The 1,101,395-nt window shown below is 48.4% G+C and overlaps 9 protein-coding genes, 1 non-coding gene and 3 pseudogenes across 12 annotated transcripts; 6 read left to right on the top strand and 7 right to left on the bottom strand.

Moving 5' to 3' along the window:
* Positions 1-2,260: 2,260 nt before the first annotated feature.
* CCDC121 (coiled-coil domain containing 121) lies at positions 2,261-5,065 on the bottom strand. The gene is made up of 2 exons (XM_056122295.1): positions 4,776-5,065; positions 2,261-3,299 (listed from the first exon to the last, which is right to left on the bottom strand). The coding sequence occupies exons 1-2, from the start codon at positions 5,033-5,035 to the stop codon at positions 2,342-2,344; spliced, it is 1,218 nt and encodes a 405-aa protein (XP_055978270.1). The 5' UTR covers positions 5,036-5,065; the 3' UTR covers positions 2,261-2,341.
* A 253-nt stretch (positions 5,066-5,318) lies between these two features.
* Positions 5,319-27,490, top strand: GPN1 (GPN-loop GTPase 1). Of its 2 annotated transcripts, XM_056122304.1 has the most exons (14): positions 5,319-5,445; positions 6,015-6,108; positions 8,171-8,210; positions 8,955-9,021; positions 10,308-10,345; positions 15,575-15,653; positions 15,856-15,950; positions 17,326-17,371; positions 19,253-19,399; positions 20,485-20,567; positions 21,495-21,534; positions 22,490-22,580; positions 25,366-25,473; positions 27,095-27,490. In XM_056122304.1, the coding sequence occupies exons 1-14, from the start codon at positions 5,335-5,337 to the stop codon at positions 27,178-27,180; spliced, it is 1,125 nt and encodes a 374-aa protein (XP_055978279.1). In that variant the 5' UTR covers positions 5,319-5,334; the 3' UTR covers positions 27,181-27,490. The 2 variants fall into 2 exon arrangements, with proteins under 2 accessions (XP_055978279.1, XP_055978287.1); XM_056122312.1 differs by lacking the exons at positions 8,171-8,210; positions 8,955-9,021.
* A 1,605-nt stretch (positions 27,491-29,095) lies between these two features.
* Positions 29,096-37,152, bottom strand: SUPT7L (SPT7 like, STAGA complex subunit gamma). Of its 2 annotated transcripts, none has more exons than XM_056122285.1 (4): positions 36,664-37,152; positions 32,686-33,010; positions 30,775-31,012; positions 29,096-29,811 (listed from the first exon to the last, which is right to left on the bottom strand). In XM_056122285.1, exons 1-4 carry the CDS (start codon positions 37,074-37,076, stop codon positions 29,555-29,557), a joined length of 1,233 nt encoding a protein of 410 aa, XP_055978260.1. In that variant the 5' UTR covers positions 37,077-37,152; the 3' UTR covers positions 29,096-29,554. The 2 variants fall into 2 exon arrangements, with proteins under 2 accessions (XP_055978260.1, XP_055978251.1); XM_056122276.1 differs by having other exon boundaries at positions 29,098-29,817.
* Positions 37,153-40,293: 3,141 nt separating this feature from the next.
* Positions 40,294-70,998, top strand: SLC4A1AP (solute carrier family 4 member 1 adaptor protein). The gene is made up of 14 exons (XM_056122239.1): positions 40,294-40,983; positions 41,411-41,606; positions 44,496-44,618; positions 48,200-48,260; positions 48,567-48,706; positions 49,272-49,432; positions 51,716-51,785; positions 52,348-52,534; positions 58,820-58,931; positions 62,068-62,299; positions 64,989-65,075; positions 65,893-65,960; positions 68,007-68,076; positions 70,694-70,998. Exons 1-14 carry the CDS (start codon positions 40,297-40,299, stop codon positions 70,741-70,743), a joined length of 2,244 nt encoding a protein of 747 aa, XP_055978214.1. The 5' UTR covers positions 40,294-40,296; the 3' UTR covers positions 70,744-70,998.
* LOC130038471 (uncharacterized) lies at positions 49,840-49,938 on the top strand (annotated as a pseudogene).
* A 66,446-nt stretch (positions 70,999-137,444) lies between the features above and the next one.
* MRPL33 (mitochondrial ribosomal protein L33) lies at positions 137,445-144,791 on the top strand. Its single transcript, XM_056122325.1, has 4 exons — positions 137,445-137,560; positions 138,633-138,651; positions 140,154-140,260; positions 144,491-144,791. The coding sequence occupies exons 1-4, from the start codon at positions 137,539-137,541 to the stop codon at positions 144,538-144,540; spliced, it is 198 nt and encodes a 65-aa protein (XP_055978300.1). The 5' UTR covers positions 137,445-137,538; the 3' UTR covers positions 144,541-144,791.
* Positions 144,792-148,628: 3,837 nt separating this feature from the next.
* On the bottom strand, positions 148,629-245,656 carry RBKS (ribokinase). Its single transcript, XM_056125530.1, has 8 exons — positions 245,541-245,656; positions 218,043-218,175; positions 208,058-208,121; positions 207,026-207,088; positions 203,583-203,747; positions 189,030-189,121; positions 184,860-185,048; positions 148,629-148,966 (listed from the first exon to the last, which is right to left on the bottom strand). Exons 1-8 carry the CDS (start codon positions 245,633-245,635, stop codon positions 148,793-148,795), a joined length of 975 nt encoding a protein of 324 aa, XP_055981505.1. The 5' UTR covers positions 245,636-245,656; the 3' UTR covers positions 148,629-148,792.
* A 328-nt stretch (positions 245,657-245,984) lies between these two features.
* BABAM2 (BRISC and BRCA1 A complex member 2) lies at positions 245,985-663,686 on the top strand. Its single transcript, XM_056123586.1, has 12 exons — positions 245,985-246,079; positions 249,942-250,092; positions 283,954-284,030; positions 336,433-336,527; positions 386,788-386,982; positions 412,688-412,762; positions 490,953-491,062; positions 585,676-585,775; positions 590,018-590,088; positions 592,633-592,715; positions 637,954-638,107; positions 663,385-663,686. Exons 2-12 carry the CDS (start codon positions 249,965-249,967, stop codon positions 663,446-663,448), a joined length of 1,152 nt encoding a protein of 383 aa, XP_055979561.1. The 5' UTR covers positions 245,985-246,079; positions 249,942-249,964; the 3' UTR covers positions 663,449-663,686.
* LOC130038068 (U6 spliceosomal RNA) lies at positions 293,164-293,271 on the bottom strand. The gene has a single exon (XR_008794593.1). It is a non-coding gene; the product is annotated as a U6 spliceosomal RNA (small nuclear RNA).
* On the bottom strand, positions 341,728-385,876 carry LOC130033951 (39S ribosomal protein L32, mitochondrial-like; annotated as a pseudogene).
* Positions 663,687-706,175: 42,489 nt separating the features above from the next.
* On the top strand, positions 706,176-726,885 carry LOC130032799 (fos-related antigen 2). Its single transcript, XM_056124395.1, has 4 exons — positions 706,176-706,529; positions 716,647-716,898; positions 720,439-720,546; positions 722,953-726,885. The coding sequence occupies exons 1-4, from the start codon at positions 706,431-706,433 to the stop codon at positions 723,472-723,474; spliced, it is 981 nt and encodes a 326-aa protein (XP_055980370.1). The 5' UTR covers positions 706,176-706,430; the 3' UTR covers positions 723,475-726,885.
* Positions 726,886-842,976: 116,091 nt separating this feature from the next.
* On the bottom strand, positions 842,977-843,453 carry LOC130034328 (nascent polypeptide-associated complex subunit alpha-like; annotated as a pseudogene).
* A 138,102-nt stretch (positions 843,454-981,555) lies between these two features.
* Positions 981,556-1,010,707, bottom strand: PPP1CB (protein phosphatase 1 catalytic subunit beta). Its single transcript, XM_056125303.1, has 9 exons — positions 1,010,612-1,010,707; positions 1,010,245-1,010,384; positions 996,744-996,875; positions 995,234-995,464; positions 993,991-994,095; positions 992,043-992,114; positions 987,910-988,061; positions 985,526-985,660; positions 981,556-983,337 (listed from the first exon to the last, which is right to left on the bottom strand). Exons 2-9 carry the CDS (start codon positions 1,010,294-1,010,296, stop codon positions 983,233-983,235), a joined length of 984 nt encoding a protein of 327 aa, XP_055981278.1. The 5' UTR covers positions 1,010,297-1,010,384; positions 1,010,612-1,010,707; the 3' UTR covers positions 981,556-983,232.
* Between the last annotated feature and the right edge of the window lie 90,688 nt (positions 1,010,708-1,101,395).

Raw genomic sequence — 1,101,395 nt, 5'->3', positions numbered from 1 at the left:
TTAAGCTGAATGAGTCTGTCATATAGTTTCCATATTTTTTTATGTCAAAAATGTTTTACTTACCAAATCTGTTCACACAAATACTGCCTTAAAATGAAACACGAGAAATTTTACTTCTGCACGTTTTAGTTTTCCTCACCCTATGTCTTCTGTTTGCTCTTACTAGCATCCCAATCTAGTAAGAGCAAACCCTACCACTTCTCACCTAAACAACTGCTTTCTAATAGGTTTGGGTCTACTATTTTTTTTTCTTTTTTGGATCACACCTGGCGGTGCACAGGGGTTACTCCTGGCTCTGCACTCAGGAGTTACTCCTGGCGGTGCTCAGGGGACCATATGGGATGCTGGGAATCGAACCCGGGTTGGCCGCATGCAAGGCAAACGCCCTACCCGCTGTGCTATCTCTCCAGCCCTGTTTTGGGTCTACTTTTTATTACTAAATGCACTCTGATCACATAATAAGCTGTACTGAGTAAATTACTTGATTTATCTGCCAATGGCCTTAATAGTTTTGCATTGCATTTGGAAATATATCTTCTCCTTTGGCATAAGAGGCCCTCCAGGCTTTTGTTTTCACCCTGTCACTGCCATTCCATCCATGTTCCACATGACAATTCTCAACTATATTTCAGCTACCTTTAAGTTCTTTGAACAGCAATAATACAATTAATAGCAAGGATGGTAGCTAACTCCTGACTTGTCGACATATTTTCTTAGGGTTTTGCACCTACAGAGACTAGGGCTTCATATTTGTCTTGAGTAGTGCTGTCCTCCTGTTGTTCATCGATTTGCTCGAGCGGGCCTAGTAACGTCCCATTGTGATACTTGTTACTGTGTTTGGCATATCGAATATGTCACGGGGAACTTGCCAGGCTTTGCCGTGCAGGTGAGATACTCTTGGTAGTTTGCTAGGTTCTCCGAGAGGGGCAGAGGAATCTAACTTGGGTCAGCAATGTGCAAGGCAAATGCCCTACCTTTTTTGCTATCGCTACAGCCCTATTTGTCTTGAGTACCTTTTCAAATTTAACCTGAATTTGCATGCTATATAAAATTATATATATATATTGGCTTTTTGGGTCACACCGGCAATATATATGCGCAGGGGTTACTCCTGGCTCTGCACTCAGGAATCACTCCTGGCGGTGCTCAGGGGACCATATGGGATGCTGGGAATCAAACCTGGGTTGGCCGCGTGCAAGGCAAACGCCCTACCCACTGCTATCACTCCAGCCCCTAAAATTATATTTTCTGAGCTAGAAAGCAAGTAAAGCATTTGCCTTGCATGCAGCCGGCCCGGGTACAATCCTCAGTATTGTACCTGAGCACTGCCAGGAGTGATCCCTAAGCAGTGAGCCACGAGTAAGCCCTGAGCACCACAGCTGTGGCCCTAAATTCAAAAATAAAAATCCACTTTCTGCATTAAAACTACAGTTTAATTGGGCTCATACTACTATGAACAAGACATGAAGCACTGACTAAAGTAGAAAATACATTGGGACAATAATATCAATGAATAAAATATAATCTAGGTTGTTTTGGTGACAAAATACTATATACTTCAAAACATTAAGAGGAGCTAGAGAGAGAGTACAGGGTTACTAACCTGTACTCAACCAAGTTACCTGGTTTAAAATCCCAGTGTATGGTCTCCAGAGCATCACGGGACTCTGCTGAGAGCTAGGAAAAGGCCTGAGCCTCACTGGGCGTGGTCCCAAAACAAGAATAACAGAAAAACTGTTAAAAGGTAGAACTTAAAAGGGCTAGAGAGTGATTAAAGGAGGTAAGGTGCTTGGCTTACACAGTAGGAACAGTGAAACACATTTTGCACATTATAAACATTTTGCTTTTGTGTAACAAGCTCGAGCAAATGGATGAATAACGGGAGGACCGTGACCGTGACCGTGACCTGACCGTAACAAGTTGGTCAGAAGAAAGGAAGACTGACCAATACTGGTACTGAAGGGGGAGGAGGGGAGTTCGATCAAGTCAACACGAGAGATCAGAAAATACACGTTTTCTCTAACAGTATCAGCTCCATGAAATAAACCAAACATTGTCTTCCTTTTAAGTTCAAGGTTTTGTCAAGTAGTTTAAGGATATTTTACAAATGGTATTAGGTTAGCTGAGATATCCTGGAACATCCAGCTTCATTAATAAGCGAATGAAAGAAAATTCTAGATGAGGAGAGCTGGTCACACAAATAACCTGGCAGCACTGCCTAGGGAAGCATCTAATCCTTAAAACACACCATGGTGGATATTTTACCAAAGGAACCCGTGATCCCTAAGCCTTCTTAACCAGGCGTCTGCAGTATCCAAGAATATGTGCTTCAATGCTTATTTCATCGGTGTGATTTAGGATTTAGATTAATCCTTGATTTGGTGCTGTGGGGAGGGCTCACTGTGGCCTTTGGCACCCCCTGTTCTTCCGAGCGCCAATTACGTCTTCTTTGAAGATGCTTCCTCCCCCGGACCACACCTTCCAGATACCACTCTTTCTGCTGCAGTTGACGTTTCTGTGTCTCTAACCGTTTCTGGGCAGCCTCCAGCTCTTCACTCCGCTGAATGAGCTTCAGGAGTTCCTTCTGTACCCGTTCACTCTCTTCCGTGACATCTCGGGAGAACTTGACACAACGGTGCCGAGCTGCTGACTCCACGTCATGGGTCTTTCCAAAAACCTTACTCTTTGCAAGCCATTTTATGTCTGGTTCATTCAGTTGTTCCTCCAATAATGTTTTTTTCAAGAGGAATGGGACAAGGATTTCCTGTATTTTTGCATTTGTCTTGGCTGGGACTTTCTCCTCCTCTTCTTTTAGTGCCAGTATTTTATTCTCCTGCTTCTCCTTCAACGTGGAAATGTTTTTCATTCCCTCCAAACACTTCTTCAAGTTGTGCAGCACCTTTTCCTTCTCCAAGAGTTCTGCTTTAAGCCTTGCAAATTTTGCCTCATATTTGGCAGATGCAACTTGCTTCCTTCTTTCCATCTCCCGAACTTTTTGTAAATAGCTCGCCCACAGCTTTTCGGGTTGTTTTCTATACTCCTCTGTTTTGTTAGTGAGGTAGTCCAGAAAGAATTTATTTTCACTTTGGAGCTGGGATATTTCTGTATATAGCTGCCTGATTTCCTTTATTCGTGGTTTTTGCTGGATTTGAGCTTCTTTGATTTCCGTGTTTAATCTTATTATTTCTGGCATGATCTGACCTCTAATTTTCTCAATTTGTGTTCCAGTCTTGGACTTGAGGATACTGTCTACTAAATAAAGATATGGTCGAGAGTACTTATCGACATCCTCAGAAAACCTGAAGGAAAAACAAAGTGAGACATTTCCTCATTAGTTCTCAATGAAAATCTAGTAAATATTAGAGTCTTCTCCACCCAGATCCTCCAAATTCCAGTAGGCGGGGGTCACACCCACCACCTGGCCCCCTGGCGCCGTGTAATCCCATCAACGGCCAAGACTCAGAGACTATAAAATACAGCTCCCGGACAAGAACAGTGCAGTCTTCTGCCCCCGAGCCTGGCTGTTCCTCGCCGGGGCCCATTGGAGGGGAGCGGGTTGAGCTTTCCTCCCCGCCCCGACCAGGGCTCCGGCAGCCGAAGACCTCCAGGACCAGCCACCACCATGCTGAGACCACTCTCCGCACACATGAAGGTACTGGCAGAGGGACAAATCCACGCGGGTTCTGGGGCCGAGATCTCCCAGCCTACTCGGATTGGAATCGAGCATCCTCCACCCAGATCCTCCAAATTCCAGTAGGCGGGGGTCACACCCACCACCTGGCCCCCTGGCGCCGTGTAATCCCATCAACGGCCAAGACTCAGAGACTATAAAATCCAGCTCCCGGAACCACGCGGCCGCATTCGCGGCTGCGCGACATCTTATCAGGACATCTTTTTATGACATCTTATTATCTCATTCCTACTTTGGACAAACTTGCAGGCTATTGAATGTAGCCTGCCCACAGGGCAGAGTCTGGCAAACTCCCGTGGCATACCAAATATGCCAAATACCAGTAACAATGATGGGTCTCATTCTCCTAAAGAGCCTTGAATATATCTCAGGGTTAGGATGAAAGAGACGTTACTGGGGCCTGCTCGAGGCAATCGACGAATAACAGGATGATGATGATGATGATGATGATTAGAGGTGGACCAAAAAAAAAGTGACAATTGTACTTTCCTACAGGAAGTATTTTTCAGCGACCTAGTGTTCCTGACAGTGAGATAGGTGTGTGCAGTGGCAGGGGAAGGGAGGTTGGGGGTGTGGGGGAGGTGTCTATAACCAGAGGGAGCAGAAGAAGAAATGATATCCACAATTTTTAATACAAATTCACTGCAATCCCTAAAGCGGGATCGCGATTTAAAATCTTTTCAAATTTGGGGGCCACACTCAGCGGTACACAGGCCTTATTCCTCTATGCTCATGGATCATGTGGGGTGCCTGGGATGGGACCCGGGTGAACAGTGTGCAAGGCAAGTACTCGAGCCACGGTCCCCGCTCTACTCAATCGTGAAGAGAAACTGAGAGATTTGCTGGTGCTTCGCACAGTGGCTACGAGAAAGAAGGACGGCGGGTAGGGGCGTTCGTCTTGCAGGCAGCAGGAGTTAAACCCCAGGCAACGCCAAGCGCAGCCAACAAACCAAACGGGACACTTGGAATACACGTTGCAGCACCCAAGAGGGCACGAGTGGGAACACTTCTCGGCCTCGTCGGCGCCGTTTCGGGGTCCGAGGACGCTTCGATGGGCGGCTGCGGAGTCCCTGGGGGTACCTACTTGTTCCCCCAGACCTCCGAGCTTTCCCCCGGAGGCTCCGGGCGCGGCCTGTGCGCCGCGCGGGAATGGCGCCTCCACGTGGAAGGCCTTCGAAGTTTCTCCGTTCCCGGGTCCTGGAGGTTGGGCTCTGGCCAAAACCCGAACGGCCAGTCCCCGGGGCGCTCCTCCCGCTCGGCTGCCGGACGAGGCCCAGCGGTCGATTTTCTCTTGGCGTCGCCCTTCGCCTCTAAGGGCTTCAGGAGGAAATGGACCGTTTTCATTTCCGATCGGTGGCGGATCGACTTTCAGGATCGCCGCTCGAGTCCCATAGCCGGGAAGCACGGTCCGGTGCCCCCGCCAGAACCGGCCCTGCCGCGGTGGGCGCCCCTCTGCCCCGCAGCGAGCGGCCTCTCCCGGCCCTCCCCGTTTCACCCGGGCCCGCCGGAAACTAGCCGATGCTCCCGCCCCTTCGCCCCGTGACCTCCCACAGGGCCTCGATCCTCATTGGCTGCCCGAACATCGCGGAAGTCTCTGGACTCTCGCGACACTTGTAGGAGCAGGGGGCGGGGCCAGGGGGAAGATGGCGGCGCCCGTGGCTGCCGCTGCGCCGCAGGATGCGGCCGCCCCTCAGCTCCCCGTGTGTCTGCTGGTGCTGGGAATGGCTGGCTCTGGGAAGACCACCTTTGTACAGGTGACGTGCCCTGGGCGGCGGGGGTCGGGCGCGCGACCGCTTTAGGTGCGGAGGGCGAGAAGCTCGCGAGCGTGGCGGGCGCGGGCGCGGGGCTCCGGGAAACTTTCGCCGGGATCTCCGGCTCCTTCACCCGAGCACCCGCCTCGGACCCTGCCCCGCGCGCAGTTAAGGTTTTCTTCCGCGCACTTTCCCTTCGTGCTCGCTCACCTGTCCTCTGATCTGCGCTTGCCAGAAGCTTCCAGAGTCCCAGGCTGCAGATTCAGAGTTCAGAGAGCGCTAGGACACGGGACATTTTTTTTTTTCCTGGCGTAAATACTGTTTCAAATGCTGGGGATCCCGCGAAAATGAGATGAACGCGATCCCCGTCTAAGGGGTGCTGAGTTGTGGCATAGCCCCGCAGTAAACCAGGGACGAGATGGGTGCGCCTGAAAGTCGTTCTGAATTTTGGAGGTGGACATGGGATGTGTAAGTTGGAAATAGCCCGTGCCCAGGTCTCCAGTTAAGTGGATAAAGGAATGGAAACTGTGGCGTCGTGGTCTCACACCATCCCGCTGCCCATCTCTCCGCAGAGGCTCACAGGCCACCTGCATGGCCAAGGCTCTCCGCCGTATGTCATCAACCTGGACCCAGCGGTGCACGAGGTTCCCTTTCCTGCCAACATTGGTGAGTGAACTGGTGCGGAACTGTGTGCCGTGCCATCGAGAACGGGCATCAAGCCTCCAGACTGCATGCATCAGGGCTTTCGTGGTTTGGGGTTTCCTTTTCTTTGGGGGTGGGCCACACGTGACAGTGCTCAGGGGCTGCTCCTGGTTCTGTGTTCAGGGGGCGTGTTTAGGGAACCACACGTGGTGCCTCGGATCAAATCAGGAGCCGCCAGTTGCAGGTACCATATCCACTGTGGTCTCTCTCCTGCTCAAAAGCCAGCCCTCTTAATTCTAGGCCCAAACCCTGTAGCTGGCTCTGATCCATAAACCTTTGAAAAAAGAAAAAAAATTCTTTTTGAGCCACACTTCAGTGTTGCTTAGGACTTACTGCTGACAGAGTTCTTGGGGGACCATAATGCGGGTGCAGGATTGAACTCTGTCAGTTGAAAGCAAGTGCTCTAATCACTTACAACCTTTTCTAGTCCATTAAAATTTTAAAAAATTATCTATTTTTTGGACGATGAGATTTTAATAGATGATGGAGATGGTGTATAGATTGGTAGATGGTTTAATTAGATTTCCTGGGTGGTTAATTCCATTTTAAAAGCCATGCGTGCATTGATCGTAGACAAAAACATAAGACTTTCCCACAAAAAGTAGGGGCAGGGTGGAGAGATGTAGTCCAGGAGGTAGGGTGCTTTATTTTGCATGCATGAACCCTGGTTGATCCCCTTCACTGCAGATAGTCTCTTGAGCATGGCCGGGAGTAAACCCTGAGCATTGCCAGGTATGACCTAATCTCCCTCTTCTCCCAAATGAATAAAACTTTTTTTTTATTTGGTTCCCCCTTTTTATATATATATGGTAACTGATAAGGTCTTTAAGTATGTAAACTTTCCTTATCCTCTTCGACCACTTACCATACCTTGGAGGCACCTAGCCTACTGTTACGCATGGGTTATTGGGGCCATCCTTTGTAAGGAAGAAGCAGGAGAGATTAAATGGGACTATGTGGACAGGAGAGATCTAAAAGGCTAGTTTCGGTCTCTTGATGGTAGAAAAGGTACTTTCCTGGCACCTTTTGTACCTTGCTTGTTCTTTTCTGTCTTGCTGCTTTTTCTATTTTGTTTTTGTTTCTGGGACACACCTGGTGGTGCTTAGGGGTTCCTACTGGCTTTTCACTCAGAAATCACTCCTGGCGTTGCTTTGGGAGACATATAGGATGCTGGGGATTGAACCCGGCTCAGCTACGTGCAAGGCAAACGCTCTACCCATTGTACTATCACCTCCCGATCCTTTCGCTGCCTTTTCTAGCACAATCTCATGATCTCAGCTTAGGAATTTGAAAGCAGGATAAGGGATGTGACTCAGTGGTAGAATGCTTGCCTTGCAGGTGTAGAACACCTGGGTTCAATCCCCAGCACCCCACCCCCAAAGAAAGAAAATAGATGTTTGTTTTTTAGTGAAGCAAAATAATTTTATTTGAAGAAATTAGAGAAATGTGAGGGGAAAGAGGGAGATTGTGTTCAAGATTCGGGGCTTCTTCAGAGTGGAAAACAAATTAGAGAATGACTTTTGGGAGAAGTTTATGTACAGTTTCTCCAACTTGTCTTGACCTGGAGTTCTCTGCCCACATAAAAGTGAGTATGGATTAGGAAACAGATTTAAATACATAGAGAGAATAGATAGCACTGCACTGTCCTCTCGTTGTTCATCAATTTGCTCGAGCGGGCCCAGAAATGTCTTCATTGTGAGACTTTCTGTTACTGTGTTTGGCATATCGAATACATCATGGGTAGCTTGCCAGGCTTTGCTGTGCGGGTGAGATACTCTTGGTAGCTTGCCAGGCTCCCCGAGAGGGGCAGAGGAATCGAACTTGGTTCAGCAGCGTGCAAGGCAAATGCCTTACCCGCTGTGCTATCCAGCCCAGAGAGAATAGGTACAGAGAGAAACTTTTTTCTCTTCAAGAAGAAGCAGATAGTACTTGAGAAGTACTTAATTAGCTTAGATTATTATGGTTCTTCAAACTTTGTTGGTTCTTAGTTGACAAATCACAGTTAATTCTCCTCTCCTCCCCCTAGATATTCGTGACACTGTGAAGTATAAAGAAGTCATGAAACAGTATCCTTTTCTATGTCTGCTTCCACTTTGATTTCACCCCCCCAGTATCTCATGGACCTTCGGATTTTGAAACAGTGTTTTCCTTTTGTGTGTAAAAGCATTTAGCTGCTTTAAAATAATTTTAAGAGGCAGCTAGAAGATGATTGTGGGAAGTGGTTGTAGAGTGATGAGAAATAGAATTTCAACTGGTGAGCTTGGTGTTACCTTCTCCCCAACCTCAACTGCTGTTGAGATTAGAAACCGCAGAGTGCTGGCTTCGCTGGGTCTGTAAGGGAGTGTTGCCATGGAAACTTTCATTCGTTACCTCAGCTTCCGACTGGGGAGCTCAGTAATGCACAGGTTTCGTTGGATCAACTTTACTACATCACTTTGTGAAATGAATATGTGTACTTTGCCTTTAGTCTTGGTAGGAAGACTGATTACATAATCAGAAGCCTTAATCAATGAGTTAGGGCAAGAGTATTATATAGTGAGGATCTTAATGCTTAGTGCCAGCAGACTGTCACAGAGTATTCCTTGTCTGTTACATTTTGTCCCTTACATGTTCCTGTTATATTTTCTCCACAAACATTAATCACTTTGTTGATGAATGTTTCCTTACTTGGTTAAGGTGAGCTTACTTGTCAGGAATTGGCTACTAGTTTCCATTAGTGAAACACCAGGTGTTCTCATGTGTTGATGATCACCTCGGTATGGACCTCATCAGATTGATTGATAAAGTTAAACCCTGAACATCCTGTCTAGATATGGACTTGGGCCCAATGGTGGCATCGTGACATCACTCAATCTCTTTGCAACTAGATTTGATCAGGTATGTCTGTCTTTTTTTCTATAATCCTAGCTGTGTGAAAACCTGTGACTCTTAAAATGCTTGAGCTTGGTTACACCGGGAAATGAGCACTAAAATGGGATATTCTGTAGGAAATAACAAGCACTTGGAGAAATCGGCCTTGTATGAGAGAGATCAGTGTTTTGAGGTGCTTTATTTGATATTTGTGACAGTCCATAAAACAGCGATGGTGCTGTAGGTTGGGCTCTTGACTTGCACGTGGCCAACCTGGGTTTGATCCCTGGGATCCCCATGGTCACCCAAGTCTGCCAGTAGTGATCCCTGAGCACAGAGCCAGGGAGTAAGCCCAGAGCATCACTAGGTATGGTCCATAAACAATAATTACAACAGAAATCCCAGAGACTTTAGTTTTTATGCTTTTTTTTGGGGGGGGGTTGGCACATTTGGGCCACACCCAAGGGTGCTTGTGCATAGCTCCCAATGAGGTCCCTTGTGGGGGACCATGTGATGCCAGGTATGCCAGGCAAGTCCCTTCACCCCTGCATTATCTCTCTGGCCCCGGGTTCTTTTTCTTGATCTGTTCTTGGTGACTGAAGATGGGGTGGAGGAGTGGAGCAGGAGGGACCAGTAGGCAGGGAAAGGATGATGGGCTTATTACTTAATTCCAAATTGCTGTCCTCGTTTAGGTTTTCACTGTCATCTGTAAGCACGTTTTATTTATTTGGATTGTTTGGTTTTAGTTTTAGTTTTTGCTCTGGGATTACTCCTGGCTGACTTGGGGCACCACATGTGGTCCTGGGGTCCAACCTGGGTCAGCTGTGAGCAAAGCAAATACGCTACCCTCTGTATTATCACTCCAAGAGTGTTTTACTTCATTCATTCATTCATTTTTGAGCCACACCCAGCTACACCAGAGCTTATTCCTGTCCCTACACTCAGGAATCACTTCTGGCAGGGCTCAGGGGACCATAAGGATGTTGGGAATGGAATCCCAGTTTGCCACATGCAAGGCAAATGCCTTAAATGCTGTACTATCTCTCTGAACCCAATTGGAGTGTTTTGTAATTGTTCATTTTTCACCCTGATGAAAATTTTATCATAATCACAACAGAGAAATGACTTCACATGGACAGTCTTTGGGTTCTCACACTCTTCTGTGTGTTCCAGTGCTTCTGATCTGACTATTGGCGTTCAGTGAGTTAATTAGGTGGTATCCTGACTTGGAGAACAGAAGAAGTTTAGTAGTTGATGCTACCTAGAGAAGGCAAACTATCACTCTTGTAATTAGCCTCTTTTTTTATTTTTAGGTGATGAAATTTATCGAGAAAGCCCAGAATATGTCTAAGTAAGTGATTTCAGCTGAGTGTCCCTTGGCTGTTCTGGGGTTGACCTGTATCCAGACTTTTTTGAGGATTTGGGAGACTATCCAGCTCTGACAGGATGTGGATTGAGATGTACCCTTTGGAAGTTAAAAGAAAAAGAGTGGGCAAGACTCTTTCTTTGCGGGCCTAGATGGCTTCGTGGCACAGTGCCTACCACTAGACCAGAGACATAGTTTGCCTTGCATGATTCTGACCCTGTTAGATCCCGGCAGCTTGTATGGTTCTGCAAGTACCACCAGGAATGATCCTTGAGCACAGAGTCAGGAATAACCTCTGAGCACAGCAGGCTGTTTGTTTTCCAAAAACAAACAATTTTTTTTTTTTTTTTTTTGCTTTTTGGGTCACACCCGGTGATGCTCAGGGGTTTCTCCTGGCTCTGCACTCAGGAATGACTCCTGGCGGTGCCTGGGGGGCCATATGGGATGCTGGGAATCGAACCTGGGTCGGTTGTGTGCAAGGCAACTGCCCTACCCACTGTACTATCACTCCAGCCCCTCGATTTTTAATTTTTCAATGGAAAGAAAGATATTTCAGTTTTTATTTTTGTTTTGTTTTTTGTATGTGGTGGGGAGATCAAATGCTGAGCAGGAATTTTGTCACTGAGGCATATCCTAGCCCCAATTTTTAGGCTTTAATGTGTGGTGTCCCGAGAGAAGGTAGTTAAATGAGTTTGGGCAAAGTCTCAGAATGGGTTGGAATACTATGAAATTACTTTTAGGGGCTGAAGGGATCGTAAGGGTTTAAGGGACTTATCCTGAATGACGCTGACATGGGTTCACTACCCAGTCTGGCGTATGGTCCCCGAACACCAGGGATCACTCCTGAGTAAATGACTTCAGCTGTACACTGTAGCGTAGCTTAACATTTCCTTCCCTTGTGTCAGGGACACATGCAAGCACCCATGTATTCCTCCTCACCCCACAAATGAGTCGGTGATTGCTAAGGCTGTACACATATTGGGTGCCTGGGATTGAACCTGGCTTAGGTGTGTGCCCAAAAGGGGAATTTATTATTTGGGGGAAAAAGAACATATGCTTATTACAATGAATTCAAAGCATGGCTCATATTTTCACATAACCCCTATTTCTTTTTTTAAAAATTATTATTATTATTTTTTATTTAGATTTTTATTAGTGAAACACCATGAGGTACAGTTGTAGATTTAAAAAAAAAATTATTTTATTTATTTATTTATTTTGTTTTTTGGGTCACACCCAGCGATGCTCAGGGGTTACTCCTGACTCTGCACTCAGGAATTATTCCTGGCGGTGCTTGGGGGACCATATGGGATGCCGGGGATTGAACCCAGGTCAGCTGTGTGCAAGGCAAACGCCCTACCCGCTGTTCTATCACTCCGGCCCCATAGATTTAAAAATTTTTGTGCTTGGCAATACCCAAAAGGAGAGAGAGAACAAAAGGGAATGCCCTGCACAGAGGCAGGGTGGGATGGGGGGGATGGAGGTGGGAGGGATATTATCCATGGTGGTGGAAAATGGGCACTGGTGGAGGGATGGGTATTTGATCATTGTATAATCGAAACCCAAGCACAAAAATTTGTAAATCTACAACTGTATCTCATGGTGTTTCACTAATAAAAATTAAAAAAAAAATTTTTTTTGTACTTGGGTTTCAGTTATACAATGATCGAATACCCATCCCTCCACCAGTGCCCACCACTGATCCCAGTATCCCTCCCACTCCCCGTCTCCCCCATCCCACCCTGCCTCTGTGGCAGGGCATTCCCCCTTGTTCTCTCTCTCTCTCTCTCTTTTGGGTACTGTGGTTTGCAAGAGAGGCATTGAGTGGCAATCATGTTCGGTCTAGAGTCTACTCTCAGCGTGCATCTCTCATCCTGGGAGGATCCTCCCAACACTCTTTATTTGGTCCTTCCTTCTCTGAGCTGCCTTTTCCCCCAGTTTGTGCGGCTGGCCTCCAAGCCATGGAGTAAACCTCCTGGTACTTAAAACCTGGTACTCTGCTATTCTTGGGTGTTAGTCTCCTATTTTGTTACTTTATGTTCCCCAGATGAATGCAATTTTTCTATGTCTGTCCCTTTCTTTCTGACTCATTTCGCTTAGCATGATACTTTTCATGTAGTACCACTTGTATATAAATTTCATGACTTCATCTTTTCTAAGAGCTACATAGTACTCCATCGTGTAGATGTACCAAAGTTTCTTGAACCAGACATCTGTTCTCGGGCACTCAGGTGTTTTCCAGATTCTAGCTATTGTAAACAGTGCTGTAATGAACAAACAAGTGCAGACATCACTTCGACTATACTTTTTTGCCTCTCTGGGATATATTCCCAGGAGTGGTATTGCTGGGTCAGATGATAATCCCTATTTCTTAGGGGAGCACTGTCAAGCACCTGGGGAACCCAGGGCTACTCCCAGGAGTACTTGATCAACCAGGTCTGAAGGTTCAGTGGTCAGGCCTGGGGTGCTGTGCTGCTGGGGGCCTGCAGGCCACAACGGTGGTGCTGGCTATGGGCCTTGTGAGCATAAGGCCTGCACCCCTGACCTCTAACTCCTTCTCTGCCCCCACGCATCATAATTAAAACTGTCACTTTCTAGAAAGAACTAAGATCAGAGCCAGAGAGATCGTACAAGGGTTAAGGCACATAGGATCCTCTTAGTGCTGCCAGGGGTCACTCCTGAGCAGAGCCAAGAAAGCTCCTGAGTACTTCTGGGTATGACCCCCCTCCCCTGCCCCAAATAATAATACTTTGTAGTACTGTCCTCCCGTTGTTCATCGATTTGCTCGAGTGGGCCCAGTAATGTCTCCATTGTGACACTTGTTGTTACTGCGTTTGGCATATCGAATATGTCATGGGTAGCTTGCCAGGCTTTGCCGTACGGGTGAGATACTCTCGGTAGCTTCCTGGGCTCTCCGAGAGGGGCGGAGGAATCGAACCTGGGCCAACTGGGTCAGCCGTGTGCAAGACCTTACCCGCTGTGCTAAATAATAGAAATGCCTATTGTCAGTGACTGTCATTCCACATGTTCTACGTGTAGACACAGGAGGATGGCTGGAGAGTGGTTGGTTTTGAAGCTGTGGCAGGAATTGGATGGAGGTCTGGGTGCGCGGCCCTGCTGGGGTGGCGCCCTTCCATAGTGTGTGTTTCTACTATTTTGATGTGCTGCGGAGTACACCCTGCCGCTCGTGGACACGAGCCCTGAGATCTGCTGCCGAGCTGTATCGAAGCTCCCTTCATTGAGTTTTTAAATTAGTGGATCGAATCGTGCACACATTAAAACCAACAGTTTGGAGTTCGGAGAAACTGCCCTGCGGCCCCAGGGAAATACCGAACTCGTCAGCTCTCTGCTCATCCTCTCCGGTGGCTGCATTTTTACTTTCCCACCGTCTTTTGTGCCGCCAGGGTTTGAACCCAGGGCAGGGCCTGTGCTTTAGCGCTGAGCTCTGTCTGTCCCCAATGCTGGGATTCCAGTTTCTCTGCGTCCTTGCCTGTACTCGCTTTTGACCTTGTCTTTGATTCCGGCCGCGTTTGTCAACGTGAAGCAGTAGCTGTGTTTTCGATTGCCACGTCCTCAGTGAATGACGTTGAGCATTTTTGATTGTTCTTAAGCGATATTCACATTCTTTTATTTTTTTCCCCAGAATTATAGCTCTTTACAGCTCCCAAGAGTCTAGCAGCACCAAATTCTTTCTTTGGGGCAGAGAGAGGGAGAGTTTTGTTGTTGGTTTTTGTTTGTTTGTTTTGGGGCCATATCTGCTGATGCTCAGAGCTTACTTACTCTTGGCTCTGTGCTTGGGGTCACTCCTGCTGGGGCCTGGAACCATATGGGGTGGGAGGGATGCAACCTGTGTTGGCCTGTGCACGGTCAGCGTACAGTACTATCTTTCTGGCCCTGAGAATTTTGAGCCCCATTAGTTGGTGCTTAGGGGCTGTTCCTGGCTCTGCTCACAAGTGAGCCTGGCAGTGCGCAGAACAGATGCCCTGTCCAATATCAGAGCAGGGGCAGGGTAGCCATGGCTCGCTTCTGAGCCTACGCTGTCTCCAGTACCTATGCTCAAATTCTTTGCGCTCTCTCTCTCTCTCTCTCTCTCTCTCTCTCTCTCTTTCACAGCAGTAGGGCGTTTTCCTTGTACGCGGCCAACTCGGCCGACCCGGGTTTGATTCTTCCGCCCCTCTCGGAGAGCCCAGCAAACTACCGAGAGTATCTCGCCCGCATGGCAGAGCCTGGCAAGCTCCCCGTGACGTATTCAATACGCCAAACACAGTAACAACAAGTCTCACAATGGAGATGTTACTGGACCCACTTGAGCAAATCAATGAACAACGGGAGGACAGTGCAGTGCAGACAGTGCTAACTCACATACCACAGAACTTATCCATTTAAATTTTCCAACTTGGTGGCCTTTAGTGTGGTCACAGAATTACACGACCATTGTCATGGTTTTAGAACATTTTATAACCTTCCTCGTATACTTCAGTTATCCCTCCCCCATCCCTCTGTTCTTCATCCAGGAGATGTACATTCAGGTTTCCTTCCTTCTTCCCCCCTCTCCCTCCGTTCCTCCCTCCCCCTCTATTACAGGGCCTCACACATGCCAGGCAAGTGTGAGCTATAGCTCCCATCTTATCTCTCACTTAAGTTTTAAAAAAGTTATTTTGGCGTTTGGGTTACACTCGGTGGTACTCAGGGTTTACTCTTGGCTCTGCTCTCAGGGACCCTCCTGCTCCGCCCCCAAACTCATTTGCAGTGCAGCACGTTCCCCAAACTCCCAAGGTTTCCTTGGGCATCGTGGGCAGTGATGCTTGGACTGCTTCTCCTGCTATTAAGCATGGCTGTTGAACATTGAACAGAGCCTGGTGCTTTTTGCTTTTTGTTTGTTTTTTGGGCCACACCTGGTGATGCTTAAGGGTTACTCCTGGCTCTGTGCTCAGGAATTGCTCCTGGCAGTGCTGGGGTTGGGGGACGACAACGACCCTGTGGGATACCAGGGATGGAACCCGGGTTGGCTGCGTGCAAGGCAAGCGCCTCACCTGCTGTACCATCGCTTCAGCCCCAGCCCAGTGTATTTTAAGGGCAACGGGAGGAAGACTTAACTTGGCCATGCATAGAAATGCTTCCCGTTTTGGGAAACCAGATGTCTTATGTCTGGGTGCTAGGCTGTCTCTTGGCATTGCTCTGTGACATACATCTCTGTGGCCTTTCCTGACACAGGTATGTCCTGATTGACACGCCTGGACAGATTGAAGTCTTTACCTGGTCGGCTTCAGGGACAATCATCACCGAGGCCCTGGTGAGTAGTGCGGACTTGGGACAGGGAGCCCCGAGAGCGGGACTCCATGAGTGGCTTTTGTCACAGACCTTGGACAATAGGAGGGAGGTGTCTAGCTCCGTACACTGCTGAGAGCGAGTCTCTCGCTCAGGTTGCGAGGAAACAAATTTGGGAAACTGCATTCACAAGCCTCTAAGTCAAGCTTTGATTATTTTTGCCCTAGGCATCTTCATTCCCAACAGTTGTCATTTACGTAATGGACACATCTCGAAGTACCAACCCAGTGACCTTCATGTCCAACATGCTGTATGCCTGCAGGTAATTGATGAGTGGGGGCACTGACATCAGCATATAAGGTTTCCTCTTCTCTATACCTTTTTTTGGGGGGCGAGGGGCATACCCAGAGGTGCTCAGCTTACTCCTGACTTTGCTTGGACGTCACTCGTAGCAGGTCTTGTGGGGACCACATGGGGTGCCGGGGATTGAACCCAGGTTGGCTGCATGCGTGCTCTCTCACTGTGCTGTCTCTCTTGTCGCCTCTTCTCTTCTGAGATCTTTTCCCTGAGATCTCTCCCCTTGATGAAATCAAAGCAAAATAGAATGGAACCTGACCTACAAGTTCTTTAATCTGTTATGGAAATTAGAGTGGAGACTCCAGATATAAGGTTTTTCCAGGGGCTGGAGAAGTAGTACAATGGGTAGGGCACTTGCCTGGCACGCAGCTGACCAGAGTTTGATCCCTGGAACCTTATGTGGTCACTGCCAGGAGTGATTCCTGAGCACAGAACCAGGAGTAACCCCTGAGCATTGCTTGATGTCCCCTTCCCCTCCCCCAAACGAAACAACACAAACCCCCAAATTAAAGGTTTACCGAGGAGGGGCTGGAGGAATAGATAGTAGGTAGGGTACTTGCCTTGTATGCAATCTACCCAGGTTTGATCCCCTGCACCCCATGTGGTCTCCCCAAGCCTTCCAGGAGTGATCCCTGATCACAGAGCCAGACGTAAACCCTGAGCACAGCCGGTTGTGGCCCCCAAACAAAAACAAAACGAGAAAAGTTTTTCTGGGAGCCAGAGAGATAGTGCAGGTGCTTGCTTTGCAAATGGCCAATCCTGGGTTCATCCGTGGCCTCACCAGGAGGAGTCCCTGAGCACAGAGCTAGGAGTAAGGCCTGAACACTACTGGGTGTGGCCCCAAAGCAAAAAGAAAAGGAAGGTTTATTCATTATTTGAAGATGCCCCAAGAAGTGCCTGGAGAAGAGGAAGGACAGAGTGTCTGGGTTCTGTAGAAGCAGGAGCAAAGCAGACACAGTTCAGTTCTGTGGGGCACACAACAGCAATCGCCAAAATGTCCCTTTTAATGATTAGGGAGGTCTCTTATTAGATGCAGGAAATCCTGGTCCAACTAGAAGTATGATGGTTAATAGTATTATTTTTGTTTCACATTAGTTCCATGAAAGAATTATCCAGTAAAAAAACCAAACTATCAGCACACAGTGTAACAAGATCAGTATAAAAGTATTACTCCAAGAAAATGAGCGCCCTTCGTTAGTGGTGGTGGTTTGCCTCTGCGGGGAGCAGCGTGAGTGAGTGCCCTGGGAGGAGGGGGGTGGTTTTTCAGTCTGGTCCCATTCTCTTTCTCCTCATTCAGAACAGACGTGCTTTTACTAATAATATCCTTTTTTGATTTTCAGCATCTTGTACAAAACCAAGCTGCCTTTCATTGTGGTTATGAATAAGGTAAGTGGTTCCTTTCTGTGCTGATTGAATTCTTTTTCATCATAGCCTTGTTACCAGACATAATAGGTGAGAAGTATTATTTCAGGTAGTGGAGGACAGAGTTTTTGTTTGTTTTATTTTGGAGCTGGTACTTGGTGCAATAGCCCAGCGTTTGCTTTGCACGCGGCGGACCTGGCTGACCTGGGTTTGATTCCTCCGCCCCTCTTGGAGAGCCTGGCAAGCTCCCGAGAGTATCTCGCCCGCACGGCAGAGCCTGGCAAGCTTTTGATATCCCAAACACAGTAACAAGTCTCACAATGGAGACATTACTGGGCCTGTTCGAGCAAATCGATGAACAACAGGACAGTGCTACAGTGCTACTTAGGCATTAATTCTGACTATGCACTCAGGAATTTATTCCTGGTGGTGCCTGGGATGCTAGGAATCAAACCTGGTTTGACTATGCACCCACTGTACTATCATTCCAGCCTCTATTTTTGCTTTTAGGTGAGGATGGGAGAGCTCCTATCCATCCATCCTATCCCATCCCATCCCATCCCATCCCATCGTCACCTAAAAATAAAGATAGAGGCTAGAGTGGTAGTACAGTGAGTACACACAGCCAAACCAGGTGAGACACAGCCAAACCGCGTGACACATCATAAGACTCATAGAGGGAAATATATATGTATATCTTGGAGAGTCCGGCAAGCTGACCGAGAGTATCCCGCCTGCATGGCAGAGCCTGGCAAGCTTCCCGTGGCGTATTCAAAATGCCAAAAACAGTAACAGGTCTCATTCCCCTAACCCTGAAAGAGCCTCCAATCACTGGGAAAGACGAGTAAGGAGAGGCTGCTACGGGCTTAGGGCTGGGACGAATGGAGATGTTACTGGCATCCGCTTGAGTAAATAGATGAACAATGGGATGGCAGTGACACAGTGATATAGGTGAGGGTGGGGTTACTCCCCTGCCTCAGAGCTCAGGTTGTTCAGAGATCCCTCTATTGGTTCTCAGCCAACGGGGTGGCAGTTCAGTATAGGGGCCAAGGAGGCCAAGTAGTGATAGGCATTTCCCAGTAATCCTGGCAATGCTTGGAAGGGTTCCAGGACTGCACCTAGCCATGTGCTGTGGGGAATTGAACCCCCATATGCCACTCGTATGCCCTAACATCTGTACTGTCTCCCAGTCCCTGGGAAAGTAGTTTCTTTTTTTTTTTTTTGGTCACACCTGGTGATGCACAGGGGTAATTCCTGGGTGCATAGCCTGGCTCTTCACCCAGGAATTACCCCTGGCAGTGCAGTGCTCAGGAGACCGTATGGGATGTTGGGAATCAAACCCGGGTTCTGCCACGTGCAAGGCAAACACCCTACCTACTGTGCTATCGCTCCAGCCCCGGGAGAGTATTTTCTTAGTTGAAACATAGCCAGGAGCACTCAAAAAGGCTCCCTGAAATTGAAGGAATATTTATCACTGACTTTCACCAGAAGTTATTTCAGGCTAAGGAAAGTGTCCCCTCATCCAAGCCTGCAGTTCCAGTACTGGGAAAGTTGAGAAGGACTTCTAGTTTGTTAAATAAAAACAAGAGCAAAACTTCCTGTTGGTTGATGACTCTGGTTCACAGGACTAAGGCAGGGGCCTGGGCTGTGCTGGGTCCCCTGTGGTTATAGTCAGTTGGCAGTGGATGGTGAGGGGTCTGCTTGCGCCAGGAGGATCTGTCGCTTCCATAGCTATTTAGACTGTGTGACAGTTTTGCCCCTTTGTGGCAGTAGAAAGAACATGGGGAGGCAGAGGAATCCATCATTGATTGCTCTGTGCTGTCCTCGCTTGTTTGAAAGCGTTTGGCCTTTGTTTGATGTCTAACCTCGTGTCTGGTCGTGACGGTTGACTTCTCTCTGGTCCAGACTGACATCATCGATCACAGCTTTGCGGTGGAGTGGATGCAGGATTTTGAGGCTTTCCAGGATGCCTTGAATCAAGAGACAACATACGTCAGCAACCTGACTCGCTCCATGAGCCTGGTTTTAGACGAGTTTTACAGCTCACTGAGGGTAAACTTGCTTTCACACTGCCCTTCTCTTCCCATTACATCTTAGTTTTCCTTTTTGGTTTTGGGGCCACATCCGGTAGTGCTCAGGGCCTACTCCTGGCTCTACGCTCAGGTGTTATTCCTAGTAACGCTCAGGGGACTGTGTGCGGGGTTGGGGATCAAATATGGGCCAGCTGCAGGCAAGGCAAGCACCATTAACCTGTGACCAGTGTCTTCAGCTCGTCCACGTAACCTCTTAACCCAGAGAGCTTGCTTTGAACCTGAGAAAGGAAGTTGGTTTCTTTCTGAAAAGTAACCTTTAACGTTTTTCTTATCAAAAACTCATGAGTTGTTTTTTTCAATTAAAATCTTTTTTTATTTTTTAATTTTTTTGGGGGGGAGGGTTTATTGTGGGGCCACATTCAGCGGTACTCAGGGCTTACTCCTGACTCTGTGCTCAGGGATAAGACCCGGCAGGGTTCAGGGAAACTTCTGGGGTGCCGGGTTCGAGGTCAGTGCCCTACCCTCTGTGATATCACTCCGGCCCCCAAACTAGAAGCTTAAAGATTAAAGGACCTTACCGCCAGAGAATTTAGGGCCCAGACCAGTGTCCTCGATTTTCTGACCCCTGCGGCTGGCACCTTTCCTGCACACTGGTGCGTGGACCAGCAGTTTTAACCACAGTGCCAGAACCAGTGTGTTTCTCGACCTTTCTACACTTGGGAGCCGGCACCAACCCATGGAGCAGTGGTCAGAGGTCTGTGGTCTAGGTAGTCCTGTCTGAGCCACTGTTAGCCATGCACACGAAATCAAAATGTTTGAGGTACCTGCTTGTATAGAAGCAGACGGGAGTTTGTTTCACTGGACAGGGGAGGGAGCAGCCCTGCTCCATGTTTGGGCCTGGTGACCTCTCTCTTTCTTCCATGGTCTTCCGTCCGTGCCTTTGGAGTGGGTGTACTATTCAGCTTTGACGCCTTGCCAGAGACTTCTTGACGGAGCTAAACCTCTAAACCTTCTGTAAAGGTTTTACGGCGTTTGCAAAAATAATGACGCCCTTTGACAATACAGAGCTGTTTCCTCAGTGGCATTAATGCTGTCATTTGGCAGGTGGTGGGCGTCTCGGCTGTCCTGGGCACAGGCTTGGATGAACTCTTTGTGCAGGTCAGCAGTGCTGCAGAAGAATATGAGAGGTAACAGGAGCCAGAAATACTTTTTGTTGTTTCCAGACCACGTCCACTGTGATTTAGGAATGACTCCTGCGGGGTTCTGGGGACTATATGGGGTGCCAGGGTTGGAACCCAGGTCAGCTGTGTGCCAGGCAAGTGCCCTTCCTCCAGCCCAGGAAAAGTCCTTGTGACAACCTTCTTGGTAACCCCCACGTTGATCGTACCCGAAGTGTGAGTTTCCAGAGGTACTTGGGAGAACATCGGCGCTTCCCTGCTGTGTTTTGTCTACTGGATTTCACACCTTGGGGGAGGGAGTCATTCTCCTTTGACTTCATACGTAGCAAACTCCTAGGAACCACATTTGGGGGGGGGTCACACCCAGCAATGCTCAGGAGTTACTCCTGGCTCTGCACACAGGAATTACTCCTGGCGGTGCTTGGGGGACCATATGGAATGCTGGGAATTAAACCCGGGTTGGTTGCATGCAAGGCAAATGCCCTACCCGCTGTGCTATCGCTCCAACCCCCACATTTTGGTTTTGAGATACATTATTTTGTTTTGGGGAGGTGGTGTATGTGGCGGGGGGGGGGGGGGGAGACTGCTATATCCTTTATGCTCAGATAAACCCCATAAAATTGTATATTGAGCTTCCTGAGTCCAGCGGGCCCTACATCTTTTACGTGTTGCAGATGTTTGTCTAAATAAATGATGAGCTCAGCCATCATGGGCTTTGGGCTTTGGAGTTTGTCTTTTAGCCAGTGGTTGAACTTCTTTCTCTGTTGGTTTTGGAGAGAAAGCCTGACTTTGAACTCCCTGGGGATCATGTGACTTGTTACTGCACGTGAAGTAAGATCTCTTGTTCTTGTCAGAGTCCTAGGAGAACAGAGGCGATGTGGGCTGCACAGAGCAGGTTATTAAGCTGAGGGATTTAGAAAGTATTTCTCGTTCTAGGGAGTATCGTCCTGAATATGAGCGTCTGAAGAAATCACTGGTAAGAAAGGAGATCGTGTTGTCCGGGCCGAATCATCTCCTGTTCTTCCTCTTACTGAGATTTTTATGATCCTTGGGCACATTATTTAGAGGTTTTTAAATGAAAAAATCTGTTGTTTTTGGTTTTTCTGGTTCATTTTGGGCAGTGCTCAGGGCTTCCTTCTGGCTCTGTGCTCAGGAATCACTCCTGGAATGGGTCAGTGGACCATATGGGGTGCCAGAGATTTGAACCGGGTTCAGCTGTGTGTAAGGCAAGCATCCTTCTGCTGAACTATCACTCTGGCTTCTTAAATTTAAATTTTTAATTGAGACATAACCTATCTGGATATTGGATGGCTTTTTAATTTCTTTTTTTTTTTTTATTGAGTTTGGGCCATGTCTAGCAGTGCTCATGGCTTACTCCCGGCTCTATGTTCAAGTATCACTCTTGCTAGTAATGCTGGGGGACCATATGAGTATTGAACCAGGATTGGCTGTGTGCAAGTCATGCACCCTATCACTGTATCTCTCTAGAATATTTTTTGGGGGAGAAGTGGGGGGTGTTGGGCTCTTCCTGGTGGTGTTCAAGAGTACAAAGGATGCTGGCAATCCACTCAGGTCGGCCACGTGCAAGGCAAGCACCATACCCGCTGTACTATCTCTCTGGCCTTACAGGTATAGAATTTTATTTCTAGGCCGGAGGTCATTTACAGCTTTCCCCAGATGACTTGGCGTCCTGCCCCCACCAGCCTGCGTGGGTCCTTGATTACGCAACCTTTTCCCCACATCAGTATTCTTTGGGTTGGTTTTTGTGTCCATTTCCTGAGATTTCTGCTGCAGTCCTCACAGCCCTCCAGGCTGAGCTTCTGCTGATCCCTGCCTCCCTGCTGGAGCCGTGTGTAGAATTGTTCCTCTCCAGTTAGAAGACTGCCACCTAGCTTGCTCTTTGTTTCAGCTAGATGCTGTTCTCTCTGCAGGCCAGTGCACAGAGCCAGCGGCAGAAGGAACAGCTCGAACGTCTTCGGAAAGATATGGACTCCGTAGCCCTGGACACGGGGACAGCCACAGGTACTAGGGAGGACCTGAAATGGGGCGCAGGGAGACATAGTTAAGAGCGGGGCTGGAAAGGGAGCTCAGGGCACAGTGCTCTCTGTGGGCTCTGCATTCAGGAAGTCCTGCCTTGGGTTGGGTTCCTGGCACCTCTCTCACCCCCTTCCATCCCCCTGAAAATAGGATGACGCAGGAGTGGTATGATATGGAGAGATGTAGGCGCGCTTGGTTAGGGCTGGCTATCTAATTCTGTCTCCTTAGTGCCTCTGTTGAGTGATTCGGAAAGGCATTCCATTTACGTGACTCATGTTTTGAAGGGCCCTTCGAACTGAGCTCTTGTAAACCTCTCTATTCCCTAAAGAGAGATTGGTCATGCTCACCTATGATTTTAGGATTCTTGGCATGATTTGATTTTATTTATTTTTCTTTTAAAAATGTTTTTGGTTTTTGGGCTACTCCTGGTGAAGCTCAGGGGTTACTCCTGGTGGTGCTTGGGGGACCATATGGGATGCGGGGGGATTGAACCCCAGCTGGCCACATTCAAGGCAGACACCCTCCCCACTGTACTATCACTCTGCCCCCTTGGTATGATTTTCTTTTCTTTTTTATTTCGACATTGCCATATTGGGGGCTCTTTCAGGGTCAGGGGGAATGAACTCATGAAAAATGAACTAGTCTCTGATGTTTCATTTACTCTCAACGGAATGAACATCTCCGAATGCAGCAGCTATGTGTACCTGGGTCGAGAACTCAACTTGAGGAACGACTTGGCGCCAGAACTGTGCAGGAGGAAGAGGGCGGCGTGGAATGCCTTTAAGAGCGTCAAAGAAATAGCTAAGAGGACGAAGAACCTCCAGCTCTGGGCACATCTTTTTGACTTTACCATTCTTCCTGCACTAACATACGCCTCAGAGACCTGGACCTTATGAAAACAGAATGAGAACGCTATTTGGGTATCCCAAAGAAGAATAGAAAGAGCTATGCTTGGAGTATCACGCTTCACTCAAGTGAGAGAAGGAATCTGGAGTTCCAGCCTCCGTCAACAATCAAGAATCAGGGATGCTGTCTTGTTTGCCAAGGCGTTGAAAATCAGATGGGCTCGACACGTAATGTGATTTAGAGACGACCGCTGGACTAGAGCTGTTACCGACTGGATTCTACGGGAAGTCAAAAGGACGCGTGGCTGCCCACCTATGAGATGGTCAGACTTCTTCATCAAGACCCTGAACAAATGGTTTGAGGCTCTTCATGTTCCTGGAGCGAGCAGATGCCACTGGGCTACACTAGCACGCCACAGGGACGAATGGAGACGTTACTGGCGCCCACTCGAGCAAATCAGCAATCAACAGGATGACTAGTGATACAAGTGATTTATTTTGACCTAGAGACCAACCCCTGTAGGCTGAACCACCTGCCCGAGAATTACTCAACTAGACTCATTATTGGAGCTCATTCTTTATTCAGTTCCCCTGAGGAAATTTTACTTCATTTATTATATTCAGTTTCCTTTTTTTTTTTTTGCTTTTTGGGTCATACCCGGCTTTGCACAGGGTTTACTCCTGGCTCATGCACTCAGGAATTACTCCTGGCAGTGCTCGGGGGACCATATGGGATGCTGGGAATCGAACCTGGGTTGGCCGCGTGCAAGGCAAATGCCCTACCCGCTGTGCTATTGCTCCAGCCCCATCAGTTTCCTATTTTCATTTAATATATTCATCTTCACACCCTACCTAGACTTTATCTTTTCTAAGGATGCTTCTTTGCTCCCCCTTGGATGCTTTGCTTCCCTCCCACCAGGTTTACTCAGGGTTTTCTCATAAGGAAGCTACAGTCTTGGGGCTGGAGTGATAGCACTGCGGGTAGGGCGTTCGCCTTGCATGCGGCCAACCCGGTGATACCCAGCATTCCATATGCAGAGCCAGAAATAACCCGTGTATTGCCGGGTGTGACCCAAAGAAAAAAAAAAAAGAAAACCACAGTCTTCTAGAAAAAGCAATTAGGTATACCTTAGGAATAGTTATTTGGGAATTAACTCCATAGCTTAGAAAGGGGGATATGGTGCCGGAGCAGTAGTACAGTGGGTAGGGAATTTGCCATGCATGCAGCCAATCAGGGTTCAGGTTTCAGCATCCCATATGGTCCCTCTGAACCATCAGGAATAATTTACGAGTGCGGAGCTAGAAGTTACCCCTGAGCATGCCGGGTGTGACACAAAAAGCAAAAAAAAAAGGGGGGGGTGGATATTGGGATCTTGGGGGCTGGGAGGTGGCTCACAGGGCTGGAATGCCTGTTATCCCGCAGGAGTTCTCTGAGTTGAATCCTTAGCATGACATTTTGCCCTGAGCACTGTCAGGCGAGCCATGAAAAGATTTAAAAAAGAAAAGGAAGCCTTTGGGTGATTGGGATCATGAAAGCACTTTGTGAACGGGACAAACTGGAAATGTTAAGTGGTATTAGCAGCCAGTTAAAGGCAGTAGGAACTGTGTTTTATGTTTGGTTCTTTGTCTGTTTTTGTTTGGGGACCGTACCCGGCAATGCTCAGGGCTGATTCCTGGTTCTGCACCCAGGGATCACTCCTGGTGAAACTCAGGAGACCATATGGGATGAGGGGAGTAAGACCCACACCGGCCACTGCAAGGCAGACACCCTGCTTGCTTGCTGTATTGCTCCAGTCCCCTGCATTTCACCATGACCACAAACTTTTCCCGGTGCCAGTGTGCGACTCCATTACCTTTTGGTGTGATGCCATTACCTTCCGGGACGGGTGTGTCTGTCCTGCTGCTGACCAGTGTCTCCTCCGTAGACAGCTCAGCTCCTGTGCTGGACGCTTCGGACTTGATCCTGACGCGGGGAACCTTGGATGCAGAGGATGAGGAAGCCGACAGTGACACTGATGATATTGACCACAAAGGTGAGAGGTGGCTCGAGGAAATGGGGTCGCTGGCTGCTGGTCTCGTGTGCTCAGGAGTGCCTTGTGCAGAGGTTTAAGGTGGAGATAGCCCAGGGTACAGCAGCTGGGACACATACTTCACATAGTTCGAACCCCGGCCTTCCCACTGCAGCACTGCTCACCTGAGTTTTCTCATCTCTTAAGTTCCAACTTGCCTTGAGGAATGTTGGATTTTTAGTTTGCTGAAATGGGTGGGTGGTTTTGTTGTTGTTTTGGGTGGGGGGGGTTGGGCCACACCCAGTGGTGCTCAGGGCTTACTTACCTGGCTGGGCATGCTGGGAGTTACCCAGTTTGACTGTGTGCAAGGGAAGTGTCCTATCCGCTGTGTTCTCTCTTCGGCCCTCTAACATTTTAGTCATGAAACATGCAGCCATGTAATCCGCAAAATCAAGACACTGGATTCTTCTGTCATTTTACTTCTGTCCCTTTTCATTCAGTCCCTTCTAGTTTCTGGAAAATGCTGCTCTGATTTCTGTTTCTATAATTATGCTTTTTCCAGAAAGCCATATAATTGGAGCTCTTTGCATTTGGTATTGTTTACTCAGTGTAATACTTCTCAATGCATCCAGGTTCTTGCACGTTAGTTTCTCTTTTTCTGCTGAGTAATATTCCATTATGTGCATGTGCCATAATTTGCTTATACATTCATTAGCTGATTAATATATGGACTTCCGGGGCTGGAGCGACAGCACAGCAGGGAGGGTGTTTGCCTTGCATGCGGCTGACCCGGGTTCGCTCCCCAGCATCTCATAGGGTGCCCTGAGCACCACCAGGAGTACAGAGCCAGGAGTAACCCTGAGCATTGCCGGGTGTCACACCAAAAGCAAAAAAATAAATAATTAAAAAATCTATATGGACTTCCAAATTTTAGATGTTCTGAATTATATTGCTATAAAAATTCCTTTTGTAGACATGTTTGTTTTGTTTTCATTTTGGGCCCCTGTGCTCAGGAGTTACTATAGGCTCTGCACTCAGAAATTATTCCTAGTGGTGCTCAGGAGACCAGTATAGGGTATCAGAGATCGAATCTATGTCAGCCACATGCAAACACTCAACCCACTGTACTCTCACTCCTGCCCTTGAGAATATGTTTTTATTTTTCTTGGTTTGAAGCACCTCGGAAGGGCCAGAGTACAGCAGCTGCTTACCTTGCATGTGACCAACCTAGGTTTAATCCCTGGCACCAAATATGATCCCCCCAATCTCTTCCAGGCGTTAAGTCCTGAGCACAGTCAGCTGTGGTCCCAAAACAAACACAACACAAAACACCAAGATGTTGAGGGGTCAGTAGCAGTTAGAGCACATGCCTCGCTGCTGGAGCAGCATCGCATCCTTGGATCCTTGTATTCACTGGCCCAGTTGACAGACTCAGAGGTGGGGCCCTCAGCCTTCTGTATGTTGTGAGCTTCAGACGTGTCCCCAAAACCTCAAACAAATAAAAAACCTAGGTGAGGGATCATATTTTGCTTTATTCATTTGATTTGATGATAGAAGAAATTGTTTGGGGCCACTTGATAAATGAAGCATACTTCCTTGCTTCCTGAATGGAAGAAGTGAACACTTGGTTTCTTTTTCCCTGCAGTAACAGAGGAAAGTCACGAAGAGCCGGCGTTCCAGAATTTTATGCAAGAATCAATGGCACAGTACTGGAAGAGAAACAACAAATAGCTTCTTGAAGCCCCAAACTTTGAACTTTACGTAAAGGAATTACCTTCTTGGTTTGAGTGGCTTTAAAAAAAGGACAATTCCGTTGAGAGAAGCAGTTCCTGTTGTTCGGGAAATGGCTCAGATGCAGCCGGGGCTAGAGAGAAGCTCCTGGATGAGAGATGGATGCTGGCCCCCTGGATCTAAGCAGGGAAGATGGTTCTCACGGTCCTTAGATGCTGATACCGGGTTTTCACACCTAAAACTGAAGTTTTATCATTTGAACTCAGATTACGTTTGCTGCCGATGGGTGGAATAAAGAACTTAATGTTCACTGCAAGTCTCTTTTTTTGATTTTGCTTTTGGCCACATGGGTGATGATCAGGGCTCACTTCTGCTCTGCAATCAGGAATTACTCCTGGCAGTGCTTGGAGGACCATATGGGATGTCGGGGATTAAACCTTGGTCAGCCACGTGCACGGCAAATGCCCTATCCCCTGTACTGTAGCTCCGGACCCTCAAGTCTCTTGCTAGTTCCTTTTTCTTAGCACCCTGCCCTCAACCCTACACCACAATGGCAGGGAATATAGCTCAGCTGTAGTCACTGGCTTTGTGTACATGAGGCCCTCGGATTTGTTTGGTTCATACCTGGAGGTGCTCAGGGCCTATTCCTGGTTCTGTGACCCCTTGTAGTGCTCAGGGGACCAGAAGGTGCCCGGGATTTGAACTACGGCCATGACTGCCATAGATGTAGGCAAGAAAAGAGCCTTATCTCCTGCAGTCTACGGTCTCCGAGTTCTTGGTTTGATCCCCAGCACCACATGCAATCTTAATATTCCATATGTAGTGGGAATCCGTGGTCTTAAATTGCACCTGAGGAAACCGTTTGCACAGCCAACTTACTTAGGTTTCCCCTCTTAGTGCTTTTACGTACATCTTAAAGGCACTGAAATGTATCTGGCTTGTGCTAGAAGGGCAGGGGACAGTGTCCTCGTTAATTTTCTATCTGGTGGATTCAGTATATCACGAGTTAGCTACTCGTGAAATGTGAGCTAACTCAAATACTAGATGGCTACTTTACTGAAATCACCACCTGCTTTCATAAATAAGTGAAGCCAAGCTTGGAAACAGGAGGGGCTGGTAAGTATGCTAGAGATGTCCAACTCAAATTTACAAGTGATGTGATATTTATGGGACTGCAGAGAGAGCTCAAGTGGCAGAGTACATGTGTGGGGCCTGAGCTTTCTGGCCCCGTAACTTCATTTTGTTGCTCCTGCATTTATCTTTAGTTTCAATTCTCTGGAACACTTTGTTGGCCTTTGGACCACATCTTGTAGTGTTCGGGGATCATTCCTGGTGGTGCTCAGAGGACCATATGTAGTGCTGGGGACTGAACTGGGTTCGCTACATGCAAAGTGAGTGCCTTATCCCAGGACTATCTCTCCAGGCCGTTTTTCCCCTCCCTTTCAGATCTGATTTTATAAAAATAACTCAATGAGCAGGACAAAGATAATTTATTTTTCTTTTTGGGTCACACCTGGCGATGCACAAGGGTTACTCCTGGCTCTGCATTCAGGAGTTACTCCTGGCGGTGCTCAGGGGACCATGTGGGATGCTGGGAATTGAACCCGGGTTGGCTATGTGCAAGGCAAATGCCCTACCCGCTGTACTATCACTCAGCCCCTACAAAATTAATTTTTTAAACCACACCCAGACCTCATCCATAGACGGTGGCACTTGGCTGCTGAGCACACCCCAGCCCAATAGTTGGTTTCCTCAGCCTCCCCAGGAGCACTGGGGCGATGAGGACCAAACACAGCGGTACGCAGGGCCACGCAGTGCTGGCAGTAGGACCCTGCACCCTGTACATGTTCTCCGTGACCTCCAGGCCTTTGAGTTCTCACCCCAAAGGCAAAAACAGTTTTAAAGAGAGAAGTTGTAAGGATTTAGCTATTTCTGGTGAGGTGGCAGTGCTAGAGTCACAGGAAATGAAATGTCCCCAAAACGAGACAAGTTAAATGAGACAAACTGACATCATATGGTTTTAATGATGTTATCAGTCTTCCCAAACTCCCTGCAGGGTCTCAGTCAACAAGAGAAATGGCTCGAGAGATGCTAAGTCTAGTCACAGTTGAGACAACAGTAGGGGACGGGGCTGTGGTCTGTCTCCCAACAACCATGCCAGCAGCACAATCTACCCGTGACGGTGTGGTTGTGGGCATCTAAAAAACTGGATGCAAAAGTGAAAAGCAAACACCTGTGTGTTTGATAAAGTCAATTTCCATTGAAATCAGGAAATCCCACTGTGTCTGAGAGTCAAGTGCCTCTTTCTGGAAACAAATCCCAGTACACTCATTTTCCGTCCGGTTTGTAGGTCTAGACAGAGAATCTCTGCTTTTCATATTTTCCTCATCCGTTTCTTGCAGCGCTGGTTGAACACCGGGGAGGAGCCCATGAGGCTGTCGGTGGAGTGGGAGCCGTAGCTGCTGTCGGAGTCATCAGGGCTCGGGGGGATTCCCGCTTCGCTCATGCCCGACATGGGTTCCTCGAAGACGTCGCTGCCCAGCACGCCATGCCCAGAGACGGCGCCTTCTTCACTTTCCTGAGGCTCCATTTTCACATGGGCCAAATTCCAAAGAGGGGATGCATTCACCTCTGTACCTAGAAACAGGGGAACTTAGGAGGAGCCCGTGCGACAGACATCGCGACGGACATCCAGCCCGAGACCACAGCCTTCGACTCCCCGAGCTGGAGAAGACAGTGGCTTGTCTCGGTGTCTAAGGGGTTGCAAATCTGAGTCTTCCTCCTTCCTCCACCTTCAAACCTCACCTACCTGCCACCTTGCCTAAACCAGGGAAGTGGAATTAGCAAAGGTAGGCTCAGCCAGGAGCTCGGTCCCACTGTCCAGGTCGCATCCCCATTCTTCTATTTCTGGGTGCTGTTCTGTCAAACTGCTTGGGTGGGGACTCTGGTCCTCTCTCATCTTTTGAGAAGAGAAGAATCCTGATCATAACTGTGGGCGGCACTTTGCAGACCGCTGAGTACAGACGCGGTCTCCTAGTCTCCTCTCGGGCCCTCCTGTCTCTGAGAGTTTAACAATACTGTCTGGGGGTCTGACGGCCTCTCTGTCCTGGGCACGAGCATGAGACTGCTCGAGGGACTAGTGCACATGGCACACGCGGGAGCCCGGGGTTTGATCTCCCCACACAAGGTCCCCAGCATGGTCAAGGCAATTCCTGAGCTACATGCTGAAGAAGTCCGAGCCAGATAAGAACCAAAAGAGGAAACCAATCATAGGGGCAAAGACAGAAGGCCGCAAAACTGCCTCTCCGCTAGTTACAAAGACAACGTTACGGCTGCGGGCATAAGGCTCAGAGCTAGCACACTAGTCGCGGACGTGTGAGGCTCTGGGTTGGATCTCTGGCACCACAGACAGAACAAAACACAAGTGTCAGTGTCCAGAGAGAGTGCCACACTATTTGCTTTTAGGCCGATGGTTCTCCTGCCCATCCCCACTTCCATTCTCCCACCTCTAGAGACTGATTTCTGAAGGTAGAGAGTGAGGCGCCTGGCAGAGCTCCCGGACAACAAAGCGAGCCCGAGCCCACCGGGTCTTACCTGAAGCCTGAGGCGAAGCCTCCACCTCCAGGTTAGATGGGAAGCGTTCGTTCGGAGCGCCCAGCACCCCCATGGGCAGAGACTGGTCCCCCGGGGCCAGGTCAGCCTCCACGTCCTCGCTGACAGGAAAGGGGATGTCGCTCACAGGCTCCTCCTTGATCTTCACAGGCTTGGTGTCCTCGGTGGCCTTCTCCGGGTTGACAATCCTTTCGTACTCTTCAGAGAGTTGCTTGCTAATCTGTTGGCAAGCAAGGTTGTCAGGGGTGGTCATCCCAGGGACAAGGGGACAGAGTATGAACAGGGTCAAAGAAAATGACTCTCAGGGATTGAGTTCGCAGTTGTGAGAGATGCATAAAAAAAATTTAGGGGTCAAAGTAATAGTACAGCAGGTGTTCTCCCCTGCATGTAACCAACCCAGGTTCGATCCCTGGCATTCCATATGACACCCCGAGCCTACCAGGAGTGATCTCCAAGTACAGACACAGGAGGAAGCTCGAGCATGAGTATGAGTATGACCCAAAAACAAAAACAAAATATATAGAAAAAATTTATTTGGCAGAGGTGTGTGTCATTAATTAAAATGTACAGAAAGGCAAAAAAAAAAAAGTTAGACGTTCCAGATGAACTCAGAAATGGGTCTGATAGAAAAACTCACACCTTCAACTATAAAAACTAATAGTCAATATTTACACACTAACAATGAATGAACAGGTAACCTGGATCACTTAGCGATGGCTATTTTTTTTTTTTTTTTGCTTTTTGGGTCACACCCGGCGATGCACAGGGGTTATTCCTGGCTCTGCACTCAGGAATTACTCCTGGCGGTGCTCAGGGGAGACCATATGGGATGCTGGGAATCAAACCCGGGTCTGCTGCGTGCAAGGCAAACGCCCTACCCGCTGTGCTATCTCTCCAGCCCAGCAATGACTTTTTTGTTGGGTGTAAAATTCCAGCCACACTGGGACTTAGGGAAACTGAGCGTGTGAGCAATTGATTTGTTTAGGCTGCAAGGGCTGAAGAGATCAGCTATTTTGGATTCACAGCTAAAATCTACCCCCACGCCCTTCCTCTCCTTAGGCCAGACCACTTCAGCCCATTTTGTCTTTTCTAACACTTAAGGACATATATAACCATTTCTCATCGTGTCCCTCTCAATACAAATGCAAACTTGGGGTACTCGTTAACTGCTGTATCCTTCTGTGCCTGACTCATGGAAGGCAGCGGTCAGGAAATATCTGTTAACCACATTCTCTCAGACTCCAAACAAATGCCTGCTTTTTTTTTTTTTTGAGGGGTGGGGGGACCTGGTCGGGCAGTGTTGGGCCATACCTGGAAGTGCTCAGGGCTTACTCCTGGCCCTGTGCTCAGGAATCACTCCCGGCAGTACTCTGGGACCATACGGGATGCTGGGGATCAAACCTGGATCAAGCCAGGTAAGCACTTTACCCACTGTACTATCGCTCTGGCCTCTCTTTCTTTTTTCTTCCTGCTGGGGATTGCACCTACGGCCTCATACATGCAAGGTAAGTGCTTCCCGCTGAGCACTGTCCCTGGCCTCTGCCTGCAAATCCTTTCTGAGGAAACAGTATCATTAGGCCACTCACGGCCCACAGGCACCAGTGAGTGGCCTGGTCCTGATGAGGTCAAGGCACAGAGCTGGGGCGCTGATGAAAGTGGGTAAGTCTCAGTCTCTCTCCCTCCTTCTCTCTCCCCACCCCTTTCTGGATTACAGCCTGGTGATGCTCACGGGTCCATAAGGAGTGCCGGGGATCACAACCGGGTGGGCGACAAGCCAGGCAAGCACACTACCTGCTGCAGCATCTCTCCGGCCCCAAGTCCTGTCTCCATGAGGATCTCCCCACAGGAAGCCCTCGCTCTCCCCGCGGCAGCAGTGCACAGAAGGCCGCTCACCTGCAGCATGTAGCCGTGGTAGTCCTTGATGCGGTGCTGCCAGAACTTCTGCAGGGAGAGCACGCTGCCGATGCCCACTTCGTGGAAGACCTGCTCGATGACATCCGGGAAGGGCGTCTGCCCCAGCCGGGCCTCCCGGTCCACAGCGAAGCGCAGCAGCTTGGTGAACTTCAGGCAGTACTCGTGCGCCACGTCAGTGAGGGTCTCCAGGACGCTTTCGTTGGCGCACTCAAAGCCCGCGTGGGCCAGGACTGTGGCCACCGCCTGGCAGAGGAGCTGCCGGCAGGAGTGCCAGCTGAGTTCAGTCACGGGCTCCCCTTTCCCGCTGACAGAGACAGGGCGGAGGGTTAGTGCTTTTGCAAAGGGGTGAGCTAGCCTGGAAAGTTCACTTACACCCCCAGCCCCGCTTTCTGGGGAAACTCTGTTCAAGTTCCAGAGCCCAGTTTAATCCTGCGCTACCACAGTAACCCAAGTCTCTACTCCATCTGCATGTGCTGAATCACAGGGCACACAGATTTCACACACCGCAGAAAGGCAGCCAGGGGCCAGAGCCATAGTACAGTGGGGAAAGCGCTTGCCTCATACGTGGTGGACCCGGTTCAATCCCCAGCATCCCAAATGGTCCCCCAAGCACTGCCTGGAGTAGTTCCTGAGCGCAGAGCCAGGAGTAATCCTTGGGTATCACCGGACATGGCTGCCCCCTCTTCTCCCCCATCACCTTCCCCCAAAAAAGTTATCCAGTATAAGGGAATCTCCTTCCCTTGGAATTTAGTACCCGCTACTAGATTGTGATCAATCTTAAGACTGGGTTGATTTGAGCATCACAGCTCAGATAATACTCAATGGTGCCGATTCTGTCACAATACTTCCTTCAAACGTGGGAGAATACGTAGACCCTCAGAAATTGGGTCCCAAATCGGAGATTCCTGTAGAATGGCAATAGACCACTAACGATACCAGGAAAGAAATCCCATTTTACTAAAGTAATTAAGAACACACACCGCTTACAATGCATTTTTCTCCTGCCCTATGCTGAGACATGGATAGTGTAGTTCATACCATCTTTCTTGCTGGGCACACAAGAAACTAAGGTTCAGAGGGGTTGACTTGCCAAAAGTTTAAGTAAAAAGTAAAGGGCCCTCCCGTTGATCATCGATTTGCTCGAGCGGGCCCAGTAACGTCTCCATTGGAGACTTTGTTGTTACTGTGTCTGGCATATCGAATACGTCACGGGGAGCTTGCCAGGCTCTGCCGTGCGGGCGAGATACTCTCGGCAGCTTGCCGGGCTCTCCGAGATGGGCGGAGGAATCGAACTCGGGTCGGTCATGTTGGCTGTGTGCAAGGCAAACACCCTACCGCTGTGCTGCCAAAAGTTTAGGTATTAGTAAGTGCTGAAGGAAAAGTTTCTGACTGCAGACCCCACTTCCTTCACAGCGCACCTCTCTGCAGCAACTTCTAGGCAGATATTTTAATCTTTCTAAAAAAAACTTCTTAAGGTTGTCCTCTGCCTAAAAAAAGTAACCTGACACTGTCAGGGTTCCGCAAAGGATTCAGCACCATCGACCATATCCACACGATAACCAAACTCATTGAGGTTTCTCGGGAGTTCAAGATGCCGCTCTGCTTAACGTTCATTGATTTAAAGAAGGCCTTTGATTCTGTTGAGACGGAAGCGGTCATTGAAGCCCTAGCCAATCAGGGCATACAAGCCCAATACATCAGGATCCTCCGTGAGCTGTATTGCGGATTCACTACCAGGATCTCACCATTCTACAAAGAAGTGATCGTTGATGTCAAGAGAGGGGTGCGGCAGGGTGATACCATTTCACCAAAACTCTTCAGTGCCACCCTCGAGAACATCATGCGACGACTGGAATGGGAAGGAATGGGAGTGAAGATAGATGGTCGGCAACTACACCACCTCCGCTTTGCTGATGACATTGTTTTAATAACACCAAACATCAGCCAAGCGGCACAAATGCTGGCCGACTTTGACCGTGAGTGTGGAAAGGTAGGACTACAGCTGAATCTTACGAAGACAATGTTTATGAGAAATAGCCTTGTTCCTGACGCCCCATTCGCTCTCAATGGAACGACCATCTCCGAATGCAACAGCTATGTGTACCTAGGTCGAGAGGTCAACATGACAAATGACCTGGCACCCGAGCTGCGCAGGAGGAAGAGAGCGGCTTGGAACGCCTTCAAGAACGTCGAAGAAATAGCTAAGAGGACGAAGAACCTCCGGCTCCGGGCACATCTCTTTGATTCCACTGTTCTTCCTGCATTAACATATGCCTCAGAGACCTGGGCCCTACGCAAACAAGATGAGAACGCCATTCAGGTCTCCCAAAGAAGAATAGAAAGAGCTATGCTTGGAATATCACGTTTCACTCAAATGAGAGAACGAATCCGGAGTTCTGACATCCGTCGACGATCAAGGATCAGGGACGCTGTCTCATTTGCCAAGGTGTCGAAAATCAGATGGGCTGGTCACGTAATGAGATTTAAAGACGACCGTTGGACTAGAGCTGTTACTGATTGGATTCCACGGGATGTCAAGAGACCGCGTGGCCGCCCACCTACCAGATGGTCAGACTTCTTTGTCAAGGTCATGAACGATCGGTTTGAGGCCCTCCATGTTCCCGGAGTGAAGAGATGCCATTGGGCTACACTAGCACGCGACAGGGACAAATGGAGACGTTACTGGCGCCCGCTCGAGCAAATCGACGACTAACGGGAAGTTAAGTGATTAAGTGATTAAGTGACACTGTCAATGTCAACGTCCTCCCGTTGTTCATCGATTTGCTTGAGCGGGCCCAGTAACGTCTCCATTGTGACAACTGTTACTGTGTTTGGCATATCGAATACATCACGGGGAGCTAGCCAGGCTTTGCTGTGCAGGCGAGATACTCTTTGACAAGTTTCAATGTTCTGGAATTTCCCTTCTATCTTCTGTCCACTCTGACAGGGTAAATAGATGAAAATAAAATAGGGCCTGAGAATTACTTTTCCCTGATCCATCCTTGGCACGCACCCCCACATGCCACATACAGGGTCGGAGCTACCCACTCGCTTAATCCAGATATGTTCAGTAGCAATGATTGCAATTCACTTAACAGCTGGGGAAAAAGAAGGCTGAACACCTGAAAACTATGTGTCACCTAGGGTCAGAAAGACAGCACAAGGTACTTGCTTTGAACGCAGCCTCCCTGGGTTTTGTATGGGGTCCCCCAAGCCCCACCAGGAGCTTGAGCACAAAACCAGGAGTAAGCCTGAGGACTGTCAGATATGACCTCAATCAAAACAAAAACTACACACTGCAATGCAATGTTACTGCAATTAAAAATAAACACTGGGACAAGAGTGATAGCACAGCAGGTAAGGTGTTTGCCTCACACACAACCAACCTGGGTTTGGTACCCAGCATCCCATATGATCTCCGAGTACTGCCAGGAATAACTCCTGGTGCGGAACTAGGAATAACCCGAGTGTCACTGGGTATGATCCCCAAACAAACCAAACGAAACCAAAAAACCATCAAGGGTGCTGAGAGACAGTACAGGGGGTAAGCAGTTTGCCTGCATGTGGCTGACACCAGTTCCATTCCTGGTACCAGTATGATTCCCCTGAGAGCTGCTAAAAGAGTGATCCCTGAGTACAGAGCCAGGAGTCTACCCTGAGCACTGCCAGCTGTGTGTTCCCTGCCCCCCCCCCCCAAAAAAAGAAAACAACAACAAAAAGCCGCTGGGAAGAGGTTTAAAGGACTTGGGCATGTACTTTATATCATAGCCCGGGACTTGATCGCTGGCACCACACAGCACTCTAGGGCACTGCCAGTAGCAGCCCTTTGGGATTAAGCTGGGAACAGTCCCTGAGCTCAGCTGGGTCTGGTCCAAAAACTAAAAACTATGGGCAACTGGTTATCAAACAATTCTCCCCTGAATCTTTCCATCAGCAGATCCCGTGGCCTTGCCTTACCGGTAAAAGTCACTCTCGGGGTCACTGTGACGAATCTGGAACGGGGCGTTGGGATTCTTACAGTCTAAAGGCAGGAGGTCATCGGGAAGAGGCGGGGAGCCAGGACAGGAGGGGAGAGGCTCGCTCTCCTCCGCCTTCACCCCCTCTGCCTGCTGCTGGCTCTGCGCCTGAGCCGTGGCGATGAGGTTGCGCAGGCGCCGGTTGTGCTGGATGAGCTGGATGGTGTGGATGGTGAGGCTGCAGGGCTCGGACGGGATGTCCAGCATCGTGGGGGGCTTGGGCTTGTTGGCGGACGGCTGGTGCAGGGGCGGGTCGTGCACCTCCACCAGACGGAACTCCCTTGGGAGCAAATCAAAAGAACTTCTGTTGGTCTGGTTTGAGGAGATTGGTATCTCTCCCCAGTATCGCAACATTTTGGAAATAAGAGGAAATTTCTGGTTCAATGCAGAGGAGATCGTGTTCGATTTTGGCACCGCAAAAAAAAAAAAAAAAAAAAAAAACGAAAAGTAGATGATTTCCTCAAAGTAATGTCCAACTGAAGATTAGTCTTCTGTAGTGAAAAACACAGCGTCTATCCAGTTGGCAACGTAAGGCGTAGGCGTTCAAGGTCACCTAGTAATATGGCAGTAGCACCAACACTGTCGGACCAAAGATATTCTCCCTAAAAAGGAGAGATGGAAAGGTTGGCTGTCAGTTACCACAGTCACACAGAGCCAATTTCTAGTGCACTGAACTCTGAGTCGTTGGACACTCAGCTGCAAGCAGTCTGGCCCTTCAGTACCATGTTTTCCCTCTCGCCCCATTAACTTATTTCTAGAAGTATCCTCTGGCCCACTCTTGAATGATTTGCAAGGCAAATCTGGAATATCTGGAGTATTTCTCGGTTGATCTTTTGTTTGGGGGTGGGAGTGCATTCTCCGTGGTGTTTAGAGGACCCAGTTGTGCTGTGGGGAAGTCTACAAAACAAGCGCTGGCACATGGAGCCACTTCCTGGCCTCTCTGGGAGACCCTTGACACATCTGGGGATGGGGGGGAAATCAGCAGGAAAAAGAAGAGAGTTAAAGATAGGAAGAATGGCTCTTATTCCGTATATGTCACGCACAGGAACCTCTGTACTGGTCCAGGTGGAAAAGTTATATACAACTAATCTAAATGGTCTTAAGAATTCAAATTCTGACATATACAAGGAAGAAACTATAGCTGCCTTCTCCTGGAATTCTTTCCTTCAGTCTCTCCTTATGTTATTTTCTTTTTGGTGCCTGGGCCACACTGACTGGCTGGCTTCTGGCTCGTTGTTTAAGGATCACTCCTGGTGGTGCTCTGGGGAATAGATGTGATGCCAGGGATCAAACCAGCGTTGGCTGTATGCAAGGTAACTGGTACTGTTGCTTTAGCCCCTATTTTTTTTTTAAGCTATAGCTGTTGGAGTACAGGATTTATTCCCAACTCAGTGCTATGTGTGTGTGGGGGGGGTGGGTGGGGGGGAGGTGTCATTCCTAGTGGTGCCGGGGGATATGCACCACTAGGGATTGACTGAGGCCAAACCTGATATATTTAACTCGGGCAAGGCCCTTTTGAAAGAAAATAAAACATGCAACTATCTGCCTTCAACTCACCTTTGCAGATTCATTTCTCATGTATCTCTTCCAGTTCAACACATGCTTAATCACTGCCAAGTACTTATTATACAGGAAAACAGAGCAATTCCTCGATTCTTGTCCTGAAGCAAGGGAGAAAAAACAAACAACGTTTCAACATTAAAATACAAGGCAGAGCTCCAGAGATGGCCCAAACAAAGGCCTGAAGGAGAAGGCTCTGCATGGAGGAAATGCAGGTGCAAATTCTTAAGGGTCCCTGGAGTGACCCTCAAGCAATGAGCTAGTAGCAGCCCCTGCCCACCACCGCTGGCAGTACTGCCTGGCACGGAGGTGGTCCGAGGAGAGGGGACATGGGACCAGGGATGGAACTCAGGCCTCCTATATGCAGTGTACGTGCTCTGCCTTGTGAGTTCTCTCCCTGACCACCTTAAAATCAATCTTAGGGGCTGGAGCGAAGCACAGTGGGTAGGGCGTTTGCCTTGCACGTGGCCGACCTGAGTTCGATTCCCAGCATCCCACAGGGTCCCCTGAGCACCGCCAAGAGGAATAATTTCTGAGTGCAGAGCCAGGAATAACCCCTGTACATTGCCGGGTGTGACCCAAAAAGCAAAAAAATAAATAAATAAAATAAAATCAATTAATCTTTAGCTTTTCTCCTTTTTTGGTATGGTGCTGTGGATGCCTCAACACTGCCAGGCAAGCACACAATGGCTGGGCTATGCACCAAACCTTCATTCTCTTCCTCTGGCGGTCCCAGACCGGGTGTGATGGGAACTCACACTCGCTCTGGGCCCTTGTAACCCGCAGGACCGTCTCTTGGGTCCTCTTTGGGGAGCCTTAGCAGAAGGATGCCAGTGTCCTGTGCCTAGCTCCCAGCCCTGCTCTTGCCAGGAAGGCACGCTAAACTGCGGGGCCACCTTCAGACCAAGAGGAGAGCAAACCTCAGCCCACGTGGACGCATTACAGCCGAAATTCACATCCTCGCAATCACCGGAGGAGCCCTAAACCTTGGACCCTCGGCCCTGCCCCAGTCTCTGCAACCCGGGCCTCAAGCATGCAAGGCACGTGCTGTGCTGCCGAGCCCATCCTCGCCCCCACCCCCGGATTCATTCTTCAGAACAGCCAAAGCCACAACCTCCATCCCTCCCCCTGGCGCTCCCCCGGCCACACCCCCCACGGCACTCCGCGGGTGCCTGCTGGTTAAACCCCGCGGACGCCCCTTCGGGCGCTGTCATCACTCCATTTCTCAGACGAGGAAAGTCGAGGCCTCCGCTGCTGCCAAACGCCGGCGGGGTCGGGGTATAAAACAGGTTTCAAGAGTCTGCGCTTTTGATTTTTTTTTCTTTTTTTGGCGGGACCCTGGGCTTGGCCCGAGCTGTCCCCTGCCCGGGATCCGCGCTCCTAGCTCGGTGTAGCGGGGGACGAAAGAACGAAGGAAGGAACGAATGAATGAAGCGACGACACCCCCGTGCCCACCCACCCCGCGCCTTCCCACCTTCCCCGAGCGCAGCCCGACCTCCGTGTGGACCCGCAGGCCCAGGGATGCCCCGATCCCTGCGGGGGGGGGGGGTGCGTGGTGGGGGGGGTCGCTCCCGGTTCGGATCAGCAGCGGGGGCCGCAGGGTCCAGAGGAGGCGGCGCGCCGGGCCGGGGGCTGGACAGCGGCTCTGCAGCCCGGGCCGGGTGCGAAGCTCCGCCGCCGCGAGCACCACTGCCGGAAGTGCGCCTGCGCGCGGCGGGGGGCGGGCGCCGGAAGTGAGCGCACTCCGGGCCCTCGGCGAAAGCGGTCCGACCCCTTCCGGGTGGCGCCGCGCCGCCGTGTTCCGGGCCCTCTCCGGAGGGGGAGCCCCCTCGAGAGGCGCCGCGCCAGCCCGCTCGGCGGCCCCCGGGGGGTGGTGGGAAACCAGTTCCGTCGCCGCCGCCGCCCCGGGAAGCGGCCGAGAGGCGCGGAACCTTCGACGCGGGCGCGGAACCTTGGGCGCGGGCGCGCAGCAGATTCCCCACGGGCCCGTGTGGCAGCTGCACCGGGGCTGAGAATGGCCGCGGGGCCGTCGGCGGCGGAGCCTCGGGCCGCGCCCGAGCTCGGCGATGCCTTCAAGAGGCCCTGCCTGCCCGCGGCGCCGGCCGTGCGGGGCCCCGCAGCCCCCGGCGCCCACCCTCCGGGCCCCGAGGACGTGACGGCGGCCGCCCCCGACGCGGGGGACCCTGACGCCGCCGCGGCCCGGCCGGAGCTCGGGGAGCCGGAGAGCGGCCCCGAGGGGCAGCCGCGGGCCCCCGCCGCGCTCCCTCCCCCGCACCCCCCTCCCCACCCTCCCCCTCCCGGCGCCCCGGCCCGCGCCCCGCCCTACCGGGAGCCGCCGTGGGGCAGCCCGGCCCCGGCGCCCTACGGGCTGGAGACGCTGAAGGGCGGCGCGGTGCTGGGCGCGCGCGCGCTGGGCGGGGCGAGCCGCTGCCTGTTCGGGCGGCTGCCGGGCTGCGACGTGTGTCTGGAGCATCCCTCGGTGTCGCGGCACCACGCGGTGCTGCAGCACGGGGCGCCCCCGCCGGGCGTGGGGGTGGGCGGCGGCGGCGGCGGCGGGGGGCCCGGCTTCTACCTCTACGACCTGGGCAGCACCCACGGCACCTTCCTCAACAAGACGCGCATCCCGCCGCGCACCTACTGCCGCGTGCACGTGGGCCACGTCCTGCGCTTCGGGGGCAGCACCCGGCTCTTCGTCCTGCAGGTACGTAGGAGAGCAGAAGGCCCCCCCAAAAAAGCAAACAGGGTCGGGAGCACAGCGCGGAGGGCGTTTGCCTTGCGCGCGGCCGACCCAGGTTCGATCCCCAGCATCCCATAGGGTCCCCTGCGCACCGCCAGGAGTAACTCCTGAGTGCATGAGTCAGGAGGAACGCCTGTGCATCGCCGGGTGTGACCCAAAAAGCCAAAAAAAAAAAAAAAAAAAAAGCAAACAAACAGAAAACGCACCGAGGGTGGGAATCGCGGGGGGTCTGTGCCGCGGTGCCCCCAGGCTTGGCCAAGGCCAGAGGAGACACAAAGGGAGAGATCCGGCCCCGGTCCTTTACTGAGCGCCCCCCAAAGGGGCTTGGCATTGCCGGGCACACCCTTCCTTTCTCTAAATGGAGCCCGCCCTCCGTTTGCTTTGACTTCAGGGACCCGAGGAAGACCGCGAGGCCGAGTCCGAGTTGACCGTCACCCAGTTGAAGGAAATGCGCAAGCAGCAGCAGATGATGCTGGAGAGGAAGATGCTGGGAGACGATTCTGACGAGGAGATGGACACGGATTCCACGGAGAGGAAGAGAGCCCCCGGTGGCCCAGAGGACGAGATGGGATGCACCTGGGGAATGGGTAGGGCAGGATTTCAGGGGCCTTTTCCTCGCTCTCTCTCCGGACAACCTTGCAAGATTCTTGGGGACATGCAGGAGGAACATGATTTGTTACCCAGTTTACCTAATCCCAGAGCGATAGGGTAATTTTTCTGTTGTCAAAAAATGGATTCAGGGGCTGGAGCATTAGCACAGTGGGTAGGGCGTTTGCCTTACACCCGGCCAACCCAGGTTCGATTCTTAGCATCCTGTATGGTCCCCTGAGCGCCGCCAGGGCTAATTCCTGAGCGCAGAGCCAGGAGTAACCCCTGTGCATCGCTGAGTGTGACCCCCCCCAAAAAAAACAAAATTGGATTCAGAGGCACTCAAGATTTTCTTGTGTCTTATAGTATACTCCCTTGATCAAAACTGCTTCTCAGAATAACTAGCTTATTATGTTTACCATTTAAATATATGCATTTAGGGACTGAAGAGAGTACAGCGGGCAAGGCACTTACCTTGCTCGCACCCCACCCCGGCATTTCATATATATCCCCGAGCACTGCCAGGAGTAATTTTTGAGTGCAGAGGCAGGAGCACACCTGAACATCACCAGGTGTGACCCCAAAACTGTGTGTGTGCGCCTGTGTGTACATATATATGTGTGTATATTACACACAGGCACACACGTGTGCATGTGTAGCACTGCACCATAGCACTGTACCGTAGCACTGTCATCCTGTTAATCATCGATTTGCTCCAGCGGGCTCCAGTAACGTCTCCATTTGTCCCAGCCCTTAAGATTTTAGCATTGTAAATTTTATGCTCTGTCTCCACGGATGCGGCATGCCTGCTGGATGTCCTTGGGCATAATGGTGACACGCTTGGCGTGGATGGTGCAAAAGTTGGTATCCTCGAATTGCCCCACAAGGTAGGCCTCGCACGCCTCCTGCCGCGCCATGACCGCTGAGCTCTGGGAGCGCAGATCGGTCTTGAGGTCCTGCGCCATCTCACGCGCTAGTGGCTGGAACGCAGCTTGCGGATAGGCAGCTCCGTGGACTTGTGGTGCTGGTGGATCTCGCGCGGCGCCAGGTGCTGGGCCAGTAGCAGTGCTGCTGCTTCACGCCGCCTGTGGCCTGCGCGCTCTTGCGGGCCGGGCCGCCTTGGTGGCCAGCTGCTTGTGGGGCGCCTTTCCCCCAACCCCCGTTGACTTGTGTGCCGTCTGCTTAGTATGAGCCCTCTTGTTTTTCCCAACTCAGCCGGAGACTCCTTCAGGGTTAGGGAAGTGAGAACTATTGCTATTGTTGTTGGCATATTTAGTACGTCACAGGTAGCTTGCCAGGCTCTGCCGTGAGTGCTGCCAACATTTGACTTAATTCTACATTACTGAAATGTAGTCCCTGAACTTTTTCAGTGGATTAAGTGTGTGTGTGTGTGTGTGTGTGTGTGTGTGTGTACATATATATATTTGCATTGATAACTGATCCTGGTTATTAACACTCTAGGAGGTCAGATTGCATTCAAGCAAAGAGAATGGTATTCAACTTATATAGTCCCTCAAATGATATGGTTGCTAGGAAATATAAAATTATATTTTATATAATTTTATGTATTTGTTTTCTTTTCACTGTTTCCCCCCTCCCCCTTCTTTCCCCTTAGTTTTTATTGTAATTCTGTTGGACAGCATTGACATATAAAATTTATAGGCAGGAGTATTTAAGAAAGGAATAGTTGCCTTTAGGAAGCTCTCAGTATTGGGAGAGATACTCAGAGAGATCAGGATTGATACTAAGATTTTATTTTTTTTATTTATTTTTTAAAAAATTTTTATTAGTGAAACACCATGAGATACAGTTGTAGACTTACAAATTTTTGTGCTTGGGTTTCAGTTATACAGTGTTCGAGTACCCATCCCTCCACCAGTGCCCGTTTTCTGCCACCACTGATCCCAGTATCTCTCCCACCACCCTCCCCCCCCCATCCCACTTTGCCTCTGTGGTAGGGTGTTCCCTTTTGATATTAAGATTTTAAAGGTGTACAAATAAAGGGTGTTTCGAGGATCCTCCCAGGAGGGGAGATGCATGTTGAAAGTAGACTATGGACTGAACATGTTTGCCATTCAAAGCCTCTTTTGCAGACCACAACACCCAAAAGGAGAGAGAGAACAAAAGGGAATGCCCTGCCACAGAGGCAGGGTGGGAGGGGGGGTGGGGGGATATTATCCATGGTGGTGGAAAATGGGCACTGGTGGAGGGATGGGTATTTGATCATTGTATGACCGAAACCCAAGCACAAAGATTTGTAAATCTACAACTGTACCTCATGGTGCTTCACTAATAAAAAAAAAAATTTAAAAAAAAAGATTTTAAAGGTGTAGACTAGTCTGTCGGACAGATATGAGAAGTACTGGGAATTATAGACCATAATTGAGAGATTGAAGAGGCCAAACTGAGGAACTTGAGGTTTTTTCCATGGATAATGAAGGTAATTCTGCTATAAAAAATAGTGATGGAGGTTGGCACAGAGTGGTACTAAAGCAGATAGAGGTAGTTGCCTTTCATATGACCGACCTAGGTTTGATCCCTGGCACCTCAGGTGGTCTCCAAAACCTGCCAGGAGTGGTCCATGAGTGCAGAGCCAGGAGTAAGTTCTTAGCATGGTCAGGTGTGGCCCCAAAACAAAGTCATGATGGGGGAAAAGACCCAAGGTGTGTTAAAACCAAATTTAGCTTGTCACACAATTTAGAAAACCATGAGATACTCATTCATACCATGGTTTGTAGTATGTGGTTTTGTGGTGGTTCTTCTTCCCCTGTCCTTTACTTTGTTTTCATCTTTGATAATGGCATCTTTACGCAGCATAAAGACAGCATATATCATCCCCTTAGTTCCTTCTTCTATCTGATTGTCTTTTTCTTTCCTGTATTCTCTAGGAGAAGATGCTGTCGAGGATGAGGCTGAGGAGAACCCCATTGTCTTAGAGTTTCAGCAGGAAAGGGAGGCCTTTTACATAAAGGATCCAAAAAAGGCTCTGCAGGGATTTTTTGACCGAGAAGGTAAGTCAGCAGATTCTGACCCTGCCAGTAAAATGGACCCGCAAGTCTAGATTGTACCTGTTCTCTTCCACATTCAGTACTTGCCTGTGCTTAGTTGCTCATAAATTAGTAATCTTGGGGCTGGATCGATAGCACAGCGGGTAGGGCATTTGCCGTGCACGTGGCTGACCCGGGTTCGATTCCCAGCATCCCATATGGTCCCCTGAGCACCGCCAGGAGTAATTCCTGAGTGCATGAGCCAGGAGTGACCCAAAAAGCATTAAAAAAAAAAAAAAAGAAAGAAACTAGTCATCTTGTTTTTCTTTTCATTGTGGAGAAAGGAAAATACTTTTTCTGGATTAATCTCCATCTCAAAAGATCCTGGATTTGGGATTGGGGAAATTGAAACACTTTGTTTTCTTTTCACTGTTTTTCCCCCTTTCTTTCCCTTAGTTTCTGTTGTTGCGGTAGCCAGGTGTTGGGACCAGCCTCTGATGATCAAGGTTGAATCTATAGAGGATTAAGAAAACAGGCAGGAAGACAGAGAAGGAAAAGCATGGGGCCCGGGGCTTGTGGACTCATGGGCTTAGAGCCTATTAATGTATTTATTCCTTTGATTCCATAAACTTGATCACTTGACATCCCGTTACTCATCCGTTTGCTCGAGCAGGTGCCTAAGTAATGTCTCCATTTGTCCCTGTCGCGTGCTAGTGTAGCCCAGTGGCGTCTGCTCGCTCCAAGAACATGAAGAACCTCAAACTGCTCGTTCAGGGTCTTGACAAAGAAGTCTGACCATCTCCTAGGTGGGCGGCAATACGATCTTTTGACATCCCATGGAATCCAGTTGGTAACGGCTCTAGTCCAGCAGATGTCATCAAATCGCATTACATGTCCAGCCCATCTGATTTTCAACGCCTTGGCAAACAAGACAGTGTCCCTGATTCTTGACCGTTGACGGAGGTCCGAACTCTGGATTCTTTCTCTCACTTGAGAGAAGCATGATACTCCAAGCATAGTTCTTTCAGTTCCTCTTTGGGAGACCTGAACAGCGTTCTCATCCTGTTTTCATTTGGCCCAGGTGTATGTTAATGCAGGAAGAACAGTGGAATCGAAGAGATGTGCCAAGAGCCGGAGGTTCTTCGTCCTCCTAGCTATTTATTTGACGCTCTTGAAGGCTTTCCAAGGCGCTCTCTTCCTCCTGCACAACTCAGGTGCCAGGTCATTTGTCATGTTGAGTTCTCAACCTAGGTACACATAACTGTTACATTCAGAGATGGTCGTTCCATTGAGAGCGAATGGAGCGTCAGGAACGAGACTGTTTCTCATAAATATTGTCTTTGTGAGATTCAGCTAAAGTTCGACCTTTCCACACTCACAGTCGAAGTCGGCCAGCATTTGTGCTGCTTGGCTAATGTTTGGTGTTATTAGAATGATGTCATCAGCAAAGCGGAGGTGGTGTAGTTGCGAACCGTCTATCTTCACTTTGATTCCTTCCCATTCTAGTCATCGCATGACATTCTCTCGAGGGTGGCACTGAAGAGATTCGGTGAAATGGTATCACATTGTCCCTCTCTTGACATTGATGATCACTTCCTTGTAGAATGGTGAGATCCTGGTAGTGAATCTGTAATACAGCTCATGGAGGATCTTGATGTATTGAGTTTGAAAGCCCTGTTTGTCTAGGGCTTCGTTGACCACTTCCGTCTCAACAGAATCAAAGGCCTTCTTTAAATAAATGAACATTAGACAGAGTGGCATCTTGAACTCCCGAGAAACCTCAGTGAGCTTGGTTAACTTGTGGATATTGTCGATTGTGCTGAATCCTTTTCGGAACCTGACTTGCTGTCATGGTTGTTCTTCATCTAGTGTTCTGCCAATCCTATTCAGGATGACTCCAGTGAACAGCTTGTAGACGACAGACAACAGGCAGATTGGGCGATAGTTGCCAATCTTGTGGATGTCCCCCTTCTTGTACAGTAGAACAGTCCTGCTGGTTTTCCATTGGGATGGAACCTTGCATTCAGACAGGTAGCGTGTGAAGAGCCGAGCCAGTGTATTGATAAGTACTGGCGGCAGGTTCTTCAGGTGTTCAGGTCTGACCTTGTCTGGGCCGGGTTCTGTTTGCTTCTTTACTGACGAAATGGCGTATTGGATTTTGGAAGGGAGAACGACATGTCCATCCGGCGGAATTTGGTATGTGGACAGGTGGCTATGGAAGAGATCTGAGTAGAAGTCATGGATAATCTTCTCCATTGCCCTTCTGGAAGATGTGATGGATCCATCAGGACGTCGGAGGGCAGTCATCTTGGTCTTGTAGTTGGCGAAGGACAGGCGGGCATTGCGAATGCTTTTCCCAGCTTCTGCCGCATTGGCCAGCACTGCTACTCTTCTTTCTTTGTGGTCTTTTATCGCTTCTCTGTACTGCTTTGCATGCTCGGACGTTCACTTGCGGTTGCCTGAGGCTTGTGGCAAGCCACGTTGGCTAGTGAGCTCGAGAGTTTTTGAGGACAGGCGTCTTTTTGTGGCTATTTCTCTCTCTCGGCATTCCTCACACAATCTCTCCCTTTTAATAGGGCTAAAACCTATTAACATATGGAGGGTCTTGGGACAGATTTGTTAGGGGCTTGTCTAAAGGGATTATTTCTTGGAGGAAAACAAACAGAAATCTGCAGTCCTGAGACCCTTGTCTGGTTTTTGGTGCCAGTTTTCTGTTCAGGTTCCTTGTATTTGCCCATTCTGTCTTTTCCCTCAGTCTGTCTAGCTGAGTCCTAGTCCCCAAGAGCCAGGGGTCACACATGCTTGCTTACGGTCCCCTCCTCTCTCACTTGGCCACAGGACTTGCCAGAGGGCACAGACTTGAGTTCTGGTTCTCGCACTTTGCTCACTGAAGGTTGCTTCGGTTTAGTTGCACTCGAGTATCTCATGCATTCTTACAGTGCTCACCTGGGGTTGCTATGGTGCTCACAGTGCTCACCGGGGACTGCACTGCCAGCCTTCAGGGCTCACATGTGCAACACTTCCCAGGAGTCACCATGTGCTGGTGCCAGGGATCCCAGACAGCAGAGTTGCCAGAACTATACTTGCAGCCTGGGAGACCAGAGACACCAGAGAGCAAACTTGTGGCCTTTGACTTGCCAGGCAGGTGCCTTTGGCAACTGGGCCTTCTCCCAGGGCCCAGGCAACTCCTAATTTGTTGTTTGTAATGACGAAGATTGTTTCTTTTTTGCATCTCCCAAGTTGTAGTGCCCAGTGGCCAGGGCCACTTCTTGTCATGCTTGTCCTGTCCCTGTGTCCCTGCAGCTGAATGCTCAGGTCTGGTGACACGGAGCAGGATGGGGACTCAGCCTCATGCACGCCGGCCATCTGCTCTGGCCTCCGAGTTACCTCCCTGTTTTCATCTGAATTTGCTGTTCTCTGCCTCAAATTTATTCTGATTTTGTTATCAGCTACTAACCCGAGAGATGAGATGTGAGTTGCTTTGAAATGCAACAGGGCGGTAGGAACTTGATGCTCTTCCTCAGCCCTTGCTCTTTTCCCTGTGTGTCAATCAGTACTTTTTCAGATGCTGTTAAAATTGTTCTGTCTTTTTTTTCCCTCCACAGGAGAAGAATTAGAATATGAATTTGATGAGCAGGGACATAGCACTTGGCTCTGCAGAGTGAGGTACAGTACCATTTCTGGAGAGTAGCTGATTTTGGGTTTGATTAATGCTGATAGATTAACCCAGAGAGTGGCTCTAGCCTTCATGTTTAGGCCCTTCCTGAATGGGGGTCTTGAGAGTCAAGTAACACACCGCTGGGACCGGAGGGGAAGGCTAAGAGGGGGAGGGGAACGATGCATAGGGCAGCCTGACAGGAAGGAGGCAAAGGAATCGAGAGGCTGGAAGAGCCCGCCTTGCTCACAGCACGGCCGTGTCCCTCAGGCGAACTGGAGCTCATGCCGTGTTCCGATTCCTCCAAATCAACGCAGGTTGCCTGTGGATGATTCAACTGGGAAACAGCTGGTGGCCGAAGCCATTCACTCAGGGAAGAAGAAAGAAGCGATGATGCAGTGCTCGTTGGAAGCCTGTCGGATCCTCGATACTTTGGGGCTGCTGCGGCAAGAGGCAGGTGAGTGTGAGGGAACGCCTTTTATTTGTTGATTTAATTTTTTTTTTTTAAAGAAGAAAGGGCCAGAATGATAGCTCAACCTGCTGAGCACGTGTTTTCTGAATGGGAGGCCCAGATTTGATTCCTGACACTGCAAGGGCCTCCAAGCACTGCCGAGCTATGCCAGGGTAATCTGAGAGAGAGAAAGGGGTGGGTGGGAAGGAGAGAGATGGAGGGAAAGAAGGATGGGAAGGAAGGAGGGGGGGGAAGGTTGGGAGGGAAGGAAGAAAGGAAGGATGGAAGGACAGAAAGAAAGACAGAGCAGAGAAAGGAAGGAAGTTTTTACTTGTGTTCCTGAGGGTCACAGACTTCAGTTGTGCTGGGGTGAGGGTTTGCGTGGAATTGGGGCCGCATACCTGGCAGTACTCAGGCTACTCCTGGCTTTGTGCTCAGGGACCATACACAGTGCCAGAAATCAGTCCAGGTCATCCACATACCAGACAAGTGCCTTAATCCCCGTGCTACCGCTCAGACCCCCCATCTTTTATTTTAAAACTTAATTATAATTTATTTTGTTTATCCCTAGTTTCTCGAAAAAGGAAGACCAAGAACTGGGAAGATGAAGATTTTTATGATAGTGATGATGATACGTTTTTAGATAGGACTGGTCTAGTTGAAAAGAAGCGTTTGAATCGAATGAAGAAGGCCGGGAAGATTGATGAAAAGCCTGAAACCTTTGAGTCATTGGCAAGTCTTATTTATATAAGTAGCTGTGGGACTTTAAATAATGCATTATCTTATAAAAAAAAAAAAAACATTGGGGCCAGGGTAATGGCTCAGAGAGCTAGTGTGTTTACATACAGGAGATCCAGATTCAGGGTTCAGTACCCCCCAGTATGCCTCAGAAAAGTTCCTAAGCACCAAGTCCAGGAGAAGCACACCAGGTGTGGCCAAAAAAAAAAAAAAATAACCTGGTGATGCTCATGGGGTTACTCCTGGCTCTGCACTTAGGAATCATTCCTGGCAGTACTCAGAGGACCATATGGGATGCTGGGGACTGAACCAGGGTTGGCCGTGTGCAAAGCAAACACCCTACCGAATGTATTGTCTCTCCATCCTTGTCTTAGTGATTTTTAAAAGATTAGCATTTGGAGGTCCTTTCTGATTCCTAAGTTAGATTGGTGTTCATGCATCTGCTTGACATGTGCCTTCCTCAAACCTTGTTACGTTATTGGCACATTACCCATCTCATGTGGAAAAAAATAATAGCTTTGGGTGGGAGAGTTGGTACAGGGTTAAGGCATTTGCTTTGCCTGTGTCTGATCTTAGTCCTCAGCTCTGCATATCGTCCCCTGCGCACCACCAGGATCAGGCCCTGAGTCACACTGAATGTGTTCTACCCTACTTCCCAAAAATAGTACCTTTCAAGTATTCTGATGTTTAACTTTTTGTGATCTGTAAGGTGTTTTTTTTTTTTAAGGGGTTTTTGTTTTTGTATTTTCAGGCCACATTAAAAGGTGCTCAGTGCTTACTCCTGGTTCTGCACTCAGGGATCACACCTGGCAGAGCTCATACAACCATTTGAGGTGCCAGGGATTGAACCCTGGTTGGCCGCATGCAAAGCAAGCACCCTACCTGCTGTACTCCCGCCCTGTGATCTGCAAATTTGATAATAAACAAGCCTCGTCTAAGTTATTGAAGAAAAAGCTGGCTTGCTGCTAGAGACTCTGTTGATTCATTTATGATCATTCTTTGGCTATGACAATACCTCCCAAATGAGAAGGTCAGGGTTCCAAACTAGGACATTTTGAAGTAAAATTGACTTTAGGTTTCTGGCCATCCTGAACTGTGAAAGTTATTTTTTGGTACTCTACCTGAGCTCAAATCCAGGGCCTTGTGCAGGCAAGACTTGAACTTTACATGAGCCACATTCCAGCCCGTGAAAAGAATTTTGAGAAGAGTAGTTTGGTAATAATCTTAAATTATCATAAAGTAGCAGTGTTCCTCTATGTTAAGTAGTATTCAGAGATTAAAATGTTACAGAACATTTTTCCTTTTGATGGGTCAGTGAAAAATGCCTTGAACTCATGTTGAGTAAAAAGAGGACTGTTCCTTATGTTTATTCTGTCAATTTTAGAGTTCTTTAATTGAGAAGCTGATTCAACTAGAATGAAATAAAGGAAGAGTGCTAGCTCCATAAGGAGCAATTTCACTGGATTTCTCAATCTTCTTAAAACTTGTAACAAAAGCAGGGATGTGACTCACTGGTAGAGTGCTTGCCTTGCAAATTGGAGACCCTGGGGTTGGTCTCTGAAGCCATGGGCCCTGCATAAACCCCCAGAACTTTGAGGAGTATGGCCCCGATTTGAACACAACAGAGACCAGAGAGATAATTAGGGGTTAAGGTTAAGGTATTTGCCTGCATGTGGCTGACCCTGGTTCTATCCCCGGTACTACAAATGGCCACCAAGCACTGAAGATAGCCAGACCTGAGCACTGCTGGGTGTGTCAGAGAAACAAAACAAAACAAAAAAAGGAAATTCCTTCCTCTTATTAGAATAGTATGAGTTTATTACAATTGACCAGGGATGCTCAGTGTGGTAAGGCACTTTCCTTGCATATATGAGACCCACAAAAAGGAAAGAAAAGATAAGAAAGCTATCATATTTTTATTAAAATTTTTTTTCACGCCATCACACCTAGCAGCATTCTGCTTGGTAATTCTTGAGGCCCATCAGAGCCATGCCTAGTAATTCTAGGGGCTGGGGGCACGTGTTAGGTGTGTCTTTGACCACTTGAACCATTTCCCTGATCTGTACCTATTTTGGTTTTTGACTCACAGCCAGCAGGTAGGAGTTTGGGGGCGGGGGTGTCGCTCCTGATGTTGCTCAGGGGCCCATGTGGTGCCAGGGATTGAACCTGGGCCCGTGTGCATGCAGATTGTATGTATTTAGCCTGTTGGATATCTTTGGTTCACCCCTATTTTTAAAGGAGAAAAGCATTTGTCAACTCTTAATTTTGGTGTTGCAGGTCGCAAAGCTAAATGATGCTGAAAAGGAACTCTCTGAAATTTCTGAGAAATTAAAAGCCTCCAGCAAAGGTAAGGTAATAACTCAGTGAACATTGAATGCATGGACCATCTGCCATATGTTGTGACCTGAGCCAGTCATACAGAGTGGGTATTACCCTTTCTCAGGAGCAATCTGGCATTCTAGAACTAGAAAGAATTTCCAGGGGCTGGAGCTATAGCTCAGCAGGTAGGGTAATTGCCTTGCATGTGGCCGACCCGGGTTTGATTCCCAGCATCCCATAGGGTCCTCTGAGCACTGCCAGGAGTAATTCCTGAGTACAGAGCCAGAAGTAACCCCTGTGCATCGCCGGGTGTGACCCAAAAAGCAAAAAAAAAAAAGTCTAACCTATGTGAGTTAAGTTTGAATAGGAAGAGAGAGAAGCAGAGTCCTTGGGCAGCATGAAGTTCTGAGGTCTCCCAGCTATGGTCTAATTTCTTATTCCTAACACATGGACGTCCTCCATCCAGCTGTGGTCTGATTCCTTATTCTTAGCACAGAGGTGTCCTCTGTCCAGCTCTGTATTCGTGGCTTCTCTGTGGGCACTTTGGCCAAGTATTAAACCGTGGCACTGTCTCTCTCCTCTCTTGCCAGCCCTCTCAGAGTCCCCGTCTCAGGACTCCTTGGATGCCTTTATGTCGGAAATGAAGTCCGGGAGTGCATTGGATGGTGTATCCCGGAAGAAACTGCACCTGAGAACTTTTGAGCTGAGAAAAGAGCAACAGAGACTGAAGGGACTGATAAAAATTGTAAAGCCTGCAGAGATTCCAGAACTGAAAAAGTAAGTCTTAGTTATCTTCCGAATTTTAAGTAAGCAGTAACATTTTGAATTCTACCTTTATCTTTCTAGACAATCAGTCATTATAGAACAGAAACTGATTATAAAAGATCTTTTAAAGCTTAGAAGGCAAGTGGTTTCATAGAGTAGCTGAAACTTGTGTCATTTATGAACATAGATTGTTAAGACTATTTTGAGTAGCGTTTAGTCCCTGGTATCTCATTTGGTCCCCCGAGCCCCTCCAGAGTGATCTCTGAGTGCAGGGCCAGGAGTAAGTCCTGAGCAATGTCGGGTGTGACCCCCCTGCCCCTAACCCCCGCCCCCAAAAGAATTTTGAGAGAAACTATTCCTGTTTCAGAAGATTCTGAAGGTTTTTTATATTTTTAATCTTTTAGTGCAGAATAAACTTATATAAAGGTTCACATACACAGAAGACTAATTTCCCTAATACACAAAGAACAGAGAATGATAAACAGGTAACCGTTCACCCAGGAGAAAAATGGGCAAAGAATATCGACCTGACAGTCCACTGAAAAAGAAAGAGCGAATCACTCTTCATTATAACTTAGAAAGGAGAAACAAACACTACAGTAGAGTAACATTTTTAATCTACAGTTTTAAAGTCATAGATGAAGATACAATTTGAGCATAGATTGTTATCTTACTCCCTATATCAGACTCTAAGAACCATTTGACACCTGTTTAATACTTTAAATACTTTATACAAGTGTAATTCCTTTCTTGAAGAGAGGAGTGAGCTGAAGAGATAATACAGAGGTTAAGACATTCGATTTTCAGGTGACTGACCCCAATTCAGTCCCCAGCATAGCATGCAATCTCTTGAGTTCCAGCAGGAGTTAAATCCCTGAGCAGAGAGCTAGAATTAGCCCCTGAGCACTACCAGGTGGCCCAAGACCCCCCCCCCCCCCCCAACACCTCCAAATAAGGCAAATAAAAGAGGAGAAATAATCCCCTTAAAGTTTGTTTACTGTTAACTTTGATTTGGCGGAAATTATTAAAAGAGATTATTCCAAATTTGTAGGCATCTAGAAGATTGTTGAATATTTTTTTGAATTATTTCTATGGTGCTAAAGATTGCACATAGGACTTCCATACATTGAGGCAACTGCCCTACCACTGAGGTAGGTCTATGGCCTCTGGTTTTTGAGAAAAACTGGTGGAGGGACTGGAGTGATAGTATAACGGGTAGGGTGTTTGCCTTGCATGCGGCCGACCCAGGTTCAGTCCCTGGCATCCCATATGGTTCTTCAAGCACCGCCAGGAGTAACCCCTGAGCATTGCTGGATGTGACCCAAAAAAGCAAAAAATGAGGAGGAGGTGGAGGAAGGAGGAGAAGAAGAATTTCTGTCTCTGTGCTCTGGGGCTCATATGTGGTGCTGGGGATTCAAACTATGGTCACAGCTACGTACAAGGCAAATAATCTCTTTTTTTTTCCTTCTTTTTTTTTTAATGGTAGAAGAATGATTGTTTATTCTCTTGATTGAGTGGCTAACTCAGAGATATGGCTGCTACACTGCCCAGCATCATGCCACATATATAGTCCTGAAAAGGATCTAAATTAAAAAGTCACATCATCATTTCCACTCAGTGTGTATTGCTTTTACACAATTTCAGAGATGAAAAATATTTTCAACCATTATAAATATGGGTCACATGTAATTCCATAGAATAGTTTGCCGTTATTTATTTTTAACCTTCTCGATAGCACAGCGGGTAGGGCGTCTGCCTTGCACGCAGCCAACATGGCCGACCCGAGTTCGATTCCTCCGCCCCTCTCGGAGAGCCCGGCAAGCTACCGAGAGTATTCGATATGCCAGACACAGTAACAACAAAGTCTCCAATGGAGATGTTACTGGGCCCGCTCGAGCAAAATCGACGATCAACGGGAGGGCCTTTACCTTTACCTTTAACCTCCTCATGAGAAAGGAAATAGCAGCAGAGACCTAATTTTTGTGGAATTATGATTGGACGTAGGTCCAATGGTGTGGCACACAAGTGCTTCTTTTTTTTTTTGTTTTTTTGTTTTGTTTTGTTTTTGCTTTTTGGGTCATACCAGGTGATGTACAGGGGTTACTTTTGGCTCTACACTCAGAAATTACTCCTGGTGGTGCTCAGGGGACCATATGGGGTGCTGGGAATTGAACCTGGGTTGGCTGCATGCAGGGCAAACCAAACGCCCTACCCGCTGTGCTATCGCTTCAACCCCAAGTGCTTCTTTTTATACCGTGGTTAAAGGCAGTTTAATCATCATGATTTTTTGTTTGTTTGGCCTTTTTTGTTGTTGTTTGGTGCACCTATGCGGGCAGGGTACTCTCAGTAGCCTGCCGGGTTCTCTGAGAATGAGAACTAGAAAATAGGAGGTCCGGGAGCTTGGTTTTACAGCCTCTGGATACTGGCCGTTGATGGGGTTGCAAGGTAGTTGGTGGGTGTCACTGCCTAGCTACTGGAAGATGGGGGATCTGGCTGGAGGAGGCCCAGTCCTGAACTGAGCAGGCTTGGAGATCTCAGCCCTGGGTCTCGCACACCTGGGTTCCTCTGCCGGTTCCTTCATGCTTGAGGCTCATCCGAGCATGTGGAGAGTGGTTTCAGCATGGCTGTGGCTGGGTCCTGGAGGTCTTCAGCTGCCAGGGCTCTGCTCGGGATGGAAAGGAAAACTCAGCCCGCCCTCCTCCAAGGGCCCCAGTGAGGACAGCCAGTCATGGGGGCAGGAGACTCTGACTGGGAACACCTGTAAAGGTGATTAGAGGCTGCCCCAGAAGCCTCCATCCCTCTTGGAGAGCCTGGCAAGCTACCGGGAGTATCCCGCCCCCTCGGAGAGCCTGGCAAGCTACCCGTGGTGTACTCGATATGCCAAAAACAGTAACGGTCCTCATTCCCCTGACTCTGAAGAGCCCGCAATATGTCATCGGGCTACACTGGCATGTGACATGAACGAATGGAGACATTACTGGCGTCCGCTCGAGCAAATTGATGAACAACAGGTGATAGTGATAGTGTTAGTGATTGGTGCATTCACACTTTTTCTTCTCCCTCAGGTGTAAGGTTTGTTTGTTTTTTTGTTTTAAATTTTATTGAATCACTGTGAGATCGTTATAGTCACACAATGCTCAAACACCCATCCCTCCACCAGTGCACATTCCCCACCACCAATATCCCCGGTATATCCCCCCGCCCTTTCCCACCCTCCCCCCTGCCTCCATGGCAGACAATATCCCCCATACTCTCTCTCTACTTTTGCGCATTATGGTTTTCAATACAGACACTGAGAGGCTATCGTGTTTGGTCCTTTATCTGCTTTCTGCACACATCTCCCATCCCAACCAATTCCTCCAACCATCTTTTTCTTAGTGATCCCTTCTCTATTCCAGGTGCCTTCTCCCCTCCACTCATGAGGCAGACTTCCAGCTATGGAGCAATCTATCTGTCCCGTGTATCTACTGTCCTTAGGTGTCAGCCTCGTGTTATGTTGTTTTATACTCCACGAATGAGTGCAGTCCCTCTCTTTCTGACTCACTTCATTTAGCATGATATTCTCCGTGTCTTTCCATTTATAAGCAAAGTTTATGACTTCATCTCTCCTAACAGCTGCGCAAATAACCTCTTATCTCTGGCACAAGTTTTGAGAGGTTTTAAACAACAGTTTGAGAGTAATTTTTCCCAGATCAGCTGGTGTTTGTGTATGTGTGGGGGATACTGGGGGAGGGTAAAGGAAATGGGGGAAGGTGGCAAGTGACTATTTCAACTGGACAGGTTTAAGATTTTTTTGTTCTGGGGTCAGAGAGATAGTACAGTGGGTAGGGCACTTGCCTTGAATGCAGCCTGGAATGATTCCTGAGTGCACAGCTAGGAGTAACCCCTGAGCACTCCGGGTGTGACCCAAAAACAAAAAATTGTTTTGTTGTGTGTGGCCTCAGTACTCGCCAATGTTGAATAGGTTGTTGTAGAAATAACCTCCTGAGCACACTCCAGGTGGGTATCTTAGGAAATGCTGCTTCCGGATGGAGTCACTGTTGGTGAAGCAAATAGTTGCACTGGGTTTCTTATTTCCTTAAATCTACAATGTTCAGAACACAATTTTATGTGTAATTAAAATCAGACAAAATTATGGGCCCGGGAGTGGCTCAAAGGACTGGAGCACTTGCTTTGCATGTTGGAGCCCTAGGTTCCTTGCCCAGGACTACATGGTCCCCTGAGCACTGTCAGGAATGTCCCTGAGCACCACCAGGTGGGACACCCCCTACTACCTCAGGACTGGAGCTGTTGCACAGCAGGTAAGGAGCTTGCTTCGCACGTGGCCAGCCCAGGTTCGACTTGACATTCCATATGGTCCCCTGAGAGCACCACCAGGACTGATTCCTGTGTGCAGGGCCAGGAGTAACCTCAGCATTGCTGGGTGTGGTCCCCAAACAACACCAAACAGGCCGGCAAACAAAAACACTAACCAAGTGCTCAGCAGCAGCAGCCTTTAACTACTGTACTCAGCCACTGCTGAATGTTCCTCTGGACAGCATTGCCTTGGATTGTCAAGAAGCAGTTACCACACCCCTTACTAGTGTCCGTACCTCGATGCTGCGGACCTTGCAGAGTGTATTCAGATAGTGAGAACGCCTCTTTAATAAAGATAAAATGTATCTGAAGCCTTGATCAGAAAATATATTCCTGAGTTTCTAGCAGGTTGGTTCAAAGATTTATCCCTGGGGGCTGGAGCCATAGTACCGTGGGTAGGGTGTTGGCTTTGCACATGGCCAGCCCAGGTTCAATTCTCATCATTCCATATAGATCCCCGAGCACCGCTAGGAGTAATTTCTGAGTGCAGAGTCAGGACTAACCCCTGAGTATCTATGGGTGTGACCCAAACACCTCCCCCCCCCAAAAAAAAAGGAAAATTATCCATTTGGATCTTAAGTAATGAAAAATCATGTAGTTAGGATATTTTAAATACAGTGATTCATTAAGTCAGTGCACAAAGGCCTGTTTACCATATACTGTTGTGAAGTTGAGCCCTAGAATTCGGCTGCCTGGGCTTCTCAGTGCTGTTAGTTCCTTTGGGCATTTGAGACAAGTTATATGACTTTTTTGGTCTTTCCGCCTCTGTAAACTAGAGGTAGCTACTGCAGTGCTTGAATGAATAACACTTGACAAAGTAGTGTCATCATTGTCATAGTGACGGTACATGTAGCAACTCTGTGTAACATTGTAAAGAAAAGGTCAGAACCTGCTGAGTGCTCAGCCTCTCTGGCGGCAGGCCTAGGTGGAGGGCCCTCTTCTCTTGGTCTCTTCCTGCTGGACTCTCCGTGTTTGGTCACTTCAGCCACCATACTGTTTGTTTGTGCTTGGCGTGCACTCTCTTCCTCTGACTGTTCTGCCCTGGCCAGGGAGGGGCTGACAAGAGACAGGGTCTTTCCCTGTCTTTGTTTCCTAATCCCTTGCCTCCCTCACACATTTTTGTTTGTTTTTGTTTTTGGGGGACCAGATGGGGAGGTGCTAGGGACTGCTCCCAGCTTGGTGCTCGGGCTTGCGTCTAATAGTGCCCAAGGGAAATATCAGGGATAGAATCTAGTCCTCCCACATGCAGTCCAGCCCTCTGAGCTACCCCCACAGCCACCTTTCTGTGTATGTGTGTGTGTGTTCAGGATTGTTGTCTGGTTTAAGTATAAACTCCAAACAAGGCCTCGGGGAGATATATATATATATATATATATATATATGTATTATAAGTAGATACAGATGCAAGGGGATCTATTGATAGATCTATGTTTATATCTATCTCTCTGTGTATCTACATTCCCCCCCCCCCCTTCTCTTTGTTGCTGTTGCAGTGACCAGGGTCACACAGTTTTGGTTGTGGTGGTCTCTGAGGCCATGCTGTGCATCCTCTTTAGAGGATGATAGAATGTGGGGCTTTACACTCTGTCTCCTGCTTTTTGGTGAGATGGGATCAAGCTCCTGTAGTTCTCTGTTCCGGTAACCTTCATCCTGTGACAGTTTATAAATGTGGGTTCTGTAGCAGTCTGTGTTGCTGATTGAAGACTAAGCAGCACCTCGTCTAGACAGCCCCTTTATGGCCCTGTGTTTCTGTGGCGATGAGCAGCAGCACTCTGCAGACTCTGCTGGCCAGAAAACTTCCCTGTTGTTGAACGCTTCCCTTAGGTGTCCATTTCATTTGTGGAAACGCTTTGCAAAAAGCTCCCTTGTGGGCATCATGGTGTTTTTAGGTACAACTTTGGTTTCACTGGAATTGATGTATACGATGATTCTGTCTTCTAGAACTGACAGTAAGACTTCAGATGCAGAAAACAAAGCTAAAAAGCTTACATTGCCGCTGTTTGGTGCCATGAAAGGAGGAAGCAAATTCAAATTAAAAACGGGCACAGTAGGGGTAAGTTGTGTATTTAAACTTTCAGCTTTGGAGGATCTTGGGCACTTTGGTTGTGTCTTTTTGTTGTTTGTTACTTGCTTTATTGGGTCACACCTGGAAATGCTCAGGAGTTACTGGGATTACTCCTGGCTCTGCACCCAGAAATTACTTCAGGCGGTGCTGGGGATTGAACCCTCAAGAGCTAAAAGGGTTTTTTGTGTGTTTTAAAATTCCTTATTTTTAGATGAAGTGACATGCATGTAACCATAGTGCCTAAAAGCAGGGGGGCAAAAAGGAAAAAGTGCATGCCACAGAGGCAGGGGGAAATTGGGGACATTGGTGGACTCTGGTGAAGGAACTGGTATCTGAACACTGTATGCCTGAAATTCAGCCACGATAAATTATTATAACTATAAATCACAGCAACTCAATACATTTTGTGGTAGTAATTTTTTGGAAGCTCAGATGACTCATACCAAGAAAAATGAAAGGGGCGGTGTTAGGCTTGGCACAGGGACATGGCTCGAGAGGCTGGTATGTGTGGTATGCATGTGGGGGCTCCAGGTTGGATTCCTAACATCACGCTGGGAACAGTTCCTATGGGAAGATAGGCCTGTGGGCTAGACAGGATCACATCTGTCGCAGGACTTGGCTCTTAGGCTCTCTTCAATTTGGGATTATCAAGAATTCGTTCATGCCACGAATTTGCAAGTGACTGATAGGCAGTGAGAATACCAGTCTATTCATTTTTCATGAGTGTTACATTCAGCCAAGAGTCAGCTCTGCATTAAATGCTTTTTCCTTGGTGTGATAGATGTTATAATATCTGCTCTGATTTCCTTGCTCTACTTAGTGCAGCACCTTGTGACATGGAAATTATTACCTCCGATATGAGGAAATAGGGCCAGAGAAGCGAAATGCAAGATCAGACTATCATTCAGTAACTAGATTTGTAGACAAATCGGATTTTCTAACTCTGGGATATGTGCTGTTTCTATCATCCTCTGTTAATTCATAGTTGCTGTACTTTTTTTTTTTTTTGGCTTAATTTGCTTTCTGATTCGTAGTCAACTTTTAAATTGGGTGATTGTGGTACTGGAGAGAGAGTACAGTGGGTAGGGTCTTTGCCTCGCACGCAGTTGACCCGGGTTCAATCCTTGGCACTACATATGGTCCCCCAAGTCCCATCAGAAGCAGTCTGAGTGTAGGCCCAAGAATAAGCCCTGAGGGGCTAGATCGATTGCACAGTGAGTAGAACGTTTTCCTTGCACGTGGCCAACCTGGGTTCGATTCCCAGCACCCCATATGGTCCCCTGAGCACCATCAGAAGTAATTCCTGAGTACATGAGCCAGATGTAAACCCTGTGCATCACCGGTTGTGACCCAAAAAGCCAAAAAAAAAAAAAAAAGAAACCCTGAGCACAGCAGCCCGGCATGGTCCCCAAACAATAAACTATAAATAAAATAAATTGGGTGATAGTATGTGCTTTTTTTTTTTCCTTTTTGGGTCACACCTGGCGATGCACAGGGGTTACTCCTGGCTCTGCACTTGCACTCAGGAATTACCCCTGGCGGTGCTCAGGGGACCATATGGGATGCTGGGAATCGAACCCGGGTCGGCCACGTGCAGGGCAAACGCCCTACCCGCTGTGCTATCGCTCCAGCCCCTATATTCATTTTTTTAATTAAAAAAATCTTTTGGAGCCACACCCACCAGGGATCGAGGTTCTTCTGGGCTTGGTACTCCGGTCACTCACTGTGGTGTCAGGAAACCCTGCAGTTCTAGGGATTGAACTAGGCCTCCTGCATACAAAAGAACAGGTTGTGTTCAAACCTGTTGAGCTCTCCGTGTGTGTGGGTGCATGTGGGTGTGTGTGTGTATTGGAGGTGTTTTTGATGTTGTGCCAGATATTGAACCCAGGTCTCATACATACTGAGCATGCACTTGACCTCTAGCCCCCATCTCTAGCCCAATAGATGAAACTTTTTTTGGTTTTGGGGCCACACCCAGCAGAGCTCGGGGCTTACCCTGAAAGTTTTGTCATCCTAAAGAGCTGTTTTGGTTTGCGAGGGTTGCCATAACAAAATGCCCCAAACCCGGCAGCTTAGCACCCAAATCTGTTTTGTTTTCTCAGTAACTGTAGAGGTTTAAGTCCAAGGTCAGGATTGGTTCCTTTGAACCCCTACTCCCAGCTCGCAGATCTTGCACTCTGTCTTCACAGGGTCACCCCTCCATGCACCTGCGCCCTGGTTGTCTGTTCATACAACAGTGTCATTTCATATCGGATTGTAATTCCACCCTGATAGCTTCATTCTTACTTTAAGTGATCTTTTCCCTGGGGCTTGAGAGATATATAGACAGTGGGTAGAGTCACTTGCCTTGCACGCGGCTGACCTGGGTTTGATCTCTGGCATCCCATATGGTCCTCTGAGTCCCACAGGAGTGATGCATGAGTGCAGAGCACAGAGTAGGGCCTGAGTACTGTTGGGCATACCCCCTAAACAAAAGTCAAATGAATGTGGGCCAGAGAGATAGTGCAGCAGGTGGAGCGCTTGCCTGGCATGTCTCAGATGGTCCTGAGCCCCTCCCTGCCAGGGGTGAGCCCTGGATGCAGAGCCCTGAGCACTACCAGGTATGGCCCCCAAAAAGGAATGACTAGCCTGGAAAAGAGCTCCACAGACTGGAGCAAATGCTCTGTGTGTGTCCCTGGTCCCCTGAGTACCTTCGAGCTCAGAACCTGGAGTAGCCCCTCGGCGGTGTGGGGCCTGACCCCAAAACACACACAGAGAAATAAATGAAAAATTTACATGTTCTTAGGAATGTGTTTCTGACTTACTTTCTAGAAGACTAAGCTTTAATATTTGAGAGCTATTGAGACAAAAAATCCTGCAGCTCAAACTCAGCTGGAATGAATGCTTTAGCACCAACAAACTGTTTCAAATGTTTCATACTTAATATTCTTTTGACCCTCAAAATTAATGGAGAGTTGTGTTGAGGTTGCATTGATTTCGCGTAGTTGCTGCTTGCATTAAGCTTCTGTGGGTTTTACCCACGAGGGCGGTTAGACCTTGTACGTTTCGCTTAACCCCCTGGGAGAGATTGATCTTGTTTGCATTATGTGTAGTTACTTCACTCACGCTTTGGTTGCCCTCACAGAAGTTACCCCCCAAGCGTCCAGAACTCCCATCAGCCCTGCTGACGACAAAAGATGAACCTGAAGTGGAAGAGGAGGAGGAAGAGGAAGAGGAGGAAGACCAAGAAAAGACTGGAAGAAGCAGCATGGAGGCAGGAAGCAGTCGGCTGCAGCAGGAGACAGAACCCGAAGAAGCAGCGCAGGAAATGCACCCTCCCGCAGACCATGCCCGGCCTGAAGAAACGGGGAACCACGGTAATGGCTCCATTTCCTGTGCGCTCAGCAGGGCCATGGGGTCCAAGCAGGAGGCTCGAGATCAGCCCCCACTTACTCAGATTTCCCCATCGCTCACACAGGCCTGAGCATAATTATGGCACTGGACTGAACTTCTCAGGAAGCTTCTGCCCTCTTTATCTTTTCTCTGCACCTTGCAGCAAAGCTGGCACATAGTAACTGTGCTTTGGGAACGATTTCGTGAGAAATGATGAGAATTGTTTGCAAAAATATTTTTTCTGACTGGAAAAGTAACTTTTCAGGTCAGGGATGCAATTTGGCAGAAAACAGGTAACGTGAAGAAGACCAGTTAAAGCTGGTGGTAGGTTCTGGAGAGAGCACAGTGGACTGAGCACGTGCTTTGCGTGCCAGAGACCCATTTGAGCCCCAGTACCACATGGTTACCCCTGACCCCCATCCTCAGAATAGAGCCAGAATTACCCCTGAGCACTGCTCGGTACGGCTCCAAACCTCAAAACCAAACAGAAAACTGGCATGAATGTGTATGGGACTGAGTAAAGCAAAAAGAGCTACTAAGAGCACTCAGACAATTGGAGTCACCTTTCATTGCACGAGAACCACAAGATTACTGTTTTCTCACTTGGAGAGGTACATCTTGTGTTTGCTTACTTTTTTGTTTACTCACAGACTAAATATTTGATATTTTCCGAAGAGATCCTTAATGCGGCTGGAGAGATAGTACACAGTAGTAGGGCTAATCTGACACCACATACTGTCCTTTGAGCGCCACCAGGAGTGATCTCTGAGAATTGCGGGATGTGGACCCCAAACAAAAAACAATAATTAAAAAATTAAAGGACTAATTTTAAAAAAGTTTTAATAAAAAGGAAAATGCTAAGCCACAAAGGATAAAACAAAATGAACGAACAACTGAAACCTAAATGTAAAAGATTGCACTTGAGCCCTCTCACTGTCGATGAAAATTCACGTGGGTCAGGGATGTAGGTCAGTGTAGAGCATTTGCCTTACCCGTGAGAGACCCCGAGTTTGAGCCCAGAGATTAAAAAAAAAATCTTTGCTCAAAGTGTATCAGAGGCCTAAATGTAAGGAAAATTTTGTGATTTTTTTTTTTTTTTATTATGGGAGCAGGACACACCCTGTACTTCCAGATAGAAACATCTTTTTTAAGTCTGATCATTTTTTTGTAAGAGTGGTACATAAACAGGCCTGCAGGAAGAAGAACAGTAAATACTATAATTGTTTAAGGACCCCAAGGACAGAGTATAGAAAGAATAGAGTTTAGGTTTCAGTTTGTAAGATAAAAAGATTTAGTAAGGGGCCAGAGATGATAGCACAGCAGATCAGGCATTTGCCTTGCATATGGTTGACCTGGGTTTGATCGTGGCCTCCCATATGGTCCCCTGAGCACCACCAGGGGTAACCCCTGAGCATCTGTGGGTGTGCCCCCGTCTTCCCCCAAGTTAGTAAATCTGCAGCAGCTAGGGCTGCCCAGTACCTTTTTTTCCCCCTGTACACTTACCACTTTTTGTTTTTACAACCTTGGGATCATAGTGTGTGTGCTGCTTTATGATCTATTTTTTCTATTAAAACAGTTATTATTTTTATTTACAAACACTCCCCCCAAGCCTCCATGGTGATAGGGATTCAAATCCAGGACCTCACATATGAAGGACAAATGCGCTAACTACGAACCACATCTCAGACCCAAACATTCTTTTTAAATATGATTTTTGGGGCCATCAAGATCATGGAGGAGATAGCACACTTACCTTGGGTGTGTTGGTAGCGGTCCAGCCCTTGTTCAAATCCCCAGCATCACATGTGATCCCTTGGGCAGAGAGCCAGGAATAGCTCTTTGAGCTATTCTTTGAGCATTGCTGGGTGTGACTTAAAAAAAAAAGTGCTAATAAAGAGAATCTTGTTTTAGGGCCAGAGAAATAGTATAGGGGTTCAGGTTCTCCTTGATTGTGGTCGACCTGGGTTCAATCCCTGGTACTAAACGAAAGTGGTGGGTGCAGCCTCCCTTCCTACCCAGCATAGAGCCAAGGATAGTCCCTGAGCATTTCCAGGCTTGTCCCCAACCCTCAAAGAACTAAAATGTGGTTTTTATTAAGTAATTAATAAATCACTTAATAAAAAGTACATTTCCTGTGATTAATTTACCAGCTCCGAGTTGATTGTAAGTAATTTGTGCAATTACAAATGAAAATTACAGATCTTCGTCCTCATTTCTGATTTTCTTTGTGTTGTTTAGGGGCCTCACCCAGCAGTCCTCGGGATTTACTCCTGGCTCTGCACTCAGGGATCACTCCTGGTGGGGTCCAGGGGACCATATGGGTGCCAGGGGTCACACCCGGGCCGGCCGCATGCATGGCAAGTATTCCTCCAGCTTGGGAAGTAGAATTTTTAGGCCAAGGAATATGTACAACTTTAAGATTTTTTGGTATTGACAAAGAGTTCCCTCAGAGTTTTTCAGTTTTTTAATGAAAATTTAGTGGCTGGCTGTTATCTCGTGGTTCGTTTATTGACAACTAATTTAAAATTAATTGAAGATAACATTAGTAAAACTGGATAATTAGATACATATTTTTCTTTTCTTTCTTTTTTTTTTTTTGTTTTTGCTGTTGCTTTCTGGGCTCTTCACCACACGTCCAATAATAACAACCTGCTTTGGTGCTGCACTTTACAGAACGTCCATCTCAGCCCAGCCGAGCCGAACAGAGCAGAGATTATCAGGAGATTAGGAGCGCAGCTGCGCCCCGAGAGGAACCCTCAGGCAAGTCGTGAGCCAACTCTGGCAGATGCGCACGGCTGCCAGCTGGCGTCCCGGAGGGGTGGGAGCCGCTCTGCCCCCAGAGAACAGCCTTTCTGGTCTGGGACATCACCCCCATATCTGCGGGGGGACGTTCCCAAGCCCCCAGTGGGTGCCCGAAACCCTGCATGGGACTGGACGCCCTGAGAAGGCTTTGCCCTCTCAGACCAAGTCCGCGCTGTGATCTCCGTTCTGGGATGAAGCGCGACTCACAGGCTGGTGTGGTAGGAGAGTGGCGGGACCAACCACAAAACGGTTCTCACGGCCACAGTAATGGGGCTACAGGAGAGTGGCTCTGTCAGCATTTCATCGGGTGGGATGTTTCCTTCTTCGTTTTTCTCAGGCCATTGGCCGCGGTACCCACTCATTGCTCATGGGATCGGGGGTCGTGATGGGAACTGAGACACACGGATCATGGCTGGGGCTGTTGGGGCAGCCGCGTAGTCTCACGCTCACGGGGCTCTCACCTCCTGCTGTGGTGCTCGCACTTCTTTCAGCGAGGGGCCTGCCAGACGGTGTCCCCCTTTTTAGGGTGTTTGTGCATACCTGGCTGCAGTGTGACCGGAAATGGCTTACAGGGACGTCAGCCCGAAGTCTCCAGACTCTTAAGAGCAAAGCCTGCGATTGGGACTCGCGACTCAAGGGCAGCTCAGGGCCCAAGACTCATCTTCAGCGATTCTCCTGCTCTCTCTCTCTCTCTCTCTCATGACTGTTCTTTTCTGACCTTTTTGTGAAATTGCTGAGCTCTTTTTCTTTTTTTTCTCCTTTTCTCTTAAATTAGCATCAGAGGGTGAAAATGAGAAAAGCAAAGATGAAGTGAAGAAAAAGAAAGCTGCTGGGCCAGCCAAAGTAAGTACTTCCTCATGGTTGGTAATCTTCCCTTCTTTGGGAGAAAAATGGATCCCCCATTGTAAACCACCACCCGGAGAGTGACTGAGGAGGTCTGAGTGAGCTGCGCTCCTGAGCGCCTTCTCCAACCCATGTATAAGTTTACCCTGATTTTATTTTATTATTTTTGTGCCCCTCCAGACAGAGCCCAGGGCTCTGTCTCCTGACTACTCTCAGGGATCTCTCCGCTGGGGCTCAAACCCTGGTTGTCCACTGCAAGACAACCCCCCTGCCTGCTGTCCTAGCTCGCTGGCCCTCTTTCCTTTTCTTTCTCAGTTCTTTGTTTTGTTTCGGGGCTGTTCCCGGCTTAGTACTAGGGGGTTGCTCACAGCATTGCTGTGGGGACCATGTGTGGCAGGAGCTCAGACCTGGCTCTGAGCCTTGCGCTGTCTCTCCTGCCTTTGCTTCTGCATTTTATCTTTTGCATTCTTTAATCTCTGTCTAGAATTCCCTGTGACTGCTCCACCATCTCGTTGAGAATCTGTCCTCATCCTAGTTCCAGCACCCAGTCAGCGGAAACCCCTGCTGGTACCTGACTTACTAACATGTTGTTGCTCAGAGCAGCGGTTTTCAGCTGCCAGTCCGCAGACCAGCATCACCTGTAGGTATAGAAAGGTGGAAATCCAGGGTGCTGTGAACCGTACAAAGACAGGTGAAATACATTGCCTTGTTTGCTTCATTTTGTTACACAGAAGGCAAAATGCAATGTACTGCATTCTACAGCTTGATTTTTTTTTTTTGGCCTGTTATGGAAATAACTGGATTGGTGCTTTAGAGCTTCCTGCTCTGTGGACATAACTGTTGAGCCCATTCTTTGTAGGTGGTCACCTGGGTTGTTCGTAGTCTTCTGTTGCAGTGGGACAGTAATGAATGGCCATGTGCAATCATCATTGTGAGAGGGGACAGTAAACCCCAGAATTGGGGTTGCCAGGTTGTATTGGGGTCCCCCAGCCCACCCCCTGACCCAAAGACTCGCGAGCATGCAGTCTGTTTTTCAAAGTACCACTTCACTGTGGAGGGAAGTCTGGGAAGAACAGTCACAAACTCCCAAGGTCCTTTCCAGGGGAGTCATATGAGGCGTGCTTAGTTCCCCCAGCATCGCTTGTGACAGTTTGTAAAATGTTGCTCACCGGGGAACTTATCAGTGACTCAGTGCCAGGCTCCTTACTGGGGACTGAACACTGGGCACCGTCTGTTTGGCACTGACCCACTTTCCATTCTCCCAGGGGACAACAGGTACTCGACACAACCCGCATTGTTTCTCGGCTCCGTGTGCCACTCTTCCCAGTTCGGGTAGTTCTGGGAACCCTCCCAAAATCCAAATTCCCACATATAGGCCCGGGGCCAACCTCGCAGACAAACCTTTCAAAGGATTACAGCCAGACTCACCGTGTTGACTCTGCACAGAGATCAAAGGCAGATTTCTCTTGGTGGAGGCTGTGTATTTAGGACTCAGGCTTGTGTTAATTGCCTCTTTTATAAAAACATCACATGATTCTCACTGCTGAAAATCAACTTGCTGAGGCTTTGAGGAGGGGAATAAGATTCAGAGAGAATGCTCCTGACGTAGGCTACTTTTGTTAAGATTTCTACTGCAGGGGCTGGAGAGTTAGTACAGCTGGTAGGGCACTTGCCTTGCATGTGACCAACCCCACTTTGACCCCCTACTTCACACAGGGCCCTCTGAGCACCGCCAGGAGTGATTCCTGAGTGCAGAGCCCCAAGTATCCCATGAGTATCACCAGGTGTGGCCCAGAAACAAAACAACAAACAAAAGTACTGTTGAAACTTGGGGTCTGGAGTGTCGGCACAGTGGGTGGGGTACAGAGCCAGGGCCGGGGTAAGCCCAAAACATGGCTGGTGGTGGCCTAAAAACAAAACTAAAAAACAAGACAAGATTCCTCCTGGAACTGTTCCCCTGCAAATTACTGTTTACTGACAGGCCTGGGTGTAGGACTTGTTGGCCAAGACTCTTTTGAGTAAATGACCCTTTTCTGTGTTTTGCAGCTTCCACCAGTACTTTCCTCCAAATACCCAGAAGACGACCCGGATTACTGTGTGTGGGTCCCACCTGAAGGTAGGTTGTTCTCGCCATTCTTTGCCTTTAAGATGCATTGATTGATCTGGGGACAGAAGAGACAGAGGACAGTGCGGGGGCAAAAGCTCTTGCTTTGCATGTGGCTGACCCTAGTTCCACTCCTGGCACTTCATACGGATTCACAAGTACCACCAGCAGGTACCCTAAACGCTGCTGGGTGTGGCCCTCAAACAAAAACAAACCGAAAAATGATGTATTTATGCTTATGAATGGGTAAAACATAGGTAACACTTAAAAAAATACTTATTTAAGGAGAAGGTCACTAGTATATGTTGAAGTCTCAATTTGGAGGAACAGATAGGTTGAAATATCTAGAGACATTTCAACTAGATCTAAATAAGTCGAATAACTGTTCTAAAAAAATTATAAACCAGTCACTATCACTGTCCTCCCATTGTTCATCGATTTGCTCGAGTGGGCCCAGTAACATTGTGAGACTTGTTGTTACTGTTTTTGGCATATCGAATACATCACAGGTAGCTTGCCAGGCTTCGCTGGATGGGCGAGATACTCTTGGTAGCTTGCCAGACTCTCCGAGATGGGCAGAGAAATCAAACCTGGGTTGCCTGGGTTGGCCGCATGCAAGGCAAATGCCCTACCTGCTGTGCTATCGCTCCAGCCCTAGGTAGAGATTTGATGGGACTAATAAATTGGTTTTTAAGTGTGAATGTTTTTTGGAAAATGGCCTTATTTTTTGAGAGAGAGAGATATATATATGTGTGTATATATATATATTCACAGATGGATCATTGGGGTCTGTCTTAATATTTTGGGTCTGTGATAATCCAGTGGTAGAGAATGAGGGAAGATAGGGAAAGCATGGTGAAAAAATGGATTTTCCATGATTGATCATTCAATTTTTAACATGTATTTTACCTTTCTTATTTTTTTGCCGAATGCGTTTTGACTGTTTCTTTTCCTCCTTGCCTTCTCTTTGTTGCTGTTGTTGGCACGTTGACTTGCGGTGCTCATGGGCAGTCGGCGGTGCCCACTGGGGCTGCTGGGGGCCTCGTGAGTGCCTGAGGGCCTGGACTGCTGAGCGCAGAGCTCACACTTCTCCTGGATCGTGGTGTGCTTGCCGCGGTCAAACCTTTAGTTGTGCTCGCACACACCTGGCAGTTGTGGCCTGGAGTCACTTGTGATGCCAGAGATCAGAGGGGGAAAAGTTGCCAGGATCGTGCTGGGCACATGTGACAGCACCAAAGATCAGATCTACACACATGACCTCACGCTTGCAAGGCGATCCTGTCGCCCGGATCCATCTCCAACAGACTTGCAACAGATTAAACAGAGATTTTTGCTATTAATACTTTCTCATAGAGGCCAGGCCTGCAGGTGCTCGGGCCTGTGTGGCATCCTCCTCAGTACTGAACCCCGGACCCGTGGCGGGGAAGCCTGGGCCGCGGCCCTTTATCCCCGCAGTCTCCCCACAGGTTCTTCACAGTCTCCTGGAAAAAGCTGCTGGCCCCACCTCAGCCACCAGGTCCACACGTGTTTCCAAAGGACAACCAAGTCCCACTTTCCCATGATTCTTACTTATCGTGTAACAGGGCTGGAGAGATCGCAGCGTGCATCAGGCACTGGCCTTGCTCTGGGCTATCCCGAGATCTTCTTCAGAACCACGTCTGGTCCTCAGCACCGCCAGTAGTGCCCCCTGAGCACTGCTGGGGGTGTGGCCGAGAAGAATTTTAAAATATTATACAAGCTAATGATATTTTTTATATATATAAAAATATATAATAATGCTTAAATGGCTGTGTATTATTTGGAGAGCATGCCAGCTTAATCTCATTCATGCTCCCTTACATGGCAGGATATCAGATGTTTATTTCTCTATATGCTTTTCACAGATTCCATTTTCTATTAACTACTTTTCTAATAGTCTGCTATTAAAATAGATTTAGTTTCTAGAAATGTTTTCTTTTTCTGCTGATAAAATTTAGGGTAGAAGTGAAGAGGCTGAGAGATAAGACGGGAGGTTAGGCACTTGCTTTGCTTGTGGCAACCCCAGTTCAAATCCTGATCAAATACTGCCAAGTGTGTCCAAAAACTCAAACATCCCTCCCTCCCGTGACTCCTGACACCAAGAAGTGAAAAGGGGATCATATTTCAAAACCATAAAAATAGGGGGCTGGAGCAATAGCACAGCGGGTAGGGCATTTGCCTTGCACACGGCCGACCCAGGTTCAATTCCCAGCATCCCATATGATCCCCTGAGCACCGCCAGAAGTAATGCCTGAGTCCATGAGCCAGGAGTAAACCCTGTGCATAGCTGGGTGTGACCCAAAAAGCAAAAAAAAAAAAAAAAAAAACCCATAAAAATATTGGGACAGGAGAGACGTAGTACAGCAGGTAGGATGCTTGCCTGGCACGTGGCCAAACCAGGTTTAGTCCCCGCCCCTCTGGTCCCCTGAGCCTGCCAGGAGTGATCCCTGAGTGCAGAGCCAGGAGTGAGCCCTGAGCACCTCTGAGTGTGGGAGAGTGGGCCCCAAACAAACAAAGTATCACCCATAGGAGAATGGCCTCGGATTGCAGATGCTGCTTCCCTTCTGACTTCAAAAAATTAATGTCTTTCTTTTTTTATGTTCTGTTCCAGGCCAGAGTGGCGATGGCAGGACCCATCTTAATGACAAGTACGGCTATTGACTGCTGCAGAACCCCAAAGGAAGATTTTTGTGGACCATGTGACATGGAGCATCTGGGATACAGTTTTTAATGTTCAGAGACCAGTTCATTGTGGAATCTGGCCACTGGCCTTTTCTTCCATGCTCCTGGCCAGTTCCATTAACTGACCTGCCTGAGTCTCCTGATCTCTGTACTTATATTTAACAGTGTTTGTGTATGTATGTAAAAACGACTTGTGTATTTTGAGAATGAGTAAAGTGAGGGACATGACCCTGATCCAGTGAGCAGATGGCCTGTGTGTTCTCGCAGGTCTCAGCCTCTTCCAGAAGCTTCTGTGCTATGGGGTGCTTCTGACCACTATGACTCTCTGATACTGCCGTAGAGGTGACCCTGAGTGTCCCTGTCATTCTTGAAACCAGAAAGAGACTCAGTGTGGGGGTTTCTGCTTGCCCTCCTGCTAATCCTCTCAGTGGGTTTGAGAATAGACCCTGACTTAGCAGCGCGTGGTGTAGGTAGGGCGGGCTCTGAGAAGCTTCGTTCCTCTGGTGCCCTGGGAAGTCTGGCCTGCCAATTCCCGTTTCTTCTCGGAATCCAACTGGGCTGCCAGGAGAAACCCTTTGAGACTTTCTGTTGGCCAAGTGAGGAGCTGAAGAAGTGACAGGAATTTGGGGCAGCTTGGTGACAGGCTTAGATGAAAGCAGTGGGCTAGGTCTGAGCCTGACCCGAGGTCTTCACAGGTGGAACGTGGGTCCCACAGAATTGTCTGTGCGGGTCCAGCACAGGTGTGCTGCATCCTCTCCCCACCTCCTCACTCCACCCTCCGGCGCTCCCACGGGGCAGTTTCCTCGGTGTTCTGGGAGGTAGCATGCCCCGAGTCCGAAAATCCTAGACCCGCAACCCTAGAGAGCAACTTGGGCGGCTGGAGCAAAATGGCACAGCAGGTAGGGCGTTTGCCTTGCATGTGGCGGACCCGGGTTCAATTCCCAGCATCCCATATGGTCCCCCGAGCACCGCCAGGAGTGATTCCTGAGTGCAGAGCCAGGAGTAACCCCTGAGCATTGCCGGGTGTGACCCAAAAAGCAAAAAAAAAAAAAAAGCAACTTGGCCTGCGTCTGCCAGGGTGAAATAACAAATGTGTGACCTGAAGAGCCAGCAGCAGTGATGCAGACCTGACTGGAAGGGCCGCAAGCGCCTCCAGGTAGCTCCTTTACCAAGCAGGCGCATGGCACGGGAGGTCAGGCAATTGACTTGCGTGTGGCTGGTCCTGTTTGAATCCCTGGCACTGCGTGTCCCCTGAGCATAACCGGGGATCACTCCTGAGCACCTCCCCGGTGTGCCCTCTGCACCCCAAGGAAAAAGCCTTCAATGCCCTGAACCCCAATTGCAGGTGCCAGCGGTTACTCCCATCTCAAAGGGGATCCAGGTCCCGGCACGCGCCCGGCTCCTCGCCCGAGAGGGAGGCCAGTTAAGATGAGCAAATCCCAGCCACAGCTGAACACTCTACTCACCGCCAAGGTTTGTATCCTGGCGGCTGGCTCCCACCTCAGCTGAATTTTATCAGGATTCCTCAGTGATTTTCAGCAGAGCCCACGGGAAGAATGTTCTAGAGGAGGCTGGCCAGACAGCTCACACACACCTCCCATCCGTGCCGTCTCCCATAGCTCCTCGGCAGTGCTCTGTGTGTGCTGAGCAGACACCTAAGTGTGGCTTTGTTCCACTAAACACCCAGGAAAAAGTCACCACACGGAGCAGGCGTGGCCAACAGGCTCTCACCGACCCTCTCCCGGCACCAGGCTGTTTCACCTGCTTGAGATGTGCCTTACAACATCCTTAAAAGTAATGTATGTTCATGGATACTTGGCTTTGGGTTTTGTTTTTGTGTTTGATTATTTTTTGGACGTGCAGTGCCTCACAATGCAAGGCCAGTCTACCAGGGAACCACGTTTTGGCCCCAGCTCAAAGGTTTGAAAAGTTTCTCTTCAAAAGGCTACAAACTCTCGGAGGAATAATACAGTAGCTAGGGTGTTTGCCTTGCACACAGCCCGGTCAGATTCCTTACCTGGCATCCCCTGTGGTTCCCCAAGCAGTGCCAGGAGTAGTTGCTGAGCATTGCCAGGTGTGGCCCAAGGACTTGAAAAAAAAATTCCTCATGGGCCAGAGCAGCAGTAGAGCAAGTAGAGCTTTTGCCTTGCACGGGCTGACCTGTGTTCAAACCTGGCACCCATATAGTCCCTGAGCATTGCCAGGAGTGATTCCTGAAGAAAAAAATGGGCTACAAACTCTCCTGAACACCGTGGGGGTGCAGTTTTATGATACCAGAAGTCAAGGTCAACCAGCACCTTTCCGGAGAACCAAAGGTAAGGTTTTGTCATTACAACAAGCGAAGTGTCCTGTTCCGGCAGGAGCACAGCAGATGACCGTAGTTGCCTGTGGCTCTCCTGGGCTTCCGGCTGTGGCTCTGACCTGCCTTAGTATGTAAGAGCAGGCGACGCTAGTGACGGGAAATGAGATTTGGTTTGCTCTCCCGGTGCTGCTCAAGAGTAAAGTGGACTCCAGAGAGAGTCCGGGACTCCCACATGCTAAGTCTGTGCTTCCTCTCCTGGCCCAGATTTGACTGTTTTCAATGACCTCCCGCCCTCAGCCCCCCACAATACAGAGGATGGCGGAGGCTGAGGGTGGCTGTAGGAGTCCTAGTGAGAGACTTCGGTCGCTTGGACTAAGTAGAGATGAAGATGCAGAGAGGTGAATGGGTCTCGGCTCTGTTTCAAGCATTCGAGTGGCTGAGACTGAGTGACGTTTTTGTCTGAGTGAAGAGGACGGAAGGGAGGGAGGCGGGAGGTCTCTGCTGACTGCGCCATCTGAAGGGGGGATGTCACTCAGCCGAGGGGACACTGGAGAAAACGGTGGAGGAGGCTGAAAGTTCTGTGTCTGCAGCATCTAAGTCGAGATGTCCAGATGCAGCTGGGCCTAGAGTACTGGGGACCAGCCTGGCTGAAGATCCGGGGGACAGTGGACACCTTGCCCCAGTTATGTTTGGGGAAGCAGAGGTTTACTGGGGAGGAAGGGAAACAAAGGCCATGCGGCCGCATCCTGGGAGGGAAAGTGGGGTGCTGCTGGCAGGCTTCCCGGGACGAGTTCCTGGAAGTGGCAGTTCCCCATCGCCGTGGGGGCAGCCCCCGCCTTACCGCGCCGGCTTCACTGGAACTGGATGGAGTTCACTCTGGGAAACCAGGACCCAGTTCCCAGCAGACTAAAGCCGCTGACCACAGTGGAGGGATCTGCTGCCACCTCCCGGACAGGGTGTGACAAGGGCCCAGCAGCAGGATCGGCTTCCTGCAAGGGAGCCAGGGGGAAGCCGGCCAGCCCTGTGGCAAGAAAGGGCGGGATCAAAGGCCTTGGCTGGGAGGGGAAGTGGGGGCCGAGGTTCCCTTTCTGGGTTTGGGCCAAACCAGGTTGGCAGGACTGCTGGGAAATGACCTAAAACTCTTCTTAGCCTTTGGGGGGGTGGGTCATGGTGTCCCCCTACTCTGGCCTCTTTCATCCATCGGGCCTTGTGTTGATTGATCCTGAGATCCCAGGCTGTGGGCACTGCAAACCATTGCCAAGGTTCTTCTCTGGGCTTTAGGGGCCGGGCACGACCGACATCCCAGCATCATCAGGGCAGGACCGCTACTTCCATTCCCTGGGAGAATATTTCCGAAGCCTTTCTCTTCCCTTCGGGCCTGGCCTAGACAAGGCAGGTGGCAGAGGGGATCCCGCTCAGGGACTCTCCCAGTCAGCATTCAGGTCCCTCGGGCAGACTGCGTGGCCCGTGCCTTGGGGGTCTCCCTTCCTCCCTCTCCACCCCTTTGAGCCTCAGGCTCTGAAATCTCAACCTGTTCCTCACATCTAAAAGGTGAGGTCCAAATCCATGCGAGGCTGTAAAACCCTGAAGTCGCAGGCTAGTCCTGGGGTCGCAGTCATCGGGCCACCCCGCCTTGTTCTCCCTATATCTGTCCCTCCTCTCTGCCCCAGGGTGACCAGGGCAGGACTGTGGTAATGGGCTCTTTGCTCCAAACACACCTTCTTCTTTGGTTTCTCCCTGTTTCCTCCGAGCTTTGCTGTAAAGGGCCTTGAGCTTCAGTTCTCTTGTCTCTTGGGCAGAAAACAGTAATTTTGGGCTCATGGAATGATGGAAACTCAGTAGCGGAGTTGACTCTAAATCCCATGGTCATGCTGGACACACAGTCAGCACTCCCCCAGAGGGACAGGGTCACAGTGCTCTGCCACACTCCGAGCTGCGAGGATCCTGTTGGCTTTTTGGTTTGGGGGGCCACAGAAGTGGGAGAATGTGGTGGTTCCCAGCAGTGCTCAGGGACCCATATTGTAAGGTATGGCTCCAACCAACCCTGTGAGCTTAAAAGTCCACTTAAAACCTAACTTAATTGCCAGAGTGGAGAGTGAGTAGGTGCTCACTTTGCGTGTGGCTGACCCGGGTTCGATCACTGGCACCCCTTATGGTTCCCTGAACACTGCCAGGGGGAATCCCTGAGCACCAAACCGGGAGCAAACCCTGAGCACTGCTGAGTATGGCCCCAAAACACACACACACACACACACACACAAACCCACCCCAAATGGAAAGTTCAAACCACGTAACCCTCAAGATGTTTGTCTTGGCCCTGAGCACCCAGGCACCTCGGGGTGGGCCTGGTGGTCTGTACCCCAGCAGGCTTGGCCAGTGACTGAGGGACCGGGCCTCAGGACCCCCGCACTTGGGAGGCCTGGCCCAAGACTCCTACTTGGGTGTGGCCACCGTTAGGTAAAGCCCCTGCCCCCGAGGCTGTTGCCCCCTCTCTAGCTCTGAGAGCCGAGTGCGGTGAAATCCTTCCCAGGACAAGAAGGACGTGCCTTATTCTGTCCCTCACTCTCGCCTTGTGGCATCATTGCCCTAAGTGGTGGGTGTTGAGGGGCAGGTCCTTCCTGCCCTGCCCAGCCCTGGCGTGGCTTTCACAGGGTTAATGCAGACGGAGGGCCTGGATTCCTGTCCTATTTGGGACAAACCCAGGCGGAACTACCTCTTCCCGTCAAGGCGCTCTGGACTCCAGCAGCCGGCTTTAATTTGCTTTTTAAGTTCTGCTGGGCCTGGAAAATCTTGATCCTGAGGTTTGGCCCGACTTTCCCGGGCTTGTCACGCACGCCTTTCCCATGAGGCGCGCCGATGGGCGGTGGCCACCAGGGGGCAGCAAAGACCCATTTCTGTTTCAGCGCGGAGGGCGCAGGGACGGGAGGGGCTCACGGGGGTCTCACACCCCAGGCCCAAGCGCAGCAAGTCAGGGTCGCTGGGAAGGAAGGCCCAGTGTTGCTCCCCAGGTCATGCTCCGCTCGTTTCTACTTCACCCCAGCCACCTGTGCATTGTGTATTACATGCGAATCAACATTGAGGGTGGGATTTTTGTTTTGTGGTGTGTGTGTGTGTGTGTTTGTGTGTGTGTGTGTGTGTGTGTGTGTGTGTTCCCAAGTGGTGCTCAGGAGTTCCCAGGTGGCAATTCTTGTCAAGGCATGCAGGGTTCAAAATAGCAGGGCCCCATAATACAGAGATGCCTGCGGGGGGGGGGGGGGGGGCGGGGGAGGGGGCCTCCAGAAGCCATACCTGGGGGGTGCCTGTGGAGGTGGGGGGGACTCAGGCCAGGGGGGTCCTCATGCAAGAAGGCCCCTGAGCACTGTGCAAACTCCTGGCCCGTGTTATGGTTTTTCCAGAGGATCTCCCACAACCCCACTCCCGTCTTTCTTGAGCAATGACCGGCAAATGCCCTGGGGTGGAAGTAACCGTAGACTTGATGGATTACACACCCATGGGGAAGGTCTGGATCCTGGGGCCAAGGGAGACAGTGCAAAGGGTTGTAATGCCAGCCTGGCTCACGTGAGGCCCCGAGTTCAGTCGTGGGCACCACATGCCCCCTCTGCAGCCCTGCACTGGGGCGCATGGGGAATCCAACCCTGTGGGTCCCCATCATCCTCTCATCCCAGCCCCAAGGCTCTGTCTCTGCCCAGGGCCGGGGGCCTCTTTCCTCACCAGACTCAGTCTCCTTCAAGCCTGGACTGTCTAGCGAAGCACTCGTGGGCTGGAGCTGATGCAGGAGCCTGGTCAGCCTGGGCCCACGAGCTCCCCTGAGCACTGCAGGGAGCCTGCCCAGGCACTGTAAGGTGTGACTCGGGAACAAACAGAATTGATGACGAGAACTGTCTGTGCTCAGGAGAGGGAGGTCCAGCAACACAAAGGCCTGCTCGGGGCGGGTGGGGCTCAGGGCAGCAACATGCTAGGGCGTCTCCCCATCCAGCTCCTTGGCCTCTTCCTGGGGTGTCCGGCCGTGAGCTCTGCAGGAGGGGTGGTGTCCGTGGGGTCATCCCTGCATCTGCAGCTTTCTGTGAGGCCTCAGACCCCTGCAGGGGCTTGCATTCTGCATCTCTTTCTTATCCTGGATGACGCGACCATTCTGTGATTTTTTTTTCTTTTTTTAAGGTACAGCCTTTTAGTTTAAGTTTTGGTTTTGGGGCCACACCCAGTGGTAATCAGGACTTGCTCTTGGCTCTGTCTGTGCTCAGGAATCACTCCTGGCGGTGCTCGGAGAACCGTATGGGGTGCTGGGATCAAACTTAGTTGGTCGCATGCAGGGCAAGTGCCCTACCTGTGTTCCATCTCTCTGGCCCTGAGACAGGAACTCTTAAAAATGTCTATTTTGGTGGGTGGGAAGGGAGGGTTTTGGCCGCAACCAGCGGTGCTTGGGGGGATATGCCCTTCAGTGTCTGGGTGAGCCTGTGGTGCTGGGAATGGAACATCAAGACTCCCACATGCAAAACTTGTGCCCAGGGAAGGCTGCTGTCTTTCCAGTCAGTCTGAGGCGGGGTCTGGAGAGATATGACCGGCAGCACCTCTGCCCAGGGCAGCCCCGTGGTGACACGTCCTGGGCAGCGCAGGTGGATGGGACCATTCTTTCTTTTTAGGGCCATACCTGGCAATGCTCAGGGGTGATTCCTGGCTCTGTACTCAGGAATCACTTCTGGTGGTGCTCAAGGGACCATGTGGGATGTCGGGATGGCCGTGTACAAAGCAAGCACCCTACCAACTGTACTATCACTCGGACCCTCCGGTTGAACCATTCTGTGCCCAGAAACCCCCAGTGCAGGGAGCCTGGAGCTCAGGGGACGCGCACTGTGCTGCTTCATGTTAGCCATCAGCTACAAACACATCCCGAGGTGCGCTCCACTCTCCTTATGGTGTGTGGATACAAAGTCAATGTTTAAGGTGAGCTGGAGTTGTAGTGTATCAGGTAGGGTGTTTGCTTTGCATATGGCTGGCCCAGGTTTGATTCCTGGCACCCCATGTGGTGCCCCTGAGCACCACCAGGAGTGATTTCTGAGTGCAGAGCCAGGAATAATTCCTGAACACCACCGGTTGTGACCCAAAAAGCCAAAAAAAAGGGGGGGGGAGGAGCTTATTTCAGGAAAATCATTAACAAGTGGGCTTCTGGTGCTTTGCCACCAGTCAGGACTCAGAGTGCGGGTCTCGGTCTGCGGAAGGGAGAAGAGAGGCCAAAATCACTGAACACCCACCTGGGCATTCCTACAACCCCAGAGCAGGGATTCAGTTGCTAGCCTGAAACTTTTTATTTTCCTCTTGGCCACATCCGGTGGTACTCAGGGCTGCCCCCCCTGCCCGCTGAACTCTCTGGGCCCAAGGCCTGACACGTTTTCTCCTGAGAAGTGGAGACTTCATGGCTGCCTCGACTCAAAGATGAACCAACAAGAACATGGCACGTCTGGGAGCTGCGAGAATGTCGGGGACCCCTCCCTGCAGCAGGGCTGCCTGTGGGCCCCAGCCCAGGCCTCAGTTAGTTGGGACTTTACAACCAAAGCTGCTCACACCTGGGGAAGCCTGGAGATTGGGGGGTTGGGTGGGGTAGGGCAAGTCTCCGCAATGTCACTCTTGGCTGTCATGGTCACCTGGAGGCAGGGCAGGAAGGGCCAGGCCATTTGTTTGCAGAGACCTCGGGAGCCTCTGACACCCTGTTTTCCTGGCAGGAGAGGCCAGACTGCAGGTCTGAGCTCATCGTGGACTGACCAGCCCCACCCACAGCTGGCCTGCCCTGCGTCTTGGGGGCCCCCCAGGGAGCACTGGGCAGGTGGAGATGCTGGCAGCAAGGGAGAGTTCCCGAAAGCCTGTCCTGCCCCAGCTGTTCACCAGCCCAATGCTCGCTGGGGGAGCCACAAGGAGTGGGGAGACACCCACGGGAACCAGGACAGGCCCTGAGCGGCAGTAGAGGGAGCCCGGGCTGGGAGGGGGCAGCCCCCTGCCGCAGGAGAGGGAGCATGGTTGGGGTGCGTGTCTGGCCTGCACAGATCCCTGCTACCACCCAGGGTAGTGGATACTGTTAATTTCTGGGGTTTGGGGGGGGGGTGATGGGGGTCCTAGAATGCTGGGCCTGAGCACTGAGCTATGAACCTGTCACTGCTGGAGAAGGTATCGTTAGGAGTGACCCCCTTATCCTCTCACTGTTGGGGATCCCCCAGCCCTCCAGGACTGCAGAGCATTTGGAATCACCCTTTCCTACCGGAATTCCTTTAGTGATTCTTTTTTGTTTGATTTTGGGCCCCACCTGGCCATGCTCAGGGATTACTTACTCCTGGCTTTGCACTCAGGAATTACTCCGGGCAGTGCTTGGGGGACCATATAGGATGCCGGGGATCAAACCCATGTTCGCTACATGCAAGGCAAATGCCCTCCTTGCTGTAATATGGCTTATGCTCTTAGTCTTTTTTGGAGTGGTGGGGTGAGATTTTGGGTCAACCCAGTGATGTTTAAAGGCTGCTCCTGGTTCTGTGCTCCTACCCCATGCTAGCTCCTGAACTAACTCTCTCTCTCTCTGAGTCCCTTTAATCATTCTTCTCCTTTGGCAGGGGCACCCCTGGCGGTGCTCAGGGCTTAGTCCTGGCTCTGTGCTCAGGATCACTGGTGGGGACCATATGGGGTGCTAGGGATTGAACCCAGGCTGCGTGCATGTGAGGCAACATCCTACCTGCTGTAGTATCTCTCTGACCCTCTTTCGTCATCCTTAGCCCCCTCTCTACTGCCTGGACTGGCCTGTGAGTTGGATCAATGGTCTCATCCACAGAGCGAACTGCCTTTCCTCATTATTCATTTCTGAGTGTTTGGTAATTGGATGTTTATCACTGCAAATAAGCGCTCTGATCAATAATAGCTAGAGTTTGCATCTCGTCCATGGAGAGAAACCCAGCCAGGCTCTCAGCTATCCGCTTTAGCCTAGCCAAGCTTTTATTTTTTCTTTTTTGGGGGGAACACACCTTTTGATGCACAGAGGTTACTCCTAGCTCGGTGCTCAGGGGACCATATGGGATGCTGGGAATCAAACCCGGGTTGGCTGCGTATAAGGCAAACACCCTACCCGCTGTTCTATCACTCCAGGCCTTTTTTTTTTTTTAATTGTAGTTGCCTTGAGCAGTGCAGGGAATTGAACACAGAGCCTTACGGCAGCAAGACCAGGCTCTGCCACTGAGACGCATCCTCAAACGAGAAGCTGCTGGAAACCGCAGGGGTGACCGGTGCTGAGGGCAGCATCTGGGTTCTGCAGGATAAACAACCCCAGGCAAAGGCGGCCACAGGCGGCCGAGAGAGAGGAGCTGGGCCTGGCGTGCATCCCCAGGGCTGGAGGGGCGGGCTGCGGCCAGGCCTTGCTGGGGCTGCAATGAGCTGAGGAAGCAGAGATTCGATGTCTGAACACGAGCGTCTTCCCACTCAGTGGCCCTAGGGAAACGGGGGCAGGGAATCCCACTTTGATTCCCAAAGAACAGGCCAGAGCTGAGCCCCAGCGCGGGTCCGAAACCTCTCCAGCCTCCCGCACTCCACCCACAGCTCCGAGAAAACCCTTTCACTGCCTCTGTGATTTACGAAAGCTGGCTCCCACCCAGAATGTTTCAGAGGCAGAACAGAGATACCATGTGGAGTGACCTGGCAAGCATAAAGAAGGCGGCTGGGGTGGTGTCTGTCTGGACCCCTCTCTGTGCCGCCCTTGAACAAAATGCCGTGGGCGCCTGGGAGGTCCCTTCCTGCTCTGTTGTGGGGACGGGAGAGTCCCAAGTACCAGCAGGAGCACCCTTTGCCCTCTACCAGCAGGGAGCAGGTGACTCCACAGGCCAAGAGTGATCCCCGGGGGGCTGGACCAATAGTACAGTGGGTAGGGCATTTGTCTTGCATGCAGCTGACCGGGGTTCGATTCCCAGCATCCCATATGGTCCTCTGAGTACCGCCAGGAGTAATTCCTGAGTGCAGAGCCAGGAGTAACCCCTGTGCATCCATCGCCAGGTGTGACCCCCCCCCAAAAAAAGAGTAAACCCCCAAGCCAAGTTCAGGGACCCTCCCTGCTTACCTCACTTCCACCCAGGCGGGTGCTGGGCCCCTCCCTGGAGACATCAGGCAGCAGAGGTGCTGCGTGGAGGGACCATGTTCCGTCATCCAGACCCTCCTTCCCTCCTCAGTCTCAACTCACCCAACCCCATCTTCCTTCCCCCTCACCCATGGATCTTTTGCCTGCTTTTTGTTTTGTCTTGTTTTTTGGGGGGTCACACCCCACGGTGCTCAGGGCTCACTCCTGGTGTGTTGAGGCTACCATCTGGGTGCCAGGCAGGTGCCTGCCAGCTGTACTATCAACCCGGCCCGCTCAGCACAGCTTGCAGTGACATGTCTGCCTTTTCCTTTGGTCATTTGGTTTCCTTCCTTTTGACTAGGATGACATTGAAGGCAAAAAATTTCCCTCTTTTCCCCCAAATAAGCAGGGACAAAAAGACCCGGTCATTATTTTGACTAAATTAGCAGCAGTTTGTGGCATGGGAAGGGCGCTGTGTGGGGTGGAGAGAGCACCACAGGCCGAGCCCTGCCAGGGGAACTGCCCCAAGCAAGCAACCCAAAGGAGAACCCGGAACCAAACATACCGCTCCGGAATGAGACTACTTGAGAACATGCGAATGATGCGTCCGCATAACTGAATAATGTTTGGCTGAAGCAGAGGTTTGACCTTAATGAGTTCCCACGACAACCCTGAAGGGGAGGAATCAGCCTCGGGGTTGCGTGGAGAGCCAGGAATCCTGCATGTGAAGCGCTGTGGAAGGTGCCCCTGGCTCGGACCCTCCCTCAGGCCCTTCCACATCTCCTCGCTCTCCTGGCTCAGACCAACCTGCCTCCGACTCCAGTTTCCTCTTTCCCTTAGGCAGTACCAGGCTTGCTAAGTTGCACTTTTTCACTCAAGTTCGCCAGATGTTGGCATTTACTACATTTCTCTTTCCCGTTTTCTGTTTTTCACCTGTTCACATTTACTTTTTTCTTTTGGACTATTTTAGAGTGAGTTGCAGATATCTTCACCCTTAAATCCCTCAAGATAGATTTCTCAAGAACTTTATTTTTTGTGGGAGTTGGGGGTGGGGTTGGGGCAGAGCAATAGTACAGTGGGGAGGGCTTTTGCCTTCCATGTGGCTGATCTGGGTTTGATCCCCGGCATCCCATATGGTCCCCAGGAGTAATTCCTGAATCTTTTTTTGTTTGTTTGTTTGTTTGTTTTCTTTTTGGGTCACACCCGGCAATGCCCAGGGGTTACTCCTGGCTCTGAACTCAGGAATCACCCCTGGCGGTGCTCAGGGGACCATATGGGATGCTGGGAATCGAACCCGGGTTGGCTGCGTGCAAGGCAAACGCCCTACCCTCTGTACTATCAATCCAGCCCTCTCCTTTTCTTTCTTTTTTTTTTTTGTGAGTGCAGAGTCTGGAGTCACCCCTGAGCACCACTGGGAGTTGCCCAGAAAACAAACAAAAAAAGAACTTTCTTCGAGTGGCAGTGCTCAGAGGCCATACCGGCAGTGTGGGGATTCGAACCATTGCCACGGCCACACACAAGGCAAATAAATGCTTTAACCTTTGTACTCTCTCTCCAGCCCTACGAACATTCTATGCTTGCTCGTTTGGGGGCCACCCCCTGCGCTGTTCAGGGGCTCTGGCATACAAGGCAGGCACTCTCCCTCTCCCCCTGACCCTCTGATGGGTCCTGACGGGACCAGTGATGGCCTAACAGCTGGTGAGCTGCAGGTCTGGCTTTGGGTTTGAGGCAGGTGTCTCTGACCAGGATGCGAGGATGGGCTGGAAGGAAGAGGAAGAGGAAGAGGATGCAGACTCTGTGCTCGGGCTTCTGTGATGTCTGTGTGGAGAGTGGCTGGCGTTGCCTGCCCACACTTGGAGAACCATGCCGGATCTTCCTTTGCTGGGGGCACCCCCAGTTGTGCCGGGGTACCCTGCAGTGCTGGGCGTGAACTGGGCCTCCCTGGCCAGCGTGCTAGCCTGCTGCGCCCTCTCCAGCCCTTGGCTCTCAGACGAGAAAAGCTGTTACTTCCGGCCGGAATAATAATTTCCACTGACGAAACGCTGCCTGCCTGCCAGGACCCGCGGGAACCCTGCGCAGACATGATTTCACTCATGCTCGGACCTTCACAGATGAGGAAACGAGACTTGGGAAGGTCAGAAGCCGCACAGCTGCAAGGGTCTGGATTCCAGCTGTGGCCAGCTGAGAGGGAGCACGGCCAGGGCTGGGGCCCACCAGTGCCTAGTTTTTAGTGGGAAGGTGCTGCTCTCAGCACAGGTGGGAAACGGAGGCCAAGGGGACTGGAGAGCTCAGTGGGTAGGAGACTTGTCTTCTGTCTTGCTGACCTCAGTTTGTTCCCCAGCACTGGCATCCCCTCTGGTCCTCCGGGGAGCACCAGAAGAGACCCCTGAGTGCAGAGACAGGAGTCAACCTTGAGCATCGCTGGTATGGCCTGACCCCCTCACCCCACCCCAAAAATGAGGCCCAAGCCCTGCAAAGAGGCCAGGAAAGCCCCAGTGCAGGCCACCAGTCAAGTCACAGTGAGCACCCTGACCCCAAACAAGCAGATCTGCCGATGTGCTCTGCGGTCCTGTGACATGGCGTCCCCAGACTCCTCAGATCTCCTGGCTGTGCTCGGAGAGGCGGGAAGCTGAAACCCAGCATTGCACAGTCTCCCGACAATGAGAGGAGGATTTTTCGGCTAACCCTGGAGAATTCCCATTAACCAGCACTATCGCACGGTTTAGTTCTTTGAGCTGCAGTCTTGCAGTGTAGCGTGTATTTATGGCCTCCCGTTACCCAGGCCAGCCAAGGAGCAGGATTTTCCCACCGCTGTGGACAAACCACACGATCACGGATGAACCAAGCTGAAAAGGCTCCGGGGATCTGTTAAGAGAAGGCGTCATTCACTCTTTACAATAGCCAGAATCTGGAAAAAACCTTAGTGCCCGAGAACAGATGACTGGTTAAAGAAACTTTGGTACATCTATACAATGGAGTACTATGTAGCTGTTGGAAAAGATGAAGTCATGAAATTTACATACAAGTGGCTCTACATGGAAAGTATCGTGCTAAGTGAAATGAGTCAGAAAGAGCGAGATAGACACAGAAAGATCGCATTCATCTGGGGACCATAAAGTAACAAAATAGGAGACTAACACCCAAGAAAGGCCGAGATTAGTACCAGGAATTTTGCTCCATGATTTGGAGGCCAGCCACACATGCTAGGGGAAAAGGCAGCTCAGATAGAGAAGGGAGCACCAAATAAAGGCTGCTGGGAGGATCCTCCCAGGATGGGAGAAGCATGCTGAAAGTAGACTATAGACCGAACATGATTGCCACTCAATGCCTTTTTTGCAAACCACAACACCCAAAAGGAGAGAGAGAACAAAAGGGAATGCCCTGCCACAGAGGCAGTGTGGGATGGGGGAATGGGGGGTGAGAGGGATACTGGGACCCATGGTGGTGGAAAATGGGCACTGGTGGAGGGATGGGTATCTGATCATTGTGTAACTGAAACCCAAGCACAAAAATTTGTAAGTCTACGACTGTACCTCACTAATAAAAATTTTTTAAAAAAGAGAGAGAAGGCTTCATTGTACACAAGGATACAGGGCCCAGAGAGGCAGGAAACGGACCAAGGATGCACAGCTCAGGACTGACATGTGTCACTCAAAGTTTCCAGCCCTGGGAGAGGACACCCAAGAATGATTACAAAGCAGAACACAGAGTTCCCTCTGGATTCAGGGAGCTCACAGGCGTGTTCTGATTGGCCTGCATGGTTCTGACAGTCGGGAAGGTTCCAGTAAAGACTCAACTTGATTGTGTCTTTTGTAAAACTGGAAAACCAGGCCCAGTGGCCATGCAGGTGGCTGAGTAGCCTATGGCCTGAAGCTAGCCTTGGGTGGGATGGACACCCAGGCTGACCAGTCTTCCTATTTCCAGACCTCCTGCCCCCACCTCCCTCAGCCATTGGAGTGAAATTCTCTGTTTTCTGATGAAGGATCACAGTCACAATCACAACCATCCTGTTATTCGTCGATTGCCTCGAGCAGGCCCCAGTGACGTCTCTTTGTCCTAGCCCTGAGATTTTTTTTTTTAAGTGCCATATTCAAGGCTCTTTCAGAGTTAGGAGAATGAGACCCTTCATTGTTACTGGAATTTGGCATATTGGGTACGCCACGGGGAGTTTGCCAGACTCTGCCGTGTGATGAAGGATACACCTGGGTTAATAAAGAAGATAGGGGACTGGAGCAATAGCACAGTGGGTAGGGCACGCGGCCAACCCGGGTTCAATTCCCAGCATCCCATATGGTCCCCTGAGCACCGCCAGGAGTAATTCCTGAGCACAGAGCCAAGAGTAACCCCTGTGCATCGCCGGGTGTGACCCAAAAAAGCAAAAAAAAATAAAAACAATTTAAAAATAATAAAGACAGTTAAGGTCACCTTTGAACCTGATGGAAAGATAGTGACAAGGACGAATCAGAGACTGTGTTCACAAGGGGCCTTGGCTAGAGCTGCTGCTGGCCCTACACAGCCTCAGACCAGGGGCTGAGAAATGGTTCTAGCAGCTTCCAGCTGAGGAGAAAACATGAAAAGCCAAAACAGGTAGGGAGGTTAGAAGCGCTGGTGGCGAGTGGCGTTCCGGCTTGGATGGCAGCAATCACGCAGCACCAGGCTCCAGCTCCGAACTACCTCCACAGTGCTAGAAATTTGTGTGTGTGTGTGTGTGTGTGTGTGTGTGTGTGTGTGTGTGTGTTTAATCGAAACAGCTGCCGCCATGCCTCCGGCCAGACTGTCCAGTTAAATATTCTGGATTTTCTGGTGCACGCAACTGCAGCTCTGCAATGCGACATCCTAGTAGGAGCACACAGATTGGACGGGAACTAACTAGAAGCCAATTGGGCTGGACTAGCAAACTAACACAGAAAGGTTTGCTCGCCACAGCTCAGTACCCCCAGACAAGGACCTAATGTCCCCGTGGTGAGAAACAACAAGTTTCACAAACTTTCTTTTACTGAAGTATTTTTTTTCTTTTTGGGTCACACCCGGCTATGCACAGGAGTTACTCCTGGCAGTGCTCAGGGGACCATATGGGATGCTGGGAATCGAACCCGGGTTGGTCATGTGCAAGGCAAACGCCCTACCCGCTGTGCTATCTCTCCAGCCCCATACTGAAGTATTTTTTGATCATTCCCATTAGCCATTTAGTGGTGACAAGCAATAGGAAATAAACCAGTGTGGGCCTGCTACTGGGGCGGGCTTGAGGGGGAGGGAGAAAGGAGACCAGCGGTGGCAGGGTTGGGGTTGGACTGTTGAAAGCCTGGAACAAATTATCGTGAACAACTTTGTAAACCATGTTGTTTAAAGTGGGAAGTACACACAGTGTATATAATACTAAACATAATTGCTAATCAAAGTCAATGATTTATTTATTTTTCATTTTTATTAGTGAGACACCATGAGGTACAGTTGTAGACTCACAAATTTTTGTGCTTGGGTTTCAGTTATACAATGATCAAATAGTCAATGCTTTATTTTAAAAAATCGAGGTTCTGTCTTACAATTCTGTCAGTGATGTTTCCCAGGCACTTGATTCTAACACCAAGTCCATCACAAACATAATCACGTCCCTCCCACCCCACACCTCAATTGTGTGGATCTGTTCTGCCGTTGTGTTGCCTTTGGCCCTTTGTTGCTCCCTCGCTGTGTGTCCTATTATTCTGTCTGTCCCTTTCCTTCTGACCGATGCCACCCTGCACAATATCCACCCATATTTTTGCAAATTGCTCAATTCTTAGAGCTGCATAGTATTCCGCTGTGTGTGTGTGTGTGTGTATATATATATATATATATATATATATATATATATATACCACAACTTCTTGATCTTTTCATCTATAGCTGGGCATTTGGGTTGTTTCCATGTCTTGGCTATTGTACTAAGTGCAGTGATAACATAGGGGTGCAGATATCCTTTGGAATGAACATGGGGGGCTGGTGATAGATGCCAGGAAGTGATATTGCTGGGTCCTATGAGCTCTAGTTCTACTTGTTTCAGGAGCTCTCCATATTGCTTCCCATAGAGACTAACAAAATTGTTGGGTTTTAAATGAAGGACACTGGGGCCAGATAGTAGTATAGCGGGTAGGGCATTTGCCTTGGGTGTGCCTGGCATCCCATACGGTCCCTTGAGCACTTCCAGTGGTGATCCCTGAGTTCAGAGCCAGGAGTAACCCCTGAGCATCAATGGGTATAATGGATATGGCCTTTTTTTTTTTTAACTTTTTGGGTCACACACGCCTGGGAATACCGGGTGCTGTAGGCCCGACTACGGCCATACCACCCTGAACGCGACCGATCTCCCTGGCTCTGCAATAGGAATTATTTCTGGGGCTATTTGGGGGACTATATGGGGCACCGGCAATCAAACCTGGGTCGACCACGTAGGCAAACACCCTACCCACTATACTAACCCCCAACCCCCACCCACCCCCAAATCAAAGATAAAGAATGGAAAGGGTCAGGCAGAAACACTCTGAGAAGGTGTTGCAACCACAGGCGCTAAAGACCAGGCTGGGGGTTAGGGGTGCAGGAAATGGGGTGTGAGCTCACGGGGAGGGGGGAGAGCACAGGCCAGGGGTCTGCAAAGAGGAGGAAGAATCTGAGTGCGGGTCTGGGGCAGGGAAGCCAGGAGGGAACATCGATGGGGGTCGGGAGGGAATTCATACCTAGAAACGTGGAGTGCGGGAAGCACAGGGCTGGTATTGGAACTGTCCATCGGGGCAGCTGGAATTGGGACTGGGAGTGGGTGGGAGGGCCAGTGGGGTCGCCCTCCCAAAGCACAGAGGGCAGGAGACGAGGGGCTGAAGCTGTCATGGATTCAGCTTAACGGCCACCTAGAAAGGGCCGAGGGTGCAGGAACACGGCTCAAAGGACTTGTCACCGGGGTTTGGCATGCGGCAGGCCCTGGTTTCCTCAGCACCACCCGGAGTGACCACCCCCACCCCAACCCAGCACCGAGCTGGGAATAGCCCCTGAGTACTGTTGGGTGTGGCCCATGTCCCAAATCAAAAAAGGCGCCAAGCGGAAGAGGAACCCAGTGGTAGAGAAGAAGCAGCAGAGGCTGAAGGAAAACTCATGGAAGAGAGCCTCAGGGCCACCTGAGGGAGAGAGGAGTGGGCAAGGGGAGCTTCGGGGTCCATATGCCCCCCTAGACACCCCCCTATAGCCCTGGAGGCAACCCCCAGTACTGCTGTGTGTGGTCCTACTAAGGAGCCCAGAGGGAGACCCCCTGGGCGTCACAACCCATCCTGCAAGGCATAGTCTGACCTGTCCCTCGTCAGGGGGAAATCCAGGGAGAACAGCAATGCTCTTAAAAACACTCGCCCCTTGGGACTGGAGACCCCCGCAGAGGTAAGGCCACGCCAAAGGTCCCCAGCCCTGCCAGGAGTAAGTCCCGAGCACAGCCAGGTGTGGCCCCTAATCCAAACCGAACCACACCCTTGGCCCAGACCCGGTGGGCCAAGCACCCGCGTCGGGTCGGCACCACCTGGACCCCTATTACACCTCCAGCGCCTCCGGGAGCAACTCCTGAGCACCTGCGGTGTGGCCTAAGACCCCCGCCCCCAATAACAGTGCGCTGTCTTCCCCAGAGACCCCTGAGACACTCCCCCCCCCCCGCCCCCTTCCAGGTGTGGTCCCTCAAGCCGAGATCAATATTAGACAGCAGTGGCCGGGCTGCTGCGGCTCGCTCGGGGTGGGCCCGCGCGGGGCTGTCGACCCCTGGGTCCCCACCCACCCCCCAATCGACTTTTTCCCACCAAGAAGCACAGAACGACCAATGTGTCAGCAAATCACGGGAGAGGGGAGTCTGATGGGGGCCAGGTCTCAGCCAGACTCCGGGGTCCCAGCCCCCCGGGACCCCAGCCCAAGCCGGACCCTGGACGCAGCCCGGGCGCAGCGCGGGGTCCCCTCCCTCTGCGGGGTCTCGCCCCCCAGCCCTTCTGGGGCTCCTCCGCTGCGAAGAAGCCTCCGCCCGGGCATCCCTGCTCCGCCCCCGCGCGCCCGGCCGGGCAGGTCGCCGGCAGCTCCCGGGGGCGGCGGCGGATGTCACGCTTACCTCAGAGCCCGAATTAGCGCCGCACAAATCACCGCAGGAAATAACGTGCGGCCCCAAATAGAAGCCGCGGCGGCGGGAGGGGCCCCGCGTGCCCGGGAAGCTTCCTCCCGCGCGCCCCTGGGCCCCCTCCCCTCCCCGCCCGCCCCGCCGGCCCCCGCAGCCTCTTGGGGGGCGCGCCCAGGGAGGGGAAGGGCATCTGCAAGGTCAGCGCCCCCGCCGGCTGCCGCCGGGACCCCTCCGCCCTCCCACGCCGGAGCCCCCGCAGCCCAAAGATTCAGCAGGTCGGGGGACCCTTCTGGAGGGGGGCTCCGGGCCACTAGCCGCATCCACGGCGGGGACTCGCAGAGGGGCGCCCCGGATTGGGCAGCGCCGAGAGCAGGCAGCATCTGCCCCGCGAGGGGACTGGCACGTTCCCCAGCTGGCCGAGTGCCCAGCGCCAGGACATGCCCGGAGCAGGGGCTCCCTGCTGTGCCCGCAGGCCCCCGCCTCTACTGCTTATTGTCCTTGGAGTCAACTTTATTTGGGGGGCGGGGTAAAGGGGGCACACCCGGTGATGCTCAGAAATTACTCCTGGTGGTGCGCAGGGGACCATAGGGGATGCCGAGGATCGAACCTGGGTCCCTCGTGTGCAAGGCAAACAAACGCCCTACACTGTGCTACGGCTCTGCACCCGAAATCAGCCTCCGTGTCTTCTTTTGTTTGGAGTTTTGGCCGCAGGGGTCGATGATGCTGCGGGTTTGATAGTGCTCAGGGCTCGACGGTGCTCAGGGCTTGATGATGCTCAGGTTCAATGATGCCCATTGGCTCTGCCTGACTGCGCTCAGGAGCGACCCCTGGCGGCACTGCCAGACCATAGGCGGTGGCCGGGATTCAAGGGGGCCGGCAGGGTACCTGGAAAGGGGTGTTAAGCCCTGCGCTGGCTCTGGTTCTTGACTTCTCTTTCTAAAAAACAGCGATTTATTTATTTATTTTTTTACCCCTTGAAGATGAGCCTGAGGTATTTGGAATTCGCCCCGTGCTGGGAGGTGTCTTTTTCTTCAGACTCAGAGGCCCGGCCTTCCAGGACTGGAAACCAGCGTGGCCTTTTTGCCACGGTCCCATGCCCCCAGCCACTGCCCACGGAGTCCGGCTGCGGCCTGAGCGTCACTCCTCACACGGGGCTGGGTGTCTTGTGATGTCCCACACAGAATTCCCAGGGAAAACAGTCTGTCTGCCTTCCCCCGGCTTCCTTCCCTGTGGTTTGAGAGTTCTTGGAAGCGATGAGCAAGAAGAAAGGAAGGTTGGGGGGGAGGGGCGGGGGCAGGCAGAAGGGGGGTAGCTTTGCGGAAGAGCACACACCTTGCTTGTGAATGCGCTCAGCCCCACAGAAGGGTTGGGGGCTTCTTGTCGGGGAATGAAGAGAAATGTCAGGGTGAAATAATGATATGCCTATATTTTTATTTTTGGTTTTGTGACCACACCCAGCACTGCTCAGAGCTTACTCTTGGCCTGAATTCACTTCTAGTGGTGCTCAAGGAACCCTATGAGATGCCAGGTTCAAACTCGAGTTGGCCACATGCAAGGCAGGTGCCCTACCCACTGTACTATTGCTCTAGTGTCCTCAAATATACTCGGTTTAGTACTTAATGCATCTTTACCAAGATCCTTGAGGTCATGTGAGGCATAGGTGTGGGTTCTGAGACACTGGGCCACCATAATCACAAATGCCAAGGGCTGCTGCTTCCAGAAAGACCCCCTCCCCAGCCACTCTGATTTGGAAATATCTTTATCCTTTGCTTAACTATAAAGGTAATACAAGGACCAGGGAGGTGGCTTACCAGAGTGTCGCCCTGATGGGTTCCGTCCCAAGTGCCAAGAACAACAAAACAAAATTTTTTTTTGACTTTTTGGGTCACATTTGGTGGTGCTCAGGGGTTACTCCTGGCTCTGTACTCAGGTATCATTCCTGGCAGTGCTCAGGGGACCATATGGGATGCCCAGGATCGAACCCAGGTAGGCCGTGTGCAAGGCAAATGCCCTCCCCACCGTACAATTGCTCTGGCCCCTATTTGAACTTTTCTGAGGCTGGGTAATAGCTCAAGTGGTAGAGCACTTGCTTAGAAGGTGCTCATCTCCAGGTATGGCCCCTATATCACGTATTTACACGTTTTACCTTTGAGCAATTCCACACAGAGGCCTCTGTCAAACCCAAGGAAATAAATGCAAAAGCAGGAGCCAGAGTGATAGTACAGCAGGGAGGGCATTTGCCTTACACATTCCCAAGTCGGGTTCGATGCCTGGTATCCCATATGGTTCCCCAAGCACTGCCAAGAGTAATTGCTGAGTGCAAATCTAGGAATAACCCCTGAACACTGCCAAGTGTGCCCCCAAAACCAAACCAAACCAAACCAGAACCATCCTTTTTGATTCTGAAAGCCAAGACTTGGACACCACTCAAATGGTATTCAAGAAAGAAATATACATAAATAATGGATAAAAAAAAAACCCTTATTTTAGGAACTGGCAAGACAACACAGTGAGTAGGGCACTTATTTTGCACACAGCTGATCCAGATTCGATCCCTGGCATCCCATATGGTCCCTGAATCCCACTCCAGAATGATTGCAGAGTGCAGAGTCAGGAGTAACCCCTGAGCATCACTGGGTATGGCCCAAGACCGCCCCCCCCAAAAAAATATTTCCCCAAACCAAAACAAAAACCTCCTTATTCCAGTTCCTTCCTGGAATACTACTGGGTCACTACAAGATGAAGATAAAAATATGGATACTATTGGGTACTATTGGGTCACTAAAATTATGAAGACCAGGAACATTCTAGAAAAGCTTATAGCAGCAGTTCAAATGAAAAGTGTCTGCCTGTGTGAAGGCCAGCTGCAGGCCTGGGCTGTGGCCCAGTGTTAGAGAAACTGCTTGAGTGTGAGGCCCCGGGTTCAATCCCCAACATCACAAAACAAACAGGCACCGGAAGTGCAGCAGTGACATGGGCAGCTGTGTCTGAGGCTGGTCACCAGGCACTTCCTGTCCTGCAGTGTGGCTTGCTTTTTTGTTTGTTTGTTTGTTTGCTTTGTTGTTTTTTTTGGGGGGGTTGCATTTTTGGGGGGGTCATACCCAGCAATGCTCAGGGGTTCCTCCTGGCTCTGCACTCAGGAATTACTCCTGGCAGTGCTTGGGGGACCATATGGGATGCTGGGAGTCGAACCCGGTCGGCTGCATGCAAGGCAAACACCCTACTCACTGTGCTATCGCTCCAGCCCCTTGCTTTGTAAATAAAGGTTTTATATGTTTAATGGCTGAGGGAAGACACAGGGATTATCAAGGGACTCTGCCTGCTTTTCCCTTTCTGGTTGGTTCTGTGAAAGAAGCCGTTGGGAGGCCAGAGAGAGAGAGAGAGAGAGAGAGAGAGCAGGGGTGAAGGCACCTCCTTTGCACACAGCTGACCCTGATGTGTTCCCTGGCTTCATATATGGTCTCCTGAACACAGCCAGGAGTGAGCCCTGAGCACCCCTGAGTCTGGCCAAACATCCTTTCCCTGTGAAAATAAGTAATTAGGCTGGAAAAGGAGGATTTTTTGCTTGTCTGGGGCCACACCTGGTGGTGCTCTGGCCTAACTCCCGGCTCTGTGCTCAGGGCTCACAGGGAACCAGATGGGATGCCGGGGTTCGAACCTGGGTACACTGCACAAACACTCTCCCCGCTGGACAGTTGCCGGGCCCTGGGAAGCAGCTCCCTTGGTCAGTCTGCACTGCGTGTCCTGGGGTCCACTCAGAGGCTGCTTCTGTTCTGGATTCAAAGCCACAGTTTGGTCTTCAGGAGGACCGTGGCCTCCAGCTAGCGCTGCTCTGTGAGCGGCCTTCGCGTGGCTGAGTTGGCAGCTTCCCCGCGGCCTCCACGGTCCCCTGGGAGGCAGAGGGCTGACATGACTTCCAGGCCAATCCTGAAGGCTCACAGAGCTCCGTGAAGCCAAGGACCCGGCCAGCCGCCTGCGAGGGTCCCGTGGGCTGTGAGTAATCAGGTGGAGTCGTGGGGGAGGCTCGCGAGAGCGGGAGGGGCCGTGTGTGGAGGGGCACGGCTGGCAGCGTGCCACGGAGCTGGCACAACCTTCGTCAGAGCCCTGAAAAGGGCTGAGTGGGCTGTGACTCAGCTCGATGACTCACGCTCTGTGGCGCCTCCGGCTCATCCTCTGGCTCTTTCCGCTCGGGGTGCAGGGGGTGTGTTGGGGGGGGACGGGCCAGCACCTCCGATGACTCACCACCTAGCTGGGAGGAAGAAGCCAATGTCCCAGGATCTGCACCCCCATCTGCAACCTGCCTCCCCATGGGGCCTGCATCCTCTGTGTTTGCTATGGCTGACTCACTAAAGACCCCTGCCTGCCCCCCAACATCCAGGCACCCCCCCCCGCAAACTCCTGCTCAGGCTGCCCGGTTTGGCTCCTTAATTACCCAGAGTGCTCTCGGGGGGCATCTGACAGCAGCCTGGACCACCAAAAGGGCTTCTCCCTGACACAAACTGCTGTTCTGTTCTTTCTCACAGACCTTTCTAGCTTATGAAAGAGTCTCTGGCTTTTCTTCTTCTTCTTCTTTTTTTTTTTTTTTTTGCTTTGAGTGGGGAGCATGCCTGGAAGTACTCAGGGCTGATGCCTGGCAGTGCTCGGGAGCCCACACGCAGCGCCAGGAAGCACGGCAGGGCTAGTTGCATGTTGGCACCTTCCCCCTGCACATGCTCTGGCCCTTCCTGTTCCTTCCCTTGATTATCTCAGAGGCCCCGGAAGTGTGGCTGGACCATTAGCACTCCCAGAGCTGGGCAGGACACAGAAAGTCAGAGTAAAGGAACTTGGAAAAGAGAGAAGGGCTTCCACCAGAGGGGTCTGGGCAGAGCGCGCTGAGGCTGGGGGCAGCCCCAAAGCAGTCAGGGTGAGGCACAGCCTTCAGCTGGACCGTGTGTAGGGCTAGAGGTGGGTGGGCTGGCCCGGCCACAACCATCTGAGACACAGGGTTGCGCGCATTGAAGCCAAAAAAGGAGGGAAGCAGGTCTGGCCGATGAATTGGATGGGAGAGGAGCCGAAAGTCAGCCCCAAGGACAGAGTTTGAAGCTGAATAACATCATGGGACTGCGGGAGAATAACTTCCCCTGGAAGCAGGGGCGCTGTCCACTGAAAGGGTGCTACAACACAGACCCTTGGGCCGGAAGGCCAAGGAGTCCTTTAGCACAAGAGATGTCTATTCGATTGTTTTGTTTGCTCTGTGCTCGGAGTGACCTCACGGTGCTTTGGAGGGGGCTTGTGGTGCCGGGAATCAAACCAGGCCAGCTGCATGCAAGGCAAGTACCTCACCTCCCACCATCCCTCGGGTCTCAGGACCCACTTGACTTTTTTTTTTCTTTTTGGGTCACACCTGGCAATGCACAGGGGTTACTCCTGGCTCTGCACTCAGGAATTACTCCTGGCAGTGCTCAGGGGGTCCTATGGGATGCTGGGAATCAAACCCAGGTCGGCCGCGTGCAAGGCAAACGCCCTACCCGCTGTGCTATCTCTCCAGCCCAGACCCACTTGACTTTTAAGCAGAAATGTCCAGGGGAGCACAATGTTGCGGAGACCAAGTATAGAAAGTGCTGGAAGGTTTGACCCGCCAGAGCTGTTGAATTTAGCCCCAGGGAGGTCCCTGGCTCACTGTGCGGATGGGTCTGCCAAGGAGAATAGAGGTTAGTAAGGCTTTGGGGAACTGGGAAGAGAAATCAGAGGCGCTGAGCGAAGGCCAGTGTCATGTGCTTTGTTCTAAAGGACAGAGACAAGGTCAGTGTCATGTGCTTTGTTCTAAAGGATGGAGACGAGGAAAGTTCTTCCTCAAGGGAAAAGGACCAATAGGAAAGGAAATGTATTTGCAAGAGGAAAGAGGAAGCCCCGGGGATTTGCCTGTCTCTCAGGATGCTGGAGCCTGGAGGGCCACCAGGGAAGGGGGCAGTGTCAGACCTGAGTCAGCGGATGGAAGGTTTGTGTCATTCCCCCCTCCCCCCCAGCAGGCTGGCAGGTGCTGAGGCAGTGAGAAGACAGTGACGATAGGGCTGAGGCAGGCAGGGGTGGGCGTCAGGAGGAGCTCACAGGAGGAGGATGGGCAGGACCCTCATACGCTCAAGGCCGCGCCAGCCGAGGGGACCCCGCCTCTCCCCTCCATCACGGTCTCTCCCCGCTTCCACTCAAGGCTGGGCCATGGGTCATCAACCCAGAACCGAGGACACGGTCTGGGCATGCAGCCAGCAACATCGGAGCATTCCAGAATCTTCAGTAGATTCCGACTCTGGGCTCTGGGAAGGGGTTGGATTCTCTGAACCCTTTAGCCCTTGGGAATAGAAGAGGGAGCTCTCCAAATAAAATGCGGGGGTTTCGGTTAAACTTGAATTTCAAATGGATAACAAATAGTTTTAATTGATTTTTAAAAATTTCTTTTTCTTTTTGGGGTCTCATCCAGCTCTGCTCAGGGCTTACTCCTGGCTCTGCACTCAGGAATTACTCTTGAAAGTGCTGGGGAACCCTATGAGATGCCGGGGATCAAGCCTGAGTTTGCGGCATGCAAGGCAAACACTCTACCTGCTATACTACCTGCTCTGGACCCCATTTTTTTTATTTTTGAAGGGCTTGGGGGCCCCTCTGGCAGTGGTCTCGAGCTACCCCTAGCTCTGTGTCACCTATGTGACCCCAGGAGTGAAGCAGGGCAGGCTGTCTGTCCCCTGGACTTACCTACGTGCTGTCTCTGACCCCATGGAGACTTCTAGTCTAAATACATCCCGAACATTCTATCGAGTACCTTTTATAAGTATTGAAGGCTAATCTGAAATACAGATGTAACTGGGTGTCTGGCCAGCATTTTGCGGGGAGTGTGGTTTGGGCCACACCTGGCTGTGCTCGAGGCTTACTCCTGCGTCTGTGCTCAGGGGTCACTCCTGGAGAGGCTGAGAGAGAGGGGGGAACCCTGTGTGGTGCCAGGGACCAGGCTGAGGGCCACATCATGCCATGCCAGTGCCTTACCCCTGCACTGTCTCTCCGGGTCTGTGTTTTCATTTGCTACATTCGGCCGCCCTGGGGAGCTTCATGACTTTGCATTCTACACTTGGGACTTTCCTTTGAGGTCCCGTGAAGACCCCTACTTCCTGTCCCTCACCCACCCCGGGACCTCCTGTGGGAACCCAGTGACCTCAGCCTTGTCACTGGTGGTGACATTAGAGCTTCTGACTGTCCCACAGAAACCCCCAACCACAGACCTTCTAGGAGCTGGACTCCCAGCCCGCCCTGCCCTGCCCACCCCCAACTCCAGTGCCCCCTGCAGGATGGACGGCTGAGGGGTGCAGGAATCGCCTGCTGGGTGTTGCATGTGCTGGGTGCACTTCTGGGCCCTTCAGGCAGGACTTGATGCCCGGGTCAGCCCTAGAAGTTCTGTCCTGGGTCCAGGGCCTGAGGCCATGGAGGAAAAATTTATTCAGAGGCCTTCTGTGAGACAACAGCAGTCCTGGCGCGCGCGCGCGCGCGCGTGTGTGTGTGTGTGTATGAGAGACCACTTTTGTTCTTCACTGGGTATGATGGCCCAGTGAGCAGGCCCTTCTGAACCGACCGGGCCTGGTAGTGGCCAAGTCTACCCAGGGTCACTTGCTCTAGCTTCACCCTGAGGCCCAGAGGTCAAGGCCAACTGCCCGACCCTGGTGGGAGGCAAAGACCAACCAGGCATCTCTCTATGGGGTCTTGTCAGTGGGTCTGGAGGGAGGGTCTTGTCTCCACCCCTCTTTCCACTTCCCAGACATCGGGTGGGTGGCGGCACTGCCTGGCACTGAAAGCCAGAAGCTGAGGTAGAGGGAAGCTTCTGGAAACTAGGCTCTCAATTGCCCAAGCTGGAGCCGGGGAGTGGTCCCAGACCCAGCAGGATCCAGTCACAGCCTGAGAAGTAGCTGAACGTGTTGGTTTGGGTGTGACCCTGGTACTGGAAGGCCTCCCCATGTACCTCTGGGAGTAGTCCCCAAATCAAAAATAAATAAGGAAACAACTCTGTCTTTTTTAAAATTTTAAAAATGTCTTAACAATTGAATCACTGTGAGACAGACCCTTCTAAAGCTGTTCCTGATTAGGTTTCAGTCATACAGTGTTCCAACATCCATCCCTCCACCAGTGGACATTTCCCAGCCCCAGTGTCCCCAGATTCCTTCCCATCATCCCCACCCCCACCTCCTGCCTTCCTCTATGGCAGGCACTTCTCTCTCTCTCTCTCCCTCCCTCTCCCCTCCCCTCCCTCCGTCTCTGTCTGTCTGTCTGTCTATCTATCTATCTATCTATCGGCTCATTTTTTTTTTTGCTTTTTGGGTCACACCCAGCGATGCTCAGGGGTTATTCCTGGCTCTGCATTCAGGAATTATCCTGGCAGTGCTTGGGGGACCATATGGGATGCTGGAGATTAAACCCAGGTCGGCCGAGTATAGGCAAATGCCCAAACGGCTGTGCTATCGCTCTGGCCCCCTATCGGCTCATTTTTGGGAGAGGACTTACACCAGCGTGCTGCGGGGCCAAGCAATCCCAGGGATGGAATCTGGGCTCCCCTTGGAGCCTCCCCTAAGAGTTTATTTCCCTTATGGAGTTTCTGGGCCAAGCCTGGAGGTGCTCAGGGTCTACCCCGCTCTGTGCCCAGGAGCATCGGGTGGGCGGCACATTTTCAGTGCTGGAGATTGAGCCCTAGCTGGAGGGAGACAATGCAGGTGCCCGAGCCCCAGCCTGCCCCCCTGGCTCCAAGGAGCTGAGATTTATTGTAGGTTTCCTGGGCCAGGAGGTGGCGAGCCCATATGACCCTCCTGGCTGCCACATATCCAGTGAGTCCTTGGGTCACTTGGACCTTCTCCCAGGATTCCCCGGACGGGCATGCTCACTCCTCAGCCAGGCTAGTTCCCCACAGAGGGAAGGCTTTGGTGCCCTCCTACTTTCGCCTTGGAGGATACCTCCTCATTCTAAGCCGGGGGTCTTGGCCCGGTTCCACCACTGCCCCTCAGAATCACTCCAGGATGGCAGGAACACGGACCTGAGAAGACGTGTCCCCGGGACGTTCGAGCCCCGCAGTTCTCGGTTTGAGCGTTGCATCAGCCAAGGTTTCTCTAAGGGAGGAAAGGAGGGTTCAGCTGCTTCCCCCACTTGGTAGCACTGTTTGTTTCATAAAATAAACAACCAACACATACCACCATCCCAGGAAGATTGACAGCCTGTGTTTATGTGTTTATGTGACGCGAGGACAGCTGCGTCACCGAGTTTTCCTCACTGTTGGCTTCACCAGCAGAGAAGGAGCGGCGGATCCGACCGTGTCTTCCGCACTCGCTCTCTCCCTCCTTTCCCCACACTCAGCACCGAGGTACTGGCCCAATCTCAGCGGTCACCCCGGCTATCTCTGTCAGCATCGGAGTTAAGAAACGGGGCCCCACGGGGATCTTTGTTCCTCCAGAGACTCCAGCCAGGGCTCAGGCCCAGGGCGCCTTCCCCGCTCCTTCCCAGTGCTCTGCTGTCTGCTCAGGCCGCCCCCAAGAAGCTTGGGGGTGGCCTGGCCCCTGAATTCAGCTGTGTAAACCAGAACAAGCAGTACTCGTGGCTCTGTGCTCAGGTGTCACTCTTGGTCATGCTTTGGACATGGAGTGCTGGGGATTGAACCTGAGTCGGCTGTGTGCAAGGCGGATACCCACTCACTGTGCTGTGTCTTGGCTCCTCTCTCTCTCTCTCTCTCTCTCTCTCTCTCTCTCTCTCTCTCGCTCTCTCTCTCTCTCTCTCTCTCTCGCTCTCTCTCTCTGTGTCTCTGTGTCTCTCTCTTTGTCTCTGTCTTTCTCTTTGGATTTTGGGCTACTCTTGGCATTGTTCAGGGTTACTCCTGTTGGTGTTCAGGGGACCATATGGGATGTCGGGGATCGAACCCAGGTCATCCATGCCCTATCTGCTGTCCTATCACTCTGGCCGCCTTTTTCTTTCTTTTTAAATAAAACACCAAATCCCAAGTATTTTCCCAGGAGAACATGATAGTACAGTGATAGAGAGTTTGCCTTGCACATGGCCAACCCGGATTCGGTTCCCCAATCCCCAAGTCTCACTCTGAGTGTAGAGCAGGAGAAAGCCCTGAACACCACTGGGTGTGACCCCAAAACTAACCAGAAATTATAGAAAAAAATCTTTAACAGTATTTGAGTTAAGGTCAGGGTGGACTGGTGTGTATTTGGAGAAAGGCAAGGGCCTGAATGGTGAGGGGACACTTGAAGCTGGCTCAGGATAAAGGGGTCCTACAAGAGACTCAGGGGGAGCAGGACCTGAGACTGAGGAGGCAGACGACAACCGCCCCCCCCCAATTTTCTCTTGCTCCTGCACCAGTTCTTGTCCAGAGTGACCATTTCCAACTCTCCTTGTCATAGTGGTCCCTTCTCTGTCCTAACTACACTGCCCCCACCACTGCGGCAAACTTCCAACCATGAACCATCCTCATGGCCCTCATTTCTACTCTTTTCAAGTTTCAACAGATGACTGGATAAAGAAACTATGGTACATCTATGCAATGGAATACTATGCAGCCATTAGGAAAAATGAAGTCATGAAATTTGCTGATACACGGATGGACACGGAGGGGATCATACTGAATGAAATAAGTCAGAGGGAGAGGGACAGACAGAATGATCACACTCATTTGCAGGATATGAAAGAGTCAAAATTTTGTCTTGAAATAGCTTCAGACTCAGAGCAGATATAAGAATAGTACAATGAAGGCTGGAGAAAGGCACAATGGTTGAACATGTACTGACCAAAGGCAGCCTTTGGCCATCAGAGTGACCGCCATCATCCCAGAATGACCCTCCAATCAAGTGGGAGTAGGCATGAGCACCTTTGGTGGTGGCCTCTGAATACAAACAAAAAGAACAGTGTGATGAATTTTTAAAGATTTTACCAGATGGAAGAAAAAATATGTTGCATATTTGAGTTATATTTCACCCATCATAAATATGTACATTCTCTTTCCCTCCATTCCTCCCTCCCTCCTTCCTTCCTTCTTTCCTTCCTCCCTTCCTTCCTTCCTCCCTTCCTTCCTTCCTTCCTTCCTTCTTTCCTTCCCTTCCTTTCTTCCTTCCTTCAGGGAATCTGCATCCCAAAGATCAGGCCTGGCTAGCACCTGAGATATCTGAGAGAAAAGGGAAACTGCCTCTTACAATATACTGAAATTATTTACTGAAGGCAGTTGAAGGGGAGAAATGTTCAGTCTCATCCAAGCTACTCAGGACACACCAGAAAGCTGCTTCTAGGGCAGACTCTCACTTAGCAGATCGACTCACCCTAGAACGGATTTCCCTGGGTGTTTCTCTTCTCCTTGTCCGACCAACATATAAGCATACACAATATAAATCATTTTGTATGGACACAGTAAGAAATACTTTGAGCTTATAGAATTGCTGTCCTAGGGCATCTCGATCTCAGACTGCAGTGCTCAGGCCAGATATCTGTCCTATTCCTAGCAGGGTCCTAGTCTCATCGTTACTTTTGGATCATTTGCCTATGATCAAACTCTTAACCTATAGTTAAGAATCGTGGCACCTTGGCCTGGCCCATCGCGATGCCAGGGTAGCACATAACTTACTGGCTTGCCCTGGTTTCATCCAGTCTCACGTCGGGACCCTGCTTTTGGGGGCGCTAGGAAGTGAGGGCAACTGAGGCTTAAGTTGAGAAAGCAGATGCCCAGGAGTGAATAATATTCAAAGCCAATTAACTCCTAAGTTATAAAGCATAATATTAATTGTCTTCCTGTATCTATACAAAAAGAACATTGCATTAAAGTAAACTATTCAAAAGACATAAGGAGAGGAGAAAGTAACTTACAGTACAAGTTCAGTGTCCTAGAAGGATCCTGACCTTACAAATTGGTTGGGGAAGAGAGCACAAAGAAGTAGTTACAGACAAAGTAATGGGAATGACTCAGGAGCACTGTGATGGGTGCAACCTGATATACCTAAGCTCCTTGTACTCCAACAGATTTCCTCTTGCATCTGCACCAGTTCTTGTCCAGAGTGATTATTTTTGATCACTCAGGGGTTACTTCTGGCTCTTCATCACATTGATGACCTGGGTTCGATCCCTGACATCCCATGTGGTCCCCTGAGCACCAGCAGGAGTAACCCCTGAACAATGCCAAGTGTAGCCCAAAATCCAAAGAGAAAGGGAGACAGGGACAGAGAGACAAAGAGAGAGACAGAGACAGGAAGGAGCCAGAGAGACAGTACAGTGAGTAGGTACTCGCCTTGCACACGGCCGACTCAGGTTCAATCCCCATTCATTTCCTTTCAGCACGTTCTCAAGATTCATCTAGAGTGCATCTTGTATCATTTCTTCTTTTACTTTCTTGGGGGCAAGGTCACAGTCATTCCCAGGGGCTACTCCTGGCTCCATGCTCAGGAGTCGCACCTGGTGGTGCTGGGGATCTGCAGTACCAGGGATGGAACCCGGGCTTCTGCATGCAGAGTCTGTGCTCAGTTGCATACACAGCCCCTTCTTGATCTTTCCATTCTTTTATAGCTAAACATAGACACTCCAGAGTACATACCACGCTTTATCAGACATTTGAGTAGTTTAGACATTTGGCTACTATAAATAATGCTGCTGGACTGGAGCGATAGCACAGCGGTAGGGCGTTTGCCTTGCACGCAGCCAACATGGCCAACCCGAGTTCGATTCCTCCGCCCCTCTCAGAGAGCCCGGCAAGCTACCGAGAGTATTCGATATGCCAGACACAGTAACAACAAAGTCTCCAATGGAGACGTTACTGGGCCCGCTCGAGCAAATCGATGAACAACGGGAGGACCGTGACCGTGAAATAATGCTGCTATGAACATTTTTGTTTTGTTTTGGGGTCACACCCAGTGACGCTCGGGGTTCCTCCTGGCTCTGCACTCAGGAATCACTCCTGGCAGTGCTCGGGGAACCATATGGGATGCCGGGAATCGAACCTGGGTCGGCTGCCTGCAAGGCCATTACCCTGCCCGCTGTCCTATCGCTCCAGCCCCTGGTGAACATCTGTGTACCAGTCTTTGCGTGGACTCGCAGTTCCATTTCTCTCAGGGTCGTGTCTAGGAGGGAGTTGCTGAGTCTTTGGTGACTCTGTGTCCCCGCTGGAAGAGAAACAACGCACTACTGGGGTCATCCGAACTGGGTGAGAATCCCTTGCGCATCTGTCCTTTATCCCTGGGCACCTGAGAGAAATCAAGAACATTCCCGTCAAACATTTTTCTTTCCCTTATTTTTGGGGTGCCGGAGACCGACCGCAGGTCCTCTTTGTGGCATTTCAATGATCAAATTCAGCCACCCTGCCACACCCTCCGGCCTGCTCTCACCTTCCCGGGCTTGGCTTTCTTTGGAGCGCGGAAGGAAGAGTTTCCTTGTCCCGGTGCTGGGCCCTCAGGTCCCGGCTGCAGAGGCCCCTTCCGGCCTGGGGATCTGGAAAATTCCCCACCTGGAGCATTTCCTGGGCAGGGCCGGGAGGGGAGCGCAGGAGGGTCTGTGGGGGTTCCTTCCACGCCCTTTCCCGGGAACTGCTCCCAGGAGGGCTGGTGCGTGGCTTGGGCCAAGGTTTCCTGCTGTGGCCTCACGGGCCTGCCCTGTGATCCCCACGCCAAGGGTGTCCCGGAAAGGGCGGGTGGGGGGACCCACGACGCAGTGCTCGGAAGGAGCTGCCCTTTCTGGTAAAGGCTTTGATGCAAGAGTCCCCCCTCCCCACCCCATCCCTGCTTCCTGCACCTGGAGATCAGGCCACGCTGGAGGCTGGGAGCCCCGAGGCTGAATCTGGCCCTGGGCCAGTTTGCCCCGCAGGGCTCGGCCAGGGCCACACCAGACGCGGCAGGAGGCCGCCCGCTACACAGCTGCCTCCCCTCTCTCCCTCTCTCTCTCCCTCTGTCTCTCTGTCTCCCTCTCCTTCTCCTCTCTGTCTTTCTCTTTCTCCCTCTCTGTCTCTCTCTCTTCCTCTCTCACCCTCTCTCCCTCTTCTCTTTCTCTTTTTTCTTTTCTTTTTTTAAAAATTTTTATTAGTGAAACACCATGAGGTACAGTTGTAGACTTACAAACTTTCGTGCTTGGGTTTCAGTTATACAATGAGCGAGTCCCCATCCATCCACCAGTGCCCACTCTCCACCACCACCAGTCCCAGTATCCCTCCCACCCCCCATCCCACCCTACCTCTGTGGCAGGGCATTCCCCTCTGTTCTCTCTCTCCTTTTGGGTGCTGTCTCTCTCTCCCTCTCTCTCTCCCCCTCTATCCCTCTCTCTTGCCTTTCTTTCCCTCTCTCTCTGTTTCTCTCTCATCTCTCTGTCTCTCTCTTATCTTTCTCTGTGTCTCTCTCTCATTTCTCTGTCACTCCTCTCTCTCTCTCTGTCTTACTGTCTCTCAGCTCTCTGTCTCTCATCTCTCTCTGTTTCTCTCTTTCCTTGCTCTCTCTCTCCTCTCTGTCTCTTTCTGTCTCTTTCGCTGTCTCTCTGTTCCTCTCTGTCCATCTCTGTCTCTCTGTCTCTCTCATCCCTTCTCCGTTCATGTGATCTCTGGAGCCGTGTACTTCTCTCATTGGGCAGAGAGACCTTGTGTGACTTCTTCCGGGGCCACTGTTGTGGTCATCACCATCCTCAGCCCCAGGAAGGTCCCAGCCTGAGGAGAGAGGCTGGAATGGGGCAACAGCGGGAGGAGGGAACAGTCTCTGAGTCTGAGAGACCCGAGGACCTTCCTCAGTGTCACACGCCTGCTCAGAGCTGAGCTCTGGGCCTGCGGATGCGACCTGCTCCAGGTTGTAGGAAACCTGGTCGAGCAGCACCAGGGTTCAGGCTCTTGACCCCGATTCAGATCCTCAACACTCCCCAGGTCTCCCAAGCACAGAGCCAGAAGTGTTGCCCACCCCTGAGTGCCCCAACCCCCACTCCACCCCCAGGAAAAGGGAAAAAAGAAAACCGGTTCTTAGGTTCTTCGAGCAAAAAAGAAAAAAAAAAACTCCCCTAGAGAAGGGAGCACCAAATAAAGGGTGTTGGGAGGATCCTCCCAGGATGGGAGAAGCATGCTGAAAGTAGACTATAGACCAAACATGATTGCCACTCAATGCCTCTCTTGCAAACCACAGCACCCAAAAGGAGAGAGAGAGAACAAAAGGGAATGCCCTGTCACAGAGGCAGGGTGGAGTGGGAGGGTGATGGGGGGGTGGGAGGGATACTGGGATCCCTGGTGGTGGGAAATGGGCACTGGTGGAGGGATGGGTACTGGATCATTGTATAACTGAAACCCAAGCACAAAAATTTGTAAGTCTACAACTGTACCTTATGGTGTTTCACTAATAAAAATTTTTAAAAAAATTTAAAGCAAAACAAAACAAAAATTTCTAGATTTTTAGAAACCCAGAAGATCCGGCCTCTTGAGCCCCTGGTGCTGGGCAGCCGTACGAGGCGAGGGAAGGCCTAGAAGCCATCAGGGCGCTGAGCTCTCATCAGCTCAGGTACGCTTCCCTGCTAGCACCGGAGGTCCCTCAGTCTCTGCCCGCCTGGGAGGCTTTAGGGCACTCCAGTGAAGACAGAAGGACAGCACGGAGAGAGCTCGTCCCCCTGCTGAGGTCCCAGGGACAGCCAGAGCGGGCTGCTCTCAAGAGCTCCCCCTCCGTGCTCCCTGCCTCCCTGGAGCCTGGCTGGCAGCACGCCGAGGAGGTGGGGATGCTCCAGCCGTCAGCTGAGGCTCTGGAAGGGAGCAGGAGGTAGGGGGTCAACAGCCCCCGGGTGTGGGGGACCAGCCCCCCGAGTCTGCTGGGCGTCTCCGTGGCCACGGGCTCCCTCGGGCAGCTTTGCTCCAAGTGGCCTTTCTGACACACACAGTAGAACCCGGGGGCCCGGGAGCGCCAACGCGCCGTGGTCTGGGCATCGTGTCAGTCCCACCTGGGCAGGCTCCAAGCAAAGTGCTCTTTCCGGCCCCCGGGCCCTTCTCCCCTGGGAAAGCCTCGCTGGCCCTGTTCCTGGGCAGACCTGTTCAGGGCCCTGAGCAGATTCTAGAGTGAAGTGGGGTATAAAGCGGCAGACAGTTGCCAGGTTGGGATGACCTCACTGAGCCTGGCAGGCTTCAGCGCGAGCACTCTGTGCAGGCACCACGCAGGCGCCCAAGCTCCCCTGCGAGCAATCTCTGAGCACTCAGCTGGGAGTCACTCCGGAGCACTGCCCCCCGCACAAAAGAAGGGAGAAAATAGGTCCGCTGAGTCTTTCCCTCGCCAGTGTATTCATCACGTGCGTGAGCTGGTTCTCAAACTTTGTGAGTCACAGAGAGTAGCGACAGGCAAGAGCAGACCACCGAGGAGGGGAGGGAATGGGGACCTGTTCTCACCCCTCGACCACCCTGAGCAAGTTCACATCAACTTTTCTTTCTTTCTCTCTTTTTTTTTCCCTCTTTTTGGGTCACACCCGGTAGTGCACAGGAGTTACTCCTGGCTTTGCACTCAGGAATCACTCCCGGCGGTGCTTGGGAGACCATATGGGATGCTGGGAATTGAACCCGGGTCGGCCCCGTGCAAGGCAAACGCTCTACCCACTATACTGTCGCTCCAGCCCCCACATCAGGTTTTCTTAAAGCTTTTATTTCCTCACTGATTGAAAAGGGTGGGGGGGGGGAGAGCGATAGTCCAGCGGGTAGGGCATTTGCCTTGCATGCAGCCTACCTGGGTTCGATCCCCGGCATCCCATAGGGTCCTCTGAGTACCGCCAGGAGTGATTTCTGAGTGCAGAGTCAGGAGGAACCTCTGAGCATCACTGGGTGTGACCCTAAAGGCCAAAAAGAGAGAGGGAGGGTGCCGGAGAGATAGATCAGGGGTTAAGGCACTTGCTTTGCACACACGTCCACCCCTGGCATCGCCAAGGGTCCCCTAAGCCCCAGTGGGGGTGATGCTTGAGCACAGAGCTAGGAGTATGCCCTGAGCACTGCTGGCTGTGTGTCCTGAAAACGGGAGAGGGAGAGAGACAGAGAGAGAGACAGAGATTGATTGTGGCCGGGGCAAGGCGGTTCTGCTTCATGGCCCCAGGAAGCAGCTGCCTGCTGAAGCCCCCACGGTAGAGCCGGGACCGGAGCAACAGGTGCTGCTGTCATGCTCCTGTGCGTGTGGGGGGTTCAAGGGCAGAATTCACGCGCGGCCACAGGCCAGGGCGAGGGGCTGCTGGCGTGTGCAGGGAGTGGGTGACCCTGACGTGCGCACAGGAAGAAGGAAGTGGTCCGGGCCCTCCGCCGCTGCATTTCCTGCCCAGTTTTCGGTGTCTCTGGCCAAGCTGCCCTTTGTCCGAGGCCTCTGGGCTCCCAGCTGGCTGGAGACACCGAGTTATCTGCGGGGCCTGGAGCGCGGGGCCTGGGCTGGGTAATGACCAGCCTTCCGCTCCCTGAAGTTTCCGCTGGGGGGCTGGAAGGCAGCGCATCCAGATGGCTAATTGCTTTGTGCCTGTTTCTGCAAATCACAGTGATTCACTGTCCTTGCTGCAAACACGCTCCCTTTTCAAAGATTTAATGGTTTCCAAAATTAATTTAGCCTCATCTGTTATCCCCTGCCCTTCTGCACCACCCCGCCCCCCCCAGACCCTCCCCTGCCCCAGGATGGCGCTGTCTACACCCAAAAGCCGGCTGGCACTCTGGCAGGGGGTGGGGGGGTGGGGGAGAGGTGGGATGGGGGTGGGGGGGGTGGGGAGACACATATGTCTTTTTCTGGGGTCACCTGAGCCAGGCCGGGCCTGGTTTCAGGGTGGAAGCCCAGGAGGGCCTTGTGTCCCCCTGCCCGCCCTACCTTCCCCTTCCAGACAAGGCGGGGGACACTTGGGGAAGAGCTTTGAGAAGTTTCCCCTTTCCAGCTGGCTCCTGCTTCCCGTTATCTCAGAGAGCCCCGGCAGAAAGGTTGGAGGCTCCGGGGGCCTCGCTCATGACCCTCACTCGCTAGTAACTTAGTCATCCTCTGGGGTCTGTTCCTCCCTGCCGATGTAAAGGTCCGAGAATTCTTATCACCACTCGCTGTTCCTTTTTATTTATTTTTTAATTAATTTTCATTTTGGGTCACACCCAGCCGGTACTCAGGGGTTACTCCTGACTGCACTCAGGAATGACTCCTGGCGGTGCTCAGGGGACACTGTGGGATACTGAGATCGAACCCATGCTGGGCAAGAGCCCTCCCCACCTCATTATCTCCCCCGCGCCTCTTGCTTTCACGTTTTTCTCCTTTTGATTTTGGGGCCATGCTCAGAGGCTACTCCTGGCTCTGTGCTCAGGGATCCCTCCTGATAAACCATGCTACGCGGTGCCAGGGACCCACTGGGGTCAGCTGCATGTAGGTGCCTCCCCCCTGTCCTGTCTCCCTCTCCCCCACTGCTAGTATGTTTAAGAAACATTCATTGAGCCAGGGCTGGGTATCCAGTAATAAAAAAAAAAAAATATCTCATCCTGACCCTTCAGAAACTCAGTTGAGAACAGAGAAAGAAGCTTGATGCCCCAAAATGGAATTGCGGGCTTATGATGCCAACACTTTGCAAAGTCCTAGTAAAAGAATGGATTTAGGCAATGTTTATCAGTGATCACTAATATCAAGAGATATAAAAGACTTCCCAATAGATATCTCGAGCACAATCTATTCATAGTCAGTATTTTTACCAGGGCTGGAGCGATAGCACAGCGGTAGGGCGTTTGCCTTGCACGCAGCCAACATGGCCGACCCGAGTTCAATTCCTCCGCCCCTCCCGGAGAGCCCGGCAAGCTACCGAGAGTATTCGATATGCCAAACACAGTAACAACAAAGTCTCCAATGGAGACGTTACTGGGCCCGCTCGGGCCTTTTATTTTTACCAAAAGCAGAGCCCAAAGTAGATCAAAACTCCCCCTCGGAGGTGGGAGAAATAACTGCACGGGCTGAGGGAAGGAGACCTGGGTCAGATCCTCAGCATTGCATGATTTTCGCAGTGACTCCTGAGTGTTTCTGGGTGTGGCCCCCAAACAAGACAATTTTCTGGGGGAGAGTTTATTACTATACTTGGCGGTGCTCAGGGCTTACTCCTGGCTCTGCACTCAGGGAGCGCTCCTGATGGCGCTTGGGAGGCCGTATGCAGTGCTGGGGATAAAACTAGAAAAATACAAAGTTTTGTGTGAGGAGTTTGAGCGTAGCTCACCGCAAGAACACCTGCTTGCACGTGAGGCCTTTGGTTTTACCCCAGCATCACCACAAGGCCAGGTACAATTCCCGACACTGCCATTGTGATCCGCAGAGCCCCAAGTGTGAAGAATGGCATCCCACAATGGCAATGGAATGGGAATCCCACCCCCATTGCCACAACAAATGGGAAGGAAAGAGAAAAAGCAGCCCACCAACAAAAAGTGTAACAGCAGAGTGATGAAATGGGTGCATGATGGCCATAGTGACACACGTCCATAGTTAGGAAGGAAGGCTACTGGTCACCTACCATTTACAGGACAGGGAGGAAAAGGCCAGCTCAGTGGGGCCAGAGCTATAGTACAGTGGGTAGGGAGCTTGCCTCGCACACATCCAACCTGTTACCAGCATGCTGCCTGGCCATAGGAAGCTTCCAGAAAATATTGTTGTTGAACTAAGGACCCAGTCAATGAAACTGAGTAAGGGGATCAATTATACTCTTCTAGGGTGAATTTACTTTGAAAATAAAAATGCCTGTGTAGGGCCTGGAGGAACGGCAGGGTTTAGAGTACCCACCTTAAAAATATGTGGTCAAGAGTTCTAATCCCTAGGGTCCCACATGCAAATAGCACGACCCAAGCAGTTTTACCATTGGCGCCTGATAGCTCTGCTGGCTGCAACCCTCCAGCTCCAAAAGTGATTTCTGACTGCACCACGGCCAGGAGTGTGGCAACACCCCCAGTGAGCACTGCAGTGAAAAAAGATGTGCGAGCACCGAGGCAGGAGTGCAATCCTTGGATTTACTGAGCCTGTGAATATGTGCCAGCAAAGCAGCAACCCCTGGTGAGCGCTACCACCACAACTTGTGTCTCAACTCAGAGGGCAGCTCCCGGCTAGTGACACAGGTGAAGGTGTGTGAGTACCCGTGAGTGCAGTGACCAGGCGAGCAAGAACCACCATCTGCTGTGGCCCCCAGTGAGTATCACAGCCAATGATGTGTTGGTGACATAGCCCTCCAATTACTTTATGAGAGAAAGAGTGAAGGGAAGGGGAGGGGAGGGGAGGGAGTGAGGGAGGGAAGGGAAGGGGAGGGGACGGAAGGGGGAAAAGGGGGGGAAGAGGAAGGGAAGAAGTTTCTATGATTCCTTTATAGAAATTTCATTATTGGTGCTGGAGCAATAGTACAGTGGGTAGGGTGTTTGTCTTGCATGTGGCTGACCCAGGTTCGATCCCCAGCACCCCATATAGTCCCCCAAGTTGAGCCAGGAGTGATAGCTGAATATAGAACCAGTTGTAACCACTGAGTATCACTGGGCGTGGCCCCAAACAAAGAAAAATAATATTATTAAAATTATCTTTGCTGGCTGGAGCGATAGCACAGCGGGTAGGGCATTTGCCTTGCAAGCTGCCTGCCCAGCCGAGCCGGGTTCGATTCCTCCGCCCCTCTCAGAGAGCCCGGCAAGCTACAGAGAGTATTTCGCCCTCACGGCAAAGCCTGGCAAGCTCCCCGTGACGTATTCGATATGCCAAACACAGAAACAAGAAATCTCATAATGGAGACGTTACTGGGCCCGCTTGAGCAAATTGATGAACAAGGGGAGAACAGTGCTATCTTTGCCGGGTTCCCACTCGAGCAAAACCGATGAAATTATCTTTGCCCAAATGCTACTGGGAAGCCAGAATCTGGAAACTCGCACAACTTTCCAGATTCTTCCAGCTTTCCAGGCGGTTGAGTCATAGCTTTCTCTTTGTTTGTTTGGGGCTTGCTCCTGGACCGGTGCTCAAAGATCACTTGTGATGGGCATTGAGTCGGAGCTTTACACGTCTGGAGAATGTGCATCGAGACCCCCATCCACGCCTAGCACAGGCTCTAGGCTCTTTTATTTTCCGAGGCGGACCCTTCCACTGCTGGCCCCATGTCATCTGTATTAATGTGTGGGACCAGGGGCCTGGCACCTTTGCCTCGTTCCATTTGGGGGGTACACACGGCAGTGCTCAGGTTTTAGTCCTGGCCCTGTGCTCAGAGGTCACTCCTGGTAGGGCTTGGGGGACCATATGAGGTGCCAGGGCTGGAACCCGGGTTGACCACGTGCAAGGCAAGTGTCCCACCCACTGGACTATCTCCCCAGGCCCCTGGTGTCTTCTTCTCTCCAGCTCTGTGACTCATCCTCTAAATCTGAAAGTGGCCGCTTGCACTTTCATTGGCTGAATCAGGCTGGGCCTCTCGCTGGGAAAGCTCTGAGTCCATTGAGCGATCTCCTCGGGAGATGTTCTTCATGCTGAGGGCTGAGGGGTCTTCAGCAAGCCCCTTCATCAGCCCTCTTCTTTGCTCCTGCTTCTGGGGTTCCTGACTTTGTTCTGGGCTTAGCCTCTCTTTCTTGTCACTGAATCTTATCTTTCACTTTCTTCCTAAGAAAAGACGCGTGGGAGGTTAAAAAAAAATGAGTTCTTACCTGTCTAAAAATATCTTTATTCCATTCTTGTCCTTTATGGGGCCAGGGATAGAATTGTAGGGTAGAAACAATTGTCACTGAGAACTGTGAGTGCCCAGAGGCTGAAACAATGGTACAGCAGGTGGGACACTTGCCTTGCATGCGATCAGACTGGGTTCAAACCGGGGCATCCTGAACCCCCAAGGACTAATTTCTAATAGTAGAGCCAGGAGTAGGCCCTGAGCATTGCTGGCTGTGGTCCCCACAAAAAAATGAACCAACCAAACAAAAATAACTGTGAGGACCCAGGGCTGCCCTCTCCAGTGTGACAGACAGCTGCAGAGCTGACTGATGCCAGAGATATGCCCTCCCCCACACCTGACGAGGTTTTTCTTTCTAGAAGCTAGTGGCTGATTTCTTTTGTTAATATTCTGGATCTCAGAAATTCGTTTGGTATTTTCTCCCCCTTCTATGAATATTTCATTTGGGATATTATGTCTTTAACCTCTGCGAAAACTTTTTTTAGTTATGATTACTGTGGTGATGGGCTGGAGCGGTAGCACAGCGGTAGGGCGTTTGCCTTGCGCGCAGCCAGCCCGGCTGAGCCGGGTTCGATTCCTCCGCCCCTCTTGGAGAGCCTGGCAAGCTACCGAGAGTATCTCGTCTGCACAGCAAAGCCTGGCAAGCTCCCTGTGACGCATTCAATATGCCAAACACAGTAACAACAACAGGACCACACCCAGTGATGCTCAAGGCCTCAAAATGGAGACGTTCCTGGGCCCACTCGAGCAAATCGATGAACAATGGGAGGACAGTGACAGTGACTTGTGATGATTCGGGATTGTTTTTGGCTATGTTCAGGGCTTACCCCTGGTTCTGTGCTCAGGGTTCGAACTTGGGTCTGCTGCACGGGAGGCAAGCGCCTTACTGCTGTGCTATCCCCCCAGTCCCTTTCTTCTATTATGCTATTTAGAAACTTAAGATTATTTTATAGTGCCAGAGCTTGAACCCGGGGCCTCATTCTGCATGAGCCATGTTCTCAGATCCTCGTTATTATGACTCTGTGGGTTTTTTTGGAATGGCAGGTTATACCCAGAGCTGGTTGGGGGTACTCTTGCCCTGTACTCAGGGCGACCTGTGGTACTAGGTAGGAATCAAGAATGCAGGGCAAGTACCCGGACCCCGACCTAACCTCGGGCCTCAAGAATTTCCTATCTTGTTTCCTGGAGTTAATACAGGTATTGGAGTCCTAGACTCATCCTCGAACTTTCCTTTCTCTGCCAACTTTCCTCTCTTTCCCTTTTCATCCTGCCTTGTGTGGTTTCTTCCATCTTCTTTTTCTTCCTCATTTGTTGTTGACTTTGACGTCAGCTGTCACATTTCCAGTTTCTAACTGGCCTCGCCCTCTGATTTTTCCTCTTCTCCTGGGTCTCCCGCCTAAACTGCCTCTCCTTTTTGGTCCTCCTGGGCTTCCCTAGTGGGGCCAGCAGAGGTCATGCGGTGCCTGCGATTGAACGCAGAGCCTCCCGCATGCAAGGCGCATGCTCTGCCCCTTGGCGCTCCCTTCCTGGCTCTCACTTAATTTGAGAGTCTCACGGGTTCAATGAGTGATGTGGGGAGGAGCACCGGGACAGTAGGAGACTGCACAGAGAGCTACTCCCTGCGTGGCACCTCTGGGCTGCATAGGGCAGGCCCAGAGCCCCACCAGCCTCACAGGCAGCTGGCCAGCTGCACCTGAGCCTCCCTGGACCCACGGGCCAGCCCAGTTTGGTGAAGCCGAGGCCTCACGTTGGAACTAGGGGTTGTTGATTGACCTTTGCAGGAAACGGAGAGTCCCCAAAAGCCTCTGCCAGATCCCCCAGGTTCTTTGTCTACCCTGTAGAAAAGAATTTCAGCAGGCAAGCTGCAAAGCGGAGTTATGTGCAAGTGGAAGGACCCCCTAGAGTGCAGGGGGTGAGGTGTGTACCTTGCAGGCAGCTGAGCCCAGGTCCATGTTGGCACCCCATAGGGTTCCCCCACCCTGCCCCGTCAGGAGTGATCCCTGAGCACACAACCAGGAGTAAACCCTGACCACCATCATGTGTGGCTCTACCCTTCCCCCTAGAGACACACACATAGACACACACACACACACACACACACACACGCACATCCTAACCACCACTATGTGTGGCTCTACCCTTCCCCCTAGAGACACACACATAGACACAGACAGACAGACAGACAGACACACACACACACACACACACACACACACACACACACACTTTCTCTCCCAAGAGTAAGAAAAGGTAATACATTCAAGAGAGAAAGTGGGCTTCTCTAGAAAGACAGTGAGGAAAGGCTTTGGAAAAGGGATTATATATATGGGTTCTCCCCCCCCCCCCCGGCCCCCACCCTCCAAATTGCCTCGGCCTGGAGGTTTCTGCACACAAAAAAATGTCACCAGAGTATTGTCAATGGGGGAAAAAGCTTTAAACTTTGGGTGTTCTTCTTTGATTTTTCTTATATTTGGGGAGTGGTCACATCCAGAGGTGCTCAGGGCTTACTCCTGACTCTGAGCTCAGGGATCACTCCTGATGGTGCTCGGGGGACCATATGTGATGCCAGGGATCAAACCCCGGCCAGTGATCTGCAGGGCAAGCACCTTGCAAGCAGACGTATCTCTCCAACCCCTCTTTCATATTCTATTTTTTAGCGGGGGCGGGGGGTGGCATACCCTGAGATGCTGTGCTATTGCTCCTGTCCCTCATATTCTTCTTATGGCCTTTTCTTCTTGCTAAATTACCTCTATTCTGAGGTGGTTGGGTGGTGCTGGTACCCTTTAGAGTTTTAATAGGTCTCTGTTTCTTCTTTTCCAGAAGGGGTTCAGCCTTCATGCTTCTTTGGGGGCTGGTGACATAGTAACTTTTTTGCAGGGGGCACACCCAGTGCTCAGGGGCCACTTCTGGCTCTGCACTCAGGAATTGCTCCTGGTGGTACTCAGGGGGCCCTATGGGATGCCGGGGATGAAACCAGGGTTAGATGCGTGCAAGGCCAGCTTCTGCATCTCCCTCCACCCAACCCCGTACTGTCCACTCTGGCCCCAGAGTAACTTCTTTCCACCACATCTTGGTTTTATTCCTTCTCGCTCATGGCCAAGGCCCCTATCTCCATGCAGCCTCACGAGGTTTTGTGGATTCTACATTCAACTCACACGGCCTGAGATGAGCAGAGAGTGCTCCCGGGAGCACCCCCCAAGCAATTGGAAAAGCAGCACCATGGTGTTCTGCAGGGACTGTCATCGAAATGTGCGGTGCTGTTCAAGAGAGCTATTTTGGTCCCAGGAATAGGGCAATGGGCTGAGCACATGCCCCGTTTGCAGGAGGCCAGGAATAAATGGCCAGCACCCCTCAGCACCCAACTGGGAGTAGTCCCTGGGTCCCCAAGACAAAAAAAAATAATTGAAAATAAAATAATCCAGCTTTGTATGTTTGCTTATTGGTTTGTTTTTATGCATAGAGAAAGTGCTGAAGTATCTCAAAATGTTACACTACATTTGTGGTGGTCGAATAATTGATATATGTGGCTTTTATATCGTGCTTCTATTGCTATTAAGTGGCATATTACTATTTTTAACGCAGAATAAGGAACTCAGGTCTTAGACATGCGAGGCCTATTCTTCCCCATCGATTTCCCAGTGCTGTATTATGTTCATGTTAACATCAATTTTGGGGGGAGAATATGAATTCTTTTAAGTTATTACGTATTTGTTATCCATACATAATAGTGAAGTGTGGGCTGGAGCAATATCACAGCGGGTAGGGCGTTTGCCTTGCACGCGGCTGACCCGGGTTTAATTCCTCCATCCCTCTCGGAGATCCCAGCAAGCTACCGAGAGTATCCCGCCAGCATGGTAGAGCCTAGCAAGCTACTGTGGCCTATTCAATATACCCCAAACAGTAACAAGTCTCACAATGGAGATGTTACTGGTGCCCATTTGAGCAAATCGATGAACAATGGGAGAATAGTGCTATAGTGCTACAATGTTACGTAAGAGAGTGATTTATGAGACGTGGGTAAAGGAGGCTACAGCCTCCAGCGGGCATCTGCCACTTCTATCTCTGTCACCTGGAAAAGTGGCCGAAGAAAGTCACCCAACTGCCTTTCCCCTGCACGGCGCCTGCAAACTGCACCAAGTCCCGGTGTTCTCCCCGGCGTGGGAAAGGGTCTCTCTGTCTGGCTGCTCGGGCGGGAGCCTGGACTCAGGCTGGAGAGGGGAGCTACTCGTTCTTCTACCAGGTTTATTAGGTCCAATTCCTTAGCTCAAAAGAACTTCAGAAGGGAGACACGCAGTGAAGGTTGCTTTGATTGGGAAACGGGGAGAGAGAGTTTCAAGGTCCTGGGGGTGGGGAGAGCACTGGAGGGTTTGGGGAGGTTATGGGCGGGTATTTCCCACAACTGCCTGGACCTGGAATTCCTTTTTTTTGGGGGGGGGGGGTCACACCCAGCGATGCTCAGGGCTTACTCCTGGCTCTACATTCAGGAATCACTCCTGGCGGTGCTTGGGGGACCATATGGGATGCTGGGGATTGAACCCAGGTCGGTTTCGTGCAAGGCAAACGCCCTACCCGCCGTACTATCACTCCCAGGACCTGGAATTCTTTATACAGTAGGTGTTTTTCGGGCTTTCGGGGAAGAGCACTGAACTCGGGTAGCTCTGTTCTTGAGTCCGGGCATCCCTCTTTCCCTGGGCCTAGTGTTTGCATCTTCCCAGGCTCCACACATCCATCTCAGCTCACGTCTTTGAGTTGAGCTGATTCAGGTTCCAGTGTCATCCCCAACACACGTTACCAGGACCCTCCATCTCTCTGCCTATGACAACAATAAAATAAGAAAAATATTGCATATTATAGAAATGCTATGGGTATTGGGGCTGTAGATGTCTCATAGTGGATGGGGTGTTTGCCCACCTGGGTTCGATCCCCGGAATCCCATACGGTTTCCCCAAGTGAGGATCGCCAGGAATAATCCCTGAGCATCACCAGGACAGGCCCAAAACAAAAACAAAAACTAGGAGTGTCAAGATTTCCACTTAGGCAGAAGCTTTAACCCCCAAATGTCCATTCATTCCTCACTTTGGTTACAATCTGAAATCCAGGGTGTCCATCGGGACATCATCAGCCCTTAATCCCAACCTGAACCAATCACAGAAGAACGATTTCCAAATGAGCCATTTAGGACTCGAATTCTTATTATTATTTTAATTTTATTAGTGAAACACCATGAGGTACAGTTGTAGACTTACAAATTTTTGTGCTTGTGTTTCAATTATACAATGATCAAATACCCATCCCTCCACCAGTGCCCATTTTCTAAAACCAGGGATCCCAGTATCCCTCCCACCCCCATCCCCCCCATCCCACCCTGCCTCTGTGGCAGGGCATTCCCTTTTGTTCTCTCTCTCGTTTTGGGTGCTGTGGTTTGCAAAAGAGGCTTTGAGTGGCAATCATGTTCGGTCCATAGTCTACTTTCAGCATGCATCTCCCCTCCTGGGAGGATCCTCCAAACACCCTTTATTTGGTGCTCCCTTTTCTAGCTGAGCTGCCTTTACCACTAGCGTGCGCGGCCGGCCTCCAAGCCATGGAGTAAACCTCCTGGTACTTATCTTGGCTATTCTTGGGTGTTAGTTTCCTATTTTGTTACTTTATGTTCCCCAGATGAATGCGATCTTTCTATGTCTGTCCCTCTCTTTCTGACTCATTTCGCTTTGCATGATACTTTCCATGTAGAGCCACTTGTATGTAAATTTTGTGACTTCATCTTTTCTAACTGCTACATAGTACTCCATTGTGAAGATGTACCAAAGTTTCTTTAACCAGTCATCTGAGTTCTCCGGCACTCAGATTTTTTTCAGATTCTGGCTGTTGTAAACAGTGCTGCAATGAACAAACAAGTGCAGATGTCACTTTGACTATAAGTGCCGAGGTCCTAAGAGTTTCTGCTGCTGGGGCCTGCACAACTCTACATCAGGGAGGGCGTTTTCCTTGCATGGGCCAACTTAGTTGAATCCCTGGCGCCCCATAGGATCCCCCTGAATCCCGCCAGCAGTGACCCCTGAACATAGAGCCCTGCATAGCCCTTGAGTACAGATGGGTGTGGTCCAAAAACAACAACAGAAAAAGCAAAAGAAAAAAAGGGGGGGGGGGGCTGGCGGGTAGGGCGGGGCTCTCTGTTGCTGTCCATGAGGTCCAGAGGTCTGGGGCTCACTCCATGGCCCTGGTGGGGATGGGTGCTGGATTCCCCCGGCTTTATTGTCTTTTCGAAAGAGTTCCCTGGACACCGACAGGCTTTCATGCTCTGGGGGAGCAGATCCAGAAGCTGAGAACACAACCCAGGAACCGGAAACTGCAGTCGGGGTCCAACGCTTTCCTGCAGCCAGACCTGAGAAACGTCTGTTCCATGGGGGGGGGGGGGCACCAGCTCATTCCTGCGCCCTCCCACCGAGAAAGAACCCTGGGCCCCTCCCGCTACTCTGCCAAATGCTCCTTCCCCAGGAGATGCCGATCATTCCAGAGGAAAACCGCCTGTCCCAGCCCCGACGGCGCCCACCACCTGGCACTGCTCCCGGCCCCCTCTTTCTCCGGGGAGGGTGAAGCTCCATCCCCCCAGCCCTGACACCCGCTCCGTGTTTCCCTAAGGACAGAGGGGCAGGCGCCCACATCCGGGAGGCGCGCACCCAGCACCTGGGTGCCTTTCCTCTCCACTTGGCCAAAGCCAGCCAGCTGACCTCAGGGGCAGGCGCTGCCCGGGCTGGGGTTTGACCCTGAGGCTTGGATCGCAGGAGAGACCCTCCCCAAGCACCAAGGTAGGAGCAGCCTCTAAACTAAAGGAGCCCAAGCAAAATCAACAACAAAAAACTCCAACTAAACCCAAACAGACGGTCTGCGCGCTCCCTCTCTGCGCTCTACCTGTTTGGATACAAAAGTCGGAGGGGCCAGGGATACAGTTGCGGCTCATTTCCCACACTGGGACCATCGCACCGCCCCTTTCCCCACACCGGGGTCTTTGGGTGCCCCTAGTGACGCCCAGGAAGGAGGCGCGGGTCCCAAACCGGGAGCCCCCAGCGCCGTCTAGCTGCAAACCCCCACCCAGTGCGCTCGGGCCGAGGGCGCGGCCGCCTCCCCCGCCCGCTCGGGGCCTCATTCTCCCACCCCCACGGCGCCTCCCGGGCGGCCGGCCGCCAGCGCTTCTAGGTCCCCGATAACACTGTTCTGTTGTCCCCCAGACTGCACGCCCCGGGGCAGAGGAGGCGAGGCCACGCGCTCCTGGCCCAGTGCGCAGAGCTGGCTTCTCCCCCGCCCGCCCTCTGCGGGCGTTTCTAGGCTTGGATTCCCGGCAGCAGAGGAGTGGAGAGGGATCAAGGCCTTTGGCTCATAAAGCTTCAGTTTGGGAATTTATTAGGGATTCCCCTCCCCTTGCCTAAGACTCCCGAACAGGCCCAGACTTCTTAGCATGGCACCTGGGGACTGACGTTACCTTCCCCTCCACTCACCTAACCTTGCTCTCCAGACTCACTGAACTCTGGCTGTGGATCCTAGAAACCCCCTACTCTGAGATGCACACGGCCCTGTGATTGCTTTGCAATGTACCTCTGCCCCAGACTCCTAGGCTTGGCTTGTTAGAGAACTCCTATTCATCCCTCAAGACCCCTCTCACAGACCAGATGTCTCCTCAAAGCCCTGTCAGCCTGTGCTGACGGGGTGGATTGCTCTGTGCTCCAAGGCACTGGGTTCCTTTGCTGGCGCATCACCCAGTAATTATTAGAATTTACATGTTTATTTTCCTCCTAGTTGCTCCTCCAGGGCAAGGACTGTGTCATTCGCCTTTGTCACTGAGTGCCAGAGCCTAAAAATTGCTCCTGTAATGTGTGTGTGTGTGTGTGTGTGTGTGTGTGTGTGTGTGTGTGTGTGGATGAGCACCCATTCTGCTGGATTTCTAGTAGCTCTGAGTCACTCACCCTGCGGAGTCCCTGGACAGTGTCCTCACTTCAGAGGAGGGTTGGGTACCTGAGTCTAGGAATCCTAACAGCATTAGCACTTTCTGGGTAATTACACATCTGATTTGTGTGTGTTATACTTTAGCCCTATAGGTTGGTATAATAACCATAAGGTGATGAGACTAAAATGCAAGAGATTAAGCAATACCATGTTTAGGGTATGTGCTTGGCAAAGCTGAGACTTGGGGTGTGTGTGTTTGGGAGTGGAGGCGGGGGAAGGAGGGAGGGAGGGAGGGGGAGAGAGAGAGAGAGAGAGAGAGAGAGAGAGAGAGAGAGAGAGAGAGAGAGAGCGCTCAAATGCTTTGCATGTGGGAGGCCCAGGCTTGATCCCTCATATCACAAGTTCCCCTGAGGACACCTAAGCAATCCAAGAACAGAGCCAGGAGTGACCCAAGCACCAGGTGTGGCCCCCCAAAAAAAAGATTGAGATGTGAGCCAGGTAATCTGGCTGCAACACCCCACCCCACCCCAAAACCTCCACCTCTACTTCAGAAGTAGATTAGCATCACCGGGGAACCCAGGAGAAATAAAAATTATTGGGCCCCACTGGGCCTGCTGGGCCGGACCCCCATCACCTCAGAGACTCTCAGCTCTGCTCGGTTCAAGGTTTCTGGAGGCCAAACAAGGCTTGAGGTGTTGCTGGCAGCCTGAGGGAGCAGACTGAGCAGGGCCCCGAGGACTGAGTGTTCTCCTGGCTCAAACTCAGCAGGGCTGTACTGCTGCCAGGGGCCGACACTGGTTCCGTCTCACTGGAACTGCACGCTAATGTGTGTGAGGCCCAAACTCATCACAATGAACCGCAAAAAATGGGCAGCATTTGGGGGCCAGGGGTGTGGCTCAGTGGTAGAGCTTGGGCCCTGGATGTGGGAGGTCCTGGGTTTGATCCCCAGGGCTGCAAACGAGTTCAGCTTTTCTATATGTTAATTATGACTCAGTGAAGGGCTATTTTATTTTTTTGATTTGTGTTTTGGTTTCAGGGCCATACCCGGCAGTGCCCCTGGACCCCGTCTGGTGCTGGCAGTGCCCAGGGGATCCGTGTGGTGCTGGGATCAAACCAGAGTCTTTGGTCCGCGCAGTCACACGCAGTCAGTGCCTGATCTCCTGCACCAGCTCTCTGACCTAAAATGTTTTGTTCTTTTTTAAAATTAAAAAAAAATTAAATTAAAAGAATATTGAATCACTGTGAGATACAGTCTTTCATGATTGAGTTTATGATTTAAAAAGATACGTGTGGGGGCTGGCGAGATAAGGCAGCAAAGGTGTTTGCCTTGCGTGTGGCTGACCTGATTTCAATCCCCACCACCCCATAGGGTCCCCCAAGCACATCAGGAGGAATCTCTGAGTGCTGATCCAGGAGTGAACCCAGAGAACCACTTGGTATGGACCCCACCCCAGAAAGAAAGAAAGAAAGAAAGAAAGAAAGAAAAAAAGAAAGGAAGATGTGAACCTGTGTGCAGCGACCACTTCTAATGTGCTGTGCTTTTGTTTATTATTTTTGCTCTGCAAGAAACGGAACCTAGAGCCTCAGACACGAGAGGCCTATACCTAACCATTGAGCCACACCCCCAATCCCTAATGCTCCCAATCAACACAACTCTACAGTCATTCTTGACTTGGGGTCCTATATTAACACATTTTTGTTGGGCCCAACCAGGTGACCCCTGCTGGTGCTCAGAGGCTGCACCTACCCTATCCTCTCCTGGGCCCTGCGAACACCCTCTATTGATGACCTGCTCGCCTTGTTCCTTCTGAGTGTCCCGAGATAGCTGAGAGCAACCTCGAACCCGCCCAGGTGCCTCGGTGCCCTGGGTCCTGTGAGGATCAAAGGGGCTTGGAGGTCAGATGTAGGTAAGTGTGACAGAAATTTTCCAGAATGGTCTCCTGCTTCCCTGCAGAGCCTACTCGTTGTTGTTGTTGTTGCTTGGGACCACACCTGGCGATGCTCAGGAGTTATTCCTGGTTCTGCACTCAGGAATCATTCCTGGTGGTGCTCAGAGGAGCATATGGGACGCCGGGGATTGAACCTGGGTTGGCTACATGCAAGGCAAATGCCCTACCAGTTAAACTATCACTCCAGCCCCGTGCAGAGCCTAGTGTTGTCCCAACATGACCCAGAATTGGCCCGCGGTCCTGCAGACTTCAGCTGGAGGCTGATTCTTTCTGCATAGGCTCACCAGGAATCTCCACCCTTAGACCTTCAACGCATTCTACAGCTTTTCCAACCCAACACATGGACGCCGGAGTCGGTATTTTTATTTCTCCAGTCTCAACTTTTATTTTCTGGGAGATGGGAATGTTGCTTCCTCCGCTGCCTTCCAGCTCCAAATTCCGAGACTCCGGTGTCCAGAAGACTCCGCGGTTCTGCCCATGACTCTACCCGCACCCAGGTGGAGGGGGCTGGGCGTGGGGGACTCTGGGCTGATGTGTGTGGATTTGTGGGAGCGCCTGCCTGCCTGCTGGGTGGGGCCCGGCTGGAAGGAATGAGACAACCTCCCCCACACTTCCCTCCCGAGTGGTTACCTCACCGGCTGTTACTTAACCCTCCTTGCCATTTCCCCGGGTGGGGCAGCGCCCGGCCCCTGGGCAGGGGCTGATGCAATCCGCCGACTCTCCAGCTCGTGTTCTTTTCTTTGAAGCCCAAGCAAAGGCCAGCTGCGCTATGACCGCAGTTCAGCACCCTCTTGCCTTCGGTTTCTCTCCTTGGAACCCACATTATCATACTCGTCCCTTGAGCACCAGGGACCAGAATGGATCCTTTGTGTCTACAATTGTACCTCATGGTGTTTCACTAATAATAAAAAAAAAAAAGAATTTGCCCACAGGTGCTCTTGAACCCGTAGCTGAAGAGTATGTCTTTGCTAGGAATGTGAGTGTGCATGTGAGTACATGTGCGTGCGCGCGCACACAGACACACACACACAGACACACACACACAGACACACACACACACACTCTGTACCTAAATAGAGTGAGTGAAAGAATCCGCTCCCAGCAGACCTTGCTTCCAATGCACTTTTCCAAAAGGAGAGGGGTCCCTGGATCCCCTGGAAAGATCAGCTCATACGCTGACCTGGAGTTTCCTTTCTATGGCCAAGCCCTCTAGGTGTGCCCCCGGACTGCCATTTCTCTTGGGGGCCCTCATCTATTAAACAGAAATGAGACAGTGCTATTTTCCCATCTCCTGTGAATCTGTATGTCTGAACACAATCTTTTTTTTTTTTTAAAACCCACTTTTTAAAAATTGTGTAAATTAAAGAAAAACAAAAGAAAGTCTGGGTTGAAGGAGCTTGGGATGGGGGAAGAAAGTTTATCAAATTCTCAATGAAAGGAAACCGCTAACTGTTGGGCTCCAATCTAGCAACTAGGATTCCTTCCCAAACTGCAAAGGACTTTGTCTCCAGACTGAAACGCGCCACCAGCCTGTGCAGAACCTCGCAGCTCAGGTCCCACGCCTCGCCCAGCCCCATCACCGCCTTCTAGCTTCCCGTGCCAGGCCCTGGGCGATGCCTTACACCGTCGCTGTTCTTCCATTGCAGAGACCTCATGAGATGGGCTCAGTCGCTTCCATTCTACAGACGCAGAAACAGAGGCTTGAGTGCCGTGTCCAAGGATCTCGAGAGCTAAAGTGGCAGAGCTGAGTTCCTCTGACTCTGGAGTTTAAACCACACAGAGAACTGAAGTGAGTTGTTGTTTGATGGTCGTTGTTTTGGGGCCACAGCTGGGCATACTCAGGACCAGGCAGTGCTGGACTCCTCATGCAAAGTGACTCCTCCTGCAAAGCCAAAGAGAGACAGACTCCTTCAAATTATCAAATGATTCACCAGACTCTCTCCAAATACTAAAGTCCCCCTAGAGTTTCAAAAAATAAAGGGGTCAGGGGCTGGAGCAATAGTACAGTGGGTAGGGCATTTGCCTTGCACGCGGCCAACCCAGGTTCCATTCCCAGCATCCCATATGGTCCCCCAAGCACCGCCAGGAGTAACTCCTGAGTGCAGAGCCAGGCATAACCCCTGTGCATAGCCAAGTATGACCCAAAAAGCAAAAATAAATAAATAAATAAAAATTAGGGGGCCAGAGACATAGTATGGTGGGTAGGCACTTTCCTTATACATCACCCAAAAGGGTTCAGTCTCTAGCTCAGCGTATGGCACCCCACCCCCAGCACTGGCAGGAGTGATCTCTGAGCACTGAGCCAGGAGTAAGCCCTGAGCCCTGCTGCGTGTGACCACAAAAAAAAAAAATAGAAAGAAAAGAAAAAAGAAGAAAGAAAAGGAAAAATTAAAAAAAAGAAGAGATCCCTAAGAAATCCCTAAAATGTGGAGGTCTGTCTTGCCTCCATATTTTCAGCAACATGCTTTTGAATGTTACAAACTTTTGCTTCAGTGGGTAGCTCCTAAACCATTTATCGAATGAGTTCCTTCTGATATGATTAATTCTGCTAATAGTGGATGATGGACTTCTTTCCACAATGGTATTGAATAAACTGCATTTAGAAAGGAGCTTCAGATAAGGTAGGTTATCATTTTAAGTATGAATTTTATAATTAGACATTTGTTTGTATGATGTACACGTGATTGAATTTAATCAAAGAGCCTAAAACCGTGCAGTTCTGTTACAGGGAAGAGCAGGAACGGGGGGTGGGGGGCTTTTTTCTTGCACCAGCCCTCAACTTGATTTATAGATGCTTTATCTCATTAACCTTTATGTCACTGAGCTAATTAGTGACTCCAGGAACTGCAATCACGTAGCTCTTAACTTCACGTGCACCAAATTAAACTGGACCCAATTACTCCAAATCATAAAAAAACATCTTTGGAAATACTTTGCTTCCTTCACTTCAAATAGATCGTTGGAAAGAAAATGAAACTGATGTGGACCCCGACTTTCTCTTTCGGTCACACACAGTATCATATCAAAACCGTTTGAATCCTTTGAAGGGGACAAATAGATGCAGATGGCTGTGATTACTCCAGCTTGGGTAGGGCCACCCCACTGGGAGGGCCCCGAGGTGCCCTGAGAGCAGGAGGGTGGCCATGTTGGAAGCCAGCCCTGGTCAGGGGGCAGCCATCTTGAGGATGGAGATGACCTGTCAGGCACTGACAGCATTGTTGGGCGCCCTTAAAAATTGTTTTCAGTTAATTAACTGTTGGGGCCTCCCAAGTAGTGTTCAGGAGGTCCCAGAATCCCATCCAAGCCGGATGATGGTTCCGAGCAAGGGCCTGAGAATGCATGGCTGTTCTGGGGATCCCCAGGGTCTCTCAACCATTCTGGGGCCCTCCAGAGACACAGCCAGTGGTGCTTGGGGGTTGGGGGTCTTCACGGTGGTGCCTGGCAGTGCTGGGGGAGGGGAACCACATGGTGCTGGAATCAAACCCAGATCAGGCATATTCGAGGCATTGTACCCTAAGGTCAATACTGTCTCCTGCCCCATTCATTTAATTTACAATAGCGTTGACATTTATGGTTTGGGTGTATAGCGTTATCGCACCTAACAGCCACCCAAATGTCCCCAAACTCCCATCCATATTCTTACGTTACTTCTAGCACCCCTCTGCATTCCTCCTCATAGTTCTGCCTTTTCCTCGATACCCTCAGTTCTGTAATCTGGGGCCGAAGCATTTGTTATCATGTGACAGTGTCCATTCCCTTGGTTGGTTCCCCTATATGCCACTAGTGAGGTCATATGGTATTTGCTCTTCTCCCTCTTAATTCGCTTAATCTGACACTCTCCAGTTCCATCCAAGTTGCAGTGAACTGCAAGATTTCATCTTACAGCTGAGTAGTGTTCCACTGTTATATACCACACCGTCTCGCTCTCTCCATTTATTGCTGGACACTTGGGTGGGGTCCTTGTCTTGGCTATTGTACCAAGTGCCGCAATGCACATGGGTGTGATAGGCCGCCTTGCACACGTCCAAGAAGCCACTGGTCTTGGGGGGTGCGTTTGTATTTTCAAGTGAGTGTTTTTGTGTTTGGAGGTCGGATGCCAAAAAGTGGAATTGCTGGGTTCCACGGAAGCTCTAGTCTTCCTTTTTTGAAGACATCTCCACGCAGGCAGCTTTCCCGCCATGCCCTGAACCCCTGCCTTCTTGTTCTTTTGGCGCCAAGACTCGAGACATCGATTTAGTCTTTTTATCCTTGCCGTCTTCCATGGAAGGATTCTGAGCTGTTCACTCACTCCGTTTCTTGTGGCTAATAAATTAAGGCACCATCTAAAAGTTCCAACAGGATAACTTAATTTACCTCAAGGAAAGCGAGGAGAGACCCTCCAGGGAATGGGATTGGGCACAGCTGTTGCTTGGGAGTTTGAGTAAGAAAATTTCTCAACCCCTCAATAAGGAAATATTCACATTTTAAAAAAGGTACTTGGGGGACCAGAGAGACAGTACAGCAGATAGGTTTTTGCCTCGCACGTGGTCAACACAGGTTCGATCCCTGGCTTCATCTCTACATAGTCCCTCCAAAGCATCATCTAGATTTATTCCTGAGTGCAGAGTCACAAGTAACCCCTGCACATCGCCAGGTGTGCTTCAAAGCAAAAATACAACCCCCCCCAACATTTAAAAACTAAAAATGAACAGGCACTTGGAGTTTAACTTGCTTCTTTGGAATAGGACACCAGGTGAAAAGGGGCATTTGTGAGGAAGGAAGAGAGGGGTTTTGAGTCACATTTTAAAGGCTCAAAGGGCTTCGCAGGTGGGAGCCCCTAATTCTACGCCCTGTGCAAGCACCCCCCTCCTCAACCCCACAAACCCAACAAGTTACACTTTAAATCATTTCATGGGAGAAATGATTCGAGTAGATCCATCCAAGATGCTGACTCTCAGAATGTTCTGGGTGTAACAGGCCCTGCAGGGCAGGGAGCTGCAGACTGGGGGCAGTTGGACCAAATCGGTATCAGGTGGGACCTCCCCCCCACCCCCCGGCTGGTTCCCTTGGCTGGGGAGGTGAAACTAAGGTTTCGGTTTGTACAGAGTAAACCGCAGGGCTGTCTGGTGCCACCCTACTCTGCCTTCTTTCCTTGGCTGCGTTTGGGAAGGAGCTAGATTGTGAACTCATGGACAAATTCTTTTTTGTTTGTTTTTTTGGGCCTCACCCAGCTATGCTCGGGTATCACTCCCCGGTGGGCTCAGGGGGGCCATATATGGTGCTGGGCATCAAACCCGTTTGTGCCCATGCAAGGCAAGCACCTCACCCTCTGTCCTCACCCACTCGCCCCACGCAGAAGAATTTTTGTGTGGGCTTTTGCTGCCAGCGTGCCAAAGTCCTGTTCTAATCCTGCTTGACATGTGTCCCCACGCTGAGTGACTCAGCCCTGGCCGCGGGGCCTCCCCTCAGGGCTGCAGGTGTGTCGCTGCCACTCCGAGGCCAGAAAACCAACCACCGGGTCTTGGCTGAGAGACAGGCAGGTGGCCCCCTGCAGCCCGGCTGCTCATCCCTGTGGGAAGACAATGCTGGGCTCTTGGCAAACGGGCCTTGGCTAAGCAGGGAATCCGCCTGGCTGAGGCGCTCTGCCTGTCAGAGGGAGGGAGACGAGGGAGTGAGGCAGAACCACAGCCTACAGGAGTTTCTCATTTTATTTATTTTTTTGCTTTTTGGGTCACACCCCGCAATGCACAGGGGTTACTCCTGGCTCATGCACTCAGAATATTACTCCTGGCGGTGCTCAGGGGACCATATGGGATGCTGGGAATTGAACCTGGGTCGGCCGCATTCAAGGCAAACACCCTCTCCGCTGTGCTATCACTCCAGTCCCGCCTACAGGAATTTCAATTTGCCAGGCCCGACTGGAGGCCCGTGCAGGGTGGCCGGGAGCACTGTGTCTGATTCTCCTCATGGACTTCTGACGACTGAACCCCCTTTTGTGACAGGGACACTCCTGAGTTGGTCTCTGTGAGGACTCAGGCTCCCCAGACTGGGTAGAAACTAGCCTGAGGGTCAGGTGAGTGGGCAGGAAGCAAAAGGGGAAAATTATATGTCCTTTGTTATTCGGGGGGACTGTGGGATGATTCTCCCCAAACAGGTCCCGTGGGCTCCAAGCAGGCCTCTTCCGGTTGGCGTCCCCTAGGCCTGGAACACTGAACGTCAGGGGGCTGCAGGAGAAAGTTGGGGAAGGGGACGGTTTTCAGAGTTGAAGCTCAGCCCTTTGCCCTTCCCACCCCACTTTTTTGGCATTTGGGGTCACACCTGGTGGTGTTCGGGGCTGTTCCTGGCTGAGTCAGGGGGTGAGCGGCTCTTGGCGGTGCTTGGGAAACAATATGGTTCTGGGGATGAAAGCCCCGAGCTTCCTGCCCTCTGAGCGATCTCCAGCCCCTGCCTTGTGCTCCGTCAAAGAAGTCATCTTTGCTCCTGTGCTGCTTTGTCACCTGGAGTGTTTGCGGGGATGGACCATCCCTGTGCACCACATGTCCTTTCTGAGAAGACTCAACCTAGTTTTCTCTCTTTACTCAGAGTCACAAGACAAAGTTGAGCCAGAGAGACGGGCAACCTTGGTTCCACCCCCGGCGCCCAGATGGTTCCCTGAGCACTATCAGGGTGAGTTGATCCCAGAGCACAGAGCCAGGAATAAGCCCTGAGCACCATTGGGCACCCAAATTGGGAAGGAATAAAGTCACCCATGAAGTTTCACCTTTCTCCCAATCCCTGAGTCTGTCTGTCTGTCTCTCTCCTCCCTCCCCCACTCTTTGGTGCTAAGAGGCCACACCTGTTGGTGCTGGCATCCAAATCAGGCTGGTGATTGTAAATGTCTAAACCTCTGTATTATACTTCCGGACAATCCCTGGATATCTTAACACAGGCTATACACTCCCAGTCCATGCAATTTGGGGGTCATACCCAGTGATGCAGGGGCGGAGAGATAGTACGGCAGGTAGGGTACTTGCCTTGCACACAGTCTACCTGGGTTCCATCCCTGGCATCCCTTATTGCCCCCTGAACCCACCAGGAGTGATCACAGAACACAGGAGTAAACAGAGCACAGTCGGGTGTGACCCAGAAATAAAAAACAAAACAAAAAACATCCAGTGATGCTGGGGCAGGCTGGAGCGATAGCACAGCGGGTAGGGCATTTGCCTTGCATGAGGCCAACCGGGCCGACCCGAGTTTGATTCCTCCGCCCCTCTTAGAGAGCCCTACAAGCTACCGAAAGTATCTCTCCTGCACAGCAAAGCCTGGAAAGCTCCCTGTGACGTATTTGATATGCCAAACACAGTAACAAGTCTCACAATGTTACTGGACCCGCTTGAGCAAATTGATGAAAAACGGGAGGACAGTGACAGTGAATCTCTTTGGGCTGGAGCAATAGCGTAGCGGTAGGGCATTTGCCTTGCGTGCAGGCAGCCCAGCTGAGCCGGGTTCGATTCCTAGAGTATCTCACCTGCACGGCAAAGCCTGGCAATCTACCCATGACATATTCAATATGCCAAACCCAGTAACAACAAGTCTCAAAATGGAGACCTTACTGGACCCGCCCGAGCAAATCGATGAACAACGGGAGGACAGTGTTGTTGATGCTGGGGCTACTTCTGGCCCAAACCCTGACCTCTGGGAGCCAAGCACACCTGCAGCCTGTTAAGCTCTCTGGCCTGCCTCACAATTTTACTTAGGATCTAAAGTCATGCGCATCATCCATACATAAGTTGTTAATTTTGACTTTGATCACTGCTGATGCTGTTGTAATGACTTCTCCAGTCTGTGAAAAAAATGGGTTGAATGGGCAGTATTCTCTGTACCCCCAAGAACTTTCCAGGCCAGCCTAGAGAAGGGGTAGACAAGCCCTTAGCTCATAAACACAGTTCATTCACTACACTTGTGGGAAGCGAACAAATCAAAGGACCTGATGAGAAAAACGACTCTGCCTTAAGTGTCATTCTCTCATGTTCACAGAACATCGGCACGAAATCACTAGGGAAAGGCGCCTGGCCCTTTGGAAGAGTTTGCAAGCATCAATTTATTCACGAGTCAGGAAAAGATTTAATTTTGACAAACATCCAAACTTCCACCTGTCCAGGTTATCCAGAAAATCTGGATTAATAGTCTGCCGACAAAAAAAACAATTAAAAAAATTTAAATCCTGTTTGGTGGTGCCAGACATTGGACCTTGCGCCCCATACACTTCAATGATGTGCTCTATCGCTCGATTTACTTCCCTAAAATGCACCCTTGATGTCTGGAAGAAGAACCCTTCAGAGGAGTTAACTTTAAGGAGGGGGGACCACACAGAAGTCGGGCCGAGGCAGGGAGAACTACGGGTTAAACGCGTGCAGTCTCCTGCTCACTCTGTTCACTTCTCCTTATAGTCTCCATCTCAAGTGAGGCACAGGCCCTGGAGTGGCCTCAGGTGCCCAGTTAGGCAATGGCTGCACAGCGGAGCAGGTGCAGTTTCCAGCACCGGATAAAGAAGCTACTGGATTGGCTGGGATGTTTTCAGGTCTCGCCCACCAGGGCTTAAAACCCAGGGCCCAGGCTCAGGCTTTGGGGGGAGGATTGGGATTGGGATTCTCTGCTTGGGCATCTGCTGGGTTCTTTGTGCCTTCCAACAATTTCCCTTTCCAACTTAAATTTTGTTACGATGGATTGCAGGTTCTAGAGTTACTGCACTCGCGACCCATCTATTTTTTTCCTTTATTTTTTTCAGTCGTTGCGGATTTTGCTGTACTGACTCATCTGTATTTAAACCTCATTTGTAAAATGAGACTGGATCAGATGAAACTGTTCTTTTATTCTCCCACGTGGACTTTCCTTCTTTTGCTCTTTGAAAAAGCTACCTTTTTACCAAGCCAGTCCTGAATTCTTCCTAAAGTGGGAATGTGGGCCCAGAAAACCAGCCCTCCCTACCTTTTGCTCTGCCTGGGCCCCTCTTCCTTCCGCAGACTTGACTTACAAAAGCCATATGGTTGCCGCTGGTGGGAGATAGGGCTGTGTGGACACTTGGAGGGGGTGACGGTGTGGGAAACAGAAGGAGCAGAACTTTACAAACACATTGGAGGCAGCTAACGGGGTCCCTTCCACAGGCCAGATGGGCTATTTCTAGACCTGGGGTTTCTCTGGGCACCCACATCCCCACCCATTGTCCCAGTTCCTGATTCCTTTGTAGCAGACACACCTGAGCAAGACTGTATTTTCTTGGCTGCGTTCTTTTTCACTGGTGGGGGAGGAAGGGAGGTTTGGGGCCACACCTCTCAGGCCTTAATCCTTACTGCATGCTCAGGAATCACTCCTGGCAACAACACTAGGGAGCGGGGGAGGGTGAGCCCGAGTCTGCTGCATGCAAGGCAGGTGTTCTACCCACTGTACTATCTCTTCTATCCCTGTGGAAGACCATTCTAGAAGGCTTTGCAATGAATACACATTGAGGGGGAGTGGTAAAAAGCAGGTTCTGACTCAAGGGCCTGGGTCAGCCCTGAGGTTTCTCCTTCTTGACAGGCTCCCAGCTTCAGGGATGCCACTGGGTCACTCCGGGGCAGGGTGGACAGTCCCATCTGTGGGTGTGACAACTGCAGGCCAGCCTTTAGAATCTGCCCTTCCCCTTCCAGGGGTTCAAAGAATGACCGAGAACCTCACTGTTTAGCTGATGGCTCACCTGACTGTGGAGTCGTTTCAAGATGAATGTTCTATCTGTAAACGTAACTTAGGGGGCTGCCCAAGTGGTGCTCAGGGGACCCAGGGACTCCTCCCAGCAACTCCTGGCCAACACGGAGCTGGCGGTTCAACGTGCAGCTGAGGGTGCGTGCTGCTCTGGCTGTCCCCTGCAGTACTTGAGGTCCTTAACCACTGTACCCCATGATGCTGTGGGGCCTCCAGGGATGTATTCAATAATGCTCAGGGGATCAAGAGGTTCTGGGGAGCTAATCGGAGTTGGCCACATGCAAAGCATTCACCTTGACCTCTGAACAGTCTCTCTGGCCTTAAATATCTGCATATCCCTGTAAGGTTTTCGTTTGTTTTTGGTAAAAAGGGCTGGAGACATAGCACAGCAGTAGGGCGTTTGCCTTGCATGCAGCTAGCCCGGCTGAGCCAGGTTCGATTCTTCTGCCCCTCTCAGAGAGCCTGGCAAGCTACCGAGAGTATCTCGCCCGCACGGAAAAGCCTGGCAAGCCACCCATGACGTATTCGATATGCCAAACACAGTAACAACAAGTCTCACGATGGAGACATTGCCGGGTCTGCTCGAGCAAATCGATGAACAACAGGAGGACAGTGACAGTGACAGTTGGTAAAAAGGGATCACGAAGGAAAATTAAGAAACCTCAAGAATGGTGGTTCCCAAGGCTGACAGCACACTTGGGATCACCTGTGCAGACTTCAGGCCTCCGCCGCTGGGTTCCATGGCCCCGATTATTCTGTTGTCAGGGTCTCGTGCTTACGAGCAGCCACGTTAATAAGAATATTAGAGGGGGCTGGAGCAATTATATGGTGAGCACGGTGTTTGCCTTGCATGCAACCAACCCAGGTTTGATCACTAGCACCTCATGTGATTTCCCAAGCTCTGCCAAGAGAGATCCCTGAGCACAGAGCCAGGAGTTAGCCCTAAGCATCACCAGGTGTGTCCCAAACAACAAAAAGTATTTGAAAGATATGAGGAACTTTGAAAAGCTCCGAGAGTGATTCAAATAAGAAAAAATTTGAGAACCTCTCATCTCGACCTCAGGTTTCTTGAAATGTTTTCCCCTGTGACCCCTTTTCACTTGAGAAATGCAACAGGACAAGCGAGCCTACTGGAAATGCCTTGGATTCAGAACACTTTTCGTATGGCCAAAGATTTCGCAACTCCCTAATTCAGAACCACGCACTGGTCTCAGCCAGGAGCTGCGAAGTTCTTATTTAGCACAGTGGTTCCCAAAGCAGCGGGTGACTGTGTGACCATATGCCTGTTACTACCTGGTGCTCTCCAGGAGATTCCGCTGGGGACTGTCATCTTGGAGGCCACTTTCCTGAGTTCTCGGGTCCCAGCAATGGAAAGAGCCTTAGGGATAGTCTGACGATGATAACCTAATGTGGACTCCTTGGAGGGCCAGATAAGGAACCAGGTGGTGTTCTGGGTCACGTGACTTGTCAAGGGTGGCAAGCGCCTACATGTGTGTTTCAGCCCCTGACCTCTACGCCTGCTTTCGTGGACCCCACAGATGTGATGTTTTCCCAGCCAAACCACACATTTCCTTGGTTGACATTCCCCAGAGACAGAGTCTGTCAGCCTTCCATCGAGTCTGAGTCTGCGGTTCTCTGACCGGTCGATGAATTATGTGGGTGCAAGGGTGTGAACGGAGGACTCCCACCCACCTTTCAGGAAGGCAGCTGGACTTCCTGTTTTCAGTTTTCTCTTTCAGTGCCTTTTGCTCAATCTTCTGGAATGTTCGGGAGCACCTCCTTTTCTACCGCCAACTTTAACTTCCTCGTTCTATTCCCCCCCCCCCCCCAAGATGTTTTTTGGGCCACACCTGGCTCTGCTCAGGGATTACTCCTGGCTCTATACTTGGGGATCACTCTTGGCAGGGTTGAGGAGGGTGGACATATGAGATGCTGGGGCGCAAACCTGCGTCAACCATGTGCAAGCCAAACACCCTACCCTCTGTACTATCGCTCCAGCCCCCTGGTTCCTTTCTTCCCCTTGTACTGGTCATAATTCAGATTCCAAAAGACACTTCTGGAATGTAGGATCCCTAGCTCATACTGGAGGTTAAAAAAAAAATACTCTAAGGGCTTAAAAAAAAAACACACAAAAAACAAGTAAATTCCTGGGTAGCTCAATGTACTAGAACTAGGGCCTTCACACAAGAAGGTCCAAGTTCTAACTTCTGAATACCACCAGGAGTAGCTCCTGAGTACTGCCAGGTGTGAAACCAAAGAAACAAAATCCAAGTCCAGATTGCTCTCACTTCAACTAAAGTAACGCTCTGGGAGAACAGGCAGATATCGATAGCTGTCACAAGCGCTCCAATACTCAATTAAGGTTGAGGCTTGTTGCAAAGTCAGCACAGAATTTCTGAATGGGTATCTGTGCATTTTCTGGAACAACTAAGCCAGAGTTTTAGTAGATTTTCAAAAATGTCTGATACCTTCCTTCCTTCTCCCCTTTCCCTTAAAGAACAGTGTCTTAGCTAAGATAACATAAACAGGAAGGGCATCCCAATGTATTACTTTGCTGCTGGGGATTGACCCCAGGGTCACAGATGCTCATTCCCAGCCAAAGTAATGTCAGGTTTGGGGGTTTTGTTTTGTGTTTACCACACCTGGCAGTGCTTGGGGTCATTTTGTGGAGATGGGGAATCTCAGGACAGGCGAACAGCCTCCACACTGCCTTTGGGTTTGAATTTGAGAGTTGAGGGCTGAGAAAGTGGAGTTGACCAACACAAGGAATCCTAGCCCTTGTTAAGAATAAATCCTAGCCCTTGTTATCCAGAGCCGAAGAGAAAGTCCAGTGGGTCAGGTTCTTGCCTTCTTTGTGCTGGCCCTGGCACTCTATATGATCCCTGAGCACAGAGCCAGGAATAAGCCCCCAGACACTGCAGAATGTGATCCCAGAGCCACTACTTCCAAAAAGAAAAGAGCAGCTAGTCCATCAACGTGGTTCTCCATGCTCCTGCCCCCACTGGTGGGGATCAGTTTCAGCAGATGTACCTGCTGGGACCCCTCCCCTAAGTATCACATCTTTTCCACTTTGGCTGCCAGGAGGCTCTAATTGTTCTGTACTTTAATAAGGCACAGGGCTCATTATGCAAATTCAGGGTAAAAAAACAATCACGAATCGCATCTGTATTAACAAACATTTTAATTAACGCTCACCAACTGCCAACAACGTGTTAAGTGTAAATAACAGGTGGATGCGGGCTGAAGTGATGAGACTAGAAAGTATTTCGTTTCTGCTCCGCTCAAGGATTTTAAGTTCGTACGTGATCTCTATTTTGAGTTTGGGTTTGGGGGCCACATGCAATTCAGTGCTTGGGGTGAGGGGTGGGGTCACTCTTGGTGGTGTTTGGGGGACTGTGATATGGTACTGGGGATCAAACCCTGGTCTCCGGACTGCAATGCATGAGCTCAGCCTGAGTTCTTTCTCTGGCCCCTGTTATTACGCCCGAATTAGTCCTAACTCAGTGAAGTAGCCGAGAAACAGACGGGGAAGAGGACGAAAGTGATTTCATCACCATGGCCCAGGGATCGTGATGGGTTGTGGGACTCTCACCCATTCGACAAATTCAAACACCGAGGTTGCACTTATACGCTCAAAATACATCCCAACGTAGTCACTGAGATATTGCAAGATTAGCTACAGTTTTAACTTAGGTTTATATCGAAAACAAAGCAATTGCTCTACATCCCAATGAGATATCAGAAAGACAGATAAAGTTACACCTACACATCAAAAGGGAGAGCAAGCCACAGTCCACGAGGGAGCCAATGGGCTTGAGACCGCTGAGGGGGGGAACACACTTTCTCCTGGCCTTATCAGCACAGATGTTTGCCCATGGAGGGCTGCCTAGGTCATGGCACACTGTTCCCGGCCCTTATCAGCATGGGGCTGTGACTCCTGATTACTCAGGACCCAACAGTCTTTGCTGGTGTTTTCTTAAACCTCGAGCCACAAGGATGTTGTGTCCTTGTGGGATGCTATAGAAGATTAAAGCCAATGACTTTAATGACGAAAACGAACTTGGTGCATAACACCATGATCTTTTTAAAAGCAGGCTCTGCTGAGAGCACAGCAGGTAGGGTGCTGGCCTGGCATGCAGCTGGTCCAAGTTTGATTTTTACCACCACGTATGGTTTCCTAAGCACTACCAGGTGTGGCCTCCCCCAAAGACAAAAACAGGGCTTCAGGCCAGAGGGGAAGCTCTAAAGGGCTGAGCACATGTTCAAGGGGCTACTTTTTGGGTGCTTCTGGCACCAGTTGTGCATTGCCGAGGCACCAAAAGAGCCTCCTCCAGTTGTGCTGGGACTGGGGAGGGTTGGCTATAAAATGTCGGGTACTGAACTCAGTGCTGTGCACATGCTAGGTATGTGCTCTGACTTGAGACATAGCTCACCCCTAGAAAAACTCTACAAAACAAAGCTCGTTAGGGGGCCTGGAGAACTGGCATAACAGCTGCTTTGCAGGCAGCTGACCTGAGTTGGATCCTTGTCATCCCACAAGGTTCCCCTGAGTGATTCCTGGGTGAAGAGACAGGTGTAATAACCGCTGAGCATTGCCAGGTGTGGCCCCCCAAACAAACAAGCACACTGTGTTTGTCTGAAAACAAGCATTGTCCTCCCGTTGTTCATCGACTTGTTTGAGCGGGCCCAGTAACGTCTCCATTTTGAGACTGGTTGTTACTGTGTTTGGCATATCGAATACGTCATGGGGAGCTTGCTAGGTTTTGCCATGCGGTCGAGATACTCTTGGTAGCTTGCCAGGCTGTCCAACAGGGGCAGAGGAATCAAACCCGGCTCGGCCAGGCTGGCTGCGTGCAAGGCAAACGCCCTACTGCTGTGCTATGGCTCCAGCCCCCTCCCCACCCCCCCAAAAAAAAAAACAAAAACAGAAAAAAAAAAAGATTCCTTTGGGGCCAGAATGATAGCACAGCAAGTATGGCACTTGACTTGCAAGCAGCAGCCTGGGTTTCATCCCCAGCATCCCCTGTGGTCCCCGATCACTGCTGGGAGTAATTCCTAAGTGGAGAGCCAGGAGTAACCCCTGAGCATCGCTGGTTGTGACCTCAAACAAACAAAGCCAGCTAGGGGCTGGAGCAATAGTACAGCTTGTAGGATGCTTGCCTTGCACACAGTCAACTCGAAGTTCAATTCCCAGCATGTCATATGGTCCCCCGGGGAGTGATCCTTGAGCACAGAGCCAAGAGTAATCCCTGAGCACTTCTGGGGGGTGGCCCTTCACTCCCACACAAAAGAAAGCTAGTTAAGGGGCTGGAGTGATAGTACAGTGGGTAGGATGTTTGCCTTGCACATGGCTGACCCAGGTTTGATCCCTGGCATCCCAGATTAACCCAGAGTAACCCCTGAGCACTGCCAGGTATGATCCAAAAAGCGTCTCCCCTGCCCCCCCCCCCCAAAATGCTAAAAAAAGAGAAAGACAATGAGCAAAGCATCACTGTTCTAAACTACCAGATTTTCATGTTTTTCAACCTTTACAGGTAGCAGAATGTAAATATTGATGGAACTGGGTAAATTCTTTCTTCAACTGTTCAGTGTTTGAAATGCGTCTTTATCGAAAACTGGGGGGTGGCGGTGGGATACTTTACACAGAGATGTTGGATTTCACTCCTGGTCCCTGGGTCTTTTAGAGGCTCAGGGGTGATTCTGGTGACTTTTCAGCTGCAGAACATGTGACCACTGGGATATGAAACTGGGTCTGAGGAGCTGAAGTCACTTCCAAAGTCTGGAAGATGAGAATTCATGTTCCTTGGCTTCTGGTCTTCTCCAAAGGAATTTCCTAGATAAGAAACCTCACCCTCCTGAATACCTGAAGCTCTTTGCCAGCAGATGAACAGCCCGAGATAAGGAGTTTTGCACCTGCACCATGTTCTGAGGTTGGTGTCAGGTTATGGGTAGGTGAGGATCGAAGGTTATTCAAAGGGGCTGGAGAGAGAGTACAGCGGGTAGGGGACTTGCCTTGCATAGAATGACCCAGGTTCAATCCCTGGCATCTCATAGCCTTCCCAGAGCCCTATTAGGAGTGATTCCTGGGCTCAGACCTAGGGGTAATCCTTGAGCATCACTGGACATGTGCCCCCCCAAACAAAATTATTCAAAGGGACGTTGAAGTGATAGTACAGCGGGTAGGCATTTGACTTGAATGCAGTTGACTGAGATCTGAGATCCCCACACCCCATATGGTTCCCTGAGCACAGAAACAGGAGTAAACTCTGCTCACTGCAGGGTGTGCTCCCAAAACAAAACAAAAATTATTCAAAAGGAAACTTTTAGAGCTGCTTAAAGCAATAAAAAATTTAAAACAACAACAACAACCTGGAGAGCTGTGTTTAATCTAAAATAATTTTTTCAGTGAAGATAATTCATGAGTTTAACTCTTATGTAACACAGCTATAAAATTTTGGATGTTACATAAATCATAAAAATCAGATTTAAAAAAGGCAAAGTCCAGATTATTGGGGATAGACAGCCACTGATGAAGTCCCTGCCGTTTAAGGAATCTCCCTGAGAAAGCACTAATTGGTGGCAAAGTGTTGGTCCCAACGTCTAGGGAAAGGTTATGATCTGGGTTTCTATTGCGACTCTGCCACTTGGTAGTTCTGTCGTGTTCACTTATGGGAAATTCCCATGTTAGTTATTTACGGGGTCTCTGGCTCTTCTTTCTGCTTAAAAAAAAATTTTTTTTTTGAGTCCCACCTGGGGGTGCTCAGGGGCCGGGGGGAGGCACAGTTGCTACTGGCCTGGATGGAACCCCGGTGGGTTGCGTGTGTGCAAGGCCGGTAAGTGCTTCTCCAGCTCTGGTTCTTCTGCAACCGTTTAGCGACGCGCATCGAGCGGGAGTCGGGACGCGGGGCGCGGGCAAAACTCCCTCCAGGAGGCCCGAAGGCCCCACCTGGCCCCGGGGCGGGGCTCCACCTGGGGGCGTGGCTTCGGGGGCCCGCGGGCTCCACTTCCGGCCCAGGCCTGTGCCCCGGAAGTAGTTGCGCGGCGCGGGCCTGCGGGACCGGCGGGGAGGCCGGCGGGGCGCGTCGCCATGTTCCTGTCGGCGGTCGCCCGTAAGTGGGGGCGGCGGCGGCGCGGGGAGCCGGGAGCGCGGACGGGCGGGGGCGCCGGAGCCGGGGGCGCGGCTTCCCGGAGGGCCCGGGCCCCCGCCATCCTCCCCCCGCCGCTCCCCCGACAGTGCTCCCCGCCCGGCTCCGGCCTGACCTTTCCCGGGGGCCCCGCGCGACGCCGGCTGCTGCGGGCAGAGGTGGCGCCGGCCCGCCGGACGCTCGGTCCAGCCCAAATATTTGCACCTTCGGAGAGGAAATAAACGCGGGGCCGGTCTTCAGAAACAATTTCGATTTTTTTTTTTTTTTTTGTTACTGTTTGGGTCATACGCGGCGATGCTCAGGGGCTCAGGGGTTGCTCCCGGCTCTGCACTCAGGAATTACTCCTGGTGGTGCTCAGGGGACCATATGGGATGCTGGGAATCGAACCCGGGTCCTGTGCATGCAAGGCAAGCGCCCTACCCGCTGTGCTATCGCTGCGGCCCTCGGAAACAATTTCATTTTTATTTATTTATTTTTGCTTTTTGGGTCACGCCCTGCGATCCTCAGGGGTTCCTCCTGGCTCTGCACTCAGGGATTACTACTGGCCGTGCTCGGGGGGCCATATGGGATGCTGGGAATCGAACCCCGGGTCGGATGCATGCAAGGCAAACGCCCTGCCCGCTGGACTATCGCTCCGACCCTTGGAAATAGTTTTTAAAGGGAGCAACGGAGCCGAGCGGGGGCAAGGCTCATAGCCCACCCCGGGGGGACGTCTCCAACTCTCTCAAGTTTCCATAGCTGCGGAGTAGTTCCTTGTGTTATTTTTTATTTACTGTTTTATTTCATCATTTCCTCGCATTATTAATCCCATGGCATGCATATGGATTTAAATGCTAGGGAGTAGTTTCTTGCATTAAAAAAAAAAAACCCACAGCGTGAGTTGCGACCTCCGTGTTTTTAGTTGTGAATGCATTTGTATAAACGTTTTTTTTAAAAAAAGATTAACATGTTGATGTTTTTCTCTTTTCACTTTTCTTTTACAAAAAAAAAACCCAAAAAACCCATCAAACCAACAAACACCATCCCCAAACCAAAGTTGCCAAGAGCAAGTCAAAGTAAGTAAAGGTTTTTCTTTTCTTGTTTTCCAAAAGTTGGGCTTGCGGAAGACTTGAATTACTTTGGCCCCAGAATGCTTTCAGAAAATATTTTCCCTCCCACTCACCTGACCCACAAAAGGGACATTCCACAGCTAAATGTCTGGTTCCCACAGCAGCTGTCAGGGTCCTGTGCACTGCTCACTGCCACCAACCAGGTCTGTTTCATTAGTTTGGGAATCCGGGACCAAGTGTCTGGAGCCCATTACAGGACAAGCTGTGATTTGATGGAGCCTATTTTAGTGAGTTTTGTAATCTTTTGCCTTCATGGTATAAGCATTTCAAAAATAGCCAAGATGAAAGATTTCATGCTGTACCAGAGAGACTATAAATACCAAACTGGTATCTCAAAATAAATTTTGTAGACAGTAACGGGAAGTAAGATTTTCTGTATTAAAAATAGGAAAATTCCAAAGCAGCCTTTGCTTACAACTCAGGACGTATCACAACTCCTTAAAAGTAGGCTCTTTGGAATAAAGTTAGTGAAAAGGTAGTGTTACGTGTCTTTTCTCCACAACCCCTTCCCCCAGTCATGCCTTTAATCACTTTTTATCTTAATCCAGTTATTAGAATTTCCTACCCTTTGGATTGTAGGCATCTCCTGGGCTACAATGATTTCTTTACAGATATTCCTTGGTTCCAACACTCAGTGTCTATATTCTTGTGACATTTGTCATATGTCTTGCTTTACAGACATTCTGTATACAACTTACCTTTCAAACCTTTTGCTAACGGATGGCCCAGAGGCAGCCTTTTCATTGCTCACAGGGCTCTAGATACCTAGTAGTATTTGTCAAATCTTTGTTGAATGAATGACTAATTGTCGTAAACTTCATCATCAAATATTGTATGCCTCACGAGGCACTGTGGTGAATGCTGAAAGTGATGCAAAGATGACTAACGTGGTTTTAAATGCTACAAATTCATTTGGGAATTAGATAAGAAATTAAATGGCCTGGTCCATAGAAGACAAGTCACAGGACAAAAACCCAGATTGTAACCAGTGATGCAAAATACATACACTGTGTTTTAGAGGATTGTAGTTCAAACAAAATAGGAAGGGAAAGAAGATTTCGCAACTCGGCAGTGTAAAAGGCCCAATCCTTGAATTTCATCACCTGATTTACTTTGATTGCTCTTTTTCCCTGCAAAAGAGGGGCTTTCTGCGTCAGCGTGAGGAAATCCTCAAGGACACTGGGGCTACCAGTACTTGTCTGTTCCCGCTTCTGACCTCTGCCCCTCCCCAGGGGGCATGTCTCAGCCTCTTCCCATAGCGTGGTTTGGTTAGGTCATCCTGGAGGTACTTGAATTAAATCTCTGGAAAATGTCGAGCCTTTCGTGGGCTCCACTGCTGGCCCACAGCTAATTCTCCCGTAGACGCTGCTCAGAATGTGCACCTCCTTCCTGTCCCCCTGCCCGAATCTTATTTCCTCAACTACTCACAGTTTCTTGTTCAATCCTAGAGTCATTCTGGTGAGGATGTTGAGCGAAGCTGGGACCGGCTACTCCTTCAACACAAAGAGAAGCCGGTTAAGGGAGAAACTGACTCTGTTGCATTATGATCCAATTGGTAAGCGTGGCACAGTTCCTTGGGCCCATGTCAAGTGCTCTTATGCCTGTTGCTCTTCTCAGAGGGATGCGACTGGCGGTTCTGGAGTCTCTTAGCTGTAGCAGTTTTTCAGCAGATTTTGTGTTAAATGTTTTCTGGTGCCCATTACTGTCCTGGAGTCTGCTGGCATATAAGGCAGACTCAGTCCTTGGACTTTTGGCATTGTGTGTGTGTGTGTGTGTGTTTTGGGCGACACCTGGTGCTCAGGGACCATATGGTGCTGGGTATCAAGTTCCGGGGTCCAGCATACAAACCATGTACTCCTCCTATGGGCTCTCTCTCTAGCTGGCATTTAAAGACTTGGCATTTAAAGACTGGGTTGGAAGGGGGAAGAACACAAGAAGTTGCAGATTATGCTCTGAGAGAAACAAGCAGGAGATGTGGATGCGGTTGAGAGGAGGTGGGCCCTCCTTTATTCTCTTCTCTAGCTAGGGGAGGTGAGGGTGGACCAGACCAGGAGGGGCAGGTGACCAGAGATCCGTGGAGAGAAGAGGTTTTATTGTTCTACAGGCAGACGCTTGTCTCGCGAAGAAAGGGAGCTTCTCAGCCTTCTTGTAGGATCATTGATTCAGCAGCGATGAGGTCCAGATTTGATTAAAGGAATTAGTGCAGAGCATAGAGATTTCATTTTCCATTTTATTGGAAACAAGTGCCATCAGGAACCTTATTTTGGGGAGTGGCGCCGGGCTCCGGGGCATGGACAGGGCGCCCGCACGGAGAGCAGCTCTGTGGGAGTTGGAGCTCTCGAGGCCTCCGGGAGCACATGGGCGCAGACTCAGGTGTTCCCAGCTTCACGTTGCTTGTGCACAAACCAGACCAGCTCCTAATTGCCGCTGGCGGAACTTCTGGTCTTTGTATTTCTTTGGCGTTTTGGGAGTCCTGCTTGCCACTCGGTGCTGGGCAAGAGCTTGGCCCTCCCGCTGCAGACAGCCGTGCTCTAGCCCGACCTCGAGCCAGGGCCGCAGCCTGTTTTTCTTTTTTCTTCTTTATTTTTATTAGCGAAACACCATGAGGTACAGTTGTTGACCTTACAAGTTTTTGTACTTGGGTTTCAGTTATGCACTGATCGAGTACCCATCCCTCCACCAGTGCCCATTCTCTACCACCAATGATCCCAGTAATCCTCTCATTCCTTCCATACCCCCATCCCATCCCGCATCTGTGGCCTGTTTCACAGCCTGTTTTTCTGATTTGTGAACAGATTTAGGCAAAATACACCAGCAAATAAATTACTTACTTTAAGAAACTGAACCATTCATCTCACTTTTTTTTTTTTGGCCCGCACCCCAGTGCCGGGGCTCCTGGCGCCCTGGGCCGCCTCTCTTCGAGCATCTTTCCAGCCCTCTGGCATCCGCGTGTTGCTGCTGCTCACTGAGGGCTGTACAGTGCTCGTAGGTGGCGCTGCGGCCTCCAGGAATGGTGTCCCTGGAGGGGCTGTGGCCATCTGCTCCCCTCCCCCAGACCTTACCCTCTGTTACTACATCCAAGATGACAGGGTCAGAACTAAGTCCAGCTTGCTAGTGCTTATGACTTTTTATTCCATGGGGGTGGGGGATTGTTTATAGGAACTTGTACATTGATACATGTTGATCACCCTGGATCAAGGGGCAGGGCACGGGCGTGGGCAGGAGGCCTGGGCTCCATGCCTAGGACTGCACAGTCCCCTGAGTGCCAGGAGCGGCCACCCCTTCAAACCAAAAACACAAATGTCTGAATGCGGGGCTGGAGCGACAGTACGGTGGGAAGGGCGCTTGCCTTGCATGCGGCCAACCCAGGTTTGATCCCTGGCACCCCATAGGGCCCTCTGAGCCCACCAGGAGTGATTCTGAGCACAGAGCCAGGAGTAAGCCCTGAGCACTGCAGAGTGTGGTCCAGAAACAAAAAACCATGTTGCCTGAACAACCTGTGGCTTAAGTTTGACGGTATGTTTAGCTTTTTGTCCATATTAGGGAGAGGTTAGGAACTTCTCTCAGATTGATGTTAAGTGTCAATAATGTTGGGGCAGGATGGAGAGATAGATGATCTAGGGGCTACGGTGCTGGTCATGTTTGTGGCCAACCGGCATCGCCTGTGGTCACTGCCAGGGGTCACTATTGAGCACAGAGCTGAGAGTAGCCCCAGCACCGCAGGGTGTGGCCCAAATCCCCCACCCCACCCCAAAAAGGAGGGTGTGGGGGAAGAATTGGGCAGGAGCACAACTGTGAACAGCTGAAATCATTTTTCCTCCTTTGAACTTACGATCACGTTTCCAACAGGTGAGCTAGAACTTTTCTGGTCAGGAATGTTTGAGCCGTGACAGCGCAGCTCTGCCTCTTAAAAGAGAATGTTCTGGAACAGCTGACTGCCAGCATCAGTGAGCTTAAGTTTGTATGGTGCTGGCCTTGGCGCCATCTGGCCCATGGCCCTGGGTACCAGCTTGCCCGGCAGTTGTCCCCAGCGTATTTTCTGGCCGTGAATATGGTGTACGCGTGCTTTTTGGGTACACGCTTAAAGGAGCTCAGGTCGGGACGCAGAAAGATTCCATCTTCCGCTCAGTCGCACAAGCCTGTCTCTACAAACTCCTTTTCTTCATCTAAGACGAGATGCAAATTCCCACAGAAAAAAGCTGCAGCTTATTAAGCTTTAGCTAATTAAAAGGTTGATCAAAAGATGAAACTTGTCAGTTTTCAGTTACGAGGCATCGTAGGCGACTGGAAGCAGAATCGATGTAGGGGACGTGTAGGGAAAGAGGCTGGCGCTGGAGTCCAGTGGGACTATTTCGACCGAGAGTTAGTTCGTGATGGTGGATGCAGCCTGTGGCATTCTAGCGCGCTGACTCTTGGGAGTGCTGAGGGTGTGCGGGGAGCGTTCGGGGGGAGCACGCTGTGATCCCTCGCACGGGAAGGAAGCCCGTGACCCCCACACGGGACCCACAAGTATTCCCTAAAGGAATGAATCCGTGCATTTTAGTGACTGAAGCCTTTTATTGATCTGACCGTTCCTACGCAGCCTCTTGGCAGCCTCATTCAGAAAGTGTCTCCTGAATGGTCACCATCGAGACATTCCTTTTCGTTTAAAAATTAAAACCCATTTTTCAGTTCCAAGGAGAAACCCTCGGGGCAGTTCTTCCTTGCAGTGAATAACATTGTCCAGAGGAAAGCAGCTCAGTTCCTTCCTGTCAGTTATAATGCTGGGTAGACATTCTTTGACTGCGGAGGAATCTGAGACACGCTTCTGTTTAATGTGAGATGACTTGAAGTACATTAAAATATTCCGTTGCACAGTGTAATAACTGTATTTTAGTTTTTTATTTTTGGCAACACTAAGATAAAATGCTCTTGACTGGTAAGTCCAGCTTCCCTTCTTAATCAATGGGTGGCTTTCAAAACCTGAGACTTCCGGTTACACCCTAGATTCCCGAACTAGAATTAGGGTAGGAGTGGCCGTGAGGCAGAAGGAATGAATTTGAACAAGCTCCCTAGCAAATTCTTTTTGGTTTTGGGGTCATTCCTGCTGGTGCTCAGGGACTATTCCTGGATGAGTTCAGGGGACCATGTGGTGCCAGCGATTGGACCCTGGCCAGCAAATTATCTCCCTGGCCGCTCGCAAATGATCTTAGTGTGGGGAACTAGATACGGCGTGTTCGTGTCGAGGAAGAGCAGAGTTGGTGGGGAGGGAGGGAGGAGAGAGGATCCGGATTGGTGTAAGAAATCTTCGGAAAGATTTCATGAGTTTTCCTTTCAGCAAGACTGCCTGTTTTGGGGCCACACCCAGCTGTCCTCAGGGCTTTCAGTACTGTGTACAGGGACCCAAGTTTACAGGGGCAGGTGGCACAACCATGTGTGAAGGGGTTGAACCCTGCCCAGCTCTCCTGACCCGCAGGCTCTTTGGCCGCTGCTCTTCCCTGCCCTTGCCCCCTCCTACGAGAGTCGATATTAACTGGGCGAAGACTTTTCCATTGGGGGCCCCTGATTTTCCTTTTCCTTTGGAATATTTCACACTGGTTGAGGTGCTGCTTTCTTAGGGCTCCCGGGGTTTCCAGCCTCCTCTGGCCTCAGGATCGCGGAACGGAGTTTGCAAGTCCGCACCATCCTCCTGGGCAAGAAACAGTAAAATAAGGGCAGAGCGAGGGGCCAGGACCTGAGGAGTGTTTCTGTTAAACAGCGATGATGATGCATTTTAGTTTTCTACCATTTTTTCTCCCTCCCACAGTGAGGAAAAAAGTTCTTTTTGTGGAACAGAAAAAAATACGCTCCCTCTAAACAATGGATTGAGAACGAGTTTGATTTATAAATGAGAAGACCGAGGGCGGGATACTGATTCAGAAAATCTGCAGCCTGTGGAGAAAGAAGAGGAAACGGCGTGGAATCAGGGGCCCCTGTGGGTCGTGGCCATTGTGGAGGCGAACAATGCCGTGAGAGCAAGTTCTTCGTCCGAGGACACAGATCATTGCATCACGTTTATTTATCTTTCTGGGTATTTTTATAGCCCTTAATAAAAAAATATTAAAATAGCCCATGCTATTGTGTCTTCGTGAGTTCCCCCTTTACTATTTCAAAGAAAAAGCAAATCCGTTAGAGAAAAATAACCATTGTTTCGTGGAATAAGAGAATTTTCCATGAAACTTGTGCAAGAGTTTCCAGGGTGCTCCTGGTACTTGAGAGAAAAGGCTGTGAGGTCCCAGAGCGATGTTGGCAGCGCTCCCGGCCAGTATCAGGGTGGCCAGAGGGAGCAGGCCCGATAAGGAGCCCGCCGCCTTTGAACAGAGAGGAAACCAGGCGCGCTGCTATTTTTGACTTGTGCCAACAGACTTAGGAAAAACCCCACTGGTCCATATTGCAAACGCCCATCACTGAAGCAGTAGCTACCGTTTACCAGGAGGGCTTTTTCTTTGGAGCTTCCCAGGCTGCTCAGGATCTTGGGGGCCCCCAGTGCCACAGCTCGTGGGGCGGATTTAACGGGCCAGCCCGCAGCAAGCAAGCGCCTTCACCCCAGCTCTCGCTCTCCAGCCCTCGATGGCTTTGGAGCCCTTTATTTCAGGGATTGCTTCACCCATGAGTTAGGGGAGCTGTAGTACTAGAAGTCATGGTAGTGCCACACAGCTAACGTGCTTGGAAATGCCACTGATAATCCCTAATGTTCAGGTAAAGTCTGTTTCTGGGGGACCACACCCAGTGATGCTCAGGGCTTCTTCCTAGCTCTGTGCTCAGTGGGACTATATGGGGTGCTGGGGGTCGAACCCGGGTTTGCCACATTCAAGGTCACACCCTTTGTACGCTCCAGCCTTCAGGTGGACTTGGACTCAGCCCAGATCTCTTAACACGTTCTCACTCGGGCTCCTGTTTGCCACACATTGTCGGCTTTGCTTCTGGCTGAAGAAGGATGTGCTCCTACTCACAGGGGACCATGTGAGATGTAGGGGGTCCATGCAGGGTAAAGGTCTCGCCCTGTGTTCTTTCTCTAGCCCCTAGAGTTCTTATTTTTGGTTTTTGGGCCATACCTGGTGGTCCTCAGAGATCACTCCTGATGGGACACGGGAAACCACAGGGGGTGCCAGGCAGGCACCTACCTCCCATGCTGTCTTCAGCCCTAGAGTTGTCATTTAAATATTTGTATAGGTTCTGCTCACAGACTCCTTCCTTTGCTGGGCCTGAAAACTGAGATCATCACTTTCAGAGTGGGAGAAAACTTGGGTCAGTGAACATAACTTTGCAGAAAGAGGCAAGTTTCTTTTCTTTTTATTTAAGGTCACACCCCCGGTGGTGTTCAGGGTGTATTCCTGTCTCTGAGCTCAGGCATCACTCCTGGTGGGCTGCGGAGACCATACAGTGTGCCCGGGATAAAGCCTGGGTTAGCCACGTGCAAGGCAAGCGCCCTGCCCGCTGTACTATGGTTCCGCCCTGAAAAACAGTTTTCTAGTTACTGATGGTTAAGCATGACCACCCACAGATGCATTTTATTTTAGTTTTTTTATATAGCATTACTAAGCCGTTCATGATTGAATTTCAGTCATACAGTGTTCCAACACCCATCCCTCCACTGTGAGCACTGTAGCACTGTCCTCCCATTGTTCATCGATTTGCTGGAGTGGGCACCAGTAACGTCTGGATTGTGAGACTTGTTACTTTTTTTGGCATATTGAATACGCCACAGGGAGCTTGCTGAGCTCTGCCGTGCGGGCGGGATAGTCTTGGTAGCTTTCCAGGCTCTCCGAGAGGGGCGGAGGAATCCGAACCCAGGTTGGCTGCATGCAAGGCAAAAAAAAGCCCTAACTGCTGTGCTATCGCTCCAGCCCATCAATTGTGTATTTTTTTAAATTTTATTTTAATGAATCACTGTGAGATACAGTTACAGACTTACGAACTTTCGTGATTAAGTTTCAGTCATACAATAGTGCTACAGTGTACACTGTAACAGTGTAACAGTGTACAGTGTAACATGGTTTTGGTTATTAAGCCACACCTAGCAGTCTTCAGGGGCTCTTCTGACTGGGTGCTTAGGGGCTGCCCCTGGTGGTGCTCGGGAGTCTAGGTGATGCCAGGGATTGGACCTGCACCTTTCACATGCAAAGTTGCACTCAGCTCATGGAGTTGTCTCCCTTGCCCCATTGAAACCAAAAGAGGCGGGGGTGGGAAGGGGTGGGGTTGGCGGGAGGGAAACTGGGAACCTTGGTGGTGGAGAATGGGCACTGGTGGAGGGATGGGTGCTTGAACATTGTATGATTGAAAAGTGATCCTTCCACTAGTGTACATTTCGCAGCACCAGTGTCCCCAGGTTCCCTCCCATCACCCCCACCCCCACTCCCTGCCTGCCTCTTTGGCAGGTGCTCTTCTCTCTCACTCTCTTCTCTCTCTCTCTCTCTGACTTTGGGCATTGTGGTTTGCGGTATTGATACTGAAAGGTTATCAAGAATATCCCTTACCTACCTTTAACCCTCAGATCTTGTCCAGCGTGATCATTCCCAGCTATTATTGGCATAGCGTTCTCTTCTCTATCTAACCTACCCTCACCCTTGTGGTTAGTTCCAACCATTGACCAGTCCTCCTAACCCGTTTCCCCAGGCCATGGATATTCTAATGTGTGTGTGTGTGTGTGTGTGTGTGTGTGTGTACCACAAATGAATGCAGTCATTCTATATCTGTCCCTTTCCTTTTATTTTTTAAATGTAAAATCATTAAGAAAAACAGAAGGTGAATCAGCACGGGAAAGACCGAGCCCCCGACTCTAATAGGTACCAGAAGGCTCTGTAGGCTTTGCTCTCCAGAGGGGCTTCCCCGGGACCTTTGAGACATGGGTGGGTTTAAACCTGGGCTGTGGATGGACCTTTTATTCTTGGGGCTGCTTCTGAAGGGTCCATCCCTCTCTGGGTGGTGTCTTCCTGCCTGGGTTAACTACAGGGCCAGTGACTTGGCAACTCCTTTGGTATTTTTTCTTCCTAAAAATCTCTTTGCCAGGGCCCTTTCCTGTCCATCTGCCCAAACCACAGATTTCCACAGGGTTATCTCCTTCCTGTTGAAGTTCTTCACTGTGATCCCTTCGTGGCTGCCATTTTATGTTGCTGGTGGCTCAGTGGGGACCAAGGATGGTTGACTCAGAAAAAGAATATGTCTATAATGGAATAGTATCAGCTGTAAGGAAAGATGAAGTCATGAAATTTGCTTATAAGTGGATGGACACGGAGAGTATCATGCTAAGTGAAATATTTGAGTCCGAAAGAAAGGGACAGACATAGAATGACTGCACTCATTTGTGGAATATACAATAACATCATATGAGACAGACACCCAAGGACAATAGACACAAGGGCCAGGAATACTGCTCCATAGTTGGAAGCCTGCCTCATGAGCTGGGGGAGAAGGCAGCTGGAATAGAGAAGGGATCACTAAGTCAATGATGGTTGGAGGGATCGTTCGGGATGGGAGATGTTGCTGAAAGTAGATGAAGGACCAAACGTGATGGCTCTCAGTATCTATTGCAAACCATAATGCCCCAAAGTAGAGAGTATGGGAGAAATTGTCTGTCATAGAGGCAGGGGGCGGGTTGGGTTGGGATGGGGGGATACTGGGGACATTGGTGGTGGAAAATACGCATTGGTGGAGGGATGGCTGTTCGATCATTGTATGACTGAAACTCAAAATGAAAGCTTTATAACTGTATCTTACGGTGATTCAATAAAAAGAAAAAAGAATGTGTCTACTTCTCTACTCGACCCTCTTTGGCCATCAGCGTTAGGAGAAATGCCCGCCTAGACTGGTTCAGTCCCAGCCTCCACATGTGAGTTCGTGTCTGTCATCTTTTCCTCGCAGAAAAGAATTTCAGGGGGAGACAAAATTGTGAAGTCAGAGAATTTTTAATTGAAACTTAAATGTGAGAGGAGAGACGCGCCACCTCGAGAGAGAACAGAGGCTTCTCCGGAGTGGAAGCATCAAGTTAAACAGACGCATGCGTGAGGTGAGTGCTCACAGGAGCACAGACCGGGGAGCGCCCGGTGCCTTCTGTTACCCATTGGCGCCGTCAGAAGAGCTGGAGCGGCAGGTCCTTCCTGTGCGGGTACGACGCCTGTGTCCCCGCGGCCTGGACGCTGACTGCGGCAATGGCGTTGGCTCTTTTGAGCATGTCCTCCAAGGGCAGACTTGGGTAGTAGGCCAGGTAGAAGGCCAGAGCCCCCACAAAACTGTCACCCGCACCCTGCAGTTAAAAATACAGTTGTGCAAATAAGCATGTTGTCATCTGTTGGCCAAGCAAGTAAAAATCGGGGGGAGGGAGGAGGTAATTAAATGCACTTGAACTTTTTGCTTCTAGGGAACTGACGGTGGAGCGAAGGGTCGGGGCTGGGGTTTTGGCTATCCAGTGCGCTCAAGCTGGCCGTGCTGGGCTGGCCACAGTGCTAGAGACTGGATCTGAGGCAGGCAACATGCTTGCCTATACCTTTTGAGGTAAATAAATACACTTTTTTGGGGGGCGGTCCTGGGGTGGGGGAAGGGTCCTGAGTGCCACCCCCAGAAGTACTGAGGGGTCTTTAGTACTGCACTTAGGGGACCATATCAGAGAACCCGAACTGAGTCTGCATTCAAGGTATGCACTTAAACCTTAGTATTACTTGTCCAGCTCCTAAGCGCATTTTTTGGGGGGGGCTTTTATGCCACACCCGTCTATGCTCAGGGCTTACTCCTGGTGGTGTTTTGGGGGATCATATGAAGTGCTGGGACCAAAACTGGGTTATCTTCATGGAAGTCCTTACCCAACGTACTATCTCTCCAAACCCTTTAATTTACTTAAAAAAGTGTCCCATGCTCTGCTGACTGAGCTAGTCAGATGCTGTCTGTACATTTTATAGTAATTTTGTTTTGGGGTCATACTCAGCGGTCCTTGAGGCTTACTCTTGGCTCTGTGTTCAGGAATGATTCTCCTGGCAGTGCTGGGGATCAAACTGAGGTCTGTTGCATGCAAAGCAAGCACCTCGGTCCTTGCAGTATCTCTCCAACTCTACAGACTTTTTATTTTTATTTTTTGGCCACACCCTGAAGTACTCAGGGCTAAACTCCTGGCTCCATGTTCAGGGATCACTCCTGGCTGGGCTCAGGAGACATTATGGAATGCCGGGCATCGAGCCTAGGTTGGTCATGTGTAAGGCGAGTGTCCTACCTGCTGTACTATTGCACTGGTCCTTTGTGGACTTTTAAAAGAAAATTAAAGTTTTAGATTTACAGAAGACGTATAGGTAACTGTCATATAGCTCCCATTTCTATATACATTATTATGTGATTCGGCCTAAGTAATGAACCAGTGTAAATTATTTGCTTTAATTTGGTTTTACCACTGTTTTGGGGGTTTGTGTTGTCTGGGACTGACTCCTTAGGCACACGGGTCATGGCTCTATACCACTGGTGCCTCTCCCACGCTGGCCCTCCCGTTTCTTTGCTCCAGGCTGGCACCCAGGACACCGCATCAACTTTGGGTGCCAGGCCTACCCCCCCCCCCCACTATTTTTTTTCAATTGTATCACTGTGAGAGCAGTTACAACATTTTCGATTTAAGTCTCGGTCATACGATGATGAAACACCCAACCCTTCACCAGTGCACGTTTTCCACCACCAAAAAACCCCAGAATACCCCATCCCACACCCTCCCCCTACCTGTGTGGCAGACGATTTCCATGTTACTCTCTCTCTACTTTGATTACATTCAATATTTCAACACCAGACCCACCATCATTATTTGGGACTTCACCCCAACACTGAAATTTGCCAAAAAGGAAACATTAGACAATTTGTTTTCTATTGCTGATTATGAATTGCATATGATTGCATTTTGGAATTCTGAAGTTTTAATAATTAAATCTGGAGGGATTTCTGCCAAAAGCTGCTGGGTTCTGAGATTTGTTTCTGAGTCTCTGGGATTATGGCCAATAAGCAGCTTGATCAGTAGCCAGAGGGCTTGTTTGTGGGCAGCAACTTGGGGTCTTGTGGGGCAGGGGGAGGGGGATGGGCCGGCTCCACCCCCATCCTATGAGGCACTCGCGTTTTTTGTCACTGTGGGCCCCTACCTGGCAGTTCATAGGCCTTTGGGAGATGGTGGTGACCGAGCCGCCAAGGGGAACAGGCCAAGGAACGAAACCTATTCCCACCTGGGGTGGCCTGTAGGTGCCAGGCCTCCTTGGACTGCCAAGCTCTGATAGCCTCTAACACGATGCAGTTCCTAATGACCTTGGTAGTTGGAAGGATGGGGTAAATATTTTATAGAACATACATTAATTAGGATTTATCTTTTGTCATGCTTAGTCTGTGATATTGTTCTTTTTGGGGTGGGGTGGGAGAGGCACCTTCGCTGTGCTCAGAGCTCACTCCTGGCTCTGTGCTCATGGATCGCTCTTGGCAGGGTTCGGGAGACCCTATGGGGTGTTGGGGATTGAATCTGGCTCATCCACGTGCGATTCAAGTGCTCTATCTGCTGTGCTGTGTCTCTGACCCTGATGAAAGTTTTTGGGGCAAAAGGACCATAGAAGTGACGTGTTATTTGGGGGTGTATGGGCAAGTAGTTGAGGTCATTTCTGGTGGTATTTGGGGGCTGCTCCAATTCTGTGCTCAGGGCACTCTGCGGGGGGTAGGGGGGGGGCTGGTCGAACACAGCTTCCCTCGCACAAAGCACGATGCACTCAGCCCTCTGAGCCATTTCTCCTGCCCAGGAGCACCATTCTTCTGCTTTGGGGGTCACACCCTGGAGTTCTCAGGGACTACTCCTGGCTCTGTATTCATTCAGGTGGTACCTGGGGGACCACAGGTGACGCCAGGGACTGAACCAGTGTCGGCTGTGTGCAAGACGAATGCTTGAACCCCTGTGCTCTCTCCAGCCTGCGATGTGTAATTCTTATCCAGGGAACTTCCTGTCAGCCTGTTTCTCTGCTAATGTTGCTCGCCTGGCGAAGGTTGTCCGCGCCAGCAAAGGGTCACCTTGCTCCCCTTTTTCATATTCCGGGGAAGCAGAACTCTCAGCTTGGTCTGCGCTGCTCTGGAGAGAGGAGAGTGACTTTCTACCTCCCAGAGGGCAGGCATGAGTCCATGACTACCTATTCTTTGAATATCGATTCTTCATGCTATTTCCCGATGGTACTTCATTGCTCCCATCATTCCAGCTTTGGCCATTGAGTTTTTCAGCTGCCTCTAGTTTCTCTCTGACAAAGTCCCAGTTCGGGTGGCACTCTGGCTTGGGGTTTGCTCCCAGAAGGGGTGCTGGTGCTGGAAGCCGGGGCGTCTGTATGCAAAGCAGAGGCCCCTTGCTGTCATTTTCCTGACCCTGTTTTGTGTTTGGAGGGCCTCCTCCACATTCATCACCAGAACTGTCTGCCCTAGCTCTAGAACGGGCCGTTTCTCCATTGAAAGAGTGCTGGATGCATGAAACTCTGTCCAGAACCGTACTGTAAGTCAGCGCCTCAAAAAGGACAAGTTCATGTCGGAAGTGGTGAGGGCCCCTCAGATCAGTCAGATGTTAGTTTCAAACTACATTTAAGGACCAATCAGGTTTTTTTTTTTTTTTTTTGGTGGGGGGGCCATATGGAAGGCAAAGGCCCTCCCTGTTGTACTATCACTCCAGCCCCTGGATGAGGTTTTTAAGGAAGTTTTTAAGATTGCTGGGCTTGAGTTTAGTACAGCAAGTAGAGCATTTGCCTTGCAGGTGTTCACTCTGAGTTCAATCCCTGGCACCACATATGGCCCTCTGAACCCCGCCGGAAGTGAGCCCTGAGCACAGAGCCCAGGAGCAAGTCCTAAGCACTGCTGGGTGTGGCCCAAAAATCCGAGGGCGGGTATGGGAATAGTTGGGGGGCTCAGCAGCACAGGCGCCTGCCTTGCTGACGTGCGGCTGTGAGTTCGAGCTCCAGTGTCCCCCCACATGAGCGCAGCAGGGGGCCAGCTGCCCTGTCAGTGGGACCCCTGGTGTGCAGTGTTCAGTCTCTGATGCAAGTGCTATGGCAGGTGTGTATAAGTCAGGAGGGTGACCCCCACAGCGAGTGGACTGAAAAACGGAAGAGCAGGAAAAGCTCTACATGTGGATATGAACAGACTGTTTGAAATCACAGACCTCGTTTCCCGTCCGGCCCTGGGTGGGGAATCAGGTAGAAGCGTGTGTGCTAGAAGCATGATGTGGGCGAAAGTGGTTTCTGCCACGCGATTTCCCGTCATTGCCACGAGACCCAAGACAACAGTAATGAAAAAGAAGAAGTTAATCAAAATGGTGCCATTTCGAGATAGCATACATCTTGAAGTATTCTGGGTTAAATTATGTGCAAGATTTATATGTTCTGAGCCAAGAATGTAGGAGAGACTTATGGAAAACAAATAATGCTGAGATCAATCACACTCATGAACTGGAGAACTCAATGATGTTAGGCCATCATTTCTCCCTAAAACGATCTAATAGATTCAAGCAATTCCAATAAAAACCCCAGCTAACAATTTTTAATAATTGGCAAACTAAAACGAATATGGAAAGACAAAGAACTAGAGACAAAATTGTGTGTGTGTGTTGTGTGTGTGTGTGTGTGTGTGTGGTTTTGTTTGGTGCCACATCTGGCTGTGCCCAGGGCTTACTTCTGACTCTGCTCAGGGGGTCAATCCTGGTGGGGCTCTGGTCACCACATGGTAGGGGGAGGGGTGGGGATCGAACCTGGGTCAGCTGAGTACAAGGCAAGTATCTAGACAGTTGCCTAGACAAAATAATTTTGGAAGAAAACAAAGCCAGAGATGTTATCTATTTCTAATTTCAAGAGCGATAGTACAGCGGGTAGGGCGTTCGCCTTACAAGCGGCCAACATGGCCGACCCGAGTTCGATTCCTCCGCCCCTCTCGGAGAGCCCGGCAAGCTACCGAGAGTATTCGATATGCCAGACACAGTAACAACAAAGTCTCCAATGGAGACGTTACTGGGCCCGCTCGAGTAAATCGACGATCAACGGGAGGGCCTTTACTTTACTTTACCCTAAGGAACAGCAACAAAACCATGAGATACTGATAGAAACAAAAGATCACCAAACCAGAAAAAGTCTAACATGGCTCGGAGGCCGGGGCACAGACTTTGCACGGGGGAGCCCCGTGGTTCAGACCCAGCACCGTGTGGTTCCCTGAGCACGCCCGTGAGTATGGTTCAAAATTTTTTTTAAAGTCTAGAACTAGACCCACAAATATATGGTTAACTAAGTTTTTCTTTTGGGGCCACACCTTGCTCTGTGCTCAGAGGGACCATATACAGTGCCAAGGACTGAACCAGGGTCAGCTGTGTGCGAGGTAAGTATCTTAACCCCCCTTCAATCTCTCTGGCTTCTCATTTACTTATCTCTCCCTCCCCCATTTTATTTTAAACAAAGTAATAGAGAAAGGAATAGTTTGTTCAACAAGAAGGATGAGAACAAAGGGCTCTCCATACACAGAACGAACACTTAGCTCACACCATAGAGAAAAATCAGTCCCGAGTGGGCCACATGAAGTACGAGTTTACCAAAGTCCCCTCCCCAACAAAAACAGAATAAACAAATACAAGATTCAAGAGAAAACCGTTGTAAGCTTGTATTCAGCAGACTTCGTAGGACACTGAAACATTACAAACATTGACAGACTATCAGAATGAAGATGTTTGTCCTTCAGAAGACCATCAGGCTGGACTGGGAGAAAGAACTTGCAACACATACACCTGGTGAAGAACACTGAAAACTCAACCCTACAACCACAAAGACCAACAACCAGCACACAGGGGCAAGCGGTTTGAGCAGTGACTTCTGAGCAGGCGGACAGGTAGCAAACAAGGACACGCAAGCAAACTAGCCCTGAAGGAAACACAAATGCCAAACACCTCCACATTAGGAAGGCCAAAGGCGAGAGCCAGCCGGAGCCATAGGACAGCGGGGAGGGTGTTTGCCTGGCACGTGGTCGGCCTGGGTCCCATCCTCGGCATCCCATATGGTCACCCGAGCACTGCCAGGAGTGATTCCTATGTGCTGAGCCAGGAATCACCCCCTGAGCACTGCTGGGTGTGGCCCCAAACAGAACAGAACGAAAACAAATAAACAAAGACCCCAAAGTGGAAATCCCTGGAAACACAGGCGTTTGGAGTACCTGTCGAACAAATGGAACTCTTAGACACAGTGGGAATGAAAAGACGGTGCTTCAGAAAGTAGTTTGGCCATTTCTTGGAAACAATTTGACCCGGTAAGTCTGCCTCTAGGTACTTCTCCAAGAGAAATGAAAATAACCATTCACATAAAGTTTGACACCTACTGGATGCTGATAGCAGCATTAGTTATAACTGCACCAAACCAGGGAAAAAAAGTCCAAATATCCTTGGGTTGATGGATGCATCAAGTGTTGTACATGCAGTGAGTGAAATATTAGTAGTAGTAGTAGTACTAGTAATAATAATAATGTAGCACTGTAGCACTGTTCTGTTGTCCTCCTGTTGTTCATCCATTTTCTCGAGCGGGCACCAGTATCGTCTCCATTGTGAGATTTGTCGTTACTGTTTTTGGCATATTGAATACGCCACGGGGAGCTTGCCAGGCTCTGCTGTGCAGGCAGGATACTCTTGGTAGCTTGCCAGGCTCTCTGCGATGGATGGAGGAATCAAACCCGGGTCAGTCGCGTGCAATGCAAACGCCCTACCCGCTGTGCTATCGCTCCAACCCAATAATAATAACAATCACTTGATCACTTGATCCCCCGTTATTCATCGATTTACTCGAGTGGGTGCCAGTAATGTCTCCATTCATCCCTGTTGCATGCTAGCATAGCCCAATGGCATCTGTTCGTTCTAGGAACATGCAGAGCCTCAAACCGATCATTCAGTTTATAATAATAATAATAATAAAAGATTTGACAATATGGCTAGCTCTCAAATTCATTCGCCCAAGTGAAAGAAGCAGACACAAAAGACCACACACCATACGGAATGACTCTATGTGTAATTTTAGAAAAGGCAAAAGCAGAGCAACAGAAAGCAGACTAGGGGTCAAGAACAATGGTACAGGGGCTGCATGAGAGAAACTTCTGGAGGTCACCATGATGGTAGTGGTGATTAAATGACTTTACAATAGTCTAAACTCATTGAACCATATCTGTACAAGAGGAAAATAAATTTTTTTCCTTTGCAGTGCCAGAGATTGAACCCAGGACCTCACTCAGTCACATCCCTAGATCTCTCGTGGGAAACATGTAGTTGTGTATGAAGTTACAGCTCATAGAGTTTTTTTCCCCCTTAAGGAGTGATGTAAGAGTCATACAGGAGCAATGGGTCATGTGGGAACATAAGATCTGAAACCCTTGGCAGTATTTCCGAAGTGCCTGGGGCTTACCACTGATTACTACTGATTTACTCTAAAGTAGATGGTTCGGATAATTACTGAGACCTATTGTAGGCCAGGCTTAATTAAATGTTTTGATTGGCTCATCAGAACCTATTTGTCCTTATATTGAGAGCTCTAATTCTACTTTTGTTTTTCCACGATAAATATTTTCCTTCCTTTCGGCCCTGGTGGGCTTTCAAGTTAGATTAGTATTTGAACCTTGCTTTTCCCCTATTCTTGGCCCTGTGCTAGGGGTGACCCTGGGCAGTGCTTGTGGGACCAGATGCGGTGCTGGGATTTGAAGTGGGGTTGGTGGGAGGCAAGACTGAACATCTATCTCCCCGACCCCAGAACTCGGAACACGCCTTGCTCCTGCTCTTGCCTGTTGGGACCCCTTCGCCTCCTTGCTTCTCTGCCCAGCCCGTGCTCGATCCCTGCCCCTCCGGCCCAGCTGGTTCTGCCTTTAGTCCCCGAAAGCGTGACTGGGCCCGTCTCCTGGCACCTCAGAGCAGCGTTCCTTAAACTTTCTCTGACTACGGTCTCCTTCTGACTTTGTTTCCCTCTTGGGTCCAGCCCCCACCCATCCCACCCAACACCCCTCTCCGAGTTGGCCCTCTCGTGCTGTGGGGCCCCCGTTTACATGCTTTCAGCTGTGGCCCTTGGCATATTCTGGAGGTTCCCGGAAAGCCACACGGCCACCGGCTGAGAAGTGCTGCCCAGACAATCCTGCTTCCTTAAGCGCCCCTAAGAGCCCCGTCTGCTCACAACACTTCCAGAACTACTTATCTGGCCCAATAATCCTCACGAAAGACGTTTTCTATTTGTTTGCTTGGGCAGAGAGCTGGGTACAAAGAGAATGTTTGCTCCACACCCAGAGAGCCCTGCTCGCTTTAGGTTGATGCATTGACAACATGCTGAAGCGATTTACCTGATTCCCAAACGAGGCCGGTTAATGGTTACGTTGCCAGTGATGAATTATGCACACTTAAAATAGAGCTGAAAAAATAATAAAGGGGAAGGGAAAATTCTTCAACTAGTAAACTAGTAAACAGTTTGAAAAATCACTTTGAGCCTTAACCGACTGTTGTTGCAGGCACACAACGCCGAAGGGGCAGGAGAGAGGGTGGAGGAGCGCCAGCCTGGCATGCAGACAACGCCAGTTTGATTCCTGGCGGCATCTATGGTCTCTGGACACCGCCAGGGGTCACCCCCCAACCCCTGCCCCCCACCCCAAAGAAAAAGACTCAACTGGACCCAGCAAGATGCTTGATGCAGGCTGGAGGGCAAAACAGTTCCAGTCTAAGTATCTCCCCGGGGTCTGGGCCGGGGCCGCAGTCATCCAGCTCCTGCCCTGCCCCTGCCAGGCGCCGCGGTCAGCCCACCTCTGCGGTGGCTGCCAGACACAGGTACGAGACAAACTGCACCACGTGGTCTCTGGGAGGATCCTGGAGAAGGACCGAATGTCAGAATGTTCCCTGTGTTGCATTTCTGTCCCAAAGCATAACCCACGAGGAAGCACGAGTCACATCTAAAACGAGGAAAAATTTACAGTGCTTAAAAACACGTATCAGTAGCTGGGCCGGAGAAATGGTACACTGGGTAGGTGCTTGCCTGGGTGGACCTGGGTTCAATCCCCAGCACCCTATAAGGTCCCCTGAGGCCCACCAGGAGTGAGCCCCGAGCTAGGGCATCTGTGTGTGGAGTCCCCCAAAATTAAGTTTAAAAAAAAAAAACAATAGTATGGGGCTGAGGATGCGGCTCAGTGGCAAAGCACGTGTCTATTCGTGTGAGGCTCTGGGTGGGTCCTGAGCACTGAAACCCCAATCCCGACTCTACCATGACAGACAAAAGACAGATCCTGTTTATACAAAAGACACTAAGGCAATGTGACAATGAAACGAGACACAAATTGGAGCTGGTCCCTTGGAAATCCAGATGATAAAGTACACGGGGCACTATTTGACAATGCACTGAAGATGAGAGGAGGGGGGAAAGTTTCCTGGACTCGCTGTTTGGTTGTGTCCCTGTTCTCGGGAGATGAGATGTATCCTAAAGACTTAGGCAATTAAGTTATGCTGTCTGCAACTGATTCTCAAATGGTTCGTTAAATATACATATAAATTTATATATTTTGTGTGTGTGTGTGTGTGTGTGTGTGTGTGTGTGTGTGTGTGTGAGACACCTGGCAGTGCTGGGTAATGAGCCCAGAATTTCTGCTTGAAAAGCAGGTAATCCCGCCTTTCTAGCTATCTCCCAAATTTTGGGGCTTTTCTCTAAGATTCACTGCTTTAAAATAAAAACTTAAGGGCCAGAGAGATAGTACAGTGGGTAGGACATTTGCCTTGCACTCGGCCGCCCAGGTTCGATCCCCGGCATTCCATATGGTTTCCAGGGCACTGCCAGGAGTGATTCCTGAATGCAGAGCCAAAAGGAACCCTTGAGCATCACCTGGTATGGCCCCCAAACAAAACACTGCACTGCACTGCACTGCACTGCCCTCCCGTTGTTCATCGATTTGCTCGAGCGGGCCCAGTAACGTCTCCATTGTGAGACTTCTTGTTACTGTGTTTGGCATATTGAATACTCTCAGTAGCTTGCCAGGCTCTCCAAGAGGGGTGGAGAAATCAAACCCGGCTCGGCCGGGCCGGCTGCACGTAAACGCCCTACTGCTGTGCTATCACTCCATCCCATGGCCCCCAAACAAAAACCAAAAAAAAAAAGACCCCCTATTAAATTTTTTCTCATTGTGCTTGCTTTCTCATTGGGCCGGAGCAATAGCACAGCGGGTTGGGCTTTTGCCTTGCGCACAGCCAGCCCGGCCGAGCCGGGTTTGATTCCTCCGCCCCTCTTGGAGAGCCCAGCAAGCTACCGAGAGTATCTCGCCTGCACGGCAAAGCCTGGCAAGCTACCTGTGGCATATTCGATATGCCAAACACAGTAACAACAAAGTCTCACACTGGAGACGTTGCTGGGCCCGCTCGAGAAAATCGATCAACAACGGGAGGACAGTGACAGTGACAGTGTGCTTACTTAGGATCAAACCCTGGTTCTCTTATATGCAAAGCATGTGCTCTACCACTGAACCAAAGCCTTGGGCCCAAGAGAAATTCATCTTGCTTTTAGGGGTCCCAGCCTGGCAGAGCACTAGCTCAGCGCTTCCAGGTCATTCCCGGCAGTGCCTGGGGAAACCTGTGATACTGGGGTTGAACCTCCTGCATGTGAGGTGCACACTCAGCCTTCTGAGCTAGTTCTCTGGCCCAAGACATTTTGTTGATTTATTGTGCTCGGGGCTTACTCCTGGCCCTGTGCTCAGGAATCTCTCCTGGCCAGGCTCAGAGAACCATATGGGGTGCCAGGGACCAAACGTGGCAGCCTCATGCAAAGCAAGCACCCTGCCCGCTGTACCATCACTCCGGCCCTGGGAGTGAATTTTGCCTGCAGCAAAGCTGGCATGTGTTCGTGTTGTTTGGTATTCCACACTTGGTCACACGGCCAGGGGTCCCATCTGGAATGGCACAGGCATCTCACTCAGTAGCATCAGGGATGTCGGGTGGTGTCAGAGATGGGACTCTGGGCCCCAAGCCTAGCAGGCAGGAGTCATGAGCTACAAAGTGGAGATTCACGGCACTCCCGTGACACATAGTCTAGAGGGAACATGGTCTTAAGAGAAGTGAAACAGGGTGTTTGGGCAAACAGAGCTCCCCAGAGACAGGTGGGCGCCCAGGTCTGCTCACATCATGTGCCCGGGGCAGCCTTGAGGGGGTAAGAGGGGTCTCATCAAGCTGAAGGAACTCTCCTCTAGGTCTCTCTCTCTCTTTTTATTTTTGCTTTTTGGGTCACACCTGGCGATGCACAGGGGTTCCTCCTGGCTCTGCACTCAGGAGTTACTCCTGGCGGTGCTCAGGGGACCATATGGGATGCTGGGAATCGAACCCGGGTTGGCCGCGTGCAAGGCAAACGCCCTACCCGCTGTGCTATCTCTCCAGCCCCTCCTCCAGGTCTCTTGGCACGACCCTTAGGGCCTCAAACACTGTAAGGGCTGGCATGTGGCCAGGCTTTACTCTGGATTACTAGAAACTTCTGGAAGGCAGAGGCCACATCCCTTGTCCCCTTGGGCGGGGAGCTGGCCTTACCCACAGGCCCTCCTGCCCTGTCTCTACCCATGATGCTCCAAGGTGACCGCGTGCCCGGCATGAACCAGATGCCGCTCTTGAGTGCCGGCGAACGCAGAGGAACGGTTCCACTGCCAGTTTGATATTCTCATTGTTCAGTCTATTTATACTGCTAGGCTTTCAAGTGCCAAAAAATTACTCGGCTGTTGATTCATACCTTCAGGATAACTATTTTTATACATCAGTCTGATTTTTTTTTTTTTAATGGAAAGTGCTTTAGAAGTGGAAGCTGCGTTGTAGCCCTGTGATTTTCCTGTAAGGAAAGCACTTTCCAATCAATCATTCTTGGAATAATGGAATGGCTCTCATTGATACAACATGATGGCTTTAACCTTTTACTGAAAATGATTTCTGTGTCAGGAGGGGTGATGACATACTTCATCTTTCTTCAATCAAAATTCCCACGCGGCTACTAGTCAGGGCGGGCACCCACTTCCTCTTCGGGATGAGCTGCCCTGGCAGGCCGGCGCTTCCTGAAATGCCATCTTTGGGGGTGGGGGTGGGGGCTCTGCTCTGTGCCCTGTGCCCCCCATGGAGGCAGCTGGAGGAGCAGGGAGCCAGGGTTCCTGTGCGGGAAGGGTGTGGGCAGCTGACTCAGGCTCTCTGCAGGGGAGGGAGGGAGGGAGGGAGGGAGGGAAGGCATGCACCTCTGGGAGGTGACCCCAGGGAAGAAGACAATGAGGCAAGGCCCATGGAGACTGGCGACAATCTCGAGGAGCCGACCTTTAAAATCCAGGACAGGGGCCGGAGCGACAGCACAGCGGGTAGGGCTTTTGCCTTGCATGCGGCCGACCCAGGTTCGATCCCCGGCATCCCATATGGTCCCCCCAAGCACCGCCAGGCGTAATTCCTGAGTGCAGAGCCAAGAGTGACCCCTGAGCATCGCTGGGTGTGACCCAAAAGGCAAAAAAAATAGAATAAAATCAAATCCAGGACAGCACAGTGGGGAGGGCGCTTGCCTTGCACATGGCCAACCTGGGTCCGATTTGATATGGACCCTCAAGCTCTTCCAGGAGTGATCCCTGAGCATGGCAGGATGTGACCCCCCCACCCCCCAACCCAAAAGAAAAGAAATAATTGAGGACAGTGAGGTTCAGGAGGGCCTCTTGGCTCACACAATGAAACAGTGGCAATGGGTCAAGGTATGTACCAAGGACGCTGGCTCGGAAACTGGGCCAGAGAGCAGCGGGGAGGGGTGGGGGCGGGAGGCGCTGAGGTCAGGTGTTGTTTGGCCTCTGCCCGACTTTTGCTTCCAACCCAAATCCCCTTAAACACGTCCCCTCTTTCTTAGGAGGAATTCTAGTTCCTTAACAATGGTGCGGCAAGGTCCCTAACCCGTTTCCTCTGTTCTCTTTCTACTCCTCACACATACCATCTTGGCTCTGCACTGGGGCAGCCCCCGAGGTGGAGATGCCTCCTCAGAAGAATGTCTCCTCTGAGGTGGGGGTCTCACACTCGGGTGGGGGGATTAGTCACCAGAGTTACCAGGGACTATTTCCCGGTCCCTGGGTCTGGCCCAGGCACCCTGTAAAACAGCCCCAGCATGATCAGTTTTGTCACTTCATCATCATCTCAGACCTAGTAACCCCACCCCAACGCCCCGGGACCAGCCCCATCAGAGAAGGTGGCGCTGTGGGATGCTTCGAGAGAACACCCTGGGCGGGGGGACAACGGGAAACACTCGTGAAAGTCCTGGTTTGCGAAATCCCAGGCGAGATGGGCAAAGGGGGATGACTTGGGACGTCTGACGGGAATTCAGGGTGAAGAACACCCCCCCCCACCCTGGTCAGGTGACTCCCGCACCCCAGAAAAGCTCACACGCATGATGTCATGGGCAGGCTTCACTTGTCAGGAATGCTGCCCCGAGCTGGCTGACTCATCCCCCATGGCGCCCCCCGGGACCCTCGGCCAGAGGCCGCATTCCTGCGCAGTGGCCTCATGCATTCCTCGGGCGAGCAGATGCGCTTCCCTTTCTTCAGGAAACATCACCCTGCCCCGGCCAGGCTGCTGGAGGGCCATGCTGAGGGTTGGAATTCCACAGCCCGCCCCAAGGCCCTGGAGGCCAGTGGAAGGGCCAAAAGGCCAAAAGGGACGAAAGAAGCTGAGCTCTGAGCTCTGAGGCCAGTGCACTTCCATCCTGGGAAGGAGGAACGTGGCCGGGGCTCAGGACAGACAGCAAATGCGAAGCTGCCGGGCTCTTTGGCACCGAACCCTACTAGACACGCAGGCTGGTGTGTTTGTGTGTGTGTGTGTGTGTGTGTGTGTGTGTGTGTGTGTGTGTGTGTGTGTGTGTGTTGGGGACGGGGTGGCTCACACTCAACCCTGCTTGGGGCCAAGTCCTGCTCGGTTCCCGAGGCCAGCGTTTAAGGATGGACGGGGCTTCAGTCTTGTTCCACCCGTTTGCAGGAGGGTGACCATGAGCCTCTGGCCCTGCCTAGGGACATAAAAGTCCTTCCTTGCCTTCCAAGGGCTCTCTGGGGTTGCATGGGGGCAGTGTCCACAGAGCACGCACACAGAGCTGGTTTGTAGGCCACCTCCTCCCGCTCTGGTTGGGGTGTCCTCTCTTCAGAGCGGTGCATTCGGTGCTGGGAGACCCCTCAAAGGGTAGGAGGGTGTGCTGCGCGTGCTGGAGCCCTGACCTTGATCCCCAACACTGTCTGTATCATGCTAATGAGAGTTAGAGCAAAGGAGAGACTTCCTACAGAAATTCCTGAAGAAGAGGAACTAGACTTAGGGACTGGACACTTTCAGAAGCCCCGGGCAGCTCCCTACGTGGTAAGGCACACTCTGAAGGTGCTGGGAGCCCCGTTTTCTTACACGAAGCCAGAATGCCTTCACTTCCAGCCAGCTCGTCTCCTGCTCACCTCACTTTGCAGGGGCACTGGTGAGCCGTGGGTAAGCTCTTAGATTTGACCAGGAGAGCAAACCAGCGTGACGGGGTGGGTGGGTGCAAAGGCCGTGCAGATAGGACAGATGCTCCGTCTACGAGTGGATCCCGAGATGCTCTGCTGGGCTGCTCAGGAAAGAGCCCCGTCCCAGGGCTCGGGGCTGAGTGTTCGCATCTTACCAGCCCCAAGGTGCGGGGGAAGCTGAGACCATCCCCTTTCCAGCGTCCAACTTCCGCCTCCCCTAACAGTCACGCAAGGAGAGGCCTGTTTCTTACCGTGAACAGGAGCTGCTGATTATTTCCTCAGTTTTGGGATCTTTGGGACCACATCCGGTCATGGGACTCCCCGTACTGTGCGTGGGGCTCTCTTTGGAGGGTGCGGGGGGACCATGAGGCGCCAGAGAAGGAAGCTGAGGCTCTTGCATACAAAACCGATGCTCTAGCCTGCTTCCTCCCACCTTTTCTTCTGATTTTTGGGGCCACACTCGGTGGTGCTCAGGGCTCATTTCTGGCACTTAGGGATCACTCCTGGGAGGCTGGGGGATCACACGGGGTACCGAGGATCGAACCCAGGTCGGCCGTGTACAAGGCAAATGCCCTCCCTCCTGTACCATGTCTCCAGCCCTGTGTGTCCTGCTGCTGTTGATTTTTGTTCTAAATACAGGTATAGGGAACGCGACCTATTATGCCGTAAATGGGCATGGCTGGCTAATATTAGCCACTTAAATTGATTACATTTACATCTCAATTATTAGTTTAAGATGGTCTGCTTTGAAAATATGGTGACTGAAAGAACAGATATTGTCTTAATGTCTTTCAAATGATCATAATTAGAGGTCAATCAAGTATGAAGCTTTTTTTTTTTTTTTTGCAGCAAAGTTTTCTCTTTTTTTTTGCAGTACCAGGATCAAACTCAGGGTAGCACAATGCAAGGTACAGGCTCACTTTACTACTGAGCCAATTTCTGTCTCTTAAAGTAGATATAATTTTCCACCTGGATCTCCAATTCAGTAACTATTTGATGGACACACACACACACACAGCCCAGCTTTGGGGCCGGGGAGGTGATGCAGGGGAGAGAGAGGCCTGGTTTGATCCCCAGTGGCACACGATCCCAACCACCACCAGGTGTGGCTCCACCCGCCCCCGCAAAAAAAGCCCCAGTTTTACTGAGTTATGATTCACATGCCATGTGATCCATTCAGTTACAATATACAATTAAAAGTTCTTTCCTGTGCTTGTGGGCTGCTCAGCCCTCATCACAATCTAATTCAAGAAAATTTTCTAAAAAGACACCTTGTACCTATTATTAACCCTCACACCTTCTTCTTTCCCACAGATTTATGTTCCGTGTCGAGGGATTTGTTACCTAGGTATACTTTAGTACTTGGCAGTGCCAGGGATCAAGGTTCGGGTCTTACTTGCAAGGCAAAGTACTCTACCACTGAGCCATATGCTAGGCCAGTGAATACAGTTTTGAGCAAAATCATTTCCTATAAGAATCAATGACTTCTTATTCCACTAGCAGCTGACAAATACCCAATGAGACTCATACCTAATCTTTTGAGTATGGTTAATTCTGTGTGGAAATGAACTTGATGCTAACCCAATGGCAACATTTCTAATGGGTCATTTCCAGCCAACAGCGCAGCTTTCTTCCTGTTTGGGGAGTTCACTCAAGAGTGGGTAAAGTGTTTTTGCTTTGGGGCCACACCTAGTGGTGCTCAGGGCTTACTCCTGGCTTTTCTGGATCGTTGTGACCTGTGGATCAAAACTCCTGGATCGTTCAGGGATCCCTCCTGGCGGGTCTTGGGAAGCCATCTGGGATACTGGAGATCAAATTCAGGTCAGATATGCACCAGGTCAATGTCCCACCCGCTACTCTCTTTCCAGTCCGAGTTGGTCAAGTGTTTAGGGGAATTATAAAGGCACCAGGAGCTTCTGGTTAAGAATCCCCAGGTCTGGGGCTGGCGCAACAGAACAGTGGGTAGGGCGTTTGCCTTGCATGCAGCCAACCGGGGTTCGATTCCAAGCATTCCATATGGTCCCCTGAGCACCGCCAGGAGTAATTCCTGAGTGCAGAGTGCAGAGTCGGGAGTAACCCCTGTGTGACCCAAAAAGCAAACAAACAAACAAACAAACAAACAAAAGAATCCCCATGGGGAAGCCATTCAGGCTAAGCTCTTTGGTGCAGATTCACCCACGTGCTTCTCCAGCACGGACCTGTCAAGTGCTCACGTGGCCTGGTTCATCAATCTCAATTGGGAGAGACTTGGTTGGCTTGAGGGGTTCTCCTCCCGGCCCCTCTGCAGAGAGGACTTGGAGCAGTGGAGGGCCAGGGAGCCCTTGCACAAGATGCTGGTTTCAGGATGGACCCTGTCACCAAAGTGTGTGCCGGGTTCTGGATAGAAGAGGTTCAAGGCCATGCATGCAGTCTACCTTCCTGTGACAGAGTTTCCAGGGAAAAATCCACTGCTGTGCTATTCACAGGTGCGACGTCTGGCTGGACACAGTTGGCTGCCCAAGTGCAGGTGGGTGATGGAGATCTGTGCACGATGGGGGACTCCTCAGGTGTGAAAGAGATGAAATCCTGAGGTCTGCTGGGGGATTGGGGGGGGGAGGAAAATGCGGGACATTGGTGATGGGAAATGTATGCTGGTGAAGGGACGGGTGTTTGGAACATCTTATGACTGAAACCCAACCCCGAACGACTTGGTAACTGTGTATCTCACTGTGATTCAATTAAAAAAAAAATAAATAAAAATTTAAAAAATCCTGCTGTTTGCTGCAACTTGGATGGAGCCGGAGGGTACCATGCTGAGTGAGTTAAAGGGAACCATCTCGTGGAGGAAAAAGAAACACAGCAAGGGCTGGACCATGTTCAGTGGGGCGGACGCAGGCTTCACATGAATGAGGCCCGGGTGTCCCCCCTCCCCCCACCAACCCCCCCCAAACAATACTGGTTACAAAAGAAGCGAATAACCAAAAAGAAACATCGGAAATTGGGAAACATAACAGCACACTCAGGTCTCTGTAGGCTGGCTCTCAGGATGGTGCGTGGGGAGGCCCTGGGCAGCCTGGCAGGGGTGTGGGGTAACGTTCTGATGATCTGATAGCGGTATTATAAATCACAGTGCCCAGAGAAGTCCCCTCACCCCAGTATGCAGGAGACGGATGTGGTTTCCCGGCGTCTGGGAGCCACCAACCAGCTCCTGGCGTCGGATGCACGGGAGAGGCAGCGCCTGAGACACGTTCACCAAGGCCCTGGACCAAGGCAGGGTCCAGTCGGGGAGGCGCTGGACACAGGCCTGGGCTTTGCCGCTGCTGACCGCCTGCTGGCTCTCAGGAGAGGCCACGAGCAGGAACTCCCTCATGGTCACAGGACTTGGGGTCAGCACTGGGACACCCTTGGGAGGCCGGTCGCCACCACAGCCGTCCCCCAGTGGGGCTGTGCAGGGACCCGCCGTCCCGGCTGAAACTCGGCTCAGAAAGGCTTTTTCTGGGTGGCGATGGCTTTGGGGGTGGCCCGTGTTGCAGGGGCCTCGAGGGCAGCCTTGTCTCAGCTTCCGTGCCTCAGCCTCTGAGGGAGGCTGCCCCAGAACCACCAGGGCCTGCTATGACCTTGGCGGCTGGGTGTCGGGCCCCCGCACTGCCCAGCCACTGAGGGCCCAGGGCTCACTCTGGGAGCCCCGAGATGGAGACCAGCACAGTCCCAGCCCGAGGGCGGGGTGGGGGCCCAGGGCCAGGTGGGGCACCTTCCCTGTAAGGAACTGATTCCTGGGAAGAATAGGCCCTTCAGGACCCAGGCTGGGGCCAGAGAGACTGCACAGCGGGCAGGTACTCTGCTGGTGCAAGGTCATGGCAGGTTCAATCCCCGATGCCTTCCTGGTTCGATTCTTGGCATCACATACAGTTCCCGGAACACCACCAGTTGGTTCCCAAAGCAAAGCAAAGCAAACCCAAGCCTAGAGGTCAAGGGGACGGATGGAGCTTGGGAACTCCGCTGTTGGCCGAGAACAATAGGCCACAGCGAGGAAACGCCCAGCTCCCTGGAGATCTGAACACAGAGCTCAGAGCTGTGGGCTGACTGCATTAGCACGGGGGCTTCCCAGGGAACCTGCTCTAGGAGGGAAAAGAGGGGTGAGCGAGAGAGGACAGAGAGAGGGGGACAGGGAGGGAAAGGGAGAGAGAAAGGGAGGGAGAGAGGGAGAGGGACGGAGGGAGAAGGAGAGGGAGAAAGAGCAAGAGAATGAGAGGGAGAGAGAAAGAGAGGGAGAGAGAGAGGGAGAGAGAGACTGAGAGAGGGAGAGAATCTCACTAGCAGGAATAATAGCTATTTACAGCACTCGAACCGTCAGACAGGATAGCAGGAATTCTTTCTCCCCTGGCAGCAGAGGGGGAACCGTGAACCCTCCCTCCTCCCCTGATTATTTTTTCTGTTGCGATCAGAATGGAGAAGGTGAAAAGATCTAATTTCACATGCTAAAGATAAAACACGTGTGAGTTTATGGGGACCAATATTCCAGCGGCAAAGAAAAGATGAACTGCATCAGGCCTTCAGCTGGGAGTCAATCCTTGGTGTCACAGCAGGGGAAAAAAAAGAGGCGGGGGGGGGGGATGCCTAAATATTGGTTCTAATTTTATTTGCGCTTCGACGCGACGTGCGAGTCTCCTGGTGCTCCCCTTTAATTTACTGCAAGGGCTGACACCCTCACAGCGCCTTTTCTTTGAGATCAGAATTTCTCTCGAATTACACATTTCCATTTGGAGTAAGTTTATGGGGCTCAAGCTTTCTCCCGTTCAGAGGGATGAAGGCAGAGGGGTCCCCTGGTACAGTGCAATGAGACATTAACCACCACAAAGGAAAGGGGGTGGGGAAGATCAAAATGGGGGGACTGGAGCGATGGCTTGGGGGCGAGGGACCTGTCTGGCAAGAAGTCGCAGCCACCTACTCAGGTTCAATCCCCGGGGCCCCGCATGCGGTGCCCTGAGCACAGCTGAGAGGAGTTTCCAAAGACTGCAACTTGTATTTTTTTTTCATTTCTGGGGTGAGAGGAGGGTACTCGGAGTCATCTGACAGTGCTCAGGGGCCTGTATGCAGGGCTGCAGATGGGCCTGAGGGCTCCTGCAGGCCAGGAGAGCACCTCAACCCAGTACTCAGCCCGGCCTGCTGCAGGCGGTGTGAAATGACTCTGTCCTTTCCATATCCAATATACTAAATGTCCATGATTAAAGGACAGGAAAAATCAGCACGTTCTGCTCCCAGGACAGCTAGACTCTTCCCTCACTGGAACCCTGTAAGTGGAACACATGAGATCACTATTGGGGTCTCAGATCAAAGGCAACAGGAATTGAGGGTCCTGTCCGGCCATGCTATCCGCATGTAGAAGAAACACGGCTGGGAGATTTCGGCCAGCGTGGGGGCCAGCACCTTGACTGACCTGTGGACCAAGTCAGCCATTGGCTGGGTTGACCAAGGCCCCTTGCTGGTGCCTCTCTGGGCCTCCCTGTCCACTCGGAGCTGGCCAGTCACCCTGGAACGCAGACGGGGCACTTGGGATGACGCTGTTTCGAACTGGCCCACATGCCACAATCTCCACGTGAAAAATGCCGACGTACTGTCTCGTGTTGCCAAATAACAAGCCGTGTCCTGACACTTCTGCACCCCATGCCTGAGTCCCGGCCCTTAGTGCTCAGTGGCTTCTGCAACCCTGTCACCCACTTATTCAGGAGTGGGGAAACTGGGGGAGGGGCGGTGAAGGTGTGCGTTTCACACACTGAGGTGATGCTTAGGGAAAGGGCAGGGTTTACATTTCATTTACACCAACTTAGCTAACTTTTACTTGGCTTTAATGTGACAATGATCCTGAACACAAACACACCCACAGGAGTGCAGGGGACACTGGTGTCCCATGCCCGGTGGCTGTGTCGGGTACCACCTCCCAAGAGTAGCTGCTCCGGTCTGTCCAGTGGTGGGCCAGCTGGAAAAACACATGAGGGTCGCTGGTCCATCGGGGATTGGGCCTTCTCTGATGGCTGTGAGCAGTGGGCCGAGCGGCCCGGAGCCCAGCGGGCTGTCCGAGTCCCCCTCTAGGTTCCAGGTCACGGCAGCCTGGACTCAGCAGGCGCCACTCAAGGCCCCGTGTCCAGCTCACCCCAGAGAATGGCCCGCGGAGACTTAAAACCGGCTTGAAACCCCACGACCGCCCAACACATCTGCGGTAGATGAACTTATTCTGTAATGTGAAGAATTCCTTTGTGAATGAGAAAGAAGTCAGATGTCGAGTGGGAATGAAATGTGGAATAAAAAAGGCCCATTCTTCAGACAGCATTCACGGAAACCCTGGACAGAAATAACTCGGCGTGCTGGGGAGTAAATGCCACCCGCCGGGCGCCTGTGCTGATTCACGGCGCTTGCCTTGGCGGTCGGGGCCGCTTTTGCTGTGACTCCGCCATCCAGACCCAAGACCGCGAGTCCAACGTGACTGAGCGCACAAAAGACTTGCTCGAGCGTTTTCTGCCAAGTGTTCAGCCGCTCACAGCTGCCGCTGAGTCTCAGCGAGGGATCCTTGAAACAGTCATTGTTCCCCGCGAAGACTGCGGGCTCACGTTGGCGGGCCGGCCAGATTAGCAAACTGCGAAGGCATCCTCGAGTCTCAGCTGCGACCGCAGGGCCCCTGCACACCACGCTGACTCACCCGCCATTGCACAACATGGTTTTTTAGCTTCGTGTTGGCCCCAAGCCATCAGGCCACGCAATCGGCTGCTGGCACTGCAGACGGAAGATCTCTCTGGCTTGGTACCACGTTCCTGCCACTTTAGAGCCCCTGGCTGCCTCAAGCTTGGGTTGGGAGTGACAGGTGACACAGTGACAATAAAGAGAAGGAACCAAGCCAGGATTTGGCGACCTGGGCGGGAACAAGAGACTCTCTGCATACCATGTGTTGCTCGGGCTGGCACTCCTGGCCCTCTTGCCCTCATGAGCCCCCACCCCCCTGACGCTGGCTGCAATGTCCATTATCGTTTTAGTGGCCATACTGACTGGGGTGAAGCTAGAAATTGCTTGTGGTGCTGGAATCCCCGAATACAGCTGGGACTGCGCTCAGAGCATCTAGGAGACCGGGGATTTGAACCTGGGGTCAGGGGCTGACAAGGCAGATGTTCGAAGCCCACCTCCAGTTATCTGTCTGGGTTGGCTCAGGCACCTCATGCCCTCTCCTCTCACTGGCGAGGGGCTATTCCCTTTCCCTTCGATTAGGAATTGTCCATGCTTACAGAGCTTGACTGGACAAGTCCGACTTCTCTTGACCTTTGCTAAGGTTTAACATGTTCCCTCTTGTTGGTTTTGGGGCCACGGCCAGCAGTGCTCAGGGCTTACTCCTGGCTCACTCCTGGTGGTGCTCGAGGGTTTCTGTGTGGTACTGGGGAGTGAACCAGGGTTGGCCACATGCAAGGCAACTGCTTTAACCTCTGTCCTATCTCTCTGGCCCTGAGCGGTTGTTTTTTCTCTCCATCCCAGCTCTAATCTACTCCCCATTGCTTTTCTGCAAGTTTCTGGCTGTGTCTAAACCTGGACTCTGGGGGACATGGATGGTACTTTTGGTCCTGGGATGGCACCCATGCAGACACCTTCAGATGAGGCCTCAAGGAGTGGTGGGAATCCTGATAAGCACTCACCAAGATTTCGAAAGCCCTGAGGATTTTGAGAGCCCTGAGTTTTCTACCCATCACTGGCTGCGTGAAGAAGGATAATTAAAAATATTTAATTCTGCATGATTAGCTAATAAGGGAGTTAATTTGCTGATGTGGAAGTAACGCAATGAGCTAATGTGCCCTGGGCCTGACAGATGTCTCATGACTTGTGGCGCAGGCCTTCAGCAATTATCTTGTCCCCTGTAGATTATAGTCAGGACCTTTATGTCTTTTCTGACAGCCCAAGTCAGATTGCACCATCGTCACCTCCAATTACATCCTGAAACTCTGGTGAAGGTCAAAAAGGCTATTTGGCGGTCTCCTTTGGGTTTCCTTGCTTCTAGGGTGTCCTTTATCCCCTGTGACCTGATGTGTTTGGTCTGGAGTTTCTGTGACTATGGTGAAATCATCTCGGCATTTCTTTACTTTGTTTCGGGGTTCTGAGCCACACCTGGCAGTGTGGCTTACTCTTGCCTCTGTGCTCAGGGATCACTCCTGCCGGTGGCCAGGGGACCCTGTGGGGTGCTGGGGATCGAACAGGGGTCAGCCACATGCAAGGCAAGTGCCTTATCCCCTGTACTCTCGCTCCAGCGCTCAGGATGTATTTTTAAATGGGAAACCGGGTGTTATTTTGCTTCCTGGTCATTACAAAAGCGCATCTGGGGGGAGGGGAGGAACGTAGCTGCATAGTAGAGCCTGACTTGTGTGCGAGACCCTGGGTTCGATCCCCCGCCTCACTGTCAGGTGTGATCCGGATCCCGTAGCAGCAAAGATAGCAGCGACAAATATCACACACACACACACACACACACACACACACACACAGAACTTTTGCATCTGATTCACTCTTCCCCTTGGCAAAATCAACGCAGGCTGCAAGGGACAGACAGAACTTGCAGATACTCCAAGGACAGTGGGGCTCAGGGATACTTAAGTGACTCTTACAAACAAGTAAGTTTCCCTAAAGGAACTAGAACTCTTGGGCTATCTGAGGGGGTGGGGGCTGTTTTCACATGCCGTGCACACACACACACACACACACACACACACACACACACACACACGCACACACGCAGAGCCCTAGAGTTGCCCCCGGAAGCAGTTGCTGTGCAGGACCTCGAGGCTGGCTGGCTGGCAGGGTTTGTTATCTCCCTTATCAGAGTTCGTTCCTCCAGGCTCCTGAGCTGGCGTGTCAGGGCCGGCCTCAAGCTGACTTGATTCTCATCCGGGAAAGGGGTGCCCTCCCCGCAGGCTGTTCGCCGGGGCCAGGAGCGAATGGGAGAGCTCCAAGGGCCTGGCATGACTCTGCCGTGCCACAGCGAGGCAACCCGGCTCCGCGCCCACTCTGAAAGGAGAGTTTGCAGAGGATAGAGCCTAGATCACGCTGGCACCCAGGGGACCCAAAGCGAGTGAACAGCCAGACACGGGGGTGGGGGGGGACCCACTTTCGAGGGCCACTGGTGTCCGGCTGCACGGAATGGGGGCAGTGTGCAGGCCAGGGAGTCAGGAGCAGAGGAAGGGAGCAGTTCCAGAAGCCTGTGTCGTGAAGGTGACAAGGAACGCCGGTGCTGGAATGCCGAACGGGAGGGCAGACAGACAGACAGACAGACAGACAGACCGACCGACCTAGGGCACGCTTCCTGCAGGAGCCACTGTACCCTCTCTCTGAAACAGCCTCACCCTTCCTTGTGGGTGCCGAGCATGAAGGTGGGTTTAGCAATGGGCCCAGTTCTTCATTAGCCCAGAGCTCCTCAGGGTCACTAGAATTTTTTTTTTTTTGATCCCACCTGGGTGCTCAGGGCTTACTCCTGGCTTGGTGCTCAGGGATCCCTTCTGGCAGGGCCGGGGGATGTGATGCTGGGGACGGAATCCAGGTTGGCTGCACACAAGGCAAACACCCTACCTGCTGTACCATCACTCCGGCCCCAGGGTCCCTCGAATTTGTACAGTTAAGGGATTGCAGAGGTTGAAGCTACCTCAGAGGTCAACAGTCAAGTTTCAAGGTCACCATGTCACATCTGGAGGCACGATCTGTACCCTAAAGAATCTGACTTGAGACTTCACCGTGACCTCGACTGGCAGGCGGCTGGGCACAGACGGTCAAACTGCCTGTGAAAGCACCACCCCTGGGTTTCATGAGAACATGCGTCTTTGACAGTCTCCACTTTTAGTTTTTGCCCACCTGATATACAATAAAGGGAATTTGTTATTTTCAATTCATACACTACTGATTTCTTGTGTGGTTAAATAATGTATCTCTTTTATTTTTTTCAGATTTTTTTTCTTTGAGTGACTGTGAGGTACAGAATTACAAAGCTGACCATGGTCAGGTTTGTCTCATTTTCTTTTTAATTGTTATTATTATTATCATCATCATCATTACTACTTATTGTATTTCAGAGAACTACCTGTTTGTGATTCTAGAGAAATGTCTGATCTTTGGGGGGTTGTGTTGGGGAGGGGGGTTGGAGGGTATGCAGGGGTTTCCCAGGGTTTCAAATAGTAATTCTCTGCTATCGTACATACTCAAGTTTGTGTGATTCTAATCTGTGACTGTGGGTGGCGGGCAGGAGGATGCGTTTCTGGCGTCCTTCTTTCTGTCTGTGCTGTCTGTCCCTTTCTCCTGAGTGCTAGGCTTGTATTAAATTTGAGAATACCAACAGAGTGACGGTAACGGAGGGGGCGGAAGCTTTACGGCAGCCCTGAAATAAAACCCCCTTTGGAGCTGCAGTGGCAAGAGGCCCGCACTTCTCCTCAGGGCAAAGCTGAAGGGGAACAAGTGTCACTTCTTTTCTTTTTTTTTTAAATAGTAATAATGATAACTTGGGCTGGAGCGATAGCACAGTGGGTAGGGCATTTGCCTTTCATGTAGCTGGCCTGGCCGAGCTGGGTTCGATTCCTCCATCCCTCTCGGAGAGCTCGGAAAGCTATTGAGAGTATCTTGCCCACACGGCAAAGCCTGGCAAGCTCCCTGTGACATATTCAATATGCCAAACACAGTAACAACAAAGTCTCACGATGGAGACGTTACTGGGCCCGCTCGAGCAAATGATGAACAACAGGAGGACAGTGCTACAGTGCTAATGATAACTTAAAAAAAATCTGGGTGTTTTTTCTTCTATTTTTTTTTTTTTTTGGCGGAGCCTTTGGTGTGGTGTTCAGGAGGCCCTGGGGACAATTCTCGGCCTCCTGGGCAGGGGGACATGGTGCAGTTTGGAGCCTCGGACCACCGTGGCACTGCTGGGGGCCTCCAGGAGGACCGGGCGGGGCCAGGCATGCACCCGAACCCCAGTCCTGCCGCCCATTCCCAACACCGCCTTCTTTAAAAAATCTGATCACCATGAATGAGTTACGGAAGTTCTTCATGGTTGGGTTTCAGGTGTCCAAGGTTCCAACACCTGTCGCCTCACCCGTGTCCACTTCCTTCCACCAAGTCCCCAGTCTCCGTCCTGCCCACCCCCCCCCCCACTGTTACCTTTTGTGACTTTTCTTTTCCCCTCAGGCACTGTGGATTCCGACACTGAACAGCCTCCTTTTCACAGACTCGGGAAGGCAGTGAGAGCTGACCCTCCTCCTGTACCGCCCCTCTTTAGAACCCCACTCCCTTCTTCACCCACAAGGATTTCACTCTCAAAACCCTTTGCGAAGCACTGCCAACTGCCAAGCGAGGGCTCCTGAAGCATCTTGGCAATTGGAGAAATTTCTGGACACAGACAGCGGCCACGCTGTAAACTCATCCACCAGCCCAGCTTTCCAGATTCACGACTAAATCTCGGCAGAGACGCAGGCCAAGCTGCTAGAATCCATGGGTACTAGTCTCCCGGCTAAAAGTCTGGGGTGCCCTCGGAAGGGGGTGGGTGACTCCCCGGCTGCCACACCCATACCCCACACCTGCCACCAATGACCCGACTCCACAGCTTCACACTAATCTTTACAAAGATGCCAAACTGAAAAAACTTTCAGGTACACCGGTTTTCAGGCTGAAAACTCTGGGGTCCCCTCGAGGTGGGGGTGGGCATCCTCCTCCCAACCCCCACGGTACTTTTGGAAGCCCTGGTGGCCACAGCCACTGCCATGTAAACCCCACTGACCCAGGTCAGCAGATGCTGGCACACCTAGAGTGACACCTCCAAATTCCACACTCCTGACAGCCCAGAGGGAGCACAGCAAGTTAGATGGAGAGTAACACAGACGCCAACTAAGCTCAATAAACAAAAACAGTGACATAGATGCTCAACTAGCAACAATAGCTCAGCAAACCCGCAACAGCTTTAATGACCACATGATGAGATATAACCGTTTTCACAAATTTTCTTTGAAGTATGGTTTTTTTTGGGGGGATGCTGGTGGATGGGGGCACAACTGGCAATGCCTGGGGCTTACACCTGGCTCTGTGCTCAGGGGTCACTCTGGGTGGGCTCAGGTGATACTCAACCCGGGCTGGCCCTGAACAAGGCAAACTTCTAACCTGCTGTACTACCGCTCTGGGCCTTTATACTTTATAGTTGGTAATTTCATTTAAAATAAATCATTTTGTGCCTGCCTAGGGGACAGGTTTGGGGGTGGCTGGGAAAAGGGGATGGACGGGGGCGGGGAAGGGCACTCTGTGGTGGGATTGGGGTTGGAACTCCGAATGGATGTAAAAACTGTATTATGAAGCACTTTGCAAACCCCGGTATTTAGGTAAAGTCAATTCCTCTTTTGCAAACCACAGCACCCAAAAGGAGAGAGAGAACAAAAGGGAATGCCCTGCCACAGAGGCAGGGTGGGATGGGGGGGTGGGGGGATGGGGAGTGGGAGGGATACTGGCATCAGTGGTGGTGGGAAATGGGCGCTGGTGGAGGGATGGGTACTCGATCATTGTATAACTGAAACCCAAGCACGAAAATTTGTAAGTCTACAACTGTAACTCATGGTGTTTCGCTAATAAAAATGAAAGAAAAATAATATAAAGACGCTTCTCAGAAATGACTGTTTATGAGCAAACATCAAGGATGCATGCGTTGGTCAGGAAGGAGGAGGTTAGAGGAAGAAAGAGTGGTTTGCTAGGGTCCGGAGCGATAGCATGGCAGGAAGGGAGTTTGCCTTACACGCAGTCAACCCGGGTTTGATCCCCAGCGACCCATATGGTCCCCAAGCACCGCCAGGAATAATTCCTGAGTGCAGAGCCACGAGAAACCAGTGTGCATGACTGGGTGCGACCCAAAAAGTGGGAAAAAAAAGGAGTGGTTTTTCTGGGGACTGGGCACTGAAGGGGCGTCAGAGAGACCAAGGCCACCGTGTCCTTAGAAGAACTGGCCTATCTGGGTTCCAAGCAAGGCCGTATACAGCGAAGCAGCACTTCCATTGCCTGGAGCAGAGAAACACTTCCGTGCACTGTTTTGGGGCCACACCTGACGGTGCTTGGAGGGTCACTCCTGGCTCTGGTTCTGTGCTTGGAGGGGGGGTCACTCCTGCTCTTGTGGGGTCATGCGGTGCCAGGGATTGAACCTGGGCCTCTTAGCATGCTCAGTGCACTCCAGCACAGAGTTCTGTCTCGGGCCCCGAAGCCGCGTCAGAGCACGAGGGCCCAGGGAGGCAGGCGGTGAAGGGCTGAGCATAGACGCTTCATGTGTGGGAAGATCCTCCTCCCTCGGACTGTGGGGGTAGCGTCCGAGCACCATCGGGCATGGCCTGGAGGACAAACACCCACACCCATACCCACACCCACGCTGCCACACCTTGGCACTACATCTCGTCACACACAGCAGGTGTTAAACTGGCTTTCTGCCAGCCAGCAGGGTGGGCGAAGGGCCACCCCAGGAGGGAACAAGGACCCTCCGTGGCTGGGTTTTCAAAGCTGGCACAGTCCTCTGATGGCTCCTTGGCGAGGTTGGCAGAAGCCTTTCCCCTTCAGAGTAGCCCAGATGACTGAACGCTGGACACAGTGTAAGCAGGGCGGGTTCTGCCAGGGAGAAGCTACTTTAGAAAACGGGGGTGGTCCTCCACTCTGTCCAATCCCACTCACCCCAAACCCACTGCTCACACGTCAAGCGCCACATACCAGAGACAACGTCTGTGTGTGGAGCTGACCTGCAAGCCCTGAGTTGCCACACGTGTGCGTGTGTGTGCCCGTGTCCAGGAGGCTGGGCGTCACTGGACATCACCAGTGGTGCCCCAGGGAGGAGGACAGAGATTCAGCAAGAGGGATTTCCTGGGCCCCGGCTTTCAATTATCCTGCTTTCTCATCTACCCTGAGTTAGGCTGCTGTGTCCTGAGAAAGTGGTTCCAGAGAAGACAGAATAACCAATGGGCTGAGTTTTTTGTTGTTGCTGTTGTTGTTGTTGTTGTTTGTGGGGGAGGCCACACCTGGCGGTGCTCACGGCTTACTTCTGGCTCAGGGATCGCTCCTGGTGGGGCTTGGGGAACCATCTGGGGTGCTGGGGATTAGACAAGGGCAGAATTCTTGAAATTAGCCAGTGAAGGGGTGAACACAGGAATTCTCCCGAGCACATGGAGAAAAGCAATCTACAATCAGCCGCGCAGAGGGGATGTTAGAGTAGAAGACCGGGGCTGGGCCACGAACAGACGGTGCTGCGTGCCTGGACGTGCGTCTCTGCCTAACGAGAGTCGCCTCGCGGCCACCGTCAACAGTCACCAGGGCTGGCAGAGTCGCGAACCTTCAGGGCCGGAGGGCCTGGGGTGAGGACGGGGGGGGGGGGGGGGGTGCCTTGTCCTCTGGGGGCGCTGAGACTCTGATAACATGCAGAGCCGGGAAGAGAGACACATCTGTCACGTCTTCCAAACTGAGCCCGGGACATCTGCAGCTACTGCCACCATCTCACTCGAGTACGACGGGAAGACGGGTGTAAAAATAGAAGTGATATATCCCACTATTAGCACCGCGGCAGGCCCAAATATAGCAGTCTGCAGGCGCGCTGACGTCTGGGGGAAATGGCTCCGCACGGGGGACGCTGTCTGTCTCAAGGGGACCGGGTGCCGCTCGCCGAGGAAGGCTCCCCACTCAGACTCCGTTTCCCCCAGCTCCGCTGAGGCGTGACTGACAGGTGACAGTGGAATGGATGTCAGGCCTCCTTTAAAAGGCGTGCCAAGCCCAGGGGCCGGCGGGGAGGAAGAGAATAGCCAGAAGGTGACAAGGCGCCAGGGCAAGTCAAGCCGGGAGTTCTGTGCCTTTCCACATCTCTGACGGACTTCTGGAGGCGCGCGTCGGTCACGAGAAGGAACGGAGGAAGATGCTGCACCGAGAAAGTAGCTGCCCTTCCAGGAGGACCGCTCCATGGCTTGGGAGCTGATCTCATGTGCTGGGGGAAAAGGCAGCTGGGATGGAGAAGGGACCACGAAGTAAATGATGGCTGGAGGGCTCGCTCGGATTGGCAGATGCGTGCTGATAGACTATGGACCAAACATGATGGCTGCTTAGTGTCTGTATTGCAAACCATAACACCCAAAAGGAGAGAGAGAGAGAGTAAGAGGGAAGGGGCCTGCCACAGAGGCAGGGGGTGGGAAGAGGTGGGGATGGCAGGAGGGATACTGGGAACACTGTTGGTGGAGAATGGGCACTGGTGGAGGGATGGGTACTCGATCATTGTATCACGATCATGATCACGATCATCTTGTTGCTCATCGATTGCCTCGAGCAGGCACCAGTAACGTCTCCTTCTTCCTAGCCCTGAGATTTTAAAAGAGCCATTTGCATAGCTCTTTCAGGGCTAGGAGAATGAGTCTATCATTGTGTAACTGAAACGGAATCACGAAAGTGTGTAAGTCTGTATCTGTATCTCACAGGGACTCGTTAAGAAAAAAAAAAAGAAAATTGCTGCCCTTATTCTGGGGTCACTTCTGCTCCCTTGGAGGAGGGGGAAATGCCGAGAGCCGTTGGGTGGATTCATTAGAGCAAGTTCTTTCTCACGAGTACCAGCCCTCGGTGGATGGCTGAGAAGGATCTCTCTGTTGGATCGTGATTTTCTACATGGAGATGCAATAGAATTCGCCTGTAAAAGTGTGCACTGCAGTGGCTTACAGTCTTGGGTAACCAGTACCCTAATTCCGAGACACTTTCCTCACTCAGAGGGGACTTCCATAACCACTAGGAATTGTCCCCTCTTGGGGCCAGAGCACAGTCTAGTGGGTGTGACGTTTGCCTTGCACACGGCTGACCCGGGTTCAATCCCTGGCACTCCAGATATTCCCCTGAGCCCACCAGGAGTGATCCCTGAATGCAGAGCCAGGAGTAAGCCCTGAGCATCACTGGGTGTGGCCCCCAAAGCAAAACCAAACAAAAAAAGAGTTGTCCCCTCTTCCCTTCATACCACTGATGACTGTCAATCTAGTTCCGGCTTCTATGGAATTACCTGCTCTGGGCATTTCCTGTACAAAAGGAAGTGGCAGCAGGTTCCTCTGTGAGAGGGGCTTCCTTTTTTTTTTTTTTTTTTTTGCTTTTTTGGGTCACACCTGGCGATGCACAGGGGTTACTCCTGGCTCTGCACTCAGGAGTTACTCCTGGCGGTGCTCAGGGGACCATATGGGATGCTGGGAATCGAACCCGGGTCGGCCGCATGCAAGGCAAATGCCCTACCTGCTGTGCTATCTCTCCAGCCCCCGAGAAGGGCTTCCTTTAATCAGTGTAGTCTTTGAGGTTCATGCAGAGAGGAGTGGGCATGAACTTTTTGTGTCTTTTTTTTATTTTTAGGCTTTTGGGGGTCACACCTGGTGATGCGTCAGGGTTACTTCCTTCTGGCTCTGTGCTCAGGAATCATCCTTGGCAGACTGGGGGGACCAGGTGGGACACCCGGGATCAGATCTGCACTGGCTGCGTGCAAGATGAGTTGCCCTCCCTGCTGTACTATGGCTCCTGCCCCACTTTGTATCTTTAAAAGAAAAAAATCTGTCAATTAGTGTTGCTGCTTTCCAGTGTATTTCCAGCCTCTACCTCTGGGTCAAGCACCAGACATTCCCACCCGCCCAGAGGAAGCCCCCACTTGCCACCCCGCAGCTTCTCAACTTTCTCTTCTTCCTCCTGAAACCACCAGCCCAGATCCCACCTCCACGGACAGCTCCACGTTTGAGATTTCATTAAAACAAAATCACAGAACACGTGACCTTCCATGCCTGGCTCCCCGCACTCAGCGTTCCATCCTGGATGGTCAGCCATGTGGAGAATCCACCAGAACTCCTGCTCCTGGCTGGACAATATGCCACCGTGTCATACTGCACAGGACACGCCAATCTGTTTATCCAACCATCTGCCTGACAACAAATTGGGTCGTTTCCACTTTGGGGGCCATTCTAAACTATGCTTCCAGGATGTTCCTGGTTAGGTTTTGGTGGGACGCGGGTTTTCATTTGTCTTGGGTATATGCCTAGGGGAATGAGACCGTTTGTATTTACTTCTTGCATTTATTTCTTCCTGCATTAACATATGCCTTGGAGAACTGGGCCCTACGGAAACAGGATGAGAACGCTATTCGGGTCTCCCAAAGAGGAATCGAAAGAGCTATGCTTGGAGTATCACGCTTCACTCAAGTGACAGAAAGAATCTGGAGTTCCGACCTCCGTCAATGATCGAGAATCAGGGACGCTGTCTCGTTTGCCAAGGCATCGAAAATCAGATGGCGTGGACACATAATGTGATTTGGAGACGACCACTGGACTAGAGCCATTACCAACTGGATTCCACGGGATGTCAAAAGATCGCGTGACCGCCCACCTATGAGATAGTCAGACTTCTTCGTCAAGACCCTGAATGATAGGCTTGAGGCTCTTCATGTTCCTGGGGAGAGCAGATGCCACTGGGCTACACTAGCACGCGACAGGGAGGAACGAAGACATTACTGACGCCTGCTCGAGCAAATCGATGAGTAACGGGATGTCAAGTGATCAAGTGATCTACCTAGGGACAGAATGGGTGAGGACAGCCGGAGCTCTGCTTGAAACCTTTCCAGGCCTTTCCCGAGTACATTCCAAACTGGTTACACCCTCCTCCACTCGGACCCTCTCTCGGGAGGGCCCCTGATTTCTCCCCATTCTCTTTCACACTTGCTTTGATCTGGTTTTGATCACAGCCAGCCTCCTGGGTGTGAAGGAGTATCTCCCTAAATTTTAAATTAAAAAAAGAAAAATCAAAGCCCACCCACAGACATTTCTTTAAAAAGAAAAAGCTTCGAGTTGAAAGGTCCCAGTTCTCTCCACTCCCATTTCTACGAAGCAAATAATTCAAATTCCTGTCGTGGTTTCTTCTGGGATTCATCGTCTATTTCCAGTATCATGCTCATCCTACTCTTTCATTTCTCTTTTTGGGGAAGAGGGGACGCATTCGGCAATGCTCGGGGGCTTACTCCTGGCTCTGTGCTCAGGGTCACTCCTGGTGGTGCGCAGGGGACTGTATGTACCATTGAGGATCACACTGGGCCAGTTGTGTGCAGAACAAGCATCTTAACTACCCTCTCTGGACCTTACACTGCTATTCTGCAAAATGGGTTTCTGCATTTGATCTTGACTTTATTTATATTTTTGGGTCACGCCTGGCGATGCACAGGGGTTACTCCTGGCTCTTCACTCAGGAATTACCCTTGGTGGTGCTCAGGGGACCATATGGGATGCTGGGAATCGAACCCGGGTTGGCAGCGTGCAAGGCAAACGCCCTACCTGCTGTGCTATTGCTCCAGCCCGATCTTGACTTTCAAGAGATGAACTTTAGAGATGAGCTTTCCACCCCCCATATTCATACAAACACTCATGCATTCTACCATAATAGCGAGGTGACCATCTCCACGCGGGTGGAATCAACAGAGGCATTTTACACTGTAATATGACTGTGCATTTGTGGTCGTGGGATGTGCAAAGATTATTTTCATTTCCTCAATTTATTAACACATCCTTAAATTCTGTCAGATATTCCCTTGGCATATTCAAACACATTGGTATTTATATGTGTGTATGTGTATATATATATATTTTTTTCTCCCCCAAATTCTCTTTTTCCTGGGAGACATTCCCTGCTCTCTCCCCCTCTCTTGGGAATGACTCTTGTCCTGGAACTTTCTCTCCCTGCTGACTTCTCTCATGCATTGCATCAGTTTCCTGGACACTGAACTTCCTGTGTTGGTTTGATCTCTCAGATTACAGTTATCTTTTGGTGGCTGTTGTTTTGCTTTGGGGTGGCCAGACCCAGTGATGTTCCAGGATTACTCCGGGCTCTGTGCTCAGGAGTCACTCCCGTGGTGCTCAGGGACCATATGGGATGCCGGGGATCAAACCCGGGTCAGCCATGTGCAAGGCGAGTGCTCTCCCCGCTGTTATTTCTCTAGCTCCTACAGTAGTTTTGCTGTTGTTGTTTGCTTTTTTAAAATGGAGTTTTATTTTTATTTTAAAATTAAATTACTCTTGGCTTTGGGACCAGACCTGTTGGTGCTTTGGGCTAACTCCCAGTGGTGCTTGGGGAACTACAGTAGTACCAGGAATGGAACTAAGTAATGCCAAGTGCCTAAACCCCTGGACTATCAATCTCCAGCACCTGGTGTGCCAGCAATGCCCTTATTTTGTTTAGTATGTATATCCACGGGCAGATGTGTGTGCGTGTGTGTGTGTGTGTGTGTGTGTGGTTCTTTGTGACTGCCCTTGTGATAGCAAGGATCACCTTCCCGGATAACAGCGTAGGTTACTACCAGCTTATTTTCAGCAGCATGCAAGGTTGTTCTGGATGTTTCCACGCTCCATGGCAGAGCTGAGCAGCATGACGGAACAAGTGGGTATGCATCTGCCCACCTGCCCCTGAGCTCAACAGTGACCGTTGGGCCGAGAGAGAGGCCGGGTCACTCTGGGTCATCACACAGGCACTTCCTGTCGGTTTTAGCAAGAGATCACGGAGGCCCCCATCCATAGTGATGCTTTTCACATCACCCACAGTCAAGAACTGTCCTGGAATCTTACAGACAGGGAACTATGCTGAAAATGAGCTATGGTCGCAGTGACAGGATCTGTGCAGATGCGGGGGTCTCTGATCACTGTCAGTCTCTTGCTGAGTCTGATTAATAAATAAAGCTTTAACACAGCCAACTAACAGGAAAAAACATGGACTTTCTGGGATTTTAGGCATTACTGGAGGGTCTTGAAATGTGTCTGCCAGGGAGAAGCGGAACCTGCTGTAAAGTGTTTGGTTTTACTTAAGACCTGGAATGATCTGGTGGAATGGAGGATGGCTTTCAGAACGAATGAGGAATTTCTCTCATTTGGGCTACTATTCCTGGCAAAACACCAATGTAGTGGTTTCAGGGATGATTACCTGCAAAGAGAATACCACCGCCAAGTACACTTGGCCAAATACTTGATAAAGCATTATAAAAAGTTAATTATTTTTGACTTTTGGATTAGCCTTGGCTTGTTGCTTAGGGGTGTTTGTGGTGGTGCTGGGGGACCCTGGCGTGTTCCAGGTTGCATGCAAAACAGGCACTCCAGCCTGGGCCATCTCTCTGGCCTACAAAGCACAGTTTGAAAGCAGTGCAAATGTGAGAAAGCATATTTTGTACTTATCTATTTCTTTTTTTTGGGGGGGTGGTCAAACCCAGCAATGCTCAGGGGTTACTCCTGGCTCTGCACCCAGGAATTTCTCCTGGTGATGCTTGGGATGCTGGGGATGGAACCTGGGATCAATTGTGTACAAGGCAAGTGTCCCACTTGCTATACCATTGCTAGGGCCCTTACCTATTTTTCACAGCATATTCAGGTGCAAAACACCACCAAGTTTCCTCAGGATAAATGACATAAAACGTCCTTTCTAAGTGTAAAACCAAAGCCTCTCTCTCTCTCTCTCTCTCTCTCTCTCTCTCTCTCTCTCTCTCACACACACACACACACACAAACACACACAGACACACACACACAGACACACACAGATATTTCTCTTTCTGTGAGAGTACAGAGGTGCAAAATGACAGTATAGTGGAGAGGGCGTTTGCTTTGCACGGGGCTGACTTGGATTTGTCATGGCATCGCATATGGTCCCCCAGAACACTGCTAGGAATTATTTCTAAGTTCAGAGCCACTAGTAACCTCTGAGCACTGCCGGGTGTGGTCCCCATACAAACAAAACCAAAAAAAATAAAAAAAATTGTTGCAAAGCTTAGTTAAATGACATGCATACAAAGAGAAAGCAGAAAGCTTAAGAGTTAGCCGTCACCGGGGCCAGAGACATAGTGCAGTGGGCAGCGTGCTCCCCTTGTATGTGGCTGACTGGGGTTTGATCCCCTGCATTCCACACAGATGCCCGAGTCCACCAGGAGTGATTCCTGAGCCCAGAGCCAGGAGTAAGCCCTGAGCACCACCAGTTGTGACCCCCAAATTAACCAAAACCAAACAACAGAGCGTTGTTACCACTGGTTACAACTTGTGGTTACAACTTGGTCAGCGCTCCAAGCTGTCTCATTCCACTTCAGGTTTGAGAGACCTGCAATTTGTTGACTATCTGGACCCGTGTCTGACCTGGGACTGTAATCCTAGCACCTAATACACTGCTGGCCTAGGAGACGGATTCAGCAAAGTCTCCTTTGAATGAATATACATGCAATACAGGTATAAACAAATGCCAAAACATGGAGCCAGGGAGGCACCTCCAAAGACGGAGCACTGCCTCTGTGAGCGGGAGCCCAGGGTTCAGGCACTGCATGGTTCCCGTGCACCTGCAGGAGTGACCCCCAACCACCAAGCTCGGAGCAGCCCCTCAGCACTGTGGGAGCATCCCCCAAACTAGACTAAACCAAACAACAACCACAAAAAGCAATTAGGTCAAAGCTGACTGAGAGTCCCATTTTATGGATGAGGAAATTGAGTTTCTGAGTGCTCACGCCACGTCCCCCAGGGGCTCAGGGGACTGGCGCTGAAGTTCCCCGGCCCCAGGTCCCCTCCTTTGACCATATCCCCTCCGAGGCTTCTCCCTCGTGCTCGGAAAGTTCGAGGCGCATCGCAAGGCCAGGCATGACCCGTAAGGGACCAGGAAATGGAAAAGCCTACCGTGGTGTCCATGGCCGTCACTTTCTCCGTGGGGATGTGCTTGGGGGAGGTGTCTGCCTGTGATAGCATCACACATCCTTCCGCACCCAAGGTGACGATGACCACCCGGCAGCCTCTGTCCCTGAGCGTCAGTGCGGCCTTCCCAGCCTCCTCGGGGCTGCCCACGGCCAGTCCTGTCAGGATCTCCGCCTGCAGAGCAGTAACAGGAAAGACAGGTCAGGAGTGGAGCTTCCAGTGCCCAGGGCAGCTGTCTGCACAGGGGGTCCAGCTCACTGGGGCCCAGCTTCCAACCACCTCGGCCAGCTTCCAGGAGCCGGGGACAGCACATGACAGGGAGCAAGGCACTGGGATTCTGTCCCATTTCTGATTTGTGAGTTATTAAGTTTTTCCTTTCTAATCGCTGGTACACCCTCTGCTCTATACACAAACCAGCAGAGGTTTCAAACTCTCATCCGAGGACTGGGATCAATCCACAGTGGTTTTAGAAAGTTGAAAACTGCTGGCTTTGAGCATGACTTTTGTTGTTGTTGTTTTGGGCTACACCCGGTGATGCTCAGGGGTTACTCCTGGCTCTGAACTCAGGAATTACTACCTGAGAGGCCTGAACTCTCTCTTTCTCTTTGTCTCTCTCTCTGTCTCTCTTTGTATCTCTCTCTGTTTCTGTCTCTCTCCTTCCTTCTTCATTGCCTCTAAAGCTGTTTTACTTCACTATTCGACTCCTCCTGACATTCTCTTCTGTGAAGGAAGGTGCTGGGTAGAAAAATCTAGGACTGACTTTTCCTTCCTGCAAGGAGCAATTCCCGGCTCCAGCCTGAGTCCATGCCTCCCTGAGGAATTGGATGGTGGGGCTCGTCCCCCACACTGGGCAGAGCACGTGGACGTCAGGAGCAGCTTGACAGTGGCCGTGTGGGGCCAGTGACTCATAAGGTCTCTACCATGCAGGGGCTCACTGCAGACTCTCATATGTCCTGACTTCCCAGGCCCTTTCTGGGTGACCCAGGTGGGGTTGGGGGTGGGGGGAAGGGAAGCAGTAGACTCCCGTCTTCCCTCCTCACCTGTTGCCTCCAACTCTCACAATACAGAAGCTGTTTGGGACAGCCCTCCTCTTCCTCTTCTATAAATGAGCATCTAAGTGCATCTTTACCTGCACCATGACACGAACTGGGGACACGGGTCAGTGGCACAGTGCCTGCCTTTGCGTGCAACAGGTTTCCAGCCCGTCACTAGTCCACACATCGATTATGATCTCCAGCTGTTTTACTGTCATCTATGATCCCTGTGTATGAGTACCACATCTGGCCACCAGTGCAGCCATGCCTCAGGAGAGGCATACTCAGATCAAAGAGGAACAGAAAAGAAATGCTACGCTTTTATTATTTTTTTAAGCTTTTCAAATCTTTTTTGTTTTTGGGGTCATACCCGGTGATGCATAGGGGTTACTCCTGGCTCTGCACTCAGGAATTACTCCTGGTAGTGCTCGGGGGACCATATGGGATGGTGGGAAATCAAACCTAGGTTGGCCATGTGCAAGGCAAACGCCCTACCTGCTGTGCTATCGCTCCAGTCCCCTTAAAGTCTTTTTTAACAGTACGTTTCTGAGGTGAATTTTCTTTGCAGGGCAGTGGGGCTGGGGTGGGGGAGGGGTGGTGTCCCAGAGTTGTGCTCAGGAGGCCTGGAGGCCCCTCTCGGTGATTCCTGACTACCTGGACCTGCAGCTCAACACTCACACCGAGGAGGTGGTACAGTCTTGGCCCTGGAGTGTGGGGCGTCACTTGGCCACCACAGCAGCACATGGGGGCATCTGGGGCTGTCCCTGGTGATGCCCAGGGGACTATGTGGGGATCAAACTGGGGTCAGCCATGGGCCAGGCAGGTGCCTTCACCGCTGTACCAGCTGAGATCACTTTCCTTAAAGACCAGGGCCTGTCCACTCTCCACCCATCTGATATGTACTCCATAGGTGCCAGCCGCAAGAGAGCAGATGACACCTTCATTTGTTCGTTTGTTGGCTCATACCCAGCTGTGCTCGGCACTCACTCCTGGTACTGTGCTGCGCTGGTTCTCTGGGCATCACCTGGGTCCGGAACTGCTGCCACAGCGAGGTGGGGTTTGGGTGGACTTTTCTGAATCAATAGAAGCTGACAGGCTGCCTGCCTGGCTCTCTCCCTTCCCCTCCCGATACTGAATCCTGCACGCAGCTCCCTCCTGTGAGGAGGCCACACAGGCGGGTCTGGCCACGGCCAGCACCAACCGACCACCGTGTGCGTGAAGGCGGCTGCAGCCATGGCGGGGAGTAGCCAACCCTGCCACGCCCCGCCTCAGTTCCTCACGCACAGGAGATGGGAGGACGCTCGGCAACGAGGGTGGCAACCTGCTATGTGTGGAGGATAACTGATTATGCACCAGTCGATAAGCAGAAACATTGGGACAGATGCAGTATGACGGGACGGATGACTCACTGTGCTATAACAAGTAAGGCCCATCCCTGGGCGCACAGCCGTTGTACCATATTTCACTGCATAACTGCTTCCACTGCATGATCATTGTACTGCATTTTTTTTTCAGTTTGAAAATTGATATATAACCTTTAGATAAGAAGCTCTGGAGAGTGTTTGTACCTCATGTTTGTTTGTTTTTGCAACAAAATTTATTTGGCATAAAATTGGGGACAATTATGTTGTGAACTGTGGTCATTGAAGAGGCCCGGAACCAGTCTCTGGAGCTGAGAGGACTGTCTGGAGACTAAACAGATGCTCTGAGCGTCTCTAGCAGGGCAAACCCAGGCCAGCTGGGCAGCTGAGAGTGACCATGTCCCAGGGGAGGTGGACCCTCCCCCCAGCGCTCCTGCCCCTGCACACAGAGCCCGGTCATGGTGACTGCTCCCAACGGTCACATAAACCAACTATGGTGGGAAAGACCGAGCTTCCTTGTAGCGGGCTTCTTTCTCGTTTCCTTCCTCGAGGTTCTGAGAGTGAAAATGATTGAAAAGGCTGGTCCAGAAACCCAGGCACCTTCTCTCGCTCTTTGAAGCAAACAGAAAATGACTGCCGACTGCTTTGTGGGCTGCCCGCGTGTGCCTGGTAATGTCAGGGAGAGCTTTGGGTTAATACTGTCTGGGTCCCAAGGGGAAGAACCATGGAAATTTTCTTCTAGGGGCTGGAGTGATAGGACAGCAGGTAGGGCATTTGCCTTGCTCGTGGCCGACCTGGGTTCAATCCTTGGCATCCCATATGGTCCCCCAAGCACCATCACTAGGTAATTCCTGAGCACAGAGGCAGAAGTAACCCCTGAGTATCCTGAGTATCACTGGGTGTGACCCAAAAAGCAAAAAAAAAAAAAAAAAAAAAAAAGGAAATTTTTTTTGGAACTACTTCAGAATGAATGACACAATAGAAAAATACCAATTAAAATACTATTTTAAAAAAAATTTTGGGTCACACCTGGCATTGCTCAGGGCTAACTCCCGGGTCCATGCTCAGGGATCACTCCTGAGGGGTGTGGGGGGCTGGGCATCTAGCCAGTGTCAGCTGCATGCAAGGCGAGTGCCCTGTCAGACTACCTCTCTGGTGCCTCGACTGGTATTTTGTAGAGATGCAGATGTGCCTGGCAACCTTGGATGGGCAGGCGGGTGCCCCCCTCATGCAGGAGCCCACGGTCTTTGCCATGTCACTGGACAGACCCACGATTGAAGGCTGCAGCACACAAGACACTCCAGGGGCTGCGTGTTAACCTGGGGTGCTGAGGCCACCCAGGCCACCCAGTGAAATGAGACTCAGGTAAAAGCAAGTGATGTCCGAGTATAGGCAAGCCTGGTCTGCTATCCCTTTCCTATACTTCTTCCACTTCAGAGAGATGGCCTCTATTTTCATTAACTACAATCCTAATACATTGATTAGATTATAGAACATGGACACATTATAAGAGAAAATACTGATAACAGAGTGGGAGCTGGAGGGGACTGAAATGAGCATCGGTTGAAGGACGGACAGTGGGGCTCTTCTGGGGCTCCTTTCTCTTCTTTGTGCCGCATTCCAGGTAACTGAAAAATCACTTTTTTATGGGGGCCCCAGAATTCAAGTGCAATCAAATGGTAGTCCTGCTTCTTGGCTTCATCCGCCTGTCGGGATTAACCTTTTATTCCCGGCCGGGCCCAGCTAGCCCGTCCCCTTACCTCGCTTTCATTGCAGCAGAAGACGTCAGAGAGGGCGTAGAACCGGGGGTCCAGGTCGGAAAGGGCAGGAGCTGGATTGAACAGCGTTTTCACTGCGAGGAAAAATAGGGCTGGGGGTTATCGGGCGTGACAAATGCCTTTGTGGACCTTCAGCAAGGGAAGTGCCACGTCCCCCATTAGGTGACAAAGCCGGGGTGGGCAGAGGGTGTCAAAGGGCTGAGTTCAGGCTTCCCATGCAGGACACCTGGGTCCGATCCCGGAGCTGCATGGCTACCTGAGCACAGCAGGGTGTGACCCAGAACAAAGCAACCGACCAGGGGCCAGGCCAAAGGCACAAAGGACTGGAGTGCGTGCCTGCTGGAGCACTGCCTGCTGGAGCCCTGGGTGTGATCCCCAACACCACTGGGTGTGAGCCCTAACAAAACACACAAACACATTGAAACACAGGGTGTGAGTAAGGAGGGGACAAAAGGCCCGAGTGATGAGCGCCCGAGAATAGAAGACTGGAGACAGAAACTATGGTACATCTACACAATGGAAAACTACGCAGCCTCCAGGAAACATGAAGCCATGAAACTCATTTATAAATGGATGGACACGGAGAGGAATTATGCTGAGTGAAATGAGTCAGAGGGAGAGAGACAGACATAGAATGAATATACCCACTTGTGGAATACGAAAAAAAAAAAAATAGTATGAGACTAAAATACCCCAGGACAGTAGAACCAAGGGCGAGGAGCATGGCCCAGGGTTGGAAGCTTGCCTCAAGTTGTGGAGTGGGGAGGGGAATTGGGATACAGAAGTCAACTATGACAGTGACAGCTGGAAATGACCGCTGTGGACAAGAACTGATGCTGAAAGGAGGTAAAGGGAGGAGCATGATAATCTTTCAGTACCTGTACTGAAAACCATAATGGTCAAAAGGAGAGGGAGAGAGAGAGAGAGAGAGAGAGAGGGAGAGAGAGAGAGGAAGAAGAGAAGTGCCTGCCATAGAGACAATCTGGGGGGCGGGGGGTATGGCGGGAAGGAAACTGGGGACATTGGTGGTGGGGGATATACACTGGTGGAGGGACGGGTGTTGGAATACTGTAGGACTGCAACCCAATCATGAACAACTCTGTAACTGCATCTCACAGTGATTCAATAAATAAATAAATAGATAAATAAATAGATAAAACCAAACAGAGGGCTGGGGTGAGGCTCAGTGGCAGGCGCCGTCCTAGCATATGCGCGGCCAGAGTGTGAGCCCAGCTCTGTGCGGCCCTGGCACACGGGCGGCCCTGGCACTAGCGCCCAGAACAACAACAAGAAAGAACATGAACATCGATGGAGCCACACAGGAAAGTCTGAAATTGGGGCTGGAGCCTTATACAGTGGGTAGGGTACTTGCCTGGCCAAGCGGCTAAGCTGGGTTTGATCCCCGACACCCCACCTGGTCCCCTGAGCACTACCAGGGGTGATCTCTGAGCGCAGAGCCAGGGCAGCTCTGAGGACTGCCTGGTGTGGCCCCAAGCAAACCAAAAGAAACACACAGAAATCCCAATCTCCCCGCCAGCCTAGGACCAATTCCCTTTGGCTGCTGTCTGTGCTCCTTTTCACATCCCCTTGCAGTTGTAAGGGCGGGCATCGCCCTTTCAGCTCAGGGGTAACAAGGGCATTCAAGAAAAGATGCCAATTTCCTGGTATGAACAGACACGGCTGCGTGCCAGTGGGCTGGTGGACATTCTCGCGGGTTCTGAGAAGTGCTAGGTTGCATGGCTGGTTCTCAAACCCACTGCCCAGAGAGAGCCGAGAGAGAGGGTAGGAAAGGAACAATCCAGCAGGTTTTCTGGGAGGACATTCACGTGCCGATGCTCTGTCGCGCCCTGACAGAGGACTTCCAGCTCTGTCACCAGGCAAACACAGTTTACAACCAGGCTGACATTCTCAGCGTCCACGAGCCGTCTGGGGACGTGAAGGCTACAGGGAGCAGGGGAGAGTTGGAACAGAGAGTGAGAGCAAGCTCAGACTAGGGCACGCGGAGGGAGGATGGGGGGGGGGGGAAGAGTGGGCAGGGGGGATGCGGGGCTGTTGTGGACAGGCCAGCAGCTGGTAGACAAGGCGGGGAGCAGCAGAGGGACACAGTCGGCCCGAGGAGGACCCCAGTGAGGGTCAGGCCTACGTGCAGGCTTTGGCCATCCCTATAGCAGACGCCTCTCATCCTCCCCACCCCTGCCGCAGCCTAATATTTTCAAAACATCTTTGAGCTTTGTAAATATTGAAGAGAATATATAATATTAATATACATTATGAAAACACTGTGGTTAAAAAAGTTATCCAGGGGCTGGGTGATGGCACAGTGGGTAGGTTGTTTGCCTTGCATGCGGCTGACCCGGGTTCGATTCCCAGCATCCTATAAGGTCCCCCGAGCACCGCCAGGAGTAATTCCTGAGTGCACGAGCCAGGAATAACCTCTGTGCATCGCTGGGTGTGACCCAAAGAGAAAATAAAATAAAATAAAAATTAAAAAAAGTTATCCATAGTTGAGTTACAGGGATGCGATATTCCAGCACCATCCCTCCACATCGTCCCCGTGCCCCTCCCTCCCTGCCCGCCGCCCCCTGGACAGGCCCGTGTCTCAGTTTGGCTGCTGTGGCCTGGGTCTCCTGCTCCCATTGACAGCTTGGGTCTAGAGCTACCCACGCCCCCACACCACCCATGCACTGAGGCTCCCGACTGCTCTCCCCCACCTCTCCGCACCCTGTCCTCCGTTCTAGTTCACTCCTTCATACTGGGGGGTGGGGAAGGGGTTCAGAAAGCTCACGCGGGGGTAACCCTCTATCAGAATGTTTACTGGTCTGAGCTATCGTACAGTAGGTGGGGCGCTTCCTAAGTCCCTTGGGCCCTGCCAGGAGTGACCTCTGAGCACAGAGCCAGGAGTAAGCCCCTGGGCAGAGCTGGGTGTGACAACCCCCTACCTAGCCCCCAGCTCCTGCCCGAACAAAACAAGCAAGAATGTTCACTGAGTCACAGGAGCACCCACCTCGATAGCTCGGTCTCAGCCCCTCACTCAGGTCCATGGACGTGTGAGAGACTCACCATCAAACAGCTGGAGCTTCACCTCTCAGGGACACCCCCCCCCCCACACACACACCCCACTGCCCCTGTGTGGCTGCCCACTGGCCTTGGCCTCAAAAGGAGCAATGATGGTTTCCGGGCTCCATCCCCACCTGTGACCCCAGATCTTGTTTTTCTTTTTTCTTTTATGTCATTTTCTTTTTTTTTTTCTTTCTTCTTCTTTTTTTTTTTGGCTTTTTGGGTCTCACCTGGCAATGCACAGAGGGATTACTCCTGGCTCTGCACTCACGAATTTCCCTTTGGCGGTGCTCAGGGAACCATATGGGATGCTGGGAATTGAACTCGGGTTGGCCACATGCAAGGCAAACACCCTACCCACTGTGCTATTGCTCCAGCCCGCTTATGTCATTTAAAAAATCTTTTAATTGAATCGCCTTTAGATACAGTTATAAAGCTTTCATGTTTGAGTTTCAATCACGCAATGGTCAAACACCCATCCCTCCACCAGTGCACATTCCCCACCACCAATGTCCCCAATATTACCCCCCTTTCCAACCCTCAACCTGCCTCCATGGCAGACAATTTCCCCCATATTCTCTCTCTACTTTTGGACCCCGGGTCTTGTGGGGAGGGCAGAGACCCTGCACGAGACAAGTCCAGCCTGACGCCACGCCCACCCCCTTTCTCGGGCAGCTGCCTTGTGAGCTTATGGCCAATGGACACTGCCCGCTGTCCCTGCTTGGGGAGGCCAGCGGGACCCCTTCTATGCCTTCCTCAGTCTTTACTAACGCCTGGGCCCGGTTAGTGGCCCCTGTCCAGTTCCACGCCAACGCTAGTTGCACACTCTCATTATCTTTGAATCCAGAATGTCCACCCACAGAAATTCTATGGTGTATTTTTGGCTGCTTATATTTTGGTACGGGGTTATTGTGCAGCTTAAATTGGGAAACGGATGTAGAAGTCCCATGTAAACTGTAAAGTGTTGTACAAATGTACAGGCTTATTACTATTATTAAACTGTCGCCACCCGCAGCCCAACACCCCCGCCTGTCCACCCTGCGTGGCTGCCTTGGGCGGGCTGCGGTAGCCAGGCAACAGTCTCACTCACTGGTGTTCCCTTCCACGGGGGTCTCGGAGATGTCGCTTATGCCATGAGGCCCTCACTGCCTAACACGCTCATTTCCTTTGAGGGCTTCTAGAATAATGGTAATTGTTCCCTGATTTTAAGGAGCGTTTTAGGGAGTGCTACTGGGTCCCCGGCTAGCCCAGGGCCAGCAGGGTGCCAGCGCCCAGGATGGGTGAGAGTCATTCATGCACAAGTCCCCTTCGCTCTCTCGAGACCCTCACGTGGTGGTCCTTTCCTAAGCCTTCCCTGCAGAAAGAAGCCTTGTGGGCCCACCAAGACGGGCCCTACTTGACGTTACTCTTTTTTTCCTTTCTTTTTGGGAAAGGAATGCTTCAAAAAGGGGCATCAGCTAGCTGTAGTACACGGCTGTCTTTTCATTTATGAGTTGTAGGAATATTCCCGTGACGTCACAGACCCACCCCGCTGCCCCCAGCCCTGACGTCTGCTCCCCGGGCTGGCAGGATGCTGGGGTGATCTCGTTCTCCACTTTTCTGTGACAAGCCTGCGTTCCTCTTTGATGACCTGGTTGGAAGGAAGGTGAAGCTTGGCAGACCCATGTCAGCACGTATATTTCAGACAGTGGAAGGCAGAGCACATTCGCTTGGGCCAGTGAGCCGTACCTCCTAACCTGGGTACCCGCCAGGGGTACCATTGCTTTTGGGAAGAATGTTCAGTGATGCTCAGGGGTTACTCCTGGCTCTGTACTCAGGAATTAACTCCTGGCGGTGCTGGAGGACCATATGGGATGCCGGGGATTGAACCTAGGTCAGCCGTGTTCAAAGCAAATGCCCTACCCACTGTGCTATCCCTCCAGGCCCCCATGCCGTTACTCTTAGAGCCAGAGAGACGGGCTGAGCACATGCTTTGCATGTAGGAGGTCCAGGGTCCAGTCTGTGGTTCCCAGGACACCACCAGGAGCAATGGGGTAGGGCAGCCCCCAAGAACCGCTGGGAGCGGCCCCCAAACCAAAAACAAAAGAAAAAGACTTAATGGCACATCTGTTCAAAGGAGTCCCGGGAAGCTGGGAGGCAGAATGAAGCGGGGAGGGGTTGGTCTAGGGACGGTTCTGTAAGTGCGGGGCTGTGAGTTTGATGCCAGCACCACCTTGCTGCCTCTGGGCTCCTGTTGCGGTGACCGGGGCCCAGCCGACAGCACCACAGCTGTGTATGGGTGGCAGCCACAGGAAGGGGACGTCAGGGCTGGGGGCAGCGGGGTGGGTCTGTGATGTCATGGGAATATTCCTACAACTCATAAATGAAAAGACAGCCGTGTACTACAGCTAGCTGATGCCCCTTTTTGAAAAACTGGGCAACCATATGTACTCATGCTTACATACACGGAGAAGGAGGGAAATGAGAGGTCCTTGCAAAATAAAAAATGATGAGTTACACAAGGCTGGCAGGAATAAGTCTGCATGCTATGCACCAACCAAACTGTGGCCAAAGATATTCTTAAGACAATATAGTATATATTTTATAGATATGTATTTTTGCTTTTTTGGGTCACACCCAGCAATGCTCAGGGGTTACTCCTGGCTCTATCCTCAGGAATTATTCCTGGTGGTGCTTGGGGGACTATATGGGATGATAGGGATTGAACCCGGGTCAGCTGCATGCAAGGCAAATACCCTACTCACTGTGCTATCGCTCCAGCCCCTATATTTTATATTAATATAAATTAATATAAATATATTAATATAAATTAGGGCTGGAGCGATAGCACAGCGGGTAGGGTGTTTGCCTTGCACGTGGCGAGGCATGGACGACCCGAGTTCGATTCCTCTGCCTCTATCGGAGAGCCCGGCAAGCTACTGAGAGGATCTCGCCCACAAGGCAACGCCTGGCAAGCTACCCATTATGTATTCGATATGCCAAACACAGTAACAAGTCTCACAATGTTACTGGGCCTGCTCAAACAAATTGATGAACAATGGGAGGACAGTGACAGTGATATTTATATATAATATATATTTTTATATATAATATATGGGAGATGTAGCTCAATGTAGACTTTGCATGATGGAGGCCTGGGTTTGACCCCTGGCATCACGTGAGTCCCCAAGCACCGGAGCCGAGAAGAGGCCCAGAGCACCGTCCCAAACCAAACCAGAACCAAACCCCAAAAAACACCAAAGGAAAACAACCCAAACAGAACCACCGTATGGGCCTAAGAAGTGGCCGGTGGCAACAGCCCCTGAGAGTCAGTCTAGAGAACTGGTTTACCCAGAGGGTGAGGTTGGGGCTGGGGGGGAGGGGACCCGAGACATGGGTGGAGGGACGCTGACATCCTGGTGGTGGCTGTGGTGCTGGAACATTCTCTGTGTGTCTGAAACGCTAGGGGCCTCGTCAATCACGGGGCCTCAATAAAAAGCGAAGGCTGAAAACCCCCCCAATCTACTCCCTACGTCCCACAAGTACACAGTTCACGAAATAACAGGATGTTAGGGTTCTGCTTCAGAACCACCTGAATTACAAAGTAGCAAGGGGGCATCTGGAGAGCGATTCAAGGGAGACTGACCACAGGCTGATCCCTGCTGAAGAGTGCCCTACAGCCTCATGTTTGGAATTTCCCACGAGAAAAGCTAATTTTAAAGAGACAGTCACCCCAACTTTGGAGCACCCAGTGCTGAGAAAGGCAGTCTACACTGTGTGGAGGGTGCGGGGTCCAGGTCTCCTCCAAGAGATGCTGGCGCAGCCAGGCTGCTGGGTCAAAGCTTGAGTTCGAGAATGTAGGGTTGCTCGGGCCCTGTGGTGCTGGGTCTTCCCCAGGCCACCTCGGCAGCATCTGGCCATGTTCTGGGGGCTGCGTGGTGCAGGGAATCGTACGAGGCTCTTAACCTTACCTGCCTATATTTGATCTAGGGGAAATGGTCTTTTATTTTTTGCGTTTTTTTGGGTCACAGCCTGCGATGCTCAGGGGTTACTCCTGGCTCTACACTCAGGAATTACTCCTGGTGGTGCTCGGGGGATCATATGGGATGACGAGGATTGAACCCAGTTCGGCTGCGTGCAAGGCAAATGCCCTACCTGCTGTACTATCGCTCCAACCCCTAGGGGAAACGTTCTTCCCGAAAGCAATGGGCCAGCTTGGAGCCTGGCGGGTACCCGGGTTCGGAGGTACGGCTCACTGGCCCTAGCGAATGCGCTCTGCCTTCCACTGTCCGAAATATACGTGCTGACATGGGTCTGCCAAGCTTCACCTTCCTTCCAACCAGGTCATCAAAGAGGAACGCAGGTTTGTCACAGAAAAGTGGGAGAACATGAGGTCACCCCAGCATCCTGCCAGCCCGGGGAGCAGAGGCAGCGCCAGGGCTGCGGAGGGGACCGGGAGCACCCACAGCCGTGATGACTCATCACAATGCGGGCCGGGCTGCACTCTCGTTTGTCCTTATCATGCGTCGACAGCGGGCACCGTCCTGTCTGAGAGGGGCTGGGGAGGCCTGGGGAGGCGGCCGTGGAAGCACCGCGGGAAAAGGAGGTGGCAAAAGCTCAGGTGTTGGCCTGGGGGTCAGAGGATGCACAGTTAAGAAGACCCAATAATTCACTTCGATGGGCAGGACATCTCCATGGGCAGGGAAGAGACCGTGGGAAGCGGGGGCACCCCCAGGTCTGGCTCTGGTACACTCTCTTACTAGGATGCAGGCGTTTATTTCCATGGCCCCCCACCCAACACAGACACACACACAGACACGGACACACACACAGACACACACACAGACACAGACACACACAGACATATACACACACAGCAATAATGCTCACAGCCTGAGCCGGACACTGTCGGGCTGACACCGAGAGACTCACCAGCTGCACATTTTCGTCTGCCAAACGGGATAGGGACTCAGGTGGCCTTCAAAGATATCCTGAATCCTACCTAGAATTTCCTCTTGGCCATCTTACAATCCCAATTATTTATAATTGCTCCTGCAATGTTCCGTTTGCTTTGAAAGGAGGCTGAAGACCAGAATCAACACGCCTGAGTTTCGTCACGAGCAGCTGAGGTACCACCTGAGCAGGGGGCGGTCAGGGCTATCCAGTCGGTATTGTTTGTTTGGGAGGCACGGAGGGGGGGTTTGCGCCACACCCAGGGGCGTTTCTGGCTCAGTGCTCAGGGTGCTAGGGGCTTAACTCGGGTCAGCTAGCTGCATGCAGGGAAAAGGCCCTACCTTCTTCATACTATCCTTAGCCTTCAGTATTGTTTTTCAGAGGAAAGTTAAATTTTTTGAAAAAATTTTTTAATTTATTTTTTAAAATTTTTTTTAATTTTTAAATTAATTTTTTTTCTTTTGTTGGTGCTAGGGATGAGCCCAGGGTTTCACAAATGTAAAACACATGTTCTATTTCTGAAACTCCATGTCAGCTCTGGTTCTTAAGTTTTTAAAAAAATTTTTTTTTTCATTAAATTTTTATTAGTGAAACACCATGAGGTACAGTTCTGGACTTACAAATTTTTGTGCTTGGGTTTCAGTTGTACAATGATCAAATACCCATCCCTCCACCAGTGCCCATTCTCCACTACCACCAATATCTGGTTCTTAAGTTTTTTTTTTCTTTTGGGGTCACACCCGGCGATGCTCAGGGGTTACTCCTGGCTCATGCACTAAGGAATTGCTCCTGGCGGTGCTGGGAATCGAACCTGTGTGGGCCATGTTGGCTGCGTGCAAGGCAAACGCCCTACCCGCTGTGCTATCACTCCAGCCTCATGGTTCTTAAGTTTTAATTTTTATTATTATTTTTATTTTGGGGGTCACAGTCAGCCGTGCTCAGGGATCTCTCCTGGCAGGGCTCTGGGGTGGGGTGTGGGGACTATCTGGGGGTGCTGGGAACAGAACTCGGGTCAGCAGCGTGCAAGGCTAGTGCCCTACCTGCTGAACCATCACTCTTGTGCCTGGTGCATTTTGTGTGTGGCTGACGTTCTCTCTGTACCCTCAATGGTCCGTACACCACAGGGCTGGCGCCACAGATGACCTGGGCCACCAGGGGTGCTAAAGGACCTTCAGAGCTTTGCCTGGTTATGCTCAGGGGACCACGGGGTGCTGGAGATCCAACCAGGCGTGCTCCCTGGCCCCTGGACTATCTCTCAGCCATCCTTTTCCTTCGCGCAAGGAAAAAACAAAGAATAGAGTGTATTATGAGGCTTCAGGAATAGTTACTCCACTTCTGTGCAAAAAAGTCAGGGGCCCTTTAGGTGTCTGCGAATTTATCTGTGTCTAGAGTGTACATTTCAATGTGACATATTTATCAACATTAGCCAAACTGACTGGTTGATGTTTATTCAAAGTAATACATTTTCTTTGAATTACTACAGAAGAAAATGTAGGTTTTTGTTTGTCTGCTTTTGCTTTTTGGTTTCTGGACCACTCCTGGCTGTGCTCAGGGGTCCTGGGGTCACCCGTGGTGGTGCTGAGATGATCATGTGTTTTGGGGATCGAGCCTGTGTTGGCCTCATGCCCGACAAGCGCCTTAACTTGCTGGACACTCTCTGGCCGCTCTGCATGTTATTTTAAATGTCACAGAATTTCTCATGAAATTCTTTGTCTCACACGTGGCTTTGGTGGAGGAGCCTTCTCAGTGGCCAGGAGCTGTGAGAACTCAAAGCATTTCTTTCCTGAGTGTGGGAAGATGTCACTGTGTCCTCCTGGGTCATGTCACTGGATACTGTGTTCTTTAATGAAGCGTTATTGTTGTCACAAACGAAACCCGATGTATTCCCCTCTAAAAATCCAAAATAAAGGGATAGGTTTTGCCAGTGCACAGCACACTTTACACGTAGAGTACCTGCCTTTGATCCCCTCCACTGCCTGGTTTCCTGAGCAACAGGCTGGAAGTAAACCCCCAGTATTACTGGCTGTGGCCCTAAAACAAAATAATAAGCCCAGTGCTTTGGTTCGGGGGATTGGATTGATTTCAAAGCACAGGCTGCGACTCCTGAGCTTGTCTCTCTGTGGGGAAACCCTCTTTTGCGTGGGTTTAACTCCAGCATCACTATTGTGAGTGGGGCAGCTAAGGGGGCAGGGAGAAGCCTCCTGAGTCGGGTTGGTGCTGATGGGGGCTCTGGGGGCAGTGATGGGCACTTGGCACCCACAGACACTGTGCTTTGGGCGCTCCTGGCCCGCTTCTCTGGTTTCTGAAGGAGAATCTAAGGCCTGAGTTGCTGACTGGCTTGTTAGCGCATTTCCATTTGCTTACTAACTGATTCTGAATTCAAAGCCTTGCGTCACGACTCCCAAGCCAGTGCTCCTTTCACTGGTCCATCTCCTTTTCCTCTTTTTTTTTTTTCTTTTTGGGTCATACCCGGTGATGCACAGGGGCTAATCCTGGCTTTGCACTCAGGAATTACTCCTGGTGGTGCTCGGAGGACCATATGGGATGCTGGGAATTGAACCCGGGTTGGCTGCATGCAAGACAAACGCCCTACCCGCTGTGCTATCGCTCCAGTTCCTCGCTGGTCTTTTTCATGGGAGAATAAAAATGTGTCCAAGTCACATGCACGCTCTAAAATCAAGCCGTGACTGACCGCTGGGCAGAGGGGACCAGCCACATTCTGCGTATGTTTGTAGGCATGGTTCACGAAGGGCCAAGTTCTTTGAAATCAATGAGCTGTGGCTGATGTTCCTTTTCCTATGCCACCCCCCGGACCCCTGCCAGATTTGAGTCACTCCTGGCAGTGCGTGGAGGCGACTCTGGGCTGTGCTTGGGGGGTCCCGGTGGTGCTCTAGGGACCATGAAGCGCTGGGATTCCTGCTTGCATCTGGCAAATACAAACCCACGTGCCCCAGCCCCGTGAGCCCTCTCTAGGCCGCGCCTGATTTCACCGAGAGACCAGGAGTTTGGTCACCCAGTCCCAATTCCTGCCTCTCGGGCCACTGTGAGGACATGGGTGACTGGTTGACTTTGACCCCTCCACGTCTCAGTCTGCCCACCTTAACGTCTGGGAGAATCTCTTGGCCGAAAGGGGTTCTTCTGACTGTCAAAGATATTTGAAAGAGCTTTTCTTTTTATTTTTCTTTTTTGGGTCACACCCGGAGATGCACAGGGGTTACTCTTGGCTCTGCACTCGGGAATCACTCCTGACGGTGCTTGGGGGACCATATGGGATGCTGGGAATCGAACCCAGGTTGGTTGTGTGCAAGGTAAACACCCTACCCGCTATGCTATCGCTTCAGCCCCTGAAAGAGCTTTTATACGTTGTCAAGTCCAAACAATGGCAAGGGGCTTAGACCACTTCTTATATAATGATATGGCTGTACAGGGGGTGCCCCCCCACCGCAATTAAGCACACAGAGAAAACAGAAGCTGAAGGATGCAGAATGAAGCCACGGAAGGAGACAGGTAGACGTCGAACATTCTCCTGCCCCCTTCCTTGCCATGTCCTGGCTTCTAAAGAACTGCCCAGCACATGGGGGTATGAAGCACTTTTGAGCCCCTGCGCCCCCAGCGCCCCCACTGACAGCTGTCGCCTCACCTGTGTGGGGTGGGCTCCTTGGGCTCCTCGGTGGGGGAGTCTGTCCCTTGCTTTCCTCCACAAGCCGGGCAGTGGCCAGGTAAGTAGATTAGGACAGAGGCGACAGTGATGTCTGAGAGGCAGGAGACGGGAACACACAGAAGAGAAGTTACAGGAGGATCTGCTGGGGTCTGGCCAAGGGAGGCGGGAGGGCGCCTGGCAGGTAGGCCCCGGCCAAAGGCGGAGAGTGGACAATGCCACCCGTGGAAGCCTTATGTGGGACATTCCAAAAGAACCAGAGCCCGTGGGTCCTGGCTCGGGATTCTTTCTGACCGCTTGGGAGAGTCCATTCGCGATACGCTTGGGGTCAGTGGGAACTGGTCTGGCCCATGGTTTGGCTGGAGACCTGTGACATGGAGTCACACATTTAGACACCCCCCACACACTCGCTCTGCAGAGCCCCACGTGCACCTGGGGGGGGGGAGATCACCGCCCCTGAGCCCTCATGGCACTGGCTGTTCCGTTTTGCTCCATTTTTGTTTTGTTTTTTATTTGGTGATCAAGCTTTTTTTTTTCCCCCCCTTTTCCTTTCTGGATGACACCTGACAATGCTCAGGGTTATTCTCTGCACTCAGGAATCACTCCTGGCAGTGCTTGAGGAACCATATGGGATGCTGGGAATTGAATTCGGGTTGGCCAAGTGCAAGGCAAACACTCTCCCTTCTGAACTATTGCTCTGGCCACGGGTGATCAAGTTTTATCTGGAAAAGTTGGTGTGTTTTCTATTTTCTATTTCTGTCAATCACAGAACTATTACTAAATCTCAAAACGTCAGTCTTGGAATGGCTCAATGCTATTTTGATTTTGTTTTTTGTTTTGGGGCTGCACAGAATTTGATTCTTGGGCAGCAAACCTGGGCCTCTTGCATGATGCACTGGCCCCCCCACCCTTGGAGCTATTTTCCTGGCACTATTTTGATGCTTTTGTTGTTGTTGACCACGTGGTAGTGAGATCAGAATCCTACCCGAATTTTTATCAACTATTTTGTGGGGTTTCCCAGAATAGCTTGGAAGGTCTGGGGTGATAATGTGGCCAACCAGGATAAGGATGGTTTGACCCTGAGGGCCAGTGACACTCTTGAGGGCTATACCCAGTGGTCCCTGGAAGAGCCATGCAGAGCCAGGGATCAAACTCCGTGTCTCCGGCATGCAAGGCATAATCCCAACCTTATGAGTTATTGTCTCCCATAATTTTAGAGAGAGAAGTGAAAAGGAGAAAAACAAAATGAGGATTTATGGAGGCAACTATGCCAAGTCTAGTATTATAGTCTCTATCCTTTCATGCTTTAGAACAATTCAGTAGGGAAGGATTTCCATAGGTAGTTAACAAGTTTATAAAAATGAAACAATTGTGTGAACAGCATAAGCTAAAAGGAACAGGGATGAGATTCTCATTCTGAAGGTGCTTTCTCCATCAGCTGGTGAAACGAAGCAAACAAAGAAACAATCTGACCTGGATTTTGTTGTTGATTTGGTTCTTGGGCCGTACCCGGTGGTGCTCAAGATTTACTCCGAGTGGGCTCAGGGGCAACGTGGTGCTGGAGCTGGGGACAGAACCTGGCCAGCAGCATCATGCAAGGCCAAGTGCCCAGCCACTGGACTCTTGGGCCCAATATTTGGATTTTTCAAACATTTATTTGCTGGAAGTGGGAGGCAGAGAATCCGGGAGAACATACATCAAGGTGAGCTACAGGCTGATAATCAAGGAAACTCAGTGATATTTCATTGCATGGTTTTGCGTGTTTTAGGTGTATGTTTGAAAATTCCCCAAACCCGGAGCCAGAGACAGCCCAAAACACTGGAGCTCAGGGTCTGCGGACAGCCGGCCCAGGTCTGACCCTGGGCACTGCACAAGCTTCCCTGAGCACTGCCCCAAAACCAGATAGTGGCCCCAAAACCAGAAAGAAAAAGAAAATTCTCTCAATTTGAAGTTAAATACTATGAAAACACATTAATGACAGAAATTATGACAGATAAATACTCTTTGTTAATAGAAGAGGTGAAAGTATATTGACAACGCAGAAATTATTACAGGTAAGTAATCTTTGTTGTTAACAAAAGAGGCTACACATTTCATAAAAAGCAGAAAGAAATCATTTTTGGAAATGGGTCGGTAATTGTAAAAATGCAGCTGGGTGGGTATTAGATGTGACATGCAGCCTAATCTCTGCTTCTCGGGATGGAAACCATTCCCCTCCCTAGAGGGAATGATGGGACGTGGCTGGACATGGACATTTCCAGATCTTCCTCACTACCTGCATTATTTCTGCTAGCCAGACTAAAGATTTGTATAGTGAGATATGAGAAATGCTAGTCGCCGATGCACGTACTTACTCCTGATTTTTAAGGTTTTCTAACACCAAAAACTGTCAGGAACCAAGGCATTTCAGATACCAGAAAAAGAATATTTGACTGCAAGTAACATTGCTGCATTTGAAAGGTTAATTTTTTATTTTTAATTATTTGGTCACACCCATGTATTCAGGGTTTACTCCTGGCTCTGTGCTCAGGAATTATTCCCTGTAGGGACTGGGGGACCATCTGGGGAGCCGGGGACTGAACCCGGGTTGGCTGTGTGCAGGGCAAGTGCCCTCCCACTGTACTATTGCTTCAGCCCTTGAAAAATGGACTTTTTTTTTTTTTGGTTTGGTTTTGGGGTCACACACAGCAGTGTTCAGGGCATACTCCTGGCTTTGTGCTCAGGAGACCAAAGGAGGTGCCAGGCCCTGCACCTGGGTTGTCCGCATACCAGGCAAACCTGGTACCCACTGCACTCAAGTTACTCCCCCTCCAGCTGCTAAAAGGTTAATTTTCATTAAGACAAAGGTAAAAGCTTTTGGAGAAGGAATGAGAAATATGTAAAATTACCTCCATTGCTGTGGGCCATTGTCAGGGCTTCCAGAGACACAGCTGGAGTTATTTCGAGCTGACAGATCATTACTTTGGCTCTGCTAATGGCGCCGGCGGCCTCCTGCAGGTCTTCGGAATTCAAAAGTAAATTTGCTCCAGCCACAATGACGATGATGTTCTGGCCTACGGAGGAGAAGCGATGCGATGCTTTACATTGACAGTCAAACCAAGCAAAGCCCAGGAAGCTGAGCCTCACCCATGCAAAAATATGATGCCACAGAGATTTTAGGCATTAATTCTAGTATCTTGAGGCTAAATGATTCAAATTTTTGACTCCCAACATGTCTTTTGCAATATGTCTATAGGATTCATATCGTCCTCATCATTTTGAGCAAAACTTAAATCAGCGTTCCTTGATCGATACTCTGATGTGTGAAGAGCATTAGCTGCAAAATGACAAAGTTCGTACTTCAGAACTTTCTTTCGTGGTAAATGGCTCATATAGTATGTGTGGTGAAGCTTCCAAATCCTAAGTGACAGATGGCGTAATGATGAGTAAATCAGGAATACACTTGCCTAATACCACACACTAATGCTCTGTGGTAACTAATCATTTCATGGGCCTCCCCTCAGGGAGTTGGAAAAGTGACTTTGCAAATCAAAATACACTGTGTGGTAGCTCGGAGACGGGAAAGTGAACATGATCCCTTGAGGTGGACGGGGAGCCTAGGCTTATGGCAGATCACAGGGAAGGGGGGCTGAGGAACTTCACATACTCCACACATGGATCATGGGTCCCCTGTGTAAATCCGCCCTGGACAGGTGGGCAGTGCATTTCAGCCGACAGGTGGACTTTCAAGGGCTGGGCTGGCCAACGTGTGAGCCAGGAAAATGTAAGTCAGAGGGTGTGGTGACTGGACCCTTGAAATCTGGCTTGTCTAAACCGCAGTATGCTTTAACTGTGTCATGCATGGCAGGTTTTAGAGACTGCAGACAAAGGGAGTAAGCTTGCTCAATTACTATCACATTTTTGCTTTTTTGGGTTATACCTGGCAGTGCTCAGTGATCACTCCTGGTGGAGTTTGGAGAACCCTGTGGAGGCGCTAGGGATCAAATCCAGGTCAGCTGTGTGCAACACAAGCACCTCAACGGCTGTGCTAGCTCACTGACAAACCCCCCTTCCCTTTTTTTTGCTTTTTGGGTCACATCCGGCTCTGCACAGGGGTTACTCCTGGCTCTGCACTCTGGAATTACTCTTGGAGGTGCTTGAGGGACCATATGGGATGCTGGGAATCGAACCTGGGTCAGCCATGTGCAGGGCAAACGCCCTACCTGCTGTGCTATCGCTCCAGCCCTGGCCCCTTTACTGTGCTGGGGTTTGGGGGGACCCTGAGGTGCTGGGGATCAGCTGCATGGGAGGCAGGTGCCTTCTCCCCTGTATTCTCTCCCTCTCGTCCTCAACATCTGGAAGAACATTTGGGTTATGTGTTGGAAGGGCAATACATCAGTGACCCCAGGGGAAGCGACCACGGCATGACACAGCTTGTGCCTGTTTCTTCCTCCCGCTGACCACGTGGCTGACGGCCCCCTTCGAGCAGGCACGAGCTGGCACTGTCTGCTGGCAGCTGCTCAGATCCGTGGGCAGCAGTGGCTACCCATGGCAGTCTCGGATGAACGTGACCCGAGATCCCCTCGGCACAGAACATGCGCGGGTCGATCATCTTACCGCAGGCTCTGCTGGCCACAAGGAAAAGTGAACCCAGCAGAAAGCCTGCCTTCGTCCTGGGGGAGTTCTCTGTGCCCACTCTGGCAGCAGCTCACGCCTGCTCTCCTTCCCTGACCTCATTTGCTCGGCTGGAGTCAACGGCCGCCCCTGTGAGGTTGGCCCAGGCCCCAGTGGAAGTGGGGGTCGGGGTCAGTGAGGCCCAAGGCTACAGCTGACGGCCGGATTCCTCCCTGGGGCTCACTAACTCCTGCCTGGCTGAACTTGTCATAGCTGAACTCATGACTTGACACCGTGGGCCGTCCTTTCAAGAGGCTGACTCGGGATCTGTGTGACAGCTCCTCCCCTCCAATCCGGGCTCTTCCGAGCCCAGCACCTGCTCGTGCAAGGCATGTGCTCTGCCATGACCATGTGGGTTGCTGTAGGCATTGCCTTCTGTTAGGAACCAGCCAGAGACTCATAAGTAGTCCGGGCACATGGTTTACATTGCATCCTTGCTTGGGAAATGAGGCATTCTGGGGGGGGGGGGGGGGGAGCCTGAGTGGTGCTCAGGCCTTATTCCTGGCTCTGTGCTCAGGGGTCACTCCTGGTGGGGCTCAGAGGACCATATGGGGTGCTGGAGATTGAACACAAATGCCAGCCAAGTATCCTACCCGCTGTACTATGCTCAGGCCCGGAAAATGAGACTTCGTTACATAGAGAAGAAAGAAGGAGAAGCTGAAGATAACAACACAAAAGGTGATTTAAGCCGGGAATGAGCTACTGTTGGTTGCTATAATTAAAAATGGAGGTAACAAGTAATAAAACATTTTTCTATTGTTAAAATTTGCTTTCTTCCTTCTTAAGTGGAATATATTTTGTTGTCGTCATTGCAATTTTTGGGAGTGTTTAAAGTTGAGCTGAAAAAGACCTTCTCTTGGTGTGAGAAATGATCGTGTAAAACAGAATTAAAAGACATATGGCGGGGACAGAGTGATAGCATGGCAGGTAGGGAGCTCACTTTGCACGTGGCCAACCTGGGTTCAATCCCTGGCATCCCGTGTGGTCTTCCAAGCCTGCCAGGAGTCATTTCCGAGTGCAGAGCCAGGGTCACAGGCCCACAAACAAACAACAAATAGAAAAAGACACAGGCTGACTAATCCTAATGTAACAGCAATGCACAGTGATTACCCACAATGCACCAGGCTTTGTCCCAGGGGCCGCAGGGAATGTTCTGTCCCTCCGAGTATTAATTTATAAGAGTTGGCAGAAGCTATGCAAACTTTAAAATCTGTGACTTCCCTTTACCCTTAAGTAAAGACTAATGTTGCCGCCATCGAAAGCCCTTCCGACAGACGGGTATATATAGACTCGCGATGTGATTGCCGTTCAAAGAGCTGAATGCCAACGATCAGTTAGAAGTAATTAGTCGCTTCCATTTGCTCAGTAAATCAACTATAAATATGATTCATCATCTTCCTTTTGCACCTATCTATTTACATTTATTTATCCAGTTCAACAGGAATGACAGATGCACGCTTAGCTGTGTTCCGAGACAAATGTCAATTCTGAGTTCAAATGAAGGGTAATGGGATGTCCCAGGATAGGAATATCATTGGGGGGCAACGTAAGGTTTCATAATTATCAGGTGGATGGCTTTATATCTGAATGATCCACCAGCAGCACGGGTATGGCAAAAGAAACAAAACACCGTTTCCGAACGAGGTGCAGAGACGCTTCCAGCCTGCAGGACGCGTACCTTCGTTATTGACAATGATAGAAGCGGCTCCCGTGGCAGCATCTTTGGTCTGATATGCAAATTCTAAAGAAAAAAGAGAAATCACGATCAGGCACACACACAGCCTGGCATGGGTAATCTAGCTTAGCGATTTCAATAACTCCTCTAATCCTTGGAAAAACGTCTCAACCTTTAACCATCTGGGATCACAACACAGAAATCATTAATCCTAATTTCTCCCGTCCCCTCTCGGAGGCTGATGTCTTTGCACTTCTTGAGTCCTCGTCTCTGTTTTCAGCCACCCTCCCTGAACACCCCGGCTTCTGGGCCCCCCTCCCCAACTCCCGTGTGAGTGAGAGTTGGAATAGTGGCTCCCCCCACCCCCCCCCAAGACCACCGGGTTTCTTTCCTTCACTTAAAGAAATGACAGACTTGCGGGGAAAGACTGAAGGTCAAAGCTCGAAAATGAATCTGTTGAATCTTCTTCCTTCCCCTCAGCTCTGCCGCTGCCAAGGGCTGCCTGCTTCACGTTTCCATTTATATGCGAGACTACGGCTCTCGGTGGGGTGGGCGCAGTCTTGAACCAGAGCCAAAGACCCACATTCCGGGCCTGCTTCTCGCTTCTACTCGCCGCGTGGCTCCCGGACAAATCTGGATCCTGGCTGGCCTTTGGCTCTCACTCCCATGAAACGATAGTATCGGCCTTCGAGGTTCCCAAAATGCTTTCCCGCGGTGACATTCAATGACTTTTCCTGAAATATTTTTTTTTTTTTTTGTGATGACGGCATCTGTTCTCCCTCGTCACCTGCTTTGGAAACATTTTCCCCAAGATGAAGGTTGGTAACCTCCTGTCTTTTTTATTCCCATCTGGAGGATGTACATGAAAGAACGAACCACGGGCTGGTGGAACGAGACTAGACAAAGCCGCCCAGAAAAATAGTCTGGCCAGCAGGGGAGGATGTAAGAATTCTATTCTCGGTTCAACTTTCCCCCGTATAACCAGATCACAGAAGAAAGTTAGAAGAACTTTAAAAAAAAAAAATGGAATTTTACCTGTAGAAATATCATTCTGTTTTAAGTTTTCTATGTAGTCATTGCCAAAAGAATCTTTGCCAACCTGTACCAAAAGAAATGATGAACGTTAGATCCTTCACATTTAGGAAAATGCTACAATGTGGTTTTGAGAATACTTAGCATTTTAAAAGGGCATATCTGCACAGTGCTTTATAAACATTAGCTAATTAACCTTCTTAATGTAGACTTGGTTTCAGCCCAAAGAATTGTTATATATATATATTCATGTTCCACTTCGGTCCCACCTAACGTGGAAACAGTGGGTGACTGTTACAAGTTCCCACTGCGCTCTACAATCTTCAACGCTCATGAAGAATCTCTCTCCATAGAGAGAACCACGATGGCCATGATATTGGAAAGGCTCGCTCTGGACAAAAACCAGGTGATAAAAGGAGGAAAAGTGATATGCATTATATCCTTTCAGCAAAGTACTACAAATCACAGTGCCTAAAAGGAAAATGAGAGAGAGAGAGAGAGAGAGAGAGAGAGAGAGAGAAAAGTGAAGTGTCTGCTATTGAGGCAGGCTAAGGGGGCAGGTGGGACACTGGTGGCAGGAGAGATGCACTGGTGAAGGGATGGGTGTTGGAACTTTGTATGACTAAGGCATAATCATGAAAAACTTTGTAACTGTGTATCTCACTGTGATTAAAAAAAAATCATTCTCTCCTCCTGCAGCACTCCCCCCTCCCCCCCCCCCCGCCACCACAACTTCCCTCCAAAAAAAGTCTTTCTCCCTTAAGCCTGACATGAAGAGCAAAGAGGAAGCATGAAAGAGTCTGAGCTCATGCGGAGGTCGTGGTAGATTCTGCATCTCAGCATTCATTCTAGTAATGACCGTTCACTTTTCCCGGAGACACCCAGACCACCTCCTTTCCTCCACACCACTCACGACAAGGCGACACATTTGGTAACACATTTGTAATTTGCACGGAGATATGTCTATCCACCAAATTCCACAGTGCTCATGAGTGTCCTCTCTGGAGTTTTGTGGGCTCTGATTCATGTATGAACACATATGTCGCTACCCATGATAAGATCACAGAGACTGGTTTGTCTTCTGTACTCGGTCTGTTCACCCCATTCTCTCCCTTAGCTCCTGACAACTATTGACCTTTTTATTGCCTCTATAGTCTTGGCTTTTGAGAACATCACAGAGTTGGAATTACGTAGTCTGCAGACTCATCAGACCGGCTTACTTGTGGTACGTTTCTCAGGTTCCTACCTGTCCTTCGGGGGAATGAATGCTCCTTTCCTTGTTAGGATTCAGTGTCCATGGTCTGGCTCTACCAGCATTTATCCACTCATCAGCTGACAGCACCACCTCTGGATTGTGTCAAGTTTTGGCAATTACAATTGAAGCTGCTACACTGTTCATGTTCAGCTTTTTTGTAGGTGTGCCTTCCCGGTTTTATCTCTTCTCATTCATTCCCACTTCACCAAAACAGCAGAATCTCTGGATGTTCAGGATCTCCTAAACTCAAACACTGGGCCCACAAGTTTGTATAGGAACCCAGCAGGAACTGCCCCAAAGGTGAGCTCTGAAGCTCCCCCGACAGCACCTCTGGCCAATTGCAGTTCATGTTACTTGCTTGGTCAGCGTAGACCTTTGGCGTTGGCACTCCTGGGTTAGATTGTAAAGCTTTGTGTGTGGGGCAGCTAGGAAGAGGGAGGGCAGGTCCTGGTTAGCGTGGCATTGGTGGGTCAGACATGGAGCATGGAGAGGGGTCACCTGGAGAAACTAGAACCAGGACTCGAGGCGGGCAACACAGAGCTCAAGATACGCTGAGAGGCCAAGATTTTCCTGGGTTTATGCTTGCCGACTTCAGACTCCTCTGGACATGCTGACTTCCCGTGTTTCATTTACTCTTTCTAAAACTCTCATTGTTAAGCCAAGAAATGGGCCACCTTACTGAGAATAAGGCCCTCTTCACTTGCTCTGATCATCTCATTGGATGGTGAGACCAAAGAATGACACTGTCACATCTTCTTCCTTGCCTTCACGTAGGAAAACTCAGGCGTCCTTTCCTCTGTCCTCTGCCCGGCCCAGCCCCGCTGTGTGCCAGCCACCCCCCTTGTTCCCCTCTCCCAGAATCCCCAGAGCCTTTTGAATGGGACCGTCGAATACAACATTTCATCAAATACCATGCTGTATGGTAATCTTCCTGGACAATCTTCCTGAATTTGTAGTCTTCCTCAAAGCTCGCTGGAGACTCTGGTTTACTTATCCCTCCTCAAGCCTGGTCAATTAAAGGTGTTCGGTAGTAGTTTGATCAGCTGAGTTGCCTGTCTCTTCATCTTCCTTGAGACTGTTCTAAGTCTTCTTCCTTCCTTCCTTCCTTCCTTCCTTCCTTCCTTCCTTCCTTCCTTCCTTCCTTCCTTCCCTCCCTCCCTCCCTCCCTCCCTCCCTCCTTCCTTCCTTCCTTCCTTCCTTTCGTTTTTTTTTTTTTTTTGGCTACATCCAGCAATGCTCAGGGGTCACTCCTGGCTCTGTGCTCAGGAATCACTCCTGGTTGGTGCTTGGTGCTTGGGGGACCATATGGGACGCCAGGAATCAAACCCAGGGCGGTCGCATGCAAAGCAAATGCCCTTTGTGCTGTGTAATCGCTCCAGTCCCTAAGTCATGTTTCTTTAAGGGGCCCTAGCACCTCACAGAGCCATAGCAAGGTTCTCAATCAAGTTTTCTGCCAATAACCCCAGGAAGGGACTCAAGGATTTTGGGTGCAACAATGAGATATTTGTGTGCAGAAAGATTCTGGAGAAAACAGGGGCTCGGGGCTGGAGTGATAGTACAGCGGGTAGGGCATTTGTCTTGCACACAGCCGACCTGGGTTCGATTCCCAGCATCCCATATGTTCCCCCGAGCACCGCCAGGAGTAATTCCTGAGTGCAGAGCCAGGAGTAACCCCTGTGCATTGCTGGGTGTGACCCCCCCAAAAAAACAAAACAACAACAACAAAAAGAAAACAGGGGCTGGGGTGATAGCAGAGCATGGAGGGTGCTTGCCCAGCCTGTAGGCAACCAGGACTCAATCCCTGGGACTCCTGAGCCTCACTAAGAGTGATCCCCGAGCACAGAGCCAGGAGTGAGTCCCGAGTACAGTGGGGAGTGGGCCAAAAACCAAAAGAAAAGAAAGTTTGTGGGAAAACCACCATCTGAGGTAACCAGGCTGGGTGAGTCTGTTCCAGGTGTAAGAAGCCAGGTCATCAGCAATGGGTTTGTCCAACCTCGAACCCTCTTCTGGTCTGGCTTCCTTCCTGTGGTCCTCCCTCCCCTAGCCACCTCTCCCACTTTGTCCTACAGGTGGGCACCCCAGTCTTTTCCTGGGGATCCACAAGGGGGCAAATCCACCCAGTTGTGAGATGCCAGACTAGGTAACTCACTGAACCCCAGGTGCTTGCCGGGAAACCTGAGGCAATTTTCATCAGGCTCATGAGTTCCAGTGTTCAGATGTGGTATGTAAAACACCCATCCACGCTCAAAACACCTATCCACGCTCGGAACAGAATGTTGCTCACCCAAGACATCTTGTGTCTCTTTTCGTGCCTGAAGGCACAGTGAATAGCAGGTGAAGGCTGTGCTGCTGTGTCACCAAACTCAGCAGTTGTGTTGACGCTATCCCTTGTGTTCATTTTTTAACTTGTCATTTGTGGCTTCCTCATAAGAAAGGAAAGAACACATAAACTTTCAGTAATTGGAGCTTGCTGGTTGTTGAAATCCTAGATAAATGAGGACCCACCTTGATGTTAACTGGGTACATTCAATACACTCTTAGAATGGCTGTTCTTGGGCTGGAGTGATAGCACAGCAGGTAGGGCATTTGCCTTGCACCTGGCTGACCTGGGTTTGAGTCCCAGCATCCCATATGGTCTCCCGAGCACCACTAGGAGTAATTTCCTGAGTGTTTGAGCCAGGAGTAACTCCTGTATTTTGCTGGGTGTGACGCAAAATCCAAAAGCCAAAAAAAAAAAAAAAAAAAAAAAAAAGGCTATTCTCAGGTACTCATTTGGGAGGGGAGATTTACTTATTTGGTTTGGGCCTGGAGGACCAGTGCCTGGACAGGTAACCGGTGGCCAAGTACATCAGTCAACTTTGGCCAATGACATGTACCTAGGTATCTTTCAGCCGGGTTCAAGAAAGGACAAATTTCACTTTAACCACCCAACTCTCCAGATAATATAATCTGAACTTTGAATTCTATTAAAATCGTAATGTGTGTTCAGTGGACAGTCCACTGGAAGCCAAGCCATCAGACAGCTTTGGTTAAGATGATGGGTAACCTAGCCATCTCATTTCAAATACACTGCTTTTCAAGCCACCTTTAGTATCAGCTGCAGTGAAGACTTTGGGTCCTACTCACTTCTTTCCTTTTTTTAAAATTTCTTTTTTTGGGCATTGTTCAGGGCTTATTCCTGACACTATGCTGAAGATTCACTCCTGGTAGGCTCAAGGGGCCAGATAGAGAGCCAGGGATCAAAACCGAGTGGGCCACATGGACGGCAAGTGTCCTACCCGCTGTACTATGGCTATGGCTCTGACCCCCGCCCCCCCCCCCCCCAATTTTCCTTCTCAGTTTACTGTGATCTAACAATTTTGTAAAACACAGTAATGATAATTTTTTTTTCTTTTTGGGTCACACCTGGCGATGCACAGGGGTTACTCCTGGCTCATGCACTCAGGAATTCCTCCCGGCAGTGCTCAGGGGACCACATGGGATGCTGGGAATCGAACCCAGGTCTGCTGCGTGCTAGGCAAACACCCTACCCTGTGCTATTGCTCCAGCCCCAGATAAAATAAAATTTTAAAAAAAGGGTCCTCATCTGTGCTAACACGGTCTTTCTGTCACAGAACTTTATACCTGATTGTTCTGGATAGAAAACAGAAGGCCACTTGTAATGGACAGCTGAGATAGTCTCACCTTTGACAGAACTGGCATCAGATCTGTGGTCTTTTGGGCCCATGCCTGCGGGGGGCTCCCCACCCTCAGCTCTTGATTCCAACCTGGGGGTCCTGCTGGACTTTTGATGTTGAGGTGCACAAAACACTTAAACCTATCAGTGTGGGTCTAAGCAAATGTCCTAACAGGTTCTCTGTCCTGCCGAGAAGGTGTTTGTTCCCTAAAACAGCTGCCTTGATTTAAGCTTATTTTATATTTACCCATTACTTGTTTGGGGGGCCAAACGTGGCAGGGGATCACTCCTAGCAGGACTTTTGGGGACCAAATGGGGTGCCAGAGAATGGGTCGGCCACGCATAAGGCAAGCACCCTACCCACTGGACTCTCTCTAGCTCCCTTAGCTGCCTGAATTTTTAATCTCAAGATATCACTCCCAATTAGCACAGGATTGTTGCCTTGGCTCATGACTCAGTTGAATGTGGGCTACTGAGCTCTTAACGACTCGCAGTGTTTCATTATGCATGTTGCATTGTACACATATTAATGCACTCTCGCCTAATAATCTTTCCAGAAGATCACGACAAGTGTTTCTGCTGAGCTCAATAAGACCATGTCTTTGCACGTGGCCCCACAGCCTTACTTCATCGGGGCTGGCATTTTCATTTGCTGTCGGGCAGTCGTAGATCATTTAGCTACAAAAATCAACGGGAATTTTCTACCTGTTTTTCTTTGGCTCCATCTGTTCAATTTTTTTTATCTGGAATAATTTCATGATTTCGGCTTCCACTTGGAATTCGTCATCTTTAAAAAACTGCGGTAACGTGAGTTTGGCTAATCTGATGAATAAAAAATATACTCCACAATGAAAAGAAGAGCCACGATTAATGGATTATCAACTTCTATTAGAAAAAATTGTCTTTCCCCAGAAGTTGCAAATGTTTTAGAACTGAAGCGTTAATGAATTCTCTGAGCTAGTAATCCTCAGGTAGTAAAACCCAGCTCCCGGAAGAGAACAGCGCAGAATCTCCTGCCCCTGCGCCTGGCTGTCCTTGCTGGGGCTCCTTGGAGGGGGGCGGGTTGAGTTTCCCTCCCCGCCCCAAATAGAGCTCCGGCAGCCGAAGACCTCCAGAACCAGTCACCACCATGCTGAGACCACTCTCCACATGCATGAAGGTACAGGCTGAGGAACAAAGGCATGCGGGTCCCAGGGCTGAGATCTCCAAGCCTGCTCGGATCGGGGCTGAGCATCCTCCACCCAGATCCTCCATCTCCCAGTAGGCAGGGGTAACACCCACCATCTGACCTCCAGTGTCATGTAATCCCATCAACAGCTAAGACCCAGAGACTATAAAACCCAGTTCCTGGAAGCGCGTGGCCGCATTTGCGGCCGCACGACGTCTTATTATCTCATTCTTATTTTGGACAACCTGGCAGGTTACCGAATGTTACCTACCCACACGGCAGAGTCTGGCAAACTCCCCGTGGTGTACCCAATATGCCAAATACCAGTAACAATGATGGGTCTCATTCTCCTAACCCTGAAAGAGCCTTAAATATGGCACTTTTTAAAATATATGCGCTAGGACCAAGGAGACATTTCTGGGGCCTGCTCGAGGCAATCAACGAACAACAGGATGATCGTGATCGTGAGTAATCCTCAACCTTTTTCTGACTATGGTGCCCTTCTTCTTTATTTATTTTAGTGAATCACCATGAGATACAGTTACAAAGCTTTCATGTTTGAGTTTCAGTCATACAATGATCGAACACTCATCCCTCCACCAGTGTACATTCTCCACCACCAATGTCCCCAGTATACCCCCCTTTCAAACCCTCCCCTGCCTCCATGGCAGACAGCTTCCCCTATACTCTCTCTCTACTTTTTGTATGCCCCCCCCCCCCCCGGCTTCTTGACCTTGTTTCTTTTCTGTGGACGGGGTGTCTTACTGATCCACAGTATCCAAATCTCATGCCGTGACCCCTCATTTACACAATTTCATGTGGTTCCCTTGGAATATTCTGAGGGCCCACAGGGGGCTCCATGGGTGAGAAATGCAGATCCAAGTCCCCCTTGTAAAGCCACACTTTCTTCTCCTCTGCTACCCAAAGGGCCAGGGTACCCCCTGTTTCCTGCCCCGAGATGAACATTAGAGAACAAATCAGTGGCAAAATAGCTGGAAAGAATTTTCACCACACAGTTGCTAATAGCATTGAATATACATATACCAGAACAACAAAAAAAAAAAGCAAGTAGTCTTTGCATTAATTAACATTTGCTCAAAACATTACCCAAAACACAGTCTTAGATTCCTCTCACATCTGGTTCTAGAGTTTCCTGGTTCTTGACCCATCTTAATTCCTACCATTCAAGTATTTTGATCTTGCATTATAAAGCAAAGCATTTCTCTTTGCTTTATTCAACAGATCAAAATGATTTCTCCCTGAGCACAGAACCAGGAGTAAGACACAGCCAAATTTGCCCTCCATGCAAAAAATAAAATTAAAAACAGGTTGGGGAAAATAAAAAAAAAGTGGGGAGTAAGACCCTTGCCTTGCATGTGACTGAAACTCCCCCCTTACCTATGGTCTCTCCCCTACCCCAACCTCCCCCAGCACCGCCAGGAGGGATTCCTGAGCACTGAGTCGGGGCAAGTCCTGACCACAGCTAGATATGCGCCTCTTTCCCCCTCCCCCCATACAAAACCAAACAAAATACAACCAATCTCAACATCTCTGAGTTGGATGAGGTCCCAAGGGCCATGTCATTTCGACTTTAGTGGCTACTTGAACAGCTTTTCTTGGGGGAGGGGGCATGTCAGGCCGGGAGGGGGGCCTCCCACTTATGATTAGGGCTGGAGAGATAGTACAGTGGGTAGGAAACTTGCCTTGCAAGCAGCTGACTTTGGATCGATCCCTGGCATCCCATATGGTCCCCCAAGCCCGTCAGGAATGATTCCTGAATGCAGAGCCCGGAGTAACCTTTGACCACTGCTGGTTGTGGCCCTAAAACAAATGAAAATAAACAAAACACCTCCTTATGATTCTTGGCCAATTAGGCCACTGGCTCAAAGCGAGGTCCAGGCCCTGCAGTGCCAAGGACTCCCAGGACCACCTTGGCAGTGCTCGGGGGCCTTCAGGGATGCATCTTAGAGAGATGCATGGGGACCAGGTGCTGTGGGAATTGAACCCGGGCCGGGTGCATTGCTGTACTATGTCTGGCTCATGAACAGCTTTTGTAATGCTTCAAAAGTGGGTTCTTGGCCCTCTCCCGGCTCCAGCTCTGAGGACCTCCTCTCCCCCGAGGCAGTCATTCGTGGTACCGGCTTCCGCTCTGCCCAGGTTTTCCCAGCTAGGCAATGAGAGTATTCCCTTATTGATTTCCAAACCCTTGAAGTCCACACCATCTGATCGCTCCCTAAACTCTTCATTTCTAATCAGGCCTAAAAGTCTTACTCAGCTCTCCCTCCCAGTTCCAGAATTCCTACCACTAACCAGCACTCAATAATTAAAAGCTGATTAATTTCTATATTTTTCAGAAATCTTCTTGCTAGGCTGGAACTCCTGATTTTACTTTGAATCTGATGCTGCGATGATGTTTCTGACCAAATAGCCAGATGAGAATTTCATCAGGTTAATCTTAAATTAGAAATAAAGAGACAGTTCATTGGCAGATGAAGTGATAATTGTATGGTTTCTACATCATTTAGAGACTCCCGTGGAGAGAAAAGTGGTGTATGCGAGAGAAAATGACATTTCAGAGAGATTTTGGCAGAACGACCCGGTTCACAGGAGAGAGCTTTGAACTTTCTTGTATATTTCCCCCCCCTTCTTTTTAGCCTCTACTGTGCAGAGCCAGTTCAGCTATCCTACAACGAGATGCTACCATTACTGATAACAGGAAAGATGGATTACTTAACATTTCAGCAAAGAAGCAAATTTGGAATGTATAGCAGCCAAGAGATTCAAGGAAAATACATCAGTTGTTTGAATTCTTTTCAAATCATTTCAGTTGGATGGAGAGAATTTAGATTTCCACATTTTAGGTATTGCTTTATTTCCTTTTTTTTTTTTTTTAAAAAAAATATGTGCCTGGAAGCAGATGTATGCTTAGAGATGAGGGCTGAGTACTTCCACAAGGCCCAGGTTCCTTCCTGTTCTAAAATACAGCACCAGAAGACAGTAGCTCTGAGATGGGCAAAACAACAGCTCTTAGAACAAATTTCCATTAGCTGCACGAGACCAGCTCAAAACCGAATGAGTCAGGCGGTTATTTAGAAGCCGGACTACAGACACCTATTACAGTCAGTGAATTAAACCTCACTTTTCACATTCTGGTTGGAAAGCCAGGAAGGGTGTGGGGAATGCAGTATTGGAAGTTATTTGGGGGAGTCTCAGTGCTCAGAGGATTCGACAAGGCAGAAACAAATAGAAAGGACGGGAGGTATGGGAGGAAGTTGACTCTCTCCTGTTAGATCTTCACAAGGAACTTCCAAAAGAAATGAACCGGGGCAGGGACTGGAACTCATTTAAGTCCGTGTACATTTATTCTGTTCACAAGAGCCAAGAGGCAAAAGCAGCCGAAGTGTCCCTCAGCAGATGAACGGATAAAGGAGTGATCTACACAATGAAATATTATTTAATCATAAGAGGAGCAAAAGCCCGAGGCAGGCTACAAGTGGGAAGGACCCTGGCAGTATTATTTTAAGTGAGAGCAGCTGGGTGCAAAAGGTCCCATCATCTGTGATTTCATGGATCGGAACTCTCCATACTAGAAAGATCCACAGGGACAGCATGCCAACTGGTGGTTGCCGGGGGCTGAGAGAGGAAGGGATAGGGAGAAACCGCTTAATAGGTGAAGAGTTTTTTTTTTTTTACTTTGAATGGGTGGAAATGTTCTGGAACTAGCTAGAAACAGCAGTTGTAAAACAGTGTGGATATACTAAATGCCACTTTTGCATATAAAGTGAACTGCTCACTTGAAAAACGGCTAAGAATATGAAAACAATGAACTCAAGTGTTTGAAAGGAAATTTCTTGTTTCTAGAATCTTCCCCGCGGCTTGATGTACCTACCTTGCACACCATCGATGTCTTTGCGCCCAGCCTGGCAGCCTGAACACACTGGTTGGCACCTTTCCCTCCAAAGCCAATAAAAAACTTATGTCCATGGATGGTTTCTCCAGTTCTTGGCAGGCGAGAAGTAAGGCTATCAGGACGTAAAAGAGAGGAGGGAAATGAGAGAGAGGGTATTGGAAGAGGCATCACTTTCAACTTCGTTTCTGAAGGGGAAAGGCTGCCAGGTGAGGGGCTAGGCCCCGCTCGGGTCTGCAGCTCTGATTTCTAACATTTGGAGTGTGGAGGAGGTACTTTGATGATGGTGGGGCTTTGCACAAGTAACTTTGCACATTAATATTATAAACTTAAACGCTATTGCGACCCCATTATCTAAAGGATAATAATAATAAAAAAGCATCTAGGGCTGCAAGGAGAAGACAACCTTTTCCTTTCAAGAAACGTCAGGATTTGCATCATTAATCCAGAAGGCACCCAACATGTTCTCTGTGACTTTGTACGTTTAGTTCCTGTGCTACACCTGGGAGTTCTCGGGCACCTTGGTAGAAAGTAACTTTTTATTCCCCTCGCTCAGTGCCCAGCACAGAACTTTTACTCACTGCAGCATTCATATGGGGGACCAAGTTAACGTGTGCTTCTGTCTGGACTCATCTGGGCACTTGAACGTGTTTACCAGGATCCTGGTACATATCCGGCTCCTGTTCAAAGAATCTTATTTTCTCTGGGAGCATGGCTGAGGATGGGACGGGCAGTTGGCGGCCAGGTTCAGACTCTATTCTGCCACCATTTCATGTGCTAACTTCCATAGAGCACTTTTAAAAAAATGGATTCCAAAGAATTTAGTTTAAAATTCCTATGACGGAAGAACCCAGGCACATAATACTCAAGGAAACAGCATGCTAACTCGCCCCAGCCCCAGGCTCACACCACACAGATTCAAGTATTTATTGACGATTGATAGCCAATCTGTTTCTGCCCATCCTTCACGATTTCCCCAAGAGCTAAAGAGGCCACAGCTGGCAGTGCGATCAGGAGACCGTATGTGGTTCTGGGGATCAACTGGGGTAGGCTGCATGCAAGGCAAGTGCCTCTGTATTACTCTCCAGCCCCAAAACTTAAGGGTCGAGTAGGAGCCCTGTGCGCATGTGTGTGTGTGTGTGTGTGTGTGTGTGTGTGTGTGTTTTAAGGGACCATTCGAAGAATCCTTAACTTCTTTTCAAATATTTGTTTTTGGGTCACATCTGGGAGTGCTTGGCTCTGCACTCAGGAATTACTCTTGTCGGTGCTTGGGAGATCGTATGGGATAACAGGGACCGAACCTAGGTTGGCCGCGTGCACGGCAAGTGCCCTGTCTGCTGTATTATCTGGCCCCAACTTCTTTTAATTAGCCTTAACTTGTTAGCTCTTATAAGAGCAATCAGGGGAATGATTCTGACATCCTGTAAACTCTTATTTTAGATTCTTCTTGGGAGCAAAACGGGTTCTTACTGCTTGCCAGATTTCTGAGTTGCACGCATCATACATTCCTTGTTTTTCTCCCGTATTCCCCGATCAATGTGAGCCGGCATCGTAAGTCAGACAGGAAGCACAAATACATTTTATTTTTCTTCTTGTACCTGTTGTCCCACCCCTTCTTTCCCTGGTCTGGTTGCAACGGGGGTGGCCTGACTGTGACAGTGAGGATGGGGTCAACTGTGGTCCTTCTTCACGGAGTTCTGAAAGTTTCCAGCAACTGAGAAAAACCACCTCCAGCCCTAGCAGTGTAGTCAAATAGGGTGATTTGTGATTCAGAAGAGACTCATCAATACTTTGAAAACATCCCACTACCCTCCTCCCCTTTTCGATTCTATTTTTATCTTGGATTTGAGATGCATTTATAGTACTGATGGAAAAAAAATATACATCTCCAAGGTTCACTTCTGAAAAAGGTACTCAATCAAGAGAAAAATGGTTTTAATGTAATGTTATTATCCTGTCATTTAATTTAGCGATGACAAGTGATGATGAGATTTTGATTTGCATCAGAAATCTTAAACATTTTAGGATTCTGTTATGAGCAGGCAATGATGAGTAATCTGTGATTGAGTAACTATGCGGCAGCATCAGTAAGCCAAGAATTCACAAACAACATTCATAACAACCTGAAGCAAAAAATATCCCGTGTGGCTAAAAATGGACCAAATAACTTAATTAGAAGACTGTCACTAAAGAAACTTATGACTTCCACTGTACTTATATTTAGATCTGGGTCACCATTCACCGGTTTGAATCAAGTGCTTTATTTTTTTTTTAATTATCAACTGTGGGAAATCATAAAAAATGTATCAGTGGATTATTATTGGGATGTATATGGATGCGGGGGAGGTGTGAAGTCAGGGGTGCAGCGTGCATGTGTTTGATATGGAAGCAGATGGCTGGGATTTAAACTCATTTCTACACAACTTACATGAACACAAGCACGGTGCTAATTTAGCGATCACTGAGATGCCTCACTCCTTCGGAATTCTACTATTTTCTTCCCGTTTCCTTCTGCATCTTTGCCCTCGGCTTGTCTCTGGCTTTCCTCCCTAGTGGCTCTTTCCCCCATACAGACAGGTGCCAGCTTTTTCCCGGTCCCCATTTTATCTGTGCTGGTGTCGCTTAACTCTGGCATTAAAATGTTTCCTTAGGGGATGCACCTTTGTAAGACTCTCTCCTTGTCTCTGAAGGGAATCAGGATGTGTCACCGAATGTGGCTGGACGAATTCCTCCCAGCCCACGTAAGCTGCCGGACCGCACAATTTTGGCCGGTGGGCGCCTGAGAAAGCTCAGAGGCTGGGAGAGGCCGAACCCCTTTCCCTGCTGAATCCTCCAGAAGCAAGTGCTCTGTCCTAAGCCCCATTCTCCAGGAGTTTTCCCAACCACCAAGGATGGGCTCATTCCTGCCAACTAGAAGTTGACTCTACATCTAAACTTGGTCACAAAACGTTGGCTTCACTCTAGGCTACAAAGTGCCGGCTCACTTTCTGAGAAATAATGGAGCCCCCCGCCTCGCCCCCCACTAAAGCCCACTCCCCCTCTCCTTATGAAGATGTCATTTACATCTGCATTTTTAAGTCTCTGGGTGGAGTTTTTCATTTTCCTGTTTCTGTCTCCCACATCTCCCTGAGGGAATCTTGTTAATGAGCTTCTGCTTTCCTCTGGTTTATTCTGTCTCTTATTATAGGGGCTTTGACCAATAGCTCAGAAGAGCAAAGGGAAAATTTTTTAATTTTTTATTTTTTTTGCTATTTGGGTCACACCCTGTGATGCACAGGGGTGACTCCTGGCTCGGCACTCAGGAATTACTCCTGGCCGTGCTTGAGGGACCATATGGGATGCTGGGAATTGAACCCAGGTTCGGCTGCATGCAAGGCCAATGTTCTACACACTGTACTATAGCTCCAACCCCAGAAAATTCTTCTTTTCCTTTCTCTCTACCACCTCTTTGTCATGTCTTGCCTCCACTGCATCCATTTTTGCTTCTGTAGGAAGGTGGCAAGGTGCTGATGAAGGAAAGAAGACTGGCGGGCATGTGTGTTCGACCCTATGATGAGAACAATCCCACGTTTCCCACATTCCTCACTGTGAGCAGGAACCGTAACCTGAGCTGGAAAGATAGGACAGTGGGGAGGGGGCCTGCCTTCAGGCCATCCCTGGCACTGCCTATGTCCCCTGGTACCACTAGGAGAGATACCTGAGTGCAGAACTAGGAGTGAGCCCCGAGCACAGAGCCAGGAGTGAGCCCTGAGCACAGAGCCAGGAGTGAGCCCCGAGCATAGAACCAGGAGTGAGCCCTGAGCGGAGTTAGGAGTGAGCCCTGAGCATAGAGCTAGGAGTGATCCTTGAACACAGAGCCAGGAATGAGCCCTGAGCATAGAGCTAGGAGTGATCCTTGAACACAGAGCCAGGAATGAGCCCTGAGCACGGAGCCAGGAGCAAGCCCCGAACAGTCCCTGAATGTGGCCCCCAAGCCAGAATAAAACCTCCAAAACTGTAATCAGACCTCCTGCTATGACTGCTCCATGGAGTAATTCAGCAAATCGGGGGTTCATACATGATGCTTCACAAGCTTAGCTTCGATCCCACTGTCATCCTTGGGAAACACTCTCAGCAACAGCACCGCAAAGCACAGCGCAAACATGCATGTCTGTATGTAACTGTCTATATGGAATAGGTGTAGCTATAGACGCATACACATACTTATGTACAGGATATATTCTATAATTATACAACATAACATGATATTTTATAAAATAATCAAATATAGGGGGCTGGAGCAATAGCACAGTGGGTAGGGCGTTTGCCTTACACACGGCCAACTCAAGTTCGATTCCCAGCATCCCATATGGTCCCCTGAGCACTGCCAGGGGTAATTCCTGAGCGCAGAGCCAGGAGTAACCCCTGTGCATCACTGAGTGTGACCCCAAAAGCAAAATAATAATAATAAATAGGGCTGGAGCGATAGTACAGTGGTAGGGCGTTCGCCTTACAAGCGGCCAACATGGCCGAGTTCAATTCCTCTGCCCCTCTCGGAGAGCGCGGTAAGCTACGGAGAGTATCTCGCCCGCACGGCAGGGCCTGGCAAGCTCCCCGTGACGTATTCGATATGCCAGACACAGTAACAACAAAGTCTCCAATGGAGACGTTACTGGGCCCGCTCGAGCAAATCGATGATCAACCAGAGGGCCTTTAACTTTAACTTTTTAATAATAAAATATAAACTATGTATAAAGCGCCTCTCATAGCAGCAGACTGGTGGGTGGGAGAGAAGTGGGGGTGAGGGACAGTGGTGAAGGGACAATGGGAGGGAAGTGGACACGGGGAAGGGATCAGTACTGAAACCCTGCATGCCCGAAACCCAATCATGTAATTTCCCGGTGACTGAAAGAAAAAAGAAAAGAAAAGAAAAAAACAAAACAACAAACCAAGCCAGTGACGTGGGCGTGAATAAATTGCGTAACAGAATGAGGAGATGAGTATCTGATTCCCATTATCCAAAGGAAAAAGAAAAGTATAAATGCACAGAAAATGAACTGTTAGTGACAAGCAGCAGAACAGGGGGTCTACCTGCGTATTAGGGGTGCCCTGCTACACGTCAACTCATCCAGCTTCCCTGCATCCTTACTAATTCATCCACTGATTCTTTTGTGAGATAGAAAAAAAATTTATTTAGACACTGTGACTTATAAGAGTTGCTTCCAATGGGGTTTCGGACACCCACCCACCCCCACCTTCGACCTCACCACCCTGGGTCCCCAACTGTCCATAATGACACCAGGTTCCCTTCAATTCCCGCCTCCCCACCCCCAACCCGTGACAGGGACATTTTAAAACTGAATGACTGTCATCTGGGTCCGCGTTTTCAGGAGTGTGGCGCCTGGAGTTAGACAGACACAGAAACTTTGCTTCCACACCACGCGCGAGCCCAGGCCCTGCCCCTTTCTGCTACGTTTCTCCCAGGGCTCTTCTTGCTCCCCCCTCTCCATTTCACTCTTTCTTCAGCATTTCTGCTTCTCTGATCTACAACCAAGGTTCTGCCCATCTTTGATACCTTGCATTCCCTAGTCGTGCCATTTCTAGGATTTTTTGTTTTTTTCTCCTTTTTGGGGCCACACCCAGTGATGCTCAGTGGTCCCTCTTGGCTTTGCACTCAGAAATCACTCCTGGTGGTGCTTGGGGGACCCGGGATGGAGCCTGGATCAGCTGCGTGTAAGGCGAATGCCTTTCTGTCTTCCTATCACTCCGGCCCCTCGTGCCATTTCTATAGATCACGGGTTAGTGAGAACATCTGGAATGTGCCCTTGTCCTTCTGACTTAACCAAAGACCCTCCAGTTCCATCCGGGTTGCTGCCACCAGCTTTTCTTCCGTGGCCCCAGTTTGGTCCCCGCAGTAAGACCTACAGGACCCTCTCTTCCCATTTCTGCTGGGTAGGCTCCACTGGCTGGTCCTGCAGGACTGAGCAACCAGCTGTTCCCGGGCCGGCCAATTGGAACCAGCCAGGGTTTCGGTCAGCTCTTCCTGCCTCCCTCTCCTGGGCCCAGGTTCCTTCCTTCCTCCTGCACAGACCCAGTGCATCTGTCAGCTCGGCTGTCAGCAGAACCCAGACGACAATGGCTCATCACGGTTTTTGAAAATCTGAAATGCAGAGGAGAGTGGAGAGAAAAACTAGAAACCAGCTAACAGGCAGAGGCTTTCCTGAATTATAAATCTGAACTTGACTTTGAATTGGTCTTCCCTTTTATTTTCACTTATTAAAATAATGAAAAGAGGACCCCTGCCATGCTCTTTCCCCAGGTGAAAGTATTACTATGACTTGTCCCATTTCAAAAAACCCTTTCCGGGTGTTGGGAGGATCCTCCCAGGATGGGAGAAGCATGCTGAAAGTAGAGTATAGACCAAACATGATTGTCACCCATTGCCTCTTTTGCAAACCACAACACCCAATAAGAGAGAGAGAGAACAAAAGGGAATGCCCTGCCACAGAGGCAGGGTGGGATGGGGGGGCGGATGGGAGGTGGGAGGGATACTGGGATCCGTGGTGGTGGGAAATGAGCACTGGTGGAGGGATGGGTATTTGATCATTGTATAACTGACACCCAAGCACAAAAATTTGTAAGTCTACAACTGTACCTCATGATGTCTCACTAATAAAAATTAAAACACACACACACACACACACACACACACACACACACACACACACACACACCCCTTTCCCAGGGGTTCCAAGACAGACAAATTAAGCGAATTAAGTGTTTGATCAAAGTGGGGGGAAAAACGGAAGTACAGTCATAGAAATATCCCATTCTGCCTTTAAAAAATGAAAACAAACTAAACAAGCACCCCTCCCCCAACCTGTTAACTGCTAAATGAGAAAGCCAGAGAAAGCCAGTGGCAAATTTGCTTTCTGTTGTAACTTAGAAAGGGTATCAGTGAAAAGAATCTCGGGTGGACCTGCGGGGGAGGGGGGGGAGCGGGCTTCTTGGATTGCGATGGGGAGGTTCCTGTCTCCACCTGAAGACCCAGCAATCTCCCTCCCACCCCCACAAATGTCCTCTGACCCAGAAAAATGGCCAGCTCTACAACTCCCCAAAGGGACCCCAAGCCCCTGACCCCTCTTGGTAGCCTGGTCTGGGCTGAGAACTCTGGGGCCTTCTCAGAATGGGGGTGGGCAGATTCCCCCCAGGCCCCTGCGGGAAGGCCTAGCAGCCCCCACCCACCTGGCATCATCCAAAATGGAAACCTCACCTGGCAAGCACAACCTCCCAGAGACCCAGTGTATGTGCACGTGTGCAACCTCAGAGAGCCAGTGCACGTGCATGTAAACTCAGAGAGCTGGCATAGGTGTGCGTGTGCAACCTGAGAGCCAGTGTAGGTGTGCGTGTGCAACCTCAGAAAGCCAGGGTTTGTGCAACCTGAAAGAGCCAGTGCAAGTGTGTGTGTCATCTCAGAAAGCCAGCACGTGTGTGTAACCTCAGGGGGCCAGCGTATGCACGGAGACAACCTCGGAGAGCCAGCATGAGTGTGCAACCGCAGACAGCCGGTGTGCAACCGCGTCCATCCCAGCAACAATCCTCACCCTGAAGGGAGTTATTTATGCAAGAGTAATTTTATGGGCTGGAGCGATAGCACAGTGGTAGGGCGTTTGCCTTGCACGCAGCCAACATGGCCGACCCGAGTTCGATTCCTCCGCCCCTCTCGGAGAGCCCGGCAAGCTACCGAGAGGATCTCGCCCACACGGCAGAGCCTGGCAAGCTCCTCGTGATGTATTTGATATGCCAGACACAGTAACAACAAAGTCTCCGATGGAGACATTACTGGGCCTGCTCAGCAAATCGATGAACGACGGGAGGGCCTTTACTTACTTACTTTACTAGTGTATGTTTTAACAAGCAACAAATGTATGTAAAGGTAAAGGCCCTCCCGTTGATCGTCGATTTGCTCGAGCGGGCCCAGTAACGTCTCCATTGGAGACTTTGTTGTTACTGTGTCTGGCATATCGAATACTCTCGGTAGCTTGCCGGGCTCTCCGAGAGGGGCGGAGGAATCGAACTCGGGTCGGCCATGTTGGCCACGTGTAAGGCGAACGCCCTACCCGCTGTGCTATCGCTCCAGCCAACAAATGTATGCTGCAATATAAATAAACTAATTGTGCTGCCAAGGGGACAGGCCTGCGGGTGGGTGGGACAATGGGGACATTGGTGGAGGGAAGGTCACACTGATGGTGGGATTGGTACTGGAACACTCAATGCCTAAAACAACTATGTTATGAAGAACTTTATAAATCATGGTGCTTAAACAGTTTTTTTTTAAAAAACATGTCCTGGTGGGGGCCAGAGAGATAGCACAGAAGGTAGGGCGCTTGCATTGCTGGCCTTGGGTCTGATCCCAGGTACCACACATGGTCCCCTGAGTACCTCCAGGAGTGATCCCTGAGCACAGAGCCAGGAGTAAGCCCTGAGTACTTGCAAGTGTGCCACTGCCCTCAAAAAACAAAAACAAAAAACCCAACTGTGTGTATGGGGGGTATACTCAGAAATACTCCGGACTTACTCCTGGCTCTGTGCTTTGGACAAATCAATCTCTCTCTCTCTAGATCTATAAATATGTATCTGGGGAGAAGGAGGCTAAGGAGACTGCACAGGGGTTAAGGTGTTGGCCTTGCTCTCCATGACCCCAGGCACTGCACCTGGTCACCTGAGCCCCCACAGGTGTGGTCCAACACATCCCCGGCCATCTGGCCCCAAATGTCCCGATACTTATTTAAAATTGGACAGAAGGAACCACCACTGTTTAGAAATGCAGCCCCTTCCTCCCCCACCCCCCCAGTCTCTGGTGCAAAGGTGAAAGGCCCCGTGGCACCTGGGGGTGTGTGCAGCGGGAGGCCGAGCTACTGACTGACAGTATTACCTGTGACAGCTTCTCCCTCTTCTAACCAGCCGCTTCTCTTGAAAAACAGGTTTAATAATACTTGTCAACTCCTTAAATGTCTGGGTTTTGTGCTCTGAGCTATTTCACTGACAGGTGTTATCAGAACAACTTATCAATTGCTTTGAGTTTCTTGACAACGAGGTGCTTGTTGCAGGTTCCCAGAGATAGTTCCAGCAGCCTAAGGTCAGAGTCTGGTGGCCAGAGAGGTCACACTTCCAAGGCCAGCTGCAGCGCAGTGGGACCTGCTGCTCTCCAGAGCCCCTCCGGCTGCCCACACGCGCCTCTCCATCAGCTACCACCGGAGTCAGTCAGTCCCTCATTTCTCTCTGCTGCCTGTACTCTTCACCGGCCTCTGTTCTCAGATTTGTGGAAGTCACATTTATAAGGAGTTATTTCCAAACTGCTTAGTGACATCCGTTTCCACCTCTGTGAAGAGAACTTTGCAGCTAGCTTCATTGAGTGGTTCCTAATCCTAAATTTACACACACACACACACACACACACACACACACACACACACACATTACATGATATATGACTTATGTAAGGGAATGAAATGTGTGTGGTACAAGAGATTGAACTCAGAGTTTCACACATGCAAGACATGAACTTGGCCACTGAGCCACATGTGTGTTTGATACTAATTTTTCATATTGTGGGGGTGGAAAAGCATACCCAGTGGTGCTTAGTACCGCTCTTGGCAGTGCTCAGGGGCCATATGTGGTGCTGGGGACCAAACCAGGGTCAGCCCCATGCGAAGCTGGCGCTTGTCCGTGGGCGCCACTGACCCTGGTTTCTAACCCCATCTGTCCGCAGTGCTTTCTAACCCGAGTCTCTGCAGTGGTTCTCCCCTGGCTGCCCAGGCGAGGGAGACAATTTTCAGACAGATGTTCTCAGCCTTCCAGAGCATCGCCTCCCTGGCCCAACTGACTCCCATGCTCCGAGTACTGCCCGTTCTGGCTCGCCCGGGCCTTCCCAGGCCACTTTCCTGGGAAGTTCCCAGGAAGTTCCTCCGTTTCCCGCATGCATTCACTCTGACGAGGACCACAGGCTTCCCTCCCTCCCTCCCTCCCTCCCTCCCTCCCTCCCTCCCTCCCTTCCCTCCCTCCTTCCTCTCTCTTTCTCTCTTTTCTTTCAGTTTACCAAGCAATAATGTCCCTTTATTTTTATTTTATTTTTTTGCTTTTTTGGGTTACACCCGGCATTGAACAGGGGTTACTCCTGGCTCATGCACTCAGGAATTATTATGGGATGCTGGGAATGGAAGCCGGGTAGGCAGTGCGCAAGGCAAACGCCCCACCCATTATGCTATTGCTCCAGCCCCTTTATTTTTTAAAAACATTTTTAAAGTAAGTTTTACTGGATCACCGTGAGATAGTTACAAACTTGCATGATTATGTTTCAGTCATACAATGCTCGGGTGCCCATCCCTCCACCAGTGCACATTTTCCACCACCATTGTTCCCAGTGTCCCACCTGCCACCCCCACCCCACTCCCTGCCGCTGTGGCAGGTACAATCCTTCTTACTCTCTCTCTAATTTTGGGTGTTATTTGCAATACAGATACTGAGAGGCCATCACGTTTGGTCCTTGGTCTACTTTTCAGCACACATCTCCCATCCCGGGCGATTCCTCCAACCACCATTGACATAGTGGTCCCTTCTCCATCCAACTGACAGGCAGCCTTTCAAGAACTTGCAGTAGGGGGTCGGTCTCCATGTCCCGGTCCCCTGGAGCGACATGGTGAGAAACCCCCAGATATTGGTTTGCGACTTATATGGGATGGCGGCTCCTCCTTCTCCTCCCCTCTGGGGGTCGGTGGGGCTGGGGGTGGGGAGCAAAAGCCCACTGGATCTTCGCATGTAAAATCCTCTGGGGCAGGGGAAGTTCTCTGGGTTGAAACTCCCCGAATATGACTCCATGAGCCCAGGATTAAATTTTTTCTTTCCAGGGTACCAGTGACATCTGGCCAGACACAGTGCCACACCCCTGCACTCCCGGGGCCCCCTGATCCCAGGATCAGGGTTGCTTAGAGCTTTTCAGTTGATATCCCAGCTTTGTGAGGGTCTTTGTATGTGGGTCCACTTAGTCTTACTTATCATGTCCAAGGGGACTCACATGCAGATTTCTAGACCTTTCCCCGATTAGCTCCGACCTCAGTTCACACTCGCACACATTCTACTCCCCTTAGTCACCCTAACTCTGACACCTGTCTTCTCAGTCCACAGCTGCCGGGGCTGCTCTGACTCTCCGCTTTCTGTGCCATGGCCAGAAGGACGCTAGGACTCAATGTCCATCTTCCGGTCCATGTGCTTTCTCCTAGCAACTGAGACTGCAGCTTAAAATAATTACCTTCCATTCATAAGCTACGATACAATGCAGCAACATGGTAAGTACGTACTGGTTATATTAACATAGTCAGAAGAGAATATATATACACATACTTCTGAGTGAATGGTCTATGTGGTTTTTTTTTAATTAATTTTTTTTTTCATTTTTGGTCATATTCAGTGATGCTCAGGGGTTACTTTTGGCTCTGCACTCAGGAACCACTCCCAGTGGTGCTTGGAGGATTATATGGGATGCCAGGGACTGAAAACCCGGGTTGGCAGCATGCAAGGCAGGTACCTTACTGACTGTACTATCTTCATATGACACTTCCGTAACTGAGATGACAGATGCCTTATGTCTGCAGTCAGTCATACCACAGGGTTCAGGGTAAGTGTAAGAGGGCTCACTTTCTCTTTGTGTGACTAGCTCTGTAGGGAGAAAAGCAAACGAGTTACTTAGCAGGATAAGGTCAGAATAACAGACACGAAGGAGCAACATCCTTCTTTGTTCTCCCAACGTGGGATCCATGTACAGAAACTGGTAGAAGCAGGAAGCTCAAGATGGTTCTGAAGCACCTTGCCATAGAGGCAGGCAAGGAGTGGGGGGTGATGGGGAGGGGCATGGGAACACTGGTGCTGGGTAATGTACACTGGTGAAGAGGTGGGTGTTGGAACACCGTAGGACTGAAACCTAATCGTGAACAGCTTTGTAAGGGTCTATCTCACAGTGATTCAATAAAAAAAGTAAAATTAAAAAAAACTTTTTTTAAATTTTATTTTTGCTTTTTGGGTCACGCCCGGCGAAGCTCAGGGGTTACTCATGGCTCTGCACTCAGAAATTACTCCTGCTGGTTCCAGGGGGACCATATGGGATGCTGGAAATTGAACCAGGGTCGGCCACGTGCAAGCCAAACGCCCTACCCGCTGTGCTATTACTCCAGCCCCCCAAAAGATGTTTGTTAACACACACACACACACACACACACACACACACAAACACAAAACAACAGAGGAATGCCAACTTGTTTGTTTTTGGCCACACCCCAGTGATGCTTAGGGGGTATTCCTAGCTCTGCACTCAGAAGTTACTCCTGGCGGTGCTGGAGAGGGAAGGATGCTGGGGACGGAAGCTGGGTTGACAGGTGCCAGGCAAGTGCTCTACCCGCTGTACCGTCATTCTATGCACCTTCCCCCAATACTTTTTTCTTTTTTTTTTTTTTTTTGGATGACACACACACACAGACCTTTATTCCTGGCTGAGAAACACTTGCACAGGGACATGTGGAGATGAGTCTATTTTGGAATAACCGAAGCCATAAGAGGAGAGGGAGGAGGAACCCGTGCATCGCTGGACGACCGTAGGGCGGCAGCAGGTACGTAAAACAGCCTGTGAATTTAATCTCGGCAACTCTTCACTCTAAGGTAATGGTTCAAGTGCCCGATCAAAGTCTTTTTTGAAAAGTATTTCCCTGGATTTTATTGCTTGGGGCCGGGGTTACTGGGACATGCCTGGCTGTCCCTGGGGGCTGTCCCTGGTCCTATACGGGGACAGTTCAGCCTGGCAGAGTTCGAAGGACCATGGACGCTGGGGATTGAACTGGCTTGGTCCCATGCAAGCCAAACACCTTAAGCCCTGCACGATCTCTCGGGTCCCAGACGTGACAGTTTGGTTTTCCTTTTGGTCATTGGGGCTGTGTGCAGGAGGCCTGAACTCTGAGCAGGTGCTCCAGCTGAGTCCTCCCTCTGGCCAGAAGCCTTTAATTCATCAAGAGAGAGCAGCAAAGTAGGAATAGTAACAAGGAGCTACCAAACTAATATTTTATTTTCTATTCTGCTAATTAGTGATAGTAAAATTGAAATTCCAAATGATTTCTGTCACCACATTGCAATTATTTCGGCTACTTCTTCCTCCCATCTGTTGGTGTATGTTAAAGAACTACAAGTTAAATTAATTTTATCCCAAGCAAAATATAATTAGAAGGATAAATCAGCATAAAATAATCTATTCCGGAATCAATTATTAAAATTTTAATTTATCTACTATTTTTGGTGCTTATGCCTTTCCCCCTATCCTGTCATCACGAATAATCAAGAATTGGCTGTATAATAATTGAACCTCAAATACACTTGGAAGATGGGTTAGGGTAGGCATTATTAGCATCTTTGCTTGAGGAAGTGAGAATGAAAACTAGAACTGCCTTATCAAAAAGCATACAGCTATTAGGGGGTGGGCCGGCTGATGATGCGATGATTATGTTTTTTGGGGGCCACAGACTGCAGTGCTGGGGTGGGGGTGGTACTACTGTGGGGCCACGTTCAGGGAGGTGCCAGGAACCAAGCTGTGCTGGGCATCGAGCTCCATGCAAAATTTGTGTTTCAGTCCTGGCGGCATCTCCTCTCCCGAGCCTTCATTTTAATTTCGGTTTTCTGATCCCATTGCTATCTGTGGTCTGGTCGTCATATTATGCGACTCTCCTTAACTATCAGCTGTGACCGTAACAGTTTTGACTGTAAGACTGGGCATTCTCTGGGCATTCCAGGTATTAAGTAGCACTTATACGAGAGCACAAATGAGTAAGTATTTCTGACTCTGAGCGATGTGTGCAGTCCATCCTCTCAGCCCAAAGGAAAGTCACAGGAGACAGCATCGCCGTTGGCTGCCGTTAAATCCTGGAGGTGTACTTATGTTTCAAGGTCTCTGTATGTCCTGTTCCCATGGGGGAGGGGGGAAGCTCAGCCCCTCTCTCTGGAGGTGACCCGCGCTCAGACAGCCCCCCGAGTCTGATGTAGAGTCCTGTGGGGAGTCATCTCTCTCCCCACTGGCACCACACTCATGTTGGGTATCGCGTGTGCCTAAGAACACACTGGGTCCCACCATCATTTGTTAACACGCTGAGTACATTAATGTTGCCACTTATGTCTTGAGTGCTTTCTAGAAGATACTCATTGGAGTACGTACTTTATGATCTTGACATTGCTTAATCCCCTCTCCTGGGCTGAAAAGATTGTGCGTGCATGCATGTGTGCATGTGTGTGCGTGTGTGTGAGGGTGATGGTAAGACTTTGCCTTGCACACACAGCAGACCCTAGTCAAATCCCCTATACCATATATGGTTTCTTTTAATCTGTTGGTGTATCAAACTTTTTTTTTGGGGGGGGGGTCCTACCCGGCTATGCTTAGGGCTTACTCCTGGTGGCTCAGGGGACCATATGTGGTGCCGGGATTGAACCCAGGATAGTAGCATGTAAAGCAAGTGCTTGATCAGTTGTTCTATCTCCTCAGTCCTATTATTTTTATTTATTTATTTGGCTTTCGGGGTCACACTCTGTGATGCTGCCCAGATGTTACTTCTGGCTCTGCACTCAGGAACTATTCCTGGTGGTGCTCAGGGGACCACATGGGATGCTGGAGACTGAACCCCAGTCAGCCATGTGCAAGGTAAATGCCCTCCCCACCGCAATATGGCTCCATCCCTGCCCTTATTGTTATTAGATATAAAACCATCCTTGTATTCCTGGACTACAGCCGACTTATCATAATGAATCATCTTTTAAAATTCATTACGTGACACGATGGGCTAATATCTTGTTCTGTTTCTACGTCAAGGTTTAAAAGTGAGATCAACTTGTAAATTTTCTTTCTTGATTCATCGAAGTCATATTAGTGTCCTCAAATATTAGCAATACACTCCAATTTATTAGACGGTTAAACAACACACCCTTAGATTTTGTTCATCTCTATTTTGTCTTTAATTTTCTCTTTTCCCCCCTGGCTTCAGGGTGACACCTGGAGGGGTACCGGGCTGGTCTGGGTGGTGCTCTGGGGGTCGTGCTGTGCCAGGGCTGAACATGGGCTCCCACATTCCCAGTACCTGTGGCAGCCCTTGGCGCCATCTCCTCAGCCCAACTTTTCTGTTCTTTCATTTCTGTTACTACCTTTGTTACTCGATTCTTTTACTTTTCTTTGGGGGGGGGAGGGGAAGTGCCCGCATGGTACCTGGGAACCACGAGGTTCCCTGGGCTCCCGCATGCAAAGCCTGGGCTTCAGTCCTAGAAGCGATCACTCTGGTCCTCCTCTTTTGCATTTAGTCTGTGATATTTGATACTTTTCGCTTTTGACTATATTCTAACAGAAATGTCTAAGACCTGAAAAATCCCTCTAGCTACCACTATAACTACAATTTCTAAAACAAAGGGTGGTTTTTGGATGGTTTTAAGTTTGTTTCCAGTAAATCCTAAATAATATTATTACTTTTTTTTTCCCCAGGAAGATTTCACTTAGGGCGCTAAGAATAACAGAAAAATAAACACTCTCAACTCTGCTCCGCATCAAACCTGCTGGCCTAAATCACTGGCAGTGATCTCTTTGTATATATTCTGGTTTATGGGCCCCACCCGGCGATGCTCAGGGGTCCTTCTGGTTCTGCACTCAGGAATTGCTCCTGCGGGGACGCCCAGGATCACACCTGGGTCAGCCGCGTGAAGGCGAGCCGCCTCCTCCCTGTACTTTTTCGCTCGGCCTCTCCGGATGTTTTGCTCTGTTCTGAATCTGGAGCTGATGCTGACTGGGCGCGATGTGGGCAGAGGAGACTACGGACAAAATGCTGCCAGGGTCGAGAGGCAGCGGGTGCCACCGCGGGAGAGAGCGGTTAAACAGAGGAGGAGGTGTGGCCCAGATGCAGGGCTGAGCCCAGAATTGAGGCACTAATAGAGCATGAGAGTAACAGCTGAAGACCCACAGGGGTTAAGGCCCTGGCCTCCCACTCCATCCCAGCACCGTGTATGGTCCCCTGAGCACTGAGCTAGGAGTAAGCCCTGGCTGTAAGTCACATTGGCTGTGACTGAAAAACAAGCAAAAAATCCTAACACACAAAACAAATAACCCCTTTAGAACCGGCTCCTGTTCTTCCTAAGACCGGGCTGTGCAGTTCTCTGGGAGCGCTTCCCCAAAGTAGAACCATTCCTGGGAGTAACCGACTATTCCCTGCTCATTATGACTGAGCGCCGGCAAGTTTCCACTGGGTCAGAGTGAATCCCGAGTCTGGGGCCCAGGGTTCAGCGTGGACACAGGGCACAGTGGCTGGGCTCAGGCAACCAGGCTGCAGGTTTTACACCAGGTCCTCCAGGAGTGCGTTCCCAGCACTCCGACTCTCCCAGAGTCCCAACGAGTGCTATGAGAATTTCAAAGGTGGAACGCAAACACTAGCAGGGCACTGTGTTTTCTAGTGATCCCGAGCTATTTCAGATAATACACATTTTTCTTTACGGTCTTGACAGAATTGCAAAGAGCTGTGAATGCTTTCTCAGCAAGAGCCCTAAGGAGCTTTTGGGCAGTTTCTGAAAGATTTTTAGCAGAGCACTTGACTAAAAACTTAGGTAATGAAACTTTAGATGGGCACCTCAGACTTGTTGGAGAGGAAAGTACTGATTTTCAGACTCTGGATCAAAATATTTTAAATCAGTGGTGAAAATTCAGAGGTAAATCCTGCATGACTGTGGAAGACACGTATTTGAAGATTTGTTTCGCTTTTGGGTCACACCCGGTCTGGGCTACTTCCAGCTGTTAGCAGGGTTCTCCTGGCAATGTCTAGGGGGCCGGTATGGTGCTGGGGATCAAGTCTGGATCTCTTGCATGGAAAGCATGTGCTCAATCCACTAGGCTATCTCTCCACCCTTGATTTTCACACCAGCAGTGCACAGACTACTCCTGGCTCTGTGCTCAGGGCTATTCCTGGCTCTGTGTTCATGTGTAAGCCTGGAGGGACTCAGGGGACCACATTGGGTACTGAGGATTGGGAGTTCAAACTGGGGTCAGTCAGACGCAAGGCAAGTGCATCAATCTCCTTGTCCCTGAAGATGGTTTTGACCTTGAAGAACATTATGTAACAAGTGATATATTTGGGGAAACAAATCCAAAGCACTCACCCCCCTCCCCCAAAATCCAGTGTAAAATACAAACAAACCCTTCAAGTTTTGCTTGAAAACAAGTCAGTATTGTACAAAGAAATTAAAATCACCTTAAGCATACCAGAAATATTTCAAGTTAAATCCGGAATACAAAAATTGTGAGGTAGAGCAAGATAAATGGAAATATTTTAAATGCTTCTAAGAGTTTCAGATCATAAGAATTTGCATTTAATCAGCTGTCATAAGAACTTTACAGAGTCAGCACTGGAGAGACAGTGCGGGATAGAGGGTGCTCGCCTGGCATGTGTTGACTCTAGTTCGACCTCCCAGAACCACACAGGAGTCAGGAATGAGCATTGCTGGCTCTCTCTCTCTCTCTCTCTCTCTCTCTCACAGACATACACATACAGAACTTTACATAATACAAAAAAAATCTTGCTCTTGAAGATCACATAATAAACAGGTAACTCATTGCTACACAGTGACTAAAATTCTATTTAACGGGGCAAATTCTGATTCAGTGTGACACCGACGGGAGAGGTGAGGTGAACGAGCATCATCTCAGGCGCTTGGGACGTTCAGGCAGCCTTTGGTACTCAGGTTTCATGCCGGCAACATTCCAGGCCCCGTGTTGAGGTTTAGGCATACCCAGACTTTGTCCTGGCAAGCTTACAGTCTGGCGTGGCACTGATGGTGTTCCCCACCCAAACGGAGAGGGGCTGGGGCCTGGAGGCGGCCAGCCAGCAGACTGGCACAATTCAAGGGAAAACGTGCTTTCCCGCTGTGCAGGCCTGTGCCGTGACTGACACCTGGTCACGGGCGGGGGGGCTCTGGCCTCTTATCCTTGCTGCTGGGCTGGGCTCTCTCCCCTTAGGCATGTTAGTATCTGCTTCCACCCGTGACTTTCCCTTCTAACTTTGCAGGCCCAGAGTGTCAATGCCTCAGACCACGGGAGACACATTCAGCACGAAACCTGCCCTCGCAGGCTCTCGTTGAACACAGGCACAAGTGTTCACGGTGTTGGCCAGAGAACGGATCCCGAACGGGGCCACAGAGACCACAGTGTGTGTCCTCTCTTGCTCAGAATGGACTTTCTGCCATAGTTTCTTTCTTTTTTTTTTTTTTTGGTGGGGGGGAATGGAGGGGTTTGGTCACAGCCAGCAAAGCTGAGGCTACCTCCATGTCTGCGACTGGGGGACCAGGGTCAGCCACATACAAGGCAAGCACCTTAACCCATGGACCATCCTTCTAGTACTGTATATCTTTCTTTCCTTCTTTATTTTTGGCTTTTTGGGTCACACCCGGTGATCAGGGGTTACTCCTGGCTTTGCACTCAGGAATTACTCCTGGCGGTGCTCGGGAGACCATATGGGATGCTAAGAATCGAACCTGGGTCGGCCATGTGCAAGGAAAACGCCCTACCTGCTGTACTATCGCTCCAACTCTTCTACTACTATATATCTTTAAAGGAACTTATAATAGCAACTCACCCATGAATTATTTCTTTTGTTATATGAGAACACTGTGGATAGAAAATACCAACTCAGAAAATGACTGGAATCAATAAAAACTTTTAAGATTAAAATTTAAGGTCAAAGAATAGGGGACAGAGAGATAGCAGAGCAGGTAGGTCACTTGTCTTGCACGTAGCCAACCTGAGTTCAATCCCTGGCACAACATATGACCCCTGAGACCCACCAGGAATGACTCCTGAGCAAGGAGTCAAGAGTTAAGTCCTGAGCGTTGCCAGGTGTGACCCCCTCCCCCGCCAAAAGGACAATGAGTAGTGATGATTTTAGAGATTTTATATTTTATGATTATGATTTTATATTCCTTTAATATCAGGAAAGGACATTTTTAAATTTTGGCGTGCTCCCAAGCAGTGCTTGTGGGTCCCGGAGGCCACTCCTGGTGCTACTCAGCCAACTGAGCTGGGTGAGTCCATGTTGGCACTTGGCAAAGCGATGCTGGCCTAGAGGTTAGGGGCACCAGGCAATCCCAGCAGTGCCTGGGGGTGGGAGGTCACGTAATCCAACTTTGGTTTGATCTGTAGGTCAGGGATCAAACTCTGGAGTTTCACATACTTGTAAGTGTCCACGAAACCCTGAGCTATTTTCTGACCCCCCAAATAGTATATTTTGGGACCACCTTTGCTTTCTAGAAAATGTGTCTCTAAGAGGCTCACCTGTTCTAAATATTAACGAGAGGATTCTGGAAGAAAGAATGGCAGAGGGTGACACAATTGGTCCATCATTGATTACTTTTCTTACTTGCAGGAGGCATGCCTGGTGGGGTTCGGGGCTTCGACTCAGGGATCACTCCTGGCAGGCCTGGGAGACCATATGGGGTGCTGAGGATCGAACCAGGCACGTACGGACAGCACCCTATCCACTGTAACAACACTCTGGCCCATATACTTTTTTTTTTTTTTTGGCTTTTAGGGTTGCACTTGGCGATGCTCAGGGATTACTCCTCGGTCTGCACTCAGAAATCATTTCTGGCGGTTCTCAGAGATGGGATGCCAGGGATTGAACATGGGTTGGCCGCGTGCAAGGCCAATGCCCTACCCGTTGTACTATGGCTCCAGCCCCATGTATAAACTTTTTTAAAGGGCCGTATATCATTTGGCACTTATAAGAAATCTAGGTCGAATGTTCCAGTCACTTTGTATCTCAAAGCTTCTAAATTCACTTGTTCCACTATCCAACTCAAATCTTTGGCAATCCGTTCCTGAGTTGTCAAGGATAAATTTAGATGCTTGGTTGAACATGAGCCCTCTCTCTCGAGCTATCACTTTTAATTGGAGCACGTTAAAGCATAACATAGGGTTTCAGCTGACATCAGTCTATTGCCATTGAAAAGTAAACATGGGCTGGTATTAAACTTGTCTCAGAAGTTTCAGGGCTCTACACAGGAGATGGGCTCTCTAACAGATGCCCCGTGGAAAAGTCGGTGTACCCTAAGGGCCGGTACCCTTGGAAATCTCATCCCACCTCCTGGGTTTGAAGCACCGTCTAGGGGTGGGGCCAGAGTACAGAGGGTAGGGCATTTGCCTTGCACGCAGATGACCTGGGTTCGATCCCCAGCACCCCAAATGGTCCCCCAAACATGTAACGAGTAATTCCTGAGCACAGGGCCAGGAATTACTGCTGAGCATCACCGAATGTGGCTCCAAAACAAAACAATCCAAATCTAGGGGCTGGCCTGATAGTACAATGGGTAGGAAAATTGTTTTGTACACGGCACGGTTCGGAACCCCGCCAGGAGTGCTCCCTGAGCACAGCGCTGGCAACAAGCCCTGAGCACCAGCGCAGCACGTGTGGCCCCCAAACCAAAAGTCATCTGTAATCTAGATGGCTGGTTAAAGAAACTTTGGTACATCTACACAGTGGAGTACTATGTAGCTGTTAGAAAGGATGAAGTCATGAAATTTACATACAAGTGGTGCCACATGGAAAGTATCATGCTAAGTGAAATGAGTCAGAAAGAGAGGGACAGGGACTCGATCTAGCACAGCCGGTAGGGCATTTGCTTTGCATGCTGCTGACCAGGGTTCAATTTCCAACAACCCATATGGTCCCCTGAGCATCGCCAGGAATAATTCCTGAGTGCAGAGCCAGGAGTGACCCCTGTGTATCACCGAATGTGACACCCCCCCCCCCCCCCAAAAAAAAGGCAGGGACAGACATAGAAAGACTGCATTCATCTGGGGAACATAAAGTAACAAAATAGGAGACTTATACCCAAGAATAGCTAAGTACCAGGAGGTTTATTCCATGGGTTGGAGGCCAGCTGCACATGCTAGGGGAAAAGGCAGCTCAGATAGAGAAGGGAGCACCAAATAAAGGGTGTTGGGAAGATCTGCCCAGGATGGGAGATGCATGCTGAAAGTATATTCTAGACCGAACATGATTGCCAATCAATGCCTCTTTTGCAAACCACAGCACCCAAAAGGAGAGAGAGAACAAAAGGGAGTGCCCTGCCACAGAGGCAGGTGGGATGGGGGGGGGGGGAGGTTGGGGGGTGTGAGGGATACTGAGACCCATGGTGGTGAAAAATGGGCACTGGTGGAGGGATGGGTATTTGATCATTGTATAATTGAAATCCAAGCACAAAAATTTGTAAGTCTACAACTGTACCTCATAGTGTTTCACTAATAAAAATTAAAAAATAAAATAGTGATAAGAATTTGAAAGAAACAAGTCATCTGTAATCTAAAGACTGTCCAGTTTGTGTCTCTAGCAGAACCTTTCTTCTCTACTTGGAGCTCTTTATGTCTGGACTACTTCACTTGGGTGTCAAAGCGGCCACTGAACTCTCACATGGCCCATGAGGTGCCCGGACTGCCCCCTCAGACCTAGCAAACTTTGCTGGCAAGTGCTACAAAGTCCAGCCCCCTCTTCCATTGGTAGGGAGGGCTTAGGATTTGGGGATAATTTTTTTTAATTTGCTTTTTGGGTCACACCTGGCGATACACAGGGTTTACTCCTGGCTCTGCACTCAGGAGTCACTCCTGGCGGTGCTCAGGGGGCCATATGGGATGCTGGGAATCGAACCCGGGTCGGCCACATGCAAGGCAAATGCCCTACCCGCTGTGCTATCTCTCCAGCCCCTTGGGGATAATTCTTGACTTCTCACTCTGCAAATTCTGTCAGTTCTATCATCAAAGTCTATCAGAAGATGCATACAGAGAGAGAGAGAGAGAGAGAGAGAGAGAGAGAGAGAGAGAAACAGAGAGAGAGAGAGAGAGAGTCAGGGACTGGTAGTGGGAAATGTACACTCGTGGAGGGATGGGTGTTGGGACTTTGCATGTCTGAAACCCGATCATGAAAATTTGTAACTGTGTATCTCATGGTGATTGAAAGAATGACAAAAAAGAAAAAGAATACAAATAAAATTACAAAGAAAAAAGAAATAAAAGATTAAAAACACACACACACACACACACACACACACACACACACACACACACACAAAGTATCCCCTAGATATTTCATGTTACAGAATTGGAGATGCGCTCTTAGAATCTTTCTGTGCAGGTATGTTTAAAATCAAACACTAAAGAATGCTAAAGCTCTCTGGAAAGAAAGATGGCAGCCGCATGGGAGCCTTGTGGAGAGCAGGTATGAGCCGGGGGTGTGGGGGTGATGAAAACCTCATGGGAAGGGGGGCATTCCAGCCCATTCCTCATGCCCTACCGAGGTCACCAGTTGCCCCCCACGAGGTGGCTCTCTGGCACGGCCACGACTCCAGAGCACAGAAACCAATCTCTTAATTATCTGACTTTTAGTAGAAATACTTCCAGGGTTAATAAGTAAAACAGTAGAAATCCAAAACCGCGCGGCCGCTATTGCAGCCGCATGACAACATTTAATTCTTGAACCCAGCTGTAGAACGCAAATCATTTCACAACGCTTTTTCAGCATGTCTGATTTGGGGGTGGGGGGGTAAACTCTAAATAAATAATAATGGTGCATCTTTTATTGAAACAATGAATCTAGTCAAAGTAGATAGAATGCTAACTAGAATTCATCTGCCTCACAGGGACTGGGAGGGGTGGGGGGTAGGGTTTTATTGGGGTTCTTCGTGGTAAAAAATAAGTATTGGTAAAGGGAAATGTGTTTGATATTTGCATGACTGAGACCTAAACCTGAAAGCTTTGTAACTTTTCCCACAGTGATTCAATAAATAAGTAAATTATAAAAAAATTCACAAAATTAAAAAAAAAAGAATGCTAAAAAAAAAAAAGGATATGCTTACTTCTATCCACTTGTGCTGCCCCGTAGGCACCATCATCTCCCAACTCAGTTTTTGATTTGTTCTCCCTGCTTCTGTCCTCGGCCACCTGGTCTTCCCTACAGCCCCCCAAATAATCCATGTAAGTCAGATTATGTCACTCTCTGCCCAAACCCTGCTCTTCAGGGTATGTCTCGTTAGGGGTATGTCCCAAAGTCCTTAAACATCAACTGCCTTCCTTTCCCCTATTTTCTTAACATCATTCTCTTGGTGAGTCTTTTTTGTGGCCAAGGATCTAAAATCACCATTCCTGTCCCCGTTCAGGCTTTGCTTTTTCCTCTGGAGCATTTATCCAATATCCTGCGTGCCTTTTCCTTCTGTCCAGACTCTGTCTGTCCCGCTAGACACTAACGCAGGGTTTGGGGCTGTTTCTCATTGCTCTCTCCCTTTTTGCACCTAGGGAAGGGAGTTGCATACCATGCAAAAATCAGTAAGTCTTGTTAATAACGGAAATATATGTGGTACATTTTGTGAGAAATAAAGTTCACGAGTAAAAGTATGATTCCCAGACGAATGGTTCACCTAACATTTAAAAAAGCTCATGAATGCTGGGCTTTCACGGAGGTAAGTCCTTGAAGGAAATCTGACTTATATCAAGTTAACTCTTGGGGAAACTTATCTTTGCAATATGGAGCTTCAAAGATGGGTGTTCCAGAAGAAAATCAATGCTAAAGCCAGGTGGGTAATGTTTGTTTGCGTGTCAAATAAGCTAATGGTTTTAAAAACATTTAGTTGCACAGAGCTTACTATTTATGGTGGACTAACATTAAAAACGGGGAAAAAAATGGCTCACGGACTTGAATTAGCAGTTTGGCATGCAGGGTACATAGAACATGACTTGGCCTTGGGTGCTGTCCAAGAGTGCTTAGATATAGACTAGTTCTGTCTCGAAAGGGATTTTGACAGTCCGGGCCTGGGTGTTTAGGTTAATTACAGTTACACGCAGGATCTTCAGTACTTAAACTTCTTTCTTTTCTTTGGATTTGGGGCCACCCCTCGCAGTGCTTGTTTGTGTGTTTCCTGACTCCGAGCCTGGGCAGCAGTTGCCCTGGGGACCGAGCAGTGCCAGAGATCAAGTCCAGGCCGCTCACGTGCCTGAGAGCAGCCATTCTCTACTTTACTTCTATCTTAAAACCTAGGAATGATGAAATTTTTAATAGACTCCTTATCAATTTACAAGCGAACATTAACTGAGGGCACAGACGGTTAAGTTCTTAAACCGCAGGTGACAGGTGCAATGTAGAGAAAGGGAAGATCGACAAGGCCAAGGTCAGGAATCCTGGCCCCCAGCTCTCACTGGGCCACTAAGTGGCTTCACGATTTCGGGCGACTCATTTCACCTGTTTCCTCTTCTGCATAGTGTGGAAGAGGGACTGGGAGGCACCAAGCTACAGACTTCAGACTCAGCTACTCCGTTTGCTATTTTTTTTTGTTTGGGATACACGTGGCTGTGCTTGGGGGGACCGTGTGTGGTGACGAGGATCAAACCCGGGTTGACTGTGTGCGAGACAAACGCCTTATGCGCCGTACTCGTGCTCAACTTTAACTCTGATCACCACCTGCTTAAATGTTTATTTCCTAGTCCCTGTAATTTGTTCTGTTCTGTGGCAAGGGGTGGGGGAGGCGAGATGGGGGGAGTCAAGTCGAGCAACTTTGTACTAAGGGGATGATCCCGAACTATGCAGCTGGGTCCCACAGTTCTTAAACTATGAAAGAAGGGAGGAGAACGGGCTGCGGTGCTGTGTGAGGACTGGACAGACTGAAGAGGGAACGGGCCAGACAGACAAGTAATGTGGGAGCCTCAATTCTTACTTAACTGCCTCTTCCAAGCTTCTTGTCTCCTTCTGCCTTCAGAGAGAAATGCAGCCGTGCTGACACCTACATTTTAGCTTAGCGTGACTTCTGAGCTCCAGAAATCCAAGTCATTAAGTTTGTGGGACTCTGATCCAATAGGAAACTAATCATGAGCTATACTGTAAGGAAATTAATCTTATTTATCAGCGATACAGGGTTTAAAGTAAGTCCTATACTGTGCTCGTCAGAAGTCATCAAAGGACCATGAACTGCTTGTAGTAAGCTTGTGGGAATTAGTGGCATCTACAGGAATAGCATTTTTACTAATGATTCCTGTTAGTGATAGAAACCTGGGTATTTCATGAGGGAAAATGGCAAGAGAAATTAGGTGACCTAGAATCAAAGTGTGTTTACTCTGGCCCTCAGTTACTTTACTTGTTTACATACCGAAGGGCTGGAATAAAACAGAAATTCCTCTGGCTCTAAAACACACTTTTAAAATCCGGACAGACGCTAACAGGGGCCTCTGATATCTTCTCCTCCCCAAAGTTTGGAGAATATTTGCGTTGGAATGTACTGTCATTACCTTGAATGGCCCAGAGACAAGTTCCACTGCAAGTTCTAATTTAGTTTAACAATCAAGTGACTGGATTATAGCCTTGACAATCTTAATCAGGTGGGGTACGTGAGAAAACGGAGTTTCACTGGTAAAAGTATGGGAAAAATGGAGTTGGATGGGTTCTCAAAAGAAGAAACTTAAGACACAATCTGGCTTGTTTCCTTTTATTTTTTTTTCTTTTTGGGTCACACCCGGCGATGCACAGGGGTTACTCCTGGCTCATGCACTCAGGAATTGCTCCTGGCGGTGCTCTGGGGACCATATGGGATGCTGGGAATTGAATCCGGGGCAGCTGCGTGCAAGGCAAACACCCTACCCGCTGTGCTATCGCTCCAGCCTCTGGCTCGTTCCCTTTTTATTCCCTTTGGGGTGGGGTGGGGGTCTGGGCTACCCTGGACAGTGCTCAGGGATTATTTTGGGTGGATCCAAAAGTGGTGCTCAGAATCAAACCAGTCTGACCACATGCAAGAAAGGTGCCTTACCAACTGGCCAAAGATTATGCCTTGATTTTCGATGGAACTAAATGAAACATATTTAAACTTGACAAATACCAAGTCACTCTTTTCAGAAAGTAACCCCCAGTAGCATGAATCACTTCTCACAGGCTAGTCACTCGCGTTTTAGACGGTAGTCAGCAAATTATGGCCTGTAGGCTTTTTTGCAAGGCTTTGGAGATCAAAAGTTTTTTTTTTGGGGTGGGGGGGAGAGATAGTACCAAAACCATCGCTCCAAAAAAACCCAAGCAACTCACAAAGATATGAAGCAATTTTTGTATTTCTAAAGGGTTCTAAAGAAAAAGTGCCTTTCTAGACCACCATATACCTATAGAGCCCCCAAAGTTATTATCTGACCCTTTATTAAGCTTGCTAACTCCTTTTCCAGCGACTCCTTTTGTTTTTGGGCCACACCTGGAGGTGCTCACGGATCTCCACCCCCTTTTAGAAAGACTCTTGCAACAGAGAGGGATTTAAGAGCCTCTTCCCCAAGTGTACTGAACTGAAGAGTCGGTGAAATCAGCACGTCTCACTTTGTGGTGGCTGGAAAGGTGGGGACTCAGTATTGTGGAGCACTAAGGGCATGTCAAGTCCTTTGCTGCTGGCTGCTACTACTCCGCTCTGGCCCTTCTAGCAGGCACTGCATCTACTTAAGAAGGCTTGCAGACTCTGACCTCCCCTCGAAGCTTAAATAACCCCCGGCTCACATGCAGTGAGTGATGGGAGCTGCGTTGCTTATGTGATTACCATCGAACTCTTTGCTACATAAAACACAGGTGGTTCCGGTGCAGGGATTTGATGCCTTCTTTTAACTGTCTCAAGGTCAACCGATGATTATGTCTTTCCCGGTCTTTGGAAGAGGGCGGGGGTCTGCGCAGCAGAGCAGCTATTACTACAGTAGGCCTGTTCCATTTTGTTTTTTTCTTTGCAATACAAAATAGCATGACATCGGAACAGCCAGTCAACAAATCTGAAAGAGGCGATCTGAAGAGTGGGGTGCTCTTGGATTTAAAAACAAATATATATTTACAATGAACAGATATATATATATATTTTTTGCTTTTTGGGTCACACCCGGCGATGCACAGGTGTTACTCCTGGCTCTGCACTCAGGGATCACTCCTGGCGGTGCTCGGGGGACCATATGGGATACTGGGAATCGAACCTGGGTCGGCTGCTTGCAAGGCAAACGCCCCAACCCGCTGTGCGGCTGCTCCAGCCCCGACCAGATACGAATTTTACAACCAGAACAGCATTTTTCAGCGCTCAGGACGCGTCCGTCCGTCCGTCCGTCCCGCCTCCCTCCTCACAAAACCACGCTTTTCCCCTTAGCGTGCTTCTCCTACCCCCACCCCCTTTCTGGGGGACCACTGGATGGAAAGATGCGGGGAAAGGCCGTGTACGAGGGATTCGACCCGGACGCGCCCTCGGGGCTGGGGGGGGCGCTCACCGTCCGGGTGGGCTCCCCGCGGCGCCCCGCCTGCAGGCGCCCAAGACCACCCTGCTGCACGCGGGGGTGGGGGAGGGGGCACGTCCCGGGACGCCCCCCACCCCCCGCCCGGGCGCCTTCCCGCACGCCCCCCCCTCCCGCAGCCCCCCACTAACCTGACCAGGTCGGTCATGCAGGAGCCCACCACCACCACCGCCGCCGCCGCCACCTCCTCCTGCCCCTGCCCGCAGGGATCCCCGGACGCCGCCATAGCGCCGCGGCCGCCCTCTGCCCTCTGCCCTCTGCCCTCTGCCCTCCGGGACGCCGACACCCGCGCGGGCCTAGCCGCGGCGGGGCGCCCGCGGAGTGCCCGACGGGACCGGGCGGCGGCGAGCCCCGCTCCCCCCGAGGCCCCCGTCGCCCGCGCCGGCCCCTCGCGCCCGAGACGGGCCCCGCCGAGCCCCCCAGCGCGCGGCCCCCCGAGAGACGCGACCGGCCGAGCGTCCGTCAGGCACCGCGGGGGCGGCCCCGCCAGCCGGCGCGGCGCCCCGGGAGCGCGCACGTCGGGCCGGGAGCGCGCACGTCGGGCCGGGCCGGCGGGGGCGCGCACGCATCGGGCCGCGGCGCGCGCGCAGAGCGGTGCGTCGGTCGGGGGCGCGCTCGGGTAACCCGTGCCCCGCGTAGTCGCCGGTTACCGATCGGGACTAAGTTCCAGGTACCTGGACTGGGGCTGGTGCGGGGAGGTTGCATCCCGAGCGGCGTCGCGGCCGCAGTGCGCCGGGGCCCGGCCTCCCCCTCCCTGTAGAGCCGGGCCCTGCTCCAGAGACCACCCCGCTCCCCGCAGGACGACCCCCGCCCGCCCCCCTGCTCCCCCGGCCCCGAGGCTGCCCCTTCTGCCAGCTCGCCCGCGCCCACTCGCCCCTGCTTGCTCCCGCCCTCTAGGAGCGACCGAGCGCGGAGGCAGATCGGGGCCCGCCCCCCGGCCGCCCCCTCGTGTGTTCCCCTAGAGCGAGGTGGGGCGCCCTCGGGGTCCCAGCCGATCTGGGTGTTTCCTTTGGGGGGAGGGGGACGCAAGCTGCCCCCCCTCCCCCGGGAGGAGTTGCTTTCCCCGGGTAACTTCCCTCGTGCGCGGCGTGACGTCGGCGTGACGCAGCAGGACGCCACCCCTTTCCGTTCCATGACGTCAGCCGGGCACATGTTTCCGCGCTCGTCATCGCATCCTTGATTAATTGCAAGGAGCGGGGGCCGGCTGGAGGCGTCGGTGGACTCCCCAGGCCACCCGGCAGAACCTTAGGTGACCCTAGGTTGGGGGCGGGCAGCCGACCCCGGAAAAGTCGTCTTTCGGCGTTTTCCTTCTGAAATGTCACAACCAGGATGTGTAAACTGCACGGTTGGCCTTCCAGGGGGCCTGGGCGCCTGCAAGGTCGGCCTCCCCGGCTCTGCTGGCCCTGCTGTGTCGGTGGGATGTGCAGATGTGCGGACGCTGGTCCTGTGTCAGGTGGGGGTCGGGGAGGGGGCGAGGGGGTGCAGCCCACCCGGGGTCCCCGGTCCAGAGCACGGCACCAAAGGCCTTCAGTCTGGCTCGCAGGTGATTCGGTTTGGGGGTCTGCCTCCCTCTCCCCCCTCCTCTCGAGGGCTCAGAACTCCTCACAGTTGAAGCATTTTAACGCTGCGTGAGATCATGAACTGTCAGAAAAATAAAAGTATCAGGGCTGTTCTGGAAACAAAGAAATTCATTCCTTCGAGTGTCATTCTGAGGTCATGCCAATTGCTGAGTTGGAATGGGTGACTGTCACCTTTTGTACCCTTTGGTTTCTGCATCAGCTCAGTTCCTGGAGTCTCTGGGCGGGGGGAATCACCCCCGGCCAACTTGAGCAGTGGTGGAATTTATTTCCAGCTGTGTAGCAGCCATTAACGTCATGACTTTTTTTTTTTTTTGGTCTGTACAAGTATTGTAACTTGAATGGTTTTTTAAAAAAAAAGTAAGTTCCTCTTGATGCTTTTGTCTTTAAATGTTTGAAGTCATAAAATGTTTGAGAGGGAGATGGTTATGGTGAATTTGCAGGAAGATCTGGATTTGAATTCTGACTTTTCTGTTTGCTGGGTTTGTGTCTTTGGACAAGTTACCTGGACTTGTTGAGCCTTTATTTATTTATTTATTTATTTTTTTGTCTTTCTCTTTGGCTTGTTACTTGGTTAAACAGCCTTTCACTAGCAGTGACATCAGTAGGGAAGAGCAAGGAGATAGCACACGGGCTTGGGTACATGCTCTGTAAGCTGGAACTCTCTTCTGTGTGTTCCTAGTGTGGACTCCACTTCCCTCTCCAAGCACCTGAGTGTGAACCTCCCCCCCAAAAGTTGGAATGTGAGTGTATTAGGAAAAAAAAACCAAACTTCAAAATGATACAGTCTTAGAAAACTGTTTAAAGACAGATTAGGAAAGTTATCCATGTCATCTGTTAATTGTGAATTCTCCTACCGGCCCCTCTGCTCTGGGTTATGAAGATCTGCCTCAGTAACGTATATGGAGGCTGTGTATAGAGGCAGTGTTCGAGGAAGGTATGTGATTTTGATGATGGATAAAAGCCTTGCGTTTGATGTTTACTCTTTTTGATCACGTTGGAGTGCCACAGAGCGGGTGGGCGTCTGTTAAGAAGCAAACCGTGTTTCCTACTTGCAGATGATTTGGGGACTAGAGTGTAGGTTTGCTCTGCCTCAGAGGTGTTCTGTGTCACCACTACATCGGGTCATGAGGTTATTATTATTTTTAAAGACCACTGCAGCCCTTCCCTTATTCACTCTCTGAAATGATAGAAACGGGCACCCGTTTTCATTTTTTCAAATTTTAAAAAATTTTTTATTTATTTATTTTTTGAGGGGACACGTAAGTCTCACATGGCATCATACATGAAAACTAGATCCAGGGCTTCATTTCCTTGTAATTTTAACTTGCAGAAAGTCAATTTTGCTTTTGATGTGGGATTATCCTTTCAGCTGAGGAAAAAAATGATCATCTCAGTTGACTTATTCACCTTTGGAAGTTGAAGCTTTCGCTTAGAAACTTGTTGTGAGGAATTCACGTACTCCCTCCCGCAACCCCAGGGGTTTCCAAGTCATTTAGATATGATTTATTGGTTGTGCTTTTGTATTTTCAGTTGTCAGAACTTCTCAGTGCCTTAAAGTAAAAGACTTTCAGATCCATCCTAGTTTGCGGTGCTTAATAACTGGGTGCACAAGTGTAGACTTCTATGATTTAATTACATGGATTTTTGCTATATCTGTTCCTCAGATAGATTATCTTCTACCACGTTTTTTTGGGGGGTGGGGGAAATTATCTTCTCTTCATGTGCACTAAATATTTCTTAAGTTTGCATCTTTTTTTTTTTTTTAAGCACTATTGTAGTGGGTGTTTAGTGTTTGCCAGGTCCTTTTGTTAAATACTTACAGGGGTTCAACACATGGTCCTGGCAGGGGAGAGATCACAGAGCAGGTAGTTCATATGCCTTGGTGGAGGGGCAGCTAGGAAAGATCTATCTGAAGTGACAATTCAAGCGGATTATGTTTATTCTGGAATATTAGATATTTTGACTCGGATTCTTGCCCCTGTGGGGACACAGAGGGAGGGATTTCTATCCTGGCAGTTAATAACTTTTGCATGTTGAGTGGAGACAGTGGTCAGTAGGGCCTCAACTACTGAAGTTCCTTGTTGGTCGGAGACCTAGTACAGGAGCTAAGGCACTTGCCTTGCAGGTGGCTGCGTCCCGGTTCGAATCCCCACACGCCACTTTAGGCCTCTTGAGCTCTGCTGGGTGTTGCCTTGCAAAACAAGCACCCTGCTGTACCCCGGCCCCATGTGGCCCGCTGAGCCCGCCAGGAGTGACCCTTGAGCACAGAGCCAGGAGCAAGCCGTGAGCACTGCCAGGTTTGCTCCCTCCCACCCCCAATAACATTTTAAAATAAGTTGTAAGACAGTCAGGGAGGGAGAGGCTTAATAGCATGCCAGTGTGGAAGGCAGCTTTGGAAAGGAGGGAATTGGATTTCAGTGATTGCCTCCATATGTGAAAAGTGGTGCTTTATCTGAGGGTTAAAAGTAGGTGAAGGGATGTTCTTGATAACCTTTCTGTGTCAGTATTGCAAACTGCAATGCCTTAATGGGGGTGGAGGGGGGGAGAGAGAGAGACAGACAGACAGAGACAGAGAGACACAAAGAGCGGGAGGGAGGGAGGGAGGAAAACCGTGTACCACAGAGGCGGGTGGAGGGTGATGGGAGGGAACCTGGGGACACTTGTGCTGGGAAATGTACACTGTGGAGGGCTGGGTGTTGGGACACTGGAGGACTGAACTCAATCATGACCAGTGATGTAAGGGTCTGTCCCACAGTGATTCAATAAAAAAGTGGTGCTTTTGTCTTTGCAGCAGTCTAAGCATCTGGGGGCTGTTCCCCTCCCCCCCCAGACAGCAGGAAACAAGGTCCTGCAGGAGAAACTTGCGTGGGTGCCCTGACAGCTTCCCGGAGGCTTGCTGGCCTCTACCCCTGTGCGTGGGCGCCCCTCACCGCTCTGCCCTTCTCTTTCCAGTGGTGCTGGCCTTGAAGTCGATCATGTCCCCAGAAGTGGCCTTGACCCGGATTTCCCCGATGCTCTCCCCATTCATATCCAGTGTGGTCCGTAATGGAAAAGTGGGACTGGATGCCACCAACTGCTTGAGGATAACCGACTTGAAATCTGGGTATGTAACCGGAACGAATTGTGTGAGTGCGCCTCGAGCCCGGCGCGGTTTTTTTTACCTTTCTCTCCTGCTCCGCAAAGCCCAGCACCACCAAAATTGCTCATGATCTTACCACGCATTGTTGGCTGAGTTGGTTCTGTCCACGTCTCGGTGTTCCATGCCTCGAGCTGTCTCCTTTACGCCGGGTGCCATTCTTGGCTCTGTGCATGGGATGTTCATGTCTTTTGGAAATCTCTTTAACAGCGTGTCTTGGGGTTTTCAGCAAGTGTGTTTTGCCTTCGTTGATTTCTTTTCTTGTCTTGTCCCTTGATATTCAGCATGCACTATGAGAGTTGGAACCTCAGAAAGTTCTGATTCTGACATCATTTGATGATAAACTCTCCAAAGAGGAAAATTATACTGGCTTGCCAGAATGAGTCATTTGTCACAATGGGGTTGAAATGGTTAGATCTCACACCTCGAAATGTTCCATTAAAATAACCCAGCTTTTTATTTTGAAATAAATTTAGAATGACAGACACAGTTCCCAAAGTGCTACAGAAAATTTGAGTTGCTACAGTACTGTCAATTGTCCTGTAAAACCTTATTTTTGAGTTTTGCTAGATTTTCCACAAATATCCTATTTTTTTTTTTTTTTGAGTCCAGGATCCAATCTTGAATGCAAATTAAATTCAGTTGTCGTGACTTTAAGTCTTCCTAACTGGGGATAGTTCCTGTCTTTCTTTGTCTTTCATGATTTTGACACTTTACTGGCTAGTTATTTTGGAAAATGTCACTCCTTCGAGTCTGCTGTGGTCCCTAACACATATCAGAAGAGTCGGAAGGGGTTGAGTGAATGAATGAGATGTTTTCCTGGAGAAGTTGCTTAGTTACGGATTGCAGGGGTTGGGACTTGCTTCTTGGAAGTGTGCTTATCGATCAGCTAGCTTATTGATTAAATTCTGTTCGTGATTCTGTTGGATTTGTCTATACAGTTGAGGGTATGCTCTGTGACAGATGAATTGACACTTAAAAAAAAAAGTAAAATCAGTCGTCGTCTTGAGTTTGCTCTTGTGGGAGGGTGCATATTGAGATCTGCAGGGACCCAGGCATCGCTTTCAGGGATTTTTTTTTTAATTTTTTCTCTCGTGCCCACGGTGTGCCTATTAGCTTTCTGCTCCATGTTAATTTGGTCACAAACATGTGCTGTTTGTAAGATGCCGCATGTTGTCATTCTTGGTGAGTTTTCTAGTCTTGAAGCCGTCTGGGGGTTCAGCACTCCGGGATGATGCCTCGCACCGTTCTAGAGCGGGGAGGGCTGCTGGCAACCTGTGGCACCTGCGCCGTCATCATTTTTCTGCATCTCCCCGTGACTCAACCTCGCTGGCACTTGGCTCTGTTTGGGGCATCTGCTTTGACATCGCGTCCGCCCACAGCTACCTGTTGCGTTTGGGGACCATGCTCTGCATTTCATTACCGGGTTAAAAATAGACCGTCAGTGTTCTTGAATACCAAACAGAACCGTGCTGAGAGCTGTGAGCTGTGAGCCTGACGACTGAGCTCCGGTCGGCTGCGTTAGGCTCTGCCGGACCCGCTGTGTGCCTGGAGAGAAGCTGCTTCCCCGGGGTGGCAATTTAGTTTAATTTTGAAGATGGCAAGTTTGGACTATTTAGTGTGTCACGTTCTCAGCGTTTTCCCCATTCCATTTTTTTTTCTTTGGCTCTGTTAAAAAAAAAAATTTATTCTGTTCTTGACCTCCCAAGCAGTGCTCGGGTGGCCTTGGGGCCCTTCCCAGGGACTCTTGGCCAGTGGAACTGGGTGGTTGTATGCCAGGCTTGTGGATTAGTGCTGCTCAGGCCCTGCTATGCTGGCGCTCACTGGGGCCACACCTGGTGGTGCTTGGGGGGAACTGTGTCACATGGGACCTTGCACCAGGGCCAGGCCAGTTCCTATCTGTTCACCTTCATTTGTTGTACTTTCATTGGTCTTTCTCCTTTCTCCCCCTGGGTATCTTTTTTTTTTAATTGAATCATTATGAGATACACAGTTGCAAAGCTGTTTGTGATCAGTTTTCAGTTATACAGTGTTCTAACACCCGTTCCTCCACTAGTGTACGTTTCCCACCACCAATGTCCCCAGTTTTCCTTTTAGCACACTTCAACCCAGTCTGCCTATATGGCAGATCTCTCTCTGTCTCTGTCTGTGTCTCTCTTCTCTGTCTGTCTGTCTTTCTTTCTGTCTCTCTCTCTCTCTTCCCCCCTTCCACTTTTGGGCGTTATGGTTCTTATGGTTCTCAATAAAGATACTGAGAGTTTTCATGTGTGTTTGTTTATCTGCTTTTAGCATACAGTTCCCATCCGGAGTGATCCGTGCATATCTTTATTCTCTGTTTGTGACTGTATCTCTCGATAAAACATGATAGCATTTTTTCACTTTTGAGACGTCTATGCAAGTGATAAATACCGTACATGATTTTCTGCAGCTTGTGTGTTTTGCTGCCTCTTTTTTAGTTCTTGAGATTCATCTATGTGAATTCTTCAGTTCTAGTTCTGTAATGGCTCTGCTAAATCGTTTTCCACTGTGTGTCTGTGCCCTTAATTTTTACTTATTCTTCTACTGGCTGATTTTTATATTGTCATGCATTTTTCACCAAAGTGCCAAATGTACATTTCCCACCTTTGCACAAGAAAAGCATGCATTGGAATATTTTTATGGCCAGAATTTTTTTTACCTTGGGTTGTTTTTTCTACTAGTGGTTGTAAAAGCAATTGAGTGAGACACCCCAGCATTTGAAAGTGAAGATAGAATGGAAATAATCAGAATGTATCCCACATCCTAAGAATAGGTGCTTGTTTTTTGAAGATTTCAGTTGAAAGGATACGTGCACTGGGTCCCAGTGTGAACTGTGTTGAAGATTTCAGTTGAAAGGATACGTGCCCTGGGTCCCAGTGTAAACTGTGAGTGTGATCATCAAAAATATTTGAAGCTGCCCTTCTAGGGAATTCTCTTAGGAGGAATAGGATTGCTAGCTTTTGGGATATGTGCATCTCCTATTTTATGAGACATTGCCAGAAATGAATAAGTGTTCTCTTTATTCTATAGTATCAGCTACACTCTATTGTTCGGCTTAAATTTTTTTGTCAGATTGATTTGGTGTGATAAAGGTATGCAATTGTGATTTTAATTTGTATTTCTTTGATTACTAATACTAATCAAGTATCTTTTTGTATACTTGTTGGCAATTTAGATTTCTTTGGGGGGGGGTATATTTCTTTGCCCATATTTTAAGTGGATTCTCTTTTCTGTTTGATTTCAGGCCACACCTGGTGATGTTCAGGGGTTACTCCTGGCTTTGCATTCAGGGATTGCAGGATGCCAGGGATTGAACTGAATCCTAGTTGGCTGTGTGCTGTCCTATCTGGCCCTGATTTAAGAATTAGACCAAGATGGATAAGGAGAATTTTCCCCACCCATCACTGTAACAATCTAGCATTTTAACAGTTAACATGAGGTAGAACTCATATAAGGACATTGGGGTTAATGAAGCTGGACAGAACGAGAAACTGATGTGTACCTGACATCACTTTAATGTGACAGAATAGCATGGTCAGCCTCTGGACTCAGGGTGGCCTTCCTAGAATTGATGCTGGAATAATCTTTTATTATTGATTGTCTTTTTTTTTATGGGGGGGTTATTAGGTTTTAAAAAAATTCTTTATATGTTTTGAATGCTAACCTTTAGATGGGTATATGTATTATATAATATGTACTATAAATATTTGAATTCAATTTTTTTAATTGAATCATCGTGAGATGCAGTTACAAAGCTTTCATGTTGAGTTTCGTTCATACAATGATCAAACACCCATCCCTTCACCAGTGCACACTTTCCACCACCAAAGTCCCCAGTATCCCCCCACCCCCCATCCCAACCCTTTCCCTGGCTGTGTGGCAGACAGTTTCCACAATACTCTCTCTACTTTGATTACATTCAATATTTCGATACCAGCCCCACCGTTATTATTTGGAATTTTCCCGCCACCACTCAAACCTGCTGGAAAGGCAATGCTAGACAGTTTATTTTGTATTGCTTGTTTTGAATAGCATATGATGTCATGCGGCTGCTCTAGGGTCTGGAGAGATCTCTGCAGTGAGCTGCTCGGTCCTGAGATTCTTTTGTGTGTCTCTGGATCTTACTATTATTTAAGGAGCTTAAATAGTAACTTACTACTATTTAAGGAGCTTAACTAGAAGCCAGAAGCAGTTGAACATCATATCAGGGTCCCATCGGGGAGGGGGGACAAGAGGGACCGTCTCCTTCCCCCTCTTCATCCCATGAGGCCTGATATTTGCTGTTACTGTTTCCATGTACCAGGGCTTCTCATTGGGTTCTGGAAGATGGCGGCTGCCGGGATTCCTAGGGGGCAGGCTGAGTTATAGTCTTACCTTGGTACTCCCAGTACTCTGTGGTTTTTATTTTAATGAAGTCAACTCCATCAGTCTGACCTTGTTGGATTTGTGGGTGTCAGACAGGGGCACAGTTAAGACATTTTCCATATATTCTCTGGTGGCAGGTGTGGTCCAGTGTCACTGTGTCCAAAATCATTAAACAGTATGGTAAATCATGGTGTCTGAATTTTAAAAAAAGAAGTTAAGGAAAATGATCTATCCTATATAAAGGTCAGCCATCTTTCTCATTTCCTATTTTTCTTTCAGCGGAATTTTATTTTTCTCTCTCAGCAGAGATATAATTTGTTTCCCTGCAAGGATAATTGATTATTCCAGCGTCAGTTCCTGGGAAGGCCACCCTTGGCACAGAGGCTGACCATGCTACTCCGTCACGTTAAAGTGACAGATGTCAGATGCGCATCAGTTTCTCCTTGTTCCGTCCTGATTCATGAACCCCGATGTCCTTGTGTGAGTTCTACCTCATATTAACTGTTAAAACGCTGGATTGTTACAATAGTGCGTAGGACAGATTCTCCTCATCCATCTTGGTCTAATTCTTAAACATTGTCTTGCTGAAGAAAAATAAAGAAAGGCTGGAGAGAGGACCTGATGGGCGGGTGCATGCATGTTGTTGCAGGAAGCCTGGGATTGATCCCCAGCACCACATGCAGTTCCCTGAGCACTCAGCTGGGAGTAGCCCAGCAACTCTGGGTGTGGCTCCTCTCCTTGCCCAGCCCCATGTACACAGTTTCTTAGGGTCAGGGAGATGCACGTGACCCTGAGTTTGATAATCAGCGAAACATCTTCCCCACACCATTAGCCCCCCATTTCTCTGTGCATGCATGTATTTGTGTGTGTGCGTGTGTCTACACACACACACACACACACACACACACACACACTGTGGGGTGAGGCTCTGGTATCCCCCAGCACTGCCAGGAGTGTCTACTCTCAAAAGGGTTTTACTTAGTCATATTTATTCCAGGTAAACTTTAGTAACTTCATTTAAATCGCCGCATACTGTTGTATCCAGATACATCATCATTTAGTTAATCCAGTCTGCCTCCCCCTGCTTTTTATAATTTATTTTTATTATTATTATTATTCTTTTTGCTTTTTGGGTCACACCCGGCAATGCGCAGGGGTCACTCCTGGCTCTTTGCTCAGGAATTACCCCAGGTGGTGCTCAGGGGACCATATGGGATGCTGGGAATCGAACCTGGGTAGGCCGCGTGCAAGGCAAATGCCCTACCCACTGTACTATCACTCCAGCCCCCCGCTTTTTTTTTTTTTAGAGAAGCATACTTTATTCTAATCCAACATGATACATAAGGTTCATTTAATTTATAAAGAGAATAATTCATGAATGCAGATTTGCATCAACGGATATAGGGTATTTTCATTTCGGTTCAAATGCATGTGTGACCCGTGATAGGAATTAGGTCCTATTCAAAATTTGGTTTAAAGTATCATCAGAAAGACTAACAATTCCACACTCTTGAATATATTCTCAATTTTTTTTTAAAGCTTTACTATAATATGGACTGGAGCGGTAGCACAGAGGGTAGGGCGTTTGCCTTGCACGCAGGCGACCTGGGTTCGATTCCTCTGCCCCTCTCGGAGAGCCTGGCAAGCTACCGAGAGTATCTCGCCAGCAAGCCAAAGCCTGGCAAGCTACCCATGACATATTCAATATGCCAAAAACAGTAACAACAAGTCTCATGATTTGTTGTGAGACGTTGCTGGTGCCCGCTTGAGCAAATCGAAGAACAACGGGGGGACAGTGCAGTGCTACAGAGCAGTGCTTACCATAATATGCTCTGTTCCCAGTGAATGTTTCCTCTGGTTTCACACACATACCTAATTTTTTTTGGTGTGAAAAATAAAAAAACAAAAAAGAGAGGAAAAATTTCCAATCTGCTCATAGTCTACTTGAAGCATGCCTTCATGGCCAAAGTTATGAGTCTGGAAAATATAGAGTGTAACCCAATCTATTATTTATTTATTTATTTATTTTTGCTTTTTGGGTCACACCCGGCATTGCACAGGGGTCACTCCTCGCTCTGCACTCAGGAATTACCCCTGGCGGTGCTTGGGGAACCATATGGGGTTCTGGGAGTCGAACCCGGGTCAGCTGTGTGCAAGCTGTGTGTCACCCTACCCTCTGTGCCAACTCCCCAATCTGTTTTTTAACTCCTTGAGAAGAAGACATGGATGCAGACTGCACTGGTAAGGGTTGATTGAGAAATGGTGGAAGGGAATGAAGGGTTCAGTTCATGAAAGGTGAGAATAATTCAGCAGGAGGAGCTGGGGAATTTGATGTAAAAAGGGAGCACCATATGCAGGGGAGGGAAGAAGCCCTACAGTTTCTAAGATTTACTTGGCTACTGCAAGGGCTGGGATCCAACAGGGAAGTAGGGAAGTTGGGGGGGGGGAGGGGAGAAAACGAATTTCAAAAGATACTTGGGGTCAGAGTAGTTGGTGACTTTCCTCAAATTTAGGATTCTTGGTTGTCACATCAGTTCAAGAATGAGGCTCTGCACGGAATGGGAAAAATTATTTAACCAATATCCATCAGATAGGGGCTTCATATCCAGGATATACAAGGCATCGATAGAACTTTACAAGAAAAAAACCTACAACCTCATCAAAAAATGGGGAGTAGAAATTAACAGAACTTCCTCAAAAAAGAAATACAAATGGCCAAAAGGCACACAAAAAAATGCTCTACATTGTTAATCATCAGGGAGATGTAAATCAAAACAACAATGTGATATTATACCACAGAAACTGGCACACGTCAAAAAGAACAAGAACAACCAGTGCTGGTGCGGATGTGGGTAGAAAGGGACTCTCATTCATGCTTGGTGGGAATGCCAACAGATCCAGCCTTTTTGGAAAACAATGTGGACATTCCTCCAAAAACTAGAAATTGAGCTTCTATATGACCCAGTAATACCACTTCTGGGAGTATATCCAAACAAACAAACAAAAAAACAAACAAACAGCAAGTAGAAATGACATCTGCACTTGTATGTTTATTGCAGCACTGTTTACAATAGCCAGAATCTAAAAAAAAAAACAAACCCAAGTGCCCGAGACAGTTGACTGGTTAAAGAAACTTTGGTACAGCTACACAATGCAGCTGTTAGAAAAGATGAAATCATGAAATTTGCATATAAGTGGATGGACATGGGAAGTATCATGCTAAGTGAAATGAGTCAGAAAGAGAGGGACAGACATAGAAGGACTGCACTCACTTGTGGAATATAAAGTAACATTCTGGGAGACTGCTGGTGATTGTCAGGCAACCAGGTTCAGTGGAAGGGCCCGGGATTGTGGTGCCTCCCAGTCTTCCCTGTGGTGCTCAGGACCGCACCCGGAGGTGCTTGGGACCTCCAGTTCTGCATCCGCTAGTGCTCGGGGGAACAGTGCCAGAGTCTTCCTGAGGTTGGTCACATGCAAGGCCTCTGTCACTTTTTCTGTCCTGTCTTTCTAAAGATTGAACGTGAATCATCGGGCAGAGACGTGCCACGGTCCTCACTGTGCTCAGGAGCCTGCCCTGAAGCCTCTTCTGGTGGCATTGGGGGCAGTGGGGGCGCTGCTGGTGGGGGCTGGGCTGCGAGGGGATAGGGGTGTCACGGGGCAGCATCTTGGCTGCACCCAGAGGGCTTATCTCAGTACCGCAGAGTCAGGAGAGCTGTGAGCAGGCCTCAGACTGGGAGTCCTTTAACTGAGCCCAGGAATTACTACTTGGGTTTTCTCTGTCTCTGTCTCTCTCTCTGTGTCTCTGTCTGTCTCTTTTTACCAGAAGAAATAGAAGTTTCTTCTGCTTCTTTTTATTTTATTTATTTATTGTTTTGCTTTTTGGGTCACACCCGGTGATGCAGAGGGGTTACTCCTGACTCTGCATTCAGGAATTACTCCTGGTGGTGCTGGGGGACCTTGTGGGATGCTGGGAATCGAACCCGGGTCGGCCGCGTGCAAGGCAAATGCCCTACCTGCAGAGCTATTGTTCTCGCTCCAGCCCTTGCTCTTTCCATCGTTTAGATCTTCAACCTGATCAGCCGCTCATCTAGCCTTACTCCAATTATAATAGCACCAGCATAGTCATAAAAATAATGTTAAATGGGTTCGTGGTTTTTCAAGCTTTCAGAATGCGGACACCTATTTTGTATTTTGTGCTTAGGATGTGGGGACACAAGTTAAAGCGGTGTAACTTGGCCTCGGCCCAGTGACTTCTGAAATCACCGATTGAGGGGACTTGTGTTGGCACGGACGCCCGTCTCCCAGACAGCCCGGCAAGTGCTCGGCTGCCGGGTAGAAAGGCACCTGGGGCCCTAGGTGGTCTCGGGCTGTGCATGCCTTGCAGTGACTTTATTTCAGGGTGACTTCTGGTTGGCACAGGGGAATTGTTCAGGGAGGCAGGGTGTCTCCGTGGCAAGGAAAGGGACTCGAAGGTTCATTGAATCTATTCCTAGCTCTGCTTTTCATTGTTCAAGGAAACAAAAACTCTCCCCTACTGTTACCTGTGAAATCTTGCAAAGTTCTTGAAGATTGGAGACTAAGTGGGGCTCCTTGAACGCGTGTTAATAGGCACATCCTTGTGTTTCAGGCCCCTAATTAACTCTTCTTCGGCGTCACTTCATGGCAAAGGACTCTTTAACGTCTGTGTCGAAATGCCGTCTTTTGAACGTCCGTGTTGCTTGAGTAATCCTGCTCTTTGGTGCCACGGTTTTAAGACATAATTCCATAACCTTCTTTTCCAGGGACAGATTTCCTTGAGTAATTTGGTTATCTTTCTAATGGCATGTTATGAAAGTTGTTTTCCACGTTGACCTTGCTTCTTTCGACTCTGAAAAATGACTTCTTTTTCTTTCCCTTAAAAGGTTTATTTATTTTTATCTTGACCAACTTATTGATGAGAGATGTAGTGGAAGTTTGGAGAACATTTTGTTGTCCTACAGTTACAAAGGCTTAATGCCGTCAAGAGAATTTTTTTTTTTAATTTGTAAGATGACTTTCATTTAAAGAGACACTACAGGGCCTGGTGGGGGAGGACAGCAGGCTGGGCACTTGCCTTGCACGCAGCTGAGCTGGGGTCAGTCCCCGGCACTCCATGGAGTTCCTTGAGTATTACCAGAAGTGATCTCTGAGCACAGAACCGGGAGTCAGCCCTGAGCAAAGCCAGAATGGTACCAAAACCTAAATAAATTATTAAATAAACACACACACAAACATTTCTGAGGTTTAGTAAATTGTTAGCATGGAGGTTCAATGTGGACCTTTACACATGGTCTTTTAATTGTGACAAAATACTCATGACATAAATGGATTATTTCCACCATTTTTTTTTGGGGGGGGGTGGGGGTTCAAACCCAACTGTGCTCTGGGCTGACTCCCGGCTCTGTGCTCAGGAGTCATCCCTAGTGATTCTCCGTGGACTTTAGGCAGGACAGGGGATTTAAGGGCAAGGGCCCTGCCAGAAAATTTTTAACCCGTGACCTCGGTACGTACTGCCGTTAGCTTACACTCGATTGTGGTTTAATCACAACGGATTGCAGTGTTGGGGCCAATGAGATCCTGCAGAAGCGAGACTCCACACCTCCGAAGTGGTAATTCCTCATCCCTCCCTTCCTTCTCCTCCTGGCTCCTAACATTGTGTTTCCTGTCTGTGAGCTTGACACCTTTAGGTGCCTTATGTCAGTGGAGCCAGCCATCCCGTGAGAGCGGCCTGGTTCTCTCAGTCGTGTTCTGCAGGGTTCTTGTGGTGTTGGGCTATACCTGGGGTAACACACAGACAAAGCAGGTGCACTGCGCTGCCTCCTGGTCAACCGCTGCCACAGGATAGATGGAGATTTGCTTTTGACTAACTTACTGGTTTGATCACAGCCCTTCTAATAGGTATGAAGTAGTATCTCTGGGGTGTGTGTTTGTGTGTGTGTGTGTGTCAGGGGAGTCTGTACCACATCACAGCCCTGGTACGTTGGTCTTTCTGTTTTGCCCTTCTCTCAAACCAGTGGAGCTGGGGCTGGAGCGATAGGACAGCGGGAACAGCATTTGCAGCATTTGCCTTTCGTTTGGCTGACCCATGTTTGATCCCCAGCACCAGCGGGCCTGCCAGGAGTGGTTCCTGAACACAGAGACAGGAGTAAGCTCTGAGCACCACCAGGTGTGGCCCAGAAACAGAAAGCAAGAAACAAAGGCAGGAGAACACGGCCCTGAAATGCAGCCAGGACTCTCTGACCCTGGAGTGTGTGTTGGTGTATCTCCTGCCCAGAGGCCAGAGATGAAGCCTTTTTTCTTCTTTTTTTCTTTTTTTCTGAATTCTTTTCTTTTTTTAAACTTTTTCAACTGATTTTTATTTTTTTATTCTTTGGTTACTTAAGAGTGAAACTGCCAGATGATAAAGTAGATTTTAGATGTTTTGAATTTACCTTTTTTTTTTTTACTATTTTCCATACAAGCTGCACTAATGTACAACATAGTATGAGAGTTCCTTAATCTCCACAAATTTTTTTTTAAATGTAGGAGTACTGCTATTTATTCAGCCACTGATTAGGCTGATTGAATTGTGCATGAACGCCACCTTACTTTTTTTTTTCATTTTTTATAATTTTATTTATTTAATCACCATGAGAGCAGTTACAAAGCTTTCAGATTTAAGTCTCAGTCATACAGTGAAACACCTGTACCTTCATGAGTGCTTCACTATCCACCACCCAAATCCCCAGTATACCCCCATCCCACACCCTCCCCTACCTGCGGGGCAGATGATTTCCAAATTACTCTCTCTATACTTTGATTACACTCAACATTTCTACACCACACCCACCATTATTATTTGGGATTTTACCCAAACCCTCAGTTCTGCTGCAAAGGCAACAGTAGACAATTTGTTTTCTATTGCTGGTTATAAATAACATATGACGTCGTGTGGCTGCAGTAGTGGCCGCGCGATTTTGAAATTACGAAATTTTAACAATTAAATTCGGAGGGATTTCTTGCCAAAACCTGCTGGGTTCCGAGATTTGTTCCTGAGTCTCTGGGATCATGGCCATTAAGCAGCTTGATCAGGAGCCAGAGAGGCCGTTCGTGGGCAGTGACTCAGGGTCTCTTTGGAATAGGCAGGAAAGGGCCGGCTCCACCCCCATCCCATGAGGCCCCATGTGTCTCGTCACTGCGGGCCCAAACCTGACTATCCAATGGCCTCCGGCGGATGGTGGCCACCAAGCTACCAAAGGGGAGCAGGTGGAGGGACAGCACCCTTTACCCCCTGGGGTGACCCTGCAGTAGCAGCCTACTACGCGGTCCGGATGCATTTTGCCAAAAGCTGCTGGGTTTCAAGGTTTGTTTCTGAGTCTCTGGGATCATGGCTGTTAAGCAGCTTGATCAGAAGCCAGAGAGGCCTTGCCTCCAATTTTATAGCTGAGCCGGAGTTGTTTTGTGGGTATGTCTCCCACATTCCTAACTTTTGGCTGTTTACTTTCTTGGTAAACTTTGCCCCAAGTTGTTGGGGTCTGGCCAAAGGCACAGCAGCAGTTTTGGGGTATCTGGAAGTCTGAAGGTGCCATCAGGCTGCTGATGCACTCGCCTCACAGGTACAGATTGACTTGCTGGCGGCAGCATACCCCCAAGCCTTTTAATTGAGGATTAGTGACCCATATTTATTCGGGCCCGAGATTATTCATTATTACCATATTAATGATAAAGCACGCTGACATGGGTTACCTGCAGCAACTTTAGATTCAGAAGTGAAGACAACAGTATAATAACTCCTCATTTATAATGCCGTTCCGGTACACGGGCTTTGAAAGATATCATCACACTTAATCCAGGTAATAAACCCTTCAGGTAGATGAGGTAAGCGTGACTCTCGAAAGTTGAAGTGACTTGTTTGGATTGCCCTGCCAGGCTGTTCCCTGGAAAGCGGTTTTTGTCCCTGCTGACATCGTCCCTGTTGGCACCTTCAGGCCTGGATTTGTGGACTTGTTGCCCGCCTCTTCCACGCCCCAGCCGGATTCCCTGCTCTGGCCTCAGACTCAGCGCCCAGTGGCAGTGCCAGTAGGGATAAAGGGGGAATTGGAAAAAACAGAGGCTCTGGGTTCCAGCTCAAGGCTTGAGGCTCCTGGGTTGGAAGACACCAGGGGAAGCAAAGTTATTAAGTTATTAACTGTTGCTAATAAAGAGCCCCCCCCCCCAACAAAGCTAAGATGAAATCCTTGTTTTCTCAAAACTTTTTGTTGCTCAGAAAAGTATACTCATCAGTGAATAAATGGTTAGTTTGTGGCTGTAGTGGAGAAGGCTGCCTGGCTCCGGCTAGGGTGCTCTGTTCCCTGGTACTTGGCTGCTCAGTGTGGAGGCCAGGGCTAGATCCCACTCCTCTCCAGCTATTATGGATTTTCTTTTTTTTTTGGGAGGGGGTGGTGGATGGATGGGAATTTGGACCATACCTGGCTGTGAGCAGGATTTATGCCTGGCTCTGCACTCAGCCATCACTCCTGACAGTGCTCGGGGCCTTTATGCAGTGCTGGGTAATCCATGTGCAAGGCAAGTGCTTAAGCTCTGTACTCTTTTTTTCTTTTTTTTTTAAACTGGATTTTTAAAATTTTATTTATTTATTTTTTATTAGTGAAATACCTTGAGATACAGTTGTAGACTTACAAATTTTTGTGCTTGGGTTTCAATTATACAATGATCAAGTACCCATCCCTCCACCAGTGCCCATTCTCCACCACCACTGATCCCAGCATCCCTCCCACCCCCACATCCCCCCATCCCACCCTGCCTCTGTGACAAGGCATTCCCCTCTGTTCTCTCTCTCCTTTTGGGTGCTGTGGTTTGCAAAAGAGGCATTGAGAGGCGATCATGTTCTGTCTATAGGCTACTTTCAGCATGCATCTCCCATCCTGGGAGGATCCTCCCAACACCCTTTATTTGGTGCTCCCTTCTCCATCTGAAGCTCTGTACTCTTTCTCTGTCTTCTTTCTTTTTCAGGGACTGAGGTGGGGGGCTTTCAGGATGCTTAGAAGCCCTGGTGGCTTCTCCCAGCACTTCTTGACCAACAGGCCTGGTGTTTTGATCCACAGTGCCAGGGATTCCCCAGGCCCTGGCCAGCGCCTCAGCCCCAGCACGCTCTCTCGGACCCCTGTTTGTTTTTCTTAAAGAAAAGTGTTGGCTGGGAGAGCAGGAATCACTGGCATAGTTCTCAGTGGCATAGACACTTGGCCACTAGAGGTTACCAGGCCCGGTGGGACGCCCCAGGTCCCGACTTCTCTGGGAACCGGGCTGTTGCTGGGGAAACCTGATATTTTCATGGAATAACATAGATGGATTGGCCTCGTTCTGGCCGGTGGCTGATGCCTGAGCTGTGGGAGGCAGACATCTTGGGTGTCGGCATGCTTTAGCCTCGCCTCTGCTCTAGACCCTCAAGGACAGTGCTCCGGCAGCTTCTCCCGCACCGTGACAGTCCCGCTGGTTTGTTAGTGCCCCTGGGCATGTCCCTTCAGCCTCTATTTTGACCCCTGTTCTGCCCAGTAGACTTTGTCCTATGACTATGGCTGGTTCTGTCTGGACCATGCAACGCGAGTGACCTTTGAGCATCCGTTGCCCTAGGTGCGAGTCTTGGTGTGACATGGTCTCCGCATTCCCGCGGTTTCTGTAGCTACTGGCTGGAGTGATAGCACAGCCGGTAGGGCGTTTGCCTTGCACGCGGCTGACCTGGGCTGACCTGAGTTCGATTCCTCCACCGCTCTCGGAGAGGCGGGCAAGCTATTGAGAGTATCTCGCCCACGTGGCAGAGCCTGGCAAGCTACCTGTGACATATTCGATATGCCGAACACAGTAACAAGACTCACGATGGAGACGTTACTGGGCCTGCTCGAGTAAATCGATGCACAACGGGAGGACAGTGCAGTGCCACAGTGGCTGGCTACAGTATATTGTGAAGCGGCTGTTCCAGCCACGCACATTTGTGAAAGATCTTCTGATGTGAACCCTGAGAAGCCTCAACGATTTGGGTAGAATTCAGATAGAAGTTTGTTCTATCAAGAGTAGTTGAGACTAAAACTAAGTATCAGGAATAGCTTGGTATTAGAAACTACTCAGAAAAACCTGTCTAAATCAGCAAGATTTTCTCGTTTGTAAATTCCTTTAAGTGGGCTGTATTTCATGTAAATAGTTTTACAAGAGTTTATGCTTGTTTTCAAATAAAGACTGGGGGGAAGAATGCAGTTCACAATTGGAGGGCTAAATTCAAACACGTTACTAAGTTTGTCCCTGATAACATTAACTTAAGTGTCAGAAACGTTGAATTCTTGGGTTCTCACTTTATATGGTTTCCCCTCCTTCATCGTCGACCTTATTTAAGAATTGGGAACTTACATGGCAAAACTTAGCTAAAAGTATCTAGTGTTTGGGGTTGTAGACTCATTTCTTATAGTATGGCACTGTGTATTTAATTTTTCTGAAGTACAGCCTTTGTCATATCAGTGTAATTGAAATGTCTTTCAGATCTGTCACAGGCCTTTTACTATAAGCATGTTCAGTATATCCGCTTTTGTACTTATTGAAATAAGGGATCAGCCGGTTTGTAAGCCAGAGGGGGACTGGACCAGTTCAGATGAAGAACCGAAGTAGGTTGGCGAGTCGCGAGGTCGCAAATCTTCCTGAGCTTGAGCCCCTTAGCTGCGGAGGCCTGCTATTGAAAACCAGGTTGTACTATTTCTCAGATTCTAGAGGTCAAGATTGCTTATTTATGGATTGTGCCAGCAATCGTGCTGCAGGATTGGGTGACCCCTTCAAACTGGATCATCAAATGAGTTATTAATAGCTTCTTAGAAGGAACGAATCCAAGAATATGTTGGAGCTACATCTGGATGCAAATGAGGTTGCGTTACGGATTCTGAGCTGAAAGTCATATTTGGATGATAAATTTTAGGCAGTGAACTGTATTGATATTACTGTCAACTTAGCAGCGATACGTAAAGAACATTTGGAAAGGAATAAATTATTAGTGCTTGTTATTGTAGTGGAAAAACCAAGGTGAATGGAGAGATTGGGGAACATCAGATATGAGCAGTTTATCTTCACATCCAAGGACTTTATGTTTTAACTGCATCTTCAGAGAAGTGTTTCTCAACTGCCTTTGGTGACGTACCAAAGTTGAACCAGATGGGCAGTATGGGGCTGGGGTGCATGCTTTGAGACCATGCCTGCTGGATTACACATGTACCTTAACAGCAAGGACAACAATAAAACAGAATCTGAAATAAGGAGCTAGAAGCTAATTCAGTGGCCAGGGACATGGCCAGGACTCGGGTTTGAGCCCTGGCACCAGTGGTGACCACAAGCATTGCTGGTTGTAGCCCTGGAGGTTCCCGAACTCTGCTCGGCTGAGCAGCCCTGCAGTGGCCTGTCTGGCCCAGGGCCGCGTGTGGCCGGGAGGTCCCAGCTCCTGAGCCCTGCTTTGGGGGATCCCTCTCTCTCCCCCTCAAAGAAACCAAATAGATTTCAGTCTGTCTCCAACTGAGACTAATAAAATGAAATACAAGACATGGATTACAGGCCTGGCTATTTACAATTATTCTTTTATTTATTTTAAATAATTTTTACTTTTATAAAAAGTTGTTCACAGTAATTCATTCTATTTAATATTCAAACGCCAATCCCATCACCATTGCACCTTCCCACTGCCATAAGAGCAAAGTGTGTGAAGATTGTTGTATTTCATCCTGGAGCCATTTAAGCCCGTGTAGAAGATCTTACATGCATGTATGTTAAACCCAAACAGATGTGTGCTACTCTTGGTAAATCAGTGGGCCAGAGTATGAGAGGTCACTCCAGGAATTCTGACATTGAGAACATGATTATAGAGCATATTGACTCATGGGCAAGGCCGTGTCGCTCTCTTCCTGGCCATTGATGAGATTATATCAGGGTGGGGGTGGGGACCCGCAGTTTGTGGGTGTGATTGCCAAGCTAGGAAAACTTGGGGGTTGTGGGGAGGAGGCCCAGCCTGCTATGAGTGAACTTGGAGATCTCAGTCATGGGTCCCCCATTCCTGTTTTTTTTTTCTGCAGGTTCTCTCATGGGTGAGGCTTGTCCGAGCCTGTGGAAAGTGGCCTTGAGCATGGCTGCAGTTGAGTTCTGGAGGTTTTGGGCTGCCAGGGTTCTGCTGGGGCGGGGAGGGAACCCTCTGACAACTATTCTTTTAAATTGTTATAGAAGTCTCTGAATTCTGCCCATTGTAAATAATCCCTTACATCAATTATGCTGTCTAAATGACTGATGGAAAAAAGTTCCTGAATTCTAACTCTTCATTTGTGTGCTTTTTTCCCCTCAAGATCAGTAGCATTCGATTTTCCACTGTCTGTGGACCCGTTTTGAATGTGCTGGAAGGCTGTAAGCATTGTATGCCAGAACTTGGCCTTCTTAGGCTTCTCTCTTGGAGATGGGGCAGCGAGTGCCCCCCTAGTTTCAGCCATTCCCAATGGGTGGATATGCTATACTAATAGCGGATATGATATGCTAATTTTCTTTTCCTTTTGGCATGTGGTAAAACAAATAGAGTAGGTATTTATTCTCTCAGAATTGCTAAAAATTTTCATTAGTTGGGTTGGAAAAAACTAAGAGAGCGTAATAATTTGACTTATTTGTTCTGTCTATATCAAAGAAACCTGGTATTTGAGAAGGGAGAGAATGTTTCGTAATGCAGTTCATTGTTTGCTTTGGTGGTACTTGAGGGAGCCGTGCGGTGCCAGGGATCGGACCCAGCGTTCCTGCATGCCAAGCTCTGCTCAGCCCCTCATGTTCTCTCTTCAGCCCTGCAATACAGTTCTTTAAAAAAAAAAGGCACTTCTTTATTCCTGCACAGTTTTAAAGATCAGACAATTTTGTTTGCTTGTTAAAGCTATATATGGACCTATATTTTTTGAGTTGGAACATTTTAACGCCATGTCACTGACTTGGGTGACATTTCAGCTTTTCTGTGATTGTAACTGGTGAAGATTTTTGATGACGGCGTTAGGCACAGCCAGTCAATCCTTATTGAAATATTGTCATTTGCTCTTTCAAGCTTCATGTACTTCATAGCAAATCCATTTCTAAAAGAGCGAGGGCGGGGGTGGGGAGTGCCTGGTGTCCAGAGTTAGAGTTCGTTGGTGTTTCTCTTTAGGCTGAAGTGATAGAATTGCAGGGATGCAGGGATGGAAGCCGTTAGACCCTAGTGACTGCGTGTTCCCGGGAGCCCTCACGGCTCTCCTGTGATTCTCTTGTTGAGGCTGCCCCTGAGGTCTCCGAGTCCCCAGGAAACTCCCAGTCTCCTAGGGCTTCTCTCTGCTGCTGACATGGGGAGAAAGTACTTTCCTGCCTTGATCCTGCCCCTCGGCACCACAGAGAATGAGCTTCCCGAGTCCTCCATGTGACAGCCCTTCAGGAGATTTTTTAAAAAAAATTTTTATTAGTAAAACACCATGAGGTACAGTTGTAGACTTGCAATGTTTTTTGTGTGTGTGCTTGGGTTTCAGTTATACAATGATCGAGTACCCAGCCCTCCACCAGTGCCCCTTCTCCACCCAGGAGGCTGGTTTTTGTTCCTCAGCATTGCCAGCTCGGCCCCCAGGCTAGGATCCCTCTCAAGGGGCGTGGCCACTACCCGGCCAGCAATTTCTTCCCCTCTTCATCTCTCACCGTGAGTGTACAAAGTCATCCTGACTCTAGTCACCTAGCCACACAGCAACACAAGAAACGCTTTCAGATGGCAAAAGTCACACTGTGAAGCAACACAGGACCCCACCAGGCTCGGAGTGCATGCTAGCCCTGGTGACTCAGTCGGCAGTACAGGCTCTAGAGCCTTGCTGATAAGGACTTGATGATGATGATGATGATTTTTCACAATTTTTAATTGAATCACTGTGAGCTAGACCATTACAAAGCTGTTCATGGTTGGGTTTCAGTCACGCAGTGTCCCTCCACCCGTCCCTCCACCCGTGTACGTTCCCCAGCACCAGTGTTCCCAGTTTCCCTCCTTCCCCAGCTCTCTCCTCCACCCACAGCCTGCCTCTATGGCAGCCTCTCTCTCTCTGTCTCTCTCTGTCTCTATCTCCGTATTTTTTTTTTTTTTTTGCTTTTCGGGTCACACCTGGCGATGCTCAGGGGTTACTCCTGGCTTTGCACTCAGGAATCACTACTGGTAGTGCTCAGGGGACCATGTGGGATGCTGGGAATCGAACCCAGGCCGGCCGCGTGCAAGGCAAATGCCCTACCCACTGTGCTATCACTCCAGCCCCCTATCTCTGTCTTCTTTCTCTCTCCTTTTGGGCATTGTGGTTTGCAGGACAGATCCTGAAAGGATCTCTCGTGTATATCCCTTCACCTACTTTCAACACCCAGTTCTTGTCCAGCGTGATCATTTCCAACTAACTGATAAAGACTTGAGAGAGAAATTGTTGAGGTTGTTTAAGAGGCTCGTAGAAACAATGTAACAGGCTGCCGGTAAAGCACAAGAGGACGGAAGAGCAGAAAGGAGAAAACTACACGTGGAAACGACAGAATGGAGAAATCTGGTAGGCGAAATGAAAAATGCACTGAACAAACAGTACAGAGCTGCGGAGGACAGAATCAGTGAGCTCCAAGATGGGGCGTGGAAAACCTCCAGATAGAGGATGACAGCCGAGGTGTTTTCTGTTTTCTTCTTCTGCAGATTTGCGAATACCCTGCAGATACACAGATATCCTGCCGGGGGTGGCCAGTGCCTGTAACACGGGCCTGGTGGCTCCCCTGTTCTTGCTGGCTGCTGCTGGCTGTGGTCAGTTCCTCTGTTCACTTAAGAGTGTAACGCCTCCAGCTGGATGTTGTGTTGCAGGAATGCTTTGATCACTGTGGCGGAGAGAACCGTTATCTGCATTTTCCTGGAAGCTGTAATCCCTGATGGGCAGGGGTGGGGTGAGGGAGTATTAATGCTGTGAAAAATCAGTCTGGCTTTTGACCCTTTGGTGTACGTGAAGTTATCAGTGAGATTCAATTTGCATTTAAAATAGGAATTAGAGATGAATGAAAACATATCACTGTATTTTAGAAGGTAGCACTGTCCTCCTGTTGTTCTTCCATTTGCTGGAGTGAGCTCCAGTAACGTCTCCATTGTGAGACTTGTCGTTACTGTGTTTGGCATATCGAATATGCCATGGAGAGCTTGCCAGGCTCTGCTGTGCAGGCAGGATACTCTCAGTAGCTTGCTGGGCTCTCCGAGAGGGACAGGACGGAGGAATTGAACCCAGATCGGCCGCGTGCAACGCAAACGCCCCACCTGCTGTGAATATTGTTACATAAAATTTTGTCTTATTATGTGCACATATATTAATAAGTCATGTCCATACATGCACTCAGCACATAGATGGATACCAAGAGGTGGTATAAAATGGTGAAATATATCTGTTTTACTTGTATATAAAAAGAAGTAGAAAACTCTGGTTTGACTAGAGGTTCCCCTCTTTGTTTTTCTTTGACACTCTTGTCTTGTTCAGCTCACCGTGTAGCTGTCCCATCTTGATATTCTTTTTGTTTCCTGGTGCCTCACGGAGGGGGGCGTATTATGGTTTATCTGCTTTGAGAGCTGGGAGAATTCTTTACATGGCTCTGATTCGGTGTCTTCGTGGTTGAACCTCCTTTAGAGGGTTTGTGCAGTGAGGTCTGGGAGGTCTCCAGAGTCTTTCTTTTTAAATTCTGAAAATTGCTGTCCCGGTAAAACCAGGGGTTTTCTTGAACGCACTGTTTTGAGTAGTGTGTCCTTCGTACTTTTGGCAGTTGGTAGAAGGATCAGTCCAGGACGTCCATGTAGTTTCCTTGTCCCCTCCGGCTCCTTTTGCTCCCTTGCCCTGCTTCTAGAATGCTTGTCCGCCTTCCACATGCCCTTCAGGGTGCTGCCGGACAGGAAGGGCTTGGGGATTGGCACGTCTGATTATATGGTGTGCCAACTTGCAGACTATGTCACCTGCCTTTTGCCCCTATTTGAGGGGTAATTGTAGGTAAATATTTTTCCTTTTCTCACACCAGGCACCAGAGAGCCCACTTCCCCACCATTGTCCTAAGGATGTTTTGTTTTGTTTTGTTTTGGCCACAGTGGTGCTGGGGGGTCACTCCTGGCGGTGCTTGGGGAAATGCATGCAGTACTGGCATCAGACTGGATTCGGTGGTATGCAGGGCGAGCACCGAATCCCCTGCGCTCTCTCTCTTGTCCGGATCCAGCTCCTTCTTAGAGGCCAGTCAGTGAAGCTTGCTTGGTTAGGGTGGCCGGACGCGTTCCTCTGCTCTCTCAACTTCCATTGTGCTGATTTTCTTTAACCACTAATTTCGCAATTAATCATGTTAATTGCTTTGTGACTTGTATCTATTGTTGTCTTGAATTGTTATTTAAATTGTGCCTTGTTTGACTTTCTCAGGTTTGATTTTTGTCTTCTGATTCCAGTTCAAGGTTCTCGAGAATAGAGATTCACTTCTGTGAGCAGTGACTACACTAGTTGGCTGATACACTAAAATTAATCTGATATTGAACTCTGATGATACAACTTAATATCTGTAAAATATCTTTACATATTGCATATATAAATAAAATATACATTACAGTTGTCAGTAAAAGAGAAATAAGAATATAAACTAATTTGTATTATTTTTTCCCCTGAACTTGAAAAGGAAATCTGAAAAAAATACAGAGATAATAGTATGAGAAATACACAATTGGCTGCACATTTTGTATAGTAAGATGGGTTTTCAGTTCCATCCACAAGCTATGTAAGAGATTTTGCTGAAAATTTGTCTGAGCTTACTCTGTTGGTGTAGGTTTTTTTCCCATACAATGTATGTATGAGTCGGTAGGTCATTTTGGGGGCCTGGGGACAGTAAGGTACTTCCCTCCTATGTTTGTCTTCCGCATATGAGAGAGGTTGTTCTCTGTCCGTCTCTCTCTGTCTGACTATCTTTCCTCAGTATGATACTCTCCAGATCCATCCCTGTAATAGCAAATCTTGTGCCCTCACCTTTTCCTGAAGCTGCATAGTATAACATTGTGCATGTATGTACATTATTTGGAAAGGAATTCTTTTTTTTTCCTTAAATTTTTATTAGTGAAACACCATGAGGTACAGTTGCAGACTTACAAATTTTTGTGCTTGGGTTTCAGTTATCCAATGATCAAGTACCCATCCCTCCACCAGTGCCCATTCTCCACCACCACTGATCCCAGTAGCCCTCCCACCCCCCATCCCCCCCATCCCACCCTGCCTCTGTGGCAGGGCATTCCCTTTTGTTCTCTCTCTCCTTTTGGGTGCTGTGGTTTGCGAAAGAGACATTGAGTGGCAATCTTGTTCGGTCTATAGTCTACTCTCATCACGCATTTCCCATCCTGAGAGGAATCTCCCAACACCCTTTATTTGGTGTTCCCTTCTCTATCTGAGCTGCCTTTTCCCCTAGCGTTTGCGGCAGTCCTCAAAGCCATGGAGTAATCCTCCTGGTACTTTATCTCGGCTATTCTTGGCTGTTAGTCTCCTATTCTGTTACTTTATGTTCCCCAGATGAATGCAATCTTTCTATGTCCCTTTCTTTCTGACTCATTTCACTTAGCACGATACTTTCCATGTAGTACCACTTGTATATGAATTTCATGACTTCATCTTTTCTAACAGCTGCATAGTACTCCATTGTGTAGATGTACCAAAGTTTCTTTAACCAGTCATCTGTTCTTGGGCATTCAGGTTTCTTCCAGTTTCTGGCTATTGTAAAGAGTGCTGCAATGAACAAACAAGTGCAGATGTCACTTCGACTATGCTTTTTTGCCTCTCTGGGATATATTCCCAGGAGTGGTATTGCTGGGTCAAACGGGAGCTCAATTTCTAATTTTTTGAGAATCGTCCATACTGTTTTCCAGAAGGGCTGAACCAGTCGGCATTCCCACCGGCAGTGAAGGAGAGTCTCTGGAAAGGAATTTTGTATGTGGTTGACAAAGCTGATGGAAACAGGCGCTTTCCCATGGTGTCCTGTCAGGGAAAGGAGAAAATGTGAGTAGAGGCACACGCAGGCCACTGGCTGGCCACTGGCTGGCAACGCAATGCTCAGTGGCAACACAAATGGCAGCACATAGTTGCCAGAAATGGCAACACAGAGCTCAAAGGGCTGTGATGGTGACTGAGCCCAGACAGTCCCTGATGGAAACAGTTATTTTCAAACGAAGTGTGCTGAGTCAGAGTCACCGGGTGCAAAGGCAGATAGCAGAAGACAACTAATCAAACTGGAACATCTTTTTTGTTTTTTTTTTTTTAAATCTTATCTCCACCCGGATGAAGAAACCAGTGTGCCCCTCTTACCAGACACCTCTTCCATCTTGCTCCAGGTGAACCACTCTCCTGATATTTGTAGTCGGCACCTTTCAGCTTCTTTGTAATATGTTTATCAGTACGCGAATGCCTTATCTTTTCCTAGGTTTGAACTTTAGATACTTGAAAATCAGCGTGTGAGATTCATCCAGATTGTGTGGAGTTGTAACTTACTTCATTGCTTGTGTAATATTCCAGCCTTTGGTTATAGCCTCCTTTATTTCCTTGTCCTAGGCTGGGGGACGTTTAAGAGCCCGTTGTGAAATTACATTTTAATGGTTCAGTTTGGGGCTCTTGCAGGTTTTGCAGTTGTTGACCAGTTTTGTATGTTTCTTTGAGCAGATATGCAAGGGGTTATTTTGGAAGTAAAATTGGTAGGTCATAGGATATTCAGATAGATACCCAGCTTTAAGAAATATTGGTTGTTCAATGACTTTCCAAATGGTTCTTCCATTTTATCCTTCTGTCCACAGTGTCTGTGTTCCCGTTCCTCTGCATCCTTGTCAGTATTTGTTATTATCGATGTATTTAATGTTCTTTGGTGGGAGTTGCACACCTAGTTCAGTGCAGAGTCACTCCCGGCAGTGCTGGGGGGAATCATGCAGGGCTGGGAATTGAACCCAGGACTTTCGCCCGAGCCTGAGCTCAGGCTGGGGGAGCCACTTCCCTGACCTAGTATTGGCAGTTTAAGTTTACCTACCCTGGGGACTGTGTTACTTACTGCCTTAGAGATTTCAATTGCTTCTCCTCAGTGATTAATTCAGTTAAGTACTTTTTTTGGTTATTGGGATCATCTTTTACTGAGTACTCCTTCTGACTTTTGGATTGAATTATCTTAAAAAAAAAAAAAACTGAAAGATTTAGAGCCCGAGCCAGAATATTGTCTTGCATGCCTCTTTATGTCTTTTAGTACAGGAATGTGACATCAGTGTCTGTTTCATTTTCTCCTTAATTACAGTTTCGTGCACAGAGATCTTGCACATCTTATGTGGCATTGTTTTATGGCTTTATTTGGTGATATTAAGATCAAAGATCTTTAAGGATTGTTTCTAGTATAAGATCCTAAGTATAGTGTTAGTACTGAATTGTAAGTTTATACACAGTAAAGTAACACAGCGTGTTTTTTTTGGATTTCTTTTTGGGGGAGCCACACCCAGCTGTGTTCAGGGTTTACTCCTGGCTCTCTGCTCAGGGACCCGTCCTGGTGGTGCCCTGGGGACTGTGTGTGGTGCTCATGGTCAAACCCAGGTTGGCTGCCTGCAAGCCAAGAACTTCATCCCTTGTCCTGTTGCCCTGGCTCCTGTCTTGAAACTTCGTTAAACTCATTTACTGTCCCAGTAAGGCATAGGAAGGTTGAAAAGTTTTCTACGCTGTTGATAAGTCTGGCTTTCCTTATTCCTTTCCAGTATTTGTTCCCTTGTTTCACTCTCTGCTGTGTTGACCTCTGGTATAGCTCTGAGCACAGTGGCCAGAGTGGCCTCATTCTCTGTCCCAAAGGAAGGAGGAACATTTTGTTAATGAGTGTGATCCTCGTGTAAATGGTGCCCAGGAGGGACAGGGCCCATGAGGTGCTGGGAATGAACTGGGGTCGGCTACATGCCAGGCCTTAATCCCTGGTAAGGTGCCGGTTCAAAGTAGTCTGTCTGTCCATCCTTCCTTCCTTCCTTCCTTCCTTCCTTCCTTCCTTCCTTCCTTCCTTCCTTCCTTCCTTCCTTCCTTCCTTCTCTCCCTCCCTCCCTCCCTCCCTCCCTCCCTCCCTCCCTCCCTCCCTCCCTCCCTCCCTCCCTTCTTCCTTCTTCCTTCCTTCCCTCCCTCCCTCCCTCCCTCCCTCCCTCCCTCCCTCCCTCCCTTCTTCCTTCTTCCTTCCTTCCTTCCCTCCCTCCCTCCCTCCCTCTCTCTCTCTCTCTCTCTCTCTCTCTTTCTTTCTTTCTTTCTTTCTTTCTTTCTTTCTTTCTTTCTTTCTTAATGGTGGTTTATTGTGCTCTTTTCAGGACATTCCTTTTTTTTTTGGGTCACACCCAGCAATGCACAGGGGTTACTCCTGACTCTGCACTCAGGAATTACCCCCTGGCGGTGCTCAGGGGACCATATGGGATGCTGGGAATCGAACCCGGGTTGGCCGCGTGCAAGGCAAATGCCCTACCTGCTGAACTGTAGCTTCAGCCCCTAGATGACTTTTTTTCATATTAAGGAAAGTCCCTTTTTGTCCTTTTTTGGGAAGAGTTTTAAAAATCAGGAATGGATGGTTAATTTGAGCAAACTTTTATCCTGCATTAATGAGATAATCCTATCAAGTTTTTCTTGTACTGTTGACAGTGATTTCAATGCAACAGTGGAAAAGAAGGTTGAACATTAATGTGCCAAGGATCTAACTGAAAAAAGTGAATAGATCCCCCACCCCCAAGTTAACTGTCAAAAACAGTTTCTGAGCTCATCATTCCTACTGAAATCACGCTGTAATTTAAGCCATGTTTTTGCTATAGGAACACCTACAAACAATTAAAAATACTCCCTGCACTGAAGAACAGTTGCAATTTATCCTTTATAAATGGAGTCACAATACAGAAACTGGGAATAACAGTTGCTACCACATAAATTGGCAAACATATTTTGGTGAAATTTTTAATTATATATTTTTTAACATTCTGGGCTGAGTCACTTATTTTGGTACTCGTGTTTTGGAATCCTGTGCTGAGATTTCATCACTTTCTAGTAGGATCTAGAGATAGATTTTGGGCTTGAGAGATATAGAGGGTATTCTTGGTGTATCAGGAACATTTGTGTCATCAGGAGAGTTGCATTCTCCCAGAGGACCTAAAATAACCACCGTCGTGTGATTTTGCTTCCTTCCTTCACCGGTTTTAATTCACGAGTCTCCTTGTAGGAAGGTCTAAGGCTTGACCTTACGGGTTTTGATGTAGTCAACTTGATGCGCCTTGACTTCCCTTCAAGACTGACGGTGTTTGAAGTTGGGTGAATCAGAAAATCGAGTGCATTTGCAGTAGGATGCCTGTGCAATAGATTAATTAAATAGCAGTTACCATATCTGAATCAGTCTTCTAGCTTCTTGATTGCTGCCTTTCAGGCTAGAAGCGATGATGCATTTGTATCTGATTCAGTCTGAGCGGAATTATTGATGTTAGATTTAACAGAGAAAAAAAAACCCACACTAATTCTGGAGAGTGAAAAAGTGGAGAAAGTCCACCAGCAGCAATTCACTCTAAATGGACTTAATAGTTATTGAAAAGGCAGTTCCTAGTCTCTGGGCTATTTTGTTTCAGAGTCACCTGTTATTTTAGGTTGCCAAATCTGAAGACTTCCTTCTCAGCTGATGTTAAATGATGTTGCTCGAGCGTCATTATCAAGAAAACAGGAAGCTATGTAGGAGAACATGCCAAATGGTAAATTAATAGTCAGGGGAAAGGAAACTGACGTCGGCGCGGGGAAGGATCTGGGCTCATTGACTTTGTTCTTTTTAAGTGGTTTTTAGAATAGAAATATTTAAAAAGGCTTTTTAGCAAGAAAATATATTTATCACTAAATTAGAACCTCTGTATTTTAGCACTGTCTTAAGAATGCTAATATCCTAGTAGTTGTAGAATATATTTATGTAACTATTAATTCAGATTAATTTTTGGCTGGTGCTAAAGTCGAATAAAGTGTCATAAAACTGCCAAGTTTTCCTCGTAATAGTCAAATGTCAATAATTTGAGTCAGACCTCAGTGATGGGGAACTAGGTCATTTACAGAGTACTCACATCCAAATGAACCTTTGACTATTTGTTCAAGGGTTTGCTAAATCAGTAGTGTCATCATCAGAGTTCATTTTTCAAGTTTTATAGGGCCTTACTCCTCTTCTGTTGATTTACATATATTTAGTTCTGATGCTTATTGCTGATAAATCATTTTCTTCTCGTTAAATCATATGTGGTAGAACACTTCTGAACATTTTGAAAGCTTTAATTGTTATAGGCAATGGAATAACATTTAATCAAAATTTCATTTGCATCTTTTACTAAACCTGATGGACTTTCTTACATTGTTGAGAGATGTGTAGAGGTTCTGAAAATGTGCTCTGGGGTTGGGTCCATTGCTCCCATTTATCGGGTACCATTTATTTTCTCTGTGCCATAGTCTCCTCATCTGTAAAATGAAGAGAATGGTGCAGTAGTACTTTGCTCTGACGGCTGTCATGGGTCCGATAGTTAAACAAGGTTAAAGAACTTGGAATAGTGTCTGCCACATGTAGACCCCTGACTGGTGTTAGCACCTGTCATGATTATTTACCTTGAAGCTAGAGTCATCTTAGGAAAGATTAAGTTCTGGGTTAAGTTCTTCAGAAGAGTCTTTCCTGATCGGCATCATCCGCTTTTGCCACAAAAGCTCACAGTGCCGGACTTTAGGGTTTCGGCTTTGATTCCATTCCTCGACAGTTCTCAGACGACCTGCGTTCAAGACACCAGGGCTGGAGATTGAAACAGGACTTGACACTGCAGCCAGGAGATACTCTGAGTCCAGCGTGCCCTGGAAGAGAGCGACGGTCTTGGTGCTCTTGCTGGGCCTTTTGGTGACCCTCTGGCCATATCGATGCCAACTCTCCCAGGAGTGTTTTGGAGTTCAGTTTATGGTTGTTAGGGAGTGGTCAAACTTCATCTGGCTGGGCGCCTTCCACTGTGCTTGGTACGGTGATAGATGCTAGAATATTTCAGGGGCCCCTACAGTTCTTGGCACCAAGAGCCTTTTATCTGGTGGGAAAATAAACCACAGTTAATAAAGTAGAGAAAGAATGTTGGGAGTTTTGGTTAAATGGATGGGGAGCCTTGTGGAGGTTACCCTGTTTCATATTTGATGTAGTGAAGGATCAAGTGCGATTTTTGTAATTGTGTCCTAAGCTACCTTACTGCATGATGCAGAATTACCACTTGCACAGTCTTCAGAATGTCATAGTTTCATGCCCTTAGTCCTCCTACAGGCTAAACTCTGGAACAGTGCATTCCCAGAACATTGAAGAAATTAGAAATTTGTAAAAGATGCATTTGAGGAAAGGAGTTCTTCATCGTATTTTTTTTTTCATTATCATGCTAAATTAAGCTTTCTGTTCCTGGTACTGGTATATTTCCAGCACTTAGTACAATAACATCTACTAAGCATTCAGGAGTCAGGGCTGACTAGGAATTTTGCCTCATCGCCAGCACTTTGAGATGACTTTGTTAATAAGGTTTTTGTTTTGGACCATGCCTGGTGGTGCTCAGAGGTCACTCACATCATTCACATTTCCAGGTTCAGTGTTTGGGGTATTATGCAGGGCCAGGAATTGAACCCAGGGCCTCTGCATGCAAAACAATTGCTCCAGCCCTTTGAACCATCTCTCTATCTCTTACAGTTTTTAGCAAAAAGGCTAAGAGTATAGGGCAGAGGGTGCTTGTCATGCCCAGGGCTATTTTCCTGTTGATCCCTGCAACCCCATATGCTCCCCAGAGCACCTCCAGGAGTGATTCCTGAGCACAGAGCCAGGAATAAGCCCTGTGAGCACTGCTGGGTGCGGTCTAGACCTCCTCCCCGGCAGAACAGTTATTCTGTTGGAAATTCGGTGTTTTATTTGTTTTGTTTTGGGGTCACACCCAGTGATACTCAGGGCTTACTCTTGGCTCTGAGTTCCGGGATCATTCCTGGTGGTGCTTGAGTGTCTGGAATTCAGGGGATTGAACCCGGGTAGACCACATGCGAAGCCAGGCCTTTTATGCTGTACTATCACTCTACCTGGAATGATGGTGTTTTAATCTTTGTTCTGATCAAGTGTTTGAATTATGTTCCATTCTACAAGTTTTTTTTTTTCCTGGTGCCCTATGCATCGCAGGGAGGGCCTCACACATGCAGAGTGTGTGCAGTTCCACTGGGCTCCATCACTGGCCCCTACAGATGCATAATTTTAATGAGGCCAGTAGCTTTTTATTTAATGAAGTGAATAGCTTCATTAGTAGCTTTGATCTCGTATAATGAAGTGGCTTTCAGGATGGATGAGTTTCCCCCTTTGTGCTAATTACCTCTGAACCACAGTTTCTTAGTAGATGCGAACCAGAATCAGAGTTGCCCAGGCAAGATGTTCCCAGGGTTCTGACACCAAGAAACAGAGATCTAACATGAGTGTTAGAAAGGTGCAGCTTTGTGATCCTACAATATAAAGAAATTTTTAACTTTTTTTTTTTTGTGGTTGGTCATTCTGTATTTCCTTCACAAAGGAAGCGAAGCACTTTTTTTTAAAAAAAAAAAAGTAGAAAGAAAAAGCAAGTCATCGTAGCAAAATTCGCACAGCCAAACATAAAAATTAGGATGTATTTATCCCACAGTTTGTTTATCTACTGGTTAAAAGGTTCATGCTTTTCAGAAAAAGCAAAATTGCAGAAAGCGAATGAGGAAGAAAGACATAAAAATCTCCCTGAATGTTGCCTCACGTTGAAATCTGTTTGTGTGTTTGGACAGCCTCGTGCTTAGTTCTTTCTTTCTCCATAAGTGGAACCATTGTATTTATACATGTTTTTCAGTCTTTTATTTTCTGACCCTTTATTTTAAACAGTAAGACTAATATCCTCGTGGGATTGAAAAAGTAATCATAGCACAACCAAACCGTTTTTAGACAGCGGTCATTCAAGAAGGGGGAAACGCTTCAGTAGAATCTGAAAAAAAATCTTTAAGTAACACGACATCATTAGCCGATTTATCGGGGCAGTCAGGAAGTGCGAGTATGAGGGTGTCGTAGAGAATTTTCTCAGTGCTTGTTTCGCGCGCACGGCAAAGCCTGGCAAGCTCCCCGTGACACATTCAATGTGCCAAACCCAGTAACAAGTCTCACGATGGAGACGTTACTGGGCCCGCTTGAACAAATCGATGAATAACGGGAGGACCGGGACCATGACCGTTTCCTTGGAGGAGAAGAGAGTGCCTTTTAGAAGAGAAAAACCGGCTAATGACTCTTTAACCTCTGGGTCTCCGCAGCGGGAGCAGTCTAGTCCTTGCCTCTACCCCTCGGAGGCCTCCCCGCCAGGCTGTGCAGATTAGCTGTTTTTTTTTTTCTTTTTTGGGTCACACCTGGCAGTGCACAGGGGTCACTCCTGGCTCTGCACTCAGGAGTTACTCCTGGCGGTGCTCAGGGGACCATATGGGATGCTGGGAATCGAACCCGGGTCGGCTGCGTGCAAGGCAAACGCCCTACCCGCTGTGCTATCTCTCCAGCCCCAGTTTAATCTGGGCTGTGCTCCTCGGGGAGCACTCCCACCCCTGATCCCCGCCCGAGTAGCCTTTGCACCACCCCTTAGGGTGGGTTCTGGTCATCTTTTTCCTCTTCACGCTGTTGTCGTGGCGCTTGCGGGCTGTTTCATAGATGTCCCTGTCGTTCCACCCGCCGCCCTCCCCTCTCAGCTCCCCCTCCTGGCGGCCCGTGTTGAATGGAGCCCCTGGTCCACGCGCCCCTCAACTTCCTTGCCAGCGGTAGTCAGCTCTCGTGGGTTCCAGTTTGCGTTGTGCCCGTGACAGTCTCCCCTCCCACGCATTCAGCAGAACAACCTTTTGAAAAGATAGAGCCAGATAGCGTTACTCTCCGTGAGGCTTTCCTTTGTGCTTGAAATAAAAGTGGAATTAATTGCTGCCCCCATCCCCCCCCCGCGGTGTGCCCCTTGCCCGCGGGCCGCCTCGCTCTTCTCTCCCCCTGACGGCTCCCACGAGATGCCCAGATACATCCAGATTTCTCCCCCCACGTAGAGCAGGCTTGTTCCCTCCCTCACGCCTTTGCACCGGCTGTTCCCTGTCCTGGGCTGCACGTGGTGGCCCCTGGGTGTTTGTTATTTAGGTTTCCGAGGACACCTGCTCCCGTCTCTCCTGGGACCGTGGCTCCTGGTCCTTGGCGGCCCCCGCCTGTTTTCTTGGTGGCCTTTAGTGATCTCTGTGTATATTTAAGCCACCTGCATTCACTTTTTGCTTATTCCCCTCTTCTTCCCCTCCCGAGACTTGACCTTTCCCACGGCCGTGGGTCTCGTCCGTCTCGCCGACGTTTCATCTGAAACAGAGGCCACTGCTCGGATCTGCTTCGTCCAAGTAGGAAAGTGAAGTGTGGGCATCCTTCAGATGGCGAGCTGAGTTTCAGATTCCAGGTGGCAGGCACTGCCAGTTCCTGTCGGGAGGCAGGAGGGTCACGTGGCCGAACGCCACTTTCCTAATCCTGGCTCAAGCCCAAGGCCCCGAACAGTTCAGAAGCGGAGCAGTTCCCCAGAGATGACAGACGAGGTAGTCAGGAACCCTCAAGTCAGACGGGTCCCGAGGCTTTACTTAGTAATAATGTCAGCCATGGAGCTCTGTAGGTCATTTGCTCCTCGTAGCCCAAGAAGACACTTGAGGGTGAATTTTTTTCCCCAAAATCACTGGAGGTTTTCTCTGTTAGTGCGTGTTCTCCCTTGGTCATGTACTTCCTCTCTTCCTCTCCTCTCACATCTTTCTAAGTAAGTTTCAGTAAAAACGATCATGCTTCATGGAAAAAAAAGTTTGCTGTAGTTATTGTTGGTTGAATATATTGGTCACACCCGGAGGTGCATGGGGGCTGTACCTGACTCTGCTCTGGAGCGACCCTCGTGATGCTTTGGTGACCAGACGTGTTGCCAGGGATTGACCTGGAGTCAGCGTGCAAGGCCAGTGCCTTATCCGTTGTACTGTCTTGATGGCTCTAATACTGTGGCATGTTAGGTCTTGACTGTCGCTAGACAGCACATTCTATTTTATGATGCCATTATTTGTTTTATGTCATGTTTTCAAATCGATGCGGTGCTGTGGGCTAGAAAAACTATCATCTAAGGGAACTATTATAGTGCCTTTAATTAGTAAGCTGTGCCCTGAACAAATTTTCATACTGCAAAGTAAAGGAAAATGTGTACTTCAACCTAGAACACATTAAAATACACTTTAAGTTTCAGTTTCTAGTTTAGTTTTGAGCGCAACCAGATTCCGTTTGCTTTTTGGGGCATGGGGGAGGGCTCCACCAGCAGGGCCCAGGGGCTACTCTGGGTGCTGTGTGGGGCGCACAGCCAGGGGTGCTTGGCAGGGCGTCCTGTGTCTGCGGACAGAACTCAGGCCTCCCGCAGGCGAACCTGCACGCCAGCCATTGCGCTTTCTTAGCTCTCTGGTCCTATTCCCTCCCTCCCTCCTTTTCCCTTCCTTTCCTTCCTTCCCTTCTTTTCTGGTGGTGCCCAGCTGTACGCAGGGCCCACTCCTGGTTCTGCACTCAGGGATCGTTGCTGGTGGTGCTGGGGGAACCACATGGCCGTGGATCACATGTGTTGCCAGGGCTCGAGTCCAGGTGGGCTGTGGCATCTTTCTTCTCTCTGGCTTCCAACGTTGCTATTTTACTGTCCCTTGCACACCGGGAGGCATAATGGACCCAGTGAGTGATGCTAATACCTCTGACTCAGATTCTAGTTTGGTTCTTTTCTCTTGCACATTTAAGTCCTTTTGGGGAAACGGGCAGTAAATCTAACATGAGGCCCGACTTATATTTTTCTTGTTGTTTGTTTGGAGTGCCAGGGATTGAGCCTGGGGCTCCTACAGGTGAGGTGTTTGTCGTTTCCTCCTCCTCTGTCCCCCCCCCTCCCCCCCAGCCACATACCCAGGTGAGTTGGTATTTGATTGTCATTATTTCTTGAATTTATTCTTTAATGACTGCCACCTTTCAGAGTGGCCATCTTAAAGAAGAAGACAAATAAATGGGACAAAGAATGAATGAAAAAATCCCCAGAAAAACAAAGTCGCCCTCTAGGAATTTGTGCATTTATTCCAGTAAGCTTCTGTCCTTGAAACCACTTTTATAGATTCCTTTTTCAGAAAGGCATCAGTCTCAGCCCTGGAAATATGAAGGAAAATCTGTCCTTTTGGGTATAAAAATCTCTTTTAAGTAAGCTAAATGAAGACAACTTCCCCATTTGGCTTTAATTGATGACGGCCACGCTATCTTTATCTGACTGAAGCTCTGACCTGGAGGATTGTGCAACCACAGCACACGATATCAGTCCTTGTCGGGAACAGATGCTTGGATAACTGTGAAGTAACAGATGAAAACCCCAACAGCTCGGGGCACCCGCCCTGGCCCCTCTCAGCTCTGCGTCTCCCCCCTAGCGCAGAGAATGACGCCGCCGCCGCCTTCTGCAGGGTGCCAGAGTGAGAGGAAGTGACTTACCTTCGGGGAAAGAGAACCATCTGGAACCAGAAAAAGGCCAGAAGTGTGCTCTTTTGAGTATGAGTGAAAGCTGGGAGTCTATGTTTAAAATATGAGCGTAAACGACTGTCCTTTTACAATTCTTGGCATTGAAGACTGCAGACCAGTTTGGGATCTATTTTAAAAGTTGAGGTGCACATTTTTGGAGAAGGAGTTGAAGCAGTGTTAGTGCTTACAAGTTTTTTTTTTTGTATATATATATTTTTTGGGGGGGTGAGATAAATGAATTATTTGTTCGAGGGCAAGTTATTTTGTCTTTGTCTCCATGGCCATTAAAAACTTCCAGTACTATTGGCCAGTGTTTATTTATTGGTTATTTTTTTTTGGGGGGGGGCACACGCAGTGGTGTTCAGGGCTTACTCCTGGCTCTGAGCTCAGGATCACTCCTGATGGGGCTCCTCTGTGGTTTTTGGGGATGGAACGTGGGTTGGCCACATGAAAGGCAAGTGCCCTACCTGCCGTACTATCTCTCCAGGCCCGTGTGTTCATTTATGTCTCTTAAGGAGCACTTTTATAACACATTGATGGTGGCACTGCAATTTGTGTTAAACCACAGCCAAGTGAGAGCCACCGGTGGTCCATGCCAGCGTTCATATACTAGGTGGACGTATCTGTCATAACTAGGCGGTGGTATTGATTTTGTTCTTTTAAACCGCATTCTCCCTCCTGGTCATACTCGGGGGGAGAGCGTTGACAGGCCCCAGTGTCCCTATCCACTGCTTGCGTGGCCTGTCCTCTCCCTGGACACGCAGTCCTTGCCCCTGCATGCCCGCCCGGGGTGGTGTTATTAAAGTGGCCTTTCTGGTTCCTTCTTTCCAGGTGCACGTCATTGACTCCCGGACCCAGCTGCGACCGGTTTAAGCTGCACATCCCGTATGCAGGGGAGACCCTGAAATGTGAGTGACACCACGCGTGTGCGCAGAAGGTCGCGGTGCTGCCGGGGGGGCTTTGGGTTTAGTTATGATCTCTGGCGTGTGGTGTTATTTCCTTCCTACGACCGATCGCTGGACTCCTCAAACAGTCCTAGGTCTGGTCAGAGGAAGGCAGTTGGCCGGGATCAGATTGTGGTGAGCTAGGCTGGGCCCCGAAATTCATCGTGTTCTACACCCCAGGGACAGGGGCCGTTGTTGCCAACTTTGCTGGAACTGCGGCTGCCAGACCAGCATCCCTCATGGCCTCAGAGCCCCAGGCGAGAAGCGGGTGGGCTGGGGCCAGGGTGTCTACTCAGTGGCTTTGAAAGCTGGGGTCCCCATGCCAGTGACTGCCCAAGCTACATCGTGGCCAGAGAAGAGGGACATGGTCCGGGCACGGCAGCTAGGGGCACACCTATGCTGTCTTCAGAGAGTGAGAAAAGTCAGAACCTTCAGGGGTCTTCATCCATGAAGTCATTCAGTCAGTTCCGTAAAAATCCACAGAGAGGGACTGGAGCGATAGCACAGCGGGGAGGGCGTTTATTTGCCTTGCACGCAGCTGACCTGGGTTCGGTTCCCAGCATCCCATATGGTCCCCTGAGCACTGCCAGGAGTAATTCCTGAGTGCAGAGCCGGGAGCAACCCCTGAGCATTGCTGGGTGTGACCCAAAAAGCAAAAATCACGATCATGATCATCCTGTTTTTTTGTCGATTGCCTCGAGCAGGCCCCAGTAACCTGTCCTTCGTCCTAGCCCTGAGATTTTAAAAGAGCCATATTCAAGACTCTTTCAGGGTTAAGAGAATGAGCCCCATCATTGTTACTGGTGTTTGGCATATTGAGTACGACACGGGGAGTTTGCCAGACTCTGCTGTGCGGGCAGGATACTTTCGGTAGTCTGCCGGGTTCTCCAAAGTAGCACTGTCCTCCCGTTGTTCATCGATTTGTTCGAGTGAGCCCAGTAACATCTCCATTATGAGACTTGCTGTTACTGTGTTTGGCATATTGAATACGCCACGGGTAGCTTGCCGGGCTCTCCGAGAGGGGCGGAGGAATCGAACTTGGATTGGCCATGTCGGCCGCATGCAAGGCAAATGTCCTACTGCTGTGCTATTGCTCCAGATAAATAATAAATAATAAAGAGCAAAAATAAAATAAAATGAAAAGGATCATAAAAAAATGAAGAGAATACCATGGCCATGAAGGCCCTGTGTTCCCACGTGTGTCGCCTGCATGGTGTGGGTGTCCACAGGTACAGCCCCACACCACCATGGAGGTACCCCGCACCCCCCATGTCGGTGCCGTGTCGCATCTTGCCCGCCCATGTCCCTGCGCAAGACGTTTTCAGTGTCGGCCGCTTTTTCAAAGACCCCAAACGCCGCATGGGCCAGCAACATGCAGGCGGCGCCAGAGGTGTGTGCAGCCCTGCTGGAGCGCCCAGCCTGCCTGGTTTGTCACCGGGGGTGGGTCCCAGCTAAAAGCTCCTGTTCGTTTTTTTGTGTCTGTGCGCCGTTCTGCCCGGTGGCCCTGCTCCCCACCAGGCGGGAACCAACCGCAGCTTGTGGAGGAGATGGTGACCGTGGGCTCCGTTAGAATCGGTGTTCTTCCCGTCAGGGATGTCCTCTCTGAAGTGGAGTTGAAGAATGGACTGTTGGAGCGGACGGACCAGTGGGTGTCTGTCAGCCACAGCTGTGCGTGTCTTCAGTTCAGACCCCCAGTGGCTGCTGCCCAGGGGGTCAGCCTGCTTTTACAGGGTCACAGGAAGGCGCTTTGCTTTAAAATTAAAAAAAAAAAACAACAAATTCAGCGCTCAGTTCTATAGAGAATGGCTTTCTTATAAATAATATACTGTATATATCTGTTTCTTGTCAGTCTTAAATATTATCTTCCCCCCCCCCCCCCCCCCCCCCCCCCCCCCCCCCCCCCCCCCCCGTCACCCCCAGTGGAACTCAGGCCTTATTCCTGGCTGTCCCCTCAGGCATCACTCTTGGTGGGGCTCAGGGGACCATAGAAGGGGATTGAACCCAGGTTGGCTGCAGGCAAAGCAAACATCCTACCCGCAGGACTGTTGCTCTGACTCCAGATATTATCTCTCTGCTTTTACATAACACACCAGCCTGCTTGTGTCACCATATACTCCATCTATCCTCTTTTTTTCTTTAATTGTAGCACCACTTTTGGTGTCTGGGTTGATTACCTGATAGTGCTCTTTTGCATATTAAAAAAATATATATATAATCTTGTATTGTACAGTTAAAGTAACAATCCCTACAGATTCCCCGTCGGTCTCTACCATGGAATTAGCCTGGTTATTCCTTAAATGCAACCTCGAAGCAGTTGTGACAGGCATGTTGGCTCCTTCTGTCATTTCCCTGGAAACCACAGTGCCTGTCAGCCCCCTCGTGTACAGCCGAAGCTGTTAGCTGCTGCCCTTCCTGCCCTTCCTGGCATTAGCTCCTGTGTGCTTTTTGCATGGTCAGGACTGACAACTGGGTGTTCTCAGCCTGGATTGTTTTGCATGACTGTTCCCTAGGCCTGTTCCTGCTGTGTCACCACCAGAACTGTTGCCTCTATTGCTGCTGGACTCGGCCTGTTTCACGACAGGAGTGTGTGTGTGTGTGTGTGTGTGTGTGTGTTGCAGGTTTTCCTTTATTGCTGCTGGACTTGGCCTGTTTCATGACAGGTGTGTGTGTGTGTGTGTGTGTGTGTGTGTGTGTGTGTGTGCAGTTCCTCCTGAAGGGGCAGCCTCTCGCTCACCGTGCCAGAGCACTGCCTGACGCCCTCCCCCTGCTGGGACCCTGCACCCGGAGGCAGTACCAGGCCCTTTCATTCCCGGGAGCTCTCTCTTGCCCTTGCTCTCTCTGTTCTTGTCGTTCCCTGTTCTTGCTTTAGGAGCACAGTATCTTTTCCCCACTCTCGGAGCTTACCTTAGGCCCTGGACTTAGGGGTCTGTCCTGGAGGACATATGTGGAGGAACGGAGGGTCGAACCCGGGTCAGCAGTGTGCAGGGTAAGCGCCCTTCCTGCTCTGCTGCCACTCGGGCCCCAGGGCGTACTGTCTCTTTAATGCTTTTAAATGATGTTGAAATTTTTTTGCTAGTTTCCTGGATTATGCAAATACCCCAGGTAGTATGTTTTCGCTAGCATCTTCCTTGTGTGTTTTTACTCTCTTCAGCTGGAGGGTGGGCTTTGGTCACCCACTGCTGTGTGCGGCCGGGGGACTCTGCTGGGGGCGTCTGTGTGTGGGAGGGAGGGGTCTCCCCACTGCGTTGGTGAGTGGCGCCTCCCTCTGTGATCTGAGCAGCCCTGACAGAGCTTTCTTCCTCGGGCTTCCTTTGTGCTAATTCTCTCCCGAGTAGCTGGCTCGCCCCCTCCTTCCCCACCTCCCTTCCCGCTGCTCAACTTTCCCAGTATTTTGGCTCTCAGGCTGATACTTGGCCAGCCAGACTGGGTGGCCCAGTGGTCAGGCCCAGCAAGAGGCTGCATGTGGATTTGCCGCATGGAGGCCACCAGGCCCACCCTGGCAGTATGTGTGGGGACCACCCGGGCTGCATCTTGTGACTCCACGTCCTTTTGTGCCAGGGGATTGCACTTGGGGCTTCCACATGCCAACCCTGCACTCCTGGCCTCGGTGCCATCTCCCTGGCCCTATATTTCTTTGAAAAAAAAAAAATCTTTCCAAATCTTCCTTTCTCCCTGGGTTGGCCATGGGTGTCTGTCGTGCCCGGGAGGCCGCGTGGAGCCAGGACTGAAATCCCGAGTCTCATGTGTACGCGAGCCGCATGCCCAACCCGTGTTGGATTCTGTGACGGAGCCACACCGTGTGCCTGAAACGTCACTGTTAGCAGAACTGTAGACCACGTGCTCTTCAAACTGTGTGTGTGCTGATCCTCGAGAAGAGGAAACCCCTTGTTCCTCTCTCTGCCATCATTCTATTGCTGCCCTTCTGCGGGGGGTGGGCACACAGATCTTGCCACTAAACTTCTTGTTCCTCTCCCAGTTCCCGTGCTCGGTCCCGCGCGCCAGTCCTGCGGCGCCTTCCCCTGGCCGGCCGCGCGGAGTGAAGGGTTCCCAGGACAGATGGCTTCCTCCTCATGAGTGGTCTCTTCCTCGCATTATTGCAGCCAGAGATTTCTCTGCTACTCACCCATCTGTATTCTGCCTTCCAGGAATTTGTTGTGACTTCTCATCTGATTGCCATTCTTTCCTCTTTATCATTCTCCTGCTGGTTTAATTTAAAAAAAAAAAAACAACTAAAAAATTTTTTTTTCTGTTCCTTTGTTTCCATTTAATGGGAAGGGTGGGTGTCAGAAGCGGAAGGAATGAAGGTGGAGTTTTTAGTCTTTAGACTCTTTCTGGTACGAGTTTCGGTTAGGAGGCGCTTACTGATATACTGTCATTACCGTTGGATTTTCTCAGGAAACCTCTTATCACATTCATGGTTTGTCACTCTCCATGTGAACATAGAACACTGGTATGCGCCATATGTTTTAGTTAATTATGCTTTATCAAACTGGCTTGATATCCTCGTTACAGACGATGGACTTAATTTAGTTCCCACAATGCTCTGTTGCAACTGAATAGTCAGTCGATTTGGGGGCCGAGGTTCCTGCGCCTTTAGGTGGGATTCAGGCAAGGCCCAGCCAGCCCAGAGCCAAACAGCAGGAAAAGGCAGCCGCTGAAGCACACCGAGTTGAGTTTTCTTCTCCTAAATCCTAGACATTATTTCATGGACGAGGGCTTCAGGAACGATGGGGACCCCATGAATAAACTTAACTTTAGAACAGGTTGTGAGGGGAATGTATCTTGTGGAAAGCAGACAGACTGGAAGTGTTAGGTACTTCCAAGGCTCTGAGAAACGATAGTGTTTGGGGTGCTATTTTACCTCTTCTTCTAAAATGTGGCCGCCAAAACTCTGACACTGGGCGCAGTGTACTTTGAGGGTACCGCAGTGATTCAGTGTGGACGCCAGCCTGGAAACCTGGTTTAAATATCCAGCTGGAAACGGTTTTCAAGTCTTGGGTAAAAGTGTGGTAGAAGGGGTCTGATGTGACAGTACGGGGAGGGCGTTTGGCTTGTACTGGCTCACGTGAGTTCGATCCCCAGCACCTCATAGGGTCCCCCAAGCACCGCCCAGGAGTGATTCCTGTGTGCAGAGCCAAGAGTGACCCCTGAGCATCGCCGGGTGTCGCCCCCAAACCAAAGGGGGGAAAAGTGTGGTTGTTGGACTGGAGAGTGAGTGCGGCAGTAAGTGCCTGTGTTAGCACACCTGAGTTTAGTTCCGGAGTCCCATAGGGACCCCAAGCCTGGTCACGAGTGACTCCTGAGCACGGATCCAGGAGTAAGCCTTGAACACTGGGGTATGGCTCACAAAACCAAATTTTAAAAAAATGTAGATTCACAGTGGCGAATACTGGCGAATACTATCAGCCACAAAAATTATGAAACAAGCCACTTTTCTTTGAATAGTTGAAATATTGACAAAAATGGAAATCAGAACAAAAAAAAGATCCTTTTTTTGCAAATCTGCACCCATAGATATTATAAATGCCAGGGACTACACAGCAAGCTCATTTTACTGATCATAATTTGTATACTCTTTAGGCTGTGGGCATTTAAAATTCCTTTCTTTGTAAGAGGACTTATTTTAAATTATTTCAAAGTTGATTCTGTTTAGTTTTTATAAATATTTAATCGAGGAACTTGTTGAATCATGATGCATTGGTCATAGCCATAGTGTAGAATTCTCTTTTTTTTTCTTTTTGGGTCACACCCGGCAATGCTCAGGGGTTACTCCTAGCTCTGCACTCAGGAATCACTCCTGGCGGTGCTCGGGGGACCATATGGGATGCTGGGACTTGAACCCGGGTCAGCCGCGTGCAAGGCAAACGCCCTACCCACTGTGCTAATGCTCCAACCCCCATAGATAGTGTAGAATTCTTAAATATCTAGTTAACTTCAATAATTAGTAAAATCCACCTTGTATCAGAGAAATTCATGGGAGCAGAAACTTCCATAAAGTTATTGTGGAAAAGGTAAAGGTAAAGGTAAAAGCCCTCCCGTTGATCGTCGATTTGCTCGAGCGGGCCCAGTAAGGTCTCCATTGGAGACTTTGTTGTTACTGTGTCTGGCATATCGAATACTCTCGGTAGCTTGCCGGGCTCTCCGAGAGGGGCAGAGGAATCGAACTCGGGTCGGCCATGTTGGCTGCGTGCAAGGCAGACGCCCTACCCGCTGTGCTACACGAAATAATTTATTTGTAAGTGAGATTTTTATATCGCTTTAAAATTAATGTTGGCGGGCCAGAGAGATAGTCCAGTGGGTAAGGCCCCTCTCTTGTACTGGCTGGCCCAGGGTTGCTCCCTGGCACTCCATTTGGCCTGCAGCCTGCCAGAAGTGTTCCCTGAGCACAGGGCCAGGAGTAAGTCCTCAGCACCACTGGGTGTGGCCCCCAAACCAACAAAACAAAATGTTCGGGCTGGAGAGATCATACAGGGGTTAAATGCTGACTCTCATGCCGCTGACTCTGTTTGCTCCCTGGCATCGCATTTGGTCTCTTGAGGTGCTCAGGGGTATGGCCCCCAACAAAAACAAACAAAAATTAAATGTGAAATCAATGTTAGTGTCACTCCTTCTTCCCCCGCGTCCCCTGTCTGTTGATGCCCACGGGCCCCTGTCTGTTGATGCCGTCCCGAGGTCACTGTACTCCTGCCTCGAGGCGTTTGTGGAGATCACGCTCCTTCAGTTGCAGAACTTATGTGTGTGCTCGTGGGTGTCACAGCTCAAGTTGTGATGCTCAGTGGGGGCTCACTGTGGGGCTCCCAGCAAGGGGGGGTTGTCACACCTGCCCCCATCTCTCCCTGGCCCCCAGTGCCACGCTCTCTGAGAGGGTCATGCCTTTAGTTGGGATCCTTGCATGTGCATGCATGCACACACGCACACACACACGCAAACACACAGGCACACGCGCACACACACACATGCACACACACATGCACACACACACGCGCACACACACACACACACACACACACACACACACACACACACCCTGGTTGTGGAGTGGTGCCCGGGATCACATTGCCAGAGACACAAGTAACGGAGTTGTCAGGATCATGCCTAATACATGTGGTGGCACCAGGGATTGACCTCAGCCTCATGCTTGCAAGAAACTTTGAAACACCCGGCAGTTTCCTGGCTCCCTGCTCTCTTCTTTTTTTGACCCCACTGTCCACTCCCTAGCTGTGCTCAGGAGGTCCTGGGGCATCACCAGGGATTCTCTGTCAGACTGCAAGGACCCGGAGACCCAATGCTCCACGCTGCCGGAGGTGCCAGGCCTTCCTGGCCGTGCTTGGAGGAGCCCGGGGCGCTGGGAATCGAACCCAGGTTGGGCGCACGCCAGGCTGTACTGCCTCCTGCCCTCCCCTCTTAAAAAACTCGGTTATTTTCGTTTAAAGGAAACATTACAAGGATCAAACTTTTGGCATGTGTTCCCACTTCATCTTCAATAGTGATGATCAATAGTGTCATCATGGTCGTTATCACTCGTTGGTGATTAATGTTAGCCATCTGCAGCCAACACCCTTTCATCTTAGAGACACAAATGCAGTGATCTACAACAGACATGTATGTGTATTTGTTATTTCAGACGTCCATGGTTTACAGTACCATTAGGGGTAGGTTTTCATGCATAACACATTCTCCCCCGCCCCACCCCCAATGCACTCTTCATTGGAGATGTCTTCCCTCTACCAACCAAGCAAATGCATTTTAATAAATGTATCTACCTAGTGAAACAAGTTCTTTAACAAGTTCTTTCAAAAGCAAATACCTAATCTGAAGATTTTCTAGTTTAACAGGTCTGGTGAAAGAATTATCAGAAACTAAATGCTTATAACACTAATGTACCATGTTACCTCAACTATAATACAATACATTAAAAACATAAAAATTGGGGCTGAAGTCATAACATAGCTTGCCTTGCACATGGCCAACCTGGGGTCATTCCTGGCACCCCCATGGCCCCTCGATTCCCACCAAGATTGAGTCCCGAGGGAGCCAGAAGCAAGCCCTGAGTGCTGCTGGGTGTGGTCCCCAAATAAAGAAAAGAAATGAAATTAGATTTACAGTCATTAGCATAGTAAAAATGGAATAAAATTTTCTGTTGGCAGTGTGGAGGGAAAGCGTGCATGGATGTGTGGATCTTAGGGTTCAGCTTTCTGTGGCGGTGCTGGACACTGCGCCCAGGGCCCCCCACAAGCAGGGATCACTGGCCACGTCCTGGCGCCTATATTGCGATTTCTGTTGGTTGGAGCAGAATGTTACAAACAATGTGGCATTCTGTTATTTGTCTTAGTAATAGAAGTGTTATTTACAACAGAAACGCAGTCTTTAGAAATTATTTAGTATACAGAATTTGCAATCGGAACATTGTTCTTGGCCGTTCAGAAAGCAGGAGGGACATTGGGGACTCTGCAGATTAGGACTCTGTATCAGTTTTGCCTTCATTCTACTCAGCCTCCTCACGGTAGATCAATGGGAAGAGCATAAACTCGAGTTTCATACGTCAGAGTATTTTGTAGATCAGAAAACGTTTCCTCTCTTAAATCTTTATCTCTGAGTAAAGGAGATTGTGTGCACTTAATGATTGAAAATGAAATATGAGAATTAATTCTACCGTGACTTTTCGAATGAATTCCTACAGAACAACCCACATTCAAACTTAAATAATTGAAACAGAACAGAAACACAGACCAGAAAATTATGAACGTTAGGAATGATGTTTTTGTTTTCGCTCTTTTTTTTTTTTTAAAGTTTTTGGGGCACTATAAAGGATGCTGGGGATTGAACCCAGGTTTGCTGGGTGCAAGGCAAACGCCCTTCCTGCTGTCCTGTCACTCCTCAGCTCATTTTTTAAAGTCAAGAGGCAACTGCCAGGCAATGAAAGAGTTGCTACTTTGTGTTAAGATTCTCATGGGAAATATCCAAATGTATCTGAATGAAAGAGCTGTTCTCAAATTTACCAGTTGCAGGAGTCTGGTACTTGAGGGGAAAGTGGATTTTTTAAAAAAAATTTTATTGAGTCACCATGAGATAGTTACAAGCTTTCATGTTTGGGTTACACCATGATCAGACACCCTCAAAAATATGGAACCATCCTTGCGCAGGGGCCATGCTAATCTTCTATGTATTGTTCCAATTTTAGTATATGTGCTGCTGAAGCGAGCACGAAGGTGGATCTTTAGTGGTGAGGATTGATTGAAATAAAATACAGGGTGAGGGCTAGAATGGTGCCACCATAATGTGACTACGAGGTGCCAGCTCTCCCCAGATGCAGAGGGACTGCAGTCAACTTCCTGTAAATGCACACTGGGGCCATGTGGCCCCCTGTGACCCACCAGGATATTCCAAGGGGGCCGCAGGTGAAAATCGCATACATGGGGGTCCGAGGTGCAAAACTAGCGTTCTGCCTGGCAGCCCGGGGACCACACGGAGGCAGTGGGTGTTGGAAGGGCCGGAGAAATGCTGCCCCACCATCTCAGTCGAAGAAACTGCGTTTGTGCATTCGAACCCCATGGGGCTTGAAGCTGCTTCCCTCCCATTCTGTTTCCAACCTTCAGCCGAGTGTGGGGGGTTTAAAAGGACTTCTGTTTGTGGAATGGATCATGTTCACTCTTTGGATCTGAGAATCCTTGGTTTGAGGACAAATGACAGAATTCTTGGGGGGGGAGGGGTATCCTCAGCCTTCTAAGGTCTTGGTGTAACTGCATGGAGAGGGTATTGAAATAAATTAAGTTCTCCCAAGCGAGTCTGTGGCTAATAAATCAAATTGTTTGCTAAAAAAAACACTGGTTTCACATTTGAAAATTTCTTTGTTTAAATTGTCTGTTCTTCAAACTAACAATTTATTTCAATCAGAGACTGTTTGGTTATGAAGAAGCCCACTGGAACAAACTCCAAGCGTTTGTTTGTCCTTTCTAGGGAATTAAAGAAATCCCATAGTGTCCAGGAACAGAGACCAGAGCCAGGCCTCTTAGAGTGGGTGGGAGGGGGGCCACGGCAGCCCCTCATATTGTCTTTCCACATTTACTCCCTTCGCTGTACCCCCACCCACTGTGTCTTTGCATATAGAATGAAAATGGCTTCCTGGGTCTCATTTAGAAATGCAGTTCCAGGCCTCCAGAGACAGCCAGTGGCCTCGAGTCTCAGTCGCTGGAAGCCCAAGTACCAGGTGTCTGCTGCTGGAGGGTCGGTTATGTGCCCGAGTCTAGGAATGCATCATCAGCTTGGTTTCCAGAGACCAGATTTAGTCCAAGGTCAGCCTGGGCAGGGCAGGTACCCAGGGAGGGCCCCTTGATGCTGTTGCAGGAATTCTTTACTTATTTATTTTTTGTTTGTTTTGAATTTTTTGGTGGTGGTGGTGGTGCTCAGGGCTTCCTCCTGGCTTTCTGCCTTGGGCTCACTTCTGGAGGCACTCAGGAGATTGCAGGTACAGGGATCGAACCCAGAGCAAGGCAAGAACCCTGCCCACCACTGGGCTCTCTTTCTGGCCCCCTGTTTCAGAATTGTACTTTGTCTTAGCCAATCAGTGCAGTTAACTTAGAGGACTGTGTTTCCTTCTGCCCTCTGCACACGGTACACATGTAAAAATATTGTCAAACAGAAGGGAGGCACAGAAAGGGAAGAACCCCTCAGGTGGTGGTGAAGTATGTGGAGTCGGCTCAAAGAGATACTAAAGTTCTAGGAATTAAATCTTTTTTTTTTTTTGTTACTGCTTTGTTTTGGCTGGAGTGATAGCACAGCGGTAGGGCATTTGCCTTGCGTGCGCAGCCAGCCCAGCCGAGCCGGGTTCGATTCCTCCGCCTCTCTCGGAGAGCCCGGCAAGCTTCGAGAGTATCTCACCCACACGGCAAAACCTGGCAAGCTCCCCGTGACGCATTCAATATGCCAAACACAGTAACAACAAGTCTCAAAATGGAGACATTACTCGGCCCGCTTGAGCAAATCGATGAACAACAGGAGGACAGTGTATTTTGTTTTGGGGCCTCACCTGTTGGTTCTCAGGGCCTGTTTAGCTTCTGGCTACTCCTGGCAGTGCTTGGGGGTGGGGTGGGTTGTGTGGGGGACCATGCCTAATGCCAAGGATCCAGCCTGGCCTCCTGCAGGCAAAGCATGAACTGCACCCCTGGGAGCTGTGCGGCTGACCCCTGAATGAGATCTGACCTCTGAGAACGTTGGTGTGTGTTTGCCATCACACCTTACGTTTTGGTCATTGATCAATAGACCAGAGAAAGCCGATGGTGGCGGCTGTCACTGTGGGCAGCTTTGTTGGAACGGTGATTTTATTTTATTCTTGATGAGGAATTTCTTGTGTAAATAAATTTTGGGGAAACGTTTCCGAGAAATCCTCCAGCTATAACCTTCCCCCGCACCCCTGCCACATTCCAGGTTATATGACTGCCATTTCTAACCCCCCACACCCCCCGACACCCCAATTGGAGCTTAGCTAACAGCAATCTTGGTCGGTTTTCTCATTGCCTCTCTCCAATCCATTTCCTTTCCTTCGTTGGTTTTGCTTTGTTCTTGCTGTTTGGGCTTCAGTAGAATGAATAAGAATATAATAGTGAAAAAAGAAAAAGAAAATAATAGTGAAACGGCCCGACTGTGGCATCCTTGCTTCTCCATCTCTACTTTTCTAGTAGATGTGTTTTCCTGAGCACTCTGGGGCTGGCTTGCTCGTCGTGGTCTCCAAGATCACCCGCAAGGACAGGGACCCTTAAGCTATGACTTGTAACAGTTGGACTTAGTTAAAAATTGGACACGAGTGCCTAGGGACTTAGTATTTTGCTTCATGCAGAGAGGCATTATAATTTTCCTTGGTAGCATCGTTCTTTTTACTTTTATTTTTATCTTCTTAAAAGATTCATTTACTTAAGGATTATTATTATCTCGCAATTCAAGGTATTTTTAGAGGCTAATTAGGGAGGCAGGTCACCTTTGATTTCGTGAATGTTCTAAAAAATGCTCATTGAAAGGCAAGTTAGAAGTGCTAATTTTGTGGATTAGACATTATCTCTACCTTTGATTTTGAGGATTCCTTTGTCCAGGTGTTTCAGAATATTTTATTTCCTTGGAGTTCATGGAATATTAGGAAATAAAACTTAAGTATAACATTTATAAAAGATTTATGAAATCAGTCAATGTTAGAGCAGACAGTATAGATGTGGAGCGTCTATAAAATATGACCTTGATCCTGATTATAGTTTATTAAAATGACATAATTGCTGAGCTGTTCATTGAACTTTTTTAGAGTCAGGCTTATTTACATCCATGCCATGTAATAACGCATTAGCCCAGGAAGCAGATTTATACACTGCTGTTTTTATACAAATTTCAGTGAGGTTTATTTTACATATAATACAATGTACTAATTTTTAAGCAGGCTGTTCCAAACATATTGGCCTTTGGAAACACCTGCATAATCACATCAACATAGAATATTGCCATCCCCCCCAATAGTGCGTTTCCTCCCTCTAAGTCAGCCCCCTCGACCAGTTCCTGCCTTCCCAGGGACCCTTGTTGTCTCGCTGTGCTCAGTTTTGCCATTTGTAGAATCCTTGTGAATGTGATGATACACGTGCTGGCCGTGGCCCACGCTCCTTTCATTCAGCACATTGTTTTTGAGGTTCAACTGCATTAAATCTCCATATCGGTACTTGGTTCCTTCTGTTTCTCTGCACTAGACTATTGTGTGGCTGCTTTATCGACCACAGAGCTCATTTGTCCTACTGAAAGCTCTGTGAGCTGTTTCCAGCTTGGGTTCTCATGGCTAAAGCGGCTTGCACCTTTCTTGGAACACGTGTTATTTTTCTGGATTGCATTTTCATTTTCTTGGGCCTGTATCTGAGAGTCATACTGTTGTGTATGTTAAGTGTTTGTTTAGCTTTGTGAGGAACTGGAGGAACTGTTACACTGGCTCCAGAGTGCCTAGACCCTTTTTTTTTTTTTTACATCCTTTCTAGTGATTTTGAGCAATTTAATTCTGTCATATTCTTGCCACCATTTTGATATTGATTTTTTTTATATTGCATCCATGTTAGTGGATGTGTATTGGTATCTCATTGTGTCTGTAATTTACGTTTCATGTTGTTACTGACCTTTAGGGTTTGGTGTTGAAGTATCTGTCCAAATCTGTTACTCAGTATTTGAATGGGATTGTTTGTTGTTCTTTATTTATTTATTTATTTATTTTGTTTGTTGTTCTTTATAAGGGCTCTTTATAGACCCTGTAAAGAAATTGTCAATTTGTCAGTATTTTATCCCAATCTGTGACTTCCCTGTTCATTTTCCTATTGTACTCTTTGTAAAGGTAAAAGGTAAAGGCCCTCCCGTTGATCGTCGATTTGCTCGAGCGGGCCCAGTAACGTCTCCGTTGGAGACTTTGTTGTTACTGTGTCTGGCATATCGAATACTCTCGGTAGCTTGCCGGGCTCTCCGAGAGGGGCGGAGGAATCGAACTCGGGTCGGCCATGTTGGCCGCGTGTAAGGTGAACGCCCTACCCGCTGTGCTATCGCTCCAGCCGTACTCTTTGTAAAAGTGTAAATTTTTAATAAAGATCAAGTCCACTTTTATAATACTTCGGTCACATATGCTTTTGACTTCTTGTGTAAACTATTTTATATGCCCATCTTTAGATTTTTTTTTCTTTCTTTTTTGGGTCACACCCGGAGATGCACAGGAGTTACTCCTGGCTCATGCACTCAGGAATTACTCCTGGCAGTGCTAGGGGGACCAGATGGGATGCTGGGAATCGAACCTGGGTCAGCTGCGTGCAAGGCAAACGCCCTACCCGCTGTGCTATTGTTCCAGCCCCTTAAGATATTTTTAAGATAGTTTCCTTACATGTTTTATATTTTTACCTTTGATATTTTGGTCTTAATCAAAAAATTTTAAAAATGATTTTGACCATGTATACAATCTTGGACTTGTGAATGTCTTATGTTAATACAACACTTCTTGGACTATTATTCTTAGTGTCAGAAAAGATGTGTGTGTGTGTGTGTGTGTATGTGTGCGCGTGCGTGCTCACACGCCATATCCCCCCAAAACTATAATGACTTGGTCTTTCGTATTTTTGTAACAATTTTAGAGTCAGCTTGAAAAAAGTCTAAAATATTCTGCTGGGCCAGGGATGTTGCTCCTTGTCTTCAAGTCCTAGATTTGATCCCTAGTGCACTGTTGCACCCCCACCCCTGCGCTGATTTTGTACTCCCTCCCCTCTCACTTAATATGCTGCTCCCTCCCTGTGCGCCCCCCGACATGAATACATACACTTGTTATGGACCACAGAAGAATGAGCAGGAGCTGGAGTCTCCGGTGCCCTGTACGCACCGGGCAAGATTTTGCCATCTCTCCCGTTGGCACCCAGCACCCTGCAGCGCTGTGGTCAGGGCTGTATAAGAAGCACAGCACACAGAGACGTGAAGTAGATGTGAAATAGACCTTCTGGGATGGTGCTGGACCTGGAGATCAATTTGTTGAGAATTAACATCTTAATCCTCTAGGCGGTGAAACGCTTCTAGTCGATGAAATGAGATCCCCTTCATTGATTTATTTAGGCCTTTCTTAGTTTCCTTTGGCATTTGGTAGTCTTTAGTAAACAGCTATTGGACACATCTTGCTAAATTTACCTCTACATATTCTGCAGTTTTGATGTTGATTTTCTTATTTTGCTTGTTTGTGGGCCACACCCAGAGTTGCTCAGGGCTTACTCCTGGTTCTGTGTTCAGAGGTCACTCCTGGAGGTTTTTGGGGGACCGAATGCGGCGCCAGGGATGAAACCTGGGTTGACTGCATACAAGGCAAGTGTCTTAACCACTGTGCTGTCTGTCCCGTAGCTTCTTGAGGTTACTTTTGTAGTTAAGCTTTCTTTTAGTAATTCTTTATTGTTAATCTAATGAAATTTGACTTTGGCATGTTGATCTTATTAACTTATTCTAATAACATGTTCATAGATTCATTAGCATGTTGATCTTATTAACTTATTAATTCTAATAACATTTTCATAGATTCATTAGCTGTTTTTTTCAAATTCAGTTGTCACGAGTGAAGAAGACAGTCTTGCTTCTCCCTTTCCAAGGATTGTGATTTATAGTTCTTATTCATGCTTTATTGCACCAAATATGCCCTCGAGCATCGTCTCAAGTATAAATGATGAGATAAGTCAGACTTTATTTCCAGTCCTGGGATGGGCTTGAGGCTTTCATCATTAAGTATAATTGTCAGTTGTAGATTACTTTTATCAGTTTGAGAAAGTTCCCATCTATTTTAATTTGCTGTGGCTTTTTATTATGCAAAGAATCTTAGTATGTTAAATGCTTTTTCTCTGACTACTCTGATCGTGTGCTTGATCTCTTTTATTCTGATAATATGATGACGAGGCAGATTTTCAAAATTTGTTGTCATTTTTAGAGAAATCAAGAATAGTGGTTTTTTTCTTCTCTTATTAGTGTTATCTGCCTAGCATATTATGCATTGGCACTGACAGTCCTGGCATGAATCCCACTTGATAGTATATATTTTGTTTTCATGTATTGCTGTATTTGATTCAGTCATAGTCTTCTGAAGCCTTTCACGTTGATAATGTTGCTGTTTTTGGATATATCGTTCTTTTGTGTAAGTGATGCTAAGGAGCAGTGTTAGATTTTTTTTTGCTTTTTGGGCCCCACCCGGCGATTCTCAGGGGTTACTCCTCGATTTGCACTCAGTAATTACTCCTGGTGGTGCTCGGGGGACCATATGGGATGCTGGGAATTGAACCCAGGTCAGCCTCGTGCAAGGCAAACACCCTCCTTGCTGTGCTGTCGCTCCACCCCCCAGTGTTGGATTTTTATCCTGATTGAAGAACCTCGAGTTACGTGTGACCCTTTGGTGACAGTTAATCCAACTGGCCGACTTCTGCATCAGTGCATAGAGCGATAGCACAGCGGTAGGGCGTTTGCCTTGCGTGCAGCCAGCCTTGCCGAGCCGGGTTCGATTCCTCCACCCCTCTGGGAGAGCCCGGCAAGCTACCGAGAGTATCTCGCCCGCATGGCAATGCCAAACACAGTAACAAGTCTCAAAATGGAGACGTTAATTACCCGCTCAATCGAGCAAATCGATGAACAATGGGAGGACAGTGTTTGCATCAGTGCGCACCGTTTTCTTTTCGGTGAGGACCATAGGATATCATCAATGCACTTGGGCATTTTAAATCATGCGTTGTCTTATCCATTCACTTTATTTCACATAGTTGCAAAGACTCAGACCTCCGTGTTTAGTGAGGTGATACTGAAAATGAGGAATAATGCTAAGATAATGAAGTGGGAATAAAGAGGCCGGCGTTAACCAGCCTTTCTCCTGATTTGCCTTCTTGACTCGTTTGCTTCGCAGGTCCCAAACACTGGACGTCAAGCCCCTCCCGAGCCCGTTCTGGTGTGTTGGTGTGTCTTTCTCCCAGTCACCTTCTTCCTCTCCCTCATCTTCCTTTCAAAAATTTTCCACTCGGAATCTTCTTTATTCAGGCTCCAAGATTTACAGTGTGTCTGCCCCCAGTGTTGCTACTCACCCACCGGCAGAGTTTTCGTGCTGTGCTTGGGATTCTTGGCTTTTTTTTTTTTTTTGTATCAGAGTATTACTGGCCCCTAAAGTGACTTGGGAAATAATTTGGTTTTCTTCTTGATTGAAGGAGTTTGTGAGGGATTGAAGGATTGATTTTCTGTCTCTTCCTTAAATATTTGTCAGAATTCACCAGTGATCCTGTTTATTAAGCTTAATGTGGACCTTAAACTCGTTGCAGACCCTCTTTGTCAACTCTCTGCAGTTCCCTTCTCTTCCCTTCCCTTCCCTCCACTCCCCTCCCCTCCCCTCCCCTCCCCTCCCCTCCCCTCCCCTCCCCTCTTAGGTGAGGAGTCATTGTTTTAAAATCAGGACTAGGGGCTGGAGTGATAGCACAGCGGGTAGGGCGTTTGCCTTGCACGCGGCCGACCCGGGTTCGATTCCCAGCATCCCATATGGTCCCCCGAGCACCGCCAGGAGTGATTCCTGAGTGCATGAGCCAGGAGTAACCCCTGTGCATGGCCGGGTGTGACCCAAAAAGCAAAAGATAAATAAAAAAAAATCAGGACTAGATGTTGGACTTTACAAATACTTCTCTTCAAAAATATTTTAATGGGCTGGGGACTGGGGGGTTATGTGGAGAGAGATAGGTACAGTGAGTAAGGTGTTTGTCTTGTATACGGCTGGCTGGGGTTTGATCCCCGGCACCCATATAGTCCCCCGAGCCAGAAGTGATCCCTGAATGCAGAGTCAGGCGTAAGTCCTGAGCACAACCGGGTGTGACCCAGAACACTCACAAAAACGGGTTCAGGGAGTTAACTCAAAGGCCTAGAGCACGTCCTTCACAGTGTGGGGGTTCTGGGTTTGTTCCATGGTGACATGTGTTCCCCAGAGCTACCCGGAGCTCTGCCAGGTATGGCCCTAAATACCCAAACTGAAAACACACCAAATTTCAATGTCTTTAATGTGGGCTTTTGTCTTTTATTATTAATGTGTAGATGGAAAGAAATGTCATTGGTGAGAGACACAGCCTGGAGTTTAAGGTGCTTACCTGGCACGTGGACGACCCCACTTCTATCCCCAGCATGGCATGTTGTCTCCTGAACTCCTCTGGAAGTGACCCCTGAGTACAGAGCTAGGAGTAAACCCTGTGCACGGCTGCGTTTGAGCCCTCAAGCCAACCCCTATTTCCCCCCCCAACAAGGTCACAGTGAAGCTGGCGGTTCAGTGCAGGGGCTAAGGCTCATGCTTCCCCACATGGTGGTGGGGACCCCCAAGCGCGGCCCTGCTGGCTTGGGTAATTTCCTGCCCTGCAGGGCTCTCGCACTGACCTGCTAGCTGACCTGATTGGTCAGGAACTGATGGGGGGTGGGGCCACCACACCTCTGAGCATTGTTTAGGAAGCTGCCCCCATCTTGTTATGAACATGATGGATTTCACTGATATTATATATATCACTGTATCACGGTCATCCCATTGTTCATTGATTTCCTCCAGCGGGCGCCAGTAACGTCTCCATTCATCCCAGCCCTGAGATTTTAGCAGCCTCTCCTTACTCGTCTTTCTCAACGACGGCCGTATTGGAGGCTCTCTCAGGGTCAGGGGAATGAGACCTATTATTGTTACTGTTTTTGGCCTATCAAATACACCACGGGTAGCTTGCCCAGCTCTGCTGTGCGGACGGGATACTCTCGGTAGCTTGCCGGGCTCTCTGAGGGACATGTGTATATATATATATATTTTTTTTTCCCCCCTCTATGATTTGTTGCCTACTGTCTAAACCCCATCAAATATGTGTGGTAACTATGAAAAACGGGTAGGGGGTATCTTATGATGTTCCACCGAACTCCATGCTAGGCTGTTTTCACTCGGGGTGCCCCAGAGGGGGGCGAGTGAGAGCCCTCCCCACCCCAAGGGACGCGGCCCCGGCAGCCGACCTCTACTACCCAACCGCCGCCACGCTCCAGGCTGCTTTCCACACGCTGAGCCTCATGCATGAATGAAGTCCCACGGAACCCAGGTAGTGCAGAACTTTGTGACCTTGGACTCTGGGCTCAATGGGACCCAGGAGCAGAGATCCTTTGATGCCTTCCCTCAGTCTCCGGTGACTCAGGGGTCACATCCATAAGCCACCTCCTGCTAGCTCCAGATAATCTCCTCATCCGCCACCCTTCAAAACTCACAACTGCTTCTCCTTGAAGGGAGCATAAAATGAGGCCCCCATATATTTATATATTTATATATATGTATGTATGTGTATCACTGTCACTGTCATCCCGTTCATTGATTTACTCGAGCGGGCACCAGTAATGTCTCCATTCATCCCAGCCCTGAGATTTTTTTTTTAATTAGTGAATCACTGTGAGGTACAGTTACAGACTTGCAAACTTTCGTGCTTCCATTTAAGTCATACAATGATCAAGTACCCATCCCTCCACCAGTGCCCATTTTCCACCACCAATGTTCCCAGCATCCCTCCCACCACCCCCACCCCGTCCCTTCCACCTCACCCCGCCTCTGTGGCAGGGCATTCCCTTTTGCGCTCTCTCTCTCTCTCTCTCTCTCTCTCTCTCTCTCTCTCCTTTTGGGTGTTGTGGTTTGCAATAGAGGTTTTAAGTGGCTGTCGCGTTCGGTCTGTAGTCTTCTTTCAGCCTGCATCTCCCATCCCGAGCGGGCCCTCCTTGCACCCTTTACTTGGTGGTCCCTTCTCTGTCTGAGCTGCCTTTGCCCCCAGCATGCAAGGCCAGCTTCTACGCTGTGGAGTAATCCTCCTGGTACTTACTTCTTCTGTTCTTGGGTGTTAGTCTCTTATTCTGTTACTTTATATTCCACAAATGAGTCCAGCCCTGCGATTTTAGCGGCCTCTCCTTACTCGTCTTTCCCAACACTGCCGTATTGGAGGCTCTTTCAGGGTCAGGGGAATGAGACCCGTTATTGTTGCTGCTTTTGGCATATCGACTATGCCACAGGTTGCTTGCCAGGCTCTCATACCCACACGATCGTAACCGATTCTCAAAGAGTAAATTTCAGAAATGTAGCATTTCATATTGAAATGTTTTAGCTAATACTTGTTTCTCACCTTCACCTCTTTCCATCAGTCACTCCCACCAAAGAATCTGGACACAGAACAAAGAGCAGGAGGTGGGGCTGGAGTGACAGGAGGTAGATCGTTTGCCTTGCATGTGGCCAACCAGGGTTCCATTACCAACATCCCATAAGGGCCCCTGACTACCACCAGGAGTAATTCCGGAGTGCAGAGCCAGGAGTAACCCCTGTGCATCGCCGGGTGTGACCCAAAAAAGCAAAAAAGAGCAGGAGGCGACCTGTAGATCCAAATAGGCACTTGTATTTTAGTATTCAATATTTTAATATTTTAATTATATCTTACATCAAGCTACCGTGACATATTCAGTATGCCAGACACAGTAACAACAAGTCTCATGATGGAGACGTTACTGGGCCTGCTCGAGCAAATCGATGAACAACGGGAGGACCGTGACCGTGACCGTGATATTAAACATATTTAATACTTTTTTGAAAATATTCTCTTTGAGCTTTCAGAAATATTTTGCAAATGTTTATTTAAAAAATCAAGAATAAAAAAATCAAGAATTAAGATAACAAAACAGAGATGAACTGAAAAGCATCATTAAAATGAAAACATCATTAAAATTAAAACCTTTATGCACACACACACATATATATATATATATATATTTATTTATTTATTTGCGGGGGGAGGCCCACACCTGACAATGCTTCGTGATCATTTCTGGCGCTGCTTGGGGGCCCACCACATGGGGTGCTGGGGATCCAACCCAGGCCCGCAGTGTGCAAAGCAGATGCCCTCCCCGCCGTCCTGTTGCTCTGGGCCCCACTGGCTGGTTGCTTTTGAAGTCCTCAACTTATCTTGCATCCCAAACTTCAGCTGGTCATGATATATTAGCTGTTTTCTATATTGTTGGTTCGATTCATGAAAATTTTGTTTGAGATTTTGCATTTATATTCATGAATGTGATACTGGTTTATAATTCTTCTTAATTTTTATTTTTTAACTGGTTTTGGCATCTTCTGGTTTCAGATTGGGATCAGTTAAGGACTGAACCCTTTTTTTCCTTTTTCTTACTTGCTCTGTCAAGAATTTATATGATCTTACCGGAAAAGTTTGCAGGAATTTGCCATTGAAACTCTGGGCTTGGAATTTTCTTTGTGGAAAGGTTTTTTTTTTTTTTTTTTAAAGGAGTGCATATTAGTTTCCCTAATAAATATAAAACTGTTCAGGTTACCAGCTTCATCGTGAGAGATGTGCCGTGGGATTATCTGTAAAAGGTGTTATCCCTGCCCTCTAGTTGGTGAATATTTTTGCATAGTTTTTCATAATAATTCTCTTATTTTAAAAAATATGTAAAATCCTTAGTGGTATCACCTCTGTTTCACCTGATATTAATGCTTTTCTCCTTAACCCCCCACCCCGCTGCCCCCACCCCATCCCCCCATATCATTTAGGTGAATTTTTCAGTTTTACTTATCTTCTTAAAGAACTCGCTCCGGGTTTCATTCACCTTCTCTACTGCATTTCTGCTTTTGGTTTCATTGATCCTGTTCTGATTCTCTTTGGGCTCATTTCATTTCCCTCTGGTTTATTAAGTTGGAAGCCAAAAGTTACTAATTTGAGATTTAGCATTTTTTCCTAATAGCAGCATTTAACACATGGACATCTTCAGATTACCTGAGCTTTATCCCACAAGTCTTGATATATCGTGTTTTCGTCTTAGTTCATCGTACTTTTGATTTTTCTCTTTTATTTTTTTCATAGGGTCACACCCAACAATGCTGGGGCAAGAGTTGGTGGGGGGCCGTGTGGCCCATCAGTTATGGTGCTTGGGGCTGGCAGTGCTCAGGACTCTCTGGAGCTCTGCCTGGTGCTGGGCTGGGTGGCAGGGAGTGCCGGCACGTGCCCTTCACTTGAGCCAAATCCTGCCCCTCCCATCCCCATCCGATTTCTTTTTTGGGCATATGGGTAATTTAGAAATGTGTCATTGAGTTTCCAGAATTCTCCGCACTTCCCCGATATTTTTATTTTGACAGTTTCGGATTTTATTGCCTCCTAATTAGGAAACGTTCTTTGGAAGACTAGTCTCCTTTTAAATGGGGGGCGGGGGGCTTGTCTTGGAGCCTGTGAAGGGGGATCCCTGTTGTACGTTTATAACCCTCTGAGCTTGCGCGGAGGGATGGAGGCAGTGCTCAGGTCTCAACCCAGAATTACCCCCTGCCCCGCTTTGGGGGTGCAAAATGGGAACACTGGCAATTGTGCTCTCACCGGAAAAGGAGAACACATACTTATTCAGAGTAGGCAAGTAGGAAGTTTTAATTCTCTTCTGATCTAGGAATTTAAGTTCTGCAGGGAACTGAGTCTTTCCTGGAGGCCTGTAGCAGGCCCGGGGGAACTGCATTTGTTTTGAGCCGGCCCTTTTTTTTAATTTTGCCCCTGGAGATTGCTTTGCCCTCTTCTCTGGGGCCTCTCAGATGGCATTGGCGTGTAGTAATCTCCATAGTGGGTCCACAGGACTTCGGGGCCCTGAGGTCTTGGCAGCGGCATCTGAAGGCTGTCACCTTCTGCCTTCCACTGGCTTGCTCGTCTTCATTAAACTGTCCTGTTTGCATTCTCCAAACAGTTATGGGGAGTGTCGTCATTTCCTGCATCTGAGGCCATCCAATTAACCGGGTCTTTGATACTAATAGTGATCTCCGTGCCTGGTGCCTGGCTCTGAGCAGCCGTCAGTTTCAGGCTTGGGTATTTCTGGTGAAGTGAAAAAAAAACTAAGTCTTCTGTCACTAGAAACCACCGCATTCTTCAAACACTCATTTTCTTCCACACTGTTCTAGGTCACTGCCAAGACTTGAATTTATCCGAATGCTTCTTCGTGGTTCACAGGAAAGGTCTTTCTCTCCTGTCTCCTCAGCCCGTTTTGTATTGGCGTGCGAAAGAGAAACGGCAGCGTCTGTGCTCTTCACGGTTCCTCCAGAGACTGTTCGCATTAACACCATTAGTGACCCCACCTTAAAAAAAAAAAAAGAAAAAGGAAAGAACCTTGTTTTTCTTCTGCTTTTGGCGACAGGGCTGTGTTGTAAAAGGAAGGGAACAAAATGTTTCAGGAGGATCATGTCTTTAGTGCAGGAAGATTAGAGCCATGAAAAATGTAATAAGCAGCTCAAATCTATCAGGACAACAGAAAATAACTGGCCAAGAAACGGCTGAAAAGGAAAATGATTGGTGGAGGAACATGGAATTTACAGGGAGCTTGAGGGCCATAGCATGTCAGCCCAACGCTGGCTTTAATGGGCGACACACACACACACACACACACACACACACACACACACGCACACACGCACACGGAGAGCTAGAGAGATGGGGAGGGAGAGAGGGAGGAGTTGGCATGAGGAGAGAGAGAATTTTTAAGTTCTTCAGTGGTTCTGTACCTGGTGATGAGAGCTGTCTATTTCAGGCACGAGTGTCGAATAACATCTTGTTTTCTGGGGCCTTTAGAAATGAGAATCTTTGCCTCCGAAAGTTGTTCTCGCTGGAAAACCCTGCTTGGTAGGGGAACTGCCGCGAGCCCAGAGTCCCCGTCTAGAAAAGTTACAACTCCTAAGTTAGTTCTTCCTTTGTACTGATGCCCAAACCTCTCCCATCTGGAGCAGAGCCAGCTTGCCACTACATTTAGATAAATAAGAACATTTCTCATCAATCGGGGTGGCAAATTTAGCCCCTCTTTAAAGCACTGAGCAATTTATGACCATATGTTAAATACCATAAAACAGCTTTAAAGACTTGGTCCCTGGCCACGGGCAGATTGCACCGTAGGAGGAAAAGCAGCAACGCGGGGACTGGGAACGCTTCCTCCGGCCCGTGGAGGCCGCGGCGAAGGCGCTGATGTCACAGCCAGAGGCCTGTTGTCAAACATTCCCTTTGGAAAGGTGAAAAACGAAAAGATTCCATGTTGGCATTTGGGTGCAAAAAAAAAAAAAAGGCAAGGCTTCTTTTTGGGATTCGGAAGGGTCAGGACGAGCGTGGCGCGGCGTGTGGGAGAATGAGAAACTTGGCAGCGCGCGTCCAGAAGGCTCGACTGGGAATAGGTAACAGATAATCCTCATTCTTTTTCTTGGAGTAAGAGCCGGACTTGCAGCAGGCACAGGCTCGTCAAATATCACGTTTCTCGGTTGTTTTCTCTTTCTTTTTTTCCCTTTCTTGCCAGCTTGAGGGAATTAATATTCATGTTCCAAACAATGTAAAAAAAAAAAACACAAATCTTTGCTCACCCCCCCCCCCCCCCACGGGCTGCCAATTATAAGGATTCCATTTCTTCCAGCTGTGTGACTCATTATTTGGTGAACTCCAAATATTAGTTTTTCTTCCTCCCATCATCACAGCCTGTGAATCACTTATGGCATCCGCGGGCTCGTGGCCCAGGGAAGGAAGATACGCGCCAGCCAGCCCGTGATGGGGGCTTGGAGGGTCAGTAGGACCTTCTGTGGACGTACCTCGCTAGCAGGGGGCAGTGTCATTAAACAGGATCAGGTTCCTGCCAGCTCTTCGGCAGAAACCAGATTGTTTTTTTTCCCCCTTCTCGACTCTTCTCTTGAAGGATAACTCTTCCTCTGAAGGAAGATGATGAAATCTGGTTGTCAGAGGTCCAGGACTCCTGGCTTGCTCGACTGGCGGTGCCAGCCTTCGGGCTGACTTCCTGTCAGTTCCTGTGGGCTTTGCACGGCATCCTCTTCACAGAAGATCAGTATTTTGGGTCATCCAGCGCGGCCGACCGCCCTCCTGTGAGTTCTTGGCAGATGGAAGGCCCTTTGCAGCGGGCAGCTGGAGTCCTTGGCTGGGAAGTGGGGCTGGAGAGTGGCGGTGACCGGGTCCCCGGGCCAGGGAGCGTACCATTGTCTGTCACTGCAACCTTCCTTTGAAGGAACGAAAGCCATCCAGGTCTGGCAAATTCTGCAAGTGCCACCGAGCAGTTAGGAATTGCAGTCTCTGTCTGGTTAGTCTTGCCCGCACGGCAAAGCCTGGCAAGCTCCCCGTGACGTATTCGATATGCCACACACAGTAACAAGAAGTCTCACAATGGAGACGTTACTGGGCCTGCTCGAGAAAATCAGTGAACAACGGGAGGACAGTGACAGTGACAGTCTGTTTGGTCTCGGGCAGTAACTTGAGTGGACTTTCAACATCAGTGCTCCTCCTCCCCAATTTCTCCTCCAGTGCAGGTAAGTGTCTTGAGGACACGTTCGTCCCATGCAAAGAAGTCACCAGGCGCAGTTTTGTTTCACTTGCAAGCACCGTCCAATGACTTGGGCCCTGCTCTTGCCCACTTACTTTCTAAGTTTTGCTATTTTCCCCCCATCCAGTGGAGTTTTTCAAATCCTGTCACCAGCATCCCATTAAGACTCCCCAATCTGGAGATGAGCTGAGTGCTTGCGTTGTGTTTTCTAACGCAGTGGGACATAGCAGCTCTGCCAAGCTCGTCACTCGTTGGCGTTACTTTTATCCATTCCCTTACTGTGTGGGACCCAGGGCTTCGCAGAGGCAAGGCGAGTGCTCCCTTGCTGAGTGTCGGCCCCCGCCCCACGCTTTGCTGCAGAAAGTGGCGTTCTTAGTTATTCCAGTTTCTCATGCGAAAGTAGCTGAGCTCTGTGGTGGGGTTTTGTACAGTCCTTTTCCCTCCTTATGACGCAGAGGTCACATGTTGGCAACTTGAATTTATGTAGGACGTGAATCTCCTTCGTCTAAGAGGAGATGAATGACAAAGTTGTTGATAGTTGAGTCTTGGGTATCATGTTCTAGCTCCAGTTTCTCTTCTCTCCACGCGTTCCTCAGCATGTCCCACCTGTGGCCCCTCTTCCCAGCCTGCCGTCTCTCTCTTTTTTTTTTTTTTAATTTTTATTAGCGAAACACCATGAGGTACAGTTGTAGATTTACAAATTTTCGTGCTTGGGTTTCAGTTATACAATGATCCAGTACCTTCACCAGTGCCCATTCTCCACCACCACTGATCCCAGTATCCCTCCCACCCCCTATCCCCCCCATCCCACCCTGCCTCTGTGGCAGGGCATTCCCTTTTGTTCTCTCTCTCCTTTTGAGTGCTGTGGTTTGCAAAAGAGACATTGAGTGGCAATCTTGTTCGGTCTATAGTCTACTTTCAACATGCATCTCCCATCCTGGGAGGATCCTCCCAGCACCCTTTATTTGGTGCTCCCTTCTCTATCTGAGCCCAGCCTACCATCTTGACAAGAACATTATGGAGTTTGATGGTCGTGGTTGGGCTCTCGGGTTTCCAGTGTAGTTGAGTCTGTGCTTTGGAATATGGCTGTTCCCCTCCCCAACATTACCCAATACTCGAGGTCCCTGGCCCCCGTTCCCTGCGTTACTTCCCGTTATTTCCCTTTCTCATCATCTTCCTTCCCCCCTATCCATTTCTTATCTTCTCTGACCTTCTAGGAGAGTCGGAGAGTCTGTTTTTAAAAAGAATACCAATCTTTGCATGAGTTAGCTTAAATAAGATCCTTAATCATGTATCATGATACAGAGACCATCTCCTTTATCTTCTCATCTTCATGGAACTCCGACTTGATCAGTGCAGTGTGTGTGTGTGTGTGTGTGTGTGTACGCGCGTATGTATGTGTGTGCATGTGTGTGTGCACGTGTGTACATGTGTGCGTAAGCGTGTGCTCAGATTATAATGATTCCAGTCTCCCAGTTGGTGCCCAGGGGCTCTGGGGCTCTTGTGATTCTCTGGGTGCTGTTGGGGGGAGAGTGATCATTTTTCAGGCTCCTCCCACAGAGTTTAGCCACTGTAGCAGTTTAAGGCAAGGCCCAAGGACACCTCCCAGGGCTGCCCTGGCGGGATGGGGACCTATGAGAGCCCCACCAGGTGATGCTCACGTGGTGCTGGGCACTGATCTGCAGCTGGGCGCTTGTATGCGCCCTAAAGCCGGACTGTTTGCCCTCCCGGCCCGTGTCCTGGTTCTGACAGATGTTTTATGTCAGCCATCCCCTCCCCTCCCTCCTTCTCCCTTCTTCTTCCTTCTTTCCTGCTTCTCTGGTTTTCAAAATGTGATGCCATTACTCTCTTGGGGAAGAGAAGTTCTGAATAGTTGCACTTAAATACCAGATTTTCTATACCTGCAGTAGCACAATTGGCCTGACCTGGAGAGAGGGCAGGAAATAGTCCACATTTCTGAAAACTTTGCCACCCACCCAGCCATATTGAGCAACTGCCTGGCTTGGCCTCTGAGCGGGTCTCCTGTGAGGCCCATCATGGCCTTTGATGCAGTTTCCCTTCTCTGTGTCCCTCTGTAACTGTGTCTCGACTCTGCTACTTCTGATCACCTCGTTCCTTATCAGGACAGCCTGTTCCTAATTTCACAGACACATAATCTGCTTTTTTACACACTAAGCTTCCCTGATTGTTTTACCCTTATCTCTAATTTTCTCCTCTTTTTGACTGGAGTTTACTCTGGGTGGCACTGCAAAAGTGGCCGTTTTGGAAAAATAACTGATCGGACTCTGCGTACTTTAGAGAGAAGGAGGAGGTGAAATAGGAGCCTGTGGCAGCTAATTCAGACGCGGCCAGGCCAGTCTGTGCTACACCACTCAGCTTCTACTCTCTCTCAGAGGCTGGAGCAGCGCTTAACTCCTTCCCTTAAGGCACAGTGCTTGCAGCTGTTCTGACCGAGATGAGGATGATATGTCTGATATTTTGCGGCTTCTGAGACTGTCAGAAAGGCCGTGCCACTTCTTATTGGCAGGAACACTGAATCAGGTCATAAGGATTTCGCCTCTCCTCGGAACATCACCACAGGTGCCCCCTGAGCACTTCTAGGTGGACCCCGAAACAGAAGCCAGACAGCTTCGCGGTGGCCGGGTTGGAATGGGACCCCTCATCTGCGTGTGCTGCGCCCGTTCCTGACCCACAGACTCTGCAAACATGGTCGAATGGTGTTTATCCTAGTGCGCCTCTGAGCTTTTGGGGTGGTTTTTTTTGACAGTCATTGGAATGAAGACCCTGAAAATAGGAACAAGAGCTCTTAGGATATGAAGGGGGTGGTTCGGTAGCTAGGTCTGAGGAGGGAGAGAGAGGGAACGAAAGGATTAGAAAAGAAATGGATCCGTTTGAGGAGAAAGGGGAGGGCCTCCACCCGGGGGCTCCATCACGCGCGTGTCCGTCTTACCGCCTCCGGCTCTGTGTTTGTGCAGGTGAGGTCGGTGCGGAGCTTCAAGCACTCTGGAGACCACGGGACTGTCTGATGGGAGTGTGGGGGATGACACAGAGGACCCCTCGGACTCGATGCCCAGTGGGAAGGGCCCGGGACCCCCATAGTTCTGCTTGTGGAGTCTGAGTCGCAGCGGTCTCTTGAGGATTTGGAACCATCCAGAGCCCTCTGGGACTGGGAACTGGATCCTACCTGCAGAGCGGGGCTCGGCGTTTTAGGGAGTAGCTTTCTGGCACGGAGTGGGGAACGCACTCAGAGGGATATTTTCCACCACTGAACCTTTGTTCGTATGGAAGTTTTAGTGAGGGTTGTTCATCGAATGGCGGAAGTGTTTTATTTATTTATTTATTGAATCACGGTGAGCTGCAGTTACAAAGCTTTCATGTTTGAGTTTCAATCATACAATGATGGAGCACCCATCCCCCCACCAGTGCACATTCTCTATCACCAATGTCCCCAGTATACCCATCACCCCCAGCCTAACCCTTCCCCTGCCTCTATGGCAGACAATTTCCCTCTTTCTCTCTACTTTGGGGCATTATGGTTTGCAATATAGATACTGAGAGGCCATCATGTTTGGTCCCTTATCTACGTTGAGCACACATCTCCCACCTCGAATCGTCCCTCCAGCCATCATTGACTCAGTGATCCCTCCTCTGTTCCAGCTGCCTTCTTCCCCAGCTCATGAGGCAGGCTTCCAACTGTGGAGCAGTCTTCCTGGCCCTTGTGTCTACTGTCCTTGGGTGTCAGTCTCATATTATGTTATGTTATATCCCGCAAATGAGTGCAGTCATTCCATGTCTGTCCCTCTTTCTCTGACTCATTTCACTTAGCATGATACTCTTCATGTCTATCCACTTCTAAGCAAATTTCATGACTTCGTCTTGGTGGCAGTCTTTTAATAAAAGAATTGTTCCCTGGAGTATCTGGAAGCTGCTTGCCAGCCCCAGGCCAGTGGGGGTGTTTCTGTGGGGTTTTGTGCTCTGTGTCTGATGTACTCTTAGCAAGGAATCCTGTACATTCCGATGCGTTTCCATTCCGGTAGGTAATATCAAACTTGGTGGACTCTTGTTGGACTCAGTGTTGTAACTCCGAGATGAACATGGGAGGGTATATACTATACCTGAGAATAAGAGTGGGGTACTTGACTTTGGCTCATGTGGGAGAGTCAGAAGGTAGAATCTATTCCTTTGCAATGTAGGATTCACTGCATATTAGTTGATTTCTGCTAGATGCTTTCTTTTTTTCATCATTTAATTTTTTTTTTTTTTTGGTGGAGCATCTCCAGCTGTACTCAGGTCTTGCTCCTGGCACTGTGCTCAGAGATCAGTCTTGGCAGGGCTCAGAGGGGGTGTGTGTGTGTGCATGTACTGGGAATTGAACCCAGGTTGGCCAGGTGCATGGTAAGTACCTTCCCTGCTGCCCTCTCTTCTGCCCCAGATGTTTGATTTTCTTCCCTGCTGTGCTGGAGAGGGGCCTTGGCTCTTCTGAGATGTGGCTTGCGTTTCGCTGTTCCCCACCCCTTCCTTGAAAATCATGGCACACGAAGATAACTTGCACTTCCAGATTCTGCTGGTTTTGCATAATTTTCCCGGCAGAAGATGCTTGTCTCTGTCCTTTGTCATCATCAAATTGCCATTGCTTGAATAATAAAAAAACAAAACAAAGCAAAACAAAAACCCCAAACCAAAACCCCAGCTCTTTCACGTTGCTTGATATTTAATCCTTCCATATTTCTCTAACTGTTGGCTGCAGTCGTGGACCGTTGGACTGTCTTTAGTAGTAGTGAAATGCACCCTTGTTTCTGAAAAGCGTTTTCTCTTATCTACGAGTGAGGAACAAGGGATGATTCCTCATTTTCGCCCCCACCGAGATTTTCCTTCGTTCTGTGGACTTGTGTGGATCTGGAGATGTGCTTTTCGGGTTTCTGCCCGGGCTGGGCGGAAAGGAACCTTCCCGAATCTCTTCTTCCATGTGGCTGCTGGGCTAGGCAGGGCTTTCCGACAGTCGGAGCTTGCTCTGACCTTAAAGAGGAAACAGCGCATGGTTCTCACCTGGTTCGGAGCTTGCAGAGTGAGCTGGCCAGTGCTTCTCCGAACACAGTGCACTGGGGGCTGCTCTGGGCTTTGCTCTGCTCTGCATGGACACATTAGGTTCTTTTCTGGATGCTATGAGTCCGAGCGGGCGTCAGTTCTCCAGTACAGTGTCAGTCAGTGAACTCAGAGCTGCAGGGAAGACTGGTGAGGTTGGCGTGGTTTCCTCCTCCCCGCCCCAGGCCTTCTTTTTAGAATTCTGGGGTTAGTCTCCTGCTTTGGGGGGGCTAGTATTGCTTGTCCCTGGCAAGCTGCACATCGCCAGCCCTAACTCTCTACTTTGTGCAGTTCAACTGGAATTCGAAGGAAATGTGCAGTGCCGCAGAGCAGCCCGTTTTTTTTTTTTCCCCCTTTATTTTATTTTATTTTTTTAAAGTTGTAGATTTACAATTTTTTGTGCTTTGGTTTCAATTATACAATGATCAGATACCCATCCCTCCACCAGTGCCCATTTTCCACCACCATGAGAGCAGCCCGTTTTCCAAAGCGTGTTTACTTCAGTGACTCATGCTCAGCTTGCAGGCCCTCTCTGAGGGCTGGTTGTCCTCTACATATAAGGGAGTCAGAGTGACCGGCCTGAGGTCACATAACGGGAAACTCGGGGCCAGAATGCAAACAGAAGTCTCCTGAGGAGAGTTCCCTTCTCGGAATGCCGGGAAAGACCTTGTTACCTTATAGGAACCGTCTGCTTCTCAGGAGACGTGGAGGACCAGAGAGCGACAGGAATGGTCGAGGGCCACAGGAAGGAGCCTTTGTGGCAGCGAGTGCAGGCCAGGGCAGTGTCCGGAGGAGGTCAGCATGGGCCAGTGCTGACGCCTGGGCCCCATGCCAGCTAGAGCAGCTCATACCTGATTGAGAGATCAACCGCCAGGGTCCACTTGGATATTAATAGCTCCCGCCTCTCCAAGGAATAACACCGTGGCTAGCTGTTTCACTTTCCTTGTTTTCAGGGGTCACTCCTAGTGGTGCTTGGGGGACCTGACGGGTGCCAGGGATACAGTTTGCAAGGCAAACACCTTCCCCCTGAACTGTTTCTCCAGCCCCAAGGTTGTTTTTATTTCTGAGGGCAGAAATTACAAGTCGAAGTTAGTGAACTAGGGTGGAAAGTTCCTCAGTCTTAGAAGAAATGAAGACTCAGTTTCAGCTGTGAGGTGAAAAGAACTGAATGCAGTTTTTTTTTTTCTTTTTTGGTCACATCAGGCGATGCACAGGGGTTACTCCTGGCTCATGCACTGAGAAGTTACTCGTGGTGGTGCTCGGGGGACAATACGGAATGCTGGGAATTGAACCTGGGTGTGCCGCTTGCAAGGCAAACGCCCTGCCCACTGTGCTATTGCTCCAGCCCTGAATGCAGTTCTTGACTGTGTCTTTAAGGCGAGTTGGCGTGTGACTGCAAGTTATCTCTGTAGGCCTGACCTGGCACCAGAGCTGGGTGATTCAGGTCTATTATCTGGTTTGATACATCTTTAATTATCTTAATTATATCTTTTTGATATGATAAAATGTGTTGTTTAATTTACAATCCAGTTGTAAATTAAACAAAGACTTTGAATCACTTTCTAAAGCCACTAATATAGTTTTTCTCTGTGGGGAAGGTGAGGGTGGAAACCTTGAAGATGACGGAGCACTCAAGACTAAAAGATGGGCCTGATATAGATGGCTAAATTCTAGTGAAATTATATATATAGGGTTTAAATTTTTTTTAATTAATTTACCGTTAAGAAAAATTTCATGTTTAAACTTTGATCGTGCAGTCATACACCTATCCCTTCACCTGTGCACGTTTTCCACCACCAAAATCCCCACTTATCCCCCCTGCTCCATTCCACCTGCCCCGCCTGTATTGCAGACAATTTGCAAAATATTCTTACTTTACTTTAGTTTCCTTCGATATTTCAAGACCAGTCCTACCACCCCTCATACCTGCTGAAAATACAAAGCTAGACAACGTGTTTTGTCTTGCCTGTTATGAATATAATATAATGTCGTGTGGCCGCAAGAGTGGCTGCATGCTCTAGGAATTCTAAGATTTTAATAATTAGGGTCTGAAGAAATTGCTGCAGCAAGTTGCTCGGGTTCGAGATTCGTTTGTGTGTCTGTAGATCGTGGCCACGTGGGAACGTAAGTAACTGGTGGGCGAATGTGGCATCATATCAGTGTCCCATCGGGACGGGGTGAGGGGGAGGGGGTGAAGAGGGCCCACTCCTCCCCTGTCCCTCAAGACTTGGGATTTGCCATCACCAGGACTTGTACCTGGTGCTTCTCACTGACTTCTAGAAAATGGTGACCACTGGAGCTCTTAAAGGGCAGGCAGAGGGACAACACCTGCCCCCGTCTGGAGCAGCCCAGCGGAGAAGGCCTATTGCAAAGTCCCAGGCCAACTCTGCCGCAAGTTGCTTGGGTCCGAGATGTGTTTGTGTGTCCAAGGGTTTTATTTTAAAATATGGTTGACATTTACTTAGGTATTATCAGAAGAGTTAAACCTTAATTGTGTTTTAAATATTACCCATTTTATTTTATGAAACAGAAGGGATCTCAAAGAAAATTATATGTATGTACTCCAATCCAGATTTATTTAAAACAGAATATTCCTCCTTCATTGTATTAGTCTTGCTGCAATTCCTCTTTAGATACGTGGACTTGTCAGGTCTTATGTCATTCTAATAATTAACTGAAATCAAAGAACTATATTTTTAGAGCTAAAAATCCTTTGCTGTCATCGAATGTGCTAACCTATTGTCGAAGTTTCTTTAGTTGTCCTTGGTAAGCGGATATGTAGCTACTATCATTGATAGGAATCTTATTATTCTTGAGACAACATTATAATGTGCGTTCAAAAAATAATTTTTCCTAGGGAGAAAACAGCTTTCTTTTCTCTTCTGTGTGACAGTTTCATAGTATTAAAAGGAGCATTCAGCAGAATTCTGCTGTGAACCAGCTCCCCAGACCAATTTACTTTCATAGTGTTGATCTTTTTGAAAAAATGGGATTGCTAGAATTACCAAATAATCACCAGAGTGGAGAAACCATGTAAAATGGCAGCAGACCCCAGATGAAGAGAAATATGCCCCAACACTTCAAATGAAGGAGAGAGAGCTTTCTAAACGTTGCACTTTTTAATTGATGTTGGGTAAGATTCAGGAGAGATGATCATTAAGCAAATGGCCAGGAGCAGTGACAAGTCAGCTTGACTAGCCAAGATAGGTTTATTTAGGAGCCAGTTATGCCAAATTGACCAGATTTCTCTTTTGCTAATAGATTAACTGACATAGCAGATTATTTCAGCATAAAACTTCCCTGTGGTATCTTTCTGGATATTCATGGTATTGAACCAAACTATGAGTAAGTTGGTCTGTGGTCTGTTGACCAGCCATTGGGAAGTCTAGTGAAATACTCTAGGGTTAGGATATTTTTCTTCTTCTTTTTTTTTCTTCTTTCTTTTGGGTTAGGATATTTTTGACAACTTTTTTTTTTTTTTTTTTTGCTTTTCAGGTCACACCTGGTGATGCACAGGGTTACTCCTGGCTCTTGCACGCAGTAATTACTCCTGGTGGTGCTCAGGGGACCACATGGAATGCTGGGAATCGAACTTGAGTCGGCCGCGTGCAAGGCAAACACCCTACTTGCTGTGCTATCTCTCTAGCCCTGACAATGTTTTGTTCAGTGCTTTTGTGGGTGATATAGACATACTTATTCAATTTGTGGAAGACACAATTTAAACAGACTAATGGACTGTTGTATGACAAAGAAAATCCCAATTCTCCTGGTAGGTTGACGTGTTAGATCAGAAACAACAGGATGAAATTTTACCATCTGTAAATTCCAAGTCCCCTCCCCCCTTTAAAATTTTTTTGGGGGGATTGGGGCCACAGCTGCCTGTGGTCAAGGTTTACTCTTGGCTCTGTGCTCAGGGATCACTCCTGGTGGAGGAAATGGAGTGCCAGAGATTGAACCTTGAGAATCCCACCTACTCTAATCTCTCCAGCCCCTAAAGTCCCTTTCTTAGGTTCCAAAAATTAGTTGTATAGGTAGAAGAAAACAGTTACATTAAAAAGCTAATATATGGGGGCTGGAGCAATAGCACAGCAGGTAGGGCATTTGCCTTGCACGCGGCCGACCTAGGTTCTATTCCCAGCATCCCAAATGGTTCCCTGAGCACCGCCAGGAGCAATTCCTGAGTACATGAACCAGGAGTAACTCCTGTGCATCGCTGGGTGTGACCCCAAAAAGAAAAAAAAAGCTAATATATATATGTGTGTGTATATATGTACATATATACATATATGTAATATACATGTGTAATATACATATACGTACCTACACTTTATGTATGGAATATAGTATAAACCAGCAGTGTGATGTGGCTACTGTCAAAGCTAGTGCAAGTCTGTGTCGTATGAATGGGAACCTTGGGGTTCACAGCTTGGAGTAGGGTTCTTAGGCTGTGCCTGTGACACATTGGAGCATAATTGTTTGATCTTAGCTCTATAAATGTGCTGAGTGCAAATCATTTCAACAAGGATTTTAGCATCTTTTCAGCTGATCTCAAATCCTGGTGGGAATAAATGGGTTCTTTGAGAAAGTTGCCTCTCTTTTTTTTATTCAATTGATGTAACATAGGTTTTTCCAAGAGTGTACATGTTTAAGTGCTTCAGGAGTTCACTGTTGGCACACACATTTTCCCTCCACCATAACATGCTGGACCCCTGGGCCTTCCCTCAGCCATTGGATTCCCTTGGTAACAGCTTCACTTCAGAGGCAGGAGTCGAAGGTTCTGTTTCATTGGATGCTGTCTTTTCCCTTGCTTCGTTTCTTTATGCACCAGCGTATGGGGTCATCTGGTACTGATCTTGCTCTTGATTGGTTTTGCTTAGCATGGCCCCCTGTAGTTTCCTATTCGTGTTGTAAAGACAAGACAAGATTTCACCTCTTCTTAAAGTTGTATAGTCTTCCTGGCATGCACACATAGCAGCTTCCTTATCCACTCATCTGTTGGGGGACACTTAGGTTGTTTCAGATCTTGGCTGTTGTAAATAATGTTGCAGCGAATATAGGTATGCAATCATTTTTTTTCAACTTACTATTTTTGTGGTCTGGAGCGATAGCACAGCGGGTAGGGCATTTGGCTTGCATGCAGCCAACATGGCCAACCCGAGTTCGATTCCTCCGTCCCTCTCGGAGAGCCCAGCAAGCTACCAAGAGTATCTTGCCCGCACGACAAAGCCTGGAAAGCTACCTGTGACGTATTCGATATGCCAAACACAGTAACAAATCTCACAATGTTACTGGGCCCGCTCAAGCAAATCAATGAACAACGGGAAGACAGTGACAGTGACAGTGTTTTTGTGTTCTTGGGATAGAATCATATGAGTGGAATGGCTGGACCATATGTTAGTTCTATTTAAACTTTTTTTGGTGTGTGAAATCTCTCTACCGTTTTCTATAGGGACTGAACTACTTTATATTCTCATCAGCAATGAGAGAAGGTTCCTTTTTCTTCACCTCCCTGCCAGCTCTTGTTATTTCTGGCCTCACGGATGCAGGCATTTCTCACTGACGCTTGGTGTTGTGGCATTGCCATTTTGATTGGCATTCCCTAATAACCAGTGGAAATGAGCTTTTTATTTGTGTACCTATTCACCCTCTGTCTTTGGAAAAATATCTTCCCAGCGTCTCTCCCATATTTTAAATGGATTGTGTATTTTTGTTGTTGAGTTTGTGAGTTCTTTACAGATCTTGGATATTGGACCCTTTCTAAGTTTTTCCTCCCATTCAGTAGGATGTGTTTTGGTGGTAGTTTCTTTGCAGTGCAGAAGCTTTTTAGTTTGATGTAATCATAATCCCATTGTTTATTTTTGCTTTCATTTGTCTTGCCAGTGGAGTTGAATCACTGAAGGCATCACGGAAGCCAATATTATAGGATGTTTTGCCTTCGTTTTCCTACTTCTTCTTTGATATGGGCTGGAGTGATAGCACAGCCGTAAGGCGTTTGCCTTGCGCGCAGCCAGCCCAGCCGAGCCGGGTTCGATTCCTCTGCCCCTCTCGGATAGCCCGGCAAGCTACTGAGAGTATCTCGCCCGCACGGCAGAGCCTGGCAAGCTACCCGTGATGTATTCAATATGCCACACACAGTAACAACAAGTCTCAAAATGGAGATGTTACTGGGCCCGCTCGAGCAAATTGATGGACAATGGGAGGACAGTGACAATGCTTTATAGATTTGGGCCTCACATCTAAGTCTCTAATACATTTTGAGTTGTTTTTTGTGCACAGCGTGAGGCAGTGGTCCAGTGTGATTCTTTCGCAAGTCCAGTTTTTTTTTCCAGCTTCCTTTGTTGAGGAGACCCTCCCTTTTTTTCATTTATGTTCTTGGCTCTTTCATAGTAAATTATTTGTCCACATATCAGAGGATTTGTTTCTGGCTTTCAATTTTATTCCTTTGGTCTGACCATCTGCTTTTATTTATTTTAAAGTTAAAAAAACTTAAGTTTTTGGACCCTGCCCTTTAGTACTCAGGGCTGTATTCTGGTGCTATTCTCACTGTTCACTCCTGTTGGGACTCGGGGGACCATCTGGGATGCCAGAGTTCAGACCCAGCGTGACCACATGCAAGGCAAATCTCTGCCCACTACCTCTCCAGTCCCTGACCATCTGCTTTTATTCGGGTACCACACTGTTTTGATCACCGTAGCTTTGTGAGACTGTGTAAAGCCAAGGGCGAGGATGCTTCCATTTCGTTTCTTCTTAGGATTGCTTTGGCTGTTTTGGTGGGCAGTTTTGTGGTTCCATAAAATTTTTAGTAATGTTATTTCTGTGCCTTTGAAGAATCATTCACATTTTGATAGGGATTGCACTGCATCGAATCTGTATAATCATTTTGGTAGGACGACCGTTAATATAATGTTACTTCTTCTAATCCATGAGCATGCATTACTTCCGTATTTCTGTTGTGTCTTATATTTTTTCAGTATAAAATTAAAACGTCTCATTGAAGTTTTTGCTGTCAGAGAGTAACATGTATATAATAATAACATATAATCTAGTAACACTTTCTATTAGGAGGCCTGTAGTGCTCGATTTTTTTCTTATTTATTTACTTATTTTGTGCCACACCCCTTGGTGATCAGGGCTTACTCCCGGCTCTCCTTTCTCAGAGATCTCCTTACTCAGAGATCATTCCTGGCAGCTTGGGGCACCATCTGTGGTTCCGGGGATCAAACCTGGGTCAGTAAACACCCTACCCAATGTATACTGTCGCTTCAACGCATCTGTTTGTCTTTTGATGTCTTCAATCAGCCTTTAATAATCTTTGCCTAGTTCATCCATTTGTTAAGCATTATAAGAGATATACTCTCTTCCCTTGCTCATTTATTAGCAGAAATACGTCCGTAAAGAGAAGTTTTCTCTGAGTGACTGGTAATCCGAGTATAATTCCTTGAAAGGGGAGAATAAATTCTTGATTCTTTTCTTTCCTGCTTTCCAAAATAATGAATTAGTTTCTTTGCATTTGTCACAAATCACAAATCATCCTGTTATTCGTCGATTGCCTCGAGCAGGCCCCAGTAACGTCTCTCCTTCATCCTAGCCCTGAGATTTTATTCAAGGCTCTTTAGTACCACTCTTTTGTACCCAGCATAACTATGTTTTCAAGTGTCAGGATTAACTCACAGGCTTTAAAAAGTGATATTCCAATTTGTTCCACTTATTAATACTTAAAGGGACCCATTGTTGACACCTCAGAGCCTCTTCATGATGTTTTTCCAAACCCTTGACCCCAAGCCCTTTGCTGGGTTTCTTGCCTTCTGGCATGACCGCTTGTTCGATGTTCACATTGTCCTGCAGCCTTTTCACTTTTCTCATCCCACCCCCGCAGGGAGCAACCAAGGAGGCCATTTGGGGCTGGAGAGAGAGCCCAGCAGGGAGGGAGCTTGCCTTGCGTGCTGCTGACCTGGTTCAATCCCATATGATCCTGGAGCACTCAAGATCATGATCACGATCATCCTGTTGTTCGTAGATTGCCTCGAGCAGGCATCAGTAACGTCTGCTTCGTCCTAGCCCTGAGATTTTAAAGTGCCATATTCAAGGCTCTTTCAGGGTTCGGAGAATGAGACCCAGCATTGTTACTGGTCTTTGGCATATTGGGTACGCCACGGGGAGTTTGCCAGACTCTGCCGTGTGGGCAGGTTACATTCGGTAGCCTGCCAGGAGTAATTCCTGAGTGTGGAGCCAGGAGGAACTCCTGAGCATTGCTGGGTGTGGCCCCCAAGTAAAACTAAACAAAGCAGAAAAAGGGAAGCTGCTTCCTGAAAAAAAAAAAAGAAAAAAAATCCTTGTGCTTTGCAGAATGGAGAGAGACCCAGTCATTGTTCCAGGTCTCAGGACTCTCATTGCTTTGATTCAGTGGGTCACTGTCACTGTCCTCCCATTGTTCATCGATTTGCTCGAGCGGGCCCAGTAACATTTTGAGACTTGTTGTTATTGTGTTTGGCATATTGAATATGTCACGGGTAGCTTGCGAGGCTTTGCTGTGCGGGCGAGATACTCTTGGTAGCTTGCTGTGCTCTCTGAGAGGGGCGGAGGAATCAAACCCGGGTCGCCGCAGTGCAAGGCAAACGCCCTACCTGCTGTGCTGTCGGTCCAGCCCTTTCAGTGGGTTCATCAGCTTAAAGAGGGCTTGGAGAGGAGGAACCATGCTCTACTTTAAATAACTTGGGATGGGGGTAATTTTCAAAGACTGTTAATACTTGGAGGCACTTCCATTGTGACTGGTGGGGAAGGAGAGTGTTATTGCTAAATACCCTGAATTTCATAGGGCTGTTCCTACAACAGAGAATGGTCCAGATCCCAGGGTCAGTAGCACTGAGGCTGGAAAACTCAGTAACTGAAATTCAGAGCTGCCGGTGAGGTGGAGGTGGGGAGACCGCTGGAGGATGGCTGGGACTCGGCGGCCTCTCATGGACCCTCTCTGCTTTGCTCGAGGTTGCTTGACTTCTAAATCCTTTCCATTCTCTCATTGTTTGGCCTAGCCTGTGTGTTAGCTCATTATTCATAAGAGAAGGTGTTCATGTATCCAGTGACTTACTTCCATTTCGAGTTGTTTCTGTTGCCTTGGATGCCCAGGTCAGTGCCCCTGCTCTGACGACGCATGTCTTTTATGGTTCTTGCTAATTCTCCTTCCACTTTCGGAATTTCTGCTGGCTGTTCGTATCTTCTTGTGACAATAGTGGGGTTTTATCTTCATCTGTTTTTCTCATGAATTGTTATTTTAAGGAGTAAAAGCTGTAAGTGTCGAAGGAGTAATATGTTCGGTACATGTAAATCCTTTGTCAGGTAGCATTTTGTGGAATTTATTTACCTCTCCACACACATGCGCGTATATAATGCAGATATGGATGTACATTTTATCTACATCCTGCAATCTTTCTGTTGAACTGAAATAATTGGAAAACAGACTTGATACTTCACCTTTAATATTTCAATACATTGCTCCCCAGAGTATTTTCCTTCAATAGAATCTTAGTGCCATTATTGCACACAAGAGGTTTGACGCTTATATAATAGTGCCACGTGCTAGGTGATCCTCATTTGTATTTCCACAGTTCCTGTGACTGTTCACTTAGCTTTCCCTGGCCCCATTCGATGACCTAGTGAGAGATCATGCACTGTATTTTATGCTCATATACAATGGAGACGTTACTGGGCCCGCTCGAGCAAATCGACGAACAGCGGGAGGACAGTGACAGTGACCCTTAAGTATCTTTATTTCTTAAAAGTTAAAAAAAATTTTTTTGGTGTTTGTGCAACATCCAGCGATGCTTGGGTTACGCCCGGCTCTGCACTCAGGAATTACTCCTGGTGGTGCTCAGGGGACCACATGGGATGTGGGGGATCGGACCAGGGTCAGCTGTGTGCAAGGCAAACGCCCTACCCACTGGACTCTCTCCAGCCCCTCCTAATGTATCTTTAATCTAGAACAGTTCTCTTACATTTTTTTTTCTTTTTCAGGAAGAGTTTAGACCTGTTGTTTTTGTAGCCTCCTTCAGCATTAGGCTTATCTGGTTTTGTGTTCACATATTTTGGTGAAACATTTTTCTTAGGCTTTCTGAATAGGTGGCATAATCTACTTCTCCATGTAACCTTCACAAGGTCTGTTTATGTGTGTCTATCGTTAGATCTGACAGTTTTGAACACATGGTTCAGATGCTAAAGGTGTCTGCCAGATTTCTCCATTATAGAATACCTTTCCTCTGTATGTATATCGCAATTTATGTTACCCCTAGCATGATGCTTTGAGGCATATTCTGTTCCCCCAAACCTTTTGTGCCCAGTAGTCTCAAGTGGTCCTATTCAAAATCAGCCATTCATTATTGTTTATAGTTAATAATTAAAAAAAAATTCCCAAAGCCACGGTGGTGCTAGGGGCATCCAGGCCCGTTCTTGGTGATGCTGACCCGGCAGTGTGGGTGGCGGGGTGTGCATTGCTGGAGGTCACACCAGGACTTCACACACTCTGGCCATGTGATCTCACCTCTGGGACTAGCTGGTTGTTGTTACAGTCATTTTTACAAACGTCTTGTATCTAACACCAGACTTTCCAGATGGCCAGCTTTTGTTTGTTTCAGTCTCACCTGTCAGTGCTCAGGGACTGCTCCCAGCTCTGTGCTTGGGGATGTGGGGGTCACTCGGGGTGACTCTGAGAACGGAGACATATCTGGGATCAAACCTGAGCTTCTTGCATGTGAAACATGTGCTCAGAAGCCGCAGGTCTTTAGCTTAGAGCTCAAGCTCTGAGGAGCAGAATCTTGGAACACATTTGCTGTTAGTGACACAACTTAGTGTATTGGATATGCTAAAAATATATATATATATGTATGAAATTAAGTGATGAATCTTTAAAATTAGAAAAAGTTTTCTTTCATTCTGCCGATATTAATCTAAGTCTTCGTGGTCATATATAACCTTTGAATTTTAATTTAATTTATTTATCTTTGCTTTTCGGGTCACACCTGGCGGTGCCTAGGGGTTACTCCCGGCTCAGCAACTCAGGAATTATTCCTGGCAGTGCTCGGAGGGCCATAGGGGATGCCAGAGATCGAACCCGGCAAGGCACACAGGCCACAGGCAAGGCAAGCCACAGGCAAGGCAAGCGCCCTACCCGCTGTTCTACTGCCGTGGCCCTCCTTTAAATAAAAAAAAAATAAAGATTTTTATTATTTACTTACTATTTTGGGTGTAAGGGCCATCGGTGGTTGCCCTGTGGTACCACTCTTGATTTCGAGTTTGGGGGTTGCTCTGAGTAGTCCTTGGTTGGTTGGGGGAACGGTGCAGGGCCAGGAATTGAGCCTGGACCACCCCCATGCAGTGCACGTGCTCATGCTGTTAAGCTCTCTGCAGCCCTTCCTTTCATCTTTCATTTTTCTGCTAAGGTTTGAAAATGGTTTGCCGTAGCCTTAGACTTACAGTGCACGGCACCCAGGCACCCACCAGCAGAGTGCCAGCGCCCCTCCCCCGCCGCCCCGGGCTCCTCCTCGGCTGCCTCCCCACGCTCCTTGCAGCCTCTGACCGCATGGAAGAATATGTTTCCTGGCCATTGTCCCTTTCCTAGCTGTGTTTCAATTTCTGCTCCGCATATGAGATCATCCAGTATTTGTCTTGCTCCTTCTGACCCACTTCACTTGGTGTGATTTCCTCCGGTTCCATCCAAGTTGTAGTGAATTGAAAGGCTTTGTCCGTTGTTGTGGTTGAGTGTTGAGTATTCCATTGCATGTAGTATCCGCAGCTTCTTGTCCATTCATACGCTCTTGGGTATTTAGTTGTTCCCTAGGCTTGGCTATTGTGAATAGCACTGCGGAATGCATAGGTATACGCGTATCTTTTCGGATTAATGTTTTTTTTTGTTATTCTTGTTATCCTTCTTAAGAGCTCCATCAATTAAAGAAGAATTAGTCAAGAGTACTTCTGTTGCTTTTCATTTCACGTCCTTTATTTAGTATCCTTCAAATGAAAGTGCCTTCCCCTGCCCTCCCTGGCCACCCCTGCATGTGTGCAAAATTACTTATTCAGTATGCTTAAATTTACCTTTCAATCTATCTTACTGTGATAGTTAAAAGAATACGAAACGTAAATGCATAGCATTCTACAGGCTAACCCCAAACAGAGTGTGTTTATAAAAATTCAGACTTATTATTTCCTTTGTTTTAATTTTCCCAGTTTTTCACTAATTCGTGACGAGTGGTCATTGTTGATATGTTTTAAAATCAGTTAATTCCTCGTGACAGTTAAAAACACAAATAAAATCCCAGAAAGGTTGAGAAAGCTTACTTTTTATGGTGTCAGAAGCATTGTAGTCATTAAAAAAGAATTGGTAATAAATTGTATTAATGAAACAGTTTGTGAATATGCCTTTGAGCATTATTAAGACTGAAAATGCTCTGCAGTAGAATATTTATTACTCAATAAAGTAATGCTAATTCATAACGTGGGTTAAAGTATTGTTCCTTTATGCATTTGACATAAGTATGCAAAACTTTGAGGTTAAAGGTTCATTTAAGACATAATATCTGAAAATGGAACATTCTATTCCTTTCCTAATGAGTCTTAAGTTTCTAAGAATCAGTAACAGCAGCTTTCCTCATGTAGCTTAATTTCCCGTAAACTGCGGAAGTAACTGACCTGGGCAAGATTGCAAGAAGAGGTCATTACTGATAATTTAGGAGGGTCTGTCATGTGGGCTGATGCTGGGAATCGAACCTGGGTTGACCACGTGCAAGGCAAACGCCCTACCCGCTGTGCTATTGCTCTAGCCCCTGATCATTAATATTAACATTAATCATTTTTATTATAATTATCTGTTTAAGATGATCAGTTCCATGGCCAGAGAGACGGTTCTTGGGGCTGAGCATGTAGTTTGCATGTGGAAGACCCTGGTTCCATCCCAGCACTGCATGGGCCTCTAAAGCATTGTCTAAGGCAATTCCAGAGTATAGAGATGGAAGTTGCCCCCAAGAACCATTGGGGGTGGCTGCTACCCCCACCCATCCCCATCAGTTTTGAATAAAAAGGAACAAATACTTTCCACTCTCCTCTGCCTCTCCACCTCTCTCCTTGTGGTTGCGGTTCAAAACCTTAGGTTAGCTATAGACTAAGTGAAGACACTAAAAAATAAGTAACAGCAAAAATAACTAAGAAGAAAAATCAACTCTTGAAGAATGGTCATGTAGAAGTTAGTTTCTTTTCTGTGTTTTTTGGGGTGTGGGGTGGGGGTTCACACCTGACTGTGTTCAGGGCTTACTCATGTCTCTGTCCTCAAGGATCACTCTGGCGGGCTCAGAATACCCGGGAATACATAAAATCCTGGGGATCAAGCCTAGGTTGGCTCCTCACTCATTGTACTCTAGCTCTGGCCTCAGTACGTTAGTTTCTTGTGTCCACTTTTCCCCTTTCACTTAACTTTGGTGTTGTAAATGGCAAGATCCACTTATTTTCACAGCTTATCAATATGCATGAGCACAGTGGGTAGGGCGTTTGCCTTGCACGCGGCCCACCGGGCCAACCTGAGTTCAGTTCCTCCACCCCTCTCGGAAAGTCTGGCAAGCTACCAAGAGTATTTCGCCCACCTGCGCAGAGCCTGACAAGCTCCCTGTGATGTATTCGATATGCCAAACACAGTAACAATAAGTCTCACAATGGAGACGTTACTGGGCCCGCTCGAGCAAATGGATGAACAACGAGAGGACAGTGCTACAGCGCGGTGCTATTAATATGTATCACTGTCACTGTCACTGTCCTCCCGTTGTTCATCAGTTTGCCCAAGCGGGCCTAGTAACGTCTCCATTGTGACACTTGTTACTGTGTTTGGCTTATAGAATATGTTATGGGTAGCTTGCCAGGTTTTGCTATGCGGGCGAAATACTCTTGGTAGCTTGCTGGGCTCTCCAAGAGGGGCAGAGGAATCGAACCTGGGTCGGCTGCATGCAAGGCAGACACCCTACCCATTGTGCTGTCGCTCCAAATACACACTGGGTTCACACCTTCTGTATCCATTTGTCAGTGAGCGCTGAGGTTGTTCCCCTGTCTTGGCCAGTCAGTTATGCTGCAGAGTTAGCGGGAACGGGGGTGCTCAGACCTTTTCCAGCTAGTGTGCCTGACTCTCTGGGCATATCCCCAGATAATTTCTGTATCTTAGGTGACCTCTGATTTTAATATCTTGATCACAAAAATCTCCTTTTATAGTCTAGCCCACTGACTTACCTAAAGCAGCACACATGTGTTTGGTTTTAACATACCTGCTTGTATTCTCTTCTGTACATTTTTTGTCCCTCTTGGAGAGCCTGGCAAGCTACCTAGAGTATCCCGCCTGCATGGCAGAGCCTGGCAAGCTCCCCGTGGCATATTCGTTATGCCAAAATCTTAATAATAACGGGTCTCATTCCCCTGACCCTGAAAGAGCCTCCAGTATGGCACCGTTAGGAAGGACGAGTAAGGAGAGACTGCTAAAATCTCAGGGCTGGGATGGATGGAGACGTTACTGGTGCCCGCTCGAGCAAATTGATGAACAATGGGATGACAGTGATACAGTGATCACAAAAATAGTACCGTTATCCAATTTTTCCCGGTGACGCTGTGGTTCAAGTCTCCCTAGCCATGTTGGGAGGGCCTTGCGCCCTCTCTGGCACTGTTGCTCACATCTCTGTGGCAGTCGCCATCCTGCCAGGAGCTGCGTGGAGCCTGTTGTGCTGGGCCCGACACGTTCCTGGCTGATTAGTCACACAGAGCAGAAATCTTCCCCAGTATCCATGCTTGAAATCATCTTTGGGAAAAGGTCTGTTCATGTCATTGCCTATTTCTTTATTTACTGCGGTGCCTGGGATTGAACCCAGCACCTCACACCTGCAAGGCATAAACTCTACCACTGAGCCATACATCCTGGCCTCCATTGCCCTCTTTTTTTGGTTTGAGTTTTGGTTTTTGCCCACAGGCTGCTCCCTGGGGTGGCTGCTCTGGAGGTGGGGGTTGCTCTGGGTGCTGTCCTGGAACTCTGGGGTGGTGGAGATCCAACCCAGGCCTCATGCATGCCGACGCCCGTGCTCAGCCCACTGAGCCATTTCTCTGGGCCTCGTTACCTGTCCCCTTTTCGGTTGGGTCACTTGAGTTTTGCCATTTACTTATGAGTTCTCTACGTAGATCTTTATGTTTGCACATCACTCTGTTGTCTGGCCTGTGGTTTGCATATGTTTTCTTCCTGTTCTGTAGGTTAGCTTTCCACGTTGTTGATGGTTTTGCTGTGCAAAACCTTTTTGTTCTGATGCCATTCCACTTGACTTTCATTTTGTTGCAGTGATTTCGGTGTTATTCATTCATTCATTCATTCATTCATCATCCTGTTATTCGTCGATTGCCTCGAGCAGGCCCCAGTAACGTCTCTTTCATCCTAGCCCTGAGATTATATTCTTATCAGGACATCTTTTTATGACATCTTATTATCTCATTCCTACTTTGGACAAACTTGCAGGCTATCGAATGTAGCCTGCCCACAGGGCAGAGTCTGGCAAACTCCCCGTGGCGTACCCAATATGCCAAATACCAGTAACATTCGGTGTTATATCCATAAAAATTATTCCAAAGTTCCATGGGGAGTAGTTTTTCCCCGAGATTTTCTTATAATTGTTTGATAGTTTCAGGTTTTGTATTTAAGCAGTTAATTTCATTTGTAATGAGTTTTTTTTTTTGTGGGTGGTGTAAAGATAGGGGTCTGGCCAAAATTTAACAATCTTACCTTTCCCCACGATGGTTCATTGAGGATACTATTTCTTTTCTCCACTCAGATGGTCAACTGTGTGTTTTCCCTGCTGGTGTTGTGGTGGGGGGGGGTCTCTCCTGTCTGTGGTGCTTAGGAAATCATCTGGGCCCCTCTTGGGGGCCTGTGGGGTCATGGATGCTGGTGTTTGAACCCAGGGCCCTCTGCCTGCCTGGCATACACAACCCCTGAGCGATTTCCCGGACTTGAAAAAGAAAACTTGAAATGGCCCTTTTGTTGTCAGATGGTCTCAGCCATTCTAGCCATTGTGTTTCATTGTCTTACGTTTTTTTCTAACTTATATTTAAAAACTTGTATCACCATAAATTACAAAGTTATGGTGATGATCGAGTTTCGGGCTGACAGTGTTCCAACACCAGTCCCTTCTCCAGTGCCCACTGCCCTCCACCAATGTCTCCATCACTTTAGTTTTTTTGAACCTTACCCCATATTACCTCTGATCCTATTTTCATTTCATTGTTCTCCTGCCTACTCTTCTCTTTTATGAAAGTTGAAGTAAGCAGTATCTAAGTAATCTGTACTTCGTGTTCTTTGTGTACTTCGTCTCCTCCAGGGTGAAATAAAGGAAGTGCAGCGTTATTGCTCTTCTTTCTGATTTATGTTGGTCTTTCCTCTACCTTCTCTGCCTCGAGGTCAGGTGCTACGTCTTCTACTTCCTGTATAACTCCCCAGGTGGCCAATATGTGCATCTGTGCATGGCGGATTTTTAATAAACGCTCTTGACTGATTTATGGACTGTTCTCCATAGCAAGAGAGCACTGCCACATTTAATATCAAAGAGGCCACAGAGTATCGAGGCAAAGAGTTTCAGGAGCTCTTTGAGGTCAAAGATAAGAGTTGGGGAAGTTCTGAAATGGAAGAGTGAGATTCTGAAAGATATTAAAATTAATTTATGTTTATTTTGCTTTTACGTCTTGGTTTTTGGGACAGACTCAGTGGTGCACAGGGCTTACTTCTGGTTCTGTGCTCAGGGATCGTCCTGGGGTGGCTTGGGCGGCCATGTGGGTGCTGGGGATCCAACCTAGGTCAGCCGGGTGCGACCCATGCCCCTTACTCATTGGACTATCTCCCCACCCCTTGCACTGTTCTTTTTTTTTCCCATCCCTTTTATTTTATTATATTTATTTTTTATGTAGGAGTACTGCTATTTATTCAGCCACTGATTAGCTGATTGAATTGGGCATGAACTCCACGCACTGTTCTTTTGAAAGGGAAGTACTCTAGATTGCATTTAAGATGATTTTATTTTTTGAAAAAAATTACTGATAACCTTTGAGTAAACAGTTGCTGATTTTTTTTTTTTTGGTGTGTGTTTAGGTTAAATTAAAATGGACCAAATTTTTGCATCAGGTTAGAAAAACAACACTTTTCTTGAGATTCAGGTCAGATGCCACACAATTTCCATGTAAATGTACTACTCAGTGCCTTTCGGGGCATTTAAAGGCTTGCGCAGTCATGAGCACTCTTTTCAGAGCCTTTGCAGTGGCATAGAAAGAAGCTTCTTACTCACTAGCAGTCAGGCCCTTCCTCCCTTCCCAGGTTCATCCACTGTCTGTGAGCTTCAGGGTTTGGCTGGTCCACGCAAATACAATTGTCTTGTGATCATGATGCAGTGACCCTCCTGGTCTGGCTGTTTTCAGGGGCATAAAGTTACCATGGCTTATCCACACCCTAGCGTGTGTTTGTGCTCTGTTTCATTGTACTTGAAAAAGATCCCTCTGTACACTTGTGTTTATATATGTTCATCAGTGTCCATCTGCCGCAGATACTGGTGTGCAGGTTCTGTGCGCACACATGCTTACAGCTATTGAGACTGAAGGTGTGGAAAACGTGGGCCATACTGTGTATCTCTTTAAAATTTTGTGAGACAGACCGTTTTCCAAACTTGTGGCACCTTTTATATTCCCACCAGCAATACACGAGGGTTCCATTTTTCTCTACATCCTCACCAACACTTGTTATTATTTGACTTTTGTAAGTGATCATAGTTTCGGTATACAATGTTTGTCTCCTTTTGGTTTGTTTGCCTTTTGGGCAGCGCTCATGACATGACTGTCTCCTGACTCTGTGCTCAGGGATCACTCCTGGCGCTCCTTTGGGGACTGTGTGTCGTGCCAGGGATTGAACCTGGGCTGGCCGCGTGCAAGGCAAGCACTTTCCCCGCCGTGCGATCACTTCAGATCGGTCTTTATGAGTTGAGTCCACGTGGCAGTGGTATCTCCCTCGGTTGTTTTAAAACCAGTTTGATTTCTCTATCATTTGCTTTTCTGTTGTTTTCATTTCCTTCCTCCCTTCCCTTTGTTGCTGTTTCTGCAGTGATGGGAGTGGGGGTGGGGGTGATGCTCTCGGGGCAGTGCTCACCCATGTGTCTGTATTGTTTACATACAGGCTTGCTGCAGGCACATGCGTGCTGAGGTGCTTGCACCCTTTTAGTTACAGCGCTAACAAGGGGTCATGAGGGACTGGAGCAATAGAACGACGTGTAGGGTGTTTGCCTTCCACACAGCCAACCCGACTTCGATCCCCAGCATCCCATATGATCCCCCGAGCACCACCAGGAGTAATTCCTGAGTGCTGAGCCAGGAGTAATCCCTGGGCATTGCTGGGTGTGACCCCCCACCCCCCAAAAAATTATGAATAAAAACAAACTAGGGGTCACGCACTTTAGGACCTGGGACTCTCACATGTGCTCCATGTGCCTGTTTCATTTGCTCCCCCCCACCCACCTCCACCCCATCTTACTAGATTAAAACCTTTATCTCGTGTGCCGAGTGCATTCACACTGTGGTCCAGTCTCCATCACCCTTCTTCTTGCAATCCGGAAACCCACGCCCCTGACATAATCCTCATTTTTTCTGTGTCTTGCCTTCTGGCACTCTTCTTCTTGTGACTGTGAATTTGATGACTCTGGGTACTGCACCAAGAGGAGATGCCATACTATAGGCTTCTGGGGCCTTTTTCATTTAACCTGATAACCTCGAGGCTCATTCATGTTCTAGCATGTCTCAGAATTTCCTTTTTGGTGTGGGTTGGGGGTGGGGTACGTTGGAAGTGGTGCTCAGGGAGTCAGGCCCTCTCTTCAGAACATGCTCTGTTCGCAGCTTGGGGCCTCAGGGCTGGGGCTCCTGATGGGAAACTGCATAGACTTAAGTGTTGATGACCAGTAGGGCCACCCTGTGCAAGTCCTTCCCAGCCCAGAATGTCTTTTGTGTAGATGGACTGTTTCATCATTCCATTGTATGTGTCGAACACATTCTGCTTATCCGTTCAGCGGATGCATGCTGGTTGCTTCCACTGGGCTGTTATCAATAATTCTGCTATAGCAGTATAGCACTGTCCTCCCGTTGTTCATCGATTTGCTTGAGCGGACCCAAGTAACACTGTGAGACTTATTACTGTGTTTGGCATATCAGATACGTCACAGGGAGCTTGCCAGGCTTTGCCTTGCAGGCGAGATACTCTCAGTAGCTTGCCGGGCTCTCTGAGAGTGACGAAGGCATCGAACTTGGGTCGGCCAAGTTGGCCGCATGCAAGGCAAACGCCCTAGCCACTGTGCTATCGCTCCAGCCCATAATTCTGCTGTGAACCTGAGAATTCTCTCTGAGACATCACTTTCGCTCTGTTATTCTTTGTCCAGAGAGTGGTGGTAGGATCAGATGACAATTCTTCCTTGACATCTTGGGGCATCACCACGCTGTTTTCCGTAGAGACCGCACGGCTTTACTCTCTCACTAGGGTTACTCAACGTTCCATTTTCTCCTTTTCAACACTTGTTATATTTTCTTTCTCCATTTGATTTGATGTCACATTGTTATTTTATTCTCTCTCTCTCTCTCTCTCTCTCATTAGCATGGTGCGAGGGCTTGCTAATGCTCCTTGTCGAGTGCCCCAGCGGGGCATAGATGTGTGGGTTGGTGTCCAGAGTTCCATTCCATCGGTCTGTGTGCCCGGCTGGGAGCCTGCGGCACACTTTGGGAATGATTGCGGCTTTATACCAAGTTTCCAACTGGCCAGTGTGTGTCTTCCAACTTCGTTCTTCCTCAGGATTGCTTGAATATTTCCCTGTTGGAGACAGGAAATAAGACAAAGAGCATGTCTGTTCCCTGAATGCTTCCAGGGCATTTGGAAGGGCAGCGTGTGTGTGCGAAGCTTCTGGTGCTGTGTGTTTGTGGTTGCATGTGGATGTCTGCCTCACTGAAGTGGCTCTGTGAGGATAATCGTCCTGTCTGGGATAGCGCCTCATGGGAGCATGTGTTGAGTATGAAATTTTAAAAATAACTGAAGGAATAATAACAATGATGACAGTTACATACTGAAGAGGGTGACATACAGCAGATTTTCTGTTGAATTTTTGTTTGATTCTTATTTCTTTGGTTTTCGGGCCACTCTCACCTGTGCTCAGGGATCACTCCTGGCGGGCTCAGGGGACCCTATGGGGTTCCAGGGATCCAACCCCAGTCAGCCGCTTGCAAGACAAGTGCCTTCTCAGCGATATTAGCTTTCCAGCCCTGGTTATTATTGAGTTTTAGAAATAACATCACATTGTGCCTGATATATTATAGAGGGTTTCATGCAAAAGTATCTAAGAGTGAACTTGTAAATGGTGGCTAAGAACTAAATAAGGGGGACAAGCATTTTAACTTGGTGGCATTGATAGGAATGTTCCCTAGTCACTGAAATAGACTTTTGGTACTGGCTTACCGGTAGCAAGAAGGTGGAGAACTGAGTAGGAACATCTTCTCTTCAAGGCCTTGAATTCTCTCTCTCTCTCTCTCTCTCTCTCTCTCTCTCTCTCTCTCTCTCTCTCTCTCTCTCTCAAATGGTACTCATTATCAGTTTTCAAAGTTTCCCTTTACTCCATTCGACCTCAGAGGATCACTGAATTGTTTGGATTAAGAAGTTTGGAGTCAGCTTAGTACTTTAACTTGGTAGCAATGCAGAACTGGTTCAGAGGGTTCGAGAGTTAAGTTTGTTTCAAGAGCGGCGTTATTTGATTGTGACTTCTTGCATAGTTTATATTTGTTTGGTGGATGTGTGAATGTCTGAGCTAGGTCATCTGTGTTTGGATGCAGTAGGAAAACTTGGTTGAGAGACAGCTTAGGGCCGGAGTATAGTGATAGGGCACTTGCCTGCACGTGGCCACCCTGGGTACGATTCCCTAGCACTCCCTGCGGTCCTCCAAGCCTGTCAGGAATGAGCCCTGACCACAACTGGGTATGACCTCCAAGACACACACCCCCCCCCCCAAAACTCAACAACTCCACGGCATTGAGACAGCTTAGCGCTAGGAGTGTAAAAGGTGTGGTTCTGCTGGAAGATGTCACTGACGTTCCCAGATGGGCAGTCTGGGACTAGCAGGAAGGCGTGCGAGCAGGGAATTGAGAAGGGGACCACGTGTCCTGTCCGTGGGCTCAGACTTGCTGCCCTCGACATTGAAGTGCAGGGAACATGGAGAGATGAAAACTCGAGTTAACGTTGCCATTCGGTATCACCCTGATAATTACTATGGGAGCTGTCACAGTGAATGAACTGATGTAGGTGTGTGTGTGCCGAGTGCAGGGGTCTGTGCATGTATACGGGCGTATGTACATGCGGAGCCCAGAGGTGTGTTTGGTGGTTGCCATGCAGATCTGCTTGTTGGTATTAGTGGGAGGTAAATGCTGATTCTTGCAGCGTGTGGAGAATGGGGGAGTCAAGGAAAGACAAGGAGAACAGAGAGGCCCAAGAACTGACTGGTGATTTTCTGTATGTCCCGAAATAACATGAGTAATACAGGTAGCAGTAGTATCATTTATTGAGCGCTTACTCTACCAGACGTGGTTTGAGGCAAGCTGCCTCTTTATCCTCTCTAGAAGCCTGTGATTTCTTTTTTCTTTTTTTTTTTTTTTTTTGCCTTTTGGGTCACACCCAGCGATGCTCAGGGGTCACTCCTGGCTCTGTACTCAGGAATTACTTCTGGCGGAGCTCGGGGGAACCATAGGGGATGCTGGAGATCGAACCCGGGTCAGCTGTGTGCAAGGCAAATGCCCTTGCTTGCTGTGCTATCACTCCAGCCCCAGAGCCTCTGATTTCAGTACTATTAGATAGCCCCCTTTTATTTGTTAAAGTCTAGAGTGTAAAGTTAAAACTTAGGCGGTCTCATTGGGGCCAACAGACAATTGGGAAACCTTGTCAAAGTAAACCTGACGCTGAACGCTGGCCAGGTGTTCCCATCCACAGGTTTGGATGGGTCATTTCTCCCAGACAGGAACTGTAGAGAATCAGCCCCTCGGGACAAGCATTAATTAGCTGCAGTGTCTGTACTATAATGTTATACTGTAAGAAAAAATCTGCACATACTTCAGATATAGTTGTTTTTAGTTTTCTATGCATTTGCTTGCATTTATAACTTGCCGTGAGGTCAAAACTCTTTACATGTTGTGGCTCTTAATTTAAGTGAGGCTATTTTGACCCTTGGAATTCTTGAAGCATTATTCACTCAAAAACGACTTTGCAGAGTTTTCTGTTCAACTAATAGGAACTTTGTGTAGAAGTTTCAGTAATGCAGGCCTCGGAAAATCAGACTAGCCCAAATCAGCAGGACCTGACCTTGTCTTTTTCTTTCAGGGGATATCATTTTCAATGCCCAGTACCCGGAGCTGCCCCCGGATTTCATCTTTGGGGAAGACGCTGAGTTCCTTCCAGATCCTTCAGCTTTGCATGTGAGTACCACACTTCCTCGTGCTCTATTTGTTGAAATAAACATCAACTTAGCTTTTGACAAATGCTTACTAGCTCAGTTCGCCAAGCATTTGGCGTGTTTCCACCCCGTTTCCCTCTGTCCTCGGGGAGAAGTGCAACTTTTTATGTCCCAAAACCATTTATTTCTTCTTCCTTTCTCTGCAGTTTCAGACTCCGTAACATACTGGTTCAAGTATTTTTACTTCGGCCTAAAGAGACACGTTGAAAACATTTTCTTTGCTTTGACTTAATATTTCATGCCTGCAATCAATTTTCTAATGTTTACTAACACTTCCTCACGGAGCTTGTTAGGGGAATGCCTCGGCCCTCCCCAGGGCATGTTTTGGGTAGAGAAGTGAAAGTGACAGCCTTGGACTTGTCTTCCTTGTCTTCCCGTTATCTCAGTATCACTGGGAGGGGAGAGAGCAGATTGAGTGTTCAGCCTGAAGCCCGGCCCAAGACTTTGCTGTTGGAGCGAAGTGTTTCTGGATTGAAATCAGGCAGAGAAGGGATGGTGCTTCAGAGCACATGCGGTTTATATCAAAGCGACGTGTTTTGCTTGGCACCCGGGACAGAATACACACCATTTCGTTCAAAAGGTCTGACCCAACTAACGACAGTCTTCTTCCCCGTTCAAATTCAGTTTCACCAGCACGCCGGGATCATAAGAGGTTTTATTGTTCTGACAGTGTTCGGAATTTTTTTTTTCCCTTGGACTGTTTTTGGGTTTCATTAAGCATTTTGTTGTTGAAGTTTTGGTGACAGACTTTGAAATCTTGTCTCTCCCCTTTATTAAAAAGGGGAAGCATTAAGCAAGAAGTATCACCCGACCTAGAGTATTTTAGTTTAGAACACAGCTGTGAAAATACTGTTGGACAGAGTAATATAGATTTGTTGGAAAATTTTGGAACAATTACATACGAACTTTTACTTTAGATGATTAAATTGTGTTTGTAATATAAGTGAGGGCTCAGTAGATACTTTCTCACTGGTACTATAACTGAATAAAAGACTTACTAGAAGAAAATGAAGCAAAATGATCTCCTTGGACCTTTCCTGTATTCATGCTAATGGCCACAGTTTGGTTCGCCAGCTGAGTTTTGTAAGAAGAGCATTAGACAAGGTTTCCTAGCAGGACCGAGGCTTGGACTCATCCATGAGAAGGGAACAAAGTGTCGGGTGTGTCGAGTGTTTTGTAGGTTGATGACAGAAGTGCATTTGACGAAGCTGCAGTGTGTAGTCTGTATCATAGAAGAAGGTGCTGAAGTTTATGTTTGCTGGTGGACAGGCAAAGAAGGACTTAGATTCCAGGGAACCTGGGTGAAGAGGAGGTGAGAGGGTGGTTTGGGCTGAGGCTGTAGAATGCACTGGATGCCGGATTGGAGCCAGTGCAGGAAGTGACGATTGTAAAAACTTCTAGCAAGAAGTGGTTTGGGGATGGACTAAAGTGAGATTGAGCGAGGAACTGGGCCTGCCGCAAAACTACAAAGGAGAGAAAGGGGCTTGGAGCAAGGGGCGTGCAAGAAGGGACCCAGTGGTGGAGAGGCAATAAGTAAGTGGCCACAACTTTTAATTTTGAAGAGTCTTTGCAGTTTTCAGGGCATATATTTAATGGCAGACACTGCGAGAGCATCGAATTCTAGATCTCTGAAGGACCTTGAGATTTGTTTTATTCTGCTTTTCTGTGTTAGTAGTCGACTTAGACGTATTGTAATTCTGTCAGTTACTGTTATCACCTCACTCTTCTGATGTGCAATTCCTGAGTAAAAATGCCACAAGTATTTTTGAGAAATTAACTGAGGAGATGTCAGAAGTCATATTGATGGCAGAGAGGACAGCTGTAGTGCTCTCTTTCTCTCCCCGCCCCCTTTCCCTCCCTCTCCCTCGCTCTTGGCCTTGGACAGACTCCCCGGCGTTTCATCATGGACCAGTGGCCCATTGAAGTCACCAGTAACCCCCTTCCACTAATGTCCACCCAGCTGCCCTTGAGGTTCAGTGTCATCTGATGCAAACACTGGGACTGGTTGAAGTTCAAGGCCGGCTCCTCAGCCCGCATTCCTGGGGCAGGCGGGGCTCTGGAGGCCGTTGCTCTCAGCTTCAGCAAATGAGATTGTATCCTCAGCACTAGCTTCGGTGGTGTTCCTTTTCTGTTGATGGGCACCAGTATAATCATGAATAACCCGGTTAGTTTCTGGATGGGTGTGGAGGAAGAGGGAGTACTTATTTCATTACCTGTCCAGTGGAGACCAAAATCCCTCCATTTGGTCCATTTTTCTGCTTCCGAGGGATATGAATCTGTACCTTAGAATCGGGGCATCTAGGCCAAAGCCGTTCCCGTGGCAGGGACGGAAATGTCTGGGTTTTATCGTAAAAATTTTGAAAATCATGAAACTTTTTTGCATTTGACTCAGTCCTCTATCTGGGTTATTTTACATGGAAGTGTCTATTGAATTTTAGGTATTTGAGAAAATATCTACTTTCCAGACGGTTCATTTTGAAACAGAGTGTGAGAGATTCATTCTGATCCTTTATTTAGCCCATTTGTTTAAACCCGTTCCTGTCCAAAGAGAGATTTGAAGCGGCTTTAAAAGAGGGTCCTCTCAGGTAAATAGAATAGGTGAGGTGGTCTACCCAAACCCTTCTTCCCAGGAGGGGGATTTCTGCCAAGGACTTTAAGAGTTTCGGATGGTTGGGAAATTGCAAGTAGCTACTGGACCCAGAGACAAGTCTCTCCCGCATAGTGGGGAGTCGCGCAGTCATCCGATGACTGGGGATGAAAGTGGTCCCAATTCTGACTGTTCATTAGAATAATTGGAGAAACCTGCTAAAAAAAACCCACACTGATGAGCCCTACTGGACATTCTGACTTAGATGCTTCAGTGAGCTGAAGAGTCATTGAATTCCCTGGATGATTTTAAGTGAATTATTAGTCTATGAACCGCTGGAACAACTAATTGAATCCATCTTTTACAATGTCATCTCCAATAGAGGACCATTTGCCTTGGTTTAACATTATTTCCAGGGAGGTGTCATCTTCTATTTTGGGGCTAGCCCTAATTTTTTTAAATAACAAGCTTTATTGAAATAATTTATAGGCCGTATAAATCACCCGCTTCAAGCGTATGCGTTTTTTCTTTTCAGTGTATTCTTAGTGTTGCAACCCTTACCACAGTCACATTCTGAGCATTGTTGTCACTCCACGACAGGCGACTCATCCCCTCCCAGCCCCATTCATGCCTGCGCTAGACACCAACTCCTCTGCAGTTGGCCTCTGGATTGGTCTGTTCTGGGCCATGTGGTCTTTTGCGACTGCCATGCCCTGTCTCACAGACTGTTTTCAAAGTGGCGTGCCTCACGACTTCATTTGTCAACTGCCAAATAATCTTGTGTGCATATGCTGCATTTTATTTACGAACTGTCGGATTGATCGCTCCTTTCGCCTTTTCACATTTTGGCTATTTTAAATACCGCTAGAATGCGGATAGTGGAATTGCAGGATCAGAGGGTATGTTTTCATTTTTAGAAAGCACATTTAAATTTTTCCAGTTGAATATGTTTATTATTTATTGAGGGAATGTGGTTTATGGCAGTTTCCGTATCATTGTTTGACGCTTGTAGTGTAACCGCCCGCCTCCACCATCAATAACCCTCAATCACTGTCCCACATTTCCTCCCCCGACTTCCCCCTCTTTGCCTCCACCCTTGCAATCCCAAATAACTTTTTTTTTCTTTTTGGGTCACACCTGGCAGTGCACAGGGGTTACTCCTGGCGGTGCTCAGGAGACCATATGGGATGCTGGGAATTGAACCCAGGTCGGCCACGTGCAAGGCAAACGCCCTACCCGCGGTCCTATATCTCCAGCCCCCCAAATAACTTTTTTTTAAGTGTCTCAGGGTTTGTTTCCATTGGGGATTGTCTAATTCCTTGCTTTGTTTCTCTAGAGTTGGACATATGAGGGAGATCATCCAGTATTTCTCTTTTTCCTTTCGACTTACTCCACTTAGCATTCACTGCCTCCAATTCCATCTGGGTTGCAGCAGACTTTGTTCATAGCAGACTATTATTCCATTGTGTATTTGTGCCACACTTTTTTTTTCTTTTTGGTTCACACCCAGCAATGCTCAGGGGTTACTCCTGGCTTTGCACTCAGGAATCACTCCTGGCGGTGCTCAGGGGGACCATATAGGATGCTAGGGATCGAACCCAGATCAGCCGCGTGCAAGGCAAACGCCCTACCCACTGTGCTATCGCTAAGGCCCCTGTGTCACACTTTTATTATCCACTCATCCAATGGTGGATACATGGGATGTGTCCCTCTCCTTTGTCTTTCTCCCTCCCCATGACCCAGGGTCTGGTCTGAGATATGGGCTGCTTTGTGCTTTTATATGTCGAGATGCTGACGTTCAGGCCAAATGTATTGAAAGGACTACTTTCCTTCTTGATATTGTTGTTAAATTCAGTTGACTGGCAGTGTGAGGGTTTATTTCTGGATTCTCAGTTCTTTTACATTGATCTGTGTTTTAACCTCGTACCAGTGACCACGCTGACTTGAATGCCGTGACTTTAAAAAGTATTATTTCGGGATCACGGTTGCAGTAGTGTTAATGTTTATGGCTTTTGTGTATGGTCGTTTGGCCTTCATGCCACCAAAATGCTCAAGACCCTTCGCTGCCCTTATGTTACTTCTAGTCCAGGTCTTCCTTTCCCTCCTCCTTCCTTCCGCTGTTTGGTGATCTCAGTCCTGTAATGTAAGGCCAAGGGCTTGTCATTGTTAGATACTGTCTGTTCCCTAGTTTTGTTTCTCTGTGTGCCTCGGGTGAGGGTGAGCATCTGGTGTTTATCCTCCTCTCGGCGTTTCTCTTGTCATGAGCCCCTCCGGTTCCTTCCAAGTTGCAGCAAGCTAGAGGATCCTATGATCGTATCCTTTTTTTTTTTTTAGAGGCAAAACACTTTAATTCTTGTGATGAATTTGAAGTTGCTTAATTTTTCTGTTGTAGATTTTGTTTACTTAAGACCTTGTACAGAAGTAGACATTAATCCATCGAGGTTTTATACTAGCAAACATTTCCATTGATTCAGAACTCCCTAAATTATCCAGACAAAACTTAGTATTTTAAGCTACACTTGATGATATTAAAAACAAGCGCAAACAAAACCAAAAAGTCTTCTCTCCTTCACACGAACTCAGATCCGTAAAGCATCTTTATTATCAATTCTGAGTGAACCAGGATGGTCTCTTCTGATCTCGTTCAATGATCCTCTTGCCCTTATCTTGTTCAGTCGGTGTCTCTCCCGTGTAAAGCACCACAGTCTCTGAGGCGGGCGCCTGGAAAGGACCTCCCCCCCCTCCTGCTTTCCGATCTGTTTCCTGATTTCTGCAGTCTCCTTGCGCACCTTTTCATAGCAAAAGCCACAGAGGACGTGTTTCTGTTTCAGGTGGCCACATTCAGGACACATGTCTATATTGTTCTTAATCTTAATAAGCTTCTGAGGGTTTCTCCTTCTACACCGGTTCACTTCAATGCTGCGCCTATTTTTGGGAGCTGCCATCCAAAAGATACTATCCAAAAGGCTGGAAATCTCATCTCCATTGGTATCATTTGCTGGTTCTGTACATAGTGCTGGATTTTGGACTGCTAATACCGGTCCGCATGGCAGGCCGGCCGGACCGGGCTGAAGCCTGCGCGGCCGGCCATGTCGGGGCCCTCCAAGGATCCTATCTTTACTTAGAGCTGCATAATAATCTATTGCTTATAGGGACACGGTCCCATTTTGTTGTTATTGTTACTAGTTTCTGTTGTGGAGTCAGATCATTAGAAACACCCCTAAGGTTCTTAGTTTTTTTTTTCTTCTTCTTGCTTTTTGGGTCACACCCAGCTATGCTCAGGGGTTACTCCTGGCTCTGCACTCAGGAATTACTCCTGGTGGTGCTCGGGGACCATAAGGCATACCAGGGATTGAACTCGGGTCTGCCGCGTGCAAGGCAAACACCCAACTCACTGTACTATGGCTCCAGCCCGAAATACCTCTGAGGTTCACATCCTGAAGAATTCTATGTTTCCTCAGTGAGTTTATGAATTTTGTTCTAATCGTGAGGTCTTTAATCCATTTTGAAATAACTATTGTGTTTGGTGTGAATTGGGCTGGAGTGATAGCACAGAGGGTAGGACGTTTGCCTTGCATGTGGCCCACGCAGCCGACCCAAGTTCGATTCCTCCACCCCTCTCGGAGAGCCCGGCAAGCTACCGAGAGTATCTCGCCTGCACAGCAAAGCCTGGCAAACTCCCCGTGACGTATTCAATATGCCAAACACGGTAGCAACAAGTCTCACGATGGAGACGTTACTGGGCCCGCTTGAGCAAATCGATGAACAACGGGAGGACAGTGCTACAGTTGTGTATGGTGTGCTAGAGGGATTTGACCTTCCTTCCTTCCTTCCTTCCTTCCTTCCTTCCTTCCTTCCTTCCTTCCTTCCTCCTTTCCTCCCTCTCTCCCTCCTTCCCTCCCTCCCTCCCTCTCTCCCTCTCTCCCAGGTTCCCCAAAACCATTTGTTGAAGAGGCATGCCTTATTCCATTTCATGCAGTTTTTTTTTTTTTTTTTGTCATAGATCAGCTATCTGTAAATCTGAGGGTTTGCCTTTGGATTCCAATTTTATTCCATTGGTTCGAGAATCCATCTTTATTCTTTACCACACAGTCTTTTTGTTCTGTTTTGTTTTTGTTTCTTGGACCACACCCGGTGATGCTCAGCAGTTACTCCTGGCACTGCACTTAGGAATTATGCCTGGTGGTGCTCAGGGGATCATCTGGGATGCCGGAGATTGCCCCGGGTTGGCTAGGCAAGCGCCCTCCCCACTGTTCTGTCGCTCTGGCCCCATCACCACGGCGGTTTGATTTCAGTAGTTTCAACATACAATTTAAAGTCAGGGAATGTGATACTCCATCTTACAGTTTTTTTAAGAATAGCTTTGGATATTTGGGAAGTCTTAGGATTCCATATAAATTTTAGTATTTATTCTAAGCCTTTGAAGAGTGTCTTTGGAATTTTGATGGGAGTTGCACTGCTGTGACTTGGTCACAAGTTTTGAAATTGGGAAGCATGAATTTTCCAACACTGTACTTTTACAAGACTGTTTTAGGTTCTTTATTTCTATATTGATATTCACATTTAACTTAGAATTAAGTCCATTAAAATGCAGTTGGTATTTTGATAGGGATTTATCAAATCTGTAAATTGAGCTAATGATTAATTGCTCCCTTAACAATGTTAAGTTTTAATGATCCAAGAACATAAAATATCTTTCCCTTTTCTTACCCCTTTTAATATCTTTGAAGAATGTTTATTCATATTCAGAGTAAAAGTTCGATGTTTTGTTAAATTCCTAAGTATTTTATTTTTTGGATGCTAACTGTAATGAACTTGTTTGTTATGAGGTTTTGTTTCACACTGTTGTTGTATAGAAATAGAAGTGATCATCTTGAATAGTGCATAGCAGGCTTTGCCAGGGGAGACTCTGGTTCAATCCCAGGCACTGCATGGTCCCCTAGTTCTGCTCTGATTAACCCCTGAGCACAGAGCTGGGAGTAATCTCTGAGCACTGTTGAGTGCATCCCCAACAATAGCAACACAAAACAAAATGCACAAGCAAACAGGAAATTTCCTCAGTCAGCAGGGCCAGAGAGAGAGAGAGAGAGAGAGAGAGAGAGAGAGAGGCGGGGGGAGAGAGGGGAGGGGAGGGGAGAGGAGGGCTTACTAAGGATGAAGCAGACTAGACCCTTGGCACTGCATGGTTCCCCAAGTACCTCTGGAAGGGACCCCTGCTCAGAGCCTGGCGTAGCCCGTGAGCACTGTGGGGTGTGGCCCCAAACCAAAACCACGCCAAAAAAAGTTGTGATTTGTATATTGATTTTTGTATTAGCATGCCTTTAGCTCCAAGTTTTGCTATCAAGTCTTTAATCTATCACTGAGCAAAAATTTCTCTATAGACAGGTTCTTTAGTTTTTTCTACTTTCTCTTTTTGAGGCAAATCAATTTGGTGCAGAAGTTGGGCAATTTATATATTGACATTGAATTTTTAAAAAGCGACATTGCTTTTTCTTTGATTCTTTAAACTTAAATAATTTCCCAAGATGATTATGGGATGGGAGCTGTATTGTAATAATATTTCTTGGAGTTCCTTTTGAGATTGAAGTGGATAAATTCTGGTAGATGTGTTGAAAACTTGCTTCATTGCTCTGTGGTGTAAGTCCTTTCTATGTGCTAATTATTTGCTTAGCAGATCATATAAGGAATCTGTATTGACTGTATTTACCTAGGTGATGGGTGTAGAGTCAGACTGGACTGGGGAAGTGTTCCCTTGCTAGTGGGGAGACAGACAGCTTTATTCATTCAACAGACACCATGAGAAAAATCAAGGAAGTACAACATGATGCAGAACAGGGGAAGCAAGAAGGGTTGGGGGGTAGCTGTGGAAAGTTTGGACGACCAAATTTATCCAAAAAGTTGTGTACAGTTGTATCAGGATCATCATCCAGGACACCGAGAAGAGTTGCCTCTCGATCAGAGCAGTTGTTGCTAGCAGAACTTCCTGTGATTTGCACTTTTACTTGGACCTTCAAGCCCTCAGCATTTGCAGTTAAAGAGCTTTCTCTGCAATTTCAGTGAACTGGCCAGTTGGAACAACTTTCCCATATTCTGTCTTATGGCTTAGGCGGACTGTTTTAAGTGTCCTGTTACAAATAAAGGGCTACCTTCCCGGGGCCCTTCTTTGCTAGGGAAAAAAAGCATTAAAGCCTCAGTGACGCGGTGGAAGAAGTCCTGTCTGCGAGCATTTATCAGCTTGCTTAATGCGCCCGACACTGTTACAGAGAGTTTGACCTAAGGAAGTCTAAGTCTTAGGGAGCTCAGAATACATGGAGACAAACGTGTGCAGGTAGTGTGTGATTCCATATTGGAACCACTGAAGGGTAGTTACAGTCTCCACTGTGAGGTGATCGGTAAATTAAGACAGACACTCCACCGTGATCAGAGAGGATGATATTTAGAGGATGGTTGGAATTAAGGCTTTTGGTCAGTGATGGACGTGCTGCTCTCTCCCACCCCGCCTGTGAGCCCCCCGCCCCCCGCCCCCGTCTCCTCCTGTTCCATGTTTGCTGTCCTGAATCTTCCTGACTCCAAGCCTACTTCTCCCTGAGGACTTGCTATTCTCCGTTTTTCATTCTTGTCTGCCTGGAGTTCCTTTCCACAGGCTGTTGAAATATTTGTCTTGCTTCCTGTCTTCAGATGCCGTGGCATCAGAGGCCCCTTGCCTCTTATTCCCGCACAAGCCATAGTAACCGCCTGGGCTGACCCTGGCACCGCAAACGAGCAATCCCCCTCGCCACCCGAACAAGACAGCGCAACACAGCACACCTTCCCACACGCCCTCATCCCTATTAAGCTTGCTTTTCCCCTTGGCACTTAGCACTGTTTGGTCGGTTTTCCTTTGTTTACTTGTTTGGTGTCTTCGCCTGCTGGGGTGACCAGCTGTCCAGGGGAGTCAGATTTTCTGAGACTTGGTACCTTCAGTGCTGAGACGGGAGGATGCCGGGCCCACTGGGACCCAGAGTTGTCCAAGTCCTTCCCCAGAAGGGGCCACTGAGTGCCGTCACGAATGACTCTGGTGTGGAGAGGTCTCAGCACCTGCTCAACGGCGGGGGTCCCCCTAAAGAGCTCTCGTCCTTAGGGACTGGTTAATTCCCCAGACTAGAAAATGCCTTAGGTTAAAAATTTCAAAGCACAGGCTTCTGTTTGTAGAGAAATTGGGGATGGGTTGGGGGGGGGGGCATAAAAGTTGTTAACAGAATTTCTGAAGTAGTGATTCTCAGCCTCGCTCTTGCATCAGCCCGTGGTGTGTGGTGCGCTCCCATCGCCTCAAAGGGGATTACGACATTCTTTTCCCGAAGAGTAACAGTGATCATTCACATCAAGATAAGATTGCACAAAGGCTGAAGGGTGACTCGTAAATCAAAAAGAGAAAAACATGTTGCAAGAGGAGAAGCCGCGGCCCCGGGCTGCCTGGCGTGGGGAATGTGGGAAGGTGTTGGGGCCACGTGTCTCCGGGGGCTGGTGGGATGTCTTCCTGCTCCCCTGCATCAGGACCACAGAGCCAGCAGGACGGAAGGCCTGGCCCACGCGGCAGTGACCAGGCTGAAGGGCCCGACGGATAGGGCAGCAGCCGAGCCAGCACCCCGAGAGGAGTGATGACCTGGGCCTGACCCAGGAGTAGCCCTGAGCACCACCTGCTGTGGCCTAAAGCTAAACCGGAAATAAAAGCCCAAAAACAAAACTCTTCTCCACCCCTCCCCCAAACATTTAGTTAAGAAGGCAGGCTGTGGGGTGGGATGAAGCTGGGTGGGAGGAAGTCAGCACTGGTGGCAGGCTTGGTGCTGGGATGTCGTCTGCCTGACACTCTGTTATGAATGACTTTGTGAAGCATGGTGCCTTAATAAGAAAATAGTACAATTTAGAAAGCACCTATTTAGGGGCCAAAGAGAGTACAGTGGGTAGGGTGCTTGCTTTGCATGTGGCTGACCCGGGTTCAGTCCCCAGAATCACATATGGTTCCTGGAGCTGTGCAGGAGTGAGCCCTGAGCACAGAGACGGAGTGAGCCCTGAGCACAGAGCCGGGAGTGAGCCCTGAGCACAGAGCCGGGAGTGAGCCCCGAACACAGAGCCGGGAGTGAGTCCTGAGCACAGAGCTGGGAATGAGCCCTGAGCACAGAGCTGGGAGTGAGACCTGAGCACACATCCGGGAGTGAGCCCTGAGCACAGAGCCGGGAGTGAGCCCTGAGCACAGAGCCGGGAGTGAGCCCTGAGCACAGAGCCAGGAGTGATTCCTAAGCACAGAGCCGGGAGTGAGTCCTGAGCACAGAGCTGGGAATGAGCCCTGAGCACAGAGCTGGGAGTGAGACCTGAGCACACATCCGGGAGTGAGCCCTGAGCACAGAGCCGGGAGTGAGCCCTGAGCACAGGGCCGGGAGTGAGCCCCGAACACAGAGCCGGGAGTGAGTCCTGAGCACAGAGCTGGGAATGAGCCCTGAGCACAGAGCTGGGAGTGAGACCTGAGCACACATCTGGGAGTGAGCCCTGAGCACAGAGTTGGGAGTAAGCCCTGAGCACAGAGCCGGGAGTGAGCCCTGAGCACAGAGCCGGGAGTGAGCCCTGAGCACAGAGCCAGGAGTGATTCCTAAGCACAGAGCCAGGAGTGAGTCCTGAACACAGAGCCGGGAGTGAGCCCTGAGCACAGAGCTGGGAGTGATTCCCGAGCACAGAACCAGGAGTAATTCCTGAGCACAGAGCCGGGAGTGATTTCTGAGCACAGAGCCAGGAGAGGTCCCTGAGCACTGCTGCCGCAGCCCCCTTCAACCGCAAGCAAAACGAAGCAGAATGTCTATTTACTGCCCTCTTTCACACCCATAAAAGGCTCCTTTTCAGCGATCAAGCCGGCCCTGGCACGGAGCAGATCTGCAGCCCAGATGGATGGTGCAGGGCAAAAGGTAGCTGCAGGTGCTGGGGACGAGCCAGGGAGAAGCAGCTCGGCAGGGCGTGCGTGCTGGGGACTTGCAGCGTCGCGGATTGCTCAGGAGTCACCTGCATCTTATGTAACTAACCAAAGCTTGGCGCACCGGGCGGCGCCTCCCCGTTCCTGGCTGGACCGTCCCTCTGGTGCAGGCCGGCCAGGGCTGGGTGCCCGGGGAGCAGGCTGGTGTGGCTGGCAGCTACAGGCAGGCAGGTGCCCGCACAGTTCTCTGGCCGCCTCACGTCGAGCTCCGTGCTCTGCTTGTTGTTCGCTTTACCCTGCCGTCGAGACGTCTCGTGGGTTCCTCATTTCCGGTGCTGCCTTCTTCAGTTCTGTCATTCCATTTGGTGATTCCATTCCATTTCCTTTCAGCAGGCCTTTGCCGAGCTTATCTTTTTTTCATCTTTAGTTTTCAACAGTCCCTCCTTTGCGACAGTCCCTCCTTTGCCGATCATAATGATTTTCAAGACCTCGCAGGCCACTTCTGCTCTTGGGAATGTCCTCAGGTCTCTGTGTGTCCCTTTGTCTCTGGCTATCAATCGGGCGGGTCTGTCTTTAGCGTTTCTAGGAGTCAAGGTCAGGAATTTCAGAGGCTCCAGTGATGCTTGCGGAGAGCCTGCCCTCCCTGCTCAGACGAATGGACGTGATTCACCAGCCTCTCCGTACAGGGAAAGGGCTGAGTTGGGGATGATTTATATCTGTGGTGAAGTGTCTGTGTCTCTGCTTCACTACTGTGACCATGGGAGTGATCTTCAGGGGTTTCAACTGAGCATTCGGAGAGGTTTGATCCATGTTCCTAAATGCTTTTTAAGTGTCTTGACCTCTAAAACATTGAGAGAAAATGAGAAAAATGAGAGAGGAGTTGGGGAGGGAGGGAGGGAGGGAGAGAGAGAGAGAGAGAGAGAGAGAGAGAGAGAGAGAGAGAGAGAGGAAAGAGTTCTGATAATTTTCTGAAGTCTCAGGGGCAGCTTTGTGTCTGTTCAAGTCCTAGATCCTGAGTTACTCCCATGTCCAGAATTCACAAGTGTCCTCCGGGTCAAAGCAGAAGTCACCAACTTCCTTGGAGTTTCTCCCCTTTCTGCATTCTCATGTCCTGGGCCTCTGGTCCTGGTCTCGTTGCTTCAGCAGACCCCAGCGCCTTCCAGCTAGAAGGATGATGTCTTTCAAACAGGCAGTAGGGTTTTATCCAACGTTCAAATTATTCCTTTCGATAGTACTGTTTTCTGTAAAGTGACTTCTTACTACCAGGAAGCCAGTCAGTCTTCTCGTGTTTGTACAGTGCTTGCTTTGCACGTGGCCGACGTGGGTTCAATTCTCAGCATCCCATAGGGTCCCCCGAGCACTGCCAGGAGTGATTCCTGAGTGTAGAGCGAGGAGGAACCCCTGAACATTGCCAAGAATGCCCCCAAACAACAAAACAAAACAAAAATGAGAACATCTACTTTGATCCTTTACCTTCAAAACAAAGTTATAAAAACTAGGGGCCTGGATAAGTAGCTCAGTGGTAAGAGAATCTACCTCATGAGGGTGAGAACCTGGTGGGACCCCTAGCACTTTCTACAAAAAGTCTAAAAAGCTTTATGAACTTTAAAATTCAACCAACCGTGTTGGCAGAAATAGAGAATTAATAAAAACTGTTAATAATTTAAAAGCCTGGTGGTGGTAAAGGTTTCAGTCATATTAATAAAATTTCATGTTCAAAGGCATTTTAATGAAACACTTAATGAAAACCTAGATTTTTAAATCTCAGTAAATTTTGTTAGGGCAGAAAGGGGGCTAAACTCTAAATCTCACCTCAAGTTCTCCTGTGCTAATAAATAGAGCTTTGATGCAGCAGAATATCCTCTGAGCAACAAGAGAAAATTGCCAGAAATTTTGATGTGAAATTGGTTTAGGTGCTGCTGAATGGAAAACCGTTTTCAGCATTACTTGTTTTCTACTTCTCAGCTATGTAAAAGGGCATGAGGCTGGAAAAAATATTCATGTTGTTCTTTGTGGAGCGATAGCACAGCGGGTAGGGCGTTCGCCTTACACGCAGCCAACATGGCCGACCCGAGTTCGATTCCTCCGCCCCTCTCGGAGAGCCCGGCAAGCTACCGATAGTATTCGATATGCCAGACACAGCAACAACAAAGTCTCCAATGGAGACGTTACTGGGCCCGCTCGAGCAAATCGACGATCAACGGGAGGGCCTTTACCTTACCTTTGTGAAGAGTACTTCCTAAGAGTTTTTCCAGAGGTGGTGTTACTATAACGAATTGTGGATAAAGGAGATATGCAGAATGTGTATATATATATATATATGCTTATAGATATAATCTGGCAATTTTGAATGCATTTGCTTATAAGCAGGACTTAAAAACACTGTAATTGTCATAAAACAGAACAGAACATCTTTTTTTTTTTCTCTTTTTTTGCTTTTTGGATCACACCCCACAATGCACAGGGGTTACTCCTGGCTCTGCACTCAGGAATTACCCCTGGCAGTGCAGAGGACCATATGGGATGCTGGGAATCGAACCCGGGTCGGCCGCGTGCAAGGCAAACACCCTCCCTGCTGTGCTATCACTCCAGCCCCAGAACAGAACACCTTTAAAGTACAGACAAGATGCATTTAAAATGATCCCTCTCAGAAGACAAACAGAATAAGGCAAAAACCAGATTATATTTTTTGGAAAATCCGGGGCAAACACAGCACTGAGTGCATGTTGCCAGTTTTGATTGACTTGATTGAATTCGTAAGAAAGAATTATTTAACCCAAGCAGCAAATCCCTCCCTTGCAAGCGAGGGCCTCCCACTCAGGGCCTCACAGGGGGGTGGGGGTGGGGCGGGGAGAGCTGCCCGTCATCATGTCCAAGGCATCTTCCGACCCATCTCCCCGACGTGCGGCTTTCAAGCCCCCGTTGTGGGGATGGAGTCCAGTTGCCCGCCTCACTGCTGCGTGTCAGACCTGTGTGGACTGCCACGGTCCTGGGGACTCTGACAGACTGGTCCCAGCAAGACTTGAATGACAGAGGATACAGAGTTGGGGCCTTCTTGGATGAGAGTCCTGAGGTCCCTTGCACAGGCGCAGCTGCAGCTTGGCCGGCCTCTGCGGGGTCCAGGCCCCGTCCCCCTCCCAGGGTGTGGCGGAAGGGTGGGAACCAAGGCTGTGTCACCACCTGGGTGTTCGGGGGGCCACCTCCCCGGCTTCCTGGGGCAGCCTAGTCCGTCCCGGGGCCTCCTCACTGTCAGCTCCTGGAGGCAGCCGTGCAGCCCTGAGTCAATGAAGCGTCTGAGAGCCGGGCTGAGTGGAGCTGTCCGCGGGAGTCAGCAGCCCCCCTCTCCTCACACGCGCCTGCAGTGCCCTTGGCTGTCACTCGGTAGTGGGGAGCAAAAGGCGAGGGGCATGAGCTTGGCTGCTTGTGCTGGATATCCGGGAGGTGACCAGCGCCACCTCTGCCACGGGGTGACTGCCGCTGAGCCAGACCCGGGGCCTGTTCTGCAGAGAAGCATCCCCTGGACACAGAATGGGGTCCGTGTTTCCTTCAGAGCTCACAGACTCCTCAGGTGGGCGCACATGTGCATTCCAGGGTTGGGAGGCAAGAGGGATCTCATTGTGAGGAGTGATAGAAATGACCGTCACCCCAGCGCCAGTCAGCACACGGCCATCAGCACACGGCTCATCACCCCAGTGTCAGTTCATAGCTGTCAGCACGCGGCCCGTTACCCCATCACCAGTGCACAGCCATCAGCACATGGTCCGTCACCCCACTGTCAGCCACGGCTGTCAGCCTGCGGACCATCGCCTGCCATCAGCGACTGGCCTAGGTATAGTAGCTTCGGAAATTCCCATCCACCTGTGATTGATCTGACGGTTTATGGAGGAGGAAAGGTTTCGGCTGTGCCTTCATCAAGGAATGGGATTTAGAACAGTTTCCTATCTTGGCTTATGGTTCCCTTTTCAGAAAACAAAATCACTCAGAATCCCCCCTCCCCCAGAAATCTACCTTCTTTTTTTTTCCTCTTTGCTTTTTGGGGTCACTCCTGGCGATGCACAGGGGTTACTCCTGGCTCTGCACTCAAGAATAACCCCTGGTGGTGCTCAGGGGACCATATGGGATGCTGGGAATCAAACCTGGGTAGGCCGTGTGCAAGGCAAATGCCCTACCCGCTGTGCTATCACTCCAGCCCCAGAAATCTACCTTCTTTAAGAGAATAAACTAACCCCCCCCCCCCCATAGGAACCTCCACCCCACAAACGTCTTCTTTGGGAAGTGCTGCTGTACAGACAGTGGCCCCAGGTAACCTGACTTTCTGCTTCTGCTCTATCTGTCTGCAGTTGTTGTTTTGGTAATTATTAGGTTTTATATTTTTGTTGGGACTTGTCTATAGAGTTGTTGTATTTTGTAATAATTTTTAGGAGAAAGTTTTTTATGACGAAAAACTTTTTTTTTAAAGGGTTGACCTTTTTCATAGATGAAGATTAGTCAATTGAATTCCATAGTCGGGAAGCCTAATCTGAACTGGGCTGTGTATGAAGAAAATTTAGGCGTCGCATAGCAAAATTATAGAAAACCAAAGACAACGAGAAACATCTAAAAGTAGCACCGTAGCACTGTCCTCCCGTTGTTCATCAATTTGCTTGAGTGGGCACCAGTAACGTCTCCATTGTGAGACTTCTTATTACTGTTTTGGCATATCGAATACGTCATAGGTAGCTTGCCAGGCTTTGCGAGATCGGGGGGATACTCTTCGGTAGCTTGCTGGGCTCTCCGAGACATCTAATAGTAACTAGTGAAAACAGAAGAGTATTAGACTGCTAGTTAAATTCTTAATAGTAACAATGGAATGTAGAAGATATTTTAATAGTATTTTTAATGTGGTGAAAGAAAACAGTGGCCATTTAAATTTCCGTAGTCAGCAAAAATATCATCCAGGAATTTAAGTGCAAGTAAACACATTTTTGGTAAACAGAGAGTTCATCATCTGCAAGCCAATACTGATTCCTCAGGGAGAAGAAAGAAACATCCTAGAAGGTCAGCGAAGCAAAAATGAGTGAACAGGAACAAAGTAAGAAATCAACAAAAAGCCTTTTCTAAAATGTAAATCATCCAGAGGGTGCTTGTTCGTTGTTTGTTATTTGCTTTCTTTTCGAGGCCACACTGGGCAGTGCTGAGGGCTTACACCTGGCTCTGCGCTCAGGGATCACTCTGGATGGGGCTCAGGGGACCACATGGGGTACCAGGGATCGAACCTAGATGGGTCGGTTGCAGGCAAGGCCAGTGCCCTCCCCACTGTACTGGCTCTCTGCCGTCACACAGTATGTTTAAACGAGAACTGTCTTAAATACTTTGTTGGACATTAGAACTTACATTTCCAACAGTCTTCGTGTAGCAAATGTCTTAAATAAAGTGACTTTTTCCTTAGCATTGGCTGATTTGGGAGTGAGAAAATGGGTCACTCTGAAATGACAGAAGAAAATACCATTTGCTTTGCAGGTGGATGGCTTTATCTTGACCACATCTGCTGTGCTCTCCTCTCTCTTCCTGTGTTTTCACATTGCCTTGTATAGTGCTCTGAGTCTTCGACAGGTGCAGCTGGAAATATACTTAGCTTGGATCCTGACTCCCAAAGATTCTGAATTACTGGATCTTCCGGGATAGAGTCTGAGCATTAGTGGCAGAAGAAAGACAGCTAGACCAAACAACTAGGCCTGAGACTACAGGTGCAGAAAATGAGGACAGGGGATCAGATGTTTTCTAGGGTCAGCTGGATCAACTGCTAAATGAATTGAGTTGGCCCAAGGTCTTGGCATCTTTGTATTTCTTGATAAAACTGGTAATATTGGCATTTGCCTCCCAAAGATGCTGAGAAAAGAAAGTAACATTTAAATGGAAAAACGTTGAGACACAGAAACCAAAATGACCAAAGTACTGTATGATTACAAATAGAGAGGGTTTCGTGGATATCTGTATTTTTTATTTTTTGGAAGCAAGTTTGATTTTATAATTACAAATAGAGAGGGTTTCGTAAATATTTATGCTTTTTTTTTTTGGAAGCAAGATTGATTTTATTAAATGAAACTTGCTTAGAAAGTTGGGGGAGGAGAGAGAGGGGAGACGTGTGTCCAGGAGAGGACACGGACTTTTCCAGAGTGGAAGGAAGAAACAGAGAAACGGAAACAGCAAGTGAGATATGTGTTCAAGGGAGAACGTGGGCTTAAAGAGCCAATATTCGTACTTTTAAGATTTCTTTTCCTTTTTAATTTGAAACAGTCTATTGCGAAAAAAAAATTGGGTGGGGGTTATGGTGCTGATGTGATCAAACCCAGGGCCTCACACGGTCAGGGCAAGGGCACTGAGCCCCAGACCTCTTGAAAATAACTTTGCAAGAAAATTTTGGGTCACATCGGATGATGCTTATGGAGTTCTCACTGGCCCCACCCTCCACCCCCCCCCACCCCTGTGCCCCCGTGATGAATTTTGAGCTTACGTTTAAACTCAAAACAAAAGTTTTATGCCCATGGAAAGGCTTTTAATCTGAGATCATTTCACTGTAGTTGGGGTTTCTGCAGAGAAGGGCATATTGAAAAACAAAAAGTATCTTTAAGAAATTTGAACTTGGTTCTAATGTATGCTTTCTCCAACATTTTTTTCGAAGCAAAAAACCACAGCCACTTAAAAACATTTTTCAGAGAAATTTATCTGCATCCGGCTGAGAATTTTATGCCAAATTGCAGCCCCCACACGCTCTTTGGAGAGCCAAGATATTTCAACCTGCAGAGTTAAGTGTCAGCTCCACCCTTGCATGCGCTGATGTCATCACGTAACCACAGGATGGCCGGGGGGCCTTGAGTCGCCAGTGACTCAGCAGACCTTGTATACGTCAAAAAGTGTTTAAAGTCGTTGAGATGATGAAAATACCATAGAAGCACAATATTGCTAGAAGCAAAACATTCAACACATTTAATTTCGGTTTCTTGAATATGTTTCAAGAACATTTATGAAGAAGCCAGATTGAAAAGTTAAAAGTCTGGATTATTATAGATTTTTTTATATTTTAAAAAAGGACAACTAATTACTTATGGTCTCTAAAGTACTCTGCCAGAGAGCATCCCGTTTTTATATCAGTCACATTTTTATTGAATTAATTTATGTTGGATTTTGGGCTACACCCTGCGTTGCTCAGGGTTGATTCATGGCTCAGTGCTTTGGGGTCACTCCTGGCAGGCGTGGGGGACCCTGTGGGGTGCCAGAGATCGAACCCCAGGTTGACCACCGTGTGCAAGACTAGTGCTCCAGCCCCTCACATAGGAGACTAAAAAAATAAATTAATAATAATGATTAATATAGCAACTATATATCATTTGTGTCTCTATTTTGCTTTGGGGGTTGGACTACATCATCACACCATGCAGTGCTTTAGGGGCTACTCTTGCTCTGTGTATGTATGCAGGTTACTCCCCACAGTGCCCGGATCAAATCAGGCTGACCACTTGCAAGGCACGCTCCTCCACCCCCTCCACCCCTGAACACACTCTCTTGCCCTGGAAGTTAGAAGTAGAATTTGGTCTATGTTGTGTGTTTTTCCAAGCACCCCCTTTTGTTGAGTGATAGGGATTAACCCAGGACTTTATACTTTTTTTTTTTGCTTTTTGGGTGACACCTGGCGATGTACAGGAGTTACTCCTGGCTCTGCACTCAGGAATTACGCCTGGCGGTGCTCAGGCGTAATATGGGATGTTGGGAATCGAACCCGGGTCGGCCGCGTGCAAGGACAACGCCCTACCCGCTGTGCTATCTCTCCAGCTCCAGGACTTCATACATTTGAGGCATGTGTTCTACCACTGAGCTAGACCCGAACATACAGTTTGAAAGGATTGAAGATGTCTGTAAGATGAACTTGAAATATAGCTCAGTTAGTGCCAGTAGGAGTTATTAAATTTTTTCCCCAGTTAAGATGGAGTTAATTTAAATTATGAAATATTAACATTAAAACTATAAGTTGACCATTTGTTTTTCTTTCAATCTCTTCCTGTGTACTAAGCCTAAACCCGAATTTTGGGGGGAAATAAATGAAATAACTCTTTCAAGCATTTGAGTTGATATGTTTTTAATGATGTCTCCAAAGAACCCAGCAGAAGTAATCTGAATTTTTGTAATAAATACACATTTCTCCGGTTTGTAGTGAGTAAATCATTCACTAGGAAGTCATAAGGGAGCCAGAATCTACTTAACCAGAAGCTCTGTAAGAGTAATTTTATTATTTTTAAATTAAATTTTTTGTTTGTTTTATTTTTGTGTCACACCTGGTAGTGCTCAGGATTTACTCCCAGTGCGTATGCTCAGGGACCAGTCCTGGGGGAGGGGAGGACCATATGGGGTGCCCAGGATTGAACCCGGGCTGACTGTGTGCAAGGCCACTCTGTAATAGTCATTTTAAAATGTTTACTACTGAAAAATAAACAGTTGAAACTTTCGATGAACTTATTAACTTGAACTTGTTAACTGGAACTTTTGGGAGAGATTCTAGGAGTTATTTTTTTCTTCTTGGTTAGTATTTTGGACACCTTTTAATATATATGTATATATATGTAAATATATATGTAACTATAGATATTATGATCAAGACTTTTCTGTTTTTTTCTGCCACTCTTTAGTGAGTTTTTAAAAATGCTCTGTAAAAAGTTTCATTTTTTGTTTTAGAAAGAATGCAGTATAGTATGTCTATAACAGGTAAAGAATAAATTAAGGTTTTGAACTTTGGGAAACCCTTTTAGTCAGATTAAAAATTAAGATTTGGAGCTGGTGATGTAGCTACATGAGGTACGAGACCTTAAGTTTACTCTCCAGCCCCAAAGAAAAAGCATCACAGAAAGAAACCCAAAAGGAAGGCCAGTTTAATTCATTTCAGATATGATATAATATGTGGGATTTAATAGGATATAATATAATAGGATATAATTTCTGTTATTTTAGCAGCAGGATTGGAGCGATAGCATTGCAGGTAGGGCGTTTGCCTTGCACGTGGCCGACCTGGGTTCGATTCCTCCAGCCCTCTCAGAAAGCCCGGCAAGCTACCCGCACGGCAAAGCCTGGCAAGCTCCCTGTGATGTATTCGATATGCCAAAAACAGTAACAAGTTTCACAACGGAGATGTTACTAGTCCCCGCTTAAGCAAATCGTGAACAACGGGAGGACAGTGTTACAGCGCAGTGGAATTTTAGCAGCATTTTGTGATTGTCAATATTTAACTGTTTATATGACGGCAGAGCCTGGCAAGCTACCTGCGATGTCTTCAGTACGCCAAACACAGTAACAACAAGTCTTAGAATGGAGACGTTATTGGACCCGCTCGAACAAATCAGTGAACAACAGGAGGACAGTGTGTGTGTGTTTGTTTGTTTTATAGCAATAAAAACCTCATTGTTGATTTAATTTTTAGGAACCAGCTTTTAGAAATCATCACAGTTCTTTATGACTACTGAGTTGCCTTATTAAAAAATGTTTGTATTATAGAGAATTTCAAACATATATAAGAACAGAAAGTATTCTTGTATATGTTTATATACAAGTTTATATTACGTTCTTGTATAGCACTGTAGTACTGTCCTCCCGTTATTCATCGATTTACTCGAGTGGGCACCAGTCAAGCCTTCATCGTGAGGCTTCTTGTTACTGTTTTTGGCATATCAAATACATCACAGGTAGCTTGCCAGACTTTGCCGTGTGAGTGGGATACTCTCGGTAGCTTGCCGGGCTCTCTGAGAGGGGCGGAGGAATCGAACCTGGGTTGGCCTCGAGCAAGGTAAAATGTCTTACCCACTGTGCTATTGTGTATGTATAATGCTTTCTGTATTAGCATATTGCATATTATCCCTGTTTACTTATCCTTTTAGTATACTGTTTTGAAGGGAATCAATACAGCACATTATTTTATCTATAAATACATTTTTGGTAGTTATTAAGAAGATGGGCTGGAGTGATAGCACAGCGGGTAGGGCGTTTGCCTTGCATGCGGTCAACCTGGATGACCCAAGTTCGATTCCTCCGCCCCTCTCGGAGAGCCCGGCAAGCTACCGAGAGAATCTCGCCCTTACGGCAAAGCCTGGCAAGTTACCCGTGACGTATTCGATATGCCAGACACAGTAACAACAAAGTCTCACAATGGAAACATTACTGGGCTTGCTCGAGCAAATCAGTGAACAGCGGGAGGACAGTGCTACAGTGCCATTACAAAGATAAGGAATACACTCACACACACACACACACACACACACACACACACACAAAATGTACATTTATTTATTTTTGAGTGGGCCTTCCAGTTGGTGCTTAGGAGGCCTGACGACCCTTCCCACCGATTCTTACCCAACTGGACTGGCTGTGCCCTGGGGATTCAGTGTTGCAGGGGCCTTGCCTGTCAGGGGCGGGGCGTTACCCAGGCTGCTCATGTGGGTTGTCGAGAAAGACACCCAGTGGTGCTGACTAACCATGCGTGGGAACAGTCCTGCGATTGTGAGCATAATTAGTAATAAAGAACAAAGAATAGTATAATAAATTCCATGATATTACAAACCCAGTAATACATAGGCAGTCATAACAAACAATATTGGAATTCTACCTTGTCAGGAATAACTGGGAAAGAAACTGACCGAATTATTCAGACGCATACAGATTTTCTGACTGGATTCTCTAATCACAAGTTCTTTCAAAGAATTGATTTTTGATAACATGCCCTTTGTACTAAAGGTAGACCCTACCTTGGTCTTTCTTTGATGATTCAGAAGTTTCTAAGGCACTGCTTATAGCACCAGAATTATTACTACCAACTTGGCTTCTGATTTTAGCTATATTGAGTTGATTAACAGAGGATTCCAAAGTGATGTTAGTATCGCTGGATTAGGAGAGTGCAAATGAGCTTTCTGTCTGTGGTCTTTACAGAGAGTCCAATAAAGACATTTTAAGTAATTGACATACATGGGTGTGATTTCATCTATAGATAGCGTTTGCCGTGTGCACATGTGTACATGTTGCCATTCCCTTTCTACCATACATTGCTAAACATGTGCACCTACATGCCGACTGTGACACGTGCAGCCTTTACCAATACTGGGAAGCTGCAAATGGAAGGAATTTGATCAGAATTTACCAAGAGGAAATTGGCTTCAAGGCATGATGATTTTGGCTGGAGAAGCTACTGATCCTGGCACAGTTGCCTCTCTATTTCCTTGTGAGAGCTCCAAAAAGAAAAGAATTAGCTACATAGAGGCAGATGCTTGGTAGTTTTCTGGAAGCACAATTAGAAGGTTTATGAAAAACAGGAAGATCAACATCTCATGGAGGTTTTTGAATGGGGAGCTGGTTTAATGTTCTGCTCTGAAACCCTTAGATCTGGTCTAATGAGCTGGGAAAATTTTATTTTCTTTCCTTTTTTTGAGATGTGGGCGCGCACACGGTGATGCTCAGGGGTGACTCCTGACTCTGCACTCAGGAATCACTCCTTGTGGTTCTCAGAAACTACAGGGGATGTCGGGGATCAAACCCAGGTTGGCCTCGTGCTAGCAAGTGCATTACCTGCTGTGCTATCGCTCTAGCCCTCATTTCCCTTTTTTAGCATATTTTTCACATGCTTATTGTAAGTACACTGGTCTTGGGGAAGAAATTATATGTTACATAGCTTTTAAGCTAATATTCTCCAGTCACACTTATAATGATAAATAACTCATCTTACTCATAATAATGTCTTTTCAAAATTCCTGTCCAGTTTTCTTACACACACACACACACACACACACACACACACACACCCACACCCTTAGTTTTAATAGGGGCATATCTGGCAGTGGACCCGGCCAATCCTGCAGTGCTGGGATGGAGCTCAGAGCCTTGCACATGTGAGTCTGTTTTCTATAACTTGAATTTTCTCCTTCCCCTGCCCTCAATCTGTTTAACTTTGTTTAAAATGGACCAAATAGTAGCGATCATTCACTGCACGGATAATGTTCAAGCCAGTGTGGAATAGTCCGTGAAGCTGAGCACAGCCCTACTCCTGTGTGCAATTGATTGTCTGATAGAAGGAAGTAACTCTGTTCCAGACAGCCAGTCTTTTTTTATAAATATTAGTGACTTCTGGGAGCAGTAGAGTTTTCTTTTTTATGTGTGATCTTTTGCTTCTCTTTTTTTTTTCCCTTCTCTTTTTTTTTTCCCTTCTCTTTTTTTTCCCCCTTCTCTTTTGCTACATTTTGCTTACCTGATACCAGTGGCAACCTTACTTGTTTACCACCAGTGAAAGGACCATGGAAGAAACTAAAAATTGTCTCTAGGAACAAAATCCTTAAAATCTTAGGCACCGCTAACCTAGGTGCTCACGGGACAACCCTGTCAAGTAACACAACTGAGTGGAGTCTGTATAAAGCCTTCGGAATTAGTGGGGATCGGGACCTACTGAAATGTGTAAGCCTTCTGTTCAGATGTTCAAATGGAAAATTGTGTGGGTCAAGGAATGTGTGTCCATAGACCAAGTCTGCTCTTGTGTAATTCTTCCACAGTTCCCGGGAAAATTTCATGGAGCCATTGCAAAAATTCTTTTGAGAAAAGATCGTGATTGAAAAGGAATGTTTGCAAGTAACTACCACAGTTAAGAATAGTCAGGGTTAGCCTAGTAAAGTGATTTGGTACTTTTTGTCTGGGGCATAAATGACATTAAATTAGGGCCAGTAGGATCACAAGAAGAGCATGGAAGATGCTGTAGACCAAGGCAGACTTGTCAAGGCAGAGTGTCAAGTTTTAAGACCCCTCCACCGAAGGGAAGCCGGAGTGGGCAGGAGTGATGTTGGGGTTCTTTTCATTGAGTGTGGCTGCCTCTGGACTACACATCCTAATCTTTGGTAGAAGTTGGCCAGACACTACTATGATGCATTACTTCAGTTAAAAAAATGGCAGTCTCATAAGTTCTGGGGGTGGGGGGGACTCACAACATAAACCGACAAGCTCAGAGGTCCAGAAAAGCTTTTTGTTATCCGCTGAAATGTGTAGGCCTCTGCCTTGTTGGGAAGGCCTTGGGCAGGGAGCTCCGCCCTCTTTAGAAGGGAATTTTTGAAGGTTATGTGAAGCAAACTGGCTGAACAGTAATCAGGCTTCCTTGGCGGTGCTCGAGGGACCATATGGGATGCTGGGAATCGAACCTAGGTTGGCTGCGTGCAAGGCAAACGCCCTACCCGCTGTGCTATTGCACCAGCCCCTGAAAACATTTTTTTTTTAATTGATTGAGATTCTGTGGTATAAACTGCTGATTCATCAGTACCCAGCTCCCTCGCCCAAGGACCCCACACCTTTTCTTCTCAAGCTCCTCCTCCTCCTCCTCCTCCCAATTCAGTTTTGCAGGCCAGTTCTCATTAAGAGAATTTTTAAAAAGTGATGCTCATTGATACAATACTGATAGTGATAGGGTTGGAACCGTAGTACCGTGGGTATGGCATTTGCCATGCACACAGCCAGCCCAGATGCCATCCCGACATCCCTTATGGTCCTCTGAGACAAGCCAGGAGAGATTCCTGAGTGCAGAACCAGGAGTAAACCCCGAGCACGGCCAGGTGTGGGCCCAAACTAAGAAATAGAACAAAACGCTGATAGTTGGTGGCAGTAGAAGTTGGTGGCTTAAGCATGGGGATTGGCCTGGTGGAGGTTCTTGGCATTTCACTGGAGGAGGATTTTGTATTCCTGATGATTTCCTTGGAGACCTGGGGATGGCTTCAGAGATGGATTCGTGACGTGAGGGGCCCGGCAGCTTTGAAAGAGCCTTGGAGGAGTGATGACTCTGGGGCTGGAGAGGGATGGTGAGCTTTAGGATGACCCCGACTCATCACCACATGTTGCTGGCGAAAGGTTTGAAGGTGGTCACTGGGGCAGAGAATGTGTACACGGAAAGGTGAGGATGCTTCCTGGCCAAAGTATATGCTAAGGGCTCGGCTTGGTGCCGGCAGTTAAGCCACCCCGGAGAGTGGGTCCCTGCTGACGACGTTCCAGTCCGGCTGAGGCAGGAGAAGACATCTCTTGAGGGACAGCCCTTGAAGCCCGCTCTCTGCTTAGTATGAATGAAGGAGTCAAGGTCGCCTTGGTGTCCAGGTCTGGGCTGGAATGCCCACGTTTCTCCTGGAAATCCCTCTAAAAGCACCACTGGGTTTCTCAGAACCCACTGAAACAAATGCTGTCCTTGGTAAAAGGCCCCAGGATGGGGAAGGGACATGTCAGATACCTGTTTCAGATCCATTTTAACGCACTGAGTTGGAAACTCCCATGTTTCCTTCCTGCTGTGCTTTCGGTTTCCTAAGAGAATTAATTGGAGTCATTAGGTTAGTAGAAGATGAATTCTCCATGAATATTTTCCAGTAGGTAAGCATAAGAAGCCACTCAGTTTTCTTCTCCAGTAGAAATTGTGAAGAACTAGACACGTATTTGTTCACTGAGGTAACGACTAAGAAGTTCTTTCTCCCAGAGGAGACACTAGGCCATGGTAGGCTATTACTGTGTATCATTTACCTCACCCCTTCCTTTACAAAAAAAAAAGTAGGATACCTATTTCAAATTTCCTTTAACAATACAAGGAATTCAGTGGCCTACAGATATTAAAAGAGCAGAGGTGGGCCTCAATGAAGACTCCATTCAGGGGCTGAAATAGTCATTCAGGGACCTCTTTCTCCATCTTTTCTTCTCTGTTCTTTCACCATCAGACTCTGTTCTTACTCCCCACAGACGCCCACCACTGCAGGTCCGTTCCTTTGCTACCATAAAGTCTTCATTTCACTTTGACTTTATCTTCTCCAATCATGGGGAGAAAGAAAGCCTTATTTTTTTTTTAATCCTTTCAGGAATTCCAAATGATCTCGTCACTTATCTCATGGTACTCAGCTGGGTGTGGGCCCCTAGTTCGGTCAGTCACTCACTGATGCTTATTGAATATTGATACAGCTGGGAAGGGAGGGCCTCCGGAGGTTGAAGTGGAATTTGGGATTTTGGTACCACCCAGGGTGGTGCTCAGGGCTTATTCCTGGTCCTGTGCTCATGGTGGTGCTTGGAGACTGTCCTCAGCTCCAGGGCCAGGACTGGGGTTGGAGGCATGCAAGGGAGGAGGAGGGTATTTCTTTTTCTTTTTCTTTTCTTATTGAATCAGCTGAGATACATGTTTGAGTTTCATTCATAAGGTGATTGAACACCAATCCCTCCACCAGTGCACATTCCCCACCACCAATGTCCCCAATATGACCCACCCCCCTTCAAACCCTCCCACTGCCTCTGTGGCAGACAATTTCCCCCATATGCTCTCTCTACTTTTGTGTATTATGGTTTGCAATATAGATACTGAAAGGCTGTCAACGTTTGGTCCTTTACTTTCAGCACATACCTCCCATCCCGAACAGAGGAGGGTATTTCTATTTGAAACTGGCGAACCAGAATGAGGAAGCAAGGTTTTCCAAAGGCAGTTTGGGGTTTATCACCTAAGGGGTAGAAATGAATACTGGCCAGTTGGGTAGCTGCGGAGTGAGTGAATTTAGGTGAAGGGGCTGTGGTATTTCAGGGAAAGGATAATGACTCTGAAGGTTTGTAACTACCCCTTGTGTTAAACTTTTCTTTTTAGTTGAGGATCTACTTTGCTTTTGTATTTCTTGCCCAAGCCCTCGGCTGTATACAGGCTGAGCTGGGGTGGGGGTGGGGGGGCTCCTCCTCTTTTGAGTTGCATTCAGATGCAAATCCTGTTAATAAGACCTGCTGCTGGGGGATGGGATGGTCCTGGAGGCCCCTGGCGGGGTTTTGACTTGGTCTGCAGTGGGAGGAGCCAGCAAGTGCTGCAGGCCTGAATTCAGCCCATTCAAGGCTCTGTGGAGGCCAGAGGAAGCAGTTGTACAGAACAGTCGCCGTGGTCCAGAGGCCAGGCCTTGTCAGGGAATGGCCCAGGCTGGTCAGAAACCAGGTGGTAGCATCTGCAGGGTTTTTTCCAGCACCAACGAGCACTTTGCTTAGAAACTCTTTGTTCTCTAGCTCTCCACACTGCCCATTCCTGTGGATCTCCTTGCAATGAGGATCGAGGTCGAAAAGAAATGAGACTCCGCCCTGCGCTGGGTCCTGACTGAGGCAGGAAGTGTTACTTGCTTGATACTGGAGATTGAGCAGCACTTGGATGATGTGGGGGACTCAACTTCTGGATGTGAGCTGCTCCGGGCCAGGGAAGGCTCACGGAGCTGGATGCTTTTGCATCGTGTGAATGATTTGCTCCAAGCTGAAACACCAGTGGGCAGAAGACATTGGAATTTAGGGGAAAAAAATTTCTACTTATTAAAAGGAAAAAAGAATCCCGGAAGACATTTTAAGGAAGAGTGAGATCGTAACAAAGTGTTTGCTTTAACTCAGTGATTGCTGTTAATGTCTTGTAAAGAAACACAGAAGCACACAGTAACTTAAAATAAGCTTGCACTGTTGTTTCTTGTAGTACCGCCAGGAAAGCCAGTAACAAGCTGTCTCCTTCAAAATCAGATCCCTGGATGATATTCGAGCAACCTGGACAATTTAAATACATTCCTAGGAAAAACAATCTGAATTGAGTTAGAAATCACATCTGCTATTTTCCTTCCTGCCTTGGAGTTTGTGGCTTTTTCGGGGCTCTGGGTGGCACTGGGGCCGAAGGTGTGCGTTCTCAGCAGCCCAGCCAAGTGGCACCATCCTTTCTGGAGCAACCGCCAGTCCGGGGCCACGGATACGCCAGCCTTTAGTCTACACTGGCAGTTTATCCAAAATTAAACTTCATAATCACTATCACTGCCCTCCCGTTGTTCATCGATTTGCTCGAGCGGGCCCAGTAACGTCTCTGTTGTGAGACTTGTTACTGTGTTTGGCATATCAAATACGCCACGGGTAGCTTGCCAGGCTTTGCCCTGCCAGCGAGATACTCTTGGTAGCTTGCTGGGCTCTCTGAGAGGGGAAATTTCATAATACTGTTACTTATTTATACTTTCTTTCCAATGCTCGAGCTTTTTGTTCCTAAGTAGAGTTGTTTTTGAGGTTATAAACAGTATCATAAATGTGGGGAAAAAGACAGCATTTTTTTTTTCTTTTTGGGTCACACCCAGCTGATGCACAGGGATAATCCTGTCTTTATACTCAGAAATTACTCCTGGCAGTGCATGGGGACCATATGGGATGCTGGGAATCAAACCCGGGTCAGGCGTGTGCAAGGCAGACAAACACCCTGCCCACTGTGCTGTCCCTCCAGCCCCAGAGAAAGCATTTTAAAAAAATTGAATTACCCTGAGATATACAGTTACAAAGTGGTTCATGATTGAGATTCAGTCATACAAGGTTCCAATTCTTTACCAACTAACACATCCCACCAACAATGTTTTCTTTCCGTCCCCCCTCCCATCCCCCCTCCCCAGCCTGCCTCTGTTGTGCCTCTGTTGGCAGACACCTCCCTCTTCTCTCCCCCCCACCCCACAGCTCCCCACCCCTCTCTGCTTCTAGGCACTGTGAATTGCAATACTGTTACCGAAAGGGTATCATATGTAGGACTTTATCTCCTTTCAGCACTTAGTTCTTGGCCAGAGTGATCATTTCCAACTATCATTGTCACAGTGGTCCCTTCTCGCATTCCCTCCTGTACTTTTGTGGCAGCTTCCGACCATGGACCAGTCTTCCTGACCCTCATTTCTACTGTCTTTGTGTATTAGTTTCATACTGTTTTTTTTTTTTAAATATATATCACAAATGAGTGCAGTTATTCTGTATCTGTCCTCTCCCTCTGACTCATTTCACTAAGCATAATGCTCTCCATGTCTATCCATGTATAAGCAAAGTTTTTGACTTCATTTCTTCCTGGCAGCTGTGTATCCATCGTCTAGACTTACCATAGTTTTTTTTTAATCCAGTCATCTGTTCTTGGGCACTTGGATTGTCTCTAGATTTGGCTATCATGACTAGAGCTTTAGTGAACGTAGAAGTCCAGATGGCTAGTTTCTGCAGTGTGTTAATTTTGAGCTCCTGGGGTATATCTCTGGGAATAGTATTGCCCAGTCATATGAAAGCTCAGTTCCTAGTTTTTTTGAGGAATAGACCTACTGTTTTCCAAAAAGGCTGGACCCATCCACATTCCCACCAGCAGTGAACGAGGAGCCCTCTTTCCCCATATCCACTGCTTGTTCTTGTTCTTTTGGATGTGTGTCAGTCTATTTGGTGTGAGATGATATCTCTTTGTTGTTTTGATTTGCATCTCTGATGATTAGTAGAGCATTTTTTTCTTGTGCTTTTGACCATTTGTATTTCTCCTTTGAGGATGTTTCTGTTCATTTCCTCTCCCCATTTTCAGATGGGGTTGGAAGTTTTTTTGTCAAGTTCTACCAGTGTCTTATATATCTTTGATATTAACCCCTTATCAGATGGCTGTTGGGTAAATAATTTTTCCCATTCCATGGGTGGTAAAGTCAACCTCTTAAGGAAGAATTACTGTTACTCAATCTAGTTCAATCCCAGGTGCTTCCATCCTGTGAGTCTGCTGTTTCCAGTATTACGTTTTTGTGGCTTCCTTTTCTTGAAGGAATTGCAATCTTTAAGAGTAGAAAGGATAGTGAAGGTTTTGTGGTGGGCCCTTTCTTTGATTTTCAACAGTTTTCTTTTTTGGGGGGGGAGGGTCATACCCAGTGATGCTCAGGGGTTACTCCTGGCTCTGCACTCAGGAATTACTTCTGGAAGTGCTCGGGGGGACCCTATGGGATGCCGGGGATTGAACCCAGGTCACCCAGCTGCAAGGCAAATGCCCTACCTGCTGTACTATTGCTCCAGCCCAAATTTTTAACGTTTCCACTGGACTGGTTTAATAGGACGGAAAGGAGTCTGCTCTCTGCTTTCTTTCTCTTAGTAACTAAATAACCTGAACCAAGAGATATGGTCTGAGACACTGTGTCCCTCCTGCCACCCCCATCTTTGTTTCCATATTATGTACCTGCCCCCAGTTCCACAGAAAGAAACGGAAGCAAGTTTGGTAATTCGAAAGATCCACTAGACAGGGCAGCTCTCCAGGCGTGGGTCTGCCTGAAGAGGAACTGGAAGGTAACCCATCAAGCAGCTGTCAATGGCAAGAAAGGATTTTATGGAATTTTCTAAATGGAACCAAAAGTCTAATTTTGAGGTACTTTCGTATATTGTAGATGAATGACATAATGGACTTTGAAAGAAACCAAACAAGAAAGGCAGCCTCAGTGATCCCGAAAGAGAAATTCTGGCACAGTGTGCCAGGGGATTTTCTCTTGATAGATGCAGGAAGAGTCCCCAAGCCTTGTCTGTTGTGTGGAAGGCTCTTACTTAGCAGTTGGGGCTGAGACTGCCAACTGAGCAGGATGCTAATAGTTCAGATTTAGGATTCCGTAGTTTGTCTGTTCTCTGTTACTCTACCAGCTAAACACATGTGGGGAAGTGACTTTTTAGCTACTGGGAGACGAGTGTATTTTGCCAGAGACATTGCATTTGTCCTTCTTAAGTGTGTGTGTATGTGCACGTGTGCTTAATGTATACATACATACATATATATATATATATATATAAAACTAACATTCTACATCAATGGAGAAGCAGTGCACTGCTGAGTAGTAACTATATTTTATCGATGGTAAGAAATAGACTGGATTGCTTTATTTTTCCCCCCTGCAAGGCACTGAGACACTTTTTTTTTTTTTTTTAGAAAGAGCCTGAGTTACAGAGTTTGTAAAAATTTCCAGGGAAGTTGGTTGTTGGTTGCAAGGCAGGTCAGAACCTTGGAGAGCTCTCAAGAGAGCTGAGACTGACCCATGCATACCCTGCGGCCTCCTGGGCTCTGGACTGGCCCCAGTAGACTGGAGTTGTGATGCGATGCTTCACTGTCCAGTTTGCTCAGTGGCCAGCTAATGTCTAATTGAAGGAGACATATCCCTTTTGTTCCAAGCACGCCCCATTGTCTGTTGCCCAATTTGTGACATGTATTCAAAACTAGGGAAAACACTTTTCTGTAGCACATCTTAAAAGGTCATGTGCTCTTCAGGTCACTTCAGGATTCTGGGCTCCTCCCTTGCTAGGTTTCTGAAGTCAAGGACCAAGAGTCACAATGAGGAGATTTCACTCACATATTTACGACGTGTCAAGCTAGATCCATTTTTCCAAAAGAAGAGTGTTTGCAGGTGACTGTGATTTCTTAGGTAAAAACTTTACGAAATTGCAACCATAATTAGAACCAAAAGAAGAGCAGAATGATGGGGGAGTCTGGTCAGGGCAGAGTTGAGCTCTGAGGTTCAGCACCGAGCACAGGCTGATACCTCGTTCCGATTTCTTGTCAGATGCAGTTCCTGCCGAGGTTTGAGGATTTGGCCTTATGTTCCTCCTCGGAATACTTGCCCGCACCTCTATGAATCCCGGAAGTGACCTTACATTGGTTGTCTCCTTAGCGGTTCACTGGATGCCGGGGAGCTGCATCTCACTTTCGTTTCCTCACTCCCCAGAATCTCGTGAGCTTAGACTGCAGTGAACACCTTCAGACGTCCTGGCAGCCCGCGCACACCTCAGACTCAGAGGGCCCTGCTGTAATGGCTCCCAAAGGCTGTCGGGGCTTGTGAAAACACAGCTGCTGGGGGCTTGCTGATACGCCCCCCCTTCCCCAAAGTTATTCATGACCGAGCTTCAGGCATTCAGTATTCCAGCACCAGTCCCTTCACTCCTTCACCCGTGTCCACTTCCCTGCACTGGTGCCCCCTCCCCCTTCCCCCCCACCCCACTCCGTTTGCCTCCCATCCACCAGTCTGCTTCTAAGAGAGTGCTTAAAAATACATTTGGGCACTATGGTTTACAGTTCTGTTCCCGGGAGGGTTTCATGCAGAACACTACCACTCAGTTCCCCCTCCTTTTTGTGTGTGTGTGCTTTTTGGATCATACCTGGCGATGCACAGGGGTTACTCCTGGCTCTGCACTCAGGCATTACCCCTGGCGGTGCTCAGGGCACCATATGGGATGCTGGGAATCGAACCTGGATTGGCTGCGTGCAAGGCAAACGCCCTCCCTGCTGTGCTATTGCTCTAGCCCACAGCTCCTCCCCCTTCCCCGGTCCAGCACTTCCCATTGCCTTAGTGCAGCCATTCCCGGCCCTGCCCTCCGCAAGCGTTGTGCTTGCTAGTGAAGACCAGCTCTCACGTTCTTTCCTTTCGTTCGTTGCCTTTGGGCATTTGTCCTTCCGCCATTATGTTTCTTTGCATCTTGCACATGAGAGAGATCGCGCATGTGTGCCAGTCTCTCTCCCTCTGACTGTGATACTCACCGTGATACTCTTCAGAGCCATCCACGTAGCAGCAAACTGCATGATTTTATCATTTCTCAGAGCCCGGCAAGCTACCGAGAGTATTCGATATGCCAGACACAGTAAAAACAAAGTCTCCAATGGAGACGTTACTGGGCCCGCTCGAGCAAATCGACGATCAACGGGAGGGCCTTTACCATGGCCAAGTAATTATTCCACTGTGTATATGAACCATCGTTTCTTTAGCCAGTCATCTCTTCTTGGACACGGGTTGTTTCCAGGTTTCGGCTGTCGTCAATAGTGCTGCAAGGAACAGAGGCCTGCAAAAATCTGAGTCAAGTGGGAGCCTCATTCCTAGTTTTTTTTTTTTTTTTTCAAGAATGCCTATATTGTTTTCCAGAAAGGCAGGACCAGTACACATTCCCACCAGCAGTGGACGAGGGCCCCCTTTTCCTCACATATACTGATTGTTCTTGTTCTTTTTTGGTGTGTGCCAATCTCTGTGGTGTGAGGTGATATTTCATTGTTGTTTTGGTTTGCACCTTCCTGATGGTTGGGGATGCAGAACATTTTTTCATATGTCTTTTGTTTGTTTGTTTGTTTTTTTCTTCTGGGTCACACTAGGTGATGCTCAGGGGTTACTCCTGGCTCTGCACTCAGGAGTCACTCCTGACAGTGCTCGGGGCACCATATGGGATGCTGGGAATCGAACCCAGGTCTGCCGCAGGCAAGGCAAACGCCCTCCCCGCTGTACTATCGCTCCAGCCCCTCATATGCCTTTTGGCCATTTGTCTTGCCGGTTCCTGATCTGCCAGTGTTTATTTCTGAGTTTCCTTCAGATCATAGCAGAACAGAATATTGCCTCCCCCTGCACACACCTTCTTCTGTTCTTTTTTCCCTTTACATTTCTCTGCATGTTTGTATCCGTCTTTGTCTTGGTCAGTTAGTTTGGGAGCCTCACCTGGCACTGTTTAGGGTCTGCTCCGGGGCTGGTGGTGCCCAGGGCACCAAGGCGGCACTATTTGGGGCGAGAGAGGAGCGTGCATCGTCCAGGATCGAACTCAGGGCCTTACTCATGCCTGGTCAGCTTGTGCGCTGCCAGTTGAGCCGGTTCCCACCGCCTGGATCCTGCTCTCTTCTTTGCTTTCTACTCTTCGGACTATGCCCAGTGGTCTTGGGGCTGACTCCTCGCTCTGTGCTCAGAGATCACTCAGTGCCGGGGATTGAACTGGGGTTGGCCACATGCAAGCCGCTTGCCCTGGCTCCTGTACTCCCTCCCCAGCCCCCACACACCGCTTCCCCCCTTTAAATCCACACAGTCGTGCTGTGTTTTGGTATTGCTAAGTAGAGACTGCTCACACTTAGGGTGAGTATTAAATTGATATGTGGGGTTTAATTGCTGTATGTTCTTGTTTTTTTTTTTTCTGGTGATTTCAGAATCTGGGTGTCTCTTTCCCCCGTGAGTTTCTAACCTTCCTTCCCTGTGATCTTTTTCCCTCCTGCTCTCTGTTTCCTCCATTCTCACCCTCAGCATCTCTGCTCATGAATGTGGTTTGGGGGTTACCCTTGGGCATGAGGAGAGAGGAGCCACCCTGACGGGACCTCTCCCTCAGTCACTGCCGCCCGACCGAGGATCCCGTGCCACCAGACCTACGTGGTGCAGGTGGCTGTGGCCCCCGACGCTTCCTCCAGGCCCAGCTGCAGGGACCTGCTGCCATCGGGGCAGAGGTCCTGTTTCCCAGCTTCCATGTCACCCCCCTTCTCCCTCTGCTTTGTGAAGCTCCGGCCAGGGTATGAGCTTGCAGCCTGGGCTGCCAAGGACGGTGGGCTGGTGGCTCAGTGGGCCGGCTTTTTTTCTTTTTTTTTAAATTTTTATTAGTGAAACAACATGAGGTACAGAAGTAGACTTACAAATTTTTGTGTTTGGGTTTCAGTTATACAGTGATCGAGTACCCATCCCTCCACCAGTGCCCATTCTCTGCCACCAATGATCCCAGTATCCCTCCCACCCCCCACCCCTCCATCCCACCCTGCCTCTGTGGCAGGGCATTCCCTTTTGTTCTCTCTCTCCTTTTGGGTGCTATGGGTTTGCAAAAGAGGCATTGAGTGGCAATCTTGTTCGGCCTATAGTCTACTCTCTGCATGCATCTCCCATCCTGGGAGGATCTTCCCAACACTCTTTTTGGTGCTCCCTTCTCTAGCTGAGCTGCCTTTTCGGCTGGCCTCCAAGCCATGGAGTGAACCTCCTGGTACTTATCTCGGCCATTCTGGGGTGTTAGTCTCCTGTTTTGTTACTTTATGTTCCCCCGATGAATGTACTCTTTCTACGTGGAAAGTATCATGCTAAGCGAAATGAGTCAGCAGGCGGGCTCGGACCAGCTCACCCAGTGGCTGACATCACCTTCCCCAGCCCCCTGTCCCAGGCTGTTGAGTGGGTCCTTCTGCCCTCAGAAGTCTTGTGGGTCCCTGCCTGGGTTACAGGGACCCCCTCAGCCTGGCCTGTTGCGCTTGCATTAGAGCCCGAGGCCTTGGTCCTGGGGGTGGAGGGGGCCTGGGCCTGCTTGGGGCCGTGTCTGCTGAAACTCGTGGGATTCTGAGTTCAGGCCCCTGGCGGCTCTCTGGCAGCTCATGCCTTCTCGCCAGACTGTGGGAGCACCCGGGGGTGTTGGGGACTGGATGTCCTCAGAGTCCCGGCCCCCTCTTCTTGCTGTGCCAGCCACGGGCTCGTCCTCACGTAGGGCCAGCAGTGCTGATGTGCTAGGGCTTGGGTTAGGTGGTGCACATGGCGTTAGCAGCAGCGCTCCCCACAAAGCACAAGCATCTACGCTCTCGTGAAGGTCAAGCTGCCCCTCAGCTTCAAAGGACGCGAGTATTTGGGCCAGTGAGCCACATGGGGACCAGTAGGAAGGAGAGAGCGGCAGTGTGGAATGCAGAGGGGGCTTCGGGGGTCTTTCTCGCATCTGTCTCCATATTCCTCCATATTTTCTGGAACTGAACCCCGTTTTCTTGAATAACATATAAAAACCCCGGGTGCCAGGGTGATAGCCTCCAGGGCTGGTGTTGTGTGCTTTACATGTTGGAGGCCCTGGCTTGGTGCCCTGAGCATTGTGGCAGGAGTGGTCTGTGGGCACTGCTCAGTGTAGCCCCCTCCCGACATGAGATGATTTCCCCAGGAGTCAACTTCTCAAGCTCCCCGGTGTATGTTTGGGAGTGTTTTTGCCGGCTTTCTTAGCCACACGACTGTACTCATGTGAGGAGTGTTGTTGCAGCAGGAATGGGCCTGTGCTCTGCGTGGTGGCGGCCTCCTTCCCATTCACCTTCCCAGGTTTCAAGTAGCTCCAATAATCTCTGCCTGAAGAAGTTGCCACGTTATAAAAAATCGGAAGCACCATTTATTATGATCCCTTTTGGACAGTTTAATGACGGTATTATGTATAGTAGAGGCATTCTCCAGTTCTGTCCTTGGTGTGTGGGGGAGAAATTCACGGTGGTAATCCTTGGTCCTCTTACTAGGAGGTCAAGTAGCAATTTTAATTGTTGATCTCCTGTGTGCTGCAGGTGACAGGACGTCCAGGACATTCATGCTGGGGGCTGGGGAGATAGTCCAGGGATTAAGGTACTTGCTTTACATGCTGCCCACCCCGGCTTGGTCCCCAGCACCACGTACGGTTTCCTGAGGATCATCAGGAGTGACCCCTGAGCAGAGTCAGGAGTTATCCCAGAGCACTGCAGGATGTGCCCCGGTGTCCCCCTCCGCTCCCCCTGCCCAGTAGTCATGCTCTTTAGATACATGCTGTTAGAAATGTAATATGTCAGTGATCATTTCCCACAACTTCTGTTTAAATCGCCTTTAAAGTGGAGTTCTGGTTGAGGGAAATACAATAACTTTCCTACAACCGTTACCCTAAGAGCTCAATGTTATGTTAACCTTTGGAAAATGATTGATGAGACTTGGAATTTAAGAAAGGGTCAGCCTGTACCCGCGGGGTGAGTGCATCAGCAGCCTGTTGGTGCCTTCAGGCTTCCTGATACCCTGAGTTTGCCATGGTGCCTTTGGCCAGATCCTCAAGTATACTAAGAAATTAAACGGCCAAAAGTTAGCTATGTGGGAGCCGTGCCCACAAACCACCTCTTGGTTCAGCTATACAAGCTCTTTTATTGGCCTTATTTCAGAGACTCATAGATAGACCTTGAAAGAGATCAAAAGCCACAATTCATCTCAGACTCGCACATGACTAAACAGACTGGGGTAAATTTGTGTGTGGGGGGGAGGGTTGGCCTGTGCCCGCCCAAGCAGAGCCCCCATCAGCTGCTTGCTTCCATAACCCCAAATTGCCGCTATAGCCCTGGCCTGACTCCACCGTCTCAGGACAGACCTCACCAAGATATAATCTGCTGAAAATTTTGGTATTCGGGTTCTGTGGCTGAAATCACCAGTCTTTCTTGGGGTTGGGATATACTACCTCTCCACCACCTCCCTGTACTTCCAGAAGCCTAGGCAGTCACATCCACACCCCAAAGCTTCCACCCAGTTGAAAAGCTACTCCAGACTTTGCGTCCCGATAAAAGTACTGAATGCCCTGAACCAACACCATGCCTTCTTAGCACCTGTATTGCAAACCATTATGCACGAAAGGAAAAGGAGAGAGAGAGCAAGAAGGAAAGTGCCTCCCGTAGAGGGAGGCTGTGGGTGGGGGGTGGGGGGCTGGGGGATGATGGTGGGGAAACAGGGGACAGTGGTGGTGGGAGATGTACACTGACTGGTGGAGGGATGGGTGCTGGTCATTGTATGACTGAAACCCAATTATGAACAGCTTTGTAATGGCCTGTCTCACGGATATCCAATTAAAAAAATGTTTCGAAAAAAGTAATGTGGAGTTTATTACACATTGGGCAATTCAGTCAGCTAAATAAATAGCAGTCCTCCTACATTAAAAAAAAAAGGATTTAAGAAATAGTAACTCCAAGGTTACTTGAAGAGTGTTTATTTTGGGGTTAGGTGATAGGAGATTTGTTATCTAGAAGGCCATGGAATTGATTAGAAGAGGCATAAAAATAGCGAGTGACATTTCTTAATCTTGGAGATTTAGAAACAGTTTGAGATGAACTATCTGAAGTGTGTTACTTTACTTTCACATTTCTAATTTTGTCATTATGGAAGTGTGCACATGTGCTATGTATGGACATATGTACAAACATAACCACAGAAAATTTTGGAAAATAGAAAAGTTGGAAGAAGGAAAAAAATGCTTAAGAGTCAGGCAGGGGATTGGGGGCTCAGGAGGGAAACTGGGGACATTGGTGGTGGGTGATAAACACTGGTGAAGGGACGGATGTTGGAATATTATACGACTGAAACCCAATTATTAACAACTTTGTTACTGTGTGCCTCATTGTGATTCAATTAATAAATACATTTTTAAAAAAAATCTTGGTAGCTCTCAGCTCTAACATTAGTTGTTAACATTTCTGTCTTTAAAAAAAGTTGTGTATTTATGCCATAGTGATAGTACAGTGGGTAGGACATTTGCCTTGCACGCAGCTGACCCGGATACGACCCCCAGCACCCCTGCAATGTCCCCTGAGTCCCGCCAGGAGTCAGCCTGAGCACTGCTGGGTGTGGCCCCCAAACAGTACAAGCAGAATTGTACCTAGGACCCCCTCCCGCAGTGAGGGGCCACCAGGTAACCACAGAGGCGCTTGGAAACCACCAGTGCTACCCTCCGTGGTGTTTGGGGAGCCACTGAACTCAGCCTTGCACGTGCCATCAGGCTCCTGCCTCAGAGCCGCGCCCTGGCCAGATCACTCACACTCCTTACTCCTGATCGCCCTACTTCACGCATTTGTGCAGTGCAGGGCTGGAGGGGAGGAGAATAATCAGATTTTTGACCATAAGTGTGTATAGCTTTAGATCTGTTTCCATGGAATGTGTTAACAAATGCATTTTCTTAGACTTTATTGTAAACACATTGGCTTCATGTTGTTTCTTTGCTGACTTGAACAATTTCAACCATTTCTTAACTGTCAGGCATTGAGGTTGTTGGCCGTTTCATCAAAGTACACAAAGAGCTCTTGACACATTTTTTGGTCTAGGAAGCTTTTCCTTTAATTTGTTTTTTTTTTTTTTTAAGATTGTGTCTCAAACACTGGATTTCTGGGAGCATTTGGAAGGAACAATTTTTTAAGATTCTTGAAAAAAATACATAAATGACACCAGTTTTCACTCTCAGATGTGCAAGTGGTCTGGAAACTGCCTCTCTGCTGGCGTAAGCTGTTTGCGTAAAAAAAAAGGAGCCTGGCAAGTTTAAGATCTAAACTCTTGTTTCTCATCATTATTCCTTGGTTTTATGGGGAATGCTGAGTGAGAGATTGCTTCCATTTACACTTACAAATCCGAATCCCAGGAGAGCAAGAGACCATTTGTGGGGCCCGGCCCCCGCTGCACGCAGACTCACCTGTCAGACTATTCAGCGTCTACTGAGACTCCCTCCCTGGGACCCAGGTGAATCCTGACAGCTACCTGCTGGGCTTCGAAGAACTGGGCCCAGAGCCCAGAATGAGCAAAGCCAGGGGACAGTTATAGGAATATTCAAGAGAGGTACAGTGTTGATGCCTTGGCATAACACCCCACCCGCCTCCCAGTGTGGCTCCTATAAAAAGATGTTCTTTTGTTTTCTGGGTCTTTTTGGGTGGGGGGAATCACACCCAGTGATGATCAGGGGTTACTCCTGGCTTTGCACTCAGGAATTACTCCTGGCGGTGCTCGGGAGACCATATAGGATGCTGGGAATTGAACCCAGGTCAACCGCGTGCAAGACAAACACTTACCTGCTGTACTATCGCTCCAGTCCCCCTAAAAAGATGTTTTTTTAAAATTTTGTTCTGGGTCATACTCTTTTGATGCTCCTGGCTCTGTGATCAGGGCTCAGGAGACCGCATGGAGTGCTGGGATTTGAACGTAGGTTGGCTGTGTGCAAGACGAGCACTGTACTATCTCTTCCGGCCCTCTGGTAAAAACGGATCAGAAGTGCTATCTTAAGTTGTTCGTTTGTGCCTCTCGCCCTCCTGCCCTCGCTGAAGACGCTTTGAGCATTTCCTTTGTTCTCCTACTCAAGAATGAAAAACTCAGATATCTCAGTGATCCTGAGTCATCTTGGGAAGGAGGGAGAGTAGGTAATAAGTATAGATTAGGAGGCAGATTCACTTTTTTTTTTTTTTGCTTTTTGTATTAGACTGTGAGCAAAAATATTTTACTCTGTGTGCATATTATGATGAAAAAGGAGAAGCCAGGAAAATTGCCTTTCCTTGATTATCAGTAAGGCTGCACACTTCTCATGCATTGCGTGTGGGTCGTGTCCAGCAGACCAGGTCGTGCTGGGGCTCGCCCGTGAGCTCCCAGCCATTCGCATTTTGCTCATACTTGATTTTCTTTCATGTATATGCTTGGCAGTCGTGAAAAATTTTGTAGGAAGAAGTTTTATGTAATCTGGGGTAGTGTTTCTCATCTATTAATGCACCTGATCCTTTTATTAATGAAAAAGTTTTTTTTGGGGGGGGGTGCCACATCCGGTGGTACTCAGGGCTTACTCCTGACTCAGTGCTCAGAGATCACTCCTGTCAGGGCTCAAGGTGTTGGAGGATCAAACCTGGGCTGGCCACGTGCAAGGCAAGCTCCCTCCCCTCCCCGTGCTAGCTCTCTGGTTTCTAATGGAAAGCTTCGATTGTGAGATCAGTTTTTAGGCGTACATCGGTGAATAGTAGGCATATGGAAAGGCGATCAGCATCGCGGATCATTAGGGAACTGCACATGAAAACCACAATGATATATCGTCTCATGCCTGTTGGCGCAGCTGTTACAGCAGAGTTAAGGCATAGCCAGATCTGGGGGGAGGCCGTGGAGAAGGGGAACCCTTGTGCGTGCTGGGTAGGGGCGAGTGAACTGCAGCAGTTACTATGCAGAGCAGTGTGGGGGGTTCTTCACAAATTCAAAAATAGAACTGCCACATGATCCGGTGGTTTCACCTCTCCATATTTGTATGAGAAAGTGAAAACATGACCTGGAAAAATCTTATCTGTGGCCCCAGGCACATTGCAACATTTATTTCTTGGAATCAGGTTGTAGCTGCAGCCTGTGTGTCCCTGGATGTGTGAGTGGGTAAAGAAAGCGTGGGACATGCACGTACACACCCACTCACCCCCGATTATTATGCAGCCATGAAAAATAAGGAAATCCTGGCATTTGCATCAACACGGGGCATTGTGCTACATAAAATAATTCAGATAAAGACAAATGCTGTATGACCCCAATTATGTTTGGAATGAAAAACAAGCAAAACCCAACCTCTTTCCTACCTCACCCTGCAAAATTCATATTCAGAGAACAAACTGGTAGTTTACCAGGGAGCAGAGTGGAGGGTGAATCCAGCCCAACGGGACAGATCCGAGTTATAGAATAAATAAAACTAAGTCCTGATACGTAATGGATACATACCTGTTTTGATGATTATGGCCAATGATTATACTATTTTGTATATTTGAAAATTGCCGAGATTTAAGTTTATCAAAAGAAAAAAATTGAAACTCTTTGTGGGAGAGAAATACTGTTTCCTGTAGTGATCACTTCAAAATACACAGATCATCAGATTATTATATTGTACACCTGAAGCCAATACAAAGATCATGTTCATTATATATCTCAGTTTAAAAAGATACCTTCAAAGATTTATTTTTTTCCCCTTAGAAAATTTTCTCCCATCAGTTATTAGGCAGTGAGGGGTCCAGGCTTGTATGCTGGTTTGCTTTTTTGCTTTCTGCATTTCTTCAGAGAGAGGAACTGGGACATGATTTTCCACCTGCTCTCACTTGTTGGGCTGCTTGACACCCACACAGTTTCTTCAGTGTGGCCCATACTCCGTATTTTAAGTGAGTGAGGCACAAATGAATTGTGCGGGCCTGGGGGTGCTGTGAACCTCACCCCTCAGAGAAGGCAGCGCTGAGGCGACAGTTGGTGGGGCCTGTTGAAGTCTTTGACGGGGCGGGCAACAGGTGTGGCCGAGTGCATGGGTGAAGGCCAAGGACCATGGGGGCCAGTGGCCCCATCTTGACCTCTGCCGCCTGGCCGCCGGGAACTGAGGCCTCCAGAAACTGAGGCCTCCAGAATTCCCCCTGGAGAGGGCCGGGCTGCCAGCCCCGGGTCAGAGAAGGTGAGCGTGCTGCCCCGTCATGCTCAGTCCCTTGCGCGTCAGGGAGCTTTTCAACCTTTCGGGTTAACTGTCTTTAATAAGGACTGGCATGATCCCTGCTCTGAACCGCTCCTGAAGCGCATTGTGGAATGAATGGAGCTTCATAATTGCAGTTAATTCTTTCGCTTTTGTCTTTCTTTAAATGTATTTTTGCATTTCTCTCCCGGCGCACTTTTCATTTCTCACTTCTTTTTAATTCATAAGAAATTAAGAGAAAAATAGAAAGAAGGCCAAAAGGGCAGGAAGCCTCCCCTAGTAAGGGGGAGGGGGCGTGATTCCGTCATTCCACGCCTTTTTTTTTCTTCCTCTTTTTGGGTCACACCCGGCAATGCACAGGAGTTACTCCTGGCTCTGCACTCAGGAATCACTCCTAGCGGTGCTCAGTGGGGACCATATGGGATGCCCGGGATCGAACCCAGGTCAGCCGCATGGAAGGCAAATGCCCCGCCCACTGTGTTATAGCTCCAGCCCCTCCACACCTTCTATTGGGTGGGTGAGCGGGGTTTGTTTTTTGGCCACACCTGACGGTGTTCAGGGCTTCCTCCTGGCTCTGTGCTCAGGGATCACTCCTGGCTGTGCTGGGGATTGAACCGTGTCAGCTGCTTGCTTCTACACAAGCCACCTCCTGTGGGCTGCAGTGTCTCCAGCCCTTATTCTGCACTTGGAAACATCCTGTCTACTGTTATTTCATTGTTTCCTGTGTCTCACACTTACCTTTCAGTACCACATTTCACATTTCTCCTTTCATGCATTACCCCAAGACATGTCACTCAACTTAATGACTTGGGCTAGAAATAAGTACGTATTTCCCCCATATTTGGTTTAAAAAAGGCCTGTTAATTTAAACCTCCTCTCCCCTTCTCCCTCCCATAGGAAACTTGGTCATTTTCTCCATTATCTTCCTCAAGAGGAGGGAGACACCTGTGCCTTGCCTTGCTGGTCCTGTTCTAAAGATGTGTCCTAGGGGTTGGGGATTTGACTCAGTGGATCTTCTGTGTGTGAGGTCTGGGTCTGATGGTTTGCAACTCCCCCCTCCCCCCCACACACACCCACACACCCACACCCACACACCCATACCCAGAGTACTTTCAAGGAGTGAGTGAAATCTAGCATATCTTCTGTGTTCTCCCCTTCTAGGAAAAGTGGTTAAAACCACAAATTACCTAATTAAAAGTGGTTATGTAGCAATAGTGAAGGACTTACTTTTTTTTTTTTTCCCTTCCTGTTGAACATCTGCACTTCCTTGATGGGTGGCGATGTTTTCAGTTGTTTTTCAGTGAAGTGTGTGCTGGTGACCTAGGGGATCAAATACATTTTCTTGTATTGGATTGTTATTATTTGATTTGTAGAGCCACACCCAGCGCGGCCCAGGTTACTCCTCGCTCTGCGCTGAGGAATCATTCCTGGAGGCCTGGGGAACCCGTGGGGCCTGGGGCTCAAATCCCTGTTGACCGCATGCAAGGCAAGTGCCCTTCCCCTCTGTACTATCGCTCCAGCGCTAGATTATGTTTTAATAGATGGTTTAATAAGGGGCTAGGTCCTTTAATATGTGTTAGATCGTGTCACTTGAAATGAAGCCAAATTGGTCCAAGATGTTCGCCAGTGTATTTGCTTTCATAATGCTTGTATAGGTGGGGATCGAACCCACTGATGGCCTCATGCTGACCTTATTGCCACAACTTAATATATTTCGGGGCCAGGGAGAGCTCACACAGAGGGTGGTATGAATGCTTTGCATGTGGGAAGGCCCAGTCCCTGGGCTCCAAGACCTTGAAACTACATGGTTCCCAAGAACCAGGATGATGCCTGAGAACAGCACAGATGCCTGAGTAAGCCCCAAGCACTGCCCATCACCCTGCAGTGAATAAAAACAGACAAAAGAATTCTGTCTTTTTAAGCAGAGAAATGAGAGAAAGTATAAAATGAGGCAACTAAAAGCCTTTTCTTTTTGTACTGGAGGAAGGACTTGAAAGGGATTCTTGCCCAAGAAATATGGAATGTTGTGTATTTTTCCTATTTGTCCGTGTTTGATGATGATTATAGAAAGGAAATGCATAGCACACTGCATGGAGATCATTTGAGTACCATTCGTGTTGCTCTCGCCTACGGGTGGAATGTGACCTTTAGTAGCTCCAAGGGAACCTTATGTCTCTGGATCGAGAGCTTTGGCAGTGAAGATTTTGCTGAAACGATTATTTTGCCTCTTATTTTGTTGTTTTCACCTGCGCATTAAAATCTTGTCTTTCCTGTAAATAAAAAGAGCAGTTAGTAATTTTTCCTATTGTCATTAGACCCTGAAAATCAACCCACCTGATAGACCAAAGTAATTTTTAGCCTCTTAAAGGATACTTTGAGATGGGAGTGATATTTTTGATTTTTCAAAATGTTATGTAAATGAACTGCGTCAATATTTACATGAGATCTTTACATATCTCGGTGAATCAGTACTTCCTAAATGACCAATACATGACGACAAAATGTCACACGTGAATAAAAGACCCGAAGTACAGGACAGATGGGTGGAAATTAACCTTTTAAAGACAGGGCTCTTTGTTGAGTTTTGGTGTAATATCAAGGAAGAAAAGGAGTATCACTTGTAAAGGCTTAAAAACGTTTCTTCTTTTTTCAAAGTACTCGTAAGAATGAGGCTAAATTTTCTTTCATTCATCAGCCAGAACATTGCTACATTGAAAGCAAAAGCAGATGAGAATCCAGCTCTTACTGAGAGCCAACTATTAAAGAGATTTGCAATAATGTAAAAACAATGCCATGCTTCTTACTTTATTTTTGAAAATAATTACCATTTCATTAAATATGTTTTTAGGTTAACATGTGGTAGGGGAACTTTTAAATGAATGTTTAAAACATTTTTTGGTTTCAATTTTAATTTAGAAAATTTAATTATATACTCATATAAACAGATGTTCTTTGAGGCTTTCAGTACTCTTTAAGAACAGAAAAGGTTGCAGACACTGAAACGTGTAGGAACCCTCGGTACAGTGCTTGAGCAAGAACTTGGGGCCGATTGCCTCCGTTCAAAATGTCGCTTCATTGCTCAATAGCCCTTGACTTTGGATCAGATATGGGGCCACTTTTTCACTTGTTTCCTTATCTGTAATATGGCATAATGTCGCAGCAGATAGTGATCTAGTTCTTGTGAGCAACTTGTTAACTTAACCAAGCTGACCGCTGGAGCCCTTCTGTGTTACGGTTCCGTAGTTAACAGCTCAAGTTTGTGTGTCACTGCAGGCAGACAGGCAGCAGCAGGGTGCTGGGGCAGAAGCTGTGAAGAAAGGGGGCTTAGTTCCGTGGTGACCTGGGTTTCTCTATCGTCCCTATCCTTACCTTCAACTGTCTCATTGGTCACACCGTGAGAGATCATCTGCTTGGAAGAGCCAGTCTGGTTGAATATGCAAATGAGAGCGTGGGTTGATTGTGGGAGGACCAGTCATATGACACATGCCCTTAGGTGGGCTCTAAGATAACATCATGTGCCCATATGCAAATAAAATCTGGAGGATGAGAGTCGCACTTGACCTTAAGATGGGCATGTAAGGTGCTCTCATCTGCCCTCATGTAAATGAGGTGTGTAAGATAACTATTAGGATCACATATGCAAATTAATGGGTTAAATCTGATCCACGAGAGGTTTGGCCCTTCCTTCTGGTCCCTCTGCACACTTCCTCCAAATCAGCGATATAATATGTAAATGGTCATCATAAAGATTGACTTAATCATATAAAAAGTTATTAGGATTTACATAGAACTCTGAAAATGACATAGTTTTCACCCTTTGGGCATTGTGATGTATTTGCATTTTCCTAAGTGGATGCTAATTTCTAGATATTTTTGAGATTGGATGTTTGGGGGGATTTGCATGTTCTGTTATCAGCAAAGCTCTTGATATTCTCAGTACCTTCTCTGACTCTTTTTCCTTCTGTCTTCAACCTTTCCTGCACATTAGAACCCCCGTGGAGCTTTAATAAAAATGCACGACAATATAGTACATAAGACATACACTAATTCTCCACTTACACTAGAATATGGGCCCAAATGTCCTTATTTTTAAGGGTCTCTAGGTGATTTCAGGTGAAGTATGCTAGTTTAAAGCCTGGCTTTATGCTTTGAGATTCTGTCTTACCTCCCAGTGTTCCCAGAGAGTAGCTGGTCTCTCCCTCACACTCCTCAACTTATGCCTGGGGGAGAGGGGTGGTAGGTAGTGCCTTGCTTTTTACTGCTGCAGAGGAAATTGTTTTCTTCTTTGCGCTGCCCCGCACCCTCCAGTTTTGAAATTCTGGCTGTCAGGGCATGGGACCTGTCCCTCCCCTCCTTCATTGTTATTGGTTAGGCGCCTCAAGGATTCAACACATGCTCTTTGATCCCTTGTGATTCTTCTCTTGATTCCAGGCAATTTAAGTTTTCCCTGAATAATCCTTCAAGCACGCTGTCTCCCAGCCCCCGACTTCTTTGGCTCCAGTGCTTACCTCTACAGCTCCCCCTCAGCAACTCTGACACACGCCTTGTTGGGGTCCCACACTTGTTTGCTGAGTATCTCACTCAGCTCAGTTACAAACACACCGTTCTGTGATTGCACCTCCTATCTTTTAGGTTAGCATATCAACTCTGACCATTTTTCTGTCTTTTATTTTTCACTTTATTTAAACATCATCGTTTGCAAAGTTGTTCACGATGCATTTGATACAGGCATTCAATATTCCAACCTCAATCCCACCACCATTGTGACCTTCCTTCCACCATTGTCGCCATTTTCCCAGCCACCACTCAAGCCTGTCCCCATAGCAGGCCCCAAATAATTGGTTTATATTGCTTGTTTATGTTTATGTTATCACTAACTGGCTTATGGACGTATCAAAAAATTAGTTGTGGGATGTGGGTGTGGCTGCCGGGGCTTCTGGAGGTATGGAGAGGTGGGGAGGTGGGTTGTCTGCTCTCCATTCCGAGAAGGCTGGAGTTGTCAGCCAAAAAAACCCCAGTGTACCTGAACTTTTCGCAGTTTGATGTCTCTGCGAAGCTTAGTCGTGAGGTGGTGGAGTCCAGCCATTGGCTTGGCAGCAGCTGTTGGGGTGTGAGTGCAGCTGTAGGGGCTTTGGCAGATCAAGGGACTTCATCTGCCCCCTCCCCTTCCCAAGGGCATCCTGAAGTTCTCATCTGGGGACCAGTGTCACTTCACTTAATCACTTAACTTCCCGTTAGTCGGCAATTTGCTCAAGCGGGCGCCAGTAACGTCTCCATTTGTCCCTGTCGCGTGCTAGTGTAGCCCAATGGCATCTGTTTGCTCTGGGAACATGAAGGGCCTCAAACCGATCGTTCATGATCTTGATGAAGAAGTCTGACCATCTGGAAGGTGGGCGGCCACGCGGTCTTTTGACATCCCGTGGAATCCAGTCGGTAACAGCTCTAGTCCAACGGTCGTCTTTAAATCTCATTATGTGACCAGCCCATCTGATTTTCGACACCTTGGCATATGAGACAGCATCCCTGATTCTTGATCGTCGACGGATGTCAGAACTCTGGATTCTTTCTCTCATTTGAGTGAAACGTGATATTCCAAGCATAACTCTTTCTATTCTTCTTTGGGAGACCTGAATAGTAGCTGGTTCCCTCCGAAGTTTCCCTCAGGGGACCAGTGTATTGGAGAAATTTTTGTGGCTAGTTGATCACTTCTGAGATTTAATCCGAGGCTCTGGGCTGATTGATGAGCTTCCATGGCGGCGGCATGTGGGTGAGGCTGCCCCGGGCTTCTGAAGGTGTGGGGGTGGGGCGGCTGCCTGCACCAACTCCAACGATCCTTCCTGTTCACTGAGGCCTGTTGTCTGTTGGCCTTCACCCGCCTTTCACCAACTCTCACTTCCCTTAGGAACTTGGCTTCTTCCTGGCCTCCACGCCACGGTCCACAGTGGCAGTCTTTCCATTGCCAGCCCTCTAATATCTGCTGCCTCCCAGCTAATAGTCGATTTAAATTCCTCCTCTTAATGCATTTGCATCCAGGCAGTGGAATTTATATTCACTGGTCTCGCGCGGAAATCAGAGGAAGGGAGCGGACAAAAAGAGACCTGGGGACAGTAGGAGGGGTGCGGCCACTTGGTGCTGGGTGTGGCGTGAAACATTGTCAGCCCCAAGCAGAAGTGTGAGTGCTGGTGACATGTCACACTCTCACCACAGTGGGCCTCTCGCTGGGACCTCTACGGCACCCCTCCCCCTCGCTGGGGTCTCTGCGGCACCCCTCCCCTCGGACCCTGGGGTCACACTCTCTCTCAGTGTCCAGTGCTCTTTCCCCTCATCCCTCCTCACTGACTTTGACCTTGCCTCCAGCTCGGGCGTGAGCTCTGTGCTCCCCCTTAGGGCCAGCCCCCGTGGAGCTCCCTCTCTGTGTACCTTCTTTTCTGCTGTTCTTTCCCTTTCTCTTCCCACTGTCACGTGTCCGCCTCTCGACAGGGACATTCTGTACTTGGACAGCTGAGCAGACCTTTCCCTCACTTAGCCGTACACCTCCCTCTACTTTCCCTCGAATTCTCTGCACTAGCTGTCTATAGTTTCTTTCTTTCTTTCTTTCTTTCTTTCTTTCTTTCTTTCTTTCTTTCTTTTTCTTTCTCTCTTTCTCTCTTTCTCTCTCTCTTTCTCTTTCTTTCTTTCTTTCTTTCTTTCTTTCTCTCTTTCTCTTTCTTTCTTTCTTTCTTTCTTTCTTTCTTTCTTTCTTTCTTTCTTTCTTTCTTTCCTTTTTGGGTCACACCTGGTGATGCACAGGGGTTACTCCTGGCTCTGCACTCAGGAACCACTCCTGGCTGTGCTCAGGGCACCCTGTGGGATGCTGGGAATCGAACCCGGGTCGGCCGCGTGCAAGGCAAACCTCCTACTCGCTGTGCTATCGCTCTAGCCCCAGTTTCTTTCTTTCTTTTTTCTTTTTCTGCTTTTTGGGTCACACCTGGTGATGCACAGGGGTTACTTCTGGCTTTGCACTCAGGAATTACTCCTGGTGGTGCTCAGGGGATCATATGGGATGCTGGGAATTGAACCCGGGTTGGCCACATGCAAGGCAAATGCCCTACCCGCTGTGCAATCACTCCAGGCCTTTCCTACAGTTTCTTTCTGCCCTTTCTCTCTTTAAGCCAAGATAATCTTGCCTTTATTTCACCTTGGTCATACCTGCTGAGGATACCGTCACCCTGATATTCCTGGACCCATCGTCAGACCTCAGATCTCGTCCTGTTCCTCTTAACACCATTGGGCCAAGCTCATCCTTTTTTTTTTATCTTTTCTTCCCCTTGAAGCTCACGCTTTGTCAGGTTCCTGGGTTCCTGCTGTATTTTTCTCAGTAGGGTTTTTTTTTTTTAACCAGAATAAATGTCACCATAATAAATCTTTTTCATTTTGATTCATTACATTTTTTGCAGTCCCTGAATGTTAGAATGTGACCGTTTTACTGTTGCTAGAGTTGTATCCTGTACATTATGGGCCCTTGATGAGTTCTGGTTGAATGAATGAGAACTTGAAAAGACTCTATTTCGTTTTACCTTTGCTCTTGCTCCTTTTCTGGTTCTGACGTTTTACAACCATTTCCTTCTCGTTTTCTCTGAACCTTGTTTCCCAATTGTACTTTCCCTCATCTGGACTCTGTTCCTGTCCCCTCACACCCCCCGGGTGAACCGCTACCATTTGACTCGTGTTCCTCTGGAGTACTAGTGTTTACAGAGTATTTATTTATATCTGGTGTTACAGATACAGAAGTTCTATGGCTCTAGTCAAATGAGTTAGACTAGAATGCTAATTTTAGGTGCTGATTCAAAAAAAAATCAAATTATGAAAGAATAAGAAATTTAGTCTTCAGGAGCTAAAATCTGAACGTCTCCTGGAATATTTAGATTTCCTCTTTGAGTGCATTTCTGCTGTATACTTAACTTTTTCTGCCTACTCGTGATGGAATTCCGTCTTCGTCTTCCACATGGAGTTTGAGAACACAGGAGCCGTCCCCAAACCCGAAAGGCGCGTCCAAATTCAGCGTTCAGTCGATCTCTAATTAAGAATAGTCTGTTCCTAGATGTTGTCACTCTCCCCGCCCGTATTGCTGCGCCCAAGTGGTGCCGGGTTTGCATGAAAATTCATTTCAGACTCGCCTTTTCTTTTTGGCTTCTGCAGAACCTCGCTTCCTGGAACCCTTCGAATCCCGAATGCCTCTTGCTGGTGGTGAAGGAGCTGGTCCAACAGTACCACCAGTTCCAGTGCAGCCGCCTCCGCGAGAGCTCCCGCCTCATGTTCGAGTACCAGACGCTGCTGGAAGAACCTCAGTACGGAGAGAACATGGAAATCTACGCCGGGAAGAAGAACAACTGGGTAAGGTGTCTGCGGAGAAGGGGAACACCGTCACCTGTGCCAGCCACGGCCCGTCCGGTGTCTCTTCTGTACGTGCCGAAGGTGGAGCTTGCCCCAGTCCCCTTCCTGATTTGGAACCGGAACCGGAAAGAGCTGTGAAGTGTCTTTGTTCCCCTGGGTTTCTCGAAGGTGCCGTCTGGGAAGTGTGAGGTTTGGGCTCTCACACCCCCTCCCTGGGTATTCCGAGTCTGGGTGCTGCCTACTGGCCAGCACATCAAACAAGGCCCCTTGGGGGTTCTCTTGGTGGGGGCTGGGTGGGGCTCGAGGGCCACCCCATGAGATGACAGGTTTCTCCATACTCCGAAGGGAGATGCGCACATGGAGCCTTGAACTAGCCTTTGCTAGTTCTTTATGTAACTTCCTTATATATGTGATCTCTCTCTCTCTCTCTCTCTCTCTCTCTCTCTCTCTCTCTGTGTGTGTGTGTGTGTGTGTGTGTGTGTGTGTGTGTGTGTGTGTGTTTGGGCCACACCAGCGGTGCTCATGGTTTACTCCTGGCCTCTGCTCTCAGGGATCAGTCCTGCTGTGCTTGGGGAACCAGATGGAGTACTGGGGGGTCGAACCCGGGTCGGTTATGTGCAGGGCAGGCGCCTCACTCGCTGTACTTCAGCCCAGTGTGATCCTTTCAAGATAGGTTCTGGTCATCTCTACCAGACCCTTCATCCACCTCTGTGTGCCCCCTAAGATATAATCCAGAATCTCCACCTGATGCCGCCATCTGTCATCCAGCTATCACCACTTCTGTCCCCATCCCATGTCCTGCCTTCCTGCCTCTCCGCTGGGCTGGGGCACACGCACTGTTCTCCCACGATATTTGAATGAGGTTTGGTTTTTTTGTTGTTGTCTGGCATTTTTTCTAGATATTTCCATGGCCAATGCATCTTCATTGGAAGATTTGGGGGCCAGAGAGATTGTACAGTGGGGAGGGTATTGTATGATCCCGAGCACCCCATAGGGTCTTCTGAGTATCTCTGGAGTGTCCCTAAGTGCAGAGACAGGAAGAAGTTCCGAGCACATTCAGGTGTTGTCGGACCCCCTACTTCCAGATGAAATTTATATACTGTAAATTCACCCATCCTAAGTGAATCCTTTAATGAGTTTTAATAAATTTGCGAAGTTGAGTAGCCATTAGGACAATCCATTTTAAGAATGGTTCCATCATTCCATTAAGATAGTTTTGTTTTTGTTTTTATTTATGTATTTTTGATGTTAATTTAACTTAATCCTGTCTTTTATTTATTCCTGGTGGTGTTCAGGGAACCAAATGGAATGCCAGGGATCTTACCTGGTGGTCTGCATGCAATACAAATGTCCTACCTGCTGTATGTCACTCCAACCCTTCTATTAAGATCTCCTAATGCCCATTTACGATTGATTCTGTTTCTGCCCACAGCCCCCGTTAGCCACTGAACTACTGTATGACGACCTTTTCTGAACATTTTATATAACACAATCACACACTATATGGTTTCTCTGTGACTGACTTTTCCCAATGAGCATTATTTAAGTTTATCCATGTTGTAGCATACTTTGGATCTTGGTTTCTCTTTGTGGCCAAATAATATTCTATTTGATAATGTACTCACCATTTGGGGCTGGAGAGATAGCACAGTGGGTAGGGCGTTTTCCTTGCACACAGCCGACCTGGCCGACCCAGGTTAAATTCCTCTGCCCCTCTCGGAGAGCCTGGTGAGCTGCTGAGAGTATCTCGCCCGCACGGCAAAACCTGGCAAGCTACTTGTGACGTATTTGATATGCCAAACACAGTAACAACAAGCCTCACAATGTTACTGGGCCCTCTGGAGCAAATCGATGAATGGGAAGACGGTGACAGTGATAGTGACTCACCAGTTGATAGATTTTTGGGTTACAGAATACCTCTGTAGACTGTTTATGTCTTAAATATCTGTAACTCCCCTTTCAAAGTTATTACTCACATTCTCTCCTTTACATTTTCACTTGTTTGTTTCTCTTTGGGCTACACCCTGTGGTGCTCAGGGCTCACTTCCCATTCTGCTCTCAGGGCTCAATCCTAGTAGTCCTCAGGGGACCTTAGGGGGTGCCAGGGATTGAACCTGGATCGGCCGTCTGCCTAGCAAGCACCCTACCTGCTGTACTATGGCTCTAGCTGCTGCTGCTTCTTCTTCTTCTTCTTCTTCTTCTTCTTCTTCTTCTTCTTCTTCTTCTTCTTCTTCTTCTTCTTCTTCTTCTTCTTCTTCCTCCTCCTCCTCCTCCTCCTCCTCCTCCTCCTCCTCCTCCTCCTCCTCCTCCTCCTCCTCCTCCTCCTCCTCCTCCTCCTCCTCCTCCTCCTCCTCCTCCTCCTCCTCCTCCCCCCCCCCCCCCCCCCCCCAGTGATGCTCAGGGTTATCCTGTCTCTGCACTCAGGAATTGCTCCAGGCGGTGCTTGGGGGACCATATGTGGGATGCAGGGGGTTGAACCCAAGTCGGCCGTGTGCAAGGCAAATGCCCTACTCGCTGTGCTATCTCTCCGGTCCGGCTTCAGCTTCTTTTCTGTGCATTTAAAAAATAGCCCATATAGCGAGCATACTATAGTAGTTAAAGTGGCACTGCATGAAGTGGTCCCCCGCAGGGTAATGGCTTCAGAGCACACCCTTAAAGTCCTGGTGTCAGTCTGGAGTCTGTGCAGGCGTCTGCGTCAGGATCAGGCCGGGCTGTGCTCATCTCTCCTGGAGAATGACCCCTTCTCCTCACACTCACGTGATTGCGGGCTGTCCACCAGGGGATTCACTCAAGTCAGGGCTCACTGTGGGTTGGCTCCGTCTCCCCTTCGTTACTTCTCATGGTCCACTGCACAAGGTGGCACTGGCTTCCCCAGAGCAAGCAAGTCTGGGGGTGGGGCGTGGAGGGGAGAATGAGAGAGTGAGGGGGAGGCCCAGAAATGGTCTCTCATCACTTTTGCTGTCTACACACACACACACACACACACACACACACACACACAAACACACACTCACAGGGTGGGGGGGCAGAGCTCCGCAGCCATGTGAATGCCAGGAGCCCCTGAGAGCAGCAGTCCGTGGACTTACTTAGTGGGCTGCTCTCCCGGTGGGAATGGAGACGTGCGTGAAGTAGGATCCCTGTTCCCGTCACAGACCCCTGCAACAGGGACCTCCCGTGTTGGTGATGCTCCGTGAACGTTGGTTTAATAAATGAACTGTAGTTATGCCCAGAAGAAGCTTTACTTCCTCTTCTCCGCTATTTCTTACAGGTATCACTGAGTTCTCCTTTTCTCTTTCTCTGTCCATCTCTTTCCTTTGTTGTTGTGACAGTTGTGATAAGTGTGAATCGCAGACAGTCTTGGCTGTGGATGCTGGTGGCGGGTCACGTACCAGAGCTTGGTGTTCTCACCCTTGCCCTAGTGCCCGCTGCCCTCCTTTCCTTCTCTTCTTTTCTTTTTGATTTTTGAGTCATCTGTGACTCCTCCTGGCTCTGTGCTGTGGGGTCATTGCTGGTGGTCCTTGGGGTGCAGGGGAGGGCGTGAGGGGCCATTGATGGAGCCTGGCCTCCTGCATGCAAATGTGTGTCTAAGCCCCTTGGGCTCTCTCTGGCCTGTCTTCCTACTTTTTTTTTTCTTAAAGACTATGTTTTTTCATTAATACATGGAATATAGAACTACAGATTATTGTTACAAATGATCTTGTTCAAAGCTTATTTTTTAATTGAATGAATCACCGCGAGATATACAGCGACAAAGTTGTTCATGGTTGAGTTTCAGTCATAACAGTGTTCCAACACCCATCCCTTCACCAGTGAACATTTCCCACCTCCATTGTCCCCAGTTCCCTCCCACCTGTCCCTCCCCCGACCTACTGCCTACTTCCCCCACAGCCTGACTCCATGGTACACATTTTTCTTCTCTCTCCCTCCTCCCTCCTCCCTCCCCCCCCCCCCCCCCCTCTCTCTCTCTGTTTCCTTTCAGGCACTGTGGTTTGCAGTATTGTTACTGAGAGGGTATCACACATATCACTCTCCCTCCTTTTGGCACCCAGCTCTAGCCCAGAGTGATCGCTTCCCACTATCATTGTCGTGGCGGTCCCTTCTGTGACTGGCCACCCACATTGTGGCTGGCTTTCTACTAAGGACCAGTCCCCCCAGCCTTTGTTTCCATTGTCTTTGGGTCTTCTTCTCCTTCTGTGTTTCTTTACAGCCCACGAATGAGTGAAATCATCCTAGCTTAGTCTCTCTCCCTCTGACTCATTTCACACCCTGATACTCTCATGTCCATCCACATTTAAGCAAAATTCATGACTTCATATTTTCCTAACAGCTGCGTAGTATTCCATTGTGTACTCCATTGTGTAGGTGTACCATAGTTTCTTTATCCACTTATCTGTTCTCATGCACTTGGGTTGTTTCCAGATTCTGGCTATTGTGAATAGTGCTGCAAGGTCAGGTCTTTTTTTTTTTTTAAGGGAGTTAATTTGTTTTATTTAATTTTCATTGTGATGAAAGACCCATAGGATTGAATTGACTTGCTCTTAATTATTTCTCAGTACTCAGAGTATTAAGAATATGTACAGCTTTTGCTGGGGATGTATCCCAGTGGTAAAGCATGTGCAAGATCCTGGGTTCAGTTCACAGCACTGCAAAAATATTTTTTATTAGCCATATTAAAGAAGGTTTACCGTTTTGTACAACAGATGTAGAACTTTACATCTTATAAAACCGAAACTGTGTTCATTTGGAACTAATTCTCCCCCCAACCCGCTGCCCTTGGCAGCTCTCATTCGAGGTCGAGTTCTGTGATCTTGACTCCTTTGATAACCTCATGAAGGTCAAATGAGGCAGCGTTTATTTGTAGTTGGCTTATTTCGCTTGGCACAGTCTTTGTAGATCAGCCCTGGTGGTGTCACGCCGGCCTCCCTTCCTTCCCAGGAGGGTGTATTCTTTCCCGGTGATACCACAGTTCATTATCTCCTGACGGGTGATGGGGTTGCTTCTACCTCTTGGCTGACGCGAATAACACTGCGTGACATAGATCTGTTAATAGTGCTCTAAGATTCCGCTTTGGATTCTTTTGGATATAGTCTCAAAAGTGATATTGCTAGGTGATATTGCTGATTCCATTTTTGTTTTGGGGAGGGTTTTTATTTTTTATTTATTCTTTTTTTTTTTTAAGGACTCTTTCTACTTTATTCCACTCCTCAATGACTATATATTTAGTAGAATGTTGTGTAAACTCACACAAAGTGGGCTCGGCACCCACACGGCGGCGGCTCTATCTCTCCCGCCACCCGCGTTCGGTAGTCTCACCCTTCTCCCACCCTGGAGAGGTCGATGGTGATGGTCAGGCAGAGGAAGGAACGAGGGCCAGGCTGGTAGGTATTAGTCGTAGTTTATTCTGATTCTCTCCTCATCTCTCCTTCTGTCTCTGCCCCCATTCTTCCTCCCCCAGCTACTTCATTCTCCTTCTCCATTCCCCTTCATCCTCCTTCTCTGGAGTCTGGGTTCTGATCCTCTCTGAACTCTCTTCTTCCTTCTGCCCCAGCCCGCTCCTACAGTACAGTTAAATCCTCTCTCCGTGAGGAATTGGGGAAACAATTAGGTGCGGTAGCAATCAATAGGGGTAGAAATCTTAGCCTCAGGGAAGACCGCTCCTAGGACAGATCCTTCCTCAGCAGGAGGACCCACCCTAGAGCAGAATCCCATGGGCATGCCTCTCCTCTCCTTGTCCGACAAGCATACAAGAATATAATATAAATCATTTTGTATGGATACAGTAAGAAATATCTTAAACTTATAGAATTGCTCTCCTAGGGCCATCTCGATCTAAGACTACGGTGCTCAGGCCAGATAGTCTTTCCCACCCCTAGCAGGATCCTAGTCTCGTCGTTACCTTTGGATCATGACAGCATTTGTCCATGATCAAACTCTTAACTTAGTTAAGAATCGTGGCACTTTGGCCTGGCCCATTTCGCTGCCAGGGTAGCTCACCGCTTGCCCTGGATCCATTCAGTCCCTTGTCGGGACCCTGCTTTGGGGTGTTAGGAACTAAGGGCAACTGAGGCTAAGTCGAGAAAGCAGATGCCCGGGAGTGAATAATATTCAAGGCCAATCAAATCCTAAGTTACAAAGCATAATGTTAACGGTCTTCCTGTATCTATACAAAAAGGATATTACCTTAAGGTAAACTGTTCATAAGGCATAAGGAGAGGAGAAAGGCAATATTTCACTCATACATATAAAATCATAGATTTCTGGGAAACTGATCTTACAAATTAACAAAGTCTGATTAAGGGGAAAGCTGATTAACTGGGTGGGAAGGAGAGCATAGGGAAGACTGTTTACATGTTTACATGTAAACACAATGGAAGTGGAAGTGCCTCTGGAGCACTGTGATGGGTGTAACCAGATTGATGGGTGTAACCAGATGAATGGGTGTAACCAGATAAAACCTAAGCTTCTTGAAGGACAGAGCAATGTTACCCAACAGAATGTAGTTTGACATTTTGCTCCTGATGGGTCCATTAAAGTTTGTTTTAAGACTCCATGTATGCTGAAGGCAACTTGCTTGAAGTTAACTTAATCTGTAGCTCTGCCGTTTCCTTATTAAATAAATCAACTTGTTTACTTTTAAAAAGGGTTTGGGGGTACTTTAATGAATTAATGTTAAACTTCTGTTGTTTTTAGTGCACTGTCAAATTAATTGGTCTTTAGTTTTTAGGATTGTTCTTTTCACTCAACTTCTTCTTTTAATATTGATGGGGAAGGGCTGGAGATACAGTACAATGAGTAAAATCCTTGCTCGTATGTGGCTGACCCAGGTTTGGCCACTGGTATCCCAGATGGTCGCCTGAGCACTGCCAGAAGTGATTTCTGTGTGCAGAGCCAGGAGTAGCCCCTGAGCATTGTCGGGTGTGGCCCCCAAAGCAAAAAGAAAATGCTAATACTATTAATGGGGAATTAAAACATAGCCAGTTTATGGCACCTTTTCTGACTTAACACTTTTTGAAATTGCATTTGTTAGCTCATGCTGTTATTGTTCATCTAGGCGTAGACTTTGAAATTTGTGTAAAGTGCATTAATCACTGTCACTGTCACTGTCCCTGTCCTCCCGTAGTTCATCGATTTGCTCGAGCGGGCCCAGTAACGTCTCCATTGGAGACTTTGTTGTTACTGTGTCTGGCATATTGAATACGTCACGGGGAGCTTGCCAGGCTCTGCCGAGCGGGCGAGATACTCTCGGTAGCTTGCCGGGCTCTCCGAGAGGGGCGGAGGAATCGAACTCGGATTGGCCATGTTGGCTGCATGCAAGGCAAACGCCCTACCGCTGTGCTATCGCTCCAGCCCAAAGTGCATTAATAGCAGTTTTAAAAAAACGTTCTGCCTAATTTCTGTTATTTACATGTAAGACCTACCACTGCTAGTCTCACCCCATTTTATTTTGATTTGTTATTTAGCAGTGGGTAAGAATTAGTGTAACAGTTAGGTGTTCAGGTGGAGAGAGAGAAGGAGACCAGGGGGCCGGAGGGGAAGCTTCCAGCCGCCTTAGCCCTGGAGGTCTCCAGCCTAGTAGAAGTGAGCGCTAAGGTGGTCAAAGCCCACTTGGGAATGGTTACTGGTCAAGAGCCAGGATATCAAGGCGAGTCTTGGTATCTTGGTATCTTGATACCAGTCTTGAGGGCCGAAACACGTTTGAGGTTTGAATATGGGCCCAGGGATCCGCTGAAGGACAGCCTGCTAATGGAACGCAAATCTAGGCCGAGAATCTAGCAACAAACTCGCGATGCTGGCAGAGGATAAGGGCTTGATTTCGAGCCAAGAGGTTTTTGAACCAGGGACTGATTCTCTTCACCCTCTCCCCTTTTCCCAGCACGATAGGAAAGCACCACAAACTCGGTGACTTAGAATGCAGTTTTAGCCTGTTCTAGAATTGGCGATCCGAAGTCCAAAGAGGATCTCCCTGGACTGAAACCAAGGTGTGAACGAGGCTGCTACCTCCCAGAGACTCCCTGGGAGGTATTTCGGGGACCTGAAGCAACAGGCAGATGTGCTCTCAGTTACACTGTCTTTGAAAAATCACGGTGAAGCCAAAAGGTCCTGGAAGACTGTAGACAGTGAAAGGCATTTGGGAGATTTCAAGGAGAAATTGAATTTAGGTATCTACGTGCATGTTTTGCACATATTGGAATGCCATCAGGCACTTTGTGAAATGTTGCAGGGTTTTCCCCTTGACTCGATCCATTTAGGGGCTGGAAAGATTTGCCTTTCAAGTTTTTTTTTTTTCTGATAACACAGAGCTTATAAAGATAGTCATTCTGAAGGACTTCAGTCTTTCAATGTATTTATGAGTTTCATGCAGTGGAGTGTGTCACCAGCCCTGCCAGAAGCAACTCAAGAGGTAAGCTGGTGTGGGAGTAATAGAAAGGTCTAGAACAACTGCTGTGCTAGATTCGGGCCAGTAGGTTGAGTATCAGTCATGGCTTTTGCTCTGGAGAGCGGCAAAATTCAGTTGAGAAGACTGTGCATAGAATAGAATAGAATAGAATAGAATAGAATAGAATAGAATAGAATAGAATAATTTCAGCATAGGTCTAAATAGAATGTACAGTCTGCATAAGAGTTTTGAAGAAACCGAGATGGCTCCAAGCACTGGAGTGCATGTTTTGCATGCATGAGTGGCAGGTTTGACCCCTGGCACGTCGTGGGCCCCCTCTGGAGCCACCCAGAGCCCCAGCCCTGCTCAGGCTGGCCCCAGACAGAGCAAACAAACAAAAAGAAGAATTCTGCAGAAGAACCAATCACCACAGAAATGACTGTTCCTTCGCTGATGGACAGGAACTGGTGTAGGCCCTCAAGAAAGGTGGCCACAGACACATTATGGGCACTTAAGAGATTGGGGACAAGAGGGCATCATGGCAGAAGGGACAGCAACTGCTTTAAGCACACATCTGATTGGTTTACTGATCATCTAGTATAGCTTGCTGGAATATGGGAATAGGAGAACATTTTTCTACGGGCTAACTGTTAATTCAAACATGGAAACTAATAGAAGAATTAGTATGAACCCAGGGATTTTAGATCTCTTGGTTCAGCTTGTCCATCTGATAACACTTTGTATCAGGAATTCAGGACTGTAATTATTGTGTATCATAACATTTTATATTCATCTGCATGCTCATATTGTCTTCCCTTTCTCTCCATGTCTTTCGGCCATCTCTCTTTGCATTTTCTGCCTTTCATTTTTCCACTGAAAATAATGAGGCTCTGAGAAATCTGCGATGGGCTTTGCATTTTACTGTCAGCTGACGGAGGGACCTTTTGAGAGCCGCTTAGAAGTTGGGGAAGAGGTCTGGTCTCCTGTCGGCCGGCTGACAAAGCTTCTCTTTTAAATGTTGTCTCCCTCCCTTCCAGACTGCCGGAGATGCTCTTTTTCCATCTGACTTCCTGTTCAGGGTCTCAGCAAGGTGCTGGTGTAAGTGAACATTGGAAAGCAAAGCATAAAAACACAAAGTCTCTGTTTTTTGTTTTTATTTTCCTTTTTGGGGCTTACCCAGTGATACTCCGGGGTTACTCCTGACTCTGCTCTCAGGAATTACTCCTGCCGGTGCTTAGAGGACCATATGGGATGCCAGGAATTGAACCCAGGTCGGCTGCATGCAAGGCAAACGCCCTACCCACTGCACTACTGTTCTGGCTTCTGATTTTTTTTTAAGTGAAAAAAATTTCTTGAAGGAAAGTACAGAATAACAAAGAGATACCTGCAAGCTTAGGGCATGGAGAACACCCTTGTTAATTCTCTGCCTGTTTCCTTATGAAGTCGTTTCCCTGATTATTTTGCCCTTATCTTTTGTTTATTTTATTTTATGTACTTATTTACAGAACCCCTAGATGAATAGACATGAGTTATGAGGACTTTATTTTTTCTGTGCTTTAAAAATATTGGTATGCACCTTTTTTTAATCAAAAGAAAACATGGCATATTGTAAAGAAAGCTGACTTGTTCAGATTGGCGTTTATGTGCTTGCATCATCGGAGTTATTGTTTATTTATACTTTGGGGGCCACACCTGGTGCTGCTCTGGGCTTCCTTCTGCCTCTGTGCTCAGGGATCACCCCTGATGGTGCCTGTGGTATCTTAGCCTACTGGGGCTCTAACCCACGTGTGAGAGAAGTGCCTTACCCATTGCACTATTGCTTCAGCCCCAGCGTTATTTTTAAAGCTGTGTTTATTATTTGAAGTAATTATAGATTCAGAGTCTCCTGCCCCCGCGCCTGGCTGTCCTCATCGGGGCCCCTTGGAGGGGGGAGGGTTCTTCCCCCCCCCTCCCCGCTTCGAGCAGAGCCCCAGCAGCTGAGGACCTCCGGAGCCAGCCACGGCCATGCTGGGACCACTCTCCACACGTCCGGACGGGCCTCATGCATGAAAGAACTGGCAGAGGAACCCGGGGCTGAGGTCTCCAAGCCTACTCGGATTGGGACTGGGCCTTCTCCACCCAGACCCCCCATCTTCCAGTAGGTAGGCGTCACACCCACCAGCTGCCGCCAGCGCCAGGTTGGTCCCATCAATGGCCAAGACACAGAGACTATAAAACCCAGCTCCCGGAAGCGCGCGGCCACATTCGCAGCCGTGCAACATCTTATCTTATTTTTCCTTTGGAGAACCTGGCAGGCTACCAAAAGTATCCTGCCTGCGCGGCAGAGTCTGGCAAACTTCCCGTGTCGTACTCAATATGCCAAATACCAGTAACAAGGATGGGTCTCATTCTCCTAATCCTGAAAGAGCATTGAAATGGCTCTTTTAAAATCTCAGAACTAGGAAGAAGGAGACGTTACTGGGGCCTGCTGGAGGAAATCGATGAACAACAGGATGATCGTGATCGTGATAGATTCACAGACAGTCATAAAAATCATAGAGCATTCTTGCACACCCATTACCCAGTTTCCCTCAAGAAATTGACACTGGTAAAATGTCTGTATATTATCTGCCACTTTATCACATGCTTGTAATTTCCTGTAACCTGGTCCATAAACTGTTCATCACCCTCAAGAGACTCTCTCCTACTTCCCTTTGAATAGGGGAAGCTTGTTTTTTCTTTTTTTCAGATTAGAATTTTAGTATTGGTGAATCCTACAATGTACACTACTGACATTAGAAATCATATACTCTTTGGATTCAAAATGAAGTTTAGGATGTTTTTTTTTTCCAGTGGGCTCAGACTAAAGTGTCTGGTTCACCACTTTCTCAACATTTCCTGCTTATAAATGTTACATAGAAAGGAAAAGTGTTTGCTGATTGTTAACAGTAAGGAAGTCTGAATTTCCTTTTACTTTAATTCCCAGTACTCAGATTATTACACCTAATATTTTGATCAAAGGCATTTTTCTTTCCTGATGTTAAATGGATGTTTTGAGATGTTCTAAAACCACTTATTTCACATTTGCAAGCTCTCCGATGGGTTCTCTGTGGGATAATGGAGTTTTGCTTTTCAGCAATTTGTTTTCCTTTTATGGTCATTTTCCCCATTAGTGACATATACTTATGTAGTGGAGAATGTGAAGCAGCTACCTGGTTGTGTAACCTTAATTTGTTACCTTACTGGGTTTGACCCTAGATCCCCGTAAGGTTTAAAGAATCCATGGGTTATAAATTAAGTTCTGGCAACGTTTGAAACTACCTTCAAGGAAAGGAGTAGCCATTTCACATCAGCTTCTCACTTGCGTTAATACCTTCCACTCTGTCCTGTTGTGCTGCAGACTTATTCTCCGTTCACCCTGCCTAGACGCAGGATTCACTCAGTGTCTCTCCATGTGGGAAGCAAGCAGACACGGAGTTGTTTCATATGACGTCGTCATATTATTAGCTTTCTTTTAGAATGCTTGAATTATTGCACTTGTTGCCCAATAAGATACATAAATTGTGGGAGTTATTCCTGCGTCCTCTGAGAATGTTGTGAACCGTGAAGTTCCATGTGGTACCATCAACCCTGGAAGCTGTTGTCACCAAGTGCAACTAGAAAGGGAAAGTTACTCTCGAAGACTGTTGCTAAATTTTCCTGGCGCTTTTTTCTCTTTCTCTTGGGTGGTGTTGCAGGGCTCCTCCTGGTGACCCACAGCCTGATGGACCTTCAGGTTCGTTGCCAGGGTCTGGTGATAACTCAGGCACCGGGATGTTGGGGGACCTCTAGAGTTACCCCAGCTTTTATTTTAGGGCCCCTGGGCTGTACCTTGTGGTACTGGAGGGGATTACGTGACGCTGGGGGTTGACCTAGGCCCAGTGCATCCAAATCTTGCACCCTGGATCCCTGTGCTATCTTCTCAGCCCTCCAGAAGCACTTTTTGATGGAGTTCTGAGGATGGGAGCACCAATTTCTTAGGGTCAGGAAGGAGGGTGGAAGTTAAAAGCCACAGAGCTTAGGCATTGTTTGGAGGAGGAAGGAAGAAGCTTTATTTGGAAGAGATTGAGTGACCCCCATGAGCATTTTCACAAATCTGGGAATATTTCTCCACCTTCCTGTCAGGAGTCCCCGTCATCACGGGATCTGGTTGTCAGCAGGCCTTCACGTTCTTGTGGCAGGTTGTGACTGTGGCCCCCTGAAGTATGTCCAGTCTGAGCTGACACGTACACAAGCATAAAATGCATACCAGTCTTCACAGAATTTGTCCAACAAAGGAATTCGCTCTCAATTTCTACACTGGCCACATGTGGAAATGATAGTATTTTAGATCTAAAATTAATTCATCTCTTCCTCTTACCATTTTAATGTGGCCGTTAGGGGACACACTCTCTGAGCTGGCTTCTGTGTAGCTACTTCACGTACGTGTGTGTGTGTGTGTGTGTGTGTGTGTGTGTGTGTGTGTGTGTGTGTTGCTTTCATTCCCCATGGGTAGCGTTGGGTTGAGAGGGCAGGAGTGCCAACAGGGACTGTACCTCTGGTGGGGCCAGGAGGTGACGGTCCCCCACCTTGGCGGGGAGGGCCAAGGCTGTGATGGTGCCAGCCAGCTCTCTGGAGCAGGGGGTCCTGCCATTCAGAGCCCTGCCCTTCTGGCTTCTTTTTTAAAAAAATTTTTTTCTTTTTGGGTCACACCCAGCAATGCTCAGGGGTTACTCCTGGCTCTGCACTCAGGAATCACTCCTGACGGTGCTGGGGGACTATATGGGATGCCGGGGATTGAACGCAGGTCAGCCGTGTGCAAGGCAAACGCCCTCCACGCTGTCCTGTCGCTCCAGCCCCCTTCTGGCTTCTGACTGGCACACGGACGAGCTTTGAGTTGCTCCATCACAGGGACGCCACCCTTTTGGAAGGGCCAGGTTTGTTTGTCTTTATTCCCGCTCCTCCTGGTGCTGTTAAGAATTGGACATTATTTAAAATCAAGGAACCTATAACACGGGTGTTTTTATTATTTTTTTTTGTCACGGGACTTGTTTACATTAAATATTTTAGAATTAATTTACTGAAACACCGTGAATTATGAAATATTCATGATCGAGCCCCAGGAGTACAGTGTCTGAGCACCACTCTCCACTTCTCTCCACCCGTGACCCCAGTTTCTCTCCTGCTCCCCAGCCTGCCTCTCCGGCAGGTGCTCCTTTTTTCCTGTTAGGCACTGCAGCTTCCAGTACTGATGTTCAGTGACCACCTCCCTCTGTCATTGTCGCAGTGGTCCCTTCCCTGACCTCTCCTGGTCCCGCCACACTGGAACGCTTCCTGCTAAGTACCTGCTTCTGTTGTCTCTGGGTATTAGTTACTCCCCTACTCTGTTTCCCGATGCTCAGCAAATGAGTGAGTTCATTCTGTGTCTGTGACTCATTTCACTCGGCATGACACTCTCCAGCTCACCCACGACGTTGCGTTGAGTCTGGGCCAGGGTTCCAGTAGGACTCGGGACCCAGCTCACAGTCAGTCATTCGTACTGCAGATTTTGACTTTCTTCATAAAAAGGAAGATGCATGTTTCTGTGCCCATATGTTGCTTTATACCTTGGGATACTGAAGGCAGAGATGATAACCTTTTGTCAGTCTTAGCTGACATTTGGAAGGCATTTTATTGTCTTGTAAATAAAATAGACATCTCGGTAGAAAACTCAAGTTTTCGCAGCTTGATGTGTGAAGTGGAAAAGCCCTTGTAGGGAGGAAGCGTCTGACTAGAGGAAATCCTTTCCGTTTCCTTTGTCTCTGCCTCACTGGGCAGCAGGTCCAGAGCGGAGCTACCCCTCCCTCCTCCCCCCCCCCCACCCCGTGTCCCCGAGAGGTCACTGGCTTGCTCTGTAGTCCAAGGCTTTGCCATGTCCATGTGTTTAACTATCTGGAAGTTAAATTAACGTAGTGAAATTGCTAGATTAGTGATTACGTGTATTTGGGGGCCGATGATATACTCAGCAATAGATAACTCATAAAAAGATGATGTGTGTTTCCCATTGAATCACCAAAGTGTTATCTGTGAAGTCACTCTCCATTTAACGAGAGTCATTGTCTGCCCACAGTGTTATCGGCAAAGCAATAGCACCGTTGTCAATTTTTCTCAAGTTCCACTTTGTATCTCGCTCCGGTTGTGCTTCCACAAATAGCGACTCGATGGTCTGGACCAATTATACAGTCCTTTATGCGAAGGAATTAGAGCGATTCAGATGCCAGCAGAGAGATTTGAGGGGAGTTGATACTTGCAGAGCAGGGAAGCAGAACTTCAAGGACTTATGGGACCAAAAACCAACTCATCGGACATCGACCAAGAAGGAGAGGAGAAGAGGAGCAGGGAAATATTTGATGAAATAATGCTCAGTTATTTCCCAGTATGGTGAAAGACACGGCTTTACAGATTCAAGAATCACAGCCACCTCAAATTTAGGAAAACCTAAGGAAAAAGTTAAAAAAGAGCACAGGGCACAGTGTAGTCAAAATAATGAATGCAGATCAAAGAAAAACTTAAATGACTGAGGGATCTGACACTCCCTATGAGGCAAAACAGTCCTTGTCACCTGGCCTCTCATCAGCACAGTGGGGAAAGATGTGGCCATGCACCATCAACGCGCATATGGACCACCCCCATCTCCCTGGAAACGTCAGTTGTACTCTGTAGTTTGTATGAGCAAACATTCCACTCCCGCCCCCAATGGTTTGTCCTTTGTATTTCCTTTCTCTCTATATATTTTTTAAATTTATTTTTTATTTTTTTGCTTTTTGGGTCACACCCAGCGATACACAGGGGTTACTCCTGGCTCTGCACTCAAGAATCACCCCTGGCGGTGCTCAGGGGACCATATGGGATGCTGGGAATCAAACCCGGGATGGCTGTGTGCAAGGCAAATGCCCTACCGGCTGTGTTATCTCTCCAGCCCCTCCTTTCTCTATATTCTTGCTTGGCCTTTTGTTATTGTTGTTTACGTGGATTACAGAGTTTTTCATGTTTGGGCTTTGGGCATATGGTGTTCCAGCACCATTCCCTTCCCCCAGTGTCCACTGTCCTGCCCCAGAGTCCCCAGTCTCCCTCACAGCCCCAACCTGCCTCTGACAAGCCCTTTCATTTTATATTCTAGGCGCTGCGGTTCATATTCCTGTTACTGATAGGGTTCCATGCTCAACACCTGGCCCCCTTCCAGCAGCAAGCCCATCTCCCCCCACCCGAACACACACAGAGAGTGACCATTTCTTCCACCATTGTCACAGTGTCCTGCTCCCTGTCCTATCCAAAGGTCTGCTCCCCAGGGTGGCAGGCTTCCTGCTGGAAACCGGTTCTCACGTTCTTCATTCCTGTTTCTTTGGGCACTCCTTCTTCCCCAACGGTGTCTCTTTGTAGCCCACATATAAGGAGATCATTCTGGATCATTCTGTGTGGCTGTTTCCCCCCCCCCCCCCCCACACTCTCCAGATTCCACCCACACAGAAGCAAATTGCATGATGATTTTATGTGTTCTTATGGCCAGGTAATCCACTATCCGTGCCCTAGTTCCTTTCTCCAGTCATCTGTTCTTGGGCATGGGGGTCATTTCCAGGCTTGGGTGACCGTGAATAGTGCCACAGTAAACATCGGCCTGCAGGTGACTTTTCTGCCTTGTGTTTTTTGTCCCTTAGGAGTGGAATTGCTGGGTAAAGTGGAAGTCAGTTCCTAGTTTTTTGAGCAAAGTCCGCTTGGTTTTTTTCCAAAGGAAGAACCAGCAGTGAATGAAGGCCCCTTTTCCCACTGCATCCTGGCCGACACTGGTGGTTCTTGTCCTTCCTCCTGAGTGTCACTTTGTGGTATAAAGTGATATTTCATTGTTCTTTGGGTTTGCTTCTTGCCGGTGATTAGTGGCCTATTTTCTTCTTGGGGTTTTCTTCCTCGCCACCCCCTGCCTCCCATCAATGAAATTAGTTCTTTGTGATAAGAATTACAAACATCCCTTCCCTTCTAGACTATCTCTCCAGCCCCTGACTCAGCCTTTTTAAGGTTTCTTCAAGATAAAGAACCCTCAAACCAGACAGGACAAATCTTCCTGAAGTACTCAGAAAACTCTCCCCTTTTTGAAGGCATTTGCCACAGCTTGTAACTTGATGGGAGGGTTAATCGGATGAGCATCTGGGGTGTAAGCTCTGGGAGGGCGAGGCTGGTCTCTCCTGTCTACGGGGCTGTCTCCCGCCCTTCCTTAGAGTAATGAATGGGTGAAGAAAGCCCAGCTGTTGGCGGCAGTCTTTGGCGTCTTCTCAGTGACTATCTGCAAGTTTCTTGACTGTTCTAGGTCTTTATTTTCTCACTGCAAAAAATAGATATAAAGGAATTATATTTACCAAAGAGCTGTGGGGGATAGTTAAACAACGGGTCTTAGAAAATGTTTTGTCGGGGACTGGAATGATAGCAAAGCAGGTAGGGCGTTTGCCTTGCATGCGGCCGACCCAGGTTCAATTCCCAGCATCCCATATGGTCCTCCGAGCACCGCCAGGAGTAATTCCTGAGTGCATGAGCCAGGAATAACCCCTGTGCATCGCCAGGTGTGACCCCCCAAAAAAAAGCGAAAAAGAAAACATTTTGTCAAGCACAAGGAGTACCTTTGGAGGTAGATGAACTTCCGTATTCCTTTTCCCGTGTATGTATTTGCCGGGGAACAGTCCCCAGCGTTAGGTCACCGGTTATCAGAGTTCCCCTGAGCCCGCTGAAGTTCCGGCCACTCTGGGCCGCTTCCTAGGCCCTGGTGATGGGAGTACTAAGAGCAGGGTGTGTCTCAGATGACAGGTTGTTGCCAAGGCGAGAGTCTCCAGAAAGGAAGAAACGTTTCCCTTCCCAAGCTACCTGTCTTTGGAATCCATCCTTGGCGAGGTCAGTCCCGGTAGACCTGCTGCTTCTGGAAGACGCAGACGATGACACAGCTGCCATGTGAGTGGAGGAAAAGTGTGGACCGCGTAAATTGCCAAGGCTCAGAGTCTTGTGCGTCTAAGTTACTTGCCAATGTAGTGTAATTTGGAAAAACAGAAAGGATGCACATGTTGGTTGCTAATGCTGGGGAAATTGCCATCAAGGCAGTTGGCAGAGCGGCTGACATTTCAGCAGTCGTAGGTCAGATCATTTTCTGCATCCATCCAAGAGAAGATTTGACCAAGGATTTACAAAAAGGAAAAAAAAATCAAATTATTCTGTTCACTTGGCTGCATCTAAATGTCTCATTTTCAGCTTACAGGAAAGATTGCTATGGAGGCAGTCTTCGGCTTTACAACAGAGTGACCATAAATTGCTTGAATAACTGTTGGAACTTCAGCTAGAAAAACACGGGGAAAGTTAACGGTCTGAGGTAAAACCCGGCAAGGACTTTTCACATCGCTTTTGCTCCTCCTATAATTTTATAATTCAGCTTTCTGTTAAGGTGTGTGTTCAGGCCCCGTTTGCTTGGTTTCACAGAGACGATCGACACACATCACAGGGACATAGAACTGAAAAGTGAATCCTCGATTCTTTGTTTCCAGTACTGGTAGAAGCGGGAGTTCAGTTTGTTTTATTCTCTCAGGGGCAGAATGAAGACAGTATCGTAGTATTGAAAGTGGGACCTGAGAAAGTGCTCTTTATGGTTTCCAGTGGGCCAAAATTGTTTCTTTTATTGTGAATTTCGTTGTAGATGTTTATCAGGCTGTTGCCGATAAACACAAATTTATATTTGCTCTGGGATCTGCTTGTCTTTCTCTATTGAGTTTAGTTGTATAAATCATTCTGTTGCCAATAAACATAAAATTATATTAGTCCTAGGGCCAGCATTTTTGAGAAGGAACAAAGTAGGGGTGGCTTGAACATTTTTAAAGGAACATTGGTCTAAAATAGCCGGTAGAATAAAAATATATTGTACAAGCTAAAATAGGGCAAAAGAGCTAAAATCCAGTGCTTGGACAAAAATAAACTGGCAGTTCAAATGAGTCCAAGTGCTAAATATGTAATTATCTTTCCTATTACCTTATAAGGGCAAGAATTTACTTCCACTCTTTAAAATCCATTTCAGTCATTGTTCTCTCTCTCTCTCTCTCTCTCTCTTCTTTCTCTTTCTCTCTGTATGAAAATATGTATTTCTATATTGAAACATGAAGCCTAACCGCCTAAAAGTTTGGAGCTGACCATTCTGAGCTACAGACAGGCACTTTGGACAGGCAGAGGCGCTTGTGGGTATAAACTGTCATTGACAAAGACGCCGGCTGACTCCCCGCCCCGTCATCATAGCCTACACTGATGCCTCTACCAAACCTGCCTCAGCGTCCCCAGCACCAACTTCACTTGCATATTACATGCGTGTTGAGTCACGAAAGGGTGCCCGTGCGTGCGCGCATGAGTGTGTGTGTGTGATTGTCACCCCTCCTGCAGGACTGCCATGCAGACAATCTGGGCAACTCCAGTGTCAGTGTGGGTGCCAGCTCAGTTTAGTGACATGTGTCTCGAGCTCCCCAGAAGGGCCAGCCTGTCCCTCAGTCAACCCTTCTCACCCACCTGACGCTCTTTTTCTTCATGTTCCATAGATGTGGCTTCCTCCCCTCTCTTCTCATCTTGTTACCTTCAGTTTGCTCCAGAAGGGAGTGAATCCCCCTCAGGGGAAAGTTTTGCAGGAAGGAGGTGATAATCTGAGGATCTCTCTGTCTGCCTGTGGTTGACAGGGCTGACACGCTTCTCAAGGATCCTAGTCAGGCTGGCTGGAGTTGATGGCACCTCTGGGCATGTGGCTGTGGAGCGGGTGAGAAGGACTTGCTCATACACACACACACACACACACACACACACACACACACACAGACAGACAGACTTGCTCATACATATATATAATTTAACTGTGTATCTCACGGCTATTCATATATATATATGAATAGCCGTGAGATACACAGTTAAAAAGTTAAAAAGCTGGTGATGATCTTTTCAGTCATACAATGTTCCAACCCCCACCCCTCCACCAGTGTACGTTTCCTACCACCAGTGTCCCCAGTATCCCTTCTGCCACCCCACCCCTCAGCCTGCCCCTCTCTCTCCCCCGCCCTCTCTCTCTCTTTCTTTTTCTCCTTTTGGGCATCATGGTTTGCAATACAGACACTGAGAGGCCATCATGGTTTGTCCCTTTACCCCCTTTTAGCACACATCTCCCATCCTGAGCCATCTCTCCTAGACGTCATTGTCATAGTGGTTCCTTCTCTATCCCAACTGCCTTCTCTCCCAGCGTTGAGGCAGGCTTCCAACCCTGGAGCAGTTCTCCTGGCCCTTGTTTCTACTGTCCTATGTGTTTTATATCCCAGTATGAGTGTGGCCATTCTATGTCTGTCCCTCTCCTTCGGACCCATTTCACTCCACACGATGTGCTTCATCTATATCCATTTATAAGCAAGTTTCATGAGTTTTTTTCTTTTTTTTTTTTTCCTGGTAACTGTATAGAAGTTGTCTAGACATACCATACTTATTTAACCAGTCACCTATTCTCAGGCACTCAGGGTGTTTCTAGATTCTGGCTATTGTGAACAGTGCAGCAATGAACGTACAAGTACAGATGTCATTGCTGCTGTGTGTTTTTGTATTTTTGCACCCCTGGGGTATATTCCCAGAAGTGGTGTCGCTGAATCATGTGGAAGCTCAGTTTTTAGTTTCATGAGGAATGCCCATGTTGTTTTCCAAAAAGACTGGCCCAGTCGGCATTCCCACCAACAATGAGCGAGAGTCACTTTTTCTCCACATCCGCGCCAGCACGGATGATTGTTCTTGTTCTTTTTGATGTGTGCCAACCTCTGCGCTATAAGATGATATCGCATTGTAGTTTTGGTTTGCATCTCCATGAGAATTAGTAATGTAGGGCATTTTTTCATGTGCCTTTTGGTCTTTTGTATTTCTTTTTTGAGGAAGTTTCTGTTCATTTCTCTTCCCCATTTTTTGGTGGAGTTGGAGGTTTTTTTTCTTGTGACGTTCTGCCACTGCCCTATATCACTTAATCACTTAATCCCCGTTATTCATCGATTTATTCGAGCGGGTGCCAGTAACGTCTCCATTCATCCCGGTTGCGTGCTAGCGTAGCCCAATGGTATCTGTTCGTTTTAGGAACATGTAGAGCCTCAAACCGATCATTTAGGGTCTTGACGAAGAAGTCTGACCATCTTATAGGTGGGCGTCCACGTGATCTTTTGATGTCTCGTGGAATCCAATCAGTAATGGCTCTAGTCCAGCGGTTGTCTGTAAACCTCATTACGTGTCCAGCCCATCTGATTTTTGATGTCTTGGCAAATGAGACAGCGTCCCTGATTCTTGAGCGTTGACGAAGATCAGAACTCCGGATTCTATCTCTCATTTGAGTGAATCGTGATATTCCAAGCATAGTTCTTTCGATTCCTCTTTGAGAGACCCGAATAGTGTTCTCATCCTGTTTTCGTAGGGTCCAGGTCTCCGAGGCATATGTTAATGCAGGAAGAATAGTGGAATCAAAGAGATGTGCTCGTAGCTGGAGGTTCTTTGTCCTTTTAGTTATTTCTTCAATGCTCTTGAAGGCATTGCAAGCCGCTCTCTTCCTCCTGCCCTATATATCTTGCGTATTAACCCCTTGTCTGATGGGTAGCACTGCACTGTAGCACCGTCCTCCCGTTGTTCATCAATTTGCTCGAGCAGGCACCAGTAATGTCTCACAACAAATTGTGACACTTGTTGTTACTGTTTTTGGCAAATCGAATATGTCATGGGGCACTTGCCAGGCTTTGCTGTACAGGCGAGATACTCTTGGTAGCTGGCCGGGCTACTTAGGTGGTTCTTTTTTTTTTTTTTTTGCTTTTTGGGTCACATCCGGTGATGCTCAGGGGTTACTCCTGGCTCTGCACTCAAGAATTACTCCTTGCAGTGCTCAGGGGACCATATGGTATTCTAGGGGTCAAACCCAGGTAGGCCATGAGCAAGGCAAACACCCTACCTGCTGTACTATTACTCCGGCCCCGGTGGGGGGACCATATGGGATGCTGGTGTGTATCAAGTAAATAATCTTTTCTGTTCCATGGACTGTCTTTGTATCTTGGGCATCACTTCTTTTGAGGTGCGGAAGCTTCTGAAGGTGGAGTCAGCAGGATTTGCTGCTGATGAATGTGGGATCATAAAGGTCAAAGATGATTTCTGGGATTTATCTGGCCTATGAAACAGAAAGAATGATGTGAAATGCCGTATACTGCAGTGAATAAATACCAATGCAGGAGCACCAAATCCAGAGTTCACTTTTAGTCAGGGCTGCTGGGTAAAAGAAACCTTTATTTCCCCATTCTAATAAAAGGTCTAGAATGGAGAGATAACACTGGGGACTTGTTTCCCCCATAAGTGGTATTTAAGTCCTGTGTCTGGATACAAGTACTTGTGGAGTGTTGATGGAGGCCTAAGGTTAAGTTCTGGTGTCCGCCCGTGCTCAGAGGTGGGGGGCTGGTGAAGCAGAGAGAGGGAGATTCTGGAAACCAAGTAAAGAATGTTCCAGAGTGGACCGAAGAGATAGTACAGCTTAGATAGTACAACTTAGAGCTTAGTTTACAGCGTAGTGCTTGCCTTGCACGTGGCCAATTCAGGTTTGATCCCTGGCACTCCCGATGGCCCCCAAGCCTGCCAGGAGTGAGCTCTGAACACGGCTGAGTGTAGCTCAACATCCCCCCCCCCCCCGAAAAAAACAGAATGAAGAATGTTCCAGAAAAGGAGCAGTGAAGTATGTTAAGACAGAACGTGACATGGACCAGGAATGACCACTGAGCTTGACACTGAGAGGTCACTGGTGACCTTGATCCATTATTTTACTGGAGTGGGGGAGGAAAGGCTTATCGGAGAGTGTTCAAGAGAATAGAATAATGAAGAGGGAGTGGAGGCTACTTTTTCACTGTAGCGCTGTAGCACTGTCCTCCCATTGTTCATCGATTTTGCTCGAACGGGCCCAGTAACTTCTCCATTGTGAGACTTGTTGTTACTATGTTTGGCATATCGAATACGTCACAGGTAGCTTGCCAGGCTTTGCCGAGCAGGGGAGATACTCTCGGTAGCTTGCCGGGCTCTCCAAGAGGGGCGGAGGAATTGAACCCGGGTCGGCCGTGTTGGCGCCTTGCAAGGCAGATGCCCTACCCGCTGTGCTATCGCTCCAGCAGAACAAAAACGCCATAGGAGCTGAAGAGGGATGTGAAGTTAGGCGAGCCCTCAAATGATGTTTCCATGTTGGGGGGATTGAGGCAGGAGGAGAGAGGAGGTTGGTTCTGTTTGAGAGAAGGTGGGAAGAAAAGGACTGCCCCGGGCATCCGGATGCTTCGGTTCCGATTCCATCTCCACTGTCCATGGCCCTCAGGGAAGACTGTGCTGTTCTTCTGACATCCTGAAACTCCCACTGGCCTCGCAGGAGTGTCATCAGCCCCGCTTTCCCTTCTACTCGTTACCTGTTGCCCTGACTTCTCGTCTTTTTCCAGAACGTGGTCCCTTGTGTCAGGGTCCAAAGAGTCACCCTGGGCCGGGCATGGCAGTTGTCTCGTCTGGACACTTAGCCTCACACCGACACCAGGCCTTTGGATCCGCCCTTGCTCAATCAAGAGGGTGGGGACTTTTTGTTTCTTTCTTTTTTACTTTTTTATTGAATCACTGTGTGATAGACCCTTACAAAGCTGTTCGTGATTGGATTTCAGTCCTCCAGTGTTCCAACACCCATCCCTCCACCAGTGGATATTTCCTAGGCCCAGTGTCCCCAGGTTCCCTCCCATCACCCCCATCCCCACCCCCACCCCCTGCCTGTCTCTATGGCAGGTGCTTTTCTTCTCTCTCTCTCTCTCTCTCTCTCTCTCTTGCTCTCTGTCTCTGTCTCTGTCTCTCCCCTCCCCCCATTTTGCCCCTTTTGGACATTGTGGTTTGCAATACTGATACAGAAAGGTTAGCAAAAATATCTCCCCCCCCCCCCCCCCGTTTTCTTTTTTTTCTTTTTTTTTTCTTTTTTGGTCACTCCTGGTGATGCTCAGGGCTTACTCCTGGCTCTGCGCTCAGGAATCACTGCTGGCGGTGCTCAGGGGACCATATGGGCTGCAGAGAATCGAACCTGGGTCGAACACAATGCAAACGCCCTACCCGCTGTGCTATTACTCCGGCCCGAATAGCCTTTTAGAGGGTGGGCGTTTCCCTTCACAGCCTTTCCTTCCTGCTGACCATGCCGGCTGTTTGTCCGTCCTCAGATGGCTCCTCCTGGCTCTCTGGTGCTGGGGTGTGAGGGCCTGGGGTCCGGGCTGCGGCCCAGCATTCAGGATTCCTCGTGCTTCTCACCACGGCCTCACATGCATGCCGGGAGGGGCTTCCCAGCCCAGCTGTTTCAGTCCTGCGGTTAGGCTGGTGGGACGTGGAAATGCTCTGTCCTTGGCCAGAGTCGAAGCAAGCTGAAAGCGGGTGTCAGGCTGTAAAGCAAACAGTAAACAGCCCTGCAGATGGGGGCTCTCAGCTTTACCCTTCGAGCTTCAGGTTTATAGTTCTGTTTTCATTTCCAAGGTTTTAGGTCAGAGTTTTTCAGTTCAGACCGGGACCTCGAAGCCAGTTCTGCTCGGGTGTTGGTCGAAATCTTGGGTATTTTCCGACCGCTGTGGATTCCCCTGCCAGAGGTGTGCAGGCTGGCTTGGCTGCGTTCATCCCTCGAGCTGTTCAAGTATTTGTCAATGCTTACTTTGTTTAAAGAGTTTTCGGGGAGAGGGGTTTGAGGCATTTGCTTTTTAAGGGCTGGGAGTGGGCATGCTAGGAACTTTCTTTTTGCAGTAGAAAGGATTAGGATCTGTCTTTACAATAGTTCTGGATCATCTTCAGAGTTCTTAGTCCAAGCTTAGTGAAGCCCAGTAGATGAGAATCCTAAAGTGGGGGCTGGAGAGATAGCACAGCGGGGAGGGCGTTTGCCTTGCACTCGGCCAATCCGGGTTCGATTCCCAGCATCCCATATGGTCCCCTGAGCACTGCCAGGAGTGATTCCTGAGTGCAGAGCCAGGAGGAACCCCTGTGCATCACTGGGTGTGACCCAAAAAGCAAAAACAGCAGCAACAACAAAAAAACTCCTAGATGCGGGCTTGCGGAGAGCTGAGGCTAAGCTCCTGCCACCTCAGTTCCCATGGCTGCAGCCTTTGCAGGGCTTGCTTGGGGGCCCACCGTACCGCAACAGTCCAACTGGAAAACTCACTTAGAATGCAGAAAGTTTTCTTTTGGGGAGTGGGGGCACACCTGGGCAGGCGCAGAGGTGCCTCCTGTCATTGGCTTGGGGGTGTCTGGGCAGTTCTGGGTGTAGAACCTAAGGTTCCTGCACGCAAATCATGCTCTCCAGAACTTTGAGCCAGCCCCATTTGGGTTTAATTTTGTTGGTTGTGGGGGCCACACCCAGCAGTGCTCAGGGGCTGTTTCCTGGCTCTGTGCTGGTGTGACTTCTGCATGGGGTGGGGGGAGTCACACATGTGGTGCCATGGGAGGGGGGCTGAACTGGACTCAGCAGCATGCAAGGCGCCTTCTGGCTCCTTTCCCCAATTAGAAAAAAAAAGGGGATCCTCTGGTCTTTCCATTATAGAAAATGAGAGGGAGACTTTTGAATTAGGATTCTTTATCTCTCTCTTTATTTCGCTCTCTCTCTCTCTCTCTCAAAAATAAGTTATTTGTAGCTTGTTAAAATGATTTGAATCCTCAAACCTTTGTCCATCTTTCCTATAGAGAGAATATTGGTTGATGGTAATGATCTTTACAGCTTGGCAGGAAATTGGAATTTATCTGGGGATAGCCACCAACGTGCTACTTTACATGGGTAGAAACTTGACTTTTGAATGTACTTCCAGACATGCTATAAAGGATTTTAATCAGTGTCGTTAGCCTGTGTGTAATAAATATTAACAAAGTGGTCTGAATGCTTCAGTAAAATCAGATGACTCTGGGGGGCTGCGGGTGGGGGGGCAGAATCTGCCTCTATTGTTTGGATTTTTAAAAGTCATACTCATGTATTCTTTTTATAATTTTGGAAAACAAAAAGGTAATACTACTGCATTGTCATTTCATTGCACATTTAAAATGCAGATTTCAGAATTCTAATTGTGCCTTTTAGTAACTAATAATTTAATGGTTCTTTTTGATCCTCCCCTGCCTACTTCTCCAAACTTATTCCCTTGATTTCTGTTAGGAAGCCCAGAGAGAAGATGCCTGCATTTTGAACAGTTTGAACTTGTGGCCTTGGCTATAATTGTCAGTTCACAGTCTATTTTTGATTTTAATCTTATTATTATACCTTTCTTTCCACAGACTGGTGAATTTTCAGCTCGCTTCCTTTTGAAGTTGCCTGTGGATTTCAGCAACATTCCCACATACCTTCTCAAGGTAAAAATAATACACACACATACACACATATACATATATATATACATATATCAGTATGAGCACACAAAATAAGCTTTTAAAGTAATTATTTAGTGGAATATTTGTATGACTGCTTTGCTAAAATTTGTTCAAATGTGGAATTCTACTAAAATTGGTTATTGCTTGGAGACCCATTTGTTACCTAAATGCTAAAAAATAGCTCTGAAAGTATATTCAAAATTATATTTCATGACAAGATAAAACTAGTATAAGAAAATTGAATGTTGGGAAATAAATCACCTTTAGTTTAACTGGGACAAAAGAATTTTATAGAAGTATGATACATATGCAGTTTTTAGATCACAATCACAATCATCCTGTTGTTTGTCGATTTCCTCGAGCAGGCACCAGTAACGTCTCCTTCTTCCTAGCCCTGAGATTTTAAAAGAGCCATTTCAATGCTCTTTCAGGATTAGGAGAATGGGACCCAACCTTGTTACTGGTATTTGGCATATTGAGTACGACACAGGAAGTTTGCCAGACTCTGCCGCGCGGGCAGGATACTTCTGGTAGCCTGCCAGGTTCTCCAAAGGAAAAATAAGATAATAAGATGTCGTGCGGCTGCAAATGTGGCCGCGTGCTTCCGGGAGCTGGGTTTTATAGTCTCTGTGTCTTGGCCGTTGATGGGACAAACCTGGCGCTGGTGGCAGCTGGTGGGTGTGATGCCTACCTACTGGAAGATGGGGGGTCTGGGTGGAGAAGGTCCAGTCCCAGTCCGAGTAGGCTTGGAGACCTCAGCCCCGGGACCTGCATGCCTGGGTTCCTCTGCCAGTTCTTCCATGGATGAGGTCCGTCCTTCCGGACGTGTAGAGAGTGGTTCCAGCATGGTCCCAGCAGAGTCTCCTGCCCCCGCGCCTGGTTGTCCTCACCGGAGCCCCTTGGAGGGGGGAGAGTTGAGTTTCTCTCCCCCCCACCCACCTGCCCCGAGCAGAGGAGTCTTTAGATGGGGCGGCATTTTAACTGACACGCTAAAGAATGTTTCATGTTCTTTCTTTCAATTAGAATTGATCTCAGGCCTCCTTCAAAGTTGGGCTGGGTGTCTGGGAGACACCCTGAATCCAGTTAGATCTGGATTATGTATGCATATGTGGCTGTCTTAAAAATGCGTTACTGTGAAGGGATATGCAGAGAAGAGGGAGAGTCCATCCAAGTGACTGGGCTATGGTCATTGTGAAGCCAGCCAGGGAGCAAGTTCCAAGCAGAAAGTCTTAAGACAAAGGCCAGGGTTCATCATGGATGAGGATGTGGCTGGGATTGAAGATTCGCTTGTCTGCCCTCCTCGGTGCTTTCCAGCATGGTAGATAGCATTAGTTTAATGTAAGGAAACTTTCTGCTTTTGTTGTTCAGAGAGTTGATGATGCTTAATGATAGTTTAAGAGAGAAGACTGTTCCCTTTCTAGAACGTGTAGTTTTTCTGCGTGTTATGTTAGCCAAGGAATAGGATAGTTACTGCTTTCACCCGCACGGCAAAACCTGGCAAGCTACCCGTGATGTATTCAATATGCCAAACACAGTAGCAACAAGTCTCAAAATGAAGATGTTACTGGGCCCGCTCGAGCAAATTGATGAACAACGGGAGGACAGTGTTACAGTGCTTTTGATAGTGATTGGAAAAATGCCCTGGTAGAAGAGAACAGATTAGGGACCACTCTTTTCACATTCTGTCCAATGGGGGGGGGTAATTATTTTCTTTTCCCTTAACTAAAGCCTTTTTCTTTTCTTGTGTTTTCTTTCTTTTTTTTTCTTTTGGCTGCATTGAACTGTGATTTTTAGTTCCCAGCTGACTAGTTTTTTTTTTTAAAGTTTGAAATGATTTTTATTGAATCACCATGAGATACACTGTTCCAGAGTTGTTCGTGACTGGGTTTCAGTCATAGTTAATGACCCAGCGCCCATCCGTTCACCAGTGCACATTTCCCACCACCAGTATCCCCAGTTCCCTCCTGCCCTGCCCTCCTACCCCCTGCCGACCTCTGTGGCAGGCACTTCTCTCTCTCTCTCTCTCTCTCTCTCTCTCTCTCTCGCTCTCTCGCTCTCTCGCTCTCTCGCTCTCTCTGTGTCTGTGTCTCTCTGTCTCTGCTTCTCTCTCTCTGTCTTTCTCTGTCTCTGTCTCTCTGTTTTTCTCTCTCTCTTCTCTTTCTCTCATTTCCTCTGGGCAGTATGGTTTGCAGTGCAGATACTGACAGGTTATCATGTATATCCCTTCACCTACTTTCAGCACTCAGTTCTTGTCCAGAGTGATTGTTCCCAAGTATCATTGTCACAGTGGGCCCTTCTCTATCCTAACTGCCTTCCCCCCACCCCCAGTTTCCTTCCACTTGTGGCAAGCTTCTGACCATGGACTTCTTTTGCCCCTGTTTCTCCTGTCCTTGGATATTAGTCTCATCTTACACTTTTAAAATATCCCACAGATGAGTGTAATCATTCTGTCTCTCTCTCTCTCTTTGACTCATTTCAGGATGATATTCTCCATGTCCATTGATCTATAAGCAAATTTCATGATTTCTTTTTTTTCTGGTGGCTGCGTAGTATTCCATTGTGTAGATGTCCCATAGTTCCTTTATCCAGTTTGTACTCAGACAACTCAGACATCAACTCAGGGTATTTCCAGATTCTGGCTGCAGCAATTGTAGAAGTGCATAGTTTTCCACTTTGAATTCAGAACTGTGCAGCTCAGGTGAAATGGAAGTCAACAATTAATGTCAATACTCTGCATTCCTGTTGGGGAAAATATACATATTGAGTCTTGATTAATAAGCATAATTAACTGGCTTTTAGCTTTTGCTGTACTCCATTAGAATAACAAGTCATCTCCTTGGAAACACCTAGAGCTCCCTCACTGACCTCTGTATTTTCTTATTAAAATTCTATTTCAGGTCGCTTAAAACCAGACTCTGAAGCATATGAGAGCCCTTAAGGAGCTGGGTACTCCGTAGTTCCCAGCACTGTTGAGAACAACCCCTTAATACTGAGCCAGCTGCCCCACCCGTTCCCATCATCCCTGTGTGTATGAGAGTACTTTAGCTTTATAATCACCTTCCCTCGTAATTTTCAGTTCCTTCGCTTTGTTTTGGTTGGTTGGACCCTCTCAGGTTGGATGGTTGTTCTATGATTTTGAGTTTGGTACAGCTTTTGTTGTTTCTCCAAAGACATTCACCCTGATTGTTTTCTCGTCAAAATCAAATTTTAATGTTTTTTTTTTCAATCTCAGGAATTCTAACTTTATATTATTAATGCTCCTGCTTTCCTTGCCAGTCAGATTGGAGAAAGATGGAATCTATTTGGCCAAACTGGAAAGCTTCCCCATTCCCCAAAGTACTATGAAGTGAATTTTCTCTGTTAGATGAAATGGCTGCATTGCAGCATTAATATGTTTCTGGATCTGTAGTTCCTGCAAAGAGAGTTTTTTTTTTTTTAAAAAAAAAGAGGAATGAAAAAATTAAAAGAGAAACTTGCATAACATGGTTTCAGAAAACAAAAACAATCCTGAACAGAAAATTCTGAAACAAAAGCCAAAGTCCAGGCCAGAAAGAAAAGACCTACCTGCATAGCAGAAGTGATCACGAATACTTACCTGTGGCCCAGAGTAACGAATGAGCTAAGTTCTCCAAGTCGTTGAATCGTGACTTGCAGCATTTGACTTTGCCCTTAAAATGAAGCTTGCATTAGGGCTTGTTTTTTATGTGCTATTTACATTCGAATGCTTCCAATCTTTTTTATGAACCGATCTAAAATAAGTTCTAAAACAAACCCCCCAGGTTCCCAGGGCGTTCTCACCCCCTTTGCAGTATGGAGCGAGCCCACAGCTTGGCTCCATACGCCCCTGGTTCACGCTAATGAAATTTCATTCCATCCCGATGATGCCACCATCCACTCGCAGTGTATCAAACCAAGTGCCCCTATTTACATACCGCTAGATCTCTTCGCCATTAGGGGCCCAAAAGCCCCGAAGAATCAGTGATGGGTGATTTTGCTTCATTCTTATCCCCTCTTCCGACAGGGACAGAGGCAGCGTATCCTGAGAATGAACCTGACCTTGGAGTCTGAATTTTGTTTTCAGTTGGTGTGAACCAGTAGATTCAGGAAGTCTTTTCCAGAGAAACCCAGTAGCTCGAGAAAGACTTCTGCATTTAAGATTCTGGATTCGTGGGTGGTAGAAGCCTTACACAAACAGATGGGAAGCACCATGCGTATTGTCTGCTTTTGCAGGGCCCTGGGCCCTGCCCAGGGAGCGTTCGGAGGCAGACGCTCTGTTCCCGGGTCGCTTCCCAGCCGCACCCCTGAGCAGCTCGGCCAGTGGGTGCTGGGGTGAAGTCCGGATCCTCAGCATAGCACGAGAAGTTCCCGAATTAGAAGCACCACAAGTTTCACTGCGGTAACTAAACCAAAGAAAGACCTCCTGAGACTTCTATATTTTCTCATCAGGGAGTGCTAGTCATGAGAATATCCTTTTCTTAATGTCTTTAGGCTCTAACGGACGTGCACTGAAGTTTATTTCTGCCCTTATTCATTTTCTAGACGAATTGAAGCTCAGAATGTTTTGCTAAGAAGCTCCCACCCTCCTCCCCACTGAAAACCACACTCAAGAGTGAAATAATTAAGGAGCGATTCTAGTTGTTTACTAAAAAGGTTTTATCATCTGGACAAGAAGTACTCAAGTCTGATGGGGAGGGGAGGAGCTGACTTGTAAACATGATGTGCTCTGCAGTGAACATTTTAAACCCATGCACCGGCTTTCTTTAGAATCGACTCTAGTTAAGCCCTATAGTTCGGCGTCCGTTTAGAGGCAACGTGCAGCCGTATCTAGGGAAATTGCTGAATTTACAGAACTAGGCTACGTTTCCTGCTGATGGTAGATATTACCTTTTATATGTTTCTAAACATGGAACCTTTAAGGGCATCAGTAGGAACTTTCCTTTGTTTGACAAGGCTGTCATTGTTTAAGATCTTAATGACCTCATTCACCGGCCGAGCCATACAGGCAGATGGGCCATGGGCGGCTGATGAGAAACAGCCCTGTCTGTCCCATCAGGGACCCGGGCCAGAGCCCGGAATTCCACAGGCCTTGTCTGGCCTGTGGGCCGATATATCCCACCCCTGGTTTATATGGTTGTCTTGGTCCCTCGGGCTGCCATAACGAAACTGCAGAGATTGGGTGGTTTAAACATCAGATATTTCCATCCCATCTGTCTGGAGTCTAAGGGTGTGTGTGTGTGTGTGTGTGTGTGTGTGTGTGTGTGTGTGGAGAGAGAGAGAGAGAGAGAGAGAGAGAGAGAGGAGGGGGTAGGGGACCATCTCTGAGCTATTTTATAAAGCCACTCATTTATTTTATTTTATTTTTAAATTTTTATTAGTGAAACACCATGAGGTACAGTTGTAGACTTACAGATTTTTGTGCTTGGGTTTCAGTTATACAAAGATCCAGTACCCATCCCTCCACCAGTGCCCATACTCCATCATTTACATTTTTTAAAAAAATTTTTGTTAGTAAAACATCATGAGGTACAGTTGTAGATTTACAGATTTTTGTGCTTGGGTTTCAATTATACAACGATCAAGCACCCATCCCTCTACCAGTGCCCACTTCCCACCACCAGGGATCCCAGTATCTCTCCCACCTCCATACCCTCCATCCCATCCTGCCTCTGTGGCAGGGCATTCCCTTTTGTTCTCTCTCTCCTTTTGGATGTTGTGGTTTGCAGAAGAGGCATTGAGAAGCCACTCATTTTATTCATGAGGTCTCTCGCATCTCACCTCATTACCTGCCAAATGCCCCTCTTCCAAATCCCGCCAATATCTGAGTCTGCAGAGGACAGTAAATAACTTAGCCCACAGCAGTTGTTGGCACGTCTGTAAACCATCACCAAGCCCCAGCCCCGACGCGGGCTTGTGGTCGCTGCCACCCTCTCCCCGGCCTCGCTGGCTGAGCTGCGGAGGCCCCTGGAGCCTGCGGGGGTGCTTGGTCCAGCGTTGCCCCGCTCCACTCCAAGGGCTGAGGTCGCCCTCACCTTTCACATCCTCCTCTGGGGCTGGCTGTCCTTGGGTCGCTGCCTCCAGCAGCAGAGAGGAGGGATCAGGGTCAGTTTCTCAGAACAGGTTCAGGGACCTCGGCCCTGGGGAGCCCCAGAGCCACCTCTGCAGGGGTGCGGGCTGTCTCTGGTGGGACAGGCATGGGATTCAGTGCTTCGTGCGCACCAGCCATGTGCTGCTACTCCTCCAGCCCTGTGCTTTTCTCCCTCCCTCAGTCCCAGGACAGCAAATACACGTACCCGGGTTCGGCAGGGATAGAAAGGAACCGGGCTCCATCCATGCAGGAAGCAGCCGGGAGTGCAGGGTTCACGGTGTGTGTGGGTGGGGAGGCCGCAGCTGCCGGAAGGAGCCCAGAGTTTTGGGGGAGAGGGGGCGTGTAGTAGAAGTGCCGGCGTGCTTTCCAGGGACCCCTGTGTGTGCTGGAACTAGGGGAGCCGTGGAAGGTTGCCCCGCAGAATGTCTCGGTGCAGGTTGTGTGCTGAGGACGGGAGAACGTTCACAGCAGGGAGTGACGTTGCTTCGGACTTCCACGCGGAGACGAGCCCATTCTAACCGAGCTGGTTGGTTTTTCTCCGAGGGAGTGTGCATGAATAGGGTCACGTGTGCAAGGAGGTTGAGTCTCCTAAGAATTGGTCTGCAGAGGCACAGAGGCTGGGGTCTCAGGAGCCTTCTACAGACTAGAGGACCAGGAGACCGAGAGGAGATTGGGTGGTGGTGAGGAGGGGGGTGCAGGGTGGAGACTTGAAGGGCAGAGAAATGTGAGCACTGATGGTCAGGAGCAGGAAAACAGGAAGAGAGGAGGGGAAAAGGTAGAGGGAGGGTGAGGGAGAGAAAAGTGAGAAGAGAGAAGAATTTCCCCTTTCTAATCCTTTTATTTGGGCCCTCAGAAAGTGAATGAGGGCAGGTCTTCCTTGGACTGCTGGTTCCAGTGGCTCGTGTCCTGTACCCTCATATTCTCTCTCTCTCTCTCTCTCTCTCTCTCTCTCTTTCTCACATACACACACACAGATACAAACAGTCATTCAATTTCCCAGCTGTCTGGTCATTCTTAGCTCTGTCAGGTTGACACACGATACACAGGCACACACACTCACACACAGAGGTGCACACATGCATGCATGCACAGTAATTCATTCAATTTTTCAGCTCCCTGGTCATCCTAGCTTCGTCAGGTTCATACACACACACACACACACACACACACACACATACACACATCAAATATTTTATTAGTAAATCTGCAAAATTTATAATTTATAGGGCCACTAAATGAAAATATTTGGGGGCGGGGGAATGGGGACCCTTGGGCCATCCCAGTGATACTCAGAGACCATGTTTGTTGGGCTGAGATTCCAACTTCCCACTGTTGTCATTTTGCTCATTCTCTACGTACCACCCCGGAAATCCCTGTTCTTCTATTTTCCTCCCAGTAGAATTTACATGGTTGACTTATCAAGAAAGTGAGGGGCTGGAGCGATAGCACAGCGGGTAGGGCGTTTGCCTTGCACGAAGCCGACCTAGGTTCGATTCCCAGCATCCCATATGGTCCCCTGAGCACCGCCAGGAGTAATTCCTGAGTGCATGAACCAGGAGTAACTCCTGTGCATCGCCGGGTGTGACCCAAAAAGCAAAAAAAAGAAGAAAGTGAAACCCAAGGAAGTTCGAGTTACTTGCCTTTTAGTGTTTCCTGGGAGCTGTTGACATCCTTCCAGTGTTGGCTTTTGGCAGCTGGGCTGAAAAGAGGCTCGGGTGGGAAAGACAGGGCTCCTGAGACCCAACGGGCTTAGAGCTCTGGGGGACGAGCCTGGGACTTGGAAGGTCCCTGGACAGAAGGACGCCAGCGGCTCAGAGTTCCATGAACAAAAGGGTTTTAAATGTTAGCAAGGAAGGGAGGGGAAGCACAGATAATACTGAATGAACAGGAATAGACTCCAGCAGAGACATCTGATTTGGATGGTGTAACTGCAAAAAGCCCTTGCATCTCAGGGTCAGGCCAGAGACCAGACTGTTGGTTTTAATGAGGATGTGGATGAATCGGAAATAGACTCAGTAGCTTCTTTGGCAAAAATGAGTTGTGAAAATGGAAGGGAAACTTGAAAAACCGAAACAATTGTGTGAAATCATTAGGGAGAAGCGGCGGAAACGATGGCATACAGGCCAGGGGAATCGCAGAGAAGGCTCTCGAAGCCGAGTTCCGGTTCCCAATCCCGTGGATATGCTCATGGGTTGTCCCTGGGTACCTCACAGGGAACATCAGTGAAGGCCAATTTTCAGGAGACGCCCTCGTACTGACATGGGCTAGGGGACATCGATCATGACATGCGTGTTAAAAGCGTGTATGACAGTCATATAGGTGACTTGTCATCAAAGAGTGAGTTTCAGTGACGCTGTAGGTTTGGAATTTCACTCCGTTCCTCTTCCCTGACAACCAGGGAGGCAGGGCGGGGGGGGGGGGGGGGGCGGATTTTTAGATTTTTATGTGCACAGAGAAAAATGAGATTGATTCTCTCCCGGTATTCTTGAGGAAGGTGGGGGATAAATCTTGCATTATTTTCTCGATTGGGAATGGTTTCACATATTTGCTAGGGAGGAAATGGATCATTTCCCCGAGTTTTCTCCTCGTTTACAGTCTCGCAGGCCTGTTAAGGTGGTATGTCTTGATAAAAGACTCCCCGGCAGGCATGGCCCAGTAAGCACCGGCCCCACCAGTCCCAAGGAATGAGGTGTGAGGGCTGCCCTCACGAAGATTTTTCTTGAGACCACAAATTAAATGATGCCGCGTAACTAGAGATTTTTGTGTCGGGGGCCCCAGTAAAGTCCCACTTACGGTGGTGCTTTGAGACATGAAGATTGAAGTCCGGCTGGTGCAACCTGGCTTTGGAGCAGAAACGGTCGTCTGGGGTTTGAAAGGCCCTAAAGAATCCCCAGGGAGCCTTGGCTCATCTGAGTGGAAGTTGCTCTTCCTCACCAAGAAAGGGTGGGTAAGCTCTTGCAGACGTTGGGATGGGCACCTGGGAGTGAGTGTCCGCAGTGTTGGGTGCTGCCCGTTCCTGAGGCCACTTTGATGCGCCCTTGTTAAGTCGTCGTGGTGACTGACTCAGCTGGCCACTCTGAGGCGCGGCCCAGGCCCACTGTCGGAGCCTTCCGTTCCTCCTGCCCTACCTGGAGGGCCTGCAGCCACCGTCGGTTCTTTGTCCTTGCCCCGTCCTCCTTGTCTGGCGGCAGCAGCGGGGCTTCGAGGAGAATACACTCCGATCCAGGGACCCCAGAAGTCTTCTCGAAAGGGCAGGCTAGTCAGATCTCAGGCTTGCAGGCCATATGGTCGCTGTCACAGCTACTCGGCTCCGCTGTCAGCAGCGTGAAAACTAGAGGCAATATGTAAGCGAATGAGTTGGCTCCGTTCCAATAAAACTTTATTTCTCAAAAAAAATAAAAGGCATCGGGTTGCTTCGGTCTAGGGCCAGTTGTTTTCCAGGCGTTTTTTAGGATGATGCCAGGGACGGTTGCTTCACGAAGGCACCTGAACCATCACCTAAGAAGGCATTTGGTGGGGCCAGAGCGATAGTACAGCAGGTAGGGTGTTTGGCTTGCATGTGTCCGGCCTGGGTTTGATCCCTGGAATCCCATATGGCTCTCCAGGCACTGCCAGGAGCAACCCCTGAGCATCGCTGGGTGTGACCCAAAAAGCAAAATAAATAATAGGTTTACTTTTAAAAAAAAAAAGGCATTTGGTTCAGGGGTCCTCGTTTTCATGGCCTTGTCTCTTCCTGTCCCTTCCTGTGCCTTCAGATGGCGTGACCAGTCCCCCCCCCCCTTCGCCCCATTTTCTTCCTCTCTTTATTCCACCTTCTCTTATTTAGAAACAGTCTGTTGAAGTAGAGTTTCTAAATTCTCTCCCAACTCTTGGTTTCCCTAGCTGTCAGATTGTGGTCAGACTGTGCCTGCCATACTTGGTTGTAGGGAATATTAATGGACATGACTGTCCTTCAGACATTTCTGAAGGATGTGTGTAGAGTGGAACGGAGAATCCAACGGTTTGGTTTTACGTCATTATGTAATTTGTACTTCAAAGTATTGCATTTATCATAGACTAGGAAGAAAATGCTTCACTCGGACTAAGATCATTGTATCCACTATTTCACTTTCTGTTTCCCTTTTTTGCTCTTCATCTGCAGTTTAAAATTCAAGTTTTCACTTTTTATGGTATAATTTATGGTAATTCCAACAATAGTTTATTTTCCTACTTAAAAGGAAGATTTGTCAAAGGTAACTTCTGTGAACCTCCTCTTGGAGATGTTTGGGTTTTTTTTTTTAAATTTATCTTTTTAGCCTTTTCATTGATTTATCATTGGTTTATAGTATAAAATTTCAGAGGTTTTGACATCTCACTCTGTGTCCAATTCTCACCATTCCCACTATTGTGTCATTTATGATTTTTGTTTTGGGGCCATCCCAGCTGCGCTCACGATCACTCCTAGTGGTACTCAGGGGACCTCATGAGGACAGGAATTGGCCTGGGTTGGCACAATGCAAGGCAAAGAGTCTTACTCCCCTCTGCTATCTCTCCAGCCATTATTTATAAGTAGTACTTTTAGGAAGTGGCTGTATCTTACGTGATTATCTGCTGGACCATTTTCCTATTCTGTCCCCAAATATAGTGATAGTCCCTCAAATAGTCTGTTTTGCAACATGGCAGTTACATAAGTTAGTCCATATACAGTTGCTTAAAAATTGTGTGTGTCATATAGGGGCTGGAGCATTAGTACAGTGGGTGGGGAATTTGCTTTGTTCACAGCTGACCCGGGTTCAATCCCTGGCATCTCATTATGATCCTGTGAGCACTGCCAGGATTAATTCCTGAGTGCACAGCCAGGGGTAACACCTGAGCACCGCTGGGTATGAGCTCCCCCACCCCCACCCCCAAATTGTCGTGTTGATTTTCCTTAGAAATTTAATATTTTGGCTACTAGACAAGAGAACCTGAATTCAAACATGCAGACTTTGAAATTCTTTGGGGTCACCCCTAGCAGGCCCTAGAGGTATATTGTCTCGCCAAGTCCTTTCGGTCCGTTCCTTCCTCTTGGATGATTTTTGCTATTCATTAGTAGTCAGTACATGAGTATTTACTGCATGGCTTCTCTCAAAGAAGCAAAGAAAAAAAATGATTTAATGAGTCTGGATTTTTCCTCTTTGACATTCCTACATTTTTCATTCAAAACCTTCACTCTGTGATTTAAAATAACGATGTCCCTCGATTCTTCCCCATAATTTGACATTTTCAGCCTTTCCTTGTAGCTCTTTCCTTAACTTACCGCTACCTTTAAAAAAAAATCTTTATAAAGGGCCGCAGAGATGATACAGGAAGTAAGGCACTCGCTTTGCATGTGGTTGACTCCTTTTGGTCCCCAAGCATCGCCCGGGGTTCCTCCTGAGCACAGAGCCGGGAAGGGCCCCTGAGCACAGCTGTGTGTGTCCTCCCCACCCAAAGGCACCCACCGGCAACCGAGCAAGAGTAATGTCAGTTCACGTCTGTTCCGTTATCGTTGCTCTGTTTTCATCAGCAAGCAGATCTACACCGACAGTGGAAATCAGGAGAGGAGCATCGGATGACTCCTAACAGCAGCCGCAGCCCAAGTCTCCCGTGTGCTGAGCTCTGTGGTGGGTTGGTGGAGTTTCCATCCTGGTGGGGAACATCCTTACGGAAGGAGGGGCCCCGAAGGACTGAAATGAGAGAGCAGACACGAGCGTGTTCCAGGGGCCACGCCAGCACAGCGGAGAGCAATAGAGCCATCCGTTGGGGCTGAATCATGGAATGTGCACAGAGTAGCGGGAAAGAAGGAAGGGAAAGCGTTATGACACGTTGAAAATACTCACCTAAGGAGTTTAATGTTTATTCGGAATAATTGTCTTGATGTATTCCCGATTGCGGAGATGTATTTAGGAAGAGATTGAGGGTTGCATTTACGAAGAGAAGCTGCCAGGAAACAATATGTAAGATGATTGGAAAGGAGGAGGCAGGAAATGAGAATTAGAGGGTCCAGGTCAGGTGGGACTGCGGGAAGGAGACCCGGGTTTCACACTCACTGACTTTTTCCACACACAGAGTTGAAGTGCTTGCTCCCCTCACTCAGGGAGCAGCTGGGAAGGTGAGGGAGAAGAAGAGGGAACAGCAGGAAAATACTCTTTAGCATAAAATCCTGGAATGGTAATGGTGATGGTATTTTTTTTTTGGTTGGGGGGCACAACTGGCATTGCTTGGGGCTTACTCCTGGCTCTGCACTCAGGAACCCCTCCTGGTTGGACGGAACCCAGATTGACTGCGTGTAAGCCAAGTGCCTTAACCACTGTCCTGTCACTTGCCCGGTGATGGTATTCTAACTCTGTTCTATAGACACGTTCTGTCATTCTGGACTTGATCATTTCTGTCTCCCTTCAGAGAATTCACTCATTTAGAATTTTTTTTTTTTAATGATCTAGCTGGAGTGATAGCACAGCAGTAGGGCGTTTGTCTTGCACGCAGTCAGCCCGGCCGAGCCGGGTTCGATTCCTCCGCCCCTCTCGGAGAGCCTGGCAAGCTACCGAAAGTATTCAGTGTGCCAAACACAGTAACAAGAAGTCTCACAATGGAGACGTTACTGGGCCCGCTCGAGCAAATCGATGAACAACGGGAGGACAGTGATCGAGCAATGCATTTTTCTGAAGAGGTAGGGTGTGTTGGCCTGTCTTAATCACCCCGTGACCTATTGCTTGCATTACGGTTTTTCTTTTTTTTTTTTAAATGTAGGAGTACTGCTATTTATTCAGCCACTGATTGATTAGTGCATTACTGTTTTCTATTTATTTATTTTTGGTTTAGAGCCACACCCAGCAATGCTCAGGGGTTACTCCTGGCGGTGCTTGGGGCACCCATAGAGAATGCCAAGGATCGAGTCCTTGTTGGCCACTTGGAAAGCAAATACTTTACCTGTTCTACTGTCTTTCCGGCCTCTGTTCTTGTATTTTAAAATCTCCCTTTTTACCAGAACCTATTCAAAAAGGTATGATCTGCGTGATCTTCTGTTTCTCTCACTCTCTCCTCCCATTGTTCATTGATTTGCTCGAGTGGTCCCAGTAATGTCTCCATTTTGAGACTTGTTGTTACTGTGTTTGGCATATCGAATACGTCATGGGGAGCTTGCCAGGCTTTGCCAGGTGAGACACTCTCGGTAGTTTGCCGAGCTCTCCAATCTTCTGCTTATTAGAGTTAAATAGTTGTACACCTTCCCACAAAGCGGACTCGAAGCACAGATGGCTTCTCTGGTGAGTTCTACAGTCGTTTAAGGGAGAAACGTTATATAAATTTCAGAAACATTCTTTTGGAAACTAGGAATGGAGGTCATACTTTTTAAACTGGTTCTGTATGGGTTGTATTTCCTCTTGGCAAAAACCAGACAAAAAAAAGAATAGAAAACTACAGATGATTCCCCAATATGAATATGAGTATAAAACTTGATATAAAGATGTTCGCAAATTTTTAATAAATGTAAAGTATAATGTATCGTGAATGTCTAGGGATTATCCTAGGGATAGAAGAAAAAAGGGAAATATTTAAAAAGCAAAAATGAATTAACTGCTGAGTGATTAACAGTAAGATAATTGGCAATCAATAAAACAATTTGTTCAATGATTTGCTTGAGCGCGCCCAGTAACGTTTCCATTTTTTGAGACTTGTTACTGTGTTTGGCATTTTGAATATGTCTCTACGTCTTGGGTAGCTTGCCAGGCTCTCCGAGAGGGGCAGAGGAATCGAACCCGGCTCGGCCGGGCTGGCTGCGCACAAGGCAAACGCCCTACCGCTGTGCTATCGCTCCAGCCCGTAATATTATATATATTTAAATATATACCATGGTCTCAAAAAATGCAAGCACCTGTGATATTTTGGGAAGTGGGAAGAAGAAGTTCAAATAAAAATATTAGGGAACATATGAAATAAAAGCTTCTCCTAACTGTCAGGGAAATACAAATGAGAACAATGAGATACCTCAATAAACAATTAACAGACTAAAAAAGAAAGATTAAGTGCTCATCTGTTATTGAGGCTCTGTGATTTACAGTACTGTTAAGGATGGTTTCTCGTAGAGATAATTTCAGCACCACACTTAGCAGTGTATCCACCTCTGTCCTTTAGTGCCACCAGCGGCCCTTCCTCTTCTCCCCACCGCCCAGCTCAGGTGGGTGGATCACTTCCCCTGTTGTGTTCCTTTGGCCCTTTGTGTGCTACCTTACTGTGTATCTTTCAGCGCCACATGTAAGAGAGATCCTTCTGTGTCAGTTCTTTTCTTCCTGACTGACGTCACTCTGCATGATATCCTTTAATTCCTTCCGTGTTGCTGTATATGACATGATTTCATTCTTAGACCTGCAGAGTATTCCACTGTATAGATGTCACGGGGGCATTTGGCTTGTTTCCATATCTTGGTTATTGTACCAAGTGTGGCGATGAGCATAGGTGTGCATGTGTATCTTTTCAAATTAATGTTTGTGTGTCTTGGGATTAGAAGCCAAGAAATGGTTTTGTTGGGTCATATGTGAATTCTCTTCCTGATTTTTGGAGAGTTCTCCACGTTTGCGCTTCTTGGAGGCCGAACCAAATGACAGTGAGTGTTCTTTTGTTGCGTGTTCATCTTAATAGAAAAGAACTTTATCAGTTGAACATCTATTCCAGCTAGAGAGTCTCAGTAATTGGGTCTAGAAAGGTGCTTCCTTGACTGGAAAAAATAATTATCTTTGAAGAATCTTAGAACTAATACTGAATGGGATAAAAGACCATTTGCTTTTTCCTTAAGATTAATGAAAACAGATGTTTACTCTTATTAATCTGTTCACTGTTGGATGTTCTAGCTAATTGAGTAAATCAAGACAAAGGCATAGAAAGCGTTCAGTGTAGAAATAATCAAAACGGTCTGTATTTGCAGATAATCTCTTATTTCTATGTAGAAATTCCTGAAGAATTTACAAAAAAAAAAGCTTTTAGAACTCGTAAGTGAATTATGTAACATTACAGGGTATAAGACTATTTGCATTTCTTTATAATAATAATCTGAAGTGGAAATTAAGCCATGCCATTTATAACTGTCAAATATTTGAGATATGTTAGGGCTAGTAGACAAGAAGAAAGATCTGTATCTTGAAAACGAAATATTTCATGTCAGAAGACTGAATGGGTTTGTATGCATGATTTAGTTCTTCCAGATCAAAATCAAGTAGGTTAAAGTTTTTCTTTTTTTTTTTTTTTTTTGTAAATTAGCAATCTGCTTCTAAAAATTATTTCAAAGTACTGTGGTCTAGAATGGCCAAAACAATTTTGTAAAAGAAGAACTTACTAATCTTTTTCTTTGTAAGACTTATTATGAAGCGATAGTTAGAATATTGGTTTTAAAGTGAAATAGGGAAATACAGCCCCACAGAATGGAATCCAATATCCAGAAACAGACCTACGTATCATCTAGCTGATTTTTGACTGAAGTGCAAGGACAATTCAAAAGAGAAAGTGTGATTTTTTAAAATTCCAGTTTTCTCTGTTTTGGTGGGGGACACCCAGAGTTCTCAGGGGTCACCTCCTGGTGGTGTTGGGGCATCATATGAGTTGCTGGGGATCAAACCTGCAGCCACCTTACTCACTGTACTATTGGAAGTATGACCTTTTAATTATTTGCTGAAATAATTGGATATGTGTACCCAGACACACCAACTCTCTTCGTCGATTTTTATTGCTGTTGTTTTGGGGCCAAAAGCATTGGCAGGGCTTGGAGGCTCCTCCGGTGAGTGCTCGGGGAACCTGGTGATACCAGAGGTTGAACCTGCGGCTCCCACGTGCAAAGCCTGTGCGCCAGCCCCTTCAGCTACATCCCTGCTCCGTGCCACAAATGATCTTAACTCATGCCTTGGAACCACACAAAACAGAACTTAAAATAGATCATCAACTCAAGTTTATAAACTTAAAATTAATTGCTAGAAGAATGCCTGAAACAGTAGTAACGCTGTTATTTTAAAGACTACCGTGTGTGTGTGTGTGTGTGTACATCAAATGGGGTTCTCAGTGCTCGGAAAGGAGTCCTTGCGACCAGCCTATCTGAGCTCCGCTGCTGTGTGCCTTATCGCCTTTTGCATGGGGCTCACAGCAAAACACAAACACATCCAGGATTGTATCGTGCTCAGCGAAACCGCTATGTTATGAGTAAGTAGGAATTGTCTCAGACCGTAGCATCAGTTACCAACGCAGAGAAGCCCAGGCAGCATTGGTGTCTGAATGACCCACGGACCCTCCAAGGGAGAGGCCTAAGGTGCTCGACCCTGGGATTCCTGTTTGGCTGTTCTGGGTCATGCCTCACAGCCACCTCTTCCTTGTGAGTGGGTGGCTCAGCCTCCTGGTTCCCCCTTAAAGAGGCATTTCTGTCTGAATCACGGCCGCAGAGAAAGAGGACAGTGCCCAATGAGTTTCTGTTGGATCCGCAGAGCTCATACGGCCGCTGTGGAGAGCATCTGTATTGTATTTGTCTGCATCTGCTGTCGCTCTTTCTTCCTCGAAATTGTGTTCTACCGCCAGTATCTCTCTCCTGCACCCTCCTGGTGGTTCTGGAGGGTTCGGGCAGATGCCGCCCGCCTGAGTCCGAGCGCTGGCCGCCTTGTCAGAGTCTATCTGAGGAAGACGTTTGAGATTTGAAGGAGGATGAGAAAAGTATTTTCTGAGCCATGCCATTGCTGGGTGGGGGTGAAGTGAGCCCAGGGCTGAGCCAACATGCTTGTCCCCGAAGGGCAAGGCCGACAGGTGACATAGAATGCAGGTCACCACTGAACGCAAGCTGTGATTTCTAGTCACTGTCACTGTCACTGTCCTCCCGTTGTTCATCGATTTGCTTGAGCGGGCCCAGTAACATCTCCATCGTGAGACTTGTTGTTACTGTGTTTGGCATATCAAATACGTCACGGGGAGCTTGCCAGGCTCTGCCGTGCGGGCGAGATACTCTCGGTAGCTTGCCAGTCCCTCCTAGAGGGGTAGAGGAATCGAACTCGGGTCGGCCATGTTGGCCGCGTGCAAGGCAAATGCCCTACTGCTGTGCTATCACTCCAGCCCAATTTCTAGTCATCAGATGAAAAGACCTAAGAAGAAACAGATGAATTTAGGCTCAACATTGTGTTGTATTTAACTCAGTCTAGTCAAGTACTGCTCTAGTACAGAAACAATGAAAACTGTTAATAAGATCACATACGTACACACTTTGGTACTCACCCTTGGGGTTCTAGTGCATATGTTCAGTCTTTGACACTTCTCAGTTCAGACGAGTCACATTCCAAATGCGCACCCTGGGTTGCTGGTTCCAGTGTTGGGCACTGCAGCTTTCCCCAGTGCGGGTGAGGGAAAGCAAGACAGTGAGACACCAGCGAGGGAGATGCAGAGAGAGCGCACTGTCAGAGATGAGCTTCTTGGCTTATGTTCCCAGATCTGAAGCATAGTGTTAGCTTCGGTTCTGACAGAAGGCTCTCCTTTGGTGGTCTGGAGCCACTGACATAGTTTTCAGGGAAGCCATTCCTCCCACTTTTTGATAGTTTGACTTGGATTTTATGTAATTTATAATCTCGACACATACAGGGATACTTTGCTTTTTTCTTCTTGTTGTTCTTCTTCATCGTCGCCATCTTCGTCTTCTTCATCTTTGTCATCTTCTTCGTCTTCGTCATCTTCATCTTCGTCTTCTTCATCTTCGTCATTTCATCTTCATCGGCTTCATCTTCGTCTTCTTCTTCTTCTTCTTCTTCTTCTTCTTCTTCTTCTTCTTCTTCTTCTTCTTCTTCTTCTTCTTCTTCTTCTTCTCCTCCTCCTCCTCCTCCTCCTCCTCCTCCTCCTGCTCCTCCTCCTCCTCCTCCTCCTCCTTTTCCCTCCCTCCCTCCCTCCCTCCCTCCCTCCCTTCTCTCCTTCCTTCTCACTAACTGTAGGACAGTTCCTTTTCTGTGTGGAAAGAGATGGACTCAGGCTGAAGCGATAACACAGTGGGTAGGGTGTTTGCCTTGTACCCGGCCAACACCGGTTCGATTCCCAGCATCCCATATGGTCCCCTGAGCACTTCCAGGAGTAATTCCTGAGTGCAGAGCCAGGAGTAACCCCTGAGCATTGCCAGGTGTGACCCATAAAACAAAAACAAGAAAGAGATGGACTCTCCAATGTCATTTCTTTAGCCTCTGATAGCATAAAGTCACGAGAAGACTTCTTTTTTTTATGCAGAACTAATATATAGAACTGTCAACACATGTCACTGCCACCCCTTTCTAAAAAGCAGCCTTTCTGTCACTTATTGTTTGGAGTGGACTTAGGGCTTGTACATTCCCGGTCACATACATCCACCTTGTTTGATTTGAGATATGTTGTAGCCGTATCCAGAAAAGGTTCTTCCTGCCTCTAAACTAACCTCTTAGGCGCCCCGTTGAGGCTGCATAAGATCTGTTCCCCACCCTGAATCCAGTTAAGCAAGTTCTCATCATTAATTTTAGAACAATTTCGTCTTTTTCATTTGCCGTGACTGAAGTTGGGGGGGGGGGAACCAACCCCGCAACTCAACAGGAGCCCCTCCTTTCCTGTTTCCAGAATTGTCTTTTTGCATGTTTATAAAACTCTCATCCTCAGTTGATAGGTGCTGCAATTTTGTAGCACATTATCACAAGCCCATATGTTAAGAGTTAACATGAATGAAACGGAACGTTTTGTGCTGGGGTGCCAAAGCAATCCATAATTGCAGTAAAAAAAAAAATACACAGCTAAAAGTTCAGTTGAATTTATTCCCCTCATTAGCACACTATCAGAGGTTCCGTCAGCAGACAGTAACGTGACAGTTGAAGCAGCTTAACTTGAGTGGGCTCTGAAGCTCCCAAGTTTAAATCTAGAGAGCAAGTGTGTACTGTGTTTACAGGGGTGACATTTAAACCTGCCACCGCCATCTTCTCTCTTACAAATTTCCCCGGGCCTCTAAAATGCCAAACGTTCAAAATCGTTCTAAAGACAGTGGGTTCACATGGGGGGACCTTCCCGTCCCTGCCTTTTGCCCTTGCTTCATGCCCTCACTTCTCTGCTAACTGCACTTGTTAATCTTGTCAACGACACCCCAGGTTCGGAGATTATTAATTCTCGGGGATATGTTTGGGAAGTTTGTCAGGAAAGCTTTTATTTATTTCTTCTTGGAAGACATTTACTGATAGGGAGTATCAGAGCTGTCTACCACGCTGTAACTCCATCCCAAATCAAGTGATTTAAACAGTCACTACCTGCCATCACGGTTTCCTGGGTGAGGAACTTGGGAGTGACTTAGCCGGGAGGCTCCCACTTAAAGTCTCATGCGGCTGCTGTCAGCGTATCGACAGTGACTGGAGTCAAATAAAGGTTCCACTGGGCCTGGGAGCCAAGTCCCAGATGACTCACTCGCTGGACTGTGGGCAGGAGGCTTAATTTTCATCCCTCAGGCCAACACGCCTTCTCCTTGAGTGTCCACGCAGCATGGTGCCAGCCTCACCTCAGAATGAAGGCCAGGACCCCAAGGCACGCGTAGGGAAGCTGCGATACCCTTTGAAGAGTGTCTGGAATAGCAGACGTACTCTGATTTTCTTGACTCGGGCTTAAATCAAGCCCTCCATGGAGGGAAAGAGAATGTGTGTGTGGTGGCGGGGGGCTGGGGGAGCTGTCCTGTTTTAAAATCTTCACAGGTCAGAACAGGCCGGCAGACGCGAGGATCTCTGTTTAATCTACCCCCGGAACATGGCTAGTCTTAGACGAGGCAAGGCCCAGAGCGGTGCCTTGGACTTGATCTCTCTGGGGTGGCACAGGGAGGCCGGCCAGAGGAGACGGGACATGAAACGAAGCACAAGAAGACAGTGTGGGGCTGAGGAGACAGCCGAGAAGCAGAGGGAGCCCTTGGCAGGCCGACGACACTGAATTGATCGTTTTTCTTCCCTGCATTCTGGAACAGTGCCCTGGGCACCTGCACACGTATACTCTGTAAGAACTTGCTTTAAAAGGGGGAAAAAAGTATGCGTGTATACATAAAATACCAACAATATATCTCATATTATTTAAGGGACTTTTTTCCCCATAGACTCTCCTAAAGAAAGGAACAATATGATTTACAATTATAGCTATTAAGCTCTTAACATCTTAAATCTAAAGATAACATAAAGGCAACTGCAATTCTAGAAGTCTCTATTTTTATTCAGTACATATATTTTCCTTTGGATGATGAGACTAGCCTAATAAAGAATAGAAACAGACTTCTGATTATGCAACAGCCTGCAATTATTTTTATGGCGATTGCATTCCAATCTTCTTAGGCAGTATTTACAGTGAACATGTGTAGCAAGGGCACAGTATACAAGTTCTAACAATCTTACTCATAAATCAGAATCAAGTCACGTAATGTAACATTTGTGAGCTTGCTTGTTTGGTGCAGACAACCTTTGTTGAGAATATGCCGTATTTTAAATTTTAAGTGCATAACTCTTTGGTAGATTTGTGGTTTTTAAGTTCTAAAATTTTAACTCCTTCCCATCCTCTCGACTCCATAACCAGTGGTGCCAGGACGTTTTGATACTGGTATAGTTGTGGAGAGGGGGAAAACTCATAATGTTCCTTTTTGGGAAAAAAGTAAGCTTTAAATAGTGTTATAGACGTGATGAGAATTTCAGCTGATTGTGACTACAAAAGATTACGATTCGGCCTGGAAACAGAACCTATGGAAAATCATCAGCCGTGCAGCGTGAGTTCTTCCAGATGACAGACCTGACACAGAGAACCCGCCAGCAAGAAGAGAAAACGAGAAAGAACCCCGCCCCCCCCCCCCCCCCCCACTTCCCCGACTTTCAGCATATGACTGTGGGACTAACGGATCTTGGGAGTTTTCAGTAATTAGTAACCCAAACTAACTGGCTTGTTCCCCCCCCCCCCCTTAAAACTAATGTGTGAATTTCAGGATTTTGCTTATTTTATTTTCACTTTCATTCCAGAGGATGCTTTAGTTTAGTTTAGGAGGGGGGTCACCCCCAGCAGTGCTTGGGAGATACTCTTGGCAGTTCTCAGGGGCTGTTTCGAGTGGTACTCTGGGGATCGTCTGGTGGTCTGGATTGAATCCGCGGCTGCCACATGTCAATCACATCCTCCAGCCGGTTCTCTGGCACCTAGGTGATTTTTTCAGTAAGCTAATTGTGTGTCTGCGAGTGATGAAAATATATTTGCATCTTTCTGGTGAATAGAGACTTCTTAAAAAATGAAACTTAAGGAACCTCTGTTCCACGATCGAAGTTATCTCATGTTATTTTTCACTCGGGCTCAGTAAAACATTGAGTATGTACTCCGTGTCTGACACTGTGTTAGAGAAACTTGTACTCCAGGGACATCTGGAAATACACTGTAGCAGGCCGAAGAGTTATAGCAAGTCAGTTTTATAAATCGAATCTCCAAAGACGCTCTCTCCTCTGACACGAAACTGGTTTAGATGAGTACTTTCTTTAGAGACGTCTTTATTTCGCCCACCTCCATTCAGATTGCTCCACTCCCAGGGGAATTACGGTGCTACTTTAGGGCAGGACTGGCCCAGTAGGAATGATTAATTGCCCAGTTACAAAAAGCACTGGTTAAATGCAAACATGCAAAATGGCCAGTATTCGAACTCTGTGGCGTATGAGTTGTGTACCGTGACTTGTTTGTCTGAAAGAAACAAAATGAGGATGGAACTACCCAAGAGTGGTGGCGAAGAGTAGAGTTAATGCTTTTCACTGGCTATTTCCGTGACTACTATAGCGTGTTCCAAAATGTCACCTCTCATTCCTATTACTGATGGTTATTAAAATTCATTCTTAAAATAACAGGACAGATAGTTAACTAAATTACTATGATTTATGCGTCACATCCAAGTCTAACTGTCACACATGTCAAGTGACAAAACTCAAATGATTCAGTAACAAAGTTTGATGTCCTTTACTCAAAAGAAAGTAATGAATGGATTGGGGGAATCTCTTTCTAGTTTCCCCAGGAATTTGTGGAGCTAAAAATTCAATGGAGTAAATTTGAAGATTGCACGGTTCTACTAAATACACGCAGCGTCCCGCGTGTATCCATGTATGCCCTTGCTGTGTAAAAAGGAACTTCAAAGAGTTGTACAAAATGGAAGGCTTTATGGTAGAAGAATGTGATAGGGGAAAGGGGATTATTTCCAGCTAGGCTCTCCTCCCTTGGGGCCAGGAGTCCAGCAGATGACCAGATGACCGTGCTAGTGCGCTAGTGCTGATCAGGAAATTCCAGTAATGGTTAAAGGTTACCTCCGGGAGGGGCTGACACTACAATGATGTTGTCTTAGTTTGGTGACTTGAGTTTAGCACTAATGATTGCATTTTGAGCTAGACTGTGTCCAGCTGCCCCATAGGAGAACCTTCCACTTTGTAGGTCCTCGATACACAAATTAGCACTAGCATATAGAATAACCCCAAAGCGTTAAGCCTGCTTTAAGGGACAATTTTAAATAGCCTAATGAAATCTGACTTACAGTCAGGTTTCTTTCTTTTTTTTTTCACTTAAGGCAATCTTTTAAAATTTCTTAAGGAAAATAATTTTTTTTCATTCTCTGTTTAAAGCATTTTCAAGGTTTCTGTAACAAGATGACACTAGTGACATTGATGGCTTTTGATGCACACAATTACTGTATCTTGACCACCACCCAAATGCCCCACCACCGCTTTCCCCGGATTCCATCTTAGTTCCACTCTTCATTTTTTATCTCACACCAAGTTTTCTAGTCACTGTTGTCTGCCTGCAGTGAAAGCTCCCAGATTGGCTAATCTAGAAAGGTTCTTTTGTTGCTGTTTTTTTTTTTAAATTTTAAGCCCTCCTGTTCTGGGCCCTGGGGTCTGTCTTCACTCCTATTGCGAAGCTGCTTTATCTCCGCTAGAGTCATGATCTCTTCAGAAACCCCATACCATGTGTTTATTTTGAAAAAAGGGAAAAGAAGAAGAAAGAAGTAAAGAAAACGAAAACATTAGATCACATCAGAGGCATAATCCTGTCTGCTCTGATCCCAGTTCCAGGAAAAGCTGCTTTACTCCTGCTTCTCTGAAGAAAACTTTCTTATCAATCTTAAATTGTCAACAGTTGGCTTTGCACTGATTTTCTTAAAGAGGTTATGCATTCCTTCCTTTATATGGACATTCAACAACCTTTAAGACCAAACGGCATTTTGTATGTAAAATTCCATAAGTTCTGCTCAAGATGTGCACACTTTGGTGTTTATAAGTTGCAAACGGTGCTCAGTGACTGGTAAGATTGTGTAACAGGGCTCGAAAGATGCCTCAGTGGCTGGAACCCACACTTGGTGTGCAGAAAACTGTTCTAGCCCCTGCACTGCCTGATCCCCCCTAAGCGCCTTGGAGTGTCATCCCCAGGAGTGACCTCTGAACACTTTTGGGTGTCATCCCTTCCCTCCAGTTCCCATCACCCCCCCTTAAAAAAGGGGGGGGATCTCGGATCTGGACAAGAAAAAGATTTCTAGCACAACATTGCCTGTTTCTGAGCTTCACTTAGCACTTAGCTGATGACCACTCAAACCTCCACTGCCTTGGTTTCCTTGGTTATAAATGGGAATTGTAGTGTCTCTTCAACCTGGAGCTCCCTCTTCCCTCCAGGTATCTCATTCCAGGAGTCACACTTCTTCCCTTCAAAACCTATATGCTCCCCTGAGTTTCAGAAAGAAACTTTCGTGAGATTCTGCATTTCATCATCCAAGCGTATACCATCAAATTTAGCTGAGTCTTACCATTATTTCAAGTTAGGTATGTGTTTTAAAGTCTCTTTTTCTCAACTCACAGTTTCTAGCAGGCAGGTTCCTGCTTCGGTTCTTTTTCTCATTACAATTTTCATTGAGAAACCCAAATGATTTGCTCAGAAAACTTCTCTTGGTCTAGATAGTGTGGAATTTAGGGCACTGTGCTTTTTCCTCTCCGTAGCCTGCAAATTGGCACCTGAATGAGCATATTGGGTTGGATCTGGGTCAGTTCTTTTGGCCAGTCTATAGGTGGGTAATGTATTCTTTTGTGAAGAGGTGTGTGTGTGTGTGTGTGTGTGTATGTGTAAATATCACTTGATCACTTGATCCCCCGTTATTCATCAATTTACTCGAGCGGGTGCCAATAACATCTCTGTTCATCCCTGTTGCGTGCTAGCGTAGCCCAGTGGCATCTGTTCATTCTAGGAACATGCAGAGCCTCAAACTGATCATTCAGGGTCTTGATGAAGAAGTCTGACCATCTTGTAGGTGGCCATCCACGTGATCTTTTGACGTCCCATGGAGTCCAGTCAGTAATGGCTCTAGTCTAGCAGTTGTAAACCTCATTACGTGTCCAGCCCATCTGATTTTTGATGCCTTAGCAAATGAGACAGCGTCCCTGATTCTTGAGCGTTGACGGAGATCGGAACTCCGGATTCTATCTCTCATTTGAGTGAAGCGTGATATTCCAAGCATAGCCATTAGCAGCAAACAGATATTAGCAGCCACTGGTGCTGAGTGCTTGGATCCATGAATTCATTAGGAGTTACAAAAATATTCATCCTGGGGCCAGAGCGATAGTATGAATGGATAAGTCATTTGCCTTGCATGAGGATGACTCAGGTTCGATCCCTGGCCACCCATATGGTCCCCCAAGCACCGCCAGGAGTGATTCTTGAGTGCAGAGCCAGGAGTAACCCCTGAGCAGCGCTGGGTGTGACTCAAAAAGAAAAAATAATTCATCTTGTAATTTTATGGTTCTTTGTATTTATTAGCTGGAGTCATTTTTAAGGAGGTTGTTCCTTCCCTTTAGATATTAGAAATGAGTTTATTTGGTTATGTACTGGTTTGGCGCCTTGTTGGGAGGCAGCTGTGTTCACCTGTATATCACCAGTGCTGTTATAGTTCCTGTTGGAAAAGTGGGGCAAATGTTTGATTTCCTCCCCCCATTTATTGTTTGGTCAGTTTTCAGTGAAACCATTTGTCCTCCATAGAAACCGGTGAATTGTTTATTTAAACTCATTGTGCACTCACAACCTTAAATATATTTGATGAATTGAAAGTCTGATGGTCCCGGATGCCCCCAGTCTGGCCAGCAGTTTCAAGAAGTTGCTGCTGGCGTCCTTTTGACATGACCCCAGTATTCCTTGATATCTGGGATGTCTGAGTTTTTGCCACTCTCCCTTTCCTACTGCCACTGTGTCCCCCCAATTCAGATGGACTCTTGAGTTAGGAATAGACTGGCCTGAGGTATGAGTTTGGAAGTGTGACAATCTCTCCCTGGAGAGACTGCCCCAGTGCATTCTCTTGGCTCTGATGGGGCCAAAGAGGAACCTTAATGTTCTAACTCGGCTTCCTGGGGGTGGGGTGGATGACCTCCCCTGGCAGCCACACCCACGTTCCACCACCACGGCCATGTAGATTCATTGCTCGGTTAAATATTCTGGGTTTTCTGGACCATGGGGCCACATTTGCGGCCACCCAACATCTCCAAACTTCTACAGTTGGAGCACATCAAATTGGATGGGAATGTTACGTAGAAGACAGCTAAGCTCACTCGACAAAAACATTAGCAGAGAAGTCTTAACCTGCAACACCAGCTTAGTAAATTCTCAACCAAGGGCTTACTGCCCCCATGGTGAGATACAACAATTTTCACAAACTCTTTTTTTTAAAATAATTTTTGATAATTCTTGGAAGTGTGACCATAAATTATTGGAAGTGTGACCATCTCTCCTGTTGTGTGACCACTCAATAATTTATTGAAATAAATTTTGATAATAATTAGTGGTTATCACTTTTTTGAAATAAATTTATTGAAATAAATTTTGATAATAATTAGTGGTTATCATCTTTTTATGATATCTTATTATCTCATTCCTACTTTGGACAAACTTGCAGGCTATCGAATATAGCCTGCCCACAGGGCAGAGTCTGGCAAACTCCCCGTGGCGTACCAAATATGCCAAATACCAGTAACAATGATGGGTCTCATTCTCCTAAAGAGCCCTGAATATAATCTCAGGGCTAGGATGAAAGAGACGTTACTGGGGCCTGCTCGAGGCAATCGATGAAAAACAGGATGATGAATGAATGAATGAATGAATAATTAGTGGTAGCAAGTAATATAAAATAAGTTATTTTTTTACATCCCATCCAAGTTCTACTTTCACATGCAACTGAACACACACACATGCACACAGAGACACACAGACACACACACACACGTGACCTTAAGTTTCTGTGACGTTTTTCTCTAGAAAACTCCCGTGACGTTTTTCTCTAGAAAACTCCCTATCTGCCTCATCTGTCAGCTAGTCCAGCCCAGACTGCTGCGGGCCTCCCGGAGAGGAGGCCCTGGGGCCCTCCCTCATCAACAGCCACCTGCCCTTCACACAGAGCTCTGCCTTCCTGCCCCCCACACTCTCCAGAGTCCTCCCAGGCCCACCGCTGTAATCAAATGGTAGTTCCTCCTATTTGCCTGCATTTGTCTCCAAACCTCACGCCTAGTGTGGAGAATACGCAGCCATTTCACCTCGCCCGCTCACGTGCTGGGACACAGCCATCACAGCCCGAGTCGGAAGGAAAAGGCAGCATGCCACCTGCATCCTGCTCCCCTGCCCGGAAGAAAGGGCAGTGCAGCCAAATGCATGGTGAGGACCAATGAGCCACGCTCAAGCTTGGCTTAAATTGGGCTGACGGGTTCCCCTGCATTAACAACAAGGGGAAGAAGGTGTTGTGTTTTCTTTTTCTCTTCCTTACAAAGGGCTGGAGCGATAGCACAGCAGTAGGGTGTTTGCCTTGCGTGCAGCCAGCTCGGCCGAGCGGGGTTCGATTCCTCCACCCCTCTCGGAGAGCCCAGCAAGCTACCGAGAGTATCTCGCCTGCATGGCGAAGCCTGGCAAGCTCCCTGTGACGTATTCGATATGCCAAACACAGTAACAACAAAGTCTTCAATGGAGACGTTACTGGGCCCGCTCGAGCAAATCGACGATCAACGGGAGGGCCTTTACTTTACTTTACTTTATATTTTTTTAAATTTTTATTAGTGAGACACCATGAGGTACAGTTGTAGACTTATAAATTTTTGTGCTTGGGTTTCAGTTATCCAATGATCGAGTACCCATCCCTCCATCAGTGTCCATTCTCCACCACCACTAATCCCAGTATTCCTCCCATCCTCCTAATCCCACCCTACCTCTGTGTCAGGGCGTTCCCTTTTGTTCTCTCCTTTTGGCTGCTGTCGATTGCAAAAGAGGCATTGAGTGGCAATCATGTTCGGTCTATAGTCTACTTTCAGCAAGCATCTTCCATCCTGGGTGGATCCTCCCAACACCCTCTATGTGGTGCTCCCTCCTCTGTCTGAGCTGCCTAAAATAAGTTATTTTGGGCCTGATACAGGACAGGCTTGAGGGATGGTTGGGATAATGAAGATAATGGTGGAATTGGGGTTGGAATATTGAATGTCTGTCACAAATGCATCGTGAACAACTTTGTAAACCACTGTGTTTAAATAAAGTGGGCTTCTTACATTTCACTGGTAAGCACCCAGGCCTGACAGCACAGTACCGGCCAGCGGAGCCTACACATGGAGCCCTTGACTGTTCTCGTGGCTCTCTTCCCGCACCAAGGAGCACGCCCTGGGATGGTTCTCCACCGTTTGTTGTACATGCCACCTTCCGTTCATTCTGCATTCCTCACGCTAGCCGTTCTCCCTTATGCATACGGATGAGTTTCCTGAAAACTACTAGTCTCTGTGTAAGCTGGAACGTCACTCCATCTCCATTGGGCATCAAGCCAGACCCCTACTCCTTCTCTTCGAAGCTGTTCTTGGCCGTGTTGCTGGACACCCTCCCCAGATTCCCTTTTTATTTTGTTGCCAGTAGGGCCCCTCGTTTCTCGTTGGTTGTTCCTGTGCTTTTTCTAGGCCAACGGGTGAGACATTGTCAGGGGTCTCCGTGGTTCTCCCTGGGCGAAATTTCCTCCCTTCCATTTCTGCGTCTGAAGTGTAGATCTGTTTGTTCGAGGTGAACTGAGCAATCTCTGCATAGCCATTTCCATTAGGATTCAATTCCTGAAAAAGTAGTTCCGAAGTAGTTTCTCATATATATTAGATTATTTGTGGGGGTGGGGGTGGGGGGTGGTATGCCTTTCCCAGGTCCGCGTTCTCTGGTAACATTGCACATGTTTTCTTGTCTTATTCCTTAACAATAAGGAACAGTAGGGAATTAAATAGATTCAAAAAGCTGATTTATGAAACAGGGATCTACAGACATCAGTTTTGGTCCCTGCTGCAGGACGTGCTCTCTGAGCACTGTGGATTGTCCTCCAAGGGACCCTGGCGCAGGGCAGTGGTCCCTGCCTAGTCTCCTTTAGAGATCCAGGGACCCCAGAGTCTACTGGGGTTGGAAGGACGCCTTGCAGTTGCTTTATCTGGGTAAGGTTTCATTTAACTTGAACAATGCCTCCTCTCCCCTGCCCAGATGAATTCAAAGAGCATAATCTTGGTTTGGTCTTGTTTGTTTCCAGCTTGAAAATTGCAGAGTGATATTTCCATTGGAGTCGACGCGGGTCTGGCTGAGAGACACCAGCTCTCGATTCTCTAAAGAGCAGGCAGTGTTTGGTTACTTTTACTTTTCAGATCTCTGTGAAGTGATGTAAAGAAATAAGAGTCATTTGTGACCGCAGCCATAGTTCTGTGGCAGGAAGAAAATTGAACCAGTGATTGCAGCCAGGAACCCTGATCGTCCTGTTCTTCTCAGATCCTGGTTTCCTCCCCAAGACTCTGGTCTCGGCTTCACCTCAGCGCCTGCCAGAGACTGGGGATTGCAAATGCAATTTCCAGTGAATAGCTGGTTACAGACTTTGGGAGGTGCCCCGACTAGCCGAAAAGTTGTTTTCCCAGTAGAATGGTATTTGTGGAAGATCCACCCGCTCACCGCCAGAATCCTCCTTGAGTTGAAGAGAACCCCTACCTTCAAACTCTATATATGAGTGAATTCAAATTCGAAACGTTTGGGTTATCAGGTTAGCCCCACTTAAGGCCATTAAGTTTTCTCTAATCTCTATTCTAATGCCATAGCAGACCAGTGTCATTTCATTTCCTTCATTTGCGAGCTCCACAGTGCTTAATGGGTTCAGATCAATGCTAGTCATTTTTGTCAGTTTGTATATACTTATAATTAAAAAGGGAAATCTTATTTCCCTGACTCTTCCTAAGAAAGAGTCCATGGGTAACTCTTTGAGTCCTGTTTTCTGTGGTATTTGTGTTTTCATTTTTCTTTACTGCTCTCCCTGGCATCCCGTTGGCACCAAACTGGAGAGCAGTGGTCACCCAGACAGGCGCGTCCCTTGGGTTTCAGTTCACGAGAGTCTCTAATTTGGATTTTCAAGCTCTTGTGATGTCACTTTTCCTTTAAAATACTAAACTTTACTTACACTTTCTGTGTACATTTAAATAGACATTTGAGACTGTATTTCAGATACTTCTGTGATGGGATGGTAAGTTTTGGTACAGACAAGTGAAAAAGAAGTTTGTGTTTGAAGAAGCGTCCCCAGGACATGCTCAGGGCAGTCACAGATTTTCCCACTTCTGGAGCCCTTGGGAGCACATCCGCATTGGGCGTTACCAGATGATGACGCTAAGAGGCCAGTGGCCGCCTTTGCCGGTCTGCATCTATTTTCAGTGCATGTGTGACCAGCACAGTCTTATGGGTTGGAACAGGTGGGATCCTTCCTGGATCAGAGTGGCCATGGCCGAGTTCACTAGGACACAGGATTGTCTGGGTGAGACCACACCTCTGTTGAAAAGTCTAGAGGGTAGAATTTTTTTTTAAAAAAAAATACAATTTAACTTGACCTTCAGGCTCTGAACAAGTGAGCGGGGAAACCTTGCCGTGTTTGGCACCACACCCGTCGTAAATAGTGGCTCCCGCTGCGAGATGCCATTCCCTCCAAGGCAAGAGAAATTTGTACTTGAGAAAGGATGAGAGTGGGGCTACATTTGAAAGTGCGTTACATGCCATTTAAAATTAGAGGTACTCTAAAAACAGTGCACGTGTGTACATACACACATGCATGAACCCACGAGCACGCGCAAACACACACACACATGCTGTCTTCTTCAGGGTCATCACCCACTCTTGTTTATCTCAGGAACTGTCACTGTCCTCCCGTTGTTCATCAGTTTGCTCGAGCGGGCCCCGTAACGTCTCCATTTTGAGACTTGTTATTACTGTGTTTTGGCATATTGAATACGTCATGGGGAGCTGGCCAGGCTTTGCTGTGCGGGCGAGATACTCTTAGTAGCTTGCTGGGCTCTCCAAGAGGGCGGAGGAATCGAACCAGGCTCAGCCAGGCTGACCGCGCACAAGGCAAACGCCCTACCGCTGTGCTGTCGCTCCAGCCCCATGCTCAGGAACACTTAGAATTAAATATTTTTAAAGAGTTTTAATTTTTAACCCCTGCTTTTATAAAAATTTCAGATTAAAGTGTCTGTGTGTGGGGGGGGGGGAACTACTATTTCAGTAATTTAGCATCTGACTTATTTGAGATTGTTTGAATTCTTGACATTTTGACTGCTTGACATTTTTAGTTTTTCAGAAGCTGCTCCCAGACTGTTCAGTAGGCCCAGGGGCCACATCCAGTAATTTTTGGCCATCCTGGCTGATGGCTCAATGCCAGGGCCGAGAATGCATTCATGCAGGGGTCCTGTAGTGGAGGGAATTTTCTGGGCTGCCCCAGAGTTGCTCTGGGGCCTCCAAGATTGTACCCACAATGTTGGTATGTGGGGACCGTGTGATGCCAGGGATCAACTCAGGGTTGGCTTCCTGCAAGACTTGACCCTCGTACTATGTCTCCAGCCCTGCCACTTTTAATATTTTTAATATTAGAGAACTTTATCATTTCAGCTATTTGTACTTTGAAGGTATTTCTGTGGGGCCATATATCAGGAATACATAATTAAGGTGATTTAGCTACTCAGGTGTTTGTTAACTCAGCACATTCCTCTGTTATGTGGAAAATTAGTGGTGGGGAGAAATGACTTTTAAAAAACCATAAATACACTCCCAAGTGTTCTTGTCATTTGAAGAGTTTGAGCAGCCCTTTTCAGTCTTTAGGGTCTGGAGACAAACACTCAAATTACCCAGGACTTTGCCTATTTACCAACAATAGAATTAAATATAATTAATGGGGTGGAGAGACTGGTTGGTTATAAAAGTACATAAATGTTTATTACAACAAAGTGCAACCTTCTGTGTTTGAATATCCTTTTACAGCTTGTGTTAAGTAAGGTTTTTCTCTTCTGTAAGTAAAGTTTTAAGAGAAGACTGTTGCTCTTTGTTCCTATATGTTTTATGAATTTAAAGTATTTTTATAGAGTATAAGATGCTATTAAAATTGTAGGAACTTTTGGCTTTCATTCCATATATAATTATCCTTGATTATAGACTTTAGAAGATGTAATGTATGGAAGAGCTGTTTATCACACACACACACACACACAAATTCACATAAGACTCTAAAACTTACATTCTAAGACTGAAAACTATTCTTTTTGAAGTAGTTTAAACCTAAATGTATTTTTTTCTTTTTGGGTCACTCCCGGCGATGTTCAGGGTTTAACTCCTGTCTTTGCATTCAGGAATCACTCCTGGCAGTGGTGCTCGGGGGACCATATGGGATGTTGGGAATCGAACCCGGGTTGGCCGCATGCAAGGCAAACGCCCTATCTGCTGTGCTATTGCTCCAGCCCTAAACCTAAATGTTAATTCAGAGAAGATTTTTTTTCAATGGGTAATTGTCTTTGGTTTTGGAGAATATTTCCCAGCATGGTTTGTTTTGAACATCCAGAATGCCGCGCAATACCTTGTTTGATCATGCTGCTTTAGTATCTTGCCTTCCAACTTTTCCCATTTCTTCAACCCCCCTCCAAGGAAAATTCTCTAGAAGTACAGCAGTTGCACCATCTGTATTCCCACACTTCCGGTCTTTGGTTTTTCAGTGTCTTAGAAGACAGGACAGTATTAAATGTATTTTTCTTAAGTCCATTATTACATTAAGAACATTAAATAAAGCAGAATGATTTAGGATGGCCACTGGTTGTATGACTTGACTGGGCATTTGGCTGTGACCTTTGCTTGGAGAGAAAGGAAAAGGATCAGAGGTGTAAGGTTATCACTGGAGGGATTGATCGGTTAGGAGTCCAGTTTGGACATGATGGCTAGGTGCAGAAGGCCCCTGGATGGGCTCTCCGTGCCTGCAGGTCACTAGCGAAGTTGAGGCGGAGACATAAACTTATGAACATATTTAGCATGAGAACATTAGTTCTATCCATTGGAATGCCTAAGGTCATTCTGGGAGAAGAGGACAAGGGACACCAGTCCTAAGGAATATTTAGAGGTCACAGAGAGCAGAAGCAGTCAGTAGAGGATGCTAACGAGGAGGCTGTTGAAATGTAGAAAACCCAGGAGAGAACAGCATTGCAGAAGCCTAGAGCAAAGATGGTTCCAGAAGAAAACACAGTCTCTGTGTCAATGTGCTGCTGGGCACTGGCAGAGCCGATAGTGAACGGATAATTGAAGTGTGCTGACTAGCTTGCCCCTCCCTCCCTCCCTCCTTCCTTCCTTCCCTCCCTCCCTCCTTCCCTCTGTCCCTCCCTCCCTCCCTCCTTCCCTCCTCCCTCCCTCCCTCCCTCCCTCCCTCCCTCCCTCCTTCCCTCCCTCCCTCCCTCCCTCCCTCCCTCCCTCCTTCCTTCCTTCCTTCCTTCCTTCCTTCCTTCCTTCTTTCCCTCCTTCCCTCCCTCCCTCCCTCCCTCCCCCCATCTTAGTTAAACTAGTGGTTCTCAACTTAGATCTTAAATTTTCACTTTTGCAGCATGAACAAAAATTCATCTATTTTTATGTCAGCTGCACATACAAATTATCTGTCAAAATTGGGGAACAATGTTCTCTAGGAACTAGCTTTCTAAGTTTAATATTGGAGAAATTGTCGGGGGGGGGGGGGCGCAAATCACAATCTTCCAAAAGCCATCCATATGCTAAAGTAGTCTGCAAACAAAAATTTCAAGATGGCTTGTAATTGGGAAAGGAAGCCTATTTTCGAAGATATCCATGTTCTTCTTTTGTACCTGATAAGTCCATCTGCGTGTTGGCTAGGTGACTAATATGGTCATCATTCTTTTCAGTGGCAGGACTCCTTAAGAGAAACAAAACCTCTCGCTGCGATCCCTGGAAAGCCTTTAGAATCTGATGATCTCAGTGCCGGTGTTTCTCTCATTTCTTGTTCAGTATGGCTGGGATCTGAGGGGGACGTGCTGTTTGTTTCTTTATTAGGAAATGTAACTCCCCACAGAAACCTTTTATGATCACTGAGTTATAGGACAATTTTCTTTGTGTCAGTATGTATGTGTGTTGGTGGTGCTGGGGATGGGTGATGGTCCAGGGTCTCACAGAGACCCTGTGAGGGTCTACTATTGAACCAAGTGCTCATGGCAAGTGCTCTACTATTGAACCACATGCTTGAGCCCTCTTATGTGTTTGAATTTAGTTATTTACTCATTGTTGGGGGAGTCTTTCTTGCCTGCTGGTTCTCAGGGTTTGCTCCCTGAGTCTGGGTTCAGGAAGTCACAGCTGATGGGGCTCAGGGGACGCTTGATGGTGCCATGCCTGGGATGAAACCAGGGTTGGCCACATGCAAGGCAAGTGCTTTAATCCCTGTGCCATCTCTCTGGCTCTTAAACAACTTTTTACAAGTTAAAATTTTTGTGTTAGTATGTTGAACAGTACCCTGTATCATATTTACCCTTACTGATTTCAGCCTTGTTATCTCTAGTTCCAGAACTAGAGTAGCTGATGTCTGAGGCTCAGGCTTAAAAGTTCTGCGATGCTTATTTAAAAAAAAAAAAACACCACTTATCATTTGTGTGTCCTTAAATGAGAGCACCATCAGAGCGTTGAGAGAAAAAGGTGTGTTGGATCAGGGTGACATAAATCTGTGTACAGGACACACGGCTTGGGGGAGTTGGAAGAAGCCACAGATCACGTGCCTCCACGTGCTGGAGGAAAACAGCGCCGGAGGTAACAGAAGAGAGGGCATTATGTGAGATGTGATATCCATGGGGTTTCCTTTTGTTTTTGTTTTTGTGGTGCCAGGAATTGAACCGGAGTTTCACACATTCTTTAGCGGAGCTGCATCCCTGGCCAGTATCCATCAGCTGATGGTATCTTTTTTATTTTTATTTTTTTGTGGTAGATATAACATAAACATTTCCCTCTTTACCATTTAAGTGTGCAGCTCAGTGATGCCGAGGATGTCCTCCTCATTGTGCCATTGCCGCCCTGTCCATCGTCACATCTCCCCCCACCCCATCCCTTAAGCAAAGGCTCCCCCTCCCTTTTCCCTTCGCAGACTGGAAACGGATTCCCTTTCCTGCATCCCGTGTCTATGGTTTTGTCCATCCTAAGTACCTCATAGATGTGAAATCATACATTTCTCTCTTTGTGACTAGCACGTCTTCGTGGTTCATCCATTTTGTGGCATATTGCAGAATTTCCTTTTAAAGACTGCCTGCATATATCAGATTTTGCGTAGCCATTCATCTGTCAGTGGGTACGTGGGTTGTTTCCATGTTTCGGATATAAATAGTGCTGCTATCAATGTAGGTGTGTAAGTATCACTTCAAGATCTTCTTTGCAGTTCCTTTCTGCAAATGCCTAGAAGTAGAATTGTTGGTCATCTGGTAATCCTGTTTTTAATTTCCGAGAAACCATCCTGTTTTCACACAATGCCTGTGCTTTATATTATGTTTCCACTCACAGTCCACATAAGTTTCAATTTTCCATTCCTTGCTAACACTTGTGTTAAGAATTTTAAATAAAAATATTATTATTATTGTTTGTGGGGCACACCCAACAGAATTCAAGTTCCTTGTCCTCTTTTGGTTGGGTTGGGGACCACTCTGCAGTGTTCAGGGCTTTTTTTGACTCTGGCAGTACTCAGGGGCCCATAGTGTTCTGGCTACATGAAAGGCAAGTGCCTTAACCCCCAGTATTGTCTCTCTGGCGTCATCCTTTTTAATTGTGTTCTGGGACATACACTGGCACTCTGGAGTTATTCCTCTCTCAGTGCTTGGGGGTTGCTTCTGCAGTGTTTGGGGGATCTTGTGATGCTGGGGATCGAACCCTGTATTTGTGGCTCTCCATGACCTGTCTTAAATAAGTTATTTTTGTTGTAGGAGATTTTGAGCAGTCTGTCTTGTTCTGCACTAGTTAATTCCTTGCTAGGTGTAGGATTTGCAAATATTTGTAAATATTTTCTCCCATTTGCATGTTTTCCTCTGTTATTATTTCAGATGCAAAATTTAAAAAAATTTACGGAGTCCAGTTTATCGTATTTTTTTATTTGCTTTTGATATTTTCTAATACTTTTTAAAAAATTTTATTAGTGAAGCACAATCAGGTACAGTTGTAGACTTAAAAATTTTTGTGCTTGGGTTTCAGTTATACAATGATCGAGTACCCATCCCTCCACCAGTGCCCATTCTCCACCATATCTTATTTTTTTTAGCATTGTTATTTATTTTGTATCATATCTAAGAAATTATTGTCAGATACAGTGTCACAACACTTTGTCCCATCTCAGAGTTTTGTTGTTTTAGGTCTTAACATTTTGTTTCTACATGCACTTAGACTTAAATTTTGTATTTGGTGTTAGGTACAAGTCCAACTTCACCTTTTTTTGTTTGTTTGTTTGTTTGTTTTTGTTTTGGGGTTACACCCAGCGGTGCTTACGATCTAATTTCCCAGCACTCTTTATGGGACTCACTGTTGAAAAATAATGAAACAGAGAAATTACCATGTTATGAAAGACGTAATTTAGTGCCGTTATAGATGTTGTTCAGATCCTGGTGCAAATTTCAAAACCATGTAGTGCTGCCTCAACATGCCTGTTTAAGTAGCCATCTGCAGGTGGATAAGTGTCATTATTTCTGGGCCCTTCTCTCTCTGACTTCCCCTGTGGTCTGCGTTAACCGGCGCTGGTTCGTCTGTGTCTTCTCCAGAGCTAGACTGAGCACGTCCGACTCTCTTCCTCCTTCTCCGGCCACAGTTCAGAAAGGGCCGCGGCCGTGTCGCGAGCACTATTGTCTCAGAACATGAAGTACCTTCGTCTGGATCTTTCAGGACCATAAAAGGCAATGTGTCATGCTTTCCTGTTTTGCATGGACGAGAAGGGAGTCAAAAACACCAAAAGAATTTTTATTGCATAGAAATATTTCCTTCCTAGCAGTCTGTGAAGCAATAATGAGCCCGAAAAACAATCTTGTGCTGTGTCGGGAGAGGAAGGCCGGGAAAGCCTCTGGGTTGCGGGGGCTCCACGGCTGGGCGTGAAGCTCCGGGTTCCAGCCGAGGTGCTTCTGCAGATACCGCCGTGCCAGGCGCTCCCCAGGAAAAAGGCCTTTCTTGCACCACAGCTCACAGCCCTCGAAGGCCAGCAGAAAGGAAGTAAGGTCATGACTTCCTCTCTCTTAGAAGAAGAGCCTGTCCACATCCCGTCCCCGCTGCCCCGAACCAAGAAGTCTTATCCATTGTGTTGAGAAGATGCTGTCCCTTAGGCCCGTGACACACAGGCCCATCAGAGATGTTACCGGGTGTAGGATGGATGCCGGGGATGGGACGACAGTGGCCATCACACATCCCGGGAGCCGGCCCTTTGCACTGGCCAGATGCCCCTCAAGCCCCCTCTGGTCCTCATGCTGTGCTGCAGCTCCCTTTGCTTGCCGGGCCGGATCTCTCCATCCCCGGAGGGTTTCGGAGTGCTGAGCAGAGTTGCTCCCTAAGGCAGATCCAGAGGGGCCTGTGCTTGGGGCGCTCTGTTTCCAAGCCTGGCTCCCGTGGAGGTAACTGGCTTCCTTCTCCAGGAGGCAATAACTGTGTCCACGTCAGCATAGGGCCATGTTTGTCAAATGGTCCTCAAAAATTGTGTTTTAAAACATTTTTTTGCAGGAAACAGATTTTTTTTTCTTTCCTTTCTGGGTCACCCCTGGCGATACTCAAGGGTTACTCCTGGCTTTGCACTCAGAAGTCACTCCTGGCAGTGCTCGGGGGACCATATGGGATGCTGGGAATCGAATTGAGGTTGGCCGTGTGCAAGGCAAACGCCCTACCCGCTGTGCTATTGCTCCAGCCCCAGAAAACTGAAATTTTAAACAGTTCCGTACATTGCAGAAAGTTAAGGTCACAATAGTATGTTTCGTGTTCCGGGACTAAGGAGTTAATAGGAACAGCCGTGGAGACAACCTAGGGTTGTTCAGTGTCATCTGAGATTATTTTCTTTCGCAGCAAATATTGAGGCTGGACAGTAGTAGCCGCCTGAGATTTCTGTCCCTTGGCCCCCGCCTGTTTCTGCCAGGGGGGAGCTGTGCAGCCCCCCTCATGGCCGCAGTGGAGGTGAAGAGGGGCCGTTGTCAGCACGAGGCGTTTTTCACTCGTAGGCTAAAAGCGGTGCATTCCTGGAGAGGTTCTCGGGTGCCTTCTTAGGAGAATGCAGAAAAACACACGGTGTGCGTTCTCTGATGTGGCTCAGAAGTGGGCCTGCAGAGCTCTAGAGGGAAGGTTTCCAAGATCGAAGAAGGGAGAGCAAAGTGTGGAGAGAGGAGAGAGAGGGAGAGGGAGAGGGAGGACTGGGCTGCAATCTCTGCTTTGTCAGCGAGAGCCACTTTGGGCGCCTTCCCTAGTCTTTCCTAACTGTCCTTTTATTTTCAGACTTTTATTTTTTAATCTTTGGAAATATTTTTAATTACCCAAACCAGACCAACCAGACAGCTACCCAGTGGCGACGGAAGAAAAGATGGCCACCAAGTCGCCTTACGAAGAATGTCTGCCCCTCGTTGGTTATGTTATTGAACGTTCTTTGGCAATCTCTTCTATGAAATGAAGCTACCGCCTGTCTAGCCGTCTAATGGTCAGGATGGAGTGAAATGACACACATGCCACTTCACACAACGCCAGGCATCTACGTCTGCAGACAGTCATAGATGAGGCTTTTTTTTTTTCTTTAGCAAAAGTTAACTTTAGGATAGAAAGTTGAACATTTTTTAAACGGGACTGGACACAGATCTTAAATCTTGTGTGTGTGTGTGTGTATGCACGTGTGTGTGTTTTATGTAGGAGTACAGCTGTTTATTCAGCCACTGATTAACTAATTGAATTGGGCATGAGCGCCACCTTACTTGGTTTTTTTTCATAGTTTTACTTATTAATGCAAAACCTGACAAGCTCCTCGTGACATATTAGATATGCCAAACACAGTAACAACAAGTCTCACAATGGAGACCATTACTGGGCCCACTTGAGCAAATCACTGAATAACGGGAGCACAGGGACAGTGACAGTTCCTTACGAAATCTAACGGAGGACGCTGTTCTTCGGGAAGTATGGTCGGAGCAAAAAAAGATGCATCAAGGAAAGAATTGACCATCTTTCAAAACTGGGAGCACAGCGAGGGTTAGAGGGTCAGGCACTCCATTCCTTAAAGGCCCAAGCATGTGACAAAGACACAGTGCTGCAGAGTGACGTTCTGCTCTGTTACTGTCCCAAGGGCAGAGTCTGCAGGGGGACAGGGATAAATAAGATGGGGGATCTGGGTGAAGGAGGGCCAGTCCCAATCTGAGCAGGCTTGGAGATCTACATCCCGGGTCCCGCACACCTGGGTTCTTTGGCCGGTTCCTTCATGTGTGAGGCTCGTCCAAATGTGTGGAGAGTGGTCTTAAACATGGCTGTGGCTGGAACCAGAGGTCTTCAGCTGCCGGGGCTCTGCTCGGGGTGGGGAGGGAAACTCAACCCACCCTTCTCCTTATTATCTAGTTCTTACTCTGGAGAATCTGGCAGGCTACCAAAAGTATCCTGCCAACACGGCAGAGTCTAGCAAACTCCCCGTGGCATATTCAGTATGCCAAAAACCAGTAACAACGATGGGTCTCATTCTCCTGACCCTGAAAGAGCCTCGAATGTGGCACTTTTTAAAACCTCAGGGCTAGGACGAAGGAGACGTTACTGGGGCCTGCTCAAGGCAATTGATGAACAACAGGAGACAGTGAATAAATAAAAATGACTACAAGGGGGGGGCAGGGAATCTTCCAAAGACAATGCAAGTACATGTCAAGCAGCAAAATAATCAATAATCTCAGAAAAGCAGTTGGGCAGAGCCCCTCCCAGGAGGGCGGGATGGCTAGTCGGGGCTGAGGACGAATGGCAAATCTGCATTCACGACTGAAGAAAACGTACGAAAGAATTGATTAGAAATTACTGTCAAGTCATAAGAGCCCCAAAGGAAATTAGATTCACAAATTTGCAGTGAGCCAAATCAGTACGGTTCTGGGAATTTCTTCTAAAATGTTTTCCCATCATATTGCAAAGAGAAAAACCACAGCGGGGCCAAGCCATGGCTCGGCGGGCCATGGAAGCGGGAGGGGCGGGGGAGAGAGAGAGGAGAGGAGCTCCATTCATTCCGGGTCACTACCCAGCACCGCATGGTCCCCTGAGCACTGCCCAGTGAGCGCTGAACGTCAGCTCCATCGGCTGATGTCGGGGAACTGGCAGTGTCACAGACTCCAGCGAGAAAAGTTTAAGGCCCAGGCCACTGTGTCACGGGAGAGGTAGAAAGTTGGGAGGGAGGCCAGAGAAGACACAGGCTACGGGGCGAAGGAACTGTCATCTCCTAGGTTCACGCTGTTGGGCAGGTGAGGAGGAAGAGAGCAGAGGAACCAGGTCCTGTGGTCCCCTAGCAAAGAGAACAGAGCGGACGGACTCAGCAGAGCTACTGCGGGAGAATGGTGCACGTGGGAGGGAACAGATCTTCATCCTTTCTCGAGGAACCAGGGTGAGCTGCGCCGGGTGAGGTATTCACCAAAGTGGGGAGCATCCGTGTTCGGTTTGAACAAGAGGGGGCACTTGGAAGGGGCAACGGAATGACTCGGAATGCTGGGGTGTCTCCAGGTGGAAGACACCGTGAGTGGACTGGGTTGATAACAGAGAGTCTATCCACTGAACACCCTCAAAGCCTCCAAACTAAGGTATCACAGAAACGACCACTCTAAAATGCCTCATGAGTACTGGTGAAGGGAGAGGTGTTTGATCACTGTATGACCAAGACTTAAACCTGAAAGCTTAGTAACTTCTCCCACAGTGATGCAATAAATAAATATAAGACAAAAAATAAATAAATCACGGTCATGGTCCTCCCGTTGTTCATCGATTTGCTAGAGCGGGCCCAGTAACGTCTCCATCGTGAGACTTGTTGTTACTGTGTTTGGCATATCGAGTACATCACGGGTAGCTTGCCAGGCTCTGCTGTGCGGGCGAGATACTCTCGGTAGCTTGCTGGGCTCTCCGAGAGGGGTGGAGGAATCGAACCCCGCTCGGCCGAGCTGGCTGCGCGCAAGGCAAACACCCTACTGCTGTGCTATCGCTCCAGCCCTTCGTAAGGAAGAGAAAAAGAAAACACAACACCTTCTTCCCTTTGTTGTCAATGCAGGGGAACCCGTCAGCCCAATTTAAGCCAAGCTTGAGCGTGGCTCATTGGTCCTCACCATGCATTTGGCTGCACTGCCCTTTCTTCCGGGCAGGGGAGCAGGATGCAGGTGGCATGCTGCCTTTTCCTTTCGATTCAGGAGCTGTGATGGCTGTGTCCCAGCACGTGAGCGGGCGAGGTGAAATGGCTGCGTATTCTCCACACTAGGCGTGAGGTTTGGAGACAAATGCAGGCAAATAGGAGGAACTACCATTTGATTACAGCAGTGGGTCTGGGAGGTCTCTGGAGAGTGTGGGGGGCAGGAAGGCAGAGCTCTGTGTGAAGGGCAGGTGGCTGTTGATGAGGGAGGGCCCCAGGGCCTCCTCTCCGGGAGGCCGGCAGCAGTCTGGGCTGGACTAGCCGACAGATGAGGCAGATAGGGAATTTTCTAGAGAAAACCGTTATAGAAGCTTAAAGGTGACGTGTGTGTGTGTGTGTGTGTGTGTGTGTGTGTGTCTGTGTGTATGTGTGTGTGTTCAGTTGCGTGTGAAAGTAGAACTTGGATGGGATGTATAGCTTAGTTTTTTTCAGGAGATGGTGTTGATGACTTTTCCGAGGCTGTTGTCAGTCTGTTGCTGGGGGCGTTCTCCGTAGGGTCCTGCTCTGGGTGGGGAACCCGAGGCACTGGGTTATAGATTCTGACAGATCTATGTCACTGGGTCAGAACCAGGGTTCATGGTCTGTGAAAACTTGCTCCGAGAAGCCCTTCCTCCTCCTCTTCCTCTACAGTGAAACCCTCCCAGAGAGGAATTGAAGGTAGCCTGAGGAGGACTGTAGTTTACAAAATAGGACTGGAACTTAGCGGGACTGTAAGTTACAAAGGCCTGTAACAGGTTACACAGACCTGTAACATAGGACTGTGAGGAACACAGGGCTGTAAGTTACACACACAGGACTGGAACTTACCAGGAGTGTAAGTTACACAGGACTATAATTTACCAGGACTGTTGGTTACACTGGACTGTTCACAAGACTGTAATTTACACTGGGGTGTAACTTACACAGGACTGTAGCTTACACAGGACTGTGACTGACTTAAAAAGACAAGTTGGGGAACTGGAGCGATAGCACAGCGGGTAGGGTGTTTGCCTTCCACCCGGCCGACCCAGGTTCGATTCCCAGCATCCCTTATGGTCCCCTGAGCATCGCCAGGAGTAATTCCTGAGTGCAGAACCAGGAGTGACCCCTGTGCATCGCCGGGTGTGACCCAAAAAGCAAAACAAACAAACAAAAAACAAAAGTTGGGTCTGTAGATCCCTCAGTGTACTTTTCCTAGATGCAATGTTGGGAGCAAAGGAAACCGACTTTTTAATTTTATTTAGAAACAAGAGAAGATTGCTTTTACAGAAGGTAGAAGAACAGAATGAGAAACAAGTGAAAAGTGTTCCCGACCCATTTTTACTTGAAACGAAACTTTTCAACCTCTTTATTTGAACGCTCCTTAAAAATGTCATTTTCAGCCAGACATAATGTTGGAAATGTTTCAGATGTCACTTTTCACTTTGGAATGGATAGAACATCACTTGGGTTGTGTTAACAAATATATAAATATAAATTGTTTGAAGGTGTAGATTAAGCCTCCCTGGGCAAAGAGAGATAAATATTTTGTCTCTGTTAATGTTTAACTTGAATAACAGTCTCAATCTTTTAAGCCCACCAAAACACGAAATCATTGTGCAATGCATTACAATATAAAAAGTATTCTCTAGAAGTGATTTATGCCACTGACTTTTATGGCACTGAATTTCAAAATCGTATAAAGAAGTTATTTTAGAGAAATGTCAGGCTGACCTGTGTTGAAGGAGAGGTAAAATTTGCTGATGTGATGAACATCGTAGCAACCTGACTTTCAGAGGCACAGAGAGACCTGAACGTGGGGACGCCGTGTGACGTGTCACTGGTCACATTCCCGAATACCCCGTCTCCTGGCCCACACACATCCTTAATGTTGCTACAGTAAGTGAGTCTTGAATGGATTACTTTTTTGTGTCTTAATGATCTCTCTAAAGTACATATTTTTTTAGCCCCAGTGACTGCAAGTTTATTTCTTGTACTTTGTCATTGATCCTTCCTGTTGGTCGATCCAGAGAGAACCTTCCTGTTTCTAGGATACTGCCTCAGGAGCCCCACAAACTACTTCTATTTATTTGAAAAATTCATATCATGGCATCTTTAATATATGGCAGTTTTAATATTTTGGCATCGCTCACACACTGACTTAGGGAAGAGTATGTCTTTATTTTACTTTAACTGGAGTACTGTTTTCAGAGATGATTTCCTTAAATCCATCTGCACTGAAAAACTGTAATTAATCTGACATTTTGTAAAGGTTTCATTGAATTATATTCTTGTCTTATGCTGTACAAGGATAAGTACATATATATTTTCAACCAAGATTAGCTTTAGGATGTGTTAAGGAAAAAAAGATAACAGTACATATTTTATGATCAATATATTTTAATTAGTCAGCTTTTAAATGAGCTTGTCCATCTGTAAATTGTAGATAGGATAGGCCCAAATGGGCGGGGGGTGGGGAGAGAAAGCGAGAATTGAGAGAAAAAGAGAGAATTGAGAGACTGAGCGAGGGAGATCGAGAGACTGGTTTAGAGCTCGGACAAATAGAGGAAAGAATTGCGCAGATGTCTTGCAAGGCTCCTATTCAGCAGTAGTCTTGTTTGTGGATGCCCCGATGTCCTGAGACATTATTACAGTCCCTGCCTCCACAGGGACACTCAACATGGACTTTCATCCCCTTTGAGTTCCTAAAACTGTCTTCGTTCCTTATTGATTTAATTTTTCCCCTGACCCTGAAGGAGCCTCCAATAGGGCAACTTTGGGAAAGACGAGTAAGGAGAGACTGCTAAAATCCCAGGGCTGGCACGAATGGAGATGTTACTGGCACCCGCTCGCTTGATTAAATCGATGAACAACAGGATGACGGTGATAGAGTGATTAACAACAAAGTTGTTTAGATCCCACAGTTAACTACTCCGTCTTGGATAAATTTGTTTAATGATCCTTAAATATTGCATTTGAGCACAAGTTTGAGGGTTACCAATGCTTTTCATTCTATCATGGCATTCGACTCTTGAGGTGTTGTTTTGCCTGGAGGAAGGAAAATGGTGAAACTTGTTTTCAAGGGCCTTAGCTATTTTCCTAGCCCTATAGTTCTGTTATTAACTACTGCAAGATTTCTCTTCGGGTCACTATAGAGCTGTCATTTGGAGATAGCTTTCCTCCTCTTCACATAAACTGTTTCAGAAGAAGTTTTTAGGGCTCATGTGTTTTCCCAATAGCTCTGTGGGCAGCTCTTGGCTTTGCACACAGCCTGCCCAGGCTCTGTCCCACAACCTAGATGGTCTCTTGAGCACTGCCTGGAGTGATTCCTGATGAGCACAGGGCCAGAGTAAGCCCTGAGCATTGCTGGGTGTCACCCCCCAGAACAAACAGACAAACAATATAAGGACTCTGGTCTTTCAGTTGTAGAAACTTTTCATTTTTCCTTTGAAAGTTTTCTTGTCTCTCTGTCTCTCTGTCTCTCTCTCTCTCTTATTTTTTGAATATTGGGCTTCTGGAATTAATTTTTCTTTTTGTTTTCTTAATGTCTTTCTTATTTCTATTTGCTTTTTGGTTGTGCTTTTTGGAAGATTTCTTTGCCTTCATCTTCCTTGATTCCACAGAATTTTAAAAAAATGTATCATGCTATCTTTGGGGTGTTATTTGTTCATTTTATTTTATCTTTTCAATTTGTCTCCTTTCCCTGGATTGCTTATATTTTGTGTATTGGAGTCTTTTTGTCTCGATGATCTGAGGTCCTTTCATACTTAAGAGAGTAGAGGGAGACTGAGAGATTGTGAGGTGTCTTGTGTGTTTGTGTGTTGGGGGTGTTTGTTATTGAAGAATTGCCTCTAGGAAGAGCAGGCAGTGAGCTGTCTTGATCATCAGGCAGTGAGCCTCAAATGTCAGCAGATCTTTAAGTCGTCAAGAGAATCAGTTCTGGATTGGTTGGCTGGGATCAGAGGTGGGCTATGAGCTCATATAGGTCTGGCTTCTTCTGTTTGGGGGAGTGAATGTCTGATTTCAGCTCCATGATATGAGTTGCAACAATCTAAATCCATCCTTAACCACAAGAGAGCCGGACAGATAGATTTTTTGTGAATGATGTAACAACTCTGGTCACAGAATGAAAGCCATTCAGAAATCTGGCAAGAAAGAGTCTTCAGTGAGACTTAGGCTAAAAGCATTTGCTTATCTGAGGCAGAAACCCCTGGATGTGGGGCCAGATAGATATTACTCTGGTCAGGGTACCTGCCTTGCATGTGGCCAACCCAGATTTGATCCCCTTGCTAAGACAGAGCCAGGACTAAGCCCTGAGCACAGCCAGGTGTTGTCCCCAAACAGACAAAAAAAAAAAAATCAAAACAAAAGTCTCTGGTTGTTTGTAGGAAGATTATCTTAGAAATGTTGATTAAACTTTTGGAAACAAAGATTATTAAGAACATGAACGAAGTTTCTGGGACCTGTGATTATGAGGAGGGGTCCTCACCTCCTGCAGACTTAAAACAGACTTTGAAACAATGTCCTTAGACCCCAGTTTGTACACAATTTAGTATCACTAGCTTACTCTTTGGGGCTTCTGCAATGTGAAGAAGCAAATGGTGACTTGCTTCTTATCTGTATTTCCCTCTGCAGTTGCGCTGGTTTATCGTAACTACAAATCCCTATCACAATATGTTGATAACTGGAAATAGCCTGTTACAGAAAATAATGTGCTATATCAGTCTGTAAGGTGACCAAATGCTCGTACACACACACACACACACACACACACACACACACACACACACACACACAAACGTGCGCGCGCGCACACACACACAGATTTTTTAAAAAATAGTCTAACTTACAAGAAAGATTAAGGGTAGTATTTTCTGGTAGTATGATCTGTATTTTCTGAACTCCAAATAAAAACATTTTATGAGAATTCTCAGAAAAATAATCATTGTTTTTTAGAACAATTAGAGAACATCTAATTGGTCTCTAGTACTAGACATTCTGCGTTAAGAGTGCACTCATCTAAATGCTCCGGGTAGTTACTGATTTGTGTGCTGCCAGCACTTGTAGGTCTGTGTGGCAGAACTGCTCCGGCAGCCAGTGTGGATGAAGATGGCCCCAGGTTTCTCTGCTTCATTCTGTGTCCCAGGTGGAGAAACTTCCGTTGGACAGGGTAGTTACTTAATTTCCAGGAAATTCTGAGCTGCCCCACGCTCCATGCCAGTGGTACTCAACCTTGGCCACATGTGAACAGTGCTGAAGACTCCCAGGGCGTGTGTGTGTGTGTGGGGGGGGGGGTACCCCAGACCCATTAAATGAGAATCAGAGATCTGGGTGTTTTTTTTTTCTTTTTGGGTCACACCCGGCGATGTTCAGGGGTTACTCCTGGTTCATGCACTCAGGAATTTCTCCTGGGGACCATATGGGATGCTGGGAATCGAACTTGTGTCGGTCATGTTGGCTGCGTGCAAGGCCAACGCCCTACCCGCTGTGCTATTGCTCTAGCCCCGAGATCTGGTTTTTAATACTCTCCACATGATCTCAGCAGACAGCTCTGTTTGTAGGTCGCTGCTTTAGAAGGCACACCTTTTCAAATAAAATTTTTACTCCTGTTTGCTAATAATGTGTTAAAGCTTTCTCTGTGTCATTCATGAGGGATAACTGTCATATTCTATTTTTGTACCATTCTAGATAAGTTTTTGGTATGAAAATCATTTATAGAAAACAAAACCAAAAAAAAAATTGTTCTGTATACTAAGTAGCCCCAGGGCTCTTCAAGGCCAACCTGGAAAAATGGCTCCTCTCTCACAGGATTATAGAGTCACTTCAGAGCATGTGTCTGCCCCTGTATGACTGTATGTGTATTTGTGTATGTGCAGGCCGTGCATGCCAGTCCACCTTGATGGGACAAGTCTTAGGTTCGAAGAGGAATGACACCTTCTCAGTTTATTATTCTACCCAAGTGTCTAGTACAGTGTCTGTCCTGTTAAGGTATCAAAGGATATTTGTAATAATAAATGGATTCAGCGTTTCCCTTTTTGATTTTTTTCTTTTTCTTTTTTTAACTGTAAAGGATCCATTTGGACTGCATTAAGTGATCAAAACCTCATTTCACATTCCTTGAGTTTAAGAGCCCGACCCGCTCCAAGTGTGGGATTCAAGGAGGAATGAATGGCCTCTCCTTCATTCCTGTAACATGTGTTTATTGAACACTCTCGCTTCACTCAGGGCTGTGATGGGTGTGAGCAAACCCACACCTCAGGCATTGTGCCTGGAAAGTAGTCAGGCTCAGGAGCCCGGTCTCTGGAGAGGAACGTACAAAAGTGGGCATCACGGTGAGCCATGTTTGGTTTTCCGTTGAAAACTGTGTCTGGACCGTCTCTATATACTGACTTTTGCTAGAGTTCCTGGTATTGACAAGTATCACCAATTTTGTTGATTTGTTCCATTATTTGTACAGTACTATAAAATTGGGGGGGAGTGGAGATTCACACTTCCATAAGTGTATGAACCCCACCACATCTACCACCCAGATAATGCAGAATAATTAAAAAATGCAGCTGGGGGAACCAAGTTTTTCCCTTCACAATTAAATTTTGAGCCAGAGCCTAACTTCAGGGCATTATAAGATATGATGGTATTCATAAATGGCTTTGCAGTTTATAACAAACAGCCTACTGAGAAAGGAATGCATAGTTGTTTTTTATTATCTTCATTTTACAGTTGAGGAAGCACTTTTAATGCACTTAAGTAGTGTTCCCAGACCCAAAACCTCTGACCTCAAGTCTAAGAAATAGGATGGCTTAATATTTACTTTACATAATGGCACATTGGTTAATTTTGTACTTGGTCCATTGGAGATAAATACTGTGAAACGTTCAATCACAATAAATTTCAAATGCCACTGACATTTGTTTTTAAATTGCTTTACATTTATCATTGTTGAATTCTTCTCCACCCTTTTGGGGGGCGGGGTTTGGAGTGTGTGTGTGTGTGTGTGTGTGTGTGTGTGTGTGTGTGTGTGTGTGTTTTGAGTTTTGGGTCAGTGTTATTTATGGGGAGATTTGGGAAGGTGAAGGTTCCCTCCCATATGTCATTTGAGTTGGCTTATGCACAGATGAAACACTCTGGGCAAGGTTTCTTGGTCTTCAGTGTTTAGATAATCTTAGACTAATTTTTACCTGTCTTTGTTAAGAATTATTTCTTAACTCTTAATACATGAGTAAAAGGTAGTAATCAAGAGATGGCCAAATGACAGAGTGATTATCTCTGGCACAAAGAACGTGGGTCCCTGAGAAAAGTAAATTACCTCTTGTAGTTTCTATTCCAGCTGTTGTTTCTGAGTCCGCATTGTCTCCCCTGTAGGTTTCACCTATCGGAATATTTAATTTGGGGCTTGAAATTGACATGTATGTTTCTAGCTCAGGGTCACAGCAAGGGGGTGATATTATTCTTCTGTAACATCTTTATTTTTAAGATGGCGGCATCTTCTCCTGATAGCTTCATGTGTAGATTCTATGTGCAGCCAGCCTCAGGGTTCATCGCAATTTAAAATGATTTTATTATTTGAACTCAGAGGACAAAGGGTCAAATCATTTGCTGTTTCATAGTGAGTGTAACTTTGAGCCAGTTACTTTCTCAATCTGTCTCCATACTGTAGAAATGAGCATACAACTGTCTTTCTATTTTCCTGGATCTGGGAAGAATCCAGTGAGAATCAAAATAAGAAAAACACATTCTTAATTGCAAGCTCAATAGGAATATTACATACTATTGTTTCTTTCATCTGGTATGGTTGATGTTATTTTTTTTTTATTCCTGGGCCCTAATAAGATATTCTCTCTTATTGAACTACCCATATAAATTTATTTTTCCTATTTGTGATATTTCATAGAGAAGGAGAGTCAATTTTGTTTTCTTAATAACTCTAACATCCGTCAGAACTTCTTGATTTCCAGTTCCAAACTAGAATGCAGCCTTATCGCAGTTGGGGTCTTCCTTTGATTAAAATTTGGGTAAAAATCAAAACTAACTCCTTTAATTGTCTTTCACCAACGGATAGCTGGTAAGGAGGCATTACTGGCTCACGTTCATCATGTTTGTTTTCAAACTTGTATAGGGAAGTAGGGGCGCCCTTCTTGGTGGGAGAGCAGCAGGGAGAATGGAGTATTTGGGTTTCTGTTTTGTTTTGCTTTTTTTACTGCTTTGGCTCCACACCTGGCGGTGCTCAGGAGTTACTCCTGGCCCTGCACTCGGGAATCACTGCTGACTGTGCTCAGTGTATAGGATACCAGGGATTCAGCCTGGATCAGCCTCTTGAAAGCAAACACTCTACCCACTGTACAATCCCTTCTGCCCTGGAGAGTAGGGTATTTGAGGAGATAAGATCTCAGATCCATCCCAACCTGTACTGCGAATGGACATGGTAGGGTCAGAAAAGTAATTTCACATTCTGGGTCTGTTAATACATCTGTAAAAAGTTGACAATGTACAAAGTGATGATCTCCAAAATTTCTCTCAGCTTTAGTCTTCTTTGAGTCCGTGACTGAATATCAAGTGAAGGTGAGAGTTGTAGTTGGACTGAAAATAATATTTTCAGTGTCTTCTTTCCCAGAGCTTGAGAGCTATAAAAGGCAAATTTGCACAAATCTTTGATATTTAACATCATCCAGAATTAATTTCTTGTGTCTGAAAGGCAAGTGATAAGAGCCTGGCACTTAAGGAGTTAAATATTGACTTAATTTTATCATTATTAAGCTTTGGAAAAATAATCTTTTGGCAGTAAATACTTTGCACAAAATGTGTATATATAAGCATTTGTCTAATTATTGTCACATAAAATTTAGCAATCACTTTTCGGGTTTGGCACTTTTGGTTTACACGTTGCCAGAATCAGCCCTAAGTGTTAGCTGCTTGGGGTAATTCAGTAGAACTGGTTATTAGGAGGTCAGAATAATTCTAGGGCAAGAGAGTCAGTATAGGGGGAAGGTGCTTGCCTGGCACACAGTTCGCCCTGGTTTGATTCTCTGGCATCTCATGGTTCCCTGAATAAACCAGAGCCAACCAGGTGTTCCTGTGGTCCCTCCAGAAAAATAATTTTAATACCAAAAACTAAACTAGAATGGTATGAAAATAGAAAAATGACAGTTATCTCATGATTGACATGGAGAAAGCTTTAACAAATTATTAGCAAATGGTAGTAAATATTTGAAAAATATGTACTTATTTTCGTAGTAGCTAAATGGAAACTATTCCTTGAGAACTAGATCAATATAACTTTAAAAAAACAATGTCACTATATTAAATTTATCAGAAAAATCATATGAGCATTTTAATAGAAACAGGACAAAACATTGATAAAATTCAACACCCATTAATAATAAGTAATTTAAGAAAAGTCAACAAGCTTGAGTAGGAAGAAACATTCTCAAATTGATTTGAGGTCTTTCATCGTAAATCTGTAATGTCATACTAACTGGTCACATTTGAGCATATTATCCCTGAGATAAAGAAGAACATGAGGATGTCTTGTCTGCTTTCCTTTCATTTACCATTGTTCCAGATGTGCTAATCAGTGCAATAAGACAAGAAAAATAAAAGGCATTGATTTGAAACGGAATAAGTAAAAGTGTCTTTGCAGATATTATAGTTTTGTGTATAGAATGTGGATTAAAATCTACAAAAAGACTGCTCAAACAGTGAATTTCACAAAAGTAGAGAATACAAAGTTAGTATTATTATCTTTATGTACTCAGGAAAACTGAAAAATGCAATTAAAACTGTACTGTTTAAAATAGTATCAAAACAGTAAAATGCTTAGGAATAAATTTAAATTAGATGTGGAATATCACTATACTGAAATTTCAAAATATTACTGTGATAAATGATAGACTATCCAAATAATAGCCTTACCACGAAGAGCAGCCTCGGTGTCTTTCAACAACTGTACCTCATGATGTTTCACCAATAAAAATTAAAAAAAAATAACAGGACTTAACAAACTTTCTATAAAAGACCAGACATGATATTATTGGGACTCTGTAGGAATAATGATCTCTACCATGGCTGTTCAGTTCTCTTACTGTAGCGTGACTGGATATGACCATGTTCCAATAAAACTTTATTCAACAAACAAACCAAAAAAAAAACACAGACCTGGTTGAAGAAGAGGGCAGGAGGCATCCTTTTCCCCAAAGTATTTTGTACCTAACCAGTCAGTGTTGAACTGTCTCCCCCTCGGAACCAGAAACATGCGACAGCAGGTCAGAAGCTTGCCTTGAGTGTGTCGAACCCGGGTTCTTTCCACACCCTCTGCGCCCCCCAAGCCTGACAGGAGTGATCCTTGGATCCCTGAGCAGAGTCACCGTCCCCTGCACACACATTCCTCCCTCCCACCTTCCTCCCTTTCTCCTCTCTCTCCTCTTCCTCTTTCTACCTCCTCCCCTCTCTCTTCCTCCTTCCCTCCCTCCCCCTAGTCATTTGTCCTTTTTTCTGCTATCCTCTCTGCCCTGAGAGCTCTTAGACGGTCAGATGGTAAGAACATGTCTTCTTTGTTCTTGTATTCTTTTTTGGGGGAGAAGGGGGAGGGGCGCAGGAAGCCACACCCAGCAGTGCTCAGAGGTCACGCCTGGCTTTGTGCTCAAAGGGCCATGCCTGGCTGTCCTCAGGGGACCAGATGTGGTGCCAGGATTGGACCCAGGGTCATTCCTGCCTGCAGCTGTGTGCAGGGCAAGAAGCCTGACTTCCGCACTGTCCCCCATAGCCGGCCGTGCGGTAGTGGTTGCATCAGCCCCCTCTTGCTGGTGGTCTCCTCAGGACGCACTTGATGATTCCCAGAAAATGCAGAAAAAGTAACTTTCGAAGAATTGAAAGATTTAAGTTTCTCCTGTTATGTTTAATCTCAATGTATTTTAGAAGCTAACAATGTATATTATTTTGATGTAAAACAAATACATGTTATTTTGGTCCAGGTTTTAAGAATGGATGATTGAAAGTTTTGTGTCCTCCTTGACCACCACAAAACTTCATGAAGAGTGTTTCACATGTTCATCCCAATAATTCCACTCGGTATACAGAGGACAGAACTAAGTCAGAACTAAGTCAGAGGACAGAACTAAGTCAGAACTAAGTCAGAACCTCATCATCTGGCTTAGGTTCTGCTAGCGAGTGAGGAATGACACTGGGTCTGACCCCTGCCATTTTACTGTAAACTCATACTTAGTTACGATAGCTTGTACTGCTTTCTTGGTTGAGCTCTGGGACTGAGAGCCAGCTGACCTGCATACTTGCATTGGGAATAAATACAGAGCATTCCATGTGGTTTCCTGGTTCCTTTTGACTTCAGTGTGTATTTAACTTTGTTATGATTTAATCATTCCTTTGTTCATTTTCACTCGTGTGTCCTCCCAGTATATGTTTATTGCCCATCCACTGTGCTTTTCAAACACTGGATGAAACCGGGCCTGAGGTGGCCGAGTGATAACAGTGAGTGGGGAGGTGGAAAAGAACTAAGTTAGAATAATAATTCAGACAACAATGGAGTACTATGTAGCTGTTAGAAAAGACAAAGTCATGAAATTTACGTACAAGTGGTACTACATGGAAAGTATCATGTTAAGCGAAATGACTCAGAAAGAAAGAGATAGACATAGAAAGATTGAATTCATTTGGGGAACATAAAGTAACAAAATAGGAGACTAACACCCAAGAATGGCTGAGATTAGTACCAGGAATTTTATTCCATGGCTTGGAGGCCAGCCACACATGCTAGGGGAAAAGGGAGCTCAGCTAGAGAAGGGAGCACCAAATAAAGGGTGTTGGGAGGTTCCTCCCAGGATGGGAGAAGCATGCTGAAAGTAGATTATAGACCAAACATGATCGCCACTCAATGCCTCTTTTGCAAATCACAATACCCAAAAGGAGAGAGCGAACAAAAGGGAATGCCCTGCCACAGAGGCGGTGGGGGTGATGGGGGGATGTGGTGTGGGAGGGATACTGGGATCCGTGGTGGTGGGAAATGGGCACTGGTGGAGAGATGGGTATTTGATCATTGTATAATTTGAAACCCAAGCACAAAAATTTGTAAGTCTACAACTGTACCTCATGATGTCTCACTAATAAAAATTTTTAAAAAAAGAATAATAATTAAGACAGAGATGCACATCATTTTGTGAGATACTTGGACCCAACATGAGATTTAAACGTTAAGACTGCTGTGGGAAATTGATAGTATGAATATATGAGAAACCCGGGTGCTGGGACCCTAATTTATGAAATAACAACCATATAATTATCTGTCCCAAGATAGATCGAAGGACCCACTGAAAGGCAGGAGTATTTTCCAGCCTGTTGAGGGTAGAAAGGCCCCGGGTGGAGTATCAAGGGATGACCGTGGCTCTCTGCTCAAATGCGGGTCGAAACTTTCAAAATGAGATTTGAGAAAGCTTTCTGTGAAATGCTTTAAAACAACACAAACATCTATATGTTGCGAAAGAAGTGATAATGTCATTTTTACATCCTGTGTTAAAAATCTATGGTGAGAGTCATTACAATTAATGTTTTATTAATTCAGGTCTCATTCATGGGCCTGGCCTATGATGTGTGTCCAATATATCTTTATTATTTTTCAATAAATTTAAAGCATGAAGGTATAACTATAGAAAAGAGGAAATTGTGTTAATTGCAGACTGCAGTGCTTTAAGATATTCGTGTTGGTCCAACCTAAGGATTTTGTATTATAAATTATGAACTTAATTTTGAAGTGTATTGTTCTTAGACAAAAAAAATCTGTTAAATATTTTACTATATCATTACAAGTTAAGTTATATAATTATAAAATACTATGAGTAGAAATATTATAGAATGTCTTAGAAATAATTGAGCTTGACCTGAAAATTAATTAGGCAGTAGTTTTCTATGATTCAAAATTGAAGTATATAAGTATGAATATAGTGGAAAAAAACTGAATTCCTGTATCATTTCCATGTGCTCCATCCCCCTCCCACTCCTCTACCGCACAGTTTCTTAGACTGTAGATCACAGCCCCATACAGCATACTGTAGCTTATATTTTTAAACAATTTTTTAAATTTTTTATAATTTTATTTAATGAACCCCAGTGAGAGCAGTTACAAAGCTTTCGGGTTTAAGTCGCAGTCATACAATGAAACACCCGTACCTTCACCAGTGCCCATTCTCCACCACCAACAACCCCAGTATACTCCCATCCCACACCCTCCCCCTACCTGTGGGGCAGACGATTTCCACACTACTCTCTCTCTACTTTGATCACATTCAATATTTCGACACCAGACCCACCATTATTATTTGAGATTTTACCCCAACACTCAGATCTGCTGAAAAGGCAACAGTAGACAATTTGTTTTCTATTGCTGGTTATGAATAACATATGATGTCACGTGGCAGCAGTAGTGGCCGCGCGATTTTGAAATTCCAAAATTTTAACAAATCTGGAGGGATTTCTGCCAAAAGCCGCTGAGTTCCGAGATTTCTTTCCGAGTCTTTGGGATCTTGGCCACTAAACAGTTTGATCAGGAGCCAGAGAGGCCATTTATGGGCAGCGACTCGGGGTCTTGTTGGGGTGGGGAGGAAAGAGCCGGCTCCACCCCCATCCCGTGAGGCCCCATGTGCCTCGTCACTGCAGGTCCAAACCTGACTCTCCAATGGCCTCTAGCAGCTGGCAGCCACTGAGCCACCAAGGGGGAGCAGGGGGATGGACAGCACCCTTCCCCCCCTGGGGTTGCCCAGCGACAGTAACCTACTCAGGGACTGGATGCATTTCTGCCAAAAGCAGTTGGGTTTCGAGATTTGTTTCTGAGTCTCTGGGATCATGGCTGTTAAGCAGCTTGATCAGGAATCAGAGAGGCCGTTCGTGGGCGATGACTTGGGGTCTCGTCGGGGTGGGGAGGACAGGACCGGCTCCACCTCCATCCGTGAGGCCCTGCGTGTCTCGTCACTGTGGGCCCAAACCTGGCTGTCCAGTGGCCTCTGGAGGATGGCGGCTACTGGGCCACCGGGAGGAACAGGCCAAGGCAAGAAACCTATTCCCACCTGGGTTGGCCCAGCACCAGCAACCTACTGCAAGGACTGGACGCATTTCTGCCAAAAGCCACTGGGTTTCGAGATTTGTTTCTGAGTCTCTGGGATCATGGCAATTAAGCAGTTCAATCAGGAACCAGAGAGGCCATGTCTTCAATTGTATAGCTGAGCCGGAGGTGGTTTGTGGGTGTGTCTCCCACATACCTAACTTTTGGCCATTTACTTTTTTGGTAAACTTTGCCCCAAGTTTTTGGGGTCTGGCCAAAGGGCAATTTTGGGGTATCTGGAAGCCTGAAGGTGCCATCAGGCTGCTGATGCACTCGACTCACAGGTACAGATTGACCTGCTGGCGGCACCATACCCCCAAACAATTTGTTTTAAAGTAAAATTTCTTCTGATTTACAATCAGTGAGTTTGATCTCGCTACTTATTTTATATTACCTTTCTTATATCTGAAGTCATGTAAAATTTCTTGGGTGAAAGGGAGTGATCAGTGAGAAGTTCCTGAAGTCCTGCGTTACACCCTCACAGTAATTCCAGAGTGTGGAGCCAGGAGGAACCCCTGTGTTTGTTTTGGGGCCCCTGCGTGTGCTCTCAAAACAGATACAAAGCAAGGCAGCCGTGATCTATGGGCACTTCCTTGTATCTCCCTCCCGGATTTTTGTACGCAGACATGCACAGAGGTGTATTCCCACACATCCTCTTCCACAGAGCGCTGGGAATGGCTCTACCCAGAAGTTTGCTACTTTTGCTAAACTATTGCATCTTGAAAAGTCTCACTGCGCCCTGTTTTGTTTCCTCTTTCTTTTTCTACCTTAGCCCAGCTACTTGATACGAATATGTGGATATGTTAATCATGACTTCCTCAGCCATTCTTCAGAGATCCCTGAGTTGTTTGCAGCCTGTGGCCATGACAAGTAGTGTTGCAGGTGAATGAACGTACATGCATTATTTCTTGTATATGCTGTTCTTGTCGGAGGGCAAGTCCCCACAACCCCTTGAAATGCCAGTCAGGGTATACTTACTTAATTATTTTGATAAGCTTTGTCAAAATTCTTCCATAGTAGTTTCTCAGATAGCTGTGAGGGGACACTGGCTTGGGGAGTTAGGACAACTTTAGGGACAAAAGCAAGGACATCCGGGTGGCCTTCCCACATCAAATTTGGGTCAGGTGTTTGCTTGGTTTTGTTTGTTATTTAATGCCTCCCTTTACTTAACAATGCCTTTATCACATATATTGTAATCGTTGGTTTACTTCCTTGTCTTCCTGTTTATATGTTCTTTATACCAGGCATAGGGCCTAATAATGAATGAGTGGAAACCAGTTAAGTCTGATCCCGTAGTCCAGTGACCATCATAATCAATTTGACGCCCATAGACTTAAAACATGAATAAAATTAATAAAAACACCCGTGTAGCTATACAAATAAGGACAGGCCTCTCTAGAGAAAATGGTTTAGGGTATTTAGGATGACAGAGATTTGAGTATTAACGGTCTAAAATCTCATGTAAAATATGACGTCCTTAATGAAGGTGCTGGTCCCAGAAGAGGAAGTAATAGATCCAAAAGCTATTTCATCGGTTTTAAGGAATATAATTCTGAATCCTAGAAGAAGAGAGGTGATTAGTATAGTGAATTTCTGTCGACATGTTTGAAGAATTAGGGCAGTTTGTTTGAAGAATCATGTGGGAAAATAAACATCTTAATGAAGACACTGTTTTTGAGGTATTTGAGGGTTTCATATAAAACAGGTGTTTTTTTTTAAAGCAAAATAAATATAGGTTTGTAGGTTTGTAGGTTTTTGTTGTTGTAGTGGTGGTGCTGGGCTGGAGCGATAGCACAGTGGGTAGGGCATTTGCCTTGCTTGCGGCCGACCAGGGTTCAATTCCTCTGCCCCTCCCAGAGAGCCAGGCGAGCTACCGAGAATATTTCACCCGCATGGCAAAGCCTGGCAATCTACCCATGATGTATTTGATATGCCAGACACAGTAACAACAAGTCTCACAATTTGTTGTGAGACGTTACTGGTGCCCGCTCGAGCAAATTGATGAACAATGGGAGGACAATGCTACAGTGCTACAGTGGTGGTGGTCCAATCCAGGGTCTCACCCGTGTGAGGCATGTAATGTACCACTAAATTCTTGCCCCAGCCCTCAAAGTTGTAACTCAATGCAGTTGAATCCCAGAGTGAATGCGTTAGGAAATGGCAGATGATCTGACCTGGGCACGTCTTTCCATGAGGGGAACAAAACAGGCCAAGACTTATGCCGGCTGGGACCCAGACCATCTTACTCTCCCCTTCAGAGACTGAGACTCTCGGGGGCAGGCTATAAGAAACATCCTAGTACTGATTCCCTAGTCAGATGACCTGAGACTCAGAACTCGACTTTCCTTTCGAAAGGTTACTAATACGGGCCTGGGTCGTTCCCTTAGACCATACGTGTTTCAGAGTGTCCGTTGTTTCGGTTTGATATCAAGAGCTGGATATCAAGAGCTAAGTCTGTATTGAGAACTAGATACTAAATTAGAAGATCAGTCATTTAAAATATTATTATAGCATGCTCATTCTGTGCTTAGTTAGCATTGGCTCCAGATAATAGAAGTAGATTTTAGGTTTCCTTTAAAAAAAAATTGGGAAACCTGAAGATCAGGAAACTTCACTAGCATAACTTGTTAGTCTGATGTGAAGTAGTGGAATTTGGATTCCTACCCAGATTGGAGTCAGACATGCCTCTCCCTGTTCTGTTGAGCCGCTGAGAAAGGGCTCCTAACTCACCAGGCAGGACTTCCATTGATTCAGGGCACGCATGCGTTTGAGGGTAGCAGTCCTTGCCGCCAGGGGAGCGAGTTGAATAGTTCTGACATGGAAGTATTGAAGGGCGTCTGTCAGAAATGCAGAATTCAAAAAAAAAAAATGTAACACTGTAGTTGTGCATAGCTTAGAAATCTACTGGCATATAGAGAGAGACACTCATTGAAAAGCAGGGAAGTTACTACAGTTTTTAGGTATTGTTGATCAAAAAAAAAGTGTTAAGCTGTGATGAGGGGCATAAAAACTTTCTTGAGGGGATGAGAAAGAATGCTGGATAGTCTCGACTTTGGGGTGGGTCCAAGGGGGCAAATCATTTCCAAACCCTTTCAGTTCTAATATCACTGAACCATTTTTCCACTGTTTCCATGTGTTTGTGGTTTACATAGCTGCTATTTTAAGTCGTAGAACATTCCATTGTGTTAACATTTCATAGTTTTATCAGCCATTCTCCTACCATTAGATATTTAAATTGTGCTTTTGTCCCGCCTTGCCCTTTGTTCTTTCCTTCTCTACTTCCTTTCTCTTTCTAAGAGGATTGCCATTAAAATCCTGTACTAATTTTTGTTATTTTTATTTGGATTACTTCCTTGGAATAATTTTCCAAGTAGAATTGTTGAATCAAAGGATAAGGCTTAAAAAAAGAGATTTTTTTGTTTTGAGCTGTAGTCAGCAGAAAGTAGACCAATTTAATGCATTCCACAATGTGGAAATTATCTCCATGATTAATTAAGACTCTGTTTCCTATGGGATGGCTTAAGAGCCCTGCCTTAAAGACTATTCACTGGGGGCTGGCGAGATAGTACAATGGGTAAGGTGCTTGTCTTCCATGCATTTGGTCTCTCTTACCTCATGATCCCCTGTGTGGGAGGGATCTGTGAGTAGGAGAACCAGGTGTGGCCCCCCCAAACAAAAACTATCCATTGGATAGAATGATCATTCTCAGAAGGTAAGGTAGCAGATTCTGGCAAGGTCTTTAAGCTAGAAAAAGAGAGACCAGTTACAGTAGTTGATAAATTATTTCAGCCTCTAAGCAAGAGCAAGATGGTGCCCTGGTATGGGTTTGCAGTGTCCAAGAGATAGGACTGTGAAATTCAGATTTATTTCTCAAAACATGTCGAAAGTGGATGCTTATTTATATGTAGCCAGGCAAGATTTACAAGATAGAACCAGAAAATGGTGGAATTGACTGGGCTGGGGAGGGTGGAAGTATGAGGCAGGACAGCAAAGCTTGTGTGCTCAAACCCCTGGTTAGACTTCTGTCTTGTTTTTTTTGTTTTTGCCGTTGATGGTCACATGATGCTTCCTTAATATGCCTTTCCTTGTGGCATCAAGGTTTTTACATTTTTCTGGGGTTCACGTTCTTGAGCTACTTAAGTAAAAGTAAAGGCCCTCCCGTTGATCATCGATTTGCTCGAGCGGGCCCAGTAACGTCTCTATTGGAGACTTTGTTGTTACTGTGTCTGGCATATCGAATATTCTCGGTAGCTTGCTGGGCTCTCCGAGAGGGGCAGAGGAATCGAACTCGGGTCGGCCATGTTGGCTGCGTGCAAGGCAAACGCCCTATCTGGTTGACTATACCTATGAGTAATAGCCTGCTGTCGTGGACATTGATCACATTTAGGGTCCTGCTCCCTGTTCTGTAGATACTTAATATGTTGTAGGTAGTATCAGATGCTGCATTTTTGCCAAGTAGGATTTTTTTTTGTTTTGCATTTGAAAATATCTTGTCTGTGATATTTCACTTTTTTTTATTTGGCATTGATGAATTTTTCTCTCTTCCATAGTTAGGATAAATCTGTAATTCTGTTTTTCTTCTTCATGGATTTTTATTCTTTGGCTTGCACAAATGGGCTGACCTCTGAAGGTTTGGATTTTTTTCCTTTGCTTTTCTGTTTACTCTCCAGTTCCTCTCTGGCTCTTTTCCCGCTGTAATAGGATTACTTCAAGCTTGTCATGGATAAGAATCTTTATATATTTTATGAATTCTATTTTGAGTTTTTTTTCTAGTTCAACTAATTCATTTTAAAAACACACACGCTTTCTTTTGTACCATTAGAGAGGTTGAAAGGAGTAGCAATAACTTCAATGGTTTTCTTTTGAAAATCTGTGTTTTAGTGCCAATATCAAGTTCTGTAAAAATCAGTATTCACTATACATAATAATTTGGGGAATGTTGTCATTCTTACTATTTTTAGTTTTTCCCAGCACTGGAACAAATTATACTTATCCATTTATCCATCAAAGGAAGATGGATTCTGCCATCAGACTTTATGTCATCTGACTAAGCCTCTAATTTTCTGATTTAAATTAATACCCACCTATTAAGCTTTTCTTTAGCATTATAAATGGAGTCTCTTCTAACTGAGGTTTGTAGTACATATACTTTCAAACAAACATTTATCCTGCAACTTTGCCGAGGTCAGTTTTTACTGCTGGTTGTTCTAAATTATTTTTTATGGCGACCAGAGAGAGCACTTAGGAGGCAGAGCGTAGACTTTGCACCCTGGAGGCTGGGATTCCATTCCCGGCACCTCCTGTCCCACGGACACTGACAGGAAGGACAACTGAGCCTAGACTGGGAGAAGCCACCAGTGCTTCTGGGCATGTCCTCAAGATCAAAAGAACATTTTTTGATTGATTGATTTAAATAAACATAAAAATAATCATACAGTCATATAATGGACTGGAACCATAGCACAGTGGGTAGGGTGTTTGCCTTGCACGTGGCCGACCAGGGTTCAATTCCTCCGTCCTTCTCGAAGAGCCTGGCAAGCTACTGAGAGTATCCTACCTGCACGGCAGAGCCTGGCAAGCTATCCATGGCGTATTCAATATGCCAAAAACAGTAACAACAAGTTTCACAATGGAGATGTTACTGGTGCCCACTCGAGAAAATTGATGAACAATGGGACGACAGTGCTACAGTTCTATAGTCATATAATAATCATACAAGCTCTCCATAAAAATTGTGTACCATATGTAAATATAGTGTGAAGATGTAGAGCTCAGCCATATATAAAACATTTTCTTTTCTTCCTATGTTTCTGTTTTCTTCCTATGTTTTGTTTTTCCTTCTGGTGTTTGTAGTTTTCCCTTCTCACAGGTGCCACCGTGGTGGTCCAGGAAAGGAGAGGGCAGCTTGGGGGGGTCGCTCTGGGGCCATCAGGGCCTCAGAGAGTGATGCTAGGGGTCCTTGGGGACTATCCTGGTGGTGCTTGGGGATGTCACTTGCTGATGTGGATCCAGCTCAGTGTGACACACAGGTGAGGCTTGTGCCAACGCACTGGAGCCATGCCTCTGGCCCTATTTGTAGTCTGGGCCCCCAGTGGATGTAGCTTTGCACAAGGAATCAGGAGGGAATTCTGTTTCTTCGATATTTTGAAAGGGTTTGAGACTAAACAGCAATTAAGTCTTCTGTAAAGGTTTGATAAAACTCACCAGTAAACCCATCTGGACCAAGACTTTTGTTTATTGGGGGATTCTTAGTTACTGTTGAAGTTTCCTTGCTGGTGATTGGCCTTATTTAGGCTTCCTATTTCCTCTTGATTCAGTTTAGGGAGATTACTTTTTTCCAAGAATCTGTTTTAGAAAAAACAGTTTTCGTCTGGGTTCTCCAGCTGAACAGAGTAGGGTGGTTCGTAGTAAGTGCTCTTGGATTGGTCGTAATTTCTTTTGTTTCTGATCCTATTTATTTGGGTATTTCCTCTGTTTCGCCTGAGTATAGCCCAAGGTTTTTCTGTCTTATTTACTCTTTCGAAGAACCAGCTTCTCGTTTCACTGATGTTGAATTTTTGTGTTACTTTTTTGGTTTCTGTATTGTTGATTTCTGCTCTGGTTTTTATTGTTTCCTCTCTTCTGTTTATCTTTCAATTCATTTGTTGTTGGTACTCCAGATATTTGAGATGGGAGTTTAGGTTGTTGATTTTATCTTTATCTTTTTCTTCTTTTCTAATGTCGGCCTGTATTGCTATGAGTTTCCCTCTAAGGACAGCTTTTGCTGTGTCCCATTTGTTTTGATAGCTTTTTTCTTTATTATCATTAGTCTCAAGGAATTTTTTATTTCTTCCTCGATTTTCTCTTTGATCTAGCTGTTACTTAGTAGCGTGTTGTTCGATTTCCACATATTTGAGTTTCTCCACATCTTCTTAGGACTAATTTCTGTCTCTGTGGCTTTGTGGTGTGGTAGGATGATTGGTATGATTTGTATGTTTGTGAATTTATGCCCTTAGTATGTGATCTGTGCTGGAGAATGTCCTGTGTGCACTAGAGAATAATGTGTATACGGATTTTTGAGGGTGTAAGACCACACACACACACACACACACACACACACACACACACACACATGCATACACTACTCCCCGCCACTGGTGAATCTTCGCCAGCTCCAGCCCTTCTTGATCCATTGTTGTCCATTGCTTGGTACCATGAGGAGCCCACAGACCTGGGGGGAGGGGGGCGTGGAGTAAGTTACAACTTGTGCAGCTACCCATGCATGGGAGAAACATCTGTTCCTTTTTATCTCACTCGGTTTCAGTTTGTCCCATCTGCACACATTTCAGGATCTTCACGCTGTGTTGATCCAGCAGTTGGTGTACAGAGCTTATCAGTCACTCCAGAGAGATCAATTGATTGGAGCGCAAACATTTTTCACCGATAAGATTTGATTTGAAATGTTTAAAGATCAATATATTGGAGAATAGATTCCAAACCTGACTGGGCTGTTCAGTCTCCTAGTACATGTGAAAATATTACAGATTTCCGAAATCCTTTCTCACGTACTGAGTCATAATCTCCAAAGGAGGGGTCCAGGAATTAGGTGGTTTTTTTGTTTTTCTGGTTTTTTTTTTCTTTTTTTGACAAGTCCCAAAATTTGTTCACTGCAGTAAAATATAACTCCTTAAACTATCTCATTACTTGTAGGTGCTGGGGGAAAAAATGGTTGGTGCTTATTAAGAACTGACTGTTGAGGGCCGAAAGCTTTGCATTGTTTATGAATTGGCTTGTTCATTCGTTGAGAGGTAAAGGACGTGCATTATCTAGCTTATTCCCTGCGTGTTCCTGGAATAGTACCAGACGCATCGAATTCTCAGCCAGTATTCGTTGAAGGATATGCATGAAGAATGAGCTCCTCTACCTCATTCTTTATCTCACGTGTTGCCCTTCTTTCCTCGGATACCAAAGAATCAACTGGTTCTAGCTGTGCTGCTGTCAATCTGAGTATTATGATAAAAACCTTGACGATTCCTCCGAGCTGATTGTCCCTCAGTGTGATATTGGACACTGTGAATTCTCCATTTTAGTGTTGTTTGTCATACCATCCAAGAAAGGAGTGGAAGTTGGAAGATCCTATCATCTGCTCGTTCTTTTGTTTCTCATTTCATGGTCTCTGTGGCTTTAAAGAAAGGGCTAAGCTACAACTTGGTCCTTCTCCAGGCCCAAGAGGAAGTGGATTGTAGCAGCCGTGCCTTTGTAGAGCAGATGTTTTGGTTGGAAAGGCAATCTGACTCATGATAAATCCTCCATTCCAGTAAATTCCCAGTTTTCAGTTACAGTAGGTAGGATGCAGGGAAACAATGTCTTCCACTTTGGGATCTTTGAACTTTGTTCTCATATCACCGGTGTCCCATGTACATTTCTGCATGGGAAAGGATGAAGTATTGGGGAGTTAGAGCAATTCCAAGAAGAGAGTGAGTGGTGTTTGTAGGAGACAAGACTCGAAGTAAACCGGAGATACCGCCCTCCCTGACACAGTATCAATGGCCAAATCAATTGCCTTGAGTTTTGCGTTTAGTCCCTCTGTTAGCATGATCTTTACCCTTTACTTTGAATAATCTATGACTTTCAGGAGGAAGGCATCTTTTTCCTTTTCCCTTCAAACTTGGAAAAGACTTGCATGATTCCTTTCATGCTATCTTAAATCATAGAATATCGGTTGCAAGGGGAAATTTACTCCCGTCTTAAAAGTCTCCCAAGACCTTAGAGCCAGCATTCCAGGGAGATAATGTTAAAATCCTAGAAAGGCCACTGAACGTGGAAACTCTCTTGCTCTGAGTGTGGTTGAGAGCATTTCATGACCGGCCTGGTCCCGTGGCAGCTCATTCACCTGCAGAGGCTGCTCTGGTTCTGCTGTTGGGCTGTGAGAAGAGGGCAGGGGTCAGCAGAGCAGAGGGAGCGGCTGGGCCGGGTCCTGCGGCAGAAGGCAGCGCTCCTGGTTCTCCTGTTCGGAGCAGCTGGCCTGCAGCTCCTTAGTGATCTTTTCTTCTCAAGTGAAATATTTCAAGTTCAAGGGGGTAAGCCTCTCACCTGACCAGATGCCTCTTTCTGGGTTGGTCTTGCACTTTTTTAATCTAATACCAATGGTTCAGAAGTAATACTGTTTTTTTTTTCATACGCCTTCAATGCCATTTGTTCTTTCCGTTTTTAGCTGATTAAGAAATAAGCTGTATTAAGCAGTTTTCTATAAGAAGCACCGCTAACCTTCTTTTGACTCCTTTAGACGTCAAATTCCAGGATTACGTGGAAGCTCCCCATTCTAGGAAGACAGATATAGCCAAACCTGGCACGGTTCCTTAGTTGGGGAAAGCTGGCCATGTTATATTATGATTTGGGAATTATGCATGCTTCTATTGCACAAAGAAATATAAATATGTACTGTAAAACTTTAAGGCATATGTAATGGGTTTTTTGATGTAAAATTCTAGCGTCTTTCTTCCTTTTTATTTATAGTTGCAGGGTACTATCTTTATATTATCAAGTCTGGGTTTTATCATCTTTTAATTAGAAAGGCTTTTTTAACTGTCAAGTTTACGGTAGAAATATAAAAACAGTCCAAGCACTGTGGCACTGTAGCACTGTCCTCCCATTGTTCATCGATTTGCTCGAATGGGCACTAGTGAGACTTGTTGTTACTGTTTTGGGCATATTGAATACGCCGTGAGGAGCTTGCCAGGCTCTGCTCTGCCGTGCGGGCAGGATACTCTTGGTAGCTTGCGGGACCCTCCGAGAGGGGTGGAGGAATCGAATCCGGGTTGACCACATGCGAGGCAAACGCCCTACCCACTGTGCTATCCCTCTAGCCAAAAAATAGTCCGAAGCACTGTTTTTTGAAATTATTTGACTGTTACTGACATCATGCCCTTTAGCTCCAAATATTATTTTTGTGTCTTTCTTGCCTTTATTTTTGGCCCACACCCCGTTGTCCTAAGGGCTTACTCCTGGTGGTTCTTAAGTGACACGGGGGATGCTGGGGATCAAACCCAGGTCGACCACGTGCAGGGCAAGCACCCTGCTCACCGTACTGTCATTCTGGCCCTATTTGTTTCTTAAAAATAATGATATCCTCCTACCTAATTTAATAGTCATAAAAATCAGTGAATGGTTACATATTACTACCATAACTGCATTTAATCTGGTTCATAGACCCAAGGAACCCAAGAAGCTAAAGAGCTTAACCTGGTCTTTGATCTTAATTGCAGCCTTTCATGCTTATTACAGACTTTTTAAAGATTTCTTTTGGGGGGGCATCATAAACAGCAATGCTCAGGGGTTACTCCTGGCTCTGTGCTCAGGAATTACTCCTGGCGAGCTCAGGGGACCATATGGGATGCCGGGGATTGAACCCAGGTCGGCTGCGTGCAGGGCAAACGCCCTACCATCTGTACTATTGCTTCAGCCCCCAGACAAACGTTTTTCAGTACATTGACTCCACATTCTGGAATGTGAGGTTGTTAATAGCTTCCCCGGGCAACTTGCTTGGATGCCTTCAGTACTTTCGTCATCATTTATGCATCGTGAAATGTCACAATTTCTGTTCATAAGCACAAAACTGCAAGTGTTCATCAGTTGGTCTCTCTTAAACCTGCTATTAGTTTAGATAGTCTAACTCCGTTTTCAGTTCTTCTAAATCTGGTCATCAGCACTTCTATAATTAGTGAACTTCTAACAAAGCCACCTACTCAATAGTTCTGCTAGTCCAACGTTTTTAGTTTTGCATTTTTGGAGCTACGAATGTAATATGTTCTTCCGCATATGAATCTCTGTTCTCTGTAACTCCCTCCTCCTGGGGATCTTACATTTCCTTTTTAGATTCACACAGCCCTCATTTAGAAAGTGACAAGGAGTTTTCAAAGCACATTTGGATACAGCAGAAAGCTGTAGTAGGAAACCACATGGATACAGGAATCCGGAGTCATGGGCCGGGCCTTCCGCCCTGTGACTCATAACTTCGAATTTTAAACCGGTCCCTTCTACCTCAGTTTCCCCATCTGTTCATCTGTACCATGAGCTTGTGGAAATCAACACTGTCAGCTTATTTTTAGCGTTCCTTGGGGCCTTGGTTCAGATGGCCTCTTCCTCTGTGTGCCAGCCTACAGGAGGACTCAGGACTTCAGAACACAGGGCTAGGCTCCTCTGGCCCTCCTGCCTATGACATTCCCACGTATTTTGTGCCCTTCACTTTCTTCATTGTTCCTGGGGCGCATTTTCCACCCACAGAGCCTGGCTCAGAAATTTGCCCAGGCACCTTAGCTTGGCTCCTTTGTCGCATGTGGGTGAATATTTGAGACGCCGCTTGCACTTTTCAGCTTTCACTGTGATTTCGATTTGATTCAGCTTTCACTTAAAGTGCCATGGATACTTGGTTTCTAAGGCCCCTCTTTTGTCTGTGCCCCTAAAACATCCCCGTGCAGATATTGCCTCCTGTTTCTCGGTAGCGGTGGATTGCTCAGCCCAGTGCCTATCACTGGGCCTTCGTATTCACACCCATCTCCTTTGCCAGTTCCCCGGAGTCGGTGCTTCTCCAGTGCTCATATGCTCCAAATTGCTGAGGAATTGGGAAAGGTCCCCAGTACCAGGCCAGGCTGTTGCTCTTGGTCTGGGGAGCCCCGCTCCCTTCACACAGACATCACTGCTGTTCACAAATGTCTTTCCAGCCCCTCTCAGGCCTCTGCCTCTGTTTTGTACCAAGTAACCTGCAGCACGGGAGGAGAGACCTGGAGAATGGCCTTGTTTGGAAAACCCTCGGAGTTTGCTGCTTCTCTTGCTTCTCTTCAAACCAGCTGAGAAAGGCAGAGTCGCTTCCCCTGGCTCTTATCACTTTTAGAAGTTTTGCTTTTTTTTTTTTCTCCTCTCGGGACACCCATTACTCTCCTGGTTTCTGTATCTCCTTTCTTGGAAATGCCTAATTCCCAGAAAAAGTCTGATGCATTCATCCTACAGGGGAACAGCAGAGGAGTTTTCAGTCTCTCCCGATAGGGCTTTGGTGATTAATCATGCACTATTTTATAGGATCTCTTACTGGAAAAGAAGGGGGGAAGCTTTTCTCATCCAACTCTTGGAGTTGGGAGGTGGATCGTGGCAATCCTTCTCCCCGTTTATGGCAGTTACCAAGAGTGCAAGTTTCCTTGCACATCAATGAGGATTAACTCCATGGCACTCTGTGGGTGTCATTGGGAAGTTCCTGAGAAGTGGGTCTTGGAAAATGAAAGGCTCCTCTTGCCTGTCCATACTGTAGGGTTTCTTCTCTCCGTTAAGTGTCCAAACCTGAAGTTCCTCCCAGGGCCTGGGATGCTGAGCCCTGGGGCATGTGACTGTGTGTGCCCGGAGCCCCCCAGTGAGCTTGGAGGGTTTGGTGGGGCCTCTGGCTCTCTCTTTCTGCCCAGGATGTAGGCTTGGCGACCCCACCCTGGCTCTTGGGGACCCCTCCTGGCAAGCACACGCAGTCATCCTTCTAAAGCATATTCATTCATTTGTTCATCTAATATCTAATATCTTGTGGTACACCCACTAAAAATAGGAGCGAAACACAATCACTGCTCTGAGGGAACTCAGCCGGATCTGGCAGCGCGCAGGGGCAAATGACTGCCAACCCTGGGAACTCGGCACTCACCATGGCTGCAGAGAGACGCGTCCCAGCAGAGGGTGGTGGGGTCGCTGGTGTCCCTGGAGCTGACACCTGCAGGGACTTGAGGAAGCGTTAGATGCGAGGGGCAGTGCGGGTGGCAGGCAGGCACAGGTGTTAGCACGGGGTGCCCAGCTGAGACGTGGCAGAGTGACAGGAGCATGTGGGTGCCTGCCGCAGGGAGGGTGTGTCAATGCCCTGCGGGGGTTCACACGGCAGGGGCTCTGGGCCCCGGCTGGCGGCTCAGCACTCCTCCTCTGTGGGAACTGAGCCTCTCGCCCATTCCTCCAGTAGCAAGTCACGGATCACTTTGTGTTCATGTTTGTGATGAGGAGGTGTGGTGTCAGGTGGGAAAATCACTTGGAAGTAACCAGCGATCTGCTTGCCCTGGGCACCGGCCACTTTGGAATAAATGACTTGCTGCGTAAGTACCTAAGTGTTAGGAACTTCTGGGGTACCTTTCCCTCTCGTCCTTCCACAAATACAACTGGGGGGATCTCTTAAACCCCCAACTCAAATCCCAAGCATAAAGGACAGGGGAGAGCTCCTGGTAGGAAATTAGCAACAGAATAGAACTGACCCCAGACCAAGAATGCGGTAGGAGTAAATAAAGCAAGAGGCGCCATGCGAGGGTTTATTGAGCACCTTCTTCATGCCCGCCTTCTGCTCACTGTGTGAGCCTGTTGTATCCCGCAGTGCTGACACTCGGCATTCAGCTGGGCGAGTGGGAACATGGAAACCCTTGCCAGGAAAGGATGTCGCTGAAAGATGGCCACTGTTGTGTGTTCCTTGCTGACATGACGGTCTTCTCAGGCAGGTTGACCTGGGGCGCTGTTGACCTGGGTGACCTGGGGCGCTGTTGCGGACTCTGCCTTTCCCACTGGCACCCTCAGGCCCCCCCCCCCCCCCCCCCGTCTCTGGGAACACAAGATGCTCCTTCCGAGGGCGACGGGTCGCCTGATGCGGTCGGGGCCCAGCGCTGGGGATGGGTCACTGACACATGGCCTGCTTTGTCCTAAAGCAGCACCCCTTCCCGGTCCCACCTCGCACACCCCATCTTTGTCCTGGAGAACAGCTCTCCCTGCTGACCGAACCTGATCCTCCAGAGTCGGGAGCGAGGATTTCGAGACCCCAGAAGAAGCGCCTGGTTTTTAACGTTCACTGATGAGTGTCAGAATTTTCTGGCAAAAAATGTTGCTTTCACGTGAAGAAACCTTGTGGTCATGCACCCGGGGCGCCTGCTGTGTTGGCCAGAGCCGGCTGAAAGTGAATGGCAGGAGCACAGAGAGCAGGAGCCCCTGAAGGAAGAGCCAGCACGGGCCCAGGCTCTGTGCTCTGCCCCCCAGGGGTGCCGCCGGCTGCTCTTTCTGTGCTCCCTGGCGCCTTCCGCCTCTGCTGAGGGTCTGGTCTACTCTGGACTCCCCAGTTCTCAGACCTTGACGCAAAAACCAGTTTTTTTTTTCTTTTTGGGTCACACCCAGCAATGCACAGGGGTTACTCCTGGCTCTGCACTCAGGAATCACTCATGGCGGTGCTCAGGAGGCCATATGGGATGCTGGGACTCAAACCTGGGTCGGCTGCGTGCAAGGCAAACGCCCTACCCGCTGTGCTATCGCTCCAACTCCAAGAACCAATCTTTCTCGGGACCCACCTCCTTGGGACTCGAAGGCTCAGGGCCCAGTGGGGACCAGAGGGTTTCCCAGAAGCAGTGTCACAGCTGTCCCTGGCAAGAGTATGTTCGATGGGGACTGAAGGAAGGCCATGCTTTCATATCGGGGGCTTTGGGATGGAGGCCTGGGCGGGGTTCCTGGCTGGAGGGGGCATAACTCACGACCCAGCAGCATCTGAAGGTGTGGTGCGGTGGGACTTGGGGTTCAACCCTGAAGCTCGATGTTCACGTCCAGCAACCCCGGAGCCTTGTAGGCTCCTTTGAAAACTTCCTTGGGGCAGCCAGAGAAACCCCAGACCCCAGACTCTGTAAACATGTCTGCGTCGGGAGGATGGTGGAAGCAAGGATGCCAGGCCCCTTGCCTCCTCCCCCGCCTCCTGAGGAAAAGCCCCTGCAGCCCCTGCAGGACAGTGCCAGCTGCGGGATCATGGGGCCTGACCGACCAAGAGAGTGTCCGACTCACAGAACCCTCTCTCCTCGTTACTGTGAAAAGAGCCAGGATATCGCCCCAGCGTTTATTTGTACAACATGTGTTTCAATTTAGCTTTCTAAACAGAAGCTCTGACAAAATAAGGTCGAGTCCCACTTCCCGAGAGGATGCCTGCAGAAAAGAGAGCCTTGGGATGGTCTTTGTTTACGTGGAGAATAAGCAGGAGAGAAATACAAGCAGCCCTCCCCCCGGGCAGCCCCCTGCCTTCCCGCGGTCACGGATCAGGAAGGCCACGCTGGAAAGCAAGGCAGGTGCCGCTGTGCCGGGTCTGCGTCCCGGGCTCACCCGCAGAGAAGCGGCTATTTCAGGAACGCAGTGGCCCTGCTCTGCGGCCTGCCAACGAGCGCTCTGTGCTGGGCAGACTCCAGTAATCACAGGAGGCACCTAACCAGGCATTAGCAAGGGAGGCTGGCATGATGGCTTACAACTGCTCAGAGAGAAGCTCCCTCCTGTCTACACTGGGTCTTGGGTCAAGTGTCAAACGAAATTCATTGAGTTATATCCGGCTTAATTTACTGGGCAGCGTGATGACCACGGCCGTTGGTCATCCTTGCTGTTCAAAATTGATTTGTCCTCATTTTGAAAAGCAAATGTGGGGCTGGAGCAATAGCACAGCAGGTAGGTCCTCGTTTGCCTTGCCCACAGCCAACCCTGGTTCACTCCCATCCCATCCAGTTACATCCCGAGTACCGCCCGGAGTAATGCCTGAGTACATGAGCCAGGAGTAACTCCTGTGCATTGCTGGGTGTGATGGGAGAAAAAGAAAAGTAAATGTTAGGACACTAAGAGCGTACTTTTTGGTTGATTTGGGAGGAGCCATTCTTGTGTGGGGTGCAGGCCAGATGGTGTATTCCAGGGAACACAGGCCAGAGAAATGGTTCCTTTGGTCAACCACCATCTTTTGGAACAGGCTTTAGACACTGCCCGGAGAACCAGGAAGATTCAGACTTACTTGTAACAAGTAGATCGCGGCCAGCAGCTTATGCTGTGTGGATGTGATTATATAAGAGTTTGCATGTAAAGTCCCAAGCAAAGTGATCATTGAGCAAGCTGAAAACATGCCAGTTCTTGTCATTAGACACAACAGGAAGTAGGAGACTTGTACTCTGGCCTCAAGAAATTCGTGCTCTGTTTGGAATATTGTGTGTTTGTGTGTGTGTGTGTGTGTGTGTGTGTGTGTATTCTGCTTAAACAGTCTGGGGAGGGGAAGGGTGTGGGGTGTGGGACTATGATCGAGTACTTGTCTGGCATATGTGAGGTCCCTGGGTTCGATCTCTGACACCACATGGTCCCCCTAAGTCCTGAGCTCAGTTGCATATGACCCCTCATCACCCCCCAAAACCCAAGCAGTTCTCATCCTGGGTAATCCCAACACACAATGCACTGAGGCGTACCACTGGGAAGGCATCAGTAGATCGCATAGTAGTGGAAAGGAATCTGATGTGAGCAGATTTGCACCGAGATTGAAGACGTACAGCCCTAGCGGTAGGTCAGAGTGTCGGTCAAGGCTGAGTCAAGTACTCGGGGGAGGACCCATTTGTCTGGACAAGGCAGCGGGGTCACTTCATTCCTGGTCACTTGGAGGAGCCGGGTCAGCAGTGCCTCTCACCCCACGTTCACTTGAGGTTTCAGAGTGTCCCAGGAGCCCGTCCCCACGCGGCCCGTCTCGGCGCTTCCTCCCGTTGGGCTTCACGTCCCTGTTTGGCTTTCCGTCCCCGCTGCTTTCCCTAGCACGTGGAAAGTTCCTGTCGCTGTGATGAAAGGGAAAGGCCCCGGTTTCCGAGACAGCCCGTGTCACGGCTGTGTCGAGGCCCCACGGCCGGCCGCGCTGTCCTCACCTGCCCTTCCCTCGCCTGCCTCCCTCCCTCCCATGCCTCACCGGCAGTCACAAACGTGCCTTTTGGTCATTAGTTTTGGAGCCAGGCCAAGTGGTGTCCAGAGGCTTCTCCCAACTGGATCCTTTATAAATCGTCAGGGGAGGCTCCCTGGAGGCCTCTGGGGGGCCGTGTGATGCAGGGACCAAACCAGGTGTCCCCTGGGCAGAGCTCCCCACCGGCTTTTCCTCCAATCTCCCCAGCTTTGATTAATGCCATTGATAAATGGCAATAAGAATCCTTTTTATTGGAGCTGCTTACGTTAATCGAACACTGTGACCCTCAGTGACCTCAGCGTGAGAGTCCCCTGGGGAGACCCCACCAGGACAGCCCTCTTCCCTCTCTGTCCCCTCTCCCCTGCTTTGGATCTTCTCCATAATGTTTGTGACCCACTATAGACATCTCAGCGTTAAATGCAAGACTGGAGCTTCATGAAACTTGACTGAAAACTCCAAGTAGGGAGCCCCCTAAGGCCACGTGTCTCAACTGTAGGCTTCTGGGACAGGCCAAGGGAGCCGTCGGTGAAAATCTTACAAATGCGAGGGTCACAGCATGAGATGAGAGGCCAGCTGGGTGGACAGTTGGGGTGGAGTGCAAGAAGGAAGCAAGGTTAAAAGAAGAGCCAGGTTTGGGGAAAGCTGAAATACTGTTCTCAAAGGCCAACTTCATTTAGTGTGTTTTTAAGATTCTGTGTGGGAATTTTTTATTTGTAACATCTTTTCCAAAACATCTTTTCATGGCTTTTGTTTAATGAGGTGATTACCTGGACGTGGCTTTTGTTGGATCTTGATTAATTATCATTCTGAATAATCATGCCTTAATGATCACGTCCCGGATTTTTGTGTAAGGTACCCCTCTCGGAGAGCCCGGCAAGCTACCGAGAGTATTCGATATGCCAAACACAGTAACAACAAAGTCTCCAATGGAGACGTTACTGGGCCCGCTCGAGCAAATCGACGATCAACGGGAGGGCCTTTTACTTCTCAAGATGGCACAGCATGGTTCATGGTTGGTTTTTGACAGACCATCCAAGGCCTTCTGTGCCCACACTGGTGTTGCTGCTTGTGGTTCCCGCTTTGTTGGAGCCTTTTGGAACTGAGAAGTCTGATGGGGCTTCGGCGTTTTCCCCGTGACCCGTGGTTTGAACAGCGAGACTCGCTGTTCGTCTCGCATCTATCAGCTGCTAGATAGTTGGCGGTTTGTGCTGGTGTGGACACACAGCGGGTCACGGCTTGTTGGCTGCTATTTCACTCAGAGCAAGTATTGTATCAAGGGCTGCAACATAATGACAAATTGTACTGGTCCGTACTTTCATTCCCAAGGCTAATTGTTGCTTGGTTTCTCTTTTGATATTCGCAAAACTGAGAGCCATTACCACAGACCAGCAGACGGTACCTGGTACCTTCCGCGTAGCCCCTGGCCCAGGAATCAAGGGTTATTAAAAAGCAACACCACCAACCCCCCACCCCGCCCTCCTTTTTTTTTTTTAACTGAGAAACCAAACAAGCGTATTGAGAACCCGATGGGAAATGCGCTCTTCTTTTTAAAACTCATTTGCTCTTTCTTTCCATTATTTCTGCATTCGTTCACTTCGGGCTGGGCTGCCTCCCCATCCCCCAGCCAGTTTGGTGCCCTGTGTGCTCGGTGTGGGAGACTGGGAGGGCAGTCGGACCCCGCCGGCCTCCCAGCCTGCAGGGAAGGCACTAGTGAATACTCAGTCCAGCAGAAAGCCCCTCTGTGGCCATCAGGTGCTGAGCCAGCCTGGGGTTAATTGCAGCCAGTTGTGGTGGCCTTTGGCACCTCCCCCTGTGTACGCCCGGGTCGATACACTTGAAGGTCAGGGGGGATTTTCTTTCCGAGCGTCCCCGGGTCTGGCATCTTCCCTCCCCCCCCCCAACCCCCCTGGGGTCAACGGCTGTTTCAGATGGTGCAGATAGAAAGCTCTGAGGATGTAGACTTGGGCATTTTGTTAAGTGTCCCCGACTCCAGTCTCGCAGCCCCCTGTTTTCTGAGTGCTGCCATTTGTGGCTACACAAATCCTCTGTAATGTTGGCTTCTGAGAACCGTGGTACAAGAGCTGCTTTTTTAATTCCCCAGATGGGAAGGGAACACATGTCCAGGCCCACGCGGGGCGCGGACACTGGAAACAGCGCCGTGTGCACTTGCATTTTTGGATCTCTGCGAGCTTATTTACGCACTCAAAGTCAATCTCAGGTAGCCATTAGGAATCAAGCAGCAATTCAGGGAAAACTCGTGCGCCCACCTCACGGGGAGTGAGTCACATTAACGTGGTACTTCAGAGGAGCTCCTGGAAACGACTATTTTCGTATTCGGACAAGTGTTTCATGGCCTCTGCAGCACGCCCGGTGATAGTGTTGCTGATATAAGCCAAGGCCAGAGCATTTGTTCCAGAGGACAACCCATGCGCATTCTGGCACTTTGCTTATGTAATACTGCAGTGAGGAGCTAAAGAGTAAGGAGGGGCTGGAACAATAGTACAGTGGGGAGGGCACTTGCCTTGTTCGCGGCCGCCCCGGGTTCGATCCCTGGCACCCCAGAGGGTCCCTCCCCCCAAGCACTTGCCATCTGGGAAATGATAAAAGAAGCTCTTGTATACCATGATTCTTAGAAGCTAACATTACAAGGGATTTATGTAACCAACGCAATTCCTGGGAGTAATTCCTGAGTGCAGAGATAGGAGTAACCCCTGAGCATCACTGAGTGTGACCACAAGATTCTCCCCCCCCCAAAAAAAAAGGAGTCAGGAGGGGGAGGGGAGCCATCGTCACCCCTACAGCATGGTGATCCTGCCTCGGAGGCTCTCCTGTCAGCAGCCCCTCACTTGCTGGTCTCCGTAGGGGTTCACAGACCGGGGACTTCTAGTCAAAGCCTTGACCTCTGACTAGAAGGGCCGACCCTGGGATCAGCATCTGAGGGTCTGCATGAGCAGTCTTCTCCTCATCTCTCCTAAGGGGTGCAGCCCGGCCCCCAAGGAGGGCGACTCTCTGGTCAGAGCGGAGCACCTGCGACTCGGCCAGCAGCTCATGTCTCTTCAGGCTCGGCTTCCACCTTCATTCCCAGTCCCTAAGGAGCCCCCGAATCTTCTGCAGTTTTGTCATTTTTTTCGTGTTGGGCCCATTAATACTTTGCAGATCCTGTCGCTCCCTTTCACGGAAAAGTGTGCTCAGAGAGGAGGGATGTCAGCCTCAGTCAGGGAGCAGGTGGTCGGTCAGCCCCGGCTCCCGGCTGGGCTCCACTTCAGGACCCCAGTTCCAGAGAGAGAGAGACAAGGTGCACCGAGCCAGTCTGGATGTGCAGACCTCACTGGGGACAGTGCCCTTTGTAAAGCAGGTGACTGCAGTTACCGGGTGGGGAGGTCGCGTTAGGAGCAGCTGCAGCTCCGATTCAGTCAGGCGTGCGTGGAGTGGGGTTTACTGCTGGGCACTGTCCCAGTGTCCTTTTCCTTAGGAACTTTCTGTCACAAGTCGCCTAGGAATGTATCTAGGAGACATTCGCAGTAGAGGGGGTTTGGATCTCGTGCTTGCGGTGTTGTGATCCCACCTTCGTGTCCTGTCTTGGAGGCAGGAAGGAACGTGGGAACACTGGTAGAGGGAGGCTGACACTGGTCTTGGGATCCGGTGCGAGAACATTGTATGTCTACAGCACAAACTGTTCAGTGTCTCTGTGAATCGTGGTTCTTCAGTAAAATCTAAAAAAAGAAAACTTGATTAAAAATCTACACATAAAGACCAAATTCTAACAATGTTAGTTGAAAAATTAGGGAAACCCCAGAGTTTTTAATCAGATTGAACCCTGTAAAAAAATGCAGTTTTCTGTAGTGTCCGTAGATGTCCCTAAACAAGGTTGAAAGTCAAAACAATACTGAACCACTGGAGAGATAAGTACGGGAAGGCGATTGCCTAGCGTATAGCTGTGCCTTTCACCCCAGCTTGAAGCCCAGCACCACACAGGCCCCCACAAGAACCACCAGGACTGAGCCCTGAGTGCAGAGCCAGCACCAGCAGGCGGGACCCCAAACCCAAGCGAACAAGAAACAAAAAAAGCAACACATCAAACTCTACTGAGAGAAAACATATTTATGATGAAAATAAAGGACAAGGACTAATAAGTGATTAACCAGTGCTCTCACAAAAGTAACCCAAATACTCGAAAGGGCAGTGGACAGAGATTTGATCCCCAAAATTGCAAATAATAAGTGTAAATGACCAGCGGTCAGGTGAAAAGTTGCTCAGATTCATTCAATGGATCTAAATGAAACTGCATTTTCCAGTGATTAGAGCAATGACATTCAGTTAAAACAAGTGACAGTGGCCAGTGCCGCATTGCCCACCCCGGAAGAGCGGAGGCCTCGCTGGCCACTGATGTGACTCACCCACCCACAGGAGAATCCCCACTGAAAGCCCAGGAACACAGTCTCCCGACTCTATTAAGATGCAGAGTGTTTTAACCTTTCATCTCATGAGCTCACATTTAGGTATCAGTTCAGAAATATAAGTCCTGCCGGTAAAGAGGACACACAGATCACACACACACACACACACACACACACACACACACACACACACACACGGGTATTTATTATAGCACTATCCAGTGGCTAAGAACAAGTAACCCAAATGTCCGTTGCTAGGAGAATGGTTGAATAAAAAATAAACCCGTGCCTTGGAATATTATGTGGCTATTTTAGGAAACAATTGGTAGAAATGATTTGTATAATATGATTCCATTAGGGAGAACAAAGCAGAAGGTTAAAGCACTGTTTATATGCAAGTGTGTGTGTGTGTTTATGCTCATGGGAGGGGGGGGGACCTTCCATGTAGCTTTTCCTTCCCCAGGAAGCATTTTCTACATAAATTTCTGTATGGCTTGACTTGTTACTATAAAACTAAATTTTAGGGTTTTTAAATGAAAAGAAATCAAGGTATTCAAAATCAAAAGAATGAAAAGGGAAGAGGGCAGCGGTTAAAATAAAGACATAAGATGAGAATGTAGTTTCTGAGGCGGAAGGAAAGGAGGAAGCGGGTGCTTCTAGACAGACACCATCCGTGTTTGTTTCTGTCAGATGCAGACACCGACGCCCTGGGTGGCCACCAGTCGCTGGTCCTGTGGAGAGGCCCTGGCTGGGGAGAGAGCTCTGGGACGAGTGGGCGGGAGTCGTGACAGGGCATGGAGACAGCTCTCTGGGCAGGCTCTGAAGGGGACAAAAGTGAACGAGAACCTGGGTGATTATAGAGAGACTGGCGTGGTCTCTCTAAAAAGAAAAACTATGTGATCGAAGGCAGGACCAGCTCTGCTCCTTGTCCCCCTGTGGACAGGCCTTGCCTGCGCTTTCCACAGGCACCAATGAAGGCCGAGCAGGGAGACTGAGACAGAAGTTGTCAGAGGGTGAGGGATGTGGGGGGATGACCGACTTCACGAGATGCAAGGACAGACAGAAGGATGGTGGTGGGCAGAGCGAAGGACACCCTAGCTGGCCGTGATTGGTTTGTGAGGACCTTCCTAGGTGGGCTGCTGGGACCTCCTGAGGACCCAGGTACTGCTCCAGAGAGACGGCTTCGTCCTTACCATCACTACCAGTAAGGAAATGCAGTTCTAATCCTCGAATGTCAGGTTTGGAAGCACCGTCAACCAAAGAATAGATGATCACAGTTCCTGATTAGAATCTGATTTTTAGCCATTAAAAATAGCACATTACGAGAATGTCTTCCATGGAACTCTGGCGAGCCCTCAGTGTCTAGCAACCATCGCAGAGCTGGTGCCATCATCGTTAGCCCCACACTTCTGACACGGGATGCTTCCTCGGTGTATCACAGGAAGTCGACTCGAGGTGGTTGACATCCCACTGGAATTTTTTTCTGTTCTTGAGTTGTGGGTCACAGTCCGTTTGGCCTTTGGTCTGGCTGACCTCTCAGTGATTCCCGATGCATGTTTGGGTCATCACCATTTTTGTCTCCCAGCATCCTTCTAGACTAGACTTCTGGCGTTGTGTATGTCTCGTGGTTCACATGCGAGTTGTACCCATCCTCGTTTTGTCTGATTCCGCGTGTACAAAGCTCCTCTCCCATTTGCTTTGATGGTGGCGGACTTCGTCACTCTTTGCTCTTTCAGTAACTTACAACAGACTGTCAAGGTGGAGTCTAATAAAATTGCCGGCTCTTTGAAGACTTTGCCGTTTTCTTAGATATTATGTTTATATCTCGTTCTTTCTATAAAAAGTAATTATCACTTGTTTGTGTAAATTAGAAACCATTCAGCATGTTGCTAACAGGGTAATGCGGCAATCCGTTAACTAGAAAGGTGCTTGTTTTTTGTGTTTCCATCACTTCGCATTGTGTATGGTCCAAGCACAGCCAGGTATGGGTCAAAGAAGACAAACAAACATTCTTTGAATGTGGGTACGAGAGAGAGAGAGAGAGGAGGGAACGTTTTCCTTCCATAGTGGACTTGTATCTCAGGTTTGAGAGGCGTCGCTGAACGGGAGTGGCTCACTGTGCACCCAGGAACGTACACTGCCCAGGCCATTCTCAGCCCCTGCCTCGAAGCCAGAAAAATCTATGAGTTCATCACCAGCTGGATTTGAGGAGAGCGGGTCTTCACTACATGTGTTTTTGTCCTTTCTGTTTAAGGATGTGAATGAAGACCCTGGAGAAGATGTGGCCCTCCTTTCTGTCAGTTTTGAGGACACTGAAGCCACTCAGGTGTACCCCAAGCTGTACTTGTCTCCCCGAATTGAGCAGTAAGTATCAGTTGTCGTGAACTGTATATAACCTGGTGCTTCTCCCTGGGAACGGGACACAAAGCATTTGATGATTTTGTCTACTGCTGTTGATGCTGATGGCAGAACCAGTGAGTGGTATAAGATGGTTTCTCTTTGTTGACCTCCATTTTCTTAAAAAGGAATTGTGTTCAGAATTTAAAATACAGGCTAAGTCCAACTGGTACTGACCTCTACAGTTTTTGGGGTGTGTCTCAGTTGGGCAGTTGGTGACATCAACATTGCACCTGCAGAGAGCGGAGGCGGCCCGCTGAATCTGTAACTGTGGCTCCTCCCGGAGTTCCCGAGGCACCGGTGCTTGTAGCCGAGCAGTGCCTGGCGCAGACTCTTATCTCTTTGTGACTGTTAGTGATTTGTAAAAAGGAAACCAGTTTCTTGAAAACATTCAGCAAAAACATCTTCTGAAGTTAGTGCAGGTAGGATTAGAAGCAGAGAGCCTTAAAAAGTGACGTGCTTGGATTATCTTTCTGTGACTAAGTAGATCTACGTAATTTTGCGGAACACGCAGGCCATGTGGCTCAAAGAGTTTGATATCCTGTATGTTTCAGCCAGATGAGCAGATAACTGCGGGAGCCGGTAACACTCTTGCCAGGATCAGCCAAGATCAGCTTCCCTGGGTGCCAACCAGCTGCTCAAGTGCTCCAGTGGGGTTTTCTTGTGTTCATTGAACATGGATCATAAGCAGATTTGGTTGGGAACTTCTGGCAGGACATTGATTTCCATCAGCAGGGGGGTCTTAGAGGCTTTGAAAGCTGCGGTCTTTCTGGGAGAAGTGGTCTCTGCCCAGCGCTGTGGACGGAGTCTTTCTCCCTCCCCGTCCGCAGCTGCCCCATGGCACCGTACACGGTGATGCAAAATCCAGCTCTTTAACCTCAGGTGATTGTAAGCACCAGCTCTCATGGGCTCTTACTCCTGTGTACACCGCTGGCGTTCAGTGCATGTCTCCATCTTTCATGGAATATGAGTCATACCAAGAAAAAGGGGTCAGAAGGAAGAGGCAGTCCGTGAACTGGTCCAAGCAGTGTGGACCCAGGTGCTGCCACTTTCATTTGCCAAACTGTTTAAATCTTAAAATTTGCTTCCTTATGTGTACAATAAAATAATACCTATTTCATGGTGACTTAGACCAGCTTGGCGGCAGGGGGGGTGGGGGGGAGAGGATTACATTAAGTGCTGTTCATGAAACATTAACTTCAGTGCCTGGCACTGTAGCAAGTATAAAATTTGTGTTACAATTATTGATTTAGTGCCTAGGAGAAGTATAAGGAAGTGGATGGCAGTAAGGAGTTGGGACAGGAAGGGTCAGGGGGATAAGTTGGCAGATTCTGACTCCAGAGAATCTGGAGCCAGACAGTGCACAGGTAATGAATTCAGTGGAAAAGATGTCACAGAATATAAGAATAAGAATAGGTCCAACAGTAGACACAAGGGTCAGGTAGATTGCTCCATAGCTGGAAGCCTGCCTCATGAGCTGGGGGAGAAGGCAGCTGGGATAGAGAGGGGATCACTGAGTCAGTGATGGTTGGAGGGATTGTTCGGGACAGGAGATGTGTGCTGAAAGTAGATAATGGACCAAACATGATGACCTCTCAGTATCTGCATTGCAAACCATAATGCCCGAAAGTAGAGAGAGAGTATGGGGAATATTGTCCGCCATGGAGGCAAGGGGAGGGTGGGAAAGGGGGGGTATACTGCGGATATTGGCGGTGGGGAATGTGCACTGGTGGAGGGATGGGTGTTTGATCATTCTGTGATTGTGTAATTCAAACATGAAAGCTTGTAACTATATCTCACGGTGAATCAATAAAATTAAAAAAAATAAATATGTCAGTTAAGCCAGAGCCAAAACTTTGCCAACTCAAACCCTAAACAAAAATATCACAGTTTTTTTTTTCCATTATCTCTGTTCTTTTTCTGCGAAGTTTGCCCCAAGTTTGCCAGGGAGCTTTATAATAAATTATTTCTCACTCTAAAAATCTAAGCTAGGTGTCAAGTCATTTGCGAAAGATTTTCTTTGGAAACCGCTTTCTGTTCCTGCAAGGGAACTGTGTGTCTCTTCGGTTGGGCCCAAGCACCTTCCCAGGTCACCCTGCTTTCTCTCCTCTGCCAGCCTGCCCTGCGCCAGACGCCACTCCTTCCTAAGGCACATCTGCGTTCTTCCCTCTGATCACTTAATAAAGCGCTTTCCAGCACACAAGATGCCCTTCTCACGTCCTCTTCCTGCTGAAACAGTTCCATTTCCTACCTCCTTACTCTGCCAACACCTTCCCCTTGCCTCGCCCCTTCTCCTGTGACTCTCTCTGAGTGCTGTCACTCACTCTTCACCTACCAGAGATTTCGTCAGTGATAGGCGCTTGATTTGTCTTTTTCTACATTGTCAGCCATTCAAGGGCACGGGACCAGCATTTTTATTCCTTTAAGACCTTATGCAAATGCAGTGCACAGGAAGTAATAGTTTAATTAGCAGTGTTCCAGTTGAATAAGTACTTTGCACAAAACGCTGTCCTGAGCGGTCTTACGTTTTGGTGGGCGGATGTGCACCCAGTGGTACTGTGGGGCTCCCTCCCACCTAACTCCTTGTGGTACTGCGGGACCATGAAGCCCCAGACCTCAGACCCAGCCTCCTGTGTGCAGGGCAGAGGCTCCAGCCCCTGGAGACCAAAGTCTTACATTTTGCTGGTTGACACAGATTCCGTAGAATTTTCCTGTTGCTTTACCCCCTCAAAAAAACAGTTAAATACAAGACATATGTAAACCCTCATGTCTAAGTTGAAGTTCGAAGAAATGCATTTTTAGAGACCAGTTAGAATGGAAAGTGACCGTATCGCGGGGTGCCTTTCTAAGGACTTACAGACTTGTTGGAGCCGTTACCCTCTTTGGTTAACTCCTGCATATCTCATAGCCCGGGAAGGAGTGTGCCATTCAGGAGGGACCAGAGCAGAGCACGGATGGCGCTGGTACTGCCTTGGGGCTGGTGCTTAGTCCTCCTCTGTCTCATCCCACCGGGTCTGTCTGCCCTGAGCTCCCCAGCTCTGACGAGAGATTCCGAATGGAAGAGTGTTCTCAGGAGTCATGGGCAAAGCATCCCATGTGGACCTGCCCCAAGCCCAAGCCAGGCACTGGCTCCAGCTGGGACTTGCACGCTTTGGCTTCAGCCGTGGCTCTTTCTAGGAAGCCCCCGGCCCCGTGCTGTGCATTTGACAGACAGACTCGGTGGAGTCAAGGTGGATATGACAGGAGCCGGGACAGCACGTCTTGACGCCACTTGCCTCTCTGTGCCGGCTGAGAGGCCTGGAGTGTGCAGGTCATGTCAGCGGTGCTGGCAGGGGACATGCTGCCCAGTCGCCTGAGAAGAGCCAGGCAGCAGAGACCACCCGGCTCTCTTCCCTGAGAGTGGGGGCTCTTCTCTTGGCCGGGACCCCCCCCCCCCCCCATGTGGGAGTGTCGTGAAGGAATGCAGCTTGAGCCAGGGCAGACTGGGTGGCATCTTTCACAGGCCCAGGGCATTGTTTTAGAACTTGGTGTCATTGAGTTGCAGCCCGCCTTGGAAAAAAGTGTTCAAGGCTGACCAGCCCCCCCACCCCCACCCCACGCACCACCTCAGGGAGGAGGCCTGGAGCTGCCAGGGAGCCCTCAGCGCCTCAGAGAGTTCTGGGCCAGCGGGAGGGAGCTGAGCGCAGGAGGGTGAGTCCCAACTTGCATTCTAGAAGGAAAGGCATGAGTCTTGGCACCAGAGACTCTCCCTCCCGCCACTCACGGCTGGCGTTCTTGGCTCTGGATATCCCAGCTCTCTGCGACTCACTTCGCCCCGTATCAGGGAGGCTTCTCTCACTCTGAGCTTCCCACCTCAGGCTGGGGCTTCTTTTGAACCCGGTGGTTGGCACAGAGCCGGCATGCCATCAGGGCCCCTGATGCTGCGTCCACGCCTGCAAGAGGACACTGGGTGTCCCGAGAGCACGGTGCCTCTTGAGCAGATGGGGCCGGGCTCCAGGAGGCCCAGGGAGGCCTGGCTTGTCCAGTTCGGTGCGGCTTCTCTGCAGGTCAAATGCATAGTACTGTAGTACTAAGACTAGTCTGCACTTTCACACGTTCACTCCGTCCCCGCTCTGTGTCCCTTCAGGTCTTGGGCCAGGGGCCCCACATGTGTGCTCTGACACATTTTCATGTCCCACTCGGCCTGGAATTCTGAGCCCACTGCCCTACATCTGTCTCTCTCTGCTTCGACCTCCCTCTTCAGACCACTTAATTGAGGTCAGGGCGGTTCCACTGAAGTTGTGTCTCGCTCTGCAGTGATCTGGAAGGCCCGTGTCTGCGGCCAGCCTCCCGCCTGCTCTGGGATCGGCTTCTTGAGTGTCTGCAGACGCGCCTGTGGGTGACACCTCAGGGGTCCTCTCAGCACAAGTGTTTCTCCACGCGTGGATTTCTCTTCCCGGGAGGCTTGTTCCTTGGGTGTTCAGGGGTCGTGGCTCAGAAGCATGAGCCAGTTGGGTGCTTGGCACGTGGGATGCTCCCGTTACAGAGTCTCATCACACCTGCTGTCACAAGTCGATTTGCACCTTAAGCTGCCATGTCTCCCAATGGCCTTTTACCTCTTGGTCTTCCCGCCTCAGGGGTGTCACTCTCCCTCTCGTGTCCCATCTAGCCCTGTGATGTCAGTCCCCGGCTCCACTCCCTCGGGGCCTCCCTGTTACCCTCTCAGCTAAGCCTCATCTCTCAGTCTGACAGGCAGGCCACTCTCGGTGGTAGTCCCAGCGGCCACTCTGCCCAGAATCCTCTGTGTCCTCTTGTTCAGTCAGACGTGTGTGTGTGTGTGTGTATGTGTGTGTGTGAACACACTTCTGGGAACACACTTCTCTTCCTCCACATGGGCTGCTACACTACAGGATCGACTTGATTTCCCCTCTCCCCTGGGGTCTCTGTCTGGAGTCCACTGTCCCCCTCTGTCTTATCAATCAATACCTTCTTTGTGGAACTTTCTGGCACTGCACCTACCTGCCGCCTCTCCAGGACTGCACTTTCCCCTCCTGTGTCCCTGGCTCTGTTTTCCTGTCATTCCCGTGGGCTAGAAACCCCTCCCGGGTGGCGTCTGTCTGTCAGTCAGCCGTGGCTGCTGGGTCCAGAGGGCTCTGTCACCGCTGCTTGCGGGTATGCCTTGCGGGCTGGTTGTAGACCGCTGCTCTTATTTCTGAGAGGCTGGGCTGTTCCTCTCGGGGTTGGTTTACCAGATGAACCCCGGGGGAGTCACGAGGCTTTGATCTCCAGGCCCTGCTCCTCTCCTCTGGTTTTGGCTGTGCCAGCCTCTGTTTCCCGGCCTTTCTCCCACTTGTTGTTTGGCCACTGTCATGGTCACTTGGAACATTCCAGTAGCTTGTAATCCACAAACGTGGCAACTCAGCTGAGGGAAAAAGTTGGAGCACTGAAAATTGAAATGCAGCAATTTAGAATTCTGAAGGAGATGTGAATAAATCCAGTCCCTGCCCCGCTTTATTTCCTCAAGCAGTGACAAAAGTCAGTATATTGTGATTTTTATTTGCGCTTACTCCTGAATTCAGCATTATAATGGATTGGAAAACTAACATTTTATGTATATGCATAACAGTTTTTTAGAATCCCTGGGGAAATTGTTTAACTAAAACGTGGGTAGATGTGACTAGAGAATCTTTGCCTTTTGAAAAATTCTGAATCAGTTATCTCAAGAGACAAGACCCAGTATCTTGAGATGATTTCGTGTCAGGATTTAAGTTCTAGGATATTCAGAGTAAGCACAGATCAGTTTAGCTCTGCTCATTTTTTTTAAGAATAGGCAAATTTTTATTTGTCAACAATCAGTTGTATTCTTTTTTTTAATTATTATTAGTGAATCATCGTGAGGTACAATTATAGACTTACAGACTTCCATGCTTGCATTTCAGTCATACAATGGTCAAGTATCCATCCCTCCATCAGTGCCCATTTTCCATCACCAATGGTCCCAGCATCCCTCCCACCATCCCTACCTCGTCCCCCCCTCCCCCCACCCGACCTCTGTGGCAGGGCATTCCCTTTTGCTCTCTCTCTCTCCTTTTGGGTGCTGTGGTTTGCCGTAGAGTTACTAAGTGGCCAATCACGTTCGGTCTATATTCCACTTTCAGGGTGCGTCTCCCATCCCGAGCGGATCCTCCTAGCACCATTTGCTTGGTGTTCCCTTCTCTAACTGAGCTGCCTTTTCCCCCAGTATGTGAGTCCAGCTTCTAAGCTGTGGAGTAATCCTCTCAGTACTTATCTTTAATAATCTTGGGTGTTAGTTTCCCATTCTGTAATTTTATATTCCACAAATGACTGCAAGTTTTCTATGTCCGTCCCTCTCTTTCTGACTCATTTCACTTACCACGATACTTTCCATGTTGATCCACCTATATGCAAATTTCATGACTCCATCTTTTCTAACAGCTGCATAGTATTCCATTGTGTAGATATACCAGAGTTTCTTTAGCCAGTTATCTGTTCTCAGGCACAGTTTTTTTTTTCCAGGTTCTGGCTATTATAAAAAGTGCTGCAGTGAACATAAAAGTACAGATATCATTTCGACTACTTCTTTGCCTCTCCGGGATATATTCCCAGGAGTAGTATTGCTGGGTCAAATGGGAGCTCAATTTCTAATTTTTTGAGAATCGTCCATATTGTTTTCCAAAGCAGCTGAACCAGTCGGCATTCCCACCAGCAGTGAAGGAGGGTCCCTTTCTCCCCACATCCATGCCAGCAGCGGTTGCTTTTGTTCTTTTGGATGCGGGCCAGTCTCTGTGGTGGGAGATGATATCTCATTGTTGTTTTGATCTGCATCTCCCTGATGACTAGTGATGGTAGAGAATTTTTTCATGTGCCTTTTGGCCATTCGGATTTCTTCTTTGAGAAAGTTTCTGTTCATTTCATCGCCCCATTTTCTGATGGGGTTTGATGTTTTCTTTTTGTCGAGTTCAACCAGTGCCTTGTAAAGCCTTGGTATCAACCCCTTATCAGATGGGTACTGGGTGAATATCCTTTCCCATTCTGTTGATTGTCTTTGAATTCCATTCACTGTGTCTTTTGAGGTACAGAAGCTTCTCAGTTTGAGGTAGTCCCATCTGTTTATCTCTGTTTCCACTTGATTGGCCAGTGGAATGACCTCTTTAAAGATACTGTTAGCCTCAATGTCGTGGAGGGTTTTGCCGACCGTGTATTCAATGTACCTGATGGACTCTGGTCTGGTGTTGAGGTCTTTAATCCATTTTGATCCGACTTTTGTACATGGTGTTAGGTAGAGGTCTGAGCCCTTTTATTTGTTTGTTTTTGTTTTGTTTTGTTTTGCACGTAGCTGTCCTGTTTTGCCAGCACCATTTGTTAAAGAGGCTTTCCTTGTTCCACTTCACATTTCTTGCTCCCTTATCAAAGATTAGGTGATCATATATTTGAGTGTGTGTGTGTGTGTGTGTAAGATATTCCACTCTGTTCCATTGGTCTGCAGCTCTCTTTGTTCCAGTACCATGCTGTTTTAATTATAACTGCTTTGTAGTAGAGTTTAAGGTTGGGGAAGGTGATACCTCCCATCTTCTTTTTCCCAAGAATTGCTTTAGCTTATTGTGGTTGTTTGTTGTTTTATATGAATTTCAGGAGTGTTTGCTCCATTCCTTTGAAGAATGTCATGGGTACGCTTATAGGGATCACATTGAATCAGTGTAATGCTTTGGGAAGTACTGCCATTTTGACAATGTTAATTCTCCCAATCCATGTCTGCTCATGTTTCTTAGTCCCTGCGATAATCCTTTAAGAATATTGTTTTGCTGAGGGTGGGGGCAAGGGGGGGGAGGTTGTTTATCCCCGAGGTAAACCCAGTCCTGAGTGAGCAGACGGCTAGCCATCGGGGAAGATGTGTGTTTGGTTTTCGTGGAGGGAGCTGCCTCAGCCTCTAAGAACATCCTAAGGGCTTGAGATGTTGCTTTTACTAGTCTGGGAGCAGAGCCAGTGGGATTCTTTGTGACTTTGAGAGGAATTCTGGAAAGTCAGGTCAGCAAGTTTGCATGAGTGCGTCTGACCTCTGTCTCACAGCCTCAAGCCTGCGCTTTGAAGAGAGCCAGAGTGGAATCCAGCGGGGGAAGAAAACCCATCAGCCCCCAAATATCATATTTTGGGAAACATGCTGTTGTAAACTCCCACCTTCCTCAGCCGCCTTAAGTCAGTGATATGTCAATGTTTTTATCTAGCTTTCTTTTTAGGCAGAAAATACCCATGTAGAAGATGGCTGTCAGTCTGCGATAATGCGGCTTTCCCTGGCACGTGTTGGCCCTGCTTATTGGAGCTGTAAGCACCGTCTTAGATTTATTTTGTGTCCTTGGGCATTCTGTGACCGTTTTCTCTTCCATGCTAGTGATCTGTTCTTTATAGCACAGTGCTTTAACTGAAATCCCTAAGATAGAATTTGTTTTCAGTTTTAAAAATCCGGCCTAGCACCTTTCTGTGAAATATCTCAAGGGTTTCATGCAAGAGGAGTTTTTTTTTTCCATGCAAGTGGAGATGAGAAGTTGGTGCTCAGTATAAGTGGGGTGTGTGTGTGTGTGTGTGTGTGTGTGTGTGTGTGTGTGTGTGTGTGTGTTAATCTCAACAGCAAAACTCTGAACTCTGAACATCGCTGTTTATAATGTGTGTTTATAATATGTATCACAGTTAGGAAAATATTCACCAGTAAAGGTGGGAGATTAGATGAAAAGTGGTAATTCGCCAAAGCACTAGGCTCTGTTATAGGAGGAGCAGAGAAATTAGAAAGTCGGAGAGAAAACTGGCCTGGAATATTTGCTCAGAAGAAGCGCAGAGAATCTTAAACAGGCCATCTCCATAGAAGTGGACACATAGAGGCTGTGCCCAGTGGAAAACCCCAGAGATTAGCGGGGTCCAGAGTCTGTCCATTGTGTAAAGGAGTAAGTGAGATGACACGATCTGGTGAGGACCTTCGACTTTACCCCAGAACAATGTAGAGTCCAAAAGATGAGATGCTTGGAGAGTAACACTCACTCCGTCTGACACTACGCCAAAAACCTCACGCATGGAGCCTTGCTGTCCACTGCAGTTGGAGGCGTGTTTTCATGTCTCGGGCTGGGATCCTCATGGAAGCTTCCAGTGCGGTGTCTCAAGTGTCAGCTATCACTGAGCACCGCCCTTCCTTTCTCCCTGCTCTGTTCTTGATTTGCATGAACGACTTGAATTTGATCAGTCGGTCACCCCATCTGACCCCCGGGCAGCCTGCTTTGGCCTTCCCCCTGCCCTGTTTCCTGGATCCAGATGGTTGGCCGTTTCTTTGGGCTCTAGGGTCTCTCTCTGGCTCCTCTCTGTGCCTGTCCCTGCCCCATGTCAGGTTGGTGCATCATCCTCTTTGCCAGGGTAATCTTGGGAATGCAGAGCGCACTCCGTGCCACTCCTGGAAAAAAAACTCCTAGTGCCTTTTTACTGGACAGGTGAGAAAATGGCTTCTTCCAGGGCCTCACACTGCAGGGACGCAGCCGGGCACCGCCTGAGGATTTGACTTAAATATTCAGAAGTGCAGTCATACTGGTTCCAGCGTTTCCCCTGGTGTTTTCTGTTGTCTCGGGTTAGGATCCAGCCTTCTGAGACGCTCTTCTGCGTGGCCACAGTTGTCCCAGCCTCCGTCAAGGACTGCAGGGGACAATGGATGTGCTCTGGAGTGTGGTGACACTCAGCTGTGGTGCTGTTGAATCTCTTTCCTGCTCACTGCTTTTTTTTTTTCTTTTTTGGGTCACACCCAGCGATGCTCAGGGGTTCCTCCTGGCTCTACACTCAGGAGTTACTCCTGGCGGTGCTTGGGGGACTATATGGGATCGAATCGGGGTTGGCTGCTTGCAAGGCAAACACCCTACCCACTGTGCTATCGCTCCGGCCCCTCCTGCTCACTGCTCCTTAGGGGTCTGAGTTAACTTCTGTTCTTGGACGTCACTCGCCCGAGTCACTTGGCGTCTCAGCCCGACCATGGAAAACGCTCTTCCCAGGCGTGGCCTGCGCCGTCTCGCCACATCGCCAGCCAGCTGCCTCGTTGCTGGAAGAGGGAGGGTTCCCAGAACAAACCTCAACTCCTGGATCTCGTGCTTGGAAACAGATTTCATTACTTTCTATCATAAGTGGCCCCTCACCAGCTTTCTCCAGCTGCTTTTCCTGTACCTCCCGGGTGTCTTTCTGCCCTCCCTTCCTCCTCCCTTTCTCCTTTCCCTCCTTCCTCTCCCATCTTTCTTCTCCCTCCTCTCCTCCCATCCATCCCTCCTCCCTTCCCCCTCCTCTGCCCCCCCCCCCCTTCCTGCCTTCTCTTCTCCTCTCTCCCTCCCCCCTCTTCCCTCTTCGTGTAACCTTTAGTTCAGGCGTTTCTCCGCTCCTCCTCCCCGTTTGTTTCCACACTTTCCCTCTAATCTCTTTTACGGAACCCTTGATGGAAGTGGAAAGGAGTCTGTAAAAAGCCTGGTCTGTAAAAAATGATGCAGATGCCGGTCTTCCAATGCAAGGACCTGGTGCACCGCCCAGACCTTCTGCAGGAAGGAGCAGGGTGAGCCTGGCTCTCAGGAAGAGGCCCGGGAGGGGCTAGAATTGTCCCATATCTTGACTGTTGAGTGGATGCACATCTCTGCACTTTTTTGCCAGACTCGCAGACCTATGTTTCACAGAGTGCGTTGTACCTAGGTGAAAAGTACACGTTAAGGGCTGCAGCGATAGTCCAACGGATAGGGCATTTGCCTTGCCCGTGGCTGACCTGGATTCAATCTCCAGCATCCCATAGGGTCCCCTGAGCACTGCCTGGAGTAATACCTGAGTGCAGAGCCAGGAGGAACCCCTGAGCATCACCAGGTATGACCTAAAAAGAAAAAAAAAGGAAAGGAAAGAAAAGAAAAAGCATGTGTTACTTTTTTTTACTTCATCTGCTTATGGACTGAAAGGAAGTATATTCAGGTGTACTCAATAAAAAAGTAAACTATCTCAGGCATTGTTATTTCTCCACCTGATTTGTCCGCTTCTCTCACTGCCATTGTGGATCTCTTATACAATAAAATCTTCAATTATGATTAAAAAAAAAGAAAGGAAGTATGTATTAAAGTTTAAAAACCGTATCGACCTGGACAGCAGAAGTAATGCTTCTTAGTCATCCATGTTAATTGTGAATTATTGTAGACATCTTTTGGTTTTTATTATTATGGTGGCCCCCCGGCCTTTGCATGAAGGGCATGTCCACAGTCCATGCGTGCTTCTTTAAATGAGCTGGTATTTCAGTCACCCCCTCCTGGGTGTCTGTAGCTATTTATTGTCAAACACGTGGATGCGTGGTGTGCGCAGCGCTTTCCCCTGCGGTTGGACCCTGACCTGTAGGGAGTTCAGGGGGTTTCCCAGCGCCTCCCCCACCCTCAGAGGTTCCTCAGATGCAGGGACTACCTGTGACAACATGTACTGCGTGCAAACATCTTTGGACTTTCAGAGCTGGATGTGGATCTAGCGAGGATGACCTATGTCAGGTTTCAAAACTAAGGTGGCTCTAATTCATCTTCTCCCCCAAACAGGCGTTTTGGTGGGTATTTCAAGCATCCTCCACATGGTCTCCACGGGTCACTCTGGTCACTCTGTGGAGCCAAAACCTGATCCTTGGTCTCAAGCATTTGGTTTAAGGCAGTGACAAAGACCCCCTGAAGTGTGTAATTCACATATGAAGCGGAACTCCTTCCCGTGTCACTGGGGAGGGGGTCTGACACCAGTGTCGCCCGGACTCAGTGTGTGATGTCTGATTGAGGGGCGTGTCCTCTGGTGCTGGGTTGCCGGATTTCAATTCCCGCAATCCAGGACTAACCCGTATATTGGCGTTTCTCCATCGTCGTTAAAATCCAGACGTGCGGTCTTGCACTCGCGGTGCTAATGACTCCAGTGAATGGCAAAGTCTTTAGTCTGAAAACAAGTGATGAGTGAGCGTCATACTGTAAATGGAGCCGGGGCACGGGGTGAGCAGACTGTGGGTGAACGCTGTCTCCCACGGGCTGCTCCGGAGTCGAAGGAGGGCATTCCTAAGAAAAGGCAAGACGCTTCTCCTTGCCAGACCTCCGCTGGGCCCAACCGTTAAACTAGAGTCGAGTACATCAGTGGAAAATTCATTTTACTGACAACTCTCCCCCCCCACTCCACTTGCAAAGCACCCCACCCCTCCCTGCTCCACCCCCAAACTTTCCATAGTATGATGTCAGGTTGGAGGGTTGCATGCCAAGTTTTTGTCTTGGACCAGATTTTTTTATAGCATTTCTTGGGTGGGGGCGGGGGGACGAGGGGGGAAAGGAGGTTATGACCCAGTGGTGAGAGCATTTCTGCATTTTCCTTCCCTCCTCTGACCTGACTCGTAACGAACTTGTCAGAGTTTAAACATGACCGGTGTGACTGTGTATATATTAGAGCCAAAGAAAAATTTTTTGAAAGCGTAAAACAGTCTACTAAGGTTCCTAGGGGGAAAAAAAACAGTTAGAGTATATTGGAATTTAATATTTCTAGATTCTTCTTTTCACACAGAAAGAAACCCGTTCAAGATCCTTGTGTTTAGATACAATTGTTTGGTGGTTGGTCTTTAGTTTTTTCCTTTCTGCTAGGCACTTGTCACCAGTGTGGGTATTTTTTTTCTTAAACACATAGATAAGCTTCATCTTGTTGATCTTTAGGGGAGATGGGCTAGGAACACCTGCGTAACTCGGGGATTTCTCCTGGCTCTCTGCTCAGAGGTCGCTCCTGCTGGTGCTTGGACGACTGTTGGTGGTGCTAGGGATGGAACCCAGCTGTGTGCAAGGCAAGTGCCTTCCCCAGCTCTAGACTCTCTCTGGCCTCTCTCAGTTGTTCTTAATCCAGGGAGAAAGCAATGTTAAGAGCCCAGCTCGGAAAAACAGCTGAAATGGTCACCAGTGGGGAAGGAACTTAAAATACTTCGGCATAGAGTGAAGAAGTGATGGAGAAATAAGTCCATTTCCGGACAGGTTGGTGAGGTGGAGAAAAAAGAAAACATCGGAAAGGTGAGCAGAGGGCTGGAGAGATAGCACCGTGGGTAGGGCGTTTGCCTTGCACACGGCCGACCCAGATTCAATCCTGGCATCCCATATGGTCCTCTGAGCACCTCCATGGGTAATTCCTGAGTGCACGAGCCAGGAGCAACCACTATGCATTGCCAGGTGTGACCCTGAAAGCAAAAAGAAAAAAAGAAAAAAGAAAAGTGAGCAGAATCAGCCTTCTGGTTTCGTCCGCTTCCTTTGTTAAATCCGGAGATCACACCCGTAGCATGCATGGACTCCTCTAAGGAAGTGTGTCTGTCTGGGTCTGGGGGAGCTGGAAGGCCTGGAGATACTCAGGCTTCCTACACCCCTCGTCCTAACCACTCCCCCAAACCCTGGTTTCTGCAGTTGGCCCCATAGCTGAGGCAGCGGAAGTGCAGGGAGGGGCTTGGCGACTTGTCTGGGCCACAAGTGGGGGCCGCCCCTGGATTCTAGGCAGTTTGACCTGAGCAGGATTGAGGGACTAGGTCAAGGGGAATTTGAGTTTATTGATTAGGTCTCTCTCTCTCACACACACACATACACATATACATACATACATATATATATATATATACACACATGCACACACATATATACATATACACACATACACATATACGTATATATATACACACATATATACATACTTTTTTTTCAGAGTGAAAGGATGCATTAAGTTAGAAAATTTTAATTAATTTGTTTAAAAGTAGCAAAGAATCCCTTTGCTGCTCTGCCATCCCTCATTGCTGCCAGGGTTTCTCAGAGGCCTAGACCCCGTTGACATCTGGGGCTCCATAAAGCCGTTGTGTGAAGGGGATCCTCGCGTCCTTTGAAAGATGTTCACGGTATTTGTGTCATCTGCACATGGGAAGTGAGAAGCGCCGCCAACCCCCTGTTGTGACTGTCTCGCTGTCTCAGTTTCTAGTGTCCGTTGGTGGGACTGAGGGGGATGCGGCCCAGTTCCCGGTGTTGTCTCCTTCCGTCATGCTCCAGGGGCTGTCCAGAGCCCGTCTCTCTGCCTCAGTTTTAGGAATGAGTGTTGTTCTGAACTGATTTCCTATTGTGTATCTCCCATGCTTGGCCCTCCGAGGTCACGTGCGGCATCTAGAAATTGAACTCAAAGCACAGACCCTACAGGAACCTCTTCTTCCGACCTTGCTGTGCAACGCATGACACTGAGTTGACATCATGTCCTCGCTGTGGCTGTTTTGCCTTAATCCACCATTTCTCTCTGCTTTTCAGCTAGTTTTTTGAGACATATTTACCTATCACATAATTTACCTATTCAGAGAATGCAATCCCATGGGTTTGAATAAATTCAAAGGACTGTACAAACATCCCTATACATTTAGAACATTTTTGTCACTCCCTAAAAGAAACTTCATGGCCATCAGTGTTCACTTCCCCCTCACCTCCGGCAACCATAATGTCGTGTCTCCATGGATCTGCCTGTCAGAGATATTCCGTATATGGGGAATCTTCAACCAGTGCTCTCTAGAGACCGGCTTGTTTCTCTTCATGATTTCCAGGTTCATTGTGCTTGACCACATGCCAGTATCCATTTCTTGTTGCTGACAAGCAATTGACAAGCCATCCTCAATTGTGTGGGAAGACCACACTTTCTTGATCCATTCATCAGTTAATAGGTATTTGGATTCTTCCCACTTTTTGCCTGTTGGGCAATAGCACAGTGAGTAGGGTGTTTGCCTTGCACGCCGCCAACCCGGGTTCAATTCCCCCATGCCTCTTGGAGCACCTGGCAAGCTGCCAAGAGCATCCCACCTGCACGGCAGAGCCTGGCAAGCTCCCCCTGGTATATTCGATATGCCAAAAAAAGTAACAAGAAGTCTCACAAAGGAGATGTTACTGGTACCCGCTCTAGCAAATTGATGAACAGCAAGAGGACAGTGCTACGGTGAATAATACTACTACAAACACTTGTGTTACAAGTATATATGTGCACATATGACTTCAAATGTCTTAGGAGGAAAGTTGACTGAAAGTGACATAAAAGTGTTTGCCACTTTTATGAGGTTGCTTTTCTTTTTACTATTGAGTTGTAAGAGTTTCTCTTATATTTTAGATAAGAGGCCCTTCTCAGATGTGTTATTTACAGGTGTTTTCTCCCCTTCTATGCACTGTTCTATTTCCTTTTTTGATGGAAAGTCTTTGAAGTTGACCCCTTATTGAAATTCCCTTTGGGCATGCTTAAACCACATTTTGAGGTTTTGTGCATATGTACCACTTACTAATGTAAGAGGATTTCCACATCCAACTTACTAATGCAGTAAGTGGTCCATACGCACAATCATCGATGTCCCTGATTGAAGATCCAAATGGTTACTTCTTAGTCTCATGTTAAAAGGTAAAGGTAAAGGCCCTCCCGTTGTTCGTCGATTTGCTCGAGTGGTCCCAGTAACGTCTCCATTGGAGACTTTGTTGTTACTGTGTTTGGCATATCGAATACGTCACGGGGAGCTTGCCAGGCTCTGCCGTGTGGGCAAGATACTCTCGGTAGCTTGCCGGGCTCTCCGAGAGGGGCGGAGGAATCGAACTCGGGTCAGCCATGTTGGCTGTGTGCAAGGCAAACGCCCTACCGCTGTGCTATTGCTCATGTTAGACATATGAATTATAAACCTGGAATAACTGAATAACTGACACAGGATTCACATCCAGATACACAACTTCTTAACATTACTAAGAAAATTACACACACACACACACACACACACACACGATAAAAGGATAAACAAAAACATCAACAGACATTTCATAACAAAATATTAGCAACTACTGAAGTACCAGCAGATTTCCCATCATTCAGGCCTTTGAAACTACTGAGTGGCCGGCACTTTTGAGTGATGGGGCCGGGCAGTGCTCAGATTCCGAGATGTGGGGGCTGAGCTGGGTTTTGGATGAGACCGCAACACGTAGGAAGCCTTGCATATCGCCATGAGTGCGTTCTCGTTCATCCTGGCACGGACACTGATTCTACGAACTCTCACATGTCCCAGACTCCCAGCATTTCTAGGAATTTGAAGAAAGGCCAGTAAATGGCTTTGCAGTTAAGAGCGGATTTGAGGAGGCGCGGGGTCTTGAGGGGGAGTTCTAGAACTGAGGACACCTGACTCAGCCGCCCGTCTCCACCTGAAGCTAGACTCCTTGCAGGACACAGTAGGAGCTAGAGGATTTCCACATCCAACCTTAACGTCTGGTGCCTATTTGGAAACCTGAAAGAGAGATTTTGTGCTGAATGGGTCTCCCCTCCGTGATTATTTAACCTGATTTCATCATGACAAGTAGAACTTTAGCTAGTTGCAGAGTGAATAGGGCTCTCTCACTCTTGTGACCGGAGGGCTCAGAACTCAGATTTCAGTCAACCCAGGACCAATTTATCTGCCTGACTTGTGACCCGGAACCTCTGGTTTTTTGATTTTTCTTTTAGGCAGTCCCTTCCTTGAAATTAAAAATTGCTTCCAACTTCATTTTAGCAGATCGTTTTCTTTCTTTTCTTAAAGCCCATTTACTTACTTGAGTTCATATCCTGGTGTCATAATACCCTCAGTAGATTAAGAACTCTCGAGAGATATTTCTGTCCCCTCTCTTTTGGCTTTTGTTTTTAAGGATTGAAAGGAAAAGTGCAAGTGTCAGGAAATACATTCAAACCAACAAGTTTCCCACGAGGATTTCTCTCGGCCGGCCGTGCCATGCCCTTTGCAACGCGGCTGCTTCTGTGCGGGCTGGTGTCCCTGGGCCCCAGCCACTGCGGGAACAGCCCCTCGGTCCTTGCGGTCCCTTACTCTGCCCCGTACCTTTCTATCCACCCCCCACCCCACCCCCGCGCCCGGGTGCCTTTCACGCCATTTGAGAACAGAAGAGCACTTTTCCTTGTGTTCAGGTTTAAAGCCATGGCAGTGGGTTATTTGACTCTTTCTCTATCCTCAGAAGAGGCTTCTAGGAACACCAGAGGCACGTGCTGCGTTGGGGTTTTCTAGCCCGTTGCTTTCCGAACACCAGTCTTGGCATGAAGCGCAGCCCAGAAGCAGTGACCCTAGAGGGATGCGCCCTTCCCTGGCCCTTCTTAGACACCACGCCCTGAACAGGGCAGCCTCACTGTCGGGCCGCCTTCACAATCAGTGGTCATCCCCAAGTCCCTGGAGTGGCCCCAGAGGAGACCAGTCCATTTCCAGGGTCCCTGGGCCATCCTCTGCCACTGACTCACCCATGATCTAGGTCCTGGGGTTTCCAGAGGGCAAGTCCTTCTTTGTTGTTTAGTGTGGCATCGGCCCTGCCCTTGTCCCGTTTAAAGACTAGCAATGGTCCCAGAACATCATGGCGCTGTTCTCGGTGGGCCTCTGGGGACTCCCACTGTGCCAGCTTGTGTTTGTGGTGTCTGCTTGTCACCGTGGGCTCCAGCAGGTCCCCGTCAGCTGACCTGGGAGTGGCCGAAGCATCCCGCCCTCTGTGGACCCCTTGTTTGGCCTCTCCTTGGTCAGGGTGACGCCTTCCAGCTTTGTGCGTGGCCATCACTCTGCAGGGCCTCTTTATTCCAGCCCTTTATTTCCTAGCCACTGTATCTGCCGGCTCTGTTACCAGGAATTCAACTGTCCGTTCCCAGCTGCACTTTCACTGCAAAGGCATCTTCCCCACAGCGGCCCTGGTCACAGGCAGGCGTTGCTGGACCAGAGTCCAAATGACTCCTCAGCTGCCCTCAGAGATGCCCCCAGCTCTCGGGCGGTTGCTGTTGGCGTACAGGCTTGCTGCCACCCAGAATATCTCCGCGGGATTGCTGCTTCCTTTTGTCCTGCAGTTCCGTGCTCTTAACTCCCCTTGGAGTTTTGCTTTGGGGCCACACACCTTTCGAGTGAGGCTTCCCTCTCGGGCTGCTCCCGGCAGTAATCTCGGCTTTCTGGCCCTGGCATACCTCCCTTCAGCAAATTGGCACTTGGGACAAGCTCCTGCCATAGCATATTTATTAGTGAATTGGTACCTTTGCATATTTCATAAAGCGAATTATTGCCTTCAGGTATTCATCTTGAAGGTTAATAATCATATTTGTTTTATGTGTGTCTTTTCATCAGAAGCACCTATTATCTTCCATTATGTAAGGAGGTTAACTAAGTTAAATTACCTTCTCTAAAAATCTTAACAATACCAGCAGAAGAGGGGACAAGGGAACCGATTTCTTTGAGGAGCTCTTGTGAACCAGCCACTGTGCCTGGTGCTGTAGCCAGGTAGCCTCGTTTGCAAAAACCCTATGAAATAGGGGATGTTTTATATTTTACAGATGAAGATACTACAATTCAGACAGCTAAGAAATGGACACCACAAGTCAAAAATGGAGTTGGGGGAGGGGGGAGTATTTCGATGTGGCTTTCTCTGGGTCCTCAGCTCCTCCCTCTCCTCCGTTCCAGGAGTGGGGGAGTCACTCCTGGCAATTCTCAGCCGACCTGGACATGTGGGTCAGTGCTTGAACCTGGTGATTTAGTGGCCTGCTTGGGCCCCAGATGCGGGGGGCTACTAGGAACACTCCGGCAGTGCCCAGGGACCAAGGTCTGCTCTTGGAAAGAGAGCAGAATCCACAGAAAGTGGGGTTCTAACTGCGTATGTGGGCGAGGTTGGTTAGTGAAGGATCAGTGAGTTGTACAGTGAATTGTCTTTAAAGGGACCTGTCATCTCTCGGTGTCACTTTGTGACTACCGTAGGTTCTAAATGGAACACGACTGAGTATTGAAATTTCTCCCGGGCTGCTGTATCTGAAGCTTTCCTCTTCAATTCCAGATGCTTCTGTCTGCCCATGTGCTCCAGGCAGATCAGCTGCTCCGGGGCCTGGAATAACTATGAAATGAGGATAATGGCATCCTTGCCTGCTCGTGGCGCTGGCTCTTCAGTAGCAAGCTAAAACTAAGAGCTAGTTTGTACATGATAAATGGGAGAAAAACTATAATTCAGAGCAAGATGGTTCAAAAACACTCATATATAATTGAGTCCTTTCCTTAATAAACAAAAAGCTCCCTCCTTCCTAACTAATGTGCTTCTGGACTTCCCGGAGGAGCAGATGAGAGAGAGAGGGAGCATGTCGGCCCTCCTGGACCAGCAGGCCCAGTTTGGTCCTGGAGATCTTCCTCATCAGATGGCGCCTCTTTTAAGTGTCAGGTTCACCGTACGGCCGCCAGCATCCCACCTCAAAGAAAACTCCACCCATTAGGGTCTCCTTTCTCTCCGCCAACCCGCAGACTTTTCACTGAGTCAAGGAGTTATTTTTGTTGTGTGTGGCAAGTTCTTTGGCTGTATTTATATTCCACATACGAGTGGAACCATCTGGCAATTGTCTTTCACTTCCTGACTTCCTTCACTCGGCATAATCCCCTCCACTTGCATCCATCTTGTTCCAAGAGCGTGTTTCAATCTGTCACTGCAGAGCCGCAGTCCCATTGACGATGTCTGGCAGCCTCTGCGCCCAGTCATCCGTCAGTGAGCATCCAGGGTGGGTCGAGTGTCAGCTCTTGAGAATAAGGCGTCGTGAACTCAGGGGCAGGGAGGAGGGGATATCTTTTTGAATCTGGGTTTTCATATCTTGGGGAGGGGGGAAACGAGGAACAGGATTGCTATATCGTGTGAAATGTCCGTTTTCCGCTTTTGTTCAAAAGGCTGCTTCTTGAAGGGCGCTGGTCTAATGAGCCTATCATGTGAGAAGATACCGAAACTCTCCGAGTCGGCACCTTAGCCTCCAGTTGTCGAAGCCCGTGCCTGGCATCGTGCCTCTGAGGGGGTCTCTGGATCTCGTTCGAGATTGTTTCGGTGAAGGTCCATACCCTTTTGAGGACTTGTGCTGTCCCTTCTTGCCCTGGTGGCCTGGCACTCCTAGGCCGTATGCGACAGGGCCTTGGAGCCTTTTAGCCTCATCCAACGTGCCCCAGAGGGGAACAGGAGCACCCAGGGATAGTGTAACCCCCCAGCCCCCCGCTGCCTTGGCTTCTCTCTGCTCAGGGATCTTTCCCAAAACTGGCCTTTCCCTCTCTGGCTCAGGGGACTCGTAGGAGTGGAGTGGGAAAGAGTGTTGGCTGGGAGGCCCAGAGGTGCCCCTCCATACTGGAGCCCTGCCCCAGCACCAGTGGGAACATCAGTCCAGACGTGCTGTCTGCAGTTCCTGGGAAGGCTCTCAGCAAGTTGCAGTACATACCTACGCTGGTCTCCACCAGGCCGGGCAGCATTTCCAACTTCCAGTTTTGAACAGATTGGTGGGTTTATTGGGAGGCCATTGAAGAAAGTGCAAACCTGGGCTTCTGAAAATACTTGCTACCATGATGCCCCAAGCCAATATCGTAACTCCTGGTAATACCAAATTCTCCTGTGGGGGTCAGAACGGGAAGGCTTCTCGGACGATTTGAACTGAGTGGTAAAGCTCAGCCCCCGGTGCTAGGCAGTGAGACAGTGACAGACCCAGTGACGCCAGGGGCCCTACACGCAGTTGTGTTTTCTTCCCTGCCAGTTGGTCAGTCTTTAGGAAAAGGAGGGTCGGTGGATAGCGCTGGTGCTCTGCATCTGGAGTGGAGTCTTCTTTCCACCACTGTCCTGCATCCCTTCTTGCTTTGAATTAAAGCATCCACTTGAGCAGTTTTTGTGTTATTCTTAGTGGGTAACACTTGGATACATTAACACCTCATGGCATTTCACTTGGAGTTGTTTTTTTTTTTCTCCTCCCCCCGCCCCCTCGGCTTTAGCATTTAAGAACGTAAAGACACAGTTTGGGATCCAGTTTCTCGGCTGCGCCCCTTCACTGAGGCCTCTTCACTAGTGCCTCCCCGCTTCCCTCCTCCTGCTCTAAGGGGCGTGACGCATGCCTCGTTGTCACACCTGACCTCTGAGGTGTGCGTGAACCGAGTGTGTCCCAACCGCCTTTGTACCCCCAGAGACTTTGCTTCCGTTCGACTCCCTTCGTATGCCTGTGGATCGGGGGGATAGTTTCTCGGTGCAACTGCACTTTGGTTACGACGGCAGAATTTGGAATCTAAGTCTTAGCCACTTTTATATATGTTCCACTCAGTGTCGTCTGGTGTCTCTGCAAACTTCTCTTTGTTTTTAAATCTGCTGGGTCAGAACCGCGCTGACTCAGAAGATGGCTTTTTGGGAACCTCAAAGAAGTACTTCTCAGAATTGGGGTTCGTTCAGAGAGGAGAATCCTTGGACCTGTCCTTGCACTACAAATGCGGGTTTGGAGGCCTCCAGGCAACCTTCATTTAAGAAAACACAACAACAGGTGCTTGCTGAACCCAGTGTTGGCACTGACTCATTTGGGATGTCTTACCTGATTCCTCCAGGAGGGATGAAGGAACTTCATTCGTTCTTCCTACAGACTCGCTGACTTGGATTCAGAGAGGAACTCTCCCGGGAAGGGCAGGGTGCTGCCCACAGCCGGGAGAGGAGAGCTGACCCCTGCACGGGCTGATCCGAGTCTCAGCGGCTGACGGTGCACGAGGCCAGAGGCCCCGCGTCTCCTGTAGGGCAGTCGCCATCCTGGTCAGAGGGGTCTGCTTGGCACCTGAGACTTTAGGATATAACTAGTCTACACGCTGGAGCCGTTTAATAATAGTAATTAACTTAATGATGCTCTGTGCGTCTCAGGTGTCTTGAGACCCGAAGGCCTTCAAGTGCCGCATTAAACAGACACCTGAGCACCCGGCCAGGGCACTCCGCGTTGAGTTCTCGGTTTAAGGACACAATGGGAATGTCACAGAGGAGACTTTGTGATGGGGGAAGGAAGCGTGGAGGAAGGGAGTTCTTTTGGTATTCCAGGGACGGGGAGCTTGGGGCAGTTTGTGTGGATGCCTTTCTTACTCAGGGAAGTCAGCATCGTCTTTTATGACTAGCCTTTCTGTGTGTCTTATAAATCCCATATCCCGCCCGACGCCTTTGTTTCTTTTCCCCAGACCTTTGAGTCATTTAAAGACTCAGAGAATGTTTTAAAACAAAACCAAAAAAAAAAAAAATAAAACCTCTAGAGGAATCTTAAGAATAATCTAGCCAGGAGCCCTGGATTTACAGAACCAAACGCAGGAAACAAACAAACAAAAAAAAAAGAGTTAAAGACAAGCCCGGAATGAGCGTAGGTTTGTGGAGATCCTGACAGTTCTGTGTGCGTGTTTCATATGCTGTGTTCTCTCTGCTGAACTGCTTTGTAGATTAAAACTAGAGGTAATGCAGTTCAAGTCTTCCAGATCCTGGCCAGGCTTCATCATCCTCTCTGTTTTTCTTTCTCGCCTGTATTTCCACCTAAACCTCTGACCCTACAGTACGGAGTTCCTAGCCCGTCCTCGCTTTAAAATGGTTTCCCAGGTGCTTTTTCCTTCAACTTCTTGTCACCGCCTTTCTCTTTTTGCAAACTAAATAACAGCAAAAAGCCCCCCCCCCCCCCCGCCCCGCCACACACACACACACAACTCAATAAAAAGTTGAGTGGGTTTTGACAAGCCCAAAGACCAACACTTTAGAAAAATCAGGCTTAATTAAAGGAGAGTGGGGGGGGGGGGGGGGGAAGTGCTGGGAGACTTGTGGAATATTTGCATTGGCTTCTGGAAGCATGTCAGCTGTGGAAAGGGGAGTTCCTCACTCTCGCGGCCCTCAGCTGCCAGTATCCGTGCAACTGGCCTCACTCATATCGGCGACTTGTGGTAACCTTAACCTCGCAGAGAAAGTGAGGAACATTCCCCTCCTAGCAGGTGAGGAACTCCAGCCGGGGGAGAGGAAATGGACTCATCATTCATCACGTAATTAATTGGCGCGGAGGGATCATCTGTAGACGATTCCGCTCAAGGCGGAGGGGAGAAGAGGCCGGGTGGCTCTGCAGCGTTGCTCTTCATCTTCATGCGACGGACACTGACCTGGGGATGCTTAGAGATTAGATGCGAATGTGCCTGGGCACCATGGGAAAGGCCTGGTATTAGCGGTTTTTTCTTCACGGCAGCTCCATTCTGTAAACATTTATTGAGAATCTTAAAAAAGATTCACGTATTTGTGTACTCGGGGGCGGGTGCTGGAGATACTGAAGAAAATGAAAGTATGTCTTCATGGGGGGTGGGGGGGTGGGGGGGTGGGGCACGAGACACCAAAGGAAAGAAACACTGGCCGCACTGTTCCCCAGAGGACCAGCAGGTGGCGCTGTCAGCCACGGGCAGCGCTGTTGCTGTTTCCCAGTGGGCTGGGGGAGGGTCATGGAGCAAGCCTGGAAATTCACGGCGCGGCGCGCCTCTGAGTCAGGCAGGATGATTCCCTATATTCCAGGCCATTTGACGATTTCCTCGCTTTCTGGGAAGAAAATGAGAGTCATCTGAATAAATTTGTTAATGGCATAATGCTAGTTATTACGGACTTTTCCTTTCCCACGCCTGCAGATTTATCTGTGGGCAAGGACCATCGATCGACCTTTCTTGAGTACAGAGATGATGCAGATCCCGGCGATTGGCGCAGCACGGCTACCAGGGTTAAGAGACTGGAGATGAGAAAAGCCACTGCGTGTTCTGTCAGCCTGTGATCTTGCCTTCCTGGTCAGTTTCTGCGCCTCCTTCAAGATCTAACTCACATGTGAGCTCCAGTTGGGAAACCTTTCTTGTCACCTCCTGCCAGACAGAGTTAAGAATGCTCTTTCGTTTGTCTGCCTCACTGTTTATGGCCTGTTGTAGTGCTTAGTTCAAGTGAATGAATCCTTTGATTTTCACTTTTACCTTATCTCTGCATTAATTGGAGAACTCTTGAGATTCAATGTTACTAAAAAAAATTAATTTTACTGTATTTATTTACCTGTTGCCAAGTACAAACCAGGCATATCTTTCAGTCTTTCTGATTTTAAAAATACTGCATTATTAAAGGTTTATGGGGTGGTCTTCTAAATGATTACAGATAAACTGTTACAAGAGAGCTTACTGTAAAGTAGTTGATTTTGGACATAAGTACTTCTCTTCATAGGGAAAGGGTTACAGGATTATTCTCAGAAACATCCAATATATAATACATATTAAATATAGGACTACTCCCAGTGCATGGATATATAGAATTTTAAGACTTATGTGGAATTTTAATTTTGTGAATTATTCAGAGCGCATTGGTTTTGCTACTTGAAGTAAGAACAGCTAGGGCCTTTTAAGGTGATAATAGTATAATATAGAATTGTGATAATAAAGTGTGAACGTAAAGTGACGATGAAGTGTAACATCGAACTAAAGATATCCCTGCATAACTCAAAGTGATGTCTTGGATTCTGTATTATAATCTTTCAGTAGGAGATGTTACTCATTCTGTTCAGCCGGAAATCTCTTTCATAGCCACCTTCTCTTTGAAGTGAATTACAAAGATCTCTGTAGAAGGCAGATGTCGAGGTTGATACATTCTAGGGTTCATGAAATGTGACCATGCAGGCTTTAACTGAAAGCCCCAAGTTTTCCTTACAAAAATAGTATCGCAATTCTCTCCCGTGTGTGAGGGGGGCGGGGGTGGGGACTTTGCCCTTCTCTAACCTAACACAGAGGAGTGCCCATCATCGTCCCCTCCAGCCTGGCATATGTGCTCGGCCTACTTCACACACCCAGAGTGCCTGGGGCCTCAGTTCTGAGGCTCCCGCCTTTCAGAGGCGTGTCTAATCAGACTCCTGCTGAGGGGTACACATGAGGAATTTAGCCAATCTTTCCACGGGCGCTTTCCTCCGAGGTGCCAAAAAAAAAAAACCAAAAAGATGAAATCAGTTTTTTTTTTCCCAGATAGAAACTGGGAAAGTTTCTATCCCAACAGTGCAAAAATTCATATCCTTCCCACAGAGCTTAATCAGAAGAGCACTAAAGATCCTTCTGTCGGGGCCGGAGGGATAGAACAGCGGGGAGGGCGTTTGCCTTGCAAGCGGCTGACCCCGGTTCAATCCCCGGCATCCCATATGATCCCCCAAGCACCGCCATGAGTAATTCCTGAGTGCAGAGACAGGAGGAACCCCTGAGCATCGCGGGGTGTGACCCCAAAATTTAAAAAGTAAATAAATTTTAAAAAAATTTAAAAACAGAAAAAAGATCCTTCTGTCAAAGGACGAAGAACAATGTCCTCCAGCTTACAGAAGAGGAGATCAGACAGCTAACGGACCCGTGCTCACCCTTGCCCAGTGATCCAGACATTCCAGCCGAAAACCACAGATGTTCGCATCAGGTTTAAATCAGCGGGACAGTTCAACGCTGCAGAGAAACCCTGGCGTGAAGAAGCACAGATTGGGAGGAAGCGCCGAAGGAAAGCTGAAAAGGCTGCTTCCAGAACGTTCGTGCTCTGGGAACCTTGGAACGTGCTGCCCCATGCACTGTTCGTGCCTGCAGGACACCTCCCGTGCTCTCCATGGTTCCCAAATGGTGGGGCTGAGAGGTCTGCGGGAGCGACTCCCTGTCGCCGTTCTGGGTCTCTGCCACCACTGTTCTATCACCACTGAGTGCTCCCACGAGAGACAGTGTCAGAACCCTGCCTTTCGTCCCTCACCCTCACGGTGTGGTCCCCACAACAATTTTTTTTTTTTAATTAAAATGTTCCTAAGCACATTCATCCCTCTGTCCTGGCAATGCTCGCCCTTCTTGCTTTCTCCATTTCTTGTTTCTCCCACTGTCTCTGTTGTTTGGAAGGCAAATTCCTTCTCCGTCAGCGTTATGGGGAGGAGAGCCCCACGGGCCACGTGTTGGAGCTTGGGCCCTCCGCCCCATCTGTAGCCTTCTAGGTACTGCTTTTGCCTGCAGTGTTGTCATGCAGTAACGCATGATATACACCCTGATATTGGACATTAGGGATTGTGGGAAGTGTTTTAAATAGAAAAAAAAAAAGCACAATCAAGTTGGCCAAGTAGGAAATTTTTGTTGCTTCTCATCAGTGCCTGTATCCCTCCCTTCTCTGTTTCCACTTATCGCCAGTGGGTTTTGGGCCGTCTGGCAGCTCGGTTCTGCTGGAGCTCAGGCCTGGAAATTGGACTGGTATGGAAAGCATTCCGGGAGCTCTCACACCCTCAGCAAGATTCTCTCTGCATTTGAGCGGCTGAAGGAGAAAATAGTTGATCTGAAATTCCTTCAATCTGAGGGAATCGTTCTATAGCAAAAAACATTGCAAGGGTGTTCTGTTAGATTTTAAGAAATTAAAAAAAAAGGTGAATTATGAATATCTCGCCTTCACCTGTTGACAGCGAGCACAGATATCTCAGGCCCAAGGGGTGCGTGATCTAGACCCAGAGACAGACCCCACCCTGGGAAGGGGCCCGGGGACTGTGGAATCATGAGTGACCCGGCCATGCCAGGGTGTCCTTGGGGGAAAGGTACAGTCCAGAAGGGTTTCACACCCTCCCAACAGGGCTGGAAAATGATGGGTGGATTTTTGGTCTTTTGGTTTGTTTCTGGGCCATATCCAGTGCTCCGGGATGACTCCTGGCTCTGTGCTCAGGGATCACTCCTAGTGGGCTCACAGGACCGAATGGGATGCCGGAGATTAAACCTGGGTTGGCCTCGTGCCAGGCAGGCGCTGTTCTATCTTCCAGCCCTTGCGATGGGTATTTCATGGGCTCTTTGAGCCACGCCCTGTGCCCGGATCTCAGCCTGTGTTCGGTCCTGCCCCGCCCGTTAGGCTGAGAGCATTTTCTTCCTTCACTCCCACCCAGTGTTGGACTGCAGAGGCCTCGGTTTAAAAAAAGCAACCCCCACCCTGCCTATGCATCACCACCACCCATGCAGTTACAAATGTGCTCTTTATTTCCTATTTCTTCCTGTTAATCGTAGTCAAAAGCTGAGCCCATGGGAGGCGCTTTGTCGAAGTATTTCGTGCTTTTTTTTTTTGCTTGGTTAGGGAGCATGATAACATTTGGAACATATAACAATTACAAATGGACGTATCCAGGAAGCTGAAGAAAGGGAGTTTTGAGGGGCACAATGCATTGGGTTTTTTTTTTTTTGTGGGGGAGGCGAGGATGGCCAGACAGGGTAGTGAAACAGTGACCGTGGGCAGATGAGCAGAGGGTGTGGGTCGGGGATGTCGGACATTCCGGCGCTGTAGGGACAGCAGCAGGGGAGAAGCATGCGGTCTGCTTAAGAGCCGCCAGGACACGAACACACTAGCTTGGCCTCTCCAGGCTTGAAGATTTTAATGCTATTCCATCCGATTTCTGGAGACAGCTACAAAGCCCAGCTCATTAGGTGTGGTTTTCGGTGAATTTATTAATGGTGGTTTACCATCGTGATGAGCCCGAGTTTTCCAAGCGCACAGAGCCAGCTTTCCAGCACGTTCCCATCGGAGACGAGGCCCAGCACAGAGGAATTGTTGAAACCGGCCAGACGTCGCCAGGGAACCCTGGGCAGGTGGTTTTCTGTTTAAGTGGCTGTGACGTGTGTGCCGTGTGCCGTCGTGGGGGAGGAGCACACGGCCGTCCACGGCCCTTCGGGGAGGAGGGACGCTGCCTGGCACATTCTTGTTGGCAGCCTCCCCCGCCCCCCCTCCCCGGGCTCCCGAGTGCTCCAGGAGTCCACGCTGACGTAGCCAGAGCACATGAGCTGCCCCGGGAGCTCAGTGGGCAGCTGTGGGCAAGAGCTCGGCGGGGCGTCATCAGCAAACAGTGTTGGCTGTAGGTTCAGTAAGCGTCTCTGTTTAGATTCCTTGATTTTCAGAGAGTGTGAGATTTGGTCCAGCCTTCAAAAGTATCTCTAAGCGCTTCACTTCCCCCCCCCCCCCCCCGCCTGCCCCCCACGCACACACACCTATTCTGGAAAGATTCAGAACCCAGACTCTCCATCTCCTTTTCAAGCAGAGGCTCACCAGACCCCCGCAGTCGTGGCCGGGATGTCCCCCAATGCCCCAGTGATCACAATGATCACAGTGCAGAGCCTGTGATCAGCAAGGCCGGGGGGGGGGGGGGGGACAGCAAGGGACTTTGAGCACATGCTCCCCTCTGCAGGCTGCTTTTGTGGCTAAGGAATCTTACACAGCAGTTCGGGGGGGGGGGGGGGGAGCACGCGTTTAGCAGAGCTGTTAGCTACCATTGCACCAGGTACCGTTTCCATATTGCACAGCAGGGAAGGGGGGGCATAGCTGAGGGTTGCGGTTCTCGGCATTTGAACAAAGCCAGAACTCGACTCCGGTAGACCCTGCTCCGAACACTTGTCTGTCTGTCCTTTTTGTTTGTTTGTTTGTTTGGCTTTTGGGGTCACGCCTGGCGATGCGCAGGGGTTCCTTCTGGCTCTGTACTCAGGAATTACTCCTGGCGGTGCTCACCTGGCGGTGCTCAGGGTACCCTATGGGATGCTGGGAATCAAACCTGGGTTGGCTGCATGCAAGGCAGACGCCCTCCCCGCTGTGCTATCGCTCCAGCCCGTCTGTCCTTTGGTTCACTTGCAGTTGCAAACAGAAGGCACCAAAGAACCTGAGGTGTTTTTTTTTCTTTGCTTACCCCCTTGCTTAGCACAGGTTTAAGTGGATGCCATGCAACCATCTCCTCAGAACTGCACTCTAGCACTGTCCTCCCGTCGTTCATCGATTTGCTCGAGGGGGCCCCGTAACGTCTCCATTGTGAGACTTGTTGTTACTGTTTCTGGCATATTGAATATGACACGGGTAGCTTGTCAGGCTTTGCCCTGTGGGCGAGATACTCTCGGTAGCTTGCCGGGCTCTCTGAGAGGAGTGGAGGAATTGATCCCCAGTTGGCCGGGCTGGCCGCGTGCAAGGCAAGCGCCCTACCGCTGTGCTATCGCTCCAGCCCAATGTTTTTATTATTATTTATTATTTTTATTTGCTTTTTATTATTTTCAGCCTTTGGGCCACACGGGGTGATGCTCAGGGGTAACTCCCGGCAGGGCTAAGCAAATGTGGACGTGTGCGTGAGAAGCCAAGGATTGAGAGACTGATCACAGAACCTCGGTCCAGAATGGGGGCGGGGAGCCCAGAGCCTTAGCGTGGCGGGGACACATTTGCCAGGGCTCTGTCTGTGGCACCCCCTCCTCAGAGCAGCTCCCCTAATTTCCAAAGTGAGCCCAAAGGGGGCCTGTGTAGTGTGGGGCCAAGCGGCCAGCGTGGAGCCTGGTTACGTGGAAATGCCACAGAAGTGTGCAGGGGCTGCCTTGGCTTTCCCCCTGGTCCCTCTGGGAAGTGCAGAGGCCTGGAACACGGGGAGCACTCTCTTGGGAATGCACGGAGCACCCCTGGGCTGTGAACTGGAGACCACGTCTTGCAGTCGGGCGCTTCTGGGAAGCCAGAAGTCGCTGGGGCTCGAGAGACAAGGCAGGGTGGGTTTGGGCCCCACGGCCAGTGCCTACTCTCCGGGCAGTCCTGGGACTCGTGGCTGGGCCTGAGGACAGTCGTGAGGGTGGGTCGAGTAGAAACCCCTGAGGCATGTGCCCCGGGGACGCACCTCCTGCAGGTGTGTGCTTTCTGGCGTGGCCTGCCCGGGGCCACCCCCTCTGCATGTCCTCTGTCCACCCGCCAGGTAGCCCTCTGCTTCCCCCCCCGGCCTGAGCAGCAGTAGTTGAATTTCTAAGCATCTTAGCTGACGATGACACCACGCGGGTGACATTTTGATAGATGTCACTGAGTGGCTGAGTTCCAGCATCTTTTCAGCACATTCGGAAGCGTCAACCTTTCCGTGTTGGGGCGCCTCCAGCAACGATTATAGCCACGAATGAGGAGAAGCCGTCCGTGCTCCCGTGGAGTTGCATGGAAACTTATGCCCCAGGCCAGTGGCGACAAGAGTTGTCGGACTGGGACATGAGTTTTGTTGTTGCTGTTTTGTGGTGGTGGTGGTTTTTCTTTGGATAAGTTTAAACTTTGGAATAACCGGTCTAAGGGGGGGTGGGGTGGGGAAGAGGTTCCGATCATCCAAAATTCTGTAGAAGATAGACTCTGGCACCCTGTATCTTTTTAGCCTTTTTTTCGGTCGAATGCAGTCGGCTAGTACAGGGTGTCCTGAGTAGCAGGTGTTGGGATTCTGGCTAGGGACCAGCTTCTGGCGCTTCCCCCAGGTGGAACCCTGCTTTCCTCGCGTGCTTCCCCAGCATACGGCGACTCCGCGCTCACACTGGCCTTCTGGACGGGAGGCTGAGGACCGCCACCAGATGCAGTCAGGAGAATAGGGCACAGCTCACGGTTCCTTTTCTTAACAGACCCCACAGGCCGCTCAGTAATTCTGGGCGATGTGGTCTCATGGACTGCCCTGTATGGCCGTGCCAGGCGTCTGTAGTGACATGGAAGGTTTCTGTCGTGGGTGTGGGGAGAGCAGTTCTCTGAAGCTAAAAGGGAGCTCCCCTCCCCCACACAAATGAATATCTGAGAAACACCCCACATGGCTTTGCCGATCCTGCACCGTGATCAAACTGGCCGTGAACTCCTCCCATGGGTTGGGGTGAAGATTCAGGCCGACAGCAGCTGCAATCGCCCCTCCTGGTACCTAACAGGATGCCTGTGGGATGCCCAGGAACACTGGAAACCCGTGCTGGAGCCCGAGTCCAGTGGGCCTGCATCCCATGTGGTCCTCCAGGCCCCTAGGAGAGTGAGCCTCGAGCCCCATCAGGCGTGGCCCCAGGGCCAGTGAAGGAAAGGAGCCCCGCCAGCACTGGGTGGTAGAGAGCCTGGGGGAGGTAACTCAGATGTACCTGGGCCCCGTCTGGACAGTGGACCCCAGAGAAAGAAGCTTGTGTTGGCGGGGCAGAGCCGCAGCAGACACCCGGACACGAGGCCGCGTGGCGAGGCGTGTCCTGGGGATGCAGTGGGGCACTGTCCCCTTGCGGCTGTCTCCCGTGCAGCCTCATCTGAGCAGGATTGACCGCCAAGCACAGGGACTGGACCTCATTCCCCAGAGCGCTGTAGACCCACGGCCACTCGCCACGAGGGGCACGTCTGCTGGGGGCGTGGACTCTCCACCACGTCTCCTTTGGGGTGGGGGACAGGCCAGTCCCTCTGGCCAGGAGGCCACGGCACAGAGGAGCAGGGCAGTCAGGCAGTCAGGGTGCCCGTCCCGTCCACGCAGCAAGCAGTGTGCCAGGCCAACCGAATGAACCACCAGCAGTTCCCAGCACCCCGCTACCCCAAGTCAGTAGAGGCCACTGACCCAGGCCGTGTCCCCTCTGGGGCCCCTGTGAGCTGTCTGAGCCGCAGAAGCACGGATGTGAGCCCGGGCACATGAGGACACAGGCGGCCCCGGCCTGTCAGGGGCTCCGTCCCGCGCCGGAGAAGCAGATGTTTATCCCACAACATTTTTCTTCTTGGGGTTCGTCCAATGCGTTAAAAGGGAAGGGGGGGGGGAAAGCAAGCCTGTTTACACTAATGATTCCCTCTTGCGCCCTTGGCCCGTGCGGTTCTGCTCGCTTCTCTTTCCCATACGTTGAGGACGGTTCATGTGAGCACACTCTGCCCAGCTGCTCGGGGCCAGGCCCTCCGTGGCGTCCACCAGGAACCCTTTGTTCTTGGACCCGAGCGGAGCTCAGATTGCCGGTCACATGCGCCTTGGCACTCCTTCCCCGACGTTTACAGGCCTTTAAACTCCGCTTTCCTTCCCCCCCAGAGACCATCAGCCGCACTTAAGTTTTCTCCAAGTACAGGCTCCAGCTCCCCTGGTGGGCCCCGTTTCCACGGCGGCGCCAACCCGGACTTTATCCATCCATCCCTTGCTCGGAGCTAACTAACGTCGAGTCAGTGCCAGCCCTGTGTCCTAGGTCTGAAAAGAGAAACAAACCCCCCCACCCACCCCGCCCACCGTTGATGGGTTTGTTTCCTTCATTTGAGAAATCTGTTTTTCCAGCTCCCACTGCATGCCAGGCCGGAGCCCAGTACAGCAGAATCAGGAATGGGCAAATGCAGACACGGGCCTGGCCTTCGAGAGTCCCCACTCGGAGGCAGAGAAGGCTCTGGAAGGAGTGCCCGCAGCCCCGGCACTGAGGCTGGGTAATAACAGGGTGCCCCGGCTTCCAGGGAGAGAAGAGCAGCGTTGGCTTGGCCTCAGGCATCGAAAATAACTTCACCGACTAGCTGACATGTGAGAACATTCCAGACAGGGTCTGAAAGAGCATGTTTGGGAAACGAACATTGCTTCAGTGCGGCTGGTATCTGGGCTGCAAAAAAAAAAAAACCAAAAACAGGCAAGCTAGGAGCAGAAGCTGCAGAGGTGAATGTGAGCTGGGTGGCTGGGTTGCTCCTGACATCTTGTGAGACACATTTAAAAATCCAGAATATGTTTGAAAAAAAAAAATGGGATCTGCGGGCTCCAGTGAAGGTGTTTCACGCAGAGAAGCCACGTGCCTCTCGTGTCTCGTTCCAACCGTGCTCAGAGGCCAGGCCTGGAAGGAGGTCGTTCCTTTCAGATGAGGTCACTTGTGCGGGCTTGGTCTCTACTGCCGTGTCCTCAGATGAAGAGGAAATTAGGTGCGGAGACACAGAGACCCGAGGCCCCCTCGGAACCCAGGACAGAGGCCCAGGAAGAAACCTGCACTGGCCATGCCTTGACCTCACGCTTTAGCCTCAAGCGGTGAGAGTCGTTTCTGTGGGGTAAGACGCCAGGTACGGGGCACACAGTGCCGCCGGCGTTAGCAAACACGCCGAGTTCCTGCTGTAGCAGCCTTTGAGGGAGGAGGAGGAGGAGGAGGAGAAGCCCTGCACGGCTGTTCCCCAGGCCCAGGCAGTGGGGCAAGGGTGGAGAGGCCAGAGGCGGCACGACCGAGGCAACCTGTGCACTGGAGAGAGACCCTGGGGGGAGGGAACAGGGGCTGGGACTCAGTCTGGGTTTCAGCACGAAGGCCCGTCTGTCCGGGCAGCCTGGAAAGCAGGTCTGCCTGCGCCTGCGCGTGGCCAGGATCGGGTCCACACCCAAGACCTGGGATGGATCAGGAGCCCGCACGGCCTTTGACCTGGGCTGCCCACAGCCGGGACCTGGCTTCGTCTTTCTGCACCTGCTCACAACTTGCACTGGGACCCATCGATGTTGGTGGACCCCCGTGGGTGGCTCACGTGAGTCGGGAGGAGAGAAAGACGGTCACCATCTCCCGATCCGCCTCTGCCTCCCGGGACCCAGGCTTACTGGGTCCTTGTCTCACTTCACAGAAAAGAGTTTCAGGAGTAGACAAGCAGTGATTTAAAACAGATTTTACTTGGAGGTTTTGAAGGGCAGGATGAAGAGAAAGTGGGAGAGAGTGGAGAGGAACGTGCTCAAGAGAGAGCCCCTACACAAATACCCCGTTAGGCATGAACACATGAAAGTCCACATCTCAAGAGGGGAGATGCGGCCAACACATGTGCTCGGCCACATACATGGGCAAAAGCAGCTCATGGGCTCGAGCAGCATGTGTGCGCCCTTCCTTTGTTGTTATAGGGTTTCTCCAACCTGCCCCATGTGGGACTTCTACCGAGGTCAAAGTTTGTTGCTAAGGAAGTGACCAGGGGGTTAGAAGTGGTGATGGTCTTCTTTGAAATTCCTTTCCTGGCCTTTTGTTTCTGCAGGAGCGTCTCTGGGTCTGTTGCTGTAGATAGATGAGGGTCTTTTCAGGCCTTAGTTCCTTTTTTTTTTTTTTCTATTTTCTGCAAGGTCAGCTTTTGCTAATGCCTTGGGAGGAACCTTACCTGCCTACATCACCATCACCTCCAGGCCCGTCTCTCTGGTCCAGGGCTGAGTGGTGATGTCCTTCAGGGCCACTCTCCAGACTGAGGGAACCAAGGGAGCCCGGACCGAAGCCCAGCATGGCAGGGCACACTTACCCACACACAGGGTTTTTATGAAGACACGGAAAGCTGTTCTTAACCCCGCCCGCTAGCTTCCTGTGACAGATGAACTCTGGCGCTGTCACTGAGAAGGTGGACGTGTGCTCAGGATGAGGCAGATTGTCCCAAGAAGGAGCAGTGGAGAATCGAGCCGAGTCGGGTCCTGGGAGAGCGCCTGGGGGCTAAGAAGTGCACGTCATAAAGGCAGCTGACTCTGATCCAGTCCCCGGCACTGAGGGATCCCCTGAGCGTCACTGGCTGCAGCCTGAGGCCCTGAGCACTGGGCCTGAGCAGCCCTCGAGGTGAACCGCCAGTCTGATTGGCTGAAAATTGCTGGGAGGGGCTCCTGAGCCTTCCACACGTCACTTAGGACACACCCCTTCCAATAACAATAAAAAATGATGATCGGGCCGGAGCGATAGTACAGTGGGTAGAGCGCTTGCCTTGCACGCGACTGACCCAACTTCGTATCCCATATCCGTGAACACCACCGGGAGTCTTTCTGAGCACAGAGCCAGGAGTCACCCCTGAGCATGGCTGGACATGTCCCCCAAACAACAGATAATAATAATAATAGCAATAGTCATAGACCTGAATTGACCGAGGAGGGCATGTAGACCATCCTTTCTGTTCTCTGACTAGCACTGGCCTGTTATCCTTTGTACCAGTCAAATGGTTGTGCCAGGATCTGGTGTTCCAGGAAGGCCACCTTGGAGGCTGTGGCGTGTGATCAGTACATCTGGTACTTGCGCGGACCGGACCGGGGCCACTGGTTCTGGAAGCCTGCGCGTGGCTCCATGTGGTGTCATGGACCTTTGCCACCTGGCGCGGAATGGCCAGTATCACTCCTGCTAGCTGTAAACTCTTTTCCTTTTATTTATTCCAAATACTTTTGCAGTGTTTGGATGAGGGGGAACATGTGAAGATGAAATAGTTGTTTATGACCCAACTATAAACTGTAGTTTACGGCTTATTGCCTGTTTTGTCCAGTGCATTTGGTGTCACTGTCACTGTCCTCCCGTTGTTCATTGATTTGCTCGAGCGGGCCCAGTAACAGTGTGAGACTTGCTATAGCATTTGGTATAAGTTACCAGTATAGTTCGGATACTCAGGGGGGAAGAAGTTGGCTTTCTGAGCAGATTTCTTCTCTCTCTCCCTTTCTTTCTCTTCCTCTTTCTCCCTCTTCCTCTTTCTTTCTTCCTCCCTCTCTCTCTACCTCCCCCTCCCCCCTCCCCCCCACACACAGAGTTTCCTCTGGGCATTGTGCTTTGCAGTCTGGGTATTGCAGGTTATCAGGTTATCGTATTTATTCTCACTTTCCCCCCTGAGTGAGATATCCCCCCACCCCCCCACCCCCGAGTGAGTTACTTCAGCAGAGCTTTCAGAACGGTGTTGCTCAGGGCGGGGGGGTGGGAGTGGTGGTGGTAAGGGGGGTGGGGAGGCGAAGTCTGCCCTGTTATCCAGGTTTGATTCTAGTGGTCAGGTCTTCCCGAATTCTTCCTGGTGTGGTGGGGTTCTGAATGAACAGTTTCGGTTAACTCCAGGAAGACTTTGGAAAAAAATTGAAATTATACTTGGCTATCTTAAGATGCCTAGTAGGTATTTTGTAAGCAAATACAAAAATGAGCGGGGGGTGGGGGGGAAGAAGAACAAGAGAAGTAGAGGCAGTAGTTTATCAAAGCAAACGGTCTAAACATGGAAAGCTTCATTCTGACTGTCGGAAACATGGTTTTTGAGTGCATTGGACCAAAGCAAAGGCTCGGTGTCAGAATTGATGGTGGAATAATAGAACTTTACTTTCCTCTGCATTTTTCTTTATTATTGAGGGTTTTTTTTTGCAGAGAATATACGCTACTTCCTATCCAGAAAGCTATGTCTTAAGTACATTAAAGAACAGAGCCAATATTTTGACTCTCTCTGCTACCCAAAGTATCACAACCAGTGTATATAATGAGCTAAGAATATTAGCTTCATTCACCAATTGGTGCAAAAGTAATTAACTTAGGTATTAATGCGAAAATAAAGAGCAATTCAAATATTTAAAATGTTCCTTCCGAAAATAGCTAACAAACTCTGCTCCATATTTTTCCTGCATGATGGTATAGCACTTTTTTAAAATGTTATTTATAGATATTCGTGAACGGTGTGCACACAGAATTATAAACTTCCACAAGTCACGTCCTTGAAAAGACGGAGATTCAAGGACCTCTTTGTCATTATTTGTATTTTATAGTTTGGGGAAATTAAATAAAAAAATTAGTAGAAACTTTAAGGGACTCTCCACTGCAGAAAATTAATTTCTCCCTCGCAGTTTTGAAAAGTAAAAAAGCAAAGACTAGATCCTTAAGGATTATGCAGGAAGTTGTTTTTTTTTTTAAAGTGGAGAAAGGATGTGAAGGTTATAAATTGCAAAAATGTATAGACTATTTTTTAAAAGATCACATCCATAAGGGCTATGCAGTTTTTTAAAAATGTTAAGTGGAGAAAATGTTATCAAGGTCATCCATGGGGGGGAAAATGTATAGACTATTGAAAAAGACCATTTCCATAAGGGTTATGCAGTTTTTAAAAACGTAAGCGAAGAAGATGCTATGGGGGTCATGCCCTGGAAAGTGCATTTCCTGTCATGTCCTCGCGCCCTGTCTCCCCCGGGAGAAGCAGGCCCGCGTCTGCATGCCCCGCACAGGGCAGGCAGATGCCTTAGTCTCCCGGCGTGGTGCCCCGGCTGCTCCTCTGCCCTTCCGAGGGTGCCTCCGAGAGACCCAAGCCTGTCCCACAGTTCCAGTGCAGTTGATTTAATCAGCGCCGTGCTGGTGGCTCTGTGCATATTTACTCCTGTTTTCAGTCTCTTACTGTGATTGCAGACGATGAACACCTTTACGAGCATGCCAGGGAGAACTGAGGCAGGGAGCACCTTTCAGCAACGGGAGGAGCCCGTGGGACTCTCTTACTCCGGGGCACCCGGTGGTTTGCAAAGCCCTTCAGGGTTACTGAATTTTCCGGTGCATTTGGGAGTTGGCCGACACTGTGAGCCGTCACCAGCCCTCACGTGTGTCCTCCTTGCTGCCTGGAGAGGGCCACGTGGTTAATGGTTTGGGACTTGGGGCTGAAGTGGGTAAGGGAGTTTGCCTTGCACACGACCGACCCGGGTTCGATTCCCAGCATCCCATATGGTCCTCTGAGCACCACCAGGGGTAATTCCTGAGTGCAGAACCAGGAGTAATCCCTGTGCATTGCCAGGTATGACCCAAAGTGCAAATAATAATCATAATAATAATAATAAAGTTTGGAACTTGACAGGGGAGGCAGTCCCAGGCGTCCTTTCCTCTCTGTCCCAAGGTTTCCCCTAATAAAGGCAACTTTATTTACAAATCATCAGGAACAACTTTGTAAACCACAGTGTTTAGTATAAAGCTCAGGGGAAATTTTTACATATGTAGGCTTTGCCTGTTCCGTGTAAATTCCTGTATGTGAGGATTTAGAATTGCTGTAAAAGTTTTATTAATGACAGGTGAGACAGGAGTATTGAAATCCATAATGAAATCCAAGTATAAAATGAAATTTAACATGATAGACTTTAGATTCCAGACTTGAAAACTTGTATATATAAATGAGAATAGACTTTTTTTTAATTAAATGGTTTTAATTTTGTACTTACACAGGTCAAAATCATATAGTAATCACAAATTGGTTCTCACTGATTTATTTTCTGGTCATTCTGTTTGCCGTTTCTTAAAGTTTTGTTGGAGTAAGCAGTAGAAACTAAATTTGTTATGTGCCTAAGGGGACTGATTGGGATTGAAAGGGAAACTGGGAATACTGGTGGAGGAAAGGTCACACTGATAGTTTTGGAACACTAAATGCTTGAACAGCTTTGTAAATCACGGTACTTGAAATAAAAAATAATTTTTAAAAAATCTTTTATTTTATAAGTTAGTTCACAATATTTGATTACATTTAATTATCAAACACCAATCCCACCACCAAATTTGGGGTGTTTCCATCCCACGCCCCAATCCCTGTCCCAAAATAAAACGGAATAATATATTTTGTATCGTCTGTTATGAAGAACTGCTGAACACGCTTCCAAAAACTGTTCATATATGAAACAGTGTGAAGAGTGTTCTATTTTGGCAAGAGATATCACTAACGTGTTGTTAAAGTTTGGGTGATGTGAACTTTGGTATATATATCTGAAAATATGTGTATATGCATATATATATATATATATATTTTACCCTATGCTTTGTTGCCTACTATCTGAACCCCATCAAATAAATTGTGGTAATTATGGAGAATGGGTAGGGAGTTTCTTATGATGGGTTGGGCGTCCACAAAAGAGGAATAAGTTCATTCATATGTGAGGCTCGGCCTGAGCGTGTGGGGAGTGGCCTTGAGCGTGGCAGCGGTTGGGTGGTAGAGATTTTCGACTGCCAGAGCTGGGTCCCTTGGGGTGGGGAGGGCTCTCACCCGCCCACCTCTGGGGCGCCCCGACTGAAGCAGCCTGGTGCAGAGTCCTGTGGCGTGGCTATGGGGGTCTCATGTTATGCTCCCTTCCAGGATAAGTAGCCGTGTGATCTCAATAAAAATTAATTAAAAAAAAATAAAGGCAATGTTTTTTGCTTACGGCTCATCCTCACTCACCAGAGATGGGTAAGTAGGGAGATCTCACTGCTTCCGTTGTCTTTCACGTGCCAGCGAAGCCGTCCTTAGTTGGATGGTTCTGATAGGGAGCTGACCCCTTGTTTGGTACCCCTCGTGATTCCACTTTAATTAATGGTATGTCACTGCTCGAAGCGCTGGCTTTGCTGGGCTTTGGGTAACACCTGGAATATTTAGTGTTTTTTTTTTCTGAGACACGTTGAAGAAGGTTAGCGATTAGGACCTTGTTTTCTTCAGGTTTTAAAGTCAATTTTCTTTTTCTTCAATCAGCTTAGAAGGAGCGGCCACTTTGCTTCTCTCTGTGTGTAATTTCAGCAGCATCTGAGCTATTTGGAGCTTAGTTCAGGGATATGAGCAGAGGGGAATAGAGAAGCCAGAGGAAATCAGGAAATGTCGCGAGCCGAAGACTCTTCTGTGTTCTGCTGTGAGGTATGTGTTTGCCTCCGCTGGAACCCACCGCTCTTTTCTTTTTTTTTTTTTCTGATTTGTGATGGTGCCATCAGATGAGTTTGTTTATTGGGAATTTGGACAAACAAAATCTGATTTGTTCTCCCAGTATTCGTTATTCGTCGATTGTGTCGAGCAGGCCCCAGTAATGTCTCCTTCGTCCTAGCCCTGAGATTTAAAAAAAAAAAAAGTGCCATATTCAAGGCTCTTTCAGAATTAGGAGAATGAGACCCTTCATTGTTACTGGTATTTGGCATATTGGGTACGCCACGGGGAGTTTGCCAGACTCTGCCGTGTGGGCAGGTTACATTCAGTAGCCTAAGTATTCTAATGTTTTGATATTTGTTGGGCTAAGTTGCTGACTAAAACCAGAACTTATTTTTATTTTGTTTGGGGCACACTTGGCTGTGCCCTGGCTCTCGGCTCTGTGCTCAGGGATCATTCCTGGCAGTCAGTGCTCAGGAGACGTGGTGGCTGGGATTGAACCTGGGTCTACAGTGAGCACAGCAAATGCCTCAACTCCTGTGCTGCCTCACCCCTGCCCCCGCCAGCAACACAGGGTCTCTTCTGAGGGGTGAGAAGGCCAGGAAGAGCTTCCTGCCCGCACCTAGCAAGGACAGCCCCAGGAAGAGTTTGGGGAGAGCACTGGGCCCAAAACCTGGAGGCTGTGAGACTCTGCCGGGACATGTTTGACTGATTATTTTTTTCTTTTTTTTTTTGTTGTTGTTGTTGTTGACCCCAGGACATCCTGAGCAACTCTTCTCATCAGCTCTGCTACCTTGCATGTGGCCAGCCCGCAGAAGTCTGTCCCTTTTCTCCTCCTCATATCATTAGGTGCTCCTGGGTATTACCATTGAAAGCAACTTTTGACATCCGAATGTTGTCTAGTAGTTGGCCTGGGCTTCTGTAGCAAATCCTGAGGTCCGGGTGAATTCAACAGGAGGAACTGAACTCCTGCACTGCTGGCTGGGGAGTCCCTGTCCCAGTCTCTCCCTGGTCTGCTGAGGGCTGCATACCCTTAGGTTCTCTTCTAATACGGGCACTGATGTCATCAGCCCCGGACCTCAACCTCATGGTCTCATCTTCCCCCAGCTCAAACTTCAAGAGATGAATTAGAGGGGATGAGTTGGGAAGAGCCCATGTTCTCTCGTTGCTTGAGTTAACATTGTGTGGGTTGCCCTGGTCCAGATACCACTTTTGACAAGACCCGAATAGAGCAGAATCTGACTGATAAGTGACTCATTTTACTCCCCTCCCCCCACCTCCGGTTATCATGTAGCACCAGCTTCGAGGCCTCAAGACTTTGGTTTAAGTAGGCAGCCTGTTCCCCAGAACCCAAGAGGCCAGAAAGGGGTGGGTAGAATTGTTTTCTTAGTTAGATTTTTACATCCCACGGTGTTTGTTTTTGGGGTGTCAGGGATGGAACTAAGATTGCACACTTACAAGCAAGTGCTGTCCCGCCAAGCTCCTCCCGCCCTGTCTTGAGGTATTTGCGAGCATCCCCGAGGTCCAGCCCTGCATCCGGGCTCTGGCTCTCACTCGCAGCTGAAGGCCAGGCCTCTGGAAAGCTTTCCTTACAGACCAGCTTCACGCGAGGACCTCACAGCTGCCCGCATCTCACCTTGTTCTTTCCAAGCTTCTACCTCAGTGGAAGTCTCGTTTTTTGGGTTGACATGATACTGTTGTTTCTCTCTGATTTATCGCCGCATCCTTTAGCAATCAGTGACAGTCCTCGACGACCAGTGAGAATTTCTCGCCACTTCTAGCCTTGTGTGGTACAGGTTGGTACATGACCTCTGGGTTTGGAAGCCTTGGATATAATCCAGAAGAAAACAAAAGCGACAGGATTGAGAAATAGGATTTATAAAGGTGAAGGGAATTTAGGAGGATGAAGAGAGAAAGATGTGCCACGAACTCCCTGAGTACTTATGTGGGTATTTGCGTGAAACACAAACAGAATATGGGGGGTGTTGGGGGGTGGGGAGAAGGGAGGAGCCCTCCCTTTAGAGTAGAACAGCACCTTCCTGCCAGTGTCTAAAGCAGTTTCACAGAGGAGTTTTTAATTTTCCTATTCATCTTTATAATAAAATCGGAGACGAGGGTTTTTTTTTTTTTTTCCATAGGCCTGTGTTCCGGCCCTTTGGGAGAGCCTTGTGGGCCCACTTACTCACGCATTCATTAAACAAACACGAAGTGGCTCTGACTGCGTACTTGGCACTGCTCTGGGCAGTGGGGAAACACAGCAGTGAACAGAACAGACAAAAAAAGTCCTGTCCTGTTGGAGATCACGTTCTCGCTAGCCGTGGCAGACAATCAAACACGCCAGAAATAGGAAGGAAACGCAGGGAGGAGGGATAAGGTACACTCGGGTGTGGGATGCCAGATGACATTGCTGTTTTGTGTGGGGAGAGCCTCCCCCGCCCCCCAGCAATTGACTTTTGTGCAGGAGAACAGATGGGGGGGCAGGGGGGAGTCCTGTGTGGGTGTGTCCAGGGAAGAGTGCTCCAGAGAGGAGAATCAGCAAGCCCAGGGGGCAGGAGGAGAAAGGGATCCCGGACCACAAGCGCCCAAAAGCAGCTTGAACCAAGGCTGGGGTAAGCGGCCACAAAGCGTCGCAGTAGTGCAAGGTGAATGATGTGGTCAGACGCTTGTTTCAACAAGATCTCTCCTTTGAATGGGTGGAAGGGACACAGGCAGAAGCCAGAGATCAATCAAGGGGCTCCTGCAAGGACCCAGCAGAGGGAGGTAATGGCAGCTTTGAGCAGAGCGAGAATGGGAGAGTTAATGATGGAAAGCAAGCTTGTCTTATGACCGAGGCCACCGAGAATTTACAAAGATTCCTAGGGGCGGAAGAGAAGAAAGAGGCTAACCCCGTGGCATTTTGTTTGTTTTGTGGTGGTGGTGGTTGTTGTGGTTGGTTCTGTTGGACCTTACAGAAATCAAGACAACTTTGAAGGTACATGTGAGCATAGGCCCTGATGCAGAGTGGGAAGATCAGGTAGTCGGTCTTGAACACGTTACAGCAGGGTTGTACGTGAGGCGGTGAAGTCAAAGTCCCGACTGTAGGACCCAGCGATGCATTCTTCTGGGAGCTGTAACAACTCAGCATTTCGTAGCGTGAAACTAGATGGTGCATGCAGGAAGCAGGTATAAAGATGGAACAGAGTGGGTGGAGTCTGAGCCCCGGAGTTCAGTGTGAACCAAGCTGGGACAAAGGTAAATGCCCGGGTTAGGGGTCAGCTGACTTTTTGTGTGACGGGCTATGTAGTAAACAGTTTCTATGCTGTGTTCAGCTCTGACAGCCAGACTTTGTTGAGCCCGGGTACATCACAGCATATCCTCGCCCCTTAGTTGTTGGGGCTCTCCAACTAGTTGCACCCTCTAAAGTGCACCCATGGGGCTGGAGAGATAGCACAGCTGGTAGGGCATTTGCCTTGCATGCGGCCGAGCCAGGTTCGATTCCCAGCATCCCATATGGTCCCCTGAGCACCGCCAGGAGTGACTCCTGAGTGCAGAGCCAGGAGGAACCCCTGTGCATCGCCAGGTGTGACCCAAAAAGCAAATAAATAAATAAACAAAGTTCACCCATAGGAACAAACAAATCTAGAGGCTTATGCAAATGAGGGATAGTTTATGGGAAAATCAGATCACACCACACATGTCCTTTTGGGCTTAACAGATGATTTCATCTGCCCTCATGCAAATGAGGGCTATAAAATAATGCAGATTAAGGCAGCATAATTAATTCATCAGAGGGGGACTGGAGCTACAGTACAGCAGGTAGGGCATTTGCCTTGCACTCTGCTGACCCAGGTTCGATTCCCAGCATCCCATATGGTCCCCCAAGCTCCGCCGGGAGTCATTCCTGAGTGCAGAGCCAGGAGTAACCCCCTGTGCATTGCCAGGTGTGACCCAAAATGAAAAAAAAATTAATTCCCCAGAGCCTCTCCCGTCTTTCTAGTTCCTCCCTGCCCACCTTCTCTCTTTTGATTTTTAAAAATGGAAAAATATATTGAAAAGTAGAAGAGAAACTCGAGGTAGGTAAACTCCAGCCAGGTAGGAACCTAGAATAGGACTGTGTTCCCCAGTCCTTTCACTGTAACATCTGTGTGTCTTCTTCCTGAGATGCCTGTTCTTGGCTTTGGTCCGTATCCTAACTGGGTTGTTGGTGTAATTATCTGCTGATAGATCTTGATCCATAGTTGATGAGTCGGTTTAGAGGTAGGATTGTCACTGATAGGCTGAAGATTCTTGTAAGCATTTCCAGAGTTCGGAGCAATCGTTTTAGATCCTGAAGAGTAGGCCTGCTGATGCCAATAGCAAGCTCCCTGGCATTCTGATGGCCAACTGTGTGGACCTTACGGCCCCATTGCTGGAGGGTCTGGAAAGAATCATTGATACTTGGAAGCTTAGAACTCCTTGTGACCTTTTGGAGACAAAACCATCGTAACCTGATTTTGGTTGCATAACAGGAGCGACTTCCTCTCTTCTCTTTTTGTTTTGTTTTGTTTTTCCAAACCAGCAGCCACATGTTTTCTAGAGAAAGGCAAGGGTGGGTAACCCCAGTTAATGCCTCCGATTTAAGAAAATTGCTCCCCTGAATCTCTCTTTGCTCTCGGGGTGGGAGGATGGGATATGTGGGAACATGCCAGGGCTGTACCTTGGGTGCAGGAGTTGGGGTTATTGCAGGATCTGTGTAGAAACCCATTGCGGGGGCTCCAAGAAGAAGGGTGACGGGGCTACATTCTGAGGACCTCAAAGCTTTTGCAAATATATGGCCTGTCAGATCATTGCTTAACACTGCTAGGGTGACATCACCAGGGCAAATCCCCCACGCCTCCCCTACACACACACACACACACACACACACACACACACTCCCCACACCCCATGTTACACAGACTGGGAAGTGGTGGCGGTGGTTCTAGAATTCTAGAGAAGAGTGTCGGAAAGACTCAGGAGTGTCTGTGTTAGTTCAGGATCTTTAGGTTTTAAACACAAGACCGAGTTGAGGTAGAGAGAGCTGCTCTGGAGTTATTGCAAAAGCTGTCCGTTCATCTGTGTGCCAGCTGTTCTTTGCAGCCTAAATAATGCCTCACATCTGCACGCCATTCCATTAAAAATGAATGCAAGACTCTTCTGCGATTAATAAATTGGAATTTTATTTGCAGCTGTCACTATATCCAAAGAATCTTTTCTGTCGTTCTGTATTTTCTAATTGCGCAGATCTTGAAGTATGCTTACTGTCATTTGCTTAGTCTGGGAGGTTTTGAGGTGTTAAAACATCCCTCCTGCTTAAAAACGTTGGGGAACGCAAATCTGGCCCAGTCTTCCTCCCTCCAGGCAGGAACGCCGACATCCAGAGCAGTTCCGTGACAGTTTTCAGATGGGGAGGATTGTTCGCAGTTAAGTCGGGACTAGATCTGGGCTCTTTGAGGTCTGAAAGAGAATGTTGTTTTGTTTTTCAAGTACATCAAGTACCGTTCTCAGTAATCCAAAACATCTATGAATCAGGAAAATCCACACATTCTCCCCCATACAAGTGAAAGTCTCCTATAGTAATGAGGCATGAAGTGTGGTAACACCTTGCGACAAATGATGGTGACGCGGTTTACTTTTAAAAAGATGGAAACTCTCTGGCCCAGCCGCCACCATAACCCGGAGCCAGCCCCAGTTCAGACAGCGTCGGAACAGGCTGGACAGGTGTTTGCTCCGTTATAATTCCTGCTGAGCAGATTCTGCAAACGCTTTGTCAAACCTGCCCCATGCTACACAGCTCCTCATGCTACTCTTGATGGTAGATGCTTACACAGACCTAACGCGCAATGATTTGTTTTTGAGAGCTGAGAACAGTCGCTAACATCTGCTCACCAAATGGTTGTGGTGTACAGCACGCTCCCTTATGTCTGTGTGTGTTTCTTTTTTTTTCATAGTTTTCCTTTTTGTTTTAAAGAAGGGATTTACTTCTCTTGGGAAAGCCTGATATCAGAGAGTAACAATGCAGTTATTTGCTCAGGAAGAAGACACACACATGTCACTCTTTCCTTCTCGCTCTCATTCACTGCTAAGCCTCTCTCCTAATCTGTTAAGCAGTGAAGTTTGCATTTGGACCGAGGAGATAAGCACACAATGCATCCTTTGAAGGACAACGTTGGATTCCTCCACTGTCCTTGGCGGGTGCACAAAACCTCTGGCTCTTGGTATAAATCTTAACCAAAGATCCATGGCTCTAGCTCACTGTGATTACCTGGCCTGCCTTGTGTTTGGTTTCTGTCTCCGCCTTCCTTCTTCTCTCCTCCAGCCTCTCCAAGTAGTTTTAAAACTTATAGAACAAATCCTAACAATACAGACTGGATGGGCACGGCCTCATATTCAGTAAATCCTTTGAAAGAAGAGTGAACACTCCTCGCTGCATGGGGCTTTAAGCAATTCTCTTATTTTCTCAAGACTTTATCTTGATACTTTTCTGAATTCTTCTACTGTCCTGGATCTTTGGAGCCACTTTCTCATGTGTAATGAGGCTGAAAAGAATAAACATGGCCTTTTCAATCTTAGGTGGCTATAATCCATTTACATTGAGAACAAGGCAAAGCAAACATAAAGGCAGGGATAGAAGACGCTGGCTATCTAGAAAGATCCACCCAGTTTAGAGTAAATTGGATGTATCAATACCTCATCTCTTATCAGGGCATGATAATAATATTAGGACAGAACTCAGAGATAAAGGCATCTGCCCAGAGACAGAACCACACACCTGAAGCCCAGGTGGATGTTTGTGTTTGGTCTGTTTCTAGGGGGAATGAGCTCATGTTCTGCCCTCACCGCAGAATTGCGCAAGACGCATCCACACCTGTGTTTTCATTTTACAATCTGTCGTGGGTACATGTCAGGCAGTCTTAAATAGCTTCCACGGATGATCCTGCGAGCACATCTGTCAGAGGCATCCCTGGGCGCAGTTTAGGAACCGACCTGGACACCTGGAACATTTAACTTTAGTTCTAGTTAAACTCGGTTAGGTCTTGGATTCCTGTCCTAACCTGGAGACTTTTGTCTGCCCTATTTTAAGAGAGTGACTCATGGTGGCAAGGTAATGCATTTCTGCCAGGTCTGCAAATCTCACACTAGTTCCTGCTGCTGCCTTCCACCATATTTTCATGGGAAAATGGTGTGAGCAGTTTTAATAACTTATTTTAACTTTTTAAATGGAGAGTTTCCCGAGTCTGAGCTTCCTGGGGGCGGGAGCCTGTCTGTACTGTCTCCCATTGTTGTGGTTTTCACGGTGCCTGGCAGATATTTGCTGAAAGTAAATTCTTTCCAAAGAGAGCTCTCACTTACAGGACCCCTTACACCTGAAGTTGGCTCCACTGTGCTTAGAGACCATCGCAGGATGCTTTGGGGGATTTTTTTGTGCTTTAAAATAAAATTTTATTTGCCTATTTCTCTCTCTCTCTTCTCTCTCTCTCTCTCTCTCTCTCTCAAGTATCTATATGTACATCTCTATATCATTTCTCTATGTCATTTAAATTCTTATCTGAATTCCTTTAAAAGGCCACAGATAATGACCTCTGACTTTCACCAACAGAATCGAAACACACACACTCACATACACGTGATATAAATATTACCATTCCATAAAGGCACCATTGAGATTAGGTTTTACGGATGCTCCTTCATTATTTTGTAAATTTCTTCCTCTCCGTCCAACTAAGCAGTAGATATATCTGCAGACTTTGGAATCTCACCTGTGGGTTGCTTGGAATCAGAAATAAATAAAAATAAAATAACTTATAAATTCAGCGGAAACTTCAGTGGTTTCCAGAGAGAAAGTGGAAAAAAGAAGAATGAGTACAGTTGTTTTAGGAGGGTGGAAGGTTCCAGAGTTCTGGGTTGAGCGTGTGGTATCATTCTCACATAGAGGTGTGATGATAAATTCCTGAAATTCAATGATACTGTCAACCAGAGATAAATCAACCATTAAAAGATAATAAAATACAAATGTGCCATCAGTTGTTTCCATCACTGGGTCCATAAATATCAGCCAATTCTATAATGGGGCATGGCTGATTTGTAACTAATGTTTTTTAGTTTACTCTGCTGCAATGGAAGTTGTTTCTTTTTCCCAAAACTAACATTTGTGACTTCATTAAACGCTCTTATATTCTTTGCAATGAATGAGCAATTAGAAAATGCTTTGTTCTGGCGGAATGAGGAGAGACCCCTACACTTCAGGATCTTTATACTTTAGATCTCACATTGAGATATGTATGAGAACAGAATCCAGACTCTAGCAATGGACTGGAAATCACTGAAAATAATTGGTGGGTAGCAAAGAGTTGAATTTGGTCTACTACCTGCATCGGTGAACAGACTCCATCAGATGCTAGCGACAGTTGTGAGAATCACAGATACCAGAAACAGAAATGGAAAGTGAACAGAAGAAAAGCCAGCATGGACCTAGGTTCCCCCCCCCCCCACACACACACACCCCCAGCTGCAGGCCCTCCTCTCTAAGGATATAATGGATGCATTTCCTTATTTGTGTACTCCGTAAGGACAAGGAAGAAGACCTTTCTTTTCTCATTGTACAGTGGAACAAAACAAACACTTCATATATCCTTTGAATCTACTTAGCTGTGTGGTAGTCTTGACTGGAAATATGCTAGGATCCCAGATAAATTTTGTTTGCTGGAATTTATGATTTATGATTCCCTTCATGTCACCTTTCTCCTTTGCCTCTCAGTATTCCGTGCATTGTAGATTTACAAATAAGCATAACTTCTAGTTTTACTCTCAAGGGCCTTGCCGCTTAGTTGGGCAGAGGAAATAGCCACAAGAGCAATGGAAGGACACGGTAGCATATGTCACAGTGTGGGTTGAGTCGAACAAATGGTGCTCATGAGGTACGACCGGTGGTCAGAGCAAAGAAGAGAATGTGGCATGGGCCAGGCCCTCAGATCTTGGCATATGGACATGCCTTCGAAAATACTAATACCAAACAAGGCAGGATGGAAGGAGGGTTTATACTTCTCCTTTGAAAAACAGCTGCTTTTGTTCAATATTTTCAGGAGTGTGAAAAAAAAGGAGTCTTCGGGAATAACCCTGATACTAGAGATACAAAGTTATACACTGGAAAAGGAAAGGGAAATTAAGGGGGGAAATCTAAGCATTTGGCAAGTACAGTGCCCATAAATTGTAAGGTTGGCAGGAAGATGCCAGCTCTTCCCAAATTGATTAGTAGGTTCAAGGCAATCCCAGTGTCAATAGTAGTAGACTCTCAGTCCAGTGCTGCCGGTGCCTGGTGGTGCTTGAGAGGAGGAGGTGGTCCTGGGGGTCTCACTCAGCACTTCTCACCTGCGCAGGGCACACTGTCACCCCTTTGAGCTGCGTCCCCAGCCCCTCAGCCGGCCTCTTTGTAGGCTTGACAGACTTAACTCTAAAATGTACATAAATGGGAAGGACCAAGATTAGCCATACCAGTGTTTTAAAAATAGAGCAGGGGTGGAGGCCTGGAGAGGTAGTACCGGGACTGAGGTGCTGACTTTGCATGTGGCCGACCCCAGTTCAATCCCTGGCACCAAACCCCTGAACAGCACTTGGAGCAGCCCCCAAACACAGACCCAGGTTTATCTCCTAAGCATCACTGGATTCGATCCCCAAACCACACCCACTAAAAGAATTAAGTAAATAAAACCAAGTTGGAGGAAGAGCTCATACTACCTGGTTTCAAGACTTAAAAGGTCTCAGAAATCAAGACTGCACAGAGCTGAGATAGAAGTAGCGTAAAACACGGTCACAGTCCTCCCGTTGTTCATCAATTTGCTCGAGGGGGCCCAGTAACGTCTCCATCGTGAGACTTGTTGTTACTGTGTTTGGCATATCGAATACGTCACAGGGAGCTTACCGGGCTTTGCCATGTGGGCGAGATACTCTCGGTAGCTTGCCAGGCTCTCCGAGAGGGGCAGAGGAATCGAACCCGGCTTGGCCAGGCCCGCTGCGTGCAAGGCAAACGCCCTACCGCTGTGCTATCGCTCTAGCCCAGCATAAAACACAGAGCTAAGTAAATGAAGCGGGTTAGTGAGTCCAGAAATAGATCAGCAGCTGAGTGGACTACTGGTTTTTGACGAAAGTGCTAAGGTAATTTGATAGAAGTAGGCAGTTGTTAACAACACATGATTCTAGAACAGAGGGATAGCCAAGAGTTTGAAAAAGAGGGTACCTTAGTCTCTCTCTCATGTCACCGACAAAATTAACACAAAATGGACCTCAGTGTTAGAGCTAAAACTACAGAATGCTACAAGAAAACAAGGGAGAAAAACCTCAGGCTGTTTAAGTTTGGCAAAGATTCCTTAAGTATGACACCAAAAAAGTATAATAAACATAAAAGAAAAAAAACAATAACTTGGACTTTATCAAGATAAAAATATTTGTTCTTTAAAGGCATTGGTAGGAAAACTGAATGGTGAGCCTGTGGATTGGAGAGAAGCAGCTTTCAAAGCGTGTCTCACGAAGAACTCCTGAGAGTTCTTCAGAATAAGGAGGTAAACAACTGCATAAAATATAGACAAAACAAAGATTCAAACGGACATTCGTTAGGAAAAGGCAAATTGGAACCACAGTGAGAGAACACTGTTCGCCAACCAGATTAACCAGACCTTGTGTCGGTAAGGAAATAGAGAAACTGGAACTTCTCGTGGGCATATACGATGTTCTGCTTATTTTAAAAAGCAGTTTTGATAGCTTCTTCCAAGAGTCTTACACCTGCCTTGTGACCCAGCTGTTCTACTCCCAGATACTGAACTGAAAGCAGTTAAAGTTTATGCCCACATAGACATTCGCAAGGGAATTTTCATAGTAGATTTTGTTTGTAATAGCTGATAAGTGAAAGCAACCCGAATATAATTTCATCCACAGGTAATTGGTACATATCTCTAACGCACACACTCAACCAAGGTGGCCCGCAATAAAAATGAATAGACAGTCCATCTGACAGAATAGATGTATCCGAACTTAGTACTCTTGGGTCAAATAAACGGGAGACGAGGACATCCCAAAGGATCGCAGCTAGACCCGGTTCTAGAGACTGTGAACTCAGGACCTGTGGGGGCGATGAGCAGCGGCACCCACAGACACGCATGTCATGGTTACATGCTGGGAACGAGGCAGGGAAGAGGGCGATGGAGGATGATGGGGATGTTCATTTTCTTGATTGAGGTTGAGGTCATGGTTTCTGGGGTGCATCCATATGTCAGAAACCATCATCCCGGCGCACTTGGAGAATATGGAGTTGATGACATGCCATTTAGTCCTTGAAACTAGTTTTTAAAAGTCCTTTACCCATTTTCAGCCCACATCTCCCATCTGGAGCCATCCCTCGGTTAAATGTATTGCAAACCATAATACCAGAAAGTAGAGGGGGGTGGAGTGGGGAGGGGAGGTAGGGGGGTGCCTGCTGCCATAGAGGCAGGGGACATTGGCGGTGGGAAATGGTGCAAAGATGGGTGCTGTATACCTGAAACCCCATTATGAAAGCTTTGTAACTATATCTCACGGTGATTCAGTTAAAAAAGATTTTTTGTTTTTTCTTTTAAGTCTTGGCTGCTTGGGGCTGGAGCGATGGTCCCAGGTGAAAGCACGTGCTGGGACTGACCCAGACTCCCGGACACGGCCAGCTGCAGGTCTGCCAGACATTGAACTCTGTCTGGGGGGCCCAGGGAACCCCTGGCAGCAGAGCCAGAGGGCACCGTGTCACCAGGCTCTTGCATGGAACCACCAGTGCAGTTGGCCAAGAATTACTGACTGTGGCCCTTAGGGCCCCTGGACACCACTTGGACCCTTCCCTCCCCACCCCCAGCCATGTATTGGCTGCCTGACGCGGTTGTTTTCACCCGGAGGATGACATCATTCGCGCACGTGTGCCTTCGAGGTGCTCCCTGCTCTGTTGATGTTGGCAGGGGCGTGTACAGTCAGCCGAGAAGCTGAAGTAATCACAGTCTCGGGGCTGTGCGGACTCCGCGGGGCTCCGAGCTCCCATTTTTAGCTTGTGTCTGCACTTGCTGCTAAGAGTCTCTCTTGAGCAATAGCGCTGTCTGTGGAGAACGAAGCGGGCACGTGGTGCAGTTATACTTTGAACAGCCGGGCAGATGCTGCCCGGGGTGTGTGAGGCCCCAGGTTGGATCATGGCGGGGAGGCGGGGGAGGGGGCGTTGGACTCCGGTTGCATTCGCGTTTCTCTGAGGTAGTGATGGGCGGATGCGTCTGCAGGGCCCCCAGGCTCGGCCTCTGTACCAGGTGGACCCAAGTCGGCCCTCAGGGTGATGGAAAGCCTGGTGTCTCTTCAGTTCTGCAAAATAAACAGTGAACTCAGCGCCAGCAGTGCTTCCCGGGCCGGTGGCAGGGGTCTGGGAGGGGAGGCCCTGCCCACCACCCCTCCGGTGGGAGGGCACTGCTCGAGAGAGGCACACTTCTGTTACCCTGTCTGCTCACCCCTTACTCGAGAACGCCTCAGTTGTGTTGCATCGTGGCAGTTTATACGGGGAGAAGCTGAGTGGAGACTCAGCGACTGTGTCGAAACAGATGCTCATCAAAACTTGGGACATAGAGGCCAGAGGGGGTGGTCCGGAGGGTAAAGGGCTCGCCTGGCACACCACAGACCCGAGTTCAGTCCCTGGCACCCCGTATGGTGTCCCCCCTCTCCTTGAGGTCCCTCAAAAGTGATCCCTGAGCATCCCCAGGTGTGTCCTCCACCCAGAAAAACCAAAACCAGCATGGGACACCTGCCTCCCCAGCAAGGGCCAAACTCACTCATCCTCCTCCGCGTCCCTCGGGCAGTCTCTGGACACCTTCGGAAGAACACAGTTACTGCCTCCAAGAAGCTGCCGTTCCAGGGGATGGTGGTAACTCAGGAAGTGTCAGGAGAGGCAAGGGCAGGTACCCCGAGCACCTGGGCTGACGCCCAGTGCAGGTCGTGGGAGTCACAGGCCAAGAAGTAAGGGGCAGCGCGGGGAGAGGCCGGGCTGGGGGAGTGGGTGTGAGGGGGTGTGTGCTGTGAGGTGGCAGCCCTGGGAACAGCGTGGGGTGGGGGGAGAAGGACCTGCAGGCCAGGTGGAGAGCCTCCCCCTCCCTGGGTCAGGCCTTCTTAGGACACTCCCTGGGTGGTCCTCCGGGCTCAGCGGGTTGCTGACCTCCCGAGGCAGGATTTTCTTGGATGGAGCTTAGCTTATGGTGACAAACTGTCTTTGTTTACCTTGTTTTCCTGCCAAGAAAACCGAAACCGCTCCAAATAAAGGGTGGCTATTACTCGACCGCTCGGGGTTACCCTTACAGTGTGTTTCAGGTTCTGAGGCCTTTTTTCCTCCGGGTGGGTTTTGGGGGTCCTCCCCGCCTGTGCTCAGGGAGTCCTCCGGGCTCCATGCTCCTAGCTGCAGTCCCGGCAGTGGTCAGCGGATCTCGCTGTGCTAGCGATGAACTCGAGGTCTCCTGCCTGCAGAGCAAGTGCTTGACCCGGAGCCGTTTCTCTGGCCCCTGCTTAATCTGATGAATCTGATGTTCAGATTTCTGTCTGGAGGGAAAATTCTAAGGGCCAGAGGGACACCGGCCTATGAACGTAACTTAGGGCTACACACTCGAGTCACCGAGGGGACACAATTTCCTTCATGTGGGGGCTGGGGAGTGGGGCAGGGGGCTGCCAGGAAGGCAGAGTTGATGGGTGGACCAGAGAACTGTGACGAGCCAGATGTCGGTATTTGTTCAGAGTTCTCATGTGTGTTGGGACAGTCTAGATGGAAACAGTCTCGAAAAGCTGCTGTCATCGGGACATTATGACTCATGATGCTTATCTGACCCAGGCCATTGTCTGCTTAACAGCAGAAGCCCAAATCCCAGGTGGAATTTAACACAGTTTTCACACCGAAGAATTGAAACTTCAGGCCCACCTGATAGAGTTCGCCTTGCACAAGTTCTCATGGTCATATCCAGCAGCTGGGGCGTGCGAATCATGGTAGTGCCCATGTGAGGCAGCACCTGGGGCAGGCAGCATGCCCGAGGTGCTGGGAGGTGGTGCCTGGGCATGGCCACACTCAGGATCAGCAGGTGGAGTGCCACGTTCTCGCCACCCCACACAGCACGACCCAGCTGATGACCTGGTCACAAAATTTTTTTTAAAAAAATGGAGCAATAGCACAGTAGGTAAGGTTCTTGTCTTATACATGGCTGACCCGGGTTCGATTCCCAGCATCCCATATGGTCCCCCAAGCTCCGCCGGGAGTCATTCCTGAATTCAGAGCCAGAAGTAACCCCCTGGACATTGCCAGATGTGGCACAAACCACAAACCACTCCCCACCCCCACCCCAAGAAAAATCTTTCACATTCAAGGTGGCATCTGAGCACTCACCTGACTGGAATCTGCGAGCAGGTCACTGGCTTACTTCTGCCACTCTGTTTCCTCATCTCTGAATTGCACACCAGTTAGCCCAGGAAAACGCAACCCCAGGAGGGCATGAGACTGGGTGTTAGGACATCTGAGGAGCACCAGGCGGGGAAGAGGATGCACTTGAATTCACACTGACTCAAAGCACAGCTTCACTACCTGCGTGTCTGAGAGCAGTTTATTCTCTGAGTTTACTCCGCGACCTGGAAAGAGGTAACCACCACGAGGAAAATTGAGAAAGGACAAAGAAATAGTATGTTAGAAATTCTAAAACTGGGCGCTGGAGTGATAGCACAGCGGTAGGGTGTTTGCCTTGCATGCAGCCCAACCAGGTTCAATTCCCAGCATCCCATATGGTCCCCCAAGCACTGCCAGGAGTGATTCCTGAGTGTATGAGCCAGGAGTAACCCCTGTGCATCGCTGGGTGTGACCCAAAAATAAAAAATAAAAAAATAAATAAAAATGGCAAGTAAAAAAAAAAATTCTAAAACTGAGGTCTCTATACACTGGCAAGTTCTGGGGATGTGCTTCTCCCCCTTTTAGACGGTTCCAGGAGCTTTGCCATAGTAGGTGGGCCTGGCTCTGGGAGGGAGCAGCTTCCTGTTCACATTCTCTGCCTTGTGGGTGGGGATGTGCTTCAGAGGGAGAGTCCAAGCCTAGGGTTCGAGTCCCAATTCGGCACTGTCAGGATCGGCCCTCACAATGATTAAAAAAAAAAAAAAGTAATGAAGAGTGAGGCAGTTATCTGTCGGTCCTGCCCTTACCGAGAGGGGAGGTGAGAATGGGTTCAAGAGAGTAACTAGATAATTATGTTCTTGTTAGGCAGAACCAATCAATTAATGTCTGTCGCCGCTCTAGTTTAGAGCCGCGCTCTTCCGCCTTTTTCACCCCTGCGATCTCCCCTCATCCTGTGCCTTGCTCCATGGACTGTGGCCTGTGGCGGCTGGCAAGGGAATTCCCGCCTTCCCATACCCGCGGGCCGGCACTGGTTGTTGAAGATCACTGGGATAGACAACACGGAACAGAACCAGAATCTGCGTCCTGAATCCTTCGGGGCAGTTTGTTGATGAGAAACATCTGTGCCAGCGCGTCGCTTCCCAACTCTGGAAAATCAAGCACCCGAGCCCAACTCTGACCTGAAAACTGGAACTGAAGCCAGAGGCAAGGAGCGATCTCATCACGGGCCAGAAGCAGGAGTCCCTGGGCACACCTCGGCCCTGAATCACTCTGCCCACCTGGAGACTCGATTCCAGAATCCAAGTGGCCTGGGCACTTCGTGGATGAGAGGACAAACCAGCTGCTTTGCATGAGCCACGGAGTTGAGAGAGAGAGGGGCCTATAAAAATTGGGGAACCCGTGCCCCAAAGTGCAGCCCTACTGTTTTAAGGGTCCATCAGGCGGGGGCTGAGCTCCAGGAGGGGCACCTGCCCACCTGACACTCCCCCGAGGATCCTCAGGCAGGGCCATGCCCTGCATTACACTGCCAGAGTGTGTGAAACATCCAGCCAGAGAATTTTCTCGAACATGGTGGTGCTTTCCACCCCGTCTTCTGCTCACACCTACCCAACAAGGCAGAAACCCATGGCCACAGCTGCGATGTATAGCCTTGACTCACAGGATACCAATGAGAAGGACCCAAGAAGTAAAAAAAGAAGAGTTTCTCGGGGGCCACAGCTAGAGTACAGCTGATGCGGCACTTGCCTGGCATGCAGCCCACCCGGGTTCAATCCCTGGCATCCCATTCCACCTGGTCCCTCTGAGCACTGCCAGGAGTGGTTCCTAAGCATGGAGCCAAGAGTAAGCCCAGAGCATCTCCAGCTACGGCCCCCGAACAAAACAACACAGAGATTCCGATGCCCCAACTCTTCAGTTAAGGCCTGCGGTGACGTGTACAGTAGGATGCCAGGAGAGAGGGCATTCCAAACCAGGCTGACCCCTTGGTAGCCAAAGGACAAAGTAGGTGACTGGGCTTTAGGATGTCCCTGGACACCACACCCTCAAAGCACCTTGGACCTGCAGGCCCAGCAGTGCCTGCTATTGGGAGAAGATCGACGGTTGACCAGATGCCCCAAGTGTTGGCTCAAGCCTGAAGTTGTTAACGCAATTCCGTCCCAGCAGGCCTAGCACCTGCCTTGTCTTTGTGCGTCTTAGAGCCGTTTTTCCTTGTGCAGAAAAGTTAATCCCTTTGCTGTGTCAGCGCCGGGAGCGGGCGATTGATTTCAGAAGTGCTCTGCCCATCCTTGTAATCCCAGGAGCGAGGACACATGTTGCCCTCCGTGCTGAACTGACCCCTTGGCCGGCCTGTCCTCTGCTCTCTCGCCCATGCAGACTCCCTGCTCATTGCACCAGGTTCCACCTGGCCCTCCGCGATTCCAGCCTGCGTTTGCTGGGTGGGAGCTTCAGGCTTTCCTGCCCTGCGTTCCAAATTCTGCAAGGTCGCACATCAAGTGTGTTGACCAGCGTTGGAGCAAGCCCTTGAATTGTCCTAGGCCCTCACTGAGTTTGGTGGAGAGTGCGTCTTTATTGGGACTTGACCACGGTGCGCGTCCAGGAGAGAAGCCGAGCTGAGCTCTAGGCCCAGGAGACCCAGTTGGCGAGACGCCGGCCTCTGGAGCCAGGCTCCCGGCAGGGTGCAGGTGCAGCTATGCTGTCCCCCGACATGGCAGGGGATGGAAAGAGAACCAGCTCAGGTCCTGGGCTCAGAATCCACTTACTAGGCTTCCAGCGGGGAGCAGCTCATGGCTGGTCCAGGAGCTGCAGACGGAGAGGCCTCTCAGGAAACTTGGGGGAGCTCTTGTCAGCAGGTCCGAAAAAACTCCCCTGGTGCAAGTAGACCTGAGTCGTTCCTGGTCAAGGACTGACCACTCGGCTGAGGGTGGCCAAGTAGTGCCTCGCAGCCTGCGGTTTGTGAGGTGAGTACGCGGACCCCGTCTTCACCCTCTGTCAGCTGCTCCTCACAGCACCAGCAGGAAGTTTGTGGAACCTGCCTGCCGGGGGACAGGGGTCTCCTGGGCCTTCATGTTTCCTCACATCCTGAGTGACCCAGCAGCGACTCTTCAAGCAGCCTTTCCCTCACCTCACCAGCCGAGGCTGTTGACAGTGAGCAGCGGTGTTCATTTGGGGGGAGGGGGTCACAGCCGGCAATGCACAGGGGTTACTCCTGGCTCTGCACTCAGGAATTACTCCTGGCGGTGCTCGGGGGACCATATGGGATGCTGGGAATCGAACCCGGGTCGGTCACGTGCAAGGCAAATGCCCTCCCCTCTGTGCTGTCGCTCCGGCCCCAGTGCTCATTTCTGCGGTTCAGCAGCAGCGTTCAGGAACACTGGCTCAGGAATGGTGCGGATGAAGGCCGGGCCCTTTGCACCCAGCTCCTGACCCATGGCAGCATCTGTGGGATTTGAGTTTCAGTCCTCACCCACTGCGTGGCCGTGAAACCGCCAAGTCTCTCCTCACCTCACAGCTAGTGGGAACTGTGACGGTGGTAGTTGTTAGGCTGTCAGCATTAGCCTTCTTCTTTCCTCCCTGTTCAAGAACCAGAATTCCTTTTCCGCTGGGAGAAGAGACCAGAAGCTCGGCTTGTTACCGTCCTCAAAGACACTCATTAGCTAGAGGGGTCAAGTGCTTATTAATTGGCCCCGTCGTCTAGAAATAATAGTTTTGGAAACTTCCTCTCCTTGCTCACTTCACGGAAACAGCCAATCAGATTCCAGCTCTGCAGAGAGGGTTATTGACCTTTCCAAAAATAGACCAAAATCACAGTGTTTGTCTTTTCGTTCTTGAAAACTCCAGTCTGGGAGCCCGGAAAGTGGTACAAGGGTGCAGGGCACGTGCCTCTCATGAGGTTGACCCCAGTGTGGTCCTCAGCACTGTGGGGACCCTGAGGGTCCCTGGAGGATCCCGAGCAGCCCCGAGCTGGCCCAGGACATCCAGGATGTGGATCCAGGGCCCAAGCAGCACCGCATCTTCGGGCTAGAGCACCGGACTGGGAGCTGAGCTGGGAAGGGCTCCAGACAGCCTTAGCACTGCTTGGGACACCCGATATTGTAAACAAAGACAGGCCAGCCTCCTGACTGGGGGCCAGGGACGTAAGCTCGAGTTGCAAACACACCCTAATAGGTGTGGGGCTCTGCCCTTTAGTCCCTGAGCACCGCCAGGTATGGCTCTGGGGGTCCCCGTGCGCTGCTGGGCCCAGGCCTGGTGGGGGCGCTGTGGATGCCACACGACGGGTCAGGGGCGGAAGCTCTTCCGCTACTGTCATGCTTAGAAGGTTTGTTTTCGTTTCTCTGGGAGAAGGATCGGGGCCATGTCTCATGCCCAGGGGCTGCCCCAGCTCTGTCCCAGGGTCACTTGGGGAGCCTTGTGGCATGGGGGGTCCGACAGGCCAGCACACAGGCCAGGGGCTGCACCCCCTGAGCCCTCCTAGGCCCCTGTACGGGTGTTTGTGGGTTTGTCACGGGGTAGAAGAGGAATGAAGAAATCACAGTAATAACCAAGGAGTTGTGTCCTATGCTCCCTTTTTATCTATGCATTGTTTTTAAAGGTTTTTATGAGCTGGAGACATAGCGTATGAGGTAAGGCGCTTGTCTTGCCTGCTGCCCACCCCTCTTGATCCCCGGAACCACTCAGGGCACCCTCACCCCCCACACTCACACCCCCCAGCACCACCAGGATTGACCCTGAGCACTGCCGGGGTATAACCCAGGAGGGAGGGAGGGAGGGAGGGAGGGAGGGAGGGAGGAAGGAAGGAAGGAAGGAAGGAAGGAAGGAAGGAAGGAAGGAAGTTTATATTCCTTTTGTAAAAAGGAATTCGGGTCTCCCAAAGAGGAATTGAAAGAGCTATGCTTGGAGTATCACGTTTCACTCAAATGAGAGAAAGAATCCGGAGTTCCGACATCCGTCCACGATCAAGAATCAGGGACGCTGTCTCATTTGCCAAGGCGTCAAAAATCAGATGGGCTGGTCACGTAATGAGATTTAGAGACGACCGCTGGACTAGAGCCGTTACCGACTGGATTCCACGGGATGTCAAAAGACCGCGTGGCCACCCACCTACCAGATGGTCAGACTTCTTCATCAAGACCCTGAACGATCGGTTTGAGGCTCTTTGTGTTCCTAGAACGAACAGACGCCATTGGGCTACACTGGCACGTGACAAGGACAAATGGAGACGTTACTGGCGCCCGCTCAAGCAAATCAACGATTAGCGGGAAGTCAAGTGATCGAGTGGAAAAGGGAGCGTGGTATTATTGTGTACTAGAGTGGGTTGTTACTGTGGATTTAACTGTAGGGAAAGAAATCCTTGTCCGCCACACCATCTAAGAGAGAGACAGCAGGCCAGGTTTGAGAGAGGAGCTTGAATTCCGCATTCTTTGGTCTAACATCACGCCATGACTGTTTCTGATCAGCCCACCACGTGGCTCGCATGGACCCGGCCTTCCCGACACTCGCAGGTGGCCACGCGCATGCTCTGTTCCTTCTCTTTCTCTTTTTTATATATATGGGGCTTCAAAAGCGTTTTTGAGGGAGCCGTTCCCCACTCCAGGAGGACATCGCGTGGGCCTGTGAGGTGGTCGAGATGCTGGGTGCGGGGAGCACCCGTTGCTCCGTGGCTTAGTTCTCATGAAGAGGCCGCGGTGAATTTTGCTGGAAAGTTCGGTTCTCGTAGGTTTTTCAGACGAAGGGAATTTTTAAGAAAGGAGAAGCCACAGAAACGTCGGCCACACGCTCCCGCTTTGGCCCCCCGGGAGTCTCATCTCCATCTTGCAGCCGCCACGGCTCCTCCTTCACGGCTCCCGGCCGGGGATCTCTTCATCCTTAAGCCTTTGGGAAGTGCTGGCAGGAGGCCGCAGAGCATGAGCCCGGGAAAACGAAGACAATGTCTTGGGCAAAACGTGGGAGACCCAGCAGCCAGGCCCTGTCACAGATTGCAGGCCCGGAGCAGGGGCAAGTGCCCGCCGTTGCGTGCAGATGCGACCCAGGGTGAGTGAGCCCCCCGTGGGCACAGAGGCTAGCTTGGCCCTGAGAACCCCGGGGGAGCAGCAGATTGGGGCATCCTTGGTCATGGGACCAGGGAGTCAGAGCGAGAAAAGGGAGTCTGGAGAAGGGAGTCGGAAGTTTGCTGAAGTACTGCATTCCGGAGGGGAGTCCGTGCCCCGACACTGCCTGTGTTCCCAGTACCGGAATCCTTCAGCCTTGCGGCAGTAATTCCCTCGGCCCTTGAGCGATAGCACAGCGCGTTGGGCATTTGCCTTACACGCGGATGGCCCGGGTTCGATTCCTCTGTTCCTCTCGGCGAGTCTGGCATGCTACTAAGAGTATCACACCCGCACAGCAGAGCCTGGCAAGCTCCCCGTGGCATATTCGGTATGCCAAAAACAGTAACAAGAAGTCTCACAATAGAGACGTTACTGGTGCCCGCTCGAGCAAATACATGAACAACGGAGGACAGTGCTACAGTGCCCCTCCGCCCAGAAACGCACTTGCCCCCTCACCTCCACCCCTCGCCCCCGTCCCTTTCTCTCCTCTCCTCTCCCTTCTCCTTGGTTTAGAAAAAGGAACTTCTCTCAATTGTTATCAGGGCCTGCTTATCCTCTCACAGGGCCGTGAGAGGGGCCCCCAGAGGACGGAGCAGACTAGAGTTCCGGCTTCAGGACCAGTGGCATCCAGGGGCTTCTCCACGAAGCCGGCCTTCAGCATCTCTCCGGCTTGGGTGCTGGGGAGGCTTCGGGTGGGGTTGCGTTCCCTCAGTACGCTCAGCTCGGGGAGGACCAGCGGAGCCAGCAGCGTCCATGGGCTCATCTAGAGCATCGACCTTAAGATGGAGGGGAAAACATTACCCTGTGTCCCAAATGATCTCATCCTTTCTATAGATCTAGGGGGAAGTAGGGGTAGGGAGGGTGAGAGAGAGAGAGAGCTTTAGGTATGTTTTACAAAACCTCTACCGTGGGTCACACAACATCAAAGCCTCTGTAACACATCACAGAACAGTTGTTTTTGGTTTTTGGGGTTTTGAGTTGTGTGTGTGTGTGTGTGTGTGTGTGTGTGTGTGTGTGACTGCATTGGCTTGTGCGGAGTGTCGGCCTGGCGCTGGCTGCTGTGCCCTCCCCTGTGCCCTCACACACCTCCACAGGACAGATACATTCCCGTTGCTAGGTCAGTGTGGGCGCGGCCTGTCCCTGGGGAGGATCACCCCGTGCCAAGCTTCACACGCCCCAGTTGGGAAAACCACAATGAAGCGTCAGCGCGGGCCCCCTGCCTCTGAGTTAGCTCCGCTGTACTCTCCGTGGTAGAATCGGCTTCCTTCTCTCCAGATCTTAAGCAGTTCATCCCCGACACAGTGGCCGCTCCCCCAAGGCCCACTTCGAGAGTCCTGACAACTCCATAGTTAAAACCCAGCCACGACATTTATGCTACTGTGTTCGCTCCGAGGTGCTTAGAGCTCAGACCCCGTTGCCTCAGAGCCTGCCTGGTTCCCTCTCTCCCTTCCTTCCTCCCTCCCTCCCTCCCTCCATCCCTTCCTTCCTTCCTTCCTTCCTTCCTTCCTTCCTTCCTTCCTTCCTTCCTTCCTTCCTTCCTTCCTTCCGCCCCTCCCTCCTCTCTTCCTCTCGTATCCCACAAGGATTGTCGGAAGAGTCCACGAGGGCAGCTAGTTCTGGCCAGGTTTCTGAGCGCATCCAAGGCCAAGCGTCTCTTTGGTGTCCAGATTACTCAGTAGCGCTGACGACCCCAGGCCCTGCTTTGGCTTTCTCGTTTTCCTCTTCCATCCCCCGTCTCCCCTCCGTCTTCCTGTTCTCAGTGTTCTCTGTTATTTATAAAGCCGTCGGGCATTCAGCCTTATCTCACGGGCTTGACCTGACGGTGAGAGATTGGGGTTCCCGTTCTAGTTCTTGCATTAGACTTTTTCAGACCATGGGCGTGAGCAGCAGATCGCCTGAACCCGGGGCCTCCAGACCTGTTTGATTTTATTTGTACGCACAACCGTCTCCAAGGCGGGGGCTTCCTTGCGGGAGAAAAGTCACTTTCCATCAGCGGGAAATGAAGACCCAAAGAACGGCTTTGTGTGTAATGTGAAAATTCTGGTTACGGGCTGGGTGTTAGTTGGGTCTGATTTTACTTCCTTTCCTATAGCACGGGGGTCTACTTCTCTGCTAATTCTTTTTTTTTTCCCCTTTTGGGGTCACACCCAGCAGTGCACAGGAGTTACTCCTGGCTCTGCACTCAGGAATTACTCCTGGCGGTGCTCAGGGGACCAAATGGGATGCTGGGAATCGAACCCGGGTCGGCCGCGTGCAAGGCAAACACCCCATCTGCTGTGCTATCACTCCAGCCCCCCTCTGCTAATTCTTGGTCTGCTTCTCTGTCATTTAGTTTCCAGCTTCCTGCTGTGATTATTTTCATTTCTGTTTTATTTGCTTTACTATTGAAGACGTTTTTCCTAAAGAAGTTCATCAGAAACTTGTAAGTGAAAAGGAGGTGATGTTCCATGGGTGAGTGTATGTGTGTATGTGTGTGTGTGTGTGTGTGTGTGTGTGTGTCTGTGTCTGTGTCTGTGTCTGTGTCTGTGTCTGTCTGTCCGTCTGTACAGCTACAAGCCTGGGAGACTGGGATTGCTCACCATAACCCCATTCCCTGGACTGTGTTGGGAAGCTGCTGGGACAGTTGGCAAGAGGGTGCAGGACATCCTGCCGCCCTGCAGGACACGCTCGGGCAGGGACAGAGGTCCGGGCGGCATGTTCTGTGGCAGCCAGCCTTGCCCCACAGTAGATTTTTAAAAAGAACAAAGCCCGAATCTTTGTGAAAATTGTGTCACTTGGGGTTTTTTTGTGGGGAGGGGTGTGAGAGGGTCCCGGGGCGTTGCCTGGGTTGGAAATCTGCGCCTCGTGCATGTGGGACACGCGATGCCACTCGGCTGCACCCCTGACTGCTAAACAGTTTCACGGTAGCAGACTGTGTCCCACCCACACCCCCAGCCCCAAGCCAGAGTGGGAAGGTGACACGTGGAACTCGGGACACGCACTCTCCCTCGTGCCCGGCGGGCACCCCAAGGCGTTGGCTTCTACGAGAGAATCGTCTGTGAGTGTCCCTGGCCGGTGGTTTGGTGTCCGTCCTCCCTCCCCACGTGCCTGCTGGAGTGCTCCCCCTCTTCTCCTGCCCCCCAGACGCCATGTAAGCCCCCCAGTCTCAGAAGCGTTTCAGCTGCACGTGACTCATAGGGGCTCTGGCAGACCCACCTCTGGGGCAGGGAGGGGCTTGGGCGCTGACAGGCGGGTGCAGGGAGAGGTGGGTGAGCCAGCCCCTAGGGTGCCCTTCTCGCTCTGCTGTACCCTCTCCCCCCGCTTCCTTGAGCCCGCTGGCCAGTGCTCCCCCACACCTCTGCCCCCACCAGCTTCGTGTTTGGGGACTGCCTTCCTGCACTGGGGTTCTGGCTGACGAAGCCTGGGCGTCTCTGGAAACCAGATGCCAGAGTGGAGGTGGGCACGCCTGCTCGCACCGCCTTTCCACCGCTCAGAGACCCTCCGTGGCCCCATGGGGACACACCAGGGCGGGAGGGAGGGTGTCCACAGCTGAAGTCAGCAGCTCTTTCCGGATCCTTCCTGCGTGGCAGGGGAGCAGTGTTGTTTTCCGGAGCGGCTGCGTTGGGTGGGGAAGGTCCTAATTACCACTGGGCAGCCCACGAACCGGGCGGGGCCCTTATACCAATAACAGAGACTCTGGACTTCAGCCTGGCCTTGAATTCCCCGTAGAAGGTGTGGCCCAGGACAGAAAGGTTACCTTGATAAGGAAGCGTAAGAATTGTTGTTTCTGGCCTCCTGGGGAGGTGGGGGGGGGTGGGGCGCCAGGAGAGCTGGATGGGGGTTGTAGGTGCAGTAATTGTGTTGTTGTGGCCCCATCGCTCACGCATGCGCCCCGCGTGTCTTCACCGCCGGCTCTGCGTGGGATCCGTGTCCGGCCCCTGCCGGCTGCGTGTTGTCAGGCCAGCGTTGAGGGCTGTTGGTTTTTGCTTAGACATTTGGCCTGCAGCAGGGGTTTCCTGCCAGGTAGAGATTATTCATTTATTGATTTACCTTATTTATTTTTGCAAAAATAGTGGAAGATGCAGGTACTCTAGCACTGGATGGGATTTTTCTCTGTCTCTCTCTCTCTTTTGTTTTTAATGCCACCTAGGGATAATCCAACCCTAGAACTAAGAAGAAAACCCTGTGACGTCCACAGCACAGAGACATGTCATGATTTTACTTTTCAGGAACTTTTCATAAAAGATGCTTAGATTTTAAAGCTTGATTATTTATTATTATTATTATTATTATCATCATCATCATCATCCCCATCATCATCATCATTTGGTTTGGGGGCCACAGACTGGGCTTATAGTGCCTAGGTCTGCTCTGGGGTTACTCCTGGCAGGACTTGTGGACCATACTGGGTACCAGGGATTGACCCCAGATCAGCTGCATGCATGCAAAAGACTAGCGCCCTACCCACTGTGCTATCTCTCTGGCTCCTAGATACTGGCATTCTAAAGTAATTGGTGCATTCAATCAGCTTAATCAATGGCTGAATAAATAACAGTACTCATATATTAATTTAAAAATTTTATAATAAAAAATTAAATTTAAAAATTTTTTTAAAATAAACACTGTCCTCCCATTGTTCATCGATTTTGCTCGAGCGGGCCCAGTAATGTCTCCATTTTGAGACTTCTTCTTATTACTGTGTTTGGCATATCGAATATGTCACAGGTAGCTTGTCAGGCTTTGCCGTGTGGCGAGATACTCTCAGTAGCTTGACGGGCTGCCCGAGAGGGGTGAAGGAATCGAACCCAGCTCAGTCGGGTTGGCTGTGTGCAAGGCAAACACCCTACCGCTGTGCTATCACTCGATATGCCAAACACAGTAACAACAAAGTCTTCAATGGAGACGTTACTGGGCCCGCTCGAGCAAATCGATGAACAACGGGAGGACAGTGACAGTGACAGTTGACAAATAAAGTAATTGGTACAAAACCAAAGCAAAAAGGGAGCAGAGATCAGGAATCATTCAGCGCCTACTTCACACGCCATTGCCGTTGTCTCTGTCCAGAAGAGACTCCTCCCTTTCACATCCCTCCCTAGCTGCAGACCTCCTTCACTTCCCACCGTGCCCTTCCCGTAGTCTGTGCTCCTCATCGGCTCCTCCCTGAGTCGCCTCCCTGCTTGCCTTCTCTTAATAGTTTATCAGGCAGTCCATGTGCCTGGAAGCAAGCCAGGGTCTGGAGCTACGAAGACAAATAAGTTAGGAAGATGTTTTTCTCACTCTTGAACTTTTCACAGTCTAGGACAGGAGAGCAGTAGAAAATGGTAAATTACACCATGCCGTGTAATTTACACCAGGGGCTGGAGCAATAGCACAGCGGTAGGGCGTTTGCCTTGCATGCAGCCAACGTGGCCGACCCGAGTTCGATTCCTCCGCCCCTCTCGGAGAGCCCGGCAAGCTGCCGAGAGTATCTCGCCCACACGGCAGAGCCTGGCAAGCTCCCCGTGACGTATTGATATGCCAGACACAGTAACAACAAAATCTCCAATGGAGACGTTACTGGGCCCGCTCGAGCAAATCGATGATCAACGGGAGGGCCTTTACTTCACTTTACACGGTGCCGTAGAAAATACAGTGATCGAGTTATAAACTGGGAGCATGGGGGAATGACCAAGAGGCCCCAGGCATGGGGCATGACCAAGGGATACTGGTGGCTAGCCCAGTTGTTCACAAAGGCCTTGGAGTTGACCAGCAGGTGCAGGTGGTAGCTCAAGGGGGGGGGGGGGGGGGGGGGCGGTTGCCAACAGCGTGTGCTCTGGGCACTTCCAGTGAAAATATTTTTTTTTCTCCTTTTTTCCTTTCATTAAAAGAGTTGTAAAGTACAGAAGAAAGCAAGGATGGGCAAGCTTCTGTCCTGTTGATTTCTGCCAGGTAGCATGTTGGGGACATGGGTGTACAGTTGTAAGGCTTAGTCATGATGTACCTTAGGCCAGTTCCTTGGAAACGATCCCCCCTAAAGGGTATAAGAAGAGTATATCTTTAAGGCAGATTTTGTGAAATTACTATATTTCTCCTAACCGAAATACCCATAAACATTGAAGTAGGTCATTCACCGCCTCCGGGGAGAGAGCTGTCCCGTACTGCATCTTCTTGTCGACGACCAGAGTGAGACCATTCGCCCGTCTCGCATCAGGATGCCATCTCTGCACTCTGGTTGTTCCGGGACCATGATACTTTTCTTGGACTGATAGAGTTTGTATTTCTTGAGTATTCGCCAAAATCTTCAGTGGGGGACACAGAATCTCATCATCCCAGTGTCTTCTGGATTTCCTGCCGGTCACTAACATAGAGACTAGTCTGTTTGGTTTGGGAAATTGCAGAAGATCCGTTGCCACCTCTGTTGAGTGAGAGTGGGGCTGAAGAATGATTTGAGAAGGGAAGCTTTAGGGCGCGTACCACACCCGAGAGGACACTACTTAACTTCTCTTAACGTCCCACTCTTCTCTCTCCCTTTCTTTTTGGGGAAGGGCTGTTGGCACGTTAAAGCCAACCGCATTTTCATTTCATTCAAAAATATTTCCATGTACATCGGAAAAAACAAATTTTTAAAAGTTATATAACGCCATTATCGCCGTTAACGAAGTCACCACTAATTCTATAATTTAGCCCACATTTGGATTCCTGAATTTGTCTGGCTTCTCTTTTATGGTTGGTTTGTGTTGCTCTGGTCAGGAGCCAGAGTTAACAGCATGAGGTTGTTGGTGGGTTTGCAGGGTTCCTCCCCCTCAGAAGTCTTGCTCCAGAACAATTCCCACTTCTTTGTGCCGACCCCAACCCTCTGTAAAACTGACTTAAAGAAGCTTCCATTTTCTGGAAGTACCCACTTACTACTTTTTTTTATCCAAGTTATTTTTCTTACCTCTGTATTTCAAAGCGACTAAGTTGAGATTTTTTTTAAAGCTCTTTGTGTAGAATATATAAAGGGGGCCCAGTGATAGTGGGTAGGGTACTTGCCTAAGTTTGACCCCTGGTATCCCATGTCCCCCCCCCCCCCAAGCAAAGCCAGGAGTATAGAGCCAGGGTAATGCCTGAGCACTGCCAGGTGTGCCCTCCCCCGAAAAAAAGTAAAGATGTCCCTAAATTTTATTTCAGTCACAGACTTATTTTGTGATTAGTCATTCAATAGGATTTAAATGCCCCTTCCATTGTTCTAGGTGCTGGGTTTGTTGGATTACAATTTTTTTTTCCCTAGCACCTCTTTTGTTCTGGTAAAATTGCATATTTTAACTTAATTGTTTAGCATAGAAGCCTTTGTAATGATTCAGAATTCTTTTAATTACAAAAGATACATGCAGTCTCTCTTTTACGTCTGTCCTCATCAGACCAAATTCCAAATAATTGTATTTATTTCTTGTATCTTTTCAAACTTGCTTTGTAATACCTTGTTTATCATTAGCATCAAAATTAACTTTTAAGACCTGAGTTAATACATAGATAATCTTTTTTATCTTTATACAGATTGTGCCTTATTTCTTTCTTGGGGGTGGGGGAGTTGGTCCACACCCTGTGGTACTCAGGACAAGGTCTGCACTCGGGTCACTCCTGCCATGCTCCAAGAACCATATATGGTTCAGGGATTGAACCCAGGTCAGCTGCTTGCAAGGCAAAAGCCCTGCCCACTGTACTGTCTCTCCAGGCCCCTTACTACTTTGGGATTGGGGGGAGGGGGGAGGGAGATTCGTCGTCGTTTAAATTTTAGTGATAAAGTATTTAGCAGTGCTGTTTTCATTGTGAACCAGACTGCAAGTATCAGGTAACACCTACAGTGTCATTGAAAAAATGCTACAAAAATTAGTCGTGGTTGTAATAGCGCTTGTTCCTGGGGACCTGAAACCTTCCTGAGGATTATAACTCCTGATCTCTTTTAACTTGAGCTGGGAACCCCAAGAAAAACGTGCTAAGCAATTCGTAAGCTGTTATTTGAAGATGTCTGCACGGAACCTGGGAAGAAACAGACATAAAAAGTGCTCCTGAAAACACTGAATAACCAATAGGAATTTTTTTTTGATCTACAGAAGTGGTTTTATTTCTTTCTTTTTTCAAGGTACTTTCTAAATATACATACGTATTTTTAAAAAAATGGAAATTTCGGAAATTTAATAGATGAGCAGCCTGTTTTTGTATTTTGGGTTTTTTTTTTTTTTTTTTTTTTTTTTTTTGCTTTTTGGATCACACCCAGCAATATTCAGGTGTTATTCCCTGCTCTGCACTGAGGAGTTACTCTGGTGGTGCTGGGGATGCCGGGTCGAACCTAGGTCGAATGCCCTACCCACTGTTCTGTATCACTCCAGCCCCACGCAACAGTTTTTATACTGAAATGAAGGTAAAATTCATACGCGTTGGGGAAAAGGAAGTCAGCAGTATTAATAAGGAATATAACTAATTTTGTCAAATGAGGTTGATTTTGTGTCTAGTGTTTATTCAGATTTTGTTTCATTTGTTGAAATATGTTTAGCCCTCATCTCTTTCCAGAAGAAATCATCGGATTATAAATGAGATGCATATTCTAGGGTTAAAAATATATCAGAATTGAGAATACGATATTCTAATACAAAAATAAAATATTTTTATTTCTGATTTAACACTTTTATAGATTCTCCTTTTTTTTTTTTTAATCAAAACTCGGGTTTTGTTGTGTGAGGGGTTGCTTTGGTGGTGTGAAGGGTTACAGGGAGAAGAGACTTCTCTTTTTCCTTTTTATCAAAGTTTGCCTCTAAGAAGCAGACACTACCCATCACTAGAGTTTTAACTTGCTCCTAAACAAAAGGGCTAGAGCAATAGCACTAGGGTGTTTGCCTTGCACATGGTCAACTCGGGTTCGATTCCTCCATCCCTCCAGAGAGCCCGGCAAGCTACCCACCTACACGGCAGAGCCTGGCAAGCTCCCCGTGGCGTATTCAGTATGCCCAAAACAGTAACAGTACTCACAATGAAGACGTAACTGGTGCCCGCTCGAGCAAATCGATGAACAAGGGGAGGACAGTGCTACAGTTAAACAAAAACACTTTGGGGCAGGGTGTGATGTGGGGGCTGGTGGGGGGGAGGGTGAGTTGGTCCACACCCAGTGGTATCCCGTGTTTGTTCGTGGCTCTGCACTGAGGGTTTGATTCTGGAAATGCCGAGGAAACCATAAATGGTGCCAAGAATCAAACCGGGATGATGGCGTGCATGCAAAGAGCTTTACCCCTACACACTCACTCAACCCAGGCCCAGATACAGTTTTTATTTAGAAGTCCTGGGGTCGGAGCGATAGCACAACCTGAGCAACCACTAGTGAGGCAAAATCAATGAAGACGAAGAGGAGGAGGAAGAGGGGAAGAAAGAGGAGGAGGAGGAACAGTCAGAGGAGGCTAGCAGCGATCAGCAGAGTCCCCTGCCCTTTCCCTGGGCTTCTCCCAAGATTCACACCAGACCTAGCTCTGACGCCTTCCCGCCACTGGGAAACGACCCTCGGCGCATTACCGTTTGCAGGCATCGTTCCATGGCCATCACCCTTTGCATCTGCAGTCTCCTGTGCCCGGGCCTGTGTGTGAATCTCTGTGCACTCAGGTGCAGGTGAATAGACTCACGAAATGAACATCGCAGCCCTGGCATGCTTCTGCCTCTCCACAAAGGAGATTCCTTGCACTTACGTCTTTGGATTTGCTTTAGAGTTAGGTATTTTTGTGCATATATATATATTTTTTTAAATTTTTATTAGTGAAACACCATGAGGTACAGTTTGTTGACTTACAAATTTTTGTGCTTGGGTTTCAGTTATACAGTGATCGAGTACCCATCCCTCCACCAGTGCCCATTTCCCACCACCACGGATCCCAGGATCCCTCCCACCTCCCATCCCCCCATCCCACCCTGCCTCTGTGGCAGGGCATTCCCTTTTGTTAACTCTCTTCTTTTGAGTGCTGTGGTTTGCAAAAGAGGAATTGAGTGGCAATCATGTTCGGTCTATACTTTCAGCATGCTTTGGGGGGGGGGTTTAATTTTTTTTTTGAGAATGATACTTTTATTGTGCTTTTAACTTTTGATTCTATGTGTTTATTGCTAGTGTGATACTTTTCTGTGATGAAATATCTTACGACTGTGCTGAATTCTTCTATTTGTTTTGTGAACTTTGGGAGTAGATTCCTAGGAATTTTCAGAACAGTAATAGCATGTGACATTTGTGCAATCTTATTTTCTTTCCTTCCTGAACTCTGTGTCTTTTCCTTCTCCGTGTCTTCCTGCATCGATTAGGACTTTGGATACTGTGTTGACGGACAGGGCAGGGCAGAGCGGGCTGACGCCCTCCCTGCTCTCCCATCCTAGGTGTGGAAGCAGTTCACCCTTCACCAGGAAGTGTGGCGTTTGCTGGTGGCTGAGTTTTGTCAGAGGCCTTTTCTGCACCCATTATATGTTAGTTGATTTGGGCAAGTGAAATCTCTCCTGCCACCACTGCGCGCTACCAGTACTCATTGCCGTTTTACCGGTGCCGAAATATGATGATCTGATGAAGAGCCAGAGAGGAAGCGTTTCTTTTTTCAGTTCTGAAGCAAGGAATGTCTGTCTGGAGGAACTGGCGAGGTCATCATGGAAGGCCCGACCTCTGCGCGTCCTTCCTTTCCTGGCATGGCTAGAGTGATTGCTGAGCAGCTGTGGCGCAGCAAGATTGCATGCATACACCTTGGTACTGCACTTTGTTCTGATGTTGCCTTCATCAGTTAAGCAAACAACTTGCCCAAGCCTCAGTTTCCTCATTTGGAGAATATGGCTGATAACAGTCTTACGCTGGCACGCGCACACGTGTGTGTGCGTGTGTGCGTGTGTGTGTGTGTGTGTGTGTGTGTGTGTGTGTGTGTGTAAAATGCCTGAGCGTAGACATTTCATGTTGGCTTTTGTTTTCACACTCATATATTCAGCAGTTTACTGTTGTTACTGCAAGCATTGTGCTGGGGACTTGGGATGAGACAGGTATGTAAAATACAGATCAGTCTGAGAAGAGTGTTTCATTTCATTTCCTAGGCATTCTATTTACTCAACTAAATGAGTGAAAACTTCTCTTACATTCATCCAAGATTGTCCACCCTGAGGGACCCTGTTTCCTGTTTCGCCCCTGCCAACGCTTGCCCGCCCCATGAGAACTTCCTTTTTCTCTTCTTTTCTCGGGTTTACTTCCCTAGTTTTTCGGTTTATCATAATAGTATTTTAGGTCATCTTGTCTATTTTTTTTTCCTTTTCTTCCATTCCCCCAGAACCTTATAATCGTCCCTCCTCGTGTTTTAAATCTCGTGTTTTAAATTTCTGAGCCCCAAATGACCGTGGGTCATGACCAAACTCTCTGAGAGACACCTGAGTCCTGTGTAATGCCAATAAGGAAATTAGTGACATTAACCTCCAAGAGCCTGATGGCACCCAGAATTCCTTAATGGAATCGCCTCTGAATTTCACACTCCTCTCATTTTCTCCTAATTAAACCCTTTCCTCGAATAATAGCATCAAGGTAAATTAAAAGCTGCAGCAGCCTCTTGCTTAATTGCTCCATTTCAAAAGAATTTCTTTCTTTTCTCAATGCAAATTTACAGGGCTTCCTGCTACCTTATACATTTTTAAAGAGCTTCCTTGGATTGGTCTCTGAATCTGAAATGAAGTCCCTCACAGCTCATTTCTACAGGACTAGAAATGCACTCCCCAAGCGCCCTAGGAACAAGTCGGCCTTGAGGCACACACTAAGTGGAGAACACACTAATGACGGAATCCATCCCCTGCCCCTGATTTTTACTTTTTGGGTCACACCTGGCAATGCACAGGGGTTACTCCTGGCTTTGTACTCAGGACCTGGCGGTGCTCAGGGGACCATATGGGATGCTGGGAATCGAACGCGGGTCGGCTGTGTGCAAGGTGAACACCCTACCCGCTGTGCTATCACTCCAACCCCCCGCCCCTGATTTTAGAGTGCCTGTCCTATTGCCCATCCCCCCCTCGCCCCCACTTCCTTTCCAAGGGATGCCCTCAGTGGGCACTTCTGAACACGTGTGAAAAGCTTGACAGAAGACCATGGAACACTGAACCCCAAGGAGAGAGCGCCGGTGGAGAGCCGCCTCTCAAGGACATAGAATCAAGTCTCACCACTCTGCCAGCATCTGGAACTTTCTCGGGCCTCTTCCTGGCCATGCACACCAGGCCTGGCCACTTGGCCCCCACCCTTCCTCTTCCCTCTGCCGCAGAATTTGTTTCCCTGGGGGGTCTCTGTGACTTTATCACTTGGGGACTTGCGTTAAATTCATTTACTACCACCCCACCCCGCTGGGACTTACCCGGGCTGCCCTCAGATGTCTCCCGCCACTGTCCCAGACCCCTCCTCACACCCTTGACATATTTGGGGGGCTTCAGTTTCTTTGGCGCTCTCTCTTCCCGTCAGTTAAACTGCTGCATTCCTATTACTATTAGAACGTAAATCCTGGAAGGTGAAGGATCGTACTTGTCTTGTTCCTTGCGTGTCCTGTGGAATGAATGAAGGCCTGGATGCATGAAGGAATGGGCGAGCCGAGAATAAGTGGGGTCATTGAATCGCGTGGTGGTAAAGGAGGTCATAGATTGGCGCCTGGTTTAGGAAAAGGTGAGGGGCATGTTTTGGGGGGTTGGGGATAAAAAAGTGGTCAGAAGGCCTCTAACACTCAAGGAATAGTCAGCTCTCCTCTAGGACGGTGTAGAGGGCAGTAGTCACATGTTTTGTCAGAGTACTTGGGGGCACTCCCTGGCCCGAGGTGAAGGGCCCCCCCTGGAAGTGGGCCTCGAGGCATCTGGATACCTGGAACTGAAAAATAAGATGAGGTTCACATCTGGACAGGTAGATGGTGAAGTTGGGCGGGGGGCAAGGGGTGTGGGGGGAGACAATCCTAGATTTGCGAAAACAACCCAGAGGCCAAGAATAGAAAAAGCAGAAAGCGTAACATGCTGGAGCTGTTTTATATTTGAAGAAACATGTCTAGAGCTGTGGGCGGGCGTGTCGGGCAAGGCCAGGCTGCCACACTAATGACCTCCAAAGCTGAAAAAGAGCCTTACCTGGCTTCGTCCTGCCGGGCAGACTTTTTTTTTTTTCCTTGTTCATTAAATACATGATTGTTTTCGCCAAGTATTTAATAGTAGATACTCACACAATGGAACTTATTCTTTGGTCTGAGTGTGGATTTTCTTCCGTAGAGAAGTACGGAGTATGAAAATTCTATGTTAATAACTCCACGGGCATTTAGAACCGCGTGCGAGGCATTTGCTAAATACCTTACATGATTCGTTAGTTTCTCTACTTTCTGCTGTAACCAGGTGTGTCCTGTACACGGACACACTGAAGCCTGGGGAAGTTTGAAACAGTTGCCCCGAGGTCAGTCAGCGTATCACTGTCAGGTGCTAAGTCCGCCTCCCCATCCGAGTGCAGAGTAAGGACTCTTAGTCGGCTTGTTTTCCTGGCTCATTCAGACTTTTTCATTAATTTTTCTCCCTCCCCTCCCCTCTCCCTTCCTCTCCTCCTCCTCCCTCCTCTTCCTTCCCCATCTCTTCCCTGTTTCTTGTACCAAGGATCCAACGTAGGCCTCGTGGATACAAAGTCACTGAACCACATTACTATTCCTCCAGCTATTAGAAGAAAAAAATCAGATTTTTTACTTAGTTTTTGCTTTTTGTTGGAGGGGGGGTGGAATCACACCCAGCAGTGCTCAGGGGTTACTCCTGGCTCTACACTCAGGAATCACTCCTGGCGGCGCTCAGGGGACCATATGGGATGCTGGGAATCGAACCCTGGTCGGCTGCATGCAAGGCAAACGCCCTACCTGCTGTGCTGTTGCTCCAGCCCCTTTTTTTTTGTCCTTTTTGGGTCACACCTGGCAATGCTCAGGGGTTACTCCTGGCTTTGCACTCAGGACTCACTCCTTGCGGTGCTCAGGGGACCATATGGGATGCTGGTAATCGAACCCGGGTCGGCCATGTGCAAGGCAGACGCCCCACCTGCTATGCTATTGCTCAACCCCGAATTTTTACTTAGTTTTAAGAGTTGCTATCCTCCTATTTGGGATGCTGGCTTTTTCCTTTTCTTTTTATTAAGACACCAAGAGTTACAAAGCTGTTCTTAATAGAATTGTTTCAGGCATATGATGTTGCAACACCAATCCCACCACCCCTGTCTCCAGGGTTCCACCCATCCTCCAGCCCTCCCCTATGGCAGGCATAGAACATGTATTTCATATCGCTTGATCCAATCAAACTTCAAGAAATTGCAAATGGAATTATCGTGAGATATATATTTTTAAAAGTCATGTTATTATGATTAATTGCTGTATGATTTTTAACCTATGTAAATATGGCTTTAACATTTTTTTTTATTGAGATTATGCTGGAGCGATAGCACAGTGGGTAGGGCATTTGCCCTGCCACGTGGCCAACCCAGGTTTGATTCCTCCGTCCCTCCCTCTCGGAGAGCCCAGCAAGCTACCAGGAGTATCCCACCAGCACGGCAGAGCCTGGCAAGCTCCCCATGGCGTATTCGATATGCCAAACACAGTAACAATAAGTCTCACAGTGGAGACGTTACTGGTGCCTGCTCGAGCAAATCAGTGAACAACGGGAGGACAGTGCTACAGTGCTATTGAGATTCTGTGGCTTACAATACCATAATGACAGTTTCTCATGCACATGATTCCAGCCTGAGTCACCCATGTCCCCACTCCCTCCCCCAAGCAGCCCGGTACCCCTCCCTCACACCCCCAGCAGTTCAGCCTGTGGAGCCCTTGACCCTTTTCCTTTGACCCTTTGCTGTTGCTCTTTGCTGAGTACCTTTAAGTCCCCCATAGGAGAGAGACCCTTCTGGGCCTGTCCCGCTTCTCCTGACTGACGTCCCTCGTCCCTCGGCCTGCTATCTGCTGGCAGTGTCCGTGCAGGCAGCTTGCTGGCTCTGCCCCGGTAGCCGCTCGTTCCCACCCGCCTTTGGTCCTCAAGGGCGGACTTCAGGACTAACTCGCTGGGAAGTCACCAGTTGGCTCTTAAGTCACACTGGAAAAGATGGAACTAATCGAACTGGCGTTTTCTTTACGTTCTGCGTGTGTCATCTGACAGTGGATCCGATGTCAGCCTAATGCTTGAAAGGAGAGTTTGCAGGGCGTTTAAGGCAGCTTTTAAAGATAATCCTCGAGGAAGGGCGGGGAGGATGGAATGAGGAGCTCCCCTGAGTGTGGTCTCGCGCTGTCACCCTGTCACCGTTGCTCACCTTTTGCCCCTCCTGCCTCGGCGTTAGCATTACCCGTCAGTCAGAGCGCGCTGCAAGCCTGCCCGCTCTCCTGCCAGCTTGAGGCAGATGTCGCCGAGGCGGCTCTCCCCTCCCAGAAGCACGTGCCGGCCTCACGTCCAGGCATGCATGGCTCCTCAGCACCTGATCTTTAGCCGCATTCAGACGTCTTGGGTCTCCTGCCACCCCGGCGACATCCCCCTGGCTCTCACACGTTGCCCTTCACAGTCCACATCTGTTTGTCCTTCACCTAAAACCATCCCTGAGTCTGTCTGTCTCCCCCAACCGTGGCCGTTTGGAGCGCACAGGCCGGTTATTCTGTTCCAGTCCTCCGGCCAGGTTGCGGTTTCCTGTGGTTCCAGGCAGCCGGTGGCTGTGTGACAGTGACACTGCAGACGCCCGGGCGTCCCCGGGGCAGCCTGCCAGGGCACAGGATGTCGCTCTATCCCCTTGACTTGCATCGTTCAGTGAGTGAGTGAGTGAGTGAGTAGTGGAGAGCCAGGGTTCCGTCCTCACTTGACTAAAATCCTCTCAGTGACCTGTGGTGGTTCTGTGAGGAGATGCGGGGGTGGGGGGGGGGGGGGTGAGTGACCCGAGCGCGGCTGTCCCCAGGCGCTTGTCTGGCTCTGCTGTCCCTTCTGCCTTGATTCATCAACTTTCTGCTTTTTCTGCTCGCCTGTTTACCTGTTGAGTATCTGTATTGACCAGGAAGGTCTTAGTAACTTCTTCCTCTTCTTTTTTTTTTTTAACTTTAAATTTTATTAACGGGACATGGGCCCTTGCTCTGACAATAATTTAGTCGCAGGACAACAAATCTCATCTCTTCCCATTTCCTTTATTGTTCATTTTGTACAACAACCTCAGCTCTTCACATCTCCTTGACTATTTTTCTAGCGCTTTCCGTCACGAATCGCCGCAAACGCGGCCTCTCCGAACCACGCGAGCGATGCCACCCAGTCGGTTCTGGGGTCAGAAGTGCAGTACCGGTCTTGCCGGGCTGGGGTAGAATGTCAGCGGGCCGCATTCCTCCCCGGGGCAGGAGCACGGTCCCCTTTCCCTCCAATTGTCGCAAGCGGCAGCTGCAGGCACGCGGGACCGGGCCCCCTGGACGCGCTCCGGGTCACTGAGGCAGCTCCCCGCCCCCCTCCCCTCCTCCGAGGCTGCAAAGGTAGGTTCGGTTCCGCTCCACTTCTGTGCCGTCCTGGCTCCTGCTGCCGTTGCCTCATCTCTGGGCACTCCCAGCTAATCCCGGAGCATTACTCAAGGGCCTTCACCTTTATCCCATCTGCTAAGTCCCTTGGCCTCGTCAAGTAGCACAGGGGCTGGAGGTTTGGGGCTGGAACATCTCTGGGAGCCCTTATCCCGTCGCCCACAAACGCCCGCCCTGCCCAAGGTTTGTGCTGGGAGATTACTACTGTTGAATCAGAGAACATGTCAGGCCGAGGATTACAAGGCAAGGAACTGTTTCTGGGGGACGGCGTGTTTTCTTTCAGGAGTCGGCCTGTGGGCCCAGCGGTGGGGGAAGGCCATGAGGGAGTTGCGGGGACTCTGCCCCATGGCGGGGCCCACTGCTGGGGCGCAGGGAAGCTCAGAGGCTTCTGTCAAGCCTCCCTGTGGCAGACCCCATGGGCCCGCTCTCGGCTGCACCCTGGGCTGCTGGCAAGGCGGGCTGGGCGCAGAGCCTGTGCCTCTGCTTGGCCCGGATTAGCGCCCCCTCAACCCCCCACCATGTTCACAGCCCCCAGACCCACTTCTGAGCAAGATGCTTTTCCCCACTAGCCAGTCTGTCGCTGGCTGCCAGGACCGTTTCCACCTTGAGAGCCTGTGTCTGGGGGCTGGAGTAATAGCACAGCGGGGAGGGCGTTTACTGTACACACACCCAATTCATGGTTCGATTCCTAGCATCCCATATGGTCCCCCGAGCACCACCAGGAGATTCCTGAGTACAGAGCGAGGAGTAACCCCTGAGCATCACTGGGTGTGACCCCCCCAAAAAAAAGAAAAAAAAGAAAAGAGAGCCTGCGTCTGAACAAATGTGGGGTTTCTTTGAGAGCTGGCTGGGGAGGTCTCCCCTGGGCCATCCGAACCTGAGTATTTGCCTGATGAGGAGAGCGGCGGACCCAGAGGAGACCGTCCGGCCCAAGACGCCCCTGGAACTGCCGAAGGTTTTGTACAAAGCCCAACGTTCGGGGCCCACGACAGCCCAGTCGGGACAGGGACAAAGCGTCTGTCCCTGAGGCTGAGAAGCTCTGAGTCCAGTCACTAACCGGAGGAACCCGCTGGGCCTGCCAGGCCCCATGGCTGCTCTTGGAAAGTAGATCAGCACTTGGTCAGGGCTCAATAAAGGTGATCAATGAAAGCCTCAAGCCAAGATGGGCTCTCAGAAAGTGCTCGGCATGTCTGAGCTGTTAGGACTGTTTTTAAAATAGTAATAGACATTAGATTAAAGAAAAAAAACAGATGCAGTCCCAAACTATTGGAAATCTCAAGTGTAGCACCCCCTTCTCTCTCTCTCTCTCTCTCTCTCTTTCTCTCTCTCTCTCTCTCTCTCTCTCTCTCTCCCCCATGAAATTTTCTGCAGAGCACCTGTATGGCCTTTTGTTTTGCCGCTGTCCTTCCCCTCCCAGCCCACAGGCGACGCTCACACCTTTGCTCTGTACGCACTTATTTCTAATTATTTATTGTTTTGGTTTGGGGGAGCCACACCCCGTGGTTCTCAGAGCTCACGTCCCAGCTCTGCACTCCGCGGGCTCACTCCTGGCGGGGCTCCTGCCGTGACGCCGGGGATTGAACCCGGGCTGGCTGTGTGCTGGCAGGTGCCCGCCCCGCTGTCCTGGCTCTCCAGCCCTGGCTTGTTTTTCAAGCCCAACGTCTCTGCCGGCGGCGTGCCGCCGCGGTCCCTGTGCCGATAATAACTTGGCAGAACAGAGGCTACGAGGCACATTGGCAGCTGTCCCCGCTCCATTTGGGTCCCCGTTGCCGCCTGGCCCCACTCTCCCTCCCGCCCCCCTCACTGCTCCTCTCCTCGTTTCCCAGCCCCTACCTGCCCCCGCAGACTCTGAGACACCCCTCAGACCCCCGCTCCCTTCCAGTCTCTCCCCTCTGCACACCCCACTGTCTTCCGGCCTCTCCTCTCTCTGCCCATGTTTTCCCATCCCTGGAGGATGCTATCACCCTCTTCCAACATGAGTGGGGCTGGCGGGGTGTCCCCTCTGCTCCACCCACCCCCTGGGTGAAGAAGCCTCCCCTCGGCCTCCAGGGAGGGCAGGGAAGAGGGAAATGCAAACCACAGAGCTTTGTTTCGGGAGGCTCCCTGTTTGCTGCTTTAGTGGGGTTTTTGTTTGTTTGTTTTGTTTTGTTGCTTTTTGGGTCACATCTGGCGATGCACAGGGGCTGCTCCTGACTCTGCACTCAGGAATGACTCCTGGTGGTGCTCAGGGGACCCTATGGGATGCTGGGAATCGAACCCGCGTCGGCCGCGTGCAAGGCAAACGCCCTCCCCGCTGGGCTGTCGCTCCAGCCTCTGCTGCTTTAGTTCTGCTGCAGCCTGTGGTACGGTCCACGGCTTCCCGTCCACTGTGGGGCTTTTTTTCCCCTTGAACAGCATGTCACCGCCATACAGTGTGTGACTAACTGTCCTTCTGATGACTGGTGGCATCCAGGCTCTGTCTTGGAAGGCCTCGTCCGCCCGCTGAGCCCGCAGTGCTATTTTAATTTCCACCTTCAGGAGCTGATTTGGCCCCCCTGAACCTCTCGCATTGGGCTTTGCCCCTCACCCCTCTTGCAGAGGCTCCCCGAAGCTGTCCTTGGAGGCGAGGGTACCCTTGGTATGCTTTCTCGGCGAGCACAGCCACAGTGTGGCCAGGCCTTATGTGCCACCATAAGTACTCCGTGTGCCCCCGAGTGACCCCCTCCTAGAAAGCTGAGTCGTCTCGGGTGCGGCCACTGCAGTCCACACCCAGACACGGGCTCTGTCCGATGGGTCAAGGTGAGGGCTGGTGGCAGCCTGCAGGTCCTCCTAAGGAGCTGGGGAATCTGGGTGGCCCTCTGCGCCTGAGCACCCTATAACCTGAGGGTGCCTGCATGGCCTGGAGTTCTGAGTCCCTCCCTCGGCTTTGAGGGGCGAGTGGGCCACCGTTGGAGATGGCCAGCGAGTTCCACGGCGGCTGGCGCCGAGTCCTTCCATCAACATCCGGCCCCTGCGTCTGGGCCCTTTGGAGGCCACTGGGTGTTGGTTGGTTGGCTGGCGGCCCTGGCTCCTTCTGTCCGGGGTCTCTGTGCTCGCCTCCCCGCCCACTGGCCCTTTCGCTCTCCTGAACGCTCGTGGGTGCTTGGTTTTGCAAACCTCAGAATCTCCATCGAAATTCCGAAGCAGCTGAGAAAGTGGGTTTCAGTGAGTTGTGAGTCACCCTGGTGTGGGCATGGCCTGTGTGTGCAACCAGGACCCTCCTCTCCTGGGCAGCTAATCCCACTGGGTTCAAGAAGCAAAGACTCTGGGCTTAGCAGGTCACACCAATAGACTCCCCCCCACACCCCCACTGCCTGCTTCGGGGACTGCCAGCTCCTTGTTGGGGGCTGGGGGGACATGCCCCTCTCACCCCGGGCTGTTGGGAGTCGCCTCGTTTCGAGAATCCCATCAAAATAATTTCTGGACCAGTAGATACTTTAAGTAAAAACAAAAAAAATCCAGGTAAATACGCTGTGAGCTTCAGAAACAGGCTTCCTCGCCGCTCGCACAGATGGGCATTAGCAGAAGCGCACTCCCACTTTCTCCATTAATAAGTAAACAATTTATTTAGGAGGATAAAATGTGTTTTGAAATGACAAGGATCGCCTGGAACCGTGTTATTTTCGTCCGGGCGCCGACTGCGCGTGGAGCCCCTCCATCCCTCACCTCATCGAGCCACCACATGGCCGTTTTCATCATCCTTCCCCGCGGTTCCCTCGCCCCATATGCCCAGAGAAATGCCTCTTGGTGCTGCCAGGTGGATGCGGGGCACAGTGTCCGGGCAGGGGTGGTGCTCTGGGGAGCTTCGACAGAGCAGGGGGCCGACGGGGAGGCTTCCAGGCCGACTCCCGCCCCTGGTCATCCACCCTCTGGGCTCTGCTGATGCTCCCTGCCAGGAGACCCCATCACCAACACCAAGGGGGCAGGAAGGTCTGCCAGAAGCTGGAATGGTGATGGGTGGCCTTGGGCGGTCCTGGGCCCAGACTGAAGATGGCCACGACCAGGAGATGGTCCACTTGGCCTGCTCACCTGCTCTAAGGCCAGAGACTTCGCCTCCTGTTGGTTTTTCTTTTTGGGTCACACTCAGCAGTGCACAGGGGTTGCTCCTGGCTCTGCACTCAGGAATTACCCCTGGCGGTGCTCAGGAGACCATATGGGATGCTGGGAATCGAACCCGGGTCGGCCTCGTGCAAGGCAAACGCCCTCCCCGCTGGGCTATCGCTCCAGCCACCTCCTGTGGGTTTGACATGGTGATGGTGATAATGACAATGCGAGGGTTTGGACAACTCTCAGGGGTGCTCGGAGCTTACTCCTGGCGCTGTGCTCAGAAAGCGTTCCTGGCAGGGCTTAGGGGGATAACAGGGGGTACCAGGGATCGAGCCTGGGTCAGCCGCCTTCGAGGCAAGCACCCTGCTCGCCCATCTGGCTTTCTGGCTCCGACCTGGTGATTCTCACGCTGTGGGGACTGAACGTTCTGCCCATCGGTCCGCACGGGAGCAGCAGCTGTGTGGTTTGCTCCAGACACACGTTTCTCCGCCCTGAGATTCTGCTCGGCTGCCGGGCAGGGCCAGCGGACAGCCCCCTGCTCCCAGCAGCCTCGGAGGACACGGGTGTGGGGTCTGGGCGGAGGAGAGCGCTGGCACCTGCTGCTTCACCCAGTGACTGCCAGTGCCCTCCGTGACGGGCAGAGCAGTGCAGTGTTCAGAAGAGCCAGAACTGCACATTTAAACTCTGGTGCACCAGACCCTCAGTGCAGAAACCTCCCTTGGCCGGTCACTCGGGGCTCTACGACTCCGTGACCATTGCCATTGTCAAACCGTTTGGCATGATGTGAAGCCTGTGGACTGAGAATAGGGACTTGCCAAGACCTTTGAGAAAGGTGGCACCTTTCTGTTGTCTTAAAATGCCATGGGGGCGGGGGGGGGCAGAGTGATAGCTCAGCGGGAGGGTGTTTGCCTTGCACGCGGCTGACCCAGGTTCGATTCCCAGCGTCCCATATGTTCCCCTGAGCACCGCCAGGATTAATTCCTGAGTGCAGAGCCAGGAGGAACCCCTGTGCATCACTGGGTGTGACCCAAAAAGGAAAACAAAAAATGCCACGTGGGAGGCGCAGTTTGTTTTTTTGGTTTTGTTTTTCAATTTTCAAAAACCCACTGTGGGGCTGGAGAAGAGGAGAGTAAGGGCCCAGTCTTGGACGTACCAGACCCTAAGTTCAACCCCCAGCATTGTAGGTTCCTCCCTCCCCCGAGCCCCTCCAAGATTGATCCCCAAGCACAGGAATAAACCCTGAGCACTGCTGGGGATGCCCCCTAGAGCCCCAAGATGTAAGATGTCTTTAAATACCCACTTTTCACTTTACCCAAGTCCTTTCGGGGTCATTGGGCATCCCAGAGGGCCTGGGCCAGCACTGGACGCTTGTCACTGGTTGTGTCTCCTGCTCTGAGCAAGTGGCCTCGGCCCCAGCTCTCCGGGCCATGGGACACGTGGTGCCATGATACACGGGGCCGGGCTGCTTCCGCTCCCTGCTGGCGACCCCCGAGCCTGCTGGCCCCCAGGAAGCCAGCAGCCCAGACCCAGGCCCTGTGCAGGCCCGGCCTGAGGCTAGCAGCAGGAACATTTGCATCTTCGCTTTCCCATTAAGCCCCGGGTTGCTGATTGAAGCAGAATTCCAATGTCTTGACACACCACCACATTGTTAACACGATAGGGAGGATTTGATTATGGGAGAACACGTCCAAAAACAGTAAACTGACAAAAACAAAAAAAGGAAAAAAAAAAAGAAGGGGAAAAAAGGGCTGGGGGGCCTTGCTGCTCCAGGCCGCTTTGTGGTCGAATTCCTGCTTTTGATGTGGTTTCCCTCCTCCCTCCCCCTCCTCCCCTCCTTCCCTCCCTCTCTCCCCACTCCTCCTCCTCCTCCTCCTTCCCCTCCACACCCCCTGTGCCATGTGAAAAAAAAAATGATGAAGTTGCAGAAAAGGGACAGGCAGCATTGGGAGGGAGCGGGCTGTTTGGTAACTCTAGAAAAAAAAAAAAAACCAGGACCCAGATCAAAGGCATCAGTACCCGTTCTCCCAGCAGGAAGGAGGAAGCCCTGCAGGGACCTTCCCCGTGCTGGGGGCCTGCAGGCCCCGCCAAGCTCGGCCAAGGGCCAAGCCGTGACCAGGTGCCTGCAGGTGGGCCGAGCCTGAGAAGGACCCCCAGAAGAGCAGGGAAGCGGGTGGCACACCGGACCACCTGCCTTTATCAGCTTAGGGACCCCCCACCCCCCATACTCGCCCGGCCAGCAGATCCTAAAAGTGGTGTCTGATTTTGGGGATGGGGGGGAGGGAGGTTTCCACGCGGGAATCGGGATTTTATTTATTTACAATTCTGAGGCTGGGCAGCCTCTGCTACTGTGTGAGGTGTGACTGGCGAAGTGACATTTTCCGAGTCTTAAAATTATCTCTTTTTTTTTGTGCTGGGAAAAGAGCATATATGATTCATCTTAATATTTCTGCAGATCAGTCACCAACTAACAGCTAGTATTTCGGGTGGGAGGCAGGCTTTTGTAGGCAGCTTTTTCACCTAGCATTGAAGTAGAAAAGCACCAGAATATGCCGCAGGCTTGGTTGGGGAGCGTAAAAATAACTCTTGCTCGCACTCTTCTCTCTCTCTCTCTCTCTCTCTCTCTCTCTCTCTCTCTGTTCCAAGCCCATCCCGGGGCGCGCTCACCTCACTCATGCCTGGAACAGCCCAAGCTCCAGCTTATCCCCGTCCCAGGCTTGGCAGTCTCCGAGGTCGACCAGAAGCCTCACCCTCCTGCTCACGGCTGCTGACTCAGTCTCAGTCTCTCCGTCTCTTCCCCCTCCGGGGTGCCTGCCCTCACCCCATAGTCTTTGCTCCAGAGCCAGTGAATTGCAGGCCCCTGGGCCGTGGCCAGCCCGCTTGGTCTGGCCCACAGTGAAGAATGATGTTTGCATTTCTTACACAGCGAGGAGACCATCGCAGGAAGGGTGTTTTATGACTTGCAAACATGACAGAAGATCCTCATTCGGCAAGCAGGAGGCACCTTTGGGTGGAACAGGGTGCTGCTCTGTTTGGTCCATGCTGTTCCGGGGACAGGCTCAGAGCTGACAGCAAGGCCACGGCCTCGCCCGGCCCAGAAAAGTCTACCCCAAACTTCCCCGGGTCCAGTGACCCTTCCAGGAGCCATCCATCCACCTAGACTTTGCACGGTCCATTTTGGACATGTGATTCCCATATTTTTCTCCGTGTTCACTCAGAAACTTGAATAGCACAAGGATTGAGTGCCTGATACGAACTTGGCATCCCTGGTATTCCCGGGGTTTCCATTTTAGCCAGGATCAGACTCTGATTCTCCACTCTCGAGGAAGTTCTCTCAAGTGGGGGGGGGGGGGCGGGCGGGGTCCGGGGAGGGGACAGCAAGCAAACAAACATGCCATGTCCAAGGAAAGCCAAGAGGAGGTCCACCTCCTCACTGTCGGTGGAAGTGTCGTCTGGGTTAAGCCTCTGTGGGAAACAGTGTGGAAACGTCTCAAAAATTAAAAATAGAACTGCCATATGAACCTGTGATTCACTCCTTGGCATCACACACGAGAGCACCAAAACATCAGTTCAGAAATACCGACACACACCTCTGCTCGCCGCAGCACTGTTTACAGTAGCTAAAATCTGGACGCAGCCCAATCGCCAGTGACAGATGCGTGGATAATGAAGCTGTGTGTGTGTGTGTGTGTGTGTGTGTGTGTGTGTGTGTGTGTGTGTGTCCACCATGGAGTACTGCTCAGCTGTTAGAAGAGACGTACTATTATTCCCTTTTGCAACAACTTGGATGGACTCAGAAGGCATCACATGTAGCGTAATAAGTCAGGATGAACTTATTCATGTGTGGGATATGAAGAAACAAAGAAAGGCATGGACAGTGCGTGGTGAAGATGAACCCCAGGGACTCTGAAAACAGGGCTCAGGGTACCAAGCTGGGGGCAGGGGTGAGGGGGCAGACTAGGTCATTGGTCCTCTGGTGAATGGAAGGGTATAGCAAAGTTTGTATACGAGTAGCATAAACATAAGAACTGCAAGAAAAATACATCTGGGGCAGAGAGGCAGTACAGGAGTTAAGGTGCTTGAATGCAAGCGGCTGACTCCAACTTGATCCCCATTAGAGGTCAGGAGTCCCCCAGACCTTTATGAATAACCCCTGTCCTGATACATAATTGGTGGTTTTTTGTTTGGTTTTTGTTTGGTTTTTTTGTTGCTGTTTTTAATTTTAAAGAAGGTTCCAGAGACAAAGGCAGATTTGTTTGGATAGGCTGCCCTTGGCCGTGAGGAGAACGGGTTTCTGAAGAGCCTGGGCAGCAGGGGAGATGCATGCCACGTAGACGAGCAGCTTAGAGGCGGGCAGCCCCCAGGGACCGTCACTGCGGCGTCCAGGGTCCAGACGAGATAGCAGATGGATGCCAGCGAGGTGCATGTGGGCATGGGGACAAGAGTCAGGAACTGCCTTCCGCCCGGGGTCGGGTGGGGGGTATGTGCTGGCCGGGTTTGCTGGGGTGCGGGGGCTTCCCGACACTCCAGGCATCTGGGTGCGCACTCGGGAATCATTCTTGGGCTCCAGGTACCATGTGTGGTGCTGGGGATCAAACCCGGGTCGGCTGCATGCAGGCACGTGCCCTGTCCACTCGTCTCTCTGCAGCCTCCAAATTATAAGGCGTTTAGACTGTATCGGGTACCCAGATGTATGGATGTTTCCGGAAGTATGCTGTAAATGGTTTCTTTTTTTTTTAAAGAATTGTATTGAAATTACTCTTAGATACTAAGTTGTTCATGCTTGAGTTTCAGGCAGACGATGTCTAGTCCCTTCAGTAGTGTCTACTTCCCTCTAGCAATGGCCCCAGTTTCCCTCCTGCCCCCAGTCTGCCTGTGTGGCAGTCACTTTCCTTTTTCTTTTTCCCTGTTAGGCCCTATGGTTTTTCAGTAGCGTTCCTGAATGGGTAACGTGCATAGCGGTTCACCTCCTTTTGGTTCCCAGTACTTGTCCAGAGTGACCGCTTAACGCTACCGTTGTCGTGGAGGTCCCTTCTCTGACCTAGCCACCTTCCCCACGTTGTGCCGACTTTCTATTAAGGACCAGTCCTCCTGGCCTTTGTTTCTATTGTCTTTGGGTATTATTCTCCTACTGTGTGTTCCTTATAGCCCACAAATGAGCGAAATCATTCTAAGCCTGTCCATCTCCCTCTGACTCAGTTCACTCGGCAAGATACTCCCCGTGTTCATCCATGAATAAGCAAATTTCATGACTTCATTTTTTTTTCCTAACAGCTGCATAGTATTCCATTATGTGGATATACATAGCTCATCTGTTCTTGGGGACTTGGGTTGTTTTCGGATTTGGGGCCACAAAAAAACATAAGAGTGTAGATGACTTTTCTATTGTGTTTTGGAGTTGTTAGGGTATATTTCTAGGAGCAGAATTGCTGGGCAGTATGGAAAGTCAATCCCTTCATTTTTTGAGGAATGTCCGTCCATATTGTTTTCCCAAAAGACTGGACCAGATGACACTCCCACCAGGAGCGCATTATTCTCAAGGAGACATTCCGTCTGGGCAACAGCAGTTTCAGAGCTATGAAATTTCTAGCAAACTCCCAGTAGATTCACTCATTTCTGATGACTGGTACTTGAATGTCATTCTACTTCCTAAGGAAATTGTAGGGGCCAAAGCAATAGTACAGTGGGTCGGCACTTGCCTTGACACCTGGCACCCTGTATGGTCCCCTGAGCCCACCAGAATTGGTCCCTGAGCACCACTGGGTGTGCCCCCCTCCCCATAGAGAAGAAAATCATGATGGAACCCATTTCCGTTCACAGGCTAGAGACCCAGTTGCACCCGGCGGGCAAGGCCGTTCTCTTCTTGGTCTGTTCCTGTTCTGCGCCGGGCATAAGTACTTTATTGCCAATCTTAATAAAACATCTGCGAAGTTCCTTATTGGGAGGGGTGAGCGTACGTGGGGTGAAATGCTTTCCCACATGCTAATGCAGTCCTGACAGTGGACATCTGTTAAGATTGCTGTCTCTGTTAACAAACTTCTTTTAGAAACCACATTTCTGGACAAAAGCGTAGCTGGCCTTCATATCCTTCCACTCTTCTGCTTGCAATCTCAGTATCCGCATTTCTGCATTTTCTGAGATGCTCTTGACCCTCTAGAGTGCCTCATTTGCCTCGAATGAACAAAGGCCCTCAATCACTTCACTTCAGACTCCGAAGTAAGTGCTGCGGCGCCTGGCAGTGAGAAGAGCCCGGCCCACATGGAGCCAGATGGCAGGACAGGGAAGTGGGTAGAGCACTTGACTTACACAGTGCCAGCCCGGGTTCAATCCCTGGCACCCCATATGGTCCCCTGAGCACCATCAGGAGTGATTCCCCTGAGTTCAGAGCCCAGGGTAAGCCCCGAGCACTGCCAGCTGTGGAAACCACCCCCCCCCCCCAAAAAAAGTGAGATGGTAAGGTGATGAATTTTAGGAACAAAAGCTTTTCTGGGGGCAGAACAGTAGTACAGTGGGTAGGGCCTTGCACGCAATTAACCCAGGTCTGATCTCGCTATCCCATATGGACCCCTGAGCACCACCAGGAGTGATTCCTGAGTGCAGAGCCAGGAGTAATGCCTGAGCGTCAGGTTTGCCCCACCCCCAAAGCAAAAGCTTTTCTGGGGGTGAGAGAGAGTCCAGGGGGGTCGGGTGCTTGCCTGGCATGTAGCCAACTCTGGCTGGTCCCCAGCATCCCGTTCTTTTCCCGGAGCCCTACTGGGAGTGGTTCCCAAAGCACAGAGCCAGGAGTAAATCCTCAGCACCAGTGGGTGTGGCCCCAAAATAAAGCCCAAAGTAATTTCTGCTCATTTTCCGCTCTTTCTCTTGGGAGTGGGGAGATACCAGTTAGCTAGGGCTCTCCATGTTTTGAATCCCACAGCATCTTTCTGTCAGAGAATATCTGATGGGAAGGGAAGTGAGCACCCTGGAGGTGGGTTTGGTGTCGGAATTGTGGGCATGGGAAACCACCAGTGACTGTACTTTAAGTCACGGAACTCAGTCAATAAAATTAATTAATTTTAAAAAAGGATTCTTAATGAAAAATGCATAGACTTCGGAACCAGAAGGATCGGAATGCAAGTCTGCATCTTAGACACGAAAAGCTCGACTTCCCCACCTGTCCTCGGGCCAGGTCAGTCTGTTGGCAGCTTGTTGTTTGAGTTAATGAAGTGCCAAGAAGAGTGTTGGCCCAAGTGGACAGTCAACAGAGAATGGTGGCTTTTGTTTGATTGTAACAGCTCTCCAAGCTGGTCCCCAGAAATCTTCTAGAATGACATTTCAGGTTGTCCCCAATTGGTGAGGACCTTGGCACTCCTCCGCCCTCTGGGGTATCAGCGGTGGTGCCTTTAGACCAGAAATGTGTTCAGATTCCGTCTGTCCGCAGAGCCGGGTGCAGTGGTTCACCCGTGGAACTGAGCACCCATCTCCGGTGGAGTTTCTGGGTTTTTTTTTTTGCTTTTTGGGGTTACCCCTGGCAGTGCTCAGGGGACCATATGAGATGCTGGGAATCGAACCTGGGTCGGCTTCGTGCAAGGCAAACGCCCTACCCGCTGTGCTATTGCTCCAGCCCCCTCCGGCGGAGTTTCTGTTGGCTGCGAATTGGCAGCAAATGGTTTCATTCATTTCATCCATCCGGGGCTTTCCGTTCCTGTACTTCCAGCTCCCGCGTGGAACACAAGGCCAGCCAACTTCCTCTCCCCCAGAACCCTATTCTCAGGCAGGAGCAACATTCTGAGACTCTTCCAGTTGTCTCCGGTCAGTCGTGTCTTGGCCTGGCCCTTGCCCAGAGAGCCCTGGGTTGAGAGTTCTAGCATACAGCCGCTCCTGGAGTGGCAGTTCCATTTCAGTGTTACTCCAGTTCCCGTGATCCCTCTAACCCACTGTTTCCCAGAGTAGACACGGCCTCACCTGCTACGTCACCCAGAGCTGCCGAAATGGGATGGGTCAGTAGTAGCCTTGGGTACAGTTGATGGAAGGGCTTTCCGTTAGCTTGTAGAAGGTGGATTCCTGGGGCGGGGATGGTAGAGGTCGGGTGGCAGACTGGGCACTGAGAGTAGTTTTATTTATCTACAGCGGAGAGGGGGGCCGGGTGGGCTGGCTAATATATTTGGGACCCTCTGTTCTGACCCTTGAGCCTCTTTGAGGCGAGTATTTTAGGCAGCCGTGTTGTCTCCGGCATACTAATGACAAGAGCTGAGTGCGACCAACGAGAACAGATTTGGCAGAGGAAAAACGGAGAAATCACCTGGTTTTGGGATTCTAGCACCAAACTCTGTCATGTTCCTTTTGGTGGAATGGTGGGAGGGGAGGGAGGGGAACGGGAGTTGCCGCCATTCCATCATGGACCAAACTGAAACCCTGATGTCGAAGTCAGGCTTCCAGAGAGGCTGCCTGCCTGCATTGGTTATGTCCATGTGCTCCAGAAGAAAGGAGCTTTTTTTTTTCTTTTTGGGTCACACCTGGCAATGCACAGGGGTTAGTCCTGGTTCTGCACTCAGGAATTACTCCTGGCGGTGCTCAGGGGACCATATGGGATGCTGGGAATTGAACCCGGGTCGGCCGCGTGCAAGGCAAATGCCCTACCCGCTGTGCTATCACTCCAGCCCCAGAGAGGAGCTTTCTTACTCGAGTCCATTTGCACACAGCAGAGCTCCCAGAGGCCTCCGTCTCTGTATTCACCTGGAACACAACAGTGCTGGCTCCTGTGGCCTGGCCACTGTAGGATTTCGGCCAGGCGTTTCCGTCTTTGACCGTTAGAGGCCAGACCCACACTTCTCCAGTCACCTTTGGGTCTCTGGAGCTCCGCTGAGAGGAGGGCTTCGCAGCCCGCCCTTCGCCTTCTCATTTATCAGCCAATGTCATGTTGCCTTTTGGTCCTGAGAAGATGCTCTTCTCACCCCAACCGCCCTGGCCTCCCCCAACCCACTCCCCACTTCACCCCAAGACCACTCTGCCTCGCTGCTCTTCCCAGAGAGCAGAAGCAATTGCAATTGGTCTCCCCCTCACCCCTGCACCCCTCCTCTCCCGCCAGCCCTGCATTCCTGCACCCAACTGAGCGAGCCCTGGAATCTCGGCAGAAGCCGTGTTTTCTCCTGTTCGGGCCCAGCCCGACCGCTTCGGATGCACGTACACAAAATAACCAGCGATCACAGGCCGGACCTCCACCTCGCGGCCTCCCAGCACCCATTACTGTTTTATTTCATGGCACTTGACTCTGTTTATTCAGCACGACCAGGGCAGCGTTCAGGCTCTAGCAAGCCTGTTAAATATTTACCCGGGAGGCGGATATTTAGACATGAATCAGCAGCACTTATCGGTGTGTGACGCTGGAAGGAAGGTTCGGGCCCCTCCCCGGCTGAGAAACTCCCGAGCTAAAGAAAGGGTGCAGCCCCGCGGCCTTCCGAAAATAAACGCACAGTGAAAACTGCCCTTTGTCAGAGCTGAAGGGCTTCACACGTCGAGGTGCATGCTGCACGGTGCAGCTACTCAGCTGGACGTGACACAGTGCACCCCGGCACCTGCGAATCCGGGCAACTGACGGATCAGATGGGTGCTGAGCAGAGGCAGAGCTGAGAGGGTCCTGGAGTCACCGGGCACTGGGCAACCCGGCTCCTGCCCTCGTGGTGGTCTGCGGGAAGCCCGTTGGCCACGGTCCTTTCCCATGCGCCTTGCTCCCAAAGAGCACAACAACCAGCAGACACCGCATGAACTCTGGGGACACACGGGCCCCACTTCAGACCCTGCTGGGCCATTTTTCTGGTGGCAGTGACCCAAAGAAATTCCTTCTGCTCTCTGAACCTTGGTTTTCTGTTGTTTTTAAACCTATAAAATGACTGTGATCCTTGAATCATGGAGAGAATTCAGTTTGATCGTGCGAATGCGTCACGTTGAAGAGCGTTTAGTCCCCACTGGCCGCAGGGCCCGGGACAGGGATGTGGGCCTGACAGCCAGGCTGTGCTTTTACAGGGTCAGGCCATTGCAGTTTCTTCCTGGAAACAGACTGACCAAATTATCAGAGTGGTGCTATGCTGTGGTGTGAAGGATTGGTTTTCTAAGTAAACTATGAAGAGCCGGATCTTGATATTCTGTAATTTGTACAGACATTTTACTAAGACTACTCTCTCTGTCTCTCTCTTTGTGTTTCTCTCTCTCTCTCTCTCTCTCTCTCTCTCTCTCTCTCTCTCTCTCTCTCTCTCACACACACACACACACACACTCCCCTTCTCTTTTCAAATTTCTTCAAATAAAAACTATTTTACTTTATTTTTTTTTCCCCCTTTGGAGTTGTCTCATCCACTTATTTCTTTCCAATAATTCCAATTCTGGACATTTATCTGCTCCATATTTCAGCTGTATATAAATTTTAGGGTGAGAGTTTCCATAGTCACATTATACAAGGATAAGCTTAAACGGCTTTTAATTTTTTTCCTTTTCCATTCGATAGCACAGTGGGTAGGGCGTTCGCCTTACAAGCGGCCAACATGGCCGACCCGAGTTCGATTCCTCCGCCCCTCTCGGAGAGCCCAGCAAGCTGCCGAGAGTATTCGATATGCCAGACACAGTAACAACAAAGTCTCCAATGGAGACGTTACTGGGCCCGCTCGAGCAAATCAACGATCAACGGGAGGGCCTTTACTTTACTTTTACTTACTTTATTTATTTATTTTTAATTTTTATTAGTGAAACACCATGAGGTACAGTTGTAGACTTACAAATTTTTGTGCTTGGGTTTCAGTCGTACAGTGATCGAGTACCCATCCCCCTACCAGTGCCCATTCTCCATCACCACAGATCCCAGTATCCCTCCCCCGCCCCCCATCCCACCCTGCCTCTGTGGCAGGGCATTCCCCTTTGTTCTCTCTCTCCTTTTGGGTGCTGTGGTTTGCAAAAGAGGCATTGAGTGGCAATCATGTTCGGTCTATAGTCTACTTTCAGCATGCTTCTCCCACCCTGGGAGGATCCTCCCAACACCCTTTATTTGGTGCTCCCTTCTCTATCTGAGCAACTATTTTACTTTAAAACAAAACCAGTAACTACAGGATATAAATCTCAAATTTATTTTTCTTACACTACAGAATTTTCTTCTTAATCCATTGCAGTCCTAAAGGGACGTTGGAACTTTCTGGTTAGTTCCGGTTAGTTGTGTGCCCTCTACGTGCTTTTGCTTTTGCATCCAAAAAAAAGGCCCCCTCTGGCTCCCACAAAGTGTAGGGATTTTTCCTAATCTTCGGAGTTTAGTCTGAATCTAATCCAGTGTCTGCCCAGCAAGATTCAAAAGGAAAAATGATGGTCTGACTGTGACAGCAAGGTGTAGATGAGTCATACTCAGTCAAATGTCATCATAGACTTTCCTCTGTTGTCAAGAGTTGTTGGAGTTTTGAGGCTGGAGAGATAGCACAGCGGGGAGGGCATTTGCCTTGCACGCGGCCGACCCGGGTTCAATTCCCAGCATCCCATACGGTCCCCCGAGCACCGCCAGGAGTAATTCCTGAGTGCAGAGCCAGGAGGAACCCCTAGTACATCGCCAAGTATGACCCAAAAAGCAAAAAAAAAAAAAATTAAAATAAATTTTTAAAAAAGAGTTGTTGGAGTTTTGGAGGCAGAGCAGTATCACAGCGGGTTGGCACTTGCCTTGCATGCAGCCAACCCAGGTTCGATCCCCAGTAGCCCATAGAGTTCCCTGAGTACCACCAGGAGTAATTGCTGAGCGCAGAGCCAGAAGTAAACCTTGAGCAGTGCTGAGTGTGGCCCCCCAAACAAAATAAATCAATATTTTTTTAAGAAGAGTTTTTGGAGTTTGGGGGTACCTGCTGAGTAGGACAAGCCCAGCAGCAGGTGTTCTTTCCTGCTCCACAGTGATTTCTTCACATGATCTCGGAGTTTTACCGATTTCCTGGGATTCTTTTTTTTTTTTTCATTCTTGTAAATTAATTCTGTCTTTATTTTTACCCGAAAAATTAATTTCAGGAAACTATAGCTAACAGAGTTTAACTACAAGCTGGGTCTGGAGTCCTTTCAGTCAAATTCTATGTTGTTTCCTGTATAACAAGCCCAAGATTGAGTTTCTCTGCCCTAAGCTATTTAGAAGTGATTTTCTTGGCTGTTATTGTAAAACGTTTTGCCTCCGTTTACAGCCTTATAACTGTGGGAACTTGGATCATGAATAATCATGCATTAAGAGATTTTAGGGGTCTTTTATATCCCACTGTATGACAAAGAGGATTTAAGAGGCTTACAGCATGATAGACATTAGAATAAAATTTAAATAAGAAAAAAAATTAGCCCCAAAGGAAAATGAAAGTAGGAAAGAAGATGAAATCAGGATTAACAGTGAATTATAAATGTGTGCTGTAAGCTTCAGAACAGTTTCTTCTAGTCAGCATTTGCTGACTCATTGAAACTAAGAAGAAAACATCCAAGAAGTTCTGGAAACTACTTCTGGATTAACATTGTCTAGTGGTTAGATAGACCATGTTTTCATTTGCTTAAATGAATTGAAATGCCAATATTAATAATAGGCTGTGGCACTGTAGCACTGTCCTCCCATTGTTCATCGATTTGCTCGAGCAGGCACCAGTAACGTCTCCATTGTGAGGCTTGTGTTACTGTTTTTGGCATATCAAATACGTCATGGGGAGCTTGCCAGGCTCAGCTATGCGAACAGGATACTCTTGGTAGCTTGCCGTGCTCTCTGAGAGGGATGGAAGAATCGAACCCAGGTCGGCCGTGTGCAACGCAAATGCCCTACCCGCTGTGCTATTATAGGCTAGGAGCAGAATTCCTATCCACATGGACCTGTAGATGTGGAACCATTTCAGATCATGTTTAATTGCCACCATTTAAAAGTGGAGAGATTAGCCTCCAGAGGCCGTTGGACAGTCAGGCTTGGGCCCGCAGTGACGAAACTTGTTGGGCCTCACAGGATGGGGGCGGGGGACGGGAGCCGGGCCTGTCCTCCCCACCCCAACGAGACCCCAAGTCATCACCCACGAACAGCCTCTCTGGCTCCTGATCAAGCTGCTTAACGGACATGATCCTAGAGACTCAGAAACAAATCTCTAAACCCTGGCCGAAATGCATACAGACCCCGCTGTAGGTTACTGTCGCCAGGCCACCCCAGGGGGGAAAAGGTGTTGTCACTCCACCTGCTTCCCCTGGCGGCTCAGTGGCCCTCATCCTCCAGAGGCCATTGGACAATCAGGTCTGGGCCCGCAGTGACAAAACTTGTTGGGCCTCACAGGATGGGGGTGGAGCCGGGCCTGTCCTCCCCACCCCAACGAGACCCCAAGTCATCGCCCACGAACGGCCTCTCTGGCTCCTGATCAAGCTGCTCAATGACCATGATCCCAGAGACTCAGGAGCAGATCTCAAAACCCAGTGGCTTTTGGCAGAAATCCCTCCAGATTTAAGTGTTAAAATTTCGGAATTTCAAAATCACATGGCCCTACTGCAGCCACGCGACATCATATGTTATTCATAACCAGCAATAGAACACAAATTGTCTACTGTTGCCTTTTCAGCAGATCTGAGTGTTGGGGTAAAATCTCAAATAATAATGGTGGGTCTGGTGTCGAAATATTGAATGTGATCAAAGTAGAGAGAGAGAGTAATGTGGAAATCGTCTGCCCCACAGGTAGGGGGAGGGTGTGGAATGGGGGTATACTGGGGTTTTGGGGGGTGGAGAATGGGCACTGGTGAAGGTACGGGTGTTTCATTGTATGACCGAGACTTCGTAACCCGAAAGCATTGTAACTGCTCTCATGGTGATTCAATAAATACAATTATAAAAAATGAAAAAAAAAAGTAAGGTGGAGTTCATGCACAATTCAATCAGCTAATCAGTGGCTGAATAAATAGCAGTACTCCTACATAAAAATAAAAATAAAAATAAAATAAAAGTGGAGAGATTAGGACCAGAGAGATTGTAGAGCAGGTAGGGTGTTGGCCTTGCACATGGCCAACCTGGGTTCGATCCCAGGCATCCTATATGGTTCCCTTTGCCCGCCAGGAGTCATTCCTGAGTGGAGAACCAGAAGGAACCCCTGAGCACTGCTGGGTGTGGCGTGGCCCGAGAACAAGAACAGAAGAAAGTGCTTAAAAATGGAGAGATTAAATAATATGGAATTTCCACTTGAACAAAAGATAACCAGGCAAGAGCAGGGCAGTCTTATTTATGGGGGAATCCCCACCCACCCCCCTGCTTCTCTCTGCTCACATATCACACCAGCTGCCTGGCCTGGGTGTTTCCTGGAGCTCAGACCTTTTGGGCCACTGGCCTCATGCTGAAAGCGAGGGAACTGCAGCCCCGGGAGATGAAGCACCTTGACAGTTTCACAGTAACTTGGTTTCGTCCCGTAATGGTATTGCATGGCTGGCTCAGTGCTCACTCATGGGGCATCATGAAGAGTGTAAGCACAACCGACAGCCACCCGTGGTTGTCGCCAAGACTGTGGCCCGTGGCCTCCACTGCACTGTTGTGTAGCAAGACCGTTGCTTGTTATTATCACTCGTTGTTAGTCCCGGATGACAAAAGGGGGTGGACAGACCTGGAAGCAGGTCGCTGGTGGGCGTCCGGGTCTCCCTGCTTACGTGGCTGATCCCTGAGGTGTGACGTGTCCTCTTGTCCTTGCAGTGCCCTCGGAGGCTCCTCGGCCCTTCACATCCCTGCCTTCCCAGGAGGAGGCTGCCTCATCGACTACGTGCCTCAAGTGTGTCACCTGCTCACCAACAAGGTAAAAGCCAGGCTCTGTCCCTTCAACCTGGGCGTGGGGTGAGAGGGGGGCCAGTGCTCCCAGAACAGTGCTCTCCCACAGGGTTCTCTGCCTGCCCCCCCCCGGCCTGCCCCACTCTGAAGCAGAGCTCGGCAATCTCCCGCCCCCCTCCCCGTCCCTCCTCCCCCTCCACCCCACTTCCCTTCCAAAGGACTCTGACTCCCCTCCCCTTTTTCTTCATGTTTCACATTTCTGTGTGGATATTTAAACACTGTCCGGTTTTGAATTTCCAAAAGGCTTTTCCAAAAGATTTTGCTAGATGTTTCGCACCCATGGGGGGTTTGAAATTCTGGCCTTTGCCCATTGTCTGGGTGGTGCCTGTGTGAGTGAGTGAGTGAGTGTGTGTGTGTGTGTGTGTGTGTGTGTTTGCGTGTGTGTGTGTTTGCGTGTTTGCATGCGCATGCATACTTGCCTGAAGTTGATCCCAGGGGGAGTCTCTAAAACGGCCTTCATCTCTGCCTTCTTTCCAAGGCCACACTTGTTCAGAGTTCTAGAGTCATTCCACAGAGCCCCACTCCGTAAAGCCAGATTTCAGAGTGCCCCAGCCTCGCCCAAGGCACATGCAAGTAGCCCGACCTTCCTCTGACCTGTGCTCACGAGACATGAATTGGCAGGTGGCAACCTTTCCTTTGATGGCGATCATCAGTTCTTTCTCCAGAGTTTAGTTATCATTGTCCAGCGAGCAGATTTAGCTAAAAGCCAGCACTCCCAGTGCACTGGGCCACAGACTTCCTCTCTTCCTCCTCAGGGACTGACTCAGTTTCTTAATCCCCCGGTGTGTGCGTGTGTGTGTGTGTGTGTGTGTGTGTGGTGGTGTGTGTGTGGTAGTGTGTGTGTGGAGGGGGGGGATGTGTCTTTTATCACTTTCATTATAAAGAAGATAGCTCATCTATATAGGAACTAATTTTAAATATTTAAATAGTTTTTAGATGTTTAAATAAATTTTAAATAAGCATTTTTAAAATAAAGTTGCAGAGCCTTTAGTATTATTTTTCAAATGCCAGGAAACAAATCCAGCCCTTTGAGCCTTGGCTTGGCAGGTCTCCAGGGAGCTGGCTTTCTGGAATGGTCGCTTCTCATTTGGACTGATTTCTCCAGCTTTTGCCCTCCTTCCTAACTCATCAGAGGATAAAATTCGTATTTACATGCGGGACTTTGCACTACCTTCAAATCTGCATCCCACTGCTACGTAGGGGGAAAAAAAAATCAGATTAGATCTTCTAGAACCAGGAAGAAAAAAAAAGCCTTTCCAAAGCTCTCCAAATTGAGATTAATTTCTAGTCCAAAAAAAAAAGTATAATATCATTTTCCCAGAAATACAAGAATCATTTTTTTCTTATCTAGTTCCTTTCATTAATTTTGCTTGTCTTTTAAAATTGATGTTCTTCTCTGTGCTCCAAATGAGAACAGTATGGGCTGCGTTTAGAAACAATCTCTTCAAATGAATTTCCATAATTGCATTGGAATCTATCTTTATAGCCAGTTTTGTTGTGGGTTACTGTTAAAATGGTTTTCTGTTTTTAAAATCAAGTATACAGAACTGTTTTCATCCCCTTTTTAAACAAAGCCACTTAAGCAAACTTATCATCTGTGTTTCTTTTCCCAAAATAACATTTTTGGTCCTGCATCAAGCGTGCAAAGTGAGCACTGTTTTTATAAATTGACATAAGCCCCTATTATATAAATAGATTTGTTTTACTTTGAAAGGCTATTGCAGAGCTCTGAGTACCAACTGTGTCAAGATTTTCGCTCACTTTATCTCAGATTTTTGTTAGGTAGGGGACCACAGTGTGGCTGTCGCCAGCAGAAACAGTTTGGGGGAGTCAGTGTGAGGACACCGTAAGGAATGTATATTTTGTGTTAGAAATCGTTGGGGGGGAGCTTTGTGGGGGTTTGGCGGGTCTGGAGGACGCGCTCGGCAGAGCTGCCAGGCTGAAAACACTGCCAGGAGCCACCTCCCAGCTTGAAAAATAAAAATAAAAAGAAGAAAAAAATTGTTGGGCTAATGATTAACTTCCAGATGCCTGGCTTAGAAGGTCATTTGCGGGGGGAGGAGGAGTTGGTCCACACCCAGTGATGCTCAGGGTTTCCCAGTGGTGCTCGGGGGACCCACGGAGGTGGCAGGATTTGAACCCAGATCAGCTGCATGCAAGGCAAATGCCCTACCCCTGTGCGATCTCTCCGGCCCCATTAGGTCACTTCTCTGATAGATACACATGGTGACATCAAGGGGAAATGTGAAAGTGCAAAATCAGGGCCCCTCTGTGACACTCCTGACTCTGAACACTAGGGATTTAGGAGAAGGAGTTAAAACCTCACGGTGCCATTGCTGGGAGCTGTAGTTCAAGGTAGCCAAATGACCCCAGCTGCAGAGAGGAAGCTCGTCTTTTTTTAAAAAAAGAGTTTCCTCTGCTAAATGCAGAAGGACTGATAGAATTTTCACAATCACCGTTTTCTGGGGGGTTTGATGAAATCATGGATCCAAGCAAGGCTCTCGCAGACTCAGGCTGCTCTACAGAAGTCTGTTGGGAACCAGCCCCTCCTGTGGTTCACTGTGCCCCCCTGGATGTCTGCCCTGGTGAGGAGCAAAGAGCCCTCTCTGTTGGAGTGGCCAGCTCTCGTGGCTTGATCCCCTGGGCAAATACCGTGTCACTTTTCAGAAGTCCCAAACCCGTCAACTCATACCCTGAGGTCTAAACTTCCAACTTTCAGAAAACACAGAGGATCAAGGGAACAAGAAGGAAGCAGCAGAGACCCTCAAACGAAAGAAAGTGGCGAAACGTCACTCTCTTGGTATCAGCGGCCGCACTCGTAACAGACCCCACAGGTGCTGGTACCTGCCGTGGAGGGTGTTCTAGGCCAGGACATCACAGGGAGAGGACACACACTTTGTGTACCTTGCGTGTGGGAGGCCCCGGGTTCCTCCGCCAGCCCCCACACAAAATGAGAGTCCTGGCTAGGATGAGTGGAAGAGCCCCTGCCTTGCATGCGTGCGGCCCTGTGTCACTCCTTGGCACCACAGAAAAAGAAGATGAAGACAAATCAAGGAACAGAAGATTTTCTAGATCCAGCGCCTACTCCCTCATTCTACCCTGCTTTAAAAACACAAACACCTGGGCTGGAGTGATCGTACAATGGACAGGGCGTTCGCCTAGCCCACGCCAGCCCAGGTTCAATCCCCGACACCCCATATGGTTCCCCGAGCTCTCCAGGAATGATCCCGAGTGCAGAGCCAGGGATAAGCCCTGAGCCCCTCTGGATGCAGCCCAAGCCACCTCCCCACACACACACGTAAATGAACTGTGGACTAAAAAGTAAAAACACAGAAACCTGGGGAGGCCATGGAGTCGTTCTTAAAAATGGACAGGGTCCTACGTGGATTCCGAGAATGATCACTGACTGCGTTGGGTACGGAGAAGGCGCTGTGCTTACATAGAATAGTTCCATGGAGCAGTGTCTTGGCTTTGGAGGGACACGAAGAAGTGTTGAGGGTTGCCACCATCCGGCCACCATCTCTCTGACTTGAGACATTCTAACAGGATTAGTGGGCTGATAACACGGGTAGACTGCTAGCTAAAGCCAACGATTTATATTTACTGAGTGAAGGTGGCAGGATCAGGCTGTTCGATTTACTAGTTTTCCTGCTTCTCTGAGTCTTTGAGATATTTTTCATCATGTCTTTTTTTTTTTCATTGAGATTCTGTAACTTACAGTGCTGTAAATTATGGCTTCTCATGCATATAATTCCAACACCACACCCATCACCTGTGTACCTTCTATCTCACCCAAGGCTCCCAGCATCAACTGTGTAGATCAGTTCTCCCCTGATGTTGCCTTTGAACCTTCTCCATCACTCCCTTGCTTTGTGTCTTTAAGTCCCACATATGAGATAAGTCGTTCAGTATCTGTCCCTTTCCTTCTGACTGACATCAGTGTGCTGTCCTTTAGTTCCATCCATGTCACTGCAAATTGCATGCTTTTGTCCTTTCTCAGAGCTGCATAGTATTCCATTGTGTATCTAGACCACAACCTCTTGCTTCACTCTTCAGTAGCTGGCATGTGGCTCATCTCCGTGTCTTGGCTGTTGTACTAAGTGCGGAGGTGAACACGGTGTGCACATTTCCGTTGGAGTGAATGTTTTTGTCTTCATAAATAATTTAAATATTTTCCACCCCACTTCTCAGCCTGCGGTTCCCGTTGCAGGTACAGTACGTGATCCAGGGCTACCACAAGAGAAGAGAGTATGTCGCCGCTTTCCTCAGCCACTTTGGCACGTAAGTTCCTCTTTGTCTAAACCCTGTGTGTCACAGTGCCCTTGCTTTCTGGCTGGGAGGGGCTAAGGATCGAGTACCTGGGGCAGGAGCAGGGGAGGCCCCGAGTTCATCACTGGCACCTCAAGCCCACCTACAGCTCCACTGGGTGTGGCCCCCAAGCGCCACCCGGAATTTTCCCAGCACCCCCAAACCCCTCTCAGCCCCCCACCACCACCAGAGAAAAAAGAAATGACGGTTAGTTCTTACATATAAAACTTTCTCGGTGCCATTTTGGTTCCTTTTGCCGCGTGGCTTGTACTGCAGCGCCCAGGAGGATGTTTTTCAAATCCTTCTCTAGCCAATCCTAGAAGCGACTCTCTTCCCTCGAGCTGCCACCCCACCCTCCCTGGTGTGCGAGGAGGAGCGCCCGGCGCCTGGACCCCTTCACCTTATGCTTTCCTGAGGAGAGCCCCTGAACGTTCAGGGGCCCCAGGGAGCCCCAGGCCAGCCTGGACTCTGGGCAGTTCTGTCGCTTAGGGCTCCCTCTCTCAAGGAGCACCCTGATGGGGCTGAAGCAATGGCAGAGCAGGTAGGGCCTTTGCCTTGCTCGCAGCCGACCCAGGTTCGATTCCCCAGCATCCCATATCATCCCCCGAGCACCGCCGGGGGTAATTCCTGAGTGCGAGGTGCAGAGCCAGGAGCAACCCCTGTGCATCGCCGGGTGTGACCCAGAAAGAAAAAAAAAAGGCACCCTGAAGCATTGAGGTGAAAATTGAGCGTTAGACTCCAGAGCGGTCAGGCCCTGTCAGGGACTGTGTCTCTGCTGTGGCCGGTGGGCCTGAGTGAAGCTGCGGCCCTCTCTAGCTTCCACGTGGGGGTCCACTTAGGCAGAAAAGGGGTGTGTGCTTTCCTCCACACAGTTGAGAAAAGGGGGAGGCTTCTTCCCACAGGAGGGCTCGGCACACCACCTTTTGGAGGGCTGGCTGTATCCCCCCATTGCAGGGAAGGTTTGTAAACAGAGGCTGTACTGACGGTCATGCCAACTTCAGGTCTGAGACAACTGAGGAACTCGGAATGAACGGACAGGGGGCCCGGGAAGGAGAGGATATAACCGAGAGAGAGCTTGGCCGTCCCCGGGAGATCATTTTACACGCCTGGCATAATTCTGAGCAAAATTTCTTGACTCCTCAAAACAACTTCAGGAAGTGTCTTGTTACCCGTAGTGGAATTTTTCACGCCTCCAAAATAGGAGTGTCGATATCCAAACAACATGACTGTCTCTCACGTGAGTCCCGGAGACTTGAAATTTGTTCAGCTTTATGACCGTTTTTAGAAAGCGCTGGCGTTACAGACAGCGGTTAATAAATAAATGGCATGACTGGTCTCTCCGTGTTTGGGCGAGGTTCTCCTTACTACTACACAGAACTGAATGAAGATGACTCCTCGGGGTGTCTCTCTCTCTCTCTCTCTCTCTCTCTCTCTCTCTCTCTCTCTCTCTCTCTCTCTCTCTCTCTCTCTCACACACACACACACACACACACACACACACACTCTTCATGGGCCTTCAGGAAAAAACATGAAGATTGCATCCACACGTTTTCCCGTCTCATTCTTTATAATGCACGCGTTTGGTTGGCTCCTAGAATCCAGTAACAGTAGTAACCCTGCTAAGTTGTACCTCGGTGCTCTTGTCACATGCGGTATGTTCCATGGACCAGAGTCTCTTGCTCAGTTTTTATCTCTTCAGACACCGGAGCTGAAAAGCTTAGCAATCCATGTTCAAGCTTACTGGGCTAGTTAGAACTCACGAAAAGAAACAAAGCCCAGTGTCCAACACTGCCGGCTTAAGTCCTAAGACCTGAGTGGGGACTTGGAGTGACTAGCGTAGCCGTCGGTCCCTTGGCACCTGAGCCCTCCCCACTTGACCCGGGAGGAGGGCGTCGGTGCTGCAGTTAGCCTGGACAGCTCAGCAGGGGAGACTGAGGCTGGGAAAGGCCTCGAGCCTGGATGGTCAAGAACTTTGTACCTGTCCCCCACGGCCATGACAGGCCTCCCAGAACCTTCCTGGCCCACAACATGTCAGGGTCCCTGCTGCTCCCCGCTGAACCCAGCGCACCCGCTAACTGCACCCAGCAGGGAAGAGAGGAGAAGCCCAGCAAAGGAATTCCAAGGACTTTGGAGGGAGCTTGGGGACACTGTCGCTGTTCAGTGCCTAAGATGTGTACCAGGCTGGCATCATCGCGGCCTTCATGTCTTCATTTGTCATCCTTTGCAGAACCGGTAACTGATACATAAAATTTTATGGGTTTTTTTTTTTCACTTGCTTTTGACAACCCCACAATGAAGTTCGAAAATCCCATTGTCAGAGTTTGTAGACAGGAATGATGAGGAAACTGAGGCTCCAAGTTTTCGCCCGCAGAGACGTCAGAAGGCAGAGCTGGGACTTCAGTCTCGAAACTCTTCCCTCCGGCAACTCCAGCCCCGTGACTACCTCCTTCACGTGCGTCCCTCTTCGTCAGACCTGATTTTTATAAGTTTTGTTTGTTTGTTGTTCGTATTACTTAGAGGCGTCGTGGAGTACGATGCGGAAGGCTTCACGAAACTCACTCTGCTGCTGATGTGGAAAGACTTCTGCTTTCTCGTACACAGTGAGTGTATTTTTTTTTCTTATTCGCACATCAACATCCCTTGGAAAATGTACCGAGACCCTTCACCCTCGGTCTCAGTTCCCGAATGCTCCTTCACTGCATGGTTTTAAAGAGAAAGCTTCTGCAGGCCCGCGGTTCTCAGCTTGGTGTGATTTGCTCCTTTCAGCTGATTTGGCACCTTTGGAAAGAGTTTTCATTGCTCGAATTGGGGGTCGGGCAGCAGTGGGGGTTGTTGCTGGTCTTGGCACTTTGTAGGTAAAATCAGGACGATGCTAGACATCCAGCTGGACCCAGACAAGAACCACAGATTCGTAGAAAGCAGCAGTCGCCAGCAGCGTGCGGGCTTCCCAGCCTAAGCCTGTCTCAGAGCACTTTGGCAGGAGCACGTTCCCAAACGTTCAGGATTTCTCAAGATGTGCTTGCTGTGAATCTCCCTTATTAAGTGACAGGTCTGTGCCTCTGATAGTATATCGTCTGTGCCTGAGAAACCAGCTAGGATGGTCATGTGCCCTCACGTCGTTGCATGGGGCGTTTCCGCATGAGATGTCCATCGAGGTATGTGCTGTGTGACATTAATCCGTCAGTTTGTAAACTTTGGTTTCCTTTTACCCGTCCTCCGGCCAGGTCGTTTACAGTCTCCCATTCATTTGTCACGTGAAGACCTAAACCAACGGTACCACAGGCCAGGTACATGTCAGCATTAGCTCCTCAGTGACTCTTGGGAGAAGTTGCAGCTCTCCAGAGTTAAGAAATGCAGAGGGACAAACACCAAGCGGTCTCTCTCTGGCCTGGAGTGTCCAGACGCGTAGCAAGGGGATAGACAAAGGCCCACCCGTCCCAGACTCTGAGAGTTGGCTGAAGGGCTGAGCCTACACCAGCTGCAAGGGCGCGTGGACACCTCGAGATCACGTGGAGGGCCGAGGTGGTGTAACAACTCTCTCTCCCTAAAACATTGACCTTGACTCTATTGTAGATCATGGTGCCTGCATCAGAATCTTCGGAATGCAACGCATAGAGTTTAGACTCACCTTCCTCACTGCCCAGAACTACCCCAGGCTTTAAGTCTCCATGTCTTCAGGTTTCCAAGAGCCTAAAGGGACAGGCTGGGTTGTTGGGAGATAGTTCAGTGGTTAGAGCGTTTGCGTTGCTGGCCCTCAACACGGCAGCCAGCCCCAGAAGCTCCTGGCTTGGTTATCATCAAATATGGCCCTGGTGGCCCCCAAGCATCCCAGGGGTAGCCCTGGGGGTCCCTAGCACTGCACAGCCCATGCTGTACAGCATCCCATAGGGCCCAGCACTGAACTGCCACCTGAGTAGAAAGTGCCACCAGGAGTGACCCCCTTCCTCAGGCCCCCTGGACACGGCGCAGGAGCTCCCCCACCACTAGAATAAAGATACAGACTTGGGGGGGGTTCTTAGGCTAAACGCATCTTTGTCTTCCTTGATCTTGTACCCACCGAGAGTCAGGGAAGGAACTCCCCGGTGTCCATTGTGGCAGGGGAAAGCCCCTAATTAAACAAGAGAGAGAGATATAGAGAGTCATCACCACGGTGGGAGCCAGTTCTCCGTGTTTTATGCGTGTCCCAAAGACGGCCACCTTGTTGTGCAGTGCTCGGGACATGTGCTCCGCTTGGTCGGGTCCTGGGGCCGTCTTCTCGGGGCATCTGCAGAGCCCGCGTGTCCATGATAAGCAGAGACAGAGAGGCAGAGTTTTGATCCTGGGTGTGCCCGCACCTCAGTCTGGCCTGTGACCTCCTCCAGCCTTTGCTCTTCCCTGCCCTGGGGTGGGGGAGCTGGTGACGTCTTGTCAGGATGTCAGCACCTGGGGCTTGGCCTGTAGGGCAGGGCCGGGCGGAAGAGAATGACCCCATGACCCCATGTGGTCCCCTCTCTGCCCCAGTCCCCGTCGCCTCTGGCCCCAGGGAGCTGAGCCCAGCAGAAAGGCATCCACTTTGGACTCTCAGCTGAGGGGTTGCTGCTCTCAGTCCTGCTCTGGGCCCAGGCTTCCGTGTCAGCTCTCACTTCCTCTCTGCCCCGTCCGTTCGGCCCCAGCAGCTCCATCGGTAGTTTTGTTTCTGCCCGATAAGCCGGCCCGGATCCCGAGCACCTCCTCTGGTTTGACGGCCACGGTTGTGGCTAGTTTCCCGGCTCCGGGGCTGCCCCGCGCCCAGCTCTGCGTGAGGAGCCCGGAGCTCACCATGAACTGTATCAGGGCGCTCAGGGCTCTCCAGAGGAACTGCATGGGAAGGACCAGGCAGGACGGACAGCCCAGAGGAGGACACTGCATGCATTGCCTGAGGGGAAGGCTGCCCCGGTCCCTTCACCCCAGAGGCACCACGTCTCACTCCGCTCCTGAGCCTGTTCTGCAAGAGGGCTCTGTTTCCATATGACCTTTTCATCTGACATCAGACTGCCAGAGAGGAGTGGTGGGGGAGGGGTTTCTCGGCTTCGCTTGCTTGGCCTGTGCTGCCCCCACACGATCCTGGTGGGCTCTTTGCTCTGACACAGAGCCTCCACACCGTCTGTTCCCATTCCAGCACCAAAGTCACGTTCCTCCGCACGGGCTGTGCCACAGAGAACATCTCTGGGATTCCACATGCCCAGCCCTGCTGGGGGCCTATCCACCATCCTCCTTTGACTGTCGCCCAGTTAGACTTGCAGAAGTCAGCCCCAATGTCCTCTCATACTCCCACCTTCTCCAGAGAGCCCCCAGCTCCTCACCAGAACTGCCCCAAGGGACTGGCGAGTCCAGGCATTCACTTTTTCCTGAGAGCTGGCCCCCAGGCACTGCTGGGTCGCTGTCCCTTTCCATCCCAGGTGCCTTACTCCTCATCAGTCAACAGCCCTGCCCCAACCCAGACCTGTCTGTGAGTCAGGGGGCGTCGCTGCTACTCAGCCTGTCCATAAGTAAAGTGCTTCTCTCATTGACGTCTTCCTGCTGTCTAAATGTAGGGCTTAGAAGGCCCGAGATAGAGGTCAGTGATGGATCGTTTGCCTTGCACGTGTGAGATCCTGGATTTGATTCCCAGGACTTCAGTTTTTAAACCCACCAGCCAGCTAGTGATCTTCACGTGTCACATCCACAGTTCCCCAACTGAATTGGAGGGTAAGAGGAGGAGCCGGGAGGGTGGGGGGAGGGGATGGGGGAGGGAGTGAAAAGTACAAACTTTCCCAGATACTGAGCCTTCCAGGACATTTTAGGCACCCCTTCCGGTTACACTGCAGTGCTTTGGAGTTTAGGTCACATGGCTTCCTCGTGTGCCATGGGGCATACTGAGAAATGTAGTTCTTTAGTGGGGACAGCAAATACCCAGCTGTAACCCCGAGTTCTTTTAACTTGAGTGAAGTTGAAAGGCAGAGGCGTTTGGGTCTTTTGTTGGCCAAGGTGCGTTGGGAATCAGAGGGCAGATCACCCAGGTAACTGGAGAATTCAGTGGAACTGTGTTCAAAAGAATACGCAGGATTCAAGGAAGCCAAAAGAGATGATTAATGATGGCAGGGAGGGACTGGAGCGATAGTCCAGTGGGTAGGGTGTTTGCCTTGCACGCGGCCAAACCGAGTTCGATTTCCAGCATCCCATATGGTCCCCCAAAGCACCGCCAGGAATAATTGCTGAGTTCACAGCCAGGAGGAACCCCTGAGCATCACCGGATGTGACCCAAAAAACAAAAAATAAATAAACAACAGCAGGGAGTCCTCACTTACCTGCATGGTCAGAGGGGAGGATGGTTCCTAGAAGCAGGGAGGAGCTTCACCCGTAGTTCATAGCTGCTGGAGAAGGTTTTCTCATGGGAGCTGGGGGGTCTTCGAGAGAGGAATGCGTGTACTGTTGCCATCCTTAAGGAAAGGCAGACCTCCTTCATTCTGACAGTATTGTGTGGTACATATGTATTGATCTTCTGCCCCCAAGCCTGGCTGTCCTCACCGGGGCCCCTTGGAGAGGGGAGGGTTGAGTTTCTCTCCCCCCCACCCCCGCCCCGAGCAGTGCCCCAGCAGCTGAGGACCTCCAGAGCCAGCCACGGCCATGCTGGAACCACTCTCCACACGTCCGGACAAGCCTCATGCATGAAAGAACTGGCAGAGGAACCCAGGCATGTGGGTCCCAGGGCTGAGGTCTCCAAGCCTACTCAGATTGGGACTGGGCCTTCTCCAACCAGCCCCTCCATCTTCCAGTAGGTAGGCGTCACACCCACCAGCTGCCGCCAGCGCCAGCTTGGTCCCATCAACGGTCAAGACACAGAGACTATAAAAACCCAGCTCCCGGAAGCGCGCGGCCGCATTCGCAGCCGTGCAACATCTTATCTTATTTTTCCTTTGGAGAACCTGGCAGGCTACCAAAAGTATCCTGCCTGCACGGCAGAGTCTGGCAAACTTCCCGTGTCGTTCTCAATAAGCCAAATACCAGTAACAATGATGGGTCTCTTTCTCCTAATCCTGAAAGAGCATTGAAATGGCTCTTTTAAAATCTCAGGGCTAGGAAGAAGGAGACGTTACTGGTGCCTGCTTGAGGAAATCGACGAACAACAGGGTGATCGTGATATATATTGATTATTGCTGTGACTCCCTCGCTAGTGGTCATCCAGTCGTTGTGGAAAGGCCTCCCTGTCTCTGATGACACCTCTTCTCTTAAAGTCCTTTTTCCCCGATCCCCATGCAGCCATCCCAGCTCTGTGTAACCCTTGCCTGGCGTTTCCTTCCGCCTGCTCCTTCCAGCCTTTGCCGTCTTTCAGATGGGACCCCTGTGCATAGCGCAGGGCCGGGTTTTCCTTGCTGGGTGCTTTAGTCATATCTGCCACTTTATTAGCTTTTAAGGCATCGTCGGTTCGTGTCATTATTGGCATTGTTGGGTTGGTTGTCTCCCATTTGGATCATTTCTTTCTGTTCATCTCATTATTTGTTTGCCTTGTTTGGTGTTTTTTAGAGCAATGTTTGGATTCAGCTGATGGTTTTCTTAGTACGTCTTTTGGAGTTTGGGAGTTTTTTTAGTAGCAGTTGAGATTGCAGGATGCATCTTGGACACAGACTTTTTCACATGAGAGTAACCAGTTCCGGTCCAAAGTTTGAGTCTCTCGCAACCACTGCCACAAGTTTGATTTCTATTGAAATTTCTCTTTCGTCTTCAGAGTCTACTTACACAAACACATGTTGCCATATGTGTCTCAGTGTGCACACAGCCCTACAGCCTTTCCTTTGGTTGTTACATGTAGTCTTTTTATGCTCAAATGAAATTCGAAGTAAAATAAAGAGGAGGAAAAATCTTCATATTCTGTCCTTTTTATTATTTTTCACATCATTCTCTCGGAATTTGATCACTCTGTTATTCTGCTATTCTGCTGGATTCTGAGGGAGATGGTAGAATTTATTGGGTCTAGTGGGTGATGAGTGTGTTACTCTGATTTTTTTGTTGTTTATTTTAAATAATTTAAAATTAATACCTATTTCTTAAGATTCTTCCCTTGCTGTTTACTCTTCTTTGGTTTTTCAAAAAGCTCGGGTTTTTTCCTCAGACTTCTTTTAAGCTAGAAGAAATTGACAGCTGTGGACCTAATTTTGTTCGTCATTTGAGGCATTATTCCTCATAGGCCTGTAATCAAGGCCATTAAGTTAGAAATCAGGATAGCGTTGGAGATTTTAAGTATACATCAGAGGCTTCTTTTGATTGCTTCAGTGGTGCTGTCCACGCTCTGACTTGGTCGGGTTCTGTGACTGCTCTATGACCAAGGAATGCTAGCACTGGAATGACTGGGAATACTGGGAATACGAGCACCGTGGCGCCATCAGAACTGTCATTCCAGTACTCAGAAGCAGAGTTATGATCCCGAGCACAGTGGTGTGGGTTTGGCTCCTTGCCATGGGGCAATTCCTGCTTGCAGAATACTTAGCAGCAGCTGCCAGGATGGTCACTAGATTATTAGTTACCAAACAAAATTTTCATCTTTCTCAAAACATGCCATTCTGGATACAGGTCACATGTTTATACAAACGTAAATTGCCTGAGAGCAGATCAGGATTAGTAAAGTGATTGAAATTGGGAACCACAGGGCTGGAGCGATAGTTATAGTGGGGAGGGCGTTTGCCTTGCATGCGGGTGACCCAGGTTCAATTCCCAGCATCCCATACGGTCCCCCGAGTACCACCAGGAGTAATTTCTGAGTGCAAAGCTAGGAGTAAGCCACGTGCATCGCCGGGTTGACCAAAAAGCAAAAAAAAAAGAGAGAGAGAGAGAGAGAAAAGAAATTGGGAACCACAATGTTAAGCATAGAATTCACATCAAACTGTAAAAAAAGTAGAGCGCTATTTTAGAACTAGTGTGTTTACCGAGGATCGGATGTATATAAATATGTGTGGCTTAATTTTACCGGTTTTTTTTTAAATGATAAAAACGATAAAAGCAGCAGGAACTCAAAGTGTTTATGAATGAAAAGTATAACCAATCTGTTCTCTAGATATTCTTCAAAGTAATAAAGTAATACAGAAAAAGAGAAAAGACAAATCTACTTTGTACAAACCTCTTTGCTTTGATTAAGAGAACCACTGGGTTTTTGAGTGACTTTCAACATTTGGGTTAATTTTTATCCTGAACTTCCTGGAGAGTGGTGAGCTCTGTTAGGCTTGCAAGCGGTTTTCACCTTTTGATTTAACACACAAGCACACCCAATTCATGATTTACAACTCACATAGCAACCACCACCACCCGTTTGATTCATACTGAAACTTCTGTTTCATCTTCAGAGTCTACTCCACAAAGACTTTTGTTATTTCTGACGTGAACTTGAGAATTGTATCGCACTAAGTCTTAATTAGACGTGACTCTTCATTCCAACACCTTGAATTTAATTCACACTTTTAATGATCTTAAGGGACTCTGGAAAGAGGGGTGAATCGGTCACAGCACCATGTTAGCAACTTCTGTTCTACCATCTTTATGTATCCTCTGATTCTTTTCCACTTGCAACTGTTGGAATCAAGTAACGGCTAAACTGAGTTTATCTGATCCACACTGCCTCCCGGAAGAAATCATGAAAGCTTTGTCAGTACTTTTGACTTAGAAATGTATGCAGCTGCTTTAAACTGGACAAATTGTAACCCCATAAGGCATCTCAGATGAGAAAAAAAAAAAACTGTTGGCAAAGAGTAACTTCTACAGTGTTGATCTCTTGCAGTATAACTTCTTTGAATTCATTTTAGTCTACTGCAGAGCCTGGCAAGCTCCCCATGATGTATTCGATATGCCAGACACAGTAACAACAAAGTCTCCAATGGAGACGTTACTGGGCCCTGGGCCCGCTGGAGCAAATCGACGAACAATGGGAAGGCCTTTACCTTTACCTTTACCTACTGCAAAACCTTTGTCGTTGTTGAAGGTAGTAGTGATGGTGATGAGTTCCCGGGTGTAGAGCTCTGCATTGCTTGGGCACGCTGCCAGACCCTGGACAGTGCTGGTCCCCCATGTCAAAAGGTGGAAAGCCACCGTCCTAGAAACTGGCCTCAGTATTTGGATCTGTCGTATCATTTAATCCTCGTGACATCTTTCTTTTTTTTTCTTTTCGGGTCACACCCAGCAATGCTCAGGAGTTACCCCTGGCTCTGCACTCAGGAATCACTCCTGGCGGTGCTCGGGGGACCATATGGGATGCTGGGAATCGAACCCGGGTTGGCCGCGTGCAAGGCAAATGCCCTACCCTCTGTGCTGTTGCTCCAGCTCCAAAACATCTTTCTGAGGGTAATTGCTAGCTGTTCTCCCGTTTTGTAGGTGCGAGAGCTGGCACAGAAAGAGTATGTCTGCTGTGACACAGCTAAGCTCTAAATCAGGGTCCCAGAGCTCATGTGCTCCTCCGCATTATTTGGTTGGCACAGCCCCAAGTCTGTGACTTCTGAAAGATTTGGGAGCTTCCAAGAGAACCTTCCAGAACCAGAAGTAGAAAGAGGGTGAGCACTCAGCCACGCCCTCGTTGGAGAAAACTGTAACCTCCTCGTGGCTCAGAAATGAGGCAGAAACAATATTCCTGGTCAGAAGCAGCGAGACGTGAAGCTGGTGCCCTTCCTTGGGAGTGGTGGCAGGCGTCCAGCTGTCGTCCCTGCCCAGTGGCACAACTGGACTGGCCTGAGTAAGGTTTCCCTCCATGGCGAGAGGTAAGCGAAGTGACTAAATTAAATAACTAACCAGTTAGTGAACATTACCATGAAAATGTATTTGTGCCTGAGTTCCTGGGTCCTTGAGTATTGAGTGAAGATTTACATACAAAACTCCAGATGCAGGGGCTGGAGAGATAGCACAGCGGGTAAGGTGTTTGCCTTGCACATGGCCAACCTGGGTTCGATTCTCAGCATCCCATATGGTCCCCTGAGCACCGTCAGGAGTGATTCCTGAGTGCATGAGCCAGGAGTAACCCCTGTGCATGACCGGGTGTGACCCAAAAAGCAAAAAAAAAAACCCTCCAGATGCTTATGAAGTCACAGTTTATTATACAGTTTAACTAGATTGGTCTAGGGGTCACCCCAGTGTTCTGACTTCCCCTTTTACCCACGTGCAAATTCCTGGCCCTTCCCGTCTCGTTGCTGTCCACTCCCGTCCAGTATACGATGGCCTGGTCTTGTCCCTTCAGTTCCCCAATCCAGTACACACCTTCCAGGTGTGAGATCTGTGGCTGGACCCCTGTGATCTGCATCCCCTTCTTGGGGACTGCATCCCTGGAGCCTGTCACTCAGACCCCCGAGGGGTAAACTAGCAGCTCCGTATCCCCTGAGCTTTCCTGGGTCTCCATTGGGAGGTGGGGGGAGGGTGGGAATTCCTGATGTTCTGCTGTTCACCTGAGCCCAGAAAAGGGGAGAAAGAAGGAATTGCATGGCTGGGGGCTTCTTTTCTCTCAGCCATCCATTACCTATTTTGACTTTTCAGCAGGTAAGATGTAAAGGGATCAATTAAATTAACTAGATTTACCTGCCCACCTTCTTCCACCATGATTTAAAAAAAAAAAATCACTTCTGACCCATCTAGATACGGTGTGTGTGATTCATCACAGTGGCTCATTGTACCAAGTGTATGTGAGCCTGCAAAATCAAATGCTACTCAAACAGGCAATGAGAGCAGAATCGGGTGCAGCCCAGGCTTGAAGGCAAGAGGGCGTGGTGGGGATTGCAGCATACAGCAGGCTCTCTGACATGGTTTGTTCAAGTATTTATCGCAGTATAGTTCTAACATTCCTGTAGGCTGGATCTATCCTGATGGTCTGTGACTTAAAAAAAAATAAATAAAAATAAAAAATAGCACTTTTTAGGAGGCTGGAGAGATAGTATTGGAGTTAAGGCACTGGCCTGTCACAAGATCAACTTGATTCACACCCCAGTACCACATATGATGCCCTGAGCACTGCCAGGAGTAATCCCTGGGCACTGCTGGGCGTGGCCACAAAACCAAATATCCCTCCAACTCTTTTATCCTAAAACATTTAAACAAGGGGCTGGAGAGATAGCACAGCGGGTAGGGCATTTGCCTTGCATGCAGCCGGCCCAGGTTCGAGTCCCAGCATCCCATATGGTCCCCTGAGCACCGTAACTCCTGAGTGCAGAGTCAGGAGTAACCCCTGTGCATCACCAGGTGTGACCCAAAAAGCAATAAATAAATAAATAAAAGGTTATTTTTTAAAAAAAAGATTTAAACAAACACAGAAGTAGAGAGAAAGTGGACTGAACCTCATGTGCAGTTTTTCAGTTTTTTCTCTCATTTCATCAGTGTTCCCTTTACGTTTTTAATTTTCTAGAATATTCTTAAGCAAATATGAAATATCATTTCACCTGTAAATACTATAGAGTATCTTGAACTGGTTCTTTAAAGATGTGTCCAACAGAATATTGTTATAGTTTATTCTTTCACATCATCAAATGTTCCTCTTTTTCACAAACGGGTCTTTTTTATAGTTGGTTTGTTCAAATCAGCATCTAAATAAGTCAAAAACCATAAATCTCGAAATTCTTTCTTTGAAAGAGATGTGGCCCAATAGAAAAGCTGTTGTTCCTCGTTTCCCTTCCCTGTAATTTAGGTATTAAAATAAAAGATTGTTTCCCTCATTGCCTATAGAAGACAGTATCTCTTCTAGCACCTTATAGCTTCCAGGTAATTTTCCTTATCTCTTTAGAATGTGAGTCATCTTTCTCAAGTCTAGGCTTCTTCCAGATGCAATCCTTAGCTCTGGAATGGTGGGTAGGGGTCATCTTGCCCAGCGCCATTTAACATTTTGATGCCAAGACATTTTGGTGAGCCCTGTGGGCCTGTTGTTTGAAAGGCGGTTTAAAATGCATTAGATAAAACATACAGTGGTACAAAGGAAGCCAATTTTATTAAAATACTATCATCACATCATCTTAAAGTTACGATTCAGACACAGAAAAACTTTTTTTGGTTACTGCTTTACAGATGCAAACCTAAATAACAACTGTAATTTTGAAATAATGTTAAGCTGAAAGGTATGAGCCACAATACTTGTAGTGTGACATAAAAATGTCTGATTTCGATTAGCAAAAAAAATACCTTTTACTGCTAATATTGCTCCAGATTATTGCCTGCATTCATCATTGGAGGAATGTTGCAGTGTCAGCTATGGCAGTACATTTACAGGTGAGCTTTTTTAATCCACATTCCCAGATGCCCCCGAATCCCATGCAGAACGAGAGGAAGTGAAGTATGGTACAAGATTTCAGATTGAGAAGTCCTGAAAACCCCGTTTTCACCATAGATTGTGCCGGAATGCCTGGCTCAAACCCATTGCATGGTTGGAAGGGGTCAGGGGGCGACCGGAAATGGGGTTTTCTCAACCCAGTAAAGTATTTGTTTCCTGTGTTTGAATGATCCAGTTCTATTAGATTGAAGGAATATTTCTACAACAGTTATGTTCCGTTTTGACCTACGACTGTCTTACCACAAGCCTGAAGAACTGAGTAGCATTCAGCACAGGGAAATTGCTGTAAAATAATGCCCGCAATTGAGGTTTAATGACTTTTCTACTTGCATTTTATTTGTTTTCTAACTGCATAGATCCAACACGCATAAGTTTGTTGGGCATATTTCCCCATCTTTGGAAAGTGGAATTTACATATAACAAAAGTTATCTGTTTTAACACTTAGGAGTCCTGGCAGCTACTTTCAGTCACTGAACTCACACAGTCAAAACAACGCCTCTTCATCAACCTGAGAGGGTCCCCAGGTTTGCAGCTGGTCCCCTTCCTTGATCTTCAGCCCCAGGGAACCATGGGCCAGTTTTGTTACTGTGGAGACGTTGCTGGTGCCCACTCGAGCAAATCGATGAACAATGGGAGGACAGTGCTACAGTGGAATTTTTCTGTTAGCATTTCCTAAAGCTGGAAGCTTACAGAATATACCGTTTGGTTCGAAGAAAGGGAAATGTGTCCTCTTCTATATTGCTAACTCATCTGTTCCAGCCCCAGCTGTGGAAAAGACTAACTTCTCCCCCATTGAATTATCTCCACACCTTTGTCCCGAGTCAGTTCCCTCTCCCAGGAAGTTTACACTTCAGCTATTCTGTTCCGATGGTCTGTGTGTCCGTGCTTTCACTCCAGAGTAAGTTTCAAAATCAATATATTATTTACCTCGTTATCTCTTTATTCAAGGTTCCTTAGACTATTTAGATTTCCTTGTCATTCCTCACACACTGTAGAATGAGTTCATCATTTTCTTGAGGAAGGGATTATTGAAGTCACCTTGACTCCATGACCTCAATTGAGGCAAATTGCCATTTTAGAAATATCCCTTCTCTGTGAACATGGTTTATTTCTATTTATATTGTCTTTCATCTCCTTGCCTCTCTTGTCTGTTTTAATCTATTGGAGATCAGGTCTTCCTTTTTTTATCTTAACTTTCTCATCGATTTGCTTATTGTCAGTATAGAGAAATGTCATGGATCGTGCACGTTGACCTTTAGTAGAGTCCTTAGAGTTCTGTGTATGTGATCCTTGTCATCTGCAACGACAGTTTCGCTTCTTCCTTTCCAGTGTGAACTTCCTCCCTTCCACCCTCCTTCCCGCGGCCTCCAGCCTGACCTGTGTGTGGTTGAGTCATTTGTTGGTCGATAATTGTCCTTTATTCCCCACTTGCGGAGGCCCGGCACACGTCAGTCAGTGTCACTGAGGGTACCCACATGAGCAGTGCCTGCTCTCAACAGAGAGTGGAGGGAGGTGAGTGGACATACAAAAACAGCAGAGCGGAATTCCAGCCATGGAATGTTTCGAGTGCCGTGGTCACATGCACCAGATGGCACGGGAACACAGTCAGGTTACAGGAGCTGGGAGAACGTTCAGGGAGAGGAACTGACATAAACAGAAGCACCAAGGGGATGGAGTGCCGTTGAGGAACTGTGAGTGGGTTTGAGCTTCTCCGGTGTATGGTGAGTTGTGTGCCATGGAGCTAGAGGGGGTCAGAGCTCCCATGAGACAACATTGCCACTAGGATGGTCACCCTTGACTTTGTCCTGAGGATCACAAGGAGCTTTAAAAAAAATTTCAGTGAGAAGTAGCAGATATGGGGCTGAAGCAATAGCCCAGCGGGTAGGGCGTTTGCCTTGCAGGCAGCCAACCCTGGTTCTATTCCCAGCATCCCATAGGGTCCCTGAGCACCACCAGGAGTAATTCTTGAGTGCAGAGCCAGGAGTAACCCCTGTGCGTTATCGGGTGTGACCCAAAAAGAAAGAGAGAGAGAGAGGTAGCAGAGAGAGAGAGAGAGAGAGCGAGAGAGAGAGAGAGAGATTTCTAATGTTATTAGAAGATGACTTGGAATGGAAATCAGGAAACCTGCACAGATATTTAAGCCAAGGGTTCCCAAACTTATGACCTACTGCCCCCTTTTAGGAAAAAATTGCTCAGTGCCCCGTGGAAATCTACCTTTGCCAAGCAAATAATCACACGTGGTGCTCCCCAGGTCTTCCTGAGGCTGCTGCTGCTCCCTCCATCATTCCAGCATCCCCAGCACGTGGTGGTATCATCTGCTATGGTGAAAGCACAAGACTGGGTTAGAGAGGCCACAAGGGGTGGAGGTGAAGACAGTGTGTCAAGAAATATTTTCAAAGTAAACAGATAGTGACGTCCAAGTAGCGAGTGAAGGACTAAAGCGAAGAATTCCATCAGCCCCGGGTTTCTTCTTTAAAAAAAAAAAAAACAATTTTTTTTTAACTAAAGCACCATGATTTACAAAGTTATTCATAGTTGGGTTTTAGACATACAGTGTCCCGGCTCCAATTCTACCACCAGTGTTCCCACGTTCCATCTCCTGCCTGTCGCCCCTGACCTGTTCTCTTGGCAGTCATCTTTTCAAGTTCAGTTGTTAAAATCTGGATCTCATGATTTCTGTATCATTGACTCTGTGGTCTGGATATTTAGCTCCGTCATTCCTTACCACCACCCGAGTCTCCCGTTGCTTCTCCCCTGCCTCTTCTCACCCTCCCCTCCGCTCTGTTTCTTTCCTCCTCCTCCCAATAGTCTGGGGCCAAGGGTAATTTAAGCACCCACCACCCCTTTAAACCTTCCATTGCAGTCCCTCATCCAGTCACTCTACATGCCACCTGTAAGTGATGACGCCCTCTTTATCTTTCTCCTCTTGGCTTTCTTCTTTGAACATTATCTTCCAGTTCCCATTCACATTGCAGCAAACTGCAGGATGTACATCATTTCTTCCAGCTGCGTAGTATTCCGTGTTTACATACCTCATCTTCAGGACCAAGGTTTCTCCCTTAGGCTTCTGGGTGGGCCCACATGTCATTATCTGAAGCAGAGATTGTCTTGGGAGTCACAGATTTGGACTTTTTGAGCCCAGTGCGGGAATGTTGAGGCGTATGAACTACGGGGCATCCGAGCAAAGAAGGAGTCGCTGGCTAGTCCCCATAACTCAGATGCGCATTGAAGACGGTCGCCAGCTACCCTAGGGCCCGCTCTAGCTCGGGACCACTCTTCATCCCCAGTCTGATGATGTGTAGCCGAACCCTCAAGAAAAATGGTTCCTGTCGCACTGCCTAGTGGATGGGCTCTGGTTTGTAGCTTGAAGCCTTGATGCTTTTTCCCTCCCACCAAGACAGGCAGATTCATGAAGAGATCTAACCTTGGGGGGTACCGGGAGGGGCTTGGGGGAGTAGCTTCTGGACTGAACAAGACCCTTGACTAAATTTTAGCCCCTGCCTTCAGGCCCGTGAGGGTGAAGGAAATGTCAAAATCTGAATCCAGTGGCACCAGTACTGTCTGATTTCCCTTTATTTGGGGTTCTCAGAATGTTCTCGTGCTGAAGAGGCAGAAAGTAAAATAGAGATGGCACGGCGTTTGGAGGAGATGGAGATTCTGTTTGTGCAGATGAGAATGTTTGGAGGTGGAAGGGGACTAACCGCCACCCGCACACAGTGAATGTACTTAGCGCCACCCAACTGCGCCCTGAAGTGAAGCAGCTTGGAGTGGAAAGAGAAACCCCAGGGGGACCCAGTTCGATCCCCGGCACCACATATGGTCCCCCAGGTAGCTCCAGAGGCCACTCCTGAGCAGAGTCAGGAATATCACCTGAACACCACATACCCAACCCCCGAGCAGAAATTTTAAAATGGCCGGGCTTACATATAAACTTCACCACCCTTTAAAGAGCGAAAGAACTGAAAACCGAATTCGCCACTAGTTAATCCTCTGATTGTCATCCGTTCCAGTCTGCCCGGTGGTTGCCACCCCCCCCCCCCCGCCCCGTCACTGTTGTTCATGTGCACAGCACTGCTGGACCTTTATCACTCTGTGCGAACCCCCCACCCTGGAAGAAGGCTCCTTGCTCCCCACGATGCCGGGGAAGAAAATCTAGCACCTGAAGTTCCAGGGTTTTGCCGGGAGCCCCACGTCAGTAGCGGAAGAGAGCAGCGTTCGGGGCTAGACCTTCTGATTTCCCAGCTCTTCCTCTCAATAGCTGCCCCAAGTTTCCTGCCATCCACGCAAACTTCTTTTCAGCGCACAGTTAAGTCCTGCCACATCCTGAGTCTGCGCCATGGTTTGCGGGGAAGTTGGGGTGGCGAGTGGCACAGAGACCAGCATGATGAGGGATCCTACAGTGAAGGCCACCGGAGTCTGGGGGCCGTCCTACCCCACTGTAGGTGGGGGTCCCGCTCCTCGTCCCTAGCTCTTCCGTAATGAGGTGCCACCAGGCCAGCCCGCCTGGGAGTCTGGCTCTTTGTCCTTTGGGGCTTTTGAACTCCCCTGCGTGTTGAAAGGCTGGATTAAGGATTCCCTGTCTCCACGGAAACCATAGCTCCAAGCAGTCACCAGCCCCACTTTGCATACAGGTGAGCAAGTGAAGATAATTGAAAAAAAAAAGGAGGGGGGGAATTGATCCGTGAGATGGAGTTGGGGAGACCAGGGAACGAGCAATTAATCGTCACAATTTCAGACGACACCCACCTAGCAACTTCTGGCTTTCCTATCAATTCAATTCCATTCATTTTACTTCTGTTGTTTGTTTGTCAGTCTGATTTGGCTCTGGAGACCTTCTCTGTGGAGGTGGGCTTTGCCTTTTCATGTACACCCAGGTGACAGCTGAATTTTACTCCATGCCCACGTAAGCATAATTCATTGTGCCACACGCCAGACTGAATACGAAAGCGAAGTCTGAATGGGACAGGTTCCTTCTCCAAAAGTACGCGGAGCCTAATAATAGCTGTAGCTTCCCCGAGGCTGTTCCCGGAGCATTGTCTTTTTAAAAACTCTCTTCAACGCTGCTGCTGCTGCGACCATTTCTTGTTTTCCTGTCATTTGACTGTAGCTAAGAAAACCTCATCTATATTGCAAACTGCCGCCTGTGTCAGATAAATGAAAAGAATTCGCAGAGTTTCTTCTTTAAGCACTTGTTTGCCATCTCAGCAAAGACGTGCGTTCCCAGCAAAGCGTCTCCGAGGGGCATCGCCTTTTTTGTCGTTGGTCAGAGCCCTTTTTTGGTTGTTCCCTGTTGGAAGATGGAGTGGCCAAAGCCCTCACACTGGCCCTTCTCCCAGTGGAGGAGGCAGACCCCATCTCCACAGCCCTGTGCTGGAACACCGTGTGTGTTTGTATCTGCAGACACCCTCGGAGGACGGAATCCTTCTGAAATGCCCCTGTCCAGGGCGGCGAGGGGCCAAGATTGCAGACTCGAAGTAAACAGAGACTCCACAGCCAGCACTCAGAGGCGGTTTACTCCCCCATCATCACTGTGTTGTTTTCTAGAGGGCCCACAGGAAGCCAACCCAGTCATAGAGAATCACTTCTTGATTTCTGACTTTCAAATCTGGTTCCTTAACACTTCAGAGGCCTTCGAAACCACCCAGGTGGAACTTTGGTTCCCTAGGGGCATTCATGGTTGTTGGTGGGGGGGTGATGTGGGTTCTTCCAAGCAATGCTTGGAGACCTGGGGCCCCACCAGTGACTCTGGCCAACAAGGCCGTCTTCTGACCTAGAGGATGCAGTGGGCCCTGTGGGCTGGGGATACCCAGGCCATGCCAAGGAGGCCCCACGGCTACACCCAGGGGTGCTTGGTGGCCTCCAGCACTGCCGCCAGCATTGCTCATGGTCCGTATGGTGCCGGGAGCTCCTTCAGACATGGTGAGGCATAACTGCTCTTCCATCTCCCAGGAGACGGGGAGATACTAACTAGTAGCAACAAAGCCAGAGTAGGTGGGAAGACCTCAGCTTTGGCCCATCATCTCATGGTCTTCCAGGACATGGAGAGGTCAGCCCTGGTCTCTGAAGAGGAGGCCCAGTAAGTCCGCGGGGCCCCCAAAGAAAGGAACGGGGCGGGCCCTGCCTTCTCCACGGCTCCCAAGGGTTCAGTTGGACAGGGGAGGGGTGGGGGGATACAGGGGGTTTGGTTGGCCGAGTTCTCTGACACGTGCTAGCTTGTCCTCACACACATGCACGTACCCGCACACCACAGCGGCAACTCTCAGCTGAGTAAGACTGCTGGGGCAAGACTTAGAGGAACCAAACGTGATAACCTCTCAGGGTCTGTATTGCAAACCATAACGCCCAAAAGTAGAGAGAGATTATGGGGAATCATGTCTGCCATGGAGGCAGAGGGAGGGTGGGACAGGGGGATTATACCCGGGATATTGGTGGTAGGGAATGTGCACTGGTGGAGGGGTGGGTGTTTGATCACTGTGTGATGGTAACCCAAACATGAAAGCTTATAACTATCTCACGGTGATTCAATAAAATTTAAAAAAAAAAAAAGACTTAGAGGAAACCAGAGTGGGCTGCACCCCCCCTTTCCCCTGCACCCCTTCACACAATGCAGGGGCTCTTCCCACGGCGCCCTCTTTCAGTTCTTGACGGTGACATTCGTTGACTAGATTGTATGTTCACCCAAGGGAAGCCTCGCCCTCACCCCTGCCGCACCCACCTTTTCCTCTGGTCATTTTTCATTAGTTGTTGTTTCTTGTTTTTCTTTTTTTAAATTCAGTCTTGCAGAATTTCATTATGCAAACAAAAGTAAGGCACATTTATATTTTTTTTCCTTGGGGAGGGGCACACACTCGAGATGCTCAGGGACTATTCCTGGCTCTTGAGTTCAGGGGTGACCCCTGGCAGTACCCAGGGGAACCCATCTGGGGGTGCCAGAAATAGAACCTGAGTCGGCCGCACGCAAGGCAGGCAGCTTACCTGCTGTACTTGTTTGTTGTTCCGGCCCTGCCACTTGGCTTTTGTGTTTCCAAACACAACGGAGGAACTCCTCCTGTGGCTTATTACCGGTTCTCCTTATCTGGGATATCGTCTTTCGCGCGTTTCTGGAGACTCGCATGGAAGAGCAGAGAGAGCCGCCTTGGACAGCCGCCGAGCAATCTCAGCGGCCAGGAGATGGCCACTGTCCCCACCAAGACGCAGAGCAGCCCCGTGGCCCCCTGGGATGTTCTGTCCTTGCAGGAATGACAGGCTCTCTGCAGGGTCAAGAGGAAATCTTTGAAATCACGTTGACCACAAGAGAACAAGTCCGAGGAGACTCGGGAGTATGGTGGTGTTTTTTTCCTGTGGAAGGTTCGGAAACAGCGTATTCTTTACGGATATAAGAAGGACACTAACACCACAGTGGGATTCTAAAAGAAACAAAGGAGGGAGGAAGAGAGACTTAAGATGTGGCTGGGGGGGTGGGGGAGAAGAGCGGACCTGCAGTGGAGAGAGGGACCACTGCTTTGCCCATGGGTCAGCTCAGTTCTAAGTGAGGGAGAGATTGGGGCAGGCTCTGGTCATCGTATGCTTGGATATATCAAATATTGCATAGTAATGGGGTGAGGGTGGTGGGCAGGGTCCTTCCTAGCAGTGCTCAGGAGGCCCGAGTATCTCGCTGGTGATTTCTGGGGGGTGGGGGCCTGGAGGTGTGGCCCAGGGGTGCAGTGCTGTTGGGGATACTCGAGCCGCCCCCAGGGTGCTCAGGGGACCTCGGGGGTGCTGGGACTCAAAGCCAGGTTGAGCGTATGCTCAGCATATGCCTTGACCCTGTGCTAGATATCCTGGCACCTTGTATAATAAGTTTTTTGAAGACTAGGCCAGGCGTCCGGAGCGATAGTACAGCGGGAAGGGAGTTTTCCTTGCACATGACTGACCCGGGTTCGATCCCCGGCATCCCATATGGTCCTCTGAGCATTGCCAGGAGTAATTTCTGAGTGCAGAGCCAGGAGTAGCCCCTGAGAATCCCAAAAAGCCCCCCAAAATTAAAAAATAAAAGAATAGGCCGGAACACCATAAGCACCAAGCCCTGCACGCAAGTCCTTGATTAGTTACAAGAATATGACAAGGAACAGACCCATCCTTTGAGAAGGTGACCCATAGTTGGGACGCAGCTGGTGAAAATGACCCAGTTTGGGGCCATCTGAAGGTCAGAAGCATGACAGACCCTCACTTCTCTGCTCCACTCAGCCCCCCGGGTGGGATCTTACTGCCTCCTCCTCTCCCCCAGCGGTTCCTTTCAGTCAGTTGCCATCATCCATCAACTCATTCATCTTCAGAATCCAAGATCTTCCTGGTAGAGGAATCCTGCAGTTGCCGCTGTGAGCCTCCCCACGGATAGGCACACCTCTCGACCCTCTCAGAGGCAAGCCCATCGCCCCCATTTCCGCAGACAGAAACACAGGGGCAGCTGCTGGCCAGTTATCATCACAGGTTCGTGCCCAGCTTCCCGGAAAACCAAATCATTTCATAAACATGTCAGTTCTTTTCTTTTCTTTTTTTTTTTTATCTTAAAATGAAAGACCTAAAAGAAGCTGCAGCCAAGATCCATCCCTTATCTGGTGGTTGGCAAACTGTCTGTAAATAATCAATCGAGAGCTGGTCTCTGCTGCCTGCTTTGTTCCTGCCCCGCCTCTCTCCCTCCCTCCCCACCCCCCACAAGCCAAGCCCCTGGGGGGTTCTGCATGGTCTCCCGGATTGAGTCACCCCCCCCCCCATCCATACCTGCATTTCCAGGGAAGTGGGCCGAGGAGGGCCCTGTCCTGTCTCCATGGAAACGGAGGCACAAGCCTCACAGGGGCTCCAGGACTCGTGGGAAGTCCCGAAGCCACTGACTTTTGCCCTCCCGGGTGAAATGTTGCATCTCCACAGCAGAGCCTTTGTGAAGGGGAAGCAGACTCCGTCAAAACTGGGTGGAGACGTGATAAAGGCCCGGCCACTCCCATCTGAATGTTTGTCATTTCGGTGGGGGGTTTTATTTAACTGGGTTCCAGCCTTATCTGCCTCCTTTTAGATTTATAGACCCTAAGCCCATAAAAGGGAGGCCACAGATGGGGGCCCGAGATGAAAAACAAACCCGGGCTGTGGAGGCCCAACAGCACCAGAGGCTGGATTTCGTTCTTCTTCTTGTCAGTTTTTTAAATGCGGAGGAGCACATCAAAGGCACCCCCGGTACTTGACTAATGGTACTTAGCAGAACTTGGCTGGCGCTCCAGGTTATGAAAATGCTGGAAGCCAGAGTGCCTTGGCATTATTTATAGCATGTGCGCTATTTTTCCATTACTCTGCCCTGGAAAACAGGATTAGGGCCACTATTTTAATTCAATTAAAATTATTTATCAAACCCCGATCTCGGGCCAGGCACTGTCAGATATAAGATACGGGCCCTCCCCAAGTGGGACTTCAATTTAAAAAAATCATCAACAAAATTCCACTAGTCACCAAAGTAAGTGTGTCTGTTCGGGAAAGAACGGCTTGGGGAAAACTGGGGGGGGGGGGGGGGGGGGGGGGGGCGCTGTCTGTCCCAGCGCTGTGGCCTGCCATGGTGAGTGTTTGGCCACGGAGGCAGTTGACCTTGCCCCAGTGCCCAAACCACCTTTCTCCTCACGCCTAAACCGAGACCAGCCTGCCTCCTGCCCAGATGGCATGATGGCTCCTACAATCTGCCGATCACATCTGCTCTGTCACTGCAGAGAAGGGACCTTGGCCCTCAGTCTGCATCACACCAAAAAGCTCCCCCCTTTCTGGAATGTCTGGAGAACCCAGCAGGCTACCGAGAGTATCCTGCCGGCACGGCAGAGTCTGGCAAATTCCCCGTGGCGTATTCGATGTGCCAAAACCCAGTGACGGTGATGGGTCTCATTCCCCCGACCCTGAAAGAGCCTTGAATGTGGCACTTGCTAAAATCTCGGGGCTAGGACGAAGGAGACGTTACTGGTGCCTGCTCGAGGAAGTCGATGAACAACAGGAAGACAGTGACACAGTGATTTCTGGAATGTCATGAGGCGGCTTCACTGCATTCTCTGGGATAACCCCACAGTCAGGAACAGCTCCCCCAGAGATCCCAGAGGTGGTCAGTGCAGAGCTGCCCAAATCAGGCGCCAAGGCCGGAAAGATAGAACACGGGGGAAGGCGTTGACTTGCCTCGCCTGCAGTGCTCCCTTTTTTATCCCCAGCATCCCAGACGGTTCCCCCGACCCCTACCCAGGAGTGAGCTCTACGCAGAGGGCCGGGAGTGAGTCTGAGCACACCCGCAGCACGCTGAGCCCTCTCTGCTGGCCCTTGCTTTGTTTCGCACACAACGGTGTCATGCTGTTGGTTCTTGATCCTGCTAGCAGGATGAGTCTTGCCCGATTCCCCTGGAATTGGGGGATCCGTTATGCAGGGGAATGCAGCTGCTGAGTAACATCCTCAGATTCTGTCCCCGAACTTGGGTGCCGTAAAGAGCATCTTACATAGTTTACCCACTTGGAAAACGCTTGTCCAGGAACACTCATGAGATCTCAGTGGGGTGCTTGGCTTCTCCGTCAGTGTTTGTTTTTGATTTTCAGCTTTTGGCTGTCTGGCAGGGGGACACACCCAGCTGGCCTTCTTCCTGGCCCTGTGCTCAAGCATCATTCCTGGCAGGGCCCAGGGATCATATAGGGTGGTGGGGACATTCCCACGTCAGCTGCGTGCAGGACAAGCGCCCTCCCTGCTGTGTCTCTCGGCGGGGGGGGGGGGGGGGGGCGGGGGGGGGCGCTGTTGGAGCTGCAGGGAGGCACTTTTTGCATGGTTTTCCACAGAGAGAGCCAGGGCCTGGGTCTCCAGCCGCCCTCCAGATCGCGGGGTGTCTGGACGTGCATGGGCCGAGTGCGTGTGTTTGGTTTGGTTGGGCCGTCAGCCGGGCTGGAGCCAACACCTGCCACCACGGGGCCGCTTCCTGCTGCATCAGACAGATTGTTCCTTCAAGGTCCCGCCTGCCCAGACAGTGACCCTGCGTGACCTCCTCTCCTCACGGGAGCGGGGACGGCCATTTGCCCAACTGCAGAGACGGGACTCGTCCACAATCTTCAAAGGGTTTCTGGGTTTCATTTGCACAGAGAGCAAGTCTGAGTCGGAACCCGTCAGCAAACAGGCCTCTCACCTGTCTCGACCTCTTTGTTTTTCGACCTGTTTGAGGCATGATTGGAGAATAGCAGCTGCGTGGTTTCATCCACACCTGAAAGGATCATAACCAAGGCAGTTAACTCACTGCCTCACGGTCACTGTTTTTACTCATTGTGTGTATTTGTGTGTGTTTGCGCGTGTGCATGTGTGCATAGGTGTGTGTGCACATGCATGTGTGTGTGCATGTGTGTATGTGAGTGTGTACATATGTGTGGGCATGTGTATATGTGTGCATGCATGTGTGTGCATATGTGTGTATGTGCGTGCATGTGGGTGCACGTGCATGTGTGTGTGCATGTGTGTGCGTGCGTGTGTGCATGTGTGCGTGTGGGTGTGCGCTTGAGTGTGTGTGCACATGCATGTGTGTGTGCGTGTGCATGTGAGTGTGTGCATGTGTGTGAGCATGCATATGTGTGTACATGCATGCATGTGCATGTGTGTGTGCACATGTGCATGTGTGTGCATGTGTGTGAGTATGTACATATGTGTGGGCATGTGTTATGTGTGTGTGCGTATGTGCGTGTGTGTGCGTATGTGAGTATGTGCATGTGAGCATACATATGTGTGTACATGCGTGCATGTGTATGTGAGTGTGTGCATGTGTGCGTGTGAGCATGCATGTGTGTGCACATGTGTGTATGTGAGTATGTACATATGTGTGGGTATGTGTATGTGTGTGCATGCATGCATGTGTGCATGTGTGTGCGTGTATGTGAGTGTGCATGTGTGTGTGCACATGCATTGTGCGTGCATGTGTATGCATGTGTGTGCGTGCATGTGTGCACGTGCATGTGTGTATGTGCATATGTGTGTGCGTGTGGGTGTGCGCGTGAGTGTGTGTGCATATGTACATGTACACGGATGCATGCAGGCACATACTCCAAAAACACTTAAGATCTACCCTCTTGGGGCCAGAGATCGAACTCAGGGTAGTGAGCTTTGCATGGGAGAGGTCCAGACTTCATCCCTGTCACCGAATGGGGTCTACCACCACCACCAGAAGCCACCGAGCACAGAGCCAGGAGTACTCCCTAAGCACCAACAGGCGTGGCCCATAAACCCCAAGATAAAGGATATTCAATTGAAAAAAGGTCTACTCTCTTGGGAGGTTTCAGCCGGTTTCGCTGCGGATCGACTAGCTCCCAGCCTGGCCGTCCCCGCTCTCCGCGCTCCGCCATGGGCTCGGCCCAGCCACACTACACAGTGCGTCGGAGAGTCCTTGTCTTTAGGTCGGGCTGACTCCTCTTACTCTGAGCACTTTGCCCTTCGGGTTCTTCCCTTTTGTCCTAAACAGCAGGCTTTCCTTCTTTCTGAAAGCTAGTCCCATTCCGTCATACCAGTCCCACAGTGTCTTGGTCCGTTGGCCCACGGACCGGCTTTGAGGTGATTTTCTGGTCTTGGCTGTCATGAGTAAATGCTGTACTGAACGTGGGGGTGCAGGGAGCTCTTCCAGATCCCAGTGTCCTGTTGTTCCTTGCAGATAGAGACCCAGAAGCATGTTGCTGGACCCCGCAGCCGTGCTCCTGTGAGCTTCTGAAGGACCCTCCGTCCAGTTTTGCACAGTAGTTGTGCCACTGTACCTTCTGCCAGCAGTGCACACAGGTGCCCTTCTCACAGCCTCCCCAGCCCCCCTTAGCGTTTGTCTTCTGAAAACCGCCATTTTGACGGGGGAGGCGGGGAGAGGTGATCTGTCGGGATGGTTTGAGTTTACGTTTTCCCCGTGGCTGGTGATGTTAAGCACGTATTTCATATACTTGTTGGCCATCTCTGTGTCTTCCTTTGGAAAATCTCTCTGGAGGTACCGGCCCATTTTCTAATTGACTGTTAAATCTTTGCTACTGATTTAGGTGAGTTGCTTAGTCTTCTTGTATATTAACCCAGTATTAAGTACCTGGTTTACAAAACCTTGCTCCCATTCTGGGAGGAGCCTTTCCCCTTGCCGATCATTTCCTTGGCTGCAGTCTCTCTTATCTGCCTTTGCTCCCATTCCCTGTGCTTTGATGTCAGATTCAAAGAAGCCAGTGTCCAGACCACCGTCGGGCAGCGTTTCCCCTTTCCTCTCCTCAACTAGTTTTATGGCGTCAGTTCTTAGAGTCTCTCGTTCGTCTGAGTTGAATTCGTTGACTCTCCTGGGGATGTTTTCCTTCATCATTGTCTGTCTGTGAGCTGAAGGTCCGGGTTGATACCTCTGCTTCTGGAGACACACCTGTCACAGCATCATTCATTGAAGAGACTGCTGTTTCTCAGTAACGGTTCTCACGAAATTGTGGGCTCTTGGCAATGTGACCAAAGATCTGTTGTGTGTGAACAGACAGGCTTTTTTCCAACACTCTGTTCCGTGTCATGGTTCGACCCTGTCTGTTTTGAGGTAGTGCCATACTAGTTTCGTGACTTGAGTTTTGTGATTTATTTGGAAATCAGAAAGTGATGTCTTCAGCTCTGTATCTCTTACTTGAGATAGCTTTGGCTTTTTGAGTTTTTTGATTTGTTTATTTATTTGTTTGTTTAACTTTGTCTTTTGTGGTTATATGGGCTGGAGCGATAGCACAGTGTGTGTGCCTTGCACGCAGCCCACCCGAGTTTGATTCCCCCGCCCCTCTTGGAGAGCCTGGCAAGCTCCCCGTGACGTATTCAATATGCCAAACACAGTAACAACAAGTCTCACAATGGAGACGTTACTGGGCCCGCTTGAGCAAATCGATGAACAATGGGAGGACAGTGGCAGTGGTTATATGGACATTTTAGGATTTTTTTTTAATTCCTGCAAAAAATACCATTGGGTTTTTGCCAGAAATTGCATTGGCGATGTAGATCGCTTTGCGTATTACGGTAAAAGTTCATCCTTTTAGAGCAGTTGTTCCATTGACTTATGGAAACTGAGACGCTACCATGGCAAGCCAGAGACTCTTGGGTAAATATGGACAGCGTGCATCCCCCCAATTCCCTCTTTTCTGGAGCTGCTAGTAAAAGCACCAGCCATGTAAGTTTGCAATATTGGAATGGGATTGCAGTGGGATGCAATATTGGAATACTGCCCTTAGGTTGCAAAGAGTAAGTTTGAAATGGATCTTCAAGTTTCAGAAATGTGTATGCAAACTTGGTAATTACTCTTAGCTTATGATAGTTATGCTAATCAGCAACATTGGATTATTTAAGATGATTTGATTTTAGAGGGCGTCTACTCTCCAGGGCAATACTCCCAGCTGACATGGACAGAGAGAAGACAAGATGCGATGGGAGCAAATGCAGTTTAATAGAATTGGTGGGATCCTTCAGAGAGGACACCACATCCAAGAGGTCTCCAGGCTCCAGTGTGAAGGCCGAGTAGCGCACAGTAACCAGGAGACGAGAGAGAAACTCTAGGGATTTTTGATCCATTTTCTCCCCACCAAAACAGTAGGATCGAAACAAACCATGTTCAGAGCTGTCATTCCCCAAACTAACAGGAATCACGCCCTTGTCCCTGATCATGAAATATCCGGGTTTTGGCTTTGGCTTGGGAACTGTTTCACTTGGTCTAATAATGTCAGGGACTCATGGGAAAGTGGTCATCCAGCAAAACCTTCTAGAACTTAGAGTTTGGGTGGGAGAGTGCAGCAGTGAGCGCCAGGTTATAAAAGACTCAAACGATGGGAAGGCCAGCTTGAGTCAGGCCCTCCGGGCAAGTCAGGACGGTCAGTGGAAGGTGTGCTTCGATCACGTTCACGTTTGCTCCGGAGTGGACCGGACATCTAGCTGAGATTGGACAGTGGTGTGTCCAAGTGTTCAAATGCCACCTGAAGTAACAGCATGAGACTCTCCTGGGTCAGAAGCACAGGTGACCCAGGCGGGGGGTCACGTCACCCGGCCTCATTACTACCATTACGGGACAGCTCCAAGAGGCCAGCAGTGCCCACGGCATGTCAGCGCCTTCCAGAGTCCTGCGGGCCCCAGCACGGATCTGGGACATCGCTCCACAGAGGCGCCATCTGAGCTGGACCAGCTGAGTGACGGGCGCTGCGGAGGCGAAGAGCCCCATCCGGGCACCCCCTTAGCTGGGAGAGTGTCCTCGCCCCCTCAGCACAGGACAATGTTTGCATGACTGTGCCACTCCGTCTGCCACACTGCTTGGTGTACAATAACTGAGATGCCGAGAGACGGGTACACGTGGCTCCAGAGCCCGGTGCAGGAGCCGGTTCTGACCAGGGTCCCGCCGGCATCCTCCCCTCCCCTGGCCCGCGGCAGCAGCAGCAGCGTCCCGTGAGCCTGGCCAGTTGTGTGCGTGCCGTCTCCTTCTGCAGTGCTGGTGGTCACTGGGCTGGTGTGTGAAACAGGCCATGGCGCAGTCTGCTGCCCAGCTGGACCTGAGGTGAACAGAGCTTAGAGGATTGAGGGGCCCGCTCGCCCTCGTGACCCCATCTGTGAAATGGGCTCGCTGTTTCTCCTGCCCGCCTCCCCGGGGCTGTGAGTCTGGGATCACATGAGAGCAAATTGGAAAACACCGTGTGCGACAGAAGGGCGGGTGCTTCCTGCCTTCACCCTCAATTCCCGCCTTCACCTCTCTCCGCCTGCTGGTCCCTCTGTGGCCCCTGTGTCCTGTCCCCTGATTAACCGTAGCCAAACAGCCCCCTCCCAGTGGGCTTCCTCTTTCACTGCTGCAGCTCGCCGAGGAAGGGCAGAGTCCAGCTGCTCCCCCAAAGGCCTCCTTGGATGAGTCAGGCCACCCAGGTCTGGAGGGACTTGGGTGACTAAGCCTCGGCCCAAGCAGAACCAGACATTGGACCCCGCAGGCCGTGTCCTGGTGATTTCCGCTCCCCCTTCTGCAAACACCTTCCCGTGTCATGGAATCATCGACCAAGGCCAAGCGGCCTGATTGCTTTACTAAAAACCCAAGTAGCGCTAGGCCGGGAGGTGTCAGTAACCCCACTCCTGGACCAGACGCCGACCAGCAGCCCTTCCCGCCACCTCTGGCCAGAGCCAGCACCTCGTGTATGGCGTGAAGTCACCCCCTGTTTGCACAGGTGGCCTTCCCCTGCCTCGGGTGGGACTTCTTGCCCAGCTGGGACGGGCCTGGGGTGGGACGAGGAGGAGAGCTGACAGCGCAGGCCCAGAGCTCAGGCAGGCCAAGGCTGGACAGCTCCGCAGCACCCAGGTCCTGCACCGCAGCTGGAGAATCCAGGGCAGGGCCAGGCATCAGCCTCTGGGCCAGCCACGATGACTGTTTCATGCGTCTGCACTTATTAGCACACCTGTGTCTTTTGGTCAGCAATGCCAGGATCTCCAAGGAAGATTATTGATCTTTCAAACTAGCCAGGAAGCACCCCTCACTGCAAGAAAAGTACAGTCCCTCATTCATCTTTGCTGTGAAACACTGAAAAATTCTAGTTCTCTTAATTGGGTGGAAATGTCTTGCAAAGGAGACCTCCCCCGGCTCAGCCTAGACCTCTCTCCTCACGGCAAAGGCTGGAAGCAAATCATTGAAATTCTCATTGAAGTGTTTGAGGAACACCCCCCCCCCCACTCTTCCAGCTCTACCCAATTTTTTATCCCCCCACCCCACCCCGCCAAAGTAAGGGGAGTGGCGGTGGCCGGCAGTGCCGATATGACCATCAGGTTTGTGGCTTTGCAAGTAAATATTGCAATTTAGCTGGGTAACTTGTGGAAACTTGTCAGGTCGAAATGACTCACTTGCATGGATGAAGTTATTTTTAGCGATGTAATTTGTACTGTTTAGAAGAGAATAAAGAGATGGTAAAAGGCTAGATCGCTCATTATAGTTTGCTGGGCTCGTGAACCCAGCATCCAGGCCGAAGATGACTAAGCAGCGGGTCGAGGGGTACTTTCTCTCCCAGTTTCACAGACGTGACTCACCCACTCTGGACTGCAGACACAGCATCGAGGTACCTGTGACTCAGCTCCCATTTAGAAAGCACTCGAATCCAGCCCCGAGACGCGTTCGTCGTTAAGTACTGAGGAAATTACGCACGGAAGCAAGATGCGCCTTTGGGCCCCCTCCCAGACATCAGATGTTTCATCCAGGATTGATGCAGCTTCCACCCTGACCTTTTGGAACACCATGGAGCCCACGCAGGCCGATGAGCCAAGGGGGGTGCTACCGCCCACAGACACGCCTCTTCCACCGCCTTGGGGACCCTCTGGCTCGCCACACACCATCCACAGGTGCACCCGGCACCCCCCACCCAATCCTCCATCCTGGAACTGCATCTGTGTGTGTGAGAGACAGAGACAGAGAAATTCTCCCTTCCTCGGCCATCATGCTCAAGTCCTGCTTCTCAGAAGCTTCAGGAGACTTCCGGGACTCAATCCCCTGCAAGCATATTTCTCTTGCTTTCTTTTTTATTTTCTTTTCGGGTCACACATGGCGACGCACAGGGCTCACTCCTGGCTAATGCACTCAGGAATCACTCCTCCTGGTGCTCATAGGGGCTGCTGGGAATCGAACTCAGGTTGGCTGTGTACAAGGCAAACACTCTCCCTGCTCTGCTATTGCTCCAGCCCAAGATATTTTTCTTAAGGCGTCTTCTTAGGTTATCGAAGAGGCCCGACACACAACCCACACAGCCCCACGTGTCCACACGCTGGTAGACCCCCCCGTCGCTGTGTGGAAACCGGCCAACCCAGAGCAGCCCCGCGGGCCCGCTGCCCAGGGTACATCAGATGTTTCATCCACTGAGTCGTGAAGCAGCCTCGGAGACAGCTGAGCAAATGTAGAGGGATTTCACTCACCCGCACACCGCCCAGCCCCAAATCACTGCTAGTGACTCCAAGCACCGTCCGAGTCAGGTCCTTCCTAGAAACAGCAGGCCCCTGGACGTGCTACAGTTACGCGGGTGACCCTGGAGGGGTAGATGGTCTCCAGAACATCACTGTCCCCGGGAGACCGCGCCAAGGACAGCTCGGGCTCGGGAGAGGCGATCTAACCGGCCAGCTGTAGCTTCAAAGGAGAAGCGTAATGCCGGGGCGTGGCAGCATCATCCTGAGCAAAACGGAGGAGGAGTTGGAATACAAAGCAGAGGTTGGGTGGTGCAGGGTCTGAGGTGAACCTCCAACTTCTCCTTCCAGGGCAGGGGTCGGGGGGCTGGGACGCAGGGATCTGCCCAGGACAGGGAGCGAGCAGGGAGGGTCTGGCAGGGAACTGGCCAGTGCCCTGGGGTCGGCCAGCAGTTACCCCTCCCAGCGTCGGTCTCTGGCTGCCCGGAGTCGAGATGCACCCGCAGGTCCAGCGACCGCCAGCCAGAGGCTCCCCCTCGTGCCCCTCCAGCCTTGGGATTCACAAGCCTTGCCCTGACCTCTTTCACTCCCCCCATCTGGGTGCTGTTGGGAAACTGTCCCTTCGGCCCTCTCCAGTGTCCCCAAGGCCCCAACGAGCACCCTGCTCCTGAGACCACAGCCACTAGTCTGTCCCCCTGCTCCAGTCCTGGACCAACTTGGCCATCAGGTTGAGCTCCTTGTGCGGAAGAGCTGGGAGAGGGAGAAGGCTCAGCGGGTGCCCCTGGCCGGCCTGCCCTGAGCAGCAGCCTCCAGTCCCCAGTCTCTGACAGGGACCCTGACGGTCCCTTGGTCCGAGCAGGGCCGTGGACCTTATGGTACTTGGACCTGGTCCCAGCATGGCCTGTAGGAAACGGATGAACAGAGCTTGCGCGGGAGCTCCCGGACAGCTTCCTCTCACTCCAGCACCGAAGCTTCTCCACTCTGGTTTCCTGGTAACGGCCCCGTGACAGGCTGCTTCCTCTTGAGCCCCCATCCCCCCTTCTGTTAGCACAGCAGCTAGTGTAGACGGGCTAAAGGCTCTGCAGGCAAACCTGCACCCACACCTCCGCCTCTCCCCCAGCTGACGGACGCAGAACCCCATGCTCAGCGCTCCTGGAGCACCAAATCACCACTGATGGGCCGGACCCGGGGTCCCCACACCTCTCTGCCAGGTCTACCTGATGCCTGCCCAAGCACTTCCCAATCGACTTCAGTTCTCTACTGGGCTTCGTGCTGAGGTTGAGTTGAGCCTTTCAAGAACCAAACCTGTTTCTCCACAGGGCCAATTAATAAGACACTGAAAGCCAGCCATTGGCTTACAGAAACAAAGAGATTTCTTTGCATCACAGCGCGTATTGGGAAGGGGTCCTGAATAAGATGGGGCTGAGGGGGGGGGGGGGGGGGGAGGCGAACGGGTTGGGTGGAAAGGGTTAAATTGCCCTGTCAGGGGCCCCTGAGGTGTGACTGGGTTTAAGGCACTTTCTTTTAAAGCCCTTTGGAATGTCCCCTTACTTTTATTTCTAATCAGACTCTTTTCATCAGTCCTCAACTGCTGTGTGTATATGAGCATCCGAGTCTGTGTTCAAAGCTTAATCTCCTAACCAGAGCCCCTGGGCTGTCCCGCCCCTTCTCCAGAAGGCAGAGCTAGATCCCTTCCCCTGCACGAAGGTAATTTAGCTGCGACCCTGTCAGACAAACAGAGAAGCAGTTCCTGGAGAGAGAAAACGTACTGAATCGCTTCCCCTTGGAGCTGACCTGAAAGGGTAGACAGGAGAAGTCTCTGTATTTCAGTTTATGGGAAAGTGTGTTCAACTATGTGAAGGTGCTGCTGGGGGTGGGGGGGACCACCCCCACGGTCCCATTTCTGTTTATCCACAACAGCGGTAGATACGTCCCCAGCCCCTCGCCTGTGGCAGGACAGTGATCTGGATAGTCCCCTGAGGGCCAGCAGCCTGCAAAGACGAACAGTGAGGCAGCAGCTGAGAGGCTGCTGGTTTCGAATGTGGAAGAAGCAGTAGGATCGCTCTATCTGGGGGGAAGGGTGGGCCAGCGATGGCTTTTCTTCCACATACGTACTAAGATTCTTCCCTGGCAACGTGCAGAACACTCCAAAGGCACCAGCCCACCAGAGGGATTCAAGTTGGGAGCCCTGCACCCAGCTTGGTCACAGAACGTAACTTGTCAACAAGCCGCTTTTGTTCTGCCATTTCAGCGCCCTTAGACCGCGGCAGAGACTGCAGATGAAAACGTGTCTCAGCCCTAAAATTCACTCGTAAACCTTCACCAGGCCTCGGGGGTGACAGGGATGGAGTGCGGGCGAGCACAAGGGAAGAGTTGCGGAGAGCATGATGTTTTCGGAGGGCACCCGTAGGCAGGACTCTTTGCAGAGGGAACTGGGGGTGCAGCCCTCGATCTAGTAAGTCCCTCCGTGAAGTTGGATGTGAAGCAGATGGAGAAAAGAAAACAGCAAGAGTTTGAAAGAAAGGAGGAAGGCCAGGTCGAGACAAGACTGCAGAAGCCACGAGAAAAGGGCAGTTGGTGTGGGGTCTGTGGCTTTTAAAACCCCATAGACCGGGCCATCAGATCGCTCCCAGCCAAAAGGAAGCGTCAAGGAGAAGGAAACATTCAAAACAGAAATTCTTAGTGCTGTACCTGGGAGCATAACTTGTCAGGTCTGGGAGACGGCACATCCTCCTCTTCCAGGCAGGCCGCCTCTTCTGATGCCATGTGGCTGTCTCAGACCCCGAGGGGTCCTTCCTGGATCACTGGGCAGAGAATTGATTTGCCTGTAGCAACCCCTACCTCAGAGGCCGGGCAGCCCAGAATGCCTCTTCCAGAAACCAGCAGGGAGGCGGCCCTGCAGACCCAGCCCGGCCAGAGCCAAGCCTGTCCTCTGCTGTCCACGCTGCAGCTAAGTTCACAGGCTGGGCCCCCCAAAATAAGTTCACTCCTTTGTTTTTTTTCTTCTTTTTCTTTTTTTTTTCTTTTTGGGTCACACCCCACGATGCACAGAGGTTACTCCTGGCTCATGCACTCAGGAACTACTCCTGGTGGTTCTCGGGGGACCATAAGGGATGCTGGGAATCGAACCTGGGTCGGCTGCATGCAAGGCAAACGCCCTACCCGCTGTGCTGTCACTCCAGCCCCAAGCTCTCTCCTTCATGAAAAGGAAGCAGAGACTCGTGGGGCGGAAGTGCCCGCCCACTGTAGGTATCTGAGAAATAGTCCTTCCTTTTTCTCAGTTTAAAGAAAGTATGTATTATAGCAAAACGGGGTGTGTCGGGTGGGGGGGTGGGGGGACACCATGCATGTCAATCCCTTGTCTACAGGGGCAGAGTTTTCTTATCCAGATCAAAGAGGACCATAAAGCCATTCTGTACAAGGAACTATTGTTACCACAATATTTGCTCCCGGACGAGCATCTCTTGGGAAGCAGGTGGCAGGGCCCCAGCAGGGCTCACTGGACTTGGGAGCACGTCCCTGGGCTTCCCCACGCAGTCACCGCGCTGTACCAGTTCCCAGCGGACAGCCAGTCCCCTCTGGCCTGGGGTGCCATGAGCGAGGCCTTGACTGTGACAGGCCACGGAGAGTGGCAGGTAAATGCCTCACCCGTCCGGCCCTTCCTGTCCAGAGGCAGACATGGGAGAAGGCGCCATGGAGTGGCCCGCTCCAGACCCAGCTCTCGGATGCTCTCACGCTCACCCTTACCTGACTACGGCCTCGTTGCTTTCCATTTGGATGATGAGCCAAGCACAGTGACGTCAAGGTCACTTCAGCCTTCGGGATACATGGGCAGTTAGTTCTCTTCCCGTTCGTTGGGTCAGAGACTGTGAGAATAAAGGAGTTCTTAGAGATCAATTTAGACAGTGATGGTACCTCCTCCAATGAAAGTGCTCATTGGTATTGGCTGCTGGAGAAGAATTTTCATCTTCCTGCATCTGTTCTCCACCTTCACGTGGACGGACGAATGACCAAGTCTGACCAGAAGCAAAAACCGCGAAGCAAAAACCCAAATGTCACAATGTTTTATTATATTGAATAAAAAAGGCCCTCCCGTTGATCGTCGATTTGCTCGAGCGGGCCCAGTAACGTCTCCATTGGAGACTTTGTTGTTACTGTGTCTGGCATATCGAATACTCTCGGTAGCTTGCCGAGAGGGGCGGAGGAATCGAACTCGGGGCTGGAGCGATAGCACAGCGGGTAGGGCATTCGCCTTACAAGCGGCCAACATGGCCGACCCGAGTTCAATTATATTGAATATTAATATTTATTTATTTATTGGGTCACACCCGGCGATGCACAGGTGTGACCCAATAAATAAAATGTACACATTGAGCCAAGGGTTACTCCTGGCTCATGCACTCAGGAACTCCTCCTGGCGGTTCTTGGGGGACCATATGGGATGCTGGGAATCGAACCCGGGTTGACCGCATGCAAGGCAAACACCCTACCCACTGGACTATCACTCCAGCCCCAGAATAGTAAGATTTCGATAGATGAAGATTGAGTCTTTCTGCTGTTTACAAAGAACCAAAAGACTAACAAATGTGTGGGTTAGCAAAAAAAAAAAAAAAAGAGGAGAAGGGAAAAAGAATCGGAAGGTAAAAGAAGGAAAGCCCATTGCCGTAAGAGAACTGAGGGAACGTGCGTTAGCAAAGCACCACAGAGACCCACAGGGCAGGTTGGCACAAGCTCCCTCCCACTTCAGGATTTCCCCATCGAGGCTCAACTTTTGCCATAAAATTTATGTCTTATGTCTCTTGAACTTGAACTTACATCTCCACAGCTTTTTTTTTTTTTTCCAGAAAAAAGATTGTAAATGAAACATGAGTTTCTAAGACCAGGATTGACTCAAATAGAAAGATGGGCCAAACTAAACTGAAAGTTGAATTAAAAGAACGTGGCTACTTTTAAGCTCAGGGTGACTTTTTTTTTTTTTTTTTTTTTGCCTCTGAACGTCAGGTCAGAAGGAGACAGTGTAGAGACTGGGGCGTGTTTGTTGTCTTGATCGCTTCTGTGAGAAAAGTGAATAATAACAGGTGTCGTTTATGGCTAGCTGTAGCGTGCCAAGTCTTCTGCACGTATCCATTGCATTATGTAAGCCACCCAGCAGCCGTCCAAGGGTAGGCATTGCCCGTTTGGAAGAGGAAAAAGCCTAGACTCGAGCCTTCAGTTGCCTGAGGTCACCCCGGCAGCACCTGGCAGAGTAGGGGTCGAGCCAAGATCTGTCCGCTTCCAGAGGTCCGACCCTCTCTTCCCACGGGGCCCTCCTGTGCTAGGCTGGATGTCCCCACCTGTACTCACCGTGACTTCCCCTGGACCAGGCACCATGCAACGCAATTTCTCCCCCACCTGGAGCTCAGACTTTGTCTAGTCTCTCGTGGCTGAGTGGGGGTGGCAGCGTGCTTCCAAGCACAGACCCCCCCCCTCGCCCCAACATTCAGCCTCCCCGCGATAAGCTACTTCCTGTCCATTCCGCTGGACAGAAGCTTTGCTTCGAAAGCAAGCAAAGAGCCAGCGACTTATCTTTGAATAATTTCTAGGAAAGTGTCCCATCCCGCCTTATCTAGTCCTGGTCAGGCGTTTCCGTGTCATTTCACTACCGCAACCGAGTAAATCTGGAACGGAGGTTTCTCAGGACACTCGAGATAAGAACCCGCCTGAGGAGGGTGTCCGCAGAGGGACATGGGGTGGTGTCCAGGCTGTTGAGCTGTCTGATGAAGTCTGTCTGTCTGTCTGTCTGTCTCACTCGCTCGCTCCCATGTGCACACACGTCTCCCCCACACTACCCAGTACCGACTTACCCCCATCCCAGGTACCAGGCCACCCCAAATCTCGGGCCCTCTTCTCTGTGTTCCACTTAAGAAGTTAGCACAAGGGCTGGAGCAGTAGTACAGCGGGTAGGGCCTTTGCCTTGCACGCAGCTGATCCGGGTTCGATTCCCAGCATCCCATATGGTCCCCTGAGCACCGCCAGGAGTGCAGAGCCAGGAGTAACCCTTGTACATCACCAGGTGTGACCCAAAAAGAACAAAAAAAGAAGTTAGCATGGTCGGGGATGATGCAGCCCATCCTCTTTTCCCCCACCCTGCAACGGCTAACAGAGGGCTTCCGCTCAGGGGTACCCATGGATGTAAGGGGCACACCATCCGGTCTGGGAGAGGCTTGGCACAGCATTGACCGGGTGTTCCACTTTCCATCGCGTTCTGTTTGGGGGATCTGGGCTGTAGAGGGGAGTTGAGGTGAGAGGAAATGTCTGGCCCGCTGGAGCGGGTGAGCAGGGCAGTTGTCCCACCTGGTCAGGGATAATGCTGCCCATTACATGGCCACCCTCCTTGCTTTGTGCTGGGAGCATGGCTTGCTGCCCGCCCTCACTGTGCATGGCCCTTCTCCCCACTCAGCCTGCCCACTGCAACTTCAAAGTCACGCCAAGCCCCCTTGCCCTTCTCTCCGCGGACCTCCTCCAAGCGCCAGGATGGGTTTGCTTGAATCTGTGTACCCCCTGGGCCCTGTTCTCCCTGTCATCACCTTCCCCCGGCCTCCTTCCGGAGTTGGGAGCTACAGGTACACTTGGCGATTTGGAGACTTCTCGCTTACATCATTGCTGTTTTCTCGAGACGATAAAACTCCTAAACTCGATCCTGTCCAAAGCAGAAGCAAAAAAGAAGCTCAAGCCTAGCTTGAGATTTGTTTTGTTTATTTATTTTTTTTTTAATCCCACACGACACACCCTTCACTCTGGAAGTGTCACCAAGCTTGCAGCCTCACACACGGTGGCTCCGTCAGGGCCGGGATCGCTGAGTCGGGATGTGGGAGCTGCTTCCTTTATGCCGCACCCGAGCTTCTCACGTCATCCGTTCTCACCATGGGTAGAGGCGAGTTCCCGGTGTCCGCTGCCTTGACAACCCTGGTTATGTCGGGGCATTTTCATTTTTGATCAGTCCAGTGCGGGTTTGATTTGAGTTTCCTGTAACTCTCCTTTCCTTTCATTCCACCGAGTGTCTCGTGTCTGCCTGCAATGTTGGGAGCACTAAAATAACTCATCTGTGACCTCTGCCCTTTGGCGATCACAGCCTTGGGTGATGCCCACGGAGGAGGCATATCAGGATGCTTTCTGGTGCTTAGGAGGAAGGAGGCGCGCGGAGGTAGGGGCAGGCGTCTGAAGTTGAGTGTGTGCTGGTGCCAGTCTCAAAGGCAGGTGAGAACGTCTGGTTTGTGGGGGCAGCCAACCCGGCTGAGTCCCTCTGCGGTCATTTCTGTGGCCAGCGAGAGAGAACCTGGCGCTTGGCCCACAAACACCAGGACGTCCCTTTCGTCTCGAGACACTCATTCCACGTTTATGTGACTGTCTCATTGGGTGGCGGAATGACTCATTTGTATTTGTAAAATACCTCAAAAGCAAACGCGCAACCCAACAGAAGCGGAGACAGATTTCCTTTAGCTTCTGCTGTCTGGGACAGCTGTGAACCTGGGAGGAAGGCAGGAGAGAAGGAAGGGCGGGAGAGGGTGAGAAAGGAGGGGAAGGGAATGGGGGGGAGCAAGGGACGCCGAAGAGCCTGAGGAGACAGCCCGGATTAGCAAGCATCCACGTGACGGGAGCCCACCCTTGGGTCTGCTCTCTGGACAGTCGGCCACGCCCCACTGATACTCTCGGTAGCTTGGCGGGCTCCCTGAGAAGGGCAGAGGAAGCTGACACCCGTGTGAGGTGACGGAAAAGAGGCAGGAGAGACAGGTGGCGACCTGGAGGCAGACTGAGCCTTCGTGAGAGAAGTCACAGGAAGAAGGAGCTGACCAGGTGAGGAAGGAGAAACCAAAGCAGGCCGTGTTTGTGGGTGCGAGCATCATGTCAGGTGTCGATAGCCCTGGGGACCTCGGGAGCCACATGAAAGGGCCCTCAGCTCTCCCTGGCAAGTAGGTGGTGGGTCTATAACTCTCAGGGTGGAGGCACTTGAGGAAGGACCAGTAAGTTTCCCTGCACACGGCGCATGGCGGGGAAGGATGCTTGTATGTTCTCTGTCATCAGGAAAAGGCTAAATTGAGCCTGGGGGTCTGGGCCAAGAGCTCCAGGATTCACTCCCCGGCAGTGCATGGCTCTTGAGCACTGTAGGTCTGTAGCACTGTCCTCCCGTTGTTCATCGATTTGCCCAGTAACGTCTCCATTGTAAGACTTTGTTGTTACTGTGTTTGGCATATCGAATACATCACAGCTTTGCCATGCAGGCGAGATACTCTCGGTCGCTTGGCGGGCTCCCTGAGAAGAGCAGAGGAATCGAACTCGGGTCAGCCAGGTCGGCCACATGCAAGGCAAATGCCCTACCCACTGTGCTATCTCTCCAGCCCAACTTGAACACTACCAGGTCTATTTCTCACGGTCCTGAGCCTGGCCAAGGGCCGCCCCACGGGGTGGCCCCTACAACCAGCAAAAGTGAAAAAGCTAAATTGTGTTCAGTGTATTTACTGAGAGAGGAAGGGATGTCCGGAATTTAGAGAGATTCCATCAGACTCCCGTCAGTTTGAGACCTGTGGTGGCTGTCAGAAGGTCACCTCTGTAGGACAATGGAGGAAACTAAACAAGAAAACACAGCGAAGCAAAGAGGGGCATAGGGAAGGGAGTGGACATGTGCCCGCTGGGGGTTTGTTCAGTCCTTCCAGCAACGCCATGATGGAAGAATGCTCCTATGTTGCAGGTGCAGAGATGTGGAGTGTCTCATCTGTGTCTCACCCCTATAAATGGGGGGTGATCATTTGATCCCAATTTTATATGACTCGGTCCCCCCAAAGCCATCCTTTTTCCACGGTGACATACTGTCTTCTCCCAAATGGGGATTTCTTGAATTTAAGACAAAAATTCAAGCCACGGCAGACTTTAATTTGGTAACAGTAAACGCACAAGAGAGGGGCTGGAGCCATAGCACAGCCTTGCACGGGGCCGACCCAGATTCAATTCCCAGCATCCCATATGGTCTCCCGAGCACTGCCAGGATTAATTCCTGAGTGCAGAGCTAGGAGTAATCCCTGTGCATTTCCAGGTGTGACCTGAAAAGCCAAAAAAAAAAAAAAAATTAAAAGCTCAGGAGGAAATCTGTGTACACGACCAATTCATGTGCAAGAGAGTGAGAATTTGAGATCTGTTTCACAAAGTCAGTTCATGTCGGCATGTGTCAGTGACAGGCGCTGATGGCCAAAGGAGGCACCGTTGGTTCTTTAATGCCATAAACAGGAACTCTCTCCTGAGCGGGCGGGACATTTGTGTTTTGTTTCTTATATTGGGGGGGGGGCAATGCTTGGCATAGTTACTTGGCAATGCTCAGGGCTGGCTCCTGACTCTGTGACCTCTCCTGGTGGGGCTTGGGACCCCGGATGGTGGGGCCAAGGGTCATGCATGCGCCCTGCCCACTGTACTATCACTCCGGCCCCCTCACATTTCTGTTTCTTAGAAGTGGGCATTTGGCGGTGTGGCATTTTAGCTTTCTGAGCGTTAGGCTCTTGTTAGTACGGCTTGGGGCAGGCTCCCCTAATGGCTTGGCATGAGACGGGAGGGGAGGGGGGTGGCGTGTAGTGCCTGTGATGATGGCAGTACTGACGGAAGGGGAAGGAGATCAGGGCACGCCACGCTCCAAAGCAGACGTCGAGCAGCGGGACGGGGCTGGAGGGACTGTGTACGGCCCCCACAGAGCAAAGCCCCCGGCATCTTCCTCCCTTCTCCCCCGAGAGCCCGGGAGAAGCCCAGAAAGACTTGGAGACATGAAATAGTGGCCGCCTCTGCTGTTTGATGATGCGACTCCCAGGGAAGCAATTATGGTTAACCCCTCATTTGTTTGGCATCTTCCAGCATGTGCCCACAGAACTGAATTTTCCAGACAACTCAAACTTTCCTACTTCTGTGCCCCGAGCGGCCTCTCACCAAGGGCCGGTGGGGATATTTCTGAAAGACCTTCCGCAGTGATCCTGCCTGCTTGCACAGAAGCTGCGAGAAGGAGCCAACCCTTCCATGGAAGTCTTTGATGGTCAGGCTGGCTGAGAAAACAGCAGAGCCGGGAGGTCCCCAGGAGGGACGGGGACATTCTGCTGATGTCACCCGGACCGGTATCCCCACTGGGGGCTCAGCGGCAAGCCCCTGGGCCTGCGTGAGAAGCCCTGAAGGCAGAATGAAAAGGGGGCGTGGAAGCGGGAGGCACCGAAGAATCTTCTCCTTTCACTCTCTCCTCGGGGGAAAACTTCCTCACCAGCACCCTGGCCAACTCCCTCTCGGTCCCACCACCAGGGCTGAGCGAACGCCAGGCCTGGCTTTAGGCTGCGTGGGAATCCCGACACCCCCAGGCCCCGGGAGAGGAAGGCTCAGTGGAGCCTGAGTCTGCTCTTCTTTCTTGCCGTCTCTCCTTCCTCCCTGTCAAACGGCCAGTCCTTGCTTATTGGTCATATGCCTTGTCCTCACCTTGTAGCAGTGAGTGGCTCAGCTGCCGCTACATTTTTCAGTGGTTACAGTTTGGGGAGGGCTGGAGCTATAGCCCAGCGGGTAGGGTATTTGCCTTGCGCGTGGCCCACACGGCTGACCCGAGTTCGATTCTTCCGCCCCTCTCGGAGAACCCGGCAAGCTACCGAGAGTATCTCGCCCACATGGCAGACCCTGGCAAGCTCCCCGTGACGTATTCGATACGCCAAACACAGTAACAACAAATCTCACAATGGAGACGTTACTGGGCCCGCTCGAGCAAATCGATGAACAACAAGAGGACAGTGCAGTGCAGTGCTACGGTTTGGGCAGAGGAGAGGGCAGGAGTGTCCAGAGTCTGACAGACTCACAGAGGGTTTTCGCGGCTTGGTTAGGAGGGAAACGGGAGCCCGGCGGGGTATTGAGCTTGTTTCTCTAGAGGAGAAATTGCATCTGTCCACCTCAGGCCCGGCCTGGTTGAGAGCGGCAGCAAAGTCTGTCGGTGCCTCGAGCCCCTTCCCAAAGTCGCGGGGGCTGGCGGCTGCCTGAGAGCCACCAGCCCTGTCACCGAGGTGACTGCCCAGCTGAGGCAAACCCGTCAGAGCGTCGTTGTCACTCCGCCCTCAGAGTCCAGTGAGTGAGTCCTGGGAACTCCCCAGTGACGCAGAACCAGGACTGTGTGACCAGGACTTGTTTCAACAAGCCCCGGAACAGCCCGTGCTGCGGACAGGGCTGTTGACGCTGTACCCAGCAAGTGGGGAACCTCCCTTCTGCGGGCCATGAGCTGACCACGCTTCGGTCTGCGCACAGGAAGGAGGAAGGAGGAAGCTGTTGTCAAAAAAAGACTGAGTTCCGCAGGTCGGGCGCTGGCCTGGCACGCCAGTGACCCAGGCTCAACCCCCAGCACCACATACCGTCCCCCTGAAAACCATCAGGAATGATCCTCGAGCACTGCTGGGTGTGGCCCCAAAACCAAAAACAAGAAGAGAAGGATGAGGGGGAGAGGGAAGGGCAAGGGAAAGAGAAGAGAAGAAATGAGAACCTGTGTGGGTCTCAGGAAGCAAGTGGCTCCCGTGATGCATTTCCATGGAGCCTAAACTATGATCCAAAGTGCTCGGAGCTGGGGCTGGAGCGATAGCACAGCGGGTAGGGCGTTTGCCTTGCATGCGGCCGACCCGGGTTCGGTTCCCAGCATCCCATAGGGTTCCCTGAGCACCACCAGGAGTGAAGATCCAGGAATAACCCCTGTGCATCGTCAGGTGTGACCCAAAAAGAAAAAAAAAAGTGCTCGGAGCCCAGGGTTCCTGGGCTCACTCTGATGTCTTCCAATGCCAAATCTTCGCCTTCCTTTCACTTACTGTGTGTGAGTGTCTAGGTGATGTTAGGGACACAGATGTGGTGGAGATGAAATACAGGTTCACTTTTGGTTGGGGTTTTTTTTTTTTTTCACTCTGACTGATTTGTACCAATCAAATGAGTCTCGCCAGACAAATGTGGTGTTTCTCATAAATATCTTTACGATTAACTCCTTACCCACAGGGCATCTGTAAAGAATCTGCCCCTCTCTAGAGGCCTGAGCGACACCGAGAGAATGCAACTTGCTTAAGTTGAGCTAGCGTGGGTTCTGTTGTTTGAACTGTATTTTCTCGTGTGAATTGGTCTGTGGGTTCCCAGTTTCGTCTCTGAGGCCCGCTGACCATCCCCGCTTCCCTAAGAGACCAGCCACTCTGTTCAAAATGTAATATTGGCTTCGACTACGTTTTTTCAGAAAGAATTCCCTTGGAGAAATATGCCTGTAATTAGTTCTATTTGCAGATTGTGTTGTGTGTCAGCAGATAGCTGCATGGGAATTTTTTGTTTTTTAAAACCAGGAAAATTCACTTGCATAGGTAAATGAATTTGAACTCACATTTTGAGTCATCTCTGATGCATATTGGGCATTTAGGGGTCAAAGTGGATGGTTCAGAATGAGGTTGGAGGAAATCCTATTTTAGCATTAGCAAAGCAGTAGCAACCTATTTTCCATGAAACAGGAGCAGGAGGGGAGGTTCAGAGCAATAGTACAGCGGATAGGGCACTTACCTTGAGCACTGCCGGCCTGGGTTCGATTCCCTGCATCCCATACAGTCCCCCAGGCCCCTCCAGAAGTGATCCCTGAGCACAGCCAAGCGTGGCCCAAAAACAAACAATAAGCTAAACAATAATAGGAACCAAATACATAGTTCACACCCAAATGCAGGGCAGCTGACAGTTGTGGATGCGTGAAGCCTCTGTAATACACTGCGATCCTTTCTACTTTGATTCTGAATGGTAATTGTGTTTACTCTCAATTTTTTTTAAATTGAATCACTGTGAGATACACAGACACAGGTTGTTCATGGCTGTATTTCAGTCACACAGTGTTCCAGTACCCGTCCTTTCACCAGTGTACACTTCCCACCAGCAGTGTCCCCAGTTTCCCTCCTGTTACCCTCCCCATCTGTCTCCCCACCCCCCTGTCCCTGCCTGTCATAGAGGCAGACACACTCCCCCCCCCCCCCCACAACTTCTGGGCATTGTGGTTTGCAATACAGGTACTAAGAAGTTAAAGGACCAGGAGGACGGGTCCGCAGTTGGAAGCTTGCCACAGTGGAAGGGCAGGGAGACAGCAGTTGGGATAGAGAAGGGACCGGTATGACACCGATCGTTAGAAATGGCCACTCCGGACAAGAACTGACTACTGATAGATAGTAGGTGAAAGGGTAATACTAGAATGTTTTTTAATTGTTGCCATTGAATTCTACTTCTTCAAATCACAGCATTTTAAGTACTTTCCACCGATGCCCTTGGGGGTTCTGAGGACTGTTTTATCAAGTTGCACATAATACAAACATAACCCAAGTTATGCAAATAGGCATTTTTTCTAAAACCAGAGGAAAAGCCACAAGTAATCTGAAAAGATGGAAACTTGATTTTAGAAAGCAGCATTTTTGTCGTCGTTGTTCAAAGTGGCACCTTTTTCAAAGATGTAGCACTCGCGTTTTGTGATCTGAAAGGTGGTCACAAGGATTTTCTGAATTGAGTTAGGACTTGTGTGTTTCTCACATTTGGGACCGTAGTGAGATGTCAGCGGCTCTCTGCACCTTCGCACAAATAGCCGAATGCTGAGGCTTTCGAGGGGACACTCACGGGCCCTGCACCCTGACTCTCACAGAGAGCCCCCCTCGGGCCAGGTCAGACACACCGAGAGACCCCCCACTCAGTGCCTCTGTAGTTCTTTTATTTATTTAAGTATTTATTTATTTGCCTTTTGGGTCACACCTGGCGATGCACAGGGGTTACTCCTGGCTCTGCACTCAGGGATTACCCCTGGCGTTGCTCAGGGGACTCTATGGGATGCTGGGGATCGAACCCGGGTCAGCCGCGTGCAAGGCAAACACCCTCCCTGCTGTGCTATTGCTCCAGCCTCTGTAGTTCTTGATTTGCTTTAGGTTTGCTCTAAACCTGATTTCTCCTTTAAGAACTTACACTGGCGGCCTGAGCAGGTAGAGCCCTTACCTTGCACAAAACTGACCCAGGCTTAATCCCTGACACCCCATATGGCCCCCCCCTGAGCCTGAGAGGAAGCCCTGAGAACGCCAGGTGTGGCCCCAAACAGTAGCAAACCATCCCGGGTGCTCAAAGGCCAGGTCGGGCATTCCACAAGGCCTGCACTGGAACTGATAGAAATCTGTTCTGATTTTTATTACAAGGTAATTTCGCCTTAGATTTGTAAATCACTTTTATGATTACACGGGTGACATCTTTTTGGTATTTTCCCTCGAGGGAGCCAAAAGATGAACCGTGGGCCTCCTTCATCAGAGAGACTTGAGCTCCCTAGTAAGCTGGCACGGCGGCAGGTGGGGAGACTGTGCCAGTCGTCTTTTTTCTAATGAAATCAGGTTTGCTGGTTATTGTTCATTTAGGGGGTTCTTGGACCACATCAGGCCGGGCTCAGGGAACTTTCCTGGCTCTGTGCTCAGGAATGACCCCTGACCCCGGCAGTGCTCACAGGACACCATCTACAGTGCCTGGGATGGAGCCAGAGTTGGCTGAGGACCGTGTGCAAGGCGAGCGCCACCCCGGTGCTGTCCCTCCGGCCCGTTTTCATGCCCTTGAGTGCCGGAGGCAACCGTCAGCTTAGGACTCCACCTGGGTCCCACTGCTGCCTCTCTTGGCCTAAGCAAGTTGTCTTTTTTTGTGCGTGAGCCGAATGTCGATAGTAAAAAGTAATTAATACCTGCATCAGAGTTTCAAGTGTGCGACTACGCCAGAGTATATAAAAGTCTTCTCTAAAAGCCAAACAGCCAAAACTATTTTTCCTTTATTCTTGGCGGTGGAACCTCCCAAGCCCAGTGCTCAGAGGGCCTTAGGGGCACTCCCAGCCTACCCCGCCTGGCCGTGCAGAGCCTGGTGACACCAGGGACCACCAAGGCCACACCCAGTGGCGCCAGGAGGAAGGCCATGAAGTTCCAGGAACCAGACTCCGGGCCTGTAGTCCTCGCCCCGGCCCCTTCCCTGATTCTTTCGCTTTTGTTTTTGTTTTTTTTCAGAGGAGCAGGGACACCTGGCTGCTCTGGGCTTCCTCCTGGCTCTGCACTCAGGAGTCACTCCTGGCAAGCTCGGGAGATCATCTGGGGTGCCGGGAATCGAACCCGGGTCAGCCGCATGCATACAAGGCAGTCGCCCTCCCTGCCATCTTATCGCTCCAGTCTCTCTCCTTCTTATTATTATTATTATTATTATTATTATTATTATTATTATTATTTTAGATCATACCCAGCAATGCACAAGGGTTACACTCCTGGCTTTGCACTCAGGAATTACTCCTGGCGGTGCTCGGGGGACCATAGGGGGTGCTGGGAATCAAACCCGGGTTTGCAAGGCAAACGCCCCACCTGCTATACTATCACTCCAGCTCCTCCTGATTATTTTTGATAAATGAACGCACTTCCTCCTTGTCCTCAAAGTAGGCAGCATTCATGCAAGGATAGATCATGTGTATATCCATTCTTTGCGGTTCTGTACATCCCGGGAGCGATAGAGCGTTGAATCATGCTGCGTTTTTAACACTGCTCTGCCTTCAAAACAGTACATCACTCCATTTTTAAATTTGAATTCAAGAATCCCCGAAGGAACAGCTACAGCACGTGGCTCTTATTCACTGCAGAAGAGCATCGCGCTGTAAATGACGGGCAGGCAGCTTGCTCAGGAGTTTTTGTCAATTCCCTTCAGGCCGCCCCTGGCTCCAGAGATGTAGGGAAACACCGGGGAGCCTGGATGCTGCTGAGTGTTGGGACCCAAGGCCTGAGGGGAAGGAAATGGAGACTGTCCTGAGTCAGGGTGGGGCCTATGGCAACAGCTGACAAACACACAAAGATGAGGGCCCCCGGAACTGTGGTACCACGAGGAGGGCGGTTGCTTTGCACCTGACTGATCCTTGTTCATTCCCCAGCATCCCAGATGGTCCCCCGAGCACCGCCAGGAGTAATTCCTGAGTGCAGAGCCAGGAGGAACCCCTGAACATTGGAGGTTGTGGCCCCAAAAGCAAAAAGAAAGATTTCCTGCCCTCTTAATACCCATTCTGTTATTATTTCCAGATCCCGCTCTTTTATTAATATTATTGGGGGGGGTGGTCTCCCAAGTGGTACTCAGTAGGCAGACTGCTGGGTCAGTGCCAGCGCCCAAGGAGAACGCTGTCCTGTGATGTGGGCATCTGGGTAGTCTAGGAGGGTATATATGGTGCCGGGAACGGAACCCCGGTCAGGTGCCGGCTTCCGCTGCCCTGTCTCCCACCTCCACGATTCCTGTCCTCTGTCCCTCCTCCTCCTCCGTCTAATCCGAGATACGGAGACACTGTGTCCCGGGAGTAGTGCGCGGTGGAACGGAGACTTTCAAGGGTGCGGGGAGGTGAGCCGGGGCCTCTGGAGCCGTTTTCGCTTCCTTTCAGCACCTGCACTTCTCACGGGTCCTTTTCCCTGAGGTGTGGTTGTCCCCTCCGTCTACTCAGAAGGCGGGGAAGGTGCCCGGGACCTGCGGGTCCCTCTCTCCATCTCTGCAGCCTCGGCCCCAGCCAACATTTATAGCCTGACGAGAGTCTGGAAGCCGACCTGCGCCCCGCGAGCGTGCTGGGTCCCCGGCAGCCCTAACTTGCCCTGCCTTTCTTTTGTCTCTGCAGTCGACCTGCCCCTGTTTTTCCCTCGAGACCAGCCGACTCTCACATTCCAGTCTGTCTACCACTTCACCAACAGTGGACAGCTTTACTCCCAGGCCCAGAAGAATTACCCCTACAGCCCCCGATGGGATGGAAACGAAATGGCCAAGAGAGCAAAGTAAGTGACTCCCTTGGGGGGACGATTTTCTGTTCATCTCCCCAGGGTCTGCCCCTAAGCGAAAGCCTTACTGTGCCTCCCTTAGTCAGTGTCGACCAAGACACATGCCCCTTTATTATTATTATCTGTGGCTTCGGAGGTCGAGAGCCCAGGAAAGCAGTGTTGACTATTTGCTCCTTCAGGGGAAGAGCTTACCAGTGCTCTGTCTGACCTTATCAGGGCCTTTGCTTGCTTTTCCTTTTTTCTTTAAAACGGACTGCAGGATTTGTCAGAAACCTACTTTTTCCTACTTAGACTTGAAGAGTCTTAGAAAGAGAATTAGAGTTGTAACTACATGGCATCGACAATGGCAACTGCCTTCATGTTCTGCTTTTATAAGGTGGAAAGTATCAGTCACCAGTAAGCAAGTAGAATGGTTAATGCTTAGCTGTCAGCCACGGGGTCTGCGGCTCATTTTCCCCCAAGCCAGTAAGGGCTCTGGACACATGTTCTGTGGTTGAATGAATGGCTGTGCAAATAGGCAGAAACCGCGCAGATCACTCGGAAACTGTCTTGGGAGTTGGCTAAAGGCTTGCATACTCCAAACTGTATCTCGGAGCTGCAGTTTGGAGTTCAGAGTTATCACAACACCCCCCAAACCTTTCTGAAGAAGCTTTCCTCAGCCCCAAGGAGTAGGTCAGTGTATAAATAGCCTTTTGTGAGGGTAAGACTTTGAGGATCTGGACAGTCTCTCTACGAGCCCTGGCCGCCGAGATTAAAGCAGCAGCAGTGGGCCCAAACGAGTCTCCAAAAATAGATCATAGTTAGCCTGGCCGTTGGTCACTGTCACCCAGAACAACTGCGTGTGCACACGTCCCTTCATATACTTTTTTTGCAGGGATGGGCGCACCTGCTGGTACTCGGGGTTCACTCCTGGTGGTACTTACTCAAGGGCCGTATGGGGTCCCGGGGCTCAAACCTGGGTAGGGTACTCGAGGGGCAAGTGCCTTATCCGTTGACCAACCGGAAGTCCCACGCTAAGTACACCAGTGGTAAGCAAGCGAGGAACTGTCCTGGTCCCTGTGGGAATGAGAGTCTAGTCAGACTGCTGCTCGCTAAGCCCGACCCTCAGACCTGGACCCCTCGCTCAGTAGGGCCCTGTGCGCCCGCTTCCCCTCCCTGGCACCTCGTGGTCACCCACGGTGACTTCCTGGCATCTCGCTAATAGCAGGATTGGGTGGGTGGGGGGCGATTCTTTTCAGTCCCAGCGTGTTTTTTTTTCTAGAAACCCAGACCCTCCCCCCAATTGGGATGTGGAAGCCAAACTGGACAGTGGGTCCTCTCATCTCTCTGTGATGGCCTCTCTGGAGATTCTGTGCGGGGCTGGGAGTGAGGGGGGGAGTACAGATATAACTAATATCGATGAGTGTGGCTCTCAAAATACTCAAAATTGGGGGGGGCAGATAGACTCAAAAACGAGGGGGCAGAGGAACTGCATGATCGGTTTTCTGTTTGTGGTAGGTACTGCAAACCATTTGCTTTTTCTGGATTCCCCCGTGCGCTCAGGAACCTGCCTGTCAGAGACGGGCTGTTATTTGTGGTGTGTGCTACAGAGTGCGAACCAGACAAGTCCTCCTGGTTTCCATGGCAAGAGAGACGACAAGGAGCGGGGAGGGAGAGAGGAGGAGAAGGGGAAGAACAACCCCTCCGAGGCCCACCCGCCCCGACACCGGCGTGTGAATGTCGGGAGGGCCTGTTGGTCTTAGCAGATCGGTTCAGAGTTGCGGGAGACGTTTGCTCGAGGTTAACACCAGCCTAAAGAAAACATCTGAAGTCATGTTTTTTGGGGAAAAAAAAAATCTCCTTTCCCACTGTAGCCAAGAGAACTTCGTTTTCCATGCCATAATAAAAAGAGAATAGTAACTCTCGCTAGGAGGGAGAAAACGGGGCTCCGCACTCCCCGGAGAAAAGGCGATCGATCAAAGCTCCCTTGCTCAGTTGAGCAGAACCGTTTCCCCAGACCCGTGTTGGACAGCCAGGTAATGGCTAAGCTCGCACGGATACGAGGCCGCAGGAGGGGGCTGGCCACAGAGAGGAAAGCCGATCGCAACATTCCTTCCACGCCCTGCTGCTTTGTCCCGCGAAAACACAGTATGTACACCGTGCATGAGTGGCCACCACTCTCTCAGAGAGGCCCGGGCCCGTGACAAAAGCCCCGTCACGGCCCGGAGCAGTCTCGAGCCCTGGCTGAGCTGGAGGCCGTTCCCACACACCCAGAGAGGCCCGGGCCGGGTGCTCACCTGGGCTCTTCCCGCACCCTATACTCCTGGCCAGGGCTGCCCGGCAAATCCTGGCCCCTATCCCGGAAGCACAGGCCTTGGGGTTATGCGTATCCCCCGCCCACTGTACCACACCTTTGGGTGCTCCTCGTGGCGGGCGTAGCTTTCTGAGCGTCATCCTGCCACCGAGGCCGTCCTCCTGCCCACGGCCTGAGTGGGGGGGCGCATGGAGGCCCCTGACACCAGCTGTGGCTTCGTCCCTGCTTCCTTCTCCCCCTTCCGTCGACTCTCTCTCCCTCCTCCCGAAGGCTCATTGCTGGTTCCTCCCTCCCTGGTGCCCGAGGGAAGCGTCGGGTTCTGTGTCCGTGTTGATGGCGTCGGAAGACTCAGGAGCAGCTCGCAGCATCTCTGAGGCCTTCCCGTTTCTTTTTGTATTCTCACACCACATCCTGAGTGGCCGTTGAAATTTCAACCCATCTCTTTCGATATCTGGATTTCTCCGGCCCGCCTTGGCCCTTTCTGTGTTTTGGCACGCAATCGTTTCCATCCAGAACTTTGCAGGAAGGCTTCCATGCAGACTCGGGAGACGGTTTGGTCTTCCTGATAGACTGCCTTCCTGTCACAAGTGGACTCTCTCCGAGGAGCTGGCAGGAAGTGCTCCGAGCTCTAAACTCTGCGTGGCTGCTGTTAACATAGCTGGTACCCGTGTGCCCCGACTTCATTTTTGCGTGTGTGGTGTGTCTTTTTTTTTTCATCCTTAGCCTGTTTATGTCTGGATTCACCAGGGAAACTGCATATTGGTTGTTTTCTCTTTTTCTTTCAAAGTCGAGAATCTCTGCCTTCTAATTGGAGCTTAGGGTTTCTTTATACTTAGGGTGACTAGTTTTATGAAACTGTTACATGAAACAATGGCTGTGTTTAACGCCACCATGCTGCAACTGTTTCCTTCCCTTATTCTTTGTTCTTTTGCTCTTTTCCTTAAAATCTGTTTTTCTTTTCTTTTTTTTTCTACCAAGGCTTTTTTATTTCTTAATTACCATGAGATACACAGTTACAAATTTTCACCGTCGGGTTTCAGACATGCAGTGTCCCAACACCCATCCCTCCACAAGTGTACATTTCCCATTACCAGTGTCCCAAGTTTCCCTCCTGCCACCCCTAGCCCCTAGATTGTCTCTATGGCAGGCGCTCTCTCTCTCTCTCTCTCTCTCTCTCTCTCTCTCTCTCTCTCTCTCTCTCTGCCTCCCTCCCTCTCTCCCTCTCTTTTGGGGCATTATGGTTTGCAATACAGATACTGAAAGGTTAGCATGTTTGTTCCTTTACTTACTTTCAGCACACAGTTCTTATCCAGAGTGATCATGTACAGCCATTTTTGTCACAGTGGTCCCTTCTCTGTCCCAGCTGTCTTCTCCCCTAGCACCTGAGGCAGGCTTCAAACCCTGGACCAATCCTTCAGACTCTTGTTTCTGTTGTCTGTGGGTATTAGCCTCATATTATGTTTTCTCTGTCCCACAAATGAGTGAAGTCATTCTATGTCTGCCCCTCCACTTCTGGCTCATTTCACTCAGCATGATACTCTCCATGACATTCATTTATAAGTGAATTTCATGACTTCATTTGCCTAACAGCTGCGTAGTATTCCACGCAGATGTAGATGTACCATAGTTTCTTTAACCAGTTTTCTGTTCTTAGGCACTCGGGTTGTTTCCAGATTCTATTGTAGATAGTGCTGCAGTGAACATACAAGTGCAGATGGCATTTCTGCTGTGTGTTTGGGGGCCTCTAGGCATTTTTTAAACATGCTTTTCTTTCTTCAGTTGGCATCTTAGCCGTAGCGCTTTGGGTCAAATTCTAGTCATTACACACACTAAAATACACCCTGAACTTATCACAGTCTACCGTTAACACGGTAGCACTTCAAATATCAGAAACTTGAAGCATCTGCTCCTGACCTATGTTATATCTCCCTTGGCTCTTGAGTTAAATTTTTTACTCTTATTTTTAATTTTTTGTTACTATCTTTCCTTTTCTGGGTTTTTTTTTTTTTTGGCCATCAGGAAGTACTTTACAAACAAAAATCCTCATTGAGTCAGTGTGGTCCACACTATTCTTAAATGCATTCCCCGGAGCCAGCCACTGGCCTCCATGCCAAGGAGCTCTGTCATCGTAGCCACATGAGAGCTGCCCCTGTAGGAACTGCACCCTCTCCTGCAGGCCCTGGGCAGTGCTCCCTGGCCAACCTGCTCATCCAGCAGCTGGGCTCAGGGTGCTCCCCTAGCCCTCCTCCCCCCCATGCTTCTGTTGTCATCAGGGCCCATCTCTGGCTGTTCTGCATGCTCACAGGCAGGCGTCCACAGTGCCCCATTCTCTCCCTGCTCAGTGGGAGTCGCCTCTGCAGGGGGCATGCAGGGAGGGTCCTGCCTGTGGCCCTGAGGACCTCTGTCCCCAAAGCTGCGCAGAACCGGGTCTCTCACCCTGGCAGCTGCTCCCCGGGGTGAGGAATGCTGGGAGGTGGCGAGCATTTCAGACTCCTCCTTGCTGTGCGGGGTAATGTCCAGCGTGGGGAACACTCAGGAAGTGTTTGCCGTCAGCAGGAAAAGCCCTGGAGGAAAAGGGGTTTATAATTCAAAGGTCGCAGTCAGCCCTGCACCCCCGGAAATCGTGCCTGGACCTCACTGACTTGGCCAGAGACCGGGAAGTTCTGGCCTGCCCCATCTATGGTTCTTGGCTCCCACCCCCACCCCCACCTCCCCACCGCCCCGTCCCATGTGTCTTCTTGGGCCAGTTCAGTTCATTTGGAAAAGGAAAAAAAAATCTATCATTCAGGAGGTTTCGTCCAACTCTCGCAAAAAAAAGAAAACCAACTCAACTCACCCCATGAATCACCTACGTTGGTCTCTCGTTCGTAGATCTGTCTGGAAGGATGAATCAAATGATATTTCTGTGTGGGGTGCCAGGGACTGGATACCCGTCTGTGAGTAGATGGGGAGCGTGTTTTCCACGAATTTCCTTGGATGAAGGCAGCAGGCGCCTAGATGATCCTAGATGCCTGCCTCAGCTGGAGAATGGGACTGAACCCCCAAGGCCCGTGTGACACGGGCTTGGCACACGTTAGACCCCTTAGGCAAGTAGGATCACTAACCTCTCTTTCCAAAAAGGGCATCTCCTTCGGCCTGTGAGAATGATTCCTCACAAACCTGCCAAGGACATGAGCTGCTCCCCCGTCCTGCCTCCCGGTCAGAAGGAGATGCGGTTTCTAGTATGGTGCCTCAGGCCCGGGACTCCCAAGCCACCCCTGACTTCCCCAGGCATCCTGATCTTGTTTGCCATTACAGGAAAAGCCTCCTCTGTCCAAAGTCAGACCAACCCTGTTGGCAGTACAGTTTCAGTGATTTCTTGTCAGTACCTTGGTCCTCCCGAAGATCCTGTTCTCTGCAGTCTTCCCATTGCTGTGCAGTTCCCACTGTCCTCGGCAGTACCCGGCGGTACCCAGCGGCCCTGGAGGGCCAGCTTGGAAACCCAGTGTCAGGGAACCCTCCCCCCACGCCACCCCCATGGGAGCTTCGCAACCCAGCCTGCTCTTCTTCCTCTTCTCCCCTTCCCTCTCCCCTCCGCCGCCACCCCTGCATCTCTGCCATGTGCCAGGGAAGCACCATGGTTGCAAACTGTGGGGGCTCCCCTCTGCAGAGCTGCACCCCACCCCATCCCCTTACCCCTGCAGGAGGTCCGGTATTAGCACTCAGGTAGGCAAAGCAACCAGGGCCGAGCCCTTAGGAACTTCCCCACCCCCTGGTCCCCAGGCCCCATCTGGGGTCTGACCTTAAGGCATGCAAGTGCACTGCTGCTCTGAATCACGGGTTCGCTGTAGTGTCTTTAGGATAGTTCCTTCCAGAAAATTCCCAGCACCTGCAGAGGTCCCCCTCAGAGAGGAGGAAGAGGGTTCCCACACCGAGGCTGGGATGGCTCTGGTGGGACAGGAAACAGTGTTGGTGAGAAGCAGGGATGGCCAAGAAGGGTCCCCAGTGCCTTCCGCCCTCCACTGGTTTCCCCCAGAGCCTGCAGTGGAGACATAGAGACGCCATGAGGAGAAAACTAAAGCAAATAAGTGTCATGGAGCAGTCAGATCTGTGGACCCGTCCCCAGAGAACTGTCTGGGCAAGACTCATGCAGGGTTGTGGTGTGTTTTCCCATTTCGAAGAAACATCTACCTACGGGAGAGAAATTCAGATCTGACATCCGCAGCCCCCACCCCTTTCAGAAACTTTTTTTTCATTTGATTTGATTTTTATAAAGTTGTTCACAATGATTGATGACATTTAATATTTAAATACCAGGAGCTAGAGCAGTAAGTAGTACAGTGGTTAGGGCGTTTGCCTTGCATGCAGCCGACCCGGGTTCCATCCCCGGCATCCCAGATAGTCCCCTGAGCTTCGCCAGGAGTGATTCCTGAGTGCAGAGTGAGGAGTAACTCCTGAGCATCTCTGGGTGTGACCCAAAAAGCAAAAACAATAATAATATTCAAACGCTAATCCCACCATCATTACACTTTCCCAACACTGTATGTCAGATGTTTCCATCCCGAACCTCAAACCCTTCCCCCAAAGCAGAACCAAAGTAATTTATTTTGTACAGTATGCCAAACACAGTAACAACAAGTCTCACAATGAAGATGTTACTGGGCCTGCTGGAGCTAATTGATGAATAGTAGGAGGACAGTGCTACAATGTACGTTACGAATATTCCACTGAAAATGATCCAAAAAAGTTTTCTTAGAGGAAAGTGTCTGAAGATTGTTGTATTTCACCCAGGAGCCATTAAGCCCTTCTATAAGAGATTAGTAACGTGTTGTTAAAAGTTGAGCCTTGTGTGCATTTATTTCCCCCTAAGACTGGTTGTCTTCTACTTTAAAACCCATCAAATGTGGTGCGCTACTCTTGGTATATCAGTGGTGTAAAGTATGAGATGTTGCATGGCCACAAATGTGGCCGCGTGGTCCAGGGATAGATTCACTCGTGGGTGAGGCTCTTCCATGTGTGTGGAGAGCAGCCATGAGCATGGGAGTGATTGAGTTCTGGAGGTTTTTGGCTGCCAATGCTGGCTCCTAGGGGTGGGGAGGGGAACTCCCTCCTTCGGCTTGCCCTGAATGAAACAGCCTGGCATTGGGTCTGGAGGCATCTCGATGGCATATCATTCTGTGCTCTCTTCCGAGAGATTTATTCTTGAGTCTCTGGATCATGGCCATTAATGAGATTATATAGTGCCAGGGGCAGTTTGTGGGAGTGACTGCCAAGCTGCGGGAAACAGGGACATGGAGGGGAGGTCACCCATTCCCTACTCCATTGAGCCTAGACTTTTCAGTCACACCTTTCAGACTGTTGAACAGAGGAGCAGATTGTTTGTTAGAAACTGACATCTGTGCCCAGGTAATAAGCACTGTTAGAAAGCACGGCCATTGTTACCCGCAGCCTTCCCAAGCCAGCCAGCCTCTCCCACTGCTTCACGGAGCAGGCTGCACTGGGCACTGGCCTGTGAGCCTCCCCGTACCCTCCTCCACCTGCAGGATCCCCCAGGCCTGCCCAGGCATCTGGTGATCCCATTCTTGGGTCCCTCCGAGAGCCAGGTCGGGACCAAATGATATCCACACGACTTTTGGAGGAAACTCACATCCAGGTTTCCCCTCTGGTCTCAGTCATTCAGGCCAGGAGATGTATACGTGCAGACTGTCAGGGAGAAAGACACCCTTACCCGGGAACTTGACCTCGCGGTACAATCATGAGACCCTTGGGTGCTCAGGCGTGAGCCATCGGGAACAGGAGGGTGACCACCTGGGGCATGGACTTCCTTGTGTGTGACTTAGAGTCACACAATTTCCTTCTTGGAAAAAGAGTCAAATGCCTTCCAGAGGCAGAGAGGAAGGCGGCCCGGAGTTGGTCTTGGAGTTTTATGATAGACGAGAATAGAAACGCACACTGATTCCTGGAATCAGCCTTGCCTTTGAACTCTTCGCAGAAGAGACTCCAGTAAGAGCTCAGTGCCTGGGAGTCAGAACGGAGTCTGCCCTGGGCTTTCCCACTCCTTCTGTGATCTATGATCCCCTTTCAGGGGCAGGGGGTGGGGCGCCAGGGGGCCTGCACCTTGTCTCAGATTGCTGGCCTAGCCCCGAAGGGTCATTGCTAAGCTCTGGGTTTCAGGGGAGAATCGGGTTTAAGGTAGCTTAGCATACTTCTCTGAGTTCCTGTTGGGAGAGTTCCCTCTCTGCGGCCAGAGTTCTGACACAAATCAAAAACATGGCTAACTGGAATGAAGTACACGATGTACGTGCTGCTTTCTGTACCGCCCGTATCTGATATTTATAGAACACTCTGCTTGCAGAACGTGCATGCATCTGCCCTGAACACACACCCAGGCCCATCATTCTTGATGCAGTACATTTTCAGATGTCAAGTTAAAACAGCTCCTTGAGAATTAGGCTTGACAGTTCTGAGGTGCATGCTGTTGGCTGTCAGGGGCTGCCGGGGCTGCTCCCTGCTGTCCTGTGTGCCATGGACCCCAGCCAAGGTGGGGGGCCCGCACCACTGGTTTCTGTCACTCCTGATTTGGGGCATGAACTGCAGGGAGACAGGAAAAACCCAGGAACGTGGGGATGGCCCGTTCCGTGTGGCCCATCAGTGACAAGCAGAGGCCGCGCTTCCGCCCGGGGCTTCCGTCTTGCCTGATGGCAGCAGGTCTTTGAAAAGGAACCAGATCCTTGACTTCTGTTAGGAACCAGGGGAGCAGAGATGGGAGCAGGCTTTCACTCTGCCGCTCAGGTGGCCTGAAGATCCCCAGCTGAGGTGGGTGGCCGGACAGGAGAGCACGTGGAAGGCCACTGTGGCAGCAGTGTCCAGTGGAACCTAGAAGGAACCTGTGCTGATCATCAGGACCAGCCAAGGCTGAGTACGCTGGGTCCTGGCCATTAGGGTGGAAGTTCAGTGCGTCGATGTAGAACTTGTAGCTCAGTGGTTAGCCGAGACCTGACAGTTCATCTGCGACTTTCCCGGAAGAGCTTGTGCAAGAGCACACGGTGGCAGGGTTGGAACCCCATGCCCCAGAGACCGGCCCAGCCCCGGCCCAAGGCACCACTAAGCTCCTCTCCCCTGCCGGCCCCCTGGGAGCTGCACCAGGAACCCAACTGGAGGATAGCTTGCTCCCAAGCACGCCGCCCAAGCACTGTCCCATGGAGTGGCCTGGCCTGGGGACCCTCTGGGCAGCTCGCCCAGGAGATTGAAGGCCCCTGGGCCCGTGGGGAAAGCCCCTGGTATTCTTGAGCCAGAAGAGCACAGCTGAGACCCTCCAGAGGCCCAGCAATGTCAACATTCCCATGGCAGAACATAGTCCTCGGGTCCGCGGGCAGAGGAGAAGGTTGGGGGGGTTGGGGGGTCTTGTCCAGAGCAGGCCCCAGGAGGGGGCCAACGCTGCTTCCCCACCACCTGCCCACCCCCAGGAGGCCGCGTGTGCAGGAGAGGACAGAAAAATTCCAGTGACTCGTTTCTGCCAGCCAGACAGAACCTCTGGCACTCAGTCATGCCCAGTGGAAAGCGGAAGCCACAGAAGCAGAAGTGAGGCCAGGCTGATGGAGGGTCGTCTGCCGAATACAGAGTCAGTTCCTGAGGCGGAGAAGTAGGCTGCCTGCTTCCCGGGGGACCAGGCCCAGCACAGCCCCAAGTGCTAGAATCATGTGCAACAGTCGTGTCTTCTGCCAAATCAGTGCCTGGGATTTACCCAGGGAACATCTCAGAGCCGTGCTGTCTCTATAGAGTCTGGGAACCCCAGCACATACGCACAGACTCACGCACACGCATACGCACCCATGCACACACCCATGCACACACTGGTTTCACCCAATGGTTCTGCTAACCAGGTGCAAAAACTCACCTGCCTGTTTTGAAGTGCTCCAGCTGCATCGTCTGCGGGTTGACCTCTAGGACCATCCATAGCTCCTTGTCATCAGCTCCCATCTGGAGGGTATTCAGCCCACTCAGCAGAATTCAGAATGGCGGGGTGGGGAGAGCCCCGGAGAGCCCCTGAGAGTGTAGCCGACCCCAGCTTTCCCGTCCATGGTGATTCAGGAGGCCGGCCCATCCCTGACCTGCCATGATTCCGGCCGTCGGGGCAGATGCAGGGGAGGTGCATGGGGGGAAAAGGCACGAGTGTGTGGGGTTTCTCAAGAGACCTGGCCATGGGCCAGCCCATCCCTGCTGCACCCTGAGTAGCTGCAGGGACTCATGGTCGTGCCGAGCACTGACACGGCCACAAAAGCTCGCAGGGTCCTCGTGACCACCTCTGGTTGTCTCGCAGCTTGCAAAGGCTTCACCAAAGCACAGGGCTACAGAGGAGCGGGAACGCACGCATCGGACGGCAGGCTGCCGGTTCGCCTCTGCTCCCTCGCACTCAGGATGCCGCGCTTGGCTGTGCACATGGAAATGCTGGTTGGGGAACTCTGTGCCTGGGGCAGGCCTTTCATTCAGGTTCTGCCTGGATCATCTGGACTGTTCTCCTCCTCTTCCCCCCACCCCCCCCACATGGTGGGTTGGATTCAGAATTGGCATCAATCAGGTCCCAGGTGAAGTGAGCTGTGGGTACCGTTCCTGCCGTCACTGAACTAGAGGTGGGGTGCAAGCCCTGTTGCTCGCTTCCAAAGAAGGCAGCACCCGTGCTGTGCGGAGAACCAACAAAGGGCCATCAGTGTCCCGGGGGAGAGGGGAGCTGGCAGCCGCTCCCAGGGCTGCAGGAAGGCAGCGTTGGAAGGCAGAGAGGATTTGATGGATGGAGATGGAGGCAGGGTACACCCAGGTGCCCACAAGCCCCAGGGGTGCCAGGTAGGCCAGAGACCGGTGCCAAGGTGGGAGAGAACAGAATGGAAAGAAGTGGCCACAAAATGTCATATTGGGGCTCTGCAGGGCGCTCCGGAACCAGAGCGGGCGGAATTCAGACCCTGCGCCCACAGCTTGCCGGGTCCTCTGCTTCCCGCCCGCCCTTGCTGTTCCTCCTTGTTCCTCTTCTGTGCCTCAAGGAGCAGGAGTGCAGCTGGGGGGTGGGAGGAGGTCGAGGAGGGGAGGAGTGGTAGGGCCAAGATGGGGGCGAGTGTCTGCCGTGGAGGTGGGGGTTGGGCTGGGAACGGTGACTGCTTGTTAATGGGCCGCCCTCGAACTTTGGATCTTTGTTCTGTGAACTTTTGCTTATTAAGAAAATTCCATATGGGGGCTGGAGCGATAGTTCAGCGGGGAGAGCATTTGACGTGCATGAGGTCGACCCACGTTGGATCCCCGGCATGGTCCCCCGAGCACCGCCAGGAGTAATCCCTGAGTGCAGAGCCAGACGTAACCCCTGAGCATCACCAGGTGTGACCCGGAAAGCAAAGGAAAAAAAAGGAAGGAAGGAAGGAAGGAAGGAAGGAAGGAAGGAAGGAAGAAGGAAGAAAGAAAGAAAGAAAGAAAGAAAGAAAGAAAGAAAGAAAGATTTCATCTTGATACAGTGGCTTGCCTTGATACAGATATATTCAGCCTATATATATTCTTAGCCTCGAAATATTAAGTCAATCAAAACTCAGTGTGTTGGGCAAGCTTATGTCCCTACAAAGGGACCTTCGTGTTGACCCCTTTTGCCCATTCTTTACCGCCTCAGTGCTCGGTCAGTTGATAATCTAGAATGAGTTTGTCCCAGACAGTGTTTAGTGTTTAGGAGCTACTTGGGTAGGAAAGGTGGGGGAGATTTATCTGAAATTGAATTGTAACGCGACTGTTCTGTGCTGGGGGTTGTGGGGTGGGGAGGGGAGGTTGGGCGGTCAGCTCAAAATCTGGCCGGAACTGTCAGTGCACCCCTCAGGGTGAGGGGTTTCCTCGTGCCCTGGTCTTCTCTCTGGGTAGCGAGGCTCTGTCCGGCAGGCTCTGGCTTCCTCGAGTGGAATTCGGGATGAGTAGGGGTGAGGTGGGCAGGGACGTCTGGCTGGTTGGGGAACGCACCTTCAGGCAGCCTCTCTGCATTGGTAGGTGGCCCCTGGGGTGCAGATTCTTCCAGGATCATTGCTCTGTGTGGGACCGGAGCCGTCCTCCTTGGGAACATGGTTAGGGGAGGGGGGGGTGTCATGACAAGACCCCGCAGAGCAGGCAAGGAGGAAACAGACCCAAGGCGCCATGCTCTGGCAGCCCCGGGGACTGGGGTGCAGAGCCGAGGAGACCCCACGGTCGAGGAGCCCTGCCCAGGGTCACACAGCATTCCGGGGCTGAGTCTGCACCAAAGTCCACATCTCCCGCCGGCTGCCGGGTTCCCCAGTGATGCTTGGGACGGGGGCGACCCTCAGAATCTCAACGCGCTGTTTGTCCACTTCCTCAGTGTCTTCTCTGCGTTTCTTGATTCGCCTCCAGCTGGCTCCTTGTTCAGTGTCCTTAGGGGCTGACACTCTAGACTTCGAGTACACTGGACCCAGAGAGAGGGGAGGGGAGGGGAGGGGTGCTGGGGTGGGGAGTCCAGGGCCTTGTCTGAGAGCAGCTGGTTCCACCTCCTCCGACCCCACCCTGACAGTTCTGCAGGGGGGATGGAGAACTGCCCCTCGGAGCACGTGACTATTTTTGGGGGGGAGTTTGGGTCACACCCAGTGATGCACAGCAGCCACCCCTGGCCATGCACTCAGGAACCACTCCTGGCGGTGCTCGGGAGACCACATGGGATGCTAGGAATCAAACCCGGGTCGGCCTCGCACATGGCAAACGCCCTCCCCACCGTGCTGTCGCTCCAGCCCCGAGCACATGACTTTTAACCTCCATCCCAGAGAAACCATATGTCCCCGCGCCGTGTGGTGAGGATTAAAACAAAGCAGGGCATCCTCGGAGCAGGGTCGCGTCCAGGCCCGTAGGCGTCTTTGCAGGCACGGGCAGTTCTGGGGGAGGGTGGCCCCTCTGGCAGCTTTAACCCCCCAGCAGCTGTGTCTTGAGGCCACAGAGGGGTCACGGCATCTGCTGCCCTTTGTATTTTCTGGTTCTTGCATACAACCTGGGGGCTGGAGCGATAGCACAGCGGGGAGGGCGTTTGCCTTGCACTCGGCCCACACGGCTAACCCGAGTTCGATTCCTCCGCCCCTCTCAGAGAGCCCAGCAAGCTACCGAGAGCATCTCGCCCGCACGGCAAAGCCTGGCAAGCTCCCCATGACGTATTTGATAACGCCAAATACAGCAACAACAAGTCTCACGATGGAGACGTCACTGAGCCCACTCGAGCAAACCCATGAACAATGGGAGGACAGTGCCACAACCTGTCACGGGACCAAGAAAACTAGTTTTGAAAATGCTCGACAGCCAGAAACAACCTGCGTTCAGCCCACCCGGGAGGGTTGGGTGGCTCTGGGCACCGTGAGAAGCCTGGCACGCGGCTGACAGGCCAGCAAAGTGGCTCTTTGCCTCCCACTGCCCACACCCAAGCTCCAGTCCTCCTCCGGCCCTTCCTGCTCTCGCTTCCCCGCGTCAAAGCCACCGTCAGACTATGCTGGAGTCTGGCCAGTGAGTAAACGTGCACCACACACGCCTGGGCCCTGGCTGCGGTGTTGCTGTGGGCTGTGTTCCTCCATCCATCGCCTCTGCCCGGGATCTCCCGGCACTGTGGTCCTCTCCGGGTACCGGAGGCGTGGGGCCTGTGGCAGTGCTTCTGCTCCTGTTGCCAGGCACGGCTGGCCCTGGCGTTGGCGGGCCCTGTGATTGTGAGGGCCTGTCACCGGCTCTCTCGCTGACAGGGAGGCCGAAGCAGAAGGGTGGGTCAGCGCTGAGGACGAGGCTAGTTGGCAATTATTATTGTAGCACTGTAGACTGTCCTCCTGTTGTTCATCGATTTGCTCGAGCGGGCACCAGTAACGTCTCACAACAAATTGTGTGACTTGCTGTTACTGTTTGTTTGGCATACCAAATACGTCACGGAGAGCGTGCCAGGCTCTGCCGTGTGGGCGAGATCCTCTCCGTAGCTTGCTGGGCTCTCCGAGAGGGGTGGAGGAATCGAACCCTGGTTGGCCACGTGCCAGGCGAACGCCTTACCCGCTGTGCTATTACTATTATTTATTTATTTATTTTTACTTTTGGGGTCATACCTGGTAGTGCCCAGGGCTTACTCCTGGCTCTGCACTCGGGAATCACTCCTGCTAGAGCTCAGGGGACCATACGGGACGATGGAGATCGAACCGGGAATCGGCCCTGTGCAAGGCAAACGGCCTTCCCCGATGTACGAGCAGAGGCTCTCGCTCGACCCGCAGAGCTGAACCGTTGAGATCGTGTGAGGGCCGCCTCGCTGAGAGGCTTACTGCCCCCAGGATGAGATGATCCCCGGGGGCGGGGGGGGGGGATGGTTAAGTGCAGTGGCCCTCTCTGCTGTTGGACGAGGCCAGTCATGGGACAGGAACAGCCACTGCCTGAGAGGGGAGGACCTGCCTCTCTCCCCCTCTGTGTGGTTGAGGTCCACAGCGTCCGGGGCTCACTCTGTTGTCCTGTCCAGGATCGGGTTGGGCTGTCCACTGGCTCTGGAGACACACCATAGCTGCCAGGAGTCTGAGTGCTTTCCGTTCCGGGGCCTGGCGAGAGAAAGGATGTACGCTCCAGCCTTTCATTGCTGGAGTCTGGATAGGGAGCTGGAGGCTGCCTGTGAGCGGGCAGCCCTGGGGCCACCCAGACACGGACACCCAGACCCTCCCGCCTGCCCCCCGCCCCCCTCATCCGGACCCTGGAGTATGAGCAGGGGGTGGAACAGGCCTGGCCCCAGCAGAAATGCCAGGCAGGCAGAAATGGGCCCCGCTGCCACCTCAAGAACACAGCCTAGGAAAGGGGGGGTCCATGTCGACTTCTGGCCCTGGGGCCAGCCTTCACAAGGTCCTGTGGATCCTGTACCCCTCACCCCTGCTCCAGGGCCGGTGTCCAAGAGAGCCCCAAGCTACTCCCCGGTCCTCTCATCACACAGGGCGGGGGGGGGGGGAGTGGCCAGCCTAGAACACACCTTCAGTACAGACCAGCCAGGAGTTCCTGCCGGAGTGGCTGCAGGCTGGCCCTCTCTTGGGACACGCAGCAAGGACAGGGAGCACTGGCGGGCACCCACCCTGAGGGCCTGCTCCCCCATCGCAGACCTCCATGGGGTTCATTACCAGGGGGAGGAAGGGAGAGTCCTCCAGGGACACCCAAACTTGGTCCCATCCCGCCAGGAGAGACCCTGACCGGGTGAGGTGGGGCTGGTTCTGGAACACCCTTGTCCTGGCCAGAAACTGGGTCCAGAAAAGGCCCGTGTTGGCGTCTCCAACCTGGTCCCACCTTGGCAATCTGCTGGCGGCACCCGGGAAGGGGTCCTGGGCTCAGAGCCGGCCCGTCGATGGGTGTTGGGCAGGGCTCTTGCACTGGCGCCGTAGGGGGCTCCCACGGAGGCTGTGAGGTCCAGGCCCAGCCCCGCCCACCCACAGGCAACTCCCGGCCACTCTCCATAGTCCCCGGCCACGGGCCACCGCACTAAGAGCTCCTGCCTGTCCTCCCAGCCGCTTCTGCGACAGTGACATCGTGGCCTGGCCACTCGGTTCCCCTAGAAGGTGCCGGCACTGTGCCAGGGGGCTGTTGGCACCCTGCACCCTGGAAGGAGGCAGTGGGCAGGGGAGGGAGGTGGGGAGCCGCACCCCTGCAGAGGACTCTGTGCTCTTTCCGGGGACCGGTTTCCAGGCTCACTGCAGGCTCGGGTGCCCCCAACTCTGGGCTGCAGCCTCTGAGGCCAGACAGGGCCTGAGAGCCCAGCAGGACTTGTCTTTCCCACTTCACACCTGTGGCCACAGACACACCAGCACGGCCACTGACTCGGGCCTGGACCCCGCCTGACCCCCAGCCAGCTGGGAGTAGGGGACTCGGACCCGGACCCCGCCTGACCCCCAGCCAGCTGGGAGTAGGGAACTCGAGTCCGGGCCCCGCCTGACCCCTGGCCAGCTGGGAACTGTGGAAGGTGGTGTTGGCCTTGCCCGGGGTCACGGCTTCCGTCCCGCTGTCAGTGTTTCACTGAGGAAACCTCAGTTTGGGCCTTTTCAGAATAATGTGTCGCCACACTGCACCCACCACTAGAGTCGCAGTGTGACTCCCACTCTGCCCTCTGCGTCCTCCATCCCCACCCCGACTGAGGTCTGTGTCCACGGTTTTGTTTTCCTTTGCAAAGTCTCGTTCATTCCCAGGCTGTGAATCCCTGTATCCTAACACAGGACTGAGATCATAGAATGTGTGTTTTTCTCCCAGTCTGTTTGGCTTAACACAGCCCCCACCAGTTCCATCCGTGTCGCCAAGGCCAAGGTTTCGCCTTTCTTGCCATTAAATATCCTAGAATGTGTGTGTGTGTGTGTGTGCCCGCGTGTGTGTACGCGTGCGTGTATATGTGTGTGCGTGTACTTGTGCGTGTGTGTGCGCGTGTGCTCAAACCACTGTCTTTATCCACTCTCCCCGCCAGTGGGCACCTGGGCTGCCTCCGCATTGTGGCCACTGGGAAGGCTGTGCGTGGACAGAGGCGTGAGAGATCTTCTAAGTGTTTCTGTGCTCTCGGACAGATCCCGAGAGTGGAATGACGTGGCCACGTGGTTGCGCCCAGAGTGAGGTAATTTTAAAGGCCAGATATCAAGTGAGTTCATTTCCTCACTCACAGCCACTGATGGACGCCCAGTTCCAAGCACTACTGGGCTGTGCTCCCCGGCGTTCCCGGCTCCTGGTATACACACGGAGTCATTTAATACATGCTCTGGGGCTGGAGGGATAGGAGAGTGAGTAGGGCGTTTGCCTTGCACACCGGTGACCTGGGTTTCATCCCCGGCATCCCATGTGGTCCCCCGAGCACCACCAGGAGTAATTCCTGAGTGCAGAGCCAGGAGGAACCCCTGTGCATTGCTGGGTGTGATCCAAAAAGCACTGTAGTACTGTCCTCCCGGTTGTTCATCAATTTGCTCGAGCGGGCACCAGTAACATCTCCATTGTGAGACTTGTTCCTGTTTTTGGCATATGGAATATGCCACGGGAAGCTTGCCAGACTCTGCCATGCGGGTGGGATACTCTCAGTAGCTTGCCGGGCTCTCCGAGAGGGGTGAAGGAATCGAACCTGGGTTCGCCGCATGCAAGGCAAACGCCCTACCTGCTGTGCTATCACTCCAGCCCACCCAAAAAGCAAATAAATAAATAAATAAATGCTCTGGGTCCTCCAGTGTGGGGGAGGGGACCTGCGGCCAGAGCCTTAGTCTTCCCACTGCCCCTGACACGTTGCCCCCCCCCCCCGATCTCACCAGTCCTCCGGGCCCATGGAGGGAACTGCAAGACCCTCCGGGACTTCCCAAGACGGGTCCACGTGGCCGGGGGTCACTGCGGACTGTCCCCACCCCACAAGCACCCGGACAAGCGGCTCCTTCTGTCGTCCTGCATGCTCCTTCCCCAGTCCCCAGTGCTCCTGCAGTATCTGGGACCCAGGCACTCGCACACCAAGGATGTGCCCCCTGGCCATGGGCCAGGAAACAGGCGCGTGTGAAGTCACAGAACAGGACCCTGCCTCTGACACTGAGACGCACCAGGGCACGGGCACAAGGAAAGCGAGAGGCTTGGAGTGGATAGAGAGGTCTCAGGCTGGCAGTGCCCTCCTGGCCCAGAGTGAGAGATGGCACGGCTGGGGGGATGTTGACACAGCTGACCTGGGTCCCACCTCCCACCCCCCATACACCAGAAGGAACCCCTGAGCCCCGCCGGAAGTGGTGTCTGAGCAGTGCCCTTCTGCCAGGGGAGCTGAGCTGAGTGTCCTTTCAAGGGTGAAGGACCAGTGGGGGCCCAAAAACCAGTCCCTGGAGGTCGGAGTGATAGTACAGCGTTTGCCTGGCACACAGCTGACCCAGGTTCTAACCCTGGCATCTCATCTGGTCCCTTCAGCACCGCCAGGAGCAATTCCCAAGTTGCAGAGCCAAGGAGTGACCCCTGGGCGTTGCCAAGTGTGACCTCAAGACAAAACAAAAACCCAGGAACCATACAAGGAGGTGCTGGTGTCTCCCAGAAGACGAGGGGTTTTGAGGTGACAGGTGACGCGTTTCAGTGGCCCCTCACCTTGGTGCCTTCACCCAGGCCGCTCTTGCCCCCGGCTCCTTGGAGACAGGGCTGGGGTCCTCCGGCTCTTGTCCTGACCGTCGGTGGGTGCAACCCCCTCTCAAGTGGGAACTTGGCTGTTAGTTTTTATTTGATGAATTTGGTCATGGTTGTGGGACCTCCAGGTTGGTTTTCTTTCTCTCTCTCTCTCTCTCTCTCTCTCTCTCTCTCTCTCTCTCTCTCTCTCTCTCTCTCTCACACACACACACACACACACACACACACACACACACACACACGGCAGGCTAGGTGTCTCCGAGCTTCACCTCGGGTTCCTTGGGCTTCGCACCAAGGACTCTGTCTGAAAAAGAAGGTTGTTAGTATTTATTTATTTTTGCTTTTGGGTCACACCCGGCAATGCACAGGGGTCACTCCTGGCTCTGCGCTCAGGAATTACTCCTGGTGGTGCTCGGGGGACCATATGGGATGCTGGGAATTGAACCCGGGTCGGGCACGTGCAAGGCAAACGCCCTACCGCTGTGCTATTGCTCCAGCCCCAAGGTTGTTTGTATTTAAAAGGGCCAAACAAGCTACAGTCGGGCTCCAAACACCAGTTGCTGCCCCGGGGTTGGCGCCCTGACGTCGGCACCAACTGAGGAGAGAGGGTTCCTGCCACAGGAAGCCCAAGCACGTCTGTGTCACTCAGGACAGTCCCCGTACATGAACCTAAAAGCTTCTGGTGCCCAACCCGGGCAAGTGAGCACTGAAGAGCTGCTCAGGGAGGAAGCCCGGCCGTCAGCTCACAACGGCCTCACGAAGCTGAGGTAGAATCATTCTGTTCCAGAAAGATCCGGCATGGCGGCACCCCAGGGGGTAGCTTTGGGGTCAGAAGGTTCCAGAGTCCTTGGCAGCCGAGCCCTCCCTCGGGGGACCTGCGTGGGCCAGAGGGCCGGGCCAGCCTGGCTCTGCGGGGGCCGTAAGGGTGGGGGGCCTATGGGGGGATGCAGGCCGCCCTGGCGTGTTGCACGGTTCAGGAAAGTACCCTCGCCTGCGGACTCCAGGGACTCCAGCTTCGCTGGTGTGCAGAGTTGCAAAGGGGAATTAATTATTGTTTGTGATGCATTTTAAGATCCCCCGATGAAAGACCTAGTATAAATGCAAATTATTATTATTGCCATTAAAGGTGCTAGACGTCTGGCCTGCTGGATATTGCCCTGACAGAGCCCCGAGCGCCAGGCAGAGTCTGTCTGGGCGTTGCAGGGGCTCCAGAGGCTGCAGGCAGCTGCCCCTCTCCCCGGGCAGGGAGGCCAGTCTCTGAGTACCCCACTCCATTGCCTGCTCCCTCCCGCAGCCGGCACAGGCCCCCTGGAATGGCTGGGTGGCTGGTTTCCTGCGGTGTGAAGGCGCGAGGGGAGGTGGCCAGGCTGGGTGCTGTTCTGGGGTCCCGAGGCAGCTGGCACAGGCGGGCAGCAAGCACCTCGGAGGGTGCCCAGGGGTTCTCAGGGACACCTCCAACCCCTTCCCAGACAGCAGCGTGGCACACACGGGGCCCCAGCCTTCAGCTCAGCACCCCAGGGTCTCACACGCGGGAAGAGGGAGGGAAGGTGGAGAGAGGGGACAGAAGGATGGAAACGCCTGCCCTGCGTGGGCCACCCCAGGCTCGGTCCCCGGCCCCCCCTAAGGGTCCCCTCACTAAGCACAGAGCTGGGGGTAAAGCTTCGAGCAGCGCCAGCTCTAGTCCAGAAAACCAAAGTCCGAGAAGAGACACTCTCCCTGGGAGAACGGGTTGGCTGGATGGCCAGATGGATGATGGCTCCCAGGGCCTCAGGCCGTGTGGACTCGGGGTCAGCGCTTCTCATGGAGAGCTGGTGTCCGTTGTTCCCCTCCCCCTTCCCCCCCCCCCCCCAGCTCACATGGCCAGTGGGAGATAGAGCCATGGCCAGATCCAAGTGTCCCCGTTAGTGGCCCCGCCCCTCTGGGCATCGCCTGGCCTCAGCGGCCCCCGTGCAGGGGACTCAGGGGAGCCCGAGGGTCCTGCCAGCACACCCCCGGCCCAGCCTTCCTCGGTGGCCTCCCCTTCGGCCCCTCATCACCGTTTCCTCTCAGGAAACTGCTTCTCTGGAGAGTGAGACCGTCGGGAGGGCAGCCGGGTGGGGAAACGCCAACACTCGCGCCTTCCGTGAGGAAAGTGGGCCCAGGGTGGCCCCCAGGGACTTTGGAGATGCTCCTCGAGTCCAGGCAGAGAGCAGAGCCCCCCCCTTCCCAACCCTCTCGGCCCCCCTGCCCCCCCATCACCCCAGGACTGTGTCCCCTCTGAGAGGTCTTCCTGTGACAGATGCGGCCACCATTCAGCTTTTGGTCAGCCACAGTCCTTTGAGACAGACAGACGGACGGCAGACAGGCAGAGCCAGGGTTGCCAAGTGAGGGGCTATGGGACCCCAGCCTCGGGCAGGGGAGGGGGGAGAAGGGCCACAGCTGACAGATGCGAGTGCAGAGACAGGCACCAGGGCCAGGAAGTGTCCCGGGGGGTGGGGGGAGGCCTCCCGGTGCTCCTGAGGACCACCCCGCCCTGTCCCACGCCCCGAGCGACCGAGCCACCGGCCACAGGCTCAGCGGCCTGCTCGGAGGAAGAGCCGCTGGTAATTGTGCTGGTTCCGGTAAAGCCCTCAGAACACCCTGTGATTTGGGCGGCCCCGGATTTCCTCCCCGAGCTTTGATGTCTCGGAATGGATGTCGACGGCTGGTTGGCAGGCGAAGTCCTCCGGCAGCATCTGATGGCCGCGGGCACGCACGACAGCGACGGCACCGGGCAGCGAGGTGCCCGGCCACCCTCAGAGGCCGGCTGGACGCTGACCCTGACCGGTCAGCCCTCGAGGCTGGTGGTTTGGGGGGGAGCTCAGGGTGCCAGAGAGGAGATTGATTCCAGGCAGGGCACAAGGCCGCCGGGGCTGTGCGTGTCCCTTCCGCCAGCCAGCCGCTGCCTTGCAGGGGTGGGGGGGTTAGGGGGGCCCACTGCTGTGTGGCTCATGTGGGGTGGCCGTAGGTGACCCAGTGACCGCCTCTAGTTTGATGCCCCGGTAGAGAGCCCGCAGATCTCGCCCAGGCCGAGCTGTGTCGTAAATGGCCCCTGTCTGCCCACTTGCTTCCTCGGGCACTGGCCTTGCATGAAGCGAGCCGCAGGCCACGGGAGGGGGGCCCGGTCATTCCTGGGGATCCAGCCCCCAGGGGTCAGGTACAGCACCCTGCAGGACCGCAGGACAGGGACAGGGCCCGGGGAGGGTCCGGCGGGAAGGGCCTGGCCTTCCCCTCTTGACGGGCTGGCTTTGATTCTGAGACCGCAGTCGGTTTTTCGGGGGACTGATTGCAAACATATGCTGGTGCGAGTCACAGCTGCAGCAAGAACTGGAAAAAGAAATGAGCTTGAGATGTTGGGAACTTGCCTCTCTCTGCAAAACTGGGTTCTGTCTCGATTTACGTGTCCTTGATTGCCTGGCACTGAGGGGTCGTGTCCCCAAACCACTTCTCCCGTGCATACCCCCTCCCCCCCACCACCACCACCCGCCAGCAACCGCCGTACAGCCGCTTTTAACCATTGCCCCAAAAGGGGGAAATTTAAAAAAAAATCATTTTTGAATTCCAGGAAGAGACTCCTGAGCTCTGCCCTGGCCGAAGGCCATTTTGAAGCACTTGCAAAAGAAAGTCAGTTCAGAGTAAACGTGGCTGAAGGCGACGGGACACGGACTCGTCCACGTGGCCCTGGCAGCAACTGCCCTAATCAACCCCCCGAGGTTCTCTTTGCTCGCAGGACCCCCGCTCCCCGATATACTGGGGTCCCCGGCTGTGCCCCGTGTCACCTGCCCGCTTCCTGCCAGAGTCCCCGACCTCTGAGCTTGTTGCCTCTGTTTCTGTCGTCCTTGCCTTGCATGCGGCCAGCCCGGGGTTCATCCTGGCGCCACATACAGGCGTCTCCCTGGTCACCAAGCTAGGAGCAGCCCCTGCGCGCCACCGAGTAGGGCGAAAGCAAAAACAGAACACAACCGGCCAACAGCTGTGAGCGTCGTGGTTCCAGCTGTGGGCTTCGTGGGTTTTTATTCTTCTGGGAAGAGTCACTGACTCCATCCAGAACTCTGGTGTCAGCCAGGGACGCTTTCGACGTGACCTCGCTTCCCCCTGGCCCTTTCCCCTTTGCTTCCTGCAAGGGGCCTCTCATGCCTCTCCCGGACAGGCCCTGGGCACGGGGCTTCCACTCTCCACTCCGAGCCCTGCAGGGGCAGTGACCCGTCGGTGGGACCCTGGGGCCGTGGCTGGGGTCCCGCCCTCATGGCGCAGGTGAAGGAAGAAGCCACCACCAGGTTTGGGGATGTAAACGGGACCAGCGTTTCGTGGGTAGCATTTCCATCACTTGCGAATCAGCCTGTACAGCCGGGAAAGTGGGTTCCCTGCTTAACACCAGACGGATGGAAGCCTGGGCCTCAGTCTTCCTCCTCTCACCCCCGGGCCCCATCTCCCCTCCAGCGCACCATGGGACCCAGGACAGGCTGGTTGCACCGTGCGGAGTGAGCCCAGCCGGCCCTGGAGGGGACACGGGCTGGGCAGGAGCCCTTGGAAACCATCAGCGTTCAGGGCAATGTGCTGCGTCCCCTCGACAATGTAGCTGGGGACCCTCCCGAGTCTGGCCTGCCCTGGGGGTTCCCTCCTCCAGACTCAAACCCAGACCCGGCTTGGGGGTCCCCGCGAGGGAAGCTAGTGGGTGGGTCACACCCCGGCTGTCGTGGAACCGCTCTGGTCGGGTCTCCAGGGTGAACCCCCCTACGCGAGTAGGATGAGGGACCTGCTCGTGCCCCCCTCCGCCTCAGGCCGGTGTTTGGGGGTGGGGAGACCTTCCCCGTCCCCACCAGCACACTTTCCAAGCCTCCCCCAGGTTCTGCCCCGGGATCAGGGCTGGCAGGGAGCGTCCCCGGCCAAGTCTGCAGTCGCTCTTGTGACCTGTGAGAAACGGGTGGAGGCAGGCACAGGGAGACGCGGGGGACTACTCCTGTCTGCTCCACGTGGAGCCCGGGGTTCAAGCCACCTTGCCCCTTGGACCCCATGCCCGCCGAGGCCTGTTCTCCCTCTCCCCACCCCCGAGATCAGACCCCAGGACCCCACCCTGGGTGGCACAGCTTCTCCTCAGGGCCCTGTGCCCGGGCGCCCTCCCCTTTCACCTTGCCAGGGAAGCCCCAGGCAGCAGGAAACTCTGGAACTTTCTGAGGCCAGGAGTCATGTGCTGGGGCACACTGTCTCTTGACCCCCAGCTCAGACTCTGGACCAGGGAACCGGGGGGTTGTGTGATGGTGACACCGCCTCCCACCCCGAAACTGCGGAGGGAGAGTGAACGGAGCTGACGGGTCTGAGGAGGGGCCGGGGGACACGGGAGCTTCTGCCTCACCCCCAGCTCCAGGGACAGTCCCGAGAGTGTCGGCCACCACACACATTCACCAATGTCCGCTGGAGCACGGGCCCCCACCCCGAGGCACCAGGGTGGGAGGCACCGCATGGTTTGCCAAGAGCAGTGGGGGGGGGGCTACTGCCGGAGACGAAATCAGGGAGGAAGGGACGGCTCGTGCGACCCTCAGTCCCCGTCCTGCCCGCCAGCATCCTCCCTCGGGGACACATGTTCACGACAGGGTGGGGAGGCTGCCGGGGATGCTGAGCAGGTGTGGGGGGCAACGGAAGTGGTGGTCGCCGTCATCTTTCTCCTTGCTCTGACGTTTGCCTGCTGTCTGGGGGCACCACCCTGCCATGCCTCGTCCTTCTCCCCTGCACCCCAGCTGCCCTCGGTGGGTGTCCATCGACTGAGGAGGCGCCTCTGGTGACGGGCGGGCGGTGGGAGGAGGAGCCCATGGCTGCGTCAGGTCCAGGTCCTGGGCTTACTCGAGGAGGGACCCCCAAGCCCCCTTGCACTGTGGCACGTGCCCCCGAGTTGTCTGCGGGAGAGACGGGGCTTGTGGGCCAGTGATCGCGGCTGGCTGCAGGTTGGTGGGGCAGGGTGTCTTGTCGGGGGCAGGGGCGGGCTGCAACAATGCCCTCCTGAGCACAGACCCCTTGAGCAGCAGGGCAACATGGGGTCACCATGTCCCACAGCAGCAGGTGGGGCAGTGCCAACTGGGCCGGGCGGGGGTTACGGGGTCAGGACACCTGCACTGGGACCATGGCGCCAGTTGGGGTGTGAGAGGTCATGCAGCTCCCAGCCCGTCCAGCTGGGGGCTGTCCACACACACACACACACACACACACACACACACACACACACACAACAAACGCGCACGTGCTGTGATGCCATGCAGCCTCACTCTCCGGAACCCTGTCCTGGTGGTGGCCCCTCCCCCACGTCCCCTCCGCACCCACGTAAGATGTGGCCAGGCTGGACACGTCTCCCTTGTCCTGTCTCTGCTCCCCCCGCCCCCAGTCACAGTGGACCGACGTGTGGCGAGAGATGGACAGGACCCCCCCCCCACCTCACTCCACAGTGCTATGCACCGGGGGCCACGTCCGCGCCGTCCCAGCCCCGCACACCTCCCGTCCCCCTCGCCTGGGACATGGGCCCCCGGGTTCCCATCTCGGCCCTGCCCCGAGGACTCTGCGCGGCCGTTGCTCCTGGGAAGGCCGAGAGCTTCGCCTGGCAGCCCAGGGCTTGTACCTTGGATCGGGGCCTTATCACCGGGCCCTGCGCCAAAGTCTAAGAGGACTTGGCAGCCGGCAGGTCTGCCAGGCCCCGGCGGGATGCAGGACAGATAGCAGCGTGGCGGACCCCTGCGGAACGCTGCAGAGGGCCGCGCGTGGGCCGGGGAGGGCAGGCCGCCAGCTGCGGAGGGGTGGGGGGTGAGGGGGTGCTCCCCCACCTCCTTGCAGGCTGCTCCTGCTAACCTGTGTCGTGTTTTCTCCCTCTCCCCTTCCCGACCAGGGCTTACTTCAGGACCTTTGTCCCCCAGTTCCAGGAGGCCGCCTTCGCCAACGGGAAGCTCTAGCAGACGCCCGCGCTGAGAGGTGGAGGCAGAGAGGCTGGGGACGCCTCGGCCGGCCGCGTGTCTGCCGGCACGTGGGGGCCCCCCGATGGCCCCGACGGCCCCAACCCACCCGGAGCCTCCTACTCCTGCTGACCCCCGTGCCGCTGCCCAGCCCTCCCCCGCCACCCCCTTTGGCCTCCCCCGTTTCTTCCCTTCAGTAAATTGTGCGCCGCCAGAAGAAATAAAATCACGCATCCTGCCACAGTGTCTCGCCCGGGAAAGTTGAGTGACCACCGGCCTTTGTCCTCATGGCCTGGCCATGGCCGTCGCCGGCCCCCCATGTGATGCCCTCAAGCCACTCCCCCTTGGCAACCCTCCCTCCCCCCCACACACCCACCCTAAGACATTTTTAAGTTCAGAGACTCGCAGCCTTTTCCTTTTGACAGGAGCACTGTGTGTCCCTTCTTGTCCCCTTGGGGGCAGCCCTCCAGGGAAGAAGGCGCTGAGTGGCCAAACCCTTCACCCCAGTCAGGCTCAGGACCGTGGGGACCTGTCCCCATCCTCTCTCCAGGCCCCTGAGCCACGGGTCACCCAGCCCAGGAAGAGGCCCTGTTGCCCACGCTGCAGACAGGCCCCAAGTGCTCTGAGCCCTGACCTCAGCCCACCCTCCCACCCTCGGCCTCTGGGGAAGGGGCCCAGCAAGCAGCTCACTGGGAAGAGCTGGACCCCAGCTCTTGCCTTCATCAGCCCCCTGGTTGTAGCCCACGTCCCCAGACACGGCCACGTGTGCCAAGTCCCCAGGACTGCACGCTGGCCCGTGCTGCCCTGTGGGGACCATGGGAATATTCTGGGGAGACCCAGGAGCACCCGGCTCTGGGTGCGGTCAGTGTGTGGATGCTTGGTCCCGGATAGAGAAGCCCCGTGCCCCCGGCCCCATGCCATCTCTGCCCTCTGAGGGAGCCCTGCCTCTTCGATGCCAGCCTTGGCCCCCACAGGCCACCCTCCGGGCCCTGGCACCTGGATTTCAGGCAGATCCCACAGCTGAGCTCGCTACCCTGACCCCAGCGCACACCCCAACCCCGGCTGACACCGTCCCTCGGCCCACAGCTGCATGACCAGGGCACTCCCTCCCCCGGGATACCTGGAGCCTGCCTCTCCCTGGGGGCGCTCAGCAGTGCTCAGGCCGGCCTGCACCAGGCTCGGGGAGACGGTCCCAGGGGCCGAGAGGTCCCCCGCCGCAGCCTGTAGGCAGACCAGACCCAGCCCAGCCTCTTCCCGCACTGGGGCAGGACTTCCTAGGGCACAGGCGGCTCTTTCCACCCTGGGCCCTCAGCGAGAGCAGGGACGATGCTTTCCCCAAGGACACTCGGCCCCGGCTAATGGGGGAAGAGTTCGGGTGATTTTCTTAGAGGGAGCCGAATGGGGGTGTCAAGGAAGGACCTTCTCATAGTTCAGGCGCCAGGGATCTCAAGCCAGGGTTTGCTTTGTTTCCTGTCTGCGCCCTACCCCCCAACAACACACACACACACACACACACACACACACTCACTTGCATACATTCCCGTTGTACATTCACGTACACACTTTCTTTCACCCTCATACACACACACACATACGCATGCATACACACACACACTCACACAGACTCACAGATGCAAACACACTCACACACACATACTCATACAGATACAAACACACACTCACATAGACATGCACACATGCACTCACGCTCATACACACATACATGCAAACATCACATACTCAGACACACATGTACACACACTCACATAACATACTCACGCACATACACACTTATGCATATTCACACATACAAATATAGACTCACACTCATACACGTACGAACACAAACACATACACACTTGCATACACACTCATACAGATATGAACACACACACCCACATAGACATGCACGCATACACACATACATACATACACACACAAACACATCACATACACCCTTATATATACATGTACACGCACTCATACACAAACATATAACATGTACACATCCACACTTATACATACAAATACAGACATACACTCATACATGCATGCACTCACACACTCACGTACACATACAAACACACACTCAGACACACACACACGGACACACACAGTAAGTCGTGTTTGTAGCAGACGGCAGTCACCTGTGTGCTCAGACCTGAGAACTCTGCCTGCAGCTGAGGGCTTCGTGGGCTTTGTCTCCGCAGAGTGCGGCCCAGGACTAATTAGTAAATGGCTATAAAATGCTTTGAAGATGAAAAGTGCCGTATCTGAGAGCACGTTATTATTACCTCGTAAATCCTGTCTCCAGCCTGCTCAGCCCTTGTGATTTCGGTCGAATCTTCAGCTCGGTGCAGACGGGACAAGGGCTCGGGCTCGGTGCAGTTCCTAATAGTGCCCAGATGCGCCGGGCAGAGACCCAGAGTTGAGTCTCCGGAGAGGCTGCCTCCTAGAGATGCCCGAGCCCTGCCCCTGGCCACTTAGCGGCTGGCCAGCTTTCCCAGCTTTCCACAGCCGCCGTGGCCGCTCACTGTGATGTGAACGCTCCCCACACGCACCCGCGCCGGGAGCACAGGTGAGGAGGAGTCCCGAGGGAGCCTTGCCCTGCAGTCGACACTCGGCCCCGTGGAACAGGCCTGACTTGGATCTGCTGGGCATCGCCGCATTCCCTCCCAGACACGTCCATTGCCTGGGAGCTTTAGATCAGCCAAAGGGGGCTCGGGATTCTGGTGTGGACTAGAAGGCCCCACGCCCCGTGCTAAGGCCCACCTTGGGGGGGGTGGTGGTGTTGGCCTTTTGTGGGCCCTTGGGGACATGACGGGTGTGACAGGTGATCCGAAGGAGAGAGCCACCGTATCCGAGGGACCACCACCACCCACACCGCACGCCCCTCGATCCTGCCTGCACTGGGGGACACACTCGTCCCAACCCCTCCCCCCATGGCCTGCTCTGCCCCGCCCCTTCCTGTGTCCAGGCAGGAAGCCAACACCAGGCAGGGCCTTCTGTCTCCAACTGTGTCAGTCCCTGATGGCCACAGGGAGGAGGAGGAGGAGGAGGAAGAGCAGTGGCCACGCTGGTTGGCCTCTTGCTTGGGCTATAGTAGACTACTTCCGCGTGGAGAGGCTGTGGGTGGCCCACACCCAGGGGAGCAGGGTTTGGGCCAGATCTCCTGGAAGATTCTGTCTCCCCGCCCCCGGCTGGCAGCCCGGCCTGCGTGGGTAGGCCTGGGACTGGACTGCCTCAGTGCATGTGGAAAGACCGACTGGGCCTCGGACGGCTGAGCTAGGGCCAGCCCACAGCTGGGAAGGAAAAAAAGACCAACCTCTGAGCTGCTGCCAAGTTAGAGACCCACAAGGCCCAGAGCTCCCTGACCCCCGAGGAAAACCCTGTTCGCAAGCACAGAGGGAAAAAGTGCCAAGCTGCCCAAGGCAGGCCCACAGACCGACTCCGAGGGAGGTGAAGGCATCCGGGTGCACGTCCTGACAGCTCGGCGGGGCTCTCACCCTGGCACCTTCCGGTGTCCTTTGGGGAGCACTGCTTTATGAGTCTGCGAGGTCAAGCGTGGGGCCATGCGACCTCATGACTAATCCCGGCAATAAAAGCTGCTGCACCCGCGCCCCAGGAATGGCCAGAAGGACCCACCCTGCCCTGCGCTACCCCCCTTCAGAGTCCCCGTGGGCCTGTGTCCCCTCCCACACTCCTTGCAGGCTGAGCTGGGACCTCGCTGCCGCCATCCAGGGAGGGGCATGACCGGCCTGGGGAGCACTGGGCAGAGAGGTCAAGGGCAGAGAAGCGAGGCGGGGAACCCCCCGGGACGGAGGAGGCGGATGGGGGCTGGCCCTGACCGCTCCCCTCACCAGGGGCCTGGTACCCGGGCGGCGTCCACTGTCCATGGAGAACAGGGACGTGCCACCCGGGAGAGACAGGGGACTGACTGGGCCTGGCCACAGTGCTCGGCAGAGGGCAGGTCAGGGCGAGGGGCTGTGTCCATGGAGCAGGAATCCCTTCCCCAGAGGCAGCCCAGAGGGACCCACAGCCATTTGGACACAGACTTGGCCTCTGACCTGCAGGGGCCACGGGGCAGCTCACGAGCCTGGATTGCTCGTGGGGCAGGTGCCCAGCCCTGTTCCTGCCTCCGGACACCTGCTCACCCACATATACAAGCAGCCGGGTTTTGGGGGGAGTTCGGTGCCCCTCTGGAGGTTGCCGGAGGCCAGGGAAGGCCTGACCTGCATGGGCAATGGGTTGCACAACCCAGGGGCCACCTCCATGGTGTCTCCGCCTTTTCTCCATTCCCGACATCCCAGGCATCCCTCGAGTGCAGCCCCCCTCCAGCCCGTGCCCCCCCCCCCCAGCCTCACTGGCCCTAACCCTCGGGACCAGTCCCAACAGAACCAGCTCCGGGCAGGGGGGGCGGGGGGGGAGGGAGCCCAGCCCATTGAGCTCAGTCGTGTCTAATTGGTCTGTGGTCCAGGCTGAGGCCCTGGGCCCTGGGGCCAGCCCGCCTGACTCAAACCCTGCCTCCGCCACAGAGTAGAGGCGTGAACTTGAGCAAGCCTCTGACCTCCATTTCCTCTCTGCAAAGTGGGCCCGTTGCTGACACCCGAGGGCTGGCCGTGGGCCCAGCGAGTCGGGGCAGTGGGAGGCGCAGAACAGGCTGGCACGGGGCGAGGACCCAGCGGAGGCCGTGGCTGACCTCCTCCCCCACCCCACCCCCGCCCTCTCCTGTGCTCCTTTCCACGGCCCCGTCCTGAACTTCGACTGGCTAAAAAAAAAGTGATCCTTCTTGCCCCAGCCCGGCTGTCACGCCATGCTGCTCCGTGGGTTCCAACTGCCAGGCCGCAGGTATAAAAAAAAGCTGGAACCGGCCCTTCCCTCCTACCTCCCGGTACCGCCACACCCCTCCTGCCTCCAGGCTCCACCCATTACCCCCATCCCACCCCACCCCCGTTTCAGGGCACCCGGCAGCCTTCAGTCCTGGCACCCCTTGTTTCAAAAGGTGGTGCTGACGAAATGGCGTTTATTGAGCAATTGTTAATCCCCACCCTGGAAGCAGCACCACTGGCTTTCGAGACAGGATGCTCCACTCGCCACCCGAGACCAGCAGTTTCCTCACGGGTAAGCCAGGAATACGTGAGGAGCTGAGTACTAGCTCCAAAGGTGCAAAACTCACACCTTGCATGCCCTGGGGGGGCCCTGAGTTGGACCCCAGAACCACACACGCCCCCTCCTAAGCACTGCGCCACTGAGTCCCGCACTGGACTGCCAGGTACCACCAGGAGTAGCCCCTGGACCTTCCAGGCACTTCACCCTACCCGCCCCCCCAAAAAACGGGGACTTTATTAGACAGGAAGCCTCCCCCGCCATCCACCCCAACCCATGCAGTGAACAGCCCTCCACAAGAATGGTGGCTTGGGGCTGGAGCGATAGCACAGTGGGGAGGGCGTTTGCCTTGCACACGGCCAACCCGGGTTCGATTCCCAGCATCCCATATGGTCCCCTGAGCACCACCAGGACAGATTCCTGGGTTGCGTGAGCCAGAAGTAACCCCTGAGCATTGCTGGGTGTGACCCAGAAAGCGAAAAAAAAAAAAGAATGGCGGCTTGGTCATAGCATCCATCCTGCTGTCCAGGGCCAGGGAGATGCCAGGCCCGTCCAGAGCCCCGAGCTTGGGAGCAGGAGAGATGCAGGTTTGGAGTGAGCCGGCCTGGCCTCATGAGACGCAGTGTCTGGCACAGACTTCCCACCCACAGAAGAGTGACCAGAGGGCCTGGGGCCACCCGAGAGCTTTGGGTGTCTGCTGAGATGTGCCTTGAGCAAGGCAGAGCCCAGGGGAGCCCAGAGCCCGGGCCGGGTGTCAGCATGTGCCAAGAGGAGACGGGCGGGGGGGAGGGGGTGTTCTCTCCCATTTCAGCCACGTGGAGAAGGAAGAAACGACAGCGTCTGATCATGGGGTGCTGCCTAGGCCTCTCGTCCCCAAACCCAGATGATTGAAACACCAACGCTGCTCTCTGGGCAGGAGCCTCCTGGCAGGCCTGGGGGGCGCCGGACCTCTGCTGAAACTCCCCAGGGCAGTCTCAGCTCCTCTGCTCCAACTCACTTCCCTGCATGGTGGGCACCGCTGAGGCCCAGTTTGGGGAGGTAGAGGCTGGGGGCAGACAATTGGCCAGGATCCAAACTAGGCTGACCCCTAAACCTGGGAGCAGAAGCAGGAGGGACTCGCCTAGGGTCACCTGAATGCCCCAGAGGCCTGAGCCCTCCAGTCCCCGGGAGACTCCGGCCGCAGCCCCGAGTTCACTCGAGGGCTCAGTGTCTCACCCAGCGGGAAGGGTTTAAAATAGAAGACGTTCCCGTGCAAGCTTGAAGGCTTCACTGGATTGGAACCAGATGAGCCAGGACAAACGCGGGGCCTGGGTGTGCGCCGAGCTGCCGCCAGCCACAGAGGGGGAAAGTGCCTTCCTGGGGTTCAGGACGGCGGCAGGGGCCGGCCCCCGGCTGGCGGGCAGGCCGGGAGGAGACCCTCGTCTCTGCCAGGACGCAGGCGCCCGGCACACTTTCACTGGCTCCAGCTGTTCAGTCTCTGAGGCTGGACGGGGACTCGGAGGGGTGCAGCCGCCCCTCCCAGCCCCCACATCTTACATTCCCAACCCCCCCCCAGTCCCCACTGACCTGTCCTCTCTAGAGATGACTCTGTTCCCGCTCATGCGGACATGACCCCCACCCCTGGTGACAGAGGAAGTGGACTGGCTTTGAGGAAAGCCCAGACCCTCTGAGCATCCTGCCAGCAGGGCGGAGCCTCCTGCTGAGGACATAGGAGCCACGAGGGTGGTCAGGGAGGGCTGCACGGAGGAGGTGATGAGAAGGGGTTCGTGGGGTGGTGTGGTGGGGGAGGGGGGCAGAATGGGTGTTCCAGGCTGGTGGGCCTGGGGCCTCCAGCTGGGTGGTGGGCGCCCCAGGGGTCAGAGAGGAGTGAATGGTCCCCTGAAGGGGCCCCCAGGATCGATCCTGAGGATGCTGATGAAGGGGGAGGGGAGGGTTTCAGTCTTCCTGCATCCAGGCTGGCTCCTGTCCTAGCTGAGGTCCCGTGAGGTCCCCTTGGAGCAGAGTGGCCCCCTGGCCAGGAGGTGACCTGCTGGGACCATGTCCCGGGGGCCGAGAAATCAGATCGAGAAGGATAAGCCCTGCAGGGAACCGAGCTGAAACTGGGTTTCCTGGGAAACTCAGAAACCAGTGCTCGGCCAGGGAAGGGCTCAGAGCACAGACCTTGCTGGCTGGACTCCAGGACAGGTTCCATCTCCTGCACTGCTGGGGGGCGGGGCGCCAAAACCAACCACGGGGTGAAGTCACTGGCCAGTGGCCTGTCTCTTGGGGGTGCCTGTGGGCTTGTGGAGGCCTCAGCCATGTCTGATGTGTGAGGTGGGGGTGGGCTGCTGGGCCCCTGGGGGGCATGCAGTCTCTGGGTTCCGGGTCAAGTCTCAGCTGAGCATGTGGCGGGCAGGGCCCGGTGTGGGGGAGACCGGGGAGCCCCCCGGGGTCTGGGCACAGCTCCGCCCGGCCAGCAGCCTCTCAGGAGCCTCGTTCCTGCGCCCCTCGCTCCCCACCCGGCCCCTCACACAGCCACAGGCCCCAGCGACTACGTGCCTTTCCCAGGCCCCTCCCACCAGAGCAGGGCCCAGGGGGGGAGCTTCTCAGTCACGAAGCCGCCTGGGAGGCCGCGGGGAGCCCGGCCCTGGGCCAGGAGCGTGAGCAAGGGGGCAGGGAGCCGGGCCCAGCCGTTGGCTGGCCGCTCCTTCCAGGCTCCCTGCCTGCCCCGGGGCTGGCCTCTGTCCAGCCCAGCCGCCCTGGGGCTGCCCCCCCCCCCCCCCCCCCGCCGCCCCCGGCACTGAGCTGCAGTACAGGATGCAGGAAAGAGAGACAGCGGCTGAAGGCAGAGGCAGACAGGGGCAGCCCCGGGCTCCAGCTGTGGGTTGCCCCCCGGAATCCAGGGAGGCCCCCACCCCCGTCCCCCGGGCCTGCAGGCACAAGGGGCTCCCAACTCCCGATGACGAGTGATGATGTGGGGACAGCGCCCAGCCTGCATCAGGGACCCTCCTGCTCATCTGAGCTCCGGGGCCCAGGCCCAGGACTCCACCACCCGGGGCCCTCCCAGGCTTTCCCCCCAAGACCACCCACGTGGGCTGCTCAGCTGACACGCCCGGCGGCCCGTTCCCACAGCTGACCCACAGGAGGCGGGAAGCGGGAGGGACGCCTCGGTGCTGGGGATGGCCTGGGGACTGCCCTGGGACCCTGCGGCCTTCAGGAGGAGGCTAGGCCTGGAGGTCAGCCAGACGCGGGGGTCCCTGCACCCTCAACCTGAACACTTAACACAGCTTCAGGAAGACGCTTCCCTGGGCCCTGAGTTCTGGGCGCATGATGGTCTCGTAGTTGCAGAATTAAGTCCCGGCTCTGCCACTGGGCCCCTGGTGGGCAAGGGACTCAATTCAGGGGTCTCAACTACAGTGGGAGTCAGGAGTCGCTCCCCTGTGCTGTCGGGGAGAAAACGAGGGGATGAGGGTGTGTGTGTCTGTGTCTATGTATCTGTGTGTGTGTCTGCATGTGTGCACGCGCGCATGTATGTGTGTGTGGGGGGGGGTGGGGGTGGAAAGAAAGAGAGAAAGAGAGGACGGGGAGAGAGAGAGGACAGAGGGAGAGGAGAGAGGGAGAAGAGAGTAGAGAGAGAAGGGAAAGGAGAGATGGAAGAGCGAAGACAGGCAAGAGGGAGAGAGGAAGAGAGGAGAGAGAGGGGAGAGAGATGGAGGGAGGGAGTCTCCACTGGCTTGGCCCCATGACCCCGGGCACAGCCCCGAGAGGGGGCACATCCCAGCCATGTCTCTCCTGCCCCTCCACGCCCCTCCCCTACAGATGAGGTCGCCCCCACAGGACCAATTCCAAATAATTTGGCTCAAGAGGGAGGAAAGGGGTTCCCTCAGGAAGGTCAGAGGGCATAAGCACCCCCCCCTTGCAGACAGAGACTGAGTTCATTCTGGGGGGTCCAGGTCCCTGTCCTCACAGCCATGGGCTTGGTCGGGCCCCTGCGGAGAGAGAGACGTCAGAGTCACCCTGAGCTCTTTGCTCCCCAAAGTCTCCAGCCCAGTCCTGGTCTGCTGGGAACTCCAGGCTACAGAGTGGGGTGCCCAGTTTCTCTGAGGCTGCAGAGCTCGGGGAAGGGGAGACCTTAACTGCCCAGGGAGGCCCCCTCAGCTCAGACACACCTCAAGGGAAGGGAACCCTTCCCCCACAAGGCCGCTTCCTGCCACCCCACCCAGTGTCCGGTCCCCAGAGGCAGAGGGGGCCGGGGGGCTCCCGAGACTCAGAGCCTGGGCTAGCCCTCCAGCCTCAGAGCGCCCCAACTCTGGCCTGTGCTGACCACAGGTGTTAGAACGCCCCCCGCAGGCACCCCAGATCAGCCTGGGGACTCCCAGTGACCCTCCACACGACCAGTGGGACCCGCCGGGCAGCAAAGCCTTTGGTTTGCGGGGAGAAAGGAAAGTGACATGGGGATGAGCCCCTGGGAGCTGGGGGTGGGACGCTGGGAGGAGCCAGGAGATGGTCAAACGCGGGTTGGCGAGGACGCAGAGGGCCCCCGGGACCTGTGTCCCAGCGCAGGCCAGCTCCCAGGGGTGCCGTGGGAAGGCAGCGGCTCCTCTGGCCTCTCGTGGGGTCCCAGGCTTGGCAGCTGGGGGGTCAGAGGGCAGTGTTGACTCTGGCAGGCCCTAGGCGTGAGTGACCCTAACAGTGATCCTGTTCCCCCACCAGCTCCATGTATGTGGCCCTGCCCAGGGGAGACCCCGAGGGCCTCAGCCTGAAGCTTCTCAGTCCCGCAGGGACTGTGATCCACGGCCAGCCTCAGTTTCCCCAGCCTGCTGCGCCTTGCCAGGCTGTGCCCAGGCTGATCACTCTCCTTCCGGACCGTGCCACCACCTCGCCCTGCTCTGAGAAACTGGGTCCAGCATGGCTCCGAGCGCTGGGGGCGCCCTCCTGGGCCGGGGGGAGGGGCTACAGGACCCTGGAAGAGGGTGTGCGCATCTGGGTGGAGAGAGGGGGGAGGGGCGTAGTCTCCTGGGTGGGTGAGGACCCTCATCCTCCAGCCAGGACCACGCGTGGAGCCCTGGAGCTGACCCCATTGCAGGCTGCGTGGCTCAGGCCTGCTGCCTCCAGGCAGCCCTCCGTACTGCAGTCTCGGGCAAGGCCAGGAGTTGCCCAGATTCTGGGTCTTCTTGATATTCCGGTTTATTGCCTGGGAGTGGTAAATTTCTGCTCCGGTCTTTTTCCTTCAGAGGGCAAACGCCCCTCTCCTCGCAGGCCCTCCCTCCTGCACAAGCCTCTGTCTGCTCACTGGGAGCAACGTGGAAAGGCTTCACCCGGGGCCGAGCAGGGCCAGAGGGCCGGCGACCCTGCACCCCTGTCCCCTCTCACTGCCGTTCCCCCCCCCCCCCCAGTAGAACGGCCCACCCCAGATTCCTGACACTCGCTATGTCAGAGCGCAAGCCTGGGGCGGAGCAGCACCGGCCAGGGTGGGGTGGGGGGAGGGGTGTGGTGAAGGAAAGTCCCAGCGGGCAGACGGACGGGGGCAGGGCTGGGCCCGCGCCTGCCCAGAGCCCACTGCGCCCACTGCGTACCTCATGTATGAGGCTGAGTCAGAAGCAGCCGCCTGACCCCGGAGCCGGAGTTCACTGGGTTGGTGTGACAGAGATGCCCTTCTGACTCACGGCCCCACGCGGGCGTCCGTGTGGCCTGGTGGGCAGTGTGCCCCAGAGTCCGGCCCTGCTCTGCCCAGAGGCAGGTGGTGGCTCAGCTGTGCTCGGGGAGGGCCCGGTGGGTGGACGCCGGGGGACGCCCCGCTTCTCGCCTGCCCCGAGGATTCTCGGAGCGCCCAGCTCTCCACACTGTGGTGTCTGTCTGGGCTGCCTGGCCCTTGGGGAGAAAAGCGCTGGTACCACGGAGCCGAGGGCCTCCCGGGTCCCTGGCACCCCTGGGGCAGGGTCCCAGATGAACAAGACCACGAGAGGGCAAGGGATGCCCGCCCCGTCTGCCAGCTGCCTCTTGCTTTTTTTTTTTTTTTTTTTTGCTTTTTTTGCTTTTTGGGCCACACCCAGCGATGCTCAGGGGTTACTCCTGGCTCTGCCTGGCGGTGCTCAGGGGACTCTATGGGATGCTGGGAAACGAACCGGGGTCGGCCACATGCACGGCAAACGCCCTCCCCGCTGTGCTATGGCTCTAGTCCCTGCCCCTTGCTTCTGCTCCTGGAGAAAGTGTCGCTGATGAGGGTGGGCAGTGCCCTGTGGGTGGGCTCTGCGGCTGCCCATCTCAGCCCAGGTCTGGCGTCTTGCTCTGCCCGGGAGCCCCCCCCACCCCATTCCTGAGCGCCCAGAGTGGACAGCCCAGGGCCGGCCTGTGAGTGTCCAGCCTTAGCCCCGTGAGGCCCTTCAGCGGACACTTCACTGCAGAGGGCAGGTGCAGAAGCAGAACACACCCGACCCTGAGGGCCGGCCGGGGGGACCCTGGGCACAGCTGCTCTCACCCCTGACCCCCTGTGGAAGTGGGAGAGGCCTGTGGTGACAGATGTCAGGGGTCAAGCATGGGGATGGGCCACATGCAAGGAACTCCGTCTCTGATCCTGGCCTGGAGAGTGGGGGGAGGGGCTGGGGGCCAGTCATGGACTCGGGCCTGCTGCGGGGGTGTGTCAGGGACTTACCGACCTACCTGCTGGTCCCTCCTCTCCACCTTCCAGCCCTTGTCACCTCTGTCCTGGACTGTGACAGTGGCCTCTGGGGCCTCCCAGATCCGCCCACTCAGCACGGCTTCCTGTAGGCCTGAAGGACATGCTGTGCCCTTGAGCTGAGCAAGGCCCCAGTCTCTGGCCTCAGTGACCTCAGAGGCTCCCCGTCGCCTGTGGCCACGAAGGCTCAAGGCCTGGTGGGGGGCTAGGGGGGGTTCATGTCTAGACACCTCCCGTCCCGCCCCCCCAAACCCTCAGCCTCCACCAAAGGCCTTGGGCTCTGCCCGCTCTGGCCTCCCTGGGCTGTGGCCTCCTCCCTCCCCCTCAGGCTCTGGCCCTGAACGCCCAGCGTCCCCGGCTTGCTGTGGGGGCCACACCTAGCGGCCACTCAAGGGTCTCAACTGGAGCAGCGCTGTGGTGCTCGGGGGACCATGTGGGGTGCCAGGGGATCGGACCCAGCTGGGCCATCTACAGAACCAGCGCCCTCCTGGCTGTAACCCTTTAGACGCCGTGCTTGGTTGACGCCACAGGTGGTGACCGTGGTGCTCACCGCGGGCCACGTGACCCTACTGTGGCCCTCACATGTCTTTTCCGCCGTGATGCTTGGATGCACCTGGCTGCAGCGTGGCCGGAAGTTGCTTCAGTACCAGGGATCTCACCACGCAGGGCTGGGACCACGGGATTTGAACTCGTGGCCGAGAGTGGGAGAGGCACTCTGAGCCATCGCCCATTCTCTGGGACCCTGCCTGGGAATCAACTGTCCCCGGGGTTGTGCTGTCCTGGGAGGTGTGTCTTCCTGTACTCTGGAGGGCAGGCACTGGCCCGGCCCTGGACTGCAGGCCCATCTCCATGCCCAGGACTCTTGGGCAGTGCTCCCTGTCCGGTAACTCCACCTCCTCACTCCCTCACTCCCGCACTTCCTTTCCCCCTCACGCCTTCCCTCACGCACCCACTCACTCATCCTCTCCCTCCCTCCGAATCTTCCCCTTCCCTCCCTCGCTCCCTCCCTCCCCCTCTCCCCACTGACTCACCCACTCACCCACTTACTCTCATTCACTCCCACCACAGGCTGTTACTGCAAAGTTAAGATCCCAGAGACGGGAGTTGATAGAGTCTTTCAGGCAGGGGACTTGGGGGGACCCTTTGCCAACCCGGGTTCAATCCCCGGCATCTCATACGGGCCCCTGAGCACTGCCAGGAATAATTCCCAGGTCCAGAGCCAGGAGCAGGTCCTGAGCACTGTCAGTGTGATAGGAGGAGTCCCGGTGGTGGTCGGGCACGATGGAGGCACCTCGAGGGGCTAGAGGGGCGTCACCAGGCTGGGCATGACCGGACCGTGCATTGTCCGTCAGAGGCCCGAGCGGGAGCTGCGGGAGCCGTGGCCGCCCAGGAATGCGGCAGTTCTTTCGCGGTGCCTCTTTGAGGAAGGAGAGGCCAGCAAGTCCTTTCAGGCTCGAGTCGCTCCCGCCGCCCTGGGCCCCCTGTCCCAGCCCTTCCCGAGGCCTGAGCTGGCCTGTCCTCAGCCGAGAAGCCAGGCGCCCACCCCCCTTCCCCAGCGAGCACTGAGACCAGGGCCGGGAAAGCCCCCAGTGCTCGGGAAGACAGGTGTTGAGCCAGGAAGCCGCACCCACTTTTCTCTTCTCGTCCCTCCTGGCTCAGTGCCCGCCACGGCCCAGGCCACCCTGGGCGGGACGCGAGGGTGCAGAGCCCTGCCTACGGGGTTCCAGCCAGGGCCGACCCCAGCCCACCCTGGGCACAGCCTGCAGGGGCGCAGCTGCTCCGTGCAGGTCCTGGCTGCGAGCAGGGCGCCTCACCCTTCCCAGGCCTTCTCCATGAATCAGTGGAGCCCCAGTAGGACCCTCTGAGGCCACCCAGTCCAGCCTGGCCCGGCCCCCGCAGGCCCTCCCAGGGAGGACTGTCAGAGCGAGAAATGGGGAGTCGGGGAATCATTGCAGCTGCACCCCCCCCCCCCACCGCCGCCCCAAGCCTACCCCAATCCCCTCCCCTCCCAGTGCTCAGGGGCCCATATGATATTTCCCTCTAAGGTTGGTTCTGTGAGGTTTTTTTTTTTTCTGTGAGTGTCTGGAGGTGCACAGAAGGTTCTAGAAGGAGTTTGCCTGAGGGTGATGGGGAAGCTGAGTGTCTAGCCTCATTTTATAAAATGAGGAGACTCTGGAGAGGGGGCAGTGGGGAGGGCAGGGAGTGAGCTGAGAGGCTGAGGCCCGGGACTTGGGGGCCACAGGGAGGAAGGGTCGATGAGGGGCCTCCACAGCCACGCGACCAGCAGGCATGCAGTCTACTGGGTGGCCCTGGGCTTCCCTGCCCCCCAGTCCACTTGGCAGAAAGACCCCCCCATCCCCCACTCCAGGAAGGAGACCGTGGGGGCCCAGACACAGGAAGCTCAGCGCTCCCACCAAAACCCCCTGGGGGTCTCTCGCAGCTGCCAGGCGTGGGCCAGGGTCCACGATGTTGCATTGCTGTGGGTTTTCGGGGCCGGGGAGTGGGCACCACAGCTGACCGCTGTTGCTGCTACAGCTCCTGATGTGTCTCTGTGCGTCTCTCGGTGGCGTGTCACGGTCCCACTGTGTCATCAGGATCCTCGGTTCTGGCAGAGAGGGTCGGAGATGTCGGACAGTTGCGGTCAAGCAGAGCGTGGGACCCCATGTCCAGGCTTCCTCCCCGGCCCTCTCCCACCCCCACTATGCTGTCGTTTGTGTTCACTGAGCCCCATTCGCGTGTGATGGGACTCCTGGAGCACTGTGTGTGGAGGAGGGCTAGCACAGGGGCACCGGAGTTCCCTGTGTGGCCGCTGGCAGGAAGAGCAGAGCTCTGGGAAATGGGTTCGGGCCATGGCAGAGGCAGCTCGGGCCTCGGTCGTACTGAGGGGGTTCTCCCGCTTTCTGCCCGGCCACCCCAATGTCCTCCCCAGCCCTGGGCTCTAGGCTCTCGGACAGGTCTCTAGGGCACCCCAGGGTGGCAGACAGGGGCCACAGGGGAGGGACGGCCTTAGCAGGAAGCCGGGGAGGGCCAGGGAGTGCTCAGGCCTCGGGACAGGACCGGGGGGGCGGGGGGGGGGGAATGGGCTGGCAGGCACCACTCTCTGGCCACAGGAAGGGGTCTGCCTCTCGGGAGGGGCTTCCTTTCTGGCTGCAGAACCCAGACCCCAACAGTCTGTGCCTGCCTGGCTGCCAGCACCCCCAGTGAGCAGTGCCCTGAGGCCCTGCGTGCAGGGAAGGGACTTGCTGCAGGTGCATGCAAGGCCAGGACCTTAACTCCTGCCTGATCTCTCTGGCCCTGGGAATCCCATTCTGAACCCCCTCTTCGCTCTATGACTTCCTGTACATCCACCTTTCCCGAATACCTCCTAGGAACTCCTCCCCCTCTTCTGCCTGTTTGGCCACTTCTCCTCCACTTCTGGGGATGCTGGGACCCCTCTCTCCCATTGCTCACTTCCTTTTTAAAAAAATGTTTTTTTAATTTTATAAAGTGGTTCACAATATTTGATTGCATTTAATACTCAAATACCAATCTCACCACCATTCCACCTTCCTACCACCATATTTCGGGTGTTTCCATCCCAAACACCAATCCCTGCCCCAAAGCAGAAGCGAAATAATGATATTTCCCTCTAAGGTTGGTTGCCTCCTACTCTGAATCCCATCAAATGTGGTGCGGTGCTCTTGGAGTATGGGCAGGGTGTGTCCTATGAAGTGTCACGCGGCCACAAATGCAGATATGCGGTCCAGGAAAAGGTTCACTCATGGGTGAGGTTCGGCCCGAGCTTGTGGAGAGCAGCCACGATTGTGGCAGTGGTTGAGCTCTGAAGGTTTTTGGCGGCTGGGACTGGGTCCCTTGGGGCAGGGGGGGGTCTCACCCACCCCCCTCTAGGGTGCCCGGAGTGAAAGACCCTGGTGCAGGGTCCGGCCGCTCACTCCCTTTTACTATAGTTTTACCCAGATCTGACTCAGACATGAAAAAGGGACCGCCCAGCTCTTCTTCCATGTGAATATTGACACAGACTTTGTTAATAAAATGTTGGCACAGTGAATCCAATATTCTGTTATAAAAAGACAACCTGGACAAATAGAGTTCACTCGGGGAGACTGATGTTTTCGTTCAGGCAAACTGTATACTACAACTTGTAGCCATACCACAGAAAATAAAAATAACTTGACTGTTACGAAAGATGCATTTTACAGAATTTATTATCAATGCCTGCTTAAAAATAATCTGTTAGCAAATTTGAAATAGAAGGAGCAATCTCTAATATGGTTTCAAAATGTCTGTGTGAAACCAGTGCTAGAAATCTGTGTGGTTCTGAAACACCTGTCACTGTCACTGTCTCTGTCCTCCCGTTGTTCATCGATTTGCACGAGCGGGCCCAGTAATGTCTCCATCGTGAGACTTGTTGTTACTGTGTTTGGTATATTGATTATGTCATGGGTACCTTGCTAAGCTTTGCCGTGCGGGCGAGATACTCTCAGTAGCTTGCCAGGCTCCCCAAGAGGGGCAAAGGAATTGAACTCGAATTGGTCGGGTCTGCCACATACAAGGCAAATGCCCTACCGCTGTGCTATCGCTCCAGCTGCCTATTGCTATTAATCACTTAACTTCCCGTTAGTCATCGATTTGCTCGAGCGGGCGCCAGTAACGTCTCCATTTGTCCCTGTCGCGTGCTAGTGTAGCCCAATGGCATCTCTTCGCTCCGGGAACATGGAGGGCCTCAAACCGATCGTTCATGATCTTGACAAAGAAGTCTGACCATCTGGTAGGTGGGCGGCCACGCGGTCTCTTGACATCCCGTGGAATCCAATCAGTAACAGCTCTAGTCCAACGGTCGTCTTTAAATCTCATTACGTGACCAGCCCATCTGATTTTCGACACCTTGGCATATGAGACAGCGTCCCTGATCCTTGATCGTCGACGGATGTCAGAACTCCGGATTCGTTCTCTCATTTGAGTGAAACGTGTTATTCCAAGCATAGCTCTTTCTATTCTTCTTTGGGAGACCTGAATGGCGTTCTCATCTTGTTTGCGTAGGGCCCAGGTCTCTGAGGCATATGTTAATGCAGGAAGAACAGTGGAATCAAAGAGATGTGCCCGGAGCCGGAGGTTCTTCGTCCTCTTAGCTATTTCTTCGACGTTCTTGAAGGCGTTCCAAGCCGCTCTCTTCCTCCTGCGCAGCTCGGGTGCCAGGTCATTTGTCATGTTGACCTCTCGACCTAGGTACACATAGCTGTTGCATTCGGAGATGGTCGTTCCATTGAGAGCGAATGGGGCGTCAGGTACAAGGCTGTTTCTCATAAACATTGTCTTCGTAAGATTCAGCTGTAGTCCTACCTTTCCACACTCACGGTCAAAGTCGGCCAGCATTTGTGCCGCTTGGCTGATGTTTGGTGTTATTAAAACAATGTCATCAGCAAAGCGGAGGTGGTGTAGTTGCCGACCATCTATCTTCACTCCCATTCCTTCCCATTCCAGTCGTCGCATGATGTTCTCGAGGGTGGCACTGAAGAGTTTCGGTGAAATGGTATCACCCTGCCGCACCCCTCTCTTGACATCAACGATCACTTCTTTGTAGAATGGTGAGATCCTGGTAGTGAATCCGCAATACAGCTCACGGAGGATCCTGATGTATTGGGCTTGAATGCCCTGATTGGCTAGGGCTTCAATGACCGCTTCCGTCTCAACAGAATCAAAGGCCTTCTTTAAATCAATGAACGTTAAGCAGAGCGGCATCTTGAACTCCCGAGAAACCTCAATGAGTTTGGTTACCGTGTGGATATGGTCGATGGTGCTGAATCCTTTGCGGAACCCTGCTTGCTCGCATGGTTGTCCTTCATCTAGTGTTCTGCCAATCCTATTCAGGATGACTCGAGTGAACAGCTTGTAGATGACAGACAATAGGCAGATCGGGCGATAGTTGCCAATGTCATGGATGTCTCCCTTCTTGAACAGTAGTACGGTCCTGCTGGTTTTCCATTGGGACGGAACCTTGCATTCAGACAGGTAGCGAGTGAAGAGCCGAGCCAGTGTATTGATGAGTACTGACGGCAGGTTCTTCAGGTGTTCAGGTCTGACCTTGTCTGGGCCGGGTGCTGTTTGCTTCTTTACCAACGAAATGGCGTGTCGGATTTCGGAAGGGAGAACGTTAGGAACGACATACCCATCCTGTGGAATTTGGTATGTCGGCAAGTGGACATGGCTATCGAAGAGATTTGAGTAGAAGTCATGGATAATCTTCTCCATTGCCGTTCTGGAGGATGTGATGGATCCATCAGGACGTCGGAGGGCAGTCATCTTGGTCTTATAGTTGGCGAAGGACAGGCGGGCGTTACGAATACTTTTCCCGGCTTCTGCCGCATCTATCAGTACTTCTGCTCTTCTCTCTTTGAGGTCTTCCTTGATCGCATCTCTGCACTGCTTTGCAAGCTCGGACGTTAGCTTGCGGTTGCCTGAGGCATGTGCCAAACCACGCTGGCGAATTAGCTCAAGAGTTTTCGAAGATAGGCGACTTTTTGTGGCTATCTCTCTCTTGGCGTTCCTCGCACATTCATGGAGGTGCTGAACCAGTCGATCGTATTCCTCGTCAATGTTGTCAACAATGGCATCTTCCCATGTTGCCGCAATAGTACCAAAGAGTTCCCAGTTGGTGGTCATTCTGGGAGTTCTCTTTTTGAACTTTGCAGCCCTTTCTCCCCGCTCTGTGAAGTAGAATTTTGCACGAAGGAGACGGTGGTCCGATCCCGTTCGAAATTTTGGGACAACAGTGACATCTGTCAGGCAAAACCATCGATTGAACATGATGTGGTCTATTTCGTTGTGGAATCGTCCACCGGGAGACTCCCATGTCCATCATTTAGATTCTGCCTTCTGGAACTGTGAGTTACCATGAATGGTCTTGGTCGACATGATGAACTCAGACATGATGAACTCATTGCTATTAGACTCGGGTATAAAAGGTGCAGCAGAAAGGTGCAGGATTTGCCACTGACCTTTACTATTATTCTGGAACTGACAAGGGATGCCAATGGTGAGAGGCAATTGCCTGGGTGAAATGATCTCGCAGTAACACTTAGACCCCAGGAGCCCCGTCCTGTGGATGAGGGTCGGTCTGGGAGAAAACTGAAGGGGCTGGAGCACAGACTTCACATGTAGGAGCACTAGGTCTGATCCAGCACCACGTGTGGCCCCGAAGGACCACCAGGAGTAGCTCCTGAGAGGGGGTGCAAACTCGTGCACACATGTGCACACACACATGCATACACGCATACAGGTATGCGCGCACATGCACACACACACACACACACACACACACACACACACAGAACCCAGGTCTGTTTTAAAATGCCATTCTTTTAGAAAAGGAATCAGGATTGACTGACCCCAGAGCTGGAACAGGAAAAGGACAAGATAAGATTGAGATATCTTTTCTGCCAGACAGTAGAGGAGGAAATAGTCAAAGAATCAAGGGGACGGGTGAAAAGGACACCAGAGTCTGCCTGAAGGCTTAAAGCTGGACGATTTGAGCATCAGAAGAATCACGGTAACAGATCACAGCCCTGAGATGACAATAGGAGTCCACGCTTCCGGATCGGTATCTTTAAAGAGACGAGTGGATGCACGAAAGGAAAGCAGTCCACCGACTAATAAGTGAAGCATGAGTGACGGCCAGAGATTCTCAGCCCTTGGCAACTATCGGAGTTGTGGTTGAAGTGCTGGAGTCATCAAAGGGTGCTGAGGCAGGTAGGTGGAGGTTTGATGAAGCGAAGGATAATGTTGTGGTCTTGGAACGTCTCCCACACGCGTATCGAAGACAAAGGGAAAAGATGGGGAGTGCGTGATGGAGAAAGCGGGCAGGCCCCCCACTGACCTGGCCAGCCAGGCTGGTGTCGCTGTTGGTGGCCCAGGTGAGGATGTAGCCTAGATGGGAGACCTGGAGAAGAGCACAAGTCACCTCCACCAAGCTCCTGCCAAGATGGAGTGGCCGGAGAATGGACACGTGGACCGACGGCGGGCAATGGTCCACAGATAGAATGTCTGTACCCCCTTAAAACTGTTCAGGTCACAACGGAGAAAGACGAAGGACCTGCTCCAGGTTGAAGGAGACTAATGAGGCATGACAACTAAATGCAACTCACAATCTTGGATTCTGGATCTGAAACGCAAATGAGGCATTGCTGGGACAGCCAGAGAAATTTGGATGGGGTCCCTGGATTGTAGAATGATGACATGAAGCTAATTTTGGTTTCCTAATTTGGAGGGTTGAGTGGTTGTAATGAGCACAGAGTGTGGTTTGAGGGAAATACAAACTGGACTTGTTAGGGGTCATGAGCCATTATGCCCACAACTTGTTCTCCAATGGCTCAGGGTAAAAATGGTCTGTCAATAGACACAGGGAGAAAGAATGGAACTCTGTGGGAGATGGTTCAAGTTTGGCACGACATGTTAGCAATCAGAGACTCTCAGCAAAGGGGCTAGAGAAAGTTCTTTCCATTGTTCTTGACATTTCAAAATCAATGATCAGCGACTAACCCTAACACCCCGGGGGCCCTGCGGCTGGAGCTGTGCCAGGAAGCCCTGCCAAGGTGTGTGATGCCTCCTCTTTGGGAATTCTGCTCCCAGTGAGCTGCCTTTCATTCCTGAGATGAATTTCTACCCCCCACCCCAGCCCATCCCCTGTCTCTCACCTTTTGTCAAATGACCTAACTTCTATTTATTCCAGAGAGTACATAGGCTATTTTAAAGGGGGCCTCTATGGGGCTGGAGCGATAGCACAGCGGGTAGGGCATTTGCCTTGCACGCAGCCAACATGGCCGACCCAGGTTCGATTCCCAGTATCCCATAGGGTCCCCCAAGCACCGCCAGGAGTGATTCCTGAGTGCATGAGCCAGGAGTAACCCCTGAGCATCGCTGGGTGTGACCCAAAAAGCAATCAATCAATCAATCAATAAATAAAGGGGGCCTCTAAATTAACCCACCTTAGTTGTAGATTCACCCTGAACACATTTCCCAATACACTGAAAGCTGGTATAGCTCTCTGCAGAGATTACACACACACACACACACACACACACACACACGTGTGCATAGGCATATATGCACACGCACACACATAAATGTACTCACGCATGTACCACACACATGCACACATGCACTCACGTGTGCAACACATGCACATACACGCACACATACACATTCAGGAACATGCACACACGCACGCTTATGCACACATACAGAGGTACACACATGCACATGCATGCACACACATGTGCACACACACACATGCACACACACTGGAGCATGGGAAGGGCTGGTCCATGACATTTCCACCCCTGGAGATGGCTCCCTGGCAAGCCTCCCATCCTCTGCCCCAGACCATACTATTTTCCATGGCTGGGGCACCGGCCTCCGAGACGCCTCTTCCTCTGTTCAGATTCCTGGCTCCCTTTTTGCCTCGTGTGGGGTGGGGTGGGGTGGAAACATCAAATATCAGCTCCCAGTGAAAGGCTTCACAGCACACTGATTTTCTCAAAATTTTGCTCATAACTGAGGTTGATGTATTTTGGGGTAGATGTCTGTATAACACTTAGTTATAGTAATTCATTTGTGTTTAGGATGAAGGATGCTAAAATTATTTTGCTCATAATTGCAAACATGGCTCAATTGTCTTCCTGCTTTCCACATTGCTGCTGAGAAGTCGATTTTATTCAGATTCCTGGTCACTGTCCTCTCGGTCCCTGTTCTGGAGTCAGCGACCTCCTTTGGCTAGGTCCTCTTTCACTGATTGTGTTAGACGCTTGGTGGGACCTTTCCTGCGGCTCCGCCATGCCCTTAGTCCTGGGAATTTGTTCTTGTGTTATTTTTTTTTCCCCCTCTGATAACCTCCTCCACATTCGCTTTCCCCATTGTCTTTTCCTGGAATTATTTGTAAGCAGATGTTGGAAACTCCTTAATTCCAGTCTTGAATATTCTCATCTTTTTTCTTTTTTTGTTTTGCCTTTCATTAAGTGTCCAGGGCAAGTTTCCCAAGTTTATCTTCAAACTTTTCTATTGGCTTTTTTTAGTCACTGTCACTGTCCTCCCGTTGTTCATCGATTTGCTCGAGCGGGGCCAGTAAAGTCTCCATTGTGAGACTTCTTGTTACTGTGTTTGGCATATTGAATACTCTCGGTAACTTGCCAGGCTCTCCAAGAGGGGCGGAGGAATCGAGCCCGACTCGGCCAGGCTAGCTGCGCGCAAGATAAACGCCCTACTACTTTGCTGGCTTTTTTTTCCCTTTTTTGGGGGGGGGGGAGGTCACACCCGGCAGTGCACAGGGGTTACTCCTGGCTCATGCACTCAGGAATTTCCCCTGGCGGTGCCCGGGGGACCATATGGGATACTGAGAATCGAACCCAGTTTGGCCGCGTGCAAGGCAAACGCCCTACCCGCTGTGCTATCACTCCAGTTCCTGTGCTGGCTTTAAAAAAATAAATAAACAAACATTTTCTATCCCCATAATTTCAAAGAACTCTTCTTCATTTTCTAGTGGTACCTGTTCGGACCTCATCTTGCTGTAATTCCCGGGATCATTGGCTTGTCTCGCTTCTCTGAATCTTACAGGTCACTTTTGAGAGATTTCTTTCTTGTGCTTTCTGAATAGTCTATTTTTCTCTTCTTGGTTGCATGCGGGTGCAGATTCAAACGTCAAGTTTCAAACGAGAGTCTCTGTGCTGAGGCTTCTCACTCTGACAGTTTTCTATGCTCCGGAAGTTCCGTTGCCCTCACCCAAACCTTCCCCTCTTATGCCTGTTTTTTTGTTTGTTTGCTCTTTTTTTTTTTTCCTTTTAAGCAATCTGCCACCACTTTTCAAGGAAACGTCTAGGGAGGGACCTGCACAGTGCTGGGAGAGGCTCCCTCCTCCATCAATGTCATGGTTTACAGTAACCAGGGGTTTCTTAGCAACTCCTGGGACTAACGCGTGAGTGAGAGGGCCCTCTGCATTCACCCCATGGCACCAGGTGCCTCTCTGTTCTTGGGAAAACAGGTCTCAGGGGACAAGGAAAGGGCAGGCGCTGACTTAAACAGCTTAAGAGAGCCAACTGTCAGCGTCTTGAGAAGTGGATGAGCTGGTTGAAGTCACTCTGATAGCTTGGAGTCAGTGATGGCATGGGTATTTGCACCATGGAAACTGGCAAACACTACACGGAAGGGGTTTGGGCTATGTTGAGAAGGTGTTCTACCGGGATCAGTGTATCACTGGAAATCCGTGTCCATCGTTTGGCTCTCTGCTCCTGCAGGAAGGGCTAAGGATTAAGACAAAGGCCTGGAGTAGGTTCCCCTGGCAGCGGGTCAGGCTCTGCAGCTGGGTTGGCCCCATTCACGAGTCCGTTTTACTCTTAAGTTCTTACAATCTTGACTTGTTATGCAAACAGGTACAAGATATCCTTAAACTACTAGCTCTGAGATACTTAAAAAAAAAAAAGAAACCCACCCTATGCTGGAGCAGGAGGGACAGTCCAGGGTTTAAGGTGCTTCGCTTGTATGCCCTGATCCTGGTTTGAACCCTTGGCACTGCCGATGGTTCCCCAAGCACCTCAAGGAATCATTCCTGACCATAAGTAGACATAGCCCCTGAACGCTGCTGGGTCTGGCCCCAGATCCACCCCCACCCCCCAAATAATAACTTTATAAATAAATTTTAAAAGAAATGAAGCCCCCAGGGCTCCAGAGAGAAAATGGGCCTCCAGAGCACGGGGACTCTCCTGTGCACCCAGCCCTCAGGGTGTCAGGCAACGTGGCACCCCCACCTTGGGGGTCTCGGGTCTCTGCCTCCGGCGGGCCAGGCCTGATGAGAGCCCCTGCGGGGAGTCCGGATGGCCGGGCTGCCCTGGGATCCCCTGAACCTGGCCTGATGGCCCGCCTGAGGTGACGGGAGGAACTGTGTCCAGAACCTCGGAGCCCGGGGCAGCGCTGGGTCTCAGTCTCCTTCCCTCCTCATGCCCTCGTCGCCCAGTGTCAGGCTGGAGAGGGTGCAGTAGGGGAAGGGCCCGGAAGCAGCTGAGCAGACACCCCTTCCCCGGCGTCACACCAAGGCCGACGGAGGGGCCCTGAGCACTGAGGCCCATGTGGCAGGGGGCCCTCCCCGGAATACCGGGCTCTCGAATACCTCTCCTGCCCTGCTCTGCCTCACGTCTCTCTGTGCCTTGGTTTTCCCATATGTGAAATGGGACTAATCACCCTCAAAACACCCCTGCAAGGTACTAATTACTGTCTCTAAGAGACTCTGAGATCTTTGGAAGGAATATAACAGTACTAATAATGGATAATAACACTCTGTCCTTCTCGGGGGCCTTTCATCCATGGCTCTCAAAGCCTGTTACAAACCTTAATTAATTCTCACAACACCCAGAGCAAGAGGCTGATGGTCATTAGGCCTATTTTACTGGTGGGGAAACTGAGCAAAGCCAGGAGATTGGCTTGAGGCCACACAATAAGTTGGCAGCCCCGTGAGGCTTAGAAGAACTCACAGCCCCCGGCCCCCGGGAGACGCCCAGACAACGTGGGCTTCTGCCCAGACTGGCCAAGGTCGAGGAGGCAGTGGCAGGGCCGCCCGGCGGAGAGCCCCCCCACCCCGCACCCCTTCCCGGAGTGGCTGCCCAGGGGCGACTTGGGAGGAGAGGCGCGAGGAGGCCTGTGGGCTTGGGTCGTGCTGGCCTGGCCCAGGGACTGGGGAGAAACGGCACAAGGACACGGTGCCCAGAGTGCGCCAGCCCGAGACACTTGCGCGTTCTGTGGTGCTGTGAGGGAGGAGGCGACACTTGCTCCCAGGCTTGTCGTCTCCCAATAGCCAGCGAGGCCGTCCCTGTCCTCAGTGCCCAGAACTCACATCGGAGGGACCGTCATTATCATTGTAGAGATGAGAAAACTGAGCCCCCCTCCCCAAGGGTGTCACCTGGGTGGGTCCCCACGGATACCCCCTCCCCCAGCTCACCCCCACGTTCTCCAAGTACCCCCTCCCTGCCCAAATGAGATCATGTCAGGAAGTACTTTGAAGTACCTGGAAGCTGAGGGAGGCCCAGTCCTCCCCAGGGAAGATGAAAAGCCGCCGGCCTGGGCTGTGCTGGCCCTCGGGGGACGGAGCAGTGTCCCCTGGGCTGACAGGCAGACACCTGAGGACAGTGGCTCTGCGGCCTCTGAGCAGGGTCCCTCCCCCCCCCCCCCCCCCCGCCCCCAGCCATAGGGCAGGGAGAGCTTGGGGCCGGTCTGTGTTACCGGCCCAGTTCTCCCTGGCTATGACCCAAAGCCCTGTGATGCCCCCTTTGTGAAGGGGCTGAGGGTGACCGAGGCCACATCTGGTGGCGCTCGGAGCTGACTCCTGGCTCTGGCATTGGGAATCTCTCCTGTAGGGCTCAAGGGGTGTTGGGGATCGAACCCAGATTGGCTGTGTGCAAAGCCAGTGCCTTAACCCTTGGGCCGTCCCCCTCCCCCCACGACCCCTCATCCCCCAGGGACCGCCACATCAGGATCCTTGGAGCCCAGTGTCCCTGGCCCTTACAAATGTGCTATGTGCTGGGTGTGGGGGTCTTCTTGCTCCTTGCCTCAGTTTCCCTGTTGGTGAAAGCTAGCCGTGAGGAAAGCCCAAGGGGATTTGGAGGCCTGAGGAAAGAAACGTGGGCATCAACCCCATTCACTTCCGCCTTGGCCAGGCGAGGGGGTGCAGGGAGCACAGCCGATGAGGATGGGGGATGCAGCGGGGCGGCGGAGCAGATGGGACCATCCTGGAGGGAACGCTCCAGAAGCACCGAGCACAGTTTTGCTCCCAGTCTGCTCCCTTCTTCTCCAAGTTAGCCAAGAGCTCCACCCCCGCAGCCGCACAGCCCAGGAGGCCAAGACCAACCCTGCCCGCACACCCACCGGCAGCAAGGGGCAGAGCCGGGCCTCCAACTCAGGCTCTCTTGGCACAGGCAGTTCTAGAAAGTTCTGTGCCACCAAGCTGCACCTGGAAGCCGTGGGAGACGGGCATCCTAGGGTCTATGTAGGCCCCACCCACGGGGTCCTTCCCCACCCCCACCCCCGGCCCTGCCACAGCCCTGCTCCGGGGCCCTGCAGGAGGGCACTGTGCGGAGCTTCCAACAGTGGGCGGGGGAGGGGTGAGTGGGGCAGGGCGGGGCAGGGCGGGCACCGGGTACAGTGTGACCTGGACAGCGTGACCTGAGATCATGCATGGCGCACGTAGTGACCTGCAGCGGGCGGCAGGCGGGCGGCCCCTGCGCGTTGCGGGGGAGGGGTCCTGGCGGGGAGGGGGCTTCGTGCAGCCCACCTGCCGCCCGCCTCCCCTTCTTCTGGGCTCCGGCTGCTTCCAGAAGGTGCTGTTCTTGCTCCCTGACAGCCGCCGCCCGCCCGGGAGCTGCTGAGACCTGCCCTCAGCACAAAGCGCGGTAGCAACTCCCTGGGGCAGAAAATGTCTCTTCTGAAAGCAAGACAAGAGTCTAATTAAGCCCTAAACGCTCACAGTTGAGCCTGAAATTAGGGTGGCGAAGGGAGGGGAGGAGGCAACCGAGGACAGGCGGGGGGCTTCAGCCCCGCCTGGCCCCAGCTGGGCCCAACAACACACACGCAAGCACCTCGGTTAGCACACGCCGTGACCTAGAAAGAGGTGCCCAGCGCCCGTCGGGCGCAGAGGGAGCCAGAAGCACTGTGAGGCGTCCCAGGACCTTGGGGCCAAGGTGGGGGTGCTGGGAGGCCCCTGCCTGCCCGGGTCAGCCTCTCGGTGCTCCCGGGAGGAAGGGGACGGCAGGTCCCCCTCGCCCAGGGCCAGGCCCCCTGGGTGCCCGGCTCAGTGGCAGAACAGCACCAGGATTCGCCTTGCAGAGGGCGGCCAGCCCTGGGGGGTGACCCCGACTTCGGCCCCTGCTTCTCCTGACCTTGTCTCCCCCACCCCCCAGCCCAGATCGCTGTGAGCCGGCCAAACCACAGCCGCCTCCTTTGGCAATTGATCCTCCCTCCCTGCCACTTGGGCTGGGTCTCGGCTGCCGGGGGCTGAGGCAGGATCCGCGGGCAGGCGGCCTGTTCCCGCTTGTCTCCGGGCGGCAGTGGTTGCGCCAGAGCCCAGGATGCGTGTAAAAGTGCACGCGTGTCGCAGCGCCCGGGACGGGCCGTCTGCGGGGCACGACCTCGCCCTCCCTTTCCTGGGGGTGGGCCTGATCTCCCTCACAGCATCCCCCCCCACCCCCACCACCCACCCAGAGGGGACTGACCCGGCCTGGCTGGCACGGAAGCTCCCTGACAGGCCGTGGGCACACACACCGGAGACGGTCTGACCCTTTGGGCGCCGGGACTGCCACTCCTCACAGGGACACTGGGTCTGGCCAAGGCCACTCAAGGTGACCTGGGCTAGTAGGGCAGAGATGGTGGGTGCTGGGCCCCAGGGCCACCCTGCTATAGCTCAGGGGGCCAGGCAGAGAGGGCATCCACCTCGGGGCTTGGCACTCGCAGGCACTGTGTTCTCACACCCGAGCTGTCTCCCAGGCCCCAGAAATGACTGGAACAGACATTCAGTCAGGAGGTCACTGGTGGCCTCTGCTGGTGGCCAGCGCTGGGTCACGACGAGACAGGACAAGGCCCCCAATTTTCTATTCTTTAATTTTCCCATTTCCCTCTCCTCTCTTGGCCCCACTGGGGATCCTGCCTTGACTGAACCCAGGCGGAAGCACAGGTCTGACCGGATATCACGGGTCATCGCGGTATGCCCAGTGTGCGAGGGGGAGGCCCCCAGGGTCACTCTCCCGCCTGCCTCACCCTTCTAAGCTTGTCTGTCTTCCCCCGCCACCCCGCTCGCAGCTTCCGGGACTGCAGTGACAAGGCCCCACAGACTTGGTCTGAGTGAGGGGAAGATTTTCTCTCCCAGAAACCCGACGCCTCAAATCCAGGCATTGGCAGGGCTTCTCCCAGCTCCCGGGCCCTGCGGCACCCACGGGTGCTTGGGTCCAGTCTCGCTCGGTCTCTGTCTTCACGTCACCCTCCAGCTGTGCCTGAGTGTGTGAGTGTGAGAAAGTGCCTGTGCGTGTGTCTGTGTGAGCAAGAGTAGGTGACGGAACGCTTTAGAGATCTCCTCAGGGCTGACTCCTCTGGTTTCCCCTGGCCGCTAGTTTCTTCCCACGGGGAGGAAGAGTGTGCGCGTGTGTGGGAGGAGGCGCCTGTGTGAGTATGTGAGTGTGAGCACACGAGTGAGCGAGAATGTATGTGTGTGTGGGGGGAGAGTGAGTGAGAGTGTGTGTGTGTGTTGGGGGAGAGCGTGTGATGATGAGTGTGAGTTGCATGAGTGTGTGTGAGAACGTGTGAGTGTGTGGGAACACATGAGTACTTGTGTGATGTGTGAGTGTCAATACGTGTGTGGGTGTGTGAGAGAATGTGTATGTGTGAGGGTCTGTGTGTGTGAGTGTGTGTGTGTGTGTGCGCGCACACGTGTGTGTTTGCCCTCCACCTCAGCCTCATTTATAAGTTTACTCGTCGTTGACTTCAGTTCCACTCAGACACCCTAAGAGTCTTGCTGACTCCGATGCCCTTCACTTCAGGCCTTTGGCAGTCCATCTGCAAAGTCCCTTTTTCCCAAGTAAGTCCACGTTTGCAAGTTCTGGGGGCGTGGACAGACTTCTTGCCGGCCCACCATCCAAACTGCTGCGTGACCTGGTGGTCATGGTCAGTCAGCCTCTGGCTTGGATTCTTCCGGTGGTGGGAAGCTCACTACCTCAGGGGTTGGCTCAGTTTACGCCTAACCAGGCCTCATTTTTTTTTTTTTTAAGTTTGGGTTTGGGTGGAGTGGAAATTCTACTCAAGAGGAACTCGTTGCCCTAGTTCTGGTTTTCAGAACACATAAAATACACTGAAAACTATCCAGCTCTCCCCCCCCCACCCCACCCGCCCCTCCACACCGGGGCCTGGCGAGTGGCCGTCTCTACAGGATGCTTCTGGGAAAGACCTCCTGGAGCTTTGTAGTCCATCAGGCCCCCGGAAGCCTTCTGGAGAAATCCTGAGCACAGAAACTCACTTAAGACACTTTGGCAAATCAGCACAAAAGTGGAGTCCTTGGGCCAGCATCGCCTCTGATGAACCGCTGTCCTCACCCTTGCGGAACTCCTAGCCCGCACTGGGGAAACTAGGTCTGTGTGAGAACTGGAGTTTCTTCTCCGACTTGTCTCCTCTGTTGAAGCCAAGTTCCGGTGCACTGTCTCTGGGTACCCTCCCGAGACAAAGCCTTTTGCTCGAGGTGAGGAAGATTCCGAGTCGATAAACCAGAGGAGAAGCCCCTCCCTCAAGCCACTAGGTCATGGCTATGGGCCATGGCCTCGTCCCAGGAGGCTCTTGGTGCCTGCCTGGGGAGGGAGCATTTCCTCCGCTCTGTCCCGGGACCCCACTTCTGCCTGGGATGCTGACTGCACTCCTCAGCCTTCCCTTTAGCTCCGGACCCCTCTGAGCCAGCCCTTCTGTCAGTTTTGCCCCCACAAAATGCCTCCTCCTGGGACTGGAGCAATAGCAGAGCGGGGAGGGAGTTTGCCTTGCAGGCGGCCAAACCGGGTTCGATTTCCAGCATCCCATATGCTTCCCTGAGCACCTCTAGGGGTAATTCCTGAGTGCAGAGCCAGGAGTAACCACTGTGTATCGCCGGGTGTGACCCAAACAACAACAACGACAACAACAAAAATGCCTCCTCCCATGGTCAGGAAGAAAAATCTCTCAGAAGTTAGAGCTGATGAGGGGGCTGGAGTGATAGCACAGTGGGTAGGGCATTTACCTTGCAAGCGGCCCGACCCGGGTTCGATTCCCAGCATCCCATATGGTCCCCCAACCATATGGCCAGAAGTAATTCCTGAGTGCATGAACCAGGAGTAAGCCATGTGCATTGCTGGGTGTGAGCCAAAAAGCAAATAAATAATTAATTAATTAAAAAAAAAAAGTTAGAGCTGATGAGACGAACCAAAAGGAACCCTTGAGCTTTCCGGGGCTGGGTCAGGGGAGAGCTTGGGGGTGCCATGGGCGGGCTGGGGGCTCCACTTTGAGCTCTAGAGGAGGCTTGAACCCTTGAAACAAGCGAGGGGCTGGACACAGCCACCAGCCTTAGTCCCCGGCTTCCTCTCTGCCCAGCCCAGGGCGCTTCTGAGACCCCCTCCCCGCCAGAAGGCACCCCCCACCCCAGGTCCCGTCTAGCTCCTACACCGTCCCGGAACAGGAGCAGCCGTGCCAGCTCCCAGCCTCACACCGTTGCATCTTCGTGCTTCAGTGCCAGCAGCTGGTTCTGGGACAGCGAAGAGGGACTCGGAGCCAGGCCTCTTTTTTGTCCACCCCTGGCATGGTGGGCACGTCTGACCCCGCTCTCCTGCCTGACCTACATCCCTGGGCGGGGTCGGTGAGGACAGCTGGGGTCAGCCCCGCACCTGGGGAGACCCATCACCCTGGCCCAGGCCTTCGCCTTCTAGCTCCCGGGGTGGGGAGTGTTTGCCTTCTGTTAATGAAAAGAAATAGATGTGATAATAAAGAGGGGCCCAGCCCAGTGCAGTAATCGGGCTCCCTAACAATAAGGCTCTGTGTTTGCTGTGGGCTGCGGGTTTTCTTCATTGGCTGCAGTCTCTGCTCTGGAGCCTCCGGGCACGTCAACTGGGGTGGGGCCCCCCTGTGGCACCCCGGCAGCGGCAGCAGAGGGGTGGGGGAGCTTTCCTGCCTCCAGCCCTCAGCATTCACGCTGGGAAGGGAGGTTCCCCGAGGTTGCGTAGGGGTGCTCTGGTGGGAGAGAGGGGAAGGTTCCAGGCTTCACAGGGTCATGGAAATGGAGTCCTCTGCCTCTCCGAGCCGCTCCTATCGGTGGAGAGGACATTTGCACCAAACCGTCCTTCACGGAGCTGCATTCTGCTCCTCATGCCAAACCCCTCAGAGCCAGGTCGGGGATCTCGGACCTCCTCCTCCGCGAGGGGCTGGAGGCTCAGTCCTTGCCGTCCGTCTCGCGTGAGCTCACGAGACTCTCCTGCAGAAACTGTCTCCTTGCAGCCTCTGGGGAGAGGCAGAGAAGGGAGCCCACACTCTCGGTGCTAACCCGGTCTCTGGCTACCGTCTCGTTCCACCAGGTCTTCCCTAGAGTTACCCAGATCCTGGGGGGCAGGGGGACAAGGGAGGGGGATGGAGGACAAAGGCATCGCAGGTGGATGGCCATCAGCTAATGCGTCATGCGTGATCCTCACACGTTGCGTGTGTTGTCATTGTCACCGCATCACGGGGAGAGAAAGGAGTTCAGAGAGGCATTCCGTCACTGGGGCCGCAGAGAGGGGCTCAAGGCCAGGTCTCCTTTTTCCCACCTCAGGGCTCTCTCCGCAGTATCCAGCGAGGCCCAGACTGGCTTTCTTCTCCCTGATTCATAAGTCAGTAGGTTAGGGGTACAGAGAGGAAGGAACTTGGTCAAGGCTTTGGAGCTCGGAGGGAGCGGTTGGTCGGTTGTCTCTCTCGCCTTTCATCTGCAAGCCGGAACCAGCAGGGCTGCCTCAAGAAGAAGGGAGAAGCCAGTGGCTCTCCTTCCTCCCCTCTCTTCCTCCCTCCTGCCTTCCCTTCCTCCCTTTCTTCCTTCTGGCCATACCCCCCTACTTCCTTCTTTCTAGGAAACCCCCGCACCCTGTGGTTCCCCTGGTCGGAAGTCACATGATGTTTTTCTCCAGACTCTGTGTCTTAAGGGGCGGGCCGAGGGGCTGCAAGTCCCACCTGGCAACCACAGTGCCCACTGACTCACTGCAAGGGGTCAGGGGTGCCAGGGGAGTGCTCATTCTGGTCCCTCTGTGTGTTGTTTGGGGTTTCGGTGCCAGCTCTGACCACACCCGCACACAGCTGGAGGAGGGAGGGGAGCCCCGGGCTGATCCACCTGAATTTGCCCACACCCTTCCCACAGCCTCTGCCCCCCACCCCGCCCCCAACCCTCCCTGTCCCCCCTCCCTTCCCTCACAGCACCCTCCTGCCACCAGGGGGATCAGACTCAAGCTTCCTTTTCAAATCTGGTTGTAGGCCCATTATCTGTGTCCCTTGGGTCGGGGCAAAAAATGCTCCCTGCTAGGGTGGTCTTTGATTTGAACGGCTCCGGGTTAATGCATCACTCGGATTGTGCCCTCTCTCGCAAGAAATTCTCAGTTCTCAAAATTCTCCGTCATTTGATTTCTGATTGCTCTTCTTCCACAGGTCAGAGATCCTCCTTCCCTCCCTCCCTTCTTTCCTTCCTCCCTTCCTCTCTCTCCCACGCCTCATACACACACACACACACACATACACACACATACACACACAAACACACACACACGCACTTGCTTTAGTCTGCTACTGAAACTATAAATATGTATGTAACATGTATGTGAATGTGTATATGAGTGACCTTTTGGGGATGAATTTATTAAAGCATAAAACATATATAAGCTCCCGTGACGTATTCGATATGCCAAACACAGTAACAACAAAATCTCCAATGGAGACGTTACTGGGCCCTCTCGAGCAAAAACATAATATATGTTTATATATATATATATATATATCACAGATCACGTGTACAACTCACTGAATCTTCTCAATGGAAACACACTCGTGTAAGAAGGCACCCAAGGGTCCAAAAGCAATGAATAGGAGAACTGATCCACACAACTGAGCTGGGGGTGGGCGTCGAGAGGGAGGGGTGTTGGGGGCCTGAGGGTGGGATGTGGGTGCACTGGTGATGAGTGTGGTGCTGGAGTTATGTGCAAGATGACCCATTATTAACAGTATGTAAACCACAGAATCTCAATTTCTTTAAACAAATAGAAGTTATCCAACCCCAGGGACCTGCTGCCCCAGGGTGCCTGATTCTGCCTTCTCTCTCATATGGAGGTGAGTATACTGTACACATAAGAACATACATGTACACACGTGGGCATGTTTGTGCTATATATACATGCATGCATGTTTATGTTTATCTGCACATACATGTGTATAAAATATCATTGATCTTTCTTCTTCTTGCTGCAATATTTTGTTTATTTTTGGTTTCGGGGTCATACCTGGTAGTGCTCAGGGCTTACTACTGGCTCTGTGCTCAGGGATGACTCCTGACAGGGTTTAGGGGACCATATGGAGTGCTGGGGATTGACCCTGGGTGAACGGGATGGCCGTATGCAAGACGAGCACCCTACCTGCTGTGCCTTCTCTCCAGCCTTCAACTGTGGATATAGAAAAGACATTCAGCTATGGATAGGCTGGGGACCACCCCCGCTCTTGCCTCCTTCACTGTACAACAGTGTGTGTGAGCTTTGCCTTTGGGCTGAAACCCAACCTGAAGGCCAGTCACACGCTGGTCTGAGCAGAACTCGCAAAACCATGCAGGTCAGCTGATAGAGGCCGGTGGGGCTTCTGAATTCCCCTCACAACCCCCACAAATCCCTTCGTTGTTGTTATTTTGTTTGAGGGACATGCCTGGTGGAACTCTGAGACTGCACTGGGTTCAGTGCTCAGAGGTTGTTCCTGGCAGTGCTTGAAGGACCATTCAGTACGGGGACTCGAACCTGGGCCTCCCGCATGCAAAACAGGAGCTTCACCCTTTGAGTCATCTCTCCAGCCCTTGCCCTCTTTTTTTAGAATATTCTTTACTGAGGCACTGTGTGTATTTAAGGATCTCAACTTTTCCACACCTTTTCAACATACCTATTGTCACAGTGGACCATCAGAGTGCAAGTAGCTCTTCAACACAGACACACACACACAGACACACACACACACACACACACACACACGCACACACACTCTTCAGTGACCAGAGTCCAAGTGTTTCTTTTCGTTTCACTTTGTTCTCTTGCTTCTCTTCTCTATCTCCCCCACATGATTAAGATAATTCCATATTTGTCTTTCTCCTTCTAACTTGTTTCACTTAGCATGACCCCATGGAGTTCTAGCCCAACTGTAGACAAACTGTCACTGTCACTGTCCTCCCGTTGTTCATCGATTTGCTCGAGCGGGCCCAGTAAAGTCTTCATCGTGAGACTTCTTGTTACTGTGTTTGGCATATCGAGTACGTCACGGGGAGCTTGCCAGGCTCTGCCGTGCGGGCGAGATCCTCTCGGTAGCTTGCCGGGCTCTCCGAGAGGGGCGGAGGAATCGAACTCGGGTCGGCCATGTTGGCTACATGCAAGGCAAACGCCCTACCCACTGTGCTATCACTCCAGCCCAACTGTAGACAAAGGCAAGACTTTATCTTTTCTCATAGCCAGGGTGTGTGTGTGTGTGTGTGTGTGTGTGTTGCTGGGGCACTAGGGTGGTTTCTAGCTCTTGGCTCTTGTTACTATTGCTGCAGTGCACAGAGTGGGCACAAGCTTTTCCAAATTAGTGTGTTTGTTCAGCTCTTCCTCCCTCCACCCACCCTTAGCCTGAGCCTAGTCCTTGGGTGGGGGGGGCTAAGCCAAGCCAAGTCTGGCTCTTTCTCCCAAAGGGAGTCGCTTCCGGTATTTGACAGTTCAGGACCCTCCCTCCTCACCTCCTGGTCTCAGACCATCCCACCCATGACTTCTGGCCCCGCAGTTCCTTCTCAGCACCTGGACTCTTCCCAATTCCGCACACTTCCCATCTCCACCTGTCAATGTCCCATCAAAGACGGCTCTCCACCACCAGCTTCCCAAAGTCCTTTCTCTTGGGGTCCTGCTTGCATGTTTTCACCTCTGACTTCACCAGAGGACCCTGGGAGCAGCTTCATGTCTACTCTGATTTTTTAAAAAATTATTTAAGAATCTTTTTCACCCCTCATTCATTAGCTACCAAACTTAAGTGTCCTTCCCCCTACTCTCCCTGCCCCCCAAAGCCAAATAAACAGCCAGTGCTTGTAGAGGGGTTTTGTGCACACTGGTGCAAGCCAGAACCTTCCGTGGCTGCAGGAGACAGATCCACAAACTCAAATGGGCCAGAACAGAAAAGTGAATTTTTCACCTCGGCCCTGAAAGTGCTGGAATGCAACCCTTGCAAGCCTGTAGGACGTTGCTTCAGTGTTCTTAGTATCTTCTTAGCTTCTCGTGAGCTCTAGCGTGACTTTATTTCTTCCTTCCTAAGAAGTAGTCAAGCGCTTCATCTCAGAGATGGAGAGATAGGGCTGGGTTTCAGGCGCTTGCCTGGCGTACAGCTGATCCTGGTTCCATCTCTGGCACTACCTATGGGTCCCTTAGCCGTCACCAGTGGGATCCCTGAGCCCCACCAAATGTGACTCAAATACTGCCTCCCCTGGGGAGTGAGGGTTGAGGGAAAGGGGGACTCTGTTTCCAAGCTGGAAAGAGCTTTAGGTCTCTTGAAGGTCAAGTCCAGCTCAGCTGCACAATTCTGAACCAGAGTAGCTGGCCAATGGGGTGTTTTGCTGCACCAGGATCAGATCATAGCCCTTATGCGCCCCAAAAGTTCAAGAGTAGAGCCGTCTCCTGGCATGTGGAACACCGAGTAAGAGGTTCCTCAAAGAACAGAGGATCAGTGTCGCGACCCAAAGGGGGACTGGCAGAGATTTGAGAACTGCAGGGAACCCGGAAGATAGAATCTTCCACTCCGGGCTTCTCTCGGTGCGCCTCTTTCGTCCCTACTGGACCGTGCGTCAATCCTTACTCTGCATGCAAGATCGGCATGACCCTGATTGTACCCAACGTTCAGTTTCCTTACCAGGAAAGAAAAACTGCCGTGGGTTCAGGTGACGCTCTGCCGGGGACGGGTCCGTGTGTGAGGCCTGGAGTGTAATGGCTCGGTGCTAATGGAGAGGTTCATTAACACGTCTGTACCTGGAGCCTGACGCATGTTTCACCCCAGCTATTTCTCTTTTGTCTGGAACCTTGGGTGAGGTCACCTCTCTTGACTTCTGTTTTCCTCATCCCTTGAGTGGGGATCCTAATTGTAACTACGTCATGGAACTGTTGGGAATGCTAACTGCATTAATAGATATGACTCAATGAAAGCCATGTCTGGGGCCCAATCAGGCTTATAAAAGGGGTTTATGGGGGTCACCTTGGTTATTGCCTCATGCCCCCTTGATTGTGTGTCACTCTCTAGTCTTCTCTGTTGGATGATAAGTGCCTGGGGGCAGGGTCACTTGGGCTTCCTCAGGCGCCCAAATCCCCAGTCCATAGGGGCCAGCTGAGGGAAGGTACAGAGAACTGGGCCCAGCCCCAGGCCCCTGACCGGAACTGGTTCCTGGTGGGGGTTGGAGGGGGCGTCAGCACAGGAGAGGGAGACAAGGGTTTCCCCAAGAATGCCGGGCGGAAGCTCCACCTGGATGGAGAGAGGATGGGAGAAGAGTTTCCCCCTGTAGGACTTCTGGGACCGCCAAGTCCTGTGACAGGTCCCGTCTCCATCCATCTGCCACTAGGCAGATGAGGGAGCAAAGGTCTGGAGATGTCCAGGGACATCATCTTGGCTCACGGGTCACACAGGTGGTCAGAGCCAGGTCCGTCCCTGTTGGACCTCCGTGTCCAACCCTCCAGAATGGTTTTTAGCCGTCCAAAGGGGAAGGGAGAGAGGAATCAAGCAGTTCCTCCCCTCAGACCCGATGAACGTTCTTACCAGGGATGGCTTCTGTTCTGACTCATAAAGATATTTCTGAATAGCAGCACTGGTCATTTATCTTTGGAATGCATCTGGCTTTGAGAAAACACCACCACCCAGCGAGTGGGGAAGTACCCGCTTCCTGCCCCGTCTCTCGCTCAGAGACCAACAATTCACAGTGTCCAGGCCCTGGAAGCAGGTGGCCAGAAATGCCTGGTTTGCAGATGCCTCCTGAGAAGTCTGGCCAACTTAACGCCACTCGAAACGCCGGACAGCAAAGAGGACGCGCAGTTTGCTGGTTGTCAGAGCTTTCCTGTTCTTGCTTTCATCTTTTTTTTTCCCCCCCTTTTCGGCTTTTTGGGTCATACCCGGCGATGCTCAGGGGTTACTCCTGGCTCTGCACTCAGGAATCACTCCTGGCAGGGCTCGAGGGACATATGGGATGCTGGGACTTGAACCCAGGTTGGCCGCATGCAAGGAAATGCCCTACCCAGTGTGCTATCGCAACAGCCCCCCATGCTTTTGTCTTTTGGGATGCCTGGGCTCCAACTTCGGGTCTCACATGCACAAGGCCCTCCCACACATTCTTATGCTCGGCCCCTGATTTTTCAAGTTGAAGGTCCACATACAGTAAAATAGAGACCTCGGTGTTAGGGTGAAATTCAGCCTTTTTTACAGAAAGATATAGATAACCAGCAGCCAGGCCAGAACATTCCATTTTGCCAGTGTGTTGGGTTGGTTTGCCTCTAGAGTGCTTACCTTCCTCATCTTCCTCTCTTTTATGTCTACCCCAAAATGGGGGGCGCACAGTACGCGTCATGTCTTATGGCGAGAGCCCCGCACCCCCACAGGAGAGGAGGAGGGGGAGCCGGGGCCCAGGAGAGGAGTCCGCTTCTTGTCCAGCTCCTTCCCCGAGAAGCTGATCTCTGTTGGTCACTTGCTTCCCAGGCTTCTCTCTGGTGCCCTCACACCTGGAAAGGCAGGCAAGCACAGTCCCTCAGGACTGGTGCATCCGAGAAGTTAAGGGTGTGTGTGTGTGTGTGTGTGTGTGTGTGTGTGTGTGTGTGTGTGTGTGTGTTTGGACGAGGTGTGAGATCTTTTTTTTATTATTATTAATTTTTATTAGTGAGACACCATGAGGTACAGTTGTAGACTTACAAATTTTTGTGCTTGGGTTTCAATTATACAGTGATCAAATACCCATCCCTCCACCAGTGCCCATTTCCCACCATCACGGATCCCAGTATCCCTCCCACCCCCCATCCCTCCAATCCCGCCCTGCCTCTGTGGCAGGGCATTCCCTTTTGTTCTCTCTCTCCTTTTGGGTGTTGTGGTCTGCAAGAGAGGCATTGAGTGGCAATCATGTTCTTTTTTTCATTATTAATTTTTATTAGTGAGACACCATGAGGTACAGTTGTAGACTTACAAATTTTCGTGCTTGGGTTTCAGTTATACAGTGATCAAATACCCATCCCTCCACCAGTGCCCATTTCCCACCACCACGGATCCCAGGATCCCTCCCACCCCCCATCCGCCCCATCCCACCCTGCCTCTGTGGCAGGGCATTCCCTTTGGTTCTCTCTCTCCTTTTGGGTGCTGTGGTTTTCAAGAGAGGCATTGAGTGGCAATCATGTTTGGTCTATAGTCTACTTTCGGCATGCTTCTCCCATCCTGGAAGGATCCTCCCAATACCCTTTATTTGGTGTTCCCTTCTCTATCTGAGCTCCCTTTTCCCCTAGCATGTGTAGCTGGCCTCCAAGCCATGGAGCAAAATTCCTGGTACTAATCTCGGCCACTCTTGGGTGTTAGTTTTCTATTTTGTTGCTTTATGTTCCCCAGATGAATGCAATCTTTCTATGTCTATCCCTCTCTTTCTGACTCATTTCATCTTTGATTACTAGTTCTCTATCTAGTAAAGTCTCCCCCTGCGAGGATACCCTTGGCTTTAAGAGCATCCACGCTTTGGGCCCCATTCTCTCGGGCTGACTTCCCTCGCCGCTCATCTCTGGGCACCAGGAGGCCAGCCTTCAGTGTCCACATTCCCCAAGCCCTCTCTGATGCTGGTGGTGCCATGGTTTCCACCTGCCACTAGTTTCTGGTGCTCTCTTAGCCCTATCCATGCCTCTCCCGGGAGACTCTCACCGCCAATCATCTGGGCTGAATGAGTCCTCTGACCCCCTGGCCCACCGGAACACCCCCTGTGCGACAGCCACTGAGCTGAATGGAAGAGGCCACCAGCTTTCACCATCGCTAAGGTGCCATCCAATAAATGGGGCCAGGCACGGGTTGAGGCTGGAGCAATAGTACATCATGCTTGCAGTGTATGTGGCCAAGCCAATCCTCTGCACCTGTATGGTGCAAACCAGCCAGGAATGATCCCTGAGTGCAGAGCCCCGAGTCAGCCCTGAGCACTGCTAGACATGGCCTGTAAAATAAAAAAAAAAGTGGAGCTTTTCCTGTTAAGACCAGAGACTGGAAGCCAGGTGACAGGCAGGGTGCTGGGGCTTTGAGCTCAGGCTTTGGCACCCACAGACGGTGACATCTCAGGAAGGCTGCCTGTCACCCCAATTCTCTCTTCTTTGGCAATCCAGAGTCCCCCTGACTGCTGCCACAACCCTGCCAGGAAGGCTGGGCTGCCCGGTCCGGACTGTTTGTTCAGCAGGAAATTAAGCAGCAGGGCAATGCCAGGCCCAAATGAAGTCCAGGCCTTCTGGAGACAGGAGGAGCGAGCCGGAGGCCTTCCAGAAGGAGGCAGGCCAGGTGGAGGGTGCTGGGGGGCAGAGGGGTCTGGCCTCCTAGAGCCCCAGCTGTGCCTCTGACTAGATCACGGACCAACTGTCCTGGCCAGATGCCTCGAGTTTCCTTCCTTCACCTGCCACCAGGGACTAAGACCCACCTCCGGACAGCGCCGGGGGTCTGTAATGAGGTATCAGGTATCGGACACAGGATACTGTACTGGACATGGTTTCAGCTCCCAGAAGACTGATCCCTGTTATTCCAGGAATCCTAACTGGCTCATGCCTCCAGTGATTCCCGGCCAGAGGAGGCCAGCGAAACCCGGCCGAGCCCACCAGCTGGACCAGGGGCTCAGTACTCAGCCCCCCAGTCCCGGGTTCGGGGCTCTGCTTCCCCTGGAGCTGCAAGATGAGGGCACCCACCGGGAACTAACGCACGTTCGGTGAGCTGGGAAGGGCCAGGATCAAAGCGCTCTGAGGCCGACCGGGGCGCACCAAAGGGAGGCGAGCGCCTTGCATCAGCCCGGATTCCGTGATGCTCTGCAGACGTCTCGGGCTGCTGTGCTTTACGGGAACCCACAAGAAAGGAAAGGGCCGGGGAGCAGGCCGGGCGGGGGCGGGCGAGGGCGCGGGGGTGCGCTCCTCCGCCCGCGCGCGCTCCCGGCGGCGCCTGCCCCGGCCTGGGTGCGCCCCGGGCGGGCGGGCGGGCGGCGGCCGCCGAGGAAGCTCCCGCTCCCTTCCCCACCCCCCGCATTACTGGAAGGGCTGTGTGGGAGAGACCCAGAAGCGCCCGGATTTTCGAGTGGGGGGGTGGGGGAGGGCGGGGTGCCCCCCCCCCCGCTGCGGCTCAAAGGAAAACCAAAAGTGCGTCTGTGCGCGCCGCTGCAGCACGCGGCCGCTCCGGGAGGGCCCCCGGCCGCCCCCCAAGCCCGAGACCCGGCGCGGGCGGCCGAGGGGCCGCGGCCAGGCGAGGCGTGCGTGCCAGTCACGACTCCAGCTCCCCAGCTCCAGCCGCCCCCTCCCCCCCGGCGTCCCCACCCCCCCGTTTTCTGGGTTTCTGCGCTGCCGCCGCTGGGGAAAGGGTGATTGGGTTTGCGTCAAAGGACCGCATTTACCCAGTCCTGCTGGGAGAGGCGCGTCAACACCCCGGCAGGCAGAACGCAGGGGTGGGAAAAACAAAAACCCAGGGCCCGGCCGGGACGCGCGCCCGCCAGCCCACACCCCCTCTCCCGGGGGCGCGGAGGCGGGGGCCGGTGCCCGGCCGAGGTGCGAGGAGCCCGGCCGGCCCGGCCCGGCCACACGCGTCCTTGAGGATGGAGCCCGGGACAGAACGTGTTTTATAGCTGTAAACAATGACCCCGAGTATTGTTCGGGATTACCGTATCTCGGGGCCACTGGGGCCGCCAGATGCCGCCAGCCGTCCCGGAAACGCCGGCGCTTTATATAGAGCCCCGGGAAAGATTTGAGTTCCCGGCTCTATTTTTCTTTCCTAGCAACACCCCCACTTTACAGATAAGGAAACTGAGGGCCGGAACTGTGATGCTGCGTTACAGCCGCGCCGCAGCGCGCCTCGCCGTCGTCGGCTGCCTCTGCCTGCCTGCCTGCCTGCCTGCCTGCCTGCGCGGGGTCCGCACGACAATCCCGGGCCGGGTGGGCGCGCGGCTGGAGGCGCTTCCCGGCCGACCCGGGTCACCCCAGCACGCGGGTGCTGGGGGCACAGTCCCCGCGAGTGGACTCCAGTACAGTGCTCCCCCAGCCCCTCCGAAGGCATGGCGTTCCAGGGCTGAGCTAAAAGCCTTCGAAGGTCATTCATCCCGGCCCCTTCCATTCGTAGGGCGAAACCGCGGCCCAGAGACGTCGAGGGACTCGCCCAAAGCCCCACCGCTCGTAAATCGCACAGCCTGGCGTTCGGACTCCGAGGTCCGTGCTCTTTACCCAGCACGGCAACCCCGCCCTGTCCAGCGAGGCGGGGCGACCCAGGAGTCCAGGCGACCTTTTCGCTGTGAACTTAGCTCCCCAAACACCTGAAGCCCTCGTTAGGGCCCGCCCGCTCCTGGACCTATCTCCTTCCACTTCCAATCAACATACACACACACACACACACACACACACACACACAACAACAAAAAAAAACCACCCAAGTCTGGAGTTCGCTTGATGCAGTCCAGGCGATCGCGATCAGGTCGGGCCTGATTGCCCGGCACCGGGGGCGGCCCGAAGGAGGTCGGGGCTGCTTAATTTCGCCTTCAAGGCTATTCTTACCAAAATTAATTGTAGGGCTCCCCCGCCCCCTTAAAAAAAAAGGGAAGCAGTGGGCAGCCGGCCACCGAAGGGAAAACAGGCGGGCGGGCCTCGCCCAGCGGCGCGGCGCCGCGCCCGCCCAGGCCGGGCCGCGGGTACCCGGTGCGCCCTGGGCGCTCGCGGCACCGGGCGGCGCCGCCGCCGGACCGCGCCCTCCCTGCGAGCGCCCCTGCGCGCCCGGCTCCCGGCCTGGCGGTGGCGCCGCGCCGGGCCGCCCGTCTCGCGCTCGGGACTGTGATTATTTTCCCAAGCCCGGAGCCCGGAGGCCCGCGCGGCGGCGGCCGCTGTCGGGGGGCCCCGCCCCGCGCCCCTTCTCCGGGCGGGGGAAGGCAGGGCGGCCGCGGCGAGGGAATCCCTCTCCCTCCACGTCACCCGGGAGCGAGGAAACCCGCACTCGCGTCCTCGAACGCAAATGCCCATCTTTGGCGACGCGCGCCGGTGGAACAGACCAAGGGCTCGGGGTGCTGCGGGTGGGGGGCGGAGAGGGGAGGGGACGGGCCGGGCGGAGGGGAGGGGGCGCCCCGGCGATCGCGCGCGCGCCCACCCCCGCCGCCGGCTTCCTTCCTCGCGCCGGGTGTGCGGCTGGCGTCAGCGCGGCCCGGAGCCGGCCCCGAGGGGAGCGCGGCCGCGCCCGCCGCCTCCTCCCCGCGCGCCTCTGCCTCCACCCCCCGCCCCTGCGCCCCGCGCGCTCCTCCCCGCAAGGTGGAGTCTGGGGTTGACGTGAGTGAATCCACATGGTACAGGGGCTGGAGAATAAAGAGTGTGGAGTTGAACTCGTGCCATTGTAGTGACTCATCTCGGGCTGAGCGCAGGGGCTCCGAGCGCAGCGGAGAGCCAGCGAGCGGCGCTCGGCGGAGGCACCGGGAGCACCGGGCGACGGGGGTGGGCAGCCGGCCGGGCCGATCGAGCAGCGACGCGCGCGGACCAGGCCGGGCCGGCCGGTGGCCGAGCGGGCGCCCCCCGGAGAGGGGCGCGGGTCGGGGCGTCGCGGCCGCGCAGCGCTCGGATCGCCCCCCGCACGCCTGGCAGCCCCGGGCCGGCCTCGGGCCCCTTCCTCCCCGCCGGGTGTCCGAGCCGCGGCTCCGCGACTCGGCCGGACGCGCGGCCACAGGAAGTTTATTCTCGGCTCCCTCTCTCGAAGGAGGAAATAGAAGTTGCTCCCCGCGCGGGCAGCCTTCCTGCCGGGGCCCCCGTGCGCCCGGCGTGCCCTCGGGGGGCTGCCAGGCTGCCGGCTGTTTTTTTCTTTCTTTTTCTTTTGCCCCCCTTCTCCGTTGCCCCCCTTTGGCCTGGGCCCCGGCGGTCCCGGCTGCGGCGTCGGCGTCGGCGGCAGCGGCGGCGGCGGCTCGGGCTGCGCGCGGGGGCGGGAGGGCGCGCGCAGGGGAGGGACCCAGGGACGCGCCGACTTTTTTAGAGGGAGGGACTGGGTGGACCACGGTGCCCGCGGCGCTCGGACGGCCAGAGAGGAGTGCGGCGCGCGGCGCTCGGGGGCCACAGTTCCCAGGGGTCGGACCGCCGCCGCCCGCGGGGAGAAGCCCCCGGGAGCGCAGAGCCGGGCGAGCCGGGGGGCGAGCGCGCAGCAGCCGGAGTGCGGCGGCGAGGGCGGGGGAAGGAAGACACCCTGTTTCCTCTCGGGCCCCCACCGCGGATCATGTACCAGGATTATCCCGGGAACTTTGACACCTCGTCCCGGGGCAGCAGCGGCTCTCCTGCGCACGCCGAGTCCTACTCCAGCGGCGGCGGCCAGCAGGTAGGTGCCGGGGGGGCGCGCGCGCGCGTGTGCGTGTGCGTGTGTGTGTGTGTTGGGTGGGGGGCCCGGGGTGCACCTGGCGCCCGCCTTGCACCCCGCCACTGCCTTCTTTCTCTGGTTTAGCTTTTCCTTGTCTGGTCCGGGCGCGAGAAGATTCCCATCAGCCGCCCCCCCCACCCACCCCCCACTCCTCCCGTCGCTCAAAGTTAAGGTTTTCATCTCGTCCTGCCGCGTCCCCACTCGCCACTTCCCCGCCCCCACTTTTTACTTTAAGCCTGCGCGGGGAGTGGGCTTGAAGGGTGGAAGCCAACCCCTTTTGCTTCTAACCCGGATCCGTGGATGTGCGCCCCTCGCCTTCTTCCTTTGCTCCCCGCCAACCTGTTACCTCCTTGCAAGAAGTGCTCCCCTCCCCGCGCTCTCCCGGCGGACGAGAACATCTTTGCAACCCCGGGTTTTGTTTTTTTTTTTTGGCTAGTGCCGGGGATCCTGTTCGTGCGCCAAAGCCCCCCTCTCCGTCTCCCTCCCCGCCCCCCCCCCCCCCCCGCCCTTGCCCTATTAAGATCTGAAAGAGCTCCGGGGGGACTCGGGAACACGGGTGGGAGAGGGGGATACGGAGCGCCTACAGGTCGTGGGAGTGAAGGCGGGTGGGTGGGAATCAGGTGCGAAGGTCAGTCACAGAGAAGAAGGAGCGCGGGGCCGGCAAAGGCCCGGGACGGCTCTGGTGCCTCGCGCCTGTGTGAGTCCCTTGCAGGAGACTCCAGCAGGGGCTGTTTTGAGGGTCTGGGGGTCACTGCGGGGAGAAGTGGGGAAGGGGCGGGGGCGCGGCGGCGGCGGCGGCGAGAACTTGCTTAGGCTCCTTGGGTGGGTCTGAAAGTAGAAAAACAACTTGTTTCTAAAGCAGCCGGACTGGTTTGCACGGGAGGGTTAGTGCGTGCGATGCGTGTGTCTATAAATACCAGAAAGGCACTGCCGGGCTGGTGCTGATGGTGGGGTGCTTGCTCTCGGCCCCACCCCCATCCCCAGCTCAGGTGAGACCTCGGGGAGCCTCTAGCCTAGGCGGCTGGGGCTCTCTCTCTCCTCTGGGGAGGCCTTGGCCTCCTGCAGCCAGACCCGGGGGGCGTGGGGGTGGCCCGTGGGGAGTCAGGCGGTGGGGGTGGCATACAGACCAGACAGTAAATAGGAGACGAGACTCTTTTGGGACCTGAGGAGGGAATCCAGTATTCCACGGTGACTCCCTATCCGCCAGGGAGCGTCCCAAAGAGCTTTTCTGTGTCTTTGCTCTGGTATCCCCATAAGCTATTGCATGAGATACAGTAACAGCACCTTTAGCATTGAGCTCCATGGGGATGGGTGTTCCCCCTCCACCCCCCCCCAACACACCCTCATTTTACCCAAAAGTGCTTCCCAGCCTCCTTGGTGGTGCGTTTGGGTCAGAACATCACTCGGTCGTGGGTGGGATACCCGTTCCCGCGCTCTCCAGCGCCTACATGTCCCCTGCCTCCTGCACCCAGGGCAGAGCAGAGAGGGAAGTTTGACTGCTCGGAGGCCATCCTCCTGGAAATACCACAGCCTCACCTCCTGGCTTCGCTCAGACCCTGGGGCCTGCCTGAGAAGTCAGACCGGACGGACATCAGGACCCGACTGAATAATCTGTGTCACTAGGGCTTTGGAGCCCAGGATGTGAGCGGAGGCAATTCCCTGTTTTGGAAGAAAATCAGACAGGAAGCCAGGGTGAGGAAGAAGGAAGAGGACTCAGTCCAGCAGGGTGTAATGGGGCCTCATTACCGAAGAAAAAGCAGCTGTTGGCTAATTCCTAGCATGCTGTAACACATGAGGGTTTTGCAATTAGCAATCACCAGCGCGCAGGGTTCTGAAAGGCGCCTGCCCATTCGGCCCAGCCGCAGAGGCGCTGCCACCGGCGGGCACGGTCTGCCCGCTCTGCACAAGTCTCCCCAGGTCCCGGGATGGGGGTGGGGGTGGGAGGAGTGATTTTTCCCACCCTCTCTCCAACTCGGGAGCCAGGCTAGACGGTGGTGCAGAGGGCTAACTTCTGAGGCTTTTGTTACTTCACAAGTCTGTGCTAGGGCACCACCCCATCCCAGGCTCAGGGTAACTTTATTGCATACCAGATCAAACCTGTAATCACTTTATTTCTCACACCCTCCTTTAGCAGTTAGCCATGGGCCTCCCCCCTTCCCCTTGGGGCATCTCAGTCAACCTGTCTTTGTCTGGGGTTGAGGGGTGGGGGGGTGAGTTCTCTGGTTTTTCTCTTAGGCAAGTGAATATTATTTTTTCTTCGACTCTTTTGCTTCTGGGGTCTAATATTCCTGATTGGGCCTCCCCCCCACGGCTATTTACTTAACTGAGGACTTTTTCTCTTCTCTCTGGCTTTCCAGAGCTTGACCACAACACATGGTTGGTCACTTGGGGTGGGGGGGGGGGAAGATAACTCTTTGTTAAAACGTCTGTTCTTGTACATGGCAGGAACTTGAAGCATGAAAACTATTTCCTGTTCCAGTTCATTTTAATCTCCAAGGTTGGCCACTGGTGATTTTGTTTTGTCAGTGATCGTTGCACAGGCCTCCCCCCAGTCTGGCCTTTTCTTTCTGTTGTTATTGTTGTTTTCTCTCTCCTGGCTTTCCTAGGAAAACACCTCCCAGATACGTGCCCGGCCTGGCTATTTGACTCTTACGGTTTCAGAGCCTGGGCGTTACGCAATCCAGCCAGTTACACAAACATAGGTCATTTCATAACTTGTTTTCATCAGCTGGGCCCCCTTTTCGTGAAGAAAAAAAAAAAAAGCAACACAACAAAACAAAAGCAAGACCCAAAACTTTTCCAGGGCTGCCGTTCAGCTATTTGCCAGATAACTGGGAAATCAAAGAGGACAGTTTCTTTTCAGAATCAAGGCATGTCATGAGAGTGTCTTTTCAGATACCAAGCCCCCTTTCCCGACACACACACACACACACACACACACACACACACGTGCATACACATGCGAACATGCAAACTCACACACACACACACACACACACACACGCACACACCCAGACACACAAAATTCCCCAGAGTGAACTTTTGCCAACTGTACCAGGCTGGGACATTCCTCACATCAAAGAACTTTTACCAGAAATGACTGTGATTCCCAAGCCAGCCCCAATCGTGCCTCTCTGGCTCCCCCTGCTGACGCTCTTAGAACTCTTTTTGGAAATGTATTTTTCCAGCCCCAGAATTAATTGCTTGGTTAGTTGTCAAAATTCTTTACAGATTTTCTGCCTGATTTAGGGCAAAAACAAACCAAAACAAAACAAAAAAAGCCCAATATACCTAGCCATGGTTAATCAGGAACTTCTTGACTCTGAAATGCAGTTTCTTTTTAAAAATTTTGTTTTAAATAAAACCTGGTTGAAAAGGAGGGTTTTTATTTATTTTTTCCTTTCCCTGCCCCAAAGTGTCTGTGTTCGTTAAGCCATCCACACAGTGGATTCCAATACCTAAGGTGTTTGACTTTGTTGAGGTGCTTGTATTAGAACACAGGGACGGTGGTTCTTCAGGATTGATGGGAAGATGGAAAGAGTGTCAAAAAAGAGCCTGGTGCTTTATCAAAAAAAGACCTTCCTGGTGCTTTATCAAAAAAAGACCTTCCTTGCCTTGAACTTACAGATGTAGATTAGGATCAAGCCAGATGTTATCCCAGGATGTGTCTGTTCCGCTGATTCTTGGGGGTGGAAGTCAGCGGGACTTTTTCTTCAAAGTGCAGGGGTGAAGCAGTAATCATGTATTGTCCGCCTGGCAACTGAATTTTTCTCTCTCAAGCTCGGTGTGTTTCTGTGTTGTTCCTTCTGCCTGCCTTACGTAAAGGGCTTGTTCAGCTCAGGTGCAAGTTTTTTTCCTCTTCTATCTTAACACAGACACTCCCCAGAGCCTCCAAATCATTATTGTGTTTTTCCTGATTGATCCCTCAAAGGGATGGGTCACTACCAATTTGAATGCGGGCCTGGGCAAGGTTTTCTAGCACTTACAGACTTATATTCAGCAACTTCTTTTTTTAAAAATTTTTATTAGTGAAACACCATGAGGTACAGTTGTAGACTTACAGATTTTCGTGCTTGGGTTTCAGTTGTACAGTGATCGAGTACCCATCCCTCCACCGGTGCCCATTCTCCACCACCACTAATGTCAGTATCTCTCCCACCTCCCATCCCCCCATCTCACCCTGCCTCTGTGGCAGAGCACTCCCTTTTGTTCTCTCTCTCCTTTTGGGTGCTGTGGTTTCAGCAACTTCTTTTGAAAATCCTCCCTGCTAACAGCCCTGCTTCCTCAGAGGGTAGATTGGACATTTGGGTATCAGTCTAATCTAAGGTCATGTAAGAAGCTGATGTCTGTGGCCTGGACCTTCACCAGGGTCCATACTGGTATCACCAGGATGCTGGGGTGGGTTCAGGCTTAAGAGCCTGTCACCAAAGCAGCCTCTTTTTGCCATCTGTACCTTTTATTTCCCCCCACTCTGCTTAAATAGATCTGAAGATACCGACTCTCAGTGGTCAGGAAGCTTAACTTTCCGGGCTCGGGCGGGAGAGATAGGACAGGGTTAAGGCGTTTGCCTTGCACGCAAACAACCAGGTTTGAACTCGGGCATTGCCTGTGGTTCCTTGAGTATAGCCGGGAGTGATTCCTCAGCACAGAGACAGTGGTAAAAACTCTCAGCATAACCCAGTGTGGCCCAGCACCCTCCACCCTCCACCCCTTAAAAACAAAAGCAACAAAACAAAAACTACCACCACCACAACTTTCTGGTCTGTTTGTTGACAGCAAAAATTATAGCGTCATGACTTTGGGCTGTGTGTCATCCATGTCGTCACCCATGGTAGCTTTTGGTGGCCACGCATTTCAGAACAGCAGCCCCGAGTTAGGCAACCATGTCTGTTCCCAGTAGGAGTTCTCTGGCTGGCTCTGTCCCTCCTGCCCCTCTTGGCCACACTTCTCTGGCCACACTGTGGCTGTGGGGTAGGTGACAGGCTCTTCTCTCAGTGCTGAGCTGCCACGTATCGGTGAGGCGGCCACGGGGTTCCAGCAGAGTGGGGTCAGTCCCAGTGCTTTGGGGTGGGGTGTCCTGATGCGAAGGGACCTGGGGAGATACCCCCTACCGGCCCTTCTTTTCTTCCTTGCCTTTCTTCACCCGAGAAGCCAAGGGAAAGGAAGAGAGCGTGAATTTTCCAGGTGAATTGAGGAGAAATGAGGAGGAGGACCGCTCATCCGCAATGGTTCTGGTATACTGTCTCTTTGGTGTGTGTGTGTGTGTGTGTGTGTGTGTGTGTGTGTGTGTGTGTGTGTAATTCCTGAGTTGGAAATGGTGGAATGTGATAGAACAAAGCTAGGAGTGATGTCCAAAGTAGAGAGTTCCTGCAATCCAGAGAGAAGTTTGGGAGCGGCTCCCAAGTGTAGGGTCAATGTTGAGACTTTGAACCAGATGGGGCCTCAGCAAGGGTGTTTGGGGACTTCCTGGGAAGCTCCCGGCTGCACTTGCCCTCACCTCTCCTCTCCTCTCTGTCCGTCTCCTGAGATCTTGGAATTTTCCTTTTTCCATGTTTGGACTCTTAGAAAAACAAACAAAAGGCAGGGGGTGGGATGGGAGAGAAAAATCCCAGTCTGGTCCCAGGCAGCTTCCAGGTATTCCTATATTCCTGGGCTTCCTGGATGGAGATCTTTAGGCCCCTCTCCCTAACACACACACACACACACACGCACGGACACACGCACACACACTCCCTGCCTCCTGTGGGTGTCAGGCTGATAGAGTCATGTTGAGAAAGGGTTTCGGCCGAGGATTCTCCTGGCCTTGGTCTCAAGTGCCGTTTCTGCTCAGCTCAGGATTCTGTGGAATGAGCCTGTCCACCTTTCGGTTTGCAGGAAAATGGAAAACTTTCAAATCAGAAGCTGCTGCACTGGAGGCACTTCTCCTGCTGAGGATGCTGGGGGGCTCAGGCCTTGGGTTCCTGGCAACCTTCTTCTTTGGGTGGGGGCGTGAGGGGGAAGGACTGTGCCCAGGGCTCACTCCTGTCTCTGTGCTCAGGGATCACTCCGGTGTGTCTGGGGAACCGCATGCAGTGCCAGGGATCAAACTCAGATGCTACACAGAGCGGGGATCCTGAGGCCAGAGCCCCGCGGTTGTGAGAACCCAGCCCCCCGCCCCCCGACTCTGGGATTAGAGGAAACCCTCCCTTCTGGTCGGGACCTGGGGTGCCATGCTCCCTCGCGAGTCCTGCATTTTTGTAGTAGAATTCCGGTGGATCGCACACGCCTGTTTGCCTAGCTTCTCTCCGCTTTCACGCCAGTGAGTGCCGAGACAGCAGCCCCCAAACCTAAGCTGTGCATCCCTGGTGTTTCACGGCAAAGGCTTGCCAAACTTTGCTGGGCAGACCTCCGGGGTGAGTTTGTCCTCTTCGTATATTCTTGCCCATTCAGGAGCCCAGGGGTACTTGGAGGGTTTCTGAGGCAGAAAGGCCCCGGAGGGCGAGCATCCGTGGGGACCGGGGGAGCCCCAGCGGGGGTCTAGTGAGATTCTGGGTGACCTCCTCTGTCCCCCCTGCCCTGCCCCAATGCCATAGCTGGGCAGGCCTGTTTCTATTCCATGTTAAGCCAGAGAACCAGCTTGAAACCCAGAGACACATGACTCTGGGGTCTGTTGGCAAAGAGGAATTCCAGGCTCACTCCCGGGGCCCCAGAAGTGGCACCTCATCTCTTGTCTAACTCCATTGTCACTCACTTCTCAATACCTTTGAGTTGACATGAGCTAGCCCTCATTTGCTGATATGTGTGTTCTCTCAGAGACAAAAGCCTTCTTTATCAAGGCCCCAGTCCCCTCTGGGGCTGGGACATTGTTTTTCTTACAGTTTAGGGCCAGTGTGTTATCCAGATGGCTTTACCTCCCTCTCAAACAACTTGTACGTGCCCTTAGAGACAGTCATTACCTGCTGCCTTGTTTTTATTGCTGTCTTGTTTTGTCTAGACCAAGCCTTAGCTGCCAGGAATCTGGCTGATGGCCGGGAGCACATTCTCTAGACCCGCCATCCCAGAGCAGAGTGGCTTGGAAGGCCCAGTGAGGGTCTGCGGTGAGGGTCTGCGTGTCAGCCACTGATTTTCCCAAGAGCTTAATCTCCAAGTGCTGCCTCCCGGGGTCTGCTTGCTTCCTCAGCCTGAAACTCTTTTGTTTTGTTTGTTAGAGTGAGAAATGAATTTCTTGGGTGCTTTCCTAAAAGTTGACAGTTCCTCTCAGAGATGTAGGGCCCCTTCAAACTCAAAACCTGTCTTGGGGAGATAAATGAGATTAAAAAAGAAAAAAGAGTTGGGTGCTTCCCACGAGTGGGAAGTTGGCAGTTCTTTCCAGAGCCATCCCATATGGAGAGATATGGTCATAGATATGACCGTGGTGTGCAATAGTGATGGTGGGCCAGGATGGTGATGGCGGCTTGATGGTGATGATGGTGGTGATACCAGTGATGGTGGTGATGACTGTGATGGTGGTCTTGATGGTGGCGATGGTAGTGATGTGATGGTGGTAGTGGTGGTGGTGGTGATGGCGGCCATGATGATGGTGGGCATGTTGGCCATGATGATGGCAATGGTGGAGATGGTGGCCATGATGGTGGGGATGTCAGCCATGATGGTGGCAATGGTGGCCATGGTGGTGGCCATGGTGGGGATGGTGGCCATGATGATGGTGGTCAAATGGCCATGATGGTAGGGATAGCGGCCATGATGGTGGCAGTGGTGGAGATGGTGGCCATGGTAGTGATACTGGCAGTCATAGTAGTGGGGATGGTGGCCATGATGGTGATGATAGTGATGAGATGATGACACTACTTTCCATTTGTTTGGACAGTGTTTTTCCTTCTTGGCTGCATCTTAGAATCTCCTCAGAGTTGGTTGTTCTTTTTTTTTTTTTTAATGAAATCTCTCTCCAAACCCATTATTTCAAATCTCCTCTCAGGGTGGGACTGGCTCTTCATGGTTTTAAAAAAGCTCCTCAGAATAGTCTAATGTGTGGCCAGGGTGGAGAACTACTGGCTTGCTTTTATAGCCTATGATTATAAGCAGCTACTTATTTAATCCTCATATCAGTGCTGTGAGTTTGGTGTAGGATTTCCTCTTAACAGACAGGGAAACAGAGTCCTCGTTTCTCAAGGCCTGAGCACTCAGTGGCTGAGTTCAGTGCGTCTCTCCGGGTCACCTTCTTTCCTTTCGATCCCTCCACCCCCAACTCAGCAGGACTAGAGGAGGGGTATTGCCTGGGCTCTGGTGCCTGTGTGTGTGCCCTCGGTTACCTGAGTCTTGTCCACTTCCTCATAGCCACTCTGGGTTGTTCATTTCCACTGAGTCCTTCCCATTCCCGCACCCTTCCCTTCTTTACACAGCCAGGCACACCTGCCCGTGAGCTGTGGTAAGAAGCCAGTTCTTTTTGCCTGCAGAGGTGCAGCTTGGAATCCTTCCCACCGAGCAGCTCTCCATGGAGTCCCCAGAGTCCTTTGCATTGGGCACTGCTCCTTGTGGGAGCCCGGGAATCATGGCATCGGGCGCCTCTCATCGCTGCGTGCATTTGGTCTGGGGAACCCAGGATTTTCTGAGGGCCCACTTCCCACCACCCAGGATGGGGGTCTGGCAGCTGGCAGGGGTGCGGGGGGAGGCTGAAGTGAGTGTCCTCCACTTCCCTGGCTTAGCACCGCAGGAATCTACATGCTGTCACCAGCTGCCACTGCTGAGAGTTCTCTGAATCTCAGTCGGTCTTATTAAGGGGACGCTAGAGGATCCAGGTTAATGACAGCAGGGTCACTCTTGGGGCCAAATGCGGGGCTTCCACAAAGAAACACAACGCCCGCAGGGACCTTTGCAGGGTGGCCCTGACACCTACGGCAGAGAGGGTGGGTTGGAGCACGGGAGGCTGGCTGGGGACGCTTGCTCAGAGCCGTGCCTGGCAGCGGCAGCCTCTGGCGGGCCGGGCCGGTTGGCGTCCTGACCCTGTTGCTTATTAGCAGTGTGGCCTTAATCGCTGAGTCTGAATTTCTGCCTCCCAAATGGAGGTGATGGGCTGTCTCTGCCCCAGGGCCGTGCAAGAAGATCCACAGCCTGGCTGAGGCCACACCCCGGGGTGCCAGTTCATGATTCCCTAAGTGGTAGCTGGTCGGGCGTCGTCATTTCCACAGCAGCCCAGGGAAGAAAGCGTTTGCGGATTTTTATTATTATTATTATTATTTTTTAAACAGGCATCCTCTGAGAGGAGGGTTCACCTGGTAAATTTCCCTTGAAAAGCTGGAAGTGGGGGAGGGGCTGGGGACCCCTTCTCCACTTCCTAGAAGCTTCTCGGAAAGAAGGTCGACTCCAAGGCTGAGGCACTTGGCCCTCGAGCTTTTGTGTTCTGGCCTCATCCTATATTTTGAATGGAATATTCCAGAGAACTTGGCAAGGTGGCAACGTGGTCAGGGCGCAGTTCAGAGGCAGGGAGAGAAAACTAGGAGTTAGCAACCCCTGCGCGTCTCTGAGACACCTGAACGCGCAGAGAGCAGGTGCGTGGAGGAAGACTCTGTCTGCCCCAAAGGGTGGAAGGGCAAGGGGTGTGGGGGAGGTGACAAGGACGGCCAGAGACAGTCTGACGACAAATGCCACTCCTTTCCAGCCTGAGGGTGGAGGGCCTCCTTTTAGGGACCTGAGGGGTGGCCCTGCGCCCTCTGAAGGCTAGTGGGGAACACATGTCAGTGTGCAAACCTCCAACTGTCCCTGCCCTCCCCGGCGAGCGTCCTGCCCTCCTGCCCACGTGGTCAGAGCCCTCAGAGGCCCCCAAAAGGCCTCTTGAGTGTGAGTCGCGGAGCATCACCTGCTCTGGAAACTGTGATCTCCTGTACCACGCGGTGTCTAGCACATGTTCCAGGAACCCCCAAGAGGCGTGCAGTGCCCCTGCCTCTTGGGGGTACAGGCCATGGACAGAGGACACCCCGGCTGTCCCAACCCAGTCCCGCCAAGCCTGGTCCTGCCTTCTGCTGGGCTCTGCCTCTCGGCTCTGCGTTCTCTCCCGCCGGGGATGTTCTGCGAGCTCAATCGTCTCCCTGTCTGTTCCTTCCAGAAATTCCGGGTAGATATGCCTGGCTCGGGCAGCGCTTTCATCCCCACCATCAACGCCATCACGACGAGCCAGGACCTCCAGTGGATGGTGCAGCCCACGGTGATCACCTCCATGTCCAACCCGTACCCCCGCTCGCACCCGTATAGCCCCCTGCCGGGCCTGGCCTCCGTCCCCGGGCACATGGCCCTCCCGAGACCCGGCGTGATCAAGACCATTGGTACCACCGTGGGCCGCAGGCGGAGAGACGAGCAGGTACAGCCCGGGCCAGCCGACGGGGGGACGCCTGGGTGACATTTGGGGCCCCAAAGAGTGATCTAGGAGTCCTGAAGAGAAGGGAGAGCCGGGGACCTGCCGCGGGGCAGGCCCACCTCCGGCATCTGCCTCTGTTCCTTTGCAACTCTAAGTCCGAGTGGGGTTAAGGGCACCCGAGACCAGGTGTGGAAGCACCAGCTAGTGGCAGGGGGTTGGCTCCCCCTCCCCCCACAGCTTATTTTTCTCTGATACTGGGCAGGGGGACAGAAGTCCAAACTGGGGGCTTTCCGAGGTCAGCTCCTAACTGGTGCAGAGGAGACACCAGAGGCCTAGAGGGTCACCTTCTCAGCTGGTGCTGTCTCTTCTCTGGTCCCCTCCTTCCTCCCTGGTGCACCCCTCACCCCTCCCCGCCAGCCCCCATTCCTGGGCCTCTGACGAGACTAGGAATGTACCTTCCAGAAGTTCCGTGATGCTGGCCCTGGGGTCATCGGCATCTGCCCAGAGAGGAAGCAGTGTCAGGACTCAGATCAGGGGAGCCCTGGAGGAGGTGGGCCCTCTCCAGTTGGGGCCACGCCCCTGGCATCTGTACCCATGGTTGGGTGGGGGGGAGTGTCCCCCAGAGCCCTGCGGCTCCAGTAAAGAGGAACCACAGCCGGGCATTATTCGAGAAAAAAAGGGATTGAACCTCTCCTCACCCATACCCCCCACCCCCTTTGTGGCTCCTTTAAGGGTGGCCCAGACACCCCTGCCAGGCACCCCCCTGGGCCCCCACAGAACTGAGCTCGGTTTCCCTGATTCCTGGTTCTCTGCTACCCTCACACCCCACCCTCTAACCCCCCGGAAAAGATTTCCTTGAGCCCTGGGATCCCTTTGCTCCAGTGGAATGTTAGTCCTGAGAACTCTCTGCCCTAGAACTTCTGCCCAGGCCAAGCTCTGCCCACCGCGGCCCTGGGGCACCGGTCCAGGGCCAGGATGTCCCAGACACAGTGTCTGGTAGATGGGCAGAGCTGACTGTTCATGGACTGCTCTTGATGGTGGGGTTGCTGCTCCCTGGGGAGTGGCCTCCAGGGGCAGTGAGCTGGGCCTGTAAGCGCACGGTGGCAGGGGACGCTGCGTGACCGACGCCGCTGTCCCTGCTCCCAGTCCTTGCTTAGCCCAATGTCCCTTTAGTTTTGTTTTGGTTTCGGGGCCGCACCTGCCAGTGCTCGGGGCTTCCTCCTGGATCATTCCTGATGGTGCCAGGGATCGAACCCGGGGGTGTGCGAGGCAGCCCCCCTGACCTGCTGTCCTTCTCAAGCCTGTTGCCCTGCAGAGCCCAGGCGGTGACGCTTAGTTGCCAGCAGTGCACTGGATGTCCCTTAATCGGTCCCTGGGACCAGGCCGGTCACCAAGACAAATGAGGGCCACGGCTTGCTCTTTCCCGGGGGACCTCAGATGGCGTCCAGGAGCCGGCAGCAAGGAGGAGCTTTTCTGAACAGGAGAAACTGAGTCCCGGCAGGGAGAAGGGCCCTTTCCGGCTCTCACGGGGAGCTGGCAGCAGGGCTGGGCTGGGTTTCAGCTCTCTCGACCTTCAGCCCCTGGTTTTCCCACTGCACCACGGAGGCGCGCCCTCGATGTTCTGTCTGGAGAATTTCCTTCCTTTGTGAAAGGGAAGGAGCGAGCCAGTGGCCTCTTACCCACGTCAGAGAGGCGCTGGGACCGTCCCCCCACCGCGGGAGGAAGCCTGGCACGAGCCTCCCAGGACGGTGCCTTTCCCATTTTCTAGACTTTTTTCTGGCGCCTCCTCCCGCAAACGGGCCTCGGCACCCCGTGCCTCCTTCTAGAGCTTGCCCTGAGGTGCCCCTGGGGAACAGTGTCTAAGGGGGTGGGGGTGACCCGGGGTGTGTATGGCTGGTGCTGGGTTCCTGGTGCCCCTGACAGACGCAGGCTGTGACCCCGTGGGTGCCACCGCCCCAAGCACTTCCTGTGCCCCTGGTTCCCACCAGTTGTGGTAGACCGTGGTAGCTGGGGAGGGGACCTCTAGGCCAGCTCAGGGGCGCGGCATTGGCCAGCGACAGTGCAGGGGGAGGAGAGGCGGACGTGGGCCCTGCTGGGCGCCGGGAGCAGCCCCGTGGCCTCGCCCGCAGACTGGTGGGCTCAGGTTGAAACAGGTTCAGGAGCCGCAAGCATTCAGGACCGGGGCCAAGCGGTTCCCTGACCTCAGCTGCCCGGGTGCCGGGCGCCTGGTCTCCGGGTCTCCCGTTTCTTGACTGCGGGTGGCCCGGGCAGTGGAGGAGAGCAGGGAATGTGGCATGGCCGAGCTGGGGTATGGGGGTCTGCCCAAAGCCCTGGGAGGGGGCGTCCGGCCTGCCAGCTTTCCCTTTGGGCCGCCAGCATGCGGCGGCAGGAGGCCCTGGGAGTGGAGAAAAAAGCACATCTGTGCTCCCCTGCCAGGGGCCACGTCTGCAGAGGGGACCCAGTGCCGTGGCCTCGGGACTAGGGTCGCCCCAGGGTGGGCAGGCCTGGGGGTGTCTTCTCTGGCCCTCTGCCTGGCTTCTGCCGCAGAGCTGGGCCCTGGGCACAGCCCTGGGGCGAGGACCTCCCCCAGGTGGTGGGTCCCATGGATGGGAGGGCAGCGCCCTGGGGGGACCCAGGATGGTGGTCTGACTCCCCCTGGAATCTTCTAGGGCTCTGCTCCTGCTGCCACTGCCTGGGAACTGAGTGGCTCGGGCCATGCCCATACAGAGCCCGGCTCCAGGGAGCCACGTCCTCGTTCCCTGGCATTGCCGGGGACTGGGTGGAGGCCACTCCATGAGGGGCTCTGTGCCTTGCCCGGGACTCCTGGGAAGTGGGGTCCGGCACACCACCCCCAGTGCGTGTTTACGCAATTGACGGATGTGGTGGTCTGAGGGTTCCTCTTGCCATCTCTTCAGCCGAGCGCTCAGCTGGGCATCCGTCCTCCCCGCTGACCAAGGGGGCCGCTGCCCGCCCTCCCCCGGCGCGGGCTGAGGACACGGGGAGTAGCCTGGTGTTGTCAGTCCTTCCTTGGCCACAGAACATTCCCCGGCGGCCTCTTACCCCGGGCCCCGCCGTTTAACCAAATGGGGATAATGAGGCTTGAGCCATGGTGCTGGGGAGGAGTAATTAGCTGGGGTCTGGGAGAAGCTGCTTATGTGGGTGGGGCCAGACCAGGCTGGTCTGAGGGGACCCCCCCTTCCCCCCGCCACCTGCCCGTGGGGAGCAGCCCAGCTCCTGATCCCTGGCCTTGGCACTGAGTCAGGCTAGGAGGGCCGATGCTATCACCTCACACCTGCCGCGATCCCCCTCCAGACCTCTGACATCCCCGTCCACGGCCCCTAAAGCCCCGAGCCCCGGAGGGCCAACAGCAGTGGGGCCACAGGCGGCCTCTGAACCCTCCCTTGCTGGGTTCCCCAGAGCTTCCTGTCCCAGCGGGGCCTCTCATCCTGCTGCAGAGGCGGGAATAACCCGAACCCCCCTACCCCAGACCCTGGTGGTAGCCGTTTACCCCAGCCTAATCCTGTCTTTGCCCTTGGCCACTAGCTGTCTCCCGAGGAGGAGGAGAAACGTCGAATCCGGAGGGAGAGGAACAAGTTGGCCGCTGCCAAGTGTCGGAACCGCCGCCGAGAGCTGACGGAGAAACTGCAGGCTGTAAGGAGCTCGCTCGCTTGGCGCGGTGGGGGCTGGGACGGGAGCAGGGCCAGTGCTGGGGTTGGGGCAGGGGGCCTGGCTCTCCCAGCCCGCTGCTTGCTTGCCCACGAGTGGCCTGAGATCGCATCAGTGGGGACAGCCCTGCCCTGCTCTGCGCACGTGACTGAGGAAGTGCCACATGACTCCGGCCTGGGCGCAGAGAGGGCAGCTCGGGGCTCTCACTGGGCGCCAGGACCCAGAGCAGGCCCTGACCTGCCCCTCCCAGGCCTGCTTCCCTTCTCGTCAACTCCAGCCGAGGGTCTTGCTCAGTTTAGGGATTGAGATGGGCGGAGGCAGGGAATGATGCCGTTTCTTCTGCTCCTTGCTTTCTCCAGGGAAGTGTGTGTGCGCGCGCGCGTGTGCGTGTGTGTGTGTGGGGGGGGTTGTCTTGTGTCCCCCGAGTGCTGGCAGAGAAAGGCCGAGGTGCCAGGGCCAGTGAGTACTCTCTCGGGGTTTTCTCACATCCTCTGCGGGCGGGCGGGTTCCTCCTCTGGAAGCCCCAAGTTGTGGCTTTGGGCCCTCACTCTGCCCTAGTGAGTCACTCCCCCATGCTGCCTAATTGCCTGCACCTGGGGCCCCATGCCCTTCCCTCCCCAAAGCTTGACCTGACGAACATCACGTACCTCCCTCCTCCAGAGCCTGGCCCTATGGGAGGGCCATCTGCCCTGCAGCGGGGGCCCGAAGTCAGCACTAACTCGCAGGCTGGAGGCTGGCCAGGTGTGGAGGTGGCCACGGTTGTGGGGGAAGATGACGGTGGCCCCAGCCGTGCCCAGCCAGGGACTTTGGAGGGCACCAGCTCCCATGCCCTGCCCAGCCCTTTATCAACCCTCCAGTTACTGTCCACCTGCTCCAGCTGCCCTGGGTCCCCCCACTGGGAACGCTGGCTCCGGGTATTGAACGGGAGCTTCGTGAGTTCTGTGATGCTTGTAGTAGTGCCTCCTGGAAGGGCCAGGGACAGGACGGTGAGCAGGACTTTCTCTGGGGCCCGGGGCACTGGGTCCTGTGCGGTCAGCACATCCCCCCGGAGCGCCAGCTTCCTGCCAGCCTCGCAAGAAGCCGGGTTCCTTAGCATCAGCCTCAGGGGAGCTCCGCCTCTGGCTCCCGCCCTCCTCCGCCCCCTTCCTCCCCCAGAAGTCTCCTGCCCCCTCCCTCCCTCCCTCCCCCGACCAGCCACATCCTCCACAGGAAACCTCTTTAAGCTCGTGACGTTCACTGAGACAGATGGAAACTTCTTGTTCAGTTCGGAATCGTCTATAGTCTGCCCGCTGAGGTTCGGGCCCGTGTCCAGGGGGCTCCCGAACGGGAATGTGGGTTAGGGGGAAGAGTGGGGTAGGGGAGGCCGTGACACACACCTTTTCACCTCCTACTCACTCCTCTTCCGTTCCTCCCTTCTGTGGCTTTGTAGAAGAGCGGGGCGGGGGGGGGGGGGGGAGCCCAGGCACTGGCTGGATGACCCTGTCCACCTCGCGTCCCCCGGGCTGCCTGTTTCCCTTCCTCTGGGAAGCCCAGAGCCATGTGACAGGCCCTCCCCGGCCTCTGAAACCAAAACGGAAGCGGTGCTGAAGTGATCCGACCTGGATGGAGGGCAGTTTCGTGCCAGCGCCCGCCCCAAGCTTCCGTCTGCAGCCAGAACTCCATAGAGCCAGGCAGTGTAGACTTCATGCCTACACAGCTGGCGGGGCTGGGCTTGAGAAGGAACACAGGATGGCTTCAGTCCTTCCTCCTTCCCCATGACTCACCCGGCCGAGTCCCAGGTGATCCATCCTGGCAGCGGGACAGCATTTGGACTCTGGAGTCAGCTCCCTCTGGGCTGCCCTTCCTGCGGCCTCTGGGACTTAGGGAAAACTGCTAAACCTCTCAGTTCCCTTATCTGCACAATGGGTTCGTTTCATGGTACGACCTGTTTCCCCAAAACCATTCGATTAAACGTGAGCTCCAGCCTATGAAGTGCTCACGCAGTCTCGGAGGCGAAGTCTTGGCAGCGAGGGTTGGCATGTTTTTATTATTATTATTATTATTATTATTAATCTCTGGGGGAATTTAGCGTCTACAACTGCTGGTGCTTGGGAGTTACTCCTGGTCCAGTGCTCACGGGTGACTCCCAGCTTAGTGCTCAGGGTCCCTGCTCCCATGCCCACAGCGTGGACTTCAGCCCCTTGAGTCCTGTCCCCTGGTTATCCCCCCTCTTCTCTGAGCCGACTCCCCCTTCTCCATCCGGCCTCTGGGGACTTGAAGGATCTTTGTGCTCCAGGTGACTCAGAGCCTTAGGGTCTGTGGCCAGGTGTGGGGCTGAGCTGCTCTTGCTCTCTGGGGGCGTGGGGCAGGCGTTCCCCTGTCCCTTACGGACGTCTCTTTGGGCCCCTGCAGGAGACAGAGGAGCTGGAGGAGGAGAAGTCGGGCCTGCAGAAGGAGATCGCCGAGCTGCAGAAGGAGAAGGAGAAGCTGGAGTTCATGCTGGTGGCGCACGGGCCCGTGTGTAAGATCAGCCCCGAGGAGCGCCGCTCGCCGCCGGCCCCCGGGCTGCAGCCCCTGCGCGCCGCGGGCGTGGGCGCAGGCTCCGTGGTGGTCAAGCAGGAGCCCCTGGAGGAGGACAGCCCCTCGTCCTCTGCCGCCGCCGGGCTGGACAAGGCCCAACGCTCTGTCATCAAGCCCATCAGCATCGCGGGGGGCTTCTACGGGGAGGAGCCTCTGCACACCCCCATCGTGGTCACCTCCACGCCGGCCATCACCCCGGGCACCTCGAACCTCGTCTTCACCTACCCCAGCGTCCTGGAGCAGGAGTCCCCGGCGTCGCCCTCCGAGTCGTGCTCCAAGGCCCACCGCAGGAGCAGTAGCAGTGGGGACCAGTCCTCGGACTCCTTGAACTCGCCCACCCTGCTGGCTCTGTAACGGCCCCCCCACCCCGGGGCCCCGCGCCCACCGCCCCGGGACCCGGCACGAGGGGGACCCTGGCAGAGAGCTCCCTGCTGGGGGGAGACCAGGTGGGACGTGGCCGTGAGGAGTGAGTTGGGGGGGGTAGTACCGGGGGACTCGGAAGATCTCCCCCCCACCCCCACCCCAACCCCTCACCCCTGCCCCTTCATCCTGCAGAGCAAATCCTGTTTCTTGAAAAGCCTCGGAGAACTGGGTGTGGTGGACTCGGGCCTCCCTCTGGCCTCTGCCGGGCCTGGGCGGGGTGGACCCATCGCTGTCCCTGGGTGATGCTGGAGGTACCCTGCCCCGCCCCGCCCTGCCACGCATGCTCAGTGCCTTGGTCACGCCTCTCCCCCTCAGTGGCCCCCTCCCTCCACCCCCTCGCCCACCCAGGGTCAGCTTTCACTTCTTTGGGTTTTTATCCAGTTTGCCATGACATTTCATGGGGGAGGGGGGTTTCGGTGTGAACATCCCAAGCGCTTTGTGTCTGGAGATGAGGAAGCAGGGGACGTTTCTGCTGGGGCTGACTTGTCCAGAGAGGACAGTCCATGTGCAATAGAGGACCTTCCCGCCCCCGGACACTCTCCAGGCCCCCGCCCCATCTCCAGACCCCCGTGGTGAGGCCCAGAGCAGCCCCCATCAAGGCACAGCATCTTGGCTGGAGGACCAGGGTGTGAGGGCGACAGGGAGGGCACAGGTCGGGTTTGCCAAGTGCCTAATTACCAGGCCAGGAATAGTGCCAACCAGGCCTCCCGGTGCCCTCGCCAGCTTCCCCTCGCCCGGTGTCTTGGGCAGGCCTCGCCTCCTGTAATTACCGCTCGCCAGCCTGCCCGGACCCTCCCCTGCAGCCCAGGGCCGCGGCCCCGCCCTCTCCCTCCTCCCTGGCGCTCCCACCCACGGAGGTTTAATGAGCTTGGCCTGGACCCTCCCCAAGCCACCCAGGAGCCTGAGCTGAGGATGGAGGAAGGGAGGGAGGCAGGGCTGGAAGCCACCGAGGGGACTCACCCTCCTGATGAATCCAGAGCTTTGCCAGTCCTGCCCCTGGCCCACCCTCGGGCCCAGCCGTCGGGGACCCAAGGGGCCTTGGGTCTCTTCTTGCTCCAGGCTTCGGTTCCGCCCCTGGGAAGATGAGTTCTTCCCTCTGAGGGAAGCTGCGGCCTCTCTCGGCTGGTTGAGGGTTGGGGAAGGGGGTCCTTGTCCCGCCTTTCTCTCCCCCTGCTCTTCCTTAATTCCCCACTCCGGAGACGCCCACCCTTCCCCACCTCCCCGTGAACCCAACCTCCCATCTAACTTAAGCTTCAGAGTTGAGCTCTTTGCTTTCCTGTTCCTTCGTGCCCCGTGCCGCCTAAGACCTCCCATGCTGCTTCTTATTCAATGTCCCTTCAGCTTAGCACCCAGAGGATGAGACGGGGCATCCCCGGAAGGGAGGGGGAAGGATTGGCCACCTGGGAAGGAAACCCGACTTTTGTCTGAAAATGCTTAAAGCTCCATTCCTTGGCTCTGATGCCTCCTGGTCTCCCAGAGGTGCTGGTGGGATCAGACACTCCTTAGACTGTGGGACCATCAGGTGTCAGATTAATCCTGAAGACAGAAGCCGTGGGGAGTAGCAGAAGGCGGGTGAAGCCGGCTGAGCTGTGCCCTGCTCTGGAGGTGCCATCGTGCCAAGCTGTCGGCCACCTGAGAGCGCTTTGTGTAAAGGCAGCCAGGGGGGAGACTTATCTAGAGAGTTTTGGGGTGGTTCTTCACAAAGCACCCCTCTCCCCGCCGCTTTGCACAGCACTAACCCCCAGCCAGGTCACTGCCAGTGACTTGGGGCCAACCTGACATTCCTGAGACATCTGCTCTCAAGCGGGGATGGCTTTGGGACTCCCAGAGGACACAGGCCCCCAGGACTTTGGGGTCTCCCAGACTTTTGAGCTGCATTTTTCCATTCAGAGGTTCTACCTTTGCTCTAAGATGTCGTGTGGCTGGCTCCCTGTCCCCTTACCCCACAGGCAGAGGCCATCTGGGGAGGAGGACTGTTGGCACCCAAGGTACTTTCTTCTGGTGGGTTCTTCCAGCTCCCTGCACACCGTCTTACTCCAGGGCTGATGCATGTCCATGCTCCAGCTGAGGGCTCGGCTGCAGGGATGTGTTTCGGGGAGGAGGTGCCCTGCCCTGGGCTCCCTGCAGGGCTGGTGGGAGGTGCAGGGAATCGCCCCCTGGAGCTCAGAGCTGACCTCTTCCTGGCTGGGGGGTAGCAGGCGAGCTGCCGACCCAGGAAAGGACCCCGATGGCAGGAGGCAGAACTCGCCTGAGCCAACACTAAGCCGAGAACCCTGGGGGTGGGGGGGTTCAGAAAGAAAAGCCTGTGCTGACATCCTGCAAAGGTGACCGGTCGCACAGTGCAAAGCCAGGAGCCCTCAGTGGCTGTGGTGGCTGGCCCTGGGCTGAGACTTCGGGGGACGCTGTCGTGCTGGCCTCCCGGGGCTCTAGGGCGAAGGGTGGGTTCAGCCGTCTCCACCATGGGCCTTGCTTTCTCCTAAGAAATCCTGCTTCAGTCTCCCCACTCCCCTGCAGGTGTGGTCCCTGCCCATCCCCCCAGGACTCAGTGCTTCTCTGTATACACTCGAGGATGAGACTAAGGCATGCAGGGATCCCCTCCAAAGGCTCCTCAGCGGTTAAGCACCCACCCCAGGGGTCTTCTACTGGGGTCTTCCCGAAGCAAGATTGCCTTTAGTCGGAGGTTTGTCCTCAAAGACCATTCCCCTCCGATAAGTCGCCCCCCAGTTCTAAAGTTCTTTCCCCTCTACCCCCTCGCATTCCGCAGATGGTTGGAGGGGGTCTCCCGAGTCCTTCTAGAATTTGTGGACCAATAGGATATGTGGTGTGTGTAACTGCCTCTTAAAAGTTCAGTAAAGGGGGCTTGCTACTTTCTATTTGTTGAGTCTCCTTGGTATTCATCTTACAAGCCAGCATCTCACTATTTATTGACGTGTGTGTGTGTGTGTGTGTGCGTGTGTGTGTGGTGTGGTGTGTGCGTGCGCGCGCGTGCACACGTATACCTTTCCAGGTGTGCCCACGTCCTCCTGCAACTTTAGACAAGGAACCCAGACACCCCACTCCTAATGCCATATACTCCTGCTTCGAGGGTTATGGGCTCCCCCCCCACCCCACCACTGGGTTTTTACCATTCAGTGCTGGCCTGTGTGTGTGGGGGGGGGGACTGGGTCAGACTTCAACAGGCAAATGGGAAGGGGAGGGGGAGGCAACAGTCAACCTTTATTTTATTATTTATTTTCAATGTTTACATCTTTGTGTTGTACCAAGCCGGACTAGAAACAGATAGCATTAAAATACTCAGTTCTCTCTCCCTCTCTCTCTCCTGTTTGTTTTCCTTTTTTTTTTGTTTTTAAATTTAGCCTAATGATGCTTTTTTTTTGTTCCTAAAATGATTTGTGACTTGTGCTGTATAAACTGTATAAAATGGTTCTGTTTTTAAACGATGGATTGTCGTGCCTCTGGGGACAGTGGTCACCCAGCAGTCGATATTGTAGAAGAACCCGAGGGCAGATCCTGTCCTGTTCTCAGAAACTTATTTTCTTTGTATGATGAGAAGTTTATTCCATTTATTTTAGTTACGTGGTTGCTCGATGTTGAGGAAGAAATTATTTGCCTTTGTATAAAGAGTAGGTATCGGGGTGTTTTCTTTTCTGCCGTGGGAGAAGTGTATATAGTATTTTGGTAGAGTGGGAAATCGTAAGCCTTGTGCATCTGTATTTGAGATACGTCAAATGATGTGGAATAGTGTCGCTCTCAGATCCTGGAGGGAAACTTATTGTACAAGATTTCTAGAGCTCTGGGGAGGGGGGATTTGAATGACCTTTTCTGAGTACCTTTTCCCGTTTTTTTTAAAAAAAAAAGTATTGGTGAAACGGTCCCTTTGGAGTAATTCTCTCTAGCCAGGACCAAGAGCGCCAGCATCTTTGTATAGTTCTGAACCTCGAGGAGTAACTGGTCTGAAACATCTCTGGTGGTGTTTGTTGTTTTGTATTTTACTGTAATACAAGCCTGCAGTATTTGCACTAAAGAAAGTTTGTTAGGAAAGCTTGCTGCTATGGAAGAAAGAACATATTAAACCTTTTTGTTCCTTTTGCGTTTTTTTTTTTGTTAGTTTTTCCACTTTCGATTGAGTAGCATTTTGTAGAATAAAATGAATTAAGATGGAAGCCTCTGCTGGTTGCTTTATTGCATCTCCTCTTCACCTCTCTCCTGTGACCTGGTGGGCGTTGGTCTCTCTGGGATGCAGAAGAGGAGATGTGGACATGCAGAGCCTCTGCCTCCCTATTTTCAGCCACTTTCTCCTTTCTCCCTCCAAGCCTGTTCCCGTTTTCTCACGGCCCCTTCTCAGCCACCAATGGCAGCCCGTACAAGTTCAGGGCACAGGCCCTGAAGGGAGATTGTCAGTTTGTCAGAACAGGTGGACTCTGGAAACCCAAGAATCTTCAGAGAACCATTGGCTGAGTGCCCCGTCACTCACCTAGCAATGTGTGTGCTACGGGGGACTACACACATGGGATCTGATCACATGTCTCCAGCAACACTTTTTTTTTTTTTTGCATTGACATACGGTGTTAGGTGTAGAGGCACCGAGACTCCTTTTCTTGGAGGAAACAAACCCTGAGCAAATGGGGATCATCCAGGCTGCGGCATTCCCTCCTTGCAGGGGAAGTGGGGGCCAGACCTCCCCTCGGTTGGTTACTGCGTGGAGGGTTACTGCCTCTCGCTGAGAGTCAGCCCCTGAATGACACATCTTCTGACAAGTGTGTTGGCCGCTCTCTGGAGGACTCCAGGGCTCTGGACTGAGTCAGAGGCACCCTGAATCCTAGGCCTGCCACCCCACTATTCATCGGCAGTCGAGGCTTGGAGAAAGTCATCCTCTCAGAGCCTCAGTTTCCCTGTTTATCTAAGACCTTCTGCATGAGAAAGAAACCAGTCACTTCCCCCATTGGAGGGACACATCAGGGCTTGATACTAGGCTTCCTAGCATCTCATTTGTCTTGAGTGGGCAGCTGGGAAGTCGGAAGCAACTTGGGGACCCCCATCGTTGCTGAGGCACGAAGCAGGATGCCTGGCCCCTTCACCCCAGCTTCCAGAGGCTTTGCAGAGAAGCCTGAGACCACGTGTCTGCACTTGTCCCTCCCTCAGCACCTTCCCGGCCTTTCCCATCCGCCCCGGCCCTGGCAGCTGGATTTGGCGTGTCCAAGTTTCCACCTCTTCACCCACATGGCAGCTAGAGAACCACCACTGCCAGCCACACTCAGGGCCTGGCATCAGCTGCTAATGCCTGGAAAGCACCCCGAGCTGTGCAGTCTCTCCTTGAGAAAAACGCGAAGGGGTCACCTCCACAGGTCCCCAACTCAGACGGCACTCTAGGGGGTCGCAGCTCTGGCTTAGCATGGCCCAGGACAGTGGGGTGATTGGGGTGGGTGGTTCACTCTGGAGGAATTCCCACTAGCTCGGCACACCGAGGCTCAGTCGTCTCCCAGGAAAGATGTCTGGGGAAGGGACGCCTGGAGACACCCCCTTTTTCTAGCTCTAGGTTTCCCCCAAGTGAACACAAAGCTGTCCCCAGGTTTTCTTTGCTCACGAGACCATCACGAGGAACTGAGTTTTTCCAAGATGTTCGCTACGTTGCCCCTTGGCCAGTGGGCAAGAGCAGGCTTGTGAAGGCAGATGAGAAGGTCTGGAGGGCAAAACACGGAGTGAACCGAAGAAGCAGTTAAAGCACACGGCTGGCCCGGGCAACTTGATTACAGTCCAGCCTGTGGGCTCTGGGTTCCAGTGTGGGGTTTGAAATGCCCGGTTGTGATTTTCCTTCAGACTCCTGTGTTTAAAATGTGGATGGAGGGGCTGGAGCGATAGCACAGCGGGTAGGGCGTTTGCCTTGCACGTGGCCGACCCGGGTTCAATTCCCACCATCCCATATAGTCCCCTGAGCACTGCTAGGAGTAACTCCTGAGTGCAGAGCCAGGAGTAATCCCTGTGCATCGCCGGGTGTGACCCAAAAAGAAAAAAAAAAAAGTTAAAACGTGGATGGAGAGTGGGACCTGGGCCACCCCGCCTCCGGCCCCGGTGAGGAGGAGGGAGGGGAGGAGAGCCACTAAGCCCCCCTGCCAGCCCCACCCCTGTTCCAGAAGCGGCCCTTACACCCTAGCATGTCCCAACTGACAGAGCGTCTGTTCCTGCCCCAACGACACAACAGAAAAACAGTTTCTGAGAAGCCGCGAGCTGTTGGGACAAGTCAGCCACCTGCCTTATGGTCAGCCTCTGCTCAGCACAACTGGCCCGGTGTGGGGAGGACCGACGCCTGGGACTGCCCCGGGCAGCTTCCTTGTCCCTGGAGCACAACGCAGGGTGGCCCCCGCCATGCCTGTGAATTCTGTGCTGTCTCTGGAAAGTTCCACTCGTTGAAAGGACAGAAAAAGAAAATAAACAGAATCTGTCGTAGGCTCCAGCACTAGAACTCGAGAGTCCTCAGTCAGACTAAACATCCTCACCGGCCCTGTGCTAGCCCCAGCAGACAGCAGGGTCGTGTCTCGGGTGAAACGGGCTCAGCCGACTATTCCTAGGGATGCTCTGAGGTCTCAGACCTTCCGGGACCCCGGAGACTCCATTTCTCTCTCCAAAGGCAAAGCACAGGTGCTGTGGGACCTTTGATCTGGGATTGTTCTGGAAGGTAGCAACACCTTGTCCAGCAACACATTGAGTGTGATTGTGCTACTACGTGACTGGTGTTTTGATTGAGGTAAAAATCCTATAAAATGAGGCATCTTTGAGTGAAAAGTTGAGTGGCATCTAGCACCTAACTGTGGTGGGCCAGACGTTCTTGCTCCAGGGTATTTCCTTTTCCCTCCAAAAGGAAACTGTGACCCACAAAGGAGTCGCTCCCGCTCCCATCCTGGCAAGCACTGACCCCCTTTCTGTCTCTACAGATTTCTCTTTGGGTGCATTTTTGAGAATTCCCATGACGCTGTTTTCTGAGCGAGGAAAACACCCATGAAACAGTAACCTGGAAAGTAAACGAAAGGTTATAAATAGTGCTCGGGCAGCCTCCTTACTCACGGCATTTAGGGGCCCTGCCCTCGCTCACAGGGTTGCCAGCAGGACGCGGGGCTCTCTGCGACTCTGGGGAAACACAGTTTCCTTGCTCAGACACTTATCCGCAAGCGCATCTCACCGAGAACGAGAGCGCCAATGCCTGGGTACCTGCAGAGGCATCCCGTCCCTCCAGGGCCAGACCAGCCTGCCAACAGGCTGTTCTTTTCATGAGTTTAAAGGACACGTCTGCATGTAAGCCGAGAGACCTGTGTGGAAATTCATTTAGAACCAATGCGTGTCTCCTTAGACTCTGGAATGGAACTGAGGTGACCACGCTAGGGGTAGGTGAGGGACGGGGCAGGCTCCTTTGGTGGGGGTGCAGGTGTGGGCATGTTTGCACACCTGAAGCCTACAAGTCACCACGTTGCCTCAATGACAACAACAAAGAAAAAAATTAGTGTGTTGACAGGACTATCAGCGTTAGGTTCGTAGGAGGAAGGAGAAAGGCCTCCTCTGTTCAAAAATTGTTTCATGTCTCCTCTGAGCAAAGCACTGGGATTGAAGCTGTATTAGACACCGATCACCAAATGTTCTAGAAGCATTCCTGTGCTTCTCCATCAACATTTACAATTGAATTCAAATTTATGTATGTATACATATATATACCACGCAGCCGCATTCGCGGCCACGCGACATTTTATTATGACATCTTATTATCTCATTCCTACCTTGGACAAACTGGCAGGCTACCGAATGTAGTCTGCCCACACGGCAGAGTCTGGCAAACTCCCCATGGCGTACCAAATATGCCAAATACCAGTAACAATGATGGGTCTCATTCTCCTAAAGAGCCTTGAATATAATCTCAGGGCTAGGATGAAGGAGACGTTACTGGGGCCTGCTCGAGGCAATCGACGAATAACAGGATGATTTGTGATTTGTGATTTGTGATACATATATATGGCTGGAGTGATAGCACAGCGGGTAGGGCATTTGCCTTGCAAGGGGCCAACATGGCCGACCCAAGTTCAATTCTTCCACCCCTTTCGGAGAGCCCGGCAAGCTACTGAGAGTATCTCGCCCTCATGGCAAAGCCTGGCAAGCTACTCAATATGCCAAACACAGAATATGACTCTCAGTATTCAATACGCCAAACACAGTAACAGCAACTCTCAAAATGGAGATGTTATTGGGCCCGCTCGAGCAAATCGATGAACAACAGGAGGACAGTGACATATATATATATATATATATATATATATATATATTAGTTTTTAGGTCACACTCAATGATGCTCAAGGGTACCCCTAGCTCTGAACTCAGAAATGATTGAGTTGAGGCCAGGGATTCAACCCTGGGTTTCTCAGTGCACTATCTCTCCAGCTCTGCACACTCAGAACTGAGATGTTTCTCTGGAGGAGGCTGCATCAGGGAAAGCAGACATAAGTTCCGTGGTGGGATCCGTGGTGGTGTGTGTGTGTGGGGGGGGCTGGGTGCTCTGGGAATGCCTAGCAGAGGGGGCTTGTCTGAGCAAAGACCCAGAAGAGGAGAAGAGAGGAAGGGCAGCTTGGGGGAGTCCCAAAGGTGTGTCCAATGGAATCTGAGCTGAGTTAGGGGACTAGGGATTCTGAACTTGAGGTCTTGTGGGCCTTCTGATGGGCTTGGATCCCTTCACAAGCTGGGCAGGCAGCCCGTGAGTTGCCCATTCGTGCCAGACCCTGTCCTCCATACTGGGGACAGCATGGTGGTCAGGGAGCGGGGGTCCCCCTCCCCACTCCCTTGCACACCATTGCCTGAGGGGGGCCAGATTCAAACAAGTTACTTGGAGACACATAAGGTGTGACAGGTGAAGCTGACCCTGGGGTTTCCCTGAATCTCAGCAGACTATTGGGAACCAGTGATGCTTTGTCTGGGGTGCCAGAGCTGGTGGTCATACGAGCCTCAGTTTTGAGACGAGCTGCTGTGAGAGGACAGGCCAAGGTCACACTCAAGGAAGACAATGACGCAGATGGGGAGTCTGAGGAGGCCGCGTCATCAGCGGGAGAGAGCCGAAGCTTGCATGAAGTCTGAAGGACTCCTGGGTAGCCTGAGATGTCTGGTTCCAGGAACAGAAACTGGGGGGCAAGATGAGAGCAGGTTGGAAGGGCAGAGGGGTCCCAAGACCCTCTCGGCCCTTCCTGAAAGGGGCAGGCACGACTGAGCTCTGCGTCTGGCTGTGAGGCCAGAGCAGGTCTGGAGTTCTGAGCAGTGCTGGTGGGACCCTCAGCTCAGGGGTTTCCTTCTGGGGACAATCGCGGCCCTTGCAGGCCGATGCCCTCTGGATTCCAGCTTCCCAGTAGGCCTGAAACTCAGTGCTGTTTTCCTAGCCAGTGGCCCAAACCAAGCTAGCTGCAAGGGAGTCGAAATATCCTCTTTCGTGCAGTCTCAGGGATAAAACCAACTTTTGTGTTACTGGGAAGGGAAGAATGACTACAGGGGCAAACAGTGAGCAGTTTCTAGCCTTATCTGACCCCTTGGGCATGGCTTCCTCCTCCACGTTCATGGGCTCCCTTCCCCCCCCACACCGACTGAGCACCTGCCCTTCCCCGGGAGCCAACCTACAGTCCCATGTGATCCCAGCCTGGGAGGGTCAGATGTGAGGACCCTGCCGTGGGCTTCAGATGTTGCTTGACAGGGTCTGAATGTGGCACCACTAAAACATGCCTCTCAATATTCCAGGAAAGACTATTGCTTGGGGGGCAGGGGGTGACCAAGAGGGCCGGAGGGGGCAGGCTTTGCGTGCAGGAATCTGGGTTCCATCCCCAGAACTGCACTGTGCCCCGGAGCACCCAGCCATGAGTAGCCCCCCGGCACTGCCTGATTTGACGCCAAGCAACAAGAATGGCACCTCAGAAAGGGCCTCAGATCAGGGATTCATCGTCTGGAGGAGGGAAAACCCCTTCCAGGCAGCTGAGTAAACTTCTGGATCCATTCATCCCCCCATGCATCCCCATTCCACTTTCTGGGGAAATTCTCTGTGTCACTCTGTGTTTCTGGGCTTTTCTTTCCGGGGGGCTTTTTCTGGTGCATTTTCCCCACAGCCTCCCCTGAAGTTGACAGTGGGGAGACTCTCTGGGTCACCAAGCGGTCACTGTGTGCCTCCTGCTGCTGCAGGTGTTTCGAGTTCACTGTGAAAGGCTGTGAGGCCAGGGCAAAGACTCTGCTCAGGGCATCTTCCTGAGAAACTCAGCACCTCGTAATCTCTGCTCCCGCCCTCCTGCCCTCCTGCCCTCCCTCCCTTCTTTCTATTCTTCCCTCCCTCCCTCCCTCCCTCCCTCTCTCTCTTTCTTTCTTTCTTTCTTTCTTTCTTTCTTTCTTCTCTTTCTTTCTACCTTCCTTCTTCCCTACCCTCCCTCCCTCCCTCCCTCCCTCCCTCCCTCCCTCCCTCTCTTTCTTTCTTTCTTTCTTTCTTTCTTCTCTCTTTCTTTCTACCTTCCTTCTTCCCTACCCTCCCTCCCTCACTCCCTCCCTCACTCCCTCCCTCGCTCCCTCCCTCGCTCGCTTTCTTTCTTTCTTTCTTTCTTTCTTTCTTTCTTTCTTCCTTTCTTTCTACCTTCCTTCTTCCCTCCCTTCCCTCTCTCCCTCCCTCCTCCCTTCCTTCCTTCCTTCCTTCCTTCCTTCCTTCCTCTCTCCCTCCCTCCCTCCCTCCCTCCCTCCCTCCCTCCCTTCCTTCCTTCCTCCCTCCCTGCCTTCCTGTCTTCCTTCCTTCCTTCCTTCCTTCCTTCCTTCCTTCCTTCCTTCCTTCCTTCCTCTCTTTCTCTTTCTCTCTTTCTCTCTCTTTCTTTCTTTCTTTCTCTCTTTCTCGCTCTCTTTTTTTCTCTCCCCCCCAAATCTCACACATGTGATGCCTACATTCTCTTGCTGAGCCCCACCCCCCACCTCCTGGTCAGCTTCTGCACAACACCCACAGCTAAAGATCCAGGGTCCCCATCGTTCGCTATTGCTGCTGCGATGCTGGAGTCTCCAAGGTGCTTGGAGGGCTCCGTGGTGCTGGGGTCGAAGTCAGAGCTCCAGACATGCAAGGCAGGTGCTCTCCTGCTTACGCCACCGCCCTGGACTGGGACAGTCACCCTTTTAACACCACAAGGCTATTGAGTGGCTTGAGGTGAAAGTAGAGCCTTCTCTGTACCTCACGACACCAAACCACATGTGTTTCCTTTCATGTGAAGAAGCTTCTTGTACTTAGATGCAGAGATCTTCCTGGGGGGTCCCAAAGGACCATCCCTCTCTCCTTCACCCAGCAGCCTTCTCTGGGAGTGAACTTGGACAAGTAGGGGGCATGTCTGACCTCTTTCCTCGCTTGCTGTGTCTCTCCCGTGCCACCCGGATCCTCTAGCCAGAGAGAAGAGCTTCCTCCTTTCCGCTCTCCTTTTGGTGTTGGTGAAGTTTTCCATTAATTTTGCTCCTTCACATCCAGAGCTTTTTGTTTTTGTTTTTTTTTCCTGATCCAAGACTGTGACCTGGTTGAAGACCCTTATTTGGGGTTGTCAGAAGTTAAATGGTGCTTTCCTCTTTCTCTGCCATTTTCCTTTGGCAATCTTAATTCCACTTCGAAGGCCAGTAGATGACTGCATTGAACTGGGAGAAGGTCGCGTGCACCGAAACACCAAAGAGAAATGCTGTAATTCAAGTTATTTTTTCCAGAACAGGGTCCTATTTACATCACTTAAGGCTTCCTATTCGCTTAGAGCAAAGGCAAAATGTGCAAGGGAATCTCTAGGGGCTGTTCCCAGTTTATCTTCCCATCAACTCTGGTCAAACTTGTCGCCTCACGCTTTTCATAAGAACTACACTGGACCTAAAGTAAAAGCACTACATTTTTGCTCAAGCAAATTTGCCATCTTCCATCAAATATACAGAATGGCCACTGTCAGTAATCAAGAGGAGTTCTATTTTATGGCTGGCAGTTCCAGCCCGGTTTTTAGAGAAACGCTTGTCAGAAGATGCCTTTTGAGCGAAAGTCAGATTGCCCAAAATCAAAGCACTGGGCTCACAAATGAATCTCGGAACCAAGCAGCTTGCCCAGAGATGTCTCCGGAACTTGCGCCAGGCTGATTTCACTGGGGTGCCTCAGATGGAGCATGTGATGTCCTTCCACCTGCCCCAAATGAATCCCAGCAGCATCCAACCTCCAGAACCCAATGAAAAACCCAGGTCCACGGCATCAGTGACAGAGAACTCCAGGCCTCAAGGTAGCGGGGATGGGCCACTCCTTCCCATCTCCCCACCCCTTCAGGGTCCTGGCTGTCACTCCCACGGACTGCCTCCGGGCTAACGGCCTTGATCCAGAGACTCACAAATGAATCTCAACAAATGGATCAGCTCCCTACAGAGATGTCCAGACCCCAATCACTTACAATTTTAGAATTGCATGAAATTCATAATAAGCCATCGAAAATAAATGATCTAGCATCTGCCTGTGGCAGGCAGGCTTGAATGGTGGTGGGGAAATTCGAAATAATGGTGGTGGGAAAATTCGGAATAATGGTGGTGGGAAAATTCGGAATAATGGTGGTGGGAAAATTCGAAATAATGGTGGTGGGGAAATTCGAAATAATGGTGGTGGGAAAATTCGAAATAATGGTGGTGGGAAAATTCGGAATAATGCTGGTGGGATTGGTGAAATACTGAATGCAATCAATTAATGTGAATAACCTATGACAATAAAATTAAAAAAAAAAAGAACCACACTGGAGTTTTCTCAGTTCTGTTGTTACAGGACAACTAGCTAAAATTTAGGTCCTCGTAGATGGCATATAGGATATATGGGCATCAACATCGTGATTTTATCACTATGAATATCAGGTGGTGTCAGCGTTACAGCTGTTTTTATTGAACAACTCTTTACTTTGTACCTTGTGGAGGTATATCTCTGTGGGCTATCGCAGGCCCCGAAATAGGAACATCCTCAACTGGGACAGCCAAGGTGCTCTCAGCACCATCACTTGCGTCACTTCTACCTACTCAGATCTTGTGTTGTTCTCCTCCTCGCCTCTTTCCCTGAGGTCCTGGTCTGCGCCGCCTCCGTCTGTTTGGGTCTGAGCTATCTCAGTCCTGGCTCTCCTGCTTGTCTTCATTGTCTCCTGGTCTCCATCCGCTCACCACCTGCACGTCTGCACCATCTGCGGACTGGAACACTCTCCTATGCAGGATCCTGTGTCTCTATCACCTGTTCCCGCTCTCGGTTATTTTTTTTTTTGCCAGCTGATTGGTTCCATTCCATGCAAGCAAGACTTTAAATAACTGTTGTACCATCTTGGTGATCTGGCTTCTCTTTCCCTAGCTTTCCTCCTAACCCCTGCAGCACCATTTGCTGAGAATCTTCCTGAATGCTTTCCTATAGTCTGGAAAGCTAGTTGCCTCTCTCTCAAACTGACCAATCGATGTGTATATATCCAGTTCCCATGAGAAGGCCACTGGGAGGCTTTCCCTGAGTGCCAGCATACCTCTGTGCTGACTGAAGTAATCACTCTGAAGGCTTCATAAGTACCTCTACTCCCCACGGGACCATCTACTGCAGGAGAGTGAGGGGGACAGCTATTCCATGGCCTGACCCCTCTGAGGTCATCATGACTCAAATCTAGATTAAGGACAGGCTCCAAAATGCAAATTTGGGGACCAGAGTGATAGTCCAGCAGGTAGGGTGTTTGCTTTGCATGCGGCCAACTCAAGTTCAATCCCCAGCATCCCCCAAATGGTCCCCAAGCACCGCCAGGAGCAATTCCTGAGTGCAGACAGGAGTAAGCCCTGAGCATTGCTGAGTGTGACTCAAAAAAGAAACAAAAAATGCAAATGTTCTGGAAGCCCGTCAGTGGTTCCTCTTTTTGCTGGGGTTGACGTCAAGCTCCTCTCTGCAACTCCCAAGGCCCCGTGTGACCATCCACGTCCACCAACTCCTCGTCACCTTCCTCTAGACCCGAGCATCCAACAGTATGTCCCGGGGTGCAAGACTCTTCTTCCAGGTGTGCAGATCTGCTGGACCTGTCTTCCCCTGGAGACGGCTTGTAGCTGGTTGATTGCCTTGTTCATTCACCTTCCTCTACTCTCACTAGCAGGAGCCAGGACCTGGGAACAGTGGGGCAACCAAAAAGCAAAGAAGAGCTATCCTACTCTCTCTCTGTCTGTGGACGCCTCCCCCCAAGGCTGGGTGTATTGCCTTTCTCCTAGTCTCGCCATCTCTGGAAAACCCCCGGTCACACTGTTTTAATGACTGTTTATAGTTCGTCTCTCTCGCCTGTAAGCTATTTGTTGAATGAATCCACAAACCATCCAGCTACACTGCCAGGGGAAGTGGGAAGTGGGGTAGAGTGGAGGAGCGGGGCCGCGGATGTAGGGGAGGGACAGGGACCACAGGACATTGAAGACACGGCAGTTACGGAGAGAGAAACAGCAGAGGAGCCCCCCTCTCTGGGGAAGTTACAGAAAGTGCCCTTGAGAAACGCCCTTGCTGGGGCTGGAGCAATGGCACAGCGGGTAGGGTGTTTGCTTTGCACGCGGCCAACCTGGTTCGATTCCCAGTATCCCATATGGTCCCCTGAGCACCGCCAGGGGTAATTCCTGAGTGCAGAGCCAGGAGTAACCTCTGTTCATTGCCGGGTGTGACCCAAAAAGAAAAAAAAAAGAACCGCCCTTGCAGAGGGTAGGTAAGATAGAGACCAGGATGACAATAATAACTGGGAATGATCACCCTGGACAAGACCTGAGGGTTATAAGTAGGTAAAGGGATTTTCTTGATAACCTTTAAGTGTCTATATTACAAACCACAATGACCAAAGTTGGGGGGGGAAGAGAGAGAAAGAGAGAGGGGGAGAGACAGAGGAGAGAAAGAGAGAGGGGGAGAAGGAGGAGAGAGAGAGGGAGGGAGGGAGAGAGAGGAAGAAGGAGGAGAGAGAGGGAGAAGGAGGAGAGAGAGAGAGGGAGGGAGGGAGAGAGAGTGCCTGCTATAGAAGTAGGCAGGGGGTAGGGGGTGATGGAGGGGTCTATCTCACAGTGATTCAATAAAAAAGTACAATAAAAAAGGAAAAAAAGAAATGCCCTTGAGGGTCAAGAGACAGTACAGATATAAGAGCATGCAGCTGCACACAGCTGAGCCTAGTTTAATCCTTGGCACCACATGTGTTCCCCGAGCACCGCCAGGAGTGATCACTGAGCACAGAGCCAGAAGTAACTAGGTGTGGCTCAAAAACATAAAAGCAAAAGAAAAATGCACTTGGAGGGGAGTCCAGGGCTTGCTTCCCAGCAAGACCCAAAAGTGTTGCAGGGAGTGACCTCAGACACCAACAGGTGTCCTCCACCCCACCCCCACCCTGCCAAAATAAAAGAGAAAGGAGGGAAGGAAAGAAGGAGGGAGGGAGGGAAGGGAAGGAGGGAGGGAGGAAGGAAGAAAGGAAAAAATGAAGGAAGGAAGGAAGGAGGAAGGAAGGAAGGAAGGAAGGAAGGAAGGAGGAAGGAAGGAAGGAAGGAAGGAGGAAGGAAGGAAGGAAGGAAGAATGAAGGAAGAAAGGAAGGAAGGAAGGAAGGATGGAAGGAGGAAGGAAGGAAGGAAGGAAGGAGGAAGGAAGGAAGGAAGGAGGAAGGAAGAAAGGAAGGAAGGAAGGAAGGAGGAAGCAAGGAAGGAAGGAAGGAAGGAGGAAGGAAGAAAGGAAGGAAGGAAGGATGGAAGGAGGAAGGAAGGAAGGAAGGAAGGAGGAAGGAAGAAAGGAAGGAGGAAGGAAGGAAGGAAGGAAGGAAGGAAGGAGGAAGGAAGGAGGAAGCAAGGAAGGAAGGAAGGAGGAAGCAAGGAAGGAAGGAAGGAAGGAGGAAGGAAGGAAGGAAGGAAGGAAGGAAGGAAGGAAGGAGGAAGGAAGGAAGGAAGGAAGGAAGGAAGGAAGGAGGAAGCAAGGAAGGAAGGAAGGAGGAAGGAAGAAAGGAAGGAAGGAAGGAAGGATGGAAGGAGGAAGGAAGGAAGGAAGGAAGGAGGAAGGAAGAAAGGAAGGAGGAAGGAAGGAAGGAAGGAAGGAAGGAGGAAGCAAGGAGGAAGCAAGGAAGGAAGGAAGGAGGAAGCAAGGAAGGAAGGAAGGAAGGAGGAAGGAAGGAGGAAGCAAGGAAGGAAGGAAGGAGGAAGCAAGGAAGCAAGGAAGGAAGGAAGGAGGAAGGAAGAAAGGAAGGAAGGAAGGAAGGAAGGAGGAAGGAAGGAAGGAAGGAAGGAAGGAAGGAAGGAAGGAAGGAAGAAAAGCCCTTAGGAGTTTACACAAAGGTCACAGTGCCTGTCTGCCTTGCTTCCATTCCCAAATGGGCAAGCCCCCAAGACTGCACGCAGGCTGGAGGCAATTGGGGGCCAAGAAGAAGGAAGAAGGGAGCTGACCCCTCAGAAACGGGTGGGAGAGTGCCTCCGTACAGCCCCCTGGCCCAAGCCTTTGCCACCTTTCTCATTTGGCCCATGGGCTCTTTCTTCATCAAAATACGTTACCTGATCCACTCACTTCTAATGCCTCTAGCGCCCTCAGCACAGGCAAGAATTCCCCTTCCCTTTCCTGGAGGAGGACATCCCAGGGCCTGGCCACAGCCACAGCGGGGTCCTGCCTCCCCCTCCAGGTTCCGTTTGTGCTGTCCGCAGTGCTGGAGCCGGCAGAGCCTTCGGAAGTCCCTTGGCTGCTCACTTCCCCTCCCCATTACTGGGGAACTGCTCTCCCTGAGAACTTGGCAGGAGGGCTGGGAGGTGTTCGTGCTTTGCACGTAGGCGCTCTGGGTTTGATCCCCGGCACCTGCTCCCACGAGTACCTCTGGAGGTCCCCCCCACCCCCACCCACCCAAAGAGCTCAGCAGGAAAGTCACCTCCTTCCAGATCCCCCTGGGCTCCCCAGCCAGCTTCTCTACTCACACCCACAGAACCCCAGGGGCTGCTCAGCCTGATGCCCCACCAGAATTCATACATCGGGAGCTGGAGAGATAGCACAGTGGGTAGGGCGTTTGCCTTGCACGTGGCCGACCCGGGTTCGATTCCCAGCATCCCATATGGTCCCCTGAGCACCGCCAGGAGTAACTCCTGAGTGCAGAGCCAGGAGTAACCCCTGAGCATTGCCAGATGTGACCCAAAAAGCAAAAAAAAAAAAAAAGATTCATATATCTCCTTTTCCTTGCGGTGGATAAATGAAAATATTTTACTTTATTTACACAAATGATTCGAGAATATGTGCATGCCATCTAAAATGTTAGAACAATACACAAAAAGGATCAGCCCAAATCGAAGACTCTCCCCCACAAATATCATGTAACTATATTTGAACCGACATCCGTATGGATTTTAGTTTACTGCACTAATTAAAAAAAAAGGCAACCAGAAATGAGATGAACCTATGACATGTCTTTGTATCTAATAATAGACCATGAGTGTGGAAGTTAGAATAATACCCTTTCCCCTGACGAGGTCCCAACCCTCATCCTCCCAGCAGCTGTGAACAAGTGGCAGAGAGGGCCTGTAGGTGTGACTCAGGTAAGGATCTTGAGATGAGGAGACTGTGCTGAGTCATCTGGGAGGCCCGATGTCATCTTAAGTTTCTTTATGGGATGCTGTAGGGCTGGACAAGGAGAGATTTGAAGATGCTTTGAAGATGAAGAAAGGGACCAAATTCAAGGCCTTTTAGAAGCTAGAAAAGGCAAGGAAATGAAATCTCTCCTGCAGCTTCCAGAGGATCTACCCTGTAGAAGCTTCTGGAAGGATCCAGAAGGAACAGCCTACAAAAACTTCCTTCTGCTAGCCCAATGGCATTTCTGACTTACAGAGTTAGGAGGTAATACTGTATGTTGGGTTAAGCTAGTAAGTTGGTGTTAATTTGTTGGAGCAGCAACAGGGGTCTTCTTAGGGTGTTCTTATAGCTGTGACAAATGACTGTATTTATGGTAGAGTTGGGTGTCACATACCAGGCACTGTTCTCAGGTTTTAGGTGGCAAGTGGTTGTTTACTGGGATTTCTATAACAAGATGCACACAGGAGGTGGTTTAATAGTTGATTTTTCTCATAGACCTGGAGCCTGGACCCATTACAGGCCAAGGGACCCAAAGGGTTTCTTTTCTCCAGGGTTTACAGATGGCCAACTTTTGCTGCCTCTTCCTGGGGTCTTTCCTCTCTGTTCCCTTCTCTGGGAAGGAAGTGCCTCTTCTTCTCATTGTAAGAACCCCAGTTAGGTTTGCGAAGCCCCTTCCTAGTGACCATATTTTGCTTTCGGTGCTGCTTTGATGCCCTGCCCTTTCAGTCCCTCCCTGTTTGGAGGAACCGTGGGTCAGGACACGCCCATCTCGAAGGGATGGGTGGGGACATTCAGCCCTAATGTGTGTGCATGATCTCATGGAGTTTTCGCAGTATCTAGTGGACTAGGAATCATGATTATCACAGTTCTACAGATAAGGACACAGGCACAGAATGGGGACAGTATTTGTCCAGATTTACATATCACCTCAGTGGCTGACCAGGGATGGCTGGTCACAACCTTTGCCCGTTGTGTTCCTCCCTCTGAGGCTGTTGTGTTCTCTTCAGTTTGCAGGTGCACGGTGCTCAGGAACATCTTGTGGATTGAAGGAAGGTGTGGGAGCAATCCCGGACTCCTAGAAGGCCGTGGGCCAAATTGGGCCAAGTTTGGTCGTGACCTTGTCCTGTCAGTCAATGCTTTTAGGAGAAATACCCAAACCAAACTGGACATGGGTGACCAGGAAAGTGGGCAGGGGAGGCTCCTCCCTCGTCTCCCGACTGAGCATGATCCTGGGAGACTTTCCAGAGGAGGGGGAGGGGGTCTGTGGCAGGCCATTCTGTGAGTTCGGGTGTCCCCTGGTCAGTACTGAGCCGGAGTGTCAAATCCCTTCACCTGCAATTCTAGCGTCCAGCTTCCAGCTGTGGAGATGGCCCAAGAGAGTGGCTTCACAACAGCAAGGATCCAGGCCAACCAGTTGTCTCCTGGGCACAGGTGGCCAGCCAACAACCACAGCCAAGGAGCTTGCATTGATCTGGCCTGATGAGACATTGTGGACACTATGGCAAAGGGGACAGCTGTCCAGGAGTCCCAGGCAGGTCTTCGACTGGACATGGAGTGGATAGGAAGCCACAGAGACTGCCCAAGGAGGACAAATAGGGCCGGCCTCAGAGCATGGCGGTCCCTAGGACACTCCCCAGGTTGCCACGGCTCCATCTTAACCCAACCGGGATGGTCAAGGGGAGCCTGGGTCTGAATGGAGGGACAACTTCCCAGTCAAATCAGAGGTGCAATCAGAGCGTGGCATGAAGAAGTTGAGCGGCTCACTGTCCATCCTCCCTCGGCCCTCTAGGGGTGGAATTTCCTCCCTAACTTGCACAGGGCAGAGTGGGTGCCCACTCTTGGCTCACGTGCCTCTGTGAATGGCACTCTGAAAGCTCTTTCAAAGTAGCCAGGAGCACCCCCAGGCTACAGTTGGGGTATGACTAGAGAGTTTCTGTGCATTTCGTGGTGACCTCTCCTCTCCCCACTCCTTACACAGATAATGGGCATCTCCCATTTCCTCTTGGCTTTCCAAATAGATCTCTTCCTCCAAAAGTGAATACCATGGGATTTAGTAGGAGCAAAGAGATCTTTTGTTTGCTTTTTTTTTAAAAAAAATTAGTTTTTTTTTGGGGGGGGGCATACCTGGCAGTGCTCAGGGCTTACCCCCGAGTCTATGCTCAGAGATCATTCCCAGCAGTGCCCAGCAGTGCTCAGGTGACCACATGCAGTGCCAAGGATTGAACCTGTGGGCCAGGCAAGCACCCTATTGGCCGTACTATCTCTTTTAAAGGATGAATTAAATCACCCTCACAGGGTGGGTTTATCTTCTTGCCTTTCTGAGCTACTACCGAGAGACTTGGCTTTGTGCCTTCCGGCGAACTTGGACAGGGTTCACAACAGGTGAGCAGAGCCTCGAGAGAGTTTGGGGCTCTGGGATTTCACCACAGGCTCTGGTTTTACCACATCCTGGTTGGGACCCTTTAAGCGAGTTTCCGAAACTCTGGGCTTTGATGCTGTTGTCCATAAAATGGGGAACCGGCTTACTGTGTTGTTAGGAGGATCAAATGGCATCGCGGATAGGAAAATGCCTTGTAAACCAAACTGTGCTCTACAAATGATTAACTGAGACCAGTGGGAAGCGCGGGGTGCAACTTGGCACCTTTTAGCCGGGCCTTTCTAGCCAGTGGAGGACCAGAGCAGAGTTAAGTTTAAGAGGCCTTGGGACTCCTCTGGGACTCCTCCTCCTCCTCAGAGCTGCTAAGCAGAGAGACACCCACTGGCCTGACCCGGGTTGGGCCCCAGACTCCTGCTTCCCGGCTCTGGGTTTCCTGGGGACAGTGTTTGGGTTTGGGTCTGAGGGGTGGAGGCGGGGAGGGAGTTCCAGGCCTCCTGGCTGCTAGTTGGTTCTTTCCTCTTCTCGCGAGGCCCCAGGGCTGCACCGCCTCTGCCCATCAGAACCAGCTGTCCCGCCCTCCCCAGCCTTTAATTTAGACCCAGGGTCATTCTAATCCCCCCAATTAGAATGGGTTTTATTGAGTGATGTAAAGGAGGGATTGGGAGTCGGGGAATTCAGCCTAATGATAGTGGGGAAATTATGAAGTGAGAATATCTCATCTAATCCAACCCTCTCATTGAAGAGACAAGGTGGGGGCTGGGAGGGGTGGTGTGTGTGTGTGGGGGGGGGGGGTCCTGCCGTGTGCAAATCAGGCTTTCCCCCTGGCATCCTGGTCCTCTGCTTCCCGCCCGGGGCCACCACACCCACTGGACTCCCTCTGCAGAGGCCCGGGACCCGGCACAGTGTCCCAGGAGCGAAGGGCCGAGAGCCTCTACAAATAGCATGTCGCCACCCGCCTGAGCCCAATCCGGTTTATCCTGAGTTCGCATAAGCTAAGGGCTTGCGTCCCGGGCCGGGCCTGGTCGGGCCGGGCAGCTTGTCCTTCCTCATGCCACAGGGTGCCTGAGGGTGGCAGTGCTGCCAGCCAGGGTGGGGGGTGGGTGGGTCCTGGCGGCAGGTGGGTGAGGCAGGGCTGGAGGCAGCTCCTGGCCTTATCTCCCCCCTCCCCCAGGGCTGCCGCCGCTGGACCTGCTGGGGCCTTCCTGGGTCCAGAGCTGGCCAGATGGCATCTCTGCGCCTGCGCCCCTCTCTGCCCGGGCGCCCCAGCTGCAAAGCAGAAACCTGTCCCAGCCCTGCCAGCCTGCCTGCCCGCCCGGGGGGACATAGAGCAGGAGTGAGATAATGTCTCCGCAGCCAGGAGGCCGCCTTTAAACACACGGGGCGATTTTCACTGCCTACAGCCCAGCTGGATCCCTCTGGGGGGACCTTCAGGGCGCCCCAGCCCGCAAGGAGCGAGGGGGGCGGGCAGGGGGCCTGGGCAGGAGGCGAGTGAGGGGTGGGGGGGAGCTCCCGGCGCGGGCATCTGGACGCAGCGGGGCTCCCCCCAGCTCGGGATTCTGGAGGCCACCTGCTCCCCTCGGTCTGGTTCCACCAGGAATCTGGGCAGCGAGGCGTGGCCAGGCGGAAGGCGAGGGGTGTGCCCCCCAGCGGGCAGGGCAGCTGTGGGCAGGCCCCACCCCCGCAGGTGGGCGGGTTGCTTGCACAAGACTCACCTGTGCTAGGGGCACAGTCTGGGGGAGAGGGGGTGTTTGTTCTAGCTCGCAAACAACACTCACCCGGGGGTGGGGTGGGGTGGGGTGGGGTGGGGAGGAGCCCTGAGCCCCCTCTCCAGCCCAGCGCAGCGTGTGTGGGCGACTGAGCGCGTGGTCCCCGCACACTCACCAGGTAACTGACTTGGTCTCCCCAGGAGAACCCTGTCCCCACGGGCATCAGGAGGGGACTGCGGCAGGTGGGGCTCCCCTCCCCTCCACCCTCCCCCCGTGCCAGCCTCCCACCTGGCACTTTGGGCTTCCAAAAGCGCAGTCGGGGGGGGGGGCTTGGGAACTGGGGGCAGAGCTTGGCGGCAGGAGGGGTCATCCCTGTCTCCCTGGCTGTCACCTTGGAGCTGGCAGAGCTCAAAGTCATCTTCCAAAGGACTGGGGGACTCGGGCGCCAGCCTGCTGTGTTGGTATTTTTGGGGGAGCAGCTCAGCGCTAGCGGGGACCCTCTGGAACCAGCACTGGTGTGGGCACCTGCAGCTCTCGTCTTCCGGATCCTGCTAACGGGTAGGGGGCGGGGGTTTCCCTCCAGAAACTGGACTGTGGAGAGGCAGGAGGGGAGTTGTGCTGTGATAAGACAGGGCAGAAGCCTCCAGAAGCGGATGACCCCGGGTGGAGAACTGCACCTGCCTATGTTTGCAGGGGCTAGGGGTGCCCACGGGGAGGGGGTTTCTCTAGGCTCTCCTGCTGGGGTCACAAGCCCCCCAGGCCATCACAAGAGGCTCTGGGGAAACCCTTTCAGTCTCCTCCTTCAAGGTCAGGGCTTGGTGGCTCTGGGATGCCACGGAGATCCAGTCAGTTCCTGGGGAGCGTTTAGGCTGCCCGATTTCTCAGCCTGCTTCCATTCAGATCTCTCCTGGCCTCAGGCCAGTTGGCTGGGTGGTGGATGTCACTTATCTGTTCCTCAGGGGGCAGCAGGTGGACACCGTGTCTCTGTTGAAAAGGGATAAGATGTGACCCTCCACGCCCTCTCCTGCTTCAGAACCCACTTGCACCACAGCTGCCTGGTCCAATGGCCCTTCTGGCTACAAGTCTTGCTGGGCTCTGCTATTCCCAGGGCATTCTCGAGAAATAAAGCCCCCGTTTCTCTTGAGCCTTTAAAACCGGTCTCAGGGGCCAGAAGGATAGTACAGCAGGTAGGGAGTTTGCCTTTATGCCAGTTCAATCCCCGGCATCCCATAAGGTCCCCCGAGCACTGCCAGGAGGAACCCCTGAGCATTGCTGGGTGTGACCTAAAAATCAATCAATCGACCAATAAAACTGGTCTCATGGAGGAAGTTCCCCATGTGTAGCAAGAGAAGGAGGTGTCTGGTAGGACCAAATCCGTTGGGGCTGGAGGGGGCAGAAGTTAGAGTCAAAAATCCAGAAGAACCTTCAGTTGTGTAGCTGTGATTCTTTCATGTGGTATGACCTGGGGTGTGGCAGAGGATACACAGAGGTCAGGTCTGTGCCCACCCTGAGCCTTATTTGTCTGTAAAATGGGAATTAACCCCTGCCAGACCCTGAGTATTGTGAGGAGCATGTGACCTCACCGTGATGAGCATTTTTCATAGGGGACGAATGGCCTCATGCCTTTCGCACAAAGCAGTGCTCGTCTCCAAAGGACGAGAGGGTCTCCAAGTGCCCGCCAAGCTGCTGGCTGGACAGAGGAGGAGGCAGAGGAGAGGGAAGATGAAAATGAGCAGCTGGTCAGTGGCCCGGATGCTTGTGTCGTTATTGATTATTATTCAGGAGCAGTTTGAGTTGGGATTCGATGCTTCCCAGCAATATTCTTTCTACTCCCCTTCCTGACCCCTCCTCCCGCCTCCCCACCCCTCCCCAGCCCAGCAGCGGGTTTCGAGAGTCAGCCCTGAGCCCCCAAGGCCTGACCCGTCTTGGCCAAAGCCAGAGCATCAGCGGTGGGTTCAACCAGTCCCTCACCACTACCAGGGCTACGCCACTCTCACCTGGGCCCGACCTGCTCCACTAAGTCCAAACCTCCAGGGAGAATGGCCGGGTTTGTGTGGTCATGGGATCTCAGAAAAATTTGGATTTGTCCCCCTTCCACTGTCGGTGCAAATGTTGTCTAGTTTAACCTTTATGGAAAGCAATATGGAGATTTACCCGAAAATCAGGAATAGGATTCCCATATGATCCAGCAATACCCTTCTTGGCATTTGTCCCCCCCACCCCTCAAGCACAAAAACATTCACTTGAAAGGGTACATGCATGCCTGTATTCATAGCTGTACTTAGCACCATAGGCAAGATATGGAAACAACCCAAGTAGCCCGCTGCTGTGGAGGAATGGATCAAGTTGTGGTGTATGGACATGCACAGTGGAATTCTCTGTAGCTCTAAGAACAAAATCTTGCAATTTGCGGCACATGGATGAAACTGGAGGATATATTGCTGAGGGAAGTCAGAAAGAAGGAGACAGATACAGAATGATTTGTCTCATATGTGGGACTGAATGATACACAGCAAGGGCCAAAAAACAAAGGGCCAAAGCAGCATAACAGAACAATAGAACTGACCCACACAGTTGAGTTTGGTGGGGGGTGGTTGGAGAAAGGTGTCTTGGGATCCTTGGGAGAGGAAGGAAGTACGCTGGTGATGGGTATGGTGTTGGAATTATGTGCATGAGAAATCACTATTAATAGCATTATAAACCACAGAATCTGCACTGCACTGCACTGTCCTCCCATTGTTCATCGATTTGCTCAATCGGGCACCAGTAACGTCTCACAACAAATTGTGAAACTTGTTGTTACTGTTTTTGGCATATTGAATAAGTCACGGGTAGCTTGCCAGGCTTTGCTGTGTGGGCGAGATACTCTCGGTAGCTTGCTGGGCTCTTCAAGAGGGGCCTGGGTCGGCCATGTCGGCCTCATGCAAGGTAAATACCCTACCCACTGTGCTATCGCTCCAGCCCAACCACAGAATTGCAATACAAAATTTAGAAAAGAAAAGGAGTCGCCTTCTCCTCTCTGGAAAGAAAGATGGCAGCCGCATGGGAGCCTTGTGGACAGCAGGTATGAGCCGGGGGAGTGGGGGCGACTAAAACCTCATGGGAAGGGGGGCGTTTCGGTCCGTCCTTCATGCCCTACCGAGGCCACCAGTTGCCCCCCACTAGCGGCTCTCCAGCACGGCCACGACTCCAGAGCACAGAAACCAATTTCTTAACTATCTGACTTTCAGTAGAAATACTTCCCGGGTCAATAAGTAAAATAGCAGAAATCCAAAACCAACATTTAATTCTTGAACCCAGCTGTAGAAAGCAAATCACTTCACAATGCTTTTTCAGCATGTCTGATTTGGGGGGGGTAAACTCTAAATAATAGTGGTGAATCTTTTATTGAAACAATGAATCTAATCAAAGCAGATAGAGTGTTAACTAGAATTCATCTGCCCCACAGGGACTGGGTGGGGTGGGGGGTGGGGTTTTATTGGGGTTCTTCATGGTAAAAAATAAGTATTGGTAAAGGGAAATGTGTTTGATATTTGCATGACTGAGACCTAAACCTGAAAGCTTTGTAACCTTTCCCACGGTGATTCAATAAATAAATAAATAAATAAATAATAATTAAAAAAAAAAAAAGAAAATGAGTTCCTCAGCCTTCCACTTCCATCCCTTATGATCTGCTGGGATTTGAAGGAGGGCAGAGGCTGATGTGGAAAGCATTTGAGGGGGTCTGTAGCCCAGAAGAGGTCCAGAGAGCCTCTCCTCCTCCAGATCAGGTCACCCACACACCCCTCGATGCAGAAAGTCACCACCGGGCCGGGCAGGGTGAGTGGAGAAGGTGGAACTGAGCACGCAGGTGAGGCAGCCACCAAGGGGGACCCAGCCTCCTCCCAACTCCCCTCCCTCCTAGTGCCTACAAAGGGGGCAGGGGCTGCTGTAGGCAGACAGGCAGGGTAACCTTGTCCTCTGCCTGGGACCTAGGAAAGGGTGTGCCTGCCTGTGTATCCACTCAGAAGGCTCCTATGGCGACTCAGACGAAGGACTTCAGAGCTCAGGTCCCCACTGCCCAGCCCTGCCTGACTCTGCAGGAACCCCCCTCCCACTGACTGTATACATGGCGGGGGGTCTGGGAGGAGGCCAGGGGTGAGCAAGGGTAGAAGACCCAAGAAAGTAAAAGACCCGAAACACAAAAACCTTAATAAGAAAAAATATATCTCTGTACCTGTGTTCATTGTAGCTGTGAGTGCACTGGGCAGGATACGAAAACCACGTCAAGTCCAAGTGCAGATGGATGTTGAAGAAGTTTTGGTACCCAAACACAATGGTATACTGCTCGAAGAAAACATGAGAGCATGAAATTCACTGCGATGTGGATGGAACTGAAAGAACTGTGTTGGGCCAAAGAAGACAGAGAGAGGACCAATACTGTATGGTCTCACTCATGTGTGGCACGCAGAGAAACAGAACAAGGGAACAAACAGGATGGAACAATGGCACAACTTGGCTTTGGGTTACAAAACTGATTATCAAGCAGAGGAGGTACGGGGTGTCAGGGAATAAGACTGGACTCTGGTGACAGGGCAGCCATAGTGGACGTTTTGGGAACTTCGCGAGTGGGGGAGCACGAGTCACTGTGTGTCAGTACCAAAACCTTGCTGCCTAAACTGTCATTTTTAAAAAGAGCGATTTAGGGCTGGAGTGATAGCATAGCAGGTAGGGTGTTTGCCTTGCACGTGGCTGACCCGGGTTCGATTCCCAGCATCCCATATGGTCCCCTGAGCTACCGCTCAGGGGGTAATTCCTGAGTGCAGAGCGAGGAGTAACTACTGTGTATTGCCAGGTGTGACCCAGAAAGCCAAGAAAAAAAAAAATAAAGCGATTTATAGGAGGGCAGGGAGAGTGGGAGAATAAAAAGAGATTTACCAAAAAAACAAACAAACCAAGAAGAGACCCAAAAAAACAGACCATTTGGGTGGAACTCTCCAGGAAGTAGATCTGGATACAGCCCAAGCGGCATATGCTCCCGTCCCAAACCCAGCGTAAGCGATTCACCAAGGATGAGTCCCCCGGGACTCCCTGCAGGCAGGAAGCCAGAGGCTCCGAGATCCAGGCCAGCCCAGCAGTGGCGTTCCTTTATTTTATATTGTGGTGACACGTAGGCAACATTTCTTGCACCTTGCCGCTTTTATTTCCAAAGACCACATAAATATTGAAAAATTACGTTGTGTTTGGAATCCTCATGAATATTTATTGCTAGCTTGTGCTCGCATGTTCTGCTTGCTGTTAAAATGGTGATAAAGGGGCTGGAAAGAGAGTCCGGGGCTGAAGATTCTTGCCTGACATTAAGCCAGCCATCACTTGCTCCCCACCCGAGTCCCACCAGGAGTGACCTCTGAGCACAGAGCCAGGAGTAAGCCCTGAACACAGCTGAGTATGGCTCTTCAACCAAAAATAAGATCGTGATAACATACTCCTAAATATAAAATTTTACCACATTTCCCCTTTGTCCAGCAGAGGTGTTGAAGTACTTCCCAGTTCTGCCACTGATTTCTAGAACTTTCTCATCTTTGTAAGTGAAACTCTACCCTTTAAATAGAACTCCCTCTTAACCTCCTACAATCCCTTTCAGTCCATCTTCATTTCTTGTAGGAAGGAAGATTTTTTTTTATTATCATCATCATTGTTTTGTTTTTGCACACCCCTTTCCTTCCCCTTATTCTTTGTTGGGTTTTATGGCTGAGGGTCACACGTGAGTGGGGAGAGGCACTCATGCTCCAGGGAGGGGTCTCACACATTACTGTGTGTGTGTGACTACGGTACATGGATGTCACACTCTCTCTCGTGGTCCCAAATAGCAGAGCCATGACAGTTGTCCTTGGTACATGTGGGTGGCACTGGGAATCAAACTCATGGTCTCACACTTGCAAAAGAGGTCAGTACTTTAGCCGGAGCCATCCCCGGGGCCCATGGCAAGATCTTAAGTGTACTTAGTGAGTTAGGAGAGAAGCATTTGCTCACGTAACTGTAGCTCCAATCAAGTTACTGCAGATTCCACCATTTCACCGAGCTGCCTCACTCCCTCTTATTTAAAATACACATTTTATTTTCTTTTGCACAAGTCCTAACTCATATACTAGTAAAGTAAGTAAAGGCCCTCCCATTGATCATCGATTTGCTCGAGCGGGCCCAGTAACGTCTCCATTGGAGACTTTGTTGTTACTGTGTCTGGCATATGAATACTCTCGGTAGCTTGCCGGGCTCTCCGAGAGGGGGAGGAATCGAACTCGGGTCGGCCATGTTGGCTGCGTGCAAGGCAGACGCCCTACCCGCTGTGCTATCTCTCCAGCCCTATACTAGATCATATACTAGATCCCCAGATTTTCTGTTGGCTCCCATTACCTACCCCTAGACAACTGGTTTCTGATTTCGATCATCAGAGAGAAGTTTCATCAATTCTGAAGCTTCATATAAAAGGGGTCCATCCGTAGGTTGGCTTTGGGGCTGAATTTTTTTTTCTCCACCTAATGCCATGGACCATTTCTTAGAACTTGGCTCTTTTCTATTGCTGAGTACTATTCCCTAATAGGAAGCTCCCACTATTTGTTTATCCACACCTAGATGGGCATTTGGTCATTTCAAGTTACTGCTTTTATGAATAAAAACTGTTGTAAATATTTCTGGACAAATATGCGTGCGCGTGTGTGCGCGCGCGCGCGCGTGTGTGTGTGTGTGTGTGTATGTATGTATGTGTGTATGTGTATATGTTTTCAGTTCTCCTGGGTAAATACAAGGGGACAGAATTGGTGAATCACAGAGTGGGTGTATATTTCACTTTAAAAGAAAATGCCAAAGAGTTTCCAGAATGGTCCTGCCATTTTATGTCTCTGCCAAGAATATCTGAGTTCCAGCTGTTCCGTGTCCGTGCCAGCATTTGGTATTGTTCATCGTGTAAAGTCAAGCCATTCCAGTGGGCGTGAAGTGTTACTACACTGTGACTTTAATTTGCATCTTCTGATTAACACTGGGCTGTTGAGCAATTTTCATTTGCATATTGGCCATTTGACATCTTATAAAAATCCTAGTCAAGCTCTCGTTTATTTATTTATTTTTTGCCTTTTTATTATTGGTTTATCAGCACTCTTTATATATTCTGGATGGAAGAAATTTGTTGGATTATCTATGTATACCTACAGTCTTACAAGGTACACACACACACACACACACACACACACACACACACACACACAGAGGTTTTGGATCACACTTTCCAAGACTCAGGAATTACTCCTGACTCTGTTCTCAGGTGCTTGGAGAGCTCTGTATGCCATGTGTGGTGTTGGGATTTGAACTGGGGCCAGTTGCATGCAAGGCAAGCACTTGACCTCCTGTTTTAGCTCTTTGGCCCCAGGTACATATTTTTAAAAAAATTTTTATTAGTGAGACATCATGAGGTACAGTTGTAGACTTACAAATTTTTGTGCTTGGGTTTCAATTATACAATGATCAAATACCCATCCCTCCACCAGTGCCCATTTCCCACCACCACGGATCCCAGTATCCCTCCCACCCCCCATCCCTCCAATCCCGCCCTGCCTCTGTGGCAGGACATTCCCCTCTGTTCTCTCTCTCTTATTGGGTGCTGTGGTTTGCAAAAGAGGCAATGGGTGACAATCATGTTTGGTCGATAGTCTACTTTCAGCATGCTACTCCCATCCTGGGAGGATCCTCCCAACACCCTTAATTTGGTGTTCCCAGGTACACATTTTGTAGACCTCTTTTAATCGACTAGATTGTCTATTGTCTTAAAGATAAGATTTTATGAGCAATATTTTGGTTAAGTCTGATTTATTCATCTGTGGCTGTGTGTGTGTGTTTAATTTGTTAAGAAAACATTGCCTTTTACTGGGCCACAAAGATGGATTCTGATCTCTTAGAGATGTTTCGTCGTTTCAGGCTTTATGTGTAGAGTTTTAATCAGTGCCCAAATCAATTTGAATATGAGGTGAAATAAGGGTCAGTGCTCATTGTTTCAAGCACATGAATATCCAGTTTTAGCATCATATAAAATTAAAAAGACTTTCTTTCCCTCATGGAAGTACCTTGTTCCCTTTGTTGATAATCAGTTGACCACAGATGTGTGGGCGTGTTTCTGGACTCTGTTCTGGTCCTTTGATCCCATTGTCTATTCCCATGCCAATACCACACTGTCTGACTCCTGGAGCTTTACAGCAAGTCCTATAACAGGGAGTGAGACTCCTCCGTGGGGTAGTATGTTTTGAAATACCAACCCACTTCCCCAGTGTTTATCCTTTGCCCTTTTCACCCCTCCAGCAGTTCTGTGCCAACCGCCAAGGAAAGGTGGGGTAGCACCTCAGAACTCAGAGGGTACAATAGACGCTGTCGGGAGAGCCTTCCTGGCTTTGGTTTTGAAAGTCCGCGTGCTTTGGGGAACAGAGACGTAAGCACGGTCGAGCCCAGCTTCCCCCTTCACTTCCAGTTAACAGTCTACGACTTGAAAAAAATCCCCTTGGTGGGGTGGAAGGGGTGAGAGCATGACTCTGCTCCTTTTGAGGGGCAGGTCTCAGGGTCCACATCCCAGGCAGGCATGGAGCCCAGTGGAGCACCGTCTCTCACCACCCAGGAGCTGCAGAAGGACCTGAAACACTTTCTGGAGCCCCAAGATTCCTGCTTCTTAGAGAGCACGTGGCTGCCCAGGCAGAGATTTGAGCAGGAGAGTGAGCAGTAGCCCTGGCGCTCCCTGGGGTGACGATGCTTTGGTTTACTCTGGCCATCTAGGGAACCTCTGCATGGGAATGGCAGTCTGACGTGAGCAGAGTGTGAGGCCAGGGAGAGGACCCGTCTTTCCTGGTGGAGAGGAGCTGGCGGGGATGGTGGGTTTGTGTTCTTACTTCTGGTCCAATGTCCGTGATCCCAAGGAGTCGCCCAACCCATCAGCTTCTAGACGTTCCTCTGGGTTCTTGCTCCTCTGCCCTGGATGTGTCTGATTCAGACCCTCTGTTTACTGGATGGGCCTCGTCTTGAATCCTCTGACAGTGGGTAGATCCTAGTCAAACCCCTTGGGTCTAAGTGGGGCTCGGCTCAGAGCTCGGAGCTCGTTCCCTTTCCTGCCTGGAGCGAGCCTGTGGCCTTGTCCTGGATGCAGGGAACGTGGAGGCGGGGCTGCCTCGTGCTTGGGGCCTGGTATTATTTTTCATGCCATCTGTGTCCTGACTACACCCATTCTAGGTATGGGGAAACTGATGCCCCAACCTGATTGGGAAGGGCCAGGACAGTCTTGTTTGCATCTTGTTTTGCTTTTATTAGCATGATGAGCTTGAACCTTAGCTCCAGGAATGTAAACGAGACATTTGGAAGCACTTGGCGCTAACACACCCCTTTGCAGTGAGCCCATTTCCACGGAATGTTCAGGAATGGGGTGCCTGGAAAAGAGAGCCAGCTCTTTGCTTGACTGGCACGGTGGATTAGGGTGTGCAGGGGAATGTAAACACACACACCCACTGCTCACACACACCCTGCGGGTCGGGCCCTGTGTTCGGGCCCTTGCAAAGCAGCCAGGCCAGGGCTGCCAAGTTCAGGGTTGCCCCGGGCCTGGCAGCACTGGACTGAGGCCAGGAATCCCTGGGTGGGAGAAAGGCAGGATTCAGCAAGGAGACCCTGTACCCACTTATGGGGCAGCTCAGAAGGGTTGGCGGGGGGAGGGGGGGAGGGTTGTTGCTTGTCCCGTTGTAGTGAAAAGTCCTCTCATCCCTCAGGGTTGGAGGAAGGAGGGGGGAGGGGCAGCCAGCAGATTTTTAGTTCCTTGCTGAAGGCGACCTCACTCCATTCTCTAGGGGTCTGTGGCCCCTTCCCCGGCCCGGGAGCACTGAACTCGCTCACCCTCCCAGCAGCGGGCCGCGCCTGAGCCGCTTACTCATGCTGAAGTCAGAGTCATGTTTCCAGCATGTGAGTAATTGGGGAGCGTGGGGGAGGACACAGACTCCAAGTTCGGCTTTTTTTTTTTTAATGATTTTTGGGGGTGGGGGTTTGGAGGATACGGAAGAGGCCAGGTGGCCCTGAGTGAGCCCCCACTTCTTTCCACGCTTTTGGAGAAGGCGTGTACCTTTCATCTGCCCCCTGGGGGGTGTTCGTGTGTGCATGGGGCAGAAGAACGCAAGCATGTGTGTGTGCATGCGTGTGTGTGTGTGTGTGTGTGTGTGTGTATGTATGTGTGTACTTCTGTGGGTCATTCTGGCAACTGGAAAGCGCGGCAAGAAGGACACTTCATGCTTCATGGGCAACTGAGAACGGGTGTCTGCCCAGAACAGGGGTGGCAATAGGGCGTGTTGGTTTTTGTTTTTAAATTTAATTTAATTAAACCTTTTTTATTTTAATGGATCCCTGTGAGATACAGTTACAAACTTACAAACTTGCATGATTACATTTCAGTCATACTATGTTCGAGTTCCCATCCCTCCACCAGTGCCCATTCTCCACCACCAATGATCCTCGTATCCCCACCACTCCCCCCTTCCCCCCTCCTGCCTCTGTGGCAGGGGCATTCCCTCTCTCTCTCTCTCTTTCTCTCTCTCTCTCTCTCCTTTTGGGTGTTATGGTTTGCAATTCAGGTACTAAGTGGCCATCATGTTTGGTCCCTAGTCTACTTTCAGCACGCATCTCCCATCCGAGAGAGCCCTCTAACCGTCATTTACTTGGTGGTCCCTTCTCTAGTGTTGGGGGTTTTGTTGGGGGGGTATCCATCAAGGGAACTTATCTTAGGGATTTAGTTGGGAATGAGAAGTAAGGTGAGTGGGTAACATCCCTGCTCTGGGAAATCAGAAGGAGGATTTGAACGCCACGTGCAGTACCCACCGATGACATCCTCAGAGCCCTCTGCTGCCCCTCTCCAAGCAGCTTAGCTTGCCCTGGCAGAGCTCAACCTGGGCTGGACCGTTGTCCTCGCCGTTTCCTATGGCCCCTCTCAAAGGGTCCCGGCCGTGAGTGCTCCGGGTGAGGCTCAAGTCCAGATCACTTTTCCTCACCCTGATCTGGGGCTCAGCTGCCCTCCGGGGTATGGGGGACCCTTCAAGGTGGCAGCAGTGCCAGAAGCTGGAGTGCTGGGGAGCAGGTTCCCCCAAATGGTGCAGGGAGGCTCATCTTAGGCATCACAGTTCAGCCCTGGATCAGACCAGAAGCATGGGCTCCTATCCTGAGCCTGAGCTGCCCAGGGAAAGGTTGGAACACACCTTTCATTCCTTGGAGAGGAAAAATCCTGCAGACCTGTCTGGGAAAAGAATTTCCGGCTCGTGCGCATTTGAGGTATACACCGCACGACCCTTTATTTATTTATTTATTTATTTAATTTTTGAGTCACATCCAGCGATGCACAGGGGTTATTCCTGGCTCATGCACTCAGGAGTTCCTCTTGGTGTGGCTCGGGGGACCATATGGGATGCCGGGAATCAAACCCGGCAAGGCAAATGCCCTACCTGCTGTGCTATCGCTCCAACCCCCACAGCCCTTATTTATTTATTTATTTTTGCTTTTTGGGTCACACCCAGTGATGCACAGGGGTTACTCCTGGCTCTGCGCTCAGGAATTACCCTTGGCAGTGCTCAGGGGACCATATAGGATGTTGGGAATCGAACCCAGGTCGGCCGTGTGCAAGGCAAATACCCTACCCACTGTGTTATCGCTCCAACCCCACCATGGCCCTTATTCTTACAGGGATTCTTTGGTGAGATCTTGGCCAAGATACCCCGTGAGCAGCTCCGGTTCTTATTCCACTGGTGGAAAGTTGGAGGCCCCAGGGTTTAGTAGCCTTGAGCTGTTTGTGCGGGGCCGAACTGTGGTTCCTGAGCCCTGACCGCATTGCATGGGCCCATCCTGCCTTGGACAGTCTCTGCCTTCCCAGGAACTGAGATGAGGAATTCCTCATCTCAGACTCACCTGGGCTGGAAGGGAGAAAGATGGGACCCAGGGAATGCGCCTTCTTGGTGCAAGAACTCCTTAGTTGCTGGATTCTGCCTAGTGCACATCCCCATGGTCCTCACGCAAGGGGACTTGAAGAGGGGCTCTCTGACAGAGACGAGTGAGATGAGGCAAGGTCATCTGGTGGGCCCCTAAAGTGACGGTGCCTTTAGAAAGGAGCGCACACAGCGGAAAGGCCTGGCAACTTCCAGCCACCCAGAGAGGTTTGGGGAGAAACAGGCTCCTCACCCCCCTCCCCTCCGGATCGCTTGGCCTTGCCCTTGGCCTCCAGCACTGTGAGAAAATTGATGCCTGTTGTGAAAAGCCCTTGAGAGTCCACTCAGACCTCCTGTAAAATGCCACCTCTGTGTCCTGTCCCAGCCCTGGCGCACAGGAACCCTCGCATCCACGTGTATGCTCAGAGGTGAGGAGATTCGAGTTTTGCATTCTGCAACCCACTTCTGTCCTCTTGTGGAAACTTCCTGTTTCTGAGGAACAGATTCTCTTCTTCTTCTTCTTTTTTTTTTTTTTTTCTTAAATCCCAGAGGACATCCAGTAAACCCAGCGACTGTTACCAAACCCTTCTGGTTTGGATGAGCTCAGCGGGCATGAATCAGAAGCCGGCAGGGTGGCATTTCCCTTGAAATATACCCAAGGCTCAACCTTGGCAGAGGAAGAAGCATAGGCTTGGGACTGATTGCCAGTGAAGACCTGTGGCGGTGTGGGCCCGGTGGGCACCCTGGGCCCTGGAGAAACGATCTTTGCTCCCTTCAGGGGTGAGAGTCCTCCAGGCCGGCACAGAGGGGCTGCCCCAGGCCCACCTGAGGCTGCAGCTCACCTGGGTCTTCTATCAGAGAGAGAGTTCCAGGGGTGAGGGTCTTTGTTGCTTGGTGGGGTCTAGAGGAAGGCCTGGCCCTGACGAACTCAGAGCACACTGCGGGTGCCTGGAAGAGGGACTTACGGGTGGGCACATACGGCTAGGAGGCCCTCAGTCTGTGACTTGGAGTGCCAAGGATTCTGCCCTGAGAGGGTCCGAACGGGCTTGAGGGAGCAGGGCCGAAGGGCATGTGGCCCTGGAAGCCTCAGTTCCGAAGAGCAGTTCCGGGCCTCAGGAGAGGTGCTGGAAGGGGACAGACGGCAGCCAAGATCAAGGGGACAGGAGGCCGTGGCTGGGCAGGGGGTCCTGGCCCTTGCTGGCTGGGCAGGCCTTGTCAGCTCCGCCCTCATCCTTTCATCCGGCTGCCCAGGGACACTGGCTCTGCCTCTGAGGGTCACCAGTGTGTGTGTGTGTGTGTGTATGAGTGTGTATATGTGTATGAGTGCGTGTGTGTCTATGAGTGTGTGTATGTGTGTGAGTGTGTGTGAGAGTGTGTGTATGCATATGAGTGCATGTGAGTGTGTGTATGAGTGTGTGTGAGTGTGTGTATGAGTGTGTGTGTGAGTGCGTGTGTGTCTGTGTGGGAGTGTGTGTGGGAGTGTGTGTGTATGTATGTGTGTGGGGGGAATGTGTGTGTATGTGTGTGTATGAGTGTGTGTGTCTGTATGTATGTGGGAGTGTGTGTATGAGTGTGTGTGTGAGTGTGAGTGTTTGTGAGAGTGTGTGTATGCGTATGAGTGCATATGAGTGTATGTATGAGTGTGTGCGTGTGTGTGTAATGGGGGGAATGTGTGTGTGGGAGTTTGTGTATGAGTGTGTGTGTATGTGTGTGTGAGTGTATGAGTGTGGGTGTGTGTGAGCGTGTGTATGTGTGTGTATGAGTGTGTGGGTATCTGTATGTGTGTTCGTGTGTGTGTATGAGTGGGTGTGTGTGTGTGTGTATGAGTGGGTGTGGGAGGGGGACAGGCTATGTCCAACCCAGTCCCTGAAGTGCCCTGAAGGTCAGTCCTGGCTCTTGGACTAGCTTGCTGAGGTCACGTCACTGCCGGTTTGGTTGCAGCCTCTCCTTCAGAAGGTCCTGACCGCACGCCCCCAGCCCCACACCCCGCCCCCAAGGGGATGCGTCTCCGCTCCGGTGGCATCTGGCTTCCCTTCCCCTCAGCCCACTTCTCCTCAGCCCGTTTCTTCACCTTCTCAGGAACTGCTTCGAGTTCCCACCCTAACCTCCGACCTTCCAGCACCTTCCTCCCCCAGCTGCTGCACTCTCCCGCCTCACCCACAGCCCTTCTCTCAGGCAGCCCCTCCCCGGCCCTCCAGAACCTTCCCTCTGATGGAGCTGGGCCTTTGGCCTCCGGGTCACTCTGGACTCGGCTCTGGAACCTTCTTTCCCAGCTCGCTCCGTGGTTCCTGACCCTGTCCTGTACCTGAAACACAACAACAGCTCGTGGCGCCCGTGTTGAAAGAATTAATGACTTACTCAGTGAATGACTTGTGGATCTGGGGGCCTGTCTTGTGAATGAGTCACAGGGCCTGTGTCACCGTGACTTGCCCCCACCCACTGACCCTGGCGAAACCCTCCCTGCCATGACGTTACTACTGACCCTTAATTCTCAGAATTACCGGCCGCCTTCGTTCTTCTCCTTTTGTGATTCTCTGCTGCCCCCACTCCTTCCTTTCCTGCCCCTGCTGCGGTGGCATGACCAAATAAGGCAGTGTTCCCCCAGGGAGGAGGGTGGCCATGCTCTGCACCCTGGGGTGACTATGGTGGGGGTGGGGTGGTCTCTGCGGAGAGGAGAGTTGGGGTCAGAGACACGCCCACGGGGACACTGAGGTGGGCTCTGAGGTCACTGCGGGGGGGGGGGGGGGAGGTTGGTGAGGCTTGAGTTGGGGGGAGGGGCTTTCACAGGCAGAGCCAGGACCAAGCCAAACGGGCCTGGCAGCCTGGCAGAAGGCGCAGGACTCTTCAAGTTGTTCCTATATTCCAGGGCACTCGGATTCTGGCGTGGCTGAGCAGAGGGCAGCATCCTGCCTGCAAATGTCCCTCAACTCACCTCCAAGGATGGGGCCGGAGCTGGCCTCTTAGCCAGCGCGTCTGCCGCGGCCTTCTCGGCCTCTCTCTCCTTCTCCTCATTTCATCTTCACCCAGTTGAAAGGATTTCCGGTATCCTTGGAGGAGCGCCGACATAGCCTCTGTCCTGGCCTGTGTCTTTGCTGGAGGATGAAAAACTCAAAACCCAAAAACACGGGCCAGAGAGGCAGTACAGTGGGTAGGGCACGCACCATCGACCTGGGTTCGAGACCTGGCACCCCATATGGTCCCCCGAGCACCACCAGGGTGATCCCTGAGCACAGAGCCCAAACCATCCTCCCAGCCCCCACGCCAAACAATAACAAAACCAACCAACCTGGAATTGCTTCTGGAAAAAATGGGTGTTTCCTGAAGATAACAGCATGTGTGAGTAAATTAAATGCCCCTAGTAGCTGTCAGGAAGGTAACTTCCAGAGCTGGAGACACAGTGGAAAGCACTCACGGCTCCAGGTCACAACTCTCCCCCCACCCCCCACCGCCGCCCCCTGGAGTTGCTTCAGAAAGAACTAGAAAGAAACAGCAGAACAGGGCAGATGCTTGAGGGCTCTTGAGTCCCACCGGGCGGCATCTCCAACCCACTTACTGTACCCCAATTTCCCAATCACCCCCTTGTCTGTGCCCTCACAGGGCAGCCAGAGGACGGGGCGGTGTGACCATCCGTTGGTCCTCACGCTCAGCAGAGGACCCAGTGGTTGGCAGTGAGCAGACGCCGGGTGACCATCCCCACTCCCATCCCGGCCCGGATGCGTTAGGACTGAACACTTCTGCCAGGGGGTTGGCTCAAGTACAGGCACGGGGTGTGTGAGGTCCAGCTTCCATCCTTAGCACTGTGTGGTCCCCCAACGCACCACAACAGAAAGAACCACAACAGATTCGGTCAGGGGGCCCGAGAGATTGTGCAGGGGTAAGGCGCTTGCCTGGCGTGTAGCCAACCCGGGGTGAATCCACGATAGCGCGCAGGGTCTCTGGAGGTGCTTGTCAACCCTGAGCCAGGAGTAGCCACTGGGCGCTTCCGGGGTTTGGCCTCTCCCAAACAATGAACAAAACCAACAGAAACACAACAACAAACCCAAAATCCTGTCAGGGTCGACTCTGTATAATCTGAGAATAAAGAGGGAAGAAACAATGCCTGAACTGCTTCTCCAAGTGGTCGCCGACCTGGCCACAAATCTGCGTGTCTGTGGCTTTAGACTCCCGTTGACATGACTGCCAGCCACCGAGAAGGTGCCCCTGCGTGCGGCACGCTGGTCAAGGTGTGTTCTCAAGGCTGTCTGTTTTCTTCTGACAGGCAAGTCCCTCCCCAGAGAAGCGGGACTGGATGAGGCCGTGCCCAGTGCTGCTCCGAGCAGTGCCACCTTTGGGAACTACTTGCTTGCACCCAGTGCTGGACTTTATGTTCTTGTTTTGTTTGGGGACCAAACCTTGCTGTGCTCACGGCTTTCTCCTGGCTCTGCGCTCCGGAATCACTCCTGGCAGGGCTCCTGGGACCAGAAGGTGGTGCTGGGGATCGAATCTGGGTCAGCGGCATGCAAGGCCAGTGCCCTTCCCGCTACCTCATGGCTCTGACCCCAGGGCCTTGATGTGCTCTAGCTCCCACCTGCCTTGGGAAATCGAGACTCTTATTACCATATTGCAGGTGAGTCAACTGAGAGGCTCAGAGAGGCCAAATAATGTGCCGAATGCCCCACAGCTAAGACCAGAGCTGTAGTCTGGGCGCAAATCCATCACCCCACGGTACATGGTTTTGATAACAGCCCCCGACTCTGCCTTTTCCGTGGCCTTCTCCCTGGAAAGAGGCTTCAGATGGAGACGGGGGTCTCATGCCGAGAGGCAGGACTGCCCTCTCCTGCTCTGTGGCCAGGTGACCTCGGGCCCGGGGTCTGCGAGGGAGTCACAGGGGAGCAGGGCCAGGCCTGACTGAAGTGGGAGTGGCAGCAGATGGACCCTTCGGGAGGCTGCTCTTGTGACTGGCTGAGGTCCGAGGTGGCAGGGGCCAGGCCAGGGTGATAGCAAGGTACCTTCTGTGTGCACAAGTCCTCTGGACCCTCCTTGATGGGGACCCTCCGTGAGGGGGACACACAATGGGGACCTTCCGCAGTGGGCCCTGCATAGAAGCTTGGGCCCGTATCCTGCCCTGTCCTCATGTCTAGCAAGGGTGGTTTCGGAAGGAGGAGTAGGTCCCACTATTTTTCCTGTGCCCAGGAAGATTGTGTGTGTGTGGTGTTGTCTGTGGCCTTGACTTGGTCCCTGCAGCCCCCATCCCTACCCTGTTTAGGAAACAGGCCCCAGTGGTCTGAGATCTCCAGCCCAGGGTGGCCCAACCAATCATGCGGGTCCCGGGGAGAGACTGGCAGGGGCCTGACTGGAATGGAGGAAAATACAGGGTGTGTGTGTGTGTGTCTGTGTGTGTCAGTGTGTTTTTGTGTGTGTGTCTGTGTGTGTCTCTATTTTTCTGGTGTCTGTGTTTGTGTCTGTGTGTGTGTCTCTGTGTGTCTGGTGTCTGTGTTTGTGTCTATGTGTGTCTGTATCTGTGTGTCAGTGTGTCTGTGTGTATCTGTGTGTTCTGTGTCAGTGTGTCAGTGTGTGTGTCTGTGTGTCTGTATCAGTGTGTGTCATTGTGTGTCTGTGTCAGTGTGTATGTGTGTGTCTTTGTATGTCCGTGTGTGTCTGCATGTCTGTGTGTGTCTGTGTGTGTCAGTGTGTTGTGTGTGTCTGTGTCTGTGTATGTGTCAGTGTGTGTGTCCATGTGTGTCTGTGTATGTGTCTGTGTGTGTCCATGTGTCTGTCTGTGTGTCTGTGTATGTCTGTGTGTGTCTGTGTATGTGTCTGTGTGTCTGTGTGTCAGTGTGTTGTGTGTGTCTGTGTCTGTGTATGTGTCAGTGTGTGTGTCCATGTGTGTGTCTGTGTATGTGTCAGTGTGTGTGTGTCCATGTGTCTGTCTGTGTGTCTGTGTATGTCTGTGTGTCTGTGTGTGTCAGTGTGTTGTATGTGTCTGTGTCTGTGTATGTGTCAGTGTGTGTGTGTCCATGTGTGTGTCTGTGTATGTCTGTGTGTGTCTGTGTATGTCTGTCTGTGTGTGTGTCTTTGTGTCTGTGCGTGTGTGTGTGTGTGTGTGTGTGTGTGTGCGCGCACATGCTGGGGTCATCTGCTCCAGCACTTCCTGGGGCGGGTGGGGCTGAGCGGAGAGGCCTAGACAGGGCTGAGCCCAGGCGTGTCAGGTTCTCTCTGCAGTTCTTGGTCCCCTCACCTGCCGGCCCCTCCCTGCTGCCTCCGCATCAGCTGGTCCTGGGCTGGGCCCATCTACCCCGCAGCCTCTGGAGCCAGACACGGCTAGCTGCTGCCCCCTAGTGTCCGTGGTCACAACATGCATCTCCCGCTGCGCCCCCCCACCAGCTAGGGCCCAGCGCCCAAGCCCCAAACCAGCAGCTGGCCTTCCAGACCCAGGCTCTGTGAGGGGACGGCACTGGGACGACACTCTGCAGTGGACCATCCCACAGCTGACTCCGACCCAGTGTGCCTGTGAGCCGGCCCCGGAGGGCAGAGAACCTCGGTGCCCTGGGCCGGCCCTGGCGGGACAGCCGTGAGCTGGCCTGTTGCCTGGGCAGCAGGAAGGTGGGTCTAGTTCTGGGCTGGGGGCAAGTCTAGTTCATGGCAGAGGGCAGAGCCCGCAGCTCCAGCGCGTGAGACTTTCCTCTGGAGAGTGCGGATGTTGGTCCCACCACCCTCGACCCCCCTTACCGCCGTCCCTCAAGCAGCTTTATCTTATTTTAAAAGCGGGGTGCTGCTGTTTTGGACCCGCCCAGCTCTGTGCCGGTGCTGGGAAGCAAATCCGGGCCTCCTGCACGCAAACCTGAGCTCAGGCCTTCGGGCGTCCTCCACTGGCCCTAAAGAGGACTCGCCCTTGGGGACAGTCAGGGACTGTGGGGTTCCTGGTCCTGCTCTCTCCCCTTTTTCATCTCTGCCTCATGGCCTGTGGGGCTCTACCTAGGGGTGCAGCGGCAACCACCAACTCCCCAGGACTCCGTGAGCTGGGCCGGCACAAGGTGGGCAGCTCTGGGCCCCTGGCCCAGCTGCAGCCCATCGTGAAGTTGTGCCTTTGGGGTCTGGTAGTTGCAGAGGAAGCTGCCACCATCCAGACAAACGGATGGATTCCCACAGGTTGAGTGGAGGGAGGATGCCAGAGCCCTGGGGGGGGGGGGGTCCCAGAGGAGGACTGTGTTGTGTGTGTGTGCATGTGTGTGTGCATGTGTGTGTGTATGTGTGTGTATGTGTGCATATGTGTGTGCATGTGTGCGTGTGTGTATGCATATGTGTGTGAGTGTGTGCATATGTGTGTGCATTGTGTATATGAGTACATGTGTATGAGTGTGTGTATGTGTGCATGCATGTGTGCATGTGTGTGTGTGTGTGTGTGTGTGTGTGTGTGTGCATGATCTGGGAGACAGCTAAGTGACTTAGGCAAAGTCACGGTGACTCGGGGGCTTGCATAAGCCATTTTGAAATGTTCTTGGGGCCTGGAGTGACAGGGCATTTCTGGAACTTGTCTGAGAGGGACGAAGGCTTCACGTTGACTATTGTGTGCCTCAAACCAGTTTGCCCACATCCTTGGCATCTGTACCCGGGGAGGGACTTGTTTGCCGCAGAGCGTGTCTGGGCCTGAGGGGCAGCGGTGTCTCGCTGAGGCCAGCGGTCTCTCCCGCATGCCTGCGGCCACTGCAGGAGTGGGTGAGGGTCTGGCTCAGCCCTGCCCCCCCCCCAGCCCCCGCCCCAGAGAGCGGGCAAAAGCAGACCCGCGCAGGTCAGCCCCACCAAGCATCGCTCCTCTCTGCTGCCTGCTCTCTCCTCCTAAGAGCCAGCATAAGCCGTTTATTCTCAGCTCCCTCTCTGCCACACGTGGCCACACACTCACACACACACACACATTCAAATACAAAGACCCATTACACACTCACATATATTCACACACATTCACACACATAATTAAATCCACACATATAGATACAGCCCTCACACACACATCCGCTCATACCCACTCATAAACACAGACACACAGACACACACACACAGACACACACACACACATTCAAATACAAACAGACCCATATGCACACTCACACATATTCACACACATTCACACACTCACACACATAATCAAATCCACATGTAGATACAGCCCTCACACACACACACATCCACCCATACCCACTCATACCCACACACACAGACATACACACAGACACACAGACACACACACAGAGTGTGCAAGCTAAAGGACCTCCCCCACGCCCCCCATTAAGCTGGGTTTGTGCGCAGACTGCCATTTTCCAGCTATGTGGTCTTGGGCAAGTCAGACTCTTTGAGCCTCAGTTATCTCCTCCTTAAATTGGGGATAATAACACTTAATGATACTTATCTCAGGGTTGTCATGAGGATCAAGTGGGATGATGCAATTGCAAGCACCGTGCAAAGGGCCCGCCAGTGGCAGGAACTATTACTGCTGTTTTCCTACCACACACAACCACAAAGGGAACCTGACCCGAATGGGGCTTCTGGAGCGTCTCCTGGGCTGTCCCCCGAGCGCCAGGTCCAGGGGGCTTTAGGGGAGTGACACCGGATCCCTTTTGGGGTCTCCCATTCTAGGGGAGGGGCCCTCGCTGCCTTTCTCCCGAGTCCCCACACAGAGCCTACAGCATCAGAGAGCAGGGGCCTGCTCAGAATTCTCTTGCTAAGAAACGCCCTGTCACTGGTGTCCTGGCAGAAACCCCCAGAGTGGCAAAACTGGGTCATTCTGAAACTTGTGATTCCACTCAGCACGAGAAACTGCAGTCATCAGGGTGACCCGTCCATTTTACAGATGGGGAAATTGGGGTCCCGAAAGGTCAAACTGCCTTGCCCTGGGTGTGCAGCAGGCCAGTCACCAATGATTCATCCCATCAGCCAACCCTACTGGGCTCCTGTTCTGAGCCACCCACTGTCCCAGGCACCAGGGACTCTCCCTTGTAGGGCTGACATTCTGTTAAGGGTAACGAAAGGCATGTGCAGGCCAGTGAGCTAATTTGGTGAGTGCTGGGCAGAGATCAAACAGGATGATGGGCGGGGGGGGGGGGGTGGGGAGTTCAGCGGGGTGAGGTGGCCTTGTAGGAGGTTGCACGGAAACAGAGGGACTGGAGAGCGTGGCCTTAGGCATAGCCGACAAGACCAAGGAGGGCCTGGAGAGACAGCACAGGGGTTACGGCACTTGCCTTGCATCCTGCTGATCCTGGTTCAAATCCCCAGCACCTCAAATGCTCCCCGGAGCACATGGATATTACTTCAGAGCACAGAGCCAGGTTGAGTCAATGAAAGTCTCTGGGTAGGGCCCAAACAACCCCTTCTCCTCCGAAGGCAAAGGAATGCACCCCCAACATTGTCGGGGTGGGGGGGTCAGTATATCTCAGAAGAAATGGGAGCCCAGAGCCACGACCCAACTTCGGATCCGGAGCTCAGGGTACCTAGGGTGCTTTACCAAGGCTTTTTATCTTTTTTTTGGATTTTTGGGTCACACCTGGCGATGCACAGGGGTTACTCCTGGCTCTGCACTCAGGAATTACCCCTGGCGGTGCTCAGGGGACCATATGGGATGCTGGGAATCGAACCCGGGTCGGCCGTGTGCAAGGCAAACACCCTACCCGCTGTGCTATTGCTCCAGCCCCACCAAGGCTCTTTTCAATCAAAGTAACATTGCTGCAGAATGTGATAAAGGTGTGCAATATCTACATACCACCCCAAATCCAGCTTGTCACCTAAAGTCGTGGCTTTGATGTCATTTGGCTCTGCAATGCTTTCGAGAGCAGTTTTAGGTTCTCAAGTTTTGTGCTCTGAGCACAGTGGAGTGTGCTCCCCCTCTCTCCCTCCTCCCCAACAGCAACAACTGATCTTTTGGGTGTGTTTGTGTGTGTGTGTGGGCGGGGGGGGGGTCACACCTGGTTGTGCTCAGCTCCATGCTCAGGTATCACTCCTGGTGTTGCTTGAAGGACAATGTGTGGCCCTGGGGACTGAGCCCAGGGAGGTGCCTGCCAGCTGCCAGCGCCTCCCCTGCGGTCCCAGCTCTCTCTGGCGCCCAACCCTTGGCTCTTTCTGTTGCCTCTACAGTTTTGCATTTTCAAGATTGTCATACCGTTGGAAGCACCTTGAATGTGATCGTTTCAAAGGCTTTCTTCAACTTAGTGCTATGTCTTAAAGTTTCCTCGATGTCTCCTCATTTTCCTGCTAGGTCACTTTTAGCACTGAATAACATTCTATTGTCTGCATACAAGGCCTGCATTGATTTTTGGGGTGCTGTGTATGTGTTTATGTACTGAAAACATTTAGCTTGCAATTTCAGTCCAAACCCTAGATTCCCCAAGGAAGGGGTGGGTCAGCATGGTTGTTGGCTGGTGGTGAATGCTGGCCCCTGGGTGGTCCGCATCTCGCTGGGTGGTCATATCCCTTTTCAGTGGGCGGAATTCTGTGCAATCCAGTATGAATTCTGTGAGAATCAACATAAAAACTAATTTCTTTCTTTCTTTCTTTAAAAAAAAAAAAACAACTAATCACCCAGCAGGATTCTGTCTAGTGGGAGGTGGGATCGGGGATTTCAACCCAGGAGGAGGCTTGTTGGACCCGAGCTGAGACTGCAGCTGTCCAGTGCCAGGAGGCCTTGGGGATGACCGCTTCCTGCCTGGGCCGGGGTGGCAGCCCACCGTGCTGGAGAACTTAGCCAGGAACAGAATCAAACTGATGTTTGATCCACCCTTTGTACTCAGCTTCCTTCCACCCTCGATGGGTATTTTCTGCTTGTTACCAGCTTGCTTGGACAAGCCGATGGTCCCATTTCTCTTTCGGTTTCTGCTTCTATCGTCCCTGTGTCCAGAGGAGGCTTCCTTAGCGCTGCATGCCCACGGTTGTGGGCTTTGCAGAGCTGGGTTTCACTGAGGGGACACCAATTTTCCTCCAGGAAGTTTTCTTAGAAAGACCCCCCGTGGGACACCGTGCTATATTCAGTTTGGGTTTGGCTTTTGGCTTTTGTTTTTGAACCCCCTTGGCAGAGCTCAGGGCTCACTCCTCGGTTTGTGTAGAGGGCTCTCTTGAGTGGTGCTCAGGGGACCGTTTGAAGTCTTAAGGGTTAAGCTGGGTTGGCTCATGCAAGCCTCTCTCTGGGCCTCCACTCTGTTTCTAGGCTTTATATTTGTTGATGTCCCAGAAGCACTGATAGTGCTACTCCCAGCAGGTCGTCCGGGCTCCCCCATCCTGCATCAAGGCTCAGAACAAAATATTTCTCTGTCCCCTATTGACCCACAGTAGAACTTCCCTCAAAGATGGAGTCGGTCCCCTCAAGCTTTGCCAGGGTTCTGGCTGCTCACTGCATGTCCGCCTCTAAACTTTTCATTGCCACTTCAACAATGTTTACGGCATCTTCACCAGGAAATCACTTCCTTTGCTCATCCATAAGGCGGCAATTCCTCTTTGGTTCCACTTTTCAAGGAGTCTGCGGCAGCCCCACTGTACCTCCACGCTGGGGTTCTAATTGTAGCTATTACTTCGTTTCTACCATGTCTGCGATGACTCTCTGCGGTGAGATTTTGAACCTCTCAGACGCATGCAGGAGGATTGGAATGAACTTCTTCCAAATGTCTGTTAGAATTGATATTTTTATCTCCTCTCAGGAATCACAAATATTCTTAGTCACATATAGAATGGTGAATCTTTTTTTTTTTATTTATTGAATCACTGTGAGAACGGTCACAAAGCCTTTCAGTTCAAGTCTCGGTTGGTCATACAATGATCAAACACCCATCCCTTCACCAGTGCACATTTTTCACCACCAAGAACCCCAGTATACCCCCCCTCCCACTCACCCCCCGCCTGTGTGGCAGATTTCCACTTTACTCTCTTTCTCTACGTTGATCACATTCAATATTATGAAAAAAGACCCATCATTATTATTATATTTTATTTTTTAATTTTTATTAGTGAGACATCATGAGGTACAGTTGTAGACTTACAAATTTTTGTGCTTGGGTTTCAATTATACAATGATCAACTACCCATCCCTCACCAGCACCCATTTCCCACCACACGGATCCCAGTATCCCTCCCACCCTCCATCCCCCACCCCCATCCCACCCTGCCTCTGTGGCAGGGCATTCCCTTTTGCTCTCTCTCTCTTATTGGGTATTGTGATTTGCAAAAGAGGCAACAAAAGACCCATCATTATTATTTGAAAATTTCCCCAACTGGTGAATTTTTTTGTGTGTGGTTTTGGGCCACCTCTGACAGTGTTCAAGGCTGACTTCTGGTTCTGCACCCCTGGCAGGGATGGGGGGACCTCTGGGATGCCTGGGATCAAGCCTGGGTCAGGCATGTGCAAGATATGTGCTCTACCCAACGCACTACCTCTCCAGTACAGTAATGGCGTATCGTTAATAGCATAATGTTCTCAGCTGACTTATCAGATCCATCATGGTAATCGCTGTCTGTAGCAGCGTTATGAAGTGCCTGAAAGAAGGAGGCTTGGAAATTGAAGTGATTCCAAGATCCTGGGACTGCTGAGTGGATGCCCTGTTCAGAGGCATGGATGCAACGCTGATCTATACGTTTCAGTCAGCGCTTTCAAACTCCCAGGCCCATTGCCAATGGGCAGGAGAGCTATGAAAGAAACTCCGCAGCCCACCCCGCAGGTAATAAAACTCAGTGGATTTAAAGTATTCAGTAAAGACAGACACCAAGCCTTCCACACACTGAGCACTGAATGTAGATTTACAGTTCCGAGAATTTTTATTATTTATTTATTTATTTTTGCTTTTATTTTTTCCTGTTTGGGTCACATACAGTGATGCTCAGGGGTTACTCCTGACTCTGCACTCAGGAATCACTCCTAGTGGTGCTTGGGGGACCATATAGGATGTTGGGGATTGAACCCTGGTTAGCCACTTAAAAGGCAAACACCCTCCCCACTGTACTATCGCCCCAGCCCTTTATTTTTTTTTATTTTATTTTTTGTTTATTTGATTTGGGGTCACATTAGGCTGTGCTCAGACTTAGTCCTGGCTCTGTGCTCAGGGATCATACCTGGTGTGGCTTGGGGGTTCTCTATGGGTGCGAGGGATGGAACCCAGATCGGCTGTGTGCACTGTAAGAGCCCTACCCACTGGACTCCAGTTCCGATTCCTAGGATTTTTAGAATGATAGATGATCATGAGTGTGACGTTTAGTCACAAGCTGCATTATCCCCTAACAAAAGGGCTGACCTGTCCAGTGCAGTTTTGAAGAAAGCTTTGGCCACTCCTGTGTTTAGGAAAGTCCTAGACAGCATCATATTTCAAATAAAAGCTGTTATTCTACATTGAAATTGGACTGTGTATTGCAGTCATTTCATTAGAGATCTCGCTCGGATTTTCTGATGTATACCCGCAGTTTCTTCATCAGTATTTGCTGCTTCCATTGGCAGTTATGGCAGGGAGATGGTTCATTTCCTTAAACTGCAAGATCTCCGCTATGTTCACACTTTCCCTCCTCTCTTCTCTTAGCTTTCAGAGAATTGAAGAGAAATAGGGTCTTGCTCCACGTGAGACTTTGGCTGCCGGGAATGTGGTTGGTTTGATTTTCTGTTCGGATCACTAACCACCCCAGCAAAAGGTTGCTGTGCCTTACTGTAGATCGTGTGATCGTTGGAGCAACACTTTTCATTTCCTTTAAGAATGTTTGCTTTTCCTTTTGCACCAGGGGTCAAACTTTCTGCCTGTCTTAGCTCCTGACGCCTTTCTCACTCAGCTTCATTTTCTCTGACATTTGGTTTATAGTGAGAAACATGTAGATCTTATTTTCATGAGACTGCTTAGTGACCTTTATAGGTTATTGATTGGCCTAATTTCAATCTTGTGGAAAGGTGAGGTAGGCAGAAAGGAAGAAATGGAGGACAGGGGGAGAGAAAAAGGACCCATCAGAAGATGGTGGCTACCATCTTCCAAGAGTAACCATCACAGCTCATTGATCAGAGGTCACCGTGGCAGTTATAATCGTAGTCATATTTGAAATATTACAAGAGTTATCAAAATAGCACATGGAGGCATTCTGTGAGCACAGGTTATTGGAGAAATGGTGCCAATAGTTGCTTGGGTGTGCAGGGTGTGGCTAAAGGTGCTTGTCTGAGAACCACAGTTAGCGGAAATACAACAAGGGGCATTCTGCCAGCACACTTGGTGCAACTGAAGCTTGGCACCACTGTGGGCTCAGAGGGTGTGTGCTTAGGGGGCCAAAATAGATCCCAGACTTTCCCTTTCTATTTCCTTGGCTTCATACTGGGGACCACTGACTCACCTTTCTCCCTCCCATTTCTCAGAAAGTCCAGTCCTCTTGTACAAGAATTAGCTGTCAATTTGTGAGGACGTAGGGGTATGGTGCTGCCAGCAGGTCGATCTGTACCTGTGAGGCGAGTGCATCAGCAGCCTGATGGCGCCTTCAGACTTCCAGATAACCCCAAATTGCTGCTGTGCCTTTGGCCAGACATCGAAAACTTGGGGCAAAGTTTACCAAGAAAGTAAACGGCCAAAAGTTAGGTATGTGGGAGACACACCCACAAACTAACTCTGGCTCAGCTATAAAATTGGAAGCAAAGCCTCTCTGGTTCCTGATTGAACTGCTTAATGGCCATGATCCCAGAGACTCAGAAACAAATCTCGAAACCCAGCAGCTTTTGGCAGAAATGTGTCTGGTCCCTGCAGTAGGTTACCGGTGCTGGGCCAACCCAGGGAATAGGTTTTGTGCCTTGGCCTGTTCCCCCTGGCGGCCCAGTAGCCACCATCCTCCAGAGGCCATTGGACAGTCAGGTTTGGGCCCGCAGTGACAAGACATGTTGGGCCTCATGGGATGAGGGTGGAGCCGGTCCTTTCCTCCCCGTCCCAACTAGACCCCAAGTCATCGCCCATGAACGGCCTCCCTGGCTCCTGATCAAGCTGCTTAACGGCCATGATCCCAGAGACTCAGGAACAATTTCAAAACCCAGCGGCTTTTGGCAGAAATGCATCCGGACCATGCAGTAGGTTACTGTCGCCAGACCACCCCAGGGGGGAAAGGGTGCTGTCCCTCTGCCTGCTCCCCTTGGTGGCTTGGTGGCCACCATCGTCCAGAGGTCATTGGACAGTCAGGTTTGGGCCCGCAGTGAAAAGACATGTTGGACCTCATGGTACGGGGGTGGAGCCGGTCCTTTCCTCCCCATTCCAACGAGACTCCAAGTCATCGCCCATGAATGGCCTCTCTGGCTCCTGATCAAGCTGCTTAATGGCCATGATCCCAGACTCAGAAACAAATCTTGAAACACAGTGGCTTTTGGCAGAAATGCGTCCGGACCCTGCAGTAGGTTACTGTTGCCAGGCCACCTCAGGGGAGAAAGGGTGCTGTCCCTCTGCCTGTTCCCCCTCGGTGGCTCAGTGGCCACTATCCTCCAGAGGCCATTGAACAGTCAGGTTTGGGTCCTCAGTGACAAGACACGCGAGGACTCATGGGATGGGGGTGGAGCCGGCCTTTCCTCCCCGTCCCAACAAGACCCCGAGTTGCCACCCATGAACGGCCTTTCTGGCTCCTGATCAAGCTGCTTAATGGCCACGGTCCCAGAGACTCAGGAGCAAATCTTGGAACCCAGCAGGTTTTGGCAGAAATCCTTCCAGATTTAAGTGTTAAAATTTCAGGATTTCAAAATTGCGCAGCCACTACTGCAGCCACGCGACATCATATGTTATTCATAACCAGCAATAGAAAACAAATTGCCTACTGTTGCCTTTTCAGCAGATCTGAGTGTTGGGGTAAAATCTCAAATAGTAATGGTGGGTTCGGTGTCAAGATATTGAATGTGATCAAAGTAGAGAGAGAGTAATGTAGAAATTATCTGCCCCACAGGTAGGGGGAGGGTGTGGGATGGGGGTATACTGGGGTTATTGGGGGTGGAGAATGGGCACTGGTGAAGGTATGGGTATTTCATTGTATGACCGAGACTTAAACCTGAAAGCTTTGTAACTGATCTCACGGTGATTCAATAAATAAAATTATAAAAAATGAAAAAAAGTAAGGTGGACTTCATGCCCAATTCAATCAGCTAATCAGAGGCTGAATAAATAGCAGTACTCCTACATTAAAAAATTTATGAGGACAACATCCATCCCTGGTCAATCTGATGATTTTGATTTCTGAGACCAGAGGCAGTGGATAAAGGAGACAAGGAGTCACCACCTTGAGCAAATCCTCTTTTCCTTGTGATTATGGACATCTGTCAGTAGACACCTATTGTCCTGAGGTGAGGGGACAGGAGAGTGTGGGTCTATCCCCATTAGATATTGCTTTGTAGGTAGAGCCTGAAGTGGCTGGGAGGAGGTGGGTGGCTGTGCCCTCCTGTGTTGGGAGCTAATTAGGCTAGATTTCTAATCAATGGAGGCGGCTCTGTCTGGGGTTAACTGGCGGAGAACACCAGGGGCTATTGTGTGTGAAGAACTCCCTGGTTGTGGGAGAGGTCAAGGCAGGAGAGTCCATACAGTAAGAGTGATTCTAATTATGCTGTGAAAGACCGCTGTGTCTCTGACTCTGTCTCTGTATCTCTGACTCTGTCTCTCTTTGTCTCTGTTTCTCTGCCCCTCTCTGTCTGTCTGTCTCTCTGTCTCTCTCTGTCTCTGTCTCTATCTGTTTCTCTCTCTCTCACTCTCTCCTGTCAGAAGGCAGAAAAATGATGGCACTAGGCATCGCCTTAGTCACAATGATAGCCTGGGACAAAGACAGTCCTGGTCTTGGGCTCCCAACAGTTCTTCAAGGATCAGTTTTCTAGTTGTCTCTCTCAGGGGTCAGGTATTGATGATGCCTTAATACTGAGTTTGTTTCCAAGGCTTAGAGAGGAGAGCAAATTTCTGGAAATGATGTATGTAGGCTTAAACCATTTTTTTATTCCATCATTCATTTCTAAACAAATTTTCAAAAATATTGCATATCTGAGAAAACTAATACAGAAATCTATAAAGCAATAAATTACCTCGATCCCTTAAAAATGTCCTCTGTTCTTGCATTTTTGGCATAAAAATTAGAAGTGAGAAGGCATCTTTTCAAAGCATTTGCTCTGCATTTAAAAATATAGACATTTGGGGGGCCATAGCGATAGCACAGCGGGTAGGGAGTTTGCCCTGCACGTGGCTGACCCGGGTTTGATCCCTGGCATCCCATGTGGTCCCCCAAGCACCGTCAGGAGTGACTCCTGAGTGCAGAGCCAGGAGTAACCCCTGAGCATCGCTGGGTGTGACCCAAAAAGCCATATATATGTATATATGTGTATATAAATATACACACATTTGGTTTTGATTGGTTTTAGTTTGCTTTTCTTTACAAAAATGAAATCATGCAACACTACCACTTCTCAGGCTTTTCAATCAGTATCTACAAAGTCACCTTTTTCTGCTGGCCTCACCCAGTTAACACATAGAGAGGAGCTCACGGTGGTGGCCGAGCTGGTGACGCAGGATCTACCGAGGGCAAAGCTGATGCTGCTTTGGTCGTTGCTGGGGCCCATCTGTGCTCAACTAGGCCCCACTCTGCCCAAGGACATGGTCTTGAAAGCACACGTGGCACCAGTTAAAGGTCAAGTGGCCCAATGCACTGGGATGTGGATGTGGATGTGATGGTGAATTGGTCTCGAGGCCAGAGGCCAGTGCTGGCCTTTGTCATCTTAGGGGGCCTCCCCAATCCCAGGAAGGTGATTGTTCTTTCTGGGATAGGTCATGCCAGCTCCTACTCATCTCCCTCCCACCAGTCTCTTTGGTAGAAGATCCAAAAGGGAACCAGAGGAACTGTAGCTCTTGAGAAGCTTGCTGCTTATAAATGATGGCCACTGGCTGTTTACAGAGAGAATCAAGGTGTTCTAGAACTCAAAGGATGGTGACATCACAGCTGGTAGGAGGGGACTGGAAGCAAACTCCCCAAGGAAGCATTCTGGAGTCCCTCCAGGAGCCATGAACTGGGCAGCATACTTCATATTCCTCTGGTGAATTCCACTTAATCCTCACCTCTCAGAGGTATGAACTAGTTTCCCTTTTAGAGGTGAACCTACACTGCCGTGTCATTATCACCCAGCGCCCATGACACCAGGGTTCACTCTTGGTAAAGTGCATTCTATAATTTTGGACAAACTTATAATGCCATTTATCCATCATCATAGATTCGCTGGCCTAAAGTTTCTCCATGCTCCACTTCCTCATCACCCCTCCCTGCCAACACCTGGGACCCACCCGTTTTTTCCTATATTCAGAGCTTTGCCTTTTCCAAAATGCTTTATAGTTGGCCTCATACTGTAACTATCCTTAAGAGATGGATGTCTTTTACTCAGTGGCATACACTGGAATTTCCTCCATATCTTTTAAGGGCCTTTTCACTCCTTTTTAGCACTAATAATCTTTCATTGTTTGGATGGACTACAGTTTATTTATTTACCAACTGAAGGACGTGTTGATAGCTTTGGAGCAGCTTCCTGAATAGCTACTATCAGTGTTTCTGGTCAGGGTTCTAAGTACACTAAGTTTTCGACTCTTTAGAGCCAATACCAAAGGTTAATTTCTGGACAAGAGTCTGTGTATTTTTGTAAGAAAAATGCCAAGTGGTTTTCCATAGAAACTTTGCATTTTCATTAAATAATGTGGGAGAGTTGTTGTTGCTGTTTCCTTATCAGTGTTTGATGCTGTTAGTATTGTGAGTTTTTGTCCATCTGATAGCTCTGCCATAGTATCTTATTGTTTCTCTGATACTAAGTGATTTTGAACACTTTTTTCACGTGCTTGTTGGCTATATGAATGTCTTTGTCATTGAAGTGTCTATTTATCTCTTCTCCCCATTTTTGACGGGGCTAGTGGTTTTATTTATAGATTTTTTATAGTTTTTTTTGTTGATCTTTATAAATGCTTAATATATTTTGAATGTTAGTCCTTTATCTGAAGTATTGTGTATAAATATCTTCTCTCAATCAACAGTGTGCCCTGTCATTTGTGGAGTATTCTTTGACATGCAAACTTTTTGTTTGTTTATTTGGGGGCCATGTGGGGATCTGGGGTGCTGGAGAGCGAACCCTGGTGTGCTGCATTCAAGACAAGCATCTATGTGCTGTACTATCACTCTGGCCCCTGGCGTGCAAACATTTTACACTTCATCAGTACCACTAGATTAGTTTTGTTTTGGTTATCTTTGCAAGTGGAATTAGGTCATGGAAGACACTTTTGAAATCCATATTCTGGAGAGTTCTGTGTATGTTTTCCTCAATGTATTAGTATATAGTATATAGTGTGGAGATTATAAAATTTAGACTTTTGATCCACTTTGAATTTGAATTAATTTTTGTGTATGGTGGGCTGGAGCAATAGCACAGCGGTAGGGCGTTTGCCTTACAAGCGGCCAACATGGCCGACCCGAGTTCGATTCCTCCGCCCCTCTCGGAGAGCCCGGCAAGCTACCGAGAGTACCTCGCCCACATGGCAGAGCCTGGCAAGCTCCCCGTGACGTATTTTGATATGCCAAACACAGTAACAACAAGTCTCATGATGGAGACGTTACTGGGCCTGCTCGAGCAAATCGATGAACAACGGGAGGACTTACTTACTTACTTTGTGTATGGTATGAGGTATAGGTCCATTTCCCTTTGCTTTTGTTTTGCGGTCACACTGGCAGAGCTTACTCATGGCTCTGCATTCAGGAATTACTCCTGATATGCTTGGGACACTATATGGGTGGGCACAATGGACACTATATTGAACCTGCACCCACCCCTTGCAAGGCAAGCACTTTATCTTGCTAAGGTTGTACTATCTCTCTGGCCCCCAACCATTTCTGTTTTGTTTTTTTTCTCTCACCTCAGGAATTACTCCTGGCAGTGCTTAGGGGACCATGTGGGATGCTGATGATCAAATGTGGGCTATGAGGAAGAATAAGAAGTTCTACAGAGTGGCGTTTAATATGACAGACCCTTTTATACCAGATTGTTTTATGCATTAATTAATCAAGTTCCTTGATAAAATATTTGTTTCTATATATGTGTAGCCATATATATTTATAGTTAACCATTTCCTTAAAAGTTTTTCTTTAAAATTTCTTATTTTATAACATGATTCTGATACCCAAGGACAATAGACAGAAGGGCCAGGAATATTGCTTCATAGTTGGAAGCTTACCTCATGAGCTGGGGAGAAGGCAGCTGGGATAGAGAAGGGATCACTAAGTCAATGATGGTTGGAAGAATTGTTTGGGATGGAAGATGTGTAGATAAAGGACCAAACTTGATAGCCTCTCAGTATCTACATTGAAAACCATATTGCCCAAAAGGGGAGAGAGAGAATGGGGGAAATTGTCTGCCATAGAGGCAGGGGGAGGATTGAGATGGGGGCGGGGGAATACTGTGGATATTCACAGATCACAGATCACAGATCACAGATCACAGATCACAGATCACAGATCATCCTGTTATTCGTCGATTGCCTTGAGCAGGTCCCAGTAACGTCTCCTTCATCCTAGCCCTGAGATTATATTCAAGGCTCTTTAGGAGAATGAGACCCATCATTGTTACTGGTATTTGGCATATTGGGTATGCCACGGGCAGTTTGCCAGACGCTGCCGTGTGGGCAGGCTACATTCGGTAGCCTGCCAGACTGTGGATATTGGTAATAGAAAATGTGCACTGGTGAAGGGATGGGCGTTTTATCATTGTATGACTGAAACTCAAACATGAAAGCTTTGTGACTGTATCTCATGGTGAAACAGTTTTTCTTATTTTTCATATTATACTTTAGGTAACATGGTTATTAATGGTGTTAACTTTATAGTAGTGATGTACAAAGCTACTGCACCACTCACTACCGAAGTGCTCAAGACCTTAACCACTGTCTCTAGTTCACATGGAGTCCACATCTCCATTCCCACCACTCAACACTCTCCCCACTGATAATCTGAATTTTGAAATCTAAGGCTAAGGTTGTTGTCATCATTTGCTTGATACTGTCTGTTCCTTTGTTTGTCTCTCTGTACACCACAAGAGTGAGATAATCCTATTTGTCCTTCTCTCTCTGACTTATTTTTATTAACGTGGAACCATCTAGTTCCATCTAAGTTGAGTGAGCTTCAAGATTTCATTCATTCTTACAGCTGTGCAGCACTCCCCTGTGTATGAATACCAAATTTTCTTTTATCCATTTATCTGTCATTGCACATTTGGGCTGATTTCATATAATGGTTAATGCACTAAGACTATAATAAATATAAGCGTGATTACAAATGTTCAAATGAATATTGTTGTGTTTGGGAATAGACTTCATGAACCTATGCCTATGTCCAAAGGAACATCTTATAAACAAAATTGCGAAAATCTGAAATGTTGCCTCCCTACTTTAGAACATGTTCTTTTAGGAAAGCGGAGTAGCAAAAATCGGAGAACAAAAGCTTAAGAAGCAGCTTAGTGATAGTAAACAAATGTCTAGATGCTAAAGCCTCTCTGTACCTATGGGGTCTGTGAAGATCTTGCCTTGGATGTGTTTTCTTCCTCTTCTGTGTGTGTTTCTCTTCACTTCTCTAGGACCAGTGAACAGACAGTTATATCACTCTCCAGTTTGTACAACTCTGGAGTGATCTGAGACTTTCCCCAGATGCCTTTGACATGACTTAACCATCAATCACTCAGACATCACTTTGCTTCTGAGCAGATGGTAATGGAAGATAATATCCTAATACCAGCAGTCAAGTATTCGGCTGCCTGTTCAATCCTCACTTTATACTCCAGAATTAAAACTAAGCAATAAATAATTTTAATATAGGAGAAAATGGGAGCAGATCAAGATCTAATGTAGGGTAAGAGAAAAAACAGCCCCAGGTTCTGAGCTAGAGTCCTAAATTCACACTTTCATCCTTTCAGTTCTGAGTGCCGGAGTGCAAGGATGATTTCAGTATATTTGGTTTTGTCACCAAGATAGTGATTCCTTGCTATCAATGTGAAACAATTTAAATTTAACCTTCCATGGTTAAATTTTGTCATTCTGGCTTAAAACTCCAGTTCTCTTTGCCTCTTTGAGTCTGGCCAACGTTCGAGAATTACTTTTCACAAAGGGAATTGCTGGCTCTTAAACTCAGGTCCAAGGATCCCATTTCTGAGTTTTAAATCTCAATTCAATGGGCAGACAATACATACAGGATTTAACCGAACACTCCTGTCCATCTATGGCTCTCTGCATGATGCAAAGGAAGCCAGCCTACCTCTGGGGCCCCACACTGATCTCACACTGGGAAATAGCTCTGAGAACTTTCACTCCATTCATGATTTTATTTTCTTAACTTATAGCTGAGGAATCTGAGATGAAGTTAAGGACCAAGCTATGGCCAACCTGAAATTCTCAGCCAGCTTCTGGGTTCCCAGTCCTCTGTGCCCCTCACCCCCATCTCTCTCTCTCTCTCTCTCTCTCTCTCTCTCTCTCTCTCACACACACACACACACACACACACACATATACACACCCCACTCCCTTGACTGGCAATGGCAATCTCTAGGTATGCTCTGTCCTGAAGGGTCATAAGAAGGAGCTGTGTGGTTCTGGTCTTTGAAAACATTTGTCTAGAACAATCTACCCATTCTTGACCCAGTTGCCCCAAGGAAGCTTCTACCTGAATGATCTTGGTATCTTTCACAGCCGGGCAGTGCTGCCTTTAAAGGGGAATGTGGTAAACTGTGTTTCAGGTGCACTGTGGGAACGCAGAGGCGCTGGAAGCAGCAGGAAGATACAGTGATGGAGCATTTGCCCGTGGACGTGGATCACTGAGGCCCATGGGACTGCAGCTGTGCACTTTCTTCCTGGGGTTGCTTCTGTTGCTGGGCTGGGGTAAGTGGCCCTTGCTGAGGTCAAGGGTTAATCTAGCTGGTGGCCGGGGTGGCTTGGGTGACAACAGAGCTTGTGGTAGAGGCACAGACGTTGTGAAGGGAAAGAAATACAGAAATAGAGAACTCCAGTGGCAGGCAGGTAGGTAGGAAGGGCCCCTGTGGCAATGGAATTATTGGGAAATACTAAAACCACTAACCCCAAGGTTGAAAAAAAAACCCACCTTGAAGACACAGAAACTAAGACCTGATAAGACTTTTCATCTGGCACCAGCACAGACCAGAGAAGGCTGGAGACACCCCATCCCCTTCCTCCCTGAGAGAAGTTCCAACAGGAACAAAGACCAGGAAAGAGATTTCAAAAAAGGCCATCAACCAATCCCAACTGTCCCCCCTTGCAACCACTCTAGCAATGGACTCTTTCTTACCTAGCTAAAAATCTCCATTTGGGGTAGCTTGAGAAAAAAAAAACCCTATAAAAGCCAACTTGAACAGAGGAAGCGCGTGAGCCCGTGTGCTGCTTGTGTCCATGTAAACAAGCACATGTGGTGGCTGAGCACATGTGTTGCCCGCATCTCCCCTCTTGAGATGTGTACTGGGGCTCTCTCGGCCTTTGGAGGAGCGCAAGATCTTTCTTGAGAGTGCTGCTCTTTCTTTTTTCTCCCTCTTTTCCTCTCCTTCTCCCTCTTTCTCTTTCCTCAAAAAGCCTTCAAGTATAATCTGTTTTTACTTCACTGCTTGTCTGCTCATGAAAACTCTGGGTAAGGCCTAGGACTGGCTTTCTATTTATTCCTGCAAGAGAATTCGTCGCTCCAGCCCGAGTCCATAGCTCTCTTAGATATCGGGTGGTGGAGATTAACTCCCTTTGCTGAGAAGGACAAGTGGACATCAGGTGTAACTTGAAGGCCTCCTACCGGGTCTGCTAGGACTCAGAGTTCGTGCTGTGAAGGGGCTCATCCCAGATGTTAGCTATCAGTCCTGGCCTTTCCAGCCAGTCCAGGGTGGCAGAGATGGATTGGGAGAAAGTAGCCGTCTCTCTCTTCTCGCTTCATGTAAGTCACTCATAGGGGCCCACCAACTTTACCCAGTAGAAAAGAGCACAAACCTGAATTCTAGTACATCGTGGCCTGGCCTAAGTCCTTCCCTGTGATTTTTGCCTTAAAGTGGAGCAACTAGTCCTACTAATACTGTTATTCTGATTATCACCATTGTCACCACACCTGGTGCTATTAGGACTGCCAAATGCATCTGTTTTTTTGTTTGTTTGTTTGTTTGTTTGCTTTTGCCAGAAGAGGAAGTCTGAGCTCAGTTCAATGGATTCTCTATGTTAGCTATTTATACTCCATATTGGGTAATTGTCTTTCAACTCTTATTTTACATGGAAAGCCTGACGAACTCCCTGTGACGTATTCAATATGCCCAAAACAATAACAACAAGTCTCACAATTTGTTGTGAGACGTTACTGGTGCCTGCTCGAGCAAATTGATGAACAACAGGAGGACAGTGTGCTACAGTGCCACTTAACATAATAGCTAGATCTTTAAGTTCTACCTATTTTGTCTGAAATGGCAGGATTTAATCTTTTTTTTTTAATTTTTTTATTTTTATTTTTTGCTTTTTGGGTCACACCTGGCGATGCACAGGGGTTACTCCTGGCTCTGCACTCAGGAGTTACTCCTGGCGGTGCTCAGGGGACCATATGGGATGCTGGGAATCGAACCCGGGTCGGCCGCATGCAAGGCAAACACCCTACCCACTGTGCTATCTCTCCAGCCCCAGGATTTAATCTTTTTTTGAAAGCTAGAGCAGTGTTTCATTGAGTGTACGTGCATATGTAGATGCAGTCTTGTCCTTTATCTGAAGTGTGGTGTGTGAAGATTTTCTTTTGATTTTAGTTTCTTTCTGGCAAAACCTTTTACCAGGGACCAACTCTTGGTGAACAGACTTGAAGCATTTGCTGTGTAGGATTAAGAAACTGTTACACTGTAGAACTGTCCTCCCTTCGATTTGCTCTAGCGGGCACCAGTAACTTCTCCATTGAGAGACTAGTTGTTACTGTTTTTGGCATATCTAATACGCCACAGGGGGTTCTCCAGTGTGTGGGCGGGATACTCTTGGTAGCTTGCCGGGCTATCCGAGAGGGCAGAGGAATCGAACCTGGGTCGGCTGCGAGCAAGACAAATGCCCTACCCTCTGTGCTATCACTCCAAATGAGGCAGAAATAAGAGACAAGTGTAGGGCCAGGGGGATTGCAGCCTAATGGACTGAGCTTGCCCGCCCTTCCTCCACATTCAATATTTATTGCTTTTTTAAATTTATTTATTGAGAAATCAACCCCTTTCTCAGATACACAAGGTTGTTCATGACTGGGTTTCAGTCCTACAGTGTTCCATTTCCCATCCCTTCACCAGTGCACATTTCCAACCACCATTGTCCCCAGTTTCCCTCCTGCCATCACCCTCCGCCTGCCTTTTTGGCAGACACTTTTCTTCTTTCTCTGTCTCACTCTCTGTTTTCCCTCCTGGGCATTATGGTTTACAATATCGGTGCTGAGAGGTTATCATGTACATCCCTTTACCTACTTTAGCAATCAGTTGTTGTCCAGAGTGATCACTTACAACCATCGTGATTTTTTTTTGTCTAGACTGATAATTTCTTAGGCAATATTGACTGCTTAATTAAACTAACAATCACTAGAAGGACAAGGGCATTCTGCAGTCAATTGCCTATCTATGCTAATCTAAGTTTTACGTATCAAAGGGCCTCTGCTCAGAACAGACTTCTATAAACGGGGCTTATCTTGGGGGATTTTTTCTTGAGAGAGAGAGAGAGAGAGAGAGAGAGAGAGAGAGAGAGAGAGAGAGAGAGAAAGAGAGAGAGAGAGAAAGAGAGAGAGAGAGAGAGCGAGAGAGAGAGAGAGAGAGAGAGAGAGAGAGAGAGAGAGAGCAGCCAAGAGAGCCTGACCTCTGTGGTTTTCCATATTGGCACTGGTTTTAGGGATATTAGGTTCCTGTTATCCATTCTCTTTCTGCTTATTCTATCCATTTTTAGGGGAGGAGGGGCATTTGGGCCACACCCACTGGTGCTCAGGACCTACTCCTGGCTCTGTGTTCAGGATCACTTCTGGTGGGGCTCAGAGGACCTTATGGGGTGCCAGGGATCAAACCGAAGTTGTGCAAGGCAAATAGCCTACCTGCTCTATAGCCCTATTTGTTGGTGTTTTTCTTTTTGGGTTATTTTTGTCAGTGGAGTCACTGAAAACACCTTTGAGGTCCAGTTTCTAGACAGTTCTACCTATATTTTCTCAATTTATTTTATAGATTCTGATCTAAGATCAAGATACTTAGTTGATTATGAACTAATTTATGCACATGGTATGAGGGAAGGGTACATTTTATTTTTTTGCTTTTTGGGTCATACCTGGCAATGCACAGGGGTTACTCCTGGCTCTGCACTCAGGAGTCACTCCTGGTGGTGCTCAGGGGACCATATGGGATGCTGGGAATCGAACCCAGGTCAGCCGTGTGCAAGGCAAACGCCCTACCCGCTGTGCTATCTCTCCAGCCCCATGGTACATTTTTGTATATAATAATTTTTGGCATGTAATCATCTAGTCTTCCCAACACCATTTGTTAAAGAGTCTTTCCTTGTACCACTTCATATGCTTATTTTTTGGGTCATAAATTGTTCACATATCTAAGGGTTTATTTCTGGGCTCTCATTTATCTTACCAGATCTGAGAGTCTGTTTTTATGCCAATATCACGCCATTTTAAGTATTATAACTTTATAGTATCATTTAATTTCAAGGAATGCAATACCTCCCATTTTTCCCCTCAGATTTGTTTTGGGCTATTCTGGATGTTTTATTGTCCATATGCATTTTAGCAGTGTTTACTAAAAATTCTTAAAGAATGTCATTAGAAATTTGATGGGAATCTATGCAATGCATTGAGTAGTAGGGTCATCTTGTCAATGTTAATATTTTTGATGGGCTGGAGCGATAGCACAGTGGGTAGGGTGTTTGCCTTGCACATGGCCGACTTGGCTGACCTGAGTTAGATTCCTCCGGCCCTCTCAGAGAGCCTGGCAAGCTACTGAGAATATCTAGCCCTCACAGCAAAGCCTGGCAAGCTACCCGTGATGTATTTAATATGCCAAACACAATAACAACAAGTTACTGGGCCCTCTCGAGCAAATCGATGAGCAATGGGAGGACAGTACTATAATATTTTTGATGCATAAAAACCTTTATTACTTTCAGTAAACATTATTATGACTGAGATCCACTGTAGATTATTAATTTTGTTATGTTGCATTAGGAACTTTTCCAAGCATTTTGTTTTGATCCATTATTTCAGAGTGAACTCTCTGTCTCTTCATTATATTTGCTTTTTTGTGCTATTTATATGAATTAATCTATAGCTTTCCTTCTCCATATATAGCATTCTTGAGTTAAAATGGTGGGTTGAAGAGTACTGAACTAGAGTGTTAGCTTTAGGGTGCTGGGATTTCTGACCTACAGGCTGAATGTCATCAACAAGCAGGATGACAAGTCCAAGGACCAGCATCACTTGATTGCCTGATTTACCCAGACTATATGGTTGGAGTCAGGAATATGGGAAGCACGGAGGTCCAAACCTTCCAGGTTCTATAGTTGTTTCCATGGAAAAACCTCCCTGCAGTCACTGTTTAAGGTAACTTCTTCTGGCTGTATTTTCTTAGAAGCCTCAGGTGGCGAGTGACTCCTTAGAGGAAGCTACAAGCTACATTTTCCCGCTGATGTTCAGACAAGAGATGGACAGCACGTTCTGAGGATGGTTGTAAATTTGTATCTAGTTAGTTTTCTAGAAGCCTGATGTGTCCTGGTGAGGAAGGGGACGTTGTCTTACTGGACCTTATGCCACCATCTTTCAGAGTTTTCCCAGAAGCATAGTTCTAGGGAAGCAAAAGCTGAGAAGCCCATTGAACCAGAAATGGAGGACAGGTATAACCTGGGCCATGTGCGGTCCCTACTGGTTGCCCACTGGACCTGCAGTAGGCTGCGTCTTGGAGCCACAGAGGACACTGAATAAGGCTGGTATCACGGGCATTGGTGGACCTTGTTCAGAGCTGTCTCCAGAGGCGGGTTACCTGGTTCTCCAGGAGGCGGGGACCACAGGCACAGGGGGCTTTGCACATATCTGAAGGCATGAGTTTTGCTAGTTTTGAAGGTATAATTGCTGCAGGTCTTTCAAGAAGTTAGGACTATTGGGTCGGGGGCTCTGCTGGTTGGGACTAGCAGAAAGAGTAGTGACCGTAGCTGGAGGAGTTGTCGCTACTGATACCAGGCAGTTCTTTAGCAGGCTGTACATAGGAACAGGGCCACTGGTAGGGCTCAGGAGTGGTACCAGTGATTGAACTAGGATTGATCACATGCAAGGCGATTAACTACTGTACTATCTCTCTGGAGAGATAGCACAGTGGTAGGGCGTTTGCCTTGAGTGCAGCCTACAGGCCGAGCTAGGTTCTATTCCTCCGCCCCTCTCGGAAAGCCAGGGAAGCTACCGAGAGTATCTCGCCCGCACGGCAAAGCTACCTCTCTCGGCAAAGAGCTGACGAGAGTATCTTGCCCACCTGGCGCATTCAATATGCCAAACCTGTGACGCATTCAATATGCCAAACACAGTAACAAGTCTCACGATGGAGATGTTACTGGGCCTGCTCGAGCAAATCGATGAACAACGGGAGGACAGTGACAGTGATAGTGACTATCTCTCTGGCCCTCAATTCACATATTTTTCTAAACAGTGTGGATTACTAGATGATTTCCCTGTCATAAAATTTATTTAAAAAAATATCTACAATGGGCTGAAGCAATAGCACAGCGGCTAGGGCATTTGCCTAGCACACGAACAACCCTGATTCGATTCCCAGCATCCCATATGGTCCCCTGAACACCGTCAGGGGTAATTCCTGAGTGCAGAGTCAGGAGTTAACCCATGTGCATCGCCGGTGTGACCCAACACCCCCCCCCCCCCCAAAAAAAATCTATGACTACTATTTAAAGCTCCTGTTTCCTTTCACTGGCTTTCTTTGAGGAGCCATAGTTTTTATTTCTCCCAGACATAGAGGCTTTTAGACAGGGAGATGTGCTGAATATCTCCAAGACCTGGAACTAGCAGTTTCTAGGAGGGGTGTTCCCCTCTTTAGGAAGATGTTAAAAAAATCCCAGTGAGGAGTTGCAGTAACAAATGGTATGGCGGTGGGAAAGAAGACTCAGACTCCCCTCTGGAGTAAAGGGCTTTTGCTGGTTCCTAGTAACCCACACCCTCTCATTTTTCCTTGACAACCTCTTTTCAGAATCAGTTTGGTCAGGTTCTGATTGGGAAACCTGGTCTCATGAACCATATTCATCATCCTGTCTATTTTGTATGAATATGAATTGTCATCCCAGAGTGGGTTTTTCACTTCTGTACATTCTTTCTGTGATGTCTAAGCATCCCTGCATCATTTGTGGGTGAGTCTGATAACCAGAGCACAACAGAAACAGGTTGACAACCACTTATTGAAAAGAATATATTTTTTTATTCTTTCTTTTAAAAAATTTTTTTATTAGTGAAACACCATGAGGTACAGTTGTAGACTTACAAATTTTTGTGCTTGGGTTTCAGTTATACAATGATCAAGTAGCCATCCCTTCACCAATGCTCATTTTCCACCACCACGGATCCCAATATCCCTCCCATCCCCCATCTCCCCCGTCCCACACTGCCTTTGTGTCAGGGCACTCCCTTTTGTTCTCTCTCTCCTTTTGGGTGTTGTGGTTTGCAAAAAGAGGCATTGAGTGGCAATCCTGTTTGGTCTATAGTCTACTTTCAGCATGCTTCTTCCATCCTGGGAGGATCCTTCCAACACCCTTTATTTGGTGCTCCCTTCTCTACCCGAGCTGCCTGAAAAGAATATCATTGATCCACTCTATCCTGTTTCTTCTTTTGGCAAAGATTATATTGACTTGTTTGAATCCATTTATGTGGGTCTCATCCCAGACGTTATTCTGTTCATGAATTATTGTCTATTTCTCTGCTAATACAATGGTCTTGATTACTGTAGTTTTATAGTATGTGCTACTAATCTTCTGGCTTGTTCTCTCTCAATAGTCTGTCACCTTTCCATAAAATCTTTGATTTTGAAGTATTTTATATAAACACCATGACAAAGATTTCATAAAATTGTGGCACTTGTTCAAATAAAGTTATATGTGGTTTGTAACAGTACTTACATTATAATAGCAGAGTTAGTTTTTCTTAACAGAAATCATATGGTCTGCAAAAACCTAAAAATCTTCATTCTGGCCCATTACAGAAAGTGATTTCCCCTAATTCATATCATAAGCTGAGACTCAGACTTAGTTTGTTGGTTATAGCAAGGACCATAGAGCCAGATTGACCATCTCCCTGTCCCTACCATTTCTGTGTCCTGTTGAAAATGCTACTCAGTTTCTCTTATTATGAAATAAAAGAAAATAGAATTTGTATCCTACTTTCTGGGAGGATTAAATGAAATCCCAGGTAAATGCTCATCACAATGCCTGGCACATAGAATTGCATAAATGTAAGTGTTCTTTGTGTTCTTTGTAAACTGAGATAGAACTGACATCACTGTTATCACTGTCATCCCGTTGTTCATCGATTTACTTGAGCGGGTGCCAGTAATGCTCCATTAATCCAAGCTCTGAGATTTTAGCAGACTCTCCTTACTCGTCTTTCCCAACGCTACCATATTGGAGGCTCTTTCAGGGTCAGGGTAATGAGATCCGTTATTGTTACTGTTTTTGGCATATCGAATACACCATGGGTAGCCAGGCTCTGCTGTGTGGGCGGGATACTCTTGGTAGCTTGCTGGGCTCGCCAAGAGGCATATATATATTTCCCTCATGATTTGTTGCCTACCATCTGAACCCCATCAAATATGGTATGGTAATTATGGAAAATGGGTAGGGAGTCTCTTATGATGTGTCTTTTGCGGTCGCGCGGTCCAGGAACATGTTCACACATATGTGAGGCTCGGCCTGAGCATGTGGGAAACATCCTGGAATGTGGCAGCAGTTGGGTAGTGGAGGTTGGCTGCTGGGGCTGGGTCCCTTGGGGTGGGAAGGGTTCTCACCCGCCCCCCTCTGGGATGCCCCAAGTGAAAACTTCCAGGTGTGGAATCCGGTGGCATGGTTATGAGGGCCCCATTTTTTGCTCCCTTCTGGGAGAAGCAGCCGTGAGTTCTGGAGGGTGGCCGATGAGGAGATTATCTAGCGCTGGCAGGAGGTGGCTTGTGGGTGTGACCCCTGGGTCACTGGAGACTGGGGAAAGCAGGCAGAGGGTCTCTGCTCCCGGGTCCCATTGAGTCCAAAGTCCAAGGTCACAAAGTTCTGCATTACCCACCAGGTAAACAGAACTGACATATAACATTTATATTAGTTCTTTTGTCTACAACATAATTATTTGATATATTATGTAGTTGATGCAATCATTAAAGTTTTTTATTACTGCAGATGTAGTGATCACTACATCTAGTTATTTTGTGTTAATTTGCATTGTTATGGTTTTAATTATTAATTTGAAAACTATATTTTTCTTAAGAATTAAAATTGTTTGCTGATTCCATTTTAAAAAAATATAAATGTTAGCTGCCATGTGCACTCCAGCTTAAAAAGAATGTTAGCAAGATTAACATGTCTACCTTGATGATTCATCTCTAACCACAACGCCCAGGGTGACAGTCACCTTCAAGACACCTTTAAAGCTCGCCTTTCCAAAGCTGATCACGGAGAAGCCATGCAGTGTGCCACAGCCTAGCCCCCATTTATCTCGTGCCCAGGTTTCTCTAGTTCTCTACCTCTCCCATCAGGTGTCTTTTCACGCCCAGAAGAATTTTATTCTTGGAAATGTAAAGATGTTCTGAGATCTAGGGATATATACATTACATCATCCTCATCCACCACAAGGGAATCATTGCCTGGTTTCACAGTGAGTGTGAAACTGGGAATGTATTGTCGCTCCTCATGATACCTTAGATCAGTCAGTGCCTGCGAGGATCAATGTGTAAAACTGCAGAAGCCGGCTGGGTTGGAAATGAAATCCAACCCTCTCCCCACAATCATACCACCGGGCATGGACTAATACCACTGGTAGAATCCTGTGTGGTGTTCCCTCATGTGGAGTGAACCCTGAGCAAAGAACCTGAGGGTGGGGGAGAAGTCATAGAAAGAAAAGGACCCAGGTCGCTAAGGACCCCTGAGCCTCACAAGTGTGCCTTGAAACTAGAAATAAGGATCAAAGATCACATAGCTGGATGGGTCGTGCTGAGAATGCAGCATGCAAGAGAAACCTGCAGGTAATGAAACAGACTCCACACTGATTGCAGTGGATTATCTGACAAACGTGTATGCTGGGAGCTGATGGTGACTCCGGATGTGAACAAAGGAAACCACTTTGGGTTCTAGGAATAGTGATGGGATTCCCCCCCCCCCCTTGTTTTTGGGCTACACCAGGGTGCTCAGGAACTATTCCTGGCTCTGCACTCAGCAGTGACTTCTGGTGGTTCTGGCGGATCATATGTGCTGCTGGAGGTTTTTGTTGTTCTTTAGAGTGTTGTGTGTTGTACTATGCTCTCTACATAGTTATAAAGCTAGAGGATATTTGGGAAGACTCATCGGTCTGTGATTTTTTTTTCTTTTTGGGTTACACCCAGCGATGCTCAGGGGTTACTCCTGGCTTTGCACCTGGTGGTGCTCGAGGGACCATATGGGATGCTGGGAATTGAACCTGGGTCGGCCGCCTGCAAGGCAAACGCCCTACCCGCTGTGCTATTGCTCCAGCCCCCGGTCTGTGATTCTAAAAGGAAGTTATTACACATTACATTTTGTTAAGGAAAGAAATTGTTCAGATTTTAAAGGCTGATCTGAAGTCTGGCACAAGGATGGTGTCTCTGCCATCTCCCTACTTGCCTTTCTTCCTTTTCACCTCATGGTCAACAACCCCCCGCCCCACCCCCCAATGCAGTGTTTGTCCTGCTCTGAAATCCAGTCACCGCTGTTGGGAATCCATGATGAGCTCTTTGGTTAAGCTCACATCACCTTCAGACTACAAAAATGTTCCCTGATTTTCCTGCTTGATTTCCTTCTTTTTCTAAGGAATCAATGAAGAAATCTGTAGTCAAGTGTTCATATATATATTGCTCCCAGAAAACACTTTTACTTTTCAGTCTTGATAGTCTCTCTTTTTCTTGGGCGGGGGGGGGGGGAGTGATGCTGCAGGGGGTATTGCAAACTGTGCTCAGGGCTAACTCCTGTCTCTGCACTTGGGGATTCCTCCTGATGGAGCTTGAGGGACCATATATGGCTTCCCTGCTGAGTGGATCTACCTGAATATGTTGTCTGTTTTCAGCAATGGAGGTGATAGTTAGGGAACATGATCTTCAAGGGTCCTCAACAAAGGATGGTCACTGTACCTAGGCTGGGAGAAAGGGCAAGAAGGCTGAAAATCTGGGAGGGAGTTTATTCCAACTAAAGAATCAGTACAGTTTTTCTTTCTTTTAGGGACTACCCAGACCCCTGTTTCTTCTGAGAAGACCTCAACAGAAGAGGAACAGTGGCCAAAAGTGAGTCTTGATCCTGAGGATCTGGGATTCTATCCTAGTGAATAAATCCAAGTCGATGAAATTTAGCAGGGATAGATAGGTTACTTGGAAGAGTAGTGAAGGAATGATCATATCACCTAAAATTTGGTGCTCATTTTCCCTGTGGGATATGTGGGGTATATGTGAGGGGTGGTTGTACCCAGAAGGGTGCAGAAAAAGTTAAATGGGATTGTTATTTTGGTGGGCCTTGAAGCAGATGCTTTGAATTCTCTGAAGGCATCTGGGCAAAGCCTTTCGGAAACAATCACAGGATAGAATTGATAGTAAGTGTTCTCTTACTCAATTGTAATGTGTGTCATCTTGTGTTAGTGAGATAAACAACAGGACCTCCTTTGCTGTGTACTGTTGATTTACACTCCACTCTAAGTTCTGGAGAAAATATTTGATTTTTCTTCCCAAAGCCTCCAAGGGTATCACAGAATCAGAGGTATCTGGTCATCAAAAAGTTCCTAGCAATGGCCCTGGATCCCTCCTCTGCCCTCAGAAACTGCTCTGGGCTTTGGACTTCCCCTGGGATGGAGTCTCCCAGTTTTCAGTTTTCAGTTACAGCAGAAGAGAGGCCTATTGCATCATATGCTTGCTTTTTGTGTAAGCAATCAAATTAAAATAGAAAAACAAATAGAATAGAATGAAATATATTTAAGTTTACTAATTATTAATAATTTATTTTTAAAAAACACATGTAACCTAAAATTCACCATATTAACTACTTTTGAATGTCTAATAGCATCAAGTGCAATTACTTTCTTGTGTGATTATCACCTCTGTTCAGTTCCAGAAACTTGTCATCACGCCAAGAGCTAAATGCTCTTAACTGATAATCCTGAGGGTCTCATTACTGCCACCTGCTAAAAAACTGTCAATAGGCACGTGTCCCCTTACTATGAACTAGATAAGAGTTCAATGATCATAATCATCAATAAGTGCTATTTCTGGATTTTGAGCCCAGCTAGAACAAAACATGGTCTTGAATTTTCAGCAAGGAAGTTGATGTGTCTGATGTTTGGTTTTAGTTGGTGATATTGAATAATTTGACATTCTCGTGTAACCTGAAGATGTTAGGATCCAATGCATCTTCTACATCAGGTATGTGTCTCTGAGTCATGAGCTAATAAGGGTGGAATCTTTCAGGTGTGGCCAAAGCTCCAGTTTTATCCCTCTTGTGCTTTTCCTGTGTTCAAGCCCTCTTCATACTTAGTCACCCCCACCACCTTCTCTATTTTCTTTCTTCCCCATAAGTTATTTCTTCATAGGGAAACAAATCAACACAACACTCAGAGGTAAAACCAAGCTGACCCTTCAGGAACTTGCCTGGGTGAGGACCACCTCCCAAGTTCCCCTCAATTTATATGGACAGTATCAGGGTAGTTGTTGTCTGGGACTTGGTTCCTCACCTCCTTTGCCTGATCCTACAGAGTCACCTCAATGGCTGCTTTAGACATTGGTTGCTTACATAGGGGCAAGGTTTATCTAACACCCAGATGCTATTAATGTGGCTTTCAAGCTGATCATCTTCTCTGGTTTTATCCTATGAAGGGGCTAGATTACGGTTTGTGCTCTGTTTTTTATGTTCTTATTTCTAGGGTTTTATTGGCTTGCCAGGGTTTCTACTGAAGCACACTAGCCTTACTATTCTGCTCCTTAAAGTAAATGAAGTTAGAAAAAATAAACCAATGCTTTTCTTAAGAAATTGTTTCCTTAACTTTACTTTTAATACCTCATTACACCACCAAGGAGCATGTCCTTTGTATCTAGGAAGACTGAATCCCAGAGACGGTCCAGAGCTGCTGGTGCCCCATTTGCCTCTGCCTTGCCTCTGGTGTTTTTGTGCCCACAGGCTTTGAATACTTTTCTCGGTCATCTCCAAGCTGGTCTGATCTTTTTTGTGCTCTTGTGGTTCTGCTTAAATTCATTGTTATCTTATGGATTGATGGTGGCACTGAAGTGCAAAGCAGGGGATAGAGGGAAGCAAGAAGGCCAGATGAAAGCCACCTGCCCTGGGACACCTGCTTGGAGATCCTGAGTCCATTAACACATTGACCTCCAAAGGGTTCTGGGCATCCTTGGAACAGGATTCAGCTTTCCAATCCTGAATCCCATTGACTCATCCTCAGTAGCTGCCAATGGGGGGAGGAGGCGGTGCTTGGCTTGTGGGAGATGCAGACCTGACCTCCTAACATGGGTTCTTGTGTTTACAGTCCATACTCTGAGACCTTCAGATCTTAAATTTGTGGCTTCCATTGGCATGAAGGAAATTGTGAGTATTTCTGGAAGATGGAAGTTGGGGTTTGGGCTGGAAAACTCTGCTAATGAACTCTTTGGAATCAGACTGAATGTTTCATTTGGTAGAAGAAGGACTTTATGAGTTAGAAAGAATCCTCAATTACAAACCCTAAATTCTTTAATTTTTAAATAAAATATCACTGTATCACTGTCATCCCTTTGTTCTTTGATTTCCTCGAGCAGGCACCAGTAACGTCTCCTTCGTCCTAGCCTTGAGATTATAGAAAGTGCCACATTGGAGACTCTTTCATGGTCAGGAGAATGAGACCCATCATTGTTACTGGGTTTTGGCATATCAAATACGCCACAGAGAGCTTGCCAGACTCTGCCGTATAGGCAGGATACTCTCGGTAGCCTGCTGAGTTCTCCAAGAGTAAGCACTAGGTAATAAGAGGTCGTGTGGCCGTGAATGACCTTTATATGAGGATAAATAAATTTTTGAAGTTTCTTGTGAATAATTTCAATCCATGGTGGGTTAAAGAAGCACAGAATTTAAATGTAACATTAAAAAATTTCCATTTAGGAAATAAAGCAGAGAAAAATACCCATCCTGAATTTGTAAAAAAAAAAAGATTCATTTTTTGTTAAGACATTAAGACATTGTTGTTACCGTGTTTGGCATATCGAATACATCACGGGTGGCTTGCCAGGCTCTGCCGTGTGGGCGAGATACTCTCGGTAGCTTGCCGGGCTCTCCGAGAGGGGCGGAGGAATCGAACTCGGGTTGGCCATGTCGGCTGCGTGCAAGGCAAACGCCCTACCGCTGTGCTATTGTTCCAGCAATAAGACATTATATTTACAATATTAATTTGTTTATTTTGGATTTTGGAACACACGTGGCATTGGTCAGGGCTTACTCCTGTCTCTGCACTAAGGGGTCACTCCAGGTGGGACTGGGAGCCCAAAGTGGTGCTGGAGATCAAGTCCAGGTTGGCAGCATGTAAGGCAAGCTCCTTACCTGCGATAATATCACTCTTATTCCTCCGCCCCTCTCGGAGAGCCCGGCAAGCTACCGAGAGTATTCGATATGCCAGACACAGTAACAACAAAGCCTCCAATGGAGACGTTACTGGGCCCGCTCGAGCAAATCGACGATCAACGGGAGGGCCTTTACCTTTACCTTTACCTTACCTTGTTAGAACAGTTAAAGTGGAATATTTTATATCATCAAAAAGTATAAAGTAAGAGAAAGGCAGAAGAAAACGGAAAGAGTGATGATGAGGCAGAGATGAGGGGATGGAAAGGATGAGAGGAAACAGAGGGGAAATTGGAGCAGAGTGGATTTCCTTCATTGGTCCTGATTCCCGCCCCCCCCCAACCCCCCACTTGGCTTGGTTTCAGCAATGATCTATGACAATCCTGTCTCTATCCCTACCTCCAGTCTCCAGCAGCAGCTGAGAAAAAGCACTTCCCAGAGCTAAGGGCTCTGCTAAGTGCAGCTGTACCTCCAGAGACAGGGCAATCCCTACTTTGGATCCCCCTTCCACTCCTGCCGCCCTTCCTCCAGGGTCCATCTCCCTCCCCGAAGGAGTCCCTACACTCTCAATCTCTTTCCAGGATTTCAGGGTCCTGGCAGAAGTCTTGAAAGGGAAGTCTTCCCCTCTCAAACTCAACCTGGACCCAGAGAAGTCCATAGGCAGAATCCACCCTGTTTCATGACATTTGTGAGGTAGAGGTAGGACCAATGTGGAGAAGGGGTCAGTGGGGTTTGCTTCTGCAAAAGGGGGAGATAAATGAGAAAGAGGGGTTCAGGGCAAGGAGACAATTGGGACGCTGCTGATCCAATGTGTCCCAGTATGTCCCTGAGTGTCACATTCCAAAACTCTGGAGGTGTGACATTGTGTGGAGGGTCACAATATTCCATCTTGGACAGGGAAAGTCAGTGGCTGAAAATCTCCATCCAAGCCAGGTTTCTAAAGATAAACCAATCAAGGCTTCCCTTTTGCTCCTGCTCTCAGTGAGGTCTCATGAATTATTCAGCCTTATACTCCCGCTGTCACTCATGTACCCTGGGTTGTTCTTTTGTGCATCCAAGGGCAGCAAGCGATCAATTTCAATCTGTGATGTTCTCCCAATCTCAAATCATTAAACTGATGGGCACCACGACCTTCAGGAGAGAGCCCCAAAAGCACACTTCCTGGGAGGCTGCTTTTCTCTTTATGCCCTGAGACTATGTCAGAATTTATCCCTACTGGTAGTAATCACAACAAGCCAGAAAAGCTACGGAAGCATGTGAAGAAAAAAGATTAATGTTCCAACTACCTTTGCACTGTATTTCTGGAGACTTCTGACCTCAAAGCACAGTCATTGCCTTTATTTTATTTATTTTATTTTTAAATTTAATTTCTAAATATTTTGGTCTTTGGGCCACTCCCAGTGATGTCCATGAGTTAATCCTGGCTCTGCACTCAGGAAATTCTTCTGGCAGTGCTCAGGGATTGATTGAACCGGCATGCAAGGCAAGTGCCCTTCCTGCTGTACTATCTCTCCAGCCCCTGACCTTTTATTTTTATTTTTATTTATTTATTTGCTTTTTGGGTCACACCCGGCGATGCTCAGCAATTACTCCTGGCTTTTCACTCAGGAATTACTCCTGGCGGTGCTCAGGGGACCCTATGGGATGCTGGGAATCGAACCCAGGTAGGCCACATCCAAGGCAAACACCCTAGTCACTGTGCTATCACTCTAGCCCCAATTATTTTTAATTAAAATTTAGGTAATATGATTACAATAGTGTTCAATTCTATCACTTGTTGTCCTGTTGTTCATCGATTTGCTCGAGCTGGCACCAGTAACATCTCTATTCGTCCCTGTCGTGTGCTAGCATTGCTTAATGGCATATTGAGGGCTCTTTCAGGGTCAGGGGAATGAGACCCGTTATTGTTACTGTTTTTGGCATATCGAATACGTCGTGGGTAGCTTGCCAGGCTCTGCCGTGCTGGTGGGATATTCTCGGTAGCTTGCCGGGCTCTCCAAAAGGGAGAAACTTATTTAAACACTTATTTGTTTATTTAGTTTTTGGGCTACAACCAAATGTGCTCAGGAGTTATTCCTGATCTGTGATCAAAAGTCACGCCTGGTGGGGTTCAAGGACTATCTATGGTACTGGGCATTGAACCCGTGTTGGCTCCATACAAGACACGCACCTCATCCACTGTACTATCTGATCGTCTCTAATTCTGTGAATTTTATGGTTTTATGTACACTCTTAATGTAATGACTTCATTACCAAAGTACACAATAATATTCTATACTTCTAGTTCACTTCTTCCCACTATCATAATGTACCCTCCTCATGATTTAGTAATATCAGTTTTATAATCCAAGGCCAATGATTATTTATTTTATTTTTTTATTAGTGAAACACCATGAGGTACAGTTATAGACTTAAAATTTTTGTGCTTGGGTTTCAGTTATACTATGATCAAGTACCCATCCCTCCACCAGTGCCCAACCTCCACCATCATGGGTCCCAGCATCCCTCCCACCCCCCACCCCCCCATCCCACCCTGCCTTTGTGGCAGGACATTCCCTTTTGTTCTCTCTCTCTCCTTTTGGGTCCTGTGGTTTGCAAGAGAGGCATTTTTATTGTTCAACACTATTTCCTTTTTTTTGGTCACTCTATCACTTGTATGACTTGTCACTTGTCATTCCGTTGATCATTGATTTGCTTGAGAGGGCGCCAGTAATGTCTCCATTTGTCCCTGTCACGTGCGAGTGTAGCCCAATGGCATCTGCTTGTTCCAGGAACACGAAGAGCCTCAAACCATTTGTTCAGAATTTTGATGAAGAAGTCTGACCATGTTTGTTTGACATCCCGTAGAATCCAGTTGGTAACAGCTCTAGTCCAGTGGTCATTTCTAAATAGCATTACATGTCCAGCCCATCTGATTTTTGACGCCTTGACAAATGAGACAGCATCCCAGATACTTGATCGTCGATGGAGGTTGAAACTCTGGATTCCTTCTCTCACTTGAGTGAAATGTGATATTCCAAGCATAGCTGTTTCGTTTCATCTTTGAGATACCCGAATAGCGTTCTCATCCTATTTTCGTAGGGCCCAGGTCTCTGAGGCTTATGTTAGTGCAGGAAGAACAGTGAAGTCGAAGAGATGTGCCTGGAGCCAGAGGTTCTTCGTCCTCTTAGCTATTTCTTTGATGCTCTTGAAGGTGTTCCACGCCACTCTCTTCCTCCTGCACAATTCTGGCATCAAGTTGTTCCTCATGTTGAGTTCTTGATCCAGATACACATAGCTGCTGCATTCGGAGATGTTTGTTCTGTTGAGAGCAAATGGGACGTCAGGGACTAGTTCGTTTTTCATGAACATTGTTTGTGTGAAATTCAGCTGCAGTTCGACCTTTCCACGTTCATGGTTGAAGTCGGCCAGCATTTGTGCCACTTGGCTAATGTTTGGTGTTATTTGAATGATGTCATTAGCGAAGCAGAGATGGTGTAGTTGCTGACCATCTATCTTCACTCTCATTTCTTCCCATTCCAATAATCTCATGACATTCTTGAGGGTGGCACTGAAGAGTTTTGGAGAAATGGTATCACCCTGCCGAACCCCTCTCTTTATATCAATGATCACTTCCTCATAGAATGGAGAGATCCTGGTGGTGAATCCATAATATAGCTCGCAGAGGATCCTGATGTACTGAGTTTGAACACCCTGTTTGGCTAGGAATTTGATGACCACTTCAGTCTCAACAGAATCAAAGGCCTTCTTTAAATCAGTGAATGTTAGAGTGGCATCTTGAACTCTTGAGAAACCTCAATGAGCTTGGTCACCATGTGGATGTGGTCTATTGTGCTAAATCCTTTTTAGAACCTGGCTTGCTCACATGGTTGTCCTTCATCTAGTGTTCTGCTTATTCTATTCAGGATAACTCGAGTGAACAACTTGTAGATGACGGACAGCAGGCAGATTGGGCAATAGTTGCCGATGTTGTGGATGTCTCCCTTCTTGTACAACAGAAGGGTACTGCTGGTTTTCCATTGGAACCAACTTTGCAATTAGACAGGTAGCATGTAAAGAACCAAGCCAGTGTATTGACGAGTACTGGTGGCAGATTCTTCAGGTGTTCGGAATGGCATGTTGAGTATTGGAAGGGAGAACATTGGGAATTACATATCCATCCTGCGGATTTTGGTGTGTGGGAAGGTGGACGTGGCTATAGAAGAGATCCAGTAGAAGTCATGGATAATCTTCTCCATTGCCCTTTTGGAAGATGTGATAGATCCATCAGGATGTCGGAGGCAATCATCTTGGTCTTGTAGTTGGCGAAGGACAGGCTAGCATTGCAAATACTTTTCCTAGCTTCTGCCTCATAGACCAACACTGCTGCTCTTCTCTCTTTGAGATCTTCCTTGATCGCTTCTCTGCACAGCTTTTCGAGCTCAGACATTAGCTAGTGATTGCCTGAGGCTTGCACCAAACCATGTTGGCGAATGAGCTCGAGTTTCCATGGACAGGCGTCTGTTTGTGACTTTCCCACTCTTGGCATTCCTTGCGCAGGCATACGATTGACTGGTGTTGAACCAGTTGATCGTATTCCTTGTCAGTATTGTCAATGTCGGCATCTTCCCACATTGCCACAATAGTGCCAAAAAGCTCCCAGTTGGTGGTCATTCTGGGAGTTCTCTTTTTAAACTTTGCAGCCCTTTCTCCCTGCTTCGTGAAGTAGAATTTTGCACAAAGGAGATGGTGATCCTACCCCCGTTTGGAATTTTGGGACAACAGCAACATCAGTCAGGCAAAACCATCGATTGAATATGATGTGGTCAATTTTGTTGTGGAACTGTCCACCGGGAAACTCCCATGTCCAACGTTTAGATTTGGCCTTCTGGAACTGTGAGTTACCATGGATGGTCTTGGTTGACATGATGAACTCAGAGAGCCTCTCACCCTGTTTGTTCCATTCTATGCCATGGGTCCCAATGTGGAGTTCTTCAGGCGACCTTCTTGATCCTATCTTGGCATTAAAATCACCGATAATGATCTTGTAGAAGGTGTGGTCTTCTTTATAGAACTGCTCCATCTCCATGTAGAACTTCTCAATTTCTTCTTCATCGTAGTTGGATGCTGGTGCATAGAGGATGAAGATAGAAACTGCCGGCAGTGCGCCACATCTATTCAAGTGTAATCATCTGATTTGGGTTGTTAGACATTCGAATGAATCAGTGCTCGTGGTCAAGTTCACTGACACCACTGACGCCTCTATTGTAGCATGTTCTGAGGAACAGTTCTTCTCCAGTGTTGAAAACGGCGTGATGTGATTGATGCCTTCTCGTCTCGGTCAGACCAATGATGTCGTACTTGATTTTCTGAGCTTGTACCATCAGGTCCTCGGTGGATGCTTCCCATGCCAGAGTATGTGCATTGAAAGTACAGATAGTCATTTTTGTCCTTCTTTGTTTTGGTAGCCTAGTTCGGCCCTGAGATTTCATCAGCCTCTCCTTCCTCATCCTTCTTAATGCTGCTATATTGGGGGCTCTTTCACGGTCAGGGGGATGAGACCCATTGTTTTTACTGTTTTTGGCATATTGAATATGCCACGGATAGCTTGCCAGGCTCTGCCAGGCGGGCGGGATATTCTCGGTAGCTTGACGGGCTCTCCAAGAGGGATGGAGGCTTTTAGGGTGGCCTCTAATTGCCCTTACAGGTCTTCCCATGGTTCACATGATATTTGAACCCCACCAAATATGGTGTGGTAATGGAAAGCTTGGTAGAAGTGATAATTCAACCCATTCAAACCTCAGTCTCTTCTCCTGGGGAAATTTTAAGTTATTATTCCTATTTCATTCCTCATAATTAGATTGTTCATGTTTTATTCTTTCTCCTCATTCTGTCTTGGGAGGTAGTTTAAGTTTAAGAATCCACCTATTTCTTCTAAGTTGTTTAGCTTAGTCATATAAAGTTCATCAAGGTAACCTCTCATGATCCTTTCTTTTTCTGAAGTATGCATTGTAATTTCCCCATATTCATCTTTAATCAGATTTATTTGGTTTTCTCTCAGGTTTCTTTTTTTAAATTTTGAGTCTAGCTAGTATTTACAATATTGTTTTTAAAAAGATAAAACATAAGATCTTGGTTTAATTTAGTATTAATATTGTTTCTTGATTTCTATATCCTTGATTTCTGTTCTAATTTTTGTTATTTTTTACTTTTACTTACTTTGGGATTTTCTGGACATTCTTCTAGTTTTTCAAGCTTTGAGGTTAGCTGATTAACTTGAGCTCCTTCCAATTTTCTTATGTAAGTCTGTATTCCTATAAACTTCCCCATTAGTACTGCTCTCTCTTTTCTTTTCCTTTCTTTCTTTCTTTCTTTCTTTCTTTCTTTCTTTCTCTCTCTCTCTCTCTCTTTGCCTTCTGGGTCACACCCATTGATGCTCAGGTGTTATTCCTGGCTCCACAATCAGGAATTATTCCTGGAGGTGCTTGGGGGACCATATGAAATTCTGGATTGGCCACGTACAAGGCAAACACCCTACCCACTGTACTATTGCTCTGGCCCTGAGTACTGCTTTTATGAGTCCCATAGGTTGTAATAATTTGTGTCTTCATTCTTATTTATTTTAAGAGTAGTATATTTCCACCCCCCCTTTTTTACCACACAACCCTGCAATGCTCAGAGCTTACTCCTGACTCTGTGCTCAGGGATCACTCCTGGCAGTGCTAAGGATATCATATGTTGTACTGAGGATCTAACCAAGGTCACTGCATGCTGTTAAAAAAAAAGATGAAGTCATGAAATTTGCATGTAAATGGATTGACATGGAGAGTATCATGTTAAGTTAAAGATTCAGAAAGAGAGGGACAGACATAGAATAACTGCACTCATTTGTGGAATATAAAGCAACATAATGGTAGAATAACACACAAGGATAGTAGAAACAAGGACCGACCTCACATGCAGGGGGAAAAGGCAGATGAGATAGAGAAGGGACCACCAAGCAAAGGATGCTTGGAGGGCTCGCTCGGCATAGGAGATGCACGCTGAAAATAGACTTTAGACCAAACACCATGGCCACTTAGTACCTGTATTGCAAACCATAACACCCAAAAGGAGATAGGGAGTAAAAGGGAATGTGCCTGCCACAGAGGCAGGGTGGGTGGGAGAGGTTTGGGGGGTGGCAGGAGGGATACTGGGAGCATTGTTGGTGGAGAATGGGCACCGGTGGAGGGATAGTACTCGACCGTTGTATGACTGAAATGTAATCACGAAAATAAGTCTGTAATTGTATCTCATGGTGTTTCATTAAAAAGTTAAAAGAAAAAGAAAAGGTCACTGCATGCAAGCCAAGTGCCCTCACCCCTGTATCATCTCTCTAGGACCATTATGATTAATCTTTATTTTTTGTCTTTGATTTCCTCTTAGAATCAAAAGTTATTTGATTCAAAGTTATGTTCTTTCTTCAGTTTCCAAATATTTTAGTTTTTCATAACTCTTTTATGATTACTTTACATATTGATGAAATTTTGACCTAAAATATTCATATGATTTCTAATTTTATGACTATATATAGAAACAATGTAATTGTGTTCCACAGGTGACCTATTCCGGATAATGGGCTGAGTGTACTGATAAATCCTTACCCAAAACACAATATCCATTCCTGTTTCCTATTATTTTCTTTAGCTTGAAGATATTTGACCTGATACAAGTATGGGTGCCCACAGTTCTTTTTAGTCTACTTCATATGTTTATTTCCCAACCTTTCACTTGACCGTAGCTCTCTAGTCCAGGATTTCTGTTCTAAGGGAAACATTCACATTGTGTCTTTGACTTAAGAACACCAGGATTTAGGGGCAACCAGCCCTTCCTCTCTGAAAACCAGCATGGAGGGTCTGGCTCCTCTCTGGACCACATTTCTTTTTAATCAGTGGGACTAGGGTGTCCGACAGGCAGCTTTGGTCTCTGGAGGTTGAGTGTATAGTGTTCTCCAAGGGTGGTTCATGTCTTTTTTCTTTTCCAGTTGCCTGCTCAGAGCACAGTCAGTGTCATGGAGAAGCTGAATAGGTGAGTGGCCTGGACTCAGAGTTATGGTTCAAGGAGCCTTGAGTCTCTGCCCCCTTCTTGCTTTCCTGATGTGAAATTCGAGGACTGGAGAGTCCTCTTGTTCCAGACTCCCTTGTGAGTTATGGCAGAACAGACCTTCAAGCTCACTGATCAATACTCAGGGTGACTTGGTCTCCTGCTGCCTCCTCTGGGTGGAAAAGGGAGGAAATGTAAGAATGTAATGTGTTTTTTGTACCCCTTCGGGTTCCTGCTCTCTCTCAGGGACTTCTGTAGGATGGGACCAGCCTTGTGTAGGATGAGCCCTGTTGCATACCTCAGCCAGCATCTCCTCCTAACCTTTGGTCAGACTAGAGACCTAAGGGGCACAGGGTCCAGGAGGAGTCACCACCCTGTCTTTGAAACTTCTTTACTGTCTAAGGTGTTCCTGTGGCTCCGTGGAGGATAGTCCAGACCCAGGGGCAATAGGAGACAACGTTTCTAAGGGAACAGACTAGCAACCAAGGGAATACGGTATTGGGAAGGATAAGCACATTCTGATGGTCATATATTTACTTCTGCTTACAGGATTGAAGAAGTGTTTCAGGAGGTGTCCCTGGGAGTGGGGGCAGGTGAGTTTTTGTTTCCCCAGTCAGAATATAGATTGTCCACATCCCTCTAGACACAGCAGCTGTTCAGGTAATGAGCAGAATGAATGCTCTTGAGTACTTGGTCATGGAGTCTGATGAGAAGAGGGCTTTCAGAGAAGACTGACGTAGCGGGGTTATGCTACACCCTGAAAAGGAGTGAGAGAATGTGTCTGATGGTCTCCAAACACAGACTTCAGGAGTTGTTGGGTGAATAGGAGGCTCAGGAGTTCTCAAAGTGAGTTCACAAAGTGTGGGGATGCACGATGAAAGTGTGTGGTGGCCGAGAGCCACCTCCCCGGCCTCCATAGCAGAGAAACAAAGAGACGGGGGATCACGGACTGATGGTAAAAAATGGCCCATTTAATGCAGAGTTGCTAGCATACTTATAGAATATCTGATTGGGTTTGAAGTACAAGACTGCATGTAGGTGTGACTGATCATTTACAGAGGAAAAGCATTTCAGTGGAGGCAATTCTCTTGAGGGGAGTAACTCAAAGAGACACGCTGTCTCCCAGGGACATCTATATTGCTTTTCTCTTTCCCTTTAGTTGTACATGTTAAACAATTAAATTTACTTCTTATTAATACTTGCTGTTATTTGGATAAACACAGTAAGAAATATAGGTTCCAAGACTGAGTTCTCTGGGCTCTGAGGGCAAGGCTGCTGGGCTTCTACATAAATCCCAGATTTACTAGATCCTCGGGCTAGATCAGCTTGTCCTTCCCTATGGGGGGTCCTGTCCCTTAAGTCATAATGACTTGCATCAAGACCATCTTATGCTTTCTAGACTGTCCCATTTCGAAGCCAGGGTATCTTCACCATTTGGCCTGGGTCCATCCCATTCTCACAGCAAGCCTTCCCTTTGTGGGATGTTAGGAAATATGACAAATGAAGCCTGAGTCAAGTAATTATGACAGATGCCCAGGAGTAGATCTATTTCAGAGTCAATCAACTCCCAAATATTGTGAGCACAGAATTAACGGTCTTTCTGTGTTTAAGCAAAGAACATTGCCCTAGAATAAAATATGAAAAGACTATAGGAGAAATAGAAAAGCAGGTAATTCACTACAAATACAGAGTCCAGAATTATCATAATGTTTTACTTTATAAAACACAAAGGAGAAGTTCACGATAAACTCAGGGGACTAGGGGTGCTCACAAGAGCACTGCAAGCTTCTCTGGGAGGAGGAAAAAGGCCAATTCACTGATGAAGCCTAAAACACTTAGGGTTAATATCCAACAGGTTTTTGTGGGACTTGACCACACTCTTGAGACTGTCTATTCCCCAGGGCAGTTGGAGATCTTCATGTGGCCAACATAACTATGGTTCCTTCTATCCCCAACCCCCAGTGAGAAGACCCAGGTCTACTCTTCAGCCCATTTTGTTTCATATGAACTCCTTCCCATATAAAGTAAATGTGCCAGTTGGGACCAAAATGAAGCAACTAGAAACCAACCGTGACCTCACTATAAGAAATCTTAGTTGCAGTATTTTAACTTCATGCCTTGGAACGTGTTTGCGAATATACTAACTGGAATCCACTTTCTGTTTTCCTTTTGACATTGGGCGTCATCCTGAATCCCTTTGTCCTGAATGTCAGCTGGCTTAGCCTGATGGGAGGCGGAACCACTTGTGTTCGGGTTTATGTGGCAGGAACCAGGCAGCCCCTTTCTTAATCATTCAGTGAGAAGACTCAGAGGGATGCAGAACATGCGCTGCCAAACTGACAGTGTGGCAAACACAATGACAGAGGAATTGGCCAGTGGCCTGTTGAATCAGCAGGGTATTTCCCAAGTTGCTAAAACCGTTAGACTTCCAGCCAGGATAGGGATGGCAAAGATAACAGCCCTGCCCTAAACATTCATCACCCAGCAGGTGATAAGGCCTAGCATCCACCCCTCCGAGATCTGAGAGACAGATGAGTCGGATATTGCTGCTCGAAGTGTGGGAAGGGGGTGGCCCTGTTGGAAAGGGTCCAAAGGTGCTGAAAGAAGAGGGCCCTGCTAACTTGGAGACTGTCACAGTTCTGCACAGGGTTTGATCTGGTCCTTGACCCTTTATTCTAGAGACCCTAGAGGCCATGAGGCCATACCAGGTACACAGTAGGCCTAAATTAAAAGGACTGACAAAGGATAAAGGAGATGGCTCAAAGGAGAGAGTGCTTGCTTTGAAAGTGAGAGGCCTGGTTTCACTCTCAAACACCAGCAGGTGTGCGCCCCCAACCCCTAACATCAAAATGGGATGGGCAGATATCTGTTGAGTGATCCAAAGTATGGCAGATTTTCTATTTGGGAGATTTGCCCCCATCTCAACTTGTGATATATGCTCTCATTTTTAAAAAACCTTCTGAGAAGGTTGTGTTCTCTCTCTCTCTCTCTCTCTCTCTCTCTCTCTCTCTCTCTCTCTCTCTCTCTCTCTCTCTCCCTCCATCCTTCCCTCCACACTTCCCAAACTGTTATTGCACTAAAGAAAAAAAGATACACACTCATGTCCCAGAGAAGGGTCCCAATACATTTGGAAATCTATTCTTTTTAATCCATTTTGTTCTTTGTGATTTGTGCCAGTCTTGCTGGTTTGAGATGATATCTCATTGCTGTATCAGTAGATGAGAGTTTTAGTGGGGGACTTCCTGCAGTATCCTTACAGGGTATTTACAGTGCTGTACCCCTGGATGTTATAGTGTTGTAACATATAGGTGCTGTGATTAAAAAAGAATTAACAAAAGAAAAACAAGGAAAAGTAAGCCTATTTGTTTTAAATGAGGATGAGAGAGAGAGAGAGAGTCACATAGAACATAGGTGGCTGTGATAGCTGCCAAAGCCCAAGGATCTGTGTCCTGACTCACTTGTATTTTCCTCCTTCAAAGGAAGCTCCCTTCACACTGATTTTGGAATTGTTCACCCACAAAGCCCCAGGCTTTTCTGGAATTTGGCCACACAGACAGCAGGGTTGCCATAGGGCTGGAGTTCCTCCACATGGACCTCGCCCAGGTTCTGCCTCCTTCCCTTGGGAGTCAGACACAGCTGTGCTGCTAATGACAGCACTATTTTTAGTGTCCTTTGCCTGTCAGTCTGGGTCATGTTCTCTGAATGCCTGGAGCCTTTTCTGCCCTTCTGTCAATCTCAGCAGAAGCACTGGGTGGTCCATCCCTGTTCCAGATCTTTTCCCCTCCAGAGTTGATAAGGTGTGACAGTGAACATCTTTGGTACCTGATAGCTCTATCTCAAATCCCAGAAGTTTTTGCTCGCCACAAGATCTTGGCTAGTTTTCCTAACTTCTCTATGCCTCAGTTTTCCCTTCACCAGTGTGGGCCTTGTAGCACAGGTCCTGACCTCACACTCGACAGGTGCTAATGTCTCACTCCACTCATTTCAGGGGGGTTCTAGGAGGTTAAAAGTCAAAAAGAGGTATGAGAATCATGCTTTGGATAAGGGCACCTAACCCTAGCACCTCCCCTAGCAGAGGTCAATCTCTCAAGGTGATCCCCAGTGTTAAGACCACGCCCTCATATTCTCTCTCTGTAGTTCTTTCAGACATCATCGGATACTTCAATCCTGCCATTCTGAGGTCTGAATGCACCCCCAGGAGGAATGTGACACCCTGGCCTGGTGCTAAGTAAGTCCTGACTGGCTCTCTGCAGGGCTGAAAGCCCTGGCTGGTCTCCAGGAGGATTTGGGACTATGGGGAGGCAAAGTCAGAAAGGCTTAAATTTAGAATAAAAATCTGCAGCAAGTACAGTCAAATGATTTTCCTATATTGATTTTAGTCTTCTCGATTAACTCATTGAAAACTCTTGCAATTGTCTGTCCCCAGAAATCCGGGATGGGGGGTGGGGTGCTTTTCTGCCTCTGGCTCATAGATACCACTCCAGGCAATGGAATGGGGGCAGCTTCTAGCCCTCAACCAAGTTAAGCTTAACTGATTTTCCTGTCTGCCCCACTCCCACTGCATAGGCACTTGTGTACACAGGCTACAGAACTGGTGAGGAGCATGAAAGAGAACCCGGTAAGAATCCTTTGAATTCTGTGGTCCAGGCAGCCAAAGTCTCCTGGACCCAACTGGATCAAGCAAACAACATTCCTGATGCTTCATTGTCCACATGCCAAGAACTCATTAGTAGTGTAGTATCTTGGTTCTCCAAAACACTCCTCTATGATTCTCTGGAAGCCAATAAAATACAGGTCCCCTTCTATGTTGGTCAAGTTCCCCCAAATTCAGCAGATAGACTCAGTGACTTTTCACTCAGAAGGCACTGAGAAATTATTATTGAATGAGATAGAATTGGGTGGGGATCCTGAGTTTTTTTTCCCAGTAAGGCTGGGTAACATATTCAGCTTCTCTAAATGTTTCCCCCAGTTATGAATTGGGTTAATTTGAACCCACTGCTCAGAGCTTAGAGAGGATTGAAGAAGTCGATACCTGGCAGAGAGTCAATGCTCAGTGAAGCGGGGATAGATGTTAATGGCCGTCTTGGAGTTTTGAGGCCGAGATTTCTGTCACGTGCATACTGGGGTCGTGTAGTATTGATATTACTCAATCACTTCTATGTACTCATAAGCCTCCTGCAACCTTTCATATTCTTCTCATTGGTAAGTATCAAATAAAGATCAGTCTTGCTACCAAGCCAGCTTTAACTCCATCATCAGCCAGGAATAGTGATTTTAAGGGAGGCAGCTGTCAGGCATTCTTAAGTGTTTGGATATTAAAATAAGGTCAATTCAGGTTATACAGGGATCATGACAGGGATCAGCCTTAAAGATTTGGTCACTCCCTAACAAGATAATTTCAGAATGTCTTGAATAATCCCAATATTCTGGAAATAAGTGAGAGGTCTGGATTACAACCTGGTGTTTCACAGGTGAGACAACTAAAGTCCAAAGAAGACCCGTGACAAGTTCACACAGCTGACATGGAATGTTCCTAAGTCAGGGCCCAGTGGTCTTCAAGGGCCTCTAGTTCCTTCTGAAAGCCAAAATGGAAGTCCACTTGACCCCAAACTTAACCATGTTTATTATGTCACTTAAATCACTTAACTTCCCGTTAGTCGTCAATTTGCTCGACCGGGCGCCAGTAATGTCTCCATTCGTCCCTGTTGTGTGCCAGTGTAGCCCAATGGCATCTGTTCGCTCTGGGAACATGAAGAGCCTTAAACCAATCGTTCATGATCTTTATTATGTAAAAACTAGAAAACATAGATAAACAGAAAAAATATTATTGTCACCCTTACCAAGAGATCATTGTTGATGATATCTTGGTATATTAATATTTTGTTCTAATCATGAGATCTGTATATATTTTCTAAAATAGGGAAACGTATGGAAAATTAAATTATTGCAACAATGGATCTTTTAAAAAATAAGTAGTTTTAAATGTTTTGCCAAATTGCCTTCTGGATTGCTTATATAACTTTAAATTCCCATCAGAAAGCTATCCTCTAAAAGTAGCATCCGTATATCATATTTGATGAGGGTGGGCTCTGAAACAGAAAAGAAAGAAGTTCCTTTGGCCCCAGGTCTTACCACTATCAATTTTTATGTGGTTACCCTATCCTTACGATTTACTTTTTCAGGAACTTGACTTTGAAAATGAGTGGAAGCTCATCAATGTGTTCATTCATCACGCACACAAATGCTACCTGTGTCCAGTTGCTAGGCAGGTGAGTTGCAGGTTCAGAGGCAGAGGGATTGAAATGTGGCATTTGGGGCCCACCTTGTCGCTGTGCCAGTCTCCTCTACAGGTTCGATAGGAGCTGGGGAGTGTGTCTCTGTCCTGCACCCCGCAAGCGCGCCCCTTCCCCCACACTGCTCCCCGCCAGGGCTGGGCAGCCAGAGGAGACTTTGGGGAACACCTGCCCAGTTCTGTACCTGGGACCCACTGGGGGGCGTGGCCTCCCCAAAGTGGGTGTGGCCTTCTCTGAGGCAGGTGGCACTCCCAGCACTCTCAACTCATTTCCCAGCCTTTATCACCTAATTCTGTGGAAAAAGTCCTGGCTGCCTCAAGCACAGTATAACAATAATCCATTGGCCTACGCCAATTACGACAAGACCAGTGCGCAAAGAAGCTGTACAAGCCCAATATAAGAGAGCATCTCCTCCAACGCTTCACTCGATGCCTGTCATAAGTCACAGAATAATGCCTGAGAGGAAGGACAGATTCTAGAAGGGGAGAAGGGTGACCACCATCGACCAACCTTGTTCAGAATTCTTTCCCGTAATAAGAGTGAACAGTACTAGTGAATTCTAAGGTTTTACCTCTAGACAACCACAACAACATGGGGAAACAGCGCAAATCTCCTCTATGAGGAGAGGGCGAAGAAAAGAGTCCTGAATCCTCAACAGGGGTTACCCACAAATATGTTCTCTCTGATAAAGAATTCTGAGATGAAATGCTGAGGATGTTCAAGGAACTACTCAAAGAATCAATGGAGTAGTCATCCAGAAAATTAAAGGAGGAAATGAAAGAAACAGTAGAACAGATAGTCGAGAAAATACAGGAAGAAATGAGAGCAGAAATAAAAAAGCTACAAAAAGAAGTGTCACAAATAAAGGATTCGGTAGATGAAATTAAAAACTCAGTGGGTGCCCTCAGCAATAGAATGTCTACAGCTGAAGACAGGATCAGTGAGCTTGAAGATGAGCAACAGAAATCATATAGGGAACAACAAGCAATGGGAAAAGACTTCAAAATAGCTCTAAGGTGAATCAGAGACCTAGGGGATGACGCCAAGAGGAATAACATTAGAATCATAGGCGTACCAGAGGGACAGGGAGGGAACCCCAATGAAAAAGCCACAGTGAAAGGAATCATTTCTGAAAAGTTCCCAGAGTTAAAGAATGCAGACATCCACATCCAAGGAGCCAGAAGGGTGCCAACTAAAAGAGACCCTAATAAAAACACTCCAAGGCATATCATAATCAGAATGATGGATGCCACAGATAGAGATACAATATTGCAAGCAATAAGCTCAAAGAAGGAAATCACATACAAAGGAGCACCCCTTAGATTTACAGCAGACCTATCAGAGGAAACGCTCCAAGCCTGAAGACAATTGTGGAATATAGTGAAAAAACTCAATGAAATGAACGCCTCACCAAGAATACTTTATCCAGCTAAACTCTCACTCAAACCCGATGGAACGATACACGATTTTATAGAGAAACAACAGCTCAGTAACTTCGTAGACTCAAAACCAAACCCAAAAAAAGGATTAAAGGGGATCCTGTAAAATAAGAAGTAAAACACTTATAAGCACAACCAACCCCCACAGAAAGATGGCACAAAACCCCATGACATTAGTCTCTCTCAATGTCAATGGTCTATATGCACCAACCAAGAGACACAGAGTTGCAAAATGGATCCAGAAACTGAAACCAACATTCTGCTGTCTACAAGAAACTCATCTGAACAGTCAGAGCAAACACAGACTCAAAGTTAAAAGATGAAAAACAATTCTGAAAGCAAACAGCTCTATCAAAAAAGCTGGGGTGGCCATACTAGTATCTGACAACATAGATTTCAGGTTGAAAAAGATTAGAAGGGACAGCGAAGGCCATTTTCTATTTATCAAAGGATACGTACAACGGGAAGAAATCACACTCTTAAATGTATACACACCTAATGAGGGACCAACTAAATACTAAAAACAACAGCTAACAGATCTTAAGGAGGACATTACTAGCAACACAATGGTAGTCGGAGACTTCAACTTCACCTTACAACGTCTGGATACATCAACAAGAACAAAACTCAGCAAGGAAAAATTGGCTTTGAAGGAAGAAATAGAAGAGAGAGGGCTAATAGACTACAGGGTTTTACATCCCCAAAAGAAAGAATACACATTTTTTTCCAGTGCACATGGATTATTTTCCAAAATGGACCATGTGCTAGGCCACAAAACAAATCTCAATAGAATCAGGAAGATAGAAGTAGTATCAACAATCTTTTCAGACCATGATGCGCTGAAGATAGAAGCCAATCACACAAAGACATCAAAAACAAATCAAACACCTGGAAATTAAACAACTCAATGTTGAACAACGAGTGGGTCAGGAAGGAAGTCAAGGACGAAAACAAAATATACCTGGAAACAAATGAGAATGAAGACATGAGCTACCAGAACCTATGGGATGCAGCTAAAGCTGTGTTAAGAGGAAAATTTATAGCTTTGCAAACATTCCTAAGGAAGAAAGAAAGGGCCTACATGGATAACCTGACCTCACAGCTCAAGATCTTAGAAAAAGAACAACAAAGAGAACCCAAATTTGATCAAAGGAAAGAAATAATAAAACTTAGAGCAGAAATTAACGACATGGAAACCCAAATAATGATCTGAAAGGTCAATTAAACCAAGAGCTGATTCTTTGAGAAAATAAACAAGATTGATAAACCACTAGCAAAACTCACAAAGAAACAGTGAGAGAGAGAGAACCCTAATAAACCGAAATGAAAAAGAGGACATCACAACAAAAACCAATGAAATTCAAAAGATCATCAGAGACTACTTTGAGAGTCTGTATGCCACGAAACAAGAGAATGCCATGCACAAAAGTAAGATCAAAATGGATTAATTAACTCAACATCAGACCGGAATCCATAAAGTTCATTGAAGACAAAGTTGGAAACACCCTCCATGATACTGAGGCTAATGGTATCTTCAAAGATGACACTCCACTGACCAAGCAAGTGAAAACAGAGATAAACAAATGGGTCTATCTTAAATTAAGAAGCTTTTGCACCTCAAAAGATACAGTGACCAGAATACAAAGACAGTCTACAGAATGGGAAAGGATATTCACCCAATACCCATCTGATAAGGGGTTAATATCAGGATATACAAAGCACTGGTTGAACTCTACAAGAAGAAAACATCCAACCCCATCAAAAAACGTGGTGATGAAATGAACAAAAACTTTCTCAAAGAAGAAATCCAAATGGCTAAAAGGCACACGAGAAAATGCTCTACATCACTAATCATCAGGGAGATGCAGATCAAAACAACAATGAGACATCACCTCACACCACAGAGACTGGCCCACATCCAAAAGAACAAAAGCAATCAGTGTTGGCATGGATGTGGTGAGAAAGTGACCCTCCTTTACTGCTGTTGGGAATGCTGACTGGTTCAGCCCTTTTGGAAAACAGTATGGACGATTCTCAAAAAATTAGAAATCGAGCTCCCAGTTGATCCAGAAAATGGGAATATATCCCAGAGAGGCAAAAAAGTATAGTCAAAGTGCCATCTGCACTTGTTTGTTCATTGCAGCACTGTTTACAATAGCCAGAATTTGGAAAAAACCTGAGTGCCCAAGGACAGATGATTGGTTAAAGAAACTTTGGTGCATCTACACAATGGAGTACTATATAGCTGTTAGAAAAGATGAAGTAATGAAATTTACATACAAGTGGTACTACATGGAAAGTATCATGCTAAGTGAAATGAGTCAGAAAGAGAGGGACAGACATAGAAAGATTGTATTCATCTGTGGAACATAAAGTAACAAAATAGGAGACTAACACCCAAGAATAGCCGAAATAAGTACCAGGAGGTTCACTCCATGACTTAGAGGCCAGATGCACATGCTAGGGGAAAAGGCAGCTCAGATAGAGAAGGGAGCACCAAATAAAGGGTGTTTGGAGGATCCTCCCAGGAGGGGAGATGAATACTATGGACCGAACATGATTGCCACTCAATGCCTCTTTTGCAAATCACAGCACCCAAAAGGAGAGAGAGAATAAAAGAGAATGCCCTGCCACAGAGGCGGGGTGGGATGGGGGGTATGGGAGGGATATTGGGATCATTGGTGGTGAAAAATGGGCACTGGTGGAGGGATGGGTACTCAATCATTGTATAACTGAAACCCAAGCACAAAAATTTGTAAGTCTACAACTGTACTTCATGGTGTTTCACTAATAAAATTTTTTAAAAATTGTGGCAGTTGGAGCATAATTAATAAATGAGACCAATCTGACCAATACCATTAGCTTGATGATGTTTTCTATAATTAACGAAAACATTGAAAATATTATTATCTAAGGCTCATGAACCATATGCAGAGATCGGTTTCGTTCTCTCACCCTTCCTCTCTTTCTCCTTGTTTACCTTCCTTCATTTCTTCTTTTCCTTTTTTTGCTCATGGGGGTTGAGCTAGGGCCTCACACACATGAGACAAGTGCCCAGGTGTTTTTAACTCACCAGTTTTCATATCAGGGAAAGGAAATTGAAATGTAGGTGTATATAAGCTAGGTTAATAGTTGTTCTGTCAATCTCTTAACTCTGCTTTTCCTTTAAGTATGGAGTTTTTAATGCATTTCACCGCCTTTGGAATCCTAGTTTATGGTGATCTCTATCTCTTGGCAGACTATATCTTCCTAGTTCCTTGGCAGGACATAAAATATGTGGGTTCATTTGTTATTGGTATAGGTAACTATCTATGTCTTACTACTTTTGAATATGGTATAAGTTGGATTCATTAATAATCTAAGAGATGGCTTAGTGGTTTAAACATAGTCCCATAAATATCACGAGACTTCTTTGAGTTGTTGAGCAGTTTCTGCCATAGTTTGATTGTTCAATGACATTGTCCCCTCCGTCACCTTCCAGGACTTCTGCCAGGCCTTGATGTGAATACAGTGCTGTTAGGTGCTCTACTCCTCTTTTCTCTCTCCTTCTCCCAAAGCACGTATGCCTGTCTTTCTCTAAGTGTCCCCATTGTCCTCCATCAAACCCCCTTGATTTTAGTGATGATGGGTACAGCTATTATTGAACAGCAGCCATATGGACTGCTCAGATATGCCATATAGAACTTGTTGTTCTAACATTACACTTTCTTTTCACCCATTCCAGTTGAAATAGCTACATGGCCTGTTTATTCCCCCCATTTCTGTTGAGGAACCATGATTTTCAATACTGTTAATGATAGTTTCATGCATATATTGGTCCAACACCACATCCCCCACCAAAGTGCCTACTTCCCTCCATCAATGTCCCAAAGAACCCTCCTGTTCTCCCTCCCACCCCGCTTGTCCCCCAGGTAAACTCAGTTCTGTTCCTTTCGGCCGTTTGTTGTTTCTTTACTATGTATCTTTATATCCTACATATGAGAGAGATCATTCTGAATCCATAGTCTAATTCTGACTTATTTCACCCAGAATTATACCATATAGTTCCATCCATATTGTGGCAAGTTACATGATTTCATATTGTCTTATAGCTACATAATATTTCTTTCTTCCTGAAATTTCTTTTTTAAAAAAACTTTATTAAATATTAGTTTAGTTACAGACATTCAATATTCCAACACCAATCCCACCATCATTACACCTTTCCACCATCATTATTTCCAATTTTCTCAACTACCCCTCGAACCTGTTCCACTGGAGATTAACTGCCCATGAATCTGAGGGTTTATCTCAAACTCTCAACTCTGTTCTATTGATCTGTGAGCCTATATGTACTTCAGAATCAGGCAGTTCTGATTAATTTAGTTTTATAGTACTTTGAATTCTAAGTTGGGAAATGAAATACCTTCCATGTTTTTATTTCCTCTTAGAATTGCACTGCTTTTGTGGGAGTTTTATAGTTCCATACAGGTTTTAGTTACATTTGTTCCAGATCATAGAAGAATGTCATTGGCATTTTTAATGGGTATTGTATTTAATCTGTAGGATATTATAGGTAGGATATTATCATTTTGCTAATGCTATTTATTCCAATCCTTGAACAGGAAATATTTTTCCATTTCCTAGGATCTCCTATTTCTTTAGTAGTGATTAAATTTTTCATTGTAGAAGTTATGTGTTAAGGTGAGTCTTAGGTGTTCGATGTTTTTGAAAGTTATGGTCCTTTTTATTTATTTTTCTTTAGGTTAATTATTTGCACACAGCAATGCTACGGATTCTTTATTGTGTGTTAATTTCTTAGCCAGCTAACTTGTACATTGGCTGATTGTTTCTAAGAATTTTATTTGCGTGTGTATAGTACTTAGGGTTTTCTATGTGTATTATTATGTCATTCAGATAGTGATAGTTTAACTTCTTTTCCAATTGGGGTTTGATTTTCCTTGTCTGATTGCTGTGGCAAAAACTTTTAAAACTATTAAATAAGAGAATAAGAGTGGACATCCTTGACTTATGCTTCATCTCAAGGGAAAGGATTTAAGTTTTTCAAACTATTGGGTATAATATTTTCCATTAGTTTTGTTATAAATGGCCATTAAAATCTTGAGGTATGTGTCTTCTTATCCCTATTTTTTTTTTGGAGGGTGTTTTTTCAAATCATCAACAATTGTTAAATCTTGTAAAAAATCTCTACATTAGGTGATATAATCATGTAATTATTATTTTTCTTTTGTTTACGTAGTGTAGGTTTATTACATTAATTAATTTGTACATATCGAGCTGCCTTTGTATTTCTGGGGTGAAACCTATTTGATCATGGTGGATGATCCTTTTGATATATCATTGGATTCTGTTTGCTTAGGTTTTGTTGGCAACGTTTGTGTCGTTGTTCATCAGGGATATTGGTCTACAATTTTCTATTTTATTAATATCTTTATCTGCTTTCAGAATTAGGATAATAATGGCCTCATAGAAGCTGTTAGGCAGAACTTATGTTTTGCTGATATTTTGGAAGAGCTTGAGGAAGATAGGCACAAAGTCATCTTTGAAGTTTGAGTTGAACTCACTAATGCTTCCACCTGGACAACGTATTTTGTTTTTAGGGAGATTTTAAATTACTGTTTCAATTTCCTTACTCATGATTAGTCTGTTGATATTTCTTTATTCATCTGGGTTTAATCTTGGTAGTCTGTATGATTCTAAGAATTCATGCATTTCCTTTAGGTCAAGCTTGGTGGCATAGAATTGTTCCTAGTGACTTCTTATGATCTTTAGTACTTAAAACAGGCATCTGTTGTAATTATACCTTTTTACCTCTGATTCTATTTATTTGGTAGTCTGTCTTATATTTCTTCATGAATCTCATTAAAAGTTTGTCTGTCTTGTTTATTCTTTCAAAATTCTGGTTCCTTGTTTCACTGAATCTTTGTATTGTTTTCTACATCCTTGATTTCTGTTCTAATGTTTATTGTCTCCTGCTCTTTACTTCCTTTGGGATTCATTTATTGTAGTTCAGTGTTAGGTGTAGGTTTTTCATATATGATGCACGTCTGGGTTCATTCTTGACACCTCCCCCCGCACATACCATCCTCCCCTGGTCCCTCTCCAAACATATCTTATACCACCAATCTTTGGTGTAAGTCTGGCCTTCTGTCCCTGCATGTGTGAGGTTCAGAATTGGCCTTCTTATTCTGAAACTTCTCCTGTGGTGGGGTCTTTTCTTTCTTGGTCAATGTCAGGAATGGGGAATTCAGAAATATGAGGAAGGTCTGTGAAGTGTACATGTATTTCTGGAAAACCAGAGTCTAGATTCTGCCTTTGACATTATCATGTCAGGCCAGGGCAGGTGTTGGGGGAGGAAGGGACAGGCCAGATACAAGCCTGGGCATCCCTGACCTCACATTCCCTGTTTGCATCTATGCTCAGCACATTTCTCCTCCCACAGAAAAGCTTCGTGGCAAGTGCCTTGAACAATCTGGCCAAAACTCTGGACTACCTGCACCAGGAGGTGAGACTGGTGATCTAATATCTTTGTGGGGCCCCGTACCTAAGAAACCTTGTGGGCACTCTAAAGGTAAGAGTGTTGGTGGGTTAGGATGCAGATGACCCTCAGTTCCTCCACTAGGCTGGGGAAAATGGACTCCCAGTAGGGAGGCAGAGTCTAAGAGAAAGCTTTAGAGAAGCCTAAGCACTTTTGTTTTGGTTTGGTTTTGGTCCACACCCAGTGATGCTTAGGGGTTATTCCTGGCTCTGTGCTCATGAATTATTTCTAGTGGTTCTTGGTGGAACCACATGGGATTCCGGGGATCAAATCTGGGTTGGCCACATGCAAGGCAAGTGCCTTACCTGCTGTACTATTGCTCCAGTCCCAGATGCCTAACTATGTTTTATTCTATCTCACTAAATGCATACTTTTGTGAGTATTTATGCTTAGACTTTTCATTTTTATCTATTATGAAGCAGAACATCTAAATGATTACCATCTAAGAGGGCCAACTCTTTGGACAAACCCTACTTACCCATCTCCTCAAAGGGTCCAGAATTCAACTAAGGAGAGACCAGTCATTGAAGCCAGATCTAAAACTGACATCCAGTGGGGGGGGGGGGGGCAAGGAAAACCCAGTCAGGGTTGGTGACTTTGCAAATGCCCAGCTTCTTTCTTTCGCTTTCTAGGTCCCCAGAGCTTTTTTGAATCTGGTGGATCTGACAGAGGTTCTGGAGTTTTCTGCCTTGTCTGAAATGGAGACTCAGGGCAGGTAAGAAGGGCAGAGCAGTGAGCCAAGGCTCTGCTGAATCACTATCATGGATCAGGTGCTTAATAGATCCATCATATGCATTAATCTGCCAGGAGAGACAAAGGGTGGAGGCCCAGAGGCAGTCAGCCCACTGTGCATGACTAGTAAGTAAGTAGTGATCAGTCCAGAAAGCATCCCCCAGGGTGTATAGGAGACTGTGTTAGGAAATGAAGACTTGGGGTACAGCTTAGTGATAGAGCACCTTCTCAAGACCCTGGGTTCTAGCCTGACACCGGCATTTAAACATATTATTTATTTATTTATTTATTTATTTTGTTTGGGCCCATACCTGGTTGTACTCAGGGCTTATTCCTGGCTCTGTACTCAGGAATCATTCCTGGCAGGGCTTGGGAGACTATATGTGGTACCGTGGATGGAGCATAGGTTGGTCACATGCAAGGCAAATACCCTACCTGCTGTACTATTTCTTCAGTCTCTACATTTAAAAAAAAAAATTTAGGGCCACAATCAGAGATGTTCAGGGATTACTCCTGACTCTGCACTCAGAAATTACTTCTGATGGTGCTTGGGTGACCATATGAGGTTCTGGGGATTGAACCTAGGTTGACCACATGCAAGGCAAGCACCCTACCTGCTGTACTATTGTTCCAGCCTTCTCTACATTAAAAAAAAGTCAATGCATATATTAAAGAAAGAAAGAAAAAGGCAACATCCAAGAATAGTCGAGATAAGTACCAGGAGGTTCACTCCATGGCTTGAAGGCCAGCCGCACATGCTAGGGGAAAGGGCAGCTCAGATAGAGAAGGGAACACCAAGTAAAGGGTATTGTGAGGATCTTCCCAGGATGGGAGATGCATACTGAAAGTAGACTATATAGACCGAACATGATTGCCACTCAATCAATGCCTCTTTTGCAAACCTCAGCAACCAATAGGGGAGAGAGGGAGAACAAAAGGGAATGCCCTGCCACAGAGGCAGGATGGGATGGGGGATGGGGGGATGGGAGGGATACTGGGATCATTGGTGGTGGAGAATGGGCACTAGTGGAGGGATGGGTACTTGATCATTGTATAATTGAAACCCAAGCACAAAAACTTGTGATGTCCACAACTGTACCTCATGGTGTTTCACTAATAAAATTTTTTTAAAAACACATTGGCAGGGAAGAAGGAAAGAGGGCTGCAGAGAGGGAAGGAGGGAAGGATGAGGGAAGAAGAGGCTGAGAAAAAGGAGAAACTGAAGGAAGGGAGGTAGCGGCAAAGTGAAGGAGGGAACAAAGGAAGAAAATGAAGAAAGAAAATGGGTGGTGTAGTGTCAGAAGCCAGCCTCCCCCAGATTCCTCCACCTAAATAATCTGAGAGTTTGCCTAGGATGCAGATTGCAGTGGTAGACTGCATACCTGCCTTCCATTATGAAGACCTAGTTTGACCCCTGCCCTGCCCTCCCCTCCCTCCCCTACACACACAAAGAGAAAATAATTTGAGACTTTAAAAACAGCACATGCTGTGGGCCCCATCTCCACCCACCAATAAAAATCAGCTCTGGTGTAAGACACCTCTAAGCTCGGAAGTATTTCTTCTGGGAACGGGATTTAGTGTAAAAAACCATTTCTTCAGAACTTGAATTCCAAGCCTTTATGTCCCCTACCAACACAATATAATTAATATAATTTAAAAGTTTTGAAGTCAAGTCACAAGGTTTCTAGTTTTGCACTGTACAAACAAATTCGTGTGACATAAGCCAGAGCAGGCACAGAGCTGGGGAAAGTGAGATTTTGTTTATCAGCCCTGCACTTGATTTAAACACCAGGGTTTACAAAATTGCTTATGATAACTTGTTACAGGCATTACTATTCCCACACCAATCCCACTCCCATGGTCACTTTCCCTTCATTGTGTCCATTTTCCCAATCAACCTTCCAACTTGAAGATGGGATTGCGAAGAGGAAAGAAGGTGAAGAAAGGGACCGGAGCAATAGCACACTGGGTTGGGCCTTGCACGTGGCTGCTCTCGGTTCGACTCCCAGCATCCCATATGGTTCCACGAGCACCATCAGGTATAATTCCTGAGTGCACAGCCAGGAGTAATCCTTGAGCATCATCATCAGGTGTGACCCAAAAAAGAAAAAAAAAAAGAAGGTGAAGAAATGTGGGAGGAGTAGGATAATTAACATGGGTTCTGGGGGAGGGGCATAGAAAAGAACCAGTGAGTCAGGAGGTGGTGGGTCAGGGGTGAGTGGGGAGCATTTCCCTTCCCCACCCAAGGAGAGACATACAGGGAACCAGATCTGCCCATCATACTATTTCCCTTCCTTTTGATTCCTTCCTTCTGCACCTACATAGACTTCCGACTCCCCACTGATGAGGCCCACCCCAAGTAGCCACAATGCCCCACTATCCCCCCAACTGTCCAGGGTAGCCTGAATGTCCTTGTCCCTGAACCCATTTTGGCTGGTTTTACCTTCAGTGACAACACAGAGTCCTGTGGGTGCTCGGAGGAGACTCTCCTACCCAAGGATGTGGCATTGTGGGCCTACCAGGTGAGTCAACTCTGGGAGACTGACCGGGGCTCCCAGGAGCAGGGGGTCAAGGAGGAGCACAGGCTCAGTAGAAACAATGGATGAGAGTGTGAGTGTATGTGTGAGTGTGAGTGTGTATGTGTCTGTCTGTCTTTGTTGGCTAGAATAGGACAAGAGCCAGGCATCAACGAGAAGTAATCTTTGCTCCCTTCCAGCCCATGAATTGTATTCCTTTACATATAGTGGAACCCCATCACAGCGGCAAGGGGCTGCAGTGAGGGGACTGGTGTGGAATTTCAGGGAAAGATATTGAAGAACTTTCAGGTTTGTTTTTTTCCCCTGAAATGCCTTTGGTCCTCATGCCTGCTTGAACCATTGCCATTGCAGCTGGTGGTCAGGTTTTATATCTCAGACTGTAAGCTGGGAACAACCTAGGGCTCAGTGAGATGTGCTTTCAAGGTTAGAGCAGAAACTCAAGGAGGATGGGTGGCCCGTGAATGCCACCATCCATGTGAGCAAAGTGCTCCAAGCACAGTTTCTACTGATATGTGTAGACTGGATTTTACTTCAGGAACAAGTTATAATTGAAGTCCTTTGGCACAGCTCTCATTCCAGAAGTGAAATTTCTTTTGAATGTCCAAGTGGCCAATCCTTTACAGAGCTTAGCCCTTGGAGAGTGTCTGGGAGCCTGGGTTTTCTCAAATTTTCTGAGAGAAAAAAACTTCAAGTGTCTCCAATACTACCTGGCGCTGTGTCTGTAGAGTAAAACGGAACCAAACTCAGTGTTTGGAAGAACTTTGAATGCCACCTAGGAGGGAGCTTCCAAATAGCATGGAATTTGGCTATGGCGGGTGCTGGTGCTTGGGTAGGAGAGAGTCCCCCGAGGGATCTTGGGCTCATGTCTCTCTGTTCCATCCTACAGGAGGCCTGGGAGAGGGTCTTGGCCTCCAGCAAGTATAACCAGGAGGATTCCTTTGCTCTGGTGTTCCAGCCCTTCTTCTATGAGACAGACCAGTCCCCTCTCTTGGTGAGCCTGGGCCCCTCCCCAGCAAATGGCCAGTCTAGGGAGCTATTACCAAACCCAGAATGTGCCTTGTGGTGGAGACATCATCAAGTACTTCCTAGTACCATTTCCCAAGGGGTTAGAGTTCTAGAGATGGATGCATCGTAGCAGGACAATTTTCAGGAGTCGCTGGGTCTCTTTTTGGCCTTCTTTGCAGTTTGAAGACTGTGCTTAGAGGAGGATAAGATTCTTCTGGTTCTTCCAGCCATTCAGCCCACATACAACCATGACCCTATCTCTGCTCCTTATTATAGGGAGCCTCATGATATCAAGGAACAGCCATGATATCGGGCTGCTTATGCAGACCTGATCCCCTTTCAGTAATGCCTACATTTGAGGGTAGAAGGAAGCATCAGCATGGATCAGTCACCCTAATTTCCAGGGAGAGCTTCAAAGTGTGGGCAGGTCCTCGTCCTTAGATGAATGCACACAAGTTTCTTTCCTTTTTGGTTTTTAGACCAAACCTGATGGTCCTCAGGGCTTACTACTGATTCTGCACTTAGGGATCACTTCTGGCAGGCTGCGGGTGAGGGGCAGGAACTGAACCCACATTGGCTGCATGCGGTGCAAATTCCCTACCTGCCATTCTATTGTTCCTGCCCTGTACACGTCTCTTACTGACTTTTCTTTCAGAAGGAGCAGTCACTGCAGGACCTTGCCCTCATGGGCATGCATCTCTGGAACAGCATGGTGAGTGGCCAGAGTCCATGCCAGCTAGAGGCGGGGGACTGGCCTATAGAAAGGGGAGAGGGGAGGACCCTATCATCTTCACCACTCTACCTACTGCTCTGAGGGGACATGATCCAAACAGGGATCCCAAACCCATTTCCCATACCCAGTGACTGCCCCCAGTTCTGACACACTGTTAATTGCTGGGCTGTGGTCTAAGACGTTCCCCTCCCAGAGGCGGGAAGCTCTGAGCTCTACTAAAGTGTGGTCACCAACAATGCATAGATATATTTAAAATCTATCCCTATGTGTAATATTTGTGCACCTCATATACAAATTTCTGTCCAATTAAAACAGTTAAAGTTAAAAAATAACACGCATGAGAAACCATTAATAGTATTGTAAATCACAAAATCTCAATTAAAAATTTTAATTAAAAATTTTAAGTTGGGCTGGAGCAATAGCACAGCGGGTAGGGCATTTGCCTTGCACGCGGCTGACCCGGGTTCGATTCCCAGCATCCCATATGGTCCCCCGAGCACCGCCAGGAGTGATTCCTGAGTGCAAAGCCAGGAGTAACCCCTGAGCACCACCGAGTGTGACCCAAAAAGCAAAAAAAAAAAATTAGTTAAAAAAAAAAGAAAAGAAAACTATCTATGTCCAGGAGTCTCTCGAGACTCCATCATTTCTCCATTCTGCCCCGTAGCTTCTAGAACTGGTCTTGTCGATTTGGTCCAGCAAGACGTACATTCTATACTTTTCCCACTTAAAGCCCTAGAATTTTCCTGGGATAGGCCAAAATTATTTTATATACATTTTATTGTCTTTATATGATTAACTTAGATCACTTTATAGTTAATCCAGATTATTACATGCATTTTTAAATCATTTTTATGTGACTGGCTTAGAAAATTTTATATATAATTTTCTCCCTCAAATCTGTTACATGTCTCTTGCTTACTCACCTCCTCGCAGGTCTAACTAATCTATGCAAAGTAGAATTTTCCCACCTGAAGCAGCTCAGATAAAAAGTGTCACCTAAGAATGCTAGACAGGTGTCTCTCTTTGGAACCTCTGCTGTATCCGTCTGAACAGTGGACATACTTTTAATACTTTTACTTTTACTCTGCCTAAATGCTTTACTCCTAGTAAATTCTTTTACTACTCTAAGGCTTGGACCCAGAAGTGGGTTCTGAGTTTAAGCAGCTCCTCCTAATTCTTCAAGATCAATGCCAGCTGACCACGCCCCCAAGGTCCACCAGACATGTGTTCAGAGCAGTCTTGAATGTCCCGGGTGGAACACCCATTTCTAAGAGTACGCACCATCAGAACCAAGTGGAAAGAAGCTGGGGGAGCTCTGTTCATCCCTTCTTGACCTGGAAGTTTGTCATTCATGTTTCAAGAGCTTACACTCTCTTATCATCATACTCTTCCCAATCCCAAGGAGAGCCAAGTACTTTCTTGGTTCTTGTTGACTGGGCACATACATATGCCAGAGAAGATCTTATTGATAAATCCAAAATCCTCAAGGAGGTGAGCATAGCCCATGACTGAGGTCAGCTGGATGACTGGGTGAGCCTTCCTGTAGCCTCCTGGCTGAGTGTCTTATCAAGGTCCTTGATGAAGGGGTTGGGGTGAGGAACACAGGTATCTCTGGAACACAGTACCTGGGGGCAGTAGAATGAACAGCAGACGCTTTTTTTCCTGAGCAGTAGAAGGTGATGCCAAGGTGCCAAGGGAAATCTGTGACCTTAGGAAATGATTCCTGTAAGTGTTCACATGTGTACTGAGCACTTAAAATAACGAAGGAGCTGTCAAAATCAGGACTGCCTCTCATTTTCCACGGATTTCCTTTCCCTCAGGACTTCTCCCTAAGTGTGACCTCTGCCTGTTCCTGCTGCAAGTCACTCTTTCTGTCTGGGTGCTTTGATAAGAGTCTTTATCATCCAAATACTGTCTCTTTCATTAGAGGATCAGGCAGTCATTCACTACAAATCACTAGACATTCTAGTGGCGAGTGTGAGGATGAGCTGTCTTCATGTTACAGTCCCTCTGGGTTCCAGTTAAAGACGTGGGATTGATTCAAAACCTAAACTTTGCTTTCCCCGCAGTTGTCTAAGTGGTTTTTAGATAAAGAGGGGTTCACTACCTCTTAGACATGTGCGGATCTTTACACAAATATGGGGAGACCTAAGAAGAGGACCAAGTACTCTGTGTTTGTCCCTCTGCCTAATGTTCTATCCCCGCACTTAGGAAATTGAATCAGTGAGATGGCTGGAACTGGGCAGCAAGAGAGCCAGGAGAACCTTGTCAAATAACTGACTAAGTGGCCCTTGGATGCCCAGGAAGTTGAGAGACCCACAGAGAGACTTTTTACTGGATTCTAGACATGAATGTCTTCTGATTTCAGTTTCTTCTCTGCAAAACCGGGATGGGGTGGAGTGTAAGAATCCATGATTCTCTTCTTTACAGTGAACCTTCCTTGAGCTGCTACAGAATGCCTCTCCCAGGATTCTTAAAATGCAATGACACACACCTTCTTTTAAAATTTCTGCTTCCGGAACTAGTCCAGGAGGAAGGCACTTGCCTTGCATGCAGCTGACCCTGATTCAATTCCCAGCACTGCATGGTCCGATGAACACAGAGCCAAGAGCAGCCCCCAGCGCAGCCAGGTGTGGCCCCCAAACCACACACATGTATATTATACATTAAGCACACGTGTAGCTACCACTTACCTTCTGACATTTTGCTGTATTTATTATATATCCATCAACCCTTTTTTTTCATTTCAAAAGAAGTTCCAGGTTAGTGTTCTTCACGTCTAAATACTTTATATATATTATCTCTTTGAATAAATAAATTTTGATACGTTAAACAATAAATTAAAAAAATTACTGCCTCTGTAGGTCTGAGACAGGGGCTGGAAATGTACATTTTAAATGCATCCCAGGTGATGTTGACACTGAGGACCTGGGTCAGGCTCTCAGAAACCCTGGAGTGCATCTTTCTTAACAGCACTCAGGGAACTACTTCTACAAGCCCTTTATGTTCTAAAAATGAAATTCTTTTCTAGCTGGAGCCAGCAGGTCAGAAAGGACGGCCCTACAGAGCAAGAGAGAAGAGGCTGGTGAAATGTCCCCAAAAGGTACTCAAGGGCTAGGGACGAGAAAGGAGTTTCTTGCTGAATTTTGGAAAGATGCAGGAACCAAGTGGACTTTGCTCTCTGGGTCATTAGTTCCTTGAAAATTTGGGCCCTGTTCTTCTGTGTCTGGCACAGTTTTATACACTTTCAGCCCCTAGGCAACAAAAACCACTGGCAGAATTGAGATCCCTTCTGCCTCAGTGGAAAAAGAAACACAACCTGCACCCAAATGTGAATGTGAATGCTTTAAATATGTGTCCAATTAATTGTAGCACTGTAGCACTGCCCTCCTGTTGTTCATCGATTTGCTCGAGCGGGCCCAGTAACGTCTCCATTGTGAGACTTGTTGTTACTGTGTTTGGCATATCGAATATGTCACAGGGAGCTTGCCAGGCTTTGCCATGCGGGCGAGATACTCTCGGTAGCTTTCCGGGCTCTCTGAGTGGAGTGGAGGAATTGAACCGAGGTCGGCCCTGCCAGCAGTGTGCAAGGCAAATGTCCTACCGGCTGTGCTATCACTCCAGCCCTAATAGTAGGTATATAATTAAAGCTGCTAAATAAGTGAATAAAAAAACAGCAGTATCCTTTCATGCTAGGGAAATTGCCGGCTTTCTTTATAAATTGTTATGTTTTGTTATTACTAAGCTATAAGACTTAGATAATTCATCTTATCTCCTTTTCTTTGTCTGCTAGGCAGTTTAAAATTAAATTACCTTTTCATAAAAACATTATACTATTTTGCCTGGCAGTATGAACCTCTAGATAGAGATCAAAAGGTGCTGCCCAATACAAAAGGGGTATTTCAAAGTATTAATGATCTCTTGCAGGGAATTCGCAGGTAATACAAAGAAGAAAGCTAGAGAACTTTTTCTTTTTTTACATCATTTAAAGGGTTAAGAGACTTTTGGGGCGACCTCTAATCGCCCTTGTAGGTGGTACCATATTTGAACCCCATCAAATATGGTACGGCAATTCTGGAAGATGGATATTTAGTGTCTTATAATGTGTTGCGGGTCTGGAAAGCGTCCTGGAGGGTGGCGGCGGCTAGGTAGTGGAGGTAGTAGAAGTCTGCCGGTGAGGTATTTATCTGGTACTGGTAGGGATAGGATGGGTCTTCTGTGCGCAATCCAATCCAGGAAAGTCTGGCAAGCTACTGAGAGTATTTCGCCTGCACGGCAGAGCCTCGCAAGCTATCCGTTGTGTATTCGATATGCCAAAACCAGTAATTACAATGGGTCTCATTCTCCTGACCCTGAAGGCGTCACCAATATGGCAGCATTGAGAAGGATGAGAAAGGAGAGGCTGATAAAATCTCAAGGCCAAACTAGGCTGCCACAATGAAGGAAGACAAAAATGATCGTCTGTACTTTCAATGCACATACGCTAGCATCAGATCCATCCATCAAGGACCTGATGTTACAAGCGCGAAAGATCAAGTACGAAATCATTGGTCTGACCGAGACAAGAAGGCACCAATCTCATCACACCGTTTTCAACACTGGAGAAGAATTGTTCCTCGGCACATGCGATGAAAGAGGTGTTGGAGGCGTCGGTGTCCTTGTCAACATGAACTTGGCCATGAGCATTGATTCATTCAAATGTCTAACAATCTGAATCGGACGTTTACATCTGAATAGATGTGGCTCACTGCCAGCAGTTTCTATCTTCGTTATCTATGCACCAACATCCAATTATGATGAAGGAGAAATTGAGAAGTTCTACATGGAGCTGGAGAAGTTCTATAAAGAAGACCACACCATCTACAAGATCATTGTGGGTGATTTTAATGCCAAGATAGGACCGAGAAGATCTCAGCCGAAGAACTTCACATCGGGACCCATGGCCTAGAATGGAACGAACAGGGTGAGAGACTGTCTGAGCTCATCATGTTGACCAAGACCATCCATGGTAACTCAAGATTCTAGAAGGCCAAATCTAAACGTTGGACGTGGGAGTCTCCTGGTAGACGATTCCACAACGAAATAGACCACATCATATTCAATCAACAGTTTTGCCTGACCGATGTCACTGTTGTCCCAAAATTCCAAATGGGATTGGACCACCATCTCCTTCGTGCAAAATTCTACTTCACAGAGCAGGGAGAAAGGGCTGCAAACTTTAAGAAGAGAACTCCCAGAACGACCACCAACTGGGAGCTCTTTGTCACTATTGCGGCAACATGGGAAGATGCCATTGTTGACAACATTGACGAGGAATAGATTGACTGGTTCAGCACCTCCATGATTGTGCGAGGAACGCCAAGAGAGAGATAGTCACAAAAAACGCCTGTCTTCGAAAACTTTTGAGCTTAATAGCCGACGTGGTTTGGCGCATGCCTCAGGCAACTGCAAGCGAACGTCCGAGCTTGCAAAGCAGTGCAGAGATGCGATCAAGGAAGACCTCAAAGAGAGAAGAGCAGAAGTGCTGGTAGATGTGACAGAAGCCAGGAAAAGTATTTGTAATGCCCGCCTGTCCTTTGCCAACTACAAGACCAAGATGACTGCCCTCTGACGTCCTGATGGATCTATCACATCTTCCAGAATGGCAATGGAGAAGATTATCCATGGGTTCTACTCAGATCTTTTAGATAGCCACATCCACCTGCCGACATACCAAATTCCACAGGATGGATATGTCATTCCCAATGTTCTCCCTTCCGAAATCCAACACGCCATTTCGTCAGTAAAGAAACAAACAGCACCTGGCTCAGACAAGGTCAGACCTGAACACTTGAAGAACCTGCCCTCAGTACTCATAAATATGCTGGCTCAGCTCTTCACACGCTACCTGTCTGAATGCAAGATTCGGTCCCAATGGAAAACCAGCAGGACTGTACTACTGTACAAGAAGGGAGATATCCATGACATTGGCAACTATCACCCAATCTGCCTATAGTCTGTCATCTACAAGTTGTTCACTTGAGTCATCCTGAATAGGATTGGCAGAACACTAGATGAAGGACAACCATGCGAGCAAGCCGGGTTCCTCAAAGGATTCAGTACCATTGATCATAACCACACAATAACCAAGTTCATTGAGGTTTCTTGGGAGTTCAAGTTGCTGCTCTGTCTAACGTTCATTGATTTAAAGAAGGCCTTTGATTCTGTTGAAACGGAAGTGGTCATTGAAGCCCTAGCCAATCAGGGCATTCAAACTCAATACATCAGGATCCTCTGTGAGCTGTATTACAGATTCACTACCAGGATCTCAACATTCTACAAAGAAGTAATCATTGATGTCAAGAAAAGGGTTCAGCAGGGTGTTACCATTTCACCAAAACTCTTCAGTGCCACCCTCGAGAACATCATGCAAGGACTGGGATGGGAAAGAATGGGAGTGAAGATAGATGATCGGCAACTACACCACCTCCGCTTTGCTGATGACATTGTTTTAATAACACCAAACATTAGCCAAGTGGCACAAATGCTGGCCGACTTCGACCGTGAGTGTGGAAAGGTCAGACTACAGCTGAATCTTACGAAGACAATGTTTATGAGAAAAAGCCTTGTTCCTGACGCTCCATTCGCTCTCAATGAAACGACCATCTCCGAATGCAACAGCTATGTGTACCTAGGTCGAGAGGTCAACATGACAAATGACCTGGCACCCGAGCTGCGCAGGAGAAAGAGAGCGGCTTGGAACGCCTTCAAGAGCATCGAAGAAATAGCTAAGAGGACGAATAACCTCCGGCTCCGGGCACATCTCTTTGATTCCACTGTTCTTCCTGCATTAACATACACCTCAGAGACCTGGGCCCTATGAAAACAGGATGAGAATGCTATTTGGGTCTCCCAAAGAAGAATAGAAAGAGCTATGCTTGGAATATCACGTTTCACTCAAATGAGAGAAAGAATCCGGAGTTCTGACATCCATCGATGATCAAGAATCAGGGACGCTGTCTCATTTGCCAAGGTGTCAAAAATCAGGTGGGCTGGTCACGTAATGAGATTTAAAGACAACCGCTGGACTAGAGCTGTTACTGACTGGATTCCACGGGATGTCAAAAGACCCCGTGGCCGCCCACCTACCAGATGGTCAGACTTCTTCATCAAGATCATGAATGATCGATTTGAGGCTCTTCGTGTTCCTAGAGCAAACAGATGCCATTGGGCTACACTAGCACACGACAGGGAAAAATGGAGACGTTACTGGCGCCCGCTCGAGCAACTCGACGATTAACGGGAAGTCAAGTAATCAAGTGAAGTAAAGGGTTAAAGGGGGCTAGGAATGGTAAAGGGTTTAAGACACTTGCCTTGCATGGGACTAACTGGTTTGAGCCCCAGCCCTACAGGGTCTCCCATCCGCTGATGGGAGGGATCCCGGAGCACAGAGCCAGGAGTAAACCCTCAGCATCATGGAATGTGGCCCTTCCCTCCCACCCACACATAGTAAAAGATCACCAAAAACTGTCTGTCAGTATTTCTTGTTGATAAAATCTGATGATGATGGAACTTGGAACACATTGTTTCAACATTTCACTTTTCCAGGAGCATCCTTACCTTTTCACCTATGGGAACAGCAACTACCAGCCCTGGTTGCCAAAATACTATGTGGCACATAAGGTATGAAGTGGTTTTCTTTGACAAAAATGCATATATACCTGCAGCTGTATCTGTGTGCCAAGAGCCATATCTCATTGTACCTCTGCTTGTTCCCTTAAGGTCCTGGAAGCCTCCACGCCCAACTTTACGAGTTCTATCACTTGGCCCAGCTCCACATCAACAAATCCAACCACTTCCTTCAGCTCCACACAGACAACTCCGACTACTTCCTCCACCTCCACACTGACAATTCCGACTACTTCCTCCAACTCCATACTGACAACTCCGACTACTTCCTCCAGCTCCACACAGACAACTCCGACTACTTCCTCCACCTCCACACTGACAATTCCGACTACTTCCTCCACCTCCACACTGACAATTCCGACTACTTCCTCCACCTCCACACTGACAGTTCCGACTACTTCCTCCAACTCCACACTGACAGTTTCGACTACTTCCTTCACCTCCACACTGACAATTCCGACTACTTCCTCCACCTCCACACTGACAATTCCGACTACTTCCTCCACCTCCACACTGACAGTTCCGACTACTTCCTCCAACTCCACACTGACAGTTCCGACTACTTCCTCCAACTCCACACTGACAGTTCCGACTACTTCCTCCAACTCCATACTGACAACTCCGACTACTTCCTCCACCTCCACACTGACAATTCCGACTACTTCCTCCACCTCCACACTGACAATTCCGACTACTTCCTCCACCTCCACACTGACAATTCCGACTACTTCCTCCAACTCCACACTGACAGTTCCGACTACTTCCTCCAACTCCATACTGACAACTCCGACTACTTCCTCCACCTCCACACTGACAATTCCGACTACTTCCTCCACCTCCACACTGACAATTCCGACTACTTCCTCCACCTCCACACTGACAATTCCGACTACTTCCTCCACCTCCACACTGACAATTCCGACTACTTCCTCCACCTCCACACTGACAATTCCGACTACTTCCTCCACCTCCACACTGACAGTTCCGACTACTTCCTCCACCTCCACACTGACAGTTCCGACTACTTCCTCCAACTCCACACTGACAGTTCCGACTACTTCCTCCAACTCCACACTGACAGTTCCGACTACTTCCTCCAACTCCACACTGACAGTTCCGACTACTTCCTCCAACTCCACACTGACAACTCCGACTACTTCCTCCACCTCCACACTGACAACTCCGACTACTTCCTCCACCTCCACACTGACAATTCCGACTACTTCCTCCACCTCCACACTGACAATTCCGACTACTTCCTCCACCTCCACACTGACAATTCCGACTACTTCCTCCAACTCCACACTGACAACTCTGACTACTTCCTCCACCTCCACACTGACAATTCCGACTACTTCCTCCAACTCCACACTGACAGTTCCGACTACTTCCTCCAACTCCACACTGACAACTCCGACTACTTCCTCCACCTCCACACTGACAACTCCGACTACTTCCTCCACCTCCACACTGACAATTCCGACTACTTCCTCCACCTCCACACTGACAATTCCGACTACTTCCTCCACCTCCACACTGACAATTCCGACTACTTCCTCCAACCCCACACTGACAATTCCGACTACTTCCTCCAACTCCACACTGACAATTCCGACTACTTCCTCCACCTCCACACTGACAATTCCGACTACTTCCTCCACCTCCACACTGACAATTCCGACTACTTCCTCCACCTCCACACTGACAATTCCGACTACTTCCTCCACCTCCACACTGACAGTTCCGACTACTTCCTCCAACTCCACACTGACAGTTCTGACTACTTCCTCCAACTCCATACTGACAACTCCGACTACTTCCTCCACCTCCACACTGACAATTCCGACTACTTCCTCCACCTCCACACTGACAATTCCGACTACTTCCTCCACCTCCACACTGACAATTCCGACTACTTCCTCCACCTCCACACTGACAATTCCGACTACTTCCTCCAACTCCACACTGACAATTCCGACTACTTCCTCCAACTCCACACTGACAACTCTGACTACTTCCTCCAACTCCATATTAACAACTCTAAGTACTTCCTCCAATTCCACATCGACAACTCTTATCACTTCCTCCAGCTCCACATCGACAACTCTGAACACTTCCTCCAGCTCCACACTGACAACTCCGATTACTTCCTCCAACTCCATATTAACAACTCTAAGTACTTCCTTCAGCTCCATATCGACAACTCTGAACACTTCCTCCAGCTCCACATCGACAACTCTGAACACTTCCTCCAGCTCCACACTGACAACTCCGATTACTTCCTCCAACTCCATATTAACAACTCTAAGTACTTCCTTCAGCTCCATATCGACAACTCTGAACACTTCCTCCAGCTCCACATCGACAACTCTGAACACTTCCTCCAGCTCCACACTGACCACTCCGATTACTTCCTCCAACTCCATATTAACAACTCTAAGTACTTCCTTCAGTTCCATATCGACAACTCTGAACACTTCCTCCAGCTCCACATTGACAATTCTGACCACTTCCTCCAGCTCTAAATCAAACACTGTAAGTACTTTCTCCAGCTCCACATTGACAACTCTAACTACTTCCTCAAGTGTACAGGTGAGAGTTATCTCCTAGATGAAACTCTGGGACCTTGTAAGAAGAAGATGAATTTTCTTCTCTTCAGAGATTGCCCCAGATCAGCAGACCTAGCTCCTAATCAATCTCCTGAAGTGAAGTCACACATATGGTGTGTAACAGTTATACTCATAAAATTTCACACTGTTCAGTTATATTTTCTGTCCCTGAGAGAAGATAGGTAGGGAAGGAAAAGATAAATTCTTGGTATAATCCTGTGCAGATTCCCAGGAGGACTAACTCCTGGGAAAGATTCATCCTCAGTACAGCAGTAACACTGCAAATCCAATGGGAAAGATGTTTAGAAGCCCATAATGTTCAATGACTAAAATCCATAACATGTAAGGCTCCACCAGCTCTTTATTTAGATTCTCAGAGAATGTCCTTCAAGACATATTGAGGATGTTTAATGAGCTCCAAGAAACCATAGGTAGTCTTCAAAACGCAAGTAAGTATGAGGTAGACTCAGCAGTGAATCTCGGAAGACGGCATTCACCAGAGATTTCTCTGGACTGTGCCAAGCCGACTTCACTGGGGCACCTCAGATGGAGTGGGTGTACCCTCTCTGCCCACTCCAGATGAAGCCCACCACTAGCCACAAACTTCCAAAAGAAAAACCCAGGTACACAGGAGCAGAGACTGAAGACTCCAGGCCACATGGCAGCCCATCTCTGGTGTACTGGCTGTCACACCCATGAACTGCCTACAGACGATATTTAATGGCCTCACCGACCTTGATCCAGAGACTCACAAATTAATCTCAAAATGGGATTAGCTTGGGGGTATGGTGCTGCTAGCAGGTCTGTCTGTACTTGTGAGGTGAGTGCATCAGCAGCCTGATGGCAACTTTAGACTTCCAGATACCCCAAAATTGCTGCTGTGCCTTTGGCCAGACCCCAAAAACTTGGGGCAAACTCAACCAAGAAAGTAAACAGCCAAAAGTTAGGTATGTGGGAAACACACCCACAAACCACCTCTGGCTCAGCTATATAATGAGAGGCATGGCCTCTTTGGTTCCTGATTGAACTGCTTAATGGCCATGATCCCGGAGACTCAGAAACAAATCTCGAAACCCAGTGGCTTTTGGCAGAAATGCGCCCAGTTCCTGCAGTAGGTTACCAGTGCTGGGCCACCCCAGATAGGAATAGGTTTTGTGCCTTGGCCTGTTCCCCCTGGTGGCCAGGTGGCCACCATCCTCCAGAGGCCACTGGACAGTCAGCTTTGGGCCCACAGTGATGAGACACGCAGGGCCTCACGAGATGGGGGTGGAGCCAGTCCTGTCCTCCCTGTTCCAACAAGACCCCAAGTCATCGCCCACGAACAGCCTCTCTGGATCCTGATCAAGCTGCTTAATGGCCATGATCCCAGAGACTCAGAAACAAATCTCGAAACCCAGCGGCTTTTGGCAGAAATGCGTCTGGACCACACGCAGTAGGTTACTGTCGCCGGGCCACCACAGGGGGGAAAGGGTGTTGTCCCTCCGCCTGCTTCCCCTTGGCGGCTTGGTGACCGTCATCCTCCAGAGGCCATTGGACAGCCAGGTTTGGGCCCTCAGTGATGAGACATTTTGGGCCTCACAGGGTGGGGGTGGAACTAGTCCTCTCCTCCCCACCCCAACGAGATCCCAAGTCATCACCCACGAATGGCCTTTCTGGCTCCTGATCAAGCTACTTAACAGCCATGATCCCAGAGACTCAGGAGCAAATCTCAGAAACCAGCAGGTTTTGGCAGAAATCCCTCCAGATTTAAGTGTTAAAATTTCGGAATTTCAAAATCGCACAGCCACTACTGCAGCCACGCGACATCATATGTTATTCTTAACCAGCAACAGAAAACAAATTGTCTACTGTTGCCTTTTAGGCAGATCTGAGTGTTGGGGTAAAATCTCAAATAATAATGGTGGGTCTGGTATCAAAATATTGAATGTGATCAAAGTTGAGAGAGAGTAATGTGGCTGCCCCACAGGTAGGGGAAGGGTGTGGGATGGGGGTGTACTGGGATTGTTGGGGGTGGAGAATGGGCACTGGTGAAGGTACGGGTGTTTCATTTTACGACTGAGACTTAGACCAGAAAGCTTTATAACTGCTCTCACGGTGATTCAATAAATAAAATTATAAAAAATTTTTTAAAAAGTAAGGTGGAGTTCATGCACAATTCAGTCAGCTAATCAGTGGCTGAATAAATAGCAGTACTCCTACAAAAAAATGGGATTAGCTCCCTACAGAGATGTCTCCAGACCCCAATTGTTTACAGTTTTAGAATTACAAGAGTGCACAGCTGAGGCCACTTGACCTCTCATGATATTCATAATAAGCAATAGAAAATATCTAGCATGTGCCTGTGGCAGGAAGGCTTGAATGGTGGTGGAAAAATTTGAAATAATAGTTGTAGTAAGGAGTAATGGTGGTGGGATTGGTGTTGAAATATTGAATGTAATCAATGTGAACAAACTTATGAAAATAAACTTTAAAAATTAAAATAAAATAAAGTATGAGCTGAAATGAGAAAACTCCAATGAAAAAGGACAGAAGTAAAGAGTGTGGTAGGTGATATGAGAATACTTAATTGAGGTTCTGAGCAGCAGAGTAACAGCAGCTGAGAAAAAGCTCAAACAACTCTAAGATGAGATGGAGGAAACCTCTAGAAAGCAATAGAAAATGGAAGAAAGTCTGAAGAAAAATGAATGGCACACCAGAAAATTATGGGATGAGTTCAAAAGAAATAAGAATCATTGGAACCCTCAAAGAACAGGAAGGAGAGTTTTATAAAGAACCAAAAATTAAAGAAATCATAGGAAAGAATTTCCCATAATTATGGAATATAGGAACCCAGATTCAAGAGGCCCGAGGGTCCTAGAGAAAACAGACTCATAAAGGAAAAACCCCAAGACACATTGTATGCAGAATGACAAAAGCCAAAAGCAGAAAGTTGAAAGCATCCAGATCTAAAATAGAATTTTCGTACAAAAGAAACTCAGTAAGATCCAAAGTACATCTGTTAGTGAGATTCTTCAAGCCATAGAATGTAGGGAGGTAGTACAAAAACTCAATGAAATGAACCACAATGTCGCAAAAAGTATTCCATCCATCTCGATTAACAAGCACAAGAGCTTCAGAAGAAGGCAACAGCTCAGGGAATTCATAGCCTTGAATCAATTTTGCAAGAAGTTAAGGGAGTTTCTCTAAAAGACAGGATGAACATTTTAACACAGAACATTGAGTGTGGCACTAACTCATGGCACTTCCGGTTGCTCTCTAACAGATTAGGAAATGTTTGCTTACTTCTAGTTTGCTAAGATATTTAATATATTTTGAATGATGAATGAACATTTCATTTATGTTAAATGTTCTATGTCTGAGCAATTGTTTTGTTTCTTTTGTTAAGTCCATAGATATATTTTTGTTATAATATTTTGATTATTAATGCAGATACTTAAATAGTATCTATCATGTAATATTTTCTAACATTAAACTAATATTCCCTTTCTTTCAATAAAACACTTTTATACTTTAGTAGACCTATTCAGATTTTCCCCTTGAAATTTTCTTAATTTTCATATTAAAATTTTATTTATATTAAAATTTACATTTTTTAGGATTTATCTATTTTATATAAATTTCATTAGCACAGAATTATTCATAATATTAATTTCTTAGTGGCTAAACTAAAAATTAACTTTTAAAATTTATGTACATGTAAAAAAGAAAGATATAGTCTTTGAAAACAATTGCTTTTTCAACTTATTGATTTATAATTTTATGGAATTTCAACAGATTAGCTCTATTCATTTACATTTGTGTAGCTCTAATCACCTCCACAATAAATAAATTTAAAAAAACCCTCTCATATATAAAGAAACATGGTTAGAAAATGACAAATGGTCAAAATTAAAGTTGTCAGCATGAAAGTGGATTTTCCTGTGCTGATCGGTTCTTGAGCATTATATGAAATAATACGAAACTTGGAAGGTTAAAATTAGAATTTATTGTGCAGTTAAAATAGAGAGGTCTAAGTTCCTCCCCAGATGTCCAGGTCTCTCCTCTACCCTTGACATCACTGCTCCTTTCCCTGATGCTGCCCCATCCCCTGAATGATCTTCCTGTCTTGTCCCATGCAGTCTACTCCCCTAGTGTGAGTGATGGCCAGGCGCTAGCCTGGGTCTGTCTTTCTCTATCCCGTGTTTGCTTTTTCCCATCTCTGACCACTTGCATATGAGCGAGATCCCTGTGTTCTGTGCCTGCCACCAGGCCTCCCAACTGTACCTCAGCCATTCCTGTCATCCTGTCTGGGCTTTCCTAGTCTCTGCCACGACCACGTGCACCTCGGTGAGACTCCTGTACTCAGCCCCTTGTCACCACCCGAGGGTCTGAACCCTACCTGAATCTGAACTTTCCTGGGCTTCTGAGGCCTGCCCATACTCTGTCCCTATTGGGCGTATGTGGCTTGCCTGTATCCAGTCCTCCGTCCTGGCACTCAACCCTACCTGATCCTGCAGTCCGTGAAAAGATGCTGGTCTGGGAAGAGAGAGACCCCAAAGAGAGAGCGAGAGAAGAGGGAAGGTGGGGCTGGGCGTTTCCTTTCATCTATTGCCATATCCCAGCCCCTAGCCATCCTGTTGTCTATTATGATTGGCTACCTGTTCCATGGGAGAGATTAAAAGTGACAACTAAATTCACCTGGCGCCCCACCCTTCCACTCCTACTGTATCGAAAGTCATTGGAATGAAGACTTTTACCTAGAGAACTGAGATTACACGAGGGGCCCTTGGACACTGTTGGGGTGGGGGAGAAGCAGCTCCCTGGTGATGGGTGAGGTATGGGAATGATGTATTCATGAAAAGGATGATTGGGAGGACTATAAATCCAAGTACCTAAAAAAGAAGAAAGTGGTGAAAGTGATGCATATCAACTCAGGCCCAGGCCTCTTTCAGGTCTTTGGAAACTTCCAGTGGCATGCTGGGAAGGGTGAAGAGGCCAAGTGTGACTGTCCTTTTGGAGCTCAGAGCAGGTCTTCCCAATGATGTCATCTTTAGACCAGCCTGGGAAGCAGCCACTTCACTTTGTGGCCTTGTGTGTTGGGGTGTATCGGGAAGATCAGCACTAGTTTACTCCTGGTTCTGGACTCAGGGATCACTGCTGGTGGTGGTTGGGGATCATATGGGGTGCCGGGGGTCAAACCCGTACCCTATACAGCATTGTCTGCATGCAAGGCAAAGTACCTTCATGCAAGGTGAGTTCCCTACCTGCTGTATGATTTCTCTTCTTATTTTTCTGTTGTCATTTCAGTCAGAAGTATCCATAGACAATTGCCCTGCGAGAGCCCCATCTTCAAGTAATCCCCAATCAGGTACATATCTTAAATCAAGTAATCTTTTGCTGTAGTTTTAGGGCCACACCCAAGGGTTCTCAGGGCTTACTGCTGGCTCAGGGTTTGTTCCAGGTGATACTTAGGAACCACAGGCAGTGCTGGGGTTGGACCCAGGTTGGCTGTGTACAAGGGGAGTGTCTTAACCCATATACTACTCTCCAACCCAAGGTAATTGATAGACTTATCTGAGGCAACCTGTCTGATTCCACATAGAGTAAATCCAGAATAGATAGGCATCAGTCAGAAAACAAATTATTGGTTTCAGGAGGTGGAGAAAAGAAGAGAATGGGTGTAGTAGTGGGTTTAGGTGTCCCCAGAAGGTAAGGAAAATGTATGAGAAGTAGATATTAGAGGTGTCTGTACAACATAAATGTATGAAATGGATTGTTGGTTTGAAGTGATTAACTTCACAGTATTTGAACTCCACCTTGATTTCTGCATAATTGGTGATATAAAAGCATTTCCCTTTCTACCTTAGAGAAATGGAGCTTTTTAAAAGACCATGTTTCATCCCAAGTATAGTCAATCCTTGAATGACTCAAGAACTCTACTACATGTTTCTACTATAATTCCTTCTTCCCTCTCAAATCCTATGGCTAGAGGCTATTTTGTATTCTGACTGCTCATCGGGACATCAGATTTCACCACACGTTGGCAGATGTCCTACAGCCGGTGTCCATTTTGTCTCCCCAGACCAGACATGTACTTTCCAGGGAAACACCAACGGTCAGATAGTTGACTGCTATTGCTGAGTTGCAACTCAATGACAGATCTTTAATATTCCTGTCCAAGCAATTTGGCTGTGAAAATAGACTTTTATTTTTTCTGGAAGATCTTTTTGTTTCTATAGGGATCTAAGAACCCTGACCTTGTACTCAACTCTGCTTTTATTATTAGTTCACAGCCTGAGACCAGCTGACATCAAGGTAGTTGCAGCTATAGGTGATGCCTTCACGGTGAGTTATCACAAATGCAGAACTGGGGGAAGATGATGTTGATTAATAATGAGAACTGGGGAGAGAAAAACTCACCTCTATCTTTGACGGGTTGTCATCCTTGGTCTCAACCACAGGTCCCTCTCCATCCCCCTTCCCTATTAGGATGGGGGCTCATTCCCTTCCTATTTTTTCTACCCCCAATTCTAAGATATTCTCTCTCCAGGAACTAAATAGAAGGGGGAATACGGGGACACAGGAACACTGTCTGGGTGTTATGGAAATGACCCAACCCATCAGTGGTGAAGCAGGATTAGCCTAACTCTTCCAACCAGGAGGAGGACCCCCTATTTAAAGCACAACCAGACCCTCAGAGAGACTGGGGGTGGGGTGGGTGGATGACCGCAGGTTCTAGGGCAACAATTTCTATCAACTGCAGTCACTTCAGACAGGTCTAGCTGCTGTTTTCTGTTCAGCGGTATTCAAGGCTACCAATTGGATCTTGCCCAAAGCTCCGTTGATACCTTTCTCCTCATTTATATCTATATCATCTTATTCAGTATTCTCAATCAACACTGGGCACTTGATTCTCCCTTGGTTTGACCAATAAGGAAGGTAAGCCTGACTGTCCTGACTCCACGTCCAGCTTTCCATCCTGAGGCTTAGCAACATACCTGTCTGGAAAGTCAATGATTCTGAGAGCCACCCAGAAAGGAAGAACAGTCTGGTTCCGAGAATAGCTTATTCCCTGGCTTCCTCGGGGGCGTGGTGGTGGGGGGTGGAAGAAATGGCTTCTCACTTCCCAGGTGGTTTCCTTGAGGATGTTCTCATGGTGAAGTCCCATTTATAGTGCTGTACTGGGGCTGGAGAAATAGTACAGTGGGGAGGGAATTTGCCTTGCACGAGACCAACCCAGGTTCAATCCCCGGCATCCCATATGGCCCCCTGAGCACTGCCAGGGGTAATTCCTGTGCCAGGAGTAACCCCTGAGCATCACCAGGTAGCACTGTAGCACTGTCCTCCCATTGTTCATGGATTTGCTCGAGCAGGCCCAGTAATGTCTCCATTGTGGGACTTTTTGTTACTGTGTTTGGCATATGGAATACGTCACGGGTAGCTTGCCGTGAGGTGTGACTCTCCCAAAAAAAATGTGCTGCACTTCTTGGGAGTGACCCTAGGATTGTGTGCCAGGAATGGGGGAACAGAGAAATTGGCACCAGTGAGTCTGAATCTCCTGTGACAGCTCTCAGCTGCCTGGGGGCAGCCTTAGGAACATTTCTGCTCAGAAATGATTGGTTTGATACCAGGGGCATGGATCTGCAGAATGGCTTTGAGAGAGCTGGAACAGAACTTTTGAAAAGCAGACTCTGCCTCTCATTGTCAGAGCCCATTTGTGAGTCACTTGCTTTGAGTCTTCAGGGTCCTAGGGGATGACTGAGTTCTGGGTGGGCAGGATTCCCCAGTGGGAGTTTTGCTCTCTACTGGGTGAGAGCACACAGCAAAGACTGGCTGTCCAGATGCTGCCTTCTAAAGCATGCCCAACTTTCCCAGCCAGCACCAGGACATGGGCTTTTCTTCCTTTTTTTAAAATAATTTTTTATTTATGGGCTGGAGCGATAGCACAGCGGGTAGGGCGTTCGCCTTACAAGCGGCCAACATGGCTGACCCGAGTTCGATTCCTCCGCCCCTCTCGGAGAGCCCGGCAAGCTACCGAGAGTATTCGATATGCCAGACACAGTAACAACAAAGTCTCCAATGGAGACGTTACTGGGCCCGCTCGAGCAAATCGACGATCAACGGGAGGGCCTTTACCTTTACCTTTATTTTATAAAGTAGTTTACAGTATTTGTAGCACTGTAGCACTATCCTCCCATTGTTTATCAATTTGCTTGAGCAGGCCCAGTAACATCTCCATTGTAAGACTTGTTGTTATTGTTTTTGGCATATCGAATATGCCACGGGGAGCTTGCCAGGCTTTGCCGTGTGGGCAAAATACTCTTGGTAGCTTGCTGTGCTCTCTGAGAGGGGCGGGGGAATTGAACGTGGGTCAGCCATGCCAGCCACATGCAAGGCCAACACCCTACCTGCTATGCTATTGCTCTGCCCAATATTTGATTACATTTAATATTCAAACACCAATCCCATCACCATTACACCTTCCCACCACCATATGTTGGGTGTTTCCATCCCAAACCCCAATCCCTGCCCCAAAGCAGAATCAAAACAATATTTTTTGTAGTGTTTGTTATGAAAAACCTCTGAAAGTTCTACAAAAAAGTATCCTTAGGGGAAAGAGTTTGGAGATTGTTGTATTTCACCCAGGAACCATTAAGTCCTCCTATAAGAGACCACTAATATGTTGTTGAAGGTTTAGCCTTGTATGCTTTTTATATTTATCTGTTTAAAAAAAGTATATTTTCCCTCTGAGTTGCCTCCTACTTTGAACACTATCAAATTTGGTGCCGTCATCTTGGAGTATGGGTAGGGTGTGTGGTTTGTTGGATGGCACAGCTGCATTTGTGGCCGCACAGTCCAGGAATAGATTCACTCATGGGTGATGCTCTGCCCAAGTGTGTGGAGAATGGCCATGGGCATGGCGGTGTCTAGGTTCTGGAGGTTGTCAGCTGCCGGGGCTGTGTCCCTTGGGGCGGGGAGAGGTCTCACCCGCCCCCCTCTCTGGAATCCCAAGTGAAACAGCCTGGCGTGGGGTGTGGTGGCATGGTTATGGCGAGTGCCATGTTATCTCCCTTCTGGGAGACAAGGACATGCGATCTGGATTGGTAGCCGATGATGAGATTATCCGGCACCAGCCAGAGGTGGCTTGTGGTGTGACTGCTGAGTTGCTGGAGACAGAGGCGTATGGTGGAGGACTTGGACCTTGAAATACCTCTTTTTCCCTCTCAGGCAGGTAGTGGGGCCAAGTCCAGTTTAAGGTATATCTCGGATGTCTTTACTGAGTATCGAGGCGTATCTTGGAGGTGAGTGATAGCATGGCAAGACCCCTGACGACTGGGCAGGGAATACCCCCTGAGAATTGTAGAAAACAATTACTCAAGCAGAGGGTTAAATCACTGAATTATTCCATGAGGAACTTCTAGGCTTTCTGGGATGAAGACATTTGGTAGTTTTCCCAAACCACTATATACCCCTTAACAGAGTGGGGGACCAGAGCAGGGAGAGTAAAGGCTGGAAAAACATCGTTAGCGTCCACTTCTTCCTCAGGAGGAGGTAACTGGAGGAGGTTACAGCCTTTGTGACCAGACTTGGTCTCAAGCCCACAGCTTCCCAGCTCTGTGTGACCTTGGGAAAATCAATCACCTTTTTTGGAGCTTGTCTCTTTATTTCTGGAGCAAGGACAATCATCCTAGCAGAGCACTGAGTGGGAAGTAAAGAGAAAGCTAAGTATCCCAGTACCATGTGTATACAAATTAGGTATTCACAGTAGCTGGCATTGTGATGAAAAAGTCTTCATTTCACAGAAGTTCCCCTGCCCAGATGTTAACCCTCCAAGGATTTAAAAAAAAAGTCAATAATGATCACTTTAGTTCATTTGGGTTTGGAAGAGACCCAAGAAGATAAGAAGGAAAGCAAGGCTCGGAGAAGGCAACCAACCTTTCCATGATCTCATAGGCAGGGAAAGTCAGCAAGTAGGAGAGCAGATGGCCCCAACCACTCACTGAAGCATGTCCTGTCGTGCTTTGCTTCTTTCAGGGTTATATTTGCTTGGTAGTATTCACATCCAGACTTGCCACGAGTCACATGAGTGAGCGGCACTCAGACATCCCCTCAGTGCTCAGAAAACCTAGCTTGCGCCCAGCATGAATGTGCGGGCACCGTATGTCCTTTGCCTGGAGTCAGGCATGTCAGGCACTGGCTGAAGCTCAAATGCACATCTCTGATATCTTCCCAGGCTGCTGCGCAAACTCCACACATTTGGAGAGTCACTTAAAGGCTCCAGGCTGTGCTTGGCAGAGAGTGGAAGAAAGAAAGAGAAGTTGCTCAGCTTTGAAACTCTCTATTTTCATGCTTAGAAACCCGCCCAACTTTGATTTACTTGGAATTTTAGAAGTTTAGAAGATGAGTTCTTCTGTAAAAGACACCCTTTTTAAACAGGGGCCCTAAGCCAAATAGAGGGGAAAAAAAGAGAAGGTTTTCTCCCTGTGCTTTCAGTAAGGAAAACATCAGTGTACATACCGTCTTAGTGGTTGGTGGAGTTGGCTGAGATCTACATCCTAGGAGGCGCCACTTTATACCTGAAATGCTGCAGGAAGAGTACCTTGGAAGACAGGGCTCCAAGATCCTCACTTAGGTCCTCTGTCCAGATGTGAAATTTCCAAGGGTGAAAAAAACCCCAGAACTCCCCCAAATCAACAATGACCTTTTTAGTTCATTTGGGTTTAAGTTAGGGTTTGTGGGGGGGAAGGAGGGAGGGGGGGGGGGGAGAAAGGAGAGGACTTGCTATTTTCAGTCTCATTTTTCAGTTATTTTAGTGAAATAAGGAGGAAAGGGCACATGCCAAGCCCTGGGGCATTTCTTAGGTGGGGAAAACGATCCTGCTGGGTCAGAGGTGTTTGAGTATGGTCAGGACATTTCAACTCTGCATTTGTTCTTTGATCCCGCAACAGCATTGGTGGAGATGCGAACCTGAAGACTGTGGTAACCCTGCCCAGTGAGTATTGCCCCCCCTCCTCTCCCTCATCCTTGCAGGAAAATGGGACAGCGCCTGAAGTGTCAGCACAAGCCATTTCCTGCTGTGCTTTTTGAACCTGCGGAAAGTGTTGGAGATTGTTTTTCACTTTTTCTTTTTCATCCAACAAGAGGCTGTAACTTTATGAATGATAGAAATAGCACAAATTTTAAACCAAGGGGCTGGAGTTATAGTACAGCGGGTAGGGCATTTGCCTTGCACGCGGCCGACCTGGGTTCTATCCCTAGCATCCCATATGGTCCCCCGAGTCAGAGCCAGGAGTAACCCCTGTGCATTGCTGGGTGTGACCCCAAAAGTAAAACAAAACAAACACAAACAAACAGCAAAGCAAATTTCAAACCAAGCTCTGTGACGATGCTTTTGAAACACCAAAGAAAGAAAGGCATCTTCATTTTTCAAATGGTTAAGTTGTGAATTCCATAGCCACATTTACAATATTATTACTCTTCCCTAGGGCACAGACTGCCCTTGCCTTTGACACATTTGCTGTGGCATGACCAGTTCTATGTCCTTAACTCTCACACCAGTTTCATCAACCTCATCCTCTTTCTGCTTCTCTTGTGCCGTTGGAGCATGTGCGTTTCCTTGAATATTTGGGACAACTTCACCTTGAATTTTGAATTTCTCAGCAACTAGACGTAGACCACCGCCCCTCCCCCCCACACCTTCCTTTAATTCTGGATCTGTTTTGCTATACCAACTAGATCTTCATTGACTTCAGCAGGTGCTGTCAACCGAGTCTGTTGTGTGGTTGTTTGTGTGGGATGTCATTCCTGATTTCTGGTACTGATTCGTCGCTCTTAGATTCTGTTTCAGAACCTGTCTCAGCCTGGGGTCGTGGCAACACCTGCTTTGTAGCAGAGCATTTCTGTGGCTTCATCTGAACTTTGCGCAGGGAATGTGAAACCACTGACTTCTTTTTTAAGGGACATTGTATTTGGAATGAAGAAATTTAAGAGAGGAATGAGAACCTAGGCAAAATCTTAGTGTAACTCATGAATAAATGATGTAAGAAAAGAAGCAAAGGAAATCCTCTTCCCTTTACCTGTTATTCTGGGCAGAAGGTGGGATCTCCAGAGACAACCCTGGGCTGAATTGGGCATCCCTAAGTGCCTGGACCATGCTTTACGAAATGTTTTATAAGAGATGAGACAGCAAACACAGTTGTATTTGGGATCAATGTGTTCCTTATGGTATTCCACCAGCAGACTATGTTTAGAAAGAATTTTCTAAAGAATATCTTACCAGAGTAGCATTGCATTATTGCGTTAGATATGCTTCAGGTGTGCATTATTATAAATCTGCATCTGTGTATACTTTATTAAGTTCACACTCAAACTCCTGCTATTTGTTTTAATTTCATTTGGGAGGGTCTTCCAAGTAGTGCTCAGGGAACCTAAGAGTCCCTCCAGGCAATACTTGTTTAGCCAGGTTGGGGGTTTCAGTATTAGGACCTGAAGAGGCAGTGCTGCCAGCACTAAATTGTACCTGGACACACCAAGCCCCATTTGGTGGTGCTTTGGACCGGTATTGTCTCAGATGGAGCACAGGATGACCACATACAAAGAATACACCTTAACCCCTAACTATTCCTCCCACCTCAAATTTCCTATTTGTAAAAAGCCTAACTATATTTTCTTAAGTATTATGTCTTCTACATTTTTTATTTGTTTATTTGCCTTTGTTTGGGGGCCACACCTGGTGGTTCTCAGGGTTTTCTCCTGGCTCTGTGCTCAGGGATCACTCCTAGCAGTGCTGGGGGAGGGGGCAGGGACCATATGTAATGTCAGGACTGAACTTGGGTCAGCTGCACGCAAGGAAAGCACCTTAACCCCTGTAGTATCTCTCTGGTTATCCTCTTTTTAAATCTCCTTAGTGATTAATGAACAAGCATTAACAGGGCTTGTTCTAATAGACACATGTGATAAATGTCTAAGCTGAAATCTTTTAAAAATCTTGAAACTAATAAGCCTTCCTGAGAGGAATTTAATTGGTTCCATTTCCATTTTTTCTAGTATATGTCCCTTTTGCAATATACCTATAGGATCAAAGAATTATTAGATCTCAGGTCACCAAGACCTTGATGATAGAAATGATATCATCTTTACCTGGGCAAAGCTGGTTGTACTTCATACATGTCTCTAGACTAACTATTCCTAAATCTTGTTGGATTTAGGTGCAGTTTTGTGACACAAGTGCTCATGTTTTCCTTGTTCCTATGTCAACCCACAGTGATACCAATAAGCTTGTGTATTGCTGAAAGATAATCTGGGATTGTTTTGTGAGTGTGATTGGTTGGGTTGTGACTGGTCTAACTTGCCTAACTCTCTTGATTCCTGCATTATTCTTTATAAGATGGCGAGAAATCATCTGGCTTAAGAACTGCTTCAAAGTGATTTTAAAAGAACTTAAACATTGTCACTCTTTGAACTCCCCAACACGCTTATCCCAGCAGTAGGACTTTATTCAGTACTAGGCACTGGGAAAATGAGAGTGTAAGGCAAGTTTCCTGCCCCGTTGACACCGCTAACACACTTCACAGGGCAAAAACTTGCTGGCACAACTACCTCTCCTAGGAAAATCTGACCCTCTTTCCTTGCAAGATTAATTCTGACTCTAATAGCCACTTTTCATAAGGCAAGTTAGCTTTTTTCTTCCCCTTAAATATTCCATCAGGCTGATTATTGGTACATGTGTCTGTTTGGGGGGCACAGCATCTCCTCACACTAATCTATAGATTTGGTGTAAACTCTCTTTAAATTCCATTTGGCTCCTTGACAGTAAAGAAAGTGAAAGGGTATAGCAACTTTGGGAAAAGATGCTTTAAAAATATATATAGTATGAGACTAATCTCCAAGGTGAGGGTAAACCGGGGTCAGGGGGACTGGTCAATGGTTGGACCAGTCGGGGGCAAAGGGCAGTTAGGTTAGAGAAGGGATCATCATGACAATGATAGTTGGATAGTTGGATGGAAAGGATCATTTTTGACAGGAACTGAGTGATGAAAGTAGGTAAAGGGATATATCTGATAACCTTTCATTATCTATATTGCAAACCATAAGGCCCAAAAGGTGCAAGAGAGAGCAAGAGCGAGAGCGAGAGCGCGCATGAGAGAGAGAGAGAGAGAGAGAGAGAGAGAGAGAGAGAGAGAGAGAGAGAGAGAGAAATGCCTGCCATAGTGGCAGGTGAGGGGACGGAGGGCAGGAGGGAAATGGGGACCATTGGTGGTGAGAGAAGTACACTGGTGAAGGGACAGGTGTTGGAACATTATATGACTGAAATTCAATCATGAGCAACTTTGTAAATGTGTTTATCACCATGATTCACTGTCACTGTCCTCCCATTGTTCATCGATTTGCTCGAGCGGGCCCAATAATGTCTCCAGTGTGACAATTGTTACTGTGTTTGGCATATCGAATATGTCACGGGTAGCTTGCCAGGCTTTGCCATGAGGGCGAGATACTCTGGGTAGCTTGCCAGGCTCTCCAAGAGGGGCTGAGGAATCGATCTCAGGTCGGCCACCATGATTCAATCAAAAAAAATTTTTTTTTTGATTTAAGTTGAGTTAGCATGTTAATCGGCAATTCTCATAAACTTATTCACAAAACTTCACAGTTGCACTGTTTATAAAAGAAAGAGAGAACCATCAAAATGTCTTTCAATTGATGATGAATAAAGGAAATGTGGTAAAGCTATACAATTGAATATTATTTGGTAATGAAGTACCGAAACATGCCACATGATGGATGGATGTTGAAAACATTATGTTCAGTAACACAAAAGACCTACTCAATGATTCTGTAATTCTGTTTTTTGTGAAGTGAAGTGTGCAAATAAGCAACCATATAAAGGCAGAGAAGAAATCAGAGATTGCCCAAGACCTGGCAAGAATGGGGAATGACCTCAAATCAATACAAAAGGAGGCTGTGGAAGCATTCTAATGTTGATTGTCATAATCCTTGAACAACTACTTGAATGCATCTGAGTCTTAAACAATATGCTTTAAAAGGGTGGGATTGTGGTTATAGATTAGCTATTTTGTATTTGAAAATAAGAAAATGCATGAGAGAAGTACCTCATCCCTATTTTCATTGTTCACCACTAAAAGAAGGTGTAGGTGTGTGTGTGTGTGTGTGTGTGTGTGTGCATGTTTGTGTATGTGTGTGTGTACATTGATTTAAATCTGTGTGCAAGAAATATTTTCATTTCATGCTGAGAGCAGTGAGTGTTAGGGATGTGGGGTGAACTCTGACCTGTTCTCAGTATCCAAGCACACTCAGCAAAAGCAGTTGGCTATTACTCTAGGATAGTCACTAAGCAGGTTCCCTTTATGTATTTCCAGATATCCTCCGGCGATTCAACTCTAAACTAAAGGGCTTCTCTACCGGCTCTGGGAATCAAAACAGTGATGGCGCCAAGCTAAACCAAGCTGTGGTAGGAGCCCTATCAAGGTGAATGGTGGAATTGTACAGGTTGATCCAGGGAAGGGGTGTGAGGGGCCCCGGTCAAGATTGATTGGGAGCTGTCTAGTGCTCTCCCTAGGAAACAGACACCTGCTAGCTAAACACTTCCCTTTAGGAACAAGTCAAATGGCACCGGCGTTACCCATACTTTGCTTTGCCTTTGGCTTTAACATCTATGTCTGACAGTGGGTTTATTCTGATCACCTCTGATCACTGTCTCTGTCAGGGCTCCCTTCCTGCGACATGTTTTTGGGACAGACTTCACAGGTTATGAAATTTGTCTTGTTTCAGCAGAAGGGCACAGCCTGGGGTGGGGAGAGAGTTCTGTGTGTGAATCCTGGTCCCCTCCAACATCTTTGCCCCCTCTAAGGCAGTGTTTTGTTCCTTACCCTTTTTTTCTGACCATGATCCTCTTCCAACCCTGTTTCCTTCCAGTCGCCCCTATTCTACTGGATTACCCCTTATTTTTGTGCCACGCTCCCCACTTCAACATGATTTTTATATATACTTCCCCAGCACCCCAACTATGCAAATATTCTGAAGCCCTTTGGGGAACATACACTGCGGGGATGGTCCTTGTGAGGGCTATGGTGAGTCTCAAGGCCATGGTGAATATCAGCATTCTAGTTGGCTGTATCTTTACACACACACGCTGTCTCAGGACCATGGGCCCAGTTTCAGTGTTGTTGAGTCTGTGCTTTGAGCATATAGCTGTGCCACTCTCCCATGCTACCGGTTCACTTGGGGCCCTGACCCCTGTTCCACTGCTACTCCCCTTTCTCATCTTCTTCCTTCTTCCCTTGATTTCTTTCCCTCTCTTTCCTTCTCTTTAATATACTCTCAGGTCAAGGGTAATCTAGGCAACCCCTCCTTTACTACATTGCATTACTTCATCCAGTTATTCTAAGTACCACAGATAAGTGGGATAATCCTGAAAACACAGACTATTAAAGGTTAAGCGTTTGATCAAATCTCAGAACCAGTTAGTGGTAAAACCAGTATCCAGACCTAGACTCTCTGTCTCTTTCATGGCTTTTACTCACTCCAGGGGTTGCTTATTTTATGTATTGCTTCTATGACTCTCGAAGAGAAGGAATTTGTCTATGTGTGTGCCCACTTTTATGACAAATAACAAAGTCCCAAAGTAAGAAAGAAGTGTCAACCCAGGTGTGTTTGACTCTATCACATGAGCTTAAGTGTGAGGGGATAAGATCTTGGCACCATGAGCTGAGCTCCTGCCAAGTCACAGGTGACAAGAAAAGCATTCAACTTTCTGTTGATTGTAAATGAACCTGGCTTGGAAGAGAGAAACAAATCAGCCAATAATAAAGCAATCCTACTGTGAGTCCAGCCTTTCTCATATATGGTACTCTGCCCCACCCCACCCACCATGCATCACTACCTCCAGCAGGTGCTAAGTGGGGATCTTCCCTGGAAGAAGTGCAGTTACCCTCCTGGACTCCTTGTTGGATCCCCAGTCTCTCTGACCAGCTTTCCTTCCTGCCAGTTTCCTAGTAACTGCTCTTCACACCACTTCTTCCTATGTGTTCCCACAGGGATATGCCTAATCAGGTCAGGGAAGTGATCAGAAAGATGAAAAGAAACAAGGTGAGTTTCTGAGTCTCCACCTGGGACTACTAATATAGAATACCTTGGAACAGAGAGTGGGAAGGAGATATCAGTGGAACCAGAGAGGATAAATAGTGGTCAACAGGCAGTTCCACATGAAAATTAGCTGGCGCCTATGATTTTAGGACCGCCAACCAAAGAATGGAAGTATTAATGTTCACTAACATCTGGTGTGTGGAAGAATAATACAGACTTATGTTCAACACTTTTAATTAAACACGATTCTGTAGCACAACATTAAATGTTTGTTTCCTGTTCATTTCAGAAAATAAATTATGAGAAAGATTGGAAGTTACTAACTGTGTTTATAGGAGTCACTGACCTTTGTTTGGCCTGCACCCAAAAGGTAGGTCTAGAGATCCTTAATACAAGATGGCTTCCAGAATGATTTCTGGCACAGCATGGTCCAATTGGTTCAATGGTCAATAGCTGGTTGGTCAGGTCTTGAGCTCCACACAGGTAGTGTGGCTTGTAGTCCACCAAGTGTTACCCCCCCTGTTAACAACCAGGAAGGCATTTACCTCCCCAGATGGAGATCTTCCATAGGACAGGCAAGACTGACTTTAATATTGATCATGATTTGACTTCTTACCAAGGGAGTCTGGGCGTGTTTTTCTAGAAGTCAAGAAAACATTCCAATAATCTAGAGAAATCAGGTCTGTCTTTGTAGATTCATACAAGACAGCTCCATTCTCCAGTCCTGCTCCTTCGTACCCTCTCCACCTTCACTCAGCATTTCTATGGGATCATTGAATTCCTCAGGCAGATGTTTAGAAAGGTTCAGACCCACGTAATTCTGAACTATTGGGACTATTGGGTACTCCCACCCAGAGTCACATTGCTGCTCTGTGGGTGCACTTCTTCCCGAAAACCCCAAAGTTTGAGCTGTCAGAGATAAGTTATTGTAGCTTGTTTCCACCAACTGCAGGATCTCTTTTCATAAATGTCCACGTTTGTTGATTACTCTCAGAGAGAGGCTGTAGTTCTAGTTATTGTTAGAAGCAGAGGGGAATGGGATGGTGCTTTTCTTTGTGTTAAGAACCAGTCAGTCTCCTGTGGTTCCTACCTCCTGTATGCTGGACATGCCTGGGTCTCTTCTCCATTCAATTCTGTGCACCTGAAAATAATAATTATCATCGTCACTTTTGAACAATCGATACTCAAAGGAAAATACTTCAAAGTTCACATGAGAAAAATCTTTGCTGCAGTTACAACATCCAGGAATGCCATTGGCTGCATTTTTGTAAATTTCTCTCTCCAGCATTTTATGTAACTAAGGATATATATCTTTACTGGAGATATATCTTTACTGGTTTCTAAAAATGGCAGCATTATCCTGAAAATGTTATTTGGAAAAATGTTTTACTATAATAGCAGTATACTGGGAAGGCATTACTTGGCCATATTTTTATAAAGTAATTCTTAGCAGTTGTATAATAGTCCACAATATTTGTTGGTCATTATTTATTTAACTTGCTCCAAATAGCTAATACATAAATTATTTCTCATTTTGCCTTTTATAACTTCTAAACTTTAATCTTAATTCTTATTAATATGATCTTATTTTTCTTTAAGACTGTTTTAATTATAGTTTCCTATTATGAGTGAAGAATTGATTCCTAGTGGTCATATTTTGTAAGGCATTTATCTCTCTCTTGCTGATGTATGCACCCCCTTGGCAAATACACTGCCTTTTTGTTATTTTTAATTTAATCTTATTGACAAAGTTTGCCAATCAGCACACTTTCATTTCTAGGATCAATTGCTAGACATGTATTACATGCCAGGTGATGTATCAGATGTTCAGCAATTAATGAAATTCAGGTTCTGTCTTCAAGGAACCCTGACCACAGTAACAGCCAGAGGAGGGAGATCAAACTAATATACACAACCAACTGAGCACACCTCTCCATATGCTTCCATGTGAGGCACTCAGAAGAGAGCTCCAAAGTCAGGGTGGCCAAGTATAGCCGAGATAAATCCAGGAGGTTTACTTGATGGCTTGGAGGCCATCTTCACACTCTAGGGGTAAAGGCAGCCCAGATGTAGAAGAGAGCACTAAATGGAGGGTATTGGAAGGATCCCCCCAGGATGGGAGAAGCATGCTGAGACTAGACTTTAGACCGAACACATTGCCACTCGATGCCTCTTTTGCAGGTCACAGCACCCAGAAGGAAAGAGAGAACAAAAGGGAGTGCCATGCCACAGAGGCAGGGTGGGGTGGAGGGATAAGGGGGGTGGGAGGGGTACTGGGATCAGTGGTGGTAGAGAATGGGCACTGGTGGAGGGATGGGTACTCGATCATTGTACAATGGAAACCCAAGCACAAAAATTTGTAAGTCTACAACTGTACCTCATGGTGTTTCACTAATAAAAATAAATTAAAAAAAAACAAAAACAAAGTCAGGGTGGCAGGGATGGGGCAGGAACTAGAGTTTACACAGAACATATTTCCTACTGACATATGTAGGCAAAGACCTTTATCAGAGTGAAGCTCAGGAAGTGGTGAGGTGGTGAGTCTCATTACAACTGATGTGGGCCCTTTCCTCCACATGCTTCATAGATCACTTGAATGGCATCAAAGTGACATGATCTGTGGTTCTCCAGCTATGATAAAAATGGGGCATAATGAAGTCTCAGGATTGTTGGGGTTAGTCGGGGAGGTAGAATCATAGGCCCTGTCCTGTGATTATATCCTGTGATATGTCCTGGGTGACTCGGCTTTGATGGTTTGCACGCATAGCTCCTGGTTAGGTTTCAAATTCAGAGAAACGGTCCCATGTTTTGCTTTTTTTTTTTTTAATATAAGACCTCGAACGCACAGGTTAGTAGAAATAGCCATTAGAATATGCATCTGGTGTGTGGGGTGGGGTGGGGGCATGGAGACGTGCACACAGTCCCATGTGCTATCTTGCTTATCCCGAGGCATGCAGGACGTTAAAAAGGAGACAGGATATTTAGGGTGACAAGCTTTTTTTAAAATTAACTTTATTGAATCACTGTGAGATAGTTATAAACTCTCATGTTTGGGTTACAATCACACAATGATCAAACACCCATCCCTCCACCAGTGCACATTCCCCACCACCAATATCCCCGGTATACCATCCCCTTTACCACCCTCCCCCTGCCTCCATGGCAGACATGATTCCCCATAATCTCTCACTACTTTGGGGTATTATGGTTTGCAATACAGACTCTGAGAGGTTATCATGTTTGGTCCTTTGTCTACTTTCTGCACACATCTCCCATCCCGACTGATTCTTCCAGCCATCTTTTTCTTAGTGACCCCTTCTCTATCCCAGCTGCCTTCTCCCCTTTGCTCATGAGGCAGGCTTCCAGCTATGGAGCAATCTATCTGGGATGACAAGTTTTAACTATGTTTATCACATCTGGCTTTGTGACATCTTATTTTTTTATTTTTATTTTTTCCCTGCATGTTTTCCCCCTTTCCTAATGGTTACCTATATCATTATCCCCTCTTAGCAGGGTGCTCCAGCTACTGCTGAAGAGAGGGGTGAAGACTCATCTGGCTAACTTGTGTTAAGAGTGGGTTGTCAAGAGTGGGTCACAGGTGGTGGCTCTCTACTAGGCTCTGTCCAGGACCCTTTGCAAGATTCAGAATGAAATGTCATCTCGTGCTACACATCTTGACCAACAGCTATAGTTTGAAGTACTCTAAACTAAAAGAAACATGTCTTACTAAGGTGTTTAGGAGACATAAACCAAATGTTAAAAATATGAAATAAAGTTAAAACGGAAGTAGGAAGTGAGAGGATCCATAGTTGTAGTAGTCATCTTTGTAGCCAGCCTGGCCTCACCCTGCTTGGTTTCCTAGAGTGTCAATGATGCTGATATTATCTCTTATGATCTGAAGTTTTTTTTCTCTATTATATTGGAGTGTTAGTTCAGAAGCAATGAGTTTTGTTAAGCCTAATATGATTCCTCCAGGTTTAGCTATGACTAGGTTCAGCTCTCAGTATTATAGTGCTACCTGAACTCATGAATCCAAACTCCTGTTGGATCTCTATGGCTATGAGAACAGTTGCTTTCATAGGAGTCATGGACCAGGACAGTTATATTAAGAATAGATTCTTCCTGGGAGCTATAGTACAGTGGTTAGGGCGTTTGCCTTGCAAGTGGCCAACCTGGATTTGATCCCTGGCATCCCATATATGGTCCCCTGAGCCCCATCAGATTAATTCCTGAGCCCAGAGCCAGGAGTAATCCCAAGCATCACTGGGTGTGGTCCAAAAACAAAAAAGAATAGACTGTTCCCTGGGAGAAAATAGAATAGCAAATAGGGCATTTGCCTTGCATGCAGCCATCTCAGGCTCAATCCCTGTCACTGCAAATGGTTCCCTCCCCCCACACACCCCAATAGGAGTTATCCCTGAGCACAGAGTCAGAAGTTATCCCTGAGTATCGCCAGTTGTGGCCATGAATAAACAAATAAACAAAAAGACTGTTTCAGCAAGAAAATGCCTACAAATCAAAGATTCTCAATAATAATTTATGTTGAAAGTAGACAAAGGAACCAACTCCATAACCTCAGTATCTGTGTTGCAAACCATAATGCAGAAGGAAAGTACCTGCCATAGAGGCAGTGGGTGGGATGGGGTGGGTGGTGGGAGGGAAACTGGGCACATTGGTGGTGGGAAATGTGCACTGGTAGAGGGATTGTGTGACTGAAACCCGAACATGAACAGCTTTTTAATCTCATAGTGATTAAACAAGCAAACAAAAAAAGAATCTCCAATATAAAGACCTCTCTTCTAAAGACAATGATAAATCACAATCCCCTTTCTCCTTCGTCTCTCTCACCCTCCTGTGCTGTCTGAATGGACACCGGCATGCCCTCTCTCTCACAATCAGATGTGTGATTGAAGAAGGTATGCTCTCTAACTGCTCGTTCTGCCCCGACCAACCAAGGGACAGATCTTGAGATTCCCCCCTTAACTCCTTTCTTGACCTTTGAAATCTTGTTTGGCAAAGGAAGGAGAGTGATGAAAGGGGTGTTCCCCTGCCCCCGGGCTGGCTAGGAACATAGTTCACTGCACTTGTTTTACTGGTGAGTTTGTGGGGATGGTGGACTCCTACATGGTCCCCAGTGTTAGGTGCAACTATCCCAATGGTCTCTATCTCTCTGTCTCTCTGTCTCTTTCTCTCTCTGTCTCTGTCTCTGTTTGTCTCTGTCTCTCTCTCTCTCTCTCCCTCTCCCTCCCTCCTTCTGTCCCTCCCCACCTGTATACCTGCATAGAACAAGGTAGCCTGCCCACGCACTTTGGGATAAGCCACCTTTTGGTGGCTTGACTGAGGGCGGGTAAAGACTGGCCAACTCTGGAGAGAAGGAACTCCATGAAGGAGTCTTCGCCTGCAGAGGGTTCTGTCCTGAATAAGGGATAAGAAAGTTCTTTCAGGGATCAATCGATAAATCGCAATCCCCTTTCTCCTTCTCTACTTTTGCCAGTAGAGAGAGCAAGAGTTAATGAATGGGGTGAAAAATGGTTTGGCAAGGAAGTCCAGAAGCTCATAAATCAGTCTTGAAGAGTCCAGAAAGGGGAATTTGAGCACTGACCCACCAAATGTGATGGGCATAAAAAGCAGGAGATGAGAATCAGTTTTGGCCTGAGTCTTACCCACCAAGAGACAAAAATAATAATAATAATAAAATTTAAAATGCCAGCATGCCAGAATTGTTGTGTTCTGCCTGCCTCCACACCATTAGAAGGGCAACATAACGGAGGTGGGTTGCTGCTGGACTGCCTGGGAGCTGGAGGTCTAGCTGTGCAGGAGATAGAGCAATAAGGCTGGCATTGCCAGCTAGTTTCCATGGAAACCCCCATTCCCACGTGCAGCTGCTATGGTTTCTGGCATCTGGTGTGGTCCTGCTGGTTGCCAAGGAGACCGTTTAGTTCCCCCATATGCATGGCTGCCATGGCAGCGGGGTCTTGGAGATCGCTGCTTTCCTGGGTACCGAGGTGACCGCGGTGCAGGGCGCCCAGCTGTGGAGCCCCGTGGGGAGATGCTGCATCCCTGCACCCTCTACCTGGGCCCCAACGGCAGAAGCCAATAGTGCAGGGGGCATAGACACCGATGCCCCCATGCCCACCTTGCCAAGAATAGGCACAGCTGCCTGGAGCCATTGTTGTGGTCCTGGCGAGCGGGTGGGCTCAGAGGAGGGACTCCCAGAGAGGGCTGAGGCAGGCTGGGTTGAGGCCAAGTGAAGGGTGCTGCGGTTCCCAATCTTGCCAGGGGCAGGGCTGCTTCTCTGTTTCCGGAGGGGAGAGCAGTGAGAGCAGAAGGGGAGAGGGTCAGCAGGTCCAGGAGGGCAGGAAGCCTTGCCTCCCTAAACAGGTGCCTCCATGTCACCTGTTCTTCCGGGCTTGTCCAGGAGTCAAGCTTGAGTCCTACGACTCAGAGCTCCAGTGTGTGGAACCCTTGGCTCTTACACAGCTGTCAGATGATGGGTGTTCTTGGGGGAAAGTCCCCAGTTATGCCACAAGGAGTGCCACGCCATGGGGAAGGAGTGGAGAGGATATAGCAATGTGGCAGTCGGGAGGAAGAGATAGCCAGAGGGAACCAGGGCTCTGAGGTCACCATGTGTGAACACATATTCTAATGGGGAGTACTACCTGGAATGGGAAAAGTGAGCACTTATGACCTTGTTCCTTGCTGTTGAATTTCTATGTGCTTCTAGTATAACCAAGGAAGGTCTATCTGTGGCTTATCTTCTGATGGTCCTTACACTGCCTTCTGGGGGATGGGGAGGGAGGGAGGGAGGGACGGAGGGAAAGTTTCCAAAGCTCCATGCAGAGAAATGGGTGCTTTCCTGAGGTATGAGGGGATTGGGTGGGCAGTGGAGTGGGGTGGGGAGGTCAGGATTATGAGGCTGGACCCTCTTCCCCCCACCCCTGCAAACATATATTCCTTTAAAAAATTTTTTTTATTGAATCACCATGAGATACGCAGCCACAAAGTTGTTCATGATTGGGTTTCAGACATACAATGTTCCAAAACCCATCCCCTCACCAGAATATATTTCCCACCATCAATGTCCCCACAACCATGCGTTTCAATGTTGCTCACTGGGGTTGATAGTCAGAAAGGAAAGAACCCAACAGAGAACGTCTCTCTGGTGTGCAGACATTGGGTGTTGGGGGGCGCTAGAGACCTTTCCTCTTTTGCAGCCTCGCCTGACTCCTGAAGGCTTTCGTCACAACGTTCAGGTCACTCTGGACATTCTCCATGCTGAGGTAGGAACGCTGGGCAGTGTTTCCGGGTCGAACCGAGAGCCCGAGGAAGCTCTGGCTTCTTGCTGAGACTAATCTCCCAGGTCCCAGCAGCAGGAGGGGGGAGGCAGGAGGGCTAAAGGCAGTGCTTGGCCAGACAAAAGAGACCTAGCAGGGCCGGAGGGGGGAGGGATTCAACTCTCCTTGAACGTCTTGTCAACATCTCTTCCTTCGCCCAGGTTCCCCGTATGTTTGTGAACATGGTGTTGCCACTGGATATCACCGGCCTGAAGGATGTGGGCTGGAGGAAGACAAACAAGCCCTGCCCCTTACTCTACCAAAAGTGAGTCAGAAACTGCTTTCTCTGCTCCCCAAAGCTCCTTGGGTCCCTTCACAGAAAGTGTCTGTAATTGGTTAGGAAGCTCTGGGGCAGAAGTATGAGTACTTCTAAGATCACCCAATTTATAACCCCGACAAGGCCCATGGGAGGGGACTTCCTAGGGTTTTCTTGACTCCAGTACAAAACTCGGTTGCCCTTGGAATCTATGTTTTACAACCCAACTCTGCTTCTGTTGACGTGGAGGTTCAGGTCACCTCTTAGTCTTATAGAGGGAAAGGATTAACTCCCGAGGAACAGTTGGGCCAGCGTGGGCTGGGCTGTCACTGGGCTGCTGCTATGTCCAGCGTAATCTGGATGTCCTGCACTCATAGCCCCGACAGAGGGACCCTTACGCTTGCGTCAGGTGCTCCCGACTGGGTGTCCACAAATGATGGCCATTATCACGCGTGGGAGGGGAGAAGTGGCTGCAGATGTGTGGTCAAATTTGAATCCCTGTGAGTCTAAAGGACAGAATTGGGGTTCTGGGAGAGCTTCTTCATTCTCTGTCTCCAGTGCCACCCTGAGGCGGCTCCCTCTAGCGGCTCCCGTTCATGACCCTCAGGAATAAGGTGTCCTTGTAACTCAAGCTGGAGCGATTAGCACAGTGAGTAGGGTGTTTGCCTTGCACGTGGCCAACCTGGGTTTGATTCCACTGTTCCTCTTGGAGAGCCGGCAAGCTACTGAGAGTATCCTGCCTGCATAGCAGAGCCTGGCAAGCTCCCTGTGGCGTATTTGATATGCCAAAACCAGTAACAACAAGTCTCACAATGGAGATGTTACTGGGGCCCACTCGAGCAAATCGATGAACACTGGGAGGGCAGTGATACAGTGCTACAGTATAACTCAAGCAACTCCCCCCGCCCCCGCCAGTTTCCTTCCTGCAAGGCCTTCTCCTTATAATCATCCCTGTCCCAGTGGCCATACCCTTAATATACTACCTCCAACTCTTTAGCTCTGTGCAGACCTTGCCACATTGCCCTGAGCGTGTCATCCAGGAAGTTCTCATGGGCCTCCTCCCCAGAGGCCTGTGCTGCCTGAGTCACTGAAGGAACAGTGTGGGCTCAGCAAGGTTCACTGAATGGCTGAATGGATATTGCATAAGGGGTAGATTTGCTCTTGAAAATTAAGGGGTCTTTTGATTGCTCCCCTAAACCTCATGCCGTGGGGGGGGTCCTTTGGGTCTCATGAGGAGGTCCAGACATTGCTGGTGACGTGTGAATGACACATATCTTTTACTGTGTCATGTTCAGTGGTGCTGATTCTATCCCAGACTCCCACTCTCTCCAGAGCTCTCTGTCTCTGTCTGTCTCTGTCTCTATTATCTCTGTCTCTGTCTGTCTCTCTGTCTCTATCTCTTTCTTTCTCTCTCCCCCTCCCCCTTATGGGCATTACGGTTTGTAATACAGATACTGAGAGGCCATTATATTTGGTCCTTTGCCCACTTTCAGCACACATCTCCCATCCAGAGTGATCCCTTCAGCCATCATTGCCATAGTGGTCTCTTCTCTATCCCAGCTGCCCTCTCCCTCTGTCCTTGATGCAGGCTTCCAACCATGGACCATTCATCCTGGCCTTTGTTTCTACTGTCCTTGGGTGTTTGTCTCATACTGCATTTAAATTTTTTTTAAAATTTTCATATCTCACAAATGAGTGCAGTCATTCTATATCTATCCTCCTTGACTTATTTCACTCAGCTACTCAGCATGATACTCTCCATGTCTGTCCATTTATAAGCAGATTTCATAAAGTCAGAGCTGAACTTTAGACCAGGGAGGTCCAGTGCTGGCTCCCTCTCTTAGCAGGTGAACCACCTGGACTCATACAGAGAATGTAAAGCGGGGGATAATTATAACACAACTTCTAGATTCAATGAGGACTAAACAGATGAATAACACTAAAACTTTTGCCCCAGTAAGCATTCTTTGTATGTCCACTGCCAGTTGTTGCTACTACAATTATGATTTAAAAGGAAGTTGCACTTTCCTTGGTTATCGGGTAATTAAGCTCCCTAAAAGTTATTGCTGCAGATGTCAGAAGCAGCAGCTATTGTGTTTTCATGAGTAGACACAGGTATGAGAGATATTCTTTTTTTTAAAATTTTATTTATTTATTTTGCTTTTTGGGTCACACCTGGCAATGCACAGGGGTTACTCCTGGCTCTGCACTCAGGAATCACTCAGGCGGTGCTCAGGGGACCATATGGGATGCTGGGAATTGAAACCTGGTTGGCCACGTGCAAGGCAAATGCCCTACCCGCTGTGCTATCGCTCCAGCCCCTGGGAGATATTCTTTAGCTTCATCTGGTTCAGACAATACATGTGTCAACCAGATCCCCCAGCCTTGTTTCTAATACTTCCAAGTTAGATGCATTCTTATTATCAAGTTGTGCATCCAACTGGTGTTGGTGGGCTGAGAAATTCATTTGGTTTGGTCTATAGGAAGTCATGTCCCTGTGTCTTTCAATTTGACGATGATTGGGAAACAGATGATGAAGCTGTTGAAGAAAATAAGAAGTATCAGGTAAGTGGTGAAAGGGTCCCTTCTTCAAATCAGTCCTTCTAGAGGACAGTGGTAGCCTTCTCTCCTTTTAGAGTGAACCATAAACAGTAGCACTGTAGCACTGTCGTCCCGTTGTTCATCGATTTGCTTGAGCGGGTGCCAGTAATGCCTCCATTCGCCTCTGTTGCATGCTACTGTAGCCCAATGGTGTCTTCTTGCTCCAGGAACCTGAAGTGAGGCCCGTTATTCGGCATATTGAATACACCACGGGTAGCTTGCCAGGCTCTGCCATGTGGGCACGATACTCTCTGTAGCTTTCTGAGCTCTCCAAGAGGGGTGGAGGCTTTTGAAGCGGCCTCTATTTTATAGTCTCTGGATCTTGGCCGTTGATGAGATAACATGGTGCCAGGGGAAGTTTGTGGGTATAACTGCCAAGCTACTGGAAAACGAGGGATCTGGGTGGAGGAGGCCCAGTCCCAATCTGAACAGTCTTGGAGATCTTAGCCATAGATCCCGTATACCTGGGTTCTTCTGTCAGTTCCTTCATGGGTGAGGCTCGTCCAAGCGTGTAGAGAGTGAGTGGACTTGAGCATGGCTGCGGCTGGGTTCTGGAGGTTTTTGGCTGCCGGGTGAGGCTCTGCTTTGGGTGGGGAGGGAAACTCAACCTGCCCCCCTCCGAGGGAGCCCTGATGAAGACAGCCTGGTGAGGGGGCAGGAGATTCTGCCACCATAAACAGTATTCGGGCTTATTCTCTCGTTCATGTTCATGGACTTCTCAGACTAAACACATCCCCCTGCAGACCCTTTTGAGTAGAATTGGCACCTGTAAAGGGTATGAGGGTTTGGGGGAATGAACCTCTATTTATCATCCCTGAGTCAATCACCCAATCCTCTGGGTTGTCCCATATGTTCAGCAGGTCCCTGTGTCTTGGTGGCCCATAGCAGGAGAGGAAGGGGAGCTGAGGGGCTGAGCCTCATAGCAGCTGTGCAATAGTCTACTTCATTTCTTCAAGGTTTATAGTTTAAGCAGAACATCTGGAAGAGCTAGAGAGCTGGGGTTATAGGGTAAGTTTGTGACCCATCTGTCAACATCAAAATTCAAGAGCTAGTCCAGTGGAGACGTCATGGAAACCAGAGTCGTGTGCCTTCTAGGTTTTAGTTTCCATTTTACCAGGATAGAGTCTGTGTTATTCCTCCCTGTTTCTAATACTACTTTCCAACCAAACACCCGAGGCAGAAGCTTGGCTAGACAGTGTGGGCAGGTGGCTAGACCTGAACTATGAAGGGCATTGTGAAAGCAAGCTTCTCTCTTGTACACCTTGAGTGGGAGGCAGATTGCTCTTCAGGGTGTGGAGTTCGTCAGATAGAGAAATACTTCAGATATTGGGTGACCTCAAAGAAGGAGAATTATTTTTTGCAATTGCCTTCACTAACCTCTCTGGAGTGGCCAGTTATTCCCTGATGTGATCTAGGCTTACCAGAGCTCTGACCTAGCATCCTAGAGGTGCTCATGGGCTGGCTTTATGGAGTCTTCTGCCCTCTCCAGAAAAAAACTCTTATTTCCTGCTGAGAGGATTACATGTTGCAACTACCAAACTATGCAGAAATGATCATATTATTAGCCATCAGGTGCCATGGACACTCCATACCATCCTTTCACTTCTCAAAAAGTGCCTATTCTGTAATCCCAGATAAGGGATCACATTGGAAGGAATTTTAAGATTGGTCTAGACATTGCTGAACACTCTTCTTTACAGATGAAGAAAAAGGGTGTGGAGAGAGGAAACAGTTTACTAAAAGACACTCTTTGGTGGTATCAGAACAACCTCCCTTCTACTAAGAGACCATCCACCACTGCTTCCTTGCTGCTACAATTTTCCACAACTGGAGATTTCCCGAGAGGTTGAAGGAGAGGGGTTTCTAGCACAGGGACTCACCCTCTGGCATTCCCTCCAATCCAGGGTTGATTTGATTTCACCCTACCAAGTGGTGAAATGACAGAGTCTGAAATGTAGAGCCAGAACTGAGGTTACTTCTCTGGCCACTTAGTCCAAGTGGTAGCTGAAGGAGTAACAGCTCCATCATCCTGCAAGGTGGCTCCATGACACTTGCAGATGCACATACCACACAAAAATGATTGAAGGAGGTGTTCACAGCCATTGATAACTCACTTTAATTTTCTGAAGAACAGTGGAGTCAGAAGTAAATATCAACATTACCCAGGGAAAAGTCATCGTATGGTGTTTACTTCTCATTCTACCCCACCTCTGATCAGAATAATTTCTTCACAGTGGATTTGCTGCCAGAATATGGGTGTCATGAAAACCACAGAAAAACTTAAGCCAAAATGGGAGAGGGAAAGACTCAAGTCAACATCATTGGGATTTGACTTGTTCAATTCCTGCAAGTGTACCACTGCTGGTCATTTGATTTACAAATGTGGTGGACTTGGCCAAAGAACCATCCAGAAATTTGAGGAGGAGGATGCTGAGACGGGAAAAGGCTACTTCAACTACTTCTATATCTTGGGAAAACTGAAAACAAAATGTGAGCATTGTATCACTGATTTTGTTAACTCCCTGTGGAAGTTTAAGGCCAGCAAGTACTAAGTGACTGTCATTGATCTTTCAGGACAGAGAGACTTTTTATAAAAAATGGTGCACATCTCAGGCTTACTGTGATATTCTGCTTGTTATGAATCGTGGGGTGAATTTTAAGCAGATATCTTCATGAATGGGATGACCTTTGAGCATGTCCTTTTGGCTTACACCTTGGGCATGAAACCGCTAATTGTTGGTGTTGACAAAATATATCCCACTGAGTCACCTTTCAGTCAGAAGAGATACAAGGATATTGTTTAGGAAGTCAGCACCTACATTAAGAAAGTTGACTACAACCCTGACTCAGTAGCTTTTGTGCCAATTTCTGGTTGGAATTGGGAAAATAGTCTGAAGTCAAGTGCTCACATGCTGTTGTCCAAGAGATAGAAAATTACCTGTAATGATGGTTATAGCCCTAGAATGCACTGATTTGAGTTCTGAATTTGTCCTACTGACAAGTTCCCAAGCCGCTGGTGCTGGTACTGTCCCAAAGGTCTGAGTTAGGACTGGCTGCTCTCAAACTGACCTGGCAGTAACATTTCTCTAGTTAGTATTGTACTGAACATTCCAGTCTTTTAAAATGAACCTGAAGTGCTAAGTGAAGCTCTTTCTGGGAAAAATTGTGGGCTTCAGCACTAAGAACATGTCTTTCATAGACACAGAAAGATTGCATTCATCTGGGGAACATAAAGTAACAAAATAGGAGACTAACACCCAAGAATAGCCGAGATAAGTACCAAGAGCTTTACTCCATGGCTTCGAGGCCAGCCGCACACTCTAGGGGTAAAGGCAGCTCCGATGGAGAAGGGAGCACCAAGTAAAGGGTGTTGGGAGGATCCTCCCAGGATGGGAGATGCAGGCTGAAAGTAGACTCTAGACTGCACATGATTGCCACCCAATGCCTCTTATGCAAACCACAGCACCCAAAAGGAGAGAGAGAACAAAAGGGAATGCCCTGCCACAGAGGCGGGGTGGGATGGGGGATCAGGGGGTGGGAGGGATACTGGGATCATTGGTGGCGGAAAATGGGCACTGGTGGAGGGATGGGTACTTTATCGTTGTATAATTGAAACCCAAGCACAAAAATTTGTAAGTCTACAACTGTACCTCATGGTGTTTCACTAATAAAAATAAAAATAAAAAAATAAGCAAGGTGCCAACACCAGTCAAAAAAAAAAAAGAACATGTCTGTCAGTAATTTGTGCCATGGTAACAATATATATGGTAAAAGCAAAAAAAAAAATCCTTTAATTGAAGAGCAGGCTTCATAGCCCAGGAAATTATTCTGAACCACCTAGGCTGAATCAGTGCTGGGTGCTGGATTAGCACACAGTTCACACTGCTTATAAATTTTCTGAGATCAAGAAGATTGAACATCACTCTGGGAAAAAAATCTGGAAGATGAGCCCAGGTCATGAAATCTGAAAATGCTGCCATTGTTGATAACGATTCATGGAAAGGCTATGAGTGTGGAGAGTTCTTTGACTGTTCTCCTCTGGGGGTTGTTTTGATGTTGATGGACATAAGGCAGAGTATAGCGATGTGGATGTCAGCAATGGAGTGGACAAGAAGGCAGTTGAAGCTGGCAAGGTTTCCAAGCCTCCAAGAAGACTTAGAAGACTGAATGAATATGACCCCAGGACCTACCATCCCAATCTTAACCAGTGGTCTCAGAATTGTTGGTCTCAATTTCTCTTTTAAGCCTAATAGTAGAAGACTGGCTAATGATCACAATGCATGGTAAACCTCCAGAGGGAAAGGAAAATGAAAGGAAAATAAAAAGAGTGTGTGTGTGTAGCAGTTTTAAGTTATTAGTTTTAAGAATTAGTAATTTTTCATGGGAACTGACTAAAATGATCCATAATTTTGAGACACTTTCAAACGAAGTTTAATGAGAAAAAAATAATTGAATAATTTTAAAAGGGGATCCAAATTGTTTCACCTGGATTTTCCCTCCTCCCCTTTATTCTGTCAGCCCAAGTGGCTGAGGCTGGGACAAGGGTTGAGGTAGAGGTGAATCTAAAATAGGACTGATTCCTGAGGAGCTAAGATTCTGCTCCGAATGAATTTTAGCTCAAGCTCAGACTGTTGAGTGAATTCTGAGAAAGAGATCGCACCCAGATGAGCAGAGGTGGCTTCCTTCCCCTGTGCGTTTTCCTCCTGCAGGAGTTGATCAAAGAGTTGCTGGAAACTGGGCGCTACGACACGAGGGAAGACTTCACTGTGGTCCTGCAGCCATTCTTGGAGCAACTGAGAGTGCCCTTGGCTAAGGTAAAGAAAACCAAGGTCCTGGGTATATGTGAGTAACTTTCATGTCCTCTGGCATTTCCAACACAGCCTCTCTCACTGTCTGTGCCCAGACAGGGTTGATTGACGTAAGTTACCTTGCTCCTGACTGTTTCCTCTTCAGTCAGAAGACTCATGGCAAAGCAGCCAGTGCCCTTTGGAAAAACATGGTAAGATGACAGGGCAGGGAATGGTAAGATGATGACTTGGGAAAGATTTTTTTTTCTTTTTGTGTCACACCTGGTGACGCACAGGGGTTACTCCTGGCTTTGCACTAAGGAATTACTCCTGGTGGTGCTCAGCACCATATGGTATGCTGGGAATCAAACCTGTGTCAGCTTCATGCAAGGCAAACACCCTACCTGCTGTACTATTGCTTCAGCCTGACTTGGGAAAGTTTGCAGGTGCCTCAGAGGCCCTTCACTCAGCTGGAATTGCCTGTCCAGCCATGATTTAAAAAAAAAAAAACCTCCATGTCTTCTTTCTTTCACCCTTTCTCTAACCCTGACCTGCACCCAGACTATTCCTTTTCAACACTTCTCACTCCCTGTCTTTCTTCTTCTTGCTCTAGCTGGAACCTGTTGGCCAGAAGACAAAAAAACATATATTTGCAAGCAAGATTGTTTTTGCATGTCCCACCGAGGTAGGTTGAACAAATTCTTGCCAGAATTCCAGTGAAATCTTCTCTTTCTACCTTTTAAAGTCTCTTATTGAGGGTTCTGCATTCATATCTTCCTAAGGTCTCATTATTCCTCTCTGTCTGCTCAATTTCCGAACACTTAGATTCAGGTTAGCCACCCTAATGCCTTGTCTGGTTGCACTTTGAGGCATGGCAGCTCCCTGTGACTAGGAAGTCCTAGGATGTTTCAAGAATAGAATGTTTCATGCCATGCCCCCCCGCACACCCCCCCCCCCATCATAGTAAGTCCAGCACAGACATGAGCTACACAAGGCTCTTGGTAAGCAAGATGGGGGGAAATGATTGCATATTCCAGCTCTCATTTGGAAGGCTAGTGATTGGGTAGAATATTCAGGGTGGGAGGGACAGGGAGGATGCCGTATTCTTTTGAAGACACTGCCACCATGGCATAACATCTGCCTGGAATGGAGATGGGCTTGATGTGGTCCCTGCAAGCTAGAGCTGAGATGTTCATGAGAAAAGCAAAGGAAAATGAACCCACATTCCATGTTCACTCTCAAATTGTGAGAAAGATGGGGTCAGAGAAACAGTTCCATGGGAAAGCACATGGTTTGCATGTTCAAAGCCCTGTCTTGGGTGTCTGAGAAACAAGTTGTTAGAAAGATGTTCAGTGCTCTCCAGTGGTCTCCTAAATCTGTGAATCCCTTCTCTTCTCAGAGAGACCCTGGGTCGGAATCCCTGAGCTGGGCTGGCTGAGACAAGACCTTCAAGTGATGACATGATGCCTGGGAAGAAATAAACCCTGGTGTTTGAGGGAGGGCTTGGCATGGGTGTTCAGCTGACTGAAAGAGCTGGGCTCTTTGTACCCTGTTGGAAGTTCTGAACAGAGAGAGGTCTTAGAGTCACTCTAGTCTTCTGAGTGGGAGACAGAAAGCAGAAATGGTCATTCTTGAGATGCACTGAGGGTTTATTCAGATTCTCCCTTCAAGTGACCCTGCACGTTCTCAAGGGTTGGCCAGGGAGGGTGGTAGAGGAAACTCTGGAAATGGTTGTACAAGGTCGTCTTTCTTCTTCCAGCTCCAGCCTTTCCTGTTCACCAGTAAGAACAGCTTAGAGGTACTTGATTGTTGCCACCTTTGGGCTTGTTTGTTAATGCAATGAGCAGGAGGCAGGGAAGGTGGGCAGAGTCCCCACTGGGAACTGGTGGGGATTTGCACTGTTATAAATTCCACCCCATGCACTGTAGAGAGAATAGAGGAGGGGAAGCTCCATCAGGAACAGCCTAACAAGGGCACAGGCTGTCAAACCCCAATCTCAATAGAGCCATGTTAAAGATCTCTCCTCCTCACGATGTTGGAGCAGAAACACGTGGGTGTAGAGGGCCTCATTTTGTTTGAAACTCCAGTTCTTGCTTTGTATCATGGAGAAGTCTGAACTAAGTAGTAGATCCCAGCCTGGCAGATGTTCCTGATGACCAGGCAGCTTTTTCACATACTCTTCTTGGCTCTTCCTTGGGGTGAGGCCCAGGGATTTGTGCTGGTGCATTTTTGGTGAGTTTGGCCCTCTTCAATCCTGAGAGCCTATTATTGTTTCTCCACAATTAGAATTACGGGAGCAAGGTGTTTTGTATTGATATCTTTCCTTCATTCACGACACCTCGTACAGGTAAGCCCCAAGACTTACCAATGTCGGGACATCCCTAGGGAGGGATCTGATAACACTTGTCAAGCTCTAACCAAGTGATACATGCTTGCTTCTGTCTTGCTGGTCATCTGGATGAGCCGCTGTATTGTCCCTACTTCCCTGTGGTGATCTCCTTCTGCCCAACAGACTTCGGGGTGACCAGAACAGAATGTGGGATGTTTAAGGGAGCCCCACCTATTCAGAACATTTAAGGAGATTCAAGTGGAGAGTCCCTGTGTTTTTTATGTCTGGGGCCCAGGTTTGGGCTAAAGGCCAGGGGAAGGGTGAGGTATCAGGGCCATCCCACAGGAGTCCACTCCCCAGGCCCTGAGAGATAGCCCAGACTCCAGAACCTGTGACTTCCACCATTGGGCTTGACTAAAGAGCTCCTTGGATTTCTCTGAAGAGAAAATGGCCTGGCATGAGGATTTTCTTTTGAGATCCAGACTTGCCTGAAAATGGCCACACAGGGGGTCATGCCCATCTGGTCACACACTCAAAGCACAGCTGCCATCCTACCTGACTGCTGGCACGGCCGGGGTGGGACCCACCTGCCCTCCTCCAGCCCACCCATCCTCTCTCCCGCTCAGCGCCTCTCCCCCCAGAGGGCCAACATTTGTTTCTCTGCCTTTCAGAGGGAAACACTGACTTCCTATAAACTCTGCCTCTGGGATGCAAAGGCTCTTGTTCTGCCGGTCTCAGCACACATTCAGGGCTTGTTCTGGTCTCCCTAAAACAACAAAAAATAATAGACTGACTGCAACTTCTTTTCCTCAGACTCAAATGTACCCCTCTGTCTTTCCAGTGTACACTCTGAAACCTGCAGACATCCAAATTGTGGCTGCTATGGGGGATTTCGTGATTGTAAGAATTCTTGGGCCCAGGGGTGAGGCGGGAAGGGTAGAGGGTGAGCTCTGGGCCCCCACCCTTCTAACTTCAGGGTCTGCACTCCTGGACCCCATTCTGCCCTGTCTCCCTGCTCTGAGTATTGTGAGCATGGTAATGGGGGCATTTTGCATCTGAATTAACTACGGAAGAGAAATCTTTTCCAGGAAAGCACTAAATTGTTGCAGGGGGTGGAGATTTTGAAAACCTAAAGACACTTTTTCACCTATACAAAACATATCATTTTTACTCAAGAAGTCTGCTCCCTGCCTGCCTGCATGTCCTTTTCCCTTCGGGTTAATGCTCTTATGAGCAGCTCAGACCTGCACACTTGTTTCCTTTTGGCTTCAGCAAGACGAGATGAAGACTCACTATTTTTTTTTAAAATTTTTATTAATGAAATACCATGAGGTACAGTTGTAGACTTACAAATTTTTGTGCTTGGGTTTCAGTTATACAATGATCGAGTACCCATCCCTCCACCAGTGCCCATTCTCCACCACCACGGATCCCAGTATCCCTCCCACCCCCCACCCCTCCATCCCACCCTGCCTCTGTGGCAGGGCATTCCCTTTTGTTATCTCTCTCCTTTTGGGTGCTGTGGTCTGCAAAAGAGTCATTGAGTGGAAATCATGTTCGGTCCATAGTCTACTTTCAGCATGCATCTCTCATCCTGGGAGGATCCTCCCAACACCCTGTATTTGGTGCTCCCTTCTCTACCTGAGCTGCCTTTCCCCCTAGCATGTGCTGCTGGACCCCAAGCCATGGAGTGAACCTCCTGGTCCTTATCTCGGCTATTCTTGGGTGTTAGTCTCCTATTTTGTTACGTTATGTTCCCCAGATGAATGCAGTCTTTCTATGTCTGTCCCTCTCTTTCTGACTCATTTCACTAGTGAGGCTCGTGATTCCTTCTTACTCCCATGTCTCAGAAATCGGGCTGGTTTATCTCTGCTTTCCGACAGCACTTCTGAGGCTGAGATAGGGTCTCACACAATGTTCCCAAGGGAAGGGGGAGGAATAGGAAAATGATGAAAACTCTGCCCAGGAAAGTGCCCTCAACTCCCTGGCTCTTCATGCTCAAAAGTAGTGATTTCAACCTTCTTACACTGCAGACCAAAGTGAATACTACACTTCTTCAGGTTATGCATGTTTTGAAGCATGGCTTGAACCAGTGTTTTGTAGCCTTTTATTGACCATGGCCTCGCTTGCCCTTGTTTTTAATCCTATGGTCCCCTGTCCTTATCAGTTCATCTCCTAATCTTCTGCCATGGCCAACTCTCTTTTTTAAGTTTTCACTTGTGGCCACTTTGGAATATCTTGGGGAGTCCCATAGGGGGTCATATGGCCCCTCATTGAGAAAGACCTGTCTAAAGATTATAGCACTGTCTCACATCTGTGAAATGCTTTGTATATTTCCGAAAATTGTTCTTCTATGATCCATTTAGTCATCAATCCCATGAGATGGGCAGGACCTGGGTTTTGTTAAATGAGGGGTTTTGTTAAATGAGGGGTTGTTAAATGACACAAGAATTTGTGTCACAGAACACAAGCTGGACCTGTGACTTTCAGGCAAGGGCTCCACTCACACCACCATGAGTTTGCTGCAAACTAGGAACTATTCACAGTCCCTCTTTTCTCTGACTTGCTGACTGACCTGTGGATTTTGGTATTTCTCAAAGGCCGGCACTGGAATTGGCGCTGAACCAGGCAAAGTTGATGATCTCGCCACAGAATATCGGGGACTGTCATTTAGGTAATGCTAACCCTTGACCTCCCGTACATGCTGTGTGACTCTTAAAAGTTCATAAATGGAGCAAAGACTAAATCTGACAGAGGTTTTAAAAGGAAGATATACTTTCGTAAAACGTGATTACTTGGTGAAGGAAGCACGTATTTCACTGTTGATGACCTATTTGTGTTTAGCCAGGCAGGCATGATTACATGTCTAAATCCTGACTCTGGGGATAGAACATGCCACTGAAATAGAAATCCCCAGATCTCAAAGTCTATGAGAGATGAGATCTCACATACATGAGCTCATGTATTTCTGCTGACTGGCAGTTACCCATGTCCCCCTGTGGTCCAGCCTCTACCCTTTCATGAGTGAGCTGGTCTGAGCAGTGCACTTGACAAGGCAGCCCCAAACCAGACGCTGCTGAGCCCTGTCTGCATGTTAGTATGAAGGAGACTTGGAGGTGAGGGGCTGAATGAGAAGCAACAGCAAATGTTTGTGCTTCAAGGGCAGAGGCTTCGCAAAGTGAAAGTGAACAGTGTGCTACAGGAGTCTAGAATGGGATAGCAGAAGGCAGGGATGGAAGCCACCATGGAGAAGATGGTGTCCCTGTCATGGCTTGAGGGATCAGCAAATTAGGTCGAGAGATTGATGCCTACCCAAGGGGTCCCGGGTGACTTATGGGGAGGAGAGGGGTGGTAGCCCAGAGAAGAGAATCTGCTGGTTTTTTTTTTTTCTTTCCCTCTCTACTCACCTTTCTACCTGGGGACCGACTGGGAAAATCTAGGATTGGTAAGAGTCTGCTATGAGCCTGGTTCCTTGCAGGAAAGGAAAGTCTAGACCTTAGCTAGGCTTTTTTGGGTCCTTTATCTTTTCCTTACAGGAAAAGAATTTTCAGTAGGAGACAAGCAGTGAAGTAAAAACACGTTCTATTTGGAAGTTCTGGAGAGGGAGGAAGGGAGGGAGGAAGGGAAGAAGAGAAAGAAGAGAGAGAGACAGACAGAGAGAGACAGTGAGAGAAACAGAGGCAGAGAGGCAGACAGAGAGAGACAGAGACAGAGAAGAGAGACAGAGAGAGAGAGGGAGAGAGAGAGGGAGGTAGGGAGGGAGGGAGAGAGGGAGAGAGAGAGAGAGAGAGAGAGAGAGAGAGAGAGAGAGAAAGGTGCTTAAGAGAGAATGCAGGTTTCTCCAAAGTGGAGAGTCCCAGTACACATTCCATGATGGTGTATGAAGGTACTAAGGTGCCCTTCTCACGAGGGGTGATGTGGGTGACACTTGTTCTTTGGCAGCATATGTGCGTGGCAGCCACATATGGGCTTTCTACCTAGGGAAGAGTGTGTTAGGGTGGTTGCGAAGGAGAAGAGTTGAGAGAGTTGATAAAGGTAAAGGTAAAGGCCCTCCCGTTGATCATCGATTTGCTCGAGCGGGCCCAGTAAGGTCTCCATTGGAGACTTTGTTGTTACTGTGTCTGGCATATCGAATACGTCACGGGGAGCTTGCCAGGCTCTGCCGTGCGGGCGAGATACTCTCGGTAGCTTGCCGGGCTCTCCGAGAGAGTTGATGGTCTTTGATATTCCTTTCCTGGCCTTTGTTCTTGCTGTGGCTTCCTTCTCTCAGAGGAGATGGGTCCAGCCTTCTCTGGGTCTGTTCGTCTCATGAGGCCTTAATTCCTCTGTCCACAAGGTGGGGCTAGTTGGTTTTATTAATTTCCAATAATTTATCGTGCGCGCGCGTGTGTGTGTGTGTGCGCGCGCGCGCGTGTGCAGGTGTGTGTGCCTGTGTGTGCGTGTGTGTGTTGTGTACTAGTCTGTGCATGTGTGTGTATGTATGTATGTGTGTGTACGTGTGTGTGTGTGTGTGTGTGTGTGTGTGTGTGTGTGTGTTGGGAGTGGGGGATGGTCCCTTTTCCCTGCTTCAAGAGGACCCCGGCATGGGAAGTAGATGAGTTCGTGTGGTGGCAGTTTGGATGTTGAGATTCTTCAGTTTCTCTCTTTCCTGATAGGCTCTGTTTCTCCTGCTTCACCGAAACTGTGTTTCAACTCAGAATGTATTTGGGAAAGCCACAAGCATAAAGTTAGCCACGAGAGGGCGGTGTGCTAATGCCCAAGACTATTTCCTCCATTGGGGAAGTACAAAATTGCTTCCAAGAAAGTGAGATTATAGAGAGAACAGAGGAAAAAGATTAGGACTTGACTTTTCTTTTCCGTGTCCTGAGGAAGAGAACCAGAGAGCATAAATTTGGAGTTAGAAGAGAGGGGCAGCTTCACTGGGATGTAAGTCTCCAGATGAAGACAAAGCTCAGCATCCCACAGCACCCCCAGGGCTGGGGTGCTGCCTCCTGGCTCCACAAGGCTCTCACCTAAATTCAGAGGTGTCTCTGCCAAGCGGCCTGTCCTCCACAGAGCCTGGCCTCCTGACCTTCCTGCCCTCTCCTCCTCTGGTTCTGAGAAAAAGAAGAATGGGGGTGGGGGGGTAGGGAAGGAGAGGGCAGAAGGAACAAGCTTGTGGTCCCTGTTCTTGTAGAAATTAGACTAATCAGGCAAAGGATGGTAGGGAAGACACCCCTGATGATTTAGGGTGGGAGGAGAGGCAGTTTTCCCAGGGTGATCAACAGTTCAGCCACACAATAGCTGGTATTTACAAACAAATGGGCAATGTTCTACAGTTCTACAGAATGTTTCTTCACCACCCCCCCCCCCACACCCTGCGCGCGTGTACACACACACACACACACACACACACACACACACACACACACTGCAAGGCATGGGGAAGGTTAGATATTACTCTGTATCTTCGGAAAAATGAGGCCAGTGAGGCTTAGAAAGAGCTGACATTTTAATCTTCTAGCTTACTCAGGCAAAGCCCTGATTCTTCAATGCCTCCTGTCCCTTTATTTATTTGTTTTTGCTTTTTGGGTCACACCTGGTGATGCACATGGGTTACTCCTGGCTCTGCACTCAGGAGTTACTCCTGGCGGTTCCCAGGGGACCATATGGGATGCTGGGAATCGAACCCGGGTTGGCCGCGTGCAAGGCAAACGTCCTACCCGCTGTGCTCTCTCTCCAGCCCCCCCCCCCCCCCTGTCCTTTTAGACTTGTTGTCTGTTCTAGTTCAAACATCCATGCAAAAAAACGCCTGTTGCCAGGATGGAAGCTCTAGGTCAGTCCGACAGATATTTAACACTGGTTAGATGGCAGGGGATAAAGACATCCAAGAGGACTCAGCCTTGTTGTCACCCAGAGTTGGAGGAATAAAGGACTTTCTGACAAAAGATAGTTAAAGAAGTTCGTTGCCATTGAGAAATACCTAAGGGTAAAAGAAAAAGAAATCTCACTTTGAAGAAGCAAGACACCAAAGAACATAAAATGTGGGAGAGAAGAATAATGGAGATTTTTTACCTTCAAGCTGACTGATTTATTCCTTGTCTCCATGTTACTGTTACTGTCACGGTCACTGTCCTCCCATTGTTCATCGATTTGCTCGAGGGGGCCCAGTAACGTCGCCATCAGAGACTTTGTTGTTACTGTGTTTGGCATATCGAGTACATCACGGGGAGCTTGCCAGGCTCTGCCGTGCGGGCGAGATACTCTCGGTAGCTTGCTGGGCTCTCCGAGAGGGGCGGAGGAATCTATGTTACTAAGTTTAGAGAATTGAAAAAAATTGAATACTGGAATTTTAATTCTATAATTAGTGATTGTAATTTTCAAATAGGTATTATTTCTCTGTTGAAAAAAAGCATTCTGTACTGTCCAGGTCATCTGTTTTATATTTGCAATGTTGAATAACTTTTAGTTTTTAAGGAATAGGTCTACTTATCTATTTTTATTTATTTTTTATTTAATTATTATTATTATTATTATTTGCTTTTTGAGTCACACCCGGCAATGCACAGGGGTTACTCCTGGCTCTGCACTCAGAAATTACTCCTGGTGGTGCTCAGGGGACCGTACGGGATGCTGGGAATCGAACCCGGGTCAGCTGCGTGCAAGGCAAACGCCCTACCCACTGAGCTATCACCCCAGCCCTTATATATTTTTAAATTAATGTTCATAGTATTCCTTTGATCCTTTTAAGATTTGGAGGATCCTATACTGAAAGATTCCGTTTCATTTCTATATGGATGACTTGTCTCATTTTGTCAGTCTTTGTAGAGGTTTGCCAATTCTATTAATCATTCATTCAAGAACTCTTTGGGCTGGAGTGATAGCACAGCGGGTAGGGCGTTCGCCTTACACGCGGCCAACATGGCCGACCCGAGTTCGATTCCTCCGCCCCTCTCGGAGAGCCTGGCAAGCTACCGAGAGTATTCGATATGCCAGACACAGTAACAACAAAGTCTCCAATGGAGACGTTACTGGGCCCGCTCGAGCAAATCGACGATCAACGGGAGGGCCTTTACCTTTACCTTTACCAAGAACTCTTTCAGTTTCATTGATCTTACCAGTTTTCAGTCTTATTGTGTTTAAATTTCCTATTTTGACTTTGTACTTATATAGGGCGTAAACCCCACTGTGATCTTCCTTTTCTAGATTATTGAAGTGGGAACTTAGGTTATTGAGTTGATGATGTCTTTTTTAAATTTTTTTTTATTAAGGCGCCATGATTCAAAATGTTATTCGTAGTTGAGTTTCAGGAATTCAATATTTTAGCAACAATCTTACCACCAACGTCAACTTTCCTCCACTAATGTCCACAGTTTCCCACCCATTTCCCGTCCTGCCTCCTTGACAGGCACATTTTTACGTTTGGTTGTTGTTTGATCTCCAGCTTTCAGTGTTGCTGGTCCTGTGGTTTAGATAGATAGTTAGACCACAGCCATGGACCATGCCTCCTGCCCCTGTTACTTCCTACCCACTTCTTCTTACTTTATCACTTAATTTCTTTACTTACTGTACTCCTGGGGCTGGAACGAAAGCACAGCGGTAGGGCGTTTGCCTTGTGCGCAGCCAGCCTGGCCAAGGCGGGTTCAATTCCTCACCCCTCTCAGAGAGCCCGGCAAGCTACCGAGAGTATCTCGCCCCAACGGCAAAGCCTGGCAAGCTACTCGTGACGTATTCAATATGCCAAACACAGTAACAACAAGTCTCAAAAAAAAATGGAGATGTTACTGGGCCCACTCGAGCAAATCGATGAAAAATGGGAGGACAGTGACAGGACAGTGACTATACCCCTTCCCATATACTAGGACCAAGATTAATCCAGAATACCTGTCCGCCACCTTGATTTCTCTCATCTTGTTATCCTATATACTATAGATAAGTGAGATCATCCTGAGTTTGTCTTTCTTCTGACTTCACTTAACATTGTATCCTCCAGTTCCATCCAAGTTGTGGTGATTGGTATTATTTTCATCGTTCCTTGACACTGTATAATATTCCATTGTGTATATGTACTACCCTTTCCTAAGCTTCTCATCTTTTGTTAGACACCTATTTGACTCCATAGCCAGCTATTGTGCTGAGTGCAACAGTGAATAATGGTGCAAATATGTCCTTTTGAATAGTGTTTTGGTGTCCTGGAGGCAGATACATACAAGCAGGATTGCTGGGTCAATTCTCAAGTTTCGGAGAAATCTCCATACTGTTTTCCATAGCTGTTGAACCAGACAACATGCTCACCATCAGTGAATAAGAATTCATTTTGTTTTGTTTTGTTTTGTCACATCTTTGCCAATACAGATTGTTCTTAGGTTTTGTGGTGGTTGTTATTTTGATATGTGCCATTCTCAATGTTGTGAGATAATATCTCATTGTTACCTTTATTTGGATTTCCCTGATAATAAGTGATGGTGAGCACTTTGTCATATGTCTACTGGTCATGTGTGTGTCTTCAGAAAAGGGTCTGTTCACCTCCTCTCCACATTTTTGGATAGTATTTTTGAATTTTTGATTAAACTTTGTGAGTACTTTATATATTTTATATATCACGATCACGATCACGACCATCCTGTTGTTTGTCGATTGCCTCAAGCAGGTCCCAGTAACGTCTTCTTTCTCCTAGCCCTGAGATTTTTTAAAAAGTGCCATATTCAAGGCTCTTTCAGGGTTAGGAGAATGAGACCCATCATTGTTACTGGTATTTGGCATATTGGGTATGCCATGGGGAGTTTGCCAGACTCTCCCGTGTGGGCAGGTTACATTCGCCTGCCAGTTTGTCCAAAGTAGGAATGAGAAAATAAGAAGTTGCGCGGCCACGAATGGTTTATATTTTATATATAAACCATTTATTTTTATGTATTCAGTGAAAATATCTTCTTCTCCTGCTCAGCTGAGTGTCTTTTGAGAATGTTCTTTTAAGAGTGATAGCACAGTGGTAGGGCGTTTGCCTTGCGCACAGCCAGCCCGGCCGAGCCGGGTTCGATTCCTCCGCCTCTCTCTAGGAGAGCCTGGCAAGGTACCGAGAGTATTCAATATGCCAAACACAGTAACAAGAAGTCTCACAATGGAGACGTTACTGGGCCTGCTTGAGCAAATCGATGAACAACGGGAGGACAGACAGACAGACATAAGCATTTAATGCAACGAATTTCTCCTATTTATTTATTTATTTTTGCTTTTTTGGGTCACACCTGGTGATGCATAGAGGTTACTCCTGGCTCTGCACTCAGGAATTACCCCTGGCGGTGCTCAAGGGACCATATGGGATGCTGGGAATCGAACCCGGGTTGGCCGCATGCAAGGCAAACGCCCTACCCACTGTGCTATTGCTCCAGCCACGCAATGAATTTCTCTTAAAAGCTATTCATTCTGTATTTGTCCTTCTTCTGACTGATGATATCCTGTTGATCTACCCATAGATCAGCAAACTGTGATTTCTTTTTTCTTACAGTGGAGTAGTATTCCATTGTGTGTGTATATATATATACATATATATATATATGTATATATGTATATATATATATTCCACTAGATATCTGTTTTGAACACAAGTTATTCCAGATTTTGGCTATTGTGAGTAGTGCTGCAATGAACACAGGAGCACAACTGTCTTTTCAAAATTGTTTTTGAGCCTTTCAGGTAGATGCCAAGAAGTGGAATTGCTGAGTCATGCAGGATCTCAACTCTTTTTTATATAAGGGATATAAAGAAACATATTAAGGGAACATCAAATGATCAAAAGCACAAACCTGATGCAGAATGGCCTACAGACCTGATGCAGAATGCCGGAGCAGGAGGGGACTCTCAGTCAGTGGTGTGGGAAGAGGGCATTCAGGTGGAGGGTGTGGTGTTTTTTTGTTTGTTTGTTTTGAAGCTTTTGGGGTCACACCTGGCAATGCACAGGGCTTACTCCTGGCTCTGCACTCAGGAATTACCCCTGGCTCAGGGGACCATATGGAATGCTGGGAATCAAACCCGGGTTGGCCGCATGCAAGGCAAACGCCCTACCCACTGTGCTATTGCTCCAGCCCTGGGTGTGGTGTTTGAATCTGTATGAAATTCTGTTATTGATAAGATTGTAAATCACAGTGCCTAAACAAAACAAAAACAACAAGGTTTTTCAAAATGTTTTCTCATGCTTCTTTGGAAATTTTTGTTTGTTTGTTTTTTGAGCAATACCAGACATACCAGACAGTGCTTGGGGGCTCCTCCCAACTGGGTGTTCCTTCCCACAGTGCTTGGGACCTAGTCCAGGACTCCTGGAAGCAAAGCATGAGCTCAGCCTGCTTAGTTATCTCTCTGGCTGTCCCTTTTACTCTATTAAAGGAATAGAAGCATATTATTTCATTTCCAATTATTTGAAGATTTGGAGGTATTTTCTGTTAATGATTTTTAGTGGGTAGGGCATTTGCCTTGTATGTGGCTGCCCCGGGTTCGATTCTTCCGTCCCTCTCAGAGAGCCCGGCAAGCTACCGAGATTATCCTCCACACACGGCAAAGCCTGGCAAGCTCCCCATGGCGTATTCGATATGCCAAAACCAGTAACAACAAGTCACACCATGGAGACATGACTGGTGCCTGCTCGAGCAAATCGATGAGCAATAGGAGGACAGTGGACAGTGCTCCAGATTTTTAGTGTAGTTTTATTATGGTTTGAGGAAAGACTTAGCTTCTTCCTCACTACCACCTGGAGCTGCTGGCTGAGACTTTGACATAAATCCTAAACCACCTGGTATAAAATAGACAGTTTTATCCCAAGCATTCCTGGAATGAAAAATAGCCATATTCTGATTCATGGCCTTTTTTTTTTTAAGTTTCTACCTGCGTGCTTGATGGTGATGCTGATTTCTCAACATACATTTGCCCCATCTATGCTGTTCATGTTGAGGAGATGGGTGCAAAAGAAAAACACCAGAAAATACTGTACATCTGAACCTTGTTCTTTGTTCAAAGAGAATTGCTTCCCTCCTTGCTTCCCACATCACATTGCATTAAAATGCCCGAAATGCCTGAAAATGAGGAAATCTAAAGTGTGTCTGGAGGTTAGATTGAGGAACATGGAACGATGACTCTAAACAAAATTAGACTGGACTTGGAAAGCAATAAAAAGCTACCCTCTGACCTTCCAGTGGAACCTAGTGACCACTAGGCTGAGTAGAGGCTGGCCAGCTCCGAAGGTCTCTAGCTCAAGCTAGTTTTCAGAGACCTTTGTGGTTTCTCGTTTCCTTTAGAAAATTAATTAACTGTGTGCATCTCAATTTCCTGCTCTACAAAATACAGAGAGTTACATTGGTACCATCAGCTTGTTGGGAGGAGAGATCTGGACATGGACTATCTATTAAGATAAGTGCTCTCCAAAGGGCAGTTGGATAATGAAGGGACAATAATAGAAATAATCACTCTGGACAAGAACTGAGCGTAGAAAGTAGGTAAGAGGGGGGGCTGGAGTGGTAGCACAGCGGGGAGAGCGCTTGCCTTGCACATGGCCGACCCGGGTTCGATTCCCAGCATCCCATATGGTCCCCAGAGCACTGCCAGGAGTAATTCCTGAGTGCATGAACCAGGAGTAACCTTTGTGATCTCTAGGTGTGACCCAAAAAAGAAAAAAAAAAGAAAGAAAAAAAGAAAGAAAGAAAGTAGGTAAAGTGATATACATGATAACCTTTCAGTGTCTGTATTGAAAACCAGAATACCCAAAAGGAGAGAGACAGGACAGAGAGACAGAGGCAGGGCGAGAGAGAGAGAAAGAGAGAGAGAGAGAGAGAGAGAGAGAGAGAGAGAGAGAGAGAGAGAGAGCAGGCAAGAGAAAGAGAGAGAGAGAGAGAGAGAGAGAGAGAGAGAGAAAGAGAGAGAGAGAATAAGACTGCTTGCCAAAGAGGTAGGCACAATGGGAGGAGGCAACTGGGAACATTGGTGGTGGGAAATGTACACTGATGAAGGTATGGGTGTTGGAACATTATGTAAGTGAAGCCCAATATGAACAACCTTGTAACTGTGTCTCATTGTGATTCAATAAAGAAATTAAAAAAAAAAAAGATAAGTACTCTTCCCCTGATTTGGTGAAGAAAATATCACATCGCTGCTTTTCAAATCTTTGATCTGAGGGCAAGCAACCATAGGAGAATTTAATTTTTTTTTTTCTGTGCTTAGTGGGGATGTAACACAGTGTCGAAGCACATGGTTCTTTCATAAGAGGCCCTGGTACAAACTTCCCCTCACTCCGCTACACAGAGACTAATGGGTGGGTTTACTACATCTTGTCGGGTGGGGTGCCCACTAGAAGTCTAGGCATTGATCAAGTTCCTCACTTATTGCTCATTCCCTGCAGTGCTGGAGGGGATAACAACCTGACGAAAGTGACCACCTTGCCAAGTAAGTGAGCACCAGGGCTTGAGTGTGTTTACTTGTTCCCTGCAGCCCTGATTCCTGAGACTGAATGCCTCAGAGAGGAGAAAATCACATATTCCATTGAACTTGGAGAGGGCCAGGTCCAGGTAGTGGGAGAGAGGGAAATTTATACTTTGTTTGAAACCTAGAGAGCTGGATGCAAATTTTGACCCTTCTCTAGCTTACCTGAACACCTTGGAATATTACCAAACATTCTGACCCTCAGGTTATTCACTAGCACTTAGCGGGAATTGAAATTATCAAATGGTTTTTGAGGCATTGAAAATTGTAAGGTAAGGTAAAGGTAAAGGCCCTCCCGTTGATCGTCGATTTGCTCGAGCGGGCCCAGTAACGTCTTCATTGGAATTGTAACACAGACAAATGCATACACACATGGGGAGGAGAGGAGAGAGAGAGGAGAGGGAGAGGAGAGGGAGAAAGAGGGAGGGAGAGGGAGAGAGAGAGGATAGGGAGAGGGAGAGGGAGAGAAAAGGGAGAGAAAGAGGGAGAGAGGAGAGAGAAGAGAGAGGAGGCAGAGAGGAGAGAGGGAGAGAGGGAGGGAGAGGGGAGAGAAAGGAAAGAGAGGACAGAGGGGAGAGGGGAGAGAGAGAGAGAGAGAGAGAGAGAGAGAGAGAGAGAGAGAGAGAGGAGAGAAGCTCTTCTAGCTGCCCAGTTACAGCTTATCAAGTCATTTCAGTTCAGACCTAAACAACTCATGCACCTGTTATGTTTCTGGTACTCCTGAGGCCTGCCTGCCTGTCTGCCTCTCTGACACCCCCTTTCCAAGGGACTAAGGATTCTGTAAAACAGTCTTCTTGGGGTGGGGGGAGTCCAAGACAGAGGAGATATCCTGGAATTTCATTCTGAGCTCTGTTTTCTTCCAGATATTTTTCGCATTTTCAATGGAAATCTCAAAGGCTTTGCTGTTTCCACTGGTGACGCCCAGAGCCAAAATTCAGGCCTCAATCAGGCTGTTTCTAGTGCCAAGGCTAAGTATGGCATTTGGGGAGTCGGTGCAGGAGGAGGGGATGTGGGAGGCAAGCACGCCCCTTAGATTGTCTTGAGGCCTCTGTGTACAAGGAGGATATTATCTCTCTGACTGCGATGCCTTCAGAGGCTCTTTGTTGTGGAGGGGCTGAGCATGGACAGGGGCCCTGATCCTGGATGATGGAATTTTGGCAGTGATTTCATGTGCCGCACCTTTTAATCATTCCCACTAACAGGCCAGCCCTAGCCACTTTCTGAAACAGCATATGACGGTGTGAGAGAGTCTCTCTAACTAGAGCCTCACTAGGGGGGATTCTTGCTGAAAAAAAGGGACTGATGATTAAAGGGATGAACAAATCAGACCCTGCAGAGGCCTCTGTGGCAGCAAATTAGCTTCTCTCCTTGGCTTGTGAGGGGCCTGTAGAAAATGGAGTTGAGAAGCCACAGGTGGATCAACAGAACATCTCAGCCTCTCAAGAGGGTCTCCCAAGGAAGCCCACTTCATGTCCTTCAAGGGTTCAGGAACTTGGGTCTCTTTACTCCATGGGCTTCTGGCCTAGCTGTCTTGCTCAGGCTCAAGTGTCTTGGGGTGGATAGAGCCTTCAGCACTGCTTGTCTAGCATGGGAAGAACCTTCTTAGTCATATAAGCTGGGTGATGGTCCCAAGGAGGGGTCTTGGGAGATCACTGTACCAGGAATCCCTGTCGCCAAGGCGCGTAACAGGGATCTGAACCAGAAAGGATATTGGGGTCCTGAGACCTCGTCTTGCCATGAGCTTAAACCCAGGTACAGGCACAGTGAACATTGATGACCCCACCTCTTCTCTTCCCTCGCTTCCCTTACTCCCCTACCCCTCTCATTACCTCCCTTCTTCCCTTCCCTTCTCATTTATTTATTTATGTATTTAGGCCCATACTTGGTCATGTTTAGAGGCTAATCCTGGCTCTGCACTCAGGATTCACTCATGATGGTGTTCAGGGGCCTGTGTGGGATACCAGAGTTGGAAGCCAGGTGGACCGTATGCAAAGCAAGTGTCCTACATGCTGTACTATTGCTCTGGCACCCTAACGCCTCTTTCTAAGGACATGTTTAGTTATTATAACAGAAAGTAAGACAATATACAGAAAACAGGAAAATAACAGTCACAGCGGGGCATGATAGGATGGGAGTAGCACTGTAGCACTGTCCTCCCCTTGTTCATTGATTTGCTCGAGCGGGCACCAGTAACATCTCCATTGTGAGATTCGTTGTTACTGTTTTGGGCATATCGAATACACCACAGGGAGCTTGCGAGGCTCTGCCATGCGGGCTGAATACTCTCAGTAGCTTGCCAAACTCTCCAAGAGGGACGGAGGAATCGAACCCAGGTCAGCCACGTGCAAGGCAAACACCCTACCCGCTGTGCTATCGCTCCAGCCCAGGATGGGGGTAGAGGAAGAAATGGTATTGAAATGAATACTTTCATGCTGGGCTGGAGCCATAGCACAGCGGGTAGTCATTTGCCTTGCAAGCGGCCAACATGGCCAACCAGAGTTCGATTCCTCCGCCCCTCTCGGAGAGCCCAGCAAGCTACCGAGAGTATCTCGCCCACCCAGCAAAGCCTTACAAGCTACCCTCTGATGTATTCAATATGCCAAACACAGTAACAAATGTCACAATGGAGACGTTACTGGGCCTGCTCAGCATATCGATGAACAACGGGAAGACAATGACAGCGACTTTCATGCTACTATATCTTAGTATTAAACTTAGCTGCTTGGAAGCCAAAGCAGCTAAGTTTAACATTCTAGGTATAATTTCAGAATCTTTACCAGCCCTTCAAAGCAAATGGGTTACTACCATTTCATCTGGAAGATAATTTTCAAGCGGAGTCCTAGAAAGGAGACCATGAGCAACAAATAGAACTGGAAGTAGAACTGGAAGTACTCTTACCTATACCTTAGGACATAAGCTCTTGATATTTCCCAGGGTTATGTGTTGTGACAGCTGTAGTATTTAATGTATTAGGAAGTTCCAGTTTTGGGTACTCTGCAATAGGACTGATTTTTTTTTTTCATGCTCAGGGATTTATTAAGGCAAGCCCAGACTCTGGTGGAGATAATGGAAAATGACAAGGTAAGTCAAATTTGTATCAATGAGGGTAAGTTTATGCTGGTCACAGTGACCTTGAAAATCCTTCATGATGCTAATACCTTGTAGTCTATCAATGATCCTTTCATATTCTTTCAACTCTGAGATTATATTCCTATTATTATAGCAGTGAACAAGAAAGTCATAGAGGGCTGAATGGTTTTCCTGGAACTGTGTTTTCTTTTTCTCTTCTTTCTTTTTTTTTTTAATCTTTCTTGGGGATTATCATGCCTTTTCCTCTGTTTGTCTAGAAAATAGATTTCTTCAATGACTGGAAGATCATCACAGTGATGATTGGAAACAATGACTTATGTGACTTCTGTCATGATGTGGTAATATGCTGGGTCTGACCTCCTCACGACTCCTGATTTCAGTCTTAGACCCTGGGGATTCTCTTTACCACATTCCCTAGAACTGACCCTTGGCTTCTCCATCTACCCCTGTGATGAGAGAGTGTGTGATTCATACAAGGCACATAAACATACTTCTTGCCCTATTACCCCTGGGTTTTTGGCTCTACCTTCAGGTCCTGGCTGGGGTGAGGCAGCAGGAGCAGATAAAGTTTCTATTCTCCTCTCTTACAACTCCTGAAAAGAGAGAAATAGAGGACACTAAGTCCAAGCAATTGGAAGGGGGCTACTCTGCTGTCTGCTACTGAAATAATGCTGTGGTAGAAGCTTCCAGTTGCATGTATAGATGGTTCTGCTTAGCAACAGTAGTGATCGACCCTCATCTTTGATTCTGACATGATGGATGGTCACAGCTGGATGCCAGATGGACAAAAGGCCTTGAAGTCAGAAAGGATAATAAGCTTAGAGCTGCCCTACCACTCTGTTGTCTGGACCAGTATTTTCTCTCCCTTTTTTCCCTGTTCAGAACAAGCATTCTGGAGACCAGTTTTTGTATCATGTCCGTAATGGCTTGGACTACCTGCAGGCAGAGGTAGGCAGAGATCCCTATAAAATGGACACAGATTACTACTGGTGGGGGGAAAATTTGATGATTTCCTCCTGAAAGAGAGAGTCAAGATACTGAAATCCTTCCCTTAAAAAAATTGGGTGTCCAGGATGGAAGAAGCATACTGAAAGTAGACTATAGACAAAACATGACTGCCACTCAATGCCTCTTTTGCAAACCACAACACCCCAAAGTAGAGAGAGAACAGAGGGGAATGCCCTGCTACAGAGGCAGGGTGGGATGGGGGGTATGGGGGGTGCGAGGGATACTGGGATCTGTGGTGGTGGGAAGTGGGCACTGGTGGAGGGATGGGTATTTGATCATTGTATAATTGAAACCCAAGCACAAAAATGTGTAAGTCTACAACTGTACCTTATGGTGTCTCACTAATAAAGATTTGAAAGAAAAATAAATAAATAAAAAAAATTGGGTGTCTATCCCCCAAAGAAACCCCATTCCATCTGGAATCAGCCCGGAAGCATTAGGATTGAAGAAGGGGAAGCAATGTGATCAATAATTAACCCCCTTCAAGTGATGGTCCTGGTGGTTCCAGCTGAGTGCTTCAGAGGGAACATGCCTTCTGAGTAAGATGTGTTGGATTCACCCCATTTGACCCTACTCCCAGCAACGTATCCTTCCCCATTCCTCTGGATGGAGTTTAGTCTCAGTGGGAAGAATTATGGGGAATCTCTTCCTTAGAGGAGAGAGCCAATGAACTCGGCTTCTTCCATGTAAGAGGTTGGGGTTGACCCCCATAGAAGCATCATTCCAACCGGAATCAGTTCAGAAGCATATAAGATTAGAGAAGGGAATAAAATGTGATCACTGGTTGGCTTCCCTACTCATGACAGCCCTGGAGGTGACAGCTGGGTAACCCTAGCTGGACACTGCATTCTGAACAGGGCACGTCTGGAGTCACCTGCTTGGGCCCTGCCCCTAGCAACACATCCTCCCCCACCCCTCTGCTAGAGCTGCAGCTCTGTTGCCCAGGAGGGAGCATTCTGACTCCCAGGTGCATCTCTGTGTGGCAGAGTCCCAGGCCTGCTCAACAGAGCCAGTCCAGGCTAGACTGGAGAGATAGGGTCCTGGCACATGGGGCATCTTCTTCTCCAAGGCTAAAGCCCTGGGGTAGAAAAGGTTCACTCAAGGGTGGTCAATAGGTGCTCAACTCTCACCTTCCCACACTGGCTGCCATCTTTTCTCATCCTGGATCCTCCAGGTCCACAAGGGGTGCGTGACCTGCCCCGCTTCTGGGGAGCTAATGGAGAAATCTCCCCAGAAACTAAGAATAGCAGCCCCAGAACTGGAGTCTTCCAGGACCTGAGAGCTGCTCTCACTCTTTGGGTTATGAGGAAGAAGGGAGCACTGAGCCCCCATCACCTGCCACCTTGCCTTTAGGTGCCCAGAGCCCTGGTCAACCTGGTGGATTTCATAGACCCTTATGTCCAGCGGCAGGTGTTCATGACGAACCCGGATGTGTGCTCATTGAACCAAAGCAGGTAGGCAGGTGCTGCTCACCTGGTGAGCCCCTCGAGCTGCTCCCCCACCCCTGCTCTCCCACTCTTTTGTAGCCCTGTTCTCACACCTGCTCTCCTCCCCACCTGCTGTGAATGATCACCTGGACTGGTTGAACTTCTTTTTTCCCCAGTGGAACATACATGTTTAATTGTCTAAATTCATTGACTCAGTGGAGTTTGTCCTAGTTCCTGGGTCTGATGCCAGCAGGTACTGTACTCAGTGCCCACGACAGGGAGCTTATTCTGAACACTCCACAACTGGACCTTGGCTCCTGGTAGGCCTGACTCACCCCCCCACCCAACACACACATGATACCTACGCCAGGGCCCAGGGCCCCCAACTTCCTCACCCCACACCCTTGCAACAAGATCAGTTCTTGACTAGAGCTTCACTTTTCTTCCTCCTGTCTCCTGCATGCCGTTTTGTAAAGCGTGTCTTGTAACTGCATTCTCTCCCCGAAAATGAGCTTCTCAGAGCTACTCAATGTGGAGAACATGGCCAGAATCTACAAGGTGAGACAAAGAAGGACCCAGTTCTGGGTGTCCCCTATGGCCCCCTTATTTAACACACCAGCAAGGACAATCCAAGGCAGACAGACAGGAAAGGGAGCTGCCCTGGGTTTGAAATGTCCCACACAACTAACTACCTGGGACACTTCCTATTCCATATGAGGTGTGTCAGGTGCCCCAGCTGGAGGGGCCCCCAAGGGAATCCATCAGCAAAGCCCTTAGTCAGAGCTGCCCTTGGGGGCTACACCCTGGTTTTTGCCCAGATGAGGTCAGTAGTCATGGAACCTTAGGAACCACCTTTCTTTCTCTGCACCCAGTGACCCCCATGACCTCCTACATAGTCAGGCTATGGGTCCCCAGCCAGGTGTCTCTGGAGTCTCCCTCCAGGTTTTGAGTCCTGTGGGATTTGCTGCTGGACTGAGCTGTCACAGAGCTGGCAGTGACCGGACAACAGTGTGTTCCAACCTGTGCCCAGGACTCTGGAAAGGCACCTACAGGGAGCTGGAATTCACCTTCTCTGGGCTGTCTGCCCCACTGTCCAGGGAACGAATGGGGCTCCTCTCCCTGCCCTGCTGGTTCCTAGGCCGGGCTGGCGCCTGTGCTGAAGGACCCGGTGTCTGTGTTCTAGAACAACTTGTATAACCTGGTAGCATCAGGCCGCTACAACATACGAGAAGACTTCACTGTGGTGTTGCAGCCCGCCTTCAGCAAAATCCAGATCCCTGTCCTGAAGGTAACATATGGCCCTGGTATGATTTGCCAAGCCCCTTTCTCTGCACCGAGACCCCCAGGAACATCTAGCTTAGAGCTGGCATGGAGCCTTTCCTGGCGTACCGGCCAAGAATCCTCAGGGATGAGGGTCTCTTACCATGACCATGACACAGGCTCAAAGGCATTCCACGGAGCTGAACCGCAGGGGTGCCTGTCATGCCCAATGCATTATGTCCCTCATAATATACTCTCTGACCCCAAGCAGAGGACCCCACACTGGCAGTTTTTTTAAAAAAATATATTTTATACAGTTGTTCACAATAGTTTACGATTTAAACATCAATCCACCACGGTGCACCTTCCCACCACCCCAAAAGTGGATGGATTGTTGTATTTCATCCTGGAGCCATTTCAGCCCTTATGTAAGATATTACAAGCATGTATGTTAAAACCAAACAAATGTGTGCGACTTTTGTTACATCAGTGGGCATTTGTGGCTATGTGCTCCAGGAAGTTCTGTGTTGCTCTCTTCCGGGAGCTTTATTTCACAGTCTCTGGATCTTGACTGTTGATGAGATTATATGTTGCCGGTGGCAGTTTGTGGGTGTGATTGCCAAACTACTGGAAAACTGGGGGAAGGTGGCCTAGTCCTGTTCTGGGCGAGCTTGGAGATCTCAGTTATGGGTCCCACATACCTGGGTTTTTCTGCAGGTTCCCTCATAGGTGAGGCTCGTCTGAGCTGGTGGAGAGCGGCCTTGAGCATGGCTGTGGTTGGATTCTGGAGGATTTTGGCTGCCAGGGTTCTGTTTCCCAGGAGAGGGAAACTCAACTTGCCCCCCTCCGAGGTTCCCTTGTGAAAACAGCCTGGCAGGGGGACAGGACAGTCTTACACTGGCAGTTTTAAGCCACCTGATATCAACAGTCAGCCCAGCACCCCTGGGCCAAGTATCTCTGGAAGTGACACCTGGGACAATAAGCACTTCTGGGGAGCCCCCTCCAATATTCCGAAATTTCTATTTCCTTAAATTAGAGGAATTTGGGGATAGAAAGGAGGTCAGGGGTTTGAGGCCACCTGAGGCTGTTGATCTACCTTATTGCTTTGGTCCCAGAGATGAGGGGGATCAGATCCTATAGGCTTGAAGCCATGGCTTGAAACCATGGCTTGAAGCTCTCCAAGGGGAGGAGGGCGTGGTGGGCAAACCTAGGGGTCAAGTCAATGAGCCTAGCTTTCACTCCGCCCTCTGAGGGAGTCTGTCTCTTTCCTGCAGAACGGAAGCCTGGACACGTCCTTCTTCGCTCCAGACTGTTTCCACCCAAATCAGAAATTCCACACCCAGCTTGCCAGAGCCCTGTGGTCTAATATGGTAAACTAAGTGCTCTGAAGGTTTGGTCTTGGCAGAGCATAGCCACAACACAATGGAGTATGGTTCTTGGCCCCTAGACACAAGCAAGGTATAGAGGAGGGGAGATAGCCCATCAGCTGAAGTCTTTAGAAGTGAGACTGTGGAGACGCTAGGATTCCAGAATCCACTGCCTTTCTCAACCTCTGCTGAGACTGTGCTGTGAGTACACAGCTCCCTACTCGGGGGTCAGTGTTGCCTGTGCCAACAGCTGGTGCCAGGTGGGTTAGGACGGGTATCTCCACTGTGTCTCTCAGGGACCTTGTAGAGAAGTATGATGAGTTTCGGCCAAAGTTCAATCCTAGAAAACCAAAGGATTTGCCCTTTGTCCTACTGCTGGCTAATGGCAGAACGAGGAGTTAAAGCTCAAGCCTAGAAAACCAAAGGATTTGCCTTTGTTCCATAGCTGGCAAATGGCAGAAAGAGGAGTTATAACTTGTTGGTGTGAATTCAAGTTCCAAGTTTACAGACAGCAGGATGCAATTCAGAAGGGTCACTATGGTAAAAACCAATTGATATATAATGACTCCCTTTCCATCCCCATCAGCTTCAACCACTAGGAAGGAAAAAGGATTTCTTGAACGTGGGATACCCAGTCACTCTAGGCTGCCCTGAAGATCATCAGGTAACAGGGGAGGATCTTGGGTTCTAACCTTACTCATTTCCAGAACTTTGGGCTGGGCTACCCCAACATCTTTCCCACAGCTTCCTCCTGGATCCCTGGGCTGGGAGCCCTGGGCTTTGCAGCCTGGATAAGAGGGTGATGAGGAGAGGGGAGATAACACAATGTCTTTGGGAAGCAGAAGAGCTGGAGAGAAAGGTCTGGGGCCCAGCAGAGGGTGAGGTTGTGTGAAGAGGTGACTGCTAAATCAGGGAGCCCAGGAGCCTGAGGAATAACTGGAAGGTTCATTTTAACACTTCGAGCAGATGGGAAGGGTCTGCAGGATGGAGGCTGTGATGGTGCCACCTGGTTCGGATATGATGGTGAGAGGGGGCAGGACGCAGGCCTTGCAGCTCCCATCAGGCTCAGGCTCAAGGATGCTACTCCCAGTGGGAGAGTCAGCACTGTGAGAAGTAGGGATAAGTTGGTGGGTTGGGTAAGTTAACCGAGGACTCTCATGGCTTGTTTTAGGACAAAAAAAAATGTTAAGTGGTGTTCAACAGTATTTCAGATCTGGTGGAGCAGCGCTTCAATCCCATCCATCTTGGTTCACCTCCCTCTGCTAAGCCCTGACTGGTAGCCTTGAAGACAAATCAGTCAGAGAGCTTTTTTTGCAGCAATAAAAGCAGGAATACCTCAGCCTAGGACACAGAATTTCCCTCCTGGGGACACTGAGTGGGTCTGCTCCCTGCATGTCTGTGACAGTGGGTTTCCCTGCTCAACCAGCGTCCCCGCCTGCTGCCCTCCCTCCCCAATCTGGGCCCAGACTTGTTCTTGAGGACCACCAGCCTCAGGAATATTGGGACAATGGGGTGTGGAAGGGGATGCAGTGAGAAGGGGATCTGGTACTGGGAACAGGGGAGGGTCAATGTAGGTGAGCCTGTGTCATAGGGACCCTTCCATCCTCATGGACTGGGAGGTCTGTAGCCAGGTCCTCAAGACCTTGATTGTTCCCATGGAAACTGCCTCACTGCTGGATCCACAGCACTGGTAGGGGCCTGGCAACCTGGGAAGTGGGAGCACTTGGGGGCTCTGAGCTGCAGCTCAGTGCTCCTCTATGGAGGTCAGTATGTCAGACTGAACTCAGACCCAGAAACCCCCTCCCTTGCACTCACCTTCCTTCCAGCAACTAGAGTCCTCATGGTCCGTCCCAGCAGCTGACCTGTATGCTTCCTGCCCACAAATGTTAAGAACCAGGCTGGAGATTGCACCAATCAGGGAACGAGAACTTTGTCACCATGGGTCATAAGCTGGCCTGTGTCATCCTCTGCCCTGGACCAAGAAGGAGTCTGAAAGATTGTTACTCAGCCAGCCTCTTGTGCCTCAGTCGCTCTGCATAAATATGGAAGGGGCTGGCCTGTGAGAGCAGCTCTGACTTCCTGACAGACAACTCTTCGGGGAAAAGCAGTTGCTAAGCAACGCCAGAGTCCATTTCCAAATGACCCACGTTCTGGACTGCCCAGAAAAGAGAGTATTCCCAGGTTCCAGCTTCCTTCTGCCTCTCCCATGTGCCTTAGATCTCTCTGAAAGTACCAGCATGTGAGTTGAGAGGGGCAGGTTTCACAAATGCTAGTCCCAGAAGTGTCTACACACAGATGAGCCAGTGATACAGCTCAGTGTGGAAATGTTCATTCGCTAGGTGGGGGGAAATTATAGCATAGAATATAGAAGATGAGTGAAACCTTTCTTGGGACTTTTATGGCATAACCTTTGTCGCAATATTAAGAATACACTCCATAGAATGAATGTAATGTAATGTAATGTAAAGGTAAAGGTAAAGGCCCTCCCGTTGATCGTCGATTTGCTTGAGCGGGCCCAGTAACGTCTCCATTGGAGACTTTGTTGTTACTGTGTTTGGCATATCGAATACTCTCGGTAGCTTGCCGGGCTCTCCGAGAGGGGCGGAGAAATTGAACTCGGGTCAGCCACGTTGGCCGCTTGTAAGGCGAACGCCCTTGTAATGTAATGTATTGATTGTAATGAATGTAATGAATGAATGAATGTAATAAATGAATGTATATGTTTTATTAAGTGGGAGTCGAATCACATGAAATAATTCTAGACTTTGGAATTGTGAGTTTGTAACTTTCTGAAGCAAACTTTGATGCTGTCAGTTAACATCTCCCTGTGGTTTTGTTTCCTTTTTAGGATTTTAGCCCCTTCCTGAGAACCATACACAGGAGTAAATACAAATACCAACCCCTAGTCGAGCAGGTAAACGCCAAGACTCACCTGTCTGTCTTTGGGACAGCCCGGGCACTGTGTTGGCTCTGTGAGTTCACATACACAGAAACGAGTGCTTACAAACTGGGAACAGGAATCACCAAAATTCCAGGACTGTGCTGAGCCAGTGCTCACTTGATAGCAGCCCTCAACTTGAGGAAGTACCTGCGTGTGTTTTTGGGGTGGGGTGATGTCCCCCCATATTTTTGTGAATTGGAAGCCAAGTTAGAAACCTCAGGTCTAGTACCTGGTTCTTATGGAAAGCTGACACAGAATCTGGGTCCTCTTCTTTAAGAAAAAAGAAAAGATCGATTTATAAAATTTTCTGTATTTTATTTATGTATTTCCGCTCCTTCCCTTCTTTTTGTCATTGTTGTGACGAGTTATTGGTTGTGGTCTACCAGGGTTTTCACACTAGGAGAAGAGCATCGCACTGGCAATGCTGATGAGATCACACTTGGCAATGTGGGATGGTACCAGGCATTGAACTTGGGGCCTCTTGCCTACAAGTTCCACCACTGAGTTATATGCCTGCATCTCTGATTCTCTGAAAACTTCCCCCAATGAGTGTGGAAGTGAGTTGAGCAGTAGCAGACATGGCAGAGGAATGGCCTTTGATAAAGCAGCTGAAGATTTGAGGAACATCCTGAAAGATTGTGAGATGCTTAATCAAGGCACGGCATCTCAAAAAAAAGTGCTTGGGGGGCTGGAGCAATAGTACAGTGGGGAGGGAGTTTTCCTTTGACACGGCCGTCCTGGGTTCGATTCCCAGCATCCCATATGGTCTCCCGAGCACTTCCAGGAGTAATTCCTGAGTGCATGAGCCAGGAGTAACCCCATGTGCAACAGCAGGTATGAACCAAAAAGCAAAAATAAAAAAATTATTTTATTGAATCACTATGAGATACAGTTATGGAAGTTTCATGATTTTCAGTCATACAATGTTCCAACACCCATCCCTTCACCAGTGCACATTTCCCACCACCAATGTCCCCATTATCCTTCACACCATCCCCACCTCACCACACTCCCTGCCTCTATGGCAGGCACTTTTCTTTTTACTCTCTCTCTACTTTTGGGCATTATGGTTTGCAATACAGATACTGAGATCCCATTATGAATGGTCCTTAACCTACTTTCAGCACACATTTCCCATGCAGAGCCATCCCCTCCAACAATCATTGCCTATTGGTTCCTTCTCTATCCCACCTGCCCTCTCCCCTAGAACTTGAGGCATGCTTCCAACCATCAACCAATCCTCCTGACCCTTGTTTCTACTGTCCTTGGGTGTTAGTCTCATATTATGAGACATACTATGAGATATACTGCGTTACTTTACATTCCACAAATGAGTGCAGTCATTCTCTGTCTCTCTCCTTCTGGCTCATTTCACTTAAGCATGATACTTTCCATGTTAATCTATTTAAAGGGCTGGAGCGATAGCACAGCGGTAGGGCGTTTGCCTTGCACGCAGCCAACATGGCCAACCCGAGTTCGATTCCTCCGCCCCTCTGGGAGAGCCTGGCAAGCTACCGAAAGTATCTCACCCGCACGGCAGAGCCTGGCAAGCTACCCGTGATGTATTTGATATGCCAAACACTGTAACAACAAAGTCTCCAATGGAGACGTTACTGGGCCCGCTCGAGCAAATTGATGAACAACGGGAGGACAGTGACAGATCTATTTAAAAGCGAATTTCATGATTTGATTTTTTTTCTAACAGCTGCACAGTATTCCATTGTATAGATGTACTAATGTACCATAGTTTCTTTAACCAGTCATCTGTTCTTGGACACTCAGTTTGTTTCCAGATTATGGCTATTGTGAGTAGTGCTGGAATGAACAAACAAGTAGAGATATCATTTCTCCTGTGTTTTTTGGCACCCTAGGATATAGTCCCAGAAGTGGAATTGCTGGATCATATGGAAGCTCAATTTCTAAGTATTTTTTTTTAGGAATTTCCGAATTGTTTTCCAAAAAGGCTGGATCAGTCAGCATTCCTACCAACAATGAGAGTCCCTTTCTCCCCACATCCACACCAGCAGCCCTGGTTGTTCTTGTCCTTTTGGATGTGTGTCTGTCTCTGTGGTATATGATGATATCTCATTGTTGTTTTGAGTTGCATCTCCCTGATAATTAGTGATGTGGAGCACTAGTTCTTGTAACAATGGTTTTGATCTATGAAGTTCCTGAGTTGTATTTGTCTGTGAAGCTGTGTGTTATTCCTTCAGATACGAACGAGAATCTAGCTGAGTAAAGTATTGGTGAGGCATTTATTTCATTGAGTTTTTTCACTATATCCCATGATTGTATTTGGCTTCTGAGGGTCTCATCAGATAAGTCTGCTGTAAATCTTTTTTTTTCTTTTTTTTCCCCTTTATTTTATTTTATTTTATTTTTACAGTTGTAGATTTACAATTTTTTGTGCTTTGGTTTCAATTATACAATGATCAGATACCCATCCCTCCACCAGTGCCCATTTTCCACCACCATGGATAATATCCCTCCCACCCCCATCCCCCCATCCCCCCGTCTCTGTGGCAGGGCAATCCCCTGTGTTCTCTCTCTCCTTTTGGGTGTTGTGGTCTGCAAAAGAGGCATTGAGTGGCAAACATGTTCAGTCCATAGTCCACTTTCGACATGCATCTCCCCTCCTGGGAGGATCCTCCAAACATCCTTTATTTGGTGCTCCCTTCTCTATCTGAACTGCCCTTTCCTCTAGGATACCCGGCTGGAAGTCTGCTGTAAATCTTAGGATGTTCCTTTGTAAGCAATTTCCTTCTTTGATATTGTTGCTTTCAGTATTCTATGTCTACAGTTTTCATCATTCTGATTAGGATGTGTCCTGAATTATTTCTATTTGGATTTCTTTTAGCTGGTACTCTTCAGGTCTCCTGGATATGGGTGCATGATCACTTCAGCTCTGGGAACTTCTCAGCAATGATAGCTTTGACAGTTGCTTCTCTATTCTGGTTTTCTTCCTGCCCCTCTTGTACCCCAATGATTCGCATGTTTTTCTTCTTGGGTTCATCCGAATGTCTCTTGTGATCTGTTGATTTAATTTCTATCTTCTGCTGTTTTCTGGAGATTCTCTGCCCCTCATCTTGAAGCTCACTGATTCTGTCCTCAGCAGCTGTTACTCTGCTGCTGAGGCCTTCCAGTGAGTTTTACATTTCACTTACCAGGTTTTTCAGATCTGTCATTTCTGTTTGTATTTTTGTTTGTATTTTCCTTATGTCTGCTCTCACATCCTACTGTATTTTGTTGGCTGTGCATTCCACTGCTTCTTTTAGATCTTAAATGTATCCTTAACAGCTCCATTCTAAATTCCTTTTCAGAGAGGTTCTATAGCTCACTATTACTGATTGAGTCATCTTCATTCACAAAGATAGTACTGCAACTTCTGAGTTGACAGGTGCCCCCATCCCCAGTTTCTCCATACTCTCTGGGGCTCAGGGTCATCCAACAGAACCCTGTGCCTGGTAAACCTTAGACTGAAGGCCTTTGCAATTGAAACGATGTATTATGGATTGTGAATCATGCTTTTAAAAGTTTATTTAACATTAATGGATTTATTGATTGATACCTATTGAGAGCCAGTAATGTACCGAATCCAGTATACACTCAACACATAAAGGAGAGCAACCAGGGGCTGGATCCTGCTTTCTTGGATCTTAGAATCTCGTGGAAATTTCTTTCTACTACTTTAAAAAGTGAATACCATGAGGGGGCAAGTTTAAAATAAATAAATAAATATAAATAAATAAAAAGTGAAAACCTCAGAACTAGTAGGCGCTGGGCTGATTTTGTCACACTTTGCTATTTAAAGTAGCTACAAGGCTGGAAATGTTCCCTTTCCCTGGGAGTTTTAGAAATGCAGAGTCCTGGGAACTTACCCCAAATTTCACTGTATCTGTATTTTACAAGACGCCTAAGGACTGTGTAGGGTGCAGCACGTGGTGCCCTTCTGACAGAAGAGCAGGTTTAGGTTCCAACCTGCGTCTCTTCACTTGCCTGGCATGTACTTCTCTGGGGTTCTCTGGTGCTTTGAGACCTTCTAAAGGCTTACTGGATGTATAGTTTTGCTTAGCTGCTTTTTGTCTGGATGCTTCTCAGTGCACACAAATATGTGGGCACTTCTACAGGGAAAGAGGAATCCATCTACATGATGCATTGAGAATTCCCTTGGTATGAATAAAATGACTTTGGGTTAAGCAATACTAATTCACAGAAATTTTTTTCCCTCCAAAGAAGGATGCTTCATAAAGCATATCAGTGCAATATTTTGGCCAAACAGACAAGATGAGATTTCCAAAGACTCTGCCAATCACTACTGTAGAATCAATACCAATTTTGGTGTCCTCTTGGCAAAGGGTTTGTCTCTTAACTCTCCTGGGGTCATGTATATATTTGGAACTTGGGAGGAGATTTTTTTTTCACTTTCTTCTCCACATGGTAGTTCTGGTTATATCTGTGCCTTCTGCTTCCCCACCAACATCTCTTCACCTGGCATCCATAAAATGTATTCTGTGTTCCACAGACAATGGACTTTAACTCAAGGTGCCCAAGTTCATAGGTATTAACCTATACAAACATCATTCCTGAGTCAAGTATGCAAAAGATTATATACACATGTCCACAAAAGCAATATAGAGACCAGGAACTTTGCAAAAATCTTCAAATGACTTTCCTAAAAAACACTTGAATTGTTTTATTCCTTGCATTGTGATTAGTGTCGTTAACTTTTAGACTAATGATAAAGAACAAAACCCAACTTGAGTCTCTAGTTATTCATCCATATATGTGCTATTTGGCAATATATATAATTTATGTATATATAATTTTTATGGTGCTGGGGATGGAGCCCAAGACCTCACACAAGATATATGGCCTCCCTTTGAGCCATACTTCCATCCTTGCAATCCTGTGTTCCTTTGGGAAGGTACTATAGTGTGGGCTCAATGTTATCACCCGGCTTTGGTGAACCCGAAGAGAAGTTGGGGTGGAGCACGCTGTACATGAGTGCACGTGGAGCCACATATATTGCCCTTCATGTGTAAGGGCCAAATGACATCCATTTAGTCCTCTCTGACTTCCCTCTCATCTCACAAATCCCCTAAAGTAAAAGAGTCCAGCCTCTGGTCAGTGTTTCTTAGTCAGCTAGCCTTGGACTTGGTTAAGCTTCCCACACATAATACTGGGTACTCTCTCTCCCTTTTTCTGTTCATGTAGAACTGGGGTAGTGACTTCATTTGTTCACACACGAAGCCTTCCCATAAGATCCCCACCTCAGGTGAGTGAAAACATCATAACCCCCTTTTCTCTGTGGTTCTAAGTATCATGAGTGTAGTAGATTCTAAAAGATACACTGGAAGGGGCTGGAGAGATAATACGGTAGATAGGAAATTTGCCTTGCATGTGACTGACTCAGGTTGGATCTCCGGCTTTACTTATGATCCCACAAGCACCTCCAGGAGTAATTCCTGATCATAAAACCAGGAGTAACTCCTGATGATTTCTGGGTGTGGCCTCTTGCACCAGACCCTCCCCTCAGTTCCTGGCATTCCCAGGGGCCCTACTGTTTCCTAGAGAATCAGATCTAGTCCCTGGGTCTTCCAACCCACTGGGCTGTGGTCATGGTGGGTTTCTGTGGGGGACTGAAGGCTCCCCACTAAGTTCTCAGCTCCAGTTAGTCTCAGATACAGCCCCCAAGCCAGTGATTAGGTACAGTGACAGAATGGGGTCTTGACCCCTCTGCTCAGGATCGTGCAGCTAGACCTCTACAGTTGGAACTGGCTCCACTCAGGATGGATTGTAGCCAGGAGACTATGCACATCTGTAACTCAGTTGCTGTGAATGAATAGAAGAGGCATATGGGCTCTGAACCTAAAACTGGAAAGAAGTGCACTGGGAGCTTGTGGAACTTGAGCCAAGTCCCTGATTTCTGGCAAGTTATGTTCACAGATTTCCCCTGATCCCCCATCTTTTTTTCATTTTCCTTAGTCCATAAACTTCGACCAGCAGACATCAGAGTAGTTGCTGCCCTGGGTGACTGGATCACGGTGAGTACTGGTCAGTCTGAGAGGGGTCACCCAGCCAGCCCTATGCATAGTCATCTCTTGCTCCACACCGGCTCTGAGTTATAAGGGACTGACAGTGTGAGACACTGGACCATAGCCAAGCAACCATTAATATCACCAGGCAGCCTAGAAGCACACCCCCTTTGTCAGGTTCCTCAGATTTCAATACTTCCATAAATTCCTCCATCCTAGAGAGAAGTGGTTCCCTGTCCTCCTGTTGACTTCAGGTACTTCCTTGTTGCATGAATATTCTTTTGGTCGGAGGTGCAGAGACAAGACATGCAAGAGGAATGTAGAGAGCACGAAGGGTCAAGGCATCAATCTGGCTGAAAGAAAAGAGCGACTGCCAGAGGCCTCCTTTTATTTTATTTTTTATCAGTTGCATCCTAATGACTTCATCACAGAGAAAGACTCACTAGCAAGAGTACAAACAGTTATAGGATGAACATTTGTCAAAAGAACATTAGGGTATACATTGTCTTGTCAAAGCTATGTTGCCAAAGCTATGTTGCAATGATTAAAAATGTCAGAGCTGGACATGTGGCGGGTTCTACAGATTACATCCCCCACATTCTTGTGGTCAGTTATACATAAGGCAAAGAGAAGACTCATACTGATACTTGAAGGTCAATCCAGATTAAGGATGTGTAAGAGAGGGGAAACTGCTGCTTGGTACTGCCAAGATAATGTATGACCAGGCAGGCATATGAAAGCATGCTGCACTTCTCCAGATCATCATCGGACTCACAAGTTTTATCTCACCCACTTAATGTAAAAGTGAGGCCTCGGTTCTGCTTCCTGTTTCCAGGGAAGTGTCCAGAGGCTCGTCCTCATGTCCTGGATTAGCACCAACACTTCCTCCCTGCACACCTCTCATCCAAGTCTGCCCTGCCTTTGTCTGGGAACGCTCCTCCTTTCCATGACCCTGACAAGATTGGCAGGTCTTCCAGACCTGCTGCCCAGTGCACCATCACCTCAGTGAACATTGGCTCCTTGGTTTCAGGGGAAGCCCCATTCCTTCACCAAGCACAGTTTCACTCTGTGAATGACATTACCTGATAATGTAGATTTTGCTGTGGGCAACATACTCAACAATTCTGAGAAAGAAGAACAAGATGTTGTCATAACCATTGGGAAGGTTCAGTCTGACTGGACAAATAAGAAACTTAGAGGGAAGGAGTCACACAATCACAAAGGTGACATAGGACTGTGAACATTGAATTCGTGTCTATAAAAGCAGTGACCTGGCCTGTGTTTGCATGTGAACTTGAAGAAGGCCAGATGAATGTTCACCAGGTTCTTAACTATTAATTAGTTCTGTCTGGGGTGTGCTTATGTTGGTGTGGGCAAGGTACAACTGGGATGGAAGGAGATTGTTAAGGTAGAAGTGTATTCTTTAAAGATCTGCACAGTTTCATGGGGTTATGGAGGACATGTTACTCTCAAAATTGTGGGAGAGAAGTTTCTTCTTTTAAAATCTATTTTTGGATTCAGATGAAGATTTTATTAAAAGGAGGGGAAAGAGCTGGAAGTGCCCCCCCACAAAGTGGGGAATGAATCTCTTAAACAGGATTTCTATTTTTAAGAAATAGGACATTTAGAATGCATGTTGTAGAGGTGGTGAAAGGACTTGGAGAAGACATTATAGATTCTTACATCTGGTCTGAAAGGAGGGAGTCCAAAGGCTCTGAATGGATGGAATGAGTTGTAAAAGATTGTGTGTGTGTGTGGGGGGGGGGTTGGGCACACCCAAAGATGCTCATGGATAATTCCCAGATCATGAATAATTTCTGATGGTGTTCAGGTGACCATATAAAATGCTGGGGGCTCACATCGGGTCACACCTGCAAGTCAAGCAAGAGTCCTACCTTGCTGTACTATCACTCTGTCTCCACGGATTTATTTGCTTATCCCCAAAGACTTTTATGTATAAGAAGGAGTGAGTGGACCAGGGATGGACAGTGGTGACAGTGGTGAGCTCAAGAGATTGGTGGAGGGGTTTGGCTTTGACCCCGTATATAAGGGAGATCCATTGAGAGGACAGAATTAGGAGAGGTGGTAAATAGAAGAGTTCTGGGTAACCTAGGGCCGGACAAGGAAATACATGCTACAGACTGGGGGTGTCAGTGAAGAGGCTAGAGCATCACTGTCTGTGTGGAGATGAGAGATGCAACCAGGAAGCTGGCAAAGGGAAAAACAAATAGGAGTTTGGGAGACAAACATCTTGGTCCTTATAGAACTGGGTGTCCATGCATAGGAGAAATGAGTCAGTACAGCTCCAATTATTGAAGTAGCACCAGAAAAGGCAGATTCAGGTCCTGGCTCTTACACTAGGGGGATGGAAGTTTTTCTTCAATGCCTTGGAGTAAAGATCTAGAATTTTCTTTTGCCTTTACAGACAGCACTGGGAGTCAGACCTGACAACCAAAAAGAGGTTCTATCCTGGAATGGACTCTCCTGGAGGTGAGGCTATTCACAGACTATTTTTGTTATCAGTCTCGCCTCAAAGAAGTACAAGTGGCGGGTTTGCCTTGTCAGATAGGATTTGTTCCCCAGAGCTCCCTGAAGCTGAGGCTGGTCTTAAGGGTTACAGAAATGATCAGATAAAAATGAATCTCTGGTTCTGACTAGGGAATGTAGCAGCATAAAGAGAAGCGATTTGAGGGTATTTTAACACAGACTCTCTTCCCCAGCATCGGAGGAGACAAGACTCTGGAAAAGCAGACCACACTGCCCAGTGAGTAGGCTCAAGGAGATGCCCCATTCCTAAGGCCATCCCAACCCCTCAATGGGCCAGTATCTTCCCCAGGGAGGAAGCGAAGGTCATTTGCAAGGAGGGGTGTCACCGTCATTGGGGAAACCCAGATTTTTCCTGGCCCTACATGAGCCCCATTGTCCATCACCCATCTCCCTCTCATTCGTGTTCTCATCTTTTTTTCTCTCTCTCAAAAGACATCCTGCGCAACTTCAACCCTGAGATCGTGGGTTACTCCAGTGGTACATGGAGAGAGTTGACAGGGCTGAATGTTGCACAGGAGGAAGCCAGAGCTCGGTGAGTCCACATAGAGAACGAATGCAGGGACCAGGAGGTGGTAATGGAGGGGAGCAGATGGGGGGAAAATTGAGATCAGGACTAGTAGAAGGGGAGGCCCTGGGAGCATGGCCCCAGGTTTGGTGCATAAGTACTTCCTGTATGCCAGCCCCTGAGCTGATACCTCCTGTGAGTTAACTCAAACAACTCTAGTCCTCTTGGGAGGAATAGCTAGAGGATAGGGTTTAGAAAGTTTGCTGAATGTCACCAAGGTGTCAGAAAACCCAGGATTGCAAGGCTGAATCCCAGTCATCACTCTGGGCCTGGTGCTTTTTCCCACCTCTTCAGGGAAGCCTGAGGGGTACTCTAAGGACAAGATGGGGGCAGGCATGCCTTCCCAGGTTGGGGGGAGGGGGGCACTGTCTTGCTGACCCACTCCTAGCTGAGGCTTATTCCAAGGTTAATGGCCACGCTAAGGATCAGGGGATCATCGTGCATGACCATGTCTGCCTTTGGGTTTGATCTTACCTGACCACTCCAGACCTTGGAGTCTTGTCTTTGAATCAGAAAAAAAAATGTATCTGACATCAAGTTGTCACCACTCAAGATAGAGCAGCGACAGTTTGTATTCACTCTGATTTCTGTTGTTGGCAATGACCCTGATTATTAAGCTGAAATGGCTGAGAGTCCGTTGGTGTGCACAGTGGTCTGGGTAGCTGCTGCTCTGTGGAAGTCCCTGGGAGGCTCAAGCACTGCTCAGGGGAATGGCACTGGCATGACACATCCTATGTCTGGTGTCACAGGCTCACTCGCTGAGAGCCTCTGAGCCACACCACAGGGAGTCATATTAGTTCCTTAATGTCACAAGCAGGAAGAACTTACTTTTCTGTAAAAAAAAAAAACTGGGACCTTAGGGGCCAGGAAAACCACATTAATAGTATTATTAATGTAATAATAGAACATTATTCATTAATAGTATTATTAATGTAATAACAGAACATTCTTCATTAATAATATTAATGTAATAATGGAATATTATTCATTAATAATATTATTAATGTAATAATAGAACATTATTCATTATTATTACTGCAACTGCTATTTTAATCATTATTTTTAATTACACAGTTGTCGCCCACCTAGAGCTGATTCCTCAGCCCACTGACATTCACATCTCAGTTCCTTTCCCAAGGGGTCCCTGCACTGAGATCTGTCACTTGATGGCTGTCCTCACAGTTGTGTGAGGCTTGGGTTTCAAGTTGCATTTCCCTGATAAATGTCTTTTTTTATTTTTATAAACCTGTTGACCATTCCTATATCATTTCTGAAGAAAATTCTATTCAGTCCATTTACCCATTTTTAGTTGAATTGTGTTTTACTGTTTAGTTGTTGTTTATGTTTTAGAGATTAACTCCTTTTCAGAAATACGGTTTGCAAATACTGTCTTCAGGTTCTCTTGGTAGATCCTTTTAATTTTCTGTCCCACCTGCTAATTTTTGGGTCTGTTTCTGCGATTCTCTATATCCTATATTCCTATAGGATCATTATGTTCCTATAGGAACCGTATTCCTCTTTGTTGCTGAGTGCCATTCCACAGACATTCATTTCTGTTTCCCAGAGGCACCCTCTTCCTGATTTATGGCAGACATCTGGGAGAGGAGGGAGGACTGCTGTGCCTGTAATTTGCCTCCTCTGTCTTGTTTTGCTGGGGTTGGGGGAAAGATATGGGGAATATTGTGGAAATCACAAATAACAGCAGAGGAGAAAAACCTAAGGGCTAAAGGAAGAGAGCCCACATAGAAATAGAGGAAGGAATCAGCAAATATGGGGGGTGGGGCCACTTGCTTCTGAGGCACTCTAATGTTTCCTTCTTTTGCCCCTATCCAGGCATCTGCCCACCCAGGCTATGAATCTGATAAAACAAATGAAAAGCAATCCCGTGAGTACAGGGCTCCCGGCTGCCCCTAAAAAGCTCCAGGTCTCCAGGTGTTGGGCCCCTCAAGAGGTCCCCTCAACACCTCTGAAGTTCCTGCTCTGTCTTGGATCTCTAACACGAACCAAAGATGGAGGCAAGCCTTAGCTTGCTCTTAGCTGGGTCAGAGTCCTCTTGTCTGTGTCCTGATCAGGCTCTAAACAAGGTGTAGTATGTGAGGCACAAAGGAGTAGAGAGGGCCGGATTGATAGTACAGCGGGGAGGGCATTTGCCTTACACATGCCTGAGTCGGGTTCAATCTCCAGCATCCCATATGGTCCCCTGAGCACTGCCAGGCATGATTCCTGAGTGTAGAGTTAAGAGTAACAATACGGGACTGGAGTGATAGCATAGTGGGCATGGTGTTTGTCTTGCACGTGGCTGACCTGGGTTTGATTCTCAGCATCCCGTGTGGTCCCCTGAGCACCGCCAGGAGTGATTCCTGGGTCCATGAGCCAGGAATAACCCCTGTGCATTGCCAGGTGTGACCCCCCCCAAAAAAAAGAGTAACCCCTGAGTATCACCAGACATGATCTAAAAACCATTTAAAAATACATTTTAAAAAAATTTTTAAAAAATGAGGAGCAAAAAAGGGTCCTCCCAGGGTGGGAGAAGCATGCTAAAAGTAGTCGATAGACCAAACATGATTGCCACTCAAAGCCTCTCTTGCAAAACACAGGACCCAAAAGAAGAGAGAGAGAACAAGGGGGAATACCCTGCCACAGAGGCAGGATGGGACGGGGGGGGGGGATGGGGGGGGATGCTGGGACCCGTGGGGATGGATGACGGGCACTGGTGGAGGGATGGGCACTTGATCATTGTATAACTGAAACCCAAGCACAAAATTTGTAAGCCTATAACTGTACCTCATGGTGTTTCACTAATAAAAAAAGAAAAAAAAAGTGGCAAGATCACCAGCCTTGGTATCTGCCCGTTTGTCCCTTTCCCTTAGGACTGTTCCAGAGTCCTATTATGTGAGTTCCTGCTGTTCAAATTAGTTTCCCCCCTCCCAAGAGGGGGAAGCTCTTTCCTACTCTTTCCTACTCACTGGGTCCCTCTAAACTTTTCACCAGCATTCCTCAGGCTCTCCATTTACAAAGCCTTCAGAATCCAGCTTCTGGCAGTGTACTCCAGGCGGCTGGTATGAGAACAGAGTACTCCAGGGGCTTCAGTAAGCCCCCTCAGTCCATGCAGGTGTCTCCTGCCAGTCTCCTCCATGACTTATATCCAAAAGACTCCAGCAAGCTCCAGCTTGGGTGACTTTGCTTCCAGATGAATTTTTGACCCGTGGCTCCTGTTTAGATCTTCAGTAATGTTCCAGAGATAGATGAATTCCTTACTTCCTAAGGTCTTCAAGTTTCTTAGAATATTAGAATATTTTAAAGTGAAAAAACAGTCCTACACTACAGTGAGTAGTGGCAAATGCACATATACACACTCATACGCACTCACACACACACTTATATGCACACTTATTTTCCTGTGGAACTTCTTGTCTTGAGTACCAGGGTGAAGGAGTTCCCATGGGGTTATTCCCCCCAGGTTTGTACAAGGGATAAGCACTCTTTGGGGAGTGTCTGACCTACATGTGTTCCTCACCACCAAGACTAAAGTTAGGTTCCTCTCTCCCTTAGAAAATCAACATGAGTTCTGACTGGAAGCTGATCACAATTTTCATTGGGATCAACGATTTGTGTGACTTCTGTACCAATAAGGTAGGCCCTTGAGTATATCCCTTGTGGGCAACTAAAAAGGGAATTCTGTTCTCTAACGTTACTGTGCCAAATCTCTGGTCTCCCAAGGAGGAGTCTCAGCACGGGTTTCCCAGTATCAGATCCACCTTCCCTCAGCTCTACTGAAGCTCCTTTTATACAAAAATATTGTTCTTATATATCCAGTGGGTGTGAGTGACCTCAGTGTCCTTGTACATGAAGGGGTGCTTTTTGCTGGCAGTGCCTGGGAAAAGGCTAAAACTGTGTCATCAACAAGGTTGGATAAATTTTAAATGGTCACTGAGGTACAATTCAGGGACATCCTGAATTAATCTTAGCCTCCTGACTGGAAAACTTGTTTCTAATGCTGTTTCTCAGGGAAAATATGTCCAGCTTTGAAAATATGTCCAGCTTTGAAAATTATAGCAAATTGTGTCTTGGGACACATCTCTTAAATTGGAGACGTACTATATCTTGGGCTGGAGCGCTAGGACAGCGGGTAGGGCATTTGCATTACATGTGGCCGACCCGGGTTTGATTCCTCTGCCCCTCTCAGAGAACCCAGCAAGCTACTGAGACTATCTTGCCCACACAGAAAAGCCTATCAAGCTCCCCGTGACGTATTTGATATGCCAAAAACAGTAACAACAAGTCTCACAAAGGAGACGATACTGGTGCCCACTCAAGTGAACTAATGAACAGGAGGATAGTGCAACTATATCTTATTAGCCAGAGAAAGACAGTCACCTTGACTCAGGGCTAGGAGGAAAGTCTGACAATCAGTTAATAGGAAGAAGGTATTTTTCAACCTGAGTTCTGAGAGAAGTGGTACCCAACAACCTGAGAATCCCCCTCCACTCAGGGTTTCTCTCCTCCATGCCCCTCTCCTCTGTTCCTTCAGTCATTATCCAAACCCTAGAGGCATAAGTGTCACAACTCCACAGAGATTTGAATGGCATTATGTGCCACATGCAGAGGAGTCTTAAAAAGTTCTGCCCTTCCTTCATGTGACTCATTTTATGAGAGCATCTTTTTATGCAAAGTATATGGACGCCATTGCTAAGATTATCTTAAGCTGCAAGTCATTTTTTTATTTTTTATTGAATCACCATGAGATATACAGTTACAAAGCTGTTCATGGTTGGGGTTCAGTCATGCAATATTCCAACACCCATCCCTCCACCAATGCACATTTTCCACCACCAACGCCATCAGTTTCCTTTCCGCAACCTGCACACACACACACACACACACACACACACACACATATACACACACACCCTCTCCCACTGTCTCTATGGCAGGCACTTTCCTTCTTTCTCTCTCCGTGCCTCCCATCTCCTTTTGTGGTTTTCAATACAGACACTGAGAGGTTATCATGCTTGTTTCTTTACCTATTCTCAGCATGCAATTATAAATGAACTGTTCATAAATAGATGTGAGGGAAGTCTCTTCAACAAATAGTGCTGAGAAAACTGAGTAATCACATGACAAAAAAACTAAGAAAGGAAAAGAGTAAAAAAGGAAGGAAGGAAGGAGAAAGAAAGAAAGAAAAAGGAAGGAAGGAAGGAAGGAAGGAAGGAAGGAAGGAAGGAAGGAAGGAAATTGGAGCTGTATCTGACACCACACAAGTTATTTCTCAAGATTAGATGAGTATCTATCAAACATGTAGAGGAAAACATAGGTAGACTATTCCAAGATATGGATTTAAGTGTCCTCACAGGATAGCTCACGGAACTGTTCGTTTTCAGCCATCTTGCTTCCCCTTGGACCACATTTTAGGAAATGGCCAATTCAGTCTCTGCTTGGGCACTAGGTGAGAGGAGGAGACCCTGGAACTGAGTGACTATGGATAGAAGTCAGGGGGATGTGGGAGGGACAGAGGTCAAGGGTGTTGGGACCATATAGGCAAACAAGCCCAGGAGAATAGGAGTGAGGTCATTAGGGCTTCATCATGCTAGACAGAGGTGACACAATTGATGGATGGCACTAAAAAGTGGGGAAATCAAACTCTGCCTTTGACTGTGAGATACCAGGTCCAGGTCTGCCTTTGACTGTGAGGTGCCAGGAGCAGGAATGTTTAAGAGGGACCAACAGGGGACCTATGTATAACAGAGCCTGTGTCCAGCAGCAGCAGATCTTCCTAAAGCCTCCCCCACCTCCAACCCTACGCTGCCCATTCTCTCAGACCTTCCTTTCCTGGACACTGGGCCACTCTTGTTCTCATCTCAAAGGGGAGCCTAGGAGCTTCGAAGAACTCTTACTTGCTTTACAGGATCCAAAAATAACTGAAAACATCATCCAGAACATTACTGTTACCTTGGACATCTTCTTCAAAGAGGTAGGAAAGAGCAAAGGCACGTTCCCAGGTCACATGTTCCACAAACCAGCTAGCCCACTCTGGTTTGCTTCCCGAGGGTCTTCTAGGCAAGTAGGGATCAGTATGAAACACTCGGAGCCCAAGTCCCACTATGAGCTACCACTTGGGTGGGGGGGGGGGGAGAAGCAGCTGTAGTCTATCACTAAGTGGCGGGGTTCCACTTTGGGGTGGGGGACTAATTACAACTTTATCAGGCTGCCTTGCTGGATGATAAAGAACTGGTCTTTGGAATCACACTCTGCTGTGAGGGCGGGGCTCACAGGTACTGAGACTCAGCAAGGCAATTCTTTGATAGATTTCCAACAATCTCAGGGTAATACTGGGTAAGGGGAATTGCATTGTGAACGACTCCCAGGCTCTTTCCAGTTGCCAATAGAACTCCTTCTACAGTTGTCCAGAGACTAAGGAAGCCCTTCTCTGCTTCCCACAGCTTCCAAGGGTTTTCATAAATCTGGTGGAGATCATGCAATTATTTCCAATGTACCAGAACCAAGGTGGGAAATGTGCCAACTCCACAGTACCTCGGTAAGTAGATGAATCACCTAGGTCAGGCCAAACTCAAAGTTGCCAGTAATGAGATTCAGTCAGGCAATTCTGTCCAGAAGGAGGTGTTGGCCATCAGTCAAGGGCTTTCATTTTCCTGTCTTACTCACGACTACAAATCACTTCATTTCTCTGGAGACCCAGGTTTGTTTATTAAAAATGTGAGCCAGAAAAACAAATCTAAAGAAAGTGCTCTTCCACTGTTCGTGTTTCCAAACGTGCCACAGCAATTGGAGTATTTGAGAAAGAACATAAGCTGGGATTGTCCTGATAATGGTATCTGGCCATGGATCCTGTCCCCTTTGTTTAGGAGCTGTGACACCTTGCTCCTAGCACAAAATATCTCTGGACATCTTATGGCCCAAGCTCAAGGGGAGATAGATGCCCAGGAAGCATGTGTCATGGGGCAGGCTCTGCATTAACACTAACTTTTTTTGTAGGGGAAGACAGTCCTAGGAAGGCTATCTCAGAAGGATCATCCTGGGAAGATGGGTCCTGATTGGGCAGGATAAAAAGGCCTTTGGGGTTCATAACACTTAATTATGGATTAGTTAGATTCAGAGTGACTTTGGAAAGAAACTACCAACCTTCAAGGCAACAAGGTCTCCCATAGTTCTTGGCACTGTTGCATCTGGGGTCCAGTGGATTTGTGGGGAGGCAACCTTGGTTTCCATACTTCCTGGGAAATGCCCCCATCCCTACCCCATGGTATGATAATGATGAAAGGATGTGAATGACTTCTCTAGAGTCTACAGGATTTACCCCTACCTTGGAGATACCTCCAGCTTCATTATAACTCCTGTCTCCCAGGAGACTCCCGACTTTAGAGCTCTGAGGGTTAGTCCTATGGAAGTGGAGCTGAGAGTCCTGGAAACTCAAGGAAGTGGGTAGAGCTTTCTAATTCTCTTTCCCCAAATTCATTCCCTTCCTCCTGTCCTTCCCGGGAAGAGCCCTGGCATCAGATGCCAACATTTCCACCACTGACAGGTATCCATCGGACCCTGTGGCTTTGATTTCTGGTTCCCTGGTCTGGCTCCAGGACTCAGTTAGACTGGTTTTGGGGACTCCCATGAGTGTTAGTTCCTGTGGATATGGAGCCGTTCTCACTCAGAAATCTCTCCACATTCTCCTTTCTTAGGATTCACTGCCCTTGCTTTACTGTCTCCAAGGAGAGATTTCAGAACAAGAAACTGAGAAAATTGAACATGGAATTACAGGTGAAAATGGAGTGAATCCTGGAGCCTGAATTGGGGGGGGCTCCCCTTTGCCCACTGATAGGGATTCTGAAGTCCTGTGTGTAGCTTGGTTTGCTCATCATGACGTGGCTCCCTAATGTCAGGTATCAGCCCTGATACTGACTGAAGAAAACAGACACTAAGGTTGAGTGAAGAGGAGACATCTCAGAGGGGATTGTGGGAATCCCCATCTGCACATTCATGGGGGCGGGGGGGGGGGGGAAGCACCCCCACCCAATCTGCTCTGAGTCTCCTTTTCTCTAGGAGATTCTGAGGCGCCAACCTGACCTTTTAGCTTCACCTGCAGCTCTTCTTAGCTCTTATCGTTCTCTCTGACACCCCTCTTTATCCTGTCCTTCTCTGCAAACTTTCTAGTTCATGCACAGGCCTGACTTTCCAAGCAGCGTCCCCGACTCAACTTTCCGACTACGCCTTCTCCCATCTTCTCCCATCTGAAAAGCATCGGCTCACATCCCTGGGTAGTTTTCACAGTTCAGACCTGTTCCTACTCTTCCAAGGAGGGCGCCAGCTCCTTGAGGATGAGAACAACCAATTTATCTCTTTTACATTCCTTGTAAAGGCACATAATAAATAAGATGTGCATGGCCGTGCTACCACAGTCATGGGGATATGGGCAGCTGGTTATGAGATTCCCCCAGGAAACTGAGTACCCACTCTAAGTCAAGGTCTTGGCTCTGTGAGTAGGGAAGACCTTGGTTCTGACTCCCTGAGACATGGGAATGGAACTGGGTGGGTCTGTAACTGCTTATACAGTGGGGTACTTCACGAAGTCTCTCAGCTAAGGGGAGTTGGAATGTCACAGCCCACCCCAGGGAGCTAGGCTGGAAGCCATCCATGGAGTTTTACCTGCAGGGCTGAATTGTCTCTCTCTTCATCCTCAGAGTGCAGTCTTCAATTTGTCCTTGAACACACTGTACCAAACCCGGAAAGACTTTGTTGTTGTCACACAGCCTTTCTTCAGAAATTCTGTTTTCCCGCGGAATAAAGTATGTTGTGGGCATTTCAGGACACCAAGACCCTTATTATAGCATGTCTTTCCTGCTCCTCGTGGGATTTGGGGGCCTTTTGTGAGTTCATGTCACTCTGAGGTTACTCCCAGGGGTGTGATGGTTTGCTCTATTTCCTTTCCTCTCCTCTTTTGGGTATGGTTGGAGTTTTAATTGCTTGGGAAAGAAAAGGAAGAAATCAGCAGTGACCAAGCTCCTGAGATCTGGCTTGTTGTTGGCTGGATGGATTGGAAGAGACTAGAAAATACCCTTGAAATATTTTTTTTAAAGCTGACTTCATGGGCCAGAATGCCGAAGGGAAAATGGTATCCCTGACTGGCTATCATTCAAATATACCAAAAGTACCATTCAAAATCCAAAATTGGGAATTCTCTTCACTTATATTCCAGACAGTTAGCAACAAAGTTCAAAGAATGAAAGGGGATCTGCTCAGCACACCTGCAGGAAGGGGAGAGTGGGGGCCCTTCTCTCAGGAAGATGTAACCCCCTTGCCTCTGCTCACAGAAAGGGGAGATTGACTCGACCTTCTTCTCTGAGGACTGTTTCCACTTCTCATCACGTGGACATGACGAGATGGCCATCGCGCTCTGGAACAACATGGTGAGTGCTGGGGTCAGAGGGCGTTGTTTCCTACAAGGACAATTCTGCCGGGTGACGGAGCTCCTTTGACACATCTTATCCCACGTTCACTCAGTGATGGCCCAAAAGGTGGAAATAACTGGAATCAGATTGACCAGATAAAAATATGAGTAACCATGAGCAAGTGATCTCTCTCTCTGGCCACCTGTAGCAAAAAGTATGAATATCTGCAAGATCAACAAAAGTGACAGAACTTAAAAACAAGCAGAAAAGAGTGGTCACAGTCCACACACTACTTAGCATCAACCAATGTCACCCTTTAGTCTTGTCATTTCCCACCATGATTTCTTTTTTTTTAATTAAAACATCTTAATTGAGTTTTTGTAGTTTATAATACTGCCTTTGGTGGCTTCTCATGCACACATTCCAATACCACATCTATTACCAGTGCCTACCATGATTTCTTGAAATCTCTTCAAGAGAATAACCACACTGCCTGCTCCCTAGGACTTCCACTTATTCAATCCCTTCTGAGGTAAGAAGGGGACCTATTGAAATTAAAATATCCCCCAGGCTACCTGGCCTGAGCCTCATCGCTGCCCTCCAGAGCCTCTGGACAACTGAATATCTAGCCATATCCTTACAAAGCTTAACCAATAATCCCAAAGACTATATTCTCAGCACTGTGTCATTAAAAAAATTCTCTAATCTACTGGCTTCTTTTGATCTGTGCTTGGTAAATAAGCCAAACCCCACCCCTAGATCCATGGTCCATCTTTCCTCCACTCAACAATCTTGCCCTTGCTTAATGTAGCTGGGGAGGGGGATGGGACAGCTTCTGGCTCATTCCTAGAGGTGTCCAGGATCCAAAGTGTTAGGAATCTGAGAGATAGCACAGGAGTTAAGGCACTTGCCTGGCATGTGGCTGAGCCCACTTTGATCACTGGTACCACATGTTGTTCCCTGAGCATGGCCAGGAATAATCCCTGTGCACAGAGACAGAAATAAGCATTACCAGGTGTGGCCCCAACCCCAAACAAAGAAATGAGTGAAAAATGTATTAAGCAAAGCCTCTCTGAGTCCTAATTTCTCCCAGGAATGTTTCAATTAATTCATTTAATCCATGTGAAGTGATGTGAAGAGTAAAAGTAAAAAGTAAAGGCCCTCCCGTTGATCGTCGATTTGCTCGAGCGGGCCCAGTAACGTCTCCATTGGAGACTTTGTTGTTACTGTGTCTGGCATATCGAATACTCTCGGTAGCTTGCCGGGCTCTCCGAGATGTGAAGATGTGAAGAAGGGTCAGGGAAATAGCAAAATGGGTAGCATTGCATGCCTTACACCACTGAGTATGGCTAGCATGGCTCTAGTGCTCTGAACACTCCTTGGAAGGGCACATTTAAAAGGTAAGAAAAACACATGAAACAGATCAGGGAAATGTTCCTGTGTCTTAAAGTTGATAAGCCAAGTATAATACTCCTATCATGGTAATGGTGGTATTACCATGGCAGTGTTACTAAAACAAAATAAGAAAATTTTTTTTCTTTTGAAATTTACTATTTACTACTCCATGCACTTCAAGGATCTGGTAAATAAAATGATTTCCACCTAATAAAATTCAAAATGCAGTGTCTATCTGGCATTTTGCTCAGAAGGCTGGGCATGGAATTTTATGGCTCCACACTTCTACACAGTTGCCGAGTTCCCTAGACATTTCATCTCATTCTGTCCTTGTCCTCAGAGTCCTTCTGGATGGATCCATGATAGCCTCTGGGCCCTACTTGGTTCCCACCCAGTGGCTCTCCTGTCCCTCTGCAAGGGAGAGGTTATGTCCAGCTGCCATCTGAGTGGCTAGTATCTGCTCTTGTTCTGGCCTCTCTGCTACTTTCTCCCTGCTCCACAGAGTGAGAATGGGCTGAGGTCCCTCCTATGAGCGGGCCGCTCAACTTCGGAGGAATCAATGGTCCTTTCTCTCCCTCCAGCTGGAACCCGTGGGGCACAAGTCCACCTACCATGACTTCGAGAAAAATAGGAAGAAACTCAGGTGCCCCTCTACTGTGAGTAAATGTTCTGCCTGGCTGGGGAGACAGATGTCTGGGTTGGGGGTGGGGGGGCTTTGGAGGGGTGGTCCTTAGCCTCTGGAGGCACAAAGACACCCCCTGGAGAATTTGACCTCACTGCTCCTTCACCACCGCCAACTCTGGCTTCCTCATTGCCCCTGGAACTTCTCAGCTACTCGGGGCTGCTCTTGTAGGAGTTAGGGAGGGAGGAAGCAGCAGATCTCAGGGAATTGAGGTCTAGCTCACCAGGGAAGCTGGTCTATCTCTGGCCAGTACCAGGCACCAGCACCCTGAGGGAGCCCAGGCACACCCCTATGAAAAGCTGACCCAGGCCAAGGAGCCCACAAGGCTGGGGAAGGGAGGCAATAAGACACAGGCTCTGTTCTGGGGTCTGGTCTTCTCCCACCCACCACTGCCTGTTCCAGGCTCTTCCTTCTTGTTTCTTCCATCCCAGGGTGGCCATCAGACCACCTGACACAGCCTACCTGCAAGATGCTCCGGCCTTGCAAAGACTGCTTGAAACCTCTCCCTGATCCCTGGTCCCTGTAGCCTAATTTGGAGTCCCGAGGGCGGCCTGCCTTCCTCTGTCATGAGTCAGACCCTGTTCTCCTGTAAGTGGATCCAGTCCTCACATGAGCCCATGATGGGCCCTGTCTGTGCTGACACTTCTCCCCTCTCCTCCTTCTGGGGACCAACCCCTGTGTCTGGGCTCCTCTTTCAGAATATATTCTCAGCTTTCCAAACACAGCGTAACCATATCTGGACAAGGGTTCCCGCCCCAGACACACACTGGTTTGGTCTTGCTTGTCTCCTCCCTTCCTCAGCCCTCACTCAGTTTCCCTCTTTGTGATGTGATTATTACTGAGCATGGCTTTTCTGAAAATAAGAGTAGAGTAAGTAGAGTAGAGTAGAGTCAGTTCCTTGCAAGGGATTCCCCAGCAGGGAACCCCACTGTTCCCAGAGCAAAGAAAGCAGAGATGTTGGGGAAAGGGAAGAAGGAATCCAGGGAGGCAGGCTCCTGTGCCTCCTCTCCAGGGCCTTACCCTTCGGGGGTCTGTAACCTACATCCCCCATCCTCCTTCTTAAGGACTCCAGGGGTGGAGGACAGAGGGTCCTCTGGGCTTAAATTTGCTTAGCTGGGTAAGAGCTATGGACATATCCAGAGCATTGTGCCATCTCTGGGTGGGGGCTGAGATAGCCTTAGGTAGGCAGGTGGGTGGTTTTCAGTGACCCTAACCACTGACCTTTCCTCCTCCACAGGTTCATCCCTACCTCTTCACTCAGGCGAACAGTACTCTTGGAGTCAAAGCGCAACTATTGTTCAGGGTTGCACTGGCATTATTTTTTCTCCCTTTAATATTCTTCTTGACTGTAAAGCTGCTTAAATGGCTAGGAAACAAAAGGTTCTCAAAGAGGGTGCAGGCTGAAGAGCCAGAGACTTCTATGATGGACTCAGAGGTAAGGGAAGAAGAGACGATGGTGTCAAGGGCAGTGGCAGAGACCAAAGTTTAAGGACACTTGGGCCTCTGGGCCTGCTCTGCAGGTGGTTCTTCCTAATCCCCCAACCTCATACGTCACCAGCCCCTACCCCATCTGCCCCTGTCCACCATACAGAATGTGTAATTCCACTACTCGTGACAATGTAAGCCCAAGAAATGTCAAAATACAGACCTGTGGCTTACCCCTGTGGATTTGGACATTGTAAATAAAGAACCATCCCTTTTCTAGTTCTGGGTGGTCGGCTTGAATCTCTCATCTTTCATTGTTCAACCTCGGTGTGGGAGCTGGAGACTTTCTTGTCTTGTCTTAGACTTGACTGCAGGAGGAATGGTTACCAAACCCCATACTAGCCCCTGAAGAATTCAGGCCAGCCCCAAAGACCCAACTTCAAAGGTGGGGGGTTGGGCACTGTCATATGATGGCTGGAATTAGTTCAATAAATAATTTCTTTCTTCTTTTTTTTTTTTTTTTGCTTTTTGGGTCACAACCGGCAATGCACAGGGGTTACTCCTGGCTCTGCACTCAGAAATTACTCCTGGCGGTGCTCAGGGGACCATATGGGATTCTGGGAATCGAACCCGAGTTGGCAGCGTTCAAGGAAAATGCCCTACCCACTGTGCTATGGCTCCAGTTCCCAATGAATAATTTCAAGCATGGTCCTGCCTTGTGCTCAGGGAAGTGGAGAGCTTTCCGCTGCCTTCAAGGCTGGGAGTAGCGATGAAGGAAAACCAACAAGGCAAGGCTTTTTGTAGAGCTGCTCCAAGACTGTGTGGGACTTAGTCCAGGGCATTGGTTGTCAGTGTTGCTGAATGTATTAACCCCCAGGACTTCAGTAATGCTATCTAGGAAGTGCTTGGTGAGATGACCCGTGGGAGAGTGGACTATTCCTTTGAGTGCATTGGTAATATGAAGGTCATGAGAGCAGCACGCGAGGCCTGCCACAAAGGCTGGGCTGTCAGCATGGTGGAGGGAGTTACTGGTCCTGGGGAATAAATTGCCACTCACCCATTCCAGTGGACTATTCGTGGAAAGGCACAGCTTTTGGAGGATGGAACGACTGTTTCACATAGCGGAATCAGAGGAGTTCCTGGGAAGAAAATTTCCTTCAAGAGGGTAGTGTTGAGACCGCCCCGCTGAGACCACGAGTTCCCCTCCCCCCCACCATGAGCGGCTCTTTAGCATGGCTATGACCCCAGAGGTGCACAGACCTAATTCAGAACCCAGGAGCCTTGTGAATGGCAGAAATGTGAATGGACTATGCATTAAGCTTATAGTGTTATGACCCCCTCCCGGGAGGGAAAGGATGTCTATCTCTTCTGCCTTCTGCCTCCCCCACCCCGTCCCCCGCAGCACGGTGGCTGCCACCTCAGAGCTTATTGGACAGTCAGGTATGAGCCAACAGTGACGGGCAACTGTGGCCTCATGGGATGGGGAGCGGAACCAGCACGTCCTTCCCGCCCCACAGAGACCACAAGTTGCCCCCCCCCCCATGAGCGGCTCTCTGGCACGACTATGGACGCAGAGGCACACAAACCAATCTTGGAACTATGCAGCTTTTGGCAGAAATCCCTCCAGACTTAGTTAGTAAAATATCAGAAATCCAAAATCGCGTGGCTGCAATAACGGCCGCGCAACCTCATATGGTCTTCATAGCCAGCAATAGAAAACAAAGTATTTCACAATGCCTCTTCAGCATCATGATGGGGGAAAATTCCAAATAATAATGGTGCATCTTTCGTTGAAATAATGAATATAATCAAAGTAGAGAGAGAGTTAAGTGGAAATCATCTGCCTCACAGGCATGGGGAGGGGTGGCATGGTGGGTATATGGGGGTTCTTGGTGGTGGAAAATGTGCACTGGTGAAGGAATGGGTGTTTGATCATTGTATGACAAAGACTTAAACCTGAAAGCTTTGCAACTGTTCTCATGGTGATTCAATAAATAAATTTAAAAATATATATATTGGGGGGTATGGTGCCACCAGCAGGTCAGTCTGTACCTGTGAGGCGAGTGCATCAGCAGCCTGATGGCACCGTCAGACTTCCAGATACCCCAAAATTGCTGTTGTGCCTTTGGCCAGACCCCAAAAACTTGGGGCAAAGTTTACCAAGAAAGTAAATGGCCAAAAGTCAGGTATGTGAGAGACACACCCACAGACCACCTCCAGCTCAGCTATATAATTGGAAGCATGGCCTCTCTGGTTCCCGATCGAACTGCTTAATGGCCATGATCCCAGAAACAAATCTCGGAACCCAAAGGCTTTTGGCAGAAATGCATCCTGTTCCTTAGTAGGTTACTGGTGCTGGGCCACTCCAGGTGAGAATAGGTTTCGTGCCTTGGCCTGTTCCCCTGGTGGCCTGGTAACCGCCATCCTCCAGAGGCCACTGGACAGTCAGGTTTGGGCCTGCAGTGACGAGACATGCAGGGCCTCACCAGATGGGGGTGGAACTGGCCCTTTCCTCCCCATCCCAACGAGACCCCAAGTCGTGCCTACAAATGGCCTCTCTGGCTCCTGATCAAGCTTATTAACAGCCACGATCCAGGAGACTCAGAAACAAATCTTGAAACCCAGCGGCTTTTGGCAGAAATGCATCTGAACTGCATACAAGGTGGCCGCCGCCTCAGAGCTTATAGGAAAGCCAGGTATGAGCTGGTGGTGACAGTGCAACTGCAATCTCATGGGAAGAAGTACAGTACTGGCTTGTCCTTCACGCCCTACCAAGGTCACGAGTTGCCCCCCATGAGTGGCTCTCCGGTACGACCATGGCTCCAGAGGCAAAAGGACTTAGTCCAGAGCCTGGCAGCTTGCAGCAAAAAAGTGAATGGTCCATGTGTTAAACTATGGCGCCATGCCTCCCTGGGAGGGAAAGGTTGTTGCTCCCTTCCGCCTCCCCCCCCCACCCCCCACAGCAGCAGGGTGGCTGCCACCTCAGAGCTTATAGGAAAGCCAGGTATGAGCCGGCGGTGACTGGGCAACTACAGTCTCATGGGAAGGGGGGCGGTACTGGCTCATCCTTCATGCCTTACCAAGGTCACGAGTTTCCCCCCACAAGTGGCTCTACAGCACAGCCATAACACCAGACACACAGAAACCAATCTTGTAATTATCTGGGCTCTTTGCAGAAATCCAAAATCATTATATGACTCTCATAACCAGCTATAGAAAACAAAGTATTTCACAATGCCTTTTCAGCAATTCTGATGGTGGGGGGGTGGAATTCTAAACAATAATGGTGCACCTTTTGGCAAAATAATGAATGTAATCAGTGTAGAGAAAAGTTAAGTAGAAATCATCTGCCTCACAGGCATTGGGAGGGTTGGGGGGTATATTGGGGTTCTTGGTGGTGAAAAATGAGTACTGGTGAAGGGAAAGTTGTTTGTTCATTGTATGACCGAGACTTAAACCTAAAATCTTTGTAACTTTCCTCACAGTGATTCAATAAATAAACATAAGAAGAAAAATAAATAAATAAAATTATGAAAAAATATATATTAAATAAATATACATAAGGAGAGTAGTGTTAAAATATCACTTTAAAAGGAAACATAGAGACAGAGAGAGATATCTTTAAAAAGTGACATAAGATCTCAGCAGGTTCATCTCCACAACTAATTGTTTGTTCCTCTAAGCCCCCCAAGTGAGGTTAAACTCTCAGCTGACAGTTCTATTATGACACCTCCCTACATGGTTATAACTCCCATCATTGGGTGAAGATCAACAGGAAAAGAAAAAAACTTATTTTAAAGACCAACACCCAACGTAATCCCTCAGAGACTCCCAGGGGTCTAGCTACAAAGTCTCACCCTTTCAGCATAGCAGAAGATCTGTAGTCCGCCAAGCAAAATGCATGAAAATAGCATGGAAGGCTCTAACATTACCAACAAGTTCTGCAAACACATAGAGAATAATTTTGGTGACATCATACTGAGAATGTTTGATGAGTTCAAAGAAAGACTAGCACAGGTTGTCAGCAGAAATGAGAAAAGTACAGTCAGAGGTGACATAAATGAAAAATATGGCAGGTGATAAAAAATGCTGTAGAAGTTCTAAGCAGCAGAACAACAGAAGCGTAGAAAAAGATCGAGGAGCTCCAAGATGATATTCACAAAGCCATTAGAAATCAACAAAAGATGAGAAAACGTCTGACAAGAAATGAATAGTATGCCTGAGGACCATGGGATGAGATCAAGAGGAACAATATAAGAATCATGGGAGCCCCTGAAGAACAAAGAGATAAATTCTCCAAGAACCACTAGTTTTCTTAAAATTTTTTTTAATTGAATCACCATGAGATACAGTTACAAAGCTTTCCTGCTTGAGTTTCAGTCATACTATAATCAAACATCCATCCCTCCACCAGGGCACATTTTCCACCACCAGTGTTCCCACTATCTCCCCGCCGCCCACTTCCCAACCCTTCCCTTGCCTCTATGGCAGACAATTTCCCCCATATACTCTCTGTACTTTTGGGCATTATGGTTTGCAATACAGACACTGAGAGGTATCACGTTTGGTCCTTCATCTACTTGTAGCACACATCTCTTATCTTATTGACCTTTTGGATTGTTTTTTTTGTTTCCAATGTTGTTAATTTCTTCTCTAAGTTTTATTATTTCTTTCCTTCAGCCAATTTTGGGTTCCTTTTGTTGGTCTTTTCTAAGATCTTGAGCTGTGTGGTTAGGTTATCTATGTAGGCCCTTTCTTTTTTCCCTAGGAATGCTTGTAACGCTATAAATTTTCCTCTTAGCATGGCTTTAGCTGCGTCCCAAAGGTTCTGGTAGCTCATGTCTTCATTCTCGTTTGTTTCCAGGTATCTTTTGATTTCGTCTTTGACTTCCTTCCTGACCCACTCATTGTTCAACATTGAGTTATTTAATTTTCAGGTGTCTGATTTGTTTTTCGATGTCTTTGTGTGTTTCGCTTTTATCTTCAACACATTGTGGTCTGAAAAGATTGATACTACTTCTATCTTCCTGATTCTATTGAGGTATGTTTTGTGGCCTAGCACGTGGTCTATTTTGGAGAATGCTCCGTGAATGCAGTCTTTTGGACAGGACTTGAACACTGTCTCTTCTCACCTGCAGAAAGCAATCCACAACTTGTCCATCAGGGAAAAGTACAGAGCATGGGAAGATTTTGCACTGGTCTTGCAGCCTTTTCTCTGGGATCCTATTCCCCCACAGAATAATGTATATTGTGGGTAGTTCTTGGAGAACTTATGGAGACCCCTCTAGGGAATACGTACTTCCATCTCCATGATGGTTCTGGAGAGTCTTTTGTAAATATGTTCCAAGGGACCTTCCAAGGGTTCGCACTTTGCTCTCTCCCTTCTTCCTAGTTTGGGTGCTGTTGGTGCTTTGATAGCCTGGGAAAGCAAAGGAGAGAATCATCAGTAACCAAGCTCCAGAGACTTGGTGTTACTCCTTGCTGGATGGACTGAAAAAACTGGAAAATGTTGGTCAAATTTGGTTCTTTTTAAGTTGTCAGGGAAGGCCAGAGTGCTTAAGGGGATGAGGTGAGTGCAGGAGGGCTTGTAGGTCTGGATTAGTCCCATCAGTTTAGTAAAAAATAAAGGGGGGAGTGTGAGGTAGTTTCTTCACAAGTATCTGAGCCAGATATTCAAAGTATGAAGAATTCAAAGTATGAAGGGGGAAACACTCAGAGTACTTACCAGGAGATAGGAGGGGCCCATTCTCTCAGGAAGATATAAACCCTTGCCTCTGTTCTCAGAAATGGGAGGTTGAATAGACCTTCTGCTCTGAGGACTGTTTCAACTTCTCATCACATGGTCAGAATGAGATGGCTATTGCGCTCTGGAACAATATGGTGAGTGGCTTGACAGACAGGGGTGCTTCCCCCCAACAAGGACTAATAACCTGGATAAAATAACTCCTTTCTCCCTACAGCTCAAAATGACACAGGACTTACCTAGCCTAACATTCCTTTCACTCAGTGATGTCTCATTATGGTTAGGGATAACTAATTAGATCAACTGGATGAAAAAATCAGCAAATGATCTCTCGCTGGCATTTGTAGCAATAAGTCTGAACATCTACAGAATGAATTAAATATGGCAGAACTCAGAAAACTGGCATAATATGGAAATAGCATCCTGCATAATAATTAGCATCAACTTATTAGTCTTTTTAATACATTTCCCATTATAATTTCTTTAAACCTCACAAGGAGCCACACAGCCTACTTCTTCCCAGAACTGCCACCTATTCTAGTCCTTTTTTGTTAAGGGGGATGGGAATCTAGTGAACTGATCATACCTGCAGGGGTCCAAAGATACCTGGACTGTGCTTTACCTTTGCCTTCTGTGGCTAATCAGTCATATCCTGGCAAAGCTTAACTGGTATCCCTACAGGCTGCATCCTTGGCACCAAGCCACTAAAATGCTTTCCAATCTGCTTTCTTCAGTGCTCAGTGAGGAATCCAATCCCAACCACTACCCATGTGTTCCCTTTTTCCTACCATGGTGACCAAAGAGTCAATACTACTCCTGTTCTTAATGTAGTTTTAGTCTCACTGTGTTTCTTTCCACTGACCAGCACTGTGCAAATATTCCTGCAAGAATCATCACAGCCAGTGTATCAGGGGTTTCATCTGACTGACTCACAGTGCTGACTTTTTCCTCAGCTCACTCCCTCCTCTCTAGCAACCTCTACTTATGTCAGAGCAGCACATCAACGGGCTCATTAAATTCAGCCTCCCCCACCCCTCAACTTTTGTTTTCAGGTGTTTCTTCCATTGGACATCATTTTCTGCCCACTTCTGCTACTCTTCTTAGTCTCTGTCATACCAGGGCTTTGAATTCCAGCCCAAATATTCACATCGCCCTTCACCGTCCAGGCTCACAGTTTACTTGTTCATCCTCTTTTGAAAAATGGAAAGTTCACTCAATTCTTGTTTGGGAATCTGGAGTTCATCAGTGGCTGTGTCATAGGGATTCATTTCATTTAGCATCCTCACGGACCAAGATTAGGGATCTATGTCTCGCCCTGTTTATCTCTGAAATCTTAGGGGAAACTATAGGCTACAAGAACACAGAATACCTCTCCCACACAACATTCCCAGTAATTTTCATTTCTCTCTGGTGGCATTTGAAACTGCCAAATGCCAGGACCTTCCAGATGCTGGCTGATTAGAGGAGAATTCAACCATGACAGAGCCCACTGGTCCCTTCTCTGTGAATGTGTTGTCTAATTCCGGCCTTCTCTTCCAAAGCATCTCAGAATGACCTTCCATTCCTTCTGGAGTTTATTTCATAAAAACAAATGGGAGAAGCGTGTGGATCTGAACACTACAGAGGAATGCCACATAGAGTCACATAAATAATATTATAGACTGTCCATGACCCTATCACTCTTTTCCAAATGCAAAAAAAAAATAATAAATTAGTACTAAAATGTGGGCTGGAGCGGTAGCACAGTGGGTAGGGAGTTTGCCTTGCACACTGCCAACACGGCCAACCCGAGTTCGATTCCTCCGCCCCTCTCGAAGAGCCCAGCAAGCTACTGAGAGTATCTCGCCCGAACGGCAAAGCCTGGCAAGCTACCCGTGCCGTATTCAATATTCCAAACACAGTAACAATTTTCACAATGTTACTGGGACCGCCTAAGCAAATCAATGAATAACGGGAGGACAGTGACAGTGACTAAAGTGCTACTAATCCTTTGCTATATAATTTGAGTAAATTAAATAGCCCCTTGATTTTTCCCTACAAACCTATAGAAAGACTCATCCCACCCCTAAGACAACATAAAATAAAAAGGCCCATAGCAATGTCATGGAACAGAGAGGTCATCTGGCCATAATGCCCAATAGCTCAAAGGCAGACACATGAAGCACTTTGCCCAGGATTGTACAGTCAGATGATGGCAGAGCAAGGATGAGAACCCGGGTCTAATGCCAGTCACCATGCCCCAGCCCACATCTGCCTTTCCACAACTAGCCAGATAATCACAGAGCTAAACAGTGAATTCATGTCTCAGAATTTTAGGTCTATGAGGTACTGTCTGAATACCCGGGTAGGTGTTTCTCGGTACCCCACTGTGTCCACAAATGCATTTTGACTATTTCCCCAACGTCTGCACCTCCCTCCTGAGACTTCAAGCCCACTTTCTTGAGATTTTGCGGAGCCTAAGCCAGAATCATCCATCACACTGGGGATTTTTTCTGTTATCTTATTTTTATTTCTATTAACCTATCTTCCACCTCAGGGAACCCAAGAACTCTATTCAGAAAAGATATTTGTACTCTCATGTTTATTTTAGCACTGTTCACAATAACAGAGTCTTGAAATAGCCCGAGTGCCCAAGAATGGATAAAGAAACGATAGTACATAAACAATGCAATACTACTCGATTGTGAGAAAAAATGAAATCATGCAGTTTTCTGCTTTATGGGTAGATTTGAAAAGTATCAGGCTGAGTGAAGCTAGTCAGGAGAGAGACGGAAACAGAAAGATCTCGCTAATATCTGTTATGTGACGAAACATAGTAGGGAAGCGCAAGTGCCCACAGGAACAGAAATAGATGCTCACTTTCAGTAGGAAGCCTTCTATGGAAGGGAGAGGTGAAGAATGGGGAGAAGTTAGGATAGGGGAAGGGGGGATACTGCGACAATGTTAGGGGAAAGTGCGCACCCTTGTGGCGAGTGTGGTAACAATGCTTCATTTGTGAAGCCCTTCCATTGACATAGTGCCTAAAATTAATGTTTTTTAAATGAGGGCTTTAATTAAATTTTTTTAATGAGAGCTTTAATAAAAAAAAAACTTCAAAAATTGAAAATACAACCACAAAAGAAGCTTGCTTAAAATCAAACCCAGGGGCCAAGAGATAGTGCAGTGCCTGATAGGATTGCAACTGACCAGGGTTCAATCATCAACGGGCACCACATATGGTGCCCTGAGCTCTGCCAGGAGAAATTCCTGAGTGCAGAGCCTGGAGTAAGCCCCGAGCACAGCCAGATGTGGCCCCCAAATAAAAACAGTACAGTTCCTGGGCCTCATCCCCAGACTGAGATTTAATCGCCTGGGGAATCACCTGAGTCCATGCACCATGAAAAGCCCCCAAGTGAGACTATGGTACAGGGCTTGCAAACCAGCCCCCAGACTTTTTCTTCCAGGAAACCAGTCTTCTGATTAAGGGAAAATCTGACTTTTCATGCCTCTCCCCAAAGTGAAAAAGTCAGGCCCTGTGGCACCTGACCCTCTGTGGCTTGACTCCACTAGCTGGGTAGCCACCTCTGGTTTTCACCTGGCAACATCTTTTTTTTTCTTTTTTAATTTATTTATTGACAGAGTCTCCTGCCTCCACGCCTGACTGTCCTCACCAGGGCCCCTTGGAGGAGGGTGGGTTGAGTTTCCCTCCCCACCCCGAGCAGAGCCCCAGCAGCTGAAGACCTCCAGTTCCAGCCACAGCCATGCTTAAGACCACTCTCCATACGTTTGGACAAGCCTCACGCATGAAAGAACCAGCAGAGGAACCCAGGTGTGCAGGACCCGGGGCGTAAATCTCCAAGCCTGCTCGGATTGGGACTGGGGCCTCCTCCACCCAGATCCCCCATCTTCCAGTATGTAGGTGTTACACCCACCAACTTCCCCCAGCGCCATGTCATCTCATCAACGGCCAAGACCCAGAGACTATAAAACCCAGCTCCCGGAAGCGACATCTTATTATCTAGTTCTTACTCTGGAGAACCTGGCAGGCTACCAAAAGTATCCTGCCCGCACGGCAGAGTCTGGCAAACTCCCTGTGGCATATTCAGTATGCCAAAAACCAGAAACAATGATGGGTCTCATTCTCCTGACCCTGAAAGAGCCTTGAAAGTGGCACTTTCTAAAATCTCAGGGCTAGGACGAAGGAGACATTACCGGAGCCTGCTCAAGGGAATCGATGAGCATCAGGATGACAGTGATACAGTGATTATTTATTGAATCACTGTGAGAAAAGTTACAAAGCTTTCATGTTTAAGTCTCGGTCATACAATGATCGAACACCCCCTCCCATCACCAGTAATTATTTTTTACCACCAAGAACCCCAATATACTCCCCCACCCCTCCCGATGCCTGTGAGGCAGATGATTTCTACCTAACTCTCTCTCTACTTTGAGTACATTCATTATTTCGACAAAAGATGCACCATTATTGTTTGAAATTTCCCCCTAACAATCAGAATTGCTGAAAAAGCATTGTGAAATAATTTGTTTTCTATTGCTGGTTATAAAAACCATATGATGATTTTGGATTTCTGATACTTTATTAATTAAGTCTGGAGGATATCTGCCAAGAGCTGGATAGTTTTGAAATTGGTTTCTGTGAGGCTGGTGCCATGGTCGTGCCAGAGGGCCGCTTGTGGGGAGCAACTCATGGCCTTGGTTGGGCATGAAGGATGAGCCGGTTCCGCCCCCCCTTCCCATGAGGATGCAGTTTCCCCGTCACTGCAGGCTCATACCTGGCTTTCCAATAAGCTCTGAGGCGGCGGCAACCGTGCTGCTAGTGGGGGAAAAGGCCGAAGAGACAGACACCCTTTCCCACCCAGGGGGCACATAAGCACCGGAGTTTAACGCATAGTCCATTCACATTTCTGCCGCAAGCTGCTGGGCTCTGGATTAGGTCCATGTGCCTCTGGTGCCACGGCCATGCCAGAGAGCCGCTTGTGGGGGGCAACTCATGACCTCGGTTCACCTGGCAACATCTTAAAAGGACTAAAGCCTCTCCTCCCTCCGACTTTGCTTTTGCTTGTCCTTCACCTTGGCCTGCCCACTCCACCTTCCGTTCTGCTCATACCCTCCTCTGCCTACCGACGTGAGAGCAGCTCCCACGGAAAGCCTGGTTTGAATCTCCAGGGCAGCTGCAGAGAGGCTGCAGTGACCTCCACTGTACATCCCTGCTACCCCTGTTCTGTCTCTGTCCTACCGTTTTCCATTTTTCTGATAGCAGCAGAGCCTGGCTCAGGAAGATGGATTCTGAATGAACTACGAAGCTGCTCACTTCCCTAATGCCAGCCCAGACCTGCTCCCTTCTGAGTCTTTGCAGGTGTCTGTGAGTTCACTTCTTCCATCCGCACTCAGCACTTGTGACTCAGCACTGTCTGCACAGGGTACTGTCCCCGGTGCCAGACCCAGCAGTGAACAAAGAACCAAACACCCTCCTCTTCAGAGTTTACAGTCTAGCAGTCTTAGCACAATAATAAATATCCAAGAAGGTAGCACGGTAGCACTGTCCTCCCGTTGTTCATTGATTTGCTCGAGCAGGCACCAGCAACGTCTCCATTGTGAGACTTGTTGTTACTGTTTTTGGCATATTGAATATATCACGAGTAGATTGCCAGGCTTTGCCATGCGGGCAGAATACTCTTGGTAGCTTGCTGGGCTCTCCTAGAGGGGCAGAGGAATTGAAACCCAGTTGACCGTGTGCAAGGCAAACACCTTACCCACTATGCCCATCCAAAAAGGTAATTTCTAAAAATGTTCAAGACTGCAAAACAAAAAAGATCAGGGGGTTGGAGAGGTACTTTCCTTGTATGTGGACTACCCCCTACGGAGCCCTGAGTCTCACCAGGAGTAAACCCGGAGCACCATCTGGAATGGCCCCAAAACAAACACAAAGAAAACAAACTGAAGCAGGGTGCTGTTGTTAAGCCCGGGATTCTGAGTTCCCAAGCAGTGAGACATAAAGAGATACAAACACGATAACGCAAAAGCAATAGGAGTTTTATTCCAGCTAGCTAGGGTCAACCATCTCACCCACAGAGTAGTCTCTTGATAGCAACCCCAACTCCAGGTAGCAAGCAGTTCATATAGATTTCCAAAGCAAGCACTATGGTAACAGTGGTCAGGCAACAATGGTCAGCCAGCAATTACACAATAGTTTCCAGCAACAGTTCATGGTTACATAAGCTACCCCTTCTTTACATTAACAAAAGACAATTTCTGGGACAGTCTAGCAGGCTGTCTAGGAGTCTGTCAGTTTTGACTGGGGGCATAGTGATTGATTGAGCCCACTTGCTGGGCCCAGGGACTTTCCCAGGTGGGTTCAGGTTGGCTAGTTTCATTGCTGGGAAACTGAATCTGTTTCAGTTCCAGGAACTGAACCTGAGGCCAACCTGATTTTTCTCATTTCTGCCGCCTGTCATGGCGTCAGTTCTGCCCTTACTCGGTAACAGAGGACTGGGGTGGGAGAGAGGCCCATGGAAGAGTCTCTTCCACCCCAGTAGATATGTATGATCGGGGACCCCGATGTCCAGAGTCTACAGAAATACAGAGGTGTGATCCTAGAGTGTGTCAGGCAGATGCAACAGGCCCTACGTGGCCCTGAGTCAGCGATGTGCTTGGAGCATCCCAAGAACAGAAATGTCACTGAGACTGAAAGGAAGATCAAAGGTGGGGAAAGGGAGAGGATGGCAGTGGGGAGTAGACTCGGGGCCTTTACCTTCTGGCAGCTGAGTAGAAACGGGCTGAAGGAAGTAATGGTAGAACTGGAAAAAATCTATCTGGGAAGACTAGAGTCCAGCCTGAAGCTAAGGTACTGGGACTAGAGTGATAGAGCAAGGAGGAGGGGAGCAAGGGAAGTTGGGGGGTCAGTTTGGGAACTAGTTTGAACTGGTTGACAGATGAAGGAAAGGGGCCAAGAATAATGACTCAGCAATATCGGGTGGAGGAAGTGACTTAGAAGGTTGAGCTGGGAAAACAAGTTGGCTTGAAAGGGAAAGTCACAAGTTCTATTTTGGACACTAACTGTGAGCATCCACCTGAAATGAAGATCCCCCCTGTTCTCTCTAAGTAGAGCCCTGAATTACCATGAATTTATGTGGATGCGATTTTTTAGCATCCACAGGCACCCCAATTACCTCCTAAATTATTCACAAAAGAATTGTTTAGTTTCGGGTAAAGGGGAGGTGCAGAGAGATAGCCCTATGGATTTCACGAATGGTTTTCAGTTGGGAGGACGGGTTTAATCCCTGACACAGTATGATCCCCAAACCACCACCATGAGCACACAGAGTCCCTGAACGCAGAGTCAGGAGTAGCCCCCAACAACTTCTAGGATAAAGCCCGAAGCACTTCCAGATGTACCCTGAAGCAAAACAATGAAATCCAGATAAAATGAAAAAGTACAGCTAGAAAGGTCAAAAGTATGAGTCTTGAGCTCCGAGTTTGAGATGGGGATTTAGAAAAACATATGGGAGTCATTAGCACAGAGGTGATATTTCAAATCATGGGGTCAACTAAGAGCTCTCTGAAAGGAGTAGTCAGAAAAGATACTGGAACTGAACACCAGTCCTCTGTTCATTTATTCCCACTTTTGACACCAGTGGCAGGCGAGGGGAGAGAGAGAAACTAGGACAAGTGCCATATCCAAACAGCTAAGAGAACTCTTTCCAGGGGGAAATCTTTGACATCAGTTTTGGAAATGCTGCTGAAAAGTTGAATAAAAAGAAAGCTCCCTCCCCCCTCCCCACAAACAAGAATCACTGGATTTGGCTGCATGATGACCTTAAGATGAACTCCAGTCAAGTGATGGAAACTGAAAATAAATTAGAATCAGTATAGACAGAGGAAGGCGGAGTGCAGCCACTGACTACCACCAGCTCTTCCTGGAGTTCTCAAGAGTGATGGCACATATAACTTGAGGGGATATGAGATAAAGGGAAGGGCCAGTATAGGACAGGAGCTGCCAGGACAAGCCGTGCCTTGGGGGCAAGGATCCTGTGGAAAGCGAGAGACTGTTGAGCTCATCAAACCACAGATCGTTCCCTTCCTCTGCATGAGCTAGTTCCTGGGTCCTGGGAGTATCATTGCAATAAATTAGCCTGTCCTGTATCAACTGTTCTATCTGAATACACCAGGTTTGCACTTCCTTGGCTCTCAGAAAGTAGCCATGACACTATCTTAAAGATAGGAGCATTGCCTGGAAAGTCTAAACAAAATAGTAAAAAAAGCATTAAAATATTCATAAATATTCATAAGGAAGCTCTTGTTTCTCATGGTTGACAAGCTCTGAACAATAATCATGGCATGGTAATAACAATTGTTTTCAAAGTCTTTCTGAAATTGACGCGCCCATACACTTCAAGGACCACGATGATATAATTATCAATAGTTCATCATATTGAAAACACGATGTCTGTGGTGAGAGCTGCTCACAGACAAGGCGGGATACTGAGTCTTTTGGTCTTGCACTACCTCACACACAGGTCCCTGGATAGTCATTGTCACCTGGGACTTGGAGTTCTCCTGGGAAAATCCATGGTACAGATTCACAGTGACATGGCTACTGGCCTGTCGTTCTGTGAGGTAGAATTTAAGTCCAGCTCCAGCTGAGGACCCCGGAATCTGCCCTGGCACTGGCCTCTCTGCTGGTGGCACTGCCCTTGCAAAGATGCAGAATGGTATGAGCTACTTCCCATGGGCAGGGTCTCCCAGCTTTGCAGGGAATCAAACTGACCTTTCTCTCCCTTCAGCTGGAGCCTGTGGACAGGAAGTCCACCACCGATAACTTCATGTACAGTAGGAAAAACTCAGGTGCCCCACTAAGGTGAGTAAATATCCAACCTGGCTGGTGAGACAGTTACCTAGGGATGGTGAAGGGGTGGATTCCTGTTCCTTAGAGAACAGGCACCTCAGAGGGATGTTATCCTCACGTCCTTGAGCACACATGCCCCTTGGATCATGGATCTCCTTTCCAACTTCCTCTCTTCATAGTCCCTGGCACTTCTCGGGTCCTCAGGGCTGGCCATGTAGGAGTGAGGGAGGGAGGGAGAAAGCACCCAACTCCAAGGAGGTGGGGAGAGGGTCTCAGGGAGGCGACAAGGCAGCAGCACACTGAGGGATCCCAGCACCTTCTGCCCTACACCTTTGGGAGGAGCTGACCCAGGTCAAGTGGTCCATGAGGTGTGGGAGTGGAAGCAAAGGACAGGAAGACACAGGCTCTGCTCTGGAGTCTGGGGCCTCCTTCTCCCTCCCACCACTGCCTGTTCCAAGCCCTTCCTGCCATCTCCTGGACCACGGGCAAGCCCCTAACTGGCCTCCCCACGCTCCCTCTCTGTCCCTTCCTCCATCCCACAGTGGCTGTCAGACCACCTGGGATGCTCCGGTCCTGCCAAAGCTGCTTGAAACCCTTCCCTGGTCCCTGCAACCTGTTGGGGAACCCCAAGGGAGGCTGACCTTCCTCTGTCAGGGGACAGACCCTGTGCCTCTGTAACCAGATCTGCACCCCACATGAGCCCATGATGGGCCCTGTCTGTGCTGACACTTCTCCCCTCTCCTCCTTCTGGGGACCAACCCCTGTGTCTGGGCTCCTCTTTCAGAATATATTCTCAGCTTTCCAAACATGGCGTAACCATATCTAGACAAGGGTTCCCGCCCCAGACACACACTGGTTTGGTCTCTCTTGCTTGTCCCCTCCCTTCCTCAGCCCTCACTCAGTTTCCCTCTTTGTGATGTGATTATTACTGAGCATGGCTTTTCTGAAAATAAGAGTAGTGAGGCCCTCTCAGTTCCTTGCAGGGGGTCCCCCAGCAGGGAACCCCACTGTTCCTAGAGCAAGGAAAGCAGAGGTGTCAGGGAAATGGAAGAAGGAATCCAGGGAGGCAGGCTCCTGTGCCTCCCCTCCAGGGCCTTACCCTTTGGGGGGGTCTGTAACCTACACTCCCCCACTCCTTGGGCACTGCAGGGTTTGGTGAGATCAAAAGAGAGTGGGTGTGGGTTCCTACTCGCTGAGCTAAGCAAGAGCTGGAGACATGTCCAGGGGAATTGAACCATCTCTGGGTGGGTCTGAGGCAGGCCTAGGTGGTCAGTGGGTGGTTCCTCCTAACCCCTGACCCTTCGTCTTTACACCAACTCCCTTACTTCTTCACCCAAGAGAAAGTTTTCAAAACTAATCATCATATCTGGATCATGATTGGGTTGATACTTGTTTCTCTCCTCCTGCTTCTTACTTCATAATGGAAATATGCAAGACAAATTACCCATTGCAATAGACTACTAAGGCACAGTGAGCGTGGCCTCTGGCCTCTATCCTGTGTGGGTACTCCTCCTAGACCCTCCACCTCACTGTTCACCAGCCCTCTACCTCATCCATGCCTGCCTGCCATGCAGAACCTCCACCTCAACAACTGCTGAAGACAGAAGCCCGAGGACTGTCCCATCCAGGAACATGGACTCTATCCATGCAGACTTGGCACAGTTAAATAAAGTTCTTGGGTAGCCAAGCATAAAGCAATCATCTAGCTGTTGTGCATTCCAGGTGTGGGTCCAGGAGGGTGACAACCTTTTCTGCCTCGCCTCAACCACAGAGCCCAGACTGGCCCCTGAAGGCTCCAACTTAGCACCAATGTCCCCATGCCAAAGATGAGGGAACATTAGGCACCTGGTGATTGAAATGAGGAGTTGACACATCAGCCTTGGTTTGCTCCTGCATGTCCCCGCCCCGCTTCTGCCTAGAACACAGAACAGTGGATAGCATCCTGATGCATCCAAGGCTGAGTGTGGAGATGAGGCTTACCAACAAGGCAAACTGCATCAAAATGTAAGCAGCTCTGTAACTGCATGGAATTAGGTCCTGAGCATTGGGAGTTTGTGTGTGAATGCACAAAGGAATATGAGGAGTTCTTTGCAAAACGTTCCTTCAAGAAGGCAATGTTTACATGGGTATAGGGAAGGTAAGGGGGCATAAATGCTTCATGTGTCCCCTCCATCTGATTTTCTCAAGATGCTGTGTTTAGGAAAGAAGCCTCTCCATGCCATGCTCTGGTTTCTGAGAGATCATCTAGAGCAAGATCTGCCAGGGGATTGATTGCCCTGCTCTGGAACCTTCTACTCTTCCTCTCAGCATCAAAGCCCAGAGGGATGATGAGAAAAGCATTATGATAAGACTCAAATGTAGCACTCGTGCCTGGAAAATATGAAGCTCTGAGTTCAATCCCCACCACAAGATGATTTTAGAAAATATCAGAAGTGGGGCTGGAGCGATAGCACAGCGGGGAGGGTGTTTGCCTTGCACACGGCTGACCCGGGCTGGATTCCCGGCATCCCATATGGTCCCCCAAGCACCACCAGGAGTAATTCCTGAGTGCATGAGCCAGGAATCAGCCCTGAGCACCGCCGGGTGGAAACCAAAAAGAGAAAAAAAAAACCCACACACTACTCACACACACAAAATTCAACTTACCTTCAAAAAGAAAAAAAAAATCAGAGGTTCTTCCTTCAGATAAAAGGACCACTTCATTTTCAGAAAGTCACATCTTTCTCCCACCCGGGGGTGAAATTATTAAGATAGGAACTGGAACCAGAATGTTGCAGTTCGAGTCATGAGATCTGAGTTGAGCCACAAAACAGAAACATTTATCACTGACTGCCCCTGGGCAATGATCTAGTTATCTGCACAGATGGTTATAGCTTTGTGCCCAAGCTGTCCGTGTCTACCTTACATAGGAATGAAGAAAGTTCATTACTGCCAGCAAAGAAAGGTCTGAACAGCCCAGTCAGTGCAAAAAATCTAAAAGGGCCATTTAGGCTAACAAAGTGCCTCCCCTGCTTTCCATGTGGTCAAAGTTGTCGTGCAGAGTAAAGGAGGGCAGAGATACTGACCAGATCAGCCAATAACAGGCAGAACCTGTTTCCAATACCTCAATGTCTAAGACCGCCCAGGATCCAGATGTTTGGGTTTGAGGTCACAATAATCCCTAGCTGTATGGAGGAGTGTTCCTGGCTTCAAATTAACTAACTCAACAACAAGGAAACACTTTTCTTCCTATTCAACTTGGACCACAGAGAAAAAAAGTGGGTAAAGGATGTAGTTCTAACTTGGAGCACATTGGTGGAACACAGACAACAACTCTGGGTTCTTTTAGAGGTTTCAGGAATTTTTTAAGCACTCAGGAGTTGACTCCATCTATAAATATTTATTGGGGGAGTGATGTATGGACCATGAGAAGCCTCAGATGAGGGGGAGGCAAAGAAGTCAGAACAGAGGACTGATGGCATGGTAGCAGGAAGATGTGACATCTAAAGTGACAGTTGGAGGGATCGTTCGGGATGGGAGATGTATGCTGAAAATAGATAAAGAACCAAACATGATGACCATAAGTAGAGAGAGAGTAAGAGGGAAATTGTCTGCCATGGAGGAAGGGGGAGGGTTGTCACTGGGGTAAGGGGGAGGGATACTGGTGATATTGGTGGTGGAAGGATGGGTGTTTGATCACTGTATGAACGAAACTCAAACATGAAAGCTTTGTAAATGTAGCTCATGGTGATTCAATAAAAATAATAAAATAAAAACAAATGACAGTTGGGGACCAATTTATAGAGTATCATGAACTCAAATGTCAGAATCAGGCAGAGATCAACTGGAGACCAAGGGACACCTTAGAATAAGACTGACAAGACTCAGAATCTGCATAAGAGAATTCAGGTCAGTGTTCAGCAGTTACAAAGGAAAAGCACGCATAGTCCTAGTCACAGTGGGACCAGGCCAGCACCCATTTTCCAAAGCACGTAATCAGTTTTCACGCCCCCCCCCCCCCCATGTCTGGTGCAGTGACGAGGCATTAGGACACAGGGATGGAATCATTAGGCAGAAATTCATACATCAAGGTTTGGGACTGGGGGTGGGGGGGGGGGCAGAACAATAGTACAACGGGTGGGACACTGGCCTTGTGCATGGCTGACCTGGGTCTGATCCCCAGCACCCCATGTGGTCACTGAGCCCGCCAGGATTGATCCCTGAGAGCAAAGGCAGGGTGTGTAAATCTACATGTCACGAATCACGATGATTCTACATGAATACGTAGAAATCTACATGTGACCACCAGAAAAACAATGACAAAATTAAAAATTTGGGGTCTGAATAGTTTTCACACCCAGAAGCTGGGAAAGGCAGATGAAAGTAAGCGCAGCTACCCGAGAAACCAACCTACATATGACTTCTGATTCCGGAGATTAATTCTTGTCATTAATTGTAGAAATTATTCAGAATCAATCATTTTAAGCAGCCTATTGTTATAATGCTAGACTGGAGACAGAAACCATGTGTGACTTAGTGGGGTCTTAATACCGGTCTAGCAAAGACCCTGATATATAGGTGGCACTTAATAAATGTGTTCTGGACACAACGTAGTAAAACCTCTGACAAGGACCTAATGATCCCGTGATAAGATACAAAAATTTTCACAAATTTTCTTTTCCTGAAGAGTTTTTTGGTAATTTCATTAATCATATAGTTGTAACAAGAAATATCACTGTCACTGTCCTCCCATTGTTCATCGATTTTCTCAAGCGGGCCCAGTAACGTCTCCAGTGTGAGACTTTGTAACAAGAAATATAGAATAAATTATTTTGTACCTGCTAAACGGGGGAAACTTGGAGGTGGGTGGGAAACTGGGGACAATGGTGGAAGGAAGGTCACACTAGTTGTGAAATTGGTGTTGGGACATTGAATGCCTGAGCAACTTAGTAAACCATGCTGTTTAAATGAAGAAAAACTATGTGTTGTTGAGGGAACTTTACTCCAGAGAAAAGTGGGACATTAAAAGGGATGACACACAGGTCCAGGATTCAGAGAGCCTCCAAAAGTCAATACAGAAGATGAGTTTCTTTTTCTCTTCCAAGTGATAGGTCATCAGTGCAAACCAGTAAGCCCTCCTACAGATTAAGAGCAGGATGTGTGTGTGTGTCCTCTAGTCCATATTCTTCACCCTGATATACTCCTGGATCCTTCAGAATAAAACCAATAGCCTTAAAATACAACAGTAATTCGATTTTCTCTGAGACTAAACAATGAGAATGCATATATGGTTAATATATGAGAAAGGAGTGGGGTCAAGGAAAATATCTTAATGGTGAATGGAAAATTAAATGCCCTCATGTAAAAGAATAAAATTGGACTCCTAATTTATAACACATAGGAAAACCAACTGAAAATGAAGGAAAGATTTGAACAAACAGCTGAGACAATAAAACTTCTAGGAGAAAAGAGAAAGTAACCTCTTTAACATTGACATTAAAAATGATTGTTTTTATTATTAAAATTTTAGAATTAAAAATGAATACAAAAACAACAAAATAAAAAAATCTCTGCTCTTAGAATAAAAAAAAGAGGGAGAGTATAATACAGATGAAATGAGTTGCTCAAGACTACCCACCTTAGTTATAAGTAAAGAAATTATTTCACAGTCTCATGTTGAATTTGCTATCTTTTAAAAACTTATTTAACCACCATAATTTACAAAGTTGTTCATAACACAGTTGTTTTAGACATTCAACGTTCCAATCCCACCACCAGTGTGTCCTTCCCTCCACCAATGTGACTCCCACCCATGCCCCAGACTTGACCTCTTAGCAGACACAAACAAATTAACTTCATAATGCTTGTTACAAAAAAGACAAAAGGAAAAGTCAACAAACATCTGTAGCACTGTAGCACTGCCCTCCCATTGTTCACGGATTTGCTCGAGTGGGCGCCAACAACATCTCACAATAAATTGTGAGACTTTTTTTTTTTTTTAGTGAGACATCATGAGGTACAGTTGTAGACTTACAAATTTTTGTGCTTGGGTTTCAATTATACAATGATCAAATACCCATCCCTCCACCAGTGCCCATTTCCCACCACCACGGATCCCAGTATCCCTCCCACCCCCCATCCCCCCATCCCACCCTGCCTCTGTGGCGGGCATTCCCTTTTGTTCTCTCTCTCTTATTGGGTTCTGTGGTTTGCAAAAGAGGCAATGTGTGACAATGATGTTTGGTCTATAGTCTACTTTCAGCATGCTTCTCCCATCCTGGGAGGATCCTCCCAACACCTTTATTTGGTGCTCCCTTCTCTATCTGAGCTCCCTTTTCCCCTAGCATGTGTGGTTGACCTCCAAGCCATGGAGTATAATTCCTGGTACTAATCTCAGCCATTCTTGGATGTTAGTCTCCTATTTTGTTACTTTATGTTCCCCAGATGAGCGCAATCTTTCTATGTCTATCTTTGGCATATCAAATACATCACGGGGGAGCTTGCCAGGCTCTCCGAGAGGGGCGGAGGAATCAAACCTGGGTCGGCCGTGTGCAAGGAAAACTCCTTACACGCTATACTATTGCTCCAGCCCCAATAGCCATCAATGTTGATAATTGTTATATATCATAATGGTGTTCCATAAGTCATTAAGGATTTACTGAGCTGGACAGTGCTCGTTGAGCCTTCTGTATTATTGTTTTCACTCATTGATCTTGGAGGGGTTCTACCCAACTTTTCCCATCAAATTTGCTGTGCTCCTACTAGTGCCATGGAATTTGGAGGTATGTAACTGTGTGCTCCAGGAACTGCGGAGCTGGGACAACTTGGTGACTTGTGGTTTGATGAGGTTCAGTTGTGGAGCTGGGCCCTTTATATGCCAGAGGATGTGAGGTGTGGGTGGGGGCTGCTGGGCCTTCCAGCGGGGAGGGGAACCTTCCCACCCCCGTTTTGAAAAGACCCTAGATTTCTCAGCCTTACTATCAGCGGACCTGAAAAAAATCCAGCAGCTTGGCATCTTTTTGTGCTAGCTTTGACCTACACAAATTCCCAGAACACAGATTAGCCTCAGGGACAGGTGAATGACTGTTGTCATGTCATACCCACTGGTCTATTCTGAAGGACCGAGGAGGTCATCAGGGTGAAGAATATTGAATAGAAAGTTGGCCCCCTTTTAGATGCCCTCGATCTACAATCTGCTTTTCTGCTACCCCTGAGGCCCTTTCACTTAGAATAAAAAAGAAATTCTATTTTGCTTAACATGATACTTTCCATGTAGTACCACTTGTATGTAAATTTCATGACTTCATCTTTTCTAACCACTACATAGTACTCCATTGTGTAAATGTACCAAAGCTTCTTTAACCAGTCATCTGTTCTCGGGCACTCAGGTTTTTTCCAGATTCTCACAATACCCAAAAGGAGAGAGAGAACAAAGGGGAATGCCCTGCCACAGAGACAGGGTGGGATGGCAGGGATGAGGGGTGGGAGGGATACTGGGATCCGTGGTGGTGGGAAATGGGCACTGGTGGAGGGATGGGTACTTGATCATTGTATAATTGAAACCCAAGCACAAAATTTGTAAGTCTACAACTGTACCTCATGGTGTCTCACTAATAAAAATAAAAAAAAAAAAATAGAAACTCTACTTCTTCATAGAGCTATGTGTCACACCCTGGAGTGAAAGAGAAAAGGACAGAGAGAATGTTTGGGAAAAGAGAGAAAGTCTTCAAAGTATGGCATGGCAGGGAGACATGGTAGGAATAATCAGCAACCTTGCATTGTTCTGGCTACTGAGAAATTTGGGCAAAGGCTGGTGAGAGATGCAGGGCAGCAAGACACTTATGTGGTCCTGGAAGGGATAATGGAAGGCACCTCTGCCTGATCTCAGTCCTTCAGGGCGGCTAACAGGGAATGATTACAGTGTGTGATTCTGTGTGATGGCTGGCAGGCTCCACCCAATAGCTTCATAAGCTCTGGGCCTTCCCAGGGCTCCAGCTAGAGTATTCCGCCCACTCCTCATTGATCCCTCTGCTGGGTGTGGTGACTTCAATCAAACAGGAAAGCCAAGGTCACTGCTGAAGCTGCCTGTCGCTGTCTCTGGTGAATCCCAGGCCCCTCCTTTTGCTCTGGATGAAAGACCTCGTTGTTGGAGACTGGCGAATCCACCTAAAAGTTCTGGGAACTAAACTCTGGGAAAGACAAAAACAGAAAAGACAGAATGTGCCAGCCCAGGAAGATGTCTTCCTTCAGGGAGGGAGCCCAATAGCTCAGGGTGTACCTTCCTCTAGATCTTGGCCACTTGCCCCACTCCATCCTCATAGCAGGAGGTTGGGATGGGCAGTGACCAGCAGAGCAGACAGAAAGGGCTTCCCTTCTGTGGAATAAAGGCTCTCTCCTGCTCTGCAGAGTGAGAAACTCGGCCATGGACAGGAGAAAAAGAAAGAAAACACTCAGAGGAAGCCCACACACTCTCCCTGAAACTCCAGGGCAGAAGAATGGGGCTCCTTTTGGGGAAAGACTGAATTGGTCTCATTAAGGACCTATCAGTGAAATCTTCAGGGCATTTTTAAAGGTTCCTTCCAGCTTAATGAAAATTTGATGTGAAAGCCAAAGAGTTTCCTTTTTTTTTTCAGAAAGGGATATGAGTTGTCTGGATGACAGAAGAGTTGATTCTTCCAGCTCTTGATCACTCTCCGCCCCCATACTGTTGTGCTTTGAGTTGATTTGAACTTCCACAGATGTCAGGGAATGAAAAGTTCAGCTGTATGTACCCTGCCAGCACGACTCTGATGGACTATCCTTCTAATTTGGGTGCCCCTGTGGCTCTCAGCACAGATCACCACCCCTAACATGTGGGAGCCAAGCACAAGACAGGCACAGAGAGCCCCATTTAAGAAAGTCTAATATTCAAAAGTTGTAGATCAAGCTCACAAGACCTGTTATCCCATTCGACCTTGAGAAAATATAGTTTCATAATGATTTAGCAGGCAAAGCTCAAATTTAGGAGTTACACATTCCTTGGACTTCTAATTCAGAAACAGCCTATCCCCAGAAGCCTAGCTGTGGACTCAAGAACTTCTCTTTGCTTTCATTCCACTTTGCCCCTGTCCTGGCCACAGGTCCATGCTTTACTCTCACACCACACTGTCAATCTTTTGTGAATCCTGGATAGAGAACTTACATGCATTGCCTTTGATAGGACAGAACTGGAAAAGAATCCTGAAGGAAGATGGAAACAGACAAGAGGTCATTTGAGCAGTGTATTCGTAATAATGTAGAGATAGTATAGATCCCTATAATGTTCTAGATATTTCTAGATATCCAGAGACTATTCTAGAAATGGTTCTTGAGCTGGAGATACTGGGCTGGGAAGAGACGAAAGGAAGATAACATTTAAAGAAGTGTGAAGGCCAGTCCAGGAATTGTACAGTTTCTCAACCTTTTCCTCATTATAGCTCCTTTCCAACTTTGTTTCCTTACTGTGGCCCTCCTGTCCTACTGGTTATCACCTTAGTTTTATTTCCTGCCTGATTTTACATTATTTTCACCTATTATGACCTACTTGGACTACAATTTTAAAAATAACAACCACACTGGAGTCACAGGAACACAACCACAGCTTAGAGGCTGAGAGCCTGCTTTCATAAGAAGGAATGAGACCACAAGTTTGATACTTGGATTCTCCAGTGTGAGCTGAGCACTGCTATTTAGTATCCCTGGTGCTACAACAAAGTGTGCGATCTCTTTTACATCCAAATGTGTGTGAGCATCACAATTAAAATGTGTAAACCATGTCAAGCACCACAGTCATGAGTGTGAAATCCCTGATTATTACAACAACACAAGAGAAGCATGAAAGAAAAACAGGAAGGAAGGAAGGAAGGAAGGAAGGAAGGAAGGAAGGAAGGAAGGAAGGAGAGGAGGAAGGAGAGGAGGAAGAGGAGGAGGAGGAGCAGAAGGAGGAGGAGGAGGAGGAGGAGGAGGAGGAGAAGAAGAAGAAGAAGAAGAAGAAGAAGAAGAAGAAGAAGAAGAAGAAGAAGAAGAAGAAGAAGAAGAAGAAGAAGAAGAAACAGAATCAGAATCAGAATCAGAATCAGAAACAGAAACAGATGTTTGGCCATGACAAGCTTTCTTTCTAAAAAAAACCTAGTTCTACTGTAAGATGCCTGACCTTGGAGAAACAGAAACCTGAGTTTGGTACTTTCCTGATTCTTCTTTACTGTATTCTGATTTTTTTTTCCTTTTTGGGTCACACCCGGTCATGCTCAGGGGTTCTTCCTGGCTGTGCACTCAGAAATTACTCCTGGCAGTGCCTGGGGGACCATATGGGATGCCAGAGATTGAACCCAGGTCAGCTGCATCAAGGCAAACACCCTACTCGCTGTGCTATTGCTCTGGCCTCCTTGTTTACTCTATTCTCAGGTGCATACCAATTCTAGGGCTCTTTAAGAATGTCAAGGGGCATCTCATTCCCAGGGACATCTGAGAGAGGCTCCTCTCATGTGTTACCTCACCAGTGTTACCTGAACTGCTCTCTGTTCCTGTTCCCACCAGGGAACTTTGTGCTTAGGGCAAGGAAATAAGTCTCTTGTTCTATGCTGTGCCTGGGCTGGAAAGTTCCTTGACCAGTCAAGGCATCGCCATCCTCAGATCACCCTGGGATCAATCCTGGGAGGTCTCACCACATACTCAGTTCTCTGTACCAGAAAGGAGGGTGTAGGCCCTGTTCTGAGCTCAATTCTCTTGCTCCTGGAGTGTCCCCCAAACATCTCTCAGTACTGAGTTTCCTTCACTCTCCTAAATATAGTTAATGGCATCCAAAATTTTCAAAGAAGATACTTTTGCTTCATTTTTGCCCTGTCACATCCCTCATGGGAGACAATACATAGATTCATAAAGGCCTGGGTGCTTCACACGGGGTCGGAGTTACAGCAGAGGAATAAAGTCATTGGAAATGAAACCTGGATTAACTTAAAGCACATCTAAGTTCCTACTTCTTAGGTACACACAAAGAGGGAACTTTGAAGAATGAATTCAGTGGGGTATCACTGAATAAACGTGCTTGAAGAAGAACTCAGAGCAAGCAAACTTGACGAAATGAGAGGAAAAGTTTCCCATTCCCACCCAGCAGGTAAGAGAACACCTCTCCACAAAGCCAGAGAAGTGGACTTTCTCCAAGTCCAAATTAGAATGAGGGTGAGACAAGTCTGTTGATCATTGAGCACCCACCATGTGTTTGGTACTGGGGAGTCAGTGAGGAACAAAACTGACGCATAAGATGGGCCACAACTCCAGGCTCAGAGACCCAGCATTTCAAGTGGAGACCATGGGCACATGTCCAGGGTGAGGGGGAGCCACAGGTCACATGGGGACACTCTGGGAGAGTGACTAGACCCATTTTGCATCACAAACAGCAGCTGCCCTAACTACTGACACTCCTGAGGTGTGTGACCCCCCACGTGAGCCATAGCTCTGCTGGGACTAAGTTGTCCTTTTCTGTATACGTGATGTATGTTCTTTGTATGTTGCTCAATTGCATAAGCTTACATTCTCCTTTTGAATGTCTTGAAAAACTACTAGAATATGTATAAGGTGTGGCATTTCTCTATCTCTGTTGGCCATAAAACCAGACATCCTACTTCTTTTCTTTGAAGTCGTTTTCCAGTTCCTGTTGGTGGGCGTCCTTCCCAACTTCAGTTGTTTCATTGCCATTAAGGCCCCTTACTTTTTTCTAATTGACTCTTCTATCCTTTTAAATAATGATGGAGGCACCAGCCCAAACAGTGGCTTTGGCTCGGACCCTGGAGTCTACAGAGAAACCTACTTCCCAGCATGAAAACCACATTCCTTCAGGGTGGAAAGCCTCTATCTAAATGGCTAAGTCCCATGGGCGGGATTTTATTAACTCATTATAAACCTTTGCAGGAAACAATTCCTCCTCTATTCACAGAAAGTGCCAAAGTCAGGGAAATATTTTCATTTGGTTCTAATCGATCTCTTGCTGTTGAGAGACTGGAGTGCTGTTCACCAGGCAGGGATTTGTCTGTGGTCTTTTTCCCTTAGCAGGGAAGGCGGTGGGGTGAGGGGGACATCTCTCTAGGGCAGGAGACTCTTCTCAGAGAGGGGGACAGGGTGAGGCCTGACTGAGGGCACTGACTTGCGATATGTTTCCTGCAGTGACTCTAACAAATCATTAGAAAGTATTTAGCTTCTCCCTGGGACCTTGAGAAGTAGGGCAGCATTTTGACAAAGGATAGCAGGTAGGTTATGATGACCCCCAAAAGACAGATGCATGTCCCTTCCCAGGGAATGTGACATTATCAGAAACAAAAGTCCCTGCCTGGACCAACAAATCAAGAATCTAGAAATGTTATCTGCATTTATTGCAGGGGAATGAAGACTTGCCCCTCCCCAACAAGGATGTGGGCTCAAGGACAGGGACTGTGACCTACCTACTTACTGTGTCCTAGTCAGGCTCAGTCTAGAAGGATGGGCAAGGGCTCTCCAGCTAAGGCTCCCAACGGTGAGATGGCTCAGTCCCAGTGCAGTCACCTGGATATTTTCCCTTGACTGGATGTCCAGGTGACTCCTGCCTTTCCCTGGAGGTATTAACATGCCCCTGTCCAGATACTGGTACTGAGCTCGACTCCCCATGTTAGCATGAGGAGATTTATTTCTGAGTTTCAGGGTTCTTGAGAATTGTATGAAAGATTTGCATACAAAACTCAGATGCTTAAAAGATTAAATTTAGAGATGCCAGCAGCTGAGTTATCCAAGGAGGGCTTGGCCATCACCAGACCAAGAACTCTGGACCCTAGGCAGACTGAGTACCTGCCCTGCCGAAGTCCCAGGGTTCCACCCACAAATATCTGATCTCACTGCTGCCAGAGAAATAGCTTCAGGACTGATCTCAGAGTGGCCAGAGAGGCACCTGCAGTTGATCGCCCCAACTCCAAAGTCCCTGAAGTGAAAAGCAGCATATTCGGCTGTGCAACACCTCCAAACTTCACAGAGCTGACAGCCCAGGAGAAACAAGAAAATTAGATGAGACAACTGAGTAGAAGCCCATAGAGCTCAGTGAGTGAAAACAGTAACACCAACAGCCCAACTCGCACCTAACAGCTCAGGAAATCCTCATGCCATGACTTTAGCAACAGCATTGACAGATATATGTTGTAATCAATAATATAAAGTAAATTAACTAGCGTCTGTCAAAGGAGCAGGTGGGAAACTAAGGACATTGGTGGAGGGAAGGGTACATTGGTAATGAGACTGATGTTGGACTATTGAATACCTGAGACAACTTTATTGCGAACAATTTTGTAAATCACTGTGTTTAAATAGTGTTTACCCAAAAAGTCAGATTTATTGTGCAGTTTGAATAGATGAGTCTGGGTCCCTACCCAATGCTCAAGACTCTCCTTTTTTTTTTTTTTTTTTTGCTTTTTGGGTCACACCTGGCAATGCACAGGGGTTACTCCTGGCTCTGCACTCAGGAATTACTTCTGGCGGCGCTCAGGGGACCATATAGGATGCTGGGAATCAAACTCAGGTCGGCCACGTGCAAGGCAAACGCCATTCCCGCTGTGCCATTGCTCCAGCCCCCCAGGGCTCTCCTTTGACTCATGTGTGTCATCACTCATCCTGCCCCTCAATGCCCAGTCCAATGTATGATGTTTTAAGTCCTGTTTCTCACCATCTGCTCATCTTCAGTGTACAACGACCTACACTACATCTGCCAAGTGTAAAATTTCCTAGTCTGACATCTACAGCTAGAACTCTGTCACCTGTGCCCCCTTACTGGGACTTGCTGCTCTATGACCAAGTCACAGCGGCTCCCTGTCCCTTGTGCTTCCCTTAGTCCCTAGCCACAGCCATACGTCCATGAGTGAGATACCTGCTGTCCTGACATCTGGGCCGAGGTGACATGGCAAAGAGAGATGTCATGTGCCTGAGGCCTCCTTTGATCTGCTGCTATCTCCCACCCCCATCATCTATTTTTCACTTGATAACTTTTCTGTTGGGGCTGGAGCGATAGCACAGCGGTAGGGCGTTTGCCTTGCACGCAGCCAACATGGCTGACCCGAGTTCGATTCCTCTGCCCCTCTCGGAGAACCCGGCAAACTACCGAGAGTATCTCACCCACACGGCAGAGCCTGGCAAGCTACTCGTGACGTACTCGATATGCCAAACACAGTAACAACAAGTCTCATGATGGAGACGTTACTGGGCCCGCTCGAGCAAAATCGAAGAACTTTTCTGTGGGCAAGATTTGGTAGCCAATGAAATTAATTAAGCAGTTCACCTGGCACTCCACCCTTCCACACTGGATCACTGGATCAGTTTGACTGATGTCACCCATATGGTCCCCCCACCAGCCTCCTCCAAGTACCTGCTCTGTCCTGCTATTTCTCCCTCTGCCTTGGTGACAGCTCTCCCCATCTCATCATCATATGCCTGTCCATGAAAAGTCATGAAAAGCCAGCTTGAATGGGTGTGACTAAATCAAGCCTCTCTTGAAAGGGAGAACATCATCATGGATTATCCAGGTGGGTCCTAAATTGCCCCTAAGAAAGCGAGAACTGAGGAAGATTTTGCACACACACACACACACACACACACACACACACACACACACGTGCATGTGCACTCCCACACACAAGCTTGCCACGTGAAGCCAGAAGTGAAGCAAAGGTATTATCTCTTGGACCCAATCTCGGCCTTTCTTAGGCCTTTCTTTGCCTGTAAAGGTAAAGGTAAAGGCCCTCCCGTTGATCATCGATTTGCTCGAGCGGGCCCAGTAACGTCTCCATTGGAGACTTTGTTGTTACTGTGTCTGGCATATCGAATACCCTCGGTAGCTTGCCGGGCTCTCCGAGAGGGGCGGAGGAATCGAACTTGGGTCGGCCATGTTGGCCGCGTGTAAGGCGAACGCCCTACCCACTGTGCTATCACTCCAGGCTTCCATCTTGGATTTGGAGTTAAGTTGTTAAAGACTCCTCTGAGGTCCATTTCCTGGAGAGCTCTGCCTATATTTTCCTCAATGTATTTTTGGATTCTGGTCAAGTCTTTTTTTTTTACAGTACAAGCTTATATTTTATTTTTAATTGATTAACTATTTTTATTGAGTCACCGTGAGATACAATTACAAAACTTTTTTTTTTTAATTAGTGAAACACCATAAGGTACAGTTGTAGACTTACAAACTTTCGTGCTTGGGTTTGGTTAAATCTTAAGGTCTTTAATTTCATTTTGAGTTAAGCTCTGTGATATGTGTGAAATACTCTTTCTTTCTTTCTTTCTTTCTTTCTTTCTTTCTTTCTTTCTACCTTTCTTTCTTTCTTTCTTTCTTTCTTTCATCTTTCTACATTTCTTTCTTTCTTTCTTTCTTTCTTTCTTTCTACATTTCCTTCTTTCTTTCTTTCTTTCTTTCTTTCTTTCTTTCTTCTTTCTACCTTTCTTTCTTTCTTTCTTTCTTTTTTTCTTTCTTTCTTTCTTTCTTTCTTTCGTCTTTCTACATTTCTTTCTTTCTTTCTTTCTACCTTTCTTTCTTTCTTTCTTTCTTTCTTTCTTTCTTTCTTTCTTTCTTTCTTACAATTGGCTTTCCAGTTTTCCCAACACCTTTTATTGAAAGCTGTTTCTTGATCCACTTCTCAGACTAAGCTCCTTTGTCATAAATTAACTAACCATTAATTTGAGGGATTATCTCAGGACTCTCAATTCTATTCCATTTGTCTGAGTCTATCTTCATTCCAGTACCACACTGTTTTGATAGCTTTAATTTTATAGTACAATAAAGTCAGGAAGTAAAATGCCTCTATCTTTTATTTCTTAGAATGACTTCGACTATTCAAGGAGTTTTATAGTTTCTCTCTGACAACCATCCTAGCAACAGATGAGGTCAGGGAGGACAGGTTGGGGAAAACTGTATTAAACTAACTTGGCAGAGGAAGAGGTGTGCGAGCACTTGAATCTCAAGAGAGTGTGTACATTCATATATTAGATCACATTTCCCCATTCCGGGAAAATGGCCCACACATTCATGCTAGGAATGTGTACTTTGTCTTTTTCCTTTCTGAAGAAGCCCATGCTCAAGTCGCACCTATCTTTATCTACCTCTCTCCTTTTGTCTCCTTGTTTCCCAAATAAACTTGTTTCTCTTAACTATTTGTCTCCTCTTAAAATTCTTTTCCCTTAGGGAAAGAAGATGAACACAGAAAGACTGGGAGAGATTTAAGACTTACTTTCCTTTTTTTTTCTTTTTAAATGTTTATTAGTGAGACACCATGAGGTACAGCTGTAGACTTACAAATTTTTGTGCCTGGGTTTCAATTATACAATGATCAAGTACCCATCCCTCCACCAGTGCCCATTTTCCACCACCACTGATCCTACCCACTTTCCTTCTACTGCAAAGAGCAATCTCTTGCTCCAGTCTAACTCCAGACTCTGAGAAATCAGGTGGCAGGGATCATCTCTCACACCGTGTAGAGCAAGTGGACTTTAGACACAGCTGGACAACTACTTGTGGGACTGGTGAGGTGTGTAATGTGCAGGGGCTCATCTCAGACTTTCGTTAGTCCTGTGTTTCCCAGGCTCTTCCTCAGGTGACCGAGGCGGGCAGAGAGGGAAGCTATAGATTTCCTTCTCAAGACTGTTGCCTCTCTCCTTCCCACTTCACATGAGCCACCCTGGGGAATTTTCCAGCTGCGTGGCACTGGGCAAGGTGCCTAACTTCTTTGGGTCTCAGCACTCATCTCCTAGGTTTATTGCATAGATTTTTGATGAGTCTGTGTAATGACCGTGGTTTAGTGGTTGGCATGCTCCCACACCCCAAAACCACTGCCATGCCTCCAGCCAGACAACCCGGCTGATAAATATTGCTAGAGTTCCAGGTTCTTTGAGAAAGGGGTCCTAAGAAACGGTGGTAGGCCTTTGTTTCACAGCCTCTGCCATGTAAGCCTATCTACTGGCCTTGTTCCCGAGACTCATAAATAAATCTCAAAAGAGATCAACGAGCTGCAAAAATTTCTCAGACACCCGATCCTGGCTGAGACCTTCACCTTCAGGGCGACTCAGGATGGGGTGGGTCAGCTTCTACCTCAACAAAACCCCAGCAGCTGTTTCCACACCCCAAAGCCACTGCCATGCCTCTGGCTGGGTAGCCCAGTGAAATATTCTCAATTTTCTAGAGCAGCATCTCCAAACTCTACAACACTGACATCCCAGTGGCAGAACACCAGATTAGACGGGATGTAACATAGAAGCCAACCAATCTTGACTAACAAAAACATCAACACCGAAGGTTTAACTTGCAACAACAGTTTAGTAAAACCTCGGACAAGATCTTAATGTCACCCTGGTGAGACACAACAATTTTCACAAATTTTCCTCTACAGAAATAATTTTTGATCATTCTGTTAGCATTTAGTGTAACAAGCAACATAAAATAAATCATCGTGGGCTTGCTATGGGGGCAGGTTTGAAGGCTAGTTGGGAAAATGGAGACAATGGTGGAGTGAAGGTGGCATTGGTGGTTGGGCTGGTGTGGGTATATTGAATGTCTGTAAAAAATCTTCATGAACAACTTTGTAAACCACAGTGTTTAAATAAAGTGTGTGTGTGTGGGGGGGGGGGGGGGGGAAGAAGCAGTGATTAAAGCAGATAAGGGAGTTGTCTAACAAAGGGAGGGGAGTTGAAAGAAAATAGGAGTCTAACTGAAAACAACCTCAACTCCACTGCCTTGATAGAGAGACTGGTAACAGGCCAAGAGAAAGCTTTTTTAGCAACATAATGGTTGGTTGGGAGGTGGTGAATTGCTGTCTGTACCCCCTACCCACAAAAGAACAAAACACAAAACAAAATAAAACTAGTGACTACTGGTAATATCAAAGAGTTTTAAAAAAATTAGGAAAAAAGTTAGTCACTACATTTTGACTATGATTTCGATTCATTAGGAAAACATAACAAATACGTACTTTACAGAGAAGGAGTCATTTGAAATTGTCTTGAAGATGAGTAAGAGTTTAATATACAAAAAGAGAGGGCCAGGGAGAAGGCGTCAGACAGAAGTACAAAGACATTTTTGCATAGAGAGATCTAAAACCAAACAATTATATAGTGAGAAAGAAAACTTAAAACATTTTAAGCCTTAACAGTTTCACATCCATGAAGTGAAGTTTCTGTGACACATTCATGTATCAGAAAAAACTGGACTAAGTTCCTCTTAGCTTATAAAATCAAAACCGGTAGGAAAAAATCTACAATTTACACAGGGGATGAGAAGCATAAAAAGAGCTAAGAGTTTCGCTTTCCTTGGTCAATGCTGCACTGTACTTTGCAAAAGCCAGTAATTCACTCCTGGGATGTCATGTTAACCTTGGATGACAGCACAGCCTAACATGCTTGTGATAAATACCTTTTAGCCATCATGAGAAATATAAACAATACTAGCAGCATTTGCTCAGCCCCCAGGAGCTAGCAAGCTGCTGTTGTTTCTCATTTTCATTTTCATAATCACAACCTGACTTGATATAGAAAACAGGGTGGGGGAGGAGGTGGTTAAGAAAGGAGAAAGACAAGAGTGGAAGTGGTTGCATTTTAATACCACGACTTAATGTGTTCATTTGCTTCCCACTGGCAAAGGAAACAGAAGATCCTGTTTGACAACAAAGAAGAGAGTTGGGCAATGGGGTTCTGAGTTAGGAAGGTCCTTTGTATTATCAGTTTCTTCCCTGATAGAAAATTTGCTCAATCCTGAAAAGAACAAACAAACCCAAACACACCTGAGATAATAGACAAAAAAAAAAATCGCAAGGGGCTGGAGCGATAGCACAACGGGTAGGGCATTTGCCTTACACGTGGCCGACCAAGGTTTGATTCCCAGCATCCCATATGGCCCCCCCAAGCACCGACAGGAGTAATTCCTGAGTGCATGAGCCAGGAGTAACCCCTGGGCATTGCCGGTGTGACCCAAAAAGAAAAAAAAAAATCTTAAGAAATAATGTGCGTTTAAGTTAAGGGCACTTTATTTGAATTTATTTATTTATTTATTTATTTAGATTCCCTCTCCCTTCCCTTCATTGTTTTAATGACCAGGGGTCAAGCACATGCCTGGGTTTATACTCATATCTTAGTTGTGGGTGTTCACTGGAGGTTGTACATAAGGTTGTGCTCACACAATCGACCAAGGTGCTGACCACGATTTGCACTTTTATTTGTGGTGCTTTGCATACACACTCATCAGGATTTACACTTTATTTTAGGACAAAGAGTATCTCGCCCGCACAGCAGAGCCTGGCAAGCTCCCCGTGGCGTATTCGATATGCCAGACACAGTAACAACAAAGTCTCCAATGGAGACGTTACTGGGCCCGCTCGAGCAAATCAATGATCAACGGGAGGGCCTTTACTTTACTTTTACTTTTAGGACAAAGGTCACCGTTGTGTTTGCTGAGGGTCCCTGCAGTACTCACAGACTGCTTGTCAACAAACTTCATTTCCTGAGTTAAGCTCTCATATCTGCTCACTGGGGACACTCCTCTTTCTGGTATTTATGCACACTTGACTTTGCTGTGGCCACTTGTGCATCTAGAAGCAAAAAGCAGGGCAGCCAGAGTCACACTTGGTGTGTGTGGCCACCCGTACTTGAACCAACTCATGAACATATGCTTGTCAGGCAGGAACACTGAGTACTCTCTCCCAGGTCCAAGAATGTGCACTTGTTTTTTTTTTTTTTCCTGTTTCTTTTTAAATTTGCTTTGGGGCTACACCCCGCAATGATTAATTAGGTGTTATTTTTGACTCTGCACTCAAGAATTACTCCTAGTTGCTTGGGGCACCATATGGGATACAGAGGATCAAATCAAATTTAGCCATGCACAAGGCAAGTATTTATGCACACTTGACTTTGCTGTGGCCACTTGTGCATCTAGAAGCAAAAAGCAGGGCAGCCAGAGTCACACTTGGTGTGTGTGGCCACCCGTACCTGCTGTACAATCTCTCGAGTACAAAGAAGTGCATTTTTTTTAAATTTTAGAAATTCTGTACCTTGAATTTGGTTCCCATGTCTGCTGATATTTTTCACTTAGGAAGTATCTAATATGCAGTAAAGATTGAGACTTATTTACTCTCTTCCTCTTTTTTTAAATTTTTGAAAGGAGAAACTGGAGGGATGGAAAACTGTCTCCTTTTATAATTTCTTTGAACAGGTATTTTTCTACAAATTCAGACTGCTCTAATAACAGCAGCATTTATTATTATTATTATTATTATTATTATTCATTGATTTGCTCGAGCGGGCCCAGTAACGTCTCCATTGTGAGACTTCTTGTTATTGTGTTTGGCATATTGAATACTCTCAGTAGCTTGCCAGGCTCTCCGAGAGGGGCGGAGAAATTGAACCCGGCTCGGCCGGGCTGGCTGCGCGCAAGGCAAATGCCCTAAACTGTGCTATCGCTCCAGCCCATTATTTTATTATGATTATTATTATTATTACATAAGAGAAAGCTAAGAGCACGCCTTGGCCCTGTGCATCCTCTTCAGCTGTCCAGGTCTGTCCTCTGCCCTGCAAGAACGCTTTCTTCCTCTCCTCCTGGTCGATGATCATTTTAGGTTCTTTTTTGCTTAGCACAGAATGGCAGGAATTATGCAACCTAGGAGTTTCTGTAGAAGCTGCATTATGTGCAAATTCCCCAAGTACTGGTCAAATGCCTGCCACGTGCTAGTGCTTCTCTGTGTATGAGAACACTGTCAAGAACCAAGTAGAGGAAAATCCCTTCTGTCATTGAACTACATTTGAGGGATGAATGAAGGCCGCTCACAGGAAGTGCTCTCTGAGCTGAGATCTAACTGATGGAAAGATGGAGTGAGAGAAGAAAAACTGGTTGTATGTCCTAGATAGGGATCAGCCCATTGCACAAGGAGGAACACTAGTTCTGTGCATGTCAGAAAAAAAGATGAAATCTAGGGAACCATTGCCAGAGTCTGCTCACCCCCACATGAAGGCAACTTTGCATAGCTGCTAGGTCACTGGGATAGAACCATATAAGAGAAAGAGATGGGTCCCTTGGCAATGGTGATAAATCTGAATCAAAAAAAGGCCTCTAGATCATCCCAGGATGGGAGAAGCATGCTGAAAGTAGACTATAGACCAAACATGATTGCCACTCAGTGCCTCTTTTGCAAACCACAGCACCCAAAAGGAGAGAGAGAAAAAAGGGAATGCCCTGCCACAGAGGCAGGGTGGGGTGGGGGGTTGGGGGGTGGGAGGAATACTGGGATCCATGGTGGTGGAAAATGGGCACTGGTGGAGGGATGGGTGTTCGATCGTTGTGTGATTGAAACCCAAGCACAAAAATTTGTAAATCTATAACTGTACCTCATGGTGTTTCACTAATAAAAATTAAAAGAAAAAAAAAGGCCTCTTATTCCTGTTTAAGTTATGGAGACTGGAGTATCCCCTATGCTAGGAGAAAACTCAGGTGGTAGCTGTTTGGGCATTGGCATAAAGGAAAAAAGGGATTAGCGTCTATGGCGCAGAGAGGGGAGTTCTACCTAACATCCAGGCCCCAAAAGCATGGCAAGGTTTCTCTGTTAAAGATAGGGTTGTGCGCTGAGAAGCTGGAGAGAGAGTACAACAGGTAGGGCATTGGCCTTGCATGCAAACTTGTTTGAAATCTGACATCCCATATGGTTCCCCGAGCACTTCCAGGAGCGATTCTTGAGTGCAGAGCCAGGGGTAACCCCTGAGCATCATCAGGTATGGCTGAAAAAACAACCAAACAAAAAAACAAACAAGAAGACGGAGCATGCACTTCCCCAGTCCCTAGTTCTTTTGTCTCCCTAAGAAAAATCGTGGACTGCATGGAAGGTCTAAAGCAAACTGTTTTTTGAGAAAGAGAAAAAGGGACAGACACTTCCTGCAATGGGTGGTGGGGTATCCAAGGGAGGAAGGCTGCTGGCCCTCACCTTTGCTTCATCTCTCTACATGCTCCCAAACTTCTCACCTTCCCTATTTCCAATTCCCTCCCTAAATGAGTTGAGAGTGCTCTGAATCTGAATTTCTCAGAAGTTGGCCGTTCTAGAGGTTGCCATGGCAAACAAACTCTGCTGTGATGCACGTGGGCATGTTTTCTCAAAGGTGGGCATGCCTTTCTGATGTGCTAAAGTATAAAAATCATCATATAGTTGACTAGCATTCACTCAGTGGCCACTTATGACTGACCTGCATTTGCTTTCTGTGGTTATAACAAAACCGAGTAACCCCACGGTGCATGGAGACCTTGTGAAGTTTCTCACTATCATAAAACAGAGTTGGCTCAATTCTTGCAAGCAGTTGCTAATCACAATTTAATTTTCTTCCCCTCTTTCTCATGATCTCATAGCTTCACCCACACCTTTAGTTATGTAACTTCCTAACAGATCCTGACTCAAGGATTGAGACCCTAGAAATACCCAGGAAAAAGGAGCAACATAATGGTAGGTTCTTCCATCCATCCAAGTTCTTCCTGCTAAGATTTGTGCCAGCTCTTCAAATAAAAGCAGTTCCTGGATTATTTCTTCTATTGCGGAGGAAACAATAAAGAAATCTGCAACCAAGTGCCCAGATACACTACAGGCTTATTGCTCTCAGACAATGCTTTTGCTTCACAGTCTGGATATTCTGATTTAACAATCTATACTGATGAAAACACACATCTCAAACAACGAGAGGAGACTATTGTTTGAGATAGTCTGATCTCCATTGTTGGGGGAAGATTATCTTTACTTTCCTAAACAAAGGATGAAATGGCACCTAGGTAGGACTGGAAGGAGAACACGAAGGGCAAAAACCTGGGTGGGAGTTAATTTATAATTAAATCACCAGGACATTTTTACTTTATTTTAAGGACCACCCAGGCCCCAGCTCAACAGATAGAGGAACAATGGTCAAAGATGAGGATTGGTTCTGGAAAAGCTTGACTTGTAATGCAAGTTGGCATATCCTTTCCTGGATACTCAAAGGAAGAGCTGGAGTTCCCACTTCCCCAGGGACAGTCAGGCTGGCCAGCATATCATATCTCTTGAAACGTGGGCCTCATGTCCCCGTGGGCTGAGCAAGTTCCCAGAAGTGTGCAGAAAGAGTTATAAATGGACTAGTTATCTCTGTGGTCCTTGAAATAGATGCTGCAAGTTCTCTGTAGGCATTTGAGAAAAGGTCTTTGCACAACATTCACAAGATAAGACTGGAGAGTAAAGTGCTCTCTCTTGCTGCAATCAGTTATTCGAGAGAAGTTAACTTGCATCATAAATGTGATGGTGAGATGAGCTGAAGGGCCACGTCTACTGTCACTTGTGACCTGGTGACTTGCCCTTCACTCTTGATTCTGTGTGGAAAACATCTCCCCACTCCCAGAGCTCCCAGATAGGGGCAGAAGCAGAGCCATATGGGCATCAGCTGGGCATGTCCATGACCCTAGCAGTTGTTCGTGGTCCCTCCTCCGCTCTCCAAGACACCTGTGCTTTGAAGACACCCATCAGTGGGGACAAGTATTCAGAACCTCATTTTTAGCTACCAATAAACCTAATGCTTAAATATTGGATTTTGTGAAAATAATTGAATAAAAGAGAAAAAGTGGATAATAATAATGCTATAAGAATAGTATTTTTACTTTTAAAACTGATGCACTAAGTTTTTTCTTGAATTTCTAGCATAGTAAAATATACATAACCTAAAATTTGTCATTTTAATAATTTTGACTGCCCAAGTCAATGACTTCATATTTCTGTGTGCTTCTCACCCCCAACCAACTACAGAACCTTGTCATCATGCATGAAGTGATTTTTTCCCTCTCTTATTCATTCCCTTCTTCAACTTCTTGTTGTGGGGCTTCTTACCTCCCATGTGCTAAGACCACTGTCAGTAGGCACATGGTTCCTTATACATGGTGAACTGATGAAGATCATCAAAAGCATTACTTTTAGATTTTCAGTACAGCTAGAATAAGAACATGGTACATTCGACCCCAAGTTTTCTTCAATATTTCCATGCAAGGAAGTTTATGTGTCTGACACGTGGTTCTACCTAGTTTGTGGGATTTGCTGTTCTCATGAAACCTAACGGTGTTATTCAACACATTTTCTGTATCAGGTGTGAATCATGAGTGAGCTGGAAATCTCTTCTGGGGTGGCTGGTGGAGGCTCCAACCTTAGCCCCCTCGCACTCTGGAGGTGTTCAAAGCTTCCTTCCTTATGCAATCCCTTCCACTTCTTCTATTTTCTCTATTTTTAAAAAAAATTATTAAAGCACAGTGATTTACAAAGTTATTCACAGTTGGAACTGTTTTCTTTTTATGTAAATAAGACATTACTGTGAAATATTTCAGAAACTTGTAATAGCGTAGAAGAGAGTAGAAGCAGATGTTTCCCTTTGCTTGTGATAAAATGCAATTTATCTGTTGGTTGCAGGTCATAAGTCAAAGGGAAGAATTATTAAAATCCTTAGACTTAAAGCAAACCTACAGTTTAACCCGCAATAATTAGTCTATTTAGAAACCAGAGAGATAGTACAGCAGGTGAAACCACTTGCCTTGCACAAATGCTTTAATCCGTAGCACCCCTTTTGGTACTCTAAGTCCACCAAGATATGTCCCTGAGCACTGAGCCAGGAGTCTGCCCAAAGAACCATCAGATATGACTCCCAAACCACCAAAAATAAGTGATTCCTCAGCACTGAGCCAGGAGTATGCCCGAGCACAGTCAAGTGTGAGTCCCCACACCTCCAAAACACAACAAAAATAAGAATTAGTCTATTTGATTTCATATTAAAAAAAAACTTGACCTCTTGCAATTAAAAGGATTTTTTTAATTTAATTTTTTTTTTAGCTTTTGGGTCAGACCTGATGATTCTCAGAGGTTCTCTGGTTCCTCTCCTGAAACTTTGAGGTAAACCGTTTTCCTAACGGTACAGCAAGTATGTCATTACAAGTCTATTCTCTGGAGACCTCTCTATGACCCTTCCTCACTGGCTTTTCTAAACAAAAGCTTTAGGACAATTCCCTTTTTTCTCCTTCTGTTCTGCATCAGTGACAAACCAATTTACAAGTAAACATCAAGAAGTCGGGCTGAGTTGGAGGGAGAGGTGAAAACTGCAAGGTTGTTCCTGAGATTTTTATCAGTAGCACTGGATATCTCAAAAGAGTTGTCTGCAAGCCAAAAAATTCCCTTTCCGTCCTTAAACTCATTAACTTTCTTATTTAAAGGACACCTCTATTACATTTTACGGGTATAAACTCCTAGTTTTAAGAGCAAATAATGAATTTTTAATTATTAAATAGTACAACTTGATTTTTCCAAGAGAGTTGAAAAAATTTTACACACTTTCAAAATAGACCTCTAAACTTTCACTAATATTGGTGGCTGCATTTTATCAACATGAGTCTCAATGCAGTCAAACTGCAATCTTTTTCTTTTAAAAATATTTTCTGAAAAAACAAATAAAAAATTTCTATTGAGGTACTTACTGTGACTCACAATACTATTTATGATAGTTTCATGAATATATCATCCTAATACCACATCCACCACTAGAATGCCCACTTCCTTTCACCAACATTACCAAGGACCCCCCTCCACTACTACTACTACTACTACTACTACTACTGCTACTACTACTACTACTGCTGCTACTACTACTACTACTACTGCTACTACACACACACACACACACACACACACACACACACACACACACACACACACTGCTCCACTCCCTTTCATATTCCCTCCTCACCAAGCTGAAACCAAGCTCAGTTCTGTGGACCAACTTTCTAGTTCTGCTGCATTTGGCAATTTGTTGTTTTCTTATTGTCTGTCATTAAAGCCCTCATCCACGGGACATTCTGTATCCATTTCTTTCTGACTCTCTTCACTCACCATGATACCCTCTAGTTCCATCGACATAACAGGAAATTGCATGAATTTGTACTTTCTTAGAGCTGAATAACATTCGATTGTATGTAGAATTTATAGACAGTATAAATTTTGATCCATTCATCTGCAGTTGGGCATTTGATGGGTTTCCATATTTGGGCTATTGTACTGAGTGTTGCAATGAACATAGGTGCGCATATATGCTTATGAATAAATGTTTTTGTGTTTGGGGAGTAGATTCCAAGAAGTGGTCTCACTGGGTCATTTAAGAGTTCTACTATTACTTTTTAAAAACAGGATGGGATGGGGGGAATGGGGGGTGGGAGGGATACTGGGATCTGTGGTGGTGGGAAATGGGCACTGGTGGAGGGATGAGTATTTGATCATTGTATAATTGAAAGCCAAGCAAAAAATGTATAAGTCTGCAACTGTACCTCATGATGTCTCACTATTAAAAAATTTTTTGATAAAAAAAAGAAATCTCCATATTGATTTCAATAAATGTTGAACCAATGATGACATTCTCACCAATAGTAAATGAGGGTTCCTTTCTCACTGCATCCCTGCTAACACTGGCTATTTCCTGACTTTTTGATTTAGGCCATTTTCTCTGGTGTGAGACGGTATCTCGTAGTTTTGACTTGTATTTCCCTAACTATAAGTGATAATGAACACTTTTTCTTAGTCTTATTTGCCAACTGTGTGTCTTCTTTGGGAAAGTGCCCACTCATCTCCATCCCGTTTTAATTTTTAAATATTTTTGGGTTTTGGCAATGCTCAAGGCTTACTCCTGGTTCTGTGCTAAAGGATCACTCCTGGTGGCTTGGGGGATCATACGTGGTGCCAGGTCAGCTGTGTGCAAAGCAAGTGTTTTACCAGCTGTATCATCTTTCTGGACCTCTCCCCATTTTTGAAGAGCGTTGCCAAATTTTTGTTGCTGAGCTTTGTGAGAACTTAATTGAGCTTGGATATTAATCCTTTATCTGATGTATGTGTGCAAATATTTTCTCCCATTCAGTAGGGGATCTTTTGATTTTTTTCTTGAGTCTCTTTTGCTCTGCAGAAACCTTGTAATTTGATGTAGACACATTTGCTTATTTTTGTTTTGTTGTGGTTGTCTCTGCAGTCAGCTCATTTGAGGACCCCTCAGAGGTCCATTTCCTGGAGAGCTCTGCCTATGTATTCCTCAATGTATTTTATGGATTCTGTTCTAATCTCAAGGTCTTTAATCCATTTTCAATTTACATTTGTGAATGGTGTGAGATTTGGTTCTGATTTCATTTTTTAAAAACTGTGGCTATACACTTTTCCCAGCACCATTTGTTGAAGAGACTTTCTTTGTTCGATCTCATGTATTCAGGTGCTTTTCGATTAAATGCTCATAAATCTGTGGGTTTAACTCAGGATTCTCAATCCTGTTTCATTGCTCTGAGAGTCTCTTTATTCTAGAAACATGTAGTTTTATTATACCCTTGTAGTACAATTTGAAGTTAGGAGACTTGATACTTCTCATCCTTTTTTTCCCTTCTTCTTAGAATTGCTTTGACTATTCAGAGAGTTTTATAGTTTCATAAAATTTTTAGTAAACTTTGCTCCAAGTCCTTAAAGAACATCATTGAGATTTAATGGTATTGCATTAAATTTGTATAATGCTTTGGGTCTTTGGGTAAGAAGGTCATTTAGATAAGTTGATTCTTCCAATCAATAAACTGGGGAATATCTTTCCATTTCCTAGTACCTTCTATTTCTTTCAGCAGAGATTTATAGTTTTTACTGTATAAGTCTTTCATCTCCTTTGTTGATCCTAGATACTTGATGTTTTGAACATAATTTTGAAAGGGATTGTGTATTAATTTCTTTTTCTTCTGTTAGGGCACGGATCGTGATCTCCCTTTAACGACAAAGAAACTCCAGAGACTGCAAACAGCAAGCAAGGTTTATTGTAAGACTGCTAGCCAGGGTCAAGCCGCCTACACAGACACGCAGGTCAGTTAGGTGAGGCAAGACCCTGAACCTCTTCAAAGGGGATCTTATAAAGGCCTTCACTGGCCGTTACAGCAAAGCCCGCACATTTCATAGCCAATAGATTTGTAACAACATATGCTTTCCTAACCAATCCAATTAAGGGTACATCACTTCTTAGCCTATAGTTTAAAGATCAGCATTTTGTGTCGGTGCTTAGGAACTGACAGGTTTTTAAGGCAGTCCTGGGTCTTGCAACATGGGTCTTATGAGAGACATCCGGTTATCTGGTCTGACCTTCACCCTTCGAGTACCTGTATCTGAATTCCTTGCTCAGGGGTAGAAAAACCAGTTATTTTGCAATGCAGGCTCCTATAAAGTGGATCTGAAAAAACTTATCTAGACCTGTTCCTTGAAAAACAAGTTATTTTTCAATGCAGGTTCCTATTAAGCTAAGCTAAATTAATTCTGGTGGTAGTCCATTTTGGGCCTGTCCCTTACACTTCTAATTTACATACAGAAACATTACAGATATTCTGAATATTAATTTTGTAACCTGATACCTTGCTATATTGGGTTTTTGTTTTTAGCAGAGGGGTGTGTGTGTGTGTGTGTGTGTGTGTGTGTGTGTGTGTGTGTGTGTAGCCTCTAGGGTCTTTAATGACTCTTAGCATGTCATCTTCAAATTGTTATAGTTTAACTTCTTCTTTTCCAATTTGGATCCCTTTGATATCTATTTCTTTTCTGATGATATGGCAAGGACTTGCAAGACTAAGTTGAATAGGAGTTATGAGAGTAGACATCTTTGTCTTGTGCCTGATGACTTTCAACATCAAGTATACTAGCTGGGGGGTTGTTGACATGGCATTAATATCTTGAGATATATTCCTTCTTAACCTTATTATATTGGAGGTTTTTTTTAAAATCATGAGTGGGTTTTAGATCTTGCCAAAAGCATTCTCTGCATTAATCAATATAGCTATATGAGCTTTATTTTTTCCTTTTCTTGGTATGGAATCCTTCTTAGATATTGTTGAATTTAATCCTCTAAGATTTTATTGAATGTGTTTTTAATTCCAGCTCAGGGATCCTTCCCCTAACTTCCCTGGGAAATGAGGAGCGGGTCCAGGCTGGGAGCAACCATTTTCTTGCTTAAAATATCAGAAGTCGCTCTGAAAATTGATGTTATAAAAATACCTTCAAGACCAAATATTTCTACATGTTTTTTTAATACCTTTTGAATCCTTTGCTTCTCAGTCAAGATAATCTGATTGAAAATTTTTAGTACAAACAATTCTCCTAGTCAAAAAAGTCTTGCAAGATCAAATCAGTTGCTTTTTTGTTTAGATAACAAAGCAAATTGTGATTTTAAAAAACCCAAACAAATAGGAAAGATGAATCTTGTATTTATCCCTGTAAAAACAAACTCGCATTAAGTTTTATTACTCTAGAGAGCTGAATATATTTAGTATTTAAACTGAATATTACACTTTGAACCCAGTTTCCACAGCCATTTCAGGCCATAAGCATTTTGGGACAGATGGTTAACAATACCAGGCAGAAATAAACAAAAGGAGACAAACATATACTAAGACACAAAAAGTCTCTGAGTTGACACTAGAATTTTAGATGCCAGTAAAAGAAAATGTTTGGATTGACAATGCTTTTAAGAACACAAAAACTTTTTAAAATTTAATTTTGATGGGTTCTACCTCAACATGTTTCTCTTTAGTGTTGCTAAAAAAATCTCACCTTTATCTGTAAGACAAATAGCTTAGTTTTGTTGTTGTTGTTGCTGTTGTTCTTTTTGGGTCATACCCAGCGATACTCAGGGATTACTCCTGGCTCATGCACTCAGGAATTACTTCTGATGGTGCTCGGGGGACCATATGTGATGCTGGGAATTGAATCCGGCTGGGTCATGTGAAAGGCAAACGCCCTACCTGCTGTGCTATTGCTCCAGCCCTGAATAGCTTAATTTCTAACGGAAGTTGGTTTAGACCTGTAAGATAAAGCCCACAGCTATTTTGTAAAGATCCATGATCTCATTTTAATTTTTTCCCAATAAAAAACTGAAATAAATGTTCTTTTTTATATACCCAATAACCAGGTTTTCTATATCTGACTTTATCCTGGTCTTGATATTCCAGAGTTTCACTGAGGGAGATGAATTTACAACAGATAAAAAAACATGCTCCATCCCCCCACACACCTGTAATTCTACATCTGGTCATTTAATTGATTTGTCTCAGCTCTTTCTCTGACCAAGGGCATAAGGGAGTTGCTGGCATAGGATAGGAAGAGAGACGGAGTAGCCATTTCAGAGGCTGGCCCAGATAGTCCTGTTGGCCAAATGGGGGCTTTAGCCGTAATTTTTCTGGTCCTCACAGTGGACTCCATTCCCAGTCTGTTTTATATGAATATGAGTGAAGAAAGAGTTTTATTTAGTACCCAGCCAGAAGGTAGAAGGCCCAAACCTACACACAGAGCATTTGGTAGAAGTATGATGCTTTTCCCCCCACACTAAACGCAGACTTTGGGTCTGAGAGCGACTAATGCCTGGTGCTACATTTGTGAGCCCAGGATGGGAATGTGTCTTGGATTAGGTATAAATAGGTGGGGGCCTCGGGAATGAGTCTTGGGGGCAAGACCTTGGGTACTTATTGGTATACTCCCCTGACATGCAGGTCCACAGAGAGGCCCTTCCACTGCGCCCGCTCTGTTCCTTTCCCTAACGTATTGTGGGGTGTAGCTGGGAGCTATTACTGTTGCTGGGGGGTCATTGCTTGTTGGCCAGGAAGCTGCTACACTGAGCTGAGGGCAAGTTACTGCTGGACAAGCTGCTGCCCACTGAGATGGACTCAGAGAGCCCAGGCAAGGAACAGGTTTGCAGCTGATCCCCGACAGAGAGCGCAAGGGCAGGAGAACAAAGCTGGAAAGCTTCTACTATGAGCAGCTAGAGAGGGATGCAGAGGCAGAGAGGCTGAGAGTGGAACTCTGTCACTGCAGAGCAGAGCAGCGTCGCAGAACAGCGACTAAACACAGCAACAGTCAAGGCTGCTGCTAATAGAAAGAGGTTAGAAGCAGCTTCCAGTTGAGTTGAGCTAGAAGAGCCTGGGATGGGGAACTGCCACACTATTGATAGTTAAGGCTGCCGCTATCCTGGACCCCTGAGAGCCCTGGGGGAGACCTGAGAGCCAACGGATAACCCCTGACCCCTGAGAGAGAAGGCAGCTACGACTAGAGAGAAGAGAGCAGTTATAACGGGATGGCTGGAATGTGCACGGCTTGAGGAAAGGATGTCAGATCCCTGCTGCTGCTCATTTCTTGAGTCTTGCTGGCTCCCAGACAGACCAGGCAGATGGAGAGGAACCAGATGCCCAACCCTGACAGTGATACTTATAAGCTCCTGCTTGCACTGAGGGAGGCAATTAACATTCCTTTTTTTTTAGTTGGTGACAAGTTTATGGTAGGTAGGTAGAGGGCCAGTGGAGGAAGTTCTAATAGCTGTTAAGGTGGCAGTGTGGCTGACAGGCACAAGGGCGAATGAAGTAGGGGGAAAGGAATTTAAACTTTCCATAATATTTCTAGCCTTTCCTTGGATTGCCCAGACCCACGGGACTAGTCAACGTGGATAACCGGGAGAGGGTGCGTGAGTGGGAAAAAAGAGAGACAGAAGAATGGGAGCAAGACAAGACTCTGATCGAGCTCCAAGTTGATTTCTCCCAAGCTAGCTTTTTATAATTGATTACATGAGGAAGTGGGGAAAATGGGGAATTAACAAAGCATGCTGATTTTCAGTGAATCAGGGTGTGAGCCCTAACTATGGGCTCATGGCAGTTATCTCGGGCGTAGCTCAGAAATTTACACAGCGTATTTTAACATTTTTCCAAGAAGAAATTAGTTCCTAAATTGCAGGTCAGTCTGTACTAACCTTTTGGCTACCGGCATTGGATGGTCGTGGGAGTAGAGTTAGGGAGCAACCCTGCCTGGCCCTCACCAGACCCTTGACTGGACTACACCCTCCAGTCACAGCTGCTCAGCACCCCTGGTACGTAAACCTGGCTTCCCTTCCAGCTCAGAGTGATGGCTCAAAATGGTGGCACCCTGGCAAGTGGTCAAATGCCAGTGTCTGACACGTGGAAGCCAAAACTGGGGTAATTGTTCCTCCTGCCACTGAACTCAAAGTAGCAGCCATGTAAGTTACAGCTCCATCACTGTACTCTGTGGCTTAATCCTCTCCAAGGGGTAGGCGCGCGCACACACACACACACACACACACACACACACACACACGTGTAATAGAAGTATGTATTTGCCGTCATCATTAACTCATTTTTTTTTACGTTTATTTTTTTTATTAGTGAGACACCATGAGGTACAGTTGTAGACTTACAAATTTTGTGCTTGGGTTTCAATTTAACAATGATCAAATACCCATCCCTCCACCAGTGCCCATTTCCCACCACCACAGATCCCAGTATCCCTCCCAGCCCCCAGCCCCCCCATCCCACCCTGCCTCTGTGGCAGGGCATTCCCCTCTGTTCTCTCTCTCCTTTTGGGTGCATTAACACATCTTTTGATTTTTCTGAAGAAACAAGAGGACAGAAATCAATGTAAGCATTAACTGGGCAAAAGTCACTGAATGATCTTTGACAACCTCCTCTTACCACCATCTCTAATCAGAAGAACTTGAGAGGAGATCAAAACCATTCCATGTGGGTTTGCCCTTTCCCTCCCCTTTACACAGCCCAGGTCAAATAGTTGAAGCCGGGGTTGAAACAGAAGCTGATAGAAGAGCAGCTCCTTTCTTTAGGGCCATTTTCCTGCTTGTTCCCCTTTTGTCTCTACCAGGCCTGAGCACCATCAGGCCCACTGTTGTTGGTCCAAGTATCTCAGGGATTGGCTCCTTGACATCCTACTATATGGGAGAGTTTCCACTCCAAATACATACAGAATCTATTTATATTAAATAAAGGAAACTGGGGGGCAAGAAAAGTAGGCAGTGGTTTGGGATTACCCAAGGCCACTGATCTATGGAGGAATCGCTCTCATCACATAGGTGGGGATTGGGGGTTCAGGCCCTAAAGGAGCCAATGGCTCAGAATATTCCCAGAAAAAGAGTATATAGAGAATGCATAATCCAGGGAATCAGGTCAATCAGTCTTAGCTCTCTTTCTACCCTCCGGACCAATAGCAGAGTGAGGAAGTCCATTTCTGTCCTGGCGGATGGAAGCCTGGACTTGTCCGTTTCAACAGACTATGTAAATCCTAATCAGAGAAGGCCAGGCCTAGTGGTACAAAATGGTAAAAGAAGTAGGATGTCTCTGGTGCGCTGGGGTTTTAGTTTAGGGCAGAACATCAACCCCAAATGAGTGTAATGTGTTCCAGGCACAAACAAGGAATGGGGGGGGGGGCAGTGGGAGGGCTGGCCTGTCTATAGAATTTTCTAGAAATAAAACTAGCAAGTGGGAATGCCGTCTTGTCCAGCTGTTTTTGGAAAACAATATGGACATTCCTTAAAAAACTACAAATTGAGCTTCCAAATGATTCCACAATATCACTTCTGGGAATACATTTTGAGGGTGCAAAAAGGGACAGTAGAAATGACATTTGCATCTGTATGTTCATTGCATCACTGTTCACAGTAGCCAGAATCTGGAAACAACCCAAGTGCATGAGAACAGATGACCGGTTAAAGAAACTTTGGTACATCCACACAACAGGAAAGATGAAGTCATGAAACCTGCTTGTAAGTGGATGGTCATGGAGAGTATCATGCTAAGTGAAATGAGTCAGAAAGAGAGGGACAGACATAGAAGGACCGTACTCATTTGTGGAATATAAAATAACATGATATGAGACTGACACCCAAGGACAGTAGAGTTTCTAGAGCCATAAAAGCAGCAGGGCCTCCCCAAGCCTGGGGGACTGGGTTTCCCCTCTGGAAGGACCGAGTCGACCTGCTGCTCCACCTGCATCTGCCCGGCCTCCAGAGAGAGGGTCTCTCTGCCCATCCTGTGTCCCCACCTGCTGCCCTCCCTCCCCAGTTGGGACCCAGGCTCATCCTTGAAGGGCCCCAGCCCCAGGAGAAGAGCAGGAGCGCTGGGACTATGGGGTGTGGAAGGGGAGGCCATGGGGACAAGGGTCAAGGATATTGCCCCATAGTGGGAAGCCTGGCTCATGAGCTGCTGGGAGAAGGCAGCTGGAATAGAGCAGGGATCACGAAGTCAATGATGGTTGGAGGGATCGTTCAAGATAAGAGATGTGTGCTACAAGTAGATGAAGGACCAAACGTGATACCTATCAGTGTCTGTATTGCAAACCATAATGCCCAAAAATACAGAGAGAATATGGGGGAAATTGTCTGCCATAGAGGCAGGGGATGGGTTGGGAAGTGGGCGGCGGGGAGATACTGGGGACACTGGTGGTTGGAAAATGTGCCCTGGTGGAGGGATCATTGTATGGCTGAAACTCAAACAGGAAAGCTTTGTAACTGTATCTCACAGTGATTCAATTAAAGAAAAAAAAAACCAACTAGGGAGCCCTTTAGGTTCAGAAGCTATTGCCCTTCTCCTCTCTGCAGAGACTGTGAGTGGGACAGTTGCTCAGGGCAGCATGGCTTCCTCCCAGGGGGTCAGCACTGCTGATGCCAACAACTGTGCCAGACAGATCAGGGCACTTTATCTCCAGTGTATCTTGGCATCCCTGCAGAGAAGGATCATGAGTTACTGCCAAAGCTGAATGCCCAAGAAGCAAAGGACTTGGACTTTGTTCATCAGCTGGCAACTGACACAATAGGAAGTGGTAAACAGTGCTTGGGAATTCAAATTCAAAGATTTCCAGGCAGCAGGATGCTATCGGGAGGGCATTGCATCAAAAAGCAAGTGGTTGTACAGCGTCTCTCTCCTTGAATCCGGGAGACCCAACATCCCTAACATTCCCTGCTGATGGCCTGGTAATAGGGGAAAACGGACATTGCTCTTCTCCGGAATCCTGGGCTGGAACCTCCAACCCTCATCCCCACAGCCAGTGGAACGGATGGGAGGGGTCTGAAGGATGGAGGCTGTGATGATCCCTTCAGATTCAGATACTGGTTAGCGGGGGGTGGGGGGTGGGGGGGGTTGGAGGGGGAAGGCAGGACCCAGGTGAGGGGGTTCCCAGCAGGCACAGGCCCAAGGAAGAAATCCCTCAGGGCGAGCCAGCGGTGGATGGAGGAGGCACAGTTGGGCTCTGGGCGAGTAGGACTGATGATAGCTTCCTTTTAAGGAAGAAAATGTAAGTACGTGTTCAGAAGGATTTCAGACCTGGGCAGGACAGGGTTACATTCCCATTTCCGGGCCTCAGCTCCCTCGGAGGCCCTGACTGGCAACTTTTAGCCAAATAAGGTCCAGGCCAGAGAGTTTCCAGAGCCATAAAAGCTGCGGGACCTCCCCGAGCCTGGGGGACTGGGTTTCCCCTCTGGAGGGACCGAGTCAACCTGCTGCTCCACTTGCATCTGCCCGGCCTCCAGACAGAGGGTCTCCCTGCCCATCCTGTGTCCCCACCTGCTGCCCCCCCTCCCCAGTTGGGACCCAGGCTCGTCCTTGAGGGGCCCCAGCCCCAGGAGAAGAGCAGGAGCGCTGGGACTGGAAGGGGAGGGTGGAAGGGGAGGGGGTTCAGCTGTGGGATCTGGTGCTGGGAGCAAGGGGAGGGTCAGTGCGGGTGAGCCTGGGACCCTCCACTCCTCGAGGGTTCGGCTGTGCTGGTGGAAACTGCCTCCTTGCTGGATTCTCAGCAGACGACCTTGGTAATGGGGACGTTTGGAGTTCTGAGCAGCTGCTCCAGCTCTTCCCTGACTAGAGGGAAATGTTTTAATATTTTCACAGCCTATGTGAGACTGAACATCAGCCCCAGAGACTCCCTCCCATCTGCCCACTCCCTTCCCAGCAAGCAGCCAGACATCGGCCCTTCTTGGAGCTGGTCTTTGTGCATCCATCCCACGTATGTTGATTAAGAACCCGCTTGGGGCTGCAGTGCTGGTCACAGTGAGTGACCTATGCCGCCCTCCATCCAGGCAAGGACACTGGCAAGGATGTTTGTCAGCCAATAGCTCAACACAGTGGCTCTGGACAGAGCCAGGCAGAGCAGATCTGTTTTCGTGGACAGCAGAGCCTGCTGGGAGAAGCGGTTGCTAAGCAACGCCAGAGCCTATTCCAAAAGGTCTCATGTGATTAGCAGCTCAGGTAAAGGGACATTCACAAGGCTCAGGTCCCCTCTTCCTCTCCCATGTGCCTTGGATCTCTCTGAAAATCCTCCAGAATCCCAGTGAGCTGAGAGGGGGAGACGGCACATACTTTAGTTCTTAAACACGGACAGCCAGTAATTGGCAGGGAAGAAAGGGGTGGGGAGCAGGAGGAGGAGAAGTGGAGATGGAGAGGAGTAGGTGGAGAGGACCAGGAGTACTCGGGGCCTTTCAAAGCCCCGTCCCCACCCCTTGCCCCAGTGCAATGCAGTCATTCTGCCCGGCCAGCTAGGGCACTAGGCAGCATTCCCGATGGACTGTCTTAGCTTAGACAAATGATCTTATAGACAACTTGTGATTAGCCACCAGTGCACTGTGACAGGTGTCCCCTCCCTCCCTAGCCTACGTCTGTGAAACCCTGAGAAGGCTTCAAAGAATCCCTCTGAGACACGGTGCAGTTCTTTTCCTGCTCAGAACGCTGACCCTCTGGGAGCACTGGACAGTGAACCACTTGCTTCACAAAGGGGGACTTATTTTTCCACAGCTCCCACGCTGCCCTCATCCTGTTCTCAGGGGCAGCTAAATCCCACCAGCTTGGGCTTAGCTCTTCAGCCATGGCCACATGCTGCTGGGAGCCCCAGTGCCTGGTACTGACGCTAACATTCCAAGGCCCCTTTGCTGCCCCTTGGCCCTTAGGACTCTCAGTCCTGGTTCTGGTAGGAACAGAGAATTGTGGGAAGGAGGGACTCTGCTGTGTCCATGGATCACGGTCTGTGCCAGGGGCTGGGAGTTGGCACAGGGACCATATCCTGCACCCCTATCCTCTATTCCGCTGTCTGACCAGATGGGTCTTTCATTAACTTGTCCCCACTGTGAAGACTAGAAAAATAGGGAGGCCTATCCTCACTCCTCACAATCTGAACAGCTGCATCCTCACTGCCTCAGTTGGTCAACAGTAAAATGAGTGCATATAAGGTGGTGAACTCATATTTAACATCAAAAATGACACAACTGTGTAGATGACAAAAAGGGTGTAAGAGAACTGATGGGAGCTCTCTGTTGGGAAAAGTGTTTGGAGTCTTCTTCAGAGAAGGCAGTTCAAATGAGAAACCAAACCAAACAACGCTGGCAGAGTTCAGCCCAGGTCAGCCCATTCTCAAGCCCAGACCTGCTTCCAACAACCCCTTCACCACATTCTTCATACTTACTTCCATTTTATAATCCGCTCAGAACTTGGCCCGCCAATCCCTCTGGGCCTGGAGTGCCACATTCCTCATCTCAGTACTATCCTGTTTGTGTTTCACTGTCATTTGGACTTGGGGGGCCATATGGGGTATCGGGAATTGAACCCAAGTACCCACTGCACTATCTCTCTGGCCCCGTCCCTTGTTTTCTCATTTCTCCTTTGCCTACTACATCTGTCTCCTTCATCTATCTCCTGCTACATCTACCTAACTGAACCCATTCCCTGCAATCCACTACACGTGGATTCATGACTTGTGTGTAAATCAAATGTAAAATAGACACGAGGATGAGGAAGAGATGCTTATTTGTGGAATTAAAAAGAAAAGAGCCAATGTGTGAAATTAATGTGAAGGGAAAAGACACATAGTACAAAGATAGCATTAAAAGAAGAAAATTAAATTCAAAAGTACCAATCTATTGCTCACACATATTATTAATACTTCTTGGAAAAGAAAAGAATTCTTCAAAGGAACCAGATGTGAGAACTCGGGACATGGCTGAGAGTCAGGGCTGACAGCGTTGGACACGAGCATGCATAGAACCCCTCTCAGACCCTTTTATTAGAGTATTACCCTTTTATTACCAAGCTGTTGTTGAAAGAGGATTCTCAGACTGTCAGCAGAAACTCCATCTTAAAGCACCTTTACTTCCCCCCACCTCCCCCACCCCCATCTCACCAGTACCCTAAAATTGAGTGCACTCTGCAAATTCCTCCCCAGTCAGAATCAGGGATATTATTGACGGTGCTTTTGCAGGGAAGGAGTCAACAATCTTTCTCAGCCAGATAACTTAAACAACCCTTGCTGGGTCAACAACCTCCAAGTCTCTGATCCACTAGCAGAGCCTGTGGTTTCCGAAGCGCTTAGCCAAAGCTAAAGAAAAATATGCCCAGGGTTGCATTGTAGATGAGATGTTACACATCTTTCTTAAAATCTTATCTGGAGCTGTCGGTGTGCCGAAACTTAGTTATCTCAGAGAAAAAAAATTCCTTTCCCCCACATCTCACCAGCACTAGGATTTTTGTCTTTTGATAACTGTCCTCACAGGTATGAAGAAAACAGCATATTTTGGTTTCGATTTGTATTTTCCTAATAACTAGTGCTGGCGATCTTCTACAACCAAACATTAAAATGCAGAGGGAGAGGGAGGAGACTGGACCAGGGCAATATACAGATCTTCAAACTACAATGCTGTTTGACTCAGGTTTCTGAACAGAACCAAACTTTTTCCAGCACACTCTTGAGGTGGTGGCCAGGGCCCCAGTGAGGCAAGCAGGACAGGTGTAGTCAGCAGCCCAGCCGAGATGACTGGACTGTTTCCTAGTATGTGGTCCAGAAGATGTTGAGTATGTGCAAAGTACGTAAAGAATGTTTTTGAAAAAGGAGAGTCAAGAGTTTGGGGAACTCAAATGGGCACTGGTGGAGGGACGGGTATTTGATCATTGTATAATTGAAACCCAAGCACAAAAATGTGTAAGTCTGCAACTGTACCTCATGATGTCTCACTATTAAAAATTAAAATAAATAAATAAATAGATTAAAAAATAATAATAAAAAAAGAATTTGGGGAGCTGTTTTCTGTAGTCATGTTGCATATTTCTGTTGCTGGCAGTTCCCTGGGTGTCTTTTACGAAGGGGGTTGGGGAACAGCTGCAAGAAGGAAATCAATCCCTTTCTACCCACCTGTCACCCAGGAAGGCCCAGGAGACCTCGTTCTGGTGAAAGTCGGCTATGGGCCCTGCACAACATGAGCTTCGCATCCCACCAGTCCCATAAGGCACCCGGCAAGCTGCGCCTGGCTGACATTCACTTGTTCTGCGGTGTGGGAGATAATCCCTGACACCCAATTTCCCAGGGAACCACGGACTCAGGCTAGAGCAAGGAATTGCTCCTTGGTAGGTAGAGAAGTCCTAGACCTAATCCAGGCTTTTGGGGTCTGTTACCATGTCCTCAGAGAAAAGAAGAAAAAAATAAAGAAGAGAAAAAAGCTTTTATTTGAAACATTTGAAGGGAAGATAGGGAGGAAGGAGAGAGGGGGGAGGAGAGAGAGAAAAGGAGGGGAGAGAGAGAAAGAGAGGGAGAGAGAGGGAGAGGGAGGAAGGGAGAGAGAGAGAGAGAGAGCTTCTCCAGAGGTGAAGAGCTGAGGGCACTTGAGGGAAGACGCGGACAGCAAGTGCGCAGCAAACGTGAACCTGGGAGCAACACGTGTGCTCTTCCTTTGCCCAGGTGTGCTTATATATCCTTTGCCTAAACCGATCCCCCCCTCCCCTATACATTGCGAGGGTGTTTGCCAAGGCGGAGAGAGGAGCAGTTGATAGTCTTCTTTCATGGCTTTATCACAAGCCTTTGTTCCTGTTGGAGCTTCTCTTGCAGGGAGTCCAGTCTTGGATGGGTCTCCGCTGGCACCCAAATTAGAACCTAATCAGACCTTTGCTCCTGTGTCTACAAAGTGGGTCTGGCAGCGCTTTTAGCTTTCGGGCTAGTGACAGAGTAATTTCTTCAGATTCCCATCTTGGCTTTATTATGTTCCCAGAAGTCATTACCAGGCATTCCCATTTCCTCCCCCACCCCACCTGCCTGATTTCTATATGAAAGATGCTCTGTGTCTGGTAATAAAGGAACTGATTTTTCCTTGATCCAGACACACTTCTTGCTACATTCAGAAGCCCCAGCTGAAACCTGCTGGCTGGCATATAGCAGGGAGATGACCACATGCCCATAACTGGGGGCAGTATGCATGCTGGAACTAGATCTGTGACCTTGAACCAGTACCTACCCTTTGATCCTTGGTTTGCTCATAAAAACAGAGCAGTAATTCCTTGCAAGGGAGCAGCAGGGCGACTCCTAAATGCAATCAAGTATTATGAGCTTTCTGAAAGGGCATGTTGCCATAATGGAAGGTCCTTGTTTCCCAGCATTATGACTTCACTTACATCTCCCACATCACTGGCTCTGGGTGGAGAACAGCAATTGTTGCTCTTTGAGACACAAATGGCCTTCCAAGGTTTGCTCTCCAAACTTAGGTGAAGTGACAGCGATATCACTGAACACCTTCTTCACTCCAATGGATTCAAGCGTGAAGTGACCCTGTGTCCTGCTGTTCTGGCACCCAGCAGAGTTATAAGGAGCTGTGAGCAACCACAAGAACCAGATTAGACCCTCCCTGCAGGGTTGGATGAGCTCTGATATGTGTGTGTATGTGTGCGCGCGCGTTTGGGGGGCGGGGGGGGGTGCAGCAGGGCAAAAGCACAGACCTACTGAGGAAACCCAAGTAGAACTCAAGTAGGAGAGTATATGTGGACCTCACTCCCTAGGAGACACTGACACAGTGGGAGGAACTAAGTGGTCTTGCATTTGAGTGCAGCCTTGTACTAGCTGACATTTTTTTTTAAATATTTGATTACATTTAATATTCAAACACCAATCCCGCCACCATTACACCTTCCCACCACCAAATTAGGGATGTTTCCATCCCAAGCCCCAATCCCTGTCCCAAAATACAACCGAAAGAATATATTGTGTATTATCTGTTATGAAGAACTGCTGAACATGCTTACAAAAGTGTTCATATAGGAAACGCTATGAAGATTGTTCTACTTGAAAATTGTTCTATTTTGGCAGGAGCCGTTAAGACATTCTATAGGATATCCTAACATGTTGTTAAAGTTTGGGTGATGTGAGCATTGGTACATATATCTGAAAATATGCATATATATATATGTGTATATATATATATCCCTCTATGTTTTGTTGCCTACTGTCTGAACTACATCAAATATGGTGTGGTAATTATGGAGAATGGGTAGGGAGTGTCTTATAATGTGTCGACCCAGGAATATGTTTACTCATATGTGAGACTTGGTCCGAGTGTGTGGGGAGCAGCCTTCAGCGTGGCAGTGGTTGGGTTGTGGAGGTTGGCTGCCGGGGCTGGGTCCCTTGGGATGGGGAGGGCTCTTACCTGCCCCCCCCCCCCCCCGTCGGAGCACCCCAGTGAAGCAGCCTGGCAAGGAGTCCGGTGGTAAGGCTATGGGGGCCTCATGTTATGCTCCCTTCTGGGAGAAGCAGCCATGTGATCTGGATGGTGGCTGATGAGATTATTTGGCGCCAGCAGGAGGTGGCTTATGGGTGTGACCCCTGGGTTGCCGGAGACTGGGGGAAACAGGCAGAGGATCTCCGCTTCTGAGTTCTGTTGAGCCCAGAGTCCAAGGTCACAAAGTTCCACATTACCTGGGTTCCGTGGGACTTCACACATGCGAGAGGCTCAGCCCGAGCATGTGGGGAGCGGCTTGGAGTGTGGTGGTGGCTGGGTTGTGGAGGTTGGCTGCCGGGGCTGGGGCTCTCACCCACGCCACTCTGGGGCGCCCTGAGTGAAGCAACCTGGCGCAGAGTCCGGTGGCATGGCTATGGGGGCCTCATGTTACACTAGCTGACACTTCTGATACAGAAATGCATTCTTAGCCCTTGTACTTCTTTTCCAATGAGATCATAGGGCTAAAAGGTGTTAGAAAAATCCCCCCATCTCTGGACCCGGTGCCTGGCACTGGGCTCCTAAAATTCTGTCATTCTAAGAGCACCAGGAAGAGTAAGCCCTAACAAGAGGTACCAAGTGTTAGGTTATGAATATAAAGATCCTCAGCTCTAAGAGCTCAGTCCAGTGGAGTGATTGCAAATGTGGCTTCACTCCATCCCAACAAAATGTGCAGATATAAAAGTGGGCAGTGAATATCCCGAGGTAGAGGTGAAGGAAGTGACACTGAGGGTTGAATCCTACTCAGGATACATTCCCTCCTCATTTGTAACACAACTCTCAATTTTTACTTTGACATAAGGTCCTCAGAATAGATATTTTCCGTCTTGAGGCAGCTAAATGTAAACATGTGTCCCCTGAGATGTAACTAGGAGTGGCATGCATGTTTTTCTAAGCAACCCCTTTTAGCAGCAATTGGCATGTTTCTTTTCCTCTTCCTGAGTAGAATTTACATGTAATGGCTGGAGCTCTAGCTGCCTCTTAAATCAGAGTACAGAAAAGTTCACAAAGATCTTAAATTACAGCAGTGGCCCTGGAAGAGGTTTTGGATCCCTAATAACTTTCTCTACCAGACTTGGGCTGCCTAACTCCAGATTTTGTTGGTATAAGAAGTAAATTTCTACCTCATTTTTAATACTATTTTTTTTTATGGGGGGGGGGGAGTGGCACACTCAGCTACGCTCAGGGTTTACTCTTGGCTGTGCTAAAGAGATCATTCCTGGTAGTGTCTAGGGGATCACATATGGTGCTGGGGATTGAATCAGGGCTTTAACACTTGTGCTATCTTCCTGGCCCTGCTTACTTTTTAACAGATGCCACAGTCAGCAATTCTGAGGGTCCACTAGGGTCACACCCAGAGGTCCCCCAGGGGCATGCAATATAAGGGATCAAATTCAGGGTCTCACATAACATATGCTGGGCAATAATTACTAATTGCAAATAACAGTGATATGCAATAAAAAAGGATGAACCTCAAGGACACTCGGCAAACTGAGATGCCAAAGAGCAAGTCATATTCCACTAAGATGCAGTGTACAGAAACATCAGATTCATAAAGAGCCACGGTCCTACCAAAAAAAAATAAACAACCCCCCACCAATAAAAACCCAAACAAAGTTAATTCTATTTACCACTCTGTGGTTCTTTAAACATCTGAAAACAGCTAGCACTTCTTAGATCTCCTCTTCATACAAAAAAAACCCCCAAAAAACCCAAAACCCAAAAAAGGCTCTAACCCCTTTTATTCTTCAAGCGACACTTTTTTCCTTTGAGTCCAATAGTGTTAAGTCAAAGTGATGGCAGTTAAAAAGTGATGCTATTTACTGCATCTCAGAAGTTTGGGTGTAGTCTGCCAAGAGATGAGGGAACCCGTGCTTCTGATGTTCCCTTCCATGTTCTTAACTAAGTGGCCCATCCAGATCTGAAGCATTTACTTTGAAGAAAATCAAGAGTGTTCAAATAAGAGTCTTCATCCTTACATCTCCAAGGATGGCAAGAGGTGCAGGAAGTATCCACTCCCAATTTGGGTAGGTAGTGATACAAAAAAGTAACAATACAGGAGTTTCTCAGTGCTCTGTAACTGGAAACATTCCAGTATAAATCCTTGCAGAATTCATATATAAGGCATATTCATATATACCTTAAATGCCCATTACATTTTTTTCTATTGAATTTTCTATTGTAAAGACTTGGCTTTACATTCTAGTTTATTTTTGAATCTTGCAATTTCTCTCAACATTCAAACTCATTATTTAATGAGTATTCACTATATCATCCTCACCTTGGTATGATCTAATTATGATATGACTAACAAGGCAGTTATGGGAAGAGTTCTGTGACATGTCTAGTTTTCCTTCAGGTTTGACACTAACTCACTAAATGGGCTCTTCTGATCTAAAGTCATTCACTTTTTATCACCTCATTTAATTTTAGCACTATTTTAACCCATATGTGCCACTTTTTTTCTTTAGCTTGAAAAATAAACTGTCTTCTATTGTTAAAAGTCAGCACATTAAATAAAATTACTGATCTTTGAAATTTTAGGGGTTTCTTTCATCTTACTAGAAACTGGCTTCAAGGAAACATACTTATCCTATGTCAAAAGAGGTTATGCGTTTATTTTTTTTCTTTTTAGAAACTAATTTTCCATCAACCTTATTTTCATTTCCCAGGTAAGAGTGTGGAAGAACAGTGTAAGACTACTCAATGTTTTCCTACTCATTCTATGGCCTAAGCAGTGGGAGCTGCAGACCAGACTTCTGAGGCAGGCTGAGTGCTCTAGTTTTCAACAGAAACTGAACAGGCACAGAGGGGAGCAGTCTGCAACCTCAGGCCAAGTGGCAGTGAAATGGCAGGAGCTGAAGCAGTCCACGGACCCGGAAATTCCTTTTTCGTTCCACCCTTTTTAGCAATAGCTCCTCTTTTTCTCTGTGGAAGCAGAGATCAGGCATGACGTCCCATGGGTGTTCACAGAAGATGGTGTCTTCACATGTGCAGAAATCCCTGGGTCAGGATCCACCCCAAGATCCACTACATCAGCAACCTGGCTGCAAGGGATGGCAATGTCCAAGCAGGGCAGAGGCAGAGTCTGAGTTACACAGGGCAACGACAGACAGGCTAACATAAAACACCTCTTGGGAGCCTGGCAGTCAGCCCTGGGAACAGTAACCTCTAGAAGTCTTGGCTCTCAAAAGCTGCCTGGACCTGGTTAGTCAAAGTTCCAGGAGTGAAGTGGCCAGCCATGGGAGTAGCAACCTGCAGCACAGCTCAGTATTCCTGGACTGCAGGCTATCACACGGACAGCCACCAGGTTGGACTTTCAATGGTAGCAACGGCAAGAACTGCCAGGTTCTCAAGTTTGTGATGTAGATGACTTCACCTTTCATTTTGTAGAGATACCGCTGTCTGGAAGTCACCATCAGTGCCGCTTAACTGGGCTCCTACTGCAACAAATTTAACATTCTTCTCCTTTACCTGCGGGACCATGAAGAGTTGTACATATTGTGGAAATTTCCCTTTCATGTGCAACGGGAACCCAGAACAATGGCATATGGACTGCCTTCCATAATGTGGAAAGTCAAAGGAGCTAAGATTTAAAAAAAATTTTCATTTATTTCTCTTGGGCAACACCTGGAAGCAGGCTTGCTTACTCCTGGCTCTGCACTCAGAATTCCTTAGCAGTACCCGGGGAACCTTATAGGGTGCTGGGGATCAAACTCAGGTCCGCTGTGTGCAAGGCAAACAAATACTCTACTCATGGTGCTACTTCTCAGGCCCCCTAAAAGAGGTATTTTAAATAAATTTTATCATTTCAACTTTGGGGTCACTGAATTTGGTACCTTATTTAAACAAAATTATTATCCAGCTCCTGTGTCATTAAGACATTTTTAGTATACGCACACTATCCTTTCTTAATACACTGGCAGTCTTTCAGATGAGAGAAACACAGACAGAAATGTTATTAAATGAATACTGTTCTGGCAACAGAACTGACACTTCATTACTGAAGTACAAAATTAAAGCAGCATTGTAGAGGCAAGTTCAAGTGGTAGAGCACATACTTGACTTGCATGCATGACTTAATTTGACCCTTGACACTGAATGTCCCCTGACCCCTACCCAGGAACAAGCATTACCAAGATTGGCTCTGGGCGCTCCCAGTAATGATGGGTATGACCCCTATGAAAAAAAACAAAGCACTGGTATTCACATGCAAATGTATTCCATAGTAATATAGAAGATCAATGGTTTATCCTGGTATATATTAAAAATAAAAAATTAGAAGTACATTAAAAGAACAGGAAAAACAACAAACAGAAAACGGATTATGCACAGGAAAAGTTTTGTTTTCTTTTAAACTTTACTTCCTCATAGCATTGCCTACTTATAATAGCCCTATAATTAACTTCATGCCAGGGTTGGTCCATTAATTTTGAGAAATTAGTAAATAGTTTTCTCCTGTTTTCCCTTTAAGTCCATGAAAAACTTTCATATGTGGATCTTTCATCTTCTTCAAATTTAGATATCTGAAAAAGAAATTTTTAAAAGGACAGGGGTAGGAAATTCACAAAGCAATATAAATTGCTTAATAAAAACATTAGAGAAATGCTAAATGTGTGTGTGTGTGTGCGCGTGCGCATGCAGTGACTTTTTACCCTACTGTTTTGGATGTTTTATATCCCTATATATCCAAATATATATAATCATAGGTCAGTCCTCTGAACAAACTCTACCTCATTACAGCATTACTATAATACTTCAACACATCAAAATCATGAGCAACGTGCCTTGACAGCTTCTATTTATCAAGGTCACGATCACAATCATCTTGTTGTTCGTCGATTGCCTCGAGCAGGCACCAGTAACGTCTCCTTCTTCCTAGCCCTGAGATTTTAAAGGAGCCATATTCAATGCTCTTTCAGGGCTAGGAGAATGAGACCTACCATTGTTACTGGTATTTCGCATACTGAGTATGACACAGGAAGTTTGCCAGACTATGCCTTGTGGGCAGGACACTATCGGTAGCCTGGAGGGTTCTCCAAAGTAAAAATGAGATAATAAGATGTCACTTTTGCTGCTGGGGTTTTATAGTCTCCGAGTCTTGAGTCTTGGCCGTTGATGGGACCACCTGGCGCCAGCCGAAGCTGGTGGGTGTAATGCCTACCTACTGGAAGATGGGGGATCTGGGTGGAGAAGGCCCAGTCCTGATCCGAGCTGGCTTGGAGTCTCAGCCCTGGGACCCGCATGCCTGGGTTCCTCTGCTGGTTCCTTCATGCACGAGGCTTGTCTGGATGTGTGGAGAGTGGTCTCAGCACGGCTGTGGCTGGTTCTGGAGGTCTTCGACTGCCAGGGCTCTGCTCGGGGTGGGGAGGGAAACTCAACCCGCCCCCTTCCAAGGGGCCCCGGTGAGGACAGCCAGGCACGGGGGCAGGAGACTCTTTATCAAGGTAACGCATAAAAATGAACAAATGAGACCTCCGGGTGGGAGGAACTAGGAGTAGGAAAAGGCAGGAGGCTGGGAACCACAAAAAGAGGTGAGGGGTGAGAGCAATTATATAGCAAGCAAAGGGCTTGCCCTGCACTCAGCAGACCAGGTTTGATTTCTAGGCTCCATATGGTCCACCCAGCACCACGAGGAGTTATTCCAGAGCTCAGAGCCAGGAGTAAGTCCTGGAGCCCTGGAACACCACTGGATGGTCCACAATCCTTCCACCTCCACCCCATTCCCAAAAAGCGGTTAAACAGAGAACTCTGGTGCTCTTCTTGAACCTCTAGGCCCTGTATTTGTGAGTTCTTTTGCTATTTTTAATTTTCCTTGAACACTTTACTTGACCCCAGCTAGGACAAATTTCCTTCACTTGTTTCCTCAACCTTTAAATAAATGCATTCATTAAATATTTCCTGAACTCCGTAACATTTTTCTTGGGAGAGACACAAGAATCAGAGCCCAGAAGAGCTGTGTGTGCCAATGCCCCGCCACTTCAAGTTGTAAGACTTGAGATTTGGCTTGTTTTAAATATATGAAGAATGTACAGTGTCTTAAAAATCTGGAACAATCCCTCATTATTTAACAGTATTCATAATCACTATATGGTGATAATTAGTTCATATAATTATTACAGTCATAGCCTTATGGTCAAAGCATTTTATTGGATAATAGATAGGAAATGGAGGTATGAAAGGCAAATAAGAAACTAGTCCAAGACCCTAATGAGAACCGGAGTCTCTAACTCACAGCGACCCAGGCAGCCAGGCCTCCCTTGGTGTTCAAGATTCTCCTTCCTGAGAAGTTTCTCTCAGAAACTTCCCTGCTGAAGAATTGAAAAATAAGGACTTGCTATAGTGGGGCTCTACATCAGCATTAACCAGTATTAGGTATGTTGCAAATGTTTATTCACAAAGCTACTTTTAAAAATACTAATAGGGGCTGGAGCGATAGCACAGCGGGGAGGGTGTTTGCCTTGCACGCAGCCAACATGGCCAACACAGGTTCGATTCCCAGCATCCCATAAGGTCCCCCGAGCACCGCCAGGAGCAATTCCTGAGTACATGAGCCAGGAGTAACCCCTGAGCATCTCTGGGTGTGACCCAAAAAGCAAAAAAATAAATAAATAAAAAAATACTAATAAATAAATTTTAAAGTGTTTAAAATATTTATACTATACACATTTATATTAATGAGTTTTTACATGGAACCCATAATTTTGACAAAAATATCCTAACCAGCATTCACACTTGAATAGGGTCTCTGGGACTCTGTTTCTCTTTCCAGTCCATAGATGGTGGTTAGTTTATAGGTTAAATTCACCATCTGATAATTAGTGCGTGATAATGGAAGAGGACAGAGTCACCATATACTTTTGTCACTTAAGAACTGTTTTATTTGTTTTACTTTTGGCCACACCTGACAATGCTGGGGGTTACTCTAAGTTCTGTGCTTGGGATGTGGAGGTTCTATGTCCTGTGACGCTCAGAGGTTCTTAATCAAATGTTACTTGGTGTCACTTTGGTAAGAAAATATAATTCGGCTAAAAGGTTACATTAGTAAGAATTTAGTTCTAGTATCTGCAGTAGAATTTGACACAATAAATAATGTCAGAAGTTAAATGAACTTTTGCTAAAGGCGTATGGAATTATTGCGCTTTTTGCTAAAATACTGTTATAAAAATTAATGATTACATCATTTTTCTGTATCAAAATCACAGAATCTTATTTAAAAAAATAGCAAAATAGTCTGTGTTTTGTGTAAGAATTCCAGCGAAATTGCTGGAAGTCTATTTTGGTTATTATCAAATCTCCACAACTTTGATATTTTAAAGATTTCCCCACTAACCACAGAATGGTTATTGAGCGCTTTTAACTTCAGGGAAGTTTTAGGTGCTTCAGTGTTTGTAAAAAATGATGCTCAGGAGATGTGGTGTACCCTTCCCCTGCTTTAAAAACTGTGACAATTATTAGAATAAAATAAACAGTAACTGGAAGGGAAAATAACCAAATTAAAATTTTTTTTGTTTTGTGACAACTGATGGCACTCAGGAGTTACTTACTCCTGAGCATCATTCTAGGGATCTAACCTGGGGCTCACACCTGTGGCTTCTCCATGAAAAGTAGCTCTTGCCCTCTTGAGTCCTCTCCCCAGCCAAAGCTAAATGAAGGAGAGGTAAGATTCTTAGTCCAAAAGACAGAAGAGACTGAGCCAGTAGGGCATTTGTCTGATAAAATACTTCAGAACAGATTTGGAGTGAGACCTAGCTACGTGCCTTAGGCTACTTCACTTCCCCAATCTTTCTTTCCTCAATTAAAATAACCAGATAAAGGCACATCATGTCTTGTAAGTACATATTAGGTCATCGAATAAAAATTACTATTAGGCCTTGTTAGCAATACATATCTTGTGGGATTACTGAAGAAAGTGAAACAGGCTGTCAGGTAGGGGGCTTCAGATAGGGGGCTTCCTCAGCAGTGTCAAGCGGTCAAAAGCTTCAGATGTTTAGGAGTTACCGCACTCAGCCAGGAACTGCAGACCAAGGACCACAGATTCAATTCTAAGGCCAGCGCCCATTTAGAGATGCTTCAGCAGGAGCAAGAGGTCTGATTATGCTCTGAGTGAAGATCACCAGGTCTTCTTCCTTGGTGAGCCCCAAACCTGGGCAGTTCTGAGAAGGCCTGTATTATTTATACATTGGCTTTACAAAAACCACCCCATGGGACTCCTTTTGGGAGTCACTCACACATCCCAACTCGGAGCAGCTAGTTTCATCCCTCTAGAGAGCTCACATCTCCCGCATGATTCTTTTACTAAAACTATTTTTGCTTCACTGCCTAAGCTAAAAAAGTCCTTGCTTCCAGAAAACACAAAGAACCAAGGTAACCTGAGTGGAGGTCAGGACCAACATTTCCCCTTCCTGCGAGCATATAAATAAATCGGGCTTTCCCGCTCCCAAGCTGTGCGGGCAGACTGACAGCTGCCTTAAGTGACACTGGCAGGAGTTTATCGCCTACACCCGCAAGGAGTTCGGGCAGACCCTCCTCTTCCAATTCCCTCAGCACTTATCAGCAAGAGGCAAGGTAATGGGGAGCCAGGGTGGCAGCTCCCCTCTACTGTGGATACCAACTGCACCTCTGTGGCACCCACCCCACCCCCACCCCACTGCAACACCTGATGGACACACAAAATGCCCAGTCATGTGCTGAATGCTCAGCAAAAAGTCAATATACAATATGCATTGCAGACCATAATGCCCAAATGAAAGGGGGGAGTGAAGGGGGTGGGGTGTGGAAGACTGAGAGAAGGGAGGGAGGGAAAGTGCCTGTCCTAGAGGCAGACTGCGGGGTGGGGTGGGGGTGGCAGGAAGGAAATTGGGGACACTGGTGGAGGGAAATGTACAGCGGTGAAGGGATGGATGCTGGATCACTGCATCAACTTTGCATCTGTAGCTCACGGTGACTCATTAATTTTTAAAAATTCTTATCGAGGTAACATTAGGTTAAAAAAAGCAACAGACACAGCACTATTCTTTCTTTAAAGGGTGTTCGTCCAAGACACAAGTTAGACCATGAGAGAAACGCACATTTGACTCCACTTTTAAATACAGCTGAAAATCGGAGAAAAATCGTTGGTCGTTCCCTGGGTGGGCACTTGCCCAACGTGCTTCTGCGGAGTCGGGCACCAAGGAAGAGCCACAATCCTGACCCGCGGCTGCTCGTCCCTGCAGGGCAGGTCCCCTGGAGGAGGGGCGGGAGTGCGCCCGGGCGGCTCTTCCCCCCCTCCAGTCCCGGGCGCCCAGGCGCCGCTGAGCCAAGAGCCGGGACTCCGCCCCGGCACGCGGCTGGGCGGCTGCGATGCCACTCACTACCCAGAGTGGCGGCATGAGCCAATCAGCATGCAGAACCGGGCTCGCGGGGCGGGGCCTGCCGAAGCTGCGCGCGCACTCCCGCCCGCTGCGCTGGGCACTTGGCCTTCTGTCCACCGCACCCGCCAGGGCCTTCGAGACGGGTCAGCGCCCAGACCCGGCCACAGCAGGGACGCTTGTCAAATGCAGGCTTTCCTTGCCGGTCCGTCTTCCTCCTGTAACCATGGATCGACAGCAGCAGACTGGGCTGGGGCCTCAGCGCGAGGTCCGAGGCTGCTGCACCCGAAGAAAGCCCGTGCAGTGTCAAGCTCCCCTGTACTCCTCTGTCTGTCCCATTCTGTGCCTGTCCCATTCCCGCCCCCCACCGCGCCCCCGGCCGCGATGGAGACCCTCGACACCCTCCGTACCCAGGTCACGGCCCTACACGGTGCATTCTGACTGAATGCAAGGACTGTAGTTCTTATTCTGGTATTTGCACTCCTTCCCTTTCTCAGCTACTCCGATGACACTGAAGCTGGTCCCGATGGTTTGTGAATACTTCCCAACCTCAGTCAGCAACTGTGAAGGATGTCTTTATTAAGTTTCCTCCTTTCGTGGGCACTCACAGGAAATGATGCTGAAAGCTACAAGAGGGTTCTATACACACACACACACACACACACACACACACACACACACACACACACATTTCTACACTTTGTTGTTGGAAAAGAAAACGGGTCTTTGATCTTTCACTAGCTCTCCCCCTAACGTTATCAGTATTTCCTATAATTACCTAGTTATCAGTTTTGAACACACAATGGTTATCGAAAAATAGATGTCTACAACATGGAAAGCCTCTATCATAGAAGGCAAGCAGTGGTAACTCAATAAAGCCAACAACACTTCAGCTCTTGTAACTTTCTAGGGATTCACAACTAAAATATAGATTGTATATGGAGTACAAGCAGGACAGGGAAGAGAGGATCTCAAAATCCTTAAATAGGCACGTCCTTAAAAATTTGCACATAAAAAATTTGCGCCCACACGTCATATACACACAACATATGCATGTTATTAAGGTGACTGGGAAGTTTCTAGCTTTTGACTTCAATCACCAGCTTTCCTAGATTTTTTTTAAAATGATGGGGCCCATGATGAGAACAGGCACCACTCCAAGAGCTAAAAGTAATTAAGAAATGAGGCAAAAGTTACTTCTCATGGGCTTATGTTCTAGTCACACCAAATTGTGTAGGAATCTCCAACACACTAATGGTAATTGGTCCTTTAAAAATGAATTAATGGGGGCTGGAGGGGTGGTACAGCAGGTAGCGTGCTTGCCTTGCATGTGGCCGATACGGGTTTAATTCCTGGCACTCTATACAGTTCCCTGAGCACCACCAGGAGAGGTTTCTGAGCCAGGTGTGCCCCCACCATCAAAATTAATATTTAAAAAAATGGATTAATGAGACCAAGAGTACAGTGGTACAAGCACTTGTCTTGCACACGGTTAACCTGGGTTTGACCCCCCAATACCACTACGTCTCCAGAGCACCACCAGGATGACCTCTGAGCACAACTGGGTGCAGTCCCCAAAACAAAAAATAAAAATAGATTCACAATGTGTTCACCTGTCAGTAAGTATATGAAAAGTTCAGGGAACTCATAAAAAAATTAATAACCTGGGGCTGGAGTGATAGTATAGCCGGTAGGGTAATTTGCCTTGCATGCAGCCAACCAGGATTTAATCCCCAGAACCTCAAATGGTTCTCCAAGCCCAAAGGAGTAAACCCTGAGCACTCAGATGTGGTTCCCAAACTTAACAGAACAACAACAACAAAATCCAAACAATACAGGCTATAAATGGAAAGCATTTAACCTAAACATTGATATTATCAAACTAATTTCAGCAGTCCCAGATCCCAACAAGAGATGGGTTTAAAACCTGAAGCCATTACTACAGGGAACCATAAATTTGAGTTGTTTAAGATGCTCATGAAGTCATGTAACTTGTCTTATGAGATGAGAAAATTATATCTGAGGGCTATTTTTATCCAGAGTCCTACCTGACATAAATGCTTTCTCAAGTAACACTTTTATACCTCATTTCAGTAATCCTTATTAAACAAAACCTAAAGAAATAAAACACCAAGACCACACAGAAATAGTGTTTGTTAGTATCCTGTTGGTAAGGGGATATTTAAGAAAAAGTTTAGGAATTATATATTCAGTCTGAGAATTCTATGTTGGAGGTAGCCTGACAATGTTCTGGCTTTGTTTCCTCTCCTCAACCCCCCCCCCCCATACCACAAAGTTTAAGGTTTAATATTAGTCAAAAATAAACCCGTTATTTTATAAAGAACTACTCTGAACCACATTGCTACTGTGTTTTTTCCTAACTTTGTCAATAACAACTGTACCATTTAGTAAACTGGTATGATATGCTATTACTGTTTTGGGTATTTTGCTGAAGTATCATTACTTTCTGGTGGAACATGATGAACATCAAGGCAGGCACGCATGGAGGCGCTGTGCAGGGCTCCGGCAGCTGAAGACCTCCAGAACCACCATGCTGAGACCACTCTCCGCACACATGAAGGTACCGGCAGAGGAACAAAGGCACGCGGGTCCCGGGGCTGAGATCTCCAAGCCTACCCGGATTGGGGCTGAGCATCCTCCACCCAGATCCTCCAAATTCCAGTAGGGGGGGTCCACACCCACCAACTGGCCCCCTGGCGCCGTGTAATCCCATCAACCGCCAAGGTTCAGAAACTATAAAACCCAGCTTCCAGAAGGGCAAGGCTGTTTGCGGCCGCGCGACATCTTATCATCTCATGCCTACTTTGGACAAACTGGCAGGCTACCGAATGTAACCTGCCCACACAGCAGAGTCTGGCAAACCCCCGTGGCGTACCCAATAAGCCAAATACCAGTAACAATGAAGGGTCTCATTCTCCTAACTCTGAAAGAGCCTTGAATATGGCACTTTTTTAAAAAAGTCTCAGGGCTAGGATGAAGGAGATGTTACTGGGGCCTGCTCGAGGCAATCGATGAATAACAGGACGGTTGTGATTGGTTGTGATCATTACTTTCTACGTCAGTATTTTTGATCTTTATTGAGGCAGCTGAAGAAAGTATGTTACTTGGTAAACCTAGACCAGGCCTAAATAACTCCCCCCCTCCACCCACCCCCTGCCAAGCCCTTAGCTACCCACCATTTCTGATAAGAGATATCAAAGAAATACTGAACTGAGTCTCGGGTGATCTAGATGGCTAGCAACATTTTACACTCTGACATAACAGGGTTCATTTCCCTGACATGATTCCCAAAGTGTTCAGATTTTATTACCACATTATTGGGCAGGAAAGGTCCCAAATGAGAAAGAACAAAAAAATTCATGGCCACTTTTCTAAGAAAATAATAGAAACAAAAAAGAAAGCACTTTGAATGAAGAAAAAAAAAAACCCAAATAACAAGGAAGTACTTTGTAGTTCATGAAAGAAATTACAGCCTAGTAAGTCCACTTACATAGGCGGTAGTGACTACAGGAAAGTTTTCTGACTTAAAAAACTTAACTGTATATTAATACGAAACTGTTCATCTATTTAAGTACTGTTCACTTTGCAAGGTAGCTGTCATTTGCAAATATATTTTTATAACCAGTTAACTTTTCAAGTAAAGGACAAAACATTTCAATCCACTAGCAAAAAGAAAATTGGTTATTTCTAAGTGGATACAACTGATATAAGCAGATAGACTATTAAGTATCTTCTTAAAAGAAGTTTAGACTCAGGGATGGAGTCAGCTCATAAGGAGGTAGTTTGCATTAAGAAAGCAAGAAACAATACCATAACCCTGACCATTTTCCTTTAAAAAAAATTATAAAGATGAAGAATTGGTTTGAGGAAAGTGTTACAGTTAACCTACTTTTTTGGTTGGTGTCAGGAATCAAACCCTTTAGCTTTGAATGTACTCTAGCACTGACCCACATTCCTTGTCCCATTAACCACCTTTCATGCTTTAAAATTCGTGCAACCATTTTGCCTCAGTATTTTGCACAAACTAGTCCAATTTAACATGATTAAAATTTGACCCCGGCAGAATTAAAACAACGCAAAGCTTCAGCAAGTTATGTAGTATGCTTAATGAATGTCATGTCAACTAAAATTCAATTTGCATGTAAAAAAATTCCAACTGAAAAAAAGAGGGTAGTGATATAAATTAATAACATGGAAGTATATAACTTAGCAGCAGTGGACTTATAGGATACACTTCTTTTAAGAAATGAATTTAAGCAGTAGTATTGCTAAGTAAATAATGAACAGATACGACAGCAGCTTTCAAGACTTTTAAGCTTTTAAACATAGGCTTCTATCCTCTAAGACCAGTATTCATATTCTTGTCTTTTTTCATATTCACTATAGATCTGAATAAATTATTAGGAAAAAAAAGGCAGGATGTAAATCAATGGTTTGAGCAATACTGACATTAATAAAAGATGGTCCCCATCACCTTCCAGATTTACCTTCTAGTCCTGTTACTAGGATAACTAAGATCTAAATTTGTATTAGAAACTGCTCAACTTACACTTTAATTAGGAAGGTATTTAAATCTCATTAGAAAAGCCTGTGTGACCTAATTTATCTTAAGCAGCACATCAGTGCCGTAACATCTATCAAAGCAAAAATCCATTAGAATAAAATGCATGTTCAAGTGTCTCACTGTTAGGAAAAAGAGAGAATAAAGTATCACTCAGACCTCATATCAATTAGACAACTTTTACTAAATGAGATAACTACATTTAAAATGTGCTTTAGAACAAAATGGAATTAGAAAAAAAGACATATGCATTTGAAAGAACTTTGCACTGTGCTGAAAACCAAATCTCTTGCAGTAATATAATATGCCAATTCATAAAATGTAAGTTAACAGAATTCTCAATTCAACATTTTCAAAGACAACATTAAGGTCAGGAATTTCACATCTATGGTAGCACATATATAAGGGCATTATAAATATGATGTCCACCTTGTGAAGCTTACAAATTTGACAATGCTCAATAAGTTTTTAGCATCACATCCGAAAGTGTTGCATCCAAACAATCAACAAATCTTTGTCCTGAATGTCCTCCTAAAATCTTTGTTGGCTTTTCTACTTGTCTTTTGTTAATACCAACTCTTAAGGAAAAAAAAAAAAAAGAAATGGTGCAATAAACCCTTGATCATGTACAGAAATTATTGCTACTAGTCACTACAAAGCATGTCTATACATTATCATAATGAACTTTGATCATGAAAAATCAGAATAAAAATCTTTAGTGACATAAGCCTTACAATCGTATACAACATTCACGTGGCAATATTAGACAGTTAAGCACCCAATACCCACAGTTGACATAATGTCCCACTGACCAGCATTCATTTAAATATATCCTTTTTAGAGGGAGGGGGAAAAAATTGTCAGCTCTCCAAGGCTTGTCAAAAAAGGATTCTCCTGTTCCATGGATCTAAAATCAAAAAATAACAAAAACCCAAAAAACAAAACCAATGCAGGTGAGGGTGTTACCAAGTTAAGCATGCCAAAAAGGTGTTGCGTGCGAATTAAAACCTAAAGCCAAGGTACCACATAATCACATTACCAACTAGTTGGGTAATACTATGAGCCTTATCTTAAATGAAATGCTACTGCACAATAGAGCATCAATAAGTTAAATATTAGAGTGCACAAATTCAAAATCAGTGGCAACTTCTGTATAAAGCGAAATATTTACTGTCAGCTGTAGAGTTTGCCCAAACTGTTTGATTAAATCACCAGACTGAAGTTTCCACATTAAATTTTTTTTTTCTCAATTCCTTTTAATGTAATGAAGCAGTTTCCTTAATAAGATTGGGTACATGAGAATATCAGAGAAAATAATAGTGAATGTCTGAATGTCTTTAAAGCCACATTTCACTTTTAAAAACATTTCCTTCCCACATTTCACTTTTTAAAATGATTAGGGAAAAATTAAAATACTTGCCATTTTTCTAGCAAAAACAAACAAAATAAAACAAGCCCAAAATAATTAAACAACCAAGCAAACACTAAAACCACATTACACAGATGGATCATCATGCTTTCATCTGCATTAACTATCACATCTAGTTTACTGGGATGCTTCTCAACTTTAAAAAAGTGTGATACGTGAAAATGTAACTTGAATGGGTAATTTTGAATTTGGATTGAACTTTGTTGAGTATTATAACAGAGTATACTTATTACAATACAGTGTAGCACATCTATTAGAAAAAAATTTAAGATCCTTTACCCGTCTCCTTCAAGTTAAAGGTGTGACATCATAAAGGGTGTCAAATGGCTGGATGTTTTACAGTGCACACTTATATATTATGAAGTATGTCCTTAACAAAGCTGATGGTTTCTTTCAAGCTCCTTTTCTTCACCTTTTCTTCGGTGGATTAGCTGTTCGAGGTGGAGTGACCGGACGTCCTGAATTCAGTCCACCATACTGGTACTTAGCTTTCTTTTCAGACGGTTTCAATATCTTAAAAGCAAATATTTGTTAAGAGTATTATTTAGCAATCAAGAAAATCACCTCAAAGATGGGTTTCTCAAGAAATGATTACATGAATTCTAAAAGTTCACATGCAGACAAGTAGAAAAAAGCTCCACAAATATTTGTTTTAAAGAGCATATCTGTTGGAATATCTGAGTACTGCAACTCACAATCCATTGATCATACAGTAACTCAGTAAGAGAAACTCAATTAGACAAATCCTATCAATTATCAATCCTTAATCCTCCCCCCCCCCCACCCCTGCACACACACACAAATTAGTGTCTCCTGTGTGAAAATAACGCTTAAGGGATGAAAGTTCTCACCATATTACCACTGTGGCAGGACAACTAGCCACATTTAAAATTTTTATAGGGGCCACAATAGTTTTAGGATTGTACCAGAGGTTAAAGGTGTCCATGTTGGAAATGAATGCACCACTTCATGTGTGCTAGGTATGTGCTCTAAAACTCTAGTTAGGGGTCCCCAGACTTTGCTTTTTTCAGATGATATACAGCAATGCTCAGGGTCCGTTACTCTTAGAGGTACTCAGGAGACCATCTGTGGTGCCCAGATTCACACTGGGGTCAGGCGGGTGCAAGGTAAGTGTGCCTTAATTCCCGTACTCTTCATCCAGTCCAAACCTTACCTTAATTTGTTAAGTTTAAATAGAGCTTTAAAAAGAGCACAATATTTAAAGGCTAGAGGTTACCTCAAAGGGCTGGAGTACGCGCTTTGCAAGCACGACTGTATGTGCAACTCCCCCAGCACTGCTGGTGTGACCCTGGTGGCCCCCAAGAACATCTCCTCTAAGCTGAAGTTACGAAACCATCAGGATGGCAGAGCCAGGCTAAGAATAGGTCAGAGACAACTGGCCCCCAAAGCAGGCCCCCTCAAATTAACAAAAGTGTAAACTTAACATTTCTTTGTTTTACATAATCCATTTTGTTCTAAAACGAATTTATAATTGATGCATTTAATATATTTAAGTAGGTATAACCACTAATTAGGTGACCTTTTTCAAACACAAAGACTGTTTCCATAAAGCCATTATGTTTTATGAGCCATTTCTGCTCTCTATTCCTTAAACCTCCCTCAACTCCAGGCAATCACTATTCTACTTATTAGATAATTATTCTAGCTAAACTATCAATAAAACCATTAATACATGGTGCTTTGTAACTCGTTTTCATAGAGATACAGTCACGGTCCTCCCGTTATTCATCTATTTGCTCGAGCGGACTCAGTAACGTCTCCATTGTGACACTTGTTACTGTGTTTGGCATATCGAATACGTCACGGGGAGCTTGCCAGGCTTTGCCGTGCGGGCGAGATACTCTCGGTAGCTTGCCGGGCTCTCCGAGAGGGGCGGAGGAATCAAACCCGACTCGGCCGGGCTGGCTGCAAGCAAGGAAATGCCCTACCACTGTGCTATTGCTCCAGCCCATAGAGATGTTTTTCACAGAGATGCTTTTGATATTTACTCATGCTCAAGTGTTTTGCCAGGACTTCAACAACTTGACTGCTAGGTATATGTCACTCAATACTCTATTTGAGAGTAACTATTTTCAAATATTTTGGTTATACATAGGAGTAAAATTCTGGGTCATGTAGAAATTATTTAAAGCTTCTAATTTCTCCACATTCTCACCGATACTTATTACTATTTGATGTTTTAAATTGTATTTATGGTGGATATAGAGTTTAAAGTACATTGAAACATCAAGCTTTATTCCAAAATAAAAATTTACGTATGTGTTCAAAGATTTTTGAAGCATTTCTTAGAACTATTTATATAATATCTCAGTGAAAAATGTTAATTCAATTCCATGATGGCAACCGATGAAGAACTGGTTACTATTCTTTAATTATGAGAAGCCAATCTGTAATTCAATTGTACTAGCTGAAGAAAACAGTATCATGAAAGAAAGATGGCAAAGCTATTCTACATGTAAAAAGAGAAATATAGGGCATGTATGCCAGGGATATAAAATAACCTATGTAAAAAGAAAGTATTAAAGTTGCTTTAATCTATGTAATAGAGATTTCTAATGATCCCATGAACATTACCATTTCAGAATTAAACTGATTTTCTTGTTCAAAGAACACAAATCTGATAAAAATTCCAGGAACAGTTAATTAGACATCTGATTGTTATAAATTTCTATTTACATACCTGAAACGAACACATCAAAGTCTCATCCACACTCATCATTCCACCAGCATTATCAAACTCGCCACAGTAATTTGGGGCTGAAAATAGGGTTACCAACTGTCGTTTAGCAAAAAACTCATATCCGTCTTCCACCACCTAACAAAAAAATTTCAGAAGAAATACTAATGTCAGAAGAAAAGGCGATTCTTTACAGATAATTCTTAATCATCTATACTACCTGAAACTAATATACACAGACCAAGACAATTTTGTTCAGGAAGATGGAGTCGGAGGGGTGAGAGCGCGCCATGCCCAGCAGTGCTTAGGAACCATGCAGGGCTCTGGATCAAACACAACCATGGAATGAATACAAAGCATGTCCTTTAAGCTATCTTCCAAGACCTTGATTTTTCACTCTAAAACTCTACTTAGGACATAAAAATGATGTGTTTTATGCAACCCCCCAATGGAAAGGTCTCAGCCTAAATAATAAAGTTATTACTACTAAAGTTTCAAACTCATGCTGCTTTGAAAACTCTTCAGGAAAAATAAATGTACTAATAGTGTGTTATGTCTACAGGGAGTTGAGATAAGTACTTATTAGATGATGTCATTAAAATTCAACTACAGACTGTTTTGTTTTGGTATTTTAGCGTCCTTACTCTGCAATGCTCAGGACTGACACCTGGCTCTGTGGGCTCTGTGCTCAGGCATCACTCCTGATGATGCTTTGGGGGCTTTAAGTGGTAAACAGAGATTGAACACGGGGTAGCCATAAGCAGGGCAAGCTCCCTTCCCTGCTGCACTGTCAGTTTAACCCCTCAATGATTCATTCTTACATTTTAAAAGGCATGAAAGTATGGCTGTGCAAAAACTTTCTCAATTCTAAGCTTCTATATGTATTATGTTGCTGGAAGTTGGAAATTCCAGTAAGTCAAGCTTAATTTAGAATCTGTAGATTCTAAATGCTAAAGATTATCTAACTGTACCTATATACTATATACATGTACATATACATATGTAAACAGTAATTTTCCTTAACGATTAACATCATTATTAGAATACGTTGTCAACTCCTGTGTTAACCAACAACTCATGCTCCTCAGAATTATAAATCTGAGAGGTAGGCAATGACATGCGAAACATTAATACTTAAAATAAGCAAGAATTGGGGCCACTGCGATAGTACAATGGGTAGGGCGCTGTCTTGCACTGCATGTGGCTGACTTGGTTTGGTCCCCAAAACCCCATACGGTACCTCAAGCCCCACCAGAAGTGATCCCTGAGCACAGACCCAGGAGTAAGTCCTGAGCACTGCTGGGTGCGACCCCAAAACAAACCAAAAAACCTTTGTGATGTATTTTCAAAAAGCAAAATTGTCTCACAACACTAATATTAGAACACACTCCTAGGGTGAGAGAAACGGTTTAAAGTCTAAATGGTTTTAAAGCATGCGGAAGGCTTTGATTTTATCCTAGCACTGCATGGTGCCTCCAACAAAGAGTGAAGTCCAAAAGAAAAATGCAGTAACAACAAAAAAATCCCCATTAATCCAAAAAACAAAAAGCCCAAGTAATTCTAAAACTGTAACGTTTTTCCTGAAGGTGATATATAGGACTAACTCCTGGCTCTGCACTCAGAGATCACTACTGGCGGGTCATGTGCAAAGCAAGTGCTTTACCCACCATGTTCTCTCTTTGGCTCTCATTTATTTATTTATTTATTTATTTTGCTTTTTGGGTCACACCCAGCGATGCAGAGGGGTTACTCCTGGTTCATGCACTCAGGAGTTACTCCTGGCTGTGCTCAGGGGACCACATGGGATGCTGGGAATCGAACCTAGGTTGGGCCACGTGCAAGGCAAACGCCCTACCCGCTGTGCTATCACTCTAACCCCTCTCATTGACATTTTAAGTAACTTCTAACTGAGTACCAGGTACATCGTATTATATAGTCAACCATGACAGAATTTAGATAATAAAATTTCCATTCAAGTGAGGTAGAGTCGGTAGAACTAAGGACTAAGCTCTTCATTTGTTCACTTAGTCATTCAGTCACACGCCTACTAAAAGCAAAGACTTTTTATTTAAGAAAGTATCTGTATCTGTATTGTTTCAAAGTCTCGAAGTTCTAAGAAGTAATGTGTTCAAAACTAGGTAGCTTCAGATATGGATTAAAACATTTTATTCAGTGCAGTGAAAACAATGTTTCTGAAACTTCCTTAGGTGGAAAAGGTTAAAAGAAAAACCAATATTATTGCTAGATTACACTGAGATCAAGTTACAGGCTTTACCTCTCCTACTGCCTTTCTTCTGTAACTAGAATTCTTGGATCTCAGGACATCAAATGTAAGGAATGATCTTGTATCAAATCTTTAAAATATCCAAGAATTTTATATTTCATACCTGATGAGCTCGACAAATCAAGTCTAAATCATGACGATTCAGAAATTTACTGACTACATCAGCTCCAAAAGTAAAGGAAACACCACGATCATTTTCTCCCCAGCCCTGTACATCCTTATCTGGATCAGACCACAATAAATCACAGAGCAAACCTTAAAAGAATAAAAACACAGCAATAAAATACAAAATTCATAAAATAAGATACATCTACATTACATTTCTTATCCTTTAGTAGCTATAATTGCTTGCTCTTAAAATCCCAGTCTATCAAACTTCATTTCTCTTTCTTACAGAAAACATACAAGTAAGATTTTGGTTGGTCACTTAAGGTAGTACTAACTCCATGTTAGAAATGTGTTTACCTTACTCTGTACAGAACATTCATAAAAAAGTTAGTTGATCTTTTGTACATAATTTGCAATTTATCAATACAAATAACCGACTGATCCAGCAGCACTTCCCACATAATTCAACCAGTCTTTACATAGCTACTACCTTCACTGTTTATGGTCACTGTAATCTATCAACAGCATACTCTATCCCTAAGCCACTAACACACTAGAACTTTTATTCTCAATCCACTGTTCTTCCACATAAACTCCAAGATCAGTTTCCACATAACTCCATGAATCAGAAGGCTTTATTGGGATTGTACCTGATCTATAAATGAATTTGAGGGAAATAAATTTTTTTCTGTTAAGGATTGGGGATTTATATCAATTATGGTAGAACAAAATCAAAACAGATCTGTAAAAGAGCATGCTTTTACAGAGCATGCTCTGGGTTTAGGAATGAGATCTAAACATTTTTATCTGGGTGTCTCTATCACATTTTGTAAAATAAGTCTTATGATAAACTTAAGACCATGCTAAGAACATCGCGTGAAAAGGTCAGTAAATGAACTCTTGAGTAACCAAATATCCAGTAAGTGGGCAGGGGGAGAATGAAAATGAAAAGGTGATCAAAACAAAAGCCGGGGTCACAGAGAGTCCCATATGACTATCAGCAGTAGGAAATGTTCTTTGAATTTCTGATGCCATGGACTGAAGTAATGCTTCACACAGGAAAGGCACATAGTGTAACTACTAAGCATTATTCTTGGCCCAGAAGTAGGTAATTGTTAAACTTCCAACTACTGTAAACAAGCATTTAAAAAACTGTGTGGCTTACAATCAGAAGATGACATCATAAATGTTTAAGAATTAGGTGGGAGAGGAAAGGAAAAAAATCTAATTGCAGTAGGTGTCAACACGGCGGGGGGCCTGGGTGCCAGCCGAGCTCCAATGCCAGGCTAGAATGCACTAGTCCTTAGCCCAGTGACGCTGGCGACCACTACTAGGCCACTTAGCAGTGCTGGAGGCTGAACCCACGCCCTTGCACCCATCCCTTCTACTGATCCATCCCTTTAGAAAAGATTGAAAGATTGTCTTAGAATGAGTCCATCTGGAGATGTTTTTTAGAAACTAAAAACTCCTGCTTTTCTAACAGCTTGCCTTGATGGTGAAATGACTTCAAGTATCTTGTAGAATTGGCTGTCACTGTAGCTAGTGCCTATCGTTATTTCCTATATTTCTACTATAAAGCTTTAACAAATCCACAACAGTACAAATTCACAGGAATGATCACCATTTCTCAGACCTATCTCATTCCTTTTTTCACCAAAAGTACATGTACTACACACAAATGCAGGATGTCAGTGAACTGGTTAGAACTGGTGCTAAATAAGACCTGTGACCAAAAAGGGGAAAGATATTTGTTTCCAGGGACAGCAAACCATAGAAATGCAACTTTGTGCTTGAGAGGGGAAATAACGAAGAGCTATTTAGATACCTCTCATGCTCGTGCCATGTCAAAAGTAAGGAATTTTTGGTGACTAGGAATTGTCCAGCCCTGTTTGATAAAAAGGAAGGGCAGGGAGTTTTTCTCGTGTCTACTATTTCTCAACATCCTCCACTTCAAAATAATCGTCACACTAACCCCTAAACATGCATTTTTTTTTCTTTTTGGGTCATACCCGGCGATGCACAGGGGCTACTCCTGGCTCATACACTCAGGAATCACTCCCGGCGGCGCTCAGGGGACCATACGGGATGCTGGGAATCGAACCCAGGTTGGCCGCGTGCCAGACAAATGCCCCACCCGCTGAGCTATCGCTCCAATCCCTTAACATGCATTTTCTCTCTCCCAAATGCTGCGTTTCCATTGCAGAAGGTCAAGGCACTAATCTATAATTTCAATGTTCAATGAAACTAGAATACAGTTCCTTTGGGAATTAAATTCCTATGGAAGTATCACAAAATTACATATGACAGTCTAGAGGCATTCTAAAATTATGCTCAATTAAGAAACCTACCCAATGTTTCACCACATTTCCGCCCCCGCTTGTTTTGGAGCCATACCTGGTGGTGCTCAGGGTGCCACACGTAGTGCCAGAGACTGAGGAGAGGTAGCTTGCATGCAAGTCAAGTGCCCTAAACTATCTCTCCTATCTCTTCGTCCCTCAACCCCAATCCACCACAAATGGGTCATTCTTAGAGCTGATGTAGATCTATGGGGTCACACCCTGCAGTGCGAAGAGGAGTTACAGCTGGCTCTGCACTCAGAAATCACCGTCTGGTGTTCAGGGGACCATATAGGACATAGGGAATAGAAGCCAGGTGGACCACACATAAGGCAAGTTTTCTACCCATTGTACTCTTGCTCCCGCCCTGAACTAAATTATTAACAGAAACTGCAAAAGCAATGACTTAAAATATTTTCCTATCCAATTATTTATAAATGCCCTAGTATTTAAGTGATAATCTCTTTCAGGTTTAAATAAATAGTATCTAAATCTAGTAAATGGATGCTTCTATTTTGTAATAATACAAATAATGTTAATTATAAGACTGTTATGAGGTGAGGCTGCTTATAACAAGAAGCAAATCTCATTTGCTACTGACAACAGAGGATCAATACAACTGTTAATAAACGGCTGACTTTCAATCATGTGTAGCATTTTGAATGTTTCTACCATGTGTCAGTAAGCTGAGCAGGAAGACCAAATTACATAGGCAAACAATCCAACACCTGTTTCTTAAGAGCCCACTTTAGAGCTACAGCCATATTTTTGCTCAGGTACTGATTTATCTATTTTAATGCTCTTTCTATAGAACCTTTAAATCTTCAAAGTGGGATTTCAATATAGTAACCATTCAACCCAATCAGTATTTGATGAGCAATTACTGCTTACAAAATTATCAACAAACAATCCTTCTATAAGACTGTCCCCACCAGCCAAATATAATGTTCCTACTACATAAAAGGATTTCTATAGCTCATGTCACAAGCTATGAGCCTTACTTTGAGCATACTGATGAACAGAACCCCTAACGGGTGCCTCTGGTAGCAATGGCACAAGCAATCTAGCTAGGTAACTGTGTTCTAAAGTGAAACGTGGTATAAACCAAGCGAAGGATATTTTTCATATTATGAGTATTTCTAAGATGTAGTTATAAAATTTATTTGCTCAACACTGTACACTCAACTTGAATTTATCTGTTTTGACTTGCTTCATAATTTCAGAGTTATTCTGAATGTCTGACTAGCCAATTTCGTTAATTTTTTCACAGGAAAACTCCTTTTCATAAAACCACATCGCTATAATATCAAGAAGGTTTTATATAGATTACAAAAAGTAACAGAAAGCCACCAGATAATTTAAAGGTTAACTGTATTCTCAGAGCTAAGAAGGAAAAAATACTGGACTCATTTTCAACAAGTTTCTGGAGGATACAACCAATATGAATAGGGCTATATCCAATGACAAGTGAGGGAATTTATAAAGAGAGCAAAGGGGAAATCAGCGGTATCTTTAGCGATATGTATTAAAAAACCATACATGATCAGTTATAAATATACTGTTTTAGATTCTGAGTAGTAACTAGTGCCAAGGTAAAAAAACTTAAAAAAAAAACATATTATACTGTCTTTTATTTTTACTACAAAGTAAAATTTTATTACATATACAAATACTACTTACACTAAAGTTTAATTTAACTGAATTGTAATTTATCATGTTATTGAGGTTAAACACGAATTTTTAAATATATTTAGATTTTACATTTAATGCTTAAACTTCCCTATACACTTACCTGTATCAGGGACATCAGTGGGTCTCATAATTCTCCGAATCTGTTCCATAGATTGCAGGTCTGGTGACAGTCCTAGAAATAAAAGTTATAGTACTAAAAACTTGCCTTCAAGTCACTCAAATGAAAAAACATTTAATCAAAATAGATTCCTATGTAAAATCAGCTACCAAAAATACTTCTTTCCAATGCCATTTTTTGAGTTACTAGTCAGAAACCCAATTTCATATAACTTAAAGGTGTAAGGGCCATCATCACTTTTCCCTACAAGGGATTTAATTCCCTTTTATTTGAAAAGAAAAAAAGGGGGGGGGGCGGGTCACACCTGGAGATATTCAGGAATTTCTCCTGACTCCGCAACTCATGACTCAATCCTGGTGGAGCTCCAAGGACCAGTGCCCACAGGAACCAGTGCCACCATGCTCCACAATATGGGATGCGGCGGACTGAATCTATGTCAGCTGTGTGCAATGTAAAGGTCCTACCCCTGCCCCTTATAGAAAGGTTAATTTAAATCCTTCCTACTGCTTCTGGATCTCCTTACCACCTAATCGTGCGCATTTTAACTTCCAAGTGAAAGTATCTCACTCAGTCCCACAGACCTTCATACATTCCACACTCCAACAAGCTCATTACCTTGACAAAACTATTGTTGATAATAAATAAACCTATATATTTTACTGTGTTTAAAGAACGGTACATGAACATAAGATACAATTTCTCTTCAGTTGTCATCCAAGTATCACAGAAAATTAATATTCAGTCTCATGTTAAATTCTTATTTAACCTACATGAATAGATATCTTTATAATTTCTTAATTTAATTTTAACTTCTGGCGTGTAAACGGTTTAATATACTGTATTTATCAAAATAGCCACTCTAAGTTCAGGCCTATAAGAGCTGATTTTTATTAAAGAATTTCTCCATTTTTGGTTCTCTTGCAAATTGATGAACTCTCATTAAATACTTCTGTACTAAAAAAAAAACCTCATTTACTTTTTTATTCAGGCTCAATTTTCTAGAATCAACTCCATTATTCTCCAACACATAATAATGAACAGTCTAGCCAGAATTCTGAAGTAATATTTCAGGACTGTCACACTGTCACTGTCCTCCCGCTGTTTATCGATTTGCTCGAGCGGACCCAGTAACATTGTGAAACTTGTTATTATTGTGTTTGGCACATCGAATACGTCATGGGGAGCTTGCCAGGCTTTGCCGCACAGGCGAGATACTCTCGGTAGCTTGCCGGGCTCTCTGAGAGGGGTGGAGGAATCAAACTCAGGTTGGCCCGGTCAGCCCCGTGCAAGGCAAATGCCCTACCAGCTGTGCTATTGCTCCAGCCCAGCCAGAATTCTAACAACCTGAAAACAAAGACTGTCAAATGTCCATGCCACCTTTGAAAGTCTATTTATCCTCTAAAGCACCTTACTCAATAAACATCCAACAATGCTCTCCCATTCCAGAGTTCTGATAGTAACTACTATGTCTCCAAGTACCATGCACAATCAAATCCCTTTCATTATTCAACATGCTTAGGAAATATAATTTGTTTTAAAATTCCTCAGACAGCCAGAGCAGAGTCTCTATATTTTTATGACATTTAGTCAGGTGCTAGACTATTTTTCAAAAGAACTTTTAATATTAAAATTTCACAAATTATGCAGACTAACCTACCAAAACTTGCTTTTAAAGTAAAGCAGTTAAGAAGTCTCTTGGCATATGGAAATATACTCAATCACGTTCAGAACCTAATCATAATCTTCTCATTAATACAACACCAGGAAAAAGTTAAGGCAAAGACAAGACTGTTTAATTACTCGAGATTTCATATATTCTACTTTGTTTTCTTATGCTATCAAAATATTTTAAAATCTTTTCTAAACAAAGAAATCTTTTCTAAATAATAGAAAAGTAAGAAAAACCTGTAAGGGAAATTTACTAGTCTACCTCCATGACAACAGAAGATCTTCTCATCGACAATGGCAGCTATAGGCAGACAGTTAAAACAATCAGTGAAGGTCTTCCACAATTTTATATTAAACCTCCGTTTGCCTATGAAAAGAACAAACAAACAGAATGAACTAAAGTTGCAGCAGTCATCTCAAAGCCAAATTATTATTTCAATTTTCCCCTTATATTTATCTGCACTTCTCTACATTCTACCTATTTTAAAACATAAGTATGAGTAAAGTTATTAGAAGTGTTATGCTGCTTTCTGTTCTCCCAGTGCCAGATCTTGAAATTGGCGTAATTCTGGAAGCTCTGCTGTTTGAGCCTGGCAGCTGCCAGCCAGCCCCAGCACTGTGCACAGCCAAGAAGTGTGACCCATGGCTGAGCATGTGTGAGTACCAGAGAGCCCCAATGAGCACTAGCACAGTAACTTCCGGATGCCTCAACGTTATGAGGTTGAGCGCGGCAAATATGGCAAATGCAGTGGGAGTTACGAATCCTAGGAAAGCTTGTGGTCAAGCATAAAAGCACTGCCACTTATTGTGTGACCCCCAACAAGTGTTGCAGCTTTGAAAAAAAGCTCAAGCTACACAAGCAAGTGCGGGTGCAACCCTCAGTCATCACAACATAAACAACAGAGGAAACAAAGGAAGGTCGGGAATTTTTAAAAGGTGTCATGACAATTTTGTATTAACATTTGGGATATGAACTAAAATTCTAATAATAAGCTTTAACTTAAAAATAATTTCAGAGAATGGCTCAACAATACTTGATTTGGGTTTTTTTTTTTTTTTTTGCTTTTTGGGCCACACCAGGCATTGCACAGAGGTTACTCCTGGCAGTGCTTGGGGAGCAAATGGGAGGCTGGGTATCGAACCCAGGTCAGCCGCGTACAAGGCAACTGCCCTGGCTCAACATTACTTGTGACACAGGACAGGACCAAAGGGTTTGAGAAGTAAAAGCTCAGTAAACCTAGACCTTTAGAGACCACTGTGAGCTGTTTCACTTATTTTCATTAGGAAATATAATTTCAAGAGGACTTTCTAGCTAAACTCCAGTCAACCTGAAACATGACCAACTAGCAAAGAACCAATTTAATTAGTAACATGTTCCCCAGTTTCAGGGCCCACTTCCATATAAGGCTCTCTTCTTGGGCTTCATGGATTTCACTCAGACACAAAGGAACTCTTAAAATGGAAAAAATGTTTATGAATAAAAATTTATTATCTTTTTTACTTACATTCATCATAGAATCCATATATACGATTAATGCTAGCACATTCATGGTTTCCTCTTAAAAGAAAGAAATTCTCTGGATATTTGATTTTATAAGCCAATAGCAAACAAATGGTTTCCAAAGACTGCTTTCCTCTGTCCACATAATCTCCTAGGAAAAGATAGTTGGCTTCTGGTGGGAAGCCTCCATATTCAAATAACCGCAGCAAATCTGTATACTGTCCATGAATATCTCCTAAAAATAGAAAATGTCCGTTTCAGAAATTCTGTTAACTGTGATAAACGTTATATGAAGTGACACTGTTTTCATCTTCACATAATACTCGCTAGTATGAGTTTTGGATAGAGACTGGCTTCTAACAAAGTTAGATAGGCTTTCACACCTGACATATTACAAAAGACTGTAACCTCCCTTTTTCTTAACCCTTTCAACAATGGATGAAGCCAGCTAGCTCTCTTATAGGTGAAAATACAAGGCAAAGAACTTTATAAAGGAGGCTCTGGCCAAGGGCTCTTTCGGAACGAAGGCCTTGGCCCATCTGCCCATAAAGAATTGGTTCTTTTCATAGTTGAGATTAACGGCAGTCCCAGAAAATATCTTGAATGCAGCCTCAAGAAAAACTCAAGATCAGAGAATTCAACAATACCCAAATGTCTGACTCAGAGAGACCATGAGATGACAAGCTAAAGTTTTACGTTACAAACCTGCACATATTGTGTCATACAACAGGTAAATAAACCAAAAGCTTTCATAAATGTCAGCACTAATGCTTTAAAAAAATACAAATTTGTTTAACAAATTAAAACTACTTAAATCTGTAATAAAGGATCAGAATTAGTTAGGAGACCCTGGGTACTACCCTAGTGATCCTCAAAATTCTATACCTCTTTCTAACCAGTGTATTAAAAATGCCCATTTCTCTGTATCAGCGACAACAGATCATCACCAATTTTAAAAACCATTTTGCTTCAATGAGTTTAGGATTTATTTATCTAGGAATGTTAACATTTTGTCTAAATCTGAGCAGAGCTTAGGATTTGTTTTTAAATTATATCTCACTCATCTCTAACAAGATTAATGATATTATATTTCCTGGACATATGAATTCTATGAAAGTTCTTCCTCCATTTTCTTTTATTCCACAGTTTTTTATTTGTAGTAAGTTCTTACAATTAGAATAACATTTATTTTGAATAGCAATCTTTCAATTTCAAACTTCGGTCTACCTTGTTTCTGTCTTAAATGCTAAGATTTTATGGGGGGAAAAAAAATCCTATCAATGTTTTGCACAGACCTAAAAGACAAGTTGTGTGAGACTGGGGAGGGAAGAATTGTAAGGATCAAGTCCAAGACCACACATTCAAGTATTATGGACTCTCAGCATTGAATTCCATTCCTAGCCCATTATTATAAAAAAAATTTTGAATGTTTTCTATGGATCATGTACAACTTAAACACTAAGGGAAATCTATAAATAAAAATAGCTTGCTTCCAATTTTTCCAATTTACATACCACAAATTTTCAGCGGTGCTTCCAATTCCAAAAGAATTGGTTGGCTGAGAAAGATCTCCCGAGACTTGATACACAGGCCTCGAACTTCAGCTTCAGTCATCTGCACAATCTTCCCAGGTCGACATCCTCGTACTGACAAACAATAAATAAAAGTCAGTTCTCTGAAACCTATCCATCAAATAGTAATCCTTAAAGTAAAACAATGCCCATACTTTGAAGATCCAGATAACCTGTTATGTGTCTAATGGCTAACAGGTTAACTCAGTCAATTTTGGCTTCTGCCTCCATTGACAGTTACCTAATACCACACCATAAAGACTGCTGGTATGGAAATGAGGTTCTCTTCTTCCTCTTCTAGACCAACTGGAAACTAAGCAGAGAACCCTAAAGATTTTAAGGTCAGCTGGTTTGGTTTACTCTCTCAGCAAGCTCTTGCATTCAGCTGAAGGTACAGTAGCACCTTTAAAAGAATAAGTGACTATGAAAAAAGGTTCAAATAAAAGGTGGCTATAAGTAGGTACGATATGCTTCATGTACTTCCCTAATTCAATAATTATGTTCAAGGATTTTAGTAACCACATCCTTTCAATTTTGGACAAAACAAAATTTGAAATGTGCCAGATATCTGACAAATGCTAACTCACTAGTTAACAAAGAGTATTAAATTGAAAACTTTAAAAACTAGATGGAAGAAAGCATTTCTTAAACACGAGTCAGCAATAAAATTCAATAAGTGATTCCCAGTATCTTCTAGGATGGAGTACGGAAGAATGGCACACAAACTGAAAAACAAACAAACTGTCCTCCAGTTGTTCATCGATTTTTGCTGGAGCGGGCCCAGTAACGTCTCCACAGGGAGGGTTTTTTCCTTTTACCCTACATTTGGGGGTAGGGGAGGCGGTACGGGTTATATCTGGTGATGCTCAGTACTGGCAGTATTGAGGATATGGGATACTAGAGACCGAACTCAGGTTGGTCCCATGCAAGGCAGTTACCATAACTGCTATACTATCTCGTCAGCTCCCAAACCATCTTTTTAAATATTACATTCCTTCATTAGCTCTTTCTGTTTTTCATACATAGGGCTAGCTGTATTTTAATCTTAACTGAAAGACTTTAAAAGAAAATAGGGAAAATTGAGAGAAAGCTCTAAGAGCTAAATGCAGGGATCCTACGTTGTTCTCTGGCACCATATGGTCCCCTGGGCACCAAGTCAAAAGCTCCCAAGAACCACCAGGTATGGTCCCAAAAGTAAAGTAACAACAACAACAAAAAAAGGGAGACTGTACACACACAACAGAAATCGTTGTCTCTAGAAAAGTCAATCTCATAATCAGGACTGTACTTTATACATCGAGCTAAAATGGACTCTGTTTAATACACAGATCTTAATTCTCTACTTTTAGTTTTGCTTTTGTGTCACACTCAACACTGCTCAGGACTTATTCCTGGCAAACTCAATGGCCAACATGTCCTGGGAATTGAACCTGAGTCTGCCTCATGCAAAGTAAGCAGCCTATCTGCTGTGCTATCACTCCAGCCCCTCTTTTTAAACTTAAAATAGAAGTAAAAATGTATCAAAAAGAACAAGAAAAAGCAACCAGTGCTGGTGCTTGTTGGGACTTTCATTCATTGTTGATGGAAATGTCCACTGGTCCCGACTGGTCCAGTCTTTTTGGAAACAATATGGGCATTCCTCAAAAAACTAGCAATTGAGCTTCCATAGTAACCCTGCAATAAATATCACTTCTGGGAATACATCCTGGGGCCCAAAAACCCAGCAGAAACACAATCTGCACTTCTATGTTCACTGCAGAACTAGGCACAATAGCCAGAATCTTGGAAACAACCCTGAGATCAGATAAATGGATAAAGAAAATATGATAAATCCACACAATGGAATACTATACAGCCACCAGGAAAAATGAAGTCCATGAAATTCACTTAAAAATGAAGGGACACAGGGTATCATGCTGAGTGAAAAGAATCAAAAGGAGCGCCATCCAATGGTTGCACTCATCTGTGAGATTAAAAAAAAAAAAACAACACTTTTATGAGACTAATATCCAAGGACAGGAGAAATGAGGGCCAGGACTGGTGCATGCGTTGGAAGTTTGCCATCATAAGTGGGGTGCAACGGCGGGGGCGGGGATTAGGCCAGAGAAGGGATCACTATGACAATGACAGTTGGAAATGATCACTTTGGACAAGAACTGAGAGCTCAAAGTGGGTCAAGAGACATGCATGATAACCCTGCAAATCATAATGCCCAAAAGGAAAAGGGGAGGGGGAAGAGGAAGAGAGCAGTGTCAGCCATGGAGGCAGGTGAGGGTGGTGGCAGCAAGGAAACTGGGGACACTGGTGGTGGGAAATGTACACAGGTGAAGGAAGGGTGTTGGAACACTGTCTACTGAAACCCAATCACAATCAACTTTGTAACCATGTATCTCATGGTGATTCGATTGAAAATAAATAAACTAAAAATACATGGAAAATACATGTCTTTTGCCCATTATTTTATGAGCTCCAGCCATGTTATTGTGCTTGACAGGCACTTGAAGTATTTTATTGTATGAACATTATCACATATACTTTTCTACTCTGCTTGGGCCTTTTCCAGTTTAGAACTATTACAAGCGCTATGTGAATCTGGTTGTACATTTCCTTGGGTTGCATATAATATAGAACTGGAAACAGACCACAGGGAAGGCTGTTTTCCTAAGTACTAAAAATCAGCTCTACAAAGTGATCATAACAATTTACAACCCAACCAATGACAATATTATTTATAATGTTTTTATAAAAATTTTCTGTTTGGGGGTTATACCCAACAGTGCTCAGAGCTTTCTCCTGGCAGGTCCCAGAGGATCATATGCAGTGCCCGGGATCAAGGTAAGGTCATTCACAGGCAAGGCACGTGTCTCAACTGCTGTATTATCTCTGGCCTTCAATCATGTCTTTGTGATCAGTGTGTATTTCATCCTATTTCTTTTTCTGGCTTTTCGTGAGGCATTTCCATCAGTCAAAAGTTGGTTTATAACCAGGATCCCACTAAATAATTGCTACACAGTACAGTTCTATTCATTACATCACATAAAAGGTAAACAGCTCAGCAAGGTATTCCCTAATGGCATATGGATGTACATTAGTCTTCCCGGGCAGTGACAGTGTAGAATTCTCGGCACCCACACGGTATATTCCCAAAAGCCAATTTGTGTGATTTTCAGCAGTACTAACAGTACCATGACTCAACCAAATGAAGAACCATAGGAGAAAGGGGGAATGGAAGGGTAGGTTTGTTTAGAAAAAAAAGAAATTGGCATGAACTCTAACAATTGTGCAGTGAAAGAGCATGCTTCCTCGATGCTATATTGTTTTAGTCTATCTCACTACAGTCCATTTATTTTTTGTATGGTTGAACAATCAAGTTTTTATTCATATAAAACCTCAATTGCTTTAGCAATATTTACTACAAAGATCACCCGTTCTTCACTGAACTGCCTTGATAGTTCTGCAGAAAAAAAAATCATTACCACACAGAATGGGCCTTTCTCCAGCACTGTAGTCCATTAATCTATTTTTAAATCAGTAATACTAGGCTTAATTATTGCAGCTTTTTAATTATAGAATCTAAAAATATATAAGCATTTCTATTATAAACTTTTCTATTCAGCAGTTTTTGTTTCATTAGTGGTTCCAACTACCAAATCCTTAATTACCAAATCCAAGTCCTTAAGTTTATGTAAATTTTAGTTGTGGTGCATCCAAGTTTCTGATGAACTTTTTCATCTCTGGGCTGGAGAGAGAGCTGCCAGGGCTGAGTGGATCCCTGCGTGCAGGAGGCTTAGGTTCGACTTCCGGCACCAGACCGCAAGCACCAAGGGGAGTAATGCGAGGAAGCTCCAAAAATATAGGGCCAGGAGGAGCTCCTGAGTATATCTGGGTGTAGCCCAAAGTAACAAAAACATTTTAATTCCACCTTCTTATCTTGAGCATATTAAACCAGGTGGAAACTGTGATAATTCTAAATGTTTCAATTAACTGAGAAGTTGTTCCTTTATTTCCCAGTCTTAATATTTAGCCTTGCTAGTTGTCCTGCAATGGTCCACTGACTGAAATGTTAAATAAAAATTACGAAGTTCTAGATGACTTATTTCAAAGAGGGTTGCTTCCTTTTAGCAGTAGAGCACTAGTAACTCATTGATATTTTTTGGAGGACAAATGATACAAATTTTTGCCCTCCATCTTAAAAAATGGCTGTTATGGGGTATCAAGGGAAAATTTGGGGCACAATATGGGCCCCTACAACTTGGCAGAATCATTAGAACTTTATTTAATAGCTGTGTCATGGGGTGTTTTTCTTTTGTCCCTCTTTTATGATTCTCTCCTAAGTCTCCACTACTTTAGAGGCCCCAGACTTCAGCTCTTCTCTACATTAGAGCTTACTGACACGTTTTGAAGTGCCCACTCCCTAAGCCTTTAGGAAAATGAGTGACTGCTGAGCTTACATAAACTTCTCTCAAAAAGCAAAACCACACACTTCTCCTGTACTGCCTTTCAACAATGAATAGGCTGTGTAAGAACAGAAAGAACACAAAGTATGACTGCACACAAAGCAGCATACTAGAAATTCATATTACTATATAAAGAATTTTGAGGAATATCTTGGCAAGGAGTAGACAGCGAGATCTAATCGTGTATTTTACCTGACTGAGTCACACAATTTTGGAAGGAGCACCACCATTGTCTCCTGACTCATGTTAGGATAATTGTTCTGCACAACCATGTTTACGTTAGAAAAGGGGGAAAAACACAATCTGAAGCGTCAGATTTGGCCCAGTGCTTTTGTGTGAATTGCAAACTGATTCTTTATGTAAGGGACAAAAAAAAAATTACCCCAAGGCACAAGTATTATATAAAATTCTAGTGACACTGTCCAGAAATAGTTTTACTAGAATACAACAGCTCTTATCTCCATTCTATCTACGGGTGTTTTTACCCTGTAATGGTAGAGTTGAGTGGCTGCAACAGAAACCACGAAAGCACTCACTGGCACCCAGCTTCTCTCCAGCTTATAAATTGCAGAGATGATTAGAACTCGATGCCTGCCGTGTTTACTGTTGCTCTGCAAGTTTTTATTTTATTTTGATTACAAAAGCACTCTCAATGTCAAGCAAAAATGTGTGTGAATGTTGTAGTTTTAAGAGACAGTAAAATGAGGGCTATAATTTTCAAGCTAGGTTTTGTGTTTTTAATATTTTATCTGTGCTAAAACCATGCACTTCAGGGTTGGAGAGTTCAATGAGCCAGAGGAGCCCCTGAGCTCCATGGGATGTGGCCCCCAAACAAAAACACATGTTCACATTACCAGATGAAAACTCATTATGACACTTCCAATTATAGGAAAAAATATGATCAAAAAAAGTTTTAATGTAAATAACCTCATCACAGAAGGATTTCTTCACAGAAACAAAATTGAGGCTGCCAACCCAATGAATTTACAACTGGCTCATGTGTTAGCCAGATGAGAAGAGCCATTTTTAAATTTTAAGTCAATTACATCATATTTAACTGGAGAAGACAAAAGAATATTATGTCCTGAGACAATAAGCTCTGTAGAGATAATTAGCCCTTTTGAAAACAGTTCTTGGGGTTTGAGGAGGGGGTATGGGATGGGGGAGAGACAGGGACTGATTTAGGAGTCAGAGAAATAATACAGGGGGTTAATGTGCATGCAGTCCTGCACTTCGATCCCTGGTACCACACAGGGTCCTGAGCACAGAGCCATGAGTAAGTCCCTAGTATTGACAAGTATGGCCCAAACAACCCCCTGCATCACCCCCCAAAAAATGATTTAGTCCAACCAGAAGTAGATCCTAAGGCATACTAAAACTTGTACTGGTAAAAATTATGCATGGGATCGAAAAAGTCTTAGTTGAATGATCTAATAAAGATTGTTAAAATTTATGGTATCTGAAGTTTCGGGTTACACAGGGTAACAAAATTATATGATGGGAAAAATACACTGTCACTACTGAACCATGGAGCAATTCATTTGCTCTAGATAAACTTAACCATCTCCAATTCCATGAAATTGTCAGAAATAAAAAGAGTACCAAAAAAAAAAAAAGAGTACCCGACTTATCCTATCATGCAGCATTCAAGATAATTTTATTATGTTTTTAGCTTGAAGTTGATAATTCCTGAATTTTTCTGAATGAGAAAACATACCTTCAATCACTATCATTCAGTAACTTAGAGAATTGATTTTATTGCAAACCTGACATTTTAAAGGTTTTTTAAAAAATCAATTTTTAAAAATATACACAAAAATTCTGTGTCTAAGTCATTTTGGTAACAAATCAATGCTGCTTGAATCATAAGCAAATGTCAAGTTACTGAATACATTTCCAGTGCTGTCCAATGATTAGTGAGATCATCATTCCCACAGATTTGTCACAAACATATTTTCCAAACCAAAACTCTAGTTCCAGCAGTATTCTTCCTCAATGCAAATTCTATAAAAAGTCACTTATTGGGGTTAGAGTGATTGGCACCCCATGTGGCCCCTTGAGCCTGATAGAAGAGCCAGGACTAAGACCTGAGAAACACAGGGGGTGGCCCCCCAAAAACAAACAAACAAAACCCCATTTATTTGTGGGGCTGAAGAGTTTACATCTATCTAATCTCTACTGGATCAATTACTCTGCATTGTAATGACACGCTTTAAAAGACAAACATGAAAGAAGAGAAGACTCCAGGGACCACAAAGATGGCTCAAAGAAGTCAGGGCTCTACCTGGCACTCTGACTCGGCAGTAATTACCTGGCATTGCACGCTGGGTCCCAGCAGCATCCTGCTGCCAGGCTCCAGTGGTGAGCCAGCAGGCTTTCAGGCACAACACTGCCAAAGTCTCCTGAGCACTGCTTGGGAGAACAACCCAGTGCAAAGCCTCAAGGATTCTAAATATTCTATAAATACCTTCCAAGTGACAATATGCTTATTCTACGTAGTACGCTTCTAGAATAACAGCACATCAGCAGTACCTTAGCATCTTCCCACTGTAGGTTGGCAATAATAGATGAAAATGTGCAACTGATTTTGATAACACAATGTTAACTTTGAATATCAATGAAGCAAAATGTTCTCTTCCTTCCTAAGAATTCCACTGTTCTGATTACAAAACAACGCACACAAAGCAGGCTTCTCTTTAAGTCGTAAATGCTATTGGCATATCTTCACATGTGTCTGGTATACCACTTTTCATCTTCTAATAGCCAACTGCTACTGTCCAAGTCTTAGTAATATCCTCTGAAATAACATCAAAAAGAAAAAATTCTATTATATCTGCCTTGAGAAATCTTAGCTATGAAGTCTTACTGATTTTTGTATTCTACCTCCCACACAGACAGCCCTATCACCACTCCCAAGACTCACTTGAGTACACACAAGACTCACTTGAGACTTACTTGAGTACTGGTCAATACCAAAGTTATCTTAAATCCAGATTTCTTAAATTTCTTTTTAATGGGTCCCGGAAGGTGCTCAAATTGCTAAGGAACACATGATGGAGTATGGATTCAATGCCTGGTACAGCAGGACCCCCAGCACCAGATGACATTCCCTCACTCGACTCCCCCCTCTCGCCCCCCCCCCAACTGCCAGGACTGAATACAGGAGCACCAAGTCAGGAATGGCCCCCAAGCACCTCCAGGTATAAACAAACAAAATCAACATAATGAAATGGCAGTTTCTTTCTACTAAGTGCTGAGGCCTACCTTTAAGCAGCAAAAAACAAAATCAAATACCTGTATATTAGGCTAAACTGTGAAATTTTGTGTTTTTAAAGAATTAGGCAGCTGTTGTAATTTCAATTAATTTTAGCTTGTTGGGAATAATAAAATGGGTTCAGAACTGATATTCAGGAGCTCTGTATAATACCGTAAACTCTAATACTGTGCATACAAACATTAACGTATTTTTTAGAGAAGGTCCATGATTTTCATGAACTCCAAAACAACAGCAGCAAATTTTTCCATGTTCAAAAAAGAATCTAATCACCTCACATAAGCTTAAACCTTAGTATAACTCAAATCACTTAGACCAGAAATTCTCACTTTGATGGCCTACCATCCCCTTTTAGGCGGAAAAGTTGTTTTTTTTTTTAATTGCACTATACCCATAACTACTACCATCATCCCCCCATTGGGTCAAGTGCCCACTATGGGGTAATGCTGTCCACTTTGGGAAATACTGCTTTAGCCTGGAAATTAGATTTCCAAATCCCAAAATATCCTAATCTTGGACGCATACACTTACTATACAAACTCCAGCTCTGTATTGAAAGAACGAAACAAAAACATTCCCCACACACCTGCTAGAAATAATTAAGAAAGAAAATTTAAATAAATGCAATCTCTGAAACATTTTTATGCCTTTATGTTGTCTTCTCTAGATTTTCATCCAAAAGAGATAAAATCCCCCTGAGATGTTTTTCCTCACAGTCCACCTCTTAGTTTCTAACAAATCTTGTCTTTAATAAGTATCATTTTCTCTGTGGAAGTTCAAGTTGCCAGGAGAAACCGTACTTCCTTCAAAATGCTCAACTTTTATATTACTGGGTCAAAATTAAACATGATCAAAGCAGGTTTTAAACATGCCAGTCCAGGCTGGGAATGTGGCTTGGTGGCAGTACATTCCTTTTATGCCAGGAATTGAGGTACAGGAGTGGGAGGTTAAATCAAGCAATTCCTCAAAAAAAAAGTTATTATATGACCCACATATATCCCAAGGAAACTGAAGACACATACCAACAAAAAACATGTACATAAATGTTTGTAAAGCATTATTCATAATAGTCAAAAGGGGAAAGAACATAATAATTAGTAATAAAACGAAAGGAATTATTCCACAATTCAGTCATTAAAGGAATGAGGTATAGAGACGTTACAATAGGGGTGAACTTTAAAAACATTACAAGCTAAAGATAAGAGTTCATGGAGCATGACTTCATTTATTTGTAACATACAGAATAGGCAACTCTATAGAAAATAGGCAGCAGTCTTCAACCACCAGTAAGTAGGTAAGTGCAGAAAGGTTAAAAACCAATGATCTACCACAGTGGTTTTAACTGTGGTCCATGGGCCAGAATGGAGACAGGAGCCAGTCCAGAGGTGTAAAAAGACTGAAGCACCAGGATTAAGGGTTGCTTAATGCTAAGAGGTAGGGGAGAAGTGAAAAGCAGGAACAAGTTGTTTTGATGTTGTTTTGTTTGGCGATGGTACTGACTAAAGTAAATCAAGCTAGTGATAGCTGCACAAATATAAATACACTAAAACTTGTAAATATACTCCATACATACTTCTGATAGGCTCAGGGATACAGCTCAGTGTTAAAAGTATGCAACTCTCACTCACTCTCTCTCCCTCTCTCTCTCTTGCCCACCCCAAAGTGAAAACGGCTTAATCTATTTCTACCTTCAAATGGACAAATAAGGAGAGAGGAAGACACCTTGAATTCAGTCTTCTCACCACATCTGCACCCCCCACCCACCACTGCAGAACAGTGCAGCTGGGACAGGTCCTGGGACAGGTCCTGGAAGCGGGGACTTGATGAAAATCAGTCTCAGCCCTCCCCTTACATTTCTAATGGTGGTTCCTGTATTTAAAAACAAAAATGGGGGGAGGGGATTAACTGAGGACAACTATTAGCCTAACGAAATTTCAGGGTACAAGATCAACAACGAAGAGTGATATATATTAAATGACCACGGCAATCTCACAAATTCATGTAACTGACAGGGTGAAGTAAGTGGAAAATAGATTTAAAAAAGCAAGCATCATAACATTTTCACAGACCACAAAATATGAATATAATCATATTCCGCCCTGGAAGTTTATAGCCTGCTAATATTGCATAATTCACATTCTAACCAGTCAACTTTGTGGCAAAGTTAAAAAGTCTTAAGAAAATTTTCCACAAAGCATGAATTTGAAAATTACCACATAAGCTATGCAAACAACCTTCTAATGACAAGGGGAAAATTACTGAAATTTCAACGAGCATTTCTAAATTGTGTAAGTTTGGGGTGTGGGTTGTTTGTTTCAAATTTTCTACAGTAAGAAACGTAACTATTGTACTACTGTAGTAAAAACTGAACAGTTTTACAAGTACCTAAGCTAAGTCTATATGACAACAAACAATATACAGCTACAGTTACCAACAGATTTCATAGGCATGCTATTTATCAACAATTTTCTGTACCGCCCAGCTTTGGATCAAGTCTGGTTAGGAACAAAGCCAACACTATCATCAATCTGTGTGAAGCAATTTACCACACAATCCTCTTCCCAAACACATCAGATTCATTCCTCATCCCATTCCTCCAGCAAAATACACTTCCACAGGTCTGAAGAAAGTTCTCCAGTTAATTCTTCTGTACTCCTACCGTCACCCTAACTCCTTAGCAAACTCCTAACTCCTTAACCTATCAAGCACGATGGAGTATGACCAAAATTTAGGTGGAAGGTCTCTGTAGCTTACCACAGGAACATGCACTAGAATATGCACCAGGCAAACCATAACATTAGGACATTATTTTTCACTAAATAGCACAAAGTAGTCTATAAATGTAGTGTGTGCTATGAATGACCAAGAGTTTGATATTTAAAAAGTAGAAAATTAAAAAAAAAACATCACATCCACAATTGCTTTAAAATGCAATGAGACAGTGATATAGGAATATTGGTGGTGGGTGTGATGTATAACCCTTAAACATCAATATTTCTAGTGGGAATGTCAATACCTCAAAAAAACTGAATGAAAAATGCACAGCCAAGGTGAAACTGCACAGGGATTAAGATGCCTGCAGTACATGAAGACATCCCTAACTTGGTCCCCAGCCCCCCAGCACCTCCAGAAGTGGTGCTCACCTCCTGAGCAGAGAGCCAAGAACAGCCTCTAAGCACTGCCAGGTGTAATCCAAAATAAAAAAAAATTTAAACAGAAAAAAAGAATAAGCGCCAGGAAAAAGCAAGGGGTTAGCTGATTCCAGGCACCACACTGCCATCCCCAGGCACCGAAACGGTGGCCCTGGCAGTCCCCTGCACTGCATCTTTGGGTCTTAGTCCTGAACCCTCCAGACTGGTTGGCTAAGAAGTATAGAGAGAGGATCCCAAGCACCCTGAAAAACACAGCACTCCCTGGGAGTCCCACCCCACCCAAAAGGGGGAAAAGAAATTGAACCGAGATAAGGAACTTTCTTTCCCCTCCCAGAAATACTGGCCCAATTTTAATTTGCCTGTTCACTTAATACTGAGACAATACAAAACAGCACTAGTATTTAAATTACAGGAGTGATTTATGAAAGGACAGTCCAATGAAATGTATGAATATCAAAGCCTCTCCTAGATATCTGTTTTGGAAGAGGGGAAGGACAGATACACAAAGAATTTAAGAATCCCAGGGAGGTACTGTGAAACTAGACTTCCCTGAATTTAAAAGTGAAATTCCTCAGGCCTGGAGAAATGGGGGCGGAAGGGGGGGCAGGACAGGCAGCCCTGGTTCAAATCCTAAGCGCTGTATGTGATCCCCCATCACCCAGCACCATCAGGAGTGATACCTGAGGACAGACAGAGGATAAGCCCTGAGCATCACCAGATGTAGCAAACTCCCCTGAAATTCTTCACCCACAGTGCACTGAACAGATGAACAGAGAAAGCTTGAAAACCTCAAAAAAAAAAAAAAAAATCACTTGTTCAGACGAGGGAGTTTTATCTTTGCATTCCTAGTGCCCGGCACAAAGAAGTTCAATAAACACCCAAAACAGAAGGAAATGTGTCGGGGTTTCCACCCAAAAAAAGCTCCTCTGACCACATGAAGCACTTAATTTGAATGCACAGAAAAAAGAAAAAAAAACAAGAAATCACCAAGTTGGGGCACCTTTCCCACCCTATGTTTTCCTAGTAAGCTTGAAAAAATTCACTAGTAAAATTTTGAAGCACTTAGGATTCCAAAAGGTGCACTGACCTTAAAGTCTTGAGATTAAATATTTCATTTTGTTTTTTTTTTCAAGACACGTGGATCGAACTCAACATATCCAAGGCATAGACACTCAACCACTGAGCCCCAGATCCCCTCCAGATCAAACGTTTTCAAACGTATCTATCTACTTCTCTTTGTGCCGATATTCTACCGTATGGGGGAGGGGCGAAACAGGAGCTACAACCATCAGATTTTTCTTACTGGTTCAATTTACAACTCAAACACAAATTACAAAATGGTGGTGAAATCATATTTATATTTACCAAAGTCAACAAAATGTTAAGTGTGAAAAAATACCATTTCGTACTTACACAAAGCAACTACCCCTCCCGCATTTATTCTTAAAAAAAAAAAAACCAAACAGTTGCGGCAACATGGTTACAACAGCGCTAATGTTTCCATCTTTGATATACAAAGTTACAACCCCCTCCCCACCGCCAACCACCCGCGTCGGGCCCCATCCAGGCCAGCAGCCTCCGCCCCGCAGCTCGGGCTCTCGGTTCCGGTGTCAAGGACCCCCGGGACCGGTTCTCATCAGAGACCGTCTTGGTCTTGACACGGCAAAGGTCCGCACGCGTTAAGATCCACAAAACCGTAAACAAACGAACGCACCGGGGCCCGGGGGGGGGGGGGGCGTGGGGTGGGCTCCCCAAGGATAAAGCGGAGGAAAGCGACACCTTCAACAGTTCCCGATAAAAACTTCGCTTCCGGATTCAGCCGGTTGTTAAGGCCGTAGCAAAAATTCGGCGCGGCCGATTTTGTGACCCAACAGGTTGTAGCCCCCCAAAACACACACACACACACTGATGATGAGGCCGGGCAGGACGGAAAGGGGGGGGAAGCCAGACGCCCCCACAACCCCATCCTACAACCCCCCTGGGCGCTTTTCAAGGCATAAAGATGCAAGTACGCGCCGCTTCCCAGCAGGACGCGATCATCTCCAGGTAATCAGAAAGCCAAGAACGGCGGCGGCGGCGGCAGCGGCAGCAGCGCGGTGCACCATCCTTCCCCGGCTTCTCCGTTTCAAAAAAAATAAAATGAAATAAAAACAAACAAACAACCGGCTGGCTGCAAACTCACAAAGCGACCGGACTGGAGAGGCCAATTTTTTATTTAGTTGTTTTTGCAAGAACCGGGCCGGCAGGCCGCAAGCGGGGATGCACCGGCACGTCCCGGGCCCCGCCGCTTCCCCGTCGTCTGCAGCCGCCCCCCCCCGCGCTCCCACGGAGGGCCGCGTTCCACGGAGCCCGCGCCGGGTCCTCGCCGACCGCCCCTCGGAGGCGCCCGCCCGCCCGCCCCCCGCCCTCCCGGCCGGCCGCCTCCGAGCGAGCCGGGCTTCTCGCCCATCCCGGGCGCTCCCGCCGCGCGCGGGGCCGGGGCCCGCTCCCGCTCCCGCTCCCGCTCCCGCCCGCCTGGCCTGGCCTGGCGCCCCGGGGCCCGCACAAAGGCGGCGACTCACCCTCCAGCAGGCGGGTGATGAGGCTGTCCACGTTCAGCTCCCCGTCCGCCATCTTGTCGCGCCCGCGGCTCCCTCTGGCAGCGGGAACAAGGGCTTGTGGTGGCGGCAGCGGCTGCGCCGGCGGCTCGGCGTCCCCTCACCTGCGAGGCACGCGGCCTTGGGACCCGGGCCCGCCGCGCCCGCCTCCCCCGCCGCCGCCCCCGCCCCACCCGGCCGCGGGGCGCGCGCACCGCCCCCCGCCCCCCGCCCCGCGCCCCGCGCCACCCGGCGGGGATCCAGAAACTCCGCGAGACCCCGCGCCCCGGGCCGCGTCAGACCCCGCGGACAACGCCGCCGCCTCGGTGCCGCCCCGCCGCGCAGAGCTCACCAGCGCCGCCGACCGCCCCACCCGCAGCGCCGCCGCCGCTCCGCACCGCCCGGCCCGCCCGCCGCCGCCGCCGCCGCTGCCGCTACCGCCGCGCCACGCAACCCCAGGCGCAGGCGCACGGCGCGCCCCGGCGCGGCTCCCGCCCGCGGCCCCGCCCCCTCGGCGCCCGGGCCTCGGCGCAGGCGCACTCGACTTCACTCCTGGCGCGGCTCCCGCCCGCGGCCCCGCCCCCTCGGCGCCCGGGCCTCGGCGCAGGCGCACTCGACTTCACTCCTGGCGCGGCTCCCGCCCGCGGCCCCGCCTCTTCGGCGCCCCGGCCCTGGCGCAGGCGTACTCGACTTCACTCCCGGCGCGGCTCCCCCCCCACCCCCCCCGCGGCCCTGCCTCTACGGCGCCCTGGCCTCGGCGCAGGCGCAAGCGACTCCACTCCTGCTGGCGTGGCTCTCGACCGCGGCCTTCAGGGCTCGGCGCACGCGCGTTGGGCTCGACTCCCGGCGCCGCCCTCTCTCCCGCAGCCCCGCCCCCTCGGCCGTCCGGCCTCGGCGCACGCGCCCAGCCGCAGGTGCTTCGCCCGATTCTGCCACTGCGCCGACTCGCCCCGGCGGCGCAGGAGCCCCCCAGTTGCGGGAGGGTGCGGGGGGCTGTGCGGGGAGAGCACCGGAAGCTGTTGAGACTCAGAAGGCGCGTGTGCGGCGCTGACTGGCGCGGCTGCCCACTTCCTCACTCCGGGGGGGCGGGGGGGCTTTGCCAACGCCCCGGGTGGCCGTGCCCTTCCCGCCGTGCTTTTGGCTTCGTGGTGATGTTTGCTAAGCCCGCAGCCCTCGGGGGTTCCTTGAACCTGGGCACAGGGGCTGGAAAGCTGGGTTTGGTGCACATGGGAAACAAGGAAAGACGTTTGGCATTGCAGACAAGGAGTTTTCTGTACTTGGCATCCTGCAAGGCTGGTTGTCAAAGGGGTCCTGGGTGAAATGAATTAGCTGGGGGCAGCTAGGATATTTACGTCGGTACTGGGCTCTTCCCTTGTGATCACTTTCACAAACCTCATATCCATATTCCTCTTAGTACCACGAAAGTGGGCTTATTCCTGATCTTGTGAGTTCTTGAATATTGTATAAAAGATTTACACGCGAGGCTTAGTATATCGGACAGTTTAGGTAGACGGGTCTGGTTCCCTTCCCCACCCCTCACCCGCACTCCCGCTCCCATGTCCAGACCTCTTCTTTGATCCGAGTAGGTCACTCCTCCTGTTCCCCAGTTCCATGTCCAGATCACAGGGATGTGGTCCTGTGGCTGTGAGTGCCATCTTCCTGCCTCCCTACACTGCTCTCTGTACAGTGGCCTGCTCTGAATTATGCAGCGAGCCCCTGTGACCTGTGTCCCCTTGTTGTTCTGCCCCCTTGTTTGTCCCTGGGTCTCTGTGAGGCCATGCCCCACTCTCTCCCTCTCCCTTTGGCTTTGCTTGGTCTCAGGCCATCGCCACATTCCCTTGGTGAGAACCTCAGCTATCCTACCCTCCGTCTGGGCATGGCTGAAAAGCAAAGAGAAGGCGCCTAGTTAGGGCTGTGAGGAGGACTGGTAGTGGCAGTGGTGTGTATGTGTGTGTGTGTGTGTGTGTGTGTGTAGGTGGCAAAGGGTTCCTTTTATCAGTTACACTCTCCTACCCACAAACCACCCTGTTACCTACTTTGGGTGGGTACCTTTCTGGAGGGAATGATTTCAAATGAGCAATTGACCAATTGAATGAACTTTTACCTTGTACCCCTGAGCTTACACCTTAAAACTTTGGGGGGTGTTAACTTCCCACTGTGTGTGTGTGTGTGTGTGTGTGTTCATCCTGCTATTGTATTTCTCCCTCACCCTTCTTCATAACTGTTTGAGTAAATCCACTTTATTCGTTGGACCTGCAGCAGTCACCATGTGTCTGGCATGGAGAAGTCAGGGGCAGAGGCATGCAGTTCAGTGGCTGTCCGGGTGTTTTTTGTTTGTTTGTTTATTTTTTTTCTTTTTGGGCCACACCCAGCAATGCACAGGGTTTACTTCTGGCTTTGCACTCGGGAACTGCTCCTGGCAGTGCTCGGGGGACCATATGGGATGCTGGGAATCGAACCTGGTTCAGGAATTGAACCTGGGTCGGGGCGTCCAAAGCAAATGCCCTACTCACTGTACTATGGCTCCAGCCCCTGTCCAGCTGTTCTTTAACCCCATGATCCTGCCTCTAGGAGGGAAGGAAGAAGAGGAGCTGTGCATACAAGGCAGAGTCTGGGGCCGTTGCTAGGAGGTGGTTGGACCAAACTTGTTTACTCATTCCTTGTGTGTTTGTTTCTTCTGTCCAGAAACTCACACAGGCTGACCCAAGCTCAAGGCAGTGGTTTTCCCAGCCACATTTCACTAACAGGTATTATCTTTGGGAGATCCCTGTTCATCCTCTGACACTGCAGTAAAGGTTACAAGTGTGAGTTTTCTCATTTAATCCCAACTTTCCTATGAGGGAAATACCATCACTGTCTCAAGTAAGTAGATGGGATTGAGGCAAAAAAAATGGCTAAAGTCCTAGGTCCAAATGATACTAATTAGTAGGACTTAGTTGTTTGTTATTAGTTATTTATTTGTCTTGAGACCCAAAGGTGGGTTTGGTCTTCCCAGTGCCTTAGGGCTTACTCCTGGCTCTGCGCTCAGAGATAACTCCTGGAGACCATATGTATTGCCTGGGATAAGACCGAGGTCGGCCCGGTGCAAGGCAAGCACCCTACCAGCTGGACTATCGCTCTGGCAGTTGTAATAAACTCTCTCCTCTCTGATGTTAGCTGAGATGCTTAAACATGCATGTCACATGCTTTGCGAGGAGGAGGAGGCATAGGTTTTATGGGGGGGAAGCATTGTTCCACCCAGTGCTTGATAATGGTCTGGATGACTTACAGAGCTAGAATTTCACTAAGCATTTTCTTCCCAGTGCCTTGTACTTTTGAAGGAAAGGGTGCTCATTAAAATGGAAACACTTGTAACATGAGGGGCCCAACTCACTCTTCCTTGGCCAGTTCCCTTCAAGGATAAATTAGATACAAATTCAGACTCAGGGTCTTCAGATTTTGAGGTTATACTGGTACACATAGATTACTTAGCATTTGAGCAGTCTCTGAGAAAGCTCATCATAATCGGAGACATTAATTTAGTTTTTGGCTTGTTTTGTTTTGGGGCCACACTCAGCAGTGCTCAGGGCTTACTCCTAGCTTTGTGTTCAGGGATCACTACTGGTGAAGCTAAGGGGACCATCTAAGGTTCAGGAGACCAAACCTGGATCAGCCCCTTGCAAGGCAAGTGTCCTACCCACTGTACTATAGCTCTGGTCTCTGAAACCTTCCTTTAGAATAAATAAAAATTTATTTTAATTGTCATAAAATTATTCAAAAATAAATTCTATGCATATTTGCATCATGTAAGATAAACCAATTATCTTCACACTAATTCAAGCTTGCCATTTAAATAGGCATTTTTTTAAGAACAAAATGAGAAAAAAAATCAAAAGTATCTTGGAAAATAAACAAAAATATAAAATCACTTATAGTCTTACCAGTCATAGACAAACCACTTTTCTCTATTACATATCTGTTGAGACCAGAGTGAGGTCTCTATGGATTGTCCTCAAATAAAGCACTTTGGCACAGAGAGAACAGAATCTGCGCGATGATTACTCATAGTAAACAGAGCACAGACTTCCATGGGGATGTTTGACAGGCTCTCAGTGTTGGCCCAAAGCCAGTCGAGAGTGAAAATGAGTGGGTTTAAGGATCAAAATGCGAAAGTTGTGATGGTGATATATCCAATGATTGAAGTGACATTCGCTGAGCTGTCCAACTTTCAATGAAGTCTTTAATAGTAGTTGTAAGTCCAAAATTTTACATGATATAACTGGAGGTAGTCATTCTGTTTGTCAAATAGCAACTATAAATCCCCAAAGTTATCAACTCTCACTGGAACCTTTTTCTCTTAAACTAACACTCTCCTATATCTTTCAAGATAAAAATGATTACAGAATAAATTCCCAATAATTGAAAGATTTAATTAAGCAAATCTATAGAGTTGCTAACTAAAAGGCAACTAAACATAAATGGGCAGTTACTACCAAAGGAGACTAATATTTGAAGGGTTGATCAATGGCTCTTCCTTTTAGCCTTTTGTAATTAGACGACGGGCTCGTTATCTATTTGGGTCAGCCTTAGTGTGTTACAACAAACCAAGCCATATAGAGAGGTGTACCTGATTGTTTCCTTTCCAGTTTCTCGCCTTATCCAAATAAGGTGCCGGGAAATAGTTCTGTGTCTTTTGGTGGTGGAAAAAGTAAACAAAATGTGAAAGTTAGTATCATATAGAAGCAATTTGAATTTTTTTGTTTCTAATTATGGTTGCTCTCCTTCTACATTCACCTTTTTGGTTAGAGAAGGTTATGTCTGAACAGTTTCATAAACCTCTCTTCCATTGTTTTAGTTCAGTGCATAAAACAAAGCATCGTTAAGTTTTCTGATGCAGTTGAAGCTCTCCCCTAAGACCTCATTAAGTTAATAGCGTGCAGTTCCTAAATCTAAAGCCAAAAGTGTCTGTGAGTTGTGAAAAAATATTTTTTGGAGTAACACCCTCCACCAATAAGCTTTTTGTTGGAGAGAGGGGGTGGGTTTTGGGGCCATATCCAGCTGTGCTCAGGGCTTACTCCTGGTTCTGTTGCTCAGCAAACACTCCTGGTGGGGCTCAGGGGACCATCTGTGGTTCTGTGGATAGAATCCAACTTGGGACCATATAAGGCAAGCACTTTACCCGCTGAATTCTCTCTCCAGCAACCCCAAAAGCCCCTTTTTTAAAAAAAAACAATAGAAACTTATTAAAGAGAATATTTAGGACGGATTATTTAGAACTTAGTTTAAATCAAGATTTTATTGAAACTGGCTTGATCTTGATTTAAACAAGTCTATGATAAACACCTTCCTAATTGAAATGCCCCAGTAATATTAGTTACTTAAGGAAATCTTACAAAGACCTCAAAAGCAAAGTGAATAACGAATCAATTAAGTATTTATAAAATATCTTATGTATCTAATTATGTGATGAAGGCATTGATCTTCCCAGCTTTCCCACTTTAAGAAGTTAAACAGCTGTGTTGGGAAGTGTCCACGAAAATTACTTGGATATTGTAGAAAACATTGGCTTAGTGGTGTGAGATCAAAATTACTGTATTTCACAATATGTATGTCACTGTACACCTTGATTTCATTACCTACAAAGTTAATCCATTACTAAACGATCACCTGAGTTTCTTCCAGCTCTCATAAATCTTTAATTCTAAGACACACAACTGAATTCCAAAATGTAACATAATATTGTACAGGGTGTCCCTGACTCTGGAACTGGATCAATGCCAAGAGGTCAATTGTTTGGAACATGGAATATATTTTCCCACAGATACCCTGGTACAAATTGTGGTTAAATTCCCACATCAGTCTGTAAAATCAATTTAAATCCTTAATGTAACTGTAGAAGAGTATCCATGGTAACAAGGACTTTAACCACCAATTAGAACAAAGCTTCTGAGGCAAAAGCCATTGAAGTTTCTAATTGCATGACAGAAAACATATCAGTTTTCTCACTGTACTAGTAGTAGACATGGACACAAATTACTTTGAATTTATAGGCGTACCTGAGCCCTGAGAATGAGACAAGACTGAACTGGCCATTTGGAGAAAGAGACACTCTGAGACTTCTGAACCTATAGGCGAGCGAGCATAGAACTCACTGTTTGCCTGGAAGTTTAGTTGCCGGAATAAACTGGCTCTAAACCAAAGGATAGGGAATGTCAGGGCAGTAGAGGGACAAAAGGAGCAACTGTGTATACTAGAAAATTAAAAAAAGAAAGATATAACTACATTTTATAAAATTTTATTTTCATAAGGTTGTTCAGCTTAATTGATTGCATTCAATATTTCAACACCAGTCCCACCACCATTACACCTTCCCACCACCATGGTTTTGAATTTTCCCACCACCATTCAGGCCTCCGTGCCAGGGGCAGATGCTAGATAATTTATTTTCTATTGCTTATGAGAGGTCTATGAGAGGTCATGCAGCCACAAAAGCAGTCACATGCTTCTGGAATTCTAAAATTGTAAAGGGCTGGGGTCCAGAGACATCTCTGTCGGGAGCTAATCCATTTTAAGATTCATCTGTGAGTCTTTGGATCAAGGCTACTGATGGGCTGAGATGGCGCCCAAAGGCAGATCGTGGGCATGACAGCCAGACCCCTGAGCTGACAGGAAAATGGGAAGAGACAGCGCATCTCCACTGCTGCCGTGAGGCCTAGAGTCTTAGCTCTTGAACCCCATACCTGGGTTTTGCTTCTGGAAGCTTGTGATCGCTGGGGTTTCATCTGGAGTGGGTGGAGAGAGCACACCAGCTCCACCTGAGATGCCCCTGTGGAATTGGCTCCGTACAAGGTCCAGAGAGAGATCTCCAGTGAGCTGCTGTCTTCTGGGATTCACTGCTGTGTCTCCATATAAATACTTTTTAAAAAAAATTTTTATTAGTGAAACACCATGAGATACTTACAGATTTGTAAGTTGTAGACTTACAAATTTTTGTGCTTGGATTTCAGTTATACAATGATCGAGTACCCATCCCTCCACCAGTGCCCATTCTCCACCACCACAGGTGCCAGTATCCCTCCCACCCCTCATCCCTGCATCCCACCCTGCCTCTGTGGCAAGGCATTCCCTTTTGTTCTCTCTATCCTTTTGGGTGCTGCGGTTTGCAAAAGAGGCATTGAGTGGCAATCATGTTTGATATAAGTTCGATTTAACCTCACTCACTTTGTGGCTGAGGAAGTTGAAATCTGGGAAGGTTAAAACGCATTGACTTATTGGAAAGCTAGACTTGAATGGAGAACATAGGTTTGTTAGCTACCTCTCCCCCCCCACCCCCATCCCTCCCTCCTCCTTTCCTTACCTTCTCTTCCTTTGTTTCCCCCCCCCCCCCCCCCATGAAATAGAACAGGTATATGCAGTCACTTCCTCTTTTACCTCCTCTCTTTCCCATGCAGGGACACCTCAGAACCCTCCCTCTTGGTGCCCATCATCATCCTGTTTTTCTTCCTCTGGTCCCCCCAGGCAGTCTGGTCAGAAATCAGAAGTGCCGTTCTCTCTCTTGGCCCCATCTGTTTTCATAACTCCATGAAGGGCTCACAACCCACTTTCTGGTGACTGAAAAGAGGCTCCTTAGTCCCTTTTTCACTGGTCCAGGTGGTGAGTGAGCAAGCGCGGTCCTGAGACATTTGGATACTGCCAATAGTGATGCTTTTGTTATACTGGAGCCCAAACTATGAGAGCCAGAGTTCAGAGTCCAGGTGCCAGGGATTGCTCCTTTCACAAAAAGCAGCTTTCTGGCTCAGTGTTTCCCAAAACGGGCAATACCAAGACCCACCCCACTCCTCAAGTGTCTGAAGGAACAATAGTTTCTTCAGGTGAAGTTGGAAGCTCATTTGCTTTGTTCAGTTAAGGAAGGTAGGGTTTTTTTTGGGGGGGGGGGAGGCGGGTGGGAGCAGGGAGGGGGGAAAGCTGACTTTTTTTTTTCCTGAATAGGGACTAGTAGGAAAAAATGTTTGGGAAGCCTCTGTTAGTTTCAGGGAGTTCACTGTGTGTATCAAGTTTTGTGAGCATCCTGTGCCAACGCATTATCACATGGAGTCTTCTGAAAATTCCACAAGGTGAATCTTTTCCATGTAATAGAAACTGAAATGAAGACTTTCATCTAGTCATCGGTTTCATCTGATTCTATAGCCCTGGCTGAACTAACCAGGCAAGTTATGTGGAGGTCCTGTAGGCTTGGGGACCAGCTCTGGGACACCAATGTGAAGGGAAGCAGGAAGGAGTGACTGTGAGAGATGAGCTGGTCAGCAGCTTTGGTGGGCTTTACTGATGGGGCTAGTTAGTTCACAGCAGGAGGGGTGGGTGAGCAATTCCACAATGGGACAGAGTCTATAGTCGAGGTAGGGTGGGAATGCATGACTCGGACCTCTCTGGGCAGCCCTCCTGGGAAGGATAAACAGTCTTGCATAAGCCACGCTAATTTATAATATTCTTATTCCTGGCCTGCAGGACTAGTGCTCAGAAGTGTAATTGAGAACAAAGCTTTTTAAAATTCCACAGGGGCAGCGGGCAATGAGGTCAGACAAGGCGTTTATGAAAACGGTGTCGCTAAGGGACTTGATGTTTGCTGTGAAGCATCAGTGTTTTGTTTTTCTTTCTCTTTTCTTCTCTTGTATTCCTTTCTTCTCTTATATTCCTTTCTTCTCTTGTATTGCTTTCTCTTTTCTCTTTCTTTCTTTCTTTCTTTCTTTCTTTCTTTCTTTCTATTTTTTCTTTCTATTTCTTTCTTTCATCTTTCCTCTATATCCTTCCTTCCTTCCTTCCTTCCTTCCTTCCTTCCTTCCTTCCTTCCTTCCTTCTCCTCTCTCTCTCTCTCTCTCTCTCAGATAATACAACATTTATTTAATGAGTCCATGTAGACTAGTAGACTAGTGGTCTAACTTAGCATTAGAACACATGTCTGTATATGACAGACCCTGGGTTTGATCCACAGCACTACAAGGAATAAGTGAATGAGTGGAGTTCAGAGCGTGGGAGAGATTAAGCCAGGTGACCATAGAATCCTACAAAAAAGGATGAGTGGATAATGGCCATGCAAAGAAGGTGTAGGAGATAAACATTATGGAAGAAAATAATTTGTTATGTCTTTTCCACTAGGATGAAAATGTTTCTATGATAGAGTGGCAAAAGCAAGAAAAAAAAAAGGTCATGCAAACTTGGACTTTAGACTCCACATCCTTGCTGCAAGCCACACCCTTTAGCAAGTCACCTAGGCTCTGGGATCTCAATATTCCCGCACTGCAGAACTGGGAGCTCTGAATGTGGTATTACTCAAAGAACCTAGCGCAGGATATGGTGAGTCATACTAGCGTTCATTATCTTCTTCTGTTTGTACCCTTGAAGTTCAACATGTATGCCTACAAATTCCCACAAGTGGTCAGTATTATAGTCACCACTTGGTGTTCTTTATCCCCTTCCCTTTCACTCTATGCTAGGTCACTTTTTTCCATAAATACATTTATATGTGGACTGGAGCAATAGCACAGTGGACAGGGTGTTTGCCTTGCACATGGCCAACCTGGGTTTGATTCCTCTGTCCCTCTTGAAGAGCCCGGCAAGCTATGGAGAGTATCCCGCCCGCACGGCAGAGCCTGACAAGTTCCCCGTGGTGTATTCAATATGCCAAAAACAGTAACAACAAGTCTCACAATGGAGAATTTACTGGTACCCGCTCGAGCAAATTGATGAACAATGGGAGGACAGTGCTACTGTGCTACATTTATACGTGCTAGTGGGGCTCACTGTCTTTCATTTTGATCCTGTGCTGCACACTTAACTCGCCTTTGTTTAAAATGCATTTCCTTTACAGCTCCCCAACTCTTCTCTCTACCCTTCAACTTACAGTTTGCGTTTTTTGAGACACTCTGCAGCACTGTCCTCCCGTTGTTCATCGATTTTGCTCGAGCGGGCCCAGTAACATCTCCATTGTAAGACTTGTTGTTACTGTGTTTGGCATATCAAATACTTCACAGGTAGCTTTGCTGTGCAGGCGAGATACTCTTGGTAGCTTGTCTCTCGGAGAGGGGCGGAGGAATCGAACTCGGGTCGGCAGCGTGCAAGGCAAACGCCCTACCGGCTGTGCTATTGCTCCGTCAGGATAAAATCTAAATCTCTGAGGAGAGCCTCACATAACACATAACTTCTGTCTACCCTTCATGTCTTCTCCCCAACGCTTACTTGGCCTTTGCCCTCCCCACCCTCATCCCATCCTCTATCCTGCCAGGTGTACAGTGCACAGCTATATCATTAGTGATTTCATGGTGCTTTTTACTTCCCACTACTTATCCCCACTATAATTTTGTATAAAACGAGCAGGAGTTCAGAGCTCAGACCATTTTCATCTCAATCCCAGGCATAGTATGCGTCAGGCATGCCTAAGGATTATGGTTTGAGGAATAAATGATATTTTTCTATGCTGGAATGCATTTGAGTTCCTTGAAGGATAAGACTCTATTTAATTTGTCTCCATATATTCCATCTCTTTTGGATGAACCTTAGATGGAAAGGGTTGAACAATGACACTTCTGGGGCAGGGGAGAGAGTTCAAAGGGGTGGAGCATTTACTCCAGAGCATTGCTGGGGTAGGTCCTCAAAAAGTTAACAAAAAAACAACAAAAACCCTGTAAACTTTTGAAAGAAAACATGGGAGAATATCTTCATGACTTTAAGACAATCCAAGTTTTCTTTAAAAAAAAAAAACACACAACAGCATAGCAAAAGCATTTTACCATAAAAAGAAGATGAATGCATTCAACTTCAAATAAAGAAGTGTTATGCAAGGCTGAGAGATGTTGCATAGATTTATGTATTTATCCAGCAAGTACTGAAATCCTATAAACAAATAAGAAAAAGACAAACAACTTGGTGATAAAATACCTGAACAAACGTTTCACATGAGGATGCCCTAATGTCCAATAAGTGTCTGGAAAAGTGCTCAGCATCATTTTAGTCACCATGAAAATGCAGTGAGAATCCAGTGATCCACCAACACACACACACACACACACACACACACACACACACTTCAGATTACAATGAAGAAGTCTAAAATCCCGAATGATTGAGGCAAAGGGGGTCTGTGAAATGATACAGGCTGCTTGGAACTCTGGCACATTGACAGAAGACAGTTCTAAGACTGTTCCATGACGTAGGAAACCTACTCTTAGGAATAAAACTAACAGAAATGAGCATGCATGACCACAGAGACAGTTTTATTTTTAGGGGCCGGGAGAGAGTACAGCAGTTAGGGCACGAGCTTAGCATGTGTTGTCCTAGGTTTGATTCCCATGCCACATGGTCCCCCTGAGCACTTCTGGGAGTAGCTCTGGTGACCCACAGCACTGCCAGGGTGACCCAGGTCCTGGCAATGCATGACCTGAGCAGCTTCACATCCTGGGATCTGGCGTTGAACCCCTGGTCTAGATTTGCTGGTGGGGGCTCCAGACCTCCCAAGCACTACTTGGGAGGTCCCCCATAAATTCATTTTTTAAAAACCAGAGCCTGGAAACAGCTAAATATTCTCCAGCAGGGAAATTAGTAAATAAAATAGAGTGTATTTATATGGTAGAATCCTGCACAGCAAAAACCAAAGAGCCATAGATGGTTACATGTGATAACACTGATAAATCTTCCAGGCATTTTAATGGATGAAAAAGGAATAAAAAAGGTTTCTGCTGATTTATAGATAAGATTACATTTGATGAAATTCAAAAGCAGATAAAATGTGTCAAAATTATATATAGAATGTGTCAAAAGAATAGAATTTACCTCTAAAACATAGGAATACTGACTGGGAAGAAACAAGAGGTTTTTTTTTTTAGTTTAGTTTAGTTTTTTTTTTTTTAATGTGGATCTAGGTTTGGGTTCAACAAGTACACACTTGTAAGTGATCAGGATGTCCAGTTCAATTTATATCTATGTAACTTTAATTGAATATTATAGGAAATCTAATTCTGTTCTTTTGGGGGGTATGTTCTATGTGTTCTCACCTATTTCTCAGCTGAATTTTCCAAAATATCTGAAATGTAGCAATGACAAATTGTAGCAAAGTGAATTTGGAAGTTTTTTAAAGCGAGAGCTGAAACTCAGATCTCTATTTAGATTTAGTGCCTGAAGCCCTAGACTCGGCTAAAAATAGTCCAGAGCCTGGCCAGCTGGTGACCAGGGAGCAGGGCTATGTTTAGCAGTAACAGCAGGCAGGCAAGTGGAAGGGGTGGAGTCCAGACAAGTCAGGAGGCGGTCTGTTTAGACCACTCCTTCATCCTTAACTGTCTGCCCCACTGCCACCCATAACTGGGGAAAGGCTCCCGGGGAAGTGGAAATGAAGGGGAGGAATCCACAGTGGTTAGAAGGGGAGACATATTGGGCAGAAAGGAATTCAGAGAGTCTGGACTGTCAAAGGCTCCTGAGTGGGGCAGCCTTGACCAGATGAAAATGTTGCATGTGCCTGGGCATGGTGGCCCCCTTCCCCAACCTGTCTTATCTCCAGCAGAAATGCTAAAGCCCACCGAGGGACTCAACTGAAAGCCTCCAACATCTCCTCTCCTCTATGGCTCTATTAACCCCAACTCCTTATCGACATAAAATTGGTAACCCACGACCAGCAGAGAGCCCAGCAACCCTTATCTCAGGTCAGGGATGCTCCATTAACCACACCACCCAGAAACTGCCCTGGCAGTTGAAGTCGGCCATGAAAGGGTAGAAAAGGGGTGGAGCCCCAATTCCAGATGAAAGGACTGAGCATTTCAAAGAAAGGCAACTTACAACCTGAACTCGATGACTCCGGTATTTGGCTCCTTCACGGAATCAAACCAGAGCCCCAGTTCCTTTCAATCTGTTCTCTAAATTCCCGTCTCCAGCTCTGGAGAATATTCTCTTGCTACCCTTTTAGTAAATGCAATTGATGTTCAGAGAAGTCTGGAATGCTTATAAAATCTTTTACATTGGGCCAGAGACATAGTCCAGGGGTTAAAGGTGCTTGTCTTACACTGGCCCCAGGTTCAATTCCTGGCACTGCATATTGTCCCCTGAGCATTGCTGGGAGAGTGATCCCTGAGCACAGAGTGAGGAGTAGCCCCTCAGCACTGCCAGGTTTGACTCCCAAACAGACAGACAAAACTCCTTTGCATTTTGCCCAAGTGCCTGTTTCTTTCCAACAAGAGTAGCTGAGCCCGTGCTACGCTCAGGTTAGAGTATCCTTTTCACTTCATGAGGTTAGACTTTAAATCTCATAAGGAACAAAATAGATTTTTTTCTAGGGTACACCTGCAACAATGCTCAGGAAACTTGGGGCTGCTTCTTGTGATGCAGTGGGGCCTGAGTGTTCAGGTCTGAGGTGGTTGGTGCTCAGCAAGCAGTGCTCAAGGCTCCATGGTGCAAATTGGGGAAGATCTGCCAGGGATGGAACTCAGAGCATCACACAGGCGAGTCTTGTGCTCTACCACTTGAGCTGGTGCTCCATCCCCAAATGGACTTATGTTTAATGTGAAGCCTAAGGAAACCAGTTGTAGAACTATTAAGACTGCAATGATGAAATGTTCCTGGAGAGCATTTGCTACCGAAGCAGCAAATCCAAGAATCCAAGAGGTACTATCACTTAACCTCTTCCTCCCTCCCCCGCTGCAATGCTGGAGTGACTAGTGTCATTATCAGTGTCTCAGACACGTTTTAAAGCTTAATTAACCGGCTTGTTTCGAGGTTTACAGCTCACTTTGAAGTGTTCAGATGGACAGAGAATGATAGGAGTGATGCTGTTCCATGTCGTGCTTGCCAAGTCAGACAGGTTGCAAAGCTCCATGTGTGTTACTCCAATTCCAAATGTATCAGCTCAGCTCCCTAAGAACCCACCTCAGTTAATTGCTAACACTCAGTCAATACTCACACAGAAGACTTTATTTCGACTTTTGTTCATTTTGCAAGGAAGATGTGAATAAGAGGGTCTTTCGTAAGAACCAACATCATTTAGGATGATGACTAAGCACGTTGCTGTGTAGTTGTTCTCAGTGAACAGGAAGCTTTGAGTCTCAAACAATATGTGATTCAACTTTGAAGACAGGATAATGGTGTGTCAAATTCTGAAGCTATGGGTAACTTTTAGAAGATGCCTGGCACTGGAAATCTTCCTAAAATTAAATTTATGGTTTGGAAAAGCTTCTTCAATAAGTTTCATCCTTAAGAATCCTTGACACAGCAATAAACATCATTGGTAGATACTATAAAGACCTTAAAGGTGTGGTATTCCTTACTACAGTAATGAGTAAGCCTGCTTTTACTTGATTAAAAAAAGTGACAAATCTTTGGGAAAGCAGGATTGTGATATTATCAGTAAAGTTGATAATGGTGATAATCACAATAATAGCTATAAGCATATGTTGGACACTTCCTGGTGCTCAACATTAAAACCAAGTCTGAAGGATCTCTCAGTCTTCAATCACTGGATGCCAGCAATAATACTAGAAGATGGACTTATTATTATTTCTGTTTTTCAGACAATAAAACTGAGCTTTGGAGAAGGTAAGCAACTCTCTTAGCAAAGGATATATGGCTTAGAGGCTAGGAATGGCTTTCAAAAACATCTGTGTCTGTGTGCCCTGAACAAACACCATGACCTCGTAGAACCTGTATTGCAAACCATAATGCACAAAAGGAAAAGGAGAGAGAGCACAAGAAGCAAAATGCTTCCCATAGAGGGAGGCTGGGGGTGGGAGTGGGGGGTTGGGGGATGGTGGTGGGGAAACAGGGGACATTGGTGGTGGGAATGTAACTGGTGGAGGGATGGATCATTGTATGACTGAGACCCAATTGTGAACAGCTTTGTAATGGTCTATCTCATGGATATCCAATAAAAAAAAGTAATGTGAAGTTCATGCCCAACTTAATCAACTTAATCAATAGCAGTACTCCTACATTTAAAAAAAATAAAAACAAAACATTGGTGTACTTACAGTTCACCAGAAAATAATGTGTATATTTTATATTTTATTTAATATGTGTAAAACATTTTTTTTGTTTTTTGGGTCACACCCGGTGATGCACAGGGGTTACTCCTGGCTCTGCACTCAGGAATTACCCATATGGGATGCACAGGAGACCATATGGGATGCTGGGAATCAAACCCGGGTGGGCTGCATGCAAGGCAGACACCCTACTCGCTGTGCTATTGCTCCAGCCCTGTAAAACATATTTAATAAATACACATTTTCTCTAGAAAGGCATGTTTCTTTTTTACACACATGTACTTAAGATGCTTCTGCTTGTACATGGCCCTTGGTTAGATCAGTGAGCACCAGTGGCCCAAATCTGGAAGAAGGAGAAACTGGGGACAATGACACTGTCTCCAGAATTTGTCTTCCCTGTCCTGTTCAGTAATAGTTTCACAACTGAAACTCTATGTCCTTGTCATGAAAAAAGGCAAGGAGGCTGGCCGTAGCTTAATTCTAAACACCCAACTTGACTTGTTCAACTTCTCAACATTTGACATTTTGTCTTCTGACTTTAAATTTATTGCTTAACTATATTTTTTCCACCAGGAAAAATATGTACCAACTAATTAACATGATGAATTTTGGTTTATAGGCACCATTTTAACTTTTTGAACTACACAGCAACACAAGATTCACCTTCTGTGGTACTGAAGTGGGGCTAACTGAGCTGGGGATTGAACTCAGGGCCTGGCATAAGCAAGGCATATTGCCTTACCACTTTGAGTCACACCCCCTGCTCCTGTACTGAGAATCTTTACTAGATATTTGTCACCATTAGTTCAGTCTCATATACATGATGAAATCAGGAGAAGCTAGGTGCTTGAATTCAAGTACTGAAGTTTCAAAGAGTTAAAGGAGCACGCGCACACACACACACACACACACACACACAAACACACAGAGACTCATCTTGTTGGCAGAAAATAGGGAAGCATAAAAGGATCACACTAAAGAATTTCAGATATAGGAAATAAAGTTACTTTCTAAGTTTTAAATCAGTAACACTCATACATATAGACACATGCTCACAATTGTGGTAAAGAGACAGAAGGAGCAAAGCAAGAGTTAACCAGCATGTAACCGAAGACTTTGGAAACACCTAGAACTTCAACCAAAGTGACCTGAGTGTTATCAGAGAAGGGGAAGCATCATCAGATGGCTATTGATTTAACAAGTGGAAAATGGCTCAGTTGTTTGGAGAAAGCCTGGACTCACAGAGGTGGTGCTCAGGGTGTGGTCAGACCCTGACCTATAAAACCCATGCCTAAGAAGCCAGAAATTGGGAGCACTTTCTAAGTACTGTTCAGAGAAGTTTTGACCCGAACACTTGAGTTCTTAGACCTCTGTCGCAAATTAATCCTTCTGTAAGATTTTTTTTTCTTACCATTCCTTCCGCTGATTTGATCTAAATACACTGTGACTCCCCAGGACCTGTCCACCAGGAGCATGTGTTTGTCATGGAAACATAGTGAACTTGAATTCTGGCTCTACAGGAGACTTTGTGAGCTTGGGGCAATATCTCCCAGTGGGAGATAGTTCCTTAATGGCACTAGAATAGAGGAGTTTGTGTTGTCTTCACCCTGTGTGGCAGTGAGTAGACTAAGAATTGCACTGCATATGGCGGTCTTGCTCTTAGAAGAAACCTCTGCTGAGACAACAATCTAAGTTCAGTTCCTTCTCCCTAGTTCACTAATTGAATAACTCACAAGAGTTCCCCATGGTGTGGGTGCATGTTACTTGAGGGAAAGATAAAAGAGAGCGTATCCTAGCAGACACATCCTGAAGAACACAGAAGGCCCCAGAAGGAGAGTTAGCAGGTGAAAAACATTTTCTCTAAAAGGCCATAGAATAAATACATTAGACTTTGCTAACCTAAGGCGTAGGTAGACCTGTACCACCTAGGAGAACAGAAAAAGGGCTGGACAGGACTTGTTAGTACCCAGGACTGTCACTGTCACTGTCCTCTCGTTGTTCATCGATTTGCTCGAGCGGTCCCAGTAATGTCTCCATTGGAGACTTTGTTGTTACTGTGTCTGGCATATCGAATACGTCACGGGGAGCTTGCCAGGCTCTGCCGTGCGGGCGAGATACTCTCGGTAGCTTGCTGGGCTCTCCAAGAGGGGCAGAGGAATTGAACTCGAGTCGGCCATGTTGGCTGCATGCAAGGCAAACGCCCTACCACTGTGCTATCGCTCCAGCCCCCAGTACCCAGAACATTAGTAAGAAGAAGGATTATCAGAACTGAAGTGGAGTGGAAGAAGGTCAGAAACAAGATGAAACTTTCACAAGGCTAAGGTGTAACTTGTCTTTGCCAACCAGGAGATGAGTTCAAATAATTGACCAAAATTACCAAATCTGAGGCATGTCTTCTGACTTTCCTTTGGTTGCTCAGCTGTATTTTTCCTACCAGGAAGAATATGGGATTACTAATACACATGAATTTCTTTGTTGTTGTTGTTGCCATTTTCACCTTGAACTGCTCGGGCCACATTTTTTTTTTTTCTTTTTGGGTCACTCCCGGCGATGCTCAAAGGTTACTCCTGGCTTTGCACTCAGGAATCACTCCTGGCGATGCTCGGGGGACCATATGGGATGCTGGGAATCGAACCTGGGTCGGCCACATGCAAGGCAAACTCCCCAAACTCCCTACCCGCTGTGCTATTGCTTCAGCCCCATCAGGCCACATTTTAAAGGTATCTTCAAGCTATACATCCCTGTGTGGGCGTGTAACTCCCTGGCTCTGCTGAATCCTTTCAACTCTCAACCATCATCTGGAAAAAGAAACTCCCAGGAGTTTGGAGACACACCTAAATTGTAGCCAGTGAATTAATGGGCGTCACTTTGTGGTGTTGGGCTCATTGCCTCACACATATGCAAGACATGTACTTGGTTACTGAACTGCATTGATAGCCCCGAGTGATCATTCATTTGAAACTGGATCCTCTAGCTCTATCAGGAATGTTTACTTGAGGGATTAACAAGAAAAAAAACCCCAACAAAATTAACTTTGCTGTTTTTTTTTCTGGGGGTGGGGTGGGGGGAGAGGCTGGGGGTGCTGGAAAGGGGAACTGGGAAGGGGGAAGTATAGTAGATAGTGTAAATATCCTTTTTCATGATAGCTTTTTAATTTTTTTTTTTTTTTGCTTTTTGGGTCACACCCGGCGCGATGCACAGGGGTTACTCCTGGCTCTGCACTCAGGAATTGCTCGGGGTACCATATGGAATGCTGGAAATCGAACCCGGGTTGGCTGTGTGCAAGGCAAACGCCCTACTCGCTGTGCTATTGCTCCAGCCCAGCTTCTAAATTCTTAAATAAAGCAATATTATTTGGGATTTAGTTCATTATAAAATTGTATTTACTTACGATCAAAATATGCTCGAGCGGGCCCAGTAACGTCTCCATTGGAGACTTTGTTGTTACTGTGTCTGGCATGCTGTTGAACAGATGAATGTAATTGCCCAGAAAATGAACCAAGATCACAGAGCAGCTGGAAAGTTGGTGACAGAAATATAAGTGGACGTTGGGTTCCAGTCTGCTCTACTGAAGAACTCTAAAGTGTTTCTGTGTGTGTGTGTGTGTGTGTGTGTGTGTGTGTGTGTGTTGTGAAGTGGGAAGTGGATTGTGCAGTTTGAAAAAAAATCTTATCCTCCATCCCCCAACTCCACCTGAAGCTTGTGGATCTACAAATCATTTTATTTTATCTTGGGTTTTCTGGAAATTTCTTCAAACTAAACAAAACAAAGCAAACATATTTATTCAGATTAACTTGGAGAATGGTCCTACTTGATTACAAGTGGGCAAAAGAAAAGTCATAGAGAACAGAAGGATTCTTCACACTTGACTGATGCAAAACAGAGATTGGTGCTGACATCAGCCTCAATCTGGTGACAAGAAGTCACCAGATAGATAAAAATATTAGAGCCACCAACAGGACCTCTTTTCTGCAAGAGAACAGAGGAGTGTCTCAGAAACTGTCACTGTCACTGATCTCCCGTTGTTCATTGATTTACTTGAGCGGGCCCAGTAACATCGTGAGATGTGTTGTTACTGTGTTTGGCATTTGAATACGTCACAGGTAGCTGTCTCAGAAACAATAAAATTTTTTGAAAGGATGAAAGACAAGAAAAAGGTTTGTGTTCTTGGGTTGTGGGCACACATGTCTGTGCTTGGGGCTTACTCCTAGCTCGATGCTCAGGGGTCACTCCTGACAGGCTTGGGAGACCATATAGGGTGCCAGGGATTGAGCCCAGGTCAGCCAAATGCAAGGAAAGTGTCCTACCCAACGTACTGTTGCTCTGGCCAAAGAAGTCTTCTAGGATGTGAATCTGTATCAACAATGTAATTTGAGTAAAAGTGATAAAGTATTTACCCTACCAAAGGAGGGTGCTGTACTCTGAAAATGCACCTGTGCCAATACCTTTCCTTCCTAATAACAAAAATGTGAGTACAGAAGTGTTTGATTGATTCATGATATCAGCAAACATTGGGGCTGTATCTGTCTGGCATCTATCTTACAGAAGCTCTATGGCTGCCTCAGTGACACTATCCAACACTGGATCTGAAAAAAACAGTTACCAGCTAGAATCATGTATTCTGCTTAGAGTTCGAAAGACCCTAGAGAGACTGTCCACAGTCACGAATCTCATGCCTCTCCATAACAAACAACGTTGCCTTTGTTCTGAATCCTCTGATGGGGGACTTTGGTCCTTAACATGATTCTTTAGGCTTTATTGCCTATAATCTGGCTGGGTACCGGCCACTTAGTGTTCCACAAGGCTTGTAAAAACCAATCAGACAAGGCATGAACGTGTAGCCTAGGGCAGGGGGACAAAACACATAGCGAAAACAACTTTCTCTGATCTCCAGCGGGGATAAAAAGTGAGCTTGACAGCATGAATACCCCAAGTTCCTGGTGACCATGTGGAGAGGTATCACATCAGTGCCGTTGACAACATTACTTACTTATTTTGTTTTATTGGAGAATTAGAGCGATTCCATTCTCTCTTTACTTTCCACTTCAGTTGTAGCAGAAAGTGAAATTAGGCAGCCAAGTGACTTTCATTTGGGTCTTTCAAAAATGTTATACTTTTGGAGTCTAAAGTTGAAAAAGGCATATTGTATGGGGTTAAAAGTACAGGTTGGAGCCAGAGAGATCCAACAGGAATTAAGCTCCTTGCCTTGCTTATAAGATTCAATGGCTGTACCACACCAAACCCCAAGCACTGCCTGGTATATTCTTGAGGGCTCTACACATCACTGAGGTTGTCTGGGTTGTCCCTGGCTCTGAAGGGCCTACATAGTACCACGACTTGAGTTTTTCAATGATCTGCTATCCAATTGTTAGAGAATTCCAGGCTTTATAACTGCTAGAATATCACTCCCATGAAGAATGGAAAAGTACGTGTTATCTTCTCATTGAATGCATCCCTACCAACCTTGTGATTATAATGCTTCATTGATTGTGTAACAGATGGGAAGCCATCATATCTTTTGTATCTAAATTATGATTCTTTTCTGTAGAGATTAAAAAGTTCCTGAACTTTTAATCTCACTAGCACAAGGGTTATTATATCTTTATGTGTTAGCCCTAAGACAAGGGGAAGGAATACTTTCTTTCACTATTACATAAATATATCTGTATTTTTTTAATTTTCTTTTTGAAACCAAATAACCCTATGATGGGAGTTTCCCTCTTATTCCCTCCCTTTATGTTCTTTCTAGGGCTGGAATGATAGCACAGCAGTAGGGCGTTTGCCTTACAAGCGGCCAACATGGCCAGCCCGAGTTCGATTCCTCTGCCCCTCTTGGAGAGCCCAGCAAGCTACCGAGAATATCTCACCCACACGGCAGAGCCTGGCAAGCTACCTGTGATGTATTCGGTATGCCAAACACAGTAACAACATGTCTCATGATGGAGACGTTACTGGGCCCGCTCGAGCAAATCAATGAACAACAGGAGGACTGTGATACCGTGATACCGTGATGTTCTTTCTAATAACCAGGCATCGCTGGTCTAGATATGAAGTTAAGCTTTTGTTTTCTGTATTTAATTTTTTTCATTTATCATTGGTGTACATCATTATGGAATTTCAGGGGTTTAGTTTGCTCCTTGGTATGTCTGAATTATCTGCACTACACCACCAGAAAGACAAGTTGCACTGTCTCTACTGATCAAACCACAAGGAAGCCCGCACTGACCAGCAGGAGTCAGAAATCTACTGGGTGTGGTTTGGTCTGTGCCTTGGAGGTGGAGGTGGAGTTCCTGAACGTCAATGCAGTGGGCTGCCAGCACAGTCGGCCACCTTTTATGCTCTAGTTGTGGATGCCACATGCATGGTGGTGCAAGGCGGTGTCCTGTGCAGTTGCCCCATCAAAAGGCCATTGAAGGCTGAAATCCAGCCCTGGGTCCCTCACTGTCCAGCTCCATGGCCCCAGGCTGCTTCTACAAGGAAGAAAAGGGTCCTTCCCTGTTTCATTTACCTTATGGGGCTGGGGTTTCACACTAGCACAAAAGTCTCAGGAAGTGGCCCAGTCCTGGGTCTGAGATTGAAGGTGTCCAGAGATAGCTCCTGACCCCACTTCATGTGCTCACCTTCCTGGTCTGTGTGGCTCCCCAGGGTGGCATGGGGAGCCCCACCATCAGCAAAGAAGAGCAGTGTCTCCTGGAAGGCCACTGCTTAGTTTAAAAAAAAAAAATCTAGGTTTTCAATTTCTTGGAAAAGCTTGAACAGGATTAGGAGTAGGTCCTCTTTGAAGTTGTGGAAGAATTCACTAGTGAATCAATCCATCTGGGCCAGGGCTTTTGTTTTTTCAGGAGACTTTTGATTAGTATTTCAATTTCCTTGATAGTGATAGGTCTGTTCAGGTATTCCAAGTCTTCTTGGGTCAGCTTTGGGAGATATAGGAGTCCAGGAATTTATCCATGTCTTCGAGGTTGTCTATTTTCATAGCAGTGGTGGATGGGACACTGGGAACAATGGTGGTGGAAAATGTGCATTGCTGGAGGGGTGGGTGCTCCGGCATTGTATGACTGAAATGTAATCATGCCAGTTTGTAACTGTATCTCACGGTGATCCAATAAAACTTGTTAAAAAAAAAAAAAGCTGGGTCTCAGTGGGAGGGAGGAAGGGCGGTGGGAGGCTTGGGGAGGCCTGTCCTCCCTGCCCCCTCCCCTCCCCCTCCCGGGGGAGCTTATGCTCAAGCACTTTTCTGATCTACAGTGTGCAGGAGGAACGGAAACAGGCTGTCACTTCTCTCCCTCCCGCCTCCAGCGCTCCTGAGGAAAAAGCCTCCGGAAAGGCGTCTCTCTCCTATGTCAGAGCTGGCCCGCCTCAATTACCCTTCAGCTGAACTTCCAGTGTGCTTGGAGGAGAAGACCACCCAAAGTGATGGATGACATTTCAGTTTTATTTTTGGAGAGAAAAGCAGATTTGAGCCAAACTGCTCAAGGCATCTCTTATGGTCACCTCCAAAGCCTGACATTCAGGATGCAGCGGGGGAGGGGCACAGAGGGAGGCCACATAAACTTGTGCACCCGTGGACAAGTCACAAAAAGTACAAAAAAAATCGAGAGAGAGAGAGAGAGAGGAGGGTGGAGAGGGAGGCGGGGAGTATATGAATCAGGAAGAGGAGTGAGAACTGAGACCAGCGCAGTCTCTAGATAGAGGCGGGCGTTGGAACCTGTGAGCCTCTGCACCCCCCCCCCCCCCCCCCCGCCCGTGTTTCTGCAGGGAAGCTGCCCCGCAGAGCCCCTGGGGAGCTCACAGCCTGCAGGGAAACGGGAGCTGGCCCCTGTGGCAAGATGCACGCATCCCCAGGACAGCCTGAAAAACCTCGGTGGAGACTGCCGCTGAAGCTCCAGTTCTTCTGCTCCTGAGAGGGGATCTGAAGGCTTCGCTTGAAACTCTGGAGGGACACAGAGCAGCCAATGTGACGATGGTTCATCAGAACCATTAATGTTAGCAATATTTTTAATTTGTTGACTAAACACCAGGTAGAGCGATGATGATGGTGATGATGATGGTGATAATGATGATGATGATGATGATGGTGATGATGATGATGATGATGATGGTGATGAGGATGGTGATGATGATGATGATGATGATGATGATGGTGATGATGATGGTGATTATGGTGATGATGATGGTGATGATGATGGTGATGAGGATGGTGATGGTGATGATGATGATGATGGTGATGGTGATAATGATGATGATGATGGTGATGAGGATGGTGATGATGGTGATGATGGTGATGATGATGGTGATGAGGATGGTGATGATGGTGATGATGGTGATGATGATGGTGATGATGATGGTGATTATGGTGATGATGGCGATGATGGTGATGATGATGGTGATTATGGTGATGATGATGGTGATGATGATGATGATGGTGATAATGATGATGATGATGATGGTGATGAGGATGGTGATGATGGTGATGATGGTGATGATGGTGATGATGATGGTGATGATGATGGTGATGATGGTGATGATGATGGCGATGATGGTGATGATGGTGATGATGAAGATGGAAGAGAAACAAGAATCTCAGGCCCACGGTGCCACTGAAGCTCATCTGCTTCACATCTGGTTGCCCTCTCTGCCTATCTACCTATGGGTCTGTTAGGCCATGACTGGGACACAGCTCTCTCTCTCTCTCTCTCTCTCTCTCTCTCTCTCTCTCTCTCTCTCTTGAATCACCATGAGACACAGTTTCAAAGCTTTCCTGTTTGAGTTTCAGTCATACAATGATTGAACACCATCCCTCCACCAGTGTACATTCTGCACCACCAATGGCCCCAGTATTCCTCCCCTCCCTGCCACTTTCCAGCCCTTCCCCTTCCCCCCATGGCAGATAATTTCCCCCATACTCTCTCTCTACTTTTGGGCATTATGGTTTGCAATACAGATACTTAGAGGCTATCACATTTTGTCCTTTATCTACTTTCAGTACACATCTCCCATCCTGAAGGATTCCTCCAACCCTCATTGACTTAGTGATCCCTTCTTTATCCCAGCTGCCTTCTCCCCCAGCTTATGAGGCAGGCTTCCAACTATGGAGCTATATTCCTGGCCCTTTTTCAGGCTCCCTGTGACATATTCGATATGCCAAAAACAGTAACAGCAAGTGTCACAATTTGTTGTGAGAGGTTACTGGTGCCCGCTCCTTGGGTGTCAGTCTCATATCATGTTATTTTATATTCCACATGATGTCTGTTCCTCTCTTTCTGACTCATTTCACTTAACATGAGACTCTCTATGTCCCCTCTCTTATAAGCAAATTTTATGACTTCATCTCTCCTAATAGCTGCATAGTATTCCACTGGGGACACGGCCTTCTCCATGAAGACACCTCATCCCTGCTGGCTGCTATCCCTCTATGTTCCTGTAACACTCTGCACACTTGGATTGTTGTGTTAACAGAGCACAAGCACATTCTGGTGCTTCTCATTCATGCTCCCACCTCCAACATTCCTGAGCACTGACACACAGAAAGGGCTCCTGGGATTGGCATTGTCTTGGTAAAGACTCCTGAAGTTCACTGTACAGACCTGCACATATATGTAAGGGCAGAGCGGACACCACAGAAGTCATGGGGAAATGCTGGTACGCATAGGTACATATAAGTGCAAACACCCAGAGGAGGCATTGGAGGTCCTTTCCATGTGGAGTGTTTTCATTGAGGTGCCATGATTTACATCACTGTTTGTGATACTCTCAAGCATATCTTGTCCCAGTACCCAATGTGGGATTTCTTAAGAGTCAGATTCCTAGTTTGCTCCCCCCGCCCGGACCAGGGCTCCGGCAGCCGAAGACCTCCAGGACCAGCCACCACCATGCTGAGACCACTCTCCGCACACATGAAGGTACTGGCAGAGGGACAAAGCCACGCGGGTTCCGGGGCTGAGACCTCCAAGCCTACTCGGATTGGAGTCGAGCATCTTCCACCCAGATCCTCCAAATTCCAGTAGGCGGGGGGGTCACACCCACCACCTGGCCCCCTGGCGCCGTGTAATCCCATCAGCGGCCAAGACTCAGAGACTATAAAATCCAGATCCCGGATCCGCGCGGCCGCATTCGCAGCCGCACGACATCTTATCAGAACTTTTTTTTTTTTATGACATCTTATTGTCTCATTCCTACTTTGGACAAACTTGCAGGCTATCGAATGTAGCCTGCCCACAGGGCAGAGTCTGGCAAACTCCCCGTGGCATACCAAATATGCCAAATACCAGTAACAATGATGGGTCTCATTCTCCTAAAGAGCCTTGAATATAATCTCAGGGCTAGGATGAAAGAGACGTTACTGGGGCCTGCTCGAGGCAATCGGCGAATAAAAAAATGTAGGTTATCAAAACTAAAATATTCTTTCCATTCACAAAGTTGGCCCATTAAACTCATTTGTCTGTGGCATAGAGAGAAACAAAGGAAAGGGAAGGGCAATACTGAATGAGGACAAACCATTGGTTTTCACACAGCAGCACTGTAGCCCTGTAGCACTGTCCTCCCGTTGTTCATCGATTTGCTTGAGCGGGCACCAGTAATGTCTCACAACAAATTGTGACACCTGCTGTTACTGGTTTTGGCATATTAAATATGTCACAGAGAGCTTGCCAGGCTTTGCTGTATGGGTGAGATACTCTCAGTAGCTTGCTGGGTTCTCTGAGAGGGGTGGCGGAATCAAACCCTGGTCGGCCGTGTGCAAGGCAAACATCTTACCCGCTGTCTATGGCTCCAGCTCCATAGCAGATTCCCAAGCAATGAAGGGTAAGTGGGGAAGAAAAGAAGACAGAGAAGACATAGGGACAGTGGTGGAGGGTCTGGGGCACTTCAGTAGTGGTGAAGGTGCAGTAAATTTGTATAGAAACTATGAAAGTTAAAAAAGAAAAGAAACTGTGAAAGTTAGCACTTATTGTAACCATTGGTAACATTAAAGCTATAATTAAACTAAAATAAGAATATAAAAACTCCTAAAAGTGATCATTGAAATGTGTCCTTCCGTCTTGAAAAACCACTGACAAACTCCAAAATATTTAAAAAGGAGTGATCTTTATTTTTATTTAAAAATTTTAAAGGCTCAGACTATTTGTTTTTGCTTTTTGGGTCACACCCGGCGACACACAGGGGTTACTCCTGGCTCTGCACTCAGGAATCACCCCTGGCAGTGCTCAGGGGACCACATGGGATGCTGGGAATCGTACCCGGGTCGGCCATGTTGGCTGCGTGCAAGGCAAACGCCCTACCCGCTGTGCTATTGCTCCAGCCCTGGCCCAGACTATTTCTTAAATCTTAAAAATATTTATTTTAATTAAGGGACGATAATTTACACAGTTGTTCATAATAGATTTACAGGCATACAATATTCCAACAATAATCCCACCACCAGTATCAATTTCTCTCTACCAATATCCTTAAGTTCCCTCACATTCCCAGCCTTGATGGGCACATTTTTGGTTTCTCACTGTAGGTTGGGTCTCCTGCTTACAGTGTTGCTGGGTCTGTGGTTTAGTTACATATACTTTATTCCACACCTCTACACCATTGATATACCCAAGGCCTCTGACCCCCCTCCCCAACTTTCCTCTGTTACCTCCTGTCAGCCTCTTCTTATTGCCCCCTCAATTTCTTTCGTTCCCTGTCACTTTCATTTCTATAATCTAGGGGCCAGGGGAATCTAGGGAACCTACTTCCCCTTTAGTACCTGGCATTCCCTTGTCCTATTATTCTACATATAGCAGATAAGCGGGATCATCAAGTATTTCTCTTTCTCCAGACATACTTCAAAGTGATGGTCTTTTTTTTTTCCCAAAATATTATTATTTTTTTTTATTAGTGAAACACCATGAGGTACAGTTGTAGATTTACAATTTTTTGTGCTTGGGTTTGATTTTACAATGATAAGATACCCATCCCTCCACCAGTGCCCATTTTCCACCACCATGCATAATATCCCCCCCACCCCATCCCCCCATCCCCCCCTGCCTCTGTGGCAGGGCAATCCCCTGTGTTCTCTCTCTCCTTTTGGGTGTTGTGGTCTGCAAAAGAGGCATTGAGTGGCAAACATGTTCAGTCCATAGTCCACTTTCAACATGCATCTCCCCTCCTGGGAGGGTCCTCCAAGCACCCTTTATTTGGTGTTCCCTTCTCTGTCTGAGCTGCCCTTTCCTCTAGAATGCCCGACTGGCCACTAAGCTATGGAGTAATCCTCCTGGTGCTGATCTCAGCTATTCTTGGGTATTAATCTCATATTTTGTTACTTTATATCCCCCAGATGAATGCAATCTTTCTATGTCTATCCCTCTCTTTCTGACTCATTTCGCTTAGCATGATACTTTCCATGTTGTACCACAAAGTGATGGTCTTTAAAGACAGCCCATGGATTGGAAAAATTATTTACCCAATACCCATCTGATAAGGGTTTAATAGCTAAGGTATACAAGGCACTGGTAGAACTTTACAAGAAAAAACCATCCAAACATATCAAAAAATGGGGAGAAGAAATGAATAGAAACTTCCTCAAAGAAGAAGTACAAATGACCAAAAGATATATGAAAAAGTGCTCTTTGTCGTTAATCATCAGGGAGATGCAAATTAAGACAACAATGAGATATAACTCACACCACAGAGACTGGCATACATCCAAAAGAACAAGAACAACCAGTGTTGCCACGGATGTGGGGAGAAAGGGACTCTCCTTCACTGATGGTGAGAATGCCAACTGGCTTAGCCATTTTTGAAAATGGTATGGGCATTCCCCAGAAAGCTAGACATTGAGCTTCCATATGACCCAGCAATACCACTTCTGGAAACATACCCTAGGGGTCCAAAACACACAGCAGAAAAACCATCTACATCTATTTATAAATAAATAAATAAATCTACACATCTATGTTCATTGCAGCACTATTTACAATAGCCAGAATCTGGAAATAACCCGAGTGCCCAAGAACAGATGACTGGATAAAGAAACTATGGTACATCTACACAACGGTATATTACACAACTACCAGGAAAAACAGGAAGTCAGGAATTTGCTTATGAATGGATGGACACAGAGAGTATCATGCTGGGTGAAATGAGTCATAAGGAGAGAGACACGTAGAATGATTGGACTCATTTGTGGCATATAAAAAAACATAGTATGAGATCCAAGAATTGTAGAAACAAGGGCTCAGAGGACAGGTCCAAGATTGAAGCTTGCCACAGGTGGTCGTAGGGGAAGGGCAGTTAGGAAAGAGAAGGAACCACTATGCCATAGATAATGGGAAATGACCCCTCTGGAGAAGAACTGAGAGCGGAAGGTAGGTAAAGGGACAGACACGATGACCTCTCGGTACCTGTATTGCAAACCATAATGTCCAAAAGGACAGAGAGACAGAGAGAGACAGAGAGAGAGAAGTGACTGCCATAGAGGCAGGCTACGGGGAGGGGCGCAGCAGGGAAACCTCACACATTACTACATTGGTGACGGGATGGGTGTTGGATCATTGTATGACTGAAACCCAATCATCAACAACTTTGTAACTGTGTATCTCAAGGTGATTCAATAAAAATAAAATAGGTTTAAAAAACCCAACAAAGTGATGGTCTTTCAATGATGATGCTTAAAAAATATCGAAGATAAATGTACTTGGCTATTACATGTTTATATGAACCAATGACATTTTATCATTAATAAAAGACATAAGTAATGCAATATTATTCACTCTATAACATATATTTTACATTATTCATCTTAGTAAATTTAATGTTGTTGTTACAGTAAAGGGTTTTTATATAATTTGTGCTCAAAATAATGATCCTTATTAAACATAAGGTGTTAAATGTATTCCAATGTGTTCTTTTGCTTTTTTGGTATGGTACCAGGGATAAAATCTAGGACCTGCTGTATCCAAATAGTGTGCTCTACCACAAAGCTAAATTCCTGGCTCAAGTTTATTCAACCATATCACAAGTGAAAGCAGAATTTGAAAATGTAATGCTTTGCTTTTAATTCAGTGTTTTGAAAAGTAAATACTTTAAATTTAATACTTAAAAATTACATAATTACCATCCTTTTGTTTACTTGCACCTTGCTGTCAGTATAAAGATTCCATATTAGGTGTCATACATGCTATATCTACACTTGCATAATTTCCTTGTAAAATGATAGGAATTATTTGCTATTGCAAAATTTGCCTGTGTGCAAATATTGTGAGTACCAGTCAGTTCTCAAGCACTTCTAGGATACACACTGGAACCCATAGCAACAAGAGCAGGGATGTGCAGATTCCTGGATAGAACTTTAGGATTCAAGAATCTATGCATTCACTCTCTTGGAAAGGATTTGCTTGAGCGGGCACCAGTAATGTCTTCATTGTGAGACTTATTGTTACTGTGTTTGGCATATTGAATATGTCACGGGGAGCTTGCCAGGCTCTGCCATGTGGGCGGGATACTCTCGGTAGCTTGCTGGGCTCTCCGAGAGGGTTGGAGAGGTATTGAACATGGGTTGGCTTCATGCAAGGCAAACGCCTTACCTGCTTTGCTATTGCTGTTGGAAAGGAAGCACTTGAAAATTTAGATCTGTCTTTTCTTCTCAAAAAGTCATTCCAAAATCCTGGAAAAGTCAGTCACCATTCAAGACTTTCTAAAGCAGTGTTTATTTCTAATATTGGCAGCAACACAATCCATAATCTTTCTTTAATTTGGAAAACAGGGCCAGGCAGGTACAAATGTGTCTACACAAGTTTGGAGTGGGGTTATATTATGAGGAGATGCCTGGTTCCTGAGTGAACTGGATGAGCATGGAGCTCCAAAGGCAGTCATATCTTCTGTAATTTACTGCGTGTATGTGTGTGTGTGTGTGTGTGGGGGGGGTGACTTGGGGGAGGGGGTTGTTTTTATAAACATGGGTACAGGTAAGGCTGGAGTCCCTGATGTGTAGGTAGAATTTCTCTGAAATACAATCTGGAAGTTTATGAGAAATCATCCTAAAAACCACCTGTGTAAGAATTCAGAAGCAGGGGCCAGAGCGCAAACACAGTTGGTAAGACCTTGTATGTGGCTGACCTGGGTTCAATCTCTGGCACCACACACGGTTCCCTGAACCCTACCAGGAGTGATCCCTGAGCATCACTGCGTGTGACCCAAAACAAAAACAAGTAAATAAAAGCTCCCCCAAAATAAGAATTCAGATGCAGATGTTTAATGAATAGATGACAAACACGGTAACGTTTTACTTCTTTGCTCTCAAACATTCTTTTTGTGCCTCACTTTCCCCTTTCCTGTTTCCCATTCCTTCCCACCTGTACCACTTCCCCTCACCAAATATGGCATTATCAAAAGTTTGACTGTTCTGGGATTAAACAATGAATTGATATTCTGACCTTGATCCCACAACTTGTTTATTATTTTATGTTGGTAATAGTTGTATTGAGACACAATTTACATACCATGCACTTTGTCTCTTCCATGGCCGACCTGAGTTCGATTCCTCTGCCCCTCTTGGAGAGCCCGGCAAGCTACCGAGAGTATCTCGCCCGCACGGCAGGGCCTGGCAAGCTCCCCGTGACGTATTCGATATGCCAGACACAGTAACAACAAAGTCTCCAATGGAGACGTTACTGGGCCCGCTCGAGCAAGTTGATGTATAAAAAAAATCAGAATTTTTTTTTCTATACGCACTAAATTGTTTAACCATTACCAAATTCCTTTAGAACATTGCATCATCCCAACTGGAAACTCTTCCACCATTGACTAGCACTTCTTATTCCCCCTCAAACTATTCCCTCAACTGATCCTACTCTTCCAAAGCCATTAGACAACACAGAATGTACTGTTTCCATTGATGTGTCTATTATGGATTTCCTCTGACGGGCTACATACTGTATCTGTTTTGTATCCTCCCACTTCTATCACTTCAAGTGTTTTCAGTATTCACCATATTCTAGCATACATCAATACTCCATCCCTTTTCATTGCTGAGTAGTACTCTGTATAATTATACCACAGTTTATGTATCTATTCAACAGTTGATGGGCACGAGTTGTTTCCAAATTTTGACTATGATTGATATGAATATGCAAACTTAAGTTTTTCTGTGAATATATGTTTTCATGCCTCTTGGGCCAACATGTGGGAGTGAAACTGTTGGGTTGCCTGGGAGGTCTGTGTTGAATCTTTTTGATGCAGTGTCAAACATTTTTAGAAGAGGTTGCAAATCTTTATGCCCTGCCAGCAACATTGGAATGCTGATTTCTCCAAATCTACTTCAACTCTTATTTCTGTGTCTTTTTTGTTTGTTTGTTTGTTTTGCCTTGTTTTTGGACTATTCAGGACTGTGCTTGGTGGTACTTGCTGTTTGGGAATTATCCCCTTCCACAAGCGCTTTGGGAGCATGTGATGGTGAGCATTGAAACTGCATGCTTGGTTCCCAGCATTTGGAGCTATCTCCTGGCAATAAGCCTGCCTCCCCTCCCCTCCCCTCCCCTCCCCTCCCCTCCCCTCCCTTCCTCTCCCCTCTTCTTTCCTCCCATCTCCTCCCTCCCCTTCCCTTCCCTCCCCTTTCCCCTCTCTCCCCTCCCCTCTCTTTTGTCCCTTCCCCTCCCCTTCCCCCAATGTTCTTTTCATTTTATAAAAACCATCTTCATGAGGAGCATAAGTATCCATTGTGGTTTAGAAGCTTAGAAGTGTGTTTCTCTAATGGCTTATGACTTTAATTCTTTTTAGCTGGCTAGACCTGAAGAACCGGAAGACAGATTCCCCTGCTGTAGGAGTATAAACTGTGCCTGGTAGAAAGGGTGGCAGGGACCTTAGACCTGGGCAGGCCCCCGCCTTAAGCAGTCATGCAGGGCTCAGTGTTCCCTACTCCCACTGTCACTGAAGGGGTGAGGCCTTCCTTTTTCCTAATCAGAGGCCTTTTCCGAAGCTTTTAGATAGGATCTAGCTCTGCTCTTGGAGCAGCTAAGCACTTCCATCACTTCAGCCTCCTTCAGGCTGTGGTGGTCCAGGAAGTGGTTGCTGTTCCCTCTCCCTTTGGCGTTCAGAGCCCAGCCAGAGTCTGGCCGGCACCTTCCAGGTGGCTCCTGAGCAGGGATTCCCACAGCTGGTCCTCAGCGCCAAGGGGCAGGGACCTTCTGTTCTGAGGTCCCTGAGGAAACACTCTGAAGTCACCTTGCCTAGTGTTTAGGCACCGTTTATGCTGGCACTTCAAGCTCCTTTAGAAGTGGGTATGTGGCTCCTGATTACAAAAAGGGAGCCGAGGTGAAAGGTGTGATGGACTCCGTCTATAAAGAGAGGCCCCGGCCTGCGGCCTCCTCTATGAAGAAAAAACAACTCTTCTCTGCTTCCCTTCACCAGGTCCACTGGGAAGAGACCCTGGCAGCTCCTGTCAGTCCATCTGCTTCCCCTATCACCCCACCCCCCAGATCTTTCCTCTCATTCATGCCCCCCGCCCCCGTTTCTCTCTGAAAACTCTCCAAAACCCTTCTGCTTCTCCTCAAATGCTGAATTCTGTGGTCAAAACACCCTAAGCAAATTCCCCTCAATTTTCATTTACAGTCCCTCGTTCCTTCTCATCTGAACTGATGGTTTCTTCAGAACAGCACGTGGCCCCCGTTCTTTCTCTGGCTGACTGGCTCTTTCTCCTATTCTTCTCCATCCTCTGGGACTGGATGGTAGCCTAGGCCTCTCCTCTCTGCTCCTCAGGTGCCAACACCTTTCTCCTTTGTGCCCGTGACTGCTGGGCTGACACCTGGATTTTCCCCTGACCACGGGAGCCTTTCCTGCTGCCCTAGTTTGAACAGGAACTAGAAGCTCTTCCTGATTCAGATTTGTGACCTGAGGGGGATTGTGTGTGTGTGTGTGTGTGTGTGTGTGTGTGTGTGTGTGTGTGCTTTATGAGTCATACCCAGCAATGCTCAGGGGTCACTCATGACTCTGCACTCAGGAATCACTTCTGGCGGTGCTCGGGAGACCATATGGGATGCCGGGATGGAACCCAGGTCTGCCACATGCAAGGCAAACGCCCTACCCGCTGTACTATCTCTTTGGCCCCCTATCTGTGAGATTTCTAAGAGGACTTTTTCTTTCCTGACTGACCCCAGAATGGCTCCCCAAATTTCTTTCTTTCACTAAAATGCACAGGACTAACGCTTCTCTCAAGGGTGTTACAATGGGTTGTTCTCAGTTTGGGACACACATCCAAGTGTCCTTCCTCACGCACTGATCTCTGCCATTCAGATCTCAGTTCAGAGAGCACTTCCTGTGAGCTGCTTTGGTGCAGCCCTCGAATGCAGCTCAAAGGCAGGAGGGAGTTTCCTCCACTAGGGTCTCTGTGGTGTTCCCATATCTGGAGTGGGACTAGCATGCGACAGGCACCTGATCCAAGTTTGGGAAATTCACCATAACGCAGCTTCTACAGAAAGTACTAGATTGCACATTTCTGCGATTCCATATCAGATGATAAAGAAATCGAATTAGCATGAAAAGGAGGAGCAGCCTTGAGAAAGAGAAAAGAATTCCTCACAGAGCAGAGGACAAATATAGAGGTCTAGGGAGAAACAGGCAGAGTATAAAGGCACAGGCTTCACTTTCTTTGGTGTCCACAAGGCATTTGCTGTGGGCAGAGCAAAAACCAAGCCAACCGGGGGCTGGAGCGATAGCACAGCCGGGAGGGCGTTTGCCTTGCACGTGGCCAACCCAGGTTCGATTCCCAGCATCCCATATGGTCCCCCGACCACCGCCAGGTTTAATTCCTGACTGTAGAGCCAGGAGTAACCCCTGTGCATCTCCGGGTGTGACCCAAAAAGAAAAAAAAAAAAGAGAAGGTTGAAAGGAAACAATTCATTCCTTCACTCTTTCTTCTCAGGTTCCGGTTTCAAAAAAATAAATAAATAAAAAGGTAAATAATTGAATAACTGCCAATGCTTAGTGTAGGTGACATAATTCCTTAGTTAAGCAATGTCAGCAAACTTGGGATTCTAATTCAAGGGACACAATTTTGTATGAATATTTTTAAAAAAAGCATTCTTTCTAAGGTGCACACTTCTGGCTCTGAAAGATAGCTCAACACAGTAGAAATGACATCTGCACCTGTATGTTCATTGTAGCACTGTTCACAATAGCCAAAATCTGGAAACAATCCCAGTGCCCGAGAACAGATGAATGGTTCAAGAAACTTTGGTACATCTACACAATGGAATACTATGCAGCTGTTAGGAAAGATGAAGTCATGAAATTTGCTTATAAGTGGATGATCATGGAGAGTATCATGCTAAGTGAAATGAGTCAGAAAGAGAGGGACAGACCTAGAATTACTGCACTCATTTGTGGAACATAAAATAACATAATATGAGACTAACATCCAAGAGACAAAGGTCAGGAATATTGTCCATGGTTGGAAACCTGCCTTATGAGCAGGGGAGAAGGCAGCTGGAATAGAGAAGGGATCACTAAGTCAATGATAGTTGGAGGGATTGTTTCGGGATGGGAGACACGCACTGAAGGCAGATAAAGGAGCAAATGTGATAGCCTCTCAGTATCTGTATTGCAAACCATAACGCCCTGGAGTAGAGAGAGAGTATGGGGGAAATTGTCTGCCATCGAGGCAGAATGGTGGTGTGAAATGTGCACTGGCTGAGAGAAGGGTGTTTGATCATTGTATGACTAAAACTCAAGCATTAAAGCTTTGTAACTGTAGCTCCTGGTGATTCAGTAAAAAAAAAATCAAAAAGAAAAAAAAAGAGAGATATCTCAAGGGTGCAGGGCACCTGTCTTGCCAGAACGCAGTCATGAGTTCAAATCCACCATTTCCCTGCATGCACAAATGTCACCAGTGAACTCTGTTGTTTGAGCACTGCTGTCTGTGAATCCTTGGGCTGCCAGAGTCCCAGCCCCTGCACAGCCATGTGTAAGCACCAGAAAGCGGAGTGAGCTCCAGTGAGCACCACCTAGAATGCAAACATCCTGGTATGTGATGAGCATGTGTGAGTACATAGGTGGTTTCCAGTGAGTACCACACTACAACCTTCATGCTTCAACTAAAGAGAGTGATTGCCAATGAGCACTTGGGTGAGCTCTGTAACTAATAGAATGCAAACAGTGGGGAGCACCTTGGCCAAACCTGCAAGCACCTCAATTCAGTGAGCACTGCAGTAAAATGTGTGAGCACCATAGCAGGGTAAGTGTGCAGTCCAATCATCACAACATCAATAACAATGAAGAAGAGAGTAACAATAAGAGAACAGGGAGGGAATTAAAATTAAAAAGTAAGTGCATTTGGGGGAGGGAAACTGAGGACATTGGTGGAGGAAAATGGACACTGATGAAGGGAATATTCATTGGAGCATTGTATACCTGAAACTCAATCACGAATAACTTTATAACTCATGATACCTCAATAAAAGAGAATTTTAAAGTTAAAATTTAAAAAGATAAAAGATTGTTTATTATAATTTATCATATAATACAGTAATATTTGATTATTGCAACAAAATATATTATATTATAATAATTATATTATAAATAATACATTTATTATATTATAAATAATACATGTTTTATTATATTATAAATAATATATAATATGAAACAATGCAAAATTAATATAAGTAAAATCCACAATTTTCTTTCCTTTTTAAAACAAAGCACATTATTTCCTAAGACTTTTTGGCTACTCTCTCAGGTGTTTTGTCCAAAACTGAACGACTTGCTGTTACAGAAAACAGACAAAGGACTTTCCCAGTCCAGAACCCTACCAAGCAACCACTCCTGACATTTGTCAGACTGGATCTTCTGTTTCCTTTGCCAACTGAGAGCAAACGAATGTATTCGGTCATGGCAAGAGTATGCAATCATTTCCACATCTGTCTCTCTCCTTTGTTACCCCCTCCCCCTTTATGTACATGTAGAAAGTCAGGTTGTAATTACGAAAGTGAGGAGCTGAAGCGGGTTGCTTAGCGCCCTGAGACTGAACAATGCTGCTGATTAGGGCTCTTGGTGTCAGCCAAAGGGTATTCATCACATGATTGTCCAAGGTGTGTAATCGGCCAAGGGGAACAAGACAGGACAGGTGAATGTCACCAGAGTGGCTGACTTTGGGCTTTTACAAAGCTACCATGCAGCACTAGCCAGGGAAAATGAAGCCACTAGTTCTTTGTAAATGTCTCCTCCCCTGCAAAAGTTGTCTTTTTCTAGTGGATTTGGTTTTAAGCTACGATGCAATTTGATCCACTTCTTTTCTGATATGAGATATAGATACTTGACTTCATGGGTGTGGGGTTTTTACAATGAAAACATTTTAAAATGTTTTAATTGTTTCTTTCTCGGTATAATTTTCTAGGGCTAGAGATCTTTTCACACAGCCTTTGTTTTTGTACTTTTGTCTGACACCTTCTCCCTGGTTTTCTTTCCCCTTTCCTGTCGGGGCCTCCTACTCATTCTCAAGATCCTTTCAAATTATTTTTCTGCGAAGATGAAGTCCAATTAATTTCAGGTTGCACAGCTCCTTAATTTCAATTCTAAAATTGTAATCAAAATATAGAGTTTCGCTTTATTCCTCTTTTTGTTTAATAATAGTCATATTAACTGTTTGGGGGGGTTATTAGTTTATATAAGCTCCATTAAATTTTTTTTTTTTTTTACTTTTGATCTTGAATTTTTACAGTTTATTTTGTTGCTGTTGTTGTTTTTGGATCACATCCAGTGGTGTTCAGAACTTACTTCTGGCTCTGTGCTCAGAGATCATTCCCGGTGGGCTTGGGGGGACCATATGGGATGTCATGGATTTAATCCAGGTGAATCACATGCCAGGCAAGTGTCCTACCTACTGTACTATTGCTCCAGCCCCCAGTTTAACAATTTTATTTTAAAACTTTTTATCTGAATTTCTAATTATTTCATTAGAGTGTTATTTGGGTTCTTTTTGGGTGGTGTTGGTAGGGCCAGGCATCAAACCAAGGATTTTATACATTCAAGACAAACATTTTATAACTGAACTACATCTCGAGATACATTTTCTGTTTTTTTTATAGGCTAGTTTGATCCATTTGCATTTATTGTGATTGCTGGCTCTTGGACTTATTTCTTTAATTTCATTTTATGCTTCTAATTTGCACTACTTTTTCTGTTTCCTTCTTTCCCACTTTTTCCAATAATGTGATAAATTTATACTTTGTGAGTCTTCCCTTTAAATAAATTGATTTGAATTGCTGTTTACATGGGAACCTTGAACTAGCAGCTGTTTTCTTGTATCCTAGAATTTCTTCTTTTAACTAGGCAAATGTGAAGATTCTGGAAGAAATCTATAACTCCTCATTATATCTTCAAGAAAAAATAGCTAGAAAAAAGTTATTTCTTAAGTTACTATCATTAGGAACAGTTTAACAGCTAGGTAGCTATTTCTCAATTGATGGGCACCGTGAGCCATGCTGGAATGTGAGTTCTGTACCTGCTTTCAGTGTGAGAATGGCACCTAAGAGGTAAATCATGCGACCTTGGCATACCTGTACTATTTGGTGCAATGTGACCGCAAAAGAAAGAAGTTCCCCTAGGATTGGTCTCACTTCATTCTTGCAAAGGCCTCATTTAGTTGGAGTAATGCATGTTATTAGCTTCCCCGGTACGAAATTAATCAGAAATAGATTAATAAAAATTTAGTAATTAATCAAAATGAAATAAAGTGAGTTGCTGCATTTTGACTAAAATTTTAGATTAAACTCAAAAGGGAGCCAATTATGTGACCTAACAGTTATAACCAGTTTTCCTGATGATCCAGAATATGCTTGTGTCAATTTTTAGAATTATTACTTAAATAAAAATAATTTCTCCTTTCTGTTGAGGATCTTAAGCCTTCACATTGTGATTTATCCATGCTCCAAGCCCAGGTAGAAGGCTATCAAATGCTATAGTGTTGCTCATCTTATTTCCAGAAAGCCTATTTTAAGCAGGTCGTCCTGTCTTGGCATACTGAGTTAGAATTGCAAATGCATTTTCCTCTATAGATATGTCATGACTTGTAAGTGATATGCACCACTGAACTCAATACTTTTAACAGTGGGTAAAATTAGGTCTTTAAGTCCTACTTAAGATCCTAAACTCTTTAAGCAGCATGTTTCTCTCTGGGAAATATGTTCTCTGTTACAAATAAATGGTATACAAACAAAACACTAGCAATGGCCTGCGATCCTTCACAACTTCAGTGCATGAAAAGGAAGGAAAATCTCAAAGGACACCCACAGTGCAGGAATAGTCTGGCACTACGAATTTTTCTAAACTGGTTGCAGCTCTGAGAACAGATGAACAGAAGCTTCTAGCAAAGACCACCTCTGATCACCTAGAGGCCATTATGAAGGGGGCATTGAATTAGATAGGGTTTTTAATCTTTTTTTTTTTCAGAGGGAGTTGGGCCATTCCTGGTTATGTTTCAGTTACTCCCCGTGCTGTGGTGTCTAGGAAACTCAGCTCTATTTAGTAAGTAGTACTTTGTGGGTCACAGAAATGGAAGGCGATGGGGTGGGGTGATGGGGGAGTGGGAGGCAGGGGAAGGACAGGGTGGAAGATGCTCTTTTGAGTGCACTGAAGATTGAATCACTGTTGTTTGCTGCTAAAGGCAGAGCACCAGCTTGGCTTAATTGTGCATGGGAATGTTGCTGGACTTGGAGCTCATGTATTATATCTTCCTCTGTCTATCAAGGAATTTGCCAGTCAGGTAAGAATTCAGACACACACACACACACACACACACACACACACGAACACACAATATGCAGCTTTAACTGCATCTTAACTAATGAAAATGAATTAAAATAAAGCAGCATTTTAATTAACCAGAACACAATGGTATGGAAAGAACTTAATAAACCCACAATAGATGTTTAGGACGTGATATGCATATCTCCAAGTCTATGTTCTGGACTCTGGGGAAAGGTCTATGAGAGTGTTAATGCCGTCTGTAGCTCTGTGACAATCATAGCAAAATGTCCCTTCTTACTGGTCCACCCTCTTGCACCTGAACCTTGCCTCTGCCCCCCACTTATTTCTCCCTCCAAACTGTGGTCTAGACTTTAAACATAGTGTGATTCTGCCCACATGATTGTGGATGTAAGTTCAGAGTGATTTCCTAGAGGAAACCCACGTTCACTCTCTTTAATTTTTCTAATTTTACTTAAACATGGTTGTTTACAAAGTTGTCCATAATACAGTTGTTTTAAGCACTTAATATCCCAACACCCATCCCACCACCAGAATAACCTTCCCTCCACCGTTATCCGAGTTTCCCACCCTCCACCCCCAAGTCAGCTCCCTTAGCGGGCACAAAATATTTTAATTCTATATTGTTTTGTTACAACAAAATAATAAATGGAATTATTGAAAAATAGTTCAGTAAAAGAAAATTTCTTTCATGTTTGAAAGGGACTGGTGGAGGGTTTTCTCTGAAACAGAAACTGTTGCCTGGCGGTAGCTGCCAACCCCAGTTTTTACTCTGGACCATGTTTACATTACAGTCTAAGTGATGGGCTTAATGTAGGTTTTCTGGGAATGTTACAAAGAGGTTCTGAGAGAAAACTTCCTGGTTCTCCTCTCCAGCAAGGCTGCACCAGCCTACCTTACCAAGCCAAGGCCACTGAGCTTGCAATTTGGGTTCAAGAAACAGGACCTGTCAGAAGATTGTTCAACAAATGTCTGTGAGATTTGTCTTCTGGATAAATGAGTGTTTAGCACCATCCATAGTCCTCTTGCGCCCATCTCTTAGTTGATTATATGATGGTGAAAGGACAACACAAAAACAAACTGTAGTGTTACAACCCTCTATTTCATTTCATTTCATTTCATTTCATCATCCTGTTATTCGTCGATTGCCTCGAGCAGGCCCCAGTAACGTCTCTTTCATCCTAGCCCTGAGATTATATCCAAGGCTCTTTAGGAGAATGAGACCCATCATTGTTACTGGTATCTGGCATATTTGGTACGCCACGGGGAGTTTGCCAGACTCTGCCCTGTGGGCAGGCTACATTCGATAGCCTGCAAGTTTGTCCAAAGTAGTAATGAGACAATAAGATGTCATAAAAAAAAGTTCTGATAAGATGTCGCGCGGCCGCGAATGCGGGATCTGGATTTTATAGTCTCTGAGTCTTGGCCGCTGATGGGATTACACGGCGCCAATTTTAATTGTTTAAAATGACTTCACGAAGATGCTGATAGGTTCTCTTTCATGAGAGTTCTGTCTATATTTTCCTCAAAATAATTGATGGATTGGGATCTAATGTCATGACCTTAGTCTGATTTGAATTGACTTTTGAGTAAGGTGTGAGAAAAGGTTCTGAGCTCTTTGTTTATGTGTGACTGACCAGTTTTCCCAACCCCATTTGTTTATGTGTGACTGACCAGTTTTCCCAACCCCATTTGTTAAAAAGGCTTTCGTTGTTCCACTTCACATTCCTTCCTTTTTTGTTGAAGATTCGCTGTCTAAACACCTAAGAATCTGTCTCTGGGCCCTCAATTCTATTCCGTTAGCCTGAACCTATCTATATTCTATTACCATGCTATCGTGATGACTACACTTTATAATATTATTTAAAGTTGGGAAAAGAAAATCCTCCCATGTTCTTTTTTAGGACTGTTTTAGGTATTTGGGGGAATTTTAATATTCCATCTAATTCTTTTGCATTCTATGAGATCCGTTTTACTTTCATTAAAAGTTTTTTTTCTAAGGCACAATGATTTATAAACTTATTCATAGTTTCTTCAGTTATACAATGTCCCAAGACCAAACTCACCACCCATGTCAAGTTCCCACCACTAAGGTCTGGAGTTTCCTTCTCACGCTCTCGCCTGCGCTTTGATGGGCATATTTAAAAGTTCTGGCGTTGTAATTTGTATCTCATTTCACAGTGTTGTTGGCTCTGTGGTTTATACTTTGTTGTTTCTGGGCCACACCTGGCAGTGCTCAGGGATGACTCCTCGCTTTGTGCTCAGGAGCCAGTCTTGGTGTGGCGTGAGGGACCAGATGCAGTGCTAGGGATTGAACCAAGATTCAGTGTGTATATGATAATCACCTTAAACCACTGTATTGTCTCTCCATTCCTGGCTCAGTGGTTTAGAGAAATATGGAAACCACACTTTACTGTCAAAAAACTAACAACAAAATACATTTGACAAAAATTGGTCTATGTCTCTAATAATGTTATAGGGACTATGTTGAATCTGCATAGTGCTCTCAGAAAGATGCTCATTCAACTATATTATTTTTTCCAATTCATGATGTTTTCTAGTTCTTTGTATTTTCTATTTCTTTTACTAGTGACTTGCAGTTTTCTTTGTATGAGTTTTCACCTCCTTTGCTGATCCCAGGTATTTAATTTTTGGGGTCACAATTGTGAATGAGACTTAAAAATTCTTCCTCTTCAGCTTCATTATTTCTGTATAGAAATGTCATGGGTTTCTGTGTGTTGACTTTGTACCCTGACACTTTACAAGTTTATTGTATCTAGGAGTCTTCTGTAGAATCTAGGTATTTCTAAGTATTGTTTAATGTCATCCACAAATAGTGAGAGTTTGACTTCTTCTTTTCAAATTTTGGCTCAATCCCATTGGCCAAGAAGCAAAGACAAACAAATAGGAATACATCAAATTAAGAAGCTTTTGTACCATAAAGAAAACAATTACTAGAATAAAAGACACACCATAGGCACTTTTCCTAATTCCATGTTCTCTCCTCAACATGTCTCTCTCTTTTTATCCTCTGCTTTCTTCACTCTGGAGAAGACTGTGTTCCCTATTTTAAAATAAGTTTTATTTAATTACCGTGATTTACAGAGTTATTCATTATTTGGTTTCGAGGATATAAGTTTTCAAAACCAACTCCTTCACCAGTGTCTACTTCCCTCCATCGATGCCCTTGACTCCCAGTTTCCTCCCACCCACCACCCTGCCTCCAAGACAGGCACTTTTTAATAGCTTTATGCACGGCTGTACTATATTACTATTGCTAATAGGGCTTCATGCATAATGATTTAGGCCATTGATGTGGTGTTCCCTTCTGTATTCTACCTCTCTCTCCAAGCCACAAGCTGCTGCTTCTCTTCTGCTTCTTCCTTCCTTCCTTCCTTCCTTCCTTCCTTCCTTCCTTCCTCCTTCCTTCCTTCCTTCCTTCCTTCCTTCCTTCCTTCCTTCCTCTCCTTCCCCTTCCCCTTCCCCTTCCCCTTCCCCTTCCCCTTCCCCTTCCCCTTCCCCTTCTCCTTCTCCTTCTCCTTCTCCTTCTCCTTCTCCTTCTCCTTCTCCTTCTCCTTCTCTTTCTTCTCCTCCTTCCCCTTCCCCTTCCCCTTCTCCTTCTCCTCCTTCTCCTTCTCCTTCTCCTTCTCCTTCTCCTTCTCCTTCTCCTTCTCCTTCTCCTTCCCCTTCCCCTTCTCCTTCTCCTTCTCCTTCTCCTCCTTCTCCTTCTCCTTCTCCTCCTTCTCCTTCTCCTTCTCCTTCTCCTTCTCCTTCTCCTTCTACTTCTCCTCCTTCCCCTTCCCCTTCCCCTTCTCCTTCTCCTTCTCCTTCTCCTCCTCCTTCCCCTTCCCCTTCTCCTTCTCCTTCTTCTTCTCCTTCTCCTTCTCCTTCTCCTTCTCCTTCTTCTCCTCCTTCCCCTTCCCCTTCCCCTTCTCCTTCTCCTTCTCCTTCTCCTTCTCCTTCTCCTTCTTCTCCTCCTTCCCCTTCCCCTTCCCCTTCTCCTTCCCCTTCCCCTTCCCCTTCTCCTTCTCCTTCTCCTTCTCCTTCTCCTTCTCCTTCTCCTTCTCCTTCTCCTTCTCCTTCTCCTTCTTCTCCTCCTTCCCCTTCCCCTTCCCCTTCCCCTTCTCCTTCTCCTTCTCCTTCTCCTTCTCCTTCTCCTTCTCCTTCTCCTTCTCCTTCTCCTTCTCCTTCTCCTTCTCCTTCTCCTTCTCCTTCTCCTTCTTTTCAAGTTTCTTCTTACTGAAGACCAGTTCTAATCTACCTACTGAAGACCAGTTCTCTTATTCTTTGTTTCAACTACCTTTGGAAACTTTTATTCCATTATGTTTCTCTCTTGAACATGTCTGTCTGTCTTTTTCTCTCTCCATCTCCTCATATCTTTCTAAATTTCTTTCTATAAAATGACATTTCAAATATTTTTTAAAAAGACACCCCACATACTGAGAGAAAATATTTGACTCCCCCACCACCTCATTTGACAAAAGGTTAATGTCCAATATATATGGAGTACTTGTATAGCTCAGTAATTCCACTTCTTGGTATCTACCGCAAGGGTCCAAAAACACTATTTCAAAAAAGACTTTTTTTTGGTCCCTGAGTTTATTGTAGCACTATTCACAATAACCAAGATCTGGAAACAACCCATTCTCAACAACAAATGCTTGAATAAAGAAATTGTGTGTGTGTATGTGTGTGTATGAGTGTGTGTACAAAGGAGTATGACTCAGCAACAATTAAAAAGAAATCAAGCAATCTTCCACCACATGGATGATACTAGATGGTATAATGCAGAGTGAGGTCAGTTAGAAGAAGAGAGACAGATAGAGAATGATTTCTCTCATACGTGATATATATATGTATATATATATATATATATATATATGTATCTATGCCGGTAGGGTGTTTTCCTTGCACGTGGCCGACCCAGTCGGTCCAGGTTTGATTCCTCTGCCCCTCTCAGAGAGCCTGGCAAGCTACTGAGATTATCTTGCCCGCACGGCAAAGCCTGAGAAGCTACCCGTGACTTATTCGATATGCCAAACACAGTAATAAGTCTCACAATGGAGATGTTACTCTGCCCACTCGAGCAAATCAATGAACAACAGGAGGACAGTGCTACAGTGCTATATGTTTATAGGAAACAACCAATGCCGAAAGACAGAGGAATGGGGATACTTACTTGATCTACAGAATTGAGCTTCCTGGGTAGGAGAGAGGGTGTGGAGAGGGGTCCCTAAGACATTGGTAGAGAGAAGTGGGCACATTGGTGATGCTGTGTTGTTGGAATGATGTATGCATGAAACTGTCATTGACAGAATTATAAATCATGCTACATCAATGAAATTGAGAAATAAAATAAAATGATTTTAGGATATCCCAGAGAGGGCAAGTATCCTGTTCAAGGTCACACACCAAATGAAGGGACAGGCTAAGGCTGAAATGCAGGTATTTGGCTCCTAGTCCTGTTTTCTGTTTATTATTCTTGTTCTGTTGACATTGTTCTATTTCTCTATTTCTTTTGCCTGTTCTCTCCCCACTTCCTCAACCTCTTTGCCAAAGGGAAAATAATCCAATAAATCCAAACCTTCTTCCATAGACAATTTGTTTTCCTCTGGCATGTTGTGTGAGTTACTGCTTGAACATTTTATATCAGAGCAAGTATTTTCTTCCAATGTTAAATGAATCAATTTATGTATTCAGGATTTATAAATATAGAGATTCTTGCTTTTCTTCACATTCTCTCTTGTCTCTTCCTTGGCTTTCTTCCCTCCACCCACCTCTGTTAAGCTACAGTTTTAAAAAATTAGGATATTACTTTAGCGAGATCCACAGCATTTTTCTTCTTTCCCTATTTCCAAATTATCACTATTAAAAAGGCCAAGTTTATACTCATATATATTTTGCTAAAATTTTAGCATACCAGTTTCATAGCAAAGCTACAGTTTTCTTATAATAAGGAGGATGGTGCAGATAGGACAAGTGGAAAGATTTTGAAAATGTGGGCAGAGTGTTTGTGAATATCTGGGCAGTGGAATATTTTTGTGGCGGAAGGCTGGGTGTTTTGAACTGTGGAAATTAACAAGCAAGTTCCCTACATACACTTGGTGGAAAAGCTCCAGACTCCAGACAACATAGAATCCTTTCAGAAGCCTGAACCTGGTCCAAGTCAAATTCGGGCCCAATGTGCAAAAGGGAGGCAGAGCAGATCAGAAGACATGAGATGGGACTCCATGAAGACTTGTTGATGGTTCAACTACCAGGGAGGATTCCCTTACATGTTTTAAAGGAATCACGAAAATTTCTCCCTTTTGGGATTGTTTCGAGGTAACATGAACATAACATATGTACTGAGCACAATAGCTGACACAAGACGAAAACCTGCTATTTGGATGAAGTGCCAGTAGTCTTTTGGAGAATTGCAGGTTAGTTTACTGGACCAAGGCCCATGTTGGCAGCAAAGCCTCAAGATTATAACCTCAGGCTCTGGCATTAAACACACCTGTGTTCAGGCCTTAATTCTGGAATTTTCTAGTTATATGGTGCTGGGAAACATGCAGCTTCTTTTGGTCTCAATTTCATGTCCTAGGCTTCTTTTGCTCTCAGTATCATGGCCTAGGAAAATTGCATAGACTTCTGATGGAGTCCACGAGAACTCCTGGCGTAGTGAGTGGTATACAGCTAGTGTTCAATAAATGCAGCTACTGTTCTAAGTTCTTAAAGATAGAGGCCCTGACTGGGAACGTAACTTAGTGGCAGAGTTTGCAAGTGTGAGGACCTGAGTTTGTTCCAGGCACCTGCATTCAGGAGCTACCCAAGTAACCCAAAGTTACCTCATCTCTAGATCTAGATCTTGTACATTCCTGGGTGGGGACATGTGTATATTTTGGGGAGCTCTCCTAAGCATCCGCTACAGAACTTTTCTGTCCTCTGTTTGACTTCTCAAGGTCCCAGGAAGAAGGTAGGTATTTTGTGGCTGCTGTAACATGTTGAACGTTAGTGTTTTACGGCAGGCTTCAGCCTTGAGCAAGGTCTTTTGTCACTTGAGGTGTCCTCAGTTTAGTCTATTCCCCATTTCCATGACTGGTCATGGGCTTTTGCCAGTCTCCCCAGTCAGGACACCACCAGTTGTGTGTGTCCTGAAGGGAGCTACACCACTCTGAGCACAGGGAATAAGTATCTTCCCATTGAATATGTGTCAAAGGGAAACTTTACAAGGAGACTTCAGGTCTTGACTCAAGGTGCTGATGTTCATCGAAAGAGGAGTGCCCATGGGAAGCGCTAGTGGTTACCTCTAATTTTCTCCGGGGTGAAGAGGCATTTTGGATTTTTCACAAAGATTAGTTTGGTTAGAGATGTTTCCTTAGTGGACAATACTACCCCAAAGGGGCACTAGAACAATCCAGAGAGGGTGGCAATAGATGTGGGTGTAATTGGATTGCACTTTCTGCTTTGCTCTATTTAAAAATGGTACATCTTGAGACACCAACTGATCTTTTTTTCTGGAAAAAATATAAAAAGGAGGGGAGGGGAAATAGTTCAAATAACTTTGGCAACCTTTGGTAGATGTTGAAGAAATCAAGGAACACAGGAGCTAGAGAGACACCTGAGAGCAGGTTGGCACACAAAAATGTAGAGACAGAAGACCAATTCTACCTGATCTGGCATTTGATGAGGTGGCGGTCCTTGGAATCAGACAGAATTTCAGTTCTTCAAGCAGGAAATACAGGCATAGGTCTTCTACGCACCAATTGCAGACAGAGTTTCAAGCCTCGGCAATAGAAATTTCCAAAAGAAACATAAGCATCAAGAGTTAGCAAAGGGGCAGAAAAATATTTCAGAAATTGATGTACAAAGGATTTCTCAAGGTGGAGGATGAGGACAGGAAGTCAGAACAAAAAGCAACGAGAGGTTCCTATGTGAGACAGAGAGTCAGAACCAGCCCAGGTTTTTGTTGTTTCTGCTGTGGCACTTGGAGGTCAGGGCCTCTACCCAGCAGTGCTGGAGGGAGAGCTAAGTGGTGCAGGGAATTCATTATACCCGAGGTCTTACATATGCAGGTATGTGCTCTACCCCTTGAGCTATCTCCCCAGCCCCCATCCATCGAATGCATTTTAATTGTCTATGATAAGATACAGAAAATGCTGCGCGGGCATTGTAACCATGTTAGTCTTACTCTCTTGATACTTTTATTTTTCCCTACGTCCCCATCTCCCCACAGTGATGGTATTGTTATCCACTGACATGGGGAAGCTAAGGTGCAAATAGTAAATATGATGGTTCCAGGTTACCCTGTTAGCAGGTAGGACAAGATTCCAGTTTGTGAACCCTAAGACTGTTACTCTTCCTTTGATTCTTGGCTCAACCCGCACACATGGTTATCAAGGACACAGGGAACCATCAGAGAGGGGCAAAGACAGAAGGAAAGACAGAACGTTAGAGTCAGCTGATTTCTGATCAGACCTTAGCTACACACAAAATTGGAAGTGGTTTGAGCAGTATTTGCCGTTCTTAGCATTATACCTCCTGTAATTATATATGGAGTAGGTTTTCCAGTTTGTAGAAGCCAGTCACTTCACAAAATAAAATATATATAACAGTCAGATCTTAACTCTACCATTTCTTACCTGTGCCCACCTTATGTCCTCACACATTTCTAATTTACTATGGTTTGATTCTCTGGTTTCTTTGTTTTCTGGTACCCTATCACTGCATTGTACTTTGTATCTGATTGAAAGGCACCTGGAACTGACCTCAGATCCCTAAAGTTAACTTCTGAGAGCACTGGACCCAACTAGTGTCAGTGGTCTGTTTGCAGCATCCCAGCACTGTCCCCCATCCTGCCTTGGACCACTTATCAGGTGAGTGCCCTAAGGAATGGGGAGCTTGGCAGAAGTAGCTTGGAGTCCAGGATGGATGCCCCAGACCAATTCCTCCCCACCACCCCCACCAAGAAGACCTGGGTGTCAGCATCTGGCTTGCAGTTTCCCTGCAATGTCTCATCCCTGCCAATTATAGGGTGAGCACCCAATGATTAAGCATTTAGGGAAGGCAGTCTGGAGCCATAATGTATCCAGGACCCCAGCCTGAAGCCCAAACCAAACTCCCATCACCAGGGAAGACTTGGGTATTGGAAGCTTGCTTGCAGTGAGTGAGCAACACCGCAAACCCCTCCAAGAAGTTAGAGCCCTAACTTCACCCTTCACTGCCCAAATATTGAACCAAGTAGACATACACGCCTCCAAATTCACACTAAAGATACAAAAATCCCCTTGGAAGTTCATCATCCTCAGGTACAGGCTGAATCACTAAGAGCATTCTTACTGAGGTGAACTATGAAAACTCACCCCAGAAAACAGCAGATATAAGGGGAAGCTGCATAAAATCCCACAAAGTCCAGTGAGTGAAGATAATAGGCCAAAAGGCTCTACCAGCACCAACCAACTCTATAACCTCTCAGACAAAGACTTTAGGGACACCATGATGTGGGTATTTAATGGGCTCAAAGAAACAATGGAGCATGCACAAGAAGGCATGAGAGCAGGAATGAGAAACTACTATCATAAGTGACAGAACCGAAGAGCACAGTAGGTGAAATAAGAAACTCAACAGAAGATCTTGACAGCACAGTGACAACAGCTGAGGGAAAAAATTAGTGAGCTTCGAGATAGGATGCAGGAAATCTCTATAAATCAACAAAATGGAAGAAGACTGAAAAGAAGACTGAAAAGAAGACTGAAAATAAATAGCACAGCAGAGAATTAGGGGATGTGTCCAAGAGGAATAGTATAAGAATCACTGGAGTTGTTGAAAAGCAGAAAGGAGAATTCAATGAAGAACCAGTAGTCCAAAAATCAGAGTTTTTGCAGAGTTGAGGAGTGCTTGCTCCCAGATTCAAGAGATCCAAAGAGTCCATCCAAGACAGACCCAAAGAGAAAAAGAATCCAGGCATGCTGTAGTCCAAATGACAAAAACCAAAGACAGGCAGTATTTCAAGATACAAGATCAATGGAGGAACTCACATACAAAATAAATCCCATAAGATTTATGGAATATCTATTAAACGAGACTCTGGGGGGAGGGTTGAAGGAACTTCTCTCAATGTAGTTAAAGTCATTTTTCAGAGGCCTACAGCCACATTGTACTCAATGGTGAGTAAAGTAAAGGCCCTCCCATTGACCATCGATTTGCTCGAGCGGGCCGAGTAACGTCTCCATTGGAGACTTTGTTGTTACTGTGTCTGGCATATCGAATACTCTCGGTAGCTTGCCGGGCTCTCTGAGAGGGGCGGAGGAATCGAACTCGGGTCGGCCATGTTGGCTGCGTGCAAGGCAAACGCCCTACCCGCTGTGCTATCACTCCAGCCCTCAATGGTGGACAACCAAAAACTTTTACTCTAAGATCAGACACAAGACAAGGCTGCCCACTCTCACCACTACTATTCACTATAGTATTGGAAGCCCTGGCATAGCAATTAGGAAAGAAATAGATATGAAGGGCATCCAGATAGAAAGCAGTCAAACCCTCACTTTTTGTGGTGGCATACTATACCTCAAAACCCCGCTCTACAAAAAAAGCGCCTAGAAAAAACAGTATTGCACAGTAAAATGGCAGGTACAAAATAAACACAGATAAATTCATGTCTTTTCTATAAACAAATAATGCAACAGAGAGAGAATTTTTTAAAATTATCATTCACAATTGTGCTTCAAAGAATTAAGGAACTAGGAATCGGCTTAACAAAAGAGGTAAAAGAATTTTACACAACAAACTATAAACGGTTGAAGAGAAAGCGTCATGGGTAGGGTATTTGCCTTGCACATGGCTGGCCCAGATTTGATTCCCAGCATCTCATATGGTCCCCTGAGCACTACCAAGAGGAATTCCTGAGTGCATATCCAGGAGAAACCTCTGAGCATTGCAGGGTGTGGAGCCAAAAGAAAACAAAGGTAATAAAAAACCAAACCAAACCAAAACAAAAAACCAGAAACCATAAATCACATCTAAAAGAAGTTAAAGAGAATATGAGAAAATTGAAAAATCTGCTGCTCATGGATTAAAAGGATTAATATTGTCGAAATGAAAGTCTTGCCCAAAGCACCACATTCAGTGCAATTTCTATAAAAATGCCTATGACATTTTTAAAGAACAGATAAAATGCTGAATTTTATGTGGAGTTGAATCTTATATGGAGTAATAAAATCAAAAAAATAACCAAAGCAATGCTAGGGATAAAATAAAATGGGAAGCTTCTTCTTCCCCAATTTTAATTATATTATAAAGCTGTAATAGTCAAAACACTGTGGTACTGGAATAATAATAGACTCTCAGTCCAGTGGGATTGAATTGAGAGCTCAAAGACAGATTCTCAGGTATATGGAGAGTTAATAGAGTTAATTTTTGACAAAGGAAGAAAAAGTATAAAATGGAGTGAAAAAAAACCTTTTCAACAAATATTGCTGGAAAAACTTGTCCTCACAAACAAAAACAACATCAACAAACCCAACACGGGCCCTAACCTCTCAGATGCCTTTCTAACACCATGAACAAAGTTTTTTTTTTTTTTAAAACTTTGTTATGAGATCTGAATCTGTAAATTATATCAAGGAAAACATAATGTAAACAGAACATTTCATGACATTGAATCTGGAGGTATCTTCAATGATTCAATGCCATTGGCCAAGCAAAGGAAATCAAAGATAAACAAACAGGCTACATTAAATTATGAAACATCTGCACTGCAAAAGAAATGATGACAAAGATAAAAAGACATTCCCTAGACTGGGAGATAATATCCACCCACCACTCATATGACAAAAGGTCAGATGATGAACAGAAACTTCCTCAAAGAAGAAGTACAGATGACCAAAAGGTGTATGAGAAATGCTCTGTATTACTTATCATCAGGGAAATGCAAGTCAACACAGAAACCCTCACACCAGTGAGGCTGGAACTCATCACAAGAACAAAAACAATGACTTTGGTGGATATATATGGAAATGTCTACTGGTCTTGTATTGTGCAAAACAATACAGACATCTCTAAAAAACACCCTTGGAATTGATCTTTTATATCATCCAGTAATTCCACTTCTGGGTGTTTGTCCCAAGGGCCCAAGAACTCTTCATAAAGACACTTGCACTATAATGTTCACTGAACCATTGTTCCTACTAGCCAAAAATGTGGAAATAACCAAAATACCCAGAAACATATGACTGGATGAAGAAACTATGGTACATTTTCACAGTGGACTACTGCTCAGCTAGAAAAGTAAAAAAATCATGCAATTGGCTGCTGTTTGGATGGATCCGGAGAGTATCATGTTGAGTGAAGTTAGTCAAATGGAAAGGGGAGATACAGAATGAGCTCGCTCATATCTGGGGTAACAACAGAGCAAGGAAACAACAAATTCCAAAGGCAAGAAAAATGGTCTTTAGTAGATTAAAAGACGTAGGAGCACTCTGTCCCGTGAGATTCAGGCAGCAGAGCGATGGGGGAGGTGCCTACTTATCAGAGTAGAAGGCTGAGTTTGAATGTGACTGACCTTGAAGAAAACTTGGTCTCTAGGAGACTGTTATGCTGCAAACACAGGGCTGGCATGTGCTGGTCTGGGATAGGGAAACTGTCAGAGGAATGCATCTAGAGCCTGGCCACGCATAGTTCCATACCAGATAAGGCTATGAAGCTGCACAGCTGAATTCCAGGGGCAAAACTATTCATTCTAGGCCTGGGGGAAAAAAAGACTTCTGGCTTTCAGATACAATGCAATTCTCTCCTCTCACATAATCTGAATTTAAGAAGCTACAGGTGATCACTTGATGATGAGATTAAAAGCGGATTTCATGAGAATGGGGAGATGGTGCAAAGAGCTGAAACTCAGGCTTTGCATATGTGAGGCCCTGTAAGCCCAGCACTGTATGACCCCCCCAAGAACTGCTGGTAACTCTGGTGGCCCCTAGTACCTCCGTGGATGTCCTGACTCCAAGTTTCACTGGAGAAGATGCTATGGTTTTAGACAGGGGAAACAGGGCAAACTGAAAGCATAGAAATGGAGAAAAGTCCTTGGCCTAAAAACAGGTTAAAGTGACAAAGACCTAGTATCCCTACGGTGTGGGGATGTCCAACGTTCTGGAAGTAGAGCATTTCCCCTCCCTTCCTGGGGCTCAGGGCATGGAGGAGGAAGCAACCTGACTGATTACACCCACTTCCCCCAAAGCTTTGAGTGCAGACTGTTCTACTTTGCCTGTTGCTTAGCAACCTGGGCCCTGACAACCCATTTACTAGAACAGAGCTTGACTTTTTCCAAACAAGTTACTTTCCACATTGTGCCTCCCCCCTCCCACCCTTTCCCTCCCTCCCTCCATTCCCTCCTTTTCTTCTTCCTACCTTCCAGGAGTACTTTTATTCTCAACATGATCCCAGTGCCCAGAACAGGTGCCTGACATATTGAGAGTGATCAAATGCGTGAATGAGAAATACCAGAAGGAAGGGAGGAGAGAGCAAGGGAAATCGGATAAAGACGAAAGAAAAGAAGTAGAGGTAAGAAGCAAAGGTTGTAAGAAAGGATGGAGAGGGTCAGAGAGATAGTCAGCTGTTAAGGCACTTGCTTTGCATGCAGGGGACCCTTGGTTCAATCTCTGGTATCTCTTGTGGTCCCCTGATCCCCGTCATGGGGGATCCCTGAGTGTATAGCCAGGACTAACACCTGTATACCACTGGGTATGGCTCAAAAACTGAAAGAAGGAAAGAAAGAAAGAAAGAAAGAAAGAAAGGAAGGAAGAAAGAAAGAAAGAAAGAGGGAGGGAGGGAGGGAGGAAGAAAAGGAAGGGAGGAAGGGAGGAAGGGAGGAAGGAAGTGAAGAAGGAAGGAAGGGAAGGAATAAAGAAAGAAAGGAAGGAAGGAATGAAGGAAGGAAGGAAGGAAGGAGAGAAAGAAAGGGAAAAAGGGGTAGGAAAGAAGGAGGGAGGGAGGAAAGGAAGGATGGAAAGAGGGAGAGAGGGAGGAAAGAAAGGAAGGATAGAGGGAGGGAGAAAGGGAGGGAAGAAAGGAGGGAAGAAAGGAACAAATGAAGAAAGGAAGGAAAAAAGGAAGAAAGGAGAAATGATGGTAAAAAGTTGTGTTTAAATGCTAGAAGCCACTATCCAAGTGTGTGAAGGGAAGGAACCCAGAATAATATCTCACCACCAGGATGGAAGTGACTTTGCTATGATATCCAAGCCCCACAGTGTGTGTCAAAGGCAAAGCCAGGTGCATTCCTGGAGGCCTGGTTACTATTCAGGGCAAGAGAACCATAGAGCCAAAGCAGCTGAATCCCTTCCACCCAGATTTCTTCCTCATAGGGAGGTGAACACTGGTGGCTTTCTGTCAGGCTGCCTCCCAATGTGACCAATGGGGGGGGGGGGTGCTCGTGGAAACTCGAGGGGGAAGGAAGGAGAAGCAAGAATATTTGTCCTTGTTTCAGCCTCCAGTGGCACTCAACCATGACTCATTTTGGTTTCTGGTTCACGCCAAAGAGACCTGCTACCTTTGCAAATTTTGGCTCAGGTGACTGTGTCTCCTCTTTGTCCTTCTATCCCAGAGGTTCCAAACTTATTTGGCCTACCACCCCCTTTTCAGAAAAATAATTCCTCAAGGCTTCCATGGAAAATTTCTTCTCTAAGTGAGCAAACAGAAATCCCCCTTAAACCCCCCAAAGACCATTCACTGGAAGCTATTATTGCTCAGTTTTATCAATCCCCTTGTGGGGGGTGGTGGTGTAACCTCCCGTTTTAGGGAAGACCACTCCAGTTCTTGAGGATGACTGTTCGTCCAGTAGCTGGAAGACTGCCTCATCACTCCCTGATAGATTTCCCAATAAAATTGATTGATTTCCCATTTCTCAGACTTTAGTCCCTCTTGCCAGGATCCAGAGAGGTTCCTATTTTCTTGTTTGGACCTTAGCACACCAATTAGTTTTCTTTCCTGACTTTGCTATACAAGGAAGGACATTGATGTTTACCTTGGAGAAGAAAGGCTATCTTTTTTTTTCTTGTCTTTTTCTAATAATGGGTGAAGCTAAGTAATGCATATGTTTGAGCCAGATGGGAAGATTTGGGACATTTGTTGTGTCTGCCGGCCCATGTTGCCACTCAGCGGCCTCTGTGTGTTTTGCTAAGGTGCATGTTCTCTGGGTTTCACGACAGTTGCATCCCTGACTGCAGTAGATGACAGAGGTCTGGCTTCAGCCCCTGAGTTCCTAGTTTGACAGTGACACCAGGCAGGTTTGTTGCAGGAGCAGGTGTACAGGACAAATGGAAGCAGAGGTTTGTGGGTAGCCCTGGGAAAGGGTATGAGAGGCTATCCTGTAAGAGAGGGACCCAGAGGAGTGGTGGGGAGGACCAGCGTGAGTCTTGGGGTTCTGCAGCCAGAAAAGCAAGGGGCAATCAGTCAAGGACAGTCAGATGGGAAAGGATGCTGGGTGCTGGGCCAGAAAGGGCCAGGATAGGGGATTCAATGATTCTAATTAGCTTTTTTTCCCTTAATTTAAGAGGGGCCAGACTCAATGGTCCTGGAGAGGTAGGATTGCAGCGTGCAAACATCAGCCCAGTGGTGTGGGTCCAGAAGGTTCATTGATTTGTCTGGTGATACACAGTAACAAGAAATCTCACAATGGAGATGTTACTGGACCCGCTAGAGCAGATCATGAACAACAGGAGGACAGTGCTACAGCACTACTTAGGGTAGAACAGGGCCACACCCAGTGGTGAGGGGAGGTCTTGCAGCCCCAGAGATCAGTCAGGGCCTCACATACACTAGCCATGTGCTCTACCCTTAAACTTCCTGGTCAGTAAACTGTTAGGAAATTCAGAATAGGCATCCTGACCTGAATTGAGGAAAAGACGGGCAGGCCTGGCCCAAGGGAGACCTGGTGAAAGTTTCCCTTCTGGATGGTTGGGACTATTAGATGGTTGTTAGGACGATGTTTGCCTGAGCTTTATGAAAGCCTGATGAGACCATGGAGCTGCCTTGCCTCTTCCTGGTGCATGAGCCCTCACTCTTGTGTTCAGCGGGGCTCTTGGTAAGGTGTTGGGTTACCTGGGAGAATCAGAAGGTGAGCGCAGCCCAGTGGGTGTACCCCAGATATGCAGGTATCCCCTGTCACACTCTGATTCTCTCTGGTCACTTGGGAGGGGTGGGAGAAGATCAAGTAGCTTCCCTGGCTTTTCCCTCCCCACTCAGACCTCAGCTTCAAAGCTTCAGCTCTTTGGAAGCACCTAGGGTCCATGAAGCCCTCTTTTCCATGATGTTTTTTCTTTTGTATTCATCACCCTTTGTTTGCCCTCTTATATCCGAACCATTTTGAAATAAAATATCTTTTCCAACTTCGTTCACTTCACCTGGTTTGTGGTCACTGGCATGCAGGCAACATCCTCGCCAATCAAGCTCAACTACAATCACCCACCGACTCCGCAAGAGTTCTTCGGGTCTTGTCTCCCAGGTGCTCAGACAGATGGGCTCCATGAATCAGTCGTCCAAGCTTCTGGCTGGAGGGGACAGAGTAATAACTAAACAAAAACATTCCCTTGGCACTGGCACCTGTGCATAGAGGAGGAATGGATCTGTGTAGGTTTTGCAAAGGTTTGTAAGGAGTTAATGAAATCCCTGTCCATGGGAGTTGGCCATAAAAAGCCTTTCGACCCCAAAGGAATGTGCGAGTCGTGCTGGGAAACAGGTTTCCTGTAAACTCTGGGGCCTACAGGGCTGGAGCTAACAGCTGGACCAGTGCCTTGGACTTGGCAAGATTCAGGGCTCTGGGCTCCAACGAGATGCCGTCGGCACAGTGCCCAGTTGCCTTTGTCTACCTGTGTTCCCATGGACTTGCCCACGTGAGTCCTAACTCACAGGTGGGAAACTCATGAACAGTGTCCCTGGTTACAGCAACTGCTGTTTGTGCTGCAAGCTGGGAGTGGGTACTCTGCCTGGAGAGTCCTTCTGTGGCCAGTGGACATGACTCAACCCGAGTACCAGGAGCCTGCAGGACACGTGTCTGTGGCTGCCACCTGGATTCTGGGCCCCTGGGCCTGGAGCAGTGAGTGGCCCATCTTCTACTTCAGTTTTGTTCGCGGCTGAATTCTCAGCACTGGGCCCTTGGTGGGGATTTAAGAGCCACTGAACTTGTCTCACCCTCATTCTAATTTGGACTTTGGAGGAAGATCAGCCCCCACCCAACACACACACACACACACACACACACACACACACACACACACACACACGCACGCACACTCTTCTCTGGTTTTGTGGTGGAGGCGTGTTCCCTTCCTGTTGGGTGGGAGTGGGAACATTTCCCTCTCATTTGCTCTAAGATCTCCTTCACGCACAGTTATTTAGTGATACCACTAAATTTTTAGGGCCAGACCTTGGCCACAGGTGTCCCTTGTCCAGGCCCTTCAGTCAGCAGGTACTGCAGAGCCTGAGCCTATTCCCTAAGTGGCTTTGCAGTAGGGGCCTACATTCTTTTTCTTTACAGATCTCAAGTTTCCATCTGCAAAATGAGGCCATGAAAGGGAAGACACAGAGCCTCATAAAATCACCTGATCACTTGACTTCCCAATAATCATCAATTTGCTCGAGCAGGCACCAGTAATGTCTCCATTTGTCCCTGTCGTGTGCTAGTGTAGCCCAATGGCGTCTGTTCATTCTAGGAACACGAAGAGCCTCAAACCGATTGTTCAGGGTCTTGACAAAGAAGTCTAACCATCTTGTAGGTGGGCTGCCACGTGGTCTTTTGACGTCCCATGGAATCCAGTCAGTAACAGCTCTAGTCCAGCAGTCGTCTGCAAATCTCATTATGTGTCCAGCCCATCTGATTTTCGACGCCTTGGCAAATGAGACAGCATCCCTGATTCTTGACTGTCGACAAAGGTTGGAATTCTGGATTCTTTCTCTCATTTGAGTGAAACGCGATATGCCAAGGATAGCTCTTTCGATTCCTCTTTGGGAGACCTGAATAGCATTCCCATCCTGTTTTTGTAGGGCCCAGGTCTCTGAGACGTATGTTAATGCAGGAAGAACAGTGGAATCGAAGAGATGTGCCTGGAGCTGGAGGTTCTTCATTCGTTTAGCTATTTCTTTAATGCTCTTGAAGGCGTTCTAAGCTGCTCTCTTCCTCCTGAGCAACTCAGGTGCCAGGTCATTCGTCATGTTGACTTCTCGGCCTAGGTATACATAACTGTTGCATTCGGAGATGGTTGTTCCATTGAGAGCGAATGGAATGTCAAGAATGAGGCTGTTTCTCATAAACATTGTCTTCGTGAGATTCAGCTGGAGTCCGACCTTTCCACATTCATGGTCGAAGTCAACCAGCATTTGTGCTGCTTGGTTAATGTTTGGTGTTATTAGAACTGGCCCCCTGGCATCGTGTAATCCCATCAACGGCCAAGACCCAGAGACTATATAAAAACCAGCTCCTGGAACCGTGAATGCGGCTGCGCGACATCTTATTATCACATCTTATTATCTCATTCCTACTTTGGACAAACTCGCAGGCTACCGAATGTAGCCTGCCCACATGGCAGAGTCTGGCAAACTCCCCGTGGTGTACCCAATATGCCAAATACCAGTAACAATGATGGGTCTCATTCTCCTAAAGATCCTTGAATATAATCTCAGGGCTAGGATGAAAGAGATGTTACTGGGGTCTGCTCGAGGCAATCAACAAATAACAGGATGATTTGTGATTTGTGACTTTTGTTATTAGAACAATGTCATCAGCAAAGCGGAGGTGGTGTAATTGGCGACCATCTATCTTCACCCCCATTCCTTCCCATTCTAGTCTTTGCACGACGTTCTCAAGGGTGGCACCGAAGAGTTTCAGTGAAATAAAGCATTAAAAAAACAAAAACAAAAAACCCAAGAATGAGAGGTCCACAGCACTTTGATATCTCTCCCACTTCCCTAAGTTTGTCTGCACCTCACAGGACAGAGAAGAAGAATCATGAAGGGACAGATCTCAGGTGTCTGCTTCTTCCGGGCCAGGCGTCTGGGTGTAGAACCAAGTATCTGAGAGAAGAAGAGAGTTGTGGCCAAGGACATGCCTCCGTGGTCAGACTATGGAATCCCAATCCCAACTTGCTGTGTCTGCAGCCAAGTTCCTGCACTCTATTTCTCTGGGTCTACGCGTGATGCAGTAGTTCTCATTTTTCTAAAGTAAACAAAAATATGTATTTTTAAATGTTAAGGTCTGTAATTTACCATGCTTTCACTTTTTATGGGTTTTATGGATCCAAGAGTCCAATTCCAGTGGGGTTCACTATTCCCTCCCCCCCATGGTCCCTCCCCATCCTGCCACTCCCCTCAAGCTCAGTTCCGTGGACTAGTTCTCAATTTCTGCTGCCTTTATTGTCTCTTTATGTCCCATGTATGAGAAGTCATTCTGTAACTATCCCTTTCCTCTGACTTCACTCAGCATGACGCTATCCTGTTCCATCCATGTGGCAGCAAATTGTGTGATTTTATCTTTTATCATAGCCTAATAGTATCTCAGTATGTGTGAGTCTATGTGTGTGTATAGACACATGTTTATATTTCTTTATCTAATTATCTGTACTTGGACACTTGGGTTGTTTCCAGATTTTGGCTACTATGAATAGTTCTTCTTTATTTTTAATTATGTTTTTGTCCTGCCCTTCCCTCATGTTGTGTTGATGAGCCAGGATCACACACTTGGCTGTAGTGCCTTCCAGGGTTTTCCTCTTTAGATGTAGTCTTCACACACCCTTGGTTGTGTGCACAAGAGATGACCCGCTTTGTTGTGGCTCCACAGATCCTAAGTGGCAGTGTCACAGGGACAGAACTCAACTCAAGTGAGGAGGACCAGGCATCAAATTCGTGGCTTCATAAATATGAAGCAGGTCCTCCACCACTGGGTCATACTTGGGTCTTTGGTATGCTAATTATTGCTCTTTAAAAAGGTGGTTCAAGTCACTTGGGTGACAGTCTTGAGTTCCAGTCCTGGTCTAGCTCTAACATGCTGCATGACTCGGATATAGCTTCATAAAAACTGTGTGAGCAAACTGACCTCCATCTTGTCATGATAATTTCACAAGATGTCAGATCTTTCCTTGGTGCTGTCTGAATGTGAAGTTTATTTCTAGATTCTAATGTAATTTATTAGTAATATGAATTATTATATTGATTTCTGAGGCTAGAGTGATAGCACAGTGGTAGGGCGTTTGCCTTGCGCGCAGCCAGCCCGGCCGAGCTGGGTTTGATTCCTCTGCCCCTGTCAGAGAGCCCGGCAAGCTATCAAGAGTATCTCGCCTTCACGGCAAAGCCTGGTAAGCTACCCGTGACGTATTCAATATGCCAAACACAATAACAACAAGTCTCAAAAATGGAGACGTTACTGGGCCCACTTGAGCAAATCGATGAGCAATGGGAGGACAGTGTTTGTCTGTTTGTATATTGATTTCTAGGACTTGTAAGTATATTAAAGTTTGTGGGAAATATGCAGTTTACATTGTGCGTGGAAGAGAGAGGCCTTGACCCCTTTGTCCATTGTTCCTTTGCTAAATGCCAATTATTAGTGGGAATCATAAGGATTAGCTGAAATATTATTTTCTAAACAGCTAAAAACAAGATTCAGTTTTGAGGGCCAACACCTAGCCAGTTGCTACTTGGAAGGGCCCCCTTCAACTTATGGCTTTGACTGTGCTCAACTCCATGACTCACACTCTAGGAACATGGGGCAGTTCCACGGGCTTGACTCCAGCCAGTTGGTAGTCCAGGAAACAGATTCTCTGTGGTTATTGGGGTCCCACACCCAACTGTTCTCATTTCCTGAGTATGCCTGCAGACTTTGAGGGCAGATTTGAACATCGAATCCACTCTGCACAAATGCTGTGACCTTGTTTGAGTTGCTTAATCAACCCCCTTACATTTCAGGGCCCTCACCTAATTTGTAGTGTCTACCCCATTTCGGTAAGGGATCAGAGATGTCCAGTCCTTTGTCCAGCACTGGGCCTCTAGGAAGCTTTTCTAGTCTCAGTTCACAACCCCCTTCTTTCCTCCTTGGGAAGCTGCCTTCACTAAAAAACAAAAAACAAGAAACAAACAAAAACATGGGAAAGCTGGCAGTGGGCGCTTTCATCCTGCCCTGAGGATGTGGTCCTCGTTGTCTGTCTGTCTGGGCTGGGGCAAGATTGCAAGGAAGGCATCTGCTTAGGACTGGGGGATGGTCTCCCTTCCAGCTTGGTTCAGAGAAGGGGAGCTCCTCTGAGAAGCAATGTATTGTGTTTGAGGACATTATACCTGCATCAATATTTGATGTGGCTCAGGTGTCTGGGTAACTGGCTGACCCACTCTGCGGTGACTATAAGTCAGTCCATGGCTGAGGAACCATGCCTGAGACGCTGTCCTCAAGGAAAGAGTCACACAGGTCTTTCAGGGGAGACAGTGGGCTGATCTGGCTCCAAGGTCGCTCTTCTTGCTCCTTGCTTTCCCATTTGAGAGGAAAGATACTAAGACTTGCCCGTTGTTGCTTAGCTTGTGCCAGGCTTAATCCCCTTCTCAGGCCTCAGAAGTAGTTTTTTATTTGCCTGTTTGATTAGCTGAGAAACTTACGCTTGGGGAATTAAAAAGAAAAAACAAACTTGCTGAAGATCAGTTAGTAAGTCATGATGGAGAGGGCTGGCTAGCCCAGGAGAAGAGATGGACGGGTCAGTCCACTGGACATCAAGCACAGCCTTCGGGAGAGATGTTTTCTTCACTGGGAACTGGGATAATCTAGAGTAGGATTCCTCAGCTGAGGGTCAAATAGCCCAATAGCCCCCCAAGGAGGAAACAGGTGAAAAATTATGTAACTAGGGGGTGGGTCATGGCTCAAGACTAAGGGTCCACCAGTAGGATAGAAGGACCCAATCTATCAGGATTAATGTTGCAGGTGGGCTGCAGTTTGTTTTGAATATATATGAGTTTTTGTTTTGGGGAGTCATGTCTGACTGTGCTCAGGGCTAATTCCTGGCTTTGTGCTCTGGAATCACCCGCGGTAGAACTGGGAAGAACTAAATGCAGTGCTAGGGCTCAAACAGAGATCAACCATGTGTAGCCACGTGTTGTAACACCTGAGCTGTTTCTCTCCCTGAACTTTTGGGTGCTTCCGCTTCAATGTCCTTGAATGTAGCTTCATTTTTAGTATTCAGCCCTGGATACATGTGCATCATTTAGCCTGGTGGGTGAGGGAGTGTGACTTGGTAGAATTGTGAATTTAACAAGCTCGTTATACAAAAACAAGCACCACAGGGCCCAGCTCATGATAACTAGTCTATACATGTATGGGAATTGTGTGCGTAGGGTTTGTATTTTGTAAAAAGCCTGGAAAATTCATGGCTCCAATAAAACATTTTCCAGAAGTATTTGGAGCCCAATTTAAAATTGTATTTAAAATTGTATTTTAAATTGGTTATTAATTACAGAGTCTCCTGCCCCTGCGCCTGGCTGTCCTCGCCGGGGTCCCTTGGAGAAGAGTGGGTTGAGTTTCCCTCCCCGCCCTGACCAGGGCTCCAGCAGCCAAAGACCTCCAGAACCAGCCACCACCATGCTGAGACCACTTTCCACATTCATGAAGGTACTGGCAGAGGAACAAAGGCATGTGGGTCCCGGGACTGAGATCTCCAAGCCTACTCGGATCGGGGCTGAGCATCCTCCACCCAGATCCTCCAAATTCCAGTAGGCGGGGGTCACACCCACCAACTGGCCCCCTGCCCCGTGTAATCCCATCAACGGCCAAGATCCAGAGACTATAAAACCCAGCTCCTGGAAGCAGCCACGTGACATCTTATTATCTCATTCTTACTTTGGACAACCTGGCAGGCTACCGAATGTAACCTGCCCACACGGCAGAGTCTAGCAAACTCCCCATGGCGTACCCAATATGCCAAATACCAGTAACAATGATGGGGCTCATTCTCCTAACTCTGAAAGAGCCTTGAATATGGCACTTTTTAAAAAAATCTCAGGGCTAAGACGAAGGAGACATTACTGAGGCCTGCTCGAGGCAATCGATGAATAACAGGATGGTCGTGATCGTGATCGTGATTTGGAGCCCAGGGTTTGGAAGCGGCTTATCTTACGACGTATGGGAAGTGAACTGAGCACAGAATTCCTGGGTTAAGGCTTGACCAACAATGCTGCCCTCTGTTGCTCTCTCCTCTCTGGCTCTGAACCTGGGAGGATTCCACCGTGAAGCCCTCTGGCCATGCCTTTCTCTATGGAAATGTCTACAGAGCCAAGGAGGTACAACTACCTGAACCCCACGAACGTCTTTTAGATAGTTAAAATGCTAGATATCTAGAGTGATAGCACAGCGTTAGGGCATTTGCCTTGCACGCGGCCAACTTGGCCGACCTGAGTTCGATTCCTCCACTCCTCGGATACTGAGAGTATCTCGCCCGCACGGCAAAGCCTGGCAAACTACCTGTGACGTATTCGATATGCCAAACACAGTAACAAGAAGTCTCACAACGGAGATGTTACCACTTGAGCAAATCGATGAACAATGGGAGGATAGTGCCACAGTGCTACAGATATCTAGAGAATTCTGGAACATTACAGGGCCCTGTAAATTCTCCAGGGTACTTTGAAAGCCTGTATAGAATACCATAACTTTTCACAAATGGTTCTGCTTATAGTCTTCAGATTCCCCCTCCCCCACCAACATGCCCATGCTATTAAAGAGAGAGGTAACAGGCAGTATACACAATCATGTACCTCTACATCACAAAGGGGTGTGAGAGTGGAAGTTGTGTATAATGAAATTTCAAGGAAGGCAAAACTCCTACATTTGAAACTGGCCTTTTAAATTACTGTTAAAAAATATTTTTTCCAAATGGAATGGTATTTCAAGGTTGTATGGTACGATGGTGAACGCCCTACCCGCTGTGCTATCGGGCTCGAGCCGATGGGCTGGAGCGATAGCACAGCGGGTAGGGCGTTCGCCTTACACGCGGCCAACATGGCCGACCCGAGTTCGATTCCTCCGCCCCTCTCGGAGAGCCCGGCAAGCTACCGAGAGTATTCGATATGCCAGACACAGTAACAACAAAGTCTCCAATGGAGATGTTACTGGGCCCGCTCGAGCAAATCGACGATCAACGGGAGGGCCTTTACCTTTACCTTACCTATGGTACGATATCTGGTTTGTGAACTTTATCTACAACTTTCAAGTACTGGAACTATTCAAATCAGGTTCTCCTTGGCCTCTTGTTGTGGTCCCTACAAATGTCGGGGGTGATGATCTCCTCTGAGAGCCCCGGTGGAAAACCTGATTAGAAAGACGGTCCTTCACAGGTCTGGACTGGAGGTCAGGGCTGAGAGCTTCTGTCCCTAATGCCTTATGGAAGTTAAGCCAACTCAAAGCACAACATTGTGAGAAAAGAGAGTGGGCTACAATAGGAGCCAAAAAGTTCAGGGGCTCTGTGGCCTCACTAATATTCCTTCTTGGAAAAGCTGGTTCTTGGGTTTTCAGATCAACTTTGCATTAAGTTGGAAGGAATCTTGGAAATTGCTTTGAAGAGTTAATTGGACGAACTTGGTCAATTAAAACAGGAGCCTCATTCTTCTGGAGGTTCAGGGAGAGTGTGGACTTCCTCTGCATGCCCTCTTTCTGTTTCTCCTGCACATGGCTGAGTTTCTCACTCTTCAGAGCAGGGGGAGAGAGAGAGCCTTCATGCCACAGAAGGGAAGCTCTGCTACTTCCCTAGGCAGTAGGAGCTGCCCTCCCCCTCTGTGAGGAGAGCGGGCCCCTGGCTGGGAGGTGGCCACCGTTAACAGGAAGCTGTGCCCTGGGCTACTGTGCTGTCCTCCCTGAAGAAAAACCTCCTCTTTCTATGTGGGCACATTTTGCCATCTTTGTTCTTGTCTTGCCTGAAGTCCAGCTCCCAAAAGTCCCAAGAGGATTTTCCAGCTCAGACAAAGAGGTGTCTCATCTGGAGCAAAAAAAAAAAAAAAAGAAGGCACACCCAGGATTCATCAAAGGTCATATGGATGCAACCTTACAGTGACCCTGACTTTCCTGTTTGACTTAAGTCACCTTACCATGACTAAGTGAGAAGAGATGCTCTAACAAACGTCCGAGAGCTCAGGGATCATCGGAGAGGCCAGTGGGTAGAGCCCCGGCACCTCTCACCAAGAATCGCACACTGAACATTCCCTGTTAGCCTCCAGGAAGGGCTGAGACAGAGCTGTCAATCCATCCTTGCCTTCCTGTGCTGCCACACCTTGAGACTAAGGATCCTTCTTTTTCTCTCAAACACTCTGTCTTTCTCGATGTCTTTCTCCTTCACACTACCCCACCCCAATTCTTCTCTCATTGGGTATCTTATTTTATCTCACACAAATTCTTTCTCATGATCTTTATCTCTGTGTCTATTTCTGTTTTTCTCTTTCTCTCTCTCTCTCTCTCTCTCTCTCTTTCTCTCTCTCTCACACACATCACTGGCATTTATATAATTTCCCCAGTGTTTATTTTCTAGTTGGAGATGGGGAAAGAGTAGTCCAGGGAATGTTTGTCCGTTAACTTCCCTGTAAACTTTGAGGGATGTGCTGGTGCCTGGGGCAGACCTTTGCTGTGAGCTTAGAGATTCTCTCCCATATTGGTCAGGTTAGGCCCTGGAGGGTGAAGTCTTGGTTGCTTCCCAGTTTCCTCTTGCCCAGACACCCTTGTGCTCTGAGCTCTCTCTCAGCTAAATCTGCCCCTCCCCCACATCCACCTCCCCCAACCAGGCATGATTATAATGGGAAATTTTCAGTCAAGGAAGAAGGTAAAACTTGGGGTGGGAGATGGAACCTGGGACCTGACAGTGAATCACCTTATGTAGGCGTCTGTCCGTTCCAGCCTCTCTTAGAACTGGTGTTGCAGGCTGATTGGTGCCTCCCGAAACCATGGACCCCTGGTAGGTACCCACTCTTTCCAGGTGATGTAGGCAGGCAGGCATATAGAGAAGGACTCCTCCCAAGGCTATGGCAGCAAAGGCCAACCTTGCAGAAAACAGGAACTAAGGCCTGATAAGACCCTCACCTGGTGCCAGCAATGGACCCTGAGGAGGCTGGACCTCCCCCACCCCCCTCCCGTTTTGACAGAAGCTCCAGCAGGAACAAAGGGCCAGGAAAGAAATTTCAAAGAAGACCATCACCACTCTCAACCTTACCCCCTTGACAACCTCCTTAACAACAGACTTTTACCTAGGTAGAAGCCCCACATGGGGACAGGTTGGAGAAACCCTTTATTTTTATTTATTTATTTATTTATTTATTTTTCAAATGAGTTGGTTTAATTTCAGATGGTACAGAATAAGGTAAAGGTAAAGGTAAAGGCCCTCCCGTTGATCGTCGATTTGCTCGAGCGGGCCCAGTAACGTCTCCATTGGAGACTTTGTTGTTACTGTGTCTGGCATATCGAATACTCTCGGTAGCTTGCCGGGCTCTCCGAAAGGGGCGGAGGAATCGAACTCGGGTCGGCCATGTTGGCCGCTTGTAAGGCGAACGCCCTACCGCTACCAAACACTTGAGAAAAGTACACTTTGGCAGGATTCTGGGCTAAGTTTTGATGACTTCACAGCTACCATAAAAATAGCTGAGAAGCAGAGAATGAGCAACCTTATGAATTCTTTTTCTTCTCCTTTTTAAAAATTTTTTTACAGAAGTTTATTCTTAAGTGTACAACAGGTTCCAAAACACTTCATTCTAGGTACTTCTGGCAACAGAGTTTACGCAGGGGATCCAGATGTTTAACCAGTAATAGAATTAAAGATCACCATTATCTCCAGCACAAGGAACAGCTTACTTTTTGCCAGATTTCTTGATTCCACCCAGGTCCAGGGGGCCCTTCCCCGCGGCCTTGCCTTTTAGTTCCTCGAGTTTCTTCTGCTCCTTTTTCTGTTTCTGCTTGAATGACTTATCTTCCTCCTCCATGTCCTTGGCCTGTTTCTTGGGCTGCTTCAGGGGCTTCTTCTTGCCACCTTTGCCGCCAGACAAGGCGCCTTCCGCCCCTCGCCCGGACTCTGCCACAGGAAGCTGGAGAAACCCTATAAAGGTCACCTTGAACAAAGGAAGGGCGGGCATATGCTCCCCTGCCCATGTGTTGCTTGTACCCACGTGGCCAGGCACATGTGTCGCCCGCATCTCCCTTTTCATACTTTCATGTCTAATGCTGGGAGTAGAGGTAGGGACTCTCTTTGCCCTTGGAGAAGCTTGGGTTCTCTCTTGAGCATGTTCTTTCACGGTCTCTCCCACTTTCTCTCCCTCTTTCCCTTCAAAACCTCCAAATAAAAACTGTGTAATTTCACTGCCCATCTACTCCTGAAAATCCTTTCTGTGAGGAGAGGCAAGAATCCAGTAACCCTGGGTCCCAGGTGGCAGAGGTGGATAGGGAGAAAGTGACCATCTTTCTCCTCCCCACTTCACATGAACCGTCCGTGGGGTCCACTGACATCACAGGGACCCAGACAACCAGTGTGTGATTCTTTACAGAGAACTGCACCTCGAGAAGTACAACTTAATCTTTTATCTATCCATCTATCTATATCCTCTTTGTACTAGCTATCAGATTTTTTTTTGACCCATGTATTTGATGGGCACTTAGCTGTTTCTATATCTTGACTTTATAATGCTGCAACAAATACTTGAGATATCTCTAAGATAATGGTTTCATTTCCTTTGGATCTAAATCCAGAATATGAATTACTGAATCATATTGGTAGGCCGAGTTTTGATTTCTTGAGATGCTTTCCTAGTGTCCCATAGTGACTTTGACAGTTTCAATATCACCAGCAGTATACAAGGATTCCCTTTTCTTTACACCATCACCAGCATTTGTTGTCTCTTGCCTTTTGGGTACTAATCATCATGCTCTGTGTAAAGTGATATAACCTTGTGCTTTTTATTTACATTTTCCTATTGATTAGTGGCATTGCCTTCTTTTGGTAAAAGGTCTAATCAGATCCTCCACCCATTTTAAAATGTGAGTTATTTGTTTTCTTGTAGCGTCGTCTGATTTTCTCATACACTGGGCATTGGTCCATTATTTGATATGTGATTTGCAAAAACTTTATTCATTGTATAACTTTCCTTCCTTGTCTTGTTTTGGTTTCCTTGAGCTATAGTGTACTTAAAAACTAGAAGAATTAATAATTGTGAAATTGCCATATAACCCATGCAATCTACAGGTTCAATGTAATCATTACCAAAGTTCCAATGGCATTTCTCAAAGAAATAGAAAAAAAATCCTAAAATTTGTATAGAATTACAAAAGTGCCAAATAGTCAAAGCAGTATTAGAAAAGTACTTAGTTCTTTTCACGCTTTCTTACTTAAAAAATTAGAGACAGCATGCTTTCTGATTTTAAAAATTTTACAGAATTCTAGTTATCAAAACTCTATTGTACTAACATTTAAATAGGCCCATTGACTATTTTTATTTTATTTTATTTTGGTTTTCTGTTCACACTGGTGTTGTTAAGGATGTACTCCTGCTTCTGCACTTAGAGATCACTCCTGGTGGGACTCAGTGTAGGATAACATAATACAGGGAGCTTAGGTTTATAGTATTACACCCATCACAGTGCTCCCTAGTCACTTCCATTCCTCCGTTTATCTGTAAACACTTCTCTGTGCTCTCCTCCTCACCTAGTTAATCACCTTTTCTCCCTAATCAGATTATGTTAGCTTGTAAGATCAGATCTTTCTAAGGACACTGAACTTATATTGTAAGTTATGTCTTTTGCATAGTTTACCTTAAAGCAATGTCCTTTCTGTATAGACACAGGAAGACAGTTAATATTATGCTTTGTAACTTGGGAGTTGATTGACTCCGAATAATATTTACTCCTGGGCATCTGCTTTCTTGACTCAGTTGACCTTAGTTCCTACCACCCCAAAAGCAGGGTCCCAACGAGGGACTGAATGGGCCCAGGGCAAGCTGTGAGCTACCCTGGCATCAAAATGGGCCAGGACAAAGCGCCACAATACTCAACTATAAATTGAGGGCATGATCATGGACAAATGCTGTCATGATCCAAAAGTAAATACTGATGAGACTAGGATCCTGCTGGGGCTAGGAAGACTAACCTGGTCTGAGAATTGCAGAATATATGGTGAGATGTCCTCAGGAAGAACCAAACTGTAAGTTTATATCTCTTACTGTGTTCATACAGGATGACATTGCTAGAAATATTGGAAGTAGATTTACTACAACTGTTTAAGTATATTACTAACTGAGGAAAGAACAAACCCTTGTTGGTATCCCACCCTTGAGAAGATCTCCTAGTAATCTGGAATAATCTCTTTAGATGAAATTTTATCCTTGAGTTAATCTCCTCGAGGAGTGGTCTTACCTCTCTTGGCTGATTTGTTGATGTTCAACTCACCTTTGTGTCACCACCCTACGTGATTGCTATATAAACTAAGACTGTAAGCCTTGAGGGGACTTGGACTCGAGAGAGCGGAGGGAGACGGCTCAGGTTGAGAAGGAGGCTGAGGCTCAGATTCAGACTCAGGCTCGGGCTTGGGCTTGGGCTCGGGCTCAGGCAAAGAGAGAGAAGCAGAGGGGAGTGAAGGTTGGAATAAACTACAATTGATACCAACCAGCCTGGCCCTTGTTTGTTCCTTCGCCTGCCCATCGCCACCGACCTCCCCGGGGTGGGGGAAATGGACCGAGACCACTGAACACAGGCAGCAGAAGAGACAGAGCCCTGTGGGCCTCTTGAAAACACACAACTCAGGGGTGATTATATGGGATTCTAGGAATCAAACCCAAGTTGGCTAAGAGCTAGGCACACACCCTACTCACTCTACTATTTCTCTGCTCCCCCAAACTATTTTTAGACTAAGTCTAAATATAAACCAGTGTATATAAGGTGAGCTAATTTATGAATTAGGAGTTAATATATACACACACCCCTGTGTACAATTGCCTGTTCAGCACCTACATTCACCATTGTGGCAAATATAGGGGGTCGCAGGGGGGAAAGGGTGCTGTCCCTCTGCCTGCTCCCCCTTGGTGGCTCAGTGGCCGCCATCTGCCAGAGGCCATTGGACAGTCAGGTTTGGGCCCTAAAGGATGAGACACATGGGGCCTCATGGGAATGGGGTGGAGCCGGCCCTTTCCTTTCCATCCCAATGAGACTCCGAGTTGCCACCCACGAACAGCCTCTCTGGCTCCTGATCAAGCTGCTTAATGGCCATGACCCCAGAGACTCAGGAACAAATCTCGGAATCCAGCAGGTTTTGGCAAGAAATCTCTCCAGATTTAATTGTTAAAATTTTGGAATTTCAAAATCACAGGGCCACTACTGCAGCCATGTGACATCATATGTTATTCATAACCAGCAATAGAAAACAAATTGTCTACTGTTGCCTTTTCGGCAGATCTGAGTGTTGGGGTAAAATCTCAAATAATAATGGTGAGTCTGGTATCAAAATATTGAATGTGATCAAAGTTGAGAGAGAGTAATATGGAAATCATCTGCCCCACAGGTAGGGGAAGGGTGTGGGATGAGTGTATACTGGGGATTTTGGTGGTAGAAATGGGCACTGGTGAAGGTGTTTCAATGTATGACTGAGACTTAAACCCGAAAGCTTTGTAACTGCTCTCATAGTGACGCAATAAATAAAATTATAAAAAATGGGAAAAAAATAAGGTGGAGTTCATGCACAATTTAATCAGCCTAATCAGTGGCTAAATAAATAGTAGTACTCCTACATAAAAATAAATAAATGAATAAAAAACATATAGGGGGTTGAACTCTTATTAAGTAAGGACCTTGCTTTGGAGAAATTGCCCTCAACTAATAAAACAATCAATGTCGGAGCAGTTCCCTGGATACAAGTTTAGCTTATTTTAGACAAAAAAGGATGCAATTGTGTTGCCTAACCAGGAAATGTCCTGCTAGAATATAATAAATTACCATGACTTCAAATCTATACATTAAAGGTGCTTGTTGATTGCTGTTCGCCCTATGGTCACAGCTATGTAAATATTTCAACCTTTGCTCTTAATGTACTTGTTATTTCTTGACTGTCTGTTAACTCTTAATGTAGCTATTAATGGCTCATGTGTCAAGGAGCCAGGGATTCAAGAGGATATAGTATACAGGAAATGGAAAATCTATTCCCTTGCTCAATGCTTTTGAGGCTAGCTTGCAACATGGAGGAGTCACAGCATCTGTCTGTCTAGTTCTGGGCAACTGACCCTGATGGATAAAGGTTGAAGGTGCCAATCTGTTTGGCTTTATTGTGGTAAATTAGCACAGCTGGTGGCCTCTGCTCTGTGACCAGTGTAATTTTCCTTTGATCTTGAAACTCCTGAATATTAGCCTTCAGTCTTTTACACAAATTGTGAGTCTTATCAGCCTTATTCTGAGTCTTCCCTTAATCTCTTATTGATTTCTGCCTGAACTTTGACATTTGAGTTCAGCATAACCAACAGGTCTACATCTTCCTTGAATTGATCCCCCAAGCATCATCTCAGATGTCACAGCTTCTGCTACTGTGCCCATCAGCCTCTTGTTATGACTTTCTTGCCTTCTTCATCTGAAGCAACCCATGGTCTTGTGCTGACTATCCCTATAAAAGACTCCCAGTAAATATTCATAGATATACTCATCTCTTCAGTGGTTAAAAAAATTCCTGAAACCCAGAGGAGTTGGCTGTATTCTAATGTGTTCTTAGTTGAGACTTCTTCTCTATGCCCCTATGTTTCTCCGTGCTCCAGAAGGTGAAAAGAAAGCAAAGTGTCTCCTGGTGGTTGAGTCAGTTGGACGCCAGGGACACTCCTCCATACAGAACATCTATCTAGGGATAATTGTGGCTTTGAGCCCAACCAACTTGGTCCTGAAGGGACCCAGACATTGAGGTATTGGAAACAGGTTCTGCCTGTTATTGGTTGATGTGGTCAGTATCTTTGCCCTCCTTTGCTCTGCATAACAACTCTGCCCACACAGAAAGCAGGAGAGGCACTTTGTTTGCCCAGATGGCCACTTTAGATTTTTGCACTGGCGGGGGCTGTTCAGACTTTTCTTTGGTAGTAATGAACTTTCTTCATTCCAACCTAAGGAAGACACGGACAGCTTGGACACGAAGCTATAACCGTCTGTGTAGATAACTAGGCCACTGCCGAGAGGCAATCAGTGTGGTAAATGTTTCTGTCTTAAGGTTCAACATAGCTCTCAAGTCTCAAGTTACACCTTTCTGGTTCCTGTTTAGAGTAAGCTTAGAACTTTCCCCTAATTTTGTTCCTATCTTAATGATTTCACCCCCAGGCGGGAGAAAGATATGACATTCTGAAAATGAAGGGTTCCTTTTACCTGAAGGGAGAACCTCTGGAGATCTCCAGCGACCCCCATCTCTTGGATATCAGTTCCGTCACTTGGACTTACTGACCAAGTCTTAGAACACAATAGAGGACAAGCAATGGAATTCACCACTTCCAAGATTAGAATACAGAAAACTGACTTTTTAAAGGATAGCTACCTTCTCCTGGCCTATCTGGGGTGTTGGCTTTTAAGAAGCTTCTTTCCAAGACATATGGCAGGAGTCATGGCCAGCAAGGAGCAACAGGCAAGGAGACTTTCGGGGCCCTGTTGGGAGGAGCATGGAGAAGCTAGCTGGGACAGTCAGACTGGGTTGGGCATAATGCCACATGTGTAGGACAAGCTAGAGCAGAAATTGCTCTCTTGGCCAACTTTCTCTCATTTCATGGTTACATCTTTGGCTGTGGACCAGACCCAAGATTCCGGACTGCCTAGCCATCATGAGTCATTGGTTCCTGCCCCAGGACTGGGGAATGCCTGTTTCAGCTGCCTGACATGAACCAACATTGTCAGTGAGTAAGCTGAGTCCTCCACATTTCTGTATGCCTTTGCTTCCTGTACTTCTCATCAACCCTCTCCCTTAAATCCCTTGCTATAGCCATCCGGGGTATAGCTTCCCTCAAAGGAGTGCAGTGGGGAATGACGATCCTCTACATGACTGACTTGTTCGGCCTTTCCTGTTCTGTTTCCCCTTTGTGCTTCTCTTCATCATTTCCATCATTGGAAACTGAATGGTTTATCACTGTCTAGGGCCCAAGGACTCTTGTCTGTAAGATAGCATCATGTTGAAAGTTAATGAGTCAATTTATGAAAAGTTATTGATGGAAAATTATGCATCCCATCCCCAGTGCTGTGATTAATAGTGAAACCCTAGGGTTACTATTATGAATTAACATTTCTAGCTATGTCTTTGTCTAGTTGCACACAGTCACTGTCACTGTCACTGTCTTCCCATTGTTTATTGATTTGCTCGAGCGGGCCCAGTAATGTCTCCATTGTGACACTTGTTACTGTGTTTGGCACATCGAATACATCACAGGTAGCTTGCCAGGCTTTGCCGTGTGGGCGAGATACTCTTGGTAGCTTGCTGGGCTCTCCGAGAGGGGTGGAGGAATCGAACCTGGGTTGTCGAGGTATTCTGCATGCAAGGCAAACACCCTACCCGCTGTGCTATCGGGCTGGAGAAATAGCACAGCAGTAGGGCGTTTGCCTTGCACACAGCCAGCCCGGCTGAGCTGGGTTCAATTCCTCCGCCCCTCCCAAAAGAGCCCGGCAAGCTACTGAGAGTACATCGCCCACATGGCAAAGCCTGGCAAGCTACCCGTGATGAATTCAATATGCCAAACACAGTAACAACAAATCTCAAAATGGAGACGTTACTGGGCCTGCTCAAGCAAATTGATGAACAATGGGAGGACAGTGACAGTGACTGTGCCAAACTTGATTTTGGCAAGTGATGAGGATTTTGAGGGTCAAAAGGTAGGTCATAAGAAAGGAAGTCCTTGGTACTGATGAGAAGCAAGGTTAATTAGGGGGTGGGGAGAGGGCACTAGAATGCCCATCAAGACTGGAGCAGGTGAGTCCAGGGCAAGGTTCTATATCAGGGACCAGTCAACAGGAAGCAGGCATTTCTCAAGAACTAGGGTGGTGTGTCCAAGAACAGATGACTGGATAATGAAACTATGGTATATCTACATAACAGAATACTACGCAGCCATTGGGAAAATGAAGTCATGAGATCTTCTTCTAAATGGAAGGACATGGAAGTATCATACTGAGTGCTATGAGTCAGAAGGAGAGGGACAGACATAGAATGACTGCACTCATTTGTGCAATATAAAAAAAATACTATAAGACTAATACCCAGGACACTAGAAACAAGGGACTGGAGCATTGGTTGACAGTTGAAAGTTTGCCTCAAGTACTGGAGGGAGAGGGCAGTTAGGATAGAGAAAGGACTACTATGACAATGATAGTTGAAAATAATCACTCCGGATAAGAACTGAAAGCTGCTGAAAGCAAGTAAGTAGGTAAAGGAACAAATATGATAACCTTTCAGTACCTGTATTGCAAACCATAATGCTCAAAAGGAGAGAGAGAGAGAGAGAGAGAGAGAGAGAGACAAAGAGAGACAGAGAGAGACAGAGAGAGACAGAGAGAGACAGAGAGAGACAAGAGAGGGAGAGAGACAGAGAGAGAGACAGAGAGAGAGACAGAGAGAGACAAGAGAGGGAGAGAGACAGAGAGAGAGAAGAGAACTGCCTCCCATAGAGGCAGGCTAAGGATTGGGTGGCGGGAGGGGAAACATTGGTGGTGGGAAATGTGAACTGGTGGAGGAATGGGTGTTGGAACATTGTATGACTGAAACCCAATTATGAACAGCTCTGTAACTGTGTGTCTCATGGTGATTCAATAAAAAAAATTAAAAACAAAGAGTTACGGTGGTGTGTCTTAAGGAAGGTTGGTGGTTGAGAGGGTGGCTGACACAATTTCCAGTGACTGGTTTAGGAGAGGTTCCCACCTGCCAGGACTGGCTCAGGGCGATGAAAGGCATTGGTACCAGTAATATGCATGACAGTCAAAGCCTGTGCCCCAATTCCACTGCCTGGAAGCAATGTGGAGTGAGCAAGCAACTCGATAGTTTCCAAGGATGTCATGGATTTTCCAGGTATTAATTACAAGTTTACCTTCCACCTGGATTCATCCCACCCCCGCCCTCCTTTGGAGAGGTTTCTGGAGTTTTACTGACTTCCTGAACAGGCTGGTTGTAGGGAAAGCGAGCTGGAATTGAGCCAGTCAGGCTGTGATTATGGTTTTCTGATGGGTGTTTCAAGGACATTGGTTTTTTTGTGAAGCTTCTATTTCCTCATCTCAAAAATGGAATCCTTCCTGCCTTTCTCACAGGTATTAAAGCCACGGGATGAAGGAGCTGGGGCTCCTGTTTCATCCCCGGGAAGGTCTGATCAATGCTGGTTGTGCCGTCAGCCCTGCCTCTAGTCTCAGGCTGCCCAGACTACCCGGGGCTTGATCAGGAGAATCACTTTGTAAATAGAGGCTTGGGCGGAATTTGTAATTCTCTTGGAAAGCCAGAAGCAGGTTTTGTATTTTTCAGTGAGAGAGAATCTAGACTGGATATTCTATCCTCGAGATCAAGTTCAGTCTTCTGCGTGTAGAGTAACATCAGACCTATGGCAATTCCAGGGAAGGGTGGAGTCTGGTCAACATGGATCCTGAGAGGGATTACAGGATGGGGGCAACCAAGGTAGGGTAGGTGCACAGGCCATCTGCTCTGTGCCACCTCTGGAATAGCCCTGGACTCTATTTCTGTCTGTAGGAGTTAATTTCGATACTCCCTGCTTCATAACCAAGATAAGTTTACATTTGACTTCTTCAAGTGGATCTGCCTGTCCCACATTTCCCTACTACCCTGGAGTCTGAGCTGTGTTTTGGTGCCATTATTAGAAAAGGAGAATCTCTTGGACCTCCTAAATATTATCGAGCTCTGAAGCTGCCTGGCATATCAGAGCATTCCACTGAATTTTGTCTCCCCAACATTCAGAAGTATTCTGGAGCCTGTGGTGCGGGGTTGGCTCGACACAGCTATATACTGAAGGAGTATTCAAAAGTATTATTTTAGGAAACACCAGCCTTGAAAGACTAAACAGAAGAGATGGACCTTCAGATAGAGCTCTTTTCCCAAAAGTTCTTCTCCAATGCACACACAATGTTTTTTAAAGTATACATAATTCCAGGCCACAAAACTATTTCCATAAAAATCAAGAAGCCAGAATTGCGTCAATTTTCCTTTCAGAACATGATGCTTTGAAAATGAAAATTAATCACAAACACAAACAGAAAAAAAAGTTCAATATTTGGAAATTAAACCAGTTAAACTAAACAACTAAACCGAACTAAACAACAAAAGAATCATTACTGTAGATGATTGCACGCAAGAGGTCTGGGTAAATTTTCAGGCACTGTATGGTCCCCAAAGCACCATCAAGAGTGATTCCTGAGTGTGGAACTGACAGTAGCCTCCAGGAAGCACTGAGTTTGCCCCTCCAAGAGCATCATCACGATGCAGAAGTGTCCTGAATCCATGTGTCAGAGGGATGTTCAGTGCGCATGGCATGTGGCTTAAAGCAGACTCCGGAGGCCTTTTAGATCTCCAGTTGTCTTTACAACTCAGTCTGCGAAAACACACATTGGAGACTTGTAGAGGAAAGGAAAGGGTAGAAATGAAAGGCCTCTTAGGGATAGAAGAGAGCAAGAGAGAAAGAAGACAAAAGGAGACTAGCTGGAGGAATAGAGCAGTGAGCAGGTTAGCAATCACTTCCCTATGCACGCAGAAGGTGCTTTCCCTCTACCAGGTGCTTATCCAGCCACTGCAGTCATAGTACTCATTGTACTAGGGAGAGTGTCAGGGTTCATGAGGGGTAAAGTGTCACAGCAAATTCAATGCTCCAGGCAGCTCCTTGGGAAGTGCTGTCACCGAGGAGTCCTGAGTTTCTGTTCCACTGGAAGATGGGCCATTACTGCAGGAAGCACCTGGGTTGTGCTGATGTTAGCCAACTGCTCAGTCTCTAGTGTCCAGCCTCAGGGAGGTGCCTAGTTGTAACCACAAACAAGAAGCTGTATATAGTGAGAATTATGAAAATGTAATGAAAATTAAGAAAATGTGATGGGGACTGGGAAACTGAAACTGACCCCTCAGTTAAACAAGAGAAGGGAGGGAGAAGCATTCCTTTTATGACCCTAATTAAGAGCGTTAAGGGCCCACCAGCCCAGCAGATTGATGGGACCACACTGGGCCTGACAGATTTATGGGAGTGCCCAGGAGATGGTACCTGAAGGCTGCACCAAAAATGGGCTAGATAGACTGACACTAAATATTTTCCTTTTTAGCACCCGAAGGCCATACCATGTGGGAATGATACATTGATTGTTTTTCTTTTACTTATTACCTCGGTACCTCCTGTCTCACTGATAGGAATGTACATAGATTGTAGGCCACTTTTGAAGGATAAAAGAGAGACCCTCTCAGAAAACGGGGCTCCAAGCCTCTTTCTCTTCTCACATGGGGTCCTTTTAATAAACTCACTAGCCTAACCTGAGCTGTCTCTATGCTCATTCGAAGCTCCGCCAGCCCAGCTCAGTGATCATGCAAATAAGCAGGGATGAAAACTAACTGGAGAGAGGAAAAGAGGAACAGGGACCAAAGAAAGACTGAGACCAAAAACAACTCGTTCATTAGTGCTACTAAATTTCAGTTTGAATTTATGTGGTGGTCTTTGAAGAGAGAGCAAGAGGTCTCGAGTCAAGGTACCTAGCTGGCTGCCTACAAGCTGACAAATGCAAGGAACTGGGTTTTCCTAGAGTGTGGCTTCCACTCCGCCAGTGACTCTTGTGTGTGTGTGGGGGGGGTTCCTGCACTACCTTTCTGAGCCATCTCCTTAGTAGTCCTTGACGTTTGTCCTGGCAGGGAGGGTCCGCTCTGTAGGGAGATACCCCCTCCCACCTGGGCAGAGCACAGTGAGCCTTGAGGGGAGGGTCCAATTTCCTGGTCCTGTGTCCACTCACAGCTGATGATGGCTCTGCTTGTGCCAAAACAGGACGTTGGGTCACTTTATACTTTGTCCAGCTCCATCGGGGTGGAGGTGGATGGGTCAGTGATATCACTGTCCTTCATCACTTCAGTTTGGACAGCAAACTTTGAAGGCTGTCCGAGTTTCAAAATGAACAGCAACAACTGCTTCCCCTTCCTCATCCACAGCCTGTGATGTGAAATCAAGCTCTGTGGGTAAGAAGTGCCTTCCATGGAGTAATCCTCCTGGTACTGATCTCCGTTATTCTTGGGTATTAATCTCCTATTTTGTTACTTTATGTTCCCCAGATGAATGCAATCTTTCTATGTCTATCCCTCTCTTTCTGACTCGTTTCGCTTAGCATGATACTTTCCATGTTCTACCACTTGTATGTAAATTTCATGACTTCATCTTTTCTAACAGCTGCGTAGTATACTCCGTTGTGTAGATGTACCAAAGTTTCTTTAACCAGTCATCTGTTCTTGGGCATTCAGGTTTCTTCCAGTTTCTGGCTATTGTAAAGAGTGCTGCAATGAACAAACAAGTGCAGATGTCACTTCGACTATACATTTTTGCCTCTCTGGGATATATTCCTAGGAGTGGTATTGCTGGGTCAAATGGGAGCTCAATTTCTAATTTTTTGAGAATCGTCCATACTGTTTTCCAGAAGGGCTGAACCAGTGGACATTCCCACCAACAGTGAAGGAGTGTCCCTTTCTCGCCACATCCACGCCAGCATCGGTTGCTTTTGTTCTTTTGAATGTGGGCCAGTCTCTGAGGTGTGAGATGGTATCTCATTGTGGTTTTGATCTGCATGTCCCTGATGATTAATGATGTAGAGCATTTTCTCATGTGCTTTTTTGCCATTTGGATTTCTTCTTTGAAAAAGTTTCTGGACATAAAGTAACAAAATAGGAGATTAATACTCAAGAATAGCCGAGATCAGTACCAGGAGAATTACTCCATGGCTTAGAGGCCAGCCGGGCATTCTAGGGGAAAGAGCAGCTCAGATAGAGAAGGGAGCACCAATCAAAGGGTGTTTGGAGGATCCTCCCAGGAGGGGAGATGAATGTTGAAAGTATACTATGGACCGAACATGATTGCCACTCAATGCCTCTTTTGCAGACCACAACACCCAAAAGGAGAGAAAGAACAAAAGGGAACGCCCTGCCACAGAAGCAGGGTGGGATGGGGGGGATGGGGGTGGGAGGGATACTGGGATCCATGGTGGTGGAAAATGGGCACTGGTGGAGGGATGGGTATTTGATCATTGTATAATTGAAACCCAAGCACAAAAATTTGTAAGTCTACAACTATACCTCATGGTGTTTCAGTAATAAAAATTAATAAAAAAAAAAGTGCCTTCTATTGTTATGGCGATGTACTCAAAGAGCTTAAAATACTTCATTTCATCCCAGAGACATCCTGATCCTGCCTTGAAAGTCAGGACAGGTATTACTACAATTTATGCATGAGCAAACCCAGGATGAAGGAGGACATGGGTTTGTCCAAGCCACAGATCTAGGTATGGTACGAAACTGTCTGGCTCGGGTTCTTAAGAGTATCATGCAGTGCTCCTATGATCACCTCACTCAGACAGGAGATCTCTGTGAGCAGAGATTTCAGATAAGATGCCCCAGTCATGCCCTGGTGGATTTATGACCCACAGCTGCCATTTCTTATTTATCAGAAAAAGAACGCTTTATACTTTGGCTAATTAACCAACACTACTGGGAGGTGAGTAATTCTCAGTGAGCACAGGGCATGAATCACCCCGGGCAGGGCAGGAATGTTTCTGGATGGGAAGGACACAGCTCCAGGAAACTGGCAGGAGCAAGGTCAAGCTCCGTAATCGCTGGTAGGAGCAGCAGGGGAGAGGTGCCTCCTGGCAGAGGTGCCTCTCAACTCGGAGAGAGCAAGGGAGAGCGAGCCTGTGATGCCTCCTGGAGTCTGGGTTTAAGAATTCAGTGCCCGAGTGCTAGATAAGAACGATCAAGGACTGCTGCTGTCTTTTGAGAAAGAGAAAGCGCAAGTTTATAGGCAAAAGACCATAAATACATGGATGGAGCCTGAGATAAGTGGGTTATTTAGTGCAGAGGCTGTTTTTTTGACCCCTGCTCTATAAATAACAAAGCTATAAAAAAGCTATAAATAACAAGGTTTAAGTGTTTAGTTTGGTTGGAATCCACCAAGCAGGGAGGCCCAGAGGCCGTGACTGGAAGGTGGCAGGAGAACCAGGAGTTAGAGAGGCAAGAAGTTTCCAGCGGACTTTTTTTGGGGGGCGCTATTTCCCCCCCAGTGAGCATACGACAGATCACTGTTCTTTGCATTGCTTCTGAGTATAGCAAGAAGGAAGGGCCTGGGCCAGAAGAAATTCAACAGATTCCTTAATTATAAGAGCACTCGGTGCCTTTAACGTGCACGTGTGCAATATGACTGCAGAAAACTTTCCCAAACTCCTTTGTCTCCCCCCAATTTTAAAATTCTATATCTGGCATGTATGTTAAAATCTCCTAGAACACAGTTTGGGAATCTCAGCCCAGGTAACTTCTTCTTTGACCCGAGGCTTGCACCTGGACAGAAGGAAGAGCTCTTGACTCCTCATGCAAATAACAGGAAAAGTTGTTTGCGCTTCACTCTGGAGAGGGACTTATGGGTACGCAGGTATGGCCTTGATTTGGGAGGGTCAGCTCCTCCTTCTCTTGGAGATAGGGGTGAAGGCAGAACTAATAACATGACCTGAACTTGAGCACCTCTGTCAGGAGCCATGGCCTTCAGATTTCACCCAATTCAGGTTATTTTAATACAAAGACATCTTAATTGATTAGAACTTCATATGAATTAGCTCTCAGAATTAGACTAACTAGATATATTAAAAGGTGAACATACTCGGATATGCCAAGAAATTGAATTGTACATGTTGTTTTCATTCTTACTTGCCACATAGTTTCTATCTTGTGAATAATATTCTCATCTTAAATATGAGGAAGCTGGGCTGAATAAAATCTGATCAATTAACCAAAGTCATGGGGTTATAAAATAAAAGGAGGGGCTGGAGTCATGGCACAGTGGGTAGGGCATTTGCCTTGCATGCAGCTGACCCAGGTTCGATTCCCAGCATCTCATATGGTCCCCTGAGCACTGCCAGGAGTAATTTCTGAGTGCATAGCCAGGATTAACCCCTGTACATCACCGGGTGTGACCCCCAAACCAATAAATAAATAAAAAGAAAATAAAAGGACTTGAATTTGAAATCTGCCTAACTTAAAAAAAATCATGCTTTTGATGTAACAAGGCCAGCAATATCAAGAATAGATGAAGAATCTGCATATAATGCAAATGAGCCTGTTAAAAAGGTATAGTCACTTTGGAAACAGTGGTTTTCTCTAAACTTAATTGTATCCTCATCTATGATCCAGGAATCTATCATACAATAGATAGGTAATATGTATTTATATAACATGTACCCCATGTCGATAAAAGTCTTATTCATGATAGTCCCAATCTGAAAAGTGTGGAAATAATCATCTTTTGTTGAGTGGGATAAAATGAGGCCTATATTCATAATAGAATGCTATACTCAGCAATTTTTGACGAATACAGAGAAATATAATCTCAACATGGATGGACAAAAGAAAAAAATTATGAAGGTAGACATGAAAGTGATATTCCATTTCTATGAAATTCTAGAAAGGATGAAACAGAACTATGGTAGGTTATGTGCAAGAATTATCAAATGGTTTCTGTCTCTTCTTCATTTGGTATCTGAGAAAATAAGGCTCAGAATGGTTACATAATTTTTCCAGGATGATATGGCCTGCAAACAATCCTACTCTTTCCAATCTTGGCTGCCTTGCTCATTTTGCTGGTCTTTCTTTTCTTTGACACTGTCTGCTTTCTTTGTTCAGAGTTTAAACCAGGATTTATGGCTCCATTAACTCAGTCTCTGTAAGGATTTGATAGCTTGAATTTTCTGTCTTGTTCTGTCTCTCTAATCTCACTTAATGTCTTTCCTTTTCCTATTTTTACTTTTCCAGCTCCAGTCTTATAATGCTGCCCTTGCTCTCCTCATCTCCTGTCTCCCTTGATTTCTTAGTTTTTCATCATATGAACACCTACACATCACTGCTTGGGTGCCAGCTCTTTCTTGGGTATGAGTCTCGTATAAGCGCTTTCTTTGTTGAGGAAGCTTCATTCTCTAACCCTGCTAAGGTTGACAGATTTAGGATGGCAAAATGCCCAGTTAAACTTGAAAGTTAAGAAAGCAATGAATTTCTTTGATTTTGTTTATTTATTAACATTTTTAGCATAAGTATGCACCAAATACCACACGAACATACTTATATTAAAATTTTGTTAGTTTTCTGTAATTCAGTTTTAGTTTAGCTGGGTGTCCTGTGTTTAATTGTGAAGTCTAGGCTTCTTGAGATGCCATTATTAGGTTAATAAAAGACAAGACTTTGAGACACCTCCAAGAAAGCTGTCTCCCTGGGAAACATAATGAAAATGGGCTACAAGCACTTGGAACCCATATACCTATCATTTATGGATACAATTTTTAAGCTTTCAACCCAAAGATTTTCCTCAAGCTACATCTTACTTTCTATCCTACTTGGCCCAGGATTGATGGCCTGGCCTTATTGTTCTTGTCTTGGTTTTTGGTCCAATTTCTCCAACCTACCTGTGTGTTTTCAATTTCAACTGGTGCATTTTGGTACCCAAATCCTGCTCATTCTGATCAGGTCTGGCATACTGCAAGCCAGGATTAAACCTACAGTGCATTCAAGACAGTGAACTTAACCCCAGCTCAGGTACTGAGAAATTCTTGATGAGAAAACTCTGCCTATTACATCCTATTACATGTGAGTACATCAATAAACTGACACTCATTGCCAGGGATGAAACAGTGCAGGTCTCTGACATAAAGCACTGATTAAAAGTGGTTTCTGGACATAAGAACTTAGAAATGTTGGGACTGGACAGGTAGGGAATTGTGCTTGGCTTGCACACAGCTGAACTGGGTTTGACATGAGATTCTCAAACTTCCCCCTAACCATTAGCAGAAGTTATTCCTATGTACAGTGTTAGGAATAATCTCCGAGCAACACTGGGCATGTCTGCACCCCCCCCCCCATCCCTAAATACACTCAAAGAACTTAGAAAGGTATACTAGGTTGACAAAAAGCAAAACAATCTACATCTAATGATTTCAGTAAAATCTGGTGATTGTTCCAACCAAAAAAACAAAGGAACTCTTAGAAAGCTACTAGCAAGATGTTTTGTATTTCTTTCCCTGTAGATAAGGTAAGCACAAAACACACCTTTTCATGTTTCTAATGAAAAGAAACATGGATGTCTCCTTTGGAAACTATTTTTATTTGTTTTCTACGTACACTTTTTTTTACTATTAAGTTCATTTCGGGGTACTAGGGGACACACCTGCAATGATTAGGACTTACTTCTGGCTCTGAGCTCGAAGATCACTCCCAGTGGGAAGGGCGAGGAGGTATGGTGCTGGGGATGGAACCCAATTGGTCAGGTGCCAGGTAAGTGTCCTACCAGCTATATAGCTTTGTCTCCTGAGTTCTTAAACTTTCAGGTTTTTTATTATTAAATGTACTTCTGATTTATCTTGTATATTAGCTTTCATAATTTTTTTGTTTCCATGCAAATACATTTCTATAAAAACTTTCTGAGTTTTGTAATTTTTTTTCTCATGTAATTTTTCTGATTAGAATCTTGAGTACTATGTTCAATGAAAGTGCTGTGAGTGGGCATCCTTTCTTGTCACTGATTTTAATGGAAAATCCGCTCTTCACCATTGAGTATGATGTTAGCTGTGGATTGTCATGGATAGTATTGATTATGTCCCTTTTTACCCACTTAATTGAGAAATTTTATTATACATTTGTATTGGGCTTTATAAATGTTTTGCTGCGTTCATAAAAAATTAAAATGATTATAATATTTTTAAACTATTTTGCTAAAACATATTACATTAATTTGTGAAGGTCGACAATCACTGTGTCTGTGGTATATATCACAGCTAATGATGATATGTGATCATTTCAATGTATTGAAGTCATTGCTAATATTTTATTGACAATTTCTGTATCAATTTTCACTAGGGACATTTGCTTCACTGGAGCACCTTTAAAAAAAACTTTAGCATTAAGGTAAAGAGGTTCAAGATCATTTTTCTTTCTTTTTTTTTTGAGGAGAGTTTGAGAAAATTGTTATTCTTTAATAGTTTAGTAGAATTCACCAGCAAAGTTATCTGGTCCTGGAATTATCTTTGGTGGGAAACTGAATTATACACTCAGTCTCTTACTAATAACTGGCCTAATCAAATGCTAATTTTTTATGATTCATATTTAGCATATTGTATATTTCAAAGTTCAAACATGTTTTGGCATATTATTAAAAGTAGAAGATGACTAAAAAATTTAGAACATATGATTAGGGAGATGGCTTTGGTCCAGAGGAACAAGTGAGATCAATCTACCAGTCCATCAACGTAACACAAAGCCTTAGGAAAAAAGCAATAAAAACCTGTCTTCTCAGAAGTATCAAGGAAGACATACAAAGCAATTAGCAACCAAGATGATCGTATGTATAGTACAATTAAGATGTTCATGTTCAGTCATGGCAACGGGCAAAGTCAGAGCTTGAAAAGGAACAGTGATTGTGGTGCAGGGAAAAACAGATCAGGAATAATGGAGAAGGTGTTCCCTAAAGATGGATTTGGACGACTGACCAAGTGTTGGGTTCCAGGGAATTGTGGATCACTCTTCTCTTTCCTTCAGAGGTCTTTCTTTAATCTGAAGGCTTGGAATGAGGTCAGGGTGAGCCACAGCATCGCCATTGTTCTTGGCTTGGGCTCCCTCTGCAAGATTTCTTGTAAGAGACCAGAGTAGGTAAAGTAGAACTCCTCTTCCCCAAACAATAATTTACCGTCACATTCTGTGTCACAAAACAATCACAGAACCATTTCATAAGCCAGTAACACACTTTTTCTCAACTATTAATGTGTTCCCAGATCATTTGGGGGTAGAGTGAGACAATAGGATGATGGGTTAATGCAGGGGGTTGGGGGGGGGAGTGAAATGGAAACACAGAATGTGGTTTGTACTTTGCTGCAGAAATTTGCATTCTGAGGATCTGGGAATGGGAAATAGGGGTAGTCTTTGCCTTTTATACAAGTTTCCCAGGTAATTCTCATGGTAGTGGATCTTGCACTGGGTTTAAACAGGTCATCAAGAATGCAGTGGAATGGCTAATCATGCCATAGAATGCATGGCTAATTGTGCCACACTTCTGCTTTAAAAACTCCTTCTTGATGTAGCTCAAAGGTGGAAAAGTATTATGTCTAAAACCCTATCAGCCACAGTACTGTAAACTATGGTTCAAAAATATATTAGTTTTTTAAATAAAGCATTTCCTGTGGAAATAGACTGGTGGGTGTGAGAGGCAAATGGGGGCGAAGGGGCCATTGGCGGAGGGAAGAGGGTATTGATAAAGAAATTCGTGTTGAAACATTTATACCTGAAACTCAATCATGAATAACTTTGTAATTTGATGGTCAACTAAATAAAAAACCCCAAACTCTTATGCACTGCCTTTAAAGTACTATTAGATGCCCAGAGTAAGTCCAATTCTCTTGCATGTTTTCTAAGTTTAGTCACAAGTTCCAAGAGGCAAGGACTAAGGAGGAGAACACTAAGAGACACTGTTTTCCTCAAGGAAATAGACAAACTTAATTTCCATTTAAGAAGACACTACATGTGTTCATGTAGGAGGGCACATCTCCAGTCTAGCAGAAACCCAATTTCACCTTAGGATCAGTTCCCCTAAGTGTGCCATCACCTGCTCATCTGCTTCCCTACTACTCCTCCATTCCCCTGGAATGCAACGCTTCTTGCAAGGTTCCCATCATTGCAGTGAGGCATCTTCCTGAATTCCTCCTTATTCAGTTGCCACATTTGTTCCTGTGTATGTTTCTCTATCTAACCTGGAAGTTTTCAATGTGCTTATACACTGCTCAGGACAGACAATGCCCCGATTCCTTCGAGACACTCCAAGGTCAAGTTTCATTCAGCAGGAGTCCAGTGGTTTAACTTCACAAGATTTTTCTCCTTCAAGAAAGCATAATTGTTGTAAGACTGTTATGATGATGGTTGTAGTGATAACTATTAAATCCCTCTCTGGAACACATTCAATATTCAATTTATTTTAATTAGTTTTTGAGTATGGTGTTAGATAGTGGTATAATTACATTCATTCTACTCTCTGTGGATATCCAGAGTTAATTTTTAAGGGGGGATTTATGCAGTGTGGTAGGTAAAGATATTTTTTTTTCTGGAGTGAGGGGTTGGAGTTGGGCCACATTTGGTGGTGCTCAGGGATTACTCCTGGCTCTTTATTCATCACTCTTGGTGGTGTTCAGGGAACCATATGGAGTACCATGGCTCAAACCCAGGCTGGCCAGGTGCAGGGCAAGTACCTTACCTTCCACACTATCTTTCCAGCCCCTTAAAGTTCTCTTTTAAAACTGCAACACTAGGGCTAGGGATTGATTTTGGAAACAGATGTTTATAAATGTTGTAATTGTTATTTGATCCTGTAACTACCAAGGATGAGCTTCATATACAAAACTGCTTATATTTTTGGATGTTAAAAAAACTACAAAGTTAGCTTACAGCTTGTCTTTAAATTTTCAAAATAGAGAATATTGCCTGGGTTTGACCTATATGTAAAGAATGGGATAAATTCTTCATATAGTTTGGAGAAAAGGAAAAATATTAACACTAGAGATCAGTGAATCTTTTTTAGTGCCATTTCAACTTTTTTTTCTTCAAAAAATAACTGTGTGAAAATATGGTTTATTCAGCACAACAAAGTACATCTTTCATTTGGGACTACTCATCCTTTTGAAGAAATTTTTTCCCCTCAGTTAAAACGACCTCTGAAAACAGGTTTACAAGTAAAATAAAACTAAAAATAGGCCTAGAAAGAATATGTATAAGATTCACAAAAAATTTTATTCATATGCAAACTTTTTTTGTAGGTACATAATCAACGTGTGGAAATTGCCAACATCACAGTCTAAGACCCTTTGTGGGAGCCTGTGTTCTTGTTAAAGCATCATCCTGGCCTCGCAGAACATGGGATAAAGAAGCCCTGTCCCACTGGCAGATCAATGGACTGACTGAATAAGGACAACTCTTATAGAGATGATTAAGTCCTAGAAATAAAATAGTCCTAGAAATAACATAAATCTGAACCCAGAGAGAAATAAACTTGAATAAATAGGTAGAACCTTGATCCAAATAACAATTAATAGATATTAAACTAAATAGCCTTGCCTGACTATGAGCAGCTAAATGAGGACATGTCCACTCAGTGCCAGGACTATCTCCATTTCTACAATAACTGAATAAGAACTCACAGTTTCCCTGAGATGCAAGAGTTAAACCAACCCTTTTTGCTATGTATTGGTAGGTTATTTTTCTAAGTTGAGGAACAGTATTGCCATTAAGTTATATGGAAAATTTTTTGGGCATCTCTCCCCCAAATAGTCCACCAAAGCAAACCAGACAGAAGTGTTCAGACAACAGGAAAACCTGTACAATTTCTATTCTGTGGCTAGCTTCCTGGGTACCTGGTATATCTCCTAGGATGAGGGTTACTCTACAAACAATGCAGAAACTGCTTATGTTTCTTTATCCCTCGAGAATTTCAACCCTACAATATATCCCATTATGTCTGGGTTTAATAGTCAGCAAGCCATCCGGCTCCCAGATGTGTAGGGCTGAGTACCTTCTGGTATGGTCCATAAACCAAAATTTAAAAAAAAAAAAGGAGGGGGATAACAATGTTTACCTGGAGATGATTAAGAGACAAATGTTGAAATGTATAATGATTATAGAAGCTTGCATGGCACAGAAAATTTAACAATATAAATTAATGGGAAAAAATTATCCCATCATGTGCTCTCAACATAAAAAGAAATTCCGAAAGTAGGACCAGAAAAGCAAGTTCAAGTTCCATCTCCAATGATGTTTTCATAGATCTGCTGCTCACAAAAACACACTCTTGATGTAGTGGGCCCCACAGGTGGTTCATGTGAAGTGGGGAGGAGAAAGACTGTCACTTTTTCCCAATCCACCTCAGCCACTCGGGGCCCCAGTTTACTGGGTTCTTGTCTCGTCTCTCAGAAAGGAATTTCAGGACTAGACAAGCAGTGAAATTCCACAGTCTTTATTAGGAGGTTTTGAAGGGAAGGAGGGAGAGAAAGTGAAAGAGAGTGAATAGAGAGTAACATACTCTAGAGAGAAGCCGGGTTTCTCCAAGGGCAGAGAGAGCCCCTACACACACCCCAGCATTAGACATGAAAACAAGAAAGTACACATCTCAAGAGGGGAAATGCGGGCGACACATGTACTTGGCCACATGGGCACAAGCAGCACATGGACTCAGCATCTGTGCACCCTTCCTTTGTTCAAGATGGCCTTTATAGGGGTTTCTCCAACTTGCCCTCACGTGGGGCTTCTACCTCGGTCAAAGTCCGTTGCTAAGGAGCTTGTCAAGGTGTTGAGTTGGGAGTGGTGATGGTAATCTTTGAAATTCCTTTCCTGGCCTTTGGTTCCTGCTGGAGCTTCTATTGAAGGCGGCGTCCAGCCTCCTCGGTGTCTGTTACCTACTGACATCTGTTCTCCATGAGGTCACGGCTATTATTTCCCAGGAAATTTACTGCCATTGCCTTGGGAGGGGGCCGTCCCTATCTGCCTGCCTGCTCACATCACTCTGAGATATTTTTCCAGGAGGTGGAAAGTACCAAGGTCTCTCTTTGGGCAGTGAATCCTAAGATCTGCCCAGGACCTCAGGTGCCTCCCTTTTTGGAAGAGAGTGGGCCTTTCTTTTCCATCTGCAGAGAGAGGGTTACAGTGATGGCCTACTGCTCTGACTTCAGAGAGGCCAGAGTGGTAAATGGTTCACTGTAAGTTTGCAGTGCTCAGAAGAGCTCCACATTTGGATTTAAGCCCTGCCTTAAATTCTTGCATTTTGGACTGGAGACATAGTACAGGGGTTAAGACCTTTTTTGCAGCCTGCAGATTCTTGTTTGAATCACTGGCCCCACATGTGGTTTACACAAGGGGTGAATCCTGAGCACAGAACCAGGAAGAGTCTCTGAGCATTTCTGGGCGAGGACCCTGAACAAAATGTTCTTAGGTTTTCAACAACAGACCTTATAATTTTGTAATTTTGCACTGTACCTGCGTAAAATACAGTAATACATATAATACAATAATATTATACTCCCATAATATTTATAATACAATAATGCAGTCAGGCCTGTATCCAGGCAAGAATGGACTAGCCCTTGGGAGAGCTGACTTGGAGACTATTCTGGAAATTTTGAGTTATCTCTAGGATCATTCCACCCTTTAAAACCAAGTTTAGAAATAAACTACCAAGTAAAGTCATGCTAGGCCGGGTCAAGTGGGCAGAGAAGGTAGTTGGCCGCAGATGATGTGGGAGCTGCTCCCCAGTATCTAGACCTGTGCTGCTCCCTGGGTTTAGGGCTCACCCAGGGGGATAGCTTTGCTGGAGGCTGCACCATCAACCTCTTGCATCTGCCTTTTGGGACAGCAGTAGAGAGACCATTCAAAATGAATTTAATAAGGGGAACAATGACAGGCTTGTCCGGAGGCCTCCCTGCTCTTCTCCATCACCTGCTGTTGCCTGCGTAGAAGGGAGGTAGAAACTCTGTAAAGCAGGTAGGTGATTCCTCCCAGCCTGCCTTCAGGAGAAGCAGGAAGTTTCAGGCTCCACTCATTTATCAAGCAGATCTTTTGCCAGACACTCTGTCACCAAGGTCATTTAATGTGCCAAAAGATTTTTTTTTTTTTATAATTTATTTATTTATTGAATCACTGTGGGAAAAGTTACAGAGCTTTCGGGTTTAGGTCTCAGTCATGTAAATATCAAACACATTTCCCTTTACCAATACTTATTTTTAACCCCGAACCCCAATAGATCCCCACCTCCAACCCCTCCCAAATCTTGTGAGGCAGATGAGTTCTAGTTAATACTCTATCTACTTTGACTAGATAGATTGTTTCGATAGAAGATGCACAATTATTGTTTAGAGTTTACGACCCACCCCCCACAATCAGACATGCTGAAACAGCGTTGTGAAATGATTTGCTTTCTACAACTTGGTTTAAGAATAAAATGATGTTGCGCGGCCGCAATTGCGGCCGCACGGTTTTGAATTTCTGCTATTTTACTTATTGACCCTGGAAGAATTTCTATTAAAAGTTAGATAGTTAAGAGATTGGTTTCTGTGCCCTGGAGTCGTGGCCGTGCCGGAGAGCCGCTCGTGGGGGGCAGCTGGCGACCTCGGTGGGGCCTGGGGGACGGCCCACAAAGCCCCCCTTCCCATGAGGTCCCTGCCGCTCCCGCGGAGCCGGGCTCAAACCTGCTGTCCACAAGGCTCCCGTGCGGCCACCATCTTTCTTTCCAGAGACTAGATGCAACTTTTAACTTTTTTATTTATAAAGGCGCATCACTGCCTTTAATTTTTTGAAAGCAGTTACGTGGGCCTCGGCCAAATGAGAGGTGCTGCAGCCACTCTCGGCACGGCTTCCCTCATCAGAGGGGAGTTTGGTGGCTGCAGCTGCCCAGGTTATGCAGGCGAAAGCTGGGCGCCAAAAGTTTTTTAAGGGACACATGATCCATTTCTATTACACTTGAGGAATTCGAATGACTCCTAACAATTTGGGCTTAGAATCCCCTTTTCTTCCTGTTTTATCCCCAGCTCCCCTGCTCCCAGGTCAGTGGGATGCGCCTGATTGGTTCTAATTGAAGGAAAGAATCCAAAGGGCTGAAATTGCCCGTGTGGAATGGACTTGGGGAAAGCCTCTTCTCTCTTCTCCTCGTTTGCATCTGCTCCCCTACCGTGTTTGGAAATAGCCTGATGGGACAGCGTGCTGGTTATTGAGGGACACTTAGATTGGACTTGGCCTCTCTAGGAAGCTCACATTCCACGATCCTGGCCAGCACAGGCAACAAACCAATCTTGTGGACACGGCCTGGAACTGCAAGGGCTGCACACCGGAGGAGACTCGGAACTGAGTCCTGACAGGCTGCTCTGGGACATGGGCTTCGGTGGCACAGCAGATGCTGAGGTGTAGAGCTCCCCATCACTTTAAATCTCCGCCCATGGAACGGGTAGCCAATCAGAAGGTAGAACGGGGAGGCTGGAGATGAGATTTGGCTCAGACAACTGGAGGCCCCAAGTGCCAGCCCTCTCCCTTCTCCCTTTTAGGAACCTGCATTCCCTAGACTCTCTCTCTCTCTCTCTCTCTCTCTCTCTCTCTCTCTCTCTCTCTCCAGGATGTTCGTCCACCAGGAGGAGACTAGAACACAGGAACTGCTGCAGTACAGCTGGGAGGGATTGTGCCCGCACACACCGGACTGTGACTGCAGACCGGGGAGCGAACACAGGACAGAACCTGACCATAGTTCATGGGAGGTGAGTAGACAGCGTGGGGCAGGACAGAACAGGGAAGGCATTCAGGGGACCCAGCAGCATCAGGGACAGTGCCTGGTCATCGCTCACAGGTAAAGGAGAGGCCTGGGCATTTGGGGAGGGACCTGGAACCATCTACCTTTTCTGTACAATAAACTAATATTCAGTCTTCCGAGTTTTGTGTGCAAATCTTTTGTACAATTCTCAAGAACCCACCAGCATAGGAAAAGATGCTGTGACACCAACACAGGGACAGCAGAATCAGGGCCAGTCTTTTTTTTTTAAATAGTTATTTTATTTATTTATTTTTAAAAGTCATTTTATTAGTGAAACACCATCAGGTACAGTTGTAGACTTACAAACCTTCATGCTTGGGTTTCAGTTATGCAATGATAGAGTATCCATCTCTCCACCAGTGTCTATTCTCCACCACAAATAAACCCAGTAGCCCTCCCACCCCCCATCTTATCCCCTCCCCCCCAGTCCCACCTCTGTGGCAGGGTATTCCCTTTTGCTCTCTCTTCCCTTTAGGGTGTTGTGGTTTGCAATAGAGGTATTGAATGGCCATCGTATTCGGTCTATAGTCTACTTTCAGCACGCATCCCGAGCGAGTCCTCCAAACATCCTTTACTTGGTGTTCCCTTCTCTATCTGAGCTGCCTTTTCCCCCAGCATCTGCTGCCAGCTTCCATGCCGTGGAGCAGACCTCCTGGTACTTATGTCAACTATTCTTGGGTGTTCATGTCCCATTCTGTTATTTTATTTTCACCAGATGAGTGCAGACTTTCTACATCTGTCCTTCTCTTTCTGACTCATTTCACTTAGCATGATACTTTCCATGTAGAATCACTTGTATGCAAATTTCATGACATATTTAATATGCCCACAACAGTAACAACAAGTCTCACAATTTGTTGTGACATGTTACTGGTGACTGCTCGAGCAAATCGATGAACG

This window comes from Sorex fumeus, unplaced genomic scaffold (genome assembly GCF_029834395.1).
Source record: "Sorex fumeus unplaced genomic scaffold, SorFum_2.1 ptg000006l, whole genome shotgun sequence".
NCBI classification, from domain to species: Eukaryota; Metazoa; Chordata; class Mammalia; order Eulipotyphla; family Soricidae; genus Sorex; species Sorex fumeus.
This window is presented reverse-complemented; position numbering and strand designations above follow the sequence as displayed.

Excerpts from the sequence above, each read along its gene's own strand:
- CCDC121 (XM_056122295.1), bottom strand. The coding sequence starts at position 5,035 with ATGAAAACGGTCCATTTCCTCCTGAAGCCCTTAGAGGCGAAGGGCGAC. Across the intron at positions 3,300-4,775 it reads TCGGAGGTCTGGGGGAACAA|GTTTTCTGAGGATGTCGATA; the intron begins GTAGGTACCCCC and ends TTTTTCCTTCAG.
- GPN1 (XM_056122304.1), top strand. The coding sequence starts at position 5,335 with ATGGCGGCGCCCGTGGCTGCCGCTGCGCCGCAGGATGCGGCCGCCCCT. Across the intron at positions 8,211-8,954 it reads TATAAAGAAGTCATGAAACA|ATATGGACTTGGGCCCAATG; the intron begins GTATCCTTTTCT and ends CATCCTGTCTAG. Across the intron at positions 9,022-10,307 it reads TTGCAACTAGATTTGATCAG|GTGATGAAATTTATCGAGAA; the intron begins GTATGTCTGTCT and ends TTTTATTTTTAG.
- SUPT7L (XM_056122276.1), bottom strand. The coding sequence starts at position 37,076 with ATGTTGCGATACTGGGGAGAGATACCAATCTCCTCAAACCAGACCAAC. Across the intron at positions 33,011-36,663 it reads CCCGAGAGTGACTTTTACCG|CGGGAAAGGGGAGCCCGTGA; the intron begins GTAAGGCAAGGC and ends TGTCTCTGTCAG. Across the intron at positions 29,818-30,774 it reads GGCTTCGCCTCAGGCTTCAG|GTACAGAGGTGAATGCATCC; the intron begins GTAAGACCCGGT and ends CCCTGTTTCTAG.
- SLC4A1AP (XM_056122239.1), top strand. The coding sequence starts at position 40,297 with ATGGCCGCGGGGCCGTCGGCGGCGGAGCCTCGGGCCGCGCCCGAGCTC. Across the intron at positions 51,786-52,347 it reads ATTAAAAGCCTCCAGCAAAG|CCCTCTCAGAGTCCCCGTCT; the intron begins GTAAGGTAATAA and ends CTCTCTTGCCAG. Across the intron at positions 65,076-65,892 it reads GCCCCGAGAGGAACCCTCAG|CATCAGAGGGTGAAAATGAG; the intron begins GCAAGTCGTGAG and ends CTCTTAAATTAG.
- MRPL33 (XM_056122325.1), top strand. The coding sequence starts at position 137,539 with ATGTTCCTGTCGGCGGTCGCCC. Across the intron at positions 140,261-144,490 it reads GTTGCATTATGATCCAATTG|TGAGGAAAAAAGTTCTTTTT; the intron begins GTAAGCGTGGCA and ends TCCCTCCCACAG.
- RBKS (XM_056125530.1), bottom strand. The coding sequence starts at position 245,635 with ATGGCGGCGTCCGGGGATCCCTGCGGGCAGGGGCAGGAGGAGGTGGCG. Across the intron at positions 218,176-245,540 it reads TGCATGACCGACCTGGTCAG|CCTTACTTCTCGCCTGCCAA; the intron begins GTTAGTGGGGGG and ends ACGTCCTGATAG. Across the intron at positions 148,967-184,859 it reads TGACGGCCATGGACACCACG|GGTGCGGGTGACAGTTTTGT; the intron begins GTAGGCTTTTCC and ends TTTTAACTGCAG.
- BABAM2 (XM_056123586.1), top strand. The coding sequence starts at position 249,965 with ATGTCCCCAGAAGTGGCCTTGACCCGGATTTCCCCGATGCTCTCCCCA. Across the intron at positions 284,031-336,432 it reads TGCAGGGGAGACCCTGAAAT|GGGATATCATTTTCAATGCC; the intron begins GTGAGTGACACC and ends TTTTTCTTTCAG. Across the intron at positions 386,983-412,687 it reads CCGGGAAGAAGAACAACTGG|ACTGGTGAATTTTCAGCTCG; the intron begins GTAAGGTGTCTG and ends TTCTTTCCACAG.
- LOC130032799 (XM_056124395.1), top strand. The coding sequence starts at position 706,431 with ATGTACCAGGATTATCCCGGGAACTTTGACACCTCGTCCCGGGGCAGC. Across the intron at positions 706,530-716,646 it reads CCAGCGGCGGCGGCCAGCAG|AAATTCCGGGTAGATATGCC; the intron begins GTAGGTGCCGGG and ends TGTTCCTTCCAG. Across the intron at positions 716,899-720,438 it reads GCAGGCGGAGAGACGAGCAG|CTGTCTCCCGAGGAGGAGGA; the intron begins GTACAGCCCGGG and ends CTTGGCCACTAG.
- PPP1CB (XM_056125303.1), bottom strand. The coding sequence starts at position 1,010,296 with ATGGCGGACGGGGAGCTGAACGTGGACAGCCTCATCACCCGCCTGCTG. Across the intron at positions 994,096-995,233 it reads ATATGGATTCTATGATGAAT|GCAAACGGAGGTTTAATATA; the intron begins GTAAGTAAAAAA and ends TTCTTTTCATAG. Across the intron at positions 985,661-987,909 it reads TGATTTGTCGAGCTCATCAG|GTGGTGGAAGACGGATATGA; the intron begins GTATGAAATATA and ends TTTTTTTGTTAG.